Below are 1,153,433 nucleotides of genomic sequence, written 5' to 3'. Positions count from 1 at the left end.
TTTGTCAGTAATCCAGGCAAGTTCCAATTATTGTATTTCTTTAGAATATCTCCTGGGGAGGTGTTCACCTTCTCTTCCTATTGCTACCTCTTTTGGCCAGACCCTGGACCATTGGTGCCTTGGTTTCTACTGGAGGCGCTATCCTTTCCTACTGTGACCTATTCCCTTACTGTTGCCAGGATAAATTCTACAACACAACTGCCATTTGTTGTCTGCCTATCAGTCCATGGTCACAGCCCTCTTGTCTAACTGAGCCTTTGAACTTCACACATGCAGGGCCCATCCCAGTCTGTGTCATGGTAAAGAATGAGGCTTCTTTCTTAATTTATATCCAGAGTCCAGAACCCAGACAATTTACCCCAAACATGCTTGTTAATAAATTGATATGAACTGGAGTCCTTTTGTGACGAGTAAGCATTTACCTGTTTTCTGACAGTGAGGAAAGCACTCATTTATGTTCTTCTCGGGAAGTCAACAGGACCAGTCTGGCTGAGCCACTCTGATTCTGAACATAATTCTCTTGCTCATTAAAAATTCTGAGATGTTTGAGTCTTTAAGAAAACCAAATCCCCCAAATTAACTCCAGTTCCAAAAAAATTAATCTAATTTTACCAACTCAGAGGAAGATATTAAAGATCCTAACATCTCTCAGGAGCCAATTCCAGATGGTGAGAATGTAAGATTATTAAAAGTAAAAAAAAAGCCCAAAAATTAAATGGACAAGTGAATGACATGATGGCTTTGGGTTTTTGTGTGAGTTTTATGTAACAGTATAAGGATCAACTCCAGCTGTGCAGTAATGTAAGGCAGTCCCAGGAATGACATTAAAGTTCCCACTTAACCATAAGTCAGTTCCAGGATGCTGGATTCACTTTTCTTTGCAACAGAAGATGTATTTTTACAATGACTTTGGGACCAATTTCTTATTTCCTCAGTGAAGATCTGTTCCTACAATGGCATCCCAGGATTCCCAGAGCTTCAGAGACCAGGACACCCAAAAGTAAAGTCCCTGCATTACTTCTTGCCAGTGCAAGCCTTCCCCAAGACACAAGCTCTGGGCTCCTTTCTCTGGGCCCAGCTCAGAGGAGAGTGAGAGCTTATAGCTGGGAACCATGGACAACTCAGTCCACAAAGTCATGGATTTGAGGGAAGTGAGAGAATTGGTTTGTTTTTCTTAGCATATCAGTCAGCACAGTCTCTATTTTCCTTCTATCTGTGATACACATTTCCATGTCGTGAAAACTTTGGCAAGCTTTTGGGCTAAGGGGTGAAGATTAGCATGGATGGATGACATGTGGAAGCAGCTACAAGAAGCACATGTTATCTAATCTGAATGGTATTTGGGGCTTGAATAAAGTATAATTGTTAAGACTTTTAATTGCCAAAACAGATTCTTAAATATAGATGCTAAGTGGGAACATAACATCATACATGGGCTATGTGATTTCAGTGGAATATTTATAATTCATTGATTCATTTGATTAACATTTATTGACTTGTATGTGCTAGGCATGTAGCTTAGTGCTGGAAATATATCTAGTAAATTCAATAATTTTTGCGTTGTATACACACACACACACACACACACACACACATACACACACACACACATAATCTCCTTTTAACACTTGGGGACTGTTGGCCTGAAGCACCAGCGGCAGTTGCTGGTTTTTGCTTCAGTTACCTGATTTCCTTATTTACTTTTCCCCCCGATTTAATTTGATGTTGCCACTATGTAAGAAAGGATTAGATGCTGGGAGAGAGGTGGAAAGAGAAATGTGTATTTGGTATAAGACATTTATGTGCACATGTGAGCTTAATGAGATGACATCCAGGCCTGCAAACTGAATGAAAAAGAAGAGAAAGGGATTTACAAACTGTTTGGATAATTAAAGATTTGTTTAACTATCACTAGGATTCCATTTCATATTTTTGTTTTTATAACTAAAATTGTTTCACCACTGGGTTAAAACCTTATGTCTTAAGTGTCACCCAGAAGCAAATTTTTGTCATTGAGTTGTTCTGGAAAGCCTTTGAAACACAAGGTTTACCAAGGAAATAATAAAATACAGGCATAATAAATACAGAGGGGCAAACTCAAGGTGGCTGATTGATGTGTAAGATTATTGAAATGTGCAGTGAAATATGGGGTAATCCACTCATGGTTTACTGGTGAAAATTTTAAAACACAAGGTGTTTTAAAATAAACAATACCCAGCTTCGATTAGTGTGTGTACTGTTGGTAACAGAACACATAACCTTGAAAAAATATTGGAGCTCCCTTTGAGATACAATGGTTTTGCATAGATTTTTCATTTGAAATTAGTGTTTACTCTCAGCCAGAGAAAACTCCCAGATGTTTTTTCCATTAGACCATGTATTTAACTAGAAGCCATAATTAGAGAGCGTTTTGCAATGTGTGATGTGTTATTGCCCATATATGACGTTTAGACTAATATTAATAACTATCATTCATTAAGGGTTTGTCTTGTGCCCAGCCCTGTGTTAAGCACTTCACAAACTCATTTAATTCTGAGAAAAATCCTGTGGGTATTTTCATGTTCATTTTACAAATTAAGAGCTTGCTACCAAGTGAAGTTAATAAGTACCCTGCCTGAGGTTATGGAAAGGCAGAGCTGGGATCCTGGTCCCATCTGTGTGACCCCTGAGCCTATGCCCTCAATCACTGTGCCTACCCTGAGTCCTGAGGGTAATCATTTGCACAGGGATCCATCTGCTCAGACTTGCCTTCCATGTTAACCAGGTGTGGTGGGTGTGGTGGGTCACTCCTCCTCGCTAGCACCCAGCACGTCAGTTTCATAGGGATCATAATTATTACTCACAGGGTTGTTGTGAGTCTTAAGTGAGAGGACACAAAAAAAAACTTTTGCAAACTGTAAGGAGTCATATAAATTTAAATATTAATTATGCTAATTTTATTCTGAAAATAATATTAATCAGTCAATCTTCACATGGACAGTTGATACAGTTATTCCTGTTTCCCAAGGAAGCAGAGGGTTTGGCTGGCTTTCCCCTCCTTTTTTTTAAAGAAAATTATTTTCTTTTTTTTTAAATTAAAGTTAATTGGTGTGACAATTGTTAGTAAAATTAAATAGATTTCAGGTGTACAATTCTGTATTACATCATCTATAAATCCCATTGTGTATTCACCACCCAGAGTCAGTCCTCTTTCCATCACTATATATTTGATCCCCTTTACTCTCATCTACCACCCCCCACCCCTTTACCCTCTGGTAACCACTAAACTATTGTCTGTGTCTATGAGTTTTTGTTTCTCATTTGTTTGTCTTGTTCCTTTGTTGTTTTTGGTTCATGTACCACATATCAGTGAAATCATATGGTTCTGTGCTTTTTCTGTCTGACTTATTTCACTTAGCATTATAATCTCAAGATCCATCCATGTTGTCACAAATGGTCCTATTTCATCTTTTCTTACCGCCGTATAGTATTCCAATGTGTATATATACCACAACTTCTTTATCCATTCATCTATCGAAGGACATTTTGGTTGTTTCCATGTCTTGGCCACCATAAATAAAGCTGCAATGAACATTGGAGAACACTTGTCTTTATGTATAAATGTTTTCAGATTTTTTTGCTAGATACCCAGGAGAGGGATTGCTGGGTCATATGATAATTCTATTCGTAATTTTTTGAGGAACCTCCACACTATCTTCCATAGCGGCTGCACCAATCTGCATTCCCACCCACAGTGTATGAGAGTTCCTTTTACCTCACAGCCTCTCTAACACTTGTTACTATTTGTCTTGTTGATGATAGCCATTCTGACTGGGGTGAGGTGATAGCTCATTGTGGTTTTTATTTGCATTTCTCTGATGATTAGTGATGTTGAGCATTTTTTCATATGTCTATTTGCCATTTGTATGTCCTCTTTGGAGAAATGTCTCTTCAGGTCCTCTGCCCATTTTTCAATTGGGTTGTTTGTGTTTTTGTTGTTGAGTTGCATGAGTTCCTTGTATATTTTGGATATTAGCCCCTTATCGGAGGCACTGTTTGCAAAAATCTTCTCCCATTCAGTTCATTGCCTCTTTATTTTGTCAATGGTTTCTTTTCCTGTGCAGAAGCTTTTAAGTTTCATATAGTCCCATTCATTTATTTTAGCTGTTACTTCCCTTGCGTTTGGAGTCAAATTCATGAAATGCTCTATGAACCCAAAATCCATATGTTTAGCACCTATGTTTTCTTCTATGCAGTTTATTGTGTCAGGTCTTATGCTTAAGTCTTTGATCCATTTTGAATTAATTTTGGTACATGGTGACAGATAGCAGTCCAGTTTCATTCTTTTGCACGTGGCTATCCAATTCTCCCAGCACCATTTATTGAAGAGGCTGTCTTTCCTCCATTGTATGTTTTTTGCTTCTTTGTCAAAAATTATCTGTTCATATTTATGTGGTTTTATTTCTGGGTTCTCATTGGTCTATGTGTCTGTTTTTCTGCCAATACTATGCTGTTTTGATTATTATCGCCCTGTAGTACAAGCTAAAGTCAGGGAGTGTGATACCTCCAGTATTGTTCTTTTTTCTTAAGATTGCTTTGGCAATTCGGAGTCTTTTGTGGTTCCAAACAAATCGGATGAGTTTTTGTTCTATTTCTTTAAAAAATGCCATTGGGATTTTGATGGGGATTGCATTAAATCTGTATATTGTTTTGGGTAATATGGCAATTTTAACTATGTTGGTTCTTCCAATCCATGAGCACGGAATGACTTTCCATTTCTTTAGGTCTTCTTCAATTTCCTGTAAAAATGTTTTATAGTTTTCAGCATACAGGTCTTTCACATCCTTGGTTAAGTTTATTCCTAGGTATTTTATTCTTTTTGCTGCAATGGCAAAAGGAATTGTTTTTTTTATTTCTTTTTCTGAGATTTCATTGTTAGTATATAGGAATGCAATGGACTTTTGTAGATTGATATTGTAGCTGGCAACTGTACTGTATTCGTTGATTGTTTCTAATAGCTTTTTGGTGGAGTCGTTAGGATTTTCTATATATAGCATTATGTCATCTGCAAAGAATGACAGTTTAACTTCTTCATTCCCAATTTGGATGCCTTTTATTTCTTTCTCTTGCCTGATTGCTCTGGCGAGGACTCCCAATACTATGTTGAAAAACAGAGGTGATAGGGGACTGCCCTGTCATGTTCCTGAACGTAGAGCAAAGGGCTTCAGTTTTTCACCGTTAATTATGAGATTAGCTGAGGGTTTGTCATATATGGCCTTTATTATATTAAGGTATTTTCCTTCTATACCTATTTTACTGTGTTTTAATTATAAATGGACGTTGTATCTTTTTGAACACTTTTTCTGCATCAATTGATATAATCATATGATTTTTGTCCTTTATTTTGTTTATGTGATGTATCACATTGATGGATTTGCGTATGTGGAACCATCCTTGTGCCCCTGGGATGAACCCCACTTGGTCGTGATGAATAACCTTTTTAATGCATTGTTGCATTCGATTTGCTAGAATTTTGTTTAGGATTTTTGCATCTGTATTCATCAGAGATATTGGTCTGTAGTTTTCTTTTTTTGTTGTTGTCCTTACCAGGTTTTGGTATCAGGGTAATGTTGGCCTCATAGAACGAGTTAGGGTGTACTGTCTCTTCTTCAATTTTTTAGAAGAGTTTGAGCAGGATTGGTATTAGATCCTCTTTGAAGGATTGGTAGAATTCACTAGTGAAGCCATCTGGTCCCGGACTTTTGCTTTTGGATGACTGATTCAATTCTGTTACTGGTGATGGGTCTGTTTAGATCTTCCAGTTCTTAATGATTCAGCCTGGGAAGGCTATATGTTTCTAAAAACTTGTCCATTTCTCTAGGTTATTGAATTTGGTGTCATATAGTCCTTCATAGTATTCTTGGATGATCCTTTGTATTTCTGTGGCATCCGTAATAACTTCCCCTTTTTCATTTCTGATTTTGTTTATTAGTGTCTTCTTTCTTTTTATCTTAGTGAATCTAGCCAAGGGTCGTCAATTTTGTTAATCTTTTCAAAGAACCAGCTCTTTGTCACATTAATTTTTTCTATTGTCTTTTTGTTCTCTATTTCATTTAGTGCTGCTCTGATTTTTATTATTTCTTTTCTTCTGCTGACCTTGGGTTTCATTTGTTCTTCTTTTTCTAGTTCTTTCAGGTGTAACGTGAGGTTATTTATTTGGGATTTTTCTTGTTTCTTGAGATAGGCCTGTAATGATATAAATTTCCCTCTTAACACTGCTTCCGTTGCATCCCCAAAATTTTGTTAGGATGTATTTTCATTCTCATTTGTTTCTATGTATCATTTGATCTCTCCTCTAATTTCCTCTTTGACCTAGTCATTCTTTAAAAGTATTTTGTTGAATCTCCACGTATTTCTGGTTTTTCCTGCTGTCTTTTTGCAGTTGGTATCCAATTTCAAAAGTTTGTGATCAGAGAATATGCTTGGTGTGATTTCAATCTCTTAAATTTGCTGAGGCTAGTTTTATGTCTCAGTATATAGTTAATACTTGAGAATGTTCCATGTACACTAGAAAAAAATGTATAGTCTGATGTTTTAGGATGAAGTGCTCTATAAGTGTCAATTATGTCCATTTCATCTAATGTGTTATTTAGGGCTGCTATTTCATTATTTATTTTCTGTTTGGATGATCTATCCATAGCTGTCAATGGTGCATTTAGGTGCCCTAGTATAATTGTGTTTTGGTCAATTTCTCCCTTCAGTTCTGTTAGTAGTTGCTTGGTATGTTTCGGTGCTCCCTGATTGGGGGCATAAATATTGATGACTGTTATGTCTTCTTGTTGTATAGTCCCCTTTACCATTATGAAATGTCCATCTTTGTCTCTTGTTACCTTTTTCACCCTGAAGTCTGTTTCATCTGATATCAGTATGGCCACACCTGATTTTCTCTGGATACCATTTGCTAGGAGTGTCAATTTTCACCCTTTCACTTTGAGTCTGTGTTTGTCCTTGTGGCTGAGATGCGTCTATTGGAGACAGCATATGGTTGGGTTTAGTTTTTTGATCCAATCTGCTACTTTGTGCCTTTTTATTGGTGAGTTCAGTCCATTTACATTTAGGGTGAGTATTGATATGTGAGGATTTCCTATCATTCTGTCTTTAGTTTTCTGGTAAGATTGTGTCTCCATTGTTTCTTTGCCTTTTTGTTGTTGTCTATTATTTCTGTGTGGTGGTATTATGTTTTAGGATGTTTTCCTCTGTTTCTTCTTTTATTACAGTATGTTTTTCAGTTCTGGATTCTTGTTCAGTGGTTACCCTTAAGTTTATGTAAAAGAAAGTTTGATATTTAGAGTATTCCATTTTCTTCAGCATGCTTACTTTCTCCATTCCCATATTATGGTTTAGGCCTTTACTCTCTCCCTTTTTATGTTTTGGTTGCCACAAATTGTCCCTGTTGATGGCGGTTGAATAGCCTCCTTTAGTATTTCTTATAGTACAGGTTGTGTATCAGAAAATTCCTTTGGCTTCTGTATGCCTGGAAAGGTCTTTATTCCTCCTTCATATCTAAAGGATATCTTTGCTGGATATATTACTCTTGGCTCATAATTTCTCTCTTTCAATAGTTTGAATATTTTGTTCTACTCCCTCCTGTCTTCTAGAGTTTCCGCTGAGAAATCTGATGATAATCTAATGGGCTTTCCTTTGTAGGTTACCGTCTTCTTTTCCCTGGCTGCCTTGAGGACTCTTTCTTTGTCGTTATTTTTTGACAGCTTCAATACTATGTGCCTTGGAGAAGGCCTGTTGGGGTCGAGGTAATTACGTATTCTATTTGCTTCTTGGATTTGAGGATCCAGTTCTTTCTACAAGTTTGGGAAATTCTCATCGACTATTTGTTTGAATATACTCTCTGTTCCCTTCTCTCTTTCTTCTCCTTCTGGTATGCCCATTATTCTTATATTGCTTTTTATGATGGAGTCAGGAAGTTCTTGTAGGATTCTTTCATTTCTTTGAAGTCCCAAGTGTCTTTCTTCTTCCATCCATGTCATTTCCTGGTTTCTATCTTCTATGTCACTGATTCTTTCTCCATCTGGTCAACTCTACTACTTAAGCTGGCTATTTCATTTTTCATTTCTTCTATTTAGTTCTTAATTTCCAGAAATTCTATTTGGTTCTTTTTTAAAATTTCAATCTCTTTGGTAAAATATTCATGTTGTTCTTTGATTGTGTTTCTGAGTTCATTAAACTGCCTTCTGTGTTTTCTTGCATCTCGAGTTTTTTTCAGAACTGCAATCTTGAATTCTCTGTCATTTAAGTCACATATTTCCATATCTTTAAGTTCCTTTTCTGGAGACTTTTCACTTTCTTTCTGAGCTGCCTTGTTGCCTTGGTTATTCATGGCATGTAATGATTTATTATTTCTCTTCCTAGACATCTACAGGAGTGGGTTCTGCAACAGGTTGATAGGAAAAGGTCTTTCTTTTGTTTTCTAGTGCGTGTTTGTAGAATGTTTTATTTTCTTTCCGACTGCAGCCTTTTTTCCTCTCTCACACTGTAGTATTATGTTTTCTCTGCACTATTCCAGCTTCTCACACAATGGAGGGATTCCCTGGAAGGCGGGCTTCTCCTCTGTGAACAGTTTGTCTGGGTCCAGGGTGTCATGTCCCTGTGGGGATGCAGAGAACTTTTGAAGTTCCAAAGCTCTTCCTGTGCCAGATTCTGAGCCCCTGTGTTTCAGCAGTTCTGTTTACTCCTGCAGGGATCCGCCCAGATAGGTAGGGACAGGGGCGGGGTGAGATGTGAGAATTGGCCCAGAGGAATGGCAGCGACCACCACTACAGCCAGTCCTGCTTCCACAGCTCCCTCCCCTTTGCCAGAACTAGTTGGGCTGCAATTCTGTGTTTGCAGACCACAGTTCTCAGAACTGCAAATATTCTGTTCTTTTGATCTGACACTGCTACTGTTCCGCTTGTAGCACTGGGCAGGTGGGGGCGGGGCGAGCTCTGGGAGGGTAAGGAGGGGTGGCTAGTCTCAATGCCTAAGGCTTCCGTTTTCTGTGGCAGTGAGGGCTTAAACCACCATTTTCAGCCTTCTTCCCTCATTCTTTGCTCCGAGGTCTCTGCCGTGAACGTTGGGTTCAGCCATGTTATATGCTGTCCCCTCAGCCCTGTGGGCCATAAACGGAGCCCTAGCAGTCCGAGTTCTTCCCTCTCCCGCAGCTGCGGTAGCTCCGGGATGCAGTGAGCTCGGAGCACTGATCTAGGTCTGCATCCTGCGCCCGGCTCGCCCCGTCTCCACACTTCTCCCTTCCCCCATCCCCGGCTCGCGCAATTTGCAATTTTAGGTGAATTCAGTAGTGAGACTCTTCATCTTGCCTGTCTGCTGTGCAGGGAGTCCTTTGTGGAGTTATAGTTGTTTAATTTGTTGTAAATGCCAGGGGAGATTTCCAGAGGATCACCTCACCTCGCCATTTTGATGACGTCCAGGACTGCAATTTGGCTGGCTTTTCTTTTCTTTCTTTCTTTCTTTCTTTCTTTCTTTCTTTCTTTCTTTCTTTCTTTCTTTCTTTCTTTCTTTCTTCTTTCTTTCTTTCTTCCTTCCTTCCTTCCTTCCTTCCTTCCTTCCTTCCTTCCTTCCTTCCTTCCTTCTTCTTTCTTTCTTTCTTTCTTTCTTTTTTTTTTTTTAAGATTTTTAGGAAAACATAATTAACATATAGTTCAGGTACACACAATAGTTATTCAACATTTATAAATCTAAAGAAGTGATCACCATGATAAGTCCAGCAACCATCTGACACTGTACCGCGCTATCACAATATTATTGACTATATTCCCCAAGGTGTACATTACATCCCCATGACTTGTATGTTTTATACTTGGGAATTTGGACCTCTTATTCCCCTTCACCTTTCCCCCTTCTTAAAAATTTCAGTTACAGTTGACACTCAGTATTATTTTATATTAATTGCTGGTGTACAGCATAGTAGTTAGACATTTATATAATTTAAGAAGTGATCCTCCTGACTAATCTAGTACCCACCTGGCACTCTACATAGTTCTTACCGTATTATTCCCTATGCTTTACTTTACATCCCTGTGACTATTTTGTGACTACCAATTTGTATTTTTTAATCCCCTTTTCACCATGCTTCCCATCCCTTTCTCATCTATCACCCCGATAAATTTAGTACCCTTCTGTCACCGTACATAGTTATTATAATATTATTGACTATATTCCTTATGTAATACTTTACATCCCTGTGACTGTTTTTTAACTACAAATTTGTGCTTCTTAATGCCTTCACCTTTTTCACTCTGATTGGGTGGCTTTTTAAAATTTTAAAAAAAGAATGTGTTAGGAGTAAAATACTTTGCCTATGCTCCGTCTTCCCTGCTGCTCAAATCAGAGGCCCGGGCCTCCCTGGGGTTTGGGAGTTTTGTTTTACTGTAAAACTTCTTGCCATCTGGAAAACATTCTTCCTTTGCCAGAACCATTTAAAAACTCTATTGTCATTGGAACAGTTTTCTTTCAGTGTTCAGCACTGAACCTCGCCCACCTCCATTCTTTTTCTTTAATTTCTTTTTCCTCCCGATAATCCCAGAGCTTTTAAAGAGGGACTTTGGGATTTTTTTTCTTTGCTAAAAGGGATATTTATTTTATTCTGAAATATCAAGTGACTCACTGTAGCTGGAAAAGAGCCATTTAGAATTCTACACTGCTGTACTACTAAATAAATAATAGGTGGCATGGCTAGAGTGATTTCTCTTATTATGGGCAGGCCAAGAAGAACCTTTATTCAAAGAACCTAAGTGAGTTACTAAGGCTCTCACAGCTCAGAATCAGGAAACAGGAATGAAGTACCTTTTCCTGGGACCAACACACTAAATGAAAGGACCATCTGGAGAAGCTTCTATTCAGTAAATATTTGCTGAAGGCCAATCACTTGGAAAGCACCATATTATGAACTATAGGGATGCAAGATGAGGAAGACACAGGGTTTGTTTGCAAGATGCTTTTATACTATTGGGAAGAAAACATTACAATACAAGTCTAGCGATCCTTGAACAACACAGGGGTTGGGGGCACTGACCCCTGAGCAGTAAAAAATCCATGTGTAACATTTTTGCAACTCTTGAGCTCACTGAAATAGCAACAGGAGGTGGCTATGAAGTTATTACAGGAGTATAGTTTGTACTACAATTAATTTTATGTAGTTAAGATTTAATCGTACATCTTTACATTTGTTTATATTTCTCTTGACTGTCAATGGCACCATATATGGTCCTTGTATATGTGTGTGTTTTGATAAATTTTAACTTTTTATAATAGATTTGCATATATTTTATGGTAATAGATGATAAAATAGACATCTATATACATATATTTTATGCATTCATGGCATACCTAACTTTTTCTTGATTTTTTTTATATTTCTAGGTTATGTAGTTTGCGAGTTTTATCAAATTGTTGCAAATCTCCAAAAAAGTTTCCAGTATACTTATTGAAAAAAATCCATGTATATATGGAGCCATGCAGTTCAAACCCATGTTGTTTGAGGGTCAACTGTAAAATAAGATAGACCATAACTACTATACCTTGAGTGATAATAAAGATATAGTATTGGATTAAGAGGAGGCCTAGATCAGATCCTATTGGGGGAAATGAAAACGACTCCATGGAGAAGTTGGGACACTGGGGATAGAATGGTCAAGCTTGACTAGAGTGTGGGGTTACTGTAGGGAAGGAGTGAGAAACAAGATGGAAAGGTAAGTAGTTCAGGCAACATTGTAGGCAGTCTTCAATATTAGGCCCTGAGGGAAACTGACAGAGTTGGTTCATAGAATCATCTCATTTTACACATCTATTTCAGGTCTTTAAGTAGGGTTATATTAAACCCACCTCTTTTGTGGTGCTTTAGATTCCTTGTTCAAAAAAACAAACAAACAAACAAACAAAACCCACCAAAAACAAAACAAAACAAAAAACAGGAAAAAAAATGCTTGACCAAAGGTAATCTTCTCCTTTTGTTATTTTTTCCTTTATTTATTATATCTACACTTTCCCAGGGCTCTACATCAGAGCTGAGGGTGTGTGATAACCAGCTACACTATTGAAGGCAAAGGTGCTTCTTTCTCAGTCCATTTGAAATCTCTTAATCTCAATTGCACAATCCTGTAATGACTGGACTGGATCAGGGCTCACTTAAAAAACAGAGTGGGGGTTCCTAAGATTATTGATTCTTAGCCCTGGCTGCACATTAGAATCACTCAAGGAAGTTTTAGAAATGGTGATCTTTTGGCCCCACCTCAGGACAACTGAATTATTAGTTTGGTAAAAAAGTAATTGCAGTTTAACAGGTTACAACTAATGGCAAAAGCCGCAATTACTTTTGCACCAACCTAATAAAATCCCTGGGACTGGGGCTGGACATGAGTATTTCAAATTTTCTTCTGATGAATCCAACGTACAGGGAGAGCTAGGAACCATTGCATTAATAATTTCTGCCAAGAAACAGAAAAAATCAGCTGTCAAGGTGCCCAACATTTTCCTCTTTTATATCTTTTTCTGAATTGGGGGTGAAATTCAAAAGTCTAAGTCCCTGTCTAAGAGTTCAGAACACTGATGATAAGAATGTTTAAGGAGCTTAGAGATGACAAAAAGAAGGACAGAGAAATCATAATGAACAACCAGTTAGAACAAAAGAACACAATTACTGAAATAAAGAACTCACTTGAAGGAAATAACAGCAGGTTAGATGAAGCAGAGGATCGAATCAGCGACTTAGAAGACAAGTTAGCAGAGATCACCCAAACGGAACAACAAAAAGAAAAAATAAAAAACAATGAAGATGGTTTAAGAGACCTCTGGGATAACATCAAGCGTGACAACATCCACATCATAGGAATGCCAGAAGGTGAAGAGAGGAAGCAAGGGATTGAGAACATATTTGAAGTAATAACGTCCAAAAACATTCCTAAACTGGTGAAGGAAACTGACATATAAGCCCAGGAAGTGCAGAGAGTTCCAACCAGGATAAACCCAAACAGGTCCACCCCAAGACACATTATAGTTAAAATGGCAAAGATTAAAGACAAACAGAATCCTAAAAGCAGCAAGAGAAAGACCGAGGTTTACATAAAAGGGAACTCCCTTAAGACTATCAAATGACTTTTCTACAAAAATATCGCAGCCAGGAGGGAGTGGCAGGAGATACTCAAAGTGATGGAAAACAAAGGCTTACACCTAGATTGCTTTATCCATCAAGGCTATCATTTAAAGTTGATAGAGAGATAAAGAGCTTCCCAGAAAAGAATAAGCTAAAGGAATTTATTACCACCAAGCCAGCATTGCAAGAAATACTAAAAGGACTTCTGTAAATAGAAGAAAGATCAAAACAACCTAACTACAAATTTAAAAATGGCAATAACTATGTACCTATCAATAATCACTTTAAATGTAAATGGATTAAATGCTCCAATCAAGAGACATGGGGTGGCTGAGTGGATAAGAAAGCAAGACCCTTGTATATGCTGTATACAGGAGACTCACCTCAGATTAAAAGACACACAGGTTGAAAGTGAAGGGTTGGAGTAAGACATTTCATGCAAATGGAAATGAGAAAAAAGCTGGAATTGCAATACTTATATCTGACAAAATAGACTTTAAAATGAAGAACATATTAAAAGACAAAGATGGGCACTATATAATAATAAAGGGATCAATCCGACAAGAGGACATAACCTAGTAAACATCTATGCACCCAACATAGGAGCACCTAAATATATAAAACAGATATTGACTGACATAAAGACACAGATCAACAGTAACACTCTCATAGTAGGGGACTTTAACACACCTCTAACAACAAGAGACAGGTCTTCCAGACAGAAAATCAATCTGGAAACAATGGCCTTAAATGACACATTGGACCACTTGGATTTAATCGATATTTTCAGAGCATTTCACCCCAAAGCTGCAGAATACACGTTCTTCTCAAGCCCATATGGAACATTTTCCAAGATAGACCACATGTTAGGCTACAAAACAAGTCTTGATAAATTTAAGAAAATTTAAATCATACCAATTGTCTTCTCTGACCACAGTGCTATGAATTAGAAATGAACTATAGGAAAAAAACTGGAAGACACACCAATTCATGGAGGCTGAATAACATATTACTAAATAATGAATGGGTCAACCAGGAGATCAAGGAAGAAATCAAAAGATATCTCGAGACAAACGAAACTGAAAACACGACGACCCAAAATCTATGGGATGCAGCAAAAGCAGTTCTAAGAGGGAAATTCATAGCATTGCAGGCCTACCTAAAGAAACAAGGAAAATCACTTATCAATAGTTTATCTTCACACTTAAGGGATCTGAAAAAAGGACAGCAAAATAAGCCCAAAGGGAGTACAAGGAAGGAGATAATAAAGGTTAGAGTGGAAAAATGAAATCGAAACCAGGAAAACAATACAAAAGATCAATGAATCCAAGAGTTGGTTCTTAGAGAAGATAAACAAAATTGATAAACCTTTAGCCAGACTCATTAAAATAAGTGTGAGGGGACCCAAATTAATAAAATAAGAAATGAAAGAGGAGAAGTGACAACAGACACCACAGATACAAACAAATTTAAGAAATTACTAAGAGCAACTATATGCCAACAAATTTGACAATCTGGAAGAAATGGACAGTTTTCTAGAAGCATACAATCTTCTAAGGCTAACTCAAGAAGAAACAGAAAACCTGAATAGATTGATTACCACCAGGGAAATTGAATCAGTAATCAACAATCTCCCAACAAACAAAAGCCCTGGACCAGATGGCTTTACAAGTGAATTTTACAAAACATTCAAAAAAGAATTATCACTTATTCTCCTCAAGCTCTTACAAAAAATCCGGAAGGAGGAAAGTCTCCCAAACACTTTTTATGAGGCCATTATCACCCTGATCCCAAAATCAGACAAAGACACCACAAAAAAGAAAACTACAGGCCAATATCTCTAATGAACATAGATGCAAAAATCCTCAATAAAATATCAGTGAACAGAATTCAGCAATACATTAAAAAGATCATACACCATGATCAAGTGGGATTCATCCCTGGTATGCAAGGATGGTTCAACATCCACAAATCAATTAATGTGATACACCACATTAACAAAATGAAAAATAAAAATCACATGATCATATCAATAGATGCAGAAAAAGCATTTGACAAAATCCAGAGGCCATTTATGATAAAAACCCTTAAGAAAGTGGGAATAGAGGGATCATATCTCAACATAATAAAGGCCATATATGACAAACCCACAGCTAACATCATACTCAATGGGGAAAAGCTAAAACCATTCCCCTTAAGATCAGGAACAAGGCACAGTTGCCCACTTTCTCCACTTTTATTCAACATAGTGCTGGAAGTTCTAGCCACAGCAATCAGACAAGAAAAAGAAATAAAAGGCATCCAAATCAATAAGGAGGAAGTAAAATTGTCATTATATGCAGATGACAGCATACTACATATAGAGAACCCTAAAGACTCCACCAAGAAACTATTAGTGCTGATAGATGAATTTAGTAAAGTAGCAGGATACAAAATTAATTATCAGAAATCAGTTGCATTTGCATATACCAATCATAAAACATCAGAAGGAGATATTAAAAAAAATCCCATTTACAATTACTTCAAAGACTATAAAATACCTGGGAATAAATTTAACCAAAGAAGTAAAGGATCTGTACTCAGAAAATTATAAGACACTGAAGAAAGAATCGAAAGATGATACAAATAGATGGAAACGCATACCATGTTCATGGATAGGAAGAATTAATATAGTTAAAATGTCCATACTGCGTAAGGCAATGTACATATTCAACGCAGTTCCTACCAATTACCAACGACGTTTTTCACAGAAGTGGAACATATAATCCTAGAATTTATATGGAACCATGAAAGATCCTGGATAGCCTCAGCAATCTTGAGAGATAAGAACAAAGTAGGAGGTATAACGATACCTGAGTTCAAATTATACTACAAGGCTACAGTAATCAAAACAGCATCGTACTGGCATAAAAACAGACACATAGATCAATGGAACAGAATAGAGAGTCCAGAAATAAATCCATGCCTATATGGCCATTTAATCTACGACAATGGAAGCAAGAATGTACGATGGGGTAAAGACAGTCTATTCAGTAAATGGTGCTGGGAAACCTGGACAGACACACGCAAAAAAATGAAGCTGGACCACCTCCTTACACCATATACAAAAATAAATTCAAAATGGCTTAAAGACTTAAATGTAAGATCTGAAACCATAAAATTCCTTGAAGAAAATATAGGAAAAAACTTAACAGACATTACTTGGAGTAAGATTTTTACTGATATATCCCCTCGCACAAGGGAAGTAAGAGAAAAAATAGACATGTGGGATTACATCAAACTAAAATGTTTTTTCACAGCAAAGGAAACCATCAATAAAACAAAAAGGGATCCTACTGAATGGGAAAAGATATTTGCCAATGATACATCTGATAAAGAGTTAATATCACAAATTTATAAAAAAGTCACTCAACTCGACTCCAAAAATACAAAAAAGCCAATTAAAAAATGGGCAGAGGACATGAAGAGATATTTTTCTAAAAAGGACATACAGATGACAAACGGACATATGACAAAATGCTCAACCTCACTAACCATCAGAGAAATGCAAATAAAAACCACAAGGAGATACCACCTCACCCCAGTCAAAATTGGTATCATCAATAAATCAACAAACAACAAGTGCTGGTGCGGATGTGGAGAAAAGGGAACGCTTGTGCACTGTTGGTGGGATTGCAGATTGGTGCAGCCACTATGGAAAACAGTATGGAGGTATCTCAAAAATCTGAAAATGGAACTACCTTATGATCCAGCAATTCCACTCCTAGGTATCTATCCGGAGAAATCCAAAACTCCAATTCAAAAATCTTTATGCACTCCTATGTTTATTGCAGCACTATACACAATAGCCCAGACATGGAAACAACAACCAAAATGCCCATCAGTAGATGACTTGATTAAGAAAATGTGGTACATGTATACAATGGAGTATTACGCAGCCATAAAGAAGAAAGAAATCTTACCATTTGCAACAACATGGATGGACCTAGAGAACATTATGTTAAGTGAAATAAGTCAGACAGAGAAAGACCAATACCATGTGATCTCACTTATATGCAGAATCTAAAGAAAAGAATAAGTGAATGAACTAATCAGAAACAGTTTTGGAGACAAAGAGGAAGAACTGAGGGTTGCTAGATGGGGGGTTGGGGATAAGGGGGAAGTTGAGGGGATTAGAAAACAGTCGGTAATGACAAGATTACCTCGGGGTTACGAAAGTTAATTTGGGGAATGTAATCAATAATGTTGCAAAGATTTTGTAGGGTATCCGATGGACAATTGTCTCATTAAGGAGACCACCTCAGGGATGATGTAGATGCCTGATCACTGCACTGTACACCTGAAGCTGAAGCTGAATAATAATGAAAGTCAACTACGTTTATATATACATATATGTGTATGTATATATATATTTAATGTATATATTATATATAGTATGTATAATTATTATTTATATATATATATGTAATATTATATATATATGTATATACTTACAAGAAGCACAGTACAGCATTAGGAATAGAGAGAGTAGAAATGTAATGGCTGTGTGCGATGTCAGAGGGATAGTGGATGGGGGGAGTGGGGTTGACACAGTGTGAGGGATATAGACGATAAACATCTAAGTATTACTTTGTTTTGTGCATCTAAAACTAATAAAAAAAATGAAATAAGTCCCTAAGTGTTTACAAGTAACAGCAGCAGCCTTGCTACAGTGAATGACAGACAGCACGTTTGCCCAACGTAGGGACCCAGGAAGGCTAATGTCAAGATTGTGACTTTTGACAAATTGCTGCCTTTTCTTTCTAAACATACCAAACAACAACTTCAGAATCCACAACGTAACCAGCACTTCCTTCTCCTAACATATAACATTGATTAGGCAACTGCTGAAACTGTGCCCAGCTCCTTGAAATAGATGTCTCTGCGCAAAGAAAGACTTGCATTTAACACTTCTCAACACGTCAGATTCCTCACACAGAGGGTCCTTCTGATTCAAGTCCTAACCCCCACCCAAATAAGAAGTCTCATTTCCAAGAATTTGATGTTTTTTGCCTTGAATTATCTGAATAATTCCTTTATGCACTCCATTCTGTATACAGACTTTTCCTTGGATCAAGAAATCCAGATAAAAAAATATGGAGCATCAAATATGGTGTTCACAGGAATTGTAAAATAAAGGGAGTACTCTTCTCAAACCCCAGTTCAATGGGAGAATCTGGTCCAAAGTAAAAAATTGTTTTGACTTCATCACTGTCATGTGAGAAATTATCTTGATGTAATGGTAGCCTGCAGATACCTTATAAGGCAAGCTATCCCAAACTAAAGACTATACTTCCCCAGACTCTCTTGCAGCCATGTGTAGCCATGTTGCTAAATCCTGGCCTATGAGATATAAGCAAAGTGTTTTGTGACATTTCTAGGTCAGAAACGTTGGACAGAAGGACAGTCCTCTCTTTTTCCCTTTCCTGCTTGCTGGAATGAGGACTTCATGAAATCACCAGGGACATGTAGTTGAGGGCAAATTTCATATGAGAGTGAAATATATTTCCTTCTTGTTTAAACCAGTGTTATTCTGTGTTTCTGTCACATGCAACCAAACTCATATCCTAATTAATTCATAGTCCCTCAGAGTCTTAAATATTATTTTAAAATTCTTCCAGAGGTACTTGGCTCCAGGAAGCAGGATTGGGAAGAAACCTTGACCGCAACATAATAACTTCATTGCCATCTTTTTGTTAAAAGTAATCTAATTTGAGTATATCACATAGTTAAGTAGAAATGGAACACAAGAAAATCAAACAGTACAGGGGGTCACTGTAACACAGGTACCCACCCTTGGTTATGCTAGACACCTCAATTAAGTGAGAGAGATAAACACATCAGAAACAAACTATTCCACTGAGAAAAACAAAATGATAGCCAAACTCTGTAATTCAAGATTCTAAAAAGGGGACATCCGCATGCTTCAAGCATAATTCACTGGAATAATTTATTTAAAATAAGACATTAGTTATGTTGATATATTCAAAGTGTCTCCTAGAAAAAAAGAAGTAGGGTTCTAAATTGTGTGTGTCAGTTGCTTTGCTTAAGTCAAAAATTGAAAGGGAAGAGAGAAATGTGAAAGGCATTAAAACCCAGGGAGAATTTCTAGTCAGGGCTCTGAGTCCTATACCATTCCTTGCTGGGTTTGCCCACCTCTTGTCCCTGTAGGAACTCCCTAAGCAATGATCCTTCTGGATCTATTGAGAGGAGTGGCTCAGCTCTATATTTTATTTATTTATTTATTTATTTATTTATTTATTTAAATTAATTAATTTTATTTATTTATTTTTTTATTAAACCTTTTATTTTGAGATAATTATAGACCCGCATGCAGCTGTAAGACATAAGACTTGTTAATGTTTTGTTAGATTTATAGCTAAGTATTTTATTGGGTTTTGAAAAATTCTAAATGGTATTATATTTTAAATTTCATTGTCCGTGTATTTATTACTAGTACATGGAAATACTATTGATTTTTTTAGAATATATTTTTTTATTAGTTTCAGGTGTACAAAGCAATGTAATATTTAGACATTTAAACCCTTCATAAAGTGATAACCCACCCTCCAATCTACTACCCCCTTGACATCTTATATAGCTGTTACAATACCATCGACTACCTTCCCTATGTTGTACTCCACATCCCATGACTATATATACCTATATATTTAGGTATAGTTGACATTCAATATTATTCTACTTCAGGTCTTCAGGTGTATAGCACATTGGTCAGGCATCTACACAGTCTATGACGTGATCCTCCTGATAAGTCCAGTGCCCATCTGGCAGCTTACATGGTTTTTACAACATTGTTGATTATATTCCCTATACTGTATTAACTATCAATTTACATTTCTCAATGCCTTCATGCCTTCACCTTTTTCATCCTGACCTCAGCCCTATTCCCATTTATCATCCTGATAAATCTAGTACATATCTGGCACTATACCTAGTTATTAAAATATTGTTGACTATATTCCTTATGTTATAACTTACATCCTCATGACTACTGCATAACACCCAATTTGTTTTTCTTAATCCCTTCCCCTTTCACCCGTCCTTAACCCCCCTCCCACCTTAAAGAAGTCCCTCTACGAGTCCTTGTAATACTCATTTGGTGGTGATGAACTCCTTTAGCTTTTTCTTGTCTGGGAAGCTCCTTATCTGTCCTTCAATTCTAAATGACAGCCTTGCTGAGTAGAACAATCTTGGTTGTATGTTGCTTTTCATCACTTGGAATATTTCCCACCACTCCCTTCTTGCCTGCAAAGTTTCTATTGAGAAATCAGCTGGCAGTCTATGGGGCTCCGTTGTAGGTAACTAACTGCTTTTCTCTTGCTGCTCTTAAGATTCTCTTTGTCTTTGAGCTTTGGCATTTTAATTATGATGTGTCTTGGTGTGGGCCTCTTTGGGTTTATCTTGTTTGGGACTCTCTGTGCTTCCTGGGCTTGTATGTCCATTTCCTTCACCAGGTTAGGGAAGTTTTCTGTCATTATTTCTTCAAATAGGTTTTCAATTCCTTGCTCTCTCTTTCCTCCTTCTGGTACCCCTATAATGTGAATGTTGGTATGCTTGATATTGTCCGGGAGGCTCCTTAAGCTCCCCTCAATTTTTTTGGATTCTTTTTTCTTTTTCCTGTTCTGGTTGGGTGTTTTCTACTACCTTATCTTCTACATTGCTGGTTGGATCCTCTGCTTCATCTAATCTACCGTTGATTCCCTGTAATATATTTCATTTCCATTATTGTAGCCTTTATTTCTGACTGGTTCTTTTTCATCTCCATTTTTATGTCAGCTCTATATTTTATAACATTCACTTTAATTTTCCTCAGCCCCAGAGAAGGCAGTCTAGCACATTGTATGTTTAGGAAAGAAAGTAATGAGTTGTCAGGAAGGGTAGATTAGAAGCAGTTGACTGACTAGTCAAGATCCTCAGACATATTGTTGTCAAGGAGATGAGATTTTCTGTGTTTCAGTCCTTCTTAGGAACTGTGTGTTATCCTCAGGGCAGTGTGTCCAGTCAAAGCATTTGGGTCATCTAATCCACTCACACTGGCTTTGGTTTCTCATACACATAATGACTGACGACATATTTGATATATGTATATATTTCCCTCTTCTGAGTCTCCTTTCCTGCCTCAATTCCAGTGCAAACTCAGACATTTCAAGAATGCAAGGTTTAACAAAACATATGATACTGAATTAAACATGAAATGTGGTGTTTAATTTCACCCTGAACTATATTTGCGATATAGTGTGAAGTTTTAAAATAATATTTTAGCACAAAAATGTAAATGTTCCTGTAAATGTCACATCTTTCTCAAGTGCTTTGGTTGATTCATTGTTAATTATATTTCTGCTACTCATTAAGGCTGTAGTGCAGGGATATTCAGTCTCAGAGCTTTCCGAGTACTGTTTGATGAGATGGCTCACAGATATTGGGGGAAAAACATGTCCCACAAGGAGATAGGTGAGGGACTTGCTGGTTTATTTGGCACTGTAACCAATCTTCAGGGAAGAATGTGAAACTTTTTAGGAAAAAAATTGCCAACCTCAAAGTGTCCTGTTCTCACAGGTCGCTGAAATTTTCTCAGATGTTCCAGGACTCTTGTGGCACCCACACAGGCTCCTCTCCCCCAAATTGCTAACCTTTTCCCTGGATGTATTGTTATGGCCCTTCCCTATGCACCCTTTAAGGGAAGAGTAGAGTGCAGTTTCTGAGAGAGAAAATGGGACTAGTTGTCTGTTAAGACAAGGAGGGCAAGATCCAGGAGGCCAAAGAAAGAATGAATCAAGAGAAAAGGCAGTTAGTCCAATATATAGGTACACAATAGTCTTGGGATGATAGAGATTTGTAGCTCAAGAGCCAGGTAAAGCACTTTGAGGCAATTGTAGATACTAGGATCTCCCAGAAAAGGACTATACTGGGCAGAGGCAAAAAGCTGAGCTTTGTCCATTTCACTAATTGAGTCCCTCTGGGATAGCTTAGAGTGGATAGGGAGAAGTGGCCCAAAAAATGGATGTTGATTGATTTGATACTAATTGACCTAACGGCTATACAGTTGGCTTTCCATATCAGTGGGTTCTGCCTCTGTGGATTCAAGAATGAAAATATTTGAAAAGAAAAATATGATGTTGCAAACAAGTGCTATGTAATTAGACCTATGACGGTTGTGTCTGTACGGAACACAATATAACAACTATTTACATACCATTTACATTGCATTAGGTGTTATAAGTAATCTCGAGATGATTTAAAACATAGAGGAGGGTGTGTGTAGGTTATGTGCAAACACTATGCCATTTTACATAAAGGACTGAGTATCCTTGGAGTTTGGTATCTGTGGGGTGCTGGAACCAATTCCCCACAAATACTAAGGGATAACTGTATATACCTTTCCTCATTTCATCCTCACAAAATAGTGTTTCAAGGGACCCCTGGATCTGAGAAGGCTCAACGCACCTGGGAGTAGCTAAGCACCGTCCTGCTGCTTCACGGTCTGCTCACAACACAACCAGCATTGGACTTAGGCTTTCTTTTTTCTTTTTTCTTCTTTTTTTATCTTTGTACTCTTTTTTTCTTTTTTTACATTTTTTTTATTAGTTTCAGGTGCACAAGACAAAGTAATACTTAGACGTTTATCATTTATATCCCTCACACTGTGTGAACTCCCCTCCGCCATTGACTATCCCTCTGACATCGCTCAGAGCCATTACATTTCCACTGTCTCTATTCCTAATGCTGTACTCTGCTTCTTGAAAGTATATACATACACATACACACACACAGACACACACACACACACACACACACACACCCATATATAAACATGTAGTTGATATTCATTATTGTTCAGCTTCAGCTTCAGGTGTACAATGCAGTGATCAGCATCTACATCATCCCTGAGGTGGTCTCCCTAATGAGACAAATGTCCATCGGATACCCTACAAAATCATTGCAACATTATTGATTACATTCCCCAAATTAATTTTCAAAACCCCGTGGCCATCTTGTGATTACTGACTGTTTTCTAATCCCCTCACCTTCCCTCTCCCATCTAGCAACCCTCAGTTTTTCCTCTATGTCACCAAAACTGTTTGTGATTAGTTCATTCACTTATTCTTTTCTTTAGATTCCGCATGTAAGTGAGATCATATGGTATTTGTCTTTCTCTGTCTGACTTATTTCACTTAACATAGTGTTCTCTAGGTCCATCCATGTTGTTGCAAATGGTAAGATTTCTTTCTTCCTTATGGCTGCATAATACTCCATTGTATAAATGTACCACAGTTTTTTAATCCAGTCGTCTACCGATGGGCATTTTGGTTGTTTCCATGTCTTGGCTATTGTGTATAATGCTGCAATAAACATAGGAGTGAATAATTTTTTTTTGAATTTTGGATTTCTCCGGATAGATACCTAGGAGTGGAATTGCTGGATCATAAGGTAGTTCCATTTTTAGATTTTTGAGATACCTCCATACTGTTTTCCATAGTAGCTGCACCAATCTTCAATCCCACCAACAGTGCACAAGCGTTCCCTTTTCTCCACATCTGCACCAGCACTTGTTGTTTGTTGATTTATTGATGATAGCCATTTTGACTGGGGTGAGGTGGTATCTCATTGTGGTTTTTATTTGCATTTCTCTGATGGTTAGTGAGGTTGAGCATTTTGTCATGTCTGTTTGCCATCTGTATGTCCGTTTTAGAAAAATGTCTCTTCATGTCCTCTGCTCATTTTTTAATTGGGTTGTTTTTTTTTTTTGGAGTTGAGTTGAGTTTTTTATAAATTTATGATATTAACCCCTTATCAGATATATCATTGGCAAATATCTTTTCCCATTCAGTAGGATCCCTTTTTGTTTTATTGATGGTTTCCTTTGCTGTGAAAAAACATTTTAGTTTGATGTAATCCCACATGTTTATTTTTTCTCTTACTTCCCTTGCACGAGGGGATATGTCAGTAAAAATCTTACTCCAGGTAATGCCTGTGAAGTGTCTTCCTATATTTTCTTCTAGGAATTTTATGGTTTCAGATCTTACATTTAAGTCTTTAAGCCATTTTGAATTTATTTTTGTATATGGTGTAAGGAGGTGGTCCAGCTTCATTTTTTTGCGTGTGTCTGTCCAGGTTTCCCAGCACTATTTATTGAATAGACTGTCTTTACCCCATCGTACATTCTTGCTTCCATTGTCGTAGATTAAATGGCCATATAGGTATGGATTTATTTCTGGACTCTATTCTGTTCCATTGATCTAAGTGTCTGTTTTTATGCCAGTACCATGCTGTTTTGATTACTGTAGACTTGTAGTATAATTTGATGTAAGGTATCAATACCTCCCACTTTGTTCTTATTTCTCAAGATTGCTGAGGCTATCCAGGGTCTTTTATGGTCCCATATAAATTTTAGGATTATATGTTCTATTTCTGTGAAAAACGTCATTGGTAGTTTGTTAGGAATTGCGTTGAATATGTATATTGCCTTAGGCAGTATGGACATTTTAACTATATTAATTCTTCCTATCCATGAACATGATATGTGTTTCCATCTATTTATATCTTCTTTCATTTCTTTCTTCAGTGTCTTATAATTTTCTGAGTACAGATCTTTTACTTCTTTGGTTAAATTTATTCCCAGGTATTTTATAATCTTTGAAGCAATTGTAATTGGGATTTTTTTTTAAATTTCTCCTTCTGACGTTTTATTATTGGTATATACAAATGCAACTGATTTCTGAATATTAATTTTGTATCCTGCTACTTTACTAAATTCATCTATCAGCACTAATAGTTTCTTGGTGGAGTCTTTAGGGTTTTCAATATGTAGTATCATGTCATCTGCATATAATGATAGTTGTACTTCCTCCTTACTGATTTGGATACCTTTTATTTCTTTTTCTTGTCTGATTGCTGTGGCTAGAACTTCCGGCACTATGTTGAATAGAAGTGGAGAAAATGGGCAACCTTGCCTTGTTCCTGATCTTAAGGGGAATGGTTTTAGCTTTTCCCCATTGAGTATGATATTAGCTGTGGGTTTATCATATATGGCCTTTATTATGTTGAGATATGATCCCTCTATTCCCACTTTCTTAAGGGTTTTTATCATAAATGGCTGCTGGATTTTACCAATGCTTTTTCTGCATCCATTGATATGATCATGTGATTTTCATTTTTCATTTTGTTAATATGGTGTATCACATTAATTGATTTGCGGATGTTGAACCACCTTTGCATACCAGGAATGAATCCCACTTGATCATGGTGTATGATCTTTTTAATGTAAGCTGAATTCTGTTCGCTAATATTTTGTTTAGGATTTTTGCATCTATGTTCATTAGAGATATTGGCCTGTAGTTTTCTTTTTTGTGGTGTCTTTGTCTGATTTTTGGATCAGGGTGATAGTGGCTTCGTAGAAAGTGTTTGGGAGTCTTCCCTCCTTCTGGATTTTTTGGAAGAGCTTGAAGAGAATAGGTGATAATTCTTTTTTGAATGTTTTGTAAAATTCACTTGTAAAGCCATCTGGTCCAGGGCTTTTGTTTGTTGGGAGATTGTTGATTACTGATTCAATTTCCCTGGTGGTAATCAATCTGTTCAGGTTTTTTGTTTCTTCTTGAGTTAGGCTTGGAAGGTTATATACCTCTAGAAAAGTTGCCATTTCTTTCAGATTGTCAAATTTGTTGGCATATATTTGCTCATAGTAATTTTTAAAATTTTTTTGTATTTCTGCGGTGTCTGTTGTCACTTCTCCTCTTTCATTTCTGATTTAATTAATTTGGGTCCTCTCTGTCTTTTTTTAAATGAGTCTGGCTAAAGGTTTGTCGATTTTGTTTATCTTCTCTAAGAACCAACTCTTGGATTCATTGATATTTTGTATTGTTTTTCTGGTTTCTATTTCATTTATTTCCGCTCTGATCTTTATTATCTCCTTTCTTGTACTCTCTTTGGGCCTATTTTGCTGTTCTTTTTCCAGATCCCTTAAGTGTGAAGATAAACTATTGATAAGTGATGTTTCTTGTTTGTTTAGGTAGGCCTGCAATGCTATGAATTTACCTCTTAGGACTGCTTTCGCGGCATCCCATAGATTTTGTTTGGGTCGTCGTGTTTTCAGTTTCATTTGTCTCGCGATATCTTTTGATTTCTTCCTTGATCTCCTGGTTGACCCATTCATTATTTAGTAATGTTATTCAGCCTCCATGAATTGGTGTGTCTTCCAGTTTTTTTCCTATAGTTCATTTCTAATTCATAGCACTGTGGTCAGAGAAGACAATTGGTATGATTTAAATTTTCTTAAATTTATCAAGACTTGTTTTGTAGCCTAACATGTGGTCTATCTTGGAAAATGTTCCATATGGGCTTGAGAAGAACGTGTGTTCTGCAGCTTTGGGGTGAAATGCTCTGAAAATATCGATTAAATCCAAGTGGTCCAATGTGTCATTTAAGGCCATTGTTTCCAAATTGATTTTCTGACTGGAAGACCTGTCCCTTGTTGTTAGAGGTGTGTTAAAGTCCCCTACTATGATAGTATTACTGTTGATCTGTGTCTTTATGTCAGTCAATATCTGTTTTATATATTTAGGTGTTCCTATGTTGAGTGCATAGTTGTTTACTAGGGTTATGTCCTCTTGTCGGATCAATTTCCTTTATTATTATATAGTGCCCGTCTTTGTCTTTTAATATGTTCTTCATTTTAAAGTCTATTTTGTCAGATATAAGTATTGCAACTCCAGCTTTTTTCTCATTTCCATTTGCATGAAATATCTTACTCCAACCCTTCACTTTCAGCCTGCGTGTGTCTTTTGATCTGAGGTAGGTCTCTTGTATACAGCATATACAAGGGTCTTGCTTTTTGATCCACTGAGCCACCCTATGTCTCTTAATTGGAGCATTTAATCCATTTACATTTAAAGTGATTATTGATAGGTACATAGTGATTGCCATTTTTAAATTTGTAGTTAGATTGTTTTCATTTTTCTTCTATTTACAGATGTCCTTTTAGTATTTCTTGCAATGCTGGCTTTATGGTAATACATTCCTTTAGTTTATTTTTTTCTGGGAAGGTCTTTACCTCTCCATCAACTTTAAATGATAGTCCTGCTGGATAAAACAATCTTGGTTGTAGGCCTTTGTTTTCCATCAGTTTGAGTATCTCCTGCCACTCCCTCCTGTCCTACGATGTTTCTGTAGAAAAGTCATTTGATAGTCTTATGGGAGTTCCCTTGTATGTAACCCTCTGTCTTTCTCTTGCTGCTTTTAGGATTCTCTCTTTGTCTTTAAGCCTTTGCCATTTTAACTATAATGTGTCTTGGTGTGGACCTGTTTGGGTTTATCCTGGTTGGAACTCTCTGCACTTTCTGGGCTTGTATGTTGGTTTCCTTCATCAGGTTGGGGAAGTTTTCCGATTCACCTTCTGGTATTCCTATGATGCGCATGTTGTTGTGCTTGATGTTATCCCAGAGGTCTTTTAAACCATCTTCATTGTTTTTTATTCTTTTTTCTTTCTGTTGTGCTGTTTGGGTGATCTCTGCTAACTTGTCTTCTAAGTTGCTGATTCAATCCTCTGCTTCATCTAACCTGCTGTTAATTCCTTCAAGTGAGTTCTTTATTTCAGTAATTGTGTTCTTTAGTTCTAACTGGTTGTTCATTATGATTTCTATATCTTTCTTTATGTCGTCTCTAAGCTCCTTAAACATTCTTACCATCAGTCTTCTGAACTCTGTCTCTGATAGTTTGGTTACCTGTGTTTCATTTGGTTCCATATCTGGAGGTTTCTTCTGTTCTTTTATTTGGGACCTATTTCTTTGTTTCCCCATTCTGGCTGACTCTCTGTGTTTGCTTCGATGTATTAGGTAGATCCCCTAGAGTTCTTAGTTCTTGCTGGGCTATCTTATGTAGGATGTGTCCTTTATATTTGACTTGTACTACTTCCTTCTTCTCCTCTGCATGTGTTCTAAAGGTGACTCTTGTGCTGTGTATATTGTCCTGTTAAAGAAGATCTTTAATTGCTTTTCTCTTTTGAGTAGGTGGGGTTAACTCCTAGGCTGACTAGTTGTGAGACTTGGCTCTGCCCACCGCAGGGTGTTCTGCTGCGTGAGGGTTGACCCCTTAAATGTGGTTTGGCCACTATTGGCTCTTGTGCCTGCAGAGAATTCCCTCTGGGTGTGTCACTTGTAGGTCAAACCCTGTAGTAATATGGTTTGGTCTGGAGTTGGCCTCTGGATATGTTGAATCTTGTGCCTTTTAAGCTGGGCCATGTAGGGCAATTTCAGAACAAAGCAAATCACTAAGCCCAACAACAATAACAATAACAACAACAAAGAAAAAATCAAATACATTCACATGTAAAATCAACCGACAACCCAAACTCAACACAGGCAAAGATATCAAAGATATAAAGACAAAACAAAACAAAACAACAAAAAAAGCATCCCCAGTCTTGGCTTAAGCCCACCAAGTAATCTCCACGTTGTCCTCTACTCTACCAAAGAGTCCTCTGTGTATTGTGCAGGCAGAGCCAGTCACCTGGTGCCCAGAGTGATGTTGGGACTGCAGATTTAGATGTGTGGGGCTGAAGGGTCTGGATGGTAGTTTCTACAAAGTCAGTGCAGTTTCTGCCCTTGCTTGCACATATGCGCACTGAAAGTAGCACCACCAGCCCTGTGTCCAGTTCTCCTGAGTCTTAGGGCACTTTTTTCGTGTGTGTGTGTGTGTGTGTGTGTGTGTGTGTGTGTGTGTGGTGGGCGGGAGATTTCTGAGCTGCTGAAAGCCCAGAGCTGCATCTGCCGCCTACTGCTGATCCCTGGGAGTGCCACCGCAGTTGTAATTGCCCTGCCCTAGGCAGGCCAGAAAGGGTGGGGGCTGGGGATGGAGGGGTGTTCTCTCTCCTAGCCCAGCCGTGTCACTCTCTTCCCACAGGCCAGAAAAGGTGGTGGCTGGGGGTGGAGGAGTCTCTTCTCTCCTAACCCAGCAAAAATCACACTCTTCCCAGCTTCTTCCCTGAGTCAGAGCTGCATGCTAGTCTTCCCAGAGCCTGAGCACTAAGGCTCCTCTGTAATCTGACACTACTCCTCAGTTCACGGGCCAGTTTAAGTCTCTGCAAGGGCGGAGATAGGGTTGGAAGAGTGGCGGGAGGGGCCCAGGTAAGGAGTTTGTGTCCTTTGTCTGGCCTAGGGCCCAGCTGGAGGTCTCAGCTGAGGTTATTGCCTCAAATGCTGGATATGCTGCCCCCTCGGCGGGAGAGATCAGCTGTAGGACGCAGGGAAAGAGCCTACCTCCTGGCTTGTGTTATCTTTTCCTTGCTGGGATCCCCTGCGTCTCTGCAGCTGTGGATGCCGGCTGCGTCTCCACAGCTGCAGATGCGGGCCGCGTCTCCACTCCTCTCCTTTCCCTCTTCTCCTGTTCACCCAATTTGCCCACCTTCAAGTTATCCTTGCACAAGTCTCTAAGCTGTTCTGCGTGATGAGCAGAGAGTCCTTTGATGGGTTATGGATGTCCTGTTTGTGATAAGATCCGGAGGGGAACTCAAAAAGTGCGCCTTGCAGCTGCCATTCTTATGACGTCTGGACTTAGGCGTTCCTAAAGTTCAGTGAACCATGTGCTCCCATTTTCCAAGGGATTCTGATGATCAATGACTCTTAAGCTTGCAGTTCTAGCCTAGATCATTCCCCTGAGCACCAGACTGAAGGTTGGTTAATCCCTACCTAGCATACATGACCTTGTGCAGACCATGTCCTCCAGGAAATATTTCTTAGTCTGTGGATAATTTCAGTGCACTTATCTGTGCTCCCACAGCATTCTGTGGGACTGTCACACTGTAGAAATAGCCCAAACACAGTGGAACTGTCTGCATTCCCATGCTGTTCTGTGCCTGCCCATACCATAGTAGAGTGGTGTTTCTGGCTGTGGTTCCCAGAGCGGCAGCATTATCTGGAAGCTGCTTAGAAATATAAATTTTCAGGCCCTTGGCCTGCTGAATCTTCATGGATGAGGTTGGGGCCCTGACATCAGTGTTTTAACAAGCCCTCCAGGAAATTCTGATTCTTGCTAAAATTAGAGAAACACTCTACAGAGAAATTATCAACCTGCTAGATAATTAGCTTCTTAAAGGCAGGGACGAGCCTGGTTCATCTTTGTGCCCTCAGTATCTAGAAAAGTTCCCAAGAGCCTGGCCCATGGCGGACAAAGCTGTGGACTTGCTGCCTTTTTGATGATTTTATGACTAGAACTGAGAAATGGCCAATTTTTTGCTTCCAATAATGGCTGCTGACCCTGGCACACAAAGAATTTCTGAGAGAAAAATAGATGAATGAGAATAAAGAACCTCTTCATTAATGGTTGCCCCCTGAAGCCCAAGAAGCTTGGGAAAATCTGGGTGGGATCATGACATTTTGGGTTGGGGCCAAAATGGTGCTATTCTCTGTTTACCCCCAAATTCAGACCCTGGCTGCTGCATGGAGGAGGGAAGTTTAGGGGAGAGAGGGATTGACTGTGAGTTGGCCTGAGAGCAGACCCTGGTTTACCTGTCACCCAGCTGTATGCAGGGGTGAGATAGAAAAGAGAGGGATGCTGCTCTTAGGGGACGTGAGACATCTTGCCTACCCAACCACATGGACGTAAAGAGAATCATAAGAGTATTACGAAGGATAATGGGAGCTAACATTTATGGAATACTTATTATGTGTTAGATAGGACACTGCGTTCTAGATGAGGTGGCGACAATGACAGTTTTTCAGATGAGGAAATTGAGGGAAAGCAAATATATTGTCAAGGCCACAAAACTGGTAAGTGGCAGAGCCTAATCTCCTAACTACTCTGCTAAACCTCTTCTCCCCAGAGAGACAGAAAAATGCAGGATGGCTCTGACTGCTGTTTTGGGGCAAGTAACAGCGAGTTTGATAGGGATGGAATAGAATAGGAATGTGGGGACACACACACACACACACACACACACTCACAATGAGGGAATGATTCTGAGGCCTCTATTGGATGCTGGGGGTCTTGTAATCTACCCAGACTCTCAGTCTAGAAGAGAGTGGGGATGGTTGGTGTGCCCTGAGGGCCCAGCCCTTGCCTAGGCCCTATGAGCACATGGTAGCCAGAAGCAGGGCCTATGAGAGAGAGGGAACAAGGTCTAAGGTTGCTTGCTTTTAAGGCACAATGATCATTCCCTTCCTCCCGGGTCCCCAGTAAAAAACATGGCCCAATGACTGTCTTCTGGTCAGAAAAAGCAGGCTAGACAATCTTCCTTCTAGTGTTGGGCACAGGGAGAGCAGTGGGCAGGAGGTAGGCAGAGGCAGGTTTGGCCTGATGGAGCCATGCTCTAAGGCTGTCTATCCTTCCCTAAACCACAGAAAAGTAGGGATGGAGAGAAGAGGGGGGCTCTCTAGAGAAAGGGTGTCTCAGCAGAGGGCGTGCAAAGGTCAGTGAGACCAATGTCTGATTAAATTGGGAAGGAGGAGAAACAGGCAGAGAAATGGTTCTTTACCCAATTTACATTTGAGCAGTTTCAGAAACTCCCTTAACAAAGGTGATGACAGTGAATTGGGTAGAGATTTTAAGTCAATAAATAAGAAAGTTGATACCTTTGTCACTGTTTTCCTGCAAAGGTGTTTTGGCATTATAAAAACATTTTTTCCCCCTTTTTAGTAGAATTGCTAGCTTTGGTGTTTCTCTTTGCATTAAACGTGCATTATTTTTTCTTAGAGTGATTAGATTGAACAAGAATCAATTTAGTTCACTTAGTGATGTACCAATTAAATGTTGTGGGCTATGGGAAACAGAGTTGGTTTATGGTATACATATACATATAAATATAAAATGATATAATGATATCTATATATCTATATATTTTTTTACCTGATATCTCAAAGTACATGTTTGAGAGATGACCAAAAGTTGTCCTCCTATGTTACAGATGAGGAGGCTGACTCAAGGAGGCCAATCATGCTGCCCATGGGTGACCAGTCAGTTATCAGAGGCAGGATTAGGTCTCAGTTTTCTTTGTGCTGTTCTGACCAGTATGCATGCTCTTGAGGATTTGTGCAGCGCAATCTTTGCCTGTGTTTCTGAGGCAAGTGACCTATTTTTAAGTAGGCTCATCCCAGAGAGGCCCTTAATAGATTTACCTCACTTTTAAAAGGAAGAGTTCATTTCTTCTCCTCCCAAGATGCACATATGATGGATGAAATTATTATCTCATCAGTTTAATTCTCCCTCTTTTTATTTTGGAGGGTAGGGCTCTAGCAGCACTCGTTTCTACTGAAACAGATTCCTTGCGCTGACAAAGACCTCACACTAAGCCCTGGAGGGGCACGATGGAACCAGTGTGTAGCTTCCAGTGGTTGCTAGCTCCCATTTTTTGTAGCACTGGGATCTCAGGCTGCACATTCTCAGAAATGCCACATAGGTACGGGCAGCTGCATTGGTCCAGGGAGCCGGGTTTTCTTCATCAGCCCTTTCCTCTCAAACTGTATGAAGCAAAAGGAAGCCCATTTTGGATTTCAGACTGAATGACAGTCAGGAGAAGGTAATTCCAAATTAATTGGAATTTATTTGAAGGGAGAGAAAATGGAGGCAGGAACTTCTATTCAGTAATGGAAGGGAATAACAAGAAATCAGTAACAGTCCTCACGGTAGATGAATAGAACTTGGACTCAGGCACCACTAGATTTAAGGAGTTGTTGACTGGGAAGCTGCCCTGGTGCCAATCTAAAATGATAACAACCTGGAAATATGGGGCAGAGTAACTCAGGTTTCCATATGATGCCTTCCATAACTAGCCAAATGTAAACTGATTCTGCTCCCACTAAAACAGGCAAACTAGAGTAGAAATTAAAGACACACTCTGCATTGCCATCTTTGAGTATCTTTGCAACACATATGTGTGAATTACATGTTCTAGCTGAGGCCAGCTCTTGTGGACAGTTGTGGAAAGCTGGCATTTGTAGCGATTGGCTATTTTGAAACTCAATAATACATGATGTGGTACTGTTTATTGGGAATAAGTAATTTATTTTAGAGTGATTTATTTTGTTGTCTACATCTTTACATGGTTCAATTTGCTTCTGAGATGTTTTCTGGTTTTGAAGACCGTAGTAAATAATCTCTCATTTTTGATATTAGAAAAGTATACAGTTTTTATTAATAGAAAATGTGTTTCTCTTTATTTCCATAAAATAAATGAATGAATGTTTAAAGGATATTGGTTTGAAGGATCATCAAATTATTGACTACTTAGGCCTCTCACATGTCTTGGTAGGTAGATATGGGTCCACTTACCTTCTCAACTGGAAGTAAAGAATTGAATGTGGAAAAAAGGGAAGATTTTTGCCAATGTCACAGAGAAATGACAAAAGTCAGTGATAAATCAAATGAGGGAAGACAATAAAAAGCTGTACTGCACTGATTTACATTTAGCCAAACTAGATTGCTTCAGAGATGTGGCCTTGTAGGGTGAATGGGGGAACTGGTACTTTGGAGACCTCATCACTCTCAGGGCACTAAAGAGGTCAGGATCAGATCCGACAATGGAATCTTTTGGTTGTTTGCAGTTTCAATGTGAATATATGAACTCAATCAAAGATTATTCTGAGATTTTCTCTTACAGTAATAAGAGCCAGTGCCTGTTACATGCAAGAATCAATTTAGAAATAATGTTGTTTTGCCATATCTAGTTGGGATCTAAAGAGATGTCAGAAAAATAGGAAAATGGAAGAATGAGCCAAGAGTCAGGAGGAGAGATGTGTAAACACAGAAATCTCCCCTTCCCCCGCTGTTTGTTCAACAGCTAACTTAGGGAGAGACTATTCAAAGGCGATTGATTCTCTACATTGCTGTAGAATTATGCAACCTCACTGGAGAAAGAGTCCAGATAAACATAAAGCCTAATGATTACCGATATGTTATTATTTCCCCATGTTGAACAAGGGAATTATTATTTGTAGTGGATTTTGGCATTTTCCTTTTGCCCTTTACAGATCATTAAGTGCATTTTCAAATCAAGAAAATTCTCGAAGGTCTTCACAAGCTAGGATTGTTTATAGGGCAAAACTCGCTCCCAACAAATACTTGCAACTTAATGATACATTTGTATAAAGCCCAGAATTTTTGTATAAAATAGGTGTTATCTCAGTATATGTTTTACTGCTCTGTTAAGAATCTACCTTTCCCTTGAAATTAGTCCCCATCTTATATGGAACAAATACACTGAAGTGGTCATTTATTTTAAATTAATTCAGTGCTGGCCTAGAAAATATGGCTCCCAAATGATGGCAAAATTATTCCAACAAGGTAGCCTTTGGGAATATTAACCATAACACTGTATAGGTCAGTGTTTTTCATTCCAAGCTGCTGTAACTATATGAAAGAAAAATGTCTGGCAGCAGGCAAAGGGGGCATTTGACCTACAGGGCTTTATGGCCTGTACTTCTTTAAAATTCCATTTTCTTTTTCCTTTTCCTCACTGGTGGGATATGTGGAAAACAGACATTTTGAGCAGAGGAGACATTTGAAGATCTCCCTGTTTCAGGGGCAAAATATAAACAAACACACTGGTTCATCAGTTTCCAGAATTTCCTGCTTATTGTTTTCTTTACAGCCTCCTGCTCTCATTAAGGGAAATAGTTCTGTCTCCTATTTTGGACTCCTTTTAGTAGAATGAGTGAATAGATGCACAGAGTTCTCTCCCCTTAAAGATTTCTGACCCTTCTGGATACAAATATTACTTCTCCTGGGGCTTAGTTCTGAAGTCTTATAACCTAGCACCTTGGCTTCCTGACAGAATATCCCCACAAAGGGTGAGCCACAATGTTGGCTTTTGTGGTTTAGTTCATCGTTGCTGGGTTTGTTTATCATTCTTTCTCTCAGAGGTCCCTACTTCCTGGTTCTTAACTTTTAGTTCACACAAATAGCAGTGGGAATTGATAACTAAAGACAAGGATATAAAGAGCATGTCCTTGTTCATGCTGCACTCCCTCCTCTTAAGGTGGATGATATTTTCCTGAGGCTCTGGTGCTTGACCTTCAGTTCACTTAGAGTCATCAGTGGAGACTTTAAAACTCTTGGTCAAGGTGGCAGAGTAAGAAATGCTGTGCTTGCCTCCTTCCAATGACTACATCAAAATTACAGCTAAATTATAGAACAACCATCTTTGAGAACCTCTGAAGACTAGTTGATTGGAACTCCTATAACTAAGGATATAAAGAAGTCACATCAAAACTGGTAGGAGGGGCAGAGATGCAAAACTGGCTGGTCCTACACCCACATGTGGCAGTTAAGAATTGTTCGGGATATCTCAGCTATAGAGGTCCCCCCTGAGGATCAAGGGGTCCCAGCCCCACACCAGGCTCCCCAGCCCAGAGCACTAGCACCAGGAAGAGGGATCTCTACAACAACTGGCCATGAAAATGAGCAGGGACTCAGTCCAGTTGGGGTGGAGGGTGGCTGGAGACTCAAGTGTCCCTTAAAGGGCCTGAGCACACTTGTTCAGAAATACTTGCCCTAATCTCCAGAGAAGGGACATTAGATAGAAATGTGACAGAGACATACAGGGAGGAAGTGAATTGTCTGGTTTCAGGGAGAGGATTGGAGGGGCAGCTTTCTCAGGTGCTGGTGGATGCCATTGTTCCTTTGTTGAGCCCTCCCATCACACAGCCTGCAGGTTCAGGCTAGTGCAAAGTCTGAGTCTCCATTAACCAAACTAACACTGATGTCATCCCACCCTGGTGAATCTCTGAGACCCTGCTCCACTCAATTCACATGCCTGGTCAGAACCTCTTGGAGGCTAACCCACACAAGGAGCCAGGCTGGGTCTGTGCTCCAGACTTTCCTAAAACCTCTTAAAGGACCATAAATCCCAAACAAGCAGTGGCTGCTCTCAGCATGCAAAGAGCCATAAACCCCAAACAAGTGTGACCCATGCCTTTTGCTAAGCAGCTCCAAGCCTGGCACTAGTGGCAGCTGACCTTGGTTCACAAGATAAACATTCCTGGGTTCTTCCAAGCCCAGAACAGGAGCTACCAACAAAAGATCACTTTGCAGCTCCTACCAATTGATCCCAGGCTGGATAAAGGTAGTAGCTGACCTTGGCCTGCCCCAGAGCCCTCGTGTAAGAGGCCACAGAACCAACACAATAGGTGGCCAGCTTTACACAACACCAGAGCACCACCCAATTAGTGCCAAAAAGACACAACCAAAGGGTGGACTCAGAAAGCACCTGAGCCCCACTAAAGCAAATTACACTCTGTGGGGGCAGCCCATGCACAGCAGGTTGTTCACTGAAGTCATGACGAGTCCTCACAGCCAGTCAGCCTGAGGGTAAATTCCACCCACTGATGTACCAGCAGCGATCAAGGTTCTGTTATAACAGGAGAGCATACACAACCCACACAAGGGACACCCCTGGAGCACCCGGCTCAGGTGGGCAACTGCACCACTGGGCCCCACATGACACCTACTGCATAAGGCTACTCTGCCAAGAAGGAGAGACATAGCAGATCTACCTAATATGTAGAAACAAACACAGGAGGCAGCCAAAATGAAGAAACAAAGAAACATGTCCCAAATGAAAGAACAAGACAAAACTCCAGAAAAGAAATTAACAAAATTGAGGCAAGAAGTCTACCAGATACAGAGTTCAAAACACTGGTTATAAGGATGCTTAATGAACTTAAAGGAAGAATAGATGATCTCAGTGATAACTTCAATAAAGAGCAAGGAAACATAAAAAAGGAGATGGAAAACATAAAAAAGAACCAGTCAGAAATGAGGCCTACAACTGAAATGAAGAAAACATTAGATAGAATCAACAACAGATTAGATGAAACAGAGGATCAAATCAGTGATTTGGAAGACAAGGTATTGGAAACTACCCAATTGAAACAGCAAAAAGAAAAAAAAAAAAAGGACAGTTTAAGGGGCCTCTGGGACAACATCAAGCATAATGACATTTGCATTATAGGAGTACCAGAAGGAGAAGAGATATAGCAAGGGATTGAAAACCCATTTGAAGAAATAATGACTGAAAAGTTTTCTAACCTGATGAAGGATAGACATACAAATCCAGAAGGCACAGAGAGTCCCCAAAAAATGAACCCAAAGAGGCCCACACCAAGACACATCATAATTAAAATGCCAAAGGTTAAAGACAAAGACAGAATCTTAAAAGCAGCAAGAAAAAGGCAATTGGTTACTTACAACTGAGCTCATATAAGATTTTAAGCTTATTTCTCTACAGAAACTTTGCAGGCCAGAAGGCATATATGTGAAATATTTAAAGTGATGAAAAGCAAAGACCTACAACCAAGATTAATCTACCCAACAAAGCTATCATTTTAAAATCAAAGGACATACAAAGGACTTCCCAGACAAGAAAAAACTAAAGGAGTTCATCACCACCAAACCAGCTTACAAGAAATGTTAAAGGGGCTTCTTTAAGAAGTAGAAGAAAATAAAACAAAAAATATGAATAAGAAAATATCACAAAGAAAAAAATTATCAATGACAAATGCAAATACATAATAAAAGCAGTGGATTGACCAACATTAAAGCTAGTACACTAAACCTTTGTTAAAAGACAGAAGTAGGACAATCGTGTGTAATCACAATAGTAAATTAAGGGATACACACAAATGCACACACACAAAAGAAAAAATTGACAAAAACATAAATGTGTAGGTGGTGAGTGAAAATGGTAGTGATTAAAGAATGTATTCGAGATACATAGGTCCAAAATGGTGGATTTGGTAAATGCTATGCTTACTGTATTCCAGGATCACACCAAAATTACAAATAAAGTATAGAACAATCAACCTCAAGAATCATCTGAAGACTAGCTGAATAGAGCCCCTGTAACTAAGGCTATAAAAAAGAGTCCACATTGAGACTGGCAGGAGGGGTGGGGACAAAAAATGGGTTGACCCCAAACCCACAGAGAGAGATTGAATGCCAGGAGGGACATCTTGGTGGCAGAGCTACTCCCGAAGAGGGAGGGTCCCCACAGCCCCATGCCGAACTCCCCAGCCCAGGGGTCCTGTGCCGGGAAAAGGAGTTCCCACAGCATCTGGCAATGAAAATCAGCAAGGATTCCTGGTGGGGTGGAAGGCAACTGGAAACCCAGATATCCTCTTAGAGAGTTGGCAGATGAACTTGCTCACTCGTAGGCACTCACCTGGTCTCTGGTGGAGGGGTGGCAGCTTGGGAGGACCAAGGAAATATGGGGAAGGGCTGAATTGTGTAGCTTCAACACGGGGTTGGAGGGACAGGAGCCATTGGTGTCCTTGTCTGGAACCTAATGCACACATGGTTTACAGGAGAACGCCATCTTTTAAGGATTAAGCCCTCCCCCAAAGGGCCAAGTCTCGTGGAATCCACACCTGCACACTGCCTTGGTGACACCCTGAGGCCCCACCCTCCGCACAGCTGGTGCTACATTGCCTGGGAAACTATTGACTGCTGGGCTGCTGGCTCCACCCCACAGGCTACAGAAGCCTGTTTAAAGCAGGTGGAGGGCCTGTGGTGGATCGGGAAATGTTTGCTGGTGGGCTGTAACTCAAGACCTGTGCTGCAGTGTAGACATGTGGTGGCTGGCTGTAGTGTTCTCAGGGCATTTTTGATGGGTGGTCGTGGGCCCAGAAGTGGTGTGGGAGCCAAGATTGCATTGACTTTAGAAACCATGGACAACACCCCTTAGCTCCCTGGAACCCTGCCCTGCCCACCTAGAGCTGCATTGCCAGGGACACTCTGGGCACCTGGGTGGCTGACCCTGCCCACAAGCTGCAGAGGTCTTTCACAGCAGCAGACAATACACAATGGCCTGGGGAATTTTGGTGGTAAACAGTGACCAAGAAACTGCACTGCAGCCACTCGGGGGTAGCTCTCAGGAGTTTGTGAGCCTGAGGTGGTGGCTGGCTGCAATGTTCTTGGGGTGATGTGCAAGGCGGTTATAGGCCAGGCACTGACCTAAGAACTGAATTTGCATTAACTTTGTAAAAACCACTGATCACGTCTCGTGACTCCCTGGAACTCCAACATGCCCAGCTAGTGCTGTGTTGCTGAGGGCACTCTAAACACTGGGTCAACAAACCTGGCATATGCACCCAAGGAGGCTGTTTCAATAGTTGGGCCTTATGGGCAGCTGGCAGGTGGCAATAGGCCTAGGGGCCCTAGGCCTTTTCCTAAGCTGCCTCAGGCACACTATTGGTGGCAGCCAGCCTTAGTTCACAGTGAGACCACCCACACATGCCTCCAGATCCAGCCCAGGCAACAGCCAATCACATATAGCTTTGAGGCTCCTACCAGGTAGCTGCAAGCTGGTAACAGGCAAGGCTGACATTGCCCCACATGAGAGCCCCACCCAAGAATAACCAGAAACAACACACCCAGAGGCCAGCTTCAGACCACACTAGAGCACTACCTGGTTAGCCCCACAAGTAGTACACCCAAGGGGAAGTCTCAAAAGTCACAACAGCCCACAGGGGTAAAGCTGTGAGGTCAGCCCCCACCTCTTCTGAGAGGTCAGCCCCCACACAGCAGCTCATAAACTGTGTGCATAATAAAGTCCCACAGATAGTCAGCCTGGGAGTCAATCCCACCCACTGACATACCAAGAGCAATCAAAACTCAACTACAACAGAACACACAGTGCACACAAGGAACACTCCTGGAACATGCACACAGGAGATTAGGGAGACTGTGTAATTAGACTACAAAGGATACATATTACATAAGTCCACCCAGCAAAGACTGAGAGACATAGGAGATCTACCTAATACATAGAAGCAAACACAGAACAGCACCCAGAATGAGGAAACAAAAAATATGTCTCAAACAAAAGAACAGGAGAAACCTCCATAAATGGAACTAAATGAAATGGGGGCAATCGACTTACCAGAGACAGAGTTTCAAACACTGATTGTAAGAATACTTAAAGAACTTAGTGAGAATTTCAACAAAGATATAGCAAGCATAAAGAAGGACGTAGAAAAAATAAAAACGAATATAATAACTGAAATAAAGAATACACTAGAAAGAACCAAAAGAAGATTAGATAAAACAGAGGATTGAATCAATGATTTAGAAGACAAGGTAGCAGAATACAGCCAATTGGAACAACAAAAAGAAAAAAGACTAAAAAACAATGAAGATAGTTTAAGGGACCTATGGGACAACATCAAACATAACAACATTAGCTTCGTAATAGTACCAGAAGGCGACGAGAGGAAACAAGGGATCAAGAACCTACTTGAAGAAATAATGACTGAAAACTTCCCTAACCTAGTGAAGGAAACAGACATACAAACCTAGGAGGCACAGAGAGTCCCAAACAAAATGAACCCAGACAGGCCCACACCAGGACACATCATAATTAACATGGCAAAGGTTAAAAACAAGAGAGAATGCTAAAAGCAGCAAGAGAGGGTCAGCTAGTTACTTACAAGGGAGCTCCCATAAGACTATCAGTGGATTTCTCAACAGAAATTTTGCAGGCCAGAAGAGAGTGGCAGGAAATATTCAAAGTGATAAAAAACAAGGGCCTACAATCAAGACTACTCAACCCAGCAATGCTATCATTTAAAATTGAAGGAGAGATAAAGAACTTCCCAGATAAGAAAATCTAAAGGAATTCATTACCGCAAAGCCAGTATTACAGGAAATGTTAAAAGGACTTCTTTAAGCAAAAGGAGAAAAACTAACAAATGAAGATAAAAAATATGAATAATAAAATGGCAATAACTATATACCTATCAATAATCACTTCACATGTAAAGGGATTAAATGCTCCAATAAAAAGACATAGGGTAGCTGAGTGGATAAGAAAACAAGACCCATGCATATACTGTCTTCAACAGACCCATTTCAGATCTAAATAAACATAAAGACTGAAATAAAGGGGTGGAAAAAGATATTTCATGAAAATGGAAACGAGGAAAAAGCTGGGGTAGCAATACTTATATCAGACAAAATAGACTTTAAGATGAAGACTATAATAAGAGACAAAGAAGGACATTACATAATAATGAGAACAATCCAACAAGAGGACATAATCCTAGTAAACATCTATGCACCCAACATAGGAGCACCTAAATATACAGAGGGTGCCAAAAAATTGTATACACATTTTAAGTAAGGAAAAAAAACTATTAAAATTGTAATACTCAATATATACTGATAACAAAAGATGAATACAAGTCATGTGTATATGTTTTTTGGCATCCCTTGTATAAGACAAACATTGACAGATGTAAAGGCAGAGATCAACAGTAACATAATCATAGTAGGGGACTTTAACACACCACTGACAGCAAGGGACAGAGCCTCCAGACAGAAAATCAACACAGAAACAGTGACCTTAAGTGACACACTATCAGATGGATTTAATTTTTATTTTTTTAGAGTATTCCCCCCCAAAGTAGCAGAATATACATTCTTTTCAAGTGTACATGGAATATTTTCCAAGATACAACACATTTTAGGCCATAAAACAAGTCTCAATAGATTTAAGATTGAAATCGTATCAAGTGTCTTTGACTACAGTGGTATAAAATTAGAAACCAATTAAAAAAAAAACCTGAACATCTCACAAACATACAGAGACTAAATAATATGCTACTAAATAATGAATGGGTCAACAATGAGATCAGGAAGAAATCAAAAGATACTTTGAGACAAATGAAAATGATAACACAATGACCCCAAATCTATGGGATATAGTGAAAGCAGTCCTAAGAGGGACTACTGAGACCAATTACTAGTAATGAAATTGAATCAGTAATCAAGTAGCTCCCAACAAACAAAATTCTAGCAAATCGAATGCAACAATGCATTAAAAGGATTATTCAACACGACCAAGTGGGGTTCATCCCAGGGGCACAAGGCTGGTTCAACATATGCAATATTCATCAATGTGATACATCACATAAACAAAATAAAGGACAAAAATCATAGGATTATATCAATCAATGCAGAAAAAGACTTTTGACAAGATACAACATCCATTTATGATTAAAACACTTAATAAAATAGGTATAAAAAGAAAATACCTTAACTTAATAAAGTCCATATATGACAAACCCTCAGATAATCTTGTAATGAATGGTGAAAAACTGAAGCCCTTTGCTCTATGTTCAGGAACACGACAGGGTTGTCCCCTATCACCTCTGCTTTTCATCATAGTGGTGGAAGTCCTCGCCCGAGCAATCAGGCAAGAGAAAGAAATAAAAGGCATCCAAATTGGGCATGAAGAAGTTAAATTGTCACTCTTTGCAGATGACATGATGCTATATATAGAAAACCCTAAAGACTCCACCAAAAAGCTATTAGATACAATCAAGGAATACAGTAAAGTTGCCGGCTACAAAATCAACGTACACAAGGCCATTGCATTCCTACATACTAACAATAAAATCTCAGAAAAAGAAATAAAAAAAAACATACAGTGGAGGAAAGACAGCCTCTTCAATAAATGGTGCTGGGAGAATTGGATAGCCACGTGCAAAAGAATGAAACTGGACTGCTATCTGTCACCATGTACCAAAATTAATTCAAAATGGATCAAAGACTTAAGCCTAAGACCTGACGCAATAAACTGCATAGAAGAAAACATAGGTACTAAACTTATGGACCTTGGGTTCAAACAGCGTTTTATGAATTTGACTCCAAAGGCAAGGGAAGTAAAAGCTAAAATAAGTGAATGGGAGTATATCAAACTTAAAAGCTTTTGCACAGAAAAAGAAACCATCGACAAAAGAAAGAGGCAACCAACTGAATGGGAGAAGATTTTTGCAAACAGTGCCTTCAATAAGGGGCTAATATCCAAAATATACAAGGAATTCATGCAACTCAACAACAAAAAAAAACAAACAACCCAATTGAAGAATTGGCAGAGGGCCTGAAGAGACATTTCTCCAAAGAGGACATACAAATGGCAAATAGACATATGAAAAAATGCTCAACATCACTAATCATCAGCGAAATGCAAATAAAAACCACAATGAGATATCACCTCACCCCAGTTAGAATGGCTGTCATCAACAAGACAAATAGTAACAAGTATTGGACAGGTTGTGGAGAAAAAGACACACTCATACATTGTTGGTGGGAATGCAGATTGGTGCAGCCGCTATGGAAGGCAGTGTGGAGGTTCCTCAAAATATTACGAATAGAATTACCATATGACCCAGCAATCCCTCTCCTGGGTATCTACTCAAAAAATCTGAAAACATCTACACATAAAGACACGTGTGCTCCAATATTCATTGCAGCTTTGTTTACGGTGGCCAAGACATGGAAACAACCAAAATGTCCTTCGATAGATGAATGAAGAAGTTGTGGTATATATACACAATGGAATATTATTCGGCCGTAAGAAAAGATGATATAGGACCATTTGTGACAACATGGATGGATCTTGAGAGTATAATGCTAAGCGAAATAAGTCAGACAGAAAAAGCAGAGAACCATATGATTTCACTGATATGTGGTATATAAACCAAAAACAACAAAAGAACAAGACAAACAAATGAGAAACAAGAACTCATAGACACAGAGAATAGTTTAGTGGTTACCAGAGGGTAACGGGGTGGGGGGTGGGAGATGAGGGTAAGGGGGATCAAATATATGGTGATGGAAGGAGAACTGACTCTGGGTGGTGAACACACAATGGGATTTATAGATGATGTAATTCAGAATTGTACACCTGAAATCTATGTAATTTTACTAACAATTGTCACCCCAACAAAAAAAAATAAATAAAATATTACGAATAGAATTAACATATGACCCAGCAATCGCTCTCCTGGGTATCTACCCCAAAAAATCTGAAAACATTTATCCATAAAGACACATGTGCTCCAATGTTCATTGCAGCTTTATTTATGGTGGCCAAGACATGGAAACAACCAAAATGTCCTTCGATAGATGATTGGATAAAGAGGTTGTGGTATATATACACAATGGAATACTATTCGGCAGTAAGAAAAGATGAAATAGGACCATTTGTGACAACATGGATGGATCTTGAGATTATAATACTAAGTGAAATAAGTCAGACAGAAAAAGCAGAGAATCATATGATTTCACTGATATGTGGTATATAAACCAAAAACAACAAAGGAACAAGACAAACAAATTAGAAACAAAAACTCATAGACACAGACAATAGTTTAGTGGTAACCAGAGGGTAAATGGGTGGGGGGTGGTAGATGAGGGTAAAGGGGATCAAATATATGGTGATGGAAGGAGAACTGACTGGGTGGTGAACACTCAATATGATTTATAGATGATGTAATACAGAATTGTATACCTGAAATCTATGTAACTTTATAAGAATTGTCACCCCAATAAACTTAAATTAAAAATAAATAAAAAAATAAAAAATGAAGAATCATACAACTCAACACCAAAAAAACCAAACAATCCAATTGAAAAATGGGCTGAGGACCTGAATAGACATTTCTTCAAAGAGGACATACAGATGGCCAATAGACATATGAAAAGATGCTCAATGTCACAAATCATGAGAGAAAATGCAAATAAAAAAACTACAATGAGATACCACCTCACTCCCGTTAAAATGGCTATCATCAAAAAATCAACAAACAAGTGTTGGTGAGGATGTTGAGAAAAGGGGACCCTTGTGCACTGTTGGTGGAATTGTAAATTGGCGTAGCCACTATGGAAAACAGTATGGAGTTTCCTCAAAAAATAAAAATAAAACTACCTTATGACCCAGCAATTCCACTCCTGGGTATTTATCCAAAGAAACCCAAAACAGTAATTAAAAAAAAATATATGTACCTCTTTATTTACTGCAGTGCTATTCACAATAGCCAAGATATGGAAACAACCAAAATACCCATCAATACAAAACTGGATAAAGAAATTGTGGTACATTTATATAATGGAGAATTACCCTGCCATAAAAAATAATATGCTAAGTGAAATAAGTCAGACAGAGAAAGACAAATACCGTACAATTTTGCTTATATGTGGAATCTAAAAAACAAAATAAACATATAAGTAAGATGGAAGCAAACTCATAGATGCAGGGAACAAGCTGATGGTTGTCAGATGGGAGGGGAGATGGAGCCTGGGTGAAAAGGGTGAAGGGATTAAGCAGTACAAATTGGGAGTTGCAAATATTTGTGGGGATGTGAAGTACAGCTTAGGTGATATAGTAAAAAATATTGTATTAATTAATTATACATGGTATCAGGTGGGTGCAAGACTTATTGAGGGCATCACTTTGTAAGTTACATAAATGTCTAACCACTATGCTGTACACTTTAAACTAACACAATATTGAATGTAACTAATTGAAAGAAAAAAAAAAAAGAACTCTTGATGGCTAAGCCTAATTACATCAGAATCTCTAGAGTGGTACATAAACATCAATTTTTAAAAAAAGTTTCGCAGGTATTTCTTAAGTGTAGCCATAGTTGAGAACCACTGTCTGAAATGTATTTGACCTTCATTGGTGTACCCTAAAGGGAAGGCATTGAGTTTTTTTTCCCTTGAAATAAATCAAACCCGAAAAAGACTTGGTCTGAAGTTGTCACCTGTGGTGTCTCTGAAACTTGGACATTGAGAACCTCTGCTCCTTGAACTTCTACCTTTAAAAAAGCTGCAGACTTTTGAAATGAGAGAGTCAACAGTTTTTCATCACTCTAGATTAACAGCTTAAAGCTATGGTCATACATTATGGGGAATTATCAGGTATTGCTTAGAAATTACTTCAGGAAGTACCATTTATTAATTAATTTGAATATACACAATTATATTGTTTATTACAATTTGTTGCTATGGCATATTTTCTCCATATTTATACCCTGGGAACACAGAGAGACAAAGTGTGGTGCTGCAAGTGAAGGTGAAAACTTTTCTTTATTCATGTGTTCACTGTAAATTTATTTACAGTTCATACAGTCCATAAACAAAGCAAAACAATTTCAAGAAATGATATTTCAAGCTTATAAAGTTGTTTTAAATTTGGTAACTTCAAATATACTTAGATAGAGCCATGTTTTTAATTATCTTTTTTCCCTGTTGTGATTAGTTTTTTTGCCACTCAAGTAACCAATTTTTGTATTACTACCTATAGGAGGCTTATAATAGATTTGGTTTATTAAGATCATCTTAGTGAATATTTGAGCTCTCAATTCCAGAAGATAGAACACAATTTATTGGCCAAGTGCCTGAATAAGCACAGACTGGTTACCTTAATATAGGTTAACTCATCAGTATTATCACTAGAGCATGTGTGAGCATCAATGAGGAAACAAGAAGAAATAGCTCTGAGTCACATCAAATAAGTCCGTGAGTTAATTTGTGAACTCCACTGTCATTTTTCACTTCTTAGTACTAGAGGAAATCTCAGAATCAAAGAATTTTAGGGAACCTAAAGACTTATCTAATGCCAAAGGGCAAAAAGATCTCATCCCTGTGCCAACATTGAACTCTTGGTAGTGGTTTCATAGGATTTTGTGTTGAAAAAGAGAGTGAGACAACATCTGGGCTTAGCAGAAGCAGCACCTCTGTCAATAGTGATGTCTGCATTGGGTGTGTGAGAGGAGGGCAATGGCAGAAAATGGGTCAGTATTTGCTGTACCTTATGAAGTCCAACTCCCTCCCCTGTAACAGTGGTTCTCAACATAGCTGCATACTGTGATCATTTAGGGAGCATTAAAAAAAAATCCCAATGTCCAGGCCACACCCAGACCAATTAAATCACAACATCAGGGTGGGACCATGGTGGTTGCCACATGCATTCAATGTTAAGAATCACGTTTTTATGGAAAAGGAAATATATACAGAGTTAATGCAACTCACCCAATCTCAATGCCATATAGTTGTAGGTAGAGAATGTTTACCAGGTCATCTCATGATTCTCATCCACTCTTCTTCACCATACCTTATTTTTTCCATCATGAGCTTTTATGGAAACACATGAATAATGGCACATAGACTACTTTGTTGACTTTTAGAACAGTGGTTCCCAACCTATGAGAAGCAAGCATTGACTCTCTAGACTAAATGAATTATAAGTACTCATACTTTGAAATTACTGTTTTGGAAATATATGTAGAACTCATTTTGATGAGTAAAATCTAAATTGATTTAGAAGCATTGCTGAATTTAGAGTCGCTTTTGACCTTTTGTGTTTTCTCAATATGTGGTATCTTCTCAATTACTATCATGTTGGGGTTGGGCAACACTGATTTAGATTTAAGAAGTGCATGAGGCAGTGAAGCTGTGAAGACCTCAGACTTTCACCAGGACTAACCAAAATACTCAGTGATTGCTGGCAGACAAGCTTGGACGCCAGTGTTGCTGGCTTGTCTGCTGTTGTGGACATACACAGGAATGAGAAGGTTCTTTCAGGGCACATGTGGCTCAGTGTGATCTGACTCCTTGGGTATCGGAAAATGACATCCTAGAGTCTAATTCAGTGAGGATGCCAATGATACCTCAGCCTGGAGATATTCTGAGACTCTTTCAGGTCAGCAGCAATCCACCTAATAGGAGAATGTGGCAGAGTTTATGATTATGTTGTTTGCCATCATGGTTCTTACATTTGTATAAATGTTCATTTAGACAACTCCACTTCATTCTAGCTTGAAGTTCTTGTGTAAATCACTTTTCCTCTTATCCAATTTCTTAATCTCTTAAAAGGAGGGGTTAATAATGTTTCTTCCTCCCCTGAGGACCCATAGTTAGATGGTTATTCTACAGATGAGGACCTTGGGCCCAGGAGGTGTGTGAAGCAGCTCCTAAGACTATACTTAGTTATTAGAAAACCCTGGACTAGAATCAGGTTTCTTGACTCAGCGATCTATGTTCTCTCTACTAACAAGGCTAAATAAAGACCCTTGGTCTACGCTGAAATTTGTAAGGTTCCCCTGTAATTCTCCATGTCCTTCCTTAGACCTCTGTTCCAGGACTTCTGGAGGATGTTCTGATGACTGCTATGAGTCCAGAGGCCTACACACATTTGGCAATCCCAGATATGCCTTCTTCCCATTACCCTTGGAGCTGTGCACTGGGTAAGGGGTCCAATGTCTCCTCTCCAGGGTCAGCCTTGGAGTAGGTGCTAGGGAATGGGACATGAATTCTGTAAAACATAAATTTATTGAACTTACTATGTGCCAAGAACTCTGGAGACACAACGAGAAGGGGTTTCTGACTTTGCCTGATTTGTGGGGAGATAGACACATGAGCAAAGACTGTAAGGCAGATTTATGATTAAGGTAGTTGTGGCAGACATGACTGGTTAGCCTTCAGCTTCCATCGCCAGACTCCTTGCCTATCATCCCAATAGAGGCTCAATAAGCTGTAAGCTAAATATTTGCTTTTCTAGTCTCCTATGCAGGAAGGTGGTCATTTAAAGTCTTACGAATGTAAGTGGAAGACAGTGTGAGAGTGGTTCTGGGGAAATTTTATCTTTCTTTCTTGTAAAACAGGTCATCACTAATGTTAATTCTTTCCATTCTTCATGACTTGAATATGGATGCTGTATCTACAGGTTCAACCACCATTTTACAACCATGAAACAAAAAATAGGTGGGAAAGACCAAGACATTTGCAGAGATGGCCTAACATAATCCATCCACTGAACCAACTACCCACAGATATTTTGTAATACAAAAAACTTAAGTCTTGATTTGTTTGAACAAGTGTAAATTGGAATTCCTGTTACTTGCAGCTGTATGCATTCCCATGGACATATAACTATATGCAAAGTATTCTGTGAATAAGTTTTTATGTTCAGATGGGGGCAGTGTAAGATAGTGTGAAGGGTATGGACTTGACAGTCAGAGAAAGCCCTGTTGCTTATAAGCTCTGTGACCTTGGACAAGTCATATAACCTCTCTAAGCTTTGTTTTGCACATTTGTAAAATGGGAATAATAATATCTAACTCACAGAATTGATGCAAGGATTAAAAAAACCTGAAAAGTACTTGCTATAGTACCTGGCACATGAAAAGTACCCAACTGGCAGCTCTAGTATATTTCTTGAACCTTTCAAGTGAAACTTCTGTGGAGGAACTAGAGATTTGTTGTAGATATAACATAGCTCAGGGCCTGCTGTATAAAAGGTACTCAAGGAACTTTTGTTGGATAAATGATCTACTATCCAATCAACAAGTCTCTAAACAGAAAGCAAGCCCAAGTGACCCGGAAAACAGGTCACTAATGATCTTTGTCCACCCAGACCTCCTTCTTCTTGCAGGACTGAGGCTCCCATTTCTCCAGCTGCTGGAAGTGTTGGCAGCTGGTATGTCTCAGCTGAGTCCTTCTCTGAGTCTTGTCCTTCAACTGAAGAGGGACATACTCATCCTTTTCCAAGGGCAGCTTACATGCAATGACACAGGCTACAAAGGTCAGATCCCTGCCTTGGTTTCGAGATATCTCTGAAGGGATAGTTCAGCTCCAGCCCTCCCTGTAGTTTCCACATAGGCCTTTGTTATGACTGTATTGCAGTTCAACTCCTCTCTCTGCCAGTCCTGCTTCTTTCACTCCCTCAGGGGTGCTGATCCCAAGAGTGCCCCTCAGTCATTTTCCTACAGGAAAAGCTCCATCTCAGAGGCTGTTTCCCCAGGAAGACTGCAATTATTTGTGTGGTCCCACTTGTGTGCACAGAAACATGGTGAAGGACAAACTGTATTCCAGCAGTTCTCTCTGTGGAATCCGTGGTGTGTGTGTGTGGGGTGGGGGACAGGGGGAGCGGTGGGGAGTGTGTGCAGTGACTTCTCTCCAAGATATACTTGTTAATTTATTCATTCATTCCATTCCATGAATATTTATCAAATGCCTACTATGTGTCAATCACTGTGCTGGGTTGTGCTTGCGTGAAACTTATGGTCTATGACGTCTGACAAGAAAGTTCATGAACTCATCCTAGAAAAAGTGCTACATACCTCATTACTGAATATCACTATGGTCATCTTTGAAGTACTCCCCTTGGGAAGCTATGCACTGATGCGAGCTCCTAGTCCGCCAGTTCAAAGCAGCTCTTTTTTTGGGAATGGCCATCAGAGCTGTTGTCATATTACCCTTGATGTCCTGAATGTCCTTTCAATGTTTCCTTTATCTTTGGGTAAAGAAAGAAGTCATTGGGGGCCAGATCAGGTGAGTAGGGAGGGTGTTCCAATACAGTTATTTGTTTACTGGCTAAAAACTCCCTCACAGACAGTGCCATGTGAGCTGGTGCATTGTCGTGATGCAAGAGCCATGTATTGTTGACAAAAAGTTCAGATCGTCTAACTTTTTTATGCAGAGTTTTCAGCACTTGCAAATAGTAAACTTAGTTAACTGTTTGTCCAGTTAGTACAAATTCATAATGAATAATCCCTCTGATATCAAAAAAGGTTAGCAACATCATTGCAACAAGTTCATGAGCTTAATTGTCAGACCTCATACTTTACAAGATTACAACTATGACAAGCCCTATGCCGGAGAGTGGCATGATAGACTGACCTTGGGGTGGGAGTGGGGAGGCAGGAAAGCCTTTCCTGAGGACATGATGCTCTAGCTGAGAGCTGAGAAAGCAGCAGGAGTTAACTGGGCCACAAGGGGCAAGAAGAATATACCAGCAGAGGAGATGGGGTGGGAAGGAGATGAGTATGAAGAATTGAAAGGAAGCAATGTGGCCAGAGTAAAATAGCGATTGAGACTGGGTGACGCAGGCCCCTATTCCTTTCTCCTGATGTTTTCTCCCATGTGGAGAGAACTTCATTATTTGTAGCATTCTTGGCCTCTTTCTACCCCTCACTCACTTACCTTCCTTGGGGGTGGAGTAGGAATGACCTCTGTAGTGGGCAGGTGCAGCTCAGGGTCATCCTTTTCTCTTAGGGAGGGAGCTGCCTGCAGGTCCCTGCCTGCAGCTTGAACTTCCTCTAGTTCTCCAAGGAGAGGCTCTGCCTGTGAGGCGAGTGGCCTGCCCTGATCAGCACTGCCTCGCCCAGGCAAAGAGTCTGAAGCTCAGAGCATGGAAGCACACCAGTATACAAATTCATGCTACATCCCCTGAGCTGCCTTTATCATGAGCAAAGATGCAGTGATGGTTTCCATTTATTTTCTCCTTTGTCCTATGTCTCTATTGTCCAGAACTTGGGTGAGAAAAAGGGATGCTATTTATGGGGCCCACAAAGACTCCAAGTGGTATAGGTTGTGACCATAGAAATGATCAGAGTTCAAACATTCAGAGCCTCACAGTCTTCATTAAGGGGTTTGGATTTCATCTTTAGAGCAATGGAAGTCTCTGAAGGCGTTTATAAGCAGGAAAGAGACCTGATCAGATCTGCATTTTGAGCAATTCCTTCTGGTTGCTCCAAAGAGAACACAATGGGGGATTCTTAATCCTGGGTGCACCTCTTTCTCCGTTCTCGGACTCTAAACAAATTGTCTTAGGTTTTGGCTTCAGGAGATCTCAGAGACAGAGGCGCTGTGGGTGGCCCTGGGCCCCAGGAGCGAGGGAGAGTCAGAAGCAGCTCTTTCTCCTCCAGCTTGGGCTCTGGCTGAAGGGGGCAACTGAGGCTCCCTCTGACCCATGCTTTCGACCTCCACAGAAGGTTAGAAATATACTCCGAAACACAGCTGACTTTGAACAGTGAGTGATGATCTGATTCTTTTAGTTGTTGATGTTGAAAAAAGAGAAGTTAAAACGCAGTTTCAGAATGAAAAAATGCAGTTTGGGTGACATGATAGATTGACAATGATTATTTTTATTTCTAGATGGTATCTATATCTGAATTTATTAGTGAGATAGGAGAAATATTTGCAGAAGATAGGGCAGGGAGGAGAAGGCAGATGCTTGGCTGCATGTTTGTGTGGAAGAAGGAGCATGCAGGAATGGTGAGGTGTGGTCAGGGCTTGTAGGAAACAAACAGGGGACTGAGAAAGAATAACAGGGAGGAACTATTCTAAGGGGCCAGAGAAACCTCTCTGAAGGACTGATTTATAAGCCGAAACCTGACAGATAAGAAGACCAGCCAGTGAAGTGTGGTGAGGAGGCGGGAGGAGGAGGTGAAGGGTTAGGTGAGAATGAGCCAGAGGAAGGGGCTGGACTGGTGCAGGATGAGTTGGAGACACAAAGGGCCAGATTCTAACAAACAGCCAAGTAATGTGGGAATGTGTTGAAGAAACAACTGACTTAGCCAGAGGAGTAGAGCTGACCTAGGACGGCTTCAAAATGGAGATGGCATTTGAACTGGGCTTGAAAGCTTGACTAGGAATTCTTCAGACAAGGGAGGCAAAGAAGTACATTTCAGGGGCAAAATAGGTTCCTTCAAGGCAGAGAGAGAGGCATGAAAAGGCAGGATCTGGAATGTTCAGATATTTTCTGGGATTTTTTTTTCCAGGAAAAAAATAATTAATACCATGATTTCTGATCCCGGTTCTATTTCTCCATTTTGTGTTTCTTTCCCTTGTGTTTGTCTACCGTAGACAGGCGTCTGAGTGTTTTTACTGAAAATAGACCTCAGGTAGTTTTATTTTCTCCGCATGCTATGAAAAGCCCTTAGTGTTGGGCCAGGTCAGGCAGAATGCAACCAGAACTGTTCCCAAAATATTTATTTCCATAGCCTGTTTTTTTCTAGGTGGATTGGAAGAGGTGTATTTTGCTGGTGCTGAGATGAGCTCAAATTTGAAAGTTGATCCAAGTAGCAGAATGCCCAGAGGCTCACATTGGCTCAATTAGGCAAAGAGAAATTGAGAATAGGGAAACCTCTTGAATAATTCAGATTACAAATGAAACACTTTGAGTGAAATTTGTGTTTCTGGAGGGATCCTTATTTCCTTCCCCTCAACACTCCCCAACTCAGCACTCATAGCCCAGTCCCTCCAGAGGCAGCAATTACAAACAACCAGCCATTAGGACTCATTTCCCATCATGTCCTTTCCTGATTACCTCGGAAGCCATGAGAAACCCAGCATCCTAGACCATCTCACATCACCCCCTCTCTTGTCAATTTTATAGACCCTTCTCAGACTCCAGCTTGGACCCTCTCCAGCCCTCCCGTCCCTTTCTCTATGCCCTCTGGACTCATGACAGGTCATCAGCAAAATCCCCTCGAGCCTCAAATAATTTTCTGAACATTTTTTCATCTTCTTGCCATAACTAAAATCCCCTAGAGCCCTCTCAGGTGATGTTTCTTTCTTTCTGTTTCTCCCCTTCTTTAAACGCTGGCCTTGGAGGTGGGGGAGTTCTCCTCCTTGCTTCCCACTGCTGCTTCCAGTTCTTTGTTCTTCCCACTCTCTAAAGTATTCCAGTGCATTTGAAACACACGCCATGGGGCTCTGTCATGTCCTGCTACCTCTTGTGTCATCCACTTTCCTCCTCCTCATGCTCCTTCATTTATTGATAATTTTAGTGCCTGGATTTCAGTCTTTCCACCACTGCTTTTGTCATTGCTCTCAGTATTCTTAATATCCATACAGATGATTCATCCAACAGTTGGCCTCTCAGTTGCAAGGACCTCACACCATGTCCCACGGCAGCATTTTATTCCCATGGCCGTACCCTAGACTTTGTGTTGCCCATTCATCACCACCTCAAAGTCTCAACTTCACTTCAAGTGTTTTCTGGCCATTATTTCCTTCTATTCTAGCTTGTTCCCTCCATTAACCCAACTCTGATAATTCTTTGGCCTCTTAGACCTCCGACCCATCTTATTCATTTTCTATGCCATCTCTTACCTCCTTATTCAGCTGAAATTTCATGGAGTGTCTTGCATACATTTTCTTGCAGGCCACTCAATTTCTTTGTTTGTTTTTCATTTCTTTGTACTTGTCGGCAAAACTCCAACCTTGGTTTACTCCAACTCTTCAACTATTTCACATTTGCACCATCCAGCTGACCGTGGCTTACAAAGAGCACACAATTTGTGATGTACTGACTTTAAATTCCTGACAAAAGACTTTCGGTAGGCTCTCAGCCCTGCCTGGCAGAGCTGCTTTGTTTACCTCATCAGTTCATTCCCCATCCTCTGAGAAAACTACATAACTCCTTTCCTTTCTTTCCTCAGACACTACCAGTGCTCTCACCCACTACTCATAGCCTTGCTTCTTACTTCACTGAGCAAATGAAGCCAATTGAAAGAGAACTCCAGTGGGCTTCAACCACCAGATCTATGATCCCACCTGCATCTATACCATGTGCTCTTCGTCCTTCTGTAACTTGAGTGAGAAGTCCTTGCTCCTACCTAAGGCTGACTCACACCAGTGCACTGGATCTCATCCCCTCTTGCCTGCTTCGTGACCTTGTCCCTGCCACTGTCTGGTCCTTTAGGCATCACCCAACTCTTCTCTCTCACCTCATTCCATTGAGCATTTAAACATACTGCAGTACCACCTACCTAAGCCTCCACGTCCTGCTCGGCTACAGCCCCATTTTTTCCTCCTTTTTATAGCAAAACTCTTCCATTGAGATGTCTTTATTTGTTATCTCCATTTCCTTACTTTTTGTTCTCTTTTTAATATACTCCCATCAGTTTTGGTCCTTATTACTCCACCAAAACTCTGTGGTCTACACTGACCAATCCAGTGGAAAATTCTCACTCCTTTTCTTAACTTCTAAGCATCATTCAACATGTCACTTTTTCCTTCTTGAGGTGCCTTCACTTTGCTTGTAGAATACTTCACTCTCCTGGTTTCTTTTCTACTTCATTTCCCATTCCTTACTAGTTTTACTTGCTGGATCCTTCTATTCCAAATCTCTAGGTATTGGACTGTGCCTGGGCCCTGTCTTGAACTTCTTTTCCTCTTTAGCTTACACTCATCTTCTAGGTCCATGACTTTCAAGACCATCTGTAGGTTGACGACTCCCAAACTAATATCTACACGGACCTCTCCCCAGTCTTATTTCATGCCCAGGGCCACACTTAAAGCTGTGCAAGTTATGCTTTGCACAACCCCAAGTGGTATCATTGGTAGTAATCTTAGATTTGTATATTTATTAATACATTTTTCTGGCAATTGACAATAAAGTGATAATAAAGTGTTTTCTGGTTTGCACCAAGTCATTTTGTGGACTAGTGATCAGGGCTACACTCCAGCCATCTTCCTTGTGGCTATTCTTTAAGCAAGCCAAGTACACACCTGCCTGTGCCTGTATATTGTTCTCTCCCTGCCTCGACTCTGTCATCAAAGTATGGGCTGGGCTTTCCTGACTTCTCACATCATTCCAGTGTTACCACCCTCCATAAAGTAATAATCCTCACCTCTCTTACTCTATTATTTTTAATAGTACTCATGTCTCCTTTGCATTCTATTATAAATATATTTTACCTGTTTTTCTGCCTTCTCCACTAGTCTTTAAACTCCATGAGGACAGGGACTTTGTCTTATTCACTGTTGAATTCCCAGCATCTAAAACAGTGTCTGGCATAGAGCAGGTGCTCAATAAATAAGTACTTGTTGAATGGATGAATGAATGATTGGGTAAGCATAGCTATACTTCTTCATGTCACTAGCTTATGAGTATGTGTATGTTCTAGTATTCCACACATAGTACATGTTATTGATTGAATGCTTATATTCTCCCAAAACTAGTATGTTGAAACCCCAAACTCCAATATTTGGAGTATTTGGAGGTGGCATTTGATGGTATTTGGGGTAGTAATTAGGTTTAGATGAGGTCATGCAGTAGGCCCCCATGATGGGAATAGTGCCCTTAACTGGAAAAGGTATCAGAGAGATTGCTTCCCCTCCATCTCTGCCACAGAAAGAAGGAGACAGTCTGCAAGCCAGAAGAAGGCCCTTAACAGAAACTGAATCTACCAGCACATTGATCTTGGACTTTCTAGTCTCCAGAACTGGGAAAAATAAATGTCTGTTAAGCCACCCAGTCTATGGTATTTAGTTATAACAGCTGAAGCTGGCTGATATACTAGGTGCTCATTAAATGAGGATGATAATAACTCTGAACTAAGGCTGCTGTGAGTCTTGAATCAGGTAATGGATGTGCATATGAGCTGTATACAAAGACCCTTACTGTTGCTCTTATTGTTGAGAAAGTAACTCAGAGATAGGAATTTGAATTTCACTCATCCATTTACTCCACAATCAATTTTGTGTTGTGTTCAGGGTTCATGGTTCTGGGGATACAGCAATGAATAAGCTAAACCTGTCTTCCTGGAGCTGGATAGTTCTCAGAAGATCAGATTTCTTTCCTTCTTTTTTTTCTGCTTTGCTCCAATTTCACTAGGGAGTGGTTTGAGTGGAAGGTGCAATCTTATACACAGCAGAGGGGTGGTACAGAGTGTTAGGACAGAGTAGTGAGTATGGCTCTCAGTGAGGGCAATTGCATTTTCAAATCCAGTTGCCTAACTTAAAGGTCCATGAATGGAAAAACTACTTTGTCTCTATAAACTTCATTTGTCTCTCCAGTAAAATTCAGGAACTAAGCAAATCTACCTTGCTGGGCTGTTGTGAGGATAATCTATGTAAAGCACTTAGCATCAGTGAGAGTCAAGTGATCAGTAAATATTACTTCTAGAGCTATTTTTGGGAGAGGTTGAGGAGGACACAGCTCCGAGGGAGAGTTCCAGATCTCAGTGGAAGAGGGAAATTTCTTAGATTGGTTCTGGCTGTAGGCATATAGATTCACAAGACATTGATAATTACAAAGGGACATCATTGCAGGGTGCCTGGTAAAAAAAGGGGCAGAGAAGTGGGGCTGGAGGGAGAAGGATAAATCAAATAGGAGGTCAAGTAGGAGGTGGTGGCCTCAAGATGATTTGTGTTTGAGGAGATAACTTTTGTGGGCTTGGATATGCTAAGGTGGATATGGGGTTGTTGAGGAGTGTTGAAAGACCGAGCTTGATAGTGTGAAATGAAATTAGAGTTTCTGGGGGTTCTTAGAGAAGTGGGTTTGGGAAGATGATGAGGACAAGGGATAGGAAAGAGAAGAAAGGAGCCAGCACATGGCAGGAGCCTGGGGTCCATAAGGAATCCAGTATGGCCGAAACTTAAAAGCAAGGACAATTGAATTGCTATTTCAAGTTGATTGTTCTGTCATGGCCATGCAGCCCCTCCCTGTGCTATGTGGACCCCTGCCTGTTTTGATGTTGATGACATCCTTGTTTTCATGGATGGTTTAGGGTAGGGCTGAGAAGATTGACTAAAGTAATCTTTATGGAATACACTTTCAAACCAATAACACACGCACAAACACCCACCCACACACATACACTCTATTCCACGAAACAATACTTATCTTTACTTTGTGTGCTAAAGTAAAAACATAAAGCTAAATATCAAGTTTGGTATAGTAATTCTTAAATGCAACAGAGAAAAAAATTTAGAATAAATAAAAATTTTTTAATTTCAAATGAATAAAGATATGATGAAATGGTTGTGCTTATCTGTTTATAAATTCATCCTAAGACACATATGGACAAGACTTTGAGCATATCTGCTCAACTGTTGATCAGAAATTTTCTGTTTTTACAATGTGGGCAATTAAAAATTTAGTTTGAAAATTTAGTTCACCCAAATGTATTACTGTGAATGATAATATCAGCAATGTACCTTTTCTATTTAATTTAAGGAATTCTTATTCAATCTTAATCCAAAATAATGAACATAAACATAAGTCTTGTAACAATTTTTTTCAGTGCAAATGACTATGCTGCAATAATTTGTTCTTTTCTTTAAACAACACCTATTTAAGTCCAATTATTGAATCAGGGTTTGGAAAAGAAAATGGATTTGTAATCCAAGTGTTTTTCTTTAATGCTTGAGTTTCTCTTTTGGAAAGTTAAAAATTAAAAGTTTGGAGCTGAAGGGAGTTGTAACAATATCTCTAATTCTATTTCATTTGGGCTGTGCTCATTAGTAATATTCTCTTTGATACATTGTAACAATATTGGGAACACTTAGTAGAGTAGGTGATTACTTAAGCTTTACTTACTAGGCAAATAATATCTTTTGAAACCACTGAGTATTTTGAGTACCTTGTTGATTTTCCTCTATGGTTTTAAATTTAGTTTATTAAGAATACTGAAAATATCAATGAAAGATACCAAATTTATTAACAAACATCATCTTTGAAAAAATTGCCAAATGATACTACTTCTCAATTAAAAAACCATGCATCTCATTCTGGAGTTCACATGCTCTGCTAACACTTTCCCTTGTAACAACCAATAAACTTTCAGATGATTCAGTAAGTGAATATGATTATCTATAATCTCTGAATATTTTAAAAGTTAGCTATTCAGTGTGGTTTCTTTAATAAAATTAACAACTTAGCCAGCATTTTTCAACTTGTCCATGAGATTTGGTAGAATATCTTTAGATGCCCAAACCCCAAGACACGTAAATCAGATTTCAAATGACTGATTTTTGTACATTATTCATGAATACAAAAATGAGCAGTTGACTTCATGTCATTCTTTTCCTCAGTACCCACACCCTCCAAGGTCCTTCCTTTGTGATCTTTCCCAGAGATGAAGCCCAAATGGTCTCCAATTCCAGTCACTGGAACCTGTTGAATTGTGTGTACTGGTGTTCAGGGTGGGGTTCCCCACTGGCTGTACCACCCAGCCCAGGTGCTAGGGCATTTGCTTACACGCATGCCTCCTCTAGGGCTAGTGCCCCATTTTCTGTTTTAGGGAAATTAGAGCATTCAGGATAGTTGATAAGAGAGGGGCTGTATAGGGCAGCTGTGATGCGGGCTTACAAAGTCTTGTAGCACAGGCTGCCAGATGAGCCAGGGGATGTGCTGGCTGCTGTTGATGCAAGACCTTGGATACCCAGTGATTGGTGGACACAGCCTCTGCACCGACCGAGCTGCTCCCGGGAAGGGCTGGGATGATCTACAGGACTCCATTGGCTCACTAGGGCCTCATACATGTCTCAACACATACTTCCCTTTCTGGAAGAAATTCCTGGACCTCTGCACCAGCTCTTGTCTCTGGCCACAGAACCCCCCCTAGGTCATGGGCTCACCATGCTAGTCTCTTCTCCCTGTCCCAGTGACCTTCGCCTTATCTCTCAGGGAGTGGGGAAGGCTGTTTGGTTGCCCTTTCCCTTTCATTACTTTTTAGTCTCTATTATAGCATGAACTCTGTGTATGTTCTCTTCCACTCAGGGTTTTGTCTTTTGATTTCGTTCTAAGAGTCTAGCTTGGAAGTGAAAATGTGTGAATATTACCTGTTTCCTTTTCTCTGTGTCCCTGCGGCTTAAGGACCTGTAGATGCTCATGCCCGATTAGGGAAACAGGCTCTCTCTAATCTTTGTGATGGCACAGACTTGGAGTTCTGCTCCATTCAGGGTCTTTTGCTCCCTTTAAGGTCAGCAAGCGAGGGAAGAAAGAAAAAGCCCCAAGATTAATATTTCAGGATCTTATCTCAGTAGGTTTACCATTGTTCAGGAACCAACTTCAAAGGGCTGCATTGAAACAAGTGCTCTAGTCACAGACCCTGTGAAGGGACCTGACTGGCCAGCTGTTATCTTAATCAGGATTATTTTAGTTACAAGTGCCAAGGCTCCCTGGGGAATATTTTGTAAAATGCTACAGGGGCAGGGGAGCACTGTGTCTCAGACAGTGCCTGGCACACAGAACTGGAAGATTCTTCTTATTGTTTGTCCCTGTTTGTTGCTGCAGACAGATTTCTTTGCTCCTCTGACCACTTGGCAGAACATGGCTACCCTAAACCTCCCAAGCTTACATAAGACAGGATCAGCAACTTGATGATGTCCACTACTGTCCATTTCCAAGCCCAGATTCCCAAGATTGGCCATCTGGTGGTTTTGTTTGGATCGGGCACCTTCCCCTACTCTTATCATCTGTGGTTGGGGTGGGAGCGAGGGCTGAGGGAGGGCTCAGACAATATAGAATGGTTATAGATGCACTGTCTCTGAGAGTGAAGAGGTAGGGGCAGATCATTCTCAAAGGTGCGGGAATCTTTACTGTACCTTATCCAACTGCTCTTGTGCTGCTTGGGGCCCCCGTGACTACCATATAAGGGGCCAGCCTGTGAAAGCTCCTCCAGTGAAGAGAAATTCCTGTCCCTCCCACTTTCACCAGAGCTGACAGACTGCTGAGCTGAAGGCTATTTCCCTATATCTTTTACCTTGGTGTTAGATTCAACCCCTGAGGCCATCAAAAATACATACTGTCCCTTTCCACTAACAAGCCCTTATGGTATTTGAAGAATATGCAGAAGTATTTTCTTCAGGGAAACATGGCCAAGTCCTTTAACTTTTCCTCATGGGATGTGGTTCAAGTTCCTTGGCCATCCACATTATTTTCCTCTGACTGAGCGCCTGACTTGCTGGTCTTTACTTTAAAGCATGGCCTCCTGGCCTGGATGCAGCAACATTCTGTGTGGCCTGGTGTGGCACACAACAGTGTGGGGCACACTTTCCTCATTCTAGAAACTACAGCACATGCAGTCTATGATTGCACCAGCTTATCTCATGAACCTCTGTAAAGCTCAGAGGGTGCCAGAGCAGAATTTGAATCGGGTTGCATGGTCCTAGTTCTGGCTCTGCCACTTACTAGTGAGGATATCGTGGGAAATTATTTTAAGAACTTTCAGATCTTCAGTTTTTCTCTTGTATAAACTGGAAATACTAATGACCTTAACTTCATAGGTTATATGTTTATTTTAAATGGGGATCGGATTAGTTAGTGCAAGGAAATCACTTAGCACATGGATGATGTCTAGTACATGTGCAATAGAAGTTACTGATTAGCACCATAATTATCAGTCTTGTTTCAAGCACCAGTATTGCCTTGGGTGCTTCTCACATGAAGTTCTTGTCAGCATCTGGATTTACCCATATGGTATTTTGAAGTCCCGTGTAGGGCTTTGCCCTTGTGAAACTCCATCTTGTTAGATTCTGTCCATTATTCTAACCCTCTCCTGATAATTTTGGTCTCTGGCTCAGTGAGGCAGTCTATTCCCTATTTCCCCCAAATTTGTACCAGAGCCAAAGTTTAAGGAATCTCAATACCAATAGGAAGGTAGCCTTTATTTTTCCTTTGCCTCTCCTGAGACCTGGTGAATAGAGTAGAAAATGTGAGTCGAGGACTGTGAAGCTCAGTGAATTCTGGAGTATAGACTGGCAGTTACGAGGTCAAGGACTGGAGTCAGCAGGCCTGGGCTCGAGCCTCTATTAAGGTTGGACCTTGTCTGACTCATTTGAGTATCAACCAAAAGTAGTGCTTTGCTTGCATGTAGTAGGTGCTTAATATCTGGGTGTGGAACTGAATTGCGCATTAATGGAGGGCTCTAAGCCTCAGTTTTCTCATGTAACATTTGAATAGTATGAGATCTACTTCCTAGGGTTGTGGTGAGAATTGCATGAGCAAACGCATGTTTGGCACACACATAGTAGGTGCTCAGTTAATATGAGCTGCTCTATTTACATTGCTGTAGTGATGGTTCTTTGTGGTCCTAGGTATGATCATGCAGCCCTGACACTAAGAACAGGAATCTGAAAGAGGCACTGGTATCTTGGTAACACTAAAGCAGTCCTTAGGAGAAAAAAGAAGGGGATGGAGTGAGAGCTGGAGGACCTGATGGCCAGGGGGGGCTGCTAATAAAAGCAGCAGCAAACACCAGCTCACACAAGCAACACTTTCTTCAGCCCTCTGCTGGCATGTTCTCCTCCGACACTAAGGCTGTTATAACACAGGCCTCCTGAACAGTACACACCATCTCCAGCTGCCAAGGTCAGGCGCATATAGCCAACCTTCCTAGCTATGGTCTGGCCACTTCCCAGCTCATCTGTGGGTGGGGTGCTCAGTAAAGGGAGGGCCCAAGGACCAGGGAGTGGGGGAATTTTCGAGGCTGGATCTTGGTGTGGCAGCCACAGAAATGTGAGAACGATGCTTATCTTTTTAAAGCTCCTACCTTAAAACTTGGAGTTGGGGGCCCTAAAGATAATGGTAATAAAATGATGGCGGTAAATTGCAAAGGTAGTGGCTATTTGGGCTTCTGAAAAGTATTTTTGCTTGAAGGAAATAAACAGCTTTTAATGCATATTAAAAATTAATCAAGTGATTCAGATCTTTGTGTAATTAAAATCCTTTGGAGAGATCAAAGAAGCCTCTTCTGGGGATGCTTTAAAGACATGGAAGGGAGGCCCTCGGCATGGACATTTTGGAGATCTTGCAGATACATAAACAGGCTTTGTTTTGTCCAGACTTAATAACAATTAAACTGAAGAAAAATCAGGAGGATCAGACCATGTTGTTTTGGTTTGTCTGGTCCCAGATTATCCGTGTGGCCAGATGCTGCCAAAGATTGCAGACCTCCCCAGGAGGAGGTCCCTCGGTCCTCTCACTTTGTCTGATGTGGTTCAGGAGGGAGGAGTGCTGTGTCCCAGCTGTGCCCCAGGACCTTTCCTCAACTTCAGGACCTGCCAGTAAGCAGGAGCCTGTTCAACCCACTGAGGCCCCGGGGATAGATGGGAAACCCTGTACCAGTGCCATAGCACCAGAGGTCTTCTGTTTAATAAAGAAAAAAATTAAAAAGTAGGCCACTTGGGTTTACTCCTGGACTCCAGGGCCACTTTGCAACTTTCCTGAGGTTTCACTTGGTCTGTGGTGACATTTTCTTTGCAGCCTACTCCAGAAACCAGGTTTCCTGATGGCTGCTGAGTTCCTGGCACTGCTTCTTGTTCCTGGGTGGCCATGCTGCACCTGGAGAGGACTTTCTTTCTCTCCTTCAAGCTGCTTCTAGAGCCTGAACCAGTTCTCTGTCCACACATCTAACATTTTGCCCTTAGTTCTGCCTTCATCCTTAATTTCCTTTACATTTAACTGTGAGAATGCCACACTCAGACCTTGCACATCTCTTATGTGGATCATTATTAAATTCCTAAATAGATGCTTTCTCTTCTTTTTTTTATTCCATCCTTCACACCAGAGTTGTTTTTTCTAGAGCACAGATCTGATCATATCACACCACGTGCAAAAATCAACAATAGCTCTCCACTGCCTACCACATGACACATTCTTGAGTCCTGCCTTCATCCCCTCTGTTAACCTGACTACAATCCCCTTTTTCTACTTCCATCTCTTTCCCATTCTATTTTGTTCCAATTGTGTTATGCAACTCACAGTTCTACATACCTGCAATGCATTTTCCTGCCTTATGTTTTTGCATCTACTATTTTCTCTGACCTTCTACTCCATCAATTTTACTCATCTTTCCAATGATCTCAGATGTCTTCTCTTTTGTGAAGTCTGCTCTGATTCCCTTAAAGTGGGATGAATTGACCAGTCTCTTAGCTCCCAAAGAGCTTGGATTCTGCCTCCGTTTGAGCTTTCGATTTCTTTCTGCTTTGCATTAGTTTGTTTGCTGCATGCCCTCCTTTCCCCACTCCTTTAAGGTCAGACCATGTCTTACTCATTCGAGTATCTACACAAAGTAGTGCCTTGCTTGCCTATAGTAGGTGCTTAATATCTGGGTGTGGAACTGAACTGGATTGAAGGTGATTTGCTTTTTTTTTTTTTTTCAATGTAAGTAACTTTGGCATTCCATGTTTTGAAATTATGCTATGGGTATGGATTCTCTGAATTAATACATAAATGTGTTCTCACTCTTGGAGTTTTGAAGTGGCCAGATATTCTTATCCACCCCTGTTCAATTGCTGAACCTTTTGAGAAAAAGACACAGAAGTTAGATTGGGATCAAAATATGAAATTTATCTCTGACAAAACAGGACTGGAAAGTGCTATTTGAAACATTGCAAGCTAGAAGAGAGTGGTGGGAAATATTCCAAGTGATGAAAGGCAACGACATACAACCAAGATTGTTCTACTCAGCAAGGCTGTCATTTAGAATTGAAGGACAGATAAGGAGCTTCCCAGACAAGAAAAAGCTAAAGGAGTTCATCACCACCAAACGAGTATTACAAGGACTCATAGAGGGACTTCTTTAAGATGGGAGGGGGGTTAAGGACGGGTGAAAGGGGAAGGGATTAAGAAGAACAAACTGGGTGTCATACAGTAGTCATGAGGATGTAGGGTATAGCATAAGGAATATAGTCAACAATATTGTAATAACTAGGTATGGTGCCAGATGGGTATTAGATCTATCAGGATGATAGATGGGAATGGGGTTGGGGGCAGAATGAAAAAGGTGAAGGCATTAAGAAATACAAATTGATAGTTAATACAGTATAGAGAATATAATCAATAATGTTGTAAACATCATGTTAGGTGTCAGATGGGCACTGGACTTATCAGGAGCATCACGACATAGACTGTGTAGATACCTGACCAATGCGCTATACACCCAAAGAGCTGAAATAGAATAATATTGAGCGTGAACTGTAACTAAATATATAAGTATATATAGTCATGGGATGAGGAGTACAACATAGAGAAGATAGTCGATGGTATTGTAAGAGCTATATAAGATGTCAGAAGGGTAGTAGCTTGGGGAGTGGGTTATCACTTTGTGAGGAGTGTGAATGTCCAACTGTTATGTTGTTTTGTACACCTGAAACTAATAAAAAAAAAAAAGAAGAAGAAGGTGCTTTTTGGAGCCCAGGTCAACATAGGTGGTAATGTGTTTCTTCCCACCTTGAGCAAAACTTGTCCATCCAGGTAGAGATGGAGTTGCTGGCCATTGGCAGGCCCATGACTCTGTCACTAGTATGAGGCAGAGTCTGGCCTAGTGCTTGTTGCCTGGAGGAGGGAAGAAGCAATGTGTCCTGCAGCTGCTTGGTGTAAACATTAGAGCAAAAAAAAAAAAGAGCCCAGGCATATCCACATATGTTACTTTGTGATTTTCCTGTTTCAATAATCAGATAAATCACCCCCCAAGGGTAATCTTTATTCACCACTTAATGGATCCTTCCAAACATTTCCCTTTACTTTAATATATTTATGCCATAGGTACACATACATAGTTTATATTTTGAATACTTTGAAATACACTGTGAGTGTTCTCCGTAACAAGTTTTTCCCCATGCTTCAGAAAAAATTTTCTTTTCAGCACATATAGATCTACCATATTCTTTTAAAATACACATATAATTCATAGTGTGAATGTATTATAAAATATTTTTTTCTGTGTATTAAATTCTGGTTTGGCAGTGACTTTCTCTCATTTTGTTGAAGATTGACTTTCTGGCTTTCATTGTGGTTGTTGGCATTTCAGCTCTCAGTCCAACTAAGTAGGAGGTAATCTATCTTTTTAACATAGAGACCCTCTTTGTGTTCCACAGTTTGCCCATACACATATATGTGTGTTTGTGTGTGTGTGTATATTTTTTTAATTTATTTTTATTCTGTTTCAGAATCTTTGTGCATCTTGAGTCTATAGATTGGTGTCTTCTTAATACTATAGAAAAATTCTTGGCCATTATCTTCTGAAATATTTCCTCTGCTAACCTTTCCCTCCTCTCCTTCTGAAACTCCAATTAGATATATATTGAATCTAGCTTCCATGTCTCTTACTAACTTGTTTATCTTTTCCATATATTTTCTCTCTTTACTTTTTGATTCTGAACATTTTTTAAGTCTATCTTCCAGTTTATTGTCTTTTTTGTTGAATTCATTCTGCTGTTTAATCTACCTATTGAGTTAATTATGATATTTTTCATGCCTAGATATATTGTTTAATTTTGAAAAAATCTTCTTAGTCTTTTTTTTTTTTTTCTTAAATAGTTTCTTATTTACTGCGCAGATTTTTCAATCTTCTATTTTCTTTCTTTGGTCATACTTAGCATAGCTATTTTTCATTTTCTGACTGATAATTCCTGTATCTAAATTCCTTTGGGGTCTGCTTTTGTTTTCTAATGTTTAAGCTGCCTCTCAATCTTGGTGAAAGAATTTTTTGTCTGATTAGTGAATTTTTATTGAAAAAAGACCATATATTTTCATTTGTGTGTGTGTTATTGGGTGTGTGTGTAAATTCCTGAGGCAGGAATAGAGGTGAATTCTTCTGAGTATTTGTCTTTGGAATGCATCTGAAAGCATAACAAGTTCAGAACCACCTTAAACTAAATACTTTTTTTGAGAACATTTTAGACCACATCAGATACTGAATTTGGTCAATAAATTGGTGTGAGGAATGGCATGTGGATTTAACTTACAGATTTTTTCCCCCTCTTTTTGAGAGTATAGACTTTTGGGGCCCTAGCTTTATGAGATGAGAATTTTCTATTAGTGTTCCTACTTTTGGTGGGTCTTGGCTTTCCTCAGACTATAAAAATGAAATACAAGTACACTAAGTTTGACAAATGCCCCCAGGGTGAAAGCCAACTTCTGAGCTCTGCTTACTTTTCCAGGTTCCCATCGTCACTCATGATCTGTCTTTAATATTCCTTAATTGTTTTTCAGCTTTCTTTGCCTTTAAGTTATTTTTAGCATTTCCCCCCAGCATTATAGTTGTTTTTAGTGCATAAGTTGGTCTAGAAACCTTGCTATTTATATTACCCTTCCACAAATTATTCGCTCATATCCCTTTTACTGGAAATTTGTTTCTTCCCCCCCCCCAATTTTTCTAATATACATCATGCTGCAGTGAACATATATCTTTGTGCACACATGTGGGCGTGTCTCTCAGGTAGATGCCTATAATTGGAAATGCTGGTGGAAGAGTAGGTGTATTTTAATTTTGGTATGAAAAGGTGCTACTAATTTATCATTCCATAAAAGTATATGAGAGTGCTCTTTTTCATAACCTCTTACTAAGACTGAGTTTTCATACTTAAAATTTGTGCCAATATGATGGATAAAAATATATTATGGTTGTTTTAATTACTGAGTTTTATCATCTTTCAATCTTTAATTGGGCATTTGTATTTTTTCTTTTGTGAAATGCCTGTTTATATCCCTTGTCCTATTTTTAAGAAAACTAGATTGTTATCTTACTGATTTGTAGAATCTCTTTGTACAGTCTAGATATTAATCCTTTGTCTCCATATTTATGGCAAATACATTTTTTTTCAAAAATTTCTATTAGATTTTAACTTTTTCTATGACATCTCTTATCCCATCACAATTCTAAAATTTTATGAACTCACTATTTCAATTTCTTCCTTTATGGCTTTTGAGTTTTCCACTATTTTTTCCTAATAATTTTATAGTTTTGTTTGTTATGTTTAATTCTTGAATACGTCTAGATTTAATTTTATAAATGGTATAATATAGGGACACAAGTATTTTGTATGAGTAGTTACATACCATTTTTATTTCACCAAAGATTTAGAAAAACAACAGCCCTTTATTATATACTACATTTCCATGTGTACATTAGACTGTATCTATACTGTCTGTTTTCTTTCTTTGATCTATTTATCTACTCTTGCTCCAATACCTTATTTTAGATTATTTTATTTTTATATATAGCATGCTTTGAAGCTGGTAGAGCATGTCCCCTTTATTGTTCTTTTTCAAAATTTACTTGCATATTCTAATGTGTTTTTTATTCCAGATGAAATTTTAGAACCAGTTTGTTAAATAGCATAAAAATCCTTTTGGAATTTTGATTGCAATTATATGTAACTTGGAGGGAGTTGGAATCTTTATAATAATAACTATTTCAGTTCAGGAACATGGGTATCTATTTAGTCTGGTCTTTTAAAAATATTCTTCATCGAATTGTTTATCAGTGGGCATTTCGGTTGTTTCCATACCTTGACTATTGTGAATAGTGCTGCAATAAACGTAGCAATGCATATATTTTTTCCAATTAGTGTTTTGGATTTTTTTGGATTGATACCCAGGAGTGGACTTGTTGGGTCATAAGGTAGTTCCATTTTCAATTTTTTGAGGTACTTCCGTACTGTAGTGGCTGCACCAATCTGCAATTCCACCAATAGTGCACGACGGTTCCCTTTTCTCTACATCTTCACCAGCACTTGTTGATTTATTGATGATTGCCATTCTGACAGGAGTGAGGTGGTATCATTGTGTTTTTTATTTGCATTTCTCTAATGATTAGCGAAGATGATTGGATAAACAAACTGTGGTGAACTTATACAACGGAGTATTACTCGGCCATAAAAAAGAATGAAATCTTACCTTTTGCAACAACATGGACGGACCTTGAGAACATTATGCTAAGTGAAACAAATCAGACTGAGAAAGACAAATATCACATGATCTCACTTATATGTGGAATCTAAAGAACAGAATAAATAAGCAAACAAAACAGAAGTAGACTCAGAGATATAGAAAAAAACCTGTTGGTTGCTAGATGGGAGGGGGTAGAAGATGGGGAGAAGGTGAAGGGATTAGACAGTGCAAATTAGTAGACACAGTATAGTCATGGGGATGTGAAATACAGTATGGAAAATATAATCAACAATGTTGTAAAGATTATGTAAGTTGCCAGATGGGGGAATCACTTACCAGGGGGATCACGTCATAGACTGTGTAGTTGTATGACCAATGTGCTGTACACCTGAAGCTGAAGTAGAATAATATTGTATGTCAACTATGATTAAATATATATATGTATATATACATGTGTATATATAATGTGTATATATGTACACATATATATATTTAATCATAGTATATATAGCCATGGGATGTGGGGTATAGTATAAGGAAGATAGTCAATGGTATTGTAACAGCTATATAAGACATCAGAGGGGTAGAAGATTGGGGGAAGGGGATTATCACTTTGTGAGGGGTGTGAATGTCTAACTGTTATGTTTTTCTTTTTAATTAAAGTTTATTGGGGTGACAATTGTTAGTAAAGTTACATAGATTTCAGGTGTACAATTCTGTATCACATCATCTATATATCACATTGTGAGTTTACCACCCAGAGTCAGTTCTCTTTCCACCACCGTATGTATTGGATCCCCTTTACCCTCATCTACCACCCCCCTGCCCCCTTACTCTCTGGTAACACTAATTTATTGTCTGTGTCTATGAGTTTTTGTTTCTTCATTTGTTTGTCATATTCTTTTGTTGTTTTCAGTTTTATATACCACATATCAGTGAAATCATATGGTTCTTGACAGTGTCTGTCTTACTTATTTTGCTCAGCACAATAATCTCAAGATCCATCCATGTTGTTGTAAATGGTACTATTTCATCTTTTCTTATGGCCAAATAGTATTCCATTGTGTATATGTACCACAACTTCTTTATCCAATCATCTATCGAAGGACACTTTGGTTGTTTCCATGTTTTGGCCACCATAAATCCACATATCTTTATGGATAAATGTTTTCAGAGTTTTGGGGTAGATACCCAGGAGAGGGATTGCTGGGTCATATAGGAATTCTATTCTTAATTTTCTGAGGAACCTCCACACTGCCTTCCATAGCGGCTGCACCAATCTGCATTCCCACAAACAGTGTATGAGGGTTCCTTTTTCTCCACAGATTCTCCAACACTTGTTATTATTTGTCTTGTTGATGATAGCTATTCTAACTGGGGTGAGGTGGTGTCTCATTGTGGTTTTTATTTGCATTTCTCTGATGATTAGTGATGTTGAACATTTTTTCATATGTCTATTGGCCATTTGTATGTCTTCTTTGGAGAAATGTCTATTCAGGTTCTCTGCCCATTTTTTAATTGGATTGTTTGTCGTTTTGTTGTTGTTGAGTTCTATGAGTTCCTTATATATTTTGGATATTAGCCCCTGATCAGAGGAGTTGTTTTGCAAAAATCTTCTCTCATTCGGTTGGTTGCCTCTTTATTTTATGGGTGGTTTCTTTTGCTGTGCAGAAGCTTTTTAGTTTGATAGAGTCCCATTCATTTATTTTAGCTTTTACTTCCCTTGCCTTTGGGGTGAAATTCATAAAATACTCTTTGAACCCAAGGTCCATAATTTTAGTACCTATGTTTTCTTCTACGCATTTTATTGTTTCAGGTCTTATGTTTAGGTCTTTGATGCATTTTGAGTTAATTTTGGTACACGGTGACAGATAGCAATCTAGTTTCATTCTTTTGCACGTGACTTTCCAATTCTCCCAGCACAATTTATTGAAGAGGCTGTCTTTTCTCCAATATATGTTTTTGTTTTCTTTGTCAAAAATTATCTGTCCATATTTATGTGAGTTTATTTCTGGGTTCTCAATTCTATTCCATTGGTCTGTGTGTCTGTTTTTCTGCCAATACCATACTGTTTTGATTATTGTTGTAGTACAAGCTGAAGTCAGGGAGTGTGATACCTCCAGCATTGTTCTTTTTTCTTAAGATTGCTTTGGCTATTCAGGGTCTTTTGTGGTTTCATACAAATCTGATGATTTTTTTTTGTTCTATTTCTTTAAAAAATGCCATTGGGATTTTGATGGGGATTGCATTAAATGTGTATATTGCTTTGGGTAATATGGCCATTTTAACTATGTTGATTCTTCTAACCCATGAACACGGAATGCCTTTCCATTTCTTTGTGTCTTCTTCAATTTCTTTTAAAAAATGTCTTATAGCTTTCAGTATATAAGTTTTTCACATCCTTAGTTAAGTTTATTCCTAGGTATTTTATTCTTTTTGTTGCAATATTGCAAAAGGAATTTGTTTTTATTTGTTTTTCTGAGATTTCATTGTTGGTATATAGGAATGCAATAGACTATTGTACATTGATTTTGTAGCCAGCAACTTTACTGTATTTGTTTATTGTTTCTAATAGCCTTGTGGTGAACTTTTAAGGTTTTTTATATATAGCATCATTTCATCTGCAAAAGTGACAATTTAAACTTCTTCATTCCTGATTTGGATGCCTTTTATTTCTTTCGCTTGCCTGATTGCTCTGGTGAGGACTTCCAACACTATGTTGAAAAGCAGAGATGATAGGGGACAGTCCTGTCGTGTTCCTGAACATAGAGCAAAGCGCTTCAGTTTTTCACCATTAACGATGAGATTAGCTGAGGGTTTGTCATATATGGCCTTTATTATGTTAAGGTATTTTCCCTCTATACCCATTTTATTAAGTGTTTTAATCATAAATGGGTGTTGCATCTTGTCAAACACTTTTTCTGCATCTATTGATATAATCATATGATTTTTGTCCTTTATTCACTTAGTTGTGTATCACACTGATTGATTTATGTATGTTGAACCATCCTTATGCCCCTGGGATGAACCCCACTTGGTTGTGATGAATAATCTTTTTAATGCATTGTTGCATTTGATTAGCTAGAATTTTGTTTCGGTTTTTGCATCTGTATTCGTCAGAGGTATTGGTCTGTAATTTTCTTTTTTTTGTGTTACTGTGGGGACAGAGTCTCAGAGTGCAGTTTCCAGGCTTTTGGCCTCACAAGGAAAGGTGCTGGCTCAGGTAGTAAATGGCATTCTACTGTGATTGGATGGCCATCAGCTGTGGCTAGTTGGCTGTCAGCTGTAACCAGTGAGCCATTGGCCACTAATATAACAGCTGTGGCTACGCTAGCAGAAAATGGGGGCTAGGAAGAAGATAGTGGCTGAGCTGGCAAGAGCGGATTGCAGTTAGCACAGTGGATTGCAGCTAGCAAGTGGGGTTGGTTGGTTGGCAGAAAAGCAGACGGCGGTGTGGGGCAGAGCCAGGAGTGCAGTTTCCAGGCTCTCGGCCTCAAGTGGAAAGGTGCTCACTCGGGTAGTAAATGGCCATCAACTGTGATTGGATGGCCATCAGCTGTGGCTAGTTGGCCATCAGCTGTAACCAGTGAGCCATTGGCCACTAATATAACTGCCATGGCTACGCTAGCAGAAAATGGGGGGCTAGCAAGAAGATGGTGGCTGAGCTAGCAAATGGCAGAGTGTGGCATAGTGTGGATTGTGGATTCTGTAGTTCCTACTTCCTGTGTCTCCAACCCAGCCGCCAGCGAGAGTATAATGGTATGGCTCCCGTACCTATGGCTCCGTGGGTGTTCTTGTTTGGCCTCACCATGTCCTGGGTTCTTATGTGGGGAGTGGGACCCGAGACCCTGTATGACACCCTGCATGACAGGCGGGTTGCAGATCGTGTGGCTCCTGCTTCCTGTGTCTCCAAGCCAGCTGCCAGCGAGACTGTAGTGGTATGAATCCCCTACCTATGCCTCTGTGGGTGTTCCTTTTTGGCCTAGCCACATCCTGCATTCTTATGTGGGGAGCGGGACCAGAGACCCCGCAGGCCGCCCCGCCTGACACCCCGCACGACACATGTAGCAGCGAGCAGGGTCTCCCGCATGACAGTTACTCTTACCAGGTTTTGGCATCAGGGTAATGTTGGCCTCATAAAATGAGTTAGGGAGTATTGTCTCTTCTCAAGTTTCTGGAAGAGTTTGAGTAGAACAGGTCCTATTTTGATCCTCTTTGAATGTTTGGTGCAATTCACTAGTGAAGCCAGCAGGTCCTGGACTTTTGCTTTTGGGAAGGTTTCGGATGACTGATTCAATTTTCTTACTGTTGATCAGTCTATTTAGATTTTCCAGTTCTTCATTGTTCAGCCTAGAAAGACTATATGTTTCTAAGAACATGTCCATTTATTCTAGGTTATTGAATTTGGTGCCATATAACCCTTCATAGTGTTCTTGGATGATCCTTGTGTTTCTGTGGCATCTGTGGTAACTACCCCTTTTTCATTTCTGATTTTGTTCATTTGTGTCTTTTCTGTTTTTATCTTAGTGAGTCTAGCCAAGGGTTTGTCAATTTTATTAATCTTTTTGAAGAACCAGCGCTTCGTTGCATTAATTTTTTCTAATATCTTTTTGTTCTCTATTTCATTTAATTCTGCTCTGATTTTTATTATTTCCTTCCTTCTGCTGACTTTGGGTTTCATTTGTTCTTCTTTTTCTAGTTCTTTAAGGTGTAATGTGAGATTATTTATCTGGGATTTTTCTTGTTTCTTGAGATAAGCCTGTAATGATATAAATTTCCCTCTTAAAACTGATTTCGCTGCATCCCGAAAATTTTGGTAGGATGTATTTTCATTCTCGTTTGTTTCTATGTATCTTTTGATCTCTCCTTTAATTTCTTCTTTGACCCAGTCATTCTTTAAAAGTATGTTGTTTGATCTCCACATATTGTGGTTTTTCCTGTTTTCTTTTTGCAGTTAATATCCAATTTCAAAGACTTGTGATCAGAAAATATGATTGGGATGATTTCAATCTTCTTAAATTTGCTGAGGCTAGTTTTATGTCCCAATATATGGTCTATCCTTGAGAATGTTCTATATACACACTAGAAAAGAATGTATAGTCTGATGTTCTAGGATGAAGTGCTCTATAAATGTCAATTATGTCCATTTCATCTAATGTGTCATTTAGGGCTGATATTTCATTATTTACTTTCTGTTTGGATGATCTACCCATATCTGTCAATGATGTATTTAGGTCCCCTACTGTAATTGTGTTTTGGTCAATTTCTCCCTTTAGTTCTCTTAGTAGTTGCTTTGTATATTTTGGTGCTCCCTGATTGGGGGCATACATATTGATGACTGTTATGTCTTCTTGTAGTGTAGTCCCCTTTATCATTATGAAATGTCCACCTTTCTCTCTTGTTACCTTTTATATCCTGAAGTCTGTTTCATCTGATATTAGTATGACTACACCTGATTTTCTCTGGGTACCATTTGCTTGCACTGTTAATTTCCACCCTTTCACTTTAAGTCTATGTTTGTCCTTGTAGCTGAGATGTGTCTCTTGGAGGCAGCATATGGTTGGGTTTAGTTTTTTGATTTACTGTGCTACTCTGTGCCTTTTTATTGGTGAGTTCAGTCCATTTACATTTAAGGTGATTATTGATATATGAGGATTTCCTTTCATTCTATCTCTCATTATCTGGTAGGATGGTGTCTTCATTGTTTCTTTGCCTTTTTGTTGATGTCTTTTTCAGTGTGATGGTATTCTATGATTTTCCCCTCTATTTCTTCTTTTCTTATGTTATATATTTCAGTTCTGGATTTTTTTTTGAGTGGTCACTATTAAGTTTATGTAAAAGAAAGTTTCATATTTAGAGAATTCCATTTTCTTTAGTATGCTTACTTTCTCCATTCCCTTGTGTCGGTTCATACCTTTACTCTCTCCCCTTTTATGTTTTTGTTGTCATAAATTATTCCTATTTATGCTGTGAGTTGATTTCTGAGCTGCAGTAGCAAGTTGTCTTCTTCCTCTTCTTTTGTTTTTGTTTTTGTTTCCTTCTTTACCCTGTATGTTATGTTTAATTGTTTAGTGTCCTTGGTGTAGGGGTTGCCATTTCCTGCATCTGTCTGTTTGTAACACTACTCATAGTTTTGTATTCTTTTGCTTTTTTGTTTCAGGTTGATGGCCTCCTTCAGTATTTCTTGTAGTGCAGGTTTTGTGCTAGAAAATTCCCTCAACTTCTGTATGTCTGGAAAGGTCTTATTCCTCCTTCATATCCAAAGGATATCTTTGCTGGATATATTATCCTTGGCTCATAAATTCTTTCTTTCAATCGTTTGAATATTTGATTCCACTCCCTCCTGGCTTGTAGAATTTCTGCTGAATAATCTGATGAGATTCTAATAGACTTTCCTTTGTAGGTTACCATCATTTCCCTGGCTGCCTTGAGGATTCTTTCTTTGGTTTAATTTTTGACAGCTTCAGCACAGTGTGCCTTGGAGAAGGCCTGTTGGGATTGAGGTAATTAGGTGTTCTATTTGCTTCTTGGGTCCAAGGATCCAGTTCTTTCCACAAGTCGGGAAGTTTAAATATACTCTCTGTTCCCTTCTCCCTTTCTTCTCCTTCTGGTATGCCCATTATTCTTATCTTGCTCTTTCTGATGGAGCCAGGAAGTTCTTGTAGAGCTCTTTCATTTCTTTTAAGTCTCAAGTTTCTTTCTTCTTCCATCCATGTCATTTCCAGGTTTCTATCTTTGATGTCACTGATTCTTTCCTTCATCTGGTCAACTCTACTCCCTAAGCTGGCTATTTCATTCTACATTTCTTCTCTTTAGTTCTTAATCTCCAGAAATTCTATTTGGTTCTTTTTTAAAATTTCAATCTCTTTGGTAAAATGTTCATGTTGTTCTTTGATTGTGTTTCTGAGTTCGTTAAACTGCCTTTCTGTGTTTTCTTGTCTCTCGTTGAGTTTTTTCAGAACCGCAATCTTGAATTCTCTGTCATTTAAGTCACGTATTTCCATATCTTTAAGTTCATTTTCTGGAGACTTTTCACGTTCTTTCTGAGCTGTCTTGTTGCCTTGGTTATTCATGGCAATTACTGATTTATTATGTCTCTTCCTAGACATCTACAGGAGTGGCTTCTGCAACAGGTTGATAGGAAAAGGTCTTTCTTTTGTTTTCTAGTGCGTATTTGTAGAATGTTTTATTTTCTCTCCGACTGTAGCCTTTTTTTCTCTCTCACACTGTAGTGTTATGTTTTCTCTGCACTATTCCAGCTTTTCACACAATGGGGGGATTCCCTGGAAGGTGGGCTTCTCCTCTGTGAACAGTTCACCTGGGTCATAGGGCACTGCTTCTCTGCGGGGATGCAGGGAGCTTTTGAAGTTCCAAAGCTCTTCCTGCACCAGATTCAGAGCCCATGTGTTTCAGCAGTTGTGTTTACTCCTGCAGGGATCCACCGAGATAGGTTGGGAGAGGGGCAGGGTGTGTTCGAGAGGTGGCCCAGAGCAATGATGGGCAACCACCACCACAGCCAGTCCTGCTTCCCCAGCTCCCTCCCCTTTACCAGAACTAGTTGGGCTGCGAATCTGTGTCTGCGGACCACAGTTCTCAGAACTGCAAATATTCTGTTGTTTTTATCTGACATTGCTACTGTTCTGTTTCTAGCACTGGTCAAGTGGGAGCGGGGCGAGCTCTGGGAGGGTAGGGAGGGGGCAGCTCATTTCAGTGCCTACGGCTTCTGTTCTCTGTGGCAGTAAGGGCTTAAACCACCATTTTCAGCCTTCTTCCCTCAGTCTTTGCTCCGAGGTCTCTGCCGTGAGTGTTGGGTTCAGCTGTGTTATATGCTGTCCCCTCAGCCCTGTGGGCCATAAACGGAGCCCTAGCAGTCCGAGTTCTTCCCTCTTCCGCAGCTGCATTAGTTCTGGATGCAGCGAGCTCGGAGCACTGAGCTAGGTCTTCATCCTGCGCCTGCGCGGCCCCATCTCTGCACTTCTCCCTTCCCTCATCCCCTGCTCGCACAATTTGCCCACCTTTAGGTGAATTCAGTAGTGAGCCTCTTCGTCTTGCCTGTCTGCTATATAGGGAGTCCTTTGTGGAGTTATAGTTTTTCAATTTGTTGTAAATTCCAGGGAAGATTTCCAGTGGCTCACCTCACGCCGCCATTTTGATCGTAAATCTGACCTGAACTCAGAAATATTCATCCTCCACTTGGACTGATTGGGGCTTCGAAGAAGTATGAGTTTTTATGGTGGGAGAGACCCTGGTTTTCGCGGAAACTGGCAGCCAAGGTCTTGGGCATGCTGAAGATTGGAGAGGTACTGGGTACTGGGCCCAAGTTCTCAAACTTTATTTCTGTAATTAGCCCCTATCTCCTTCCCCTAAAGCTCTTACTAGGTATATTAGTTTCCTGTGACTGCTTAATAAATTACCACAAAGTTGGTGGATTAAAACAACAGAAATTTATTCTTTCATATTTCTGAAGTCTAGGAGTATGAAATCAGTATCATTGTGCTGAGTGAAGGTGTCTGCAAGGTCATGGTCCCTCCAGAGGCTCTAGGGCAGAATCTGTTCCTTGTCTCTTCCAGCTTCTGGTGGCTGCTGGTATTCCTTGGCTTGTGACTGTATCACTTCAATCTCTGCCTCCGTGGTCACATCATCTTTTCCTTTTTGTCAAGTCTCCCTCTGCCTCTCCCTTATAAGGGTATTGTGATACATTTAGGGTCCCTCTTGATAATCCACGGTACTCTTCCCATTTTAAGATCTTTAATGTAGTCACATCTGCAAAGAGTAAACCATCGGCAGTAACATTCACAGGCTCCAGGGATTATGTACTGACATCTTTGGGGAGCCACTATTCAGCCTCCTATACTAAAGCTACTAGATGCTTGCAAAATAGACTGATTTACCATATCTCTCCTTAGCCATATATATTGTCCCCTAAAAGCCCACCAAACGTAGGAGGGTTAGAGAGAGGAGAAGCGTGGGATTTTAAGGACCCTCCTCATAATATTAGTAACTTCCCTCCATTTCCCCAGGGATGTTGTGGAATCTGGATGGCACCAGAATTGTTTTGTGTGGAAATGTAAGCCCTGCTCTGAAGCTTTTTCTGTGTCTGCATAGAAGTGGGATGGAGCACATGTACCAGGTGCCTGACCTTGAAACACTCTTGTTCTTCAGAGAAGGTTGTCAATAAGTAGATACCCTATGGAAGGACACAGGCCAATCTCTAGCTTGTGCCATAGGATGCCTGCACACTTGGTGTTAGAAAATGTGTTTCTGGAGCTCTGCTTCCTGGGATTCAGCCGGGCCATTGGAAAGCTATAAAATCTGGGTTCAGCTCTTTTCACCTGGGCTTTGATGTTAAATCGTTCACTATGCTGAGATGTGTTATAAATGGATCTGTGAAACAGCCTCACAGAACCATTGCCGAATTTCCTGCAGGGTTGCTGTTGAGGGTGACAGTCTATCTATCATTACATCACACAATCGTTTTTAAGAGGCTCAAGAGAAATTTTCTGAAGTCTCAGTATCAGGATAGAGATTATTTTCCCCCAAGCACCTAGTTTGTTTTTGATTTTATGAATACTGTAAAGGACATAAATGAAAACATTTCCCTCTTTGACTAAGAAATGTAGAATCAGATTTGCTGTTTTCTTTTCCAAAGTACACAGGACTCTATGGGTATATATTTTGTAAGCTAGTTCCAACTTCATCTTATTTGCTTCTACCTTAAGTGTCCTCTTTATTTCTTTACTTCATCGATTTGTTATTGGTACATATTCAGTACACAACTGAATATGTTTTTCTAAGTCACCTCAGATATTTCTGGAATTAAGGAAATTGAGAAAGGTACATGTGCTTTTGTCAGAATGATCTGCGGTTGAATTTCTCCCCTGCCACTTAAGACTTGGGTGACGTTGGGTAAACTTATCTGACCTTCCTCAATCTCAACATCCTCATCTGTAAAACAGGATAATGAAAGTAATAATTTTCTAAGGCTCTTCCAGGTAGCAAATGGAAAGCTCTTTAGCATAGTGCCTGGCATATAGTAGATAATGAATCAATGCCATACTATCATTATTATTAGAATTAGTGAGAGACTAAATTCATGAATAAATTAATGTATCTCTTGGAGGAGAGAAAGTCAGTCTCATCCTGCTGGGCCATGTCCTCTGCTCCCATTGGCTAAGGCAGCCTGGAGAATTAACTGCACAAACTCTAATAATGATGGCTTAAATCCCTGTGGAAGCTCAGAAACCCCAAGCCTCAGAGAAGAATGCTTTTTATTTTTTATGTTTTAACTAGAAGGGAACTGAGAAAGGGTCATAAAATGTTAAAGTATATTACTGACTATATTATTGACCTATATTACTTTTTAACAGTAACTCCTAAAATTATTACCATCTCAAAAACAATTCTAATATTGTAGCTGGTATGGAGTTTTCGTCAAATGAGAGGGGGTATTGCTAGCTACTGGCCACATACTCCAAAACTTAAACAATAAAACAAAATGGAACCATAGATGATTACAATATATTCTAGATTTGGCTGGTAATGTTACAGTGACTAAAAATCAAATGTATTTGAGAAAGGACAGTAATACTAAGGTAGTGTCTTTATTAAGGTACTTTATAAACATGAGTATATTATTCCCCCAAGGAACTCTCTGAAACAGTATAAGCTCCAGATACCCGACTGAGAATTCATTTTGGTCAGGATTTTATACGCTTAACTCACTTTTTACTCTGTTCCAGCACCCAGAATATGCGTGGCACAAATGTTTGTTGACAGAGCAAATGAATGAATATGTTGCCTTAAGTTATGCAAGGTCTCCACCATGACTGGCCAATTTCCCTGGAGGCATCAAGACCAAAAGAAGCTCAGTGACTTGCGGGTTAATGATAAGCAACTAGAAGCCTTAAGCCCAGGGACATGAGAGCAGCGGTTGCATTCATTCACTCATTCATTCAACAAATTTTTACTAAGTCACTAGTATGGTCCTGAGGCTATGCTGGCCACAGTGGATATAAGACAGAGCAAATCCAGCATCTGTCCTCCTGGCACTGACCTCATGGTAACAACACATGTGACAGAAAGTCCATGGGATGACAAAGGAAGGATACCAAATCAAGACTAGGAAGCAGTCAGGGAAAGTTTTCATGAAGAATGGGCATATGAGGGATGGCTGGAAGTCTTTCACCAGGTAAAGGGTGTAGGAATAGTCAGAAAATGAGAGAGTGCATATTACATGACAGACACTGGCCATGCCAGGTCACTGTTGCTGGAGCAAAAATGATGTCAGGAAGATAGTGAGAGCCAAGGCTGACAAGGAAAGAAGAGGGGCCAGATCAGCAGGGCTTTGTCTTTTTTGATAAGGAATATTGCTTTATTTGAAGAGCAATGGAAATGCATTGAAAGTTTTAAGTTGGAAATTTTTTTAAGATCAGATCTGAGTTTAGAAATCTCATCTGGAGACCATGGAGAATGGATTTAGGGGGTAGAGACTAGAAATAGGGAAACCACTCAGTAAAGAAGCTGTTATGTTGACCAGGAAATGGGGTATATCTAAAGCTACTTGGGCTTTCTTAGTGATTGTTTGCGATTGGGGACTCAAGAGGAATAAGGGCCAAAGCTATCTACAAAAGAATGAAAGTCAGATTGGTGCTCACTTTTAGTATTGGGTGGACAGTTTTTACTTCTAACTCTTTGCAAAAGCCACCTGTGACCCATGGGCTGGACAGTGAGATATGTATCCAATGTACAGGGCTCATCCCAAAATTTTTGGAGCTCCTCCTTTCACCTCATCCCCAATCTTATCATGATGGTGGCCTTGGAACTGCAATCACACTGGGAAGCTGTGGGAGCCTGAGGTCCCCTCTGATGGGATTTAAGAAGCTTTAAAATCATTTGACACTGCCTCCCACAGATGAATGGGGATTACAAACTACATATGAAGGCTTCATAGAAATAGAAAACAGGTGGAAATCAGTGACTTGGATACTCTAGGCATCGGGCTTCTTGGAGGCAGAAAACCTGCATCCAGGCTCCACTGGGGTGAACTTGAAAAATTATTTAGGCTCCAACACTAAAGTGTCATTAAACATCAGCACTAAAAATTATAATGACTTACACAAATCCATGAGTCATTTATGCTCTATGAATTTCAGTTTTCTCTTGTATAAAATGAGAATTAAAATATCTGCTTGTATGTATTAATATCTTGAATGAAACAAATCACATGTGTACTAATGCTTTGGAAACTGCAATATGATTAACTGTGTACATGTTGGAAATCTGTCTGGTTATGCCAGGTGGTGTATTGAGCATGGATGCTACAAGTCAGACAGACATGGATTTGAGTTCGGGATATACTGTAAATTAGCTATTGGCAAGTGTGGTAGGCTGCTTCTAAAATGGCTTCCAGTGATCCCACTTCCTGATATTTATTCCTTTTTGTAAAACCCTCCTTTTGTGTGTGTGTAGGCTGAACCTAGGGACTCTAATGAATAGAATCTGGCAAAAGTGACAGGATGCCACTTTGGAGGTTAGGTTGTAAAAGTCTGTGAGTTCTGTCTTGCTTACACACTACATTCTCTCTGTCTCTCTGACTCTAATGAAGCAAGTTGGCATGTTGTAAGCTGCCCTACAAAGAGGCTCATGTAAAAAGGGACTGAGGGCAGACTTCAGCCAACTGGTGTGGAACTGGGGCCCTCAGCCCAATGGCCCACGAGGAACTAGATTCTCCAACAGCCATGTAAGTGAACTCAAAAGCAGATCCTTCCTTGTGGAGCCTTGACATGATGGTGGTTCCAGCTGACACCTTAGTTGCAGCCTGTGCGAGACCCTCAGCCAAAGGATCCCTGCTAAGCCGTGCTGAGGTCCCTGACTCACAACAACTGTAAGATAATAAAGGCTGTTTTCTCTTCTCTCTATAGGAGCTGATGGGTGTTAACTAACCTTATTGTGGCCATCATTTCACAATATATGTAAATCAAATAATTGTGCTGTACACCTTAAATATATACAGTGCTTTGTGTCAATTACATCTCAATTTAAGTGAAAAGATTTAGAGTCTTTTTTTTTTAAGCCTTCTTAAAAGTGCCAGATAATCCCATTGTTGAACTGCCCCTAAACTCATTTTATTTGGGAAAAAGCTATTGAAAATGTAACTCACTCTCATTCTTTTGTTCCTAATCACCAAACTTGTCGCAGGATGTTCACATTTCATTTTGTAATTACAATGGCAGGAGTCATTTTACATGCCTGCAATTGCCCTCCCATGGAAGCCGGAGATGGCTTGTACCAGCTCAGAAGAGCCAATTGTTAAATGTTCAGGAATTTTGTGAGACAATTGTTAAATACAGCCATTTTATATTACAAAAACTTAAAATTTAATAAATCATATTAAAAAAACAAAGCTTTAATAAGTATTCCAACCTCAAAAAAAAAAAAAAAAAATGGGGCCGGCCCAGTGGCTCAGGCAGTTGGAGCTCAGTGCTCCCAACGCCAAAGGCTGCCGGTTCGATTCCCACATCAGCCAGTGGGCTCTCAACCAAAAGGGTGCTGGTTTGATTCCTCGACTCCCGCAAGGGATGGTGGGCTCCGCCCCCTGCAACTAAGATTGAACACAGCACGTTGAGCTGAGCTCCCGATGGCTCAGTTGGTTGCTGGTTCGACTCCTGCAAAGGATGGTGGGCTGTGCCTCCTGCAACCAACAATGGCAACTGGACCTGGAGCTGAGCTGCACCCTCCACAACTAAGATTGAAAGGACAACGACTTGGAAAAAAGTCCTGGAAGTACACACTGTTCCCCAATAAAGTCCTGTTCCCCTTCCCCAATGAAATCTTAAAAAAAAAACTGTTGTTTTAAGCCAGTAAGTTTTGGAGGAACTTTTTATGTGGCAATACAAAACAAATACAGCAAGTTACTCAATTGCTCTGAGTTCCAGTGTCCTCCTCTATAAAATGGAATCCTAATACCTCCTTGTAGGAATTACAGCAAGGATGCAATGAGAGAATGTATCTAAGCCAAATGCAGTGCCTGGCACATAGTAGTGCCTGGCACATAATAGGCGCTTAGTGAATGGTTGTTGTTATTATCATATAGAGGCAGCAAAGCCCAGGGAGAGTTGAATGGCACACACAACAGGGACGTTGAGTTTAGGGACGGCAGTGACTCCATGGCTGCCCTGTCATAGCATAACCACACTCTACTACTCATGTTTGTTTAGTGTGTCTTCTCCAATTGGGTTTGAATTGGATGAGAGTGGGGACAAGTATCTTGTGTCACCAGTTTATCTCCCATGCCTAGCAACATTCAGTGAGGGTTTGCTAAATGAGTAAATTGAATTAATGAGAGGGTTGAGAGATTCCTTGCCCCACCAGGATGTCCGGTACTTTAAGCAGCTGGCACTTGTCCCAGGAGATAGCATGGGAGAGTGGAAAGCATGCTGGAGCCCAGTGTCAGGGTCAAGTCTGATGTTTAAGAGCAGACACTCCCAGCTGTGCTTGCTGCACTCAGGCAGCAAGTCACAACTTCTCCAGCCTCAGTTTTCTCAGGTATCATCAAGTGGGAATAATAGTCCTAACTTCCTAACTGGATCATTGTGAGGGTTAAGCAAGGTCATAAATACAAAAGTACTTTGTAAACCGCAAAACACCATAGAGATATTTGCTATTAGGAATGTTGGTGGAAACCAGCCCTACGACCGGCATTCTTTCAAGTGGACTATTACTCAGTCAGGCATATTTTGACACGACATGCCTGATTTACAAAATGTGTTTGGATTGTAAACGAAATTCATGAACTAATTTCATATAAAAAGCAATATTCTGACAAATTTTACTTTATTATTATATGGAACAGGTATTCTTTTTCAAAGGGCTAGAAAGCTTTGTTTTTCCTTTGAACTGTTTTTATTTACCTTTGTGATCGGCACATTTGGACTTGCAAATGGGAAATGTGTCCCTTACAGATGAATTCTTTAGCAGTAGGGACCTGGTAGTTTTGCTTTTACCAATGCATTGTTGATTGGCTCCAAACATTTGTTTTGTGCCTGTTGGCATGTGGGTAAGCTAAAGAAAACAAAGGTTCTCAAGAGGGCCCTCCATCTGTATTCAGGCTGGGTTAAACCCCAAGGAACCATGTGTTCTGCCTCATGTGAAATATGCCAGCAGGCCCTAATCAAGCAAGCGTTTCTTTCTCAGAAACTCACAGAAAAGAAGGCTCAGACAACTGGAGCAGGTAATTTCCAGGTCTCTTCCCATCTCACCCCAACCTCCCTTTCCAAACACATCTTCCTCTGCACAATAGATGTCGTTTCCTAGCATTTTAGAAATTGAGTTTAGGGAGATGGTCACCAGTTTGCTATAAATGAAGGCACCGTGCGACATGAACACAAGGTGGGGAAATAGCAAATGATAACTCCCTCTTGGAAAAGCACAATGCCCCTGTTAGGCAACTAACTTGAACATGACTTAGGTCAAAATAAACACTATCAAGTCAAGGTTAATTCCTTCCTATGTTCTTTCTCCTATCTCTTTAATAACAATGATAACCTTTTTTTCTTACCTTTTAGTTATTTGTGCACTTGTGTATCTCCCTGGTTACTCTAATATCTGGAGAGTACATACTAGCTTTTACACTTCTGCATTTCTGCCGGACCCAACATAGTGCTATGAATGGAATAGGTTCTCAGTAAATGTTTTTGGAACAAACTGGTAGAGCAATGAATGTTGAATTATCTAGAGTGGGCCAAGTAAGCAGAACTTAGAAGAAGAGGGTACAGAGAGGCAAAATGAGTCATGTTTTTAATGAGCCAAAGTCAAACATTGGTAGGGTGAAAATTCCACTTCATTCAGCTGCTTCAGGCAAAGTCTGACATCAGTGGATTCTATTTAGTCATTGCTCCAAATAGATTTGGCCCTTTCTAACCACTTATTCAGTGCCATATGAGCATGGTTTATTCTTTCCTACCCAGGGACATTTCTTCATCCACACAAATCACCTTTAATTTTTTTCGAGACATGAGTTTGTTTACTGTGGGACAGTAATTTAGAAACTGCTCATCTTGATTTGCATTTCATGAAACCAAATACACCACCAATCTTAAATTACCAATAAGATAATTATCTCATAATAACATTGATAGTCTTTGGCCAGATACCAACTTAGGACATGCTTTTTAACATCTGTGTCACCAATCACTTTTTCTTATGCTGGGGGTACAAGGCAATCCTTGGAGGCTTTGAATATACTCTCAGGTTCCCCTTTACTCATCAGGTTTCCCTTTGCTGTATGGATAAACACAAACAAGTAGAAAGAAAGACTTTGACTCAGACTGGCCCAAGAGTCAGGATAAAGTATTGGTATCAGGTGCTAACTCTCCTCTGTGAATTAACCAGTGCAGATATTGTCTTTCAGTACCTGGGGGTCTGTGTGAGAGAAAGAGATGACTCTTCAGACAGTAATGCTGGCTCCCAAAACATGGTTACTGCCAAAGGAAGGGGAGGCAGAACTGTACTGGGTTGTTTCATGGTTAAGTGAGACAAAATGTGGGAGTGAACTCAAGCTAAAGTTCTGCATTCTGAGTGCTAGCATCAAAGATACATGGAAACTGTGGGGAATCCTTCAGTTCAGCCAAAACATAAGAAGCCTCAGGATACACCTTGGTCTGTTTTCTGAGACCCAAGTGTCATTCAGTGCTAAGTGAGGTAAACAAGCCCAGAGATATGACAGGAAGAATGACACCAATAGCCATTCAGAGAGCCCAGCTGGAAGAAGTAGAATTGGTAAAGATGATCTTCACTAAAAGTGACACCTGTTAAATTGCTAGTTATTGACAGGGATTCATAAAGCATGCCAAATGCATGCTTTATTATTACCAGTTTGTTTTGACTCCAGCAGGTGGGGGTTGCAGGTGGGACATGGCAGGGACATGGGCAGTGCTGGAGGCCAGACAAGAAGGCTCAGAAACACTAAATGTCAGAAAAGAAGAGAGGGAAACAAGGTAAGAATAAAGGGAGGTATCAGTAAGCCACAGAGATAAACTAGGCAGAGAATTCCTTAGGCAAATGAATGAAGCACTGAATCATTTAATGTGAAATTGTGGTTGGAGTTACTGAAAGGTATCTAGGGGGCAAGGCAGAAAATCACTAGCAGAAATTAATCATCCACTTCTTTCAACACTAAAAATTATACTGACCTACACAAATCAAAAAGGCCACAGAAGAAGCCAGAAAGACTGCTCTGGGGCCTGAGGCTTCCTGAAGGGGGGCTGCTGTCCTGGCAGGCAGAGGAGAGCTGCAACTGGAGTGAGGGTTGGTCTTTGATGCTCTGGAGGAAATAATGATATGACAGATCTGGGTGTAGTTGAGAGAGGGGAGGGTCCTGTACACAAATGGGAAGAGAAGGTCAGTACTAATAGGGGCCCAGTACCCCTTTGTGAGTAACGTCACTACGATGAGCTCAGCTCCTGGCAAGGACAGCTGTTTGCTTTGGCCCCAGGAGAACCCCTGCAGAACATCATGGGTGGAGAAAGGGCATGCAACTGTGTAGTCTGGGAGACAGCCTGACCATGCCAGAGGGCACCATGACCCCAGGAGCTGGACAAGATAGGACAGCACTGTCTCCACGTGGGTCGGAGCCCAAGGCTGACCTGTGCCTTCCAGCACATACAACCTCAGGTTTTTGGCCTGTAGCTTTTCCACTAGGTGTCTAGGCAGCAGCTCTACCACAAGGACCTGTCTGTTAAACACTTTTTCTCCTTCAAGTCTTGGGGAGGAGTCGGGTGGGAACTGATTGGGGTCTTGGCTGTCTTCCTGGACATCATGATGTTGGGATCACAACTGGCAAGAGGGTGGGGTGAATGAAGTGCAAAATTTAAGGAGCACTTTCTCTCAGAGTCATGAAGAAAGTGCACGGTTGGCACCTCCTTGCGTTTTGTGCCCAAAGCACCTCACCCACCCCACCCTAGTGCTGGCTCTGGTTAGAGCCAAGTGTTCTTGCTCTACATTTGGTGGTAACCAAGGCAGTCTGCAGCCCATGTTTCTGACTGGTGTCTAGAGAAGCTGTGGCCAAATGTTGAATGCATCAGGGTGGGAAGGGGTGTTTCATTCTCTGCAGCTTCCAGACTCCTAGGAAGCTGTGTATGCCACTCAAGAAGGGGCTGTTGGGACCCACTGGTATGGGTGCTTATATCCTGTACAGCTGTACCTTCTCTGGGCAAAAAGATGTGAGAAATAAGAAGAGTTTTAACCAGCGTAAGCTAAAGGGAATCCCAAAAGGACATCGATTAACTTTAAAAAATAATTTTATTCTTTCCTGATTAGAAAAATTAATGCATTCATAGAATTAGAAAATATAAAGCTCCTATAATTCCAACACCCAAAGTGATCTGCTATTGCCATTGTCACGCGGGGCGGCCTGCGGGGTCTCAGCTCCCGCTCCCCACACAAGAACACAGGATATTGTGAGGCCAAAAAGGAACATCCAGGGAGCCATAGATAGGGGAGTCATACCACTATATTCTTGCTGGTGGCTGGGTTAGAGACACAGGAAGCAGGAGCCACACTATCTGCAACCTGCCGTCCACTTCTCTCTGCCAACCAACCTCACTTGTTAGCTGCAATCTGCTTCTTTGCAATCCGTAATCCACACTCTGCCACTTACTAGCTCAGCCACCATTTTTTTGCTAGCCCCCATTTGCTGCTAGCGTAGCCACGGCAGTTATATTAGTGGCCAATGGCAAACTGGTTACAGCTGACGGCCAACTAGCCACAGCTGATGGCCATCCAATCACAGTTGATGGCCGTTTACTACCTGAGCCAGCACCTTTCCTCATGAAGCCGAGAGCCTGGAAACTGCACTCCTGGCTCTGTCCCCACACTCCACCCCTATAAGGTCTCGCTTCACAATCTACGCGACAAGCGTCTTCCTTGAGGGGCTCTGTGCGAGGAGCCTGGAGGTGAATGCAATATCCTGGACACAGCCAGGCTGTCTGGGCACAGCCAGGGTTTCTCAGGGCACCATCAGTCCTTCTGGGCACGGCCAGACTTCCTGGGCTTCTTAGGGTACCACCAGTCTCCTTGGATACAGCCAGGGTTTCTCAGGGCACTGTCACACTCTCTGGGCAGGGCCAGACTTCCTGGGCTCAGCCAGGACTCTCAGGGCACTGCCACTCTCTCTGGGCACAGCCAGACTTCCTGGACACAGCCAGTCTTTCTCACATATTCTCCACGGAGGCTGGTCGAGACACAAAAGCAAACATCCGCCAGTTCCACTACGTGATGGTATGTTCCCAAGCAAACAGTCAAGCGGTCCATTAAATTAGGGATGGAAGGCAATTCCCCATAGTCCATAGTCATTCACCAGGGCTGTCCTAGGGGTGAGGGATATCCTTGACCTCACCCTCATCTCCCACGAAGGACTCAGCAAGCGTTTCCTCCTGGGACAAGTCCCACATCCCGGCTGCAAGAACTTCCCAGGCCACAGGGCCACAATGACCTTAGCTTTCTCTGGCCTATGCTGGTTGGGGAACCGTCCATGTCTTTCCATCCCTCCACAGGGGTCCAGTTCTGCAGCAGCTGCTCCTCCTGGTCTTCCTCAGACTCACGCACAGACTGCTCCACCGCATTCGGAGAGCTTTGGCCAGCACCGTACCCTGCTGGCTGCTCAATGTGTCATCTCGGAGACTCTGCTCGCTGTGCCATTTGTCATGTGGGGCGGTCTGCGGGGTCTCTGGTCCTGCTCCCCACATAAGAAAGCAGGATATGGTGAGGCCAAAAAGGAACACCCACGGAGCCATAGATAGGGGAGTCATACCACTATATTTTTGCTGGCGGCTGGGTTAGAGACACAGGAAGCAGGAGACACACTATCTGCAACCTGCCGTCCACTTTTCTCTGCCAACCAACCTCACTTGCTAACTGCAATCCGCCTCTCTGCAATCCGCAATCCACACTCCGCTGCTTGCTAGCTCAGCCACCATCTTCTTGCTAGCCCCCATTTTGCTGCTAGCGTAGCCACAGCAGTTATATTAGTGGCCAATGGCTCACTGGTTACACCTGACGGCCAACAAGCCACAGCTGATGGCCATCCAATCACAGTTGATGGCCATTTACTACCTGAGCCAGCACCTTTCCACGTGAGGCCGAAAGCCTGGAAACTGTACTCCTGGCTCTGTCCCCACAGCCATGTTGGTCAGTTCCTTTAGCTTTTCATCTTTTATCACATGGTCCTAGTAATGACAATGACAAAGATAAGAATGATGACCATAACAACAAACGTGTTGAGCGCTTATTTCTCTATGTCAAACCCTGTGTTAATTGCTTTACATGCATTTTTAACATGACCTAATTTATTGCTCATAACAGTCCTGTGAGGCTAGCAGTATTATCCCTATTTTGCAGGTGAAGACACAGAGGCTTAGAGATGTGAAGTAACATGCCATGGTGACTGTCATGCAAGGTCTCTGATCCCACTCCCTGCACAAGAACGCAGGATATGGTGAGGCCAAAAAGGAATACCAGCAGAGCCATAGATAGGGGAGTCATACCACTATATTCTTGATGGTGGCTGGTTGAGACACAAAAGCAAACGTCCACCAGTACCCCAACAAGGGGTCTTCCTGAACCCCAGTCCTGCTGGTGGCCGTGCGAGACACAGTGTCATGCAGGGTATCAGGCGGGGTCTCTGGTCTCGCTCCTCACATAAGAACGCAGGACATGGTGAGGCCAAAAAGGAACACCCACAGAGCCATCGGTAGGGGAGTCATACCACTGTATTCTCGCTGGCGGCTGGGTTGGAGACACAGGAAGCAGGAGCCACACTGTCCACAACACGCCGTTCTAACTGCAATCCGCACTTGCCAGCCACCATCTTCTTGCTAGCCCCCATTTTCTGCTAGCGTAGCCACGGCAGTTATATTAGTGGCCAATGGCTCACTGGATACAGCTGACGGCCAACTAGCCACAGCTGATGGCCATCCAATCACAGTTGATGGCCATTTACTACCCGAGTGAGCACCTTTCCACTTGAGGCCGAGAGCCTGGAAACTGCACTCCTGGCTCTGTCCTCACACAGAGGAAATAGGATCCACACGATCTGCAATCCACCATCCATGCTTGTTAACCCCACTTGCTAGCTGCAATCTGCCGTTTGCTTCTCTGCCAAACAACCAACCAACCAACCCCTTAGTGTAGCCACCGCAGTTATATTAGTGCTTAATTGCTAACAGGTAACAGCTCATGGCCACCCAGCCACAGTTGATGGCCATCTGATTACAGCTGATGGCCGTCTAATAACCCACCCAGCACCTTTCCATGTGAGGTCGAGAACCTGGAAACTGCTCTCTAGGACTTTGTCCCCACAGTGACACAACAGGGAAGGGGCAGAGTTTGGATTCAAATCCATGCATACCTGACTTCATAGTTTGAGTGCAAGAAGATGGATTAGAGTCTCCCACCTCTTCCTGTCCCTGCTCCCCCTCTCTTTCCTTCCCTGTCCACTTACAAAGGAAGCACAGGGTGAAGATAAAACAACATATCCTGTTTGGGAAGGTTTTTCACTTATCAGGAGTGAAATGATACTCCTCCAAATAAGAGGTGAATGCTGGTCTCTGCTGTCCATCCCACTCCAGGTTCTGCAGTGTTTCTTGAGCTCACACCACATAATTTACAAGTTTGAAATAAGAACTTAATTTCTTTTTGTGTTTGCATTTTGATTTTCTAGATTGTTTTGACTCTTTCTGGTGCTGCATGAAGTTCAGAGCCGTGGAAAAGACAGGGGGTTCATCGGAGGAGATTGTGTCCCCCTTACATTCAACACCTGCTCATATCAGACTTTCCCCATAGGTGTTTGAGTCAGACATAGCGGTCATAAGAAGAAAGTTCCCTTTATCCATACGTGTTCTAGAATTATATAAAACACAGAATGCATGCAGATTAAAGATGGCTACAAATTCTTTGACATTCCTCATTTTGAGGGAGGGGGAGACTTTTTCTTCTCTTAAATCTGGGGGTGGCCTGTGACTGCTTTGACCAGTAGAATATGGCAGTTCTGGTACTATGCCAGTTCTGAGCTTTTATGAGCATCTTCCAACTTGGTCTCTTAGAATACACTCTGTTGGAGTCTTGAGCTACCTAAGGGTGTTTTGACTATCCTGAAACTACCATGCTATGAGGAAGTCCAAGCAAGCAACATGGAGAAACTGTGTGAGAAAGGAGGAAGAGGAGGAGTAGCAAGAGGAGGAGGAAGAAGAGAGAGAGAGAGAGAGAGAGAGAGAGAGAGAGAGAGAGAGAGAGAGAGAGAGAGAGAGAGAGGCTAGTTAACCTCTCAGACATTCCTGCCCACAGCCATTCAGGTTATCCCAGATGAGACTTCAGACATCGTGGAGCAGAAATGAGCTGTCTGTCTGTGTCCTTTATGAAGTCTGATCAGTAGAATCTTAAGATGCTCAGGAAAGCAAAGGGGGTACTGTCTTAGTTTCCTATGGCTGCCATAACAAAAGAGCATAAACTGTACGGCTTAAAACAGAAGAATTTATTGTCTCAAAGTTCTGGAGGCCAGAAGTCCAAAATCAAGGTGTCAGTAGCAATTCATGCTCCTTCTGAGACTGAGTAGAATCCTTCCTTGCCTCTTCATAGTTTCTGGGGTGGCCATCAATATTTGGCATTTCTTGGCTGGTAGTTATATCACTTCAGTATCATCTTCTGTTATTACATGGCATTCATCTTGTGTGTTTTTGTCTCTTCTCTTTATACAAGTTCTGATGATTACATTTGCAAACTCATTGCAACGATGTTGCTAACCTTTTTTGATATAAGAGGGATTATTCATTATGAATCTGTACCCACTGGACAAACAGTTAACCAAGTTTACTATTTGGAAGTGCTGAAAAGGCTGCGTGAAAAAGTTAGACAACCCGAACTTTTCACCAATAATTCATGGCTCTTGCATCATGACAATGCACCAGCTCACGCGGCATTGTCTGTGAGGGAGTTTTTAGCCAGTAAACAAATAACTGTATTGGAACACTCCGTACTCACGTGATCTGGCCCCCAATGACTTCTTTCTTCACCTGAAGATAAAGGAAATACTGAAAGGAAGACATTTTGATGACATTCAGGACATCAAGGGTAATATGACGAAAGCGCTGTTGGCCATTCCATAAAAGGAGTCCCAAAATTGCTTTGAAGGGTGGACTAGGAACTAGCGTCAGTACATAGCTGTCTAAGGGGAGTACTTCGAAGGTAACCATAGTGATACTCAGCAATGAGGTATGTAGCACTTTCTCTGGGATGAGTTAACAAACTTAATTGTCCGATCTTGTATAAAGACACTGGTCGTATTGAATTAAGGGCTCACCCTACTCCAGGATGACCTCATCTCAACTTAATTAAGTACATCTTAATGACTCTATTTCCAAATAAGGTCAAATTCTGAGGTACCAGACGTCAGGACTTTAACATATTTTGGAAGGGACACAATGAAACCCATAATAGCCAAAAGGCTGTTCTCCTGGCAGTTAGCAACAAAAAGGCTGTTCTCCTGGAGAATACCTTTCCCTCTAGCAGAGCTAAACAATTTGCTACTTTCTATTCCAGTTTTAGCTTTTTACTCTGGTTTGTAATTCAAGAAGTGAAAGCATCCAACATTCTATTGAGATGTTTATTTACAACTTTAATTGGAAACGTGTCATCGATGTACTTCAGGCATATTTGTATTGGTAAGCCTAGGGAAGACCACTCCATGTTGTTGCTTCCAATCTTATAAAAAGAAAACTGAGCAACCCTATGAGAAATGCTGTGACACAAAGTCACAAAGCTCAGAGTGTTCTCTAAGAAATAAGGCCCAGTCATAGACCTTTCACCCCGATGGGGCTGGTAGGAACCGCATGGCAGTGTAGGCATGAGGATAGGCAGATACTGGAGAAGTCTGGGAGCAGGAGCCCAGTGGGCACCATTGACTCAGTCATTCCCATTCTCATTCAACACTACAGCAGATGCGCAGTGACTGTTAACTGAGTACTACTCTGTGAACTGGGAACCATCAGACAATAACTCCAGTCATTATCAGCAAGTGGTTTTCAGCAGCCAGGAATGTTCAGGGAGGTGGAAGGTGAGGTAGTGGATGATCTAGAGATTAGAGAATCAACCAGGAAGGTGGGTGTGAGCGTTGGAAGAGATAGTGGTGGGAAGAGAGTGGGGATGGTGGAATCAAGACAGATTTATTGTTACAATTGACGGTTCACTCTAGATGTTAAGATGAATCATGTTGACTTTACATTTTAGGTGGTCTTGTCTAGTGGTTAATTACTGCTTAAACTTTGGTGCCCAACCACTTAGAGTTTGAACCCCAGCTGGGTCCATTACCTGCTCTATTAGTTAGCTAAGGCTGTCATAACAAAATACCACAGAATAAGGTGGCTTAAACCACAGAAATCTATTTTTCTTTTTCTTTTTCTTTTTTATATTAAAGTCTATTGGGGTGACAATTGTTAGTAAAGTTACATAGATTTCAGGGGTACAATTCTGTATTACATCATCTATAAATCCCCTTGTGTGTTCACTTGTGAGTTATACTTTGACAGAAGGATAATTGAGGGAAGACAGCACTCACCTCTTCTTCAGATTCCTGCCAATCTCCATTAAAATATCAATGGCATTTTTAAAAGAAATAGAACAAAAAATCATCAGATTTGTGTGGAACCACAAAAGACCCTGTATAGTGAAAGCAATCCTAAAAAAAAGGAACAATGCTGGAAAAAAGAACTCCCTGACGTAAGCTTGTAATACAGGGCAACAATAATCAAAATAGTAAGGTATTGGCAGAAAACAGAAACACAGACCAATAGAATAGAATTGAGAACACAGAAATAAACACACATAAATGTGGACAGATAATTTTCAATAAAGAAGCCCAAAACATATAGTGGAGAAAAGACAGCCTCTTCAATAAATGGTGCTGGGAGAATTGGAAAGCCTTGTGCAAAAGAATGAAACTAGACTTCTGTCTATCACCGTGTACCAAAATTAATTCAAAACGGATCAAAGACCTAAACATAAGACCTGAAACAATAAACTGCATAGAAGAAAACATAGGTACTAATCTTACGGTTCTTGGGTTCAAAGACCATTTTATGATTTGATTCCAAAGGCGAGGGAAGTAAAAGCTAAAATAAATGAATGGGACTGTGTCAAACTAAAAAAGCAAAAGAAACCATCGACAAAATAGAGTCAAATAGAATGGGAGAAGATTTTTGCAAACAATGCCTCCTACAAGGCGCTAATATCCAAAATACATAAGGAACTTATACTACTCAACAACAAAAAATAAACAATCCAATTAAAAAATGGGCAGAGGTGATATCTCATTGTGGTTTTTATTTGTATTTCTCTGATGATTACCGATGTTGAGTCTTTTTCATATGTCTATTGACCATTTGTATGTCTTCTTTTGAGAAATGTCTCTTCAGGTCCTCTGCCCATTTTTCAATTGGGTTGTTTGTTTTTTATTGTTGGTTTGTATGAGTTCCTTGTATATTTTGGTTATTAACCCCTTATTGTAGGCACTGTTGGCAAAAATCTTCTCCCATTCAGTTGGTTGCCTCTTTCTTTTGTCGATGGTTTCTTTTGCTGTGCAAAAACTTTTTAGTTTGATATAGTCCCATTGATTTATTTCAGCTTTTACTTCCCTTGCCTTTTAGGTCAAATTCATAAAATGCTCTTTGAACCCAAGGTCCATCAGTTTAGTACCTATGTTTTCTTCTATGCAGTTTATTGTGTCAGGTCTCATTCTTAGGTCTTTGATCCATTTTGAGATAATTTTGGTACACGGTGACAGATAGCAGTCTAGTTTCATTCTTTTGCACATGGCTTTCCAATTCTCCCAGCACCATTTATTGAAGAGGCTGTCTTTCCTCCACTGTATGTTTTTGGCTTCTTTGTTGAAAATCATCTGTCCATATTTATGTGGGCTTATTTCCGGGTTTTCAGTTCTATTCCATTGGTCTGTATGTCTGTTTTTCTACTACTACCATACTGTTTTGATTACTGTTGCCCTGTAATACAAGCTGAAGTCAGGGAGTGTGATATCTCCAGTATTGTTCGTTTTTCTTAGCATTGCTTTCACTATTCGGGGTCTGTTGTGGTTCCAAACAAATCTGATAATTTTTTTTTCTATTCCTTTAAAAATGCCACTGGGATTTTGATAGGGATTTGCTTTGGGTAATATGACCATTTTAACTATATTGATTCTTCCAATCCATGAACACGGAATGTCTTTCCATTTCTTTGTGTCTTCTTCAATTTCTTTCAAAAATGTCTTATAGTTTTCAGCATATGGGTCCTTCACATCCTTGGTTAAGTTTATTCCTAGGTATTTTATTCTTTTTCCTGCAATTGCAAAAGGAATTGTTTTTTGTGTTTCTTTTTCTGAGATTTCATTGTTAGTATATAGGAATGCAATGGACTTTTGTACATTGATTTTGTAGCCAGCAACTTTACTGTATTCGTTGATTGTTTCTAATAGCTTTCTGGTGGAGTCTTTAGGGTTTTCTATATATAGCATCATGTCATCTGCAAAGAGCGATAATTTAACTTCTTCATTCCCAATTTGGATGCCTTTTATTTCTTTCTCTTGCCTGATTGCTCTGGCAAGGACTTCCAACATTATGTTGAAAAGCAGAGGTGATAGGGGACAGCCCTGCCGTGTTCCTGAATGTAGAGCAAAGGGTTTCAGTTTTTCGCCATTAATTATGAGATTAGCTGAGGGCTTGTCATATATGGCCTTTATTATGTTAAGGTATTTTCCTTCTATACCTATTTTATTAAGTGTTTTAATCATAAATGGATGTTGTATATTGTCAAATGCTTTTTCTGCATCAATTGATATAATCATATGATTTTTGTCCTTTATTTTGTTTATGTGATGTATCACATTGATGGATTTGTGGATGTTGAACCATCCTTGTGCCCCGGGGATGAACCCCACTTGGTCATGGTGAATGATCTTTTTAATGCATTGTTGTATTCGATTTGCTAGAATTTTGTTTAGGATTTTTGCATCTGTATTCATCAGAGATATTGGTCTGTGGTTTTCTTTTTTTGTGTTGTCCTTACCAGGTTTTGGTATCAGGGTAATGTTGGCCTCATAAAATGAGTTAGGGAGTACTGTCTCTTCAAATTTTTCGAAGAGTTTGAGCAGAATTGGTATTAGATCTTCTTTGAAGTTTTGGTAGAATTCAGTAGTGAAGCCATCTGGTCCCGGACTTTTGCTTTTGGGAAGGTTTTGGATGACTGATTCAATTTCGTTACTGGTGATCGGTCTGTTTAGATTTTTCATTTCTTCAGGGTTCAGCCTTGGAAGGCTATTTGTTTCTAAGAACTTGTCCATTTCTTCTAGGTTATTGAATTTGGTGGCATATAGTCTTTCATAGTATTCTTTGATGATCCTTTGTATTTCTGTGGTGTCTGTGATAACTTCCCCTTTTTCATTTCTGATTTTGTTAATTAGTGTCTTCTCTCTTTTTATCTTAGTGAGTCTAGCCAAGGGTTTGTCAATTTTGTTAATCTTTTCAAAGAACCAGCTTTGTCACATTAATTTTTTCTATTGTCTTTTTGTTCTCTATTTCATTTAGTTCTGCTGTGAATTTTGTTATTTCCTTTCTTCTGCTTACCTTGGGTTTCACTTGTTCTTCTTTTTCTAGTTCCTTAAGGTGTAACATGAGGTTATTTATTTGGGATTTCTCTTGTTTGTTGAGATAGGGCTGTAATGATATAAATTTCCCTCTTAAATTTCTTTTGCTGCATCCCCAAAATTTTGGTAGGATGTATTTTCATTGTCATTTGTTTTTATGTATCTTTTGATCTCTCCTCTAATTTCATCTTTGACACAGTCGTTCTTTAAAACTATGTTGTTTAATCTCCATGTATTTGTGTTTTTTCCTGCTTTCTTTTTGCAGTTGATATCCAAATTCAAAGCCTTGTGATCAGAGAATATGCTTGGTATGATTTCAATCTTCTTAAATTTGCTGAGGCTGATTTTATGTCCCAATGTATGGTCTGTCCTTGAGACTGTTCCATGTACACTAGAAAAGAATGTATATATAGTCTGATGTTTTAGGATAAAGTGCTCTATATATGTTAATTATGTCCATTTCATCTAATGTGTCATTTATGGCTGCTATTTCATTATTTATTTTCTCTTTGGATGATCTATCCATAGCTCTCAATGACGTCTTTAGGTCCCCTAGTATAATTGTGTTTTGGTCAATTTCTCCCTTTAGTTCTGTTAGTAGTTGCTTGGTATATTTCGGTGCTCCCTGATTGGGGGCATAAATATTGATGACTGTTATGTCTTCTTGTTGTATAGTCCCCTTTACCGCTATGAAATGTGCATCTTTGTCTCTTGTTACCTTTTTCACCCTGAAGTCTGTTTCATGTGATAGCAGTATAGCTATAACTGATATTCTCTGGATACCATTTGCTTGGAGTGTCAATTTCCACCCTTTCACTTTGAGTCTATGTTTGTCTTTATAGCTGAGCTATGTCTCTTGGAGACAGCATATGGTTGGGTTTAGTTTTTTGATTCAATCTGCTACTCTGTGCCTTTTTATTGGTGAGTTCAGTCCATTTACATTTAGAGTGATTATTGATATATGAGGATTTCCTATCATTCTGTCTTTAGTTTCCTGGTAAGACTGTGTCTCCATCGTTTCTTTACCTTTTTGTTGTTGTCTATTATTTCTTTGTGGTGGTATTCTATGATGTTTCCCTCTGTTTCTTCTTTTATTACAATATATATTTCAGTTCTGGATTTTTTTTCAGTGGTTACCCTTAAGTTTATGTAAAAGAAAGTTTGATATTTAGAGTATTCCATTTTCTTCAGCATTCCTACTTTCTCCATTCCCATATTCCGGTTCAGGCCTTTACTCTCTCCCTTTTTATGTTTTGGTTGTCACAAATTGTCCCTGTTGATGGTGGTCGAATAGCCTCCTTTAGTATTTCTTGTAGTGCAGGTCGTGTATTAGAAAATTTCCTCAGCTTCTGTATGTCTGGAAAGGTCTTTATTCCTCCTTCATATCTAAAGGATATTTTTGCTGGGTATATGATTCTTGGCTCATAATTTCTCTCCTTCAATAGTTTAAATATTTGGTTCCACTCTCTCCTGGCTTGTAGGGTTTCTGCTGAGAAATCTGATGATATACTAATGGGCTTTCCTTTGTAGGTCATCGTCTTCTTTTCCTTGGCTGCCTTGAGGATTCTTTCTTTGTTGTTGATGTTTGACAGCTTCAATACAATGTGCCTTGGAGAAGTCCCGTTGGGGTTGAGGTAATTAGGTGTTCTATTTACTTCTTGGATTCGAGCATCCAGTTCTTTCCACAAATTTGGGAAGTTCCCATCAACTATATGTTTGAATATACTCTCTGTTCCCTTGTCTCTTTGTTCTCCTTCTGGTATGCCCATTATTCTTATATTGCTCTTTCTGTTGGAGTCAGAACGTTCTTGTAGAGTTCTTTCATTTCTTTTAAATCTCAAGTTTCTTTCTTCTTCCATCCATGTCATTTCCCGCTTTCTATCTTCGATGTCACTGATTCTTTCCTCCATCTGGTTAACTCTACTACCTAAGCTGGCTATTTCATTCTTCATTTCTTCTATTTAGTTCTTAATCTCCAGAAATTCTATTTAGTTCTTTTTTAAAATTTCATTCTCTTTGGTAAAATGTTCATGTTCTTTGATTGTGTTTCTGAGTTCATTAAAGTTCCTTTCTGTATTTTTTTGCATCTCGTTGAGTTTTTTCAGAACTGTAATCTTGAATTCTCTGTCAGTTCAGTCACATATTTCCATATCTTTAAGTTCCTTTTCTGGAGACTTTTCACTTTCTTTCTGAGCTGTCTTGTTGCCTTGGTTATTCATGGCAATTAATGATTTATTATTTTTTTTCCTTGACATCTACAGGAGTGGGTTCTGCAACAGGTTGTTAGGAAGAGGTATTCTTTTGTTTTCCAGTACATGTTTGTAGAATGTTTTATTTTCTCTCTGACTGCAGCCTTTTTCTCTCTCACACTGTAGTGTTATGTTTTCTCTGTACTATTCCAGCTTCTCACACAATGGAGGGATTCCCTGGAAGGCGGGCTTCTCCGCTGTGAAAAGTTTGCCTGGGTCATAGGGCGCCGCATCCGTGTGGGGATGCGGAGAGCTTTTGAAGTTCCAGAGCTCTTCCTGCACCAGATTGTTAGCCCATGTGTTTCAGCAGCTCTGTTTACTTCTGCAGGCATCTGCCCAGATAGGTGGGGACAGGGGTTGGGTGATTTGTGAGAACTGGCCCAGAGAATTGGCAGTGACCATCACCACAGCCAGTCCTGCTTCCACAGCTCCCTCCCCTTTGCCAGAACTAGTTGGGCTGCGATTCTGTGTTTGCAGACCACAGTTCTCAGAACAGCAAATATTCTGTTCTTTTGATCTGACACTGTTACTGTTCTGCTTCTAGCACTGGTCAAGTGGGAGTGGGGCAAGCTCTGGTAGGGTAGGAAGGGGGCGGCTAGTCTCAGTGCCTAAGGCTTCCATTCTCTGTGGCAGTGATGGCTTAAACCACCATTTTCAGCCTTCTTCCCTCATTCTTTGCTCTGAGGTTTCTGCTGTGAGCGTTGGGTTCAGCCGTTGTATATGTTGTCCCCTCAGCCCTGTGGGCCATAAACAGAGCCCTAGCATTCCGAGTTCTTCCCTCTCCCGCAGCTGCAGTAGTTCTGGGATGCAGTGAGCTCGGGGCACTGAGCTAAGTCTGCGTCCTGTGCCTGGGCAGCTCTGTCTCTGCACTTCTTCCTTCCCTCCTCCCCTGCTCACGCGATTCGCTCACCTTTAGGTGAATTCAGTAGTGAGACTCTTCATCTTGCCTGTCTGCTGTGCAGTGAGTCCTTTGTGGAGATATAGTTTCTCAGATTATTTACATTGCAGGGGAGATTTCCAGAGGCTCATCTTATGCCGCCATTTTGATGACGTCTGTCCACAAATCTATTTTTCTCACAGTTCTGGAGGCTAGAAGTCCAAGACCAAGGTTTCAGCAGTATTGATTTCTCCTGAAACCTTCTTCCTCGGCTTACAGATAGCTGCCTACTCTCTGTGTCCTCACATGTTCTTTCTTCTGTATGCACAAATCCTTAGTTTCTCTTTGCGTCCAAATTTCTTCTTTTTATAAATATCCCAGCCAGATTGGATAAGGACCCACCCTAACAGACCCATTTTATCCTAATCTTTAAAGGCCCTATCTCCAAATATAGTCATATTCTGAGGTACTGGGAGTTAGGGCTTCAATATATGAATTTGAGGGGTCACACAATTCTACTCATATCACCCATTGTCCAGTATTGGTAGATTACTTTCTCTCTCCAAGACTTAGCTTCTGTACAACTGGAAAGAGGTTAATAACTAACATGTATTAAATGTTTTCTATGTTTTAAATACTTTATATTCATTATCTCACTTATGAGATAATATTCATTATCTCATAATTCTCACAATAGCCATATAAAATTGGTATTATTATAATACTAAATTAAAATACAGGATGCCTAGTTAAATTTGAATATCAGATAAGCAATGCTTTTTTTTTTAGTGTAAGTATGTCACATGCAATATTTGAGACATTCTAAAAATTATTCATTGTTTATCTGAAATTCAGATTTAGTCAAGTGTCCTGTAATTTATCTGACAACCTTATCCCTTGAAATAAGAATAGTAAAAAGTGTCAGGACTGCTCCCTTGGGAGAAGGCCTGATTATCTTGTCTTTTCCCCCCTCCTATGTGGAAGTTCTCTTCTCTTCTCGGGCACAAAGCTGAGGTCTCCTGGAAGGCAGACTAGACCAGCACGGTTCCCAATTTTGGAAGGAATTTGCTTTCTCTCTCTCTTTAGTTTCTCTTTTGTCACTGGCTGCTGTTGGCATGAATAAGCTATTCCTTGCATTTCAATGATAAGACCAGAGACACGTGTTACTGAGACCTACTGTGCATAGGAATAAAAGACTCCTCCATATTTTCTAGCTTTGTTCATCTAAGTCCTTCACTCAGTTTTGAACTCAATCTTAGCCAAGAGTAAATTGTTATTTGCCTTACTTTGCTTTTCTTTATCTGGAGGCTTAGTTCTCCCTTGGGGACTTTGAGTAAAGGTTTAAGGAAAATTATTCAAAACTTGGAAATATGCAAAAGGATTACTCTATGACTTTTCAATGTTGTCTAAGGCCATGCTACTCAAAGTAACACTGCTGACACCTGTAAACATGTTAAAGTGCAAATTCTCAGGCCTAGCTTGAGACCTACTGAATCAGAATTTCTGGGCGCAGGGTGCAGAAATCTGTATTTTTGTACAGCATGAGAAGCATTGATCTAGAGAAGCTTTTCTAAGGATCCTGTCACTCTAAGGGAGTGCAACATAGTTTCTACCATTGGTTTGGGCTCAGATCTTTTACAAAACTAGTAAGATAGTGATGATTTTATTTTCTGTCCATTAGAGAAGACATCCCTCAATATTATGGTTTTACTTCTCTCCTGGATATTAACCAGTTTTGTATCTGAATTTGCAATCTTACCTCAGTACTCTTTTTTTCCTGCACTGACTACTGAACTCCTATTTTCTCATATTCTCTTTTGATCCAGCATTGTCATTCTCCTGGTTCCCTCATTAATGAACTGAATAAAACTCTGACATGTGTTACTTCCCTATCTATATGAAAATTAGGTTTTTAATATTTTGTGAGTTATACTTTTTTAAAAATTTATTGGGGTGACAATTGTTAGTAAAATCACATAAATTTCAGGTGTACAATTCTGTATTACATCATCTATAAATCCCCTTGTGTATTCACTTGTGAGTTATACTTTGACAGAAGGATAATTGAGGGAAGACAGCACTCACCTCTTCTTCAGATTCCTGGCCATATATTGTCATAGCACTCTCTGTCTCGATCAGGGTCTATTTGTTACAAACAACAGAAGCTAATTCAAATTAGTGTAAATAAGAAGGAATTTATTTACCTTACTCCAGTCAGAATGGCTTTCACCGATAAATCAACAAACAACAAGTGCTGGCGAAGATGTGAAGAAAAGGGAACCCTCATGCACTGTTGGTGGGATTGCAGATTGGTGCAGCCACTGTGGAAATCAATATGGAGTTAGCTCAAAAAATTGGAAATGGAACTCTCTTATGACCCAGCAATTCCATTCTTAGGTGTCTATCTAGAGAAATCCAAACGCTAATTCAAAAAAAAATATATGCACCCCTATGTTTATTGCAGCGCTATTCACAATAGCCAAACATGGAAACAACTGAAATGTCCATTGGTAGACAACTGGATTAAGAAACTGTGGTCTGTTTATACAATGGAGTATTATGTGGCCATAAAGAATGAAATCTTACCATTTGCAACGATATGGAAGGATCTAGAGAACATTATGCTAAGTGAAAAAAGTCAGATGGAGAAAGACTAATACCATATGACCTCACTTATATGTGGACTCTAAAGAACAGAATAAATGAGCAAACTAAACAGACACAGTCTCAGAGATATAGAGAAAAAAACTGAAGGTTGCTAGATTGGAGGAGTGGTGGGGATGAGGGAAAAGGTGAGGGGATTAGAAAGCACAATCGGTAACCACAAGATTGCCACAGGGATAGGAAAGCCAGTTTGGGAAATTTAATCAAAGTGTTGTAAAGATTTTGTAGGGTGTCAGATGGGCACTTGTATTATTAGGGAGACCAGTTCATGGATGGTGTAGATACCTGACCACTGCAGTGTACACCTGAAGCTGAAGTTGAATACTGAATGACAACTATAATTTAATATATGTATATATAGTCACAGGATGTGAAGTACTGCATAGAGAATAGAGTCAGTGGAATTGTAACAGCTATATATGATGTCAGAGGAGTAGTAGACTTGGGGTGGTGGGTTACCACTTTGTAAGGGGTGTAAATGTTTATTACATTGTTTTGTACACCTGAAACTAATAAAAAAAAAAAAAGGAATTTATTGGAAGCCTGTAGGCATCTCATGGTACTCATTTGTAGGAAGAATGCCTAGGCTTCCAAGGTAGTGGAAAACCGTCAGGGAGTCTCATATATTCTCTCTCTCCAAATGCTCCCTGGTCCCTGATTTTCTCCAGATATAAGGACTGCTCTCTGGCTTCTTAATAGACCAGTTTTCTCGTTTACTTATCAGCATGATTGTGCTTTAAAATGGATGCAAATGATCTTCCAGTCCTAAAATCTGATTTGTCCCTGACAAACCAATAAATCAGCTAGATTTGTGTCTTCTACCCACATAGCTTAAGAAAGGGTAAGGATCACACCAATCAGCTTGCATATTCACCAGAAGCTGAGGTTAGAGCAGATTTTCTAAGTAGTACCAGTGGGCAGGGGTGGCAAATTTATCTCTGGTACTCTACCTTTTAATAGGACTGTATTAGAGATTAAAGACAGAAAGATGATGACAGAGGTGTTCTTCCCAGTGTTTCCTGCCTTGGCATGGAATAGTCTTGGGACCACTTTGGCTTAACAAACAGGAAAGCTTCTTGGCTTCTGAAATGGGCAGGGTGAAAGCTGAAAAAAGAAAGGCTAATTTTCAAGTAAAACTCTGAAATGGAACCTAATAAAAACCTCATTTTTAGGGGTTATACACTTAATTAATTGATCTTTGAGGAAAATTATGTCATATTGGCATGCATTTTCAGCCAAACATTTAAATTAGAATAACACTGGCTACTGTAACAAATATATTCATAAATTCCATTCGCATACTACAATAGAAGTTTATTTTCAACCCACAGCAGTATGAGTATAAAGTGAGCATTCCTGGTCAGTGGGTAGGAATCCCTCAGTTTGTTTAGGTCTTCAAAGTTTTTTTGTCAGTAATACTTTGTACATTCTTTGTTAAATTTATAGATACTGGATGACTTGGATACTATTTTAAGAGTTATCTTTTTAAAAATTCCATTTTCTAATTATTTGTTGCCTGTATTTGGAAATACAATTTAAAAAATATTGACCTTGATATATTCATCTAGCAATGTGGCTAAATCCATTTATTCATTTTGATAATTTATATGTACATCCTTTTGCATTTTCTATGTATGCAATCATATTGTCAAAATACTTTTATTCCTCCTTTTCTAGTTCTTACGCCTTTTACTTCTTTTTCTTCTCTTACTGCACCGGTTAGGTCCTCCAGTATAATGTTTTGTAGATGGGATGTCAGCAGGTATCCCGGTTAATTCCCAGTCTTGGGGAGAAGATTTTAGTATTTTACCATTAAGTATTATATCAGTCAGGGTCAGTTAGAATACAGAAACCATACCAGTTATTTTAAGAGATAGAATTTAATTTAAAGAATTGGTACTCATATTTTGGAGAAAAAGCAGAGGAGACACTAGGTATCACAGAGATTGTAACCACAAAAGCAGCTACTACCCTGGTGCTGGAAAAAGAAATGGAAGAGGTTCATATTAGCAAAACTTGAAAGCTTAGGTGAGGGTCTCCATGGATTTGGATTGTAGATCCCTGGAGACAGGACATTGCTTGAGAATCTTGAATAGGGCCCCTTGGATCTGGTATTTAGACCTGTGAAGAGGGGACAACTTCAGGGCTGGTATTGTTATCTCTGTGGAGGCTTGGCAAGACAGATTCTGGAAGCAGGAAAATACTGCAAACTGGAAACAAGTGTTGCTATTAGAAACAAATGTCACCATCAGGATGAAGAACTTCAGATGCATTAATACAAACAGAAACAGGAAGAAATGAAGTAGAAAGACCCTTTCTCCTCCAGCCTTGCAGCCTCTCTCTCATGCCATCTGTTGGAAGAGCCTAAGAGGGATCTTGCTGGCAAAGCAAAAACCGTGATTTGCAAAGTCCAGCCCCCAGAAACACAAAGTGAGGTAAAGAAGGATGTATTTGAAGCTTCTTAATCATCAAATAGCTTAATAATCTAAAAACAATGATGACACTAGCTGTAGGCTTTTTGTATATACCTTTATCAGATAAATTCACTTTATAGGAAATTCACATCTATGCCTAGTTATTGAGTTTTTGTAATGAATGAGTGCTGATTTTTAGTCAATAATTTCTCTGAATCGATTGAAATGAACATATAATTTTTCTCCTTTATTCTGTCAGTGTAGTGAATTACAAGGATTCATTTGGAATGTGAAATCAACCTTCCAATCCTGAAGTAAATCTGACGATTACATTGTATTGTACATTTTACCTATTGCTGGATTGGATTTGCTAACATTATGTTTATGTTATGAGAGTGATTTTGTCTCTAATTGTTCTCTGTCAGTTTGGGTATAAAGGTTATCCTGGCCTCATGACACAGGTTGTGCTATGTATACTACTTTTCCTTTTTTATTATCTGAAACAGTATCTATCACATTAATTTTATTTGTTAAATGATTAGAAATATTTATTGGTGAAGCCACTGGGCCTGTGTGTGTGTGTGTGTGTGTGTGTGTGTGTGTGTGTATGTGTGTGTGTGTGTGTGTTTTAGTTGAAAGTTTTTATTGTGGACTCAATTTCTTTAATAAATATAGGGCCATTTATTTCTATTCTTTTATTTCTTTTTGGGTAAGTTAGTAAGTTAAAATTTTCAAGGACTTTGTCCATTTCATTCAGATTTCCACTTGTACTGGCATAAAATTTTTCATAATATACTCTCATTACCTTTTAAATATCTCTATAAGATCTGTAATGATGTCTCTCTTTTCATTCTTGATATTGGTGATTTCTGTTTTCTTTTTTTTTCCCCTTCAACGTTGCTATAGGTTTATAGAGTTTATAAAGTTATATTCAAAGAATCAACTTTTGTCTCTGTAAGTTTTCTCTATCGTATGTTTGTTTTCTATTTCATTAACTTCTGCTCCTTATGACTTCAAAAAAATTCTTGAGATGGATATTTAGATCATTAAATTTCAGCCTTTCTTCTTTTCCAATACATGCATTTAAGACTATATGATTCTCTGTAAACACAGCTTTAGCTGCATCTCACAAGTTTTGATATATTGTAATTTTATTATTAATCAGTTAAAAGTTATTTTCCAATCTCCATGTTTATTTCTCTTGGACCTGATGGGCTATTTAGAAATACTTTTTAAATTTCTAAATATCTAGAGATATTCTAATTATATTTTTTATTGATTTATTACTTGCTTGTGCTTCAGTCAGAAAATATATTCTGTATAATTTCAATTCTTCAAAATTTATTGAGACTTGCCTTTCAGCCTAGCTTACATCAATTTGGGTAAATGTTCCATATGCCCTTGAAAAATAAGTATAGCATGAACTGTTGGGGTGTTCTATATGTAACATTTAAGTCAGATTAGTTAATTGTGTTGTTCAAATCTTTCATGTCTTTACTGATTCATTGTATGTTTGTTCTATGAATTACTAGAAGGGGTGTATTAAAATATCACTGTGATTGTAAATTTTTCTATTTGTCTTTTAGGTTTTTAAATTTTGCTTTCTTTATTTTGAGGCTATATTATTAGATGCATATACATTTAGAATTGTTATATCTTTTTAGTGGATTGACAATTTTTTTAAATTAAAGTTTATTGGGGTGACAATTGTTAGTAAAGTTACATAGGTTTCAAGTGTACAATTCTATAATACATCATCTGTCTGTCACATTGTGTGTTCACCACCCAGAGAGATTGACAATTTTATTATTATAAAATGTCACTGTTTACCTCTGATAATCTTTTTGCCTTAAAGTTTAACATTGTTTGACATTAATAAAGCTACACGTGCTTCATTCATTTGTTTATTTATAGTTGAGTGTTTGCATGGTATACCTTCTGTACTTTTATTCTCAAAATTATTCCTCCACTTAATGTGTATCTCTTGTCATCAGCATGTAATTTTTTTTTACAATACAGTCTGACAAGTTTTTAAATAAAATATTTCATATATGCACAATTAATGTAATTATTGATATATTTGTATTATTTGTCCTGTATTTCTTACTATTTTTTTCTATTTGTCTCATATGTTATATGTTCCCTTTTTATTTTTTCTTGTTTACCTATGGCCTGACCAGGTATATTTTTAAATTATTTTATTTCTTATTAGCTTATTAGTGATGCACTTTCATTATTCTATTAACAATTACCTTATAGACTGCAACAAATTATCTTGATTTATTAGAGCATATTCTAAACTACTTTTTATCACTTTTCAGAGAATACAGGAAATTTAGTACTAATTATTTTTAACCCTTCCTACTTTTCCTATTTTAATGCATTTTAATTATACATATATTTAACACTGAACAAAGCATTATTATTATTGCTTTTTTCCAGTCAATGTTTATTTATATTTATCCATATAAGTACTCTTTCCATTGATCTTCAGTCTTTCCTGTATTTGCATGTTCAATCTAGTATAATTTTCCTCTGCTCAAGAATTCTCTTTAGTATTTCTTTTGGAGTGGTCTCATGACAACAGTTTCTCTCTTGCTCTCTCTCTGACAAAAATGTTCATATTTTGCTTTCATTTTTGAAGGATATTTTCACTGGATTTTGGCAGTTATTTTCATTTGGCTTTTTTTTTTCATTAAAGTTTATTGGGGGTAATAATTGTTAGTAAAGTTACATAGGTTTCATTTGGCATTTTAAAGATGTCTTTGCATTGCCTTCTGGCTTCCATTTGATTCTATTGGGTAGTCAGTTATAATTTATTTTCTTGAAGTTATTGAACATAGTTATTTTAAAGTCTACATCTGATAACACTAACACCTATAGCATTTGTTCCCCAGAAGTGTGAGCATCCTAAAGATTCTGCTTAGCTGTTGCTTTGTGTATTGTATAAATTGAAAACCACAAATTCCTCAATGAGGAATATTGGGCCCACTTATCTGTAGTTTTCTTTTCTCCAGAATCTTAAGACTTCAGCTACTGATTTACTGGTCACCTAAAACTCCAACTTTTATTTCTGTAGCCCCATGAAACTACCAAAAGCTCTGAGAAACTACTTTCTGCTTGGCCTCTTGACACTACTTTATTTACAAATTGGCAGTGGAGAAGGTCAGGCTCACTGAAGTGCCCTCCTCTCTTTGGGGTCTTAGCCCATCAACTTTTGGCTTTCTTGATTGATTGACAATATCTTTAAGCAGCTGTTTTGAAAATATTTTATTAAGCATTTATAATTGTTTAAAGCAGGAGGGGTGGTGTGATAAAGGATACTCCATCATAGTTGGAAGTGGAAGTCCTCTCTAATCCATTTTTCAGTGATTAAGATTTTTTAAATTTATATAATTTCAGGTTCAAATCAATGATGAGAGATGAATTTTTGATGTATGTTTCCAGGCATGACAACTTAAAATGTAATAAAGCAGTATGTGCAACAGGATTTGCTTTGGGGATGTAATGGCTACACAAAGTTTTGTGCTACTACCGTGTTTCCCCAAAAATAAGACCTAGCTGGACAATCAACTCTAATGAGTCTTTTGGAGCAAAAATTAATATACGACCCAGTCTTATATTATATTATATTATACCTGGTATGATATGATATGATATGATATGATATGATATGATATGATAGTATATTACATCAGACCTGGTCTGACATTATAGTAAAATACGACTGGGTCTTATATTAATTTTTTGCTCCAAAAGATGCAATAGAGCTGATCGTCTGGCTAGGTCTTATTTTCGGGGACACACGGTAAGAAAATGGCAGGGATAACTTTTCATCTGAAACCATTTCCTAAATCTGTGTTCCTTTGGGGAACACAAATACTCTGTGCAGTTTTAACAAGTGTTCTGTAGAAAAAGAATTTTTCAGTTAAATTACTTTGGAAGTGATAGTTAAAAAGAATTCTTTCCTTTACAATGTCTCAGAGCCTTGGGTGTGTTATATACTTTTTAAATCTTCAAGAGAGAATAACAGTATGTTGAATTCCCTAAATATTAGGTTGGTGTGAAAGCAATTGTTGTTTAAAAGGTTATAACTAATTGCAAAAACTGCAATTACTTTTGCACCAATCTAATATATTTGATCAAAGAACACTTTGGGGAGGAACTCATGGTGAAACTATTATTCCACATAGTATAGTTTGGGAGACACTGGTTTAAGAGGGAAAAATGCTAAGGTGGAAGTTAGATTATCTCTGGCTCTATGACATTTATTAGCTATGTGATCTATTATATGACATTGCATCTCTGATGATTAATTTTTTGATTTATAAAATAAAGAGCCTTTACTTCAGATAGCTAAAGTCTAAGCTTTTTTCTTTATTACCAAGCGCATTGCCTGTATCACGCAATATTCTCCCACACCCAACATTGGTACCTATTGTTTTGTACTTAACAATGAAGCCCTGAAGTGGTGGTTTTATTATTGAAATGGGTATACTATCTTCGAATCTGAGTCAAATCACTAAACTAAAGAGATAAGAGCAGATATTCCCTCACCTCTTAAGGTATACAATACAGTAACTTGTAAAAGCACAGAGTGACATTGTTGTACTTACTGGGAAAAACAAGAGGTTTACGATGTTTTATGTAGAGTTGCTGATCCTGGTGAACTTAATTAGTTTCTTCATAGACTCATAAGAAAAAGAGACAGGCGAAAACTCAGGGTAAAGATATGGTGGGGAGTTAATGCTCTGTTCTCTTCCTTCCTCTTATCTGAGACTGCAGAGGAAATTACTTGTCTCAAGACTTGGTGCTAATTAGAGGAAAAAGAAGTCCTTTCAGAATTTTTAGTCATAAGCTGGACCTCATGTTAATTTGAAGCCTGAATTCACATAGAATTGGCAACTCAAAAAACACTGAATGAAAAATTTAATTTAAAGTTAGACTTAAAATGGCAGTGCCTCCAGGAGCATTGGTAAAAGCCAATGTAAATCATCTCTGGAGGAACACATTTTCCCAGGCCTTGAACAATGCCAAGAGATAAATTGCCAAGAGAAAAAAGATCAGCTTATAGTAAAAAATCACAAGGAGACAAAGCACCAGCAGATGAAACAGATTTCAGAAACAGACCTATAAATACTCTAGATACTCTTAATTATAATTAATGTAAGTGAAGCTTGAAAATAAGAGCATTGTAAAGAATCTATAAAGAACAGGCAAGCAAATATGAAATAATAAAGTAGAACTCAAAATGGTAAATATAATAATTGAAATGAACATACAAATTATATGTGTTTAATAATATGTTAGGTATGGCTGAACATTAGATATTCACAATAGGAGGAAACATTAGATATTATCAATAAGAGACTACACTGACTTCAAAAGAATCTACCAAAAGCCCTCCAACAGCAAACATCATAAGTAATGAAGAAGTATTGAAAATAGTCCCTTTAATATTAGGAATAAGACTAGAGGACTGTGGGGACAGAGCCCCAGAGAGCAGTTTCCAGGCTCTCGGCCTCATGTGGAAAGGTGCTGGCTCGGGTAGTAGATGGCCGTCAGCTGTAACCCTTGAGCCATTGGCCACTAATATAACTGCCGCGGCTGCGTTGGGGAGTGAAGTCGAGGAGAGTAGGTCAGTTGGCAGAAAAGTGGACACCAGGTCGCACGTCGTGTGAATCCAGCCTCCAGCAAGACTATAGTGGTATGACTCCCCTACCTATGGCTCCGTGGGTGTTCCTTTTTGGCCTCACCACATCCTGCGTTCTTATGTGGGGAGCGGGAGCTGAGACCCCGCAGGCCACCCCGTGTGACAAATGGCGCAGCTGGTTGTGGTGTCGGCTGAAACTCTCCGGAATGTACTGGAGCAGTTTATACATATAAAAGCTCAGTTTCGTAAGCAGGGTACGGTGCCGGCCAAAACCTACCAGAGCATGGTGGAGCGGTTTGTGCGTGTGAGAGCTCAGCTTCGGGAGGCCCATGAGGAGCGACACCGGGAGCAGGAGGCTCGGTCTGCCTGGGAGACCCAAGCCTCCACTTGGCACACCACCCTCTTGGCTATGGAAGACATTGCCTTCATTTTGGTAATCTGCTGCGGCCTTAGGCTCCGAGGGTTGTGGACATCTTACAAGGAGGCCTCCACCCACTCAGACACCTGTCACGGTGAGCAAGATTCCGACCAGGTAGGAATGGAGTCTGACTCTGGGCAGGAGGACGTGTGGCCCCTGCACAGTGTGTGGTGTCCGGTGGCCACTGTTCTCAGGAGTTGGACCCCCAAGGAGAGGTGGGAGGACATGGATGGCTCTCCGGCCAGCGTGGAGAGGGCCCTGCAGGCTCTGGCTGAGCGGTTGCCGGAGGAGGCGAAGGCTACAGCCAGCCATATGGGCTAGATGTTCCTCACCACCTTCAGTCTCAACACGGAAAATGCGCTTAATGAAATGGCCCAGGTGCCAGACCAGGTGTCCCGGTTGGAAGTGCTGGAAGCTTGGATCCGCCTGTTAGAAAAGGGGCCCCAAGGAGGAGACTCTGCGGCTGAGGCGGAGGAAGCGAGTGGAGACAATGTAGCTCCCAACCCCCAAGTCCAGCCAATCTTGAAGCAAAGGGTAAAACGTGAGCAACCTTTGGGCCCCGGGGGCGTTGCTGCCAGCAACCCAGCTGTGACTGAGTTCACAACCTACACCCCTTACACTCCCACTGAGTTTCAGGAGCTGGGGAGGCGGTACCGACAGCGCCCTGGAGAGCCAGTCTCAGCTTGGCTATTACGTTTATGGGATGAGGGAGCAGACAACATTCACTGCTCCCCAGGCGAGATGGAAAAGCTACCCTTCGTGACAGTGCAACCATCCCTGTGACAAAGGTGACAGAACTGCCATAGGTTGGCCCACGACCAGGGCAACCATTCTCTAATGGAGTGGCTCACTGCTGCGGTACGCACAGTATGGGGACAGGCTGGCGAGCTGCCAGACACTGTGAGTCAATGGCAGTCATATACGGAACTTACGCAAATGATCCGTGAAATGGGTATGAGACATGCTATTTTCAACCTTAATATGCAGGGGCCGGATGACGAGGTTTTTACAGCCAGCATGAGAGATCTGGGTTTGGATACTGCACCTGCCAGTGCTTTTGGATCCTTGGTTGCCATTCTTACACCCTATGTGGGGCGATGGATCCATGAAGTTACAACTGCCATGGCCACCCTAGGGGATGTTGAAATCCGCAGGCGAAGGAAGTTAAGACAGGAGGTCCGCGCAGTTAAGACCTGGAAGCCCAAATCAAAAGTAAAGGGGCGAGGTCACGGGCCTCAGAGAGTACCATGCGCATAGATGTGGTGTGATCTCGTGGCAGCAGGGGTCGATCGAAAGAAAATAGACCGACAACCCAATGCACTCCTGCTGGAACTTTGGAAACAGTTGCGTCCAGAACAGCAATTCCGGAGAAGCCTAAAGGAGATGTCTGGGAAAGTGCGACCCGTGTCCCTCCAGGACTTCATGCAGCTGCTTGAGGCCGACTCCTTCCAGCTTGATTAGGGGTGGGGCAAAGGTACCCGGTCAGAGGGAACGAGCAGGGACCGGAGGCCCCACGTGGAACTGTCCATACATTGGTCGCCTTTTAATGTGCAGAGGGTTTTGGCTCTAGTGGACACTGGCGCAGACTGCAGTCTTGTTTATGGGAACCCAGAACTGTTCCCCGGACCAGCAATCTGCTTTGATGGCTACGGGGGAAAGACTGTGACTGTGAAAGCTGTTTCCTTACCACTGGGTATAGGAAGGCTTCCCCCTCGAACCTACAAGGTTTATGTCTCCCCCGTTCTGGAGTATATTCTAGGGGTGGACCTGCTACATGGCCTCAGCTTACAGACATCGGTAGGAGAGTTCCGTCTCCGGATCCGGGTGGTGAAAGCGGTGACATGCGGGCATGCTCACCACCCTCCTCAAGTGTTGCCACAGCCCCGGCGCGTGGTTACAGTGCAACAGTACCACCTTCCAGGAGGGCAGGAGGAGATTGGTCGTACACTATTGGAATTGGAGAAGGCACATATTGTGAGGCCAATGCACAGTCCCTTTAACTCCCCAGTATGGCCTGTCAAGAAGCCAGATGGGACCTGGCGAATGACTGTGGACTATAGGGAGTTAAATAAGGTGACACCACCCTTGCACGCTTCAGTGCCTTCAATTCATGATTTAATGGATTGTCTGACTGTCCACCTGGGGACATATCACTATGTAGTGGACTTGGCCAATGCTTTTTTCTCCATTGACATTGCACCCGAGTGTCAAGAGCAGTTTGCTTTTACTTGGGATGGGCGGCAGTGGACTTTTCAAGTCCTTCCGCAAGGATACTTGCACAGCCCCACTATCTGCCACGGGCTTGTGGCCCAGGATTTGGCACAGTGGGATCACCTGTCCTCTGTGGCCTTGTTTCATTATGTCGATGATATTTTATTAACATCTGATTCTCTTTCAGATTTAGAGCAAGCAGCTCCCTCTCTTCTCCACCACCTGAAGTCAGGCGGCTGGGTGGTGAATGAGGAAAAGGTCCAATGCCCTGGCTTATCCATCAAGTTTTTGGGTGTTGTGTGGTCGAGTAAGACTAAGGTCATACCTGAGGCGATTATTGACAAGATACAAGCCTTTCTCCGGCCGACCAAGGTCTTCCAACTGCAGACGTATTTGGGTCTGCTAGGATATTGGCAGGCGTTTGTACCCCATTTAGCAGAAATGGCAAGGCCCTTGTACAATATGATAAAAAAAGGGGTCTTATGGGATTGGACAGAGGCTATAGAGTAAGCCTTCGTTGCCACAAAACAGGCAGTGCAACAGGCACAGGCTCTGCAAGTAGTGAACCCCGGCCGCCCATTTGAACTTGATGTTCACGTAACCCAAGAGGGGTACGGATGGGGCCTCTGGCAACGGCAGGAGTGTCTCCAGTTGCCAGTGGTGTTTTGGTCCCAATTATGGAAGGGAGCGGAGGTCCGCTACTCTCTAATAGAGAAACAGCTGGCTGCTGTGTACGCAGCCCTAGTGGCCACAGAAGCCATCACAGGAACGGCACGGGTGTTGGTTCGAACAGCCTATCCCGTCTAGGGGTGGGTCTGTACGTGGACCCAGGGACCCAAAACGGGGTTGGCACAGACCACCACCCTCACCAAGTTGGGTGCCTACTTGGAGCAACGTAGCACCCTTAGTTCAAGCCCTTTGAGCACAGAGCTACAACAGGTCCTGGGGCTTGTGGAGCTTGTAGCCCAGGCTGAGCCAAGTACTCTGCATAGAGGGGAGGACTTGGAGCCCTCGCCCTACAAAGAAGGACAATCCCCAGTACCTGAGGATGCCTGGTTTACCGATGGTTAGAACGGGCTCCTGCCACTGATGTGGCCCATTGGCTGCATAGGAAATTGCAGCATGCTGGAAGCCGAACCATGTGGCAGGTGAGTAGATGCTGGGGTCTGCCTTTGAAATGGCAGGAGATAGCAGATGCCTGCTATGACTGTGCCATCTGTGCCCAGGACAGCCCCCAAAGGCGGAGGCTCCCCTGGGAGACACAGCAGATTACGCGAGGGAAGGTGCCCCTCACTTGCTGGCAAGTGGATTACATTGGACCCCTGCCTAAGGCCCACAATGCGATATACGCATTTACAGCAGTGGACACTGCTACGGGGTTGATGTTTGCTTGGCAGTGTCCGGCTGCGGATCAGAGGCATACAGTGGTCGCTCTTACACGGCTGTGAGCCCTCTATGGTCACCCCCAAGTCATTGAAAGTGATAGGGGTACCCGTTTTACGGGGCAAGAAGTGCAACACTGGGCTGCCAGAATGGACGTACAATAGTTGTTTCATATGCTGTATAACCCACAAGCAGCTGGCATGATTGAACGCTACAATGGCCTTTTGAAGCAAGACCTCCGGGTGTCAAAACACCCTCCCACGATGCGTGACTGGGCCTCACGTCTATGGGACATCTTGAGAATCCTGAATGAGAGACCATGGAAGGGAGGGCCCCACCAGTAGAAGCTCTGCTACATCGAACGGCCGCTCCCATTCAATTACAAGTTACCACCAGTGAGACTCTGTTAAAGCCAGGCTACGGCAGAAATGGAAACATTTTGCTGCCAGCACCCACATGCTTGAAAGCAGGGGAACGACAGCAATGGACTTGGCCCTGGCAGGTCAAAAGCCCCCACTGTCGATAGTTGGGGCTGATAGCCCCATGGGGGGCCAGTTTGACTCATGATTTGCAAGTGATGCCAGGGGTGGTGGCTGAGTGGCCACCGCAAGTGACTGTAGTATACGAAGGTCACAATACCAGGATGATTTTGCGGGGAACCTATGTGCTCTCACTATGGCCTATTATGGGGTCCCCTGTTCTGTTACATGTTGAAACTATGCAAGGGACCCCAAGTACTGCCATAAAGGTCTGGTACCACAAACCGGGAAAGGTGCCAGTGGCAGCGACTCTCCTTTCCCAGGACAAAAAGCTAGCGTGTATCCTCCCAGATGAAAGGGATTTGCCATTGTTGGTTCCTAAGACTACTGTTTCTTTACGTCTGTAGGTGCCGATAGGCTAATATGGCACAGGGACCCTCGCGGAAGACGCTTGTCCCGTAGATTGTGAGGCGAAACCCTGTAGGGGTGGAGTGTGGGGACAGAGCCCCAGAAAGCAGTTTCCAGGCTCTCGGCCTCATGTGGAAAGGTGCTGGCTCAGGTAGTAGATGGCTGTCAGCTGTGGCTAGTTGGCCGTCAGCTGTAACCTTTGAGCCATTGGCCACTAATATAACTGCCGTGGTTGCGTTGGGGAGTGGAGTCGAGGAGAGTAGGTCAGTTGGCAGAAAAGCGGACAGCAGGTCGCACGTCATGTGAATCCAGCCTCCAATGAGACCATAGTGGTATGACTCCCCTACCTATGGCTCCGTGAGTGTTCCTTTTTGGCCTAGCCACATCCTGTGTTCTTGTGTGGGGAGCGGGAGCAGAGACCCTGCAGGCCACCCCGCATGATAAGGGCTTACCATCTCCACTTCTATGTCATGTGGTAGTAGTGGTCCTAACTAGTTCAGTAAAGGGAAGAAATAAGATCGAAATGGATGGATCCTAAGAGTTATACTAATAGAATATATTATTGTCTACATAGAAAACTCAGAGAAATCTACAGATTAATTATTAGAGTTAATAAGAAAGTTTAGCAAAGTGGTTGGATAAACAACAAACAAAAGCAAGAATAAGAACAACAAAGCAATTGAATTTATATCAATCAGCAATACATTTTAAAAAATGAGATAAGAAAATCATAACAGCAATCCGAAATAAGAGGTACCTAGTAATAAATCCAAAAAATTCAGAGGGTGTCAAAAAAATGTGTACACATTTTAAGAAAGGAATAAACTATTGAAATTGTAATACAATGAATGACGCTATCATTCATTTGATTAATGCCATCTTTTGAGTGAACATCATACCACACATTGCTACCATAATTCAATTCAACTTTGAAAAGTAATAGATAGATAACATCTATTAAAATGTGTACTTTTTTTTGGCATCCCTGGTATATACAAATATTTAGTGGAAAATAAAAATGTGTTGAAAGGTAGTTAAAAAACCTAAAAATGGATAAGGATTTGGATACACATACACACACACACACACACACACACACACACACACCAGCTTGGGTCTAGGTGTCATATTGGCAATACCAAGTGTGACAGAATCCTCAAGGCTAGCCATTGCATACATTAAAAGGTTGCAAATAACGCTGAAATCTGGCTGGAAAGGCTGCCAGGATTTGGAGGACAGCCTTGAAAAGTTAAATACCTCATTTATATTGTGTTATTTCAGCCTCTGAGCTATTCAAATCCCAAGACTTTACAGAATATTAGACAGCATCCAGACGTTAAATCTGGCTGGAGGAAAGTGGCTCTTTCCTTTCTAATAGAGAAAGAGATGCTCAGTCTTGGACAAATAGAAAATGATTTTGGAAGAGACACTTTATGTTAATAGCAGACCCCTTAGCCTTATGGCTTGCTATAACAAGGCTGAATAATTTGCAACAAGCTTCAAAACTTGAAGGCTTAGTCTTTACCTTCAATTACTGTCAGATCAGGCTTTATCAGGCTCCAGGTGCTTTGCTTCAAGCCATCCGTTGAAAAGAAATCATACTTCAGGAATGAAAAGGGGGCTAGCACAAGTACTAATTTAGTGAAATGTGGCCATTGTCACGGGGGAACACAAACCTGGTTAAGGGCATGAAAGTCCTCCAGCACCTTTGAATCCTTTTCCTATGTAGAAGTTACAAGCGTGTTATTATTAACCATTGAAAATCAACGGGGAAAAAAGCCAGAAGCCCAAAGCCCATTCAGACTAATCATCTCAGTGCATTCAATCACACAACTGTCAGCCTTAGTGTAATCACAGCCAGCACAGGCAGAAAATGGCATTTCAAAAATGTTACTGTCAGGTCCTGCCTTCCTCCAGCCTCTGTGGCTTATTTCCTTCCACAGCTGCCATGACTTAACCCACTAGCAGTGTCAGCCCCACAACATTTTCTAGGAAAAGGACTGCAAATATGCCTGCCACTACTTCCCACTTTCCTCCCCAAGATAGACATCGCTAATGGATTGCCACCCTCATTTCTGCTAAGCCCAGATAGCTGCAGCCTTAGAATCCTCAGTGTTCCGGGCAGCTAAGTGCAATGGCCTCGGATTGGTATTCGGGAGAAAACCTGTTTGGTGTCCCTGCTCTTGGACCAATCTCGATGTAAAAGGCCATGAAGAGAACCAGTTTAGGACTCCAGCCCTCACATGAAGTCAGCCATGCTAATCAGTCCCCGACACTGTTTCTGTTCTTATAACTGGGTTCTGCTTCATTCATTCATCCACCCATCCAACAAACGTCCACTTGCCCGAAGTCCTCCCTGCTGTGTGCAGTCGTGTAGCCTGATCCTTCACACTCAGACTAGTGTATGGGAAGATACTTCCTTCACTCAAGGTCTTTGAGAGAATGCCCCAGAAAGGAAAAGAAAAGAAAGGAAAAGAGAAAAGAATAAAAGGAAAAGAAAGGTAAGGAAAGGAAAGGAAAAGAAAAACCAAGAGAACAGCCTAGACTTTCTTAACTCTGGTTCACGTGTATACACACACACACACACACACACACACACACACACACACACACCTCTGCTTCCAAGACACTTGACTACTTCCTGCCCTCCTCTTTCTTTCCCTGGCTGATCCCTGGGATGATCTGGTTTGGTTTTATTTGGCTGTGAGGATTCTGGAGGAAGAGGCTAAGGAGAATAAAAATTAACAGGTCCTTTTTCGTGGTGATGCTCAGGTGGTCCTGTGCATTTTCATTTCTTCAAAGTGATTTGGTCCATCACTCGACTTGAAGCTGCAGGGACTATTATCCTGTCATGACAGATAAGCAAATAAGAAGCAACGGACTTCTCCCTGTTCTCTCACCTCCACACCTATATGGGAAGCATCCTCTGAATCTGTCCTGCCCTCATCATGCTTTGTCCTGCCTTAGCTCGGGCTCTGCTTGCCTCTTCCTGGTCTACAGCCACGATTGGAGCCCATGGACCACGCATGTATCAGCCTGCTGCTGATGAGCTGTGGGAGTTCCTTCCCTTCTTTGTGCCCAGTCCCACAGCTTTCAAGGATCATTGAGATTACAGAAGATGTGAACCTACATATTCCCAAAAGGGTCTCAGAGAGTGTGCCCATTTCACTCTCCTTTTCTGCCTAGTCTACTCTCCTCACTGATGCCACAGCAATCTTTCTGAAATGTGAACCCAATCTAGTTATTTTCTTTTCAGTACCCCTCCCATTCTCTCTCTATGCAATAGTTTATCATAGTTTATAAGCCTTTCCTTACCTGGCTCCTCCAACATTTCTGGCCTAATCTTTCATTCTGTCAAATACCGCTTTGTTTCTAACCATATAAAATTACACAAAATTCTCCCTGAATGCATAATTTCCCATTAACCCAAGCCTTTTCATGCACTATTACTCCTGCCTAGAATTTCTTCCTCTCTATTGTCCATTTGGTGAATTCTGGCCATTCTTAAATAATCAGTACAAATGCCACATTCTGCAGAACCTCTCAAGCGCTCATGCTTGCAGGCTCTCTCCTTAGTGGGCCGTTCTCACCATGCACACCTGCCTCCAGTACAGTAAATGCCATCCTGCATTGTATTGTTAGTTCACTTGTCTCTCTCCCAGACTGGGAGGTCTCCAAGGGTGGCTGCCTGATCATGCTCTTCTTCCCCAGCACACACTTGGTACTAACTGATGTTTGTTGAATAATAAGATTGAGTTGCTTAGGCTCATATAGCTAGTTAATGCATAGTGAGAAGAGTACAGACTTACGATAGTTTGACTTACTATTTTTTGAATTTACCACGGTGCAAAAGCGATATGCATTCAGTAAAAAGCCCATTTCAAATTTTAAATTTTGATCTTTTCCTGGGCTAGCAATATGCAGTACGATACTCTGTCATGATTCTGGGCAGCAGCAGTGAGCCACAGCTCCCAGCCAGGCGTACAATCAGGGCCGTAAACGACAGATACTCTACACTGTAGTGCTGCACACGCTTTTTGGATATTGTGTTCTGAGCACATTTAAGGTAGGCTAGGCTAAGCTCTGATATTCATAGGTGTATTCAGTGCATTTATTACTGATTATATTTTCAATTTACACCAGGTTTATCAGGACTTTGTAAGTTGAGGAGCATCTGTATTGTTTCCTTTCTGTTTTGGGTTGATTGTGTCATGCAAAAAAAGTATGTTGAAGTCCTAACTCCCAGTACCTCAGAAGGTAACTTTATTTACAATTAAGATTGTTGCAAGTATAATTTGTTAAAATAATGTCATGCTGGATTACGCTAGGCCCCTAAGCCAATATGACTGGTGTCCTTATACGAAGAGGACAAAGGACACACACACACACACACACACACACAGGCCATGCAATATCAGAGACAGAGACTAGAGTGAGGCATCTATAAGTCAAGCATGCCAAGGATTTCTGGGAACTCCTAGAAGCTGGAAGAGGCTAGGAAGGATTCTTCCCTAGAGCCATTGGAGAGAACGTGGTACTGCTGACAACTTGATTTCAGACTGCCAGCCTCCAGAACCGTGAGACAATAAATTTCTGTTGTTTTATAGCATTTAGTTTGTGGTACTTTGTTAAAGCAGCCCTACAAAACTAATACACTTTCCATCAGACCATATGGTCAATCCTTATCCTTCACATGGAGTAATGACCTTGCTGATTATCTCCCAGTCTTTGCACAGGGATGACAGAAAGGCCAGTATGCAGGTGACACAAGGACCATGAAACTCATAAAGGTTAAGCTTCAAGGGCCCATCATAAAGGAGGCCCATTCCAAGGGCATGGGAGGGTCTCCAGCTTTGTGTTCACATGATTATAGGTTTTTGTAAAATTTTCAAAATGATATTTTAACCACAATCAATTAAGGGCACTGTCTTTTTCCTCTCTAACTTTCCCTTGGGTCATGAGACTTTATATAGCCATGAACTTTTTGACGTTCTGCTAAGAGGATATAAATTTGGAGATAAATTTAGTTTGGTTTAGTGAGATATATGTACGTGGTTTTCAGTCACTTATGTGTATAGTGAAGTTATTGCTAGCTCTCACATTTCTCCTCCCACTCACCATGTCAACTCAGCAAAGTGCCACGAAGGTGCAGGGCCAGAGGTCACATTGTATTATGCATGTGTCCTTTGGTGCCTAATCCTGAAACTAGGGGGGAAGTTATATCCACATACTAGTCTGTGAAGGATTCTTTGAATCACCAGATGTGTAATTGGAAAATCTGGTGCTCATACCAACTCTTTGTCAAAATGGAAGTTCTCTTCTGTCAGAAATATACTTCAGTAATGTAGTGTATACAGTGATAAACACTCCGTACATTTTTATATTGTGATGGGAGTCTCATAAAAGAATTTAATCTGAATTTTTGTGTTTGAAAACACAAACCTGTAGCAATTGGACTCACAAACTGGTGAGTCCATTCTGAATGTAAAGCTGCATGTTTTCTTCATGCATATTAGATCATGTTTTACTGAATCTAATATCTCTTGTACTGATGAAGTCTGGTGGTTCTGGATGAAACAGCATGCAAGAAACAGCCTGGAGAAATAAGTGTTGCCCTGGACAAAACTCCTACACATATGCATCTTTGAATCGTTATGTAGCGTAAGAGTAATTTGTTGTACAATTATGTAGCTCATTACAATATAACAGCCATTTCAAAGTGCATTTTTTTCTGGTGAATGTGTGTCACGAATTCTACAAGTATTTAAGATTAGCCAAGAAATGCCCTAAAATCCTACAGCTAACTATGAAAGCAACTAGATAGAAATTTTCTGAGATTTGACAACTTTAAAAACGCAATAAAACCACTAATAAATTGTGAAGCCAATAACTTTTCAAACTATATTAATACAAAACAACTTCTTTCTTTTGCTAGAAGACTAAATTTTCTGTTTTCTCTCCAGAACAGATCACACAATTTTTATTTTATAAAGAATTAATCCGAGAGTATGGAGCCAAAAACTGTGGGGGAAGAAAGTATTATAGAGATCTGCCAGGCAATTGTTTAATAAGAATGTTACATTATATTTATGGATTTTGAGATACTTTTGCTTTTAGTCAACTTTGTTATATTTGTAATTTGTTATACTTTCTTCTCTTAGTATAAAGAACTACTTTTGTACCAAATTTTATATTTCTCATTTTTCTTAAAGAAGGCCCTCTTTCCAAATTATGTGTTAAGCCCCACGTAACTGGGGTCTGCCCATGCTAATACATAATCGTGATTGACATGATTTGTTTATAAAGTTTTATTGAAAGCCAACTGCAGGCAGGGCAATGTGTTAGAGGCTTTATGGTATAGAGTTAAAATGGGAAGAGACTTACATTGGAGAAAAGGGTCCATGGGTCCAGTTCTAATTCTCCCAGAGATAGCCGTATGAGATTAGGCAAGTCCCTTCCTGTCTTTAAATTTGATTTCTTCTTCAGTTAAATAAAGTTTGTATAATATTAAATGAGTTCTAAAGCTAATCTTCACTTGAAGATTTTATGAACATGCATTTCAGAGTCAGCCCAAACCTCAATATCATTTCTGAATAACATTATCACTATCTAGCTGTTTCTGCTGTCTAGGAGTTTAGGGCTTACTGAGCCAGGGCTTGTCTTTGGTTTGTTGTGATAGGCAATGTTTGCTGGTAGTTCTGTTTCTTTATTTCATAGGTTGGTTTACATCTTGGACCAAATGAGTCCCATTTCTGATTGCTGAATTGTTGAAGTTGTGCCTGTTCCAGCAGGAGTTACCACACCTAATAGCTAGATTGCGTGTTGGTCTTATTGATCCTCTGACAAGTTCTGCCCAAGATAGACTCCTGCCTGCCAGTCTGGGGCATGATTCTATGACTTTGTTTTCATGGACTCTAACTTTTAATAAAACGTTTATTTGATGTTTCAACTGTGCTGACTGTGTTCCAGGATGCTGGCTATGGTTTCTGTCACAGGGATAATGCTTAATTTCACATAGGAAATCAACATTGCTCTGTCGTTGTTTGGTTTGCTAAGGAACCATCTTCCATATAAATGACAAAAACAAAATTTCCATCAACCAGTTAGTTAATGCTTATCCCATGTTAGAAAATGAGCAGCTTGTGCTTCAGTCAACGCTTGTATTTTTATTTTCACACCTAAGTTAATCAATAACCATTTTATCATTATTCACTTGATTTGACTCACTTCCTCTTTTTTTCAATGAAGATCAGAGTTGGATTTCTTAATTCAACAGGGAATTCTGGCCACATCAAAATGTTACTTTTTAAACCTGGCAAGATCATAAATTGTACTTGGGTTTGATTTCGGTTTCCAAAGATAAGAAGGCATCAACAGGCCTTAATAAGGTCAGTTACATAAGCAGGTAATTAGTTTGAGAACAGAATGTCAATGTTGATAGAAGCTGCTAATCTGGTTATTTTTAAAGATGTTTCAGCTGTGGCACATATCTTTTAAACAAGAACTCCTGTCTGCTGACTGTTTTTGAAGATTACACAGAGTCACCTAAATGATTCATTTACTAACTCCCTCAATAAATATTTGCTAAGGCACTGGATGAGAAACTGTTGGCCACTTTGCAGAGATGATGCAGTTCCACAAAGGGAGAGTTAGTATGAAGAAGATGAAAGTTATAGGTCAACTTGACTCAGAAAAAGAAACCCTGCCTTTGAAGTTCCACCTCAAAGATCGGAAATTGATAGATGGTGTTGATCTATGCTGGCTTGGCAGAGCACTGAGGGAGCAATAGAAAAAGAAGAGCTCAACCCCAGCATGGTCCTTTTGGGAGCCAGGAGACATGTGGTCATTTGGTTGCTGCTGCAGAAGGTAACTAACCATAAGGCTGAGTCACAAAAGCAATCAGACAATAGAAATTGCAGGGAGCAAATAGCACAAACTGTCTGGTCATATATCAGTCAATTTTTTTTTTTTATCACTATGTAGATGGGTCAAATTATTAGAACCAATGCAACTATAGTTCTAGACTACGTGAAAAGTGTCCTGGACATTTTACTAATGAATTAATTAATCAATCATTCAAACAATTTTTATTGAGCACCTGCTATACTAGGCTGTTGCTAGGTGTTGAGGAATCAAAGATAAATAAAACAAGGCCTGACTGTATGGAGGTCAGTGTAAGGAAACAGATAAGGAAATCAACATTACACTGTAGTTTGGAAAGTATGATGACAGAGTACTTGAAAAGCACCTAATTCATTCTGGGAGGGAGTGGTGACAATAGGTGAGGCAGTATGGCCTGAATGGTAGGTAGCCTACCCGACCACCATTCCCGAATTCCTTCTGGCCAACAGAATCATATTTTTGTTCTGTATGAAGCAGAATGCACTCAAAGACGACAAGCTTCTCCTCCAGTCACAGGTAAACCACAGTAATCCTTTTCTCTTTGCCAGTGATTGGTCTAGGGTGAGCTAGTGACCCAGACCTACCTAATGGGAACATAGGGGAAGTCTGCTGGGAAAGATTTTCTTCTCTGATGAAAAAGAGAGCTATCCAAGGGGAAGCCCTCATTTCTTTCCACTTTTGGATGTGGTTTTGTGCAGATCTGCGGTTTAGAGTCAAGGCATGTGTGGGAACAGAGTCCCAGAGAGCATTTCCAGGCTCTCGGCCTCACGTGGAAAGGTGCTAGCTTGGGTAGTAGATGGCTGTCAGCTGTGGCTAGTTGGGCATCAACTGTAACCAGTTAGCCAATTAGCCACTAATATAACTGCCGTGGTTGCACTGGTTGGTCAGTCGAGTCGGTCGGTTGACAGGCAGAGAAGCGGACAGCAGGTTGCAGGTCGTGTGACTCCAGCCTCCAGTGAAACTATAGTGCCTCCAGTGAGACCATAGTGGTATGACTCACCTATCTATGGCTCCATGGGTGTTCCTTTTTGGCCTACCCATACCCTGTGTTCTTAAGCGGGGAGCGGGACTAGAGGCCCTGCAGGCTGCCCTGCACGACAAATTGCACAGCGAGCAGGGTCTCCCGCATGACAGCATGCATTTTAGGACCATATGGGGAAAGCAAGACAAAAAAAAAGGCAGCTTAGAGCTCAGACATCATCTAGGTGCTAACTTAACTAGTTCCAGAATTGGCTGCTGTGCACTTCTTACTAGATAATAAATATCTATATTATACTATATTAAATATCTAGTTTAATATTTTGTTAGTTGAAGCTGAAAACATACAAACCCTTGCAAAATTCTTCTTGAACGAAGTTCTAAGCTGAGTGTGGAAGAGTGTGTAAGACTTAACAAGACAGAGAAGTGAGTGAAGGATGTTCCTGCCGCATACATGTACAAAGGCACTAAGCCAGACTGACAGTAGTACATTTGGGGAACAACTACAAGTACTTCAGCGTAGTTAACCAAGAGATGGGGCTAGAGAGAAATGCAGGGCCTTGTATGCCATGAGAAGCAGCTTAATTGCATTCTAAAATAATCTCTTAGATTTGCCTATTGTAATGGCCACAGAGAGGACAGATCAGGGAGTTTGGGATGAAACAGAGCATGTAGGATAATCCTGACAATAAATGGAAAGGGTCAAGGAGAAGGGGATGCAGAGGAGGGGTAGGCTTGGAAGATGTTAGGGAGGCAGACTCCACAGGTCTTGAAGGCTGACTGAATGTGGCGGGGAAGATATAGGGAGATGAAGACCAACTATTGGGTTTCTGGTGGGTATCTAGGGAGCTAGGAAATAAACAAGGTGGTTCTGAGGCTGGGGGAAATAGCTGGTAAGCATGAGATGGGATTGAATTGCACGGTGATAATAAATTTAACTTGAATGCATTACATTTGAGAATTCTGAAGGACCTTCAAAAAGGGATTTTTAGTGGGAAGTTACACATGTAGGACTGGAGACAAGTGCTCTAAGGAGAGGCCTCACCTGGAGAAATCTGAGGGTCCTCAGCAGAGAGATGCTATCGAGGTACAATGAATAGACTGAAATAAGAAGGCTAGCTCTGGAAATACCCAAACTTTAGAAGCAAAAAAGTGGAAAAAGTAAGAAAAAGTGGGAAAAAGGAGGCAAAGAGGCATCAGCCAGTGAAATAGGAGAAAAGCCAAGGGAAAATAGTGCAATGAAAGCAAAGGGAAAATTGTTTCAAGAAGAGGAGAGTCAGTAGTGTCACATTCCAGAGAAATGCCAACTAAGATGGACACTGAGAAAAATCCAGCGGATTTTTCAAGAGGGAACTCATAATCACCTTTAACAAAATAGTTTCAGGGGAGTGATGAATATAGAAACAGGTTTGAGCTGTGGTGAGGAGGGAATGGGAGGTAAGGAAATGGAGATAGACATATAAAATCATGGGTTCCCAAAGTTGGCTGCACTTTGGAATTCCCATGTCTCAGCCCTGGCAAGTTTAATTTAATTGGTCTAGGGACTGTCCTGGCCATGGGGAGTATCAAAGTTCCCCCCACGTGATTCTATTATTTATCAAAATTAGAGAACCACGGCTACAGACTACTTTTTGGCAAACTCAGCTTTGAGTGGGAGGAAGGCTTATCTATTGGGAGAAGGAGGCTAGAGTAAGGCATCCCATCTTCAGGGAGAAAGAAGAGATTGAGACTGAGACACAGATAAAGGATTCAGCTCTTGATGGGAAGAAATGCAGCTGGTCTGCTATGAGGGGAGTGGAAGCTACAAGATGTGTAAAGGGGTTTGTAAAGAGTAAGTTGAGGGAGACCTCTCTTCTGGCTCTATTATTCTAGTGTTCCTTGTTGAGGCTCCTCAGGGGCCAGGGAGCTATCATTTGTGTGATGAGTTGACTGATGTTTGTTTTCTTGTTTACATCTGACCCACCTACTATACTGCAAGGTCCATGGGGGCAGGGACCTCATCTGTTTTGCTCACCATTGGATCTCCAATGACAAACTTACTGTCTGGACTCCAGTAGGTGCTCATTAAATTATCTGTTGAATGAATGAGAGGTTTATTTATCTTGGTGTACTCAGCAGTGATCACTAGGATGCTAAAAAATAAGTTGAAAGAAGTGAGAAGCCAGAGGTCTGCCACAGCATCACACCACATCCAACTTCTTACTTTATCATCAAAACCACAGAGCCTAGAAACTGTAAATGAAGACCAGTGACCAAAGTGCAGCCCAGACCCCATTGGGCAGACGGGTCACCTGGGCAACTCACTGGAGAAGGAAAGGAGAGTTGGAGTGGGAAGTAGCTGTTTGGGAATGTGAATGAATCAAGAATAATTCCAAATGGTGGGGGCACAACAGGTATTTACACACAGGTTTTCCATTTTCTTTTGTTGTTGTTGTTGGCTGAACAGGCCAGCTGGCTCATATGATTGCACAAGTAGTAGATGAAGCAGATTGATAAAACCCAGTGTCTCTCTTCCCCTTATTGGACTGGCATGTGCTTTCTTGGAGGCAGATGGTCTGTCTCTCCCTAATAGAAAGGAAGCTCCATGAGGGCAGGGAATTTTCTGTTTCATTCTCTGATGTATCCTCAGCCCCTAAATCAGCATCTGGACCATGATAAATATTTATTGAACGAATGAAAGAACCTTCACATTGTGCTTTGGCTGTTATTCCAGGCCACTGTAGGATCCCTGCTCTCAACTCCTGTAGCACTTTCCCTCCCACTCTAGAAGTTAACATCACCTGTTCTGTTATGATGCTGGCTGTGTACACATTCTCAAGATTCTGGATTCCATAGGGAAGACATTTTGCCTAATTGCATTCTTGAATGCCCTTAGTACTTAGCATAGTTCTGAGCACATAAGGAAGTATTAGTTAAATGTTGAATTCATTCCTTTAAAAAATATTGGTTGAGTATTTCTAGTTCCTGATGCGGTGGTAGGTCATTGATAAACAAGAACCAATTCCTCACCTCAAGGTTTACCATCCAGGGAGGAGGCAGACCTACAGGCAAGAAATCAAACCAGTGAGAAGTGCTGCAGTGAGGTCTGTACATAGGGCAATAGGAGGGCACATTTCTGTCTGCCTGTGGGTTAGGGTATGAGTGGTTGGAAGGTGGGTCAGGGAAGGCTCCTCAGAGAGGTTCTGTTTGAGTAGGGAGATAAAAGGAAATGTACGTTGGCAGGCATGGATGAGGAAGGCAAGGGCAAAAAGGTGGTGGCAATGTGAGAAGCATATTCAGCAGAGACAAGAATATGGACCATAAATACAAGGAGACATGAGAAAGCGGGACTGTGTTCAGGGCTGGGAATGTCTGTCATGACATGGAAAATAAATCAATGATTGATTATAATCAGAATCTGGGACTCAACTTACTACTATAGCAACTGAAGGTAGACAAAATTCTTTCTGCTCCTGGATGGAGGGAATCCAGACCCAGTGTGTAGATCCCAATAAATAAGAGATCCACACCAAAGCGTGGCCTCTGATTTCTTTGTTTGTTTGTTTTTGCAATTAATACTGTGATTGTTAAGATCTCATCTTTCTGTACTTTAAATCCTTCATTTTGAGTCTGATACTGATCTGTGTGATTACACGCTTCTCTTAATATTGACCTGCGTTTATGGCATGAGATATACTTTCAAATAATAAAACTTGTTTTTCTTTGAGATAAAAAGGGCTGGAAAAGAAAATGACTATAGTGTCTGTAGAAAGAGAAAGGAAATAAACATTTTGGGATAAACATAAACATTTGAAGCCCCAAACTGTGATCTATTAGGGATATTTATATCCAAAAGAGAAATCTGTAGACAGTAGTGAACAGAAAATGTTTAGTCTTCAAATACTGAATGCTTCAGGGAGGACATAACTCTTAAAACAATCAAATTCAAAGGAAAGAGAATTGAAACTAAGTCCCATTCCTAATTTGTACTAAAAACTGTGTAGTCAAAGTGTATGATTTATAAACGAAATTATCCTTGGACTATTGAAGTGATGTGATAGACTTCCTCAATGAAAGGAGGAAAGAGAAAGAAGAACCGTTTTCTCAGAATGTATTTCCTGTCTGAGTGGTGCTCCTGTTTAATTGGTTTTGCCCTGATTTTTCTGTGAGCAGAAATGGAGAGAAAATTACAGGGTGGACCACTCAAGGCACAGCCCCCAGACTCCTGTCTCTTCAGAGGGAAGAGACAAAGTAGAAGGTATTTTGACATTTTGTTTTTATTTTTCTAATGTGGCTCAAGTAACCTACCTTTTTTTCATGACGCTATCCACACAAGAGAAATACAATTTCTCTACATAGGCATACCTCGTTTTATTGCTCTTTGCTTTATTGCACTATCACAGATATTGTGTTTTGACAAATTGAGGACAAGACCTCCACCAGCAAAAAGATTACGACTCATTTTATTGTGATACTCGCTTTATTGTGGTGGTCTGGAACCAAACCCACGATATCGCCAAGGTTTGCCTGTAATTCTTGTCAGAGACAAAATTAAATAAATAAATAAAATTCCTCCAACTGCTTAAGAATGCAGTGGGCTGTAAGTACATAGACATATGTGGTATGAATTGAAAGGCTCCATGAAACTTTCTTTATAACCATACTACAAATAGTTTCCATTATTCTGCCATTGTGCCTAGAGTTCCTATTTGATTCATTCCTTTAGGGGAAGGTATGTCAGTATTTCAGATTACTCTGATTAAATGATGATACCCAACTAGATAGTTGGCTACTGGATGGCAAGGCTTTTTTTATGCTTCCTTAGTGTGCCCCCTTGGCCCAAGTCTAGTCCATACCTATGGTAGGTGTTCAGTAAGTACATGTGAAGAGCCAAAACTAGGCATAGTCAACCATTAACACCATAATAGGATGGTTCATCTATAAAATAATTCTACAACTAGGAACACTGGAATCTATGCTTATTCAGATGAAGGAAAGTTAGGTTAGTTTGGGTGCTTTTGCAGACCAGATGTAGGAGAGGGTGCAGTGAGATGCCTGAGGCCCAGGGCTCTAGACTTGTATCCGAAATATAATGTGAACAACATATGTAATTTTAAAACCCTAGGAGCCACACTGAGAAAGGTAAAAGAAAAAGGTGAAATTAATTTTAAAATATTATATTTAACCCAATATATCAAAAATATTACCATTTCAACATGTAACCAAAATAAAATTATTAGTGAATTATTTTAAATTTTTTTCATGCTAAGTCTTCAAAATCCAGTGTGTATTTTAATCTAATAGCAAACCTCAATTCAGACGAGCTGAATTTCAAGTGTCCAACAGCCGCACGTGGCTACCATATTGGACAGCACAGATCGAGAAGGGAGAGAAAGAGGGAGGGGCACTGCTGTGGGGGAGGCTTGGTGGAATAGGGGCAGTAGAAAGTGGTGGGAACAGGGGTTCGGGGAGGAGAGTTGTAAAGCAAGAAGGGATCAAGACAAAATGTGCTTTGTATGTTTGCTGGGGCATCTTTGGTACCATGACTGGAGCTATGCTGGTCAGGTATGTTTGATTCAGACTGGGCCAGAAGGATTCTGAGGGCCTGGGTGTAGGTGGGTTCCTTCAAGTGGAAGTTGTATGATTCCGTTGGTGCCTTTGAAGTGAATTAATCCAACCCAAAGTCTCTTAGTTTAGTAAGTTCAACGAATTAATAAGATACCCAAGATTATCAGTTATTTTCTTCTAGAGAAAATTATCATCTTCTAGAGAAACATAATCAAATGATCATCTTTAGCACAGGCATCCTTGGCCAAATTATATCTCCACAACTCTATATTTAATGCCATAGAGACAGTAGAGACTATGAGGAAGAGGGCAACAGAGGAACTTTTGATTTCACCTTTATCAGAATGCCATACAGTTTACCCCGGGGCACTTTTCCATGATCTAAAACTCCAATCTTTCTCCTCAGGAAATCTTTTTCTTCCTCCTGCTTAGTCAAACCATCTTCTTTTATTTGTCTTTCATTCTTTCTCTGCCCACATTGTGATAATAAAACAGTAGTGTATTTTGACAGCAATCCGGTTCCAAATTGAATTTCTGAGAAAACCTGCTTCCAGATGCACTGTTTTAGGCGCAGGGCTCAGGTCTTCTAAATTGCCTTCTTAGCTTTTGGGTTAATAATACTTTCACTGAGCTTTCTTGAGGGTGGGAGGTGTTTTATTTGTTTTCTTTATGTAAATCTAATAAGATGGAATATTCTTTATAAAACAATGGCTCCTATTTCTTTTTTGATGTATTCATAAGTGAAATCTACCACCTTTGGGAATGTCATCAATGTTAGTGACCCTAAAATGTAAATCCAGGGAAGAATTTATATAATTAACAAATTCAGGACAAACTCGAGGCCTGCTGGTTGGGGGGTCCTTGCATCTGTGGGTCAGCCTCCTATTTCCACATTTCCCTTCCCTGGGCCTGAATGCGGTTCCTAACAGCACAGAAAGGAACAGAATGTTGAGTAGCTGATTTAACATTGCCTGCGTAGGTTTGGCAAGAAACTCACACTGTTGCTGTGTAGCCAGGAAGAATTTATCTGCCTTTGTACTTTAAAGGCCTGGACTATAGAAATGTCTAAGAAACGTAATCCAAGCAGGAAAAAAATTTTCCTATCCAATGTCTAAAAAGCCAATTTTAGGATTAGCTTTAACAAGGTCTAAACTGTTCGATTTTTCCTAAAATCAAATGCATGCTGCAGTCATGCCTACTCAGACATAAAGGGCTCCAGAAGGGTCAGACCAAGGTCAGCCTCAGAGGCCATGATAGTCATTATTTATTTTGGTAGGCAGAATTCTAAGATTCTGCACTGAAAATTCTTGCCCTCTGATATATACACCCAGTATAATCTTCTCCCCTTGGGTATGGGCAGGACCCTTGACTATGAGGTGATGTCACTGCTATGATTGGGTTCCTAATTAGTTGAGTTTAACCAAAAGGGAGATTATCCTGGGTGGGCTTGATTTAAGTGATAACCTCAAGAGCAAGAGATTGCCCTGCTAACCTAGGAGAAGCAAACAGCCACGTTGTGAACTGTCTATGGAGAGGCCTCTGCATAGATGGGAGCCATGGCCTCAGTCCTACAACCACAAGGATCTGAGTACTGTCAACAGGCACGTGAACTTGAAAGATGACCTCAGGCCTCCCATGACAGCACAGCTCTAGCCAACACCTTGGTTATGGCTCTAGGACGTCCTCTAGGACGTTAAGAGGTGCTGAGCCCGAGTCCTGGAAACAGTGAGATGATAAACATTTGTTGTTTCAAATTGCTAAGTTGGTGTTAATATTTTACGTAGCAGTAGAAAGCTACTGAGGCAGTAGCTCACTTCTGAGGCAGTCCCCCAGCCATAATAAAGTGTGCTGTTCATTTCCAAGTTAAAAACATGCATCTTGCATATTCTGTACTTACTCAAGCACTTGCAAAGCCCAAAGCTTCTAGCATCCAACTGAGCTTTCTTAGCTTCAATCATTTCATGGATTATGTTCTCCCCAAGTAGCAATCCTTATGAATATAACAGCGAGGATCCTGGAACCAGACTGCCTGGGTTTGAGTTGCAGTTCCCACACTTCCAGGCTGTGAAACTTGGACAAGTTATTTAACCACTATTCCCTGCTACAGTTTCCTCATCTGTAAGAGGGTGTGGTAACAATTGTGTCTTTCTTAGAAAATTGTGAGGATTCAAAGGAATTAATACATGGAAAAGGCATAGAATTTTGCCAGGCACACAGTAAGTCATGTTAACTGTTATTATTTCTCATGGTTTCTTATTCATGCAATAATATATTGAAGTTTAAGAGGTTCACTAAAGAACATGTCTTCTCCCCCCTCCAAATTTAGGGTTCTTTGAAAAATAAGACACAGGAAACCAAGAAATGGAGATCAAATAACAGCTTTATCATTGACAATGCTGACTGGAGAGGTGGCTCAGATGTTTTGTCACCGTGGACCTCCTCGTACTTTTCTGAGAATTAAACTCCCCCACCCTTGGGCAGAGCTGGGAAGACATAGTCCTCTCCCACAGGGGCAGACTCCTCCCTGCATGTGGAAGCAAGCAGACTGCACCCTCTCTGTGGGAAGGAAGAACAAAATCAGAGATTCCAGGAGAGACTGAGCCCAAAATGCTCAATTCCTTTCCCCAGACCCACCAATTAGACATACATACTTTGGGCAGGGCAAATCATTAGGAGGGTCACTCCACCTAGAGGGCTGGATCACAGCCAGAATCTGAATCAGTAAGTCTGGGGTACAGTCTGCGAATCTGCATTTCTACCAAGGTGGTGTTGATGCTGCTGGTTCACGGACCTCACTTTGAAAACCTCTGATCTCAAAGAAAGAAGGTCTCCTTCAAGAGGAAGTTCAGTCATTCCTTGTCTAAACAAGCAAACTGCCTTCTTTCGCCGAAAATAAGACCTAGCCGGACAATCAGCTCAAAAGCATCTTTTGGAGCAAAAATTAATATAAGACCCGGTGTTATGTTATGTTATGTTATGTTATATTATATGAAAGACTTAGTTTTATGTTATAGTAAAATAAGACCGGGTCTTATATTAATTTTTGCTTCAAAAGACACACTTGAGCTGATTATCTGGCTAGGTCTTATTTTCAGGGAAACACGATATTTGTCTTTGAGTGTCTTAGAGATGTATGAGTGACAGAGAACAGGGGATGCAGCCCCAATGGCTTTGCTTTACAGCAGACCAGGGAAAGAAGAGGTGACTAAACAAAATGACATTTACCATTCTGACACAGTCCTTCTGTACAAGGGGCATTGGATTGATCTTTCAACACTAGTATAGAACCATGGTGACATGTATTTTTTTCATGGAATTGACCCATTATTTCATTAAACTAAAAAAATTCACTTAAAAAAAAAAAAAAACAACCTGAAATTGTTGGATAGCAAAACCTAAAGTAAGATTGGTAAACCTAGGGTTGTTTTTCTTCACTCTCAAACAAAAACCAAGCATTTGAAAATCTTAGGGGCATATTTTCAATTTAATTTCTCTTTACATTTTCATTGTCAACAATCAACATCAGCGTTGTCAGAAAGCAATTATTAAACCTGCTAATCATACTGGACACAGCGCTAGGAGTTGTACCAAGTAAGACAGCATATGGACAGGTTCCGTCATCATAACGCGGACTCTCAGAGCTTGGACTAAGTGGCTTCTTGGTGCTTATAGTAAGGCCCCTGGACCAGCAGCACTGATGAGCACTGCAGAATCTCAGGCCCTAGCCCAGGCTTCCTATAAATAACAATGTGCGTTTTCACAACACCACCAGGTGAGCAAATTCACTTTAATATTCAAGAAGCACTGGGCTAGTTATACCTCCCTCCCTATCCTTTATGTGGCTCCTAGAATGCTCTTATGAAGATCCAAATCTAAACAACCTTTGCTTAAAATTCTTCAGTCATGAAAGATTTAAATTTCATAGCTTTTGGAGAGACAAGGGGTAAATAATAAAAATGATTCTAATAGAACAGTAGTAGGTAGATAGGAAAATAGGCAGGGTTAGGTGTTACCTAGCTTAATGGTCTGAATGGTGTTTCTCTGGCTTTTCATCATTTGGGGAGGCATCAGAGAAGCCCAGCTCATCTTAAACCTTCACCCTGAAAAAAATATTGCTGTGAAAAGGGAAAAACTTTGTGCGCTTATGATACTGCTCTTTTTTATGATGGTGGTTTTATACATATGAGATCTGTGTGGGACAAGAAGATGTAACCACTGTGATTACCAAATCTAGACGTACCGACTAGGGGGGATATTCTATCTGTTTCTACATGTTGGCAGTCATGCAATGGAAGGTGGAATGTGTCCTGAATCTGAAGAGTTCAAAGAACAATAGAAAAAGCACCAAGGAGCTCACTGATACTAGCTACCATTTACTGAGAGCTCCCCATGCCACACACTGTGCTAAGAGCTTTACTGCTATTATTTCATTTAATTTCCATAATAGCCATTGAGGTAGGTATTGATAAAATCCACAGTTGACAGGGAAGTAAGTATTAGAAAGGTTAAGCAACTAGTTCGTGTTTTTTAGCTAACAGGAGGTGGAACCAGGATTTAAAACGTCAGTGCTCTCAGCCTGGGCACTACGTTGTCTGCTCCTTAGAAGTCGGATCACATCCCTGCCTTTTCATTTAAATTAATATTCCTCGAACATGAATCTCAGGAAATTGTTTGCTGCCCTTTCCCACTATGCTTCCAGAATGTGTTTCTTGCAAGTGATGAAGTGGAAATGACACCAATGAGTATGAATGAGTAGATGGAGAGGAAGGTGGGAATGGTGAAGCAATGAGTCCTGTCCATAAGTCAGCAGATGTGCCATGGCTCTTGGTGACAGACACCCACTTGCCCCACAGCCAAACTGTCTGCTTTGGCTTCCGTGAGCTGTAGTGGAAGCCAAACTGTCTACTACTACAAGAGGGGCTGGAATTAAAAAATCAAGTAAAACAAAAATCAAACCCTTGTGCTGCTGTGGAAGTCAAGGAGCTATCACGTGCCTGTTTCTGAATATTTCAGAGATTACTGCTGCCTGGGAATGGAACTCCAATGACTAGGAAGGCAGCAGTATGATTGCCTTAATGCACTGACCATAAAGTCTGTTCATCTTTTTGCCAAGGAGGTAATGAAGCTAGGGCAGAAGCAATTGTTATTGCACCACCTAACGTCTACTATTAAAGCTAAAAGTAAAGCAAGAAGGAACATTGCCAAAGTCATAAAGGAAAATATTTTAAGCCAGAGAGGGAAATCTAAGGCAGGTTATTGTAAACCTTGATTTTCTATTCCATTATGGATGCAGATGGGCCTATAGAGCTCTTGAAATTTATTGCTTTTTCATGCAAATTTGAACCAAGCAAATTTCAAATTGTGGAATATGAAAATAGTAATAAAGCCCCCCTTTAGGTATAACATTTGAGATAATTCAAATTCCCCTATTTGTCATAGTCCCAGCAGGAAATAGATGGCACACTTAAATTGGATGAAAGGACTATTTACAAAGCTGTGGGTAGAGTATAGGGAAACTGCAAGGAACAGTACAAATCTCCCCTCTAGACCCAAAGGGACAAGGGAGTGAGCAGTTACTGAACCCCTTGGGAGGGCAGCTGTGTAGAGCTGGGGGTCTTTGGTGGAGGAACACTGCTGACCCAGGGGCAGCCTGGCAGAGGTAACCCTGGGAGTGGATGACCCAACCTCTTTCCTCTTTGCTCCTGATTTCTTGTGGGTGCTGCCCATTGGTGGAACCTACCTAGAAGCCAAAGGGCAAGGAGAGTTGTTGATGTGGTCCATACAGATACACTTTCTGCAGGGATCAGGGTGGGGAAAGATCTAGGGGGCCCCTAAACTAAACCAAAAAAGAATGAGACAAGAATCATCTAATTTCAAAGCAGCAGCAGGACAAATTGTAAATGGTATTTCTGCTATTGCCCCCTTCTCCCCCAAATTATCTATCCATGGTCAGGACAGCTCTTGAATTGTGTGGATTTTGATTTATGAGATGCTTCTAGGGAACATGTCTTCCACTAAATTGAACCTCCCCAATTTGTCTTCTTCCCTAAAATACCACTTTGGTTTGGAATCTTCTGTAAGAAATTTTAAGCCACAAATTAATTACCGGGCTACAGGAAGAATTCTGGCTTACCTCCCTCTATGCAGTTTCTGTGTTCTTAAAATGCCACGAAATTAAGGTTTTCCTAAATACAATTCTGTTTTTATTTTGAGGCATGGGATATTTTCAGAACTATGTAGCCTTTTCTCTTACCATGGAATTGATTGGTGCTCCAAGAAATTAATTTTGAACAGAATTAACAGTGTGTTTTCACTGTCACAATGGTTGCAGGAACTCTGGTTGCTGGACTACAAACTCCCTGAGGGTAGGGGCGGTGTTTCACTCAACAATTTATCCCCAACTTCTGGCACAATACCGGGTTCTTAGAAAGTACTCAATAAATATTACTTGAATGAATTAACAAAGGGTTTAAAATTATGCATAGATCCGTAACTGCATCATATCAATTTCCAGGCATACTCCTTAAGTATGTGTTATTTAAATATTTCAGAATCACTATAAATGATATTGTGAAACTCACCTGTTTTCTCCCTTCCACTGGGATGCTGGGAACCTACAAACTAAGAATTTAGTATCCAAGATTAGTCCTTGTGTTACGGTTCAATCACTTTAGCCCTGCAATACTGTGATCTGCTTAGAAAGTTTATATTCTGGCATCTCTTAATGATGGTTTAATCTGAGGTATTTTTAACCCAGATTAAATCAAGCCACCCATTAAGAAGGTAATCCATGCATTTGATTTCCATTAAGAGGGAGAAGGATGGATTTCTCCTCTTTCTATCTTCCTTTTGCCCTAATTTCCCTTTCACTTAAACTTCTCCTCTGCTTGCTGATGTCATTGTAGCTTTTACTGTCTGGCAGGGGTGTGGGTGTGAGCAGCCCCCTTTGCAGCCACTGCTGATTCATCTGGGTGAATCATCTGCCTGGGGCCTTGAGGTTGGGAGAGAGTGACATCTCTGTACACCCGCCTCCTCCTCCCCATCCTCCTCTTTAATTCTCTGCATGTTCACTACAGGCTTGCTCAGATGAGGCTGCCCAGGAGCCTGGGAACTCACTAAGCTTTCCAAACATCGGGTGATCCTGGGCAGGGAGCCCGCGGTTCTCACCAGTGCAGGGCTGAACTCCTTCACCCTGCTCACCATGAGGCCATTTATAGATTCGAATAGCTAGGAGGTGACCAAACTGACACGTCCAAGGCAGCCAGATGTCCAGGAGTCGAGCTTCCCAGCCCTGCTCAGCCTTTCTGCTGTGGGGTCAATTATTATAAACTATCATTTTTGGAGCAATGCTCTTAATTCAACTGTTCTGTAAACCATGGGTCTGTTTCTCAGCTATTAAAATTCAGAGCCTTCCAGACAACAGTAATCTCTGGTTTGATCTTTTTTTCTCCCTTTCCATTTCTTTCTTCTTCTCTTCTTGAACTGCTTCCCCACCTCACTTCTAACTTAAGTTTCCAGCTGTGTATCATTTGGCTCTGTTTCCACTCCAGCTTTTTCTGTAATATGCAGCTGGACCCCTTCCAGGTCCCAGATGTGCTATTTATTTCTGCTGAAGCATGTGGGCCACGACACAATCCTGTTGCTGCAACGTGGCAAACCCACATAAAATCCAACTGGCAGCTAGCTAGCAGGCTGCATCATCCTGACAAGCCAGGGAGGCATTTCAAAGGAAAACAAAGCAAGGCGCCAAAGGAAGAGCTCTGAGGGTGATGGGAATCCAGGTGGAGCCAGAAGCTCACTCTCCCGAGCTGTGGCTTTTAGATGGGCCTAGTAACACTGGAAGACGAGGGTTTGGTTCCTGTCAAAGCAGGGTGGTGCTGCTGCAAACTCAGCCTCCTCCATAAGTGAATAGCAAGCGAGGTCACCCAGTTAACAGATGGGGCTGTGAGCGCAGCGATGGGAGCCCAGAGTCTGAGGAATATAGTGGTATAGGGGAGGGACACTGGACTGGGACACTGGACTGGGGGGGGCCAAAGTCCTGGTTCTGGTTCCAACTTCCTACTGGTTCTCTTCATGACCTTAGGCAAGCCTTTTCATCTGAGCTCCCATTTCCTTTTCCATAAAATTGGAAGATTGGGTTAAATTGTGGGATTTCAAGCTTTTGTTTTAAAAATTCAAACTAAATCTTAAGTGGAAACCTTTTACATATGTGCATTCACTACTGCTGTGAAAGGAAGTGATATAATAACAGTGTTTTGTTAAACAGCCTTACTGGCAGCCATTCCAGAGCACACTGGATCCCATAGAGCTCAGATAGAGGTGGGGGTATGGAGGTGTGCCTTTCCAACATTCAACCATTCTCACCTCAAGTCATGGGGCTCGGCCACATGGCTACCCTTCTCGGTGGCACAGAGAACAAACCTCCCCCTTAACACCTTCTCTTATTTGTTCCTCTCCTAGACTGTCTCTTTAACTTCCTCCACCCCTCCTTCCTTTTATATTCTCCTTAGCTTCCTTCAGGAATGGCCAGTCATTCAGTTCCATCTTTTCTGAATAGGTCTGGCACAGTACGAACAGGTGAAACAAATACTTAGCACACAAATCTTGCAGACTACAAAAAAAGGAGCCTGCCTTAGCAGATTTTCTGTGTATTATTATATCAAAAGGAACTCTTCTCTCTCTTCTTTCACCTTGAATCTCATTACTGAAAGCCCCATTTCATATCCTAGCCTTATAAGGCTTGTGTGCCAACCCCCAGGAATGAGGGTATGAGAATATATGGGTGTGTGTCCCTCTGTCTGGCCATTTCTGAGACAACTTTATGGAACCTCAAGAGCTCCGTGGAACACACTTTGAGGACCATTGCACAAGATTCAATCATCACTCCCAATCCTTGTGTCCTCAGAACTGTCCTCAGAGAAGAGTATACTTCTTCACCTGGACTAGAATCCTAGGAAGTCTTTGGACTAGACAGGACTTTTGGAGACAACCCCACTCTTTCTTACCTGCTGCTTTGGGGAAGGTCTGCATCAATCTAGCGTCCTATGAGTTGGAAGAAATTTCCCTTGAAGAAAAATTCATAACTCCTAGTACCACATAGCTATCTTCAGGTGGTATAACTTTCTCCCTAAGGTGGAGTGGTAGACACTTTGGGTATGTGGATGAAGGCAAAGTTCAATATCTCAGAATTTCCTTCCATACACATGACTTATATGTAGACCAGGAGTCTAGGTGGTCCAGAGATGAGTGCTATGCTACCAGGGGAGGTCCCACATCATCCTGACTCTTTGGATAAAGTATTGTTTTTCCTTTTATCTTAAATGAGAGGTACAGCACCATACTTAAATCTGTTATAGATTGTCTTATTCTTTCCAAATATTTGCTATTTGGTGATAGATTAGTATCTCCTGGCTACATGGCTGTCAGGCTTAGTTGCTGATTTGCTTTGGCCAATGAAATGTGAGCAAGAGTGATACATATCACTTCCTAGATAACACTCTGAAAGCCTATGTGAGGTTCCATCATATCGCTCCTTCCTCTCTCCTAACAAAGGGCAGTATCTGAGAAGGACATTACCCCACCCAGGGGATGCTTCTTCAGCTTGGCTCTCAGATTCATGAGAATGTATGTAAGGAAGATAGGTATGTACTGGATGTGGCCATGAGCAAGAAACACACCTTTGTTGTTGTAAGCCTCAGACGATTTGAGTTGTTTCTTATGGGTTAGGAGCAAGACATACCTAGCTTTGAATTTCACCTGTATAACCTTAAGTTACTTAATTTCTCTAAGCCTCATTTTGCTCATTTATGAAATGGGGATGATGATGGCACTCATCTCATTGGATCGTTGAAATGATTAAATATGAAAATGCAAGTAAATTGCTTAGCACTTATAAAATAATAAATGTTACTGATTATTATTATAAAATAGATTTAGGGCATAGAATTAAAAGATGGGCGTGTATGAAAGACATGAACAATTATGAAGCATAACAATTGATTATAAATCTTTTAGAACATCTTTTAGAAATAACACTCAGTTGTTTCTGGTCCTATGTTAAGCAGAATAATGGCCCCTAAAGATGTCCAAATCCTAATCCTCAGAACCTGTCAATATATTACCTTAGGTGGCAAGAGGGTTTTGCAAATGTGATTAAGAATTTTGAGATGGGAATTTATCCCAGGTCACCTGGACAGGGCTGATGTAATAATATAAATGAAAGAGGGAGGCTGGAGAGTCAGTGAGCGATGCGAGTATGGAAGCAGAGTTAAGAATGATACAATTGCTGGGTCGGAGACAGCCTCCGGATGGTAGAGAAACCACTGGAATAGATTCTCCTTTAGAACCTCCATCAGAACACAGATCTGCCAACACCTGGATTTTAGTCCATTGTGACCATTTGGGACTTTTGACATCCAGAACTATAAAATAATACATTTATGTTGTGTTAAGCCATTAAATTTGTGGTAATTTGTTATAGCAGCAATAGGAATCTAATTAAGGTCCCAATTTCGTTTTCTCTTACTTCAGCACTGCTGCTTCTTGTCAACAGGTAGGCTTGTTCTTTGAGTTCAAAATCATAAAAGTCTGGGTAGGATTTCTTTAGATTCCAATGCATGCTGATCATAAATTAGGCCCCTGCCTGTGGCCACTCGTTCTTGCCAACTCCCTACCCCACCCTCCAGTATCCCACCCTATCCCATCCCACATACATATCTCAAAATCATAAAAGAAATGTTCTATTTTAATTTAAAAGTGACATGTTACTTTGTTGACTGTGTGTAGTTTAGGAGTAGTTTGTAATTATTTTCCAGTCACTACTGAATGATAAAATTAAGGTCAGAACATTGGGCCCTTAGATAAACATAAATTATGCCAGCATAATTCTTTTTATTTAAATAATTTTATTTTTGGCATTTTGTATTGAAGTATAATTGACATGTTGACAAAAATTGACACACACTTAAAGTGTACCATCTGAAAGGCTTTGACACAAATATATGTATCCATAAAACTATCACTGTAGTCAAGATCGTGAACGTATCCTTCACCCCCTCAAAGTTTCCTCATATTCCTCTGTAATCCCTCCCCAATCCCTGACCCCCCCTTCCCAGGCAAACGTTGATTAGCTTTTCACCACAATAATTTTCATTTTTAAGAATTTGATATAAATGGAATTATGCAGTGCGTACTTTTTTTGGGTGGATATTTGAATTGTTTCCAGTGTTTGGCTATTACAAATAAAGCTGCCATGAGTATTTGTGTACAAGTATCTGCATGAATGTGTAGTTTCTGTTCTTTTGGGCAAAAGCTAGAGTAGAATGATTGGATCATATATTTTTTTATTTTAAAAAATTTTATTAAAATATAGCTAACATGAAATATTATATTAGTTTCAGGTATACATTATAGTTATTCAACATTTATATATCTAAAGAAGTAACCATAATTGTAAGTTTAGTAACCATCTGACACTATATAATGTTATTACAATATTATTGACTATATTCCTATGCTGTACATTACATCACCACAACTTATTTATTTTATAACTGGAAATTAGAACATTTTATTCCCCATCACCTTTCCCCCTTTATTTAACTTTTCAATTATAATTGACATTCAATAATATTTTATATTAATTTCAGGTGTACAGTATAGTGGTTAGAAACATATATTTTACAAAGTGATACCTCCGATTAGTCTAGTATTCACCTGGCACTTTACATAGTTATTACAATATTATTGACTATATTCCCTATGCTGTACTTTACATCCCCATGACTGTTTTGTAACTACCAATTTGTACTTTTTAATCACTTCACCTTTCACCAAGACCCCCAACCCCCCTCCCATCTGGCAACCATCAGTTGTTTCCTATATCTATGAATCTGTTTCTGTTTTGTTTATTTTGTTATTTAGATTCCATACATGTGAGATCATATGGTATTTTTCTTTCTGTTTAACTTATTTCACTTAGCGTAATACCCTATTGGTCTATCCATGTTGTTGCAAATGGTAAGATTTCCTTCTTTTTTGTGGCAGAGTTCTACTCCATTGTATATATGTACCACCGCTTCTTCTCCCAATTGTCTACTGATGGGCACTTAGGTTGTTTGCATATCTTGGCTATTGTAAATAATGCTGCAATGAACATAGGGGTGTATATATCTTTTCAAATTAGAATTTTGGATTTCTTTGGATAAACACCCAGAAGTGAAATTGCTGGGTCATATGGTAGTTCTATTTTTAATTTTTTTGAGGAATGTCAATACTGTTTTTTAATAGTGGCTGCACCAATTTGCCGTCCTACCAACAGTGGTTTTGCACGAGGGTTCCCTTCTCTCCACATCCTAGACAACACTTTTTTTTGTGTGTGGAGTTATTGATGAAAGGCATTCTGACAGGTGTGAAGTGATATCTCATTGTGGTTTTAATTTACATTTCTCTGATTAGTGATGTTGAGCATCTTTTCACATGTCTATTAGCCATCTGCATGTCCTCTTTGGAGAAATGTCTATGCAGGTCCTCTGTCCATTTAATTGGATTATTAGTTTTGTTGTTGTTGTTGTTGTTGTTATTGTTGTTGTTTTTGGTGTTAAATTGCATGAGTTCCTTATAAATTTTGGAATATTACCCCCTTATTGGATCTATCATTGGCGAATATCTTCTCCCATTCAGGAGATTGTCTTTTCATTTTGTTGATGGTTTCCTTTGTTGTGCAAAAATTTTTTAGTTTGATGCAGTCCCATTTGTTTATTTTTTCTTGTTTCCCTTGCCCAAGGAGATATATCATTAAAAATATTACTGATTCATTTCCAGTCAAGATGGTGCAGTAGGTAAATATTGTGCTTAACTTCTCTCACGACCACATCAAAATTACAACTTAGCTACAACCATCATTGAGAATCACCTAAAATCTGGCTGAACAAAAGCCCTACAACTAAAGATACACAGAAGACACCTTGAGACTGGTAGGAGGGGCAAAGACGTGGAACAGGCTGGTCCCACACCCATGTGTGACCATTAAAAAAGGAGGGATATCTCGGCTGTGGAGGTCCCTCCAGAGAAGCAAGGGGTCCCAGCCCCTCCCCAACCCAGGATTCCACTGCTGGGGAGAGAAGACCCCATAATTTCAGGCTGTGAAAACCAGTGGAGATTATGACTAAGTGAGATGGAGGGCAGCTGCACTCACAGGCATGCCTTTTAAAAGGACCACGTACAGATTTACTCACTGATGGAATCACTGGCTCTGAGCTCCAGCACTGGGGCACAGCTGGAGAGGCGACAGGGACAAATAGGGGGAACTGAGTTGTTTGACTTCAGGACAGGGGCTGGAGGGGCTCTTTCTCCTGGATGGACGGGCTGGCGGAGGCCGTTGTGTGTTTATTGAGCCCTCCCCCTTCCTGGCTTGCAGATGCAGGTGGTTGCCCTATCTGAGTCTACATCAAGCTGGCTAACACCATTTGTTTACCACACCTTAGTGATTCGAGATCCCGCCCTCCCAACTTTTGGTCACATCCAAACCACATTTTTTGTACAAGTGGCTTTTTTTTGTACAAACTGCTCATGCTGCAGACTTTCCTAGGGTGTCTCAAAGATTTGCCAAACCCAGACATGCAGCATCTGGCTTGAGCATGTCTTGTACCTCTGGCTGAGCAGCCCTAAGCCAGACACTAGTGACAGCTGGCCTTGGCTCACGGCTTGGCCTCTCAAGGTACTTCCAAACACAGCATGAGTGGTGGCCATCTGAGAGTTTCTTTTGACTACTGCTGGGTGGATGGGGTGGGGCACGGGCTGTGGCTGAACTTGACCTATAGTGGGTCCCCTCCCAGGTGACCTTGGGGATGGTGCCCCCAGTGGCTAGCTCTGAAACAAGTTGGAGCGTCACCCAGCTGCCTCCAAGGACAACACACTCAAGGGGCAGATTGGGCAGGCACCAGAGTCCTGCTGTGGCAAATTCTGCTTTGTAGGGTCAGCCCCTGCACCACAGCTCCTCCACTAGTCAAGACCAGGCCTCACAATCAGTGAGGCTGAGGGTCAATCCCTCCCACTGATGTGCAAATAGCAACCGAAGCTCAACTATAAGAGGACGACATACAAAACCTACACCATAGACACACCTGGAGTGCACGGCTCAAGTGACAGAAAGATATGCCACTGTGCTCCACAGCACAACTACTGTATAAGGCCACTATATTAAGACAGGAAGACACAACAGCACTACATAATACATATAAACAAACACAGGGGGGCAGCTAAAATGGGGAGACAGAGAAACATGTCCCAAATAAAAGAACAGAACAAAGCTCCAGAAAAAGAACTAAACAAAAATGGAGACAATCTACCAGACACAGAATTCCAAACATTGGTTGTAATGATACCCAATGATCTCAGGGAGAACTTCAATGAAGAGATAGGAAACATAAAAAAGAAGGTAGAAAATAATTAATATCAGTTCAGAAATAAAGAATACAATAATGGAAATGAAGAATACATTACAGGGACTCAACAGATTAGAAGAAGCAGAGGATCAATCAGTGATTTAAAAGATAAGGTAGGAGAAAGCACCCAATCAGAACAGGAAAAAGAAAAAGGAATCCAAAAATTTGAGGAGAGTTTAAGGGGCTTCTGAGACACTCTCAAGCATAACAACATTCACATTTTAGGGGCACCAAAGGGAGAAGAGAGAGACCAAGGAATTGAAAACCTATTTGAAGACGTAATGACAGAAAACTTCCCTAACCTGGCAAAGAAAATAGATAAACAAGCCCAAAAGCACAGAGAGTCCCAAACAAGATGAACCTAAACAGGCCAACAACACCAAGGCACATCATAATTAAAATGCCAAAGGTTAAAGTGAAAGAGAGAATCTTAAAAGAAGCAAGAGAAAGGCTCCCATAAGACTATCAGCTGATTTCTCAACAGAAACTTTGCAGGCCAGAAGGGATTGGCACAAAATATTCAATGTGATGAAAAGCAAGGATCTACAACCAAGATTACCCAGGAAAGCTATAATTTAAAATTGAACAACAGATAAAGAACTCCCCCCCCAGACAAGAAGAAGCTAAAGGAGTTCATCACCACCAAGCCAGTATTACAAGGAATCTTAGAGGGACTTCTTTAAGGTGAAAAAATAAAATAAAATAAAAAATATGAATAAAATGGCAATAACTACATACCTATCAACAATTACTTTCAATGGAAATGGATTAAATGCTCCAATCAAAAGATAGGGGAGCTGAATGGATAAGAAAACAAGACCCTTACAAATGCTGCCTACAACAGACTCACTTCAGATCAAAAGACACACACAGACTGAAAATAAAGGGATGGAAAAAGATATTTCATGAAAATGGAAACAAACAAAAACCTGAAGTAGCAATACTTATACCAGACAAAATAGACTTTAAAATAAAGACTATAACAAGAGACAAAGAAGGACCTAGTAATCCCACTTCTGGGTATTTATCTGAATAAACCCAAAGTGCTACATCAAGGAGAGGTGCTCATCCATATGTTCATTGCAGCATTATTTACATAAGCCAAGATATGAAGGCAACCTGGGTGTCCCTGAATGATTGAATGGATAAAGAAGAGTGGTACATATATACAGTGAACTATTACTCAGCTTTAAAAGATAATGAAATCTTGCCATCTGTGACAACATGGATGGATCTAGAGGGTATTGTGCTGAGTGTAGTAAGTCAGACAACAAAAGACAAATATCATATGATTTCACTTATAAATGGAATCTAAAGAACAAAATAAACTAATGAAACAGAAACAAACTCTTAGATACAGAGAACATTTTGATGGTTGCCAGATGGGAGGGGGATTGGGAGTAGGTGGAAAGGGGAAGGGACTAAGAAGTAGAAATTGGTTGTTACACAGTAGTCATGAGGATGTAGGGCATATCATAAGGAATATAGTCAATAATATTGTAATAACTATGTATGGTGTCAGACGGGTACTAGATCTATTGGGGTAATATATGGGAGGTTGGGGGCAGGGTAAAAAAGGTGAATGGATTAAGAAATACAAATTGGTAGTTACAAAATAGTCCTGGGGATATAAAGTATGGAAATATAATCAATAATATGGTAATACTATGTATAGTGCCAGGTGGGTACTAGTTGGGAGATCACTTCCTAAATTATATAAATGTCTAACCACTGTGCTGTACACATGAAACTATAAAATAATATTGAATGTCAACTCTAATTGAAAAATTCAAAGGCGGAAGAAGATAAAAAAGAATCAGAGGTTCAAATTTCCAGATATAAAACAAACAAGTCTTAGGGATGTAATATACAACATAGAAATATAGTCAATAATATGGTGATAATGTGGTACAGTGTCAATGGTTGCTGGACTTATCATGGTGATCACTTCTTTTGCATAGGAAATATAATCAATAATGTGGTAATAACTCTGCAAAGTGCCAGGTGGATACTGCTGAATAACTATGATGTACACCTGAAACTAATATAATATAATATGTTAGCTATAATAAAAATCTTTAAAAAATAGTACTAAGAGAAATGTCAGAGAGTTTACTGCCTATGTTTTCTTCTGGGAGTTTTATGGTTTTGGGTCTTACACTTAAGTCTTTAATCTATTTTGAGGTTATTCTTGTATAGTGTAAGAAGGTGGTCTAGTTTTTTGTTTGTTTGTTTGCATTATCTGTCCATTTTTCCCAACACAATTTATTTTATAGAGTGCCTTTACCCCATTGTATATTCTTGCCTCCTTTGTCATAGGTTAATTGATCATATAGGTGTGAGTTTATTTCTGGGCTGTTTATTATGTTCTATTGATCTTTGTGTCTGTTTTTATGCAAGTACCATGCTGTTTTTATTACTATAGCCTTGTAGTATAGTTTGATATCACATAGCATGATACATTCAACTTTGTTCTTTCTGAAGACTGCTGTGGCTATTCAAGGTCTTTTGTGGTGCCATATAAATTTTAGAATTATTTGTTTTAGTTCTGTGAAAAATGCCATTGGTAATTTGATAGGAATTGCACTGAATCAATAGATAGCTTTGGGTAGTATAAACATTTTAACGATGTTAAGTCTTCCTATCCATGAGCATAGTACATGCTTCCATTTATTTTTATCTTCCTCAATTTCTTTCTTCAATGTCTTCTAACTTTGAGTACAAGTATTTTACCTCTAAAAACACCAATTAATTCCATTTCACCCAATGTGTCATTTAAGTCTGCTGTTTCCTTGTTGATTTTCTGTTTAGACCTAAATACTGACCTTTAATTCGGTCAATATATATGTATTTAGGTGCTGCTATGTTGGGTGCATAAATGTGTATAAGGTTTATATCCTCTTGTTGAATTGATCCCTTTATCATTATGAAATGTCCTTGTCTCTTATTATAGCTGTTTTAAAGTCTATTTTGTCTGATATACTCATAAGTATTGCTACCCCAGGTTTTTTTCCCCTCATTTCCATTTGCATGAAATACCTTTTCCATCCCTTTACTTTCCGTTTCTGTGTGTCTTTTGATCGGAAGTGGTTTCTTGTGGACAGCATATGTATGGGTCTTGTTTTCTTATCCACTAGCTACCCTATGTCTTTTGATTGGAGCATTTAATCCATTTACATTTAAAGTAATTATTGATAGGTATGTAGTTGTTACCACTTTGTTATTCACATTTATGTTCTTTTCCTTTCCTCTCTTCTCCTTAGAGAAGTCTCTTTAACATTTCTTGTAATACTGATTTGGTGGTGATGATCTCCATTAGCTTTTTCTTGCCTGGGAAGCTCTTTATCTCTCCTTGAATTTTAAGTGACAGCCTTGCTAGGTAGTCCTGGTTGTAGGTCCTTGCTTTTCATCACTTTGAAAATTTCATGCCAATTCTTTCTGGCCTGCAAAGTTTCTGTTGAGAAATCAGCTGATAGTTTTATGGGAGTTCCCTCATAGGTAACTACTGTGATTCCCCGAAAATAAGACCAAATCTTATACCATATTTCCCTAAAAATAAGACTAGGTGTTATATATTAATTTTTGCTCCAAAAAATGCATTAGGGCATATTTTCAGGGGATGTCCTGTACAACAATCTACATTTATTCAAAAACAGTCATGTCATCTTCTTCTGGAACATTGTCATAATGTACTAAATGTGTCTGTCTTGCTGACAGTCTTAACTGGGGCTTATTTTCGGGGTAGGTCTTATTTTTGGGGAAACACGGCAATTGCCTTTCTCTTGCTGCTTTTAAGAGTCTCTTTGTCTTTAACCTTTGGCATTTTAATTATGATGTGTCTTAGAATGGGCCTGTTTAAGTTCATCTTGTTTGGAACTCTCTGCACTTCCTGGGGCTTGTATGTCTATTTCTTTCAAAAGGTTAGGGAAATTTTCAGTCATTATCTCTTCAAATAGGTGCTCAATTCCTTGTTCTCTCTCTTCTCCTTGTACCCCAATGATGTGAATGTTGTTACATTTGATGTTGTCCCAGAGGTCCCTTCAACAACCTTTTAAAAAAATTCCTTTTCTTTTTGCTGTTCCGATTGGGTGTTTTCTGCTACTTTGTCTTCCGATTCAATCCTCTGCTTTATCTAATCTTGCTTTTGTTTCCTTCTAGTGTATTCTTCATTTTATTTATTGTACTTTTCATTTCTGACTGGTTCTTTTTTTATGGTTTCTATGTGCTTACTTTTATGGTTTCTTTTTATGCTTACTATCTCTGTGTTGAAGTTCTAAGTTCCTCAAGCATCCTTAAAACCAGTGTTTTGAATTCTGTATCTGATAGATTGCTTGTCTCCATTGTTTATTTTTCTGGAGTTTTGTCCTATTTTTTCATTTGGGACATGTTTCTTTATCTCCTCATTTTGGCTGCCTACTTGTGTTTGTTTCTATGTATTAGGTAGAGCTGGTATGTCTGCCAGTCTTGGCAAGGTGGCCTTATTTGGTAGGTGTCCTGTGGGACCCAGTGGCACAGTCTCCCTGGTCACCTGGTCTAGAAGCTCCAGCAGTGTCCCTTGTGTGGACATTTCCAATACCATTCTTGCTGCAGTGGTTCTTGGCTCCTCCACTGCTCTGGCAGGGGGTGGGAGTGGGCTTGGAGTTAAGAGAACATATCATATAGGGAAGCAGAAATCTCCTGGCCCCTCCAACTATAGGTCATCTATTTAGCCACAAAATAGTAAATATTCTCTTTCTGTTCTAAACAATATAATAAATCCATGTTCAAACTGCTACTTGCTTTGCTTCCCATTGGCTCCTAACTCACAGATCTCATACTGTGAGCATCATCCAGAAATTTCCTCAAGCATGATATGGTCTTTAGCTTTAGTTATTTTCTCCTATTAAAAGAGGGATGTAGCATGGGAGGGGCACCCTCTTTAAGTCCTGGTGCCAGAAAAGAAATCTTTCATTTTTCCTTTGGTCTTGTATTTCTAAGTCTTTTCTCCCCCCCACATTTTAGAGCTCATAGCTGTGAGGCGCTCCAAGTCTCCAAAGTCTTCCTCTCCTTGATATCTGGTCCTTGAGAAGGGATGTCTAATTACTCTCCAGTAACCAGTATCTCCCTCTCAGAGTATGTGTAAAATCTGAGTATACACGATATACTCACTGTTCTCGTGTTAGATTTTTACTATCACATTTCAGTCCAGATTCTTCAGTGGAAAACTTACTGTCATATAATTAACTTTTACTGAATATTTTGTCTAAATATGGTTCACCCATTTTTATCAGGATATTGTATCAATTAGTATTCAGTCATACCCAAGACCAGATGGAGTTGGCTGTTTCTTAGGGGAACAAAAAAAAAAAGCCAACTTGAGTAATTACCTGGCTGGTGTCCTAACTGTCTTAATGTGTGAATCAGAGGGGCCATATGGCCCACCTGATCAATTATGTGGATATTAAGAAGGGGAGGAAAAAATAATCTAGAAAGGCATAGTTAGTCACTCAAGTTTACTATTTATGTCAGAAGTGTGTTAGTCACTCAGTCAAGATTTGCAGATTTGGCGCCTGGGAGCAGCCAGCAGTATGGATGTGTCTCTGAGTTGGTCTTGAAAAGCCTTAATATTATAGGGAGATGAAAATGTTTTTGGAGTCTACATTACACATGTTAAGAAATCAGAGGTAGCACAGAGTCCTATGTATGAAAAAAATAAAACCAGTTAAAAACCATCATCATTTTGACGTTCAAAATGAAAAAGGATAAAAATCTTGCTTAACAAAACCATCATTCCTTACTTGTGCCCATTTTGAGTGACAGATGTCTCCTCATTGCCATAAATTCCTCACCTGCCTTAACGCCCAGTAGAGTCCTACCTTGAGTCATATTACCTCTCTTTATTTTCAAATCGCTTTTCTTGAGTGACAGGCACAAAAATCTCTCTTCCTTGGAGTAATTCATATGACTTTCAGACAGTAATTCATAATTTCATTTAAAAACTCAGTTTTTAAAAAAACAATGATGCAGAACAGGGGTTGCAAAGTGCAGCCCATAAGCAGAATTGTTTTGTTTGGTTCTCACAAAGTTTTTAAAGTGAGAAATTTCACATAAAAATACAGATTTTTCCATGGCTATAGTCAACTGGAGTTGAGTGGCAAGTGCCAGCCTGAGATGAGCCCTCTTCAATTCTCTAAGGATGTGCACTGGGTCTGCTTCATTTACTTACACCACCTGCGTGATTCTGTACCTGAACTCTGACCTGAACAACCACCTCTGACACTATGGATAAACTGAGGTACAGAGTCACTCTTAGAGGAAAACACAGCTTAACTCCATGGGGACTCAGCTTAGTCTGTGTGAATGGGGGAGGACTTAAAGTGGGAAAAGTTGTTTTAAAGGTACTGGAATGGTTTCTCTAAACACATAAATCTTTGGGGGAAGCAAAGAAATGATATTGAAAGACAAAAAAAAGAGATGAAGGAAAGGAAGAAGAGGGCATGGCTCTCAGGAAAGACCTGTACACATTTGGTAGCAGGAACAGAATGAAAATAACCAGTCTGTTGCTCACATGTCATTATCTACCACAGACAATATCCAGGCTCCTGGCACAATGTCAATCAAGAGAGGCCATATTTACAGAGGCTGACTTCGGGATATATGTCCACCTTCTCCTCTAAATTCTACAAACTCTTCGGATTAAGCCATTCTAGCTTTGGAACTGAACCGTCATGCAAGTGCTTTTACAAAGTGGCTTTCTGTCTCGCTCACCAGCCTATAAAGTGTGTGTGATAGGAGATGCCCATGATGTTGGATTCAGGGTCAGGATACAACTGGCACTTTCAATCCTGATATTCCTTTTTGGATTCAGTAATGAAAATAAATGTTTTCTCTGAAAAACCTTATTTTTAAAAATATTACAAACATTATAAACATTACACCACGTGATTTCTCTCTTTGCACTGGTGCATAAAGCTCAGAAGCAAATCTGTGGCTAGCCTCTAGCAAGTATAGCAGACACAATGGAATGAGATGCATTTAGGCACCTCACTGTTTTGCTTTTAAAAATTTTCCAGCCCTTAACTTTCCTTTGTTCTTTTTCTTGACTATTAATATTTAAGTGCTTTTAAAAATGTCTCATTGCGATCAGATATTACACAAGTACAGAAAGAATAACCGAACAGGACATTCCAGACGGCAAGCAGTATCTTCAGTCAAATTATCTCAGGTAATAGGAAATGGAACGATAAAACTTATGGGTAGTAATTGATTGTAATATATAATTGAACATTTTAACTGCAAGATGTTTGCCCATTAATTAAAAATTCAATTTAATTTTTGTTCATTTCCCCCATATCTTTGATGAAAATACCTACTTCATGAAAACTGGTGACTTATTTGACAAGAGAGAGTCTTCTCATTGGTTTCTTTCACCACTATAGTCACCTGGCGGGTGTCTGAGATGTGCTGGGTGATATGAGAGGATTCACTTCCCCACCGCCATGCCAGAACCCTAACTCCATGTAGACTGTGGTCATCCTCCATGAAGATCTTGGCCTTCTTCAATCCAGGACCTGGTGTAATCCATGCAGGTTCTTAGATTACACGAAATGAAGGTGATTCCAGTTTCTTTTTCCATGTTACCCTTTTTCAATGACTTTTTAATGGGATATCCCAAGATTCATATCCCTGTTGGGATCTTTCCTCCCAATTAATCTTCCAAGTGAAAATTTACCAACCTCACTTCTTTCTTTAGAAAATTTCTGTACTATTAATGTGTTGTTGGGAAAGAAGAGAAGGAGTAAAGATATTAAAAGCGTGTCTGTGTGTACATATAGGAAAGGAAATAATAATGATAATAAAAATGATAGGTATGATATGACTAAAACATTCGTGAGTGGCATAAAAAGAGATGGGAGGGAAGAGAGAGACCTTGCATCCTAAGGGTCTCTGCACTAGGCAACACGTGGGACAGCTTGTTTTTGGTTTGGAAACTGATAATGGTTGTTTGGTACAGAAATGGCTGTGGGTAATTCAGGGAGTAAGCATTGTGCAGCTTATATATAAGGCAAGTTCAGCCTTTATAAGTCCCAGAGTTTCTAATCTGGTTGGAGACAAAGGCTTGCATATACAACTCAACCAGAGAAGAAGTCAAGTATATGATAAATTATCAAGTATATGATATCAAGTATGTGATATATTAAAAGTAATAACTGCATTCATTGGGATGCACCCAAATTTCTAAATTCAACCCATAATCAATCAATGGAAAACTCTTCTTAGATAACACCTAGTTTTGCTTTAGAAGTCCCTCTCTGAAGTGTAGTGAAAATGTTCATATTTTATGACTAGAATTTCATGGATTTCTTGATTTTTGCACTCAAAACCATGTTTTATGAGGCTTTCTCTTAATACCTCATTTTTCCCCTAAAACTATCAATGTCGCTTATTTTCTAAGGAGTTTTAAGATAACCTGTCTCGTTTCTTCAGTTTTGGTATTGCATGGCTAAACCCATTAAATGTTGGGTCTGGTCTAGGTAATACTACTGTAGTGACTACTTTCATAGTTGCAGCAATTTACAAAATTTAGATGAATTTAAACATGGCATTCCAAGTAACTTGGTAACTGAACACTGAAAATTTCAGTTTCTTTTAGGTAAATACTTAATAATTTAGCATGTTCTCTGTTCCTTTTCTCATCTCTCCAGGGCTAAGGGTTCTCTATCTTCTCACTGATGGAGGAGGGTCTGGTGTGAATCTTGTTTTCTGTCTATGCTGGCCTCTGCTGAGACTTAGCTGAACCTGCCTGGCATTTGGAATCTCCCTCTAGTTCCATTGTGTCCACTCATATACCAAGTCCTCCACAGTTTCTGGTTATCAAGTCCTTTATTCTGTACCTTTTTTTGCTGACAATGCAAGGCCCATTTGGATCCCCCGTATGCTCTTAGCCAACCTCCTTGCTTCTCTCTACTAGACACGGGGAATGAATGGTTGCTCTTGCACTCCACTTTAGGGCCATAAGAGATTGCGAGTAGGGAAGATGGAAGATGGGAAAGGCTATTTCAGAATTTTCTTTGGCAACACTTACCCTGCACATACTTTTTTAATCTCCTGGCTGTCCTGTGATAGATGGAATGAGACCCTCTGAGAGGATTTCTTTTCTGAGTTCCAGTTTTCAAGTTGGAAACTAGTCCTTCCTACTCTCAGATCTCTACCTTTCCAGGGAGGATGGTCTCTACCAATTCCCCAAGGATTCTGACCCCTGGAGGGATGACTGTGAAAATCCCTTTCTAGAGATACTGCACCAACTACCGTGTTTCCCCGAAAATAAAACCTAGTGTACCATCAGCTCTAATGCGTCTTCTGGAGCAAAAATTAATACAAGACTGGGTATTATATTATATTATAGACCAGGTCTTATATTAAAATAAGAGGGGGTCTTAAATTAATTTTTGCTCCAAAAGATGCATTAGAGGTAATGGTCTGGCTAGGTCTTATTTTTGGGGAAACACGGTATACACTTTCTAAATTTTCTCCAAGCTCTTTAACCCCAGCCCAGAAAAGGTTCTTATCTCCCCTCTGTGTTGTGGAGATATGGCTTGTATACCATCACATGTTTTTCGTCCTCTATGGTTTATATTATAAACTCTATGCTCTTAGTGCTCCAGGATTTGCCTTTGAAGAGTTAATTTTTTTTTTCCTCTTTCAATGCCATTGTATCTTCCCCTCTCAAAAGCCTATTTTGAAATTCAAAGTGAAGACTTTGATTTGCTGAATTCTGCTGGGTTCTTGGGTATTTTCCCTTCTCTAGGACAAAAGCCTCAGGCTAAAGATCTAATTTTAATGGTGAAAATATTGTAGGATAAAAAGTAAATGCCAAGAAGGAAGAATACAGCTGTCAATATTTTAAAATATTTTACAGCTACTTATATGGTATGAACTGAATGACTTAGGTGGTCTACCATAAAATTTTGCCCTTTTGGCGGGGAGCTGGGAAGAAGCAAGGCACATTTCTCAAGACGCTAAGTTCAAATAGTTTTTGAAATTTACCATAGGAGGTTTATTTTTCTCTCCCTCCTTGGTTTTGAAAATATTCCCTATGAAATCCCTTTATTTCCCATGATCCTCCAGAACCTGGGAAGGTAAGTTGGCAAAATTCCATGTAGTAAGCAATACTCACTGCCATCTAACAGACTGAACTATTTCCTTGGGGAAAGACAAAGCCTGTGGCTAAAAATGCCAAGTCTAGGATCTTAAAGCTGTACCAGAAAAACTGTGGGAAATATTGTTTTCTTGGCTGGGGAATAAGTTAGATGACTGGAATGTCTTTTTCCCAGCTTGTTAATTTCTATGATTCAAGGAGACAGACCCTAAAAGGAATGGAGGAAATACAATTTTCAGAGAACAAAAGTGAGGACTAGTTATTCTAATATTTTGAAAAGTGTTGTATGAGTATTTGATAAATATTTGCTAATGATGAAATATCACATCTAAAATAATTAATTAAATGCTTATGTTATCATGGGGTTAAGCTCCTAATTATCTGGGAAATTATCCCAGATTTCTGAGTTCAAGATTGTAAACTTGTGTTTTTTTTCATAATATTCACAGAGTGCTTATGTCAAATGCAGTGCAAATGAAGATGCTTTATTCCCTATACGGACTGTTGAAACTAAACTCACTTATGTTGAGTGTTGCCATGGTAGGTGTATAACCCATAGAAAAATGATTCATGACTAAGTGATGTATGTATGTATACATGTATGTATAAATGTGTATGTGTATGCATGTCTATGTATAATTATATATATAGTTTTTGAAAGTGAAAGGTATTTTTACCTCCTAGAAAGAATTTGATATTTCAATCTCTCAGAAAATAATTTCATTTATAGGGTGTATCACTTTGTGAGGGGTGTAAATGTCTAACTATTACATTGCTTTGTACACCTGAAAGATATATATATATATATATATATATATATATATATATATATATATATACTCAAATTAAAAAAATTTATATCATGGAGTAGTGGTTAAGAATATGGGTGCTGGAGTCGGATTGCCTGGGCTAAAATCATTCATTAGCTGTGTGACCTGGGCAAGGTACTGAACCTTTCTGTATAGCAGTAACCTCATCTTAACTGTACCTGCCCCACGGAGTGGTTGTGGGGATTAAGTGAATTAGAACATGGCACTGTATAAAGTACAAAACAAATGTGAACTTTGATTATAATTACTAAAACGTGCAAGGCCCATGCTAGATGCTCCAGGGGATAAAAAAGAGAGTCTCTACCTTTATATAGTTTACTATCTAATTGGGAACCCAAGCTACAGTCCAATATAAAGTTAAATAATGCCTGAGAAGAAAACCAACCATTCACTTCAGCAGCACAGCTCAGTCTCTGAAATATAGAAGCCATGGGGGCTGGGTGACCTACATCGAGAGGAGTAGCTTTATATAAGGTGTTAGTCTCATATTTATTTCCTTTCACTTGATGCTTATCTTTTTGACATGATTAAAAAAAGGCTTACGGCAGATTATATAATAAACATCATTTGCAGTGACCCAGCCTACATTAATCCTGTAGTGGCTTAGTCCTGGGTGTTAAATGATGCCGATGCTGGATTAAGGCTCTTGACAACAGAGGTTGGTCAAGCTGTGAGTACTCTGAGAAGTGGGCCAACCCATCATTGCTGCATTTTATAGAGAGATGGTGATCGCTTCAGCTGATTTGTAAATTTTTCTGAGGTTTACAGAGAATTCCAGATTGTGGTTATCCACCTTCAGAAGCAATTCTATAAAAGGACTGGCATAAAACTGCATGTCTAATTGCCAAAATGAATATTACAGTTAAGAAATTCTCCACAAGATCAAGGACAGGGCTGCTTATTATGGTCTGGGATGATCATGGAAGGCCTTGGGGAAGAAGTGAATATGAAAGGGCCTTCAACAGGAATTTAAGGTAATCCTTGGATTAATCCCTTTTCAGTCAAATATTAATTCCCCTAACTTAATTTTTTAACTTATCACTCCAGAGTTTCACATAAAGACTGTCTTTGAATGGTACCCATAACAAAAGATAACTTTTTGGTTAAATTATGTGTTTAATAGGTTTCCAGTGTTGATCTGATTATACAACCTTCATCTATAACATTGTTCCTGTGGGGAAAAGGGCATTCTGAATTTCAGACAATTAACTTATAAACCCATTTTCGAAAACTCTGGTTTGATTGGTTCTTTCACCAATTTATTGAGTGCTTTTCATGTATCAGACATTGTTGTGGGTACATATGAATAAAACAAAGATCCCTGCCTTCATGGAACTGACATTCTAGAGAGGAGAGACAATTAAACAATAAACATAATAAATAATTGGTATAGTATGCTGAAAGGTGCTAAGTTCTATGGAAAAAAGAAAAATTAGAGCAGGGTAAGAGGGCTGAGGATGGGTGGTAATTTTGAATAAGATGGTCATTGAGAAGTTAACATTTAAGCAAAGTGTGAAGGGAGCCAGCCAAGATGACTGACTACATCTGCGTGAAGAGCGCTTAAGGTAGAAGGAAGAGCCAGTGCAAAGGCCCTGAGGTAGGAGCTTACCTAGTAAGTTTGAGGAACAGCAACGACGTTGTTGGAGGGGTGGGAGAGAGAAGATGAGGTCAGAGAAGTAAGTTGGGTAGAGGTGGGGGTGGAACTTGCTACATCAGGTAGAGCCTTGCAAGCCTCACCAGGCTATATTATACAGCCTTTGAGAAAGTTAGAGGTCACTTGCATGGGCCTGTCTTAATGTAAGGCCTGCATCTATCAAAATAACCACTCCTTTTCCTTGTCTCCTATACATCAACTTTAATGTGCATACAAATCACCTGAAACCTTGTTAAAATTGAAATTCTGATTAGCAGGTTTGGGATGGGGCCTGAAATTCTGCATTTTAAACAAACATGCAGATGATGCCAGGCTACTGGTCCACAATCACACATGAGTAATGAGAGTAAGATGTGCTGAGCTCCCAGGGACTTTGGGACTTACCTCTGCATTACCTGGTTGCAAGGAACTTCTCGTTCCCTTTGAGACTGAAAGGATAACATCAAAAGGCTTTTGTTCACACTTTTATATAGGTCATGGTCTCACCACTGCCCTACTTCATGGTCCTATCACCTGGCTAGTAAGAGCATGGTCTAGGGCTCCCTCCAGGAATATGAGATGGGTTGTCTGGCTGTTTCCACGCAGGTTCTAAGCAGTTTCTAGTGCCTCTTCACTGCCACTATGGAGGCTCTGCTTCTGAACTTCAAGCGGGGAAACCCTACTCTGCTCCTTCAATGATAATTAAACTCTGACCACATTCCTGTCTCACTACAATAACAGGAGTTCTGATTTGTGGCTTTCACTCCTAGCCCTATACTTTGAGTGATAGCTCAGCTCTGTAAACTGGGCCTGAGGCAGCTAGAGGGCTTGGGTGATGCTCCCAGACAGAAGTGCTCTGCTGATGCCTGTTTAACAGGCAAGGCTGTGTTCTCAAGAGCTAGCAAGGTAACTGACAGCTGAGTGGGCCTGAAAGGACTTGTGAATATATGAAGCATAGGTTATGAGTCAGATAAGGTAGGCTTGGGTTTGAACTGTGCTTCCATCCCTTACTGTGTAATCTCAGAAATGTTCCTTGAAGTCCCTGGGCCACAGTTTTCTCATGTGGAAACTGAGAATGATAACAGTATCTCCTTAATATACTGAGATAATGCATATAAAGCACTTACGTAGTAAAGTGCCTAATACATAATGAGACTCACAAAATACTAGCTGCTATTATTTTTATAATTACTATTAACATCCCACCACGTACCACATCGCTTTGTGGCCTGGCATTATAGTACTCATCTTTTTATGCCCTGGGAGTTAAGGTACCAGGGCAAATTCCTCCGCAAAGGCTTTCAAAGATGAGGCACTGAGGCCAATAGCAGTTTCACCATGATAGATGTCACAGGAAATAATTGAAGGAACTGAAGATATTTAGTTTAGAAAGTAGATAACGGGGAGATAGACGTGATAATGGGGGGCTGCCTTCAGGTTGTCTTGTATGAGGAATTACACATGTTCTGGAGACCCCCGAGGGCACAACAGAGACCAAAGAAAAGAAATTAAAGGGAAGCACATCCCTTTCTAAAGCAAAGTGAGTTAGGAAGAGAGAGGAAGAAGGGCGTATGTGAGGGTCATCTCCTGCGCAGCTGCGGTGGCAGAGCCAATCACCGGGCGCAGCCCGTCCTCGCAGGACGGTACAGTCGTACAGTCGTGACGACGTGGTTGCCATGGAGAGTACCGCTCACTTGGGACCGCGAGCTGGCGCCACAGGCAACCGGGTTGGAGTGTGCCTTTGAAGTCACGTCGGCTACCACCATGAGCGGCCGAAGTCGGGGTAGAAAGTCCTCCCGCGCCAAAAGCCGGGGAAAAGGCCGTGCCAAAGCCCGAGTCCGCACAGCTCCTGATGACGCCCCGCGTGAGCCGAATCCTCCCCAGTTCCAGAGTCTGGAGGAGGAAACCACGGCAGCACAGGTGCAGGCTGGCGAGGGTTGGGGTAGCCTGGAAACCGCTGCGCCGGTGCCGCTCTTCCGCGCGGGGGAAGAGGCTGCCTGCGGGCTCCCTCTGGATTGTGGCCTCGCGCTCCGGGCCCGAGCGGCGGGGGATCGGGGGCGGGCTGAGACCAGGCTCGGCCCGGGAAAGGCCACGTCCCTCTCGGAGCGACTGGCGACAGACACTGTCTTCGTAGGAACCGTGGGAACTGTGGGAACGCCGAAAAATGCCCCCCGCGTTGGAAATCGGCGTGGGCCTGCTGGGAAGAAGGCCCCAGAAACCTGTAGCACCATGGGGAAGGTGTCTCAGGCCAAAGCTGGTGGGAAGCCGAAGAAAGGGACCTCTGGGGAGTGTATATCCGTCCCAGCGGAAGAGGAAAATGAGGTGGAAAAGGATGCAGGCTCAGGGCCCCTGGCGTCGGATGGCAGCATGGATACGCTGGAGACCGTCCAGCTGAAGCTGGAGACAATGAATGCCCAAGCAGACAGGGCCTACCTTCGGCTCTCCCGCAAGTTTGGGCAGTTGCGACTGCACCACCTAGAGCGTAGAAACCTCCTTATCCAGAATATCCCGGGCTTCTGGGGGCAAGCTTTTCAGAACCACCCCCAGCTGTCATCCTTTCTGAACAACCAAGATAAAGAAGTACTCAGCTACTTGAACAGCTTAGAGGTGGAAGAGCTTGGCCTCGCCAGATTGGGCTACAAAATCAAGTTCTACTTCGGGCGCAATCCCTATTTTCAAAATAAGGTGCTCATCAAGGAATATGGGTGTGGTCCTTCAGGTCAGGTGGTGTCTCGGTCTACGCCAATCCAGTGGCTCCCAGGGCACGATCTCCAGTCTCTAAGCCAGGGGAACTCAGACAACAGCCGTAGCTTCTTTGGGTGGTTTTCAAACCACAGCTCCATTGAGTCTGACAAGATTGTCGAGATAATTAATGAGGAACTGTGGCCCAATCCCTTGCAGTACTACCTTATGAGTGAAGGGGCCCGTGTAGAAAAAGGAAAGGAGGGCAGGCAGGGCCCAGCAAGACAGCCAGTGGAGACCCCTGAGCCTGGGGTAAACAAATCCAGCTGATCTTGCACAAGTCTTGCTACTACCTCCTTGTGGACCAGTGCCTGGCTGACCACATGTGTTTGGCTGTCTGCCTCCTCTCTTCATGTTGACTACTGTGCATTCTTTCCCATCTGAATTTCAGTTACAAGAATATGACATTTATGATCATGTTTTTTTGCTTTCCCATGGCCTTGTTTTTTTACTAGTGTCACATATTGTGTGATCTCACACCTAATGTTTATGTGTTAAGAACACATGCTTCAGATGTGTGCTGCCTTTATCTACATGCCTGGACCTTGTTGTTGGCTCTGGGCTTTCCCACCTGTCTTTAACATGGACACTCATGAGTCATTCTCCAAGAGGACCAATGCATCCTTAAGCTCTGCTCCTTTAGGGCCATTGACTTGGTGGGCTTCATATTCATGCTGGTCATGCATGCCATGTATGACAAGATTTTCTGTTGCCACTGCAAAATGAAGCTAGTACACATGGTAACGGCCATCAACCAGAACTGATTGTTCAGTAACTTGGGGTCACTGGCCAAGGTTCCTCCTACTGGATCTCTGACCAGGGGTCCATGCTACCCTGTAGGACATACAGCAGAATGGCGCTTGACTGCTGTGCATGGATGAGGTTAAGGGTGAGAGCAGTATGCCATGTGTTCTATACCATCATGCATCTCTTCCTGCCTCTGGGCCCTTCTACTGGTGAACCTTCACCAAGCTCTGCACTGTGCCCCATCACCATCAGGCCATTGAGTTTTGTCTAGGTTGCTGTTGGCCCCAATTGGCTTCCTGTTCAACAAGGACCTCATGAACTGCCTGTGGACCCAGGCCTCCTGCCAGTGTATGAGACACACACCTACTCTCCAAATAGCCTTCCAGGAAGGCTATTGGCTGCCAGACTGATGGGTGGACTGGTATGCATGGACATGTGATCACTGTCATCATGCTGTGGCTCCAGATGATGGTGGGGACTAGAAACACATAGAATGTAGGTACTTTTGTCAACTCCCCTTATCCCTTCCTCACACATGACCACAGTGGAATAGTGGGGTTGCTGGGGAAGAGGTATTCTGATAATGTGAGCCTGTGTCTACATCTCACACCTCCATACATCCTTACTCACTTTTCCTTCTTTGCTTCTACCTTTGAACACCCATAGGAATAGCCTTTAAAGTCTCCAGTGTGGGGCATCACAAGGCTTTCTCCTGGGGTTTGGGGACGAGGGTGGGCAGAATCTCTTCTGGATCTCCAAGACTGATTTCCTTGGGGTGTAAAAGCTGAGCTGGGCCCTCCCTACCCAAGCTTGCTTTGTGTTTTATTTCCCCCTCTCATCCCTGAAGATGGGGAAGTAGGGCTGTATCTATATTTGTCCTCCCCCTAACTTTCCTTTTCTTATGGAAGACCTCATTCTGAGATCCCAAAGGACTGGGGAGGCCTTGACTCACAGTTGTAGAGAGGGTGTGCTAGGCAAGGGAGTTAGAGCAAAAGTGTAGTACAGAAATAAGTTTGGTGTGGAATGGGTCTGGAAAAGTAGGTGGAAATGGCTTGAGAAGCCTCAGGGAGAATATGCCTATCTCAGTGATGGAGGTGATGTGGAAGGACTCCTGTGGGTGGGGATGTGAGAATTAAAGGGGTTGCAGGCAAATACAGAGTAACAGAATGCATCCACAAAAGGAGAGGGTATGCCCAAAATTTTGTCTAGATCAGGATATGCCCAGAGTTTTGTCCAATCTCTATTTCATCATTAGTGTGTTTTATAAATAAGAGAAACAAACCAAAAATGGAATGATGTTATTTTGGATTCTTTTTCTTTTGTTCTAGGGATGGCCTTATGTATGTGGAAGATTAATGCTATACGCTGCTTATTTTGCCTCTAAGTACCACATTCCTCATTTTTGCCTAATGGGAAAATAGAACTTTAAGGTCTGCCTTTTTTTTTTTTTTTTAACTTGTTGCTCTTCACTATGGACATTTTCAGACATGCACAGAAGTGAAGAGGATGGTTGCTGGACCCTTTGTGCCTATAACCTAGCTACGTCATTTATTAATTGTCATCAACTTGGTTTCATCTGTATCTCTCTCTTGCCACCTGTATTGTTTATTGAAAGTCCAAGACACTGTGCCAATTCAACTGTGACTAGGAGATTGGGACTCCCTTTTGGTGGTGATAGTGGTGGGGTACACTATCATTATTGCATCAGGTCTGTTTTTCACTCCTAATGTTAACTAATGAAGTTCCACAGATAGCCCTTAGAAATGGAAGTCTTCAGAATTAACAGGGAGTCTCAGAAAGAGATTCCTGCATCCACAAAAGGAGAGAGTGACTGTTCTGTTGTAAACTCTTTTGAAGACCAATAGAATACGGTGCTTACTTGAGACCCTTTACCAGAGTATCAGTCTTTTGCTCCTGTGTAAGATGGAGACTCATGTGACTGTTAGAATTGTTTTCAGCTTGTCCTGGTTTCATAATATAGCTCTGGTCTTGGAATAATTTAGAAATTGTTGCTGTGTTCTGTGAAAATAACCTCCCAATAATAATCGGTAACTGGTTGTTTTACTTGCTAAGTTGACACCCTGGTAATAATGCAATTATTTCTTTGCTCCTAAAGAGTATAAATAGTTGTAAGCTTTCATGCATGAAGAAAAAATAAAAGCCTGTATCTCTGTTATATTTTATTTTTGAAAAAGACTTAGAGGCTGGGTAGTTGAGGGGATGTGTGTGCATTGGCCTCAATGAGGGATTCCTAAGCCTTGGGCCCTTGTACGACTAGCTGTATGACAATATATAAAATTGTGATTTCCAAACCCTTACCAGAGATTGAGATTCTGTGATTCTGGCAGGAAGCCAGGTAGTCTTTTTTTTCATAAGCTTTCCGGGTGATTCTAGTGGAAATCCAGTGCTTCTCAAATTTTTTAGTACATCTTATTTGTGGGGGGAATCCTGTTAAAATCCTGTTGAAGTACTGAATTTTGATTTCAGTACGTTGGAGTGGAACCTGAGATTCTGCGTTTCTAACAAACTTTTCAGGTGATACCAGAGCTGGTGCTTTGTGAAATGTAGGAAGGAAGGTGATCTTCAAGTCCGGCTCAGACTAGAGGAATGGTACTCAGCCCTGGCTTCACATTACAATTCTCTGGGAAGCTTAAAGAAATATACTGCTGGAGTTCCACACAAATACCAACTAAATCAGAATTGAGGGGGTAGGAAGGAAGGGGTTGGTTTAGGTATATTATTTTTAAAACATCCCAGGTGATTCTGATGTCTAGGCAGAGTCGAGAACTAACCCTAATGTTGTTCATAACACGTCCATAACAAGGAGCATGACCATTTTCCTTTGATCAGAAGAAGCAGCAGCCACATCAGGACAACCAAATGCCACATAAAGCTGCCCAGCAGAAAATGGGTGGAAAAAGTTAGAAGTGGGTTGTTAAATGACAAGAGAATAAAATCGGTTTATATGATGAAGGACTTGAATCAATAAATGTGCAGTGTTCAGGACACGTAGGTGCTCAAATTTTGAATGAACTTAAACATAATTTATTTTCAGATGCCTCAGGGCTATGTTGATAATTAAATTTATAAAGGCCAAATTTGTTTCATAAGGACATGAATTAACTTGTTAGGGTTTCCATAACAAAGTACCACAGACTGGGTGGCTTAAACAATAGAAATGTATTATATTTATTTCCTCAGTTTGGGAGACTATAAGTCTGAGATGGAGGTGTCAGCAGGGTTAGTTTCTTGGTTTCCTCCCTGTGTGTATGGGAGCAGTGGAAAGAGGTGGAGGTTACATGTAAATTTGGGTGTTCTGCAATGCTAGATGGTGTACCTGGGGGTAATGTAAGCCGAGCGTTGCTATGTCTTCAAAGAGGAATGGGGGGAATCAGGATCTTCATATAGAATCTCCCAATTTTGATGTTTTCGAGTAAAAAAAAAACAACGAAAAAAACATTTAAACACCCAGAGCCCTGCTGTTAGCAATATGTGGAGTACAAAAGGTATGGAGAACAGCCTCTTCTTCAGGCTTGAGAAGCTCTCAGGATTCATGCAGAGTCCACTGGGGTAACAAATCTGGAAGTGCTCTCTGCCCAACTCAGCTCACCCACTTGCTTGCCTGGAGCAGAGCCTCTATTTCCCAGCCCCCCCTTTCTTACCCTTCTCTTCAGTTCCTTGGAGAACCCATCTGATCTGGGATTCACCAGCTTCCCATGGGCTCATTCATTCATTGCCTGCTGAATGTGCCACTCTAGGCATTAAAGATACAGTTATGGACACTTTTGAATTCTGCCCTCCTCCTAAGTTTCAACCTCTTCTCATCTTTTCCCTGGGATTGTCAGTTTCTTTTTCCTACACGGGGTTGGTGAGTGCTTTAGTGGGGGTTAATGAAAGCCTCTTTTCATCCTTTGGCCTCTAGATCATACTCCACAAGGCAATTAGGCTTTTAATAACCTGGAGAATGAGGGCTTCTTGGAGTAATTCTTGTTATGCTGAGTCCTCGACCCTTTTCTCAAATTTGAGTTTTATTACAAAAGGCCTTCTGGTTTCTTGTTACTTACTGGGCTATTTTGGAAGTGTGGTGGGCTTGTGCTATGCCACAGGTGAGGGTGGAGAAAAAAAAAATGAGCTTGCTTCTCTTAGCTTACTGGAAGTCTGTCAACTTGTGACTGCCCCTCCTTACACTTTGAGCTTCCTCTCTCTGGTCTATTGCCCTGATTTGCAACAACAGAAAGAGGCACACTGCCCTGAGGTGGCCTCACCTCAGGAGGGAACTTTGCCCTTATTTGCCCCTCTGAAGATTTTGGAAACTCCTTCTGCTCTCTTACCCCTTGAGATCCTTAGTCTTGGAGAGCCGCTGTTACACATGGGTGGGGCCACCTGCTTCAGGTGTTGGGACAGCACACACACAAAAAAAAGTGGGGGGCGGGGAGAGAGAGCCCAGTCTATCCAGTCTATGGTTTCTATTTCTCTTTGTCCTCAGCATCTTCACTTCTTTTGGAATCTTCTCCAACTGGATTTCACCATTCAGGCTCACAGCTCGCTTCTCCTGATTTGCTTTCACCTGAAACTCTGACCTTGGGTTAGTTCTGCTTCTGTACCCCAGATCAGGTGTTCAGTTACTGACTCTCCTAGCCTGGGACCTTGAATTCCTTCCTCTCTCTGTCTCCTATCAATGTGACCCTCAGTTGAGGTTTGGCAAATATAAGACAAAATAGCTCCCAGCTGCGTGACACTTCATGGTTTACAGAGCACATTATTTTACATTGTCTCAGTTATAACAACTGTCCCATAAGGCTCAAAGAGGTTAAATGATGACCAAAAGCACAAAACCAGTAAGCAGTAGAGCCAGGACTCAAACTCAGGTCTTTTCTTATTCCAAACTCCATCCACACATGTGAGGGTGAACATGAGGCCCAAGCAGGTATGTGGCACTTCTTTCCACAGAGCCTGTATTTAACCCTCTCACAGTGCACCAGGAGCCTCAGCACAACACACCAGTCAGTCACTGCCAATCAGAATTGACCATCCCAAACAGCAGCCTGCTGTCAGAGCTCAATTAGCAGCAGGACTGATTCAATGGAGGACTCAGACGGGCAGCTAAGGCTTCCTTTCAACTGCCTCATGCTAAGGTCAGGGTTGGTTTTAGACACATATGACTGCAGATGGAGGCTGAATGAGGAGGTTTTTGCCGATAAGTATTAACATCTAAATATGAATGATTTGGAAAAAAGGTAATTTTTCTTCCACAACAAGAAGTCTCGTGATAGGAAGTTATAGGCTTGCTTCAGTGGCTCATTGGTATTAGGGCTCTGACTCCACCTCTCTGCTTCTCTTCTCTTGGCTTTCTCCTCATGGTTCCCAGCTGTAAACATCACATCCTCACTCAGCTGCAGGCAGGCAGGAGTGGGGGAGGGGATCTTTTCACATGTCTCTGTCCTTATCAGAGAAGAAAATCTTTGTCAGTAGTCACTGGTGGGTTTCAGGAGACCTGAGTCAGGTCCCTTGGTCCAAAAATGGGTCACACTCCCACCTTCCAAGGAAATCTAGCACTTTTCAGCATCTCTTGTGGGAGTGGGTTTCTGCCATCGAGGAATAAGGAGAGATCAAGAGTCTAGAGTTGATGGGGACTTTAGTCACTGTAGCTTCGTCTTTTCTGGGGTGATGTGCGGCTGTGTTGGTTATGGAACACTACATAATACGTGGAGGCACTTCCCGCGTCCTGGCTCCCAGTCACCTCTGACCAAACTCTACCTGTGCTCCGTGTTTTGTGCTTCATCTCCTCTATTACATGGTAAATGCTTTTCTGGCGAGGCAATGCCTTTCTGATTTTCCTGTCTCTCATAGCACCTAGCTCAGTGTTCACTTAACATTTGATGTAGGTGGTCAATAAATGCTAGTTGCCTGAATGCAATACATCAATAATCTTTCTAAAATGTAAATTTGATCATGTCAATCGTCAGTTCAAAACCTTCCGGAGTAAGGTCCTGTCGTGCGGGGCGGCCTGCAGGGTCTTAGCTCCCACTCCCCACACAAGAACGCAGGATATAGCTAGGCCAAAAAGGAACACCCACGGAGCCATAGGTAGGGGAGTCACACCACTATACTCTCGCTGGCGGCTGGGTTGGAGACACAGGAACCAGGAGCAACACAATTCTCGACCCTCACTGTGCTGCTTGCAGGCTCAGCCACCATCTTCTTGCTAGCTCCCCCTTTCTCCTGCTAGCCTCGCCACGGCAGTTATATTCATGGCCAATGGCTCACTGGTTACAGCTGACGGCCAACTAGCCACAGCTGATGGCCATTTGATCAGTCGATGGCCATTTACTACCTGAGCCAGCACCTTTCTATGTGAGGCCGAGAGCCTGGAAACTGCTTTTTGGGGCTCTGTCCCCACACTCCACCCCTACAGGCTCTCGCCTCACAATCTACGCGACAAGCGTCTTCCGTGAGGGGCCCTGTGCGAGCAGCCTGGAGGTGAATGCTATTTCCTGGACACAGCCAAGCTCTCTGGTCACAGCCAGGGTTTCTCAGGGCACCACCAGTACTTCTGGGCACAGCCAGACTTTCTGGACTTCTTAGGGTACCACCAGTCTCCCCAGGCACAGCCAGGGTTTCTCAGGACACCACCAGTACTTCTGGGCACAGCCAGACTTCCTGGACTTCTTAGGGTACCACCAGTCTCCCCGGGCACAGCCAGGGTTTCTCAGGGCACCACCAGTACTCCTGGGCACAGCCAGACTTCCTGGGCTTCTTAGGGTACCACCATTCTCTCTGGGCACAGCCCGGCTTCCTGGACACAGCCAGGGCCTCTCAGGGCACCGTCACTCTCTCTGGCCACTCTCTCTGGGCACAGCCCGGCTTCCTGGACACAGCCAGGGCCTCTCAGGGCACCGCCACTCTCTCTGGGCACAGCCCGGCTTCCTGGACACAGCCAGGGCCTCTCAGGGCACCGCCACTCTCTCTGGCCACTCTCTCTGGGCACAGCCCGGCTTCCTGGACACAGCCAGGGCCTCTCAGGGCACCGCCACTCTCTCTGGGCTCAGCCCGGCTTCCTGGACACAGCCAGGGCTCTCAGGGCACTGCCACTCTCTCTGGGCCTCTCAGGGTACCGTGCTGGAACAACAGCGGCTCACAGTCAAGGTGCTTACATATTCTCGATGGCGGCCGGTCAAGACACAAAAGCAAACATCCACCAGTTCCACTACATTGTGGTATGTTCCCAAACAAATAGTCAAGCTGTCCATTAAATTAGGGATGGAAGGCAATTCCCCATAGTCCATAGTCATTCGCCAGGGCTGTCCTGAGGGTGAGGGATGACCTTGACCTCACCCTCAGCTCCCACGGAGGACTCAGCAAGCCTTTCCTCCTGGGACTACAAGTCCTGCATCCGGGCTGCCTCAGCAAGCACTTTCCAGTCCACCGGGCTGCAAGGACCCTCGCTTTCTCCGTCCTCTGCTGGTTGGGGAACCATCCACGTCTTCCCACCCCTCCACGGGGTCCAGCTCTCAGGCAGCTGCTCCTCCTGGTCTTCCTGCAACTGAGTGTTCATATGCACAAACTGCTCCACTGCCCTTCGGAGAGCTTTGGCCGACACCATACCCTGCTCGCTGCGCCATGTGTAGTGCCGGGGATCCTGCCGACTTCACCAAGTGTCGTGCGGGGCGTCTGGCGGGGTCTCATGAGGGGTCTCTGGTCCCGCTCCCCACATAAGAACGCAGGACATGGTGAGGCCAAAAAGGAACACCCACGGAGCCATAGGTAGGGGAGTCACACCACTATACTCTCGCTGGCGGCTGGGTTGGAGACACAGGAACCAGGAGCAACACAATTCTCGACCCTCACTGTGCTGCTTGCAGGCTCAGCCACCATCTTCTTGCTAGCTCCCCCTTTCTCCTGCTAGCCTCGCCACGGCAGTTATATTCATGGCCAATGGCTCACTGGTTACAGCTGACGGCCAACTAGCCACAGCTGATGGCCATTTGATCAGTCGATGGCCATTTACTACCTGAGCCAGCACCTTTCTATGTGAGGCCGAGAGCCTGGAAACTGCTTTTTGGGGCTCTGTCCCCACAGGTCCAAAATCCTAAGAAGCTCATAACAGCCCCTTCATTATCTGACCCTACAATTTTTTTCTTTCAAACATTATTCCGAAAAATTTCAAATATGCAATAAAAGTTGACAGAAAAGTATAGTGATCACCTGTATACCTATCATTTAAGTTCAATGATTAACTTTTTTATATGTGTGTGTGTGTGTGTGTATTGCTAAACCATTTGAAAATAAGTTGCTTGATGCTTCACCCCGAAATACTCAGCATGCATCTCATAAAAAAGGATACTTACCTACATAATCACAAGACAGTTATCAGACTGGAGAAAATTACAATTCCCAAATATCATCAGTATCCAGTCCATATTTAGATCTCTCCATTGTACCCGAGATTATCTTATCATATTAGTTTTAAAATCAAGATCTAATAATGTTCAGGCATTGCATTTAATTGTGATCCCTTTAGTCTTTTTAAAACAAAAATAATCCCCTTCCTTTTTTCTCCCATTGACTTTCTGAAGAAGTTACGCCAATTATAGGATATCCCATGTTCTGGATTTGTCTGATTGCTTCTTCTTGGTGTAATTTAACTTTTTCCTCTGTCTCCTGTAGTTCTTGTAAACTGAGGACTAGGGTGAAACACCTTTGGCAAGAATACTACACAAATGAGGCTGTATACTTCACCACGCATCACTTCAGGAGGCACAATGATAAGTTGTCCCACTATTGTACTAGTATTAGTTTGAGTCTTGAATAAGATGGTGAACAGTAGATCGCTCCTTTGTAAAGATTTGTTTTTCCCTTCCAATTAGCTGATAAACTCTGAGATGGTACTTTGTCACTGTGAGAATATCCTGTTGCTTTAAACTTTTGATCCCAAGCTTCCAGTAGCCATTGATGATATTTGCCCAACTCAGTTATTTCATTGTGGGTTACAAAATAGTGACTTTCTAATCTTGGCATTCCTTTTACATATTTTAGCTGGTATTCATTCTCCTTCTTGCTCTCATCATCTGACCATGAACTATACTTTCTTCTGGAAAGTATAGTTTCCTTTAATTACCAATTGTCAACATCAGAAGTTGGTGTAATAATCATCTCTAATGTCTTAAATAAGGACGTTTTTCTTCTTGTCTCCTTACTATCACTGTGGGCTTGTGGGTTTTTATTTAATATTTCACAATCAATTACAGTTGTCTTTCTTTTGTCTGCTCAATTGACCTGCATTTTGCTGCTAAGTAACTTTTACCAGACTCCTCTAAACTTTGTCCTCGATTTTCTCCCAATGCCCCCATGTCCTGTGCTCAAGCCACTGTGAGCCACTGCTGGATCTCTGGTTACCCACTGAGCTTCTCACATTTGCACAAGCTGTTTGCTCAGCGAGAAAGCCCTTTCAGCCCCTCTTAGGTGCTCAGATATAGCTCAGATATCCTTGTTCTGTGCTGTAGTTATTACTCTTTCAAGGCTGAATTAGTCCCTTCCTTCTTTTTATTTCCATAATATTTCATCCATACTTCACAGTACCTAACAGAGCGACCTGTTCTTGTCTGTTTACTCTCTGTTCCCACCAGAGACTGAGATCCTTGAGGCTGCAGAATAATAAGCACATGTCTTAATCATTTTCACATTCCCATAACTCAGGGCTTACACATTGTAGGTACTCTTTAAGCACTGAACAAGTGAGCAAATGAATGATCTCTAAAGATTCATGAAAGCATTGCTGACAAACTACAAAGAGATTACAAGTGCCAAGGAGTAGAGAATGGGAATGATTTCAAGGAGAAATCATTGAAATCATTGAGAAGCATGACCCTAGTACAAATGGATTAAAGGATGGTGGGGAGGGAAGCTATTACCTGCACAAAGCCTCAGGCAAAAAACTTAATGGCACCAAATTGCTCTGCAATGTATTGGAAGTCAAGTAGGAAAATGGAAGTGAGCAGGGAAGCAAATGAAGGATGTTGGAAATGTACCATGTATGCTGTGCTTTAGTAATCTTCCCTGGCACACGAGTCTATAATCGGAAACAAGAAAAAGCTGATGGGATTCTGGCAATGACTTTCCAGGGGATCTTTCTCTCTCTTTATATATGGTTATGTATATATAGGCTGAGATCTCTTAAGAGGCCCCTTTAATTTAAACGACTTCAAAAAATCGGGTTAGAACAAAGACAATCTCTAAAAGAGATTTTTTTTTTTTCTCATTGCCAGAGCTCTTTATCTTCCATTCTGAGAACCGTTACTTCACTGAAAAGTAAGCTGGACAAGATTAAACCTGCAGAATGGAACATAGTGAGTGGATCTAAGGAAAACTTAACCTTGAGCTTCAATAGTAAATAGCCCAAATTCCAGGATTAATTGGAAAATATGGCCATCAAAGCCCATCATTGCCTAGTGCTATGTCACCAGATACTTTATGAGAAAATTCTGAACACTTAGGGGGGTAAAGCGGCAAGACCAGGCCTTTGAAACTCAGTAACATTGTGGAGAAGATTATGATCACAGAACAGATTGTCCCTAAGGAAGTGAGGTTGTAGGGTCTGGTGTGTCATTGTGAGAGCACTTTATCTTCCACCCTGAAAACCCATCTTGCCACCAGTGCTCCCTCTGGCTTGGGAAGGATTTATTCATCCAACTAGCATTTATGTGAGGGACACTGAGCTCTTACAAATTACATGTCATTCTCAGCAAGTGGGTTTATCTGACTCACTGATAAAATGATACTCCCACCCTCACTGCTCACTCTATTCCTCTCACAGCTTCCTCTTCTTCATGTCTATGGTTTTGCCTCTGAGTTTGTTTCTTCCTCTGGACTATAAGCTCTCAAGGATCTTTGTGCACTGTTGAATCCCAAGTGCATAGACATAAGAAGTATTTGACCAATATTTTGGACTGGTGGAAGTGTTAGTCTTATGAGCTATGGCCTGTCAAGATGGCAGGTAGCATGGGCCATACCTTGGAGCTGTCCTGTGGCAGGACGAGCTGTCTCTGCCTAAGTATGCATTGGGACTTGGAGAGACCATTTTGTTGAGCACATACCACAAGCCAAACAAAATGCTAAGCACATTTAACCACATCATCACAACAATTGTATTGTTATCTTTATTTTCCATATGAGATAAAAGAACATGAGAGTGTAGGTAACTTGTTCAGTTATATAAGTTGTAATTCCCAGATCTGGGGTAGAGGCCCTTAACCACTACTCTGCCGTTTCTCAGGCTGGGATTTGCAGTATGAGTTGGTGAGTTAGAGTAACATTATCTCCTAACTTCAGAAGGGAGGTAAAAGGGTGTGTGGCTACAGATGCTTCCAGAGGGTGGCTGCCAGTGCACCCTCTTATTAGGGAGGAGGTGCGTATGCAAGGTTTTATTTATTTATTTATTTTTGTCAGTGTGTATGTGTGTGTGGTAGCACACCTGGGTGTGTGTCCAGGGAGGGTGTGACAGTGGCCAACAAATCAGCTTTGGGACAGCCTGTGGACTGCCTGCTGCTTGTCACCAGGCCCACAGCACCTTGAGGCTGGCAGGGCAAGTGCGCTCACTGAGCAGTTGAGTCCACATTTTAAAGGCTCTCAGCTGTGTGTAGCTGGTGGGGAACAGAGACTCTTCTGGCCTGAAGCAGCTCAGAAGAAGGGGGCCTCTCTCGAGGCCCTGAGCAGATGGTTTGACGGTTTGATAGAGAGGCTGAGTCACAGATGGCAGAAGGCTCAACAAAAGGCCATCGCAGCTACTAAATGAGGGGATTTGTTTGTGTACAGACAACATGGCTAGGCCTGCCGGTCGTAAGCTGTTCTTTGAGCTGCAGCCTCCCACACAGATAGACATCCTATCACTGCTATTTGTCTCCGAATAAAAGACACGGTGAAAATCATTTTCTTGACATTTCCATAGGGGTATGCTTCCTTATTTATAAAAATTCATTGAAACTTCTACTCCACACAGGAATGATGTGGAGAGAAAGGAAGCAAGGCAGTTAACATTTATTGGGCACCTACTGCATACCAGACTAAGTGACTTATATGGAAAAAATTTTTTAATTTCATTTTTTTATAATAATAAGCTTATGAAGTCTTGTTATCTACATTTTACAGTTAATGATACCAAAACTCTGCAAGTTAAGAAACTTGCCCAGGGTTACTCAGCCAGAATTCTGATTGAGGGGAGTGTCTGGCTACAAAACCTATTTTCATTATACCATACTGCCCCTCCTAGAAGAAAGGAAACATAATTACTCCTAATTTTAATGAGAATGATATGAATCAATTAGAATGCTTTTAGCTGCAAGTAACAGAAACTCTGACTAAATAAGGCCTAAGAGTAAGGACTGCTGTTGTTCCAATAATAAGGAGTTTGGAGGCAAGTGAATCCACAATTAGTTTAGCTGCTCAGTTATTTTATCAAGTCTCCAGATTCTTTCCATCATTCTAGTTCTTCTAATATCCTTGGCATAGACTCAGCAAGGACTTTTTGTTTTCAAACTTGTCTCATGGTCTCAAGATGACTGCTTCAGTTCCAGGCATCATAGTCTCAAAGACAGTGTCCAAAATAGAAAGTAGGAAAGGGGGTGTGGGGACAGAGCCCCAAAAAGCAGTTTCCAGGCTCTCGGCCTCACATAGAAAGGTGCTGGCTCAGGTAGTAAATGGCCATCGACTGTGATCAAATGGCCATCAGCTGTGGCTAATTGGCCGTCAGCTGTAACCAGTGAGCCATTAGCCATGAATATAACTGCCGTGGATGGGCTAGCAGAAAAAGGGGGAGCTAGCAAGAAGATGGTGGCTGAGTCTGCAAGCGGCACAGTGAGGGTTGAGAATTGTGTTGCTTCTCGTTCCTGTTTCTCCAACCCAGCTGCCAGTGAGAGTATAGAGATATGACTCCCCTACCTATGGCTCCGTGGGTGTTCCTTTTTGGCCTCACCATGTCCTGCGTTCTTGTGTGGGGAGTGGGACCAGAGACCCCGCCGGGCGCCCCTCACGACAGGGGGCAAACAGGGGCTTCTGTACAGCCCTCTCTCTCTTACCAGGGAAGAAAACACTTTCTGAGGTTTAGTGTACTTCCTTCACATCTCATTCATCTCATTGGCCAAGTGAGTGTGTGTGTATGTGTGTGTGTGTGTGTGTGTGTGTGTGTGTGTGTGTCCTCTTAGACCAGGGGTGTCCAAACATTTTTCAACGTTTTTCACTAAGGGCCATATTCGGTAAAATACACAAATAGCCGGGCCACTCACTCGAGGTGAAGTATGTATTGCCTCACCTGGTTTATTTAAGTAAACTAAATATATTTTCGGAATTTGCTGCGGGGCAATAAAAATGGATTGCGGGCCACAGTTGGCCCGTGGGCCACAGTTTGGACACCCCTGTCTTAGACCAATTCTTGGCAAAGGCAAATGTTACTGCCATGACTGGCTTAGACCAACCAGGACTACTGTGTTTACCCGAAAGAAAGACCTAGCTGGACAATCAGCTGTAATGTGTCTTTTGGAGCAAAAATTAATATAAGACCCAGTATTATATTACATTATATTATATTACATTACATTATATTTTATTTATTATATTATAAGACCCAGTCTTATATTACTGTAAAATAAGGCCAGGTCTTATATTAATTTTTGCACCAAAAGACGCATTAGAGCTGATTGTCCGGCTAAGTCTTATTTTCGGGGAAACACGGTAGTTCCCCGGGGCTGGGTACATTGCCTGCAAGGAAGAAGGGAGCATGGCTGTTGGGTAGGACTTGCCACATGACACGAAAGTCAAGGGCTCATCAGGCTCTGTGACCACTAGAGCTGGGATGGAATACTTGGGATAACTGAGGACATTCACTATTTGTAGATTTAGGTAACATGCTTGATTAGTAACCTCTCTGATCCCAGGTGTGAATTAGGCACTATGGTGGGTTTAAAGAACCATAGGATACAGGCTTATCTGTATTTTATAATCTAGAGGAGTTAAATAACAGTGAACAGCTAAACAAAAACATGAATCAAAAATTTAACAACAGCCAGCATATCTCTGGGTCAGTGGGCAATTCAGCAGATTCTTCTTGAAAGTATTTTGTGTTTCTTTGTCATATACATAATTGGATGGAAGTACTTTAAACTCTTTTCAACCAGCAGGATTTATTTTAGTATTCTCTGCTGGTTTTTATTATTTCCTTCCAAAGAAAATACATAAATTTTTCAATGATTTGAGGATATTTTTGGCTAAGAAAATTATTTTTAGGTGTTAAATACAATGTTGCCAGTCTTCTAGAAAAAATATTTGCTTTTTTGACAAGAGATCTAAACCAGTCATAAACTTAAGTATCAGTTCTGGTAGCTTTACTATGTAAGGTCCACATTTTATGTTGTTGTTTTCTTTTCCTTTTGTGGGGGTTCCCTGTGGATCTAAGCAATATTCAAATTAAGCATGAACATTCATTTCAATAGTTACGTTAGAGGCATTTGAATACTGCTCAGCAAAAGGCCACAGCAGCAGCGAAAACTTTAATTTGGCCTCTGATTCAAGGTAATCTTATCAATCTGGACTTGGGTTCCTAGAGTAATCCTTTGAACAGATTAAACACAAACACATACTTTGCTGATAATTATGTGTTGATTTTGTAATAAATTGGTTAGGAGTAGTTGTCATTTGATTATAAATGGTGATAAAAAATACAACTCTCATTTCTTTAGGCTTCCAGCTGGAGAACTTTCCCTGTCACTCAATGACTTTGCTAAGATCACCATTTGGGAGACCACCCTCCCACCTTTTTTTTTGGAGTTTTGTTATATGATCCTCCTAGAAAAGGTTACCTTATTTGTTTCAGCCTCTTCTCAGTTGGGGGTTGGGAAGATCAGGGAGGGTCATGCCCAGAGTCATGCCCAGCAGGCTCTTTTCAGGGACAGTTCTAATTACAGTGGGGTGTAAGGCTTTTGCCACCTTATCCCACCCTGTTGGGCATTTTAAATGCTCCTCAGCCCTAGTTGAGCTGAAGCCATGGTGACTCACAACAATCTAAAAAGAGATTGTTTTGCCGAACAGTCATCCATGGATAGTTCTCAGCCCTCAGTGCTCCAGTAGCTTCTGGCCAACAAGGAATTGAGGAAAATGTGGGTCTCTTGACTAAAGGAAAAGGCTAAGATGCACACTGCAGAACAAACATGTTCACCTTATAGCTGACTTGAGCTCTGCATTTGAAAGCAGTGGCCTTCAAAACCAAAACTGGAGCTCTAGTTAGTGCTAAGAGAGCAATGGGTGTGGAATGTAGTTTAAGAAAGGCTGGCTAGAGTCACTGGTTTGGGGTACGTGGTCGTGATGTCGAATGTTCCAGAAGGGTTGACTGCTAAATGTTTACCAAAGTTAGGTCTGGGACCTAGAGAGTTGAGGAAAGGGATATAATGGGAGGTTATAGAGTATGGCAGCTAAGACTTGGAATAAAGCATATCTGGTTCGTGTGCAAACTCTGAGTGTGTGCCACCTTAGTAGGTTGTTTGCCTTCGCTAAGCTCCAGTTTTATTATTTGTAAAATACAGACAAAAGTTCTGAGTTAGGTGGAAGTCATAAAAAACAAGACTCAAATGAACTGAATAAAAATATAATAAAAATTACTGAAAAATCCAAGGGTGATCTGGACCTCAAATAGGGCTTGATGCAGGGGCTCAGATGGTGAGCCCCTCAGCTGCCTCTCAGCTTTTCTTTCCTCTGTATTAAATTTATTTTCAGGCAGGTTCTTCCCTCCTGGTGGTAAGTCGGCTACTTGATGCTCTAGACCCACAAATCTTACCCTTTCAGCAACCCCAATGAAGAAAAACTGTTCCTTTCCAGTTCCAAAAACAGTCCTGGGGTTGACTCTTGGTGCATTAGGTCATTATGCACACTATAGCCAACTGCTGAGAACGGGGTGAATGCCCAGTCCTGGAGCCTGGAATAGGGTCAGCCCCATCCAAGCTGCAAGGACTGACACCAAGGAAGGGATGATTCTTCCAAACGAAAAGAAATCATGGTGCTAGTCCCAGAGGAAGCAGGGATGAATGTTGGGCAGGCAAAAACAATAGGTGCCTACTGAACAGCAGTCCATTTCCGGCTCATCCTTGTTAACGAGGAAGTGGGAAGGGCAAGAACAAAAACATACTGCTATTTACTGTGATTCCCCGAAAATAAGACCCAGCTGGACAATCAGCTGTAATGTGTCTTTTGGAGCAAAAATTAATATAAGACCCAGTATTATATTATAATGATATTATATTATATTATATTATATTATACTCGGTCTTATAGTAAAATAAGACCAGGTCTTATATTAATTTTTGCTCCAAAAGACACATTACAGCTGATTGTCAGGCTAGGTCTTATTTTTGGGGAAACACGGTACAAGGATCAAGTACCGACTCCCTACCTTGCCTTCACAGTATGACTGTCTTTATACTATAGAAGTTTGGTTGCAACTTGAATGTGACATAGAACCCACATTGCTTTAGGCTCTCAAGGCATCAAGACTTGTTTTTATTGTTGTTATCTCTAGAGGTCTTGATAGGTTCTCTGCATTTTCTGGTGTGCCTCTTGGCTGTGGATAATCCAGACAGTGATAGCTGACTGTGATCATGTGAGGCTGGTGGCTGCTTCTGACAGATGAAGCAGGCTCCTTCAGAAGCAGAGGCTCAGTGCCTTTCATCTGAAGCCGTTCAGAGCCAGGTGATAAAGGTTTGTGCCTCAGAGTCTGGGGAAGGGATATGGGATTTCCTGGGAGCCATGGGACTTTCTGTCTACCTTAGAGAGGTTAAGGAGGTTTTCAGTCCACCTCCCCAGGCCAGTGGCCTGCTCTTCATCCTCCTCATGGCTCCCACTCTGGGGCTTACCTTTCTGTAGCTCCCTCTTGTCTTCTGTTCACAATGGGTCTGTTCTTTAGCAGATAAACCATTACTGGTCGCCCCTCGCGATGGCAGGTGGTAGAGGAACACACAAGCAGGTGGGTGTCTTCCAACTCTGGACAGTGCCAGTTAAGGAATGGATGTAAGACTGCCACACAGGTGAAGTCCCTGAGGCTCAGAGATAGCAGGATTTACCTTAGGATACAGAGCAGAACAGAGTTAGAATGAATTCATAACAACGTGGAAAAGACTGTTCAGGAGAAGTGTTCCACACAAACTTACTACAGCAACATCAGTCAGAGAAAGAGGTGGACTCCACCTGAGGTGGTGGGCTCTTCCCTCTGGGCTGGGCTGTGGTGAGGGAGGAGGCAAGCGAGGGAAGAGAATTTTAGATGAGTTGCTCCAAACATGGGACTAAGATAAAAGGAGGCAGGATGTAGAAGGGGCACGGGGCTGACCGCTTGGGGTAGGTGAAGTCCAGATAATTTCAGCCACTAGTACAAGGGGAACCTTGGGAGCCAGGGAGGAGGATGTTTGCCCCTTCAGCAATCAAAAGGAGTCCGGAGGACATACCTACACAGCCTAGGGCCATAGGGAGGAGGGAAGCTTTGCTCTAAGGATGAGGATTTAGAGTAGAGGCAGCAGCGACCACTCAGAAAGTGGAGCCTCTCCTGTCCCAGGCGGGGGACCCAGGGGATTGCACAGTTATCTTGGATGTCTGAATGCCTCTATTTCCTTCATCTGTGGTCACGCTTTGCTCTGTACTTGAGCCAGCTATGTGAGGACAGGTATGGGGTGATGTGATGATGATGTGATACTGAGGGAGAATGCAGGCCCAGTGGGGGACGCCTGGGTGTCAGGACTGAGGCCTTTGACAGAGAAAGCTCCTTTTCCTCCTCATGCTGAGGTGGTGGTCGGTAGGTGTGAACTGGAGAACCATAAATTGTATCACAGGACAGCCTTTGTAGGCCCTTTAGCCTTCTGGGGGGAACTCAGCTGCCTATGGCTAGGGCAGACTTTGTGTCCTGTTTCCTGCCCTGTGTGAAGGCCATTGTGAGGTCATTCCCTCACCCTCATCCCTACCCACACACACATTTCTAAATCATAAAGCCCACCAGGCTCCAGTCCAACCTAGAGGAACTATTTGTTCTCTTAAGTTTTATTCCAATTTCCATTGCACAGAAGAAAATAAAAAAAGTCCAAAACAAAAATTAAAACTACTTTTAACCACTAGGGGTTTTGTTTTGGGTATTTTGGGAAGGGTGTGTATGGGGGACATGGGTGGGTCAGGGAGGTCTTCATCCCTGGAGAATCTAAATCAATGAAAAGTAAATTAAATTGGCTCCCAAAATTACACTGAAAAGTCTCAACTCAGAATAAACTCTGAAAGCTACATTTCAGCATGAAAAATGAAGGCTTTCTAATGGAAAGTTTGGCAGCTCCTGGCTCTGTGGCCCTAGTCTTGGGCAGTGCTGCAACGCTGTTTATTTGAATATGAGAGCCCAGCCCGGGAGTGACCCCTCTTGGGGAGTGCGGTCTTGGCAGTGCCCGGCTGCCCTGTGAGCCCCACCCTCCGACAGAGCCCTTGCTCTGAACTCCATTGCTAAAGGGCTCTTGCTGCAGCTCAGTCCAGGGCATCTGCCATGAGCTCCCTTTTGCTTTCCACTTGCCTCTTCAGGGGCAGTTTTCTTTCTGCCTTCATGGGAGGGTGTGCAGTTGTGGGTGGGAAGGAAGCTGAGACCCATTCCATTCTGAGATCTCTGAATATATTTAAAGCTTACATTTCCCTGTTCTAAAGCCATGCAGCATAAAGGGTCCCAGCTTTCTATTCTGTCAGTCAGGATCTAAAAGGCATTTCAGACGCAAGTCTGAGTTGCAGTAGATAATTAGAATGAGGCCTGTGGAAGGTTGTCCCAAGGATGGCCTTAATAAATCATGCCTCCTGGTGGTCACATCCTTTTGTAGTCCATCTCTCACACTGGCTCTGGTCTTGGCCAGGTGACTTGTTTTGACCAATGGGACATTAGCTAATGTAACACAAGCAGAATATGTGCTGGAGCCCTGGGATTTGCTGAGGTTTGGATTCCTTGAGAATGAAAGACCAGATGAAAAGAGGGGCCCCACCCTCCCAGCCAACCCTCCTGCTGAATGGAAACTAGGGGAAGCCAGCAAAGCCAGCTGTCCCACAGAATCAAGAGAAATATTCAATTACTGTTATTTTTAATTGAGGTGAAATTCACATAACAATAAATTAGACTAAAATAAGTGTACAGTTCAGTGGCATTTACTACATTCACGATGTGCAACCATCACCTCTTTCTAGTTCCAAATATTTTCATTACCCCAGAAGCAAATGCTGTATCCATTAAACAGTCACTCCCCACCTCATCTCCCTCTAGCTCCTGGCAACCAACAAGCTGCTTTCTGTCTCTACAGAGACTGACCTTTTGTAACTTCTTTTTTTATGGTTTCTTTCATTTAGGATAATGTTTTCCATACTCATCCACGTTGTAGCTGGTATCAGTACTTCACTCCTTTTTGTACTAAAGCAAGTAGTTGTACAGGGATATTCTTTGCAGCATTATTCATAATAGCAAAAAGGTGAAAACAACCCAAATGGATTGGGCACCAATGGATGAATGGAAAAATAAATTGTGGTATATACATATAATGGAATATTACTCATCCATAAATTGCTATTATTTTAAGCGATTAGGTTTTGGGATGGTGTGTTATTGTAGTAATAGATAGCTGATGGAGTTTTTAAGGCAATTGGAGTAATGACAAGAACTGTCAATTCTTATGTGGTGTCTCCATGCCACGTACTGTGTGAAGCACTTCGAATGTACTATGCTTTCATCTCCACAAGTACCTAGTTGTTTAGGTACTAACATTCACCCCATTTTATAAATGGGAAAACTGAGAGATTAAATAATTTGCCCAGTTTAAGCCAGACAATCTGATTCCAGAGCTCATGCCTTACCTACTCACTGTACAGCGCTAAACCCTACGCCTGCTCTGGAAGATGGAAGGGCATGAGCCCACCACAGTCTGTGGCTTTGCTAAGAAAGAGATATGACTCTGTGTTCTAGACAGCTCATAATGAATATCACTGATGGAAATAATCAACAGAAATTAAAGCCAGTAGTGTTTAAAATCTGTATAATGTGAAGCCTGACTCAGGAACATTGAACTTTGTAGAGGTAATATCTATAAAGTAAGTGTTCAAAGGCAAAAGTTATAATAAAAATATTTAATGTAAACAAAGCACACTGAGAGATGGGTCAAAGCTTTAAAATTTGCATGTGAAAGATTCCAATGTAAATAACTTATGTGAAATACAATATGAATGAAAATGGAAAGAATTAGGATTTAACTGGGCAATTTTAAAAAATTGATCAAGGTATTAAATTGACTTAGTGGAGTTTTCATTCCAGAAAATACTTTCCATGATGATATAATTGTGGTTTAAATAGTAGTATTCTTAGGAGTAGAAATATCTTCAGATCAGAACATCTTTCTGAATCAAACCATTTTTTATCTTTCATAAGAATTCTTTGAAGAATATAAAATGGCATCAAAATGTACTGTGGGTCACTCTGGGATGCCGAGACAGATTTCTAAGATTCTTAGGAGCATAAGTGCATTGGGATTTAGTCAGACCCTAAGACAGTGGGAGTACTTATGATGCAAAGTGAAGAGGTGAAGGTAGGGTTTCCAGGCGGGAATTCCCGCCAGTTCTCAGGAATTTTTTTCACTTTCCCGTTCCCAAATCCTGAGAAAAGTTGGTCAGGAAATTGGGAAAATCTGCTCCTTGAACCCAGGTGGTTAGTAGTATTGGCCGTCACTTTGTGGAAACGATTTATCATGGAGAACAGGAAAAAGTTTATATCTCAGGATTCGGGAACAGGAAAGCGAAAATAATTCCTGAGAATGGGCGGGAATTCCCGCCTGGAATCCCTAAGTGAAGACTGCCCTAGGGAGTTTGGAATTCACCCCAAAGCAGGGGAGAGTTAAGTGTTGGTATCCCTCTTGAGACACAGGTTCTCAGCAGGGAGAAGAGTGGCACAGGGAGAAGTCACATGAGTAACCTTTTGGCCCAATGTTTAGGGAACTCGATATAAACTCTCCATAAGAGGAAGCCTTTATTCTTAAAAGAAAATGAAGAGCAGCAACTCTTTGGGGTGTGGTCATATCAGGTAATCACAGAACCCAGCACAACAGAAATATGGATCCAGCAGCAATATCTACCTAATAGCCAGGATATGGGAGCAGAATTTACTTGGATCCATTAGAAAGGCATTTGGGGCTGGTTGGGGTAGTGTGGGGATAGGCAGGAAGTACAAGGCTGTTTATACATTAGTCCCCATATCTAGGCCTACGAGTTTTTCAGGTCTTGTAGAAATATTTATTAGCTATAAATACATAGAGAAAGTTCAAAGTTAAAATGAATAATTGTATATAAAATGTAATATTAGTACATTTAATAATGGATTATCTATAGGTCTCTTTAGTTACATATAAATATAAAAAAGAGTTTGGATCATAAAAATGAAACAATTTATTAACAAACTCAAATTTATGAAAATTAAACATCTTTTCAAAATATTTATAGCAAAACAATATAAAATATATAAATATATATAAACTGTATCTATCTATCTGTATGTCCGTCCATCCATCCATCCATCCATCCATCCATACATCCATCCATCCATGAAAGCTGTGGGTGTTTTAATATATTTCACATGATATAGGGGTGGTCTAGGGCCTACAAAGGTCTTCACGTGACATGAGTGGGGATCGGGATATGACTTGAGGGTGAAGTAAGGTAGTTATCCTGTTAACAAAATTGGGAGGAGTCTGGAGCTAGTGACCTTGTTCATTAGCCCAAGGGTTCGATTTTTCTTGAGGCTGGTGTGGCCTGGGAAATGAGAACTGTATATAATATTATTAGAATTTGAACAGAAAAAAAATACTGAGTACACAGGTAACAAACAGAGCTAGATTTTAAGATTAAAAATGTAGATTGTGGTTCAATGATGTACTAGTTGCCAAGGGGGCTTAAAAATAAAACCCCTAAACTATTAGGTTGGTGTAGAAGTAATTGTAATTTTTGCAATTATTTTTAACCTTTTAAACCTCAATTACTTTTGCACCAACTTAATAATAGGGGCATTTGTGTGAATGGAGCCCTCTGGAGTTGTGCAACATGGTGGCGCTACCACATCCCTTGGATTCAAAGACACGTGAAAAGCAGATGGAACCATGGGGATTATTCTTCCTGCATTCCATTCAATGGGATCCTCCTCAAGATGTAATGGATGTGTAGTCATCAAAGGGAGAAGGAAAGAGAGCTCCTTTGGAGAAAGGAAACCCCCAGGCTGAGCCCCACACAAACTATCCTTCCTTGGAGGATTGGGGCGTGGAGCCTTGGTGAAGAAACAGCTCTCTCTTCCTAGAGAAGCTGAACAGTTCTGGGCAAATGGCCCTAGGCTGAGCAGACAGATTGAAATGCAGGGAGCACTAATTTTTAGGAATCCCCAAAACCCCTTTTCTGTCACCAGCCATTACTTATTTCCTACAAGCTTTCTTTACAGGGCCTTCTCACACATGAACACATCCAGAAACTTACTGCCTTTGTTTTTGAAGGAGAGAGTGTAAGTCAAGGTCTATCTCGGTCAGTCCGTGCTCTCCAAGCACTGCACACTGTCATTGTGCGTCCTGTTGAATGCTGGCAGGTTGGCCTCTAGAGAAAACAATTAATTAGTACAACTCCACTTTTGGAGAGAATTTGAAAGTTCTCTGGATTCCCGGCCTTAGTGCTGGTTCCCCTAAAACAGGAACCTCTCACCTTAATGCTTTAGAAGCCAAACTATTAAGGGAATAACTTCCCTGGTGGATACTGAGAAATGGATACTTCACAAACACCACTCTCCTCAAATTCAAGGAGAGTTCAGATGGAATGCATTTGGCCAGGGTGTTCTTAGGATAATCTTGCAGTTACTTGTTGGGTGGGAATGGGTGGGAATTTGAATAAAAGGTCTTCCTCCTCTTCGTTCTTGTACCAGGTGACTGTTCCAGCCCATTGTAACCTCACCCACCCCTCCATCTCTGCTTCTCCTGATTTAGAATCCTAGAATATTGGGATAAGAACATGGAATTGTCTTATCTAACCTCTCATGTTTTTCCCCTTTGGAGAAAGAAGGCCTAGAAGGATGAATAAAATAGCCAATAGTTATTCAACTTAGCATCACCACTGCGGCTAAGTTCAGTTCATTGAAGGCAGGGCCATTTCCACTAGGGCTCGTGTCCCTTGTTTTTCACCTAAAGCAGAGGTGTCCAAACTGCGGCCCACGGGCCAACTGAGGCTCGCAATCCATTTTTTATTGGCCCACAGCAAATTCCAAAAGTATATTTAGTTTACTTAAATAAACCAGGTGAGGCAATACGTACTTCACCTCGAGTGAGTGGCCCGGCTGTTTGTGTATTTTACTGCATATGGCCCTTGGTAAAAAAGGTTGAAAAAAGTTTGGACACCCCTGACCTAAAGGAACCAGGCTAAAGACGCTTTGATGACACACTAGTGAACCCCAGTCTCCTATCTGGAAATGTTTGAGAATGGATTATATTCCAACCTCAGGGATACAGATTGACTAGGGCCAGGTTCCATTGGACACACAAGCCTTGCTTCGTGGACCAAATATGATGCTGAAAGTTGTATATAATTTTTTGTTAACAGTTGCATTTTATGAGCACCAAGACAGCTGACAATTTTAAGGAAATGTAAAGGAATCCCTTTGTGAAGCAAGTTAGCATTTCTTAACGTTGCCTTTATGATAAATGTGGATTTTCACAATCCATGAGAATCTGTATATTTGGATAGCATATGAAACCTTGGATCAAGAAACCTCTCTGTGCCTTTCTTACCAATAACATGGTATTGATATTCCTCGTTATCCCCTGACAGGACTATTATGAGGTTATAACTCACCAGGCCATAAAGGAGGTCTTTGTCCTGTTGCCTAGTACCAATATCATTAATGGTTTCCATTCTGTCCTTCACCTTTTGGTAATGTTAGCTGGAAAGCTCCTGTCCTGATACAGTGAGGATAGATTAGAATGTGTGTTTGAGGGCCTGCCAGATGGTTCTCATGTCAGTAACTATGCACAGTTAAAAGAAGCCCAAACTGAAGGTACGACATTCCATTTTAATTTAATTTGTGTATTGAGTACCTACTGTGTACCGAATGCAGTATTGTGCCTGGGGAATGGAGAGCTCAGTGACCAGTCCCTGACCTCAAGTGGTGGGGCAGGGCCAGGGTCCCTAAGGGAGGTCCCCAGGCAGAGACCTGCTTGGAGACAATCAAGAGGAACTCTACCTTTGACTCAGTTTGGCCCATTGAAGGCAGAGCCATTTTCCACCAATGTATTTTTGTTGTATTGAGATGGTCCCAGCAGAGTTAGTCAAATGTGTCCTAAAGAGTAAGGGAGGTAAGACATAGAGAAGAAAGGTACAGAAATACACAGGGATTTGAGCTGGAATTGTGTCCTGCTGAAGTCAAGACCCTTCTTTGGAAGAATTCTGATTCATCTTTCATTCTTTAAAGAAACTTCTTCCTTGCTTTCCTCCAGCACTTGAAGCTGCAAGTTCTGAACGTGAGCTCAGGCCTTCATATCCCTCCTTTGGCTCCCACAGCACTAGTAACCAGGAGAAGTTGGACATGGCCATGGCAACAACTAATTTTTTAGAAAAGCCAATCTAGAATGCTTACCGTTCTTAAAAGGAGCGTTGACAGATAAGTAGCCTTCAGGGTGCCGTTTCCAAACATCCTTCTCTAACAAGGCGTAGCTAACAAAATGTGTACGGTGATTATTTATTCCACCAGTGTGTCCCAAGGTGATGGAATCAGTTGCATGTGAAATTTGCTTTGACAAACTATCCCTGATTATGTAAGCCTTCAGCTGTGCTTGAGACCAAGGAGGTGCCACTATTGACTGAAGCTTCTGATCAACTCTTCCTGCAAGTGGCAGAATATAGATTGAAATCATTGTCATGTCTTCAGTCATGCACTGTTTCCTGGGACTGCAATCAGAGAAACAAGCTGATGAATGGTGGGAAGTATAGGGGGCTGCAAGATATAGGGGAAAACACTATTGCTTTCCTGGGGAGAAGCCAGTTGCAACTTCTGTGAGAGATCAAAAAGGAGTAATATGTGAAGAGACTATCACAGAAACCTAGGTGATAGTGGTAGTGATTTCAGGGTCTCCGAGAACCTGTCAGGTCAGGGCTTTTTGTCTCTCAACATGTGTCCAGTTTCCAAAGGTAAGAAATCATACCTACCCTGGAAATTCTGGAACTTCAGGCTGCTTGCAGTTTATCTGACATTGTCTGTTGATGTTTAGAAAGCAAAGTGTTGGAACTTTATGGGTTCAACTGTTTAGCATAGAGATGCGTACCATTTTCCTAGAATAGAGGGTCTGGGGCAAGTGGCTAGTTTACTTTGATTCAAGATAGTAAAATCTTGCTTGAAAATGCTCATAAATATCATATGATCTGTATCTGTTAGAATTAGATCCAACTGCTAGAAACAGAAATAAAAGTGGCTTCAATAATATAGAGGTTTATTTTCTCTCATATAAAATAAGTCCATATACCCAGAAGAAATTCAGAGCTTGTCTATAGGCCTCGAGCTTCCATGTCCCAACATGGCTTCTAGAGCACCAGCCGTCACACCTGTGTTCTAGAGAAGAAAAGAATGGGGAAGGATGAAAAGAACGCCTCTTGATGCAATCCATTTCATTTAAAGGAGCCTCACACAATGACTTCATTTATTTTATTGGTCATCCTTAGTTGCAAGAGAAGCTGAGATATGTATTATTCTAGCTGGGCACATTTGCCACTCAGAATATATTGGGCAGGCAACAGGCAGGCTCTGCCGTGTCACCTACTAGGAGCAGCCTCTGATGCTTAGGTGGAAAGAGTATTGCTTTAGAACCTAGACATGACTGCATTTGAATCCCAGCTTCATTGCTTTTTAGCTGTGTGACAATGGACAATTTATTTTGATTTTCTGAATCTTATTTCCATAGCCATGAAAATGAAGATACTATCCTACCAGATTGGACTGTTACAAGGAGTAGAGCAAATAGTTCATGTAAAGCGCTCAGCACAGTGCCTGACATTTGAACAGTAAGTGCTCAATAAATGTTAGTGTCCTTTCCTGTGCATTAGAATGGATTATTTACCTGCATGGAGGCCTTGACCTCCAGGTCCTCAGCTGCAGCCCATCGTGCAGATTCCCTGGCAGAGTGCCTAAGAGAATGACAATCATATTATTATAACTACAACCACAGCGGCAACAGCAACAATAAGACTGGGCACAAATCCCCTGCCCCCTCTGCACCAGACGCTGTGCTAGGTGTTCTACACAAATCATCTCATTTAACCCTCTCTATTCCAGACACCATTTGTTCCCTACCCAGATCCTTGGGTCTCTTACTATAGCAATGCTTCCAATAGCTGGCACCTGTGACTCTTGTCAGAGGTCTGCCTGAGGGCTCCTGGGGCCACTTTGCCCGCTATGCAGAGACTGAGTATCTGGAGTTTACTGCACCCCAAGGCCATCAGTCAGTGAGTGGCCAGTACAGAAGCATGAAAGCCCAGCTCACTTGTGAGAGTTGGGACCCAAATGCCCTGGAGGATCAGCCTGTGAAACTATCTTGCTTGGACTTTTTGCATCCCTGCTTGCTTCCCCATCTCCCTTGGTGGGAGCATGTCCTAAATAAATAACCTGCACATAAATCTTCCTCTCAGGGCATAGACCTATTAGCAATACTCTTCCCATTTTACGGAAGAAAAATTGAAGTTTAAACAGATTAAGTAATTTGCCTGAGGTTATACAACTAGCAAGACAATAGATTGTGATTTGAACCTGGGTTCACCTAGCAGCACCCTGAAATTATACCTTCAGCCTGCATATCTTCTCTGATTGGTGGCCTAGGACCTGCAGGGATAAAGTACCAAGGACCAATCTGTTGAATTCCTCAACCTGCTGGTCAGGTAGGGCCTTATTGTTTCCAAGGAGCATTGCTGAGTGCATCCAAGGTTAAGTCCTCAATGAAGGGTCACCAAGAGTGTCCTGAAACCCCAACTCTTTTGTTGATGTTTGGTCCTCTTCAGTTTGGGGAGGGGCCAATGGAGCCACTGGAGAGGACATGGCATGCATTTGCCAGACCAGCTGGAGTAGCCAAGTCTAGCCTGGTGGTCTGAGCGTACAGAGGCTGTGGCATTCACGCCTCACAGCCAGTCCCTGCCATGTCCTCTCCAAGTGCGTTCTGCACCTGCCTGGCATTCAGCATCAATGCTGCCCAGAAAATTGGCCTCACTACTCAGTGGCTTGTTCCCAAGCCATTTTGCCTTTATCTCTGAAAGAGCCCTGGGCCTTGTCATTTCCAAAGAGCTTAAAAACTCATCGCTTTCCCTCCCCTGGTTCCCTCCCTTGGGCTTGAGACTGTCAACATCATTTCCATTGAGGGAGGCTGGGAAAAATAAAATTAGCAATAATTCAAAAATTATAAAAATCCTCCTTATCTGAGAACCTTGATATGAGAAGAAAAAAAATACAACTTGAAAGTGATCCACTTAAGACATTGCCCAAAAGATCATGGTAAATAGTAAAAAACAAAACAAAACAAAACAAAAGCCCCAAACACAACAAAACCATTGTTTGTGATTTTGTCTAGAAAATTAAATATTTTACAAAAACTTTTATAAAAATAAATTTATTTTCTGTTGAACAAACTTTAGGTCACAATACCAACTCTCAGCTAATTCTTAAAGAATTAATAACATTTTTAAAATTAGTTTCAGGTGTACAAAACAACATAGTGATTAAATATTTATATACCTCACAAAGTGATAACCCCAATAAGTCTATTACCCATAACATTTTTTTATATGTGAAAAATTTCCAAAAAATTACATGCGTACCTGACACTAAATTCTTCATATTTAACGTTTGTAGCACAATCCAAAAAAAAGGTAATTTTTGCAGAATACTTGAGGGTTTTTTTTCGTTTTTTTAAAAACTCATTTTCGCTAAGAGCCCCTTGCTTTTCAAATGATTTTCTTTGAAACATCACTAGCCTTGCTCTTTTTTTCTCTATTAGGTAACTGGCTACCTCTGTCCATACTCCTTGGTCAGTGGCTTAACTGACTGAATTGAGGAGTCTCCAATATCACTTTCATTAATGTCATGAAATCTCTCATTTATTGCAAGGTTTGCAATTTTATTTTGCCTTCCATTTGCATTGCTTTTGCAAATATGGTCAGATATAGTGGGCATCAGACCATCAGGAAGGGGCAGACCTCCCTCTTCTGGTAGGAAGAGATGCTTATATTAATTGTAAGGAGGTTTGGATTAGGAACCAGTTTTTTAAGTACTGTACTTTAGCAGTGAATGTTTTTGTGATATGAAGCCTTTTGTTTTTTGGAGCCACTCTGTATTTCAGGCACTTGCATAATGAGTATTCAGATAACAGGGCCCTCTCTATGTATCTGTACAATGTTTCAAAGTTTATGAAGTGCCATTGATGTTTCCTTTGATCCTCACAGCTGCCTGGTGAGGAACCATCATCTTTTAGATGACCTTTGTGAGACCTATAAAGGTTAAGTGACTTGCCCAAGGTCCCACAGATGCTTGAGAAGCAGAGTTATGCTAGAACCCAGGTCTGTTGGTTGTCAGTCCTAGCTCCTTCTCTCGGTCAGTCACAGTGCTGGTTTAACCAGGACGGGAACTAAAATATCATTTTTTAGAAGGAATTAGATATTTCTAAAAGATGCATCGAAGTTAGCATAGTAGAAAAAAAATCAGAACATCTTTAGAATTCCTTGAATTAATTTTAAGGTTTACTACTATATTTATTTTAAATTACATATTGTGGTGGCACCAATTGTTTGGTGCTTACATTCTCTGGAAATCTTCCTCTGGCCTGGGCAGCCATTAGAGCGACAGTAGATCCTGAATGGAGGCCTGGAATGCACAGGCCCCCTGATTCTGTCTTGGTCCCTTCCACTTATTAAGAATCTAACATATAGCACTCTTTAGATCTAGCTCCATATCCAAGTGATAGCCCCATTAGCAAAGCTCATCTCTAACTTTGCCAAACCAAAGTTAGCTCCTCTGCTTACAGAAAGAAGAGCCTGCTGTTGGCAAGAAACTCTCTCTGGTCCAGAACTGCAATTTGGTTCACCTTGGCAACATCATTTCAATTAGGGTCAACAACCCTCTTAATTATGCACTATTCCTTAAGCAACAAGGTAAATGCTTCATTCATCAGAATTTTATCTCCTAGTTATACTGCTAAGAGTCCCTTTGGTCTACTCCACTCAAATTATCGACAAGAATAAATCTGCGAGTTCAATAGTACTGCAGAGCCATCCATTCATCAGAGCTCAGTTTATTAGTCTCCTGCAGCGTGGAGCTGCCAGGAAGTGGGCAGTCTGCTGCCATCGAAGGCTGAAATGTTACAACTGGCCATGAAGCCCATGGCCAGGCAGGCTCTGAGGCAGGCCAGGGGGAAAAGGGGTGGCCCTTGGGAGGGTCCTGGGGCGAGGCCGAGGGGGAAGGAGCCAGTCTCTCTTCCTCTAATCACTTCTAGCAAGCAAAGCATTCTCTCCGCCATTTCTTTCCAAGGATATGACCAGAGAGGTCAAGTACTCCCAAGAATCATCCTGTTTATTCCTCATCTTCTAAAGCTCTGGCTCCCACATGCTGGCCTTGGACCCAGGAGGACTGAGGGGTTATTGCAGGAGGTCCAGGCAGTCATGAGTGCATCACACTATTTTTCAAATGTTTCCAGATGCCTCTAGGAGGAAGAAAAATTGAAATTCATTTAAGAGCTACAGAGCTCATAGCAGTTGTACGAACAGCCTTTTGCAGGGCATCTTCTCAGCCTCCAAGGACTTTTTTCTGAGGATTAAGTTTCTCCTCCCAGTAGAAATTGGCCCCTGGCCCTTGTTTGTAACACCTGTACCCCCTTCTTCCCAGCTAATTGGACCTGGGTGGATGCCTGGCCTATGCTTAGGTGATCAGAGTCTCCCTTTTAGAACTTGAAATTAGGATTCAAAGATAGCCTTTGGGTGCAGGTGACTGATCCAGAGGTGCTATGAACTGGGGACTATCGGGCAGCGTCATCTTCCTGTTTGAAGCGTGGAAAGTGGGTATTTTGGGGGGGAAGTGTTGCAAACAAACACACAGAGAGAAGCAAAAACTGAGGCAGCCACAGCTGGATCCCAGCCACTCCAGATCCAGCTTTCTCCTCCCAGAGACTTGGATGCTTCTGGGACTGGGATCCCAGGAATCCTTCCAGTACATTAAAAATTGATCAATGTAACTTAAACCAAAGAAATGTTGACAAAATAGTGAGTTCTTGATATTATCTATTTTCTCACACAACAGATACTAAATAAAACTGTTATTATGTAGGGATCCCAATTTTTCTATATTCTAAAGGTGCCTTAATTCTTAATAAGAATGTTTTAGAAGGATGGTGGTCTCTGCTTTACCTGAAAATTCTCTACAGAAGGAGATGCATCATTTACAGGAGAAAATTCATGCAAAGTGCTTAGCTCAGCATCCTTCACAGACTTCGTGCTCAACAACAGTTAGTAATTCTTTTCTTTACCACCCATAGACTCATGACCAATACTCACAACGACCAGGTCCAGAAATACCTTTCCGAAGTCTAGTCTATGTTATTGAACTGTCATAATTAGAGAATGTCCCCTCATCTTAAAGATCTTTGCAACAGCAGTGCATGGCCCTGCGTTTAGGAGCAGAATGAGCATGTACAGGATTGGTTGTGGGTGTGGGCTGGTCTCAAAGCATCATCTGGAGAATGTGTTCAATTAAAATCCTCGGTCCCCACCCAAGACCCATGGGATAGAAGCTCCAGGGGAGGAACCTAAGGGCCTGCTTCTTTAATAGCCCCAGATGATTCTCTGTCACCATGCAGCAGCCTAATCTTCTGTCTCCTTGTACCTGCCCCCAAAGAAAGGAGAGTCTGTGAGATGGATCCTTTCAGGGACTTTGCTTAACTTTGTGTTTGCACCTCCTGTCTCCCTGTTTGGCCCCAAAAAGATGGCTGGTCAGACAATGACGAGTAAGATTCCCCACGGGGGGGGGGGGGGGACAACTCAAGCCAGGCGCAGTCAAGTGGGGACCAACAGGAGAACCCACAGGGTTCGTATAGGTGGGCACATCCTCCCATCTTCCCCAACCTAGGGAGAGCCTCTGCCTCTGTGGCTGCATTCCTTCCCAAAACCTGCAGGGAAAGAGATTCAATGATGTGCTCTCTATCTATTTATATGCATATAGGTTTTGTCCCTTGGGGAAGTACATACATCCTGAGACTTACGGTTCAGCTGCCTGCAGGCAAGGGTGATTGGCTGGAATCAGTTTTCTATTATAGTGTATGGAATTCACAGATCTTGAGGTTGACAAGCTTTATCTCCTTTGCTTCCCTACCTAACTAATAAAAGCTAATGCGTTGGCCTGATTAGGTACCCCAACCCAGTCTCTGAGGCTGCCGGTCCCTTGGCCCTCACACTTTAACTATTCATAGCTACTGTCTTTTCTTAACCCTGCACCGCCCTCCTCGCTCCCCACAACCCTCGTTGTGCTGGATGTGACAATTCTCATCATCAGGGAAGTGTGGAAGACACTGATCTGTGGGGATTATAAAGCTCTGTCTCTAAGTGGACAAGCCACAGGTATGAGGAGATTTCTTAGGTGCAAAAAATCATATCACCTTTTTTAACCTTGGGGAATTTTTGTTTTCACAATTACCCAACATTCAATTGCCCACCTTTTCTCTCCCTAACAGTACTGAGATTTACATTCCATTTTATTCTTCCTCCCCACAAAGCCTGAATATTTCTGGGAAGTTGACCACCCAGGTCCAGGGGTAGACCCTGATTAAATCAAGCCAATTTATACATTTAACTTCCTGTTTCAAGCATGGACATGTGACCCAAGCTGGTCTCATCAAGGGGGATTTTAGGACTGTTGCTTGGGAGGGATGGTGTGGTGTAAGGATTGAGGCCTGAAACTGTTGCAGCTATTTTGCTACCATGAGAAAAATAACTTTCAGATGACTCTGACCCTGTGGAAAGTAGAATAGAAAAGAAAAAAGAATCCAAGCCTCACTGACATCATTTATGTGCCAACGTTCAACTTATGTCTGTACTTTCCATTTGTGGGGATCAAAGGTCCTTAGCTCCACTCCCTTCACTCTCCCAGTGCTTTGCTCACAATTCTCATGTCCTAGTTAGCTGTTTATGGGACTCCATTCCTAGACCGTGCATCCTCAGCTTAAATGATCTTCATTGTTTTAGTCACTGAGTTGGGTATTTGGAACTTGCAACAAAGAGTGCTAATAAATATACTTCAGAAAAACTTTTTAAAAACCAGTAAGTTTGTTTTATGTATTGATGAGAATTGATCAAGGCATTAAATCCTTGGCCTGATCCCTAAACAAGGAGAAATGAATTTGAATTTCGGCAAGGGTGATTTGGGTTAGAAAGAAGGAAAACTTTTCTTCCTATGAAGGTTGTGAAGTATTTAAAGGGATCATCCAGGGAGGTTTTAAGAGTTACCTATTCTGGAGATTAAAAAAAAAAATAGCAAAATTTCTAGGATAATTTCAGTGTTGTGCTGCAGAGCAGTGGAGGGGTAGATTAATTATCCTCACGTAGGATCTCTTCCGCTCCATGATTTCATAAAAACATCCAAACTTTATTCTGGACAAGGTTCCTGATTTCAGTTATGAAATTCATCATCCCAGCTCTGCTAGAGTTACTCGAATGACACTTCACAAACATTCTCAGGGGCAGACCCACCCAGCGGCCTTCTCCTATGCTGCTGAAGAATGAAAGAGTTCATTCTCTCCCTCATCGTGACTGGCCCAATGTATCACTTGGCTAGCCAGGAATATTTTTATTGCAAACTATGCTGTTTCCACTGACCACAGTTCCAAAGCTGTTAAGACAAAAAAAGAAAAAAAAACTAATATTCTGGTTTGTTTGATTTTTCCGATGTGGACTTGATGAGGCAGACATTATTCCACGGCCTTAAATCTTTCCCACTAAAATATCCCACAGCGTCCAAAGCCTGCTCATTTATACAATGAATATAGCAGTAGAGATAACATTGCCAAGAAAAAGATTTTGTTGCTTTTCCTATTCAGGGTGCAACAAGGACCAAAGTGCTCTTAGCATGTTGGTGAGACAGCACTGAGGGCCTAGCCCCAAGTTCATTCATTAATTTATTATTCATTATTCACTTATCATATGAGGCATGAGGTACTCAGTGTTGAACGAGACAGTTCCCACTACTGACAAACTCACAGTCTAGTCAGTGAGTACCACAAACTGCAAACCAGGACATGACAAGATTGAGCAAAGCACCGGGGGGAGGGGGAAAGGAAGGGGACTAAGTAAGGATCTGCCAGGGCGAGGTTTATGAGAGGAGGCCAATCTGCTTGGCTCCCAGCAAACACGGTTAGCTGAAGAAAACTGAAAATAACTCTTGTCTGGGATAAAAGCTATGGTCGTTTAGTCCCAACTTTGCTGTTTTTTACCTTAGGCCACTTAGTAATATTATCTGAACTTGTTTCCTCAACAGTCAAGCAGAGCTTACACACCTTCCTCACAGAGTTTGTGAACACGCTTTGTAAACCATCACGTGTTGCTGCAGGTGGGCTCCCCTTGTGAGGCTAGGAGGGGATAGCGCCAAGTTCCATCTTCCATGAAGAGAATGTGGGCCAAGGGGAAGCGCCAAATGAGGGCAGTGAACTTATGGAGAGGTCAAGCAGAGGCCCTACGAGGCCTGATACCAGGAGTAAGCTTCAAGAATATAGACTGTTCCTGGTCTCTCCTTTCAGCTTAAAATAGCAGAAAATGCAGGCTCACTAGGGGCGAGAGTCAAAAATAAAATTTCCAATACTATCTCCCTGGCCTAGCAAAAGACTCAATTTGTCTGCTTGATTGTTTTTCTACTCTCTGAAAGCTCAGTAATATTTGACCAACCAGGCTACATCACCATGGACACATGAACCTGCCAGGCACATCCGTGGGCAGGACAACACAGGCATCCAGGATGCCCGACTCCATGGCCTCATTTCAGACACCAGGAAGGCCTCCCTCGATCTCTTACTTTCTCCAAGGCCCTCAGGGCTTGCTTTGCACATTTTTTGGACCTGTTCACTAGTGTACACATTTCCTTTAATGAGGATAAAGCTTTTTGTTCCTTAATTTGTTATAAGGGCAAAGATTCCATTGTCCCCAGGGAGAGAAAAAGGTGATGTTCAAAAAGAGATAAAAATAATGTGTGCAGTGTCCTTTGAGAAGGATGTTGGTAGCTGGAAGCAGGTGAGAAGAGGGCCCGTAAGTACTCAGTGTTTGGGAACCCAGAGAAGGGCCACATGGCAAAAAGAGAAAGAAGCAGAAAGGCTGCTACCAAAATGTTGCTTTCTTCACAATTTTCTCTAGGATTTGTCCTATTAATGGGACCTGAAATTTCTGGCTGCCGCATTTCTTCTAGAATAATGGAGCAAATATCTCAATTTTCAAAACAGGAAAAAAATATATGAATTTTAGGAAATACTGGGATGAATTTTGATCTTCACCTAAATTCTGGAGCAGATTATTTGGTAGAGGTTTGTGAAACCCTTTCAAAAGAAAGTAATGATCTTGAGTTACAAGCAAAGACTGAGGAATTTATAGCCTATATATAGCCTATTTCCTTCCAGGCAAGTGCTGTATGCAAGGGAGGCAATGAATAAATATTTGTTAAATAAATGAAGGCAGATTTTACATGGTCAATAATGATAAAAATATAACCTAAAATGGATAATTTAGAAATAAGAAAGAAAAAATCTTAGAGAAACAGAAAAAAAATAGATAAAGAAAGAAAAAACAAAAATAAACATTTTAGTATTTGGGCTTGTTGAACAATTTGCAAATGAACATGAGATTTAGCTCCAAAGCAAAAGAATAATTGTTAGATTCTTATTTTCATAATGTTCGGCAAAAAAATCAAAGCAGCACAAACAAACACACAAAAACACAGAATTGTGCCTGAATAGACGTTCTTAATTTTTCTTCTGGCACTAAATTCTAGGTGAAATTTATTGCATGAAAATTGTATTTTACAAGGAACAGCAAGTAACACAATATGTTCCAATAGACACAGAACCATTCTTCAAATAGACCTTTTAATACTGATTCTGTATAAAAGCTGAAGACTTCCTATCGAATCATAACTCAGTTAAGGCATTTTTGCAGGGAACTATTAAAATACAGACCAGATAAATTTCTTTAGAGACCCTAAAGGAAATAAATAAATACTGTGTCCTTTGGTGCAGCTCTCTCAAATATTAGATATAAAGATGAAGGTCTAGATCATATAACACTAACAGATGCCAGAAATGTCTATATTCTGTATTTGTGATGAGGAAGAGAGCTAAATACTTTAGATACCAGACATGCAAAGCAAAACTTTAGGAATTTGATTTAAAAAATTCCCACCTAGAGAAGTATTGTGGTACAGAAAAATAAGAGCTCAAGGTAACATTCAGATAGACTAGGTTTTAAAACTTAGTTCAGCAATTACTACATGACCACCTTGGCTGAGCTGCTTAATTTCTCCCAACCTCAGGATTCTATTTACCAAAATGTGGAATATACACACACACACACACACATACACACACACATATTTTTTTTGTCAGCCACACACACACACACACACACACACATATATATATATATATATATATACATTTTTTTTTTTTTTTTTTTTTTTTTTGTCAGCATCTAAAAGCTTTTTAGTAACAAGGCAGGATCTGGGGTTAGTTTTTGTAGTCAGGGCTGGCCCTTTGGCCTCTAGCATGCTTGAACTTCCGGCCCTTGGAGCACATGTAGGGTTTGGTGTGGCTGTGCAGGATTACAGGGGCCATGCCAAAATGCCTGTACACCTTTCGGCCCTTGTGAGGACCAGAGAGCAGGACAGTGCCACAGCCCTTGGGGGAGTCCAGAACCAGCTGGTTGAAGGCCCCCGGCCTTGAGGATGCAGCTCCAGGCACGGCGGCCACACAAAGTGCACACACTTTCAGTTTGGGGACCTCCTGGTTATAGTCCCTACAACCACAACAGTTTTGCCCTCTCGGCCAGGGAGCCTCATCTTCCGGATCATCCGGAAAAGGGACAAAAGTGGCCGGCTGGTGCGACTCATGAACAATGTCTTCAGCACCACCTGGTTGAAGGTGGAGTTGGTTCGTCTGGCCAGAAACCTGTATAGCTTGACCAACAGCCTTATGTAGATGTCCTGGCTCTTGGGCTCCTGGCGCAGAAACTTTCAGTCTTTGTTGTGACAGATGTTGACTCCCATGACCGCCCTTCCTGCTCCACCAGTCTGGCAAGAACTAATATATCTTATTTTAAGGTTGAGTGAAAATTAGATGACATAGTGTGTTAGTTACTATTAGTTTCAGCTACAAGTAGCAAAACAACAAACAAAAACCCCAAATAAAACAAAATAGCAGTGACTCAAATAAGAAGATTATTTCTTGCTTATATTCTAGGTACCAGGCTCCTTCTAGCTTGTAGCTGAGTGGCTTCCATGTTTCAGATCACTTCACAGTCCAAAATGGCTGCTGGAGCTTGAGCATTGCCTTCACATTTCAGCAGGCAGGCAGGAAGCAGAAAGAGAGAGGGACACGTTACTTCCTTTTAAAAATATTTTTATTTATATCCCTTTGGCCAGAATTTTGTCACATGGTCTCACCTAACTTGAAGGGAAACTAAGAAATACCATCTTTATTCAGGGAAGTCCAGTGCTAGATTTAACAACAACAAAAAATACAGGATAACCAGTTAAATTAGAACTTTGGATAAATAATAATTTTTTAGTATGTCTCATTCAGAATTTGAGGTAATACTCTTAATAAGAAAAATTTTATTGTTTATCTGGAATTCAAATTTATCTGAGAGTCCTATATTTTACCTGGCAATGCTAGCCCAGTTAAAAACCAAGGGTCCCATTACTGGGAGGTAGGGGAAAAGAACAAATATTGGGGACAGACAGCAGTCTCTGCCCTAGGGGCATGTATGAAAGTATGTTTCACAGAGTAGTTCTCCAATAAATATTGGTCTTCTCTCCCTTTTCCTTAGGAGGCAACACAAAGCCAGAGGGCAGTCACAGGGATAACTGCTAGTAGAACCAAAATTTGTTTTTGAAATAGAACTTTAAGGCTAGTTTAAGCACATGAAATCACATGGACTTGATTAAGACATCAGAGATCTGTGCTCTGTGCATAAAAGGGACAGTTTTGGCCTAAAAATTGTCCTTTTTAATCACAAAAATGCTGTCTCATCTCTGCAGAATGTTCATTTCTAAGCAGATCTGTAAGCTAGTGGACCCACCAACTGAGTTGGCTGCGAGGACTGAAGGGAAGCCTGCAGGGTGTGTGTGTGATGGGGTACTCAGTCTGTTGCTTACCTACTCCATTGCAAATATTTTCACTGTAGCATAGCTCATGTGAGATTGTTCTTTCTGACTTTAGTTAAGCAAATGTTCTAGCTTCTTCTTAAGGCGACTCCAAGTTCCTGACCCTAAAACCACATCATCAGTATAAGGGAAGAAGTCCCCAAATGCTGTGGCAGAGAGAGCATGAGTTCATTTCAGTTAATAGTAGAAGTAAATTATTTGGGTTTAAGGTAAAATAAAGTGGAACTAGGACACAGTCCTGTTTTACAACATTTAGAATTAGATTTGCTTTGTCAAAAGATTGTTCTTAGCAGTAATATAGTGTTACAGGTTTTGACAAAGAATTATTTTCCTGTAGTCCACTTTGAGAATGGCAAATTCATCCCCTAATTAAGTTTTCAGATTGACTATAGCTCCTAAACTGGTTTTTCTGCTGCCACTCTGTTTGCTCTCCCCCCAAACCCATTCTTCACAGAGCAGCAAGAGTGATCATTATAACACATATCTTAGTACAAGTACCCTGCCTGAGACTGCCCATGGCTTCTTGTTCCTAAGCTATACCCCTTACCAGACTGAAAGGTCCTACCCAGTCTTTCTGTTTATTCTTTAACCACACTGTAGTGGGTTGAATGGTGGCTCCCAAAAGATATATCTGCATACTAATCCTTGGGACCTGTAAATATTACCTTAATTGAAAAAAAAATGTAAGTATTACTTTACAAGGCAAAAATATGTGATTAAATTAAGGATCTAGACAGAAAGAAATTATCCTGGATTATCCAGGTGGGACTGAAATGCAATCACATGCAATCTTATAGGATAGACACACAGAAAAGAAGATACATAAAGAAAAGCAGAAGGTAACGTGATCGTGGAGGTAGAGACTGGAGTGATGTGGCCACAAGCCAAAGAATGCTGGAGCCACCAGAAGCTGGAAGAGTCAAGGGACAGATTCGCCCCTAGAGCTTTCAAAGGGAGTATGGCCCTGCCACCTTGATTATGGACTTCTGGCTTCCAGAAGTGTGAGAGAATACATTTCTGTTGTTTCAAGCCACTCAGTTTGTGGTCATTTGTTATAGCAGCCACAGGAAATGAAGACACTTGCCATAATTATTCCAACCAAGCCTGCTGGCTCTTTTTGTCATTGAAGGCTCAACTTAAATGCCACCTCCTCAGATGTGTCCCCCAATCAATCAAGTCTTAAGTCAACTCCCTTTAATTCCTCATTCATTCTTTGGGTGTTTCCAGAAGGAGGGAGTGATGAAGCAATCACATGGTATTACCAGAAAAAGTAAAATAAGTATTGAGAACTGAGGAAATGAGGCTCACAGAAAATAACTTGTCCATGTGGCATACTAAGGGGAGGGACCAGGGACTGAATCCATGCCATCTGACTCTAGAGCTTGTGGCCCTTTTCACCAAGCTGTACTGCTTCTCAGCTGATACTGCCAAAGGTTGTTTAAGCAACATCGGGTATATTCTCTTATCCTTCAACATACTTAGAAAATTGCAGAGGCCCTTGCTGCATTCTATCCCTCTTAGCTTCCTTTCCAACAATCTCATCCCTCCTGTCATGCCTTTATACAGAAGCAGAGGAAACATAAGTGGGAAATGATCACTCACTTAAACCCACACAAGATAGCCACTCTGAAGGATGAAGACAGCAAAACAAGGCCGAAAGCTATTAAACCATCAAAATGGATGCTGCATAAGGTGCATAATTGGACATAGACCTATACCGTGGTCTGCCACTTAGCAATGGTGATTAAATAAAGGTTGTAAATGTGTTTGATCTGGGCATTTTCCTCTTTGCTTCAGGTGACTCACCCTAATTATTCCTGGAGAAACTGTCTAAAGAAAAGCAATATTCCTGATTCGGATTCCCCATGGGTGACTGTTTGACAGAGCCATTGTCCATTTTGGCATTCCTGTGTCAAAGTTAACAGATGTTTTGCAGATATCAAGCTCAGATGAATGGCAAACTGAGTCCATATATTTCTAGGATGTATATATATTTTTGTAACATGAGGGACAACAAGATGGCCTTGGGAGCAATGTCAGCGTTTAGAGGAATGAATTACCAGGTATGCAGAGCTGACCCATAATTTTCATAGGCTATTACTTATAATGAGGGGACACATACTTTTCTTTTTAATATATTGGGGTGACAATTGTTAGTATAATTACATAGATTTCAGGAGTACAACTCTGCACCATATCATCTATAAATCTCATTGTGTGTTCACCATCTGGAGTCAGTTCTCCTCTATCACCATATATTTGATCCCCCTTACCCTCATCTCATACCCCCCACCCCCCTTAATCTCTGGTAACCACTAAACTATTGTCTGTATCTATGAGTTGTTGTTTCTCATTTGTTTGTCTTGTTCTTTTGTTGTTTTTGGTTTATATACCACATATCAGTGAAATCATATGGTTCTCTGCTTTTCCTGTCTGACTTATTTCGCTTAGCAGTATACTCTCAAGATCCATCCATGTTGTCACAAATGTTCCTATATCATCTTTTCTTACCACCGAATAGTATCCATTGTGTATATGGACCACAACTTCTTTATCCGTTCATCTATCGAAGGACATTTTGGTTGTTTCCATATCTCGGCCACCATAAACGAAGCTGCAATGAACATCAAAACACACGTCTTTATGAATAAATGTTTTCAGATTTTTTGGGTAGATACCCAGGAGAGGGATTGCTGGGTCATATGGTAATTCTATTCGTAATTTTTTTGAGGAACCTCCACACTGCCTTCCATAGTGGCTGCACCAGTCTGCATTCCCACCAACAATGTATGAGGGCTCCTTTTTCTCCACAGCCTCTCCAACAATTGTTACTATTTGTCTTGTTGATGATAGCCATTAGGGTGAGGTGATATCTCATTGTGGTTTTTATTTGCATTTCTCTGATGATTAGTGAGGTTGAGCATTTTTTCATATGTCTATTTGCCATTTGTATGTCCTCTTTGGAGAAATGTCTCTTCAGGTCCTCTGCCCATTTTTCAATTGGATTGTTTGTTTTTTTGTTGTTGAGTTTCATGAGTTCCTTGTATATTTTGGATATTAGCCCCTTATCGGAGGCACTGTTTGCAAAAATCTTCTCCCATTCAGTTGGTTGCCTCTTTCTTTGTCAATGGTTTCTTTTGCTGTGCAGAAGCTGTTAAATTTCATATAGTCCCATTCGTTTATTTTAGCTTTTACTTCCATTGCCTTTGGAGTCAAATTCATAAAATGCTCTTTGAACCCAAGGTCCATAAGTTTAGTACCTATGTTTTCTTCTATGCAGTTTATTGTGTCAGGTCTTATACTTAAGTCTTTGATCCATTTTGAATTAATTTTGGTACATGGTGACAGATAGCAGTACAGTTTCATTCCTTGGCACATGGCTATCCAATTCTCCCAGCACCATTTATTGAAGAGGCTGTCTTTTCTCCATTGTATGTTTTTTGCTTCATTGTCAAAAATTATCTGTCCATATTTTTGTGGTTTTATTTCTGGGTTCTCAATTCTATTCCATTGTTCTATGTGTCTGTTTTTCTGCCAGTACCATGCTGTTTTGATTATTTTAGCCTTGTAGTACAAGCTAAAGTCAGGGAGTGTGATACCTGCAGTATTGTTCGTTTTTCTTAAGATTGCTTCAGCTATTCGGGGTCTTTTGTGGTTCCAAACAAATCTGATGATTATTTGTTCTATTTCTTTAAAAAATGCCATTGGGACTTTGATGGGGATTGCATTAAATCTGTATATTGCTTTGGGTAATATGGCCATTTTAACTATGTTGATTCTTCCAATCATTAGCCCGGAATGTCTTTCCATTTCTTTGTGTCTTCTTCAATTTCTTTTAAAAATGTCTTATAGTTTTTATCATACAGGTCTTTCACATCCTTGGTTAAGTTTATTCCTAGGTATTTTATTACATTCGCTGCAATTGCAAAAGGGATTGCTTTTTGTATTTCTTTTTCTGAGATTTCATTGTTAGTATATAGGAATGCAATAGGCTTTTTTACGTTGATTTTGTAGCCAGCAACTTTACTGCATTCGTTCATTGTTTCTAATAGCTTTTTGGTGGAGTCTTTAGGGTTTTCTATATATAGCATCATGTCTTCTGCAAAGAGTGACAATTTAATTTCTTCATTCCCAATTTGATGCCTTTTATTTCTTTCTCTTGCCTGACTGCTCTGGCCAGGACTTCCAACACTATGTTGAAAAGCAGAGGTGATAGGGGACAACCCTGTCGTGTTCCTAAACGTAGAGCAAAGGGCTTCAGTTTTTCACCATTAATTATGAGATTAGCTGAGGGTTTGTCATATATGGCCTTTATTATGTTAAGGTATTTTCCTTCTATACCTATTTTATTAAGTGTTTTAATCATAAATGTATGTTGCATCTTGTCAAATGCTTTTTCTGCATCAATTGATATAATCATATGATTTTTGTCCTTTATTTTGTTTATGTGATGTATCACATTGATGGATTTGCGGATGTTGAACCATCCTTGTGCTTCGGGGATGACCCCACTTGGTCGTGATGAATAAGCTTTTTAATGCATTGTTGTATTCGATTTGCTAGAATTTTGTTTAGGATTTTTGCATCTGTATTCATCAGAGATATTGGTCTGTAGTTTTCTTTTTTTGTTGTTGTCCTTACCAGGTTTTGGTATCAGGGTAATGTTGGCCTCATAGAACGAGTTAGGGTGTACTGTCTCTTCTTCAATTTTTTAGAAGAGTTTGAGCAGGATTGGTATTAGATCCTCTTTGAAGGATTGGTAGAATTCACTAGTGAAGCCATCTGGTCCAGGACTTTTTCATTTGGGAAGGTTTTGGATGACTGATTCAATTTTGTTACTGGTGATGGGTCTGTTTAGATTTTCCAGTTCTTCATTGTTCAGCCTAGGACGGCTATACGTTTCTAAGAATTTGTCCATTTCTTCTAGGTTATTGAATTTAGTGGCATATAGTCCTTCATAGTATTCTTGGATGATCCTTTGTATTTCTGGGGTGTCCGTGATAACTTCCCGTTTTTCATTTCTGATTGTGTTAATTAGTGTCTTCTCTCTTTTTATCTTAGTGAGTCTAACCAAGGGTTTGTCAATTTTGTTAATTTTTTCAAAGAACCAGCTCTTTGTCACATTAATTTTTTCTATTGTCTTTTTGTTCTCTATTTCATTTAGTTCTGCTCTGATTTTTGTTATTTCCTTTCTTCTGCTGACCTTGGGTTTCATTTGTTCTTCTTTTTCTAGTTCTTTAAGGTGTAACATGAGGTGATTTATTTGGGATTTTTCTTGTTTCTTGAGATAGGCTTGTAATGACATAAATTTCCCTTTTAAAACTGCTGTGGGGACAGAGCCCCAGAGAGTAGTTTCCAGGCTCTCGGCCTCATGTGGAAAGGTGCTGGCTCGGGTAGTAGATAGTCATCAGCTGTGACTAGTTGGCCATCAGCTGTAACCATTGAGCCATTGGCCACTAATATAACTGTCGTGGCTATGTTGGGGAGTCGAAGAGAGTCGGTCAGTTGGCAGCAAAGCGGACAGCAGGTCGCACGTCTTGTGAACCCAGCCTCCAGTGGTATGACTCCAGTCATAGTGGTATGACTCCCCTACCTATGGCTCTGTGGGTGTTCCTTTTTGGCCTCACCACATCCTGCGTTCTTATGTGGGGCATGGGAGTAGAGACCCTGCAGGCCGCCCCGCAGGACAACTGCTTTTGCTGCATCCAAAAAATTTTGATAGGATGTATTTTCATTGTCATTTGTTTCTATGTATCTTTTGATCTCTCCTCTAATTTCTTCCTTGATCCGGTCATTCTTTAAAAGTATGTTGTTTAATCTCCATGTATTTGTGTTTTTTCCTGCTTTCTTTTTGCAGTTGATATCCAATTGCAAAGCCTTGTGATCAGAGAATATGCTTGGTGTGATTTCAATCTTCTTAAATTTGCTGAGGCTGATTTTATGTCCCAATATATGGTCTATCCTTGAGAATGTTCCATGTACACGAGAAAAGAATGCATATAGTCTGATGTTTTAGGATGAAGTGCTCGATATATGTCAATTATGTCCATTTCATCTAATGTGTCATTTAGGGCTGCTATTTCATTATTTATTTTCTGTTTGGATGATCTATCCATAGCTGTCAATGATGTATAGAAAGTCCCCTAGCATAATTGTGTTTTGGTGAATTTCTCCCTTTAGTTCTGTTAGTAGTTGCTTGGTATATTTCGGTGCTCCCTGATTGGGGGCATAAATATTGTTGAGTGTTATGTCTTCTTGTTGTATAGTCCCCTTTCCCATTATGAAATGTCCATCTTTGTCTCTTGTTACCTTTTTCACCCAGAGGTCTGTTTCATCTGATATCAGTATGACTACTCCTGATTTTCTCTGGATACCATTTGCTTGGAGTGTCAATTTCCACCCTTTCACTATGAGTCTATGCTTGTCCTTGTAGCTGAGATGTGTCTCTTGGAGACAGCATAAGGTTGGGTGTAGTTTTTTGATCCAATCTGCTACTTTGTGCCTTTTTATTGGTGAGTTCAGTCCATTTACATTTAGAGGGATTATTGATATGTTAGGATTTCCTGTCATTCTATCTTTAGTTTTCTGGGAAGGCGGTGTCTCCATTGTTTCGTTGCCTTTTTGTTGTTGTCTATTATTTCTGTGTGGTGGTATTCTATGATGTTTCCCTCTGTTTCTTCTTTTATTACAGTATATATTTCAGTTCTGGATTTTTTTGAGTGGCTACCCTTAAGTTTATGTAAAAGAAAGTTTGATATTTAGAGTATTCCATTTTCTTCAGCACGCTTACTTTCTCCATTCCCATATTCTGGTTTAGGCCTTTACTCTCCCCCTTTTTATGTTTTGGTTGCCACAAATTGTCCCCATTGATGGTGGTTGAATAACTTCCTTTAGTATTTCTTACAGTGCAGGTCGTATATTAGAAAATTCCCTCAGCTTCTGTATATCTGGGAAGGTCTTTATTCCTCCTTCATATCTAAAGGATATCTTTGCTGGATATATTATTCTTGGCTCATAATTTCCCTCTTTCAATAGTTTGAATATTTGATTCCACTCCCTCCTGGCTTGTAGAGTTTCTGCTGAAAAATCTGAGGATAATGTAATGGGCTTTCCTTTGTAGGTTACCATCTTCTTTTCCCTGGCTGCCTTGATGATTCTTTCTTTGTCGTTGATTTTAGACAGCTTCAATACAATGTGACTTGTTGAAGGCCTGTTGGGATTAAGGTAATTAGGTGTTCTATTTGCTTCTTGGATTCGAGGATCCAGGTCTGTCCACAAGTTTGGGAAGTTCTCATCGACAATTTGTTTGAATATATTCTCTGTTTCCTTCTCTCTTTCTTCTCCTTCTGGTATGCCCATTATTCTTAGATTGCTCTTCCTGATGGAATCAGAAAGTTCTTGTAGAGTTCTTTCACTTCTTTTAAGTCTCAAGTCTCTTTCTTCTTCCATCAGTGTAATTTCCAGTTTTCTATCTTCGATGTCAATGATTCTTTCCTCCATCTGGTCAACTCCAGTACCTAAATTGGCTATTTCATTCTTAATTTCTTCTATTGAGTTCTTAATCTCCAGAAATTCTATTTGGTTCTTTTTTAAATTTTCAATCTCTTTGGTAAAATGCTCATGTTGTTCTTTGATTGTGTTTCTGAGTTCATTAAACTGCCTTTCTGGTGTTTCTTGTACCTCGTTGAGTTTTTTCAGAACTGCAATCTTGAATTCTCTGTCATTTAAGTCACATATTTCCATATCTTTAAGTTCCTTTTCTGGAGACTTTTCACTTCCTTTCTGAGCTGTCTTGTTGCCTTGGTTATTCATGGCAATTACTGATTTATTATTTCTCTTCCTAGAGATCTTGAGGTGTGGCTTCTGCAACAGGTTGATAGGAAGAGGTCTTTCTTTTGTTTTCAGTACTTGTTGGTAGAATGTTTTATTTTCTTTCCGACTGCAGCATATTTTTTCTCTCTCACAAGATAGTGCTATGTTTTCTCTGCACTATTTAAGCTTCTCCCACAATGGGGGGATTCCCTGGGAGACGGGCTTCTCCTCTGTTAATAGTTCGCCTGGCTTACAGGGCACAGTGTCCTCTGGGTATGTGGAGAGCTTTTGAAGTTCCACAGCTCTTCTTGCACCAAATTCAGAGCCTGTATGTTTCAGCAGTTCTGATTACTCCTGCAGGGATCTGCCTAGATAGGTGGGGACAGGGGCGGGGTGAGTTGTGAGAGGTGGCCCAGAGCAATGGCTGCGACCACCACCACAGCCGGTCCTGCTTCCACAGCTCCCTCCCCTTTGCTAGAACAAGTTGGGCTGCGAATCTGTGTCTGTGGTCCACAGTTCTCAGAACAGGAAATATTCTGTTCTTTTGATCTGACACTGCTACTGTTCCGCTTCTAGCACCAGGCAGGTGGGGGCAGGGTGAGCTCTGGGAGGGTAAGGAGGGGGCGGCTACTCTCAGTGCCTAAGGCTTCTGTTCTCTGCTTGGCAGTGAGGGCTTAAACCACCTTTTCAGCCTTCTTCCCTCAGTCTTTTCTCAGAGGTCTCTGCCGTGAGTGTTGGGTTCAGCCGTGTTATATGCTGCCCCCTCAGCCCTGTGGGCCATCAACAGAGCCCTAGCAGTCCGAGTTCTTCCCTTTCCCACAGCTGCAGTAGTTCTGGGATGCAGCGAGCTCGGAGCACTGAGCTAGGTCTGCGTCCTGCACCCACGCGGCTCCGTCTCCGCACTTCTCCCTTCACTCCTCCCCGCCACGCGGGATTTGCCCACCTTTAGGTGAATTCAGTAGTGGGCCTCTTTGTCTTGCCTGTCTGCTGTGCAGGGAGTCCTTTGTGGAGTTATAGTTGTTCGATTAGTTTTAAATTCCAGGGGAGATTTACAGAGGCTCACCTCACACCACCATTTTGATGACGTCTCTAGGGGGGACACAAATTTTAGTGATGAGTAGCTTTGTGGCAAATTAAATATGGTTACAAATTCTTTGACTCTCCTCCTATTGAGAGATCAGATCCAGTTCCTCTCTCGGAATCTGAGCTAGCCATAGTGTCTTGCTAGGCTCATAAAATATAGTGAACATGATGTTCCGGGACTTCTGATATCAGATCATAAGAAGCATTGCAGTTTCTGTCTGTGGCTCCTGGAATACTCGCTCTCAGAATGCTCCTTCTCAGAACTAGGTGCTATATTGTCAGAAGCCTGGCCATATGTGGACATTCCAATTGATCTCCCATCCCAGAGCTAGCATCAGTTGCCAGCTATTTGAGTGAGCCATCTTGAATATCCCCACAGCCAAGCCTTTTGATTACTGCAACCCTAAATGACATCTGACTACAGTTGTATGAGAAACCACAAGTGAGAACCATTCAGCTGAGTTCAGTTAACCCATAAAGCCATGAGAAATAATAAATTGTCATTTTAAGCCACTAAGTTTTGGTGGCTTAAAATGACAATTTACTATTTGGCTTGCTATACAGCCATAGATAATCAGAATAGAAACCTGGAAGTGGAATGCTGCCATACTAAAAATTAAATCATGGGACATTACTTTTGGAGTCAAACAGTGGAAAAAAGCCAGGAGGTCCTTGAGAAAATTATGAATGAAATTATGAATTATGAATGAAAATTATGAAGGGAAAGGAGGAAATTGTTATTGGAGGCTGCAAAAGGGCATTCCTTGTTTTGTTATGATGGATAATTTAGTATACTGTTGTTTGTGGTAATGTGAAAAACATAAAATGTACCTATGAAATAGTAGATTTGGCTAAGAAGAATTCTAGTCAGAATGTTGAAAGTGCCTACTGGTTTCTTTGAAGCAGGTCTAATAAGAGAGATGAGCCAAAAACTGACCTATTCAATTTCAAGCAAACTTAGATGAAATATAAAGAAACAGACTTTCTGGGTTTAGAAATAAAGCTGTTTCTCATTCCCAGGCTTCCTAGTTAGAAAAAGGTTCTCAAAGTAACACATGATCTGATGGATATTGATCTTCTTGAAGCTATGGTTATAAGATACTTGTTACGTTTTTAGAAAGTTTTAAGAGTATGCCTAATACACCCTCTTAACTAGACAGAAAAGTTTTGAAGGAATTTGAAGGGCATTGTTCCACAGCAGCTGACTCAGTCCAAGGCAGAAAGTGTCCCACCTCAAAGAGATTTGTGGCTGTGTATTTTGACTAGCAGAGTGAACCCAAAACTGTCCTTAGGAAGCTCACAAACATTTAAGAGTACTGTGCCTGTGGAAGCATCATCAACTGGGATTAAAAAGGATAGAGACAGTTCAAAATACAAAGAGCCTTCTATGTGTAAGAAGGCTGTTAAGCCGTAAACATGGCCATTTCTTATGGAAAAGGAAGAATGATTCAGAGAGCAGAATCAAAACCTCAGTGGGTGGAGCCAAGAGCCACAGAAAATCGTATCTGGGAAGCAGGACTGGGCACTCACTAATCAAGTATCTGGCAACATGCTCCTGGCTGGATTTCAGAATTGCTATGGGTCAGTGACTGCTATATGCCTCTCATTTCTCCCCTTTTTGAAAGAGAATTTTAGTGAAGTTATCCTATCGCTGTGTCACATTATATGTTGTACATGTGTCGGGATGGGACAGACAATGGGTCCATTCATTTCCCAGGTCTTCAGATTAAGAGGAATTATACTTAGGGAACTACTCAGGGAACTTCATCTGCATTAGAACCTGATTTAGGTAATAAAATCCTGGTCCTCAATCCTGAGCTGATGCCATAATGGAATGAGAATTTTGGGTCTTAGGAGAAGATGCATGCAATTTCCTTGTGGGAAGAATGTAAATAATAATGTGACCAGAGAGAAGACTGTGACAGCTTAAAGATGACTGCAAATTCTTTGAAACTTTTCCTATCAAGAGGTAGTGTCTAATCTCCCTCCTCTCAGATCTGAGTTGTCCTTGATGAATTGTTTGACCAATAGAATATATAGGAATTTAAGTTCTGGGATTTCTGAGGTTAGGGCATAAGAAGCCTTGATGTTCCGGCCTGGGTATCTTGGAACACTTACTCTTTCAGCACTGATTTTCAGAATCTACTGCCATTCTGTGAGAAGCTGAAACCACATAGAGACCACATATACGTGCTTAATCAGTAGCTCCAGAAGAGCTCCCAGCCCACAGCCAATATTGACTAGTAGCCTTATGAGCTGTCATCTTGGACATCCAGCCCACTTGAGCCTTCAGATGACTGCAGATCCCGCCACGATCTCACTGCAACCACATGAGAGACCATAAGTGAAAACTTCCCACTGAAGCCCTGTCAACCCACAAAACTATTAGAGATAATAGTAAATTGTTATTTTAAGCCATTAAATTTTGGAGGTGGTTTGTTATGTAGCAATAGATAATCAGACAAGGCTAAACACTCATGTTTTCAAATCTCGAGTCCCTCATTTATTAGCTATGTGACTGTGGACAAATCACCTAAAATCTCTAAGCTTCATTTCCCTCATCTATAAAGTGAGAATCATAACAGGACCTACTTAATGTGTTTAGAGATAATGTATAAAAGCAACAAGCAGAGTGACAGGTTCTTAATGAATAGGTCAATACATAACTACTATAGTTAATAAATCAGTGTGAGTCCTCTGCTTTTTTCCAAAAGGTAGATAAGGAGCTTGGGGCGCGTGGGATGAATCAATTTAAGAGTCTGGTCTTTTGGTCTTTTCTAATAACCAGACAGAAAGATAAGGTCATTAACATCTTTGCATTTGCTTTCCATTTATTCTGCAAGCCAAGAGAGGATTTTGAGTCACTGGAGAAAAGTTCCAAAGAAATTTGAGGGTCAGAAGAAATATAACCACTTAGCTTTTGAAAATGTGGCTGTTATAATTCCGTAGGTGACTCTTATCACCACCACATGAGCTGAGCAGGCCTGGTTCATAAATGAACAGTTGAGCAGACCTGGTCTTTGTCACAGCAGATCTGTGGGCTTCCTAGTGTAGAGAAGAGGAGGAGGGCTTTAAAGTCCCCCGGAGGACTAGGATGGTGCTGTTGCCCAGTGTGTATGTCGGGGTGGGGGTGGGGTGGGGTGGTGGTGCTAGAATTTCAGAGTGGATTAAGGCAAGCTTAAAAAGGCTGGACTCCAGGAGACAGATCTAAAGGAACATCATACTGATGTTCAATCCATCATCATACTGATGTGTTTAAGCATGTGTGATCATTCATTCATTCATATAGACATTCACTCATTCAACAACTATTTATTACATAAATAAATATGTACTCAGACTCTGTGCAATGCTCTGGAGACCCATGGTGTATAAGAGACAGTTTCTCCCCAAGGGGCTCGTAATCCAGTGGGGGAGTCATACAAGTAAACAGGGAGTATAACCAGAGGGTAAATACCACAGTATAGGTGATGTGAGAGCACAGAAGAGGCCCCAGTCATGGCATCAAATCTGCACCACCTTGTGACAAAGTTCTAAAAGGAGCAGTGAGTGGGGCATGAGTTATCTAGAAAAAAGGACAGGCTAAGGATTGAAAGAGTGAGTTGTAGGCCACAAAGAAACCAGAGGCACCAAAGAAGAATAAGGCTCACTGGCCTCCTGGGGGCCATAGACTGGCCCCTTCTGGGGCTCAGCCCCTGGAATCTTGTGGGTCTGTTCCAAGCCTCCCACGGGGCCTGCAGAGAGCGAGCATCTCTCACAGGCACAGATGTAAAGCAAAGCATCTCAACTATGTCTTAGTTTTGGCTCCAAAAATGACTTCTGTGTGGGCAAATCTTTTTCTTTATGTATTCTGTTACTATTTATTGTCCATGTTCTAAAATATTTTTTTTTAAAAAAAGCTAAAATAAACTTCCACAGAGTTCGAAATGGCAGACAGTGATTAGAGCCAATGTCCTTTTCCTTCCAATGCTGCCAAGTGATCTCAAACATACTTGGTGAAACTATGTCTCCCCACTCTCACTTTCTCCTTCCTGTCACCTCCCCCAATGTCCACTCACATGAGGTTCTCATCAAATAAGCTGTGGTTGAAGGACAAGACCCAGGGTGAAGTAAGCCCTGCTCTCTGAGGGGCTTGGCTGAGGAACTTCCTTATATTCCTACTTGGAAGCTGAGTTGCCTATGTGGGATAAGGACGCAAGATGACATTTCTGTCAGTGACAGTACAGAGCTCTCTTCTTCATTCTCAACTAATTGTTTAGCCTGAGTTAGGAATTGACTTCTTGTTGGAGTAATAACACAATGTGGGGCAGTAGCCTTGGCCAAGCACTATCTCAGTGTCATGTTCATCAGCATCAGTTGGTGAGGGAACCAGTTCTGGTGTGAGAATCCCTGGAGGGCAGGAACCAGATCTTCTTTCCTCATTTTCCAGCACCTAGCAAACTCTCTGACGTCTGGAAGGGACTCAGTCGTGACTGTTGAATTTTACCTGGATACTAATCAGGCAGACAACAGTCCTCAGATTCATATTATTATGAGGAGGACTCTCCTATAGTCAAAAAATAATAATGATAATGGTAATAAAAAAATAGCTGATACCATTTATTGAGCCCTAATGCTTTGTCACATACTAGGACAAACATCTTACATGCATGACCTCATTTGAACCTCCAGTGTGTAAGTATCATTATTTTATAGATGAAGAAATGAAATGTCAGAGTTGAGGCAACTTGCAACAGCCTGGTTGATGGGGCTTGGACCTGAACCTAGGATGGTCATGTTTGAAGACTGACTCTTATCCATGACATTTTTTAGTGGATGCTGGGCTGAGACTACTGGAAGGGCCTAACCCTGCAGGTACTAGCGGACAACTTGATATTCAGGAATGCTGTCAAGTGTCACCTTTGTCTGGGTATACCCTCAACTTTCTTTCCCTATGGAGGCTCTGGGAAGCAAGAGCCAGGTTTATGCGGTGGGAGGGTGAGTTTTAGTGCTCAAGTAGCAAGAGATAAATACCATCCGAATTCCCACTTAAAATAAGCATACCGGCTCCAGGGCTCACATGGCCAGAGCAGCGGCTGAGGGATTCAGTAGGTCTGTTTATTTCAGTCTGTATTTGACCTTGCACTACATTTGCCAAGTAACTCCCACTGAATGCAGAAACCTGTCTTCTGCCTTGGAAACATTTACATACAACAGAAATATTGCACAGATGACAAAAATTAAGATGTACTCTCCAGGTTGCCTTGCTGTATTATTTAAAACAATTACTGTGTGATTTTGCTTTCACATAGCCATGGAAACCCTGCTGAAAGGATTTAATACAATTTATTGTGTGAAGCTTAAGAAGAAATCAGTTTCCCCAGTGCTAGAAAACAAAGCAAGCCAATTTCTCCCCATTTCCTTACAAGGTGTGATGGATGCAAATTGTGGACGAGTGACCTCACATGGCAGGCTACTGAGCTTTCTGGGAAAGCATTCTGGAGATAAGTGGACCTGGTCTTTTAGATGAATTGGAAAACAGAGTGGTGATAAAAAAAAAAGGAATGATAATCTCTTTTGATGTGCCTAGAGCTGATTTACTATTTCAGAAAGGGAAGCACAGCTCTGAGTGGCAGGACCACAAAGCTCTGCAGTAAACACAACAGAGAAATCATTCCTGCCAGGTTACCCCCACCTCTCCATTTACAGGCTCCTCTTACAGGTATCTCAGGCCTCTCAGTGATGGGGTCCATGAAGGAGGGTAGCTTGACATTGGGATCTGATGAAGGGGGCCTCACTTCAGAGTGTATCGATACCTATGGTGTAGCGTTACAGCAGCCATTCTCAGCCCTGCCTGCATATTAGAACCCTCCTAAGGGGCTTGGAGAAATACAGATACTTAAGCCCCAGACCTTATTGATTAGATTAGAATCTGTAAGGCTTGGGGGGTAGGCACTGGTATTTAAAAGCCCACCAGGTGATTCGAATAGGCAGCCAGAGCTGTGAACCACTGTCCCAGGACTTGAACTTCTTCAGGCTGAACTCTTTATGATTCTTTCTCGTTCCCAGCAAGAAAGCCTGCTGCTCTGTAAAACTTAAAGTCCTGCTCTAGCACAAAACTCCGGTCTCTACCATTCAGTTCTTTATCCCTAGTTTCATGGTGGTGGGGAGAACATGAATTGCAGCAGAAGTTGGGGAAGCTGGGCTTCTGTGCACTAGTTTTGCAACTTCCAGGGCATTTATAATAATTTCAAGGGGAAATGTTAAGCAAAAGTGTAGCTGAAGACTTGGGTTCAAATTCTGGATTTGTTACTTATTAGGTATGGGACTTAGGGAAATCACTTATCCTCTCTTGGCCTTTTCTTTTGGAAGATGAGGATAATGATATCTATATTTTACATGATCAAAGGAGATAATAAAAATGTAAAATATAGACGTTAGCTGGAGCATCTTTGCCCCATGAGGGCTATATGAGACTGTTCAAATCCTAATCTACAGATGGTAGAATTTCTCATGGGAATTTCTGAGCAACTCACAGCCTTGAGGTCACCTTAGATTGTGAGCACCTGCCTCCACTAAATTAGTCAGTTCAGCCATTGTCTTGCCACCCCTTGTTCAACCCAAATGTGCAACTCAGTCATTTTCCTTATCTTTCCCCAAACAAGCCTCTCACACGAGCACTTTTGAGTGTAGGTGACTTCACTGAAGGTTTGGCAAGATGAGAGGAATAACACTGTAGAATCAAAAATGACTTACGACACAGTATCATGCAATCGTGTTTCTAAAGTTTCTTGGCCACCTCCATATTGTTTAGTCCTCACCTTTCCTGCTCTGGTCTTCCTTCTTGTCTTTTTCCTTCATCCCCAAGGTTCTGCATATTTCTAATGTGAAATATTAACCTATCGTGTTTGTTTCCTTGACTCTCATCTTCTCTCCAGAGATCTTATTAAAATATTTCCTGACACATCCAGCCCCTCCAAAGTGCCACAGAACTACAGTAGGTCAACAAAAAGCCAGCCCCTGACTCTGGCCAGGTGTGATGGTAATGGCAGGACCATGCTCTTAGCTCAGGCTCATGGTCCACAGGAGCCTCCCATTCACTGCCAGCCCCAGGAATGCCCCAGGTGGCAGAAGTCGGAATGGTCTAACTCAAACTTTCTCTGCTTTTCCAGGTTTAGATCTGAACACCACAGTCTTCAGGGATTCAACAATCCACTCTTTGAGGATTCAAAAATTCAGTCTTTTGGGGGAATATAAAAAGGGCTTATAGGGGCTTCTTCTATCTTGAATAAAGAATGACACTTTGAGGAAAGCAAACAATTCAGAAACCCAAGAATGAATGATATTTCGTCTGAAATACACAAGTTTAAAAAAATTGAAGGAAAATGCACTGGGCAAAGTGCCCCTTCCCAAACCCCACACATGCAATGGGAATTTGGAGTCACATTGTTGTCCACAGGCATCCGACCAGCATGCCCCCCGGGAGAGCCTCAGCCCCGGAGACCAGGAGGTGCTGGTGCCCTGCCCACATGTGGGGACAGAGTCAGGAGTGCAGTTTCCAGGCTCTCGGCCTCACATGGAAAGGTGCTGGCTCAGGTAGTAAATGGCCATCAACTGTGATTGGATGGCCATCAGCTGTGGCTAGTTGGCCGTCAGCTGTAATCAGTGAGCCATTAGCCACTAATATAACTGCCGTGGCTACGCTAGCAGCAAATGGGGGCTAGCAAGAAGATGGTGGCTGAGCTAGCAAGCAGCGGAGTGTGGATTGCGGATTGCAGAGAGGCAGATTGCAGCTAGCAAGTGAGGTTGGTTGGCAGAGAGAAGTGGATGGCAGGTTGTGGATCATGTGGCTCCTGCTTCCTGTGTCTCCAACCCAGCCGCCAGCGAGACTATAGTGGTATGACTCCCCTATCTTTGGCTCCGTGGGTGTTCCTTTTTGGCCTCACCATGTCCTGCATTTTTTTGTGGGGAGTGGGAGCTGAGACCCCGCAGGCCGCCCCGCACGACACCACAGTTCCCCCATTTGTTCTCCTTCCTGGCTGATGATGGAAAACTAAGAGTCTTAAAGCAGATAACTGTAAATAAAAGGGATCCAATTGGTTTCCACAGTGGAGGAACAGCTCCAGGAAGCCATCTCCCCTTCCCTTCCCTTGCAGATATTTCTCTGCATCCTGCCTGACCCAAGGTAGCCTTGCAAGGTGTCCCTGAGAATCACCTCTTCTAGGCAAAGTTGATCGGCTTCCCACCATGCTGTCATGGACACTGTTCTTCCCTCCATCAGAATAGACTTCCCATCTGCTTTCATGTTGGGTCCTTCTCTTCCCCCACCACCTGCACTAGCTGGTGAGGATCTGAAAGGCAGGAAACACTTGCTTTCCAACACATAACACAGTCTCTGGGGAGGAGAAGGCATTTGATAAACACTTGCTCTAAGAATCAATGAATGAACAAGGGCTCACCGAACAGCAGTGCTGAGTTTGCTAGTGTTATTTATTTTAATATCGTGCAAAATAGAATGGGCATTATCTCCTGTTCCTCTTTTGTGATTAGTTAATCAACAAGTCATGACTAAACACAGCTGGAGCCTAAGACCCAGGTGAGAGGGAAGCAATGGTACATACATTCTTCGAGAGGTGAATAACCAACTGTAAATAATAATGCTACATCACATTGTTAGAGCCGTTCTTTAGCACTCAGCCTTCCTTTAGCACTCATATCGTGCTTTGCTCAATTTAAAAATATCCTAGCAAGGATGAAGGATAGCACATTTTACAACGACTTGCCAGTAATTATCAGCTAGCCTGTGATAGGGCAGGATTAAAGTTCAGATAGAATTTCAGACTCTGCTCTCATATACTTTTCCTTGGAATAATTCATTTCTTGAGAGAGAAGGTAAATACTTCTAGCAGGCAGGGATGTGTCTCTTCACAGCAGAAGGCAGGGCTCCGTTCCCAGTGGCCCCACGTCCTTCTTCCACTGGGATCCTCTGAACCTGGCCTGTGGCATGTATGGAATTCTTTGCTTCCACGTCCGTGCTGGCACTGGGGATGGGGATGGACAATTGCCAGGTGCTGAGACATTTTCAAACCTCAATGCTCAAGTTTATTCGGTGACATTAGATTGAGACAGCATAGACAGCATGACAGGTACTCGTTTATACTTTGTGGAATGTCGGTCCATACATATTTACCTTCTGTGTGCAGGTACAAGTCTAGAAGCTAAGGATTCCAAGGTGAACAGGAAAGTCATGGTCCCAACCCTGATGGTCTAGTAGAAAAAAATGACATTTAACAAAGAGTTGATTATAAATGTACAAATTGCTGTGAAGGAAAAGTGCAGCGCAAGTCAAGTATACTATAATGGGAGTAGTGGAGGCTAAGATCAGGGTCTCCGTTTGCTATTGTGCAAACTGTAGTCTATGTGAATGGTGTCCCCTGTAGTTGTGTATTGTATAATCTAGCCGGTCAATATGGCAGTCCTGGCTGAGAGGGAGGAAATGACATGTAAACTGAAAAGGATTGGTCAGGTGAAGAGAGGAGGAAGAATCAACATGTGCAAAGGCCCTGAGACAGAAAGAAGCTGAGTATGGCCAAAGAACTGAAGGAAGGCTAGTATGACTGAAGCAGAGGGCTAGGGACAGAGTAGTGGGCACTGTGCCTGGAGAAGGAGGAGGAGCCAGATCAGGCAAGGCCTCCTAGGCCATTGCAAGGAGTTTGGATACTGCAGTAGTGCCCCCTGATCCACGGCTTTGATTTTTTTGTGGCTTCAGTTAACCACAGTCATTCACAGTCTTAAAATATTAAGTGGAAAATTCCAGAAATAAACAACTCACAAGTTTTAAATTATACACTATTCTGAGTAACGTGATGAAATCTCTCGCTGTTCTGCTCCATCCTGCCCTGGATGTGAATGACTCCTTTGTCCATTGTATCCATGCTGCTTATGCTCCTTGCCCATTAGTCACTTAGGAGCCATCTTGGCTATCAGATCAGTCATGAGAGAGAGAGAGAGAGAGAGAGAGAACATCGACATAACTTTTATTACAGTATATAGTTATAATTATTCATTTTATTATTACTTATTGTTGTTAATCTCTTACTGTGCCTAATTTATAAATTGAATTTTATTGTAGGTATGTGTGTATAGGAAAAAAAAAACAGTATATATAGAGTTTGGTTCTATCTGCAGTTTCAGACGTCCACTGGGGATCTTGGAACGTACTCCCTATGGATAAGCGGGACTACTGTATTTTAAGTGCCATGGGGAAACATTTTAAAGCTGGGAATAACATACTCTGATTTATGTCATTTTGGCTACCACTGGGGAATGGACTGGGGTTGGGGTGGCAAGATTGGAGGTGTAGAGAGCGCTACTGCCAGAGTCAATTTACACAGTGCCTGGTACACACTGGGTGCACACTAACCTTGCCTTCCTTATCCTACTCTCTCTTACAATTCTGACAAGATTTGCAATTCCCAAAACACTTTTAATTCATTATTTTTTTTGATCTGCTTAGTAGCCCTAGGAGGTGAGGTTGGTTTTATCAGCTCCCTTCACACGTGCAGTAACTGAGATTTAGAAATGGCTTTCCCAAGATCCAAAAGCCAGTAACTCCTGGAGCTTGTTCTCATATCAGGTCAAGGAACTTGACTGATCCCTAATTCTACCATATCATGCAATGTCCATACTAAACATAATTACTTTTTTAAACACTAAGGAGTAATTTAAAATTTCCAGGAGTTATGATTTAAAAGTAGAAAAAGAAAGAAAAATACCAATGAAATCGCTGGTATTTTCCCTGGGAACAGCCTGGGTCCTCCCAACTTCAGATTGAGTTAAGAACACTGTATTTGATCTGCGTCACTGTGGTTCTCTCTTCTTTTCATCTTTATTTACCCCAGTGTGGCCCACAAAAAAAGGATCCAGTGTGCTCCAAGTCTCAGAAGATATATTTTTGCTCATTAATCACCAAACAGAGGTTAAGACATAAACAAATCAACATTATTTATACTGAATGAGGCAAACATTCCTTTCAAAGACTTTCGTTTCCTCTGGGAACAGGGGCTACCTGAGCCCTAGCCACCAAAATATGTACTTAATTTCCCTTTTAAGGAAATGCCACCTCATTGCCAAACCTCAAACACAACATCCCAAGTGGAAGAAGATGTTTCCAGTATAACAAGGAGAAAACTCAGATTGAAAAGAATCTCAGTTTTCTTCCTCTAGGGATTCCATCTACAGCTGTCTGTGGATAGTGTTTAATGTTTTGCAAATCTTCGATTGAAAAGAGATATTCATCACAATTGTATTATAAGGTTTTTCCCCAAAATCACTCTTTGTCTAGGAGCCAGCAGCTCAAATCTTGAACAAATCCTTCCCAGACCTTATTTCCAATGGCCTCATTAAGGAGGCACGCGTGAGGGAGGATCAGGCTTGTCTCACCTTTGTCCCCGACACTGGGGAATGCTACAGAAGTTGTGAGCTTCGGGTTTGAGGACTGTAATATGTGATTGGCCCTCTTCCCTTTTTTTTTTTTTTTTTTTACCAGAGTTTTGTCAGAGTTAATTCACTTGGATTTGTTGTTTTGCCCAAATCTCTATGGAAATTACTAATCCTGAGCATTACAAGCATAGTCCCCATGAAAGCATAAAACTTAGATGTGGAACAATATGGCCCTGTGTGAAATAGAGAATGGTAAACATGAAGAAGGGAATTTTTCAGCAAGCTGGGTCGGGGGAGGGGTGGAAGATACTAGAACCCAAAGTTGCCATGGCCTGAAGGCGTGTTCAGTGGAAGGTTTGGACAGAGAACTCAGGAGAGATGCCTATGAGAATCCAAGGCTGCAGAACATTCCTACGCCCTCCTGGGCTTCATTGTCACCACTGAGAATCCCACCCCTTTTCCCAGGATACCTGCCCAAAGGTGGAAGAAAGGGGTGGGTGCAGATTTTGTGCAGCTGCTTTGCGGGGGTTGGATCTCACTTCTGGGGAAGAACCTCGGGAGGCGGGGGGGTGGGGGGAAAGAGCTGATTGTGGCTATCATACAGAAGCAGCAGCAGAGATGGCTCCTAGGACACTTGCAGAACCTACTGCAAGCTTCCTGGACCTTGGCCCCTACCACTCCCCACCACCCCCCAGCACACATTTTTCTCTCTCAGAGGCTCTTGGCAATACCTTTAGCGTTTACCACATCTGATTATTTGTACAAATTTGTATCCTTTAGGGTTCCTCTATCCCAAGTGACAGAAAGTGACTTGATTAGCCAGGAGAAAAGGGGTTTATTGGGAAGTAGGTCAGGCACTCAGAATCCACAGCACTGCTGAAACACCAGGTGGGAAACAGACAGGAGGCAAGATGGCCCTGGGGGCCTAGAAAAGGGAAGCCCCTGGAGTCAAATTTTAGCAGGTCTGTGCTCTCAGGGTACCACCCTTGGGATGAGGGACTCTGATATCACAGCTGCTGGGACACCCACTCAAGACTCACAAGTGGAGGGAAGCATCTATTTTCTGAGCTTGGTCCTGCCTGGTCTCAGTGATATTGGGGCACTGAGGGAGGCTCTGGGAAAGGAAGTTTTGATTTCTCTTTTCAGAGGGAAGGTGCCTGGATTCACTATCCCACTAAGACCCAAGGAAATCACGGTGCCATTAGGGAAGGTGCATGGGTGCTGTGAGGAGGATGAAGAACAGGTTCATTACACTGTCTCACTCTCCTCCAGGGGACTATGAGCCTTTCCAGGTAGAGTATCAGGTGGTGATTCTATCCCCAGGGCAGAGTCTCAAGTTTAATGCAAATATCCCCAAACCGGAAGGGCCTCAGCTGGGCTCCCAGGAAGGAAGAACCTCAGAGCACGGTGAGAGGTGTCCACCAGCTCCTTCTCCTTAGTAACTGCTGGTGTGAACAATGCTCTCTGCAGGAGTTTAGGAAATGGATGACAGGCTCCAGGGACCTGGGAAGAGTCTCTCCCAAATCCTTGGCGGTTGCCAATCCCAGCTTTTCAAGCAAATCTCCGGATCAAGAGAAAGGCGGGAGTGAGTGCAGCTGAGAACTTTAGGAGAAAGCACACCAACTTCGCGTTTGCCTATGGATCGTGTACCATCCTAATGGCAAATGACGACTGCCTTTGTCACCCTCCTTTTCATCCTTTCTCACCAACTAGGACTCCAGACTGCATATATTTATTTCTGAAGCAATTAGAAAAAAATGCAGCACCTCATAATGATGAGTATTTGAGTTATAATTTGAACCCAAACTGAAACTTCTGTTTTAATGAGAAGAGCATTGGCTCTGTGATCTTGGGAAAGCCACATCATCTCCTTGGGCCCCTGTCTTCTCCAAAGTGGTAGGGGCAGAAGGGTGAGCACAAAGTGTCTGCATTCTCAACAGTCCACCATGCTAAATGAGCGACTCCACTGCTTAGCTAGGAGGCATATGAGCCTCATTTATTTGGGGCTGCACTCAGAATCGAGAGCAACAGCTGGTCTCCTACGTGACTGCCATGCAACACCACTGTAATCTATTTCCTGTGCCTGTTTTCCCCTGTAAAGGGCTCTGATAAAAGATCCCAGAGGTCCTGTGGAGAAGCTGGGTATTTTAATATACATGCAGTGACATTTAGGGCCATGTCAGCATCTCAAAGCCAAGCTGGCACAGACTTATAGTTCACAAGATGATGCCTTTGGCTCATGTTTCGCCTAAAAACAAAATACAAATCCTTTAGGAATTCGAAATATCCTTCAGCAGAAAAGGAGGAACAGGTGGTATAAGTCAGGTGTTGGGTGGGTAGGAAGAGAGATTACTACTGAAACTCGTGTTGGAGAGTCACATATTAGCTTATTAAGGACTCCTCAAGGTCCTGATTGAAGAAAGAGGTTTAACTTTCTATAACCTAGCACTTCCCAAACATATTTGAACATGAAATCTTTTCCTGGAATACTCATTAATTACTGGCAATTTTGCTTTATCTATTTGTGTATATACTTCTGTGTAGGATGGGAACTTCCCATGTGCACTAACCCCAGGGGCTCTCCAGCCTCTCTGTAATAGGGTTGGGGCATGCTTGTAAAGAAATAACCCAGTTAATAAAATCATTGAATAGTCTTTGAGTGCACTTAAATAAGAAGGTGTGTCCACCTTCCTCCTCCCTGCCAAACACCATAAGATGAGTACTTGAAAGCCACAGCAGAGGAAGAATCATGAGAAAGCTGATCCTGACTCACCCCTGCTCATGGCCCAGATCATGGGAGCTAGAAATCCAGTCAGCACTGGAGGGCCAGCAGGAGAACTATGAAACAAATATGAGATGGCATCAAGTCCTACTTCAGGAAATAAACAACATAATGGCTAAAAGTGGCAGAGTTTAGTTGCCTGCAGTTACTGAAGAAACAAAATTGTTTTATGTTTATGCCTAGCAAGTTAAGACTCTTCAATAATCTTTTAGATTAGGAAACTGAGGCTATCACATTCAGTTCTAAGGAAAATTAAATTGTGCATGGTTCTTGGCATATTACTAAGTGCTCTGCAGATCTTAGCTTTTATTATTTCAAACAGAGAGAAAAACATGGCAGGAAACAGCAGAAGCTCTGTGCACCCTGCATTGCCTCCATTTCAGCAATTGTCATGAGCATTGAAAGTGGTGCTTTGCATGCCTACCTGTTAGACCTGGCACATAAATGATTAATGAATAATTAATGCATGGAGTTAATGAATTGAATAATATTCCTTTTTCAATTGCAGGAGTTTGGAGGAGACTTGGGGAGGCTTATCTAAGGCTGTTGGGACACTGAATAAAGACAGTGATAAACTTGAAATATTTTCTTTGAGATGTAGTTGGTAATAAACTTCAACATCCAGAGAAGTGATCCTTGGCCTCTCAGGATGCTGACTGCCTCATTGTAGTGATGCTTTCCTCCACCCCACCTCAGTGCCTTGCTCCCATGGCCATGCGGTTGTGTGTGGCACCATAGAAATGAAAGGTACAATAGTTGAGATCTTGTTCTCAAGTATCTTATTCAGACCACTATCTCATTTACTCCCCCCAAAATCCTTGACTCCCTGGGGACTGCCAATCCATGGACCCAGCTAGATTTTCAGTTACCACCAATCTCTTTGTGTTCTCAGTTCCTTTCTCTAGCTTAGAGTCTGTGGGAACATCCTATCCTCTCTCGGGCTTGATGAAATTTAAGTCTCCCCCTCCTCTGTGCCTGCCTAATAGCCCAACTTCTCTGGGTGGGATTCAAGGTCAATCCAAGGTCTGAGTGCTGGAAAAGTGGAGTTGCCATTTCTGGAAATGAGAGAAAGACATTGGAAGGAATAGGTTTTGGGAGGTGTCAGTAGGAGTTCAGTTCTGGATGAAGTGTGAGAAGGCTATCAGACAGTTGGACTTACGAATCTGTAGTTAAGGGAAGAGCAGTCCAAGTAGGGGATATAAATTTGGAAGTCAGCAGTACACATTTAGTGTTTAAAACATTGGGACTGACTGAAGTCATCCAGGGAGTGACTGTCATTGAGAGAAAAGAAAAGGTCTGATGCCTGAACCCTGGGACACTAACGTCATTCAGGGACATGAAGAGGAACCAGCAAAAGAGACCAAGAATGAAAGAAGGAGAACCCAGAAAGTGTGGCGTTCTGGAAGTCAGGGAAAAACATGTTGAAAGAGGAGAGCATGATCAACTGGGGGGAAAACTAAGGAGGGGTCAGACAAGATGAGGACCAAACATAGACTGATTGGGAGACTTAGATGTCATTAGGAAACAGTTTCAGTGGGATGGTGGGAGACACATGACTGAAGTGGGTTCAAGAATGAATAAGAAGAACCACCTCCTTACGCCATATACAAGAATAAATTCAAAATAGATTAAAGACTTAAATGTAAGATCTGAAACCATGAAACTCCTAGAAGAAATACAGGAAGTAAATTTGCATACATTACCCTTAGTAATATTTTTACTGATATATCCCCTTGGGCAAAGGAAGTAAGAGAAAAAATAAACATATGGGATAACATCAAATTAAAACGTTTTTCACAGCAAAGGAAACCATCAATAAAACAAAAAGACATTTGTCAACAATACATCTGACAAGGGGTTAATATTCAAAATTTACAAAAAGAACTCATTTAATTCAACACCAAACAACCCAATTAAAAAATTGGCAGAGGACATGATGAGGCATTTTTCTAAAGAGGACATACGGATGGCCAACAGACATGAAAAAATTCTTAACCTCACTGATCATTAGAGAAATACAAATAAAAACCACAATGAGATACCACCTCACCCCAGTCAAAATGGCTATCATCAATAAATCAACAAACAACAAGTGCTGGCAAGGATGTGGAGAAAAGGGATCCCTTGTGCACTGTTGATGGGATTGCAGATTGGTGCAGCCGCTATGGAAATCAGTATGGAGGTATCTCAAAAAACTGGAAATGGAATTAATTACCTTATAACCCAGCAATTCTACTCTTATGTATCTATCCAGAGAAATCCAAAATGCTAATTTGAAAAAATGTATGCACCCCTATGTTTACTGCAGTGCTATTCACAATAACCAAGACATGGAAACAACTAAAGTGCCCATCAGTAGACGACTGGATTAAGAAATTGGTACATTTATACAATGGAGTGTTACTCAGCCATAAAGAAGAATGAAATCTTACCATTTGCAACGATATGGGTGGACCTAGAGAACATTATGCTAAGTGAAATAAGTCAAATGGGGAAAGACAAATACCAAATGATCTCACTTATATGTGGAATCTAAAGAATAGAATAAATGAGCAAACTAATCAGAAACAGTCTCAGAGATATAGAGGGAAAACTGAGTGTTGCTAGATGAAAGTGGGTGGGGATGAGGGAGAAGGTGCAGGGGCTAGAAAGCATAGATTGGTAATCACAAGATTGCCATCGGGATACAAAAGACAGTTTGGGAAGAATGAATGAGAAGGGAGGAATTGGAGACAGCCAGTAGAGATACTTCTAAAGAATTTTGCTGTAAAACAGAGAGCAGAGAAGTGGGGCAATAGAGAGGTATGTGGATAAAGGGTTTTGTTTTTTTTTTAATGGGAGAAATTATATTTGGGTGCTAATGGGAAAGTTCCAGTGAAGAGTGAAAAATGAGTGATGCAGGAGAGTGATGAGACAACTCCTGGAGCAAGTGGCCTTGAGCAGACCAGAGGGGTGCCCAGGAGGGCACGGGTCTCAGGAGCAGGAGGATCATTCACAGTGATCTCGGTGGGGTAGGGGAGGGATGCCAAGCATCTGAGAAACCATGCTGTGGGCGTATGTGGGGTGAGGGGAGAATGCGCAATTTCTTTTTGGATTGTTTCAATTTTCTCAGTGGATCAGGAATCCATAAGTGAGGGTAGGGAAGAGGTATCTGAGGAGGGAAGAGTGTGAAAGATTCATCCACGAGATGAATGGTATGAGTGTCCAGGGAAGTGATTCTTAGTTTGCTCTGGGAAGATTTTAAGCAAAATATCAATGCCCAAGCAGGAGGGAGGGAGAAGCACTGGAGGAGGCAATCCTAAGCACGAAGGACCCCTTTCCCAGCTCCATCCAGGTCTGGTTGTGCCACAACGGGTGTGGGAGGGACAAGTGGCATCATGTGAGAGGCCCTTGGAGGACATGGTGTCCTTGGGGACAGTGGCATTCAGTGAGAACAAGGGAAGACAGTGAGGACCAGGGGTTTGCTGCCCATGCACAAATGTGGCAGTGCCACCGCACCACCCACCACTCTCCATCCATTACCTTGCTCTATGCTCTTCTGAGTCCTGTCACCACCTGCTGAAATGACTGTCTCTGTTAATACATTTATCTCACCTGACTAGAAAGATGGCCTCCTGAGGGCAGGGACGAAGGGCTGTCTATTGTTTTATTCTAGTGTCTTGGACACCACCTGCTGCTAGGCCAGTGGTTCTCCAACTATTTACTCTCAGGACCCTTCTACACTCTTGCAAATGGGTTACATTTGTTAATATTTACCATATTGAGAACTAAAGCAGAAAATTTAAAAATACTTAGTTTAAAAATATTTTCATTAATTAAAAAAATAAACCCATTACAAGTTAACATAATCTATTTTTATGAAAAATTACTATATTTTCCCAGACCAAAACCATTTCATGAAGAGAATGGCCTGGTCTTACCATTTTGCAAAGATCTTTATGTCTGACTTAATAAAAGTCCAAGGATTTCACATCTGGTCGTGCCTTCAGTCTGTTGTGCTAGCCTTGGTCATGCAGCTTCTGGAAACCTCCACAGGACATGTGTGAGAGAATGAGGGTGGAACAGACAAATAATGTCTTAGTAGTATTATGAACATAGTTTTGACCCCTTGGATACCTCTGAAAGGGTCTTGGGACCTCCCTGGGCTCCCCCCAGATCATACTTTGAGGAAAGCTATATAGATAATCTTTAAATATTTGCTGATTGACTGGCTGACTGACTGAATGAATAAACAAATGAATGAATGACTCTGTCATTACAATGTGTCAGTTTTCTAACTGGGCTTTTTGCTGCCACTCAGGTCTCTCCTCTAATTCACTTTCCGTATTGTTGTAGTGACATTTCCATAGCACATTCTGCTACCTTCAGAGTCAAGTGCAATTTGGTAACATGGCATCAGTGGTCTCCAGGTCTGGCCTTACCCACCTCTTGGGTCTCTTCTTTTTATTCCCTGCACCCCAGGCCCTTGCTAGCCTCCAGACGTACAAAACTGCTTCTACCTTTATTCATGTTGCTTCCACTGTCCAGAATATCTGTGTTCTCCTCTCCACCTACCTCTGCAACACATTGTCTGGTAAACATGTACAGATCGTTCAGAATCTTATTAAAGTTCATCTGTCGAAAGCCTTGCCTGATGTCCTATCAACCTGACCCACAGATAGACAAAGAGGTACTTAGTCCAGACCTGCTCGCACAGAACACAGAGACCTTCATATTCATGGCTGATATTCTACAGCTGCAGTGTAGCCATGTTGGGATGGAGCCCAGGCCCCTTTAGGTCAAGGCTCTGGGATCAGGTATCCCTGAATCAAATACTAAGAAGTTCAGCCTGAAATGCCCCAGGTGCATGATGTTAGGCACATGGCTTAATATTGCTAAGCCTCAGTACCCTCATCTATAAAATGGGATGCTTAGTGGACCTACCCAAAGGGTTTTGTACATTTTAAACACATTACTGCATGACAGTTGTTTAATACAGACACCCCTGGCACATAGCAAGTGCTCAGTAACTGCTAGCTCTTATTATTTATTGCCATGTGATTATTAGTTCTTATCTTTGACACTCTTAAGTGCAGACAGATATTTATGTCCCTTTTCTCTATTTGACTTTGAAGTCATAAAAGCAGGGGTTATGTCCTGTGTATCTGTGTCTACACAGCACCCATTACAGTGCATGGCACCTAGTAGGTGCTCAATAAATAGCCCAAGAATGAAAGAAAGAATGAATAGCAAAGCTGCAGCCTAAACAAGGGACATATATTTCATTTTACTAGACTCTATCTTGGTTAACTTTCTTCTCTGTCATGCAGGGACTCAGCTTCTGCTCCCCGCACAAGAATGCAGGATATGATGAGGCCAAAAAGGAACAACGATGGAGCCAGAGATAGGGGAGTCATACCACTATATTCTCCATGGTGGCTGATCAAGACACAAAAGCAAACGTCCGCCAGTACCCAAAGAGGGTTCTTCCTGCACCCCAGTCTCGCTGGCGGCTGGGCGAGACACAGGAAGTAGGATCCACATGATCCTCAATCTGCCATCCGCGCTTGCTAACCCCACTTGCTAACTGTGTCATCTGCAATCCGTGCTTGCTAGCTCAGCCACGGCAGATATATTAGTGGTTAATGGCTCACTGGTTACAGCTGATGGCCAACTAGTCACAGCTGATGGCCATCCAATCACAGTTGATGGCCATTTACTACCTGAGCCAGCACCTTTCCACGTGAGGCCGAGAGCCTGGAAACTGCACTCCTGGCTCTGTCCCCACACTCTCTCATGTTGTGTTCTGAATTACACGATCAAGTCAGTGTCTTGGGAAGGGCCTGTATGGTGCCTCCTTTCTTCAGGGGGACCAGATGAACTTCAGTAAAATCAGTTTTACTCAGACATTATTTCCTCAGAAGTAACCTGCAAAGAGGTTGTGGGGACAGAACCAGGAGAGCAGTTTCTAGGCTCTCGGCCTCAGGTGGAAAGGTGCTGGCTCGGGTAGTAGATGGCTATCTATCAGCTGTGACTAGTTGGCCATCACCGGTTAGCCATTACCCACTGATATAACTGCCGTGGCTAAACTAGCAAGCACAGATTGCAGTTAGCATAGGGGATTGCAACTAGCAAGTGAGGTGGGTTGGCAGAAAAACGAACGGCAGGTTGCAGATCGTGTGGCTCCTGCTTCCTGTGTCTCCAACCCAGCCACCAGAGAGAATATAGTGGTATGACTCCCCTATCTATGGCTCCGTGAGTGTTCCTTTTTGGCCTCACCATATCCTGCATTCTTATGCAGGGAACCGGACCTGAGACCCCGCATAACACCATGCATGACAGAAGTATAATTTGAGAAAAAGTATTTGGTGCAGACAGGCACTGAAACTTCCTTTGAGGCGTGCCATTTGAAAGTATACACATTTTCAGATGCAGAAGCAGACCGAGGGTGCAAGGTGGCTTCCAGGTACAGACCTTCAGGCCTGCAGCTGTGCTCTCAGCTGATATAGTTCTGGTGGGCCCCTCCCATAGTGGACTTCCTGACAGGCCCTCTGACAGGCTCTGGGAAGGAAGGCTGGGGTTTGGTGGCCTTGGCTCTCATGTGCACTTGTCACACTGAGCTTCTCCTATCTTCTTTTTCGGGTATGGTTGGGATGGGGCCTGACTGGGAAGAAGGAGAGCTGGGTGCCAGGCCCTCCACACACTCAGTGCGTGGCCTTGCACACACCATTGTTTGTTATTGCTGTTATTGTCATTTTTCAGGGATTGTCATTGGAAGTCCATCCCCAGTCAGGAAGAAAACAGCCTATAGCCTGGGCTGTGCTTCTTATGCTGGAAGGCAGTAAATCTTAATGATCAAGGGTGACAGTTGTGGAGTCAGACAAAACTAAACACAATCTTCAACTCTGCTTCTTTCTCACTGTCTGAGATTTCATGTAACCTCCCGAAGCCTCAGCTTCCTCATCTACAAAACACAGATAATGATATGCCCTCGTGGGGCAATTGTGAGAGTTAAGTGAATTGGGATAGGTAAAGCTCTTAGGACGTTCCTCAGAAATTCTAGTTATTATTAGGACATAAGACCACAGTATAAACTGGGTACATTTTTTCTGGAAAATCAGTTTTACTCAAGAGTTGGGAGATTTTGAATTGTGGTTATTTTAAGAGAGCAAGCACATGATGTGAATATTTGACAAATTTAAAGATAAAATGGAGGCTTTGGAGAAAATAAAATTGTGCTTTTAATGTCCGATTTGCTCTTTCTGAACTTGACTCCAGGGCTCTCAGCCCAAGACCGGAAGTTCACCCACCACTTGTGTGGGGGGACTTTAAGTCTACACATTAGGGCCCTGTGGGGACAGAGCCAGGAGTGCAGTTTCCAGGCTCTCGCCCTCACGTGGAAAGGTTCTCACTCAGGTAGTAAATGGCCATCAACTGTGGCTAGTTGGCCATCAGCTGTAACCAGTGAGCAATTGGCCACTAATATAACTGTCGTGGTTATGCCAGCAGAGAATGGGGGCTAGCAAAAAGATAGTGGCTGAGCTAGCAAGCGTGATGGTGGAGTGTGGATTGCAGATTGCAGAGAGGCGAATTGAAGTTAGTAAGTGAGGTTGGTTGCCAGAGACAAGTGGACAGCGGGTTGTGGATCGTGTGGCTCCTGCTTCCTATGTCCCCAACCCAGCCGCCAGCAAGAATACAGAGGTATGACTCCCCTATCTATGGCTCCGTTGGTGTGGGGACAGAGTCCCAGAGAGCAGTTTCCAGTCTCTCGGCCTCACGTGGAGAGGTGCTGACTCGGGTAGTAGATGGCTGTCAGCTGTGGCTAATTGACCATCAGCTGTAACCAGTTAGCCAATTAGCCACTGATATAACTGCCGCAGCTGTGTTGGTTGGTCAGTTGGTTGGTTGGCAGGCAGAGAAGCGGACAGCAGGTTGCAGGTCGTGTGGATCCAGCCTCCAGTGAGACTATAGTGGTGTGACTCCCCTATCTATGGCTCCGTGGGTGTTCCTTTTTGGCTTCACCATATCCTGCATTCTTATGTGGGGAGTGGGAGCAGAGACCCCACATGACAACCCCCTGCATGACAGGCCCACTCTGGGCAGCTTTAAGAAATGCAAATTCCTGGGCTCCTGGGCTCACTCAGAGGGACTGTCCCCCAGGACAGCAGTCCTTTTAGGCTATGGGGGGGTTAGGGGTGGTTTGTCTTCTCTTTTAGGGACTCCTAAACTGTCACAGGTGAAACAACAATTAATCTTCTGCCTTGGGCTAGACCTGAGCTGATCTGACAGGGAAGTGGAGGGGCAGTTTAATTCATTTCTCTATTCTGAAGTCCTTTAATACCCCGACATTTTGTTATCCACAGAGTCCATATTCTTATCATTTCCTACTTGTTCCTATCATGTTCCTATTTCAGGGCTTTGCATTGGCTGTCTGAAAAGGTGGGCAGGACTATTAAGAATGTGGCAATTCTGGATCTTAAGAATATCATGCTAAGCAAAATAAGTCAGAAGGAAAAAGCCAAGAAGCATATGATTTCACTCATATGTGGGATATAAAACTGAAAGCAACAAATGAACAAGACAAACAAATAAAAACTCATAGACATAGACAACAATTTGGTGGTTACAAGAGGGAAAGGGGGGTGGGAGGCAGTAGAAGAGGTAAAGGGGATCAAATATATGCTGACAGAAGGAGATTTGATGTTGGGTGGTGAGCACACAATGCAATATACAGATGATGTATTATAGAATTGTATACTTGAAACATATATAATTTTATTAACAATGTTACCCTAGTAAATTTAATTAATAATAAATAAAAAAAGAACGTGGCAATTACCTCACTCTCCTCAGTGGCTCCTGCAGGATAATTAGATGCTAAAAGACAAGTCAAATATATGGAGGCAGGTTGCATAGCTGCCCCATCACACATTTCTACAGCTCATGGCTTTACTATGCGGGGCACGTGACAAATTGAGGTTTCTACGTCCCTGGGTCATCATAGGTCTGTTTAAGGTCAATTAGGACAAGCTTTGAACAAAGGATTAATATAAGTCTGACAAATCGCATTAGGAAATGTATTTGTTTTGTCAGATTTCTTGAGTAGTAGCATTTCTTGGTTTAGGCTGAATGATGGCATTCAACATGCATACTTACTCATCTTGACAGCTAACAAGATAAACATGTCAGCATGTGATTTGCCAGATAGGTTCCTACGAATTTCAGATAGAAGTTGCCAACAGTGCACATTTTGGAAAAGGTATGAGTGTCACATTCAAGGTAGTGGCTGTAAAACAAATTTGTTTCTGCCTACTCTGCCCACGTATTTGGCTCTGACGGCACCAGCCATGCTTGTGCCAAGACGGTGAGCTCACGATGAAGCATTGTGTTAGAGGGCCAGTGGCAGGGACCTGAGAACCTGATCAGGGTGCTCTGTGGGTATAGGCAAAAGACACAGCTGATTTGCACCTTAGGGCACTTGGCTTTTTCTGCGGCATTCACACAGCCACAGGTGTGCCAGGAGCTGTCGCACAAAGCACCTGGCACTGTCAAACTGCCTGAAGAGCACTGGAATCTGGCCCTGGGGAGGACCTTATGGTCTCAGAAGGAAACTAAAGGATGGCTGGTGCCTGACAGCATAACAGACAGGGGTCCCAATGCAGGGTGTGGGGGCGCTCCCTATGATCCCTTGCTTTGCCCACCAGGCATTGGCTTGGTAGAGATTGCATCAACTCCTCATTTCCCTGGGGACCGTGCTGGCAAGACAGGGCACTTCTGGGTTAATTTGCTCCTTTAGCCCTGCCTGTGGTTCCTGTTGACAGGTGTCCCTGGACACAGGATCCTTCTAAGTTCAAGACACAGTGGAGCTGAATTTAGAGAACATCCTTTCACAAGAGGGTCATGCCAGTACCACAGAAGACTCGCCCTCTCCATCCCACTATCTCCTGTAGTCTGATAGTTTTCCACCCATGTGTGTGGCCTCCCGAGTTACAATGCAAACTCCTGGACAGGAGGGGTCTTGCTTTCCTTCTAGTAGCCCCCACAATATCCAGATAGGCACTCAATGCATTCTTGTTGTTGACCAAGTTACTGAAGAGACTTCTTGTTTTGCCCAAATAGAAGTCAACCTAGATGATAAAGCAATGTTCCATTTCTTCAATGAGAAGATTTCCCCAAAAGTGTTTTGTTTTTTGCCAACTTGATTATACAAACTCTAAGGTATATGTCTGTTTAAGTATTTAATCTATTAACTTGGAATATACATGTATTTCAAATCACACAGCCCATGAAGTATTTTATTTTCACTAAAATATTTTATTGCACTACAGATGTCTTTGGCACCAGTGGACCACATGGAGATGTTGGAATCGTGTGGGGTGATTTGGGTTGTCACAATGACAGCAGGATACTACATGCACTTTGGATGCAGGTCAGAATGCTAATGCATGGGTAATACAAATTGTCCTACCAGAATCCCAGTAGAGTCTCCACTGAGAAATGCTTGTCCATGCTTTAAAGGGACAGCAGCAGGTGTAGTGGGAAGAGCACTGTCTGCCTTAGTGACTGACAACTTGGGTGGGAATCTCCACTCTGATACTTACTTGCTGGGTTGCCTTTTGCTAGCTACTTAACCTTTCTGAGCCTCAATTCTCATTTGCAAAATGAGGATGAACATACCTCACAGGATCCCAGTGTGGCTTAATGAAAGTGTTTGGCTCTGGTTAGGTCCTAGTGAATAGCAGTTCTTATTCCAGATGGAGGGAGAAGATACTTCATGTGCTGCATCCTCTCCAAGTGTTTGACTGTTGTATTTGAAGGAAACTGATGGTTACAGTCAAGTGGTGACCCTTCAACTGTGCCTGGACACTATCTTATGCTAAGAAGCAAGGCTGGCCTGCCAGGACTTTGAAATAGGTGTGTCTGTGAACTACAGCTGCACAGGTGGGAAGGGAGTTGGCAGGCAGAAAGGCTACATCAGCAAACATGGGCAGTGCCCACCCACTTGTGCTGGCTTTGGGACCAGTTCCCTTAGCGGTGAGCGGTGGCTTCCTTCTGCCCTAGCACAACCCTGCCTAGGTCAGATTGACTGATAATCATTGTGTTCTCCTGTGGGGCCAAGGCCCCGTGGATTTCACCTGTGCCTTCCAGACTCAGAGAGCTTCTGATGCTTTTGTTTGATGAGCTGCTGGCAGCACCCCTGGTGGTACTCAATTACAATCTGACTCAACTGAGAGCTTTTGGTCTCAGGTTATGAAACAAATACCCACTGAGGCCTGGATAACCGAGCTCTCAGGCCATACAGATTTCACAACATCACTCTTGAAAAATGAAGTGACAAAGTTCCCGTCTTATTTGAATTCTTGTCACTCTCTTGTGTTATTACATTCTTGCCTCCAGTTACTGCTTTTTGTGGTGAATGCTTCCTCATGCCTTCCCCCACCTCCCATCCACTTGCATGTTCTCCCTGCATGAGACAGCATGCAGACCTGGGCTGCTAGAGACCAGGAGGGGCTGCATCTCGGGGTGATGTATATCATGGGGTGGTTGGATATATCCAGAACTTTACTGACAGGACATTTCTGTATTCCATCCTCTACAAAAGCCCATTTATCAAGAATGTTTCTGGCACTTGCTAATAAAGTTCTGTGACCTTGGTCTTCCTAAGGAGGCTCAGCTGAGTTAGGGTCAGCTAGCCAGGGGGATTGGGATTGACCTCTCTCCATTGAGACATGGAACAGGAAACCTGTGTGTGGGGACAGGGTCCCAGAGAGCAGTTTCCAGGCTCTTGGCCTCACGTGGAAAGGTGCTGGCTCAGGTAGTAGATGGCCATCGGCTGTGATTGGTTGGCCATCAGCTGTAACCAGTTAGCCAATTTGCCACTGATATAACTGCTGTGACTGCGTTGGTTGGTTTGTTGGTTGGTTGGCAGGCAGAAAAGCAGATGGCAGATTGCAAATCGTGTGGATCCTACTTCATGTGTCTCACCCGGCCGCCAGTGAGACTGGGGTACAGGAGGACCCCGTGTTGGGGTACTGGCGGATGTTTGCTCGGTGTGTCTCCAATTCAGTCACCAGCAAGAATATAGTGGTATGATTCCCCTTTCTATGGCTCCACTGCTGTTCCTTTTTGGCCTCACCATATCCTGCGTTCTTATGTGGGGAGCAGGAGCTGAGACCCAACCTATCACCCTGCGTGACATATGGTGCAACGAGCAGGGTATGGTGCCGGCCAGAATGCCCAGAGGGGTAATAGAGCAGGTTTTATACATGTGAAAGCTCAGCTTCAGGAGGCCCGTGAGGAGCTGTGCTGGGAACAGGAGGCGCGGTCTGCCTGGGAGATTCGAGCCTCCAGATGGCACACCACCCTCTTGGCCATAGAAGGCATCACCTTCCTTTTGGTGATCTGCTGCTGCTGTGAGTTCCGAAGGTTGTGGACGTCTTGCACTGAGTCCTCCACTGAATCGGATGCCTGGCTGTCGTACGGGAGACCCTGCTCGCTGTGCCATTTGTCGTATGGGGCGGCCTGCGGGGTCTCAAGTCCCGCTCTCCACATAAGAACGCAGGATATGGCTAGGCCAAAAAGGAACACCCACGAAGCCATAGGTAGGGGAGTCATACCACTATAGTCTCACTGGAGGCTAGAGTCACACGACCTGTAACCTGACGTCCGCTTTTCTGCCTGCCAACAAACCGACTCGACTCGACTCTCGACTTGACTCTCCAGTGCAGCCGCGGCAGTTATATCAGGGGCTAATTGGCTAATTGGTTACAGCTGACGGTCAATTAGCCACAGTTGACGGCCATCTACTACCCGAGTCAGCACCTTTCCACGTGAGGCGGAGAGCCTGGAAACTGCTCCTGGGACTCTGTCCCCACATTGGCACAGCGAGCAGGATTCCGACCAGATAGGAATGGTGTCTGCCTCTGGGCAGGAAGACAGGTGGCCCCCACACAGTGTATGGTATCTGGGAGCCACTGTTCTCAGGAGCTGGACCCCCAAGGAGGGTTGGGAGGGCATGGATCGCTCTCCGGCCAGCGTGGAGAGGGCCCTGCAGGTTCTAGCTGAGCAGCTGCCAGAGGAGATGAAGGGTACAGCCGGCTGTGTGGGCTGGATGTTCCTCACTGCGTTGTGTCATAACATGGAGGACGCGCTTAATGAAACAGTTCAGGTGCAGGACCAGCAGCCCTGGGAGAGGCACTTGAAGCTTGGGTCCACCTGTTAGAAGAATAGCCCCACAGTGGAGACTCTGAGGCAGAGGCGGACGATGCGAGTGGAAGCAATGTAGCTCCCAACACCCACGACCGGCCCATTTGAAGCAAAAGGTAAAGCATGAACAACATTTGGGCCCCAGGGTCACTGCTCTCGGCAACCCAGCTGTGACTGAGTTTACAACCTACACCCTTTACACTCCCACTGAGTTGCAGGAGCTGGGGAGGTGGTGCCGACAGCGCCCTGCAGAGCCAATCTCAGCATGGCTACTACATTTATGGGATGAGGGGGCAGACAGCATTCTCTGTTCCCCAGGCGAAATGGAAAAGCTAGCCTCCGTGATGATGCATCTGTCCCTGTGACAAAGGTTACAGAACTGCCATAGGTTGGCCCAAGACCAGAGCAACCACACTCTAATGGAGTGGCTCACCACTGCAGTACACACAGTATGGGGAGAGACTGGCAAGCTGCCAGACACTGTGAGTAAATGGCAATCGTATACTGAACTTACTCAATTCATCCGTGAAATGGGTATGAGACATGCTATGTTCAACCCTAATATGCAGGGGCCGGATGACGAGTGTTTTACAACCAACATGAGAGATCTGGTTTTGGATACTGCCCCTGCAAGTGCTTTTGGATCCTTGCTTGCCATTCTTACGCCCTACGTGGGGTGGCGGATCCATTAAGTTACAATTGCCATGGCCACCCTGGCGTGTGTAGAAAGCCGGTGGCAAAGGAAGTTAAGGCAGGAGGTCCGAGAAGTTAAGACCTGAAAGCCCAAGCCAAAAGTAAGGGGGTGAGTTCCCAGGCCTCAGAGAGTAACACGTATGCAGATGTGGCGTGATCTCGTGGAAGCAGGGGTTGATCACGGAAAAATAGACCAACAACCCAATGCATTGTTGTTGGAACTTTGGAAACAGTTGCATCCGGAACAGCAATTCCGGAGAAGCCTAAAGTAGAAGTCTGGGAAAGCGCAACCTGTGTCCCTCCAGGACTTCATGCGGCAGCTTGAGGCCGACTCTTTTCAGCTTGATTAGGGGTGGGGCCAAGGTACCCGGTCAGAGGGGACAAGCAGGGACGGGAGGCCCCACGTGGAACTGTCCATGCATTGGTCCCCTTCTAATGTGCAGAGGGTTTTGGCCCTAGTTGACACCGATGCAGACTGCAGTCTTGTTTATGGGAACCCTGGCTGTGCCCAGGAAGTCTGGCTGTGCCCAGAGAGACTGGTGGTACCCTGAGAACCCTGGCTGTGCCCAGGAAGTCTGGCTGTGCCCAGAAAGTAGGTGGACATCAAGAGACACTCCCTGGGACATTACTTGAACTGGACTAAAACTTTTTCTCGTGAGCTGGGTTCCTGACCAGGGCCCCTCGTGGAAGATGCTTGTTGCCTAGATTGTGAGGTGAGACCCTGTAGGGGTGGAATGTGGGGACAGAGTCCCAGAGAGCAGTTTAGAGGCTCTCGGCCTCACATGGAAAGGTGCTGGCTTGGGTAGTAGATGGCCATCAACTGTAATCAGATGGCCATCAGCTGTGACTGGTTGGCCATCAGCTGTAATCAGTTAGCCAATCTGCCACTGATATAACTGCCGTGACTGTGTTGGTTGGTTGGATGGTTGGCAGGCAGAAAAGTGGACAGTGGATTGCGGATTGTGTGGATCCTACTTCGTGTGTCTCGCCGGCCGCCAACAAGATTGGGGTATAGGAAGACCCCATGTTGGGGTACTAGCGGATGTTTTCTCCATGCGTCTCCAATTCAGCCGCCAGAGAGAATATAGTGGTATGATTCCCCTATCTATGGCTCCGTTAGTGTTCCTTTTAGGCCTCACCATAACCTGCGTTCTTATGGGGGGAGCAGGACCAGAGACCCCGCATATCACCCTGCGTGACACTGTGCCTTACCAGGACGTTGTCACTTGGTGGCTGTAATGCAGGGACTCAGCTCCCGTTCCCCGCACAAGAACACAGGATATGGTGAGGCCAAAAAGGTACAACAATGGAGCCATAGATAGGGGAGTCATACCACTATATTCTCCATGGTAGCTGGTCGAGACACAAGAAGCAAACATCCACCAACAAGGGGCCTTCCTGCACCAGTCTCGCTGGTGGCGGGGGAGACATGGGAAGTAGGATCCACACTATCCACACTATCGGCAATCTGTGCTTGCTAGTGTAGCCACGGCAGTCGTATTAGTGGCTAATGGCTAACTGGTAACAGCCGATGGCCAACCAGCCACAGCAGACGGCCATCTGATTACAGCTGATGGCCATCTGATAACCTAGCCAGCACCTTTCCACATGAGGCCGAGAGCCTGGAAACTGTTCTCAGGAACTCTGTCTCCACAGTGGCTGTGCTCTCTGTTAATTGTAAATACATTGAAAAGAGAAATCTGAAATCCTGGAAAACATGCATTGTTTTGTGAAGCTGATACACAGAGAATTGCTAGAATCACACACAAAGCCATCACCAAATGTTTGGCAGTGTCAGGACAGTTAATGAAAGAAGAGAAACTCAGCAAGGGGAGGTTATGGAAAGTGGTTTAAAAGTAGAATATTAAAGAATAAGAAAGACCTTCGGGGAAAATGATGGATACTTCAAATATATGTGCAGTGCTTTTGTAGAGGTCTTCATTATGATCGTGCTGCAATTCAAAGGAGGACACTATTGTGTTTATGCTATTGTATCAGTCACCTCCAAGGGCCAAGTCCCCGTGCTCTTGGCCTCACCTTGACCACAGTCAAGGCTTCAGGATGGAAGAAGTTTCCCTGGGGCTTTTACCTGGATGGCTCATATTCTTCACTTTCTTCCCGGGCTTATTTGATGCTGTCAACACCATCAGTGCTGTGTTTCTAACAGACACAAATGGTCCAGAGTGCTGGGAGCATTAATGGCCTCAGGAACAGCCCACAAGCAATGTGGAGCCTGGAGCTGATGCAGAAGTAGTCCTCCTGGTCTGTGCCCAGATGGACAACTCTGAGAAGCAATCTCTACCCTCCTCAGAAGGCTGTTGGTGAGATTACACCTCAGTTGCCCCCCAGAAATGACCTTGACAATGCACCCTACATTGCATTCCTTTCTTCCCTTCCTCTTTATGGTTCTCCAGTCACACAGGATCTCTCTCTGAGTCAAGTGGCAGCACACAGGTATTTGACTCAGGCTCCACTTTGCGGGGACCCAAGTCACTACCATATAGACTGTCAGAAAGAGTACATGCAACCCTCCTTTCAGTTTGGGTTCCAAGAAATAGGTCTAAGTTTTAAATATAGCCTTTATAGTATTAAATAGAAGAGAAAATAAAATCTTATAATCTTTACTTAGTTTCTCAAGATACAACTCTAATCAATCCTTTATTTGCTGTCTTTTATAACACTTGTTTATGTTTTAAGTGGATTTACTTTAAGTGGCCTTTTCCCATCAGATAATGGGAAATATATATATATATATATATTCCCCTACACACACCCCCAGAATTCTATAACTGACTTTTTTTCACTTACATTGTATATCTTTTTCCATACATCAAAGATTCTTCTAAAACGTACATTCTACCATATGGCTGAACAACTATTTATATAGTAAACCCACTATTACTGTATTTTGAAGTTATTTCCATTTTTTAAATATTAGGTTGGTGCAAAAATAATTGTGGTTTTTGCATTGTTGAAATTTGCCGTTTGACATTGGAACACATTCTTAAATAAATGTTATGATATACATAACATTTGATATGATAGACATCATTTTAATGCACATTTCTCACTTTTTTTTGCTAATGACTTATTATTTGCTATTCATTTTAGATTATGGAAATTATGTTAGACAAAAAGCAAATTCCAGTGCTTTTCTTATTTGAATTCAAAATGGGTGGCAGCGGAGACAACTCACAACATCAGCAACATATTTGGCCCAGGAACTGCTAACGAACGTACAGTGCAGTGGTGGTTCAAGAAGTTTTGCAAAGGAGATGAGAGACTTGAAGATGAGGAATATAGTGGCTAGTCATCAGAAGTTGACAATGACAAATCGAGAGCAATCATTGAAGCTGATTCAGGAGAACAACTACAGGAGAAGTTGCTGAAGAACTCAACGTCGACCATTCTATGGTCGTTTGGCATTTGAAGCAAATTGGAAAGGTGAAAAAGCTTGGTAAGTGGGTGCCTCATGAGCTGACCCAAAATCAAAAAAATCATCATTTTGAATTGTTGTCTTCTCTTATTCTATGCAACAACAACGAACCATTTCTTGATTGGATTGTGACGTGTGATGAAAAGTGGATTTTATACGACAACCGGCAATGACCAGCTCAGTGGCTGAACTGAGAAGAAGCTCCAAAGCTCTTCCCAAAGCCAAATTTGCACCAAAAAAGGTCATGGTCACTGTTTGGTGGTCTGCTGCCGGTCTGATCCACTACAGCTTTCTGAATCCCGGCGAAACCATTACATCTGAGAAATATGCTCAGCAAATCGATGAGATGCACCAAAAGCTGCAATGTCTACAGCCAGCATTGGTCAACAGAAAGGGCCCAATTCTTCTCCACGACAACACCCGACCACAACCATTGCACAACCAACACTTCAAAAGTTGAACGAATTGGGCTACAAAGTTTTGCCTCATCCATCATATTCACTTGATCTCTCACCAACCGACTGCTACTTCTTCAAGCATCTTGACACCTTTTTGCAGGGAAAACGCTTCTACAACCAGCAGGATGCAGAAAATGCTTTCCAAGAGTTCGTCGAATCCCAAAGCATGGATTTTTAGGTTACAGGAATAAACAAACTTATTTATCATTGGCAAAAATGTGTTGATTGTAATGGTTCCTATTTTGATTAATAAAGATGTGTTTGAGCCTAGTTATAATGATTTAAAATTCATGGTCTGAAACCGCCAATTACTTCACCATAAATAAAGGTGAAGAGAATTATCTCAATATATGTCCCTTGGGCAGGTTTTCAGCTCTTGTGTATCAGCTTCCTTATCTGCCACAGAGGGCAAGACTACCTCATAGAGCTGTTTTGAGAATTAAATATATTTTGTAAAGTGCCAAGACCAATGCCTTCTGCATACTCAGTGGTCTATAAAGGTTAGTGATGATGGTAATGGTGAGAATGATTATGACTCTTATTTTAGTAAATAGTGTTGTCTACCTAGTTACTCAGTCCAATCAATTCCCAAGACTTGTGAATTCTGACTATTTTGTTTTCTTTCTCCCTCCTGCTGCCACTACACTATTCAGGCCATCTTCCCTCTGTCTGTAGTCCTTCCCCCAAGTGGTCTCCTTGCCTTGAGTTCTGCCCCTTTCAATCCATTTTGCCTTTTGTGATCAAAGTGATCTTCCCAAGACAAAAAACTTTGAATAGGTGAACCCATTTCTATTCTTACTGGCATTGTTGGGAGTACCTACTTTTCAAACCTTCACTAATATTCTCTATAATTATTTTTTAAATGTTCTTTAAAATGGTATCATTTTATGTATTTCATTTTCTTGCAAAGGTTGAACTTTAAAAAACACATGCTTGCCATTTTTATTACTCCCATTGCATAATGCCTGCTCATGTCCTTTGCCCTAAAAAGCATGTATATTATGACACAGTAAATGCTATTTGCTCAATTTTGGAACCAGGCAACACTTGCCCTGACTGGCCTTGGCTCTGGGCTTGAGGCGATACAGAAAAGTCCCTTTTATTGTTGCCTCTCATGGTAGGATGTCATGTGCCCATCTGTTTTAATTTGGCACAGCCCATGAGGACTTGAGAACAGGACCTTTTGAAGCACATAATAATCATTTACTCTAAGTGGTCTGTTCCTCATCCTCGGATCACTTTCTACATTTAGCTCCTTCCGGATGGCCATTTTTAGCCCAGACGACCATTTTGAAGCCTACTGCTTCTGGGGGCTAAATATAATTTATCTGGGAAAAGGGCCAACTGCAACAGCTTATTTCCTTTTGGCCTGTGTCTTGAGGCAAGACTGAATGTGAGAGGAAATCTGGAGCCAGCATGAAGAAAGAGGGTGGCACCTCTGAGTGCCAACCACCACTGCACACAGACATTCTGGTGACACAGGGGGAACCAGAGGACAGCTGGGGTTTTCCCATTTTTGAGCTCCCAGAGGGTATAGGCAACTTAGTCATGACATGTGACCAGGTTCTTTTGGTCTGAAATGAGAGAGGTGTTTGGGTGTGTGTACCTACTCAAATCTTATTGGATGGTTATACCTGAATTCCACTTCTCATTCTGATAATTCATGCTGCTTGGGATAACACAGAAGGCCTTCCATGATCTAATCCCTGATCTTATCAGTCTTGACACTCCCCACTAGACCACAAGGATCCCAATTACCATACTCACCTCTCTAGCCATGTTGAACAACTACAGTTCCCCAAGTGCATCATCCTATTTTACATCTCTATGCTTTTGCAGATAGTATTTTCTCTACTTGGGTTAGAACTGGAGAGCTACTACTCATTTTCAAAATCCAGACCCAATACACTTGACTCACCTAAATAGAAGTAATTACTCACTCTTTTGTTTCTGTATGGCTCTCATTTTCTGTAATGGCTCTCATTTGCTCTTCTAGCACTAAATTTTCCATGCTTGTGTCTCTATTAGAGTGTGAAAATGCTGAGGGCAGAGATTATCTTCATCCATGCATCCATCCATCCATCCATCCATCCATCCATCCAATAAACATTTGTTGAGCACCTATGCCATGCTACATGATACTCTTACTTATATCTGCATACCTTCTGCTGAGCATGGCGCCAGAAAATAGAAAGTGCTCAAGAATGGGTGTTAGAATTGAGTTACTGAGAATGGCTACATAACCCATTCCCAGCATTGGAGAATTGCCCTCAGGTGCAGCATATTTAATTATCCAGGGCATTCATTCACGACTCACAGGTGGGGTTCTTAATGTGGTCTTATGTATTTTCATTTCTGGTTTTCCAGACTCTAGACCCCCTGGCTCCTTCCTCCATCAAGTCCCTCTGCCCTCCGTCAGCCTGATCTGTTTTCCTGACAGCTCCAAAAAGCCTCACTGAAGGAAACTGCCCTCTCTACCTGGTCTGTGATTAGAGTCCACAATGGCCATTAGGCATAGACCAGCATCCTATAGCCATTACTTTTAGCTAATTATTTGTCTTGTAGGGTTTTTGTTTGTTTGTTTGTTTGTTTTTTGTCTTTTTGGGTGTTTTTTGGGTAATTGTGTTTGTCATATATTTCATGCTACTTCTTTAAAAAAAAATAGATTAAGCCCTTCCCTAAAACAGTATGTGGTTCTATACTTCATTTTTCCCAAAAGGAACATTTATTATGAAAATTCCATAGTAACTGATTCATTTTCTTTACTCTTATTTTAATGACTGATTTTGGAGTTAGTATAGTTTGAAATAAGATTTGAGAAACAGATTACATTTTTCCTATTTTTATTGAAATAACATTTTATAACATTAAATATGCTGTTTAGTTTTTACACTTCAAAATTTTAATATAATGTTTTGGAGCATTTGTACTAAAAGATGACTTTTAGTGTTTTTAAACAGAATTCTTATAGGGATGTTCTAAGGATCCAGAATCTTGCTTTAAATTGCTGTTTAAGAACAATAATTTTCTTTATAAAACTCAGTGTCTCATTTCAGATTCTTTGTAGGAATATTGGGAGTATCTCTCTGCCCTCGCCTCCGGGCCCATCCATCTCCCACTCTAGGCTAGCTTCCCACGTTCTCAGGCAGGCAGAGCAGGGCCTGCTCCAACAGGACACCCAGACCAGCACTGCTTCCCACACAGTGCAATTGGTCTCTTAATACGTCCTCTCATTTAATCAGAAATTCCCACATGGCAATCACGTCTTCGTGATGCTTTTCACTGTGTGGTGGTATCTCTAGGGAAAAGTCTCATCACAGTCCAATGTATTGGAGCGTCACTGAGCCACTCACTTTCAGGTTTGTTTCCAAATCCCAAGTGTGTGAGGAGTTAGACACTGGACATCTCAGGAGATAGAGCACACACTGGTAGATGTGAAATAAAAGTCCATTTAAGTCATCTACCCTTTTAGGTATGATTATCCAACCGTAGTGAAGTTCCCACAGCAGTGGAATTTCTTCCCACTCCATACCTGTGGTAAAGTGAAGAACAGATGAGAGCTCAGACTTTACCTAAAAATGTATGTTTTCCCCTCATTTCTTAGAATGAAATTCATATGTGAGGTAGTAGAATGTAATGGGTTGGATCAAGGACTCTTGAAATCAGAAAAACTCAATTTAAAATCTTAACTCCACACTTCTTAGCTGGGTGACCTTGGACATATTTTTTAACCTTTCTCAACCTCAGATTATTCATCCCTAAGATGGAAATAATGATACTGACCTCATAGGTCTGTTGAGAAGATTCAAGGAGACAAGTGTATTTAAGTGATACTTACTACATAGGACTCAACAAACAGTAGGGAGGTAAAGAAATGAAGTAGAATAGGCTTTTGAAAGATCTGGAATATCCAAGACAGATTTTCTAGTCTAATTTAGGCCTTGAGATTTCTTCTCTTGTTTGGTGCTTTCTCATGCCGTTCTCCTTATGTCCACAGCATGTGGAACTACATCCTACATCCATGTGCAGGGGGACATCAGTTCAAGGGTAGTAGGCTGCTTTATGCCAGCATCTGACTTTATTATTGACCTGTTTTTTTCTGTAGAAGGTTTTAGCTTTCTAAAAACTCCATTACCTAAGGTAACCTGAGGACATTCTTTAGAGTTATAATAGCTTACATAAAATATTGATCTAGATCAGGGGTTAGAAAACGTTTTCTTTAAAGTGCTAGATAGAAAATATTTTAGGCTTTGTTTCCCATATTGTCTCTGCTGCAGTGACTTTACCTTTGTAGCATGAAAGCAGTCATAAACAATACACACATGAATGGGCTTGGCTGAATTCCAATAAAATTTTACTATGGACACTGACATTTGAATTTTATACAATTTTCACGTGTCACAAAATATCCTTCTTTTAATTTTTTTAAAATGTGAGGAAAAACCCATAAAAAATAGGTAGTGGACTACATTTATCCCATAGGCCATTTTGCTGACCCCTGATCTAGAATAATATTTTGTTAAAGATAAAATCTGGATGTGTGCTGGTTTGCTTTAGCGTTTCTCCTGTTAAATGTGTGTTTATTGAATGTCGACTCTATGCCTGCATGTGTTAGGTTCTCTATATACATTATCAGAACTTCAAGAAGTCGTAATGAAAGGTTTCAACACTACACTCTTCCCCATAAGTGACCCATAAAGAAGATAACAATTTATCTCTTTTAATCTTCACTCAACACTGCAAGGTAGATTTTATTATCCCTATTTCACAGTTGAAGAAAGAGATTCAGAGTAGCTACTTAACTTGTCTAGGGTCACATGCTGTGGTAGAACCAAGATGTAACCTAGGATTATGTGATTTCAAAGCCTAGACGTTTTGCATTGGCATTCATGGTTTCCCATCACCGTCAATCTTGTAATCATTTAAAAACTCATGAGGTAGCAGAAAAAAAGACCTGGAAAAGGGGGGACTGTGTTGTACAGCGACCTTACTTTTTAAAACCCAGGTCAAAGGTATTCCAGAAATTTGGGTTCTGTTGGGGTGACACTGAGAAAGTTTGATGAAATGACCAGCAACTGAAATAACTATTTATATTTGGTTTTGGTTTTTTAATCACATGAGCAAACATTACTATTATCCAGGTCAATGGCTACACATGGTGAGAGACACCCAATAGTGGAGCAATAATTACTGAGGTCATAGATCACTTTGGGGCAAAGCTGACGCAGGGGTCTTGTCACTGCTGGAAATGACATGCAAGTCAATGAGGCCGAGCCAGCCTGGACATACTTCAAGGCTGTCTGCATTAAAATGATGTCAATTAAATAGAAGAAACTCAATGACAAAGATAAATAATAAGAGCTTTGGAAAGGGTGGATTCGGGAAGCCCAGTTTCCAGTTTGACAGAGTTGCAGTGGTGGCAAGTGATGATGGAAGGTTCCCTAGGAGAGCCATCTGCCTGTATTTGGCTTGACAGTAGAATAAGGAGGTCAAGTGATCAACTTGAATTGTTCTAGAGGTCAAAAACAGAGAGAGGGAGAGAATGGGGAGGGAGGAATGGGTAAAAAATGAGAAACAAGCAAACTAGCAAGAAAAACTTGAGATTTACCATAAGGTGGCCTAGGAATAGACTCTGAAAGGAAGTATGTGTGTGTTTGTTGTGGGAGAAACTAACCTATGGTATAAAAATGAGATAATAAGCAAGCAGGAGGATCAGTATTTTCTGACAGAGAATAGTAAGGAAATGTGGGCCTACATCCATTGTCAAAGGGACCAGATTTCAAGATGTGAATCTTGTAACAGCGTAAAGGAAAGTTTGCTTCTCCAAGACATCATGCCCATGGGCATGTGGAGAGCACAGGCAGTCCTAAATTGATGACAGTGGGATGTCCTAGCTTGGGCTTCTCCCAGAAGCAGAATCTGACACAAGAATTTGAGTGCAAGTAGCTTTTTTGAGAGGTGACCACAAGGAGCAATTAAGGGAGTGGGGAAATGACACTAAGATGGGAAGGCAGCCAAATAAAGGGACATCATCAAGCAAGTTACCACTGTGAACAAGCTCACCAGGAATGCTAGGTGCCAGTGTAGAATGTGGGCCTTGGTGTTATCCTGCCCAAGGAGAGAGGGAGATGGAGTGTTTGCCCACCACCTCTCACGGTTGGTCAAGGGCCTTTTCCCATTGACTTCTGGGGGCTTCCATGGGCACAGTAGGTACAGGGGCTTTAGCAGTCAGAGACAGCTCCTGGGCCAAGTGTCACAGGTGCCCACTGGAAGTTGGAGTTGAGCTGGCACTTATGGCAATGGTGAGTGTCTAGAGGATATGGCCAGGGCACTGACAGCATCTATGGCAGTACACCCTCTGAAGCATCATCTTGGAAGTGAAGATCTAAGGGTTATGGTTATACATGAACATGCCCTTGGCTAAACAAGAAGGGGCGGGGGGTGGGTGGGAGAGAAAGAAAGAAAGATTAAAGCTGTAGAGAAGGAGAAGCACAACTATAGAGAAGTTCACGGGAGATGTAAGGTATCAGTGTGAGGACCAGAGCAAGAAAGCTGAAGTCTGGAATTTTCTTACCTGTTTGCCCATTTCCTTGAAAAGGATATTCTCTGTTGGGCTCAATAATTCAAGTACTCCATGTTTTCATGCCAAATATCATGCTGGTAGATATGAAGATAGATGCTTTTCTCCTTGTTGAGAGTGGACCTGGACATGGGAGAAGTTTGCTGTGTCGAAAAAGTTAAGCTGCTTTTGTTGGCATGGAAAACTCCACAGATTAGGGGATAAAAAAAAAAAAAAAACCTGAATCTTCCTCTTAAGTGGTCTAGTAGTGAGACTGTGTTTCCCAAATGAATTCCTGGGCCAGTATAAACTTCTGCTGGGGTCGACTGCATTCCTCTCTCCACCCATTCCCCTAGAAGAATGAGTCCAGACAAGAGTTGGTATTGTGCAGGTCTGGGTGTGTCTCCATTCAGCAAACATGCCCCTTCACCCACTGGGTCTTGGAGTGGGCTCTCTCAGGTACAACTTCTCTTCCGATCAGTGGGGCTCTGATTTTCACTGTTATCCAGGAAATGACGTAAAGTGAAGGCATCAGCCCAGCCCAGAAGAATTGAGCTGTACGACGCCAAACAGTGATCCCTCAAAGATATCAATCAGGTCCTGATTCCCGGAACTCGTAAATGTTACTTTATTTGGAAAAAGGTTCTTTGTAGATGTAAGTTGCTCACATCCCCTGTACCTAGCTTTCAATGGCTACTCAGTGCACATGTTTTGACTGACTATTGATGGGACTCTGAGAGATAGCCTTTCTTTTTCTCATTGAGCACAAAAACAGAGAATCAAAGTGCCGGATGGGTGTGCTTGGTTTTTGAGAAGAAAGCTGTGTTTTTGTTCAGCTGTGGCTGTATCATTCAACTTTTCACAGAAAAAAAGGCAGCAAGAATAGGAAGGTCCAGTGTGGTAGAAATAGAATCTGGGAGGACACATATCCCCATCTGGAGGTATCTGTGAGTAGAGAATTGGAGTTTACTGAACAAGGCAGAACTGGAAAGCCCAGCAGCCAGGAGCCTGCCCATACACTCTCTCATCGTCCATTTCTCCTTTCAACCATTGTTTACAGCTTGCTGCCCTGATCCCACAGGGTCATTTTCACTGCCAAAGAAAAAAGAAGTAAAAGAGATTGACGGGATACTTTCATGTGCATGAGAATTGCTATGCTTTTTCTGTGAGCTCTGTGGGAGTTGGCATTCTGAGAGCAGCTGCCGTTATCCCAGAGAGAATCCCCATGGTCTGGTGTGTCCTCTTACTGAGAAGCTGCTCTTCCTCTCTCCTGACAGAAAGTGAACAGAGTGATTCTTATCCTCAGAGATGTTAAGCTCTGAGAGTATGAATGTGACTGCCAGGTCTAACTGATGACAGGAGCTTGGGCTATCTCAGATTCATATTAATGTTGTCCCTGGTAAATGCATTTAGCAGGCCTTGCACTTGTCCAAGAGGCTGCAATTCACCTACCACTGATCACTACAATATGACTCTGAGACGTCTGTAAAGCATATACTTAAAAAGAATTATTCAATGCGAGAGATATACAATGCATTTTATCTTGTGTGTCTACTTTGATCATTTATTGGTAGCTGCCTGGGGCATTATGTTGAGAAGGATTCTAAAGTGCTGTGTTCACTTAATTATGGGCACCAGAAGACTTACAAAACTGTTTTATAAGAAATAAGCTAAAGACCAAAGTCTCAATAATGTGCATTTCTAAGCTTTCCCAGGAAGAATTCTGCTGCTTCTCTAGAACGCTAAAGTGGGTATGGTCATTCCTCTCTTCTTTGTGTTAATAGCAAAATTTCCTTCCCCGTCATACTTGCTTATCACCAGACATGATATAGTTCATAGTATCATTGAATGTTAGAGTTGCATGATTCTTTAAATAGTATTTAGTCTAAGCGTCTTGTTTTACAGAAGGGGAAAATAAGGCTATGAGAATTTGATTTTCACAAGATCAAACAGCTAGTTAATATAGGTCTTCTGTCTCCCATTTGTCTTCTTTTGGACCCTGTGCCTTCAAGGCAGAAAATCTGTCATTGCTTTGGTTCTCTGCTAGTAAAAACTGTGGGGTTGTGTAAGATTGAACCAGCTGGGTATCTTGAGCTATAATAGTACCAATCTCTGTACCACATAGCCTGGCTCTCTCACTTGCTAGTTGAGTAACCATGAGTAAGTGGCGTAATCTTGCTAAGATTCAGTTTCTTCATCAGTAAATTGGGGATGAGCATTAAATGAGATAATGACTATAGAGTACGTAGCACTGGACCTGGATCAATGAACTTTGGCTATTGTTATCATCCGTAGAACAATCTAGTTGGACTCAATGATTCCTTCCCTTTCTGAGAGCCTATGATTTGGAACATCAGCGGGATAATACATGGGATTATCCTTGAACTACCTGTGATGAGTCCCATGTTTTTATCAGGACTGTTCTGTCACAGGAGGTAATATGTGTAGAGTGAGTTCTTTGCTAACTACAGAGCATTATTTATTGTTTATCTCAGATAACAGGTATCATTATCATTAATACTACTACTATTAATAACTTTCAAGGTATATTTTATAAATATGACTCCGATTCCAATGACAAGTTTCAAATCCATGAAGGACTTTGAATTCTTAACCCTTTAAAGTACCAACTCTTTTTGCCAACCTTTATATTGTGACTTGTGTCTTTGAACTGTTTCTTCATATTAAGGTGGTGTTTTTCGGCTGATTTTTTTTATCTTGCTACAGTTTTAATTAGTATCATATTTATATTTGCTTTTTATTGATATCTTATTCCTGGGCTTGCATCTGTCATTTCATAAAGGGCACAATTAAAAAAACTAATAAATAGATTATAAGTGTGTGTGTATATATGGCTAGGCTTAAGTCAACACCAGCTTCTGAAGAGTGAGTGTCAGGTATTTGTGAAGGGGACTGGTGTCTTAAGGCAGAATCATCTCTTGTGCCTCAGGATGTTGTTTGGGCCCAAGTCCCAAAAAGTGTCATTTCTCTGCTAAACACATTAAGAGTTTGGTCTCCATCCCAAACTTGTAATCCTGACCCACACCATGTGTACCAGGAAATTGGCTGGGAAGTTGCCATTGACATGAACATACCTGGTTTCCCATCATAAGTTATCTGGAAGCTCCAGTGAGTGCCCTGGGCCTGCACATCATCCTGTTAGAGATATTATCCATGTTCAGAATCCAATGGTGGGGCCTGGCAAGACCTAGTTTGAATCTTAAGTGTCCTTCATGGCTGAAGTTTATGGATATTTTAGGAAAAACTCACTGAACTTTAGGTCTATTATTTTTCCATAAAAAGAAGACATAAAGATGACGTGAAAAAGTGAAGGCTTTGTGATCAGAGCACTTGGGTTAGAATCCTGGTGGGCCCTGCCATGGCATTAACCATTTGACCCTAGGACTAGCTCCTGAATCTCCCCAGCATCAGTTTTCCCATCTCTAAACTGGAGGAGGACTATACCACCACTGCTGACTTATAGGTTATTGAGGAGATCAAATGAAATAATAGATACAAAAGGGCTTGTACATTCTTAAGTCATTTTCAAAAATAAACTTCTCACAATAATTATAATAATTACAAAGAAGCAAAGAATGACCAGTCTTGCATTAAAGTCCCAAGAGCAGAGCGTATGAGCAGGAGAGATATAGCCACAATGAAAGACACACCTGTGCTTTTATGAAGCTGAGCATGTGGGTCCTGATGGGAAACCAGCAGTGAAGTGTGGAAGTCAGGGCTTGGTCAGCCATTAGTGACGGAGAACACAGCAGCATGGCTTCAGCAGACAGGGATTTATTGTCTCTCATCACAGACGAGATCACAGCTGGACCCAGAGGGTGAGTGTCATTGGGACCCAGTTTCTTTCATTAAATGCCTTGGCTCCACATTCCCCTTTGTTAGCTTTATTCTCAGGAAAAATAATCCATAGTTCTTTTATTGATCCCAGCAATAAAAGAAATTCTTATTCTCAACAAAAGTCTTAGAACTTGAATGGCTTGGATCATGTTGGTCATGTTTCCTAAAACAACCACCATGGCCAAGGGCACACAATACGCTGATTCATTCATTTGTTCAACACATATTTATTGAGTACCTACTGTCTTACTAGGACTTTTCTGAGAGCCGATGATATAGCAGTGAACAAAATAAAGAATGAAATATATAAATAAAAAGGTAATTTCAGACACAGATTCAAAGTCAGAGTTTCTGGGTGGGGACCGGGACTCTGCATTTTATGAAAATCCCCAGTGAGCTGGACACCAGTGGTCCACATATCATCAGACAGTGTTGCCACGCTGCAGCCTACCCATCTGTCTCCTTGTACCTGCTCCTAAAGAAAGGAGAGTCTGTGAGACAGATCCTTTCAGAGACTTTGCTTCACCTTTGTGCTTATACCTTATGTCTCCCTGTTTGGCCCCAAAATATGGCTGGCTAGTCAAAGACAGGTACAACTCCCCATGGTGGGGGGCAATCCAAGCCAGACACAGCCATGTGGGGACCATCTGGGGAACTCATGAGGTCGATAGACGTGGGCACAGCCCCCCACCTTTCCCCTGACTAAGGAGAGCCTCTGCCTCTGTGGCTGCATTCCTTCCCACAAACCTACAGGGGAAGTGACTCAATGATGTGCTTTCCATCTATTCATATGCATAAAGGTTTTGTCCCTTGGGGAAGTACTTATCCTGAGACTTATGGTTCTGCTGCCTGCAGGCAAGGGTGATTGGCTTAAATCAGTTACCTATTGTAATGTATGGGATTCACAAATCTTGAGATTGACAAGGTTTACTTCTTTGACTTCCACATCTAGCTAATAAAAGCCATGCGTTGGCCGATTAGGGGCTCAGTTCTTGAGGCTGCAATCTCTTGACCCCGCTTGCACTCTATTCTTGTCTACTGTCTTAACCTTGTGCCGTCCTCCTCGCTTCCCACAACTCTTGTCGCCCGGGCGGGACGCGACAGGACAGTATAAACACAGTGTGCAAGCAGGGAGCAGTGTTCAGTAGTGTTCAGGGAAGTTTGCAGACATGAACAGAATGGACAGCAACACAGCAGTCATTGCTTCAGGCTGGACAGGAAAACAGTATGCTTGTATGAAGGGCACGAGTGGGAACTATAATTGTCCGAGGCATCACTTCTCACCCTAGAAGTCTCCATTGCCAGCCCAAATTCAGATATTTCTTGCAAATATCAAAATGAAATTTGTTTGCTTCTTCCCTTTGCAGTTTAACTATTTGTGAAGATTCAGTCTGTGTGGGAACTAATCATTTTGTGTTCTAGATGCAGGTCTACATGTGGAGGGTCCGATCTTCATTTATTGTGGTTGATTATTATCCTGCTAGCTATCCCTCCTCCTTCTCTCCACTCTTCCTTTCAGAAAAGCCTATTGTATCTCATTTCCTTCCCTTTTACCCAGAAGGCAAATCTTTGTGGAAAATGTTTCTATGTGTGGTAGTCTAGAGGCTTGTTTCTTGGAGGCAAAAAGTGACAGTTGCTTTGAAATCTGGTTTTACAAGCCTCTCGGTTTTACCAGAGGTAAGAAACCAAAGCTGAGACAGAACAAAGCAAGATAGCGCTTCTGGAAACTTTTTATATAAAGCTGTCCTGAGGCTATTTCAGTGAGCTTCTCTGACCCCTTTCCTAGCACGTCCTGTTTGCTTCCCAGGGAAAATTCTTAGGTTGTGTGAGTTCATCTTCTTCTGAACTTTGTAGCTTGCATTCCAGCCTTTGGTCACTATCTTTCCCTTCTGTGAAGGTCGGAGACCAGGGCCTTGCCATGCCATGTTTGTGGAAGTGCTCAATGGAGGTTTATCAAGCAAATGAGCTATAGTTGCATGTGGAGAGGAAAAGATAATTATAATGAGTGGCCCTAAAGGAAGGCAAGGCACAGTACCCAACTAGGGAAATAGGCAAGAGGCGAATCCTTAATGGATGAAACAGGTATTATATGTAGAGGAAGCAGCTGATGTGATGCCACTTCTGGAGAGGAGGGCAGGAGAGGGTCCAGAGTATTCCCTCCTCTGGATCAATCACAGATCAGTCACTTAAACGGAAACATATTAAAAGTGGGGGCTTAGAACTCTAAGAAGGCAGAGTGGAGGGGCCTCAGAGCTGTCTGGCTCCTTGTACAGAAGAGGGAAGTGAGGCTAGCAAAGTGGGATGACTTGCCTAAGGTCAGCCAGAATCTTTCATTGGCAAAGCTTTGCAAGTCATAGGCAGAAGCCAGGAGGCCAAGGGCAGCTGAGATTCAGCAGGAGCATAATTCTTAAAGTCTATCCAGTTGTATAATGAAGAAAAAGTTGATATCATTTAGTCATTTATGGATAAAGGAATGGTATTAGTCAAATTTTGACTTTTCTCACAAATTCTTCTCTTTGTGGTAAGATGTTTGGTAAAGTGTGGACAGCTCCATTTGTAGAGGAGAATATTTGGAAGTAAAATGGCAGCTCCTGGTTTCTCTCTATACCTAAACAGCTCCCTGCCTGAAGACACCTGTTTTTTTGGGATCTGACAATTTCCTCTTTTTAAAGAGCATCATGAATAGAATTTAAATCCTAACTTATAAAATAATAAGATGGAGTATTAATTTAAATCACATGTCATTTCCTGCTTTCAGCCCTCCAATCCTCTTCCTTGGCAAAGCTTTTGTCCTTAACCAGTCTGCCCAGCCACCCTCTCACTTCGTCACCATTCTGAGCTACTGGCTTCATTTTTTCTAAGACTAAGTTATGCACTGAAATTTATCAAATCTGGGAAAGTAGGTTATCTGTTTCTGTATGTGAGAAATTATCTCCTTTTTAATAATTTATTTTAAAAAGTCAGATGAATTGTTAGTAATAACACTTGGACTATGAGGGTTGAGTCCAAATGAAATGGTTATGGAGGCGGGTGGGAGAGGAAAGAAGAAATATAGTTACGCAGTCACTTAAAAAATATTAGCTTGACCTTATGTATTAAGGTGATTAGGGTAGAAGTAAGTTCAGATGTGATGCACGGGTCTGACAATTAAGTTCTCAAACTCATCCTAGAAAAAGTGCTACATCCCTCATTGCTGAATATCACTACGGTCACCTTTGAAGTACTCCCCTTGGGAAGCTATGCACTGATGCCAGCACCTAGTCCACCCTTCAAAGCAATCTTGGGACTCTTCTTTTGGAATGGCCATCAGAGCTGTCATTGTATTACCCTTGATGTCCTGAATGTCATCAAAATGTCTTCCTTTCAATATTTCCTTTATCTTCAGGTAAAGACAGAAGTCACTGGGGGCCAGATCAGGTGAGTAGGGAGGGTGTTCCAATACAGTTATTTGTTTACTGGCTGAAAACTCCCTCACAGACAGTGCCGTGTGAGCTGGTGCATTGTCATGATCCAAGAGCCATGAATTGTTGGTTCAGGTCATCTAACTTTTTCATGCAGCCTTTTCAGCACTTCCAAATAGTAAACTTGGCTAACTGTTTGTCCAGTTGGTACAAATTCATAATGAATAATCCCTCTGATATCACAAAAAGTTTAGCAACATCGTTTCAACAAGTTTGCAAACTCGTACTTTCCTAAAAGTTCCAATTAAGATCTTGTATCACATCACCTCCCTGATTTGCATGTGATAAGGCACAGTTATGAACATAGCAGACTGTTTGCGTGGCAAATTTTAAGGAGTAGCTTCTTTCTTCTGTCATCAAGACAGTATTTCAACCGTTTCTATATTAAATTTGTAGGCTGGAAAGCCTTTGTTGCCATTAATTATTATCTGTTCAAAACTAAAACTAGTGGCGATAGATTGGTAATAAAATGGGATGAGGCAGAAAATCTTGCAGAATACCTTAACAGCCGGAAGTGCTGGCAAAGGGCAGACTTGGAATTATCTGTGCTGAGAATCTAGCCCACCAGAGGGCAGGAGGAAGAAGCTGTTTTTCAAGGGTGGAAGATACCTTTTAGATACCCTTGTCCTGTGTCCTCTCCGTGTCCTCTCCTCTCGCTCCCAGAGGGTCAAGCTCCTTCCATAGCTTTGGGGGCCATGTTTTCCTTCCACCTGTATCTGACATTAGTAGATACCCCCATCCCCACCCTGCCACTATCATCATATTTTCTTGGTTCAGTTTAGCTGACAACACATTCAGGTAGATCCATCCCAGCCAAGATAAATACTTTGGTTCTCAAACTATCTGTACATGAAAATCATCTAGGGAGATATTAAAAATACCTATATCCATAGCTTTGTACCACTATATATTATGACTAGTTGGATAAAATTAAGTACCAATTTTAATTGTTCTGTGTATTGGCATTGTAGGAAATATTTCTTTCTGTGATGTGAGTTTTGTAATTCATTCAGCTCTTTCTTGGTTTTTCATGTTACCAAGCTGGTCATATTGTGAGATATCTCTCATTTGTGATCTAAATTCTGGGAGCCTGATTTAAGTGGCCTGGGTGAAACCAGACCTTCAAGTTTTTGTTCTGTTCTGGGTTTCTTTGTTGTTTGTTTGTTTGTTTGTTTAGCTTTCTACACTGATTCTAATGTGTGGCTAGGGTAGACACTTCATGCATTGGAGAAAAGCAGAAACACTTCAGGGGAATGTGCTTGGTTCGCCTGGGAGCCCTCAAACCTGCCGTTCCCCAGAAGCCAAAAGTGTGTTGGACGGAGGAGGCCTAACTTCTGGGCTCCTAACCCCCACTGGCCAAGGGCCTCAACCTCACTGCACTCAGGGTCCTCACAGATGAAATCAGGAGGGTGGGCTGAGTCTTCATTTCCTCCAGGTATCTGGGAGGTGACACCACGACTCCTGCAGGATTTCCGTTCCTCTGTCTGAGGTACAGTTAGAAAACCAGCCCTCTTCCTTCGTGGCTCCTTTAGCCCAGTTTGTAAAAGTGACCCCACTTTGCCCTTTCTTCCCTCAGATTTCAGTTTTAGCATAACTTTAGGTTGGTGAATCACATTCTATAATCACATTTTCTTACATTCAACCCCCATGGCTTGAGATGGCCATCACAGTCAGAATGTTAGGTCCCAGATGGCAAGCGAGCTCCCCCACTACCAGAGGTAAAACGATGAAGCGTAATACCTCAAAAGGTGCCTTGGACTTGAGGTCTCTAGCCTGGCAGCCCCAGTGCCCATGACACTTAGAAACTACTATGTTGAAAAAGGAACTTTGGTCTCTTGGAGGCAAAAAAAAAATCCCCACAAATCCTTGGTTTAAACACAAAAGACATAAACTCTACTTAGCCATAGAAGACTGAAGCAGCCATATGAGTTAATGAAGAAAAGATGGGTTAATAAATCTTAAGGGCAAAATTGAAGTGCAGGCAAATTAGAAAAATGCAGATTACATTTTCCCTGAAATGGAGCCCACAGTGAAAAATAAAATAAGACAGTAGTTTTGGGCTGAAATATGCTGAGGGCTCGCTGAACTCAAGCTGTGCATGAAAGCAGTTCAAGGTGCTTACGTGAGTGTGTGCATGGTTCTTTTTTTCCTCTCTCTGAAACTGCTGCTGAAATCCATCATCCTGTCCTTTTTCATAACCTTCTCTGCAGGGTAGATGTACTCTCCCAACTGGGGTTCCATTTGCCCTGCCAAATCCCATTCTGAAAATCAACTTATGAAAGGGCAGTTTTAAGAGGACATGAATAAGGCTGAAAACTAGGGTGCAACCTAAAGGAAAGGCTTGAGTTTGGAAGTTAAAGAGCATCTGAGAAGCCCTGTGGAGTGAGCTCATATTTCCTGAGGATCCTGCTGGCTTGTTCCAGTTGAGATGACCTGTCTCTCCAGATGGGACATGCGACTCTGTGCACTGGACTGTAATTGACCATGACAATTGCAGTCTTCTTACTGCCTCAAGAAAAGGAGATATTCCAATAAAAGCAGCAACCAGACAACCACATGATTTGAGGCAAATGTCTTATTAAAACTGTAATTGTCTTTGTTAGAGAAATTCCTCCCTATGTTCCCATTCTCTTTCATGTACCTATTTTTCAATAGTTTTCCTCCACCTACTTCCCTCAAATTTCTTGGTGTCTCTTTTGTGGAAAAGAACCAAAGGTATTTCTAAGTTCTCTTACTGCTCGGATATGTAAGAAAGTATTTTCTTTTACGTTTCTCATCATAGAGCCCCTTGCCTTGGGTATTGCATTTTTACATCCATTCACCCACCCAGCCATCCACTCATCCAACTATCTATCCAATATTCATGCATTTGCTAAAACCTGTGAGAATATTGGTTGTTCTCAGAGTTGTTCCCTCCTGTTTTGGCAATAATCCCTTTTTTCTTTTGGGGGAAAAGCCCTTCATTCATTTTTAATCCATTTAGTTCAAGTGAGACTTGACCCCAGCAGCAGGGATGGGTACGTGATCTAGGTCTGGTCACTGCCTCAGTGACTGGATTAATTGGGCAAATCAGAGTTAGTCTAACTACTTGGTCTGTGGTTAGAACTCTTGGGACAGGGAATCTCTCACGTAGCTGATATTGCCAAGCTATAGGAATGTCACCTTGGAGTTGTCCACAGCCATGATGGAAGCGTGAGGTCAGTAGAGAAGACATGGAACTGAGAGGTGATGAGGGGGCAGCCAAATACTGGCAGCTTGGTTGAGCCCCTGAGTCCAGCTGTTTCAAATTCTATCCTCTGAAATTTCCAGGTGTGTGAGTATATAAATTTCCCTCTTAACATAAGACATTTTGAGCTGGATTTCTTTCACTTGCAAATGAAATAATTCTGTCTACTCTGTGCCAGGCCCTGAGACCAAAACAAACCAATTTCAGAGCCCAAGCAGCCTAGTAGAGTGGTTAAGACTGTGAGCTCTGCCACCTGCTCTTGAATTCTGGCTCCACCACTGGCAAAGTGCCTGACCCCACACAAGTTCCTTTGTGCCTCCATTTACTCCTCTGAAAAATGGTGAAGATATACATAGTACCTCCTTCCTCGTTTGCTGGGACTTAGGAATCCGCTTTCTTATGTTTCCTCTCCTCTCTATCCTACTGTATTCTTTCTCCGCCTCCCTATGACACTCATATACAATGTATTATTGTTCCTAATTCAGAACAAACCAGGGTGGTTGTAAGCATTGGTATTGTTTGCTCCTGTGGCATATCTCTGTGGAAGCTGACAAATGTGTCACCTCTCTCTACCCAGCACTACAAATGATGAAGGCAGGACATGTCGGGTGGAACATTGTCTCCATGTACATGAAATGGTAGCCTCTAAATACACTATTAGGCAAGCTATTCCAGAAAGACTCATGCAGTGTCTTGGAAATAAGTGCTTCTTACGTGAGTGTGTTTTAAGGCACAACTAAATGCAGAATCATCAGAAATGGATGAGAGTAGGGAATAAGATCTGATAAAATGCTGTCTACACCTACTTTCTAATCCCAATGGACCAGGAAACTGGCCCTGGGCAAAGTCTATTTGAGGTTTCACCAAGATCCTAGTTTTATAGAATGAGAAATTTTGCTGACTCTCACCAGCTCATCTTGCTCCTGCTTCTTTCCCCTGTCACTAGTTAATGGTCCCCATGGGCAATGAACTCAAACAAAAATAGGCCTCCCCACACCAGCCCAAACACTGCACATGGTATCAGACTCCGCAGTAAGAGGAGGGGCTGCCCGGGAGGGGGCTGTGGCCACCAAACGTGGCCTTCTGATTAGCCCCCTCATGGTGAGTCACTACAACTTCCTCAGCTTAGGCCGTGGATTTCTCCTCATAATTAACCTCTCTTTTTATAGCTAATGGTTCTTACAGCTAGGTCTCTAATGTAGGGCAGCCAGTAATTCATCCTGAGGGCTTCTTTCCACGTATGAAACCAAAGCAGTTTTTAAAGAGTCTTTCTGTGGCACAGCAGCAGTCTGAAAGTTGCTTAGAAAGCTAATGGGAAAGGCCTTATTACTCTGAGGGTAGTCCCACTGGACTTGTGTTCGATTTCCTCATTTTCTTCCCCTTTATTTATTTTAAACCAAAAGAATCAAGTTTATTCCCATTTAAGTGTATTCTGTAATTGTGCTCTCTTGTATTCCTGGGAATATCTGACTACAGGTTGCTGGAAGCTGGGATTTCAGAGAACTTCCAACCTGAGAGTGGTATTGTCCTTCGGAAGCTTTCAAAGATAGAGAAGCTATACTGCCCACCTGTGAATTCAGGGGCACATATATTGAGGCTAAGGTAAAAGGATTAGAACCTTCTAACAGAAAACCTGCTGAGAAATAATTTCCATAACAATGCCAAATAAATAAATAAAAACAAAAACAAACTTACAAATGAACAAATAAAAATTCAAAGGTCCTGAAACAAGAAAGAAAATAGAAAGAAAATGAGTGTGACGTCTTCCAACTCTATTTGTAAGAGTAATCAGTTTGGTGATCATCATAATAAGAAGAGTTGTCAGTTCATAATAAGAAGGTTGTCAGTTCATGTCAGTTGAGGCCATGCCAGCCACCATCCTAAGTAGTTGATAATTATCCCCTCACATAATCCTCAGGACAACCCTGTGACGTAGATGCTATTAATCCTGTTTAACTGAGGAGGACATGGAGGCGAACACACATGAAGCCAGAAACTGTTGGCATATAGCCATGAGCTGGCTCCTGGCCATGGTCCAGGCAAGATCATACAGCTGCCTGTGTAAGGATGTCCTCTGGAGGTGAGCTGTTGACCTTCCTGGCTATATGTGGTAGCTGATGTTGCATTTTCTATTGCACAGCATTATAGCTCCAGGAAAGTTCTCCCTTCTAAGGCTACATCTCTAGGCTATTCTATCAGAGCCTCTCCTCAACCCAGTTTCTAGATACAAATCCTGCAGCCATGTGAAACCAGAGTGAGTAAGAGAGCACCACTCAACAAGCATACACTGGATTCTTATAATGTGTGGGGCTCTGAAACACACAGATGGAAAAGTCAAAGTCCTTGGATTCAAAGATGTCATGATCTGGTGGTGGAGATAGGTAAACAGACCCTTCCAATGCATGTAACAAATGCGATTATAATAGGTACAAATAACACTTAATTTTTACCAGACAATGTTTTTAGCACTTTTCATAGATTTTTCTCATTTAATCTTCATTACAATCCCTTGAGTAGTTGCGGTTAACATTTTGCAGACAAGGAAGTGGAGGCACCCAGAGGCTATATGGTTTAGCTGCAAGTAGAACAGATAGGATTCTGAGTCTAGGCAGCCTGGCCGTGCCCTGCACTTTTAACCAAGCTGCGCTGTGGCCTCTGTCCTGATGGAGGCAAACCCAGAAGACTGTGGGAGCACACTCCACCAGGCACGGAAGGGCCTTTCCTGATGAGGAGGCTCCCAAGTTGTGTGAGGTGATTCGTAGAACCCACTAGTCCATGATTGGACAAGACATGGGTTGGGGGAAAAGTAAAATGTGGTGCAGGCACATCATGGATTATATGCTGTGGTCAGAAGTAATGGGCTAGCAACATGACAACATGGAGAGATCTTATGAATATAAGACTGAGTGGCAAAAGGAAGACAGAGGGGACCTGTAGTCCAATGTCATACATGTAAATTAAAAATGCATGAACACAAAACAATATACATTATATAAAGACACATATAAAGAAAATAAAATGATTCCTATCAAACAAAGTAGAATGGTTGGCTTTGGGGATGGGGAGGAGAATGGGAATGGAAAAGAGGAATAAGATAACATAAAGCAAGAGATGCATAATGGTGATAGCGTGCTGTGAAATGCAGAGAATAATGAAGTCAACCTTGGACCCTGGGAAAGGAGGAGTGGGAAGAGGAAGATGACTTTTATGAGTGTCTGCCAAGTGCTTCTTTGCTAAGATTTGCCCCTTCCTCCCTCCTTCCACAGGGGGTTGCCGGAGGATCAAGTTGTTTTCCACAGTGTGATCCCACACCCTTCTTATTGTTAATTGGTTCAGGATTGGGCACCTAACTCAAGCCTGGCCAAGCAGTTCACTTCCTTTCACAGAGAGCTTTAGTGTCCAATAGAGGCACTATAGCTGAGGGGTAAGGGAAAACTGGAAGCAAAATAGATTCAAACCTTGTCTCCACCACCATCTACATCATCTTAGTCACATGGTTTAGCTTCTAAGTATTAACACCTAGGTTTTCTTGTCTGTAAAATGGGAAAATATAATACCTGCCTTATAGTGTAGATTTAATGTGAAGATTTAATGAGTGAATGAAATGCGTGTATAGTGTTCAGAACAGTGCCTGCCACACAACAGGGGTTCAATAAATATTGACCATGATTGTTTCCTAAGAACTTGGGAATTGGGAAACCAAAAGGCTGTATATGGGTGGCTGATCAGTATGCCAAGGAGTAAGTCACTTTCAATTTCATGGAGCAGCTTCATTATTTTATCCCCATGGGCCATAGAAATATTATAACTTTTGTGAGGTTAAAAGGTTGGGAAGCACTGCTGAGCAAAAATCAGTCTCTGGTTCAATTCCAGAAGACTTGCTATACCAGAGACCTTGAGTTCACATGATACCTCAGTATTTTTCCATTCCATCCCCCTTTTTTTTTTTTAACTGAAATCAGTTTAAATGTATTTCTTTCACTTACCTATAGAATCTTGATTAAGACGGTCATAATGACAGGGAAGTCCCCAAAGTTCATCCTTTTAGCTCATCTCCACACGTGGTAACTCCCACAGTATCTTCCACACCATGAAGAGTGACATTCAACCTCAGTCCTGATTACTGAGTTAGAAATTGTTGAAAAACAAGTACAAAGTCATGTATCTCCTACAGTTATGATCAACCTCCGTTTCACACAAATGATAATGTATCAACCTCAGCACCCTGGATTTTACACAGAATTTTCTGGTGTAATAGCACATTTGGGATTTCATGAGCCTTACATATGTTGTTAAGAGAATCAGTTCCTGCCCTTACTCATAGTTACCTCCATACTCGTAAGTTCTATTTACCATTTCTTAATAGAATGTTTATATAACTATTTCAAAAATAATCATTTTCAGTCTTTAAAAAAGTTGTCCAAATCTCTATTGGGATTCAAACTTGCATATCAAACCAATAAATGATGGATTTAAATTTCTTAGAGCAAAGAACCTAGAAGAGAATGTGAAAGCATCTCTGGAAGGATGAACAAACAGAAAACCTTCCCTGACCTTTGGAAGTCAGAGAATAGTCAACAAACCACTTTGAAGGGTTTCAAAGAAGACTGATAATTTCTGTTTGCTCAGCCACCATTTGGAAGTGCAAAGATCAGGAACATCAAAAGCTTTATCTGAGCTTTTGAATGTGTTTGTGAAATTGCTAATATGTTATAGAGAAATTTCTCAGAGATCTGCATTTTAGTGGTTTTTATCTGTCAGTTTGGCATTTGCCATCTGATCAAGTGAGTGTCCTTTCCTGCATGCCAACACCTTCCAAACGCCTTTTAAAGGCATCGAGAGAGAAAGGGAAAACAGCCATTTCCTGTGATTAGGTGGAATCAGAGGCAGCCAAAGGGGTCTATAATGACTTCCTGAGGATGTTTAGTCAATCACTACTGTGGCTGAAATTTTGTGCATGAAGCTTGTGGTCTGCACACTACAAGTAGTAGTATTAAATCTTCAGAATCATAAAGAAGTCCAGTTGCTCTTCAGTAGAAAGAATGACTTCAATACAGTTTATCCAAGGGAGTCAGTTCAGACTGATATGGTACTCCACAGTAACAGGAACCCATACTCCTTCCTGTTTGCTTCTCTACTGTGTGTGAGTTCCATTCCCAAGTTGACTTCATGGTCCAAGTCAGCTGTGGCTGCTTCAACTTTCCAATGGGAAAGAAGATAGGAGGAGTAGAGCGCGCCCATTCCCCTAGTTCCCCTTAAGGAGATATCCTGGGAGTTTCTCATCCTACTTCCAATTATAACCTGCTAGCCAGAACTTAGTCACATGGCTATACCTAATTACAAGATGGATGGGAGAACATAATCCAGCTAAAATTTAGGGGCTCTGTTACCTTTAAAAAGGTAGAATGGATTTTGAAGGACAATCTATCTCTGCACCATCATCCCTCAGGACTCAGCTCAAATGTTCCCTCTTTAGAGAGACCATCTGAGCCCATCCTGTCAATAGGAAGCCTCCACTACCACTCTGTATCACAGAACCTGTTCAGTTCTACCATAGGAATTATCTTGTTAGTTTGTTTTTTTGTTACTTTTTATGGTCTTGTTCCTCCACTAGAACAAATTTCCTAGAGTATAAGGACGTTATCTGTCTCACTGCTTACCATTATACCCCTAGTGCCTTGCAGTGCCTAGCACATGGTAGAAATTTAATAAACATGTGGAATGAATGAACAAATTATGAATGAGGGCCCTTAACAGAGAAAACCAATGTGTCATTGAGGCTAAATACATAGCTTCTGGAGTTAGGTAGACTTAATTAAAATCTTGGCTCCACCTCTTACTAATAACGTGTTTATGGGCAAGTGAATTAACTTATCTAAATCTTGACTTCTTTATTTGTAAAAATGGAAGGAGGGCTTTTGAGAGAATGAAAAGAGTTAATACATGTACTTACCTCTCTACCTGTTGGAGAGCAAACAATAGATGCTAGTATTTATTCATGACCATCAAAATAATGATTATGTTTGTTATTATTGGGATCTATCTAGTCCAAAGATTCAAAGGAGGCTTCCTGGAGGAATGGATTTAGGGGATGGTACAAACGGATAGGCAGAAGTTAACGAGACAAAGAAAAGGGTAAGGAAAGAACATTGTAAGGAGGAGGAACCACATGTGCATAGGTCTTAGGACAGGGTGGTGGGGGTGGAGGGAGGAATATGTTGGAAGAACTAGAACAATAGCCAATGTGGCTAGAATGAAGAGAGGAGGAATGTATATAAACAAAGACTAGAAAAGAAGACAGGCCTAGAACATGCAGAGCTTTCTATATTATGAACTTCATCCCAAGTGCAAAGAGAGGCTACCGAAGGGCTCCAGGTAGGGGAATACATGATCAGATTTATAATGTGTAAATATCATCCTGGCCGCAGAGTAGGAAGGGGATTATCTCATTAGAGTAACATCTGTAGATGAGAAGTCTACTGGATTTGCACTTTAAAACCAATCTCTCCCTAATGTTTGTATAATTCTGGGCAGGGAGCGCATAGAGCTGCAGGCCAGCCTGAGTTGGCTATTGTGGGCTTCTTGATTGTCAGAGAGAACCTTGAAATATACCTAAATATTTAATTTATAAGGAAAAACTAACAGAATGTTAAACTAAATGTGTACTAGCATCCTGCTTTGACAAATATACACATGCATAATGACGAAAAGTCAGAAAAAATATCAAAGATAGTTGAATTTAATTATTATTGACCATGCCTAGGTGTTCTGCATTGGGGCAGTAATGTTTGGAAGCATTATAAAGACATATGTAATTCATAATTTACTATATATGTACTCTATAAACTTTATTTTTTTTGTCTTCAATTCAGCAAAATCATAAATGGTGTTCTTATAGTCCAGATTTCCACATAATTTGTCTTCTGCTGATACTAATCTTCTAAAGGACTAAAAAATGCATTTGTATTCAAAGTATTGAAAATTTGAATATATTTAGTACAAGTGTAAATTAAACTAAATGTAAACAATTGAAAATATTTTGTGTTTTAAAAAGAAGTTATTTTTCTTCTAAAATATTCAGAATTAACTGTTGAAGCCAGAGCAACGAGCCAAGAAAAAAAAAATCCATCCAAATTGGAAAAGAAGAAGTAAAATTATCTGTTTACAGATGACATGATCTTATATGTAGAAAACTCTAAAGATTTCACAAATAAACTGTTAGAACTAATAAAGGAATTCAACAAATTTGCAGGATACAAAATCAACACATAAAAGTCAGCTGCATTTCTGTACACTAAGAATGAACAATTTGAAAAGGACATTAAGAAAACAATTCCATTTACAATAGCATCAAAAATAATACAATACTAAGGAATACATTTAATCAAGGAGGCGAAAGACTTGTATACTGAAAACTACAAACTGTTGCTGAAAGAAATTGAAGACATAAATAAATATAAACCTATCTGTTATGGACTGAATGTTTGTGTTCCCCCAATTTATATATTGAAGCCCTAATCTCCAACGTGATGGTATTTGGAGGTGGGGCCTTTGGGAAATAAATATGGTTAGGCTAGGTCATGAGGGTGAGGGCCTCAAAATGAAATTAGTAGTCCTATAAAAAGAGGAAGAGACATAATATCTCTTCATGGACACACATTAAGGAAAGACCATGCGAGCACACATCACAAAGGCATCTGTATACAAGACAATAAGAGGATCCTCACCAAGAACCGAATCTGCATCTGCCATCACCTTGATCTTAGACTTCCCAGGACCCAAAACTGTGAGAAATAAATGCCTGTTTAAACTAGCTAGTCTATGTTATTTTGTTATAGCAGGCTGACCTAAGATAACATCCCTTATTTGTGGACTGGAAGACTTAATATTGCGAAAATGTCAACACTATGGAAAGTGACCTACAGAGTCAATATAATCTCTCTCAAAATTCCAGTAGTGTTTTTCACATAAATAGAAAAATTCACCCTAAAATTCATATGTAATCTCAAGGAACCCAAAATAGTCAAAACAATCTTGAAAAAGAAAAAAGTTAAAGATCTTATACTTACTGATTTCAAAAATTATTATAATATTATCATAAACAAAACATCTTTATGGTACTATCATAAAGATAGATATATAGCTTAATGGAATAAAGAAGCTAGAATAAACCTCCATTATATATGTTCAAATGATTTTTGACAAGGATGTTTGTCGCGTCCAGCACAACATGGGCAGAGAGAGAGCGAGAAGGGATGGCGAAGGGTTAAGAAAGAAACAGAAGTCAAGAGATTTATGCACTAGGGGCTAAGGATCTCACAGCCTCAAAGGACTGAGAGCCCTGAATCGGGCCACCTTGTGGTTTTTATTGATGTACCCACAAGGAAGTAACATTGTTTTCTCCAAACGGTCTTTGAATTTCATACATTATACTAGGAAACTGATTCGAACCAACCACCCTTGCCTGCAAGCAGCCGGAACTGAAAGTCCCAGGATGTCTTAGTAATTGTTGTATGTACCTCCCCAAGGGACAAAACCTTTATGCTGAAACTTACTGGTATGAATAGATGGAGAACTGATGTTATCACATCATTGAATCTCTTCACAAGCAGGTTGTGGGAAGGAATATAGCCACAGAGGCAGAATGGCCCCTATGCGACTGTGCCTGTCTTAGGTTTTTCCTCCCTTGAAGAATCTTACCTGTCATTGACTAACCAGCCATCCTTTGGGGCCAAACAGGGAGTCATAGGGTGTAAGCACAAAGGTGAAGCAAAGTCCCTGAAAGGTTCAGTCTCACAGATTCTCTTTTCTTTAGGAGTAGGTACGAGGGGACAAATGGGCAGGCTGCTGCGGGACAACAGATGCCAACACTATGCAATGGAAGGAAAATCGTCGATTCAACAAATGTAATTAGAAAAATTGTATATCCACACTTAAAAGAATGAAGTTGGATCCTTACCTCATACTATTATATAAAAATTAATGATATAAAAGACCTACGTGTAAGAGCTAAACTCTTTAAAGAAAACATAGGGGGAAAGCTTAATGATTGGATTTGGCAATGATTTCTTGAATAAGAAATGAGAGGAACAGGTAACAAAAGAAAACATAAACTGGACTACATCAAAATATAAAAAGTATCTGCATCAAAGGACATAATCAATAGAGCAAAAAGGTAAGTCATGGAATGGGAGAAAGTATTTACAAATCATGCCTCTGATATGGGGCTGATATCCAGAATATATCAAAAAGAATTCTTACAACTAAACAACAAAATCAAACAGCCCAATTCAAAAATGGGCAAAAAGCTTGAATAGATATTTCTCCAAAGAAGATATACAAATGACAAATAAACATGTGAAAAGATGCTCAGCATCACTAATAATTAAGGAAATGCCAATTAAAATCACAATAAGATAGCTACTGGAAAAAAAAAAACAGCAAATAACAAGTGTTGGTGAGGATGTGGAGAATCAAAACCCTTGTGCCCTGTTGGTGGAAACGTAAAATGTTGCAGCCACTGTGGAATACAGTATAGCAGTTTCTCAAGAAAATTAAAAATAGAATTACCATATCATCCAGCAATCCCACTTCTGGGTATAAGCAGTGTTTGGAAGAGATATTTGTATTTCCATGTTCACAGCAGCATTATTCACAATAGTGAAGAGGTGGAAACAACCCAAGTGTCCATCAACATCGATGGATGAACGGATAAACAAAATGTAAAAATATACAATGAAGTATTATTGAGTTTTAAAAAGGAAGGAAATTCTGATATCCTACAGCACAGACAAACCTTGAGACCATTATACTAAGTGAAATGCCAGTCACGGGACAAATACTGTATGATTTCACTCATATAAAGTGCTTAGAGTAGTCAGATTCACAGAGACAGAAAGTAGAAGGATGGTTGCAAAGGCTGGGGGCAGAACGTAACGCGGTGTTGTTGCTTAATTAGGGTTTACTAATTAATTAGAGTTTTGGTTTTGCAAGATGAAAAGAGTTCTGGAGATGGATGGTGGTGATGGTTGCACAAAAATGTGGATGTACTTAATGTCACTGAACTGTTCTACACTTAAAAATGATTAAGATGGTAAATTTTATGTTATGTGCATTTTACAATTAAAAATAATTAACAATTAACTGTTGACTTAAAGAGAAATATAACAGAATTAATGAATATACAATTTTTAAATAAAATATTTAACCAAAGTGAACATTTTGTATTTAAATTTTAAAATGTTTGTTAAATATTATTAATTTTATAAAGATAAAACTATTTGCAATTCTAGCATGAAATGCCCATCTAGTTGCCAATTTAAGCTATGGATATTAAATTTCAAAGCTGCTATGCCTAGACCAACAGATACTTAAATCCATGAGGAATACAAATTGTTTAATATCACAAATATTAAATAATGCAATATGCCACCATGTATGCATACAGCTGTTGTGAATACCATGCCTATTCATAAGTATCTTCAGAACCACAAAGTGGAACTTGATGAGAATTACGAAAATAGATGCTCAACAATTCTGGGAAACAATACCTCTTTATGCAAGAATCTATTGCATTCATGTTCTCTGAAAGGAAAGACTTGACAAGTTAATGAATTTTTCATTTCTTTGAGTAGTTTTACTCCTCAGATCTTCTTTGTGCTCCAAGGCAGTCTTCTCTCAAAGGCAGGACCTGAGGAGTGTTTCTTTGGAGCCTAAATAGCATTAGCCTGATCGTGCATGCTTTGAGTCTTGAGGCATCTGTGCAAGTCCTGAACACCAGATTCCTGGTGACAGAAGCATCCATATATCCCTTAATAAATGTATTTTTGGAGTGTGTGATATGTGGGAACCTCCAAGAGCACAAGGCCCCTCTTCCTTGGGCCAAAGCATGGCACTGTTCAAACTCCACTTTCTATTCCTTGAAATAAAAATGCACCAGTTAGACTGGATCTATCCACATGGTGAAGGCTAGTCAGAGACTTTATGTTTGTCTCAGCGGGACGTTTGGGTTTGAATTTTCTAGATTCCAGTCACATTTTATCAGCTCTTTGACCTTGGAAAAGTTGTTTATGAGCTGTATATCAGGTTTTTTCATCTCTAAAATGGGGATTAAAATAGGACTTATTGCATCAGGTGAGGATTAAATGAAAAAATGCATAGGATAAAATTCGTAGCAGCATAATTGGTCCAGGATGGGTGTTAGTGATAATGGTGATGATGCTTTAGATGGCCACTCAGAGCTCGGGATAATTCACGGTCCATTACTATGTGACAAAGAGCTGTTTCTCTGGATTGACTGGTTGGTACTTATAATTAAGATAACTATTAATAATTGGACTAGGAAGTGACTTTAAAATCAAGATCTAAGGCACAGGTAAATGTTCTTTAAACCTGGAAAACAGAACAAGTCTTTCTGAATAGTGTTTCCAGGTGGGAATTCCCGCCCGTTCTCAGGAAATGTTTTTGTTTTCCGTCCCCAAATCCTGAGATATAAACTGTTTTCTGTTCTCCACAATGAATCATTTCCACAAAGTGACGGCTGATACTACCAACTACCTGGGTTCAAGGAGCCGATTTTCCCGAGTTCCCGACCATCTTTTCTCAGGATTCGGGAATGGGAAAGCTAAAAACATTCCTGAGAACAGGCGGGAATTCTCGCCCGTTGGTTGGTAGTATCGGAAACCCTATTTCTGAGGTACCATCAAGCTCATATGTAGTTGTATATTTGCTTGAGGAACCTATAATGGCCACCAATGATATTAAGGACTTGAGCACTCTTAGGATATGCTGCAATATACAAGAATGTTTATTTGTCAAGTTTCAGGGCCACAAGGAAGCCCTAATGACCAGGGAAAAGGTCCTTGTCTGAAGTTGAATAATTGATTTATTGGAAGACTTGATCAGAGGAGAGCTGAGTTCACCTATGTCATTTTGTGTACGAAGCTCCATTACACCATTCCTTTGTTGAATTGTGAATCATTTAAGGTAGAGAAAAGAAAAGAAAACTTCAAAGGTAATTTCTCTGTTCCAAAAACAGTCTTGGGTTTTCTGGTTTAACAGAGAATTGAGAAGTAAGTATGTATCATTAATTTCTATGCAAAAAACATTCTTCACTTCAAATGGCAATTAGTGATAACATTTCTGTCTCATGTTGTGATGAGATTTTTATGCTAATCATCAAATAGCAGTAAATTAATCATTTGGGCACAGTTAGAGAGGATGTATATTTCATGAGACAGATATAGATATCAAGATCTGTTTGATATTTACTCAAGATAAATGGGAAGCATCTCAAATTATTATGAAGGGAGCATACTGAGCAAACAGGACTGCTTGGCCACAAATGCATGCAGTATAGAGGTGTGAGGATTGTCAAAACACTCTTGGTGTCATTTGTGTAATTATTGTGAAGAAGGTAGAACACTCAGGAAACTTAAAACTCCAGATCATTCACACACACACCAGAACCTTCAAAACCACATCTTAACAACGTGAAGGGCAAAATCAATAATCAACCTCTTTTCCCACGAATCCCCTCCTTGTTACAAAATTTACCCTTTACACATTATACAATATTTAATGGGTTTCTCTTCTCAATTTGCACGTAATCTACTCAGGCAAATTAATCAGAAAAGGAACTTGACCTTACAGTCAAATTGGAAAGCTACTGCATGCACAGGAAATAGGCCACCACTCAAGTGATACATCATTTCTTAGCAGACAAACAGTTCCTTTTACAACGATTTGTGGAAAATAAGAGAATTGTGCTTAAAAATGCCTATAGCTATAGCATGTGTGAGGCTCCAGAGGTGGCTGGTAGACTTAAGCAATTATGATGTGCACATAGAGTTGTCATGAGAAAAACTCTATAGATCCCTCTTTCTTCATATTCCTCCTTCTACCCTTCTATTTTCCCAACTCCCATGCACTTCTCCATATGTCCCCTACTCTTAGTGCTACTGATACGCATGCTCACCAACACACTCCCTGACTTGTACATATTCACATTGTCTCCTGACTCAGCTCCTCCATACTCCTCCAGTAAGGCAGCATTAAAAGGCCCAGTTAAGAAAAGGGCGCTTTCTACTCTGATTTGACAACCCCACTCTGTATTTTTTTTTTTCAGGGAAATAGACAATCTTATGGGGAAAGTCAAATAGATGAAATAAGATCCATTTCCTTAGAACCCCTTCTAGGATATAGGCAAAGGGGGTACAATCCCAAACCCTGTGCAGAAGGTGGGGATGGAGGTAAGATTTAGTTTCCTGGGAGGAATAGGCAGGTGCAGTGACTTAGAAGGCAGTTGATGGGAGAAAAAAATGACTGCCAGGTGGTGGGAATTAGAATCTAGAACACAACCTTGTGACAGATTTTCTCTTTCAAAATTGCTTTGAAGTTTAAAACTGGAGTAAGTGGGGAGGGTACTGGTGGCAATGAGTGGAGAATACAAAATGGAACTTACTTTGGGCTCCACGATCTGTAGGGATGATCTAAAGATGTTGCTGAGGGCTGACAAGCAGAAAGCATCATAGCTCCAAGACGAAGGCAGGCAGAGGTCCTGAGTGTGGCTGTGGTCCTATTGAGGAAGCCCTCTGCACGGATCTTAAAGGAAATGGAAGAAACTGGTCCAATAGGACATAAATGTCCCATTTTAGGAAAAAACAAAGATGTAACCAGCCCACCCATGAGTTTTTAGAGCTAAATATAAAACATATATCCTTTGTTGAAAATAAGAATGATTACCTGATAAACAATGGATTATCCTTGGACTCTGATGATTCATAGATACTATCGTGCAGGGGATCCTGCCGACTACGCCTAGTGTCATGTGGGGTGTCAGGCGGGGTCTCTGGTCCCGCTCCCCACACAAGAACGCAGGATATGGCTAGGCCAAAAAGGAACACCCACGGAGCCATAGGTAGGGAAGTCATACCACTATGGTCTCACTGGAGGCTGGGTTTACACGACATGCGACCTGCTGTCCGCTTTGCTACCAACCGACCTACTCTCCTCCACTCTCCATCAGTCTCTTCCTCTCTCCTCCTCTCTCCTCCTCTCTCCTCCTCTCTCCTCCTCTCTCCTTGACTTCCCTCCGTAGCCGCGGCAGTTATATTAGTGGCCAATGGCTCAATGGTTACAGCTGACAGCCAACCAGCCACAGCTGATGGCTATCTACTACCTGAGCCAGCACCTTTCCACATGAGGCCGAGAGCCTGGAAACTGCTTTCTGGGGTTCTGTCCCCACACTCCACCCCTACAGGTTCTCGCCTCATTAATCTACGCGACAAGAGTCTTCCGCGAGGGTCCCTGTGCCATATTAGCCTATTGACACCTACGGACGAAAAGAAACGGTAGTCTTAGGAACCAACAGTGGCAAATCCCTTCCATCTGGGAGGATACACGCCAGCTTTTTGTCCTAGGAAAGGAGGGTTGCTGCCACTGGCACCTTTCCCGGTTTATGGTACCAAACCTTATGGCAGTGCTTGGGGTCCCTTGCATAGTTTCAACATGTAACAGAACAGGGGACCCCATAATAGGCCATAGTGAGAGCACATAGTCTCCCCGCAAAATCATCCCAGTATCGGGACCTTCGTATACTACAGTCACTTGTGGTGGCCACTCAGCCACCACCCCTGGCGTCACTTGCAAATCATGAGTCAAACCGGCCCCCCATGGGGCTATCAGGCCCAACCATCGACAGTGGGGGCTTTTGACCTGCCAGGGCCAAGTCCATTGCTGCTGTTCCCCTGCTTTCAAGCATGTGGGTGCTGGCAGCAAAATGTTTCCATTCCTGCCGTAGCCTGGCTTTAACAAAGTCTCACTGGTGGTAACTTGTAATTGAGTGGGAGCGGCCGTTCGATGTAGCAGAGCTTCTACTGGTGGGGCCCTCCCTTCCATGGTCTCTCATTCAGGATTCTCAAGATGTCCCATAGACGTGAGGCCCAGTCACGCATCGTGGGAGGGTGTTTTGACACCCGGAGACCTTCCTTCAAAAGGCCGTTATAGCGTTCAATCATGCCAGCTGCTTGTGGGTTATATGGAGCATGAAACAACCATTGCACGTCCATCCTGGCAGCCCAGCGCTGCACTTCTTGCCCCGTAAAATGGGTACCCCTGTCACTTTCAATGACTTGGGGGCGCCCATAGAGGGTGCACAGCCGTGTAAGAGCGACCACTGTATGCCGCTGATCCGCAGCTGGACACGGCCAAGCAAACATCAATCCCGTAGCAGTGTCCACTGCTGTAAATGCGTATATCGCATTGCGGGCCTTAAGCAGGGGTCCAATGTAATCCACTTGCCAGCGAGTGAGGGGCACCCTCCCTCGCGTAATCTGCTGTGTCTCCCAGGGGAGCCTCCGCCTTTGGGAGTTGTCCTGGGCACAGACGGCACAGTCATAACAGGCATCTGCTATCTCCTGCCATTTCAAAGGCAGACCCCAGCGTCTGCTCACCTGCCACATGGTTCGGCTTCTGGCATGCTGCAATTTCCTATGCAGCCAATGGGCCACATCAGTGGCAGAAGCCCGTTCTAACCATCGGACCCGTGCTAGGGCATCTGCTTCATCATTACCTGGGGACACTAAGGGGGAGTGACCTGTGACATGCATTAGGGTCACCTCCTTTCTCTGCCCTAGGTCCCAAAGGTCCTGCCACATGGCTTGACCCCACAGTGGACGGTGTCCTACCAACCAGTTTTGGTGTTTCCACGTAGGGAGCCATAGCGTTAGGCCCCGGAACACCGCCCAGCTGTCAGTACAAATAACTAGGGGCCTGGGCTCGTGGCTGATTACCATCCACACAGCCCATAGCTCAGCCCACTGGCTACTCTGGCCCACCCCAGTATCAAACCAAATGGTGTCTGTTTTGGGCGGCACACCAATAGCCGTCCAAACAGCTGCAGCCCCTCGGCTAGAACCATCAGTAAACCAGGCATCCTCAGGTACTGGGGACTGTCCTTCTTTATAGGGCGAGGGCTCCAAGTCCTCCCTTCTAGGCAGAGCGCTTGGCTCAGACTGGGCTACAAGCTCCACAGGCCCCAGGACCTGTTGTAGCTCTGTCCTCAAAGGGCTTGAACTAAGGGTGCTACGTTGCTCCAAGTAGGCACCCCACTTGGCGAGGGTGGTGGTCTGTGCCACCCCCGTTTTGGGTCCCTGGGTCCACGTATGGACCCACCCCTGGACAGGATAGGTTGTTCGAACCAACACCCATGCCGTTCCTGTGATGGCTTCTGTGGCCACTAGGGCTGTGTACACAGCAGCCAGCTGTTTCTCTATTAGTGAGTAGCGGACCTCTGCTCCTTTCCATAATTGGGACCAAAATCCCACTGGCAACCGGAGACGCTCCTGCCATTGCCAGAGGCCCCATCCGTACCCCTCTTGGGTTACGTGAACATCAAGTTCAAATGGGCGGCCGGGGTCCACTACTTGCAGAGCCTGTGCCTGCTGCACTGCCCGTTTTGTGGCAACGAAGGCTTGCTCTACAGCCTCTGTCCAATCCCATGAGGCCCCCTTTTTTATCATATTGTACAAGGGCCTTTTGTGCTAGATGGGGTACAAACGCCCGCCAATATCCTAGCAGACCCAAATATGTCTGCAATTGGGAGACCTTGGTCGGCCGGGGAAAGGCTTGTATCTTATCAATGATTGCCTCAGGTATAACCTTTGTCTTACCCGACCACACAACACCCAAAAACTTGACGGATAAGCCAGGGCCTTGGACTTTTCCTCATTAACCGCCCAGCCGCGTGACTTCAGGTGGCGGAGAAGAGAGGGAGCTGCTTGCTCTAAATCAGAAAGAGAATCTGATGTTAACAGAATATCATCGACATAATGAAACAAGGCCACAGAGGACGGGTGATCCCACTGTGCCAAATCCTGGGCCACGAGCCCGTGGCAGATAGTGGGGCTGTGCAAGTATCCTTGCGGAAGGACTTGAAAAGTCCACTGCCGCCCATCCCAAGTAAAAGCAAACTGCTCTTGACACTCGGGTGCAATGTCAATGGAGAAAAAAGCATTGGCCAACTCCATTACATAGTGATATGTCCCCAGGCGGACAGTCAGACGATCCATTAAATCATGTACTGAAGGCACTGCAGCGTGCAAGGGTGGTGTCACCTTATTTAACTCCCTACAGTCCACAGTCATTCGCCAGGTCCCATCTGGCTTCTTGACAGGCCATACTGGGGAGTTAAAGGGACTGTGCGTTGGCCTCACAATATGTGCCTTCTCCAATTCCAATATTGTACGACCAATCTCCTCCTATCCTCCTGGCAGGTGGTATTGTTGCACTGTAACCACGCGCCAGGGCTGTGGCAACACTTGAGGAGGGTGGTGAGCATGCCTGCATGTCATCGCTTTCACCACCCGAATCTGGAGACGGAACTCTCCTACCGATGTCTGTAAGCTGAGGCCATGTAGCACGTCCACCCTTAGAATATACTCCGGAACAGGGGAGACATAAACCTTGTAGGTTCGAGGGGGAAGCCTTCCTATACCCAGTGGTAAGGAAACAGCTTTCACAGTCACAGTCTTTCCCCCGTAGCCATCAATGCAGATTGCTGGTTCAGGGAACAGTTCTGGGTTCCCATAAACAAGACTGCAGTCTGCGCCAGTGTCCACTAGGGCCAAAACCCTCTGCACATTAGAAGGGGACCAATGTATGGATAGTTCCACATGGGGCCTCCGGTCCCTGCTCATCCCCTCTGACCGGGTACCTTGGCCCCACCTCTAATCAAGCTGAAAGGAGTTGTCCTCAAGCGGCTGCATGAAGTCCTGGAGGGACACGGGTCGCGCTTGCCCAGACATCTCCTTTATGCTTCTCCGGAATTGTTGTTCCGGACGCAACTGTTTCCAAAGTTCCAGCAGGAGTGCATTGGGTTTTCCGTCTATTTTCTCCTGATCGACCCCTGCTGCCACAAGATCACGCCACATCTGTGCGCGTGTTACTCTCTGAGGTCCGCGACCTCGCCCCTTTACCTTTGGTTTGGGCTTCCAGGTCTCAACTGTGCGAACCTCCTGTCTTAATTTCCTTTGCCTCCGGCTTTCAACATCCCCTAGGGTGGCCATGGCAGTTGTAACTTCATGGATCCGTCGCCCTACATAAGGTGTAAGAATAGCAACCAAGGATCCAAAAGCACTTGCAGGTGCAGTATCCAAAACCAGATCTCTCATGCTGGCTGTAAAAAGCTCGTCATCCGGCCCCTACATGTTAAGGTTAAAAATAGCATGTCTCATACCCATTTCACGGATGATCTGTGTAAGTTCCGTATATGACTGCCATTGACTCACAGTGTCTGGCAGCTCGCCAGCCTGTCCCCATACTGTGCGTACTGCAGCAGTGAGCCACTCCATTAGAGAATGGTTACCCTGCTCGCTGCGCCATTTGTCATGCAGGGGATCCTGCCGACTACGCCAAGTGTCATGCGGGGTGTCAGGCGGGGTCTCTGGTCCCACTCCCCACACAAGAACGCAGGATATGGCTAGGCCAAAAAGGAACACCCACGGAGCCATAGGTAGGGAAGTCATACCACTATGGTCTCACTGGAGGCTGGGTTTACACGACGTGCGACCTGCTGTCCGCTTTGCGACCAACCGACCTACTCTCCTCCACTCTCCTTCAGTCTCCTCCTCTCTCCTCCTCTCTCCTTGACTTCCCTCCGTAGCCGCGGCAGTTATATTAGTGGCCAATGGCTCAATGGTTACAGCTGACAGCCAACCAGCCACAGCTGATGGCTATCTACTACCTGAGCCAGCACCTTTCCACATGAGGCTGAGAGCCTGGAAACTGCTTTCTGGGGTTCTGTCCCCACAGATACCATCAATTTTAGCTTAGTCTTTGGACAGTTCATAAAATCCCTTAGAATCTACAGTCCCAGTTGGAATCAGGTAGTGTGAAAAGAATGATTCAAAGTGTACAAAATGTTAAAAGAATATGGGTGTATACTTTGGACAAAAATTAGTGATGACATACATTTCTGACCAAGTAGGAGTAACAGGGGTCAGACTTGTCTTTATATATGAAACACTTAAAAATCCAAATAAAATGTATGAAACAAGTTTCAAGAAATAAAGGACAATGGTGCCCAAGAGACAGAAAACAAAGGAAGTAAGCCCTTTGATGGCCTTAGCTTGCTTCCTTGAGAGAGTTTCCAGTTGCAGTTCAGGGAAGGGAAACCTAGACAGAACGCAGTAACCACCATGAGTTGAAGAGAAGAATCTTAATGCCCAGGGAAGCCAAGGCAGCTAGAATTCACGGGACACAGTCTTAGAGAGGAGAGAGCTTCACAGGGCAAAAATGCCGGAGATCTGTAGAGGCTCCCTTCACCCCTAAGTCTTCAGCTGAATCCTGATCAATGTATGTGTTGGAAGAAACTGTCAGAGGGCGGGAAAAGAACCAGCTGAAAAGACTAGGAGAAACAGTACTAAGAGCTCAAACAAGAAAAGAAATAGTTTGCCCCCAGTCAGAGAGGAAGACTTTATCATTCATGGATTATCAAGTACTCAGAGGGTTTAGCTTCAGGAGGTGGGCAAAATGAACCCTAGAGTAAATGCTGCTGTAGTTCTACCTCACAGAGCTTGTTTAAAGAATCTGAATGGGCTATGTTTCTCAATCCAGCATGAACTTGGTAGTGACTGGATTTTGGATAGAGTTGGAAGACATCAGTAATGTTGGCAGCATGGCCAACATTACTCAGTCTCTCCAGGGCCACTGTAGTAGGAATTGTTGCCTATGTGGGTTGCTGTGTGGTGCCTTCCAATTCAAGCCTCCATTTAGGCTACTTGTCTCCTTTTGTGACGATAGGATACAAATGGTACCACCTAAAGCACAACTTTGATGAAGACCTCCATTTTTGGCAGTGTCCATTTTTCCTGCTTAAGCCTGTTATCCTCTCTTGAGAGAATTCCAGGACTTTCCTGCTGGCACTCAGGTTAACGCTCTCCTGACAGGGCTCCATGCTGGGAATTTTCATCGTGTTTCTATCATTACGTCAAGGAAGAGAAGAAGGGATAAATGGAAACTGAGCAACGGATTTGCTGAAAGAGAAATAGCTTACATTCTCCAATCAGGGGACATTTATGATGAACCTACTAAGTATTGGGCATTGTTCTTGGTGCTTTCAGATAGGTTTCAGGGAACTGTGCTGTGGGGACAGAGCCCCAGAAAGCAGTTTCCAGGCTCTCGGCCTCATGTGGAAAGGTGCTGGCTCAGGTAGTAGATGGCCATGAGCTGTGGCTGGTTGGCCGTCAGCTGTAACCATTGAGCCATTGGCCACTAATATAACTGCCACGGCTACGGAGGGAAGTCGAGGAGAGAGAGGAGAGAGGAGGAGACTGAAGGAGAGTGGAGGAGTGGAGGAGAGTCGGTCGGTTGGCAGCAAAGCGGACAGCAGGTCTCACGTCGTGTAAACCCAGCCTCCAGTGAGACTGTAGTGGTATGACTTCCCTACCTATGGCTCCGTGGGTGTTCCTTTTTGGCCTAGCCATATCCTGCGTTCTTGTGTGGGGAGCGGGACCAGAGACCCCGCCGGACGCCCTGCGTGACATGTGCCCTTAAATTAGGGAAGTAATTCAATTACTTGTTTTCAAACTGTTTCCAACAAAAGACTTTACTATAGAGGACCTATGAGTCCGATATCATTGTTTACTTACAGATAATTGTTCTAGTGTTTATTGAAATGTCTGCTTTTTTTTCGCTGATCTTCTATACCAACCTGGTCATAAATTAAGTCTTCGTGTGTGTGCAGGTCTGGATCTGGATTCTACTGTGTTCCACTGGTCTATTTATCTATCCTTGTACTAAAGCCGTGCTATTTTAAATACTACAGGTTGATAATAATTCAGTATTTGGCAAGGTAAGATAAAATCAGTCAGAATCGGCTGTGCCAACAAATCTCCCACAGAATTATCAATGGCTTAATACTAATTTATTTCTTGTTCATGCCTTGTGTGTACTATGGGTGGACTGGAAGTTTTGCCATGCCTGGTTATCACTCTGGATGTAGACTCCTGGAACAAGCAGTATCTGGAACACTGTCATTTGCCATGATAGGGAAAAAGAGAGAATGTGGCATATCATACACTGGGCCTTAAAGTTTCTACCCAGAAGTAACCACTTATGCTCATATTTCTTTGGCAAAAACACATAGTATTACCAAATACAAAGTATCAAGTGCAATCTTGCCCGGAAAGAAAATAGAAAATATTTGGCAATCATATTACTGGTTAGTATGATCCCCACCTTAATTTCTCTTTTTAGAAATAGTTGGCTAGTGTTGTTAGTTCTTTCATTCAACTACATTTTAGAATCAGTTTGACATATGAAACAAACTAAAATTGAGCATGCAAACACCAAAAATCCCATTGTGAAATTTTAATTGAGATTGTATTGACGCTACAGATAAATTTGGGGAGAATGGACATCTTTATTATTGAGTCTTCCAAGCCATGAACATGACATATTTCTCCAATTATTTAGTTCTACCTTAATATAGTTCAATAAAGTTTTATAATTTTCTCCCTAAAAGAATCTTGCACATCTTATTGTAAAATTTATTTTTAGACATTTTATATTATTTGATGTTAATGTAAATGTTATCTTTTTGGTTGTATTTTCTAAGTATTTGTATAGAAATGCTTCTCACTATATTTATTGATTTCTTAAGCAACCGTGCTAAACTGTTTTTAATTCTGATTATTTTTGTAGATTCTTTTGAATTTTCTACATAGGCAATCATATTTATCTACAAATAAAAAGTTTTCTTTTTTCCTTTTCACTTCTTATGCTTCTCCCACTCCCACCTTTCTTAGTGGCTAAGACATCAAGGCACTATTGAATAAAAGTAGTTCCAGTGACTACTCTTATCTTATTCCTTATTTTAAAGGAAACATTTTTAGTATTTCATGTATGACATTACTTTTTTTGTACATTTTAAAAATCAGGTTAAAGATGTCCTCTTCAGTTTTTAACTTAAATGGATTTTGGATTTTATATGACACTTTTTCTGCATTAGAGATGATGATAATTTTCCCCCTTTCATTTGTTAATGTGGTGAATTTTATTAGTTGACATGTAATGACAAGCCAATCTTGCATATCTGGCATAAATTCAAATTTGTCATCATGTATTCTTCTTTTATTCAGTAATACAGTCGTTAATATTTTATTTAAGTTATTTTCATCTACGATCCTGAGTGAAAGTGGCCTATGGTTTTTTTTTCCCATACTGTCTTTAATCAGATTTTTAGAGTCAAGATTATACTAGTCTCATAAAATGAGTTGAGAATTAAGCCTTCTTCTATACTCTGGAATAATTTTGTAAAATTGAAATTGTTTGTTTATGCAAAGTTTGGTAGAACTTGCTTATAAAACTGTCTGGGCCAAAGAATTGGGGAGAAAAGGACATTTTAAACTAGTGATTCAATTTACTTAATGTTTCTAGGGTTATTAAAACATGCAGTTTATTCATCAGCTAACTTAGGTAATTTACATTTTTCTAGAAATTGGTCCATTTGTTCAAGGTTCCAAATTATTGGTGTAAAGTTTTTCATACGTACTTTTATTAGCATTTTCAAAGAACCAACTCTTGGCTTTGTTATCCTAATAAAACTTATTGTCTATTTCACTGATTTGTACTCACATTTATTATTTATTTCCTAATTTTTTCTTTGGGTTTATTCTGCTATTCTTTATTAGTTAATTAATTATTTTGCCTCTTTATTTTTAGCATTTTGAACTTTAAACTTCCCTCCTGAAGAATTGCTTATCTTCATTCTGCAAGTCTTGATATAGATGTGGTCTTTGTTCATTGTGGGTTTTTTTTTAAAGTATTATTATTCAGTTGTAGAAATGTTTTAATTTCAATTATAATTTCTTCTGCAATTCATGGGTTATGTAGTGGTCATTACTTCATTTTATCAAGTCATTTCTTATTTTCCAAACTTATGAGAGTTTTTAAAAAGTTATTTTTGCCATTGTGGTCACTGAATATAGTATAGAATTTGTTGAGCATTTTTTCTCATTCTATTATTTTTTTTTTGGGGGGGGTGTTTTATTGTCATACTCAGCTTCTATTTTTTAAGGCTACCTTAGAAAATTTAACATTCATATTTAACTTAGCAAAGCCTAAAGTTAGCAATAAAACTGAAAACAACAAAGGAACAAGACAAACAAATGCAGACACAAAAACTCTTAGACACAGACAATAGTTTTGTGGTTACCAGAGGGTGAGGGGGGAGAGGGAGTGGTAGATGAGGGTAAATGGGATCAAGTATACAGTGATGGAATGCAGATAGGTGTATGACTAGTTGACCCAGAGGGCCTGAGTCTTTGACTGCAACTGCCTCTGGAAAACTATATTGTACTGGCTGCTCAGCAAGCCTGGTGTGGGGAGGAGCGCTTTCCCTCATGAGGCCTGCCAGGCAAAACCTTTGTAATTGCCTGTAGCTGGGCCTGAAAGGTCAAACACAGATTTCTCCTAAAGCCAGACTCTTCATTTCTTCTTGTCTATCAGTCTTCACTCTAGGATCATTTAATTCTTTTTTTTTTTTAATTTATTGGGGTGACAATTGTTAGTAAGACTACATAGATTTCAGGTGTACAACTCTGTATTATATCATCTATAAATCCCATTGTGTGTTCACCACTCAGAGTCAGTTCTCCTTCCATCACCATATATTTGATCCCCCTTACCCTCATCTCCCACCCCTCACCCCCCCTTAACCTCTGGTAACCACTAAACTATTGTCTGTGTCTATGAGTTTTTGTTTCTCATTTGTTTGTCTTGTTCTTTTGTTGTTTTTGGTTTATATACAATGTATCAGTGAAATCATATGGTTCTCTGCTTTTTCTGTCTGACTTATATTGCTTAGCATCATACTCTCAAGATCCATCCATGTTGTCACAAATGTTCCTATTTCATCTTTTCTTACTGCCAAATAGTATTCCATTGTGTATATATACCACAACTTCTTTATCCATTCATCTATCAAAGGACATTTTGGTTGTTTCCATGTCTTGGCCACCGTAAACATAACTACAATGAACATTGGAGCACCCGTGTCTTTATGCATAAATGTTTTCAGATTTTTTGGATAGATACCCAGGAGAGGGATTGCTGGGTCATATGGTAATTCTATTCGTAATTTTTTGAGGAACCTCCACAATGCCTTCCATAGCGGCTGCACCAGACTGCATTCCCACCAACAGTGTATGAGGGTTCCTTTTTCTCCACAGCCTCTCCAACACTTGTTACTATTTGTCTTGTTGATGATAGCCACTCTGACTTGGGTGAAGTGATATCTCATTGTGGTTTTTATTTGCATTTCTCTGATGATTAGTGAGGCTGAGCATTTTTTCATATGTCTATTTGCCATTTGTATGTCCTCTTTGGAGAAATGTCTCTTCAGGTCCTCTGCCCATTTTTCAATTGGATTGTTTGTTTTTTGTTGTTGAGTTTCATGAGTTCCTGTGTATATTTGGATATTAGCCCCTTATCGAAGGCACTGTTTGCAAAAATCTTCTCCCATTCAGTTGGTTGCCTCTTTCTTTGTCGATGGTTTCTTTTGCTGTGCAGAAGCTTTTAAGTTTCATATAGTCCCATTCGTTTATTTTAGCTTTTACTTCCATTGCCTTTGGAGTCAAATTCATAAAATGCTCTTTGAACCCAAGGTCCATAAGTTTAGTACCTATGTTTTCTTCTATGCAGTTTATTGCGTCAGGTCTTATACTTAAGTCTTTGATCCATTTTGAATTAATTTTGGTACATGGTGACAGATAGCAGTACAGTTTCATTCCTTGGCATGTGGCTATCCAATTCTCCCAGCACCATTTATTGAAGAGGCTGTTTTTTCTCCATTGTATGTTTTTAGCTTCTTTGTCAAAAATTATCCATCCATGTTTATGTAGTTTTATTTCTGGGTTCTCAATTCTATTCCATTGGTCTTTGTGTCTGTTTTTCTGCCAATACCATGTTGTTTTGATTATTTTAGCCCTGTAGTGCAAGCTAAAGTCAAGGAGTGTGTTACCTCCAGTATTGTTCTTTTTTCTTAAGATTGCTTTGGCTATTCGGGGTCTTTTGTGGTTCCAAACAAATCTGATGATTTTTTTGTTCTATTTCTTTAAAAAATGCCATTGGGATTTTGATGGGGATTGCATTAAATCTGTATATTGCTTTGGGTGATATGGCCATTTTAACTATGTTGATTCTTCCAATCCATGAGCATGGAATGTCTGTCCATTTCTTTGTGTCTTCTTCAATATATTTCAAAAATGTCTTATAGTTTTCAGCATATAGGTCCTTCACATCCTTGATTAAATTTATTCCTAGGTATTTTATTCATTTTGCTGCAATTGCAAAAGGAATTGATTTTTGCATTTCTTTTTCTGAGATTTCATTGTTAATATATAGGAATGCAATGGACTTTTGTACGTTGATTTTGTAGTCAGCAAATTTACTGGATTCGTTGATTGTTTCTAATAGCTTTTTGGTGGAGTCTTTAGGGTTTCCTATATATAGCATCATGTCATCTGCAAAGAATGATAATTTAACTTCTTCATTCCCACTGTGGATGCCTTTTATTTCTTTCTCTTGCCTGATTGCTCTGACAAGGATTTCCAACACTATGTTGAAAAGCAGAGGTGATAGGGGACAGCCCTGCCGTGTTCCTGAATGTAGAGAAAAGGGCTTCAGTTTTTCGCCATTATGAGATTAGCTGAGGGCTTGTCATATATGGCCTTTATTATGTTAAGGTATTTTCCTTCTATACCTATTTTATTAAGTGTTTTAATCATAAATGGATGTTGTATCTTGTCAAATGCTTTTTCTGCATCAATTGATATAATCATATGATTTTTGTCCTTTATTTTGTTTATGTGATGTGTCACATTGATGGATTTGAGGATGTTGAACCACCCTTGGGCCCCGGGGATGAACCCCACTTGGTTGTGATGAATAATCTTTTTAATGCGTTGTTGTATTCGATTTGCTAGAATTTTGTTTAGGATTTTTGCATCTGTATTCATCAGAGATATTGGCCTATAGTTTTCTTTTTTTGTGTTGTCTGTCCTTACCAGGTTTTGGTATCAGGGTAATGTTGGCCTCATAAAGTGAATTAGGGAGTACTGTCTCTTCTTCAATTTTTTGGAAGAGTTTGAGCAAGATTGGTATTAGATCCTCTTTGAAGGTTTGGTAGAATTCACTAATGAAGCCATCTGGTCCCAGACTTTTTCTTTTGGGAAGGTTTTGGATGACTGATTCAATTTCGTTACTGGTGTTCGGTCTGTTTAGATTTTTCAGTTCTTCATGGTTCAGCGTTGGAAGGCTATACGTTTCTAAGAACTTGTCCATTTCTTCTAGGTTATTGAATTTGGTGGCATATAGTCCTTCATAGTATTCTTGGATGATCCTTTGTATTTCTGGGGTGTCCGTGATAACTTCCCCTTTTTCATTTCTGATTTGGTTAATTAGTGTCTTCTCTCTCTTTATCTTAGTGAGTCTAGCCAAGGATTTGTCAATTTTGTTAATCTTTTCAAAGAAACAGCTCTTTGTCACATTAATGTTTTCTATTGTCTTTTTGTTCTGTAGTTCATTTAGTTCTGCTCTGATTTTTGTTATTTCCTTTCTTCTTCTGACCTTGGGTTTCATTTGTTCTTCTTTTTCTAGTTCTTTAAGGTGTAACATGAGGTTATTTATTTGGGATTTTTCTTGTTTCTTGAGATAGGCCTGTAATGATATAAATTTCCCTCTTAAAACTGCTTTCGCTGCATCCCAAATAATTTTGGTAGGATGTATATTCATTGTCATTTGCTTCTATGTATCTTTTGATCTCTCCTCTAATTTCTTCTTTGACCCAGGCATTCTTTAAAAGTATGTTGTTTAATCTTCATGTATTTGCGTTTTTTCCTGCTTTCTTTTTGAAGTTGATATCCAATTTCAAAGCCTTGTGATCAGAGAATATGCTTGGTATGATTTCAATCTTCTTAAATTTGCTGAGAATGATTTGATATCCCAATACATGGTCTATCCTTGAGAATGTTCCATGTACACTAGAAAAGAATGTATAGTCTGATGTTTTAGGATGAAGTGTTCTGTATATGTCAATTATGTCCATTTCATCTAATATGTCATTTAGGGCTGCTATTTTATTATTTATTTTGTTTGGATGATCTATCCATAGCTGTTAATGATGTGTTTAAGTCCCCTAGTATAATTGTGTTTTGGTCAATTTCTCCCTTTAGTTCTGTTAGTAGATGCTTGGTATATTTCGGTGCTCCCTGATTGGGGGCATAAATATTGATGACTGTTATGTCTTCTTGTTGTATAGTCCCCTTTACCATTATGAAATGGCCATCTTTGTCTCTTGTTATCTTTTTCATCCTGAAGTCTGTTTCATCTGATATCATTATGGCTACACCTGATTTTCTCTGGGTACCTTTTGCTTAGAGTGTCAATTTCTACCCTTTCACTTTGAGTCTATGCTTGTCCTTGTAGCTGAGATGCGTCTCTTGGAGACAGCATATGGTTCGGTTTAGTCTTTTGATCCAATCTGCTACTCTGTGCCTTTTTATTGGTGAGTTCAGTCCATTTATATTTAGGGGGATTACTGATATGTGAAGATTTCCTGTCATTCCATCTTTAGTTTTCTGGGAAGGTTGTGTCTCCATTGTTTCTTTGCCTTTTTGTTGTTGTCTATTATTTCTGTGTGGTGGTAATTCTATGATGTTTCCCTCTGTTTCTTCTTTTATTACAGTATATATTTCAGTTCTGGATTTTTTTTGAATGGTTACCCTTAAGTTTATGTAAAAGAAAGTTTGATATTTGGAGTATTCCATTTTCTTCAGCACGCTTACTTTCTCCATTCCCATATTCCGGTTCAGGCCTTTACTCTCCCCCTTTTTATGTTTTGGTTGCCACAAATTGTCCCTGTTGATGGTGGTCGAATAGCCTCCTTTAGTATTTCTTGTAGTGCAGGTTGTATATTAGAAAATTCCCTCAACTTCTGTATGTCTGGAAAGGTTTTATTCCTCCTTCATATCTAAAGGATATCTTTGCTGGATATATTATTCTTGGCTCATAATTTTTCTCTTTCCATAGTTTGAATATTTGGTTGCACTCCCTCCTGCTTGTAGAGTTTCTGCTGAAAAATCTGATGACAATCTAATGGGCTTTCCTTTGTAGGTTACCATCTTCTTTTCCCTGGCTGCCTTGATGATTCTTTCTTTGTCGTTGATTTTTGACAGCTTCAATAAAATGTGCCTTGGAGAAGGCCTGTTGGGATTCAGGTAATTAGGTGTTCTGTTTGCTTCTTGGATTCGAGGATCCAGTTCTTTCCACAAGTTTGGGAAATTCTCATCAACAATTTCTTTGAATATATTCTCTGTTCCCTTCTCTCTTTCTTCTCCTTCTGGTATGCCCATTATTCTTATGTTGTTCTTTCTGATGGAGTCAGAAAGTTCTTGTAGAGTTCTTTCATTTCTTTTAAGTCTCAAGTCTCTTTCTTCTTCCATCCGTGTCATTTCCAGGTTTCTATCTTCAATGTCACCGATTCTTTCGTCCATCTGGTCAACTCTACTACCTAAGCTGGTTATTTCATTCTTAATTTCTTCTATTGAAGTCTTAATCTCCAGAAATTCTATTTGGTTCTTTTTTAAAATTTCAATCTCTTTGGTAAAATGCTCATGTTTTTCTTTGATTGTTTTTTTGAGTTCATTAAACTTCCTTTCTGTGTTTTCTTGTATCTCGTTGCACTTTTTCAGAACTGCAATCTTGAATTCTCTGTCATTTAAGTCACATACTTCCATATCTTTAAGTTCCTTTTCTGGAGACTTTTCACTTTCTTTCTGAGCTGTCTTGTTGCCTTGGTTATTCATGGCAATTACTGATTTATTATTTCTCTTCCTAGACATCTACAGGAGTGGCTTCTGCAACAGGTTGATAGGAAGAGATCTTTCTTTTGTTTTCCAGTACTTGTTGGTAGAATGTTTTATTTTCTCTCCGACTGCAGCCTTTTTTTTCTCTCATACGGTAGTGCTATGTTTTCTCTGCACTATTCTAGCTTCTCACACAATGTGGGGATTCCCTGGGAGTCGGGCTTCTCCTCTGTCAATAGTTTGCCTGGGTCGCAGGGCGCAGTGTCCGTGTGGGCATGCGGAGAGCTTTTGAAGTTCCAAAGCTCTTCCTGCACCAGATTCAGAGCCCGTATGTTTCAGCAGTTCTGTTTACTCCTGCAGGGATCCGCCCAGATAGGTGGGGCCAGGGGCGGGGTGAGTTGTGAGAGGTGGCCCAGAGCAATGGCGGGGACCACCACCACAGCCAGTCCTGCTTCCACAGCTCCCTCCCCTTTGCCTGAACTAGTTGTGCGGCGAATCTGTGTCTGCGGTTCACAGTTCTCAGAACAGCAAACATTCTGTTCCTTTGATCTGACACTGCTACTGTTCCACTTTTAGCACCGGGCAGGTGGGGTTGGGGCAAGCTCTGGGAGGGTAGGGAGGGTGTGGTCAGTCTCAGTGTCTAAGGCTTCCGTTCTCTGCTCGGCAGTGAGGGCTTAAACCACCATTTTGAGCCTTCTTCCCTCAGTCTTTTCTCTGAGGTCTCTGCCCTGAGCGTTGGGTTCAGCCATGTCACATGCTGTCCCCTCAGCCCTGTGGGCCACAAGTGGAGCCGTAGCAGTCCGAGTTCTTTCCTCTCCCTCAGCTGTGGTAGTTCCGGGATGCAGCGAACTCAGAGCACTGAGCTAGGTCTGCATCCTGTGCCCTCGCAGTTCTGTCTCCGCACTTCTCCCTTCCCTCCTCTCCCGCTGGCGATTTGCCCACCTTTAGGTGAATTCAGTAGTGGGCCTCTTCGTCTTGCTTGTCTGATGTGCAGGGAGTCCTTGGTGGAGTTATTGTTGTTCGATTAGTTGTAAATTCCAGGGGAGCTTTACAGAGGCTCACTTCTCACCCCCATTTTGATGACGTCCCATTTAATTTTTTAATTAACATTTACAGATTTCCCTTAGTAAAGGTCTGCTAGTAGTAAACTCTCAGTTTTTGTTTTTCTGAAAATATCATTTTTTTCTTGTTCTTGAAAGGCATTTTTGCTGAGTATGGAATTTTTAGGTTGATAATTGTCTTATCGTGTTGAAGCTATCATTCCACTGTCTTCTGGCTTGCACTGTTGCTATTATTTAGAGTTAGCTGTTATTGTTGCTCCTTTTAAGATAACTCATCTCTTCTCTCTTGCTTCCAAGATCTTCTCTTTGTCTTTTGTGGTCTGTAGTTTCTCTATAATAAGTTGATGTAGATTATTATTTATTCTGTTTGGAATTCACTGGGTTTCTTGATTCTGTGGATTGATATATTTTATTATTTCTGGAAAGTTTTCACTGATTATTTCTTTAGATAATTTTTTGTTCCAATTTCTCTTTTTGGAATCCTGACTAAACCTATATTAGATGACATAACTTTCATATTTCTTAACCGCTCATTCAGATTTTCCTTTCTGTGCTAAATGCTCAATAATTTCTTCACTATTATCTTTCAGTTCATGGATTCTCTCATCTGCAGTTAAACTGGTACTCTAGTTTTTTTTATTATTATTTATTTATTTTTATTTCTTTTTCTTTTTTTATTGGGGAAGGGAAACAGGACTTTATTGGGGAACTGTGTGTACTTCTAGGACTTTTTTCCAAGTCAAGTTGTTGTCCCCTCAATCTTAGTTGTGGAGGGTGCCGTTCAGTTTCAAGTTGTTGTCCTTTCAGTCTTAGTTGTGGAGGTCGCAGCTAGCTCCAGGTCCAGTCGCTGTTGCCAGTTGCAGGGGGCGCAGCCCACCATCCCTTGCAGGACTCAAGGAATCAAATCGGCAACCTTATTGTTGAGAGCCCACTGGCCCATGTGGGAATCGAATCTGCAGCCTTCGGAGTTAGGAGCACGGAGCTCAAACTGCCTGAGCCACCGGGTCGGCCCCTCTATTTTATTTTAAATTCCTTCTTTTAGTTTCTTAAACATCATGGACATTGTTTTAAAAAACTCTCGATCTAAAAATTCCAATATCAGAGGGCAATTATGGGTTTTTTCTGCTATTTTCTTTTTTGGTTTGCTCTAGCTCAGAATGCTACGGGTCCTGTTTTTATTTTTTATGTTTTCACTTTTAACTGTGAATATATATTTCTTGTAATGTTACCTGTGGGAATTTCTTTGAACCCTCCACTCAGCACTTATTCAATAATGGTAACTTCCCTTATGGTCCTCCAAGTTATTTTTCATTCACCATTTATTGAGGTATAATTTTGGGGGTCCCAATTTTATTGGGGTTCTGTAGTATCCCTAATGTGGCAGGCTGTGAGATTTGTCTATTGTCCTCTGGGCCATAAAATGCTGTGAAAATTTGATTTAAATTTACATTCTGCAAATTTTTTCAAAGAGAAAGATGGTTTGATGTTGTGCACTCTCTTCATGCCTCCACTTAGTTTTTTCCTGTCTAATATTCTTTACCTTTTAACCCATTAGTTCTTATGTTTAAGAAAGTGTTTCTCAGATGTTATTTAATATTTTTAGTTTGCAGTGTAAGGATCAGTCAGTATTAGTCTGTGGCCTTGCCTGGAATGAAAAACTTTACTGTGTCCTTCAACCCTTTTTATTATTACCATTAATAAAACTGATACTTATCTTTTTCTTCTGGGAACTCAATTACATGTATATTAGACCACTTGATATCTAGTTACATGTATATTAGACCACATATATGTTAGCTCACAACTCTTAGATGAGCCACTTTTGTGTTTGTTTTCCTTTGCTCTTTCTTTTCTTAGTGTTTTAGTTTGGATAATTTTTATGGACCTGTTTCTAAGTTCACTGATTCTTTCCTCAACTTTGTTCTGTTCTGCTGATAAGCCAACAAGGATGTTCCTCATCTCTGATGTTTTTTATTTTAGTATTTGCATTTGACTCTAAAGTTTTCATCTCTCTATTAAAAATCTCCTTCTCTTCATGTATGTTGTCTACTTCTCCCACTAGGTCTTTTAACATATTAATCATAATTATGTTAAAGTCCCAGTCTGATAGTTCCAACATCTAGGTTATCTTTCAGTCTAGCTCTCTTACTTGCTTTAATTCTTGACAATGAGTTTATTATTTATTTATTTATTGCATTTTTGGGTGTATCTTATAATTTCTTATTGAATACTGTACATTGAGTGTAGAAGAATAGTAGAGATTATCACCAGAGTGGATGGAGATCAATATTTTTGCTCTAAAGGAACTTGTGAAAATTATTTAGTTTTAGTTTTTCTGAGTCTCAATACTTTTATCAGCAAAATGTGAATAAGCCCCAACTTTATAAAATATTATATGAAATATACAAAACATAAATGTAAAATAGTATTATCATTTATCTGCTGATAGACTCTAGTACTCTTGTTTAATATGGCAATGGGATTATACATACTTGATTTTTTAAAAAACTTTTATTTACTTAAGTGTGTTTTTCCAGGACCCATCAGCTCCAAGTCAAGTAGTTGTTTCAATCTAGTTGTGGAGGGTGCGGCTCACAGTGGCCCATGTGGGGATCCAACCGGCAACATTGTTGTTAAGAGCACCCTGCTCTAATCAACTGAGCTAACCAGCTGACCCTTGATTTTTTCCCCCTAAATGGTGACATCCTTTTTTTTCTTTTAATTGAAAATTCCAACTTAGTTTAAAAATCCTAATAAAAGTACAAATTATAAAGCCAAATGCCTCCGTACATTCAACTAAGACTGTTTTACAATTGTGCATTCCTCTACTCTTTCAATAAATAACATAAAACCAAAATTAGTGTCACTGTATTTGATTTAATGCTCATAAATACACAGATAAAAATTGGAGATCTTCCAAAGATTTACCCAGTATTTACTTTCAAAATAGTAACAATATTTTTTATATAGGTGGTACAAAGAAACTCCCCCACTATGATTCCTACTGTATATTGATTCTATGTGGGTATTGGAATCATTCCTTAATCTACAAAGAATTTGGAAACTATCAAAAAGATGATAATAACAGATAGTGTGAAAAAGTATGTGCTTTGAAAATGCATCAGATGAAATTGTTAGGTGAAGAAGGGTTTCCTGAAGCTGAAGACCCAGGATTTCTGGCCAGAAATGGCAAAAGTGCTTTCTTTCTTTTTCCTGCTAGGATCTGGGCAACATTTCTTCCAAGTCTGCAACGACATAAGAGACAACAGCCCAAAGAGCGGCAGCAACATTCATCTGCTTTGGATCCATGACAGTAATGGTGTCTCCACGGGAGTGATGGAAGGAGAAATACTTATATAAGTCATCAAGTAGACTGGCTCCTGGGAAGAAAAGAGGAAGAATTCTTAATGAGGTATTTTGACAAACACTGCTGAATAGTTGCTCAGACACCATTGCCACTCATTTCTACTTCATTCTTGCCTGCTCCTACTATATAGACCACAAAGGCAGAATAGTTACTGTCCTAGCCTCTTTTGCAACAAGGAATGGCCATGGGACACCATTCTGACTACTAGAATGTGAGTGGCAGGCCATGAGAGAGTTCTATGTAAGTCTTTACTGACAAAAAACTCAGGAGAATACCCTAATGACACATTAAAGATAGATGAGAAGTTTGAAGCTACATGGGACAAAAAGCCCACACACTAAAAATAGCAGAGTGGAAAGACAGAAGGAGCTTGGATTTTGAAAATATTGCTAACCCAATGAACAAACTCTGCACCTCCTACTTCTGGACTTCCTGCTAAGAGAGCGAAAATAAACCTTTATTTGTTTAAGTAGCTGATACAAATGTCTTCATATTTATAAAACAAGACTATCTTTTTTTTGTATCTGCAAGAGTGCCAATTATGTACCTTCCTGTGTACAAAGGGAGGTCAACACTCCTTTACTCATTTTCCCTCTCAAATTGTTCATTTACTTCCCATGAAATTCCCTGGCAACCTCCAAGGGCACCAGCAGGAGTCTCTGGTCCACTTAAAAGCTTTCTTCAAACTCTAGTGAAGCTTTTCTCTATAATAGTTTCAGTAATGGATCAGAGCCTCAGGGACTCTTCATTGTGTCACATCCATCCTTCAGAACCTACTGGGCCCATTTTATGGATTCCACTGTAGTTGTTTAGTCTATTGCCTTATTTATTTGTTTGAATACTTTCTGTTATATTGTGAAATATACCATACATACATAAGATTGTAGAGAATATAAATGTATATTATCAAGGGTGACAACATAAAAACTATACATATGTCCAGAATTCATTGCAAGAAAGAGATTATCAGTCCCTCTGAAACCTATTTTATGAACTATGCCCACCAGCCCCCTTTCCACCACTTGTAGATACATTCCTCCCTTTAGGGGTCACCATCCTGTTGTGATTCTGTGTGACTTGCTTTTTGTACGTAAATAACAGTTTTCTGTTACATGCTGCTATCAGCATTCTCTAGGGTCTAAATATAGGACTGAAATTGCTGGGTTATAGAGTATGAGTGTGTTTAATTTTACTAGGCAATTCCAAAATGTTTTCCTTTTCAATTTATATTTCTACTGTCACTATAAGAGACATTCTCTTGCTTCACATTCTCTCTGGCACTGGGTATTGTCAAGCAAATTTTTGCTAATCTGGTGGGTGTGAAATAACATCTCACTATGGCTTTAATCTTAATTTTTTAAATTATTGGTGGGATTGGACATGTTTTCATATATGTATTTTTCTCTCATTTGTGTTTTCTCTTTTGTGAAATGCCTACTTGTGCCTTTCGCCCATTTTTCAATTGATTTGTTTGTCTTTTCTTACTGTTTTGTAGTTCTTGATATATTTTAGATACTAATCTTTTGTTGGTAGTGTGTATACATCATATCCAAATTTGTGGCTCTCTTTTCTGTTTATTATGTGTTTTGATGAATAGCCATTCTTACTTTGATACAGTTGAATTTATGAACTTTTTATGAGTTTTACTTTTTACATCTTGTTTAAGATATCCTTCCCTACTCTAATATCATAAAAATACTCTCTGATGTACTAAAACTTTTAAAGTTGTGACTTTCATTTTTACATTCTTCATCCACTTAGAATTGAAATTGATTTTTGTGTACAGTAGGCTTTATTTTTATTTGTCATTTGTCTCAGCAAAATTTATTGACTTAGTACATCCTCCTTTTCAACTGATCTGCAGTGTCAATTTTGCCATATATCAAATTTCCTTATATGTGTGGATGTGTTTTGGAGCTTTCTAATTCCGTTCCACTGGTCTATTTGTCTATTCCTGTGGCAATACCACAGTATTTTAATTACTGTTGCTTTCTAATCCTTGTTTTCTGGTAGGGCAAGTTCCCTTACTTTCTCCTCTTCCTTCTTCAGAAGAAGTACCTTACTATTCTTGACCACTTGCTCTTCTAGAAAGTTTACAATAATTTTAAAATATCATAAAAAATATTTTTGGATTTTGATGGGAATTATGTTAATCTCAATTTGGGGAAAACTCACATTTAATTAGGATATTGTGTTCTTATTCATGAAAATGGTGTGTTGATAAGTGTTTCTATTTATTTAAATCTTCTATAATGTCTTTAAAGTTTTATAATATAGTTTTGCATACCTTTTGTTAGTTTTCTTGCCTCCATGGCTTATACTTTTTATTGCTAACTGTAAATTATAAATTTTTTTTAAAAGAGCATTTTCTGTTTGTAGCCATCCATTTTATCCATTTTTAGCACTAAAGATATCTGATTCATAAAATGCCAAGTGTTCATTTATTTTCCTTCACTCTGGAATAGTTTGTATAAAATTAGAATGATTCATTTACTGGTTATTTTGTAGAACTTACAAAACCATCTAAATCTCATGCTTTCTTTATGGTAAAAATTTTAACTAATGATTCAATATCTTTCCTGGTTATTGGGCTATTCAAGTTTTGTATCTCTTCTTGAATTAAGGTTGGGAGTATATATTTCTAGGAATTTGTGTTCTGCTCAAATATTCAAAATAGTCATCAAAAAGTGGTAAATAATAACTTGCTTTTATCATTTTTTAATGTCTGCGGCATCTATAGGGATGCTCTTTTCATTCCCAATATTGGCTACTAGTGTCTTTTTGTTCATCAATCTTCCCGTAGTTTGTCAGGTGTATTAGTCTTTTGCACAAAAAAAGAAGTCAATTTTTGTTTTTGATACTTTCTACTGTATAGTAGTTTTTCTCTCATTGATTTTTACTTGTATTTCTATTATTTCCCTCTTTCTTTCTTTGGGTTTATTCACTTTTCTAACTTTCTGAGGTGAATGCTCAGTCTATTACTTTGCAGACTTTCTTTATCTTTAGCATAAGAAATAAAGCTACAATCTTCCCCTTGATACAGCTTTACTATCGATATCCTGCCAGTTCTGATGAGTATTTTCACGATCATTCAGTTTTAAATATTTACTAATTCCTACTTTGATTGTTATCTTTGGTTCATGTGTTAGAATGTGTGTGTTTTTTTAAAATGAGTTTAACGACTAAGTCACTTTTCCAAATTATTAACATTTAGGTAAATTCTTTTTTTCTTTTCTTTCTTTTCTTTCTTTTTTTTTAAAGATTTTATTGGGGAAGGGGAACAGTTCTTTATTGGGGAACAGTGTGTACTTCCAGGACTTTTTTCCAAGTCAAGTTGTTGGCCTTTCAATCTTAGTTGTGGAGGGTGCCATTCAGTTTCAAGTTGTTGTCTTTTCTGTCTTAGTTGTGGACGCCGCAGCTCAGCTCCAGGTCCAGTTGCTGTTGCTAGTTGCAGGGGGCGCAGCCCACCATCCCTTGCGGGAGTCGAATTGGCAAACTTGTGGTTGAGAGGATGCACTCCAACCAATTGAGCCATCCGACAGCTCAGTGGCAGCTCAGCTCAAGGTGCCATATTCAATCTTAGTTGCAGGGGGCGCTGCCCACCATCCCTTGCGGGAGTCGAGGAATCGAACTGGCATCCTTGTGGTTGAGAGCCCACTGGCCCATGTGGGAATGGAACCTGCAGCCTTCGGAGTCAGGAGCACGGAGCTCTAACCGCCTGAGCCACTGGGCCGGCCCAGAATGTGTTTTTTAATTTTCAAAGGTATGGGGCTTCCCTAGTTATTTTTTCATTGTTGATTTCTAATTTAACTGTTAGAGAATGTGGGTTGTCTGATATAGATTCTTGGGATTTTGTTTGGCCTTTTGTATGATTTATTATTATAAATGTTCCACGTGTTGAAAAGAATGTGCTTTCAGTGTATTGCATATGTACATTAGATCAAGCTTGTTAATTGTGTTCTTTAAATCTTTTAACTCATAGATTTATTGTCTGTTTGATCTATTAATTTTGAAAGAGTGTATGAAAATGTCCCTCCGTGATTTTGGATGTGTTTATTTTTCTTACAGTTCTGACAATTTCTTTTTTACATATTTCAAATTTATGCTATTAGGGACACATAAATTTAGAATTATATCTTCCTGGTAAATTGAACATCTTTATTAATATGTAGTCTTCCTCTTCATTTGTAGTAATGCTTTTTGTCTTGAAGCCCAGTTTTTCCTAATATTCAAAACAGCGACTCTTGTTTAACCTAATATGTCTTTATCCATCATTTTAGTTGCAGTCTTCCTCTGTCCTTATGTTTTTAGGGGTTTCTCTTATAAATAGTTTAAAATTGAAGTTTAAAAATCTAGTCTAAAAATCTTTGATTTTTGACTGGAGAATATACATAATTTATGTAGCTAGTGATTATTATTAAATTTGATTCATTTATACAATTTTAGTTTTTGCTTTTGATTTGTTCATTTTGTTTTCTAGGTTGTTTTTTTTTCCTGTCTTTATTGCCTTTTTTTATTTGATTCTTTTTTCCTCCTCTCATTTCTTCTTTTTCTCCCCCCACTCTATGAGTTTGAAAGTTACACACTTTGTTCTAATTCTACCAGTGGAGACTTTAGAAATCATAGCTCATATATTTATCTTAATAAATCTAAAGTTAATCAATATCTTATATAAGGACACTAGGGCCCCATGTTTTGTCTCCTGTCCCACATGAACTCACTGCTCATTAAAACCCGCTCTCTAGAAAAACAGGTACTGGCTGAGAACCTCAGACAAATTTTAGGCTCCAAAATTTTATTTTCCCTATAGATTCTCATGTTATCATATTTCACCTCTAAGGAATTATCTTACTTTGCCTCCTGCTAAGCCATGGGATTAGTATATCTATGAATTTCTGGTCTACCAAATTGCCAGAGCCCTCTTCTCCCAATCCTCTACTTCCTGTTCTGTGCATTAGATACTTCACTGTTCCTGAGCCCTTTTTTGCCTCAGGATGCCATCTAAATTTCCTCTACCCCAACCCAAGTTTTAAAAACTTTGTGCCAAGGTTTTCCCCTACCTATCCCCCAAACTCCTTGCTCTGGAGCAGAATTTGGATTTACCTCCATTCATTCATATTTAACACTAAGTTCAGCCATAGTGCTATTAAACATAACACAGCCATTGGGGCAAAAAGGAAGTGTAAAGTTCAACTGTCAACCGTGACAATTAATGGCTCCAATGGCTGTCAGCAAATATCCAAAACAGGGTGTATTAAGCTACCAATACTGTCAAACCCTTCACACATGTTGAGGAGGGTTCTTGTTCTTCACTGATTTTTCTTTCTAAATAAGTAAAATATGTTTTCTGTTAGCCCGGTAGTTCAGAAAGGATGGGATCTCACCATCACTCAGCCTGATAACATAAAACCTTCAGTGTGTGGGCCAGAGCCAAGGTCCACAAATGTTCAGAAGGTTCAATCCAATTCAGTTGGATAAATACTTGAGTTCCTACAATATTCTAGGCAGTAGGCTAAGGACTGAGGTGGATATAAAGGTGAAAAAGACATAGTCTCTACTCTCAGAAGCTTATTCTGCAGTAGAGGCAGAGAAAATGTGTCCACAGTCAGAATATACTGAGTGCTATCAGGGAAGGCCGAAAAAAAAATGGTGCATAGCTCATGTAGTTAGACCCCTGGACTAGGTTTCCTTACTGTGTGCTCTCCATACTTCTCTTATCATAATCTTCACCATCCTTTGGTATAATTGATTGTTTCAATTCTGTTTTTTCTACTATGTTGTAAATTCCCTGAAGGCAAGGTCGGTGTTTTGTTCCCCGTTTTGTCACCAATGCCTATAACATAGCACCAAATAGAAGATGAATGTATATTTGTTGAGTGAATGAATGAAATCAGCAAATTTTATGAATAAATTGGTCCTTGAGGGTACTATATCAGTCAGAGTACTTGTAATAAACAGATGGAACACTACAGGAAAGTAACTTCGAGAATTTAATGAGAGAATTATTTACAAAGAGTAGTCAGGGTTAAATAAAAGCAGTAAGCGATGCTAAACTGCTCCTGGGCAAGCAACAAGTACAGCCATTATCACTGGTAGATCTAAAAGGCAATGAAGAAAGCAGCTATAGTTGCAGTTATAGCTGTGGGAGAGGGCAACCAGAGGACCTGTGTGTTTAAAGAAGCTAGGGAATCATCAGTCCCCTGCTGTGCCTCCCATCTCCTATGGGGCCTCCCCTTGGCCAAACCCAATCATAAACCAGAGGTCAAGGCTGATTTGTTAACGCAGTCTATAACAGTTAGCCTCCAGGGGCACTGTATAGGGTAGCGAATGAGAAGGAATGATATGGAGTGGTAAAAGAAAATATCCAGCTCAAGTACTTAGGATAGCAACAGACCGAGATGGGGCATAGACATTCCAGGTGAACTGTGTATGTGAGTATTCCAGTTTGGGTGATATAGGGGATTACTTGGGTTAATTACTGGCAGATAAAGTTGGCAAACAACTGTGGAAGGTCCTAAATATAAGACTGAAAACAGACTAAATGTAAATGGGGAGCTCTTGGGAGCCAGTAGTCAGGAAGGTGGGGAGACTGGAACTGCTCCTTAGGGAAATGCTCCAGAAAAATGTGGAAGTGGATTTGTGTGAATGACCATGGATATGAGGAGACAGCTGGGGAAGACAGTCTGGGGTACAGGTAATAAAGACCAAGACCAGATGATGACATTCCAGCCTCTATAATTCTCTGGAAAGCATATGGATGACTATAACCAAACTTCCCAATGGAAAGGCCAAAAATCCTTTTTAAAACCGGAAGACTATACCATGAGCTCACAGCACTCAACCAGGGTAGAAAAATCTATGTATTTACTTTTGGTAGTGGCTGGAAGCATTCAAACAGAAACCATGACATTTTAGAATTAGTTGAAGTTGGTGGGGAGCATATGCTTTCTGGATCCCAGAGAGTATCAGGTGGATGTCAAATTCATGTACAAATTAAGGATAAAATCAAGGAGTTCAAAGAATGGAAGTCACCGAGAGAGAATGGAAGATGAATCAGAATTGTGGACGTCAGAAACAGAAAAGGACATTTCATTCCAGCAGACAGAATGCAGCTCGCTGTTTTCCTCCCATTCCAAGCTTCCTAAAGACACTGTCTGGTGACTGACAGAAAAGTCTCCAAATTTCATATTGAAAAAATGAAGGCAAGAAATATTTGTGCATGCTCTCTCCAGGCTTCTGAAATTTCCTTTCTGTCTTAGACTAAAAGAATTTGACTGCCAGATTGGTGGGAATTTGGCTGCTTCCCCTTAGAATTAGTGACTTAAGAAAGACATTTCCTCAGAGATCATCTAAATTCCTGTTAACATATTACAAAACTAAAACAACTCCAGAAAATTTGACATCGCCAATGAGAATGCTGATAACTGCAGGAGATACAAGGGTGGGCCTACCGGCTGCTTTGCAGCTTTTTCTTTGTGATTCCTAGGAGACATTTTAGCAGTGACAGCTACTGATCTAAAAGACCAGCACTGAGGGAAAGCCTGCATTTCAATTTCTGAGAGTACCTGACATCCAGAGTGGGGTAAATGTTAACTATCCCTAGGGATAAACTGAACAGGGTCTTTTGACAGGTTTATGAGCTCTGAACAGGGAATCATCAAATGCGTTTTAGAAATAGAAAGCTGGCAAGAAGAAGCTTGCTCTGAAGGCCCAAATTTACCCCCTGGAAACAAAGCTACAGCTTTATTAGAGCAGTTCACTGTTAGAAAATTATTTCTCAGGGAGGTTTAGAATTTAAGAATGTGAAGACATATCCTTAGCATGTCAACCAAGGAGAAGTTGGACCTAGGCAGGGAAATACAACTAAGAGAAGATAGAACTGGGTTCAAATTCAAACTCTCTTTCTAAATAACTAGGTGACTTTGGGCAAATTATAGAAGGCCATTTAGAGTTATTTTCCTCACTCATGAAATAGAGATAATGTTACTCAACATTCAAGATGCTGGTGAGGATACACAGGTGCTCAATTAATACTTTATTATAGAGGATATATAACTACAAGGATGACCCAACATATCCATAAAAGCATGATCAATTAATTTTGACTTGAAAGACTTAAAATTCTAATTTAACAAATCAAAGTTCTGATGATTGTTCTTAAAGATGGGACAGTTGGATCAGGAAGTCTATTCTGTATGACGTCGTTTTGACCCTGGTTTGGATTATTTTTCCTTCTCCTCCTTTCCTTCCCCCTTCTTCCCTCTCCTCTCTAAATCTTTTTTGTAAATATTCATTTCAGAAAATATCTTCCAGCTGTGTGACTGGGTGACAATGGTCCAATGAACATTGTAAGAGATATCCAGCCTGCCCCATGCTGTTCTCAGCAGATTCTAGTCTTCACAGACAGATCCCAGTACTGGCAATGGTCGGTGTGGCACCTGGGAAAAAGACTGAATACCTGCTAATTCCTGGAGAGATGGATGGGTGCATACATAGGTATTCTCATAGCCCCATTATTGTAGGTTGACTCTCATTCATTTGTAATTAGTGGGTTTTCCTGTACACAAATTAAGCAATTTGTATTATGTGACGTTTTTAGCAGACATTTGAAAGATTTGAAAGTTTGAAGTCTGTTATTTCAGTGCATACATTGGCTGCTGCAGTGTTGCATGAAGAATGCACTCACAGGCAAGCAGCTGTGGAAAAGCCATTTCTCCTTTGTAAACAGATCTCGAACAGTCTGAGCTATGCAATTTAATTGCAATGGAATGTATTACAGACATTCCCCTCATCATAATAATTATGGAGTTACAAAAGAACATTATGGTCTTAACTTATACCCTGTAAGATAATTTAGTCTCCCTAGAATCTATAAAATCTAAAAAATACATTTAAAATTTAATTAAAATTATTTCTTTTAGCAAAATTATAAAATGAAAAAACATCATTATCAAAACAACTAGAAAATAAATTCATGACATTTGTAGATATTTAATCTCTCTTTTCAAAAGGGGCAGTTTTATCCCTACTGTATTAAATCTCATTGAAAATTAGAGTGAGAAGCAGCTAATTAATAGCTTCATAACTCATAGTTCTCCAGAAGAGAAATCAACTTTTAAGAGGGAGAGAAAAGAAATAGTAAAACAAAGGATAGGACAGGAAATGAAAAAAAAAATCCCTGATGAAAATTCCATGAAAAGTATTATAATTTTCGTTTCAAAACTCTCAACCTACCCAAGAATCTTCAAGCCTGTGTTAAAAAGTTTCAGGTGTGTCCCTAAGCCTCTGCACCTACTATCTCTTTGGAAAACTTGGAGTAGGATAATTTGCTGGGATAACTTTTACTACATAGCTTAGGTCAACACCAACATACCTGGAGGACCTCCAGTTCTCATGTACCTAAGCTCTGTGGTAATGATTCATCTTTCCATAAAGTTGAAGAACTGTATGGCAGTAGTAAGACTAATTCATCACTGCTACTTGAAGATGGTACTACAGACTATCCAAATGTGACAATAACAAGAAGAATACTATTTTGTTGAGTGCTTCCTGTGTGCCTATGACTTTCTGAAGATTATTTTATTCAATTTTCCCCATGACCCCATGGGAAAGTGATCACATGTTATTAACAAATGGAAAATAGATTTAACTTGTCTAAAGTTGTAGAGACAGGAGTCCAACCCATGTGTCTCTGATCTAAAAACCATACTCCTAACCAGTTTTCTGTATCTTCTCTCACTGCCCTATCCCAGGAAATCTGTAAGCACTTTATCCTCAGTGGAAAACCATTTGTTGCTCTGGTCCTCTCTCCCCTTTTCTACCTCATGACAAGGAGATGAAAATTTGAGTTGGAGGCATCTTCGGCCATGAAACAGAGCAAAAGTTTGGATTATGTTCATAGAGTGGGCTCAGGAAGCCTGGGGCTATCTCTCAAAAGATGAACAGCAGAGCCCCACCCTTGCTCTGGCTAGGCAACACATGCAGGGCCTGCCAAACCTCATGGGAGTTCATGGCCATTCTATCTGAAACCGCCTCCTTTTCTCTGATCACTTGTTATCCCTCTTATACTGCTTTTTTTTTCTTCGCAGTATCTACTACCTAAAATTATATTATTCTTGTAATGCTTTTATTGTTTGCTGCCTGTCTTTCCCATTAGAATGTAAGCTCCATAAAGGCAAGGACTTTGTCTTTGTCACCCCAGTCCCCAATGCCTGCCACATAGTAGATGCTTAATAAATATCTGTGGAATCACTGAAGGAATAAATGAAAGAATTATTAAATATCTAATGGGACAAAAGCAAAGATGAACACTGGCTTCATTCTCCTTCTCTACAGCAACTTTTGGTAAATGAATCCTACTGTTTGGGGATTCTACTCTATGCTCCTGCCTTGGAGAATGACAAGTAGCTTCTCTTTACCAAAAACACGGGATGTTTCATATATAAGCTGAGATCGAAATGCTCTATTATGTACTATGCAATAACTTCCTACACCTTTCACCACTGGTATGGAAATTATCCATAGCTTGAAATAAGGCAAAAAGGTCGGCAGCACATCTTTTCAATGTCATTCAGTTGCAAAGTCCACTCAATGATTTCTAGGAGAATGTACTTAGATTGACTCACAGCTTACTATTGATTAAAGGTCCCAGACTTAGTGATGTAACATGTCAGTCCATAGATTTTTGTTTAGTAGAGATGAAAGTGATTTCTGTCCTATAGAATAGATAATCCCAAAGGTTAGTTGGCCTCTAAGACATTAACTAGTTTCTATCTAACCTAGCAATCTTATCCTAATATTTCTTTATTAAACTTAGTTTCTCAAATGCTCTGTAAATTGGTGTTAATGTCTTACTGATTCTGTCATTAAGTAATTAATTGAATAAATTATGCAATGTGTTCATTTTATATTTGCATGAAAATCATGATTTTACCTTCTAGAAAATTATAATTTAATACCTCTCACCTACAAACTTTAAAGAACAATCACATTTATGTTTCCTCTCAAAAGTTAAGTGATTCACAAAGCCACACTCTATGATTTTATCCAGGATTACACAAATAAACAAGAACACTGAAAAAACTGGCCACCAACAGAGGGCTGGCCTTCTGCCTTCTGCCTTCTCCCTATATGGGAGTGCATATTCTCCAAGTATGAGAAGGATTGGGAGGAGGATAAGTATAAATTTTATACTTATATAAAATTTACATAGAGACACATATGTAAATATATAAATATGTATGTATAATATTGGGCTTGTTGTCAACACCTACCTGCCCCTGAATGTCTTATTTCTCTCCTGACCTGACTCACACCTTTCACATGAGAGTCATGATTTTACATTTTAGAAAATTGTAATTTACTACCATCCAGCTACAAACCTTAAAAGAACAATCACATTCATATGCAGTATGCCCCTTATCCTTGAATTCATAATTTCATGTGTGTACATGTGTATTCATAGCTTCATATAGAGTTATAGAGAACCACCCACACCACTGTCTCCTTCCACCTGGTTTTGCAACACAAACTGATATTGACACTTTTTCCGAGAGGGGAATTTTGAATCTTACTCACGTTTATATATCAGCCTCAATTTATTACTCTCCCTTTGTCCATACAGAACTAATTGCCTATTCTTCTTTTATGGCCTGATGTCAATAAAGTTCCCACCTATCTGAGCCAGTGTGACTCCTTGTAAATGCCTTTTTGCAGTTCTCACCACACCTGGGAGATGATGCTCACTAAGAAAACATCAGTAAAAATTGTTTCTGACACAGCACGCTGTGAGAATATTCAATGCATATGGGTCTTTGACTTGAAAAGAGTGGGAAGGTTGTTTTCAGTGTGGAAAGCCTTAAAGTCACCATGGTTTTTCTATAATTGTGTTCAAATTGACAGATTTTGATTTCTGCCTACAGATACAAAAAAAGTTATAAAACTGTTGTGCAGTAGAAGGCACGTGTTAGCAGATATAAACCTTCGTATCTGTTTGCCATCTCCCATTCTTTTGGCAAGCAAATACAAAGGATTGGACCAATTGGATGTATTACATGGACATGTTATTCTAGACCTACTTCCCATACTAAGTAGTGATAATTCTGCAAGGCTGTTTAGCAGAAGTATTGCAGGAATGCCAGGGTGACATGGTAGAACTGGAGTCCCAATTTTGTCACCCACTGTTAAATGATTCTGGTAGTGGAAGCCAACTGGTGATAGGAATATGTTCATTCATGAGAAAGGTCACAAGGCAGACTCTATGAACCTCTGACTTCCTTCCATTCTTGCTTCCACATGGCCAGGCATTAATGGGTTATAAAATCTAAGGTCGGTTATTAAGCACTTAAACACATGGTTAATAAGGGAAAAGAGATCATGGCTTTTGTAAGAGGAAGCCTTGGCTTGTTTTCACAATCTTTAAAAAGATTAAAGAATGTTGTAAACAAAAAGAAGGGAGGGGTTTTACCTATTCAAAGAAACTTTGATTAAACTATACTGACAGTCAAAAAGGTTGAGTTGCTGTAGGACTGAAGAGGAGGGAACTAACTGGATATGAGACAAAGAACAGAAACAATAACTATTTCTCTATCAGGAGGTCCACCTGACGTCTGGTATCATTTGGATAATCTTAAGAACCTGCAAAGGCTCTCCCAGTTTCACGAGGGAACTCCATTATCCCCCCACTCCCTCCATAAGTTGGACAGGTTAAAAATTGTCCATCTGAAGGGATCTAGTATAATTCACAGCTGATTCAGCCACACTGGGTTACAAAGAGAAATGAGACTATTTTGAGAGGGTGCACCCAATTGAAGATGGAGCAAAGTTAGACGTTGACAATGGTGAAAAATTTAGTGAATGTTGGCTCAATTATTCTAATATGCTTTCATTTTATTTATGCAAATAGCCTTTTTCTTTCTTAGTCACCTGGCACGTTCCCACTTGGCAGCTAAATGCAGCCCCTTTAATTGACTATCTGCTAAAGGGATGTGTTTTTTTGTTTTGTTTTGTTTTGTTTTTACACAAATTTCCTAAAATATGACCTTCTAAAAATCATTATGCAGCAAGAGAAAAATAAGCTAAACACGAAAGGCTTTGTGAATTCCCAAACAAAGGAAACTAATGTATAAGAAAGAGCCTGGGAAATAAATATGCTTTTAATGCAAACACATTTCACTTAAACTAAAACATCAGTTCAAGAAATATCCACTAAATGCCAACCCTCGTGAAAAGATCCTGGCCCACGGCAATCCATTTATAGGGAATGGACAAGGCTGAGATGCAAATTTAACGTTTAAATATAGCTAAATTCCCAATGCTATTATGGTTGACCCTCATTAATGTAATTTTTTGGACAATCCTTGTAATGAAGAAACAGTGATTATTCTCAGTCGTCACCCAAAATATAATTACAGTACATTTGATTAAATGCTTTTGTGGTGAGATACACTGCAATTTACACATTGCTGTGTGTTCTTTAAAAAAAAAAAATGCCTGATGATGATAAAAGAGCTAATGCTACTTTGTGGGGTAACATGTCATTAGCTGTTCCATCATTTATACTCAAACTACAGAATTATGGGGTAAAGTAAATGGTGCTTGAGATTTGCTGCTACATACCCTGAAATAGTTTCCAGCACAGAGTTTATAAATAACATCAGGAGCTCTGCTGTTTCACTTCCTGAGTCATTTTTCTTAAAGCCTTTAGAATTTTTGCAAAAGGTGGAAAGGAAAGTAAACTGCCCTTTACTAACTAATTAAACCAGTAAGAAGACCTCGATATGAAGGACATGGAACATGAAGCATGAATTATTTCTTATTTATTTTCATACAGCTGAGAAATAATCTTCCAGTTGCTGTAAATAGGTTAAATGATTACTTAGGATGATCACAGCTATGTTTGCAATGTATTAACCTTGCACTCATTGCTGCATAGCAACGCAGCCACTAGAGATTCTGTCAAACATGATCTGTATATAAGACTTTTGGAAAAGAGATCATATTCATTCACGTAAAATCTATTGAGCTCCTACTAAATGCTAAGTACCTAGCTAGGCCTTGGGCCTAACTTACAGGTGTCTGCTCTCATGGAATTTCATGGAACTTTCAATCTAGAGTACATTTCTGTGGAAATGAGGTTGACTGGAAAATAAAAAAATCACATACAAAACTTCTTGGACTGCACAGATGAAGCTTAAAAAGGAAAAGCCCCATTCTCCTCAAGTTTCTGATTTTAATGCAGTAAAGATCGTTTATATGAACATGTTAGAGAACGGCACAGGTTGTTGGACACGGCATGGTACTGAGACTGCGAAATTTCACTCCTACTTACTGCCTCTGGAGTATTGGTTATGTACAAGGACATATCGTTTAATGATGAAAAAGGTAAAAAAATTATAATCATGATCATAGTTGGGATTTACTAAGCACTTTCTATGTACCATGGCCTTAACTAAACATTTGACATGCAATGTCTTATCAAATCCTTACAGTGACTCTATAATTATCACCACCCTCATTTTACAGATGAGTGAATTTAGGCTTAAAGGTCATGATGATGATTATATGCAAAAGAGTCTGGTGGGAGGACCTGTAGACCTTTTGACCTTGTACTAAATTCCTCTCTTCATCTTAACGATGAAGGCCACAGGAGTGGGGAGTCTTGGCCTCACAGAATGGAGTGAAAGGGCAATTCTATGAATCTGCCATCCTCAGGTGACCCATGCCCACATCACCACCCATCTTTTCTTTCGAGGGGACTTCTTACATGAACCTTTGCTTTTTGAAATTCCTTCTATTAGATTTTATAATAGAATGTCTGACTTGTATATTTTTAAAATTATATTCTTCCCTTGCTTCTAATTCAACCTCACATGCTTGGTAATAGACATCTAATCCCACTCTGCTGGTGAACCCCACTCTGTCTGTAGTCAGTGGATTATCAGAATGGCTACTGTCCCTCCTAACTTTTTGGGTCATTTCTCTTTGGGGAAAAATGTCTTATTCCCTTGGAAGCTTTCCTTTCACAGAAATCAGAGTTGGGAAAGAACTTCTCTAGTCCAACCATTATCTAATGTTTGAATCACTTTATAACATTCCTAATATAGGGCTGTTCAGTCTTCTCTTGAACATCTCTATTGACAGGAAACTCAGGACTTCCCATCCCAATTGCTCTCCAGTAATGCATCATTTAACATGAGCTGACAGGTAAGTTTTAAGTAAAGAACTGTGACAATTGTACCAAGCTCCTGCCCTTGAGGAGGCCCAACTAGGGGCACTAGGATGTGCACAACAAGAGATAGAACATGAGGTCCAAAATTCTATAAGAGCTCAGGGGACAGAAAGGTCAATTGCAATTGTGATGCTCAATTAGACCACCCATGTTAGTCTCTAATTCTTAGATTAACTAAAGGAATTCATAGTATTGTATAGCCATGGGAAAGAGCCAGATAACAGTAAGTGCAAATATTGCTTATGTAAAAAACCATTACCTTTTATACATAATTCACATATTATAAAACATGCCCATTTTAAGTGTACATCAATCAAGTTTTGACAAATGTACACATGTGTAACTACAGCAATCAAGATGTAGAACATTTTCATCATTCCTAAAAAAGTTCCCTTGTGCCCCATTTCAGTCCATTCCTTCCCACCCTCAGCCTTAGGCAACCACTGATTTGCTTCTTGTCGCTGTAGATTAGATTTGCCTTTCCTAGACTTTCACATGAATGGAATTATACAGTATGTAATGTTTTGTGTTTAGCTTCTTTCACTTAGCATAATGATTCTGGAACTCATTCATACTGCTGTATAGGTTGTTCTTTTTTTGTTGTTGCCATTTTAGTGAGTGTGTGACAATGTCTCATCTTGGTTTTAATTTGCATTTCCATTATGACTAATAATGTCAAGCATCTTTTCATGTAATTATTGGACATTCATGTATCTTTGTGAATGCAGTGTTAGAATATTTTGAATTACATTTTTATTGAATTACAATTCCTTTGTCAGATATGTGTATTAAGAGCATTTTCTCATCTATGGCTTACCTTCTTCCTTTTCTTAATGATGTCTTCCAAAGACAGACATTTTTAATTTTGATGAAGTCCAATTTATCAATATTTTGTTTAGGGTTAATTTTTCTGTAATCTAAGAAATCTTTGCCTAACCTGAGGTCAAAGATTTTTCTCCTGTATTTTCTTCTAGAATTACTGTAGTTTTAGATTTTACATTTAGGTGTATGATCCATTTTTAGTTAATTTTTATGTATGGTGGGAGGTAAGGGTTAAGATTTATTTTTTCCCCTTAAGGATACTTTTTCGTTTCATTACTATTTGTCTTAAACACTATCCTTTCTTCATTAAATAACCTCGCACTTTTGTAAAAATTATGTGACCATATCCATATATGTATAGATCTATTTTTGATTCCCTACTCTGTTCTATTGATCTATTTGTCTATTGTTATGCCAATATACCGCACTGCTTTGACTGTAGATGTTTTAAAATCACATGGTTAAGTATTTTCAAAATTGTTCTGAATATTCTAGGCCCATCACGTTTCCAAATAGATTTTAGAATTAGTTTATCATTTTGTAAAGTTTCATGGACTTTTTTATTGCAATTGCATAGATACTCTGTATCCACTTGGGGGAGAATTTTAGCATTATGTGCTGTTAACGTGAGCAATTTGGGGAAGAATTAACATCTTAAGAATATTGAGTCTTTTATTCATAACCAGTATATCTCTCCATTTATCTAGGCTTCTTTTAAAGTCTCTGATAAATGTTTTGTAACTTTCAGCACATATATCTTACATGTATTTTGTTAAATCTATTCCTGAGTATTTCATGCTCTTTGTTGCTATTCTTTTACATTTTATTTTCTAGTTGTTGTTAGTATATAGAAATACAATTGATTTTTGTATATCGTAACCTTGCTAAATTTACTGATATTTTTGTAACATTCTTAGGATTTTCTTTGTACATAAATCATGTTATTTATTCATAACAATAATTTTGCTTCTTCCTTTCTAATCTGTAGCTTTTTATTTCTTTTTCTTGCCTAGCTGTAGTAGGTGGAACTTGTAGTATGATGTTGAACAGAAGTAGTGAGAATGGGAATCCTTGCCTTACTCCTTATCTTAGGAGGAAAGCATTCACTTTCATTATTAAATATTATGTTGGCTGTAGGTTTTTCATATCTGCCTTTGATCAAATTGAGGAAATTCCCTACTATTCTTAATTTGCCAAGAGATTTTTATTTATTTTTTAAAATCATGAATGGGTATTGAATTTTGTTCAATGCTCTTCGTGCATCTCCTGAAATTATTATATTTTTCTTTTCTATTCTGTTAATGTAGTAAATTGTATTGATTGACTTTTAAATATCAAACCAACCTTAAATTCCTACAATAAATACCACTTAGACATAGTGTATTATGCTGTTTACATATTGCTGAATTAAATTTGCTAATGTTTTGTTAAACATTTTGTATCTATGCTCATTAAGGATTTCGATTTGTAGTTTTCTTACAATATCTTTATCTCGTTTTTGTTTTAGTGTTATATTGGCCACATAAAATAAACTGGGAGTAGTCCCCCCTCCTCTGTTTTGTTAAAGTTGGTATAATATTTATATTATTTATCCCTTAAAAGAAGCCTAGGAAACCACCTGGGCTTGGAGTTTACATTGAGTAAAGGTTTTAATTTACGAATTCAATTCATTTGATTTATAGAGCTATTTAGGTCTTTTAATTTCTTCTTGAATAAATTTTGGTAATTTGTGTCTTTCAAGGAATGTCTCTGTCATCTAAGTTGTCAAATGTATTGGCATATGTTTGTTCATAATAGTCCCTTATTATCTTTTCAATGACATAATCTGTAGTGATGTGCCCTATTTACTCCTGATATTGACAATTTGCATCATCTCTTTTTTCTTGATCAATATGGTAGAAGTTTATCAATTTTATAATTGTTTTCATAATGCCAGTTTTAAAATTCATTGGTTTTCTCTATGGTTTGTTGTTTCTACTCTTTCTTATTTCCTTCCTTCTACTTACTTGGTTAATTTATTCCTTTTCTTTTATTTTTTAGCTTCTTAATGTGAAAGCTACCAGTAGATCATTGATTTTAGAACTTCCTTTTTTTCTCATATAAGCATTTGAAACTCTAAATTTTCATCTAAGCATGACTTTAGCTTCATCCCATACATTCTGACATGTTGCGTTTTTATTATCAAGAAGATTCAAAATAATTTCTAATTTTCTTTGCAATTTCTTCTTTGACCTATATGTGCTGTTTAATTTTCACATATTTGGCAATTTTCTAGATATCTTACTACTTTTGGCTTAGTTAACTCCATGGTGGTCAGCAAACATACTTCATATGATTTGAATCCTTTTAAATTCATTGAGAGTGTTTTTATGACCAAGCATATGCTATAACATGCACTTAAAAAAATAATGTACATTCTGCTATTGTTGAACACAGTATTCTATAATATCAACTTGACAAATGGGTTGATTGTGTAGTCTGAGTCTTCCATATCCATACTGACTTCCTATTTACTTGTTTTACCAATTACTGGAAATGAATGTTAAAATCTCCAACCACAACTATGTATTTGTCTATTCTTTCGATTATGTCAGTTTTTCTTCAAGTATTTTTGAAGCTCTGTAATTGAGTGCATTCATATTTAAGATTTCTATGTCTTACTTATGAATAGACTATTTTATCATTATAAAATGTCCCTTCTCCTCTATAATAATATTCTTCATTTTGATGCCTACTTTTATAGATAGTACAATTATTGTAGTTTTCACAAGTTCATAACTTGCTGTATATCTTTTATCCATGTATTCTAACCTACTTTTGTCTTTATAGTTAAAGTGTGTTTTGGTAAATAACATGTAAGTGAGTCTCACTTTTTTATTCAGTTTGATAATCTCTGTCTTTTAATGGAGGGTTTAGTCCATTTATGCTTAAGGTAACTATTAAGATGCTTGAGTTTCAGTCTACTGTTTTGCTATTTGTTTCATTTATTGTTTTGTTCTGTTCCTCCTTTCTGTCCTTCCTCTTATATAATTGAATTTTTTTAAAAGTCCATTTTATCCCAATGGCATTTTCTGAAGAAATAAACATCAAAGATTTGTATGGAATCACAAAAGACCCTGAATAGCCAATGCAATCTTAAGAAAAAAGAACAAGGCTGGAGGTGTCACACTCCCTGACTTCAATTTATACTACAAAGTGACAATAATCAAAATAGCATGGTATCAACAATAAAAAAGACATACAGACCAATGGAATAGAATTGAGAACCCAGAAATAAACCCACATATATATGGGCAAATAACTTCGACAAAGGAGCTAAAACCATACAGTGGCGAAAAGAAAGCCTCTTCAATAAATGGTGCTGGGAAAATTGGAAAGCCATGTGCAAAAAAATATGAAGCTATACTGCTGTCACTGTATATCAAAATAAACTTAAAATGGATCAAAGTCCAAAACATTAGATTTGAAACAATGAAGTGCTTAGACATAAGCATAGGTACTAAACTCAGTGACCATAGGTTCAGAGAAGATTTTATGAATTTGATTTCAAAGGCAAGAAAAGTAAAAGCATAAATAAATGAATGGGACTATAGCAAACTAAAAAGCTTCTGCACAGCAAAAGAAACCATCAACAAAACAAAGAGTCAACCAACTGAGTAAGAGAAGGTATTTGCAAACAACACTTCTGATAAGGAGCTAATATCCAAAATATATAAAGAACTGATACAACTCAACAACAAAAAAAACAAACAATCCAATTAAAAAATGGGCAGAACACCTAAATAGACACTTCTCCCAAGAAGACATACAAACAGCCAACAGATATATGAAAAAGTGCTCAACGTCACTAGCTGTTAGGGAAATTCAAATCAAAACCACAATAAGATACCACCTCACACCTGTTAGAATGATGATACATCAACAAGACAAATAGTAACAAGTGTTAGAGAGGCTGTGGGGAAAAAGAAACCCTCATACACTGCTGGTGGGAATGTAAATTGGTACAAACACTATGGAAAACAGCGTATAAGTTCCACAAAAAATTAAGAACAGAAGTACCATCCAACCCAACAATCCCTCTTCTAGGTATCTATCCCAAAAATCTGAAAACATTTATCCATAAAGATATATGTACCCCTATGTTCACTGCAGTATTATTCATGGTGGCCAAGACATGGAAACACCCAAAGTGTCCTTTGATAAATGATTGGATAAAGAAGATGTGGTACATATACACAATGGAATATTACTTGACCATAAGAAAAGATGAAATACTGACATTTGTGACAACATGGATGGATCTTGAGATTATCATACTAAGTGAAATAAACCAGACAGAAAAAGTCAAGAACTGTATGTCTTCACTCATATGTGGGATATAAAATTGAAAGCAACAAATGAAGAAGACAAAGAAAGAAACAAAAACTCATAGACACAGACAACAGTTTAATGGTTACCAAAGGGGAAGCGGGGAGTAGTAGAAGAGGGTAAAGTGTGTCAAATATATGGTGATGGAAGGAGAACTGAGTATGGTGGTGAACATACAATGCAATATATAGAGAATATATTATAGAATTGTACATTTGAAACCTATATATATATTTTTTTTTTAGATATTTGAAATACAACTTTATTCTGACTCTAAACAAAAAGGAATGGGAATGACAGTAACAAATAAGATCTCCCCACTGAATATTGTGATGTGACTGTAGCAGTCTTATATTTGAAACTCAATAGGAACCAACTGTGTTCCAAAACAGCTAAATATGCAGGTCCAAAAAAGGAAGGTATTTTTAACTGCCACACTCATTCTGAAGCCCAAAATCTCCTTCAGCATCCCAAAGATTAAGCACATGTTCTGCTTCGCTATGTAATAAAGTGGCAAACACGCTGCACCATTGACATTACAGGATAGTTGCCTATACAACTAGACTTCTGATGCTGGGCCCCAGCTTCACTTTCACAGGTCGTCATCCTCATCCGGGAGAGCAGTTGTCTGAGCAACCTCTAGATCATGCTCCTACTGTGCTGCCAATGCGGGATCCATGACCTTTGGTGGAGCAAGGGCAGGCATGGCAACAAACTCCAAGTTAGGATCTCCGATGAGTTTTCAAGCAGAAAAACATATAATTTTACTAACCAATGTCAGCCCAATACATTTTTTAAAAAGTCAACTTTATCTCCTCTATGGCTTATTAGTTATACCTCCTTTTTATTTTTTAATGTTTGCTGTAGAATTTACAACATGCATTTTAACTTATTACAGTATTCATTCAGAGAGTACTTCATATATTCAAGAATCTTATAACAGGATACCTATATTTCTTCTTTCCTGTCCTTTGTGCTATTGCTTTCATACATTTTACTTCCTCATATTGATAAACCCCACAATATAGCATTATTAGTTTTGCTTTAAACAGTCAATTATCTTGTAAAGATAATTTTAAAACAGAAAAGACTTTTCTATTCACTCATATATTTACTATTTACACACTCTTCTCTTTTGTGCAAATCTGAATTTCCATCTGGCATCATTTTATTTCAGTTTGATAAACTTCCTTTAACATTTCTTGTAGCACAGGTCTCCTGGGAAAGAATTTGCTCACCAATTTTTTTCTGAAAATTTATTAATTCCATCCTCATTTTTGAAGGATTTTTTTCTTATTATAGAGTTCTAGGTTGGCAGGCTTTTGTTTGAGCACTTTAAAGATGTTATCCATTGTCTTCTCTGAGAAAATAAATTTACCCCCAAAATCAGTGATTATTCCTAATATTTTCCCTTTCATGTAATGTGTTTCTTCTCTCAGAAACTTTTAAGATTTTTTTTTTTTTATTGCTGGTTTTCAGCAAGTTGATTATAATGATTTTGTTGTTATTTATCCTGCTTGGGTTTTATTGAACTTTTGGACATATGAGTTTGTAGTTATTGCATTTTGAAAAACTTTAGCCATTAATTCTTCGATTGTTTTCTTCAGCCATTACTCTGCCATTTTCTGGGACTTCATTTATACATGTTAGTCTACTTGATATTATCCCATAGGTCACTGTCACTGAGACGCTGTTCATTTTTATCAATCTTTTTTTTTTTTCCTGTCTTCAGTTTGGATGGGCTCTATCACTATGTTTTCAAATTCACTGTTTTTTTTATTTGGCAGTATCCAATTTGCTGTGGAGCTGTTTTGTGAATTTTTTATTTCATATATTGTACTTTTCAGGTTTAGAATTCAATTTTTTTCGTAGTTTCTATTTCACCTCTCATTATGTTTTTGATTTCCTTTAAATTCTTGAATATATTTATAATAGCTGTTTATATTTCTTGTCTGCCAATTTCATCATCATTCTCATTCCTGGGCCTGTTTCTCTTGACTGAATATTCTCCTTGTTATGGGTCACATTTTCTTGCTTCTTTATACGTCTAATAAATCTTTGATTGGTTGGTAGGCCTTGTAAATTTTACACTGTTGTCTAGATTTTCTTGTCTTCCTTTAAAGAATGTTGAATATTGTTTTCACAGTTAGAAATGTGCTTGATCCTTTCAAGGCTTGTTTTTAAGTTTGCTCAGATGAGTCTAGTTTTTTTGATTCTAGGGCTAGTTTAGCCCCATGTTTAAAATGAGACCCTTCTGTGGTTTCCATGAATGTACCACATACTCAACAAGTTTGTTCCATTTTGGCTCATCAGAATTCAAAATTTTCCTAAACGTGTGGACTCTGGGAATTGTTCAGCCTCCAGCTCCCTGATAGCTGTTCTTTGCTGAGTCTTGTGGAATTTTACCCTATACATGCTCAGCTTAGTATGCAGCAAAAGACTTGAGGGTACCCTTATGCAGAGGTCTGGAGCTATTTTTCTGTGTGGCTCCCTCCTCTCTGTTACTTTGTCTTTCAAAACATAGCTGCACCAAAATCCCTGAACTCTAATCTCTGTCTCTGCAATTGGGTGAGACTACTATGCTATGCCATGGCCTGAAATATGCCTCTAGGCAGAAAACTGGGGCAATCATTGGGGTCATCTTTTGTTTTTTTTACCTCAGGGATCACAGTCCTCACCTTCCTGTTGCCCAATAGATGAATTAGTTGCTTGATATATCTTGTCTAGGTTTCTTTTATCTTCTCTTCTCTTCTCTTTTCTTTTTTCGTAGGAAAAGACAAGTCTCACACCAGTTTCTTTCTTATGGCCTGAAGCAGATATTATTAGCTTCTACAAGGTAGAAAATAAGTCATATGGTAGTCTTGGTACTACATTTCATCAATTGACAGTTGCTTTACCTTTCAATATAGCCCAGTGGTTAATAGTACAACTTATAGAACCAGCCTCACTAAGTTTGAATCCTGACCGAGCATGTGCCAGCTTGTGATGTGGGGAAGGAATTTTACTACTTTGTGCCTTAATTTTCCCATTTATAATATAATATAGGAACGATCATAATTGTACCTAGCTTTTAGGTTTGTTTGAGCTTCAATGAGCTGAGTTAGAATACTCTTGGTATCTGATAATGCTCAGTATGGTAGTTATTGTTAATATTATTATGACTCATCATCAAAAGGCCAGTTAGCTTATTCCTGTATAACTGATCTTTCATTTTTTTGAAGTCTCATGCAGATAATCAGACTGAGTTAGTCAACGAAATCACATAATAGTGTTTCATTGTTGTTATATTAAAGATATATCCCATCTCTCCCAGTCAATCATAAGTAACAAGTAACATTAGGCACCAAGCCTGAGAACAAAAAAGCTTGACAAAAGCCACATCTTAAGATCTAAGGGGAGCATAAGTGCATCCTGCTCTTCATTTTTCTGTCCAGGTTAGCAATGAAAAAGCACATGTGTACTGCATTTCTAACAATGAGATTTTATTGGAACTGCACTAGTGGCAATAGATCAGTAAAGGAACATGGCAATGAATCTGCTTATAAAGTAAAGATTCCTTTTATAGAACAAATGATTGCTCACCAATTTATCTATGCCGTAAATCTGGAGTTTCATATGTAGGGTCTGTAAATGGGCTGCACCTAGGCCAATGTTACTTTCAAAGCCCTGTCTTTGTCGCCTTAGATGGCTGCTTTCAAACATTAAAGAGATGTTCCTTTAGGAAGGATGTTCCTTTGAGGGAGTTCTGGGGAACCAGGAGGTTCCAACATTTACATATGTTAGGCAAAGGTTTGTTAATCACTTGTATATGTGTGTAACCAGCCTGGATATCAGTGACTTGTCTAAGAAACAAATAACAATGAAAGTTTTAACATAAACAAATATCTTTGGCATTTGCTCTGCAAACGACCCCATGTGCTTCCACCACCACTGTTCTTCTGTATTGGGAGTAGTCCTCCCTTGTGGTCCTTAGGGTCCCTCTCTCTTGGTCCTGAATTAAAATGGTCAGCTGTCAGGTGACCCCAGCAGAGTTGTTGGCATGATCTGAAGTTCATGTCTTAGAAATGTTTAATGATAATTTTTAGAGGATAAAGGGATAAAGAAACAACTAAAACTCACTCTCCTGACTGGATACTGTAGTTAAATTCGATTCTGGTGTATTACTTTAACTTTTGATGTAGTACCATGGTGCAGGGGTCTATATGCTATTACTGATTGATGTAAGTAACCCTCCACTGACGTACATGAGAGAGCTAACATCACAGTAATAACACACCAGCTATCATTTCTTAATCATCTAATGGAGTCCACCTATGAGTAATTCTTTGAATTTAAGTCATCTTTCCTTCAGAAAAGGTCAATACTTTTGTTTTCTTAAGTATTTTAACACAATTTCTGTGAGGAAAGAAGCTGTCATGCAGGGTGTTGTGGGACAGAGTCCCAGAGAGCAGTTTCCAGGCTCTTGGCCTCACGTGGAAAGGTGGCCGTCAGCTGTGGCTAATTGACCATCAGCTGTTACTAGTTAGCCAATTAGCCCCTGATATAACTGCTGCGGCTGCGTTGGTTGGTCAGTCTGCGGGGCCTCTAGTACCGCTCCCCACATAAGAACGCAGGACATGGTGAGGCCAAAAAGGAACACCCATGGAACCATAGATAGGGGAGTCATACCACTATATTCTTGCTGGCAGCATCCGCCTCTCTGCAATCTGCAATCCACAATCCACCCTTGCTAGCCCCCATTTTGCTGCTAGCGTAGCCATGGCAGTTATATTAGTGGCCAATGGCTCACTGGTTACAGCTGACGGCCAACGAGCCACAGCTGATGGCCATCCAGTCACAGTTGCTGGCCATTTACTATCTGAGCCAGCACCTTTCCACGTGAGGCCGAGAGCCTGGAAACTGCACTCCTGACTCTGTGCCCACAGAAGCTGTATTTGTATTCCCCTCTTATTAGAGTATAAGAACCAGAGAACCAGACAGAGTAAATCATTTATTTGAGACCATACAGTGACACAGAACCTAAGAGAATCGTGCACCTTAGAACACCAATCTTACAACTTTCTGTAGATCAGGGTCAGCGGAGTATTTTGTAAGGGGCTCTAGAGACTAAATATCTTAGATTTGGTGGGCAATACAATCTCTGTTGCAACACAATTCTTCAACTTCGCTGTTGTAGCATGAAAGCAATCATAGTGTGTAAATGTAAATGAGTGAGCACAGCTGGTTATGATGATTTTCTCTCTCTCTCTCTGACTTTACAGTCTACATGAGGAAACTGAGAGGCTAACTCACTTATCCAAGGCCACATGGTTGTAAATGAAGTGTGAAGACTGCAGCATGAGGCTCTTGACTTCTAATATTTCTCCTCTGCTAATTGTCGTGTCAGAAATTCTTACCCACACTTTCATTTTCAGATGAGGAAATGTTAGGACCTGGAGAAGTTGAATTACTTGTCTGGGGTCAATGGTATGTTAGTGACTGAGCCGGGACTAGAACCACCATCTGTTGACTTGCAGGCTGGCCGTCTATCTCTTCACATTATTGTGAACACTTTCCAGAAAAAAAGGTGTAACTAGATAGAATAATATAACTAGATAGTATGTCCACTGTATTTAATTCCTTAAACCTCCTGAAATGATACCATTTTATAAATGATCTCTTTATTGTACCAAATAGTATTCAGATGCAGAATGATTTTTTTTATTCACTTTATGTTTTGACTACATAATTTTCAAATCCAAGTCTGGATTATGCAACTCTTATTGGTACATTGCAGTGCCTTTTGTTTAATTTTGTTCTTTAATGCAGTCTGATGATTATATCTTTCATCATAGTACTTAATTGGAGGAGGAGATATCCTCCAACCAGGGAATATGTGCATCAGAAGGAAAATAAATTGATAAAGAGGATTCCTTGGTGTTAATTAGCACTTTAAAATGAACTGGTAGGAATCATCCTGATTTTAAGGGTCTGTTCTAGTTCTATGAGAACATGATAGATGTCAGGGTCACCAATTGTCCTGGTTTGCCTGAGACTCAGGGAATTTCTGGCATATAGGCCTTTCAGTGCTGAGACCAGAAAAGGCCCAGGAAAACCAGGATGAGTCGATCACCTGAGTGCTGCAAAATATGTGTTGAATGAATTGGCCAATAACCATAACTCTGCATGCCTGGAGGTGGTGATCCTTATCTGCAGCAGGTACTGGGGCCTGTGGACAAGAACAGGAGGGCTGGCCAGCTTCTTAGCAACACTTGAGGATGGTAGGGCCTTATGGTTTTGTAGAAAATCAAACCTAACTATGTCAAAATATCATAGTGTACATATGAAAGAACAGCTCATTGACAAACATAAATCTGTCTGGATTATTATTGCTGTACTTCCCACTCATTGGTAAAAATAGTGTAATCTGTCACTTCCCCTAAGAAACATGTAAACAAAGAGGGCTTTTAGCTCCAACTATAACAAAAGCCATCTGCTCAACATGGAAAACTCTCCACAAGCTACTGGTGATTATCAATTCCTAGACTCAACAGAGCATCCAGTTGCCAGCACAGGATCCACACCAAGCCCAGGAGGTGGTGCCAAGTTTCCAGACTCTGGATCTGAGGATATAGGCCAAATGACACCTTCCTGAGATTTCTTTTAGGCCTCCTGCCATTTCTACCTTCCTCTGACAACTCTGGTTTTCCAAGTTTGGTTGGCTAAGACCTGCTTTGGGTTTCCCAGCTTTGGGGAAAGGAGCTTCTGGTGGTCCCATTAGCACCCAAGCACCTTAAAGTTTCTTTTGTTACTAATAGAGTTAACGTTCCTCCAAGGGGCTTTGTCTCCACCACAGGTGTCAGCCATTCTCCCTGCCCTGCAGAATGTCAAAAGTAAATACCAGAAGGATTCACACTGTCCAGCTATGGAACACTGTGAACACACGAACCAGGGTTAAAAACCACAAATGACTAAAACCTTTGGAAAAAGCAACGTGAACGGTTTTCAGACTTTTCCTATAGAAACACCACTGAAAGCCTTATTCTAATTTTCAGTTCCATCTGGTGACTGTTTATTTAAGACCTCGGTTAGAAAATTCACTTTACATATGCATCAGTGAATCTGTTGCCATTGCAGGCTAGCCAGACCCAGTAATATGTCTGGCTGGCTCTTATTTCAGTCTTAATTAGGATATGCAGGGACAGTAGCTCTCCCTGACTGTCAGACTGTCCTAAGGAATTCAGATTGTAACTTCATTAGGGACGGAGCTAGCCCCTCTCTATGTCCTCCCAGGCCACAAGTAACCTGCAATTCTTGAGCCCTGTTGTCATGCAGGGTCTCTGTTCCTGCTTCCCGCATAAGAATGCAGGATATGGGGCCGGCCCAGTGGATCAGGCGGTTAGAGCTGCATGCTCCTAACTCCGAAGGCTGCTGGTTCGATTCCCACATGGGCCAGTGGGCTCTCAACCACAAGGCTGCCAGTTCAATAACTTGAGTCCCACAAGGGATGGTGGGCAGCGCCCCCTGCAACTAAGATTGAACATGGCGCCTTCTGCTGAGCTGTCGCTGAGCTCCCGGATGGCTCAGTTGGTTGGAGCGTGTCCTCTCAACCACAAGGTTGCCGATTTGACTCCTGCAAGGGATGGTGGGCTGTGCCCCCTGCAACTAGCAATGACAACTGGACCTGCAGCTGAGCTGTGCCCTCCACAACTAAAGCTGAAAGGACAACCTGAAGCTGAACGGCACCCTCCACAACTAAGATTGAAAGGACAACAACTTGGAAAAAAAAAGTTCTGGAAGTACACACTGTTCCCCAATAAAGTCCTGTTCCCCTTCCTCAATAATAAAAAAAAAAGGATAGCATTAGCTTGTTTAAAAAAAAAGAATGCAGGACATGGTGAGGCCAAAAAGGAACACCAACGGAGCCATAGATAGGGGAGTCGTACCACTATATTCTCACTGGCGGCTGGTCGAGACACAAAAGCAAACATCCACCAGTACCCCAATGAGGAGTCTTCCTGCACCACCATCTCGCTGGTGGCCCGGTGAGACACAGGAAGTAGGATCAACATGATCCGCAGTCTACCATCCACACTTGCTAACCACACTTGCTAGCCGCAATCCGCAGTCCACTTCTCTGTCAACCAACTAACCAACACGCTAGCATAGCCACGGCAGTTACACTAGTGGCCAGTGGCTAACCAGTAACAGCTGATGGCCATCTACTACCCGAGCCAGCACCTTTACACATGAGGCTGAGAGCCTGGAAACTGCTCTCTGGGACTCTGTCCCCACACCTGGATGTCTCTGATTTTTTTCCTCCATGATTCTTACTTTGGCTTTCACTTTTTCTATTTCCTTCATTGAGTCCATTACTCAAATCTGTATCATTTCTTTTCCTGTCTCCTTTTTCCCCTTCTGCTTCTTCCTTGACCCTTTCTCCCTTTCCAATTTATTTCCTGTCAACCTCATTTACTTTTCTTTACTATTTTACTCTCTTCTTTTAGTTGTCTATGTCTTTATTACCTAACTTCTCTTCCTGTTTTGCAACGTGTTCCTTGTTTTCCACTTGGAATTTCTTTAAACATTTTAAAAAGCCAATTATCACCATGTTGCTTAAATTTTAATAAACCTGAATTTTAAAATGGAAATTCCATTTTCTTATGTGCTATGGCAGAGAGGTAAAGACATAAATTAACCAGAGCTGACTGTAATGGGGACAAGAAAGCTAGTCTGTAGCTCTATGCCAGAATGAATATGAAGTAGGTGGCGCGGGGTATGGATATGTACCTATATCCAGTTTAGAACACACTGTACTCACCAAATGTATACAGCCTATGCATGCCAAAGAAAAATCAATTTCTCCTCATTGAGTGCCAAATGACGGCTGTGGAAGTCAGGTACTGATCAACTATTTAAAGAGAACAAATTCAAAAACGGCACAGAGCTTTTTGAAAGAGCTATGAAGTCCAGTTTCAAAACATGAATACCTGAGTTAGGTAAGGATATTCCTATAGGGTGACTGATGTCTGCGCATTGGTCAGAGTGTTCTGGTATACTCTCCAGATCCCCAAACATTCTAACATAAAATCAGAGCAACACAGGCCCACTAGCTAGAGTAAATTTGCTTCAGGTTGAAAGCCTTCAGTTGCTTCTCTGAGTTATCAGCAGGCACAGACTCACACCTGCCAATATAGCTTTTGATTACAAAACACAACAGTTGGGCAGTGTAGGTAACAATAATTATCTTGGTAATTAGATTCTGTCATGCATTGTATCCTCAGGGCCTTGGGCTTTAGTGGAAACAGAAGATCACCGGAATATCTTTAGAACACTTGGTCTCTTCTAGTGAACAGGTCGCTAATAAGCTCTTCCTAAAACAATGAGAAAGCAGATTGCTTCTCCTTTCATACTTTCTTTCTCTACTTTCTGGTTCAGCAAACTTCAGTTGTGTTGCAGGATGGGAAAGAGGGAGAAAGCTGTCAACGAGGAGGGGGGATGGAAACTGCCCAGGAAGAAATCCCGTTTGTGTCTTGTGCTCTGTGCATTTCAAAATGGAAATGCTACACTCATTAAAGTGTCCATTAAGCAAACAATACAGGGAAGCAAGATGGTGTTTGGGAGGCTGGGAAGGAGGAGAAGAGGCAGGTCAGAGAGAGGAAACAAGATGAGGGCATTGCTTTTAAAGGAGACTGCAAAATGTTCAACCAGGGAAAGAAAATACCTGCAGACATTTCATTGAAGAATAAAGGAGTACATCATTTCAGTACTGACGACTGTTAATAACATTTCTATTGCAGCCACACAAACATCTGCTGGTGTCTATCAAGACAGTGGAGAGAAAGTAAATAACGGTGTGACTTCCATGAGTGAGTTTAATGCATCAAGAGGAGGTGTGACTAAATACTTGGTATGTTGACTTGATGTGAAAAAAGAATATCAGATCTGTGAGAGTAAACATGGTTACCTAGTAGTAAAAATCAGGGACACAGAGAAAGGAGAAGAAAAAACACTGAATGCCTACTGTGTGCTAAGCACTACCACATATGTTGTCATTTAATCCCTAAAACAGGGTCATTTAATCCCTGGGTATTATCAGGCTTCATTTACAGATGAGAAAAAAAGGCTCAAGAAGATATGTATTGGATTGCAAATTGGTGCAGCCACTATGAAAAACAGTATGGAGGTTCCTCAAGAAATTAAAAATAGAACTACTTTATGACCCAGCAATTCCATTTCTGGGTATTTATCCAAAGAAATCCAAAACACTAATTCAAAAAAATTTGTGCACCCTTTTTTTTTATTGCAGAGCTACTCACAATAGCCAAGGTATGGACAAAACCGAGATGCCCATACATAGACGATTGGATAAAGAAATTATGGTACATTTATATACTGGAGTATTACTCTGCCATAAAAATGAATGAAATCTTACCATTTGCAACAACAGGGATGGAGTAGAGGATGTTATGCTAAGTTAAATAAGTCAGACTGAGAAAGACAAATACCGTATGATCTCACTTATATGTGGAATCTAAAGAACAGAATAAACAAACAAAACAGAACTAGACTCATACATACAGAGAACAAATTGATGGTTGCTAGATGGGAGGGAGGTTGGAGGAATGGGTGAGAAAGGTGAAGGGATTAGGAAGTACAAATTTGTAGTCACAAAATAGTCATGGGGATGTGAAATAAAGTATGGGGAATATAGTCAATAATGTGAAAAAACTATGTTGGTATCAGATGGGTACCAGACTTATCAGGGGGATCAGTTTATAAATTATATATATGCCTAACCATTGTGCTGTACACATGAAACTAATATAAAATAATACTGAATGTCAACTATTATATATATATATATATATAGTCACAGGATATAAAGTACAGCATAGGAAATATAGTCAATGATACGTAATAGCTATGTATGGTGTGAGATGGGAAGTAGATTTAGGGTTGTCACTTTGTTAGGTATGTAAATGTGTAACCATTATGTTGTTTTGTACACCTGAAACTAGTAATAAAAAAAAAATCAAATTGTAAAAAAAAAAAATTAGATATGTAAATTAGCCCAAGTTCCTACAGCTGCTAAACAAGAGAGCCAAAATTTGAGGGCAAATCCTGTAGGGCTTCCACCCTGTCATGCTGCCTTAGGAGAACACAATCTAGTCTCCGTATCTTCCAGAAAGCTACCTTCCAACACTTATGGATCAACGACCAGGTACTTTGAAACATACTCTCTCATTCTTCATTTCCTACAATATCAGTTCCACAAACATGCAGATGATTTGACAGACAAACAGTATGGGGCCTCTTCAAAAGACAATTCAAACCCCCACCACTGCAATTACACAAATCTGGTGCCTGGGGTTGGGAGTATTATGAAATCCCCATCATGTGGCACCCTTCCTGAAAATGGAGAAATTTAACTAGAAAACCAGAGGAAAGGCTTTGGAAACAAACAGAGTAGGAACCCAAAAGAGACTTCTCTCAGCTATGTGCTCACTGATTTTGTGATAGACACTTCTGTTACCTCCGCAGCAGCCAACCAATACAAACTTTAAGCGTTTCTGCAGACAGAATGGGTCTAGCTCTAGACAACGGGTCTGATTTTCAACAATTTAGAAAACAAGGGTAAAATGACATGTTTTTCAGTATATTTAGCAGCCTGGGTGGGAAGCGACAAGATAAGTTATTTTCTTGGAACTTTCAACTTCAGCAGATAATTATAGCTAACATCTATTAAGCACTTGCTACTGTGTGCCAGGCACTGGTCTGACAATTAAGTTCGTGAACTTTGATGCAACGTTTGCTAACCTTTTTTGATATCAGAGGGATGATTAATTATGAATTTGTACCAACTGGACAAACAGTTAACCAAGTTTGCTATTTGGAAGTGCTGAAAAGATGCATGAAAAAGTTAGATGACCTGAACTTTTCGCCAACAATTCATGACTCTTGCATCACGACAATGCACCAGCTCACACGGCACTGTCTGTGAGGGAGTTTTTAGCCAGTAAACAAATAACTGTATTGGAACACCCTCCTTACTCACCTGATCTGGTCCCCAGTGACTTCTTTCTTTCCCCAAAGATAAAGGAAATATTGAAAGGAAGACATTTTGATGACATTCAGGACATCAAGAGTAATACGAGGACAGCTCTGATGGCCATTCCAGAAAAAGAGTTCCAAAATTGCTTTGAAGGGTGGACTAGGTGCTGGCGTTGGTGCATAGTTTCCCAAGGGCAGTACTTCAAAGGTGACTGTAGTGATATTCAGCAATAAGGTATGTAGCACTTTTTCTACGATGAGTTTGTGAATTTAATTGTTTGACCTTCGTAAGGCTTATTAAATTGCAGAATAATCTAGAGGTAGGTGTGATTATGTTCACTTCGGGTAGAGAAATGAGGTTACTTGTCCAAGGCCACCCTCAGCTGGGAACGGACCTGCTTCTACCACAAGGAACTCAATTTGCTAACCCTTTTGCAAATTGGGGATTCAGCCCACCATCAGAGAACTTTTTTGTTATCAAGAAAATATAGTACTTATGTTCTCCCACCTGTTATTTGTTTTATTTCCTGCAACTGCTTCTCACCACAGATTTCATTTATTCACCTCTCTACCTCATTCTAAAATATATTAAAACATTCTTTACCCTATACTCTTCTCTAGCTACTGTTCTGTCTCTTTCCTTTAAAGCCAAATCTCTTGAGTGAGTTCCTTTTCTTGCCATCTTTATTTCCTCATTTCCCACTCACCTTTCAATCTATGTCACCTCCATTCTTCCCCTGAAATTGCACTTGCCCAGCTAACATTTCTGGTTGTAATATCCAATGAATATATAGTGACTTTCTGGGACATTGGACCTGGTTGATCATCTGTTCATGAAAGACTAACCTTGGCACCTGTCACGGTGATTCCCTTCTCCTGGTGTGCCCCATTCCCTGGCGGCCCCCTTTCAGTCTTCTCTATATGTTTCTCTTAGTATCCTCAGTCCTCCACTTCTTCTAGGCTGTCTAACCGACTCTTGTGTGAGCATGACCATTGAGTTCTGATGATTTATAGCCCCTCTAGCCCAGGCCACTTCTGAGGCCCAGATGCATACCAAACTACCTAAAGGATGTCTTGTCTCTGAACCCTAACCTGAAACTCTTGTGTTCTCTGCTTCTGTGAATGCACCACTATAATCCAAGCCTGAAACTTGGCCTCATCCTTTACCTTTCCCTCTTCCTCAACTCTCACCTCTTTTCACCAGGCCATGCCATCATTAGTCTTCTCCATCTTCTCCATCCATCCTGCCACGCCCCTTCTTGAGGCTGTCATCATCTCTTGTCTGGTCTTCCTCCCTGTTCCATCTTTGCCCTTCCAATCCGTGCTATCAAAGCTACTCCCAGAGTGACCTTTCCAAACACAAAAGATGTCCTCTCACTTTCTTACCTAAGTTTTGGAATGGCTCCCCTTTGCTACAAGAAGTCCCTTCTGCTTATTAGAATTTACATGAAAGGCACATTATAATACTGCCCTTGCTTATCTTTCAGCTTAATTTTTCATCACTCTCTCTTGCATTCTGCTTTCCAAACACACCATACTTCTTTCTGTACCTTATTGTGCCACACTTCCAGTTTCCAGGTGTTCTCACACATGTCCTTTATGTGAAGCGCCCACCCTCAAATATTTGCACTGACTTCTGGATAACTCTTACTAGCTTAAATGCCACCTCTTCTTTGAAGCCTTCCCAGACTTCCTGAGACCAGACTCAGCGCTCCTCCCATGTGTCCCTACAGACCCCTGTACTTGTAATAATATGTACGGCAGTCAGGACACAGTTCTGTGGTTGTCTACTAGTGTATCTATATCTCCTAGTAAACGTAAGCTCCAGAAGTAAGCACAGTTTCCATCTTGACTATTGCTGGACTTCTAACTTCTACCATAGTGTCTAGTGAAAAAATTCAAAAATTCAAAAAAGGAATTAAATATTTTTGAATGAATAAACATATTTTATAGGGACTAAGAGGTGAGGAGAAAAATGGAGTACTATAACCTGGTGAAGACATGACCAAAAGGGCAAATAAGGAAGCATGGGAAGGTAACATCACTACATACTCCAGCTCCCATTTCCCAGTAATAAGTATGAAGGATTTCTTTGGAGTCCAGTGTAGCCAATGTGAATTGAAGGAGAAGACTCTGCTTTCCAGGCTGCCTTTCAGGAGGACATCTGGAATAACTAAATGCCTGGAGTGTGTGAGGGAACAGACAAGGTGGTTGTTTGTTTTGAGAGAGAGCAACAGAGAACAGAGCAAAGAAAACTTACAGGGTTGTTAGGCCCTCTCTCTTGCCTTGTTCAAGATATTTGCCAAATTTAAACTGACTATTTTTATGTCTCCCTTGGAAAATAGGCAGCCTGTATTGGCAACCTGAGGCAGAGCCATATTAGTCAGTGCTTTCCCACATACCCAGAGGACCGAATACTTTATTATGTGATCTTGAATGCAACTCAAGCTCTCCACTGACTGGTGAGTGATGAAACATAGTCTGAAGCAATTTATTAGTTCAAGATGATGGCAGGAGGCAGACAGTGCTGGCTAGAAGTAGAGTGGCTTTTTGAGCAAGGGATGTCAAAGGAGAGGTTCTGCATAGCAGCTGGCCCTTTGGAATATGACCACAGACATCTGGGGTACACTTACCATTTAGGGAGCTTGCTTTTGCCCTGGGATGCCTTTATTAACCCAGAAGCCCTGGAAACTAGGATGGGGGCCATCATGCTATCCTGGGAAGGTTAAAATTATTCATAGGAGAGAATAATTACTGAAGGATGAAGCAGCTGGGAAAGTTTCATAGAGATATTGGCATTTGTGCCAGACCTTGAAGATCTAGTTTCTAAGATGAAAAAAGGGAGGGCAAGCCAAGTAAGAGTTTTCCCCATACTGTGGGCAAAGGCACAGAAGAGGATATAAACAGGGTATGCCCAGGGAATAATGATTAGACCAGCTGGGCTGGAGAGGTGCACTTCCGTAAGAGAATATTGAAAGTTAAGACAGAACAAAAATACCCTGTAGTGTTCTACAGGTAAGATCAATGGCTCATTTACCCAGCTTCAAAAGGCTACAAATAGCTATTTTTTTTTTATGTTGGGAAAGAAATCCAATAATTGGTATCACTTGCTGCTATGAATCTGGTAAAAAGCCTTTCCTAAAGACTGTAACAAATGGCCATATGAGCCCTGCATCCAGGCTGCAATATTGTAATACACTGCTGGGAGAGTTAGATCATATTGATTTTGTTGGGCCACTGGGCTGTCTGTACAAAATTCTCAGAGTCCCTAGCTCCTTCACTGGGCTCCATTTTGTTCTGTTTTGTATAGATTTAGAGAGAGCCAGCTCTGAAGAAGGCTAGACTGTGGCTGTGCAAAGATGACTGAGGCACAATTGAAATCTTGCTCTAGTAGAGATAAGATGCTCTAACAATGCAGGGCAACACGTCAAAGGAAAGCATGAATAAGGACACAAAAGTAAGGACACAAACTGACGCGGAGCAACTGGAGCTCTCGTACACTGCTGGTGGGAATGTAAAGCCAGTTTGGAAAACAGTTTGGCAGCTTCTTACAAAGTTAAACATACATCTACCTCCGACCCAGTGATTCCACTCCTAGATGTTTTCCCAAGAAAAGAAATAAAACATATATCCACATAAAATTGGAATAAGAATGTACATAGTAACTTTATGCATCAATGCCCAAAGAACTGAACAAAAGCTAAATGTAAATTTAAAAAGAAAATGAATAAAGAAATTGTGGCATATTCATATAATGGAATGTACTCAGCAATCAAAAAGAATAAACTATTGACAAATGCAACAACATGGATGAATCTCAATAACAGGATGTAGTGCTAAAGAAATATGACACAGTACTCTGTGTGTTATTCCATTTATATGAAGTTCAAGCATGGGCAACACTAAACTCTGGTGATAGAAATCATCCCCTTTGGAGATGAGGGAAGGTTGGGGGTTGACTCGAAAGGAGGATGAGGACACTTGTCTGAGATGGAAATGTTATATCTTAATTTGGGTGGTGGTGACACAGGTGTAGATGATTATCAAAGCTTATCAAGCTGGGTGCATTTTACTCTATGTCAATTACATCTCAGTAAAGAACTGGAAAAAAAAGAAATTGGGTAAAGGACAGCATGGCTTCATGGAAATGCTGTCTTGAGCAGACTTCAAAGTGACCTTTAATGAATGGTGGGGGAAAGGCAATTCAGGGGAATGAAACAGGAAGATAAAAGGTAGGGGGTTGGGAAAGTGACTGTGGGTCTCAGGAAGGGCTATTTCGGGCGTGGGAGTTGAGGCCAGAAAGGTAGTCCAGGTCATCACAGTGGATGGGGTGGCAGGAGCAAAACCACTGATTATATATCCCATAAAATTCACCAAGAAAGAGAATGGAAATAGAAAATTCATTAATAGGAATTAAAAAGCCTATGGAAGTTTTGTTTGTTTGTAGCATGTTTGTAGGTCAAAAGGCAGAATCATTGAAGAGAGGCGATCATTCACAGAAGAAGGTTCTGGTAGACATGGATGGTTCACCCTTAGAAATGAGGAGGAACATGTGTCCTCTCTGTGAGAAGAGAAGATGGATAACTGAGTGAAACTGTGAATGGTGGGGGGAAAGAAAATCATGAGAGCTCATGATGGATGTCCTCTAACATCTGAATACAGAGAGAGGACAGGTCTTCAATGAAAATGACAAAGAAGTCAGGCTGAGACTAGAGGAATTGCAAAAGGTTCGGAACAGGGTGCTATAGAGAATCTGAAAGAGGGTTTTCCTGAGATGGATGGAAAAATTCTGAGAGTGAAATAGCATGAATTTATAATGGAATTAATTGCCTAGGCTGGGGACTGGCAAGGTATGGAGAATAAAAACGTACAGTAGCTACTGAGAATGCACTTGAAATGGGTCATGGCTAGATGTGGGGATGTAAAAGGGCAGAACCAATGGAGATTGTGAAAGGGTGAAGAATTTGGGAGTCAGGAGGAAAAGGGGCAGGTTCAGGAGGCATAAGAAATGTGATACGTATAAGGCAGTGTTGATCAGTGAAAGTGGTTTTATGGATCAAGATGTTTGAAGGAGAGCAGTTCTTGAATGATGAGTTCCAAGGCATGCTGATGGATGGGTTGGTTGAATGGTGATGACATTCAGCATTGGAAGTTGGAGTCACTAAGGATGAAGGCAGAAGATGTGTAGGGAGAGAGGATGAGGCAAGGGCTGAAGTCCTTGAGAAAATGTGGTGGAGTGTCACCACTTAAAAGTTTTACTCTTTCCCTAGGTGAACTAGAAGTTGACCTGAACTTTGGTTACAAAATACTATTTTAAATACTTTGTTATTAGCTATATGTAACTTCTTTTAGTCTATTAAGCTGAAAATGCTTCAGGGTATGTTTTAAAGTTGATCTTAATCAATTATCTATGAGTAACACAAAAGTGGATTTTATTCTCATTTTACAAATGAGGAGCCTTACTTCAGTTCTTCATTCTACTACCCCTCCCCAAATCCTTCCTTCCAATTGGGGTAAAACTGGGGTGGCATAGAAGATATTGCTAAAATCACTTGACTATTCAGAAAGTTATTGCATTAGACAAAGGGCATAAAAGGTCATAGGTTTCAGTATCTAAAAAGAAGTCACGTTTTGACACTCAAAAAATAAAATTTATGAAAAGAAAGTAGCTTGTTTTTACTTTTTAGTTTTTTTTATTGATTTCTTTGTTTAAATAATTGCTTTAAGCTTTTAAAATCAGAATGCTTATTAGAGAACTCCCAGACTCCTATATCAAGAAATATGAAGTTGGGCATCTACACCGCCCAGGAAGTAGACTCCCTAACAAGAGGGGGAGTGGGGTTATTACTTTGTGAGGGTGTAAATGTCTAACTATTACATTGTTTTGTACACCTGAAACTAATAGAAAAGAAAATGTGGAAAAAAAAGAAATACAAGGTCGAACAATTAAATTTCCAAACTCATCCTAGAAAAAGTGCTACATACCTCATTGCTGAATATCACTACGGTCACCTTTGAAGTACTCCCCTTGGGAAGCTATGCACTGATGCCATCACCTAGTCCACCCTTCAAAGCAATTTTGGAACTCTTTTTCTGGAATGGCCATCAGAGCTGTCGTCGTATTACCCTTGATGTCCTGAATGTTATCAAAATGTCTTCCTTTCAATATTTCCTTTATCTTCAGGTAAAGAAAGAAGTCACTGGGGGCCAGATCAGATAAGTAGGGAGGGTGTTCCAATACAGTTATTTGTTTACTGGCTAAAAACTCCCTCATAGACAGTGCTGTGTGAGCTGGTGCATTGTCGCGATGCAAGAGCCCTGAATTGTTGGTGAAAAGTTCAGGTCGTCAAACTTTTTCATGAAGCCTTTTCAGCACTTCCAAATAGCAAGCTTGGCTAACTGTTTATTTGTCCAGTTGGTACAAATTCATAATGAATAATCACTCTGACATCAAAAATGGTTAGCAACATGTTGCAACAAGTTCATGAACTTAATTGTCAGTCCGTGTATATTCAAACATCCAGTGGGAGTTTCTTGGTATCATGAGTCAGAAGGAAATGGCAACAGAATTGTTTCTATCACTTACTGATTGTGCATCTCTTGACAATATATTGCCTCTCTGTGCCTTGATTTCTTCATGGAGAAATTGTGAAAGTGAAAGAGCTATACAATGTGGAATATGAGTGTTCAATAGACTTTAAAAACTGAATCATCAATGTATCCTTAAATAGAAATTACATTAATCAAAAAAGTCAAACTTGACCTGAAAGAGCACTTTGGCAAGGCATTTGTATTCAGGGATCCTCTGGAAATGAGTCTGATAAATGAGATGAGAACTTCCACACCATCCGATCACCATGTCTTCCTCACCAACATCAGCACCCACATACTCTGCCTTCCCACCTGTTACCATAGAATGTATCTGCTTAGCTAACATCCTCATTTCCTTCAAGTTTATTTAAATCTCACCTCTCAGAAACAGTTACCCTGACCACCATGTTAATACTACAAGGCCCTCTCCAACCACTTCCAGCTCTCCTAATTCCCCTTACACACCTCTACTTTTCTCTTTTCCATAGCACTTACTACCTTCTATCACTCTATAGTTTACTTATTTATTATGTATTTCCTATATCATCATCCAATAGAACTTTCTGTGATGATGGAATTGCTCTATATCTTCGTTGTCCAGTATAGTAGTCACGAGCCACAGGTGGCTATTAAGTACTTCAAATGTGGCTAGTGCAACTGAAGAATTGAATTTTTAATTTTAATTTTAATTAATTTAAATTTACATTTTAATTTGAATAGCCACAGGCGGCTAGGAGCTACCGTATCAGGAACAGCTCTAGAATCTGAGCTCCACGAGAGCAAGGAACTTTGATTCACTCACCAAGTCTCCTAAGTCTCTGGCAGAGTGCCTGACAGAGTAGGTGCTCAAAAAAAATGTGTTAATAAATGTACCATCAAAGTCCAAACCTGACTTTTCCAGGGCCTTGCAGTCTATCACTGGAAGCAACAGGGACAGGACGCAGGAACTCAACACTTAGGAAACCCACCTCTTTCCCAGCATATCAGGGATAAACAGATTAATGGATAACAGGTCCAGAAGTCTAGTCAGATGTTTTCTGGCAGGCATCTCGTATAAGTAAGTACAGTACCTGGTCCTTGAATTTTCCTGATTTTCAAATCTATATGCTCACACAAACAATCCCTCCTGCACAGAATCCAAACCCTCGCATCTCTGCCAATATGTGAGCACTATGTTCATTTGTGGCCATCATCAGAATTCAGGGCAGACACTCTGTATAATCGTGGTCTTGCAGAGGGAGGTTAATATAAATCTATGAAGTATTATTGCACCAACCCAATGGTGTGGAAGGTGAGGGCACATTTCAGAATTCACTGATCAAAAGGTGGAGGTCACAGAATATAATATTTTATACTACTGCCTCTGGAAACCACACAGAATTACCAAAGAGCTATGTAAATTTATGTCATTTTAGAATGAAAGTACTATGTAGGAAATTAAAAAACTACAGGTTGAGTGATTTTTGAAAAGCTATTTTGGAGATAAAATATAAAATCAATCTTATGATAACAAATCAAGAGTTTTAAACTGTCTCCTTCCAAAATCTTATTTTGACGATCTGTAAAAGCAGTGTTTTCAATTGTATTGAGGTATCAAAGAAGTTACAAGTGCTTTTCTACACTGTAGTTACACTAAGGATTAGGCAATATTCTGCTTGTATTATCTGCTGAGTTCCTTAGATTCCTACTAAAACTACAAGATGGCTATGTCTGTAATTTACTTAAAAATACTTCAGCATATATTCATGCACCAATGTTCATAGCAGCATTATTAACAGTAGCCAAAACATGGAACCAACTCAAATGCCCACTGATGGATAAACAAAATATGTTTTATACACACAATGGAATATAATTCAGCCTTAAAAAGAAATGAAATTCTGACACATGCTACAACATGAATGAACTTTGAAGACATTACACTAAGTAAAATAAGTCAGTCACAAAAGGAAAAATATTGTATGATTCCACTCACATGAGGGACCTAGAGAAGTCAAATTCATAGAGACAGAAAGAATGGCTGGGGAGAGGGGAGAAGGGAAATTATTATTATTGTTTTATTGGTACAGAGTTCAGAGTTTCAGTTTGGGGAGCTAAACAAGTTCTGGAGATGGATGGTGGTAACAGACAACAATGTGAATGTACTTAATGCCACAGAACAGTAAAAATTGGTTAAAAGGATAAGTTTTATGTAATGTATAATTTACGACAATTTAAAAAAATTCATCCGCGTGTGCAGCATGATACGATGAGGCCGTTACTTAGGTTAAGCTATAAACCTGGGTGCTGTCTGCATGCTAATCAAGAAAGCACAATGCAGGGGTGGTCTTTACAACTAGCTACCACAGGTTTCTGTTTTCTGTATCTTAATTCACAAGCTATGCTTTGCCAATTAACATACTGAAAGTCAGAAATGTTTTCTTTTTTTATTGATGTAAGTAGTAGTCTGTTTTGCAGCATGGTGAATGTTAGAAATGGGCTCTCATTAGTGAAATTGGAGGTATTCATTACATTTATATGTGGATTAGCAGAAATAGTTCAGAGACACTCCTCATGCTTGTTCCACAAGGGCATAGAAATCCAATTAGGCCTATGGCCCTTAGCCTCATTCATGATGCTAAAGCTAGGCTAAATCCCTAAGTAGTCCCATGCCCAGACAGGATCACTGGATGATCCTGGATCCCTGATGCTAGCCACAAGGGTCATGAAATCCTGCCTCTGGGATCTGTATGATGACATTCAGTGAATGTTTTGTGCAAGATGGGGGTTACAGCACCTAAAAATAAGAGAGCTGGAACGTGATTAAGTTGATAGAACAGGTAACATGAATGGCATGTGTGTGTCTACTTGCTAATAACATGTCTACTGAAAGAATGCTTTATATGTGACAGTACTGGCTTGAGATTTTTGTTCATTATAACTTAATAATGAAGTTGTCAGGTAAGTAGGAAACCCTTACCTCCAAACTTCTTCAGGAACTACCATGATTTATCAAAAATAACCTAGGAGACACACATGATCGTATCAGCCCAAGTAAGTTCACAGTCACCTGCATAGAGACCAGAGGGATTTCTAGTGCCAAAGGACATGGGAAAACAAACTATGAAGAATCAGATTATTAGTCCTGGGAATATGCAATACACAATGAGATGGTTTGGTTTGCCCTCATCACTGATTTTACAGTTAAAAAAATGGGGGCTCAGAAATGTCAAGTGACCTTCCCAAGTGTAAACAAACTTCATAAGCAGAAACTAAAGGGAAATCTTTGATATCATTATTTAAGAGCTACCAGTTATCAAGCCAGTTATTATTTGCTTTTTACTAGGTGCTTTAATATGTGATCACGACTTTTCACAAAGTCCCTGCAAAATGAATACTATTGTCCTTGGTTTTCAGAAGGACTGAAGTTCAGAGAGGTCATGCCAGCAGATGCTGTCAGTGCCCCACTTACAGCCAGCACCATGGCTCTCAACTTCCTCACTAGACATGGGCATCCTACTGCACTCTCCCAGAGAGCAGAGCAGGCTGAAAATGCTGGAAATAATGTCCATGGGATCAGCCCTTGGCCAATGATGAAAGCTTCCTCTCCTCAGGTTAGGTACCTGAGGTGTGTTCTACACTGTCTTCCAGATTCCAGAGGTCACTCAGTGGCCCACAGGAGTAACCTGCTCAATTATATAGTGCTTCTTAGCCTCCTTCCATTCTCTGACTCATTTCCTCACTCCCCATCTGTGCTTCCTGGGATCACTTTTCAAATAAACTCCCTGCCTTAAATCCTTGTTTCAGGGAATGCTTTGGGGGGAATATAACCTAAGGCAAGCGTGTAATTTTCCCAACGTAACCCAGCCAGCCACCGGATTACAGAGTAGAACTGTGAATTCATCCGTGCTGAACCCAAATCACTCTGGTACTAACTTGATTTTCCTGTCACAGAACCTCTTCTCCAGTTCCCCTCTATGTTTCTGGAAAAGGGAGGCTTAATCCAAACAGTACTGCGGGTTGGATGGGAGTAATTTAGTAATTAGGTGTTTGGGAAGGGGGATTGAGACGTTACTTTCATATAAGTCCTGTATCTATGTATTGAATTATATGCACTTACACATTGCAGGCCATAAACAGTGACAAAGGGTTTTCTTGTTTGAACTTTGTAGAGACATCCTTTAGGATAGTAGGCAGATTTTATTTTGCCTATGCCAACTCTGACCTACTGGTACTGGCTTCTAGAACTCTATATGGCAAAGAGAATGACTAGCTAAATGAACGTGTGATTGATTCGTAATGTCTGTTTTGGGCTCAGAATAGGGGAGTTGGTAGGAGTTCTGTTCATTTGCTGAAACCATCTATACAGTTTGATCAACTATGAGTAGAACATACTGTCTAAATTTGTTTTAAGACAATGCCATCATCACTGAAACTATCTCTACTCCATGAATATGCAGTTTTCACTTCTGCTTCTTCAATAGTTTCTTTAACTGATACCCAGCAAATCTTACCTTTTGTTTCTAGGCATACTTAGAAATAATGACTTTAATTTGAGAATATATTTGAAAAGAAGTTTAAATCAATGTTTGTCAAGTTCTCTGAAGATAAGAAATATTATACTGGCCGAGAATCATTAAAAACAATAAAGCTTTGTCCAACATTCTTAAACAATACAAATGTGGCTCGGTATTATTTTAATCAAGTTCTTTAACTTACTCACTGAATGAACGAATCTTTACACATAATAACTTTGTGAAATGAATGTGTATTCAATTCATAATAAATTAAATTAATTACACAAATTTAACTTCAATATCACTTATAACACTTAGGAATCTTAAAAGAATTTTCTCGCTTATCCTGTTTTGAAATTATTCAATAAGCAATCATTAGATTTCATTTTTTAACTATTTTTTCCCAGACATACATCCTAGGGTCATTCTATGAACCATTTTCCCACTCTGAGAAAACCAGTAGAAGCAAAAGGCCACCCAGAACACTGTTTTCATCAATAATAGCAATACTAATACCATCTTCTAAGCAGCTAAAGATTACAACTTTTTCATCACTCATATCTTCTTGATTTCTATTTAATAAATGTCCTATAGTGTTATTCCCATATAGATACTAAATGAGGCTAAAATAGGTCATGAATATGTGGCAGAGCTAGGACACAAACCCAGATGTTATGCCTAAGTCCATACTCCCATGCTGATCTACCTGGTTTCTATTACATCCCCATGTGACTCCTCTGACTCGAGTGAAGCCCATTTCCTCACTGCGCCGTGGCAATTCCCTCCTTTATTTTGTCTCTCTTTTCCCTGTTTGGTCTGCCCACTTCTCTCTCCTCTACTTCTCTGAAGTCTGTAACTCTTCATGGCTCTGCTCTACTCTACTCTACCATCTTCATCCATCTTCACTATTATTGCTGAACGCCTTCCACTCTTACATTTTTAGTACCTGATGATATATTCCTTTATGCTGTTTGATCTCCATTCATTCAACAAATAATTCTTGAGGGTCTGTCATATGCCAAGAGCTATTCAGGCACTGGGGATACAGCAGTGAATACAGCTGTCTCTCATGGAGTTTACATTACAGCTGGGGCTCCTGCTTCAAGTGTCCACATCTGGATTTTAAGCTCCTTTATAATAGTAACCATGCTTGTATATTCTCTGTTTATGAAGGAGCAATGTAATTTCACTGCTGTATACCTTAACACTAAATTAATAAAGTGGTTGTCCTGCTGGTTCAGTATAGCTAGCTAATGTCAGGGGACAAGGCAAGTAAAGTTACTTGATATACCAGCTTACTCCATTCACCCATAATTTTCTAACTCTAGGAATCTACATTACTGTTGAGTAAGATACTTTAGGAGTTCTCTGTAAAGGAATTATAAGGAGGAACTACCTGGAGACTGGTTTCCTGTGCATGCTGAAACAAAATGCAAAATATTGATTTCTCAGAGATAGGACCAGAAAGTCTCATCACACTTGGGAACAATTTAAGAGGTTTTGAATTATTGTGCTCATTAATATGTTTTTCCCTCCTTTGATGTTTTCCTTGAGGACAACTAAAGTTGCTCTTATAATACTTCAGGAATGGTGAGAATTTAGCACTAAGGGGAGAAACCACTTGCTCAGAAAAACACATTTTAAGACTTTTTACTATAACCAAAATGAACAACAGTGGAGTTGAACCCACCCAAACCAAACACTCTTCCTCCCAAGTTTGATAGGAAGTGATCAGAGAGGGAGTTTAGGACTTCTTCCAGAGAATTCATCTTGGGAAATTTGGCATCTTAAATGTTAAAAAATACTTGGTTGCTATGTTAAATTAAACTTAAATTAAACAGGCCTAAGCCAGTTTTCCCCACAAAATTTCTCCCTGAATTTCGTACACACACACACACACACACACACACACACACACACACACACACACACACACACTTTATATAATTTAATTAACATGTATGTCTCCCTTGAGAAATCATGGCATAACAGTAGCTGTTTCTGAGACCTGCTTTGCATAAATACCCCCTTTTCCTTATGGGAAGACATGTGAAGGGGAACTTGGAACTATCTCCAATTCTTCTAGCCACCTAAGATCCAATGTCCTTGAGAGGCACGTGATGCAACACCTAGGACAGCTCGGTCACTCACATAGTATGAGAGCTCACCTTGGATCAGGGAACATAGTCAATATGTGTCATGTCTTAGGACATAATCTAGAGAATCTTAGTAATCAGCAGGGGTATGACACTGAATTATGCTATATAGACTTATCTCTCAAAATTAATTCTAGGGATGTTTGTAGAAGGTTTTGTAGACACAGAGTGTCCCTGGAGGAACAAGTCAGGCTTCTGTAGAGAGCTGTTGTCTAGAGCTGGTGTGGAGAGAGCAATATGCCTTCTTTCTGAAGGACCTACAAGCAGTTTGAGAAGGAGAAAGACATTGGAGAAAGCCTTCTAGAATTGACGTTAGGACATACTACATACAGTAGGGCTGGCCCCCACTAGACTGAACATTTTGAGAGCAGAGACTGTCTTGTTTGTTCTTAATTCCCCAGGATGTAGGATAGTGATTGGCTCATGGTAGGTCCTCAATTATGCTTTTTAACTGAACTAATTAGGAAGCAGCTGCAGAAAGCCATGATCAAGGAAAAAGTGGGTAGTGCACTGTTGGGAAGACTGTATCATTTGTGTATTCCCAGCTCTCTCCACCAACCTATTACGAAACTCCATTGATATCTGAGAGATAGGAGTGGGGTTGGGGGAGCTTTGAAACTTTCAAATACTCAGAATAATTGGCATAATGAAGAAGATAAAGGCTATGATATAGACAATGCTATGTGTTTACCAAATCATTTCTTTTTTACCATCCATTTCTTTTCCCCCTAGATACACAGGAAGGCTATATTTCATAACTTCTTTGTACCTAGATGGGGCTATGGAACTTGTTATGGCCAATGGGATTTGGGCAGAGGTCAGGTTTGTTATGTCCAGGTCTGGCTCCAAAAAACTCTCTTGTAATCTCTCATGTTCCCATTTCTCTCTCTCAATCTGCCCTCCCCCCGCTTCCCTTCTTCCCTCCTTCTATCTCCTTTCCTCTCTCCCTCTCTCTTTGTCTGTTTGACAAGATGCAGAGATTTCAGCAGAAGACTTCAAGGATCTGAGGCCTTAGAACACAGCAAGGCCAATAGAAGGAAGGAGTCTGGGTACCTGAATAACTGTGGTGCACAACATCCCTTCCCAAACAGTGATCCCCACTAGATGATGATATAACTAAATGTTTATTTGTTAATCCACCGAGAGGGGGTTGTTTATTGCAGCTGCCAACATTACTTATTCTGACTAATACAGAGGCCATTGAATTATGTGTCAGTCATTGGAACCTTGAGTCCTCTCATTCCTGACAGAGAGTAGGACTAGAAAATGGGTGTTACAATCATGTATATGAGAATATATTTCTACATTTGAACACTGAATCATAAAACGATTTATGAAGCATTTTCCATAGGCAAGTCATCAAATAAATAGTAAGCCACGCATTTCAAAATGATTCTTTGTGTACTCATAAATTAAAAGAATAGAGTCTAAGGTTGACATATTCATCAAGTAGTCACGTCAGAATTGGCCCTCACCAACTTCATTTTGCCTATGATCATTAGCTATTTTCCCTAAGAAAATGCATCCAAAAAATAGTTCTCTACTAAAAAAAGATAACAAACTCATTGAATAAAAGTATTTGCAGTTTCCTTACAAATATACAGAGTAGAAGAGTCCAGCTTACTGAGCTGCTTTCTGGGCAGGAGCAACATAAGTCAATAGAACTTTCTCCAGGCTAGAACAAAGCTGTTCAAATATGAGCTTCAGGATAACTCAATTCTCTCCTGGGATATTAAGCTACCATTAAAAAAAACCCTCAACTCTGCCCAGTGAAGTAGGTACAGATAAAAGGCACTAACTAATAGGGGAATTGACTGAGTTTTAGGAGGGAAGCCTATGGTGAACTCCCATCATGCCGGCATGGCAGCAGTCAAGGGATTCTGAGGTATGAGTGAGTACAATCCTCTATTCTGCCTCTTTTATATTTTTGCCATACAGCAAGGTAATAAAAGGTTGTTGTTGTATTCCCTACAACTGCCCTTTAAATCCCATCCACTCTTCATCCCGTGGCCATCTTCACCCATTAGGCTCAACTACTCAGGTACATATCAAATGACACCTCCTCCAAAAAGACTTTTTGAGTTTTTCTAAAACATATTTTTTCTTTACTGTGTGTCTGCTTCCAGACTAGAAGTAAGCAGCCAAAGCGAACGCTTAGCACACTCTCAAGGAAGCACAGTTCTGCCGTCACCAGTGCCAGACACCACCAGAACAGTGATGGAGGCAACTGGAGGAAGAAGACAGGACATTACTCTCCCAGCAGTGTAACACCATCGCAGGAATGGTTCTGTCCAGACAGCTGGCTAATGCTGGAGTCTCAACCAGATTTAACTTTCTTTCTTTTCTTTTTCCGCCCCTCTTCTGCCTCTCCCCACCCCCGACCCCTCTGGTTGAAGCCGTTGTTTCTCAGTCTAGTTGTGTAGGACACAGCTCCCTGGCCTACGCTGGTATTAGGAGCCTTGCGCTCCCCCCAGCTGAGGCAGTCGGTTGCCGGTCAGCTGGCTGGCTGCCGGCCGCTCACGCTGGCCATCGACCACCTGAGCCACTGGGCCGGCCCTTAACTTTCTTTCTTTTCAAATTCAATAGCTCTTGTAAGATCTACAGGTGCTATTTATAATATTTTGCCTAGTTATTGAGGTATGTTCCTATCTTATTTCCCTTTTTAGGTGGTAAACTTTAGGGAAGAACTGTATTTTTTTCAAAAGCCCAATTCAATCACAAAGTAGGTATATGATAAATATTTTGAATTGACTTTCTGGGCTCTCTCTCTCTGTTAGAGTTATAGGATGCACTAAGATTAGTATCAGGGTATGGAAAACATTTTCCCTGTCCTTTCTGTGCTCTGGACAACTACTGCATGTGGTCAGATCCGGACTCCACTACTTATAAGCTGCATGACGTGGCTAAGATATTTACCACTCTTACCTTTGGTTTTCTCACCCATTACATGAAATTTATAAGAAGATTATATATGTAAAACATTTAGAAATTGCCTAGCATATAGTAAGAACTCAATAAATGTAATTACCATCATTACCAAGACCACCGCAATACAATTTCATTAGAAAATTGTTGATGATCTTTGTTACAGTGGTACCTTGGTTTTCGAACGTAATTCGTTCCAGAAAACCGTTTGAATTCTGAAATGTTCGAAAACTGAGGCTTGGCTTCCCCATAGAAAGTAATGCAAAATGGATTAATCTGTTCCAGACCTTTAAAATCACCCCCAAAACTGCAAATTTAGCATGAATTTTACCATCTAATGATACCACAGATCCATAAAATTTACAGCGTTCATAAACTGAAATGTTCATCAACGGAGACCTTCGAAAACCGAGATACCACTGTATTTTAAACAGGGATAACAAACCCAAACAGCTTTGGGGTCCAAGCAAGTAATGCAAGTGATTAAAGTAAAATAATTGAAGTTCAGAACTAGGTGATGATAAAAACAAGGAGTCAATTACGATATGTATGTAATAGTATGATCAAAGCTATGCTGGAGGTTTACTATGAGACAGCAGAGGAGAGATACCAAACAGCCTTACACACTAAAAGAGGCATAATAACAAAAACAGAAATAATAATGATTACTAACACTTCTTTAGTAAGTGTTTGAAGATGTTATTATAACAGATGAGCCTTAAAAGATAAGTAGGAGGATTAGAATAGAAGAAGCATAAGGAAAACATAGAAAAAGAGGAATTTGGTGTTTTAAAGGAACTTCTAGTGGGATGTTATGAGCAGAGTGAAGATTCATGTAGAAAACTGGTTAAGAGACCAGGCTGGAGAGTTTGGCAGGTGTTAGGTCATGAAGTACCTTATATGCTGCTCAAGAGTTTGCCTAGAAAGAAATGGGAAGCTACATTTTAGAAAGGTAACTAGAAACAATGTAGTAATGAGAAATTTTGAGTGCCTTAACTAAAGCAACAACATAATGAATAGAGAGACTTCATTTAGCAGGTAGAATTGGCATATCTTTGGACTTGATTGAATGGAGAAGGCTGAATGAGGAAGAGAGGTCTAAGTCAATGCAAAGCTTTCAGGTTTGAATGACCAGAATGATAATTTGCTGTTCCCACAGATGGGTTGAAGAGAGAATGAAATAAAAATTCAGGCATGTCGAGTTTAAGTACCTATAGGGCATCCAAGTACAGTAGTAATGTTGGCTACATGGATTTCAACACGTGGGGATTAGATTTAGGAATCTGTAGTTATCTTCTAGAAACAGTGAAATGAATAAGAAGAGTCCAAGGATGAGACTGTAGCACATACTAACTCTTAAGAGAGCAGTATAAGCAGAGGAACCTGAAAAAGAATGGGGAAGGGGGAGGTGCAAAACCAGGGAAGAGAAGTGCACAGAAGCTAAGGAAGTAAAGAGTTTGAAGATGGGGGTGGTGGTCAACTGTGCCAATGTTTCAGACAAATCAAGTAAGGAAAGGACTAGAATAGGCCCATTCAATTTGGCTAAAAGGAGGACGACTGAGTCCTTGGAAGTGTAGTCTTAGTGGATTGCTTCAGGTGAAATTCAGACTGCAGTGTGAAAAATGGGAAGAGACAAGAATGGATGCAGGAGGGGGATGAAGAGGAGGAGGAGGAGGGAGAGAAGGAGGAAGAAGAAGAGGAGTAGGAGGAGGAAGAGAAGAAGAAGAAGAGGAGGAGGAGAACGAAGGAGAAGAAAAAGAAAGAGCTGGAGGGCCATGGAGTTGTGTGAAGTTGTTTATGTTAAAAAAAAAATGGAAAAGACTTGAGAATATTTTATATTCTGAAGGGAAAACATTGGAAAAGAGAGAAAATTGAAGCTATAGGACAGAAATAATCATCAGTTCGAAGTGCCTGAGGGGTAGAAGTGTAAAAGATCCAAAACACAGCCTTGGATAAGAAAAGGGATGCAAATCCTATTGTATACAAAAGAACAAGTGGGAATGGATGGATAATGGACTGCCCTTTGCTGGGTGAGGGAGGAAATGGAGAATAGGAGAAGGAGGTCAGTGGTGACAGTTTGGCAGAATAACAGACTGAAGACATATAGCAGGAGTATGAGGCATCACCGAGGTTCTAGCTATGGTTGGAAGCCATGAGTTTGCAGTGTCACCAAGTTAGTGTAGATGTGATTTTCTCAAGTAGCTCTTGATTGTCCAGTATAGATGAGGCAAAGAAGGCAGATGAATGAATTGATCCAAGATGTATAGACATCTGGGAAAAAAGCTCATGTTCATGAACTGTTTAGCGATTTCCTCAGCCTGAGATTTCATTATGAGTCTGAACAATTTGCAAACCTGCAAATCATCTGAGATTTTCCCAAAGCTGTGTTGAATATTAATTCACCTAGATAGACAGTGTAACCTGCAAGGGAATTAGAGCCTTTAAACTCAATTCTCTCTTGACACTTGAGAAATGAATGGAAAACTACGTGTCCAATTCTTAATCCTTTAGAGAGCCAAGCGAAAGAGTATTTTGTGAAAGTTATCACAGAAGAGTTTTGTTCTTCTCAGAATTCTCATTCTGGGGGAAAAAAAAAAAAGAAAAGAAAACAGAAAAAGGAGCAAGGAAGCTTTCACATACCCCTAACAGGAAAAGGAGGGGCTTACCAAGGGCATTCCCTACCTTTGTGTGTGAAGCCTCATACCTTATGGTGGCAGACACTCTGGTACTGGCTATGACAAGACTTTAAGGCAAAGAGATAGCAGGTAAATGGTTTCCTTTAAAGACTTCATATTCTAATTGGTGGTTTAACCTCTCAGTAGGCTTAGTCCTTGCAAAGAATACAGAAAGAAAGAGGGGCCGCCATCCTCTCTGCCCAGGTTAAGAAACCTCAAGTATGAATCCAATCTCTACAGTTATCTGTGCCACTCATGTGGCACAGCTGGGTTCTTTCCCACACCTCTTAAGGAAGGATCTCTCACTACTGTTTCTGCAGAAGTACCTGTTGAAAAAGGAAGGCATGTCCCCAACCCTTCTGATTCTATTCTATGTTTACATGAAAATGAATATTTCATAGGCTTTAAACCTTATGATTCTAAGAATAACCACAGTTGACAAGAGATTTCTGACAGATTTCAAGGGTAATGGGTTTAAAACTAAATGTTGCATATAGTTTTCTACCGAGTTTTCATCCTACCTATTTTCCCCTTAGTTATGAAGAAAACTTCCTGGAATATTTGCTGTTTCCCCCCATAATTTTAGCAGCCAATAATTGCAGTATTATGCGTCAATATCAGGTGCAATACATACATATGTATGAGTATGTACATACATGAATATATACATACATATATAATAAAATAGTAGAAATCATGTGCTTTGTTGCTTATTGGTACTAGAGTTATTCAGGATCATTGCAGCTTATCTGGGGTGGTAAGAAGTTCAGATGGGCCTGATATTTTATATCCATCCATCCATTCATCCATCCCTCACTTGAGTAGACTTTGGTAACCATTTCATTCACCTTGCTCTGCCTGGTAATTTCCCTGCTGGCCCACTGCTTCATGTGGAGGAGCCTCTCTTCACTTTTCTTACAATTCCTACGTGTCCCTAATGCATAAGTTTCTAAATGCTAGGAAAATGCAACTTGAGATCAAATAAACTGATCATAGACAAACAATGGCAAAGCTGAAGATTAAAATAACAGCATCTACAAACAGAATCTGAAATGTTCATGACACACACACAAATCATACTGCTCCAAAACAGATACTATAGTACAAGGACATCGATCTGAAAAAGAAGGCAGCCCCTGACACTTATAGATAGGTGTCAGGTATGTTAAAGAAGTCAGGCCATCTTTTTCTCCTGCTGACACATAATGAATCTCAGAGAACACTAGCATCAGACAAGGGCATTCTGTGACTGTGATGAAGTGAGCCAAAACAAGCCATTTCATAATTTTGTGGAAGCCCAGACTAAAACAAAGTCACTGTGCAAACCATAAAATGCTAAACCTCCCCCTTTTCTGAGTAACAGGAGTGGCTGCTGCTTCTTTACCCATCACAGCTTTAGCCTTCATCTGGTCTGCCCTCCCTGCAGATAAGATGTATTAGGACACCCAGTCATAGAATTGTCCCCCTTCCAGAAAGCACTAAATCTAGAGTAAACTTCTGCTTCCTTAGGCCTTCCCCAAACCCTCTCCTAACCAAAACCCAAATCTTCCAGGTCCTTTCTAACATCCTTTGACTGAGATGCCTCATGATTCCTCCTGGTGTGTGTCCTCCCTCACTGCAGTGCGTAGTCAACCTGCCTTGTTCAACCACAGGCATCTTCCTGGTCTTCGATAAAGCAGAGGTTACAGGGACTCTTGCCATACTGCTCTGATGGGAAGTCCACCTAGTGTTTGGAAAGGATGAGGTGGGTAACACAACGAGAGAGCTTTCTCTAATGAGGGTGGGCAAGGATGCATCCTTTCAACAATTCCAATTCCAAAGAACCACTTGAGAGCTTTCCCCCACTCAGCAACTTCTCTCTTGCAAGTAGTCTTATATAGAGGCACCCACACACTGACTCATGATTGGAAGGCTTTTGTGGTTGAACCTGACTTTTATCCCATACAATATCCCAGGCTAGTTCAGCAGCTGTTTGTTATTTTCGGTGAGTCAAATATGGTTGACCTCCTAGGTTCTGAGTGTGGGAACTGTAAGATTTCCAAGGGCAGCACTTAGAAGCGAGTTTAGAAATGTGACATGTAACGTGGGATCTCAATATCTTTATGGAAATGAATTGAGACAGGATGAAGGTAAAGTAGAACATTATGGAGAAAGTCTCTGAGAAAGTGGTTTTACAAACCATCATCTAAAACTGAGGAAAATTATTATAAAACGTAAGGAAAATGCTGGGTTTTCTCTGGGTGTTTGGTTTCTGGAAATCTGTTACTTATGTAACTACACTACAATGTAGAAATTAGTTTATTTTTACAAGTTGTGCCTCACCATTTGTCAGAGCATTGGTATTATGTGGGTAGAAGGCAAACATGATTATCTCCACTCATACACTAGGAAACTGAGCTGTGGTAATTCACTCAGCATTGCCAAAGCTTCATCAGCAGGGGCCTGGAACTCACCCAGGTCTTCCCACGCCAGAGCACTTTCAGTACCCACCAAACTGCTGTTCATGCCAAGTAGCCTAGTTGTGATCCCTTTGGTTCTGAAGCTGATACCAGGGATAAACCTGGGAAAACACTGCCTAGAGATCATGCAGTTCTTCGGTGGTTACAATTGCTGTGTGAGCACAAGAGCAAGGACTCAGAACTCATCCTGTCCCTCAAAGATCGTTCCCAGACAACCCATATCTTAACCACCAGGGAAACTTAAGAAAAATGAAGATTCTGGGTCCCACCCCAGACTTACTTCATTAGTGTTTCTGGGTATGGGCCTCAGGAATCTGCACGTTTAACAAGTTTTACAAGAGATTCTTAATTACATTGTTTGAATACTACTGGTCCAGAGTAAGTTAAGTGTTTCCAAAAGGCCACTCAAAGTTAAAGAAGGGATCAACCCCCTAACCCCCACCCTAAGTTGAGTTCAATACACATAAGGGATAGCGTTGAGAAGGAAAAAGTGGCAAATGTTCTATTTAGGATCACCAAGCAAACATTTCAGAAGGGGCCCTTTTAGTTTGTATTGACCACAAAATAAACAGATCTCCATAAGAAAAGGGTTCAGAGTTTTTTTTAGATCATCTTATAACAAAGCTGCTGTTCTGATGCTCATAAAAAGGCGAGAATCCTGTACTAGTAGCAGATGAAAAGGAACTAGCAGACTATTCTTATGCTGGCAGAATCTGTGGCCTTGGGTCTGGTCTTGATTGAAGTGGAGACTGTGGACTATATTCTAGAGCATTAGAATAGTTTCTAGACCTCTGCTTTTAGGGAAAAAGGAAACACACAGCGGGGGAGATAGAAGCAATTTTCTTAATAAAAATGGCTGCCGAGGTATTTGGGTAGTGGTATTATAAATTATTATTAATTTTTAAATAGAAGTGTCACCTATAAAAGTTATTTCAAGCATAGCTTGGACTTTATATTTTATATTATAGCTGAACTATAGGCAATTTATTTCTTTTCTTCCTATTTGTAGTAGTTTAAATCAAGCTGTTCTTTTAAGCTATTCATAGCTAAAATTAATCAAGTTTGATAAAAACATAATGTTACAAATCAGTTTGTTACCCTAAAGTAGCATTTTTTTTTTGTTTAACTAGGCCCTATGTTCTGAATGCAAAAATCTCTGACTGATAAAGACAACACAAGGGAGTAACGGGGTTCTCTGGTAACCGGACTAAGAGAAGTACTCAGCCTCTAGCATTTAACTTCAATTATTCACATTTAACTTGAAACTGATAAGTTTTAGTTCTTCAGCAATTGTATAACATCTGAAAACTCACAGTAAAATCACATTTTGGTCTTTAGGAAGCCATTCTAGGTTATACAGTTTATAATAAGGTAAGCAAATTGTGTAAAATTTCTCTTTATAAAAGTCTCATTTGGGACTTGAATGCAGTGTATAGAATTAAACAATGGGTATTAAAAGAAGCCATGAACCTTTTAGCTTCTTTGTTTCCAAATGATCATCTTGAACACAGATGTTTAAAATGTGCTACAGACGTATAAATCAAGGTACATAGCTGTTTATAAAATTAAAAGTCTAGTGATCAAAGATACAATATTTACATTTTTACCCCAGCTTGGCAACTAGTTTGGTGAAAATTAACTATACTTCCATGAAATTTATTACCACTGATGAAATTTATTACCACTGCTTTCATCATTACCATTTTTTCTTAACCATTTTTCCTTAATCACCAATTATTTTTAGGGCAAACACAACTTGTGAAATATTGCCAGCGAAGTAAGTACTTCCTGTGTGTTTTTTTTTTTAATTCCCAACCCCCAACTCCCATTCAAGCCATTTTTTCTCAGTCTAGTAGTGTAGGACACAGGTCTCTGGCCCGTGTTATTATGAGCCTTGTGCTCCACCTGGCTGAGGCAGTCAGTCGTGGGCGGCCGCCCAGCTCTAGATCCAGCCATTGTTCACAATCTTAGCTGTAGAGGGCACAGCTCACTGGCCCATATGGGAATTGAACCGGCGACCCTTGGCATTAGGAGCACAGCACTCCAACCACCTGAGCCACCGGACCCCTGGGCCGGCCCAGTACATCCTGTTTTGAAATCATATTATGAGGAAATGGGTACAAAAATAACTCATTTTCTCTCTTCTTCCTCTTTGCTTTTAAATTCTTCTTGGATGTAAAATGCTTAATAACTAGAAGTCAAATATTCTTTGATGACAAAAGAAGTTTTCAATGTTTTATAAACTGTGCTTGTATATCACCAGAACAAAATAATAACTGTTTAAAATACTAACAGTTTAAAATTTGATCAAGTTCTCTAATTGTATAACTTCTTCTTAAACCAGGTACTGCAAAAAGGCATTTTTAAAACCCGGTACAGACTATGAATATAAACTATCCCATGTTAGCAATAACCTTTTGTGTTTTTAGTGAGATCTTTTCAAATTAATCTTTCAACACTCATATTGAGAAATCCCAGTTCTTGTCATTTCTCAAATTAATGACAGCCTTTTGCATTTGTGATGGTGGGGATTAGAATGAGGTAATAATGAATACACAAATGTGGCTAATTTAGCTTACCTTCAGTCCACAAAATTAACGCAGCTGGATTCCTAGTGGAAAAAGCTTTTTAAATTTAAAATTCTGTTTTGGATTTCTTAATTTACTATTCAAGATGTAATGCTAATACCATTATAACAAAAGATTAAAATAAAGAGAAGATCCCAGTACTCTTTGGGGTGGTGGGGACTTTCTGAGGAAGGACTGCTCCTTGGGAAGGGGTGAAAGAACATGACCTCAGTGGCCAGGACCTGGGAGAGGAGTACTCAGCGAGGCAGCTGCCTGCCCAGCCAGGAGCCACAGGCTGTCTTGTTTCTCCTTCATTTTTTTTTTCACAGTGCAAGGCCATTTCTTCTGTCCTGTGTAATTTGCAGCCATTATCATAGATATTAGATGTGGAGAGACTTGGCAGGTCACCTAATTCCCCAGCCCTTCGCACAGAATGCCCCTGTTGAATATTTATGAGTCCATTGTTAGCAGGAGCCTGTGGAAGCCAGCCTATTAGCAGTTATGGTCGTTTACAACCACCTGGGGGGTGAACAACATCAAAAGAGCTTTAAAACATAACCATAAGTGGAAAAATAAATAATAAAGGAATGCTGGATTCTAGACATTTGACTAATTGTCAAATAATGAGGTTTATTAAAAATTTCCATAGAAGCTAGATTCCTCTTATGTTTGGGGATTAGTTGAAAGGGCTCTGAACAATACCTGCTGATAACTTTCTTTCCATTTGTGTAGGAGAATTTCCAAATGGGCTCTTCCCAGGGCAGAGGCAGAGCACACTTCAAAAGCCCATCTAAAGTATTCTTGATTTAAGTAGCATAAATTTAATTAATACGAGATAGCACAGCATATATTTGACTAACATAAGACAACATTCTTAGTATTCCTCTGGGACAACTTGAATTTTGAGACATTTTAAGCTGGCTACAAAGCAGAAACTAAAGAGAGGATCAAGCATTATTTGATATATGGGATAATTTAGACACAAATCCAGATAAATCAAGCCTCAAGTGGATTTGTGTGTGTCAGGCTGAGTGTGTGTCTTTGGTGGATCAGACTGCACTGATTGCAGAGCCTATATGAACTAAGAAGCTGCCACTCTTCACTGTTTTCAACATAATCTTGGGGCTGTAAAGACAGCAGAGAAGGAGAACAGGCTTTGCAATCAGAGCTGCCTTTCAATGGCACTGCACCTCATACCAGTTTGGTAAGTGCTCCTAGCAGGTGTTAGCCTCAGTTTCCTCATGTGTATAGCAGAAACAGCAATATCTACTCACAATGGATATTAAGAGGAATAGATGAAAGAATGAATGTAGTACATTTGGCACAATGTAGGTCTTCAATAAACATTAGCTTCCCTTTCCCCTCTGAGCATTCTATAGTTGCATTTAAATGACAAATTATTTGGATGTACAGCAAAAAGATATTACAGGTAAATTTGCATCGCTCAAAATGTAATTAGATTTTCAAAATATTTCCAACCCATTGAACAGTGAAGCAGGCTTTTTTTTTTTTAAAGTGCCAAGCAATTAAAATTGCTTCCTTCACATATCCTTGAGTTTAACATCAAATTGGTGCAAAATTCAATGCAGAGAAGAGGCACGCTCATGAATCCTGTTTTCCCTGTTTGAAGGGCGTGGTAGCCTAGCACCTAACAGCTTCCTCTCTTCTGTAGAATTAATTCTCAAAACTCCTCAAGCTTCTCCTCTTCAATAAACACTAAAGAATTTGTTGGTCACTTCCCCTTTTCTCTTATATGGTGGTAATTCATTCAGATATTTTAACAATTGAAACACCATTAACCACCACGTATGAAAGTACCATTGAATTTAACCTCGGTCTCAACTTCTTTCCCTCCTAGTTCTTCTTTTGGCCATTAAATAACTCCTTCAGGTTGCTCTTCTACTAGAATTCATTGATTGTTTGTAACATTAGTAAGAGATACTCACAATGTCCAAAAGCACTACCTCTCTTTTAAATGAAAAACAAATTGTTACTAGGGTTATGGATACCCAACCTCTCATTCTAAATGTTAGAATGAGAGCACGAAAAAAGGTCAATATTTTGGATATTGCCAAAAATTCCAGGTGTTAAGATTAGAGAGACAAAATATCTGCATAGATGACTTTTAGATTCAGCTGTGCTTTTCTAGGTTCTGGGTACTTTCTGAATAATATGGTTTATAGAATGAAAAACACTATATGCTTACAGGTTAGGAAGAGATCCAAAATAAAGAGGACGTAACTCCAGAGAAGGTCCCAGTGACTTATAATTACATACATCATATTAAAAAAAAATCTGACCCAAATCGTGACTAAGAACATGAGGAAATGAAATTAGAATTAAGTAGTATTGAAAAAACACAAAATCCATGAGAAGCCAAGAAATATGCTATTAACAAAAGAATGAATAAAAATAAAAGCCGTAATTTACAAGAAGAGTGAATAAAAACTAAAAGCAGCAATTTACAAAGTTGATGGATATTTAAAAGAAAGTCTTTATGCTCTTTACCTGGCATGGTTCTTCTTTGGTGGAAACACACGCGCGCGCACCACATAATAAGGGAAAGCAAAGGGAATGACTAGGTCCTTTATAAGGTACATAAACACATTCTCAGGAAAAATTAGACTCTTTAGTTCCAGGACAGTTAAAAAGCATACATTTTGTAAATGTCTCTGGGGGCTTGTGAGCCAAGGCACAGGGAAGCACATGCCATGATATGAATGGCATCTGATGTGCCTCTGTAATTGTCAACAGATGTGGCATGCTGTCAGATTAGAAACACAGCTTCCACTTAACACATGCTTTTGGTGACTGACAGGATGGGAGTCTTAGAAAACTAAAGGTTTGATGAATGAGGCACCCTGCTTAATTGTGCTAAATTGTTTAGTTCAAATTTTAATAAATAGATTCAACAGTTGAGAAATAGAAAACCTTTTCCTGATTCTCTCAAGAAAAAAAATAGGAGAGGGGTAGAAAAGAAATGAAAGAGAGAAGCATAAGATCATGTTGTCATGGGATACTTAAACTGTATAAATCAGGCAGCTATATGGTAGTATTATCAGAAATTGAAATAAAATTGGTACCAAGATCAGATATTAAAGAGAAATAAGAAAATATACTATTTCAATGCCAAGATAGTCTCATCAATTTGCTTCCTATATTTTAGTGATGTTTAAGTACCAATCTTTTAAACAATTTAAAATCCATAGTTGACCTTTATTCATGTTCATTTGATATAGACAATTCTATGCTATTTCATCTCTTGCTCCTAAAAGGTTCATGAGTAGACTGCTTCTTCATTCAAAACACCCATTTTATATAAAAAGAAATTTTCACTTCTGGAAAAAGATGGGCTTTTGGTTGTAGAGTCTTAACACCAGAAGAGGCTTACAAAGGTAATTCCTCATTTTCAGGTCAGAGGAGATGCATACTATCTATATTTTTAAAGCATACTATCTTAATATCACTGTCTGGGATGAGGCTCCATGCCAAGAAAGAATACCTGGTCAGTCCATAATATATAATCTAGAACTTGATGTTGCCCATGGGAGTCAACTAGAGTGCCACCTGTGTTCTTGGCCATAAGCCAGTTAACTTTTACACATTCACTCATACAATCCTCCCACCAACTCTTACCAAGCCATAATCAATTTACTGTGGGTGAATAAAAAATGCAAAGAGGCCTCAAAATCTCCAAAATCATCATTTGACATAGAAGTGCTAGTAAGGCTATTCATATTTGACTTTTTTCTTCTTTGCTTCCTTCTCTGAAGTGTTGCACTCTGGTATGGTGAAGTGAATCAGGTGCTTTCCTAAATAATGCCACTAAACTATTAAAGTAGCAGGGTGACGTGAAGTGAATGGCAGCAGCTTCATCACGCATTTATGTAACCATAAAGTGCGTGTGTTAAGACCCAAAGGTCAGTGAATACCAATAATACTTTTGCAGCATTTCCTAGTATATTCAAGTACATGCCCAGTCATCCTCTCTACTGGATCTAAATACATGAGTGCATATTATAGCAAAGTCCTCTTCAGTAATTTTTTAAATACAGAACTATTCTTAAAACCTTGCAAGCACTTATTGAAGGTCAATGCTGACAGATTAGAAACACAGCTTCCACTTAACACATGTGTAGAGTGTAATTGACTTTTGAATACATTATCACTTATCAAATATATTCAATTTCCACAATACTCCTGTGAAATATTATTGCCCTCATTTTACAGATCAGGACACTGAAGCTCCAAAAGTTAAATGGCTTGTCTAAAGCACATTTCTATAAAGCAATAAATCCTGTTCCTCTTTCACGACACTGCTGCCTCTCCACCACAAGTGTTAGGTAAGTGGCTGTTAAAGGGTGTCTGGGCCTTTTGTGATTGTTTTTCCTCATTGCCTTATTCTATTATGTACTATGGACTGACCAGGTATTCTCTGTTGGCATGAAGCCTCATTCCAGACAGTGATATTAAAATAGTATGCATAAAAAATGTAGATAGTATGCATCTCCTCTGCATACGTAGTAGAGATGCTGTAGAGTGTGTTCCCATAAATAACTCTGCTAAGCTTTCCCACTGGTATAGATACAGAGAGACTGTGGGGTGGCAGTGGGTGATATTACATTAAGCAGATTAGATAATGCCAGTTGCTGGAAGTGTGACCTCATCCAACTCCTCATCTGCCTGTCCACCTGAGTGTCTCAGGTAAACTGGACCAGAGTGGGCAAGGAATGTTTTTGTTGTCCTAAACTCCTCTTAGGGGTGATTATTATATGAGGTCTGCCAATTAAGTTTGTGAACTTGCCACCGTGAGCTTACATTGGCAGCACTGTACAAACAGCTCAGTAAGGTTTCATAATGTTGGTATATCTGTGTCTCACAGCTGTGTTCGTGTTAACGTGTGGTGGAGTCTTGCTGAGTGGTGTTCATTATTGTTGTTGTATGTTTTTGTGTGCCATCGTGAGACTGTCTGAGCCTGAATTAGAACAAACATTAAATTTCTTGTTAAACTGGCAAGAGTGGAAGTGAAATCAGGTACATGTTAGTCCAAGTTTATGGGGATAATGCCATGAAGAAAATGGCAGTGTACAAATGGATTAAACATTTTTCTGAGGGGAGAGAACACGTTACTGATGAAGAGAGGTCAGGGTGTCCAATAACAAGCAAAACTGATGAAAATATTGCAAACATTCGTCAAATTGTGCGTCAAAATCATCAGCTGACTGTGAGAAGCATAGCAAACCAAGTAAACATCGAGAGACAGTTAGGAAAATCTTAACTGAAAATCTTGGCATGAGAAAGGTGTGTGTAAAATTGGTCCCAAAGGAGCTCACCGATGAACAAAAGCAAAGAAGAGCCGAAGTTTGTCAAGACCTTTTGGAGAGGCAAGATGATGTTTTGGGCGTGTTATCACTGTTGATGAAACATGGGTTTACCAATACGACTCTGAAACAAAGCGTTGCAGTGCACAATGGAAGTCAGCCAATTCTCCATGACCAAAAAAGTTACATCAGTCCAAGTCAAAAGTCAAAACAATATTGCTAACCTTTCTTGATATCAGAGGAATTATTCATTATGAATTTCTACCAACTAGACAGTTAACCAAGTTTGCTATTTGGAAGTGCTGAAAAGGCTGTGTGAAAAAATTAGACAAAAACAACCTGAAATTTTCGCTAATAATCCGTGGCTCTTGCATCATGACAATGCATCAGCTCACATGGCGCTGTCTGTAAGGGAGTTTTTAGCCAGTAAACAAATAACTGTATTGGAACACCCTTCCTACTCACCTAATCTGGCCCCCAATAACTTCTTTCTTTATCCAAAAATAAAGGAAACATTGAAAGGAAGACATTTTTATGACATTCAGGACATCAAGGGTAATACGACGACAGCTCTAATGGCCATTCCAGAAAAAGAGTTCCAAAATTGCTTTGAAGGGTGGACTAGGCACTGGCATCAGTGCATAGCTTCCCAAGGGGAATACTTCGAAGGTGACTATAGTGATATTCAGCCATGAAGTATGTAGCACTTCTTTTAGGATGTGTTCATGAACTTAATTGTCAGACCACATATACAGGTCATGAAGAACAGAGAAACTAGGTGTTCTAAATTCAGGGTATTCCTTTATTGCTTCCAGGACATTACCATTATTCTTCTATATCTGCTAATAGATCCTATTATAGAAGGGGTTTTATGTATTTTATATGAATCAGGTCTCAAAAGTGAAAATAAAGGTGGTTACTATGTTCATCTGCACATTATTCTTTCTTCCCTATTTAAGGACTACACATCTTGACCACAGGGATGGACATGGAGGCTGTGATTTTCCCAACTGAGTTGGATATGATGAATACTTGGCTCTTCTGTGTTTAGGAGGCTGTAAAGATGTAAGTCTTGAGCTGCCTATGGTCATAGTTTAGCATCTAAGGAGACAGCTGGCTTGAGAGAATGAAGGCACCATGAAGGAAGTTGGAATAAGCACCAGAGAGATAGAATATGTGTCATAATAGCATTCAAATGCCAGAATCTGTGAGACTAAATCCAACCCTACCTTCTTATGGCTTGCTTAAATTCCCCATTTTTTCTTCAGGTCATCTAAGTTGGATTTCTGTCAGTACTGAAGGAGTCTGGACTAATACAGAAATCTTGCTTTAATATCTGAAATAATATAATGGCTTCTTGAGCATTAACTTTGTGCCAAGCATTTCACATATTATTATTTTGTCTTCAATATAATCACATGAGGTAGGTGTTATCCTTTTATTTATCCAAGTTATTATTTTATGAATAACTTGAGGATCCAAGAAGTTAAATGACTTTCCTAAGGTCACACAGCTAGAGAGTAGTAGAGTGAGACTTTGAATCCATTTCTCCATGGTTCCTAAATCTATACTCTTAATGTCTAAGTTATTTTATACAGGCATACTTTGTTTCATTGCACTTTGCTTTATTGTGCTTCACAGATGTTGGGTGTTTCACACCCTAGGAGAGGTAAGACCCTCCCCCAGCAAAAAGATTACAACTCACTTTATTGTGATCACTGCTGTATTGTGGTGGTCTGGAACTGAACCCGCAGTATCTCCAAAGTGTGACTTTGCCTTAAAATGGCTGCATACTGGAATCACTTGGGGAGCTTCTGAAAACAGGTGTGCTTAGGTCCTCTCTCTAGGCCTCTAAATTTGCACAAGTACAGCAGGCATCATTCACATAGGATACAATGGACTTGCGTTCCAGGAGGTTGGGGTACTCTGTAAATAACGCTCGCTGGACGGTGCAACTGTTGTGGCCCTATAGCCAGACCAATTAAATCTGAATATTTGAGAATGGGGCCCCAGTGTGGATACATTTTCAAAACCTCCCCAGGTGATTTTAAAGTGCAATCAAGGGTGTGAACCACAACTGTAATCTAAACACATATCTTGGGTTTATATGGGCTTTGACTGGGTCTACACTAGCATAAAATGAAAAATTAAAACTTAAAGTGGGACAATTGAAGCTAACTAACATGCCAAGTGACTACAATTATCATGGTATTTCAGATAAAATCTGCTGTCAGGAATAGTGAGTGTGGAATCACTGGCCCCTCTAGACAATGGCTCTATTTCTGTACTTCACTTTGCACTATAGCACTGATTAAAGATATTAAAATGATATCCATGAGTGCCTTAATTCTTTAAATAGGACATCAACAATAATTAATGAACTATTTCTGCAAACAATGAGACTTTTGTGATGATGATGTGTCCAGCAAACATTTTCATCTAGGTTTAAACCTTCCATAACTGGATAGTTGGGGGTGTTGATGAAGGCCACGCCTTATCTCTATGTAAGATTCTGTTTTCTCACCTGGGAGGATACTATTTCAGCCATTACCATGAAAAATAAAGAAATAAAGGAAAGAAAGAATACTGAGAAAGCACTCAATAACTATTCCTATTATAGGCAACAGCTCCCTCAGATTTTGAAAGAGCCATAACTACCGTAACTAATAGGTTTCATAGAGCTCTACCATATTTGATTCATGCATTATAAATTGGAAGGACAATTAAGACAGCAAATGTCATATTATAAAGGAAACTTTAGTTACCATGAGTTATGTAATCTCACACTTTCTTATGAAAATGGGATAATAGGGAGACTTAATTTACTGTGTTAGAAATCCCCATGAGGGGAATGTCCAAGATGATCAGGTTAAGTGGTCATTTTTGAATTTTAATCCTGAGCAAAGGGAGGCTCTTAAGCCAATGAAATTACCCAAACTAAGCAGTCTATTGTATACAGTTGAGTTATAACTCATTTCTATTGTTAAAAAGTCCTTACCCCATCCGAACTCAATTTTACCAAAATCTCCTGAATTGTGATTTTTTTCCTGCAGTTTCCATAATCCCATACTTATTAATTAAATTCTTCTTTACAGGAAAAAAATTACCATTTCCTACTTCTATCCACTGAAAAGACCTAGAAACAAGACCAACCCAGTAGCAATGAGCATACTTAATATTCAGACTGTGGCCTCGTTATACCATGACCTAGTAGACGAAACTTGGCTCTTTAGAGAAATAGCTGATTCCATATCTGGGACAGTAAATGTATAAGATGACTTGGACATTTTGTCACATCAGAAAGCAAGGACACTATCAATGATTATGAGAGTCATATCAAAAGGACTTAGGAACCAGCTTAAAGGGGCTCTCACTAGCTAATCATGGGACAATTTGAGCATTAATAAGAATAATTACTGCAACAGAATGAAGCACATCAAATATTTTTAAGTCCATCAGTAAATAATGATAGTAAAAAATAAGCAAGCCAATTAGTCAGTTTGGAGGGTACTGGGAACCAACTAATAAGTCTCAAAATAGGTAAACAAAGGGAAAGAATGAAACATTCCTTCTGCTTTTCTTCCACAAAAGTACCCCATGATAACCAAATAGTCAATGAAGAGAAAGTTCTGTTTTATAGAATTATTTCAACTAATAAGCAAGGATACCATTTTGCAATCTCTAATGAAATGATGGATCCAGGCAATAATTTTCAATGATTGCTAACATAAATAGAGAGACAATTAGATATTACTCCTAACGGTAATAAACAGTGACACTTAAGAAGTACTTTTACAAAAAACAAAAAAGAGAAAGAAAAGAAAAATCAAACTGGAATCACACGAAGCCTCTAGATTTAACTATTAATTCACAGAAAATATAAGTGAGAGCAGGAACATGTTAAAATGATGCCATGGGAATGGAATTACCTAAATCTAGAATGTAGGAAATTCCACGGGACAATTTACTTGGTCTGTAACAAATAAGTGGCAAGAGAGAAGAAAGATGAGAGGAGAACCTAAGGATTAAAAGAGACTTAGGCATCAACCAATTGCATTGTTTGAACTTAATTGGAATGCTGGTTTAAACAACAACAAAAAGGGGTGGGGAAAATTTGGAGACAATTGGAAACATTTGAGAACTGGCCATATATTGGATATGATAGTAAGACATTATTGTAATATATTTTAGCAGGAATTACAGTATTATAGTTATTTATATTAAAAAAGAGTCTTTACCTTTTAGAGACACAAATTAAAATATTTACTAGGAAATTATATAAAGCTGGGCATTTGCTTCAAAATAACCTTAGTGTAGGAGAGTGATTGGCTATGGATGGAAAAAGACTGCCCACAAATGAAAAATTCCTGAGGCTCAGTGATGAGTACAAGAGAGTTCATTAAACTATTCTCTCTACTTTTGTATAGGTTTGAAATTTTCTGTAATAATTTCTTAAACTGTACTCTAAAATCATATAATATAACACACTATATTGAATTTACATTCTCTAATCTCTTAAAGTAAGTATGGACAAAGTTCACATAGCTGACATGAAGAAACATAGTTTGAAATCCTGCTTCCATGCACTCTACTGGCTTTCAAGTAATTTTTAGATTTCTTTCTTAAAAATTTTCAATATAGCTCTATTTAGTTTTCCATGATGAAGATTTTCTTCTTTTTTTCCTTATTAGTAAGTAAACCAAATTACTGTCTTAGACTGTGAGCTCCTAGGGGAAAGAGGCCATATCTTATTTCTGTATCCTCCATAATGTATATATATTTGTAAAATATTAAGTGAAACTGATGGAAAGTCAAATGCGGAGAAAGGGGAACTAACCTTGAGATCCTGAAAGGGGCAGTTAGAGAAGTGAAACTTTTCTAGGCTACATTGTTAGAGGGCATGGGAAATAGTAGAGATATTAAGTCATAGATTTTTGGGGGTCCTTATAAGTGCAGAAAACAGAGCAATAATTTAGTGTTACCCTCTGATTTTCTGAAATAATTGTTTCTAACGCTGTGCCACTTCCTCAAGCTCCCTTTTCACTCTAGGTCCTCTTACTGTGAACCTCGTCCTTAAGTGTAATGGGATATCCCTTGGCAGGAGTTTCATGGACTCCCTCCCTAAAACACTGCTCTGATCAAGTTCTTCTGCTGAAGACTTCGGGTGACTTTGCATTAACTACAAGAGTTTTCTACCTGAAATTTATGGCTCTTCTTCATCTGGCTGAAAGAAACTCAACTATTCGTCCCACCCGCTATTCTCCAAGATGAGCCCTCAACCCAGTGAAGTTACTCTCCTAACCATCCCCAATGGGGACACCTGCCTTTGTTTATATTATTTCTGTCACCAAGAATGCCCTTCTCTACCCCTTTTCTCCATTCTGATACAATATCACTAAATCCCAGCTCAGGTTCATGTCTTCCATCTCTTCTGTCTTCCATCCTATGAGCTCCAGCAGTTATTCTGCATGTGTTGTTTATCCTGGTATTATACCGGAAACTTCCTTTATATTGTTACTTAACTTTTTTTGTGTTCATCTTCAAATCAATACTTGTTGTAATCAGCAAATATTTACTGGATACCTATTGTGTGCCAGGTAATAATGAGTGTTGTGGGTATATAAACATGAATAAAATAACTCTCTTTGTCCTCGATCCAATTAAGAAGATAAAATACAAAGTACATTAACTTTAAAAGTGTGTGCTTTAAATCACAGTTCAAGGAAACAATTAAAGAGACTTCATAAGACAGTGCAAGACTTAACTGCTCAATGGCATAAGCAATGCCCTTTCCTTCTGGGCTATAGTTATACTATAGGACCTGAGCCAGGGATGCTTTGCTAAAGATACTTAATGGCTTCCATCCAGCTGAAGCAGGTCTACTGCAAGGGGAAAGAGCAGAAGCAGCTTATTGGCTGTTCTGATGAGCAATTTTCAGTAGTGTGATATTGATGTGGGTGTTATACATGTTTATCTAGCACAAAGCAGTCAAGGAATATTAAAGCAAGATTGCTGACTTACTCGAGTTAAAGAGGTAAGAGGCAGCCATCCGCTATAACTTCCGGGATAGACTTTATTACTCTCCAATGTTTTTCTCCATTCTTGATTTCTTTGTTACAGTCTGTCTCCTCCTACTGCCCTCTTTCCCTCCACCACTACACTGTAAACTCCACCTGAGCCGAGACATGGCAAGTCTTTCTCATATTCTATTTTCCCGGTCTAGAGTGCCTGGTTTATAGTAGGCACTCAAGATATGCTTGTTAGCTGAATGAAACTGTCTGCCTATTTAAATGAGGGCTATGGTCACAAACCAGAGAGTGCCTTTTCCATGTTTCCAGTGGAGTGAGGTCTGCTCACTATGCAGCATCGATCTCTCCAAACATCACTGGCACAGAGTGCTTTCACCATAAAGGAGTCACCTTTTTATTAGGGACAACAGAGAACATAGAACTGCTGGGCTGCACTATTCCATCTCGTGATTGGAAAACGTATGAGTCCTGGGTCCAGAGGCTGAACATTCAATTTACTTTATATTTCCATTCCTACTTGTGTCCTGATGTTTTCTTTTTGGAATATTTTAGAAGGTCTTTGGAAATATACAAATGGAAAGTTTTGATTTAGTTCTGCTTAATGCCATGAGGTATTGGACAGAAATAAGCAAGAAAGAAAGTATGTGAAATTCTGAGTAATTTGTATATTTGGTACTTTTAATATAGAGTCTGAACTATTATAGAAAAGATGAAAGGAATTAACATGTGATTTTAAAAACAATTCAATATGTAAGGAAAGAGGAGAGTTCAATGAAGCAGTTACTACTAAAGTAATCATAACTATAGTTATGGCATTACTGCTTACAAACCTCTCTTACATTATTTTTTTTTTAAATTAAACTTATTGGGGTGACAATGGTTAGTAAAATTCCATAGGTTTCAAGTGTACATTTGTATAAATACATCATCTATACGTCACATTGTGTGCTCACCACTCTCACATTATCTTACTCTTCTTACAAACCTAGATCTTTCTTATTTATTCAATTTGGTTCATGGGCATTTTGTCAAGGGCCAGGCACTTCTCAGGCACTGGGAATACTAAGGAATTCACAATGAATCACAATTATAAGAAAAGGGTAAGTGGTGAGCAGAAGAGGAGAGCACTGGGCGTTGTGGGCATAGGCACCGGATACTTCTCTTACCCACACTGTCAGAGATCAAAGAAGATTTGTGAGAGGAGAAAAACAAAAAGCTGAATCATGGATAAGTAGGAATTACCTGGTGAAGAGCACAGAATAAGGCAGGTCTGATGGCAAGGAAGTGTGAGAACACAGGGTGTACCAGGGACTTCAACTAGACCTGTATGAATGAGAAATGGATAGAAAGGAGTGGAGGAGCCATGAGAGAAGGGGCTGCATACTAGCCAGAGGGTAGAACAAGAAAAGACTTGAATCCATGCTAAGTAAAGGCATGACACTCGGAAGACAATGGGGAGAAAATGAAGGATTTCAAATGAGGAAGATGATCAGTAATTGCAGCTACTCTTAGTTGCTTTCCCAGTGAAAATCCTCCTCCTTTTCCTAAAGAATCCCAATTTTTGCTCATACATCAGGAGGCTACATTTTTCAATGGAGACAGCCCTACACTAGGGCAAGGAAGTACAATTTGACCAGTATAACCCAATCTTGGTAATTCCACTGCATTGTCACTGCCTGATTTAGCCACGGGCATGTGTCACAATTCTGGCCAGTGAGACTGATGGGCTTCTGGAAGAGATTCTCTCACTCTTAAAAGGGATGCCTATTATGGACATTCTTTCTTCTGCTATTGAGCAATGTGTGAAAATCTGTTGCTTAGAACAACTGCAGCCATCTTGGGATCATGAAGAAAAAAGCCTGAAGACGAAAGTCAACATGCTGAGGATAGAAAAGTGGAAAGATGTAAAGAACCAAGGGCCTTGATGTGGTGGATGACTAAATTAAGCATTCTGTAACCACCCACTCCGGAGTTCTTTTTTTAAAAAAAATCCCCTTACTTCCATTCTGAGTTGGTTCTACTGTTTTATTTTGCAGCCCAAAGCATCCCAATTGATAGACTGATTTTCATTTTGGAAAGTTCAGTGTGGTAGCAGTGAGCCAGTTAGGTGAAAGGGGACTAAGAATGTAGGTCGGGATTGTTAGGCACGGCCAAAGGAATGAGTTGTGGGAGACCAAGATTGGTCTATTAGAATTTATTTGGCGTATTTGAGCTGCGGGAGGTCAGGCTAGAAAAGACCATAACCTGCCTGAGCAAAGAAGGGTATGGAGTTTTATAGGAAGGGGTAAAGGAGGCTGCTCCCCCTTCAATGCTTCAGGGGTTTTTCATTGACAAAGGGTTTTAGAGCATGACCAAGCCCTCCAGCTCCACACCCTGGCCCCAGGTCGCCTTCTGGACCATCCAGGCCCCTAGGAGATAAAACAAGACAGGATCAAGACAACATGGCTTTTAAGATAAGGTTTCTGCTCCTGGCCTAAACATACTAACAGGGATGTTAGTAGGAGGCTGCTGTAGGAATCAGTGAGTCTAAGAAGACAAAGTCAGGGGTACCAGGGGTGAGGTGTGGGAGGTCGGGATAGGTTTAAGAAATAGAAGCGATTTTGAATAAACCAGATTTGGAGACAATCTTGTTGTATGTTTTTGTAGATGGTTATGCTGTTTCTGGATGGTGGTGGCAGTCAATGAGAAAAGGGACAGAACAGGAGGAACACAAGTGGGGACTTTATGGAAATGATGCCATATAGGCTACCATATCCATTTTGCAGATGAAATAACCAAGTGTCGCTCACTAAACTGTATAGTCTATGAAGATATGGATACTGTCTATTCTCTGTACTACTGATTCCCTTTTGCCCTACAGTAGATGATTAATAAGGATGCTTAATACCCTGTTTCCCCGAAAATAAGACCTAGCCGGACAATCAGCTCTAATGCATATTTTGGAGCAAAAATTAATATAAGACCCGGTCTTATTTTACTGTAATATAAGACCGGGTCTTATATAACATAACATAACATAACATAACATAACATAACATAACATAACATAACATACTGGGTCTTTTATTAATTTTTGCTTCAAAAGACACATTAGAGCTGATTGTCTGGCTAGGTCTTATTTTCGGGGAAACACAGTAATAAATGATTGAGGCCTAAAAAAAGATAGTTAGAAGTTAGAAGTTAGAAGTTGTGAAGCTAGAACACACACTCAAGACCTCTTAATTCTTTCCAGCACACTGTCTACCATATGCCAACAATATCAGGAAAAGGTGGGCTCTCAGATTCTGAAGCAGAAGAGGTAACTCTTATTGGTAGATATGAATAGGGATGGACCCCATCCCTATAGGGATTAGGTCACATTAAGAGAGGATCTAATTTTTTTCCATTAATGTATATTTTATAGAAGAGTTTCTTAAAGATGTTCAAGAAAGTTGTATTTAAGGACCTCTGAGAACCATGGATTTTATCTCATTACTGACATACTCAGAATGAAATAGACTCCTCTCATTCTAACCTGGAGCTCATAATTGGAAAATTAGGCAAAAATTTAAGACTTAAAGCCTCTCCACTATCTGAGTGAATAGAAACTAACCCAAATCACTCTGAGACTACTTTAAGCATGCTCTTGTATTGTCTTTGAAAGAGGCAAGGAACAACTGTTTACCATTTTATCTATAAGACTCATTAAAGTACTAGAAGATATTATTTAATATCTCTTGGTCTTTACTCCGTTAAGAGAAATAATGCTAATTGCTCTAGCCTCCCTAATTTGTATCATTCTTTCAATATTTTTTCTATCTTTATGTCTCTTTTCTCAGCATCCTTTATTTTCTCTATATTCTTAAGCTGAGGGACCCAAAGCTTTTTGAGAAAATAATTGTTTCTATATTTTTGTTTCTTCTCTTATGTCAGATTTAAAAGAATGTAAATGTTTTCCAAAATCAAACTAAGAGATACAGATGAGGGAAAGAAGTAGAAACCATTGACCTTAATCTTAAAGAATTGATCACTGCTGGTGGAAATGTAAATTAGTACAACCACTATGGAAAACAGTATGGAAGTTCCTCAAATATTAAGAATAGAATTACCATATGACACAGCAATTCCTCTTTTGTGTATCTACCAAAAAAATCTGAAAAAATATTATCCATAAAGATATATGCATCCCTATATTCATCACAACATTATTCACAGTGTCCAAGACCTGGAAACAACTCAAATGTCCTTCCACAGATGACTGGAAAAAGAAGACGTGGTACATATATACAACGGAATGTTTGTCGGCCAGAAGAAAAGATGAAATAGTGCCATTTGCGACAACATGGATAAATCTTGAGATTATCATGCTAGGTGAGTTAAACAGAAAAAGTCAAGAACCATATGACTTCACTGATATGTGGGATATAAAACTGAAAGCAACCAATGAACAACACAAACAAATATACAAACAAACAAAAAATCATATTCACAGGCAACAGGTTAGTGGTTACCAGAGGGTAAAGAGGGAGGGAGGTGGTAGAAGAGGGTAAAGGGGTCAAATATATGGTGATGGAAGGAGAACTGACTAGGGGTGGTGACCACACAATGCAATGTATAGATGATGTATAATAGAATTGTACACTTGAAGCCTATATGATTTTACTTACCAATGTCATCCCAATAAATTTAATAAAAATGTAAAAAGGAAAAAGAAAAAAAAAATTGATCACTGGGTATTGGAAGCAGGATGCACATAAACTCCTAGTAATCCAAGAAAAATGTTAGTGTATAATTACAAGGGCCAGATTGCACACTATAGAAGTGTTTTAGACATTTAGAAAAGCAATAGAATATCAGGGGCTGTTAAGAAAGAATTCATGGACACTAATAAACATAGAGTGAGACTTAAAGAGCATCTAGCATTTAGATGTGAAGAACAGGAAGGAATATGAAAGGAGGTAAAAAGGAGAGGAAGCTGGAGTATAAAGACATCTGGAACAGAGGGTTTATGTGGAAAATACATCTAAGATACCTATTTTTAAAAAATATTCCTCCCATAAAGCCTTATATTTATGTTGATAGTCATCCTGTCCATTATGGACATCATCTATTAATATATATATAAAGGGCATTGTATTTTCTCCTCAAAGATGATCCTTTCATAAATTAATGTATTTAGCTTCGATAATGAATAAAAATTATGTTGACTTTTAATTCTATCTGTACTCTTAATTAGCATTTCAATATTGAGTATACATGGAACATTAAAATAATTGGGGCCTAGTCATCAGACTGCAGAAATTTGATAGGCCAAGTACATGGTAGGGGTTTAATATTTATTTAATCAATGGAAAAAAAGGAAAGGAAAAGAGAAACAAGAAAGGAAAGATGGAGTTTGGAAATATTTCTCTTGAATTTTTCAAAAGTTAAGTGAGCAATTATTTAAATCATAACTTAATTAGTATTTTGAATCCTATCTTTAGGTTTAATTCATTATAATTTGCCATATCTTCAAGAATACAGGGTACATATTGGTATATGTGTATTTTCTTTTTTCAGATTAACTACGGTTCTTCATATTTTTCTAATGTTCCTGAAATTTTCAATAAGTAACAAGAATTATAACATAAGCAGTTCCATTATTTCTTCAGGAATAGCCCAAACTTGAAATATCAAAAGACAGCTCAAGAGTAATAGGGAAAACAGGAATAATTTGGTTCAATCTTACAATACTTTAAAGAAAATTAAAAAAGAATTCCAGGAAACTAGTTGCAGTATAAATGAACTACCGACTTTATTTATATAAACCTTCCTGAGCGACAGAGGTAGAGGGGGGAGTAGACCAAAGAATGTGAGAAGAAATAAGTAGTTATTTACAGTAACAAACTCCTTTCCCCAGGGGTAAGTTATTCTGGAGAAGGAATGAACCGAAATCCTTTGCATAAGCAAGAACTGAGTAAGATAAACATTTCAGACACTGTCATAGATTTGGAGACTATCTCAGCATTCCAGACTTTCCTTTGTTGTATATTGTGGGAAAAGGGCCACCAGCCTTGAAACTAAAGGGGTCTGTTCTCAGGGTGACATCTGCATTTAAGAGTAGGATAGCCCAGGGCAAGTCATTTAGTCCTTCTGAGTCTGTTTCTTCATCTGCAAAATAGGGATAATCCTACCTACCTCTTAGGATGGTTGTACTGATAAAAAAAGACAGTGTCTGCAAAAAGCCTGCGAGTCTAGTAAATAGGAGCTCAATAAATGGTAATTTGTATTAATTCTTAAAAGACCATAATGGGGTTCAAATTCCCCCTCTTCATTGTGGCAAGAGGAAAAGGCCTTACCTTAGTGAAGACAATCAAACCAACTTGTTCATTCCAAACAGAACCATTCTTATGGAGTAGCTACATGGAAAGAATAAAGCTAGAGCCAATGCTCAATTATCCAATGCAACAAAAGCAAGACATACAGTAGTCCCCTTTTATCCACAGTTTTACTTTCTATGGTTTGAGTTACCCGAGGTCAACTGTGGTCAGAAAACATTAAATGAAAAAATGTAAGGATCAGGAAAAATCTAAAATTCAAATAAATCATTCGATAAAACATAAGGGGTAAAATCTCTCCCCCTATACCTTGACCATGACATATGTAGAAAGTCTCAGATCTGTCCACATGCTGCACAGCACTGTAAATGGAAATGTTGTTTTAAGATATTTCAAAATATGGTTAAAATATACACAAACCACTGGAGAGTTTGGTTCTTTGTATTAGAATAAAGGAAAGCTCCTTCTAGTTTTTAGTTAAATAAAATTATTATAAATCTTAAAATCTAAAATGTTTAAAAAATGTACGCTATATCAAGAGTAAGATTTTAAAAAAATCTCAAATCCATGTAGAATGCTATTGGTGAAATCTACTTTGCAGGCTGAAGATAGAAAAGCTAGAATTGGGGGTGGCCGGTTAGCTTACTTGGTTAGAGCACGATGCTGGTAACAACACAGTTGCCGGTTCGATCCCCGCCTGGGCGACGGTGCCCTCCACAACTACATTGAAACAACTAGAGACTTCTTTTTATACCTGTGAAATGTTTTGTAGCCACAGAAATGGTTCTGTAAACAGTAATATTAAAACTTTTTGAAAGCTGAATATCCTATTTGCATAACACAAATACAGAACAATTTGCAAATGGATCCTTTAACAATGTTTTTGATTATGGATATAATGGTGTTGAGGGAACAACCTCAGGTCATAGATGCTGAATACCACCAACAACCCTTTCACATGGTCAGTCTAGGAGAAGTTTGTGAAGAAGTATAGTTTGTCTTTAAGATTGTTCCACTTTCTAACCTGTAACCTCCCCAGGCCTACTCCTATTACATGTTTTCATCCATTGTCTTAAAAATACCAACCTTATAAATCACTGATCAGGGTAAATTAGTTTATGTCCAAACTCTTACATGAGTCTTTGCATTAAAAAAAATGATTATCTGGAAGTATCCTACCCTCAAAGAACAAATCTCTAATGGTAAAATTTCAGACATCGTCGTATTTAGATAGGGGATTCTTTGAGTCAGAAAAGATTTCCTAGCACAGGACTAGAACTGGAATTATATCAGTAGTAATAATTGCCTTCTAATTTATTTCTCAAATTTTGATCGTGAATTCACTTGTACTACAATCATCAAAGATACCCAGTAACAAAGAGAGAGAAAGAGAGAGAGAGAGAGAGAGAGAGAGAGAGACAGAGACAGAGACAGAGAGACAGAGGTTTCTAGGCCCAGTCCCAGAATCATTAAATCAGAATCTCTGGGAATGAGACCTTAGAATTTAGAAAGAGAAGACAAATGGGTAATCAAATACAAATGAGTGTTATTATCCCAAGTTTGGAAATCATCAGAGTATACCTTATAGACAAAAGCTTAGGGTTTCCATGCATTGATTGGCCTATCAGTATTCACTGTGGCATGCAAGAATAGAAATTTTGTTTTAAATTAGTAGCGACATATAAGGAACCCAAATTTTATCTTTTGGTCTTACCAGGCACTCCAGCTTGGATCCAGAAGTTGATGTCTGTCCCTTCTCCATCACTAAAGACCTGTGTGATGTTGATGGGCTGCAGCAGGTTCATGACCTCCTTCATGATGGCTCTGGCCTTTTCACTGCCAGTGAATTGCAGCCCAGAGGGTAAGAAGGTTCCCGAGTCAGATTCCATCACCAGGCTATATTTGGAAGTATTTGCCTAAACAAAAGAGAAAAGTGTTTGTTTTATTTCTGTTGCTTCTTTGCTTTCTCCTTGGAAACTATCAACAACAATAATCAAATACTTCATCTCTTCACCAGTTCTTGCCAAAACACATGTTGCTCTGACTGACTTAGGGTCTGGTCTGCCTATTACCTAATTGTTCTGAGATGCACAATTTTTCATCCTGGGATTTGCCAAATTCGAGTTGACTTGGGAGGATTAAAAAATGTAATGGAAAGAAATACAAAGACCCATATTGAAAGTATTCAATTATTGCTACTAGCCATTAATAGTCTTTGAACAAATTTTCTTAAGTGCCTACTGCGTACCAGGATGCAAATCCTTCTGTACAGTGGGGGATATCCAGATAGTATATCCAGATGTTAAAAAAAAAAAAAGAAGGTATGCTTTGTGGACTGATTTCTCTGTACATCTTTCCTCTGAACAGATATTCTATCTTACTTTAATTGTGAGTTCTGCTCAATCTTAAAGGTGTCAAACTGACAGGTTTGTCCTGGGTTTCTGATGTTGTTATTGTTCCATCTCCAGGGAGGGAGGTAACAGAATAACACATGAAACAGTGCTCTTTCTGGTGTGCAACACTAGCACTCCAAACCCTGGCAACTCTGCCAGACTGCTAGTTTGCAAATTCTTTCCAACTAAAGTCTGGTAAAAAAGCACACAGTGATTTCATGTAGCCAATATCATCACTGTAAGAGCTTAGAATATAAGAAACTCTCACCAGGTTGTACAGCTAAATTGCCACACTGACCTAAGACTTGAAAGTCTAAGGTCCTTTGAACTGGCTTGGCCATCTGCTTCTAAGGAGCCATTCACTTCTTCAAGACTGACCAACTACTATCAACAACTACTCGGTTAAGTTATTCCCAAGCTTCTTGGATGGTACTGTATTTGTTCCTCATTATTTACTTAGCAAAAATCAATAATAACATTTGTACAGTGTTTCCAGAGAGCTTCCACATTCGTAATCTCCTTTGATCTTCTTCCATAGCCCATAAAATACACAAAGCAGCTTTATGGTTGATGCTATTTTATAGAAAAGGAACTGAGGATCAGAGAGGTCAAGTGATTTGCTCAAAGTCACACAGTTGGCAAATGGCAGAACTGGGTTTGAAATCCCATGCTTTCCAAAACTCCACACTGCCATTACTAGAATGAGGTAGAGTGATAAGTAACACTTGTTCTAAATTAGAATGACTTTTTCAGTTACATAACAATTTGAGGGTTGCATAATTTTTTTTCTAAAACAGATTCTAATACAATGATTTCCTAACTATTCCCATGGAGTGTACTGTTGTCACAAGGGCAAAAGCAGTGCTGAGTTTCAGAGCAGGATGTTGTCAGCATTAACAGCACTGAACAGGATGGCCCTGGAATACCAATATTTTGCTACTGTTAATGATGAGGAAGTTAACAAAGCAGAAGTTTGCTTACATTTCCACTTTCACATTTAAGGACTTTCTGTCTTCATGGTGATTTTCAGAGAAAGACCCAAGGCATTTATAATAAAAAGTGCCACTTCAGTTTGCCACTGTGGCCACTCCACAATGGAAGCATCATTAATAATATGCAAAATTGCACAGCTGGATGGCACAGTTGGTTAGAGCGTGAGCTCTTAACAAGGTTGCTGGTTCTATTTCCCCATGGGATGGTGGGCTGTGCCCCCTGCAACTAGACTGAAAATGGTGACAGGACTTGGAGCTGAGCTGTGCCCACCACAACTAGACTGAAGGACAACGACTTGACTTGGAACTAATGGGTCCTTGAAAAAACACACTGTTACCCAATAAAATTAAAAAAAAAAAAAGTTGCATTAATGCCTTATATCCAGGGCTCATTTAACTAGCACCTTGATGCCAGGTCAGCAGGTTGACATGTCCTAACCCTTTCCTGACCCCAAGCTCTCTCTGTCCCCTGTAAAGAGGAGAATAGAAACATCACAACTGTGGGGACAGAGCCAAGAGTGCAGTTTCCAGGCTCTCGGCCTCACATGGAAAAGTGCTGGCTCAGGTAGTAAATGGCCATTGACTGTGATTGGATGGCCATCAGCTGTGGCTAGTTGGCCATCAGCTGTAATCAGTGAGCCATTAGCCACTAATATAACTGCCGTGGCTACACTAGCAGAAAAATGGGGGCTAGCAAGAAGATGGTGGCTGAGCTAGCAAGCGGCGGAGTGTGGATTGCGGATTGCAGAGGCGGATTGCAGCTAGCAAGTGAGGTTGGTTGGCAGAGAGAAGTGGACGGCAGGTTGCGGATCATGTGGCTCCTGCTTCTTGTGTCTCCAATCCAGCAGCCAGCAAGAATATAGTGGTATGACTCCCCTATCTACGGCTCCCTGGATGTTCCTTTTTGGCCTCACCATATCCTGCATTCTTATGTGAAGAGCGGGACTAGAGACCCTGCATGACACCTTGCATGACACATGGCGCAGCGAGCAGGGTCCCCTGCATGACAAATGGCGCAGCAAGCAGGGTGTGGTGCTGGCCAAGGCCTACCGAAGGATGGTGGAACAGTTTGTGCGTGTAAAAGCTCAGCTTCAGGAGGCCTGTGAGGGGCGACACCAGGAACGGGAGGCGTGGTCTGCCTGGGAGACTCAAACCTCCGGATGGCACGTCGCCCTGTTGGCCAGAGCAAGTGTCGTCTTCCTTTTGGTGGTCTGCTGCTGCCATGGGCTCTTACACAGAGGCCTCCACCCACTCAGACAACTGGCACGGCGAGCAAGATTCTGATCAGGTAGGAATGGAGTCTGACTCTGGGCAGGAATATGTGTGGCCCCCACACAGTGTGTGGTGTTCGTTGGCCACTGTTCTCAGGAGTTGGACACCCAAGGAGGGGTGGGAGCACATGGATGGCTTTCAGGCCAGCGTGGAGAGGACCCTGCAGACTCTGGCTGAGAGGTTGCCGGAGGAGGTGAAGGCTACAGCTGGCCGCGTGGGCTGGATGTTCCTCATGGCCTTGAGTCTCAACACGGAAAGTGTGCTTAATGAAATGGCGCAGGTGCCGGACCAGGTGTCCTGGTTGGACGCGCTGGAAGCTTGGATCCGCCTGTTAGAAGAGGGGCCCCAAGGTGGAGACTCTGAGGCAGAGGCGGAGGAAGCAAGTGGAGACAATGTAGCTCCCAACCCCCAAGTCCGGCCAATCTTGAAGCAAAGGGTAAAATGTGAGCAACCTTTGGGCCCGGGGGGCATTGCTGCCGGCAACCCAGCTGTGACTGAGTTCACAACCTACCCCCTTACACTCCCACTGAGTTGCAGGAGCTGGGGAGGCGGTACCCACAGCGCCCTGGAGAGTCAGTCTCAGCTTGGCTATTACGTTTATGGGATGAGGAAGCAGACAACATTCTCTGTTCCTCAGGTGAGATCGAAAAGCTAGCCTTTGTGACAGTGCATCCGTCCCTGCGACAAAGGTTACAGAACGGCCATAGGTTGGCCCAAAACTAAGGCAACCACACTCTAATGGAGTGGCTCACTGCTGCAGTACGCACAGTATGGGGACAGGCTGGCAAGCTGCCAGACACTGTGAATAAATGGCAGTCATATACAGAACTTACTCAAATCATCCGTGAAATGGGTATGAGACATGCTATTTTCAACCCTAATATGCAGGAGCCGGATGACGAGCTTTTTACAGCCAGCATGAGAGATCTGGTTTTGGATACTGCACCTGTGAGAGCTTTTGGATCCTTGGTTGCCATTCTTACACTCTATGTGGGGCGACGGATCCATGAAGTTACAACTGCCATGGCCACCCTAGGGGATGTTGAAAGCTGGAGGCTAAGGAAGTTAAGACAGGAGGTCCGAGCAGTTGAAACCCGGAAGCCAAAATCAAAAGTAAAGGGGTGAGGTCGCGGGCCCCAGAGAGTAACATGCGCACATATGTGGCGTGATCTTGTGGCAGCAGGGGTCGATCGAAAGAAAATAGACCGACAACCCAATGCACTCCTGCTGGAACTTTGGAAACAGTTGCGTCCGGAACAGCAATTCCGGACAAGCCTAAAGGAGAAGTCTGGGAAAGCGCGACCGTGTCCCTCCAGGACTTCGTGCAGCCACTTGAGGCCGACTCCTTTCAGCTTGATTAGGGGTGGGGCAAAGGTACCCGGTCAGAGGGAACGAGCAGGGACCGGAGGCCCCACGTGGAACTGTCCATATATTGGTCCCCTTCTAATGTGCAGAGGGTTTTGGCCCTAGTTGACACTGACACAGACTGCAGTCTTGTTTATGGGAACCCAGAACTGTTCCCCAGACCAGCAATCTGCTTTGATGGCTATGGGGGAAAGACTGTGACTGTGAAAGCTGTTTCCTTACCACTGGGTATAGGAAGGCTTCCCCGTCGTACCTACAAGGTTTATGTCTCCCCCGTTCCGGAGTATATTCTAGGAGTGGACGTGCTACATGGCCTCAGCTTATAGACGTGGGCAGGAGATTTCCATCTCCGGATCCGGGTGGTGAAAGCGGTGACACGCGGGCATGCTCACCACCCTCCTCAAGTGTTGCCACAGCCCTGGCGCGTGGTTACAGTGCGACAGTACTGCCTGCCAGGAGGGCAGGAGGAGATTGGTTGTACAATATTGGAATTGGAGAAGGCACATATTGTGAGGCCAACGCACAGTCCCTTTAACTCCCCAGTATGGGATGTCAAGAAGCCAGATGGGACCTGGGGAATGACTGTGGACTATAGGGAGTTAAATAAGGTGACGCCACCTTTGCACGCTTCAGTGCCTTCAATTCACGATTTGATGGATCGTCTGACTGTCTGCCTGGGAACGTATGATTATGTAGTGGACTCAGCCACATCCTGCCTTCTTATGAGGGGAGCGGGAGCTGAGGCACTGCAGGCCACCCCGCAAGACACATGGCGCAGCAAGCAGGGTCTCCTGCATGACACAACCTATAGACAAATGAAAACAGAATTAGGTAATCTTATATGTGAGAGTGCCTATACTGCAGGCAGAGCCCATCCTTCCAACAAGAAAATTAAGCAAAGTGCTCCTTGTTATGTACTATTGAAAGTGGAGCAAGGTAGCAGTTTGGCTGTTCAGTGACCCAACACTAATGAGCAGCCTAGTGAGGTGGCTAGCTCTATTCTATTGCGGACACAGCAACTGACATGCTGGCTCCTGAGGAGGATGACTGGCTTTGTCCCTGTGTCCCCATGTCATGTCACCTTGGCCATTAGCTTCTTCATCTGTAAGTTGGGACAAATGCTCTTTTCCAAAGCTTGAATAATGAGCCTGCGCATATGGAACTTTGAGCGCCTTCAAAGAAAAGACTTTTGTAGGCCAAAATGAAAGTGATTGTGTGAGTTGAACTTGCCAGTGTGCCTAATAAAATGTGCATTAAGGGCTTCTTGGCCCTCTTCAACTGCAAATGAATGGATGTCCTAGGGACAGGGGACTCCACAGTTTGTGAATGCCCCGTGCAATGTCACAGGATGGTGATAGGAACATAGAATAACATAGATAAAGGAGCTTTGAAAAGTGCTGTACGCTATATACTCGTATGCGGCAGCCAGTTTAGCAGAGAGATGAAAAGTTTGAGGTTTGGAATTATTCAGACTGCATTTGACCCTCAGATTTACCAGTCATTGGCTTTGTGACTTTGGCCAGTCTGTGTAAGCTCTCAGTTCTTCCTCCATGAAGTGGTCATGATAATGGTAGCCAGTTCATGGAGTGGTAAGAAAGAATGCATTGTAAAGCCTGGCACATAATTAGCACTTGATAAACAGTTGTTGTTTGGGGTCTTACCACCAAGTATCTGTACCTCTCAAATTTTCAAGGCTGGTCTCCATTTAAACCATTCTGTTAGTTGCTTGTAATGATGATAGGCAGCATTTTTGTGGTGCTTCCTGCACACCAGATGCTGTGTGAAATGCTTTATAGCTTACCCCAAATATGCTCACATTCTGTAAGTGCTATTATATTTATCATTTTATGGGTGAAGCAACTGAGGTTTAGTCAGATTAACTAGCTTTCCCAGGGTTACCTAGTTAGTAAATGGGGCAGCCAGAACTCAAATGCAGAGGTCTGGCCCCACCTGCCTGTGCTCTGCACCCCTCCCCACCACTGCCCTGTCTCTGGAAGCTTACTTTCATGTGTCAGACCACATGTCCTCACTTTTAATGTAAAACACAGAGACTGCAGTTACACAAATATATAGAGTTGAAGCTTTTTTATGATCATAACACAAGGTCTACTTGGACAGAATTTATTACCTTTGCTAATTGTCATGCGGGGTCTCTGGTCCCACTCCCCACAAAAGAATACAGGATATGGTGAGGCCAAAAAGGAACACCTACAAAAAAAAAAGGAACATCTACAGAGCCATGGATAGGGGGTTCATACCACTATAGTCTCGCTGGTGGCTGCGTTGGAGATACAGGAAGCAGGAGCCACACGATGCGCAATCCGCTGTTCCCTTCTCTGCCAACCAACAACCAACCCCTAGCGTAGTCATGGCAGTTATAGTAGTGGCTAATGGTTAACAGGTAACAGCTGATGGCCAACCAGCCACAGTGGATGGCCATCTGATTACAATTGATAGCCATCTAATAACTGAGCCAGCAGCTTTCCACATGAGGCTGAGAGCCTGAAAACTGCTCTCCTGGCTCTGTCCCCACACGAATAAAGTAATTTAATTAAGCAAAGAGAAAACTTAAAAACAAAAACAAAAAACTATTGCTCTATAATTTCCTTCCAACTAGGAATAAGAAGCCTGAAATAATAAAACATCTTTTCAAGCCGAATTAGACAGGATGTGCAGATGTCAGTAAACCAGAATTCTGGTGTAGGTAGAGACATGTTTGATTTCTATTCATGTAGAATTTTATTAGCTACTGCTAATGTGATGGCAGCATTCTATTATTTTCTGTTTGTATATAAACATCTCCGTATGTTTTCAATAAAGAACTAAGAAAACAAACCACCCACCATCCATGACACTGCTTTTTCCTCCTCTTTTATGGGTAGTCATTGTTTAATTATTACCACATGGCAAAGGAGTTGGGAAAATAAAATGTCCCTGAACAAAGAAACTGGAATAAATAAGCTGGGTCACTGGGCTCCTGGACCTGCTGTGTCATACAGGGTGGCATGTGGGGTCTCTAGTCCAGTTCCCTGCATAAGAACGCAGGATAGGGTGAGGCCAAAAAGGAACACCCACGGAGCCACAGATAGGGGAGTCATACCACTATATTCTCGTTAGCAGCTTGGTTGGAAATACAGGAAGCAGGAGTCACATGTTCCGCAACCCGCCATCCAGTTGTCTCTGCCAACCAACTTCACTTACTAACTGCAATCCGCCTCTGCAATCCGCAATCCACACTCCGCCCCTTGCTAGCTTAGCCATGGCAGTTATATCAGTGGCTAATGGCTAACCGGTAACAGCTGATGGCCAACTAGTCACAGCTGATGACCATCTACTACCCGAGCCAGCACCTTTCCATGTGAGGCCGAGAGCCTGGAAACTGCTCTCTGGGGCTCTGTCCCCACAGCTGCTTCTCAGAAACGTGTTGTCATAAACATCCATGTTCCTTACTATGCCATGAGTTGTTGAGGGCACACTCAGTGTAGACTTGAAAAGTTGATTATAGCTAGTGACTGTGGAGCAGATCTATAGTTGTTTCACTCAACCCATTTTAGCATATAACAAGACATTCGTCCTCCTGTTTACAGGGTGTAGGAAGAAACCTCCTTCTAGAGAGTGAATGCTTTATTGCCGAAATAAGCAGCACCGGTTGAGACAAGCTGAGGCATATAGATGAGGAGGCTGAGCAGCTCAAAGAACCCCCACTTTGCTCTCTCAATAAAGAGACACATGGCTTTATTAGGAGCCATGGGAACTATCTTTCATTGCCAAGTCATGTACATAATGCATTGTAGAGAAATGCTCCCAGGTAACCTCCTCCGTTGGGATCACTGGATTAGTTAATATCTGCTCAGAGTTGAGCATTCATACTGTTTTGTGCTAGAATCACATCCTATTATACTTCTTTTCTTTTTTTAAAGGTCAGTTCACTTTGCCAAAGACAAATTTGTTAACCATTAGCATTCTTTGGGCAAGATTAAAAAGAAGCAAAGTGTTTAAAATACATACTGCATGTTTTAAAATGCTTATTCCCTAGTATAAACACAAAGATGATGTTTGTGTTGTTTGCTTTTATAAAATTCCAGGCAATTCTTCTTCAGAAATATAGACCCAAATTGAACATTTCCTCTTCCTCCAAATTTGGCTTCCTCTTTGTTTTAAAGTTTTATTTTCTCATAACCTAGGTGACAGGTCTTTGGTTTTGATCTAAATGACATTGCAGTCCCAAAATCAAAGGAAGAGAAAAAGAGACTCCAAAGTATTTGAATTAATCATGTAGCCTCCTCAATTCAACCTTCAAAGAAGTAAACTCCGCCTGACACTGGGCAATCAGTCTCGGGAACACTGTCCCACCCCAGTAAATGTTAATATTTTACAGATGATGGTGGTGATGCTGTTTGGTCAGGTGGTGGACTCAAAACAAGTTCTCAGAAGCAAATCATCTAAGGGTACCATGGGCTGAGTAGTTGCAGTTATTTCCTCCAGCTGTGCCAATGACCCTGGATTTCGTAGTTCAAGGAGTAAAGTTGGGCAGAGCTTCACAGAGCTTCAGTGCAAACAGCTATCACGATTAGGTGATAGGTGAAGAGGTATCTCCATGCTGTGCAAAGCTAAGAATATGATTTAGTTTCTGGTCATGTCTACCCTGTAGCTCAGACTTTTATTTCTAAAAGTCTCCCTCCTTCAGTTTTGAACAGCATTGGGTCCCCAAGGGAAAGCCAGGAAAGGGATGATGACAAAGTAGAGAGCCATAAGTTATTTTTATTTGACAGCTAAACTGGCTGCAGCTTGAAGAAATGGGCAGTCTTGGATAAGTTACTTTAGTACTAAAATTGCAGACACTTATTGTGGTGTAGCCACCATTCTGCCTGGAGATGGGAACAGAATAAATGACTTCTGGAGATCTCCTACCAGGCCTATCATTCTCTGTGTGTGTACAGAAGGATTCTGTTGTTAGATGAACCTGTGTTTTCAGGCAATCCAATTTTTACAATGTTATCCAAAGAACTCTGAATCTCAGTGAATTCTCCCATTGAGCCCATTAAAGTACATAGATAGCTCTTAAACTTACTGAAAACACATGATCCCGCTATAAATGTCACTATGGAAACGCTAGTGAGCCAGAGGCTGACAATGTGGCATAAACATAGGCTAAAAGAAGTAAGAATTGGGGAGATGTCATCAAAATGGCGGCGTGAGGTGAGCCTCTGTAAATCTCCCCTAGAATTTACAACTAATCGAACAACTATAACGCCACAAAGGACTCCATGCACAGCAGACAGGCAAGACGAAGAGGCCCACTAATGAATTCACCTAAAGGTGGGCGAATTGCACGGGTGGGGGAGGAGTGAAGAGAGAAGGGCGGAGACGGAGCCGAGCAGGCACAGGACACATACCTAGCTCAGTGCTCCGAGCTCGCTGCATCCCGAACTACCGCAGCTGTGGGAGAGGGAAGCACTCGGAATGCTAGGTCTCCGTTTATGGCCCACAGGGCTGAGGGGGCGGCATATAACACGGCTGAACCCTACACTCACAGCAGAGACCTTGGAGAAAAGACTGAGGGAAGAAGACTGAAAACAGTGGTTTAAGCCCTCACTGCCACAGAGAACGGAAGCCTTAGACACTGAGACTAGCCACTCCCTCCCTACCCTCCCAGAGCTCACACTGCTCCCACCTGTCTGGTGCCAGAAGCGGACAGTAGCAGTGTCAGATCAAAAGAACAGAATATTTGCTGTTCTGAGAACTGTGGACCGCAGACACAGATTCGCAGCCCAACTAGTTCCGGCAAAGGGGAGGGAGCTGTGGAAACGGGACCGGGTGTGATGGTGGTCGCCGCCACTGCTCTGGGCCACCTCTCACAACTCACCCCGCCCCTGTCCCCACCTATCTGGGCAGATCCCTGCAGGAGTAAACAGAACTGCTGAAACACACGGGCTCTGAATCTGGTGCAGGAAGAGCTTTGGAACTTCAAACGCTCTCCGCATACCCACACGGACACAGCGCCCTGTGACCCAGGCGAACTATTAACAGAGGAGAAGCCCATCTCCCAGGGAATCCCCTCATTGTGTGAGAAGGTGGAATAGTGTAGAGAAAACATAGCACTACTGTGTGAGACAGAAAAAAAATGCTGCAGTCGGAGAGAAAATAAAATATTTTACAAACAAGTACTGGAAAACAAAAGAAAGACCTCTTCCTATCAACCTGTTGCAGAAGCCACTCCTGTAGATGTCTAGGAAAAGAAATAATAAATCATTAATTGCCATGAATCACCAAGGCAACAAGACCACTCAGAGAGAAAGTGAATTCTCCAGAAAAGGAACTTAAAGATGTGGAAGTATGTGACTTAAATGACAGAGAATTCAAGATTGCAGTTCTGAAAAAACTCAACGAGATATAAGAAAACACAGAAAGGAAGTTTAATGAACTCAGAAACACAATCAAAGAACAACCTGAGCATTTTACGAAAGAGATTGAAATTTTAAAAAAGAACCAAATAGAATTTCTGGAGATTAAGAACTCAGTAGAAGAAATTAAGAATGAAGTAACCAGAGTTGATAAGATGGAGGAAAGAATCAGTGACATCGAAGATAGAAACCTGGAAATTACACAGATGGAAGAAGAAAGAGACTTGAGACTTAAAAGAAATGAAAGAACTCTACAAGAACTTTCTGACTCCATCAGAAAGAGCAATATAAGAATAATGGGTATACCAGAAGAAGAAGAAAGAGAGAAGGGAACAGAGAATATATTCAAACAAATTGTCGATGAGAAATTCCCAAACTTGTGGACAGAACTGGATTCTTGAATCCAAGAAGCAAATAGAACACCTAATTACCTTAATCCCAACAGGCCTTCTCCAAGGCACATAGTATTGAAGCTGTCTAAAATCAATGACAAAGAAAGAACCCTCAAGGCAGCCAGGGAAAAGACGGTAATTTACAAAGGAAAGCCCATCAGATTATCATCAGATTTTTCAGCAGAAACTCTACAAGCCAGGAGGGAGTGGAACCAAATATTCAAACTATTGAAAGAGAGAAATTGTGAACCAAGAATAATATATCCAGCAAAGATATCCTTTAGATATGAAGGAGGAATAAAGACCTTTCCAGACATACAGAAGCTGAGGGAATTTTCTAATACACGACCTGCACTACAAAAAATACTAAAGGAGGCTATTCGACCACCATCAACAGAGAAAATTTGTGGCAACCAAAACATAAAAAAGGGGAGAGTAAAGGCCTGAACCAGAATATGGGAATGGAGAAAATAAGCATGCTGAAGAAAATGGAATACTCTAAATATCAAACTTTCTTTTACATAAACTTAAGGGTAACCACTCAAAAAAAAAAAAAAAAAAAAACAGAACTGAAATACATGCTGTAATAAAAGAAGAAACAGAGGAAAACATCATAGAATTACCACCACACAGAAATAATAGACAACAACAAAAAGGCAAAGAAACAATGGAGACACAGCCTTCCCAGAAAACTAAAGATAGAATGACAGGAAATCCTCACATATCAATAATCACCCTAAATGTAAATGGATTGAACTCACCCATAAAAAGACACAGAGTAGCAGATTGGATCAAAAAACTAAACCAAACCATATGCTGTCTCCAAGAGACACATCTCAGCTACAAGGACAAGCATAGACTCAAAGTGAAAGGGTGGAAATTGACACTCCAAGCAAATGGTATCCAGAGAAAATCAGGTGTACCATACTGATATCACATGAAACAGACTTCAGGGTGAAAAAGGTAACAAGAGACAAAGATGGACATTTCATAATGGTAAAGGGGACTATACAACAAGAAGACATAACAGTCATCAATATTTATGGCCCCAATCAGGGAGCACCGAAATATACCAAGGAACTAACAGAACTAAAGGGAGAAATTGACCAAAACACAATTATACTAGGGGACTTAAATACATCATTGACAGCTATGGATAGATCATCCAAACAGAAAATAAATAATGAAATAGCAGCCCTAAATGACACATTAGATGAAATGGACATAATTGACATATATCGAGCACTTCATCCTAAAACATCAGACTATATATACATTCTTTTCTAGTGTACATGGAACATTCTCAAGGATAGACCATATATTGGGACATAAAATCAGCCTCAGCAAATTTAAGAAGATTGAAATCACACCAAGCATATTCTCTGATCACAAGGCTTTGCAATTGGATATCAACTGCAAAAAGAAAGCGGGAAAAAACACAAATACATGGAGATTAAACAACATACTTTTAAAGAATGACCGGATCAAGGAAGAAATTAGAGGAGAGATCAAAAGATACATAGAAACAAATGACAATGAAAATACATCCTATCAAACTTTTTTGGATGCAGCGAAAGCAGTTGTCCTGCGGGGAGGCCTGCAGGGTCTCTACTCCCATGCCCCACATAAGAACGCAGGATGTGGTGAGGCCAAAAAGGAACACCCACAGAGCCATAGGTAGGGGAGTCATACCACTATGACTGGGGTCATACCACTGGAGGCTGGGTTCACAAGACGTGCGACCTGCTGTCCGCTTTGCTGCCAACTGACCGACTCTCCTCGACTCCCCAACATAGCCACGACACTTATATTAGTGGCCAATGGCTCAATGGTTACAGCTGATGGCCAACTAGTCACAGCTGATGACTATCTACTACCCGAGCCAGCACCTTTCCACATGAGGCCGAGAGCCTGGAAACTACTCTCTGGGGCTCTGTCCCCACAGCAGTTTTAAGAGGGAAATTTATGTCACTACAAGCCTATCTCAAGAAACAAGAAAAATTCCAAATAAATCACCTCATGTTACACCTTAAAGAACTACAAAAAGAAGAACAAATGAAACCCAAGGTCAGCAGAAGAAAGGAAATAACAAAAATCGGAGCAGAACTAAATGAAATAGAGAACAAAAAGACAATAGAAAAAATTAATGTGACAAAGAGCTGGTTCTTTGAAAAGATTAACAAAATTGACAAACCCTTGGCTAGACTCACTAAGATAAAAAGAGAGAAGACACTAATTAACAGAATCAGAAATGAAAAAGGAGAAGTTATCACGGACACCACAGAAATACAAAGGATCATCCAAGAGTACTATGAAGGACTATATGCCACCAATTTCAATAACCTAGAAGAAATGGACAAGTTCTTAGAAACATATGGTCCTTCTAGGCTGAACAATGAACTGTAAAATCTAAATAGACCCATCACCAGTAATGAAATTGAATCAGTCATCCAAAACTTTCCCGAAAGCAAAAGTCCGGGACCAGTTGGCTTCACTAGTGAATTCTACCAAACCTTCAAAGAGGATCTAATACCAATCCTGCTCAAACTCTTCCAAAAAATTGAAGAAGAGACAATACTCCCCAACTCATTTTATGAGGCCAACATTACCCTGATACCGAAACCTGGTAAGGACAACACACACAAAAAAAAACTACAGACCAATATCTCTGATGAATACAGATGCAAAAATCCTAAACAAAATTCTAGAAAATCGAATACAACAATGCTTTAAAAAGATTGTTCATCACGACCAAGTGGGGTTCATCCTCGGGGCACAAGGATGATTCAACATCCACAAATCCATCAATGTGATACATCACATAAACAAAATAAAGGACAAAAATCACATGATTATATCAATTGATGCAGAAAAAGCATTTGACAGGATACAACATCGATTTATGATTAAAACACTTAATAAAATAGTTATAGAAGGAAAACACCTTAATATAATAAAGGCCATGTATGAGAAACCCTCAGCTAATCTCATAATTAATGGTGAAAAACTGAAGCCCTTTGCTCTACGTTTAGGAACACGACAGCGCTGTCGCCTATCACCTCTGCTTTTCAACATAGTGTTGGAAGTCTTTGCCAGAGCAATCAGGCAAGAGAAAGACATAAAAGGCATCCAAATTGGGAATGAAGAAGTTAAATTGTCGCTCTTTGCAGATGACATGATGCTACATATAGAAAACCTAAGACTCCACCAAAAAGCTATTAGAAACAATCAACGAATCCAGTAAATTTGCTGACTACAAAATCAACGTACAAAAGTCCATTGCATTCCTATATATTAACAATGAACTCTCAGAAAAAGAAATACAAAAAACAATTCCTTTTGCAATTGCAGCAAAATGAATAAAATACCTAGGAATAAATTTAACCAAGGATGTGAAGGACCTATATGCTGAAAACTATAAGACATTTTTGAAATACATTGAAGAAGACACAAAGAAATGGACAGACATTCCATGCTCATGGTTTGGAAGAATCAGCATAGTTAAAATGGCCATATTACTCAAAGCAATATACAGATTTAATGCAATCCCCATCAAAATCCCAATGGCATTTTTTAAAGAAAGAGAACAAAAAATCATCAGATTTGTTTGGAACCACAAAAGACCCCGAATAGTCAAAGCAATCTTAAGAAAAAAGAACAATACTGGAGGTATCACACTCCCTGACTTTAGCTTGTACTACAAGGCTACAGTAATCAAAACAGCATGGTATTGGCAGAAAAACAGACATATAGACCAATGGAATAGAATTGAGAACCCAGAAATAAAACCACATAAATATGGACAGATAATTTTTGACAAAGAAGCTAAAAACATACAAGGGAGAAAAGACGGCCTCTTCAATAAATGGTGCTGGGAGAATTGGATAGCCACGTGCAAAAGAATGAAACTGGACTGCTATCTGTCACCAGGTACCAAAATGAATTCAAAATGGATCAAAGACTTAAGCATAAGACCTGACACAATAAACTGCATAGAAGAAAACATAGGTACTAAACTTATGGACCTTGGGTTCAAAGAACATTTTATGAATTTGACTCCAAAGGCAATGGAAGTAAAAGCTAAAATAAACGAATGGGACTATATGAAACTTAAAAGCTTCTTCACAGCAAAAGAAACCATCGACAAAATAAAGAGGCAACCTAGTGAATGGGAGAAGATTTTTGCAAACATTGCCTCTGATAAGGGGCCAATATCCAAAATATACACAGGAACTCATGAAACTCAACAACAAAAAACAAACAATCCAATTGAAAAATGGGCAGAGGACCTGAAGAGACATTTCTCCAAAGAGGACATACAAATGGCAAAAAGACATATGAAAAAATGCTCAACATTACTAATCATCAGAGAAATGCAAATAAAAACCACAATGAGATATCACCTCACCCTAGTCAGAATGGCTATCATCAACAAGACAAATAGTAACAAGTGTTGGAGAGGCTGTGGAGAAAAAGGAACCCTCATACACTGTTGGTGGGAATGCAGACTGGTGCAGCCGTTATGGAAGGCAGTGTGGAGGTTCCTCAAAAAATTACGAATAGAATTACCATATGACCCAGCAATCCCTCTCCTGGGTATCTACGCATAAAATCTGAAAACATTTATACATAAAGACACGTGTGCTCCAATGTTCATTGTAGCTTTGTTTATGGTGGCCAAGACATGGAAACAACCAAAATGTCCTTCGATAGAGGAATGGATAAAGAAGTTGTGGTATAAATACACAATGGAATACTATTCGGCAGTAAGAAAAGATGAAATAGGACCATTTGTGACAACATGGATGGATCTTGAGAGTATAATGCTAAGCGAAATAAGTCAGACAGGAAAAGGAGAGAACCATATGATTTCACTGATATGTGGTATATAAACCAAAAACAACAAAAGAACAAGACAAACAAATGAAAAACAGAAACTCATAGACACAGACAGTAGTTTAGTGGTTACCAGAGGGTAAGGCGGGTGGGGGTTGGGAGATGAATGTAAGGGGGATCAACTATATGGTGAGGGAAGGAGAACTGACTCTGGGTGGTGAACACACAATAGGATTTATAGATGATGTAATACAGAATTGTACACCTGAAATCTATGTAATTTTGCTAAGAATTGTCACCGCAATAAATTTAAAAAAAAGAAATAAGAATTTTATTTATATTATCTAAGAAATATGACTGCAATCACATTTCTTTTAGGAAAAAAAGGAACACTCTATCAAAGGTATTTGGCAGATAAACTTTAAAAAGGTTTACGTGACAAGTTAATGTCTGTTTTCATTTTATGCTCGCATATTGAAGTAACATAATCAATAGTTAGAATCAGTGAGACTCAAGGGTTCCACAGTTAAATGTTGCTTCCTTCAATATAATTCATTGGTCAAATTTTCATGTTACTAGTTTCATATGCATTTCAATATTGCAGTTGTAGAAATCTGCAGCACAGCTAGCTTTGTGAAAGCAGCCTTCTCTGCCATTTTCATTCTTTATCATCTGAACCCTCTCCCCCTCATGCCAGTCTATCTTCTTTGCCACTGTTACATGCTAAATAAGCATAAAGACATGTTTCTTGTTTTTGGTGGGGCTGTTTTACCAGCCAAGACAGTAGCTTACTTCTAATCCCATTCTCCTGTCTAGGAAGACTACAGCAACTTCTTTAAGTCCCTTTCTAATGTTATAACAGATGGCTGAGTTCATCTTATAATTACAGTGGTCACGTTATTTCTTTTAAAATTACAGTACTTATTTTCTTGTCCTGCAAAAATAGGCTACTCTATAGTTGAAAACTGAAATATTCACTCAATCCTAGGGCATATCCTATTAAAATACAATAATTAATACCTTTTCTTTATAGCTTGCTTACAGACAAGTACTTACAACATTTTTAGATTATGGCAATATACTCATTTGCTTTACTTGATCAAGCACTCTTTACTGATATTAGTAAAGATTCTAAGCACAGTTTTAGAAGTGATTTTATTTTCTTCAGCATGCCTTTCCTTCTTCTCTCTCCAAAACAATAGTGAGTCTGAAACATCATGAAAAACAATAATACACATGTATAAGTTTCAAGGGTCTTGGTCTACTCAAGTGATTTCATGCTCTATCTCTCCCCTAGCATCCCGACTAACATGCCACACCCTTATTTAATATGCTAGATTGTTGCACTTTACTCAATCTGTTTTTTTATCCCTAGCTTGCTCTTGAAAGATTCAAGCCTTCCTGTAAGAAAAGATCTTTCATATCATATTTTAAAAGTGTATAAACTCTCAAGAACCAAGAAAATGCTGTGAAGGCAGTCGTCAAATCTGTGTGGCTCTCTGTCATATCGCCAGCTTAAATAACAGAGCTTAGCACATAGCAGGTGATCAATAAATGTTTGAAGAAAAAGAAAGGCACAACAGGAAATTTGACATGATACCCCAACAGCAACTTGAGGATATAAGTTAGCTCCAGCACAAGCTGTCAGGTAAGAGGAAAGATTGATGTATCACAAAGCTCTCAATACCAAGGAATAGAAAGCATACCATATGACCAGCTTCTTGAAAAAAAGCAACAAGTCTCCCAGCATTCAATTTGAAGAGGAATTACTATGTGGTTCTTTATATGAGGAACATTGAACAAAATAATGGACAGAGTCTCCAATAACAAAAGAAGCAGAAACACCTACTTTTCCTAATACTATTTTCTACATATTGATCCTCAATTAAAGCAAAAAGCGAAATATTAGGTCATATTTCAGTAAATGTATTTGTTTCTTCAGGGAGTAAACTATATTTATTCAACAGTTATTGAGATAGAAACAGAGGAATAGGGTGACGATTTATCCCTGTTTATCCTGGGCAGTGCTGGTTTATATCCTTTGTCTTGGTATGGCCATTAAGAATGCCTCCTTCTCTCATAAATGTTTCTTGGTTTTAATAATAAACCATACTGTTGGCCATCTATATGTCCTCTTTGGAGATGTCTATTCAGGTCCACATATGGCACCAGGTGGGTACTAGACTAATCAGGGGGAATCACTTCATAAATTATATAAATGTGTAACCAGTATGATGTATACCTGAACTAATATAAAATAATATTAAATGTCAACTGTGGTTGAAAACTAAAAAAATAAACTACATAGTCTTCAAAAAAAAAAGAATAAACCATACTGCCAACCTACCTGTGATGGAATTTGTACATAAAGAGGATGAACATAGGACTGGTTCCTTGTGAAAGGGCAGAGTTTAACAGCAGAGGTAGTAACTGGCTGTTATATTAAATGTGATGCATTTTATGAAAAGAAGGGGCGGGGGCAACTACTGGAAAAGTGGGGAGAGATTGATAGAGAGGTAATGTTTTGCCTGAGTGAATGTCCTCCATCGGAAGTTCTCCAATGAGAACAGAGATCTTGTTAGTTCATTAGTGTATCCCCAGGGCCTAGCCAAGAAGCATTTGCTCATACTTGTCAAATGAATAAATGATACTATTCTAAGCATCCAAATAATGTTGTCCAGATATGTAGCTTTCTAAGATAGGACCAGAGCTTAGGCAATCTCTAAAAGAATAAAAATAAACACGATCTATAGAGTATTCCACTCTTAAATATCAATTGTCCCTCTCAGATTTTTGTAAGAGTTGGCAAAATTTCAAGACTGAGATCACTAATGAGCATTAAATGGCAAATATTTGATGGAGCTGCATTCTACACTTTCTTCCCTTGGCTTATGGGACCTCACACTGTTGGTTCTCCTCATGCCTCACTGGATACTCCTTCTCATTTTCCTTGGTTAGTGTTCTTATATACCTGATGTTGGGGTGGTCAAAACAATCTAAGGCCTCCTCTTTTCTCTATCCTCACTCTTTATTGGTGCTCTCATCTAGCTTATGGTTTTGAATAAATCTATGAGTTCCCATCCATATTTCCATGCCCCTCTCTTGATCTACAGACTCATATCCAACAGCTACTCAGCATTTCCACTTAAATATCTTATAATGTATTAGTTTCCTATTGCTGTGACAAATTACCACAAATTTAGTGGCTTAAAACAACACAAATGTATTCTTATAGTTCTGGAGGTCGGACGACTGAAATGAGTCTTACAGGACTAAAATCAAGGTGTTGGCAGAGCAAGTTCCCTCTGGAGGTTCTGAGAGAGAATCGGTTTCCTTGCCTTTCCTGGTTTCTAGAAGCTTCCCCCATTCTTTGGCTCATGGCTCTTCATCACAGTCCCTTTTCTCCTCCTGCTTCTGTCATCACATTGTCTTCTTCTACCTGAGGGTCTTATTCAGAAAATAGCAAATCCATCCTTATAGTTGCTGAGTCTAAACATTTTGGGAACCCAAAATTCTTGACTCCTTTCTTGTTTTTACAACCACAATGCAATCTTTCAGCAAATCCTGTTGGCTTGATTTTCAAATAGACTTACTCTCCAACAACTTCTCAGGAGCTCATGTTCTCACCTGGTCCAAGCCACTGGCATCCCTTGCCTGCAGTACTGCAATAGCTTCCTAATTGTCTCCATTTCAACCCTTGCCATACTTCAGCCTATTCTCTACACAGAGGCCATAGGAATCCTGTTCAAAAATCTAAGTCAAATAATGCTGCTCCTCTTTTTTAACCCTCTACATTGCTTTCATCTCATTCAGGCTAAAAAGCAAAGTCCTTATATTCACCTGTGAGGCTGTAGATATAGGGCCTGACCTTCCATAGCTTCTCTGACCTCATTTCTTACTAATATCAACTTCACTTTCACTGTTCCGACTACCTTCAATTCCTCAGTAATGCTTGGGTCCTGGAGGTTTTGCACTTGCTACTTCCTCTGTTACAGTCTTTCTCTGGATATCTCTCACTTCCTCAGGGCTCTGCTGAAATGTCCTCTTCTTAGGGTATTCTTCCTGATCATCTTAAATAAAAGAAGACTTCTCCCAAAACTCCGAATAGTACTCCCTAAGCCCCGTATTCTGTTTTATTTTTCTCCTGAGTATCAAAAACAAGTGTTTATTTTTATTGTGTGTCTCCCCTGGGAGAATATATTGTTCCTGACTGTAGGGACTTTTCTGTTGTGTTTATTACTTGTCATAGATAATTTAATAGCTATAAGCCCTCCCTTCCCTGTATGTATGCCCCTTTGCAATGTGAATTTGCCAATCCTTTCACCACAAGGTGCAATCTCTTTTCCCACCTCGGAATTTGGCCCTGTGACTTTCTTTAACCAAGAGACCCCGGAAAAAGTGAACACATGTGATATCAGAGCATGGGCCACAAGAAGCCCTAGAAATGTCCACCTTGATCTTTTACTGCTCTAAGACTGATATGTAAAGAAGCCTGCGCTAGCCTCCTTGAAGTTGGAGTACCACATGGGCAGAGCGGCCCAGCTGACTGCCAGCCCCAAATTCCATACATATAAGTGCAACCATCTTTGACCATCCAGCCCAGCCAAACTGCTAGATGACCACAGACTCAGTGATTAGATAACATGCAGGATGCCTAGTTCAATTTGAAGTTTAGATCAATACTTTTTTTTTAGCATAAGAATATCCTATGTGATATTTAAAAGCATGTAGACTCCCTAATAACAGGGACCTCCCTAATGACAGGGTGCCTGGAACACCACTGAGAATATGTAACAAGCACTCACTAAATATTTGTTGAATGAGTAAACATTCTATAAGATTGATTCAGAGGAAATTTATGTGTTTATATATAACCTGGGTATGTGGGAAAGTTGGAATTTTATCATTAAAAAAGTTATAGAGTCTGATTTGTCATCTCTCCTCTGCTGAAGTGGGTTCAGAAGCACATGCATGAGTAAAGCCAAAACTGTTTTCAACAAGCACCTTAGTATCTGCTAAAATGACATATTTGCTCAGTTGAATTCTTTACCAAAAGAATGGAAAAGGATATTGTTGGCCAGGAAGAATCTGGGGTCAGGAGTTACTAATTATTTGGTTTTATGATTAAAGAAACCTCAAGTTGTCTGTAGAATATTGAATTGAATCTAAAAGAAGGCTGAACAAGTTAGCTACAAAACCATCCCATCAAATAAAATCAATTGATTTGTTGAATGGATTAGTGATGCATTCAATGACATTTAGCGCCTGATGGCTACAATAGCCATAGGGGAGAGAAAGGTCAGAGAGAGACACCAGGAGCAGGGAGAAAACAGCTCAGAGATAAGGACTTTCAGTGAGGCACACGAGGTTGGGATGGAGGAGGCCTGTGGCCTCATCTTTCACTTGAGTTATTGCCAGTTCTAGTCCCCTATGCTCAAACCAACTTCCAATTTTAGATGGTTAATTCAGATCATGTTAGTTGTCTGCTCAAATGCTTCCAATAGTTCCAATAGTTCCAGTCTCACTCAGAGAAAATGGTCCATGAGGCCTGACTTGATCTGGGCTCTTTTATATTGATGACCTCTTGTCCTACTACTTTTCCTTCACTACCGCACTTCAAGCACATTGGCTCCCTTGCTATTTCCTGAATGCCAAGCACACTCACCTTCAGCACCTTCGCAACAGCTCGACTTTGTCTAGAATGCTCTCTCCAGACATCCATGTAATTATCTTCTTCAGGTCTTTACTCAAACCTTATCACCCCAGTGAAGTCTTATTTGCCCCACACCCAACAAAAATTCAAACCACTCCCTCCCCGCATACCCCATCTCTGTTCCCTGTCTTATTTTTCTCCTCAGATAATCTCTTCATTCAATATACCATTTTACTTATTTATCTAATTTGTTACCAGTCTTGATGCACTAGAATGAAAGATGAGGGCAGAGTTTAGAAGAGTGCCTAGAATTTAGAAGACTCTCAAAGAACATATGTGGAGTGAATATATATATATATATATATATATATATATATATATATATATCCATCTGCAAGGATGTAACTAGGTGCTATTTGAGATGACAGTGATAGTGGTGAAGATAACGATGCTGATGATGTGGTAGCTGGTGTTGGTGATAAGACAACATCAATTTTTCACAATCTTTTTTTAATCTTCTCAAGAAAGCATAGGGTTCAACAACTACATAAACTGAAATTTTAGTGCATATTTTATAAAGCTCTTAAAAATATACACATTTTTACAACACCCATTATAAATGCTAAAAACAAATACTTCCAAGAAGGCTATATAGAATGATAGCAATAAAAATGGCCTTTGATTATCTAAATATAAGTAAAACTTACAAGGTTCCTTCAATAATGGGATAATAAGATACTCTTATTCTGGAAGCTACAGCAAAGTTGTCTCCTTAGGTCAAAACAGAGCTGAATGCATCCTTGGCAGAGCCCATTGTCATTATTTTGCCATCAAATATGAGAACCCTCAACATGTGAGACTTGCCAAAATAAAATGGCCATCATTCATAGGGGAAGGGGTGAACAATAACAACTGAACTGCCAAGTGGGCATTTTAAAAGAAGTATAAAATTTATTATTTTTTAAATTTATTTTTATTTTTAATTTTTTAAATTAAAGTTTATTGGGGTGACAATTGTTAGCAAAGTTAGATAGGTTTCAGGTTTTTTTCAAAATAAACCTTAAGGTTTGTTATGCAATAATTAGTATACAAGGCTAATAATACATGGTGTAATCAGTAAGACTCAATTACAGAAACTAATAAATTCATCCTGGGACTATTGAGAGTTTTAATAACTGCTTCCCACACTTTGTAAATTTTAAAGTAATAAGACAAAATGAAGGACAATAATAAACAGAGGAGGCAATTTAGCTTTGAGACAAGTTAAGATAACTTAATAGGTATAGTTTAGATAAAAGAAGGCTAAGGAATTTGGCGATTACAGAAAAAAAATACAAACAGGTACCTGTATTGAGCTAAGGGATGTGTAGAAAAACAATTTCCCTCATCTGAGAATAATAATAAGCAGCAGTAATCACTGAAAGGTAGAAGAAGAAAATAGCTACTGTAGAAAACAGCAAAAATGTTGGAAATGATGGTCATTCTGGGAAGCCACCTGAGGCCCACTTAGGAGAGAATGAACACTAGAAAGGCTCAACACAGTCAGGCACACAGACCTTTCCCCACATTTCTCTCTGGATATCTGCATTCTTCATCAAGGGTTTCATTGGTGTGTGAAGGACATACAGGTGATTCAGGTTAACAATTCTAAGGGGGTTGTCAGTCTCAGAATGCAGTGGATACTGCAATTCCCACTTTAATAGTGACTGCCACTGGAGAGTTAGAGGAGGTGATGTACAGAAGTGTGTCATTTGACACACTTCTTGGCTATTACGTAAAAAATCTTAGGAAAGTTACTTAATTACTCTGGGCTTCAGTTACTCATTTGTAATATAGGGATGATAATAGTTATTTTTCAGATTTACTCTAAGGCAGGAGTTCTTAATCTGGCATCCCTTAGAGGTTCATAGATTTGGAGGTGGTCTGTGAACTTGAATTGGAAAAAAATATGTCTTTATTTTCATTAACCTCTAAATGAAATTTAGAATTGCCTTCAGTTATGAATGGAAGTAACGAACCACTGTAACATTAGCAGAACCTGTCGCTTCGTTGCCAATAGAAATCACAGATATTTTCATGTCACATTAGATTTGTTGTAGAAATCTCAAAATAACCTTTATGTTAATTACTATTTTGAAATTACAGTAGTAATTAGATAATACTACAGGGTCTTATTATTTTATGAATTTTTTAAAAGCATACGATTATATCACATATTTAGTTTTAAAATTTTGAAACTATATTTTAATAAAATTCATATTCTCATAATACTATGCATTTTATTTTATGCATTCAGAAATATTATTTGAGAAGATGTCCATAGGCTTCACCAGACTGCAAAAGTGGTCCATGGCACAGATAATGGTTACAAACCCCTCCTGGGTAAGTGGTAGCTTCATTATTATGGTGATAATGGCGATGATCATGATAATCATCCTATTGTTATTATTACTAAACCCACTAGAATAAGTATCCTCTGGAAATTTGGATTGGAGTCCTGATTCTGTCACATAATAGCTACATGACCTTAGCAGAACATTTAATCTTATTGAGTTTCAGGCCCAAAGGAAAGACTTATTAGTAGGGGTTTTCTGAGGATTATATGAAATTATTATACGTATTCAAAGTTACATTATATATCAAACTATTCAGTTCTCCTGTGACTTAATGTTATTATCACCAACAAGAGTGCCTAACAAGTAGAATGGCCATATAAATTATCACCCAAGCCAGGACACTTTTGAGAGTGAAAGATCAATAATTATGGCAGAACAATGTACAGAAACTGAGCTACTGCAGGATAAATCAGGAACCAATAAGCTACTTAAATACTACTCTTCTGATTTTTTTTATTAATATCTCCTATTTCTGCCACTATAAAATTCAAAACACCAAATTTCCCTGATTATAAGAATCATATTTTTCTCCTACTTTAGCATTTTGGAAATCAGAATGCATCTTGCTATTGATATATTCCATAAGATACTTGTCAAATAGCAGGCAAAGAAACAAATTGTGCCATATATGAGGTGAGATAAAAAATTATGGTGAATGTTTAAATTAAAAAAAAATTATTACAGTGAAAGACACATTGTCATTAATCCCCCTCAAAATACTCCCTTGCTTCAAACACACTTATCCCATCATTCTTGCCACTTCCTGAAGCAGTTCTGGAAGTCCTCTTTCATGAGTGAGTGTCTTTAGTTGCACTGTTGTGGCTGCCTTGATGTCCTGAATTGATTCAAAACGTTTTCCTTTCATGGTCATTTGTACTTTGGGGAAGAGCCAGAAGTCATATGGTGCCAGATCCGGTGAATAAGGTGTGTGAGGACACACTGTAATGTTATAATTTGACAGAAATTGCTGTGTACCAGAAGCGATGTGTGACATGGAGTGTTGTCATGAACGAGGATGAAGTAAAGACACTCATGAAAGAGGACTTCCAGAACTGCTTCAGAAAGTGGCAAGAATGATGGGGTAAGTGTGTTCGAAGCGAGGAGGAGTATTTTGAGGGTGATTAATGACAATGTATCTTTTACTGTAATAACTTTTTTTAATTTAAACATTTGCCGTATCTTTTGATCACACCTTGTATCAGTTGTCACTGCTTGTCCATGTGCAAACTTCATCACACAGAAAGCGCCTCTGGTAAAACATTTTAGATCTCAGTTATTTGCATTAATATCAACACAGACCACTAACTTTTAAATTGGAGTCCCTAATTATTGATTAAAATTCTTCATAAAGTTTTGTTGCACACAGAAGGTGGATTTCCACATGTGAGGCAAAACAATTAAAGGCAGCAAAATTAGCCAGATCTTCATAATAGATCCCAGAGTGTTCAAGTTTAGCAAAGACTACTGTAACCAAACATGCATCACGGAGGTCTCCATTGGGTACTGAACATTTGTCAAAAGCCTCCTTAGACTTGTAGGAGGAGAAGCTATATGGCTTTTAGAAAAAGTAAATTAAAAATAAAATGACAAAAAGAAACTTAGCCAAGTCGCAATGGAGAGGAGAACCTGTATTCAATATGCCTCATATTCAGGCTGTCAACACTAATGATGCATCTTTAGCCCCTTGTCAAAACAAAGAGCACGGGTTACACAATGTGCCTTTCACCCTTTCGCTGAGGCCTCACTACTAATGACCAGAAGGCATTCAGAGTGATCTTTAGACTCGGATGGACTTTCATTCAAACGACCAAACCGTGAGGTGTTGTATGCTTAGTGTCAGTTAAAAAAGCTGTACATTTAATGTAGTTTTATTTTTCCTGAAAAGCTTTATTAATTCTAATCATACTCCTTATATTTAATAATCCTTAAACCAAAAAAATAGAGATTGAATCTCTTCCAACCAATCTCACGAAGTCATTCTTTAGTTTCCTCTCCCCTCCCTCGGGCTTCACCATTATTTTCTAGTTTAAATTTGAGATTACAGTATTTGACATTCTGTTGTTCCAGCTGAAAAAGTGTGAATGGTTGTGTTTTTTAGAAGTAAAAGGAAGTTTCTTTCACCACTACTAACCCATCAACTGCTTGAACCATGTTTCAGAAAAGAGGTATAGTTTAGACTGCTGGGGCTGCTGGCAGCCATGCCCCTTGCCATCCTTGGGTTTCCCTGTCAGTAATAACTTAGTCACACGAAGCTCACCACCCTACTTTAATGGTAAATATCTGCTAAAAGCAGGTGGTATTTTACACATAAATATAGAAGGCATTCTTCACTTAATCATAGTAGTCAAAAGAAAAGTGTACTTCCTTCCACTTGAAAATTTCAATGTGAAAGTCCAGAATTGCTGGCTCTTATGAAGACGATGCTAATTTATTACTTCACATGTGTCACTTCCATATAATGAAAATAAGTGGCTGGGAAATTATATTTGCATTCTCAATATTTTTGTACAATGGGAGTGTCAGCATAATTAGGCATTAACTACAGTACAAGTCAATATTTTTTCCCCTCTTCGTTGGCTCCATCTTTTTCTTGACGATTCAGAAAAAGATGTTTAAATCGAACCTTCCAATGGAAACATCAATATAGTGTGCCATTTAAGGTAATTGCTTAAAGGATGAGAAGATAAAAATCACATGTGTGGCCAAAGCCTTCCTGCCAAGCTCTTATGGAAGCCAATGGGCTTAGTGCTTTATGTTCCAACTATTTGTTACACTCTTGAATATGCCTTTCGTGTTCATTTTCCTTTCCATTTCTGTTGTATTAGACTTTGGCAGGCTGAACTACCCAAGAGGGGCAGCTCTTGATCACAGTCACTGTTCACTGTAACAAGCAAACACCAATCCATTTTGGTAGGCACAATTTTCCAACATTCAGAAAACAGTTTACCAATTAAAGTACTTACAAACTTACAAACTGAGCTCTCAATTATGAAGAAAAGAACATGTTAAAGGTTATAAATTGTTTTATCATCCCACCAAGGAATGACTAAATTAGAGTCCACTTTCTTAAAAACAAACAAAAAAGGAAAAGAACAAGTGTTGAATCATTTTTTCTTTGAGTTTAGATTGCAAATAATGTTTAAATATCTCTTTTGCAATTCACAGTTCACCTACCTGCTCACACAGAAAATACTAAGGCAGGTAGGATTAAGGTACACTAATGTTTGGAAACCTCACCTTTTATAATTGTTCCTTCAGTATTCAAAGTTGCATGCTTAAAGTAAGACATTGCTAAGTGGACATGGCCTGGGATATGCCATTGTCTGATATTGTTAAAAAAAAATTGACACAGGTGAAATCTCTGTCCTTGGAAATCTTTAAAAATAGCAAAAGCAGGCTCCATGCTGGCGTATCCCTCTCCTTGGTATATCAGGCAGAGTTACCCTAGAAGAGGGAAGCTGGACTCGATTTGTGGCTGATTTTGATATATTTTCCTAGGTGTCTAAGCTCCACATATGTAGAAAAAATGTAAACAGATAAATACATATACTATTCCCATATCTCAGAGACTCGAGTTTTGTTCTCATTTTTCTTTTAAGATTAGAGGCAGGGGGGTATGCCCTAAAGTGCTATCTGGGAAGCCTCTGGTCTGAAGACAATCTTTTAAATACATTTATTCGTGTGAGAAGGAGTTTCATATCACTAAAAGTTCTCTTTGAATGTTTTCTGATTTTATCTACTGTCCAGCTAAAACTTTACTTAGAAAATGCCTCAAACTAAGAGAAAATTACAGTGAAGATTTAAAATTTTTTTATTAAAAATTTTTAAAGATTTAAAATTTAAAAAGATTTTAAATTTTTTTATTACTGTAGCAGAATTTAGAGAGTTAACTTCATGAATAAAAATATATATATGTGTGTATACACACACACACACACACACACACATATTTATACTCGCTAGAGAAAAATGCATATATAAAACACCAAGAATTATTGGTGACAGCTGATGTCTACATGATTATACATTATCCCTTGTCCCTATCCTCCAAAATGTTGTAGAATATGATTCTGTGCTATATGTGTTTTAAACTAAGCACTTGAAGTGACTTCTCCATTCATCCTTTCATGTGTTACTGCATATATTGGTGTGCATGTACTTCAGACTATGACCAGTGGATAGATGTGTACCCAGTCAACCCTTAACATGCTTTGAGCTGTGTAGGTCCACGTATATATAATTTTTTTTCAATAAATACTTTAAATGTATTTTCTATTCCGTATAATTTTCTTAATAACATTTTCTATTCTCTAGCTCACTTTATTGTAGGAATAGAATATATAATACATGTAACATATAAAATATGTGTTAATTGACTGTTTATGTTATTGGTAAGGCTTCCAGCCAACAGCAGACTATTAGTAGATAAGTTTTGGCAGAGTCAAAGGTATATGTAGATTTTTGACTGCGTTGGGGTCAGTGCCTTTAACCCCTATATGGTTCAAGGGTCAACTGTACAAATACAGGTAAATTCTGTATTTAAGATGAGTGGCAGAGAAGTACATGATCATAGACTTCATTATGGCTGAAGTCGGAGACAGAAAAGCTAGGTTCAAGTTCAGCCTCTGTACCTCTTAGCTATGCTGTGCAACCTTGGGTGCATTCTTTACTTCTCTGAGCCTCTTTTTTATATATATATATGAAATAAGGAAAACAATATGTGGCCTGACAATGACCAGGGCCATTACTATTATCAATGTCTATGAAAGAGTACTCTTATTTGTAAATGATCACATAGATGCAAGAGATTACAATGACATCCTATAAATAGTAAGAACTTGTTACGTATTTGTTTTTAGAAATGGGAACTTTCAAATTTTTTTTCCTCTTTTTATTAAAATTTATTGGGGTTACAATAGTCAACAAAACTACATAGGTAATTTTATAATACATCATCTATGTATCTCATTCTGTGCTCACCACCCAGAGTCAGTTCTTCCATTACCATATATTTGGCTTCCTTTACCCTCTTCTACCACCCCCTCTTCCCTTTCCATCTGGTAACCAGTAAATTGTTGTCTGTGTCTATGAGTTTTTGTTTCTTTATTTGTTTGTCTTGTTCCTTTGTTGCTTTCAGTTTTATATCCCACATATGAGTGAAGTCATATTGTTCTCGACTTTTTCTGTTTGACTTACTTTACTTAGCATTATAATCTCAAGATCCATTCATGTTGTCACAAATGGCAATATTTCATCTAATTCTTGATGGTTTCTTTTCCCTTTATAATTGTATACAAAATATTTCTAGTACTGGATTTTCACATCTATTAAAAAGAACAAGTTATTTTCCCTTACATGGAAAAATGGACAATTTTTACAAAGCACTTTTCCCTCTATTTCCTATTATATTTTCTTCCGTTTGACCTTTCTTAATTCAAATGACGAAATAGTTTGATTGCCTCCCATTTGGCTCTGTGGGGCATAACAAACTATTTTCCAGAGTTTTGGTGGGGAAAATATCATCTAGTTATGTCAGTGAGTGGGGAAGGATGCATGCCATACATTCTCCCAGCCCTTTGTTAATACCTGGAGAGCTTCCTGAAACACATACGTATTTACATAGTATTGCCTCTGTTTTCATGGAATGGTGCCTCTCATTGGATGAGTTTTATTAAATGAAGCTATAGAAATCTGTAAAAGCAAATTATACTCCTATTTTAACTAATAATGGAAATTCTGTATAATCTCAAAATAACTCACATTATAAAACCAGTTTAAACCTTTGTTGAAAGCCTTCTTAAGCTTTTAAACTTTGAATTGTTGTTTATATGTTTTACTCTGTGGGGTATAAAACCTCTTTGGAAATTGATTCTGAGAACTCTCCATTAAGAGAATTCTGAAAGTTTAGAGGAACTGCTGGTTACTACGGGTTACCTCAGCTTCTAGAATGAATAATTGTAAATGTAGGACAAGCATTTGATAAGAGCATATAAGAGTGAGATTTTCTGATAGAAAATAAAGAGTAAAAGTTCTAATTTTTTGGTTAAGAAAAAAATATGCCTTTATGTTTTTCACACAAGTAGATGAGTCAAAAGGAATGTGTCCTAATTGATAAGGAAGTTAGAAAGCCAGACCAAGATCAACTTTATCCGGAAACAAGTGGCACATTTAAGACACTACAGGATTTGAGTTAATACTTTCAGGAATTGCCTGTTAGGACGAGTTCCAGAGAGAAAGACTGAAATGTACTCAAGTTGTACTCACAAATGAGTCCCACAATTGTGCTTTTCAGTTCCTTGTTTGATCTTCTGCCCTAAAAGTAATATAGTTTTAGTACTACCTATTCTGGCTTCTGGACACTGCTTCTCAGAGCACAAAGCAAGCTCACCACCCAGTAGCTGCTTTCTAGCATTGACCTTGTTAGAAGCCTGGCTAGTTTTATTCTGCCCCCTCATTTCTCAAGCCATCTTCAACAGACCATTCTTTCTTTGATGGTTATGTATTAGTCTAGCAGAAATACTCAAAAACCACAGCAGTCAGAAGTAGGAAACGATCTTCCAGCAGGGCTACCGATTATCAAAGGACATGATGTTCTTGGGGTCTCCTGAGAAAAGCCTCTCTCCCAGAAAATAATTCAGGTCTAAAAAATAAATACTGTAGGCAAATCTATGAATAAAACTAGAATATGGTTAAACGGTGAATGACAATTATTAAGAATTAGTATGAAAGTTGCCAAGTTGTATTGGAGTGTACATTTCTTTAAAAGACCCTTCTATATGTATAGACTTTAAAAATATATATGCTCTTTAAAATATATTTTTGAATATTATTACTGCTTTAAGAAATATTGGGAAAGGATGTTAACTCCTTCCTCCAAGCAGGGAGGAACCCCTTCCTCCAAGCATACAAAACTATGCCTGTTTTTGTAGCTCACTGTGAGGCAGGATAAGTGGCCTAGGAAATTGAACACCCCCTCCAGGATACAACCTGAGGTGCCTCACTGGTTATACAAGTACAAGTGACTGTATCCAATACCTGCAGCTGGAGAAAAACAAACCAGCATCATACAGGTCAGCTAATCCTTATGATCAGGACCTGACTTTTAATTATAATGTCATTTACATTGCAGTTACTACAACTTCCATCATGCATCAGGAGCCATGAGAGTTCTGGAGGAACTACATAAGGAACAAAAAGAGGGAAGCTGAGGATCATACCTACTGGGACGAAACTGATGAGGCACATCAATAGGATGTCACCAATTCCAGCCCCTAAGGGGATAAATACCTATGTTAGGACTTTCTCAGCATGACTTACTCTCTGAGTTCACCCACATTCCCCTTTAAGTGTGTACTATGTTTGTTTCAGTAAACTTCTTGTGCTTTCTTGCATCTGTCTTGCTCTTGAATTCTTTCTCATAGGGAGACAAGAACTTGGTCACCACTGCTCTGGGTTGAGTCTTCTGTTGGACATCCCTGTGAGCCTCTGGCTATGACTGGGCTAAAATTAAGGCAACAGACCTACCTGGAGATAGTGTGTTCTGTTGGCCAACAGATAAGACGAAACAACTATAATCTCTCGAGTGCTGAGTTTATTAACAACAGTCGTATTAAAACCTACCGAGACACAGCTAAATGTTTGATACAAGACACTCTAAATGATAGAATTCCACTATGTGCTACCAACCTCTCCTACCAAAAGGTGTGACTGTGAGATTGGAGAAGACTTCAGAAGACAGTTCTCTAAACTTCTTCCCAATAAGGATTTGAAACAGGAGTCAGCAAACTATGGCCAGAGTGAAAAATCTGTCTAGTATTGTCTCTACTTTTGCACTACAATGACAGAGTTGAGAAGGAAGACCATATGGCCTGAAGGCCTAAAATATTTATTATTTTGAACTTAAAAAAAAAAGTTTTCCAATCCCTCATTTAGAAGATGGAGGAAAAAATCCAGTCTTAGGCAAATAAAAATAGTGCTGGTGATTCAAAAATGGTTTGCTGATTCTGTAATTTAGTAAGGCCCAAATGCACGTGATGGGACAATTTTGCCCCAATGGCTCTTACCCACGTAGGTCACTTGTAAGCCTAAGCTGTGACACCTCAATTCAGATTTGTGTATCTTGGTGTGCCAACCTGATTTCCTTAAAAAGTTCATGCACTAAATATGCTATGGGTCCTTCCATGCCAGATCACGACCTGGTTAATAACAGGGAGGCGCTGAGACAGAAGTTATGTGTGCCTCATAGGTACCCTGTAGTAAGGTGGTAAAACAGGCTGTATATAAACTGAAGTCCTTCTTCATGGGTTCAGGAATAGAGAATAAATGAGACAAGATGCTAACTACAATAATCCCCAATAAACCTCAGTGCTTTGGCACAATGTTCTCAGATCCAACCTTGAAAGGCAGTTGGCTTATTTGGATTAGTAATAGTAGAATAGCAGTTGGGACATTGTACTGTACATGTATTGGACTACAACCAACACTCAAGCCAAACATCACTGTGATCTGAAACCATAAGTCATTATATGATAAAGATTGCCCCACAACTGTAGGCAAGGTCTCGCCATCTTAGGAACATGGAATATTCCATTCTACTTGTTACAGCCAGTCTTTTTCTTTTAAACGATTTACTTTCTCTTATGTGGAAAAATAATAATAAAACAAGTTAAGAAGGACCCCTTCTAAAGAGAGATAAAGGAAAGAGGTGAGTCAGAGCCTACTCATGTTCATTCACAAGGTGGCATGATGTGATTATCCTAATATCCAAGGGCTATCTCTGCCTAGGCTCATATATATAATGTATTCCCTACATACAGATGATTCTGAAGTCTGATATTCATAATGGAATTCTACACAGGAGAAAGCAAACAAATGTAAAAGACAGCCCTTTCTTAAAAAAAAACCAAAAAAAAACACCACAAAACAAAAACCCCAATAAACCCACAAATTCTAATAAAACCCCAAAGAGCTCCCAGATGTGCTGTAGAAATTATGTGAATGGTGGAACTACAAGGGGCTCCAGACCAAGAATACACTGAGATAAATAAAATTTAAACAAATTTTGTGATGTGCTTGACAGACTAATGCAAATATGAAGGCACTGACAGAAAAACACAGGATGCATAAAAGCCCAGCAGTGATGACTGAGACAATAACCTCTGATTAGTACATCTATACTGCAAGGAACATTAACGAAATAAGGCCGCTCTGGAGACATAGTCCAGACACGATTATGCTGAATGAATATTTCAGGGCTATTATTTTTATAACTAGAGCTGCAGATGAGTACAAAACTGTTCTCACTCTAGCAGTGTCACCATAGCTAGATTAACATTATGAAGAGGCAATGGGTTGGTGAAATAAAAATGCCTAAGAAAACCATTTACCCCGATAACATAAAGAAGTCTCTCTCACAACATTTCTAAAATACTCCTTTTTTTTTCTTTTTTTTTTTTTTTCCAGAGTGAAACATGAACCTAATGCGGGTTGGGGAGTTGGCAAGAACTTCACTACTAAAAGAAGCTAGAATTTTTTTATATTTACGTAAGTAAAGAGAAATTTTGTTCCTCGGCATGACAACACAAGAAATTCTGACAAAATATAGTACATATTCATTTAACATTTTTCTGTTTTAGAGTTGGCTAGAGTTAGGATAAACGGATGTATTTAGAGTGATCATACATTCCATCCTTCATTTAATAAAGCCTATTTAAAATATTGCCTTTATTAATGGCTACCAGAACACAGCAGTGTTCATAATCCCTGTAATTCAATTGCCAGTAGTTTGTTCAATAAATCAGGAAAAGGTTAAAATATTTTTCATGCCAGATAGAACATATCAATCTATTTTATTTGATTACCTTGTGTAATGAGGCTTTCTCCAGGCCAGATTACCTTACTTATTATAATTATGCCAGATCATATTTTTGCTTAAAATGGAAAAGATGGAAAAATGCTAGCAATCCAGTTGAAAATATTCTAGGTTGTTTTTCCTCCATTGTACATTTCAGGACATTTGAAATGACATCCTGCTCTCTTTCCAAGAGTAGAGAAGAAAGTAGCATCGTTCCCATGAAAAGCAGATTAGACAAATGGCATCTGGACAACACTCATTTTATTCACTGATTTGAAAATTCAATAAAATCATTTATAGTATTTTTTTAATTCCAAAGTTAAATTCCACTCAGATAAGTAAAATCTTAAAAATCACTAGAGCACAATAATATCCTCCTATATGTGGTGACATTTCCTTGTTAGTGAATGTAAATTGAATTCAAGAACTCATATTTTTATAAGATAATTTCATCAATAAAGAATAACACAAAGGCATTTTCTGTCACCTTCCCACCACCCCCCTTTCTAGAATAATCTCTTCTCTGGTCATAAGAGAAATCTCCTCCAAATGCTTTTGGGGATCACTCTCTACTTAGGCTAAGTTCCAATAGACCCCGGCCTCCATGTAAAGTCTGCTCCAGGAAGTCAGCTGTGGTTATGAGCAGGATGGCATTTCTATATCCTGCTCTTCCAAGATGTTCCTCCAAATTGAAATAAGGTCAATCTAACCATTAACAGCCCCACCCTCATGCAGGGTAAAATAGCCTTCAGTCTTCCTTAAATTATAAAGCAGAACACAGAATGAAGGTGGTAGTTTTAAGGCAATAAAGCAAGAAAGAGAAAAGAATGATGACCATTAGAAGTGGAGGCATAATTTTTGTGAGACTTCAAGACAGTACCTTGAAAAATATGAAATATTGCTCCCACAAGAATGGCCAGAAATAAAAAGTCTAACAATACAATGTATTGGGAAGGATGGGGAGCGATGAGGACTCTGATATGTTGCTAGTGGGAATGTAAATTGGTACAATCTTATCACTGGGTTGTGCCACCATATTACTAGCTAATCCTTAAACTTCTATAAACTTTTTTGTCTTCTCTCAGTCTCCACTGCATCCCCTGACGAAAGAGGATGAACTTGTCAGGAAATGGCAGAAATTCCATAGTGAGCTAATCCTGCCAGCAAGGATCAGATAAGACACTCAAGGACCACAGCTAAGAAACCACTTTGCACTGGAAGATCCAAGATGGTGCCCTAATCCCCTTCCCAAGTGACCTTTTGATGAACTTTCCTCCATTAGCATACTAAAAATCACGTCCAGGGGTGGAAACTTAACACTAAAATGAGTCATGCAATGTATAGCCAGGCATATTCCAAGTAGAACATGTTCCAAGTTTAGAAACTGTCCATGTTCTATCACAACTCGCAGAACTCTCTACCTTTTTCTTGGAAATCCCCACTCCTGAACCTACCTACCTTCCACCAATCCTTTAAGACTCTCTTAATTTCCTCAAATCAGAGATAAAGTATCTTTAGAGTGGAAGTTAGTCCTTCTCCATTCTTTGATCAAAGAATTAAGTTTCTGCTTTGCTTTACCAAATATAGTCTTATTCTATTGGTGTGAACAACACTGGGCAAAAAGGACCTTATTTTGGGGTCCCTGACCCCATAAGCATTGGTGATAGTCTCCTACTTCTTTGGTAGTTTCTAACAAACAATAAGCACAAACAATATACATATAAATAATTCTCAAGTTCATGTGCCAATGTGAAGAAAAAGAATCAGTGGAAAGAATTTTATAACTAGGAAAGTTTTACAACTTGTCAAAATATGTGAAGTAGTATATTTTTAAATATGAGAAAAATGAATACACTTCCTTTATGGGACTTCCTGTATGAATTGTTAAGGACATGATCGAACAACCCCAGGAATGACTTCTATTCTAGTTGATTCCAAAATATAGTGAAAAACTCAGTATTCCCTGTTTGAATTATTTTACTTTGTAACTGCAACCAAAATACTTATAGACCTTTTTAAGAAAAAGTTTGTTTTCTTGGAAAGAGTGTTTTAGACATAATAAAGATGCACACAAGTTGCAAAACTTATACAAAAACCACAAATAGCCTCATATTTCACAACAATTAAGGAAGGCGAACAATTATTGTAATAACATTTCATAATTACAAAGTCAGGGTTGATAGTAATCTAAATAAAATTTTGAAAATTAGTTGGGAATAAGTTTTACTGTATAATTTTTAATCACTTTACTTCTATGAATATATTAATAAAAGGAAACTGTAAGTAAAGATATATTTACTAAGAAAAGGATAATAAATGCTAATGTTAATTTTATTTCCACAAAAGTTTAGCTATCTGAGTCCATCAAAATAGCCTTTATAGAACATTCACTGTTGAATAGATTCTTAAAGGGAAGAAAGAATACACTCAGCACAACAAAAAGAAGGAATAATAATTTTCTACATAATGTTTTTCTCCATAACTTAAGCTATATAAGTATAACCAACTTTGCTATTAAACTCTACTAAATAAGAATGTACTGGAGTTAAGGAAGGTCCAAGATGGCAGATTAGATAAATGCTTTGTCTGCTGCCTCCCAGGATCACATCAAAATTTCAACTAAATTGTAGAACAATCAACCTACAATTTCCTCTAAATTGTAGAAGAATCATCTGAAAATTAGGTGAACAGAACTCCTATAACTAAGGATATACGGAAGAGGCCATATCAAGGCTGGTAGGGCGGGCAGAGACACAGAAAGGGCTAGTCCCACACCTACATGTGATGGTTAAAAAATCAGAAGGATATCCCTTTGAGGAGCAAGGAGTCCCAATCCAACACCAGACTCCCCATGGCAGGATTCCAGTGCCTGGAAGAGAAGTCCCCACAACTTATGTCTGTGAAAATCAGCGGAGATTGTGGTGGCTGAGTGAGATGGAGGCCCGCTGGCGTCCCAGGCATCCTTCTTAAAAAAGCCATGTATGGAGTTACAGGATGATGGACTCACTCACTCTGAGCTCCAGTGCTAGGGCAGCAGTTGGAAAGGTGCCAGGGATATACAGGGATGAACTGAACTGAATTGTCTGGCTTCAGTTAGAGGGCTGGAGGGACACCTTTCTTCCAGACAGAAATGCTGACAGAAGCCACTGTCCTTGCATTGAGCCCTCCCCCAACCCAGTGAGCATTCACAGGCAGCTACCATATCTAAGTCTGCATCAACCTGGCTAATACTGTTCGCATCTCCCTGATGATTCCCTGAGACCCTGCCTCAACCAACTTGTGGGCCCTCCCAAGCTGCTTCCAATGGCTTTTTGATACAAATGGCCTGTCTTGGCTCATGCTACAGACTTTCTTAAAACCTCTCAAAGATTCAGTAATCCCAAACCAGCAGCCTCTACCTCAGTGTGCCTGCATCTCTTGCTAAGGAACCCCAAGGAACCCCAAGCCTGGCACTGGGGGCATCCAGCTTCAGTTCACAACTCAGCCTCTCCCAGCACTTCCAAGCCTAGTACAGGTGGCAACCATCTGCAGGTCATGTTGTACCTCACAGAAAGTGGCCCCTGGCAGGGCATAGGCAATGGCTGACCTTTGTCTGCACCAGAGACACTTCCAAACCCAGAAGCAACATAACCAGTAGCCAACTGCAGACCACATCAGAGCACCACCAAACCACCTCCACAAACAACATATCCAGAGGGCAGACTGGGCAGGCACCAGAGACACTCAAGTGCATCCTGCTCTGTAGGGTCTGCCCCTGCACAACAGCTCCTCCACTGTAGTCACAGCCAGTCCTTACAACCAATTGGTCAATCCCTCCCATTGACATGCAAACAGCAACCAAGGGTCAACTACAACAGGAAGGCACACAACGCACACAGGGACACACCTGGAGCCCCCATCTCAGGTGACCAGGGAGACTGTGCCATGGCCTCGCAGGATACCTGCCACATAAGTCCACTCTGTCAAAACCAGGAGACATAGTCTATCTAATATATAGAAATAAACATAGAGAAGCAGCCAAAATGAGGAGACAAAAAAAAAAAAAGTCCCAAATGAGAGATAAGAACAAAGCTACAGAAAAGGAACTAAACAAAATGGAGATAAGCAATCTACCAGATGCAGAGTTCAAAACACTGATGTTCAGTGATCTCAGTGAGAATTTCAACAAAGAGATAGGAAACATAACAATGGAACAGAAAACATAAAAAAGAACCAGTCAGAAATGAAGAATACAATAACTGAAATGAAGAATATGCTAGAAGAAATCAATAGATCAAGCAGAGGATTCACTCAGTAATTTGGAAGACAGGTAGCAGAAAATACCCAACCAGAACATCAAAAAAAAAACAAAAAAAAACAAACAACAAAAAAAGAAGATTTAAAAAAAAATGAGGATAGTTTAAGGGGCTTCTGGAACATCAAATGTAACAACACTTGCATCATAGGAGTAGAGAAGGAGAAGAGAGAGCAAGGAATTGCAAACCTATTTGAAGAAAATATGACAGAAAACTTCCCCCACCTGGCAAAGAAAATAGACATAGAAGTCCAGGAAGTGCAGAGAGTCCCAAACAAGACTAACCCAAAGAAGCCCACATCAGGACACATCATAATTAATATGCCATAATTAAAGACAAAGAGAGAATCTTAAAAATAGCAAGAGAAAAGCAGTTAGTTAGTTTCCTACAATGGAGCTCCCATAATACAGTCAGCTGATTTCTCAACAGAAACATTGCAGACCAGAAGGGATTGGCATGGAATATACACAGTAATAAAAAGCAAGACCTACAACCAAGATTACTCCACCCAGCAAAGCTGTCATTTAGAATCAAAGGACATATAAAGAGCCTCTCAAACAGGGAAAAGCTAAAGAAGTTCATCACCACCAAACCAGTATTACAAGAACTGTTAAAGGGACTTCTTTAAGAAGAAAAAAAAAGATAAGAAATATGAATGATAAAATGGCAATAACTTCATATCTATCAACAATTACTTCAAATGTAAATGGACTGAACGCTCCAATCACAGGACATAAGGTAAGAGATAAAGAATACCCTTACATATGCTGTCGACAACAAACTCACTTCAGATCAAAAGACACACAGACTGAAAGTAAAGAGATAGAAAAAGATATTTCATGAAAAAAGGAAATTTTAAAAAAATCTGGAGTAGCAATACTTATACCGGACAAAATAGACTTTAAAACAAAGGCTATATAGCAAGAGACAAAGAAAGACCCAGTAATCCCACTTCTGGGTATTTACCCGAAGAAACCTTAAACACTAATTCAAACATATGTATCTATATGTTCATTATAGCATTATTTACTGTAGCCAAGATATGGAAGCAACATAAATGTCCATCAATAGATGAACAGATTAAAAGAAGTTGGTACATACATACAATGAAACATTACTCGGACATAAAAAAAGAATGAAATCTTGCCATCTGCAACAAAATGGATGGACCTAGAAGGTATTATGCTGAGTAAAGTAAGTCAGACTGAGAAAAACAAATACCATATGATCTCATCAACAAAGAAATTATTGTATTAAAATAACAATAAAAATATTTTATGATTTTTACCATATACATTAAGGATCAGCAAATTTTTTCTGTAAAGGGTCTGATATCTAATATTTTAGGTTTTGCAGGTGACATACAATCTTTGTCTCAAAGTCAGTTAAAAATGTAAAAATCATTCTTAGCTTGAGGTTTATACATAAACAGGTAGCCAGCTGGATTTGGTACACAGGCTATAACTTAATTATCCCTGGTATAGATAACTAATAACCACAACAGTACCATAAAAATACTAGCAGAGTTTTCTTATTTATATATTTCTTATTATATTAATTTCAGGTGTACAACATAATTTGACATCTGTATACACTACAAAGTGATCATCCCCAGTCTAGTTACCATCCGTCACCATACAATGACTCCCATCCACGCCTTTCACTTTTATTTTAAAAGTTCAAATATTTTATTTTTAAAATCACAAAAATAAGTCCACCCCAAGTAGAAGTTCTTTTCCTGTTTGGTATCACCCATGTTGATGCAAAAGGCATACCTTGGGACTCAGTTCTCATCAATATGAAGGGGAGTATCTTTCCCTTTTCTCCCTTCCTGATTACTCTCTGAAGTCCACTTATCCCTCAAGGATTAGATCCTGAGCTTTCCTTGTGACTAACATGTCATAGGCATTTATCCCTTTTCTAACTCCTTTACATTTACTGTATTAAGCATTTGCCCTACTCTTATCCTGTCAATGATAGAGTCTTTCACAAAAGCAAGATACTTTTAGGAAATAATTTAGAACCTCATTATATATTGCTTGCTATACTAAATTTCTTATGTGTGTGTTTAAAGTTAAATTTTAAGTAGAATGCAAGGTCCTTATGGCCAAATACTGTAATTTTTTTTTTCATCTTTCCTTCCTTCTTTCCTCTGCCTGTCTTCCCTTCCCTTCACTCCCTCCCTTCTTCCCCTCCATACCTCCTTTACTTCCATCCCTTCCTCACTTCCTTCCTTCTTTCCTTCCTTTCTTCCTTTCTTCCTTCCTTCTTTCCTTCCTTCCTAAAAATCAGAAAGTATTCCACATCCTTAGAAATGCCTAGATAAGTTATTACATTAGTTTCAAGGATAGGGAGATTATGTTTAATCAGGGTTTGGAGAGTTAGTCAGAGAATGCTCTATGGGAAAGAAGGCATTTGATTTCATCCTTGAAGAACATGAAGAGATGGGAAGAAAGGTAATTCAAGGAAAAGAAACTGTATGATTAATGACACACAAAAATGGCTAGTGTGTGATGTATAAAGAGCTCTTCATTTTTGTCAGACTCGAGGACATGGAGGAGAATAGTGAGAAATCATGGTATGGGGGACCACAAGGGCCAAGAAGCTAAGGAGTTTGAACTAGATTGTATTAGTGCTGGAAAACAACTGAATGCGCTTGGGGGCAAAGAGTGTATTGGATTTGAGCTGGGCTTCAAGAAGATTAACTTGATATGATGGGTATCATGCAAAGCCTGAACTAGAGAAACAACAGCGAGCCTTGAAATGAAGGATGCATCTAAAGTGATAGAATATAGAATCAATAGCACTTTACTGTTTATTAGATGTGGGGCACAAAGAAGAGAATGAAGGGAAAATGTCAGCAACATTTTGATATATGGCGGTGGGGAGGATGATGATGTTATTAATAGAAATAATGACTAGAGAAGGAGGAACAAATGTGACAGAGATCATGGATTGAACTTTTTTCAGGCTGGAGTGGCTATTATAGAGTAAGTTTTCGATAATAGTAGTTTACTGATCTATAGCTGTACTGCTGAAGATAATACTGCCTTTGTTTTCTCACAGACAATCATACTAGAACTTAGAATAGTATGTTTAACTGCACATTTTAATTGTAAATAACATTACAACTTATGTTTTCAATAGAGTAAAGCATAATGATTACCTGGGATTCTCTCTGCATTGTGAGGGTTGAGAGGGGGACACAAACTTTAGTAAGTTGAGATGAGAAATATGAGTCTTTGAGAGGCTGAGGTACCTCACTGTTGATGCCTAATATCAAGTTGGTGGCAGAATGAAGACTAGAACCAGTTCTCCTGATGGCCAGTTGTGTGTTTAGTTTCTTTTCTTTTTCTTTTTACCCCCTTTTTTCTGCCTCCCGGCCCTCACTCTGATTCAAGCCGTTGTTTCTCAGTCTAGTGTAGGACACAGCTCCCTGGCCCATGCTGGTATTGTGAGTCTTGTGCTCCCCTGCCTCGGTAGGTCGCCAGTCAACCATCCGCTGCTCACAGCAGCTGACAGCAGCTCTTGGCTGCCGGCCGCTCACGATGGCTGCCGGCCACTCACACTGGCTGCTGCCCACTCATGTTGGCCACTGGCTGCTCATGACAGCACACAGCAGCCCACAGCGGCACACAACAGCACACAACAGCCCGTGGCAGCCCACGGCAGCACACACCAACTTCTGGCTGCTCACGGCAGCCCAGCTCCAGGGAGAACTGTTTTTCACAATCTTAGCTGTAGAGGGCGCAGCTCACTGGCTCATGTGGGAATCGAATCGGTGACATCCGCGTTAGGAGCACGGCGCTCCAATCACCCAAACTAGGGCCAGTCCTAGTTTCTTATTTGAAGAGAGAAGGCAAAATGAAGGCCTGAAAAACTCAGATGTGGTAACAATTCTATGCTTGTTCTTTAAGTGTTTTGGTGAATATTTGTTGAAGAGGGAAGGATATATTCCTTTGCCTGCCATTTGTGATTTATAAGATAGAACATTCTCTTTAAAACGAAACAAAAACTTTTGTCAAGTAAATGTTTACTGATGTCCCTGTTCTTTCAATTTTTCTTTTCATTATAAAAATATTTTTATTTCATGAAAATTAATACAATACAGTTATATAACTCACTGTATCCACCTAATCCTAGTTTTCTCTTAGAGATAACCATGGTTAATGGTAGATGAAGTTCCTTTCAGACTTCAGTTCAGCAAACATAAACTCTCTCTTTGTCTCTCCATGTCCACCTCCAGAAGTGTCCCATGAAAACCTCCCAATCTCTCCCTGACTGCCAGCTGCGTATTGATGCTCAAGGCCATATTAAAAGCCATGATGCTGAAGAGTCTATCAACCTGGATCTCTGAATGACTATGTGGAGCAAAGCCCTCCTACAGACTAGATGTTAAGTGGGCAAAAAAAAATTTCTATTATGTTAAACCACTGAAATTTTAAGGCTTATTTGTTTCAGCCGTTATCATACCTTATTTAGAACAGAGGCTCTCTGTGTTGTGACTGTAGTAAATTGGACATTGACTATTTTCTAACTTTAAATAAATCTATAGAGAAGTCTAAGACAATCTGATTTGTCCTCCCTGGTTTGTGACTTGCTTGTTATATTCACTTAAAGTTAAACTCAGCCAGTGCAGAAATAATTATGCTCATGACAATGCTTTCTATCAATATGCTAATCATAAAAATACAGAATAAGTCCTTTAAAACTGTCCAATCTCTGGGAATTTTAAAATCAAGTCATCTCAGATTTCACTCATATATTTTGGTAGGCTGCTGTGAATTTCAAAAACTTATAGAGAAATAAACATTCTTTCTTCAGATCTATAAAAATTCAGTTGTTGACTAAATTTCAAGCCTGATCCATTGCAGTTTAATTGCAATGTATTTTTTCTTGGAGTACAGTAGATTATTGAGAATAAACATGCTGCAAAACAGTTATTTGGGTATTTTGTTTTTTATAGGGTCCAAGATGTATAGAATCTAAAAGTTCCTCCTTAAAAATAATTCAGTTATTCTTCTTGCATCAGGATGAAGTACAAACTTGTAAACATGATTTATATGTTCTTGTTCACCTCTCTACTCTATGCTCCTACCATGATGTGTCTTATAGTTTATGCACCAGTCACTCCAGTGTCTTCAGTGTTCTGTGCTCTCTTCACCTCCAGCCTTTGCAAATACAGTTCTTGCTATGAAGTACTTACCACCTCCCTGCCAAATCCTCTTCCTTAGCTTACTTGTATTCAGTCTTTAGGTCTCCACTTAGATGTCATTTCTTCCATGTAGCCTATGATGATGGCTCCCCAAAGTCAGGTTAGGGGAGGTTCCTGTCTCTGCCATCATACTTTAGTCTTTATCAGAACACTTTATAATCGAAGTTCAGTCATTGGTGTCCTTCTTTAGGTTGCAGTTTCCAAGAAGTCAGTGTTAATCATGTTAATGACACTAAACCTAATGCCTAATACTGTGCATGAGATATAGTAGGTGGGCAGAAATATTAATTGAATGTTGCTGAATCTAGAATAACTCTTATCTGATGTTCTAGCCCACCACAACATATAGAAGCTGATGTTAGTGACCCACCAATCAAAGGACATTTATCTGGAATTATCTTATTTCCCAGGATCTGGTGAGACCAAAAGAACTGAAATGGTGAAAGAATTGGACATAAAGTGTGGTTTTCCTTTGTACAGTAAACAACTATATTTAGTGACCAAATTCCTGACCCTGAACTCATTACTCTTAAGCTCTAACTGAAACTGGGTAGTAGAGACTCACTGAAAAATGATCCAAAAAGATATAAATACAATTCAGAAAACAAATAAACCTGTTTGATTTTAATAACTTTTTTAAATTTTACTTATTATTTATTTATTTATTTTATTAGTTTCAGGTGCACAAGACAAAGTAACACTTAGACGTTTATCATTTATATCCCTCACACTGTGTGAACCCTCCTCCCTCCATCCACTATCCCTCTGACATCGCACAGAGCCATTACATTTCCACTGTCTCTATTCCTAATGCTGTACTCCGCTTCTTGTGTAAGTATGTACATACATATATATACATATATATGTATATATAAAATTATAGTTGACATTCATTATTGCTCAGCTTCAGCTTCAGGTATAGAGTGCAGTGATCAGGCAGATTTTAATAATTTAAGCTTGCAAGATCTTTTCCTTCTAATCTGGAGATGCAGCAGTCGCAGCAGCTGATGAGACCCCACTCCTCGGCCCAACTACTGCTGCTCCGCAGCACACCCACTGACTTGGGAATCCTCCTTGAACTAACATTGGATTTGATCCAGAGTGATTTTGAGCTTGTATACTTTCTCCTCTCTGAAAGGTTGTTGTTGACATTAATATCCCTGTCCCCATCTTAAATGTGGTCTCATATTTCTAATCATGATCTTCTACTATCACCTTCTTGCTTCAAGCTTCACTTTTGTCTTATTATAGTCATTGTCAAACCAAGCAATCCTCCACATACCCAGAGGCTCTGAGACCTCTGGCTGCTGTCATTCCGGCCACTATTATCAATCAATGCTCCTGGCTGACTCAAGGTCTCAGGCCTTGGCTCTTAAACACTAGTGCTCCCAGGAGGGCTCAAGGCATCGAAGTATGTAAGTAGACTCCGCGGGGAGAGGGAATGTGTACCTATTACTACTTTTCTAGCATACATGAGTGTACCAGAATGAGAGAGCCTTTAAGAAAGTGGCAGTGTGGCAGTGGGGCTTTTTCTAAGGCCACAGATGAATGTAGAAAGAGAGAAGCCCGTGGCTCCACACCACAGCACTGTCAGCTCACCAGTGCATTCTCCTCTATGGGGCTGGATGAAGAAGACTTTTCCAAGGGGCGTTTGCTGGGGTCAGCCTACCACAAACCATTATTGAGTGTCTTCAGGACAAAAGACAGAATTTACACTGACAGCACATGTGCAAATGCCCAGCAATCCATGGCTGTTTTCTCACCTTGTGTAACTGATAATACTGGAAAGCACCGATTCCACCTTGTTCCTCTGCAGTCCAGAGCACCAAACGTAGAGTCCTCTTTGGACGCAGCCCTGAGAAAAATAATAAAATAAAATAAGTAATTCTTCAGTTGATTTTAATTTTTTTAAAAATGGCAAGGCCCCTCATCTGCATTTTGGAGGCAGGAGGGAACCAGAGAAATACATATTCATCTCTTGCTGGTGTGGCTGCCTGATTCAGAGTGTGGCTGACACAGCAAAGGAACACCCTCAGACCTGATCTCCAGGGCAGGTTAATGTGGTTGTACAAATGCTGCCTGCAGGCCAGGAAGTGAGAGCCTCTAATCATAGCTCTAACTAGACCACCTGCCCCACAAGACCCAATGGATGGCCAAGTTCAGTGGGATGTTAGATCATGTACAGAAGATGCAGTTAGGTGGAACCTAGGCGGTTCACGGGGCCTTCCAGTGATTAACTGAAACCAAATCATTTGGCTTTACTTTAAGATAAGATGCATAGGACATTGCTTCTTACTCTAAATCCACAAGTATAGCCAGCTGCCTATGCTATTCTCAGTAGAATAAAGACTGAGAAGCAGATGCAACATTTATGTTTACTCATGGTCAATGTCTTCTCCTACATAGAAATACAAGGTCAGACGCTTAAGGTCAATGAAAATTAATGGAAAGAAGATGACATTTTATTCACCTTATTGCTGTATAAACAGCTTGGTGGCAATTTTATTGACTTGGGAAGTACAGATTTCTATCATGGAGTTATTAAAGTTACTGGTAGAGATGACATATGTAGAACCATTTTTGAGTGACAATGTCTGCTTGGTAAAAGTAACTACAAGGAAGCTGTGTTTCCCAAACTTTAAAAAATGGGACCACAATACACGAAAAGTCCCACTTCGTGACCAAGAATTAAAACCTGTTCTGATTTGGATCTCATAATGTTGTTTCAAAGAAATAACACAGGCAGAAAAACATAAAGTTGGGCTTAAATCTTATTAAGAGGATCCATCCTCCTACCTCACCCCGGGGGAGCTATAGGGAAAGGCTTTGAGTAGCTCTGAGATGGACACACTGCAAATCGCAAGTATAATCACACAGGTGCTGCCACGCAAGCAAGTGGCCTTCGAGGGAGCAGGCTGATCGACTAAATGCTCCTGGAAAATGGAGTTCTATCTTGCCTCCTTTGGCACCAACAAGTATTTTCATTTCATTAGCCTAGTGCTAAGGAGCTGAAAAGGATCTGTTATCCACTAAATTGGATATTGTTGTGAAGCCACTTTATATTTGAGCATTTTAACATAATTAAAAAGGCACAGGTTTAGGATGCAGGCTGACCTGAATTCCAATTAAAGCTGGATGAGCCATTTCCACATCCAGTTGCTCAGTAAATTCCGTTGGTGTTTTCTTCTAAGTCTATCTAGAATCCGGCTTCTCCTGGCTGTGACTCTGGTCCAAGCCCCGACACTCTTTGGTCTGGATTGTTGCAGTCCTCCTAATTGCTCTCCCTGCCACAGTCCTCACCCCTCTGCAGGTGATGCTCCACACTGTAGCCAGTAGGACCCTAGTTGAATTTAAACCATGTCATTTCTCTGCTCAAAACCTTCAATAGCCAGAATGTAAGCTTCTGGAAGGCAGGGGGTCTGTGCTTTTTGATTTGCTGTGGTGCTCCCAGTGCCTAGACTGTTCAGCATACATTAGGTGCCCAATCAATAGGTAATGAATGAATAAATAAATCCAAAGCTTGGTCTCTCACTTAGAATAAAATTGAAAGCTCCCCACGACTTTCCTAGTCTCACCTCCTAAAACTCTTCAGATAGTTCACTCCCAGGCAAGCTGTTCTAAGTTGAAAAAGGCAGACAGATCTGGCGAGCCCTGCTTTCTTCAGGCACCTGCTGTGTAACCACTGGTAAACTGATCTACCTGAACTTCAGTCTCCAATTCTGAAAAGTGGAAAGAATATGCTATGCCTATTCCATAACTATTTCACAGGGTGGCTGTGAGGATTAAATGAGATGTGATAATGTATGCAAGACAATCCTGTGCCTGGCATGTAATAGACATTTGATGAATGAACTATACAACGACATAATAAACATCGAGGCATAGAGCACACACTTTTACTCCTAGAGAGAAGGGGCATCTGAGTACTCAGAGAGGAAGTTTTTCCAAAGGTTTTCAAGTAAATATATTCATTTTCCATATAAATGCAATAGTTCATAAATCCACTTATTGCCCAGCTCTCTTTTATCAACAGTTCAGAAGAGAGTGCCTATACTTAGAGATTTCTATTCCTGCAATAAATTTGATGAATATAAGTGTAGTAGTTGAGTTATAGAATAAATAATAACATATTAGCATATAAACTGAATGAGACGAGGCAGTAAGCATAGTGGTTAACACATGGATTTGGGCGTTGAGAACTATTTCCACCTTGGTCAAGTTACATAATTTCTCACTTAATATATAAGCACATTTCCATACTTTTTAAAAATAGGGGGCATGGTTACACAAATGTTAATTATTTTACAGAAGTAATTGCTACTTCTTTTTATAGGCAGAAACAGAAAATTACTTTGAAGAAAATTGTCCTTAGAAGAATCACCTAGTAGCTTTCTTTTTTATTTTTTATATATATGTTATTGAATGTATTCTCTATGCTGTACTTTAAATCCCATGAGTATTTTTAACTACCAATTTGTGTTTTTTTATAGATTTTTATTAAAATATAGCTAACATACAATATTATATTAGTCTCCAGTGTACACCATAGTCAATCAACACTTATAATTTATATACCTAAACATGTGATCACCATGATAAGTCCAGCAACCATCTGACATGATACCAGGCTATCACAATATTATTGACTGTATTCCTTATGTTCTGTATTACATCCCCCAGACTTAATTGTTTTATACCTGGAAAATTGAACCTCTTATTGCTCATCACTTCTCCTCCCCACTTTTAACTTTTCAATTACAGTTGACGTTTGATACTGTTTTATATTAATTTCAGGTGTACAGCATAGTGGTTAGACAAGAATATTATTTAAGAAGTGATCCGCCTGAGTAGTCTAGTACCCACCTTGTACTGTATGTATAGTTATTACCATATCACTGACTATATTCCCTATGCTTTACTTTACATCCCCATCACTATTTTGTAACTACCAATTTGTATTTCTCAATCTGTTCACCTTTTTCACCGTTTCCAACTCCCCTTCCATCTATCACCCTGATAAATCCAGTACCATCTGCCACCATACGTAGTTATTACAATATTATTGACTATATTCCTTATAGTGTACCCCACATCCCCATCACTACTGTATAACAACCAATTTGTACTTCTTAATCCCTTCCCCTTTTTCACCCACTTCCCAAGCCCCATCCCTTCTGGCAACAATCAAGATATTCTTTGCATCCACGAGTTTCTTTCTGTTTCATTACTTCATTTTGTTCTTTAGATCCCACTTATAACTGAACTTATGTGACATTTGTCTTTCTATGTCTGACTTACTACACTTAGCAATATCCATTAAACTTCTTCACTCAGCCAATCAACCCCTCCCCGCAGGCAACCATTAGTTTCTTCTCTGTGTCTATGAGACTGTTTCTGTTTTGTTTGTTCATTTATTTTATTCTTTAGATTTCGCATGTAAGTGAGATCACAGGGTATTTGTCTTTCTCAGTCTGACTTATTTCACTTAGCGTAATACCCTCTAGGCCGATCCATGCTGTTGCAAATGCTAAGATTTCATTATTTTTTACGGCCAAGTAATATTCCATTGTGTATATGTACCGCCTCTTCTTTATCCAGTTGTCTACTGATAGATAGTTGGGTTGCTTCCATATCTTGGCTATTGTAAATAGTGTTACAATAATCGTAGGGGGTCATACAAGGTCGAACAGTTATGTTAGTGAACTTGTTGCAGTGATGTTGCTAAACTTTTTTTGATATCAGAGGGATTATTTATGATGAATTTGTGCCAACTGGACAAACGGTTAACCAAGTTTACTATTTGGAAGTGCTGAAAACGCTACATGAAAAAGTTAGATGACCTGAACTTTTTGCCAACAATTCATGACTCTTGCATCACGACAATGCACCAGCTCACATGGCACTGTCTGTGAGGGAGTTTTTAAGCCAGTAAACAAATATCTGTATTGGGACACCCTCCATACTCACCTGATGTGGCCCCCAATGACTTCTTTCTTTACCCAAAGATAAAGGAAATATTGAAAGGAAAACATTTTGATGACATTCAGGACATCAAGGATAATATGAAGACAGCTCTGATGGCCATTCCAGAAAAAAGAGTTCCAAAATTGCTTTGAAGTGTGGATTAGGTGCTGGTGTTGGTGCATAGCTACCCAAGCGGAGTACTTGGAAGTTGACCGTAGTGATATTCAGCAATGAGGTATGTAGCACTTTTTCTAGGACGAGTTTGTGAACTTAATTGTCCTACGTCATATATATTTTTGAATGAGGGTTTTGGATTTCTTCAGATAAATACCCAGAAGTGGAATTGCTGGGTTATAAGGTAATCCTTAATTTTTTGAGGAAACTCCAAGCCATTTTCCATAGTAGCTGCACTAATTTGAAATCCCACAACCATTCCCCTTTCTCCATATGCTCGCCAACACTTGTTGTTTGCTGATTTATTGATGATAGACATCCTGACAGGTGTGAAGTGATTTTAATTTGCATTTCTCTGATGATTAGTGAAATTGAGCATCATTTCATATGTCTATTGTGTATGTCCTTTTTGAGGAAATGTCTATTCAGGTCCTCTGCCTTTTTTTTAAATTGGGTTTTTCGTTTTTTTGGTGTTGAGTTGTGTGAGTTCTTTATAAATTTTGGATATTAACTCCTTATCAGATGTATCATTGGCGAATGTCTTCTCCCATTCAGTACGCTGTCTTTTTGTTTTGTTAGTGGTTTCCTTTGCTGTGCAAAACCTTTTCAGTTTGATGTAGTTTCATTTGTTTATTTTTTCTTTTATTTCCAAAAGAGATATATCAGAAAAATTATTACCAAGAACAGTGTCAGGGAGTTTAGTGCCAATGTTTTCTTCTAGGAGTTTTATGGTTTGGGGTCATATATTTAAGTCTTTAATCCATTTTGAGTTTATTCTTATATATGGTGTAAGAAGGTGGTTCAGTTTCATTTTATTCTATGCATTTGTCCAGTTTTTCCAACATCATGTTTTGAATAAACTGTCTTTACCCTACTATATATTCTTGTCTCCTTGGTCAAGATTAAATGACCATATAGGCCTGGGTTTATTTCTGGGTTCTCTATCCTGTTCATTAGCCTATATGTCAGTTTTTATGCCAATACCATGGTGTTCTGATTACTATGGCCTCATAGTATAGTTTGATATCAAGCAGCATGATACGTCCAATTTTGTTCTTTCTCAAGATGGATGTTTCTATTTGGGTCTTTTGTGATTTCATATAAATTTAAAGATTATTTATTCTAGTTCTGTGATAAATTCCATTGGTATTTTTATAGGGCAGCACTGAATCTATAGATTGCTTTGGGCAGTATTGAGATTTTAATGATGTTAATTCTTCCTATTTATGAGTGTGGTATATACTTCCATTTATTTGTATCTTCTTCAATTTCTTTCTTCAGTGTCTTACAGTTTTCTGAGTACAGGTCTTTTACCGCCTTGGTTAAATTTATTCCTAGGGTGTTTTTTCCCCCATACAATTGTAAATGGGATTGTTCTCTTAATTTCTCTTTCTGACAATTCATTATTGGTGTATAAAAATTCAATCAATTTCTGAATATTAACTTTGTATCCTGCTACTTTACTTAATTCATTTATCAGTTCTAATAGATTTTTGTGGAATCTTTTGGGTTCTCTATATATAGTATCATGTCATCTGCAAATAATGAGAGTTTTACTTCTTTTCCAATTTGAATGTTTTTTTATTTTTTATTTTTCTTGTCTGATTGCTGTGGCTAGGGCTTCCAATACTATGTTGAATAAAAGTGGTGAAAGTGGACATTCTTGTCTTCTTCCTGATCTTAAGGAGAACGCTTTTAGCTTTTCCAGGTTGAGTGTGATGTTAGTTGTAGGTTTGTTATACATGGCCTTTATTATGTTGCGATATGTTCCCTCTATAATGACTTTGCTGAGAGTTTCTATCATAAATCTATGCTGGATTTTGTCAAACGCTTTTTCTGCATCTATTGATATGATCATATGATTTTTATCTTTCATTTTCTTTAACGTGGTGTATCATGTTAATTGATTTTCAGATATTGAACCAACCCTCTCTTTCATCCCAGGAATAAATCTCACTTGATCATGGTGTATGTTCTTTTTAATGTATTGCTGAATATGGTTTGTTAACATTTTGTTGAGGATTTTTGTATCTATGTTCATCAGGCCTATAATTGGCCTATAATTTTCATTTTTTGTAATGTCTTTGTATGGTTTGGGAATCAGGGTAAGTGTGGCATCGTAAAATGAGTTTGGGAGCTTTCCCTTCTCTTGAATATTTTGAATAGTTTGAGAAGAATAGGTGTTAATTCTTCTTTGACTGTTTGGTAAAATTCACCTATGAAACCATCCAGTACAGAACATTTGTTTGTTGGGAGTTTTTTGATTATTGATTCAATTTCATTAGTAGTAATCAGTTTGTCCAGATTTTCTGTTTCTTCTTGATTCTGTCTTGGAAGTTTTTATGTTTCTAGGAATTCATCAATTTCTTCCAGATTGTCCAACTTTTTCACATACAATTATTCATAATATTTTCTCATACTCATTTGTATTCCTGTGGTGTCAGTTGCCACTTTTCCTCTTAAATTTCTGATTTTATTTATTTGGGTCCTCTCTCTTTTTTTCTTGATGAGTCCGGTTAAAAGAATATCAATGTTTTGAAAAATATCTTTTCAAATAATAAGCTCTTAGTTTCATTGATCTTTTGTGTTGTTTTCTTAGACTCTATTTCACTTATTTCTGCTCTGATCTTTATTATTATTTTCTTTCTTCTACTCACTTTGGGCTTTGTTTGCTGTTCTTTTTCTAGTTCCTTTAGGTGTAAAGTTAGGGAGTTCCTTTAGGTGTAAAGTTATTAATTTGGGATTCATCTTGTTTCTTGAAGTAGGCCTGTATTGCTATAATTTCCTTCTTAGACTACTTTTACTGTACCCCAAGATTTTTACTCATAATGTTTTCATTTTTATTTGTCTCAAGGTACCTTTCGATTTTTCCTTGATCTCATTATTAGCCCATTAATTATATAGTAGTGTGTTATTTAGCTTAATTTGTATGTTTTTCAATTTTTTTTCTTGTAATTGATATTTAGCTTCATACTACTGTGGTCTGAAAAGACACCTGATATTATTTTAATCTTCTTAATTTTATTGAGACTTGCTTTGTTGCCTACCATGTAGAGTATCTTGGAAAATGTCCCATGTACACTTGGAAAGAGTGTATGTTCTGATGCTTTGGTGTGAAATACTCTAAAAATATCAATTAAGTCCATCTTGTCTAGTGTGTCATTTAAGGGCACTGTTTCCTTGTTGATTTCTGTCTGGAAGATCGCTCTATTGCTGCCAATGAGATGTTAAAGTCCCCTACTATGATTGTATTACTGTCAATCTATCCCTTTTTGTTGGTAAACATTTGCTTTATATATTTAGGTGCTCCTATGTTTGGTGCATAAATGTTTACAAGGTTTATATCCTCATGCTGTATCGATCACTTTATCAGTGTGTAATATCCCTCTTTGTCTCTTATTATAGCTATTGTTTTAAAGTCTATTTTGTCTGTTATAAGTATTACTACCCTACTGTTTTTTTTTTTTTTTCATTTTCATTCACGTGAAATATCTTTTTCCACCTCTTTACTTTCAGTCAATGTTTATCTTTCTATCTGAATTGGGTCTCTCGTAGACAGCATATGCATGAGTTTTGTTTTCTTATTCATTCAGCTACACTATGTCTTTTGATTGCAGCATTTAACCCATTTACATTTAAAGTAATTGTTGATAGATACATAGTTATTGCCATTTTCTTATTCATCTTTATGTTCTCTGCCCCTGCCCCCTTCTTCTTAAAGAAGTCCCTTTAACATTTCTTTATTTGGTGGTATGAACTCATTTTGTTTTTTCTTTGTTTGGTGGTATGAAGAAGTCCCTTTAACATTTCTTTGTTTGGTGGTATGAAATCATTTTGCTTTTTCTTATCTGGGAAGCTATTTATCTCTCTCTCAATTTTAAATGATAGCCTTGCTGGGTAGAGTAGTATTGGTTGTAGGTGCTTGCTTTTCATCACTTTGAATAATTCATGCCAATCCCTTTATGCCTGCAAAGTTTCTGCTGAGAAATCAGATGACAATCTTATGAAAGCTCCCTTGTAAGTAACTAGTTGCCTTTCTCTTGTTGCTTTCAGGATTCTCTCTTTGTTCTTAACCTTTGCCATTTTAATTATAAGGTGTCTTGATGTGGGACCTTTTGGTTTCGTCTTTTTTGTGACTCTCTGCACTTCCTGGATTTGTATGTCTATTTCCTTCTCCAGATTAGGAAAGTTTTCAGTCATTTCTTCAAGTAGGTTCTCAATCCTTTGCTTTCTTTTTTCTCCTTCTGGTACGCTATGATGCGAATATTGTTACACTAGATGTTGTCCAAGAGATCTGTTAAACTGTCCTCATTTTTTTGGATTCTTTTTTTATTTTTGCTGTTCTCATTGGGTGTTTCCTGCTACCTTGTCTTCCAAGTCACTGATTCGATCCTCTGTTTCATCTGTTCTGCTGATTTTTCCTAATAGTGCATTCTTCATTTCAGTTATTGTAATAATTCTTTGTTTCCTAATTTTGGCTGCCTCTCAGTGTTTGTTTCTATGTAATAGGTGATCTGCTACACCTCCCAGTCTTGACCAGGTGGACTTATATAGTATGTCCCCTGTAGGGCTCAGTGGGGTACTCTCCCTGGTTTCCTGTGCTGGGTGCTCCAGGAGTGGCCCTAGTGTGGGCTGTGTATGCCCTCCTGTTATAGTTGAGCCTTGATTGTTACTAACACATCAGTGGGTGGGAGTGGCCCTCGTGCTGACTGGCTGTTGGGTTTGGCCACATGCAGAGCTTATAGGATATTTTGCTGTGGGCTTACTCTGTGGGCTCTGATGTCTGCTGAGACTGTCCCTTGTGTGTGCCACTTGTGGGGTTAATTGGGTAGTGCTCTGCTGTGGTCTGAAGCTGACTTCCAGGTACGTTGGTTGTGGGGCCTCTACGGAGCAGCTCTGGGCAGGCTGAGATCAGCCACTGTTGTAATCAGCCGGGGACTATCTGGTAGGAGCTACAAGGCGATCCATGGTTGGTCATTACCTGTGCTGGATCTGGACATGTGGTAGAGGCCATGCTGGGAACCAAGGACAGCAGCCACAAGTACCAAGCCTGGGATAACTGCAAAAATCTCAGGACACCTTGAGGCTTGCTGCCACCTGTGGACTCCCATAAGACTCAGTTGCTGATAGAGCCTTGTGCAGTATGTGAAGTCAGTCATGCAGGGGTCTCTGGGAGTCAGCAGGGTGGGACAAATGGTGGTCACCAGGTTAATGTAGATTATGGTTTGGTGTCAGTGCTCAGCCTGAAGCTACTTAGCAAAAGTCTCAGAACACACCGAGGCCAGTGACCACCCACCTTAGACCCTAGAGTCAGAGAGTTATCCAAGAAAGAGTGCAATGTGGTCAGGGCAGGCTGATGGCTGGGATATTTCCTTAGGCATTTCATGATTTGGGTGGGGCAGGGTCCCAGCAAGTCACCAGGGTAGAGTGAGGGGAGTTCACCAGGACAATTCAGATTCAGATTTGGCAGTGAGAGGGAGGTTTTACCACAGGAAAGATGGCATCTGCCTACTGGCTGCAAGGGAGAATGACCCCACACAGGGAAAATGGCAACTGTCCCTCCAAGTCCTTGCTCTGAGCAACACAACTCAGTCTCTCCCTGTATGTTTCAATGCTCCCTGAGTCACTGTGCCTCCGTTGGAGCCCAGAGTGAGTTCCTAAGGGTGAGTCTGTGTGCAGGTCCTTTAAGAGGATGTCTGGGTTTCCTACAGCCTTCCATCTCACTGCGATGGTCGGAATCCCCACTGTTTTCCACAGCTAGATGTTGTGGAGGATCCTCTTGCTGGCACTGGTACTCTGGACTGGGAAGTTCAGTGTGTAGCTAGGGTCCCTTGATCCTTTGGGGGAACCTCAGTGACTGAGACATCCCTCCTGATTCTCAACTGCCACACCCAGGTGTGGGGACATCCTATTTTGTGTCTCTGCCCCTCCTACCAGTCTTGAGGTGGCTTCTTCTGTATGTCTTTACTTATAGGACTTATGTTCATCTAGACTTCAGATGGTTCTCCAGGTTGATTGTCTATAATTTAGTTGTAATTTTAAGGTGGTCATGGAAGGAGGCAAGCACAGCATTTATCTACTCCACTATCTTGGATCCTTTGGCATCTTTCTTAGTTATATACATATAAAGTTATTAGACAGTTGTGGGTCACTGTGGCAGGGCAACAAACATTTTTTAAACTCAATCTCGTAAGCTGCTACCTCTTAAGCCATCTGGAGACAGAATCTGGACAAAAGATGAATCAGTGGGCAGGAGGCAAATCAGTGTGTAAAAGGAGTCCAGTGCCTTCTGGAAGTAAGGCATTCCCCTTGCTTCCTTGGATTGGGGGCTGGAAATGAGAGAAATGTTGGGTCAGGGTGACAATGACTAAGATACCAGAAAGGGAGGATACTGGAAACCACAAAAATAATGTGACCTTGATGAAGGGGAGTCTGGGCTATTGACCTGAGCTCAACAGAGTGGCCTAAGGTTCTAGGAGAAGGGCTAATTTCAGCATATCATGTGGCCAACTCCAGAAACTCCTCTAGATCCAGACACCCTGGTACAGAGTTTATGATTTAGAGAACAATAGCTGAAGAAGGGAAAGTAAACAAAGGGAGTTGTGACCTTGTTGCCCCAAATGGGCACCACTGTGACTTAGGGATCCAGCTACAGGTTTCTGGATGAGGACTGACCTATTCAGCCTGAGTGAAGTTCCAGGATTCCTGGACAATTCAGAGGCAGTGGGAGGGACCTCAAGAGGAGATAATAGACATCCTGTTCATAAGGCTAAGGCCAGTGGAGGCTTGGATGATTAACTATAAAGTAATTAAACAGATGTGATCGTATGTATAGCCTGCATTTGTGGAATAGGTCATAACAGTTATAATTTCCATAATTCAAAGGGAACAGTCTTACCTCATTATAATGATTAGGATTCTATTAGCCAGACAGATCACAATTAATCTTTGCTGAAGTAGAAACCCTGTGACTACCAGTGTGTGAAGGCCATTTCTGGTCTTAACCTAGTTTTCTATTCTTATGTCCTGCTTCTGCCTCCCATCCTAAGCTCCCGCCATATTACATTTCCTACCAGTCCCTGAACATGCTATGCTACCTCAGTGTTTTGGTCCTTTGTATATGCTCTTCTTCCTATTTAGAATGTCCCTTCACCTTTTCCACCTAGCAAACTTTTATTCATTCAACAAAGCCCATCTCTAACATCACTTTCTCTGGGAAGGTTTTCCCAACTTTATGGTGAAGTTGGCTACCCTTTTCTCAGTGTTACTCTAGAACTTCATACATACCTCTATTTTCATTTTCAACCACACTTAAATGTTGATCTCCCCACTAGACCATTAATTTTCTGAGACTTACTCATTTCTCTTTTTCATAATCCTGGCCTAGTACTTGACATTTTATAAGTGCTGAGTAAATGTTTATTGATGTCTGACTGACTGACTGAATATATTCACATAAGTATAAATAAAAGTTATGGCCTTTTCATTTAATCTAAAACATATTAGTGCCTTATCAGTTCAGAAAGTTGGCAAGATATGCTCTTTTTGTGAAACTAAAGCCCAAATAAAACATCCCAATAGCCTAGATAATTAGATGTGCTTTAACTTCAGCATTTTGCTTCAGTTGCTATTATATGTACCTACTTTTGTAGCATAGACAGAACTAGTCAAAGTTGAGTACATAAGCAACTCTTGTTGATCAAGTCATTAAATAAATATATTATGCTCACAGAAATCTTTCCATCAGCTAATTGTATTAAGTATAGGTATTTGCATTTTAAACTCGGACTGCTCTCTATAATTTTTTACTTTGATATTTTTTCTGACTATGTAAATAATATATATCATTATAAAATTGAAAACTGAGGAAAACTATACAAAATTAGGAAACAAAAACAACCTATAAGCATATTATTATATTTCCTTATAATTTTTGCATGCATATATTTGTGTGTGTGTATATATGTGTATATATACATATATATATATATGTATATATATATAGACAGTGACATTTTATGTATAGTTTTATACTGTTTTGTTTTTTTTCACTTAAAATCCTGGTATAGATAGCCTTTATCTATTATAATCAATAATCTTCAAGAAAATGATTTTTTGTTTTTGCCATTCCCTTATTATTGGACATTTAAGATTTTTAAATAGTATAAACATGGTCATCTGGTTGGCTCCGTTGGTTAGAGTGTAGTGCTCATAACACCAAGATCGCAGGTTCGATCCCCATGTGGGCCAGTGAGCTGCACCCTCCACAACTAGATTGAAAACAACGAGTTGACTTGGATCTGATTGGTCCTGAAAAAACACACTGTTCCCCAATATTCTCCAATATAAATTAAAAAGAATTCCTAATATAATAAAAATAAAAACAAACTTGTCCTTTAAAAAAATAGTATAAACATTTTTCAGGCTCTTGAAACATGTTATTTATGCCCTAAAGAAAGGTTACCAACTTATATTCCCAACAGCAATTTTTGAGAATATTCACTTCTACTTAATGTGGAATTTTTAATCTTATTTCCTTTTTTTGATGTGTGCCAATATCCTATATCTATTTTTCTACACTACATTCTACTCATTTTCAGTCAAAATAAATACACACATACACATGCACTCTCAATCTGTAATCTTTTTTTAGCTTGCTTGAGACAAATGTTAAATTTATATTTGATGCCTGACGAGAGTTAAAATATGTTAATTTGTTTTTCTTATTTAAATTGCCCGATAGTAGGGCTCTTTCATCAATACATTTTGAAGATAATGTTAGTTTCATGTAGGGATCAGAAGCTTGATCTAGTTGGCATTTTAAAACATACTATTTCTTCTTCCCTATCATTATTTAGAGTGTTTTTTATCTGCAAGGGGAAATTGAGAAGCCTGGTTAATGATAGATTTGAACTCTGAATCACACTTTCATTATGAGTTCTAAGTTGCAAAAACATTAAATGGGGAGAGTTAAACAGTACAATTTTTAACAAAATGATGGTAAATCAAGTACAAGTACCAAGGCTTCTCATACAAATTCACATTCACCAATATGTTTCCTTAAATTTTATTTCTTGTGACGATCACATTGTGTGAGGAAGAATGAATGTATTTGTACTTGAATCAATGGTTATCAGAAAGTAATACATCTCCAACAAGCAACTGAGAGGAGAAAATTTCTGGGATCCCTTTTCAATGCCAAAAAGCAGATACGAAGCATAAATTGTGTTATAATTCAGGGGGCATCATTACACTGCTCCATTAACTCTTTCAAAGGCTCCCTTTTAGGGTTATGATGGAGAAGCTGTTACCGACATTTTAAAAATATTTTTCTTGTGTATAAAATTAGTTATGAAGTTATGTAAACTTGTTTTTGACCAATAATTAATCATAATTTTTATTCTTTTTTCCATTTAAGTTTAGGATTTCAGACCATGACTCATTTGGCAGCACCAATAAAGTTTTGCCATCAGTTTTGAATAAAAAACTCCTCTTCTTGAACACTGCTCCATTCTCAGCTCCACAGCAATTGTTGAATGATCTTACTAAGGGAAAATCTCATCACGAAAAGGATAAAATCATCAAAATGTCTCTGGTAATTTCCCCCTCCTTTCCATTCCCACTGTGGCTACCATAATTTAAGCCCTTTGAACTGCTACAGTTGACAAGTAACTGCTTCTTCCAATCCTTTCTGTATAACTGTTGTCAGATTCATCTCTTAAAATACTGCTTTGAAAATGTCACTGGCTGTGTGAAAATCTTTAATCACTCCTTTTTGTCTATAGCACTAATCTGCCTCCAAACTTTATTGAACATGCATTTCTATCAGTAAAGCTATTTTGTGCATGCATCACCATATATGTATATTTATGTATAAATAACATACATATAATATTGCCAATACACGTAATATTAGTTGCATATATATTATACATATATATTTATATATTATATATCTATATAATATATATATTAAAGAATCTTGAAAAGGATACATATTTTCTTGTATCCAAATGATGTTCCTAAGTGCCTGGCTTTGGAGGCCACTGGTCTATAGCATAAAGTCCATCCTCCTTAGTATGTCATTCGAGGCCCTTTGCAGACTGGTTCCAATCTGCTCCTCCAGACTTGCCTCCAACTACACCCCTTCTCAAAGCCTCATTTCCAAGTAAATTGGTCTCTTCATTTTCTTTCTATCTCTGTGCTTTTCCTCACACCATTCATGCCATACCACTTGCCCTTCATTTTTCTCTTGACTTACCCATATCCCAACCATTTTATAAAACCAAATTCCAATTCCTCCTGCTCCACTCTCTCCTTCCTCTGAACTTCAAAGATGTTATTTTGTGTTCTACCCATTTGGTAATTACTCATGAATAATGTACTTTCTGCTTTTGGTTTCTACATGCGGCTCCTGGTAAATCAAAGAGCCCTATACATATTTGTTGATGAATGGATTAGCACACTGACTAGGAATTATTTTAAGCTGCAACAAAACAGATATAGATTTCTAAAAAGAACTTTTGGGCAGAAGATATTTTTAAATATGAAATCAATTATCAGTTATATTTGTCTAAGGGAGAATAAAGCCTGGAAATAAGGCTGGGCTTGGGTAGGTGGGGAACATGGAAATAGACTGGCATCTTCAAATCTCTGTTAGATCTACAGTATTATAGTTGATGACTCTGCAAATACTGAACCCTACCCATATGAATATGGAAGAGGCATTTTCTCAAAAGAAGATTTTGGCCTTCCAGGAAAAGTACTGTTTATCTCAAACATTTTCATTCTTCAATTATAGAAAGTGTGTGACACATTTGTATTCTCCAGATAATTTCAATGCTTCAAAATACATAAACCTTACATTGCCAAGGTAATGGATTATCTGACCTTATGGAGCTTTTGCTTTTTCAGGTTATTATGTCACATTTTGCTTTTTCAGATTATTATGTCACGTCTTATTTATAAAAGCTGTTAGGGTAAGGGAGAAATTTTATATAGTTTGTTAAAAGTGTTAATAGGAGCTTGTAAAAATTTACCTCAGACCTCAGGGGATTGTCATCTTAGAAAGACTCCCCAAGTTCATCTGCTGCCCTCCTAGGGTCTAACTTAGAGGGGTGTGTTCAGAGTCTGTGAACACTTCGCTTTTGAAATGAAACCAAACCCATGCAGAGTTATGTGCTTAGTGTGGGAAGGAATGTGATGCCTCCATTCTCAGAACTTTTCCCAGGACCCCTGTCCTCAAATCTTAAAATCAACCTACTAGATTTTTTTCCTTCTATGTAAATGCTAACATTTCAAAAACATTATTTCCTGTCCTGTTGTAACTTATTTATGTTCAATTGCCACATTTAATGCTGATTAAAATACAACATCATTGTCCATCTTTGGATACACAAGCATAGGTTTAAGAATTCTATTCCATAAAAAGAAACTAAAATTCTGTAATAAGAGGAGTGAACATATAAATCACAAATACTGATTTGTGCTAACTGTGCAGAAATCCTAAAGATAATGTCCCAATCGGAGGTACTTGAAATAGCAGACTCATTCATTCAACAACTATTCCTAGTCTAGGGACTGCAGGATTTATGGTTGAAGAAGACAGTCATGCTTTTTGGACTTATGGAAATTATATCTAAAAGACAAAAAGAGTAAGAAATTTGTTGATTAAAGCTACTGTATATGTCCCTATTACTCAGAGGTCCACATTAGCACCTTCAAATTCCATCTAAAACTATCCAATTTCAAAGAGACAAAGTGACAAGAACATGGCCTATGGACAGTTGGTTGAGTAAATGTGTCGGGCAGTAGCAGTGAGATCTGGAACCAATGCAAAGAAGGACCTTTTCTAAGCTGATGGAGATAAGCAATCAGACCATAAGGCATCTAGAAGCTGAACAACACTGGAATGTCCAGATTTATAGCAACAGGAATGACAAAAGTCTTGAACTACTGGGCCTGAAAATCATCACTAACTTGAAATAAGTGGGAGACAGAAGGGTTGCTAAAGACTCACTGTGTTCTGAGAACCCGAGCTCCAGAAATTTTCAAATAATTGAAAAAATTATAAGCCTCACATCCACTTAGACAAATCAACAAAATACATTCTCTGTACACAAAAATCAGGAAAATATTACTGTCAAGATTATTGAGAAAAATAAGCTCCAAACATAAATACATTCATTTTTGTGTTAACAATAAATCCTGTTGTAAAATAAAAATTCACGAAAACATTGTAGGGGTTTTAAGTTTTTTATGGAAAAACGATTTTTTTAAACATCAAGTTTTCACTGTTTTCTACAGAGAGGGAGATTATACCAGAGGGAGAGTCGTAATTGAGTTTAGGAATAACTCGGGAGGGAGGGCAGAAAGGTGATCAAGCAGCAGATTGGTGGAGGGCAATTATATAATAATGAAAGTATTTACAGTCCCACTGATGCTGTGTTAGAGATAGCTGGCCAATTGGTTGGGAGGTGAGGCTGGGGGAGAGAAGGAAGCAGTATTTACTGGGTACTTATCACTATGCCAGACACTATGCTAAGTTCTTGCTAGACATTAGATCACTTAATTTTTACAATAATCCCATAATACTGGGAGTATTGTAATACCCGTGGGTATTATCCCCAAGGTACAGATAAGGAAAGAATGGGTTAAAAAATGTAAGTGATTATTCACACAATGTTACAAAGCTAGTAAGTGCTAGAGGCTAGATATAAATCCAGATTTTTTTTATCCCTGTGTCCATGCCTTTTCAACTGGACTACACTGACTTAGGCCCCTTTATGTTGAGAACATTCTCTGACACATAAAAGACAAAAATTAATTTAGGACATGCACTAAAATGCATAGGTAGACCATAGAGGCTGGGCTTCAATAACAGTAAAGAAGTAACTGAGCTACTTTCTAATGTATGCTTAAGTTGGCCATGTATGGAGTCATCCATGTTAAGTCACCAGGCATCATCACAGTGAAGGACAGGGCCTGTTTTCAAGTCTTTCTATTCATTTCCACTAGGACCTCACCTTCTAACTCTTCCTCAGATTTCCAGTGCAACCTTTCCCAGGAAAATGAGGACTGAGACAGACACAAAGTGCGGGGAAGAAGAGTAGTACAAAGGCAGACACAAAGCATGACACAGTAAATCAAACACCACCAGCCCGCTACTTGCAGAAATCACAGAAATTATACAAATCACATTGTGAGCTGCAGACCTGGAGGAACCACCATCCCCATACTCCCATTACATGCCGTGCACAGCACTCTGATAAAAGTCTCACCCTTCTGTTATAATTCAGCAGGGCTTATACCCTCATCTAGCTTAATGAATCGATGAGTGATGGAAGGAAGGAAGGAACAAAAGAAGGGAAGAAGGAAGGAAGGAAGAAAGGAAATTAATTGAGAATTAAGAAAATCCTGAGAGCAAAATGACTAGAATATAGATGATACAGATATTTTAAATACAGATATTTCCCATTTTAAATGGTGAAAGCCAGATGGTAACCCGTGCTTCCTTTTAAAGAATATACAGAATAAACACTTTTTTTCCCAGTAGACAAATTATTCATTAAATAAAAATGGGTGACCATAAACGGCACTGTCATATATTCAAGAAAAGATGTGGACTCCTTACTCTATTTCTTTCTGCACCTCCTCCCAACACCACTCTGGTGGGGGCAGCTGTCAGCTAACCACACTCATGACTTAGGGCCTGCACCCACCCTCTGCGATATGGAAAAATCAGATGTGACATGGAGGAAATGAGGTGGAAAGTGTCTAGAACAAAGTAGAAGGAATGCTGGAACCTGTCAAAGATAGAATCCAAGAATCCGGAGATGAAGGTGTCCGTCTGGCCTGGCTCTCTAAGGCATCAGAATGTGCACTATAGTTGCTAGAGACTAGCACAGGGCTGGCACAAATGCAGAGCAAGTGGCCAGGGGCTGATCTGCCAGGACCTATGCGCTCGGCTGTGCAGAGACGGCCAGTGCAGAGTAAGTGGGAGAGTTCCACTTTGGACGGTTAACACGTGTTGTGCACAGAACCAGATGATCTCCAAAGCCAGGGGACATGAAAAGGACAGTATGCAGCCCAGACCTCAGAGCCAAACAGATCAGCATGTGAAGAAGGAGTCATGTGAGAAATACAAAACAGACTTCCGTGGAGTCATGCTGACTTGACAACTGATGTGAACAGAACACTAATTAGGGAATAGAGGTGTTTGCTCACGAGGTAAAGTAAAAAGGAAGCTAGTATTTACTGAGTACCTATTACGGGCTAAAGAAATACATTAAACACTTTATGTACATTAGTTCCTTTAATTTTTCGCAACTGCTCCTCACTGAAACACCAGGATGTAGGTATTATTATTTTTCCTATTTTACAGATCAGAGAACTGAGGCTTAGGAAGGTGAAGCAACTCATTCACAGTCACTTATATAATATGAGCAGAAGCAAAACTTGAACCCAGATCCATTTGATCCAGAAACCCATGGTTTAAGCCTATACTCCTGCATACGGGTCCCCTGGGCTGGGGCTGACTCACTTGGGGATTACTCCCGTGGGAGGCAGGCATAGGCATCTCATGAAGATGATAACATGATACCAACAGATACAAACTCATAAGACTCCAATAAGAAAAGTACATTCTCGGCCAGTCATAAAACTGAAAAGTGAGGAACCCAGTATGATGGAAGAGCTATTCTCTTGGTACTGGATTCGTCTTGGCCACAGGTTGAGGCACATTTGTACATACAGCCTAAAGTGTCCAAGCGTAAATCAACACATTATTATAGAGTTTACTGGGCTACCAACCCCAGCTTCTCGACAATCCTTGGCTTGACTCACCACAATGTTGCTTAAATATATTTCTGTGTACAGGGGGGTCAGTAATACAAAATATCAAATTGTTCTGAGCAAATAATTTTGTCTTAAATTCTTCAAATCACAACTGGTATTAAAGAGGTTTTGTTTTGTTTTGTTTTGTTTTTTTAAATAAGAGATGTTAGGCCATTTCCTCAAGGCTTGAACATCATAAGGACTTAAAGAGAGAGGATGGTTCACTACCCCACCTCCTCAGCCATACATATGAGTATGTTCAAATGTTCTGTATGGTAACAATGTTGATTTATTCATTTTTGAGCCTTAAACCTGAGGTATTTTGAGTCAACTGCCTAATCTAATCTTAGCTGGACTATTTTACTGTTCCAGCATTAAATAACAGCACCAGAGTGAATCTCTTCATGCCTAACAGACCATGGGCATTAAATGTTGAATAAATAAGACTTAACCCAGAGTTTCACAGCCCACTCCTTTATAGTATTAAAACTATTGTTTTGTCCCCTGGAGGTTCTCATATAAGAAAAATAGCCTGTTCTTTATTATAAGCAATAACAATTTCCCCTCCTATTTAGAAAATGAATGCCACTGCTCAGAATAAAGTTTATTTCAAGAATTAGATTACCTTAGACTGTAAAGCATAACTGTCTTCTGGCTGCCTGTGTTTTTCAGAGAAATCACAATCCACTTTGAAAATTTACACACACTTGTCATTTTAGAAATAGTTCTTTGTCTTTTGAGTAAGCAAAGGATTTTTCTAAGGGCAATGTCAAAAAGCCCCCATAATTACTCCCATTTGGTATATTAATCATTATTGCCCATTACCAGGCTATAGACACGGTCAGTTTTGAAAACAGTCTATTATGGAAAATAAAATATGATTCAGGAGGCAAACAAGTTCTCAGTGGCATTTGCATGTGTGTGTCATTTTATTGTAGGCAGTACCTTGTGGTATTTCTGCAGGGTGGGCCTGCTTTCATCAGCTGCCAAGGGCATCATGGGAAGACACCAGCACTCAAAGATCTGGCTGAAGAAACACCACACAGCTTCTGTTAAAACAGTCTGATGCCAAAAATTAAGCCACACAGAAAACTGTTGTGTAAAACTCCAAATGAAATGGAAGATTGTCTCTCTCTAATAGGAGCCCCTCTCATTCTAGAACCAGCTGTTAAGACATTGGTATACTTGGGGCCTGTGTGGAGTTCTACAGAAGAAACTCTTCAAATAAGTAAATTTTGGCAGGGGAGAGGCAGGATTGGGAGCAGGAGTGTGCTTTTTAATGACTGAGGCTGAATATGCTTTCCTCTGTTTTTTTTTTTTTATGTTTCTTCATAAAGAATTTTTTATTCTTTCCTGATATTTTGTAGTGGCTTTTTTTTTCTAATAAACTTAGGTTGCTAAACCAAAATAAATAAGTAAGTAAGTAAGTAAGTAAGTAAGTAAGTAAGTAAATAAATAAATAAATAAAAATCTGTGCCCCCCATGTCCTCTATTTAGTAGAACAAGTTTCAACTATTGCACACAGGAGAATGAACCAGCAACCTGTTATAGAAGCCAGGTAACAAAAGCCTCCCTCAGAACCTGTCAATTTTTCAGGCCCTGCCGCTCTGTGACCAGATAAGTCTGTTCCCTGTGCACCTGGGTCCTCCTGGGCTGCCAGCAAGGTTGTTGACATAAGACGTCAGTGATCCAACTGCTGTATTTATATTTTTATTATGTTTTTATTACTTTTTCTTGTTCGTTCCTAAGGATTCTAAGAAAGGGAGACACATAGTAATAACCAACTTATATAGTAGGATAGAATTAGCTGAACTGAAATTTGGACTAAGAAATCAGAGCTGGAATTTTTCAAATAGAACAAATATTTAGAAGGTGACAAATGTGCTTTGCATCAGTTTTATTTCTCTTGCACTTTTTGTATACAGAGCAATTCCCTGCCATCCTATTTACTCACCATAACAGGTGTAGTGGCGTAACAGGCCCCTATGAAAGTGTCTGCTGGATTCAAGCTCCAGACATCTTTTTGGGGGGTCAGGTTTGGGTAATCCAAGAAATAGCAAAACGGGTACACGGGAAGGAATTCAGAAAAGGCAATTCAGTTTTTATATTCTTTCATCCATATTCAATCCCACTTCTATCCCTTATGCAAAGTGCAATAGTCTTCTTTGCTTCAAAACTGCTTCCTTGCTTTTATTGAAATTCTGAGTCGTTTTATGACAACCACAAATAACCTCTCAAAAAACCACAAATAACAAGATTTCAGACCAGTTGACAGACTCAGCTGCCTAAAACTAAAAGTCCTCTGTTAGGGTACTGTCAGACTTATTCATAGTTAGACTTTGCTTCCCTCACCGTACATTTTTCGGGAAAGTATTCAAGACTCTACACTGCGGAGGGTACCTGGGATACTGGTGGTTATTGTCAACACGTTTTATGGACTGTGTGAAATAGGCAAAGATCTTTTTTATTTTAACTTCCCCATTACTCAGTGCAGCAATGTGTGCACACATGGGGTATATATACCTCTGGAATGGGGAGATTAGTCCTGAAGGACTACAAGCTAACATTTAATATTTCGAACAAAAGAAGTGAAAGCACAACTCTGTATGTTCACACTCACACATTTAGATTTCACTCCATTAAACTGATAATCTCTTCAATGAAGAGGTAAGGTTCCTTTGTAATTAGTATAATTTATATACAGTTAACATGTCAAAGACCATGAAAAAGCTACTTAGCATAGTTCAGGATCTAAGCTATGATAAAACTTTTCTTGCCATCTACTTCACATTCTTGAATGTTAGTTTAGGAGAAGTTGCCTTTGCTGGCTATTCAAAAAGATTTTAAATCAATCCATACAAAATGATTAAAAATACAATACAGAGGTCCAAGATGGCAGATTAGGTAAACGCTGTCTACTGCACCCCAGGATCACACCAAAATTACGAATAAATTATAGAACAATTAACCTCAAGAATCATCTGAAGACTAGCTGAACAGAACTCTTAAAACTAAGTCTATAAAGAAGAGGCCATTTCAAGACTGGTAGGAGAGGCAGAAATGTGAAATGGGCTGACCTCAAACCCACAGATGGTGGTTTAATGCCAGGAGGGACACCTCGGTGGCAGAGGTCCCCCCCTGAAGAGGAAGGGGTCCCAGCCCCACACTGGGATCCCCAGCCCAGGTGTCCTGTGCCCAGAAGAGAAGTTCCCATGACATCTGGTGGTGAAAATCAGTGAGGACTCTGTCTGCCATTCCCAATAGGGCAGAAAGTGACTGGAAACCCAGACGCTGTCTTGTAGAATTGGCACATGGACCCACTTGCTTGTGGGCATTCACCTGGTCTCTGGTGGAGAGGCAGCAGTTCACAAGGCCCAGGGATGTATAGGGAAGAACTGAGTTGTGTGGCTTCGGTGTGGGAGTTGGATGGACAGGAGCCATTTTGTCCTTATGAGGAGCCTGACACATGTGTGACCTACATGAGGGCACCATCTTTTAGTGTAAATCCCTCCCACAAAGGGCCACGTTTGGCACCACATTGGTCTGGTGGAATCCATGTGTGTGCACTGCTTTGGTGATGCCCTGGGTCTTTGCCCTCCTCCCCGCCCCCACACACACAACTGGTGCTACATACCAGGAAACTCTTGACTTCTAGGCTGCTGGCCCTACTCCACAGGCTGCAGAAATCTGTTTGAAGTGGGCAGAGGGCCTGCAGAGGCCCAAGAAATATTTGCTGGTGGGCGGTAACCCAAGACCTGTGCTGTAGCATCTCTTGGGCAGCTCTCAGGAACCTGAGGGCCTGAGATGGGCGGTGGCTGACCATAGTGTTCTTGGGGCACTTTTGTAGGACAGTCAGGGGCCTAGCATTGGTGTGGGAACCGAGACTGCATTGACTTTGTAGAAACCACTGACGACACCCCTTAGCTCCTTGGAACCCTGTCCCACCCACCAGATGCATTGCCAGGGGCATCTGGGCTCCTGGGAGGCTGGCCCCACACCAAAGCTGCAGAGGCATTTTACAGCAGTTGGCAATCCACAATGGCCCTGGGAGATTTTGGTGGTGTACAGTGACCTAAAACCTGCATGGCAGCCACTCTGGGGCAGCTCTCAGGAATTTGCAAGCCTAAGGCAGTGGCTGGCTGCAGTGCTCTTGGGGGCACTGTGCAAAGTGGTCACAGGGTGGGCACTGGCGTAAGAACTGAATATGCAGTAACTTCATAAAAACCACCAGCCACTCCTCAGTGACTCCCTTGAACTCTACCCCACCAAACTAATGCTGCATCGTGGACAGCACTCTCAACACTGGGTCAACCAGCCTGGCACCCACTCTTAAGGAGCCTCTTTCAATGGCTGGACCTTACGGGCAGCTGGTGGGTGGCAATAGGCCTAGGGGGCCCTCGGCCATTTGTTAAGCTGCCTCTGGCCCATTATTGGTGGCAGTCAACCTCAGTTCACAGTGAAGCCACCCACACATGCCTCCAGGTCTAGCACAGCCAACCATGTATAGCTTTGTAGCTCTTATCAGGTAGCTGTGGGCTGATAACAGGCAAGGCTGAAATTGCCCTGCACAGGAGTCCCTCCCAAGAGACACGAGAAACAACACACCCAGAGGCCAACTTCAGACCATACCAGAGCATTAGCTGATTAGCCCCACAAGTGGCACACCCAAAGGTGGGGGGGGTCTCAAAATGCACAAGAGCCTGCAGAAGTGAACCCTCTTCTGAGGAGTCAGCCCTCACGCAGAAGCGCATACACTGTGGGCATAGCCACCTCTCACATTTAGTCAGCCTGGGAGTCAATCCCACCCACTGACACTCCAAAAGAAATCAAGGCTCAACTATAAAATGACAACACTACACAATACAACTACAAAATACAACATACAAGGGGCATTCCTGGAACACACACGCAAGAGATTAGGGAGACTGTGTCATTGGACTACATAGTACACATACTATATAAGACCACCAAGCAAAGACTGAGAGACATAGGAGATCTATTTAATAATACATAGAAGCAAACACAGAGCAGCAGCCAGAAAGAAGAAACACAAAAACATGTCCCACGTAAAAGAACAGGACAAACCTCCAGAAGTGGAAGTAAATAAAATAGAGGCAGCCAACCTATGAGAGACAGAGTTTAAAACACTGATTATAAGATTCTTAAGGAGCTTAATGAGAATTTCAACAACGAGATAGCAAGCATAAAGAAGGACATAAGAACCATAAAAAAGAACAAGTCGGAAAAGATTCATTTATATTACATTTATAATAACTGAAATGAAGACTACACTAGAAGGAATCACCAGCAGATTAGATAAAGGAGAGGGTTGAATCAGCGATTTAGAAGAAAATGTGGCAGAATACACCCAATTGGAACAACAAAAAGAAAAAAGAATAAAAAACAATGAAGTTAGTTTAAGGGACCTATGGGACAACATCAAGCATAATAACATTCGCATCATAAAAGTACCAGAAGGAAAAGAGAGGACACAAGGGATCAAGAACCTATTTGAAGAAATAATGACCAAAAACTTCCCTAACCTGGTGAAGGAAATAAACATACAAGCCCAGGAAGTGCAGAGAATCGCAAACAAGATGAACCCAAACAGACCCACAAGACACATCATAATTAAAATGGCAAAGGTTAAAAACAAAGAGAGAATCCTAATAGCAGCAAGAGAAAGACAACTAGTACTTACAAAAGAGCTCCCATAAGACTATCAGTGGATTTCTCAACAGAAAATTTGCAGGCCAGAAGGGTGCGGCAGGAAATATTCAAAGTGATCAAAAACAAGGGCCTACAACCAAAGACTACTCTACCCAGCAATGCTGTCATTTAAAATTGAAGGAGAGCTAAAGCTTCCCAGATAAGAAAAAGCTAAATTACCACAAAGCCAGTATTACAGGAAATGTTAAAAGGACTTCTTGAAGCAGAGGAAAGGAGAACACAAACAAACTAACTAACAAAGATAAAAAATATGAATAATAAAATGGCAATACCTTATGTACCTATCAATAATCACTTTAAATGTAAATGGATTAAATGCTCCAATCAAAAGACATAGGACAGCTGAGTAGATAAGAAAACAAGACCCATACATATGCTGTCTTCAATAGACTCACCTCAGATAGAAAGAAACACAAAGACTGAAAGTAAAGGGGTAGAAAAAGATATTTCTTGAAAATGGAAATGAGAAAAATTCTGGGGTAGCAATACTTATATCACACAAAATAGACTTTAAAATGAAGACTATAATAAGAGACAATGAAGGACATTCCATAATAACAAAGGGATCAATCCAACAAGAGGACATAACCCTAGTAAACATCTATATACCCAATGTAGGTGAACCAAAATATATAAAACAAATATTGACAGACATAAAGACAGAGATGAACAGTAATACAATCATAGTGGGGGACTTTAACACTCTACATACACCAATGGAGAGATCTTCTAGACAGAAAAGCAATGGAAGCATTAGAACGGATGGATTTAATTGATATTTTTAGAGTATTTCACCCCAAAGCTGCAGAATATACACTGTTTTCAAGTGCACATGGAACATTTTCCAAGATAGACAACATGTTAGGCCACAAAACAAGTCTCAGTAAATTTCAGAAGACTGGAATCATATCAAGCATCTTCTCTGACCACAGTGATATGAAACTAGAAATCAGTTACAAGAAAAAAAACACAAAAACATGGAGACTAAATAATGAATGGGTCAAAAATGAGATCAAGGAAGAAATCAAAAGATACATTGAGACACATGAATATGAAAACACAATGACCCAAAATCTATAGAGTCCTAATATTTTGACTCAGTTCTAAGAGAGAAATTCATAGCAATGCAGGCCGACCTGAACAAATAAGAAAAAACTAAAATCAACAGCGTATCTTTATACCTAAGGGAACTGGAAAAAGAATGCAAAATAAGCCCAGAATAAAAGGAAGGAAATAGTAAAGATCAGAGCAGAAATAAGCAAAATAGAAACAAAAGCAAACAAACAAACAAAATACATCAATACAAAAAAATCAATGAAACCAAGAACTGGTTTTTTAAAAGATAAAAAAAAATTTTCAAAACTTTAACAAGACTCATCAAGAAAAAAAGAGAGGATCCCAATAAATAAAATCAGAAATGAAAGAGAAGTGACAACTGACACCACAGAAATACAACAAAACTTAAGAAATTACTACAAGCAACTATACACTAACAGATTAGATAATCTGGAAGAAATGGATACATTCCTAGAAGCATACAATCTTCCAAGGCTGAATAAAGAAGAAACAGATAATCTGAACAGACTGATTACTACCAACAAAATTGAATCAGAAATCAACAAGCTCCTCCACCAGATGGCTTCAAAGGTGAATTTTACGAAACATTCAAAAAGGAATTAACACCTATTCTCCTCAAACTATTCCAAAAAATCCAGGAGGAGGGAAGTCTCTCAAGCTCATTTTACAAGGCCGCCATTACTCTGATTCCAAAACCAGACAAAGACATTAGGAAACAAACAAACAGCATAGGCTTAAACACTATAGGCTGATATCCCTAATGAACATAGATGCAAAACTCCTGAACAAAATATTAGGAAACCGAATTTAGCTATACATTAAAAAGATCATACACCACGATCAAGTGTGATTCATTCCTGGTATGCAACATTGGTTCAATATCCGCAAATCAGTTAACATGATCACCACATAAACAAAACGAAATATAAAAACCATATGGTCATATCAAAAGCTCCTGACAAAGTCCAACATCCACTCATAATAAAAATTCTCAAGAAAGTGGGAATAGAGGAACAGATCACAACATAATAAAGACCATATGAGGTCTGACAATTAAGTTAGCGAACTTGTTGCAATGATGCTGCTAACCTTTTTGATATCAGAGGGACTATTCATTATGAATTTGTACCAACTGGACAAACAGTTAACCAAGTTTACTATTTGGAAGTGCTCAAAAGGCTACGTGAAAAAGTTAGACAAAAACGACTTGAACTTTAAACCAACAATTCATGGGTCTTGCATCACGACAATGCATCAGCTCACACGGCACTGCCTGTGAGGGAGTTTTTAGACAGTAAACAAATAACTGTATTGGAACACCCTCCCTACTGACCTGATCTGTCCCCCAATAACTTCTTTCTTTACCAGAAGATAAAGGAAATATTAGAAGGAAAACATTTTGATGACATTCAAGACATCAAGGGTAATATGACAACAGCTCTGATAGCCATTCCAGATAAAGTGTACCGAAATTGCTTTGAAGGGTGGCCTAGGCGCTGGCATCAGTGCATAGCTTCCCAAGGGGAGTACTTTGAAGGTGACTGTAGTGGTACTCAGCAATGAGGTATGTAGCACTTTTTCTAGGATGAGTTCGTCAACATAATTGTCTGAACTTATGTATGACAATGTCACAACTAACATCATACTCAATGGGGAAAAGCCAAAAGCATTCCCCGTAAGATCAGGAACAAGACAAGGATGCCCATTTTCACACTTTTATTCAACATAGTACTGGAAGTCCTACCCACAGAAATTGGACAAGAAAAAATTATATAGAATGCATTCAAGTTGGAAAGGAAGAAGTAAAACTGTCATTATTTGCCGAGGACATGATACCACATATAGAGAAGCCCCAAATATTCCACCAAAATCTATTAGAACTGATGAATAAATTCAATAAAGTAGCAGGATACAAAATTAATATTCAGAAATTGGTTGCATTATTATACAGCAATAACAAACTATTAGAAAGATAAATTAAGAAAATAATCCCTTTTACAATTGCATTAAAAAAAATACCTAGGAATAAATTTAACCAAAGAAGTGAAAGACCTGTACTCAGAAAATTATAAGACATTGAAGAGAGAAATTAAAGAAGATACAAATAAATAGAAGCATATACCATGCTCATGGATAGGAAGAATTAATGTAATTAACATGTCCATACTCCCAAAGCAATCTATAATTCAGTACAGTCCCTATCAAAATACCAATGGCATTTTTCAACAGAACTAGAAAAAACAATCTTAAAATTTATATGGAACCATAAAAGACCTTGAATAGCCACAGCAATCTTAAGAAAGAACAAAGCTGGAGCTATCACACTACTTGTCAAACTATACTACGAGGCCTTAGTAATCAAAACAGCATGGTATTGGCATAAAAACAGACACATAGCTCAATGGAACAGAATAGAGAGCTCAGAAATAAACCCATTCCCATATAGTCACTTAATCTATGACAAAGGAAGCAAGAATATACATTGGGGTAAAGATAGTCTATTTAATAAATGGTGCTGGAAAAACTGGACAGATAGATGCAAAAAATGAAACTGGAACACCTTCTTACACAATATACAAGAAAAAAAACTCAAAATGGATTAAAGACTTAAATTTTGGACCAGAAACCATAAAACTCTTAGAAGAACAGATAAGAAGTAAACTCTTAGACATTACCCTTTGTAATATTTTTACTAATATATCTCCTCGGGCAAGGGAAACAAAAGAAAAAATAAACAAATGCAACTACATCAAACTGTAAAGATTTTTCACAGCAAAGGAAACCATCAACAAACAAAAAGACATCCTACTGATGGGAGAAGATATTTGTCAATGATACATGTGATAAGGGGTTAATATCCAAAATTTGTAAAAAACTCATACAACTCAACATCAAAAAAACAAACAGTCCAATTAAAAATTGTCAAAAGGCATGAATAAACATTTCTCCAAAGAGGACATACAGATGGCCAACAGATATACAAAAAGATGCTCAATGTCACTAATCATCAGAGAAATGCAAATAAAAACCACAATAAGATTCCACTTCACTCCTGTCAGAAAAGCTATCATAAATAAATCAACAACCAACATGTATTGCTGAGATTATGGAGAAAAGGGAACCCCCATGCACTGTTGGTGGGACTGCAAATTGGTACGGTTGCTATAGAAAACATTATGGAGGTTTCTCAAAAAAATTAAAAATAGAACTGTCTTATGACCCAGCAATTCCACTCCTGGGTATTTATTCAAAGAAATCCAAAACACTAATTCGAAAAAAATACATGCACCCTATGATTACGGCAGCACTACTCACAATAGCCAAGATATGGAAACAACTGAAATGTCCATCAATAGACGACTGGATAAAAAAATTGTGATACATTTATAATTGCAACAACATGGATGGACCTAGAGGATATTACGCTAAGTGAAATAAATCAGACTGAAAAAGACAAATACCATATGATCTCATATGTGGAATCTAAAGAAAAGAATAAACGAGCAAACAAAACAGAAATAGACTCATAGTTACAGAGAATAAACTGATGGTTGCTAGATGGGAGAGGGGTTGGAGGATGGGGGAGAAGGTGAAGGGATTAGAAAGTACAAATTGGTAGTCACAAAATAGTCATGGAAATGTGAAATACACTGTGGGGAATATAATCAATAATGTTGTAAAGACTATGTAGGGTGTCAGATGGGCACTGGACTTATTGGGAGAATCACTTCATAGATTACATAAATGCATAACCACTGCACTGTACACCTGAAACTAATATAAAATAATATTGAATGTCAACTATAATTTAAAAACATATATCATATATATAAATCATCCCCCCAAGAGATGTAAAGTACAGCATAGGGAATATAGTCAATGATATTGTAATAGCTATGTACAAGTATCTCAGAGGGGTAGTAGATCTGGGGGGGTTATTACTTTGCGAAGGACATGAATGTCTATTCATTATGTTGTTTTGTACACCTGAAAGTAATTTTAAAATGATCATTAATACCCAGTTGCTAGAGAAAAATTTCACAAGCTTTCCCGTTCAAGCCATGTTTGTGGAGGCCCTTTCTCAGAACCATGAGAAATTGTTTTGAAAACAATAGTCACAATTCTATTAACAAAAGATAGTATTTGTTAGCATATTGGTATTTTCTTTCAATTTTTTTTTTACCGTGCTTTTAAATTTCTTTAACTTGATCCATTACATACTTGTATGTACATTTTTAATTACAATCTAAACATTTATCTGTGTTATTTTACACTCTTCCTAAATTTCTGCAGAATATCCCATTATAAAAATGAAGTATAATTGAACTGTTCTTTATTTGTTATACTTTTCATTTATTTCCAACTTTTAATATTACAAATAACATTGTAATGGCTAGCTTTGAACATAAAGCTTTTTCATATATCTGAATTTTTGGAGGATAGATAATGAGAAGTAGAATTAGTCAAAGGGAATTTTAAGGTTCTTGATATATATACTGTCAAATTGCTTTCCAAATAGTTGATATCAAATTATATTCCCACATACAGGGTATGAAAATGCCTTTTTGTTGTAATTTTGCCAGTATTCTAAGAATGTTTGAATCACCAGTTAAAAGAAAAAATAATGTCATTTCATTGTTTTGAATTACATGAATTTGATTGCTACTGGGATTCAACATTTCAAAATTTTTTGAAAATTTTGGGTCTTTGCTCATTTATTTATTGCAGTCCTGGGGCTTTTTTATTATTGATTTGTTTGAATGTTTTATGTTTTTAAGGATGCTATTGGTCATAATTTCATGGGAATTCCTTCACGTATTTTGAATTAAATTCTGTGACTTCACTATTTGTCCTTTTTAATCCTCAGTCTTTCTGCTAACATTTCAAAGGATGGCCTTGAATTTCACAAAATGAATTAGGAGAATTAAAGAAGAAGATGTCAGGAGAGTTAAATCCAAAATGTAATTCCTTCCTTAATATTTTAAATTCAATATTGCTGTTTCTCAATACATACCAAAATTCCTTGAGTAATAAAGACAGGTGCATATCCCAGATAATAGTGATAAATATCATCAGCAAAATAATTTCCAATTGTATCTAGCAGAGTGATGAGGTTCAAAGTTGATGTCCCGTAAATGTGCCCCCTAACAATGAGAATTATTTTTCCCAACTTGGTTTAGCATAAAGACCAACAGTGCACTTTTAAAGGCCCCTTCTGAACAGAGGTTGTCAAGATGCACTCAGGCTTTTCTCAGGTCATTACAGAATCCTTCATTCATCAAATTCACTTGGCAAAGCATGCAGATAACTGTACATTGAGTTAGGTAGCACTAGGCCAACAGGGGAATGGAACAAAGGTAACCCTACAGTGGGAATGAATCCAGTAATAGTGACTGAAAGTGCAGCAAAGCTGGTTAAAGCTAAAGAAGGGGCCAAGACTCTCAAGTTTCAAGAGATATACATCAGTGTACATAAGTATACATAGTATGTGCAGTCCTAGGAAGTATATTCAAAGAATTGCAGACCAATAGTATTCATCTAAAACAAAAACTTCAGGTGGATAACAACTAAACTGTATCCAGTGCTTTGAGGTAGCTTAAAAGGTTTTGACATTTTCTCAGTTGATCCTCCAAAAAATTGTGTGTATGGTTATATTAATTTTATTGATACATTAGCTAAGGTAAAAAAGTTTCATAAAGGTCTCCACAGTCATAGAGCTTTTAATTTGTGGATCAAGGAATCTAAGTCATACCTATAGACTGCAAGACCAGTCAGCCCTGCGACCTCATCAATGATTGCTAGGCTGGCTGCTGCTCTACTTCTCTGGTTGAATTACTGATTTTCAATTTCTCTAGAAATTCTGCCATATCTAAAATCTTGATCTAGATATCTATCTAAAACAGAGTTAAGAGAAGATTATCTTTCCCTCCAAGTGCTCAGTTGGAAATTTGGGAACACATAGTTTCTATTTTGTGGATAGGATTCCTCATTCTGTCCTTCACTATGACCTCAACCAGCATCTCCTGCCATAGGGAAACCTCCATGGAGGATTTCACGGGTTAACTATAATCAAGGAAGATCATCTATAGTCTGAAGGACTTGCCTGAAGACACAGGAAGTCTGACCTTCTTTGGATGACTCTTCTGCAACCTCAATAGAGAACACAATCTGTCTGTCTTCTTGCTCCAACCTTACAAAATTCTAAAGTAGAACCAGCATCTGCTTTCAAGTGAAAGACATGAAAATAGAGAGGACATGCCCTTCTCTTAGAATCTACTGGGAAGCTTGGAAAGGCCTTCAAGTTCTGGCAACAGAAAATTCTTAGTATTTTATTAAAGGCAGGTAAGTTCTATGCCTCAGGAGCCTAAAGGGTACTGGTTCCCCAGAAATATATCATAGGGGTAATTAGACTAGCTGAGAGAGTACTTATGATTATGCAGCTGGGTGATCTTGCCCACACCTGGACTTGAAAAATGAAGCATCTATAAAACAACCCGTCTAAAGATTAGAATTCCATCAATATCAGTGTTCTAGACTACAACCCCACAAAAGAAAGGCTGCTGAAAGTCCTAGTAACTTTCCTAAAGGCTTCTCTTTTTTAGAAAAGAAGGTATCATAGAATAGTCATTAAGAATCTGGGTTAAAATTAGATTGACTTTGTTAAAATCTAAGAAACACCATTGACCATACTAGCTAAAGCTGTGCAATTTTGGGCACGTGACTCAGCTTCTCTAGGCCTCATGGTCCTCTTCTGGAAGATGGGGATGATACAGTAATACTAGCCTCATGGGGAATATTGTAAAGATTAAATGAGAAGAACCTTATGAAAGTGTATAGTAGATAGTAAACATCTTACAAGTAATACATACGAATAGTCTATGGAATAAAGGATTGGCTTTAAAGCAGTACATAATAATACTAACATAACAATACCTTATATTTATAAGATGTTTACTATCTACTATACACTTTCATAAGGTTTTTTCTCATGTAATCTTCACAATAAAAATTTTCCCGATAAATAGTTTTTGGATTTTCCAGTAAACAACAAAGAATAGCAGCAAGCTAAAATGAGCTAGAGAAGAGTACAATGACTACATGACAAGTGTCAGCAGGAAAACAACTAAATCAATATAGAAGAAAGCTTTATCACAACAAAATGCAAGAATAAATCTCTAGTAATTAGGAAAGTGTCAGTTTTATTTCATGTCTCCCCACTCAAAAAAAGCAAACATTTGACATTGATGTTCTTTAGCTTCACTATAATGCAAACAGAAGTTTCCAAAATGTAATCTTGCTTGGAATTCTTTGAACGTTTCTGAATGTGAATACTCATATTTTGCCTTAGTCCCAGAAAATATTTAGCATTTTTCCTCTAAGTTCTCTCTCACTGGAACAATTTACTGATGTATAATAGAACTTCTTACATTTAAAAATCTTTCATATTTTAAATTATTTTTCTCTTTTACACAATTTGTGAATTTTCTAATTTACATGTTCCAAGTCATAAAATCTCTCATTGACAGCATTCAGTCTGCTGAGAATTTTTTAAAAATCTAAATGACATAAACTTAACCAAGGGTGTGAAGGACCTATATGCTGAAAACTATAAGACATTTTTGAAATACATTGAAGAAGACACAAAGAAATGGAAAGACATTCCGGGCTCATGATTGGAAGAATCAACATAGTTAAAATGGCCATATTACCCAAAGCAATATACAGATTTAATGCAATCCCCATCAAAATCCCAATGGCATTTTTTAAAGAAATAGAACAAAAAATCATCAGATTTGTTTGGAACCACAAAAGACCCCAAATAGCCAAAGCAATCTTAAGGAAAAAGAACAATACTGGAGGTATCACACTCCTTGACTTTAGCTTATCCTACAGGGCTACAATAATCAAAACAGCATGGTATTGGCAGAAAAACAGACACATAGACCAATGGAATAGAATTGAGAACCCAGAAATAAAACCACATAAATATGGACAGATAATTTTTGACAAAGAACCTAAAAACATACAATGGAGGAAAGATAGCCTCTTCAATAAATGGTGCTTTATGGGAGAATTGGATAGCCACGTGCAAAAGGATGAAACTGGACAGCTATCTGTCACCAGGTATCAAAATTAATTCAAAATGGATCAAAGACTTAAGCATAAGACCTGACACAATAAACTGCATAGAAGAAAACATAGGTATTAAACTTATGGACCTTGGGTTCAAAGAGCATTTTATAAATTTGACTCCGAAGGCAAGGGAAGTAAAAGCTAAAATAAACGAATGGGACTATATGAAACTTAAAAGCTTCTGCACAGCAAAAGAAACCATCGACAAAATAAAGAGGCAACCAACTGAATGGTTTTCCACAATGAGATATCACCTCACCCCAGTCAGAATGGCTATCATCAACAAGACATAGTAACAAGTGTTGGAGAGGCTGTGGAGAAAAAGGAACCTTCATACACTGTTGGTGGGAATGCAGACTGGTGCAGCTGTTATGGAAGGCAGTATGGAGGTTCCTCAAAAAATTACGAATAGAATTACCATATGACCCAGCAATCCCTCTCCTCGGTATCTACCCAAAAAATCTGAAAACATTTATACATCAAGACACGTGTGCTCCAATGCTCATTGCAGCTTTGTTTACAGTGGCCAAGACATGGAAACAACCAAAATGTCCTTCGATAGATGAATGGATAAAGAAGTTGTGGTATATATACACAATGGAATACCATTCGGCAGTAAGAAAAGATGAAATAGGACCATTTGTGACAACATGGATGGATCTTGAGAGTATAATGCTAAACGAAAAAAGTCAGACAGGAAAAGCAGAGAACCATATGATTTCACTGATATGTGGTATATAAACCAAAAACAACAAAAGAACAAAACAAACAAATGAGAAACAAAAACTCATAGACACAGGCAATAGTTTAGTGGTTACCAGAGGGTAAGGGGGGTGGGGGGTGTGAGATGAGGGTAAGGGGGATCAAATATATGGTGATGGAAGGAGAACTGACTGTGGGTGGTGAACACACAATGGGATTTATAGATGATGTAATACAGAATTGTACACCTGAAATCTATGTAATTTCACTAACAATTGTCACCCCAATAAATTAAAAAAAATATCTAAATGACTATATATTTTCATTTCCAATAATTTTAATTGGTTTTCCTTGTATCTGTACATTCTGATTTCATTACCACTTATTTATTTCATAAACTCCTGTTCTTTTTTTGTAATAGATGCTATTCATTTTTTTATTTTTTGGGGGAAATATTTTAAACATACTTTTTTCTTATTTTTAAGTGTCTCCCACCATAATCATCCCACCCTATGATGACTGGGGTAGCATAGCATGCTATAATAGATATAAACTCAGCTTGCTATATAGTGTAAAGGAATATAAGATTGAGGGGACAGTATAAGCAGAAGAATGGAGGAGATGAAGATTATGTGCAAAATCCACCATATAATTTCCATTTTTCTCAAGTTGGGTTTTAAAATATTGAGAGAAAAATGTTAAATCCTTTTAAGAAATATGGTATATCAAAACATATGATAAATGGCATATTCAAAATGCTGACTATTCAAAGACTGGCCAGGTAGTCTTCACTGGCCATTGCTTGGCAAGAGCTTGAGACTGAATACTGTTCTTAATAACTGTGGGTTGAATGGATGAATGAAGAATAGATAGAAAAATATTAAGTAATGATGAATTCCACAAATGGAAAGACTCATTTAAATGAAATGATCATTATTATCATATCTCTTTAATTCCAAAAACATATTTTTTATATTTAATGTTTTTAAAATTAGAATAGTCTTATGATCAATCTATATATTCGAGATTTTTATTTCTCTTGAAAATCTCTTATATCAAAAGTGCATCTTTCAACTCAGTTATTTGCAATTAGAGCAACAGAATATTTTAATATCATAATTATGAAAAGGCTTTACACACATGAATGGAAACAAATAAAATGATAGCAATAATTTGGAAATTTCAAATTAAATGGGAACAACAAAGACAAATCCCTATGTGAAATAAATAGGATGTTATACTATAAAGTCAGCACAAATATGAGCTTGGTCAAAACCAGAGGAAAATTAAATTATCGATCTTGAACTCTTTGGAGGAAAATAACTTTTTCTTAGCTCCCTTGGGTGTGTCCTTAGGAGCAACTTTGACCCTTCTAGCTTAAGTGAGTTTTCTAATAAGCCAGTGTAACCATATTTATGAGTTCATTCTACCCAGCTAAGAGGACCTTAACTGATAGAGAAGAAACTGAAAGGGAATTTGTGAATGCTTTTGATCAAAATTGAGGTATTTCTTGTCTTGGAGAAACTTTTCCCTCGAGGCTAAGAAAACATTTGAAAAGGCTTTCCAAACAGAAGATCTCAGATAAAAGGCTGCAGTCCAGAGTTGTAAAGCAGTCATAAATTCTGATTCTCTTATGCCCTACCAAGATTGGAGGTGACTGTTAAGAGACCTGGCATCTTTAAAAACAAGGCCATTGGTTCCTCCTGGTAGAACATTTCCGGATGCTTAGCTTACCTTATTCTATTAGTAGCAAACTACCTGCTTTGCTCTAGTCAATAAACCAACCAAGGCTCTGGGGGGAAATGTTAGTCTTTGAAAAGGATTATCTTCAGTAAACCTCATCTAATATTATGATATAATGATTTTATAATTATTGTTTGAGAAAAGCTGGAAACACAGGCATGAAAAAAGTGGTCAAAAAGATACATCGGGTATGAGATAACAACTGGTTGAAAAGAGGAACCATTAAAGAATAAACTGTAAAGGAACTGAATATATGTGACACTAAAATATTAAAACTCTATTTATAAATATACTATGTATGGATGTATGTTTTAAATCCTAAGATATATTTCCCTAAAAACTTGTAAGATCAACTTAAATTCTGACTTAAATTTGTTAGGATAAGACAGATTTCATGCCTTTTCTACAGGTATCACCCCGTGAAAACAAAAGCTGAAGTTGGGAACTTATCAAGTAGAGAATCATTGAATAATAAATACTTCAAGAGGGAAAGGGCCTTGAAGGTCATGTAATCTGAAACCTTTCCTGGTCGGCAAGGCCCTTGTGCAACTCTGAGGCCAAATGATCCTTGTGGGCTCTGCTTTGTAAAGAGACTTCAGTCACTAGCTGTCCCTTTCCTTTCCTTCACAGTCAAGTGCCCTGAAGAAAAGATTAATGCTTCATTATCTCTCTGTCTTTTCTTCTCATTCTCACCTCAACTCTCTGTGACCAGACTTCCACTTTCTCCATTCTATTGAATCTATTCTTATTAAAATCACCTATAGCCCCTACTTGCTGAAACCATGGAACTCATTTCTGTTCTAACATATCTTCTTGATTTGGGTTTGGTACTTAACTCTGTGTCCACCCTGTTCTTCCTTCACATTCCCTGACTGGTTCTCTTCTACCGGTATTTCCCTGACTATTACTTCTTGTCTTTTCCAAGGATTTCTTTTCCTCTGCCCTTTAAATACTGTCCTAGCTCAGATACCTGGTAATGGCCCTTTCTTTTCTCACTCTCAACTCTCCAATTGACCTCCTACATTTCCTTGGTTCCAACACTATCTGGATTCTAAAGATTCACAAATCGAGATTTCAGCTCAGAACTCTATCTGAGCCCCATATTTAGATATTCAGCTGCCTATTGTCATTTGGATACCCCACAGGTCCCTCAAACTCACCATAATCAAACCAAATGCATTATTTTCCCCACCTAAATGGGGTTTTCCTGTATTTACTCTTTTAGTAATGTATCTAAACCGTATGCATTATTCCCCCCACATAAATTAGCTTCTTCTGTATTTACTATTTTACACAACTATGAAGACACTCGAGTCAGAAACCTGGGTGTTTTCTTCAATACTTTTCTCCTGATCAGCCCTTACAAAAGAGAATCTCCTCCTCCTCCTCCTCGCCTCCTCTTTTTCATTATTGTGATCACAACAAATACTTATTTAGTGTTTACTATATTTTAGGCACTCTTTATGCTTTATAAGTTTATTTAAATCTCATTTAATTTTTACAACAATTATTATTATCCCTATTTTAAAGATTAGTAAATTGAGGCAGAGATTAGTTGGTAACCGCCCAAGTTAAGATAGCTAATAAGTGGTGAAGTTGGTATACAATCCTAGACAATCTGACTCAAGAGTCTAAGAGTCTTAACCACTGTGCTGATTAGTTATCAAGACCTGTATAGTTTAATTCCTCGACATTTTTCAAATATGTCTCCTCTGCTCCATCCTTACAGCTATCGCTGTGTTTACATCCTTATCATTCACTAAACCAGACTCTAAGTTCCATGAAGGCTCAGATCATGTGTGCCTTTGTTTATCAATGTCCCCAGTGCTTGCACAATGATTAGCACTTTGTATATTCTTATTAAGTGTCTGCTGAGGAAATAAATAAAGTATTTTCACCATGTTAATTATAGGTAGATGGCCATATACTTTACTCTCCAAGCAGGAAAAGTTTTGAGATTGAAGCAGGGGATTACAAACAATTACTCTGGGTCAACAGGAATACACTGGGACTGTTCCAGACAAATTGAGACATAGCATCACCTTAATAATTGGGAAATCTATATATGCGTGATTGGTGTTTTTGTTTTTGTTTTAGTTTTTTTTTTGGTGTGTTTGCTTTGGCAGCCCAGCACCATTTTCTCCTTCCATACTCTCCCTGTATTATAGGGATTGGAAGCCTGGGAATCATATTTCCTGGAACCTATGCCAGCCTGGTTATGGGGTTAGATAAGAACAATGAGCCTCATTCATGTGAGATTTCAAAGACAAAAGGTAAATAGAAACCAACATTACTCCTTGAAGTGAATAGATGAATAGTCACATGGGCCTTGATAGACAGCATGTATGTGAGTTTTTGCCAGCACCTTCCAAGTATCTTCCTACAAATCACTCACTTTGGTGCTTTGGGCTGAAATCATTGGGGACAGTTTTCTATAGTTCCTATGCTTCATGATTTTCTGAATACTAATATCTGCTTCCCTGGTTTTCCCTATCCCAGCCTTCTGACATTTTTATAGGTCCATTTACTTGCAAGGTAATTAATTCTGGCTGCCTCAACAGACAAAACTCTCAAATCTCAGTTTTTTTGTTCAGTAAAAGCTGACTTTTTGCTCATGCAAATTCCAATGCAGATTGGTGATAGCTCTCCTGCACCTGGTGATTCAAACAACCAGGATTCTTCTATCCTTTTATTTCCATCTTTTCATAGCTTCCAGGATTGCTTCTAGGGGAAGTGAGGGGTTGGAAAAGGCATACAAACTCTTAACCATGTTAACCCTGGGAAATTAATACTTTACTCCCTTTCACAGTCCTTTCGCCATGACCAACCATCATAAGTTCCAAACCCAACAGCAAGAGAGGATGCAAGAACAATACAATGTTTGGTAAACATTAACTCTTTCTGCCATAGGCTCTGATTCCCTAAATTAAATCCCTTCCTTCTTGAAGTATTTAGTTTCTGTTCTCCTTATTGACATACTATGAAACAATACATAATTATGCAATCTAAATATGTTAATTTTATGAAAAGGCACTAATCATTTGTTTCCATACCTGAATGTGCAAATATTGATTTTACTGTGTATGTATACAAGAATAGTATCTTATATAAAAATTTACATACATGCTTACTGTTTAGCCTATATACCTGATAGATATTATTTGTATTAATAGATTTAATAGCAAAGAATAAATTAAGATTAATGTCTAAATGAGGAGAACAAAACAAAAATTTGTTGGTAGGTAATCTATTTATACATATATCTATCACTGCTTTGAATTAAAATTATATATATTTTTTAGTAAGTGATAATATTTTTGACATTTATAAAGATATAGGACTGTCATCTACTAGACCTATAATGGCCAGGGCTCTCCTCATTATTTTCTTACACCAACGTTCCTGATGATCCATAGGTTGTACTAAAGTGAGCAAGGGTGGATATGAAACAGGATGTTGACTCCTGAATTTGGTAATCATTATATTTTCAGATCAAATTATTAGCTTCTGTTTAGCTCTTATCCAAGACACAAATAATATGTACAAAAACTCAGTCCTTTAACACAACATCTTAGAACATTTACATTAACACGATTATAGATGTGGATGCACTATATATACTTTGCTAGACCATCATCCTTTCTATTTGAAGACAATGTTAAATGGACAGGCACTTGTTTCCATCTCAATGACTATGATGAAGTGGGCTAATTTCCAGAGATGATGTATTGTCAATGTAGGTGGCAGAGCCAGCTTACCCCATAGGCAACACTTAATTCCTGCCTGAATTCAAATATTCATTACTGTGTTCTGCCTATTCATGTCTTTGTCAACGAATGAAGGTCAAGTTACTCCAATTTGTGTTAACAGGAAATGTGAGTACAAGAAGCAATCTGAAAGATAAATGTGAATTGAGAGGAAGTACTTCAGGTGAGCCATTATAGGACTGAAGTCTAATTCTGCCACTTTTCTTTCATTCAGGTTAACTTATGGAAAAAAGAATGAAGACAAAGTAAGTGAGTGAACACTCACTCATTATTGAATACGTACTTACTCTGGACCAGATTCTGTGAGCAATAATTTCACATATATTTCCTTACTGATTCATCACAACATCTCTTTAACAAGGCACTACTGTTTTCCTTATTATATAACGAGGCCTGACTGTGCCACTTATTGTCTCAAAAACTTTGAGCAAAGCTTCTTGCCTTTCTCAGCCTCATTTTTCTCATCTGCTAAATGAGAATAATAATACCTACCCTACAAGCTAGGCATTCTACACACATATAATTATTTCTTTAAAGTTTTCCTTCCCTAATAGACTATCAGCTACATGAAGCTTTGAAAAGCTGACTTGTCTGGTGCTAATGGTCCTCTTCCCTCCATGACTCAGAGCCTACTTGTAGGAGGAACTTTAAAATAAGAGTTCACCTGGACAACTTCAATCATCCTCAGACATGTGCACATCCTCAGGCAGAAGCCACATTTAGTACAGTACCATTAGAAGCTTATCTTTGCCACTAAAAATACTCATACATCAAAGACCAAAGAAGAAAACTGTAGAAGAAAAGTGGCCAGTGATGATAAGCAGAGAAGGTCACCTTACTCTTGATGATTGCTGGCACACATGCATCAAGTGACACAGAACAGACCAGAATAAAAGTACTGAGACTGCCAGGTACGAAGACTAGGGAAGAATCCACAAAGAAATACTGACTTTTTTTGAAGTTACTGACTTGTGGCCAGGAGTCAGTTGTTGGTTTCTGTCCATTCACTGTGGGTCTTTTGATTCAGTTCCTTCTCAATCATGAAGAATAAAAAATAGAAAACTAAAAACTACCACCCTCTACAGAGAACAATGTCATCAAAGATAATGAGAATCATCCTTGACCATTTTGTAACTACCAATTTGTACTTCTTAATCCCTTCACCTGTTTCACCCAGCACCCCCTCCTTCAATCCCCCTCCCATCTGGTAATTAAATACTATAATAACTATACAAAGTGCCAGATGTATACTAGACTTATCTGGGGGATCACTTCATAAATTATGTAAATATTTAACCACTATGCTGTACACCTGAAATTGATATAATATTGAATGTCAACTTGTGGGGACAGAGCCCCAAAAAGCAGTTTCCAGGCTCGCGGCCTCACATAGAAAGGTGCTGGCTCAGGTAGTAAATGGCCATCGACTGTGATCAAATGGCCATCAGCTGTGGCTGGTTGGCCGTCAGCTGTAACCAGTGAGCCATTGGGCACTAATATAACTGTCGTGGCTAGGCTAGCAGCAAATGGGGGCTAGCAAGAAGAAGGTGGCTGAGCTAGCAAGAGCGGACTGCAGAGAAGTGGATGCCGCCAGTGAGAATATAGTGGTATGACTCCCCTATCTATGGCTCCGTGGGTGTTCCTTTTTGGCCTCACCATATCCTGCGTTCTTGTGTGGGGAGCGGGAGCAGAGACCCGCAGACCCCACATGATACCCTGCATGACACAACTATAATTGTAAAAAATTGAAAAAAGATAATGAGAATCATAATGTCTACTTATAATTACTTTAAACTTTTCCCCGTCACTAAGTCAACTGATCAATGAACACAGTACATACCCTACTATGGGCCAAGTTCTAGAGATATTGTAGTAAACAAGACACATACACACCTGTCGTGCAGGAGACCCTGCTCGCTGCGCCATTTGTCATGCAGGGCGGCCTGCAGGGTCTCTGCTCCCGCTCCCCACATAAGAACGCAGGACATGGCAAGGCCAAAAAGGAACACCCACGGAGCCATAGGTAGGGGAGTCACACCACTATACTCTCACTGGCGGCTGGGTTGGAGAAACAGGAAATAGGAGCCACACTATTCTCAACCCTCACTGTGCCGCTTGCTAGCTCAGCCACCATCTTCTTGCTAGCCCCCATTTTTTGCTAGCATAGCCACAGCAGTTATATTAGTGGCCAATGGCTCACTGGTTACAGCTGACGGCCAACCAGCCACAGCTGATGGCCATTTGATCACAGTCGATGGCCATTTACTACCTGAGCCAGCACCTTTCTATGTGAGGCCGAGAGCCTGGAAACTGCTTTCTGGGTCTCTGTCCCCACAACACCCTATATTCTTGTAGATGACAATCCAGCAGTGGAGGAAATGTTAAAGAAATACTTATATGTATGAAGAATACCTAGATATAGAGTAGGGATTATTCACATTTAAGATGAGAAGACTGAAGCTGGGATTAGTAAGAGGCTTTGAACGCTGTTTTCGAAATTGTAAGTGGCACAGTAAGCATCAAACCTGGATTTTTATACTTCTAGGTGAGGACTCTTTCTATATTGCTATACAGCCTGGCTGCCTTTCTACCAGTTGAGGGGTGAATATGGTGAATATAAATGAGAATGGGAAAAGATGAAATAGATTACAATTGATTCTGGAAGCGACTTTGAGTCCTTCCCTTCCTTAACTTAAACCAATGGAGCTATTGTTTTAGGGGGGTTTTAAAAAGGAGATACAAAGCATGTCTATACATCAAACTATGTTTTACAGAAGCTTCTTTGCTTAGGATAACTACCGTCTTTATTAGTTTCTATTAAATATCTATCAGGACACCTGTGACTTTCCTACGGGGTCATCTGTTGTTATCCAGTCAATAGATGTCTATATTAAGTATTTACTATGATACCCATCCTATGGTTTCTATCCCTCCTAAAATGGAAGCTTTAGATGAAACTGTGAATCTCAAAATTACAACATTTGCAAGGCCTTTGGGAGATCTATCCCCACAATGCTAGGAATGCTGTCTTGTGCTTGAACCGTCTTTGAAGATAAGGAAAAAATCGAAATGGCTGCTGATGCAGGTGCTGGAAATGTCTGACCATGGAGATTGATTCTGAGGAGGACCCAGACATCTGTGCATTTGAGTTCTGTGCGCCTGGGCCCTCTCTCTTCCATCTTCTACCTGCCTGACAGAAAACTGTTCAACATGCTCACCAACAGGTTGGGAGCCCACTATGTGCTCAGCCTGGAAGTAGGTGTTGGGAGGACTACAGTGAAGAAGACAGAAACGTAGACATTGGGGACCACAGTCTGGCCAGGAAATTGAGATCAAGCATGAAACAGACAATAAAAGTGGGCCTGAAGGAGTCCAGAGAGAGGAGAGGTTAATCTGGGCTGGAAGACTGCAGAGCCTTCACTTTGGAAATGGGATTGGACTGAGCATTGTGCGATGTGATGGGTTTGAGTAGAGGAGTTGGAGGAGAGCGGCATGCTGAGCAGGGCATGCAGCATCAGCAAAGGTGCATAGGTGGCAGTGAGGAGGGTTCGTACCGGTCACAGTGCGGACACCCATCTGGTAAAGCAGAAGACGTTTCTTGGAGAGAACAGCATTCAGCTGGTGTGGCATACTACCATGTTTCCACGAAAATAAGACTTAGCCGGACAATCAGCTCTAATGCGTCTTTTGGAGCAAAAATTAATGTAAGACCCGGCCTTATTTTACTATGATTTATATTAATTTTTGCTCCAAAAGATGCATTAGAACTGATTGTCTGGCTAGGTCTTATTTTGGGGGAAACAGGGTATAGAGTGTCCTGGGCCACAAGTCAGAAAACTGGGGTTCTGACACAAACTGTGGTCCATGTTCTTTCACAAGCCACATTCTCCTTGGGCTTTACTTTTTTCACATGAACAATCGTATCGTTCCACTAGATGATCTCTGCGAGTCCCTTCCAGCTCTAGCAACTTAAATCCTTCGATCCTCAAATTTATTGGGAAAGAAAGGGTACATTTCCACTTCGAGCTAAAAATCCCAGGGTAAACAGAGAACCTATACGATGAAAAACAAATAGAAAAGTGTCCTATTATTTTTAGCATAGTTGGGACCTCTGTAATTCCTTAAATCAGAAGGAAGAAGTCTGGGTGGTTTAATGTTAGATGCTGAGATTCACTATTATTTTTCTCCCAGAACTCACTATCCAGGGGTTGGTGGGGTTCGAGGAAATCCAGCCCACATGCCCATTTCTTTTCTCTTCCACTGCTTTTGATAGGAAGACATGCTTCACCAGTCACAGCCTGTAAAACTGGTCATGCACATTTTCTTTCTTCAGAATCATTTCCTTTTGAAGATGCTTCCTCACAATCAAAGTACTTGCTGGTCACTGTGGTGGCCTTCATTTAGTGCCTCAGAGCCGGGCCCTGCAGAGGGCCTGACTTCTACAGCCAGTTCTCAGAATGATGGGACTCGTCTCTGTCTCCTGGCAAGTGAATAGGGCCAGTGTGCAGGAGGAATGGCGACAGCCTATCCTCACAGATGTAATTCACACAGCAGATAATCTTGTCTGAGTCTCAACACAGCCAGGGCAAACATGACATCTTATACAGGGCTTTATATAGAACAAGTATTTTGCAAAAAATACTATTTTGATCTAGATGTATTTCCCTCAAAGAGAATAAATACATAAGAAACTTGATTTTTGAAGACCAAATAAATATAAGCACATACACATGCACTCATCAAGGGAAAGCTTCTAAGACTTTGATTTTATTTATTACTATATGCAGCATCCTCAGTTCATGTGTAGACTGAAGGAGGAGGCATTTCTGTTTGATCATTTTTATCTCCTCCCCCTTAGCAAGTGTCTGCTTTTTAAATTGCCAGCTGTTCTTAACAAGAAGCAGAATGACCAAGGTTTCCTTTTCCTGATAGTGTCTTATTAGGTTTTAATTGCTAATATTATTGCTTCCACCATTGAGTCACATGAGATAAATCTTCCAGTTTGTGAGGTCAACAACCAAGGTGTTGTCAAAGCTGGAAAACAGCATCTTGTATTTGGATGTTTCTCACGGTTTCAAGCAATAAATCATAGGGAGAGAAATAAAAAGGCATTTATTGAAATTAAATCATCTGTTTACAAGTAGTACATTTTTCCCCCCATCTGGAAGATTTGAAAAGAAAACAAAAACCCTAGATGTATATGTAATAGGGGAAAATGCTGGTCAGTCTTAAGTAATACATATCAAAATTTTTAGAAATAAGACTTGTGTAGCTAGTAAGAATATGACTTATTTAAAAAATTGAATGTAATGAGAAAAGATAAAAGATTAATTTTCTTCTCTAGCCTTCCCTCAGTAAGTGAAAGGGAAAAAACAATATGTAAAAACTGTATCTGAATATAAAATTTCAGGACAGCTAAACATAACAAAATTATTCCACAACTGAACTAGTAAACCGTAATCAGATCCAAAAAAGAAAAGCACAAAATTTTGAATCACTTGGATATAGATCAACTCACATCACACATTTTTGAATCTAAAACAAACTCTACATAGTTGCTGACAGACAGTGTGGAAAGAAATATCACTTCAAAAAGTTCACAGCAATTCACAATGACAGGACGACTTCCATCATGGGAATTCACTTCATGCCATTAAGTTACTTTTTACGGCACTTGGAGAATTATGATAAATTTTCTATTGTGACCACAACTAACCTCCCCACTTGAAAAATTATTAAATAAAATCTGTCTTCTTCCATAAGTGAAAATGACTGGCATTTTAAATGTGTGTCTATCAAAAGGGACTGAGAGTAGCACATCTGAGAGACTGCTGAGGTTAAAAGAAGTTTTCTAATAACAATATGACGTTTAAGATGGAGCTAGGAAAGGCAAAAGAAAAAGATTAAATGATTAAACTAAGGGTAATTGATTAACAAAAGTGCTACACTCCAAAGGCAGTGTAATGATGGTGACCAGATAAATAGACATAGACGTGGCCTTCCCATCTGACTTTATGGTCTGTGCCCCGAGCGTCACTCCTCCACTTGACTGCGCTTCCGCTTCCACCTGGCCACATCTCTTTACTTTCTTCCTCTCTCTTTTTTCCTGTCCTTTGTAGTCATAGTTAAGCTTCCTTACCAGTTTCTGTAAGAGACCTATGGCCTCTGTGGATTGACTCCTCCACTCCCCAAGGCGAAGCTTCCCTCTGGCCTGACGCACCTGAGTGGGGTCACTTCTGCTAAATCTGACAGACACTATTATTGGTATTATTTTGCGTTGGGGGCTGGAATTGCAAAGAGTAAAAGTCATGCTTATGGTGCTCAACTCTGACAATGGAAACAATGAGTACACATATGGAGAAAGAATGAATGAGGAGAGGTGCCACAGCATGGCGTGTTTAAGGATCTGCAAGTAGATGCAACACACAATACACGAATATACAGCAGGCAGCCTCTGCGGAAGAACCCGGAGGATGCACAGCTGCCACATGCCTCCTACCTGTGCCCACTCAGAAACCCACCCCTACCTCCGGGTCACTGGCTAGCACCAACCAACATCACTCCCCATTCCATTCTCTCTACCCATGTGCTCCAGATTTAAATGTAGTGACCCTAAGTATGTTCAGCAATATACCCATCCTGCACTCAACGACCTTTCTTTATTATGAAAATTGAAATAGTAGATAAGGGTGAATCAAGTAAGTTACAAGGCTAGACACGTTATTCCAAAGTCTGGATAATAGAACTGTATTGTTTATCTCTCTAGCAAAGTCCGTTCTGAAAATATGCTCTCTCTACCTCCGTAAAGCAACAAATGACTGCTTCTCCTGATGCCTTCCTGATTCACCCTCGCTGTCTCCCCAGGCTCCCCAGTGACTAGTGCTTTGCCCGCTATCTTTCAATGACAGGCTGACTTCACTGGAAGCCTGGCGTTGAGAGTTGAGAGCAGCTAAGATTTGGAATTAGGGATTTCTTTCTTCTTCAATAGTTGGTGTTGGGGGCTGGGAAATGGGGGATGAGAGGGACCAGTTAATAATTGCCAAGAATAATCAGTAAAATTTTTGAAAAGCCCTATTCTGAAAGAATAATAAACAAAGACCCACAGTGAAAATCCTTTTTTTTTCTTTTCAGGTAATCATATTTTTTTTAAATTAAAGTTAATTGGGGTGACAATTGTTAGTAAAGTTACATAGATTTCAGGTGTACAATTCTGTAATACATTATCTATATTTCACATTGTGTGTTCACCACCCAGAGTCAGTTCTCATTCCATTACCATATATTAGACCCCGTTTATCCTCTCTAGAGCCCACCTCCCCTCTTACCTTCTGGTAACCACTAAACTATTGTCTATGTCTATGAGTTTTGTTTCTTCATTTGTTTGTCTTGTTCTTTTGTTATTTTCAGTTTTATACACCACATATCACTGAAATCATACGGTTCTCGACTTTTTCTGTTTCACTTATTTCGCTTAGCAGTATAGTCTCAAGATCCTTCCATGTTGTCACAAATGGTCCTATTTCATCTTTTCTTACCACCGAATAGTATTCCATTGTGTATATATACTACAATTCCTTTATCCATTCATCTATTGAAGGACATTTTGGTTGTTTTCATGTCTTGGCCACCATAAATAAAGCTGCCATGAACATTGGAACACACACATCTTTATGGATAAATGTTTTCAGATATTTGGGGTAGACCCACAAGAGGGATTACTGAGTCATATGGTAACTCTATTCTTAAATTTTTGAGGAACCTCCACACTGCCTTCCATAGCAGCTGCACCAGTCTGCATTCCCACCAACTGTGTATGAGGGTTCCTTTTTCTCCACAGCTTCTCCAACACTTGTTACTATTTGTCTTGTTGATGATAGCCATACTGACTGGGGTGAGGTGATATCTCATTGTGGTTTTTATTTGCATTTCTCTGATGATTAGTGATGTTGAGCATTTTTTCATATGTCTATTTGCCATTTGTATGTCCTCTTTGGAGAAATGTCTGTTCAGGTCCTCTGCCCATTTTTCAGTTGGGTTGTTTGTTTTTCAGTTGTTGAGTTGTATGAGTTCCTTGTATATTTTGGATACGAACCCCATATCGGAGGCGTTGTTTGCAAAAATCTTCTCTCATTCAGTTGGTTGCCTCTTTATTTTGTTGATGGTTTCTTTTGCCCTGTAGAAGCTTTTAAGTTTGAATAGTCCCATTCATTTATTTTAGCTTTTACTTCACTTGCCTTTGGACTCAAATTCATAAAATGCTCTTTGAACCCAAGGTCCATATGTTTAGTACCTAAGTTTTCTTCTTTGCAGTTTATCGTTTCAGGTCTTATGCTTAGGTCTCTGATCCTTTTTGAATTTATTTTGGTGCATGGTGACAGATAGCAGTCCAGTTTCATTCTTTTGCACGTGGCTTTCCAATTCTGCCAACACCATTTATTGAAGAGGCTGTCTTTTCTCCATTGTATGAGTTTTGCTTCTTTGTCAAAAATTATCTGTCCATATTTATGTGGTTTTATTTCTGGGTTCTCAATTCTATTCCATTGGTCTGCATGTCTATTTTTCTGCCAATAACATGCTGTTTTGATTATTGTTGCCCTGTAATACAAGCTAAAGTCAGGGAGTATGATACTTACAGCGTTGTTCTTTTTTCTTAGGATTGCGTTGGCTATTCGGTGTCCTTTGTGGTTCCATACAAATCTGATTTTTTTTGTTCTATTTCTTTAAAAAATGCCATTGGGGTTTTAATGGGGATTGCATTAAATCTGTATATTGCCTGGGTAATACGGCCATTTTAACTATGTTGATTCTTCCAATCCATGAGCACGGAATGTCTGTCCATTTCTTTGTGTCTTCTTCAATTACTTTTAAAAATGTCTTGTAGTTTACAGCGTATAGGTCTTTCACATCCTTGGTTAAGTTTATTCCTAGGTGTTTTATTTTTTTTTGCTGCAATTGCAGAAGGAATTGTTTTTTTTTTAATTTCTTTTTCTGAGATTTCATTGCTAGTATATAGGAATGCAATGGACTTTTGTACGTTGATTTTGTAGTTGGCAACTTTACTGTATTTATTTATTGTTTCTAATAGCTTTTTGGTGGAGTCTTTATGATTTTTATATATAGCATCATGTCATCTGTAAAGAGTGACAATTTAACTTCTTCATTCCCAATTTGGATGCCTTTTATTTCTTTCTCTTGCCTGTTTGCTCTGGCGAGGACTTCCAACACTATATTGAAAAGCAGCAGTAATAGGAGACAGCCCTGTCATGTTCCTAAACATATAGCAAAGGGCTTCAGTTTTTCACCATTAATTATGAGATTAGCTGAGGGTTTGTCATATATGGCCTTTATTATATTAAGGTATTTTCCTTCTATACCTATCTTATTAAGTATTTTAATCATAAATGGATGTTGTATCTTGTCAAACGCTTATTCTGCATCAATTGGTATAATCATATGATTTTTGTCCTTTATTTTGTTTATGTGATGTATCACATTGATGGATTTGCGTATGTTGAACCATCCTTGTGGCCCTGGGATGAACCCCACTTGGTCATGATGAATAAGCTTTTTAATGCATTGTTGCATTTGATTTGCTAGAATTTTGTTTTGGATTTTTGCATCTGTATTCATCAGAGATATTGGTCTGTAATTTTCTTTTTTTGTGTTATCCTTACCAGGTTTTGGTATCAGGGTAATGTTGGCCTCATAAAATGAGTCAGGGAGTATTGTCTCTTCTTCAATTGTTTGGAAGATTTTGAGTAGGACAGGTATTAGATCTTCTTTGAAGGACTGGTAGAATTCACTAGTGAAACCATGTGGTCCCTGACTTTTGCTTTTGGGAAGGTTTCGGATGACTGATTCAATTTCCTTACTGGTGATTGGTCTATGTAGATTTCCAATTCTTCGTGATTCAACCTAGGAAGGCTATATGTTTCTAAGAACTTGTCCATTTTTTCTAAGTTATTGAATTTGGTGGCATATAATCCTTCATAGTATTCTTGGATGATCCTTTGTAAAAATCTTTAAATGAGGGCTAATAAGTTGCATTTACTAAACCTGGGCAGAATCACTGGTAAGAACATGTTTGCTTGGATGGCCTAGGATCTTATAATCTGATAGGAAAATTGGGATCATTTGTCAAGGATGGAAATGAGATGATTTGGGGTGATAATCTTCGTGCTCATCCACCTAATATCCTGTAACAGCTATTAAACACCTGTAACTAAACCATTTAGAAACTGTAGATGCTGTGATGGGTCGAGAAGGGGATTAGAAGTTACTGCAGGTACAGTTCCTGCACCAGCCAGCAGTAGCTAAACCTTGACAGAGAAGGAGGTAGGTAAGAATGACTTTTTCTAATTCTCTAATCAGTACCTTTATGTCAGTGTTTCCAAACTATGGTCATGAAAGGGATTCCATTAAGTCAATTTCTAAAAATTATAGGAGAGCTTATACCTTTATTGGTAAAATGGTTCCTTGAGTAAATTAAATTGGCAATTTAATTTCTTTGCTTTTGGTTAGAAGAATATCAACTTCATACAGTAACATTGATCATCTGTTATGTGTGATTGTTATAAAATTTTGTGATTAACAAAATTTGAAAATAAATCATGGCTAATTAACAGATCTACCTGTTTATACATTTTTCTCAAAATCTTACAAAGCACACAAATAAAGATGCAAATACAAAGGAAACTTGATGGTATAATGATTGGGGACCATTGGCTTTGAACATTCACAGTTTTCCTCATCCTTTCCTCATTATTCCATGACAATGGAGGTCACAGGTAGATCACTGTTGTGACTGTCTAGTTCTTATCTTCTCCACATGCGAAGCATAAGGCTGAATGAAAGATGTTTTGTTTTTTAGAAAAGAACTAGAAGGACTTCCAGCTGCTCATGCTGATGCAGAAGGGATCCCCTTCTCATAAAACCAGTAGAAATGCTTAGAGAGTATGAATTTTAAAAACTATGGTTTAATGTATAGCATAACTCACCAAACAGATAAAGGAAGGCAAGAAGAGAGAAAGAAAGGAAGGAAAGTAGAAAGTAAGAGAGGGAGGGAGGGAGGAAAAAGGGAAAGAGGAAGAAAAAGAAAGAGAAAGAGACAGAAATCCCCAGATACCAGAAACAATTAGGGAATTTAAACTAGAGCAGAAAGTAAAAGCTAATGCTTCAGTAATCCATGTCCTCTGAAAACCCTAAGCTGAGAAAGCAACTGGGAGACCATCTAAGACCTTGGAAACCCAGAGAGATCAAGCCAAAGTAAATACGGATTTGCTGTGTAGGCACCTCCATACTTCACTCTCTCAGGAAAGAAAGGACCCGGTGAAGATAGGCCATAATGGAAAACTACATGCCAAAACTTTATGTAATGATATATGACTTAAACTATACGTGGTTTAAGTCAAAAAGTCATTGGAAAGGCAGAAGATAGAGTGGTGGTTGACAGGAGCAGAGAGGAGAAGAGAATATGGAGTTACTGTTTAATGGGTACATAGCTTCAGTTTCGCAAGCTGAAAAAAGTTCTGGAGATGGATGGTGGTGATGGTAGCACAACAATGTGAATGCACTTAATATTGGTTAATTGAAAACCTAAAAATGATTTAGATAGTAAATTTTATGTTACGTTTATCACAACAAAAATATTATATAAATATGTGAATAAATCCAAGTAAATACTGGCTTATAAAATAATAAAATTTATTTACATATTTTATGTAAAACATATAAATAGACAGATATCAATGTTCTGGCTGCCTTCTCAAGAGTACAGAATGTAGGGGGAAGTTACAATGGAGAAACCTGATAATCATACCTCAGTTAAGTGATCAAGGTCAGCACCAACAATGATAAGTTATGTTGATAGCATGTACATGATAGCATTATATCATGATATGATGTAATGAAAATGGCATTTTACCTTTGTGATCTTCCTCCCTAAAACCCATAACCTCAGTCTAACCCTGAAAAAAAAATCAGACAAATCACAATGAAGGGGCATCTACAAAATAACTGACCAGAGCTCCTCAAAACTGTCAAGGTCAGAAAAAAACAAGGAAAACCTTAGAAACTGTCATAGTCAGGAAGAGCCTAGGGAGCCGTGACAACTAAATGTAATGTGGTATCCTGGATGAAATCTTAGGACAAAAAAAAAAAGTATATTAGGTAAAAACTAGGGAAATCTGAATAAACTACGAGCTTTTAGTTAATAACCATGTATCAATATTGGTTAATTAATAATAACAAATGTCCCATATTAAAATGTAAAGTGTTAAGAGGAAACTGGGTGTGTGGTATAAGGGAACTCTCTGAATTATCTTTGTAATTTTTTGTAAATTTAAAACTTTTCTAAAATAAAACATTTATTAACAAAAAACTCAATGGAAAGGGATAAATTGAGTTATAAACACAACTGAAGAGAAATACTATGAACTGAATGATTGGATTGGAATAAATCACTCAGAAAGCTGCAAAGAGAGATGAAGAGTATCAAAATGAGATTGAGAGATACTGGATACAGAATGAGATATTTGTCTTATGAAGATTGCAGAAGGAAAGAATAGAATGAGAGAGAGAGAAGTATTTCAGGAGACAATAGTTTATGAGATTACAGAATTCAAAAAGGAAATAAAATAGTAAGAGTTCTCAGACTGAAGAAGCAAAATGACTCAGAGCAGGGAAAAATAAAAGCAAAGATGCCCCGAAACAAATCACAGTAAAAATGCAGGTCATGCATAGATACAATTAGATTTCCCAAGAGCAACTATAGGAGCTAAAAGAAAATAGAGTAATATCTTCCAAATTCTGGAAGAAAATAACTGCCACTTATGAGTATAATTCCACACACAACTAAACATCATTCAAAGGTAACTAAATAAAGGCATTTTCAAATAAAATAGAGTTTATTACACACAGAACTGCATTAAAAGTACTACTGTGGTTTCTACTTCAGGAAGAAAGTAACTAAATAAGAAGAAAGAAATAATAGTTAATAAAAATGTCGATAAACATGTTGGCAATCGAATGAGTACTGATTATAAATAATAATAACAGCTAAAATTAACTGAGCAGTTATGTGACAGGAACTAAACTAGATCATTTAATTACCATAATAAGCCTATAGTAGATACTACTAAAATCCCCGTTATGTATATGTGGAAACTGAGGCATAACACTTAAACAGTTTGAAAGGCAACACAGCCAGTAAGTGGCAAAACCAAAAAATAATAAAAACCAAATAATAACAAATTCAGGGGTTTAGAAATAAGGCATAATTAAACCCTAGTTCACAATAATATTATGATAATATATATGATGGGAGGGGATATTTTGGAGAAATTTATGCTTGCTATATTATTTAATTAAGACAAATACACCTGAGACGTTTTCATAGTAACCACTAAAAGAACAGCAAAGAAATATATAAGTTGCCAAATAGCGGAGGGAAAAATAGAGTGAAGGAAAAGCCAGTGAATACAACAGAAAGGAAAAAAAGGAGGAAAAACAGAAAACAAAAATAGCAACTTTAATAGAAAAAAATGTTAGAAAATTACTGAAATATAAGTATTTACAATAAAGATAAACAGAACAAAGATCCATGTTAACTATGGTAATACTGTGAGACTGATTATTTAAAAATCTAACTATATGCTGTTTATAATAGAATAAAGTAAACAGCATATAGTTAGAGTTTTAGTTTCTTTACTCTTAGATAAGTCAGGAGTAAAGAAATAGAAAAAAGAAAAAGTAACCGAAAGAGAGTTGGCTTCATGATATTAATAAAAGGTAAAATAGACTTGCAAGGAAAAATCATTACTAAGGATAAAGGACTTTAGGTGTAACTATAAAGCAACAAAGCCTCAAAGTATATAAGGCTAAGCTGATAGAAATTCAAGGAGAAACTTACAAAATCACAATCCTAGTGGGAGATTTTAATATACTTCTCTCAAAAACAGATGGATCAGATAAAAAACTAGTGATGATACAGTAGTTTTGGACAGCACAGTTAAGATTGCTCTAATGAACATATGTAAAACCTTATCCCTGAGACAGTGAGGCTAAGCATTCTTTTCAAGCCAACACAACACATTTTAAAAAACTGACCACGTAATAAGCCAAAATTAAGTCTCAATGAATACCAAAGATGTGGTATTGTATAAACCATGTTTAACAATCACTATATAACAAAATTGGAGCTCAATAACTTAAAAATAACTATGCATTTTTCAACACTTAAAGAAAACTATGATAAAGAAGAAACCATAATGAACACTCTAACGTATTTAACTGGATGGCACCATTTCAAAACTTGTGGAAAGCAGCTAAACAAGTGCTTAGAGAGAGATGTATGGCCTTAAATGTAATGTTAGAAAATAAGAAAGGCTGAAAGTTAATGGATTAAAAACTTCAAGAAGATAAAAGAAGTAAAACAAAATAACCCAAATACAGAAGAAAATAATACTATTTGTGTAATTCAAAATCACAAAAATTATATGATACTGTTTTTGGATATACACACTTACCGAATAATGTTAAAACAATGAGAACACTCATAACATTTATGAAGCATCTATTATGTTTACAACTGCAGAAGGAGATGGGGATGGACTGTGAAAAGGTACAAAATAGGTTTCAACTATATTAGTAATTTTCATTTCTTGGAAACTAAGGATCTGAAACAGATATTTGAAATTATTAACATTTATGAAATCTGGGTGGAGGCTATGTCAGTGTTTATTATTCTATGTCTCTTTCCAAAAATTTAAAGTATTTCCCAGTTTAAAAAAGGGGGAAAAGAAAAACTTAAAGAGAAAAGAGTAAAGATAAAGAAATGAGATGTTCTACTTTTGTCAGTTGTAAGTAGCATCAGGAAAAGGAATAATAGTAATGTGGAACTTCTAGACTCAGTGAAAATGGCATATCCAGCACTTAGCTCAGACCTTGGTACAGTGCTCTAGAATGCTAACTGCCATTGTTATTTCATCCTAAAGTCCAAAAGGATCTACTCTTATCTGTACATCAATCTAATAAGACTTGGATGAGAAATCTTATTTGATCCTATTTTATTTAAGTCCTAAGGCAAGAGTATTTACTGCTACTGTCAATTGTTTTTTTAAAAATAAAACTTTATACATTTGTAATTAGTAAAATGAGGTTACTGTTATTGGACATTACTAAAGTTTCTTCTTACTATAACCACTTTAAGTTTGCCCCATCTCCCTATATTCCAAATCACTTCTCCAACAAAGATCTCCATTTGAATTTCAAGTCAGTGAGATGATCAACATAATCATGGCACATTATGTTGAAGGAAACTGTAGCAGCATTGCCTCTACAGTTTCCTTCAACATAATGTGCCATGGATTTTTTATCTTTGCAACTCTAACCAATACAAGCCTACGTTATATTTGATTCATATAACAGCCCTGCAAGCATATTGTCATGTATTTTACTGATAAGGAACTCAGATAGATCTGGTGACCTGCCAGAGATAAGACATACCTCAGAAGGTCGTCCTGAGAATTAAAACAGGTCATGTACCTGTAAAGTAACTGGCTCATAGGAGATATCCCATAAATATTGGTTCTCTACTCCTTTCTCTCAGGTGTCAATTAATGTTTGTTGATGTATGGTTGAATTAATATCTGTTTATTATATTAAATGAAAATATAGGATACAGGGTTCTTTTGGTATATATTTTGCATTTTTATAAAAAAAATCTCTGCTTTGTAAGTTCAACCACTGTTTTTTGCAGCAACATATAGTAAAGTTCCAGAAAGGCAATCAGTTCAAAAATTCCTCTCACTCCTCATTTGTGCCCAATAATGACATTCGAATGATTTCATATTAAAGTATTCAACTATAAAAGAAATTCACACTTCCCTCCTTCAGTAAAGGAGTAATTCCAGTATGAAGCACTTCATAAAATATTTCTTTGTTCTAACATGCTGCTTGCAACGAGTGAATATGGGATGGCTAAATGGATATATAGTCTAGGGTGATGAGAACAGAAATATAGCCTTTGAAACACTTCCTGACTTATATTTGCCTACACACATTAATCAAAGCAATAACTTACAATAGTTTCAATTACATATTAAATATATTCCTTTGAAAAGATGCCATTATTACAGAGAAAGAACAATAATATGAGCATCAGTGGTCATCATCCTCAGTTTTACATGCATGAGGATCTTCTGAGAATGCCTGGAAATTGTGGTGTTTTGACTATATTAAGAAATACAAAGATTACTTGAGAATTCACTCAGCAGGGTAAATTGTAACCAGAAAGCACTAAATTTGATTATTGGTTTTCTATCCCTTGTTGTTTTTCAATATTACAAATAATTTACTTTATAGTAAATTACGTTGCCGTCAACAACTATTTCCTGTTTTCACTATTTTTTTCTTTAGGCGTATTATAAATCTTTATATATTCAGTGCCACTAGGTTAATGACACTGGCAGAGAAAGCAAAATGGACAGAAAAACAACCGAACTCTTTCCATCCCCATGTCCTGTGAATGTTATTTTAATTCTGCATAACTTTTATGAAGCACCTATTAAGTGCCCTTCTGTACAACTGTGAGGAGAGAATCATAAATATACTCATGGATGGTGTCTAAACTGAGGTGACGGTTTGTGAGTTTGGTTCATCAGAACCGGCCACAGATCTTTTATTATGAGGGCTTCTCTGCTGTGGGAATGACCCTGACCAAGCTGAATTGTGCAATGGGATAGAGATAAAATCAGTCCTGAGAGTATATCCTCTGGTGGAATATCCCTACCCTTTTTTTGGCAGTTAGCTATAATAATAATGGTTACTATTATTGATGGTTTAGTGGGGCCCAGATACTGTCTAAATTATTTCAAGTTATCCTATCAATTATTCAAGATAAATTGTTCACATTGTAAAGAAAAGGACACTGAGGCTTAAATGGTTAATTTGTCCAACATAGCACAGCTACTAAGTAGCATAGAAGGATTTGAATCCAAAGTACTCTAATACAGAGTATGTGCTTACTCTGTTATCTGTATTGCTTCTCATTCACCTGCAGATTTTGAGTTATTTAAAGGTTAAGGAAGAAGGATTTAAAGGGTGAAAAATCCATGAGATCTGGGTCACATCGTATAGTCTGAAGATGCTGGTGTCCAGAGAGAACATGGGCTGAGAATCAGCTCATCAATGATGGTTATTCAGTATAAGGAGGGTGTTAGCAGGATCATGAATAAGTAATTTTATAATAGTCAACTTCTCTCATTACTTTATTTGCCCTGTTGTTTCCATCACATGCCTAGAAGAAACTCTGTTCCTAGTGCTTGATTTTGGATGTTCACAGGGTTGAAGGGGCCTAAAAATGAACTAAACTTTTATCTTCCAACATAACTTTTAAAATCCAGTTCACCACAAAGGTCCAATCAGCTGTTCATAGTACATTTTCTTATTTGTTTGCAGAACTCTGTTTTAAGCAAGTTTACTGGAAAAGAATCTATTCTAAGCTGGTAAACCACAGCTTTTGCAAAATGCAGCATTAGCATAATACAGAGAAAAGTGTATAGTGAGAAACTTAGCATCCCTGGAAACACCATGTCTTTCTCTTTGTTATTTTAACATAGAGAGATGGAAGCTGGCTTGTCAGCCACATACCAAATAAAATTTGCCTAGTAACTCCAAAGTTGTGGTTCTCCAGGCTCAGTATAACTGGCATTGCCCCACTAAATTTTCCTGTGTCTCCATTTTACTCATCACACTTCTTTGCAGGTTAAAAGGATAACCTACCCAGTTATCTTTATTTTAAAAAGAAGTCCTATCATGCAATCCCATGCTTTAAATCTTCAATGGCTCCCACTGCCTATAGCACCAACTCCGAACTTTCAGCTTTGCATTCAATGCCCTTTACAAACTGACCTTCACCTTTCATTTGACTCAGGTCCCACCTCTCCTCACTCACCTATTGCTCTAGAACCACAAAAAACATCCTCCACTCTCCAAACTTTGTACTTTCATGAACTCTAATTTTATTCTTCTCTTCTCCAACCTCCCACTCTTTCAAGGCTTAGCTCAAATGTCTCTGTCTATAGGAAGCTGCTTGACTTTCAGCTCCTTGATTGTAGGACTTGTGTCCTATTCCTGTTTTTTGCCTGAAAATAAGTGTGTGTTCAAGATTTATTACTGAAATAAGAAATCTCCTTGTGAGTCAAGTTGTGAAATACCATGATGATACTGTTTTAGTGAGTTAGCCTACATTTTCCAGACATTCTTCGGTCTTACATGAATCCCATTCTTCGGTGGGAGGAAATCCACTGGGGCTGTAAGGCTATCATTATTAAGTTTTCCCATATCCCTTCTTCTCCAGGATAAATAGTACCTTTTTTTTAAAGCTTCTGTTTCCTTTACCAACACTGCATTTCTTAACTTTCTAAGGCATATAGGCCAAATCAAAGCAGATGTGGGGGAGGAAGCTGAGCATGCCATGGATGAAGGGGCCCCATGAGACTCTTCCTCTGACAGCATTCATTTGCCACCCCTCCAGACTCTGTCAGCCAGGAAGGAATTGGTCACGATGCTGTTTGCCACTAGGCCTGAGTCTTGTCTACTTTTACACAGAAATAGTATATTCTAACTAACTGGTAAAATAACAACAATATTCATGCAGTATAAGGCTCTAAAGTGACTATGCCACATCCAAACTAAAAGGTACAAGTGATTCATTTTGAACAAATCTTATTTTATCTCATGGACCTATTTGGAAGATCAATTTATCTACAGTTAGTTGTTTTACACATGCCATTGGAAATGCCTATGTTAGCTGACTGAGATACAAAGAGACTAAGTGTTTTTGTAAAACTTACAAATGTGTTCAAACCTCAGGAAAGGTTCTCAGCAATTTCCAGCTGAAAAAATATGTATCTGCCACAGGTCTTATGGTAAAGTAGACACTACATAACTTGCCACTAGAGGAAATAACACATCTGAAAAAAAATGAGAAGATCATCCTCAAAAGACCATGAGAAGGAGCCATAAATGCCTCATGACCAGAAACTTACTTTTGGAAGTAACAGGAAAAAAGAAAGAAAGAAAGAAAGAAAAGTGTAAGTAAATTCTTGAAGTTTCTAATTCCTCTATTGTTCTAGGTATTTGCCTCACTAAATACAATTAGAAAAAGTCAAGACCAAAATTTGTTCAGAAAAACTAAAAGCATACAGCCACCTACACATTAAAATTCAAATTAATAAAAATGAAATTTAATGTTGGGCAAATTTTTTTTCTAAGCTTTAAAACAAGTTAATTTCTTGGACAGTTCCACAAGCAGATATATTATTCCCTAAAGGTATTGAGGACCAGTGATTTTAGTAGGATACCTTTCCCAGGAATATCAATTGCCCTTCCCATGTTCACAAAATACCTGTGGAAGAAGAGCATCCAAAATGGGAGTAGGGAGAATTTGTGGAATGTTTTAAGATAAAAATTCCTTCTAGAAGAGAAATTCTACCAAATTCTGATTATTTGGGGCCATAGAAAAACATGGCAGAGAGAGCCCATATGTCAAACATTTCCAATAATGCTACATTCATTCTAATAAAATAGGCTCATATAATGTGGATAACAAGCTAATTGTTGGGTAGAGTTTACCCTTGGATAGGTACTAATGCTCTTCAAGAAGAAATACAAGAATAATCTCTACCATGACAATTAAGGAAGAATTGCATGGTTCTATCTTGTCAATATTCTCGCAACTGCAAGATCCCAAAGACAGAGTACAAAACCTGGAATGAAAACAAATCTAAGGCCATTTGTGTTCAGTTCCATGAAGTATATCTGAGCGAGTATTCTTGGATTCTTCTCCAGTTCTGCCAATACCAATGAATGCCCTGGGGAAGTGTTTTCCAAAGTACACGTCTATCTGTGGAAGACTCTCCCCCCAGAACGTTTCCTGATGAATAAAGAAATTACCAACAGGGAGTTTCCAAAACTTACTTGATGATAGGACACTTTTTTTTTTCTTCTGAGGATGAGTGTTACTAGAAACAGATTGGGAGTGCTGTTCCAGTAAAAAGCATTATAAAGTACGTTAGAATATCGGGCCAAGAGTCAGGCTGCCTGGATTTAAATTTTTACATAATAGCTGTGTGACCTTGAGCAGGGTACTTAGCTTTTCTTTCTTCAGTTTCCTCTTCTGTAAAATGGATATAACAAGTGTATCTACTGTTTGTGTTATTGTCTGGAAGAAAAGAGCACCTGTACATAATGGAGTGCTTAGCACAATGTCTAGAGCATAGTAATATTCAGTAAATGTTAGCTTTTGGAACTGTTTTTATACCCAGAGGTATGGCTAAGCCGGGGACGGGAAGGGGGGGTTCCTTTCTAAGTGGGATCTCCTTTTTAGGTCTGGGCTAGTCCCAAGTTGGCTTCAGGGCTATGCTGTCTCTAGCTCTACCCTTTAGGTTTCCATTTACTGGAAGCTGCTCATTTCTCTTGCTCAGTTATTCTGGAGTGGACTTCCTGGGACTTTTACAAGGGAGGCTTGGCCAGGGCCTTGGAGGAAACCCTTTTTCTGGATGGATCCCCACCTCTAGGAGAGAACCCACTACAGTAGAAATGACTGCATAAAGCTCTCGCTTCACCAAAGCCTTGGGCCATGTTCCCTAGTGTACTCTGGCCTGGAAGGCTTGGTCACTTCTGCATGACTCTTTCTACTTTCTATCTCTACCCTGCTATTCCTGTTGACAGAATGTTTATAGTAATAGCAATGCTAAGAATCTTTCTTTTCTTTCTTTTCTTTTTTGGTTTTGGCTTAAAGATTTAATTGACATTTTTTAAGTGTAGTATTAACACTGGGAAAAAGTCATTGGAGCAAGAAAATAGGTTCTGCCCACAATTATAATCTTAAATTTAATTTTTTTTGTAATGTACAACCTAGATAAATACAATTCCAAAATACTGTCCCTAAAAATGATGGATTCAAAGGACACAGAAATTTTTGCAGGCTGAGAGGTCAATGGAATTATTTGATAAGGATTAAATAAAGAGCCACAGAAGTTGCTTTAGGAGATTTTACTGACTATAATAGCAAGATTTCTTTTGTGCAAATGCCAAGTTTTAAATCTCATTCAGGTACATTTTAACAGAATTCCACTTGTATTTTCTAGTAGGTTTCTTTCTTTTAGACCCTCTGTTGGAAAGCAGTCAATTTTAGTATTGCTCAATCTAATGATATGCCCAGAAAAAGTTTAAGCATGAGGCAAGACTGCAAATGTCTCAATCTTCACCCCAAATTGGCATTGTTTTCTCATGTTGTGCATCTGCACATAACTATCCTTACTTAAAAATCAATTTTAATGTTCTGGTTTCTCTCCAGAATACCATAACTGTAAGTTAGTATAAACCTAGTTATATAGTGACTAGCTTTGCCATTCCAAGTAGTTAACAGTCTTTGTAAAATGGTTTTTAGTTATGAAATATGGAATGATTATACGCAAATATATCTGGTAGCTATACCTAAAAACTAAAGATTTAAGGTATAGCATTAAAACTATTTTCCCATTTTATAATATTGTTCCACAACGTAATTACCATGATATTCGTCAAGTTAGACTTCCATTTTTGGGTAGTCACTGCACCTGTTTTTAAGTGGGATAATTATGATTCAGTTATTGCAACTCACTATCCCCAAAGCAGCATTGGCATTACCTAGAGAGCTGAAAGAGGGTAAACGGGTCCTTCAGGAGACATTTCTTTTCTTTTTTTGAGGACTGTTTTCTTGATTACTTAAGTGATACATGATTATTATATCAAAATCTAATGTTACATAAATATATGAGGTAAAAAATGAGCATCTCCTGCAATTTTGTAAACCTTCTCTCCCCCTACAATCCCAAGATTGTTACTGTCAACAGCCTTCTCCTCATTTTTAATGATGTGCAGGACTGTAAGCTCTAACCTCTGCTGGGAATTCTTCATTGCTCCCCTACTGCTTCTATTTCTCTTTATAAAAGAAAGCTCAAATGTCACCTTTGTGAAGGTGCACTGACCTGCCAAGCCAGGCTGGTCCCTCCTTCACCAGGTGCCCAAAGTAATTTGTACATATTTCAATGAAAGGACTTATAACAATTTCATTGTAATTTTTGAATTAAATGTCTCTCCCACTTTAAGGACTTCGAGGACAATTTCTCATTCCTCTTTGGTACAAGGCATCTGGCACACTGACATGCAGTCAATGCACAATAAGTATTTGTTGAGTGAATGAGTGAAGGGGTACATAAATAAAACATTTTTCTAACATATAGACTTTCAAGCTCTGTAATAATCACAATCGGGATGCTCACCGTTAAATTTTTCTAGAAAGATGTTTCAAATATATTCCATATTTCAACAGGTAGTACAGTTAATTCTAATTTTTTTGTTTTGTTGAAGGTCTGAAAACTCAAATTCTAACTTCACAGAAAATGGTAAAGTTGGAAGAATTTTGGGATGGATGGTGGTTTATTTTTTAATGCCAAATGAACATTTTGAAGCATAACATCTTTAGCTATAGGCTTTGTCCACTGATACCAGAACATTCCAGGAAATGACAGTTCAAATAAACAGTTTCAAGTCCAGTAAACCACAAATACAAAAACAGTATTGAATAGCATTTCACAGCAAATAGCCTTCCGTTGACTGTCATTCAGTAATGACTGATTATATTTGCAAAGTATAAACATCTCTTCTGTTAGATTAATTGAATATGGTTTTAGCTGATGGCTTGGGCAAAAGAGTGAATCTATAAGAACAGTGAAAGAAAAGAACAAAGGAGAAGAAACAAGAGGATGAATTTTAGAACAATATTCCAAAATATCAGAAAGCCCCACTGGACCAACACTTCAAATTAACAAGCCCCACTGAGGGACTTTGACATGCATGCTATATGACATGTCATCCAAGAAAGAGCAGCCAAAAGGAGTCTCATTTTGTTGGAAAAAGAGGTTGCCACAGAGCTTTCATATTTCACCAATTAAACAGTTTAGGATCCATATAATTAAGTAATATAATTATGAACCCATTTCTTGGCCTATAGCCCTAGGTCCTATTTCTTATGTAAGTATGTCAGTAATTGTCATATAGAACTAATATGTCACTTGTTGGACCCAGTTCTTCATAACACATATGCAATCTAGAAATAGAAATCCACAATGTAATTTAAAATTTAAAATTAAAGAGCAAGACTCAATAGGTGCAATCACAGGAAATGAGGTGAACAGTGGAGACTGGGCATTCAAACCTAAGCAAGAAGTGGAAGCAAGAAGTGACCAGGAGCAATTCAGACTCTTGAAAATGGAAAACAGTGAAGGACTCACTAGATTTCCTTCATACCAGGGATGGTGAATTAAATAGTAAAAGGAAAGGATATTTGGGGATACCATATCAGCTAGCCCTAGAGTCACGTCAGTACAACTAACATATTAAGTTCAGAGGCAAAGTAAACACTAATGGGGGTGGGGTTAAAAAATTATCATCCTCCTTACATAAAAAATGTGGTACTGTCAGAGTCATGCTTATTAAATAATAAAAGTTAACATTTATTGAGTACTTGGGTTGGGTCAGGCACTGTTCTAATTACATTATGTGAATATATTAGTTAATTTTCAAAGCAACCCTATCAGATAGGAGCTATTATTATCCCATGTCACAGATGAAAAAACTGAGGCACAGACAGGCAAAATAACTTGCTTAAGGTCACAACTAGCTAGCAAGCTGTCTAGCTGCGATTTGAACCCAGACAGTCTGGCTCCAGATTCTGTGCTTTTTAAACAGTATGCCATGCATGCTGCCTCTTAACAGCTAACTCAAAGAAATATTACTCTTTATTTTAGAGTTTTATTCATATGTTTACACAGGTTTTCAGAAATCTCTAAGAGAATTAAGCCCTGAATTGAAGGAAACTGATTACTGGCTATGAAAAGCAAGTAAGTCAGTGTACTTTCAGAGCTGGAAAAAATACATGGTGTTTGACATTTATCCATGCAATTGAATTCAACTCAATTAATAGTGATTTAGAGTTCCATGCTGAGTACTAAAGAAGTAAGATGCAAAGCCTAGAGAAGACACAATTTTTATTCCCACTTAAAGCAGATAAAATACTCTAGAAGCTTACAGTTGAATACTGATGAAGAAAATGAAGCCCAAAGAATTCAAATGACCTGTCTAAGGCCAAAAAAAAAAAAAAAAAAAAGAAAGAAAAATCGTTTGTGGCACACAGTGACCTAAAATCAATTCAGACAGGTTCAGTTTTCTTTGCACTCTACCACTAGGCTTCCAGTCAAGCTTATTGAACAAACTGAAATAAAATGAACTTCCAAAATAATTATTGTGTATCTTATAGTGAGGGAAATGTTTTAGTATCTGCCTGCCTCATCTCTATAACCCAATTCATTCCAGAATGAATACTTAAATACAGAACAGATAGCCAAGGGAATATTTTTTAAGGTTAGGAGGAGGAGAGAATTCACGTGTAGAGTCTCCCAAATCTTCTCTGAAGGAATGTATGTTTTTCAGTTTTATGTTCTGGACAATTTATCTCTCTCAAACCTTACCCAATTCTAAAAGAAGACTTTGAAATTGTCTATACTGATAACTATGTGTATAGGTACATGTCTACGTCTCCCACTCTATTCTAAGCAACTTAAGAACAGAGGACCAGCTTTAAATCTCTCTGTATGCCCAGCTTTTACAAAATGCTTTCGCATAGTAGGTGCTCAGTGTGATAATGATGTTAAAGATTTAAGATATACAATGTAAGGCTTCCAGTTAGATATCTTTCAAAAATAAGACCCTGTATCTAGGTCTCACAGAGATTTTTTTTTATTAGTTTATTTTACTGGGGCAATATTATGCCCCCCTTCACCCCTGATCTGCCAGGGGACATTTGGCAATGTCTAGAGACATTTTTGGTTGTCACAACTTGGGGGCAGATGGTACTATAGGTATCTAGTAGGTAGGGGCCAGAGATACTACTAAACATCATATGATGCACAGACCCTATGACAAAAAATTATCTGGCTCAAATATTAATATTGACAAGGTTGGAAGACACTGGCCTATTTTAGAAGGAAGGAAGGAAGGAAGGAAGGAAGGAAGGAAGGAAGGAAGGAAGGAAGGAAGGAAAGAAGGAAGGAAAGAAGGAAGGAAGGAAGGAAAAAGAAAGAAAGAAAAAGCACAACTACCTTTCCATTTCTCCATTTTTAAAACACAAGTAAGACATAAATCAAAATTGCAGACCAAAAATTTTTCCCAAGCAAGACAATTTCAGCAACCTACTTTAAGATAAACAATTATTTAATGGGCTGATTTGCAAGATTAGAAGGGTTCATTAAAAGCTGAAGGAAAAGCATAAATTTAAACACATATGTACTTAAATAAGCAATGGAAAGCCTTCACAAAAGGGATTATTCTAATCTTTATTACATCTGGAACTCAGATTATTCAACAGTTATCATATGAAACATTCTGCTGATGAGACATTTTAAAACCACCACTTGTCTTCTGATTCAGACATAGAGCTCTCACTTCAGATTGTTTCATTATTTCTAACCTCACTCAAAATCCACCTCTTGGACAAGTACATAACGAGGAAATGTATGTTATTTTGTTTGCTAATAAGGTCATCACTGCTTTCACTATTAGCTCTGCCTTTTTATGCCTTCCTGTCTTCCCCTTGTCTAGATTTACCTGGAAAGTACAGTATTTAAACCTGGATTCCTTATTGTGGCTAAAGGAATCATTCCATTAGTCCTATGTTGCTCTTCTGTCATGAAAAGACAACTGTAGAAAAGCTATCCTAACAGCCTAATAATGTCTTTAAGATGAACAAGGAACTCAAAAAATTGAACAGGCAGTAACACTTCCAAACTTATTCTATGAAACCATCATTACCCTGATACCAAAACTGGAAAAAGGTATTACCGAAAAAGAAAATTACAGGTTAATATCCTTGATGGATGTAGATGCAAAAATTCTCAACAAAATATGAGGAAACTGGATTTAATAATACCTTAAAAGGATTATACACCATGACCAAGTTGGATTCATCCCAGGGTGGCAAAGATGGTTCAACATCCATAAATCAATCAATGTGATACGTCACATTAACAGAATAAAGGATGAAAACCATATGATCATCTCAATAGGTAAAGAAAGAACATGTGATAAAATTCAATATCTATATATAATAAAAACTCTCAATAAAGAGGGTATAGAAGGAACATATCTCAACATAATAAAAGCCATATATGACAAACCCAGATAATATCCTACTTAATTGTGAAAAACTGAAAGCATTTCCTCTAAGATCAGGAATGAGGATACCCACTGTTGCCACTTCTATTCAACATATTATTGGAAGTCTTAGCCACAGCAATCAGACAAGAAAAATAAATAGAAGGCATCCAAATTGGAAGAAGTAAAACTGTCATTATTTGCAGACGATATTATACTATATATATATATATATATATATACACATACATACACACATATATACATATATGCGTGTATATATATATAGTATAATATCGTCTACAAATAATGACAGTGTATATATATATATATATATATATATATATATATATATATACAATCCTAAAGACTCCACCAAAAAGCTATTAAAACTGATAAATGAATTCAGTAAAGTAGCAAGACACAAAGTTAATATTCAAAAATTGGTTGCATTTTTATATACCAAAAACAAACTATCAGAAAGAGAAATTAGGAAAACAATTCCATTTACAACTGCATCAAACAAAACAAAACAGAAATAAAATCGCTAGCTGCCATGGTTGCAGTTGCTATGGTTTTATTTGCTTGTTTGTTTTCCCCACTGGCTGATCATGTTGGATACTCTGGCCTTCTGGCAGACATTTGAATAAAAATTTCTTTCTATAAGGGGACAAATTAGCTCTTTTCTGGGAATGAATTGACAAAAAGCATAAACCTCAGGAGAATCTTTGAACATACAACAGTAACTAATCAGTTGAGTATTTTGTGTTGAGTTAAACATGTCAGTACTGAGACCCTCATACATTGGTTAACAACTTTCTAAATATTTACCAAGATCTTTGATAAGTGAGAGTGCTTCCCATGATATAAAGGCTCCACCACCATCATCCATGGCACCCTGCCCAACATCCCAGCTGTCCAGATGTCCACTGACCAGTACAACCTAGAACAAATAAAAAAAGAGAAAACAAATAAAACTAAGCAGAAACGACATCAAAGAGAAGATTCATAGGCGTTCGAAATACAGAAACGAAACTTTAGTATTTTCTTTTCTATTTTTATGCCTTAAAAGATCTGTGTCATTATTAGTGGAAAACTTAGTATAGAGGCTTTACACATAAGGGTGTAAGGTCATCCTAATAGTAATAAAAGTTCTCACTGTATACTTTTCTTTATTAATATAATTTTGAATAATAAAAAATTGGTTTATTACTGACAGATGTTTCACAACTTTATTATGACATAAAAACGAAGCTCAAAACGTCAACCATATTGTAAACTGTCCCAAATTCTAGCAAACACATAATAAACATTATGTTGAACTGAATTCAAGTGAAAAAGTAAAAATAATTTATTTTTTAAAAATATGATGTGCTTTGTGCATTATAAATCACTCTGGTGTTGAATAAGTAAATTGCTGGAGTTACAAACTAGATTGTAATTAACAGAACTTATAAGAAATCTTTCAATTTACGTCAGTCTGAAATAAATCTATAGATTATATAAGTTTTAAATCATAATAGATTTAAATATTTTTCAAAAATCATTAGAAGTCTCTCCAGGAAAATACAAAAAATATTTCAACAGAACTAAATTTTATGGACATATTTTAAGCAAGCTTAAACTACGTAAAATGATGTTGAGTTAATAGGATATCCACATGGAAGAATGTATCCTCATCTCTATATCATACAATATATTAATATCAAGTCAGATGAATTATAAATCTAAAGATGTTAGAGGAACGCATAGAACAGCTTTGTCAACTTAGAGTAGACAAATATTTCTTAAACTGAACACAAAAATTACAAACCATGAAAGAAAATAATAAATTAGACTTTTAAAATTTTAAGAATACTTGTTCATCAAAAGACCGCATTGCAAGAGTGAAAAGGTAACCTACAGAGGAGGAGAAAATATTTCCAATACATATATGCAACAAAGGATCCATATCTAGATTATATAGAATTACTATGAAACAATAACCAAAAGAGAGAAAACTGATAGAAAATGGACAAAATACTTGAACAGACAATTCACAAAAGTAAACATACAAATTACTAATAATCATATGAAAAGGTGTTCAGATTCAGTATCATCAAGGGAATATAAATTAAACCACATTCAATACATATCCACTGGAATAGCCAAAAAGAAAAAGGCAGAAAATGTCAAATATTGGAGAGGAAGTAGCACAACTGGAACCCTCATACATTGCTGGTGTAAGTACTTACAACCACACTGCAAAAGTAACTTATCTACTAAATCTGAACATACGCACCATGTGATCTAGAAATTCCACTCCTAGTTATATATCCAACAGAAATGTATGTGTGTATGTATATTTCACCAAAAGAGATGGACTAGGATATTCTTAGAATATTCATAATAGCCCCCATCCCTCTCCCAAAAAGGAAACTTTAAATGCCTGTTAATAGCAGAATGAATAAATTGTGTTGTATCGATCAATGCAACATTGCACAGCAGTAAGAATGAACAAACACATGATAAATGGGGATGAATCTCATAAATGTAATGAAGAATGAAAGAAGCCAGACCTAAAACAATACATAGTGTATAATTTCATTTGTATAAAATATGAAAACAAGCAAAACAGGAGAGTGGTTATCCATGGTGAGGAGGCTTAGTGACAGGAAGAGGACACAAGGAGAACTTCTGGGGTGCTGGTCATGTTCTGGTTCCTGATCTGGGTACTGGTTGCACAGGAGTGCTCAGTTTGTAAAAGTTAAACTTGTTGTACACTTAAGATTTGTATACTTTCTCTTAGAATATTACACTTTAATAAAAAGTTTTTTAAAAAGTTCAACAGATTAATGTTGATGTACAACATGTAGTAAGCAAATGAAAGTTAAACAAATCTTCTCGATGACTAAAATGAAAATACCCATGACTTTGGGAAAGCAGGATTTTGGTTTGAAATATCAAAGTGACTCCTTGCACTGCCTGCTTCCCTGAGCAGCTGCAGCATCTCCCATTGACTCTGCATCACAGAGAGACCCAGCCTTCTGTGACTTCATTGTATTCACAAACAAGTACAATGCCCCAGACTAACAAATGGCCCTGTAATGAACCCAAATGGATTGTTTCTAAGGAAAATCAGAAAAAAAGAAAGAAAACATATTGCAATAGCAGGAAACTGATTCAGAAAGTGGTGTAATGCCATGTGGAATGTACAAGCCAATTAGTGAACATTCTCACCACCCTCAGAACAATTTTCCCAATGAAGTTAACGTTCCAGTGGATAAAATATGTTAAAATATGTTTTAATGAACTTTTTCTCAGGTAACAAATAAGAGTAACTAAATCAAGGCAGCTATTATTTAATCTTTCAGACTTCCTTCAGAATACTGAGGTTGTTTTACAATCATATTTCTTTATGTTGTAGGAAATGTCTCTATTCTCCAATCCAGAATTATTACTTAAACTAATATTTAAAAGCTGGGGAAAATGGTTTTGAATAATAGGAAATTAAAGGATATCCCACAGGACAAGGTTTTTAGCACAGTGCTATGGAAGAATGATTACAAACCATTTGGATTATAAGAGCTTGTTTTAATGTATTTTTTTTTAATTAGAAAAAAATTGGGTGCTGCCATGAGATAGTAGTTTAAATTTCAGTATTAATTGATTTAAAAACTAAGTAATGACAAAAAGCTGCTTCTAATTCAGTAGAATTTTTAATGAAGTTGAATTTTCCTAACCATAAGGGCTTTTACATATACTTAGAAAATATTAGCGCACGAGATTTCATTCAACATGATGTCTGGCTGCCATGCCTTAATGCAGCTTCACAAAGGAAAACATAACATACAAACTCACTATGTCTTATGTTAGGGTCAGGCAGAAAAGAAAATTAATTATAATACATTTGGATCTGATTTAAGCAATCAAAACAACAAAAGACTACCCAAAGATATAGTAAACTCAAGTTCATGAAAAAGAATCACCTGATAAAACACAGGAAAATGTACAGTCCCTTCACTGCCTCTCTTGCCAGATGTGGAGCTCCTAAAGCAATAAGATGGCCTAGAACCAATAGAGAAGTGGTGCACCCACTCATCTACCTGCCTCATCTACCTACCTACCTACCTCATTTCTCCTGCTCCCTGAGGCAGGAGAGCACTGACCAGTCTCACAGGAAGAGCGTTCTTATGAAAACAAGCTAACGCAAGATCCTGGAGAAAACTTCATGATCTTTGGCATTCGTGCATGCATTTATTCAACAATTTTTACCGAGTTCCTACTATGTGCTAGAGATACAGAAACGAACGAAACAAGCAAATATTTTGCCTAAATGAAATTTACATTCTGATGAGAGAGATGGACAATAAATAAATACAAGGTAATGATAGTTTTAAGTGACGTTAAAAAAAAAGGCAGAGAAAGAGGATAGAGAGCGGTGGTAGCAGATAGAGAAAAAAATCAGTCTGTTTTCTTTCTCTTAAAATATAGATAGCCATATCTATATGGCTATCCCCACTCTATCAATGAGAGAAACCTGGATAATCTGTATAATCATAACTTCCATTCGACCCATCAGAGATCTGAGATTGTAATTCAGCCAGAGGAACTGAATTCCAGAAGATAACAAGCTCATCTAACAAGAGGTGGAAGACATGAACTAGTTTGCCTTTAGCAGTGACAATGAAGTAATAGTCATAAAAGCAGGAATGAAGAAGACAACTAAAATGTTAACAAATTCTTAAACAGTGAATGAGGTTTTACATGAGAGTTTAGAATCCCTGGGAAGTTCCCACATAGGTACCCATTTTCCAGATCTTTTCCACAGGCCTCCATTAAGTGCACACAAGAAATATCAGGAGCAGGGCATAAGCCCTGCAAGACCCTGCCTCAGTGGTGCAGGAGTGTAGATGGTGACCAGTGCTGTTGAGAGGCAGGCAGCACACATACCTGCTTCTGGGACCCTTCTCTCACAGGAAGCAGAAGCCATTTGCCCCTGGAGGAGAAGCAGAAAACTGTACTACAGGCAGTCCCAGGCAAAGATCAGTGAATGCAAGGAAAGGGGTAAAAAAATTGTACTCCAACCTTGCACTGACAATAAGAAAAACACATGTGCTTCTGGGGAGAGCTCTGCTCACACCCCAAATCCTGCATGAATGTAAAACAGAGTTCTGCTGCCACTGGGTGAAGGGTGGAATACTCATCCCCATGATACATGACAGAATTTGGCTTCCACAGGAGGAGGCGCAGAAATGTCAAGAAAGCCCCACCCTTGAGCTCAGCACACAGAGTCTGACTAAGACTAAGGGGCAGGAGAATCAAGAAACAACCTGTGCCCACCAGGAGCTTCCAGTGATAACAAGCAGAACAGTAACAGTTCATAGCCAAGGGAAGGACAAGAGCACAGAGACATTGGCTGTCATGTGGACATAGAGAATCTGCTGAAAGCAAGACACTGAGAAAACTCCTCCCACAACCCAACCCCTATACTAAAAATGGAGTAACAGCAGCCTACTGCTGAAGAAATTTGAGGTATGTGGACACCAAAGATAAGAATAGAAACAATAAAATTAAAACCTAGCTCAACTCTGAATACATAAACTCAGTGAATGGCTTGACAGTAAAAGGGGCATTCTCATTTTTGAACATATATACTATTCACTTTAGACTCAACTGTTCTCTTACAAATGAAATCCATCATCCAATCAAAAATTATCAGTAATAAAATAAGCAAGAAACAACAACAACAAAAAATTCATTTTTAGAAAATAGAGTATGCAACAGCTCCAAACAAAATATGGCCCATATATTTAAACTATCAAACAAGGACTTAAAAAAACTATGATTAATATGTAAAAGGATCCAATAAAAAAGATGGGAACTTCACTGGAGAGGTGGAGACTATATTTAAAAAGTCAAATGTAAATACCAAAAATGAAAAATACACTTATTTATAGATGCACTGAATGTTTAAAAGAAGTCAAAAAGTAAAACTTTTCAAAGAAAATAAAGACAGATACTTTTATGTCTTTGGAGGAGGGAAAGATTTTTTAAACAAACTATTAAAAATGCAAAGAATGAAGAAAAGCATAAATTCAACTATAAGAAAATGGAGAGTTTATGTTCATCAAAAGAAATCTTAGAATGAGAGTTGTTATAATTGGAAGAAATATATATATTTGATATATATATCAAAAAATGGTTTATATTCAAAATATATAAAGAATTCCTACTAATCAAAAAGGAAAAACAAGGAACTCAAAGGTAAAGGGAAAAAAAGACATAAATAGGATTTCTGGTCAGCATGGCAGAATAGGAAAATGCTGTGCTCACCTCCTCTCAGGACCACATCAATTACAACTAAATCACAGAACAACCATCACTGAGAATCTCCTAAAGTCTAGCTGAACCAAAGCCCTACAACTATGGACATACAGAAGAAGCTACCTTGAGGCTGGTAGGAGGCGTGAAGACCCGGAACAGGCTGGTCCCACACCCGCATGTGACCATCAAAAACTGGGAGTGATATCTCGGCTGCAGAGGTCACCCCTGGAGAAATGAGGGGTGTCCCTGTCTCACGCCAAAATCCCTAGCCCGGGATTTCAGTGTTGGGGAGAGAAGTCCCCAAAACTTCTGGCTGTGAAAAACAGCAGAGATTGTAGCTGAGTGAGATGGAAGGAGGCTACAGTCCTAAGTGCTGCTCTTAAAATGCCCATGCATGGACTTGCTTACTGACAGAGTCACTCTCTCTGATCTCCAGTGCTGGGGCAGAAGCTCAAAAGGTGTCAGGAACATTCGGGGAGAATGTGAATTGTCTAGCTTCAGGGTGAGGGCTGGAAGGGCAGCTTAATTCCAGAAGGAAAAGATGGAGGAAACTATTGTTTCTTTGTTGAGCCCGCCCACTTTGGGGGCTTGCAGATGCAGACAGGTGCCATATCTGAGTCTCCATCAAACTGGCTATAACCTTTTGTCGTCTGCCTTGCCCTAGTGATTCTCTGAGACCCTGTCCCACCCAATTTTCAGGCACACCCAAGCAGCTTACAGTGACTTTTCCATATGAACAACCTGTCTTAACTCATGCCAGAAGTTTTCATAAATTCTCTCAAATGTTCACAAAACCCAAACAAGTAGCATCTGGCTTCGGTGTCTCCCATACCTCTAGCTGAGCAGCCCTAAGCCCGGCACTAGGGACAGCCAACCTTGGTTCACAGATTGGCCTCGTGAGGCACCTTCAAGCCCAATGCAGGTGGCAGCCATCTGCAGATTTCTTTATGACTCATACAAGGTGGCCCCAAGCAGAGTACAGAATGCAGTGAAACTTGGCCTGAGGCAGGTCACCTCTAAGGAGGCACCAGGGTTGGCACGCCTGGTGGCCAGCTTCTAACAAAGCCAGCCCATCATGCAGCCACCTCTAAGGATGACACACCTAAAGGGCACACTGGGCAGGCACCAGAGGCCCGCTAAAGAGAACACTGCTCTTTAGGGTCAGCCCGTGCACAACAGCTCCTCCACTGTAGTCACAGACAGTCCTCAGAACCAATAAGCATGAAGGTCAATCCCTCATTGATGTGCAAAGAGTAATCAATATATAACAGAAACGCACACATAACCCACACAAGGGTCATACCGGGTGCACCTAGCTCTGATGACAAGAGAGACTGCACCACTGGGCCCCACATGACACCTACTACATAGCAATCCTACTAATACATAGAAACAAACACAGGTTGTCAGACAAAATAGGGAGACAAAGAAACATTTCCCAAATAAAAGAACAGAATAAAGCTCCAGGAAAAAAAAGTAAACAAAATAGAGACAAGCAATCTATCAGATGCTGAGTTCAGAACATTGGTTATAAGGATGCTCAGTGATCTCAGGAAGAATTTCAACAAAGGAATGGAAAACATAAAAATGGAGATGGAAAACATAAAAATGGATATAGAAAACACAAGAAAGAACCAGACAGAAATATAGAATACAATAACTGAAATGAAGATTACATTAGATGGAATCAACACTAGATTAGATGAAGGAGAGGACTAAATCTGGAAAATAAGGTAGCAGAAAACACCCAATGAGAACAGCATAAAAAAAAAAAAGAATTAAAAAAAATGAAGATATTTTAAGGGGACTCCAGGACAACATCAAGCATACCAACATCCACATCATAGGGATACCAGAAAGAAAAGAGAGCAAGGAATTGAAAATTTATTTGAAGAAACAATGACAGAAAACTTCCCTAACCTGGCAAAGAAAATAGATATACAAGCCCAGGAAATGCAGAAAGTCCCAAACAAGATGAACACAAAGAGGCCAACACCAAGACACATCATAATTAAAATGTGAAAGGTTAAATACAAAGAGAGAATCTTAAAAGCAGCAAGAGAAAAGCAGTTACCTACACGGGAGCCCCCATAAGACTGTCAGCTGACTTCTTAACAGAAACTTTTCAGGCCAGAAGGGATTGGCAGGAAATATTCAAAATGAGGAAAACCAAGGAACTACAACCAAGATTACTCTACCTAGCAAAGCTATTGTTTAGAATTGAAGGAAAGATAAAGAGCTTCACAGAGGCTAAAGGAGTTCATCACCACCAAACCGGTATTACAAAGAATCTTAAAGCATCTTCTTTAAGACAAAAAGAAAAAGATAAAAAATATGAATAATAAAATGGCAATAACTACATATCTATCAACAATTACTTTGTTTTTTAAATATTTTTATTAAAAAATATAGCTAACATACAACATTTCATCAGTTTCAGGTATATACCATAGTTGTTCAACACCTATATATCTAAAGACATGATCACTATTAGTCCAGCCACCATCTCACACCATACTATGCTATCACAATATTATAGACCCTATTCCCCATGCTGTACATTACATCCCCATGACTTATTTGTTTCATACCTGGAAAGTTGAACCTCTTATTCCCCTGCACCTTTTCCTCCCTTTAAAAAATTTTCAATTACAGTTAACATCCAATATTATTTTATATTAATTTCAGGTGTAAAGCATAGTGGTTAGACATTTGTAAAATTTAAGAAGTGTTTTCCGACTAGTCTAGTACCCACCTGGCACTATACATAGTTATTACCATATTATTGACTATATTCCCTATGTTTTACTTTCATCCACATGACTATTTTGTAACTACCAATTTGTACTTTTAATCCCTTTACCTCTTTTATCCTGTCCTCAACTCCCCCCTCATCAATCATCCTGATAAATGTAGTATCCATTTGACATCATAGTTATTACAATATTACTGACTATATTCCTTATGCTATACCTTACATCCCCATTATTACTTTGTAACACCCAATTTGTACTTCTTTGTCCCTTCCCCATTTTCACCCATCTTGCAACCCCACTTCCATCTGGCAGCCGTCAAAATGTTCTCTGTATCTGTGAGAGTGTTTCTGTTTTGTTTGTTTGTTTGTTTTGTTCTTTAGTTTCCACATGTAAGCAAAATCACATTGCATCTGTCTTTTTCTGTCTGACATACTCCACTCAGCACAATACCCTCCAGATCCATTCATGCCACCACAGATGGCAAAAGCCCATTCCCTTCCATAATTGAGAAATATTCCATTGTTTATATGTACCAGATCCTCTTTATTAATTCATCCATCAATGGACACCTAGGCTGCCTCCACATCTTGGCTATTGTAAACAATGCTGCAAAGAACATATGGATGCACACGTCTCCTCGAATTAGCATTTTGGGTTTGTTCAGATAAATACCCAAAAATTGGATTATCAGGTCCTTCCTTGTCTTTTGTTATAGCCTTTGTTTTAAAGTCTATTTTCTCAGGGCTAATTATTCCGACCCCAGTTTTTCTTTTTTCTTTTTATCCCATTTTCATGCAGTAACTTTTTCCATCCCTTTACTTTCAGTCTTGTGTGTCTTTCAATCTAAAGCGAGTCTCTTGTAAGCAGCATATGTAAGGGTCTTGTTTTCTTATTCATTCAGCCACCCTATGTTTTTGATTGGGGCATTTAATCCATTTACACTTAAAGGAATTGATATCTATATAGTTATTGCCACTTTATTATTCATATTTTTTTATGTTAAAAAAGTCCCTCTAAGATTCCTTGTAGTACTGGTTAGGTGGTGATGAATGCCTTTAGGTTTTTTGTTTGTTTGTTTGTCTGGGAAGCTCTTTATCTGTCCTTCAATTTTAAATGATAGCTTTGCTGCGTAGAGTAATCTTGGTTGTAGATCCTGACTTTTCATCACTTTGAATATTTCCTGCAATCCCTCTGTCCTGAAAAGATTCTGTTGAGAAATTAGCTGACAATCTTATGGGAGCTCCCTTATAAGTTACTAGTTACCTTCTTCTTGCTGCTTTTAGGATTCTCTTTTTGTCTTTAATCTTTGCCATTTTAATTATAATGTGTCTTGGTATGGGACTGTTTGTGTTCATCTTGTTTGGGACTCTCTGTGCTACCTGGGCTTGTGTGTCTCTTTCCTTCACCAGGTTAGGAAAGTTTTCTGTCATTTCTTCAAATAGGTTCTCAATCTCTTGCTTTCTGTCTTATCTTGGTACCCCTATGATATGAATATTGTAACGCTTGATATTGTCACAAAGGTCTCTTAAACTATCCCCATTTTTTTCTTTTTTTCCTTTTGTTGTTCCAACTGGGTGATTCCTTCTACTTTGTCTTCCAAATTACTGGTTTAATCCTCTACTTCATCTAGTCTGCTGGTGATTCCTTCTAGTGTATTCTTCATTTCTGTTATTGTATTCTTCACTTCAGACTAGTTCTTTTTTTATGATTTCCACGTCTTTGTTTTTTTTTTAAATCTGCTTGCTATATCTTTGTTCAAGTTCTCACTAAGTTCCTTGAGCATCCTTATAACCAGTACTTGGAACTCTGTCTCTGGTAGGTTGCTTGCCTTCCTCTCATTTAGTTCTCTTTCTGGAGTGTTCTCCTGTTCCTTCATTTAGGATGTATTTCTGTGTTTCCTCATTTTGGCTGCCACTCTGTGTTTGTTTTTATGTATTAGGTAGGGCTGTTATGCCTCCCAGTTTTAGTAGAATGGCTTTATGTAGTAGGTGTCCTGTGGGGCCCAGTGGTACAGCCGCTTGTGTCACCTGCACTCGGTGCTCCAGGAGCATCCCTTGTTTGTGTGTGCCCTCCTGTTACACTTGAGCCTTCAAATTGTTATTGGCACATCAGAGGGTGAGATTGACGCTCAGGATGACTGGCTGTGGTGTTTGGCCACATCCCCAGCTTATGGCTGTTGTATAGGGGACTACCACATGAAGTGGGATTTGCCCCAGGGGGCTCCAGGGCTTGTTGAGACTTGTGGGAGCTAATTGGATGGTGCTCTACTGTGGTCTGAAGCCAACCATCAATTATGGTGGCTCTGCGGACTCTTGGGAGGGGCTCTGGTACAGACCCAGGGGAGACACTGCCTGTAACTGGCCAGGGACTACCTGGTAGGAGCTACAAACTGATCCATGGTTGGTTGTTGCCATTGCTGGACCTGGAGGTGCATGGGAGAGGCCATGCTGTGAATGAAGGATGGCTGCCACCAGTGCCAATTCTGGGGTACTTCTGCAAAAATCCAGGACACTCCAAAGCCTGCTGCCAGCTGCTGGCTCCCATATGGTTGCTGCTGATAAAGCCTCTTGTGGTAGCGAGTTGGTTTGCTGGGGTCTCAGTGAGTCTCCAGGGTGGAGCAAGTGGAGCTCACCAGACCAATTCAAATTCAGATTTGGCCATGGGTGTGTGGGAGGGGCTCAACACAAGAAAGATGACCTGCGCCTGCTGGCTGCACAGAAGAAGAGCCCCACACAGGTAAAATGGCAACCATCTCTCCAGTCCTCATTCTGAAGCCACAAACTCAGTCTTTCCCCATAAGCCTCTGATGCCTCTCGAGTCACTGTCCTTCTGCTGGAGACCCAGGTAAGTGCCTCTGTGTGCCCTTTAAGAGGACTTCTGGGTTTCCCACAGCCTTCCATCCCACCCAGAGGGTCAGATTTCCCACTGTTTTTCACAGTTAGATGTTGTAGGGGCTCCTCTTCCTGATACAAGTACTTACTCCTGGCTGGTAAGCCTGGTGTGAGGCTGGAGTCCCTTGCTCCTCTGTGGGCAACCTCTGTAGCTGATATATCCTTCTCAATTTTCATCTGCCATGCGTGGAGGTTTGAGGCCAGTCCATTTTGAGTCTCCACCCCTTCTACCAGTCATGATGTGGCTTCTTCTTTATGTCCTTGGTTATAAAACTTCTGTTCAGCTAGACTTAAGATGGTTTTCTAGGTTGATTGTTCTATAATTTAGCTGTAATTTTGATGTATTCACAAGATGAGGGAAGCACGATGTTTATCTATTCCACCATCTTGGATCCCCCTATCACCAATTAGTTTCAGCGTAAATGGATTAAATACTCCAGTTGAAAGACATAAGAGGGCTGAATAGATAAGAAAAACAAGACCCTTACATATGCTGAAGTGAGCCTACAAGAGACTCACTTCAGATCTAAAAGCCCACACAGACTGAAAGTAAAGAGATGGGAAAAAGACATTTCATGAAAATGGAAACAAACAAACAAAAAAGTAGAGGTAGCAATACTTATACCAGACAAAACAGACTTTTCAAACAAAGGTTATAACAAGAGATAAAGGAGGACCCAGTAATCCCACTTCTGGGAATTTATCTGAAGAAATCCAAAAAGCTACATCAAGGGGACAAATGCATCCATATATTCATTTCAGCATTGTTTACAATAGCCAAGATGTGGAGACAGCCTGGGTATCTGTCAATGGATGAATGGATAAAGAAGAAGTAACAGGAATTCTTATCCACTGCTGGTAGGAGCAAAACATTTTGAAATTATTTAGGAAAACAATTAGGCATATCCTTTTAATTTGAACTCCTGTGCATCTCACAATCCAACAATTCCTCTTTAGATATATATATAGAGAGAGGAATTATAGCACTTGAGTCCTTGGAGACATGTATCCAAAAGGGCATATGGAAGCAATAATAAGATCTCAAACTAGGCCTGACCCATCAGCAGTACAATGCATCAATAAATTGTAGTGTAGTCATACAATGGAATGTTATAAAACAGTGAAAATGACCTACAGCTACATATATCAATATAAATGAATGTCAAAACAAAAATATGGAAGAAAAAGCAAAAACAAAAAAAGAAAATCAAAAGAAACAGAGGACTATGGTAATATAATATAAATTTCAAAATTCAGTTGAACGAATACAATCTTTAGCAATGCATACAAATATGGTAAAATAATGAAGAAAAGCAAAGTAATGGTAAACCCAAATTAGGACAGTGTTTATATCAGATGGAGGATAGTGTTTATATCAGATGGGGCAGAAAGGAGGAGATAATGAGAGAGAGGCACACAGTGCCTCCAAGGCACTGGTAGTATTCTACCTGTGTAACTGAATGGTGAGAATATGTGTAATCCTTTCATTGTTGCTCTTTAGATTTTATATACATGTAAAATAAAGTCTTTTGCATGAGTGCTATATTAAACAAAACCAAGAGCTATCAAAGACATTTTTGAAAGGCATGGGGCTCAGATAGTTTTATAAGTGAGTTCAAACAAACATTAAAGGTCAGATTTATCTCACCCTATTTCAACTGTTGCAAAGCAAAGAAAAAATATGCAGAATGTCTACATTTACTTCCGATCATAATCTTGTTACCTGAAAACCTGAAAAAGATTTTACCCCCCTTAAAAACCAACTAGAGATGAATCTAATTGTAAAATCTGAAATAGTTGTATCTAGCAGCATTTTGAAAGCTATTGCTATAATGGTTCAATGGTTTCTAAAGGCCCATGGTAACTAGAAGTCAAACACACACACAGGCGCGCACACACACACACACACACACACACACACATACACACACTTTTAGGTCATACTTAGGCTCTTTGCATGCCTAATTTTAACATTCTGCATTTTAAATTGTGAGTTGTACAACTAATTATCTCAATGTGAACAAGTACTTGCTGATCCATCCTTAATAAATGAGTTGCCCACTCAACTTTGAAGCATGTTTCATTTTATAAATGCCTTGCTTGATTAAAAATAAAAACCAGAAAGACAAGTCCCAGTGGTTTTATTTATCTATCTATCTATCTATCTATCTATCTATCTATCTATCTATCTATCTATTTTTGCTTTTGAGATGTTTTGTTTTGTCTGCAGCTGCTTCGTTCTCTTAGTCTCATTTTATCTGGGGTACTTTAAGAGGTAGTAGGAGGAGCATTAGGACTATAAAGTTCAAGACCTAATGTGTTTCCAGACACAGGAAATCCCCAATCAAATTTTCAACAACAAAAATCATTAAATAGTTGAAAAATATGACCTACAAAAAGAGGAGGGGAAAGCCTTTCATTATTTAACCTCAGAGAAGAAGCCAAGAAGTGATGTAATAATGGGCTTCAGCTATGATGAGCCCCTCTGTAACAGGTTTGGAAAACAGATGATGAAGCAAAGGAACCAGGAATGGGCTGCAGCAGTGAGCAGTGGGGTCATATAAATAACTGAGAATTTTCTGATGGAAGGCTTTTGTAGAAGTTAAAATAAAGGGCTAACAAGAGAAAGGTTATGGAAAATTCTGTTCCGGAGGGTTTCTAAAATAGGATACATTCTTAGATCTTAGATGGAAAGCTAACATAGATGGGATAAATAAAATCTTTCAAGGTTCCATCTAGTCCAATATTCCATGATCGTTTTCAAGAATTTTTCTTCTATTCTAACCACTTTAAAGAGAGAAACTGTCCTTTGAAAAGTCTCTACACCTTAAAAGACTTTTTTCTGAGCATCTCCCAGACACTTTGGCTGCCAAGATGTTCCCACAATAGATTCTAAACACAGGTGGGAAGGAACTTCTCAAGAAATTCATGCTTTTGTAATAATGCCTGTCGAAGACAAAGCCTTGGCTTTCAGAGGACACTTACTGAATGTATTGTGCTGTTGCCCAGCACAGACAAAAAGGACTAGGTTTGAACAAATATTGTCCTCCCCAATGAATACACTAGGTGTTCTACAGAATAAAGCTAGGCTCCTGACACACAGGATATGTTCAGAGACAACACAGAAAAAATCTGAGCTCCTCTTGACTTCTTATTATCAAGCTTTGTTTAGTGAAACTGTTGGGTGTGGATAGCTTGTGGGATACAGACGTCTTTCACAAGAAAATGGGCCACCTGTCCAAATGCTCACATATCACCACAGCTACTCCTGAAAGGAGCTGTTTCCATTTCCAGACTGTCCCCTCTTACTTGTGCAGGGGACTCAGACTGGCTTCACAAAAGGAAGGTCATCGTGTTTCTGACTGAATTTTATGAGTATATTATTGGACAGATATCTAAGGATAAAACAAGAAGGGTCTATTTTGTGACTCACAAAAACCAATTGTTAGGTAGATTTATAAAACATGATTACACTGTATTTGGCAGAAATGGTTGAAATTTATTAAACATTGATTTGTGGATAGGGGCATAGAAGAGAATTTCTATGGAAGGAAATCATTCTGAATAACTAGAGGCATTGGGGTTTAATCCAAAAGTCATGAGTGGTTGCAACTAGAGATGATATTATTATAAGGGAAAGAAACATGCTCCTGAATTCCTTCTCCTTTGGCCTAAACAACCACGGAGTAAGTTGTCTCACTTGAGAGGATGGAAGAAACAGAAGAGTTGAATTACAACATTGTATTTTAACTTCCTCAGGGGAGGAAAGAGAGACAGAGAGCTTAGGGAACTTCTGTCTCAATAATGATCATCTTTCCTATGGTTAAGTCCAACGATGGTACAGTACACAGCTGCAACTTCTCTTTTCTTACAACCATTCACTCACCGATATGTTCCAGGCTTTTGTTATGTATAATGTGTAAGATTAAAACAAAAAAAAGAATAGAAGCATGTGGTACTCTACAGACTTTTTCATGGTTCAATTTAGACAAGACAATAGAGGTACATCAATCTTTCATTATAGAAAATGGGGGTCAAGGTGCTTTCTACCTAAAGAAACTTTTAAAAATTTATTTTTATGACATTTAGGTTTATAAGCTAAAGAATTCTTCTTGGCCCCTAATGGTTTCTAAAATCCCAGGAGCCTACGCAGCTTAGAGTACTCCTTTTGATACTTGTTTGTCAATCCATTGTGTAAACATTCTCAATTATTTAACCTTCTCTGATCTTCTGAATATTCTCTGTAGCAGTCACTCAGCAAGATCAGCTGAAAGCTCCTGTCTACATTATTCTGCAGCCTCCAAAGGCTGTCATGAGAAAAAAACTAAACAACAGACCAGGGTTTACCTATTCAAATGAGTGCTGTCACTTTGAAAAGCACAGTCCCTGGGAAACTGTATGATAATTCCTCCTCTACCACCCATTCCCACAAAGAGAAAGTCAAATTAGCAGGGATTAGTATATAGATTTACTTCTCTATAGCTTTTCCTTAATAAAAACAAATTTGTTTTGATGATGGGGAAGTTTTAGTTACTTAGATTGTGAATGATTAAGAAAGGAAGAGAGGGAGGGAGAGATGGAAGGAAGCAGAGAGAGATGGAAGCAAAATGATGACTAGCACAAAAAGAGAAGGTGAAGTAGAAGGCTGAGTAGAAGAGAGGATTGCAAGGCACCTTTGGAAAAGGCAGAGGAAGGAAAGAGAAAGTAAACCCAGGTCAAGATGTGAATCCAGGCTTATGTCCATGTTCTGATGTGCACTAGTTTGATATCATCATGGACATTGCTAAGACTAAGTAAACGGAGAAGTGGGAAGGAGTCTTTGAGAATTACTACCCAGCCATGATGGCCTGTGTAGTTTAAATGCAAGTTACCTAAAGTACTTATAACTCAAACATCCAGGTTATTCTGTTGTATACTGCCTGCCATCTCCCTGGACAACAGTGGTAACGGGAGTCAGAATTCAAGCATCCCAGTTCCCAAGACTTGGCAATGAGCTTTGGGGTAACTGCATGGCTTCCTACGATGGCAACACTTGAAGACAACTTTAATTTTGATGCATAAATTATAGCTTAAACAAAAGACAGTCAAATAATATTTAGACAACCCTCATAGGGAATTTTCACTGATCTAATTTTCAGCTTCAGGACAATGTCAAGAAGTCAAGCTTACTTTGAAAGACTCCATGTCTGCACAAGAGGCAGGCTTGCTATGCAAGCATAGTACTTCCTGGTCTTTAATCTTCTCCTCATACTTGACAACACATACTATTAGCCAGTTCGTTTCAGTTATTAATTTCTGTGTTCAGACTCTAGGAACATGTCAAATTTCCACTGGTATATTTTGATTTAGAAAGGGGGTGTAGCAAATATTGAACATTTCATTTTCCTGAATCCATTACGAAAGAATACTATTTTGCCCCTAAACCCTGATTCTGTCTTATTTTTTAATGAGAATTTACGTGTTTTAGAAAATAAAAAGCCAGAATAGGCATCTTAACTAGTATCGTACCTAACATAAATGCTACAAGAGCCAGGGAAAAAGGGGATATTATGTATATACACCCCAAATGAAAAACTCTTCCTTAACATTGAAAGCATATTAAATTGAATCTTAACTTCAATATTCACAGTCAAATAATACATCTGCATGAAGAACAGAAGTAACAATTTTAGTCTCATGAGAATCAATAGCTAAAAGGCTGATTAACCTTATAATATTTGTGCAGCACAACTCAAAAAGAATAGTTTGAAAGTGATTTCTTCTAAGTCCAAAGCAAACCTCAAGCATGCTCATGTTTTGCACAGAACAGAAAACTTATCTTCTTCCTCTTAAGAGTGAACTTTAAGTATAATGTCATAATGTTTGATAAAGGCAGACCTTCTGGACAGAAAGGAATAAAAATTGGCCCAAGAGACTGAGAGCCCATGAGGAATGACTGTTAAAGACAAACATAATGAAAATACAAGGTAATTTTCAAAACTTAACAGAGACCACAAAGGAGAATGAATAGTTTAGCTTTCCTCTCTCCAAAATGCAATTAATTAAAATAAAAGAACATCATGAAGAAAGAGTGCTCACTTTCTCCATCAATGGATATTGTGACATTATTGTTACATTGTGTGCTTCTAGTTTTTAATGTCAACACTCATGAAGTTCCCATAAGTATTTTGACTTCTTATGAGATTATAGTCTCATCAGTTAAATGTTGGTTGTAGCCACGTGCTTGGAATAGTTAATCACACACCTTGAGGAACGAGAGAGAGAGAGAGAGAGAGAGAGAGAGAGAGAGAGAGAGAGAGAGAGAGAGAGAGAGAGAGAGAGAGAGAGAGAGAGAGAGAGAAGGAGGGAGGGAGAGAGGAAAAGAGAGAGAGGGAGTGTGTGAGAGAGAAGGAAGGAAGAAAGGAGGGAGGAAAGGAGGGAAAGAAGAAGGAAGACTATTTTCTCCCTAATAGTGCATTTTCTGAAGAACCAAAAATGCTAAGAAAAACAAATGTTTATTAATTTAACTTGCATCATTAACATAAACAGTATATTTAACAGGCTGTAGAATTAGAGCAAGATTAAAGAAGTACAAGCATCAAAGTACGATTCTCACTAAATTATATTTCTCACTAAATTCTCAATGTAAGTACTTGCTTAACTTATCACTGATTCAATCTTGTTCAACATTTCCATTACCTTGGAGACACGCTTATGAATTTTAAGATGATAAAAATATAAGATGAATCATTAATATGTTGGACCAAATAATCAAGTTTCCAAAATATCCCGAAGCAGAAATAATAGCCAACAAGATAATTCAGCAGGGACAATTCAGAAGGTGCACACTACACCATGAGATGGTGGGTTGATAGCAGTTCATCGGGGGCAACAGAAAACTCAGGTGGGCCTAAGCATACTGAACTAACAGCACGTTTCAGTTATGGGAAAAGTTAATAAAATTTTAGGGTTTTTTGATAGAAATATGGGATTCTGATTATGTGAAGTAATACTTCCACTTTAATTAATCAAACACTTTTTTCCTTCTTTTTTTTTTCCATCCAGATACCTAAGGAGACCTTCTGGAAAGTAGGCTATGATCAAAGAAGAGCTGTCAGGATTTTAGAGTCTGGAAATAGCATTGTTTGAAGAGCAACTGCATATGTAACCCTGGAGAAGAGAGGGCTGCAAAGGGCTAGATGTTTTGTATACAAGAGGCGTCAACTTGCCCTTGGGTATCACCAGGCCAGTGAGTGGAGGTTATATGCAGGTAGATTTCAGCTCAGCACAAAAATAAATCTGAGAGTTCCAGCAAGGGAACAGTATTCCTCAGAGAAGTAAGCTGCCAAATACTGGCAGTATTCGAGTAGAAATGGAAGGAACATCTGTTAGGTAAAGAATGGGTATCTGACCTGATCTGGGGAGTACCAGCTGGGCACTGAGCTCGATAATCTCCAAGGGCATGGTTGACTCTAAGATTCTGTGATTCTAAAAGGGAAGGTAGGCTTATTTTGGCCATTATTCAGTGAGAAGGAACTGTTAATGTTTTCCTGGGATGCTAGTATTATTTTTCTACTATAAATTTCTATTATCATGTATTTTTCTTTAACTGGACACCCCCCCAAAATTAATTATTTTACTAGTAATTTATTCTTAGGGAAATCTGTCACACTCAGCAGAACTTCTCATGACTTAAAATTGGCCTTGAATTGAAGCCATGCTACATCAACTTCCATTGGGACCCAGGGGCATACTGTGGGAGAGCATGACAATTATGATCACTGTTAATATTCCCTTCAGATGTGAACTCCACACCTATTGTTTCCTTTGATAATTCATGATGGACCGTCATTTCTGTATTTGCTTAAGTGTTCTCAAAGTTATTTTTATTTTTTGCATCTAAAGGTTAAAAATTCCATAGTTATTATCCACCACATGGTACCTCCCTCTATCTGCCCCAAGATAATCTTGAGTACATAATACATAAAAACAATGACTTTGTAGACATTTCTAAATGAGGCTTTTTATCCCTTTAACCCTCTAGGGTGAAGATTGCTACACTCATTATAATAGTCTCATCATACTATTTTGATGATTTCTTTTGAACTTTCTCCAATTCCACTAGATTTTGGAGAAGTAGCAATAAAACTTGTAATGTATAGATGCTATAATGTTTTTATGTATTATATAGAAACTATAACAACTTTCAAGACAGTTCCCAGAATTTGCTTGATCTCTTTAATTGTACAGGATTACATAAATTAAGAAATCTCCAATGCCTCCGGAATCCTTTTCAGGCACCTACATTCACACCCAACTAAAACCATAATTAGAGATTATGGCCAACACTCTTCTTGTACACAGAGAAGTGATTTGCCCAAATGGCAGGGCTTGAAAATAGACCCTAGAGCTTCTGACCCAGAGCCAAGGATTCTTTCTGTCATATCCCTCTACCTGCTTCATAAAACACGGTGCATAGCGTCCTTTTGATAACTTTTCTCTAAAGCATTACCTTTTACTTGACTATGCTAACAATTAAACTGCTACTTTTTGCCTACATACATAGTCTAATGAGTTTTTTCAACAATTTATCCCTATCTGTTTGACATGGACAAGTTATTTGGCTTCTCTAAACCTTGTTTCCTTATCTTTAAAGTAGGAATAATAATACAAACCTGCTTTTAAAGTGTGTTGTGAGAAAGAAATCTTACCATTTGCAACAACATGGATGGAACTAGAGAACATTATGTTAAGCGAAATAAGTCAGACAGAGAAAGATAAGTACCATATGATCTCACTTATTTGCGGATTCTAAAGAAAAGAATAAGTGAATGAACTAATCAGAAACAGTTTTGGAGACAAAGAGGAAAAACTGAGGGTTGCTAGATGGGCGGGAGGGGTGGGGGGTGGGGGGGAGGGTGAGGGGATTGGAGGGCAGTTGGTGACCACAGGATGGCCACGGGTTTGAAAATTAATCTGGGGAACGTAATTTGATGGTTACCAGAGGGTAAGGGGGTTGGGGGATGGGGGATGAGGGTGAGGGGGATCAAATGTATGGTGATGGAAGGGGAGCTGACTGGGTGGTGAACACACAGTGTGATTTATGGATGATGTGATACAGAATTGCACACCTGAAATCTATGTAATTTTACTAACAATTGTCACCCCAATAAATTAAAAAAAAAAAAAAGTGTGTTGTGAGAATTAAATGAGATGACATAACATATTCATCACTGTCATAAACCCTGGCACAGAGCATGAACCCCTTAAGTGTTTGTTGTTATTGATTACATCATAATTAGTTTAATATGACCTCAAACATTACAAACAGTTCTTTTTAGGAAAGACTCACTTAGGAAGTTGGAGAGTATAAGTAGATTCCACAGACTACTTCAACAGGCATAGGCTTCAGGGTACCATGCACTCACTGCCAGTTTGAATTAGAGGGAGAATTAATCACAAGCACTTGCTATTTAGAAATATGACAAATATTTTTAAAATGTTGTTTGGTGAGCCAAAATTTAAACAGCATGAACTTATTCCATTTGAAAACATCCATATGCCATGAAATAATAGCTAAGTTACGTTTTCAATAATGGGTTGCAAAGGGGAAAAAAAAAAAGTTAAGCAATCACAAACATGCAGCCCTCTCTAAATAACTCTGCAGTTACTAAGTAACTAGGTAGCGCTGGGTGAAAATGAATTCAGGTGTTTGAACTGAAGCTTCCCATGCACCTGAGGTGAGTTTAGTCCTGATAAATGCTAACCTAATGAAGGATTCCACTGCCAACTGCATTTACAGGGTTGGCAAGACTGGCCACAGAATGACTCACTCCTTAGGCCACAAATATAGGGAGATAGTCCAGAATAGAGCCTTGGAGAAAGCATCAAAAGTCCAGCATATTTCAAAGAAATGAGAAGCTTAAATCAGGCACAAAATGCACATCATGAAATCACATTTGAGCAAAATCGCTGTAGAGAAGGTATATAAAGATTTCCAAGAATGGAGAGTTGGATGATAAAGGGCAGATATCAATTTTTTTCATGCTATTGTAAGCACATTTAAGTGTATCATTATTTAATGATCAAAGAAAAAACAAAATGGCCTATCAGTGGGGCATTATTTCATCTCTTTCAACTCTAACAACTTAGGAATTTTGATCTCCATATGTTCCTAAAATAAACTGCAATAGGGTAGGGTATGTTTCAAGCTTGTCTTTGTCCTTCATCTTGCAACAGAGTGGTTAACACCATGGACTTTAGAGGCAGACAGGCCAGGATTTGAACTCTATTCCTTCCATTCACCAGGAATCTTCAGCAAGCTGCTTGGGCTCTTTGAGCTCCCATTTCCATGTATCAAAAATGGACATTAACACTGTCCACAATGGTGATGTACAGCAATTGCAAGAAAAGGGCCTAACACAATTGCCTGGCATCCAGAGTAGGCTCAGTCAGTCCATCTAGTCTCCTAATCCATTTTGGCATTTAATTACATGTCTGATTGTTATCAGAATGCCCAGTGGATATAGTATATGTTCTTAGTAGAAGTGGCTTTCTCTGTGGGTAATTCTCAAACAGTTGGGAGGCAAAGAATATACTCCCCTGGTGGTACGGGGCTGAGGAGAGATCATTTGCAGAGTTTGAAAATACAAAGCCTCCCATCCCTGTTTTGATGCACTTCTATTAGGGAGAGAGGAGTATGCTTTCCATCCCCGACCCTCATCTAGAAACACTAGACTGGAAGATTCCTAATGGCGGAGACATTTTTATTACCTTCAGATGTATTTCTCACAAGACTTGAAATACAGTGTGGGGACAGAGTCAGGAGTACAGTTTCCAGGCTCTCGGCCTCATGTGGAAAGGTGCTGGCTCTGGTAGTAAATGGCCATCAACTGTGATTGAATAGCCATCAGCTGTGGCTAGTTGGCCGTCAGCTGTAACCAGTGAGCCATTGGCCACTAATATAACTGCCGTGGCTATGCTAGCAGAAAATGGGGGCTAGCAAGAAGATGGTGGCTGAGCTAGCAAGAACAGATTGCAGTTAGCATGGCAGACTGCAGCTAGCAAGTGAGGTTGGTTGGCAGAGAGAAGTGGCTTCTGCTTCCTGTGTCTCCAACCCAGCCGCCAGCAAGACTATTGGGGTATGAGTCCCCTATCTATGGCTCCGTGGGTGTTCCTTTTTGGCCTCACCATATCCTGCATTCTTCTGTGGGGAGTGGGACCAGAGACCCCGCATGACACCCTGCATGACATACAGTCACGAGTCAACAAATTAAGTTGATTTCTTTCTGTTTAGCTCTTTCACTCTGTTAATTGATTTCAAGTTTTTTTTTCAAAATGTGTCAAAAATCCACAAAAAATAAAAAGTTGATATTTTGACTGTTTTATGCATTTAATAACATTTTGAGCTGCTTTGTACATAAATGAATTTTTATTTTAAACCTTTGTTATATGGTAATAAATTTACCATTATATTGAATTTTAGCAAGAAAGACTCAAAACATACTAAGTGGCAATAATTAGATTTAAGTATAGATAAATTAGAATCTAATGGCATTGATGACATAAAAAATTTATTACAAAATATTACAAAATATGGCATACAAAACATCTTTGTTGTTGATAATGCAAGCCACAGGAAAACATATCCGAACGTCGCAGCAAAACAATTAGTAATAAGATGTGACTTAGAATCAAGCTAGTTTAGTCCCTTAAAGAAAACGACATTACTTTTTGTGATGAATGCACAATTAAAACAAATTCCCATTAATTTCTTTGACCTTTAAAATTGTAGTCAATAAACCCATTAAAGAAGTTTATTCTCGACTACTGTATAACGTAACTCTCTCTGTCAGTAATGAGCATAAACAAGGAGTACCTTTAAAAAAGATTAACCTTTTAATGTGTTCTTCAAAGGTTAGAACCATATAGAGCTATGGACAAGAAATTGGGACCAGAAATAAAATAATGCTTAGAAGTTAATAATGAGATTTCTGATCAACATGGTACAGCAAATTCACACCTTTATAAGCCTCCCCTGTTCCAAACATGTGGCAACTGTAGATGAAATATAAAAAGTGAAAGTGAAATGGTTTGGCTCCAAAATCCAGATAAACATCTCTGTGGCCTAGAAATGTATTTGAATAACAAAGCAGTGAGGGGATCTGAAGCCATGGGACCTGCAGGACTCCAGATCTACAAGCCAGCACTGACTTCTGGGCATTCTGTTCTACAGGTAAAAGAATCTAAAACTGCTTCACTGGAGATATGGAGACTCAAGCCAGGTTAACTGTGTGAAAGCAAGCAAGGGAGTTGGGCTCATGAGAGGAGGCTGAAAACAAAAACACATGCCAAGAGGTAGAACTTGATAAAAATTTTGAGCCTGTAGAGGAGAAATGGACAGACGTGAATCAACACCAGGCACTAAAGCAAGCCACCCCACTGGCTTTGTAGGGGAATATGTGAATCTCGTTTTCACCATTGGCAAGGGTGTCTGATACAACAAAAGAAACCTGGTTCTGGACTGGCAGTGTTCAGGCCAGGTGGAAGCAATCACAAAATCTCTAGAGAGAGAAGAGTGAGCCCAGATGGAGAGAAAAAAATACAAACAATAACACCAACTTAATTTTAAAACATCCTACTCAAAATGAGTCAGCAAACCAAAATTCCAAAACATTAAAATGTAACGTGCTAAAAATGTCAACAAAATCAACAACTTCAATAAAGACTCCACTCCAGATTAAATTAATATTATGGAGAAACTATACCGTTTTTAAAAATTATGCTTAAGGTGATCAAAGGAATAATTTTCTAGAAAAAGGAAAAATTACCAAAATTGACTTAAAAGGAAATAGAAAACTTGGAAAATCAATAAAGATTATGAAATTCGATTAAAAAATCAGAAAGTACTCTCTCTCCTTCTGACAGACACAAAAACTAATCTACTAGACTCAAAAGGTTTTACAAGTCAGTTTTATCCTGTTTAAAGGAATCCTCAAACTTAGCCAACTTGTTTATCGAGGTATTACTTCGAGATCAAAACAAGACAAGGACAGTAAACTTTAGACCAATTTTATTTATGCATACAAAGCAGAATTATTAAACAAATAATTTAAAATGTGGCAAAAACTTCTCTAATTTTAATAGATAAAATTAGGAACTATAAGTTACTGATTCTCTATGAAAAAATAAAATCCACAACAATTCTGATTATACACAAGAGGGTTCTGTAGATTGTTTATGTAGACATGGCATTTTGAATAATTAACACCATCTTACTGCCTAAATATTAAAGAATTATGCTCAGCATAAAACAAACACATTTATTTACTCCTACTTCACTACCCATATCTATAAAGCCTAATGGCATTGCACCCTAGCACCACAATTTACTTATTTTTAATATATATATCTATATATCTATATGTACATATATAGATACATATATATTCTACTGCACTATCAGCGAAACATTCAACAATCTTAAAAACAACAATAAAACAGAATAGAGGTCTGTGTTCCACTATGCCTTCTGTACCACACAGGTGCCTGAAGCAGTAAGTGCCTGTCCTGCTCACAAGCTTCTCCTGAGGAAAGCAGCCTCAGGAATTCTTCCTGTATAGAGCGGTTGGGGCTCATGCCACATATGTCAAGAGAAAGCCACTCTGCTACCAATGTTACACATAACTATACCAAAATCATCTCCTAAATCAAACTAACATGGATAATCAGACATGAGAGAAGCTTACCTTTGACCTGGCTTGGCTCCAAAACCTACTCAAGGGAGGTGAGTTGCATTGGATAGTGATAAGTATGGGATACACAGAACAGGGGACAGGGAAGGGAGGGGTCTCCTACACCCTCTGGAGTTCATCTTGGTTCTTCCTTAAGCCTGCTCTATAATGCAGTCTTAAAAGTATAAGGACCATTAATTAATATAAGTCTGAAAATATTATGTATCTGTCACCTGTTATCACCCAGGCCCTTGTATGCTTGCAGTAACTCACTATATCCTAGGTAATATGGGCATATCCCAGCTCTTCTATACTCCTCCAATACATTCTCTCTCTCTCTCTCTCTCTCTCTCTCTCTCTTTCTCCATAGACACACACACACACACACACACACACACACACACACGGTCAATTAAGTTCGCGAACTTGTTGCAACAATGTTGCTAATCTTTTTTGATATCAGAGGAATTATTCATTACCAATTTCTACCAACTGGACAAACAGTTAACCAAGTTTACTATTTGGAAGTGCTGAAAAGGCTGCACGAAAAAGTGAGACAACTTGAACTTTTGCCAACAATTCATGGCTCTTGCATCACGACAATGCACCAGCTCACACGGCACTGTCTGTGAGGGAGTTTTTAGCTAGTAAACAAATAACTGTATTGGAACACCCTCCCTACTCACCTGATCTGGTCCCCAATGACTTCTTTCTTTATCCAAAGATAAAAGAAATATTGAAAGAAAGACATTTTGATGACATTCAGGACATCAAGGGTAATACGACAACAGCTCTGGTGGCCATTCCAGAAAAAGAGTTCCAAAATTGCTTTGAAGGGTGGACTAGGTGCTGGAGTCGGTGCATAGGTTTCCAAAGGGAGTACTTTGAAGATGACTGTAGTGATATTCAGCAATGAAGTATGTAGCACTTTTTCTAGGATGAGTTCGTGAACTTAATTGTCCTACTATATATAGAGTGAGTAAATTTTATATATATAAATATTTTATATATAAATATTATATATATGTATTTAGAGAAATATATTTGGAAACTGTTATACTAATATAGCCTACTTTAGAGAAAGCTGTCTAACCTTACTTTACCCAGAATTTACAAAATGTTTTATCCAAGTATTCAGCAAGCATTTCAAGCCTTTATCAAATCACTGTGTGCCAGACACCATACTGTGTATGTGTTGGGGACAGAACAATGATCTTGATGCACAAGGCCTCTTTTCTTCTGAACTTACATTCTGGTTGGAGGACAGTTAATGAGCAAGTGAACAAAGAGAACTCCAGACACATGCTATGAAAAAATCAAATCAAATGACGTGACAGAATGGTGAGAGGCTTAGTAGCCAGATAAAGGGCCTCTTCAAGAAAGTAAAGTTTGAGTTGAGACCTGAATGACAAGAGCTGGCACATGAAGATGTGGGATAGAGAAATCCAGCCAAAGGGAACAACAGCTGGTGCAAAGGCCCAGGGGTCAGAATGAATTTGAGACCTTAAGCTTTTCTTCACAACAATCTGTTAGTATTAAGCAGAACAGTGAATCAGGTAACCTCATTTAGGAAACATTTGAAGTACCAGAAATACTGGTTTCATTTGAATTCAAAAATTATGGATGGCATGCTAATTTAGGAAACTAAAAAAATTACTAAATGCTCACAAATAGATCTATTTGGAAATGCTGATAATAATTCCCTTTCAAGAGGTGAAATGCACTAAGTTAGAATTAGGAGTCCCAAGAAAGAGTCAATATAGCAAACTAAGATGTGATTTTCTAGAATTATTTTTCTAATAATAGACAATCATCAAATAATTTTGTTTTGGAAATGAAAGTAATACAAATATCTAATTGTCAGAGAAGTCCTGTAGAAAAGAACCAAAGGGGAAAGATCATTTTTTGGAAAAACTCTATTAGGGAAAATCGGGGAAGGGATGAGCACTGAAGATAGGATCAAACAGAGGAGAAGGTGGATAACCAAGGGATAGATGTTTTCACAAAGTAAATCCGAAAGCCAACATCATGGAAAGCAGCCCTGATGGCAGCAGTCTGTGGCACTAGTAGCATCAGCTGGCCAGCATGCCCCCAGGACTGCAGGGCATGAAATGAGCAGCCACTGCTCAAGGCAAGTCACCGGGAAGTCACCTGACTGACTACAATTCACAGGTCATGAGGGATGGGCAGAGAGCAAACTCAGGGGAAAATCCATGTGGAAACCTTCAAGAAGAGTCACAGTTTAGGAGCATGTGGAAACAAGTTAAAGGAAGAAGTAACATAGGACTAATAGGATGAAATGGGAACAAGTAAACAAGATAATGAGGAGGGGTGTGTTTTATGTTTTAGTAAAAAAATGGAATATCGTACCATTATAACAGAGAGTGTCTTACAGAAATGTAAGACACTTTCAAATCTAACTTGAAAGAGGTGCTAAATTGGATATAAGTGCAAAAAATAACCATGCTGCTGGGTACTCTTTCATCTTGAGTAAAAAAAAAATGTGCTCAAGCAAACAGATTGTTCTGATTAAATCAATTTCCTGATTAGGTAGATTAGATTTTTAAACTATAGTTGTCAATCTTTCTTACAGATACCAGCTAAGATCACTGGAACAGAGCAGAGTGTCCCGAAGCAGAATCTGTGTATGTGTACAAAATAATAAAGTCTATTACCAAAAAGTGCTTCAGAACACCAACATGAAACATTCACAAAAATAGAAATTTAAAATGAGGCAAACCTCAGTTTTATATCGTTCACAACATCCTCATGGATCTCCCCATATCCACTTTGGAGACATTTATAACTCTCTGCCCAAACTGACCCTTGGTAGACTGCAACCATGACCTCTAGGAGGGCATGGGCTATGGTAGCCTTGCTCATTTATCCAGTTTCCAGTGTTTTAGAGTACTTAACAAACATCCATTCTCCCTTGAGCCCTGTCCTGGGGCTGACACTGGACATAGGAGATGTAGGCTTCTCCATCAGCTTTAAGCAATTTAATTCTATGCTAACCTCTGGGGGGCATTGAAGAGAACTTCTCCACCCTGTGACAGAATGACAAGCATTGGGGTATCCAGTGCATCTCTTAGCCTAAAACTACTTCTGAAAGTGAAGGAGAATATTTTTATACCTTTAAAAAATTGCAAACCATTAAAAAGAGTAATTCGCGGTATTTCTTCACTACCATGCCACTAGATGAATTTTTAAAGTTGAAGAGGAAATATGCAAACACTGTAGCCTTTTAGAAGTACAACTGTTTAAAAAAAGTATACTGGCAAGCTGGCAAAATATTCTCAAACAACGAGCAGCGTGACATTTTTCAAACAAATATTTTAAAACTCAGGTCCACATGTGCACTGGAAATTAATGCCATTTGTTCAACAATAATAGACTTGATTCATATCCACTCTTGTACATTGGACTGTATTTGCCGATTTCATTAAACCTTCAAAAGGTTACAGCTGGGTGACATATAAAAAATTCCACACCTTTAAAAGAGGAAACTTTGTACCCGTTCTTTTTTTTCATAAAACCACTTCTCAGAAAAAAAATTGTAAAGCATGGTCTGTGTTCCTTAATATCACTGATTATATATTCAAGCTTTTATTATCTAAGGATATATTAATAAGGAGGCAGAACAAACTTAGGACTGAGAACAGGACAGACTACACTGGGAAATCTGAGAACTGCCTAGGGGAACATTGTAGGGATGCCTGAGCTCTTCAAGCAAGGGCCATAGGATACAAAAGTGGGCATAAACGTTAATCAGACTACCTTTGCACTCTTGGCTGGTGGGGCCAGAGGTCATTTATAACATAGACAGGATTTTGGAATTCAGCAATAAGCAAAGTCAGTTGTCTTCTTATCTTTTCTTTCTAGAACACTGAAAAAAATCCTCAAAAAGGATTCTGTTAGCACTAACATAACAGAAGGGCTCTATAACTCCAGAGAAATCAAAGCCAGTCTTTCAGTATTCTTTATAAAGTTACTTGAATCGGGCAAAACTTCTTGACCATGCCAGAAACATATTATGATCAATGTCAGTTAAATCAGAACTTCCATAATTGTGACAGTAATTTCTGCAATAAGATCATTAACAGCTACTAATGTATAAAACCTTCTAGCCTAAAACGTTTAGTGACACAAATAACTATTACACTGTCATATCCTGAGTGACAATAAAAGTCCTGGAATTAACCCCAATATGCATTAAAGGTTGTAGCTACTGTGCCTAGCTACATTTCTGAAAAAATGTTAACAAAAACCTAAACACTTCTCACAAGTGGTTGTGCTACACCCCTAAAATGACCTTCATGTCTTTATTTCCTTCCTCGTTTAAAGTCTTCTGCAGATTTCTAGTTCCTTCAATGGTTTCTCTTAATTTATACAAACCAAGATGTCCAGACTACTATTTTCTAGTTGTACAAGTTACTTAACTTTCCTATATCTTGGTTTCTTACCTATAGAAGTAGAATACTAATAATTATGTAAATCAGATAGGACAAGGCCTGGTCCAATGATAAATTATTTGTATTATTTCAATTTATGTAGATTTATGAAAATAGATCCCACCATGATATAGAGGAATCTTTCAAATTCTTGATAATTTATTTCCAAGTTGTTCAGCTCTCCTACCTAAAATTCCAGCTTAAGACTATATCTATTGTACTTTGGAGTGCTAGAAAGCGTATCAAAGGAAGAGGATTTGAGTAGGTCTGGAAGGCTAGTGGCTAACTCCAGCTTTCTATCATTCAAGCCACTGGACATTAAATGTGTCCAGTGGGAGCCTTCCAGAAAGCCAGATCTCTGATAAGTAATATATCTCTCGGGTAGAGTTCAACCAGGTTAGATTAAAGTACAACACAGGAATCTGTGGTTCCAGCTCCAAGTGGTAACATTAAAAGTTATATTCAAAGTCACTTTCTGGAGCAGAGGCAAAGCGCCAAAGGAAAAATATGACCAGCTGGTGTTTCCTCAAGTGTGATCCACAGACCACTAGCATTAGAATCATCTGCAACATCTGTACAAATGCACATTTCTGGATCCCACCCCAGATCTATTGAATCTGAATCTCAGCATGGGTCCCAGGAATCTACATTTTTATTAACCACCCAGATGATTTCTACGCATGCTGAATTTTGAGAACCTGTCTGGGAAATTCACCCCAAGGTATGGGTCTGTGTTTTTGGTCATGGATCTTTTGTGTCAGATACAAGAGCCATGGGTTGGTTGATCTCTGGCTTACCTCTCCTACACCCCACGGGTCCCTTTCATTTGCTTCAGCCCTGCACCCTACCCCAGCCTCAAATGCAGAATCCAACTCTATAATCATGCTGGGGCCAAAGGAAGCAACTGGGCAGAGCTGGCCATCCTGAGAACTCAGCTCCAAGAATACTGCCTTTATAGGATTCCTTCTTTAACATGGCTCTGGAAAGATTATCAAATTTCCATTTGAAAATTTGATAATTTAAAATTTTTTAAATTAAAAATTTAAATTTTAAAATGGAATTTAAATTCTTTTAAGTGAAAATTCAAAATTTTTTAAATGGAAATTTAAAAATTTCCATTTTTAACTATAGAGGTTTAGGCTAAAACAGTAGGTTTGCAAAACACCAACTTAATCCCTGACTTATGAGGATGAAAAAAGAGAACAGCATATAGAAAATGTACCAGATAATTGCTTTTCATGGTTTACTTGTGAAATCAAGTTAGGCCGTCTTTGAATGACAATGTTATTTCAGGCTCTGCTAACAAGATTAGCCAAATTGTTTCTCTAAATTATAAATCAGTATATACCCCTCTCAGTTACTTAGACATTGTAGAATATGTTAATCTTCTCCATAGAAAGGAAAAAGGAGAAAGGATAAGGACAATGATAATAAAGCATTCTAACACATACATCACCATTAAAGAAATTCAATATTTCAATTGTAGCTTGAATGACTAAACATCTTCCTCTTTCAATGTTACCTGCCTTATTTTCTCCTTTATCAGTTTGGTTTTCTTGCATTTCTGTATTTAAAAAAATAAAAATTATTGCATTTGATGTATAGGCCTGCGAAGAGGACATACTGATGCACAATATATGTAAAGATGTGAAAGTGTGCTTACCCCATTACTGTCAGGGGTACAGAATAGTATTACAAACTTTCACTCCAGTAGTTTCAGAATCATAGTTCTCAGTTATGCTTGTAACGTCCCTAGTAGGGAAAGGAAAACATCCCCTCTGGCAAGAGTAGAACCTGGAGTCACTTGGAAAATTCACCAGTGTCCCATAGCATGCTAGCGGGAAATCCTCAGATCTGAGTCATCTCAATTGCTCCATCTACTCAGCCTCATCCTGATGCTCAATAACAATTCACTACTAATAGCAACTATATCATCCATGCTTTGGACAGAGCCTACAAAGAAAAAGCTCTTTACAGAGTATGAACTGGAGCAATATATGAGCAGCTGAAAGGCTGAAACTGATTTATATGCAAGATAGTCAGACAAAAGATTAAAAAATGAGGGACCCAGGCAAATTCAGCTGAGCTCTGGAATGCAAATAAAGTGTACAAATGAGAAAGATATCAAGGTTATAATGGTAAAAGTGCAAGGCCAGCACAAGTTCAGGCAATCCCAGCAGCTCGTTAAAAGCAGTTCTTCCCTACCCACTGCGTGTGCTTCCTGATTTCAGTTACATAACCCTATCTGCAGCAGCACCACACTCCATCCGTTACTCACATTTCATCCCGCTAATTACCAAGTGCCAGCCATACTTCTATGAGAGAAGGCTGAGAGCAATTTTGTAAGTCCCTGTGTTTTCATTAATGTGAATTTCTCAGCTTTTCTAGGTCAGAGAAACACTGGGTGATAACAAGCTCTTACTTGTATGGAATGGGGAAAAGCATGCTGGCTCATTATAAGCAGCTAATGCCAGTTCCCGTGATTTGGGAAAGAAGATGAAGTACTTGAAAGAATGCAAAAAGTATTTTTAAGTAAAATAAATTGATAGAATGTTTTACATCTACTGAAGGAATCAATCAAGAGATCATATAGGGGGCTCTGAGTATTACTTTATCAAAGAAAACCAATAATAAAGAAAGTCCAAATATAGTCCAAACATAAAAGAAGTCCAAAGAAGCTCAATAATAAAATGTGAACTAGTTAAGGGGAATTCAACTCTGTATACACTTCCTACTAAATGAGTGAAGGACTGAAAACTTTATATAATATTCATTCATTCATTCATTCATCAAATATTAGGTTGGTGCAAAGTAATTGTGGTTTTTGCAATTATTTTTAACCTGTTAAACCGCAATTACTTTTGGACCAACCTATACTCAGTAGAGCCTGCCCGATCCCAGGAACTGAGGTGAACTCAAGAAATACAGAGGTCAAGTTTTCTCCTCTGCTTTCCAGAAGCCATTTGTCCATTCTGCATCATCCCATTTTCAAGCTATACAGTAATAATTCATTTGTCTTCTCCACTAGCTTTTTAGCTAGTCAGTGAATGAATACATTTAAAAAGAAAGAAAAGAAAGATGGATGGGAGGAAAGATGGAGGGCAACACAATTCCCTCCAAAAAGCATGTAATCCAGTGATCTGGAGTTTGGTAAAAATGGGCCATGGAGACCTGTTGGTTTTCTCTTCCTTCTTTGTAAGCTAGCTCCTCCATAAGGGACCAGCCCTAACCTCCTCCTTGATGAACTGCAATTCAAAAGTGCAGCCCTATCAGAATCACATTCATTTCAGAATTGGAAAAAATTTAAAGACCCATTTGGGAGATTTGTTTCCCATGTACTAACTGCCTTTAAGTTTATTTAAAATAGGTCACAGTCAAGGAACAATGAGGCAAATCAAATAGGGCAGGAAAGGAAAAACAATTTTTACAGAGGAAAGTCAAATTCATTTTCTAGGATAGCATGGTTAAAAATATTTATTATGATAATAGAGTCAGACTCTCATTAAGCTTTCACTTGACATCCCTGAAGAGAATATTAGTGGTAAAAAATTAAGACATCCGAAAATACCAAGCATTGAGGAAGACAGGGAACAACCAGAGCCCTTACATACTTCTGGTGGGAATGTAAATTGGCACAACCCCGTTGAAAACAATTTGATATTACCTAGCAAAGCCAAATATGTGTAAACTCTATGACCCAGAAATTCTACTCCTAGGTATATGCCTAGAGCAACTCTTGCATGCGTGTGCCAGGAAACATGGACAAAAAATGTTCACAAGCAGCACTGTTTGAAGCAAAAATTGGAAAGAACCCAAAAGTCCATCAACAGTCATATACATAGGTAAGTTGTGGCAGAGTAATACAATGGTGTATTATAAAATGTGAAAATAAGTGAAACACAGCTGCACACAGCAAAATGGATGCTATGTTTTTTAAAAAAGCAAATTATAGAAGACTATATACAGTTAAAATAGCAGTTTTATAAAACTTTCAAAAAAGCAACACTATGTAATATATTGTTTAGTGACACATACATATGTTGAAAAACTTTTTTAAAAAATAAAGGGATTAACACAAAAAATTCAGAGTAGCAATGCAGGATGAGGGGACACAGGGAGACTGCATAGGAGAGGACCCCAAGTTAGAGGCATGAGTTCAATGATCTTAGGTTGAGAGGTAAATTTACAGGTGATTGTTTCATTATTAGACTTCATCATTTACATAGATGGTATATGTTTTGTTGTACATATCAATGGATAAATATACAAAAAAAATTTAAATTCTGATACACCGTATGATGAAATACTACAAATTCATTAAAATAATTAGATCCATATGTACTGATAGGAAAAGCTCTCAGGACAAATTGTTTAGGTTAACAAAAACTCAAGACACAGAACAATACCATAGTATACGAGTAATCCCATTCTTGCAACAAGTAATCAAAGAAACTAAAAGCTCATCAAACTGTATGATAAATATATATTTGTACTGGATACCTTCTGTTTGCCGGTCCAATCCACCCTCCATCCTGCTCTCTGGCCAAGGAGGCTGATCTATAAGGATTGCATCAATAAGTTGTTCTGCCCCCTGGCTTCCCATAGGGTTCAATCAATAAGGAGTTTCAGCAGGAGAGTTGAGGGAGGGAAAAGAGGGAGGTCAGTGTGCTTATTCCCAGCTACCTTTCTGTGGTCCCTGAGGACTAGCTGCACCCCTCCAGCAAAGGTCTCAGTGCCGTTAACTTTTTTCAAGTACTCTTAAATTTGTTTGTTCCAATAATACATGAATACTTGCCTCTTAGAAAGAAGTTATACAATACAGAAATGTAAAGGCCCAAACATTAGTGTTTCCTTTCCCCCATAATCCTAGCACCTTCACTGTGTCCAGATTCCCGTGATCACTCCCTCTCCATGCCCTCTCAGGTCGAGGGTTAGTAAACATTATCTCCTGTGCTTTTCTTCCATCCACCCCACACCTTGTAACTAGGCCTTTTATTAAACTCAACGTAAATTATCCTAATTTGAATGTACCACCTGTTTCCTGCGGGGACCCCAACTCATACAATTATAGATAGACATAGAAGCACAGCAAAAGGACCAGAAATATGCACAAGAAAGGTTACCAGTGATTGACATTAATGAAAGAAGCTAGCATTAGGGGAAAAAGGAAACACTAATGTTTTGGCTTTTATGTGTCTGTATTGTATAACTTCTTTATAAAGAGCAAGTGTTCATGTATTATTTGGGCAAAACAACTTTAAAAGTACTTAAAAAATAATTTAAAATGTAAAGTTGGGGCAGTTTAGTTAAAGGTACAAACCAGATCATTTTATTGGTTGATGCAAAAGTAATTGTGGGTTTTGCAATTAGTTTTAACCTTTTATACCGTAATTTTTTTTTTTTTTTTTACCAACCTAATACTTCTCTTTCCTCATGTCTAGCACAATGCCAGCTACACAGTGGGTGCTGAGAAGGAATGCTGACACCGTAATCCAGTGAACCTTAGACTTACAGCATTTCTCAGAAGCAAGGTTAGCTTCCATGGAGTTACATAATAAGAGGGAAAGAATGAAGACCTTCTAGAAGAGCTCAATAGAGGCTTCCTCGAGGTGTGGGTAAAGATAGCCCCCCGCCCCACACTACAGATGCAGGTAACAACTGGGCTGTCAGCCTCCTTCCTGGCCTGCACCGTTTCTGGGCATGGCTCTGCCCATGCTCATACAGGTATCTCTCCTAAGGTGTGACAGACTTCCAGTACTACTATCTCCCCTCTTGATACCCAGGGTCTAGATGCTTCTCTGGACTAAGAACTCCATGATCAAACCCTTTGGTACCAGGCTATGACTGCTGAACTCGTCTCTGCCTGAGCTTGTGAAGCTGAAGATGGACATCTCTCACCCCAGTAGGGAGATTAAACCAGGTCTGGCTAATTCAAATTGTCATTCAAAACTCAGAGTAGATGTCACTTTCTCTGAGAAGCCTTTCCTGATTCCCTGAGTTTTTTATTAAGTGCTCTTCTTCTTAAATGACCCACAGACACTGTGTACCTCCTCTATCATAATGCTTTTCATACTACATTGACATCTCCCATTTAATTGTGTGATACTAAACTGTAAGCTCACTTAACTGTAAGCTCTTTGAGGGCAGGGGTTAAGGCTAAATCTGTATCATAAGAAACATTGACATAAAGTAGGGGTTCATTAAATATTGGAAAAAAACAAAGAAAGGAAGAAGGAAGAGAAGAAGTGAAGAAGGAAGGAAGGAAGGAAGGAAGGAAGGAAGGAAGGAAGGAAGGAAGGAAGGAAGGAAGGAAGGAAACCATGAGCTCCTGGGTCTATAGATATGACAATACAAAATAAATCACACTGTTTTGCCTGCTCTAATGACCTTTAAAGCCATGGGTATTCAAGAACCCGTGGAAAGGTGAAGTCACTGTGCATCAGATACTTACTGGGAAACTCTTCTCCACCAGTCACTGTGTTAGCAGCCAGTGATATAATGGTGAGAACACAAAAGCAAACAAGTAAACAAAAAAACAGACCATAGCCGATTCCTGCTCCCTGTGCTTATATGTAGGAATATTTTGTTTCTCAAACTTCTGATGTTTCTAAATGTTTTAAAATACTTTCCCAAGGTTTCTCTGAAATCTTTGGAGTATGTACATATTTCTGTATATTTCTACTAATTGTTGTCAGGCAAGGGATTTTGTGAGTGAGTTAGCTATCAGAGACTAGCACTGATTGCTCTGTGCCGAAATATTTCAAGAATTCTTGGCCAAAATAACGAAAATGAATGTCTAATGTTGGCCCCCTCTTTCTGATGGCTTTACAGAATTCGGTTGTATTTGGAAAGCATCAGGGAAAGTAAATAATGAAAGTTTGGTGGTGTTCCTTTTTTAAAACACAATGAAACCATTAAGCAAATGAGTCAGTAATCATATAAGAGAACACTGTGAATTAAAAGAGACTTGAATGATTTCTAAAAAAACTTAGGCAAAGATTCCATTCAATTCAGTCCAGAAATAACTGCATTAGTCTCACCACATTGAATAATGCTACCTTCAAATTGGCCCTCAACACCCTTGCCTCCTTCTAATACATACATACCCACTGCACCCCATCGCTACACTGCATCAGGGTGAGAGAATGCAAGCACTTCAGTCTTAAACAAGCCCAGAGTTTTCTCCAACCTCATGAGAACTACACATAGAAGCCATGAAAAGGAGAGAAAGAATACAACCAACACACAAAATTATAATTTCTTATCTGATGTTCACTACTTGACTTGGGCTCATAAGACATTGATTATGCTCATGAGTGAGGTAAGCAATAAGTGATTTTTAAAAAAAAAGAGGTGGAAAAATTGGGATGCACGGTTGCGAAGACAGTTAATTAGCATTAACTTTCAATTATCTATATGTGGTTGACCATTGGCAACCTTTACATCAGAGGTACATTGATTTTCTATGCTACCATAAAGATAAGATTTATAAATGGACAGAGTAGACAATTACTTTGTGCTATGAATTGGGAGAGCGTGAAAAATCCTAAAATCCAAAATTTGTACTTTCTCTAAGCGCCTTACTGGCCTTAACATGGTATACATAATTCCCATATTATACACTTTAAAACATACCTTCACAAGAGGCAGACAATCCTTCACAAGAGGCAGACACTATGAGAGATAAAATACCTTAAACTGTTATCAGCTTGTGGTTGGTTGTGTGAAGGTGATTTGTGGGTAGGTGCATACATACTAGCTCAGCATCCATTTCCCCTTCTTTTGAAAACAGAAACCTGGTTTCCTCTTGGGAACAACTTCTTCTCCACTCTCAGTTATGCTCTGAGTGAGAATGACCATGATCCCTGGTTCTGGTAGTGGGCACCCTACCTAGTCCTGGATAATCACAGAACTACCCTTGGACCCCCATACATACACGCACACCACAATCAAAGTAGGTAAATGACTCAAGTCAAATTAATGAAAGTCCTATCTAGGACTTTGGCCAGAAAAATTTCTTCATTTCTCTTGGGATGCTAAGACGGTAGGATAAAAGCCTGGGGCTATTAAGGCCTTTTGGACATCATTTGCAGGCAGTTTGTCTGAGAATAGAGTCATAGTGAGAAAAGTAAAGCCTTGTGAAGAAGTAAACACCTGACATCTTCTAGAAACCTGGTCAGTCCTACTGAAACTCTTCAGTTACATTGCCAAGACATTTCATCCCTTATTAAACCAGTTTTACTAAGTTTCTGAAAATTAAAACCCCAAGAGTTTGATTAATACACAGGTATTGGTGCCCTAATCAGAATGCACAGTAGAGAAAATGCAAGATGCATAGTGGAAGAAAAAAATATAACTATAAATCACAAGGGTCTGACTCTGTCCCAAATGCTTAACCATGGGCATGACCCTTCCTAATAAAATAAGGGGGCGGGTTCTAATAATGAACTCCGGGCCCCCTCTAAGCTTTGACATACTATGCATAGAGATATGCTTTTGAGAGTGGGGAGAACTAGAAAAAGTATGCTATAAAAGGCATATTTTGCAGGCTTGCAAAGGGGTGGGAGTGGGGGCCTTGTTTAGATGGGCTGACAGAAATGCACAGGCAAAGGAAGGTGGATTGGTGACAGGAAAATAAATAATTATGTAGTTGAATGTCACTGACTGGATAATTTTTCCATAACCAGCCCTATCAAAGAAACAAACTTCTGGGCCAAAGTCAAGACCTTTGTATTATCCATTCTCCTCCAGGAACAAGTCTGCCCCAGAGGTGAGGAGATGAAGGAAGTGGCTGACACACTTGATGTGTCACTTGACCCTGCTTGGAATGTCGTCTTCAGTTAGCACTTTCTGTGTAAGCCTATCTGACCTTCAGCACCCAGTCAGTAGCCCTTCTCCTCCACGAGACCTTCCCATGTCACTGCATTACACAGTGATCTCTGTTGTCCTTAATCCTGGGTCATTTGTTATGTGTTCCTCTCATTTAAAAATTACCTAATTCATGGACGGGCCTCTCTACATTAATGGGAGATCCCAGTGGATGCTAGAAAGAACATGGCCCAAGCTCCTCACTGACAGTTGAGTGAGAACTTAGGTCCCCAGACTTCAAATCCAGAATTCTTCCCTCCATAACCACTAGTGACACTTGCTGCTACCTTCTCTTTATGCTCCTGTTGCCTTTTTACTTAATGTTCATTTCAATACCCCTCCCCGACTTTGTACTGAGTGCCTCCTATGTGTAGGCACTCTGTTAGGTTCCTTATGAACATGTTCTATAATCATTACAACCCTTGTGAAGGTACACATAACCAATCCCATTTTATAATGAGTCACAGAGAGGCTGAGTCAGCTTCACAGAGCTAAGGACAGGAAGAGCTAGGATTTGAAACTAGGGCTATCTAGTTGTGAAGTCATTTTTTCCTTCACCATCATCATCGGTGCCACCAATACCACATCATTATCACTGTTACTAAGGATAGTAATTTTAGCAAGGAGCAGGCAATTTGAAGACATTACCTTAAATTCTCTCAACCTTGCAATGGGGTATCAATCTCACTTTACAGATGAGGCCACTGGAAGCCTTTGCTGACCACTCTTCCCCAGAATAGGTTAGTGCTCTCCTAAGTGCTTCTCGACCACCACTCCCTACTTTAGCATTTAGCTACCTTTTGAAAATCCCAGCTTTCTGTCTCCTCCACTGAATTAGAAGCAAGTAGGGGGCAGGGACAATTCCTTGTCAATTGCTTATTCAGGAAAGAATTGTTGAATGCATGAGGTTGACAAAAGCCCACAAGAAGCCTTTGCTGATGTTACAGAAGCACTTTCCATTTTAACCTGGCCCCTCCAACCATTCATTACAGGGGGGCGCATCCACTTCCAGGCAGAGCCAGAACAAACTGACCCTGGGTTGCCAAGAACAGCAGGGGAAAATTGTCTCCCTTTGATTGCAGCTACACACTTGGCTTTTTCTCACCAAATCTGGTATTTATGACCTTGCTAGGAACTAGTCAAAGCCAAATCAAAGCTACTCCAAGAGACAGATGGCAAGAGTGTAACATCTGCTAGGCCTTTTTCTTTTTTATATTCAATTTATTGGGGTGACAACGGTTAGTATAATACATCATCTATATATCGCATTGCACTGGACCTTTCAAGTCACCAATTCCCAATGGTAAGAGCTTTTGGTAGCTCTTTGGAAATATCCAGTGATCCTCCCTGAGCCATGCAAAGTGGTCTACGATCTGAAAGAGTTGGCAAAAATGATCTCTAAACTCATAGTAATTCTTGAAGAATAAACTAACTAGCAATAGTTGCTGAAGGGTGAAGTGAACATTTTAGGAAAGGTCTTAATTTCTTTTTACATGCATTCTGAATAACAGCATTAAACCCTTATTCCACAGACATCAATTTCACACACATAGACATTCAAGTATTTATTACATATCTACTAAGAATCAAGCTCTCTCCTACATGCTAGAAAGATAATGGTGAACAAACAAATGAACTCCCTGACCTGGAAGAGGTTGCTCATAAGGCCATTTGTATCATGAAGGTCAAAGCACAACCAGTTTATCACATAAACCAATGGTTCTTTTGAAAATCAGGACCAATGGGGAACTGGACCAAGATAGAAATTCATGATGACTGGAAAGGCAGTTTGGGACCAGGTTGTGAAGAGTAGGGAAAGAACATAATCATCTTTGCATAACAAGGTGGTATTTAGTGTAACAATGACATTTAGCAAACTCTTGTTGATTCATATGGTTAAAATTGATGAACTAGAGTTAGATACATCAACATGAATAAGTCTTTAAAAATGAACTAAAAATCTTGAGTAAAATCAATAAAGTTGCAAAAGGACGCACTTTTATGATACTACAGGTTTAAAGCTTTAATACTAAAAATCAATAATGAAATTTGCAGATGAGAACATGCATATGTAATAAAATAATCAAAATACACATCAGAATAATATACACAAAATTTAAGAAGTGAATTCTATGGGGAAGAAAAAGAAGATACAAAGGAGATACGAGTAGAACTTTAACTACATCTATATGTTTAAAATTTATTTTCAATTACAGTTGACAATATTATTTTACATAAGTTCCAGGTGTACAGTATAGTGATTACAGATTTATATAATTTGCAAAGTGATCACCCCCATTAGTCTAGTACCCATATCCCACTATACAGTTATTACAATATTATTGACTATATTCTCCATGCTGTACCTTATTACATTCCCCTGAATATTTCTTAATTACCAATTTGTACTACTTAATCCCTTCGCTTTTTTCACCGATCCCCCCAACTACCTTTCTATCTGGCAATCATCAAAATGTTCTCTGTATCTTTGAGTTTGTTTCTGTTTTGTTTGCTTATTTATTTTGTTCTTTAGAGTCCACATATAAGTGAGATCATATGGTATTTGTCTTTCTCTGTTTGACTTATTTCACTGAGCATAATACGGCCCAGGTCCATTCATGTTATTGCAAATGGTAAGATTTCATTTTTTTTTTTTTTATGGCCAAGTGATATTGCATTGTATATATTACCACTTCTTTATCCAATCATCTATTGATGGGTACTAGGTGGCTTACATATCTTGGGTATTGTAAATAATGCTGCAACAAACACTGCGGTGTATGTATCTTTTCAAATTAGTGTTTTGATTTCTTCGGACAAATACTCAGAAGTGGAATTGCTGGTTCATAAGGTAGTTCTATTTTTAATTTTTTGAGGAACCTCCATACTATTTTCCATTGTGGCTGCACCAATTTGCAATACCACCAACAGTGCAGGAAGGTTCGCTCTTCTCCACATCCTCACCAACACTTACTGTTTATTGACATGTTGATGACAGCCATTCTGACAGGTGTGAGGTGACATCTCATTGTGGTTTTAATTTGCATTTCTCTGATGATTAGTGACATTGAGCATCTTTTCGTATATCTACTGACCATCTGTATGTCCCTTTTGGAGAAATGTCTATTCAGGTCCTCTGCCCATTTTTTAATTGAATTGTTTGGGGTTTTTTTTGTTGTTGAGTTGCATGAGTTATGTATAAATTTTGGAGATTAACCCCTTGTCATATGTATCATTAGTAAAAATCTTCTCCCATTTAATAGGTTATCTTTTCTTTTTCTTGATGGTTTCCTTTGCTGTAAAAAGGTTTTTAGTTTGATGTAGTCCCATTTTTAAATTTTTTCTTTGGTTTCCCTTGCCCGAGGAGATATATCAGAAAAAAACATTGCTAAGATCAATGTCAGAGAGTTTACTGCCTATGTTTTCTTCTAGGAATTTTACGGTTATGTTGAGGTATGTTCCCTCTATTCCTACTTTGTTGAGAATTTTTATCATATATGGGTGCTGGATTTTGTCAAATGCTTTTTCTGCATCTATTGATATGATCATATGCTATTTGTTGTTCATTTTCTTTATATGGTGTCTCACATTAATTGATTTGCGAATATTGAACCAACCCCAAATCCCAGGAATAAATCTCACTTGATCATGGTGTATGATCAATGTATTGCTGAATTCAGTTTGCCAATATCTCTTTCAGCATTTTTCTATCTGTGTTTATCAGGGATATCAACCTATAATATTCTTTTTTTGTAATATCTTTGGCTTTGGAATCAGGGAAATTGTAAAATGAGGTTGGGAGTCTTCCATCCTCTTCAATTTTTTGGAATATTTTGAGAAAGATAGGTGTTCATTCTTCTTTGATTTTTTGGAATAATTCACCTGTGAAGCCATCTGGTCCAGGACTTTTGTTTGTTGAGAGTTTTTTTCATTATTGATTGAATTTCGTTAGTAGTATTTGGTCTGTCCAGATTTTCTTTTTCTTCTTAATTCAGTCTTGGAAAATTGTGTTTCTAGGAATTTATCCATTTCTTTCAGACTGTCCAATTTGTTGGCATATAATTGTTCATATTATTTTCTTATAATCCATTGTATTTCTGTGGTGTCAGTTGTCACTTCTCCTCTTTCATTTCTGATTTTATTTATTGGCGTTCTCTCTCTCTTTTTCTTGATGAATCTGGTTAAAGGTTTATCAATGTTTTTTATCTTCTCAAAGAACCAGCTCTTGATTTCACTGATCTTTTGTATTTTTTAAACTCTATTTCATTTATTTCTGCTCTGATTTTTATTATTTCCTTTGCTCTACTCATTTTGGAATTCGTTTGCTGTTCTTTTTCTAGTTCCTTTAGGTGTACAGTTAGATTGTTGATTTGGGATAGTTCTTGCTTTTTGAGGTAGGCCTGCATTGCTATGAATTTCTTTCTCAGTAGTGCTTTCGCTATGTCCCACAGATCTGGGGTCATGATGTTTTCATTCAAAAGGTATCTTTTGACTTCTCCTTTGATCTTATTGTTAACCCATTCACCATTTAGTAGCATGCTATTTAGCTTCCATGTATTTATATGTTTTTCAGGTTTTTTTCTTATAATTGTTTTCTAGTTTCTTACCACTATGGTCAGAGATGTTTGATATGATTTCAGTCTTCTTAAATTTACTGAGACTTGTTTTGTGGCCTCACATGTGGTCTATCACGGAAAATGTTCCATGTGGGCTTGACAGGAATGTATATTCTGCTGCTTTGGAGTGAAATGCTCTAAAAATATCAATTACATCCATTTGGTTTAATGTGTCATTTTAAAGCCTCTGTTTCTTCGTTAATTTTCTGTCTAGAAGATTTATCCATTGATGTCAAAGAGGTGTTAAAGTTCCCTACTATGGTTGTATTACTGTCAATCTCTCCCTTTATGCTTGTTAATATTTGCTTTATGTATGTAGGTGCTGCTATGTTGGGTACATAAATAGGTTACAATGATTATACCCTCTTGTTGCATTGGTCCCTTTGGCATTATGATGTCCTTTTTCTCTTATTATAGCCTTTGTCTAAAAGTCTATTTTGTCTGATACATGTATTGCTACCCCAGCTTTTTTTTTCATTTCCATTCACATGAAATATCTTTTTACATCCCTTTACTTTCAGTCTATGTATGTCTTTCAATCTGAATTGGATCTCTTGTAGACAGCATATGTATGGGTCTTGTTTTCTTTTCCATTCTGTTACCCTGTGTCTTTGATTGGAGCATTTAATACATTTACACTTAAAGTGATTATTGATAGGTACATAATTATTGCCATTTCATTATTCACATTTTCCCCTCAGCTTCTTAAGGCAGGTGCTTTAACATTTCTTATAATACTGGTTTGGTGGTGATGAACTCCTTTAGCTTTTTCTTGTCTGAGAAGCTCTTTATCTCCCTTTCAATTTTAAATGATAGCCTTGCTGGGTAGAGTAGTATTGGTGGTGGGTCCTTGCTTTTCATCACATTGAATATTTTGTGCCAATCCCTGCTGGCCTACAAAGTTTCTGTTGAGAAATCAGCTGACAGTATTATGGGAGCTCTCTTGTAGGTAACTAACTGCCTTTCTCTTGCTGTTTTTAAGATTCTCTCTTTGTCTTTAAGATTTGGCATTTTAATTTTGATGTGTCTTGGTGTGGTCCTGTTTGGGTTTATCTTTTTTGGGACTCTCTGAGCTTTCTGTGCTTGTATGTCTATTTTCTTCAACGCATTAGGGAAGTTGTCAGTCAGTATTTCTTCAAATAGGTTTTCATCCCTTGTTCTCTCTCTTCTACTTCTGGAACACTTACGATGTAAATGTTGTTATATTTGATGTTGTCCCAGAGGTTCCTTAACTATCCTCATTTTTAAAAATTATTTTTCCTTTTTGCTATTTCAATTGGGTATTTTCTGCTACGTTGCCTTCCAAATCAATGATTGGTTCCTCTGCTTCATCTAATCTGCTTTTGATTCCTTCTAGTATATTCTTCATTTCAGTTATTGTATTCTTCATTTCTGACTTTTTTTATGTTTCCATGTCTTTTTTATGCTTATTGTCTCTTTGTTGAAGTTCTCACTAAGTTACTTAAGCATCCTTATAACCATTGTTTTGAACTCTGTATCTGATAGATTTCTTGCCTCCATTTCATTTAGTTCTTTTTCTGGAGTTTTTTCCTGTTCCTTCATTTGGAACATGCGTCTTTGTTTCCTCATTTTGGCTGCCTCTGTGTTTGTTTCTATGTATTAGGTGGATGTGCTACATCTCCCAGTTTTTGCAGCATAGCCTTATGTAGTAGGTGTCCTATGGAGCCTAGTGGCATAGTCTCCCTGGTTACCTTACCTGGATGCTCCAGGGATGTCCCTTGTGTGGGCTATATATGCCCTACTGTTGTAGATGAGCCTTGATTGCTGTTGGCACATCAGTGGGTGAGATTAACCCTTAGGCTTACTGGTTGTGAGGATTGCCTATGACCACAGCATATGAGCTGCTGTGCGGGGACGAATACATGGAGCAGTGGTTTTCCCCAGCAGGCTCTGGTGCCAGCTGAGACCACCCTTTGCATGCTCTGCTTGTGGGGTAATCAGGTGGTGCTTTGTTATGGCCTGAAGCCAGCCACTGGGTGTGTTGGTTTTGGAACATCTTGGAAGGAGCTACTGTATAGGCTGAGGTCAACCACTGCCTGTGACCAGCCCAGGGCTACCTGGTAGGAGCTACAGAGCGATGTGAGTTTAGTCACTGCCTGTGGTGGACCTGGAGCCATGTGGGAGGAACCACACTGCAATCCAAAGCCAGTTGCCACGTATACCGTGTCTGGGGCAGCTCAGCAAAACTCCCAGGGCACCCAGAGGCTTGCTGCTGCCTGCTGGCTGCCCATAAGACTCAGCCACTGAAAGAGCTTCGGACGGCACCTGAGTTGGATGAGGTGGGTTCTCAGGGCATCACCAAGCTGGGGTGAGTGATGCTCACCAGGTTAATGCAGATTCAGATTTACTCAGTAGAAGGCTCCTGGCACTGAGGCTAGCTTCCCTTGTCTGGGGCCCAAGAAAGTCTGAAGCATGGGCTAACACCAGCTGCCCACCAAACTCTGGAAAAGCCTCCACTGATGCATGAGTTGGGATGACCAGAGTCTCAGGGAGTCATCAGGGTAGGACGATTGGTGTTCGCCAGGTTAGTGCAGATTCAGATTTGGCACCACTGCTGAGCCCAGTGACATTCAAAATGCTCAGAGCACACTGAAGCCAGTCACCAACGGCGTGGGGCCTATAGACCCCTGAGAGCTGTCCAAGTAAATCTGCAGTAAGGGCTAACTCCAGTTGCCTGCCTGCCACTGAAAAACTCCAGCAATGAATGATTTTGGTTTGGTGGAGTCCCAGGGAGTCAGCAGGGTGGAGCCAGGGTGGATTTCACCAGGCCAATAAAGATTCAGATTTGTCTGTGTTGGGGAGGGCTCAACAAAGGAAAGATGGTGTCTTCTCATAGGTTACACAGGAGGAGAGCTCAACCCAGGCACAATGGTTAATGTCCTTGTAGGCCTTGCCCTGAAGCCACTCAACTCAGTCTCTCCCTATATGTCTCTGTCTCCTCCCAAGCCACTGTCCTTCTGCCAGAGCCCAGGGAGGGTGCCTGGGAGTGAGAGTCAGTGTACGGGCCCTTTAAGAGGAATGCCTGAGTTTCCCACAGCCTTCTATCTCACCCAGACTGACAGAATCCCCCCGATTTTTCACAGCCAGATGTCATGGGGGCTCCTCTTTCTGGCATTGGTATTTCAGGCTGGAAGCCTGTTGTGGGGCTTCGACCCCTTGCTCTTCAGGAGGGACCTCTGCAGCTGAAATATACCTCCTGATTCTTGACCACCAAACAAGGGTGTGGGACTAGCCCATTGCACCTCCACACCTCCTCCCAGTCTCCACGTGGCTTCTTCTTTATATTCTTAGTTATGGGACTTCTGTTCAGCTAGTCTTCAGATGTTTCTCCAGGTTGACTTTTCTATAATTTAGTTGTAATTTTAATGTGGTCATGGGAGGAGGTGAGCACAGCATTTACCTACTCTAACATCTTGACTTATATGTCTGTATTATTTTGTTTGCCTTCCTTCCTTCTTTTCTTTTTTCCTTCCTTCTTTTACTAAGTATGTATCTGAAGCAAATATAGCTAAGAGTAAATATCTGTTCAATTTAGGTAGTGAATATATACATGCTTTCTCTGTGTTTTTCTGTGTTTTTTTTTTTTTTGGTGTGTGTGTATGTGGTTTTCTAGTACGTTTAAAACAGTTTTAATTAAAATATAACAAGGCAAGAAAAATTGAGATAAGTTAGGGATTGCTTGAAAATCTAGAATAAAAGATGTCAAGTTTTCCCTAGGACAGTTACTGATTGGCTAGAGGGAAACAGTCCACAGAGATGCATAACTCTCATTCAAGACAATAGGACTAAACTAGCACCAGGGAAGACCTTGGTCCGCTCAAACCTGTCACCCTACCAAATGCAATCTGGTACCTCTTCTCAGTGCTACCTAATGAGCTCCTACTATTTGGAGCAATTTTGCTCACAGAACTCTTTTTGGAGTTAGGAGAAATGGGGTGTGTGGGGTCAGGGTGGAGAGGAAAGAAGTTGGCCCAAAGTTTAAGATACCCAGACCACTGTCTTGTGACTCAACTATGCCAAGCTATGGGATAGTTGTAGATGCCTAAGGTAGAGACTCCAGGAGAAGAAAGGGAGAACATAAAGAAGTAATCTAAGCTTGTGACAGCCTCATATGCACCCTTCCTGCTATGTCTACTGCTTCTCTGAAGGCCAATCTTCACCCAGCTTAGGATAATCACAGGAGCTGTATAGAGCACAGAAGAGTTCGCTTTCCAGGTTGGTAAATAAATCAGAAGGAAAAGAAAGAGTGGGGACATAATAAAAACAAACATGGGTGTGTGGAAACAGTATGGAAATTTCTCCAGGGCTAACATAAAACTAAAGGACTAAAATTTCATTTTCACCAAAGCTTCTTTAGATAAGCAGAAGACATACTTGTCCTTTCAGGCACAACAGAAAAGTTAAAGAGAAGTAAAAAGAATGGAAGCTGGAAATGAAACCATTTTATTTATTTTGTGTTTGAATCTAGCATGGCTTTAATGCAAAAAGGTCAGAACATCTCTGCTGAACTTCATCTATTTATTTATTTATTCTTTTATTTCTGCTGAACTTTAGTGAGTAGCCTTGATCCATGGAATACTCCATAATTGAAACCAGTTACCTCCTATCCAATAATATGATCTTTACTTCAATAAATCGTTTATGGATAAGAAGGAAAGAGTAGCCAGAGGCCTGTGTGTGTGTCTGATGAAAGGTCAGTGTGGCCTTTGGTGTGTATACAGCCACTGACAGAAGAGTGAGAGAAGAACACTCTTGGGTTTCATCTTGTCCCTCTGCCTGCATGTTTAGCACCTGCTTGGGAACCACCTGCCAAGGGGCTGATACAAAAGAAAGTTGTAAGACTTAGCACATTGATGCCCATCTTTGCTCTTGAATATGTAGGACAAACAACTCTCTCCTCCTGGCAGTGTTGACAGACCCAAGTCCAAGGAGATATAAATCTGTCTGACATTTCAATTTCCCAGCAGAATTATTTTCGTATCTTGGAGTTCAGCCGGTTATAACTATCTCCATTCCTACCCTTTTGCCAGGCAGGCAAATGCCACTTCTATTGGTGCTCTTCTGAAGAGAACTGGCATTGTCCTCTGCATTTTACAGACCAGAAAAATTATTACTGGGAGAATCAGGAGGGCAGTGAAGGTTTTCCATCTAGCCACTAGGAAATAAGTGAGTGCAATTTATGTCTCCAGTAAAACAGGTGGTTTAAAACAAAAAATCTCCAAACAATCTCTCTGGCATTCTCAATGCCAGAGATAGAACTTTTTGGTAATAGTATTTGTGAGGGGTTGACTTATACTTTAGAAACAGATAGCAAAAGAATCCAACTTCTAAACAATTCTATGGACTTCATTCTCGAGGGGAGCTGGCAAGTGAGATAAATTCTCTATTTCAAACAATCTCTGCACACATGAATAAGATTAACATTTCAATATCTCCAAAAAATTGCTCTAGAAAAAAAGAAATGTAACAGTTCTCAATTCCTCATCCAGTGAAGATCTAAAGAGTTCCAGTTGCTAGCCATCTGCTAGGCTAAAAGAAACACGTGTCCCTCTTTGCTCTGTGACTTTCTCTTTAGTATTTGATTCCTTGATGTTGGGCTCATGTGAAACTGAGGAATCTTAAGGCGAGAAGATGGCACCATACTTTCCATGTTCACTTCTGTTGTCATAGAAACCCTCATAGTTTCTGAATATGTCTCAGGAAACCTATATCTCCCTCTTGATCTCCTAACAGTGAAGTTCAGAAAGGAGAAGCTTCTTCCCTGTTGGTTTTTGACTGCTACAGCTGGGGGTATTTCTTGATATGCCTCCTGACCTGAACGCAGTTCCCCTTGAGTTCTCAGCACACAAAAAAGGTTACTTTCAAAGCATAACAGTTTGTAAAGAAACTGTGTCTCTGAAACACATATCTACTGAATTTTCTACCTACATTTTTCAGTGGATGCTTCTAGTTGGAAGCAAGCACAAGTAACTATATCTGAGTATAACTTATTTGTGTGGTTACATACACACTCCTGAAAATAAGAAAGTATAGTGAAAGGACATTGTCAACCCAAACTCTACGGTGTAAGGAGAGATATAGGAAAAATTAAGCATGCTTCAGAAGGGCAGTCAGAATTAGTCAGAAGCCATGATTTGAACTATGCTAAAGGAAACTGTAGAAATATCCAATTGGATATCTGAAATTAAGTCAAAGAGGAGTTACAAGAGAGGGGACAGCATTCCAACTCTCCAGGATTGGAACTGAGAAACTTGTATTTGGGGAAGCATACAAGAAAGCATAGAAAGATGAGCGTTTTTTGTTTAATTTCATAAAGTAAGTCAAATTCATGAGCATAACTTCTTTACAATATAGCATGGCTAAATACACAGTCAAGCTGAGCAAAATATCTGGGATTGTAAACTATTATTCATTTAAATCAGAATGATCTTCCATCATTCAAAAGCCTGTACAAACTCTTAATATAAATGCTTGCTAACAGTTCATTAGGAAGTCATGTGCAAAAATGAGGTTTTAGGACAGAGCATCTTCTCAGTGGAAATAAATAATGATAAAAGTACAAGTTTTAAATACTTTACAATTTCTTAAAAGTGACCTGGGTAGAGGCGTTCGGGTTTTGCTGTTTTCAGACTCAGCAGAAATCCTTCAGGCCCTGGCCTTCTCATATTAAAATCAGACCCGAATTCAAGCAAATTGTTTCTTCTGATTTGCCTCCCTCAGATTTGGAGTATAATTTCCCTTTGTCGGGCTCTGAGCTTCGGAAGCTCATCTTGCACACAGCTTTTAGTCCATGAACAAAGTGAAAAGACCTCTGCTGTTCATCGGGAGAGTCGGTGATGTGGAGAATCTGGCGGCTCTTCAGAGCGCAGCCTGGGTGGGTACAGTCTAAACATTAGGCTGTTTGCTTTCTGTTCTGGAACTGTTGAGCACAAAGGTAAACTGCTTAATCGTGTTTTCCTGTTCAGAATACCATGGGAAGCAGAATTTGATTAAAAGGCCTGTAGCCGGCAAGAAGACAAACATCTGATAAACGTGCATCCCAACAAATCACAAGGCTGCCTATCTGCTGCTCAACACAAGGTCGGTATCTCTCTACCTCAAATCTCTCGCAATCTTCTCTTGTACTAATTTTTGGCTTATTCTTAATTCAAAGTAGACAGACACCAGATAGCTCATAAGAAAGGAACAGTAACCCCTTAATATTGACTTTCCTTACATTTGATTTATGCTATCATGTCAATGTTAACTCCATTTAATTTAATTGCTTTGGTTTACATACTCCTGAAAAACACAAAGGAGGAAGGTTGTTAGTGCATAAATGCCCCAGGGTTTGAAATGGAAGGAGCACTTTCCCCTCTCTCTCTGTCCTATGATATTAGAAAATGTTTCCTGTGGGTAAGAGATGGGCATAGTCAGCCCATAAAATGAAGTGAGTAATTGGTTAGTTGTAAAACACCATGATGAACTTGAGCTGTGCAGGACTTGCTGGCCTGGCCCTACATATTTTCAGTGATCATGCCAGCTTTAAGGCTGATGCAACTGGGAGAAAGCACAATCGCTTCTCAGCATAATGTATACCACGGGCTAACACATGGAAGGGTGGAAGAATAAACCAGAATTAATCACCAAAGTGCAAATTTCGCTGCACTGATAAACAGATTAAAACTAGGAATTCTGATCTTCTCAGGGCTGGGTTTATTGAAAGGAAAGTAGGATGTGGGGTATAAGCAGGCAAGAGAGGACGGGGGAAACATCTTAGCTAGCTTGGTTTCTGGAGTATAAAATGACTGATGAGTTTCACAGTTGGAGTACATTCTAGTTCGCAGGAAAGAGTCCCTAGAACCCCTTACTTTCCCTCTGACATGACAGTATAGAGTATTCGGCACTTGGCAGTACCAGTTCCTTTATAAGATGCTCATCTCCTTGTGTCCTGGGGCCAGGGCCACCTCATCACGCTACTCAGGGGTCACCATTCTTAGTGAATTTGTGAAGTCTATGAATGCAAACCCTCGGGAGCCAACAACCGAATGGAGCTCCTGACGCTCTGCAGTTGGTTCTGCAGCCCTGCTTTCCCTCTCCTTGAAGAAGCCTTGGAAAGCTAAATAAGGCCCAGGTGACCCAGATCTGCCCTTACTTTGCTTTGTTTCCCAGCAAAACCTTCAATTTTAAGGAACTGACATGATCAAGCATGGCTGGACCAAGATCCTCCTGGAAGCTGCTTGTGGAGTGGGGAACAACAGGAGGGGAAGCAACTTTTTTACCTTCCCCTCCCCAAAATTATCAGGAAGTCAAACAAGTTACCTTCATCATTCACTCTGACTTCCCCAGGGCCTTACAGATTCAGAAGTCTGAGAAGTAACTCAGGACATTGTGCTTTTCCCTCAAGGCAGTATATACATGGAGTCACATGAAAAATGTCATATTTAAAGTTTCAAGGAAAGATTCCACAACTTTATTCAGAAAATTGTTCCCCAAATTTTATAGTCATGACTCTGCTACATAAATTTCTCATGTTGTAGCTTAAGCCCATTTGTTTGGTCTTTTACTGTTCCAGCCTAGGTAACCTTTTATGTAAAAAATGTGGCAGATTTAAAAAAATACAAAAAAAACAAGATAATTTATTTTTATAGAGATGAGGACTGACTTTCAAACCCTCTTAGGAACCTGTACTTTTATTCCCAATGAGGTGGTCCAGTGCTCAATACATAGTAGGCATTCCTTAATTTTTTTTTTTGAATGAACAAATGGATCATTAAAACATTAAAAAAAACTCTTGGGAGGTCTTTCCCCCCCTAAAGTGGTAGAAGTAGGAAGAATTGGTTGAAGTTACAAAGAGACATCTTGGATCTAAACTATTCAGAAGTTCCCAAAGCTGGACTAGCCTGCACTGGGGAATGAGTTCCACGTCACTGGGGACATTCAAGGAGGACAACCAGAATATTTGAAGAGGTATCTGGGAACTGGAAGGGTGATTGGGCTACTCAATCTTCAGAGTACCTGACTAGAGTACAAGGCCAATTACAACTATCTTTAAGAGGTGAAATCAAGTTTTTCTGGGTCTTTGGAGAAGGGAGCAATCCCAACCAGGTAGGGTTGTGGTTCTCAACCTTGGCCGCATGTTGTAACATCTGAGCTTTTACAAATGCAGAAGCCTGAATTCCATCCCCAGAGGCTCCAATTTAAATGATCTGGGGTGCAGCCTGGGCAAAAATATTTTTAACAGCTCCTCAACTGTAGCCAAATATCAGAAGCACTGAATTGGAAGAAATTGGGGAAACTTCATTAAAGAAGGAGAAATTATGCCTGAGCCTGAAAGACTGGACAAGATTTGAACAGAGAGAAAGAGAGAAATTCTTGTCATAGCCTGGTATGTTTGATAAATACATATTATAGAACATCCATAAATGAACCGCAAAATAAAATTAATTTACTGATTTTTGTTACAGTTTAGGGACATTTGTTCTTAGATATACATCCCAATTTATTCCATGCATTCAATAAATATTTCTCATATATTTGTGACTCATAGACACTTTTGTCCTTGGTCTAGCGATGTGTAGAGTAGAAGGGGTTACACAAAAGGGTGGGTGGCTGATTTTTAAAAAAGAAAAAGTTCAATTCAATTATAAGGGTTAGTAAAAATCTTTTCAAAGGACCCAAAGTAGATGACATTCAAATTTTGACACTTGAAAGTATTAATAGCTACAGAAGTTTCTTTATTTTTAATCAATTTAATAGTGTAAATTAAGTCCACCAAATCAAGCACTCAATAATCAGTCACTGTATCCACTCTGGTTGTATACCCATTTGCTCTTGTCTGAAAGATGGGCTAAATCAAATATTTTTCTCCCAACTTTCCATGTATATAATGTCTGCTTACTAACACATTATAATTAGGGAGTGAATGGGTGATAAAGCAAACTGCATTAGCCATTAGAAGAGTTATGCTACATGGAAGTAATCATTCTTTGTAAAAAAATGCACAAGAGTTGCAAAATATTCTTTTCAAATGATAGATAATAAATCAAATGAGCATGATTAATGTTAGTACAGGGAAATTTGCAGTGGTGCTTTTGGTTGCAATATTTTTCTTGTCTGCATAAATCTGCCGAAAAGGGATTGTAGAGAAAATGGAAGCTATATATATTCAGGAACTAAGTCTAATTCTAAACATAGTGCTGTTTCCACACATGAAATAGAGTAAATGCCCACTCGGGTAAACTTTACTGGAAAATGGAAAACTCATGCATTTCCATTTAAGGCAGTTGGGATGGCCACAGAAGTTGAAGCACAAGCTGTGGGTACCCCACCCTCACAGCCTCTGGGCCCACCCCTGAGTTTACCTGCAGCCTTGGTGAAAGAATCCTATTTGTGCCCCTGTCCTCCGCTTTCTTGCCTGAGGGCTTTCTTTAGCACTAAAAGCCTGCTAGGAGGGAATCTGGAAAATTCCAGGAATTTAATGCTCCCAGGGTAACTTTCAAACAATGAGGACAAGAATCAATGGATAAACATCTCAGCTTTACTGTCCTTCAGTGGGACAGTTCTGAAGCATATTCTACAAAGTTTCTCAAAAAGTCCTCAACAGGACTGAGCCCAATTGCCCGTAGCAATTACCCACATCTTAATGCATCCTTTATTGTGTTTTTTTCCCCTTCCTTCTCCCTCTTTACTTCACTTTGGCTTCCTGAAATCACCTATCAAATAAGCTGCCTGCAACTAGCTCTTTATTATAAGGTCTACTTTATTTTGAAGAATCAAACTAAGAACAGAGCATCTAATCTTTCATTATCTTTCTAGTTTGGCCAGGGAAATAACGATGCTTTGAGAATATGCCTTGCATACACATAGCAGTTGCTCAATAAATGATGGATGGATCAATGGATAGATGGATGAGTGGATGGACAGATAAACAAGAGTGTGTTACTGGGGACAATAGATAAAATAATAAGATTAATACTGGAGACATGGGAAATAATAATACTTGAGGAAAAGCAAGAAACAGGAGTTGAAGGAGACTGAATTGTTCCCATTGGTCAGATTCTAGGATCTAATTGAGTGATTATGATGGAAGAGCCATGCCCATATAGGAATGAAAAGGAGGTATTTTATGGGGAACAAGCAGTTCAAAAGGTACTCTCTTTGAATGCTCATACTATGTGTTTAACTGTATAGCCACTGATGATTCAAGTTCATATATTATACTGTTTACTGTAATACTTCTTTGCATCAAAATCTTAACAATTTCAGTTCAATGTATTACTTTTTAATCTCCAGGTTAGAATTCTGATTTCCAGAGAGATGATATAAAAAATATCAAGCAAGGATAGTATAGAAGCCAAGGGAAGAAAGAATATCAGAATGTCAACCTGGTTAAGTGTGCCCCATGCCACTAATACGCCTCATGTGATCTTGACTGAGAAGTCCTTAACCCAGCCACTGAGTCCAGGCTAAGATGGCCTCAGCATCCAGTGGCAAAGGCTCGTGGAGATAACGCTCAAACAGTTGGCAGCCTACTACCTTCTACTTACTTCAGGCACAAGGAAAGAGGAACTCTTCTGTTAGAGGCTCATTCTCAGACATATAGAAATGGACTGAGGAGAGTGGTATATGTCAAGGAATGGTCTTAACTGCATAATCCTGTCACTAACTCAGTTTTGAAGGTCAGCTAATCTTAGAGGATACACCACCCAATCAAGCACCAGAGAACTGTTCTGACCCTGCCTTGAACATGGCCCTCTGCACACCGTCGTGGTCTAATCAAACCCAACCATGAATGCCCTCATCAGAAAAAAACTCGACTTTCAAGCATATTATGATCTGTGTTAAGTATTCACTTAAGAAGAGTTTCTGTATTGGAGATAGAGATAACTATAAGGAATTTGATTAAAATTGTTACAAATAAGTAGCATCGTTCAACTCCAACAGAAAAGGATCAAATATTTAAAACCTTTAGGGTTCAGAGAGACATTGATTTGAAAGTTATATTTTTGTTTCTTTTTAAAAAAAACAAAACTCTGTTACATACGTCATGAAGAACAGGAAGACAATGAATTAGCCCAGCCTCATGTTTTGACCACCAGTTACTCAAAGAGTTTCCAATCCCATTTGGCAGCTCAGGCTGAGTAAATGGAATTCACAGCAGTCTATCCTCTTCCAAAAGGAAAAAGAGGAACAAATTAGTGGGTTAATCCTTGCTGTCTGATGAACTCCCACCGTCCGAATCACATGCTGTTGAACAAACAGGTTTAAAGACTCTGTTTGCAAAAAGTATTTTGGTTATCATACAAACTTTCCCCGCCCAAACCCTCTATTTATGTCATCTTGTAGAACAGACAGTTGGGAAACTATTAGGGTTTGAGCCTGGTTAGGAAGAACAAGTTGTCATAGTTACTGTTTATAAATACTGGCACTAGACCAATTCCAATGTTGATCATACTTAGGAAACATCTTTCTGGTTAGATGGCCAGAGAATCAGAGTTACATACTCTGAGCTGTCACACAAGAATAACAAAGGTTTAAAGGTTTCTGAAATTCAAAAATCTAATTTTATTTAAAAAGATGATTTAAATAATTTTTGGTAAAAAAAAAAAGATATATATGTATATAATACACATAAACACCTTTAAAGTGTAGTCCAAAATTTTAGGGAAGAAATCCCAAATCAAATTTGTTACTTAAATGTCCCCTCCCTGCCTATATACTTTCTTCCCCCAAACACTTCCTTGTATTAACAGATATAACTTTAATTATGACTATAACAATAAACTAAGGTTATATAGGACTAGTAATATTAGACTGCTTAACATTATTTTGAGGTAAGATTTTTCAAATTTATATAGAAATATTTCTGGGAATGGAAGAGAACATTAGAAGTTTAATTTGGGGGTCAGGGAAGGTACATTTTCAATATAGCAAAGAAGCTACAGTATAATCTCATGGAAAGGAGAGGCCTCTCTCTCACAAGAGCCAACAGTTTCTGTTCAGCCTCATCTCTCCATGCTGAACACGTTAATTCTAAACTCAAAAACTGATATCCAAACTCAGGAGTCATAACAGGTGCTCAGTACATATTTGTGGAATGAATGAACAACTAAATGTTGATCTAACCACATGGACTGGCTTAAAAGCAGAAAAAAAACAATAGGTATATCAATATTCCATTCTTCACTTTCAGTGGAACAAAGACAGAAATTGGGAGGCATTAGATTCTGGAAGCTGAATAATAAATAAAAATACTCTCATTTCAGATTTGGCAAGTTTGCTGTTTTCTTCATCCCAGTATTAGGCAGAAATCCAGTCACCAGTGGTAACCTGTCAAAATTATCTTACAATAAATCAAGTGCAGAAACTACACTAGGAAAAAATAGTTTCATATTCCACATTCATGGTAATGAGGAGAGATAAGTAGAAGACACATTGGTAAAGTGAACAGAAAAAGAGGTTTAAATCCAATAGCCTGGCGTCAAATTCCACCTGCCTCCTGAGCAGCTATGTGTTTGTATAGACTCTGAGAGCTTAGTTGCTTCATCTGTAAAATGGAGTTAATACTTACTTTCCAGGGCTGGGTGAGATGCAAATTATGTGTGTGATAAGTGCTTCATAGGCTACAATAAAACAATACCAGAAATTCCAGAGTGAATTTTGCTCCTCAATGCCAACTCTATTAGTTTGCTCAGACTGCCGTCAAAAACAAAAATAGCACAGACTAGGTAGCTTAAATAATAGAAATGCATTATCTCATAATTCTGGAGGCTGCAAGATTAAGATCAAGATACCAACAGGTTTGGTTTCTCCTGAGGCCAATCTTCTTGGCTTGAAGATGGTCCATCACCTCCTGTCTGTCTCCTCACATGGTTGTTCCCATGTGCACGTTCACCCCTGGTATTTCTCTATGTGCCCAAATTTCTTCTTCTTACAAGGACATTAGTCATATTAGATTAGGGCTCACCCTAAGGGTCTCATTTTAACTTAATCACATCTTTAATGGCCTTATCTCCAAATCCAGTCACCTTCTGAGGTACTGGGAGTTAGGGCTTCACTGTATCCTTTTGAGAGGAACAGAATTCAGCCAATAACACCAACTAAATGTAAATTTTAATATAAAAATGTGGTGAGAGAATGAGATATTGAAACAATGCTGAAGGCTGATCTGCTGACTAATTAGCAGAATGCCAGAGCTAAATTATAGCATTTGGAGAGAACGATACATTATAATTGTTAAGAAAACAAGTCCATTACCAAATACATTTATTTACACCAATGGCCTCACAACATTAACAGCTAAATGGAGTAGCTAATGGACTTTAGATCATAAGAAATGATTCCTATAGCTGCTCTTTTCCTTGGCAGCCAGAACACAATTCTTCAATTTAATAGGATTCAGTGAAGAAAGTATCACTGCTTCCTTAGATTGCTAAATTTTCTATGCCCAATTCCCAACCCCCACCCTGAATTGTTTTTCATTAAACTTTTTCAAGTTATTTTAGATAACTGTCAAATACTTGCTTGGCATTATGTTAACTGTCATGATAGATAATAATAAATGCAGGTAATATTAATTGAAAGCTTACCACATGCCAGGTATTATGCTAAGTGTTACATATACATTACCTTGTTTTATCCTCATACAACCCAATAATGTATATATTGTTCTTATCCCAACTTTAATGTAGAGATGCTGAGGCTCAGGTGACTTACCCATTTGGTCAATAACCCTGAATCACATTAAGTGAAGGTGCAAAACAGATATAGGTATTCTTACTGCCTTGGCAGAGTAAAGCAAGAGGAACCTATGTGCATGAAGTCAGTATACCTAAGACAAACAAGCTAGCTGCATTGCTGCAGAGAACCTAAGGAAAGTACAGGGATTAGAGTTACCAGGCTCCTCTGAAGCAAGGGTGAGACATAGGGTTGAAAGCAGAAAGTTTGCTTGAAACTCTGTTTGCTTGAAACTACAGAGTGTGCCAAAGAAATGTATAAACATTTTAAGAAACAAAAACTGTATTAAAATTGTAATACTCAATATAAGCCGAGAACAAAAGATGAATACAAGTCACGTTTGACTTCTCCAATTACAAGAGGTGGTCAAAGTGGTTCCCGTCAGCGTCCAGACATTTCTGATTACGGCAAACTACTGCTTGAGCAATGTTGACCAAAGTGTCCACTTGTATACATTTGTTTGGCACCCCCTGTATTTATGAAAAGCAAACACACCCCAGGGCCCTCCTTCCTTTATGCCCACTCAAGGACTGCAGCCCACATTTTCCCAGGAAATAAGAAGATAGTTTCATAGAAGGTGACTCAGAAAGACTTGGGACTCAGTGACCTGGGCACCGTGGAAGGTGAGTTAAGCACCAGTCTGAGAACAGGGAGATTAGGTGAAAGCCTGCATATAAAACAATGACACCCTGTCTCCTTTTCCATCCAGTTCCCAGAGATCAACAGCCTTATTCCTGGCTCTGTATACTTATCCTCAATGAAGTACCCCAGAAAAGAGAGGATCCTAGGTGAGAAGGAGAGGTAAGAGAATTGAAAATTATCTAATAAGTGTGATCATGTGGGAAAAAATGTTGTAGGATGAGAGACAGCAACAGGTACAAAGAATAAAGTAGTTATTCATTCCAGGATTTTAAAAAATTAACAAGAAAATAAATAATGTAAACACTGAATACTGATTTAATTTAAAAACGGTGAAATAACTATGTTGGAAAGAAATGAGTCAAGAGAAAGAGGTGAAATAAAGCTAAATCCTTATCTACAATAATAGGAAATCAATGGATAATGTTTAGAATTGATGTCTCAAGAGATAGTTATAAAGTACATTATTCAGATACCTAGATATAAATAGCTCACAGTTAAAAGTGTTGTTCTTGGGAAACAGGGCAGGATGGAATGAGAGTAAGAGGAGGGCACTTCTATTTTTTAATATAAGTCTTTCAGCACTATTTGACACCTTTAGCTCTGTTTTTATCCCATGGATATATATTAAACGTAATTTTTAAAAGATAATGGGATGAAGCAATCCCACTGCAGAAGGTAGGGGAATAAAGTGCTCATCTAAGTACCTGTGGAAATGAGAGGAACCGTGAAGCTAAAGGTAAAATTAACTGTACTGTAAGCACCGTGCTCTAGTGGATAAAAAGTTTTTGTCCCACAGGAATATGAGTTAGCAATGCTGCAACAGCAATACATGTATACTGGAACTGAACACTTAAGTAAATGGATGGTGGGTTGCAGAAGGCAGGTTTCTCATTGTCACGGTGAGAAGTTACAGACTAGCAAGAGGACAAGGCTAGAATGTGATGAAGGATCAGAGCTGGAGACATCTGTATGAATTCATGTTTACCTTAATATAGATACATATGGTTACATATAGCAAAATTTACAGATATGTGCATACAAATGGGTTAGTATACAAACATATATCTCATTGCTGTCAGCGGGGAGGACCTAGAAGCAATGACACCCAGTAGTAACAAGCATACTTAGTGCCAGATCTTGGTTTTTAATGCCATTCTCCAGTAAAAAGAACTAGGTCTCCGTGGAAAAATGCTGATACTAGAATTGGAACAGGAAATATGCAAGATAAGCCTAGAACACCTTGCAATGCTGGAAAGGAAGTTAGTGCTCACACACACACACACACACACACATACACACACAGGGCAGTATATTAAAGGGACACAGGAACCAACTGAAAGAGCTCCCAATGGCCAAAGCTAGAACAATTTGAAGAACAAAATAAAGCAGTATTAGATTACAACCCAAAGTATAGAGTAAATATCCATGTATCCATATTAATATAAATAAATTATTTAATAGATAGATGGATAGATAATAGGGGAAATAGTCAAATGTCCTGTGCAGAAGAATTGCAAATAATTTATATAGGTACTTCACCCCAAAGGAGATGGAGCATAACTCCTTATTCTTTAAGCGCGGGCTGCACATAGTGACTTCCTTCCAAAGAATACAGTATGTAAAGGGAGGGAAAAAAATAACTTTAAAGTGAAGAAAACTAACAAACACTACCTGAAACAGTTTTTCATGGTCAACATCAATAATGATAAGTTGTTGGTAGGTACCCTTGAAATGATGTGATGAGAGGGGCAACTTTGCCTCTGAGTCTAAACACACAGCATCACAGTCTAAACATTATAAAAATATCAGACAAATTCCAATTGAAGGACAGTCTATAAAATACCTGATCATTACTCATTAAAACTGTAAAGGATATCAAAAACAAGGAAAGTCTAAGAAGCCATCACATCAAGAGGAGTCTAAGAGATGAGACTTCCAAATGTAGTGTGGAGAGGGCTCTGGTCAGCCATGGGGAGTGGCGGGCTGGGGATTTGCCACTGTCCTCATTGGAGTCGGCTGCTTGTGCCCAGGAAGTTCCCAGCAAATCTGTTTCAATTAAAGCATGGAATACAGAAATCAACAAAGAACTTCAGCTAGTGCTTTAGTCTCATCTGAAATCCTACAATTTTCCTAATTTCTCTGGACCTGGCCATCCTGTTGCCTCTTCCCACAGGCTGCTCTGTCATGGTGCTCTCTCAGGCGTGCCTCCCCTGCACCCCCCGCAGTGCAGAGAGATTTTAAGCATAATTTTGGACTGCTCCTTACTACTGAATGTTCAACTGGTAAAATTGAACATCTTTCATTCACTCAGAAGAAATAAATCAAGAAGGAGGACTTGAGGCTCACACGCTTCTGAGCTGCTATGGATGGCCCTGGCTCTCCGGACCACCCTCTCAAGTAGGATGTCACTGAGGTCCCTCAAATGGAGCCTCCTGATGCTGTCCATCTTGAGTCTCCTCCTGATGTGGCACCTCAGCCTGTGGCACGACGATGTGATAGAACATGTAAACTGGATGTACTTCTATGAGTATGAGCCAATTCACAGACGATTTCGCTTCACACTTTGAGAGAATTCAAACTGTTCTCATCAAAACCTATTTCTTGTCATCCTGGTGATCTCACACCCCAGATATGGAAGGCAGACAGGCCCTTAGAGTTATTTGGGGTGGAAAAAAGTCTTGGTGGAGATATGAGGTTCTTACACATTTATTATTAGGCCAACAAGTTGAAAGGGAAGACAAAGTGTTGGCATTGTCTTTAGAAGATGAATACCTCCTATATAGTGACATAATATAATATGACAAGATTTTTTAGACATATAATAACCTGACCTTGAAAACAATTATGGCATTCAGGTGGGTAACTCCCCACACCAAGTACATCATGAAGACAGACACTGATGTTTTCATCAATACTGGCACTTTAATGAAGTATCTTTTTTTTTTTTTATAATTGCGGTTTTTACAATTATTTTTAACCTTGTATTTATTAATTAATTAATTTAATTAATTATTTAAAAAATATTTTATTGGGGAAGGGGAACAGGACTTTATTGGGAAACAGTGATTTCCATGACTTTTTCCAAGTCAAGTTGTTGTCCTTTCAATCTTAGTTGTGGAGGGCACAGCTCAGCTCCAGGTCCAGTTGCCGTTGTTAGTTGCAAGGGGCGCAGCCCACCATCCCTTAGGGGAGTCGAACTGGCAACCTTGTGGTTGAGAGGACGCGCTCCAACCAACTGAGCCATCCAGGAGCTCAGCAGCAGCTCAGCTCTAGGTGCCATGTTCAATCTTAGCTGCAGGGGGCGCAAGCCATCATCCCTTGTGGGAGTCGAGGAATCCAACCGGCAACCTTGTGGTTGAGAGCCCACTGGCCCATGTGGGACTCGAATGGGCAGTCTTTGGCGTTAGGAGCACGGAGCTCCAACCACCTGAGCCACAGGGCCGGCCCTTAATGAAGTATCTTTTAAATTTAAACCACTCAGAGAAGTTTTTCACAGGTTATCCTCTAATTGATAATTATTTTTATAGAGGATTTTACCAAAAACCCCATATTTCATACTAAGAGTATCTGTTCAAGGTGTTTCCTCTCTACTGCAGTGGATTGGATTATATATGATGTGTGATCAAACAACATGGTGATTACTTAAATAAAAAAAATATTATTACAGTAAAAGACACATTGCCATGAATCCCTCTCAAAATACTCCCCCTCGCTTTGAACACACTTATCCTGGTGTTTCCCCCACCTTCTCAAGCAGTTCTGAAAGTCTTCCTTTGTGAGTATCTTTTTTTTTTTTTTTTTTCTTTGTGAGTACCTTTAGTTGGGCTGTCATGGCTGCCTCCATGTCCTCAAACATTTTGACTTTGGGGAAGAGCCAGAAGTCACAGGGTGCCAGATCTGGTGACTAAGGTGGATGAGGATACATCATAATATTTTTATTTGACAGAAATTGCTGTATAACAGAATGGGCACTAGAAGCCATGTGTGACATGGAGCGTTGTCATGATGGAGGATGATTTCCAGCACACTTTAAAACACACTTTCTCTCAACAATAGTTCACACTTGACTGACTCCACCGAACAAGTTGAAATGTGTCACACACTGTTACTAAGGTTCAACGTGCAGCTTCCCGTATTGAAGATCCCTGCCTTTTCTGTTGGATGGCACTGGACAGCAGCATTCATCATATTTTCTGATCATGTTGGAAAGGCTCTGTGTCATACATGGCTTCTGGTACAGCAATTTCTGTCAAATAAAAACATTATGGTGTGTCCCACCTTCTTCACAGGATCTGGCACCGTGCGACTTCTGGCTTTTCCCCAAAGTCAAAATGATTCAGGACATGGAGGCAGCCACCATAGCACAACTAAAGACACTCACATAAGAGGACTTCCAGAACTGCTTCAGAAAGTGGCAATAACGGTGGGATAAGCGTGTTCGAAATGAGGGGGAGTATTGTGAAGGGAATTAATAGCAATGCGTCTTTTATTGTAATAAATTTCTTTTATTTAAATAGTCACCATATTTTTTTATCACACCTCATAATGTCCAGAGACTTGGTGCCAAAATCTTATGAAATGATGAGCCACGTAAAACCCATCAGATTTGAAGATATTTATGTTGGGGTGTGTTTGAATTTATTAAAAGTAGGCATTCATATTCCAGAAGACACAATACTTTTCTTTTTATAAAGGATCCATTTGGATGTCTGTCAACTCAGACATGTGATTGCAGCCATGGCTTTTCTTCCAAGGAAATTAGCACATTTTGGCAGTTTATGCTAAGAAACACCACATACCATTATTGACATTCTACTAAAAACCTAGAGGACAGGATACTTTGTAGAAAGTACTGGAGTTGGTACTGTAAAATCTCATGAAGAACTCGTGGGAAGGTCACGGTACTGGCTTACCCTGAACTGAAACTCACAAAGAACCTATAGACTGGCGACTGCAGGGTTGTAATTTACTTGTGAAATATTCTGACAGAAATCAAATCAGGCCCTTTAAAGATGATATTCAGAGGAATTAAACATTTTATAAAGTAATCTGAGGGTTTTGTTAATAATAGGAAAAAACAATTTGAACATGTCATTCTTTAGACTAGAACTTCTTAAAAGGGTTTATTGAATTATAAGCTCATTAGTCCATAACAACAAAGCAGTGTGGCGCTATCTCTATTTATTGAACAGTCTAGTCAGGTAAGGGTTTTGTGTATCTCTTACATGGATTAACAATTTAAAAAAATATATGGTTCTGTGCAAACAAACAAACAAAAAACCTAAACTAGAGTTATACTAAAAAAAATTTCACCTGATTTCATCTGTTTTTGGTCATTCAGAGGGTACTTCAAGATGTTGCAGTATTTCAGAGTTATCAATTATTATTTAATATTGCTTAGAACTCTCCGGGTGTTTGAATGTGATGGTTGTTTCAATATTGTATAAACAGAATAGTGAATCACCCTTTATATTGAACTTTTTTCCGGTTACTTCACTGATGAGTTTATTATTGATAGCTCCATTAATGCAAAGTCAATGGTCATTACTGCATATCAGTAATCTCTGACTTTGATAAATATTTTGTCATGGTAATATAGAGAAGAATTAAAGAAAGGTCTGAATTATTGTCTTGATTTTAAAAATATACTCTCCTATGTTCATAGATGTCACTTCATCATCTCATTTTCCACCTGGGAATTAGAAATAATATAGAATGCCAGGAGTATATTTCCTTTTAGAAAGGACTCTAAAGGCAAAGAAGAAAAGAGAGAGAGAGAGTCTGATGGCCAGAATATAATGAAAAAAGTGTAATATTCCAGTTACCTGAGTTGGAAAGAGAAGAAGAACGATTGGAGTTACATTATTAATCTGCTCCATGTATTTTCTCATTAACAATCAGTTTGAGAATAAAGAGAAAAAAAAAAACAAAAAATAATAAAATAAATGTAGTGTGGATTCCTGGATCAGATCTTAGAACAGAAAAGGGGTATTAGGGAAAAACTGAAGAAATCTAAATAATGCATAGATCAATACTGACTGATAAACTGTGACAAATGTACCACACTAATGTAAAATGCTAATAATAGGGAAACTGGGTGTAGGCTATATGGGAAGTGCACACTATTTTCATAATAATTCTGAAAATTTTAAACTGTTCTGAAATTTTAAACAGCTTACTTTAAAAAAAGATAATGGTCATAAATTTCCATAATTTCTGCTCCAATTCTCCATTTTAAACTCACAAGTTTCTAAAACTCTTGGGAGAAATGAAATGGTGTACGGGAGAATATTCTTTGGTTTATTTCACATCCATGATCCCTTTGAATTCTAGGACTTTCTGAGCTGTAGGCAACAACCTTCACTATGCTTTCAACATGCTGTGTACCATCATGACATATAAATGGACACTAGAAGATTGAGTCTGTATTAGGATATTTTATCAGCAAACAACAACCAATTTTCGCCAGCTGGGACAAAATAAAGGGCTTTATTGGAAATATATGGGGCAGCTCATGGAATCTAGTGAGCTGCTGCATGTCTTTCCAAGAAAGAGCTACCCAATGAGGCTTCATAAAGGATGGGAAGCATGCAGCTTAAAGGCAGGCAAGAGGATTTCCTGCCTTCTCTTTAAAGAACTCCCTTGAGAGCAATCAGCTCTATCACTTTTCCATTCTTGAGGGACTCTGTTCAAAGCTCAAACTCTCAGCACAGAGATAGAAAGCCTGGGCGTCCTCATTTGAATCATGTGACCACCTCCAGGCAGAATAGAGCAGAATATCTTAATTGTACACTACTTAGCCTGCAACAAAATGGGAGAGTAAGTTCACCCTAGTAACCAAGGTGTTATTTGCAGAAGAGGAAGCAGATGCTGGACAAGCTAAAACATCAGCTGTCAACATAGCTGTCCCCTTAAGGAACTTACAGTCAATCCAAAGGGAAGGTTGAGACAAGCAAGATATTTGGACCCAAGCATCCAGAAATAGAGGACTGAGGTGGCAAGTTATAAACCAGAGAAGTGTAAACCTCAAGAACGAATCTTCAAGACCTGTCCTCAATAGTATGAGCTCCGCAATGGAGGACAATTGAGTTCCTCTGGAAGAGGAGCAGTCAATGAGAAATAAGTATGGAGAAACTCAAATGACATAATGCATCAATGAAGAGAGTAGTCCATTTGGTCTTCGTGGATGGTGTGTTTTTTTCTTATTTCTTCTTTTGCAAATCTTATTTTTAGAGTACAATTTTTGTTTAGAATATGCACAAATCCATGAACAGAAAACAAAACAAATGCGTTCAGTTGTAGGCACGCTTCCAGTGATTCGCTATAGTTCCTCTGGTGCCCGGCATTGCTGCTGCAGACTTCTAGGTATACATCAGGCGTGCTCCTAGAAGAGGGGGGTATAGACACTTCAGGGAGACTGTCTCCACAGGACAGACACTGAGAAAGAGCCTTCTTAAGGCCCCAACTCTTTAGAAACAAGTAGGCCCTTGCAGTGGCAGGATGGAAAGAGCTTTTGCAGGCATCAGTTGTCACTGAGAACGTGAGTGCTAAGGACCACTCAGTAGTTCCCTGGCTCTCTAGTGCCTCTCCTCCTCTTTCATGTCAAGTGAGGCAGGTAAAGCAGGTAACACCAGAAACCACCATCCTGTGTCACAATCCATCTTTTCTTATAACTTAGAAGATTTCCTTCTGATTATTCCATCAGTGATTTCAATGCCAAAGAACCAACTGCAGTAAGTATTTTTTCTCATTTTTGATGGCACAATGGGCCATAACTGGCAGAAATGCATGCCACAAGTCAGTCTCTAACCTACGATTTAGGTTTATATCAACAAATTCCTTCAAACTGCCAAGTGTTAGTCTATCCGAGCAATCGCCTTATTCCTGGCATATTAGCATGCCACTTCCTGTTCTATATACTGGGGACCATGTGTGGCTAGTTGGAGTCAGCAACCCCAGTTTGAAATTAGCCGGTGGAACGGTGGAATTTTGACAAAAAATTCCTCACTATAACTTTAAGATAAATCATCCCAAAATGACAAATCAGGACCAGGGCTATATTCTCCTCATCGAAAACTAAGAAGTTTAATAGAAAGGAAAATACCAAAGCTTCAGGGAAAATTACTATTAAGAATACTGTATTTCAGATTTCTGAGCACAAATCAATTGTATTTCCTAAATCTGTTCAAAGGATAGCTATGAAAACCTCACAGTGTTAATATCTATTAAGTTCCTACCACCAATACTTGCTAAAAGTGCCACGGAGGATTCCCAGAGCTCTGCACAGGGCCTGGTTCTTGTCCTTTCACAATCTTGCTAACATTGCTATAAATGCCTCTGTGACGGAGGCATTCAAGGAATGAATCAAAACTATTTTTTTCTCATATCTAGGTTGTTGTAACTATCGCTGCCTTTGTATATCTGTAAAGTCCTTGGGATGATGTCTCCTTTCAAAAAACGAATCAAAACAAAAAACAAAAACTTCAAGCCCAAAGAGAGGTGAAGTTTCCTTATGACATAAAGGTACTCAATAAATGTTCACAAAATTAATTTATAAATGAAAGTATAAGTAGTGCTAATATAATTTGTCTATTGAAAAACAACTAAATTTGTTTTGGCTATGTATCCCAACTTACTACCACAATCCTCCTACACACACGTGGCACAATAATGTAGAAAAGCTTGAACACGATGAAGTGGACAGGAATTATTCTCTGTAAAAGTCATTTATCACCACTTGTAAACCTAACATGTGATTAGGAAACATAATTTTGCAATTTCTTTTCAGTTGTGTTTCAGGGAATCATGTGGGTATATAAACAGCAAAGTAATAGTTGAGAAGTAAATGACCATAATATTGTTTCTTTTTTTTATAAAACTTTCATCAATCAGCAAGACTTTGGACTGATAACAATAATTTATAAATAGCTAGACGACCGAAACAACTTCCCTAAATCGCCTCTTTGAAATTTCAGCTGGTGAGGAATTCTCCTGTGAGATGAGAAATAGAACATTTACAAAATACAAACAATTTACTCCCCATCCCGAAATCACAACTTGGAGTCTTGCCTAGAAAGGGAATTGGAAAGTATCATCCCATAAAGCTTGAAAGCTTCTAATGGATGGGGTTCCAAAACACTGAACTGAGTGAGGAGAGTCTAATCTATTAACTTTATCTTCAAACACCTCACACACGCCCCTTCGCCCCTTCGCCTTGCAAGAGCAGGGTTGCCCCTTATTTTAATTTGGAATCGACTATCCAGCACCTTATGCTGGGGAAGCACGTGGAGTTCACAACGTGAGAGCAGACAGATATATGCTTTCCTGGAAACATCATAAGGATGCTGTGATTGGATCAGCAAGACTTTGGGAGCAAAAAGCAAGGGACCATATGTGTTATAAGCATTTGTTAACATGCCACCAGCCCCACAGGCACTGTGGACAGCCGCCCACATGTAAGGTCATCTGGAGCTTCACGTGGTGCCTGACTGCCTCGTTCAATGTTTCCGCATATTTAGTCGAATCAAAGGGTTTAATACAGAACCCTCTTCATATCAAAGAGAAACGGTTCTTTTTCCCTAAGCTTATCATTTCTGAAGCCTCTCATTTCTAAGAGAAGTAGGGTATATGCTTATCAGTGCACAGGGGCTTGTGGTGTGGTGGGAGGACAGGAGCAATAGAAAGCACAGGAGCAACACTCGGTTCCCGGCATCCAGGACGTGACCATCAGCTAAAGTGTCTGTGTGGCCCCTCCGGCACGTGGCCTTCATCAAAGTGCTCCTGTTCCTCTGCTTTTCCTCACACTGGGTTCACAACAGCCCCATTTACAGATAAAAAGAGAAGATTTCAAAGGAGAGCATGTGGAAGCATTCTATGCAGCTAGCGCAGATTTGATCTTTGAGACTATTTAAAGATTCTAAGCCTGCAGCAATACAACTGGGTTGTTTCTCTTAATACTCCTTAGATGTAGGTCAGATTCTACTGTTTTCTTCAAAGAACTGGCAAGAGAGATTCACATTCCTTTATTTTAGCATTATGCCTATAAAACTCTAAAAAAAAAAACCATGTAAAGTCATGCATTTAGTCTAGCGCAGGCCTGATTTAATACAATTATGAAAAAATAACCTGTTTATATGCCCCCGAGTCCTCAAAAATTGCTGTATCTTTTAATGTACTTTTTAATAAACATTTTTAGTCATTATTATTATGCTGAAACTTTGGGAGTTTTCTGACATTAAAAGGCCAGATTAAAACAAACAACATGCTTACAGAGATGCACTTGGCACACAGAGGGTATTTTCACATTCATAAGAAGGATAACCAAAAGAATGCCTTTCTGGCTGCCTTGTTCTCAGTGAAAGGATAGGAAATGAAAGTAACCTGAAGTGAAAACCCACTGATGTTACACGACTTGACTTCTAAAGTACAAAGCTTTAAAAATACTATTTTTCTCTCTTTCCATAAAATGAATGCATTTCATATGTTAAAAAAATCCTGAAAGACCTTTGTCTAGCAAAAGCTTCCTAATGAGGAAAAAATATCAAAAATGAATCGCTCATGTGGTTCTGGGGAGCGAGATCAGGCAAAATGATGTTCTTGAATTATATAGCACTTTGCATACAGCAGCTCACTTGATCCTCACAGCACCAGCAGGTGGGTGGGTACCATTATTGTCATTTTACAGATGGGGAAAGTGAGGCTCAGAGTACTGATACGAGGTCACACCATTCAGCTGCAGAGTCAGGACTCAACCCCAGAGTCCTGACTATACAGCCAATGCTGTTACCTTCTGAATAACGCTGCCCTGTGCTGCTTTCAAAACCTGCATTCAGTAGAATTCCCACAGAAACAGCAGAAATCATGGGAAAATCAGACTAAATCAGGTTACGTAGGAAAACCTCAGAATGCCAATATTTACATTTTTTAAATGTACATGGTTCTACACATGGTGAATAGTAGGATTTCTGAGATTAAAAGATTTCATTTTATTGCCGGAAAGGACTGCTTTTCAGTAAGCCTGCTTATTACATTGTGGGCCTGGATGTCTCAGTGATAGCATGACAGGAAGAGCATGGGCATTACACAGGAGAGACCGGATGTAAGTGAAGTGCATCGTGACGCTATTATCACCAAGATTTGTTAACCCTATTATAAGGCACTGACAAAATACGTGGGCTAGAGTCTGGGCAAGTGCAAAGAGGGCTCGTCATTTGGATAGGGCACTGGGACAAAAAGGCAAGCACAAGGCCCATAGAATTTTCTCTCACTTAGCCCTCAGATGCCTATTGAGAACATGTACCGGCTTAATCCCTACTGGCCTGAACTTGAACTTGGCAGGAAGAAATGACTTAGATGATCTCATCTATGAACTGCATTTCTGAAGTAGCAAACTAGTCATTCACAGCTGGAGCAAGAGCTTTTTCTGGTGTTGTCTTGTACGTTTTGTTTTAGTTTGGTTTGGTTTTGTAACTATTTCCAGTGGAAACCTTTGTCTCTTGCTCTACCTCTTTACTTGCCCACGGGGTCCTTCCAGTGGCTAGAAGGCACATGGCTCACTAAAATATGACTATAATTCAAGGAAACTGTTTTGTTCTTCTTGGAGCATCCTCATTCTAAAAAGCCCTAACTATACCTACTAATTTATAGATAATAATACTAATTCCTATTTGTTTCATCTCTCAGTCCTCTCCTACATGTGCTAGTGTAACAGTGAGAGTCTACTTAGAACAAAAGGAAGCCCACACATTGAGTCTCTCAGACCCAGGTTCAAGTGCTCACTCAATCTTCAGTGTAACCTCAACAAGATACTTGGCCTTTCCAAGTTTCAGTTCCCCCAACTGTAAAATAGGAGTAATGATATGATTATAACACGATTTCACCAACTCCATATTAAATGAGAATATACATTTAAAAAAATACTTTACAGATAAAAAGTATTATACAAATGTACAATGGGTGAAAAGGACAGAAAAAGGGAGCAATCGGTCTAGATATACCTTAGTAAGAAAAAGTCTTGGGATATACTGGTCTTAAAAAATACTATGACTTTCAGTTCCAAGTCTGTCATTAACTAGATGTACAACATTGGGCAACGTATTTAATCTCTTTGGACCAATAAATTTTCATCTATCATAAACGTGAATGGAAAGAAGGCAAGAAAACCATTGGCCACCTAATGGGCTAGGATTTGCATGTCCTCTCTCATTTAATCCGAACAGTAGGCTTCACAAGAAGCATTATGATATCCACTGTGACAGATGGGGAGAGCTAAGACACTAAGAACCCAAACACACAGCACACAGTGGTGGCTCAAAATTCAAACCCTATTCTGCTGACTCCAAAGCTTATGCTTAACCTGGTTAAGTACCACACAAAGGAAGAAGAGTGACCATGCCTTTGAGCTAGATGATTTCTGAGGATTTCTTTTAATTCTAAAATACAAGTCTAAAATTTGATATATATTTTTTTCAACTTAATGAAAAATAAAAGCCTAAGTAATGCAGAGTTTAATATCTTTATTTTCTACATACCTCCCTCCACAAATGTTCCCTTGTTTTTCAGAGACAGGCAGACTAGCGTCTAGTGGGCTGATCAAAGTTCCTTAGATTTTCACTCCCAACTCTTCTCTGGGAGATGGACCTGACTCATGTCACTGGGCTTTTGTAATTCATCTCTCTTCTCACAAAAACACAGGCCAAAACAACAAGACAATCACAACTGGCTTCCAATACTTTGAGAAAGATCTGCCCACATATCCTGCTCATTGACAGAATAACCCAGCTCGCTCGCTCTCTCTCTTTTTTTCTCTGTCTCTGTCAAAACTGCTGAATCTATATATAGCATGACACTCGCATGGTAAGTACATGGAGAAGAGAGGGAGAAAACCACTGAGGAATTCTCCTTTCTGACCAGTGCTTGTGACAGAAGGAAAGCATTAAAGGAAGGCTGCCTTGTATTAAGTACAAGGTCTCTAACTCCATTTTATTTCCATTGTTACTGATGTAATTGTGAATTCCTGCTGCATTTATAATTAAGAAACAGATGGTAATGCTTAGTATTAAGCAATGAGGAGTGGCCATTAAAACTATCTAGAATGCCAGCAGTTGCACATGATATCAGAGGTTTAGTTTACCATAACAAAGTTTTATATCCATGAGAAAAGAGGAAGAGAAATAAAGGCCATTTTTTCTCACAAATCCATTCACATCACAGCTGTCCCCTCACTGAGGGCACATTGCATATTACAGGCAGGCTCCAGACACATTCCTAGCTGGACACAAAATGGGGCACATCTTGGTTTTATTATAAATTGTCATCACAAGTGGCAAAACATGAAATCCAAGATAGAACATTCACCACACTATGGAAATGCAGTGAGGCACTAGAGAATCACTAAAACTGCTTGGGTGATAGGGCAGGCTAAGGGTAAAGGGAAGAATTCCAGAATACTGTGGGAACATGGCCGGCAGCCTAGATCTCCTGGAGAGTGTAAGAGGCTATTAAATTGTGACATAAAAACAAAACAAAACACCCCTCCCCAAAAATACATGTATACATGTGGTATGTGTATGTATAAAACTGAAAAGAAATGGCTGTATAATTTTTCTAATAAGACAAACTTTAATGACAATTTCAACTAGCTGTTAAGAAAGTAATCTGTCTCCTATTCCCCCACTTATACACATGAATGTTTCTGCCTTTAGTAATCTGAGCTTCCTGAACAATGTCTCAGCCCTCAATCTGCCTTCAGATTCTTTTCTGAATTAATTTCATCTCACTGGAGTCACACTGGTCTCATAGGGATCCAGTTCCCACAGTGGGGAGGTCACTCTCTAAACCAATGTACCCATCCAGACACTAGCTCTCACTCATATCAGTTTGCTTCCATCCTCCTTAACAGTGCCTGTCACCTGCCAACATTCATTCTAAGTCACTAGTCTTTCGGAAGCATGGAAGCAGAGTGGCTCCACCTTTAAAGCATGCTAAGGCAGATAATTATAAGACCTTTCCATTATAAACAGTGTCATACATCCCAAAATAATGAGGAAAAAGCTTTAAGAATTCAGAAATACATTGTCGTGGTGGAACACTCTCTCCCCAACTTGAGAGAGAGAGAGAGAGAGAGAGAGAGAGAGAGAGAGAGAGAGAGAGAGAGAGAGAGAGATATTAAATAAGGAGGTAGTATAAAATAGAGTGCAGGGACAAGTAGAACCCTTAGAACCATTAGTAAAAATGTTGAAAGTCTATGAAGTCATTTTCTGCCTGGATGATCCTTAAGAAAATGTACTTAATTTTCAAAGCCTCCCATTATGTGACAATAGTCACACTTTAGAGTCATTATGTCACACCTGTCAGAAAAGCAAATGAAAGGCAATTCATACAAACACTTTGCAAACATTTTCCAACCAACAGCACATTTATTAACTGTAGGACAGGATTCAACAAGTCTTTTCTCATGACCTGCACAGGATACAGGAGAAGAACCCTATAACTGAGAAAGGAGAATGCCCATCCACATTGCCCAGAATAACGCACAGACTTAGCTGGATACTAGGAATGAGGCTTTAGACAGACTGGAAACAGCACATCAAAGGAAACAGGATACTCCACAGCACAGTAGTATGGCTATGCTCTGGCTAATTAGTGAAGCCATGAAAACAAGTGATTGGCTCTGCTTTCAAAATTCTGTATACCTTTCCTGTGGTGGAGACTGCTAGTTAGTCACCAATTCTCTTTTCCTCTTCTTTCATGACATTATTAATAGAGGCATAGCTGGGTTTCTTGATACTCAGCTAGGCTACTTTCCCAGCCTCCCTTTCACTTAGGCATGGTGGTGGTTTTAAGCTCATCAGTGGCTTATGAATGAAAGAGATATGTGCCACTTCCAGGTCTGAGACTCAAGATGTTTCATGTTCTCTTTCTTTCTCTTTACCAAGACAGCTTCTGTAATGCAGATGATGACAGTACCGTGGGTAATAACAAAGCAACAAGATAGAAGGAAACTGTACCCTGAATGTCCATGGGGAGCTGAGCCACTCGGCAAATCTGGAGCATTCATAGCAGGCCTGCTACATAAGCAATGAATAAGCTTCTTTGTTATTTGAGCTACTATATTGTTGAGTCTCTTTGTTATAGCAGCTAGATTTTAACTAATACATTCCCCAAATAGAAAGAAAATATACTATGGATATAATTCATTGGCCAGTATTTGTTTTCCTCATCTACTAAGCTCCCTCTATCAATCTGCCTTGGCAAATTCTCCTTCTCCATTACTTTGGCAGATCCTATTTTCTAGTAGGCACAGAAACATAACTAATAGAAGTTCTGTCATTTTGATATACTAGAAATCTTTCAAAGGTTTCTGAGCAAACTCAGTCAGATATATATCATACCTTTTATATGCATATTCCTATGCTAAATGCTGAGGGTAGGGTTGGGTCTCCACAAGCACATGACATAGACTATTAGTCACATAGATTTCTATTCTAAGTAATTAGCATCATCTCTCTTATCCACAGTTTATTTTGAAATGTTTTGCTAAGACTTATGATTTTGGTAAGGGAAAGTATCACTATTCATATTACATGAAGGGAAACAAAGGCTCAGAAGAGTTAATATAACTCCCAAGGAATGCAAGGCTCTGTTCTGGGACAGAGCTCACCACCCTTCCTCGTATTGTCTAGGACAGCATTCTCACAGTCTGATCCCTGGATGCCCATGTAAAATACTGAGCCCGGTGTCCCCTCCACACCCAGGGAATCAGAACTGGCTAGGGGCCTGGAAAGGAATCTGTATTTTTGACAAGTGCCTCAGCTGATTCTCATGAAAAGTAAGCAAAGTACTGTCCTAGACAATGGACATACCTCAAGCCAGCTCAGCAACAAATCATTAGCTTACGAGAAAAAGCATTTATAAATTTTAATCTAATCACAACTGCATCCCAACTCTCCTACCCCAGAATTTTAACCTTTTATCTGCCCTGGTGCCCCCAATTCTTTTCCTAGCCTTTTACCAACACAATTTAGCTTCTGGAAGCTACTGTGATATTTCTATACAGGCTTTAGCATGAAAGAAAATTTTTTTTCTTTCCTTTGATTTGGTTTCAAAAAGGCTAGATTATTTTTTTCAAAAGAAGATTCACAATGTATAAAGAGAAAACAAAACCAAAGAATTCCCAAAGCAGAACAATTGGTTGGCAACTACAAGCTTGTCTTAGTTGGAAGAAAGTCCTGCTTTTCTTCAACCAACACTGTCTGGGGAACCCTTACCCAAGGCCCACCTTTTAGGCCAAGCCACCTTTGATGTTCTGCTTTCTTCACAGACCGATTGCTCTTCTCAGATGGGCACCAGCTGTAATCTGGGAGACAATCCAATAGCCAGCTTCTGTGAGTCAAAGCTCGTTAGCTGTTCTTAAGCTGCCTTCCAGTTTCCTGTCCTATTGTTACAGCTCTTGTGCCTGCACCCTTAACCGCATGCCTCTGGGCCACTGTCCACTCAGCACCTCACCTCACAGAACTGTCCTAAAGTCAAAGAATATGCACACTTGGAAATGACTCTGCAGAAATCAGCTCACACAGGGTTGCTATGTTGCACAACTCTAAGAGGCCTAATTCATATTCCATTCCAAATGAACAGTACCCGTGGAGTTCACACAATGCAAATGGTCCCACGGAGTTTATACTGGCAGGACTGCAGACAATGGTACCTAAACTGTGCATCAGAATGACCTGGGGAGTTTATCGCAATTATGGATTCTGGGCCTGTCTGCTCCTTCACCACCTTCCTTTCTCTTTCCTTTACCTGAATTGTGGTTAATAGGTCTAAGATGGGGCCCTTCTAAAAAAGCATCTGTGGTAATTTAATAGTCAGCATGGTTTGGGGAGAGATAATATCACCAACTCTCCCATTTTGCAGGTGAATGAACTGACTCCCCAAAGGACTACGTGACAGGTTAAAGTCACACCCAGCTGGTAAGCCAAAGCTGCAGTCAGGTCCCAGATCTCATGACTTTCAACAAGGGTCTTTTGTCTCCAACATTTAAACAACAACAATAACAGAAACAAAGGAAAACTGAACAACAACAACAGAAACATTACTAGGAGGACAAAAAGCGCTAGGTGACATCTCAAAGTCAAATATGAAATGCTAATTATATTCTCCTTTGCATGGGTCACCTGGACCACAGCTTCCTTCCATGGCAAATGTGGTCCCATTTATGCATGAACACAAAACTCTGGATGATGAACCGAAAAGGGAAAGTTAGGAGATTAGTGTTAGATAGAAATAAATAATTTTAAAGAAAAATTGGGTCCTCTAAGGATATCTATCAAGGACAGTATTGAGTAGGAAGTCTGCTGGCTGCTGTGGATTACGTGACCTCCACAAGATCACCAAGTGCAGCGTTTGGTTATGTCGGGCAGACTCAGAGGACTGATTCATGCCAATCCAACACATAAAAGCATAATCAAGGAACCAGAGGGCCCATTTACCATTTTATAGTGGGAAGTATTTCTGCCTTGAGAAGTAGCCAAAGTCTGCTACCCAGAAATGAGCACTTCTTGCAATGAGGCAAGGACACTTTATTTTTTTTAATTTTTAAAATTTTTTTATGATTAGTTTCAGGTGTACAAAACAATGTAATCATTAGACATTTACACCCCTCACAAAGTGATAACCCTCCTTCCCCAATCTACTGTCCCTCTGATATCGTATACAGCTGTTACAGTTCCATTGACTCTATTCCCTATGCTGTACTCCACATCCTGTGACTACATATATTTTAAATTATAGTTGACATTCATTATTATTCAGCTTCAGCTTCAGCTTCAGGTGTACACTGTAGTGGTCAGGTACCTACACTATCCATGAAATGGTCTCCCTAATAAAACAAGTGTCCATCGAATACCCTACAAAATCTTTACAACATTGATTATATTCCCCAAACGGTCTTTCCTATCCCTGTGGCAATCTTGTGGTTACTGATTGTGCTTTCTAATCCCTTCACCTTCTCCCTCAACCCCTCCCATCTAGCAACCCTCAGTTGTTACTCTATATCTCTGAGACTGTTTCTGATTAGTTTCTTCATTTATTCTATTCTTTAGATTCCACATATAAGTGACATCATATGATATTTGTCTTTCTCTGTCTGACTTATTTCACTTAGCATAATGTTCTCTAGGTCCACCCATATCGTTGCAAATGGTAAGATTTCATTCTTCTTTATGGCCGAGTAATACTCCATTGTATAAATGTACCACAGTGTCTTAATCCAGTCATCTACCGATGGGCATTTCGGTTGTTTCCATGTCCTGGTTATTGTGAATAGCGCTGCAATAAACATAGGGGTGCATGCATTTTTTCAAATTAGCATTTTGGATTTCTCTGGATAGACACCTAAGAGTGGAATTGCTGGGTCATAAGGTAGTTCCATTTCCAGTCTTTTGAGATATCTCCATACTGATATCCATACTGGCTGCACCAATCTGCAATCCCACCAGCAGTGCACGAGGGATCCATTTTCTCCACATTCTCACCTGCACTTGTTTGTTGATTTATTGATGCTAGCCATTCTGACTGGAGTGAGGTGGTATCTCATTGTGATTTTTATTTGCATTTCTCTAATGATTAGTGAGGTTGAACATTTTTTCATATGTCTGTTTGCCATCTCTATGTCCTCTTTAGAAAAATGTCTCTTCATGTTCTCTGCCCATTTTTTAATTGGGCTGTTTATTTTTTTGGTGTTGAGCTGAATGACTTTTTTATAAATTTTGTATATTAACACCTTATCAGATGTATCACTGACAAATATCTTCTCCCATTCAGTAGGATGTGTTTTTGTTTTATGGATGGTTTCCTTTGCTGTGAAAAAACGTTTTAGTTTGATGTAATCCCATGTTTATTTTTTCTCTTACACCCCTTGCCCTAGGGGAAATATCAGTAAAAATATTACTAAGGATAATGTCTGCAAATTTACTTCCTATATTTTCTTCTAGGAGTTTTATGGTTTCACGTCTTACATATAAGTCTTTAATCCATTTTGAATTTATTCTTGTATATGGTGTAAGGAGGTGATCCAGCTTCATTTTTTTGCATGTGTCTCTCCAGGTTTCCCAGCACCATTTATTGAACAGACTGTCTTTACACCAAAGCAAATTCTTGCTTCCATTGTCATAGATTAAATGGTCATATAGGCATGGATTTATTTCTGGGTTCTTTATTTGTTCCATTGATCTATGTATCTGTTTTTATGCCAGTACCATGCTCATTGATTACTATAGCCTTGTAGTATGATTTGATGTCAGGTATATGATACCTCCCACTTTGTTCTTATTTCTCAAGACTGCCGAGGCTGTCAGGGGTCTTTTATGGTCCCATATACATTTTAGGATTATATGTTCTATTTCTGTGAAAAATGTCCTTGGTAGTTTGATAGGAATTGTGTTGAATCTCTATATTGCCTTAGGCAGTATGGACATTTTAACTATATTATTTCTTCTTATCCATAAGCATGGTATGTATTTGCATTTATTTGTATCTTCTTTAATTTCTCTTTTCAGTGTCTTATAATTTTCTGAGTACAGATCTTTTACTTCTTTGGTAAGTTTATTCCTAAATATTTTATAGTTTTTGAAGCAATTGTAAATGGGACTGTTTTCTTAATTTCTCCTTCTGATAGTTTATTATTGGTATATACAAAGGCAACTGATTTCTGAATAGCAATTTTGTATCCTGCTACTTTACTAAATTCATCTATCAGCTCTAATAGTTTCTTGGTGGAGTCTTTAGGGTTCTCTATATATAGTATGACATCAGCATATAATGACAATTTTACTTCCTCCTTACCAATTTGGATGCCTTTTATTTCTTTTTCTTGTCTGATTTCTTTGGCTAGAACTTCCAGAACTATGTTGAATAAGTGGAGAAAGTGGGCAACCTTGTCTTGTTCCTGATCTTAAGGGGAACGGTGTTAGCTTTTCCCCATTTAGTATGATGTTAGCTGTGGGTTTATCATATGTGGCCTTTATTATGTTAAGATATGATCCCTCTATTCCCGCTTTCTTAAGAGTTTTTATCATAAATTGCTGCTGGATTTTGTCAAATGCTTTATCTTCATCTATTGATATGACTATATGATTTTCATTTTTTCATTTTGTTAATGTGGTGTATAACATTAATTGATTGAGGCAAGGACACTTTAAACACCAGTAGCTTACTCCATCAGAAGTTACTTTTGGAGCAAATCAGATCCAAGGGAATAAGATGTTTTTGTGCCATATTTTCTCTCTATGTGACTTTTCCCTGCTCCAAATAAGTTCTGTGACAAGAAACTTTGCAGAAGACGGCAGAAGCTATCAGTCATGAGTACAGAATTCACAGTTTGGCAGACCTGGGTTTAAATTCTGGCTCTAGCACTCATTAGCTGTTCAACAGTCATTTCTGAGTCTCAGTTTTCTACCTCAAAGGAGCTGATGAGAAATTACATACCATTTAGTGTGGCGTGAGGCAAACACTTAGGTATTTAGAAAATGGTGGCTATTTTTGCTATTGCTAACATGATGATGAGGAGGAGACAGGCATAACAGCCAGTGAAGCAAACATGATCCCAACAAACCTAATCAGGGAGAAAGTACCCTGGTAATGTTCTTCACTCCTAAAATTCCCTCATCCTCTGTAAGTGCTCACACTGTGGTAAAAGTAAGTTCTTATTAAGTACTGAAACTTACCTGTTAGTCATAATATCAGCTTCCACTATATTCTAAATGTGTTTTTTGAAAAAAAACAGTGTCCTTTTTATCACTGAACAATGAAGTATTGCTAAGACTTTGCCCACTCCTCTCTGTTTCCACTTTTAGCCCAGGCCCACTTTCTTAGCTTGGCTTTAATGATTTGGGATGGGTGGGGGTTGGAGGGACCTAGAGGAGCAAGGGTTAGAAAGAAGAAAAGGGGGATTAGGAAGGACATCAAGGAAGTGAAGTCATACCAAGTGAAGTATGACTATGCTGCCTTCAAGATAAGCCACAGAAAGATACAACATGTCATTGAGCACGTAAATTCACTTGACACAAGAGACTTTTCTGGATGTGCTAGAAGTAAAATTTATGCCTTAGAGTTGTTGATGGGACAGAAGAAGATGAGGGAATTTATCCAGCTACTTCCCTCCTGTCCCCTGCTTTCCTCTGGCTGAATTTTACCCCACAGGGAGTTCATCTCCTGCATTTCCATATTGTATCATCCAGCTTTTTCCAATGGTCATGGGGGCCTCATCCTAGGCCCCAGGTTTGGTATCTCATCCAAGTCCTAAAGTAGCAGCATGAGAAACTGCAAGCAGGGGACTGACTGTCCAACAGCACAGTGACCAGCAAGGGCAATTGCCTAGCTCTCTGAGGGCAGGTGACCAAGTGGGTTCCTGGGCAGTGTGCAAGATGCAGTTGCTCAAATGGATCTGAAGAGGCATATAAAATGTATGCCTGATACACCCATCTCCCTCTCGCCCCCCACATATGCTGAACCAGTCTTGGCCTCTCATCAAGGAAATTTATAACACATAAGAAACTTCTGCTCAGAGGCAGCAGGTATGTAAGTGATAACCAATATTTAGAAGACCATGAACTTTGGAAAAAGACTACCTGGGGTGAAGCCAAGCTCAACCCCTTAAGAACTATGTGACATTGGACAAGTTATCTGACCTCTTATGCCTTAGTTACCTCGTTTGCTAAATAAGTTTGATAACTGCACCTACCTCACAGACTATTGTGAAAGTGAAATTACTTGTACACACAAAATGATTAGAACAGCACCTGACATGTAGTAAGTGACGTAATACATATTTGCTATTACTACACATCTGTTCTACACTCTGACATCTGATTTCCTAGGCTCTCTGGCTTGGGCCCCACCTCTTCCTTTCTACTAAGTCTCCTAATTAGCTTCCTGATTCTGAGATGAGCTTCATGAACTTAACCCAGTCTATCCCTCTTTGCCTTAACTGATCTTCCTCTTTCCATATCCTGAATATCTCGTCTTGTCGATATATAGCTCTCACTAGCCCACTCCTTTGTCACCAGCTTCTCAAACCTGGTCTGCTGATTCCTGTTACTGCCAAATTCCTGGGATGACAAGTATGGAATTATTAATATGTTTTGTAAGACAGTGCAAGTGCTACCAGGACAATCTGAGGCTGGTCTTGGGACTCCAAAGCTCTCCCAAAGTAAATAAAAATGCTAATTGTCTGTCTGACTATGTATCTCAAATCTTTTCAAGAAAGATCATAGCTCTGTCACTTGCCACCCCAAAGATGAGTTCATTAGGAAGCTGCCAATGAAAAATTATGGCTGTGAAGTGATGGAGATTACTATGCTTAACAATTTCAGAGCGGAGTCACTAGGAGCTAATTCACACATGGGAACAGTAATACCTATACAGGATATGGTGCTAAAACAGTGCCTTAATCTGTACAATGAAAGCTCATCTTTCATTTGCGTTCCAAGCTACCTCCCAATTCCTCCTTACTCCTTACCCTAATTTCAAAATAAATGGTTAAATTTATTGCTACACGGTTTAAAACCATCAGAGTCAAATCTCTGTGACATTCAAAATGCAGTGGACACAGAGCAGCTAAATCAAAGACATTAAAGGAACTCTTAAACAAATCATTATCAAAATACTTGGCAGTAAGTTTCCACTATTGGTAGAAAAGCACGAGTATGTGCCTTTATCTAGTGGTTTCTTCAATTTCTTTTTGTGACATTTTACTGTCGATAAGTCTAACTACCCAAGATAAGTATTTTATTCATGAGTGGGCATACTTCCAACTCATCACAAAGTTTCTCTACCTCTTATGATCAGAAAAGAGAAGGCTGATAATAGTTCTATGGATTTGTTAGGAGAAAATCCAGTCCGATGAACTCTGTCCTTCAAAAAATCCATACACAAATGAAGTCTCAAAAACACAATGCGATAGTTTGTGGCTATCACCCTGTATTGGTTCCCTCATGTGCCCTGTCCCACATCGTCTTGGTCCAACTTTTTAGTTTCACAATTGCTGCAGCAATCAGTTGTGCACAGGTGTAACTTGACAGCATCTTGCCTCAGATGCATCTGGCATCTCTCTCTTTCTGCCCGGAGCTTTCTGTGCCTGCTCATGGGTAGGTGGCAGGTACTCACTCAACTGTTCTGAGGCACACACATACCTGGAAGTGCATGGGAGTTAACACCTCCTGGGGCAAGTCTTCACGAATGGAATCAGGAGCTGGTAGATAAATACTCTCCTCTTTCATTTTCTGGCAGACAACTCTACCTGGCTCCTTAGTGGGTTGCAGTGGGAGTTCACTCTAGATGCCCATAGTGGTGAGTAGCTCAATAATGAGCCCTTGGATTGGCTTTCCATCCTTTGTTGTTTTCAGTCTTCCACTTCTGTTCCTTGGGATAATTTCTCAAAATAAACTACTTACAGGTAATCTCTGCTTCAGGTTCTGCTTTTCAGAGGGAACCTGAATCTAATCTAATCTAAGATGAATCTAATCTAAGATGCCTCCACTGAAAAATTTCTCTATTACATCAACTTTACACATTAAATTAATAACAATGAATCTTAATTTAAAATATTCTTCAAAGCCAAATGTATTCTGATCATATAGGAGATTATCCTAGGCATCCATCTACTCCAGAAGCCCTACCAAAGTGTATAAGTCCATATACAAATTGGAATGGTTCATGTGAAGACTTGAAGCCATGCATTAGAGATTGGGCTGCACAGAAAAGCATACTGCACCAGAGTTTCACATGTAGAAGGTTTAAGCCCTTGGGATGAACACCTGAGAAAGGGAAAGGAAGGACACAAAAAGGAACAGAAGGAGAAGTCAAGTTGTAATGCAGTCCAACAATGACCTCAGCTGACCTACTGGCAGCTCTATAACTAAAATGGCTTGTCAGAGATGTCACATTTTGGACTGAAATAACTAGGCTTTTATACCCCCATATCAATCAGTCATTGGATGTGGACCACACTGATACGGGGTGTGACTTTGGATTAGTGGCCCTCTGCCAGTGAAACAATCCCCGAAGGAAATGACACTGGAGGCCATCTGCTGAGCACATTCCCAGAACCTGGGCCAACAAGTCCTTCACTGAAGGAATATGTCCCTTAAAAAAAAACACTGAAGAGACGGAGGAGAAATTCAGTTTCGTAAAGAAAACATCAAGTGAAACATGGAGGCTGTTTACAAAAGTGAGATGAGCTCTCATGTGGAAGAGATAATTGGATTTGTCTTCTATGGGTAGAACTAGGAACAATTGGTAAGTATCCACTTCACATAGGAATATTTTATCACAAAATATTTCATATAGGGAGGCTATCTAAAGGACAGAGATGTGTCAGTAAGTACCTCATGAAGGTGTAAAACAAATTCTAAATATAGAGCAAATCCAAGAGAGAATATTAAGTTCTCATCCAACCTTGAGATTCTACGATTTCAAGAGACAGAGTAATGCACATAATACAATCGTCACTTTTGCATCATTCATAGGCAGCACGATCAGCCCTTAGGCACAAAAATAAATACGAAAGTTCTATTTGTCAGAGTTACATGAGGAAATAAAGTTGCTAAGCAATAGGAATACTGACTAGTATCTGCAGACATTTCCCAACTTCTGAACACACAACGTACCATCAAACATCTATCTTCTTACCTTCTTACCTACCTACCTAGCTTATTAGCTGCCTTTATCTGTCTATGTATCCACCTATTTATCTTCCACTATTCTTTGCTGCAAATGAAAGATTCCAAGTGTACCATCTCCACCACTGGGCAAAAAACCAAGATTCCTCTTGTGACCAGAAAGCAGGACATGGCTCTCTCCCAAGGCAGCTCAAAATCAACATATCAAAACCAAGCTCACCTTTCCTTTGTCCACATCCCACTCCAACACCTATTCTATATTCCTTTATTTTGTTAGTGGTGGTACTATTAACTCAGATGTTGTAAACCAAAAATGTTGGAGTTCATAAGTATTAGAGACAGACATACTTGATCATGAAACTGACTTTTCCCATTTACTTATTATATGGACATGAGCAAGTTACACAAACCTCTCTGAGCCTCATTTTTCTCAGTTATATCATTGGGATAATACCCATCTCATCAGGTTGTTTTGCAATAAGAGGATTCTCTTAGGGAGCAAGGGTATCAGGAACTGAAAGAAGAGGACAAAAAAGAGGGCCATCAGAGACAACATCATCTTTTTTATTCCTTTTTTTTTTTTTTTTTTTTTTTTTTTTGCCAAGAGTTGGCTCAAAGTCTCAAGATGATAGAGGACAGTCTCTTCCTCCATCACCATGTGCCCCCCATCCTGACTTTTCCTTACCCTCATACCTTATTTTGGGACAGCTAATGCTAGAAGATAACTTAAACAGTTGTTTTCAGCCTCATATCTATGTGAAAATACATTCCAAATTCCATATGACTTACTTTTTGTATAATTGCAGGTAAATTAGCAATTGTTCAAACTTGAAATAATAGAACAAAAAGTCACATTTTAATAGGTATCTAGCTCTACCTATGGCTTCTAATACTCTCTCCAAGCCCCTATATTAAACATCAACGATACATGCTTGATCAAACGCCCCCCATCACTTCACATCAGTGTCCTACCAGTCAGCAGGATCCTTTCATTTTCCACCACAGCATCTCAATTTTGCCCACAATCTTTCATTGGCTGATATATAGAAAGTCTTGATCCTAGGTTCCCTTAACACAGATGCCTCCTGGACATCTCATTTATAATTCTCTGTATTCTTATTATCAAATCCAATATGCGCTGTTTCGCTTTTGAAGTTCTCACCACCCACAGTAGAACATTTATTAAAATGCTGGAGCTGCACCATAACTCTACTCATTAAAAGAGGCATTAGCCACTGGATGGCTGAATGGCTACTCATTCATAGACTACTATCCTTCTTACTCCCTCTATGCCCACCTGCAAAACTCTACCCCCAAGTAGCCTGAGTTTCTTTCATATCATTGAATTTTTAAAGAATGAAGTATTGTGAATTTTAATAGAAGTATTATAACAAAACAACAGTGCATCATCCCACAGTTCACAATCACCCTGATTAACTTTTGCTACTTCATCCTTTGAATGGTTGGATGTTCTTCTCAAGTACCATAAATAATTCTGTATTTGTTGCCTCCTCAGTAGAAAGAGTCATTTTTTGCCTTCCCTTCTTTCTGGGAAAAAAAAGAATTGTTCCCCAGTACTACTAATCTCAAAGCATGATTTAACTTTCATTCATTGAATAACAACTCTGTGCCAAAGCGTTCATGGACAATATCTCACTGAATCCTCAAACAACTCAGTGAGGTAGATGAACCCCATTTTGCTGAAGGGAAAAGTGAGGCTCAGAGATCCTGAACTGTGCAGGGCAACATCATGGATGACGCAGCCCCAACATCCTCGTCCATGTGTGTCTCTGCTCAACATTCCAGTTCTTAGTAGTGGGAGTTGGCAGTCCACCAGAAGCACAAATATTGGGAAAGGGACCATTCCCAAAGGATGGGATCCTGGGCAGACAAAAACATAAAATAAATATATATATATATATATATATGTTTTTTTTCCCCTTTGTTGCCCTAAATATAAGAAACAGAACTCAAAGTAACTCCAGATTTTGAAGGAATGATGATCTTCCTTCAAAGTATGAAGGAGAGTCATACTTACTCTGCTTCAGAATGGTATACAGATTAAAATGGAACCTCTAACAACTCGAAACAGCACAATTTTTGAGATTTACCCTTTCTGTGCTTTCAACAGTTTCCTGAAAAAAAAAAAATCGACCCCAAAGTCTTATTCATCATATACAGAGCTAGTCAGAAACAACTATGTAAACCAAAATTATTTGAGGTGACAGAGAGGATCTGCAATGTACAGTGTCACTGTCAAAGCCCACATACTTTCTAACCTCACAAGTAGATAAAGAAGAGCACAAAGATTGAACAAGAGCACAGAGCTTAAATTCATGGGCTTTGGAGACTGAATTACAAGGTTTAACCTGCCCACCCCTCACATTTACCAGTCCAGTAGGCATGGACAAATCACCTAATTTCTTTAAACTTCTAATTGACCATCTGTAAAATTAGGAAAATAAAAGTACCTGATTCATAGAGTTGTTTGGGAGATTAAACAAGAAATTGGAAAATAAAATTCCTGATACATGGTAAACACAAGCTGATGGTTATGATTATTGTACTGATGGCTCACTTCTATTGGGAATCAAGATCCCTAGCTCTTATGTATTGTTAAAAATAAGTGGTTTTTCAAAATTACTCAATCTGCTGTGTTTTATCACCCCTCATGTTAATATATTTGCCTTTTTGAATGCTAAAATAGGTTACTGGCACACTCTGAAAGTAGAATTTTTCTATTTAGTGATGTCCTTAAAACACTATGTCTTATAATGAAAAGCAATGACAAAGTGTAATACTCTCTTTGATTTCAATATCTAGAGAGTGTACAATGTGGTAGCATGCTAAAAAAAAAAAAAGAAAGCAAGCATTGACTGGAAATCAGAATATGGGGATTCCATACATTCCCTTCTCTGTTGGAATGATCCGATATGGAAATCACGTTGAGGGTGTTTCATAGACTCAAAACCCATAATAATCTTAAATTTCTATTTTAGTTTAACCATTTTATTTTATTCATTAGCGTCTCCTGGTAGAGAAAGAAAAAATTTCCTTTTATTCATTAGTTCGTTCATCTATTCATTCATTCATTTTAAAATTTTAATTCAAAAACTGTTTTTGAGTACCTACTAATATACATCAGTGGTGTACAGATTTGTGACAAAAGAGAAGCATAAAAAAGACCAATGGAAGCTCTAAAGAGAGAAAAAATACATACGGCTGAGGTGGTTAGGAAAGGCTCCTTGGAAGAGGTAGCATTTGATCAGCATCTGGCATGCAACTGATGCTGAGTAAATATTTAGTAAACAAATCATGTTATTTAATCATTCAATTACACAGTGAATAAATGAACAAAGAATGAGTAGGTAAGATTTCAGCAGATGGATACAGAAAGGGATTGGTAGGGGGAAAACAGAGACAGGGAAGTAGAACAGAGAATATTCTGGGTTTCTAGAATACAGATGACCTGTGGGAAAAGGTATGATTTGTATAATATCTTGTAGATGCAGGGCTTTAAGGGCCAGATTTAAGGAGTATTGATTATTATCTTATAGGAAGTGGGGAGCCATTGACTGTATTTAAACAGAGGCTTGATAGAGGCATAATTCTACATAGAAGTTTACTTAAGGAATATTGGTTAGGTAGTGGTATATCAGACAAACAGAGGTGTTAAGGGCATCTCTATTGTCCATACAATATCCCCTGAAGAATAAAGAAAGGACTGGATCCAGTACCCTGATTTGTACTGAATCTTGTGCTCTCACATCCAGGCCCAATTTTTAGATGCCTATTATGAAAATAGGCAAATGGTGGTTTATAGTATAAACTCAAAAGCTTTCTGATATAAACATTGAGAGAAAAGAGCAGAAAGTGCTACTTACAAATCTGATCAGAATAAATTTGGAATGAAATATTGTAATTTTGCAAAGAGATGAGGCATAACTAAGAAAGAACATGCATTAACTGGCCATAATTGCTGCTAAAAATTCACATGACATTAATTTAAGTTAGTTTAACCTTAAATTAAGAGTCAAGAATCTGCACAGAATAATAATGTTCTTCATCCAATCATTCACTTTTAATTTAACTAAGAGCATAACAATGACGGCACATTCGGCATGTGGCGACACAGTCATTTTAGAACTTTCCAAAGTCAGTTCTGTTGCCAGGGAGAGAAACCATGTTAACCTCTTCCTGAGCTTCCCTTTGATTATTATTTGAAATTACCCCATCTTAGCAATGCCCATAAACAGTTCAAAAGACAACTTGAAAATTCCCTAGCTGAATGTTTATTTATATATAACAACATTTTAGTGAAAGATTCATGTATAATCAAAAGATCTAATAATGGTTAAGTAAATTATAGAATATCCACTTGTTAGAATAACTTAAAGATTTCAAATTTATATTCCAAAGGCTATTTTTCCTGATGTTAAACAAAAATTAGATCTGACACTATCTTCAAAATATAACTATATTAAAATGTTCATAGAAGAAAATGCAGGGAAGGAAATGCAGCAAGATATTAACGGCAATTGTCTTGAGTTAAAGTATTTCTGAGTAAAAATTCTTTTCATTTATTTTCTATTTTCCACATGAGTAAGTATTAATTTTATATTAAAACCCAAGTTAAACAATAAATGTAGTCTTTCTACCAGGAGCTGCTATTAACTCTAGAGACCAGTGGAGCTGGACCTGGGATGCAGAGAGATTTTTGCAACGCAAATAGGAAGGTTTGTTTTATGGACCTGTCACAGTGGGTAACACATGGATAGCACTCAATAAATAGTCAGTGAATGAGATATGGCATAGACTAACAAGTCAATTTGGGCAATTCTCTTTTTAAAAAATTCAGTCTGTTAGCATGATGCCAAGCAAAACACATAAATGGTTATAAAATGTTAATTTCTACCTGATTGTTGTAGCAGAACTGGGAGAGTGAAATCCTGGAGAAAATCCAGGTGTTCTTCATTAGCTATTTCTTGGCCCTACATTTAAGCTTAAAGTTTTCAAAACACAGACCCAGACAGTTTAGTGAAGTAACAACATAAGGAGGTGGCTATTTTGTATAGCCTGGACTTCCCTTTCAGTAGGATTTATACAGTACATTTCTGTTTTAATTTTTAAACTATATATTTCAATATTTTAATTGCTTTCCTATCTTCTTAAATAATCCATATGGAACTTAATGTCTTGCAGCCCCAAGTCACTCTTAGGATCATTAGTTGTTACATTGTCATATAATATAGTAAGTTCTTAGTGAGATTCTCATACCCTAAATGCTATGGTTTTTGACTTGTGAGTTGTCTTGTCCTTTATTTACAGTTTCTAAAATGTACCTTGCTGGTGCACAATTTTGTACTTTTTCACACACTTTTCTCTTTGCCCAAAATACCTTCTAATAAATTCTTTGTCCATCTACTAAAGCCCTACTCATTTCTGGCTATCTTTCAGTAGCCAGCTTTCCTGAGAGTTTAGATATAGTTAGTTATTCCTCATTGTGTATCTTCTACTCCTTGATTGCTGTATTAGTTTACTCCAAAACTTAGTGGCTCAAAACAATACATATTTATTACCTCACATAGTTTTTGTGGGTAGAGAATTTGGAAGCAGTTTAGTTGAGTGGCTCTGGCTCAAGATCTCTTATATGGTTGTGGTCACGATGTTGGCTAGGGTTGCAGTCATCTGAAAATTCGACTGGAGTTATTGGTCCACTTACGGGCTGATAACAGAAGGCCTCAGTCCCTCACCATGTGGACCTCTCCATAGGGCTGCTTGAGGATCCTCACAATATGGCAGCCTGCTTTTCCCAGAGTGAGTAATCCAAGAGAAAGAGCAAGGAGGAAGCCACATTGCTTTTTATGTTCTAATCTCAGGTATCACATACCATCATTTTTGCCACATTCTAATCATTAGAAGTAAATCACAAAGTATAGGTTACATGTAGGAAAGGAGATTCAGCCCCATCTTTTAAAAGGAGATCAAAGAATTTGTGGACACAATTGCTCTTATTGCATTATATTGTGATTATTTAATTAATCAATTTTAGATTGTTTTTTATGGCATTCATAAAGCATTTACTTTATGCCATATTAAACTGCAGGTTCTGGGCAGTGACTATAGCAAGTTACAGAGGAATCAAACTTTGAATTTTGTCTCCCATTTATTAAATGTGTGGAGGGTTTAGTCATTTACTCTAAATCTCAGCTTCCTCAACTTTAAGTAGATATTGTAATAATCAGTCTTGCTGTCAGGATTAAATGGGATACTATAGGTGAGAGTACTCTGCAAACTGAAAGTACTACGCGATACGTCAGCACTGGGTCAGCCAGCATGCAGTGCTATGGGCCTTGCTACAAGGCTGTAGTGCCTGAGTTCCAGAATTCACTGCCTACTTTATTTAGCCACCATGCCAGGGCCACTTTGTCATCTCTCCTCTTTGCCTCAGAATATTTCCCAAGCTTGTAACAGTACTACACATAGTAGATATTCAATAAGTATTTGTTGCTGTTGATTATGACACTGACAGTTGTCCTGGTTTTCTTTCCATTTAGGGTAAAACAGGAAACTCTTCAGGAAGTAGTATTTCAATAACTAGAATAGAAAGGGACTCAGAAGTACAGGATAATGAATTGGTATAGAGTACATGTCCTGGGATAGGACAAAATTGAGTTTAACTCCTAGATCTTCCACCTAGAAGCTTTGAGAAATTTGTGATACAAGCCTTAGTTTCTTCATCTGTAACATGGGGATGACAGCACTACTTATTTGACAAGGTCAAAGTAAAAATTAAAGGAGAAAATGTATGATAAGCATCTAGAATACTTCCCATTCCATAGTAAGCACTCCATAAATGTGGATTATTATTCATCTTATGATTGTGATTAGTATAAAATCACTCCATTATTAATAAGGGGAAGGTGTTCAAATCTATGAAAGATGGCAGCCCCCTGCTTGCAAGTCCAGTTTTGGCACACTATCATGACTTATTGAGCATAGTAGAGAGTGCTCTCCAAGGTTTGCCTTGCCTACCTGGGTGGCTATCTATCTAAAACAGCCCATCTGGCTTCAGCTATTTCCATTTTTTGTCTTTATGAGCCCAGAACTATGAGCACATTTCAGAAATTTGAAAAATAAACAATGAAATGTCTCATACTTGCCACACATGTATTTTTCCTTCCATGATTTAGACTGGCTGGTTCTAAGCCATAAAAAGTTTATAATAAGAAAAAAGAATAAAATTTGCCAGCTTAAAACTCTTTAATCCAGCCCTCCCAAATTTTCCAACTCAAGGTTAAGATGTGAACAAATGTTCCAACAAATATGTTCATGAAAGATTTAATAATTACTTTGCTTATGAAAGTTTAAACAGCTGCTTAAGTTAGTAAAAAGTCTCCCACCCAGGCAGAATAATTTGCTGTACCCATTAAGAAGGTTTTACATATCATATTCAAATGAAAGGCAAAGCTGCATTTGCTGCACAGCCTCTGACTATTCAATGATGTGCGGAATGAGTTTGTCCACCAGGTCAATCAGGTTTTGTTCATTCCTTCAACAAGGGTCTCAACAGCATCAACATTAAAGTCATTTCCAAAGGGATTGCTGAGCTTTCCAACAATTTATTTTTAAAAACACATATACATGAACTAGATGTCCTTTTTTAAGGTTATTTTACAGCATAACTCCATGAAAACAGGGTGCATTGGATTCAGTAATTATAGGAGGTTACATCACATTCCTTAAAAAAAACATGTAACACTACTCTTAGGGCTTTCATATATACTACTCCATCTGCTTGGATAATTTCCCATACCAACCCCATCTCCATAACCTTTAGCCATGGTTAACTCTTCATGGTTAACTACTCACGCTGGAGGAGTAAATTGGATTGGTCCCTAAAGCGTTCCCTGGGGTCCTTGATCAGGATGGTGCCTCTGAAACGAGACCCCTTCACACCATGTGGCTGCCATGTTATGGCACTTACCATCTTCTACTGCAGTTACATATCTATAATACTTTTCCATCTCTACCGTGAAACCCCAAATGCTGTGAGGGCAATTTGATATATCCCAAATATAGCAGAAGCTCAAAAAATTCCTGTGTAATTAATGAATGAGTTTTCCTACTCACCCAAACTGCACTTTTCCTTCTCTTTCTCCTATACCCCCAACTTTAACAACTCCTGCCAATTTTATATCCTAAATATTTCCTGAACCCTTGTCCTCTTTTCCACTTAACTATTTCAATTATCTCAGTTCAAGTCCTTTCATCTCCTGACTGGATTTCTGTCTTTAGCAAATCTACTGCTAAAATCCTTCAGTGACTCCTTGCTGCCAGCCGAACAGAGCAGCAAACCTTCACATGGCCTGCCAGGCCCTCCATACTCTGTCCTTCCTGATGTACTCCATCTCATTCTCACTTCCTTGCTTTTTTCCCATAAACTCTCCCTTTCCAGAGAAGGCTGATATTTAATGAGGGTCAGAGAGGAAAAATAACCTACCAACAAAATGTAAGAGGTGGAATTTGAATTATATAGGCTATGTTTCTAACTCAGTACAATGCTATACTGACCACCCAAGGCTATTGCTACAACCCTCATGCCTGACACATACCAGATACTCAATAAATGTTTGTTGAATAAATGAATAGTTGAAAAATAAATAAATATAAAAACCATCCAAACATAGGCTACCCAATGGATCTTATGCCTCTATCCTACTGTTTCTCAAAAAGCTTGGGGAATATTGCAAAACTACCTCTTAAAAATTCCCAGTGCACATTAGCACATTAAAAACTAAGAAGTACCACCAAAAAAAAAAAAAAAGGAATTTATTTAACTTTTTCAATAGAAGAGCTCCTAATTGTATTTGCACAAAGAATATGAAAACAAACAAAAACAAACACAAACATCTACCAAAACTACCTACTCTCTGAAATAATGAAAGCGTTCCCACGAAGTCTTGATATGATCGAACAGCATATACACAGTGTGTGTACCACCAGTCTGATGATAATCTTCAAGCATTTTTTTTTAAATAATGGAATTTTGGGGCTGGAAATCACCTTCCAGCTTTTTCAGACAAAGTCCCCCATTCTATAATTGAAAGATTAAGTGGCCCAAGGTCACTCAGCTTATTTGTGACAGAAATAAAACCAGAACCAAGGCCTGGCAAAACCCATCCAGTGTTCTTACCACTATTCCACACCAGTGACTCTCAATATGGGGTGACTTTTGTCACAGACATTTGGCAATGTCTAGAGATATTTTTGTAGGGGATGAGGGAGTATGCTGCTAAATATTCTACAATACAAAGGACTGATCCCCACTACAATTATTTGACCCAAATGTCAATAGTGATGATGTTGAGAAACCCTGCCCCACACTAAGAAAAAGAAAGAAGTAGAAAATGAAAAAATGAACTGTTCAGTTAACAAACTAGAGCTTTCATTTCAGTGTTTCCCACTAGCCTGTATAAGAGCTGCATTATATTTGAAATAATACTGGCATATAAAAATGAAATTGTTTTTAAAATCCATGAAAATAACTGCAGTAGAAAAAAAAGCATGTATAAGAAAACAATTCCACTCATCAGGGCTTTATCAAAATGGGTTTGGATAGTACCAACCCAAAGACAAAATCCAAAACAATTTTCTTTTCCACACAAATCTCTCATAAGAATTCTTGAATATGTTAAGATTTTTTAAATATTCCATTTACTAAGGAAGTCTCAGAATAAGGTATAGGAAATCACTGAGGAGCAAATGAAATGAGCCAGCCCCAAGAGTCAACAGTGGGGAATCTGCTATCACGAGAGATCTCATTAGTAAGTACATCTCTCCCACAGGTGTACTAAACCTCCAATTTCAGATAATTTGCCTTCTTGTCAGGTCAATTTTAGCACAACCCTCCTGTGTTTATTTGTTTGTTTGAGTGGAATATGCTGAAAGCATCATAAACTAAGCCTTGGAAAGGACTATGAGGGGTAATGTCAGGACAAGGTCCTCCCTACAATGGTGCTACATAGAGGATGTCTCCAAGGCAGCTCCTGCTTCACAAGAAAGCAATGCACTCTCAGGAGTATCTTCTCACCTGTTTCCTCTTCAGGAAATAATAACACCATGGTTACATAAGATGTTGTTATTGCGGAATCTGGTCAAAGGGTACACCTAAACTCTCGGCACTGTTTTTGCAACTTCTTGTGAGTCTACAATTATTTCAAAATAAAAAGATTTTGATTTATTTTAATGATGTGATTGGTAGTAGATCTGTTTTGGCTTTGTCAGTGGTTCTCTGCTAAAAAAAAGTAGCTGATTACCTGATTTGTGAGACTGAGAGTATGAACAGGGCCACAGGGGAATAAGGCATCATAAAGAGTCATTTGTACCACAAAAGTGTTTCATCCATCAGATCCTCTTCCAAAGTGACAAAAAGCTGAAAAGGAATGAGACTTGAGAAAGACTTGATTGAGGATGCGTAGAAGAAACAGACCAAGGCACAGGTGGGTTTCCCAGGTGACAATCCTCATGAGAGCTCTAAGGGAAATCTGACACAATGAGAGCTCTTTGTGCCTAAGAAAGAGATGTCAGGAGAAAAAGCATGAAAGTAAGACACAGTTTCTCCTATGTAATGACTTGGTAGGGATGGCACTGCCTTTATCCTGAATTAACTGACATCCCTCAGATTTAGACAGTATCCAGCTAAGGTGTGCCCAGGCATAATGCAATAACTTTGCGGTAGAAAAAAAAATGGGAGTCAGGAAGTCTGGAGTCACATTTTAGATATGTTACTCTCATGCATTTATTGTGCTCCCTGGGACAAGTCAGTCATGGATTCAGTTTCCTCATCTGAAGGTCAGGGAATTGGTACTGGACTGCTAAGACCTTTACCTCTCTGTCTCTGCCTCTGTTTAATACTATTTTAAGTGTTAAGCTAACTTCTATTGATTTAATACAAAATAAAACCTATTCATGGATGGCAACATGTTTCCTATGAATTTTCCAATGCAAATTAATTCCTTCATAAATGGGGGTAGAAATAATATTGCTATTTTAGCACCAGGGACCATCAGCTCAGAAGTCAAAGAGCTCTCCTTCTCACGCTCTCAGACTCATCCTCAACCATGGATGGGCCTCAAAGATGTGATGATTTCCTAGGGATAAAGCTGAGAGAAAGGAGTTTAGAGGTCTAATGTCAGAGCAACCAGAGGACTGCTTTCTCACAATGAAATGCATCCCCTCAAAGTGTTCAAGGTCTGGTGAACCCTCTAGAACATGCCCAAATCACAAAGGAGCAGTTTCCGAAGAGGTCAAAGTGGAGAATTGAGGCTTAGAGGAGACAAAACATGTCACTGTGGGTTCTTTAGGAATAGGGTAGGATAAATGTGCATAGTACCCCTTACTCTACCATTTTCACATATTGAAACCCAATAAAGTTTTTGTATTATTGGCATTTCTAAAGTGGTTAATTCAGTCCAGGCTTATGGCTTATGGTGCAGTAGGGTTTTGAAATGTGTTAATGCTTCATCAATCACGCATACACTTTTCCAGAGCTGAAATTCACCACACCCTGTCCACGGTTCTTAGACTAAATCAAAAGGATTCTTTCTGTGCTAATTGCTTTCCTTTCATTAAGGTGTTTGCATGAATAATGAATGAGCTGTAATGGGTGGTGCTGGGTGTTACTGTGGAATAGTGTTGATCAGACACTGTATTAGCCCACCTTCAAGTCACCTAGGATGTTCAACTTGCAGGCAGAATAATGATAATTTCAATATAACTTCTTCCTTTTTAGAGATAGTTTCCACTGCAACTAATTTGCTCAGCATTATTTAGCACTATTCTTTAGCATGGTATGGAGCAAGGTAGCAAGGATGTGTCAGGAGTAAGTTAGTCAATCTAAACTATCAAAACCAATGTTACGTCACTGTCAGCATTACTGATGATTAAAAATAAAGTTAAATGATTATTAAAAAGTTTGTCAGAATTTAGGAGAGTTGAACTCCCTTATCAGCCAATGAAATATTGGTTCTTAGTTGGTATCTGAATCTCCATCAGACATTTCCTTTCCCTCTTTCTTCACTCTCGTTTTCTGCTTATTTATTAATTTATGAATCCCATTTAACCATCCCAAACACCCCTCTCTCTTCCTCTGTCTTTTGCTTACTTCTTATAACTTACCCCAACATTTACCTTTATCATAACCTTTTTTTTAATTAAAATTTATTCGGGTGACAATTGTTAGTAAAATTACATAGATTTCAGGTGTGCAATTCTGTATCACATCATCTATAAATTACATTATGTGTTCACCATCCAGAGTCAGTTCTCCTTCCATCACCACATATTTGATCCCCCTTACCCTCATCTCCCACCCCTCAACCCCTTTACCCTTTGGTAACCACTAAATTATGTTCCCCAGATTAATTTTCAAACCCCGTGGCCATCTTGTGGTTACTGATTGTTTTCTAATCCCCTCACTTTCCCCTTTACCCCCACCCTCCCCGCCCATCTAGCAACCCTCAGTTTTTCCTCTTTGTCTCCAAAACTGTTTCTGATTAGTTCATTCACTTATTCTTTTCTTTAGATTCCGCATATAAGTGAGATCATACGGTACTTATCTTTCTCTGTCTGACTTATTTCACTTAACATAATGTTCTCTAGGTCTATCCATGTTGTTGCAAATGGTAAGATTTCTTTCTTCTTTATGGCTGCGTAATACTCCATTGTATAAATGTACCACAGTTTCTTAATCCAGTCATCTACCGAAGGGCATTTTGGTTGTTTCCATGTCTTAGCTATTGTGTATAGTGCTGCAATAAACATAGGAGTGCATAAAGATTTTTGAATTGGAGTTTTGGATTTCTCTGGATAGATACCTAGGAGTGGAATTACTGGATCATAGGGTAGCTCCATTTTCAGATTTTTGAGATACCTCCATACTGTTTTCCATAGTGGCTGCACCAACCTGCAATCCCACCAACAGTCACAAGCGTTCCCTTTTCTCCACATCCGCACCAGCACTTGTTGTTTGTTGATTTATTGATGATAGCCATTTTGACTGGGGTAAGGTGGTATCTCATTGTGGTTTTTATTTGCATTTCTCTGATGGTTAGTGAGGTTGAGCATTTCTTCATATGTCTATTTGCCATCTGTATGTCCTTTTTAGAAAAATGTCTCTTCAAGTCCTCTGCCCATTTCTTAATTGGGTCGTTTGTTTTTTTGGAATTGAGTTGAGTGAGTTTTTCATAGATTTGTGATATTAATCCCTTATCAGATATATCATTGGCAAATATCTTTTCCCATTCAGTATGATCCCTTTTTGTTTTATTGATGGTTTCCTTTGCTGTGAAAAAACTTTTTAGTTTGATATAATCCCACATGTTTATTTTTTCTCTTACTTCCCTTGCGCGAGGGGATATATCAGTAAAAAACTTACTCCGGGTAATGTGTGTGAAGTTTCTTCCTATATTTTCTTCCAGGTATTTTATGGTTTCAGATCTTACATTTAAGTCTTTAAGCCATTTGGAATTTATTTTTGTATATGGTGTAAGGAGGTGGTCCAGCTTCATTTTTTTGCATGTGTCTGTCCAGGTTTCCCAGCACCATTTATTGAATAGACTGTCTTTACCCCATCGTACATTCTTGCTTCCATTGTCGTAGATTAAATGGCCATATAGGCATGGATTTATTTCTGGACTCTCTATTCTGTTCCATTGATCTATGTGTCTGTTTTTATGCCAGTACCATGCTGTTTGATTACTGTAGCCTTGTAGTATAATTTGAAGTCAGGTATTGTTATACCTCCCACTTTGTTCTTATTTCTCAAGATTGCTGAGGCTATACGGGGTCTTTTATGGTCCCATATAAATTTTAGGATTATATGTTCTATTTCTGTGAAAAACGTCGTTGGTAGTTTGATAGGAATTGTGTTGAATATGTATATTGCCTTAGGCAGTATGGACATTTTAACTATGTTAATTCTTCCTATCCATGAACATGATATGTGTTTCCATCTATTTATATCTTCCTTCATTCCTTTCTTCAGTGTCTTATAATTTTCTGAATACAGATCTTTTACTTCTTTGGTTAAATTTATTCCCAGGTATTTTATAGTCTTTGGAGCGATTGTAAATGGGATTGTTTTTTTAATTTCTCCTTCTGATGTTTTACTATTGGTATATACAAATGAAACTGATTTCTGAATATTAATTTTGTATCCTGCTACTTTACTAAATTCATCTATCAGCTCTAATAGCTTCTTGGTGGAGTCTTTAGGGTTCTCTATATATAGTATCATATCATCTGCATATAATGATAATTTTACTTCCTCCTTACCAATTTGGATGCCTTTTATTTCTTTTTCTTGTCTCATTGCTGTGGCTAGAACTTCCAGCACTATGTTGAATAGAAGCGGAGATAGTGGGCAACCTTGCCTTGTTCCTGATCTTAGGGGGAATGGTTTTAGCTTTTCCCCATTGAGTATGATGTTAGCTCTGGGTTTGTCATATATGGCCTTTATTATGTTGAGATATGATCCCTTTATTCCCACTTTCTTAAGGGTTTTTATCATAAATGGCTGTTGGATTTTATCAAATGCTTTTTCTGCATCTATTGATATGATCATGTGATTTTTATTTTTCATTTTGTTAATGTGGTGTATCACATTAATTGATTTGCGGATGTTGAACCACCCTTGCATACCAGGGATGAATCCCACTTGATCATGGTGTATGATCTTTTAAATGTATTGTTGAATTCTGTTCGCTAATATTTTGTTGAGGATTTTTGCATCTATATTCATTAGAGATATCGGCCTGTAGTTTTCTTTTTTTGTGGTGTCTTTGTCTGATTTTGGGATCAGGGTGATAGTGGCTTCGTAAAAAGTGTTTGGGAGTCTTCCCTCCTTCTGGATTTTTTGGAAGAGCTTGAGGAGAATAGGTGATAATTCTTTTTTGAATGTTTTGTAAAATTCACCTGTAAAGCCATCTGGTCCAGGGCTCTTGTTTGTTGGTAGATTGTTGATTACTGATTCAATTTCCCTGGTGGTAATCAGTCTATTCAGGTTTTCTGTTTCTTTTTCAGTTAGCCTTGGAAGGTTGTACGCCTCTAGAAAATTGTCCATTTCTTCCAGATTGTCAAATTTGTTGGCATATAGTTGCTCATAGTAACTTCTTAAAACTTTTTGTATTTCTGCGGTGTCCGTTGTCACTTCTCCTCTTTCATTTCTGATGTTATTAATTTGGGTCCTCTCTCTTTTTTTTTTAATGATTCTGGCTAAAGGTTTGTCAATTTTGTTTATCTTCTCTAAGAACCAACTCTTGGATTCATTGATCTTTTGTATTGTTCTTCTGGTTTCTATTTCATTTATTTCTGCTCTGATCTTTATTATCTCCTTCCTTGTGCTCCCTTTGGGCTTATTTTGCTGTTCTTTTTCCAGATCCCTTAAGTGTGAAGATAAACTGTTGATTAGTGCTGTTTCTTGTTTCTTTAGGTAGGCTTGCAAAGCTATGAATTTCCCTCTTAGGACTGCTTTCGCGGCATCCCATAAATTTTGGGTCGTCGTGTTTTCATTTTCGTTTGTCTCGAGATATCTTTTGATTTTTTTCCTTGATCTCCTGCTTGACCCATTCATTATTTAGTAATAAGTTATTCAGCCTCCATGAATTGGTGTGTCTTCCAGTTTTTTTCCTGTAGTTCATTTCTAATTTCATAGCATTGTGATCAGAGAAGACAATTGGTATGATTTCAATTTTCCTAAATTTATCAAGACTTGTTTTGTGGCCTAACATATGGTCTATCTTGGAAAATGTTCCATGTGCTCTTGAGAAAAACGTGTATTTTGCAGCATTGGGGTGAAATGTTCTGAAAATATCGATTAAATCCAAGTGGTCCAATGTATCATTTAAGGCTGTTGTTTCCATATTGATTGTCTGTCTGGAAGACCTGTCCCTTGTTGTCAGAGGTGTGTTGAAGTCCCCTACTATGATAGTGTTACTGTTGATCTCTGTCTTTATGTCAGTCAGTACCTGTTTTATATATTTAGGTGCTCCTATGTTGGGTGCATAGATGTTTACTAGGGTTATGTCCTCTTGTCGGATCGATCCCTTTATTATTATATAGTGCCCATCTTTATCTTTTAATATGTTCTTCATTTTAAAGTCTATTTTGTCAGATATAAGGATTGCAACTCCAGCTTTTTTCTCGTTCCCATTTGCATGAAATATCTTACTCCAACCCTTCACTTTCAGCCTGTGTGAGTCTTTTGTTCTGAGGTGAGTCTCTTGTATACAACATATACAAGCGTCTTGCTTTCTTATCCAGTCAGCCACCCTATGTCTCTTGATTGGAGCATTTAATCCATTTACATTTAAAGTGATTATTGATAGGTACATAGTTATTGCCATTTTTAAATTTGTAGTTAGGTTGTTTTGATCTTTCTTCTATTAACAGAAGTCCTTTTAGTATTTCTTGCAATGCTGGCTTGGTGGTAATAAATTCCTTTAGCTTATTTTTTTTCTGGAAAGCTCTTTATCTCTCCATCAACTTTAAATGATAGCCTTGCTGGATAAAGCACTCTAGGTTGTAGGCCTTTGTTTTCCATCACTTTGAGTATCTCCTGCCATTCCTTCCTGGCCTTCAATGTTTCTGTAGAAAAATCACTTGATAGTCTTATGAGAGTTCCCTTGTATGTAACCCTCTGTCTTTCTCTTGCTGCTTTTAGGATTCTCTCTTTGTCTTTAAGCTTTGCCATTTTAACTATAATGTGTCTTGGTGTGGACCTGTTTGGGTTAATCCTGGTTGGAACTCTCTGCACTTCCTGGGCTTGTATGTTGGTTTCCTTCATCAGGTTGGGGAAGTTTTCGGACATTATTACTTCAAATATGTTCTCAATCCCTGGCATCCTCTATTCCCCTTCTGGTATTCCTATGATGCGCATGTTGTTGCGCTTGATGTTATACCAGAGGTCTCTTAAGCCATCCTCATTGTTTTTTATTCTTTTTTCTTTCTGTTGTTCCGTTTGGGTGATCTCTGCTACCTTGCCTTCTAAGTCGCTGATTCGATCCTCTGCTTCATCTAACCTGCTGGTAATTCCTTCAAGTGAGTTCTTAATTTCGGTAATTGTGTTCTTTAGTTCTAACTGGTTGTTCGTTATGATTTCTACATCCTTCTTTATGTCTTCTCTAAGCTCCTTAAACATTCTTGTCACCAGTGTTCTGAACTCTGTCTCTGAAAGATTGGTTACCTCTGCTTCATTTGGTTCCAGTTATGGAGGTTTCTTCTTTGTCCCAAAGACGTGTATCTTTGTTTCCCCATTCTGGCTGACTCTCTGTGTTTGCTTTGATGTATTAGGTAGATCCCCTAGAGTTCTTAGTTCTTGCTAGGTTATCTTATGTAGTATGTGTCCTTTATATTTGACTTGCACTACTTCGTTCTTCTCCTCTGCGTGTGCTCCAAAGGTGACTCTTGAGTTGTGTATATTGTCCTGTTCAAGAAGATCTTTAATTGCTTTTTGCTTGTGAGTAGGTTGGGTTAACTCCTAGGCTGACTCGTTGTGACACTTGGCTCTGCCCACCGCAGGGCATTCTGATGCGTGGAGGTTGACCACTTAAATGTGGTTTGGCCTCTATGGGCTCTAGTTCCTGCAGAGAATTCCCTCTGGGTGTATGACCTGTAGGTCAAACCTGGTAGTACTCTGGTTTGGTCTGGAGTTGGCCTCTGGATATGTTGAATCTTGTGCCTGTTAAGCTGGGCCCTGGTAGGGCAGTTTCAGAACAAAGCAAATCACCAAGCACAACAGCAACAACAACAACAAAGAAAAAAATCAAATACATTCACATGTAAAAACACCCGATAATCCCCACTCGACACAGGCAAAGATATCAAAGATATAAAGACAAAGCAAAACAAAACAAAACAAAGCAAAACAAAAAGCAGTGCCAGTCTTGGCTTAAGCCCACCAAGTAATGTCCAGGTTGTCCTCTGTTGTACCAAAGAGCCCCCTGCTTATTGTGCAGGCAGAGCCGGTCACCTGGTGCCCAGAGTGACTTTGGGGCTGTAGATTTAAATGCGTGGGCCTGAGGGGTCTGGATGATAGTTTTTACAAAGTCAGTACAGTTTCTGCCCTTGCCTGCACATATGCACACTGAGACTAGCACCACCAGCCCCGTGTCCCGTACTCCTGAGTCTTAGGGCACTTCTTCAGTGTGTATGTGTATGGGGGTTGTGGGCGGGAGATTTCTGAGCTGCTGAAAGCCCAGAGCTGTGTCTGCCTTACTGCTGATCCCTGGGAGAGTCTCGGCAGTTGTACTTGCCCTGCCCTAGGCAGGCCAGAAAGGGAGGGGGCTGGGGATAGAGGGGTCTTCTCTCTACCAGCCCAGCCGCGCGTCACCCTCTTCCCGTAGGCCAGAAAAGGTGCTGGCTGGGGGTGGAGGAGTCTCTTCTCTCCTAGCCCAGCCAAAATCACACTCTTCCCGGCCTCTTCCCTGGGTCAGGGCTGCCTGTCAGGCTTCCCAGAGCCTGAGCATTAAGGCTCCTCTGTAATCTGACACTACTCCTCAGTTCAAGGACCAGTTTAAGTCTCTGGAAGGGCGGGGGTAGGATTGGAAGAGCTGGGGGCGGGGGTGGGCCCAGGTATGGAGTCTGTGTTCTTTGTCCGCCCTAGGGCCCACTGGCTGCCCTCCCGGCGGGAGAAATCAGCCGTGGGACGCAGGGAAAGAGCCCACCTCGTGGTCTCTGTGCTCTCTGTTCCGCCCTGGGATCCCTTGCGTGCATGGAACTGCGGGTGCCACCGCGGTTTTCGCTGCTGCCCCGGCTGGGACTCCGCCGGGGGCCAGGATGCTGCCGCGGGCCGGGAGTTTTCACTCTGCTCCCTTCCTTCCTTCCCCTGCTCGCCCAATTAGCGCATCTTCAAGTAATCCTTAGCTTCAAGTAATCCACGAGTCTCTTAACTGTTCTGTGTGATGAGCAAAGAGTTCTTTGATGGGTTATAGGTCCCGTTTGTAATAAGATCCGGAGGAGAACTCAGAAAGTGCGCCTCGCTGCCGCCATTCCTATGACGTCTGAGTTCTTGTTTCTTAATTTGTCTTGTTCCTTTGTTGCTTTCAATTTTATATACCACATAGCAGTGAAGTCATATGGTTCTTGACTTTTTCTTACTCTATCATAAATTTTATCCTATAGGAAACAGGAGAAGGGGCTTGACAGCAGGGGAACACTATGTGGAGATCAGTGTTTTAAAAGATAACTCTGAGATGCCCTGCAAAAATACAGAAGCAGGGGAGATCAGAAGAAAAATAATCAGGAGGGAAATAGCAAGGGCCCGAATTAGGACAATAATAGCAGTAAAGGCAAGGATGTAACAGGTTTTTTTTTTTTTTTAATATATATATTTTTTTAGTTCCGCTGAAAGTGGACTAAATAGGATGTAGTACCTGGCTGTAGGACAGTGATTAAAGAGGACAGAATGAAATACAATTAGAAGTTTCCTAACTGTGCTGATAGGTAGTTGTGGTTCCCTTAACAGAGACTAGTAATTAAGGTGAGGAGTCAGGTATGAAGGAGTTGAGGTGTTCAGTGTTGGACATACAGAGCTGCATTTAGGGGCCATGTCCAACATGCCAATGGACAATCAGTGTTCTAAATGGGCAGGAAAACTTCTAGACTTAAAGAGAATCAAGATAAAGAAAATCCTACAACCATCCTCTCCTTTACTTCCTCTCTTCATTTTCCTTAACAAAATGTGTTCAGAAGCTTCTGCATGCGAAGCCCTGGGACAGGAATTACTGAAAAACGAAAAAAGGAACAGAAATAAACAGAACATCTGCTCAGGGTATTTGCAAGGTCTGGTGGGAGATGACACCATAATAATGGCATAAAGTGTTGGGATGAGGGGAGGGTTACTACAGGGGGCTGCACAGGAGACATGGCATTTATGAGGGATGGAGCGTGCTCACTCAGTTCATTAAGTCACCTAACACCTAGAGTGGGAACACATGCTTGCCTCATCCCTTCACCGTATGGAACTCCCTTGTGGTTCCAGGTAGGCTGTAAGACAGATTCCCCCCAAAACACAGCCACACAGACTTCATTTCACTGTACTCATCTATATTCCTCTCCGGACGTAATGCTGTCACTTCATTGTGAGAGAACTTTCGTTAATCTTCTACTGTTTACATCTTGGTAACAAGGTATTTATGCCCAACTTTTGTAATGCTATGTAACACTATGGTAGAGGTAAAAGTTTAATCCTCAGTCCTAGGACCCCTCTGGACTCTCCCAACCTCAAGAAGGTGCTACTGCCACAGAATAGAGATTGAAGCATCTTGACAGAGATCAGTGTTTAAAATTCACGCTAGCCCAGCAATTTCATTCCTAGTCATTTATCCAAAGAGAAATGAACACATATGTCCACAGAGAGGCTTGCACTAGAATATTCACTGAGCTTTATTCATAATAGTCAAAAACTAGAAACCACCCAAATGTCCAACAACTGTTGAATAAATAAATTGTGGTGTATACGTATAGTGAAATATTACTTAGCACTGTAAGGAATGAACAACTGACACAACATGGATAAACCTCAAAAAAGCATTACAGTGAGTCAAAAAGCCAAACACAAAAGTCTACACATTCTATGATTCCAGTTATATTAAATTCTAGAGAAGAAAAAACTATAGCTCCAGAAAGCAGATCAGCAGTTACCAGGGGGTTGGAGAATGAAGGAAGAGATAGACTGCAAAGGGGCACAAGGGAAAGTCTGGGGTGATGGAAACAGTCTAGATTACGATTGCGGTAAGCGGTGAAATAACTATACATTTTCCAAAACTCATCAAATTGTACACTTAAATTTGGTAAGTTTACATTATGTACATTATACCTCAGTAAAGCTAATTATTTTTTAATAATCAGGCTGGGCTAAGGAGCAGACCCACGGGTTCCCAGCAGGAAGACACCAGCAGCCCTCAGAAGCTGTCTGGGCCCTCTGGCTGCTGCAGTCCTGAGGATGCCTCTGCCTCAGTGCTTTAGCCTCAGACCAGATACCACCCACTGCCTCTGACAAGGCTCCCAGTGACTCACACTCACCCTGCCACACACCCTTGGGGCGAGAAACTGCCTGCTCACCCAGACAACGGATAATATATAATCCTAACCCCTCCCATCCTGGACTAGCAACCCAAAAACGGTAACACTTTATCCTGGAACTACTGCCTGAAGAAGACTACACTTCAAGGTGTCTGACTATTCAGTACCTGGAATATAGACTCTTAGCTCTTTTGTTCTTATCAGTTTCCTAAAGGGGCAGGGGCCTGGGCTTGTTTGTTTGTTTTCTCAATATCTGAAGCTATCTGATTCCCTATGGGCCTACTGACATCTTGCTTTTCCATTATCCCTGTAACTACCACTCCAAGGTTGATGCATGCATGCCCAGGTCCTGGAAGCAGGTAATTTGGAAAAGGAGAAAAGGGCCGTAAACATAAAACAAGTATTGGAAAGGTCCTGAGTCAAGACATGTGCAGAAGGTTTGTTTCTCCATCACCAAACTCCAGCACTATTTGCTTTTATCTCCCTCTCATTGATCTCCTTAAACAAAATATAAGTCTGAAATTCCTGAATAACTTTATTTTAACTTATTGAAATAAGCTATTTTATGTAATAAGTTTAAAATAATATTAAGCTATTTTCAGAATTTCAATAACTACTTAGAATGTAAATTTTCACCAGAAACCTTATAAAAACTGTTTTTTGTACACTTAATGTCATATGAAGTAAACTCACATTCAGTGAGCGCCTGTGATGTGTCATCACTATACTAGGCTATTTGATTTGCATTATCTAATGTAGTCCCCATAATAATCCTGTTAGTTATAAATACCATCTCTTTTCTTGCAGATATGTTCTCTCTGAGACTCAGAAAATAAGTAACTTGCCAAAATTATTTAACCTTCAGCTAGACCTGCCTCTAGGACTATTTGATTTTCAAACTTGTCTAAAAAAAAAGTCTCTGGAAATTGCACATAAACTGTGGTTTAAAGCTCAGTTTACTATTCATAAGGTCCTGGGTTTGGGTACCTTCTCAGCCACTTACTGGTTGTGTGGACCTTAGGCAAGTGAGTTTCCCTCTACGCTAGTTTCCTCACCTATAAAAGAAAATAGATGCTACTTCACTGAGCTTTGAAAGGATCAAATAAGATAATTCACATAATAAGCACAATAACGATTAGTACAATCTTAGCTATTGGTATAATCTTAAATGCGGAGCTGGCTCCAAATGGAATAAATACAGCACATATATACAAATATTGTCCTCAGCTCTTCAAAGGTTGAATTTCTACACCATGGAACCCCATTCCACACTTGAATTAGTCCCACTTTTCTTCAATCAATATACTCAAACTTTTGATGGGAAAAAATATATTTGGAGTGTCTGCCATTGTTGAGTCCACAAGGACCATCTCTGCAGACTCATGTTCTCTCTTGACCACACTCCCTATTCCTAGACAACCTATCGCCTCATTCACTCACCTGCTCCGGATACTTGCTACCAATGATCTCTGCTACAGTGTTGAAGGAGTCAACATCTGGGTAGTTCTTTGCCCCCATCTTCAGCTGAATGACAATTCGGCTCCCACGAGAAACCATTCTTGATATCATTTCTGCATCTTCCACTGTAACACAGGCTGTTGGGATCTTTGGCACACCATCCTGGTATTCCTGAACACCTGTGTGAGGACTTGAGAAAATAAGCCACCAGGTTACCTTAAAAGTAGAAATAAACCACAAGTGCTTATTGAAGTGTCTGTATTTGACATTTGACTTCCACTGAACTTGTTCACATATGAGGACAAGCAGGCAATTTTGTTTTATTCGCTTTTGATATGAATGTAACTTTTCTTTTTGGTAAAAACAACTTGGAAAGTTCAATTAATAATCATCATATGACAACATGGATGGATCTTGAGATTATAATGCTAAGCAAAATAAGTCAGAGAGAAAGCAGAGAACCATATGATTTCACTGATATGTGGTATATAAACCAAAAACAACAAAAGAACAAGACAAACAAATGAGAAACAAAAACTCATAGACACAGACAATAGTTTAGTGGTTACCAGTAGGTAAGGGGGGAGGCGGGTGGTAGATGGGAATCAAATATATGGTGATGGAAGGAGAACTGACTCTGGGGCGTGAACATACAATGGGATTTATAGATGATGTAATACAGAATTGTACACCTGAAATCTATGTAACTTTACTAACAATTGTCACCCCAATAAACTTTAATTAAAAAAATAATCATCATATTGAAACTATTGCATGAAATCTATTTTGATAATTTGGATGATCCTTTAAAGTTTGCCTCAAACTTGGGGGAACATTAAGAGTGCATTTATGACCAAGAGGTGAACACGTTGGTTCAAGAAGACAAAGGGAGCTCTGAAGTCCATCAAGTCTGCAGATCATAAGCATACACATCTGGAAGAAAGCTGGCCCAGATGGACCCAGCTCTCTGGTCACTAACTGGCTCTGGGTATACTCTCTTCCCACTCAAACACAGAGGTCCAAATATGTAGCCTTGAAATGGTGGTAGAACACTCTGCAGAAAAACTGTAGGACAATGGAAAATGTTTGTGTTCCCATAAAGAAAAGTGCTGAATAAATCCAGGTCCCTCATTGTACTATACTATAAGAAAAAGAAAGTTATAAAAATTTTGGCACTAAAGGAGAAATATTACCCCAACTTGTCAACTCTTTTCCTACTACTTTCCAGATGCTTCTTACATTACTAGAAACATTTATAATTGAAGTTTATATTAATCTACTGTTGATTCAACCTCCATGTGCTAATTGAGTTTATCAAACTCAATTTCTAAAATTGCTCTTTGAAACTGTCCCTTTTAACCCTTTTGGTGCAACTCCGAACCCTCAGCTTCCTAAGAAACATGCAGGCACAGTTTCTGATTGTGCACACAGCCTATCGGTCTAGCCCCATCTTCTGCCAAGACACAAGCTAATAGCTTCCCTTTTAAAATTAATTTTCCTTATCATATTTCTATATTTGTTTCAAATTGTCTCATATTTACAGGAAAGTTTTTCTCCTTTCAGCCACAACACATTTCTCTTCTATAGAAGTGACTCCAACCTCCACATGCATAAACACAATGACCATTATTATTGTTGCTTGCTTGATGTGATTGTATTGTTGTGACCATATGTTAGGTGAGTCCTTAGTAGAAAACTGCAGAGCAAAATGATTATGAACAGACTCAGGATCAAAATTGTCTGGGTTCAAATCTGGGCTTTGCCACTTATTGCTAATTGACGTTGGACAAGTTATACCTATAAATTGAGGTGATAATAACAGTAATAACTATTCCATAGAGTCATTTTACAGATTCAATTAATTTATACAAGTAAATCACTTACCCTGGAACACAGTAAGCACTCAATAAGTGCTAAAACTTTATTTTGTTAATTTGCTTATTACATAAATCCTGCAGAGACTGTCTAATCTCAAGTCCTTAGTACCATCTGAGTACACCTTTTATGAATATTTATTAAATGTTTACTGAACATGTTATTCTTCATTAAGAGAGAGACAAATGACTTATAAACTCAAAAATTTTAATACAGAAACCCTGAATCTAAACCCCTGCTCTGGAATGTGCCTAATCTAACTTCTGGTTCAGGGCAGGCTATGGAGTCACTTAACCTAGGTCAAATCCTGGCTCTACCATTCTCTATCTGTATGACACCAAGCTTAGATTACTTCTCTGTTTCTGACTTTCCACATCTGTAAAGTAGAGAATAACATTAGCATTGACTACTATGAGGAATAAAAGAGATAGTATATGTAAAGGATTTAAAACAGTGATTGGCACATAGTAATTATTTAGTAAACATTAGTTGTTATTATTTCTTCAGTGCTAATTTTTCCCAGAGTTGGTTGAGTGATTAATGACCAAAAGTACTTTAAAACATGTAGAAAGACAATCTAAATATTTATTATTCATATTACCTTACGTGATGTCTAAGATTCAACAAACTCTCCTTGTTCTCAGACTCTCTTACTCAAGAGGAGGTCAGTATAACACTTCTTAATAGTCTCTTTAAATAATTTTTCTAAACAAATATGTACTAATAAGTTACAGGCAAGAGTTCTTAAAGTGAGGACAGTGAGCCAGGCATGTACCCATGGCTCCAATAAGGAAAATGTTATTGAAAGGCATCTTCCAACTGTGATTCTGAATTTAAGATATAAAAGCCTTATAATTTGTTTCTGCAATTAAGCATGTTACCCAGTGGTGGAGTATCCAGCACTGTTTAGTAGAAGTGGGCAGAATGAAGATTTGACAGTTTTATTTGGAGTCTTGCACTTTCACTGTCAATTGTCCTACAGGGAATGATTAGCATAAATACTACCTTCCTGCCACCACTGACAAGCCCCACCTGCATTTTAACAATAGCAAAAGGTAAACTATAAAGGAAGCCACAAATAATCAAAATAAGCACACTTAAAGATTAATACCAATTCTTCAGAAAGTTTTCCACAAAATACAAGAGGAGGGAACACTTACCAACTCATTCTACAAGGCCACTACTGCTGATATCAAAACCAGACAAAAGACATCACAAGAAAACAATAGACCAACATCTCTTATGAATATAAACACAAAAAGTCCTTAACAAAATACAAGCAAACTGAAACCTGCAACATATGAACATATGAAAAGGGTTATTCACCATGACAAAGTGAGATTTATCCCAGAAATGCAACGTTTGACATGCAAAAATCAATCAAAAACAAAGTTGGCTGACTCACACTTCCAAATATCAAAACTTATTACAATTCTATAGTAATCAACAGAGTGTGATACTGGTATAAGAATAGCCATGTTGATCAATAGAATAAAACTGAGAGTGTAGAAATAAACCTTTATACGAATGATCAATTATTTTCAACAAGAGTGTCAATAAAGTTCAATGGGGTAGAAAAATATTTTCAACACATGTTGCTGGGGCCAACCAGATATCCACATGCAAAAGAATAAAGGTTTACTCCTACATTACAGCATATACAAAAATTAATTCAAACTGAACCTAAATAATTCACAGACCTAAATATAAGAGTTAAACTATAAAACTTCATGACCTTGGATAAAGAAATTCCTTCCTAGATATATCGCCAAAATCATATGCAACAAAAGAAAAAAATAGATAAATTGAAACATCAAAACTGTAAACTTTTGTATTTCAAAAGACATCACCAAAGTGAAAAAAACAATCCATAGAAGAGGAGAAAATATTTGCAAATCATTTATCGGGAGGTGGGAATTGTTGTAAGAATTATGAGTTTTTGAAGTTATAGTCTTATTTCTATGAGGGTTTTTTCTTAACTTCTTTATTAGTAAGGTTAAAAGACCACTTATTCTGTTTATTAGAAAGGTTTGTTTGCTTTAAAAATCAGTTTGAAAATAACTCCCAGAAAAATTAAAATTGACTTTAATTCTTTTAGATCTACCTCTTTAAGAGTAAATTTATCGCACACATTTATACTGTCATTAACAAAACAAAAGCAAAAGGATTCATTTACATCATAATTTCACAAAAGGAAAACACTCAGATATTTCCAATTCCCACAGGTGGGAAAAAAAAAACCTGATCAAGAGAGAAAAAGTAGGACTAAATTTCATTCCCAGTTTCTATGATTCAGTTGAAATAGCAGAAGAGACAGGAAAAAGTCAAATTCTTGAATTCTATTCCATAATGAAAGACTCTACCTGAACAAAACTCAACCAACATATTTAATACCTTACCTTCACCTATAGATCTCAGTAAGTAGACTATTACAAGCATAGTATCAGATATACCTTCTTCCAAAATAGAGGGACCGAGCCATCTCGACAGGAGTGTGAGAAAGGAAGACGGTCAAAATGCTTAGAGGAATAAAACTCTGTGATTTTTAACATCCACAGCATGCAGGAAGGACTTTTGGCTTTTTTTCTCTAAAACACAATAGTGTGAAGAAGGTTGAAAGATATAAAGAGGCAACTGTCTGTGAAATAAATATAAAAAAGAATTAAAATAGCTAAAAAAAATTTATACTTAGTATTTTCTCATCTAAAAAAATACTACATAAATATCAGTGTTTGTTATTATTATATATTTTGTAACCTAAAGTAAACATCACAAAATATATTTGGTATCTTTATCCCTTTTTGATTTCGCTCTTCTGTATAAGTTACAATTTCTGCTAGCTTACACTTATTTCATTTTAATTTGTTTTTATTCCTTATTTTCTCCTCTAATCTTTACAATTTTTAAAAGAAAGATGTGTTTATGTATTAAGCAAGATGAAAACTTAATTTGGGATATAAATTTGTTAAAATGGATAATTTATCTAATAAAGATGATAACAGAGATATGGAAGAACATTAAAATCATTTTTTAAATGAAGACGGTAACATTAACCACTGAATATTGTTCTCAGTTTAAGCCCCAATGCAAAACAATTCTCATTAACTGGACTGAAAGGTATTTAAATATCATGTAACCCCATCACTGTCTTTCCACTGAAAAATATACTAAATTTCTATTATGAACTCTGTTCAATTATGCCATTTCTCATTAACTTCAGAGCCCAAACATCCTTCTGTTAGAACAGAACTGAACATACGAAACATGGCACTAGGTATAAATTGAATGTGTATGTTCACCACACCGCTATCACCCGCTGCCCCCCAACCCAATTCATACGTTGGAGTCCTAACCCCTAAGGTGAGGGTAGGAGGTGGGGCCTTCAGAAAGTGATTCGGTCATGAAAGCAGAGCCCTCTTGAGTAGGATTTGTGCCCTTATAAAAAAAACCCTAGAGAGATCCCTCACACTTCCACCATGTGGGGCTACCATGAAAAGACAGCAGTTTACAAAACAAGTTCTCAACAGACATAAAATCTGCCAGCACCTTGATCTTGGACTTCCCAGTATCCAGAACTGTGAGAAATAAGTGTTTGTTGTTTATAAGTCACCCAGGCTATGGTATTTTTATTATAACAGCCTAAATGAACCAGACAGGATACTTTATCTGAGGGGTAACAAAATAAAGACACATGAATGATTAAAATTCTGTAAAAACTATGGTTTTCTTCCTTGACACGAAGAAAATATTTTTAAAAAGAAGCAATAGCTAAGTACTGAAAGAGAAACAATAGAACCATGCTTTCAATGTGTGTTCCACAGAATATTAGGCCTCAGACGCCTTGTAAAGAGGGGAGAAGATATCATGCTTAAATGAAGTTGTGAAACATTGGGCACTATTGTGCCATTTTGAGAAGTCATGAGCACATCAGCCTATGGTAAGCTCTGATAAGTCAAATAGTTAAGAAATATGCTTGACTAAGCATTTCCCAAACTTAATTCACCATAGAACTCTTTTTCATGTAACATTTTTATCTTCTCATAGATTTATCTGAAAAATACATTTTGTAAAATGTTGATTCACTGTCCTTTAAGGACCAAGATAAAAATACAGTTTGTAACTGTCCCAATATAGCTTATTAAAACAATGCTAGCAATAGCATTTCCAGCCCATCCAATACAGAGATCTTTCTACAGCAAGAAAGTGAGTTTCAAATCTAAATACAGTACATAAAAATATTTGTAAATTTATTTTTTTATTGTTTTTCATCTCCTACCACTCTCCCCGCATAAACCCAAATATACTCCACCCACGCTGACTTCTTACCATTCTTAGAAGATGCCTTTCCCTTAACTAACATAGAACCTTTAAACATGCTGCTGTCTCTGTCTAAACTAAAAAGAATAGTTAGTCTCTGTCTAAAAGCTAAAAAGAATAAAGAAAACAAACAGCAAAATGACAGAAGTACATCCTTACTTATCAATAATTACTTTAAATGTAAATGGATTAAACCCTCTAATCAAAAGACAGAGTGGATTTTTTAAATGATCCAAGTATGTACTATCTGCAAGAGATTCATTTTAAAGCCAAAGACACAAACATATTGAAAGTGAAAGAATGGAAAAAGATATTCCATGCAAATAGTAACCATAAGAGAACCAGTGGTGACTATACTAGTGTCAGGTAAAATAGACTTTAAATAAAAAAAGGTTACAAGATACAGAAAAGAACATTATTTTTAAAAAGTATTGATACAGCAAGATACAACAATAATAAACATTTATATACCTAATGACAGACGTTCAATATATAAAGCAAAAAATGACAGAATTGAATGTAGAAACCGTTCTACAGTAATAAGTTGAGACTTCAATAGTCAACTATCAATAATGAATAGAAGAATCAGACAGAAGAAGATAAGCAAGGAAACAGAGGACTTCACACAATAACCCAACTAGATCTGACAGACATATATAGAACACTCTATTCAATAACAATATACACATACTTCTCAAGTGCACATGGAATGTTTTCCAGAATAGACAATATGTTAGGACATGAAGTAACTCTCAATAGGTTTTTAAAAATATGTGTTACACAAAATATCTTCCCTTACCACAACAAAACAAAGTTAGAAATAAATAGCAGAAAGCAAACTTGAAAATTCACAAATTTATGGAAAATAAACAGCATACTCTCAAACAACCATTGGATCAAAAAAGAAATCACAGGGGAAATTATAACATATGTAGAGAGGAATAAAGACAAAAACACAACATACCGAAACTTATGAAACACAGCAAACGTAGTGTTAAGGGGGAAATTTATAGCTATAAATGCTTACATTAAAAAACAGGGAAAATCTCAAATCAACTATCTAACTTTACAACTTAATGGACTAGAAACAGAAAAACAAACTAAACTGGAAGGAAGGAAATAATTATTACAGCAAAGTTAACTGAAACAGAGAATAGAAAAGCAACAGAGAAAGTTAATGAAACCAAAAGTTTGTTCCTTGAAAAGATCAACAGAACTGACAAACTTTTAACTAGATGGACTAAGATATAAACAGAGAAGATTTAAATTACTGAAGTCAGACTGTGGGGATTTTACCGATGCCACAGAAATAAAAGGAATCATAAGAGAGTATTATGAACAATAATATGCTAACAAATTGGATAATCTAGAAAAAATGAAAAATTTTCTAGAAGCGTAAAACCTAATAAGACTAAACAATGAAGAAATAGAAAATCTGAATACATCTATAACTAGCTGGGAAATTGAATTAGTAATCAAAAATCTCCCAATGAATAAAATCTCTGGAGCTAATGGCTTCAATGGTGACTCTACCAAACATTTAAAGAATACCACAAACCATTCTCAAACTTTTTACAACTGAAGAGGAGGGAATACTTTCTAACTCATTCTATGAAGTCAGCATTACCCTGATACCAAAGCCAGGGAAAGACACTACAAGAAAAGAAAACTACAGATCACTATACTTTATGAACATTGATGAAAGAAATCAATACATGCAAAAAACAACAAAAAAAAAAACAAACAAAAAACTCAGTAGTGCATTAAAAGGATTATATAGCATGGCCAAGTTAGATTTATTCCTCGGATTCAAGAATGGTTCAGCATACAAAAATGAATCAATGTAATATACCACATGAACAGAATGAAGGGAAAAAAGCCATGTGATCAATTTAACTACTGAAGAAAAATATGTGAAAAATTTCAAGACCCTTTCATGACAAAAACAAAGTAGGAATACAAGTAAACTACCTCAACATAAATAAAGCCATATATGAAAAAAAAAAGCCACATATGAAAAACCCAAACATCATATAGCAAACATTATTCTCACTGGTGAAAAAGTAAAAACTAATAAATGAATTCAGAGAAGTAGCAGGACATAAAGTCAATAAAAAAAAAATCAGTTGCATTTCTATACACAGTGAACAATCTAAAAGGAAATTACAAAAACAATTCCACTTGCAATAACATCAAAAAGAATAAAACACTTAGGACTTAACAAAGGAGGTGAAAGAATTTTACAATGAAAACTACAAAACATTGTTAAAAGCAATTAAAGAAAACATAAATAAGTGGAAACACATTCCATGTTCACAGATTAGAAGACTTACTATTGTTAAGATGTCAATACTATTACCCAAAGAGATCTGCAGATTGAATGCAATACCTATCAAAATTCCAAGGATATTCTTTGCAAAAATAGAAAAACCCATCCTAAAATTTATGTGGCATCTCAAGAGACTCTGAAAAGCCAAAACTATCTTAAAGAAGAAAAACAAAGTTGGAAGACTCACAATTCCTGATTTGAAAATTTACTGCAAAACAACCACAATCAAAGCAGTGTTACACTTGCATAAAGACAGGCATATAGACCAATGGAATAGAATAGAGAGCCTAGAAATGAACACTCACATATTTTTTGATAAGATTTTTGATAAGAGTGCAAAGACCATTAAATGGGTAAAGGGCAGGCTTTTTAACAAATGGTGCTAGGAAAACTAGATTTCCACATGCAAAGAATGAAGTTAACTAATATCACACATAAAAATTAACTGAAATTGATCCAAGACTTAAATTGAAGACCTAAAACTATAAAACTTTTAGAAGAAAACAGAGAAAAACTTCATGACATTGAATTTGGAAATGATTTCTTAGACATAATACCAAAGATACAGACAACAAAAGAAAAAAAGACAAATTAGACTTCATGAATATTAGAAAATTGTGTGCATAAAAAGACAACACCAACAATCAAAAAGGCAATAGGCAGAATAGAAGAAAATGTTTGCAAATTATATCTGACAAGAGATTAATATCCAGAATAGAGAACTACAAAAATGCAACAAACCAAACAACCCAATTCAAAGATGGGCAAAGGACTTCAATAGACATTTCAACAAAGATATACAAATGGTTAATAATCACATGAAAAGATGCTCAGTATCACTAATTATTAGGAAAATGCCAACCAATTACAATGAGGTACCACCTCACACCAATTAGAATGTCTACTATCAAAAACCAGAAAATAACAAGTATTGGCAAAGACATGGAAAAACTGCAACACTAGTGCACTGTTGCTGGGAACATAGAATGGTACAGCCTCTTTGGAAAACAGTATGGTGATTCCTCAGAAACTTAAAAATAGAATTACCATATATCTGGCAATTTTATTTCAGGGCACATAGCCCAAATCATTAAAACAGGGTCTCAAAGAGGTATTTGTACATCCATGTTCATTGCAACATTATTCACAATAGCTAAAATGTGTTCATCATTCATCTTAGTGTTTGTTAATAGGTGAATGGATAAGCAAAATGTGATATACAAATACAATGTAATATTATTTAGCCTAAAAAGAAAGGAAATTCTGACACATGCTACAACATAGATGAACATTAAGAGTGTTAAGCTAAGTGAAATAAGGCAATCACAAAAACAAATACCGTGTGATTCCACTTATATGAGTAGTCAAAATCATAGATATAAAAGGTAGAATGGTGGTTTTCAGGGGTTGGTGGAGGGGGAAATAAGGAGATATTGTTTAATGGATATAGAGTTTCAGTTTTATAAGATGAAGAGTTATGGAGATGGATGGTTCTGATGGTTGCGTAACATTATGAATGAATTAAATACCACCGAACTGTACACTTCAAATGGTTAAGATGGTAAATTTGATGCTAAATTTATTTTGGAAAGCCATTACATACATAAATTAAAGAAAATCCAATATTGTGTAAACTGTGGGGGAAAGTATGCATATATCCCCCGCTGATGGTACTATAAATTAGTTTGATATTTCTAGAGTGTGATCTCTCAATACGTAGCAAGAACTATAAGAAATCTTACTTTGGTTATTCTGCTTTGGAGAACAAACTCCTTAGCAATATTATAAAATAAGAAACAAACAATTTAAGATGTTCCCTGCATTTCTGGGTATAAATATGAAATTCTAGAAACAATCCAGCAGAGGACTTTGGGAGAGTTAGCAAGAAAATTAAAGAATTGCATGACAAGTAAATAGCCAATAGCAATATATGGAAACATGGAGATGAAATAATGTTAAGTTAAAACAAAATAATGTAAAGTTAAAATAACAGTGTGCACAAGGTAAAGACTGAACATGAATTTGGAGTGATGTAAATTGAGCTAATATTCATTTGATTCTTTGAGAAACTATAGTCATCCTGTAAGACTATAATCATGTGACCTGCAGCATTACCAATAAACAGAGTTAAATTCTTAAAAGTCAGTGCCACAGCACGTAAAATAACCTGGAAGCAAAGCCTGAAGCTCTAACAGCAGCAATTTGAACCCATGAAATTCTAGGTCACGTGCATTTGAGCACCCGTGGCAAATTAATTGAAAAATATCTGTTGAAACTTTTTTTCCACCATCAATTACATGAAATACTTACAATTGAATCTTTCTGTAGTGCCAGTCCATCCATATGCCATCTAGGCAGAATTACAAAGCTAATATTTTCTTGATGTCAATTTCATTTGTGTTCAAGGACTCTTCCTGTACATCTGGCAGTGTTTTAACTATTCATTCACATTTGTGTACACCTTCTCAGCCTCTGACGCAACGTGTCCATGTTTTAGTCTTCTAATCTTCAGAAAAGTCATATATGAGATCTCTGTCCCACAATGATATAGAGGGGCACAGAATTAATTCTGAAAAGACTGCTGGCATAGCTAGGAAATCAGCACTCAGTTGCTTCAGAGGAGGACAATAATGTCTACAAACAGCATCTGTGCATTATTATCAGTAAGTTTGCTTAAATAATACATTTCCATGAAATAAAAGTGGATGCCCTACACTTTGATTTAAAATTTTCCTCTTTGGCTTTTTCAAGCTTTACCTTGATATCAGCTTTTCCCCCTTATTTTTAGGCGCCACGGAAAGGCCTTTACTCAAATAAGTGGTGGAGCTTTGAACCCTACAGATTTGAGGAAAGGTGATATTCTTGTTCCATGGACTTCGAAAGCATAAACCCTTCCATCAGAATCACAACGCACCAGAAAGAGAGGTTAAACCCTGAAAGAGTAGTCCATGTAACATTCCAAAGAAATTAATAATAATAATAGCTTGACTTACTGAGCATTTTTCACAGGGCTGGCAGTGTTCTGAGTGTTTTACATGCATTAATTTCTTTGCCAGATTCTTACTGTCCCTGCTTTACAGATGAGGAAATTGAAACACAGAGAGGCCAAACCCATGGTCTAACAGCTAGAAGCTGACAAAGCCAGAATTAACCGCTGGAAGTCTCACTTCAGTCCATTCTCTTAACCTGTATAGAATCTATATTATATTGCCACTCACCCTGCTAGTAACAATGAAGATGATCTTGATAATGGAGGTGATGATGATTACTGTTAATAGCAACAAATATTAATACATATTGTATTAATATTGTTAATATTGTTTAATATTAAGACATATACTGAGCTAGGCAATTTTATACATTACTTTATTTAATCTGTGTATCACTTCGGAGATAGATGCCCGTATACCCATTTCTGTAGTGGACTAACAAACACAGAGTTCGTAAATAGCTCCAGGGCTCTGGGAAAGAAATAGTGAGCTCTGAGACCAAGCTTTCATTCTTGCCAAGCTCAAGGGAACAAATTCAAGCCATACAGCATCTTTTACTCTTTTATTAATATATTCCTTCTGATGCGAAGACTGAACGAAATGATATACTGTAATGGAAAGCACTTGTACTATGCCTGACAGATAACATGTGGCTTACAAGGTCTGACAATTAGGTTCACGAACTGTTGCAATGATGTTGCTAACCTTTTTTGATATCACAGGGATTATTCATGAATTTGTACCAACTGGATAAACAGTTAACCAAAATTACTATTTGGGAGTGCTCAAAAGGCTGCATGAAAAAGTTAGATGACCTGAACTTTTCGCCACCAATTCATGGCTCTTGCATCATGACAATGCACCAGCTCACATGGCACTGTCTGTGAGGGAGTTTTTAGCCAATAAACAAATAACTGTATTGGAACACCCTCCCTACACACCTGATCTGGCCCCCCAATGACTTCTATCTTTACCCAATGATAAAATAAATATTGAAAGGAAGACATTTTGATGACATTCAGGACATCAAGAGTAATACGATGACAGCTCTGATGGCCATTCAGAAAAAGAGTTCCAAAATTGCTTTGAAGGGTGGACTAGGCGCTGGGGTCAGGGTATAGCTTCCCAAGGGGAGTACTTCGAAGGTGACTGTAGTGATATTCAGCAATGAGGTATGTAGCACTTTTTCTAGGATGAGTTTGCAAACTTAATTTTCAGACCTCATATAAATGATAATTACCATCATCACCACCCATATTTGGCATGTACTTCTACATTGAAGTTTCACAGAGCATTGCATTTATTTACACATTTTATGCCCAGTGCACATCTTTATCTCTTCTAGACCGTCAGCTCCATGAGAACAAAGACATCACCTTTTTTGCTTTTCTGTACCCAGTGTTAAAATTTCTGATCCATAATACGTGGTCAGAAAATATTTATTGAGTTTTACTAATCTGTGTCTTTGAGACCAACTTTCTCTCATCATAGTATTTCCTTGAACTTTATTTTTAGTTTCTCCCCAGGCAAACTTTACTATTTATTGATTATGTATTATGTGTCAAAATCACACGAGGCCTTGCTGAAATACAGATCTCTGAACCCAATATCCAGAATTTTTGATTCAGTAGGTTCAGGATGGGACCAGGGAATACATGTTTTTAGCAAATTCTCAGGTGATGTGGATATTGTTGGTCTCGAGTTTTGGAGAGTTCAAGCCTTCACCAGAAGAAAGGGTTTACTCAAAGATAGGTCAATAGAAGAAATGCATTCTTAACACAGTATTCATTTCTAGAGACTCAAGCACAAATAAAGACAGTTACGTGTTATGTGCAGATACAAGTAGAGGTGCTGTGAAAGAATCGGTCCCTGCTCTCAAGGAACCAACATTTACTTGGAACACTATTAGTCTTATGCAAAGCATGATTATAGACGTATAGCTTTAATGAATATAGTGACAAACCTATTCAAACTCATACAACAAAAGGAGTGTTATCCCTCCAAAGTTGTCACTGTGGGAGGCTGCAGAGTTATAGCAATAATTGCCCATTGCTCTAAACATTTTTGGAACTTTTTTCTCTACAATTGCCTTCTGAGCATTTGGCAGTCTTCCAAATGGTCTAAATGGAGGCAAAATTTGGTAATTTAAAATTAGAACTGATTTTGGGAAATAGCCAAAATATTATGAACAAAATAAATTAATGGTTTGGGGTCCAAAACAAGGTATGTTATAAAATAATAATTCTGCTTTTTAATGTGTGCCTAATCAATTGGATTTAAAGACAATTTCAAAAGAGAAGTATCAGACATGTTTGCATCAATGGCTAATGTGCTAGAATATGTGTTTACACTTGGAATGTATTAACACAATAATGTGTATGTTCATCGTATTTGTTTAAAATTATTTATTCCAACAGAATTTCTTTTTAAAAATAGCATCAACCCAAAAGCTCAGTAATAAGGAAATTGCAATATAAATTATGGTGTTCAATTTCAATGGAATATTTTGAAGTTATTAAAATGTTAATTATGAAGTCTATAAAACAACATGAAAATTTTTGATATAGAGAAAACGCCAAGTTCTATGTAAACTGTGATAAGTAATATAAAGTTTCATGAACAAAGAATAGAAGGAAATATACAATAATAGAAATACATTTAGATGGCAGGGGAAATGACAGAATTTTATTTTTGACCTTTCTCATTCAACTACAAAATTTAGACTTAAGAAAATATTTATCTTAAAGTTGTTAGTGATATTTTCCTGAGCAACATAAAAATATGGACAAGGCTAATCAAATATTGTGAGAATGAAGGTATGAATGCTAATATTTATATGTGATCTGAATTATTGAACACACATGCCTGAAGTCAGCTAAAGTAACACTTTGAAAACACATGTGTAGGGGAAAATGTTCCCCAATTGTTTGATAATCTGAAGGTGTGTACACTGACCTGCACATAATTCATAAAAATGAAGTAAACATGAACCCTCTTGATGATCACCAGGTCTAAACCAGATTCCCAATCTAAACACATGATCAGTGTATTAGTCAAGATAGGCTAAGTTATATTGTGATAACAAATAGCCCCTAAGATTCCATTCATTAAAAAATAAAGGTTTCTTTAATTTCAGCTTTATTGAGATATAATTGACATAAAATTTTAAGATGTTTAAGGTACATTGAGATGATGATTTGATATACTCGTACATTGTGAAAGGATTCCCCCATCTATTTAATCCACACCTTATATTTATCTTTTTCTTTCTTTCTTTATTTTGGTGAGAACATTTAAGTTCTACTCTCAGCAAATTTCAATTATAAAATACAGTGCTATCAATTATAGTCACCATGCTATACATTAATTAGATCCTCAGACCTTATTTATCTTACAGCTGAACATTTATTTGAAAACTGTTACCAATCTCTCCTTATTCCCAAACACCCTCACCCATCCAGACCCTGACAATCACTTTCTCTTATCAATTAAGCTTTTTCTTTTCTTTAAGATTGTATATGTAAGTGATACCATGTAGTATTTGTCTTTCTCTCTCTGGCTTATTTCGCTTAGCAGAATGCCCTCAAGGTCCATTAATGTTGTTGTAAATGACATGATTTCCTTCTTTCTCATGGCTGAATAAAAGTCGTGTGTGTGTGTGTGTGTGTGTGTGTGTGTGTGTACCTAAATATTTTTATTCATTCATCTTCATCTGTTGACAGACACACAGTTTGTTTCCATGTTTTGGTTTTTGTGAATAATTCTGCAATGAGCAAGGGAGTGCAGATATTTCTTCAATACACTGTTTTCATTTCCTTTGGATATATAACTAGAAGTGGGATTGCTGGATCATATGAAAGGCATTTTAATTTTTTGAGGAAACTCCATACTGTTATCCATAGTGACTGCACCAATTTATGTTCCCACCAACAGTGAATAAGGATTCCCTTTCTCCACATCCTCACCAATACTTATCTCTTCTCTGTTTGATGATAGCCATTCGAACAGGTGTGAAAGTGGCATCTCATTGAGATTTTGATGTGTATTTCCCCGATGATTAGTGCTTTTCATGTACCTGTTGGCACCTTTTCATGTACTTATTTCTCCTTTCAGGATTGTTAATAGTTGCTCTATCTATGTATGTGCTTCTATGTTGTGTGCATAAATATTTACAAATGTTATATCTTCTTGCTGGATTGGTCCCTTTATGATTATATAATGACTCTCTTTGTCTCTTATTATAGTCTTTGGCTTAAAGTCTATTTTGTCTGATATTAGTAGTGCTACTTCTCGTTTCTTTTGGTTTCCATTTATGTGGAATATGTTTTTCTACCCCTTAACTTTCAGTCCGTGCTTGTCCTTAAAGCTAAAGTGAGTCTGTTGTAGGCAGTATATAGTTTGGTCTTATTTTTCATTTTTCTTTTTTTAATCCATTCAGCTACTTTATGTCTTTTGATTGGAGACTTTAGTCCATTTACATTTAAAGTAATTATTGATAGGTACAGACTTATTATGGCCATTTTGTGGATTATTTTCTAGCTGTTTTGTAATTCCTTTGTTCCTTTCTTCCTTTATAATTTGATGATTTTCAGTAGTTGTATGCTTAGAATCCTTGCTATATTTTGTGTGTCCACTGTAAGTTTTTGTTTTCTGGCTACCATGAGGCTTACATAAAACATATTATATTGGTAACACTCTATTTTAATCTAATAATAGCTTAACTTCAAGCACATACTAAAGCTCTACATTTCCTGGTCCCAATTTTGTTTTTGATGTCACAATTCACATCTTTTTACCTGTGTATCCATTAACCAATTATTTTATTGATAGTTATTTTTACTACTTTTTGCCTTGTAAACTTTATTTAACTAGACTTGTAAGTGATTTGCCCACCACTATTACAACACTGAAGTCTTCTAAATTTAATATATTTACCTTTACCAGTGAGATTTATACTTTCATATGTTTTCTTGTAACTAATTAGCATCTTTTCATTTTGGCTTGAAGAAGATCCTGGAAGCCCAGAGAGTTGCTCTGTAGAAGATAAATTCAAAGAGACCCACACTAGAACACATTATAATTAAACTGTAAAAAATTAAAGACAAAGAGAGAATCTTAAAAGCAGCAAGAGAAAAACAACTTGTTATGTACAAGGGAACCCCCATAAGACTAATGGCAAATTTTTCAGCAGAAACTTTGCAGGCCAGAAGGGAGTAGCATGATGTATTCAAAGTGTAGAAAGAAAGAAAAACTATCAGCCAAGAATAAAATTTATTTTCTGCTCATGTCACCTATCCATTCAAGATTTTCTGAGTGTTCACCTTAGCCTCACCCTCTCTCTGGGATCCAGGCTAATGGAGCAGCCACTCTGGAAACTGCCAGTTACTGTGGAAGAGGAAAAAGTATTCTGGCAGATCTCTTTAATCAATAATTAAATGCTCAGTTCACATTTCATTGGCTAGAGAAAGTAACATGGTCTCACCAAAACCCAATGGGGCCAGGAAGTACAGTGCTATTTCATTTGAAGAAGGTAAAAAGAGAGAAATATCTAGTGAGCAGCACTAATGAATACCATAGAGAGCCAAGAGGGACTCAGGAAAGACAAAGGGTGGATGCAAATCACCATGGGACTGAGACTTGGCATCATAAACAGAGGAAAAACCAAATAAAGGATGGTAAAGTCATCACAAATGATTCAGCAGCCATTGAACACCATATTTTGAAGGATATTTAAAGACACAAGTATATGGTTAAAACATGCTTCAAATTGTACATACAAGGTGTGATTAAAAAAATAACACGAATGTTGAAATTTAAAAAATGTATTACAGTAAAAGACACATTGCCATTAACCCCCCTCAAAACAATCTCCCTTGCTTCAATCACACTTATCCCATCATTCTTGCCACTTTCTGAAGCATTCTGGAAGTCCTTTTTTGTGAGTGTTCTTAGTTGCACTGTCATGGCTGCCTTGGTGTCTTGAATAAATTCAAAACATTTTTCTTTCATGGTCATTTTGACTTTGGGGAAGAGTCAGAAGTTGCACAGTGCCAGATCCAGTGAATAAGGTAGATGAGGACACACCATAATGTTTTTATTTGACAGAAATTGCCATACCAGAAGCGATGTGTGACACAGAACATTGTTATGATGGAGGATGAAGTAAGAACACTCACAAAAGAGGACTTCCAGAACTGCTTCAGAAAGTGACAAGAACAATGGAATAAGTGTGTTTGAAGCAAGGGGAAATATTTCAAGGGGGGTTAATGGCAATGTGTCTTTAACTGTAATAATTTTTCTAATTTAAACATTCACTGTATTAGTTGATCATACCTCATATTCTCCAATCCAATAGTATATGTGTAAATTTATTCAATAAAAAATGACTCAAAAATAGATGAAAAGGTAAAAGTGATTTTTTTAACTCTCCCAACCTGAATATAAAATGTCAGCTTTAATATTGCCTTATTCAACTCTTTTTTTTTTATTTCTTTCTCCCAATATACCTTTCCAAGTCATCTTAAATTGATTAATAGTGAGGAATTAAGCAGACAGATTTCTCCAAGGATTAGATTCTGCTTTGAGTTTTGGGGAATTAGTGAGTGTTCCTTCATTCATTTTTCATAGTTTCAATTAATAATCTGGCTTAAGAAATTTTAAAAATTAAATTTTTCTTTCAAAGACAGAATACATTTTAGGGAAAATAGTACAGCTAGTTGAGGTATAAGAAGCATTACCAAGGACTTAATGTTCACACAAAATTCCACAAAACAGGCGATTTCTTGTTGTATGCCATGGGGAAAATAAGTGATGATAGGAATAGGTCCCTTTAAGGCAGAAGGGGTAGGAATGAAGGGCTGTTGAGCAGCTCAAGTATAATATTTAGTTACTGTAAAACACTTTCATCTGGTACTTTGAAGTAGGCAAATGTATTTTTTTTTAATCACAAAGTCAAAGTATAAACAGCACATTAGTAAAATGGCATTTTATAAACATCTGGATAATGTGTTCATAAGGCCTATGCTTAAAGATTCAGGAATCAGCTGGCAATAATTCCAAATTCATCACTGATTAAAATACTTTTCAAACATAAAACCTCTGGTACTTGCTGTGGTTTCAGATTGCACTGGAACATTCCATAGGATTTAATTCATTTCATAAACACTATGTTGAAGTATAGCCTTAAATATAGAGTTTGAATATTCAAAGGGAGGGGTAACTAAAATTGTCAAAAAATAGATGCAAGTCAACTATAAAAAAATTAGTAAACAAATAGAAACTATTATTTCTGCTTTAAGAAAGAACTATGTGAGAAATTAACATCTACTACTCTTTTGAATCATAAAAGAAATGCCATCAAATATCTAATCAATTCCTCATGATCTGATCCCTTTTCAGGTAATTTATGTTTTTAAATAAGAAAATAGATATATGTTTTAAAGTTATTTTCCTACTCACTTTGCAAGAATATGATATAATCTAATAGGTCTCATTTGCTGGGAAATATTCCTAAGCAACCTGCCATAATGTCTTAAAACTGTCGACAAATTTACTGAGTTTCTCATGAGCCTTCTGCTTTTATTACAAACGAATCATTCATCAAACCTGTGATTAAGTGCAATCATTAATTACCAGAATTTAAACATTTGGTTAGCAGGTTGACTTTGGCAACCAAAAATTTCTAGCTCACTAAAGGGAGTAAAAAGTACTCATGAGTTAAATTAACTTATTCTGGCCACTAGATCATATAATTAGAAATATTCGTAACATAATGTCACATTATAATAATAGAATATTAGAAATATTAAGTCAATTCACAAAATGTCTCGAGCACTTAGCTAAGCCAGATTCTGTGCTAAGTCAATGGAGGTAGTTTACATCTGTGAACAAAACAAATGCAATTCTTGTCCTCTAAGAAAAAAGAAATTTACATTTTTGCAAAAGCTTGTTGAGCATTTATGTCCCAGATTAACCTGAATGCCACCCTCAGGGTCTCCACTCCACTCTCTAGGACAGGCATTGTTTATACATGTATCTCTATACGGTTAGCACAAAATATGCAACCTAATACACAGTAGTGCTTTTAATAAATGTTTGATAGATGAATGAATGAATGAATGAATGAATGAATGAGATTTAGATTATTTTTTCCATGATTATGTTCATTATTAGGGTTAATGAGTTTAATAATGACAGTTTGAGTTTAGGAAAAAATTTAACCTCTCCTTCTCATCTGTGCTCTCTAACTATTCTCAAACCCCATAGGTCTATTTAAAATCAATATCATCTGAATTTCTAACAAAGTCTGACAAAGGATAAGTCACACAGCAACTCTAGAGAAAGCTCAGTTTAAGAGGCAAGGGCATGTTGCAACCCCTCCAAAGTCAAATGAACTGAAGTTGGGTGGAATAGGAATTCAACAAATGGTCACCTTCCACAAGGTAACATATCGACCACAAACACCAGGAAGGGTCCTGCTGACCTCCTCTTGCATGCACTTGTCAAGACAAGAGACACCTAGGTATCTCAGCACATCATTTCTGTGCTACTCAAAGCTAAGTCAGACCTAGCAAAGCCTCCATCTCTGTTCTTCTGCTCCAAGACAGAGCCAGCTCACCATGGTAGCTTACTTTCAACATGAGCCTCTCTAGTGTAAACTCACAGGGTCTTGTTGAGTAAGAGAGCCAGCCATTTGAAGTATTCAAACTGGATGGAGAGCAGCTGTCATTCAGGGAACTGTTGATTCTACGTTGAATCCTGGAAAGGCAGTGTCATCATATGAGCCAGAGAGAAGGGATCAGATCCAGCTTTGACATTAACAAAGAATAACCTAGAGCAGCATTTATAATCAGGCTTAGCCTCAAATTTCTCATCTGTAAAATGGAGATCACATCCAGCTAAGAGTGTTTGTGAGTCTTCAGAATACCTTTTAGAAAATGTGTGACACACTGTAATTTTAAAATATAGCCATCATTATCATTCTACTTTTTGGAGCCTTCCTACATATCCAGAGGCCCAAAGCCCATACATTGTACACAAACATTCCACTCATGACTTCCTCCACAGACGCCACTTCTTAACAGTACTGCAATTGTTATTATTTTATTACTATCACTATTAGTATCAATACTAGCATCATACATTTGAATTGTCACTTAGAATTTATTAAGCAGGTTCTCATAAATTTTATTTACTTTTCACAACAATTATATGAGGTAGATATTATTACCCAGATTTTAAAAATTAAGACATGCTGACTCAAATTTAAGTAATTTGCCCAATGTCATACAACTGGTGATTAAATAAACTGAAATTTGAACCAAGATTTTGCCAATACCTATAATGAATAGTTTACAGGAGAGACATGATTTCTCTCACTCTTCTCACCGTCCTATCTCTCCATTAGCTATTGGTGCTCATTTCTTTATGTTTGAAAATACAGAGGACAAGCAGATTTAGGATGCAGGTTTAAATATTCCTGAAATAAAAATATTTACTCAAAATTCATTTAACAAAAATTTATTGAGGCATTCTTCTGGGTTTGGAAGATATGGCAGCAAATGTGATATTTTGTTATCATGGCTTGTGACACTTTGGGTTTCTTATAGTCCTGCATTCTGCATTGTTTCATCTTTGAAAACATGAAGCACGTAGCTTTCTTGTATACTGCTGCTTAACATCTTGTGCAAGATTCCTGTATCTTTATGAACACAGACCTGCCCATTTATGCTCCTGATTAGTGCAGACAATCATAATTTCTGAAGTTTCTATAGTCTGCAGTCTCCTTCTCTCCTGATTGGGAGGCAGAAAAGCTTTGGGTGGGGCCATGCATAAAGTCTTGAAGAACTTTCAGGAAATCAGGGAACCTCTGATGACAATATCTTTCACTCTCTCCAACTGAGAGAATATAATTGGCAGATTTGCTGGCCCTGGAGAGTAGGGACTAATGCAGGTAGACACACTAGGTCCTTAGGTTGGCTTGAGTAGGGGCAAGGCACTCTTGGCCTCTAGCACCAGAACAAGCTAGTTAGGAAGTGGAAGAGGAAGAGTGTCCACCTCCTGCCAACCTTCCCTTTGGCACAAATCATCCTTTCCCTTATATTTCTCAATATCTTCCTTCTTAAAGCTATGCCACAAATGTCTACTATGTGCCCAGGTAAAAGTAATACTGGCTATTACCAGTTATAGCCAGTTACTACATGAACTGTTATTATGAAGATCAATAATAAGTATGTATACTTTTATAAAATTACTATTACAAATCCAGTTTGTTATTAGTTTTATTTGATGCCAACAGCAAAACTCTTCATGAGTTCTCAGTCTTCACAGTTTGTTGCTTAAGCAGCATGATCATCTGCTCACAGTTTTATAAGCCATTGAATGACTTTCCAACTACACTTTTCATTCTCTGTGGAATACCTTGGCAATTCTGTCACTGAGACACTATGGTATGCAATAGCTCACCGAGAAGAGTCTAACAATGCTGTAACTAAGTATTAAAAGCAGGAACAATTCTATAAGCTGGAATCAAAGTCCTCCCTGAAACATTCAACAAAATAGCATTTTAGTCATTAACAAACACATATAATCACCCAGAAACCTGGGAATTCCCTTTCCTCTCCCACATTTTCTGCCATGCACAAAAGAAATAAGCTTTACCATTTCAGTTTCAACTCTTTGTCCCTTTAGCCCTTACCATCGTCATGCATCTCTTCCTACCCAACTTCGCTGTCTCTGTTGCCTCCTCCCCCTCTATGAACAGAGAGTTTCCCCAAGGTCGGGCTTTAGTTTTTTTGCAGTTATTTTACCGTCATTTTACACTCTTCTCCCATGGAAATTTCATCCCTTCCCATATAGTTAATTATCATAACTCTTGAGAGGTCTGCTTCCCATTCCAAGTCTATTTCTCCAACTCTGACCTCTATTCCAGGCTCCTAACATTGGTTTCAATTATGTGACATCACCTGGACTGGATCCCAAACCGAAGGCATCATCCTTCCCCTGTTCCAAACATGTTTCCTTTACATTCCTATGACTGTTATTGGCTTGAAACACTAAAAACTAAACTATTCATTTTATTCTCTCCATCTGAGTTGGCTAGGATTACATTCTACTGCAAATAACAGAATCTTAAAATCTCAGTGGCTTCAACAAGGTCATTTAATCCTCCCTCATGTGTAAGTCTCGTGGAATTTAGTCTCGGTCTGATAAAACAGTTCTTATCGGTCTGTTTTATCAGACCGAGACTAAAGAACTGTCTGCTCCATGAAGTCTTCTGGTACTGAGGCTTCTTCTAGTTCACCCTTCCACTATTCCCAGGAGCAGTTAGTACTAGACAAGATGACCAATTATCTACGTAGCAAGATAGAAGAAGGCATGGAAGAAAAGGATGTGTGCCAGCCATCTTTTAGACATACTACTGCATGATACTTCTGGTCACAGCATAGTCACATAGCCATACCTCACTACAAAGAAAGTTGAGAAATATAGTCTTTATTTTAGATGGCCATGTTAACAGCTAAAAATCAGGGTTTTTATTACTGTGAAAGGGGAAAGAACAGATACTCAGGTGAGACTAGCAATGATTATTCTCAATGTCTAATTGTTCTAATCTTTTATATTTTATCTCTACAATAAATCTAGTATCAGCACTAGATTTCCAGTTCTAAATAAAATTTCCAATTCTAAATTTTAATCACATCACTCCCTAGTCAAAAACTTTCAGTAGTTTTCTAATGCCTATATATAAAGTAGTTCCTTAAGACCAACCAAAATTTGACCAAAATTTGACTGTTTTTCTGGTTTTAACTAATACCGTTGCCCAACACTGAGACAGACTAACTACTTACCATAATATGTGTAAGTAGCCCTGAGTGCCAGGCATTCTGAGTAATCTTCAAAGTTTTCTTAGTGAAAAAATATGAATTTAAACATATCGAGTTTGCCTAAGAACAGGCAAACCTCTTTAAGATGTATCTCCGTACACTATTGACCATGTTCTTTTTAACAACTCTGATGCCAGAATTAGCAAAGGGAAGTGAGAATATGAAGAATTTATCACACCCAGTGATATCTTCGTCATATCCTTATGTCTTCAGTGTCACAACGTACTGATTGGGAAATAGAAAATCTTATAAGCTTAGTGACCTAAATAACCTTCCTCAACCCTTGTTGCTTTTCCTCCTCCTGTTCAAATTCTGTCCTCTCAGCTCTGTCACCATTCCATTAACTTCTTGTCCCTTTCATTGTTCTTCCCAATTTTCTGCTTAGTCTTAGTCATAAGGTTCTAAATTACTGGTAAAAAGCCTAGCACTTTCTTACATAACTGGCCATACAGTTTTGCTCCTAACTGGAGTATTTTTATTTGGTTCCCACTTTCTATATCCAAAAGTGCTCATGCTGGCTTAGAGTTAAAGCTAGACGATTATTATGACATGCTACCAACAAAAGTATCACAGTCTTATTCATTTTTCTATCACCAATGCAAAGTCCAATGTCTGATGCTCAGTAGTGACTTAACAACTGCCTAATGAACAGTGAATAAATGAATGAGTCCAGAACAGAGACCCTTTTTATTTCTGACCCTCCCACACTATATTTCAAAGAATTAAACTGATATCACTAAATTACAATTCAGAATAAATCAACATTTATTACCAGGAAACTTACATTGAAAATCCATTTACTAGTTTTGAAAATAAGCAGTACAGCTTCTTGTTTCAGTACAAGAGAGGATATGAATGCTGCTTAAAGCTAAGATATGGCAAAGGAAAAAAAACAAACGAAGTTTCCTTTAGAATTTTAGCTTAAGTATCCAGAGGCCAGAGACTACCCTACCTCCTACGTATTTAGCCAAAAGCTGAATTCTACCCTGGAGTGAAAGGAGACCCAAGATAACTATACCAGCAGATCTACCCCATGAACTGGAGGAGTTTCCTATAAGTGGAACACATTTGCACATCCCCATGTTCACCAGTTCCAACTCTTCCCACTGCTTGATACAAACAAATGCCTAGAAAAAGCTACCTTCTCACTCCCCATGCCCTGGCAAGGAAAGGGACTGCTACTGAGCCAAGGTACTTGAGGTAATCTGAAAAACTATTCAAATACACTGAGGAACTACTTAAAAGATTGATTTTATGGCAAGCACATGGGACAATCACTGTTATGAATAAAGAGCAGTCCCCACAGCTTTGAAGCAGTGGCCAGCATTCTCTCAGTATAATAATAGCTAAGCTTTCAACTGGAAATTGTCTGTATTGAAAATATGCTATGCTAGGTGATTTGCCTTTTTCTACTGAATATCTCATCAGTGCTTATGTCACTCCCCTGGTGTCTTAGAGAATGTGTTGAACTTTTGTAATCCACTGCATGATCCCCTAATACATTGTAAAAATACTGAATTCCCCTCAGGAGAATTCAGGTCAGAGTGGCATGGGCAACTCAAACCTCAGTGTGTTCAGTGTCTCTGAAACAGTCAATAGGCCTCTCCATGTTCCTAATAGAACTATTTGGTACTAGGTCCAAGCTACTAGATCAGACGCGGACCTAAAAAGTATTTTCCAAGTAAAAGGAAGCCTCAACCCCAAGATTCAAATTTTAATCATTTTGGAGAACAATTTAGCAATCTCTACTAAAATTAAAAGTCCATATTTTTCAAACCAGAAATTCCATACATTAGTAAATGTCATAAATAAATAAGTACACAAAGATGCATACACTTGAATTTTAATTGTAAGCTTGTAACAATGAAAAATTGGAAATACCAACATGTCCATAAATAGGGAGATGGCTAAATCAACTATAGAAGATAGCATGTCATGCAATGAAATAATCTGCAGGAGATAAAAAAGGGGAGAATTTCTACTTCTGAGAATAATGAGTTGTTCTTGTCAGGCCAACATTCCCACTATAAACAACAACAAAAATCAAATAAATTATAAAATTCATATATTTAAAAATATTACAGAGCTACTGAAGCAAGGAGGACTAAACAAAGAAAAATCCAAAAAGAAAAGATTTCAGAGGTGACCTAAGTATATGCAGGGAGACATTTGCCACCTCTAAGCTGGTTCGCTCTAGAGGATCTAGAGTATAGAATGAGAATTGGCTCAGTAGAGGACAGCTGCTGGGGCCGAAAAATAAGCAGATTCTCTGGCAGCCATTTAGACTTCAGGGACAAAAGTGGAGATGTGAGGCACCTTGACCTCAGTTGGTCTCTCTGTCAAGTTATTTGTCAAGTTCTGAAGCTGCACAGAGCAGAAAACTAAAGAGCTAAGCCAAAATCTATCAAAAGCAAACCAGATGTTCTCTATGCACTCAGTGCTAAGGATTCAAAGATCTACCAGTCTTTTAACTGAAAGCCCTGCAGGGCCATGTTCCAGAAATAGGGAGAAACAGACGTAGTCTAAGTCTTACCAAAATTGCAACCTGTCCTGATGCTACTTAGTGTGTGGTTGAACTAAGGTGATCAGTCCATCAACTTGATTTGTCTAGCAGAGGAAAGGTAAACCTTTTAATCCTCTATAGCTTTTTAAGCAACGTCTGACCGGCAAACAAAAATTATTAAGCATACAAAGAGTTAGGAAAACATAAATGACAAAAACAAAAAATAAAACAAGTGAATTAGTGCTATACGTACTGATATAAAAATATTTCTGAACTGAGTTTTTAGGGGAAAAAAGTACACACTTATATAGCATACAGACATACATCAATGGATGGAGAGAAAATCTGGAAGAATATATATACATTAAACTCACATTGGTGAATATATCTAAGAATACTGAATGGAATACACTGGTATGGGTAATCAAGGGAAATATTTATCTGTATTGTTCAACTCATCTTAATTTTTAAAGTAATTAATTCTCAAAACTAGCTAATAAATTCAGTCACCTTGGAAGTTGAGGGATACACATAGCTTTCTGCATCACAGGAAAGAAGGCACTGGGAAATTCGTGAGCTAGTGACCTGTTACCTTGACAAGATAGCAGAAAAGAACTGGTAGGAGTAAAGGGAATGGGAGTTCTCATCTTATTAACCCAGCAGTGGTGATTTCAGTCATATCCATTTTGTTAATATAATTTTGCATTAGTGATTTTCATTTGGGTAGAAAAAGGAGTAACATTCAGGATATCTGACACTGCTATGCAAAGAACTCAGAAGTTAAGCAAGGAATTGGAAACGAAGGTTAAACTCAAAAGTAGATAGATGATCATCTGATAAAAGCAAACACAGAAACAGACCCATAGATACAGAGAACAAACTGATGGTTACTAGATGGGAGGAGGTTTGGGGTGCTAAGTGAAAAGGTGAAGAGATTAAGAAGTACAAATTGGTAGGTACAAAATAGTCATGGGAATGTGAAGTATAGTATGAGGAATATAGTCAATAATATTGTAAAAATTATATATAGTGTCAGATGGGTAATAGACTTATCAGGGGGATCACTTCATAAATCATAAAATGTATAATCACTACACTGTACACCTGAAGCTAATATAAAATTATACTGAAGGTCAACTATAATTTAAAAAATAGTCATGGAGACATAAAGTACAGCATAGGGAATATAGTCAATAATACTATAATAACCATGTACAGTGTCAGATGGGTAATAGACTTTTTGGGGTTATCAGTTTGTCAGGTAAATACATGTCTAATGACTATGTTGTTTTGTACATCTGAAAACTAAAAAAAAATAAAAATATAAAAAGCAAACACAGAGGTACATATGATGAGGCCTGATACAAGCTAGAGAAAACTAATAGTCCAAGGGTATACTTAAAATTCAAAACTGAAGAAAAGTGTGTAGAAGGAACCCCAGTAAGGCCTGGATTCCCCGGAGAAGTATTCACATCTCCCTCCCCTGTGTTCTCACAAGTCTACCTATTTTTTTTTTATTAACCTTAGCATATTCGTCCTTGAAATACAGTCTTCATGTCCACATTTCATCTGCACTCACCACCAAGGCCTCAGAGGACAAACAGTGTCAAGTGGATTTCAGCATCCTGCCTCACTCCTAACAGAGTGTCCACACATGGTTCGTGCTCTACACTTGTTTATGATGTAAGACAAAATCAAGCGATTTCTGACTGTAGTGCTTATCAGCAAGAAAACAGACATTCACATTGCATGGCACCATTCATTGAAAAAAATCGGTTTTGAATTATGAATTGAGTATCTACTGTCTGCTTAGCATTATGCGAAACTCAGTTTTCCGCAGCATGACTCATCTCTTCCCTGTCTGCCTTTCTGATTAGCCTTGCTTTCCCTTTCCATCAAAAGGTGCTAAATGGGTCCGCAATCTTGAGTTATGGGGAACACAAGGACAAGAAAAGTAACTAGCGGGCAAGAAAAGTAACTAGCAGGCAAGTCTTGAGGAACAGTTCCCGATGGAGGACCAGCATACAGGAAGCATATAATAAATATTTATTCACTACCGGACAACCCAAATGTCTGCTCTGGCTGAAAGGTGTACAATAGTTTACAAAAGGACACCTGAAAAATGCTGTGCTACCAGAGCATTCCACACTTACTCCAGTTAGGGAAGATTTTTCATTTTTCATTTTTCATTTTGATAGCTGACCAACAATCCAGTGAAAAATTTCCCCTGATTGTGCATTCTTATCTGAGGAAAAAACTGCTTAAGGGCAAACAAAGGTCTTTTGAAAATCTTCTGTTTGGAGCAGATGCCACAGAAGAAATGACATTGTAAGACGAGGTCTAAATATCTTCCTTAAGCAGAGGAGGAGGGGGTGTTTTTTGGTTTTTGTTTTTTAATAAACACGCAGATGCTCCTCAGATCCCTCTGGGCGCTGCTTTCTGGAACTCCATGTTTATCGGCCTAAGTTTATCTTATTTATTTATTTTTTACAGTTTTGTAACCCATTTCTTTTTTTCTTTTTTTTTAAATTTTTCAATTACAGTTGACAGCCAATATTACACTACTTTTACAGACTTATTTCTTCCCTAGTGATCTTCAAGCACTATTTGCTGTTAAATTTTCAGCAAGGCTGTGTGCAGCTGGGCAAATCCATAGGTGGATTGCCCATGCCTATTAACAAAGCCAGGGGAGCAGCTAAATTACAGGCCTATCCAGCAGAAGTCGAGGGGTCTAGGCAATTCTAACCTACGTGAGAAAGGAGGGGCTTAGCCAATTTCCCTAGCCAGTCACCTTGCACAAATTACAAACCAGGTGCCTAAGACTCACCAAAAACCAAACATGGCTTCTGGCTAAGACGAATCCTTTTGTATTTCCTGGGTACATACCATCATCTGCTTAGCACTACACAAAAAATATAGGACATAGTCCTTGCTTTCATGGAAGTTACGATCTAGTGAACACATGTAGAACAACAGAACAACTAGAGAAAAGATGTTTCCTTAACCACTCTATTTTTTCTTCAACACAACAATTATCAAAATCTGAAACAATTCGGTTTATGTATGAGGTCTGATAATTAAGTTCGTAAACGTGCAACCGTGCGCTTATAGGCAGCACTGTACAAACAGCTTGGTAAGGTTTCATAACCTTGGTATATCAGTGTCTCGCAGCCATGTTCATGTCAACGTGTGGTGGTGTCTTGCTGAGTGGCATTCATTACTGTTGCATTTTTTTGTGTGCCATCGTGAGAATGTCTGAGCTTGAATTAGAGCAACAAACAAACATTAAATTTCTTGTTAAACTTGGCAAGAGTGGAAGTAAAATCAGGGACATATTAGTTCAAGTTTATGGGGATAATGCCATGAAGAAAATGGCAGTGTACAAATGGATTAAACGTTTTTCTGAGGGGAGAAAACGGGTCACTGATGAAGAGAGGTCAGGGCGGCCAGTAACAAGCAGAACTGATGAAAACATTGCAAAAAGTCATCGAATCGTGCATCAAAATCATCGGTCAACTGTGACAAGCATGGCAGACCAAGTAAACATCGATAAAGAAACAGGAAAATCTTAACTGAAAATTTTGACATGAGAAACGTGTGTCCAAAAATGGTCCCGAAGGAGCTCACAGACGAACAAAAACAAAGGAGAGTCAAAGTTTGCCAATACCTTTTGGAGAGGCAAGATGATATTTTGGGCCATGTTATCACTGGTGATGAAATGTGCGTGTACCAATATGACCCTGAAACAAAGCATCAAAGTGCACAATGGAAGTCACCCAATTCTCCACGACCAAAAAAGTTCCGTCAATCCAAATCAAGAGTCAAATTGATGTTGCTAAACTTTTTTGACATCAGAGGGATTATTCACTATGAATTTGTACCAACTGGACAAACAGTTAACCAAGGTTACTATTTGGAAGTACTGAAGAGGCTGCATGAAAAAGTTAGATGAAAATGACCTGAACTTTTCGCCAACAATTCATGGCTCTTGCATCACAGCAATGCACCAACTTACATGGCACTGTCTGTGAGGGAGTTTTTAGCAAGTAAACAAATAACTGTACTGGAAAACCCTCCCTACTCACCTGATCTGGCCCCCAATGTCTTCTTTCTTTACTTGAAGATAAAAAGAAATATTGAAATGAAGACATTTTGATGACATTCAGGATATCAAGGGTAATACAATGACAGCTCTGAAGGCCATTCCAGAAAAAGAGTTCCAAAATTTCTTTGAAGGGTGGATTAGGTACTGACATCCATGCATAGCTTCCCAAGGGGAATACTTCGAAGGTGACGGTTGTGATATTCAGCAGTGAGGTATGTAGCACTTTTTCTAGAATGAGTTTGCAAACTTAATTGTCAGACCTCGTATTTATTATCCATATCCTCCACCAGAATGGAGGTTGCATGTCGGTACTGGTTGTTTCTGTCTTGTTCTCCTCTGTATCTCAGCCTTAGAACAGACCTGGTCCATACCAAGTATCCAATAAATATTTATATATGCATGCATTCAAGTTACCAACCTCTGTTTTAGGTACTGAGAAATGGCCTTATCCACAGTGTCTGATAAGATAAACACGGTTCCTTCTCTTGCTGTGCCTATAAAATGATGAGAGAAAATGGACAGCAAAGAACTATACAAATAAATAAGCAAGATAATATCAAATAAAAATAAGTGCAATTAAAATAAATCCTAAGGCGGCTCCGCAGGAATGGCGGCAGGAGGGCGCACTTTTTGAGTTCTCCTCCGGAGCTTATCACAAATGGGACATCTATAACACATCAAAGGACTCTCTGCTCATTATGCAGAACAGTTAAGAGACTCGTGCAAGGATTACTTGAAGGTGAGCAAATTGGGCGAGCAAGGAAAGAGGGAAGGGAGCAAAGTAGAGACATGGCCCGCATCCGTGGCTGTGGAAACGCAGTTGGCATCTGCAGCTGTGGAAACACGGCCTGCATTGTAGTGGTGGAAACACGGCAGGCATCCACAGCTGCAGAGATGCAGGGGATCACAGGACAGAAAAGAGAACACAAAAGCCAGGCGGTGGGCTCTTTCCCTGCATCCCACAACTGATCTTTTCCACCGAGGGGGCAGCATATCCAGCATTTGAGGCAATAACCTCCGCTGGGACCTCCAGTTGGGCCCTAGGTCAGACAAAGGACACAAACTCCATAGCTGGGCCCCTCCCCCCCTTCCAATCCTACCCGCACCATTCCCGAGACTTAAACTGGCCCCTGAACTGAGGAGTAGTGTCAGATTACAGAGGAACCTTAGTGCTCAGGCTCTGGGAAGACCGGCGTGCAGCTCTGAGCCAGGGAAGAGGCAGGGAAGAGTGTGATTTTTTTACATATCTCAACATAATAAAGGCCATATATGATAAACCCAAAGCTAACATCATACTTAATGGGGAAAAGCTAAAACCATTCCCCTTAAGATCAGAAACAAGGCAAGGTTGCCCACTTTCTCCACTTCTATTCAATATAGTGCTGGAAGTTCTAGCCACAGCAATCAGACAAGAAAAAGAAATAAAAGGCATCCAAATCGGTAAGGAGGAAGTAAAATTGTCATTATATGCAGATGACATGACATTATATAGAGAGAACCCTAAAGACTCCACCAAGAAACTATTAGAGCTGATAGATGAATTTAGTAAAGTAGCAGGATACAACATTAATACTCAGAAATCAGTTGCATTTGTGTACACCGATAATAAAACATCAGAAGGAGAAATTAAAAAAAAAACAATCCCATTTACAATTGCTTCAAAGACTATAAAATACCTGGGAATAAATTTAAGCAAAGAAGTAAAAGATCTGTACTCAGAAAATTATAAGACACTGAAGAAAGAAATGAAAGAAGATACAAATAGATGAAAACACATACCATGTTCATGGATAGGAAGAATTAATATAGTTAAAATGTCCATACTGCCTAAGGCAATAAACATATTCAACGCAATTCTTATCAAACTACCAACGATGTTTTTCACAGAAATAGCACATATAATCCTAAAATTTATATGGGACCATAAAAGACCCCGAATAGCCTCAGCAATCTTAAGAAATAAGAACAAAGGGGGAGGTATAACGATACCTCACATCAAATTATACTACAAGACTACAGTAATCAAAACAACATGGTACTGGCATAAAAATACACACATAGATCAATGGAACAGAATAGAGAGTCCAGAAATAAATCCATGCCTATATGGCCATTTAATCTACAACAATGGAAGCAAGAATGTACGGTGGGGTAAAGACAGTCTATTCAATAAATGGTGCTGGGAAACCTGGACAGACGCATGCAAAAAAATGAAGCTGGACCACCTCCTTACACCATATACAAAAATAAATTCAAAATGGCTTAAAGACTTAAATGTAAGATCTGAAACCATAAAATTCCTAGAAGAAAATATAGGAAGAAACTTCACAGACATTACCCGGAGTAAGATTTTTACTGATATATCCCCTCGCGTGAGGGAAGTAAGAGAAAAAATAAACATGTGGGATTACATCAAACTAAAAAGTTTTTTCACAGCAAAGGAAACCATCAATAAAACAAAAAGGGATCCTACTGAATGGGAAAAGATATTTGTCAATGACATATCTAATAAGGGATTAATATCACAAATTTATAAAAAACTCACTCAACTCAACTCCAAAAAAACAAACGACCCAATTAAAAAATGGGCAGAGGACTTGAAGAGACATTTTTCTAAAAAGGACATACAGATGGCAAACAGACACATGAAAAAATTCTCAACCTCACTAACCATCATAGAAATGCAAATGAAAACCACAAGGAGATACCACCTCACCCCAGTCAAAATGGCTATCATCAATAAATCAACAAACAACAAGTGCTGGCGCGGATGTGGAGAAAAGGGAACGCTTGTGCACTGTTGGTGGGATTGCAGATTGGTGCAGCCACTATGGAAAACAGTATGGAGGTATCTCAAAATTCTGAAAATGGAACTACCTTATGATCCAGCAATTCCACTCCTAGGTATCTATCCAGAGAAATCCAAAACTCTAATTCAAAAAACTTTATGCACTCCTATGTTTATTGCAGCACTATAAACAATAGCCAAGACATGGAAACAACTGAAATGCCCATAGGTAGATGACTGGATTAAGAAACTGTTGTACATTTATACAACGGAGTATTACGCAGCCGTAAAGAAGAAAGAAATCTTACCATTTGCAACAACATGGATAGACCTAGAGAACATTATGTTAAGTGAAATAAGTCAGACAGAGAAAGATAAGTACCGTATGATCTCACTTATATGCGGAATCTAAAGAAAAGAATAAGTGAATGAACTAATCAGAAACAGTTTTGGAGACAAAGAGGAAAAACTGAGGGTTACTAGATGGGCGGGGGATGGGGATAAGGGGGAAGGTGAGGGGATTAGAAAACAGTCAGTAACCACAAGATGACCACGGGGTTTTGAAAATTAATTTGGGGAATGTAATCAATAATGTTGTAAAGATTTTGTAGGGTATCCGATGGTACTTGTCCCATTTGGGAAGCCACCTCAGGGATGATGTAGATGCCTGATCAGTGCACTGTACACCTGAAGCTGAAGCTGAACAATAATGAATGCGAACTATAATTTTATATATATATATATACACACACACACACACACACACATACACACACACACACACACACACACATATGTATGTATATACTTACATGAAGCAGAGTACAGCATTAGGAATAGAGACAGTGGAAATGTAATGGCTGTGTGCGATGTCAGAGGGATAGTGGATGGCGGGAGGGGCGTTCACCCAATGTGAGGGATATAAATGATAAACGTCTAAGTATTACTTTGTCTTGTGCACCTGAAACTAATAAAAAAAAGAAAAGAAAAGAAATCCTAGCAGTCACCCTTGAATCCTTTTTATCCCCTCACCTCCCATATCCACTCCATTAGCAAGTCCTAAAGGCTTTGTCTACAAAACAGCCAAATTTTACCATTGCATACAATCTCCACTGCTATGCCCATACTCCAGGTATCATAAATTTTCACTTGGATTCTTCCAACAGCCTTCTAAATGTCTGGTCTTAATTCCATTCCTGTACCCCACAATCTATGCCTCACACAGTGGTCAGTGATTTCTTAAAGCACAAATCAGATGTTATCACCCTTCTGCTTAAAACCCATTTCTTCCAGGGTAAAATGCAAACTCCAAACCAGAGCTTATATGACCTTTCATGAAGATGTGGCCCTATTGACCTCTTTGCTAGACATTTCCTATCTCTCTCTCCTTTGTTCCCTCTGTTCTAGCCACATTGGCTTCTGTTCAGTGTCTAAAAGAGGCAAAATGGCTTTTCCTGTTAGTTTTTGCACTAGTTGTTACCTCTGCTCAAAAGGCTCTTTCCCCAGAACTCTCATACATTGCCATCAATTTATTTTGTGATTCCTAATACCTTTATTTTGAGATTCCTAATACCAAGCACATGTATTACTTAGTATAAAATTAAATAATAAAGAAAAATGTGTATTGTCACTCTTTGGTACATTATTTATTCATGCATAATAAGCTTTTTTTCATGAATAAGTTTCATCAATGAATTACCAATATCAAGTGTTCCAAAACATGTAAATTCAGAGGCAAAGCTTACAGTCTGGAAAACTAAAGGTTCTCATGTGAACCAAATATTGACCAAAAACAACAATAATCGATGCCAAGCATTAAAGCCATTTGCTCTGTTTGTGTGCCTAAAAGGTCAACTTGTATTGCTCTTTCAGAGGTCTGTTAAGCGACCAGTAACAGCAGAGTGAAAGGCTGAAGGAAAGAATTTCACTGCAAACATAAGTAAACGCAAATGTCACATGAATTACCAGTGTTCAGAGGAGAAATTCTGCCTGTGTCTCTAAAGGTTGACCTCTCTCTTCCTGTTCTCAGGGAATTTTAAGAATATAATGATTCATAGATTAGAGCCTGCCACAGTGCCTTGGCCTTGAATTTTAGAACGTTTTACATGGACCAAAAAGAATCTCACCTTCCATTAAATACCTTCCCATGACATTTACGGCAATAGATTCTCTTTCCAGTAAGTGAGAGCCAACAAAATTAATGGTAGTGTGTGGCAAATGGGGAAGACTGTTTAAGGACACTTCAGTCACATCTTGGCAAAAACAGCTAAAGTTTAGCCAGTACTGGGGATTGTCCAAAATGTAAAATTTTTTGCAGCTTAGGTAACAGAATTGTTTATTAAACAATTAGCAGGGCTCAACATGGAGGCTTCCTCAAATACGAGCCCAAAAGGGTCTGGGAAGCATCAGTGATAAGCATAAATAATGGTAAGTAAGTACTGGCAATATTTTTGGGAGGATGTAGGCATATTATGCTGAGTCACTATCAACTATTTTTCTTGACAACTTCCAAGAAGAATTTCATTTGTATTTCAAGGTTTCGATTTGAGTCAACCATGAACAAATAAGAATAGGGGAGAAAGACAGACAAGCCACCTGGAACGTGAGCTGGGTGTCTGATAAGAGTTTCTCTAGTTGTGCCATCTGGTGTGTCCTGGCACTTGTCATCCAAATTGCTGTTCTCCTGAACAAATTTAGTTTTCCCCAGACAATTCAGCTTAAATGAGCTCATATTGTCTATCTGACACCTGTCAAAAGAAGAGTGAAAAATTTCTCTAAGCCCTAAATTTAAAGAGGGAGGCAGGCAGAGAGAGAGACAAAGAGTGAGAGGTAAGCAGGAACAAGGAAAAGGCAAGAAGATGGGGTATGTACAAAGCAGAAGGAACTCTTTCCTGGGGGTCAGTGTATTTTTATCTACATCTACAAATGTAATGCCAGAAGGTGAGAAAAGCAGAAACACTACTTCCAATCATATTTGTTGAGACAAATATGATTGAACACATGAAATATGAAAATAGTACAAACTACCTTCACTTTAACCTAGTGTCATTTTTGTCTGTTTGTTGTGTGTGGTCTGTTGTTAGTTAAGAAATAAAGAAATAGCAGTTGAGAAATCTGATCCACTTTTGACAGCATGACCAATGCTTTTTCCATCCCCACTGGAACAGGATGCAGTATCAGGCAAGGGCAAGTGGAGGAGTGATTTCATTAACTAAGTCTTGATTTTGCTGTTAGCATATCTGCAGATCTGTATTTTCTACTCAAAGTCTTGGGAAGCTGCCAACATGGGCACAAAACATGATGATAATGGATTGAAGCTGCCATAGGGCAAATCTCTGGAAGGAGAGATATCATAAAGAGTTGCCAGGAGGGTACTACCTGGGCCTTTGCCTTTCAAGTTGGAAGGTATCAAGAAACCTAATTTGTTAACTGTTATTTGCCACAGGAAGGTACTGAATAAAGCGAAGGGAGGGAACAAGAGGGAAGGATAGGAAACAAGTGGGCCTCACAGAAAAATAATTAAAGATGTCCTTCAAAATCCATCTTCCTAAGCCAAGGGCACAAGATTGCAGAGGTCTCCTCAAATCTGTGCAGTATTGATAATACTGGTGTTAGTGCATTTGTTCGCAGTTTTCATCCTTTTGTTCTCTAAACCTAGTCTGCTCAATTGGAACACAGTGCTTTGGTCTTACAACATTTATTAAAATGACTTTATGAAAACCCTTTCCTGGGAATAGTTTATTCTTTATTTCAAGTTCAGTTATCAAAAAACCTTTTCCAAAATGTCCTAGGATACAATCTTGATCAGGTTATAAATTGTAAAATGTGTTTAAAGATCCCTGCCTCCCAAGGCTCTTGTAAAGATTCAATTGAGATGATATTTATAAAACACCCAATACTTAAAAGCTGCTGAATATATGTTAGCTCTTTTCTCTTTCCCTCTTTGAGTTAAGAGATTCCTAGAACTTACAGCAGAAAAATCTAGATCAGTAATGGGCAGTATTTAGGCATACATCCATAAACAAGTTTTCTCAGGGAAATAAATCCAATTAAAGATAAATTGATATAACATCACAATGCCTATTTGGGGTATTCATGAGCATCCCTTTAAAAAATTATTCCAACAGAACAGTATTTTAAATACACCATGGTGTTATGGATACAGCTGGTGCTAAGCAACTTGAGTCGAGTAAGCAATGAAGATCTAGTTTGCAGCTTCTTTCCTTAGCAGGAGAAGAGATGGCATTTCATTGGCCTTGCCTCCCTGGAAATTAAAAACTAAGCCTCAGAAGAAGGCCAGGCAGCTGACATATAGACTCGTTCCCTGATAGGGAAAGAAAAACACAAAGCCTGTGAAAAGCCTACCTCTTCCCAAGACGAGTTTCCATTTCCTGTGAGAGTGTTCATGACATGGCTCACTTTGCTAAAAGTCCTACCAAAATGAGCAAAGCAACACTATTATGTGGCATTGTGGAAGTGCACTGAGGATTCTAACTCTTAAAAATAGCAATTTTTAGAGGGGAGGCGTCCACAGAGATTAAATCGATGCATACCTATTTTATTTAACAATTAATTTTGGGAGGCTGAGTATAGTCTGATAGAGATCTACCCATGAGACCTGAGAGAAAAGAATCATGGTATCAGGAGGCGAAAGATATGTATCCTTGTTCAGCTATTAGCTAGCTAAGTGACCTTCAGCCCCAAGTTCTACATTTGTAAAATGAAGGGGTGAAACAGATATTCTCTCAGGGTTCATCCAGCTCTAATGCTTTTGAAATCTAGGTTCTAAAAGGGAAAGGAAGTAGAAATAGGAAGACATTGCTTACAAAAAATTTCAAGTGCCAAACCACCAAAAACTGAAAAGTCCACTAAAATATATATAGTGATGATGGGGAGGATGAGGATGCTGTTGTCAGTTAAAATCTGCAAATGCCTTATGAGCCCAGCACTCATCCATGCACTTTACAGGTGTTAAGTCTTAATCCACTCTGACTTCCTTTCTATCATACTTCCCACCATACTGGACAACATCAGGAATGAATACAAGCATTCTAAGGATCCAGCTAAGAGGAAGTTGATTTGTAGATACATTACTTTGAATTTACCCAGATGTTTTTAGATGATTCACAGTCCTCTTTTCATCCTGGTATAAGAATGGCTTACAGGACTACTAGTGTCATAACACAAGGAGACACGGCAAGAGGTCATATTGGCTAAGAATGAATCCTACCACACCTGGCAATGAAAATATGTGATAGTGGTAAATATTCAGAAGCAATTCATTAGAAAAATATCTTCCAATTATCACATGTGTAAAATTAAAGAATTCAGCAGACATTATAAAAATGGCGGTATGAGGTGAGCCTCTGGAAATCTCCCCTGGAATTTACAACAAATTGAACAACTATAACTCTAAAAAGGACTCCCTGTGCAGCAGACAGGCAAGATGAAGAGGCTCACTACTTAAATCATCTAAAGGTGGGCAAATTGTACAAGCAGGGTAGGAGGAAGGGAGAACTGCAGAGATGGGACAGAGTGGACACAGGATGCAGACTAGCTCAGTGCTCCGAGCTCGCTGCATCCTGGAACTACCGCAGCTGTGGGAGAGGGAAGAACTCGGACTGCTAGGGCTCCGTTCATAGCCCAAGGGCTGAGGGGACAGCATATAACACAGCTGAACCCAACGCTCATGGCAGAGACCTTGGAGCAAAGACTGAGGGAAGATGGCTGAAAATGGTGGTTTCAGCCCTCATTGCCGAGCAGAGAACGGAAGCCTTAGGCACTGAGACTAGCTGCCCCCTCCCAACCCTCCCAGTGCTCGCCCGACCCCCACCTGCCCAGTGCTAGAAACTGAACATAGCAGTGTCAGAACAAAACAACAGAATATTTGCAGTTCTGAGAACTGTGGTCCGCAGACCCGGACTTCCAGCCCAACTAGTACCAGCAAAGAGGAGGGGGCCGTGGAAGCAGGACTGCCTATGGTGGTGGTCACTGCCATTGCTCTGGCCACCTCTCACAACCCACCCTGCCCCTGTCCCCACCTATCTAGGCGGATCCCTGCAGGAATAAACAGAGCTTCTGAAGCACACAGGCTCTGATCTGGGGCAGGAAGATCTGAGCTTTGGACCTCAGAAGCTCTCCACTTCCACCTACAGAGGTGGTGCCATATGACCAAGACCAGCTGTTCACAGAGGAGAAGCCCGCTTTCCAGGGAATCCTTCCATTGTGTGAGAATCTGGAGTAGTGCAAAGAAAACATAACACTACAATATGAGAGAAAATAAAAGCCTGCATTAGGAGAGAAAATAAAACATTCTACCAACACCGACTGGAAAACAAAACAAAGACCTCTTCCTATCAACCTGTTGCAGAACCCACTCCTACAGGTGTCTAGCAAGAGAAATAATAAATCATTAATTGCCAGGAATAACCAAGGAAACAGGACAGCTCAGAAACAAAAATGAAAAGTCTCCAGAAAATGAACTTAAAATTATGAAAATATATGACTTAAATAACAGAGACCCCCAGATTGCAGTTCTTAAAAAACTCAATGAGATGCAACAAAACACGGAAAGGCAGCTTAATGAACTCAGAAACACAATCAAAGAACAAAATGAATATTTTACCAAAGAGAGTGAAATTTTAAAAAATGACCAAATAGAATTTCTGGAGATTAAGAACTCAATAAAAGAAATGAAGAAAGAAATAGCCAGCTTAGGTAGTAGAGTTGACCAGATGGAGGAAAGAGTCAGTGATATCGAAGATAGAAATCGGGAAAAGATACAGGGGGAAGAAGATAGAGACTTAAAAGAAATGAGAAAACTCTACAAGAACTTTCTGATTCCATCAGAAAAAGCAATATAACAATAATGGGCATACCAGAAGGAGAAGAAAGAGAGAAGGGAACAGAGAATATATTCAAACATATAGTCGATGAGAACTTCCCACACTTGTGGAAAGAACTGGATCCTCGAATCCAAGAAGCAAAAAGAACACCTAATTACCTCAACCCCAAGGGGCCTTCTCCAAGGCACATTGTATTGTCAAAAATCTACTACAAAGAAAGAATCCTCAAGGCAGCCAGGAAAAAGAAGATGATAACCTACAATGGAAAGCCCATTAGAATATCATCAGATTTTTCAGCAGAAACTCTACAGGCCAGGATGGAGGGGAACAAAATATTCAAACTACTGAAAGAGAGAAATTATGAGACAAGAATAACAAATCCAGCAAAGATATCCTTCAAATGTGAAGGAGGAATACAGACCTTTCCAGATATAAAGAACCTGAGGGAATTTTCTAAAACATGATCTGCACTACAAGAAATACTAAAGGAGGCTATTTGACCACCATCAACAGGAATAATTTGTGGCAACCAAAACATAAAAGGGGGAGAGTAAAGGCCTGAACTGGAATATGGGAATGGAGAAAGTAAGCATGCAGAAGAAAATAGAATACTCTAAATATCAAACTTTCTTTTACAAAAGCGTAATGGTAACTACTCAAAAAAAATCGAGAACTGAAATATGTACTGTAATAAAAGAAGAAATAGAGGGAAATATCATAGAATACCACCACACAGAAATAACAGACAACAACAAAAAGGCAAAGAAACAATGAAGAAACAGTCTTATCAGAAAACTAAAAATAGAATGATAGGAAATCCTCACATATCAATCATCACCCTAAATGTAAATGTACTGAACTCACCAATAAAAAGGCACAGAGTACCAGACTGGATAAAAAAACTAAATCCAATCATATGCTGCCTCTAAAAGACACATCTCATCTACAAGGACAAACATAGACTCAAAATGAAAGGGTGGAAATTGACACTCCAAGCAAAAGGTATCCAGAAAAAAATCAGGTGTAGCCCTACAGACATCAGATGAAACAGACTTCAGGGTGTAAAAGGTAACAAGAGACAAAGATGGACATTTCATAATGGTAAAGGGAACTATACAACAAGAAGACATAACAGTCATCAATATTTATGCCCCCAATCAGGAAGCACAGAAATATACCAAGCAACTACTAACCGAACTAGAGGGAGAATTTGACCAAAACATAATTATACTAGTGGACCTAAATACATCATTGACAGCTATGGATAGATCATCCAAACAGAAAGTAAAGAAATAGCAGACCTAAATGACACATTAGATGAAATGGATCTAATTGACATTTACAGAGCAATTTATCCTAAAACATCAGACTATACAGTTTTTTCTACTGTACATGGAACATTCTCAAGGATAGACCATATATTGGGACATAAAACTAGCCTCAGCAAATTTAAGGAGATTGAAATCATACCAAGCATATTCTCTGATCACAAGGCTTTGGAATTGGATATCAACTGCAAAAAGAAAGCAGGAAAACCCACAAATACATGGAGATTAAACAACATACTTTTAAAGAACGACCAGGTCAAAGAAGAAATAAGAGGAGAGATCAAAAAATACACAGAAACAAATGAGAATGAAAATACATCCTACCAAAATTTTTGGGATGCAGCGAAAGTAGTTTTAAGAGGAAAAATTATATCATTAAAGGCCTATCTCAAAAAACAAGAAAAATCCCAAATAAATAACCTCACGTTACAGTTTAAAGAACTAGAAAAAGAACAAATTAAACCCAAGATCAGCAGAAGAAAGGAAATAATAAAAATCAGAGCAGAACTAAATGAGATAGAGAACAAAAAGACAATAGAAAAAATTAATGTGACAAAGAGCTGGTTCTTTGAAAAGATTAACAAAATTGACAAACCCTTGGCTAGATTCACTAAGATAAAAAGAGAGAAGACACTAATAAACAAAATCAGAAATTAAAAAGGGGAAGTTATACGGATGCTACAGAAATGCAAAGGATCTTCCAAGAATACTATGAAGAACTATATGCCACCAAATTCAATAACCTAGAAGAAATGCACAAGTTCTTAGAAACATGCAGCCTTCCTAGGCTGAATCATGAAGAATTGAAAATCTAAATAGACCAATCACCAGTAAGAAAACTGAAGCAGTCATCCAAAACCTTCCCAAAAGCAAAAGTCCGGGACCAGATGGCTTCACCAGAGAATTGTACCAAACATTCAAAGAGGATCTAATACCAATCCTGCTCAAACTCTTCCAAAAAATTGAAGAAGAGACAGTACTCCCTAACTCATTGTATGAGGCCAACATTACCCTGATACCAAAACCTGGTAAGGACAACACAAAAAAAGAAAACTACAGACCAATATCTCTGATGAACACAGATGCAAAAATTCTAAACAAAATTATAGCAAATCCAATGCAACAAAGCATTAAATAGATTTTTCATTACGACCAAGTGGGGTTTATCCCAGGGGCACAAGGATGGTTCAACATACACAATACCATCAATGTGTTACATCACATAAACAAAATAAAAGGCAAAAATCATATGATTATATCAATTGATGCAGAAAAAGCATTTGACAAGATACAACATCCATTTATGATCAAAACACTTAATAAAATAAGTATAGAAGGAAAAAAATTAACATACTAAAAAGGCCATATATGACAAACGCTTAGCTAATCTCATAATTAATTGTGAAAAACTGAAGCCCTTTGCTCTATGTTCAGGAACACGACAGGGCTATCCCCTATCACCTCTGTTTTTCCACAGTGTTGGAAGTATTCGCCAGAGCCATCAGGCAATAGAAAGAAATAAAAGGCATCCAAATTGGGAATGAAGAAGTTAAATTGTCACTCTTTGCAGATGACATGATGCTACATATAGAAAACCCTAAAGACTCCACCAAAAAGCTATTAGAAACAATCAACGAATACAGTAAAGTTGCTGGCTACAAAGTCAACATACAAAAGTCCTATATACCAACAAGTACTCCTATATACTAACAATGAAATCTCAGAAAAAGAAATTTAAAAAAAAAAACAATTCCTTTTGCAATTGCAACAAAAAGAATAAAATACTTAGGAATAAACTTAACCAAGGATGTGAAAGACCTATATGCTTAAAACTATAAGACATTTTTAAAAGAAATTGAAGAAGACACAAAGAAGTGGAAACATATTCCATCCTCATGAATTGGAAGAATCAACATAGTTACAATGGCTGTATTACCCGAAGCAATATATAGATTCAATGCAATCCCCATCAAAATCCCAATGGCATTTTTTGAAGAAATAGAATAAATATCATCAGATTTGTTTGGAAACACAAAAGTCTCCAAATAGCCAAACAATCCTAAGAAAAAAGAACAATGCTGGAGGTATCACACTCCCTGACTTTAGCTTGTACTATAGGGCAACAATAATCAAAAGAGCACAGCATTGGCAGAAAAACAGACATATAGATGAATGGAATAGAATTGAGAATCCAGAAATAAAACCACATAAATACGGACAGAGAATTTTTGATAAAGAAGCAAAAAACATAAAATGAAGAAAAGACAGCCTCTTGAATAAATGGTGCTTGCAGAATTGGAAAGCCACGTGCAAAAGAATGAAACTGGACTGCTATGTGTCACCATCTGCTATCTGTACCAAAATTAATTCAAAATGGATCACAGACTTAAGCATAAGACCAGAAACAATAAACTGCATAGAAGAAAACATAGTTACTAAACATATGGACCTTGGGTTCAAAGAGCATTTTATGAATTTGACTCCAAAGGCAAGGGAAGTCAAAGCTAAAATGAATGGGACTTTATCAAGCTTAAAAGCTTCTGCACAGCAAAAGAAACCATCGACAAAATAAAGAGGCAACCAATTGAATAGGAAAAGATTTTTGCAAACAGCACCCCCAGTAAGGGGCTAATATTCAAAATATTCCTGGAACTCATGCAACTCAACAACAACAACAACAATAAAAAATAACAACCCAATTGAAAAATGGGCAGAGGACGATAAGAGACATATCTTCAAAGAGGACATAGAAATGGCAAATAGATATATGAAAAAATGGTCCACATCACTAATCATCAGAGGAACGCAAATAAAAAACACAATGAGATATCATCTCACCCCAGTTAGAATGGCTACCATCAACAAGACAAATACTTAGAAGTGTTGGAGAGGCTGTGGAGAAAAAGGAACCCTCCATACACTGTTGGTGGGAATGCAGATTGGTGCAGCCGCTATGGAAGGCAGTGTGGGGGTTCCTCAAAAAATTACGAATAGAATTACTATATGACCCAGCAATCCCTCTCCTGGGTATCTACCCAAAAAATCTGAAAACATTTATCCTTAAAGACACGTGTTCTCCAATGTTCATTGCAGCTCTGTTTACGGTGGCCAAGACATGGAAACAACCAAAATGTCCTTTGATAGATGAATGGATAAAGAAGTTGTGGTATATTTACACAATGGAATACAATTCGGCGGTAAGAAAAGATGATATAGGAACATTTGTGACAACATGGATGGATCTTGAGAGTATAATGCTAAGCAAAATAAGTCAGACAGAAAAAGCAGAGAACCAGATGATTTCACTGATATGTGGTATATAAACCAAAAACAACAAAAGAACAAGACAAACAAATGAGAAAAATTCATAGACACAGACAATAGTTTAGGGGTGGTAGATGAAGGTAAAGGGGATTAAATATATGGTGATGTAAGGAGAACTGATTCTGGGTGGTGAACACACAGTGTGATTTATAGAGGATGTAATACAGAATTGTACACCTGAAATTTTTGTAACTTTACTAACAATTGTCACCCCAATAAACTTTAATAAAAATAAAAAAAAAGAATTCAACTCTCATAATTGCCCACTTAAAATGAAAGTTCTCTTCTCTCAAGGATAGACTCAAATATTCAGAGTATTCCATTATGAACACACCTTCTAATTTTGCATTTTATTTGTCTTTCTTGAGGAAGTCATACAAAATGAATTTTATCAGAAACCCTGTTTTTTAGGGCACAAAACTGTAGTTGTACTCCAAATAGCAAGTGCACATAGTATGAAATCACATGTTTTATTTGTGTCAACATATTGGATCACATGTTGACATATATAACCAATCTGGCAATAGCAGAAAAAAAAATACATGACCACAGTTTATGGAGAGAAAAAGATGTGCTTGGAATATTCATAATGAATAGCATTTAGATTATTTAATAATACAAATCATAAAAAGTAAATTACCTCGGAAAAAGATTGAAATTTCTTATTGATCTAACACAAAATACTAACAAATATGAAGGTAACAGAGTCATGATATGCCACTAAAGAGAATATAGGCAACATGTTCAAACGTTATCAATTCATTGTCATTGTACAAGAAAATTCATAATATCCTAAAATCATATAATTCCTATGTGAAAGAAACTTGATAGCATCTTTCCAAAATTTAGCAGTCCTAAAAATATATATTGATATTACCAATAAAATGCTGTAAAGGTGAAATAAACTTTCCCAAACCATCAATAATAAAAACTAAATTTCCATCAACATATGCAAGGAAAAAAATGTAGAAAAGAATATAGGATTTTCCGGTCAAGATGGCAGAGTAGGTAAAAACTGTGCTTGCTTCCTCTCATTACCACATCAAAATTACAAATAAACTACAGAACAACTATCATTGAGAATCACGTGAAGTCCAGATGAACCAAAGCTCTAAAACTAAGGACGTACAGAAGAAGCTACCTAAAGACTGGTAGGAGGAACAGAAACACACAATGGACTGATCCCACACCTGTATGTAACTGTTAAAATTTGGGAGCTATATCTCAGCTGCAGAGGTCCCCTCCAGAGGAGTGAGGTGTCCCGGTCCCACATCAGGCTCCCCAGCCTAGAGTTCTAATGATGGGAAAATAAAAAAATCCCCATAACTTCTGGCTGTGAAAACCAGTGGAGATTGTGGCTGAGTGAGACCAAGAGCAGACAAAATCCCATGCATTTCTTTTAAAGGGCCCAGACACAAATTTACTCAATGACAGACTTACTCGTTCGAGCCCCAGGACTAGGACAGCAGCTCAAAAGACTCCAGGGACATATGGAGAGGAACTGAGTTCTCTGGCTTCAAAGCGAGGGCTGGAGGGACAGCTTTCTCTCAGATAGAAGTGCTGGCAAAGTTCACTGTTGCTCTGTGGAGCCCACCGACTGATTATGTGCAGACGCAAGTGGCTGCCATATCTGAGTCTCCATCCACCTGTCTAACATTGATTGCCTGGCCCTAGTGATTCCCTGAGACCCCGCCCAACCGAACATTTGGGCACAGAAAAAAACACTTCCAGTGACTTCTCCATACATATGGCCTGTCTTGCCTAATGCTACAGAGTTTTCCTAAAATCTCTCAAAGGTTCATAAAATTCAAACAAGCAGCACCTGGCTTCAACGTGTCCGAAACCTCTAGCTGAGCAACCCCAAGCCTAGCACTAGTGGTGGTAGGCCTTGGTTCAGAGCTTGGCCCCTTGCGGCACCTCCAAGCTCTATGAGGGTGGTGGCCATCTGTGGATTGCTTTACAGCTCATGCCAAGTGATCTATAGCAGGTCACAGGCTGCTGCTGAACTTGGCATGTGGCAGGGTCCCTCGCAGGAGGCAACAGGGGCTGGCTCTCTTGATGGCCAGCTTCAGACCAAGCCAGAGCAATACCTGGCCACCTCCAAGGAAGACACACCCAAAGAGTAGACTGGGCAGAGCCCTGCTAAAGCAAATCCTACTCCATAGAGTCATTCCTACACAATAGCTCCTCCACTGTAGTCATCGCCAGTCTTCACAACCAGTTTGCCAGAGTGTCAATCCGTTCTACTGACATGCAAACAGAAACGAAGGCTCATCTACAAACAAGAGGGCACACGCAACACACATAAGGGACACACCTGGAGCACCTGGATCAAGTGACCAGGGAAACTGCGCCATTCAGCCCCATAGGACATCAGCTACATAAGGCCACTCCACCAAGACTGGGAAACATTGCAACTCTACCTAATACATAGAAACAAACACAGAGAGTCAGTCAAAATGAGGAAACAAAGAAACATTCCTCAAATGAAAGATCAGAACAAAGCTCCAGAAAACGAACTAAACAAAATGGAGACAAGCAATCTACTGGATACAGAGTTCAGAACACTGGTTATAAGGATGCTCAATGATCACAGGGATAACTACAACAAAGAGATAGGAAACATAACAATGGAAATAGAAAACAGAAAATAGAACCAGTCAGAATGAAAAGAATACAATAAATGAAATGAAAAATATATTAGAGGGAATTAATAGATCAGATGAAGCAGAGGATCAAATCAGCCATTTGGAAGTAAAGGTAGCAGAAAACACCCAATCAGAAGAGCAACAAGAAAAAAATAATCCAAAAACCTGAGGATAGTTTAAGGGGCCTCTGGGACAACATCAAGCATACCAACGTTTGAATCAGAGGGGTACCAGGAAGAGAAAGGAGAGAGAAAGAATTGAAAATGTAGATGAAATAATGACAGAAAACTTCCCTAACCTGGTGAAGGAAACAGACATACAAGCCCAGGAAGCAAAGACAGTTACAAACAAGATGAACCCAAAGAGGTCCACACCAAGACACATCATAATTAAAATGCCAAAGATTAAAGACAAAGGGAGAATCTTAAAAGCAGCAAGAGAAAAGAAGTTCATCACCCACAAGGGAGCTCTCACAACTGTCAGCTGATTTCTCAACAGAAACTTTGCAGGCCGGAAAGAACTAGCATGAAATATTCAAAGTGATGAAAGGGAGGACCTACAACCAAGATTACTCTACCCAGCAAAGAAAGGGAGCATCAAGGGACAGATCATTTAGCATCAAGGGACAGATAAAGAGCTTCCCAGACAAGAAAAAGCTAAAGGAGTTCATCAACATCAGACCATATTGCAAGGAATGTTAGAAGGACTTCTTTAACAACAACAACAAAGACAAAATAGATAAATAATAAATGGCAATACTACATATCTATCAGCAATCACTTTCAATATAAACAGATTAAATGCTCCAAACAAAAAACAGAGTGGCTCAATGGATACCAAAACAAGACACTGACATATGCTGCCTAAAAGAGATTCACTTCAGATCGAAGACACACACAGACTGAAAAAAAGGGATGGAAAAAGATATTTTATGAAAATGGAAACAATAAAAAGTTGGGGTAGCAATACTTACACCAGATAAAACAAACTTTAAAACAAAGGTTATAACAAGAGACAAAGAGAATCCCAGTAATCCCACTTCTAGGTATTTATCTGAAGATACCCAAAACACTACTTCAGGGAGATTTGTGCATTCAGATCGTTCATTGCAGCACTGTTTACAATGACCAAGATGTACAGACAGCCTGAGAGTCTGTTGCTGGATGAATGAATAAAGAAAAAGTGGTACATATATACAATGGAATATTGCGCAGCCATGGAAGGAAATGGGTTCTTGCCATCTGTGGTGGCATGGATGGAACTGGAGGGTATTGTGCTGAGTGGAGTACGACACACAGAGAAAGACAGAGGCAATGTGATTTCACTTAAATGTAGAATCTAAATAACAAAATAAACGAACAGAACAGAAACAAACACATAGATACAGAAAACTTTTTGATGGTTGTCAGATGGAAGCAGGGTTGGGAAGTGGGTGAAAAAGGGAAAGGGATTAGAAAGTACAAATTGGTTGTTACACAGTAGTCATGGGAATGTGGGGTATAGCATAAAAAATATAGTCAATAGTGTTTTGGGTGGCCAGGTGGCTCAGTTGGTTGGAGCGTGGGCTCTCTACCACAAGGTTGCCGGTTCAACTCCCACAAGGGATAGTGGGCTGCGCCCTCCACATCTAAGACTGAAAGGACAACAACTTGACTTGGAAAAAGTCCTGGAAGTACACACTGTTCCCCCAATAAATTCCTGTTCCCCTTCCCCAATAAAAAAATAAATAAATAAATTTAAAAAACTTGGGGTGGCTGGTTGGCTCCGTTGTTTGGGAGAACAGTGCTCATAACACCAAGGTCGCCAGTTTGATCCCCCACATGGGCCTGTGAGCTGCGCCCTCCACAACTAGATTGAAAACGACTTGACAACTTGACTTGGAGCTGATGGGCCCTGGAAAAACATACGGTTCCCCAATATTCCCCAATAAAAATGTAAAAAAAATAATGTTTTAATAATTATGCATGGTACCCAACCATGCATAATTGCTTAGTAGTAGATTTATCAAGGTGATAGATGGGAGGGTGGTAGGGAGCAGGGTGAAAAAAGTTGAAAGGATTAAGAATTATAAACTGGTAGTTACAAAATAGTCATGGGGATACAAGGTATAGGGAATATAGTCAGTAATATGGTAATAACTATGCATAGTGCCAGTTGTGTACTAGACTAGTCAGGGAGATCACTTCTTAAAATTATATAAATGTCTAACCACTATGCTGTACACCTACAAGTAATATAAAATAATATTGAATGTCAACTTGTAATTTAAAATGTTTTAAAGGAGGGGAAAAGAGGTGAAGAGAAATAAGAGGTTCAATTTTCCAGGTATAAAACAAGTCATGGAGATGTAATGTACAGCATGGGGAATACAGTCAATAATATTGTGATAGCATAGTATGTGTCAGATGATTGCTGAACTTATGGTGATCACTTCTTTAGGTATATATATCTTGAATAACTATGGTATACCCCTGAAACTAATATAATACTATATGTTAGCTATATTGTAATAAAAATCTTTAAATAAGAAAATAGAAGTTTGCCAGGTAATTATTTAATGAAAATATTATATTTTTGTGTATTTTATACTGTTTATAATACTTGGCAACTTAAAATTTTAATTTGTTATAATTTCTTTTCTAAGTAAATGTTGATTTTATATCTATATTTGTGATTGCAACTTTGTAGTCATTTTGTTAAAGCGGCCCAAAATTATATACGTGCCTAGTCCTACAGAACTTGAGTCCTCCCCTGGTCTGGAATATAAGACAGTTAATAAATGTTTACTGAATGAATAAAGTTTGAATATGTTCAAAAAATTAGGTTCGGTCAAAAATATGGTGATGGAAGGAGAACTGACTCTATTTGGTGAAGACATAATACAATATATAGATGATGTATTATATTATAGAATTGTACACTTGAAACCTATATAGTTTTATTTACCATTGTCACCCCAATAAATTTTAATTAAAAGACTTTAGATTCTTCTCCTAAATGTCAAATATTTAATTTATAGAGCAGCAACCAGGATAGCAACTGATATTCACTGAACTATTAAACTATTACCACTGACTCACTAACCAAGGCTGGTTACTCCTTCACAATCACTGATGATGTGGGGAAGTTGGAGTAGGTGGATAATTTATAGTTTCCTATACTATACCATAGGTACTAGGTAAACTTTCCGCCTCTCCCCCACAACAGAAACATGCGTGTAGGCCTCTGCAAACCCACAGAGAGACACTTATTTCTCCTGGAAAGAGCTCTTTGAAACTACACTCCTCAACATAGCAATGGATAGCAAAAAAAAAAAAAAAAAAAAAAAAAAAGAACAGAAAATGAATAAAAAACAAGAAATTCAGAAGCAATTGCTGGATTTGAGATTTTTCCTCATTTATATTAAAAATTAATAGCAATTATGTATGGGTGAAGGATTTCATTTGCATATGTAATGCATTACTTTGGTAATGGTAAACTCTAAAAATAACTTCAGGAATTATTACTCCAAAGCTCATGCTGTTAATGAAAAAGTTTAGAGGAAATGGAATTGATTACATCCCTCTAATTAGTTGACTTACCTGGGGTAGTTTGGATTCCTTTGGATAAAAAAAAGTCAATTTCTTTCAATGCTTCAAATGTTCAAGCTTATCATAAAATGCTAGCATCACACTTATTAAGCACTTTGAAATTTTTGATGCTTTATCAAAAACAATGACAGTAATGAATTTTAATACATACACTTTTAAAAATTCATGAAACAATAATAAAGGAAGAAGGATGGAAGCTTTTTTTTTAATAAAAGTGTGCCTGTTAATAAATGTAATAAGAGTGATTAAATTAGAAAAACATTTGCAACCAGCAATGGAACGATTAATTCAGGCAAGGATCATCAACACATGCTAAATTTTAATTTGGTAAAATTTTATTGGGGAAAATAAGATTCACAAAGTCTCAAAGCATCTCACCATAATTACAATCTATTTCACCTACACAAAGGTACCTTTCCAATGAAGAAATCCAGAGAGACTGCCTTAAGAAGCATGATCAAATTTAGCCTCACTAATAAGGATAACTGATATTATTTGCCTTATATAATGCAATAGGTGGGACACAACATTATCCATACAGAATTCTTGCCTAAGTATTTAATCTGAATTTAATAATAAGGAAATACCAACTCCAAACTGAAGGACATTGTGCAATACAGCTGCCCTGTAGCCTTCAAAAATATCAGTGTAATAAAATATTTAAAAGGCTAGGGAACAATTCCAGATTAAAGGAGACTAAAGATATATGATACATATGTCCTTGATTGGATTCTGAAATTAAAAAAAAAAAGCAGGGATAATGAGGAAATCTGACTATGGATAGACTTTATATTATGCACATTTACATAACAATGCTAAATTTCATAGGTATGAGAATGGTATTGTACTATGTTAGAAAAGGTCTTTGTTTTCATGAAATACATGCTAATATATTTATGGGTAAAGTGTCTTCATGGCTGTACCTACCTTACTTTCACATGATTCAAAAAATGAGAGAGAGAGAGAGGGAGAGAGAGAGAACACACAAAATGTTAACACTGAATGTAGATGAAGGGCATATGAGTGGTGACAGAAAGCAAATAGAAATTGATAAATTGGAATTCATCAATTGGAAATTTACAACTTCTTCTCATCAAAGATAGTTAAGCCAAAAAAACAAACAAAAGAGAATAGGCAAGACACGAACTCGGAGAAAATATTTGCAAAACATGTATCTGACAATGAACTTGTATCTAGAATATATGAAGAATTCCTACTACCCAATAATTTTAAAATAACCCAATTATAAAATGGGCAAAGACTTAAGAAGACTCTTAACAAAGAAAGATTCAGAAATGACCCATCAGCACATGAAAGGGTACTCAACATTAGTCATTAGGGAAGTGCAAATCAGCACTTTGATGAGATACCAATACAAACCCACCAGAATGGCTAAAATTAAACAAACTGACAACATCAAATTTTAGTGAAAATGTGGAGCAGCCTGAGCCCTCTCACATGGCTGGTGGCAAAGTAAAATGGTATCACCTCTCTGGAAAAAGTTATGCAATTTCTTCTAAAGAATATATGAATCATTTAATATTCTTTCAACTTTACCATAGATTGATATTTTTCAAAAACAAAGAGCTGGCAAAAAAAAAATCTATGATGTTTTAGAATGCGGCTTCAACAATAGATCTGATTCAGTATACATCTGTTTATAGTTGGTTCTCTATCCTTTTGACCTTAGATGATTTTTTTTAAATAGTTATTCATTCAACAAATATCTCTTGCGTACCTGCCGTGTGCCCTGCAATTTCCTGTATACTGAGAATATAATGTTGTACAGGAAAGACAGGGTCCAGTCCTTATGGAGGTTATCTTCTCATAGAGAGATACATACTAAACAAGTAGGTAGAGAGATGGCAGATAGAAAGGCATTACCAAATGTTATTAGGACTCTGAGCATACAGAGGAGGTGCTATGTAAGAGAATTTGAGGGAGAGTTCTACTCAGGATAGTCAGAAAGGACATTTCAAAAAAAAAAAAAAAAGACTTTCAATTGAGATCTGAAGATTGAAAGGGAGTCAGCCATACAAAAAGCTGGGGAAACAGCATTCTGGACAGAGAGGTTGGTGAGGTGGAAAACAGCTTGGATGGTCTTTAAAATAGAACATTTGCTGCATCTTGATCAGCAGGCTACTCTGATCACTGGTCTGAGTCACCACATCCTTGGCATGACATGCAAGAACATTATCAAGCATCCAACTTAAGTCAAGAGAGGCTGGAAAAGACAGGGAAGAGTTTTAAGCCAAAGACTGAGGGAGACTACAAGAGTGGACTCCTGAAACCAGGAGGTAAACAAAACTAAGGTCTCTGGAGCCCACACTGAGGAGAGTTCTGCAGCTGCTGCTTTTTAAGATAGGTCACTTCATATCAACCTATCTGCTTAGTCTTACCATTATCTAATGAGGCTAATGACAATTAATGACCATGATCAAAATAAGAGGTCAGTTATAATTTATTGATTGCTTTCTCATTTAATTCTCTTAACAACTCTATGAGGTAAAAAGTTTTATCCCCCTGTTACAGATGAGGAAACAGGCACAGAGTGGTTAAGTGATGTACATAGGGTCACTCAACCTCTAAGTAGCAGAGCCTGCATTTGATCCAAGTCTGTACGATTACAAATCCTACTCTATATAGTATCACCTTTGTAAGTCTCCAAATCTTCCTGGTAGTACCTTCTGTTTGGTACTTTCTCCAGGGGGCTAAAGAAGCCGAAGTGTCATTTGGATGCAAGAGGACTTTAGCAAGAGTCATCTTTAGCTTTGATGAGAGACAGAGAGAGAGAGAGAGAGAGAGAGAGAGAGAGAGAGAGAGAGAGAGAGAGAGAGAGAGAGAAGAGAGAACACATGTAATAGTAAAAGACTGATTTGAAGCTACTGAAAATTATTTTGGTTCATAAGCTACACTAGACATTTTTCAAAGGGCACTGCATAAGAAAACAACATAATCCTGAAACCTGAATTCCAAATGCATTAATTACTTTTTACCAGTAGAGAAAGATTCAGAAAAACATGTCACACTGATATGATTCTTAAGCTTTTGCTTTTGATAATCAGAGAGCTGGAAAACTGAAGGTGAACATTCATATACATTTTTAAATTATGAATGCAAAATAGCAGCCAAGAACAAATTTTTATATCAAGGTTATAAGTAGATGAAAAATGACAGTCCGTACTAAGAAAGCAAATAGACCATTAATTACAGCAGCCTCACAAAGCACCATAGTAATAATAGGCAGTTTGCAATACTTTACCAAAATTTACATAACTATATAGTCTTCTCTCAGATTCCACAGATTCCATTTTTGATAAGTAGCAATTGAAAAGGTTAGTCACCTCATCAACTATATTATTATTAAACTTCTATGAATTTGAAATGGTTAACACCTTGAGTTTACATGTTATGAAAACCAGATTGGCTGCCTCTAAACTCTTTTTACTCATTCATTCCAGTATGACTATGTGTCAGGCATTGTGCACAATCCTGGGGACAACAAGATAAATAAGACACACAGTATTTGTCTGGGAGAACTTCCAATCCAGAGAGAAAAACAGACTAGTAAACATATAACCCCAACAGAGTGGCAAACTGAAGAGATGAAGATCAAAATGGCAATATGACATTAGGGGTTCTCTCCCAACCAGATAGCTGCAGTTACAATACTGGTATTAAGTAAGTTAAGCTTGACTTTCTCTGTCTTCCTTCCTTCCTTTCTGCCTTCTTCTTTTCTTTCTCCTTCCCCCCCACCTTCACTCCATGCTTCCTTCCCTTCCTTCCTCTTTTATTCAATAAGTATATCCAGTCATATTAGCAAAACTATATAATAATAGCACTTTACATGTATGTAACACTATATGTCAGGCAATAATATCTCATTTCATCCTCACAAAACACCAAGAAGAAGGTACAATTATTTCCCCCATTATACAGATCAAGCTGAGGCCCAGAAAGTTTACGCAGTTTGCCAAGGTCACACATCTGGTAGGTGGCTGAACTAAGCCCAGGCACCGACTCCCGCCGTGGGGCTCTGGAGTACACTGCCTGACCCTATCCACTGTGAAGTGCTATGGCTATCACACTACCTGCAGCAATAATAACAATTTAGTGATTAAAGGACATTTTGGAACTGCTTACAAAGGCTTTCTATAAACAATCTGCCTTTCCAAAACCAGAGAGGAGAGAAAGAAGAGGATGATGAGAATGAAAATTGCAGTGTTCAGTGTTAGCCTTCTCTGGTTTCCCCCCTGGGAGCACAGTGGCCCTCCACCTGCCGAAATGATGAGAATTGGCATTCTGCTTGATTACTGTGCATCTGTTAGGAGCCTCAGAGTGAATTCAGCAAAAACAAAACAAGAAGGAAAAGAACCTACTAATCCAGCCTGACCCAGTTGCACCGTTTTGAGTCACTGTGGTATTTTCCTTATTTTGTAATCATGTGCTGACACATGTGCTCCCCACCTCGCCCAATGCAACAATATTTCAAAACAATTTAAATCAAGCTTGATTGCTAATTATGCTAAGGTCCCACCGAAGAAGCAAACCACCAGTCCATCAAAATCCTAGACAGACTAAGTGTGAAGTAGCAGCATTAATTTTCTCTCATTAACAAACAATGGGAGTGGGACAACTTTTTCACTCTCTGACAACAACTGGCTTTCAAAAATCATCCAAAATAGACCCCTTAAGACATTTCATCTCTGCTCCGAATGTTTTAAGCTGGCCCTCTGATTACAAAAATCTTCAGGTTAAATTACATCAAGATGCTTTCTTAAGATGAAGAATGTTTTTATAAATTGTAATGTCTTTAATCAGAGCCCTCTTTGAAGCTATTTAACTCTATGGTGTAGCCCAACCAGTGCTTCAGTTATATCATTTATCAACTGTATTAATTATCATTGTAGGGATTGATTTGTATACTTTTACACAGTACTCTCTTCAGATGGTATAACATTCTCCCTCTCTGACACTCCTAAACATCACCTGTATTCACTCATCTTTCTTTGCAGCTGAATGTTTAATCAGATTTTAGTCATCTCCACACTGGACTGCTTCTCTTCCTCCTCCTCTCTGCAATACTCTCTCAATACAGTACCAAAGGCCAAGTGACGGAAAACATAAACCAGTAGTATTTACAAAGCCAAGTTGTATCAACAACTCATTCCCACCTCAGTGAATTCTTCTCAGTGTAGTGATGTAATTTTCACAGTAAAGTGAAGGGACAGCCTTTTGCTTCCTTCGCTGATTAAAAGTTAGTCTGTGTTCAATTATCTGGGGCAATGGAGAAAATAACTAGAAAAAAAATGTATATTTGGCAATGGGAGTACAATAGACAATTTGGTCTCAGTAGAATCACTTTCTGAATTATATTTTTCTTGGGCTAATATAAAAATTACTTTGCATTCTTGAGCTTGCATATTGAGAAAGCAGGAGGTAGAACTCCCAAGGTGGACTGCATTGCAAGGAAGCCAGACTAGAATTTTAAATTGCCTTGGGTGATCCAAAAAGTGGATACTAGAGAACTGGATATGCTTAACTGTTTTTCTTACAAAATATAAAAACCAGACTAATGGGGCTGTTTCTTAGTCACCTCAAACTCAAAATGTCTAAAAACCAGACTGATCATGTTGCCTCCAAATCAGCTCCCTCCCCTGAGCCCTCTATTTCTCATCATTGTCCAGTCCCCATGCTGGGTGGAAGGAAATTGGGAAACTGAGGCAGCCTAGAGAAGATGCATCCTGTCAACAAAAAAACTTGGTGACTAATCCACTCCACTGAATCCACTCTTACTTTTATGTAAAATTCATCATTTTTAATGCAGATTCATCCCATCATTTTTGATCCCTGCCTTCCTGTAAACTGTGACTCCTGCTCCTTCCCCCTTCACATAAGTTCTGTTACCCTCCTGCTGTCCCTTTGCATCCCACGGCAATCGTCTATCGCCGCATTGTTTCACATCTGTATTATTAGGCCAGCGTCCTGTCTTTCCTCCTCAAAGCATGCTATGTACAGTCACTAGATTAATTTTTCTAAAACAGTGGTTCCCAAATTTTAACTTGTCACAAAATCAGCTGGAGGGCTGGTTAAACCACAGCCCCACAGCCAAGCATTTTTTAATTTAATGGGTCTCAGATGGGGCCTGATAAATTACATATCAACAAGCTCCCAGATGAGGCTGATGATGGTGTTCCAGAGACCACACTTGGAGAAACACTGCTCTAAAATATCATCCCCCCCACCTCTAACACATTCAGTGATTCCCCATTTCCTCCACATTAAACTTAAAATCTCCTCCCCAGTCTAGTACTTTAAGTTCCTCATATTCCCAAAACGATCTCCTGTGAGACCTTCTGGCTCCAGCCAAACTGGTCTACATGTGTATTACCCAAGTGCATCATGCACTCCTACCTTCTTGCCTTGATCCAGTATAGAATGTCTTTCCACATTCCTTCTCTAGTTCAAGTTCAACTCTTTGATTGAGTACATCCAAAACCCACATCTCAATGAATCCAGCCCTAATCAGACTCCTACTATCTTTTCTAGACTTCCAGAGCATCAGCTCTCCAGGTTGCTTGGTATAATCTAAAGTGCACAGTACTTAGAACCAGAGACTCAGAGTATGAATTCCAGTTCTTTCATTAGCCATGTTACTTAACTAGCTATTTAACCATTCTGAACCTGTTTCTCGTTCAGTAAAAGAGAGATGCCAATATCCACTTCTATTTGGTTGCACAAAGAATTAATTGAAACAAACTACTTAAGCCTTCAGAGCACAGTACAAAGTAGGTACTTAATAAGTGTTTAATTCCTTTTTGCATCTGTTTCCCCCATCACGCATTTAGCACTAAATAGAAAATATATTACACGTCATTTATATTTCAATTTATATTTCAAGCTTACTCTCCTCTCTTTTAGCCAGACAGAATATTCCTGAGAGACAAAAAAAAAAAAAAAAAAAAAAAGGTCTAATTCATCTTAGTAACCCTAGTAACTGGCAAACTCTGAGCAACTGGTAAGCTCTCAATAAATATTTACTAAAAAAAAAAAAAAAAAAAAAAAAAAAAAAAAAAAAAAAAAAAAAAAAAAAAGATTACCTGTTTTATTCAATCAGTAAACTCATGTTGTGGCAGAAAAAGATACAATCTGGCATATTGGACACATGGATATTTTCCTCCAAAAACAGAGCAAAGTTCCCCAAAAGTTCAAGTTGTTTTGAGCTTACTATGCAGAGACCATAAAGTTTGGTCGTAAAGCATTTGAAATCAGTTTGTTCTAAGAGCCCTGCTATGATTGACTATACAACCTCAGACAAGTTCATTCCCTCAATAGGTAATTCCTGAGTGAATATTATGCAACTCACTATACTAGATGATGGGGATGCAGAGGTAAAAATATAATCCATGTCTTTCTGAAACTTACAGTCTAGTGTGGAGTAAGGCAATTGGGGCAGACTAGAACGGTAAACTCATTTACCTTTCACCATAGGCATAAATATAGAACAAATTTCTCAGCCTCCACAAAACTACATTCTGTCCAGTGAAACGTGAGTAGAAGTGAGGTATGTCATATCCAGATGTGGCCACTGAAAACCTCCCTTTTAATCATGAACTTTCTCTATCTCCTTATTTGCCAGCTGGATCTAGAGGATTCTGAGATCTTAGAGGTGATTGAACCGCAAGATGGAAAGCAGCAGAAGACCATCTGCTGACCAATCTCTTGAACCTATTATGTGAACAAGAAATTAACTCATATTATGATAAGTGACCAAGATATGAAGTGTTTGTTATGACAATTTGGCTACCCTACCAATACATGAGCCCAAACTACCTCTAAGACATTATAATACAGAGTAAGCACAAGATGACATGGGAATTCCAGAAAGAGGTAGCTCATCTGGGCTGGAGATAGATATCAGGGAGGGCTCCACAGAGGAAGAGACACTTAAGGTGAATCTTGAAGGAAAATGTGAGACAGTAAGAAAGGAAATAGAAGTTTGCAGAGGAAAAAGCACATGCAAAGTCATGAAATTTTAAGGAAATGTGGTACACTGGGAAAGTGTTAGTGATTCCTGACTACTGGACTATAGAGTGATGTTGGGAAATGTAGCTGCTAAATATGTATGTATTTATTGAAATGACTGATAAATAGCAGAACCTATAAAACATAGTAACTACTAGAAATAATGGATAAGGGAAGAAAAAAAGTAATCAAGGACCATCTAACTTAGAAGGCAGAAAGATGGCATTCTCTTCAGAGATATAAAGGTGTGAAAGGATGAATGTGATTTTGAAAAAACTGAAACTGAGATAGCTATGGAACATCCAAAAGAAAAATCAGCAGGTAGTTGGACATTGGGCCTGGAGCTCCACACAGTGGTATGGATAAGAGAGGTGGGTTTGGAAAGTGTCACAGTGTACATGGTGGTTGAAGCCACAAGCATGATGAGATTGCTCAGGTAGAATATGCCGGAGTGAGTAGCCAGAGAAATGGGGAAGGAAGAGGGAAAGTGAGAAAGTGGGAATAAAGGGAAAGAGAGAGAGAATATGAGTATGAGAAAGAAGTCACAGAAGCCAAAGAGAAGAAATATTGCAAAAGCAGTCAGTACTTATGAATGCTTCAGAGAGGAAAAGAAAGATGATGGTCTGAAAAATGTCCATTATATTTGACAACTAGGCAACTATTTGTGGCTTTAGCAATTTCTATTTCAGTACTGGCAAAAGCCAGGTTAATATGGTCAGCAGAGTGAAAGAGAGGTGAAAAATTAGAGATAGGAATATAAAATATTCTTTAAGGAAAATTGGCTCTAAGAAATAATTAGTTACAAGCAAAAAAAGAGACAGAATTTGTTTCATTTTGGTTTTTATTTTTCAAGATACAAGACAGACATAAATACACTGAATTCTCTGAACTTTTATTTCCCTACCTATAAAATGGGGATTAATAATGCCCCTTCTGCTTGGTCCATTAGGTTATTGTCAGAACAAATAAGATGACATATGTGAAAGATTCTAAGTACTATGGTTATTATGTATTTATAAACGTTGAAATTATGGAGTTATAAAAGTTATAAAAGTTAAGACTCCAATGAAATATGGTTGGCTATAAAAATCAAGAAAAAAATATAATCAGTCTAGATCTAGAAATATTAAGAAAAATGTCTTTTTAATACACACTGTAAGTTGCTAACCCCAATCTTAGAGGCTAACAACAGATTTCTCAGTCCTATGCTGGATAAAACTCTTCTCAGGCTCCTAGGTTATAGCCTGGGTTTCCAGATGTCTTCATTACACCAGAAAGAAAAAACAAATGCCAATTAACCCTGGCAGACTGCAGTGCATTAAGTCATCTGGGAATTTATTAGTCTTATGAGTAGTAGTTCTTAAATAAATATTTCTGGCAGTCACCCAGTTTCACAAAGCAACAGACTAGTTTCATAATTTAGGTCTCATGACCAGTGAAATCATGGTGAATAGCCACAGCTTGCTGCATATGTTATTCTAAGGGGTGACTGAGGTATTCTGGGAAGTAAGCTAGTCATTTTAGCACTTCCCTCCTGGGAAGATTAACTATCCAAAAGAATATGGCCCAATCATTATTTCACTGGTCACCACACCTTTAAAGACTCTACAAAGGACATTATTTTTAGCACTCTTACATCAGTGGAACTAGTTTTTCTCTCATAACGTTTTTCTCTAACAAGTGGTCTTAACGTGTCCCATCTTCCTTCTCTGGCAAGATATCTTATACCCCTGTAAAAGAAAAAAGTCCCTTTCCTTTTTTCTCTGCTCCCTTCGGACTTGGTTTCCTAGTTACCTTCTCCTCCTCAGTTATCTTATTTTCAAGGTGTAGGGTACTAATTAAGGTCAAGTAGCTGTGTCTCCAGCTCCAAATAGCAATTGTGCAGAATAAATAAACTTTCCTTTACAATAGGTACTATAATAAAGATCTAGTCTTGAGACCCAAGTAACCCCTATTTGCAATTATTTTTACTTTTTTTTTAATCTGAGAGAGACCAGGCTACAACACTAAAATGTTGCTTCTTTTATCCACGTTTCTCAAACATATTATCCTTAATGTGTGACACTACCATATGTAGCTATTAAACTAGGCCAAAAGTCTGCAGATCAATTTTTAGACCTTTTATCCACTGCAATGCTGAATTTCATACTAAGACTAAGGATCAAGGAAGCACTTTGCATTTAATTACCTTAATCAGAACTACAAAAGACAAAAGTAATGTTGTGCTCAAATAATACCACCAAACGTTTATATAGACCTTTATAGATAACCAAGTAACTTTCATAAGTTTACCTCATGTATTCTTAAATAATTTTGTAAATTTATTACTCTTCATCATCACCAATCAATAAAGAGAATATTAAAGCCCAGAGAGTTTAAGAACATTCCCAAGGCCACACTGTCGTTGGGGCGCAGAACCAGCTCTGTATCCAAGATCCTCTGCTTCCTCAACTCTTTCCACTACACCACAGATGGTCCTCACCATGTTACCCACTTTATTTTTATTTCACTTCTTTAGCAACAATGGAAAAAGCCTGGCTTTTTCTGAAGTCATTAAGAATCTCTGATGACACACAGACATGTATTCAGTTCTCCTGCCAGTGAAAATACATAACATATTGGTTATATAAGGAATGTTATGGGATCACCACATATGTGGAAAGCTTTTTAAAGGAATGCACAAATGATGCTTGGGATCCTGAAAAGGCCAAAGAAGATACTACAAAGAAAAGACCAAATGTGGAGTAGGGGAAAATTTCATGAGCAATAAGATTTTCATTTGGATGGTTTGTTTTTATTTCATAAGGGTTTCTCTTTCATGGAAAACACTGTGTTTTGAAAAAGATTTCAAATGAACATCATGACTACCTGTAGATGGAGAAGGAAGCCACTGATCGAATGAGGGATGCCAAAGCCCCCACTTTGGCAGCTTCTACTGCTCCCTGGACTCGGTATTGCACCGTCTGGGAATAGTTGGTATAAGGTTGATTATAAATAACAATCTTCCCTCTTGCTTCTGGGGCCCTTCTCTGCAGTTCATCAAAAGAGGTCACCACCAGAACTTCTGCTGTAATGCCTAGAAATAAAAGTCATACAAAATTAACTTACGGTTTCCAATCAGCCAGGTTGAGTTGGCACACAAAAGGTCACATATGATCTATCCACTACATCTGGCAAACTGGTTTGAACAGATCAAAGTTTTAGAGCCATTTGCCATGGGAGAAAGATTGTGGGGGTTAGCTAGTTTCCCAAGAGAGAGAAAAGACATTCAAAATAATCTAATATACGACTCATAGCCTTTTTCAACTAATTTGACCAGCTGGTATTAAATCACAAATGGCTTGAAAAGAGAGGTTTTTTCCCCTTCTTTCCCACTCTAAGAAGTCATGAATTTCACAGAATAACACTATTTATAAAGAAAATGCATTTTGGGAAGTTCCCCTTGTGATTAATTAAACACATATTTATTTTTTTCATAAAACTATTTTGACATGTTGCTAAACAACCTTCACTGACATCATACAAAGAATGGCCGTTTATGAAGAACGTTCTTAGAAACCAACGATCTCCATTAACTTTTAACAAATAGTTAGTGGAACCTCTCTCAGGAACCACAAAAAGTCAGCCTGTTTTCTTTCCCTTTTTGTACAAAACATTCTTAAATGATGTGGCAACTTACCATGCTTCTTGATTTACAGTACTTTTTCATCACCAAACACATTACTATTTTTCAGATAAAATTTTAAAGATGTTGTATAATTGTCCTATAACCCTATTGTCTCACTTAGAAGAGACACGTTATCTGTGCTCACATTGCAAACTTGCCCAGATCTTCCTGATTAGGGAACAGGGTTTCACACGTCCTGCCAGACCACTGAAGATCCAATCTTATGGAGCAGTTAGAGTAACAAAAAATAATAATATTTAGCAACAAAGGCCAGATGCAGTGGCTAAATATAACTATCTAAAGAAAGTGGCAGGCGCCTGCTGTTCTGTGGCTTTAGACATGCAGTAGTGAAATGTGTCAATAAAAACCAAAGTATCAACATATATTTGGCATCCTTCCTTAATCTTGCAAACCTAGAGAACTGGGTTTTCCTGGAAGCTTAACAGATGTCATTAAAATATTAACCGTTACTTAGAAAATCCTTTTAAAATATGCTGCAGTTATAAAAAAAGTCTTGCTTTCAAAATGGATCCCATCATAATGGACCCTTTTGGCTGGCTCCTTTCCTACTTTTGGTTCCACCACCCAGACTGAATTTATACTGTTACTTTAAAGTGATTTGACTACAGCTCTATAAGTATGTCTCTACAACATTCAGAACTCAGAATTTAATGTGTAATCTAAAAAAAGCAATGTACAATTATGGAAAGTAAGGAAGCCACTAGCTTTTTCATGTGATAAACATGCGTAAAAATACAAATAAGGGTACAGCTAGATGGGTTTTGAGAATCATTCACTTTCTGAAACCTAGAGTTACCTTGAAATTTGACTGGCATTATTGTTGGCATACTACAGGAATTTTGTTGATAGTTTTCAGCTGTTCCTAATAAAAAACAGATTCTGTGGTTCACCTAAGGGATGTCCCAGCAGTGGGGTAATTTGGCATCTGGATGGAGCCACTAGAAATGAAGCCAAATTTCTATAAATTTTCATAGGCCACTGCAAAATTAGTTATGCAAGGACAGTACTTCTCTATAGTAAATGCTTCAAGTTCTTTTAACAAATGAGAGAGTGATGAAGTCCTAAAGAGCCAAAACCTAACCTAGACACCACAGCTGCCAATGAAAATCACTAGTAGCAGCTGTAAGTCAAAACCTATCACCATGAACTTGGAAGAAGAGTTCAAATTAACCTGTTTTCCTGAAAGCTTAGAGTCACCTCTGATTCCTCTGTCTCCTTCATCCCCTGTGTCTAGTCGATCCTCAAATACTAATAATTTTATCTCTTAAATACTGATTGAACCCAGGTCACCTGCTCCACCCCATATACCCTCTCACATAAGGCCTTATTATCTCTCTTGTGGACTGCTATGAATCCCTCATCCTCCAGCAACCCACCACCACTGGTGGCCCTGTGTCTAGCCTAGGTCTCTCAAATTAAACAAAACTGCCACAGTGAACTACTTGAACTGCTAAAAAATCAGATCAGCCCCTGTCACCATCCCCCTGCCCCTCATCTACGTCTGCTGAGAACCTTCTACATGCCAGTCAAAGATTGTCTATCTCTACAGACATAGTCTCCCTTTGCTTTTAAATGCTCATCAATAGTAAAGTTAAAAGTTCCCACTCTCACCATGCAAGTTCACTCCTCAGTGTTCTTGTTCATTCTATGGTACAGCATGTCTTGTCGACTCCGTTTTCCCAATTTCATCATGTGACAAACATCTATTTATTCCTCAGGATGCCTTTAGGGATTCCCTGGCCTCTGGCTTCTTGTCTCATCCCCTCCTCACCACACACAGGAAGGCTGGCTCAGGTACCACCTACTCTGGACTACGGGAGTGTCCTGAGCATACCGGGGCACTGGACAGTGAAACTCTACCTATTTATGACTCTCTCAACTTCCTAAACTGTAATCTCCTCAGGGTTTGGGGCCAAGTTCACTTTTGTTTCTATCTCCCGGGCCTAATACAGTGCTTAGCATATATGCAGCAGTCAGTTAATAAATACTCCTTCAATGGCACTGCTCCAAATAAGGGACCACTGACTGGAACTAAAGCATTTCCATAAAAGTGCAATTTTACCTTTAAAGTTTGATAGCGATTTTCCACAGTAACTTAGAAGTCTGATTCTCTTACCACCCAGAACACAGCTACACAGCAATAACCAAGCAAGAAAGGTCTTGGGGCAGTCAGAATACAAAGTCCAAGTATGAAAGCTCAGATACGTGAACATAAGAAAGCTCTTTTGCTCTCTCTTAGAGCCTAGTTACTCTTACCTTACACAAAATTCTAAATCAAGTATTTAAACCTATAAACTATGAGAAACAACAAATCTAAAGGAAGAGAGAGGTTTGGAACTGATAGCAATACGACCAAAAACAATATGTAAAACAACATATACTATTAATAATAGGATTTTCTGCAATGCTGGAAATGTCCCAGGTGTGCTAACACAGTAGCCATTAGATACACGTGGCTATTGAGAACTTCAGATGTGACTGATGCAACTCAGAAACTGAATTTTTAATGTCATTTATTTTAGTTGCTTTACATTTAAATTTGAATAACTATATGTGTGTAGTGGCTACTACCGTGTTTCCCCAAAAATAAGGCCTAGCCGGACAATCAGCGCTAATGCGTCTTTTGGAGCAAAAATTAATATACGACCGGACCGGGTATATAACATAACATAACATAACATAACATAACATAACATAACATAACATAACACATAACATAACAACATAACACCAGGTCTTATATTAATTTTTGCTCTAAAAGACAGATTAAAGCTGATTGTCCGGCTAGGTCTTATTTTCAGGGAAACACGGTATGTAGATCTCACAATTAACTGCAAGCTCAGCTGTTAGTTACACAAATAGCTAAAAGCATCTCTGCCTGCCCTCAGGGCTTTGCTTCAGGACAGTCCCATAACAGAAAGGAGAGTCATGGTGATGACCTCCCACAGTGGTCACAGACCAGGTGAACTTCTTCAGTATCCTGTTTGAAAAGGCAGGGTATATACAAACACTTACGGAAGACTTTTTGCTCCAATTGAATAAAATAAAACTAGGCCATCTGGAAAACATCCCTCTTTATATTAGTTTGTGTTTTGACACATATTACACAAAGGAAATACTCATGCTATCCTTCAAATCAGCAGGCTCCTATTTTTTTCTCTACTCTCACCTCCCTTCTTCACATTCTCCCATTTTAAAAGATAGTACATGAGAACCTCTAAGAACTCAAAACCAGTGTCATATTCACTGTAAGGCCTGCCCTGATCTCACTATTTATAATTGCAACCCACTCCCAACCCTCATCCCTCTTATCTTGCTTAATTTTTTCACAGAATTTATCAGCTTCCAGCTGTACCCACTACAATAATATAAGTTCTGTGGGCAGTGGAAATGTTTGTCTGTTTTATTCCTTAATGTACCAAAGTATCAATTTCAGGTACCAAAGTGCCTGAAATGATGCCTGACACATAATGTATGAAATTCTCACACACACACACACACACACACACACACACACTCATAGGCACACATGCATATACTGAATGAATGAATGAAAGAAAGAAAGAAAGAGAGAAAGAGGGAAAGAAAGAAATCAGAAGAATAAAAGTATAATAATAAACTGATTCCTGGTCATCCTCCAAAAATGTGAACTTCTAAGGAAATTGTGTATTTCTGTGTATTATGTCAGAATAACTGATGATAATAGTAACAATAACTGTATCTGAGTACCTAATTTTTACACTAATGTTCACAGCAACTCTGCAAATTAGTTATTAGGAGGATACTGAGATGCAGGGAAATAAATTTATACAACTAGTAGGTGCTGAAGCCCAGATTTGAATTATTGGTTGTCTGAATCTAAGGGTCATGCTCCTACTAAATGCATTACTATCTTCCTCACAAATATAAAATATATCAAAAGACAAGATGAGTATTTTCATTTAAGAGGATTAAAAGGAAAAGTAAATAGGTATATAAAAGTCCACCTAAGTTATCAGTTGTTCTTCTGAGTCTACCCAGGATCCTGCTCATAAATCAGGATGCTATTATCACACTAGGTCCCAATGTATTAATAGGGAAGCTAGGAAGGGTGCTTCACTCCAGGACAAGAGTCTTCAGATTCTCTTAGAGTAATGCAAAGGATTATGGTAGTTAATTCTGAAGAAAATATGGGACTGAAGGTAAAAATTATTCCTATTATAAAGTTACTCTCTTGTCTACAGCTGATTATATCATAAAAATAGCATAAAAATCATAGGTTCCTTTTTATTCTCCACACCTAATTTTCAAAATTGATCAATTTACTTTTAAGCAACCCTGTGCATAATTACTATTGCAGTCTCCTTGCAGAGGCAACAGATGCTGACGGCTGTGGTGCTGGCTCAGGTCATTTATCCTATGGAGAATTTGATAGAGACTCCAAGCTCAGTGTCTTCTGACTTGATTCCTCCCAAAAACAGTAAAGAATAGGAAGTTCGAGAAGTGAGAATTTTGTATTTTCTGCTATTGAAAGGAAGACTACAGACAGAAAAACATGTATCTGGGGCTCAATTCAATGTGGTATGCTTTAGGAAATTGATTATAATTTCAGAAGACTTAACACCCAAACAGGAAATACTCCAGCCCCACCCAAAAGGAAGCCTAGCTTCTAACCCTTAACATGTAATCTTATACCTAGTGCACTATACAATATGACTAGTAAAATGACTGGTTTTTCCTAAATTCAGTTATGGAGAAAGGAAAAGAGTTGTTCTTGAAAACTCAGGGTTTTGGCCTGAAGTGGTAAGGAGATTGAAAATTCATGGAAAGGCAGATAAAAGAACATCACAGCAGTCCTTTCAGAGCATCCATTTGTTTATGGAGAATATTTTGATTGTGCAACATACTTTTCATGACAGAACAAGTCTTAAAGATTGAAATTCATTCAACAAATTTACAGCCTTTCTACTGGACAAGACTGTGCTGGGCATTGGGGACAATATATATTTGAGTAAATTCTAGTCCTATCCCCAAATTGGTATAATCTGGGGGAGAAAAAATAGATAAGCAATAACTTTAAAAAGAGCACAGAATGTCACAAGTGCTAAACTAAAAAGTAAAATTTCACAAAAAAATGACTTAAATCCATACTAACTCCAACTGGGGGAAGTCTAGGAAATTTCCTACAAGATAAAACTTTAAGTGAGCCTTACAAAATTTCAATAGCCTAGAAAATGAAGAAAAGAGCATTCTCAGGTAAAGAACAAAAAAGGGAAGACAAAAATAGATGAAACATCTGTTTATTTACAGTGAATAAGAGGCTTCCTGCCAGGCCCCAGAACAGTCAAGGGGACACTCTAAAATCTTCTAATTTTTATGGACCTCTATCCTCATTCTATTAATTCCAAGAAAGCAAGGAGAACAGTCTCCTTGAAATAGTTTTCAGGAAAAAAATGTTCAAGTCAGCTAATAATTGAGAGCAAGTTAGAAGAGCAAAAGGCAAAGCCAATTCCAAATGATAGCTGGGGGTACGAGACCATTATCTCCAACTGTCTCCTGAGTTCTGGCTCAAATTAAACCTGGTCTGCCAGCCTTGCGAGCAAACCCAGGCCCAACTTCATCAGCCTCCATGGGCTCAGTAAATGATCATCATCTCTAGAGGGGCAGCTCTGACAGAACAGCATGCCACAAGCCAACTTGCCGTACTGTTACCTGAGGATGTGCCACAAGCAAAGGAACTTGTCTACTATGACTTCTAAAATACAGAATTTATACACTTGGTTGTATAATGGAGAGGTGCCTAGCATAGGACCAGTATGTTTAACTCGCCGTGTGATGTCAGACACTCAGGGTATACAAGACCCGACTGAGCAACACACAGCAGCAACACGCACAAGCACAGACCACCTGCAGCAATCTGATCACTTAGAATCTAGCTTCTTCCACTAATAAGGCCACAGCATGAGAGGTGGTCACACTTTAGGGTACCCTGATTAATTCTGCAATGATCACAGAGAGTATTGATACTCTAAAACATGAGGTGCATTGTGTTTGAAACATAGTTACTTTGAAACATGATTGTTTTTGAACATGGTTGCTTTCTCCCCAAATGCTGGGTGGTTCCTTGTAATGGTGACTAGTGTGGGTGGGTAAGTAAAGGCTTTCTGCTAAAGTAAGCAGCCGGAAGGTATTATGTACCTCAGTCAGCTTCCAGTGGTATTTAAGGAGTAAAATCCACAGGTCTTAGTGATGGCAGGGATACAGAAGTGAGTTTCTGGTTGCAGCTGACTAAAACAGCACTAGTTATCATGGTCTGGGGGTCATGGTTGGCTTTGCTGAAAAGGTAGAATCTGTACAATGAAGGCTAATAGATTTGGGGACATTGGCAGGAAGGCTGGGAAGAGAAGAGAGGACTGAGATTCAAGTAAGCAACGACTAGGGGACAGAATGGCATGACAGGCTGGCAGTTTGTAGGGCAAGATCATTTGGGGGCCTTGTAGCTGCATTAAGGAATCTGGGTGGGGACAGAGAAGTCAGACAAATTCAGATTTACATGTTGGAAGTATCACTAGGCTTAGCATGATGATAGGTGTGGAGGAGGTAAGAAAAGGTATGGAAGGCTATTCAGGAGACTACTTGCCACATTCTGGATGAGAGGTGAGAGTGGCTTGTACTAGGGCAGGGCAGTGGACCCCTTAAGCAACAGTATGGAGGGGAAACCATCTGCTGCAACGCTGTTATGAGGAAACTGGCCTCATGGAGTTTTGCACTCCACTAAGCATACTGCCCAAACCATGTAATGATTGTTTTCCTGGGGAAAGTTGTGTGTAAACTGAAATTTAGTAATCAGATCATTCAAAATTTTTTTAAATTTTGAGGTGAATCCTATGAGTGAAATAAGGATCTTACTCTAAAACATTTAACAAAGTATTGACTATATTACATTCTGCAGTCTTTAAAATATGCTTTTAAAACAGGGTATTTCTTTATCAGTAACAAGAATTGTCCATCAGTATGTACCCTGGCTTGAATACAGGCTATAAAGCTCACTAGCCTTTGATCCTGAATAAGTTGCTCAACTTTTCCTAGCCTGTAAAATGAGAATCAAGATAATATTGACACCACCAGGATTCTTGTGAGCCTCAGATGAGATGATAGAGGTAAAAATTGTTCTGTGTGGTATAAAGCATTATAAGATAATAAGAAGAAGGTATAAGAAAATAAGAGTGAGGTTTTGGACATATATTGACTGATTTATTTAAAACTTCACTTCAAACTAATTACCAGGAGTAAAACAAAAGAATAGAGGGTATGATTTGAGCATATATGGAGCCTACTTGACTCAGAGCACAACTATTCTTGATCACATCAGACAGCTCCATAGGCTGTATGAGTTCTTGTCAGTTTTGACTAAAGCAATAATTCAGGCACTATATCATAAATATTCCCACCTCAGACTGGCAGAGAAGCTGAGTAGGTTTCATGGGTCTACTTGGCAGCAAAGGGTACAGAAGGAGTGATGGAGGAATGGGTGAGAGAAGCAAGGAAGTGACTTTTTGGAGAAGCATGAGACTAGAAAAAGATTCCAGTGGCCCTATCTAAAATTACACTCATGTTCATTCTATTCTTCCCCTGCCCCTTCTCTAAAAGAGAATGACACATGCCCATCAATTGCCTTATAAACTGCAGTGTTTCTCCCAAAAGACACTGACACAGGGCTTAGCCAAGATATTTGCTCTGGCCAATGAAATGTGAATGGGCAGGGTGGATGGTCACAGCTGAGCAGAAACTTTAAGAGCCCTTTTCCTTCAGCCACAAGAATAACATGTTCCAGATGGGGACTTCTCCTTCAGACTGGATCCTGGAGTGAAAAAGATACCTGAGGCAGAAGCAAAGACACTACCAACTTTATGTACAGGAAATGTGAATGGGCAGGTGTATGGTCACATACATATATATAAAGCGAACAAGAAATAAATTTTAGTTGTTGCATACCACAGAGATTCTGGGGGTCGTTTGTTACCAGTGAGAACTTACTAACGTAGAAACCCTGAATGTAAAGTTTCTATCAGAGCATTTCACAATCTGTAGCTGATGACAGATAAGATATAGAATAAATTTATTTAATACCTTGGGAAATATTGCTCAGGGAAAATTAGGTAACTACTTTCTTCTCCCATCACACATCAAAGTGATCAAAGGACCAACACCAAACGGTAGAAAACAAACAAATCTGAAGAATAATTTAGCAAGTGCCAGTGATGTAATACATAAAGACTAAATTACAAGTAATTTTAAATAGAAGGTATACTCTAGAGATCATTAAAATACAGTCCTGGCAGGTTCAGTTAGCTAACCCACCTGATGTCACTTCTAAAAGAAACAAGAATCCCTGTTGTACTGTTAAGTAATTTTATACATTTCAATAGATTTCAGTTTTTCATATCAAAATTCATTTTCACTCTAAATTCCATCTTCAAAAACCAAGGGCAAAAATGACAGAAACTGGTATGCATGTTTTTGTATAGAAGTACAAAATAATGTTATTATAGTGTTATATCACATAATTCTATGACAGCTTGGCATTCCAAAATGGGCTTTTTTATTTAGCTATGTTTTGAAATGTTAACTGTCCTATACTCTTCTTAGAGAAGTAAAACTTGGGGGAAAAAATACTGTAACAAAACATATTTCTGCTCTCAAAAATAAAAGAAACCTGGCTCAGTTTCATGATTCAGTCTGACATAGCAATTTGCCACTAGAAGAAGATTCTAGAGATATGATAGAAATATCAGAACTATATGACTTACTCGTATATGAAAATTTCCTGCATGACATTTATTAAAGTCCATTGGCTGGGAGGCCATAAATCCAACTATCAATGTCAGTCCCATTACAGTTACAATTGAAGGCCATCACCACACAGCTTAAGCAGGAGAGATTTAAGCACAACGGCATTAACCACATAATAGAATGAGAAAATGAGAAGTTTCAGGAAGGTAGAGGAAGGTTCAAATGTATTACCAAACCAGAACATAGCAATGCTCAGATTTGAATCTAGGTCAGACTGACTCCAAATCTATATTCTTTTTATCCCATCCCACATAGACTTATTCCCAATTAACTTAAGTCACCATGCACTTGTATGTTTTTTTTCTCAAATTCAACACAATCACTATCAAAATCCCAATAGCATATTTTTTTTTGCAGAAATTTAAAAGTTCATCCTAAAATTCACTTGGAACCTCAAGATATACGCGCGCGCGCGCATACACACACACACACACACACACACACACACACACACACACATCCCGGGGGTGCCAAAAAAAATGTATACACACTTTAAGAGATGTTATCTATGCTCAAGCTGTAGTTTCCCATAATTAGAAGTGTCTGGACACTGATGGTAACCACTTTGAGCACCACTTGTAATTGCAGAAGTCAAACGTGACTTGTATTCATCTTTTCTTATTGGTATATATTGAGTATTACAATTATATATGTGGTGCCCAAAAAGTGTATACACATTTTAGGAAATGAAAAAACTGTTATTAAAATTGTAATACAATGAATGACGCTAGCATTCATTTGATTAAAGCCATCTTTTGAGGCAATGTCATACTACACATTGCTACCATAATTCAATTCAACTTTGAAAAGAAATACATAGACAACATCTCTTAAATAAAATGTGTACATTTTTTTGGCACCCCCAGTGCCAAAAAGGAAAACAAAAGAAAAAGAAAAACAAAGGTGGGGAATTCAAACTTTCTGATTTCAAAACATATTACAAAACAACTGTAATAAAAACAGTGTGGTACTGGCATAAAGACAGACAAATAGACCAATGGAAAAGAATAGACAGCCCAAGGGGGAAAAAAAAAAACAACCCTTGTGTGTATGGTTAAATGATCACTGAAAAGGATGCAAAGACCACTTCAATAAATGATGTTAGGATAACAAGATATCCACATGTAAAAGAGAAATTTGACCTTTATATTACATCATATGCAAAAATTAACTCAGAATGGATTAAAGACCTAAAATTATAAAACTTCTAGAAGATAACATAGAGGGAAAGCTTCACGGCACTGGACGCAGCAATGGTTTCTAAGATATGACACAAAAAGTACAGGCAAAAAAAGCAAAAACAGACTACCGGGACCACGTCAAACTTCAAAGCTTCTGTGCATCAAGGACACAATCGAGAGAGTGAAAAGGCAACCTACAGAATGGGAGAAAATATTTGCAAATCATATATCTCATAAAGGGTTAATATCCAGAATATATAAAGAACTTCTACTACACTCAACAACAAGAAGAAAATCAAATACCCTGATTTTAAAATGGTCAAAAAATTTGAATAGACAAAACCACAATGAGATATTACCTCATACCCATTAGTATGGCTACTACCGTGTTTCTCCAAAAATAAGACTGATTCTTATATTAATTTTTGCTCCAAAAGATGCATTAGGGCTTACATTCAGGGGATGTCATCCTGAAAAATGCTAGGGTTTATTTTCTAGTTAGGTCTTATTTTGGGGGAAACACGGTATCGAAAAGAAGAAGAAGAAGAAGATAACAAGTGTTAGTAAGTACGTGGAGAAACTGGAACACTTGTACACTATTGGTGGGAATGTAAAATGTTACAACCAAAATAGAAAACAGCATGGCGATTCCTCAAAAAATTAAAAGTAGAACTAGCATATAATCTAAAAATCCATGTCTAGGTATATATTCAGAAGAATTAAAACCAAAGTCTTGGAGAGATATTTGCACATCCATGTTCATAACAGCAGTAAATCACAATAGCCAAGAGGTGAAAGCAACCCAAATATCCATCAATCGATGAGTGAATAAACAAAACATGATATATACATACAATGGAATATTATTCAGACTTAAAAAGGAAGGAAATCCTATCACAGGCTACATGGATGAACCTTATACTAAATGAAATAAAATCATAACAAAAAGACAAATACAGTATGATTCCACTTATATCAGGCATCTTAGGTAGTTAAATTCATCGAAACGGAAAATAGAATAATGGCTATCAGGGGTTCGTAGGGGAAGGAAAAAATGGAGAGTTGTTTAATGAGTACAGTTTTTCAGATTTGCAAGATAAAATGTTCTGGAGAGCCATTTCATAATAATGTGAATACACTTACCACTACTGAACTGTACACTTAAAAATGGTTAAGGTGGTAAATTTTATGATAGCTGTGTTTTACAACAATATAAAAAAGTTTTAGAAGAAACTATAGTAAGAGATATTTATAACATCAGAGTAGGAAATATAATTCCTTTAAAAAAACGCAAACCACAATGAAAAGTCTGTTCAATTTGACTACAGTGAAATATAATAATATAAAAACTTCTGTTTGAAAAACACCTAATAGGAGAGAAGGTCAAGGTGGAGGAATAGGTAGACGCAATGCCATCTGCCTCCCAGGATCACATTAAAATTACAGCTAAATTATGGAACAATCAACATCAAGAATCATCTAAAGACTAGGTGACCAGAATCCAAATCACTAAGGATATAAAGAAGAGGTCCCATAGAGACTGGTAGGAGGGGCGGAGATGTGAAATGAGCTGACCCCAAACTCATAAGTAGTGGTTGAGCACCAGGAGGGACACCTTGACAGCGGAGGTCCACCCTGAAGAGTGAGGGATCCCAGCCCCACACTGGATGCCCCAGCCCAGGAGGTCCTGTACCAGAAAAAGGAGTCCCCACAACATCTGGCAGTGAAAATCAGCGAGGATTCTGTCTGTCCTTCCTGGTGAGACAGAAGGCAGCTGGAAACCCAGATGTCCTTTTAAAGGGCACACACACAGACTCACTAGCTCACAGGCACTCACGCTGGGCTCCGGCGGAGAGACAGTGATTTGAGAGGCATCAGAGACATACATACAGGGAAAGACTGAGTTGTTTGGCTGACGGGCAAGGACTAGAGGGACAGCCACCATTATCACTGTGTGTAGTCTGCCTCACCTGTAACCTACATACAGGAGGGTGCCATCTTTCCTGTGTGGAACCTACTCACACAGGACTAAATCAGAGAGCACATTGGTCTGGTAAAATCCACATGTGAGTGCACAACCTCGGTGACTCCCTTGGACTCCACCCCACCCAGGTAGTGTGGCATTGCCCTAGACACCCTCAGCTCCTGGGTGGCCAGCCTTGCTCTGCAAGTTGTGGAAGGCTTATACACCAGCAAGCAACCCATGGCAGCCTGGGAACCTTTCAGTGGTGGATAGTCAGCACTAACTTGCGCTGTAGTCCTCCTTGGGTAGCTCTGTGGGACCTAGGTGAGCAGTGGTTGAACGGGGTATTCTCAGGGCATTTTGTGGAGTGGCCACAGGCTTGGCATTGATGCAACAGCTGAATCTGCATTAACTTTGTAAAAATCACCAGTCATATCCCGTGACTCCCTGGGACCATGCCCCGCCAAGCTAGTGTGGCACTGATGGGGGCCCTCTCAGCTCCTAGGTGGCCAGGCCCACACCCCAGCTGCTGGAGGCTTGTACAGCAGCAGACAACCCGTGGCGGCCTGGGAAACTTTTGGTGGTAGGCGATCAGACCTTGCTCACACTGCAACCTTTCTCAGGCAGCTCTCGGAGATCTGTGAGCCCAAGGTGAGCAGTGGCTAGCCGAGGCATTCTCAGGGTGTTTTCCAGGGTAGCCATAGGCTCAATACTGGCCCAAGAAATTAATCTGCATTAACTTTGGGAAAACCATCAACCACACCCATGATTTCTTGGGACACCGCCACCTCCAACACATATGGCATCGTCGGAGGCGGGGAGGCACATTCAACACCAGGTCAATCAGCCTGGATGGCACACCTAAGGAGGTTCTTTCAGCGGCTGAGCCCTACGGGTGGCTGGCAGGCGACAACAGGCCTCGGGGGACCCTGGGCCTTTGGCGAAGCTACCACAGACCCAATACTGGTGGCAGCCAGCCTCGGTTTACAGTGAGGCCACCGCCAAACACCTCCAGGTCCAACACCGCCAGCAACAATTGCATATAGCTTTATAGCGCCTATCAGGTAGCTCTGGGCCAGTCAGAGGCAAGGGTAAATTGATTTGCAATAGAAACCCTCACAAGAGGCACAAGCAAAAGCACACCCAGAAGCTTGCCTCAGGCCACATCAGAGCACTATGCCATTAGCCCCACAAGTGACACTCCCAAAGGGTGGTACCAATAGGAACAAGAGCCCACTTGGGCAAACCTCCCTCTGAAGGGTCAGCCTCCACACAGCAGTTCATACACTGTCGGCAGAGGCAACCCTCATAGCCAGTAAGCCTGAGAGACAATCCCACCAACTGACATGCCAAAAGCAACTAAGGCTCAACTACAACAGAATACACACAACACACAAGATATACTCCTGGAACACACACACATACACGAGATCAGAGACTGTGCCACTGTACTGCACAGGACACCTGCTAAATAAGGCCACACAGCAAAGGCTGAGAAACACAGGAAATCTACCTAATACACAGAAGCAAACATAGAGAGGCAGCCAGAATGAGAAAACAAAAAAACATGTTGCAAATAAAAATTTAAAAAATTAAAAAAGAGAGAAAGCTCCAGGAAAGAAAAAAAAGAAAGAAACAGAGGCAACCAACCTACCAGAGACAGAATTTAAAACACTGGTTATAAGAATGCTTAAGGAACTTAGTGAGAACTTCAACAAAGAAATAGTAAGCATAAAGAAGGACATAGAAACCATAAATAAAGAATACAATAACTGAAATAAAGAATACATTAGAAGGAATCAACAACAGATTAGATCAAGCAGAGTACTGAACCAGCGATTTAGAAGACAAAGTAGCAGAATACAACCAATCAGAACAACAAAAAGAAAAAAGAATTTTACAAAAAGATTGTTTAAGGAACCTCTGGGACAACATCAAGCACACGAACATTCACATCACAGGAGTACCAGAAGGAGAAGATAGGAAGCAAGGGATCAGGAATCTATTTGAAGAAATAATGACTGAAAACTTCCCTTAGCTGGTGAAGAAAATAGATATGTAAGCCCAGGAAACATAGAGGAGGCCAAACAAGATGAACCAAAATAGGCCCACACCAAGACACATCATAATTAAAATTCCAAAGCTTAAAGACAAAGAGAATCCTAAAAGACAAAGATAAAGACAAATAGTAACCTAAAAGGGAGCTCCTATAAGACTATCAGCTGATTTCTCAACAGAAACGGTACAGGACAGAAGGGAGTGGCAGGAAATATTCAGTGATGGAAAGCAAGCGCCTACATCTACGACTACTCTACTCAGCAAGGCTATCACTTAAATTTCAAGGGGAGATAAAGAGCTTCCCAGAAAAAAAAGCTAAGGGAATTCATTACCACCAAGCCAGTATTACAAGAAAAGTGAAAGGCATTTCTTGAAGAAGGGCAAAAGCAAACAAACAAACAAATGAAGATCAATAATATGAATGACAAAATTGCAATAACTATGTACCTATCAATAATCACTTTAAATGTAAATGGATTAAATGAGCCAATCAAAAGACATAGGGTAGCTGAATGAATAAGAAAACAAGGCCCATGCACACGCTGTCTACAAGAGACCCACCTCAAATGAAAAGACACACATAGACTGAAAGTAAAGGGATGGAAAAATATATTTCACACCAAAGGGAACAAACAAACAAAAAACTGGGGTAGCAATACTTACATAGGACAAAATAGACTTCAAAACAAAGACTATAATAAGAGATAAAGAATGATATAAAATAATGATAAAGGGATCAATCCAACAAGAGAACATAACATTAGTAAACATCCAAACAGGAACACCGACATATATATAACAAATATTGACTGACATAAAGACAGAGATTAACAGTAACACAATCATAGCAACAAATTTTAACACCCTATTGACACCAATGGACACATCTTCCAGACAGAAAACCAACAAGGAAACAGCAGCCTTAAATAACACACTAGATCATATGGATTTAATTAATGCTTTTAGAGCATTTCACCCCAAAGCAGCAGTATATACATTCTTTTCTGGCGCACATGGAACACTGTCAAAGACAGACCATACATTAAACCACAAAACAAGTGTCAATAAATTTAAGAAGATGAAATCATATCAAGCATCTTCTCTGACCACAATGGTATGAAAACAGAAATCAATTAAAAAAAAAAAAAAAAACTTGAAAAACACACAAACAAATGGAGGCTAAATAACATGCTACTAAACAATGAATGGGTTAACAAGGACATCAAGGAAGAAATCAAAAGATACCTTGAGACAAATGAAAATGAAAACACAATGACCCCAAATCTATGGAACACAGCAAAAACAGTCCTAATAGGAAAATTCATAGCAATGCTGGCCTACCTCAAATAATAAGAAATATCTAAAATAAACAATCTACCTTCACACCTAAGGAAATTTGAAAAAGGATAGCAAACAAACTCCAAAGTAAGTAGAAAGAAGGAAATAAGAAGAAGCAAAGCAAAACTAAGTGAAATAGAGGCTAAAAAAAAGTACAAAAAAACAATGAAACCAAGAACTGGTTCTTTGAAACGATAAACATAATTGATAAATCATTAACAAGACTCCACAAAGAAAACAGAGAGAGGACACAAATAAAATAAAAAAATGAAAGAGGGTAAGTGACAATGGACACGACAAAAATACAAAAACAAAAAAAAATTAAGAAAATACTATAAGCAATTATACACCAACAAATTAGACAATCTGGAAGAAATACATAAATTCCTAGAAGCATATAATTCTTCCAAAAAAGAAAAGAAAATCTGAGCCAGCCAATTACTACTAATGAAATCAAATCAGCAATCAACAAGCTCCCAAAAAACAAAAGTCCTGAATCAGACAGTCTTACAGGTGAATGTTTCCAAACATTAAAAAAAAAAAAAAATTAACACCTATTCTTCTCAAACTATTCCAAAAAATTAAACACAAGGGGAGTTTGCCAAGCTCATTGTTTGAGGTCATCATTACCCTGATTCCAAAACTAGACAAAGATATTTCAAAAAAAAAAAAAAAAACTATAAGCCGACAACCCTGACGAACATAGATGCAAAAATCCTCAACAAAATTTAGCAATACATTAAAAAGATCACACAACACGATCAAGTGCAATTTATTCCTGGGATGCAGGGTTGGCTCAATATCCGCAAATCAATTAACATGATACATCACATAAACATGAAAAATAAAAATAATATGATTTTTATACTCATATCAGTAGATGCAGAAAAAACGTTTAACAAAATCCAGTATCCATTTAGGATTAAAATTCTCATCAAAGTGGTAATAGAGGGAACATACCTCAACATAATAAAGGTCATATATGACAAACTCACAGCTAACATCATACTCAACGGGGAAAAGCTAAAAGCATTCCCCGTAAGTTCAAGAACAAGATAAAGATGTCTACTTTCATCACTTTTATTCAACATAGTAGTGGAAGTCCTAGCCACAGCAATTAAACAAAGAAGAAAGGAAGGAAAGAAGGAAGGAAGGAAAGAAGGAAGGACGGAAGGAAAGAAAGAAGGAAGGAACGAAGGAAACAAAGGGCATCCAAATTGGAAAGGAAGAAGTAAAACTGTCATTATTTGCAGGTGACATGATACTATTTATGTAGAGAAGCCCAAAGATTCCACCAAACAACTATTAGAATTGATAAATGAATTTATTAAAGTAGCAGGATACAAAATTAATATTCAGAAATTGGTTGCATTTTTATACACTTATCATAAAGTGAAACTAAGAAAACAATTAGAAACTATTAGAAAGAGACATTAAGAAAACAATTCCATTTACAATTTCATAAAAAGAAAATACCTAGGAATAAATTTAACCAAGAAAGTGAAAAACCTGTACTCAGAAAATTATAAGACATTGAAGACAGAAATTAAAGAAGATACAAATATATGGAAACATACACCAGCTCATCGATAGGAAGAATTAATATAGTTAATATAATTGAAATGTCCACATTACCCAAAGCAATCTATAGATTAAATGCAATCCCTATCAAAATACCAATGGCATTTTTTCACAGAACTGAAAAAAAATAATAATCCTAAAATTTATATGAACCATAAAAGACCCTAAATAGCCACAGCAATCTTGAGAAGGAGGAACAAAGCTGTAGGTATCACACTGTTTGATGTCAAACTATACTACAAGGCCATAGTAATCAAAACAGCATGGTATTGGCATAAAAACAGACACAGAGACGAATGGAACAAATAGAGAACCAGAAATAAATCCATGCCTATATGGTCACTTAATCTATGACAAAAAAAAAAAATCAAGGATATAAATAGGGGTAAAAATAGTCTACTCAATAAACTGTGCTGGAAAAACTGGACAGATACATACAGAAAATGAAACTGGACCTCCTTCTTTCTCCAAATAAAAGAATAAACTCAAAAGGGATTAAAGACTTACATGTAAGACCAGAAACCATAAAACTCTTACAAGAAAACATAGGAAGTAAACTCTCAGATATTACCCTTAGTAATATTATTACTGATACATCAGTAATAATAGCAAGGGAAACCAAAGGAAAAAATAAACAAAAGTGAATACATCAAACTAAAAAGTTTTTGCACAGCAAAAGACACCATCAAGAAAACAAAAAGACATCTTACTAGATAGGAGAAAATATTCGCCAATAATACATCTGATAAGGGGTTAATATCCAAAATCTATTACAAAACTCACAGAGTTCAACAAAAACAAACAAATAAAAATTCAATTTAAAAATGGACAGAGGACCTGAACAAACATTTTTCCAAAGATGACATACAGATTTCCAAAATACATACGAAAAGATGCTCAACATCTCTAATCATCACAGAAATGCAAATTAAAAGCACAATGAGATATCACCTCACACCTGTCAGAATGGTCATTATCAAGAAATCAACAAACAACAAGTGTGGGCGAAGATGTGGAGAAAAGGGAACCCTTATACACTTGGCGGGATTGTAAATTGGTGCAGCCATTATGGAAAACAGTATGGAGGTTCTTCAAAAAATAGAACTACTTTATGACCCAGCAATTCCACTCCTGGGTATTTACCAAAGAAACCCAAAACAATAATTTGAAAACATATGTGCACCCCTTTGTTGACTGTAGCAGTATTTACAATAGCCAAGATATGGAAACAACCAAAACGCCCATCAAAAAACAACTGGATAAAGGAAAGGTGGTCCACATATACAATGGAATATTACTCTGCCATAAAAAAGAATGAAATCTTTCCATTTGTGCAACATGGACGAACCTAGAGGGTATTATGGTTATGAAATAAGTCAGACAGAGAAAGAAAATATCCTTTGATCTCACTTATATGTAGAATCTAAAGAACAAAATAAATAAATAAAAAAAACAGAAACAGAAAAAGAGCCATAGATACAAAAAACAAACTGATGGTTACTAGATGGGGTGGGGGAGGATGGTTAGGGAGGCTGGGTCAGAAAGATGAAGGGATTAAGAAGTAACCAATTGGTAGTTACAAAACAGTCACTGGGATGTAAAGTACAGTATGAGTCAATAATATTGTAAAAACTACATATATTGTCAGATGGGTACTAGACTTATAGGGAAATCACTTCAAAAATTATATAAATGTCTAACCACTATGCTCTACACCAGAAACTAATATAAAATAATACTGAATGCCAACTATAATTAACAAACTAATCATGGGATATATAGTACAGCATAGGGAATGTAGTTAATAATAGTCTAATAACTATGTACAATGTCAGATGGGTAATAGACATTGGGGTTATCATTTTGTGAGGTATATAAATGTCTAATCACTGTGTTGTTCTGTACTCCTGAAAATAATTTTTAAAAATATTTTAAAGAAAAACACCTAATAAACAAAGTTAAGGTACCATACATAGGCTGAGAGAGTATATGTTCTCTTTAAACAACTAATAAAGAATTCGTTTCCAAACTATGTAAGGAAATCTGTAAGAAAAAGACAAACAATCCAATAGAAAAATGGTCAAATATAAAGAGGCAATGTATAGAATTAGAACCTAAAAGACCAGTAAATAAAAAGGTGTTCAGCCTCTAATTATTCCACAAACAGATAATATTTCACACCCCTTAAATTGATGAAAAGTTTAAAAGTCTGACAATATTAACGGATGGCAAGGATTTGGAACAACAAAATCCTAATATATTGCTAATTGTAGTGTAAATTGGTACAAACATGCCATAGAAAAATTTAGCAATTACAAGTAAAGCTCAAGATATCCTAATGCCCAACAATTGAACAATTCCACAGTAAAGTATTACTTCAGAGAAATCAGAGAAACTCTCAAACATATATACTGTAGAAACATACAAAAATATTTTAGCATGGTTTTTAATCAACTAAAAGTGTAAAAAACTCAATAAAACCATAAACAATGGACAAAAATGCCCATCAAAAGGACAAGGACATGTAAATTATTATTTCTTCATTCAAAAGAATACAGCTGTTGAAGTGAACTAGATCTACATGTATCAACAGATAAATCACAAAAAGAGTTTTCAAAAAGTAGTGTTTTTCAGAATTATTTTTTCCATTAATGTGGCATTTAAAAACACATAATACTACCTTATATATAGGTTGTGATACATACATACAAAGTAAAAGTGTAAATACATGCGGGGGAGAAATAAACACCAACTTCAGCGTAGTTGTTACCTTGGGGCAGAAAGGAAACAAAAAGGAATTGGTGAGTACAAAGGGAGCTTCAACTATATAATAACAGATTATTTATTTATCTTTAAAATTATGTGAATGTGTCTGTGTGTATGAAGCTGATGTGTCCCAACTTTCAGAAGTATCAAATCTGAGCATAAAATACTTTTCTCCAAGTTTGAAATATTTTAAAAATTCACTCCATTTGAGTCAATTGAGAAGTGAGGGTGCTATACTTCTCATATATCCTATGTCTTGTCTTCCTGTGTACAAGGCACAGAGGAATGCTACAACAAACACACACAACTTTTTTTGCAACTTAAAAAATATATAGGTTGTTCAACAACACAATTAAAAAAATGTGCCAAAGACCTGAACAGACATCTCACTAAAGAAAATATACAGATGGCAAGCAAGATATTTAACATCATATATCATTAGAGAATTACAAATTAAAAGGATATACCATTACACACCTATTATAATGGTCCACATTCAAAACAATTACACCACCAAATACTGGCAAGGCTGTAGAACAAAAGGAACTTTCACTCATTGCTGGAGGGGACAGCCACTTTGGAAGGTAGTTTGGCAGTTTCCTACAGAACTAAACATACTCTTAACCATATGATCCAACAATTTGACCTGTTGGTACTGACACAAAGGATTTAAAAACATATGTCCACACAAAAACCTGCACACAGAGACGTCATCAAAATGGCGGCATGAGGTGAGCCTCTGTAAAGCTCCTCTGGAATTTACAACTAATTAAACAACAATAACTCAACAAAGGACTCCCTGCACAACAGACAGGCAAGATGAAGAGGCCCACTATAAAATTCACCTAAAGGTGGGTGAATCGCGCGAGTGGGGGAGGAGGGAAGGGACAAGTGTGGAGACGGATCCCGCTGGCGCATGGCGCAGACCTAGCTCAGTGCTCCGAGCTTGCTGCATCCCGGAACTACCGCAGCTGCGGGAGAGGGAAGAACTCAGACTGCTAGGGCTCCGCTTATGGCCCACAGGGTTGAGTGGGCAGCATATAACACTGCTGAACCCAACGCTCACAGCAGAGACCTCGGAGAAAGGACTGAGGGAAGAAGGCTGAAAACGGTGGTTTAAGCCCTCACTGCCAAGCAGAGAACAGAAGCCTTAGGCACTGAGACTAGCCACCCCCTCCCTACCCTCCTGGAGCTCACCCCGACCGCACTTGCCCGGTGCTAGAAGCGGAACAGTAGCAATGTCAGATAAAAAGAACAGAATATTTGATGTTCTGAGAACTGTGGAACGCAGACGCAGATTCGCAGCCCAACTAGTTCCGGCAAAGGGGAGGGAGCTGCTAGAGCAGAACCGGCTCTGGTAGTGCTAGCCGGCATTGCTCTAGGCCACCTCTCACAATTCACCCCGCCCCTGGTCCCACCTATCTGGGCAAATCCCTGCAGCAGTAAACAGAACTGCTGAAAGATACGGGCTCTGAATCTGGTGCAGGAAGAGCTTTGGAACTTCAAATGCTCTCCGCACACCCACACAGACGCTACACCCTGTGACCCAGGCGAACTATTAACAGAGGAGAAGCCCCTCTCCCAGGGAATCCCCCCATTGTGTGAGAAGCTTGAATGGTGCAGAGAAAACATAGCACTACCATGTGAGATAGAAAAAAAAGGCTGCAGTCGGAGAGAAAATAAAACATTCTACCAACAAATACTTGAAAAAAAAAGACCTCGTCCTATCTACCTGTTGCAGAAGCCACTCCTGTAGATGTCTAGGAAGAGAAATAATAAATCAGTAATTGCCATGAACAACCAAGGCAACAAGACAGCTCAGAAAGAAAGTGAAAAGTCTCCAGAAAAGGAACTTAAAGATATGGAAATATGTGACTTAAATGACAGAGAATTCAAGATTGCAGTTCTGAAAAAACTCAATGAGATGCAAGAAAACACAGAAAGGCAGTTTAATGAACTCAAAAACCCAATCAAAGAACAACATGATCATTTCACGAAAGAGACTGAAATTTTAAAAAGAACCAAATAGAATGTCTGGACATTAAGAACTCAATAGAAGAAATGAAGAATGAAATAGCCAGCTTAGTTAAGTAGTAGAGTTGACCAGATGGAGGAAAGACTCAGTGATATCAAAGATAGAAACCTGGAAATTACACAGATGGAAGAAGAAAGAACTTGAGACTTAAAAGAAATGAAAGAACTCTACAAGAACGTTCTGACTCCATCTGAAAGAGCAATATAAGAATAATGGGCATACCAGAAGAAAAAGAAAGAGAAAAGAGAACAGAGAATATATTCAAACAAATTGTTGATGAGAACTTCCCAAACTTGTGGACAGAGCTGGATCCTCGAATCCAAGAGGCAAATAGAACACCTAATTACCTCAATCGCAACAGCCCTTCTCCAAGACACATTTTATTGAAGCTGTCAAAAATCAACGACAAAGAAAGAATCCTCAAGGCAGCCAGGGAAAAGAAGACGGTAACCTACAAAGGAAAGCCCATTAGATTATCATCAGATTTTTCAGCAGAAACTCTACAAGCCAGGAAGGAGTGGAACCAAATATGCAAACTATTGAAAGACAGAAATTATGAGCTAAGAATAATTTATCCAGCAAAGATATCCTTTAGACATGAAGGGGGAATAAAGACCTTTCCAGACATACAGAAGCTGAGGGAATTTTCTAATACACGACCTGCACTACAAGAAATACTAAAGGAGGCTATTCGACCACCATCAACAGGGACAATTTGTGGCAACCGAAACATAAAAAGGGGGAGAGTAAAGGCCTGAACTGGAATATGGGAATGGAGAAAGTAAGCGTGCTGAAGAAAATGGAATACTCTAAATATCAAACTTTCTTTTACATAAACTTAAGGGTAACCACTCAAAAAAAATCCAGAACTGAAATATATACTGTAATAAAAGAAGAAACAGTGGGAAACATCATAGAATACCACCACACAGAAATAATAGACAACAACAAAAAGGCAAACAAACAATGGCGACACAGCCTTCCCAGAAAACTACAGATAGAATGACAGGAAATCCTCACATATCAATAATCACCCTAAATGTAAATGGACTGAACTCACCAATAAAAAGGCACAGAGTAGCAGATTGGATCAAAAAACTAAACCGAACCATATGCTGCCTCCAAGAGACACATCTCAGCTACAAGAACAAGCATAGACTCAAAGTGAAAGGGTGGAAATTGACACTCCAAGCAAATGGTACCCAGAGAAACAGACTGATATCAGATGAAACAGACTTCAGGGTGAAAAAGATAACAAGAGACAAAGATGGACATTTCATAATGGTAAAGGGGACTATACAACAAGAAGACATAACACTCATCAATATTTATGTCCCCAATCAGGGAGCACCGAAATATACCAAGCAACTACTAACAGAACTAAAGGGAGAAATTGACCAAAACACAATTATACTAGGGGACTTAAATACATCATTGACAGCTATGGATAGATCATCCAAACAGAAAATAAATAATGAAATAGCAGCCCTAAATGACACATTAGATGAAATGGACATAATTGACATATATCGAGCACTTCATCCTAAAACATCAGACTATATACATTCTTTTCTAGTGTACATGGAACATTCTCAAGGATAGACCATATATTGGGACATAAAATCATTCTCAGCAAATTTAAGAAGATTGAAATCATACCAAGCATATTCTTTGATCACAAGGCTTTGAAATTGGATATCAACTGCAAAAAGAAAGCAGGAAAAAGCACAAATACATGGAGATTAAACAACATACTTTTAAAGAATGACTGGGTCAAAGAAGAAATTAGAGGAGAGATCAGAAGATACATAGAAACAAATGACAATGAAAATGCATCCTACCAAAATTTTTGGGATGCAGAGAAAGCAGTTTTAAGTGGGAAATTTATATCATTACAGGCCTATCTCAAGAAACAAGAAAAATCTCAAATAAATAACCTCATGTTACAGCTTAAAGAACTAGAAAAAGAAGAACTCGTGAAACCCAAGTTCAGCAGAAGAAAGGAAATGACAATAATCACAGCAGAACTAAATGAAATACGGAACAAAAAGACAATAGAAAAAATTAATGTGACAAAGAGCTGGTTCTTTGAAAAGATTAACAACATTGACAAAGCCTTGGCTAGTCTCACTAAGATAAACAGAGAGAAAAGACTAATTAACAAAATCAGAAATGAAAAAAGGGAAGTTATCACGGACACCACAGAAATATAAAGGATCATCCAAGAATAATATGAAGGACTTTATGCCACAAAATTCAATAACCTAGAAGAAATAGACAAGTTCTTAGCAACATATAGGCTTCCAAGGCTGAACCATGAAGAATTGGAAAATCTAAACAGACCAGTCACCAGTAACAAAATTGAATCAGTGATCCAAAACCTTCCCAAAAGCAAAAGTCCGGGACCAGGTGGCTTCATTAGTGAATTCTACCAAACCTTCAAAGAGGATCTAATACCAATCCTGCTCAAACTCTTCCAAAAAATTGAAGAAGAGACAGTACTCCCTAACTCATTTTATGAGGCCAACATTACCCTGATACCAAAACCTGGTAAGGACAACACGAAAAAAGAAAACTACAGACCAATATCTCTGATGAATACAGATGCAAAAATCCTAAACAAAATTCTAGCAAATCGAATACAACAATGCATTTAAAAGATTATTCATCATGACCAAGTGGGGTTCATCCCAGGGGCACAAGGATGGTTCAACATCCACAAATCCATCAATGTGATACATCACATAAACAAAATAAAGGACAAAAATCATATGATTATATCAATTGATGCAGAAAAAGCATTTGACAAGATACAACATCGATTTATGATTAAAACACTTAATAAAATAGGTATAGAAGGAAAATACCTTAACATAATAAAGGCCATATATGACAAGCTGAGAACAACCATTTCCTCAGTTAATCGCATAATTAATGGTGAAAAACTGAAGCCCTTTGCTCTACGTTCAGGAACACGACAGGGCTGTCCCCTATCAACTCTGCTTTTCAACATAGTGTTGGAAGTCCTTGCCAGAGCAATCAGGCAAGAGAAAGAAATTAAAGGCATCCAAATTGGGAATGAAGAAGTTAAATTATCACTCTTTGCAGATGACATGATGCTATATATAGAAAACCCTAAAGACTCCACCAAAAAGCTATTAGAATCAATCAACAAATCCAGTGAAGTTGCTGGCCACAAATCAATGTACAAAAGTCCATTGCATTCCTGTATACTAACAATGAAATCTCAGAAAAAGAAAAGAAAGCAGTTTCCAGGCTCTCAGCCTCACATAGAAAGGTGCTGGCTCAGGTAGTAAATGGCCATCAACTGTGATCAAATGGCTAGCAGCTGTGGCTAGTTGGCCGTCAGCTGTAAACAGTGAGCCATTGGCCACGAATATAACTGCTGTGGTTACGCTAGCAAAAAAGAAAAAGGGGAGCTAGCAAGAAGATGGTGGCTGAGCCTGCAAGCGGCGCGAGGGTTGAGAATTGTGTTGCTCCTGTTTCCTGTTTCTCCAACCCAGCCGCCAGTGAGAGTATAGTGGTGTGACTCCCCTACCTATGGCTCCGTGGGTGTTCCTTTTTGGCCTCGCCATGTCCTGCGTTCTTATGTGGGGAGTGGGACCAGAGACCCCGCCTGACACCCTGCATGACACATGGCGAAGTCGGCAGGATCTCCTGTACGACAGACACGTGTGCTCCAATGTTCATTGCAGCTTTATTTACAGTGGCCAAGACATGGAAACAACCAAAATGTCCTTCGATAGATGAATGTATTAAAGAAGTTATATATATACACAATGGAATACTATTCGGTGGTAAGATAAAATGATATAGGAACATTTGTGACAACACAGATGGATCTTGAGAGTATAATGCTAAGCGAAATAAGTCAGATGGAAAAAGCAGAGAACCATATGATTTTACTGATATGTGGTATATAAACCAAAAACAACAAAAGAACAAGACAAATAAGAAACAAAAACTCAGACACAGACAATAGTTACTGGTTACCAGAGGGTGAGGGGGTAGAGGGGTGGGAGATGAGGGTAAGGGGGATCAAATATATGGTGATGGACGGAGAACTGACTCTGGGTGGTGAACACACAATGGGATTTATAGATGATGTAATACAGAATTATACACCTGAAATCTATGTAATTTTACTAACAGTTTCCACCCCAATAAATTAAAATTTAAAAAAATCTGCACACAGATGTTTATAGCAGCTTTATTCATAACTGCTAAAACTTGGAAAGAGCCAAGATTTCCTTCAGTAGTTAAGTGGATAAATAAATTGTGGTACTTACAGACAATACAATATAATTCGGCATTAGAAAGAAATGAGCTATCAAGCCATGAAAAGACATGGAGGAAACTTAAATGAATACGTATTACTAAGTGAAAGAAGCCAATCTAAAAAGACTGTATAGTGTACAACATTCAGGAAAGGCAAAACTATGGAGACAGTAAAAAGATAAGTGGCTGCCAAGAGCTGAGGAAAGAGAGGGATGAATAGGCAAAATACAGAGGATGTTTAGGGCAGTGAAACTATTCTGTAAGATACTACAATGGTAGATACATGTCATTATACATTTGTCAAAACCCATAGAATGTACAACACAATAGTAAACCCCAACGTGAACTTTGAGGTTGAATGATAATGATGTGTCAATGTAGGTCCGTCAAGTGTAACAAATGTAACACTGTGGTGAGGGATGTTGACAGTGGGGGAGGTTATCCTTGTGTAGGGGGAGTGATATCTGTGAATTCTCTGTACTTTCTCAATTTTGTTGTGAACTTAAAACTGCTCTAAAAAATAAATTTTATTAATTAATATATATACAAAAGAAAAAGGTTGTGGCCAGTAAAATCAGGAAAGCCCTAATAGGGAAGGTCTCCTATAGGTGGGAAACAGAACCTAGCATAGGGTTGTGCTCACATACTCAATCAACATATATTGAGACTTTAAGTATGTGTTAGGAATGGTCCCAGAAAACCCAACAGTAAATAACACAGATATGGTCCCTCCCTCCTCTCAAGGCATTTCAATAAATACTTTTCATTGGTCAATTTGTTTCCATAATAATTTCAATCCCTGGACCAAATTTTATTAGACCTATGAATCAGTATTCTAGAACAACAGTTAACACTTGAATTGCAGTTATCATGAATCTTTTTCTTCTAATTGCTGAGGTCAAAGAACATGTGAATTCCCATACTTGTAAGTGGCAGAAAACCTCTACTGGCTTCAGAAAATTTCCAGTTGGCTTAAGGAAATGTATTGGCTCGTAGTAGGGCTGACCTCATATAGGTCCTGGCTCCTGGTACTGCCCTCCTTCATCTTCAGCATCTGGGTTGTGCACTGCCCCTTCACAGCTCCATGTTCTCCCAGACCTCACATCCTTATTATACTCTCCAGGAAAAGAGAGAGTGTCTCTTCTACCAGTTCCCCTGGGAAAGACCGAGTAAACTTCATTTTCCCAGAAACCGCAGGTAACAAGTCTGTTTAAGATTCATGGGTTATATGCTCACTCTGAATCCAACTCGATGGTTTTTGCGATGGGATATGCTGACTACCTTACGCCAAGAAAGACCCACATCTAGACTTGGGTAGGGAGCCACTCCCACACAAACTATATGGCTGGCAGTGGGTAAAGGCCACGTACTCCCAGATAAAGGGGAAATGGATGCTGTTTAGCAAACAACAGACGACCATCATAGGCTAGGTCTCTTGATATTGCCACAATATGTAGCACGATGCTTTTCCCATATACTGAATTCAATATATTTTTGCTGAGTTGAATTAAATTGACCATATTTTTCATTATCCACTTTGGCAGAGTAAAGAGCCTATCTGGTCATTCATCCCCAACCACTTGAACTCAACAAAATGAATGGGAAGTTTTTGATGAGCTTCTGAAGAGCTGCCAGTTAATGAAAACCAGGCATCCATCTAACACCATTAATAGTTTATTAATCCATATCAGAAACTTACGCAGAAATGCTATGGCAATACAAACATTAATGCAACAGGAGCGCATAGCTTGCATGGTTCCCAAGAATCCATGTAGACCATTTATAATCCTTGAACCATATCTGAGAAGTCACTATTCTATACAACCTCATCATGGAAAAGTAAAAATTTAAGCATTTGCAGGCTTTCCATCAGATTGTAGGGTAGGGTTTTCAAATATTTAAAGAAGAACAATATATGATCTGTTTACATTTAATAGAAATCCAAAAAAATGGATTCAGTTCAAAAGATACACATAAAATTAATGATAACAGAAATAACTTTATATACTCATACATACCCTGGCAAGGCATCGTGCAAAGCTCTTTACATGCATTATTTCATGTAACGCTTATGTCCCTATGTGGTAGGTACTGCTGTCCCTGTTTACTGAGGTGAAAACTGAGATTTGACCTAGTCACAGAGTTTGGTTAATTGGAAATCTGAGATGCAAAGCCTGACCTATCTGAACCCTAACATGGAAAAAGGTAGAAAGAGAGCAACAGTCCATTTGGTGCTTGAGTCCTCATCTAGTTAGTCATCCGTAAGTTTGTATCTACATGATGCATAGACATAAGGAATGACTTAGAGGTCATCTCTACTAAGATTTTTAGCATATTATCTTTCACATCACAATGTATTTGCTAGCTGCTACACAGATTATAATCTGCACCACAGACGAGTAGCTCTTAATTATATAATTTTATTTTTCCCTCTTCATTTAACCTACTTTGAGAGTGTGCATAAGATTGTCTCTTCAAGCAGGCTTACTTGATGGTCATATCACTGAAAATTTAAATATAAGAATACTGAGCTAATATTTATATGGTTCTTACAATGTGCCAGACATGGTTCTACAATGCTTTTATTAATTCTTGATTCTCTCCACAGTTCTATGATGTAGGGACTTTTATTATCCTCATTAAATACAGGGTATTTATTTATTTATTCATAATTGTACTTTACTTATTTGTTTCCTGCTTTATTACCAAAAGAATTTAAGGAGTCCTGCAAAAATACATTTGAAAAAATAGAAATAAATGGAGAAAGTAGAGAAAATGGTATAGTAAAATAAAATAATGCCAGGGTTACTACTAGAGAAAAAAATACATATCATAAAGTTTGTGGGTTTGTGCAATAGTCAGGAAGGACCATAAGTGTAGCTATAAACTGCCTGCGTTTGTAGTGAAAACATAATGAAGCAAAGAGTGAAACATAATTAGGCACAAAATTCAGTGTCCGCAAAAGGAAAACAACCATTTGCTCAGGAGAAGAACAAATTTCCTACAAGTAAGTTATTTTGTGGTCATCATAAAGAAAATTCATGTGCTATAATAACAGACAAGAGTCTACTTCTACCACAAGTATAATATGTAGGGACATTGTTCCTTTCCCCCATGTCCATTTCTCCCTTTCCTCCAGTAATAGAACCTTTTAATATTGCTGGGAACATGACTACCTAGGGGAAAAACAAACAGACCTCATTTTCTCTGTTGCTAGGTGTGAGCATGTTAGTTAATCCTCCCCTTGACTCCTTCCTAGTAACTCAAATGGAGATAGAACATGCCATCTTGCCATGAAGTAGAGTTGGAAAGTAACATGTGGACAGGAATCTGGGTTCCTAACATATGTTGAACTTTACAAGACAGAGAATGAAACTTTTATCTTTCTTCAGCCACTACTGTTTGGGGTTTTCTGTCATTCTTAGTTAACAGAAGAATGAGAGGGTCAGAAGCCTCCTTTGGATTTGGTGATCAGAAAAGATCTCTCTGAAGAGACATTCAAACTGAGAACTAAAGGATTATGCTAAGGAGCTTAACCTCCTTAAACTCCTTAAACTCACAAGAAAAGTAGAGACAAGGGTCCTCCTTCCAGAGGCTCTAAGGCCCTTTCTAGAAACTGAAGGAAGATCATAGTGGCTGAAATGTAGTGAGAAAGGGTAAAGAGGAGCGTGAGATAAAATCTGAGGAAAAGGCAAAGACCACATCACACAGGGCCTTGTGGGTCATGGTAAAGAGTTAGAATTTCTTCTGTGGTCAATGGAAGAACAATGTGTGGCAAATAGTTGGCCCTCAAACATTTGCTGAATGAGTTATTTCCGTGTATTTTAAAAATAACTCTATGTGATGATAATTTTTCTAGGCAGGAGGACCTGGAGGGATGTATATGATAGAATTTTCATATGCAGAATATAGCTCTTGTAGTGAGAGACAGACTCGAAGGGGTGAGACCGGTTGAAAGGAAAGGCTTGGACAAAGATGATGGTAGCCTGGCCTGATTTCATAGAGAAAAAAAAGAAGTGGATAAATTTAAAACACATTTTAGAAATAGAATGAGTAAGAGCAATGACGTCATAGGAATGGCGGCAGCAGGGCACACTTTCTGAGTTCTCCTCCGGATCTTATTACAAACGGGACCTATAAGCCATCAAAGAACTCTTTGCTCATCACACAGAACAGCTAAGAGACTCGTGGAAGTATTACTTGAAGGTGCGCTAATTGGGCGAGCAGGTGAAGGAAAGGAGCGGAGTGAAAATGCGCAGGCCTGCGGCGGGGTCCGGGCCTTTAGCGTTGGGAAAATTCCGGCCTGCGGCAGCGGCGGCGGCGAAAACCACGGTGGCACCCGCAGTTCCAGGCATGCACGGGATCCCAGGGCGGAACAGAGAGCACAGAGACCAGGAGGTGGGCTCTTGCAAGCGTCCCACGGCTGCGTTCTCCCGCTGGGGGGGCAGCCAGTGGGCCCTAGGGCGGACAAAGAACACAGACTCCATACCTGGGCCCACCCCCACCCCCAGCTCTTTCAATCCTACCCCCGCCCTTCCAGAAACTTAAACTGGCCCCTGAACTGAGGAGTAGTGTCAGATTACAGAGGAGCTGTAGAACTGCTCAGGCTCTGGGAAGCCTGACAGGCAGCCCTGACCCAGGGAGACTGGGAAGTGTGTGATTTTGGCTGGGCTAGGAGAGAAGAGACTCCTCCACCCCCAGCCACCACTTTTTCTGGCCTGCAGGAAGAGGGTGACGCGCGGCTGGGCTGGGAGAGAGAGGACCCCTCCATCCCCAGCCCCCACACTTTCTGGCCTGCCTAGGGAGAGGCAAGTGCAACTGCAAAGACACACCCAGAGATCAGCAGTAAGGCAGACGCAGCTCTGGGCTTTCAGCAGCTCAGAAATCTCCCGCCCGCACCACCCCCCCCATACACACACACACTGAAGAAGTGCCCTAAGACTCAGGAGGACTGGACACGGGGCTGGTGCTGCCACTCTCAGTGTGCATATGTGCAGGCAAGGGCAGAAACTGCACTGACTTTGTAAAACTATCATCCAGACCCCTCAGGCCCACACATTTAAATCTACAGTCCCAAAGTCACTCTGGGCACCAGGTGACAGGCTCTGCCTGCGCAATAAGCAGGGGGTTCTTTGGTACAACACAGGACAACCTGGACATTACTTCGTGGGCTTAAGCCAAGAGTGGCACTGCTTTTTGTTTCGCTTTGTTTTGTTTTGTTTTGCTTTGTCTTTATATTTTCGATATCTTTGCCTGTGTTGAGTGGGGGTTATCGGGTGTTTTTACATGTGAATGTATTTGATTTTTTTCTTTGTTGTTGTTGTTGTTGTTGTTGTTGTTGTTGTGCTTGGTGATTTGCTTTGTTCTGAAATTGCCCTACCAGGGCCCAGCTTAAGAGGCACAAGATTCAACATATCCAGAGGCCAACTCCAGACCAAACCAGAGTACTACTGGGTTTGACCTAAAACTCACACACCAAGAGGGAATTCTCTGCAGGCACTAGAGCCCATAGAGGCCAAACCACATTTAACTGGTCAACCCCCACGCAACAGAATGCCCTGTGGTGGGCAGCGCCAAGTCTCACAACGAGTCAGCCTAGGAGTTAACCCCACCTACTCACAAGCAAAAAGCAATTAAAGATCTTCTTGAACAGGACAATATACACAACTCAAGAGTCACCTTGGGAGCACACGCAGAGGAGAAGAACGACGTAGTGCAAGTCAAATATAAAGGACACATACTACATAAGATAACCTAGCAAGAACTAACAACTCTAGGGGATCTACCTAATACATCAAAACAAACACAGAGAGTCAGCCAGAATGGGAAAACAAAGATACACGTCCCAAATAAAAGAACAGAAGAAACCTCCATAACTGGAACCAAATGAAGCAGAGGTAACCAGCCTTTCAGAGACAGAGTTCAGAACACTGGTGATAAGAATGTTTAAGGAGCTTAGAGAAGACATAAAGAAGGATGTAGAAATCATAACAAACAACCAGTTAGAACTAAAGAACACAATTACCAAAATTAAGAACTTACTTGAAGGAATTACCAGCAGGTTAGATGAAGCAGAGGATTGAATCAGCGACTTAGAAGACAAGGTAGCAGAGATCACCCAAACGGAACAACAGAAAGAAAAAAGAATAAAAAACAATGAGGATGGCTTAAGAGACCTCTGGGATAACATCAAGCGCAACAACATGCAGATCATAGGAATACCAGGAGGGGAAGAGAGGAAGCCAGGGATTGAGAACATATTTGAAGTAATAATGTCCGAAAAATTCCCCAACCTGATGAACGAAACCACCCTACAAGCCCAGGAAGTGCAGAGAGTTCCAACCAGGATAAACCCAAACAGGTCCACACCAAGACACATTATAGTTAAAATGTCAAAGCTTAAAGACAAAGAGAGAATCCTAAAAGCAGCAAGAGAAAGACAGAGGGTTACATACAAGGGAACTCCCATAAGACTATCAAATGACTTTTCTACAGAAACATTGAAGGCCAGGAGGGAGTGGCAGGAGATACTCAAAGTGATGGAAAACAAAGGCCTACAACCTAGATGGCTTTCTCCAGCAGGGCTATCATTTAAAGTTGATGGAGAGATAAAGAGCTTTCCAGAAAAAATAAGCTAAAGGAATTTATTACCACCAAGCCAGCATTGCAAGAAATACTAAAAGGACTTCTGTAAATAGAAGAAAGATCAAAACAACCTAACTACAAATTTAAAAATGGCAATAACTATGTACCTATCAATAATCACTTTAAATGTAAATGGATTAAATGCTCCAATCAAGAGACATAGGGTGGCTGACTGGATAAGAAAGCAAGACCCTTGTATATGTTGTATACAAGAGACTCACCTCAGAACAAAAGACACACACAGGTTGAAAGTGAAGGGTTGGAGTAAGATATTTCATGCAAATGGGAACGAGAAAAAAGCTGGAGTTGCAATCCTTATATCTGACAAAATAGACTTTAAAATGAAGAACATATTAAAAGATAAAGATGGGCACTATATAATAATAAAGGGATCGATCCGACAAGAGGACATAACCCTAGTAAACATCTATGCACCCAACATAGGAGCACCTAAATATATAAAACAGGTACTGACTGACATAAAGACAGAGATCAACAGTAACACTAGCATAGTAGGGGACTTCAACACACCTCTGACAACAAGGGACAGGTCTTCCAGACAGAAAATCAATATGGAAACAACAGCCTTAAATGATACATTGGACCACTTGGATTTAATCGATATTTTCAGAACATTTCACCCCAACGCTGCAAAATACACGTTTTTCTCAAGCGCACATGGAACATTTTCCAAGATAGACCATATGTTAGGCCACAAAACAAGTCTTGATAAATTTAGGAAAACTGAAATCATACCAATTGTCTTCTCTGACCACAATGCTATGAAATTAGAAATGAACTACAAAAAAAAAACAACCAAAAAAAAAATTAATTAAAAAAAAAAATGAACTACAGGAAAAAAACTGGAAGACACACCAATTCATGGAGGCTGAATAACTTATTACTAAATAATGAATGGGTCAAGCAGAAGATCAAGGAAGAAATCAAAAGATATCTCGAGACAAACGAAAATGAAAACACGATGACACAAAATCTATGGGATGCCGCGAAAGCAGTCCTAAGAGGGAAATTCATAGCATTGCAGGCCTACCTAAAGAAACAAGAAATATCACTAATCAACAGTTTATCATCACACTTAAGGGATCTGAAAAAAGAACAGCAAAATAAGCCCAAAGGAAGCACAAGGAAGGAGGTAATAAAGATCAGAGCAGAAATAAATGAAATAGAAACCAGAAAAACAATACAAAAGATCAATGAATCCAAGAGTTGTGTCTTAGAGAAGATAAACAAAATTGACAAACCTTTAGCCAGACTCATGAAAAAAAAGAGAGCACCCAAATTAATAACATCAGAAATGAAAGAGGAGAAGTGACAACAGACACCGCAGAAATATAAAAAATTGTAAGAAATTACTATGAGCAATTATATGCCAACAAATTTGACAATCTGGAAGAAATGGACAATGTTTTAGAGGCGTACAACCTTCCAAGGCTAACTCAAGAAGAAACAGAAAACCTGAATACACTGATTACCACCAGGGAAATTGAATCCGTAATCAACAATCTCCCAACAAATAAAAGCCCTGGACTAGATGTATATACAGCTGAATTTTACAAAACGTTCAAAAAAGAATTATCACGTAGTCTCCTCAAGCTCTTACAAAAAATCCAGAAGGAGGGAAGACACCCAAATACGTTTTACTAAGCCACTATCACCCTGATCCCAAAATCAGACAAAGACACCACAAAAAAAGAAAACTACAGGCCAATATCTCTAATGAACATAGATGTAAAAATCCTCAACAAAATATTAGCGAACAAATTCAGCAATACATTAAAAAGATCATACACCATGATCAAGTGGGATTCATCTCTGGTATGCAAGGGTGGTTCAACATCCGCAAATCAATTAATGTGATACACCACATTAACAAAATGAAAAATAAAAATCACATGATCATATCAATAGATGCAGAAAAAGCATTTGATAAAATCCAACAGCCATTTATGATAAAAACCCTTAAGAAAGTGGGAATAGAGGGATCTTATCTCAACATAATAAAGGCCATATATGACAAACGCACAGCTAACATCATACTCAATGGGGAAAAGCTAAAACCATTCCCCCTAAGATCAGGAACAAGGCAAGGTTGTCCACTATCTCCTCTTCTATTCAACATAGTGCTGGAAGTTCTAGCCACAGCAATCAGACAAGAAAAAGAAATAAAAGGCATCCAAATTGGTAAGGAGGAAGTAAAATTATGATTGTATGCAGATGATATGATACTATATAGAGAGAACTCTAAAGACTCCACCAAGAAGCTATTAGAGCTGATAGATGAATTTAGTAAAGTAGCAGGATACAAAATTAATATTCAGATATCAGTGGCATTTGTATATACCAATAATAAAACATCAGAAGGAGAAATTAAAAAAGTAATCCCATTTACAATTGCTTCAAAGACTATAAAATACCTGGGAATAAATTTAACCAAAGAAGTAAAAGATTTGTACTCAGAAAATTATAAGGCACTGAAGAAAGAAATGAAAGAAGATATAAATAGATGGAAACACATATCATGTTCATGGATAGGAAGAATTAATATAGTTAAAATGTCCATACTGCCTAAGGCAATATACATATTCAACGCAATTCCTATCAAACTACCAACGACGTTTTTTACAGAAATAGAACATATAATCCTAAAATTTATATGGGACCATAAAAGACCCCGTATAGCCTCAGCAATCTTGAGAAATAAGAACAAAGTGGGAGGTATAACAATACCTGACTTCAAATTATACTACAAGGCTACAGTAATCAAAACAGCATGGTACTGGCATAAAAACAGACACATAGATCAATGGAACAGAATAGAGAGTCCAGAAATATATCCATGCCTATATGGCCATTTAATCTACGACAATGGAAGCAAGAATGTACGGTGGGGTAAAGACAGTCTATTCAATAAATGGTGCTGGGAAACCTGGACAGACACATGCAAAAAAATGAAGCTGGACCACCTCCTTACACCATATACAAAAATAAATTCAAAATGGCTTAAAGACTTAAATGTAAGATCTGAAACCATAAAATTCCTAGAAGAAAATATAGGAAGAAACTTCACAGACATTACCCGGAGTAAGATTTTTACTGATATATCCCCTCGCGCAAGGGTAGTAAGAGAAAAAATAAACATGTGGGATTATATCAAACTAAAAAGTTTTTTCACAGCAAAGGAAACCATCAATAAAACAAAAAGGGATCCTAGTAAATGGGAAAAGATATTTGCCAATGATATGTCTGATAAGGGATTAATATCACAAATCTATAAAAAACTCACTCAACTCCAAAAAAACAAAAAACCCAGTTGAAAACTGGGCAGAGGACTTGAAGAGACATTTTTCTGAAAAGCACATAAAGATGGCAAACAGACATATGAAGAAATGCTCAACCTCACTAACCATCAGAGAAATGCAAATAAAAACCACAATGAGATACCACCTCACCCCAATCAAAATGGCTATCATCAATAAATCAACAAACAACAAGCGCTGGCGCGGATGTGGAGAAAAGGGAACGCTTGTGCACTGTTGGTGGGATTGCAGGTTGGTGCAGCCACTATGGAAAACAGTATGAAGCTATCTCAAAAATCTGAAAATGGAACTACCCTATGATCCAGTAATTCCACTCCTAGGTATCTATCCAGAGAAATCCAAAACTCCAATTCAAAAATCTTTATGCACTCCTGTTTATTGCAGCACTATACACAATAGCTAAGACATAGAAACAACCGAAATGCCCATCTGTAGATGACTGGATTAAGAAACTGTGGTACATTTATACAATGGAGTACCACACAGCCATAAAGAAGAAAGAAATCTTACCATTTGCAGCAACATGGATGGACCTAGAGAACATTATGTTAAGTGAAATAAGTCAGACAGAGAAAGACAAATACCATATGATCTCACGTATATGTGGAATCTAAAGAATAGAATAAGTGAATGAACTAATCAGAAACGGTTTTGGAGACAAAGAGGAAAAACTAAGGGTTGCTAGATCGGCGGGGGGGGGTGGGGGTAAGGGGGAAGGTGAGGGGATTAGAAAACTATCAGTACCACAAGATGGCCATGGGGTTTTGAAAATTAATCTGGGGAACGTAATCAATAATGTTGTAAAGATTTTGTAGGGTATCTGATAGAAATGTGTCCCATTTCTGAGACCATCTCAGGGAAGAGGTAGATGCCTGATCACTGCACTGTACACCTGAAGCTGAACAATAATGAATGCCAACTATAATATTATATATATATATATATATATATATATATATATATATATATATATATATATGTTTGTATGTGTGTGTGTATATATAGGTATGTATACATTTACAAGAGGCAGAGTACAGCATTGGGAGTGGAGATAGTGGAAATGGGATGGCTCGGTGTGATGTCAGAGAGATAGTGGATGGGAGGAGGGGGGTCCACAGTATGAGGGATATAAATGATAAACTCTAAGGAAAAAAAAAAAACATCTCATAGACAAGACAGACAATAGTTTAGTGATTACCAGAGGGTAAGGGGGGTGGGGTGTGGGAGATGAGAGTAAGGGGGATCAAGTATGTGGTGATGGAAGGAGAACTGACTCTGGGTGGTGAACACACAATGTAATTTATAGATGATGTGATTCAGAATTGTACACCTGAAATCTATGTAATTTTACTAACAACTGTCACCCCAATAAATTAAAAAAAAAAAAAAGAAATAGAATGAGTAGGTTTTGCTGAGTGATTTCATGTGAGGACGGAAAGAGAGTACAATGAGAGAAAGGAAAGAAAGTTTTGATGAAAATTAAAAATCCAAGAATTAAAGAATGGATTCTCAATCAAAAATCTGGAGTGAATGTGTGTTCTATGCTGTCAGTTCAAGGGAGGGCAATACATATTGACAAGACAGTTAATACCCTCTTACAAAATTAAGACTAACAAGGACACATGTCCGAATCCATGAGCATTATATTTCTACTGGTTGGTGGCCAATGAGCTCAGATTTTCCTCAATATAGTTGCCCCATAAAGGCAAAGGGGCAATCAAGACCCCAAATGTACTGGGAAGGATCTGAGTGATGCAGACATTGCCCTGTCCTCAAGGAATTTAAAATGTAAGTACTTAAGTAGTCTACAAATACATTAGTCTACAAATGAATACATTAATACATTAGCCTGCAAAAAAAGTAAACGGTACTGAAAATGTGGTTTAGACTATAAAAGTTTCTGGATTCAGACAATTCAAAGTATCTGTATCTTCATCTTTTTTCTGCCTTCCCTTCAATCTCAGGAGGCATACATGCTCTTTTCTGAGTCAACCCTTCAACTTGTGCTCTTCTTCCTGAAACTAAGTTTAATTACCCATTCCGCTTCACGTTAGGCTGTATGTTCATTGGCAAGTCACTTAAGCTCCCCAATTTTCATATGTCCTCTAATAAATTCACAGCAATGTTGTGAAGATGAAATGAAAATGTGTACTTATTGTGTAAATTAGATAATCGATATAGAAATAATTCCTTTACCACCTTTCCATTTTTCTACTTTACCCCACTGTCAAATTTTTGGAAAGATCTATCTACTCATCTACCCCTTCCATTTCTCTCGTTTTCTCTCTCTCTCTCTCTCTCTCAATAACAGCTTTGAGATTAAATTCACTTAACATAAAATTTATCCATTTAAAGTGTACTGTTTAAAGTAAACTGACATCTTAAGACACTTAACCATAGAGTTGGGAGGACTATGGGTGTAGCTGGGCCCCTTGTTAACTCTCTAGTCTTGATTTCCTGTTGAACTCTATGGTAATCTCCAGGGGAGGAATGCGGAAAAAAGGAGGGGAGCCATGTTGGGCTGCTTCTTCTTCCCACATGGGTGACGGGAGGGCAAGACCGGCCAGTTGAGTGTGCACGGCACTCCTTGGTTCTGTTTCTTTTTCTTTTTCCCCCCGAATAAACCATTTTCTTTTGGTGGATTATCTGGAGAATTATTTGGCCAGTCGACAGTACCATTCAATGGTTTTTAATATGTTCACAGAGCTATGTAACCATTACCACAACAAATTTTGGAACATTTCATCACCCCTAAGAGAGATACTAGACCATTAGCAGTCAGTCATTCCCAACCCACATGCACCCCGTCTCTAGCAACTACTAATTTACTTTCTATCTGTATAGACCTGCCTATTCTGAACATTTTATATAAATGGAATAATACAACATGCAGCCTTTTGTGACAGGTTTTTTTCCATTTGTCCTAATGCTTTTGAAGCTCATCAAAATGCATGAAGCTCATGCATTTTAGAATGCATCAATATTTCATTTTTTTATTGCCAAATAATATTCTACTGTATGAATATACCACTATTTTTTAATATATGCATCAGGTGCTAAAGGATTCATCTTTGTATTCCCTACAGTGCATCACATGATGCCAGTGAGAACGGTAAGCCTCTGATGTCAGAAACTGTGTATTACTCATTTCAATATCAACAACACCTGCACCTAACTGGCATGTTCAATAAGTCTATTCAATGAATGAAAGAATGCTAGAAGAAATTCAAAAGTTATTTATTGAAATAATTCATATGCTGAGGGCAGCATTTAGAGAAATGCAAATATCTAGATCCAGATTAACATATTTCATTCATTAACCCTTAGATAGCCCTAGTAACTAATTTTACCAAAATGAATAGATTGTTTCCTTCAATATAGCCTGAATTTCCTAGTTTGGAATGAAAGCTCCCCTGGAGCATGTATCTATTCAGAATCCCTTCCCAGTTTTATGCCAAAAGCCTTTGGCTTTCAGGTTTCTAGTTTTTCTAGTGAAAATATGTTGTTTCCAAAATAATCAGAAAAAAAAAAAAAACACTTAGTTGCCTTCACAGCACTCATAATCCCCAATCTAAGTGATAAAGAGCCCCTGCAGTTTTGTATTCAATTAGGCATGGTGGGGATAGAGCTTAAGGAAGCCAACAGATTAATTTTCTGTCCATTAAAAACTAACTTAAATGACATTGGGTTTATTGTTTGGTCTCACCCTTGATTTAGGTTAAGTATAAAGAATAATGCCCAAAAATGTGTTATTCATTCAAGAAGTACTTAATACCTGGGTGAGACCTAAAGAGAATAAATATGAGACATTTCTTAGTCTGAAGTACATAAATTAACTGGAAATGAAGAAATAATTAATCATATGTAGTATATGCCTACTCATATATCATAAAGAGGCCTGCTATAATACTAAAAGAATCCAGAGCAGGTGGATGTCAGTCCCTAAAGAACTTGCCCTGTCCTTCTGTCAAAATTCAAAGCCAGTCACCTATGGCCTCTGCCCTACCCAGGGCCCTTGCAGCATGCCAAAGAAATCTCTGGGATAGTATGATGCATTTTATTTGCTGTCTGATATGCCAGGGGTAATAAGAGTTCTAGGCACCAGAGTGTGCTGCCATCTTCCTACCTACTCTCACTCCATCCCTTACCTACTAAGGCCAGTCTCACTGCATATCACTCAGGCCCCGGTTTTCATGGTGATTTCCTTAAGGACTCAAGTACAGCCCTGAACACCAGACTAAAAGTCTGGTGTCCTGAGTTCCTCACCTAATTCCTACCTGTCTTTGGGATTGGCTCCTCCTTCTGGAATCTAATACATCATCAGGACACAGAATATGAGGTGTGATTAAATAATACAGTGAATGTTTAGATTAAAAAAAAATTATTATAATAAAAGACACATTGCCATTAATCCCCCTCAAAATACTCCCCCTCGCTTCAAACACTTATCCCATCATTCTTGCCACTTTCTGAAGTAATTCTGGAAGTCCTCTTTCATGAGTGTCCTTAGTTGGACTGTCGTAGATGCCTCCATGTCCTGAATTATTCTGACTTTGGGGAAGAGCCAGAAGTCACACAGTGTCAGATCTGGTGAATAAAGTGGATAAGGACACACTGTAATGTTTTCATTTGACAGAAATTTATGTATACTAGAAGTGAGGTGTGACATGGAGTGTTGTCATGATGGAGGATGATTTATGTCACACTTGAAAACACACCTTCCCTCAACCGTAGCTCACACCCAACTAACTGCACCAAACAAGTTGAAACTTGTCATACACTGTTTCTAAGGTTCGATGCACCATTTCCTGTATTGAAGACCCCTGCCTTTCCATTGGATGGCACTCAGCAGCAGCATTCACCGTATTTTGTGATTATAACGGAAAGGTTCTGTGTCACATATCACTTCTGGTATGGCAATTCCTGTCAAATAAAAACATTACAGTGTGTTCTCATCCACCTTATTCACCAGATCTGGCACTGTGCAACTTCTGGCTTTTCCCCAAAGTCAAAAGGACCATGAAAGAAAAACATTTTGAATCTATTCAGGATATTGAGGCAGCCACAACAGCGCAACTAAAGACACTCGGGAAAAAGGACTTCAGAACTGCTTCAGAAAGTGGCAAGAATAATGGGATTAAGTGTGTTTGAAGTGAGAGGGAGTGTTTTGAGGTGGATTAAAGGCAACGTATCTTACTGCAATAATTTTTTTTTTAATTTAAACATTCACCGTATTTTTTTAATCATACTTCATATGTCCTGATCTATAAGTAAAATGACAGCTTGGCATCAAGAAATATCATACTCCCTGAACACAGTCACTTAGACGAGCATTGTTCCCTCACCTTGGAAAGTTTATCATTGTGGGCAGCATCACAGTTCTCCATGCCCCCTTGAACTTAATGATCTGAGTGCTTATTTCTGTTAGCTTTACCAGGCCTCACTCCCATCCCGGCTTAGCTTATTTTCTCCTGCCTAGAATATCTCTTGACTAGATAGAAGAATGCTTGAGCTACACTGATGTTTAAGTTAGAAGGTGGTAAAAGTTGTGCTAAGATTGGAAGCAAATTCTAGAAGGCCTCCACCTGCCACCTACACCGAAGTGTTTGGACATTTTCCTATCATCACTGTGGACAAGGGGAAAACACTAAAGATTTATAAGTAGGAAATGAACAAAATAAAATCACAGTTTATTTTATAACCACATCCTTTGGAGCTAACACCACAGGATGAAAATCACAGGAAGAAGTCACTCACTGATTTGAGTGAGGGCCCAAACATTTTAGCTTTGTTTCAAATGAGTATGTTGTTCCTTTTTTATAAAGAGAAGAAATAACATATGGTCAGAAAACCAGGTACCAACTAGCTCAGCTTGAGAGGAAAACCTTAAGAGAGACTTAGCATTTTCTACGATCAACCTCTGATTTGTTTGTCTCTTGGCTATCCTCGTAGCAACACCATCTTTTCCTCCAGTGTGAACAATGCTGTACAGGCACTTAAGGATTTTACAACAGATCAAAAACACCCCATTTCTGTTCTCAAGGACTTCATTATCTAAGGATCTCTTCTAACCACTTTACCATTCTCTGACCTCAACTATCCTTACCCAGTTTTATGTTTACACCTGAGACATTCAGAACAGTCTACCTAAGTGCAAAAATAGCACCTTCCAATCACACTAACATTTTGATTCCCCAAGCAATATTTTACAGTGATTACTTTCAAAAGAGTTCTTTATTATGCATGAGACAAGAGATATGGACTAACCACATTTTTTTCAGTAAACAGCTATAAATTAATACATGAAGTTTAGCAAATAGGGACATCAATTTTGAAGAGGCTTTTAATACTTTTAAAAATTAATGTAAATTTAAATGTAATTAAAGATGAATTGCTGGGAAACATCTTTGCTATGGCATATAACCCAGTAAGGATGACAAACCATCTGGAAAGCATACAAATTTCTGAGAACTAATGATGTTGGTTTCTTTTTTATTTTTCTTTTCTTTTCTTTCTTTTTCTTTTTTGGAAAAGGGAAGGATATAAACAGGAAAATGCCTGTGCAAGAAAAAAAAGGTATACTGAAATAGTGTTCCTAAATGCAAACATTGCTACATTTCAATATTGAAAAGAACCCCTTTGGAGAAAATGCAGTATTTCTCTTCGGATACTCCAAAGAGAATTGCCTCATAAGACTATATAACGTTACATGAAAATAATAATCTACAAAAATAAGGAATTATTGGGTTAATATCCCAACTATCAGAGTCACTAATATAGATTTCTAAATAAAGCCCATAAATAAACATTTGGTTTATATTCCGGTTCCTCTTTCTTTCCACTTCCTCCAATTTATACAGTCACTCAAGGGAACTAGGACTTATGAAAAGTAAATAAGCACAAGTACTGGTTTTATTCCCCAAATATTTTCAAATCCTAACCAAACACACATTTGGATAATTATCTATAAATGCTGCAAGAAATTAGTGGCCCTTGACATATTTGAAAGGTTAAATCAACAAGACAGCAAGTTAATTTTTTTCCTCTTTGATAAATGTTTTTGTTTTTGTTTTAAAGCATATTTGTTTATTTTTTAATTAAATTTACTGGGGTGACACTGGTTAATAAAATTATATAGGTTTCAAGTGTATAACTCTATAATACATCATCTATTTATTGCATTGTGTGTTCACCACCCCAGAGTCAGTTCTCCTTACATCAGCATATATTTGACCCCCTTTACCGTCTTCTACATCTGCCCCACCTCCCCCCTTACCCTCTGGCAACCACTAAACTGTTGTCTGTGTCTATGAGTTTCTGTTTGTTTGTCTTGTTCATTTGTTACTTTCAGTTTTATATACCATATATGAATGAAGCCATATGGCTCTCAACTTTTTGTCTAACTTATTTCATAATAATCTCAAGATCCATCAATGTTGTCGCAAATGGCAGTATATCATCTTTTCTTACAGCTGGGTAATATTCCATTGTGCATATGTACCACATCATCTTTTTTTTAAAATTCCTAACAATTTTTTTTTCTTTTATCTTTTTTTAATTTTATTTTTTTATATTAGTTTCAGGTGTACAAAACAACATAATGATTAGACATTTACCCTCCTCACAAAGTGATCACCCCCCCAGACTACTACCTCTCTGACAACTTATATAGCTATGACAATACCATTGACTATATTCCCTACGCTGTACTTTATACATCATACACACACATACACACACACACACACACACACACACACACACACACAAACACACACACACCCATTCCATTACAGTTGACATTCAATGTTATTCTACTTCAGCTTCAGGTGTACAGCTGTACTGTATCTTATTTATCCAATCATCTATTGAAGGACACTTTGGTTGTTTCCATGTCTTGGCCGCCATGAATAATGCTGCAATGAACATAGGGGTACATATATCTTCATGGATAAATGTTTTCAGATTTTTGGGATAGATACCCAGAAAAGGAATTGCTGGGTTGTACGGTAATTCTATTCTTAATTTTTTGAGGAACTTCCATAGTGTTTTCCTCATAGAGGCTGCACCAGTTTACATTTCCACCACCTTTGTATGAGGGTTCCTTTTTCTCCACAGCCTCTCCAACACTTGTTATTACTTGTCTTGTTGATAATAGTCATTCTAACAGGTGTGAGGTGGTATCTCCCTGTCATTTTGATTTGTATTTCCCTAACAGCTAGTGACATTGAACATCTTTTCATATATCTGTTGGCTGTTTATATGTCTTCTTGGGAGAAGTGTCTGTTCAGGTCCTCTGCCCATTTTTCAATTGGATTATTTGTTTTCTTGTTGTTAAATTGTATGAGTTCTTTATATGTTTTGGATATTAGTGCCTTATCAGAGGTGTGGTTTGTAAATATCTTCTCCCATTCAGTTGGTTGCCTCTTTGTTTTGTTGATGGTTTCTTTTGCTGTGCAGAAGCTTTGTAGTTTGATATAGTCTCATTCATTTATTTTTGCTTTTACTTCCCTTGACTTTGAGGTCAAATTCATAAAATTCTCTCTAAGACCAAGGTCCATAAGTTTAGTACCTAGGTTTTCTTTTCTGTATTTTATTATGTCAGGTATTATATTTAGGTCTTTGACGCATTTTGAGTTAATTTTACTGTAGGGTAACACAAAACAGTCTAGTTTCATTCTTTTGCATGCGGCTTTCTCATTTTCCCAGCACCATTTATTAAAGAGGCTTTCTTTTCTCCATTGTATGTTTTTGGCTCCTTTGTCAAAAATTATGTGCTCATATATGTGTGGGTTTCTTTCTATATTCTCAATTCTGTTCCATTGGTCTGTGTGTCTGTTTTTCTGTCAGCACTATGCTGTTTTGAAGATATCCTATGTTCATGAACTGGATGAATCAACATAGTTAAAATGGCCATATTACCCAAAGCAATATGCAGTCTTTATGCAATCCCCATCAAAATCCCAATGGCATTAATTAAAGAAATAGAACAAATGATCATCAGATTTGTATGGAATCACAGAAGATCCTGATTAGCCAAAGCAACCCAAAGAAAAAAGAACAAGGCCGGAGGTTTCACACTTTCTGTTTTCAAATTATACTACAAAGTAAATTATTTTAAACTGCTTACCGAGATTAGATCATAGGTGCTCGCTTCGGCAGCACATATACTAAGATTAAATCATAGGTTTAAATCACCCTGAAACAGTTCATTCATTAAAAATAAGTATAATATAGAGACCCTTTTGCTTTCTATTGTAATTCTATCTCGTAAATTAAATATTTGTATAACATACTATGGCAGTGAATTATTTCAGTATCTTTCATATATTCTTGTCAATTTCATTTATTTTTATCCTATGTCTAAAATGTCATATTACCTACAATATTATTTTGATGAATTCTAAATATATCTCAAAATTTACATACCTAATTAGATTTTTCTCCCATTTTATTCCAAACAATACCAATAAGGTTAGTAAAAACTAAAAATAATGATGAATCTAGCCAATTAGAGTGGATCAAAGGCCTAGTGTTTGATTTCTTAACTAAAAAGGTGTAGACCCCATTCTTTCTATAATCAAGGTAAAATACTATTTTTTAAAATGAAAATGTCTATGAAATGTTAGAATGATGCCACACAGATAATATGCTGTAGTTCAGACTTTAAGACTTTTGGAAATGGATCTTAGATACAGTGGAATTCTTCCATCTTACAAAATTCCAAATGAAGACATCAGCAGACTTCCAAAGATCCAGGACATTTTTATTAGCTTAAACTTGGAAGGATTCTGTGGTGACCCAAAATTAGTTGAACGGACTCTAAAAATGAAATGCAATTACAATTTTATTTTGAAATAAAGAAAAGAAACTGGGTAAAATTTCTCTAGACCTCTATGTTAAGCTCCTTGGTTTGTCATTTTAACATTTCTGGGTACACTGCTGTCTATTAAGTTCTGTAGAGGACCCAAAGATAATTAAGATAAGATCAAGTTTTCAAAAATTTCACAGAATGGTTTGGCAATTGCTTCAGTGAGAAATAACAGAGTGAATGAATTTGACAAAACTGAAGATGTCTCTCACAAGCAGAGGAAGTTCTAATAAATGCCACAAAAAGGCAAGTGAATGTATTGATGTAATACTGAGGCTATGCTTAAACAGTTGAAGATAAACAAACCTTACCTATTTGGTTTGGTTTTGCATCACTATATCACAGAGCTGAGAAAGTACACTCTTCCAATGATATAATAATGTCTCATATGTTCAAACTGTGTTACTATGTACTTTTACATTCATCCTCTTACTCATGTCTCACAGTGATCCTATCCAGTAGATAAGACTATGTCCCTCATTTTCTATGGGAGAAAGCTGAGGCCTACACATTAAACAACTTATTAAACAAAAAGTAACTTATTAAACAAAGTTACTCTAACCACTGAAAGATTGAGATTCGGTGAGAGCTTCCTTCTTTTCCATTCTTCTCACAGTCTCACATTTCCTTACCACAATACCCTGAGATACTCCCATTCATTCATTCTCAAACATTTATTGACCATCAGCAACATGCTGGGCAATGGGGTTAAAATGTGTGTAAGACCTGGTACCTAAACTCTAAAAGATTACTGTCTTTCAGGGAAGACAAACCCATAAAGAGTGAATTATGGTGTAATCTGGCAAATGGAATGATTAAGATAGCAGACGGGGATACCCAATGGTGTCCTAATGTGCAGGGGTGAGGAGAAATCAAGGAATGCCTCCTGGAGAAGGTGAATTCCAAACTGAATCTTCAAGGGTAAGTAGGAGTTAGCCAGGAAAGGGAGAGAAGTGGGAGTCCCAGTGGAAGAAAGGGGAGAGAGCTATTCCAGGCAAGTGTTCAGCATAAGCAAATGATAGCAAAGAGAAAATACAGTAGGCATGGGGAACTTCTTAGCAAATTACTAGAGACTAATGGTCAATGCAAGAGATGAGGCTGGAAAATTTATTACTTAAAAGCTGAAACTGAAATATATAAACTATAAAGCGGTTCAATTTTGATTTGTAATAGAATGTTTCTCCTTTCTCTTTCAATATCACATTTCCTATTTTTTCAAAAACAAACTATTTTTACCTACTTCAATTTTTAATCAGCTTTTTATTTAAGCATAGTTTACATACAATAAAATCGATCAATTTTCAGTAGATGATTCAATAAGTTTTGATAAATACATATAGTCATGTAACGACAACCACAATCAAGATATAGAGTATTTCCATCAATTCAAAAAGTTCCCTCATGCCTCAATCCCTTGCAACCAACCCCTTCTCTCCTCTCTGGCCCCTGTCCATCACAGATCTTCCTTCTGTCGTTAATAGAATTTTGCCTTTAACAGAATTTTATTTAAATGGAATAATATGGTATGCAATGTCTTCTTTCACTCAGCATAATGCTTTTGAGATTCATCTGTGTTGTGGTATCCATCATTCATTCATTCCTTTGTATTGCTGAGTAGTATTCCACTGTATGGATGCATCACAGTATATATTTCCATTCATCAGGTAATGGATATGTGAACCAATGCCAGTTTTTAGCTATTATGAATAAAACTACAATGAATATTCACATATAAGCCTTTGAGTGGGCATATGTTTTCATTTCTCTTGGGTAAATACCTAGGAGTGGAATTGCTGGGTTGTATAATAACCATATGTTTAACTTTGTAGGAAACGGATTTTTAAATAAGTTGAAACTGTGGGGTAATAATTGTTCATTTTTATTAAAGAATCTTTTGCTCAAACAGCCCAAAGCACTTATCAAATGTCCTGCCCAATGCATGTATTTTGCATTAATAGCACAGATTTATGTAACCTCTTGCAGTTTTCAAAGCCCATTCCATGCATGGTCCTATTTTACCTTTACAGCAATTCCATAAAATAGTCCTGACTGACATTCAGCTGGTAAGTATCAAGGGCAACCTTACACGTATGGCATGTATCTGGCCAAAAACCAGGCCACACTGGCTCTCAGATATTTAGAACATCACTTTTGAAGTAGGTAGTACTGACCCCATTTGAAGACAAGAAACCTGAGGCTCAAAGAAGTTAAGAATCTTGACCACCATGAGACTCTGGAAAAGCATAAGGACAAAGAAATCCTACCTAGAACTTCTAAGCTCCTGTCCCTTCCACGTCTTAAAGGCACCAGGAAGGAGTAAACAGGTGAATGTAGGAAATATTTGAACTACAATTAGATTGATAAAGAGGGTACCTTTCCTCCCACAGACCTTGCATGAGGAGTTTGTCCTCTGATGCTCCCAAATTTAGCTCTAGAGAGTTTTAGCAAAATTACATTGCATTGGATTTCTCTCTCTAAGGAGGGGCAAGAATAGAAAACAACATCAGAAATGCCAGCAGCCTCCATCTTTGAAAGGGGAGACTGTAAACCAAACTCTGTGATGATGACGATCAGGGACTTTCCATGCTCTGTGTATCCAGGCTCATTGTGATCCCACAACAAACTCTCCCAGAGCCAGGCCAGATACCTGCAGCAGCCACAGTTCAATTACCAAGTCCCACTTCACTACTTCATGAAATTTATTTTTCTTTCTTCAGCTCAAAAAAACAAAAAAAAACAAAAAATGAAAAACATTTAGGTAATTTACAAGGAGCTTTGCTTCCATTTTCATAAAATACAGTGATACTGTCACAATCTTACCCACCTTCCTAAAAATCATTAACTAATAAACCTTTAGTTTGGTAAAACTGAGACTACAAATGAAGACAAAACTAACATTATCTGGATTCAACAGCAACCCCAAGATGCAGTCATGGTCGCAGCAGAGTGACTTGTGAAAGTAGTAAGGGCCCCGAATCCCAGCTTTGCCAGAGTCCATAAAAAGTGCACTTTCCTTTGAGGGGTGTTCACTCTGACATTATCTCTGGTCCCAAGCTTAATATACTCAACTGTTTGACAAATTGCAATGGGAAAAGAGCCTTTCAAACCTGAATACTCTGTTTTCAAGGTTGGTCTGGGTCTGAGAACAATCTGTCTTTACAATTTAGCATCTAAAACTGATCCTGTGTATTCTAGATCAGTGATTCCAAAATCGAGCTTTAAAGAAACTATGGTTGTATTCACCCTCATGAAGCAGAAGTTTCTTGAAAAGACATTATAAAAAATTGTAAAATGAATGATCTCCAAGATATATATAGCTCAGTGAAAAGAGCAAAGAGCATTAACTGTGCAGGTAGAAAAGGAATGAATATACGAGATGCTTCCATATCATGGACCGTCGCGGGAAGGATTCATGGGGAGTTGCTAAAAGTGGTTTCCTCTGGCACATGGAACAGGGACCAGGGATCAGGGGTGCAATAAAGACTTACTTTCCCTTCTGTTGCTAGAATTTCTTTATTGTGATCATATATTAATTTTCTCTGCCCTCTTTCCCCATTTTAATAAATAATGAAATATATCAATAGTTTGCCATCTTTCAGTTCTTTTTTCCTTAAATAAATATGCATAGAATGTAAATCTGTGATGTTTTATCTCTCCCATCTCATTCATTTTTCTCCAGGGATAATACTTATTATCTAAATGTTGTATTCAAACTATGCATTGTTTAGAACTTCATTAGATATGAATGTATAAGTATAGCATTATTTGCATGTTCTTTAACTTCACATAAATTGTATGATACGTACCTATAATTCCTTAACTCATTTTCTCAAAATTCAACATTGTTGTTAAATTAATTCAGGCTGATAGATGTAATTCCAGTTCATCCATTTTAACTGCTTTCTAGTATTCCATTGTATAAACCTGCTCCAATTTATCCACTCTCCTGTAATAATAATTTCTTATATTACAAACAACACTGCAATAAACATTCTTGTACAGATCTCCTTAAGTACCGTGTGAGAGTTTCTTTAGAGAGTGTGCCTAGAATCAGGATATACTCAGTTGTATAGCAGCTCTCTAAAAAGTGGTTGTAGTAGTAACCTATACTCCTGGTAGCACTTCGAGTTTCTGCTGCTCCAGAGCATTTTGCCAAATTCAAACTTTTCAAGTTTTGTTAAATTTAAATATTATATCATTTTATTATATTTTCAACAAATACATAAGTTGGGGTGGGGGGAGGAGTAGCATGAGGGCTCTAAGACATCACCAAGACACAAGAAGAAAAACATGCTGCTGAGTCAGCTAAAACAGCAGCAAAATTCGTTAAAGCTGTGTGAGTTTCATCTCCTCATCCTTCCCCCATCACGCTGGTGATACTCTGACTCCTCACTCTAAATCCCTACTGGGTTCCATCCCCAGACTTCAGTACCCTACTTAAAAGGTCTATGGTGGCCACTCATATAAAATCCTATGGCTGACCCCATTGCCAAAGGTGACTCAGATCCAGTCTCTAGACCCATCCAGAAGGTCATGTGCATCTCTGTTACCAGCCCTACCCAGCCTGGTTTCATTCCTACAGAGTCCTATTGTGGAGGGGAAATGAGAGAGTTTTATCACTACAGATGACCTCACAGCAGCCAAGTGAAGTCTTTTGATGCAACCAAAGCTATATGAAGGAAACAACTGAGAGAAGTCCTAAGTTTTAGAAATTAATGGAAAACTTTCCACATGGGACAAAGGGGGAAGAATCTCGCTCAGCAATTCTTTTTTATAACTGACTTGAACACACAGATCAATAACTGAGTGGTAACAAATCTAATGGCGCCAACTGTGCGTGGCAAGCATTACATAACAGGGAAAAAAAATAGAAATGAAATGTCCAATAATGAAGGACTCATATAATAAATTGCTATGTGCCAGGCCCTGAATGCTTTAAGTGCATTGTCTCATTTTGCCGTGACTCTAACTCTAACTCTAACTCTATGAAACAAACACTATTAGTATCCCCATTTTGCTGAAAACAAAAACAGAACCTTCAAAAGATTAAATAATTTGAGAATGGTCACAATGCCAATTAGAGATTGGCTCAGGATCCAACCTCCAACAGGTCCTCAACAGTCATACTGTACTCTCACTAAAAAGAGGAAAATGTTCACAATACACTGTAAACGCATACAAACATTCAAATGCATAGCAACAAATAGAGTATACAGATAGACCGAAATGTTCACAGCTCTTACTTTTGAAAAGTAAGATTTTATTTTCCTACTTGTGCTTTTCTTTATTTTTCAAATTTATACATTTCAAAAGCAATGTATTACTTTTATAATCAGGAAAATCTTGTTTTAAAAGATTGCATGTAACTTACACTTCCTACTTGCACATCATTAGTTATAGTGTTTGTTCTGACCAGGTATGTCACCCATAGTACCCACAAATAAGTGCTTAATAAATGCTTGTCAAGATGAAAATAATGCATAAGTGCAGTCTGAGAATAAATGTCCTGTTCTCTGAACAGAGAGAGCCAAGAGCCTCCTCAGAAAACAAAGTATTTAATGTTTTGTGCTAAGTTCCCCCAATTTAAGTAGAGAAAATATACTTGAAAAGTAAGGTTCTGAGCAGCACAATTAAAAAAACAAACAAACAAAAAACTACATTTCATAAACGGTAAGTTCTGTTACTAAAAGCCGCATTACCTTTAAAGTCATTTGAGTCACAGTAAGACTGACAAACTGACAAAATGGAAGCATAGAGGAGGGGCCATTGGTAGGCAGTGAGGTTAACAGTTGCCTGTGAAGACTGGAAATTATTTCATTAATCCTGATGGATCAAGAAAGTATAAGCTATTATTTGGTTTATCATATTTTTAAAAACCAGAAAACTAGATCTCTTACAAAAACAAAAAACAAACAAACAAAAAAACTACTCAGGAATTCTCATCTCAAAAATAAATTATGCTACCACTAACAATATTTATAAATACCAAAGAAAACTGATCCCAGATAATTCAAAGTATTTTTATAACTTTGTCCTAGTTACGTTTGTTAGTAGCAAAGATTAACATTCAAAACTCTTTACTCCTAGTCGTCTATGCTTCTACTGAAAGAAACCAAATTAGCTTGCCATCTAATCTCCCTAACCTTCTACCCTCAGTCTAGAAATAATTTGTCCTAAGCAATGTAAGAATACATAAGTTGGCCTTAGCCAGGTGTTTTACAGTCTACCTTTACAGTCTACCTTTCCAGTCTTATCACCATCCACTTACTTCCTTCTCACTGTGAACCTGCTCCTCCAGTCATTGGGCAAGTACACCTAACACTTTCACAGCCTCATGTCTTTGCTCTTCTTTCCTGTGCTAAGAATACATTTTCTCCCTCCTTAGCCCCAGTGCATTCTTCATCCTTCAATGTCATGTCACTCTGAAGGCTTGTTCAATCACTAGGGAGAACTAATCCCCCTCTTCTCCATGTTCCTATCTTACTTACACCAGTGCTTCCTCCTTGTTTGATTCATCTGTGTGTCATCACCACCTAATCCTGTGCTGGGCATAAAGTCGATGTCAATGCAATGGCCAGTAAGAGCTACCTTAGGAGCTGAAGAGACAGATTATAAGCAGCCCTTGTCTAAATCACAGTACACAGATAAGTAAACGAGAATCACTGTTGTAGCAGTATCAACAGAGGATTCAGTAGTTTGCAGAATTTAATGGAAGAAAATATTATAAGAAATGCCACATGGGTGGGCTCAGTGACCACCCTGGTCCACTGTTGTCACTTTGTGGCATTTGGGGATATTGTACAAAAGGACATGACTGCTTTCTATGGAATCAACCTCAAAAGGTCAGTATATTAAAAACTAACCCAATTATCTACTATCTTCGGCCAGCTTCCCTTCCCAGCCCTCCTCTTTCTCTCTATGATATCATTATGGTTTTTCTACTAACCCAGACTGGAAAGCTTTGTAATCTTTGATTCCTCCTATTCTTCATCCAAATGTGTTAATTGATCTTTAATAATATTCAGTTCCCCATCTCTAAGGCCATTTGTCCAAACTATTAGTCCCTCAAATCTGAACTCTCTCTGATCTTTCTCCTTTCCATCCATTTGTCACAGAGCCAAGAGAATGTTTTCTGAAAAATGTTTATCTGAAAATTCCCCTATTTATAAGTGTGCAATAGTTCCCACTGGCTATAAATCTGATCTGGCCCTATCTTAGGTTTCTGCCACTATTCATACATCATCTTCCCTCCAACATATCATCTGTATGTACCTTTCGAGAATGCCCTACACATTACCTTGTCATACATATGGTATGAAATAAAGAAGTAATGATCACCAATAAAATGTACTTCTTAAGGTCTTCTTGGACGAATCCCTATGGAAAGTGGTCCCAAGAAAAATCTGATAATTCTTGGGCTCGATAGCAAATAACAAGTGTTTAATACAGTTTAACCAAGATTTGACAATTTTACCTTCAAGTTCCTTCAAAAATACTGGGTAGATATCATCTGGTTCCAGTAGTTTATTTATGACCCACTGTTAATCAGGCCTTGAGTCTCCAATGTATTGTTATCAGTAATTGATCTAAAACCTCTAAGCCATCACTTCTAAAGAAGGCAAATTTTCTCTATTTTTCCCCTCAGAAAAATGTTTCAATTTGATGATATAAAGTTCTGATACTTCCTGGAAAATTTACATGCGGTTTTTCATGACAAAATATATCAAGAATGTAAGGAGTCCCGTAAGGCGTTGGCCTATTGAGTCGCCTCAGCCCCTGAAGAAATCAAAGTGCCTTCAGCTGATTGATACTATTGATGCATTTCCCCAAGAACCATCAAAATGGCACTCACTCTTAGGAACCACTCTCAATGTGAAATGCATCATAAAATTTTTCTTTACTGCTGTAAGAGTACAAAATATGTACTTACCAGCTACTTCAAGTGACTGTAATCCTAAGAATACAATGAGACTGTCAAAGAGGACTTTTACAGACTAAGAAAAAGAAGTTTCAATTAAATCTGGAGCAATAAGCTGGCTGCAAATACATCAGCCTTAGACTACCCTATTGGTGAGGCTATAAACCAGAAACTAGGAGGTGGGAAAGAAAAACAAGAACAAAGAGTCCAAAACAAAGAAAGAGAGAAAAAGAAAGAGTAAAATAAAGACATGACTACAGAGAAAAGCAGAGACACAGAGAGATGAAACAGAGTAAATAACAAAGACAGATACAAAGAGAAAAAATACAGATATATAGAGAATTACAACTATTGAGAAGAAATACCTGCATTTCCTAGTTCTGCGTAATTAAGTTCAACTAATTATAAACTTTTGATTACTGAACATATTTCTTAGATTCACCCTCAACATCAGTTATTAAAAACCTATAGTTATTAACTAATGATATTTTCTGCTAGGAAAAAGGAGTCAGAAACATTTACTAAAGGGAAAGAAGAAATGAAATGTGAGTTAGATAAGGGTGTTTAAAAAGGATACCTGGGTACTACTAACCTACATTATGTCATCATCAAGTCTCCAGGGACATTATTCATATTGCTAGAATTTCAAACGAACAAAAACAAAAACCTCTTTCTGAAAGATTTTGCCATAAAAATAAACTTGGGTTATCATTAATGTGATCTAAAGGTCTGCCTATACTAAAGGCTATGCAAAGCAAATGAAAACAGAGATCATCCTTGCCTCCAGGAGCTTTGAAACTAAGACAACAATGACAAAGATATGTATTACATGAAAACTAAACACATGAAAGTAAAAAGTAAAGATCTTACACTGTATAAGCATAAATTTAAGTGAATGACATAAGATTATGGGTGAGGAGGGAAATGGATAATGTTTAAAAAGTAAGACAGAAGTGGTTTCCTTCCCTCTTGGAGAAAATGGCAAATGACCGAAATACCTACCTTAACCTCATGACTCATGTACAGGCAAGTATATTTTTTGCTTTTAATATCAGATGCAGAGTGCTGGGTTAATTATACTCTTTAATTCACAGTATATCATCATCATTGGCATATTCAAGGCAAATCTCTTTTATTTCCTTGTTTCTAAACTTTACTTTTTTATCCCCATTCCTCATTCCCACCTCCACCTCGTGTCCTAAGTAGGCAACCATTCTAAGATGCTTTTTGTTTATCTGTTATCTTGTAAAATATTATTCTGTGTATATGTAAAATTGTATTTAGATGTATGCAATTGTATCATGCACACCATTCAATTTTTTACTTTTTTTACACAGTTTTATGTATGTAAGATCCATCCATGTTGCTATACATATATTAGTCACTTCCCATTTCTCTATAACATTCCCAGGGGGCATCTAACACATTTTACATGTCTATTCTCCCAGTGATGAACCGCCAGGTGGACCTTATAAATAAGGCTACAATACGTAATCATCCTTGTATATGCACCTTTAGGGACTTGTGTGAAAATTTCTTTGGGAAATATATCAAGGAAGTGAATTACTGGGTCATTGAGTATGAAAAAAACATTTTTTATATATATATATATGTTGGCTAAATACTACCAGCTTGCTCTCCAGAATGGTACACCATGCTTCAGGCCCATCAATCAATACATAAAGAGTTCCTATGTCCTTATAGCCCCACCAACACATTTTACACTCCTGCTGTGAAATGACCTCATTATTTTTAAAATTTGCACTGTTCTGATAGCTAATGAGTTGAGATCTCTATAAAATTGTTAGCTTTTAGGCTCCCTCTTCTTTCAATTGCTTATTCAGAGCCTTTGTCCATTTTTCTATTAGGGTTACTGCCTTTTTCTTGTTAATTGCCAGTATTTCACAACCTACATATTAATCTCATAACAATTTTGGACAGTGTTAATATCTTCTCCCAGTTGCGATCTGTCTAACAGCTTTTTTCAGGGTATCCTTCATGGAATACAAATTCTCAATTCTGATGCAATCAGATTCAGTAATGTTTTTTCTTATGCTTTTTTCTTTTTAAGGTGGGCTTATGTGAGAGTGTGAAGGCACACAGGAGATAGATGTGGTTGCACCATTCTCGAGGAACAGCCAAGAGGAAAATGGAAATACCTGAAAGATGTGGGCAGAAAGATCCACAACGAGGCAATGTGAAAAGGGAAGGTAATTGGAAAGGCATGACTTGGGACAGGACTCCGCCACTCCAGCTGTGTGACCCTGGATGAAGTGCTAAATCTCCCAGAGCCTGATACCTGTAAAGCATGAACAATCCGTATCCCAAACGACAATGTAAGTAAAAGAATCTGCACAATGATTAGAGTATAATAGCAGGTACTCAATACTAAATGTGAGCTCCTTTGTCCCCGTCCTCCTCATTCCCACTCCTGACTTGGTGCAGAGAGAGGGAATTTGCAACCTCTGACACTTTGGAATCAGATCCCTCTGCTGATCCCATACCTCCAAATTCCAAGTGTCATCATCTGTAGATACAGGCCCTCTAGCGCACTTCCACTTGTGAATGAAAAAGGGGCCACATACTAAACCTGACAAGCTCAGGGGAGGCCAGCATGGCAGGCCCTACAAACTCAAAGAGACTGACATTAACCACATAGGATGTTCTGAACATAAAAATTCTTTGGCCTATAGCTTCTTTGACAAAGGTCTGTCTTTACCTTAAGTGATCCTGTCTATTGTCGTTTTGTATCTAAGATAACATACGTTTGTAATGTCAGAGTAATCTCCTTCTCCAGACCCCTCAGGGCACAACCTACTACACCAGAGCAGGAGACCACAGGTCCCCTCATTATTATCCTATTCCCCCTAATACCATCTCTAGGTGCTCTAAAATGTTAATTAACTATCCTGTACCCACCAATTGAAAAGAAGTATGTGCCTCTCCATTTTATTTTTTATTCAATCCCAGAGATATCCCTGCTTTGCTTTCTCCCGCCCCCTTAAACTACCACCAACGGATTTCATGTAACCCTCCTTATGATTCCTCCTTTGACTCTAATATATAAAATAAGCTGCAAAACTGCCATTCTCTGGAGCATTTTCTTAATCTGTTGAGATTTTGCTTCCTGGCAATTGTTGTCAGTTTAGCTCAAATAAATTCATTAAAGTTCTCTACAGGTTTGGAGGTCTCCTATTTCAACATGCTTATACTGTGATTAGATATCAGACAAAGATTAAGCCCTAAAAAATAAATAAAAAGGTAAAACTGCTATTTCCCTGATTAGAGCAAAGGAGTAAAAGAGGACAGATGCAAATAATTAATTATCTGATGATAGGAGCTTGTGTGTAAATTAGTTCACATTAAGAAATGAATTGCAAGTATCCACTGTAGAATGTCTTTCTTTGGTGGATGTGCTGGGAGTATGTAAGAAGGCTATTTTAGGTTCCTATGAGATAAATACAGTGAGAGTTTGGAATGAGCTTAAAGTGAAGCTTCCCAGACTTTCCGATCCATGCTGCTTAAGTTTTCAGAAAGAACAGACTGTGGTGAACAACCTAATCATTATTTGACTGATATTCATTTATCCTTTCCTATATGCCTTCACTTCAGATGTAAACCAAAACATTGTTATTTGGATACAACAGGGACAAAAAAGGCCTATGGAAATCACATAGGGCTAAAGGAAGCTTGCTAGTTTGAGTATGAATTAGTTTGTACATATCCTTTTTAAATTTGTGATGTTTTTCACCATCTACCCATCAGATCAATGGATATTTAATATGCATCTATTACATACCAGGCATTGAGTCTAGTGCTAAAGGAGATACAAAGCTAAGATGTGCCTTTTACCCTGGAGGAAGTCACAGTTTCTCAGAAAAGATAACCATGTGAACAATCAACTATAATAAATTGTGATCACTGTATAATATAAGCAAACAAATTGCTATGAAAATAAAGATGAAAGAACAATTAAGTTTATTTAGGTTTCGGTTCATGAAAGATTTTAGAAAAAAAGATCCATTTTAAATGAGTCTTTAAAACTGAGTAGGAATTCTACAAGCAGAGAAGGGTTGGGTTGGGGTGGGTTAAGAGTAGGATTAGAGTTACAATTAGGTTAGCTGAGGTGTAGAAAGCATCTTTTAAGGCAAGGAGGTATAAACATGTCAAGGCAAGAGAAGTTAGGCCCCCGTGGCTAAAACATAAGGTGTGTGGCTAGGGAGGAATTAGATATAAGCCTAGAAATACAGCCTGGGGTTACTTTTTAAAAGGTTATAAGAATTAAAACTATACCCTGAACAAGAAAAGATGTTAAGCAAGGGAGTGATATAATAAAATCCATATTTTACAAAGACAACTGAAGCAGCAGTACGGGAATTAATTAAAAGAAGATTGGAGTCAGGAAGATCAATAAGAAGGCGATTATAACAATATACGGAGGTGATATTAGATCCTGAACTCGGATGTGACATGGGGATGGAAAAAAGGAGTCACATGTGACATTTAAGATGAGGCCTATGAAAGAGAAGCATGCAGAATAGACAGGGGAAATAGTAGATGAAGTAGAACCTACTTTAATTTACATGGTAAACTTGACTATCACCTAGAATACTTCTCTTCAGTCCATTAGGATGCCCAGAGAGACATGCCCTGCTTCATTTCATGATTATTCTCCTTATATTCTTTTCAGTCCTATTAAATCCACTATAATCCATTAGTTATAGAGGACCAAATTACTATTGGTGGTGTTACCTATACTATATAACCAATGGCTATCTTTTTTTTTCACTTCTTTATTTATGCAAAAAAGTTATCATATTGTTATTAATAATGAAATGAACATGACGAAAATGAGCACTATATGAGCAATTGGGATTCAATATCCATTCCAGCCTCCTTTAAATGTGTCCTTCTGTTTATAAAGACTAAAAAATATGTATATATCTGAGGCTTCCTATTCTAGGCTTTTAGAAGTAATTTAAGTGTCACCAATTTTATCCAAAGTCTGGAAGGTAGAAATTAGATGGAGGCTGTTTTCTAACTGCTTCCATTATTTCAGAGACAAGCACATTTATGGAAATGTCTGGATTTTCTACAGCAGCTTTCCGATAAAGGCCAATGCTTAACCTAGGAAAGGCGAATAGCAATCTTGGTAGCCTGGTTCTACAAAATAGTTTTCAAATTCATTCCTGAAAATCTCAAATTAAAGTCTGCATCACTAGCTTGCCTTTGTTTCTGTAACCCATTTAAAATCCTGTCATATACCTATATCTGCTTTAACTTTACACCAGTTAGAGTGGTTCCACAACTGGACATTAACTACCAGTTAACTCTACACAGTAAGCTCATTCTAGTGCAAACTCTACCTCTTCTTCCTCCCACTCCTAAATTGTTTCCATAAGGAATAGCCATGAAGTATACAAACTTTCATGTGAACCACAGCAGTACCAATCAGTGCCCAGAGCTCAAGATCCAAGTCTAGCTAGACTGGGATGTTCAGTTTGTAAGTGCAGTTTCAAAAGCAAGTCACCAACAAATCTGCAAACCATGGAACATGAGACTGATGTTCCAAAGTCTGTGTAAGCTGAGCTAAAGAGGTCAGTTTCTTAGAGCACTCTGATAGAGCAGAGGGAGCATAGATTAATCAAATTTGTTGTTTTACCATCTTTCAACTGTACTCCACAGCCAGCCAGTCCTCCTCAAAAATGAGAAATAAATGGGCTCTTAAAAAGAAATAAAAAAGGAAGAGATGGATCAGTACAAACCATCTCAATCTGAATCAAATTACAATCAAATAATTTAAATCTTTACTATGTAATGAACTCCTACAAATCAATTAGAAAATCATTACAGCATCTATAGAAAAATGACTAAGAAATATTCACAGATAATTTAAAGAAATAAAATATAAGTAACCAATAAACACATGAAAACACTAACCTCACCAATAAACAAATGAATAGAAAGTAAAATAATAGTGAAATATTACTTTTAGCCAATCGCATTGGCAAAGATTAGGAAAAGCACCCAATGCAGATGAAGAGGCAGGGATTAGAACATTAAGATACACTGCTGATAGGAGAGTAGATGTGTACAATTTTTCTGGAAAGCAATTTAATGAAGTGTATCAAGTGCCTAAATTATCAATATTTACATTAAATTTTTAATTAAATATATTATATTACACTTTTACATTGTATTATAAATAATTATAATTTATATTATAAATTTATATTAGTATAATAATTTATATTATAAATAATTTATATTATATATAATGCTATATATTCTACTGCATTAATATCTTAAGCAATTAAAAATATTAAGACAGAAAAGAGGGTTTCTAAAAATTTTATTGGCATATTTTTTATCTATATGAGCAATTTCAAAATTCTCTTTTGCAATTCTTTTAAGACTTCTTAGAATATCCCAATCATTCCTCCTTTTCTAATATTTATAAAAAATATGAAAAACTCTCCTTTAAAAATCCACTCTTACTTCTGTATTATAGAATTTTTATAGCCATATTATTTTAAACAGAAGGGAAAAAAGGAAGAAGGAAATAATCTAGAGTCCAATAACAGGGCTTTGGGCTTTATATTAATTATTGTATATTTGAATTTTGTAATCATCAAATTTTATTTCAAAGGATATTTATTAGTATGTGGTAAATGTTCATGATATATGGCATAAAAGGACACAAATATATGCAGTGTGATCTCAAATTTGTAAAATAAAAATATACATTCATATGGAAATATTAGAAGGAAGAATTAAAATATTAGCAATGACTCTAGAGGAAAAGATGACAGATGGTTTTTATTGTTTTTATATTCACGTACTTATTTTCTGTGATGAGTAGGTATTACTTTTATAATCAGAAAAAAAACCTAAGCAAAAGACGATGGGTCAACAACGGGTCAACATCATCATCTGTATGTAGAAGGAAGAACTGTTTTTTCATTAATTCAAGTAACTAATACGTTAAGGAAAGGACTACCTTTAAAAATATGCTGTTCCTTTCTTCAAATATTGAATGAGTAACTACTCCATACTGAGTATAGTGCTAGGTGCTGAGGATAGACAGATGAGTAAGATTCAGTCCAGTCTTTAAGGAGCTCCCACACTAATAGAAAACACAGAGTTGGTAACATAATATTTTGAGAAAGCTCAATATCTGCATAGAAATGTCAGTCTCCATAGAGAATTAACAAGTACTCGATGATTTGCTATGTTTGGTTCGGAGAAGACCCACAGAGTGATGTATACTGAGAAGAGCAAGAACATCCTGCCCAAGTTGTTCTTTTTTGCCCATATCAGCCTCTCTTGGATTTGGCTGCTGATTCTCATTCTTTCACTTGGTCCATTTAAATCTGATGTCTGCTGTGTTATCTCAGGATTGACTAGAGTTTATACTTTGTCTTGTCTTACTTCTAAGATTAAGTTTTGCTCAGCATTCATCTTATTTGGCCATTTGTATATCTGTCTTCTTTCAACTCTTCAGACAGCTCACAGAACCCTAACCCTGACACACAAATAAACTAACACATACTATAATACTCAAGTCTAGAATTGGAAAGTTAAAAAAAATCACCTCTGATTATACAATCTGCTCCATAGCATATGCCTGGGAGAATCTTGCTCTTGCGAACTCTAGCTTCACTCATCCCATATGGATTCTCATAAAGATCACAGCCTTTCCAATAAAGAAGAGACCTTACAGATTCATATTCCAGCCATCTCTCATTTTTCAGGCAACAAAATTAAGGTCCATAGAGATTAAATGACTAGACCAAGGTCACACAACTAACATTTATAGGTAGCTAAATCAAGGATACAACATGAATTTCCTGGGAGATGAACTCGGCTGCATACTACCTACATCTAGAAGTCCCATTATGCTGACTTCACATTATCTCCCATGAGAATTTTTCCACACCTGGTCCAACCTAACTCTCCAGTCACCTCATAGCTTAAAATAGTCCAGTTGCCAGACAACTGTTTATCTCCTTTGAGCCCCAGGGAATGAAGAATGGGGTGAAAGTGAGCCTTGAAATACCACAATAGATTCCAGTGAGTAAAATTCTCTTGCCCTGAGTTTTGAGGCCCCAGGAGCAATCGGTAACTTGGCTTAGTTTTCAATACCAGGCAGATAGCCAGGGAAGAGCCGGCCCAGGTACAGAATAGGAAATCTTCATTATATATAAGGAAGAAATGGGAAAACATCCAAAAAGAAGGTACAAACACCAATATATTCTGCCATCACAGTACAGGTATTAGCAGATTTTGAGACAGATCTGCTTCAGTCAAATGTCTAAAAAGGAAAATCTTATAAATAAAAATAATGTTAAAATATTTATACGTAAGGCAATATAGTCTAATGACTAAAATACAAACTCTGGAATTTGACAATTGTCCATGCCTGAACTTAGCAACTTGGCCTCTTACTAGTTGTGCAACTACCTAATCTCTTGGAGTTTGGTTTTCACATCTGGAAAAAAGAAAAAAGAAAAAAAAAAGCTAGACCTTTTAAAATAGTTGGGAAGTCTTCGAAAGAAAAATAATAATAATATAAGCTAATGCCTAACACAGTTTAGTGCATAACAGAAGGCAATTGAACAAAACTCTTGGTTGATACTAAAGAACCCAGACTAAGGGATTCCCTAATACCTGAGAGGACTCTACCACCTATTCATGCAGCCTCAGAGAGATCAAAAGTGGCCATCGCAGTAGTACTTCCAGAATGGTGGAGTGAGAAACTTGGCAGATCTTCTCCCCTACAAAATACTTAACTAGGAAAAAATATTTTTAAAAAAGTCACTTAAAAGTCTCTCAAAATTGTCCTAGGGGCAGCATAGTATTCCATTGTGTGTATATATATAGAACACATCTTCTTTATCCATTCATCTATCGAAGGACACTGGTTGTTTCCACGTCTTGGCCACCATAAATAAAGCTGCAATGAACATTGGAGCACATATATCTTTATGGATAAATGTTTTCAGATTTTTTGGGGTAGATACCCAGGAGAGGGATTGCTGGGTCATATGAAATAGTGCCATTTGCAACAACATGGATAGATCTTGAGATTATTATGCTAAGTGAAATAAGTCAGATAGATAAAGTCGAGAACCATATGATTTCACTGACATGTGGTATATAAACCTGAAAACAACAAAGGAACAAGACATACAAATGAAAAAACAAAAACTCATAGACACAGACAATACTTTAGTGGTTACCAGAGGATAAGCAGGGAGGAGGGTAGTAGATGAGGGTAAAAGGGATCAAACATATGGTGATGGAAGGAGATCTGACTCTGGGTGGTGAACACACAACATGATATATAGATGATGTAATACAGAATTGTACACTTGAAACCTATGTAACTTTACTAACAATTGTCACCCCAATAAACTTTAATTAAAAAAAAACTAAATAAATAATTGTCCTAAGGGCATACAAATGGAGAAACATTTATTCAAGAAAATCTACTAAATCTGAATTAGAATAATGAGAATCTGTAACATTTGGGCCATGGCCTGCTTCCTTCTCCCATTCCCACCCCCATGCTATGTTATAAAAACTGTTTATGGGCACTCTACTGTAGCAAGCGGAATAAGGCCCCATTCCTCTACCCAGCCCTATTGTATGATGAAAATACTACCCCAAGCCACCAAGAATACTAGGATTTTGATCACTCCTGTCTCAGCTTACTCACAGATAGAGGTTCCATACGGGGAGAGGCAAGCTGAGGAGACCAGGAGCTACCTCCCTCCCTGTCTAGCACCCGCTGGAGATATCACTCTTGCAGAAGCAGGCCACTATCACTGTGTCTATCTCCTGGACAGTAGCACAGAGGTTCTCCCAGGGAAGAAGCAAATGAGGAGGATGAAGAGCTTTTCAGTTCTTACCCAGGGTAACTTTATTTGGAGCTAAACATAGAGAATTCCACACATAATGGTACTGTTGAAAACAATGGAGAACTTGATAGAAAGCAATTAAGTGGGCACTGGTAGCTTCATGATACTGCTAGTAATAAGCAAAATAGCAGAGCATTCAGAAGTTTAACAGAAAGAACCAAGGAAAGAAACAAGCAAGAAAATCCGCCCTGGTATCACAGTAAAATCTGGTGGTTCAAAAGGCTATGTACATGTTCCTACTTGGGAACAATAAAAACAGAACTTGGGTCAAACTTGCAAACACTCCCTAAGCTGTACACAGATCCATCAACAAAAGGCAGAAGGTTTACTGGCAAAAGAGGCTTAAGCACAACCTCTGACCAAACACTGGCTGAAAAATAAGCTATTCTGATCTGGGGAAATTATTATTAAGTCAGGCTTAATAACAAAATCACATGCATCCTAGCAGGCCAGAGGCCATGTGCATGCCCAAGGCTATGCCCTCTCAAGACTGATTGGAGAGGAAACTTCCAAGCTACTAAGCTCTGGCTGATCTTGGGGCAAAAACATAAACTCCCCAAGTTTTAATAACAGCCCCAAGCACATAAACACCAAACAGTAAAGAGTAAAACCTTTGGCTAAAGGAACCTAAACACAACTGTTCACCAATACGTAGCTTATGCAGACCTGGGGGTGACTCCTAAGGAGCCAGACTAAAAGTAAAAATCAGGGAAAATAAAAACACTCTGAACAGGGACATCAGAATTTGTACATGGTTGGAGAAATAGACTTCACAAAGTTAATACAACCAAGTCATTAAACAAATAAAGGATAAAATAAAGAACAAAAATAGTATCACCCTCCAGTGGGTCTGGGAGGGGAATGGAGAAGAATCAGTATCTAGAGTTGCTAGGACATATTATTTAAAATCTTCAGTTTTCAGAAAAAAAAAATATTATGAAACAAGAAAGTGTAACTCATACATAGGAAAAAAGCAGGCAACAGAAACTGGCTTTGGTGGGCCCAGCTATAGGGCATACCAGACAAAGACTTGGAAGCAGCTGTTACATTATGTTCAAGGGACTAAAGGAACCCATACTTAAAGGAAGGTATGATGACAATGCCTCATCAAATAGAGAATATCAATAAAGAGATAGAAATTACAAAAATGAACCAAATGGATATTCTGGAATTGAAAAGAATAATAACTGAAAAGAAAAAATTCAGCAGAGGGGCTCAGTAGTATATCTGAGCTAGCAGAAGAAATAATCTATGAACTTGATGATAGATTGATACAGGTCATATACAATCTGAAGAACAGAGGAGGGGGGAAAGGAAGACAAGTGAGCAGAGGCTGAGAGAAATGTGGGACACCATTCAGTGCACCAAAATACTCTTAACAGAAGTACCAGAAAGAGGAAAAAAACCAAGGGGGGGAAGCAGAAAAAATATTCATAGAAATAATAGCTGAAAACTTCACAAATCAATGAAAAACATTAATCTACACATCTATGAAGCTCAAAAACCTTCAAGCAGGATAAAGCAAAGAGATCCACACCTAGATACATCAGAGTCAAAATGCTGAAAACCAAAAATAGAGAAAATTTTGAAATCAGTAAGAGCAAAATGACCCATTAAATACAAAGAAATCCCAATAACATTTATAGCTGATTTATCATCAGAAACAATGAAGGTCAGAGGACAGTGGAATGACAAATTCAGTGTTAAAAGTAAAAAACTGTCAACCAAGAATCTCATATCCAGTAAGACTGTTTCAAAAATGAAAATTAAATAAAGAAATAAAGATAGAAGAAGCTTAGAGAATTCTCTGCTAGCAGACCTGCTTTAATTAAAAAACAAAAAAGTGAAAGGGAGATATTCAGATTGAAAGCAAGTGACATCAAACAGTAACTGGGATCTTGGGATCCCTATCCTCATAAAAATAAAAGCAATTATAAGGGAATACTATAAATAACTGTATGCCAACAAATTACATAACTTAGATAAAATGAATAAATTCCTAGAAAGATACAAACTACTATAATTGACTCAAGAAGAAATAGAAAATCGTAATAGATCTATAACAAGGAAAGATATTGAATTAATAGTGAACAATCTTCCCACAAAGAAAAGCCAAGGACCAGATGGCTTCACTGGTTCTGTCTACCAAAAACATAAAGAATTAACACCAATCTTTCACAAACCTTTCCAAAGGAAAAAAAGACAGGTTAAGTTTCTGACTGATTCTTTGAGGCCAGAATTATCATGATGCCAAATGAAAGACATCACAAAAAAATAAAACTATACAGACCAATATCCCTTATGAATACAGGTATAAAACTACTCAACAAAATACTAGCAAACTGAATTCAGTAACATATAAAAAAAGGTTATACACCATAACTAAGTGGAATGTACACCAGGAATGCAAGGTTGATTTAACACCTGAAAATCAATATAATACACCAAATTCAACGGGGGAAGAATAGTCTTTTCAACAGATGATGTTGAGACAACTGAATAACCACATGCAAAAAAAAAAAAAAAAAAAAAAGAAGTTGGATTCCTATCTCACACACAATATACAAAATTTATTCAGAGACCTAAACATAAGAGCTAAAGCTATAAAACTCGTAGAGTAAAATATAGGAATAAATCTTTGTGACCTTAGTTTAGGCAATGGTTTCTTAGCTATAATACCAAAAGCACAAGCAACAAAAGAAAAATTTAGATACATTGTATTAAATTGAATAAAGACTCTTCTACAGTAAATATTACCATCAAGAAAATGAAATGTCAAACCATAGAATGGGAGACAACATTAGTAAATTATACATCTGATAAGGGATGTGCATCCAGAACACATGAAGAGCTTTTACAACTCTATAATAAAAACTCAAGTAGCCCATAATAATAAAAATTGGGCAAAGGATTTGCATACACACTTTTCCAAAGAAGATATACAAATAAGAATATGAAAGGCTGCTCAACATCCTTTAGTCATTAGTGAAATGAAAATCAAAACCACAATGGGATATTACTTCACACCCAGTAGGACAGCTATAACTTAAAAGACTGATCATAATTAGTGTTGGCAAGCACTAAACTGCAAAAAATTAGAATACATTAGTGAAAATGTGAAATGGTACAGACACTTTGGAAAACAGTTTGGCAGTACCTCGAGAAGTTAAACATGGAGTTCTCATATAACTCAGCAATTCTACACCTTGGTATATACACCAGAGAAATGAAAACACATGTCCATACAAAAACATGCATGAATGTTTATAGCAGCATTAGTCATAAAATGCCAAAAGGCAGGAAAAACCAAATGTCTATCAACTGATGAATGCATAAATAAAATGTGGTATATCCATAAAATGGAGTATTATTCAGCAATAAAAATGAGTTAACTACTGATACATGCTAGAACATGGATAAACCTGGAAAACGTTATGCTACATGAAAGAAGCCAACCACAAAAAAAGCACATAGTACATTATTCCATTCATGTGAAATATCCAGAATAGGGAAATCCATAAAGACAGAAAGCAAATTAGTATTTGCCAGGTCTTAAGAGGGAGGTAGAGGAGGTAACTGTTAATGAGTACAGGTTTCTTTTGGGGCTGATGAAAATGGTCTACAATTACATTGTGGCAGTGGTTGCACAATTCTGAATTGTATATTTTAAATGAGTGGGTATTGTACTATGTGAATTATATCTCAATAAAGATATTTTTGTTTAAAAAAACTGATCATTTACTTCTCTACAGGGTCTTTCTTTTGGCATTAGAGAAATATTTCTAAAAATGTTTTAGAGAAGTCAACTAGTCCTATAAACTAGTTCCTCTGCCATAGGAAAATAGTACATGAATACATTAAAGACTGACTGGTAGCTCACTGTTGACTGGTTATATATCTCTGATCTATGCATTTTTATCATCTAATGAAGCTAAGCCAGAATGCTGATATGTAAAAGTAGAACGCCACCCTGGATAATTCCTGGCATTAGAGTCTCAATTTCTGTAAAAAAAAAAAAATTAACTCAATCTAATTCAAGGCTCTAATCCCTATTTCATTAATTCTAAGAAATTCTGCACAGTGAGGCCACTTGGAAGAAGTCAGTTTTTCTATCCTATTAACATATATCTCAATTTTCTACAGAATAATACTAATGTTATAATAAATAGAAATTATCAAGTGATAGGGCTGATAAGTTTCATGGACTAATAACTGTATATTCTTCATTTCAAAAGTGACTCTACACAATCAACTTTCTTTAAGAAAATACACAGAAGAAAGTGAGGCAGGAAAAAGGAAGAAAAAGAGTATAACAGTACAGAAATCATTAAGCCAATGCAATGGGAAATGATTACATTTTCCTTGTTATCATCCAAATTATAACATGAATCATGCATGCCATAATACATTATGTCATATGACATTAGTTTTATAAAGTACACAGCAAATTGACTTAAAAAGACAAACGATACCTTCTGGGGGAGTGCCAATGCTGCTGCCAAGACCCAAAATAGCCATCTTGTGCATTCTCGGCTCCAGCATCACAGCAGATTCTTCTCCCCTTTCCCAATGGGGTATTTTGACTGGCTCCAGGTGAACATTTTCCAGCCCATCATGCTTCAGGTTTTGGTACATGATTTGGATGGCTTTTTTTAGGCTCTTGGAGCCACTTAATCTGGGCCCAACAGTATCAACCAGAAGTGCCAGTCGCTCATAGGATCTGTTCTGGGCTTCACCATAAACAGCAAGGTTTATGATTGCTTTAGCAACATCTCCATAGTGTGCTATTTCTTCTTTTATTTCTTGAAAAGTCCTCTGAGACATGTCATTCCTGTATATAGCTTTGCCAGAGTTTAGAGATAAAAGGTGAACACCAACAAATGCATAGAGAAGGAACTTCATTTTTTTTCCAGCTTGTTTTCTTCCTGCAATAATCTATGTAAATAAGAAACACATTTTAGGGGGAAAGAATCTCACAGGTATCTGCCCATAACCCAGGGATTCTTTTTTAAACAGGATTCCCATTCCCTTCTTACTGCCTAACTCCTACCATCAAATTCAGGAAGCATAAATCCCAAAAATGAAGAAGTAAAGATGCAATGATTGGCCTTATTAATAAGGTAGCGTTTATTAAAACCATAAAATCATATGTTACTCTGTAATTTTGTTTAAAATATGCTAAAAGGTTAAAATAAGAAGATAGCTGGGAAAGAGAGAGAAATAGTGGTAGTAGTAGTGGAAGCAATGATAGGGCTAGGACAGTTATCTGCTGCCCCTCCCCTACACATAGTATAATCCACATGGGTTTCAATGATATGCTAACCTCTTTGCCTATGGAACTCATACTTTCAGGCCCTTTTGATGTCACTTTTTTTTGGTGGTTTCCCTAACCATCCCCTCCACATTTATTCTTCACAACAACTCTATTATTACTTTCATTTTACAAATGAGGATCCTGGAGTACCAAGAGATTAAGTAACTTGCCAAACACACAAAGGTTTTTTTAACTCTAGAGTCCATGCTCTAAACAGTGCTACTCAAAGTATGGTTTGTGGACAAAAGTCAGTCCACAACTATTTTTCACTAGTCTTCAATAGATAAATACAGACATTAAGAGTGAATATATCCAGTTTTGTACAACAGAGTAGTCAATAGTCCCATATGGCTATTTCTGTTTTAATTAACTTAAATTAAATATTTGATTTCTCAGTCATATTAGTTTTATTTCAAATGCATATAACAACCTGTGGTTAGTGGCTATTATACTGGGCAGCACAGACACAACAGTTCTCTCATCATAAAAAGTTCTACTGGATAGCACTTGTTTAGACACCTCTATGGACAATTAACAGAATAACTATACATTGGTTAAACCTAACAAAAAATTGTGTTAATCTTATGTCTTTTGTGTTTCATTTTCCTAATTCACTGCTATTGTAATTTGCAAAAGTATCAGTCTCAACAAATTCAAAATTTTAAAAACTGGTCCTTCACCATAAATAATTAGAGAAACACAGTCACAAACTACTATAATATGTAGATAAATTCCAACTTCAGGCAGTACATAAAGACTTTCAAAATATGGGCCAAATGAGGGTTTCTGGTCAAAATGGCAGAGTAGGTAAATGCTTTGCTTATCTCCTTTCATAACCACATCAAAAAAAAAACAAACAAAAAAAAAAACAACTAAGCTACAGAACAACCATCCTTGAGAACCACCTGAAGTCCAGCTGAACCAAAGCCCTACAATTAAAGACATACAGAAGCAGCCACATCAAGACTGACAGGAGGGGCAGACACAGAACAGATTTGTCCCACATCACTGCATTATCATTAAAAATGGGGAGGGATAACTAAGCTGTGGAGGTACACCCATAGAGGAGTGTAGGGTCCCACAACACACGAACCTCCCTAGCCCAGGGTTCCAGTGTCAGGAAGAGAAGTCCCCATAACTTCTTGCTGTGAAAACCAGCGGAGATTGTGGCTGAGGGAGACAGAGGATGGCTGCACTCCCAAGTGCATCTCTTAAATGGCCCATGCACAAACTTACTCACTGATGGACTTACTTGACCTGAGCTCCAGTGTTGGTGCAGGAGCACAAAAGGCACTAGGCACTTATGGGGAGAAATTGAATTGTCTACTGCAGGGCAAAGGCTCAAGGGGCACCTTTCTCCTGAATGGAGAAGCTGGCAAATGCCATTGTTTCTTTGTTGAGACCTCCCCTCTCCTGGCGTGCAGAGGCAGGCGGGTGCCATATTTGAGTCTCCATCAACCTAGCTAACACTGCTGGCCCCATCCTGGTGATTCCCTGAGATGCTACCCCACCCAACATTGTGGACCCACCGAACCTGCTTCCAGAGGCTTTTCAAAACAAACAGCCTGCCTTGGCTCATGCTGAAGACTTTCCTAAAATCTCTTAGATATTCACAAAACCCAAACAAGCAGCATCTGGCTTCAGCATGTCCCATACCATTAGCTGAGCAACCCTAATCCTGGCAGTAGTGACAGCTGGCCGAGGTTCGTGGCTTGGATTCTCCAGGCACCTCCAAGCCCAACACAGGTGGTGGCCGTCTGTGGATTGCTTTATGGTTCATACCAGGTGGCCCAGGACAGGGCACAGACTGCAGCTAAAATTGGCCTATGGCCAGGCTCCTCCCAGCAGGCCCAAGGGCTGACACACCATGTGGCCAGCTTCAGCCCAAGACATAGAATCACCTAGCTGCCACTAAGGACAGCACATCCAAAGGGCAGGATGGACAGAAACCAGAACCATGTTACAGCAAATCCTACTCCCTAGGCTCAGCCCCTGAACAACAGCTCCTCCATTGTAGTCACAGCCAGTCCTCACAACCAATCATCCTCAGGGTCAATCTTTCTCACTGACATGCAAACAGCAAACAAGGTTTAACTACAACAGGAGGGCACACACAACCCACGCAAGCAATACACCTGGAGCACCCAGCTAGGGTGACCAGAGAGACTGTGCTACTTGGACCCACAAGACACCTATGACGTAAGGCCAGTCTACTAAGACCCGGAGGCATAGCAGCCCTACCTAATACATAGAAACAAACATACAGAAGCAGTCAAAATGGGGAAACAAAGAAACCTGTCCACCCTCCCTCCCCCCGCCTAAAAACAAAACAGAAAAAATCTCCAGAAAAAGAACTAAACAAAATGGAGACAAGCAATCTACCAGACGCAGAGTTCAAAACACTGGTTATGAAGATGCTCAGTGATCTCAGGGAAAACTTCAACAAAGAGATAGGAAACATAAAAATGGATACAGAAAACATAAAAAAGAACCAGTCAGAAATAAAGAATACAGTAACTGAAATGAAGAATACTTCCAAGGGAATCAATAGTAGATTAGATGAAGCAGAGGACTGAATCAGTGATTTAGAAGATAAGGTAGCAGAAAATACCCAAATAAAACAGGGGGAAATAAAGAATCCAAAAATATGGGGATAGTTTAAGCGGCCTCTGGGACAATATCAAGCATACCAACATCCACATCATGCAGGTACTAGAAGGAGAACAGAGAGAGAGAGCAAGGAATTGAAAACCTGTTTGAAGCACAAATGACAACAAACTTTCCTAACCTGGTGAAGGAAATAGACATACAAGCCCAGGGAGCACAGAGAGTTCCAAACAAGATGAGGAGGCCCACACAAAGACACATTATAATTAAAATGCCAACGCTTAAAGACAGAATCCTAAAAGCAGCAGGAGAAAAGCGGTTAGTTACCTACAAGGGAGCTCCCATTAAGACTATTTCTCAACAGATATTTTGCAGGCTACAAGGAATTGGCAGGAAACGTTTGAAGTGATGAAAAGCATGGATCTACAACCACCTGGTTTCTCAACAAAAATTTTGCAGGCCACAGGAATTGTCAGAAAATATTTAAAGTGATGAAAAGCTTGGAACTACAACCAAGATTACTTGACCCAGAAAAGCTATCATTTAGAATCAAAGGATAAAGAGCTTTCCAGACAAGAAAAGCTAAAAGAGTTCATCACTACCAAAACAGTATTACAAGGCATCTTAAAGGAATTTCTTTAAGATGAAAAAAAAAAAAAAAATCAAATAATTACATAGTATCAACAACTACTTTCAATGTAAATGTGCTAAATATTCCAATCAAAAGATAGGGTGGCTAAATGCATAAGAAAACAAGACCCACATATGCTGCCTACAAGAGACTCACTTCAGATTGAAAGACACACACAGACTCAAAATAAAGGGATGGAAAAAGATATTTCATGAAAATGAAACAAACAAATAAACAAAAAGCTATAAGAGCAATATTTATACCAGACAAAATAGATTTTAAAACAAAGGCTATCACAAGAGACAAAAAGGACTCAGTAATCCCCCTTTGAAGTATTTGTCCAGAAAAACCCAAAATGCTGTTTTGAGGGGACGTGTGTTTCCTTATGTTCCTTGTAGCACTGTTTCTAATGGCCAAGATGGACAGGCAGCCTGGGTGTCCATCGATAGATGAATGGATAAAGAGGAGCTGGTACATATATACAATGGAATATTGCTCAGCCTTGGAAAGGAATGGGTTTTTGCCATCACTACAGCATGGATGGACCTGGAAGGCATTAAGATGAGTGGAGTATGTCAGACAGAAAAGGACATATGCAATGTGATTTCACTTACATGTGGAATCTAAAGAACAAATAAACAAACAAAACAGAAACATTAACTCATAGATACAGAGAACACTTGATGGTCGCCAGATGGGAGGGGGTTGGGAGTGTTTGTGTAAAAGGAGAAGGGAATAAAAAGTATAAATCGGTTGTTACACAGTAGTTATGAGGATGTGGTATAATGTAAGGACTATGGCCAATAATATTGTAGTAACTATTATGTATGGTGTCAGATGGGTACTAGATTTATTGGGGTGATAGATGGGAGGGGCGTTGGGGACAGGGTGAAAAAGGTGAAGGGATTAAGAAACAGAAATTAGTAGTTACAAAATAGTCATGGGGATGTAAAGTAAAACATAGGGAATATAGTCAATCATATGGTAATAAGTATGTATAGTGCCAGGTGGGTACTAGATTAGCCAGGGGGTTCACTTCTTCAATGATATAAATGTCTAACCACTATGTTGTACACCTGAAATGAATATAAAATACAGAACGTCAACGTGTAAGTGAGAAGTTAAAAATGGGGGAGAGGTGAAGGGGTATTACAGGTTCAAAAAATATGGTTCCAACAACTATTTCAACATCATCTCTCCATCTACCCCTCTAGGGTGCATACATTCATATTCTCTCTCTCTCTCTCTCTCTCTCTCTCTCTCTCTCTCCTCTCTCTCTCTCTCTCTCTCTCTCTCTCTCTCTCACACACACACACACACACACACACACACACACACACACACTAGATACCAATCACTTGAAATGTGGCTAGTCCAAATTGAGATGTTCTGTAACTGTAAAATATATATCTGATTTGATCTTTAATATCAATTACTACATATTTAAGTATGAAAAGCAACATAAATATTTCAAGTATATTGAATTAAATAAAACATATTATGAATTTCACCTGTTTCTTTTTACTTTTTAATATGGCTAGTAGAAAGTTTTAACTTACATATTTATACTTGTATTGGACAGTAATGCTTTAGGTATATTGAATTTGACACCATTATTCAGATAACCATGCTCTTTCATAACTGAGTCTCTACATATGTTCATTTTCTTTTACTGCAAAGCCCTTCTGTTTATCCTATTCCTCTTCTTCTGCCAAATCTCTCCATTCTTTAATTAATGAGAATACTTAAAAATCAATTTTTCTGATGGAGCCTCTTCAAACAAAACCCCAAAGTTCTGTGCATCATTGTCTTTGTTTCTACCGCAATTAATATATTACCAACTAATACATTTTCTCAAAGTAAAATAGAGTAAATTATCACATACCTTTAATCACTGTACCCACATACAGGCACTCAATGTATTTTTAAGGAGTGAATGAGCCTTTAAACTCTCTAGGAATTAGCTTCCTTATTGTATGAGAGTACTTGTCTTGCCTCCTTCACAAAAAGCTTTAGGAATAAACACCTGCTACCATATTTAAAATATTTTTTAATTATGAAAATTCCACGTTACTGCTGCTTTCCTTTTTATTATAACTATATACATGCATCAGTTCTTGGTTTCCATAGTCACCATAATAATGCTTGTTTTTTTAAGCTAAATTTTATTACTCAATAAATATTTCACAAGATTGCAATTTATTCTTGAAAGTACATTTTTCCAATGTACTGTTGAGACAAAAAAAAAAAGTGAATAAGCCATCTATTAATTAAAACTAACCACAAGTATCTACTTCTCATTAAAAATTGTCTAAGCATTCTGCAAACATTCATTATTTCACAATACATTTGTAGTGATGGATTAGAATCATACAATGACAGCATTGTGGAGATACAAGATTGCTTAGGGATCCAAGTCCATACCCTTGTTTTTCAGACAGTTAATCAAGGCCTTTGTTGTGATTCCAAGGCAGCAGATAAATCAGCAACTACAATCAATCAGGTAACTTGAGCAACTAGCACAGACTTCCTGGAGGATTAACAGTAGATAAATATTGTTTCTGCTGCTTTTCATGAACATATGAAAATTACAACTAAATTATGGAACAATCAACCTGGAGAACCATCTGAAGTCTAGATGAACGTAAATTTTATAACTCAGGATATAAAGGAAAAGCCACACTGAGACTGGTAAGAGGGGCAGAGATGCAGAACGAGCCAACTCCAAACCTCCCTGTGGCAATTGAGAACTGGGAGGGACATCTCAGCTATAACGATTCCTGCTGGAAAAACAAGGGAGCCCAGCCCCACATCAGGTTTCCCAGCCCAGAGTACTGGTGCCAGGAAGAGGAGCCACCACAATATCTGGCTGTGAAAAACAGTGGGGATTCCGACCATCTGGGTGGGAAGGAGGGCTATGGGGAGCCCAGACATCCTCTTAAACAGCCTGCACATTAATTTACTCACTTGCAGGCACTCACCTTGGGCTCTGGCAAAGGGATGGTGACTTGAGGGACATCAGAGACATATGGGGGAGATTGAAAAGTGTGGCCTCAGGTAAGGACTGGAGGACAGTCGCCATTTTCTCTGTGTGGGGACCTTCGCCTGTGCAGCCCACAGGTGGGAGCCATTTTTACTGTGTTAAGCCCTCCTCAATGCCCGTGGCCAAATACGAATCTGAATTGGTCTGGTGAGCTCCACTACTCTACCCTACTGCCTTCGTGAGACCCCACACTACCCAACTCCCCCAACACCAGAGGTACTTTCTCGAAGAGCAGCCAGTTCCACCTGCATTGCACTCTCTCTTCAAAAACTATCAGAATCCAGTGGCCCTAAGCAGATGATGACTGGCCTCAGCAAGTTCTGAGGCTTTATTTGAGTACCTCCAGGCTCAGCCCTGGCATCAAACCAAAATCTACATTAACCTGGTGAACACAACTTGTCCCACTCTGATGACTCACTGAGACCCCACCTCATAAAACTTGCATACCACAAAAGGCTTTATCAGAGGCTGAACCTAAAGGGAGACAGAAAGTGGCAGCAGGCCTCAAGGTGTCCTGGCTTTTTGCAGAGCTATGTCAGGCCTGGTACTGGTGGCAGCCATCCTCAGTTCACACCATGGACTCTTCAAAGTGCCTCCAGGTCCAGCACAGGCAGTGACCAACCACAGATCACATTTCTCCTACCAGGTAGTCCCCAGCCAGTCACACACAGTGGGTAACCTGGTCCTAGACCAGAGTCCCTCCCAAGAGGCCCCAGTACCAACATACTTAGAGGTTGGCTTCAGACCACAGCAGAGTAAGACCCAATTAGCTCCACAAGTGGCACACACAAATGGCAGTCTCAACAGGCACCAAAGCCCACCTGGGTGGTAATACACATTTAGTGGGGTAAACCTCCCCCACAGCAGTCCATAAGCTGTGGATGTGGCCAAACCCCACAGCCAGTCAGCCTGAAGGTCAATCCCGCCTACTGACATCCAGTAGCAATCAAGGCTAAACTAAAACAGAAGGGCACACACAACCCATGCAAGGGTCACTGGTGGAGAACCTAGAGCAGGTGACCAAGGAAATTGTGCCAGGGCACCACAAGGCACCTACCACATAAGGTTGCATGGCTGAGACTGGGAGATGTAGCAGATCTACCTAATACATAGAAACAAACACAGAGTGGCAGCCAAAATGAGGAAACAAAAAAATACATCCCAGGGCAGCCGGATGGCTCAGGTGGTTAGAGCATGAGCTCTGAGCAACGGGGTTGCCGGTTCAATTCCCACATAAGCCAATGAGCTGCACCCTCCACAACTAGATTGAAGACAATGAGCTGCTGCTGAGCTACCGGAGGGACAGCTGGATGGCTCAGTTGGTTAGAGCACAAGTTCTCAACAACAAGGTTGCCGGTTCAACTCCCACCTGGGATGGTGGGCTGCACTCCCTGCAATTAAAGACTGAAAACAGCAACTGGACTTGGAGCTGAGCTGCGCCCTCCACAACTAGATTGAAGGACAATGACTTGGAGTTGCTGGGCCCTGGAGAAACACACTGTTCCCCAATATTCCCTAATAAAATTTATTGTTTTAAAAAATGTCTCAAATAAAGAACAGGAAAAATCTCCAGAAAAAGAACTAAACAAAATGGAGGCAGGCAACCTACCAGACACAGAGTTCAAAAAAATGGTTACAAACATGCTCAAGGAACCTACTGAGAACTTCAACAAAGAGACAGCAAGCATAAAATAAAGACATAGAAACCATAAAAAAGAACCAGTGAGAAGTGAGGAATTCAATAACTGAAATGAAGAATGTACAAAAAGGAATCACCAGCAGACTAGATGAAGCAGAGGACTGAATCGGTGACTTGGAAGACACGGTAGCAGAAAACAACCAATTGAAACAGCAAAAAGAAAAAAGAATTTTAAAAAATGAGGATAGTTTAAGAGACTTCTGGGACAACATTAACAATAACAGCATTCCCATTATAGAGGTACCAGAAGAAGAAGTGAGAAAGCAACAGATTGAGAACCTAATTGATAAAATAATGATGGAAAACTTTCCGAACCTGGAGAACGAAATAGACATACAAGTCCAGAAAGTGCAGAGAGTCCCAAATAGGATGAACCCAAATAGGCCCACATCTAGACACATAATAATTAAAATGGCAAAAGTTAACGACAGAGAGAATCCTAAAAACAGCAAGAGAAAGGCAACTAATAACTTATAAGAGAGCTCCCATAAGACTGTCAGCTGATCTCTCAACAGAAACTTTGTGGGCCAAAAGGGACTAGCAGGAAGTATTCAACGTGATGAAAAGCAAGGATATACAATCAAGATTACTCTACCCAGCAAAGCTATCATTTTAAGTTGAAGAACAGATAAAGAGCATTCCAGGCAAGAACAAGCTAAAGAGGTTCATCACCACCAAACCAGTAATACAAGGAATGTTAGAGGGACTTCGTTAAGATGGAAAAAAAAAATCAAAATTATGAATAATAAAATGGCAACAATTACATAGCTATCAAAATTAATTTCAATGTAAATGGATTAAATGGTCCAATTAAAGGACACAGGAGGGTTGAATGGATAAGAAAACAAAATCCTTACATATGCTGCCTACAGGATATTCGCTTCAGACTGCAAGACACACAGAAAGAAAGTAAAGGGATGAAAAAAGATATTTCATGAAAATAGAAATGAAAAAAACAAAACAAAAGATGAGGTAGCAATACTTATACCAGAGAAAATAGACTTTAAAATAAACCCTGCAAGAGAAACAAAGGACCCAGCATCCCACTTCTGGGTATTTATCGAAAGAAATCCAAAACACTATTTCATGGGGACGGGTATACCCATATGTTCATTGCAGCACTGTTTCAAATAGCCAAGATATGGAGGCAGCCTGGGTTGATGGATGAATGGATAAAGAGGAGGTGGTACATATATACAAAGGAATATTGTTATGCAATGGAAGGGAATGGGTTTTTCCCACCTATAGTGCCATCAATGGATCTGGAGGGTGTTTGTGCTGAGTGCAGTATATCAGCTAAAGAAAGACAAATGCAATGTAATTTTGCTTAAATATGGAATCTAAGAACAGAGTTAACAAACAAAACAGAAACAAACACTAGATACAGAAAACATTTTTATGTTTGCCAGAAGGGAGGGGGTAGTGCAGCTGTGAGTGAAGAAGAAGGCATTAAGAAGTACAAATTGATTGTTCCAAAATAGTTATGGGAATGTAGGATATACCATAAGGAATACAGTCAACATTATTATAATAACTATGAATGGGGTCAGACTAGATTTCTTGGGGTGATAGACGGGAGGGGTATGGGGGCAGAGTAAAAAAGGTAAATGGATTAAAAAGTTCAAATTTGTAGATACAAAATAGTCATAGGAATATAAAGTAAAGCACAGGGAATATAGTCAATAATATGGTAATAACTATGTACAGTGGCAGGTGGGTACTAGACTAGTCAGGAGGATCACTTCTTAAATTATATAAATGTCAATCCACTGTGCTGTACAAACCTATAATTAATATAAAATAACACTGAATATGATTAATACATTTAAAGAGAGGGAAGGGGAAGGGGAATAAGAGATACAAATTTCGAGTGTAAAACAAACAAGTCATGGGGACGTAATGTACAGCATGGGGAATATAGTCAATAATATTGTGACAGCATAGTATTGTGTTAGATGGTTGTTGGACTTATCATGGTGATCACTTCTTTTTTTTTAAATTTATTGGGGTGACAATTGTTAGTAAAATTACATAGATTTCAGGTGTACAATTCTGTATACATCATATATAAATCCCATTGTGTGTTCACCACCCAGACTCAGTTCTCCTTCCATCACCATATATTTGATCCCCCGTACCCTGATCTCCCACCCCCACCCCCCTTACCTTCTGGTAACCACTAAACTATTGTCTGTGTCTATGAGTCTTTGTTTCTCATTTGTTTGTCTCATTCTCTTGTTTTTGGTTTATTTACCACATATCGGTGAAATCATATGGTTCTCTGCTTTTTCTGTCTGACTTATTTTGCTTAGCATCATACTCTCCAGATCCATCCATGTTGTCACAAATGTTCCTATATCATGTTTTCTTATCGCCGAAGACTACTCCATTGTGTATACATACCACAACTTCTTTATCCATTCATCTGTCGAAGGACATTTTGGTTGTTTCCATGTCTTGGCCACCGGAAAAAAAGCTGCAATGAACATTGCAGCACACGTATCTTTAAGGATAAATGTTTTCAGATTTTTTGGGTAAATACCCAGGAGATGGATTGCTAGATCATATAGTAATTCTATTCGCAATTTTTTGAGGAACCTCCACACTGCCTTCCATAACGGCTGCACCACTCTGCATTCCCACCAACAGTGTATGAGGGTTCCTTTTTCTCCACAGCCTCTCCAACACTTGTTACTATTTGTCTTGTTGATGATAGGCATTCTGACTGGGGTGAGATGATATCTCATTGTGCTTTTTATTTGCATTTCTCTGATTATTAGTGATGTTGAGCATTTTTTCATATGTCTATTTGCCATTTGTATGTCCTCTTTGGAGAAATGTCTCTTCAGGTCCTCTGCCCATTTTTCAATTGGGTTGTTTGTTTCTTCGTTATTGAGTTTCATGAGTTCCTTGTATATTTTGGATATTAGCCCCTTATCGGAGGCACTGTTTGCAAAAATCTTCTCCCATTCAGTTGGTTGCCTCTTTATTTTGTCGATGGTTTCTTTTGCTGTGCAGAAGCTTTTAAGTTTCATACAGTCCCATTCGTTTACTTTAGCTTTTACTTCCATTGCCTTTGGAGTCAATTCATGAAATGCTCTTTGAACCCAACGTCCATAATTTAGTACCTATGTTTTCTTCTTTGCAGTTTATTGTGTCAGGACTTATGCTTAAGTTTTGATCCATTTTGAATTAATTTTGGTACATGGTGACAGATAGCAGTCCAGTTTCATTCTTTTGCACGTGGCTATCCAATTCTCCCAGCACCATTTATTGAAGAGGCTGTCTTTCCTCCATTGTATGTTTTTAGGTTCTTTGCCAAAAATTATCTGACCATATTTATGTGGTTTTATTTCTGGGTTCTCAATTATATTCCATTGGTCTATGTCCCTGTTTTTCTGCCAATACCATGCTGTTTTGATTATGTAGCCCTGTAGTACAAGCTAAAGTCTGGGAGTGTGATACCTCCAGTATGGTTCTTTTTTCTTAAGATTACTTTAGCTATTGGAGGTCTTTTGTACTTCCAAACAAATCTGATGATTTTTTGTTCTATTTCTTTAAAAAATGCCATTGGGATTTTCATGGGGATCACATTAAATATGTATATTGCTTTGGGTAATACGGCCATTTTAACTATGTTGATTCTTCCAATCCATGAGCACGGAATGTCTTTCCATTTCTTTGTGTCTTCCTCAATTTCTTTCAAAAATGTCTTACAGTTTTCAACGTTAGGTCCTTCACATCCTTGGTTAAGTTTATTCCTAGGTATTTTATTCTTTTTGCTGAAATTGCAAAAGGAATTGTTTTTTGTATTTCTTTTTCTGAGATTTCATTGTTAGTATATATAGCAATGGACTTTTGTACGTTGATTTTGTAGCCAGCAAGTTTACTGGATTCGTTGATTGTTTCTAATAGCTTTTTGGTAGAGTCTTTAGGGTTTTTTATATATAGCATCATGTCATCTGCAAAGAGTGATAATTTAACTTCTTCATTCCCGGTTTGGATGCCTTTTATTTCTTTCTCTTGCCTGATTGCTCTGGCAAGGACTTCCAACACTATGTTGAAAAGCAGAGGTGATAGGGGACAGACCTGTCATGTTCCTGAACGTAGAGCAAAGGACTTCAGTTTTTCACCATTAATAATGAGATTAGCTGAGGGCTTGTCCTATATAGGATTTATTAATTTAAGGTATTTTCCTTATATACCTCTTTTATGAAGTGTTTTAATCATAAATGGATGTTGTATCTTGTCAAATGCTTTTTCTGCATCAATTGATATAATCATATGATTTTTATCCTTCATTTTGTTTATGTGATGTATCATATTGATGGATTTGTGGATGTTGAACCAGCCTTGTGCCCCGGGGATGAACCCCACTTGGTCGTGATGAATAATCTTTTTAATGCATCATTGTATTCGATTTGCTAGAATTTTGTTTAGGATTTTTGCATCTGTATTTTTGCTCTGTTGTTTTCTTTTTTTGTGTTGTCCTTACCAGGTTTTGGTATCAGGGTAATGTTGGCCTCATAAAATGAGTTAGGGAGTACTGTCTCTTCTTCAATTTTTTGGAAGAGTTTGAGCAGGATTGGTATTAGATCCTCTTTGAAGGTTTGGTAGAATTCACTAGTGAAGCCATCTGGTCCCGGACTTTTGCTTTTGGGAAGGTTTTGGATCACTGATTCAATTTTGTTATTGGTGATGGGTTTGTTTAGATTTTCCCATTCTTCATGGTTCAGCCTTGGAAGCCTATACATTGCTAAGAACTTGTCCATTTCTTCTAGGTTATTGAATTTTGTGGCATATAGTCCTTTATAGTATTCTTGGATGATCCTTTGTATTTTTCTGGTGTCCGTGATAACTTCCCCGTTTTCATTTCTGATTTTGTTAATTAGTGTCTTCTCCCTTTTTATCTTAGTGAGTCTTAACAAGGGTTTGTCAATGTTGTTAATCTTTTCAAAGAACCAACACTTTGTGACCTTAATTTTTTCTATTGTCTTTTTGTTCTCTATTTCATTTAGTTCTGCTGTGATTTTTGTTATTTCCTTTCTTCTACTGACCTTGGGTTTCACAAGTTCTTCTTTTTCTAGTTCTTTAGGCTGTAACATGAGGTTATTTATTTGAGATTTTTCTTGTTTCTTGAGATAGGCCTGTAATGATATAAATTTCCCACTTAAAACTGCTTTCGCTGCATCCCAAAAATTTTGGTAGGATGCATTTTCATTGTCATTTGTTTCTATGTATCTTCTGATCTCTCCTTTAATTTCCTCTTTGACCCAGTCATTCTCTAAAAGCATGTTGTTTAATCTCCATGTATTTGTGTTTTTTCCTGCTTTCTTTTTGCAGTTGATATCCAATTTCAAAGCCTTGTGATCAAAGAATATTCTTGGTATGATTTCAATCTTCTTAAATTTGCTGAGGCTGATTTTATGTCCCAATATATGGTCTATCCTTGAGAATGTTCCATGTACACTAGAAAAGAATGTATAGTCTGATGTTTTAGGATGAAGTGCTCTATATATGTCAATTATGTCCATTTCATCTAATGTGTCATTTAGGGCTGCTATTTCATTATTTATTTTCTGTTTGGATGATCTATCCATAGCTGTCAATGATGTATTAAAGTCCCCTAGTATAATTGTGTTTTGGTCAATTTCTCCCTTTAGTTCTGTTAGTAGTTGCTTGGTATATTTCGGTGCTCCCTGATTGGGGGAATAAATATTGATGAGTGTTATGTCTTCTTGTTGTATAGTCCCCTTTACCATTATGAAATGTCCATCTTTGTCTCTTGTTATCTTTTTCACCCTGAAGTCTGTTTCATCTGATATCAGTCTGTTTCTCTGGGTACCATTTGCTTGGAGTGTCAATTTCCACCCTTTCACTTTGAGTCTATGCTTGTTCTTGTAGCTGAGATGTGTCTCTTGGAGACAGCATATGGTTCGGTTTAGTTTTTTGATCCAATCTGCTACTCTGTGCCTTTTTATGGGTGAGTTCAGTCCATTTACGTTTAGGGTGATTATTGATATGTGAGGATTTCCTGTCATTCTATCTGTAGTTTTCTGGGAAGGCTGTGTCGCCATTGTTTGTTTGCCTTTTTGTTGTTGTCTATTATTTCTGTGTGGTGGTATTCTATGATGTTTCCCTCTGTTTCTTCTTTTATTACAGTATATATTTCAGTTCTGGATTTTTTTGAGTGGTTACCCTTAAGTTTATGTAAAAGAAAGTTTGATATTTAGAGTATTCCATTTTCTTCAGCACGCTTACTTTCTCCATTCCCATATTCCAGTTCAGGCCTTTACTCTCCCTCTTTTTATGTTTCGGTTGCCACAAATTGTCCCTGTTGATGGTGGTCGAATAGCCTCCTTTAGTATTTCTTGTAGTGCAGGTCGTGTATTAGAAAATTCCCTCAGCTTCTGTATGTCTGGAAAGGTCTTTATTCCCCCTTCATGTCTAAAGGATATCTTTGCTGGATAAATTATTCTTGGCTCATAATTTCTGTCTTTCAATAGTTTGAATATTTGGTTCCACTCCCTCCTGGCTTGTAGAGTTTCTGCTGAAAAATCTGATGATAATCTAATGGGCTTTCCTTTGTAGGTTACCGTCTTCTTTTCCTGGCTGCCTTGAGGATTCTTTCTTTGTCATCGATTTGTGACAGCTTCAATACAATGTGCCTTGGAGAAGGGCTGTTGCGATTGAGGTAATTAGGTGTTCTATTTGCTTCTTGGATTCGAGGATCCAGTTCTGTCCACATGTTTGGGAAGTTCTCATCAATAATTTGTTTGAATATATTCTCTGTTCCCTTCTCTCTTTCTTCTCCTTCTGGTATGCCCATTATTCTTATGTTGCTCTTTCAGATGGAGTCAGAACGTTCTTGTAGAGTTCTTTCATTTCTTTTAAGTCTCAAGTCTCTTTCTTCTTCCAGCTGTGTCATTTCCAGGTTTCCATCTTCGGTATCACTGATTCTTTCCTCCATCTGGTCAACTCTACTACCTAAGCTGGCTATTTCATTCTTCATTTCTTCTATTGAGTTCTTAATGTCCAGACATTCTATTTGGTTCTTCTTTAAAATTTCAATCTCTTTCGTAAAATGCTCATGTTGTTCTTTGATTGTGTTTCTGACTTCATTAAACTGCCTTTCTTGTTTTCTTGCATCTCGTTGCGTTTTTTCAGAACTGCAATCTTGAATTCTCTGTCATTTAAGTCACATATTTCCATATCTTTAAGTTCCTTTTCTGGAGACTTTTCAGTTTCTTTCTGAGCTGTCTTGTTGCCTTGGTTATTCATGGCAATTCCTGATTTATTATTTCTCTTCCTAAACATCTACAGGAGTGGCTTCTGCAACAGGTAGATAGGAAGAGGTTTTCCAGTACTTGTTGGTAGAATGTTTTATTTTCTCTATGACTACAGCCTTTTTTTTCTCTCTCACACGGTAGTGCTATGTTTTCTCTGCACTATTTCAGCTTCTCACACAATGGGGGGATTCCCTGGAAAATGCGCTTCTCCACTGTTAATAGTTTGCCTGGGTCACAGGGTGCAGTGTCCCTGTGGGTATGCGGAGAGCTTCTGAAGTTCCAAACCTCTTCCTGCACCAGATTCAGAGCCAGTATGTTTCAGCAGTTCTGTTTACTCCTGCAGGGATCTGCCCAGATAGGTGGACCCAGGGGCAGGGTGAGTTGTGAGAGGTGGCCCAGAGCAATGGCGCCTACCACTACCACAGCCGGCTCTGCTTCCACAGCTCCTTCCGCTTTGCTGGAACTAGTTGGGCTGTGAATCTGTCTGCGGACCACAGTTCTCAGAACAGCAAATATTCTGTTCTTTTGATCTGACATTGCTACTGTTCTGCTTTCAGCACTGGGCAGGCGGGGGCGGGGCGAGCTCTGGGAGGGTCGGGAGGGGGCGGCTAGTCTCAGTGCCTAAGGCTTCCGTTCTCTGCTCGGCAGTGAGGGCTTAAACCACTGTTTTCAGCCGTCTTCCCTCAGTCTTTTCTCCGAGGTCTCTGCCATGAGCGTTGGGTTCAGCCGTGTTATATGCTGCCCCCTCAGCCCTGTGGGACATAAGCGGAGCCCTAGCAGTCTGAGTTCTTCCCTCTCCCACAGCTGCGGTAGTTACGGGATGCAGCGAGCTCGGAGCACTGAACCAGGTCTGCGTCCTGCGCCCACGCAGCTCCGTCTCCGCACTTCTCCCTTCCCTCCTCCCCCGTTCGCGCGATTCGCCCACTTTTCGGTGAATTCAGTAGTGGGCCTCTTCTTCTTGCCTGTCTGCTGTGAAGGGAGTCCTCTGTGGAGTTATTGTTGTTCGATTAGTTGTAAATTCCAGGCGAGCATTACAGAGGCTCACCTCACGCTGCCATTTTGATGACCAAACTCATGATCACTTCTTAAGGTATATAAATGTTGAATAACTACGGTGTACCCCTGAAACTAATACAATATTTTACGTTAGCTACATTTTTAACAAAAAAATCTTTAAAAACCTTGAAAATTACTGATGTAATTCTTTGTTAGAATGCATAATTATGTATCCCTTCAACAAAGTACTACAAGAATCTTTTATTATTATTGTTTTTAGAAAGGTACATTAGCCCAACTAGGATGTTTTCATTAATAGTAGAAAATAATAATTATTACAATGAGTCTATATTTGGAGAGGCAACAACATGGAACAAAATATTGCTATATCACATTTCACTTGAAAACACTGTACAATATAATATGTAATTTAGAAACAGGGATATAATCTGATATATAATTTGTACATTCCTAACAAGAAAGAGAGATCTTTTATAAAAATTAAAATAGTGAAGTATACAGACAGAATAAAGCCAAACAGAGGCCAATAATCGAGGACAACGTGAAGAAATTATCTCCTAATTCACAAATTTAGGGTGACCATACATTAAGAAATTCCTTCTAGACCTGGAGTCTATCCAAATAAGATGGATAACCAAAGGCACCAGCTTATTTGTATAAAAGGACTAAAAACACTAGCCCTCCTCAGTGTGAAAAGACATAGGCCAAAAGTAGAACTATTTTGGTATATAAAATCAAGAAGGGTTTGGATAAGATGAATACAGATTTACTACCAAATCCTGTCATGCTGGTACCTACGTAGTAGATCAGAGCTAATATTGGAGAAATCAAAATGTATAATTTTAACAGTGAGTGATAAACCTGCAAAAAATTTAACTAAAAATAGAGAGGATTGAATAAAATCATGAATGACACAGTCATTAGAAGCTGAACCCTTTTAAATCAAGCATAAAACATTGCCACCACATTGACCCAAGTATAGTTCCCTATGGGATCACCAGGAGGGTTGCTAATCTGAAAGACTGTTAATCTGCTGTAGCTCAGAAATACAAATGCCCCTTTACAGTCATTTCAGTCAAATAAACGGAAGCAAGCTACAGTACTATTTTTCTATAGTCTGCATAGGGAACAAATAATTCTATGGTTATCAACAAAGACAAATGGTATTATGCATCTCAAACATTTCCTCTTTATTAATTGTAAAAGATGTTTTGTTTTAGGTCATAACTTCATCTCTCCGTTCATTTAACAAAACGTTAAAAGCATATACTAAGCACTGAAGACACAAATGTATAGGATAAGAACTACACCCTCAAAGAGCTGCCAAGTGTAATAGAGACACAGACAAAGTACCAGCCTCTATAACTGAGGTAGTTACAATGCTCTGTGAGAGCAGAGGGGAGGAGGCGATTAGGAGGACATATGCTGGAGCTGAGATGTGAAGCATAAGCAGTAATTTACTGGTGGGCATGTGAAGAAAGTGGGAGGGGCACTGGAGAAAAGATAACCTAACAGAGGAAAACAACTCATGCAAACGCTTTACAAAACATGGCCTCTGGAGAAAACAGAAAGTAGTTGGATGGGAAATGGGGGGAAATGGTAGAAGATACACAGTAATAGGAAGAAATTATTGTCCAAGTTTGGACTGAAAAGATCTAGTGTGTGAAACTATGAATACACCATATGTAGTAGCACAAAATGCACTAAGGTGCTGTAACAAGGGATACGATGAACGTTTACCACCCCTCATGCAGCCAGGAAAGGAATAAAGAAAAGTTTCTTTCTGATCTTTACTACACCATCTCCCTAGCACAGAGAATTCACCCAGATGCCACATCAGGACAAGGACAGCATATGAAGCACCTCAAAATCTCCAAACAAGCCACTACTTATTACATATCCGGTTATTCCTTGGAATTTGCATAGAGGGAAAAATAACCCATGCTTACAAAAGATACTTAGTCAAGCAATTAATTTACAAAGATACTCAAGATCTTGTGTTTAAAATTCCTAAAATACTAATAAACCAATTGACAAAAAAATAAAAATCTACACTCTTGAGCAATTAAAGGACATTTGAAATGTTTAAACTTAAATGGTGCAACATTTTTAAAAAATACTCTTTATTCTTACACACAAAAGGTTGAAGTCATTGTTCCTTTACTTGAATTCAAACTGCAAATATGGAAATATTAAATGTTATACTCTTCAAAATGTTAACTATTTTTAAAATCCAGGCTGTATCATGCCTTTGAATTCAGAAACATATATATTCAAAGGCAAGTTTGGAACACTATTTGAAAAAGATTTGCTTTTCATATATTGTCATCACAGTCCAGATTATCTTCTTCACAAAAAGAGATAAAATTTTTCATACAATGTTATTTTCATTTTTTTCTACTTAAATCTGGAAGCAAACTAAAGCAAAACCAACTTTTCTCCTACTGTGAATTATATTCTCTCTAATAATAGCTTTATATTTTGAGGAAACAAAGCAAAACAGTTCGCTTCTATTTCTAAATATTTTTCCTAAATATTATTGTTTGAAAATGTCTCAGGCTATGATAGAAAGGCCAAAATGAATAGGGTAAGTGAAGTGGAAAAGGCCAAAATGAAAAGAGAATGTGCTGAAAAACAGAAAGAATAAGATTTAGGAACTGAAATTCTTACTGACTTTTTATTGTGCCACTTTTTCTTCTTAAAATTAAATATACCACTTACATGAAAACTTAAATATTTCTCCTAAACCTTCTTCCATTGCTCAACAAGATTTACTGACATAAATTTAACTCTTAATCTTCTGTCTAGAGCGTGTAACAAATAAAAAGACCAGAAATGCTAAATCCTAACACAGACCCAGGCACACTGAAGTTCACTTCCCAACTCCTGCTAATGCTCCCAGATTTATAATAATTAGCCCTTAACGACCTTAATGAAGATTTGCTTCCGTATTCAATTCAAAGTTCAAATAATACTGGGCTTTTATTTTCCATAGCTTATATTCCACTTATTCATTCAGTTGTTCAAGAACGCTCATTGAGAACTTACTATATACCAGAAACTGCAAGAATTTGGAGAAGATACAAAAATAAGCAATACTCAGTTCCTACTACTCAATATCCATTTTCTCTGTTTCTTGCTAAGCAAACCCCAATTTTGTTTGGAGAGCAAAGTGTCCAGCCCCACTAACGTAAGTCAATTGTTGTCAACATGGACGGTACTACCCCGGGAGGCATTTTGAATGGAGGTGGGGGATATTTTTGGTTGTCGTAAGAGTATGTGGTCCTACTAATAATTAGTTGGCAGGCGCCAGGGACCCTAGCCATACTGCTATGTGGGGGACAATCCTGTATACAAAGAACTCTCCTACATTCCACACTGATTTTTTAAATATTAAAAACCTATTATCTGAGCTTTGAACCTAACTCTATTGTACATGAAAATATATACAAAAATGGGTTTTATACAGCATTAATGTATGTTGACTTTTTAAAGAAACAACTACCGTGTCCACCAAGGAAGGACTATGCTATAATTTTGTTCCGAACTTTACCAAAAGCTGGTCATCATTGCAGTAAAACACCAATGACTATGCTGCTTCTGGTATTGGAAACACCAGCACCACACCCTCGGGCCGGTCTGCATTTGTTGCTGTCACGTTCACCATGCAAGCATCTGAGTACTTCCTTATGTCATCTAGTCCAGTCATGCCTTGGAATTTACATTTTGAAATACGTACTTTGTTAAAAATTACTTTCCTTTAATTTCTCCTTTATATTACAATTAGGATAGCAGGCTGATTTATTTGAAAATATACAAGCAGATTATTTATGATGCTTAATTCAGGATAATAAACCCAGCATTATAATTTTTTTTAAGAGTCATTGCATCTAATAGGGTGGGGAACCAGTGATTTAAGGTAATTTAACAATTCTCTTCCTTATTCGTCCATCCAACTTTCCAGACAGGGAAGGCCCTGTAACACAGTTCTACCCAAAGAGATCCAGAAGTAGCTAAGGAGAAAGTGGTCACAATTCTAGATCTGCATCAGCTACTTTGAAACCACAAGGGCAAGTCCAAGAGAACTAGTACTGACATCACTGAGCAGCTGAACCAATACCAGCACCACCAACTTGTCTGATATGTGAGAAAAATAAACTCCATTTGTTTCTGTCACTGTTAGTTGGATTTTCTGTTCTTTGCAGCAGTGAATACATTTCAAACTGCTTTACTATAATACTTCAGGGGCTTCTCGGGGATCCATAATTAAATATATTGTTTATTCTAATTAACACCATAAGCAAGGCCTAGGATTTGGCGTAAGGTCTACCTAGACTTCCCATATGCACTTAAATTCTAAATATCCAACATCAAACTCAAAATCTTCCTTTCAAACCTTCTTTTCCTTTGTCCCCCATCTCCCCCCCTCCCCCCCCCCATAGTGAGTCAGAAATTGCAGTGTGTTATTGAATTCTTTCATCTCCTTCAGGGAGAACAGTTAGTTGGCAAATTGTGCCTGTAATTCCACCTCCAAATTCTTTCTTGACTCACTTCCCTCCTCTCCACCCTTATCATTACTTCCCTAGCTCAGAACCTCATATCCTTCATTTGAAACACTCCCTCACACATCTCCCTGCCCTAATTTCAGGTCCACATCCAATCTATCTTCCAAATTGCCCCCAGATTATCTTAAACCCAAATAGAATGACTTTTTTGTCTAAAACATGTTTGCTCACTGTTTACTATCAGTGTTATGGGTTTGGCGTTCTTTTCTTTTTTTTTTTTTTTAAAGTTTATTGGGGTGATAATTGTTAGTAACATTACATAGATTTCAGGTCTACAATTCTGTATTACATCATCTATAAATCCCATTACGTGTTTACCACCCAGAGTCAGTTCTCCTTCCATCACCATATATTTGATCCCCCTTACCCTCATCTCCCACCCCCCACCCCCTTACCCTCTGGTAACCACTAAACTATTGTATGTGTCTATGAGTTTTTGTTTCTCATTTGTTTTTCTTGTTCTTTTGTTGTTTTTGGTTTATATACCACATATCAGTGAAATCATATGGTTCTCTGCTTTTTCTGTCTGACTTATTTCGATTAGCATTATTTTCTCAAGATCCATCCATGTAGTCACAAATGGTCCTATTTCATCTTTTCTTACCACCAAATAGTATTCCATTGTGTATATATACAACTTCTTTAATCCATTCATCTATCGAAGGACATTTTGGTTGTTTCCATGTCTTGGCCACTGTAAATAAAGCTGCAATGAACATTGGAGCACACGTCTTTATGTATAAATGTTTTCAGATTTTTTTGGTAGATACCCAGGAGATGGATTGCTAGATCATATAGTAATTCTATTCGTAATTTTTTGAGGAACCTCCACACTGCCTTCCATAGCGGCTGCACCAATCTGCATTCCCACCAACAGTGTACGAGGGTTCCTTTTTCTCCACAGCCTCTCCAACACTTGTTACTATTTGTCTTGTTGATGATAGCCATTCTGACTGGGGTGAGGTGATATCTCATTGTGGTTTTTATTTGCATTTCTCTGATGATTAGTGATGTTGAGCATTTTTTCATATGTCTATTTGCCATTTGTATGTCCTCTTTGGAGAAATGTCTCTTCAGGTCATCTGCCCATTTTTCAATTGGGTTGTTTGTTTTTTTGTTGTTGAGTTGCATGAGTTCCTTGTATATTTTGGATATTAGCCCCTTATCGCAGGCACTGTTTGCAAAAATCTTCTCCCATTCAGTTGGTTGCCTCTTTATTTTGTCGATGGTTTCTTCTGCTGTGCAGAAGCTTTTAAGTTTCATATAGTCCCATTCATTTATTTTAGCTTTTACTTCCCTTGCCTTTGGAGTCAAATTCATGAAATGCTCTTTGAACCCAAGGTCTGTAAATTTAGTACCTATGTTTTCTTCTATGCAGTTGATTGTTTCAAGTCTTATGCTTAAGTCTTTGATTCATTTTGAATTAATTTTGGTACATGGTGACAGATAGCAGTCCAGTTTCATTCTTTTGCACGTGGCTATCCAATTCTGCCAGCACCATTTACTGAAGAGGCTGTCTTTTCTCCATTTTTGTTTCTTTGTCAAAAATTATCTGACCATATTTATGTGTTTTATTTCTGGGTTCTCAAGTCTGTTCCATTGGTCTATGTGTCTGTTTTTCTGCCAATACCATGCTGTTTTGATTATTGTAGCCCTGTAGTACAAGCTAAAGTCAGGGAGGGTGGTATCTCCAGTACTGTTCTTTTTCCTTAAGATTGCTTTGGCTATTCAGGGTCTTTTGTGGTTCCAAACAAATCTGATGATTTTTTTGTTCTAGTTCTTTAAAAAATGCCATTGGGATTTTGATGGGGATTGCATTAAATCTGTATATTGCTTTGGGTAATATGGCCATTTTAACTATGTTGATTCTTCCAATCCACGAGGTTTGGCTGTCTTGTCTTCAAAATCATTCAGTGTTGTTCCCCCAACTTTACATTGCAACCCCAACAATCTATTTATCAGTCCTTAAAGTTATAGAACACTTCTACCTCTCTAATTTTACTCATGGTGTTCCCTCTGCCAAAGAAAGAAAAATGCCCTCTCATTCTTTCTCCATTCGGAGAAGTCAAAATCATGATGCAAGGTCCAGTTCATTGGTTTCCAACTCCTACGCAGAACTATTTGCTGCCTTTTCAATAGTGTACCATATGCTACATGCTTTTGGGTCTGTCACCCTGCTATTAATCACTTAATAGCGATAATATTTTACTTTTATAAAATTCAACAAACATGTTCTCTACAAGGAATGTGTTTTGTTTTGTATGCTAAGCAAATAGCACAATACCTATCAATAAATATTTATAGAATAAATGAATTAATTCATCAAACAAGTAGTTACATTTCACAACAGAGGTATACAGTGCTGATTCATCACTTGAATGATTACTTCTGCTGCATTAGACATTAGTTTGCTCCTTTTAACTATAGCATATTCACAAGATCCTTTCATAAAGGAGTCAAGAAACCTAGGACTTGGTCCTGGCTCTCCCTCTCCAGATGCATGACCTTGAACAATTTATTTCAAGTCTCTCTTTGTGTGTAAAATACGGGGTTGCATTTCAGCTCTAACATTCTACTATGGATTTTCTTAAATATTTAATATCAGTCACACTTTTCTTTACACCCCAGGTTAACACCTGATTTATCACCTTATACTAAACTCTTAATTGGTTCATATATAAAAACTAATACACAATCTATCATTTTATCTTCTCCTACCAGCTAACTGAAATTGAACTCACAAAGGTCATAAAGGATGCCTTGTTTCTAAATCCAATAAAAACATTTCATTTCCTATCATACTTGACATCTCAAACATTTAACATTATAGACAGTCTGTCCAAACTCTTTTACCTACATCACTGCTCTCCTTCCCAATCTTTTTTGTAGGGTCCATTTCCTCCATCTACCCTTTAAAGTTTACTATTTCCTAGGGCTGTCTCCTTGACCCTATTCTACTACTCGTACACATGCTAACTGGCAATTTCATTCACCCCAAGGCTTCACTTACCATCTACAGCATGAGCTCATCAAGCGGTTTAAACAAGCTCTCTTAGTTTGGATGCCTATAGACACCTCAAACTCAACATATCCAAACTCTGTCATGACTTTTCCTCCAGAGTCTGCTCTTCTCCCTGAACTCCTCACTCTTGGTGGATAGTGTTTACACCACCCCATCATCCTGACCATTTGGGACATCTCACTCTCTTTTAACCCTTCTGCCACTTAATCACTAAGTACTATCAAATTTAACTCCTAAAAAGCTCTCAAACCCATCTTTCCCCTCGAAATCTTCTTTACCACCTTGGTTTCTGGCCATATTACCTTAACCTGAACTACCACAGCAATCTCCTAATTGATCTCCCTGACTCCAGGCTTGTCTTCTGCTATATAATCACTTTGCTGCAGTGGTTATCTTTCTTCAAAATATTTATATTAAAAATGTCAGTCTCTCCCACTAAACTATAGACTCAACATGGGCAAGGACTGTGTAGAATCCATCTTTGAAATCCTAGGATCTAGTCTGAACCTCTAGGACCTAGCATTTATCTGGCATTTGGTAGGTACTGAATGAACATAGGCAGGAAATATAGGAGGTGATTCCTGAATTAGTTTTGGAAGACTCCAAGAGCTAGCAGGCACGTGGTTGGCTAGACTAAAGAGTAGCTCTTCTCTCTATATAATTCAAAGAGAAGTGCTGAATATATTATATGTGCTCAGTAAATATATACTATCTTGAGCTGAACTTTTCTATTTAAGTAGATTAATTCCCAGATATAGGACCATTTCTCCTTAATGGCATTCATGTCCTCCTTGCAACCTGTATTCTGTTTTACAGACTAAGCGTTCAGACTGTATTTGTTGATACAACTTTTCTAGTATCTATTTTTCACACAATGGGGGACAGGAGGGCAAGACAGAAAAAAAGGAAAAGACCAGGCAAGAACCTCTTCTCCCACTGCAACTTCAATTCTACTTGCTATTTTAGCAAAGTGCCATAGTGTTTAAAATCCTTAGAAAATAAAAACAGGTGAATTCTGAACAAAGTCTGTAGATTATACCAATGGCAATTTCCTGGTTTTGGTATACTATAGTTATATAGATGCTACCATTGGGGGAAGCTGAGTAAAGGACACAACAGATTCTCTGTATTATTTTTGCAACATCCTGTGAATCTGTAATTGTTTTAAAATAAGACACTAAAAAGAAAAATAAGTCCTACCTACCTGACTTTATTTAAATTTCAAACATTTTTTAAAATATCGTTAATATTTATACTTCTGGAAAAAAATCACACAGGAGTAAACCAGAACTGGTTCTGTTTGTTAGAATCAGACTCCAAGATAGGGAAATGAAGGTCCCAGGCCCATCTCTCCTACTGTCTTGACTAAGATTCACCTGTATCCAACAACTTCACCATTATTTTTCCTAAGAGCCATAAAAAGGAGGCTTTATTTCAAATGTCGTTGCCACTTAACATGTCACCCTGAATAAGGTATAGGCATTGTAAGGACAAGGGAGGATGACTGAAGGAAGAGAGAGAAATCCTAACAGCTGGGAAAGAAGCCAGTGCATGCTTTTCCCCATTCTTCTCCCACTGGCTCTGGGAATTCATACAGGGACATCAGATTCATGAGGTGATGAGAGCAGGGCAAATGGTACACTGATTGGCACTCCCTTTCCCAGAGGGAATCCCAGGAGCTCTGGGTTGGGAGGTGTAGGGGTGACAACCTTCTGGGAGTGGCCCGCCAGGAAACCCGTTTCCTCACACTGAATCATGGCTCCACTCTACAAATGTCAAGTGACCTTCTCTCTCTTATCCCTCCTTATCCCATCAGCAGAGGCTGGCTCATTTTGTGTCCCTGACATTTTACTGTTTACTAGTGAGCAGTTTTGAGTTTGCCTCCTAAGAAAATTAATTGGGCTCACTTTACTAATTCTTTTTCTGGATTTCTTTATCCCTTTGAAGTTTCTTGAGTGTCTATAACAATGAAACTTAAATTCCTACTGTTCAAAAGTAGACATCTTTGTCATACAGCTAATTGTAACTAACTTTTGACCTACATCGTGATGGGACAGAGAGAAATAAATATGAAACTCCCTTACACACTGCTTAAGTGAAATAATATGATTAAAATTCTCATAAATGAAATCAACCATGAACCCTAGGACAAACTTTGTATTTTTGCCTTGCAAAATCTGCACTGAAATTCAAACAGGATATGACACAGCTCTCTGTCCTTTGGTTCGCTGAGGATGCCAGGCTGACCATGAGGATGGATGCTCTTGGGAACAGGGGTCTATGATCTGTGACTTTGTCACATGGCCACACACCTGCAATTAGCAGCCACACCAAGCTCATACAGTCAATAAAAATACAGATAAATCACGAAGAATGCAGTTTACACTCTTTGGAGCTAAATACAAAGTGGGTAACCCTGGATATTAGCAACTTTGAAGTCCTACAGTCTAAGAGAAACTAAGAAAGGGGATGAAAAGAGATGGGACTGTAGCCTCGTAAAGTCCTAATTTTCTAAGACTTGGATGCCCAACATAAGAGTAATAGGAAGTGTTTTATTTCTGCCAGTAAAACCAGTGAAGCATTTGTCTTCAATCTGGTGATATTAAAAAGCTATTACAAGGCACAGCAGCCTCTTCCAAAGGCAAGAGAGAGAATATGGCCTTCCTCAAATCAGACAAAGCGCAGAAGTCTTTCAGAGATTCAGCTGCAGAAAACTATAAAGCTAGAGATATATAGATTTAATTACTATTCACCAATATATGGTTACAGTAAGCTGACTGTACTAATGTGTTTTTATTGCTAAACAGCATACTTCCCCCATGTATCTTCCCCTGAACTGGTTAATAACAAGTTCCAAAGAACACTCTGGTAGAGATATTAGTAATTTGCTTTGGAACATGCCTTTCAGTTTTCCTCACCTAAGCCAGGCTTCCCCATCCCATAAACACAAAAGCAGAAAGACCCTCAATGAATCTTGCTGCAAACACAGTTCTCCTTACAGCCCAAGCCAGGCAAGTCCGTTTAGCAAGCTACTTACTGCAAAATTTGCTCTTAAACTTGTCAAAGACATATATGAAAATGCTGTTAAGGTTCATGAACTTAAAAAGAAAATACCATCTAGCTACATACTGTTAACTCAACCAAGATTCACCATTCAGTTTTAAAATCTGATATGCAGGTACATTTTTCTCCAAATCCTAACATTTGCTATTTGCCACACAGCACATTAGCAAACACTGGCTGAGAGCACACACTTACTTGCTTTGCAACAGTGTGGTCTCCCTCCTTCTGCAATGGGAGCACACAACATCTGTTGCTTCAGGCTCCTGCACAGGAAAAAGAGCTCTCCTCAAGGGTGTCAAGGGGAAATTAATGCGCCGATTCCTCTCTGTCCCAGCGGTCAGACATTAATCAAATGTAGCAAAAGAAAAGAGTCCAGCCAAATAGATTCACAGTAATGGAGCTAAAACAATTATTCAAAGTGCTTAATCAGTGAATGTAAAATAAAATCACTGTAGCACCAAATCAGTGTACAGCCAGCAAAACAATCCTGGGGAGAAAGAACAATCATAAAACAAGTTTTCTAGGAAGTGGAGAAAGCAAGGTAATACAGCAGATGTTTGAAAGCAGGAAATTAAAAGGCAACTTAAAAAAAATTTTAAAGGAATTAGAGAGACACTGGAGAGAGATGTGTTTGGAGTATGGAAGAAAGACCATGGTGGAAAATACATCCCAGTCCAGAGGTGTGAAGGGAGGAGAAAAGAACTACAAAAGAGGCATTGGAAAACAGCTGAGAGTGATTTTTCTTAATGAGCAATGTCTAAATCCAAAAAAATAATTTTAAAAGAGAATAATTTTAAAAGTTAATCAGAAGACTAGGCATATAATTTAAAGGATTCTGAAGATAGACTTTAAGAAAAAGATTCTTGGATCCCAGATAGAGACTGTAGAAGCAAAAAAGGAACTGAGATCTGTTTACATCAGGGAAAATACTAAAGAAAAAGGTTGGGTGGAGGACAGAATAAGAGGAATCCTCCACTTATCTCAATTTTTGTTGATTTAGTTCCTGATATCTCACTCAAAAGATGAAAAGCCAATTGTCAGGTCACTCAAGTCATGGTTATGGGAAATAAGGTGAAGAAACACTGAATTGGGAATAACCACCTCATAATTGCCTAGAGGTCTACTAAATCTGTGAAGCATCAGGCCTATTTCCTAAACGCAGTGCGTTTGATTTCCCTCCAGAGAATGCAGGAAATTGTACCCTTTGAAAACAGATGAGAAGTTTTGGATAACATCAGTTTCTACTGGAAAGCCCCCGGGCATGAGTCGGCAACTCGCAGCCTGCACACCAGTGTCTGATACATTTAGTAGCAGATGAGAGGAAGTTTGTTGTGACAGCTGTGCAGGAAAAAAAAAAAAAAGTCTGAAGATTAGGTGGATTTGCAACATGAGAAGGTGATTTGGGTTTAGAAAACACAAAGTCGTCTCAAGAAGGGAAGAGTGCACAAAAAAATTAACAAAAGGAAATACAGAGGGGCCAAAAGCAAAAGCCTAGCTTGTTGCACTTCTCTGCATTGCCTTCCTGTGTTGGAAATGCCTGCTGACCAGTCAGAATATCCCCCAAGACCAGTCAGACGGTCCCCCAAAAGAAGTCGCACCATGCACTTTTATAGCAGTGATGACCTGGCCCAGCATAGGAAAATTATATTACTTGCAAGATAAATAGATACAGAGTAAACTTGAGTTATACTTGAAGGTGATTTTCCTCTATTTGTCCTCTCTTCTCTCCTCTGGATTACTAAAGCACTCTCTCACCGCTACACATACACACACAAACACACACGCACGTGCGTGCACATGCACACACATGGATGTGACAACAGATGATGGTGGCTGACTGCCCCCCCCCCACACACACACACAGGGCCACTAGTGTTCTGCTCAACACAGCCCTGCGGGGCTGCCTTTGTTTCCCATCTTCCTCTGCCTCCATAACTTGCTCAGAGGCTGGCCACTTTCCCTAGTTACAGGCAGGACATGAAAGACCTCCTCTGTACATGAGCACAGCCCAGAGAGGCTTCAGAAGGAGAAGACCAGAATAAACTGAAAGCAGGAAAATAAACACCAAGTGAGAGAGATGACACTTGAAAACTCTCTGGACATTACCTCTGTGTAGTCTACTACAGAAGTCACATTCCTCACTTGATGGAATCAAGAAGGAAAGAAAAAGGAAGAAAACTAGTATTGACCATTGCCCTAGCAAGTGACTGGGCTGTGTGCTCTCATATATGTCATCTGATTTAATCCTCATATGCACCCATTGAAGGATATGATTACTGCCCAAATGGAGGCTCAGAGAACGTAAATAGTTTGCTCATTGTCACAAGGGTCGTAAGAGCCTTCCCTTCCACATAGCTTGGGTTAAGTGATCCTATAGGTCCCAGTACCACTCTGTTCTAAGTACTTTCTTCATAGCACCATGTTTCCCCGAAAATAAGACCTAGCTGGACAAGCAGCTCTAATGCGTCTTTTGGAGCAAAAATTAATATAAGACCTGGTATTGTATTATATTATATTATACCCGGTCTTATATTATATAAGACCCAGTCTTATATTACATATTATATTATATTATACTATAGTATATTAGACCCAGTCTTATATTACAGTGAAATAAGACCGGGTTTTATATTAATTTTTGCTCCAAAAGTCGCGTTAGAGCTAATTGTCCAGCTAGGTCTTATTTTTGGGGAAACACGGTACATATCTCTCTGCATTATAATTGCCTGCTGTCTCTCCGTCTCCAGCTCTAGACTGAAGGCAAAGGCTGTCTCTTCAGTATCCCTGAGTGTTAAATACAACGTCTGGTGTATATGTGCTTGAGGAATGCTGGGCCAGAAATGAGAGCCCACCATTCTGTGCTGTCTCTGAATAATACTGTTTGGAATTTTAACTTAACCAAGTGCTTAGCAAAATGAAAAAGAGTAGCTATGAAGACATGTCCTACTTTCAAGCTCTTACTGTGTCGTCTCTATGGTACTGATGCTACTATGTGGAACGTGGTTACGAATTGTAAAATAGGGTGTTTAAATGCAAGTGACTATACAGCACTGTAGTACTTGCTATTCCCAGGTTGAAAATGAATATTAGATGGAAATGCTTATGTCTGACTATAGGATTTTTTCCAGGTTCTTTTCTATGTAGTAATGAGAAACAGTAAGCCCTGCTTTCACTCTCAGAGTCCCACAGACACCAATTATTCACACTTAATGTCACAACTTCAAAATGTTTAAGATGTTCTGAACTTTGGTGGGTTCTTTCTTTTAGAGACTGGAACAAAAAGAGAGCTAAATTACCTTAGCCCATGTTTTTGGAAGTCATTATGGCTTCTGCACCACAGAACCCATGCAACTGTTCCAGCAATCCTATTTCAATGCCTGTTTCCAAAGAAGAAAATACAAGACTTGACCACCAGGAATGTTTGTACTGAGTCCAAGTCCAAAGCAGGGTGGCTCTGCTGGGCTATCACCCCTGAAGCCCCATCAATTAGTAAAGTCTAATCAACCCAGAAAACCAGCAAAAAGAGGTCAGCCAAACAACTAAGTCCAGACTGCAGTAAATCTGCTTCTAGTTACTTTTTGTTCGTGTTCCAAACACATCTACGTACAGACAGACTTTAATAAAGGCATGTGCAAAAGTTGGTTTTACTGAATTCCACACCCAATGGGAGTAGCAAATTGTGGACTTGAAAAAAGTAGCCTCTAGCCACCAGAGCCAAAGCACAGCTTTGCATTTAATTCAAAGGTACTGAACTCTATGAAAAAATCTCAACCTTTCTCAATTTGTCTTGGCATTGGTGTGATTCCATGCTGTATTTTAGGGTTAACAACACTGTAAGGTCTCCTCTCAGTCTCCTGACTACCTGGATTGGATATTTTACAAAGTATACAGGAAAAATAGTCACTTGAATACTACTGGGAATAATAAAAATTCTAATAGACCTGAAAGCTGATGGCTAATACTCATTTTTTTTCACCGTATTCTTTGATTCTTCATGCCATTAGTCTAAATGATTTTAATCACATTTTAGCAGCTTTATTGAGGCATAATTAACATATAATATACATATTACACATACTTAAAATGTACAATTTGATGTTTTGACATATGTTTACATCCATGAGACCATGATTACAATGAAGATAATGAACATATTAATCACTCCCAAAAGTTCCTGCATGCCCCTTCATAATCCCTTACTCCTACCCATGGCCCAAGGAAACCACTGACCGCTTTCTATTATTATATATTAGTTTGCATGTCCTAGAATTTTATATAAATGGAATCATACAGTATGTATTCTTCTATGGCCCAGCATAATTATTTTGAGATTCAGCCATGTTGTAACATGTATCAACAGTTCATTCCTTTTTATTGCTGAGTAGCATTTCATTATATGGATATGCAACAATTAATCTATCCGTACACCTGCTGATGGATATTTGGGTTGTCTCCAGTTTGGGGCTATGACAAATAAAACTACTATAAACATCTGTGTACAGTTCCTTGTATGGACTTATACTCTAGTAATAGAATGGCTGGGCCATTTGATAAGTGTATGTTTAACTTTTTAAAACACTGCCAAATTATTTTCCAAAGTAGTTGTACCACTTTATTTTTCCACCAACAGTATATCAGAGTCCTGTTTCCTCCATATCCTCACCAACACTTGATACAGTCAGTCTTTTTATGTTCCTAATAGGTGTAACACAATAGGTGTAATGGTGTCACAATACGGTCTTATTTTACATTTCACAATGACTGATTGTGTTAAGTATATTTTCATGTGCTTATTTGCCATCCACATGTCTTTTTTGGTGACATATCTATTCAAATTGTTTACCTGTTTCTTTACTGGGTTATTTTCTTACTGCTTAGATCCTAGAGTTCTTCACATATTCTGGATGTTAAGTCCTGTATCAGATCTATGATTTGCAAATATATGTATCGCCCCATCTGCAGCTTGTCTTTTCATTCTCTTATGAATTGTTTGAAGAGCAGAAGTTTTTAATTTTGAAGAAATCCAACTTATCAATTTTTTCCAAAACTTATTATAAAACTAAAGTAATTAAGACAGTATGGTAATGGAGTAAAGACAGAAAACAATAGATCAGTGGAAGAGAGTAGAGTTCAGAAATTCAGTCACATTTATATAGGCAGTAGCTTTTCAACAAAGGTACAAAGGCAATTCAGTGGAGAAAGGAGGTTTTTTTCACTACATGGTATTAAAATAATAGGATATCCATATGGGAAAAAAGAAAACAAAACAAAAACACTTTAACCCATATGTTATGGGCTCAAATATATGCCCAAAAAATCCATTTGAAATCCTAACTCCCAGTATTTCAGAAAGTGACTGTTGTTTAGAGATGGGGTCATTAAAGATGTGGTTAAGTTAAAAAATAGGTCATTAGCGTGGGCCTTAATCCAACATGACTGGTGTCCTTATAAGAAAAGGAGATTAGAACACAGACATGCACCGAAGGAAGATCACATGAAGACACAGGTAAAAGACAGCCACTGACAAGCCAATGAGAAAAGCCTCAGAAAAAGCCAACCCTGTCACTACCCCCACCTTGGACCTCTAGCCTCCATAATTGTGAACAAATATTTCTGTTGTTTAAGTCACACAGTCTGTGGTGCTTTGTTATGACAGCCCTAACAAACTAAAACACCATAAATCTCACCATACACAAAAATTGACTCAAAATGGATCATAGACTTACATTTAAAACTTAAAATTATAAAAAACGTCTACAAGAAAACCTTTATGACCTTGGGTTATGCATAGATTTCTTAGATACAACACTAAAAGTATGATTCATAAAGGAAAAATTGATAACTTGGACTTCAATTACATTTTAAGCATTGTTTCCTTTTTTAAAAAAAATCTTATGCAGAGCACCTATGTAGAGAACAGATACAAGCAGAACCTCTTTGAAAGGGGCAGAGACCCTGGGTACTGTTACCTTAGTTCCCCCCTCACCTTCCTTTCTGACCTCTAAGATGTCTCTGCAGAACACAGGGTACCAACTAGAAAGTGGAAGCTACTAGATTTTATTAACAGAATGTTTGGAGCTGTCCAAAATAATAACCACTAACTTTTATTGAGAGGCTGTTATGTGTTACACAGTGTGATAGATACTTTCTTATATTTTTTTTCTCCTTTAATCCCATGAGGCAGGCATTATTTACATTCACACATGAGGAAACTAAAGGTCTCACAGCTGGTACATATCACAGCTGGCATCTGAGCCCAGTTCTGACCCCCAAGTTCATGCTCTAATTTAGAGTTCCAATGTTAAGGAACACCTCACACACAGTGTCTGAAAACAAAACATAAATGAATGATAAGAACCTGGACTTCCTGTGGACATAAACCACTTGCATGAAAGAACTGTCAATTCAAAAAAATGGAATTCCTATTTCTCTAGAAAAGTAAACTATAGCTAAAAACAATGTATAATAAACATCTAGAATATATTTCCTATAAAGCCACACCAGCATGTGACAGTATGATAACACAGCTATGAGCAAATATTTTTGCCAAGCCCCCCCTCTCCTGGACACATACATGCCTTTGCTGCTATCAAGCACGTGGCACCTGGGATGTGCAGCTGATAACTTCCATTTGTTTAATGGTTAAATAAGCTAATTAACTTGGCCTCATTTAGACAAGGGACAGAATAGCATAGTGGTTATGAACATATTAATGTCACATAAACAATGAAGAGACTGCACCCTGATTAGGCTCAAGGTTTGATGCTATTAGTAGAGGTAACAGTTTTATTTATCTTTATTAGGTCATAAGGATTTAATATCACATTATCACATTTAATTCTCACAACAACTCTGTGACCTAGGTATCTTTAGTGCAGTGTTATCTTAATAGATGGAAAAGAGGCTTAGTGAGGCTAAACAACATGGTCAATGTCGTACAGTAAATGAGGGACAGAGCCATGATTTGCACCCAGGTCTGTGACTACAGAGCCAGTTCTTTGAACTAAGGCTGTAGTCAACCTCTCTTAGGGAGAGGAAGGGAAAAGAAAACAGGAAAATTCTCCAAACTCTCCTTTATACCTTTCCACTTCAATTCTCTGAGGTAGGGCAATCACTCCTCTGGTCACCCCATAGACCCTACAGGGGGGTCCCCATTGTAGAAATCAATCAAAGCTTGCCAGGGGAGGAAAATGAAGGGTTCTGAATTGCAGGTACAAAAAGCCCTGGCCCCCGGAGGTGGTGAAGTTGCATCCGTGAGGCAGCTTGTCTGTATGGCAGTTTATCTGCATCTGATCAGCATCACAGACTTCAGGCTGGCTTGTGCATATCAGGGACAGACATGTAGCTTCCTTCCCATGAGCCAAAACCCCAGCCAGGCCAGTGTTCCTTGCTGAGAAAACTGCCTCAGACCAGGAAGGTCTTAGGAGGAATGGAAAAATGCTTGCCATTCATGATTTCTGCACTTTGGCAATACATCACTGAAGATTCAGAAGGGAGGTTTTTACCTGAGTCATTAACAGCTGCCTATTCCCTATGAAGTTTAAGGCAAAATGCTCAGCCACACAACGGTTTAATTGACACATATCCTGAGATTTTTATAGCTTTAGTTTTTCTTCTTAGAAGATTTTGCCTCTCTCTGACATAATTACAAGTTCCATATTTTTGCCTTAAGGCTAAAATGCAAATTATTTCCTGGTACACCACAACTTCCCAGCACTGACTATATAAGGCAAGGTTGCATAGCATTCAAAATTAAAAACATCATTTTCCTAAATGTGTATGTCATTATGATGTTTACCAATGTGTTTTTGCGGGTTAAGTCCCAATTCCTATGTATTTCAGTCAAAGACCTGCTGGCATCATGATATAAGCTAAGCAATGTAGCCTAAAATTCACCACAGCTTTTCTCTTTAGATGTTCTTATGAGTTCCTTCATAACACACTTTATGTGGCTCCAGAATATCAATTATAATGCCTTATAATCATCAGGGGCTAAATTCATCTCTTTTGGGTAGAGTCCTCTTTATGCCTCTGAGAAACAGTTCTTCTCATTCGTCCTTAAAACATATCCATTGACAGACCTGAGTAAAGGTCCCAATTTGTCCACTTATGAGCTTGTGTAAATTTCTTCACCTCTCTGAACTTGTGTTTCCTTCTCCATAAAGTGGGAACAATAATACCAGACTTATGGAGTTCTTGTGATACAGATTTTAAACAGCCACGGGGCATATAATAGGTGCTCAGTAAAAGTTAATTCCCTTCACTTTCTGCGCCCTTCTTATCCGTGCAGCTCCCAATTCTACCCCTGACAACAGACCCCAGATCTGTAGGGGTCATAGGGAGGAGAATAGAGTTTATAATCACAGCTCAGGAAAGGATAAGAAACAGAATAGCCTTTTAAAAGGCTGTGTTCAGCTGTGTTGAACATCTTCCTAGCCTAGGTGCAGAAAAGCTTAGTGGCCGAGTTCAGATTATGAAATCAGGGAAACTTGATTTCAAACCGCAACTCTACCAGTACTACCATGTTTCCCCGAAAATAAGACCTAACCGGAAGAGAAGCCCTAGCATGATTTTTAGGATGACATCCCCTGAACATAAGCCCTAATGTATCTTTTGAAGCAAAAATTAATATAAGACCCGGTTTTATTTTCGGGGAAACACAGTAGCTGTGTGACCGTGACTAAGTTACCTAAACTCTCTAAACTGCAGTTTCCTTGTGTGATTGTGGGGATAATAGTGGTGGTCCGCACGGCAGGATTATGAAGAGTTTCAAATGACAAAATGTATATAAAGAAGTCAACACAGTAGGTGGTATGTTATAAAGACTCAGTGTTAGTGATCATTTCCTGTTACTAACAGTGATAGACACCATGACCTTGCTAAACTAGCAAATACATGGCTCCTGGTCACCACACTGCCAACTTACTCACTGAATGATTTTGGACAAGTCACTTAAATGTTTTGCATCTCAGTCTCCTCATCTATAAAATAGGAAAGATAATAGACTCAACGTTCTTCACAGCATTATTGAGAGTATTAAATAACAATGGGTGCAAAGCACCCTGTGAAAAATATGGTGTACAAATTTTAGAAGATGTTATTATTATAATACAAATGTTATAGAAATGCTAATGGATGGTAATCATAAGGTTATTAAGTTCATCCAAAAAGCAAGTCAGTCTGCATAGGACTTAACTTAGCACAAAAGAAAAAATGAACCCAGAAGCATCCATCAGTCAAGAAATCACACTTCAAAGAAGAGTTTCAATGCTTCATACATATTTATGTGTTCTATTTCTGACTTTGGAATTCAACAGCCCATTTTCCTAATACTAAAATCTCATCTTTCACTGGAGGATTCAGAGAAAAGGAAGAAAGGAGACAAGAGAACAATTTGCACCCCCAGAAGGCAGATTAAAGGTAGGACAGGGATGGAGCAAGGTGAGTAAGCCCATCCTGCAGAGAGCCCTGGAGCAGCACACTTACTGTCTTGGTCCCAGGAGACAAGACTAGGCAGCACATTATTTCCCCAACCAAGAGAGCTGGAAGCAAGGAGATGAGGCCTTCATAATATGTGTCTGGTTTCCAAATTCTCCTTAGAAAATACAGAGGGTACCAAAAAACATGTATACACATTTTAAGAAAGGAAAAACCTGTATTAAAAGTGTAACACTCAATACATACCAATAACATAAGATGAACACAAGTCATGTCTATACATTTTTTGGCACCCTCAGTATTACTCAGACGTTTTCTTTTTCAGGGTTTAGCACTGGTGGAAGAAAGAGGACTAGGAACTCAATCCTATCCCCCTCATGAAGCTGACCAGCTTATCAATACATATGTATTGAATATCTACTGTATGGGGAATAAAAAGAGTTAAGATTTAGATCTCACCTTCAAGGAAGTACCTCATGGTCTAATTGGTGAGACAGTACCTGAGATAATTATCAATGCAAGTAGTAAACTGGGATGTGGAAGCATTAAGGAGACAGATAAAGGAGTTGCAGGGTAAAAAGATTACGAGAAAACCCAAGATGAATTAAATGGGAAAGAATTCAATCCCTGAGGATGAACTAAAAACACAAAAATAAACACAAAACATGAAAAGCAAAATAATAATTTTTTAAAAATAACCTACCTGAGATACCTAGCTCATCAAAATTCAGTAACAGGCTAATGGTTGGACTTTTTAACATGGTGCCAGGCTAACTGTACATGACTGTACACACATTATAAAACAGATACACACACACACACAATAAACTACAGGATCTGGTCAAGATGGTACAGTAAGTAAATGCTGTGCTTACCTTCTCTCATGACCACATCAAAATTACAACTAAACTACACAACAACCATCATTGAGAATCGCCTGAAATATTGCTGAACTGAAGCCCTACAACTAAGGACATGCAGAAGAAGCCACATCGAGACTGACAGGAGGGGCAGAGAGGCGGAACAGGCTGATCCCATATCCACGTGGGAGAGTATCTCGGTTGTGGAAGTCCCACGCAGAGGAACGATGGCTCCAAACCCCTTCCTGGCACAGGATTCCAGTGAAATCTCTATAATTTCTGGTTGTGAAAACCAGAGGAGACTGTGGCTGAGTGAGACGGAGGGTGGCTACAGTCCCAGGTGCTCCTCTTAAAGGGACCACACCAGACTTACCAATGGAATCACTGGCTCTGAGCTCTAGCGCTGGGGCAGCAGCTGGAGAGGTGATAGGGACATATGGGGGCAGAACCAAATTGTCTGGCTTCAGGACAAGGGATGGAGTGGCAGCTTTCTCCTGGATGGAGGAGCTGACAGAAGCCATTGTTTCTTTGTTGAGCCCTCCCCCTTCCCACTGTGCAGACAGAGGCAGTTGCCTTATGTGAATCTCCATCAAGCTGGCTAACGCTGAATGTTCGCCACACCCTGGTGATTCAAGACCCTGCCCCACCCAACTTTCAGGCACCCCAAACCTCTTCCAGTGGCTTTTCATACAAACCACCTGCCTTGGCTCATGTTGCAGACTTTCCTAGGGTCTCCCAAAAGTATGCTGAACACAGACAAGCAGAATCTGGTTTGGGACTGTCCCATACCTCTGGCTGAGCAGCCCTAAGCCCAGCACTAGCAGCAGCTGGCCTTGATTCACAGCTTGGCCTCTCGAGTCACTTCCAAGCATGGCACAGGCAGCGGCCATCTGTGACTTGCTTTGTGGCTCCTGCAGGGTGGTCCCAGGTGGGGCACAAGCTGTGGCTGAATTTGACCTGCAATGGGTCTCCTCTCAGGTGACCCTGAGGCTGCACACCTAGTGGCCAACTTTGAAATGAGCTGGAGCATCATCCAGTCGCCTCCAAGAATGACACACCCAAGGGGCAGACTGGACAGGTATCAGAGCCATACTGTGATAGATTCAGCTCTGTACGGTCAATCCTGCACCATAACTCCTCCACTGTAGTCAAGGCCAGTCCTCAAAACCAGTGAGTCTGAGGATCTATCATCCCATTGATGTGCAAGTAGCAACCAAGGATCAGAAGGAGGGCACACACAACCCACACAAGGGACACACCAGGAATTATGCACGGCTCAAGTGACCAGGTGATTGCGCCACTGAGCCCCACAGCACACTTACTATATAAGGCCACTCTACTAAGACTGGGAGACATAGCAGCCCTACCTAATAATACACAGAAACAAACACAGGGAGGCAGCAAAAATGTGGAGACTAAGAAACATGTCCCAAATAAAAGAACAGAACAAAACTCCAGAAAAAGAACTAAACAAAATGGAGACAAGTAATCTACCAGACCAGAGTTCCGAACACTGGTTATAAGGATGTTTGACGACCTCGGGGAGAACTTCAACAAAGAAATAGAAAACACACAAATGGAGATAGAAAACATAAAAAAGAGAAGTCAGAAATAAAGACTATAATAACAGAAATGAAGAATACATTACAGAGAATCAACAGTAGATTAGATGAAACATGGATCGAATCAGTGATTTAGAAGATAGAGTAGCCTCACGCCAAGCAACCTTGTAAGAGAGACATCAACTTTAAACCCTGCATGGCAATCCGTGATACACCACCATGATACCCAGGGAAGAAAGGGTGACCTGAAGTCCAACTACTTCCTTAAGATCATCCAACTTCTGGATGATTATCCACAATGCTTCATTGGGGGACAGACAATGTGGGCTCCAAGCAGATGCAGCAGATCCACATGTCCCTCTTTGGGAAGGCGGTGGTGCTGATGAGCAAGAACACCATGATGTGCAAAGCCATGCAAGGGTATCTGGAATATAACCCAGCTCTTGAGAAACCACTGCCTCATATCCAGGGAAGTGTGGGCTTTGTGTTCACAAAGGAGGACCTCACTGAGATCAGAGACATGCTGCTGGACAATAAGGTGCCAGCTGTTGCCCATGCTGGTGCCACTGCCCCTTGCGAAGTCACTGTGCCGGGCCAGAACACTGGTCTGGGGCCCAAGAAGACCTCCTTCTTCCAGGCTTTAGGCACTAAAAGCCCCAGGGGCACCACTGAAATCCTGAGTGATGAGCAGCTGATTAAGACTGATGACAAAGTGGGAGCCAGCGAAGCCACACTGCTGAACATGCTGAACATCTTCCCCTTCTCCTTTGGGTTGATCATCCAGCAGGTGTTTAACAATGGCAGCATCTACAACCTGGAAATGCTTGACATCACAGAGGAAAATCTGCATTACTGCTTCGTGGGGGGTGTGCGCAACGTTGCCAGCATATGTCTGCAGATTGACTACCAAACTGTTGAATCAGTACCTCATTCTATCATCAGTGGATACAAGCAGATACTGCTTTTATCTATGGAGACTGATTGCACCAATGGAACAGAATTGAGAACCCAGAAATAAATCCCTATGTATATGGGCAGATAATTTTTGACAAAGGAGCCAAAAGCATACAATGGAGAGAAGAAATCCTCTTCAATAAATGGTGCTGGGAAAATTGGAAAGCCACATGCAAAAGAATGAAACTAGACTGCTATCTGTCACTATACACAAAAAAAATCCTCTCAAAATGGATCAAAGACCTAAATATAAGACCTGAAACAATAAAATACATAGAAGAAAACAGGTACAAAACTTATGGACCTTTGTCTTAGAAAGGATTTTATGAATTTGACCTCAAAGCCAAGAGAAGTAAAAGCAAAAATAAATGAACGGTACTACAGCAAACTAAAAAGCTTCTGCACAGCAAAAGAAACAATCAAAAAAACAAAGAGGCAGTGACGTCACAGGAATGGCAGCAGCAGGGCGCACTTTCTGAGTTCTCCTCCGGATCTTATTACAAACAAGACCTATAACCCATCAAAGAACTATTTGCTCATCACACAGAACAGCTAAGAGATTCGTGGATTACTTGAAGCTAAGGATTACTTGAAGGTGCGCTAATTGGGCGAGCAGGGGAAGGAAGGAAGGGAACGGAGTGAAAACGCCCGGCCAGGGTGGCGAGAAATCCCAGCCCGCAGTGGAGTCTCAGCCTGCCGCGGCAAAAACCGGGCTGGCACCCGCAGTTCCGGGCACGCACAGGATCCCTGGGCGGAACGGACAGCACAGAGACCAGGAGGTGGGCTCTTTCCCTGCGTCCCACGGCTGATTTCTCCCGCCGGGAAGGCGGCTAGTGGGCCCTAGGGCGGACAAAGAACACAGACTCCATACCTGGGCCCCTCCCCCGCCCCTCTCTTCCAATCCTACCCCGCCCTTCCAGAGACTTAAACTGGCCCTTGAACTGAGGAGTAGTGTCAGATTACAGAGGAGCTGTAGTAGTACTCAGGCTCTGGGAAGCCTGACAGGCAGCCCTGACCCAGAGAGACTGGGAAGTGTGTGATTTTGGCTGGGCTAGGAGAGAAGAGACTCCTCCACCCCCAGCCACCACCCTTTCTGGCCTGACTAGGGCGGGGCAAGTGCAACTGCAGACACACACCCAGAGATCAGCAGTAAGGCAGGCACAGCTCTGGGCTTTCAGCAGATCAGAAATCTCCCGACCGCACCTCCCCATACACACACACATTGAAGAAGTGCCCTAAGACTCAGGAGGACTGGACACGGGGCTGGTGGTGCTACTCTCAATGTGCATATGTGCAGACAAGGGCAGAAACCGCACTGACTTTGTAAAAACTATCATCCAGACCCCTCAGGCCCACGAATTTAAGTGTGTAGTCCCAAAGTCACTCTGGGCACCAGGTGACCGGCTCTGCCTGCGCAATAAGCAGGGGGCTCTTTGGTACAGCAGAGGACAACCTAGACATTGCTTGGTGGGCTTAGGCCGAGACTGTCGCTGCTTTTTGTTTTGCTTTGTTTTGTTTTGTTTTGCTTTGTCTTTATATCTTTGATATCTTTGCCTGTGTCGAGTGGGGGTTATCGGGTGTTTTTGCATGTGAATGTATTTGACTTTTTTCTTTGCTGTTGTTGTTGCTGTTGTGCTTGGTGATTTGCTTTGTTCTGAAACTGCCCGGCCGGGACCCAGCTTGAGAGGCACGGATTTCAGCATATCCAGGGACCACTCCAGATCAAACAGGAGTGCTGCCGGGTTTGACCTGCAGGTCACACACCCACAGGGGGTTCTCTGCAGGCACCGGAGCCCATAGAGGCCCCTCACGCAGCAGAGCGCCCTGCGGGGGGCAGAGCCAAGTCTCACAAGGAGTCAGCCCAGGAGTTAACCCCACCTACTCACAAGCAAAAAGCAATTAAAGATCTTCTTGAACAGGACAATATACACAACACAAGAGTCACCTTTGGAGCACACGCAGAGGAGAAGAACGAAGTAGTGCAAGTCAAATATAAAGGACACATACTACATAAGATAACCTAGCAAGAACTAAGAATTCTAGGGGATCTACCTAATACATCAAAGCAAACACGGAAAGTCAGCCAGAATGGGGAAACAAAGATACACGTCCCAAATAAATGAACAGAAGAAACCTGCACAACTGGAACCAAATGAAGCAGAGGTAACCAACCTTTCAGAGACAGAGTTCAGAACACTGGTGATAAGAATGTTTAAGGAGCTTAGAGAAGACATAAAGAAGGATGTAGAAATCATAACGAACAACCAGTTAGAACTAAAGAACACAATTACTGAAATTAAGAACTCACTTGAAGGAATCACCAGCAGGTTAGATGAAGCAGAGGATCGAATCAGCGACTTAGAAGACAAGGTAGCAGAGATCACCCAAACGGAACAACAGAAAGAAAAAAGAATAAAAAAAAATGAGGATGGCTTAAGAGACCTCTGGGATAACATCAAGCGCAACAACATGCAGATCATAGGAACACCAGGAGGGGAAGAGAGGAAGCCAGGGATTGAGAACATATTTGAAGTAATAATGTCCGAAAAATTCCCCAACCTGATGAACGAAACCACCATACAAGCCCAGGAAGTGCAGAGAGTTCCAACCAGGATAAACCCAAACAGGTCCACACCAAGACACATTATAGTTAAAATGGCAAAGCTTAAAGAGAAAGAGAGAATCCTAAAAGCAGCAAGAGAAAGACAGAGGGTTACATACAAGGGAACTCCCATAAGACTATCAAATGACTTTTCTACAGAAATATTGAAGGCCAGGAGGGAGTGGCAGGAGATACTCAAAGTGATGGAAAACAAAGGCCTACAACCTAGATGGCTTTCTCCAGCAGGGCTATCATTTAAAGTTGATGGAGAGATAAAGAGCTTTCCAGAAAAAATAAGCTAAAGGAATTTATTACCACCAAGCCAGCATTGCAAGAAATACTAAAACGACTTCTATAAATAGAAGAAAGAGTAAATTAACCTAACTACAAATTTAAAAATGGCAATAACTATGTACCTATCAATAATCACTTTAAATGTAAATGGATTAAATGCTCCAATCAAGAGACATAGGGTGGCTGACTGGATAAGAAAGCAAGACCCTTGTATATGCTGTATACAAGAGACTCACCTCAGAACAAAAGACACACACAGGCTGAAAGTGAAGGGTTAGAGTAAGATATTTCATGCAAATGGAAACGAGAAAAAAGCTGGAGTTGCAATCCTTATATCTGACAAAATAGACTTTAAAATGAAGAACATATTAAAAGATAAAGATGGGCACTATATAATAATAAAGGGATCAATCTGTCAAGAGGACATAACCCTAGTAAACATCTATGCACCCAACACAGGAGCACCTAAATATATAAAACAGGTACTGATTGACATAAAGACAGAGATCAACAGTAACACTATTATAGTAGGGGACTTCAACACACCTCTGACAACAAGGGACAGGTCTTCCAGACAGAAAATCAATATGGAAACAACAGCCTTAAATGATACATTGGACCACTTGGATTTAATCGATATTTTCAGAACATTTCACCCCAATGCTGCAAAATACACGTTTTTCTCAAGCACACATGGAACATTTTCCAAGATAGACCATATGTTAGCAACAAAACAAGTCTTGATAAATTTAAGAAAATTGAAATCATACCAATTGTCTTCTCTGATCACAATGCTATGAAATTAGAAATGAACTACAGGAGAAAAACTGGAAGACACACCAATTCATGGAGGCTGAATAACTTATTACTAAATAATGAATGGGTCAAGCAGGAGATCAAGGAAGAAATCAAAAGATATCTCGAGACAAACGAAAATGAAAACACGACGACCCAAAATATATGGGATGCTGCGAAAGCAGTCCTAAGAGGGAAATTCATAGCTTTACAGGCCTACCTAAAGAAAAAGAAACATCACTAATCAACAGTTTATCTTCACACTTAAGGGATCTGGAAAAAGAACAGCAAAATAAGCCCAAAGGGAGCACAAGGAAGGAGATAATAAAGATCAGAGCAGAAATAAATGAAATAGAAACCAGAAAAACAATACAAAAGATGAATGAATCCAAGAGTTGGTTCTTAGAGAAGATAAACAAAATTGACAAACCTTTAGCCAGACTCATTAAAAAAAAGAGAGAGAGGACCCAAATTAATAAAATCAGAAATGAAAGAGGAGAAGTGACAATGGACACCGCAGAAATACAAAAAGTTTTAAGAAGTTACTATGAGCAACTATATGCCAACAAATTTGACAATTTGGAAGAAATGGACAATTTTCTAGAGGCGTACAACCTTCCAAGGCTAACTCAAGAAGAAACAGAAAACCTGAATAGACTGATTACCACCATGGAAATTGAATCAGTAATCAACAGTCTCCCAACAAACAAAAGCTCTGGACCAGATGGCTTTAAAGGTGAATTTTACAAAACGTTCAAAAAAGAATTATCACCTATTCTCCTCAAGCTCTTCCAAAAAATCCAGAAGGAAGGAAGACTCCCAAACACTTTTTACGAAGCCACTATCACCCTGATCCCAAAATCAGACAAAGACACCACAAAAAAAGAAAACTACAGTCCGATATCTCTAATGAACATAGATGCAAAAATCCTCAACAAAATATTAGCGAACAGAATTCAGCAATACATTAAAAAGATCATACACCATGATCAAGTGTTATTCATCTCTTGTATGCAAGGGTGGTTCAACATCCACAAATCAATTAATGTGATACACCACATTAACAAAATGAAAAATATAAATCACATGATCATATCAATAGATGCAGAAAAAGCATTTGATAAAATCCAACAGCCATTTATGATAAAAACCCTTAAGAAAGTGGGAATAGAGGGATCATATCTCAACATAATAAAGGCCATATATGACAAACCCACAACTAACATCATACTCAATGGGGAAAAGCTAAAACCATTCCCCCTATGATCAGGAATAAGGCAAGTTTGCCCACTATCTCCGCTTCTATTCAACATAGTGCTGGAAGTTCTAGCCACAGCAATCAGACAAGAAAAAGAAATAAAAGGCATCCAAATTGGTAAGGAGGAAGTAAAATTATCATTGTATGCAGATGATATGATACTATATAGAGAGAACCCTAAAGACTCCCCCAAGAAGCTATTAGAGCACATAGATGAATTTAGTAAAGTAGCAGGATACAAAATTAATATTCAGAAATCAGTTGCATTTGTATATACCAATAATAAAACATCAGAAGGAGAAATTAAAAAAACAATCCCATTTAGAATCGCTCCAAAGACTATAAAATACCTGGGAATAAATTTAACCAAAGAAGTAAAAGATCTGTACTCAGAAAATTATAAGACACTGAAGAAAGGAATGAAGGAAGATATAAATAGATGGAAACACATATCATGTTCATGGATAGGAAGAATTAATATAGTTAAAATGTCCATACTGCCTAAGGCAATATACATATTCAACGCAATTCCTATCAAACTACCAACGACGTTTTTCACAGAAATAGAACATATAATCCTAAAATTTATATGGGACCATAAAAGACCCCGAATAGCAAAGGCAATCTTGAGAAATAAGAACAAAGTGGGAGGTATAACAATACCTGACTTCAAATTATACTACAAGGCTACAGTAATCAAAACAGCATGGTACTGGCATAAAAACAGACACATAGATCAATGGAACAGAATAGAGAGTCCAGAAATAAATCCACGCCTATATGGCCATTTAATCTACGACAATGGAAGCAAGAATGTACGATGGAGTAAAGACAGTCTATTCAATAAATGGTGCTGGGATACCTGGACAGACACATGCAAAAAAATGAAGCTGGACCACCTCCTTACACCATATACAAAAATAAATTCAAAATGGCTTAAAGACTTAAATGTAAGATCTGAAACCATAAAATACCTAGAAGAAAATATAGGAAGAAACTTCTCAGACATTACCCGGAGTAAGATTTTTATTGATATATACCCTCGCTCGAGGGAAGTAAGAGAAAAAATAAACACGTGGGATTATATCAAACTAAAAAGTTTTTTCACAGCAAAGGAAACCATCAATAAAACAAAAAGGGATCCTACTGAATGGGAAAAGATATTTGCCAATGATATATCTGATAACGGATTAATATCACAAATCTATGAAAAACTCACTCAACTCAACTCCAAAAAAACAAACGACCCAATTAAAAAATGGGCAGAGGACTTGAAGAGACATTTTTCTAAAAAGGACATACAGATGGCAAACAGACATATGAAGAAATGCTCAACCTCACTAACCATCAGAGAAATGCAAATAAAAACCACAATGAGATACCACCTCACCCCAGTCAAAATGGCTATCATCAGTAAATCAACAAACAACAAGTGCTGGCGCGGATGTGGAGAAAAGGGAACGCTTGTGCAATGTTGGTGGGATTGCAGATTGGTGCAGCCACTATGGAAAACAGTATGGAGCTATCTCAAAAATCTGAAAATGGAACTACCCTATGATCCAATAATTCCACTCCTAGGTATCTATCCGGAGAAATCCAAAACTCCAATTCAAAAATCTTTATGCACTCCTATGTTTATTGCAGCATATACACAATAGCCAAGACATGGAAACAACCGAAATGCCCATCGGTAGATGAGTGGATTAAGAAAATGTGGTACATTTATACAATGGAGTATTACGGAGCCACAAAGAAGAAAGAAATCTTACCATTTGCAACAACATGGATGGACCTAGAGAACGTTAAGTGAAATAAGTCAGACAGAGAAAGATAAGTACCATATGATCTCACTTATTTGCGGAATCTAAAGAAAAGAATAAGTGAATGAACTAATCAGAAACAGTTTTGGAGACAAAGAGGAAAAACTGAGGGTTGCTAGATGGGCGGGGGGGGTGGGGGTGGGGGGGAGGGTGAGGGGATTGGAGGGCAGTCGGTGACCACAGGATGGCCACGGGGTTTGAAAATTAATCTGGGGAACGTAATTTAGTGGTTACCAGAGGGTAATGGAGTTGGGGGGTGGGAGATGAGGGTAAAGGGGATCAAATATATGGTGATGGAAGGAGAACTGACTCTGGGTGGTGAACACACAATGTAATTTATAGATGATGTGATACAGAATTGCACACCTGAAATCTATGTAATTTTACTAACAATTGTCACCCCAATAAATTTAAAAAATAATAAAAAAATAAAAAAAAACCAAAACAAAGAGGCAAACAAGCGAATGCAAGAAGATTTTTGCAAACACCTGGGATAAGGGGCTACCCAAAATATAAAGAACCCATACAACTTAACAACAAAAAACAATTCAATTTAAAAAATGGGCAGAGGACGTAAACAGACATTTGTATGTCTCCCAGGAGGACATACTAACGGCCAACAGATAATATGAAAATATGCTTAACTTCACTAACTATTAGGGAAATGGAAATCAAAACCACAATGAGACACCACCTCACACCTGTTAGAATGGCTATTGTCAACAAGACAAGTAATAACAAGTGTTGGAGAGGCTGTGGAGAAAAAGGAACCCTCATACACTGCTGGTGGAAATGTGTTAGGTAGGTGCAAAGTAACTGTGATTTTTGCAACTGTTTTTAATCTTTAAACATCAATTACTTTTGTGCCAACCTCATCAATTGGTATAGCCACTGTGGAAAACAATACGGAGGTTCCTCAAAAAATTAAGAATAGAATTACCATGTTTCCCCGAAAGTAAGACCTAACCAGAAAATAAGCCTAGCATGATTTTTCAGGATGACATCCCATGAACACAAACCCTAATGCATCTTTTGGAGCAAAACTTAATATATTAAGACCCAGGTTATTTTGGGGGAAACCAGCAATCCCTCTTCTGGGTATCCACCCAAAAAATTTGAAAACATTAATCTGTAAAGATGTATGTACCCCTATGTTCACTGCAGCATTATTCACAGTGGCCAAGACATGGAAACATCCACAATGTCCTTCAATAGATGACTGGATAAAGAAGATGTGACATATCCAGTGGTATACTACTCAGCCATAAGAAAAGATGAAATACTGACATTTGTGACGTCATGGATGGATCTTGAGAATATCATGCTAAGCAACATTAAGTTAGATGGAAAAAGTTGAGAATCACATGATTTCACTCATGTGGGATATAAAACTGAAAGTAACAAATGAATAAGACAAACAAAAACTCACAGACACAGACAACAGTATGGTAGTTACTATAAGGAGAGAGGGAAGGAGAGGTAAAAAAGGGTAAAGGGGGTTAAATGTATTGTGACAAAAGGAGATCTGACTTTGGGTGGTGAACTCACAATGCAATATATACAAGATATATTATAGAATTGTACACTGGAAACCTATATAATTTTATTAACCAATGTCATCCCAATAAACTTAATAAAACTAAAAAAATGAAATCACACGATGGCAACTATAGACAGACCTAGAAATAGGTCAATACATAATAAAGTATTTAACAAATACTATGACTAACAGTTACAAGATATTGGTAATATGGTAGAAAGGCATGTGTTTCTTTTGTCAAGAAAAAAGACAATTCGAAACTTGAGAAAGAAAAACATTTTCCAAGAATGGTCCCAATATGAAACAAGTCAAATCACAGCATGTGTCTGAGTAATAGATGGAATATTAAAAGAGAAAGAATTCATTTAGCCTTGACCTTTGGAACATTCCCCTTAAAGGAGCATAGATGTTGAATTGCATTGCCTTTTCTATGTATTCAATATTCCTACCAAATACACAATGAATATTTACATAATTATTATATTCAAATGCTATCAGCTTTTAACTTTCAAAGTCAACCTACAAAGTATGAAAGATTTATTATAATTAAAGACAGAATGCTCTAAACCTTCCCCAAATAAAAGTGATAACATAGTCATCACTTTGGTAAATGTGTAAAGAAAAAGAGGCAAGAAGAATGTTAAACTGGGAAATTCATTTCCGCATCTTAAACAACAAAGATTCAAGAATGTTTAAAGCTAATAAATCAAGAAGCTGAAGTTTAACTATTTTTTTTAACTATAACGATTACCAAAAAAAAAATTGGGAGGGATTTGAGGAGGAGAGGTAAGAGTAGTATAAATAATCTTTCATATTGAAGAATCAATACAGTGCATATCTACACTGAAAAAAATAAAAATGAAATATATAAATATATTATTTACAGTTATGGAAATAACCACTAGAAGAAATGCAAATAATAAAAAATATTCAAAAGTAATTACCACTGAACTGTGAGTCTGCAGGTAGGGAATCTGAAAAAATATTTTATTTTTTATTTGATGTCCTCTACTATTTGAATTCTTATTTGCAGATATAGGTATTACTTTTAGTATATTTTTTAAAGAAGTAAAAGCTATAATCAAGAATAACAAAATAAATATATGATAATCATTAAGCTTTATGTGCCAAATACTATGGCATAAAATATAAAACACAAAAATTATCAGGAATGTAAATAAAAATTGACAAAAATTCAATTTGATAAAAAAAGTAATTTACCACTCTGTATAATAATAGATCAAGTAAGCCAAAATAAATAAAAATTATTTATATACTTCGTGCCTTTAGAAACAATACATTTTTAGTATCTATGAAATATTTATAAAAATTTACCACGTAATTGATCACATGATGAGTCTCAGGACTTTCCAAACACTATAAATTACAGACTACATTCTCTAACCACAATGCAATAAAAATAGAAATTAATAACAAAATAATTTAATATCCATGAAAAAGACTTTTAAAGCACTCTTGTATTATTTTGTCAAATGAGAAATTTAAATTAAAAGTAGAGCTATTTAACCCTAATGAAAATAATAACTAAGTATTAATATATGCATTCCTCATAAAGCTATACTCAAAAGTCAAATCCACTTAGAGTAGCTCTGGAAGAACCTGGGAATTGCAGTTGCCTCTGGCGGAGAAGACTGGGGTAGGAGAAGGAAGGGACTTGCTTTTCTCTGTAAACCCTTTTGTAAACTTTGAATGTTGCACCATGTGCATAACAGACCACAAAGTACAGAACTATTTTTAATTCAAATGAGTAGACTTAAATATTTTTATTATTAAATGAAGAATTTTGTTTAAATGAACTACTAAATCAACTCAAGAAGCTAGAAAGAAAAAAAACATGAGAAGCAGAAAGAATAAAATAACGTAAGCAGAAAACCAATGAATTTTAAAACAATAAAATAACTAGATGGATAGATAGGTAGATAAATAGATAAGTAGAAACGGTGGGTATTTGGGAAAAGAGTTTTAAACTGACAAAGTTCTGAGAAACTCAAATAAAAAGGAAAGAAACAAAATTAGAAAGGAGATAGGAAATAAAAGAGTTCACCATTTACTAAGTGCTATGCACTGTGTTACAAGCATTTGGCATAGATCATTTCTTTTTGTTTTATTTATAAAATAGGTAAGTAAACATGTCTTAAGAATTAAAGAGAATTCTACCCAAAATTGTATTTTAACAAATTTAGAAATCTCAGTAAATGAATAATTTTCTAGAAATATTAATTAATAAAATTAATTCAATGGAATAGGAGTGCTGAAGATCCGTGGAAGACACTGCAAATGGAATAGGAGTGCTTAATTCAATGGAATAGGAGTGCTCAATATCCATGGAAGACACTGCAAATGTTATCAAGGGATGATTTGCAAAACTGGCCCAGACAATGCTATAGGCTTTTTGAGAAAGAAACTGATTAACATCCATATTGTAAAATCTATTCCAGAGCATATGAAATAATGGAAAGCTATCCCAGTTCATTTTCTGTCATTAACATAACTCATACCAAAATATGACAATGACTAGTATTCTCCAAAGAGGTTTCTGTGGAAATTAGTGTCATTTTCTGGGTGAGGGATGGGGGTAGACTGAATCAGTTTGGAAAACACTCTTTCAGAGATTTATAGCCTATGTTAGCATATTAATGTCTCAGAGATACCTGAACCAAAGAATTTGGTTTAAACGTTTTAATATGCCTTTCTCAAATGTATCTGACCATGGAACCATTTTTTTCCTCATAATATTTCTTCTTAGAAAACACTTCAAGAAATGGTACTCCAGACAAGATTCATTCATGGATACAATCCTAAATGAGGAACCTGTGAAATTAAGTCAAAAGTATATTAAAATAATAAACCAGCATAATCAAGTAGGGATAAAAGGATTATTTAATATTAGAAAAACATATTAATAAAACACACTGCATCACTATGTCAAATAAAAAAGAGCACATAATTACCAAAAAAGGACAAAAGATCATTTGATGAAATTCAACACTTTTTTTTTATTTTGAAACCTACTAGTGAACTAAAAAGTAAAGTATATTTCCTAATCTCTCTTAGACCAATTGCCAATACCTCTTAGGAGCAAATTATTAAAGTTGCTCTCATTTAAATCAAGAAAAAGTTAAGCCTGTCCTACATCATTACTAACATTCTAAAAAAGAAACAAGATATATAAATATTTGAACAACAGGATGGAAATTATAATTATTTGTACAAGATGATATGATTGTTTTTCCATAAAATATGAGAACCAAAAATCTATTAAAAACAGTAACACTCAACAAGTTGGCTAATTATGAAATATTCAAGATTCAGTTATCTATATATTAGCAATAACTAGTAAAATGTAATGAGGGGAACGTCCATTTTACAATAGCTACAAACTATAAATTATGGAAGCAAAACCTCGAAAGAAGAAACAGAGAAGAAAACAAACAAATGAAAAGATAAAATATGCTCCTGAAGAAGTAAACTAAATTCTATTGGAAAATGTAAATTACTCCCAAATAAATTTAAATTTTTGGTATAATGTTAAGCATTGTATGTGGCAAACACTGTGTGTGAAGACAGCTATATTTAAAAAAATAGACCCTTGCATATACTATAACAATTTATGACAAAGTATACATCATAAGCCAATATGAAAAAAAATGGATTACTACATAAATGGTTTATGTAAAACTGGCTAAGCATTTTGGAAGAAAAAAAATCAACTTATGGTGTCACTTCACACCACACAAAAATATATACTTCGAAGCATATACGTAAATATTTGCCAAATTTTAGAGAGAAGAGTTTTCTAAACCTAGTAACACTGAAAAGACAGGATAAAATAATGGAATGACATGGCATCATGAAACCTGACTTTCAAAACCGTTAATGAAATGAACAGAAGTAATTAATAAGCAGCCAGAAATATACCAGCAATAAGACAAAAGAAGGGACACAAACACAGAAGGGATGTAACCTCATATGCTAGTATATGAAGAGTGAAAACCAGGGAATGAGGGGCCATCTCAGGAATCAAAAATTAGCTACCCCACAGAAGCAGTTCCAATGGAAGAAGATGAATGAGTAAAATTCAGACAAGTCTCCCAGTATTACTTAATAATGCCAAGTTGGGAATAAAATTGTTTGTCTATTCACACAGTCATTTAATTTGCTAAAACATATGATATATTTACTCTATTCCAAGCACTATTCATTCACTCTGGAGAATACCAATCTGAAGGAATAATCTTTTCTATGGGTAATAATTTTGAAAAATAAAATATTACCTCTTTATAATTCAAGTATCATATGTTCTCTAGAGACATCTTGTAACAGCAAAATCAGCCAAAAAAAAAAAAAGTCTCCATGGATAATTTGGTACCAATATACATAAATATATATGTGTTATAAAAATTCACCATAATATACCTATGGTCTCATAGACAGTTTTTTCCCATTTTTAAATTTTTTATTATAGTTGAAATTCAATTTTATATTAGTTTTAGGTATACAGCATAGTGCTTAGGCATTTATATAATGTATGCAGTGATCCCCTGACTAGTCTAGTACCCACCTGGCACTATACATAGTTAATACCATATTATTGACTATATGAGTATTCCCTTTGCTGTACTTTACATCCGCATGACTGTTTTGTAACTAACAATTTGGACTTCTTACTCCCTTCACCTTTCTCACTCAGCCCCCAACTCCCCTCCCATCAGGAGAATAACCATCAGTTTGTTCTCTGTATCTATGAGTCTGTTTCTGTTTTGGTTTTTGTTTGTTTATTCTGATTTTTATATTCCACGTATAAGTGAAATCATATGGTATTTGTCTTTGTATGGCTTAATTTCACTTAGCATAATACACTCTAGGTCCATTCATGTTGTCACAAATGATAAGATTTTTAAGGCAGAGTAATATTCCATTGTATGTATGTACTACTACTTCTTTATCCATTCGTCCATTGATGGGCATTTTGGTTAATTCCTTATCTTGGCTATTGTAAATAGTGCTGCAGTGAACATAGGGGTGCATATAACTTCAAATTAGTGTTTTGGATTTCTTTGGATAAATACCCAGAAGTGGAATTGCTGGGTCATAAGAGAGTTCCATCTTTAATTTTTGAGGAACCTCCAAACTATTTTCCATAGTGGCTGTGCAAATGTGCAATACCACCAACAGTGTATGAGGGAAGACAGCAGTTTTTAAATGTGATGATATTTCACTTACCTCTTTCCTTTTTCATAAATATATTTCTACATCATTTGAACACCTGTATAAATTACTTTGTATAGATGAATCAATTTGTTTGATCAGCTCCCTATAGGGGTCCTTCAGGTTGGTTCCAAATAAATATCTTTATACAAAATTCTTGGAACACTTGTTAGATTATTTCATTTTAAAAAAATAGAAGTGGAATTGGTAAGAAAAGAAAATATAAACACCTTTAATAAGCATTGCAAAACTGTCCTCTAGAAAGGCATTACCAATTTACACTTCTATTCTCACCAACAGTGTAAAGGCTGCTTGTTCACACCCCAGGCACCCCTAATATATATATTTTTTAATTTTATTGGGGAATATTAGAGAACAGTGTGTTTCTCCAGGGCCCATCAGCTCTAAGTCGTTGTCCTTCAATCTAGTTGTGGAGGGCTCAGCTCAGCTCCAAGTCCAGTTGCCATTTTCAATCTTTAGTTGCAGAGGGCGCAGCCTGCCATCCCGCACGGGAATTGAACTGGCAACCTTGTTGTTGAGAGCTCGCACTCTAACCAGCTGAGCCATCCGGCCACCCCGCAACCCCTACTATTGAAATACCTTCTTGACTACAGTGTCCTTGCATTTCCCTCATTCTCAAGTTCTTTACTAGACCTGAACTAAGCCTCTTTCACAGTCCAGAGTTCACGCTGACAAAAGAGGCCCCTTCCAAGCTGTAGGTTTCTTCCTCCCTTTAACAACCAGTCCTAAGTCTTTGTTGTTTACTGACAAATCATTTCAGCAATCTTCAGATCAGAATGAAAGATCATGAATGCCTGAGTTCTGATCCTTGCTGACTGAGATATCTAATCACTGGCCCTAATCCATATTTAAGACAGTCACAAGTCTAGTAAACTAAAAAGATAGTTCCAAGCTTTTCAAATAGCCATTATCACATCGCTCTCAATATATGAAATTTTCTTGACTGCTCTTGGCAGAGTTGAGCTGTTTCCCAGAGCAAGGAGAGAAGCCAAATCACCTGGCAATTCTCTTATCACTAAATGGGTGCACATAAGATCCTGTGTTCTAGGATAATCATAATAATAAGGCTAAGTTTCTTGAGGAACAAATATCTTAGTCAAAACAAGACTCTCATTTAACATCAGTTATTAAACATCAAATTTGTGCCAGACCCCATAGTGGTACTTAGATATAAAGCTGAATGAGACATAACCTGGCAAAAAACACAGAAATAAAATAATAATAGTAATGATAATAATAATTCAATACGAACTACAAAAAAGTATAGACAAATATCCCAAGTAACATGGAAAATATAGAGAAAGTAATTAGTTAATATCTGTAGGGGTCAGAGAAGGCTTTGCAGATAAAATGACAAATCCACTGGATCTTCAACAATGAGTAGGGCTTCTTTAAGAAGAGAAGCTTTTCAAAAGGCAGTGCAGAAAGAGAGAACCGTAAGGACACAGGCCCTGCTGCTCACCACTGTTCACAGACAACACTGATGTTCCACAAACCGAGTCAAGGTATTTTACTCTTTAAATCACAGAATGGCAATCTGTTGCAACAGTCTTTTTATCTAAAGTAATATGTGTAGAGAACATTCTTAATTTTAAGTTATTCTTGCACAAATATTTCTTCAGTATTTTTTCTAATTTTTTAATAGCAAAAAGTAGCAAACAGTAAAAATACCCCAAAAAATATTAAAGAATTCGGAGAGCCAAATTCAATCCAGTAGTTTTCTTTATGAATAAATGCTTATAATTTTATATTTTAGCATATTTCTATGAATAAGATTGTCCTGGATCCAACAATAATGTAAAATATATAGCTATTCCACACTAACAAAACAAAAAAAAGATGACTCTAAGTAATCAGCTACCTACACTAGTTAGAGAAACAAAGGATTCCTGCATGGATGAGGGTGAAAATTTCGGATATAAAACTACAAAGATAAGGTCTGATGCAATACTAGAAAAGGCCTAGGAAGCTATGCTGAGAAATTAAATGTTTTCTAATGCAAAGAAATAATTGTGTGTGGGACTTCTTTGTGGTGGTTGTTTTACAGACACACACCAAAAAAACCTCTAATGATAGCATTAATAAATGGACTTGAATGAGAGGAGACTGGAGGCTACTGTAGTTATGCAAGAAAGAAACAGAATCAAAGCAGACAAAAATAATGAAAACAGTATATTGTCATCACATGCTAATTAGCTGATTTCTGGCAAATTTAAAACAAGTAGGATCTTTGATATCAAAGAAGAATAATCAGTATAGTTAACAGGTATATGAAAATGTGCTCAGGAACACTAATCATTAGGGAAATCTATGTCAAAACCAAAATGAAATATCACTTCATACCTGTTAGGATGGCTATTATCAAAAAGAGAAAGATAACCAATGTTGGCAAGCATGTGGAGAAAAAAACTTTTCTTGTGCATTCTAGGTGGGAATGTAAATTGGGGAAGCCATTATAAAAAACAGTATGGAGGTTCCTACAAAATAAACATAGAAGTATCATATGATCCAGCAATCACACTTCTGGGTATTTATCCAATAGAATTGAAATGAGGATTAGGAAAAGATAGCTGCATTTCCATGTTCATTGCAACATTACTGACAATAGCCAAGACATGAATGATAGAATGGTAAAGAAAATGTAGAATTTATATACAGTGTAGTATTATTCTGCCTTAAAAAAAGGAAATCCTGCCATTTGCCACAACATGGATGAAACTGGAAGACATTATGCTAAATGAAATAAGCCACACACAGTAGAACGAATACTGTACTACATGATCCCACTTAAGAACTCTAAAATAGGGAAACTCACAGAAGCAGAGAGTAGAGTGGTGGAGACCCATTCAGGGACTCATGCAGGGTCTCAGCTCCCGCTCCCCACATGAGAACGCAGGACATGGTGAGGCCAAAAAGGAACACCCATGGAGCCATAGATAGGGGAGTCATACCACTATATTCTTGCTAGTTGCCGGGAGAGACACACGAAGTAGGATCCACATGATCCGCAATCCGCCGCCACTTTGCTGCCTCCCAACCAGCCAACCAAGCAACGTAGTCACGGCAGTTATATCAGCAGCCAATTGGCCAACCAGCTACAGCCAACAGCCAAGCACCATCCGAGCCAGCAATCCCCCATGTGAGGCTGAGAGCCTGGAAACTGCTCTCTGGGACTCTGTCCCCACACTCCACCCCTCCAGGGTCTCGCCTCACATTCTACGCTACAAGTGTCTTCCACGAGGGGCCCTGTGTCAGGAACCCAGCTAACGAAAAAAAAAGATCCCAGTCCAGTTCAAGTAATGCCCCAGGGGGTATCCCTCGATGTATACCTACTTTCTGGGCACAGCCAGAGCTTCCAGGGTACAACCAGGGCTCTCAGGGTACCACCAGTCTTTCTGGGCACAGCCAGACTTCCTGGGCACAGCCAGGGTTTCTCATAAACAAGACTACAGCCTGTGCCAGTGTCAACTAGGGCCAAACCCTCTGCACATTAGAAGATGACCAATGTATGGACAGTTCCACGTGGGGCCTCCGGTCCCCACTTGTCCCCTCTGACCAGGTACCTTGGCCCCACCCCTAATCAGGTACCTTGGCCCCACACCTAATCGAGCTGAAAGAAGTCGGCCTCAAGTGGCAGCATGAAGTCCTGCAGGGACACGGGTCGGGCTTTCCCAGACTTCTCCTTTAGGCTTTGCCGATATTGCTGTTCCGGACGCAACTGTTTCCAAAGTTCCAACATCAGTGCATTGGGTTGTCAGTCTATTTTTTCCCAATCAACCCCCCTGCTGCCACGAGATCACGCCACATCTGCCTGATTGTTACTCTCTGAGACCCGTGACCTCGCCCCTTTACTTTTGACTTGGGCTTCCAGGTCTTAACTTCTTGGACCTCTTGTCTTAACTTCCTTTGCAGCCGGCTTTCAACATCCCCTAGAGTGGCCATGGCAATTGTAATTTCATGGATCTGCCGCCCCATATAGTGCATAAGAATGGCAACCAAGGAACCAAAAGCACTCACAGGTGCAGTATCCAAAACCAGATCTCTCATGCTGGTTGTAAAACATTCGTCATCCAGCTCTCGCATATTAGGGTTGAACATAACATGCCTCATACCCATTTCACAGATGATTTGAGTAAGTTCAGTATGCGATTGCCATTTACTCACAGTGTCTGGCAACTCATGCAACTCAGTGGGAGTGTAAGGGGTGTAGGCTGTGAACTCAGTCACAGCTGGGTTACCTACCGGCAGCAATGCCCCGGGGGCCAAAAGGTTGCACATGCTTTACCTTTTGCTTCAAGATGGGCCAGGCTTGGGGGTTGGGAGCTACATTGTCTCCACTCGCATCATCCACCTCTGCCTCAGAATCTCCACGGTGGGGCTCCTCCTCTAAGAGGCAGACCCGAGCATCCAACACCTCCCACCGGAATACCTGGACCCGCACCTGGGCTATGCCAAGAAGCACTTCCTCTGAGTTATGATGCATCCGGGTGAGAACCTCCTCCAACCAAGGGTCCCAAGTTTCCAATGCCTCCCCCTCAGGCTGCTGGTCTGGCACATGAGCTACTTCATTAAGCCCGTCCTACATGTTATGACACAACTTGGTGAGAAACATCCATCCCACACAGCCGGCTGTACCCTTCATCTCCTCTGGCAACCCCTCAGCTAGAACCTGCAGGGCCTTCTCCACGATGGCCAGAGAGCCATCCATGTCCTCCCACCCCTCCTCAGGGATCAAACTTCTAAGAACAGTGGCTACCAGATACCACACACTGTGTGGGGACCACCTGTCCCCCTGCCCAGAGTCAGACTCCATTCCTACCTGCCAGGAATCCTGCTCGCCATGCCAGGCATCCGATTGGGTGCAGGCCTCAGTGCAAGATGTCCGCAACCCTAGGAGTCTACAGCAGTAGAAGATTACCAACAGGAAGATGACACTTTCTATGGCCAAGATGGTTGTGTGCGATCTGGAGGCTTGAGTCTCCCAGGCAGATTGCACCTCCCGTTCCCAGCGCAGCTCCTCATGGGCCTTCTGAAAGTGAGCTTTCATACGTATAAACTGCTCCATTACCTTACGGAGAATTTTGACCGACACCAAATCCTGCTCGCTGCACCATGTGTCATGCAGGGTGTCACACGGGATCTCAGCTCCCGCTCACCACATAAGAATGCAGGATATGGTGAGGCCAAAAAGGAACACCAACGGAGCCATAGATAGGGGAGTCACACCACTATATTATCGCTAGCAGCCGGGCAAGACACACGAAGTAGGATCTACACGATCCACAATCCGCCGTCCACTTTTCTGCCTGCCAACCAGCCAACCAACCAACACAGTCATGGCAGTTATATCATTAGCCAATTGGCCAACTGGCTACAGCCAACAACCAACCACCACTCGAGCCAGCAACCCCCAACGCGAGGCCAAGAGACTGGAAACTGCTCTCTGGGACTCTGTCCCCACAGGTGTCCCTCTGTCCCCAGGGACTAGGGAGAGAGGGATATGAGACAGTGTTGGTCAAAGGGTACAAAGTTTCAGTTACGGAAGATGAGTAAGTTCTAGAGATCTATTGTACAGGATACTGCCTATAGTTAACAATACTGTATTATATACTTAAAATTCTGGGATGTCATGAAAATGGCAGCAAGGTGAGCCTCTTGAAATCTCCCTTGGAATTTACAACAAATTGAACAACTATAACTTCACAAAAGACTCCCTGCACAGCAGACAGGCAAGACTAAGAGGCGCACTACTGAAAACATCTAAAGGTAGGCAAATTGCTTGAGCGGGCAAAGAGGGAAGGGAGAAGTGCTGAGGTGGGATGGGATGTGTGGGCACAGGACGCAGACCGAGATCGGTGCTCCGAGCTCGCTACATTCCGGAACTACCACAGCTGCGGGAGAGGGAAGAACTCGGACTGCTAGCGCTCTGCTTATGGCCCACAGGGCTGAGGGGGCAGCATATGACATGGCTGAACACAATGCTCATTGCAGAGACCTCGGAGCAAAGACTGAGGGAAAAAGGCTGAAAATGGTGGTTTCAGCCCTCACTGCTGAGCAGAACACGGAAGCCTTAGGCACTGAGACTAGCTGCCCCCTCCCAACCCTCTCAGAGTTCACCCCGCCCCCACCTGCCCAGTGCTAGAAGCTGAACATAGCAGTGTCAGAACAAAACAACAGAATATTTGCAGTTCTGAGAACTGTGGTCCACAGATTCCGACTTCCAGCCCAACTAGTTCCGGGAAAGAAGAGGGGGCCGTGGAAGCAGGCCTGGCTGTGGTGGTGGTCGCAGAACTGGCTGTGGTGGTTGTCACCACCATTGCTCTGGGCCTCTTCTCACAACCCACACTGCCCCTGTCACCACCTATCTGGGAGGATGCCTGCAGGAGTAAACAGAGCTGCTAAAACACACAGTTCTGAATCTGGTGCAAGAACAGCTTTGGAAATTCAGAAGCTCTCCACATCCCCCCATGGAGGAGGCGCCCTATTACCCGGATGAACTGTTCACAGAGGAGAAGCCCACCTTCAAGGGAATACCCCCATTGTGTGAGAAACCGGAATAGTGCAGATAAAAATAACACTACAGTGAGCGAGAGAATAAAAGGCTGCAGTGGAGAGAAAACAAAACATGTGGCCAATACCTACTAGAAAACAAAAGAAAAACATTTTTCTGTCAACCTGTTGCAGAACCCAGTCCTGTAGATGTTTAGGAAGAGAAATAATAAATCAGTAATTGCCATGAATAACCAAGGCAACAAGACAGCTCAGAAAGAAAGTGAAAAGTCTCCAGAAATGGAACTTAAAGACATGGAAATATGTGACTTAAATGACAGAGAATTCAAGATTGCAGTTCTTTAAAAGCCCAACAAGATGCAAGAAAACACAGAAAGGCAGTTTAATGAACTCAGAAACATAATCAAAGAACAAAATGAACTTTTTACCAAAAAGATTGAAATTTTAAAAAGGAACCAAATAGAATTTCTGGAGATTAAGAACTAAATAGAAGAAATGAAGAATGAAATAGCCAGCTTACGGAATATAGTTGAACAGATGGAGGAAAGAATCAGTGACATTGAAGATAGAAAACTGGAAATGACACGGATGGAAGAAGAAAGAGAGTAGAGACTTAAAACAAATGAAAGAACTCTACAAGAACTCCCTGACTCCATCAGAAAGAGCAATATTAGAATAATGGAAAGACAGAAAAAGACAAATACCATATGATCTCACTTATATCTGGAATCTAAAGAAAAGAATGAATGAACGATCTAATCAGAAACAGTCTCAGTGACATAGAGGAAAAACTGGGGGTTGCTAGATGGCAGGGAGTGGTAAGGGGGAAGGTGGGGAGATTAGAAAGCACAATCGGTAATCACAAGATTGCCACGGGGATAGGAAAGTCAATTTAGTAATGTAATCAATATGTTGTAAAGATTTTGTAGGGTATCTGATGGACACTTGTCTCATTAGGGAGACCACCTCAGGGATGGTGTAGATGCCTGATCACTGCACTGTACAACTGAAGCTAAACAATAATGAATGTCAACTATAATTTTACATATATATTTATAAGAAGTGGAATACAACATTAGGAATAGAGACAGTAGAAACGTAATGGTTCTATGCGATGTCAGAGGGGTAGTAGATTGGGGGAAGGGAGTTATCACTGTGTGAGAGACATAAATGATGAATGTCTAACTATACATTGTTTTGTACACCTGAAACTAATTAACAAAAAAGGTGAAAGAAAAAAAGAATAATGGGCATACAAGAAGGAGAAGAAAGAGAGAAGGGAACAAACAGTACATTTAAACAAATAGTCAACGAGAATTTCCCAAACTTGTGGAAAGAACTGGATCCTCGAACCCAAGAAATAAATAGAACACCAGTTACCTCAACCCCAAAAGGCCTTCTCCAAGGTACATTGTACTGAAGCAGTCAAAAATTAACGACAAAGAAAGAATCCTCAAGGCAGCCAATGAAAAGAAGACGGTAAACTACAAAGGAAAACCCATTAGATTATCATCAGATTTTTCAGCAGAAACTCTACAAGCCAGGAGGGAATGGGACCAAATATTCAAAAAATTGAAAGAGAGAAATTATGAGCCAAGAATAACATATCCAGCAAAGATATCATTTAGATATGAAGGAGGAATAAAGACCTTTCCAGACATACAGAAGCTAAGGGAATTTTGTAACACACTCCCTCCATTACAAGAAATACTGAAGGAGACTATTCAGCCAGCATAAATAGGGATGCTTTGTGACAAGCAAAACTTAAAGGGGGGCGGGAGGGAGTAAAGACCTGGACCGGAATAAGGGAATGGAGAAAGTAAGCATGCTGAAGAAAATGGAATACTCTAAATATCAAACTTTCTTTTACATAAACTTAATGGTAACCACTCAAAAAAATCCAGAACTGAAATACGTAACACAATAAAAGAAGAAACAGCAGGAAAAATCATAGAATACCACCACACAGAAATAACAGACAACACAAAATGGAAAAGAAACAATGGAGACACAGTCTTAACAGAAAACGAAAGATAGCATGACAGGAAATCATCACATATCCTTAATCACCCTAAATGTAAATGGACTGAACTCATCAATAAAAAGGCACAGAGTAGCAGACTGGATCAAAAAACAAAACACAGCTGACTCCAAGAGACACATCTCAGCTACAAGGACAAATATAGACTCAAAGTGAAAGGATGGAAATTGATACTCCAAGCAAATGGTATCCAGAGAAAATCAGGTGTATCCATACTGATAACATATGAAACAGACTTCAGGATAAAAAAGGTAACAAGAGACAAAGATGAACATTTCATAATGATAAAGGGGACTATACAACAAGAAGACATAACAGTCATCAATATCTATGCCCCCAATCAGGGAGAATCGAAATATACCAACCAACTACTAACAGAACTAAAGGGAGAAATTGACCAAAACACAATTATAGCAGAGGACCTAAATACATCATTGACAGCTATGGATAGATCATCCAAACAGAAAATAAATAAAGAAATAGCCTTAAATGCCACATTAGATGAAATGGATACAACTGACATTTATAGAGCACTTTATCCTAGAACATCAGACTATACATTTTTTTCCAGTGTCCATGGAACATTCTCAAGGATAGACCATATATTCGGACATAAAACTACTCTTAGCAAATTTAAGAAGATTGAAATCATACTAAGCATATTCTCTGGGCACAAGGCTGAAACTGGATATCAACTGCAAAAAGAAAGAAGGAAAAACCACAAATATGCAGAAAATAAACAACATACTTTATTTTTCTTTTTTTTTTAATTTATTGGGGTGACAATTGTTAGTAAAATTACATAGATTTCAGGCGTACAATTCTGTATCACATCATCTATAAATTACATTGTGTGTTCACCACCCAGAGTCAGTTCTCCTTCCATCACCATACATTTGATCCCCCTTACCCTCATCTCCCACCCCCCACCCCCTTACCCTCTGGTAACCACTAAAGTATTGTCTGTGTCTATGAGTTTTTTTTTTTTTTTACTTAGACGTTTATCATTTATATCCCTCACACTGTGGACCCCCTTCCCCCCATCCACTATCTCTCTGACATCGCACCGAGCCATCCCATTTCCACTATCTCCACTCCCAATGCTGTACTCTGCCTCTTGCAAATGTATACATACCTATATATACATATATATATGTGTGTGTATATATATATATATATAGTTGGCATTCATTATTGTTCAGCTTCAGGTGTACAATGCAGTGATCAGGCATCTACATCTTTCCTGAGATGGTCTCCAAAATGGGACACGTGTCTATCGGATACCCTACAAAATCCTTACAGCATTCTTGATTACGTTCCCCAGATTAATTTTCAAAACCCCGTGGCCATCTTGTGGTTACTGATTGTTTTCTAATCCCCTCACCTACCCCCTTACCCCACCTCCCCCCCCCACTCTCAGTTTTTCCTCTTTGTCTCCAAAACTGTTTCTGATTAGTTCATTCACTTATTCTTTTCTTTAGATTCCGCATATAAGTGAGATCATATGGTACTTATCTTTCTCTGTCTGACTTATTTCACTTAACATAATGCTCTCTATGTCCATCCATGTTGTTGCAAATGGTAAGATTTCTTTCTTATTTATGGCTGGGTAGTACTCCATTGTATAAATGTACCACATTTTCTTAATCCAGTCATCTACCGATGGGCATTTCGGTTGTTTCCATGTCTTGGCTATTGTGTATAGTGCTGCAATAAACATAGGAGTGCATAAAGATTTTTGAATTGGAGTTTTGGATTTCTCCGGATAGATACCTAGGAGTGGAAATACTGGATCATAGGGTAGTTCCATTTTCAGATTTTTGAGATAGCTCCATACTGTTTTCCATAGTGGCTGCACCAATCTGCAATCCCACCAACAGTGCACAAGCGTTCCCTTTTCTCCACATCCGCGCCAGCACTTCTTGTTTGTTGATATACTGATGATAGCCATTTTGACTGGGGTGAGGTGGTATCTCATTGTGTTTTTTATTTGCATTTCTCTGATGGTTAGTGAGGTTGAGCATTTCTTCATATGTCTGTTTGCCATCTGTATGTCCTTTTCAGAAAAATGTCTCTTCAAGTCCTCTGCCCATTTTTCAACTGGGTCGTTTGTTTTTTTGGAGTTCAGTGAGTGTTTTATAGATTTGTGATATTAATCCTTTATCATATATATCATTGGCAAATATCTTTTCCCATTCAGTAGGATCCCTTTTTGTTTTATTGATGGTTTCCTTTGCTGTGAAAAAACTTTTTAGTTTGATATAATCCCACGTTTATTTTTTCTCTTACTTCCCTCAAGCGAGGGGATATATCAATAAAAATCTTACTCCGGGTAATGTCTGTGAAGTTTCTTCCTATATTTTCTTCTAGATATTTTATAGTTTCAGATCTTACATTTAAGTCTTTAAGCCATTTTGAATTTATTTTTGTATATGGTGTAAGGAGGTGGTCCAGCTTCATTTTTTTGCATGTGTCTGTCCAGGTTTCCCAGCACCATTTATTGAATAGACTGTCTTTACCCCATCGTACATTCTTGCTTCCATTGTCGTAGATTAAATGGCCATATAGGCATGGATTTATTTCTGGACTCTCTATTCTGTTCCATTGTCTATATGTCTGTTTTTATGCCAGTACCATGCTGTTTTGATTACTGTAGCCTTGTAGTATAATTTGAAGTCAGGTATTGTTATACCTCCCACTTTGTTCTTATTTCTCAAGATTGCTGAGGCTATACAAGGTCTTTTATGGTCCCATATAAATTTTAGGATTATATGTTCTATTTCTGTGAAAAACGTCGTTGGTAGTTTGATAGGAATTGCGTTGAATATGTATATTGCCTTAGGCAGTATGGACATTTTAACTATATTAATTCTTCCTATCCATGAACATGATATGTGTTTCCATCTATTTGTATCTTCTTTCATTTCTTTCTTTAGTGTCTTATAATTTTCTGAGTACAGATCTTTTACTTCTTTGGTTAAATTTATTCCCAGGTATTTTATAGTCTTTGGAGCAATTGTAAATGGGATTATTTTTTTAATTTCTCCTTCTGATGATTTATTATTGGTATATACAAATGCGACTAATTTCTGAATATTAATTTTGTATCCTGCTACTTTACTATATTCATCTATGTGCTCTAATAGCTTCTTGGGGGAGTCTTTAGGGTTCTCTATATATACTATCATGTCACCTGCATATATGATAATTTTACTTCCTCCTTACCAATTTGGATGCCTTTTATTTCTTTTTCTTGTCTGATTGCTGTGGCTAGAACTTCCAGCACTATGTTGAATAGAAGCGGAGATAGTGGGCAACCTTACCTTGTTCCTGATCTTAGGGGAAATGGTTTTAGCTTTTCCCCATTGAGTATGATGTTAGTTGTGGGTTTGTCATATATGGCGTTTATTATGGTGAGATATGATCCCTCTATTCCCACTTTCTTAAGGGTTTTTATCATAAATGGCTGTTGGATTTTATCAAATGCTTTTTCTGCATCTATTGATATGATCATGTGATTTTTATTTTTCATTTTGTTAATGTGGTGTATCACATTAATTGATTTGCGGATGTTGAACCAACCTTGCATACCAGAGATGAATAACACTTGATCATGGTGTATGATCTTTTTAATGTATTGCTGAATTCTGTTCGCTAATATTTTGTTGAGGATTTTTGCATCGATGTTCATTAGAGATATCGGCCTGTAGTTTTCTTTTTTTGTGGTGTCTTTGTCTGGTTTTGGGATCAGGGTGATAGTGGCTTCGTAAAAAGTGTTTGGGAGTCTTCCTTCCTTCTGGATTTTTTGGAAGAGCTTGAGGAGAATAGGTGATAATTCTTTTTTGAACGTTTTGTAAAATTCACCTGTAAAGCCATCTGGTCCAGAGCTTTTGTTTGTTGGGAGACTGTTGATTACTGATTCAATTTCCGTGGTGGTAATCAGTCTATTCAGGTTTTCTGTTTCTTCTTTAGTTAGCCTTGGAAGGTTGTACGCCTCTAGAAAATTGTCCATTTCTTCCAAATTGTCAAATTTGTTGGCATATAGTTGCTCATAGTAACTTCTTAAAACTTTTTGTATTTCTGCGGTGTCCATTGTCACTTCTCCTCTTTCATTTCTGATTTTATTAATTTGGGTCCTCTCTCTCTTTTTTTTAATGAGTCTGGCTAAAGGTGTGTCAATTTTGTTTATCTTCTCTAAGAACCAACTCTTGGATTCATTCATCTTTTGTATTGTTTTTCTGGTTTCTATTTCATTTATTTCTGCTCTGATCTTTATTATCTCCTTCCTTGTGCTCCCTTTGGGCTTATTTTGCTGTTCTTTTTCCAGATCCCTTAAGTGTGAAGATAAACTGTTGATTAGTGATGTTTCTTTTTCTTTAGGTAGGCCTGTAAAGCTATGAATTTCCCTCTTAGGACTGCTTTCGCAGCATCCCATATATTTTGGGTCGTCGTGTTTTCATTTTCGTTTGTCTCGAGATATCTTTTGATTTCTTCCTTGATCTCCTGCTTGACCCATTCATTATTTAGTAATAAGTTATTCAGCCTCCATGAATTGGTGTGTCTTCCAGTTTTTCTCCTGTAGTTCATTTCTAATTTCATAGCATTGTGATCAGAGAAGACAATTGGTATGATTTCAATTTTCTTAAATTTATCAAGACTTGTTTTGTTGCTAACATATGGTCTATCTTGGAAAATGTTCCATGTGTGCTTGAGAAAAACGTGTATTTTGCAGCATTGGGGTGAAATGTTCTGAAAATATCGATTAAATCCAAGTGGTCCAATGTATCATTTAAGGCTGTTGTTTCCATATTGATTTTCTGTCTGGAAGACCTGTCCCTTGTTGTCAGAGGTGTGTTGAAGTCCCCTACTATAATAGTGTTACTGTTGATCTCTGTCTTTATGTCAATCAGTACCTGTTTTATATATTTAGGTGCTCCTGTGTTGGGTGCATAGATGTTTACTAGGGTTATGTCCTCTTGACAGATCGATCCCTTTATTATTATATAGTGCCCATCTTTATCTTTTAATATGTTCTTCATTTTAAAGTCTATTTTGTCAGATATAAGGATTGCAACTCCAGCTTTTTTCTCGTTTCCATTTGCATGAAATATCTTACTCTAACCCTTCACTTTCAGCCTGTGTGTGTCTTTTGTTCTGAGGTGAGTCTCTTGTATACAGCATATACAAGGGTCTTGCTTTCTTATCCAGTCAGCCACCCTATGTCTCTTGATTGGAGCATTTAATCCATTTACATTTAAAGTGATTATTGATAGGTACATAGTTATTGCCATTTTTAAATTTGTAGTTAGGTTAATTTACTCTTTCTTCTATTTATAGAAGTCGTTTTAGTATTTCTTGCAATGCTGGCTTGGTGGTAATAAATTCCTTTAGCTTATTTTTTCTGGAAAGCTCTTTATCTCTCCATCAACTTTAAATGATAGCCCTGCTGGAGAAAGCCATCTAGGTTGTAGGCCTTTGTTTTCCATCACTTTGAGTATCTCCTGCCACTCCCTCCTGGCCTTCAATATTTCTGTAGAAAAGTCATTTGATAGTCTTATGGGAGTTCCCTTGTATGTAACCCTCTGTCTTTCTCTTGCTGCTTTTAGGATTCTCTCTTTCTCTTTAAGCTTTGCCATTTTAACTATAATGTGTCTTGGTGTGGACCTGTTTGGGTTTATCCTGGTTGGAACTCTCTGCACTTCCTGGGCTTGTATGGTGGTTTCGTTCATCAGGTTGGGGAATTTTTCGGACATTATTACTTCAAATATGTTCTCAATCCCTGGCTTCCTCTCTTCCCCTCCTGGTGTTCCTATGATCTGCATGTTGTTGCGCTTGATGTTATCCCAGAGGTCTCTTAAGCCATCCTCATTTTTTTTATTCTTTTTTCTTTCTGTTGTTCCGTTTGGGTGATCTCTGCTACCTTGTCTTCTAAGTCGCTGATTCGATCCTCTGCTTCATCTAACCTGCTGGTGATTCCTTCAAGTGAGTTCTTAATTTCAGTAATTGTGTTCTTTAGTTCTAACTGGTTGTTCGTTATGATTTCTACATCCTTCTTTATGTCTTCTCTAAGCTCCTTAAACATTCTTATCACCAGTGTTCTGAACTCTGTCTCTGAAAGGTTGGTTACCTCTGCTTCATTTGGTTCCAGTTGTGCAGGTTTCTTCTGTTCATTTATTTGGGACGTGTATCTTTGTTTCCCCATTCTGGCTGACTTTCCGTGTTTGCTTTGATGTATTAGGTAGATCCCCTAGAATTCTTAGTTCTTGCTAGGTTATCTTATGTAGTATGTGTCCTTTATATTTGACTTGCACTACTTCGTTCTTCTCCTCTGCGTGTGCTCCAAAGGTGACTCTTGTGTTGTGTATATTGTCCTGTTCAAGAAGATCTTTAATTGCTTTTTGCTTGTGAGTAGGTGGGGTTAACTCCTGGGCTGACTCGTTGTGAGACTTGGCTCTGCCTCCCGCAGGGCGTCTGATACATGAGGGTTGACCACTTAAATGTGGTTTGGCCTCTATAAGCTCTTGTGCCTGCAGAGAATTCCCTCTGGTTGTGTGACTTGTAGGTCAAACCCAGTGGTACTCTGGTTTGGTCTGGAGCTGGCCTCTGGATATGTTGTATCTTGTGCCTCTTAAGCTGGGCCCTGGTAGAGCAATTTCAGAACAAAGCAAATCACCAAGCACAACAACAACAATAACAAAGAAAAAATCAAATACATTCACATCTAAAAACACCCAATAACCCCCACTCGACACAGGTAAAGTTATCAAAGATACAAAAACAAAACACAACAAAACAAAACAAAGCAAAACAAAAAGCAGCGCCAGTCTTGGCTTAAGCCCACCAAGTAATGTCCAGGTTGTCCTCTGCTGTACCAAAGAGCCCCCTGCTTATTGCGCAGGCAGAGCCAGTCACCTGGTGCCCAGAGTGACTTTGGGACTGTAGATTTAAATGCGTGGGCCGAGGGGTCTGGATCATAGCTTTTACAAAGTCAGTGCAGTTTCTGCCCTTGCCTGCACATATGCACACTGAGAGTAGCCCCACCAGCTCCATGTCCAGTACTCCTAAGTCTTAGGGCACTTCTTCAGTGTGTGGGTGTATGGGAGGGGTGCGGGCGGAAGATTTCTGAGCTGCTGAAAGCCCAGAGCTGCGTCTGCCGCTTACTGCTGATCCCTGGGTGTGCCTACGCAGGTGCACTTGCCCCGCCCTAGTCAGGCCAGAAAGGGTGGGGGCTGGTGATGGAGGGGTCTTCTCTCTCCCAGCCCAGCCGCATGTCACCCTCTTCCCGCAGGCCAGAAAAGGTGGTGGCTGGGGGTGGAGGAGTCTCTTCTGTCCTGGCCCAGCCAAAATCACACTCTTTCCAGCCTCTTCCCTGGGTCAGGGCTGCCTGTCAGTCTTCCCAGAGCCTGAGCACTACTACGGCTCCTCTGTAATCTGACACTACTCCTCAGTTCAGGGGCCAATTTGAATCTCTGGAAGGGTGGGGGTAAGACTGGAAGAGTGGAGGGGAGGGGCCCAGGTATGGAATCTGAGTTCTTTGTCCGCCCTAGCGCCCACTAGCCGCCCTCCTGGCGGGAGAGATCAGCTGTGGGACGCAGGGAAAGAGCCCACCTCCTGGTCTCTGTGCTCTCCGTTCTGCCCTGGGATCCCGTGCGTGCCCGGAACTATGGGTGCTACAGCGGTTTTCACCGGTCCCCGCCGCGGGCCTGCGCGTTTTCACTCCGCTCCCTTCCTTCCTTCCCCAGCTCGCCCAATTAGCGCACCTTCAAGTAATCCTTCCACAAGTCTCTTAGCTATTCTGTGTGATCAACAACATACTTTTGAAGAACCACCAGGTCAAGGAATAAATGAGAGGAGAGATCAAAAGATACATAGAAACAAATAACAATGAAAATACATCCTAGCAAAATTTTTGGGATGGAACGAAAGCAGTTTTAAGAGGGAAATTTATATCATTACAGGCCTGTCTCAAGAAAAATCCCAAATAAATACCTCACATTACACCTTAAAGAACTAGAAAAAGAACAAATGAAACCCAAGGTCAGCAGAAGAAAGGAAATAATAAAAATCAGAGTAGAATTAAATGAAATAAAGAACAAAAAGACAACTGGAAAAATTAATGTGACAAAGATGGTGTTTTAAAAGATTAATAAAATTCACAAACCTTTGGCTAGACTCACTAAGATAAAAAGAGAAAAGACGCAAGTAAACAAAATGAGAAATGAAAAAGGGGAAGTTATCACGGCTGCCACAGAATTACAAAGTTTAATCCACGAATTCTACGAAGGACTATATGCCACCAAATTCAATAACATAGAAAAAATGGACAAGTTCTCAGAAACATATAGCCTTCCAAGGCTGAATCACGAAGAACTGGAAAATCTAAATAGACCAATCACCAGTAAGGAAATTGAATCAGTCATCCAAAACCTTCCCGAAAGAAAAAGTCCGGAACCAGCTGGCTTCACTAGTGAATTCTACCAAACCTTCAAAGAGGATCTAGTACCTGTCCTACTCAAACTCTTCCAAAAAATTGAAGAGACAATACTCGCTAACTCATTTTATGAGGCCAACATTACCCTGATACTAAAACCTGATAAGGATAACACAGAAAAAAGAAAAGTACAGACCAATATCTCTGATGAATACAGATGCAAAAATCCTAAACAAAATTCTAGCAAATCGAATGCAACAATGCATTAAAAAGATTATACATCATGACCAAGTGGGGTTCATCCCCGGGGCAAAACAATGCTTCAACATAAGCAAATCCATCAATGTGATACCTCAAATAAACAAAATAAATTACAAAAATCATATGAATATATCAATTGATGCAAAAAAAGCATTTGACAAGATACAATATTCATTTATGATTAAAACACTTAATAAAAGAGGTATAAAAGGAAAATACCTTAACATAATAAAGGTCACATACGACAAACACTCAGCTAGTATCATAAGGAACAGTGGAAAACTGAAGCCCTTTGCTCTATGTTCAGGAACACGACAGGGCTGTGCCCTATCACCTCTGCTTTTCAACATAGTGTTGGAAGTCCTTGCCAGAGCAATCAGGCAAGACAAAGAAATAAAAGGCATCCAAACCGGGAATGAAGAAGTTAAATTATCACTCTTTGCAGATGACATGATGCTATATATATAGAAAACCCTAAAGACTCCACCAAAAAGCTATTAGAAACAATCAATGAATACAGTCAAGTTGCCGGCTACAAAATCAACATATAAAAGTCCATTGCATTCCTATATACTAACAATGAAATCTCAGAAAAAGAAATTAGAAAATCCATTCCGTTTGCAATTGCAACAAAAAGAATAAAATACCTAGGAATAAAGTTAACCAAGGATGTGAAAGACCTATATGCTGAAAACTGTAAGACATTTTTAAAAGAAATTGAAGAAGACACAAAGAAATGGAAAGACATTCTTTGCTCATGGATTGGAAGATTCAACATAGTTAAAATGAAAATGGCCGTATTACCCAAAGCAATATACAGATTTAATGCAAGCCCCATCAAAATCCCAATGGCATTTTTTAAAGAAATAGAACAAAAAATCATCAGATTTATTTGGAATCACAAAAGACCCCAAATAGCCAAAGCAATGTTAAGAAAAAAGAACAATACTGGAGGTATCACACTCCCTGACTTTAGCTTGTACTACAGGGCTACAATAATGAAAACAGCATGGTATTGGCAGAAAAACAGACACAAAGACCAATGGAATAAAATTGAGAACCCAGAAATGAAACCACAGAAATATGGACAGATAAATTTTGAGAAAGAAGCAAAAAAGATACATTGGAGAAAAGACAGCCTCTTCAATAAATGGTGCTGGTAGAATTCGAAAGCCACATTCAAAAGAATGAAAGTGGACTGCTATCTGTCACCGTGTACCATAATTAATTCAAAATAGATCAAAGACCTAAGCATAAGACCTGAAACAATAAACTGCATAGAGGAAAACATAGTACTAAACTTACGAACATTGGGTTCAAAGAGCATTTCATGAATTTGTCTCCAAAGACAAGGGAAGTAAAAGCTAAAATAAACGAATGGGACTGTATGAAACTTAAAAGCTTCTGCACAGCAAAAGAAACCATCGACAAAATAAAGAGGCAACCAACTGAATGGGAGATTTTTGCAAACAGTGCCTCCGATAAGGGGCTAATATCCAAAATATACAAGGAACTCATGCAACTCAACAACAAAAAAACAAACAACCCAATTGAAAAATGGGCAGAGAACCTGAAGAGACATTTCTCCAAAGAGGACATACAAATGGCAAATAGACATATGAAAAAAATGTTCAACATCACTATTCATCAAAGAAATGCAAATAAAAATCACAATGAGATATCACCTCACACCAGTTAGAATGGCTATCACCAACAAGACAAATAATAACAAGTGTTAGAGAGGGTGTGGAGAAAAAGGAACCCTCATACACTGTTGGTGGGAATGAAGACTGGTGCAGCTGCTATGGAAGGCAGTGTGGAGGTTCCTCAAAAAATTACCAGTAGAATTACCATATTACCCAGCAATACCCAGAGGGCTCCTGGGTATCTACCCAAAAAGTCTGAAAACATTTATCCATAAAGACGTGTGTGCTCCAATGTTCATTGCAGCTTTATTTATGGTGGCCAAGACATGGAAACCAAAACATGCTTCGATAGATGATCGGATAAACAAGTTGTGGTATATATACACAATGGAATACTATTTGGTGGAAAGAAAAGATCAAATAGTACCATTTGTGACAACGTGGATGGATCTTGAGATTATAATGCTAGGCGAAATAAATCAGACAGAAAACGTAGAGAACCATATAATTTCACTGATATGTGGTATATAAAACTGAAAACAACAAAAGAACAAGACAAATGAAGGAACAAAAACTCATAGACATAGACAATAGTTTAGGGGTTACCAAAAGGTAAGGGGAGAGGGGGCTCTAGAAGAGGGTAAACAAGGTCTAATATATGATGATTGAAAGAGAACTGACTCTGGATGGTGAACACACCGTGTGAGATATAGATAATGTATTACAGAATTTTCCACCTGAAATCTATGTAACTTTACTAACAATTGTCACCCCAATAAACTTTAATTTAAAAAAAATTTGTTAAGAGGATAGATTTAATGTTAAGTGTTATTATCACAAACAAAGAAAGAAGAAAGAAAAAGAGAGAGGCAGGGAGGAGGTTGGAGGTTTTTGGAGGAGATAAATATGTTTACGGCATTGATTGTGGTGATGCTCTCACAAGTATATATTTATCTCCAAACTCATCAAGTTGTATACATTAAATATGGACAGCTTTTTGTAGGTCAAAAAAAAGTTTTACATACACAGATAGAATAAAGAAATCTCTTCCAAAATTAAATGCATAATTGCTGTCTTCCTTTGTTTTCTCAATAAGAGACTCATAGGACGTCAGAGGTGGAAGGAACTTGAAAGATTACCTCATCCAGAGGTTCTTAACTTTAGTGCACATACTTGGTCAGCTTGTTAACAGTAAATAACTGATTCGCATCCCCAGAGATTCCAATTCTGTATGCCTGGATAGTCCAGGAATCTGGATTTTTAACAAGGCCCCTGGTGATTATGATACATGTGATCCAAAGACCATATTTTGAGAATCACTGACATGTTGCATGCCCCCCAACTGTCAGGTGAGAAAGCTTAGGCAGGAAAATAAAAGTGATGAACTGCCCAAAATAACCCACAGTCAACATGGGCCAACTAGATAAAACCAAAATAACCAATCTATATAGGACACAAGGTGGAATACTGAAAGCAAAGACTTCTGTTGGGGGTATTTAGTCCTACGCAAGTGACAGCACATTCACTTTAGTAGTAGGACCTTCTCAAGTTTGTTCACATTCTAGTAGGCTTTGGCTAGCACCGGTTGGCCCATAAATATGACAAACTCAGCCAATTACAAATACACCAAACTGCAGATACCGCCACATCACAAATTAAACTCTAAGAGTCAGAAACTTGTGGGAATTATTTTGGAACACACCATTTGTCTGCTAGAGCTGTGGAGCTAAAAGATGCCAAAATTCTGCCACTAACTACTTGGCAATTCACAACCTCCTTATGCATCTGTTTCTTTGTGCATCAAAAGACTATAATGAGATCTTTCCTACCTACGTCAGAAATGTGTTATTGAAAGCAGTTAGTTGAGAAGTTGCTTGTATAAGTTTTAAAATGATTACTCAAAAGTAAAGAATGTGCAAAATCCTTTTTTGTATACTTCAGCTGCCACTACTGGATACTTGGAAATGTACAGGTACAGGGAGAGACAAAGGTCAATAGATGCATCTAGAAGGGCTTTTGGCTGGACTTTAAAAGAAGGGGAAGTGGTTACTGATAAATTGGCAGTAAGGATAAAGAAAATAAGGTGGATAGAAGCAGAGTCTATGGGGGCCAGCCTAATGAAACTACTGACAGAAATTATTATTTTTTTATTGTTATGGGCTCTTGGCCTCCATAAGGCCAAATATACCAACAAATCAAGACACAGAGGACAGACCTTTATTTTTCCTCCAATGAATTCTCATTAGTTACTAAAATCTATCTACAAAATAATATTTCATTTTAAAGACATTATTTGTATTTAAAATTAGGTATGGCTTTATTGTTACAGCTTGTCACGTAAGGAAGCATGTTGACATTAAATGGAGTCACTCAGCCTTTGCATTTCTTGGCTCCAGCATTCCAGATTAACAAATCTTTTACTGTACTTATGTTTTCACTCTATAAAATACTCATGACTTGTTTTTCTCCTATCTAAAACAGGCCAAGTCAACTTTCATCAAGTCATCATCAAATAACATTTTATTAAGTCCCCACCTGCATACATCATAGAGCACTGCAGTGAGCTAAAGAGGCTGAGTGAAGAAGGATAAGTTCACATTGCGGCTACTTCAAAAAGTAGGGAGTTTTGAAAGGCATATATTTGTTAAGCTTTGGCACAGTTTCAGTAGGGTGATAGAAACTGAAACAGAACTAATGGTCATCCATTCCAAGCATCCGATCTAAAGTACAACTTCCCACTCAAAGTAAAACTCCCGCTATAATAGTCTTGATATATGACCAACTCACATCTGCTTGGAAATGTCCAAAGATGGGATGCTCACTACCCCAAATGATAGTTCATTACATTTTTTATCAATTAACTAAAAGAGAGTTCTTTATTTGGTATCCACTTCCCTGTGACATAATTCAGTGATTTTAGTCATACAGAATTGAGTTTGATTTCCAATTCTGCCACTTACTAGTTATTTGACCTTGCGTATCTTCCTAAAGCTCTCTGAGCCTCAGTTTCCTTACCTGTAAAATGAGGATAAGCCCCTCCTTAGTGGTTTGTTGTGTGAATTAAGTTAAATGTGAAAAGTACTAAGTAATTTACCTAAGTAACAAAGAATTTACCTAACAAAGAATACTTTGTTAACTGAGCAACTTAGGTAAATTATCCCACTCACTTGTTCTAGCTCTGTCATTTGCTACTAATGTTTTAATTCCTTTTTATATGCATGTGATAGTCCTTTACACATATGATGATGATAAATGCTATTCCTTCCTGACACTCGTCTTTACCCAGCTAACCATCTCCAGTTCCTGAATCATTTTATGGTACCATATAATCCTAAACCACTATGCTGTTGAGGCCATAAAAATAGTCCAATCTAATAGGCTCTGAATAGGTGACTGGGTGATTCAGTGATTGGGACATCTATCAACCAAGGATGTGATACAATCCAGATCAACACTTTAGTCTAAACCATTACAAGATGGAAAAAATAAATCCAAATATAACATTAATCACAATCAATGTGAATGGACTTCATTTTCTGGTTACAATACAAATATTGTCAGACTGGATTAAAAAATAAAATACAACTCTGCTATTTGCAAGGGAAACATCTGAAGGGGGGGACACACAAAATTTAAAGGGACACACAAAAATTTAATATAAAATTTATGAAAAAGATATATTAAGAAAACACTAGACAAAAAAACTGGTAAAGTGGTATCACTATCAGACAAAATAGATTTAATGACAAAAGGATTACTAAACATAAAGAGAATCACTACATAAATGGCTCAATTCACCAGGAACATATAACAAATTTTATATGTATACACATTTAATAACATGTATTCAAAAGTATATAGAGAAAAAAAATGTCTGAACCACAAAAAAATTAACAAATCCAAATAATAATGTAAGATTTACACTTCAGAAACTGACATATCAAGCAACAACAAAATTCAGTAATGATATAAAAATCTAAACAATACAACAAACTTGATCTGATGTGTATCCATAAAACAATTAATCCAACAACTTGAGAATATACATTCTTTCCAAGCGTGCATGGTTTATGAAAATTAACCACATTCCAGGTGATAAAATAGATCTCAATAAATATCAGGTTCTCTTACCTCATGCACTATATTATCTGACAACAAATAGTAAAATTTAACATCAGCAGCAAGAAGAACTACAAAAAGAAATTACGTATTTGAAATTCAAAAACACTTCTAAATTACCCAGATTTTAGAAGAATGAAAATTAGAAAACACACATAACAGAAAGATAGCAAAAATACTGCTGATCAAAATTTGTGAAATGCAGCATGAGATAGATGTATAACTTTAGAATAGGGAAGAATTTACTTAAATGAGATTTTAAAAAGCAGGAACCATAAAAGGAAATGTTGACTAATTTACTACATTAAAATTAGCAATCTTTTTTCATAAAATGACCACTGAATGACAGATAAAAAGCCAAAAACTGGGAGAAATATTAGCAATACAAATACTAAAAAAGGATTAGAATCTAGAATACATAAAAATGTCAAAGAACTGATGAGGAAAAGATGAACAATCCAATAGAAAAATGGTGAAAGTCATTCCACACAAAGAGAAACAAGAATAGTGAATAAAAAAATTAAAAGATCCTGAACTTCATTAGTAATCAGGGAATTATAAAGTAATCAGGGAATTATAAATGGAATCACAAGATACCATTCATACCATAATACTGACAAAAACAGAAAAAGTCTGATAATAAGTGTGGGAAAGAACATGGAACAAAAGAATTCCTACATTATTTGGCAACAGTGTGAACCGTTATATCTACTTTGGAAAACAATTTGGATTACATAGTAATTTGAGCATGCACCTACCTATGACCTAGCAATTCTACAAACACATGTGCTGGTATGAGGACCAATGGACGTTGGTGGTAAGGGTATGCTTAGTTTACAAAGCTAAGTTGATGATACTGTGATCATCACCTCAATGCCCAGTGGAACTTTCCCAGACTCATTTATCAGTCGTCTGTCAAAGAAACAGCCTCGTAAAGAATACACTCTAAAATCTCCACACTGAAACAGAAGCCAGAACACTGACTCATACCAACAAGAAGTTCTGCAACCATGAGGAGCCTCCTAAAGCTACCAAACTGCTAGAAACAACAGGCTGAGCACATGTATTTATAGATTCAGCTGGAATTTCCTGAGAGCTTACTACTACTACATGCCAGGCTCTGAGTTAGTACTTCAGATAAAAGTGATGAACAAAGGAGATGCAGTACTCTTTTCTCATAAAGGTTACATTGGTCAAGACAAAGACCTATATTAAAACTACACAAATAACCATATTGATAGTATCATGATAAGTGTTATGAAGGAGACACAGTGGTACTATGAGAACATACAGAATGGGAGCTCATGAGTCAAGGAAGATAGAGAAGGCATTCCTGAGGAAGTCACATTGAACCAGATGGCAAAAACAAGTTAGCTAGGCAAAGAGAGAGGGCAACAAGCACTGGATGGAAAAGAGAGTTTGAAAATTCTCATACAGGAAGAGATAGAAGCAAGGCAAAATAAAGACAGAAAGTGTAGTAGATAGGTAGGAGCCAGATCACAAAGGGCCTTGTGGGCCATCAAAGCATTTCGGGCTTTATTCTAAAAGCATGGCAAGTTATTAGAGGATTTTAACTGGGAGATAGACATACTTGAACTTGCCTTTTACAATGCAGGTTGCAGCATGGAGAATGGACTGAAGAACACTCACAGCAGATACAGGGAGCTGGTTAGAGCCTACTGCAGCAATCCAGGTGGTAGCAGGCTCTCTATTGATGGTAGTAGAGATTGAGAGATATGGTCTGATTCTAGATATATTCTGGTGGTAGAAAAAGAACTTAGCGAAAGACAGGACTGGAAAAAATGGGGAGTGGGGATAAAGGAGATAAAGTATCATGAATAACTGCCTTTCTGACGTGGACATCTGGGAGTATTATTGAAACAGTACTGCTGCACACAGTCACGTGCATTAAAATTAGTACCTCTTAAAGGTGTACAGTGTGCTACCTGTAAGACCACAGATGGCAGACCTGTCAGTGACAAGTTACTAAATTGAACAACACTACAGAAGGAGATTTGGAGAGAAAAGTCATTACTTTAGATTTAAAAATTTTTCACAAAGAAGACAGTCTAATTAAAACTAAGCATAAATTCACAATTCTATACTCTTCTTACTCAGAAATTTTCTAAGTCTATGAATATGGTAGTCACTAACCACTCTTAGCTACTGACAACTTGAAATGTGGCTACTCCAAATAGAGATGTGCTGTAATTGTAAAATACAGTCTAGATTTCAAAGACTAAGTGTAGAAATACCGAATATAAGATATCTTATTATTTATATTGATTACATATTGAGAATATTTTTTACATTATATTAAATAAAATATATTACTAAAAATTTATTTCACCTGTTTCTTTTTACTTTTTTTTTAATGTGGTTACTAGAAAATTTAAAATTAGGTACAGAGTTCACATTATGTTTCTATTGGACAGGACTGTGCTAAGAAATAACTGAACCATGTATTCATTATCATCTATGTCTTCATTAAGTAATGATGGATTGAAATTTTACATTGTTAAGATTGGTGGAAGGGAAATTGGTGGAAGATGTACCTCAAGCTGAAAATTCAGGACAATAATAAATGAAGTCATTTGTTAACTGAACGAAAAGTGAGCAATTGAAATCCCTTTACTCCAGAAATATCACCTCTCTACCAATACAGACAATAGTCACAAATAGTCAGGAATTGGGATGTCACCAATATCTTAGCTTTGGGAGAAAGGGGAGGGACTTTTAAATGTTCTGGAAATGCTGAGGTATAACAAAAAGGAAATTTAACAATGTTAAGGTAAAACATAAATAGGTCCTGTCTTTAAAGTAGGTTTGAAACAGAAGTCATCCATTGAGATTTGAGAAGGCTCCAGAAAGCAGGAGAATAATATGAGAAAGAAGCTGCCGTAGAAAGAGTATCACGATTTTGTCAAGAAACTGCCTTGGTCTTAATTTCAAATTACAAAGAGATATAACTGTTACAAATAAACATTTTTCACTCTTTACTTCTTGGAAGTTTTTGTGGGGTTTTTTTCCTCTTCTATTAAGAATGGAAATTTTTAAAACAGCAACTACATTAAGGTAGAGTAGCAACTAACCCACATATTTTGGATAATAATATGTGAATATTCAAATTTCAAAAAAGATTTTAAAAACCTAAATATAATCCACATTGAGCCCACCAAACAAACATCCTAACCTGGTTCAAACATTTATCCTTAGATGCTATCCCTCCATTTATACTGACTCCAGGGGAAAAAAATTCTCTGGAAGTTTCTTCACTATTAATGCTGAAGAAACTAAAAGGCATTTTTCATTCTGTAGAGGTTGGGGGTGTGCAGAAAACACGATGTGGAAATTGATGCCAGCTTTGTGAAAGATAAACAGAAATACCACCTATGACCATGTTTAGACTTGAATCACTAGTTCAGTGGCATGGAGATAGGGCCAAACCCAAATGAGTTCCTTCTTTTAACAGATTTTAAACACTATTGATTTGCGTATTCTACTCAACATTATTCAATTATAGATCATCTATCTTTGTAATTGCCCACGCCTCTGACTTCTCTTTTGTCATTTCCCTGAACACCTCTAGCCATTTCACTACTTACTAATGTCTGCATGGGAAGACGAAGGAGGTAGTTAAATGCATTATCAGTCAATTTCACTTCTTAGCAACAGTCTAAAATATTCATAAGGGGAAAAGTGAGGTTTCTACATTATCTGAGAGTTTATTTAACCATATTGGAATATCAAAATAGGAAAGAATATGTTCATGTTTTTTCACGCCTAGTTAAAATTTCATTGCTCTTTTTTAATAAATTTAAAAATCAAGAATTCCTCCATCAGTCATGAACCTGCACCTCTGGTCCACAGAGAACTCCTTCCCTTCTCAACCCCCAGCCTATCCGCCATCACGGTTATGGACCCTCATATCTCTTTTACATAGTTATTCTCATGAAAATGGACTTATGCCTGATTCCTTCTCCATTGATTATCACAATGCATCTGAGGTACGGAGAATTTCCTGTGGCATTTCATGGAAGCTACTGGCTTCTCCTTTATCACTAGCAGTGCATAGTGCCTCCCCCTTCCCCATCTGTTCCTATGCTGCTGTAAGTCAATCAAGAATTTTAGATCCACCATGGGTAGAGAGAATCTGTGTTTATCCTACAATACAAGGGTAACTAAAGATTCCCAGATTAAACCAAACAATTGATTCCATCCCAGACCTGAAAGCTCATGGTGGCCTCAAGGAAAGCCTGAACTATTGAAGGAACTAACCTCTACTTACAGTACACATATATCCAACTTTATAGTCTTCCCTACAACTTGTGAAATAGGCTTACCTCTAATTAAGAGATACAGTAACTAAGGGTCAGGTAATAAGTCACACAGTTACTAAATTAAATGATAGAGCCAAGGTTCAAATCCAGGTCTAGATGGTTAAAACCCAGTAAACTCTAGACTGGTGATTTTCTTCTAGTACTTCTCCTCTTCAGAGCCTAGTTCAATGAAGATGCTGCTATAGGGAAGAAACGAGATAGTTTGGAAGAAATGGGTAATGGAGGAGGCAAATGGTACTCAATGAACAAGGTTTCAGGACTACATTAACTAAAGAACTTCCACTTTTATCTTTTTTATGCATTGAGCTTCCATAAGGTTTCATGGTAGGAGTGGCGAGTGGGAGGATGAATGCACCTATTTTTTTTAATTAAAGTTTATTTGGGTGACTATTATTAGCAAAGTTACATAGACTTAAGGAGTACAATTCTGTAATACATCATCTATATATATCACATCATATGTTCACTACCCAGAGTCAGTTCTCTTTCCATCACCATATATTTGATCCCCTTTACCCTGACCTACCACCCTTCCCCCCTTACCCTCTGGTAACCACTAAACTATTGTCTGTCTATGAGTTTTGTTTTTTCATTTGTTTTTCTTGTTCTTCTGTTGTTTTCAGTTTTACATACAAAATATCAGTGAAATCACGTGGTGCTCTACTTTTTCTGTCTGACTTATTTTGCTTAGCATTATAATCTCAAGATCCATCTATGTTGTCGCAAATGGCATTATTTCATCTTTGTTTATGGCAGAATAATATGGCATAATAATAATATGGCAGAATAATATGGCATTATTTCATCTTTGTTTATAGCAGTATATATTGTGTATATATACCACTTCTTTATCAAATCATCTATCAAAGGACACTTTGGTTGTTTGCATGTCTTGGCCACCATAAATAATGCTACAACGAACATCGGAGCACATGTGTTTATGGATAAAAAACATTTACGGATAAATGTTTTCAGATTTTTTGGGTAGATACCCAGGAGAGGGATTGCTGGGTCATATGGTACTATTCGTAATTTTTTGAGGAACCTCCACACTGCCTTCCATAGCAGCTGCACCAACCTGCATTCCCACCAACAGTGTATGAGGGTTCCTTTTTCGCCACAGCCTCTCCAACACTTGTTACTATTTGTCTTGTTGATGATAGCCATTCTATCTGGGTGAGGTGGTATCTCAGTGCGGTTTTTATTTGCATTTCTTTCATGATTAGTGACATTGAGCATTTTTTCATAGGTCTATTTGCCATTTGTATGTCCTCTTTGGAGAAATGTCTATTCAGATCCTCTGCCCATTTTTTAATTGGATTGTTTGTTTTTTTGTTGTTGAGGTGTATGAGTTCCTTGTATATTTTGGATATTAGCCCCTTATTGGAGGCATTGTTTGCAAAAGTCTTCTCCCATTCAGTTGCATCTTTTTAAAAGAAAGGGTAATGCATAAACGGTTAATTGCCCTAGGTCAGTGGGCCTCAAACTTTCATGCACATTAGAATCACCTGGAAAATGAGTCTTTAAATCACTTTAGAATAGTCTTTAAAAACCCTGTTGCCATGCCTCAATTGAGAGAAATTACATCAGAATTTCTAAGGGTGGGACCCAGAAATCAGTAGCTTTTAAAGCTTCCCGGTGAGACCTATGTACATTCAAGTTTTCAGAACCCCTGCTCCAGATTAAGAATGCTAAGGATTGAGTTAGTCTTCCAAAGAAAAGATTTTATGGGCCCACTGACAACCAGTCTTTTGGGGGAAGGAGAAAAGAGATGAGCTGGACACTCTCATTGTTTGCCTCCCTGTACTAAGCTTCCTTCTTTGGCTGTCTTCTTCTTCCCAAATTCAATCTCCTAATGTCTGTCATCAGCTTCTCTCAAGACACGTGGCACTCTACAGATGTTTATTTCAAATTTGGGTCCTCTTTACTCCCAAGAGAGAGGGGTAGACTTCAAGAAAGGAGAACAAAACTCAAACTGTTAGGCCACTGATATTTTTCTATGACCTTCTTATGGCTTTAGTTTCCTTTCATTTTCCAGCTTCTTGGCTCTAACTTGTTTTATTCAGGTTAACTATTCAAAATACGTATTGGATAGGATTATTATATCCTCAAGCTCTGTGCTATGGCCCAGCAAAAAGAAAAAAATTACCTGGTTCTTTCCAAAAGGACTATGATCCCACGTGTTCACATGAGTCTGTGTCTGTCAGCTCCGGTAGGGAGCAGGACACGGAAACATGGAATATTCCTACTGCTTTTGTTTATTCCTTTCATTATCAGAGGCCCTCTGTGTACAGGTCTCCCTACCGCTGACAATCTCATTTTAGTAGGAGTCATAATAGTATGTGCAGATGCAGGAAATAGTCATATTTTCAGAGAAATACGTAGGGGTGACATAACATTAGACAAAAAACACAAATGATGAAGCAAATATGGCAAAAGGTTTAAAATTATTAAATCAAATGATATGTATATGGATATCCATTATTATATTCTCATTATAGTATATTCTCATTTGTTTGAAGTTTTTCATAATAAAAAGTCATTTTAAAAATTCTCACTTTTTTTTTTTTAATTTATTGGGGTGACAATTGTTAGTAAAATTACATAGATTTCAGGTGTGCAATTCTGTATCACATCATCTATAAATTATATTGTGTGTTCACCACCCAGAGTCAGTTCTCCTTCCATCACCATATATTTGATCCCCCTTACCCTCAAAAATTCTCATTCTTACACGACTCAGAAGTCGAACATGTCATGCGGTTTCTGCTGAGTGCGAGATCCTGAGGCCTAGCTGTCCACTGTTTTCGAACATTTCAGAACTTGTGCATGCATTACGTTCGAAAACCAAGGTACCACTGTAATATGTATTAAATATATATTTATATATAAATATATAAATATATATACATACACACACACATATATATGTATGTATATATATGTATAATATGATGGTGACAGTGTAATATATATATATTACACATGTATATTACATATATATATATATATGTGACGGTGACAGTGTAATTCATGCAGTGTACAAGCTCCCCTTACTATTCATTCAGTTAATCCTAAGGAAGCCCTCAGCTAATCAAGTGGTCTGGGGCATAGGGAACCTCCTCTAGCACCATGGCATCTGGCAAGGGACTGAGGATAGGGAAGGCTATCTCCTCTTTTATGTGAAATATACCCGAGGGCCCAGGTTTGGCTGTATCCATTAAGAAGGCCTCAGTAATCTGCCCAGCTCGTTGAGTGCTATTTACATGGCCCCAAACATAATGAGTAGCTAGGTATGGAAGGTCATGGGCTCAGCGTTCTGAGAGGCTCTATTTCCAGGAGAGCTTAGTATGTAGCCAGCAATTTTGTTTTAATGGTGTATAGCATGAGACCAAGAGGGGCAATTTCTTGCATCAGAAGTCCTTGGGAAGCTTATGTCCATTATAGATGTCTAGAGTCTCCAGGAGGCAGGAAATGCATTGCCAAAGCTTCTACAGTGAAGGAGTTTCTAAGAGCACTAACAGGAATGACTGTTGATTTTAATATGGACATATTTTAGAGCCTTTTGTCAGAAATGATTCTGTTTAGGGTGGGCTGATTTGTACATAGCAGGAAGCATCAGTGAGATTAAGTACAATTTGGAAATGAAGAATGTGTTGCCACCAGAACCCCAAAAAGAAATAAAAGATGTTGAACTTGAAAAAACAAACAAAAAAAAATTCTCATTCTTGAAAAACTGGTACAGCTAGAAAATACCATCCTTCCTATAATGAAGATTTACATAGGAAAACACTCTGGAACTGTGAAACAGGGTGTGCAAATATACAGAGTGTGTAAGACAGCTATAGGACAACTGTCTACAATCCTAGGCCCACACCCAACTCTCTCTGCCTTAATTTACGCATCCTGAATGAGAAGAGAGCATCGCCTTGGGGTGCATGTGCAAGGCTTCACACCTAACAAGGAATTGCACAAGACCTCTTCAGCATAGCCATAGAGTTCCCTCTTGCCCGTAGAGGTCCCCCCTAGCTCCAGGAGCTTCCCATCAATTTCTTCCCATCAATTTCTGTTATTTAAAACTTGTGTGCCTGGTACTACATATGTTGGAAGATTACATGTGATACAAATGTTCTCCCTACATGTAGGTAATATAGGTGCTCATTCCATCCACAGATGACATCGCTTATCAAATCTAGCAGCACATGTGCTGTGAGTTCCTTTTTCTCTTAGTGTTGATAGATTTGCTTACTCTCTAATCCAATCCTCCTAGGGCCCGAGACCAGACATTTGCCATACTGGCTAAGCCAGGAGTCCCTGTAAGTTAAAGACATATATGGGGATCAAACACATGGCCCTGTGCTCTAATGAAGTCCACCAGCTCAGTCTCAGAGACCACATCCATAATCCCACACCTGGCAGACCAACAGGGCTGGCTCAGAAAGTATCTGTGTGTGATACTGACTCAAGAACAGAGAAAACTCTGTTGTATATGAAGTACCTTCTTGGTTTCCCAACTTGATACTGACCACATCCACCCTTAGAGTGTGCCAAATAATCCTAAGGAAAGCAAAGATTTTCAGTTTCAGGAAGGCTGTACCCAAAATGCTCAAAAGCCTAAAATCCACAAATCAAGAGATAATGAAAATTTCTAAGATGATGGAAGGTTAAAGACCTTTTTCTAAACAAACAAACATCAACAACAACAAAAAAAGCTGTTCTTTAGCCCACCAGTCTATTAGGATAAGAGTGGGTAAATAGGAATCCAGCTTCTAATTAAATTGAGACCACTGATTAATATTAGAGCAAGATCAGCAGAGAAACCCTAAAGTGCAAACAGGTTTAAGAGTCACTGAATAATAAAATATGGACTCATCATAATTACTTCTTCAGCACTTAAAAAAATATACTTCCATATACTATTTCTCCTCTACTAAAATTGTCAAAACAAACCAGGACTCCCAAGCACCAGCATTTGGCAGAAACACTTAAGGCAAGCAGTGATGCAAAAGCTAAGCAATCAGACATTGTCCTGCCTGTGCTCAGTATCAGATCACTTGCGAGTTAAGGTTAACCTGACAACTGTTTCAATGAACAGTCACCCGAGGGAGTGGGTGACACTGGCAGGAACAGCCAGATGGGGGCTGAGACCAGGAAATAGCCTAAGCAAAAGTCAGACAAGCCAAAAATAGAGGCAAAGGTCAGATATGAGTAATCTGTGGGCTACACCCAGGTGAGATATATGTTGTTTGGCCTGCATAGTGTTTTAATAAATATCAAATCAATTGTTGACATTAAAGGATCAAGAGATTTCACATAGAAATCTAGAATTTCTCTTTTTTTCTGGAAAAATCAGAAGATCTGGGAGCAACCCTATGAGAAGAGGCTACCCCATCTTCAGGTCATTCGAATCCCACTGCTGCCCATAGTGTCACACTAATCCTAGGATGCTGGGTCACTCATTAGTGTTCCCATCCTGGACTACATAAGCATTTGAATGTATCATCCAGGTTTAAGGATCCCTCCACTGCCAAAGGTTAAAAAAGACCAGGGGTCTGAAACTCAGTGAGCCCTAGGAGTTAGCTTTTCACAACATTTAGCCACAAGCTAGGGATCTTGAAGCTAGAAAGCTAAGTGAGATGTAAGAGAAATGTTAGAATTCAAGCAGCTAGAAAACTCCAGGTGGCAGCCCACAGTACGCAGCAGTGAGACTAAACCTTTAATGGCACTGACAGTGTTTTTATACTTTATGTCAGGAGCAGGAACTGCTAACGAGACCAATTCAAAATTCTGTCCTGTAGATACCTTAAGCAGTGGTTTTTCACTCCTCATACTACAAATGTGCTCATTTTGGAAGGGAGAGATGGGGTCATAAAAGAGGGACTAGGTAGATAAGGATCCAAAAACAGCACTCTTCAACCACAGAAGCTCCGTTTACGTGTTTTATAAATTTTGTTTCTTCCTAAGATTTCACTTGTTGCAAGGATTCCATTGCTTAAACAAACAATATTTTTTTATTTGGGGGAAATTAAAAACCACTACTCTAAATAATAATACCCATTAAGAGGATAAGTTTTCAGTCTACATGTTAGGGTTCATAAAAGGATCCCCTTGTGTCAGAGAAATCATTCAGGCTATTTAAAACATTGCTGTATTTCATAATTGACACATTCATAAGAAATTGTGTCAACTGAATATTTAAAAATGAAACCAATTTATAAAAATTAGTAGACCCTAATTTTAAAAGAATTACTTTATTTTAAAATATTTTAAAAATAGCCATAGACAACATGTAAAGAATGGGCATGCCTGTGTTTCAATAAAACTTTACTTACAATGACAGACAGCAAGCTAGGTCTGGCTGTAATCTGTCCACCCCTGACATTTAAACCTTTCCTTTATGATCTCTGGATATGTAACCTGAAGAAGTGAAGACTGAGGAACCATAATGGCTACCCTATATATCTGAAGACCACTCATATGAAAAAGGGAATAAACATAATATATTTATTCATTAATTCAATAAATAAATATTAATAGAATATCCATATTTTATTATTTATAGAGCTCATTTCCAGTGGGTGTAAGAAGAAACAGGAGAAATGTTAAACACTTACACTAATGTAGTGTATGGAGCATAAAGCAGGGGACTCTATCCTGGTATAGAAAAAGTTAAGTCTGGGCTGCAAACTAAAGTAATAGCAAGAATTAGACAAGTAAGATGGGGAATCAGGGATACAGAGATTCCCAGTATAGGCAAATAAATGTGCAACAGAAACTAACATCACTCAAAATTTGACAAACTGAAAAATATCAGTGTGATACATGCAAGGGTTCAAGATAGAGCATCAAAAGCCAAGGCCAGCAAGGGAGACAGGACGCAAATCATGGAGGGAGGCCTTGATTCGAGTCACTTGAAAGAGTTTGAACTTTTCCTAAGAGTAACTAAACGCCTATGAAGGGTTTCAAACAACAGAATGACAAGAAGAGATTGGTGTTATAGGAAATTACTCTAGTGATTGTGTGGAGGCTAAAAGTTAGGAAACCAGTTAAAAGACTGTTGTTGTAATCCTAATAGGAGGATTATTACATGTATTAGCTATGGATGTGGACTGAAAGAAATAGAGGGAGGAATTCTGCTTCCAACAGAAGTAAGAGGGATTGGAGTTATTGGTACAGGACTGAGCTTCCCACAATAAATGGCCATAGAACCATAAAACAAGACAAAAACAGGCAACTACCTTCAGGCATTAGGAAAAAGGTAGTGCAGTACTGAAATCTCTGAGAGAAGAAAAACTCATAACGTGAATCCAATTGCCCAGCTCTTTGCCTTAGGGACAACTTCTCAGCTATAGTAACATAAGCTAGATTCCAAGCAGAGCACAGCAGGCTCACTAAGCTGAGAAGGCAGAGTTATGAGTTTGAAGAGTTGCAATCTGCAAGGCAGGGCACCAGAAAGGACGTTGTACAATGAGGGGTGCCAAAGTCTATGTAGGTGTCCCCTGCAAGTCTTTGGCTAAGAATTGAGCTGTACTCACATAGGGTGACACTACCTAGAGTTTCCCAGAGTGTGGCTGCTAGAGGATTGAAAAAGGAGCAGAAATACTAGGATTTGAGCACTGGAAAAGGATACTGACACTCTGGCATAGCCAGAGTGGAAAAATTTCATTAACACCTCATTATCCCACAGGCATCCAGCAGAGGCACCAGAAAGGCTTCACCTTAGGAATAGGGACCACACCCTAGAACATGCATTCTCAATAGGGGTGATATCATCAAAGGATGAAAATTAGTGCTGAGGAGAGAGGGAGCAAAAAGGAAAAAAAAGAAATCTTAGATATTTCACAGCACATTAGCAGATATATAATTATATCTTTGTTATTAAAACTTCACAGGAGTAGTAGAGGTGGTCAGTGATTGGGGAAGGGTCTAAAAAATTCTCCCGGGAGGGCAATAATGAAAAAAAGATTGAAAAACACTGCCCTAGAGTACAGTAGTCTGTAGAGTATAGCAGTGTACAAGAAAAGCCTAAAACTAAGCCTTGACAAGATCCTCAGAGGAAACAGAGTTTGCAAGTTAGTCCCAGTTAGTTAAGAGGAGCTTGGGTAACTCCTACAAATTTGCACAGAATCAGTCTAATGAAGCATAACCCAAGCTTATCCAAGTTCAAAGTGATCAACTGCTTCTTTAAAAAATAAAAAATAAAAAAATACTCTTCAGAGGAGATATTTTCAGAGGAAAACAACAAATCAGAGTGTCTGATATGTATCGTATACGATGTCTACCATACAATCAAAAATTGCTAAATACACACACACACACACACACACACACATACACACAAAAGGAAAATGTGATCCATAGTTAAGAAAAAAGTAATCGATAGAAAATGATCCCAAGATGGCCCACGTGTTGGATTTACCAAATACGTTGAAAGGTTATTATAAATATGTTCAAAAATTAAAGAGAAAATATGATCTTCATTAAGCAAATCAAAGAAGAAGAGAAAAGGAAACTATAAAAAAAGAAACAAATTTAAATTCTAGGACTAAAAAGTGCAATAATTAAAATGAAAGATGTGGACAGATCTAAGAGATACTTTAAGAGCTATATATTTAGGATATTCAACAGTGGTGAATGGATAGGAAATAAAGTATAGGGAACTTGAAAATATTTTGCTCAGACAAGTATGTGGGTGATAGTACCGTATATTTAGATAGGTAATGCCACAGGAAAAGCAGGTTTGCACTGTTCCAAAAGTCAAAACCAAAGGGCTAATGTGAAGAGATTATAAAGGGCTAGATGACAGGATGACTAAATAATTAGAGCTATACAACAATGTAACTGATTTGGTTGCTAAGTAGGGAATACTCTTCATAGGAAACTATTGATAAGATAAACGAACTAAAGATTCTATAGAAGAAAATAACACAGTACGAGATAGAAGATTAGACTAGGTATCACATAAGCCCCCTTTTAAGTTAAAATTCTATTGTTCTTGAATCATTATGAGATCTCTGTACTGTGATAAATGATATACAGGTATAGATTCAACAAATAATGAGAAAAAGTTGTATAGGGCTTAGCCTGCCTTTTCACGAAATGGCTCCATATTTAGAAGATGATGTGGTCAGCAGAATAATGACCTCCCACACACACTTTAAAATGTTCAAATCTGAATCCCTGAACCTATGAATATGTTAGCTTAAATGGTACAGGGGAATTAAGTTTGCTAACCTGCTTACTTTAAGACAGGGAGGTAATCCTGGACTGTTGAGATAGGCCCAATATAACCATAAAGGTCCTTAGAAATGGAGGAGAGAGACTGAAAAAGAGGCTCAGAGGGAGCTGTGACAACGAGGTCTGACAATTAAGTTCATGAACTTGTTGCAACGATGTTGCTAACCTTTTTTGATAGCAGAGGGATTATTCATTATAAATTTGTACCAACTGAACAAACAGTTAACCAAGTTTACTATTTGGAAGTGCTAAAAAGGCTGCATGAAAAAGTTAGACAAAAATGACCGGAACTTTTCGCCAATAATTCATCACTCTTGCATCACGACAAAGCACCAGTTCACACGGCACTGCCTGCGAGAGAGTGTTTAGCCAGTAAAAAATAACTGTATTGGAACACCCTCCCTACTCATCTAATCCGGCACCCAATGACTTCTTTCTTTACCCAAAGATAAAGAAAATATTGAAAGGAAGACATTTGGATAATATTCACGACATCAAGGATAATATGACAACAGCTCTGATGGCCATTCCAAAAAAGAGTTCCAAAATTGCTTTGAGGGGTAGACTAGATGCTGGCATCAGTGCATAGCTTCCCAAGGGGAGTACTTTGAAGGTGACTATAGTGATATTCAGCAATGAGGTATGTAGTTTTTCTATGATGAATTCTCAAACTTAATTATCCAACACCGTATGGAAGAAAATGACAGAGAGATGTAACATTGCATGAAAATCGAGTAAAGGGGCCATGAACCAAGGAATGTGGGCAGCTGCTAAAACCTAGAAAGGGCAAGGAAGTAAGTACATTCTCCTCTAGAGCCTCCAAACATGAAAGCAGCCCTGCCAGCATTTTGATTTTAGCCCAGTGAAACTTGTGCCAGACTTCTAACCTACAAAACAATAGGTAACAGAATCATTAAATAAAATGGTTGTTTAAGCCACTAAGTTTATGGCAATTTTTAATAGCAGCAATGGAAAGCTAATACAATTAACTAGAACTGTGCTCTTTAATATAGCAGCCACTATCCACGTTAAAATAAAATCAAAATTCAATTCTTCGATTCTTCACAATAGCCACATTTCCAGTGATCAATAGCCACCTGTGGCTAGTGGTCATTATATTGGACAATGTAGACAAACACTTCTATTATCACAGAAATTTCTATCTGACAGCAGTGAACTCTTCAATTATGCTTTAAGGCCAATAACTCTGTGCAGGGCTATCTTTAAAGACATAAGCCTCTTTTTCTTTCCTAAATTAAAAGTAAAAACTATATGTCTCCAGGAAAAAATAAATAAAATGTCATAGATAGAGTTAAAACAAATGGGTTCTGGGCTTATAGGATATGAACAATTGGACACAAATATTTTTGGTTTCAGAAAAGAGGTCTAAGATGAATATACATATTTGGATGACAATATTGTAGATGGTATTTGAAGTCAAGAGCATTGATGAAATTGTCTAGGGAGAGAGTATAGAGTTAAGGGAAAAAAAGAGGGTTTCATTCAGTCTGAGGCTTGAGGAACTTCAATCTTTAAAAACTTGAAAAAGAACGATGAACAGCAAAGAATCTTAAAAGTAGAAGGGGATAAAGTATTTATGCTTATTTCTACGGTCTCTCGAAACAGTTCTGTTTTCAGTTGCCCAAAGATATTTTCATCCATCTTGAGCCTATCTCTAAAATGGGATTCAACTTAATTTACCATATTTTAATCATTAACTTTCTTGTCTGTTTCTTGTATGTCCTTGAGAGCAGAGACTTTGTCTCTTAAAATTATGCTTGAAACCGTAGTGTGGGCCTATTATAAAAAAGAAAATTTTCTGGTTTTACTGAGTCAAGCTGTGGGATTGGTGGAAGGTATTTTCATTGAGTTCAAAGGTTTTTTATTTCAGTTTTCTCCTACATTTGCGACTATTCCAGAATGTTATACTTGTAAGAAATAGGAAAATTGAATAGCAAAACCATTACTGCAATTGAAAATTTACAAAAAATGTAAAAATATGTAATAACTATTATATAAAAAAAGCAAAATCACTTCCTCCTCTATAACTTTTCTGGGTTTTCTTCACAGTACTAATATAATTAAACCTGAAGATGTAATGCAGTTAGTGTCAATGAATGAGGTCATGTTATTCAAAATTACACTACTGCTTATAAATCGTAACTTCTCATTTTAACATTAAGCTGTCATTTTAAATGTATGCCTTCAAATGTTTTAAAAACTGGTCTTCACTCATGCAGACCCAACTTCATATTCTTTTGAAATCAGTGAAATGTATTTTGTTGAAAGTCTTTCTCCAACTTAGTCCATATTTCACCTATATTCTCTACCTCTGATACACTCTAGGCACTGACCTTAACTTCTCAGGAGCTAAGCCCCACTCTTCTCCAGCCCCATGCAAGTCATGTTGATGCTTTTCCCCAAAGCTAACAAAATGCCCAGTCAGCCAAGTCACCTGGAGATGAGAAGTATAACAAGCAGCACAAAAAGATAACAGATATAGGTTGAAGAACACATACTTGACTTAAAATAACAGTCACTGGTTCAAAACCGGGTACCAAGGAAAAATTCCACAGATCAAGTAAACATAAAATTCCTTCCACAGGTGAAGAACAAACAGTAAGTCTTAAAAAAAAAAAAATCAGGCAGCAAAGATTATGAATTAAAGCAGAGTCCAAACAACGAGACTGGATCACCAGATGACAGCAAGTCTTCAATATTACAGCTGTTTGCTTCAGCCCAGAAAAAAGAAGCAATTTCCAAACATGGGAATGACAGGCATAACTAGCACAGGCATCCAGCAGGAATGAGGAATGGCAGGGAGGAGAGAAAGGCTCACCGATTCACACACTGCTCACATTAGGTCCATTATGAAAGAGAATATAGAAATTTCATTGCCAAAGGCAAAAATTATATGACATAGAATAATGTATTTCAGAATGAGAAATGGAGAAGAGTTGCTAATCATACAAAACATTATTAAACCCTAAGTCAAATAATGAAGATAACTGGGAAACATGCTCCTGAGATTCATTCAGCAAGGGAAAAAGAAAGTTTCAGATAAAGTTAGGGGGAAGTGGCAGTAGGTAGTCAACAAGGAGAGGGAAACGAGGGAAAGGCTTACTGGTCGACCTCAGTAGGTCAGGCTCCCAACTGGTGAGGTGGACACAAAATTTTCTACTGCAGCAGCTTCTAAGAGTAACTTCTAGCAGCTGCAGGTCTTAAAGTAGAAACAAATCCATGCAAAGACAGCAACGTGAAGAATTTGGACTCCTTCCTCTCTGCCTTTCAGAAAGTTTCCCATCTGCTCGCTGATACCTGAAGGTCACCATTTCACAATTACAGACAAATTGCTTAAAATAAAAGTGTCTATGGTCTATCACACAGAGAAGCTACCGTGCTTGCCCCGAAAATAAGGCTAAACCGTAAAGTAAGCCCTAGCATGATTTTTCAGGATGACATCCCCTGAACACAAACCCTAATGTATCTTTTGGAGCAAAAATTAACATAAGACCTTAAGGGGTCAATAAGACCATAAAGGTCTTATTTTCAGGGAAACACAGTATGTGAGGAAAACTCTGCTTTCTGTTCTTACTCTTTATGCCCAAACACAGACGTATCCCATGCCTACTAAGCAGTCAGTGTGCTAGGTGCTAGGGTTTTACGCACGATGGTAAGAGATAAAGTCTCTGCTCTCAAAGATAATACAAGGAACAGACAAGAAAACTAATGATTAAAGTATGATAAATGCAGTTGAAAATTAATGATTAAAATGATGAATTATGGAGGTAGACTCAAGGTGAATGAAACTATCTTTGGACAACTGACAACAGAACTGTTTAGAGAGGCCATGGAAATACACATATATAATTTAGCCCCTTCTGCTTCTAAGAGTCTTCCGTGTTCATCCTTCTTTATTAAGTCCTTAAAAGTTAAAGTTCTTCAAGGCTCAGACTGAATGAAACCCTCTTTTTTTCATAACTCTATACTCTCTCCATAGACAAATTCATCAATGCCCTTGACTTCAAATACTATCTAAAACGCTGTTACTCAAATGTGTATATTCATCCAAGACCTCTTTGCTGAACCTGAAAATATGTATATTCCATTATTTATTTGACATCTCCAACTGGATGTTTTACAGGTACTTCAAATTCAAGATTTCCAAAATTGAACACCTGCTCTTCAAGACCATGAATAGTCAAACTCAGTTGTCTCCCTCCAATCTGTAGAGCAACAAGATTGATTTCCTGTTTACAGTTCTTCAATTGCTTCCTACTGCTATTAGGATAAAACTCCTAATCTCTCCACACAGCCTCTTCATTTCTGAATAGATTGCCCTCTCCCTTCATAGGCTCATCTGAGACACTCTCCTACCCGAACCCCAGATACCAAAGTCTGGCAATTAAGTTCGCGAACTCATCCTAGAAAAAGTGCTACATACCTCACTGTTGAATATCACTACAGTCACCATCGAAGTACTCCCCTTGGGAAGCTATGCACTGATGCCAGCACCTACACTGTTCTACCCTTCAACGCAATCTTGGAACTCTTTTTCTGGAATGGCCATCAGAGCTATCATGGTACTACACTTAATGTCTTGAACGTCATCAAAATGTCTTCCTTTCAATATTTCCTTTATCTTCGGGTAAAGAAAGAAGTCATTGGGGGCCAGATCAGATAAGTAGGGAGGGTGTTCCAATATAGTTATTTGTTTACTGGCTAAAAACTCCCTCATAGACAGTGCGGTAAGCTGGTGCAGTGTCGTGATACAAGAGCTCCTTTGGTACCATTTTTGCACACATCTTTCTCATGACAAGATTTTCAGTTAAGATTTTCCTAACTGTTTCTCTATTCATGTTTACTTGGTCTGCTATACTTCTTACAGGCAGCTGACAATTTTGACGCACAATTCAATGAATTTTTGCAATATTTTCATCAGTTCTGCTCATTACTGGTCGCCCTGACATCTCTTCATCAGTGACACATTCTCTCTCCTCAGAAAAATGTTTAATCCATTTGTACACTGCCATTTTCTTCGTGGCACTATCCCCATAAACCTGGAGTAACATGACCCTGATTTCACTTCCACTCTTGCCAAGTTTAACAAGAAATTTAATGTTTGTTCGTTGCTCTAATTCAAACTCAGACATTCTCGTGATGGCACACAAATACCCACAACAGTAATGAATGCCACTCAGCAAGATACCACCTCACATCCACACGAACACAGCTGTGAGACACTGATACACCAAGGTTATGAAACCTACTGAGCTGTTTGTACAGTGCTGCCAATGTAAGCACATGGTAGCAAATTCGCAAACTTAATTGTCATACTTTGTCTGTATGGCTTCATTTCACACACTCCAACATGCCATGCTTTGTCCTAATCCTTCTGCCTGGAATATATCCTTAAATTTCCCCCTTAAATTAATTTTTCCTTCTTCAGAGTTCAACTCAACCTGTATTTCCTTAAAGATGTGTTCCTGATTCGCTGCACTAAGTAAAAATTTCTAGGAATATGCTTCATAGCATAACCACAATAAGATTAAATAAGAACAAACATTTATTAAGCATTTACTATTGAACCAAACACTATCCTAGGTGATGGAGATTCAGCAACAGGAAAGACAAACAAGACCTCTGCTCTCTTGTAACTTCATACTTGGATAAGAAGAGACAGACAGTAAGTAAATAGACCAAAAAAATAAAAATGATTTCAGATAATAATATGAGAATAATAAAACAAATAATGTGATATAGAGCGACTGGGTCAGGAACAGGGCAAAAGGAGAAAGTACTGCATTAGATGGATTGTTCAGGGTCTGCTTTTCCTGAAGGAATATAAGCTCCAAAGGGTGGAGACTTTGTCTAATGCTATATCCCAAATGCCTGGATATAACAGGTTCTCAATGAATACCTGAGAAATAAATGTATGAAAGATGTTGGTTTCTAAATAGGACGATTTTCCAATATGCAAAAGAACTATCTCAGGGAAGTCACATTTTTATATTACAAATTACATCAACAGTACATCTTTAAAATACTTGAATAGATTAATAAATTTTTTATAAATATATCCTTTTCCATAGGTCCCTGGACATATATGTGGTCCTTCATGGATCAAAATCCCCTCACATAATCTATCTAAGTACTTGATTCTTGACCTATTAACCCCGCTATAGCCATACAGACTACGGGATACCCACACAAGTGGCCAATAACCTCTTTGTTTATTAAAGTGCTATTGGTAAGTCAACAGTACACTCTTATCCAAGGCAGATGGACCCCAATCTTATGAGAGATGACTAAGGGAAATAAACAATTTATACAGCAAACTATGTAAAATTCCATTCAGAAAATCCTAATAGCCAATGCTCAACAAACAGTATATAATCACCTAGAAGGCAACTTAGAAAAACTTGCTTGCTATAAAGGCTTTATGGCTTACTTAAAAAGGAAGAAAATATTGATTCCCAGGTTCATTCATGTATTTCTTAAGATCCAGAAACTAGATTAGGTTATCTTGTAGGTTTGAAGCATTCACTTATTCATTTATTCATTCATTCATTCATTCAATAAGATTTGCTGAGCACTAACTACATGCCAGGCACTATGTAAGATATTGTGTATGGGATTTTCTGAACCGAGGAAATAAAACCTGTATAGTGGCAGTGCTTAGCAAAATGACCACATTGCTTAGGAAGATGGCTGTATATCTAGCCAAACTTAGATGGCAGGAGATATTTATTATCATCTTTGCCAGAGAAAGATATATAGTGAAGTCTCATTATTCATGGTAGTTACGCTCTATAAAGTCACCACAAACACTGAATTAGAGAATACTGAACCATGGCTCCTAGGGAAATACAGTGTTAGGTTCCTGTGAACCTCTAATTACAACATTTTTCTCAACTTACCAATATACAACTTGTTTTATGTGTGTTTCTTTTAAAGCATGATATTTAATATTTATTGTTTAGTGACATTGAACTCATAGCCAACAGCATTATAACTCATGGCTGAACAAAGCTTATCTAACACATATACTTTCTATGTGTGGGACATCACAGCTTTTCACGCACTTAGGAACACTAGACAACACTCGAGGGCCATTTTAAACAGTGTAATCACTCCCCAAAAAAGCACAAAAATGTGAAAAATGTGGCACTAAGTAGACCACAAAAATGATATTTGTGTACAATATGAGTGAAGAGAAAATAAAGAGGCGGGGAGGGGAAAGGAGAGGAGAAGAGAAAAAGGAAAAAGAAAATATAATTCTTGGGTTTGCACCTGGCTCTACCATTTATTAGCTGTGTGGTCTTAGAAAAGTTACTTTATGGCTCCATGCCTCAGTTTCCCTTTCTCTGAAATGAAGATAATAATATTGCGTACCTAATTTATAGTAAACATTAAAGGAGTTAATACAAATTAAGCGTTTGCTTAATAGTAGTGCCTGGCATATAGTAAGCACTATGTAACTGTTAGCTATTCAAAATAAACAAATAAATACAAAGTAATGGGAAATTATCTTACACTTTCAGTAAAAATATGTGATGGCTACAAACTTGGTATCAATAGCTATAGCTTTCATTCACCTTTCTTCCTATTCTCCCTTCCTCTCCTACCTCTTTCCTTCTCCTCACTGCTTCCTTCTACCTATGCCTCAGACTCCCTGGAGGCCCACACAGGATGCTGGGAGATTCCCCTCCCTCAAAGAGTTTGCTGACCTACAGACAAAGTTTGCTATACAGGCAAGTAGCTCTCAATCCAGAATTAAGATGGCACTTCCTTCAAGTGCAGACTACACGGCTTCTAGAATGAACACTCCTCCCTGCTGCATACCCAACAGCTCCGCCAAGGACAAACGAACCATCTGCAGGCAGAAGAAGGCTTCTTGTTAACTCTGGAGCTCTGCATCTGCCCCTTTCCATGCCAGCAGGAGACTAGACAGTTGCCATCTTGCCAGCATGACTTCAGTTTTCAGTGGGACACCAAAGAAGCGAGGCTCCACACAAAATAGACAGATGAGGAGCCATATGAGAAACTAATAATGCCAAAGCTGGGCCTTCTCAAAGCAAACCTCCCATGTGCTTGTCTGAGCTGGAGGATGTGGACAGGAAGTTTGGACCAGAGCCCATGAGTAGAAGGGAAGAAATACAATGACCATTGAACAAACAAGTTCCTTGGGTTGGGGATAGGGAAGGAGTCAGGAGCAGAGACACTCAAGCCAGCCTCAAGTGGCAGGGCTTTAGCTGGTAGCTTGAAAATGCCCTCCTGCCAAGGTTGCCAAGGAACGCACTCACAGGCCGAGAGTATGTCATTCAGAGTGTCTTCCCAGTGACTGTGTGCGGCACATTTTGAAGTTGGCAGAAACCATGACTCACATTTCCTCTTTGGAGCTTCCTCATCCTTCAGATCAGGACAAGGGGTCCTTTTCCACAGTTTCCATAGTATTAGCTTCCAGTTAGATACATTTAAACTTCCAAATTAAGTAGAAAAATGCTTTGAAAATGTACTGCCTTCATTGAAAAAGATAGTTTGGGATTTAGAAAACATCAACTACTTATCTGATTCAACACATCTAGCTACTGCTAACTACTTTTGATAGCTATATTGGCCATTAGTCCTTGATATAACAGATCTGTCTCCAGTTAAAATAAGCATCACTCTCCCTTTCAAGGATCTATGCTGCAGGCATCACACTACACACTTCCTATAATTTATTTCATTTAATCTTCCCCAAAATCCCTGGGAGGCTGATGTTATAACCCATCCCCATTTTACAGTTCAGGGAACTATGTGGAAAGTAATTTGCCAAAACTCATGTGGAAAGTAAGTGGCTGAACAAAGAACCAAATCTAAGTCATTCTGACTTTAATAGCTATATTCTTTCTACTACTATATTGTATATAACCAGGTAATTGTATGGTCTGCACTCAATGGATAACTTGAAATGGTTTTATTTTCTCCAATCCTACCTACTAGTTGTGCTATAGTGAATCATACTTTACTGTCCCTTAATAATATCTGGAGAGGGTCCATGACTTTCCAATTGATTTCAGTTATTAGAAGAGACTCTCCAGTATTTAAGACTCAAATCTATTTATTTTCTAAATTCCAGTTTCATGTCTAGTTTAAAGCTCTTCCCCTTCTGTGTCCTGAGGGCCAGCAAAGCTCCAGATTTGGGTTTAGATGGAGCAGGGACCCTTGTCTCCTGGTCTGCTCTTCTGCCCTCCCCACCCCCTCTTCAATTAAAAAGGAGAGGTACTCAGTGTCCTGTGTCCCTCCTCCTTCCTTCATCTTCTAGGCCTAATTCCACAGTGTGTTGGAGGCAGGGAGGGTGAAATTTGAGAGGTGGCAGAGGTTGACTTATCAGACCAGCTGCCTATGAGACGCAGGAAGCTGAGTTTCCTCTATAGCTGGATCTGGCTCTCTTGGCGGCTGGCAGTCTTCAATAATTTGGCAGTTTCTACCAGAAGGTGCATGTGCTTTACTTGGAGAAATGCTCTACTTCACTCCCTCTCCATCAATGACTGAGAATGCCCTCAGAGAGGGGGGCAAATGTATTTCCATGTTGTCTCTGTCAGTGGTCCATGCCCCCAACCATCTTGCCAAATGGGTCACCACCTAACTCGATGTCACTTCATTAGTCCCAAAACTCATGCCTCCCATTCAGCATTCTATGCTTCTTCTGTGGAGCTTTAGGAACCATGAAAATTCTCTCTCTTCCAGGCCTTCTGAGTGGACTGGGGATTTCCTCTGTTTTCTTAGACACCTTAGTCTGTGGTCCCTTCTCTGTTAGCTTTGGCAGACCATCACAGCCAGGCAAGAGGCAGGCACCAATTGCCAAGTTCACATAAGCCCAATACTTCAGAGACTCGTGTCAGGCTCTCTCCTTCCTTCACCACACTTAGCTCCACTCCATGTTAATGACAGCACCAAGCAGGGCCTCTGCTACCTCATCTCACCCAACATCTAGCCAGGAGTGAGAAGCCAGTCTCCTGTGACAACCACAAGCTCTTGACCAATAGTCCACATTTCATGGGTACTTTGAGGTAGGCAGAAAGACACAGATGGAAGCGAAGGACACACTATAATATTTGGCCATTTGGTCAGGAACTCACAACTGTAACAACGTCTTCTTTCTCCTCTCTACCAATATCTTCTTTTATCAGTTGGGAAGGGATGGGGGAGGCATGGAGTGATAGTTGAGAATAGTAAGAACAGTTTGGCCACCTCTCACTGAGCTCTGGGTGTCTGGGCTCCGTTATTTGCAGCTCACTTTAAAGAAGGGAATGCTTTATGCCTCTTTGTCCTCATCTTGGGCCCTACTTACCAGTTCCAAGGTAATAGGAAAAGTCCCACTCACTAATTACAACATAAATTCTGTCCAATTGCTCCATAAGTATCATGTCTTTCAAATTTTAGTTGGACTTACTGGCGTATAAACATGAAGCTGTGGTTACAGATTATTTCAAAAGATGTTGAAAGTCTAGTACCTCAGAGAAAACTATATTTTAATGTCGTCAATTTGTCAATGCAGTCAGAAGAATATCTCTCAAATTGAAACTGATGAAGAGGAATGTTCCTACTGTCCATCATAAGTGGCAATCCCAAATAAAAGCCAGCCATCAAAAAGTCAAAGTGGCCACACGAAAAGCTTCCTCGGCCCTAATTTAACAGGAGTGGCAAACTAGTGGCCCAGGGACCAAAGATTGCCAACAGGCATTTCTGTTTGAGCTGTACAGCATTTTAAAAAATTTGAAATAATTGCCAGTTCAGCAGGTTTCATGTAAAACAGATTTCCCACTTTGCTTGGCTTTCCCCTTTAGCCTGGGCATACGCTCTCCAGTTCACTACCAGTCCTCTTCATTCATTTGTGTTATCCTGGCCTTCATAGGTGTTTGTTTGCTATCCCTTTTATGGCACTTCTTTTTTGCCTGCTCCTTCTGCAAATGTTTTTGTTGTGTGTTTTTCTTTTTGTTTTTGTTTTGTTTTTTCTTTGTTCAATTATTCTTGCATCAAAACTTCAGCAATCAAATAAATTCAACTCACAGTTTCCCTTAATATCTTCCTCCGTCTCTATTTTCTGCCAGAATTCACATCTCCCAAAAGATTAAACCTCTCCTGTACATCAGATCACAGAATACCCTGAGCCCATATTTTGCTGGTTTTCAGAGGTCAAGGTTCTGTTCTCTCCTTCTCTGGCATTCTCGTTCACAGAACCACCTACTAAAGGAGATATCCAGGGGAAGAATGTCTCTTCTGCCCAGTTAAATCATCCCCACTTGCACCCTTGGTTCAGACCCTGTCCACCTTCTCCAATATCATAGCCCTGCTCTCTCTTGCATCTCTAGTCCCCGACTCTAAACTGCTGCCTTCCACTCTCTCACCCAGTGGTTACAAATCTTCCCCAATGGCATTACTTGACTGGATTGCCTGCTCAACATACCATTCATTACCTTCCTTCCATTCACTACCACACTTCTCAATAGCTCCATTTCCTCACCACCCTCTTCTTCCTTCAATGCTCTGTGACTTTTAAACCTCTACATCAAATCACACACCCACAGTGCTGAAATGTGTTATTAAAAATCAGGAACTCCAAGTTACCATGGGCCCTTCTCCTTGACATCTCTGAGCTATGTAGTTTTATGGGTCAAGCCATGTTTCTCAAAAACTCTCCTACTTTAGCCACAATGACACCAATCTATCCTAGTTCTTCCACCTGGGGTGGCCTCTTCTCTATATTATTAACCAGTTCTTCTCTGTCTCCTTTCTACCTTCAATCCACTTGTTTTAACCTTTTAAGGCCAAGTCTCACAACAAAATGAATGGTGGTCCTAACTGTGGAGTATGGTAAAAACTCACAGGCTCACACTTTATTAGGAACTACAGCTTTATTCAGGATAGTCCTATTATTCCCTTTTAAGCAAGTCTGCAATACTGCATCTCTACTGGAAACTGCAGCAGTCTAGCCAGAGAATAGACCATTCACTTGATGTATTAAGCTTTTCCTAGGTATATTCCTGCCTTTACCAATGTCATTCTCACTGCCGGAATACCCTTTTTCTCAATCAGATTAAATCCAGCCTTTAGGATTCAGCTTGAGATCCATTTCCCAGAGACAACTCCAGCCATAGAGAACCTGCCCTTCTCCAAAATTGTAGGACTTATTATTAATAGTTTCACTGTCTTGCATTTAATTATATGTAATTGTTGTGTTTTAATAAAGTCCAGCTCTTTCACTAGTTTACAAAGGAAATACACTCAATAAATTTTCATTGTGATTTTTATGGTTTCACTGATATTTGTAGAATAATGAAAAAGGGTCTCATTACACAGAGCACAGCATTTCACATGAAAACTCCCCATTTGACTTGCCTCTCCCTAAAAGCCACATCTCATACCACAGTACATGACCATTTTTGACCCTCCAGCCTTTTAAGTTCCTTCTTTCAGAAACCTGATGACCAGTCAGGCCTTGGAAGTTTAACTCCTATCCAAGCTATCAAAGCATCTTCTCAAGAAAGACATTCTTCCAAGCAAAGGAATCCTCACACCAGTTACCAGGATGATTCCACTTTATCTTTGGTTCTATCTTTATTATTGCTCAAATGTAGCTCTTGAGTCCTCAATTGAATCACAAACATCTTGAGGAATACTAGTAATACTAGAAGTAATACTAATAATACTAGTAGTAACAGTCAATACCCTGAAACCCTTAGAACTGTGTTATTCACAAAGGCAGTGCTATGTAAACAACTGTTGAATGCATGAAGGGAAGTGACAAAACAAGACACACTAGTGTATTCGGTTGAATAGTGGCCCCCAAAAAGTTATGTACATACCCTAACCCTGGAACCTACAAGTGGGACCATACTGGGAAAAAGGACCTTTGTACATAATTAAGGATTTTGAGATGAGATCATCTTGGATTACCCAATGGTCACAAAATTTAATGATAAGCATCCTTATATGAGACAGAAGAGAAGACACAGAACACAGGAGAAGCCAGTGCGAAGACTAATGTACAGATTGCAGTCACAAGACAAACAATGCCTATAGCCACTAGAAACTGGCAGAGGCAGGAGGAGTCTCCCCAGAGCCTCCAGAGGGAGCACAGCCCTGCCACTACCGTGATTTCAAATTTCTGTCCTCCAGAACTGTGAAGGAATAAATTTGGATTTTTAAGTTAGCAACTTTGTGGTAATTTGTTACAGCAACCCTAGGAAATTGATACAACTAGCTTCTGTATATTTATTCTTACATTAGGAAAATATTCCACTAGAGGCTGTGATATACAAAATAGACACTGTGCTAAGCATTTTAGACATACAAAGATGTCTCAAGCATGGATCTTGCCTTGGAGAAACTATTTCTAACTACTCCTAAAGTAATTCTGGTTACCTCCTAGATTTTGGGTGTCAGTTGCTAAAAGAATATTTTATTTTGTGTTTCACAAAAGACCACACATGTATTCATATCTTTATGTCATGAAAACAGGAAGTCATAATGTGTCTCCAGAAACATAGATGGGGAAAGGATTCTAGCTCGACCTTTCCTAATTTCTATTATTACCAGGAGATACTGTAGAAGACTAAACAAGTCAACAACTATAGCATCCAAAAGAGCAGAGCATGCATCATTCACCGTGCATCAGACATGTAAGCCCTATGTCACAGCTCAAATGGAGTTGCATGAAGATGTCCAAAGAGAACACCGGTGGCTACAGATCTGAGAGAAAACCAGCAGAGGACAGTTCTCCAAAGTGTCACAGCCTGACAGGAAAAACTAACCACCCCCTGCTTGGAATAATGAGAGTAGGTGCATGAGCTGGCTGCAGGAGATTTCCTGGACCAAAGTTGGCACAAAAGAAAGCAGGCAGTGACGTCATAGGAATGGCAGCAGCGGGGTGCACTTTTTGAGTTCTCCTCTGGATCTTATCACAAATGGGACATATAACCCATCAAAGGACTCTCTGTTCATCACGCAGAACAGCTAAGTGACTCGTGCAAGGATTACTTGCAGGCGGGCAAATTGAGCAAGCAGGGGAAGAGGGAAGGGAGTGGAGTGGAGAGGAGGTCCACATCTGCGGCTGTGGAGACGCGGCCCACATCTGACGCTGTGGAAACGTGGCATGAATCTGCGGTGGTGGAAACTCGACGCAGGGGATCCCAGAACGGAACAGAGAACACAAAAGCCAGGAGGTGGGCTCTTTCCCTGCATCCCACAGCTGATCTCTCCCGCCGAGGGGGCAGCATATCCAGCATTTGAGGCAATAACCTCAGCTGAAACCTCCAGTTGGGCCCTAGGCCGGACAAAGGACACAAACTCCATACCTGGGCACCTCCCCCCACTCTGCCAATCCTACCCCCGCCCTTCCAGAGACTTAAACTGGACCCTGAACCAAGAAGCAGTGTCAGATTACAGAGGAGCCATAGTGCTCAGGCTCTGGGAAGACTGGCAGGCAGCTCTGACCCAGGGAAGAGGCTGGGAGAGTGTGATTTTTGCTGGCTAGGAGAGAAGAGACTCCTCCACCCCCAGCCACCACCTTTTCTGGCCTGCGGGAAGAGTGTGACACGCGGCTGGGCTGGGAGAGAGAAGACCCCTCCATCCCCAGCCCCCACCCTTTCTGGCCTGCGTAAAGCGGAGCAAGTGCAACTGCAGAGACACTCCCAGGGATCAGCAGTAAGGCAGACGCAGCTCTGGGCTTTCAGCAGCTCAGAAATCTCCCGCCCGCCACACACACACACGGCACAAGTGCCCTAAGACTCAGGAGAACTGGATACAGGGCTGGTGGTGCTACTCTCAGCGCGCACATGTGCAGGCAATGGCAGAAACTGCACTGACTTTGTAAAAACTACCATCCAGACCCCTCAGCCCCACGCATCTAAATCTGCAGGCCCAACGTCACTCTGGGCACCAGGTGACCGGGTCTGCCTGCGCAATACGCAGCGGACTCCTTGGTACAGCAGAGGACAACCTGGACATTACTTGGTGGGCTTAAGCCAAGACTGGCGCTGCTTTTTGTTTTTGTTTTGTTGTGTTTTGTCTTTATAAGTAGGCAAGGTTGCCCACTATCTCCACTTCTATTCAACATAGTGCTGGAAGTTCTAGCCACAGCAATCAGACAAGAAAAAGAAACAAAAGGCATCCAAATAGGTAAGGAGGAAGTAAAATAGTCATTATATGCAGATGACATGATACTATATAGAGAGAACCCTAAAGACTCGACCAAGAAACTATTAGAGCTGATAGATGAATTTAGTAAAGTAGCAGGATACAAAACTAATATTCAGAAATCAGTTGCATTTGTATATACCAATAATAAAACATCAGAAAGAGAAATTTAGAAAGCAATCCCATTTACAATCGCTCCAAAGACTATAAAATAACTGGGAATAAATTTAACCAAAAAAGTAAAAGATCTGTATTCAGAAAATTATAAGACAATGAAGAAAGAAATGAAAGAAGATACAAATAGATGAAAACACATACCATGTTCATGGATAGGAAGAATTAATATAGTTAAAATGTCCATACTGCCTCAGGCAATAAACATATTCAATGCAATTCCTATCAAACTACCAACGACGTTTTTCACAGAAATAGAACACATAATCCTAAAATTTATATGGGACCATAAAAGACCCCGGATAGCCTCAGCAATCTTGAGAAATAAGAACAAAGTGGGAGGTTTAACGATACCTGACATCAAATTACACTACAAGTCTACAGTAGTCAAAACAGCATGATACTGGCATAAAAACAGACACATAGATCAATGGAACAGAATAGAGAGTCCAGAAATAAATCCATGCCTATATGGCCATTTAATCTACGACAATGGAAGCAAGAATGTACGGTGGGGTAAAGACAGTCTATTCAATAAATGGTGCTGGGAAACCTGGACAGACACATGCAAAAAAATGAAGCTGGACCATCTCCTTACACCATATACAAAAATAAATTCAAAAAGGCTTAAAGACTTAAATGTAAGATCTGAAACCATAAAATTCCTAGAAGAAAATATAGGAAGATACTTCACAGACATTACCCGGAGTAAGATTTTTACTGATATATCCCCTCACGCGAGGGAAGTAAGAGAAAAAATAAACACGTGGGATTATATCAAACTAAAAAGTTTTTTCACAGCAAAGGAAACCATCAATAAAACAAAAAGGGATCCTATTGAATGGTAAAAGATATTTGCCAATGATATATCCGATAAGGGATTAATATCACAAATCTATAAAAAACTCACTCAACTCAACTCCAAAAAATCAAACGACCCAATTAAAAAATGGGCCGAAGACTTGAAGACACATTTTTCTAAAAAGGACATACATATGGCAAACAGACATATGAAGAAATGCTCAACCTCACTAACCATCAGAGAAATGCAAATAAAAACCACAAGGAGATACCACCTCACCCCAGTCAAAATGGCTATCATAAATAAATCAACAAACAACAAGTGCTGGCGTGGATGTGGAGAAAAGGGAACGCTTGTGCACTGTTGGTGAGATTGCAGATTGGTGCAGCTACTATGGAAAACAGTATGGAGCTATCTCAAAAATCTGAAAATGGAACTACCCTATGATCCAGTAATTCCACTCCTAGGTATCTATCCGGAGAAATCCAAAACTCCAATTCAAAAATCTTTATGCACTCCTATGTTTATTGCAGCACTATACACAATAGCCAAGACATGGAAACAACCGAAATGCCCATCGGTAGATGACTGTATTTAGAAACTGTGGTACATTTATACAATGGAGTACTATGCAGCCATAAAGAAGAAAGAAATCTTACCATTTGCAACAACATGGATGGACCTAGAGAACATTATGTTAAGTGAAATAAGTCAGACAGAGAAAGATAAGTATCATATGATCTCACTTATATGCAGAATCTAAAGAAAAGAATAAGTGAATGAACTAATCAGAAACAGTTTTGGAGACAAAGAGGAAAAACTGAGGGTTGCTAGATGGGCGGGAGGGTGGGGGTAAAGGGGAAGGTGAGGGGATTAGAAAATAATCAGTAACCACAAGATGGCCACCGGGTTTTGAAAATTAATCTGGTGAATGTAATCAATAATGTTGTAAAGATTTTGTAGGGTATCCGACAGACACGTGTCCCACTTGGGAGACCATCTCAGGGAAGATGTAGATGCCTGATCACTGCACTGTACACCTGAAGCTGAAGAATAATGAATGCCAACTATAATATTATATATATATATATATATATGTATATATAGGTATGTATACATTTACAAGAGGCAGAGTACAGCATTGGGAGTGGAGATAGTGGAAATGGGATGGCTCGGTGCGATGTCAGAGAGATAGTGAATGGGGGGAAGGGGGCCCACAGTGTGAGGGATATAAATGATAAATGTCTAAGTAAAGAAAAAAAAAACTCATAGACACAGACAATACTTTAGTGGTTACCAGAGGGTAAGGGGAGTGGAGGGTGGGAGATGAGGGTAAGGGGAATCAAATGTATGGTGATGGAAGGAGAACTGACTCTGGGTGGTGAACACACAATGTAATTTACAGATGATGTGATACAGAATTGTACACCTGAAATCTATGTAATTTTACTAACAATTGTCACCCCAATAAATTAAAAAAAAATGATAATATGAAAGGCAAAAAATGGAAATCAAACATATGCATAACTAGTGTTCCCAAACAATCAAATCAATGGAAGAGGATTCAATCCATATTTTCCTCCTTGAGAAAAATTCTCAAGGAAATACATTAAGACCAAGTATTTTATATCCAATAAAACTGTTAGAGTATAATCCCAGCTCACAACCCATCCCTGCATGAAACTGCTAGTACATTAACTTAACCCAATCAAGAAAAGAATGAAAAACCCTGGCAAAATAACTAATAGTATTACTGAATTCTCTATATTAAGACCAAAACAAATATAGTTATTATAGTTACGGGATAAAACTAATATGTTTTAAGCCCTAACATGTAGCAATGTATAATTAACAGAAGTTGAGAGAGCAAGGGGACAAGAAAGTTGGTGGTAATATAATTCTGCTGATTTCCTCAACTTACAGAGATAGGTGTAGTAGACACCAGTGGGGACCTACTCATACCTTCTTTGTTGGTAGAGCTAGGAGGGCTTGATCAGTCTAAGCCAATCTTGGTAAATCTATTTCCTTTAACGATAACTGGTTTAGCATGAACAATTGATTAAACTCTGGCCAGTGAGACATGAGAGGATATTTATTTCTTTGCCCTTATTAAGAAATATAAGAATACAAAACAGCACTTTCTTCTGTCTCTTGCCACAGCTATATAGCAACTTCTATAAATGCAACCAAGAAGAACCATGAAGATAAAATCCTACATTCTGAGGATGGCAAAGTGGAAGGATGGAAGAACCTGGGTCCAGATGGTGTCATTGAGATCCTAGAACTACCTACTTCTGAACTTATTATTGAGAGAGCAAATGTCTTTATTGATTAAGCAACCGTTAGATGGGTTTTGAGTTACTTCTTACTGAAAACATTCAGATCCACTAGAAACCAAAAGATAACATTTAAAACTGATAAATCAAGGATTAGATTTATATGTGTGTTTAAATGTAAAGAGATACACACAAAGACATATAATACCATCAATTTTGGGGTAGGGGTAGTGAAATTGCTGAGTTCATCAGTACTCGTAGTAAGGAATACGAGGTCTAAAAATAAGGTTTGCAAACTTGTTGCAACAATGTTGCTAACATTTTTTTTTAGTATCAGAGGGATTATTCATTATGAATTTGTACCAACTGGACAAATAGTTAACCAAGTTTATTATTTGGAAGTGCTGAAAAGGCTGCGTGAAAAAGTTAGACGACCTGAACTTTTCACCAATTCAGGGCTCTTGTATCACCACAATGCACCAGCTCCCACTGTCTGTGAGGGAGTTTTTAGCCAGTAAACAAGTAACTGTACTAGAACACCCTTTCTACTTACCTGATCTGGCCCCAATGACTTTTTTGTTTACCCAAAGATAAAGGAAATACATTTAAAGGACAACATTTTGATGACATTCAGGACACCAAGGGTAATATGATGACAGCTCTGATGGTCATTCCAGAAAAAGAGTTCCAAGATTGCTTTGAAGAGTGGACTAGGTGCTGGCGTCGGTGCATATTTTCCCAAGGGAAGTACTTCGAAAGTGACAGTAGTGATATTCAGCAATGAGGTATGTAGCACTTTTTCTAGGATGAGTTGTTCACAAACGTAATTGTTCAACCTCGCAGACATAACTATATAAAGATATAGTTATAAAGGTACTTGACAGAAAAAATACATAGCTTCTAAATTATCAGAAAATATACATACAGCTAACAAAGGAGAAATATACAGTTCATATTGTCAATTTAACAACAAAAATGAAGTACGATATGATGACTGAACTAAAACCAACTATTTGTTTCCATAAATACCCATTTCCTAAACATACCTATTAAAATAGGATGCTAAGACTGAATCTCAAAACAAAATCCAACTATCTGCTGCATACAAGAGGAATACCTTAGGTTCTATAAGTAACTGAGGAAGGCTGAAAACAAAAGGAAGTGCAAAGGTTGTAACAGGCAGTAGAAAACAAACCGAAAAAAAAGGTTCATGACTAAATAAACAAACAAATCAGAAACAAACTCATGGACACAAAGAACATTTTGATGGTTCCCAGATAGGAGGGGGAGAGGGGATGGGTAAAGAGGGGAAAGGAATTGGGAAGACAAATTGGTAATTACAGAATAGTCGTGGAAATGTGAAGTGTAGCACAGGGAATGTAGTCAAAGATATTGTGGCGACTGTGTGTGGCGTCAGGTGGGTGCTGGATTTGTAGGGTGATCACTTCATGGATTATGCATGTGTCTGATCACTATGTTGTGCACCTGAAGCTAGTATGGTATTATGTGTCAACTGTAATGTAAATTAAAAAGTTATTTAAAACAAATAAAAACAAATATCTATTTAATGGGGAAAAAACAAGATTCATATTAATATCATATTAGTTGAACACAAAACGCATTAAATGAAAAAAGACAGCTAGTTTATAATGTTAAAGGGTAGAAGCCAAAATGATTATTCTGATGCCCAATAATATAGCATCACTATTCATAAAGAAAAACCTACAAAAAAATCAATTTTAAAGTAGAAAATAAAATCTGAGCAATAGGAAATTTTAATTCTTTTCAGTATGTGATGGACCAGGCAGACAAAATATATTTCAGAATATAGAAAATGAAAATAAATTCGACTACTCGAATCCCGCAAGAGAGGGTGTGCTCCACCCCCTGCAACTAAGATGGAACATGGCACCTTGAACTAAGCTGCCACTGAGCTCCTGGATGGCTCACTTGGTTGGAGCGCGTCCTCTAAACCACAAGGTTGCCAGTTCGACTCCCACAAGGCATGGTGGGCTGCGCACCCTGTAACTAACAATGCAACTGGACCTGGAGCTGAGCTGCACCGTAGACTAAGATTGAAAGGACAACTTGACTTGGAAAAAGTCCTGGAAGTACACACTGTTCCCCAATAAAGTCCTGTTTCCCTTCCCCAATAAAATCTTAAAAAAAAAAAAAAAAGAACAAAATTAACATTTTACCAAAAAGATTGAAATTTTAAAAAAGAACCAAATAGGGCAGGCCTGGTGGATCAGGTGGTTGGAGCGCCGTGCTCCTAATGCCAAGGTCACCAGTTCGATTCCCACATGGGCCAGGGAGCTGTGTCCTCTACAACTAACAACGGATCTCCCTGGAGCTGTGCTGCAATGGGTTACCATGTGCTGCCATGAGCAGCCGGTGGCCAGCGTGAGTGGCCGACAGCCACAGTAAGGAGCACACAGCCAGCAAGGGATGCCATGAGCTGCTGTGAGTGGCCGACCAACTGCCTCAGCCAGGGGGTGGGGGGGAGCGCAAGGCTCATAATACCAGCATGGGCCAGGGAGCTGTGTCCTACACAACTAGACTGAGAAACAACGGCTTGAAACAGATTGGGGGTGGGGGGAGGAGGTTGAAGAAGGGGAAAAAAACAAAGCCAAACAGAATTTCTGGAGATGAATAACTCAATAAAAGAAATGAAGAATACAATAGTCAGCTTAGGTAGTAGAGTTGACCAGAAGGAGAAAAGAATCAGTGACATCGAAGACAGAAATCGGGAAATGACACGGATGGAAGAACAGAGACACTTGAAACTAAAAAGAAATGAAAGAACTCTATAAGAACTTTCTGACTCCATCAGAAACAGCAATACAAGAACAATGAATATACAAGAAGGAGAAGAAAGAAGGAAGGGAACAGAGTGTATTCAACCTAATAGTTGACGAGAACTTCCCAAACTTGTGGAAAGAACTGGGGCCTCGAATCCAAGAAGCAAATAGAACATCTAATTACCTCAATCCCAACAGGCCTTCTCCAAGGCACATTGTATTGAAGCTGTCTAAAATCAACGACAAAGAAAGGATCCTCAAGGCAGCCAGGGAAAAGAAGACGGTAACCTACAAAGGAAAGCCCATTAGATTATCATCAGATTTTTCAGCAGAAACTCTACAAGCCAGGTGGGAGTGGAATCAAATATTCAAACTATTGAAAAAGAGAAATTCTGAGCCAAGAATAATATACCCAGCAAAAGATATCCTTTAGATATAAAGGAGGAATAAAGACCTTTCTAGACATACAGAAGCTCAGGGAATTTTGTAACATACGACCTGCACTACGAGAAATACTGAAGGAGGCTTTTCGACCGGCATAAATAGGGGTAATCTGTGACAACAAAAACATAAAAGGGGAGAGAGTAAAGGCCTGAACAGGAATAGGGGAATGGAGAAAGTAAAGATGCTGAAGAAAATGGAATACTTTAAATATGAAACTTTCTTTTACATAAGCATAATGGTAACCATTCAAAAAGATCCAGAACTGAAATATATAACATAAAGAAACACAGGGAAAAATCATAGAACATCACCACACAGAAATAATAGACAACAACAAAAAGGCTAAGAAACAATGGAGACACAGTCTTACCAGAAAACCAAAGACAGAATGATAGAAAATCCTCATATATCAACAATCACCTTAAATGTAAATGGACTGAACTCAGCAATAAAAAGGAATAGAGTTGCAGAATGGATCAAAAAACTAAACCCAACAATATGATGCCTCCAAGAGACACATCTCAGCTACAAGGACAGACTCAAAGTGAAGGGTGGAAATTGACATTCCAAACAAATGGTATCCAGAGAAAAGCAGGTGTATCCCTACTGATATCAGATAAAACAGACGTCAGGGTAAACAGATAACAAGAGACAAAGATGGACATTTCATAATGATAAAGGGGACTATACAATGAAAGGACATAACAGTCATCAATATTTATGCCCCGAATCAAGAAGCACCAAAATATACTAAGCAAATACTAACAGAACTAAAGGGGGAAATGACCAAAACATAATTATAGTAGGGGACTGAAATATATTATTGACAGCTATGGATAGATCATCCAAACAGAAAACAAATAAAGAAATACCAGCCATAATTGACATATTAGATAAAATGGATATAACTGACATTTACAGAGCACTTCATCCTAGAAGATCAGACTATACATTCTTTTATAGTGCACATGGAACATTCTCAAGGATAGACCATATATTGGGACTTAATAAAACTAGCCTCAGCAAATTTAACAAGATGGAAACCATGCCAGGCATTTTCTCTCATCTCAAGGCTTTGAAATTGGGTATCAACTGCAAAAAGAAAGCAGGAAAAAACACAATATGTGGAGATTAAACAACATACCTCTAAAGAATGACTGGGTAACAAAATAAGAGGAGAGATCAAAAGATACATAGAAACAAATGAGAATGAAAATACATCCTACCAAAATTTTGGGGATGCAGTATTAAGAGGGAAATTTATATCCTTACAGGCTTATCTCAAGAAACAAGATAATCCCAGATAAATAACCTCACGTTACACCTTAAACAACTAGAAAAAGAAGAACAAATGAAACCCAAAGTCACCAGAAGGAAGGAAATAATAAAAATCAGAACAGACTTAAATGAGATAGAGAACAAAAAGACAATATAAAAAATTAATGCAACAAAAGGCTGGTTCTTTGAAAAGATTACTAAAATTGACAAACCCTTGGCTAGACTCACAAAGATAAAAAGATAAAAGACAGAAATAAACAAAATCAGAAATGATGAGGGGAAGTTACCACAGATGCCACAGAAATACAAAGGATCATCCAGGAATACTATGAAGGACTATATGCCACCAAATTCAATAACCTGGAAGAAATGGCCAATTTCTTAGAAACATGTACCCTTCCTAGGCTTAATTATTGCAGCTTCTACTACAGAGCAACAATAATCACGAAGAACTGGAAAATCTAAATAGACCGATCACCAGTAAGGAAATTAAATCAGTCATCTGAAACCTTCCTAAAAGCAAAAGTCCTGGACCAGACGGCTTCACTAGTGAATTCTACCGAACATTCAAAGAGGATCTAATACTTGTCCTACTCAAACTCTAGCAAGAAACGAAGAGGAGACAATACTCCCTAATTCATTTTATAAGGCCAACGTTACCCTAATACCAAAACCTGATAATGAGAACACAAAAAAGAAAATTTCAGACCAATATCTCTGATGAATACAGATGCAAAAATCCTAAACAAAATTCTAGCAAATCGAATACAACAATGTATTAAAAAGATTGTACATCACAACCAAGTGGGGTTCATCTCAGGAGCAAAAGGATGTTTCAACATCCTCAAATCTATTGATGTGATACACCACATAAACAAAATAAGGACAAAATCATATGATTATATCAATTGATGCAGAAAAAAGAATTTGGCAAGATACAACATCCATTTATAACTGAAACACTTAATAAAATAGGTATAGAAGAAAAATACCTTAACATAATAAAGGCCATATATGACAAACCCTCAGCTAGTATCATAATTAACTGAAAAACTGAAGCTCTATGTTCAGGAGCAAGACAGGGCTGTCACCTATCACCTCTGCTTTCAACATAGTATTGGAAGCCCTCGCTAGAGCAATTAGGCAACAAAAAGAAATAAAAGGCATCCAAATAGGGATGAAAAAGTTAAATTTTCACTCTTTGCAGATGACAGGATGCTATATATAGCAAACCCTAAAGTCTCCACCAAAAAGCTATTAGAAACAATAAACAAATACAGTCAAGTTGCTGCCTACAAAATCAATGTATAAAAGTTCATTGCACTCCTATGTAGTAACAATGAAATCTCAGAAAAAGAAATTTAAATAAAAATAATTCCTTTTGCAATTGCAACAAAAAGAATAAAATACCTAGGAATAATCTTAACCAAGGATATGAAAGACCTATACGCTGAAAACCATAAGACATTTTTTAAAGAAATTGAAGAAGACAAAAAGAAATGGAAAGACATTCCATGCTCATGGATTGGAAGAATCAACATAGTTACAATGGCCATATTACCCAAAACAAGATACAGATTTAATCCAATTCCCATCAAAACCCCAGGGCATTTTTTAAAGAAATAGAACAACAACAACAACAAAAAATCATCAGATTTGTATGGAACCACAAAAGACCCCAAACAGCCAAAACATTCCTAAGAAAAGAGAACAATACTGGAGGTATCAAATTCCCTGACTTCATCTTCTACTACAGAGCAACAATAATCAAAACAGTATGGTGTTGGCAGTAAAACAGAGACACAGAAAAATGGAATAGATTTGAGAACACAGAAATAAGCCCACATAAATATGGGCAGATAGTATTTGACAAAGAAGCAAAAAATATAAAATAGAAAAAATACATCCTCTTCAATAAATGGTGCTGGGACAATTGGAAAGCCACGTGCAAAAGAATGAAACTAGACTACTATCTGTCACCATGTACCAAAATTAATTCAAAATGGATCAAAGACCTAAACATAAGACCTGAAACAATAAACTGCATAGAACATAGTACATAGGTACTAAACTTATGGACCTTGGGTTCAAAGAGCATTTTATGAATTTGACACCAAAGGCAAGGGAAGTAAAAGCTAAAATAAATGAATGAGACTATATTAACCTAAAAATCTTCTGCACAGCAAAAAGAAACCATTAACAAAATAATGAGGCAACCAACTAAATGGGAGAACATTTTTGCAAACTACGCCTCCAATAAGAGGCTAATATCCAAAGCATATAAGAAACTCATACTAGTCAACAACAAAATAACAAACAATCCAATTAAAAAATGGGAAGAGGACCTGAGGAGTCATTTCTCCAAAGAGGACATGCAAATGGCAAATAGATATATGAGAAAACGCTCAACAAAACTAATCATCATAGAAATGCAAATAAAAATCACAATGAGATATCACCTAACACCAGTTAGAATGGCTATCATAAACAAGACAAATAATAACAAGTTTTGGAGAGGCTGTGGAGACAAAAGAAACCTTATACACTATGGGTTGGAACGCAGATTGGTGCAGCCGCTATGGAAGGCAATGTGGAGGTTCCTCAAAAATTACGAATAGAATTACCATATGACCCAGCAATCCCTCTCCTGGGTATCTACCAAAAAAATCTGAAAACATTTATCCTTAAAACATATGTGCTCCAATGTTCATTGCAGCTTTATTTACAGTGGCCAAGACATGGAAACAACCAAAGTTGTCCTTCAATAGATGAATGGATAAAGAAGTTGTGGTATATATACACAATGGATTACTATTCTGCCATAAGAAAATATGAACTAGTACCATTTGCAACAACATGGATGGATCTTGAGAATATAATGCTAAGGGGAAGAAGTCAGACAGAAAAAGTAGAGAACCATATGATTTTACTGATATGTGGTATATAAAACCGAAAACAACAAAAGAACAAGACAAATAAATGAAGAAACAAAAACTCATAGACAGACAATAGTTTAGTGGTTACCAGAGGGTTAGTTGGGAGGAGGGTCCTTGAAGAGGGTAAATGGGGTCAAATATATGGTGATGGAAGGAGAACTGACTCTGGGTAGTGAACACATAATGTGAGATATAGATGATGTATTACAGAATTGCACACCTGAAATCTATGTCACTTTACTAACAATTGTCAGCCCAATAAACTTTAACAAAAAAAAGTTTGGAGGTCCTGGATAACATTAGACATTAAAAAATACTTAGTATAAAATTTGAAAGGATAAGGTAAATTATCATTATTTTCAGAAAATATTATTTACCTAGACAATGCAAGAAAAACATCTGAAAAGTTGTTATCAATAAGAAAATTCACTAAAATGGATATAAACATAATATAGAGACTACACACACACACACACACATACACACACACACACAGACACAACACTATGAGCTACAAAGGAAAAATAGATTGAATTTAATCAAAAGTTATAAAATAGCCAGAAAAAAGTAAAAAAACAAGAAATACAAACAATCTATATGAAGGAAACTTTTAAGTGTTACTGAAGGACACATTAGAATTGAACAAATAAAAAGGTGAATTATGTTCATAAATAAGAAACCTCAGCATATTTGAGATCTCAGTCATCCCTAAGGTATTCTATAAACTTAACATGATCACACACACTCTCTCACAAATACACATACAATTTCCACTGTTTGAAACTAGAAAAATTGATTCTGAAGTTCAGAGGATAAATAAGAATAACCAGGAACCTTATGAAAAAGAAGAAAAATGATCAGGGATTAGCACTGCAAAATATTAAAACCTAATATAAAAATATAAATATTTTAAATGATAAGTTAATGGTTTGTAAATAGAGAAAAAAATCAATGAAACAGAATAGAAAGTCAGAAATAAATTCAAATATGAGGTTAGACAATTAAGTTCGCGAACTTGTTGCAACGATGTTGGTAACTTTTTTATATATCAGAGGGATTATTCATTATAAATTTGTACCAAATGGACAAACAGTTAACCTAGTTTACTATTTGCAAGTGCTGAAAAGGCTGTGTGAAAATGTTAAACGACCTGAACTTTTGCCAACAATTCATGGCTCTTGCATCATGACAATGCACCAGGTCACACAACACTGTTGTGAGGGAGTTTTTAGCCAGTAAACAAATAACTGAATACCCTCCCTACTCACCTGATCTCGCCCCCAATAACTTCTATCTTTACCCGAAGATAAAGGAAATATTGAAAGGAAGACGTTTTGATGACATTCAGGACATTAACAGCTCTGATGGCCATTCCAGAGAAAGAGTTCCAAGATTGCTTTGAAGGGTGGACTAGGTGCTGGCATTGGGGCATAGCTTCCCAAAGGGAGTACTTCAAAGTGAGAGTAGTGATATTTAGCAAGGAGGTATGTAGCACTTTTTTTAGGATGAGTTTGTGAACTTAATTGTCTGACCTCGTACATTTAGAAATTTTAAATGTGACAACAGAATATGAATCCCATGGAACAACAGTGAAATATTCAATAAGTGATATGAAAACAACAAAACGAGAGTTAGATCATCTAAATTAGGTCAAGAGGGCGTCAAGATGACAGAATAGGTAAACTATGAACTCATTTCCTCCCATGAACACTTCAAAATTACAACTAAAGTACAAAACAATCATCACTAAAAATCACCTGAAGTCTAGCTGAACACAAATCCTATAACTTAAGATATAAAGAAGAAGCCACCTCAGACAGGTAGGAAGGGCTGAGACATGGATCAGGTAGGTCCAATGCCTGTGATGTGGTGATTAATAGACAGGAGAGATGGGTTGGCTATGGAGGTGCCCACAGAGAAGTGAGGGGTCCCCAGTCCTACACTGGGCTTCCAAGCCTGGGACACCTGTGCCTGGAAGAAGAGTTCCCTAACATCTGGCTTTGAAAACCAGTGGGGATTATGTCCCAAGAAGACAAAGGCTGTGGGAGACCAAGACACTGCTCTTAAAGAGTCCATGCATAAACTCACTCTCTTTAAGCTGCAGCACAGGGGCAACAGCTCAAGAAGTGCTTGGGACTTACAGATACAAACTAAATTGATTAACCCTAATGCAAGAGCTAAAGGAGCAAGGATCAGGGGAATTCTTTCAGTCAACTACCAGGCACCATTGTTCCTTTGTAGAGCTCTCCTTCCACCCAGCCAGCCCAGCACAGGTGGGCACAAAATCTGTCAATCTCCATTAACCTGTCTAACATAGTTAACCCCACCCTGGAGTATTCCTGAAAGACCACCCCACTCAAACCACTCACCCTGCCCGAGCCTCATCCAGGGGCTCCTCCACATGAGTGGACTTACCTCAGCTCACACTGCAAATCCCCTCAAGGTCCACAAATCCCACTCCATCAGGGCCCAGCATCAGTGTACATTGTAGGTCCCATCAAGCAGCCCCAAGCCCAGCACAAGTGATGGCTGACCTTGACTTGCATTGTAACTCCCACCAAATGGTCACAAGCCTAGCACAAGCAGTACCAGTCTTGGCTTAAAATGTAGCTCCAACTTAGTGGCCTCAAGCCCTACACAAGTGGTGGCTGGCCTCAACTCGCATCAAGGTGCACACCAAAGGGTCCCAAGCCCAGGACTAGAGGCAGCTAACCTCTGTTCACAACATAGCCCCTCTCAAGCACCTCGAAGCCCAGCACAAGTGGCAACTAAACTCAGATCACTTTGTAGCTTCCACCAGTTGGCCCCAAGCTGAGCACAAAGAGCAGCTGAATTTGGCCTGCACTGGAGCCCCTCCCAAGAGGCTCCAGAACCAACACACCCAGTGGCAGTCTTCAGACCACATGAGAACACCACCCAATCACCCTCACAAACAACATACTTGAAGACTGGACTCAGCTGGCACCAGAGCTCTGCTAAAGTAACTTCCACTCAATGGGGTCAGCCAGCCCCTGCACAACAGCTTGTTCACTGTAGTCAAGGCCAGCCTTCACAGCTAGCTGGCCTGAGGGTAAATACCATGCACTGATGAGCCAACAACAACCAAGGCTCAACTACAACAGAATACAGACAATACAGAGAAGGTACATGACTAGAGCACCTAGAGCATGTGACCAGGGAAACTATGTGACTGAGCCTCACAGCACACATACTACATAAGGCCACTCTGCCAAGACTGAGAGACATAGCAGATATACCTAATACATAAAAATGAACACAGGGAATTAGCCAAAAGAGAAGACAAAGAAACATGTCCCAAATGAAAGACGATGACAAAAATCCAGAAAAAAAAAAAAGAACTAAATGAAATGGAGACAAGCAATCTACCCAATACAGAGTTTAAAACACTGGTTATAAGGCTTAATGAACTTAGAAGAAAAATAGATGAACTCAGTAAGAACTTCAACAAAGAGATAGAAACCATAGAAAAGAAACAGTAAGAAATGAAGAATACAATAACTGAAATGAATAACATGTGAAATGAAATCAAGAGCAGATTAGACAAGCAGAGGATCAAGTCAGCAATCTGGGAGACAAGATAGAAGAAAACACCCAATCAGAACAGCAAAAACAATCAAAAAAAAAATGAGGATAGTTTAAGGGGCCTCTGGTACAATATCAAACATACCAACATTCACATCATAGGGATATCAGAAGGAGAAGAGAGAGAGCAAGAGATTAAAAACCTATTTGAAGAAAAGATGACTGATAACTTCTCCAACCTGGTGAAAGAAATAAATGTACAAGTCCTGGAAGCACAGAGAGTCCCAAACAAGATGAACTCAAAGAGACCCACACCAAGACATACCATAATTAAAGTACTGAAAGTTAACACAGGACATCATAGAAATGGCCTCAGTGAGATAGGCTTCTTGAGTTCTTCCCTGGAAGTTACCGTAAACTGAACATCTATAACTCATCAAAGTAGTCTCTGTTCATCGCACAGAACAGCTAAGAGACTTGCATGAGGATTACCTGAAGGTGGGCAAACCGGGCAAGTGGGGAAAGAGGGAAGTGAGAAGTGCTTAAACATGGCCTGCAGCCAGAGACACAGGGCCCCAGTCGCAGACCAGAGATTGCAACAGCCAGGCTGTGGGCTCTCTCCCTGTGCCCTACATTCCTGCCAAGGGATCAGCATATAGGACGACGATACCCAGCACTAGAGGCAGAGACCTCAGCTGAGAACTGCAGCTGAGCTCTCTGGGTCAGACAGAAAGCAGAGAAACTGCCATACCCAGGGCCCTACCCCCACTCTCCCACAGCTCTCTGACCCCCGCCCTTCCAGAGTCTAAAGCTGGTCCCTGAATGGAAATGAGTAGTGTCAGATTACAGAGGAGCTGCAGCCCTCAAGAACTAGATAAAGCCAGTTTGCAGTGGCGATATAGATAAGAGGCTGGGAATAGTGTGACACTGCTGTGCTACCCAGGGAGTCAAAGGCACTTGCCTACCCAGTCCCTACCTTTTCTGGGCTGCTCCTGGCAGGGCAATTACATCTGCTGAGACACACGCAGAGGTCAGTTGCAGGTGACATACGCAGCCCTGGCTTTCAAAAACTCAGAAATCTTATGCCCTCCACCACTCCCCTCCCCTCTCCCCTGCCCCCCACGGAAGAAGTGCCCTAACAGCTAGGAGACCTGTGCACAGGGAAGAAGCCCACCTCCCAGTGGCTGGCTATGGTACTGTCAGTGCACATTTGTGCAGACAAGAGCAAAAACAGCACTGCTGGGGAGGACGAATGGCTCAGTTGGTTAGAACGCGAGCTCTGAACAACAGGGTTGTCGGTTCGATTCCCACATGGACCAGTCAGGTTTGCCCTCCATAAATAGATTGAAGACAACAACCTGCTGCTGAGCTTCTGGAGGGGAGGCCAGATGGCTCAGCTGGTTAGAGCAAGGTTGCTGGTTCAATTCCCGCATGGGATGGTGGGCTGCGCCCCCTGCAACTAAAGAGTAAAAACGGCGACTGGACTTGGGTTGGGCTGTGCCCTCTACAACTAGGTTGAAGGACAACGATTTGGAGCTGATGGGTCCTGGAGAAACACACTGTTCCCTAATATTCCTCAATAACATTTAAAAAAAAAAAAGCACTGACTTTGTAAAAATGACCAACCACACCCATATATAGACTGCATTGCCACGGTCACTCTCAGCACCAGGTGGCTGGTTCTCCCTCCACAAGATGCAGAAACGTTTTTGTACAGCAGAGGACATAGGTTGATGGGCTTAAGCGAACATTGGCATTTTTTTTGTTGTTTTTTTATTTTACTATTGTTATAATTTTTAGATATATATTTTTTCTCCCTTTCTTTTTCCCTTCTTTTCTTTTTTCTTTTCCTCACTCTACTTTTCCTCCTTTCCATTTTTCTGTACTGATTTTTTTGGGGGGGGCTCTTGCTAACTTTTGTTTCTTTTGCTTTTTCTATTTTTGATATTTTTGTTTGTATTGAGTATTGGTTGTCAGTTGTTTTCACATGTGAGTGTATTTGTGTGTGTTTCATTGTTGTTGTTGTTGTGCTTATTGGCTTGTTTTGTTCTGAAATCACCCCGTACAAGGACTCAGCCCAAGAGGCACAAGAATCAACTCACACAGAGGCTAACTCCAGATGAAACCAGAGTATTGCCAGGTTTGACCTACAAGTGACACACCCAGAGGGAATTCTCTACACGTACGAGAGCCCACAGGGGCGAAACCTCATCTAAGGGGCCAATCTTCACACACAAGCTCAGACACTGTGGCCATAACCAATTCTCACAGCTAGTCAGCCTTGGAGTCAATCCCACCTACTGACAAGCCAAAGGCAATTAAAGTTCAACTTCAACAGGAAAATACACACAACACAAGGGACACCTCTGGAACACATGCACAGGAGAATATGGAGACTGTGCAATTCAAAAAAAAGGACACATAATACATAAGTACACCCTGCAAAGATTGAGAGACCTAGGAGTTCTACCTAACACATCAAAGCAAACACAGAGAGTCAGCCAACATGATAAACAAAGAAACATGTCCCAAATAAAGGAACAAAAGAAACCTCGAGAATTGGAACTAAATGAAAAAGAGGTAACCAACCTATCAGAGACAGAGTTCAGAACACTGATGATAAGAATGTCTAAAGAATTTAGCGAGAACAAAAAGAAAGATAGAGAAATCATAAAAAACAACCAGTTAGAACTATAGAATACAATAACTGAGATAAAGAACACACTCGAAGGAATTACCAGCAGATTGGATGAATAAGAGGGAGGAATCAGCAATTTAGAAGACAAGATAGCAGAGATCACCCAAGTATAAGAAGAAAAAGAAAAAAGAATAAAAAATAATGAAAATAGTATAAGAGACCTGTGGGATAACATCAAGTGCAACAACATGTACATTATAGGAATACCAGAAGGAGAAGAGAGGGAACAAGGGATCAGAAACATATTTGAATAATGACTGAAAACTTCCGTAATCTGGTGAAGGAAATGGACATACAAGCCCAGGAGGTACAGAGAGTTCCAACCAAAATGAACCCAAAATGTCCCACACCAAAACACATTATAGTTAAAATGGCAAAGGTTAAAGACAAAGAGAATCCTAAAAGTAGCAAGAGACAGTGAGTTACTATCAGCTGACTTTTCTACAGAAATTTTGCAGGCCAGAAGGGAGACGTGGGAGGTATTCAAGTGATGAAAAACAAAGGCCTACAACCTAGATTGCTTTATCCAGCAAGGCTATCATTTACAATTCAAGGAGATATAAAGAGCTTCCCAGAAAAGAATAAGCTAAAGGAATTCATTACCAGCAAGCCAGCATTGCAGGAAATGTTAAAATGGCTTCTTTAAGCAGAAGAAAAATGAAAACAATATAACTAATGAAGACCAAAAATACAAATAACAAAATGGCAATAACTATATACCTATCAATAATCACTTTGAATGTAAATGGATTAAGTGCTCCAATCAAAAGACATAGAGTGGCTGAGTGGATTAGAAAACAAGACCCATGCATATGCTGTATACAACAGACTCACCTCAGATCAAAAGACACACACAGGCTGAAAGCAAAGGAATGGAGTAAGATATTTCATGCAAATGGAAATGAGAAAATTGCTACAGTAGCAATACTTATATCTGACAAAATAGACTTTAAAAGAATATAATAAAAGACAAAGAAGAAGCACAACATAATAATAAATCGATCCAACAAGAGGATATAACCCTAGTAAACATCTATGTACCAACACAGGAACACCTAAATATATAAAACAGATACTGACTGACATATACAGAGATCAACAGTAACACTGTCATAGTAGGGGACTTCAACACACCACTGACAACAAGGGACAGATCCTCCAGACAGAAAATGAAAGGATGCAGCCTTAAATGACACATTAGACCAGTTGGATTTAGTTGGTATTTTTAAAGCATTTCACCCAAAGCTGCAGAATATACATTCTTCCCGAATGCACATGGAACATTTTCCAAGATAGACCACATGTCAGGCCACAAAACAAGTCTCAATAAACTTAAGAAAATTTAAATCATATCAAGCGTCTTCTCTGACCACAGTGCTATGAAATTAGAAACCAATTACAAAAAACAAACAAACAAACAAACAAAAAAACGAAGACACACAAATGCATGGAGACCGAAAAACATGTTACTAAATAATAAATGGGTAAACAATGAGATTGAGAAAGAAATAAAAATGTACCTTGAGACAAAAGAAAATGAAAACAAAATGACCCAAAATCTATGGGATGCAGTGAAAGCAGTCCTAAGAGGGAAATTCATAGCAATGCAGGCCTACCTAAAGATATAAGAAAAATCTCAAATCAACAGTTTATCCTTACACTTAAGGGATCTGAAAATAGAACAGAAAATAAGCCCAAAGGGAGTACAAGGAAGGAGATAATAAAGATCAGAAAAGAAATCAATGAAATAGAGACCAAAGGGAAAAAAAAAATCAATGAAACTAAGAGCTACTTTTTGAAGAAGATAAACACAATAGACAAACCTTTAGCAAGACCCATGAAAAAAGAGAGGACACAAATTAATAAAATCAGAAATGAAAGAGGAGAAGTGACAACAGACACCACAGAAATACAAAAACTTTTAAGAAAATACCATGAGCAACTATACACCAACAAATTAGACAACCTGGAAGAAACAGTTAATTTTCTAGAAACATACAACCTTCTAAAGCGAACTCAAGAAGAAACAAAAAAATCTGAATAGACTGATTACTACCAGTGAAATTGAATCAGCAATCAACAAGCCCTCAACGAATTTTATCACACATTCAAAACAGAATTATCACCTATTCTCCTCAAGCAATTACAAAAAATCCAGAAAGAGGGAAGGCTCCCACTCATTTTACAAGGTCACTGTCACCCTGATCCTAAAATCAAACAAAGACATTACAAAAGAAACCCCAAAAAACTGCAGGCCAATAACCCTAATGAACATAGATGCAAAAATCTGCAACAAAACAATAGCAAACAGAATTCAGCAATACATTAAGAAGACCATACACTACAAAGTGGGATTCATTCTTGGTATGCAAGGTTGGCTAAAGATCTGCAAATCAATTAATGTGATACATCACATTAACAAAACGAAAAATAAAAATCATTTGGTCATATCAATGGATGCAGAAAAAGCATTTGACAAATCCAGCAACCAATTTAAATCCAGCAAAAAATTTATGATAAAAACTCCTGCTAAGTGGGAATAGAGGGATCATATCTCAACATAATAAAGGCCATATATGATAAACCCACAGCTAACATCATACCCAATGGGGAAAAGCTAAAACCATTCCCCTTAAGATCAGGAACAAGACAAGGTTTCCCACTTTCTCCACTTTTATTCAACATAGTTCTAGAAGTTCTAACCACAGCAATCACACAAGAGAAAGAAATGAAAGCCATAGAATCTAGTAGGAAGTAAATAAAATTGGCATTATATGCAGATAGCATGATACTATATAGAGAGAGAACCCCAAAGACTCCACCAAAAAACTATTAGAACTGATAAATGAATTTAGCAAAGTAGCAGGATAGAAAATTAATATTCAGAAATCAGCTGCACTTATATACACCGATAATAAACTATCAGAAGGAGAAATTAAGAAAATAGTCCCATTTACAACTGCTTCAAAAACTCTAAAACACTTAGGAATAAATTTAACCAAAGAAATAAAAGACCTGTACTCAGAAAATTATAAAACGCTGAAGACAGAAATTAAAGCAGATACAAAAAATGGAAACACATACCATGCTCATGGATTGGAAGAATTATATAGTTAAAATGTCCATACTACCTACGGCAATATATAGATTCAACACAATCCCTATCAAACTACCAAGGACATTTTTCACAGAAATAGAACACATAATCCTAAAATTTGTATGGAACCATAAAAGATGCCAAATAGCCATGGCAATCTTGAGAAATAAGAAGAAAGTGGGAGGTGTCATCACCTGACATCAAATCATAATACAAAGTTGTAGTAATCAAAACAGCATGGTATTAGCATAAAAACAGACACATAGATCAATGGACTAGAAGAGAAAGCCCAGAAATAAATCCATGCCTATATGGTCATTTAATCTGTGACAATGGAAGCAAGAATTTACACTGGGTAAAGACAGTCTATTCAATAAATGGTACTGGGAAAACTGGACAGACACATGCAAAAAAACAAAGCTGGACCACCTCCTTATACCAAATATGAGACTAAACCCAAAATGGATTAAAGACTTAAATGTAAGATCTGAAACCATAAAACTCCTGGAAGAAAATATAGAGAGTAAATTTGCAGACATTACCCTTAGTAATGTTTTAACTGATATATCCCCTCGGGCAACGAAAACAAAAGAAAAACAAAACATATGGGATTACATCAAACTAAAAAGTTTTTTCACAGCAAAAGAAACCATCCATAAAACAAAAAGACATCCTACTGAATGGGAGAAGATATTTGTCAATGATACATCTGATAATGGGTTAATATCCAAAATTTATTAAAAAAAACTCATTCAATTCAACACCAAAAAGCAAACAACCCAATTAAAAAATGGGCAGAGAACATGAAGACACATTTTTCTAAAAAGGACATAGCAAACAGACATATGAAAAAATGCTCAACATCACTAATCATTAGAGAAATGCAAATAAAAACCACAATGTGATATCACCTCACTAAGGTCAGAATGGCTAGCATCACTAAATCAACAAACAACAAGTGCTGGTAAGGATGTGGAAAAAAGGGATCCCTCAGTGCACTGCTGGTGGGATTGCAGATTGGTGCAGCCACTATGGATATCAGTATGGAGGTATCTCAAAAAACTGGAAATGGAACTACTTTATGACCCAGCAATTACACTCTTAGGTATCTATCTAGAGAAATCCGAAATGCTACTTCGAAAAAATATATGCACCCCTATGTTTATTGTAGCACTATTCACAATAGCCAAGACATGGAAACAACCAAAATGCCCATCGTTAGATGACTGGATTAAGACACTGTGGTATATTTACGCAAGGGAGTATTGCTCAGCCCCAAAGAAAAATGAAATCTTACCATTTGCATCGATATGGAGGGACCTAGAGAACATTATGCTAAGTGAAATAAGTCAGACAGAGAAAGACAAATACCATATGCTCTCACTTATATGTGGAATGAACAAACTAATCAGAAACAGTCTGAGACATAGAGGAAAAACTGAGGGTTGCTAGATGGGAAGGGGGTGGGTATGAGGGAGAAGGTGAGGGGATTAGAAAGTACAATTGGTAACCACAAGATTGCCACAGGGATATGAAAGACCGTTTGGGGAATATAATCAATAATGTAAAGATTTTGTAGACTGTCAGATGGGCACCTGTCTTATTAGGGAGACCACTGCATGGACTGTGTAGATGCCTGACCACTGCTTTATACACCTGAAGCTGAAGCTGAATAATACTGAATGTCAATTATAACCAGATATACATATATATGTGTAATATATATATATATATATATATATATATATACACACACCATATATATATATGTGTATATATATATATATATATGTACATACATATAGTCATGGGAAGTGGAGTACAGCATAGGGAATAGAGTCATTGGAATTGTAACAGCTATGGACGATATTAGAGAGGTAGCAAATTTGGGGAGGGGGGTTATCATTTTGTGAGGGGTGTAAATGTCTAACTATTACATTGTTTTGTACACCTGAAACTAATAATAATAAAAAAATCAAAAACACCAATTCAAAAAGATGTATGCACCGTTATGTTCATTGCAGCATTATTTACAAAAGCCACGAAATGGAAGCAGCCTAGGTATCCACTGATAGATGAATGATTGAAGAAGATAGGTACATATATACAATGGAATATTTCTCAGCCATAAAAAAAGGGAATGAAATCTTGCCATTTTCGATAACATGGATAAACCAAGAGGGTATTATGCTAAGTGAAATAAGTCAGACAGAGAAAGACAAATACCATATGATTTTATTTACATGTGGAATCTAAAAAATCAAAGTAAACAAACAAAAACTCATAGAAACAGAGAACAAACTGATGGTTACCTGATGGGAAGTGGGTTGAGAATATGGGTGAAAAGGTGAAAGGGATTAAGAAGTACAAATTGCTCGTTATAAAAATAGTTGTGGGGGATGTAAAGTACAACATAGAGAATATAGTCAATAATATTGTAATAACAATGTATGGTGCCTGATGTATACTAGATATATTGTGGTAATCACATCATGAGGTACATAAATGTCTAATTGCTATGTTGTACACCTGAAGTTAATATTGTATGTCCACTATAACTGAAAAATAATTGTTTTTTAAAAGGGCCTGACAGCTAAATGGGAGAAAAATTGTATTAGATCCCTACATCACACCAATGCCAAAATAAATCCCAGATAGATTAAAGATTTAAATATAAAAGCCATTAACATATTATAAGAAAACAAGATTTTTTAAACATAGTCTTAGAGTGGTTATAGACTTTTTAATTATGTCCCACAACTCAAAATCCACAGAAGACTGATAAATTTAACCAATAAAAATAGAAATAAATTCTTCATAGCAAAAAACAAAAACAAGAAATGACTAAGAAAAAAACATTTACATATCATAAAACACTGGGCTAACTTTATAAATTCATGAAGAACTCTCACAAATTAATAAGAAAAGACCAATGCTTTCAAAAACAAACAAAAGATAGGAACAGACAGGTCACAAAAAATACAAATGGCTCTTAAACACAGGAAAAGATGCTCAACATCATTCCTGATAGAAATGCACACTAAAAACAGGATGCCACTTCTTTCTATCAGATTGCTAGATTGTAAGGTTTGGTACACACTGTGGTGACAAAATAGGGAAATAGGCACAATAGCATTTTGTCGCTAGGAGCATATAATTTCTATGGAGATCAGACTACATGCATATACTTTCTAACACAAAAATTCCTGTTCTAGAAATTTCCCTAAAGATAAACAAAATGATCTACATACGGGGATATTCATTGTTAGTTTGTAATAACAAAAAGTGTGAAAAGCCTAACTGCCTGGGTACAGCAGACTGATTAAGTAAATTATGATATATCCATAAGATAGAACATGAAACTATTAAAAAGAATGAAGCGTTCTCTGTGAACAAATATGAACAACCCCCAAGAAGAAATGTTAGAAGAACAAAAGAAGGTCAGTACCAAATGTACATATATAGTAACCTACCATTTAATTACAAAGAAGAAAGGATATGCTCTCTCAAAGGGTATACCAGACACTGATAACAGGGGGTGCCTCCATGGAGAGTAACCCAGAGGCTTAGGGCAAGGAGGAAGAGGAAAACTTACTTTCTTTACACACCCTTTTTGAGAGGTGTTCCATTTGCATATATTACTTCAAAACCCATAAAAATTTTTATATGCTTTCTTTTATCTGACTCATGTATCTTATCAAATTCTCAACAAATATGTACTTAGTATCCATTCTTCCAAAAAGGGTGTCACCTTTATGGGCATTCATGTTTTGTTGCAGGGACAAGCAAGATAAATATTCTGCCTTTAAAGGTATCAGTGTTTCAATTTTCAGTGTGATTATGATCTCCAGGGTAAAAAAAAAAGATAACACTAGCTTTTTAAAAAAAAAAAAAACCCTTTAAATAATTTCTGTTCTTAAGAAAATCTGTTGCCAAACATCAAAGATTTTTTTCCAACCTTTACATGCAAAGAAAAACTGTTTTTCAGAAGCACTTCTTATTTTACTAAAAAGAAAACACAAAGATTCCCAAAGTTTTGTGGGATATAGCTGTATCTGGGTACAAAGAGAATGTCTTCTTCTTCAAACAAACAAACAAAAAAAAGATTTTGTTCATGTTTTATATGACTTTCTTCTTTGTAACTGCTATACCAAGATTCAACCTGAAAATATGTGTTTGTAATGGGCATGCTGATAGACCTATATCCAGAGAAATGTGAACCTAATGCAATAATTCTCAGTCAGGTGTGTTAGATATTTTTTCATTACTTTAAGGTCTCCACAAGCATTTCTTAAGGAGACTTATACCCTTAGTAATACTGCTTCAGGGTAATATAAAAGTTTACTTAGGTCATGAAGTCTTACACATTAGAGACTACAAAAACTATACTATTCAGCCACGTAGATTTCACTTTAATGAGATGTAAATGAGTATATTTATTAGACAGTCTCAATAAACCCACAAAAGTGTTTTAAGCACAACATCAATAGGGAAAGGACACAAACATCAGAAAACACATGCATTTGAGTCCTTTAGACTTCTCAGACTCGCTTTGTCTTCCAAATCTTTTCTCTTTCCAAGTGGTTTTCCCAGTGGAAGGAATCCAAGCTAAAATGCCAGCTTTGGGTGTATTGCAATGATTAAAATTTTAAGACACCATAATAATGGTTGCTGTATTACTTTACCTACTCAAACGGATCTCCTATGATCACTTGCATTGTTTCTGGTCCAACAATGATTTTAAAAATAAGACTTTTTTTTTTTTAAAGTTTATTGGAGTGACAATTGTTAGTAAAATTACATATAGATTTCAGGTGTACAATTCTGTATTACATCATCTATAAATCCCATTGTGTGTTCACCACCCAGAGTCAGTTCTCCTTCCATCACCACATATATGATCCCCTTTACCCTCGTATCCCACCCCACTCCCCCTTTACCCTATGGGAACCACTAAACTATTGTCTGTGTCTATGAGTTTTTCTCATTTGTTTGCCTTGTTCTTTTGTTGTTTTTGGTTTATATACCAAATATCAGTGAAATCATATGGTTCTCCGCTTTTTCTGTCTGACTTATTTCACTTAGCATTATAATCTCAAGATCCATCCACGTTGTCACAAATGGTACTATTTCATCTTTTCTTACCACCAAATAGTATTCCATTGTGTATATATACCACAACTTCTTTATCCATTCATCTATCGAAGGACATTGTGGTTGTTTCCAAGTCTTGGCCACCATAAATAAAGATGCAATGAACACTGGAGCACACGTGTCTTTATGGATCAATGTTTTCAGATTTTTGGGTAGATACCCAGGAGAGGGATTGCTGGGTCATATGGTAATTCTATTCGTAATTTTTTGAGGAACCTCCACAATGCCTTCCATAGCGGCTACACCAGACTGCATTCCCACCAACAGTGTATGAGGGTTCCTTTTTCTCCACAGCCTCTACAACACTTGTTACTATTTGTCTTGTTGATGATAGCCATTCTGACTGGGGTGAGATGATATCTCATTGTGGTTTTTATTTGCATTTCTCTGATGACTAGTGATGTTGAGCATTTTTTCATATGTCTATTTGCCATCTGTACGTCCTCTTTGGGGAAATGTCTCTTCAGGTCATCTGCCTATTTTTCAATTGGATTCTTTGTTTTTTTGTACTTGAGTTGCATGTGTTCCTTGTATGTTTTAGATATTAGCCCATTATCGGAGGCACTGTTTGCAAAAATCTTCTCCCATTCAGTTGGTTGCCTCTTTATTCTGTCGATGGTTTCTTTTGCTGTGCAGAAGCTCTTAAGTTTCATATAGTCCCATTCATTTGTTTTAGCTTTTTCTTCCCTTACCTTTGGAGTCAAATTCATAAAATGCTCTTTGAACCCAAGGTCCATAAGTTTAGTACCTATGTTTTCTTCTGTACAGTTGATTGGTTCAGGTCTTATGCTTAAGTCTTTGATTCATTTTGAATTAATTTTGGTACATGGTGACAGATAGCAGTTCAGTTACATTCTTTTGCACGTGGCTATCCCATTCTCCCAGCACCATTTATTAAAGAGGCTGTCTTTTCTCCCTTGTATGTTTTTAGCTTCTTTGTCAAAATTTATCTGTCCATATTTATGTGGTTTTATTTGTGGGTTCTCAATTCTATTCCTGGGTATGATTTCTGGGTTCTCAATTCTATTGGTCTATGTGTCTGTTTCTCTGCCAATACCATGCTGTTTTGATTATTGTAGCCCTGTAGTACAAGCTAAAGTCAGGGAGTGTGATACCTCCAGTATTGTTCTTTTTTCTTAAGATTGCTTTGGCTATACGAAGTCTTTTGTGGTTCCAAATAAATCTGATGATTTTTTGTTCTATTTCTTTAAAAAATGCCATTGGAATATTTATGGGGATTGCATTAAATCTGTATATTGCTTTGGGTAATATGGCCATCTTAACTATGTTGATTCTTCCAATCCATGAGCACGGAATGTCTTTCCATTTCTTTGTGTCTTCTTCAATTTCTTTTAAAAATGTCCTACAGTTTTCAGCATATAGGTCTTTCACATCCTTCGTTAAGTTTATTCCTAGGTATTTTATTCTTTTTGCTGCAATTGCAAAAGGAATTGTTTTTTGTATTTCTTTTTCTGAGATTTCACTGTTAGTATATAGGAATGCAATGGACTTTTGTATGTTGATTTTGTAGCCAGCAACTTTACTGTATTCGTTGATTGTTTCTAATAGCTTTTTGGTGGACTCTTTAGGGTTTTCTATATATAGCATCATGTCATCTGCAAAGAGCGACAATTTAACTTCTTCATTCCCAATTTGGATGCTTTTCTTTCTCTTCCCTGATTTCTCTGGCAAGGACATCCAATACTATGTTGAAAAGCAGAGGTGATAGGGGACTGCTCTGTCATGTTCCTGAACATAGAGCAAAGGGCTTCAGTTTTTCACCATTAATTATGAGATTAGCTGAGGGTTTGTCATATATGGCCTTTATTATGTTATTTTCTTTCTATACTTATTTTATTAAGTGTTTTAATCATAAATAGATGTTGTATCTTGTCAAATGCTTTTTCTGCATCAATTGATATAATCATATGATTTCTGTCCTTTATTTTGTTTATGTGATGTATCACATTGATGGATTTGCGGATTTTGAACCATCCTTGTGCCCCACGGATAAACCTCACTTGGTCATGATGAATAATCTTCTTAATGCATTGTTGTATTCGATTTGCTAGAATTTTGTTTAGGATTTTTGCATCTGTATTCATCAGAGATACTGGTCTGCAGTTTTCTTTTTTTCTGTTGTCCTTACCAGGTTTTGGTATCAGGGTAATGTTGGCCTCATAAAATGAGTTGGGGAGTACTATCTCTTCTTCAATTTTTTGGAAGAGTTTGAGCAGGATTGGTATTAGATCCTCTTTAAAGGTTTGATAGAATTCACTAGTGAAGCCATCTGGTCCCGGACTTTTGCTTTTGGCAAGGTTTTGGATGACTGATTCAATTTCGTTACTGGTGATCGGTCTGTAAAGATTTTCCAGTTCTTCATGGTTCAGCCTTCATGGTTTCCAATTTCTTCTAGGTTATTGAATTGGGTGGCCAAAGTCCTTCATAGTATTCTTGGATGATCCTTTGTATTTCTGTGGCATTCGTGGTAACTTCCCCTTTTTCATTTCTGATTTTGTTAATTAGTGTCGTCTTCCTTTTTATCTTAGTGAGACTAGCCAAGGGTTTGTCAATTTTGTTAATCTTTTCAAAGAACAAGCTCTTTGTCACATTAATTTTTTCTAGTGTCTTTTTGTTCTGTATTTCATTTAGTTCTGCTCCGATTTTCGTCCTTTCCTTTCTTCTGCTGACCTTGAGTTTCATTTGTTCTTCTTTTTCTAGTTCTTTAAGGTGTAACGTGAGGTTATTTATTTGGGATTTTTCTTGTTTCTTGAGATAGGCCTGTAATGATATAAATTTCCCTCTTAAAACTGCTTTTGCTGAATCCCAAAAATTTTGGTAGGATGCATTTTCATTGTCATTTGTTTCTATGTATCTTTTGATCTCTCCTCTAATTACTTATTTGACCTGGTCATTCTTTAACAGTACGTTTTTTAATTTCCATGTATTTGTGGTTTTTCCTGCTTTCTTTTTGCAGTTGATATCCAATTGCAAAGCCTTGTGATCAGAGAATATGCTTGGTCTGATTTCAATCTTCTTAAATTTGTTTAGGCTGATTTTATGTCCCAATATATACTCTATTCTTGAGAATGTTCCATGTACACTAGAAAAAAATGTATAGTCTGATGTTTTAGGATGAAGTGCTCTATAAGTGTCAATTATGTCCATTTCATCTAATGTGTCATTTAGGGCTGTTATTTCGTTATTTATTTTCTGTTTGGATGATCTATCCATAGCTGTCAATGATATATTTAAGTCCCCTAGTATAATTGTGTTTTGGTCAATTTTTCCCTTTAGTTCTTTTACTAGCTGCTTGGTATATTTTGGTGCTCCCTCATTGGGGGCATAAATATTGATGACTGTTATGTCTTCTTGTTGTATAGTCCCCTTTACCATTATGAAATGTCCATCTTTGTCTCTTGTTACCTTTTTCATCCTGAAGTCTGTTTCATCTGGTATCATTATGGCTTTTCTCTGGGTACCATTTGCTTGGAGTGTCAATTTCCACCCTTTCACTTTGAGTCTATGCTTGTCCTTGTAGCTGAGATGTGTCTCTTGGAGACAGCATATGGTTCGGTTTAGTTTTTTGATCCAATCTGCTACTCTGTGCCTTTTTATTGGTGAGTTCAGTCCATTTACATTTAGGGTGATTATTGATATGTGAGGATTTCCTGTCCTTCTATCTTTAGTTTTCTGGTAAGGCTGTGTCTCCATTGTTTCTTTGCCTTTTTGTTGTTGTCTATTATTTCTTTGTGGTGGTATTCTATGATGTTTCCCTCTGTTTCTTCTTTTATCATAGTATATATTTGAGTTATGGATTTTTCTTGAGTGGTTACCCTTAAGTTTATGTAAAAGAAAGTGTGATATTTAGAATATTCCATTTTCTTCAGCATGATTACTTTCTCCATTCCTATATTCCGGTTCAGGCCTTTACTCTCCCCCTTTTTATGTTGTGTTTGCCATGCATTGTCCCTGTTGATGGTGGTCGAATAGCCTCCTTTAGTATTTCTTGTAGTGCAGGACGTGTATTAGAAAATTCCCTCAGCTTCTGTATGTCTGGAAAGGTCTTTATTCCTCCTTCATATCTAAAGGATATCTTTGCTGGATATATTATTCTTGACTCATAATTTCTCTCTTTCAATAGTTTGAATATTTGGTTCCTCTCCCTCCTGGCTTGTAGAGTTTCTGCTGAAAAATCTGATGATAATCTAATTGGCTTTCTTTTGTAGGTTTCCGTCTTCTTTTCCCTGGCTGCTTTGAGGATTCTGTCTTCGTGGTTGATTTTAGACAGCTTCAATACAATGTGTCTTGGAGAATGAATGCCTGTTGGAATTGAGGTAATTAGGTGTTCTATTTGCTTCTTTGATGCGAGGACCCAGTTCTGTCCACAAGTTTGGGAAGTTCTCACTGACTATTTGTTTGAATATATTCTCTGTTCCCTTCTCTCTTTCTTCTCCTTCTAGTATGCCCATTATTCTTATATTGCTCTTTCTGATGGAGTCAGAAAGTTCTTGTAGAGTTCTTTCATTTCTTTTAAGTCTCAAGTCTCTTCCTTCTTCCATCTGTGTCATTTTCAGGTTTCTATCTTCGATGTCACTGATTCTTTCCTCCATCTGGTCAACTCTACTATCTAAGCTGGTTATTTCATTCTTAATTTCTTCTACTGAGTTCTTAATCTCCAGAAATTCTATTAGGTTCTTTTTTTATTTCAATCTCTTTCGTAAAATGCTCATGTTGTTCTTTGATTGTGTTTCTGAGTTCATTAAACTGCCTTTCTGTGTTTTCTTGCATCTCGTTGAGTTTTTTCAGAACTGCAATCTTGAATTCTCTGTCATTTAAGTCACATATTTCCATATCTTTAAGTTCCTTTGCTGGAGACTTTTGACTTTCTTTCTGAGTTGCCTTGGTTATTCATGGCAATTACTGATTTATTATTTCTCTTCCTAGACATCTACAGGAGTGGCTTCTGCAATAGGTTGATAGGAAGAGGTCTTTCTTTTGTTTTCCAGTACATGTTCGTAGAATGTTTTATTTTCTCCCCGACTGCAGCCTTTTTTTCTCTCTGACACTGTAGTGCTATGTTTTCTCTGCACTATTCCAGCTTCTCACACAATGGAGGGATTCCCTGGGAGACGGGCTTCTCCTCTGTTAATAGTTCGCCTGGGTTACAGGGCGCAGTGTCTCTGTGGGTATGTGGAGAGCTTTTGAAGTTCCAAAGCTTTTCCTGCACCAGATTCAGAGCCCGTATGTTTCAGAGATTCTGTTTACTCCTGCAGGGATCCGCCCAGATAGGTGGGGCCAGGGGTGGGGTGAGTTGTGAGAGGTGGCCCAGATCAATGGCGGCGACCACCACCACATCCAGTCCTGCTTCCACAGCTCCCTCTCCTTTGCCAGAACTAGTTGGGCTGCAAATCTGTGTCTGCGGACCACAGTTCTCAGAACAGCAAATATTCTCTTCTTTTGATCTTACATTGCTACTGTTCCACTTCCAGCACTGGGCAGGTGGGGGCAAGGCGAGCTCTGGGAGGGTAGGGAAGGGGCGGCTAGTCTCAGTGCCTAAGGCTTCCTTTCTCTTCTCGGCAGTGAGGGCTTAAACCACCGTTTTCAGCCTTCTTCCCTCAGTCTTTTCTCCGAGGTCTCTGCTGTGAGTGTGGGGTTCAGCAGTGTCATATGCTGTCCCCTCAGCCCTGTCGGCCATAAATGGAGCCCTAGCAATCCAAGTTCTTCCCTCTCCCACAGCTGCAGTAGTTCCAGGATGCAGCGAGCTCGGAGCACTGAGCTAGGTCAGCATCCTTCTGCCGCACGGCTCCGTGTCTGCACTTCTCCCTTCCCTCCTCCCCCGCTCGCTCGATTCGCCTTCCTTTGGGTGAATTTAGTAGTGGCCTCTTTGTCTTGCCTGTTTGCTGTACAGGGAGTCCTTTGTGGAGTTATAGTTGTTCCATTTGTTGTAAATTACAGGGAAGATTTACAGAGGCTCACCTCACGCTGCCATTTTGATGACGTCTCACTAAAAATAAGACTTTTTATTTTTGTAAGACTATTTCTCCCATTCCTCCACCTCCACATTCTTAAAAGTAACAGAAAAGTCTCATCAAGGTGTTTTGTTTTCTTTTTCATTCTAACTACCCTTTTCCCCCATTGCAGCCCCAACTTAGCATTTTCTGGAATTGCTTCAATATGGTATTTGTGCCCCTTCCTAACTAGCGAGACAATGTAGTACTCATACCAGAGTTACCCAGTCAAATCGTGTGCTCCTCCACTTAGAGCCCTCAACTTGCTCACCACCTGTGTCAGAGTAATAGCCAAAACCCTTAGGGTGGCCCACAAGCCCCATTACATTCAGACCTCATCTCAACTACTCTCTCCCTCTACTCCAGTCGTTCTGGCCTCCTTGCTGAAGTGCATTGTGCCCACCTCTGAACCTCTGTACTGTTCCCTCTGCTTGCCACACTCTTACTCAGAGGCAATATAGTGCCTTCAGGGCTTTGCTCAAAATTGACTTCATAGTCAATTTTTCCTTGACCACCATATTTAAGTTGTTATAATTCCACCCACACTAGCAGTCCTTTTTCTCCTCCCTTGCGTTATTTTTCTGCATACAATATGTCACTTCCAAACATACTATAAAATTAACTTTCCCATTTAGCTTGTTGCCCATATTTCCAGTCTAGAATGGAAATTGCATGAGGGCAGGGATTTTCATCTGGTTTGTTCACTGCTGTACCCACAATACCTGGAACAGTGTTAGGCACATGGTAGGTGCCAGCGCTGCTGTATCAAACTGGTCTGACTGTACCACACGACTCCAGAGGACACCATTCAGATGGTATGTGAGTGGTACAATGGTGCAGCCCTGTCAAGGTACCCAGTATTTGTTAACAACCTGCTTTGTGATCTGTAATGTATATAGCAACTTTCACAAGTGGTCGGAGATGACCATGAAGCTTTATTTTTGTCTTTTTGCGTTTACAGTTTCATTTTGCTTTTATGGTTTTATTACATAGTAAGCTTCTATTGGATGCTGTATAGAAAGAATTACCTGATTCTATAAAAAAAAGAAGTCTTTATCTATTTCACCTAAATCTGATAGACTCTATTCTTTTGCCAGATCCCCAAAAACCATATTAGAGAACTATATTTCTCTAGTTAAAACTTGGGCATGAAAATAGTTCTTCAAAGAGATTCTACAGGCAAATTAACTGATAATTAGAAAAGAATCTAAAATGCTCAACTTTCATATATTCTATAAACACAAACCAAGAAAAAGTTGGCAAAAATTTTATTTTTTCCCAATTTTTGTAAATGAGTTAAAGATTCTTCAGATGATTCTTCATTCATTCCAAGCAGTAGAATTACTTGAAAGAATATTCTTTTAAATGTACTCCATTAAACAAACCTCAAATTGATAGGTTTCTTGTTGCAGCTGCCAAACCTTAGCTATGCCATTTGTTTTTCTTTTGTTTTGCATAATTTACATAAATTTGACAATACAATGGTTAATAGTGTAGTGAAGCTACATACCCTGACAGTATATTCTTCTTGGCAAGTAAAGAGCTGAATAGCATTACAAATGCCACTTTACACTATAGTCTTATAATTCACAATGAAACATTAGAAATATTAAAAGAAGAAAGTTATGTCCACCCCCTTACGCATACTTGCACATGCTTTTCACACATACACACACACACACACACACACACACACACACACTTCAATTTGCATGTACTCTAAACCTTATGCCTCTATAATTGTATTCCTAAGTTCCAACCACAATAATGCTGAGTGCAATGCAAGAATTCAGAATGAATATTTGTAGACCAGTGCATCAATGGTTGACAAAAAATATTTAAGATTATCAGATGCCAGGTAGGAAGCTACACTAAAGAATACTAAGCTTTTTAAATTACACTATTTTGAGATAATTGTAGATTCACATGCAGTTATAAGAAAGAATGTAGAGAGATACCCTGTACACTTTACCCAGTTTTCCCCAATGTAACATCTTACAAAACTATAGTACAATGTCAGATCCAGGATACTGACATTGGTACAATTAAGATACAGAACATTTACATCAAACACAAGCATCCCTCATGCTGCTCTTTTATAGCTATACTCCCACCTTCTGCAACCACCACCACCTCTTTAAATCCTAGCAGCCACTAATCTCATCTCCACTTCTATAATTTTGCCATTTTAAGAATGTTATATAAATAAAATCATACAGTATATAACATTTAGAATTTGCTTTTCTCATCCAGGTCATTTCCCACATCAACAGTCTGTTCCTTTTTATTGCTGTGTAGTATGCCACAGTACGGACATACCAAAATTTTTTTAACCATCCACCCATTAAAGGCATCTGGTTGTTTCCCGTTTTCGTCTATTACAAATAAAGTTGCACAGCATTTTGTATGAACCTAAGTCTTCACTTCTCTGGGATCAGTGATTCAGGAATGCAATTGCTGGATTGCATGGTAGTACATGTTTAAATTTTAAAGAAATTGCCAGACTGTTTTCCAGAGTGGCTGTGACATTTTACACTCTCACCAACAATGTATGAGTGATCCAGGTTCTCCCCACCCTTGCCAGCAGTTATTGTCATCACTATTTTTTTTTTTAATTTTAGCCACTGTGATAGCTATATAGTTGTATCTTATAGCTTTAATTTAAAGTTCCCAAATGGAAAATGATACACATTTTTCTAGGTACTTATTTGCCATCTGTATATCTTATTCAGTAAAATGTTTCTTATTATCTTTTCTCCAAGTTCTAATTAAATTGTTTGTTTCCTAACTGTTGAGTTTTGAAAGTTTATATATTCTAGATACTAGTCCTTTGTCAGCTATGTAATTTGCATATATTTTCTCTCAATTTTTATCATGTATTTTTATCCTTTTAACAGGATCTTCCACAAAGCAAAAGATTTTTATTTTGATTTAATCCAATTTATCACTTTTCCTTTTTAAGGATCATGTTCTTTGTGTCAAATATAAGAACTTTGCTTAAGTCAGTTACCTACAAGGGAGGTCCCATACACTGTTAACTCATTTCTCAACAGAAATTTTACAGGCCAAAAGGGATTGGCACAAAATATTCAAAGTGATGAAAAGCAAGGACCTACAATCAAGATTACTCTACCCAGCCAAGCTATCATTTAGAATCGAGGACAGAAAGAGCTTCCCAGCCAGACACACACACACACACACACACACAAAGCTAAAAGACTTCATCAACACCAAACCATAATTACAAAGAATCTTAATAGGACTTCCTTAAGGCGAGAAAAAAAAAATAAGATAAAAAACATGAATAATAAAATGGCAATAACAACATATCTATCAACAATTACTTTCAATGTAAATGGATTAAATGCTCCAATCAAACACATAGGATAGGGATTTCTGGACAAGACAGTGAAATATGTAAATGCTGTGCTCACCTCATCTCGGGACCACATCAATTACAACTAAACTACAGAACAGCCATCATTGAGAATTGCCTGAAGTCTAGCTGAACTGAAGCCCTACAACTACGGACACACAGAAGAAGCCACCTCAAGACTAGTAGGTATGGCAGAGACACGGAATGGGCGGGTCCCACACCCGCGTGTGACCATTAAAAATAGGGAAGGATATCTCAGCTATGGAAGTCCCCCCAGAGGAACGAGGGGTCCCAGTCCCACACCAGGGTCCCCAGCCTAGGGTTCCAGCACCGGGGAGAAAAGTCCCCACAACTTCTGGCTGTGAAAACCAGCAAAGACTGTGGTTGAGTGAAATGAAGGTGGCTACAGTCCTGGAGCTCCTCTTAAATAACCCTTGCACACACTAACGGACTCACGGTCTCTGAGCTCCATTGCTGGGGCAGCAGCTCAAAAGGCACCAGGGACATACCAAAAGGAACTGAATTATCCAGCATCAGGGTGATAGCTGAAGGGGCAGCTTTCTCTTGGACAGAGGAACTGGCAGAAGCCATTGTTTCTTTCTGAGCCTTCCTGCTCTCGGCATAAAGGCACTGGCAGGTGCCATATCTGAGTTTCCATCAAACTATCACTTTTCATCTACCTGAACCTAGTGATTCCCTGAGACCCTCCCTGCCCCATCCCACTTTTGGGCCAACCCAAGCCGCTTCCAGGGGCTTTCCATACAAACAGCTGCCTTAGCTCATGCTGTGGACTTTCCTAAATTCTCTCAAAGGTTCACCAAACCCAAACAAGCAGCATCTGGCTTTGGTGTGTCTCGTACCTCTGACTGAGCAGCCCCTAGCCAAACACTACCAATGGCCAGCCTTGGTTAAAGGCTTGGTTTCTTGAGGCACCTCCAAGCCCAGTGCAGGCAGTGGCCATCTGCCAGTTGCTTTATGGTTCGTACCAGATGGCCCAGAGCAGGACAAAGAATTTGGCTAAACTTGGCTAGCAGCAGGTCTCCTGCCTAGGGGTCCCAGAGCTGGCACACCTAGTGGCCTGTTTCAGACCAAGCCAGAGCATCAACCTGCCACCTCCAAGGACAACACACCTAAAGGGCAGACTGGGTATGCATCAGAGAACTGCTAAACAGAACCCTGCACTGTAGGGTCTGTCCTTGCACAACAGCTTGTCCACTGTAGTCATAGCCAGTCCTAACAACCAATCAGCCTGAAGGTCAATCCCTCCTTGACATGCAAACAGCAACCAAGGCTCAACTACAAAGGAGGGACACAACCCACACAAGGGAGACACCTCGAGCATCCAGCTCAAGTGACCAGGGAAACTGCACCGCAGGGTCCCACAGGACAACTACTATATAAGGCCACTGTACTAAGACAGGGAGCCACAGCAGCCCTATCTAATACATAGAAATAAACACAGGGAGGCAGCCAAAATGGGGAGAAAAAGAAGTATGTCCCTAATAAAAAAACAGCACAAACCTCCAGAAAAAGAACTAAACAAAATGGTGACAAGCCATCTACCAGATGCAGGGTTCTAAACACTGGTTATAAAGATACTCAGTGATCTCAGGGAAAATTTCAAGAAAGAGATAAGAAGCATAAAAATGGTGATAGAAAACATAAAAAAGAACAAGACAGAAATAAAGAACACAATAACTAAAACAAAAACTACATTAGAGGGAATCAACAATAGATTAGATAAAGCAGAGGATCAAATCAGTGATTTAGAAAATAAGGTAGTAGAAAACACCTAACTAAAACAGAAAAAAAAAAAGAAAAAGAATCCAATAAAATGAGGAGCATTTAAGGCGCTTCTGGGACAACATCAATTGTACCAACATTCACATCACAGGGATACCAGAAGGGAAAAAGAGAGAATTAAAAACCTATTTAAACAAATAATGACAGAAAACTTCCCAATCCTGGGGAAGGAAATAGATATACAAGCCTAGGAAGTGCTCAGAGAGTCTCAAACAAGATGAACCTAAAAAGGTCCATACCAAGACACATCATAATTAAAATGCCAAAGCTTAAAGACAAAGGCAAAAATCTTAAAAGCAGCAAGAGAAAAGGAATTAGTTACCTACAAAAGAACTCCCACAAGACTGTCAGCTGATTTCTCAACAGAAACTTTGCCGGCCAGAAGGGAATGGCACAAAATATGTGACGAAAAGCAAGGACCTACAACCAAGATTACTCTATCCAGCAAAGCTATCATTTAGAATCGAAGGACAGATAAAGAAATTCCCAGACAAGAAAAAAGCTAAAGGAGCTCATCAATACCAAACCAGTATTACAAGGAATCTTAGAGGGATTTCTTTAAGACAGGAAAAAAAAAACTGTCAAAAATATAAATAAAATGGCAATACCTGCGTATCTATCAACAATTACTTTCAATGTAAATAGATTAAATGCTCCAATCAAAAGATAAGGTGGCTGAATGGATAAGAGAACAAGACCCTTATATATGCTTCCTACAAAAACTCACTTCAGATCGAAAGGCACAAACAAGCTAAATGTAAAGGATGGGGAAAAGATATTTCATGAAAATGGAAACCGACAAAGCTGGGTAGTAATACTTATACCAAACTAAATAGACATTAAAACAAAAGCTAAAACAAAAGACAAAGAAGGACCCAGTAATCCCTCTTTGCATATTTATCTTAAGAAACCCAAAATGCTACTTCGAGTGAACAAGTGCATCCACATGTTCACTGCAGCATTGTTTATAATGGCTAAGATGTGGAGGTAGCAATGGGTATCTATTGATGGATGAATAAAGAATAGGTACAAATATACAATGGAATATTGCTCAGCCATGAAAGGAAATGGCTTCTTGCCATCTGCAGTGGCATGGATGGACCTGGAGGGTATTGCGCTGAGTGGAGTATGTCAGACTGAGAAAGACAGGTGCAATGTGATTTCATTTATATATGGAATTTAAAGAATGAAATAAACAAACAAAATAGAAACATTCATAGATACAGGGAACATTTTCATGGTTGCCAGATGGGAGACAGTTTGTGGGGGAGTGAAAAGTTGGAAGGGATTAAGAAGTACAAATCAGTTGTTACACAGTAGTCATGCGGATATAGGGTATAGCATAAGGAACACAGTCAATAATATTGTAATAACTATGTATGGCGTCAGATGGGCACCAGATTTACCAGGGTGATAGGTGAGAGGGGACTTGCAAGGCAGGGTGAAAAAGGTGAAATGATTAAGAAGTACAAGTTGGTAGTTATACAATACTCATGGGGATGTAAAGTAAAACAGAGAGAATATAATCAATAATATAGCAATAACTATGCATAATGCCAGGTGAGAACAAGACTAGTAAGGGGGATCACTTCTTAAATTATATAAATGTATAACCACTATGCTGTACACCTGAAATTAATATAAAATACTACTGAATGTCAAAAGAAATGAAAAGTATAAAAAATAAATCAAATCAATTTAAGGTGAAAAAAATACATAGGGTGGCTGGAAGAATAAGAAAACAAAACCCTTATATATGCTACCTACAAGAGACTCACTTCAGATCGACAGACACAGAGTCTAAAAGTAAAGGGGTTGAAAAATATATTTCACAAAAATGGAAACAAACAAACAGCAGACCTGGGGTAGTAATACTTATACCAGAAAAAATAGACTTTAAAACAAAGGCTGTAAGAAGAGACCAAGAAGGACCAGTAATCCTGCTTCCGGGTATTTATGCAAAGAAATCCAAAACACTACTTCAGAGGGACATGTACATCCATACTCGTATGTTCATTTCAGTATTATTTACAATAGCCAAGATATGGAGGCAACGTGGGCGTCCATCAATCGATGAATGGATAAAGAAGAAGTGGTACATATTTACAATGGAACATTATTCAGCCAGAAATGAGAATAAAATCTTGCCATCTGTAACAACATAGATGGACCTAGAGGGCAATGTGCTGAGTGAAGTAAGTCAGACAGAAAAAGACAAATGTCATATGATTTCATTTATATGTGGACTCCAGAGAACAGGATAAATGAACAAACAACACAGAAACAAGCTCAGCTACAAAGAGCATTTTGATGACTGACAGATTGAGGGGGGCATGGGGTTATGGGCATGGGTAAGGGGGAGGAGGGTATTAAGAGCTACAAATTGGTAGTTACAAAATATGGATTATAGCATGGGGAATATAGTCAGTAGTGTTATAATAACTATGTATGGTGGGAGACGAGTACTGGATTTATCAGGGTGATTACTTCAGAAGTTATATAAATGTCTAATTACTGTGTGATACAACTGAAACTAATACATATTGTATGTCAACTGTAATCGAAAAATAAAAATATATTTTTAAAAAACTGCCTAGCCCTAGTTACTGAAGATTTTCTCCTGTTTTTATCTAAAAGTTTTGTAGTTTGACATGTTACATTTAAGTCCATGATCTATTTTGAGTTAATTTTCATATAAGGTGTGAGATTTGGGTTAATGTTCATATATCATTGATGGTGCTCAAATGCTCCAGCACTGTTTATTGAAAAGGCTATCCCTTCATTGCATTACTTTGATACCTCTGTGGAAAATCAGTCGACATACAGATGGGGCCAAAAAAATGTATACACATTTTAAAAAAGGAAAACTGTATTAAAATTGCATTGTTCAATATATACTGATAACAAAAGATGAATACAAGTCACGTTTGACTTCTGCAATTACAAGAGGTGTTCAAAGTGGTTACCATCAGCATCCAGACTCTTCTGATTATGGCAAACTGCTGCTTGAGCAACGTTGACCGAAGTGTCCATTTGTGTATTTACATATATCTATTTCCGTGTTCTCTGATCCGCTCTGTTTATCTATGTGTCTATCACTCCACCAATACGACACAGACTAAATTACTGTACCTCTATAATAAGGCTTGAAATCAAGTAAACTGATTATTCCCACTTTATTCTGATCTCAGGGGAAAAACATTCAGTTTTTCACCATTAAGTAGTATACAATAGTCACGGGGATATAAAGTAAAACAGAATATAATCAATAATATAACAATAACTACGCATAATGCCTACACATAGCCATAGGTTTCTTGCAGATGCTCTTTATCAAATTGAGGAAGCTCCCCTCTGCTTCTATCTTTCTGAGATTTCAACCATGGAAAGATGTTGAATTTTGTCAAATGCTTTGACCACATCAGTTGATATGATTATGTGATTTTTCTCCTTTAGTCTGTTAATATGGTGGATTATACTGAGTGATTTTCAAATATTAAACCAGCCTTGCACTCCTGGAATAAACTCCCTGAATCATGTAGTTCTTTACTATATTGAGTATACAGTTCTTTTTTTCTATATGGCTGAATTATATTTGCTAATATTTTGTTAAGAATTTTTATGTCTATATTCATGAGGAACATTGCTCTGTAGTTCTTTTTTTTTTTTTGTATTGTTTTTGCCATTTGGTATCAGTAATATCAGCTTCATAAACTGAACTGGGAAATGCTCCCCCTCTGTGTTTTCTGAATTAGATTATACAGAATTGGAGTTAATTCTTCTTCAAACATTTGGTAGAATTCTCTAGTGAAACTATCTGGGCTGGAGATTTCTTTTTTGGATGTTTTTAAATTATAAATTCAATTTCCTTAATAGTTATATGACTTTTCAAATTATTTCATATTGGGTGAGTTGTGGTAGTTTGTGTTTTTCAAGGAATTTGTCTATTTCATCTACACTGTCAAATTTACGTATGTAGAGTTGTTTGTAGTAGTCATTTATTACCTCTTGGTGGCTGCAGTTGGTGATTTTCTGTTTCACTCACGATATTGGTATTTGTGCCTTCTCATTTTCTTTGTCAATCTTGCTAGAGAATTGTCAATTTTATTAATTGTTTCAAAAAATCAACTCTTTGTTTCATTGATTTTCTCTGTTGTTTTTCTGTTTTCCATTCCATTTCTTTCTAATCTTTGTTATTTCCTTCCTTCTGCTTGCTTTGGGTTTGTTTTGATTTTATTTTCATAGGTTCTTCAAGTGCAAATTTAGATTGATATTAGATTTCACCTCTTTTCTAATGTATACATTTAGTGCTATAAATCTTCCTCTTAACACTATTTTAGCTGTGTCCCATGAATTTTGACATTTGTGTTCATTTTTATTTCCTTCAATATATTTTTTGTTTCCTTTGAGACTTGTTCTTTATGTATTACTTAGAAATGTGTTGTTTAGTTTTCAAGTGTTTGTAGATTTTTCCTGTTATCTTTCTTTGATTCATTTCTAGTTTGATACTACTGGGGTCAAACATACTTTGTATGAGAGCAATTCTTTTTAAAATGTTGAGGTTTATTTTATGGCCTAAGATGTTATCTATCTTGATATAATGTTCAACGGGCACTTGAAAAGAATGTGTATTCTGTTGTTGGGTGAAGTGTTCTATAAATCTCTATTAGATCTTTTTGTTTGGTGGTATTGTTGAGTTCTGCTATGTCCCTGCTAATTACCTGCCTCGTTGTTCTATCAATTGTTGAGAGAGAGATATTAAAGTCTCCAACTATACCTTTGAATTTGTCTTTTTCTTTTTTCATTTTTATCAGTTTTTGCTTCACAGGTTTTGAAGCTGTTTTTGGTGCCTAAATATTTAGCATTTCTATATCTTCATAGATTAACCCTTTCATCATTATGTAATGTCTTTAACTCTAGTAATTTTCTTTGCCCTGAAGTAGACTGACTCTGATGTTAATATACCCACTCCTGCTTTCTTTCCTTTGATTAATATTTACATGATCTCATCAATTCTCATTATTTGTGGATTTTATATTTGCTAATTCACCTACTTGCTAAAATTTATTTGTAACCCCAAAGTCAATACTTGTGGTACTTTTACAGTCATTTATGGTCATTTGTGGATGCTCAGAGAAAAAAAAAATAGAGAGTTGACCAACGTACACATTCCTAGCTAAAGTCGAACAAGGCAATATTCTGCCTTCTTATTTCAGCTCTCAAGCTGTAAACAAATATCCTTTTCACATTCTATTTAGTGCTACATTTTTCTCATTTTGGTGTCTTTTGGGAGGTGATTTCATTGCTTAAAATGGCCTTAAGCATAGTGCTGAAGTGCTGTCTAGTGTTCCTAAGTGCAAGAAGGCTATGATGTGCCTTATGGAGAAAACATGTGTTAGACAAGCTTTGATTAGACATGAGTTATAGTGTTGCTGCAGTCAGTTCAAAGTTAATGAATCGATAATATATACTCAATAAGGTGTCTTTAAACAGAAACACACATAAAACAATATGTATTGAACAACTGATAAAATATGAACAGAGGCTCACAGGAACCTAACCCTACATTTCCCCTAGGAGCAGCAATTCAGTATTTGCTAATACAGTGTTCACAGTGACTATAGAACATAGCTATCATAAATAATGAGAATCAACTTCTTATTTTTCCGTCCTTTTATTTTCAACCTGCCTGTACTGCTATTTTTTTGTCCCTGACTGTCTGTGGGTTACTTGAACATTTTTTATAATTCATTTTGATTCACCTATAATATTTTTTAGTATATCTCTCTGCATAGCATTTTTAGTGGTTGCTCTAGGGGTTAAGTTTTATATACTCATTTATGTATAAAACATCAGTCTACTGGTGTCATCATTTTAACCAATTTGAGTGACATATAGAAACCTTAACTCCTATTACATCCCTTAACACTTCCATATGTACAATATAATTTCCTTAAATATTTTGTCTACATACATTTAGAATTTGTGAGAGTATACATTTAGAGAGTATTATAATTTTCCCCTCAACCAACAAACCCAATTAAAAAAAAAACTCCAGAGGAAAAGGAAAGTTAATTGTATTTACCAATATATTTGCTTACCATGCTCTTTCTTTACTTCCTAATGTTTCAAGATTCCTTCTTTTATCATTTCCTTTATATTCAGAGAAATTCTGGCCATCCTGTTAGGGTAAGACTGTTTAAGGTTTTCTTTTCTCTGAGAATGTCTTGATTTCCCCTTTATCCCTGAGGACATGTTTGCTGGGTATATGATTGTGGTTGACAGTTATTTTCTTTCAGCACTTGAAAAATGTGTCACCATCTTCTGGCCTCCATGGTTTCTGAATGAGAAATCCACTTTCATTCTAATTGTACTTTCTCTTGTAGGTAACATGTCATTTTTTCTCTCGCTACTTTCAAGACTTTTTTCCTTTGTCTTTAGTTTTCAGAAGTTTAATAATGATGTGTGTTGGCAGAGATCTCTTTGCATTTATCTTGTTGGTATTTTGCTCAGCTTCTTCAATATGTAGATTTATATATCATATCAAATTTGGGTAGTTTTCGGCCATTATTTCTTTGAGTGTTTTTTCCAACCTTGATCTCTTAGGACTCTCCCTCTGAGACTCTGATGACATGAATGTTAAATATTTTCGTATAGTCTCTCTGAGGGTCTGTTCATTGTTTTTCCAGTCTTCTCTGTTGGTCAGGCTGGGCAATTCTGTTGCTATATCATCAAGTTCACTGATTCTTTCATCCCCTCCATTCTACTGTTGAACCCATTCACTGAGATTTTTATTTTGCTTATAGCATTTTTCAATTATAAAATTTCCATTTTCTTCTTTATATCTTCTAATTCTTTGCTGAGATTTTCTATTTTTTTCCTGAGGCTATTTTTTTTTCCATTTGCTTCAAGTATACTTGTAATTGCTCATTAAAGCATTTTTATCTGACTGCTTTAAAGTTTTATTCCATCAGATAATTCTAAAATCTCTGCCATCTTGACATTGATATATATTGTCTTTTTTTTTCATTCAGTTTGAGGTTTCCCTGGTTTCTGTTACGATAAGTCATTTTCAATTGAAAAAGAGACTTTTTGTATTATGTTAAGAGACTCCTGATCTTATTTAAATCTTCTATTTTAACTGGCTTTCCCTGATACCACTGTAATAGAAGTGGGGAAGGATGCTGCCTCATCACTGCCAGTGGAGATAGTAGTCCTAGTTCCCCACTTGGCCTCCATTGATACTCAAGGAGGAGGGTCTCCTTATAAATTCCAAGTGAGGATGAGAATTCCAGATCCCCCATGTAATCTCCACTGACACTGTAGCAGGATGGTCTCCTGCTGGCAACAGTGAAGTCCTGAATCTCCACTAGATCTCCTATGACACTAGGGTTGCAGGGAAGGGAAAGGGTGCATTATTACTGATTGGACCACAAGTCCAAGCTCCCCACATAGTCTCTACTGACTTCACATGTGGGGTTGGGGTGAGGAGGATCATTAATAGCTGGTGGGTGTGAAAGTTCTGGCTCCCTTCTCTGACACCACCCTGGCAGGATGTTGAGATACCTTGTTACAGACTTGTGAGGGTGGAAATCTAAACTACCACACTCAGTTTTTTGTTGGCATTGGTCACAGTGGGGCCACAGTTTTTTCTATAATGTTTGAGTGGAGTAGAGTGGTTACTTTCTAAAAGTTTTCTGTCTTGTTAGACTATCCCTTTCCTGGTCCTCTAGCTAGAGGGAGCGGGCTTCAGGGGGATTTTTTTTTTTTTTTGCCTGTACTCATTAGCATTTCTAAGTTGCCACCTTCTTCACCTCCAAATCTGAGATATATGAGGCAAAAAACAAAAAACATGGGACTCAGGTCCAAAGATCCCTAGGTGGTCTGCCTTCTTCTTTCCACCTCTCAGAGTCTTCTTATGTGACATACATTTGTGTCAAGAGTTTTTAATAGTACTTAGTGGGATAAATAGGAAAAAGCATATCTACTCCATCATGCCAAAAAATAAAACTCTCCAGATGTTAATTTTGAAAACACTGTGTAAAGTACAAAAAATTTCACAAAGCAAGTATGAGTGGCAATGCTACCTTCCCATGCTTTATTTTTTCGTAAATCTTATCTCCTCGGAATCCTTTCCTGAATTATCCAAGTCAGATGAATTACTCTTTCTTGTGTATCCCACAGCACATCATTTACTTTTCTAAAATGGCTTATAATCATCCAATGGTGTCATTCATTGGTCATGTAAGTAAGGCAAACTGAGGATGAGGACTATGTCATGTTCATGTTTTGGATTCTCAATGTCTGAATGTCTAATAGGATGAGTTTATTACAATAACTCACAATGTAAGGCAAATAGTGTATACTCAATAAATATTTGTTAACTGAATAAGTGAAAAAATGAATAGCACTTGTGCGTATGTTCCAGAACTCAGTAAAGGTTTGTTAAATTGCACTAAATTGTTTCATCACCTGTCAATCTAATCAAATCACAATTATTTCTTTCCATGGGGAAAAGGAAAGCTCACAAAGTATATCCAAAGTGAAATTATTTCATATTAGTGCTTTTTCCCAATAAATAATCAATTGATTAGCAACTATTCATTTAAAACTATATGCCTAGGACTGTGCATAGTACAAAAGTAGTAAAAGTCAGGATTACTGACTCCAAAAGTATAAAATATATTGTGGAGACTAATACATATGCAAAAATTAAAGAGTAAATGATCAGTAATAAAAAGGAAGTGTAAAAAATATGGGTGATATGAATAAATAAAAGGGACTTCATAAAAGATGCAGTACTTCAGTCAGACTTTGAAGGATGGTTAAGATTTAGTTGACAGCGGAGAACAAAAAGAAGGGTATTTCACGTTTGGGAACAGTACAGAAAGACATAACAATAGAAGCAAACAGGACAAAGAGGAATTCACTTACAAAGAGAAGATAAGGCCGAAAATTAGAGTTTGAAAAAAGACTTAGAATTCATACAGTATAGAATGAGAAATAAAGAAATCACCATCATCAGAATTATATTACAACTTACAAAGGAATTTTTTCAAACATGCATTTTCTCATTTAAGCCACCAAATATCCTTGATGAAATGCAGAGGAGGAACGTGAAATGAGTTGAATCTAGATCTTCAGACACTAACTCTTGTGCTTTATACACATCTTTCTCTTTGTAATGTTCAAATAACGGGGGTGTTCAGAGGGTGTGGGGTGATTTTTCCCCAATGAGGTAAATCTGACTGCTTACCTTGCCTCACCCATTGTTTCTCACCAAAATCACAATAAAGTCTTTGCCTATGCTTTTCCCTCACTCTTTCTGCCTCCTAACTGACCCTGATGCTTCCTCATATGGCTCTGCATGGCATGGCTCTTGGGAACTGTGAGTAAAACACTATCTTTTTGGTGGCAATCATTTCCTGATCTATTGGCCTCACCACACCTGAATAATAATAAAATAAATTCTAAAACATGGATGTTGTGAATAAAACCTTTTCCACTAGGATTGCTAGGATGTGAACTTGGAGCTTTAGGTACCCATTTTGCATACCCTATGCTAAGAGTCTGTCTGCAGAATAAAACCAAGCAGACAGGCTGAATCAAGAGATACAAACAATAAGGAATGAGATGGGCTCATACCACATCATATCGTATCATATATCATATAATTTGAGCCCTGGATCCAGCCTTGCCAAAAGCCAGCTGTATCTCTGAACTTTCCAGTTGTGAAATTTACATATTCTGTCTTTTGGTTTAATCTCATTTTAGTTGGATTACTTTCACTTACAACCAAATGTTCTGATTCAACATCTCTAAACTCATCTCTTCCTCCAAATCTTCTCCAATTCAAAAAGAGAATTTCCCTCTTTCTGTTAATAAAACCATAATTGTCACCATTATTCAGGCTTAAAAGTATAAAATCATCTATTCACTCTCAATTGTTGTCACTAAATCTCATCATTCTATACTCTTACATCTCTTTCTGGTGTCCCTACCAATAAAATGTTTATGACTTCATTTCAGGTCTTCTTTATTGCTCTCAGTTAGCAACAGCATCATTTTGTGATACAGTGATTTATAATTAGAAATATAGATCCGGTCAACATGATGGAGTAGGTAAACACTGTGCTCTCCTCTGACAACCACATCAAAATTACAACTAAACTATAAAACAACCATCATTGAAACTTGTGTGAAGTCCAGTTGAACCAAAGCCTTACAACTAAGGACATACAGAAGAAGCCACCTCAACACTGGTAGGAGAGGTGGAAACGCAAAACGAACGAATCCCTAACTCATGTGTGACAATTAAAAATTGGGAGGGTATCTCAGCTGCGAAGGTTCCCCCAGAGAAGTAAATGGTCCCAGTCATACCTGGATCGCCAGCCCTGGGTTCCATTGCCAGGGAGAGAAGTCCCTGTAACTTCTGGCTGGGAAGCCAGCAGAGATTGTGGCTGAGTGAGACGGAAGGCAGCTGTAGTCCCAGGTGATCTTTATAGGGACTGTGCATGAAATTAACTCACTGAAAGACTTACTCACTATGAGCTCCAGCACAGGGGCAGCAGCTTGAAAAGTGCCAGGGACATACGGGAGGAACTAAATTGTCTGGCTGCAGGGTTAGGTCTGGAGGTCTAGCTTTCACCCGGATGGAGTTGCTGGTAGAAGCCATTGTTTCTTTGCTGCCCGGCATGCAGATTCAAACCTGAGTCTCCACCAAGGTGACTAATATAGTTTATTCACCGATTCCGATACTCCACCCCACCCAACATTCAGACACACACAAGCCACTTCCAGTGGCTTTTCTATACAAACACCAGTCTTTGCTCATGCTTCGGGCACAAAGATGCCCAAACAAAATGAACCCAAAGAGGACCACACCAAGACACATAATTAATATGACAAAGCTTGAAGACAAAAAGAGAATCTTAAAAGTAGCAAAAGTAAAGCAGGGAGGTCCAATAAGACTATCAGTTGATTTCTCAACAGAAATTTTGCAGGCCAGAAGGGACTGGCACAAAATATTCAACGTGATGAAAAGAAAGGACCTGTAACCAGGATTACTCTACCCAGGAAAGCTATCATTTAGAATCAAAAGACAGATAAAGAGCTTCCCACACAAGAAAAAGTTAAAGGGGTTCATCAACACCAAACCAGAATTACAAGGAATCGTAGAGGGACTTCTTTAAAAAAAAAAAAAAAAAAAAAAGATAAAAAATATGAATAACAAAATCGCAATAACTACATATCTACCAACAATTATTTTCAATGTAAATGGATTAAATGCTCCAATCAAAAGGTAGGGTAGCTAAATGGGTAAGAAAACAAGACCCTTACATATGCTGCCTATAAGGGACTCACTTCAGATTGAAAGACACACACAGGCTGAAAGTAAAGGGATGGGATAAAGACATTTCATGAAAATGGTAACAAAACACACACACACACACACACACACAAAGCTGGAATAGTAACAGACAAAATAGACATTAAAACAAAGGCTGAAACATGAGACAAAGAAGAACTCAGTAAAATCCCTCTTCTGTGTATTTATCTGAAGAAACCCAAAACGCTACTTCAACGGAGACATGTGCATCCATATGTTCATTGCAGCATTGTTTACAATGGCCAAGATGTGGAGGCAGCCTGGGAGTCCACCAACAAACAAATGGATAAAGAGGAGGTGGTACATATTTATAATGGAATATTACTTGGCAGGGAAGGGAATGGGTTCTTGCCATCTGCGGCATCATGGATGGACCTGAAGGGTGTTGTGTCAAGTACAGTATGTCAGACAGAGAAAGACAGATGCAATGTGATCTCACTTACATGTGGAATCTAAAGAACAAAATAAACAATACAGAAAGAAACAAAAAAGAAATATATATACAGAGGGTGCCAAAAAAATGATGCATACACATTTTAAGAAAGGGAAAAAAACATATTAAAATTGTAATACTCATTATACACCAGTAACTCAAATCGTTATATTCTACAAAATAACCAGTCAGTATTCATCAAAAGTGTCAAGGTCAATTCAACTTCGAAAATACATAGATGCCATCTCTTAAAATGTGTATACATTTTTTGGCACCTCTGGCATAATATAAAATGGGTCTATATATCCCCATTAGTGGCACAGAGCTCCTTAAACCCTTGAAATTTTCCTAAGTGATGAGAGCAACAAATGTGTCTTTTGTTACATTAACGAAGTGATTTTGGGACCATGGCTAAGGATGGGGCTGGTTGCCAGAGGAACCAACCCTGTGATTAGAGCTTTGGAAACTTTCAGTCCTACCCCCTCAATCTCCAGGGAGGGGAGTGGGGCTGGACATTGAGTTCAATCACCAATAGCCAATGATTTAATCAATCATGCCTATGTAATGAAACCCACATAAAAATCCAAAAGGACATCATTCCGAGAGTTACAAGGTTGGCGAACACATGGAGATGCAGGGAGAGTGATGCTCTCTGAGAGGGCATGGCAGCTCCACTCCCTTTCCCCATACCTCACCCTATGCATCTCTTCCAACTGGCTGTACCTACATTATATTCTTTCATAATAAACCAGTAATCTAATAAGCAAAATTTTTCTCTCAGTTCTGTGAGCAAATTATCAAATCCAAGGAGGGGGTTGTTGGAACCTCTGGTCTATAGCCAGTCAGTCAGAAGTACAGGTAATAACCTGGATGTGTAATTGACATCAGGTTGAGCCTTCAACTTGTGGGAACTGATGCTATCTCTGGGTAAACAGTGTTAAAAAAGAGAGACTACAAGCCCCAAATGGGGTCACTTATGCTAAGCCTACATCACCAAACTGAGACTTAATACCTAACCTAACTGCAGCATCTCCCAGAAATGTAATCTTAGTCAGTCTGGAACTTCCTGGTCAGCACTAGTGAGGTAATTTGCTTGATAGATTCCTGTTGTCCCCCAGAAAAAAGTGACCTTGACTGAAACAATCTACTCTTTGCTAAACAGCCTCCTTGTGCCACCCCTTTTCTGCCTTTAAAAGCTTTTCCTTTTCTAAAGCTCTTCAGAGCTCCTTTGTATTTGCTAAATGGGATGCTGCCCAATTCATGAATGGCTGAATAACGCCAATTTGATTTTTAAATTTCCTTGGTTGAATTTTGTTTTTTAACAATAGTGTCAGAATTGAGTTGAATTGTAAGACACCCAGCTGGTGTCAGAATTGCTTGGATGTGCGGAGGAAAACCCATATATGATGGAATTGGTAGTCAAAATCTTACATACCTTCTCTCTAAAACCTTTTTTTATCTTCCCTGGCCAAATCAATCCCCTCTGTCATGCTGGGTCTCAGCTCCCACTTCCCGCACAAGAACACAGCCTTGTTCTTGTGCCTACATCACCAAACTGAGACTTAATACCTAACCTAACTGCAGCATCTCCCAGAAATGTAATCTTAGTCAGTCTGGCCAAAAAGGAACAACGGAGCCATAGGTAGGGGAGTCACACGACTATATTCTCGATGGCGGCTGGTCGAGACACAAAAGCAAACATCCACCAGTACCCCAATGAGGGGTCTTCCTGCACCCCGGTCTCGCTGGCACCCAGGTGTGACACAGGAAGTAGGATCCACACATCCACAATCCTCTTGCTAACCACACTTGCTGGCTGCAATATGCGCTTTGCTTCTCTGCCAAACAACCAACCCCACTAGCGTAGCCACAGCAGTTATATCAGTGGCTAATGGCTAACCGGTAACAACTGATGGCCATCTAATAACCAAGCCAGCACCTTTCCACGTGAGGCCGAGAGCCTGGAAACAACTCTCTGGGACTCTGTCCCCACACCCTCACTCTGCTTTTTCCTCTCCCTTTCTGCCATTCATTAACCCCCACTCTTCTACAATCATCTTGAGTCAAGTCAGGCACAGTCTTTTCCAGGATACTTTTTCTGACCTGGCTCCTCTTCTCACAGGTTGTGTTGAATGTCCTTTTCCATCTCCTAGCACCCTCTGCTTACCTCCTTCAAAGTTTACCACAGTCAGAATCTAAGTTATCCATATTAAGTCACTGGGCTTAAAGCTTTTCAAGGGAAAGATTGATATCATATGAATGATCTGCCCAGTATATATAGCAGGAGCTCAAGAAATGCTTTTGAGCTTTTAAAATAAATCATGTTTCCTTCATCCTTGTATCCCTATCGCTCAACCCATGTGGCACAGAGTAGCAGCTAGACTGATGTTGGCTGTCTAAGTGAAGAGCCTCCTGCAATAGACAGAATGTATCCCCCCCCCCCAAATTCGTATGTTGAAATGCTAACCCTAATGTGATGGTATTAGGAAGTGGGGCTTTTGGGAGGTAATTAGGTCACGAAGGTGGAGCCCTCATGAACGGGATTAGTGCCCTTATAAAAGGGACAGTAGAGAACTCTTGTACCCTCATTTTTGGCCATGTGAAGATATGAGAAGATGGCAGTCTACAAACCCAGAAGAGGATCCTCACCAGAATCCGACCATGCTGGCACCATGATCTCAGACTTCCAGCCTCCAGAACTATGAGAAATAAATTTGTTGTTTGTAAGTCACCCAGTCTGTGGCACTTTGTTATAGCAGCCCAAACTGACTGACACAACTCGTCATCTCCAGTCTGTCTGTACGTCTATCCACCCAGTTCACCATTTCAAATTAATCTTGGCTCACTGACCTTACTTAGTAGTTAATGATCCAATAATGCTTTCATTAGCACATTAAAAAACTTTTGCCTTTCCTCATCACCTACTTGCCTATTCCTCAAAACTAATTTTGAATTTTCTGTCCTTGCTCCAGGGTACATAATACCACCAGCAACATTTATATAATCATCCCAAATGTCTTCACCATAAACCGAGGCTATCTGATCTCAGCTGTGTCCTCTGCATTGCTTGGCAACCCTTACATTTATCTTCAGCTGACCCCTATCAAATTTCCCAGAGCAGCTGCTACAGTTTTTCCACTCTCCTTAAGCACCAAATCCCACCCCTACGCCCCTCATGCTCAGCAAAAGCTCTTCTCATCTACATAAGTGAGGAGAAAATATTGTGACCAATATTGTGGCTGTGGAGACAGAGCCCCAAAAAGCAGTTTCCAGGCTCTCGGCCTCACATAGAAAGGTGCTGGCTCAGGTAGTAAATGGCCATCGACTGTGATCAAATGGCCATCAGCTGTGGCTAGTTGGCCGTCAGCTGTAACCAGTGAGCCATTGGGCACTAATATAACTGCCGTGGCGAGGCTAGCAAAAAGTGGGGGGCTAGCAAGAAGATGGTGGCTGAGCATGCAAGCGGCGCAGTGAGGGTTGAGAATTGTGTGGCTCCTGTTTCCTGTGTCTCCAACCCAGCCACCAGCGAGAGTATAGTGGTGTGACTCCCCTACCTATGGCTCCGTGGGTGTTCCTTTTTGGCCTCACCATGTCCTGCGTTCTTGTGTGGGGAGCGGGACCAGAGACCCCACATGACGCTCTACACGACAGTGGCCTTAGCTTTCTTCATTCTAACCTCAAAACTTTTCTATACCTTAATCTATACAGTCCTTCTCAGCTCATGTCCCAGTGAAAGAATTGCTCACCCTCCTTTCCAAAGCCAAATTTTCTACCCATACTGTACCGATTATCTAATTTTTCTCCCTCTCCTTGGCTCCTTTTCTTCACCAGAGGAATGCTTAAACCTCCTGCTAACATTTGCTGAGCATTTACAACGTGGCAAGTGCTATTGTAAGCAGTTTACATAGATCATTTTATTTAATCTTGACAATAACCTTTGATGTTCCTATTATTATATGCCCTATTTAATGGATTGGGAAACTCAGGCTAGCAGAATTGCAAAATTTACTCAAGGTCACACAGCTTTCTACTTCCTCATACACTAGAACTTTTCCAAAGAATAATCTAAACTGGTTTCTTCTCCCTTATTTCCTTCCTCTCTTCCTCTATATTTCTATGAGTATATCATGTTTAAAGCCTTCATTGTTGTACCAATCACAGTGACTTATAATTGAGTATTTCTGTGTCAGTCAACAAAGATAGGGACACACATACACTATACACAAACACCACTACTAACACTGGTTCAATATATGTTTGTTCAAATGTTGAAAAATGAATTCAGTCCTTACAAGAATTATATTTTCAAAAATGTATCAGCGCAGCCTTTTTCACTTTTTCTCGGCTGCTATCATTTTTATAATTTTTAAGCACTAAGAGTTTAAAACTGTACAAAATAAACTAAAGCCTGGAATAGGCTTTCTTGGGTTTGAAAAGTGTTCACAACCTGGATATTTTTCTTTAGTTACCTAACCTAATCCCATGGTCCACAGCTTGGCACAGTCTCTGTGGCTTCCAAGAAGAATTCTCTCTGCACAAGAAGGACAAGATCGGGTCCACAAACGAAGAGCATACAACAGTATCAGCTGAAACTGCTTCCCCATCACAAAGGCCAGGCTGATACCAGGTCAGCTGAGGAAACAAACATTTCTTCCATTGACAAGTGTTTAATTGGACATTTTGAGAATCTAATGTCATGTATGCAGATGCAAATGTTTGAAGAGCTGTTTACAGTGTAGTTCGTGCCAGACAGGCTCCAATGCCAAGCCACCACACAGCCTCCCATTATTCTGCTGGGCTCTAAATATTGTTCCAGGGCTCTCTGAGCCTTGTAAATTTCCACATCTAAAGGCTCATATGTGTTTCCAAACAGAGTCCTTCTTCCCCCATGAGTAGATGTCAGTCCTTCCCCACCCAATCTTTGTTACTGCCTGCCATGGTTCAGAAAAGGCTTTGGAGAAATGATTTCAGAGGTAATTACTCCATCTCTAGACAGTGTAGGGTTGAAATTTTAGTAGTTTTTGGAAAACACAAAAAACAAATGCCGTACTCTAGATCCCTGCCCAGGAACTGAGCCTTAGCTGATGTAATTGAGAATTGGGTTATTCTTGGGTTATTCATTGACCCAGGAAAATACAGCTTACTACCTCAGCTATCAGACAAGCCCACCTTAACATTCCAGATATAAGGAAGTACTTTTAATGGGAGGATATCTAGGATATACCACAAATGGACAATGGGGAATCCATTCGGCTTTAAGAACTGGACCATACTCTGCTTTGAAAAATGCGATGCAAAAAAAAAAAAAAAAATAGATGCCATTACCAAAAATTGGTATGATGCCTTCACTGTATCCTCTTCCTCGTATCAAATACCCTCTTCAGGAGAAATTTTTAAATATTTAAAGTCCTAAATTGGAAATACACATTAGGAACATTGCTCATGTATCATGTTAACTATATTTAATACAAGAATAAAAATCCTGCCACTTGTTTTATATTTGATAAGCTTTTTTATCCAATGGGCTCCTCTGTATAAAAAGTCATAAGATGATTACTAACATCAATTAGTAAATTCATTAATTTATTCATATTATAAACAGATTGATTACCTCCTATGCTCAGAGCAATTGTAACTGTTTCAGATATACAGAGATAAAGAATATGTCATCTTTGGACTCAAGAAACTAGTGAAAGAGGAAGGCAAATGACTGTCATACAAAACAGAAGGAAATAAATTCTCAGGTACTTATAACACAACAATGATAAAGCACTGCAGGATTATCACAGGAGAGAATAAGGAAGAAATAACAGAGAAGATGGTACTTCAGCTCTGCCTTGCAGGATAGACAAACTTTCATAGCTGTATTGTGGTAAGGGTATTTCTAGTTAAAGAACAATCATGAGCAAAGGTATAAACATTTATAAAATGTTTCCCAGAAATGGTAAGAAGTCTAGGTAAGCTGAGGTTTCATAAAGCACTAGGGAGAAATTTACACACACACACACACACACACCCAAATATAAATATATGCCCAGTACCATTTCAGACTTACTGACTCAGAACCTACAGAGCTGGGTAGGACCCAGGAATCAGTATTTTTAAAACCTTCCCAGAGTAAGATGTGCACTCATGATGTGATCTGATACACACATAAGGAATACATGAGGGATATAGTCAGTGTCATGGGCTGAATTGAGTCCCACACTCCAAAAATTCATGTGTTGAAGTCCTAACCCTCAGGACCCTGAAATGTGACTATATGCAAAGATAGGGCCTTTTGAAAGACATAATTAAGTTAAATGAGGGTGTTAAGGTAAATCCTAATATAATGTGACCAGTGTCTTTATAAGAAGAGGAAATCTGAACACAGAGACACCAGGAATGTGTGTGAACAGAAAAATGACCATGTGAGAAAGCAACAAGATGACCATCTGCAAGACAAAAAAGGAGGCCTCAGAAGAAACAAAGGCTGCTGACACCTTGATTTTGGACTTCCAGCCTTCAGAACTCTGAGAAAATAAATTTCTGTTATTTAAGATGCACAGTCGGTGGTACTTTGTTATGGCAGCCCTAGCAAACGAATACAGTAAGTGAATGTACAAGGAATGCTCCTGGATATATATTTTAATGCCAGATCATTAAGAACCTTAAATGACATATTAGGACTTTATAGACTTTACTCCAGAATTCTTAAAATGCGATCTTTTGAGAAGAGAAATAATATGATCCAGTCTATGACCCAACTCTTGAGGAAGTGTGGAGGATGAAGTAGTTTAAAAGATTCTGCCTACCAAGGCAGAAGACAATAAGGGGTATGACTAGGGCAATGAGAGAATGGATTAAGAGGGGAAAAAAACAGAAAAATTCAGGAGCTGTCACAGGTAGACACAACAGCATTTGGTAACATTAATTTTGGAGGATGAGGAAAAGGGTAGAGTTAAGGATAACCTCCCAATTTTGAGCCTGTCTTGAACCACATAATTCAGACACATCACATTATCTATTACACTATCCCACAGATTGAGTGCTATTAATCAAAAACAGAAAACACAGAAAAAGCATGTCTGTGAATCAAACTGATGAATTGAAAACCAGAGAATAAACGTCAGAAAGAAGTCAAGTGTAGAGATGAAGAGCTTTTGAGTATAGAGGTAGTCCTTAAAGCCATAGGGTAGTAACAGCATTGCCCTCACTTCCAATTTCAGCCCAAACATGTAAGGAGCTTGGAAGTCATCACTCCTGTCCTTACCACAACAAATACAACTGAACAAACTGAAAACAAACAACTTTCCTTGGACTCAACAGAGAACTGCGCGTATAGAGCAAACCACCACCCTAAAATCTGGAGAGACAGGCAAATCCAGAGTCACAGCACAGGTCTGCTTACCTTGTGCAGAAGCCTCTGGAGCCATAACTGGAAGAAATAGTTATGTGGCTATTTGACAAATTGCTGGAGACTGAGTATGGACTACCATGAGAGTGAGAAACTCCTAGGGCCATAGTGTTGGGGCACAATTTCGGGTAATCACAAAACAACTATGAAAAAGGGGCAAAGACAAGAGGGAAATTAAAATACCAATGAATAATAATAGTGGTTGCTATTGACTGAGCACTGAGCATGCAGCAGGCCTATACTAAATGCCCACATTTCTTTACCCCAACAACAAACCCACAGGAAGACGTATTAGTTTTCTATGGCAGCGAGAACAAATCACCACAAATTGGGTGGCTTAAACAAAACAAATTTATTATCTTACAGTTCTGTAGGTTAGAAGTCCAAAACTAGACCTACCAGGTAAAATCAAATTGTTGGCAGGGCTGCATTCCTTTCTGGAGGATCCAAAGGGAGAATTTTTGCCTTTTCCAGCTTCTAGCGACCACCCACATTCCTTGTCTCACAGCCTCCTTCCTCCATCTTCAAAGCTGGCAACACTGCATTCTCTTGCCATTCTTCCATGGTCAGATCTCCCTAACTCTCTGACTCCTCTTCTGTTGCCCCTCTTCCACTGTTAATTGGACCCATCCAGAAAAACCAGGATAATCTCCTTACTTTAAGGTCAGATAATTAGCAAACTTAATTCCACCTGCAACCTTAATTCTCCTTTGCCAGCCACATAACCTATCATATTCACAGGTTCCAGGTATTAGGGCATGGATATCTTTGGGAGAGGACATTATTCTGCCTATCACAGCCAGTTATAATTATCCTCATTTTACAGATGACGAGACTGAAGCATAGAAAGGACATGTAATAGATCCAAGGTTACTCAGGTGTTGGTGGCAGAGTTGAGATTTGTACCCAGGAAACTGGCTTCAAAGCCCATATTCTTAACCATTAAACTATAAAGAACAGAGGGTGCTAGTGGGTGATTAGTTTAAGTGGTAAACCCTAAAATTTGAACTTAGTAGGTAGTGAAATGGAGTCAGCATAGTGATGAATTCCATGACTTGCCCTGTGCTTCTCAAATAACTTAATTAGGGTTTGTGATCCTCAATTCATTCTCTAGTCTTCCTATGGCCACCGGTTTTCTTTAAGCTTTAGCTCAGAAAAGCTAATAAAAAGAAAAACCTTATAAAAGAACAGCCAGATGTTTGGGACAGTAAATTTTGCAATAAAATACATATGGCATTAATGATTTACAACACTTAATCAAATGTAACAAATGCACCTTCAAATTAGTCACAGATAACACAGATCCAGAGTATTTTGATAATAGTAAAAGAATCTCAAAATGATATTCTAGGCACAAAAAGGACACATGTATCTGAATGTGGGAGATGAATTATATGAGTGGCTTGAAAGCATCATGAAAAAGAGAGGATGTTTTCTTTTTATTATTTCAACCTATTACAAAGCTAACTAAAAATGTGAGCTAAACCAGAGGACTGAGGCACAAGACCAGAAGGACTCTGGAATTCACTGAAGTCTTCATTCGACTTGTTTTTTACAATCTTTCATAAATGTTCCAAGGAAGAAATAAATTTTCTACCAATAATTGATTTTGTGTGGATGTGTGTGTACATACACACACATATACTATATATATACATATAGACACATTGTAAACATATATATTCATATGTAATATTTGATTAGTATTAAATATGTTTTTGAAATATTCTGTATCCCTGTTCACCCTTATGAATTTTATTATTCAACCTCATTAGTTATTCAAATCTTACCATTTGTCTTTTGTATATTACCATTTGGCTTTTGTCGACTTGATTTGTCATGTAAACAATAGATCTTAAGGTCTCCTACCAATTGTTTTGGTCATTTTCTCACATTTCTGACCATTTCCTTTATATATTTTGAGGATGAGAATTTTTAAATGCTTGGTCCATAAAAAGCCACAACTATCCTGTCTTCCTTATAGGTTTTATCTTTTACCAATATAAAATAACTCTGGGTCTAGCATAATACACTTCGTTTTTCACTATACTTGGTTTCATTTTAATATCAATGTGGAACTCAAGGCCTATAAGTTTCTGGGTTCTATACCCCCTACCCAGTCTGTTGATGAGTTTACATTCATCACTATCTCTTGTGGGTCCCACGATCAGACCCACTCTCAGGCAAGGGCCGTAGTAGTGGGGGGTTTGTCTCTCCATTTCCCAGCTGAGCTTTGCACCACCCAATGTCCAACTTATAGATGCTTTGTAAGCAGTAAATAGAGCTAGACAGATTTAACTACAAATCATTATGTTCAATATGTTTTAATGGTCTCTAATGATTTGGGGATCCAGCTCCAGATCCCCATATTCAGATTTGATACTCAAGTTCGAAAAGTCTTCATATAACATAATCAATATAGATGTAGCTTACTGCAGATACATTTTGCTTTAAGCAAACCCCATATTTAAAAATCTAAATTTATCCAGACAATATATAAAGGAGTGATTAAGTTTGTTTTATAAATAGGGTATAAATGCCTCATAGAAGATTTGATCATAAGATTGTTTTACATTGTACACTCTTCTATTGCATTGAAAGTGTCATTTGATTTCCACAGATATTATCTATATGCAACCCTTCATAACCATCCCCACTGCACGCAGCAGAGTTGGTGCTAAGCATTCTTTCCATCACTGCCTCTTTCCCTGGAGATCTTGGCTTTGTTGCCTTCAAATATCATCCAATTTACTTTCACATAATGTGACACGGTTGGCGGCGGGAGGAGTACACTATAAAAGGCCAAGATTCCAAGGCAAAACAAGGCTCTGATACAATAAACAGAGTAGTGGACTCAAAGAATTGCCAGCCATGGGATCTGAGGCAAACTCAGGCTCCTAAATACCCAGATTTTTAGTTTATAAAAGAACGATAATAGTGCCTGGATGCACCTACTGCTGAGGGGTATGTAATAATCAAATGTAAAAATTCTTTTTGGGGCCGGCCCGGTGGCTCAGGTGGTTGGAGCTCTGTGCTCCTAACTCCGAAGGCTGCCAGTTCAATATCCACATGGGCCAGTGGGCTCTCAACCACAAGGTTGCCGGTTCAACTCCTCGAGTCCCGCAAGGGATGGTGGGCAGCGCCCCCTGCAACTAAGATTGAACACAGCACCTTGAGCTGAGCTCCTGGATGGCTCACTTGGTTGGAGCACGGGCTCTCAACCACAAGGTTTCCAGTTCGATTCCTCGACTCCCGCAAGGAATAGTGGGCAGTGCCCCCTGCAACTAAAGATTGAACATGGCACCTTGAGCTGAGCTGCCACTGAGCTCCCCGGATGGTTCAGTTGGTTGGAGCGCGTCCTCTCAACCACAAGGTTGCCGGTTTGACTCTCGCAAGGGATGGTGAGCTGCGCCCCTGCAACTAGCAATGGCAACTGGACCTAGAGCTGAACTGCGCCCTCCACAACTAAGACTGAAAGGACAACAACTTGAAGCTGAACGGCACCCTCTACAACTAAGATTGAAAGGACAAGAACTTGACTTGGGGAAAAAAAAAAAAGTCCTGGAAGTACACACTGTTCCCCAATAAAGTCCTGTTCCCCTTCCCCAATTAAAAAAAAAAATTGTGCAATATAACTTATCAAGAAAATATTTAAAAAAAAATTCTTTTTAAATATAAGGTGCTATGCTAATAAATTCTTTTTTCCAAGCAAGTCTAGTGACACAACACTAACAGAATACCTTCTTTGTTAACAACTATTTGTCATAGAATCCCTTAAGTGTTTTCAAAATTTTTGCTGATCATTATCCTTTTCATTGAACCTTACTCTACCTGTTTTTTTCCCCATGGTTCAAAGTCTCCCAACACTTTCTCTGCAAAATAACATCAAACCCTCTGTCCAGTACTTCTGAACAATCTCCTACTGTCTCTTCCTGACAAGTTGAATAAGATGAGAAATCAAAGCTTGCGATATTCTTACTATAGTTATTTGGAAGAGCCAGCTCAAATTTCTTCTCTGTATTCCACATCTGCTTGTACTTGTGTCTTCAGCCATCAGTCCTCTCTGCTACACTGCTGCCATTGCCTCTTCTTTGTTTCTTTCAACTACTCCCATCTATATTGCTCTATTTTGGTTTCTCTTGGTGGCTTATGATAGCCCCTTATTGTTTGAGTGTCTATCCTTTTTTCTTTCACTGGAATTTACATAACAATTAGAGTTCTAAGAAACATACCTGAAATATGATGTGATGTCATTAATCAAGTCTAAAGTGGCATTTTTCCTTCTTTTTAAGTGATTTGTGGAATTGATTTATCTTTTTAGACTGAGGACATGTTATAACCTTTGGCAGGTGTTGACTGTATGACGTCACAGTATAGCTACAGTCAAGCTGTATCCTGGAAATCTCCCCTAGATGTTCCACAGTTACTGTACTATCTTTCTCTCTAAACTTCTGCATCTTATATGTGTTATTCTCATTTAGTGGCATCTCTATCCACCTAGTCAAGCAATTCCAAAATCTCAAAACTATTTTCAACCTTATTTCCTACATTCAGCTAGTCATTAAATCCTATCCTCTCTATTTTCTGAGTATCTCTCAAACCTGTGTTAGTTTAGACCCTTATCCTACTTCATTTGGGCTACAGCAACAGCAGTCTCATTTTCTTCTGGCATCCTGGCTTTTCCCTCTCCAGTTCCTCCAAAACATTATTTGTGGAGCTATTTCCTAAATAAAATCCAACATAGCATCTTGTTTTAAAACTGCAGCTTAAAGAAACTCATTTAAAAAAAAGATTATGTACGCTGTCATAAAGTCTAAATAACATGGCATTCAAGGACCTTCATTCTCTGGCCCCAGCCTCACAAGATCTCTCCACTGCAGCCACACTAAAGCCCTGTCTCTTCCTGGGAGTGCCACACTCACACTCACCTCCTTTTCCTTGCCCATGTAGTTCTCCTTACTTGAAACACCATTCTCTCTCCTCTTGGTTTTCAGGCTTCCAAATCCAGTTCAAAATTCACCTTATCTGTGAAATCTTCCTCAGCTCTAACCATACTTCTTTCCTGAGAGAATGATTAGCCACTATTTCCACATCATCCTGTGGTACCATTATTTATCGATGGGTCACCTTCCTTTCCTACTTACACTCACTATCTCATTCATCTTTATCTAGCACATAGTACACAATCAATAAATGGTTACTGAAATTACTATGTGCTGAATAAAGTAACTAAAGAAAAAGTCCAGAGACCTAAAAGCACACAAGTCCAATTTCTTTGCTGCATTAAAGAAACAGGGTCCAGAAATAAAGAAAAAGGACTAATAATCTGACTATAGCAAACACATGAATGTGTTCTTTGTTTTTAAAAGCTAAGTGGTTTAGGGGGGAAAGAAAGTACATTTAAAGCTCTGGCTCCAGGCCAAGTAATAAAAAATGCTGCTTTAATGTTTTTTTCATAGTATTGTGAGCAATGAGAAGGTCTATTCCATCACACCAGCCTTCAGGGCACAAAGTTTCAGCCTCCTGAACTAAGTCAAATTGGCATCGGCTCTCAGTTTTTCAGGCGGCCACAACTGGTCTCTGCCTTCCACGAGGCTAAACTTGACTGACAAAGAAGAAACAAAATAATTTTCCACTTATTTTATGGGCCTCTCTTTTGGCTCTCGTCAATTAACTATAAAGGTCCTGGGAATGCATCTTGCATTCTTGTCCCTGCATTACAGGGACGCCAGCAATGTACCTTGTCTGCATTAGGAGCTGTTGTTCTTATAAAAAAAAAAAAGAGGTGGGGGGGTGGGGGCAGGGCAGTGCCACACCATGGGCACAAAGCTAGCTAGCCCAAGAAACAACACTGCTTGGTACTCATAGTTCAGAGCCCTTAAGTGCCACTTATTAATGACACCTATTAATGACACCTTGATGTCACCTATTTTATACTACCTAAATTGGTAAATCTGAACACATTTCAAATTAGGATGCATGTGCATCTAGGTCAAAGTATCAGAGTCTACCCGAGTCCCGGTGGAATTCAATAATTTTCAAAATGATATAAGAACCAATTCTCTGTAATTCGATCTTAATCATTCCACCCCTGGGCTCCCATCCTAAATTCACTTACCCACAATGCCCCAGAGTTTATATACCTAGGGTGTCAAAAAAATGTATACACATTTTAAGAGATATTAACACTTTGGTCAACGTTGCTCAAACAGTAGTTTGCCATGATCAGAAGTGTCTGGAGACTGGTAACCACTTTGAGCACCTCTTGTAACTGCAGAAATCAAACATGACTTGTATTCATCTTTTATTATCGGTATATATTAATAGTTTTTTCCTTTCTTAAAATGTGTATACTTTTTTTGCACACTCTGTATACACTCTGGAGTACAAAGAGAGATCATATTCCCCAACATCACACAGACTATACCTGGGTTGTCTATTTCTGGGAAAAACCCTGCCTCCATCTTCCTGTGTTCTTAATACCTGACTTACCCATTTTTCAAGCACTGTTTCTATTTAGGTAGGTTAAATAGGGATTACAATAGCATCTACCTCTTAGGTTTACATTAAGGATTAAATGGGGCAATATAAGTAAAAAAATTAAATATGACAGTGCTTGGTGCACAGTGCCCCATAAATATCAACTCTGTTACATTCCATGCATGAACAACACAAGACCCCATAAGAGGGTCTTAAGGAAAAGAGTCCAAGACAGTTGTTTTGTTTCACCCAGTACCACGTTTGGCTCCATGTCTCCCAATAGACTTGAAGTAGGTAACATTAATTTTATTTTACTTAAATGTTTGGGACTTTGTGTTTGTTAAATGTAGCATGCAAAATATATTTTAATATGTAGATAAAATGACTTTTTAAGTGCTTTTAAAAAATCTCTAAGGTCCTGTCAGCTCAAAAATGTTATGATCTATAATAACTAATCTCAAATGCAAATTAATAGTGATATAATTCCCTGGATATAATGGAAATATATGGTATTGTCAGGCTAGGTTGTATCATTAACAAGTTAGACCCAGGAGCCTGTGGTAATGCACAATAAAATCTTGCCCTCTTTTCTCCTCCCAGCCCAGAGTCTATTATTCTTATCTTGAGCTCCCAGATCTGTTGAAGCAGATGTAGAAAGGAATAGGAATGAACTGCAATTTGCAGAGAAGAAAAGAGGGCCAAGATTTTACAGAATCCCAAGCAGAACAACGGAAGTAAGTAGAATTCCATTAAATCACCTACAATTTCACCTTTTACTCCTAATAAAAGAGAATCCTAATTTCCGGTCAATATGGTAGAGTAGGTAAACACTGTGCTCACCTCCTCTCAGGACCACATCAATTACAACTAAACCACAGAAGAACCATTATTGAGAATTGCCTGGAGTCCAGCTGAACCGAAGCCCTACAACTACGGATATACAGAAGAAGCTACCTCAAGACTGGCAGGAGGGGCACAGATGTGGAACGGGCTGGTTCTACACCCTCATGTGTCCAGTAAAAATTGGGAGGGATATCTCAGATGTGGAGGTCCCCCATCAAAGAAACAAGGGGTTCCAGCCCCTCCACAGCCCAGGGTTTCAGTGCCAGGGAGAGAAGTCCCCATAACTTCTGGATGTGAAAACCAGCAGAGATTATGGCTGAGTGAGCCATAGGTGGGTGCAACCTTAGACACTCCTCTTAAAGGTACCAGGCACAGACTTACTCACTGATGGAATCACTTGCTCTGAGCTTCAGTGCTGGGGCAGCAGTTTGAAAAGCACCAAGTACATACAAGGAGGAACTGACTTGTCTAGGTTCAGTGTGAGGCCTGGAGGGGCAGCTTTCTCCCAGATGGAGGAGCTGGCAAAAGCCATTGTTTCTTTATTGAGCCCTCCCCCTCTTTGCATACAGAGGCAGGCAGACACCATATCTAGATCTCCATCAAACTATGACCTTTCTCTGCGCCGCCATAGTAATTCCCAGAGACCCCACCCTACCAAAACTTTGGGCACATCCAAGCTGTTTTCAGTTGCTTTTCTGTATAAGTGGCCTGCCGTGGCTCATACTGCAAACTTTCCTAAAATCTCTCAAAGGTTCACAAAACCCAAAAATGCAACAACTGGCTTTCAGCATGTCCCATACCTTTGGCTGAGTAGCCCTAAGCCCGACACTAACAACAGCCAGACTTTGTTCCTGGCTTGGCCTTTCAAACACAGCATGGGAAGCACAGCATGGGAAGCAGCCATCTCTGAATTGCTTTCTGGCTCAAGCCAGAGGGCCCCAGGCAGGGCACAGACTGCAGCTGATTTGGCCTGCAGCAGGTGCCTTACCAGGAGACCCTGGGGCTGGCAGGCCTACTAGACAACTTCAGATGGGGCAGGAGCATCACCCTGCCACTTCCAAGGACAACACACCCAAAGAGAACCCTGCTCTGTAGGGTCAGCCCCTGAACACCAGCTCCTCTACTATACTCACAGCCAGTCCTCACAACTAATCAACCTGAGGATCAATCCCTCTCATTGACATGCAAACGGCATCAAGTCTCAACTACAACAGGGACAGACAACCCACACAAGGGACACCCAGCTCTGGTGACCAGGGAGACTGCACCACCGGGTACCACAGGACACCTACTACATAACACCACTCTATTAAGACCGGAAGACATAGCAGCCCAGCATAGAAAAAAACACAAGGAGGCAGCCAAAATGGGTAAACAAGAAAACATATTCCAATAAAAGAACAGAAAAAAGCTCCAGAAAAAGAACTAAACAAAATGGAGATGAGCAATCTTCCAGATATAAGGATGTTCAGTTATAAGGATGCTCAGTGATCTCAGGGAGAACGTCAACAAAGAGAGAGGAAACATAAAAATGGAGATAAAAAACATAAAAAAGAACTAGTCAGAAATAAAGACTACAATAACTGAAATTAAGAATACATTAGAAGGAATCAACAGTACATTAGATTAAGCAGAGGATCGAATCAGTGATTTAGAAGACAAGGTAGCAGAAAACACTAAATCAGAACAGAAAAAAGAAAGAAGAATCAAAAAAAAAACAAAAAAGAGGAGAGTTTAAGAGGCCTCTGGGACACCCTCAAGTGTACTGATATTTGCATCATATGGGATACCAGAAGGAGAAGAGAGCAAGGAATTGAAAACATATTTGAAGAAATAATGACAGCAAACTTCTCTAATCTGGTGAAGGAAATAGACATACAAGCCCAGGAAGCATAGAGAGTCCCAAACAAAATGAACCAAAAGAGGGCCATACCAAGGTACATCATAATTAAAATGCCATAGTTTAAAAACAAAGAAGGAATCTTAAAAGCAGCAAGAGGAAAGCCATTAGTTACATACAAGGGAGCTCCTATAAGATTATCAGCTGATTTCCCAACAGAAACTTTGAAAGCCAGAAGGGACTGGCACAAAATATTCAATGTGATGAAAATCAAGGACCTACAATCAAGATTACTCTACCTGCAAAGCTATCATTTAAAATCAAAGGACAGATAAAGAGCTCCCCAGACAAGAAAAGGCTAAAAGAGTTCATCATCCCCAAACCAGTATTATAAGGAATGTAAGAGGGACTTTTTTAAGACCAAAAAAAAAAAACAAAGAAAAAGAAAAGTCAAAAATATGAATTAAAAAATGGCAATAACTGCGTATCTGTCAACAATTACTTTCATTACTTTCAATGTAAATGGATTAAATGCTCCAGTCAAAAGACAGGACGGCTTAATGGATAAGAAAACAAGACCCTTGCATATGCTGCCTACAGGAGACTCGCTTTAGATCAAGACACACACAGACTTAAAGTAAAGGGATGAGAAAAACATATTTCATGAAAATGGAAATTAAAAGACAAAAAAGCTGTGGTAGCAATACTTGCAGCTAACAAAACAGAATTTAAAACAAAGTCTATAAAAAGTGACAAAGGACCCAGTAATACCCCTTTCTGAGTAACCATCTGAAAAAACCCAAAACACTACTTCAAAGGAACAAGTGCACCCATATGTTCACTGCAGCACTGTTTACAATGGCAAAGTTGTAGAGACAGCCTGGGTATCCGTTGATGGATGAATGGATAAAGAAGAGGTGGTACATATATACAGTGGCATATTGTTTGGCCAGGGAAGGGAATGGGTTCTCATCATCTGTAGCAGTATGGATGGACCTGAAGGGTACTGTGCTGATTGAAGTACGTCAGACAGTGAAAGACAGATGCAACGTGATTTCACTTATATGTTGAAGCTAAAGAAAAAAATAAACAACAACCACCAAAAAAAAAAAAAAAAAAAAGAAACAAACTCATGGAAACAGAGAACATTTGAACATTTTGATGGTTGCCAGAGAGGAGAAGGGTTGGGAATGGGTGAAAAAGGGGAAGCGATTAAGAAATACAAATTGGTGTTACAAAGTAGTCATGAGGATATAGGGTATAGCATAAGGAATACAGTCAATAATACTGTAATAACTATGTATGGTGTCAGATGGGTACTAGATTTGTTGGGCTGATAGCTGGGAGGGGGGTTTGGATGACAGGGTAAAAAGATGAAGGTATTAAGAAGTACAAATTGGTAGTTATAGAACAGTCACAGGAAAATAAAGTAAAGCATAGGGGATATAGTCAATAATATGGTAATAACTACGTATAGTGCCAGGTCGGTACTAGACTAGTCAGGGGAATCACTTCTTGAATTATATAAATGTCTAACCACTATGTTCTACACCTGAAATTAATATAAAATAATACTGAATGTCAACCATAATTAAAATTTAAAGTGGGGGGGGGCAAGGTGAAGGGGAATAAGCGGTTCAAATTTCCAGGTATAAAACAAGTAAGTCATGGGGATGTAATGTACAGCATAGGGAATATAGTCAGTAATATTGTGATAACATAGTAAGGTGTCAGATTGTGCTCAACTTATGGTGATCACTTCTTTAGGAATATAAATGTTTAATAACAACTGTGTACACCTGAAACTAATATAATATTGTATATTAGCTATATTGATATAAAAATCATTTAGGGGGGTGGGAATCCTAGAATCTGTCTCAGGAAGAAGTCCCACATAACCTCTCTCATTTTGGAGATTAAGAAACTGAGAACTAAAGAGATCGTGACAAGTCCAAAGTCATCCAGCCTTTCTGAAACCTGGGTCTGGAAACCCAGAACTGCTGCAATGACCAATTGTATCAAAGCAGTCTCAACCTATGTAACTTCAAAGCATCCACACACAAATGTCTCTATTTTCCTGTCCAGTCTACAATCAGCTTTCTTCAGTCACCCACAAATCAGCCAGTACCTGTCTCAGGAACACAAACAAGATACTCCACAATCATGAGTTCAAGAGAAATGTCTGGTTTTACAAACAAGTTACTTAAAAAACATCCGTGTGGTTCTACCTTTAGATTCACCCTTATTTTTCAGAAATATGTTAAATACTATGGCATCAATGATTCTCCAAAAGTCTGAAATAACAAAACACAAGCAAGAAAATGCCTAGGCATATTTTGTTTTAAAGAATACATACGAAAATCTACCCAAAGTGGAAACATGATGGGGTGCTTCTGTAATTATTATAAGAACAGCATAGCCTAGAACTCCTTTTAAGTAGCCACAATAGAATGCCTTCGTTTACAAAAGTACATTTACAACTTTTTGGAAAACTATCTACCAGAAGATAAAAATTGTAAACCTATGTCTCCACTGCCTCCATTTCGTATGTATTTACATCCATACAGGTATTTCTTCATTCAGCTCTACTTCATATGTACACATTCACTGCCTCATTCCTTAATTCACCAGCTCTACTTCACAAGTACTCATTCTTCAGTTACTTATTGAGTACTTGCGAGTACTTGAGACTGAGTGGAGCCTAGACGTTCACAGTAAAAGTGAAAGTACAAACTAAAAAGCGGGGGAAAACCTCAAAGGAGCCCCGATAAAGCCTTGGGGGGGGGGGGTCGGGGTAACTAGGAATTTGTTCCAGGTGCGGGGATAGGGACTCTCCTTGGCGGCTTGGAGCTGGACCTGGGAGACGAGGAGGAAGAGGCGGCGGCCAGGCCGAAGGAACAACCCAGGTCCCTCTCGCTGCGGTTCTGCAGCCTCCTCCTCCGTCCCAATGCCCGCACGCAGCTTCCCCAGTACTGGGCCCCGTGCCTCCCTGCTCACGGAAGCCGCAGGCCCCCATCTTCCAGTGGCCTCCCAGCCCCGCCCGTAAGTGATTCCCAAGAATGAGCAACTTAGAAGTCCATCCCTGGGGCCGGCACCCGCCTCAGCCCGCCCGCCAGGAGGAGCCAGGGTTTCGGCCCAGCCGTCCGCGGGCACAACCCGGCCGGCGGCAAACGCACCTGGTCCGGCTCCTCGGGCTGCGGCGGAGGCAGCGGCGGTGCCCTGGTGCAGGCAGCCCAGCCTTCAGGAGGCGGCGGCCACACCCCCAACGTGGGTTCTTCACGCAGGCTGGCGACCGCCGCCCTGCCCCCTGCGCAGCGGGCCGGAAGGCGGGACGCGGGACGCCGGGCGGGGCATGCCTGGCCGCCTGGGGCGGGGCGGGGGTGTTGAGAGGATGCCAGCCCTACCAGGCGGGAGGGGTCAGGGAGCCACCTCCACATGCCCGTGGGTCCTCGCCGGGACTCAGAGGACCGGATGGCTCCTCACCTTCCGGGTTCTGGCCCCCAGTGGAAAATTGAGTGTCACCCCCGGGATTCTGAGCCCCTTGACCTTTCTCTTTATATAGTGTCTAAAGGGACTCCTCATACCGTTGCGGGTCCGCACGGCCTGGGCTTCTGGGCCGCGGTGCGTTCCAGAAGCTGTAGCCTCAAGGCGGGCAAAAGCCTTGGCAGAGATATTGTGTGCTTTAATGAGTGTCCCTGCAGGTAGAGAAGCAAGGGGTTATGAAGCTGAAAGGAAAACGGTAAAGGTTTTGGTCCTCCATGAGTCTGGCTAACGGTGTCTGGAAACTCCAAGCTTTGTGAGCTGTCAAATGCCGCCCACGGGTAAGCAATTATTAAACCGCTATTTTCCCATCCTGTGGGTGCAGGATTGTTAGGCCACGATGATGAAAGGCGGAGATGACCCAAACTGGGAGACCAGGAAGAGTCATTTCTCTTTAGTTTATACATTAATTACATGAGGGTGCCCAAGAAGAAAGGAGACTCATCTGATTACCCGCTGTAGCTTATCTCAAGTCACACGCATTGCTGGTCACAAAGAGTGTGCTCACATATTTTCAATGTTTTATGTTTTGATAAGTTTGAATTCCTTTGTTTAACCACACTCTTATCAAATGCAAACAGTTATCTTTGTGAAACACAGAACAATTCAGGTCTCTCTTCTGAACCAGAAAAACAACAACAACAACAAAAAAAAACCTTTTAATTTAAAAAACAGCAACCACACATGCTCACTGGGGGAAAAAATACAAAACGTGCAATGTTCATTTATTTACATACACATAACCTACAGTTAACAATCTCATTAAACTTGTATTAACCTTGTTGCCCACGAATAAAGTATGAACTGTGAGATATCAAGATTCCTAAGCTCCTCACAATGTGATCCTGTCCCACCTTTCCAGGATCATCTCTGTGGTGCTATCCAGCTCCACTGAATTACTTTTTTCTCAGACTATCTGGGGTAAAGGACAAGTTTTTCTTATTTCCATTGTGTCATGGACTATTATTTTTGTAAGCGACAATCAAAAACTTGCTAGAAAAAGTGAAAAAAAAACCATAAAAATCTACAAACCCCAGTTTTTATTTCGAGTATACAAAAAAAACTTTGTCAATTTATTTTTGTTTTCTTTTCCTTTCAAAATTTCAAATTTTATCTCAGTCATGGACCAGTGAAAACAGTTCATAGATTGGCACTCATACCCATACTTTAAGTGTCACTGACTTGATGTTCTTTAAGTGTATCTAATGCTTTTCAACTTCTGTGGCTTTTCTCATGGTATTCCTTTAGTGCTGATCAAAGTTCTTCTCACTGAAGGTTCAACCATTAATGTACTAAAAATAATAGCTTAACATTTATTGAATGCTTTATGCTAGGACTACATGCTTTAACTGTGAATTCTTGTCAACACTATGAGCTAGGTGTTATTGTCATTGTTGTTATTATTATTCCCACTTTACAGAAGAGGACATAGAGGATCAGAGAACTCAAATCACATAACTAGTGAGGTACAAAGTTAGCATTCTTAATTGAGCCGGCCCGCTTCCAGAACCCATGCAGTCAACCATGATGCTGGGCCCTCCTCCATAAAGCTTCCCCATTTGCTTTCTAGTAGACTCTAATCAACTCTTACTTGTACCTCCACCACAAGATTTTTTTCCCCATTGGTTTTCATTCATGTCTGTTTTCTACACTAGACTTTAGGCTTCTGACTATAGTGGCATTTGTGTATCTCCACAGCTCTTAGTGCTACTCTGTCCAACTGGAACAGCCTTTATGCCCTGAACTCTGCTCATAATCACTAGAAACCAACCTCACCCTCATCTTGTGTTCACTATCTTTTATTCTTACTTCATGTTACATTATGATTATTTATGTCTGCATTTCCTATTAGACCACAGGCCACCTGCTATATCCAGTTATCTTACCAAAGATGTTTTTATTTATTTAATTGAACAAGCACTTCCATAGCATTTATGATGTGCCAAGTGCTGTTCTAAGACCTTTACAACCTCCTAAACAGCCCTTTAGAGTAGGTATTATTTTATCACCATTTAATCCATGAGGAAACTGAGGAACAGAGAAGTTACTAGTAAGATGCTAGTAAGTGGCAGAGTTAGCATTCCAAGCCAGGCAACCTGGCTCTAGAGTTGATTTCTGAACTACCATTCTGTGCTGATTACACTATGTGCTCTTCCTGCTGAGAACACTTCAGTGACTTTCCACTGCTCTTAGGATAAAGGTGAAACTCCTTTGCAGGGACTATAAAACTCTGTGTTGCCTTAATTCTGCAGCTGCATCTCCCACCACACTTCCTGGCTCCCTTCTAGCCACTCTTTTTTCCCTTGCTCGTGAGAGTCATGCTCCCTCTGACCACAGTACATGTCAGTCCCTTGACCTACAATGCTCTTCCCTCACCTTGTTCTTCTTCAACCCAAAACTAGCCTTTAGATTTTAGCTCAGGAAAACCTCCTAGATGAGAACAAATATCCCATTAAAAGGATTTTCAGTTCTTAACATAATTATAATTTTATATTTTATGTATGTGAATATTTGACTAAAGTAAGTTCCCCCTTTCAACACTATAAGCTCATGATGGCAGGGACTATCTTATTTGCCCACCTTTATATCCCCAGCAACTAGAACAGGATCTGACATTTAGTAGGTGGTGAGTAAACATTCACTGAATGAATGTAGAAATAAATGGTGTTCAGAGGTTGTGAAAATATAAGAAGGGCAGGCACAGTGTTGTGCTGGTAAATGTTTACCAGCCAGTTTCTTTTGTTTGTTTGTTTTGTTTTTAAGCCCTCATTTGTACCATTTGCCAATTTCTGTGATGTAAATACTCCCACCATGGCCAGATTTGAAATGCCAACACGAAGTCATGCAATGTTGGAGTTGGGATGTGATGTGAGCAATCGGCTTTGAAAGCCTATACCAGCTGGCTCCAGCACACTACTGGAAGGGCACCAAAGTTAGTGGGGCAGAGACTGGCACACAAAGCCCAGGCAAGCAGCCCAAAGATCTAAGCTCAGATCTGCAGTTTGAATAGAAGACAGATTTGGGAAGTACAGATGTGTGGGACAAACAATTGCTGAGGCCGGTGGGGGTTGGAGAAGGAAGAGGAGAAAGTCAATAGGACTAATAATGTGTACATTTGAAAAGAAGAGCCCTGTTAATCTTGATAAGAGGTTCAGACTTTATCCTAGGGGAAGCACTGGACTGGCTTAAGTAGGTGAGGGGCATGGTGAAATTAGCATTTTGGAGAGTTTGGTCTGGCTGCCTTTGCCCAGTGGATTGGGCACTGTGCTGCTACTTAGAAAGGAAATGCTGGTGAACAGAACCAAGACAGAGATGAAGAGAAAGTACAGACAACTGTGAAAGGGAGCCTGACAGGAGGTGTTTCACAGGGAGATTTGAGCAAAACGGCAGTCTGGCAGTGAGCAGGCCTTAAACGAAGACCCTAGTTTCAGGAGGTGGGACCTCACACCTCAGGGAATGAAATCAACACAAGGCAGTGCCCCGCCCTGGAGACCCAATGGGGACTTGATTGTAAGCACAGGCTTTAGAAACAGGGAGACCAGGGCTTGGGTTCTGGTTTAGCCACATTCTAGCGGTTTTCAGTTTTCTTATCTGTTAAAAAAAGGGGCGGGGGTTTCGATAAAAACACCTCACATGATAATTCTGATGATAAAATGAGATAATACATGTCAAATTTATACTGTGTGGCATATAACAGGTAAATAATAAATATTTTTAAAATTTAGTAGGCAAAAAAATAGGAAATAAATCAGGCACCCCTTTGAAAACTGGTCTTCAAACCTGAATATGTGCTCCCTTGGGGAATCAGAAGGGATACTTGATGGAGTGACCGATAATATCATCCAAATCCAAACTGACATACTTAGAGAGTGACAGGGGTGCTGTTAATAATTACATCAGGACAACAGGCATAAACTGCAGTGCGATTATCTTCATGCTCACGGACTTTCCAAGAGGCAGACAGGCACAGACAATTTTAAGGCACCAGTTTCAAGATCCAGAACCTCAAAGGTCATATTGCCTCCTTCAAAAATTGATTTACTTGAAAGGTGTCTTTTTATAATTAATTGCCTTTATTCTACTTTCCAAATGAAAGAATTCTTCTCACACGTCCCTCACCTCTCTAAAACGCAATGCCCTGAAGGGAAAGATGACACAGAAGCCAAACCAAAGGACATTATGATAATTTGTTTAATCAGCATTCCATAAATGTGACCCCCATTTATCTCATGAAAATTCATTTCTAATATTTATGTTCAATAATTATTTATTAAATTTGTAATATATTTATGTTTTAATAAATTATGTCTACTAGTAAATAATAATTGGAGAAAAAATTTTAACAGGAAATTTTTAAAAATTAAATTTACACATGTATATTTTATTGTGGAGAAGTATGGTAGGGCAATCAACAAAATATTATGAAGCCTAAAACCCAGAATGATAAAATCCTGGATGAGAGGCTTTGGGATGGAAAAACAACTTCACAGAAGGAAAGGAACAGTGCAGTATTTTTCACCACTATGAGTTTTTTCAAGTATTTTTTTAATCACATCATGTTGAGTGTCCATTTTGGAATAAAAAACCCCATTGGATACCTTTGGAAGAGTGATACAATAGTTTTATTTTGACATGCCAATATTTACAACATGTTGGAACTTTTATTCTTTGCAACTATTAAATTTACATCGAAAATTATAGAAGTATTTTTTTTAATGTTCCCGAGAATATATTAGCAAAAACATTTGAAGACTATGGGTTTACATGATCTATAATAGTAGTTAAAGTCTGGCTCTGCCATTTATTAGCTGTGCAGACATGGGCTAGTCATTTGACCGAAGCGTAATTTTCTTATCTATAAAATGGGAAATAATAAAACCTAAGGATTAAACTGAATAAACTTTATAAAAATTCCTAGCAAGCTTTGCACTCAAGCTTTGTACTGAATAAATGTTATTTAGTGGTATTTGATGTTACTAATAGCTAACATTTCTTGATACTAACTATATAGTAAGCACTGAGTTAATGCAATTTAATTCTCACATGACTCTATGAGGTAGTTTCTATGAATTATAGATGAGGAAACACACAGGTCATAGTAATTAAAGGCAATATAGGATCAGTGAATTTTGACCATATTTCTCTATTTCTATGCAACAGTTTTTCATTAAGATTATATTAAATACTATAAAGATTCTGATAGCATGAATGCTAAATATCTGTATAACTCAAAGTGAACCCACCTGTATAATAAGCACACAGACCAAGAAACAGTATTACCAGTACCACCAAAAGCCCCTGTCCTATCCCCTTTCAGCCACCTACACCCACAAGGATATCCCCTAGCCTAACTTCTAACAAAACAGATTAGTTTTAATTATTTTCTAAATGTTATATAAATGAAATCATACATTTTATATTATTTTCTGTCTGGCTTCTTTCATTAAAAATATGTTTGATCACATAGACAGACATATAGACCAATGGAATAAAGATCCCAGAAATAAACTCTGATGCATATGGTGAAGTGATCTTTGACAAGGGTGCCAAGACCACTCAGTAATAAAAGGAAATTCTCTTCAACAAATTAGGTTGGGAAAACTGGACATCCATATGCAAAAGAATAAAATTGGACCTTATACCACGTACAAAAATTAACTGAAAATGGATTAAAGACCTAAATATAAGACCTAAAATTATAAAACGCCTAGAAGAAAACAGAAAAAAGGCTTCATGATATTGGGTTTGGCAATGATTTCTTGGGTATGACACCAAAAGCACAGGCAACAAAAGCAAAAATAGGTGAACTGGACTTCATCAAAATGAAAAACTGTGCATAAAAAGACACAATCAACAAAGTGAAAATTTCTTAAGAATGGGAGAAAATATTTGCAAATCATATATCTGATATGGGGCTAATATCTAGAATATATAAAGAACTCCTACAACTCAACAACAACAATAGCAAAAAACACAAATAACTGGTAAAAACAAAATGGAGAAAGGACTTGCAGAACTATTTCTCCAAAGGTAATATGCAAATGACTGATGAGCATATGAAAAGATGCTCAGCATTACTAATCATTTTAGAAATGCAACTCAAAACCACAAGATACCACCTCACACCCATTAGGATAGGTACTATTGGGAAAAAAACCAAACAGAAAATAAGTGTTGGTAAGGATATAAAGAAATTGCAACTTTTGTGCACTATTGGTGGGAATGTAAAATGGTGCAGTCACTGTAGAAAACAGTATGGTGATTTCTCAAAAAAGTGAAAATAGAGTTACCATAAGATCCAGATATCTCACTTCTGGGTATAAATCAAAAAGAATTGAAAGCAGAGTCTTGAAGAGGTATTCACACAGTCATGTTCATAACAGCATTATTCACAAGAGCCAAGAGGTGGAAGCAACCCAAATGGCCATCAATGAATGAATTGATAAACAAAATATGGATATTATTTAGCCTCAAAAAGGAAAGAAATCCTGTCATATACTACAAGGTAGATGAACCTGGAGGACGTTATGCTAAGTAAAATAAGCCAATCACAAGAAACCAAAAACAGTATGATTCCACTTATATGAGGTATCTAAAATTGTCAAATTCATAGAAACAGAAAGTAGAATGATGGTTGCCTAGGGTCAATAGAAGGGGGAAATGGGGAGTTGTTGTTTAATGGGTATAGTTTTTCAGTTTTGCAGGTTGAAAAAGGTCTGAAGATCTGTTGTATAACAATGTGAATATACTTAAGAGTATGGTCCATACTCTTAAAAATATACACTTAATAAATTTTGTTACGTGCTTTTCCCCAAATTAAAAATTTAAATATGATTGAGAGATTCATTCATATTATTGTGCATAGCTATGATTCATTCATTCTCATTGCTATATAGTATTCTATTATGTGCATATACGTACCACAATATATTTATCCATTCTGTTGATAGACATTTGGGAATTATCAAGTTTGTGGCTATTGTAATTAGTGCTATACATAGCATTTTAAAATGACGAAAATAAAAACTTACCAGATTTTGGGGGCTTAGACAGCATTCATAGAGTACTGATAATGTATTTTAAACCGGTTAAAATATCCTCCATCCTCATGTTCAGTTTGTATATCCAACTGCTAACTTAATTTCTCCATTTGGATATCTAACAGATATCGCAAACTTATTATGTCCAAATCTGCTTTTACCTGCTGCTTGGCTTCTCTTCCCTACATATCAACTTGATCGACTCTTCTTTTTCACTTCTTTTAAGTTTTTACTCAAATCTCATTTTCTCCATGAGACTAAACCTGGCAAGCTGTTTAATATGCAACCAGCTCCTCCCCACCCTAAAACTCTTAATCACCTTCACCCTACTCTAATTCTTTTTCCATACCACTTAACATTTTCCAACACACTATGTAATAGTAATTACGAAGTTTGACAATTAAGTTCGCGAACTCATCCTAGAAAAAGTGCTACATACCTCATTGCTGAATATCACTATGGTCATCTTCGAAGTACTCCCCTTGGGAAGTTATGCACTGATTCCAGTGCCTAGTCTACCATTCAAAGTAATCTTGGAACTCTTTTTCTGGAAGGTCATCAGAGCTGTCATCGGATTACCCTTGATGTCCTGAATGTCATCAAAATGTCTTACTTTCAATATTTCCTTATCTTTGGGTAAAGAAAGAAGTCACTGGGGGCCAGGTCAGGTGAGTAGGGAGAGTGTTCCAATAGTTATTTGTTTACTGGCTAAAAACTCCTTCACAGGCACTTTTTGTGAGCTGCTGCATTGTCGTGATACAAGAGCCATGAATTGTTGGCTAAAAGTTCAGGTCGTCTAATATTTTCACACAGCCTTTTGAGCACTTCCAAATAGTAAACTTGGTTAACTGTTTGTCTGGTTGGTACACATTCATAATGAATAACCCTCTGATATCAAAAAAGGTTAACAGCATCTTTGCAACAAGTCCACGAACTTAATTGTCAGAGCTACGTATTTATTATATTTATACTGTCTGAAAGTTCCTGAAGGGCAGGGATTTTTTTCTTTCCTCCTTTTTTATCTGCTGTATTCCCAACACCTAGAGCAGTGTCTGACACATAGTAGGCACTCAATAAATATTTGTATTGTAAGTTCTAATAATAGTTGAGACTGAGCTGGCCAAGATAACCAGGAGGGTAAAGTAAAGGTGACTTGCAGAGCCACGTAAGAACAGAGAGGTCCCCTCTTTTTTTTTTCAATGTGGGTCGCTGGTGGGCAAGACTGGCTGGTGAGTGTGTACATACTTCTTGGTTCTGTTTCTTTTTTCTTTTTCTGAATAAACTGTTTTCTTTTGGTGGATTATCTGGAGAATTATTTGGCCAGTGGACATATCGTACTGGGAGGAAAATGTTACTGGACTATTGACTGAAAATGAATTAGATAAAATTAAAATATTGGGGTTTTTTTCCTAATGGGCATTTGTTTTGTTTCAAGTCTTAAATTTAGATATTGCATTGCTACCAGTGTATACAGATGCTTAGCTCTTTAAAAAAACATTTAAAATTTTTATGTAAACTATTGAGTATTGGAAATAGCCCACTTCACCTTAACAGATCTAGTCTACCTTCATTAATCTTCAAAGAACAACCATTTGCTACCAAAGTAAATCAGAATTTTGAATGTGATTCTCGTGGTTTTTGTTATTAGCTAGTTCCTGTAAGCATTTCCACCAGATCTTGAAGGAAGTCATAGGAAACCGCTTCTTTTAAAATACAAACCACCACCAAATATTTTAAATGTATGTAATACTTAAATATTTTGGCTGTTTCAGTTTTTTTTAAAATGTAACAAACACCAAAAAGCAACATTGTCCAAAGATGGAAAGTGATAAAGTTGCACTTTCTATAACTTTGTCAAAATATTTAAATTACTTGTGAAATCCAATTTGATTTGAACTTACTATAAGAATTCTTATTTAGTCCAATAATATGGTTTAACTGTATCCATATTAACCAATGGCATGCAAAAGCACCTGTTAGATACTGAAAATAGAAGGAAATAAAATACATCTTTAAACATTAAAGAAAAAAAAAAAGAACAGAGAGGTCAAAGTAAGTATAAGGAATGGGTTATACTTCCAGAATCCTGGTCACCATCCATTCCCTCCCATCAGAGAATAGCACTAGGGTGGAGACCATATTTGAAATAAAATGTTCAGCTCATGAAAGAAACCCAATATGGTAACATGTCATATTAAGTCAAAGCCAATGTATGAGTTGAGCTAAACTCCATTATAATACTGTTCCTAATTATAGTGAATTGCAGCCAAATTACACTCCCCAAAACCAAATAAATATAGAATATACCAGGTGGTGGCCTTGTTTTCCAACACCAGTATTTCAAAGGAATTGCTTGATATTTGTTTTGATTGTTCTATTCTGTAATTATTTGATTAACAATTTAGTTTTCCCAGAATTGCAGGACCAAATCCAGTTTATTTTCTTGGTTTCATTGGTCAGGCAGTTCTACTATAACTTTAAAATATGGTGATAGCTTGGGATCCTCTAAAATATTAGCCAAAAAATTAAACCTGCTTCTTCAGGTCAATAGAGTATTAATTTCAAATTGTTTATAAACATGTAGATTAAAACAATGAAATGTACCACAGAGGAAAGATATATTTGAGTGTTTTTTTTAAAAATTATACAACTTCCATATTTGGAAAGCATCATGAAATTCAAATGACTAGAAGTAGAAAAATACTCAACTTCACTAGTAATCAAAACATGCAAAATTAATGATGATAAATCTTTTCATTCAAGATAGCAAATGTATTTTTAATGCTTACAGTGATGTGGGCTTTCACATACATTGCAAGTGAGAATATACATTAGCAGTACCATTCAAGACAGCAGTTTAAAAATAAGTACAAAAATAACAAAATTTACAAAGGTATTTTAAAATGTGTATCTTTCATTAGTTGTAATAACAGTAGCTGCTGAAACATTGACCCTAAAATGTATTATAATGGTTCAAACAAAATAGAAGTTTATTTCTTGTTCATATGACATTCCTGTACTGTTTCAGGTCTCAGGTGTGTGTGTGTGTGTGTGTGTGTGTGAGAGAGAGAGAGAGAGAGAGAGAGAGAGAGAGAGAGAGAGAGAGAGAGAGAAGAAAGATGTTCTATACAATCATTCAGGAACCTAGAAATTAATGGATCCTTAGCCAGATTCAATAGAGAAGTCCAGGGTCATTCCATAGAAGTAGAAAGAGTATAGACAGACCTGGAAGTAGGACAGACCTGGAAGTAGCTCACATTCCCCTGACTAGAACTCAGCTATGTTGACAAACTTCATTGCAGGGGGAGGTAGAGGGGGTGAGAAATGTAGTCTAGTTGTGTGCTGAGGAAGAAGGAACAATATGTTTGCTGAACAGCTAGCAGTCTGTCATACTCTTTTACCCAGTAATGCAGTTACTGAAATCTATTCTAAGGAAATCTAAGAACATATACAGGAGATTCATTTAGTATAGCAAAATGCTAACAATACATCAGATGACAATATTATAGTCGTTCATAAGTTTTGGTATATCCACTTAGTAAAATATCATGAAGCAATTAAAAACTAGGCTTACGAATAATTTTTCATGACATGAAAAATATCAGCATATAATTTTAAATTAAAAAGCTTAATGCAGGGTCATATTTACAGTGTTTTAATTATATAAATACAGCAAGTCCTTGAACAACATCATTTCATTCAAAGTCATTTCATTTTAATGTTCATGAGGGCGGGAAAAATCGATTCCCTGGTGAAGCCTCTACTGGTGGAGTTTGTATATTCTCTCCATGTTTGCATGGGTTTTCTTTGGGAACTCTGGTTTCCTCTCACATCCCAAAGATGTGCATGTAAGGTGAATTAGTGTATCTGCGTTGTCCCATTCTCGGTGTGGGTGTGGATGTGGATGTGTGTATGTAAGTGTGCCCTGCGATGGAAGGGCATCTAGTCCAGGGTTTTCCCTGGTGCCCTGAGCTGCTGGAATTGGCTCCAGACACCCACAACCCTGAACTGGAATAAGCAGGTTAGAAAACAATTATCTTACCTGTTTTTATTAATCTTTCTTAAATATAAATATAACTCACATTTATTTCAATGTTTAATATTAGAAGTGTTTGGAGTCTTTGTTTAGAAGTTTGATGATGTTTTTGTGACCAGAAATATGCTGTAGAAACTTAACTCTTGTTTATACAAATTAACCTATGGTAAAAATTGGTTTTGTTTTATATGTCATTTCACTTAAAGTCATAGTTTCCAAGAACCTATCAATAGCATACTGTATATGTATTTGTCATACTTATCTACCCCAAAATAAGAATTGATTAACTATGCAATATATTCATTGCTGTGTAATAGTCCACTTAATATTATGTTCACAAGGATTAAAGCAGTGAAAAAATGTTTCTTTTATAAAATTAAAGTCTAAAGAAGGAAAAATGTTCTACATGATTATATATGTGTTAAAAAAAGAAAAAGAAAAAGAAAAGCATGGGAATTAAATGTACCAAAATGTAATAGTGGCTGTCTCTCTGTGTGATGGGATGAATGCATTTATTTATTCTTTTCCCCTGTTTGGAATTTACAGTTTTTCTAGAAATAATTTTTATTACTTTTAAATTGAAAATATTTACCTCCTCAAATAGACTAGTAAGTTGGATTAAATCCCTTAATAAAGTTGAATATTTGCTGGAAGGTGGGTGGTGACAATCCTTGAAATGGAAGATAAAGGGTTGGCTGGTACAGGAACCTTTGAGCATGAGAGTGTGAGGGAGGAGAGGACACCAATGAAGCATCAATAACTGGTGCTGAAAGATCATCCAATTGTTGTAATAAAGCCTAGGCTGTGAGTATCCTGTCAGGGCCTCTATTCAGTACCTCTCTCTCCTGTTCCTGTGATAAGGGATGGTGGTATTAGGAATCAGAAGAGGACAGCACATGGCTTTCCCCCAATGTAAGCAAGGAATCTAGCTGCCTTATTTGACTTTCACAGAGATTGCTTGTTATACTAGGACAATAACTAGACTAACTCTTAGAAGACATGGGCTCTGACTCTAACAGTAAGTATTAACTTCGCGGTTCCAGCTCTAACTTCAATTCTAAACGGCTTGTAGTCCTCCACCATACTCCAGTGCTTCATGCCTCTGTACCTTCATTTCACTAAGTTCTGGGAGTACTTCTGGCAGACAATTAGCCCACAGCTGTTAGCTCTCTTCCAGAATCTCATTTGTAGCAGGTTGTGTTATTCATTGAGTTCTTCCTTAATTTTTAGCACAAAAAAATGTATGTGATGCATTAGAGAAATAGGAAAGAAATTGTAAGCACACTGGAATCAAGAGGCTGTGCTAAGACAATAGACAGTGGTTGAGAATGATTAATGTATAATCAAAAGGTAAATATGAAAGCCAGAGAGCTCTTTTATTGGCATATAAGGAGACATTCATCTACTGTACCAAAGAGCAGAGAAAGCAGATGACCCCCCTTAATCATTTCATAGATCATCTTCAAAAAACGTAAAATTCTCAATCTGGGACGGTCTGCTATGCAAAGGTCAGGACTCTGTTTGGGGCTGTTCTTGGCCTTATAAGGGAATAAGAAATTGTAACCTAACATTGTACAAGATCTGGCTAATATGAGTTCAGTATGAGTTCAGAAAATATTATGGGACTGTCCCTAAAGGTGCAGGATCAAGGAGGGTGAAATATAGAGATGAATAAAGGAGTGTTTGTCAACATGGTAACTCTTGCCACAGTACAGAAATTCACACCTGGCAAGAATCTTAAGAGATAATATGAATATGTTGCTAAGTTAGCTCTTTGGATATCTTGGAAAAAGTGGTGCCCCTCACTAAAAGAAGTAAAAATGCTAGAGCTGTCAAGGCAGAAAGTTGAGGAAGGGATCAAAAGCTCAGAGAGGTAGACATACAAGATAGACTACCTAAAGCTAGAAAGCCCACCAACCAATCATTAACCAAAGCAATCAGGATGCACTGATTAGAGAGGCACTCTCACAAGAAGCTCAGAAGTAACTACCCTCTGTGGGCCAGAGCTGATGGTAGGAAGTGTTGTTAGAGAACTGAGCTCCCTAAGAGGAATGATAGAATCCCAAAATAATAATAGAGACCAATGGTGATTAAATGTGGGTACAATTATCATAATGTAAAAATTGTGGCAATAAGGTCAGAGTGAAATTTAAAGATCTATAGGAGGCAGAGGTGGTGGTCCCCATCTCCACTTAATTTACCAGACTGGTCCCCTCAATAATTAAATATAGGCAGAATATGGGTGTGTATTATTACAATTTCAACCAAACAGTAGCCCCAGTTGAGGTTGCTGTTCCATGTGGTACCCTTGCCAGAGCAAAGTAAAATGACCTCAGGCACATTGTACACTGCCGTTAATTTGATAAATATATTCTCTTCCATCCCCATTAGAAAGGAGGATCATAAATAAGTCACATTCAGGACATCCAGTCAAGATGGTAGAAGAGGTAAACACTGTATTCACCACCTCACAGACCACAACAAAATTACAACTAAGCTTCAGAACAACAATCATTGAAAATGACCTGAAATCTAGCTGCACAGAAGTCCTACAACTAAGGACATACAGAAGAAGCTATCTTGATAATGGTAAGAGGGGCAGAGACATGGATAAGGCTAATCCCACACCCACAAGTGGCAGTTAAAAATCAGAAGAAATATCTTGACTGCAGAGGTCCGTCGTGAGGAGCGAGGAGTCCCAGTCCCACATCAGGCTCCCCACCCCAGGGTTCCAGTGCCAGGAAGAGAAGTCCCCAAACTTCTGGCTGTGAAAACCAGTGGAAATTGTGGATGAGTGAGACAGAGGACTGCTAGGCTCCCAGGCATTCCTTTTAAGGTGCCTGCACATGGACTTACTCACTGATGGTCTCATTCACTCTGAGCTCCAGCACTGGGACAGCAGCTCAAAAAGTGCCAGGGACATACAGGGAAGAACTGAACTGTCTGGCCTTAGGGTGAGAGCTGGTGGGGAAGCTTTCTCCCAGATAGAAGTGCTGGCAGAAGCCACTGTTCCTTTGTTGAGTCCTCCCCTCACTCAGCTTGCAGGTGAAGGCTGATACCATATGAGTCTCCATCAACCTGGCTAACAACATTCATCCCACCCTGATGATTCTCTGAGACCCCACCCCACCTAAATTCCTTGCCCACCCAAGCCATTTGCAGTAGCTTTTCCAAATAAAAGTCCTCTCTTAGCTTATGCTGCAGACTTTCATAAAATCTCTCAAAGGTTCACAAATTCCAAACAAGTAGCATCTGGCCTCAGTGTGCCCTGTACATATTGCTAAGCAGGCCCAAGTCTAGCACTTAGTTCACAGCTTAGCCTATCCAAGGCACCTCCAAGCCCAGCACAAGTGGCAACCATCTGCAGATCACTGTGTAGCTCATACCAAGGTCCTGGGCAGAGCACAAGCAGTAACTGCATTTGGTCTGCAACAAAGCCCCTCCCTAAAGGCCCCAGAAATGGCACACCCAATGGCACACTTCAGACCACATCAGAGCACCACTCAACTACCTCCACAAACAACACACCCAAAGGGCAGACTGGGCAGGTACCAGAACCCTGCTGAAGCAAGTCCTGCTCCATAGGGTCAGCCCCTGAACAATAGCTCCACCCCTGTAGTCATGACAATTACTCACAATCAATCAACTTCCCATTGATGAGCCAACAGAAATCAAGGCTCAACCACAACAGAAGGGAACACACAACCCACACAAGGGACACACCTGGACTCCTGGCTCAGGTGACCAGATAGACTGCACCATTGGGCCCCAAAGGACACATACTAGCCACTCTACCAAGACCAGGAGAGATAACAGCCCTACCAAATATATAGAAACAAACACACGGAGGGAGCCAAAATGAGGAAACAAAGAAACATGTCCCAAATGAAAGATCAGAACAAAGCTCCAGAAAAAGAACTAAAAAAAGTGGAGACAAGCAACCTACCAGACACAAAGTTCAAAACACTGGTTATAAGGATGCACAGTGATCTCAGTGAGAATGTCAACAAAAATATGGGAAACATAAAAATGAAGACAAAATATAAAAAAGAAGTAATCAAAAATAAAGAATACAATAACTGCAGTGAAAACTACATTAGAAGGAATCAGCAGTTGAATAGATGAAGCAGAGGATCAAATCAGCGATTTGGAAGATAAGGTAGCAGAAAATACCCAATCAGAACAGCAAAAAGAAAAAAAGAATAAAAATAAATAAATGAGGACAGTTTAAGGGGCCTCTGGAACAACATCAAGTATACTATAAGGATACCAAAAGAAGAGAGAGCAAGGAATTGAAAACCTATTCAAAGAAATAATGATGGAAAACTTTCCTAACCTGGTGAATACAAACCCAGGAAGCTCAGAAAGTCCCAAACAAGATGAACCCAAAGAAGCCCACACCAAGACACATCATAATTAAAATGCCAAAGATTAAAGACAAAGGGAGACTCTTAAAAGCAGCAAGAGAAAAGCAGTTAATTGCCTACAAGGAAGTCCAATAAGACCATCAGTAGATTTTGCAATAAAAACTTTGCAGGCCAGAAGGATTGGCACGAAATACTCAATGTGAAGAAAAACAAGGACCTACAACCAAGATTATCCTACCCAGCAAATTATCATTTGGAATCAAAGGACAGATAAAGAGATCCCTAGACAAGAAAAAAGTAAAGGAATTCATCACAACCAAACCAGTTTTACAAGGAACGTTAAAGGGACTTGAAGAAGAAGAAGAAGGAGAAGAGATTTTAAAAATATGAATAATAAAATGGCAATAACTACATATCCATCGACAATTACTTTCAATGTAAATGGATTTAATGCTCCGATCAAAAGACAATGGGTGGGGCAGTGAGGTGGGCTTCTTGAGTTCTCCCCTGGAAGTTACCAAAATTGAACATCTACAACTCATCAAAGGATTCTCTTCTCATCACACAGAACAGCTAAGAGACTCACAGGAGGATTACGTGAAGGTGGGCAAACCAGGCGAGCGTGGGAAGAGGGAAGGGACAGGTGTGGAGATTGGCCCGCATCAGGGGCTACAGAAACGCAGGGTCTTAGGATGCAGACCAGAGATTGCAACAGCCAGGCAGTGGGCTCCCTCCCTGTACCCAACAGTCCTGCCAAGAGATAAGCATAGAGGACTGCAGTGCCCAGCATTCGAGGCAGAAACCTCAGCTGAAACTGCAGCTGGACACTCTTGGTCAGACAGAAAGCAAACTCCATACCCAGGCCCCTCCCCCACTCTCCCACAGCAATCCTACCCCAGCCCTTCCTGAATCTTAGGCTGGTACTTGAACAAAAGAGTAGTGTCAGATTACAGAGGAGCTGTAGCTCTCAAGAACTAGAAAAAGCCTGTTTGCACCTACAACCTAAGGATGCGGCAGAGCAGAGAGATGAAGACACCTGCCTAACCAGCCCCCACCTTTTCTGGGCAGCTGAAACACACGCAGGGGTCAGCAGCGGGGGGCAGAGGCAGCTCTGGGCTTTCAGCAGCTCAGAAATCTCACACCATCCACACCTCCTGACGGAAGAAGTGCCCTAAGACCCAGGAGACCTGTGCACAGAAAAGAAGCCCACCTCCCGATGACTGGCTGCGGTGCTCTCAGCGTGCGTTTGTGCAGGCTACAGCAGAAACTGCACTGACTTTGTAAAAACTACCAAGCACACCCCGTAGCCCCCCTCATCTAGAAAAGCATTGCCAGTGTCACTCTGAGTGCGAGGTGGCTGGCTCTGCCTCCACAAGACTCAGAGGAGTTTCTGTACAGCAGAGGATAACCTGGAGATAGCTTGGTGGACTTAAGCCAAGACTGGTACTGAGTTTTTTGTTTGTTTTTTTGTTTTGTTTTATTTTAGTGTTATTATCATTTTTAGTATACACACACACACACACACATACACATACACATGACCAAGAGTGTCCACACACATTTTCCCCTTTCTCTTTCTCTCCTTTTTATTTTCCTTGCTCTATTTTTCCTGTTTTCATTTTTCTGCATTGATTTTTTTTTGGGGGGGGGGCTTTGCTATTTTTTGTTTTCTTTATTTTCTTTTGTTTATGTTTTTGATATTTTTGTTTGTGTTGAGTGTTGGTTGTTGGTTGTTTTTACATGTGAGTGTATTTTGTTTTTGCTGTTGTTGCTGTGCTTGTTGATTTGTTTTATTCTGAAATCACCCTGCACCAGGACCGAGCCTAAGGGACACAAGAAACAACACACCCAGAACCAACTCCAGAACAAACCACAGCATTACCGGGTTTTACTTATAAGTGACACATCCAAAGGGAATTTTCTAAAGGGACAAGAGCCCATAGGGGCTAAACCTCATCCGAGGGGTCAATCATCAAACAGCAGCTCATATACTGTGGGCATAGCCAATTCTCACAGCTAGTCAGCCTAGGAGTCAATCCCACCAACTGATGAGCCAAAAGCAATTAAAGCTCAACTTCAACAGGAAAATACACACAATACAAGGGACATCTCTGGAACACACGCACAGGAGAATAGGGAGACTGTGCAATTCAAATATAAAGGGCACATACTACATAAGTCCACCCTGCAAAGATTGAGAAATCTAGGGGTCCTACCTAGTACATCGAAGCAAACACAGAGAGTCAGCCAAAATGTGGAAACAAAAAAGTATGTCCCAAATAAAGGAACAGAAGAAACCTCCATAATTGGAACTAAATGAAATAGAGGTAACCAACCCAGTAGAGACAGAGTTTAGACCAACTGAGGATAAGAATGTTTAAGGAACTTTGTGAAAACAAAAAGAAGGAGAGAGAAGTCATAAAAAGCAACCAGTTAAAACTAAAGAATACAATAACTGAAATAAAGAACACACTCGAAGGAATTACCAGCAGGTTAGATGAAGCAAAGGATTGAATCAGTGATTTAGAAGACAAGATAGCAGAGATCACCCAAGTGCAACAACAAAAAGAAAAAAGTATGAAAAACATGAAAACAGTTTAAGAGACCTGTAGGATAACATCAAGCACAACAATATGTGCATCATAGGAATACAATGGAGAAGAAAGGAACAGGAATCGAGAACATATTTGAAGAAATAATGACTGAAAACTTCCCTAACCTAGTGGAGGAAATCGACATACAAGGCCAGGAAATGCAGAATTCCAACCAAGATGAACCCAAACAGCCCCATACCCAGACACATTATAGTAAAAATGGCAAAGGTTAAAGACAAAGAGAGAATTCTAAAAGCAGCAAGAGACAGACAGAGAGTTACTTACAAGGGTGCTCCCATAAGACTATCAGCTGACTTTTCTATAGAAACTTTGCAGGCCAGAAGGGAGTGGCAGGAAGTATTCAAAGTGATGAAAAACAAAAGCCTACAACCTAGATTGCTTTACCCAGCAAGGCTATCATTTAAAATTGAGGAGTTATAAAGAGCTTCCCAGAAAAGAATAAGCTAAAGGAATTCATTACCACCAAGCCAGCATTGCAGGAAATGTTAAAATGGCTTCTTTAAGCAGAAGAAAAATGAAAACAATCTAACTAATGAAGACTAGAAATATGAATAACAAGATGGCAATGACTATGTACCTATTAATGTTCACTTTAAATGTAAATAGATTAAATGTTCCAATCAAAAGACACAGGATGGCTGAGAGGATAAGAAAACAAGACCCTTGCATATGCTATATACAACAGACTCACCTCAGACCAGAAGACACACACAGGCTGAAAGTAAAGGGATGAAGTAAGATATTTTATACAAATGGAAATGAGGAAAAAGCTAGCGTAGCAATACTTATATCTAGCAAAATAGACTTTAAAATGAAGAATATAGTAAAAGACAAAAATGGGCACTACGTAATAATAAAGGGATTGATCCAACAGGAAGACATAACCCTCGTAAACATCTATACACCCAACACAGGAGCACCTAAATATATAAAACCGTATTGACTGACATAACCACAGAGATCAATAGTAACACTATCATAGTAGGGGACTTCACCACACCACTGACAACAAGGGACAAATCCTCCAGATAGAAAATCAATATGGAAACAGCAGCCTTAAATGACACATTGGAGCTGTTGGATTTACCCAATATTTTTAGAGCATTTCACCCCAAAACTGTAGAATATACGTTCTTCTCGAGTGCACATAGAATATTTTCCAAGGTAGACCACATGTCAGGCCACAAAACAAGTCTCAATAAATTTGAGAAAATTTAAATCATATCAAGCGTCTTCTCTGACTACCGTGCTATGAAATTAGAAATCAATTACAGAAAAAAAAATTAAAGACACACAAATGCATGGAGGCTGAATAACATGTTACTATATAATGGGCCAACAATGAGATCAAGGAAGAAATCAAAAGATACCTTGAGACAAACGAAAATAAAAACACAATGACCCAAAATCTATGGGATGAAGCAAAAGCACTCTTAAGAGGGAAATTCATAGCAATGTAGGCCTACCTAAAAAAACAAGAAAAATCTCAAATGAACAGTTTATCCTTACACCTAAATGAACTGAAAAAGAACAGCAAAATAAGCCCAAAGGAGTAAAAGGAAGGAGATAATAAAAATCAAAGTGGAAGTCAATGAAACAGAGACAAAAAAAAAGTAAGAAAGAAACCCAATACAAAAGATCAATGAAACCAAGAGCTGATTTTTGAGACGATAAACAAACTCGAAAAACCTTTAGTCAGACTCATCAAAAAAAAGAGGACCCAAATTAATAAAATCAGAAATGAAAGAGGAGAAGTGACAACAGACATCACAGAAATACAAAAAAAATTAAGAAAATGCTATGAGCAACTATATGCCAACATAGGACAATTGGAAGAAATGGATACTTTTCTAGAAGCATACAACCTTCCAAGGCTAACTCAAGAAGAAACAGAAAGTCTGAAAACTGATTACTACCAGTGAAATTGAATCAGTAATCAACAGTCTGCCCCCCCACCCAATAAAAGCCCTGAACCAGATGGCTTTACAGGTGAATTTTAAAAGCATTCAAAAAGAATTATCAGCTATTGTCCTCAAACTATTCCAAAAAATCCAGAAGGAGGGAAGCATCGCAAACTCTTTACGAGGCCACAATCACTCTGATCACAAAATGAGACAAGGATATTACAAAAAGGAAATCTACAGGCCAATATCACTAATGAACATAGATGCAAAAATCCTCAACAAAATATAAGCAAACAGAATTCAGCAATACATTAAAAAGATGATACACCACGATCAAGTGGGATTCATTCCTGGTATGCAAAGTTGTTTGAATATACACAAATCAATTAATGTGATACACCACATTAACAAAATGAAAAATAAAAATCATATGGTCATATCAAAAGATGCAGAAAAAGCATTTGACAAAATCCAACAGCTATTTATGATAAAAACTCTTAGCAAAGCGGGCATAGAAGGATCATATCTTAACATAATAAAGGCCATATATGATAAACCCACAGCTAACATCATACTCAATGGGGAAAAGCGAAAAATATTCCCCTTAAGATCAGGAACAAGACAAGGTTGCTCATAGTTCTGGAAGTTCTATCCACAGCAATCAGACAAGAAAAGAAATAAAAGGCATCCAAATCAGGAAGGAGGAAGTAAAATTGTCATTATGTGCAGATGACATGATACTATATTTAGAGAACCCAAAGACTCCACCAAAAAACTATTAGAACTGATAAATGAATTTTGTAAAGTAGCAGGATACAAAATTAATATTCAGAAATCAGCTGCATTTGTGTACACAAATGCACTATCAGAAGGAGAAATTAAGAAAACAAACACATTTACAATTGCTTCAAAAATTATAAAATACTTATGAATAAATTTCACCAACGAAGTAAAAGGCCTGTACTCAGAAAATTATAAGACACTGAAAAGATAAATTAAAAAAGATACAAATAAATGGAAACACATACATGCTCATGAATGGGAAGAATTAATATAGTTAAAATGTCCAAGTGCCTAAGGCAATATAGAGATTCAACGCACTCCCTATCAAACTACCAAGGACACTTTTCACAGAAATAGAACATATAATCCTAAAATTTATATGGAAGCATAAAAGACCCCTAAAAGCCACGGCAATCTTGAGAAATAAGAACAAAGTGGAAGGTATCACGATACCCGGCATCAAATCATACTACAAGCCTATACTAATTAAAACAGAATGATCCTGGCATAAAAACAGACACATAGATCAATAGAACAGAATAGAGAGCCCAGAAATAAATCCATGCCTATATGATCATTTAATCTACAACAATGGAAGCAAGAATTTACGTTAGGGTAAAGACAGTCTATTCAATAAATGGTGCTGGGAAACCTGGACAGACACATGCGAAAAAATGAAGCTGGACCACCTCCTTATACCATATATCAGAATAAATTCAAAATGGATTAAAGACTTAAAGTAAGATTTGAAACCATAAAAGTCCCAGAAGAAATATAGGAAGTAAATTTGCAGACATTATCCTTAGTAATATTTTCACTGATATATCCACTAGGGCAAGGAAAGTGAGAGAAAAAATAAATATATGAGATTACATGAAACTAAAAAGTTTTTTCATAGCAAAGGAAACCATTCATAAAACAAAAAGGCATCCTACTGAATGGGAGAAGATGTTTGTCAATAATACATCTGATAAGGGGTTAATATCCAAAATTTATTTTTAAAAGAACTTATTTAACTCAACACCAAAAAAACAAACAACCCAATTAAAAAATAGGCAGAGGACATGAAGAGACATTTTTTTAAAGAGGACATAGAGATAGCAAAGAAACCTATGAAAAGATGCTCAACATCACTAATCATTAGAGAAATGCAAATAAAAGCCACAATGACTTTCAATAAATCAACAAACAACAAGTGCTGGTGAGGATATGGAGAAAAGGGATCCCTCGTGCACTGCTGGTGGGATTGCAGATTAGTGCAGCCACTAAGGGTTATCAGTAAGGAGGTAGTATCTCAAAAAACTAGAAATGGAACTACCTTATGACACAGCAATTCCACTCTTAGGTATTTATCCAGAGTAATCCAAAATGCTAATTTGAAAAAATTTGTACACCCCTATGTTTATTGCAGTGCTATTCACAATAGCCAAGACATGAAAACAACTGAAATGCCCATTGGTAGATGACTGGATTAAGAAATTGTGCTGCATTTATATAATGGAGTATTACTTGTCCATAAAGAAGAATGAAATCTTACCATTTGCAACAATATGGAGGGACCTAGATAACATTATGCTAAGTGAAATAAGTCAGATGGAGAAAGACAAATATCATATGATGTCACATATATGTGGGATCTAAAGAATAGAATAAATGAACAAACTAGTCAGAGATATAGAGAAAAAAAACTGAGGGTTGTTAGATGGGAGGGGATGGGGATGTGGGAGAGAGTGAGGGGATTAGAAGACACAATCGGTAATCACAAAATTGCCACGGGGATACAAAAGACAGTTTGGGGAGTATAATCAGTAATGTTGGAAAGATTTTGTAGTGTATCTGATAGACACTTGTCTTATTGGGGAGACCACTTCATGGACGGTGAAGGTGCCGGACTGCTGCGGTGTGCATCTGAAGCTGAAGCTGAATAGTGATGGATGTCCACTGTGGTTTTATGTGTGTTGTGTGTGTGGTGTGTGTGTGTGTGTTGTAACGTGTTTCCCCGAAATAAGACCTAGCTGGACAATCAGCTCTAAGGCGTCTTTTGGAGCAAAACTTAATATAAGACCGGTATATATTGTATTGTATTATATTATATTATATTATATTATATTATATTATATTATATTATATTATATTATATTATACCCGATCTTATATATATTATGTATATTGTATTATATAAGACCCGGTCTTATAGTAAAATAAGACCGGGTCTTATGTTAATTTTTGCTCCAAAAGACACATTAGAGCTGATTGTCGGCTAGGTCTTATTTTCAGGGAAACATGGTTTTATATTGTTTTGTACACCTGAAACTAATAAAAAAAAAAATAGGGTGGCTGACTGGATAAGAAAATAAGACCCTTACACCTGCTGCCTGCAAGTGACTCACTCGAGATCGACAGACACATACAGACTGAAATAAAGGGGTGGAAAAAGGTATTTCATGAAAAGGGAAATGTAAAAATAAATAAATAAATGCTGGAGTAGCAGAAGATATACCAGACAAAACAGACTTTAAAACAAAGGCTATAACAAGAGGCAAAGAACAAGAACTCTTAGACACAGACAATAGTTTAGTGGTTACCAGAGGTTAAGGGGAGTGGGGGGTGGGAGATGAGGGTAAGGGGGATCAAATATAGGGTGATGGAAGGAAAACTGACTTCAGGTGGTGAACACACAATGGGATTTATAGATGATGTAATACAGAATTGTACACCTGAAATCTATGTAATTTTACTAACAATTGTCACCCCAATAAATTAAAAAAAAAAAAAGAGACAAAGAACCCAGTAATCCCACTTCTGGGTATTTATTTGAAGAAACCCAAAACACTACTTCAAAGGGACCTGTGCATCCATATGTTCATTGCAGCATTATTTACAATAGCCAAGATAAGGTGGCAACCTTGGTGTCCATCAATGGATGAATGAATGGGGAAGAGATGGTACAGTGGAATATTATTTAGCCATAAAAAAGAATGAAGTCTTGCCATCTGCAACAACATGGACGGACCTAGAAGGTATTACACTAAGTGAAATAAATCAGACAAAGAAAGAGAAATACCATATGAGTTCATTTATATGTGGAATCTAAAAAACAAAATAAACAAAACAAAAACTGATAGATGCAGAGAACTTTTTCATGGTTGCCAGCTGGGAGGGGGTTGGGAAGTTGAGTGAAAAAGGTATTAAGCAGTACAAATTGGTAGTTACAAAATAGTCATGGGGATATAAAGTATAGCATAAGGAATGTAATCAATAATAAATAACTATGTATAGTGTCAGATGGGTATTAGATTTATTGGGGTGTTCACTTTGTAAGTTAATAAATGTCTAATCACTATGTTGTACACCTGAAACTAATATAATATTGTATGTCAACTGTGACTAAAAAAAAATTAAAAATTATTAAAAAAAAAAAACAAAAAAACAAGTGACATTCACTTGGAATGAACAGTCTAACCTCAGGACCATGTTAATTATACCACCCTCTCTCATAATGTAGTCCAAAAAGATCGGGGTCAGCTGGACATCTCACAGAATATTACACTGGTCCACTATATCAATTATATCAATTACATGATGCTAATTAGAGTGAGTGAGGGAAAAAAACGACTTACAGAGGTAGCAATACTGTAAGGCGCATGAGCTGCAGATAGTGGGAAATAAACCCAACCAAGATGAAGGGATCCACTACATCAGTAAGATGTTTAGTGATCAGTGGTTTAGGGCATGAAATTTTTCTTTAAAGTAAAAGGCAAATTTTTGTATCTTGCATCCCCCACAACAAAGAAGAAAGCACAATGCTTGATAAGCTTCTTTTGTTTCTTGAGTCAGTATTTCACACCTGGAGATTCTCTAACTTATATACTGAGGGTCAGGAAACCCTGACAGGTTTGAGTGTGTTCACAGAAGGAAAAGACTCTTCAGAAGAACCAGAGTGCTGGGAACGTTACTCTGAAGTTGGGCCACAAAGCCAGGCAGACCCTCTGATATTAGATTATCAGTGGTGGGAAAATACACCATAGAGAATTCATGGGAGGTCCCAATGAAAGAATCACAACATAGTCCCTTGGGTTCTGGAACAAGTAGATGTCACCTTCAACAAAATTAAATACACATTTTGAAAACAGTTGCCCCTCTCGAGACTGCATCTCGAGATGGAGGACTACTGGAAGAGCCATCCTAGCTTCCGAGCTTCCCACAGGGTTAGCTTCTATCTAATTCCTGCTTTCTCCCTGCCCTTCCTTGCCGTAGTTGTTGACTCCTCTAGCACTCCCTAAAGTCTTTCTGCATGGTAACTTCTGTCTGAGAAACCCAAACTGTGAAGGTCTTTTGTTGGTTTATTTTAAGCATATTGTATGATTTCCTTATACCCTCTGCAAATGATTCCAATTAGGCCCTGGTTGGACAAACAAATGTGTGTTTTCAATACTCTTCTCCTTCCTTTCAAAATTCTTTATGGACAATATGTCATAATCCAAATAAGATCTCACTTAAAACAGTAGCAACCACCTCACACCCATTAGGATGACTACTATTAAAAAAAAAAAGAAAGAAAGAAAAAGAAAAAAGCTAATTTTAGCAAGAATGTAGAGAAATGGAAATTTCTGTGCACTGTTTGAGGGAATATAATGATATGGCCATTATGGAAAACAGTATGGAAGTTCCTCAAAAAATTAAAAAAAGAATTACCACATGATCCAGTAATTCCACTTCTGGGTACTGCAGGGGATCAGAATATGCCACTTCAAAATATGCCACTTCGGCATAAGGATTATTTTGAGCTGAATGCAATTAGAACAACAAATACAGGAAAAAGCTCTCTACCTTCACCTTTTTTGCATCAAGGTAAGGTATAGATTTCCCTTTGCGAAGGCTTCCCCCGGCCCTCTTCTGTACCAGGAGAAGGAAAATAACCTTCATCACCAGAAATGGAGATGGTGCTGAGATGAACCTGCACAGACTATCCTTACTAAAATAACCCTTGTCTTCCATTAGTTTCCCCCATATATTTAACTTCCTACAATTTACTGCCCCTAAAATCCTAAACCTCTCTTCCTCTGTCTTGTCAATTTTTCATGAATATTGTTCTTTGTTAAAATGGTATACAAACCCCAAGTCTAACCACTCCTTTGGGTCTTCATTTCTTTTCTATGAAGTCTTCTGTATGCATACATAATAAACTATTTCTCCTGTTAACCTGTCTCTTGTTTAATTTTCAGGGTCCCAGTCACCTAGGAGGGTAGAGAAAAAATATTTTCTTCCTCTCCTGCAGTTTCTATCCAAAACAATTGAAAGCAGACATTTGTGCACACATGTTCATAGTTGCATTATTCACAACAGCCAAAAGATGGAAGCAACCAAATTGTGGTGCATTAACAAATGAATAAATAAATATGGTATATGCAGAAAATAAAATATTATTCAGGCTTCCTTAGAAAGGAAGAAAATTTTGATATATGCTACATGGATGAAACTTGAGGACATACGCTAAGTAAAGAAAAGCCAGTGTGTGATGTCAGAGGGGTAGTGGATGAGGGGAGGGGGGTTGTCCCTGTGTGAGGTACATACATGATAAATGTCTAGCTATTACATTGTTTTGTGCACCTGAAACTAATTTTAAAAAGCAAAAAAATAAAGTAAAGAAAAGCCAGTCATAAAAGGAAAAATACTGCATGATTCAACTCATGTGAAGTACCTAGAATAATCAAACTCATAGAGACAGAAAGTAGAGTGGTGGTTTCCAGGGGTGGGGTGGAGGGTAAGGGAGAATGGGAAGTTTTGATTTAATGGGTACAAACAGTTTTATAAGATGAAAAGAATTTTGTGGATGGATAGTGATGATAGTAGTAAAACAACATGAATGTACTTAATGCCACTGAACCGTGTACACTTCAAATGGTTAAGATGATACATTCCATGGTATGTCTATTTTACCACAATTAACATTAAAATTTATATATATATATACTGACTGTAAGTAGTTAGTTGGTAGGCAAGAAGATGGAACTGGGGGACCATGCACAGTTAAAACCCTTCTCTTATTGAGGGAAAAGAACTTCTTAGAGTAAAAAAAAAATACAATGGATTTCTTAGTTTGGGAAGGTTTAAAGTAATTGCTTGATATCTCATGCTTTTGTCTAGTAGCCGTTTCCTATGGGGTTTGTCTTGTGCTGGAATCCAAGAATCAAAAATACATGAAACACTATCTCTGCTGTTGAGGAGATTAGAGGCATGTGAGAGAGACAAACATATAAACAGATGGTTTAAATGTAGTGAAATAAGGGCAAGATGAAAGGTAAGCGTATTTAGGGGTCATCTAAATCCCACTGGAAGGCAGAGAAAGCTTCCTAGAAGAGGCGATGTTTTAGCTTCATCTTGAACAATGATTAGAATTATTCAGAAGAGGAGGCAAGGCATTTTAAGAAAAGATAACTGAGTTCACAAAGACTTGGAGGAGTGAAACAGCATGACCTATATGGTGATCCAAAGTAATGAGTGTGTAGAGGAGGAGATGAAGTGGACAGTTAGGCAAGGGTCGGTTCAAAGACCGTTTAGAGATCAGTTAGAATGTGGGCTTTATAATAAAAGCTACACGGAACCATTAAAGAATTATGAGCAGAATAACGATATCTCTCATCCCAATTTCAGGATAAGGCTATGATATTTCCATAGTGGCTAAAAGTGTTCCAAGAGATTGTTTCAGTCAGCTGTTGATGTATAACAATCATCTTAGTGTCTTAAATAGTGATTTATTCTTTCTCACATGTCTGCAGCTTAGCCAGATCAGTTCTAGGCTGGGCTTGGATGGCTGCTCTGTTTTAATCTGCAAGTCAACCTGGGCTTAATTCCTTGCTTTAGGTTGGGTTCAGATCTGCTCCATGTATGTTCATTCTGGGGACCAGGATAAAGGGGGAGCACTACCTAAGGAAGCTTCTTACTAACCTCCTTGGTGCAGTTGACTATCCAGGACATCTTCTTCCCATGGCAATGGCAGTAGCCCCAGAGAGCAGGCAGAAATTGTGATGTCTCTTAAAGCCCAGTCTCAAAACAGGCACAAAGTGATCTTCCCCCACATTCAACTGGCCAAACCAAGTCTGGGACAAAGTAAAAGGCTGGGAAGTACATTATGCCTCTAGTGAGAGAAACTAGAACTCGTTTGTAAAGAGTGTAGATACAGGGAGAGGTGAAAAATTGGGGTCAACAATTCAATCTACCACAGAGGTCATTTTTATTCAGTATTATTGACCCTTGAATAACACAGGTTTGAACTGCATCAGTCCAATTCAACAGACCCACATGGTTCAAATCCACGTTGTTCAAAGATGGGAACAAACCATGTTCTTCATGGTTGGGAATCTTGTATGTGGAGAGCCAACTGTAGTTATGTGCAGATTTTTGACTGTGCAGGAGGTTAGCACCCCTAACCCCGAGTGGTTCAAAAGTCAACTGTACTTAAAGGCTGCACAGTATAATAGAATGTCAATTGTGGAGCCAGACACACTATCACTTAATAGCTCCGTGGCCTTCCACAAGTTATATAAAATTCTCCACACATCAGTTTTCTCATTTATAAAATCTAGACTGATACCTCCCCCACCTTGTAAGTGACTATATGAATTGCATGTGATACTGTCCATGGGTTTTGTATTTTGGGCACCCATGTGAAGAGTACTAGGTATAGCTACTGTACCATGATTCTGTTAATAAGAACTATTAGGAGGATGCTCAGTGGTTGGACTTTGGTGCTGCAAAGTCACCATGTTGGAGAGATATGAAAATCTAGTAGAACCCAGAATACAGCATTCCCCTAAAATGCCTATTAACACCCCCTCTGCTGCCAACTACAATATAGCTATTTGTCTTTGGGAAGAGGTGTATCTCCCAGAAAAAAAAAAAAACTCAGCCATTTGCTAATATGTATTTGGTCTGACAGTTCTTTTACACATCCACTTCATTTCCTGGCAGCTTGAATTTTTGGTTCATGAATAAGAGGGTTATTTACCCTAGAAAGGTCTAGTAGAAAGCTGAGTGGGAGGCAAATGGAAAAAAGTACCTCTTGGCATTTCTTTAGAGTTGTTCTCCCTGAGTCTGCAGCAGCTGCTCTGTCCACATGGCCTCCCTTGGCTGAAGGAATGTGCCAAAGACAATACCAAAAGTGCTTGTATTTATCTTCTCAGATTGATACCAACTGGCCCAACATCACACAGCTCTTTGAACCCAAGCCTCTTGAGTCCTATGGCAATGCTCTTTCCCCTATTGGTATAAATCAGATAGGCTAAAGACTAAGCTGCTATATAAAAGACATCACAAAATATAATGGTTCCAATAATACTGACATCAACTTCTCTTTCATATAGTCCAGAGATAGGCAGGCAGTCTAGAATGGGTTGGAGGCTGTGGTCCATGTAGATATCCAAGAATCCAGGGTCCTTCTATCTTCTTCCCCAACGTTCCCAAACAGCCCTTCTCAGTGGAGGTTTCTTGAGAGAGAAATAAGCTTTAATGCTTTAAAATATCTATCCTGGTAATAAATTAACTTTTCTCCTGTGTTTCTAGAATAGTATAGCTTTGTACCTTCTTTGCAATAATGGAGATAAGAGTTACTTAAACCATTTTTTGTAAGACTTAACTCTTACAGGAACCCCAGGTGAGATAGGCTTCTAGAATGTGGTTCTTGTCTCATGGTAGAAGCTGGACCCAGCACCATATCTGAACATTCAAATCTATAGGAAGGAAGACAAAAGAAGTGAAAAAATGGAGATTCTTTAAACAATATAACCTGTGAATTACATGTATTACTCCTTCTCACACTTAATTGACCAAAACATAATTTCATAACTAAATCTTATCAAAAAGTTTCTGGGGAAAGTAATTGCTAGCTTAGCAGCAATATGTATAGCTAAAGATTTTGGGTGTTCTATTACTAATAGGAAGAAGAATGGCATAAACAGGGAAGTAATTATCAGTCTGCCATATTTGATCATTGAATAAGTTTTTTGATAGCAAGAACTGTGTCTCATTCACTGAGGGCAAATAAGTAAATATATCTTTAGCATAGTGTCTAGTACATAGAATACCCTTAATAACTTTGATTGAATTCCATTTATTTATCTCACATTAAAGTAATCCAGAAGAGTATCTTAAATTATAATTTTCAAAAAACTCAGGGACTAAATACAGCAGATCCTCAAATGATTTTCTTTCATTCAACATCGTTTCATTATAACATTGATGAGATACCACATGAACTTAATTCTTGTTTATATTAATTAGCCTATGCTAAAGTTGGTTTCATATTAATACATTGTTTTGCCACAGTTCCAAGAACCTATAGACAATGTTAAGGGAGGGCTAACTGACTTCAGTGAATACTTATTTAACATTTTCTTCCCTTTTTGGGATGGGGCTGGTAACCTTGATCTGTTCTGAGCTAACTTTCTTTTCGTTAGTTTTAATTATTGATTGCTTTGACTTTCCAAATCTTCAGGATCAGTTTGTATACTTTCATAAACCTGCAGAAGAAAACTTCTCTTCTCAACTGGGACACAAATGAAACAGGATATGAAGGTTATGTGGAATAAAGGAGTTGATATTTGTAAGAAGCACTTAAAATGGTACCTGACACATAGTGAATGCTATATAAGTGTCAAAGATGACAGAAGATAGATAGATGATAGAATAGATAGATAGATGATAGATATGGATAAATGATAGATAGATAGATAGTTAGATAGATAGATAGATAGATAGATAGATAGATAGATAGATAGATAGATAGATAGATAGGTAGATAGATGATGGAAGGAAGGAAGGAAGGAAGGAAGGAAGGAAGGAAGGAAAGAAGGAAAGGAGGGAGGATGGTAGGGAGGGAATGCAATCAGAAACAAACTGGTATTTCCCCCTTATTTGTGAGTAGATTATAAATTTTCTACTAAAGACAGAAACAGTCACTAGGTCTCTATGGCAGGAGACTTCTCACCAGAGAACTAAAGATTCATTTCTTTACTTGGCTGAGCCTGGATGCATCTTGCCTACTACATATGTTACAGTCAAGCTAACTACTTACTGATCTCTTAGGGGACACTAAAATGACATGCAAAAGTGGATCATAGAGTAGACATTGCTTTAGCAAGCAGAGACAGGTCCTGACTCAGAAGGATGCCAGTGCCATACATATTAAGAAACTAGGATGTCTGATGGAGTCCTCAGACCTAGCCTTTCAGGTTATTCTCCTTTATGTTAGGGATAATCTAGCACACAGAGTATTTCAGGATAGTAGATGTCCTGAGAAGGTAAAGTGTTTCCACTCCCTGGTTTTTGTATAGGTGTCTGTGATAGATGCACAGTTTTGCCCACCATGTATCCATTCTCCCTTTTTCTGGTAACATCACTTTGCTGGCCTTCTAGGGGTCCTATGCTCTCCCTTTCCACATGAATCTGGTACAGTTGTGCTTACCTGCTACCAGATGCAGAATGACCACTCAGAGTATGCCATCTTCCTGACCATCTGATTGGTTGTTGAATGGATATAGCTCAAAATGATAAAGAGTCTATCTTAAAATTTAATAGGGACACTGGAAGAGAAAGAGTGAATTCTTCTGGACAGATGAAGAAAAGTGGAAGTTGTCCTATCTGAAAACATCTTTGCTAACCCTAGAAAGGTCATATGTGGTGAAAAATATAGCCAAACCAAAGAGAGAGGCAGAGTTGAGCAGATATAAGATGGAAAGTACTGATAACATTTGAACCCAAAAACCCAGCTGTGCCTGAAGCTAGATTTGCCCCTTTCAGCTACATGCACCAATAAATTCCCTTTTTATTTAAGCTTATTTGAGTTAGAGTTTCCATTATTTGCTTTCAAGAGAGTCCTGATTGACAGAGCACCTGACTTGGTTTGACTACCCTAAGAACTCCTTCATCACTATGGCTAAGATTGCTGAGGACCTATAAACAGCTCTTACTTTTATGTTCCAGTGGTTCAGAAAATTGCTCCAGGTTCCAGTTTCTACTTTCCACTCTAAACCCTCTTGTTCTGGTTTCTTATCTCTACTTCTGTCCTGTGATCTGGTGCCTGGATCTCTTTGGATTGACACTTCATGGTACATCAAGCCTGGCCTTCTATTTCAGATATCACACTGAATGTGGTTCCTCCAAAAACTCTGGACTGCACACTTTTTATCCCGTGGGCCAGTGTCTCCATCCTCTGCACCCAGCCCAGGACCTTTAAGCCAGACATCTCTCCATAAAAAAGAACCACTGAGTAATTTTGTCTCCTTCAATAGGTCTTATACAAAATCTTCCAGGTACCTTTAATACATGTTCACTTTCTTTTGATGTTGTTGCCATAGGTTTTAATTTATGTTATTCAGGAAACTCAAAGGACAAAACCTTCTATATAGCCCACCAAATATTTGACTATTTCCCCCAGATTTGGTAATAGAAATTTTTGATGGGAAAAATAAGAAAAAAATGCTTTTATTAAAAGGTTAGTCATTCAAATAAGGATGTGTTTAAAAAAATCTATATTGTATAAGGCACTCTGGCCACACAAAGAAGAATGTAAGACTTTCAGCCTTATAGGAGTATGTTCCTATTATGGACTCAATTGTGCCTCCTCAAAATTCACATGTTGAAGTCCTAACCCCCAGTACCTTAGAATGTGACCATATTTGGAGACAGAATCTTTAAAGAGGTAATTAAGTTAAAATGAGGTCATTAGGGTGGGCCGTAATCCAATATGACTGGTGTCCTTATTGGAAGAAGAGTTTAGAACACAAATACACAGAGGGAGGATAATGTTAACACAAAGGGAGATGACAGCCATCTACAGATAAGGAGAGAGGCCTCAGAAGAAACCAGCCCTGAAGACACCTTGATTTTGAACGCTTAGCCTATAGGCACTGTGAGAAAATAAATATCTGTTCTTTAAGCCACCTAGTCTCTGGTACTTTGTTATAGCAGCCCTTGGAAACTAATGCAGTCCCCCATTACTTATTAGCAAACTGGCTTCTCTCCTTATCAAATCCTTTGGGAAAGAACAATAGAAATGTCTTCCTGGCTCTCTCTCAAAAAGAGATACCCATAGAAAAGAAACCCACGGTATTTGTGGAATTACCACTAAGCACTTTGTTATTCAGCTAGTAACTAAAGAATGAATCTGGGGTCTCAGTCATTGGTGGGAGAGGTTATTGGTAAAGCACCAGTATTCTTTTTCTCCAGAGTCAGTTATGACCCCTCCTCTTCCTCTTCTGCTTTTCTCCTTTCTTCTCTCCTTCCTGAACAATTTGTGCAAAAGTCATTAGATGGAGCTGATCAAGTAAAGTGTGTGTGTGTGTGTGTGTGTGTGTGTGTGTGTGTATGAGAGGTGGGTGGTAAGTCGCAGTGGCCAACAATAGGATGCTGAAGCCTAAGTGAGTATCCACACAAGGGCTGAACCTAGCACAGGGTAGTCTGGCTCTAGAAGGGTGAGGAAGGCATTTGTGTAGACGGGCAGCCTGGTGTGAGGAGACGAAAGCTAAGTAGGGTGAGGTGAGTCTCCATGTAGCAGGGCAATGTTTTGTGTGGTGTCGTAGCAGGAGCAGGGTGAAGAGGATATCCCTTCCCTACAGGGGTGCAGCTCAGTATAAGACATTGAAGTCTGAACAGAATGAGGAAGTCCATATGGCTTGTGGCTTAGCATGGTGTCAGAAGGTAGAGGGGTGTGGTGGCACTGGCATGATATGTTAGCTCCCCAGTGTGGTAAAGAGGATACCCACATAGAAGGGTGGGGTTGTATAAAGTGGCAGAGCTTGAACTGGGTGAATAAGGGCATCCACATGGTAGGTTCGTCTAGTGTGGGGTGTTGAAGCCCAAGTGGTGTGAAGAGAGAAGATGGGAGATTGACTACATAGAGGTGGATTGATTAGATACGTATATATATTCAGGACAATGAGACCTAGGTGTCTCCTTGTCGGAGAAGGAAATTACAAATATGGAAAGGGGAAAACTAGAATGAACCCTGTGGTGCTAGATTAGAATTGGAGATGATGGTGTGAACACATAGTTATTAAGATAGAAGGTGGATGGATGGCTAGATAGATAGATACATAGATAGATGGACGATAGATAATAGAAAAATAAATATAAAAGTGTACGAGGTCAATTAAGTTTGTGAACTCATCCTAGAAAAAGTGCTACATACCTCATTGCCAAATATCACTATGGTCACCTTTGAAGTACTCCCCTTGGGAAGCTATGCACTGATGCCAGTACCTAGCCCTCCCTTCAAAGCAAGTTTGGAATTCTTTTTCTGGAATGGCCATCAGAGCTGTCCTCGTATTACCCTTGATGTCCTGAATGTCATCAAAATATCTTCCTTTCAATATTTATTTTATCTTCGGGTAAAGAAAGGAGTCATTGGGGGCCAGATCAGGTGAGTATGGAGGGTGTTCCAATACAGTTATTTGTTTACTGGCTAAAAACTCCCTCACAGACAGTCCTATGTGTGCTGTGTTGCATTGTCGTGACGCAAGAGCCATGAATTGTTGGTGAAAAGTTTAGGTGGTCTAACTTTTTCATGCAGCCTTTTCAACACTTTCAAATAGTTAACTTGGTTAACTATTTGTTCAGTTGGTACAAATTCTTAATGAATAATCACTCTGATATCAAAAAAAAAGGTTAGCAACACTGTTGCAACAAGTTCGTGAACTTAATTATCTGACCTGGTACACATACATATATGCACATTCCCTACTCTGTGCACAGAGAGGATCTGGGAACAGTGATATTCCAATAGCAATGAGCATACTGAATGCCTAGATTTTGGTTTCTAAATACTATTCTCCAGTCAAAGACACCAGGGATCCTCTGATAAATGGCTGATTCCAGAGCAGTGGCTAGGGAAAGTACAAGATAAGCCTGAGACCTCTTTTTGTACCAGAAAGTAAAAAATTGATTAAAGAATTTAGAAACATGTCACATGAAAAGGACACAGACACCAATTTGAAGGGACTCTCACTAGCCAAGTATGGAACAATATAAGCATGAAAATAAATATGACAACAGATTATAACCCATTAAAAATTAGAAATCTATGGTTCTGTACTGATGTAAATAAATAAATAAATAAATAAATAAATAAATAAATAACAAATTGAAATTATAAAATATTTATAGTTTTAAAGTACCTCCCCATAAGATACTTACTAATTACAAAAGGGAAACATGCCTGGGCAGACACTACCTTAGTTAATGGTCAATGTTAACATTATCAGTAATAGGACAAATCTAAATCTTATGCCACCTAATGGAATGCAAGGGGAAGAATAAGCGTCAGTTCTGTGACATTTCTGACAAAAATGCATAGACTGAATCTAATTATGAAAACGCATCAGACAAATCTAAATGGGGGGACATTCTACAAAATAACTGTCCTCTAATATGCACAAATGTCAAGGTCATGAAAGTCAAGAAAAGATTGAAAAATATTCCATACCAAAGAGACCAAAGAAATCCTGAGGTAAAAGGAACAAAATGGCAGAATAGATAAACACTGTGTCTGCATCCTTCCACAAATACATTAAAATTACAACAAAATTATAGAATAATCAAACTGGAGAACCATCTGAAGTCTAGCTGAGCAGAAGTCCTACAACTGAAAATATAAAGAAGCTACCTTGATACTGGTAGGAAAGGCAGAGACTTGGAATAGAATAAGACCCAAACCTCCCTGTGGCAATTGAGAATCAAGAGGGATATCTCGGCCACGGAGGGGCCTCCTGGAGGAGTGAGGGACCACAGCTTCCCACACTGGGCTCCCCAGCCCAGAGTACTGGTGCTGGGAAGAAGAGCTCCCACAATAACTGGCTGTGAAAAACAGTGGGGATTCTGACTGTTCAGGTGGGATGGAAGGCTGTTAGAAACCCAGATGTCCTCCTAAATGGCCAGCCCATAGACTCACTTGTTCACAGGCACCCAACTTGGGCTCCAGTGGAGGGACGGTGACTTGGCAGCCCCGGACCCGTGTGGTAGAGAGGGAGAAGACTGAGGTGTGAGGCTGTGGGAGGACAAGTGGAGGACAGTTGGCGTTTTACCAGTGGGGGATCCTGTTTCTGGGCAGCCAGCAGATGGGTGCCATCTTGCCTGTTTTAAGCCCTCCTCCCACAGGCCAAATCTGAATCTGATTGGCCTGATGAGCAATGCTTCTCTGTCCTGCTGACTTAGCTGGGACCCCGCCTCACACAACTCACGCACTACTGGAGGCACTTTCTCATGAGAAGCCAGACCCACCCACATCTCACTCTTTCTTGGAAAACTACTAGAGTCCAGCAGGCCCCAAGCAGGCAGCAACTGGCCTCGATGTGCTCTCAGACTTTTGCTGATGCGTTCCAGGCCCAGCACTGGCACCAAACCAGAATCTACATTAACTTGGTATCCACAACTCTTCCCACTGTAGTGGCTCCCTGAGACCCTGCCTCACCCAACTTGCATACCACACAATGTTTTATCTGTGGTTGAACCTTAAGGTAGCCAGCAGATGGCAGCACGCCTCTGGGTGTCCTGGCTTTTTGTGGAGTTACCCTAGGCCTGATACTGGTGGCAGCTGACCTTGGTTCACAATGAGGCCTCTCCCACACATCTATGGTTTAGCACAGGCAGTGAATAATGGTGGATCGCTTTATAGCTCCTACCAGTTAGTCTGTGGCTGGTCACAGGCAGTAGGTGACCTTGGCTTGCACCGGAGCCCCTTGCAAGAGGCCCCAGAACCAACATGCTTGGAGGTGGGCTTCAAACCACAGCAGAGCACAGCCTAATTACCCCCACAAGTGGCACACACAAAAGATGGTCTCAGTAGGCACCAGAGCCTGCTGAGGCAAATCCTGTTCCATGTGGTAAGCACCCCATAACCTGAGGACGTTGCCAAATCCCACAGCCAATTACCCTGAGGGTCAATCCCAGCCACTGACATACCAATCGCACTCAGGGCTCAACTATGACAGGATGGCACACAGAACCCACAAAAGGAACACTCCTGGAGCACCCAGCTCAGGTGAACAGAGAGACTGTTCCACTGGGCTCCACAGGACACCTACTACATAAGGCCACCTGGCCAAGACTGGAAGACATAGCAGATCTATCTAATACATAGAAACAAACACAGAAAGGAAGCCAAAAATGAGGAAACAAAGAAATGTGTCCCAAATGAAAGAACAGGAGCAAAATCCAGAAAAAGAACTAAACAAAATGGAGGCAAGCAACCTATCAGAAACAGAGCTCAAAACAATGGTTATAAGAATGCTCACGGAATTTAGGAGAATTTCAACAAGGAAATAACAAGCAAAACAAAACAAAAAAAGAGAAACAATAAAAAAGAGCCAGTCAGAAGTGAAGAATACAACAATTGAAATGAAGAATGCACTGGAAGGAATTAAGAGGAGATTAAAAGAAGAAGAATATTGAATCAGCAATTTGGAAGACAAGGTAGCAGAACCCACCCAGTCAGAACAGCAAAATGAGAAAAGAATCCCCCCAAAATTAGGATAGTTTAAGAGACCTCTGGGACAACATCAAATGTAACAACATTCACATCATAGGATTACTAGAACCAAAAGATTGAGAAACTATTTGAAGGAATAATGATGGAAAACTTTCATAACCTGGTGAAGGAAATAGACATACAAGTCAGACAGCACAAGAAGGTCCCAAACAAATTGAAACCAAAACAGCCCACAACTAGGCACATTATAATAAAAACGGCAAAGGTTAAAACAAAGAAAAAACCCTAAAAGCAGCAAGAAAAAGGCAATTAGTAACTGTATAAGGGAGCTCCCATTAGACTGTCAGCTGATTTCTCAATAGAAACTTTGGAGGCCAGAATTGGCACAAAATTTTCAATATTGTGAAAAGCTAGGACTTACAACCAAGAGTACTCTACCCAGCAGGCTATCATTTAAAATCAAAGGCTGGATTAAGAGCTTCCCAGACAAGACAAGGCGAAAGGAGTTCATCACCACTAAACAAGTATTACAAGGAATCTTAGAGGGACTTCTTTAAGACAGGAAAAAATAAAAAAATAAAAATTATTAATAATAAAACAGCAATAGCTACTTACCTATCAACAATTACTTTCAATATAAATCGATTAAATGCTCCAATCAAAAGACATAGGAGGGCTGAATGGATAAGAAAACAAAAACCTTACATATGCTGCCTATAAGAGACTCACTTCAGATTGACAGAGACACACAGACAGAAAGTAAAAGGATGGAAAGAGATATTTATGAAATGGAAATGAAAAGAACACAAAAAGAGCTGGGGTTGCAATACTTATACCAGACAAAATAGACTTTAAATCAAAGTCTATAAGAAGAGATAATGAAGGACCCAGTGATCCCACTTCAGAATATTTATCTGAAGAAATCCAAAAAGCTACTTTAATTGGACGTGTGCATCCACGTGTTCATTGCAGCATTGTAGATAATGGCCAGATTGTGGCGGTATCCTGGGTGTCTCTCAGTGGAAAAATGAATAAAGAGGAGGTGGTACATATATACAATGGAATATTGCTTGGCCATGAAAGGGAGGGGTATCTTGCCATCTGTGGCGACATGAAAGGACCTGGAGGATGTTGTGCTGAGTGAAGTATGTCAGAGAGAGAATGACAGATGCAATGGGATTTTGCTTATGTGTGGAATCTAAGAACAAAATTAACAAAGAAAAGAGAAACAAACTCATAGATGCAGAGAACAATTTGCTTGCTGCCAGATGGGAGGGAGATTGGGGGTGGGGGTGGAAAAAGGGAAAGGGATTAAGAAGTACAAATTGGTACATTGTGGTACATACGTACAAAGTAGTTATGGAATGTAGGGTATAGCATAAGAACTATAGTCAATAATATTTTAATAACTATGTACCGTGTCAGATGGGTACTAGATTTTTGGGGTGATAGATGGGAGGGGGGTTGGGCAGGGTGAAAAAGGTGAAGGGATTTAAAAATACAAATTGGTAGTTACAAAATAATCATGTGATGTAAAGTAAAACATACGAAATACAGTCAATGATATAGTAATAACCATGCATAGTGCCAGGTGGGTATTAGACTAGTCAGGGATCACTTCTTAAATTATATAAATGTCTAACCATTATATTGCACATCTAAAATTAATATAAAAATAATATTGAATGTCAACTGTAATTGATAAATTTAAAAAGGGGGAAGAGGAATAAGAGGTCTAAATTCCAGGTTTAAAGCAAATAAGTCATGGGGATGTAATGTACAGCATGGGGAATATAGTCAATATTATGATAGCACAGTATGGTGTCAGATGGTTGCTAGGCTTACCATGGTGATCACTCTTAAGGTATATAAATGTTGAATAACTATAGTATACCACTGAAACTAATATAATATTAAATGTTAGCTATATTTTTTATAAAAATCTTTTATAAAAGAGAGACTAAGCAGACATGACAACAAAACTCAACACATTGTTCCAGACTGGATTCTTCATCCAAAGATATTGCTGGAGCCATTGGAGAAGCTTGAGGGGGTCTGAGGGTTGGTGGTAGTGATGTATCAATGTTAATTTCCTGACTGTGGTAAAGTAAGAGAATGTCTTTGTGTAAGAAATACACGCTGAAATGTCTGGATGTGATGGGCATCTTTCAGCACCTTACTCTCCCTTACTTCAGAAAAGAAAAACAAATACTTTTACGGCAAATTTACTGTAAATTTGGAGTTCTATGCAAATTAAAAAAAAAAGATCAGGATGCAGGACAACTAGCCCAGTCTCATCATCTGCATTATGAAAAAAGAGTAGATAAAGAGGCCTATGAGACATAGCAAGCTGATGCAAACATTGTCTCAAGATGAGATTCAAGTTTAGATAAACAGCGATAAAACATGTTTAGAGACAATTGGGTAATGTAAATATGTTTATTATTAGATGAGATAAACGTATTGAAATGGAAAAGTGGAGGATTATTGACCAGAAAAACAAAACAAGACAACAAAAAATACTGGTAATAGAACAGTAGTATGTGTCATGTGATCTCATTCTGTGGGGAAAAAAAAGAGAAATACAAATGAAGTTCTAACCTTAGCACTGGTACTCACTGAGTGGGGAATACTATTTTATTCTCTTATTTTGCTTGTCTTTATTTTCTAATATACAACAATGTACATGCCCTGTTTTTGTAGTAGTAAGGGATAATTTTTAGGTAAAATTTAAATATAAAATTAGCAGGGAAGTCAGTGGGGTCAGTATTCAGAACCTTGAATAACACATTTTTATCAGCTGGGGCATGTTGATGTTACAGAAGGCATTGGGCAAAGTCCCTGAAGTCTCCTTGTCTTTGGCATAAGGTCACCAACTAGCTACATGTGTTTGAGAGATGCCTAAGGGGTGTATATGGCTATATCAGTTCATTTTAACAACATATAGAAATGCCTGTTATCTCACCTATAAAATGGGGACTAATACCCTGCCTCAGAAGGTGATTGGGACTATCAAATGAGTTAACATATTTGTAGAATGTTGAATAAATTATTAATAGATACAATAATGCCTCACTTATACAAATATAAAATTATGATCAACTCTGTTTGTTTGTTTCATGAAGGGAATGAAGGAAACATAGCCTCCCAGTTCAGATTGGAACTTGATATTTAATTCATGAACTCTTATATTGTACCTTCTGTATGCTAGGCACTATTCTAAGTGCTTTACAAAAAATAAATTTTTAATCATCATAATAAGCCTATGAGGGGTAATCCTATTACCTTTTCCATTGTATAGATGAAAGAAGCAAGTCACAGAGAGGTTAATTAACTTGTGTAAAGTCACACAGCCAGTACAAGGCAGGGTCAGGAGTAGAACTAGGGAGTCCAAACTCTTAAGCTCAACGCATGTTGCCACTCTTACTGCCAAGTACCAAGTACAGGAGAGAACTCCAATTTACGTACCAGTTGCTTTCCAAAGTTCACTTGTAAGTTCATGTTTCAAGTTCTAATACATTTCTCAACAAAATAATATTACAAATTAGATTTGGTTCCTAGGCCAACATATTTAAACAGTTTATTTAACTCACAACACCGCTGATTCAGAACAACTATGGTCTCAAGACTAATGTCCCTCTGGGCAGAGCATTGTGAATAGTTTTCATCTTTCTACCAAAATCCAGTCCATTTCTTATGGCTGCACTGAGTGCTATCTGGAGAAGAATTCTGAGGTTGGCCTTAGTAGGAGAGCATATTAGGATCAATTAATAATGTCTGCCATATGGAGAAGTAGGAAGAGAGGCCCCAAAGCCAGGCATTTGCCATCTCTGCTTCAGACCCTTTTAAACTCTTAGCTGTAACCTAAGGTTTGTGACCTTGTCTCTGAAAACTTCTCAATCTTGAGCCCTCAGGAGCCCAGGGAGTAGGGGAAGGGGACAGGGCAAGGATTCTGAGAACAAAGAGGGGAGGCAGAAACTGCTGTGCTCAAGGTTTCTGTAAGAGTGTGGGAGGGCCTGTGGAAATCAGTGGCTAGCACTCCTCTGATGGGGTGACAACAACCGTTCAGAATTATAGGCAATTCGTAAATTGAGTATTCCTGTCAGGAGTGCTGGCCAAGCCCTTCCTCAAACTCGCAAACATTAGTACCCCAATGATCCACATGCCAGCAAACATAAGGGAGGCAAGGTTTTGACATCGTCTACTCTCAGGGCATTTCAAGAACTTGCCACAATGTCAGAATGGCATGTCAGAATGGTTAAATGACTCATTACAGGTCAACTGTGAGATCAGAACAGCAGTTACGAATTTTATATAAAAGCAATGTCAGAGTAGAATGAAAATGAGTACATATAACCCAGTATGATGATCCCACAAACCACCAGCTTACAAGAAGAACTATCAAGTAAGGTTTGGGATGCGTGGATCCTCACTCATTCTGCTGAGATTCTCTGAGAGGCACATTGGACGGCAAAATAGACTCTGCATGGAGTTTGCTGAGGACTTACTTCTCAAGATAAGCTAGAAAAAAAATAATTATATGAAGCTAAAAGTGACTTCCAAGCTTGGTTACATTTGAGAGAGTACTGCAGCCCAGCAGGCCCCCAAAATGTCACGTCAGCTTTCGAAGGCATTTCACAGTTGCTGCAATAGCACCTTTGGAATAAAGCCAAGTGGCTTTAGAAGCAGCCCAGTCCCTTAGACATAGATGACACTGCCAAGAGCAAAATAAAAGCCGTTGCCTAGCTTGGCATCTGGGTCCTGCAGCTGCCAAATCATATCCATTAACCATGCCAAAGTAATCTGCACAGAAATTCCCAATGAGAGGCCCAGTGGTTCAGCAAGCTAGAAAATTGTCTGTAATCTAGGCAAGCAGTGGGTTCCCGTTCTCCAGTGCCTGCTGAGATGGCCAGGCAACTAGAGGCAAGTCAGTAGAAAGATTTCAGTTCCTGTCTTCTTGTTCATAAAATAGGTACTCCACTCGCGCATGTGCATGTGTGTGTGTGTGTGTGTGTGTGTGTGTGTGTGTGTGTATGTGTGTGTAAAAGAGAGAGAGAGAGAGAAGGCACTGAAAGGCAATGATAAAATGAATAATAAAGTTTTTTTCCACATTGTCCAGAAGACATGGTTAACACGAGTAAATTAACTAAAAAGATGGGTGGGAAGAAAAAAAAATACTCCGGCCATTTCTTAATCTCTTCTCTCAGTATGACAGGAAACTGCGACACAAGGACTGAAATACGACCTTGAAAGAAGAAAAAGCATGCCTACTCTGCTAGGGAAGAAAAAGGAAGCAAGCAAAACCTCAGAAAAGTTGGACAAGCCAGGCAGAAGCTCTTTTCCAACCTGTACATCTGCCTTAGGCTTTTCTTCTTTTCAGATTGTTGCAAGGAAACAGATGGCTGCAGAAGTCTGAATTTTGAATTTATGAATGGAAATTTGAACAGATGTTAGCAATCAACATGACATATAAGAATTTTTTCATACCATGTTTACAGCCCAGCCTCCTTCACATAAATGGGAGAGAGGGTCATAAAAAGGGTAGTGTTTGATCTCAGGACAGCATAAATCCAGCATGGTGATTATGTGGCACAATAACGGAAATATTGAAAGTACAAAGGAAGAAAACACTAATAAGTTCCCTGCATAAATGCTAAATATTTATCTACAAAATGATAAAATGTATCCGTAAGAAAACCATTAACCTATCAGAGCACTTTCTATGTTTTAAGAAGATGAAGTTCAAGCCCAGGGTTTTAACAAATATCTGTGAACACCTACTTATTTGAATTCTGTTTAGGCTTTTGACATGATATAGATTGTTTGTTTCGTTTTGTTTGGCTGAAGGTCCCAGACATACGGGGTCTTACTAAATTTCTGAGAGGAATTGAGTAAGAGGCTACTAAAAGGAATCTGGTTATGCATGCATGCATCCATCATCCAATGCTGGGAACTGAGCTAGGCACTAAGGGCAGGTGAGGAGTGGCAAATGAATTCAACCTGATCTAAGTCCTTAGCATACTTAGAACTGAAGGAATGAGGTGTGATCAAACAATACAGTGAATGTTTAAATAATAATAAAAAAATTTATTACAGTGAAAGACTCATTGACATTAATCCTCCCCCTCACTTGGAACACGCCCTTCTTGTCCTTCTTACCACTTTCTGAAGCAGTTCTGGAAGTCCTCTTTCGTGAGTGTCTTTAGTTGCACTGTCCTGGCTGCCTCGATGTCCTGAATCATTTTGACTTTGAGGAAGAGCCAGAAGTGGCAAGATGCCAGATACGGTGAATAAGGTGGATGAGGACACACCATAATATTTTTATTTGACAGAAACTGCCATATACCAGAAGTGATGTGTGACATGGAGCGTTGTCATGATGGAGGATGATTTATGGCACACTTTAATTAAAACACACCTTCTCTCAACCATAGCTCACACCCAACTGACTGCACTGAACAAGTTGAAACTTGTTACACACTGTTACTAAGGTTCGATGCACCACTTCCTCTATTGAAGATCCCTGCCTTTCTGTTGGATGGCACTGGGCAGCATCATTCACCATATGTTTTGATCACAATGAAAGCAAAGCCTCTGTGCCACACTTTGCTTCTGGTATGGCAATTTTTGTCAAATAAAAACACTATGGTGTGTCCTTATCCACCTTATTCACTAGATCTGGCACCATGAGACTTCTGGCTCTTCCCCAAAGTCAAAATGATTCAGGACATCGAGGCAGCCACTACAGTGCAACTAAAGACACTTATGAATGAGGACTTCCAGAACTGCTTCAGTAAGTGGCAAGAATGATGGGATGAGTGTGTTCGAAGCAAGGGGGAGTATTTTGAGGAGGATTAATGGCAATGTGTCCTTTACTGTAATAAGAATTTTTTAATTTAAACATTCACTGTAGATTTTGATCACACCTGATACATATAACACAAGGCTGGAATAAGGTATATGTTGTAGGTTATGAGATGAAGAGAAGGGAGTGAGGTTGATAGGGACTGGATACTGACAGTAGTTCCTGATGTCCTAGGAAGAGAAAGGTCTAGAGCTTTTGCCCATCAGGGAGAAGACTGACCAAGAATTTGTTAGCAAATTTGAAGGTATTCACTACACCTTCAAAATACGGGGTGGCCATAAGGTCTGGAAACATGGATCATGTTATGTTATCAGATATTATAATATAATATCAATAAACCATTTATTATGATTTCACTAGTGTTTCCAGACTTTAGCTCTCCAGAATCTGATCACTTCTTACCACTTCCGTCCACCATGATATCTCTCTTCTTGAGTATTACAATAGCCTCACCAGTCTTCTTGCTTTTGTTTTGTTCGCTTCTACCACCCACAACCAATCACACAATAATCAAAGCAATCCCTTAGAAGCAATGGTTTTCCAAATGGGGTCTCTAGATTAGCATCAGCAGCTGCACCTGGAAAAGTTGTTGGAAATGCCAATTCTCAGGTTTTACGCACCTATAGATTCAGAAACTCTGGAGGTGGGGTCCAGAAATCTGTGTTTTTAACAAGTGCTCCCAGCGGTTCTGATACCTGTTAAGGTCTGAGAATGAATTTTAAGCATAGGTCAGATAATGTCACTCCTTGGCTCAAAATCCTGCAGCACCTCTCTGAGGTCATTACAATGCCTACAAAGATGTATTATACCATCTGGCCCATGGATCCTTCACTTACTACCTGCCACTCTAGTCTCTAGCTCACTTGTAACTCAGCCACACTCAAGGCCTTGGCACTTGGTGTTCCTTCTGCCTTGAATGCTCCCCAGCTCCCCAGACCTCTTCCGCACCCACTATGGTTTAATCTCTCATCACCTTCAAGGCTTTGCTCAAATGTTACCTTCTCATTGATATATTACATATTGTCTGTCTCTTCCCAGTAGAATGTAAATTCCTCAAGACGGGGACTTTGTTTTATTGGCTACTGTATTCCCAGGGACTGGAGCTATGCCTGCCACACATTGAGTCCCCAGGAAACAATTGGAGGAGGAATGAATAAATGATCCTGTATTTAGGTTCTATTAGATGCCAGATATCATGCTTGGGGCATCACCTCATTAAATGTCTTATTGAATTCCCACAAGCCAATTCAGTAGATGTTATTATTTGTATTTTACACATGAAAAACATGGGCTAAGTAAAAAGAAAGTAACCAAAAAAAAAAAAAAAAGGAAAGGACTGAGATGTGGGGTTATCAGAAAAGGATCCCAAGTTCTGGGTTTGACCTGGAGCCAAATCCATCTACATTTTTTACCATCTTTACTGGTTTTCCTTCCAGTTGGTCTGGATAGAGGAAATGCAAGCTTACTCTGGTATTTACCTAAGCAGAATATAGTTAAGGAGGCAAAAATCCTGCTTTCAATGACCCCCAGGATGCAGCTACCAATGGGAGAATTCCTGTTTTGTTTGCTGTTATTTTCCCATTATAAACACGGATAGATAATAGAGATATTTTCTGAATATTCAAATAGTTCTTAATCCTCTGATTACTTAAGAACAAACAAAAACAAACAAACAAACTACAGTTCATACTGTATGTTATTAATGACCTGGTAGAAGTGCATACTTTAACATGTTTATTAATTTGCTCAAAAATGAACTCTCTGATACATCATGAGGATTTTTCTCTCCTTGTAATTAAAGATTGTTTTCTGGCTAAGCACCTGCCAAAACGAAAATACAGTCCTGTGACCAGTGCTAAAGAGTGAATCTGATAGCACTGGTCAATCATCTAAAAAGACCGACTGTTCTAGAAGGCAGGCCCAGGGCCATCTTCCTTCTATATGTCCTTACCTCTCCAGATAATCTCCTCTGGTCCCATGGCTTTTAATACCATTTACATGTTGTTCACTCCTAAGTCATCAGTTGGAGTCCAGGAAGGAAAATAGAACCCATGCTGGTAATACAATAGAGGGAATTTAACCTAGGAAATCGGTTCTAAAGATATTGGAAAAACTATAAGGGCAAACTGTGGAGGGTGAGATCACCCAGAGAATATCAACAGCAGGAAGCTGCTACTCTCTCTAAGGCTGGGGAGACAAAAGGGGAAAGAGGGGTTTATGAGAGTTTATAAACAGTGGGAGCTGGGAACTTGAAGGAGAGTTGGCGCGGTGGAAATTCAAACCATAGAGGAGATTCATCAATGCTAGAGATGCTACCCAAAGCAGGGAGAGGGGAAAGTAGTCTGGCTTTTCCCTTCCTCTTGAGCTTTAGTCTTCAGCCATTAGCTGCTATTGGCCATTTTCCCTGTAGCCATTGGCAAAGAAGCTTGGGAAATGTAGTTTGCATGGGTCATCCCTCTCTCCACTCCAATTTCTATATGGAGCAGAGCAGGGAAGAGAAGGAAATAAGTCAGCGTACCAACAGGCACAGGATGGACACTGCTCCTATATTTATATCTCCAGCTCAGACTTCTCCCCTGAGCTTCAGATTCTTACTTTCAATTGTTCACTTGACACCTCCACTTGGGTGTCTAATAGTCTTAACTTAAGGTGGCCCAAATGGAACTCTTTTTTAACCAACTTCCTGATATTCCTCCTCAATACGTGACTCATCCAGCTCAGTCAAAAATATGGGTGTCATGTTACCTTCCTTTCTTTCTTTACTCCCTACTCCTTTCAACCTTTTATTAAGACCTGTTGATTCTACCTCCTCTCCAGTCTTTTCCATCTTTATCATTACCATCTTAGGCCAAGCCACCACCATTTCTCCCCTAGGTCACAATAATGACCTCCTAACTAGCCATGTTACCCCCACTGTTTGTCCTTATCATTTTCGAGTGGTCAGTTCTTGAAGATCTTGAGGACAAGTGTAAGGAGTCAGGACTTCATCTTAAGTGCTATAGGAGCCATTGAAGGGAGTGACATAATTTATGTCATAGAGATCAGCCTAGCTTCCTTGAAGGGAATAAAATATAAGGGAAGAAAAATAGAAGACCAGCTAGGAGGCGATTACACTTCTGAGCCCTCTTATTCCACATCCTGTACCACTGTTCCCTTGCTCAGCAGCCACTGGACTTCTCATTGTTCCTCCAACATGCCAAGTTCTTTCCCTCTTTAGAGCTCCCCACATTCTGGAATACTCATCCTGACTTTAGCATAACTGGCTCCACACCATTCAGGCCTCACCCTCTGAGATCTCTCCTGACCAGGCTGTAGTAATTATAGCTATTCATAAATATCCCACTTCCCTCCTATGGGCACAAAGTAGGAGGCACGTCCCTGCATCCTAGAAGTTAGGTGTGCCCACATGACTTGCTTTGGCCAATGAAATGTGGGTGCAAGCAACAAATGTCACTGCTGTGTGGAAGCTTTAAGAGCCAATGTGCACTTCATGATTTTCTTTCTACCACAGTGAATGGCAGAGTTCCAGGTAATGGCTACTCCATTGGCCTGACACCTGGACTGAGGACGACAATTATTCAGAACAGAACTCTCTGCCAACCCATGGACATCTGGCATGAGCAAGAAATACATCTTTGCTGTTTTAAGTTAGAGACTTTGAGAACGTTACGGCAGCACATGCAGACTATTAGGGTTGATAAAGTTGTTCAGTCTCTTACATCAGCCTGCATTACGTTCATCATGGAAATTACCACCGACTGGTAATTTCCACTTGTTTTATTTATTGATTTTGTTTTCACTGTGCATTCTTCTCCAAACCGCATGAGAGCAGGATGTCTGTCTACCTAGTTTACTACTATATCCCAGCTTCTAGAATAGTGCCCAGTGCAGTCAGTAGGCAAATATCTGTTGATTAAGACTTTGATGCCTTGCACATACAAGGATTTGTTGCTTGAGTGCTATTTTGCCAAGACAAATGGAATGAATGAGTCTGTGCTCAGCACATCTGAAGAACCAAAGCCTAAAGCTTCACTGCTCTATTTGTATGTTAGAATTATTGCTTGGGTTACACCTTTCCAGATAATTCCCAGGAAAACCAAGTTGCTTCCAAAGTGACCACGATTCCTTGGTCAGAAAAGGCCCTGCTAAAGACCATTTGCAGTAGACAAACAAAAAGGAATGAACTCTTAGAACCATGAACTGTAAGTATGAAGTTGCCCAGAGTTAGGCGAGGGGCACAAAATTCATTTTAACACAGTTTTTTATCACTAAATGGCAGACAGTTGTTTTATCCTTTATGAGGTTTTCTATGCCAGCTAAATCTAATTCCCCAGAAATGGCCAAATCTCAAATTTTACTATTGTCATAAAATATTAGCACTGAAAAAACCCTTAGTGATTACTCAATTCAGACTACTTCATTTATCATCTGGCTTGATGAATTTTAAATGGGAACCTCTTAGGGTCTCACTGTTGTCTGCCAGAAGCTTAGAGCTCAAGTTATACAGATTGTGTTACTTAATGTCACTGCCTTTTTAGACCAAATGTATTAAAAAATAAGTTTTCTACTGCCCCATTATATAATTATAATAAAGTTGTAAATACCCTGCTTATAAAAACAACCCTGCAATATTTTTAGTTTTTATATTTTTGCTCCTAAAAGCAAACATATTTTGTTCTTAAAAATTTTCCTTAAGGTTTCAAAATGTCTAAGATAGTGATGAAATAAGTTAGTAAAAACTGTAAGTTATTATTGCACCTGATCTTGCAGGAACCAGCAATCACCATTTGTAGGACATTTTAGTTCTTTAGGACAACCAGAGCAAGGTAATTATGTTCTAGTTATTTAGCTTAGTCTCCTAAACCCTATTCAAAGAGACTATATCCTCAAAAAGCAAGTGTATCTTGTCTAATTTGCAAAAAAGAAGTCCATTACCAAAATACTAATTTACTAAACATGTGATCTGAAACTATCAACTTTTAACATTAACAGATGGCAATTTCTGCAAATTTGTCCAACCTAAATTCAATTTTATTAACTAGGTCCCAATCTTGAAGTTCAGATACTGTGCACCTGTAGCTGAAACTTTTTAAAAAACACGAGCTCATCCCATTTCCCCCATATGCTAAAAATGGGACAGTTTGAATATTGCAGGTCTCTCAAACACAAAGCCATATTCACACAAAGGAAATCATTTACATGTAGTTAAGGAAACAGGAAATTTTCACATTGGCTTTAATATTTATAGCTGACCAAAATTTTCCTGAACTTGGTAATCGTAACACTTTTTATAGCACTACTTACCGCATCTTAAAAGTAAAATAAAATAAAACTAGGCAGAAAACAGAGTTGAAAACTGGATGTCAGTCTATGCAATGATTTTTTTACTTTCAGCATTACAGACTTTATTTTGGCACTTTAACAAATATTTTGCTTTACAGCAGTGACAAAATATTTGCCAGAAATTTTCTTTTCCTGGAATGGATATCCCAAGCCGTTGTTATTCAACAAACTGAATTTCACTCTGCATTGCACTGTTAAGAGGTCTGCCCACTATTCTCTTAACCTCTGTGACTGAGGGACATCATGCAACTTCAGAAGGTGCTATCACTTCCTTTTAATCAGTCCAAACTAGATTGATTCTATATATGATGGGGCAGGAATTTGAGAATTAAGGCCATTAAGAATTTAAGTAAACACTGTTTCAAGGGTTACTTTAAATTTCTTCGTTTAAATGAGTTATGTGGCAATTCCAGGGATTATTTTCTATCTAAATGAAGTAGTTATGCTTTATTAAAAGTAAATTATATGTTAAAAAGGTTGCTGTCTTCTTCCTATTTTGGTGGCTCATAATTTAAAACAATATTAGTGGTAAAATAGAAAAAGAAAATGTTCAGTTAGAAGCAGTACCCAGGCAGGGTACCCTCAGACTTTCGTCTCCTCCACCAGGCATCACTGCTTGCCAACAATTTCTTTTCTTTTTGTTTTTTTTAAGGAGGGTGCAGCTCACGGTGGCCCTCACGGGGATCCAACCGGCAACCTTGGTGTTATCAGCACCACACCCAACCAACTGAGCTAACCGGCCATCTGCCCCTCCCCCCTTTTTTCTTTTAGAAATTTCAGTGGTAAGCAGTGAGGCCGTCCTTTTAATGCACAGAGCCTCCTTGCCCCTCCCATCTATTAGTACTTAAGTGAAGCTTCAGGAGAGATTTGGAGCACAGTTCAAAGGTAAATCAATCTATAAAACTAAACTTTAGATACCGACGTTAAGAAAGCCCCTTCAGTTCTTTGGAATTTATAGCCCTAAAAGTTGTTTGGAAAAGCAGACATCTGTCTCAATAATGCCATCAGCTCTCCTACAAAGGTTGCAAACTTCACAATTTCCGCGCTGGCAGTCTTCCAATACCTACACCCCAATACACACAGGACAATACATTCAGATTTCCTCTAGTTGACTCGTAGGGAATCTGCAATAGCCTCAATGATGAGTCTTTGGTTTTGATTTATAGACGTTGTAGAACACTCAGAAATCAAACCCATGTCATCCTTGAGAGCAGACAGTTATTAGCAAAGGGGAGATGTACATTTGATCAAAATGTACAAAATTTATAACAGTGACATTTTCAATATTAGGCCACATGATTTATTCAGTAGTTTTTATGTCCCCAAATTACAATTTATGTCTATTCATAATACTACAAAAGTTACCATTAGAATTGTCTGTGCTTATAAAATACCAACTTTTTAAACTGTTATATATACTCATTAACACCAGTCTGTGACGAGTTACATAGAATCATAGGCACTTCAAAGGCTTAAAAAGACGTTTACAACTTAACTGCATTTTAAGAACAAAAACTGATTTTTTTTCCTTAAACCCCTACTCGTACCTTCAAATTGTAAGAAATTAACAAATACAGTGGCCAAAAGAATCTGCAGCAACTTCTCAAAATACTGTTAGCATCTTTGGGTTTGCTGAGGCTTGTCAGTAACTCACATCAAATCCTCCTATAGGAAGATCTGATTAGATAGATATGACTAAACAGTTTTCTGGTAATAATCCAATTTTACATATTAATTTGCTGTTGCAAATTGGTAGGTAATGAAAAACAAAGGAAGTGTAAAATGGATAGTCTGACACTTAAAAATTTATACAAAGTGGAGGTTAAAGTTTACGTATTTGAAAATCACATGTACACTAAATTACCATTATCTGAAGTATCCAAAGACAAATTGCACCATAACAGCTACAAAAGGCATAGAGTTTTGTTTTGTTTTCCAGGGGACGAGAGGAGAGAGCAGAGAAGAAGAGGGGAACAACAGATAAATTAACAAAGTAAGACCAACTTTGTAAGATCAATTGAAGACATGCTAACACAAATTAAACAGTTTTCATCTTCGAACCATTGAATAAAAACAATCACTTCGCATTTGCACATAAAAGTCTAAACTGATTCCGTGAACATTGAGAATTTCCATAACATAATATTTTGCCACTGCTATTCACAGAACACTGCAGATGTTAAGTTTTAATTTTATGTTGTTCTAAAGAAATACATGAAAAGTTTTAAATACAATGGAATTTTATCATTAAAATGCCAGAATGGCTCTTTAATGAAAAAACAAAAACAAAGATTTTCATTATTCTATGCAAAAGCTTTATTTTTAAAAGTTCAGTGATCTCATAAATAGAGACACTAAGTGGGAGTTTCACGCATAAAACTCCTTAGTAGGTGCCTTCTGATAAGCAGCACTGGATGGTTTGCGCTCTCCAAGGTCATAACTTCCTTCATCCTTCTTTCTCATGCGATACACCAACAGCAGGATAAGAAAAATTGCAAAAAGAAAGCCGATAACTCCACCAGCAATGACAGCTGAAACATACCAAAACGCAGATTACTTTTAGAAGAGATTCAAGGGTTGCAGAAATAGCTTTGTCAAGCCCAATCTATTTATAACCCTTTTAAAAGGCTTCATTTGAAAACCCCCAAAATTGTAAAAACTGGATTCAATGAAGCAACCAGACAATTGTGCAAATCTGACACTCCTGAGGAAGGTACAATACTTTCTTTGATTAGTGTTAATAATATCACCAAAAGCCTCAATAAGAAAAATCTGGCTGTGAACTCAACTAATTCCATACTTTAAGATTCTTTAGTCTTTTCATTACTCATATTTCATAGTTTAATCTTCTAATTGTCTTTTCAATGAAAACACAAAACATGATATAATTGACAAATTTTGTAAGAGGTAATAGGAAAAAAAGCATGCAAATTTTTTTTACAGACTTGGATTTGGGACTATTCTTTCAATGATTAAGTGTTCTTAACTCTTGCAAATCTTCCCCTTTAAAATCAGATGTTAGTATTTCCACCAGGTAAGTTACAATTAGAGAAACATCCTTAATGCTTTGGATGTTATGTGTGTCAATTGACTTTCCTCTGAAGAATTTTTCCTTCTTTTAAATTTATTCTGAAATCAGAATGACTTGGAGCAAGACTGATTGATCTTCACATCCTGCCAAACCCCTGCACCCAGTTGTTCTGGACCAATTCAGATCTTAACTTTCCTCTTCCTCTAACCCAGTGGCTGGCCAAGGGATAGGGTGAGGAAGCTGACAGGAAAGGAAGACAATATTTGCATAACTCTTGCCTCTCATTATGGAAAGAGACCCCACCCCAACCCCCCAAATTGCTCTCAGTGAACAAGTGACATTTCGCAAGATTTGCTTACACCTACATCCAAATCTCACTTACACAGACTGGTCCATTTAAGGACCTTCTCATCTGACCCCTACCAAGCAACTCACCCGCCAAGACTTCTGTTCTTTTAAACAGGTTGTCTGGGTGCTTCTCAGTATACACATTTGTATCCTCCTCAGCTGGGTCCATTTTTCTTTCTGTGTCAGACAGGTGAACTTTTTCCTTATCAATTTCTTCAGGTGACTGGTATGGAAAAAGGGAAAGATTGTAAAGATTATTTTTTTTAATATGCTAAAAAAATAATAGATAAGTATATTTCAAAGTTTGGAATTTTTTCAAACAAGGAATTTAAGAAATAATTGGAATAATCAGTTTGTGTGATGTTTATACCAAGGGGTGAGTTCTATGATAAATCCATCTAGTTTAGGGTTTTATATAACACCCATCACATGTATAGGCAAGACGGATAGTTAGTGAATTCATAATAATCCTAATGACATGGTTAGGTTGTTTTAGCTGACATTTCATAAGATCTTACTTTCTCACCACTCTTCTGACGTCAGACTACCATCTGTCTCTCTGACAGACTATCATCTCTGTCTCTGGGACAGTAACACTGTCCCAATTCTCCTTATTCCTTCATCTCTTCGCTACACTGGGCACTGTGAAGACAGCTTCCTTTCAGGTGTTCTTTTTAGATACTTCCAACGGTTCTTCCTGATCCTACTGTGTGAGGAGTAGCCCCCGCCCCAGGCTGACTCTGTAATCCCCCCCTCTACTTATACACTCTTACACCTTCAGCAAACCCTAAACTAGAGCTTCAGGGGACCTGGGTTCTACAGGTAGGTCCTGTGTGACTCTGGGGACAGAGTCCCAGAGAGCAGTTTCCAGGCTCTCAGCCTCACATGGAAAGGTGCTGGCTTGGGTAGTAGATGGCTGTCAGCTGTGACTGGTTGGCCATCAGCTGTAACCCGTTAGCCATTAGCCACTAATATAACTGCTGTGGCCTACGGTAGGGGGTTGTTTGGTTGACACAGAAGTGGACTGCAGTTAGCAAATGGGGTTAGCAAGCGAGGATGGCGGACTGTGGATTATGTGGATCCTACTTCCTGTGTCCCGCCCAGCCTCCAGCAAGACTGGGGTGCAGAAGACCCTTCGCTGGGGTACTGGCGAATGTTTGCTTTTGTGTCTCGACCAGCTGGCAGGGAGAATATAGTGGTATGACTCCCCTATCTATGGCTCCTTTGGTGTTCCTTTTTGGCCTCACCATATCTTGCGTTCTTGTGTGGGGAGTGGGAGCTGAGTCCCCGCATGACAGTGACCCTGACCAAATCATACCACTTTTCTGGACCTCAGTTTCTTCATCTGATGACAGATACTCTCAGGCTCTTGGGTATTCCACAATTCTAAAGTATAAATCTAAGATAGTAACTCTCACAACCTCACCTCCAGTCAGCATTATTACCATCTACCCAGCAGCCTATAAGACACTACCCTTGGTTGCAGCACCGAATCAGATCAACCCTCTTTTCGATTTCCATTAATAATATCAACTATTCTTTTGGGCCCCCAAAGTTATTTTTGCACATTCCAAACATTATCACAGTCAATTTGTCTTTCACTATCCTCTCAAACTGAGTTCCTTCCTTGAATTCTCATTTCCACAGAATTGTTCAGGTCTTTATCACATCATATCTAAGTTCTTTTCTTGCAGCAACCTCATAACTGCATGTATTGAGCGGCTTCCAGTCCTGCTCCTAGCTTAATCCCCAGTATGAAACCCTGCACAGCCATCTCTATTGCCACCTACCACAATTGTTCTTAACATCTGTGCTTTGGTACATGTATTTCTCCTAACTCTAATCCAAATTTTGCATTTCTTTCATTTGTCCTTAAGGAAGCCCTCCCTCATCTTTCCTCTCTAAAACCTCAGAACATTTTGTAGTCTACCACACCAACACAGAAATCACATGTTGGCTTTCTAACATTCAGCTCCAACATTAGCCATTTGTGTGAATGACCTACAGCTACAATGAAATTTGAAAAGTTAAAAAAAATAAAAAAAGCAAGCCCTACCACTAGAGATTCTGTTTCAATTAGTCTGGGGTGGGGAAGCTACCACTGATTTTTGTTGTTTTCTAAAGGCTCTCCAGACAATTCTATAGTTTGAGACCCACTAGGTTAAAGAAGCTCAGTTCAAATGAGTTGTCTATTCTCTACAAGCCTGAAGTTCTTGTTTGTTAACACTACTGATGAAAAACATTGTCAACTGCATTGGGCTATTACTGTAGACAATAATCCTTTTTAGCTCTATTACTTTTCCTAATAATAGCCAACCACCTTCATTAGGACTCTAAGCGGTGGCCCAGGTAAGTGACTGATTGCTTTCTGAAGGCCTGGGTTCATCCAAAATGGCAGCCTGCTACATAAGTCTAAGCAGTTAAATAAAGTAAGAAGAAAAGATCTCACCTTCTTGGGGTGCCTTAAGATCATTGGCATTTCTAGGAAGGACCACAAGCTAGACCAGGTAGATCCATTTGAACTCTAGAGTATGTGAGGTCAGTGGGTCTCTGCATCAGTGAACAGAGCACAAGGCTTCCACTGAAGATGGTATGTAATAAAGTGTGATGACGTGTATTACTTTACCAAGCTACAGGACACCCTGTACTGACTGAAACCACAATAGGCTATGACTTACAAAAAGCAGAGGCCATGGACAATTTATCAAATTATCACAGCTGCACAAAATACACCCAAACTTTCACTGTTTTCTCCCTCATTGTGAGAGAAGAAAATATGAAAGGTCTTCCCAGACTTTCATGTACCAAAGTAAAGCAGAAGAGGGAAGCTTACTGACAGTACTCTGCTTGAGTTTTCTCCTTTCTTCTCATGGAAATCCCATCGCTAATTGCCTGCCTGACCAAAGAACAAACAACTCAACAGATAAGAGAATGGATTATCTGGGTTCTAATGTAGGAACCTTTCCACTGCTCATTAGCACTGCTACTAGAGATTAGGAAAGAGAAGAGTAAATTCAAATAGGTGGGTACTCAGGTTTGTGATTAGGGAAGAAAGTAAGCAAGTTCTGGTGGCAGATGAGATGGACATAAGTAGATACTATAATATTAGAGACTGAGTTTAACTTATCTGCATCGTCTTTGTCCCACTGTTATGACAAATTAACATGATTTCCCCTCAGGTTTCTTGAGTTCCTAAAACATTGAGAGAGTTGACACTTCGATTCCCCCTGATTCAGCTTCCAATCCAGCAGCCAGTAAGCAGCTTGCATTCCCCGAGTCTGCAAGTGTGGTGACAGGAGGTCTCCAAGAACTGGGGTCATTGTGCACTTAGAGGAATGGTCCATTGGTGCACCCACTCTGGATAGAACATTCATTTTTTTAAGTTGAAAAGTTTTATTGTATGGAAGCAGGGGCTTGACTAAGAAGAATTCTTTCTACAGTATGGAACTAATCTGAAACATCTAAATTCTTGTATGAATGTGCAAAATGAAAGTACAAAAAAGCAGCATAGATGAGTAAATGAAGCCAATTAAAGATCTGTTATATCCAAATCTGGTTGTTTAAATGCCATGGAAATGTAATGGAAGTTAAGAGATTAAGAGCAATGCTCTTCTTGAACAAATAACTGTTCTTTTTATTTTTTGTCACATAAATTTACAACAAACTAAATAGAATATCTATAATGATGACATTAATGCCACTGTGAGACCCATTCAAAAGCAAAGTCTGCATTAATGGTATCTTAGAGGTAATGTTTAATTTAGCTGTACCATGAAACTGCAAAATAGGAAAGTTAATCACTATTATTAATATTTATTATCAATATTCTCAATTATCAGTACCTAGAACAGTATTTGACACATAATGAGTAGCACTCAATAAATCTCCCATGAATGAATGAAATTTCATTATTACTACATTGAACACAAATGATACTAGGAATATAAACATATTAAAATGTTTGGAGATCCTTAATTTCTTAAGCTCATCTGCCAAACATCTATCTTTTTTATCTTGATCTGACACAATTACATCCTTAAAGCCAATTCTTAAAAACTTAAATCAATTTTCAATCCATTCTTGTCAACTGACCAGAACTCTATGTCAAATTAGGTTTGGCTTAGGATACTACTTATTACTGAAAGCCAAAACTGAGTTTCTTGCCTCAAGGTAGTGAGTCCCACTGGTCACTGACTTCAAGAGATTCAGTCATGACAAGCAGTCAAATAAAAATGTGGTAAAGCCAAATTCATCTTTAACAATTACACTACATAACTGTGCCATGTGCTCTGAGGTGTTCAGCTGTGCTACCATCAACTGGACCTGTTACTTTTCATTTCTCCCCTTCGCGCTTCTTTCTTTCATTCACTCAACTTAATACTTTTATGGAGCAGCTACCATGTGTGGACCAGCATATGCCAGGTATGTCTGCCTCAGTGCTCATAGAACTTTTCTTTCCTATCGCCTAGCCTGTGAAGTCAGTCAGCTAACAGTAACTGACTCTTCTTAATCCTACAGAGAGCGCTCCAGTCTGGAGAGGGTTGAACTGGCTGCTCCACATCTGCAGACACCCATCCAGCCGTGTCATTCACCAGCTACTTCACAGGCACTGGAAGGACAGAAGAGAGGCCGGGGCGGGGTGGGGGTAGGAAGAGGATGGCACTCTGGAAAAGGCAGAAAACTGAAAGAGCAGGAAGCCCACTTGTGTTCCTGCCTGCAGAGGGGAGCGTCTTAGTCCAGAGAATGCCTATTACTACCTTCATGACACATTTTCCCACATCTTCTGCTGCTAAAGCTTGGCAGCATCTCATTTCTAACCAACAGATGGGTGAGTTCCAAAAGGGGACACTTGCGTTTCTTAGTTTCAATAAGCAGCATGCTACTCCTGACTGTCTACAAAGTCCACCACTGCAATTATTATGCACATTCATTTGGTGAATTGGTTTGGTCTCGACTGCTCTAACCAAATTCAGTTAAGGCTTACAGAATGGTTACCAGTTCTCAGGGGCCATGTTACCTGCCCTCACATTTAATCTTCTCTATGACCCATGGGAAATGGGCTCAGAGAAGCTCAGAAACTTGACCAGATCCAGGATTCGAAACTGAGGCCTTATTCAGGCTTTAATATGCATTTACCAACTTAAATAGCTTACCAGTAGTGGGTGGTCAGCTAATTGCTATATAACGTTAATAAGGCCAAAATCATAAGTCTCGTAGTTTTCATTAGCTAGTATCTTTGCTCTATTCTAAGGCCAAAAACCTTATTTTTTAGTAAGTCAGCTCTCTAAATAAATATATAGAGATGTACTACGATTCATCATTATCATTGAAAAAGGGCAAAGTTTACGTACCACTGATGGTGAGCAGTGGAGACTTGGAGAAAAAAGTTATTGTGACCAGTATCTGGAGTCTCCTTATTCCATAACCTGTTTCAGCATATGTAAAGTTTACAATGGTTTTAACTCAGAACAAATTCTTTATGAAATAAAAACAAATTTTCTTGGCTTGAGCCAAATAAATGGAAAAGGTTTTGCTTCTTGTGAGTTCTTTAAGAAGAGGCACCCTGTAAAAACCATTCATGTATAAGCTAGGCCTGGGTGATAAAAGTAGTAGGTAGAATGAGCTGCCCAGCAATGAAAAGGCAGGGTGGAACCTTACATGCATATCACTAAGTTAAAGAAGCCAATGTGAAAGGCTACATACTGAATGATTCCAATTATATGACGTTTTGGAAAAGGCAAGACTTGGAGACACTAAGAAGATCAGCAGTTGCCAGGGTCTCAGGGGAAAGGAGGGATAAATAGGTGGAGCACACAGGTGACTTTTAGGACAGTAAAACTGTTCTTTATGATCCTATAATGGTGGGTACATGTCATTCTACATTTGTCAGAACTCACAGAATGACAAACACCATGAGTGAGTCATAAGGTGAACTGTGGACTAGGGGTGATAATGACGTGTCAATGTAGGTTCTTTGATTATAAAAATGTACCACTCTGGTGCAGGGTGTTTATTGTGGGCTATGCATATGTGCATATGTGGCTGTACTTGCCACTCAATTTTGCTTGTGAACCTAAAACTGCTCTAAAAATCAAAGTCTATTTAACACACCAAAAAGTAGTCGGTGGTAAATGTCAAAACAATCATAAAGAGTAAGAGCCATTTACAGTAATATAAAGACCATTTGTCCTTACAGGTTTTTAAATGGTGCCTCCTAAAAGAACCATTCTGAATAATTAAATGAAAACGAATTTACAGCAACCTGATAATGCAATGCAAAACAAAACAAAACACACCTTCGTCTGAGCAGGTATCTTGTTCTGTACCTTCAGCGTGGTGGTTTCCACTTTTGGAGCAGCACTAGTGAACGGTATCTTTGGAAGTGGTCGAGATGTTGTCAGCTCAGGACTCTCTATGTCCTCATCAGCTCCTGGAAAAAGAAGTAAAGAGGAGCTAAGTACATGAATCATGATGCAGATTTCCGTATTATTAGATAATATTGTCTAAGATTGACACTGACAGAGCCATGTTCTTTTAAAATAACTGTTCATCAAGAATTCAGCAGTCTTCATTGCAGTGAAGAAGTTATTTCAAAGTGGATCGTGGGTAGCCTGGCAATTTTTAAAATAATATTATCCTGAACATCTCAAGTAGCCCTTCTTTAACTTGCAATGTTCAATGTCTCCTGCTCAATGTGATTTCCCTTCTACATTTTAAAACACAACAAAACAATAAGCAAAAAATGAAGACTCTCCCACAGCTGACCCCTTATCTGAGGGAGCTCCCCTTTTTTCAGTGATATTGTGGATTCTTACTAGGTCATTTCCTCACCATCTACTCTACTCTCTTTCTGCTCTACCCTCCCTAGTCAGATTTTCCCTGTCATCACACTTAGTACTGTTTGGTTAAGGTCACTAATGTCCTCCATGTTGCTAGATCCAATGACATTTTCTAGAGTGGTCCTCATCTAATCGAACCTCCTAGCACCACTGGACACCTGTCAACCATCATCTCCTTCTTGATACATTATCTTTGGGCTTCTATGACTCTGACTTCCTGGCTTTCCCTTCACATCTCGGGGTACTTCTGTCTCCTTTGCAGGTTCATTCTCTTCTATCTGAACACAATATATCAAGAATTCCTTAAGATTGAGCCCTAGGCTTCTTCTTACTCAACATTTTTTATCTTACGTAACTTCATGGCTCAATTACCATCTAAATATAAATAAAACTTAAGTTTACATATTAGCTTATACCACTCCTCTGAAATGCAGACCTATATTTCCACTGGCTTACTTGACATTTTTCACTCAAATGATTCAAAGGTACTATACATCTCTAACATGGCCAAAACAGAAATCATCATCAACTTCCCTCTTCCCCCACAAACCTGGTGCTACCCTGCAGTGAATGGAACCCTCCATTTCCTATAAAGCACAACTCTGACCTCCTCTTCCTTACCACCACATTGAATCCATCACCCAGTTCTATTCATTTTACCTTTTTACTATCTCTCCACTCTAACACCTTTCTACAGTTCCAGGGCCACCAGCCTCATCCAAGCCACTGTAATCTGTCCATGAACCACCATACCTGCCTTCTTTTAAATAGCCCCCTTTCAGTCCACTGTCCACAAACTGGCTATGATTCTATCATCCATCCTCTGGTGTAAAACTATTACAATGGCTCTCCACTGCTCTTGAGATGAATATAAAATGCATCAAGCTCAGTTCTGCCTACCTTTCCAGCTTCCTTGTGCAACGTTTTCTCTGTTGTTCCCTGTGGTCCAGCCATTGTCACCTCATCTTCTGCCAGAAGGTGAAGCCTAGTTAATTCCTAACTCATGTCCAGACCACAACACAAAGGTCATTTCTCGGGATGGCCTCCCTTCCCTATTAGGTCATAGTGTTCTGTTAAATGGATTTTTGCACCACCTATCTTACCCTAATTATCAGAAGTTTATAATTACGCATTTATCTGTGTGACTACTGACTGAAGTCTCCTCTACTGGACTGGAATCTCCATAGGCTAAGGGATTGCATCTGTTTTGTTCCCTGAGTGCCTGAGTCCCTAGCACATACAGGTTCTTATCCAGTATTTGTTCAACAAGTGACTGACCACCGACTGCCATGTGTGCACTATTTTTTTTCTTTTACCTCTTTATCGTAATAACATTTGAAAATTTCTGACATTCAAATACAACATTCTTTTCAAGTTGATCATTTGTCAAAATTGTAACAATCAAATAAACTCAAATTCTGTAATTCAAACTAACCTGTTTCCTAAGACAGGAACGAATGATGAAGACCTCCAAACCCCTTACAGAATTATGTTAATGTGGTAAGCAGTTTGAAAAGTAATAGGTAACATGCTGGAAATAAGTTCTATGGCTATGACTATGGTTCATTTTTTACACTAATCATACAGGAAAGAAATGACAGGAACAAATTGGAACAAATAAAGATTTGGCATTAAACAAACTATCAAACCTAGTACTGTTTCTGGCATTTATTAACTCTGTGACCTTGGGCAAGTAATGCTTGACTCTTAGTTTCTTCATCTGTAAAATGGGGAAAATAATAACTAATTCTTAGAGGTGCAAATGTGGTATATGAGGTGTGATAAAAAAAATATGGTGAATGTTTAAATAAAAAAAATTTATTACAGTACAAGACACATTTCCATTAATTCCCCTCAAAATACTCCCCCTTCCTTTGAGCACACTTATCCCATCACTCTTGCTACTTTCTGAAGCAGTTCTAAAAGTCCTCTTTCATGAGTGTCTTTACTTCACCTCCATCATGACAATGCTCTATGTCACACATCGTTTCTTCTATACGGCAATTTCTGTCAGATAAAAACATTACAGTGTGTCCTCATCCACCTTATTCAGTGGATCTGGCACTGTGCCACTTCTGGCTCTTCCCCAAAGTCAAAATAACAATGAAAGGAAAACATTTTGAATCAATTCAGGACATCGAAGCAGCCATGACAGTGAAACTAAAGACACTCACGAAAGAGGACTTTCAGAACTGCTTCAGAAAGTGGCAAGAAGGATGGGATAAGTGTGCTCAAAGGAAGGGGGAGTTTTTTAAGGGGGATTAATGGCAACGTGTCTTTTACTGTAATAAAGTTTATTTAAACATTCACCATATTATTTGATCACATTTTGTATATTTGAAAGAACTTTGTACACATAAAATGTTATGTAAATATAAGTCATTAATAATGATGACTCCAAAACATTGCTCTTTTGTATCAGCTTACTTGTTTTCCATCAAAGTTTATATCCTTTATTTGCTCCTATAATAAATCATTTTCTTATAAAAAAATTTAATTGAGAAATAAAAACTTTTCATTTAAGGGCTTTCAAGATTCCCTTGGTTAACAATTGTTACAAATATGAATCACTAAACTAGGAGTGTGGAGAATCTGTGAGAGAGAAGAGATCTGTGAAGTAGAAAATTTCCTCAAGCTAGCACTTCTGAAGTTAGAGACAGATGAGTGATCTGCGTCAGGCGGCACTTCTATTGTATTTATTATCTTCATCAAAAAGATTGAACCTCTTGCCCAAACCAGAAATCTGGGAGCTCCTGACTTTCAGGAGCACATCTCCTTCATCCCTGACTTTCAGCTATTACTGTTCTCTCTGCCTGAGACGTTCCTACACCAGAGCCCAGAGCCTGCTTTCATCCGGGAAACTCCTACTTACAATAACCCCCCCAGAATCAACGTCATCCTCTCCCTCCATCACGGAACTATTTCTTTCTCTATGTTCCCACTGTTCACTGAATCTCTTCTTTTTATAAAAAATAGCATTTTATTCTACTTAAAAAGGAATACATGTTAAAAAAAAAAAGAACACATTTTCACAGATGAAATTTTGAAAGACGAAAATATAGAAAGGGATAAATAAATTATTCCACCACCAGAGAAAGCATTATTAGACTTTTATTTGCTGATGTGTTCCTAGCATTTAGAATAGTATTTGTTCCCCCATGTGGCAGGTGGTTAATAAATATTTGTTGAATACATGAATAAATATCCTCTGTATCCCTCATTATCTTCTAATGAGTTTTTCATTTCTGACACAATACTTCCACTCTCCAAGGACTTCGTTGAGCACTCAGAATGTTCCTTTTTTTATAGAAGCCTCTTCTAGTTCCACCATTAAAGCATCCTCCTATCTCTCCAAATGTAATACATTTTTCTGTAAGTTCTCTTCCCCCTGTGAGTTTCTGTTCTCTCCCCATTTGTGGGGATGGTGTGGGGAGGTCTCTATTTTTCATTTTACAGATTTTTCCATAAACATCTGGGGAGATTGGTTGTCTTTTCACATCTAAGACGGAAATAATGAAAAGCTGATTAGAAGGTCTGAGCATGCAGGAGAAGGCTGTCAAAGGTGGACATCATCAGGTAAGACAAGAGCTGTGTGTTTGGCTGGGGTGCTCCCAATACCAGCATCACGGAGTGGTTTCCTTTGAGTTGATCCAATTCCCCTGAGAGGGCCAGACTGTCAATGTTCCAGAACTGATTGGGAGAAGACAACTAGGAATGGCTCAGCATTAAATAACTCTTAGCCTAAGAATTTGTTCCCCCTGTTTTCAATATGGTACCCCCTGCCCCATCACTGGTACACTCCCAGTCCCAAGACTCTGTACTTTATCCTCTCTAGATAATAAACCTCCTGTTTTCTTCTGAGGTTGGGAGCATGAATCCTTTCGCTGCATTTGGTGGGACGGGATCAGGGAATGTACTTCCTTCTTAAAGAGACTTTCAACCAATCACCCTGAGTTTAGTACCACTTTCACCCTGCATCTAGTGCCACCAATTCCTGTGTCCCAAGGGGACTCTGCTGTTCTAAGTGGGTTGTTTCTTGGCTCGCTGCCCCCTCCCCCAATGCTGGCTAACTCAGCTTTCTCGTATCTGCCAGGTCTGTTACTATTCCATCTGTTTCCCAGCTTTAAAAACACAGAGGCTTTTGTTTCCTCTACCGTTTTGTTTGTCCTTGTGAGTTTAGGCCCAATTCCTTTACTGTCAGTTTAGTTGGGTACTGAAATGTATGTGTGTTTAATCTACCATCTTTAACCAGAGCTCTACTTTTAACTGTTAAATGTTTGATGAACAGTATTTTCCTGTTATGTCATCCATGACATAGTATTAGAATTATTTTTTCTCATTTCTATATTTCTGTCATCAGACTCTTGATTCCTTGGGACAGGGGCCAAGCTTTTCTCATCCCTGTGTCCCAAGAAGATGGCATAGTGTCCAGTACACAGCAAATGCCTATGAAATGTTTAGGTGAATAGCTGAAGTTTTCATATTTACTAATGCCAATCCTTGAGTTTACACATATAGCATGCCCCCATCTCCTCACCTGGGAAGTATCCACTGGGTCTTTGGCCATTTCCCTCCAATCCATTTGCTTTCCCACTGGATAGCTTGATAGGAGTGAAGACAGAGATAACATTGGCCAAAACCTTGAGTGGGGGAGCATTTGCAGCTGGGACTGGCCATCATCTAGGCAGGGTTTCCTAATTCTAGAGTGGGGCTTTATGGGGCTTTATGACAAAAGGAGGCAGTCCAGCAAAGGAGTGAAAGAACACACTCTCAAACCAAACTCCCTATCCAAGCTCCATTACTTTCTAACAGTGTGATCTGAGGAAAGTTATTTAATCTCTCTGTGCCTCAGGTTTTCTCATGTGAAAAACGGAGACAGTAATAGAATTTGTACTTGCAGAGATGTTATAAGGATAGAAACAGTGTCTGGCACACAGTAAGTGCTTTACAAACTGTAGTTATAACTTCTACTACCTTTAAGCTGAAAATTAACATCCTCAGTGCAGTGCAAGGGGCTTTCCAAGGTTCAGAATGATGCACTTCTTTGCAGGGATATCTTCCCAAGGCTGGAGTCAAGGCAGAAGCAATGCTAGCCCACATTTAAGCCTCAGCTTGATCTATCTGGTTAATGGGCTCAGGATTTCAACTGACCCACTCCAAATGCCTTTTATCTGGATTGGGGAGGGGGGATCAGCAGAGGAGCAGGACTGTGTACCTTCTTTTTTAATACTAAACTTAAGGACGATCTTGGCAGAAATCAGCAAAATGACTTGGACGACAGCTACAAATCCCTAACAACTCTTGGATTCTAAGATCTGTGAAATGGGGATAAAAAAGTGTCCATATTTATTATTTCCTGGGACATTTTGAAGATGACAGTTACAAAGCACTTTTGAGGTGTTAAGGGAAAAATAAGAGGTGCCATGAATGAAAGATATTAATAGAGTTGTGGGCTATGGAGAACTGGTCTTTTCACACTCAATCTGCATGTGCGATATGTATCAGTCTCCCAAGAATAACTAGGGCTATTTTTACATTAGGATTGCATTTGTAAGCTCATTGTTACTAGGTCAGCCACCGCCTCTCTTGTGTTTTTCAGACTTGCTATTTTCCAACTTAAGGCACTTACTCTTACGTTGCTAGATCTCTACCAAAGATGTAGTTGATTTTAGTTTGTTCTGGGTCACTCTGAAGCTCAGGCTACCCTGGTTGTTAGACATCTATGGTGAGCATAACTTTTACCATCTGTTGAATCTACAATGAAAATTCAAAGCAAGAAATGTCCTGGATAAGACTTTGCTTAGCATGCTGCTGACCAAATTCCTGACTTGGTCATTAATTAAATATCTGCACAAACTTTTCCTGTTTCGCAGCTCCTTGGGGGCAATTTTTGGCACAGATTAAATATTTACCAGGTATGGCAGATTGCAAAAATGGCCAGATTCGTTTATCCACATCCTTGCATCCACATCCTCTGCAATGTGACTTTGTAGCTCCTTTCATTGAAAGGTGGAGCCTGGGCTACCCTTATGATTTGCTTTGACCAATAAAATGATGCTGCACCAGTTCTAAGGCTAGGCTTTAAGACACTTTGTATACTTCTGCTCTCTTGGGATCTCTGCCTCCTCCCTGTGAACAAATGGCTTGCATACTAGAGGATGAGAGACTGTGTCGACCAGAGCCAAGTCTGCCTAGCTATCCCAGAGATATGACAGTCCAGCCAAGATCAGCAAAGCTGCATACCAAGCCTGCAGCTGACCACTGACATGTGCAGGCAAGTTAGTCCAGCCTAAATTACTAACCTGCAGAATAATGAGCTAAATGAATGTTGTTTTACCCACTACATTTTGGAGTGGTTTGTTATACAGCATTATTGAGGCAATAGGATAACTGATACACCAAGGGAGTTGAAGATATCCTTATATAATCATTTAACTTGGCTGCTACATTGTCCCTCCTACTTTTGAGCAATACACTAGGAGTAAAAAAGTATACCTCTTCTTGGGTTCATCCATAATCTTTAATATAGGGTTGGCAGCTTTACAGAACTAGTGTTTAAGGGATTTATTTAGGGTGATTTCCATGACATCACTCTGAAAGCCTTAATAATAAAATTAAAAGCTAATGTTGACAGAACACTGACTACATGACAAGAAAGAAACTCTAAGAGCTATAGATGTGTCAACCCCTTTAATCCTCACAAGCTTATGTAATAGGGACCTTCCATTCTATAAATGAGGAAACTGAGGTTCAGCTAAGTTAAATACACTCCCAAGATCTCATAGCTTACGTGATGAAGAACCAGAATTCACACCCAAACACTTTGACTCCAAAGAGCATACTCTTAACCACTATACACCTTGCCTGTCTCCCTGAGGTAAGTTCTAGGGTGGGGGGTAGGGTGGGGGGAGCATGAAGAATGAAGGCAAGTGTGAAGCAGTTGTCAGACTTACCTGAGCCTGATGCAGAAGCATAGTCATCGTCATCAATAGGATACACTCCTGAAGCATCTTCAATGGAGCTGTTGTCAAGGTACATGTCTTTATCAGATGTCAGCTCTGCCCTCTGAGAAAGGAAAGAGAAGGCATTCAGGATGGTAAGAGATTAAGAAATGTGCTTATTTATCGTGGTGAACACTATGAACCCCCATCTCTGGCCCTATTCTTCCTCAGGACACCGTGGCAACACACATGAAGGGCTGACCACACAGACGAATGCCCCAAGGGAAGCCTATGTAGCCTAATCCAAAAGAATGCAGATGGCTCAGAGACCTAAGCACCTATCATGCTTATTTTGTTATATTCCACTAAACCTGTCTGAAGCACTCACTTTGTCACAAAATCACTGTGAAGCTCCCTTCCTGAGAAAGGTACAAAACACTGAAATCATTTAAGACTTTCTTGGGTGATGCATACAAAGGTATGAGAGCACTTAGGCTAAATCATCACTCAGGGATCCATCAAGGCCCACCATGGTTGCCATGCTCAGAGCTTTGGCCATGCTTATCACTACAGCCAAGAGCTCCCCAGTCACTTGGGCAGTCCGTATCTTTTGGCCACAGCCCAGACTCATACACAGGCTAGGCATGGCACCCTACGAGGACCAGTGCCTATGAGGCTCAACTAACAAGGGTAAAGGCCTACCACAAGCCCCCTTCTTGAGCTCATTGGCTTAGCGGAGCCTTAATGACAGATGCAGATAAACCCACACAAGAACATTCTTTTTATATTACTGGTAACGGCAAATCACATGCTGAATATGGACAGAGATCATTCACTAAGTATACCAGATCCACAGCTTCTTAGGTTTTCAATAAGAGTTTTAGTATGAAATTCAACCTAATCCTGCCAAAAGAGTAACACGCATGAATTGAAGGCAGAGTAGACATATAATTTTCTCAAATGGTTTTAGTAAATTGATATTTTACCACCAATATCTCTTAAAAGCCCAGAAACAAATAAAGCAGACTCTCAGCTTCTAAGCAATATTTGTGTTTGGAAACAAGCAAACTCATTATTGTCCTATTTTTAAAATTCAAATGGAATGTTTGTTCCTAACAAGAATTATAAAAAAAGTTTCCTTTACTATATTGGCTTTCACTAGATTTCCTCTTAAAATAAAACTTTCTGTTTCAGTAGTCACGGTGACTTGAACCTTCGTAGGAGGACAGACGGGTCCAGCCCTCTATAACAGTACCACTTTATTCTCTCAAGTTTCAGCTGCTGGCCTGTGAGGCTGAAGTATTTTAAATCTGAGCCCATATTCTGCACCAGGCTTCAGTGCCAACTGACAGAAAAGCATGGGAACCCATTCTGTTTGCACTACCACACCAGCACATTCTGAGAACTGAAACCTTAGAGATTGATTTTCCAGTACGCTGGCTTGCAGGCATTGAATGACCACCCTGAGCCAAGAGTATGCTGGAATTTTTCTGCTAGAATGGTCAGAGCTTAACTCTACGATCTGAGGCCATCCTGCATTACATTGGTTTCCAAGGCTATCACCATTCCAGGCCGTAATTCCCAAAGCTTGTGAACTGTATCAGGAGACCTGCATTCCATAGCTCTACAATCAACTTAACTGACCCCTATTAGACTCATAGCTCCTTTGATGGCCAGGGTTGTACCTCAGTTCAGCATTAATCCCCTCTGTTGTCACAATGCTGAGCAGACAGTAGATGCTCAGTTAATGCTGCTTGGGCTGCATATGCTCCCACCTAGAGCAATTTTCAGTCCTGCTTGTATTAATTAACATTTGTCCTATGAACTTCATCTGCAGGACTCTCGTTCTCTTTCTAAAATCCTATCTATTCCAAAACAGGCTCTGATTTCTCCATTCCTTATGTATTCCCCAGTGATAAACTTCTATTTTGTAGCATATAAATAATTTAAGACATAAACTATTGCTGTTACTTCTAACAGTTTCATGTGTAGTATTTCTCTTGCTCCTTGGCCGAGTATAACTCACTGCAGGTCTTCAATGATCTGTGTGTGCTCCCTGCCCTTCTCAAAGTGCATGGATACTCAATAAATATTTGTTGATTGAGATTGCCTAAAACAAATTGGCCTTTGACTCAGCTTTCAGAGTTAACAAACGTCACCTCCAGGATTCCTAGTTAAAATCTCTCAGTTCTAAGCCTGGAAGATCATCATACATGTTGCATTGCATCCACTTAAGTAACCTATACTCTCTAAAGTAAACTCCATTTACATATTAGAAACTCGTTTCTCTTTTCTTAACGTTAAATGACTTTCCTTTTCCTCTTGGCTGTCAGAGAAGTCTGCTGTGGCATGGGTAACACTAAGATACTTAATCCCTGTGTGTAAATTAATTTCTATTCATCATGCGACCCGGTTGTCCAGACTGACACGTCTGTCAAACTAACAGGCAGATGGGCCAAAAACATCTCCCAGATATTCTGGCCAACTCACAGTTCAACCACACTGGGTAGCTGGACAAGCAACTGGCATCCCCAGGACAACTGGCTCCTAATAAGGAGCTGTTAGGCCTGAATTACTAAAAGACTTGAAGTGGAGGAAAGGGCATGTCTAGGGAAGCTGGCTTGCCATTGGCCACTTGGGGTCTGCAGGATTCCCAGATAGTCTGGGGGCTGATGGGATGTTTAATGTGCTCAAGGGCAGCTAAAAGTATTTGTTCCTCCATCATTCAATGTAGTGCAAATAATTGCACATCAAACTAACCATCATCTCCTGCTCTCATGTCAAACACATAGGAGAAATTAACAAAATCCTTCCAGAGAGTCCAATTTAATAAATAGGCCCTTTTCATTCTGTAGAAGATAATACTCAAAGAATACCTCCATTGTCTTTTCTTTAAACAAAAATTACCTTCCAAACATGACAAATTCCTTTTGTGAGGTCTCCACACTGTACTGAAAGGATTTTTACAGTTAACATGTCTGGAGAGGGAAATGAACTATGCACCAACATTCCGTTGGGATAAGAAGATGTGCATCTCTCAAAAGCCATGAAAAGGAATGACTCAAGACAATTGCTTTCACACCTAACCAAATGTGGTCTGCCTCACGAAGCAGACTACCCCAAGAAACACTCTGCACACTCTCTTGGTCAATGAGATAGAGCCATTGGACAAAAGCAACGAGGAAAAAATGCTCAAAGGCACAGCCCAGAAGTGCAGAGCTGCAACTTGACTGTAGGATTTCGTAAGGAGTTTGTTTAATTTGGGACTGACCATTCTGTGAGGCAGCATCAATACTGTTGGCTAATAGGGCTCAGAGTACAAGCTGGAAGAAAAACAAAGCTGGTCTTTCAGACCTTTTCCCCCTTGGCTGATGCAAATGTGCATACAGGAGAGCAAAGGAACATTGTAGAAAACAAGTATTAGGTACTACGAGAAAGAAAATCGATTGCAGACCAAGACAGAGGTTCCCTGCTCTATGCCACGTTCAGCCGTGGAAACTGAAGCACTAAACTGCCTCCATAGATGAGACAGTTCTTCCCAGAGGAGAATGCACATCTGACTCAGTTGTGTACCCCCAATGTCTAGAAGGCAGGCAAACTACATATTTGTATCCTAACTCCATGCCTCCTTCTCTAGCCCCCAAACTGCAGCAACTTCATCATGTTGGGTCTGGACCATTACTAAGGCCTCCTTGTTTAGCTACTGGTCAAGTCTTTGTCTTTGAATCCATTCTCTGCAGAGGGACCATTCCTAAACATGACCACATCAGTCCCCTGCTGAAAACCTTAAACTGGCACGCTATCACCCATAGGGTTCAATGAAAGCACCTTAGCCTCAGAAGAAGTTCTTTTACTATATGGCCTCAAAGCAATTCCAAAGTCAGCTGCTGCTATTTCTACCCAAACCCCAGGCTCCATGACCAAAAACTCCACTGAGACCTGGTGACAGAAATTTCCTTTATGTTAAGACCCGTAAGAGGAAATACACCCCTTTAAGGATGGAAAGTTGAGGAAAACAGTTGTGATATAGGTCTTACATACTTGAGGATGATGAAAACTAGTATTTCGATAAAATGACTCAGCCCAAATGCACATGGTGTTTGTAATGAATAGGAAGAGAAAGTGTTAATTCAATGCACAAAAGACCATCAAGCTCACCAACCTTGGTTTTAGTAAAAAATATCACAAACATGTCCATTTTCTCAGAAAAGTTGTGAGACAGCAACTGAACAAATCTAATCATTGGATTTTTCTCACATAGGTAAAGCCTACATGGAACAACTATCGTGTTTTAACCCGCCATTGCAGAATTCTATTATTTAGAAATCCGAGGGCCTCCTTGAAAGATACACAGCTTTATCTACTAGATGAATGTCCTCCAAATGCCTTAAACCAGTGCATCCTATAAGATAATTAAAGCTCAAAGCAGTGGTGTTAAATTCACTTTATGTTTAAACTTAGGTTAATAACAAAGTCAGAGAGTAGAAAACCTAACTATTCATTAACATCACCCACTCTCGGACCAAACCTTCAGAAAATTAGCCTTTGGACATAAAAGTAAAATATTCATGTGACCTGATATTACATTCTGTATCACATCATAGAAAACAACACCCAGATGATGCCTCTTAGTTTTAGGATAAAGGCACATCCAGTCCTGATTTACTCTAATGTACACTAACTTTAATGGTGATTAAAAAGTGCCAAACTGGCTGTAACTTTAGCTTATTTTTCCAGAAGCGACTTAATAAACTAATTCATTACTAGCTAACACACATATTAAATAAAAATTTTTCCCACACAGTCACTCAGAGATGATATACTTGCCCTTAAGGTGAACTTGCCAATTCTGGCCTAGTAAAGCCTAAAGAAACATATAACCTTATAGCTTGCCTAAACATTATAGGCATCGAGAGAACCTTTTTTTTTCTTCCAAAGGTGAACACACAGAACACCATAGTGGCAAATCAACTTAAAATCATCCGGTCTAGTTGGTGACCAAAATGGAGCTCAAAATTTCTGACACCTAATTCTGGGCTCTTTCTGTTGTACTGTAATGCCCCACAACATAAAGATATCAGAGCCATTCAGACTGGGGTTCAAAGGATTACGAGGTCAATTAAGTTTGTGAACTTGCCACCATGGGCTTCCATTGCCAGCACTGTACAAACAGCTTGGTAAGGTTTCATAACCTTGATATATCAGTGTCTCACAGCTGTGTTCATGTCATTCTTGTCGGTGAGTGGCATTCGTTTTTGTTGTGTGTTTCTGTGTGTCGTGGCAAGAATGTCTGAGCTTGTAATTAGAGCAATGAACAAACGTTAAATTTCTTGTTAAACGTGGCAAGAGTGGAAGTGAAATCAGGGACGTGTTAGTCCAAGTTTTGATAATGCCATGAAGAAAATGGCAGTGTACAAATGGATTAAATGTTTTTCTGAGGGGAGAGAACACGTCACTGATGAAGAGAGGTCAGGGCAGCCAGTAACAAGCAGAACTGACGAAAACATTGCAAAAATCTGTCAAATTGTCTGTCAAAATCGTTGGCTGACCGTGAGAAGCATAGCACACCAAGTAAACATCGATAGAGAAACAGTTAGGAAAATCTTAACTGAAAATCTTGTCATGAGAAAGGTGTGTGCAAAAATGGTCCTGAAGGAGCTCACTGACGAACAAAAGCAAAGGGAGTTTTTAGCCAGTAAACAAATAACTGTATTGAAACACCCTCCTACTCATCTGATCTGGCCCCCAGTGACTTCTTTCTTTACCCAAACATAAAGGAAATATTAAAAGGAAGACATTTTGATGACATTCAGGACATGAAGGGTAATATGACAACAGTTCTGATGGCCATTCCAGAAAAAGAGTTGCAAGATTGCTTTGAAGGATGGACTAGGTGCTGGCTGGCATTGGTGCATAGCTTCCCAAGGGGAGTGATTCGAAGGTGACTGTAGTGATATTCAGCAATGAGGTGTATAGCACTTTTTTTAGGATGAGTTTGCGAGCTTAAATGTCAGTCCACGTAGCTGTAGCCAACTTAAGTGTTTCTTCTGTGCCGGGTACTTTGTGCTAAGTGTTCTGTAAACACTGACACATTAAATCATCTCTAGAATCTCCAGTGCAGACCAAGGAATTGAGGCTTCCCCAAAGACATACAGATCAGAAGTGGGAGCAGAGATTTGCACCCAAATCTGGACTTCAATGCGTGTGCTGAGAGTGTTGGCCATGCTGTGCCTACTTCCCCCTTCTTCTGCTTGTGATTTGCACATAATCATAATAAACACCCTGAAAAGAACTGCAATCGTCGTTGAACTTTGCTTGATCCAGCACTTTCAAACTTTGGCCATGGATATTCTCCCCTCAGAATATCTACTTAATGTCTTTTAGAACTAGCATTGTATGCATTATTGATAGAAAAAATATGCATTAAGAGTTCTAGCTTTACAGTTTCTTCACTGCCTGATGTCCTATAAGTTCCCCATACAGAGGAGACCTAGAGCCACGTACAGCAAATGCCATTTGCTTTTAGTAACTCTTTCTTTTCCATCAGGTGTCCCATCTGTACCAAAGATGTAATAAAAGGAAATAGTCCTGTTTATTATTGGAAAAACATACTGTTGTCTTTGAATATGTGAGATGACTGATTTATGTAAGTTTATAAGCAAATATTGTTCTATTTACCAATACTTATTTTAAGGGTTTGTTTATAGGCAACTACCTGGTACTTAATCATGTCTTTTATTCTACCATCCTGTATATAATACATACAAAAGCCACATTCAAAAAGAGGTCACCCATGAAAGAAAATTCTTAAATCCGTACTTAAGATAGGTCTTTGGCTCAAAACTCTTTCAAACATCTAAACTAGTCCTTCATTAATTACATAGAAAGCTACGGTCTTTTACTTCAAGAAACATTTCAGCACACCTTCCATTGCGTGGGGAAGGGAATTAAACTATTTACTGGTACATATTAGAAAAATAAACCCAATTCTGAAAAAAATATCAGGTTATATGAAGGTAGAATCACATTTGGTTTGTAAAGTGTGAGACCAAAGGTTGACTGGGCTACTCATAAAAAAGGTAAAATAAAATTTTTTTTAAAAAAATCAAAATAAGTCAAATCATGGGCAACTGCAGAGAAATTCTACTGGTTCCACAGATCTTTTTAAACAAACCAAGACAATGCAGATGACAGAACTATGGTGTCTATTTACAGTCCTTCAAGTCTGAACCAGTCAGTTGGAACTCGGTTCTCAGGTTGGATTTTCCTGGTGGATGCCTCAAACAGAGTGAGAATCCTTCTCACCACTTAGAATGTACATTCCGGGAAGAGGTCCCAGAACCAGGACCAGGTCTGATGTTTTCTGCATCCCTACCTGGCCGACCACTGTACTCTAAGAGCCAGTGTACGGTAAAGGCTCAACAAAGAGCCGAGAAGTCACATTTTTCTGAAAGGCTGAACCCAAGTATTAAGCCATTTGGTGAAAGGAAATAAGATACTTTTAAAAGAAGTTACCTCACATCTGGGAAAACTAAGTCAATGTTCTCTTACTTGGCCTCTTAAAAAAGGGCAACCTGGAATTCAGTCTCCTAACTGCGAGGAGGACTGCCAGGAAGATAAGGATGACATTAGATGAAAGGGGCAACTCATTAAGAACTCATCCAACAAGCTAGGCACAGTGCTAGTCTTTGGAGAACATTTAAATGTCTGAAAAGCATTTTAAAAAGTAACACTGTGTTAGCGTACTTAACTGTAGACATTTTCCTCTTTGTTTAAAAAACACTGAATGTGGTTCAAAGCAGTTAGACTGCCTACTCAACAAAGCTCAAATAAAATCTTTAATAAAATGCTCAGTAAAATAATCAGCATATTAACAAAAACAACAAATCTTGCCAAAGGATTACTTTGCTCCTCTAAACTTGTATTTATGATTAAATAGGATCAATATTTTCAGAAAAGGTGCTTCACTATATATATGTTGGTGTAGCTGGTGCTTCAAAATTATTTTTCTTCCTATAGTGTTTGTCTACTGAGTCTACAGAACTCAATAGTGGTTTGCTGGATTGATTTAAAAGAACATCTCAGATATAATGATCCAGAAGATCCTGTATGCTTGTTAAGCTGAATGATGTTCCCTTCATCCACCCCAAGCATCACGACACACAAAACAGGCAAGATTCAAGTTCCCCATTGCATTTCTCTTTAATCTAGAACTTGGTAACAATGAACAGCCCTAATCACAGACACTCATTGAAAATATGCTCATCTACCAATAATCCTATCCTATCACTGGCAAATCACCTTCAACCTGTGATCCAAATCTCTCAGTTTCTATAAGCCATCATTTCATGAAGAAGAATGCTTAATTAAATAAAATGAGCAGAAAGAAATCTAAACTCTGCATCCAAATTCTTGACATACCTTATACTTTGTAACCTAGAGAAGTGACAGAGACAACTAATTGAAAGAAAAATATCTCACTTGGAGGGAATTTTAACTTTATGTCCTGTAAGTTTTGAATTTTGAAACATTTGAATTATGAAATTCAATCAATAGTTTTTTAAAAAATACTTTTCCAGAGAGTGGTTTATTGTTAATATTAACAAAAAACCAGTCTTCTTCAGTAATAAGAAGTCAACCAGGGGGTAAAAAACAAAACAAAAAACAAAACAAAAGCAGAACACATCAACAATTCTTACTCCTGTTTGTGGTGAAAGGTTCTCATTCCTGATCCAGAGAGAGAAAGGAAGCACCTTTTGTCTTGAATTAAATTTGTTGGCAACAAAAATGGTGTTCTCCAAAGCAATGTATACAAAAGCAACGCCTGGGATTTCGAGTGGATTATGTTGAACACGCATGACACACAAAAGGAAAATGTTCATTACTTACAGATGTGCCAAGTTGTGCTTTCTTCCTTTTTTGGAATATCAAACAGAGGGAAAAAGTATGTAGACATGTTATTATAAGCAATGCTGCCTCTCCCCCTCTCAAACTAGAATATTCCAGTATTTATTTTGCTATCTATATGACCACAGTTTAGACTAGAGTAAAAATAGAAGCCGTGTGAGCCTAACCTGAAAAGTCCCAAGTGCTGGAGAGGGTCAGTATTAATATATTCTAACTGAAGTAATGAGATTCTGTTTCCTGGTGGAGTTTGGCAGGAAAGGGGGAGAAAGAGATTTGGAATTTATTTCTTATTCAGAAGTGTTTTGTAAAAACTAGCATAATGGAACAGACTCCAAGTTAAGCACAGGAAGCCAACAAGCTCTGGTTTAGATTTAATAATTCACTCTAAGGGATTTTTCAACTGCTATAATTTTAGGTTCCAAGGCATAGCCACTTACATTTTCCACCATATATGGGGGCTGACACAATGCCACAGGAAGCCTATGGGACAGGAAAATGGGAAAGACCTTAGGTCCAAAGGGCACACCTTTCCCTTCCAGGCTCTGGCTGATGTGGGAGAAAGAACGTGTGCCCCACAATTGATGGATAGAATTTCCAACTGAGCCTGTAATGCAGAGGTCTAAGCTAGCACTGAGTTTGAATGCTAATAGGAATATGGGACACTTTACTAGTGGCCAGTAAAGAGAAGCTTTGACTATTGAATAGATGCCAACTAACAGAAATTGGCACAGGCCCTTGGGGAAGCATGATGGCAATGTGTTTTAAGAAGATCTGAAATCTTTTATACCATCTGACCAGATATTTCTACTCTCAGGAATTATCCTAAATATTCTAAAAACAAAAAAAGTTGGGATGTGCACTACTGCATTAAAAAAAAAAATCACTGAGAATGTCAACTATACCTCAATTAAAAAAAGAAAAGAGAGATCACTGAGACAACCTGAGTACCAACTACTGAGGAGTACTTATGTAAATTATGTATGATACATGAATTTTCTCATGATAGTCATTAAAAATCACATACCATAGAGCAACAAGGAAAAATGTTTAGACTACACCTTAAATTTAAAAGGCATATGTTGTTTTAATATTTTCTAATATTACAATTCTATTAAAATTTCATATTGACCAAGCTTTGAAATGGGGATGGAAAATGATGAGAGTGAGTGTGAGGTGGGCTTGTGAATGACTTCTTTCCTGTTACATTAAAAAAAAAAAAAAAACATGGTGTAAGTGCACACAATGCATATGACCAATGAGTCATGGTCACAAATGACCAAGGACCAGCTTCCAAAGAAACTTATTTATTAATTATTTACCAGTGAATACATTCAAACACAGCCAGATGTGTTACACAAAGAATGTAAAGAAAGTACCATGGAAGTATATGGGTGTATAAGAGACATGCATGAAAAAAAACTTCACTCTTCAGAAAAGTGCCACAGACTGACACAGTAGTGCTTCAGCCACTCCTGATCCATTTTATCTGAAGTCACAAAAACAAAGGTCTAGTAAAATAGATATACAATCACAAAATTCTTGGTTCCAAAATTTCCTTAGTCTAATCACCCATCTCATTAGCTACTCTTTTCTCCTCGGTTATTTAAAGCAAGGAAGGCACTCAGCGCCTAGGTGTGGCTGTCTGGTTTCTCAGTGAACAAGTTGCCTTCCAGCTTAGTCCCCACCTGCAGAGGCTACTACCTGAACTCGCTGACAAGTCAGCTAGCCTCACAGATGTCCCACACTGCTTCTGGTTTTCAGGGTCCTTCTACTACTTACATCATTTGTCTGTAAGGGGAGCCTTGTCATTCTGCCTCTCTTTTTGCTGATTCTAGAAAACCTTTGGGTTGACACAATGACTACCTGACCTAGGAGGACTTTTTCAAAGAAGATATTTGCAGCTGGTTCTTTATACTGGAACAAATTCCCCAAGAAATAGAACCTCCTGCACCATGACACCTGAGGCAGGAACGTGAGCTCCCAGCCCAAAGGACGTGCTTCGCGTGGATTATGTATATAGTCATAGGACCTGTGCCATCTCTAAGCAAACACATTTTAGAAAGCGCTCCTGTTGGTGTGCTCAAGTGCTGTCTTGACTAATTCATCCGAAGACAACATTTATGGTCTTGCCAAATGAAAAGAGACTTGTGAACAGTAATATTTTTTTCACCAACGATAAATACTTTATTGGCTGTGCAAACCAACACGTGGCCAAAGCCTTCAAAAATCCAAAATGTGATGTAATCCATCCAGTGCTGTCTTCTGTTTTTCTGCTATACCTCTATCAAAATCTGCATATGAAGACATTCTGACATTCTGCTGATGACACTATATACTCTCATTTTTATGATATAAGGATATGGAGGATGAGGGGAAAGAGGAAACTTTGCAAGATGGTAAAATTACATGCTCAATTAAAAAATATTTAAAAAGCACTTTTGAGACTATATTTAAAAAGAGCATTATTATTATTTTTTGCCTGCAAATGAGGGTGAGTCATAGTAATTCAATAGTGATAATTAAGTCTCAGTTGGAACACACATTCAAAAGCACCATTTCTTATGTTTTCCAAAAATATAGGAGATAAAGAAAAGGAAAGTTACAAGTCAAAAACATATCTGACCATCTCAAGGAATTTTTTTTCCTCCAAGTGAATCCAGTAATAAAAGCAGCTTTCTACCAGTTCTGAAGGAAGCCATACCAAAGGCCTCTGTGGTAAATTAGCACCCAAGGGTATTAAATAAAATTTGATGCTGATAAACCTAGTACTATTTTCTAAAAATTCCCCAGGATCTTCAATTCTTTGCAAATTAATTGATCAACCTATTCCTGCAAATGTCTTCTGTGAAACAACCAATGGCAAGGTCTATATAAAAAGCACCCCCCTTTTAGGATGAAAACCACCTGGGCTACCTGTTACATCTTCATTTCCCAGAGAGCAGAGTCTTAACTGTAAATTAAAAACCATGGGAGCCCAGTCCGCATTAATGATCTCTCACTAGGGTTCTGTCTCTTGCTTTTCAAATGGGACCCATTTCTAATAGAGTTAACTGCTCCAGGCACCCCACCTCCAATGGTGTCTCTGCCTACAGAGTAGAGTTTATTATTTAATTGGTACAGGGTCAACGTACAGCCTGAGAATAACTGGGTCATGGCGCTCATGTGTAAGACGCCCAGTGAAAACACATCCTCTCCACACTGGTCTCAGAATATGGAGGCTGAGGAGATATCTGTCACTTCTAACTTCAAATGAACACACCTGCCTTAGCCAAGGCTCTGGAACAAAGACATACTTCCGACTCTCTCTCTTCCTGCTGCTTAACCTTACACACTGCTCAGAGAAAAATAACTAGCTTTTTGCCCCTCCTGCTTTGGAGGCTGAAGAATGTGGCTCAATGACTGCAGCTGCCCGGGTAACCTCTTTGTCACGCAAGCCAGCAGCTCCTCACCTAATAGCCTTTCCTCTTCCTTGCTGCCCTGGCCCACCCTGGCCTACCAGTGAGGGCCACAATCCCTTCAAATGGTCACATTGCAGTGCAGCCCCCATGGAAACCCATATGGAACTGTTCAAGCTCATACCAAAGAATAATGTTTTTAATACAGATTGTTCTTTTTAAATCCTTTACAAAAGCAGCTGTAATCAATCGTGCTGGGGGGCTCTGTAAAAAGCTGCCACTCGGAAAGCGCTAATATTGATTCTGTTCCCTTCCACGGCTTTTAAGAAAACAATCCCACGCTAAGAAACCATAATCAATTTCTCTACACTTTGCTAACATAAAACAATATCTAAATTAAAATACATTACTTAAATTAAATTAAAAAACCATAGTATATATAAGAAATCCATCCATTATCCTGCCTTTCATTCAAGGGACATGTTCGCTTTTAAGTCAGTTGAACAAATGCAATCATTATTAATACACTGATTAAACCTCAGCAACCTTTGTAAGAGTTGTTTAGTAGGTGACACTAACTGAAAGATTAAAGGGAAATCTGTCTTCAATTGAGATCTGGCATTTCCCATTCTTCATTTGCAAGATAACATACTATTTTAAACTCTGTGCCTATTCTTAGAGAAAACTATCATTTTTTCCTGTGTTTATAGACAGTCATGATTCCAAGTGGTCACATCCTGATAGACCTTCCAAATATCAGAATATTTTAAATCTTTTCACAGGAATTATGGTAGATATATTATTCTGTCACATTAACCTTTCTACACTAAGCATCTTAGAAACTCAAACATTTCAAAAGACAAAAAGCCAATATTTAAAGTTACAATGTATAGGCAGTGCAATTTAGCATTTTCACTTAAAAATTATATTAAAAACGCTCACCAACATCAAGAGCCAATTTACAGATTAGACATTAAGGTAAAGTACAATTTAGTGTAACATCTGTTATCTGTACTTGTGCTTAGGAGAAAAAAGACCCGAAGATTTTGTGAAAATGCCATACATAAAACAAATACAGAGCTGGAATCTAAGCAGACTGACAGCCCATAATATTTTGTGTCAACGTGGCACTTACCACGTGAGTGAAATTAAATCTGATCAAATTCAAAGAGCTGTCAAAAAAAGCAGTAAACCAAGCAAACTTAACTGCCATTTGCTTTGCTTCCAAATAAGAGTAATTTCAATTTCAAGGCAGTGAGCTACTATTTCTGCAGCAAGTATCTGATACTCATTCAAGGTTTCACATTCCTGGCATCCAACAATCACAGGAGTTTACTGAACGGATGGGTATACAATTTGCAAATTTCTTAGTTGAGAAGTTTAACTCCCTCTCCACACCTATCGCAACCCCTCAAATTAGAGAAGGCCCCTGCTTTTTCACCACACTAAAGAAGCAAGAGCTGAGAGTTCTGTAAAACTCCTTAACACTGGCTGATCAAGGGCCTAAACCTTTGTCAAGCGCTACCTCCTGCGGCTGACACACAAGGAGGATTTCACAGCTTCACTGGCCCTGGCAGCCTTTTTATCCCCAGTAAGTTATTTTAAGCAACTTCTCTCTAGCAAACAAATCTCTGGCCTTCCTGTCTTCCATTGTAAAATTGCTGCAGCACAAAACAGTTAAGCACTGAAACCAGAATCAGGCTGGTCAACTAATTTCAATCCCATCCTTCTATTTGAATTTTCTAGAGCAAGGTTGTCCAACAAGACTTACTATGACAGAATGTTCCATATGTACCTTGTCCAAAATGGTAGCCACTAGCCACAAATAGATGACTATCGAGCAGTTGAAATATGGCTAGTGCAATACTGAATTTTTTATTTTACTCATTTTTAATCAACTTAAATTCAAATACTGTATTAGTATACTAGTTCTAGAGGGAATTTTAAAGCAGCTGTTGGAAGCCTAGATCAAAGTCCTCTAACTGATGCTGGGCTAAGCTGCTACAGGGTTAAATGCTCTCTCCTTAAACAATAACCTCACATTAGTAGAAATTAATGCCTAACAACACAATTGCCTTTTCCATCATAACTCTCCCTTGGCACTATATGCCTATCAGAAAAATTAAGGCTTCAATCTAACTAAGCCATTTAATAACTATTTAACAAACACCTACTATGTGCCGAAATGTCCTATCATTTGTTTAAAAATAAAACAGCAAGACTTGTGAATGGATAAACAAAATGTGATATAGCCAACAATGAAATATTATTCAGGGATAAAATGAAATTGGCTATCAAGCCACCAAAAGACATGGAGGAAACTTAAATGCATATTAGTAAGTAAAAGAAGTCAGTCTGAAAAGGCTACATAATGTATGATTTCAACTATATGACGTTCTAGAAAAGGCAAAACTATAGAGACAGTGAAAAGGTCAGTGGTTGCCACAAGCTGAGGGGGAAAGAGAGCGGGATGAACAGGTGAAGATTTAGGGCAATGAAACTATTCTGTATGAACTGTAATGATAGATACATGACATTATGCATTTGTCAAAGCCCATAGAACTGTACAACATAAAATGTGAACTTTAATGCAAATTATGAACTATAGCTAATAACAATGTACCAATATTGATTTGTTAATTGCAATATATACAAATGTACACAATAATAACAAATGTACACAATAAGGAAAATGGGGAGGCTGGAGGAGTACATAGAACTCTATGTACTATCTGTTCAATTATTCTATAAATCTTAAAGTGTACCTAGTAATGATGACGATGATGATGATGATGATGATGATGATGATGATGATGATGTCTATTAACTATCATGAAGCCCAAATGCCTGGAGAACGCCTAAGGCCTGCCCAAATATTCTACCCTGAGCTATGTTCCCTGCTTGAGACACAACGGGTTTTTGGCAAACCAGCACACAAGACATGGTTCCTAGTTGCTAACAATGTGTGTACTTGGCTGTCTCAGCCCAAATGGCATCCCACTCAATTAGCTTCACCAAATAAGTAAGACATTTGCGGATTCCTAGAAGTAGTAAGTGGTCCATTCACAGTGGTGATAGAGTTATGAATTCTCATTCATTCATTCTTGCCTATACTGTTGCATCAAGCAAGGAAGGAGACAGCAAACAGGCAAATGCCGTATTCTCTTGGGAAAATGGCTCATCTGTCTTTATGCATTAAATAAAGAGTTGCACCATTGTTCCTTCACTTATCTGTCAGAATCATCTGGGTATTCTCTGATGCATTAATAAATTGTAGGGGATAAAATCTCTAGCACATTGTGATTTAAAAGAGAAAACTGAAAAAAGATATTCTTGGAACTGGGAAATCTGAACATGGACTGGATATGAGAAAATATTATAGAATCGTCATTAACTTTCTTATATAAGATAATGTCCTTACTCATAGGGGATGAATGTCAATGTATCCAGGGAGGAAGTGTCCTGATGACCAAAATTTACTATCAATAGTACAACTCCCAAAGACACATATAAGAGAGAATAATGCAAACATGGTAGGCTACTACCAATTATTGAATTTAGGGGGAAGAGATCGTCCTACCTGACACACAAAGACAGGAGTAGACCATTTTTATGTGTGTGGCTTTAATGGAATTTATGTATGTATTCAAAAGACTAAAAAAAAAAAATTGGAGGTAAAAATTACAGGCTATCAGTGGCTCAAATATTACCACCAGGAAAATAAAACTTGAGTTATGGGAAGGTTATTAAACAGCTGTGTCAAGAGAATGACATTCAGAACTTCATCCCTATCTCCATCCTCACCAACTGCTTAATTTAATTAACAAGAAATTGGTGGTAGGACCAAACCCTAAATTATTCATGTGTTATCTATTAATACATTAAAAGGGCAACCTGAAAATGCAAGCTGTACACTTATGATTTGTGTACTTTTCTCATTGTATTATACTTCAATAAAAGGTAGACTAAAACAAACACACATAAAGAGAGCAAACTAATCTTAAAGAACAAACTCTTGTCCCTGGTCACAGCATTCTCTTTAACACAGGTTTGCATTTACAAGATTCACAGCAGGTGGATCATGTGTTTCTTTTTCAGGCACACCTGTATGTCTGGGCACTAAAGTCAAAGAGATGTCAACACTCAAACATATTTGGCAGGCTTTACCTCTTATAGGAGCAAGGCAAATCCCCACACTTTTTGTGAAGGAGAAAGGCTTAGATTTCTAGTTGTTTAGAACATGCATGGAATGGAATAACTTTTTCATGCTTCTTGTGCTTTCCAAAAGAAGTAAAGCATAACATAAAGATGGGAGGTGTTAAATGTCTTTCTCACAGAACAACAGCCTAGGACTAGATGAGTGTCTCAAAACCTTCCATAGAAAGCTCTCAGATGACTATGGACAGGTGGGATTCTGATCACAACAGTGCAGGATCCTACAGAATGTGATGAAGGCCTGGATTTGTTGCTTTTCAGCTAATGGAGATTTTGTACCTGGTAACCAGACAACCACTCTTAGCTGGTTGTTGCTTGGAAGGGAAGGGCTGTTGCTTTTGCAGGGGCAATTATGATTCAAATTCTGAATAGCCAAATGGCAGTTCTAGATTAAAGTCTTGATGGGACAGCTGCTGTATACACTTGAATTCAGATAAACTGCAGGTAGGCTGTCTTGCTATTGATAAAGCTGACAAATTGTAGCAACAATGATTTCATTTCTCTTTACCCCAAATTCTCAGATGCAGACTTCAGGACTCCTGGTGGCTCAACTACCACTCAGGGTCTTCCTCTGAAGACCCAAACTGTTCCCAGCCTTGCCAACACCCCAGGGAGGCTACAGACTTGAGAGGCTCCCTAGTCTTAAGATGCTAGTCACCATGTATCCATTTAAGGCAAGAGTTGTGCAGGGTGCTAAGACCACAAAGCTGAAGCTGAGCTAGGCAGAGGGGAAAAGAAGTGGAGGACAGGGAGAGAATAAGGAAAATTGAGGCAAAGGGCAATGCCAGAATTTCAGGAAGCAGGGAAGCATGGGGATCTCAGAGTCCTAGTTCTGAGTGGAGGGGAGGGAGTGTGTCCAGGAACAGGAATGACAGCAGAGATGAGGCTGGGAAAGGTCAGGTCCTACAGGGCTTTTGGGGAAAAATTAGGGAATTTATGTTTATTCCGAAACCAAATGAGGGATTTTAAGGAGAAGTTCAAATTTGTGTTTTTGGAAATATCCGGTGGTGTGTAGTATAGATGATGGATTAGAGGTGCTGGACTGGATCAGGGCAATGAGTCAAATTATGGCAGTAATTTTGTAAGAAGTATAAGGTAAAGGGGTTGGAAAGGAGAAGATGGAGTCAATGGCATTGATGTGGGTAAAATCTCCAGGACTTGCCAAATGATTGAATAAAACGTGAGTCACAGGATATAATGATTATTTTTAAATGATACCAGTAGCTGCTGTCCTTACAGAGCATTTACTCCCCAAATACTCCCAACACCCAACAAGGCAGGTTTTATTCCCATTCACAACTAGAACTTGAGCCTTAATGATCACATGGTTTGCCCACCATCACTCAAATATTAAGTCTAACACCCAAGTTTCCAATTTGGCCCTTCACTGACTCACGAATATAGAAGAAGCAGGTGTAGGCTCAGACAGCAAGTCATGCTGAGGCTGTATTTGAAGAATGAGCAAGCAGGACATGCTAGCAAGAGTTACTAAAGTTAGATCAGAAATGATATGTATGGATAGATGATCGTTTCCTCCACTTATGTTGAATGACTGGATTCTCCTAGTTCTTTTGGCCACTTGTGGGAACGTCAGGCCACATGGTAGTGGGAGGTGTGGTGAAGAGAAACCAACCTGAAGTCAATGCTCCTGGACTGAAACTCTGAGGTTCAGTTTCCTTAACTATAAGATGAGAAAACAGGAATGCCAATTTCCCAGTTTCAAGTGAAGAATAAAGAGATGCAGTGTGTGAAACTGCTAGTGAAACTGTAAAATAAAAACCCAATACAAACGAATCTTTATATTTATGTAAATGTGTTTGCTCTTTTAGGCAGGCCGGGTACCATGTTTAAAAAGTGACTGACTATTCCTTAAGCTCAAGCCACCTCCAGGGAGGTCACACAGCTTTGTTAGTCTAGTCACAACCAAGCCAGGTGGTCACAATCATCTGGTGAACCCTGGCATGAACCAAACAAAATGAACAAATAAAAGAAGCTAATTAGGACTGAAAAATAAATGAAAAAAGGATCTGTAACTAAGTCTAAACCTAACTCCACCTCCATATAAACCTATTGAAATAAGGAATTCCTCACTAGGTTAGAAAGTGTTGAATTAATGTACATAATGACATATTAGTTGACCATTTGACAGTAAAAACAGATAACACAATGGCAACCACACTGCATGGGCAGAACTGAGAAATCGTTTAGAAATTGTGGGATATATTTCCCACAATTTGTTTGTGGCTCAGATATCAATAATTACAGAATAGGGGACAGAACACATCTCTATTGTTTTTATATAATTAGCTTAAACAGCGCATAGGCTACCAGGAAATAATGTCTAATCTTCCCAGGGGAGCATAAATATCCAGTCAACTTTTAAACTCCAAGGAACCTAGGGAAGCCGTAGTCACCTTTCCCACACACACCACCCAAGATGCCCAGAGCCACTAGACCCGTTTCACTGGGGAGTTCAAACATGACACAGAACGCCTCCACAGAAGACTGGAGCACAAGGCAGTAGTCATTATCACTGGCTGGATTCACCGGTCCCCAGCAGGTGGCCAGAGATGTTTCAAAGCCCAGTCAATGTTTTCATGAAATGAAAGATTTTAGGTATTAACTATCTTTCCCTTTAATATGAACAAACATTTCATCAGAGGCTCAGGAGTCAAGACTATTAAGATAACGATTTGTTCCGCAACACCTCCTGTGGGGTCACCTCTCAATTGTTCCAGGCCCCCTGCTCCAGGAAAGGCAATAATAACACACAATGAGATCGCCAAGATGAACTCAGGTAACAGAATTTGGTCACAAAACTACTTGAGCAAGCACTGATGGCCTTTAATATAAGGGTAAACAAACCCCAACTTACCTTCCTAACAATGCTCCCCTACTGAGAAAGCCAACGCTTCAATTTACTTGTCCTGAGCCAAGACCTTTCCAGAAGGAAAAGTCTACCTGTGCAATTATAATAAATGCCCCTGGTGACTTGATAGAGCCAAGATCCAAAGTTGCTAATGAGACTATTATCTGTCCCTCTGGGTTCCAAAAGCCACCAAGCTGACAAACATGAAGGTTTATAAAATAGGAAATGTTCAAGGTACTGACTTTTTAATTATTTGTGACAGTTCTAGTCTGTAGCCAGCTAGGTTTTCTTTCAGTTAACACAGATTTGTTCGGGACTGCACTCCACAAGACAACAGAACAGGGTGCTGTCCTCCAAGGTGCTCAGCAATGAACAAAAAATTAGAAAATGAAGTGTGTTCTTTGCTAGCAGACGAAGCCCATTACTGGTGAAACCATCAAATCTCAAACTACAGACAATATTAGGTTTAATGAGATAAAATTGCCATTTTGAAGGTCAAAAATATCAGCAATTTCATATTAGTTTCGTATATTAATTTCGTATTCGTTTAGTGTATACAGAATTTGCTTTTTTTTTTTTATGGCTTTGTTTCTATTCTCAAGTCAAGCAGAGTATATCAGTCACCACGGCCCATACGGCTGCATGATCTGCCCTCCCTTCCATCTTCATCTCATCCAACCTATGCAAACATACAAAATTAGTCGCACCCCGGGGCCTTTGCAACAGCTCTTCATCTGCCTGAAACTCTTCCTTCAAGCTTTTGTGTAGTCAATTCCTTCTCATTTCAACAAAAGAGTCACATTTTTCTTTTTGAAGACCTTCTCACAAAGGTCTTTCCTAAACATTTTACCCATCACTCCCTATCCCAGCACAGTCCAACAGAAATATAACGTGAACCACATATGTAATTTTAAATTTCGTAGTAGTTAAAGAAATACTAAGTTAAATTCATTTTTTTGGCTTTTTAAAAGTTCTGGGGAAACACACATAAATTTTACCATTTTAACCGTTTTCAGTCGTACAATTCAGTGAAATTAAGTACGTTCATACTGTTGTGTAACCATCACCACCATCCACCTCCAGACATTTTTCATCTCCCTAAACTGAAACTCTGTACCTACTAGAACCCTACCCTCAGCCCCAGGAACCATCATTCTACTTTCTGTTTCTACGAATTTGACTATTCCTCATATAAGTGGAATCATACGATATTTGTCCTTTTGTGCCTGGCTTATTTCACCTCGCATTCCTTTAATTTATTTAATCAAATATATATATAAAAAAATTTAAGACGTAACCAACGTAAAAATTATTCATGAGATATTTATAATTTTCTTTTCATATTAAGTCTTTGAATTCCAGTATGTATTTTACACTTACAGCACTTCTCAATTTGAACTGCCCACATTTCAAATGGTCAGACTAAAAAGGGGGACAGCACAGGTATATTACATTACCTGGTTTTATTTTTTTCATTTACCTGTCTCTAGCTAAAAGTATTTTGTTCTTTATATATCTATATGCTTTTCTGATTCCCCTCAGTAGTATATAAGTTCCGTAAGGACAAGGGCCTATGTCTGCTTTTTTTCTGCACTAAGTTAGCATATATTAAATAGAATATAATCATATAAATATGTCTAGACAAATGTCTTTAGAGCTACGCTTTTACAAATGGAAGAATCTGTCTGCCAAATATCACTGAGATCCTGTACTATCTGGAGTGGAAACACCACTGCAGACTACTAGTAATTGTTGCCTTTACAGGAAGACTCAATGGCAGCATGGGATAGTGGTTAAGAGCCTAGAACCAGACTTGCTTGGCTCTGCTACTTACCAGATGTGGGGCCTCTCTGAATCTCAGGTTCCTCATCTATGAAATGGGGATGGCAGTAATAGGGCCTTCCTCATAGATTGCCATGAGCATTAAATAACTTAATATTTGTAAAGCACTTTTTTAAAAAAAAAACTTTTTCACCACTGAGCCCTGGCTATTTTGCATCCAGGTAGCACATCAGGACCAGAGCAGAAATGAAAGGATGGAAGTAGTGTCAATTATACTGGGGTCCAGATCACTGGTGATCACATAGTTTTTTGTTAATTTATAAAATTTTTATCCCCACCCCCCACCCCCTCCTCCTCTGGCAACCATCAACTTTTTCTCTACATCTCGTGGGTTGGTTTCTGTTTTGTTTTGCTTATTCGTTTGTTTATTTTTAGAGTCTACATATAAGTAAAATCATATAGCATTTGTCTTTCTCTGTCTGACTTATTTCACTTAGCATAAGACCGTCTAGATCCATCCATATTGTCACAAATGGCAAGATTTCCTTCTTTTTTGTTGCTGAATATATCCCACTGTGTGTGTGTGTGTGTGTGTGTGTGTGTGTGTGTGTGTATCACATCTTTCTCCATCCACTAATGGACACTTAGGTTGCTTCCATATGTAAAGCACTTTGAACAGTGCCTGGCACACAGTAAGCATTTGGTGTGTTTGTTAGGTCAATAAATCATGCTAATATGTCTAGCTACTGCCATTTCAGGACCGACTTTGCATTGTTTTAGATGTCTTTCTTCTTTGTATAGTCCATCTGTACAACAGTGCCAGGATTACTTTGGCACAGGGCACACATGCTCACACACTCCCCTGTTGATAGCACTAACACACCCCAATGTCCCCAGAAGCCAATCTACATTCTCCAGAAGGGTGAGCTAGAGGCAGGGAGCACAGTGGGTGAGGGCAGGACTCCAGATTCAAACTGAGTGACCTTTTCAAACTGAGTGACCCTGATTCAATTTTCCGTGCCTCAGGTTTTCCATCTGTAAAATGGAATAATAATAATACCTACTTTATGGGTTTTTGAAAAATAAAATGAGTTAATATGTGCCAAATTTTACAGTGCCTGGCACATAGTAAACAATCAATAAATATCACCTATTATTATTACAGGGTCCTCCACAACTGGATTTGAACCTTTGTAACCTCATTTCATTTAGCAAGTATTTAAGTATCTGCTAAGCACAGGGTGCTGTGTCTATGTAGCTCTTCCTCTCACGGGACCTTACAAGGGAGGTGAAAGGTAACAGCCAGTTATAATCCAGGGAGAGATGGTCTGCTAACGGTAGTACATGGAACTCTAGGACCCCACAACAAGGGAATTTAATCCAGTCCTGGAGTGGGGGCCAAGTAAAGGGATTCATGGAAGTAAGGATATCTAGGCTGAGACCATTAGGAAGAAGGCGGAGACAGCATGAAAGAACATTCTACCATTCTTATCCAAGCACCAGCCACATGAACTTCTCACTCTTCCTGATCACATAATGATTTTTCATTACTCTTTATACCTCTTATTTATATTACACTCTGACTTATGTCTGCCTACCCCAAACAGATGAAGAGTTACCCTAGTCACCTGTTTTTCTATCAAGCACATAAAATGTTCAATAAAGGTTTGTTTTTTTAGTTAGTTTTCTCTCTTTATTTTTTTAAAAAATAAGTGTTTATTTTCAATTACAGCTGACATAGAATATTACATTAATTTCAGATGTACAATACAGTGATTAGACATTTATATAACTTACAAAGTTATGACCCTGATAAATCTAGTACCCATCTGACACCATACATAGTTATTACAATATTATTGACTATATTCCTTATGCTATAGCCCACATCTCCATGACTATTTTGTAATTACCAATTTGTACTTTCTAATCTCTTCTCCTTTTTCACTTTCCCAACCCCCGCCCCCAGCTGGCAACCATCAAAATGTTCTCTGTATCTATGAGCTTATTTCTGTTTTGTTTGTTTCTTTTGTTCTTTAGATTCCACATATAAGTGAAACCATATGGCATTTGTCTTTCTCTGTCTGACTTACTCCGCTCAGCACAATACATTCTAGGTCCATCCATGTTGTTGCAGATGGCAAGACTTCATTATTTTTCATGGCTGAGTAATTTTCCACTGCATATATGTATCATCTCCTCTTTATCCATTCATTCAATGATGGAGACCCAGGTTGCCTCTATATCTTGGTTATTGTAAATAATGCTGCAATGAACAATTGGATGCACCTCTCCCCTGAAAGTAGTATTTTGAGTTTCTTCGGATAAATACCCAGGAGTATGATTACTGGGTCCTTCTTTGTCTCTTGTTATATAGACTTTGTTTTAAGGCCTATTTTGTCTGTATAAGTATTGCTGCCCCAGCTTTTTTTAAATTTCCATTTTCATGAAATATCTTTTTCCCATCTCTTTTACTTTCAGTCTGTGTGTGTCTTTTGATCTAAAGTCTCTTGTAGGCAGCATATGTAAGAGTTCTGTTTTCTTATACATTGAGCCACCCTATCTTTTGATTGGAGCATTTAATCATTTACATTTAAAGTAATTGTTGATAGATATGAAGTTATTGCCTTTTTTCCCCCCACATTTTTAATCTTTTTTTTCCTTCTTCTTAAAGAAATCCCTCTAACATTTCTTGTACTACTGGTTTGGTGGTGATGAACTCCTTTAGCTTTTTCTTGTCTGGGAAGCTCTTTATCTGTCGTTTGATTCCAATGATAGTTTTGCTGGGTAGAGTAATCTTGGTTGTAGGTCCTTCGTTTCCATCATTTTGAGTATTTCACGCCAATCTGTCTAGCCTGCAAAGTTTCTATTGAGAAATTAGCTGACAGTCTTATAGGAACTCTCTTGTAGATAACTAAGTGCATTTCTCTTGCTGCTTTTAAGACTCTCTCTCTTTATCCTTTGACATTTTGGGGTTCATCTTGTTTGGGACTCTCCTCACTTCCTGGGCTTGTATGTCTATTTCCTTAACCAGGTTAGGTAAGTTTTCTGTCATTAGTACTTCAAATAGGTTTTCAATTCCTTGCTCTGTCTCTTCTCCTCTCCTCAATGATGCAAATGTTGGTACGCTTGATGTTGTCTCAGGGGCTCCCTTAAACTATCTTCATTTTATTCATTCTTTTTTTTTCTTTTTCCTGTTCTGATTGGGTGTTTTCTACTACCTTAACTTCTAAATCACTTATTAAATCCTCTGCTTCACCCAATCTATTGCTGATTTCCCTCTAATATATTCTTTATTTCAGTTATTGTATTTTTCATTTCTTCCTGGTTCTATTTTATGTTTTCTATTTCCATTTTTATGCTGCCTATCTCTTTTTTAAAGTTCTCACTGAGTTCATCAATTCTTTCCCTAAGTTCACTGAGCATCCTTAAAACGACTGTTTTGAACTCTGCATCTGGTAGATTGTTTGTCTCCATATTGTTTAGTTCTTTTTCTGGAGCTTTGTTCTGCCCTGTCATTTGGGACATGTTTCTTTGTTTCTTCATTTTGGCTGCCTCCCTGTGTTTCTTCCTCTGTGTTAGGTAGGGCTGCTATATCTCCTAGTCTTAGTATACTGGCTTTATGTAGCAGGTGTCCTATGGAGCCCAGTGGTGCAGTCTCTCTGGTCTCCTAAGCCAGATGCTCCAGGTGTGTCCCTTGGTGGGTTGTGTGTGCCGTCCTGTTGTAGTTGAGCCTTGTTGCTGCTTGCACATCAGTGGGAGGGATTGACCTTGGACTGATTGGTTGTGAGGACTGGCTGTGACTATGATGGAGGAGCTTTTGTGTAGGGGCTGAACCTACGGAGCAGGATTTGCTTTAGTGGGGGTCTAGTGCCTGCCCAGTCTGTCCTTTGAATGTGTCACCCTCGGAAGCAGCTGGGTGGTGCTCCAGCTTGGTCCAAAGCTGGACACCAGGTATGCCAGGCCTAAGGCCTCCTGAGAGGTTCCCTGCCACAGGTCAAGTTCAGCCATAGTCTGTGCTCTGTTTGGGGCCAACTGGCATGAGCTATAAAGCAATCCGCGGATGGCTGCCACTTTTGTTGGGCTTAGAGGTGAGTAGGAGGTGCCTGGGAGAGGCTGAGGCACCTCAGCTAGCTGCCACTAGTGCCAGACTTGAGGCTGCTCAGCAAGAGGTATAGGGCATGTTGAGGCCAGATGCTGTTTGTTTGGGTTCTGTGACCTTTGAGAGATTTTAGGAAAGTCGAAAGCATGAACCAAGACAGGCTATTTGTATGGAAAAGCCACTTGAAACGGCTTGGATGGGCCCAAAAGTTGGGTGAAGATGGGTCTCAGGGAATCATCAGGGCAGGGCAAATAGTGTTAGCTAGGTTGATGGAGACTCATATATGGCAGCTGCCTGGGTCTGCACTCTGGGAGAAGATGGGCTGAACAAAGAAACAATGGTTTCTACCAGCACTTCTGTGTGGGAAAAAGCTGCCCTTCCAGTCCTCTTCCTAAAGCCAGACAATTCAGTTTCATCCCACAAGTCTCTGGTGCTTTTTGAGCTGCTGCACCAGCTCTGGAACCCAGAGCACGTAAGTCCATCTGTGAATAAGTCCATGCGGGCCCTTTAAGAGGAACACCTGGGACTCCAACTGTCCTCTGTCTCACTCAACCACAATCTCCGCTGGTTTTCACAGCCAGAAGTTATGGGGACTTTTATTCCCGGCTCTGGAGACTGAGCTGGGATTCCTGGTGTGGGGCTGGGTCCCCTTGCTCCTCAGAGGGGCCCTCCACAGCCGAGATATCCCTCCCAATTTTTAAAAGTAACATGTAGGTTTGGGACCAGCCCATTCTGTGTCTTCACTCTTCCTGCCAGCCTCAAGATAGCTTCTTCTGTATGTTCTTAATTTTAGGTCTTCAGTTCACCTAGACTTCAGGCAATTCTCAATGATGGTTGCTCTGTAGTTTAGTTGTAATTATGATGTGGTTGTAAGTAGAGGCAAACACAGTGTTTTCCTACTCTTGCCATCTTGATTGGAAATCAGAGGTTTTCCAATATGTATTTTTTGAATGAATTAACTTTTCCCCTAGTTTCTCTTATTACTAAAGACCCACATTTCCAAAATGGCAGCCTGAGCAATAGTCCTAGATCAGGACTGTACTATCTAACTCCTGGCTTCAGCAGACCCATGCTCAATTTATAGAATCTGACGAATTCATATTCCACAAACTTGCAGATCCAAGAAAAGATGGTATTAACTCAATCTCTGTGGTATATATTTCCACCTATGAATCAAGAGCTCCAACCAAGAGTTTCACGTCCAGGTTTTCCGTTAGGCAAGTCATTGAACCTTTCTGACCCACATACATCACTCCTCCAGCCACCTTGCCTGTCTAGCTAATACCGACAGGTGTCAGCATTCCATCACCAAGGACTAATAAGACCATGCTAGCAACTGGACAGTTCAGTGTCTATGACAGGTTTTGGTTATGGTTTAAAGATAGATTGTGAAAAATTCATTCAAGCTGCTTCCCCCTTTTGTTTAAACCAACTCTTTGAGTTGGCTAACAATTTAATTCGTTATAGTAAACATTTCATTTTCCACCCCCACAAGATGTGCTCTTTCACCACAAGATGTGCCAAGAGTAATTAAAATCTTCTGAGGAGGACAGGAAAAACCCAAGGCTTCACTGCAGACAGAGGGTTTACCTGGCTCCTACCTTGTATAACTTTGTAAGACAAAGCAAATAAAATGGAGACAATTCTCCTTTATCGATTCTAAAACATAAAATAAGGTTTCCTGGCATATTAGAAAAAGACATAATTATGCCTTATAAACAAGCAGTGGGAAAAACTATAGACTTTAAAGTGTGTGGTAGACCTGGGCTCAAATGACAGCAATATTTTAGAGGAATTTCCTCTTCTAAAAAATGAATATTACAGGGCTACCTTTCACCGTGGTTATAATGACTACCTGCACATAAATGTCTAACAGTACCTGACACATAGTAGGTACTCAAAAAATGTTATTCCCATTCCACTTCTCAGAATACAGGTGGGTAATGAGGCTTTTATGGTAAAAATAAGTTTAGGAAAAAATATGTATGACAACTAAATTATTCATGGCAGAACATTCCGAAACTTAGGACTTTTACAAGACACCATTTTCTCTTCAAGCTGCAATTGAGAAATGAAAATTCTTCCCTACCCTTTTGCTGCCAGATTTCTTGAAGTGAGACTCTGATGACATTTGATAGAAGTTGTTACAGCCATGAAATTTTACTAATAAATTTTCATTTGTGTAAACTTTAGAAAATAAACATATAGTTGAACAACCACACAAAAACACATACTGACACACACATACACCCTTTTGATATATAAATGTTTACAGTGGGATTAAAGTGTGAAAATAATGCCCATCCTAGGCCAGAATGATTTAAAAAAAAATACTGCCAATCTCAGGGAAACTAAGAACAATCAGCAAAAATATTTTTTGGCATGGTATATATATGCATATTAGTTGTGTTTCATATAAAACTAGTAAGTACAATAGTGACTATAAGAGTTTCTTTGGGCATGTAAAATATGAGCAATTAAAATCTTTTATGATTCACATTTCTTTTTTCCCCCAGAAATGTTGTGAGTAGAACAATTGAAAACCCTTCTACAATATTCCTTATCATTCTAATGAATTAGCTGTCGCCTTTGCTTCCAGAACTGTAATACCATTAATGGTTTTATAACTCCATAGTATTAGGATGAATGAAATGCTCTTAAATAATCAAGAAATATTTAAAGTCTATGAGAGAATTTAAGTGTTTAAGTTCATTAATTTACCAAAGTCAACTCCAATGTTCCTGCATGAAATATGATTTTAAATTAAAATTCTATATTTAATTTTCTTTATTAGTTTCAGGTGTACAAACAATGTAATAGTTACATATTTACACCCCTCACATTTCTGTATTTCTTTAAAAGAAGCCCACAATAAAGTCAGCCAACATAAAAATATAATATGACAATGATATGCCTGATAAAACACCTGGTAAAACACCAGATATTTCATTTTGAGGTTTTACGTCTTTGACACACTTTCATATTATCCACTAAAAGTGAAGACTCACTGCACCCATGTGCAGTAGACCAGGGAGTGGGCACCATCGACATCAAAAACGATGTGAGTCCTACACAAGACCATACAGCTAATAAGTGGCATAGTGGCATAAGGGGCAGGGAAGAAGGAAGACTCAAGCCCAGGTCTTACAGGCAGCATGCCCACTAACAGTATCTTATATGGGGTGACAAAAACTCAGGTATTTCAACTTCAACTCTATGATCCCAAGGTCATTGATTCCTCAATGATCCATCCCTGGGCCCTTCACCTCCCATCCCCAGGGGAAACACCATTACATTCCAAATGTCTCCAAATTCTTCATGGCAATTTCTACACAGCCTTTCCAATCAGACCTTTCAAGGCTTGCGGAGAGAAATGCACTCTTTCCCAGTCTATGTGTGATGTAGGTGAGACTGGTATCAAGGAAAATTGAGACACAGCCACAAGGCAACACTCTTAAGTATATAGTTACAGAAGAAATTGCTGCTGGTGTCCCCAGTGTTCAATTCTCTGCACCTTGTCCCTACCGTAATACACAAGACCACATGTGTATACAGTATTAGTATTTATATATGTTAAACACTATTTATCCAAAACCCTGTTAAACTGCAACACCACCTAAATTCACTTCTTCAGCACAGAGAAACAAGAAAGATTCTTTTCAGTACAATGATCCTATAAGACCCTGAGATATCTTCTGAATCAAAGATTAAGTCAGATTCAGGGTGGTTTCAGTGACCAGTGTGATTTATCAGGACCTCATTGTACTCACCTATAAAATGAGAGATTGGACTTGAACATCCTTTATAAAGCTTTCACCTCTAGAAAAAAATTGAGAATTTTTAAAAAATTGATAATTAACAAACAGCAAACATACTCATTTAACCAGGCTAATTCTAAACAGAAATCTCATTTCTAAAACAAACTTCAGACATAAGATCTTAGTGTATTAATGCGTAATATCCATTCATATACTAATTCATTCATATAATATTCATTTATAATACCCTGTAACTGAGATACTTGATACACTACATGCCTTTAATGTACTTTGTTTAATGTATTGTGATTTTCCTAAAAATTCCTTTCCTCAATGCATTAATTTTTAAAGAAAAAATAAATATACCTGGACAGAAAAGAATATCCCATTGCTAACTTATCAAAGTTTATGAAGCAGAGTGAAGAGTGTGCTGAAGGATGACTAAAATGCAACAGCAGACAATTAAGTAAGTTTTCTAAAGGATCACAAAGTTCAACTGCCAAAACAATGAGCAAGGCGCTTTCCCAAAGTACTGTCAGGGCTGACTTCATCACTTACCTACCTACAGGAGATAATAAAACTTGTAAGACGAACCATAGGCAAAAAATTGAGAATCTTGAGGCATTTCCTTGCAAAGTTTTATTTCAGGTTAGATAATCAAAAGTCCAGAAGTGTATAGGAAACATCTTAGGTACTTTCACCAATCAGAGAGAATTCTTCAGGTTTTCACTTTAAGATCCTTACAAAAGAAGCCCCATTAAATTAGAGGTCCCTTACCTCTCTGTGTGAGGCTAGGCCACATGCAACCAACACATACAGCTCTGTGTTCAAGGTCTGCAGTCTAGGCCAGCCGAATATAACCATAATGAGAAGTGAAGTGAAAAACCTTCTATTAGGTACTGATTACTTTCTAAGGAATTCCAAATGCTCTATTCAAATTGCTTCTACCCTTAGACATGCCCTTGCAACGTTAAAAGCACTAAGGTACCTCTAATAGGCTATAGGCCACAGAACCTTCCCACCCCTCTTCTCCCTACCTCTAGGTGGCTTAACTTTGATTTGGAATGGGACAAAGACAGGATCCCTACATTTAAGAATAAGACTGAAATGCACAACCTTCTCACCAGGACAACTGGGGACACCTGAGTCTTTCTGAAAGGGTATAATTACCAAGCCACCAAGCTATAAGACTATGCCTAGGCCTGGTAACAGAAGACAACCAAGATGCTGGCATAGCTTGACTAAACTGCTTTTGGACTACAGGCCTGTAGTTTAGTAATTGGCAGTTGACTGGCTGTAGGGCCTGTTGGTCTGTAATGACAGAGTGTGGACATCGGTGGCTCATGGGTAAATATGGCAAGTGTCTTCATCCAATATGTAGAGAGGAAACAGAAGGATAACCTTCAATTCAACAGTGCTTTTACAGGCAAAGAGCCTGTCAGCTGGCACAGTAAGAACTTAAAGATTTGTTTTAAAGTTCAAAACACAATTTTAGCACTGTTGTACATAAGCTCCAATACACAGATCTGAATAACTGACAGTCTCTTTATGAATTAAATTTATCTTTTAACCCAAATGTATAAAATATGGACTATAACACTTTCATCTCAGCTTTGAAAACTGCTTAGAAGAGCAGTACTCAAGTGCAAAGTGGGGTTCCTGCACCACCAGCATCAGCATCACCAGACACTTAGGAGTACAGATTCTTAGAACCCACCCTAAACCTAGTGAAGTAGAAACTCTGGGTGTGGGGACCCAGTGATTTGTGCTGTAACCAGTCTTCCAGGTGGGTCGGACACACTCTACAGTTTGAGGACCACTACCTTAGAAATCTCAGAACAGTGACATAAAAGTGGAAAAGCGTAAGATGTTTATAGGAAACGGGGGTATAGGGAGAATACTCAGCTTAGTTAGGTAGCAAGGAACAGGAGAGAAAATGTAAAATAATGATGAAAGTTGGGTATAAAGGCCAGGAAATTTGAGGCATTGAGTACTAGCTTAGGAAGCCCAAACTCTATCTAACTGGAAATTGTGAGCTCTTGAAAATTTGGGGAGTAGGAAGTGAGATCATTAAGAAGGGTGGGTTAGGAAGCATTAGCAAGAGTTGATGAAAGCCTGTCAAGAAGGCTAATCTAGAGCAAAGGTAGTGGAACATGGACAAGGAGGAGATTTATAATGTCTCAGAACTGGAAACTTCAACAAGACTTGGCAACAGAGACATCTCACTAACACCATTTACAGAAATAGCAATAGAAAAGATGTTTGGGAGAAGATGGGCAGATGTTGTTTTTGGTGTTTGAGGTACCAACAGGGTGTCCATGGGAAAATGTCTATCAGGTGATTGGAATCATGAAGCAGAAAAAAAGCACAGAGCCAGAGAAACAAATTAGGAGTGATGTGTGTGGAAAATTATGGTCGAAGCCACAGAGTTAAGTGATACTACCAGGGGGAAACATAAAGGAGGAAAAAAAAAAAGGATGGAATTCTGTGAATAAGTCCCCTCTCCCAGTCATTAACCTATCACTAAATTAACCTTGGCCTTCATGGGAAAACCATCCAAGTTCTCAAATGGAAAATCTGGAATTTAGGTTAGCCTGCAGATATGGAGAGAGAAATGGGGGTAATTTAAGCACAAAAGCTTTGCTTGAAAACAACCTAAATTAATTTTAGGTTTCATGAGAATAAAGAATTGAAGGTGAGGGTTACCAGTTATATTTATTTCAAAGGAATCCCTGGTTCTAGCAGTTACACAAAATAAGATAATTTTTCTCTAATTATCTTATCAGTTACAATTACTGGGTTAGGAATGAGGAGCCTGCAGAAGAGGAGGAAATGAGGACTAGATTCATACTTATTCAAAAATGCAGAGCCTCTCACTTTTACTCTTGACAATGAATGAGTCCTCTCCTCAGAAACTTCCATAAATACCACGTTCCACAGGGAATGCCCTCAATACCAGCTCCCTGCCATCCTGACTCCCCAGCCTTCAGAAATCCTGTCAAGGGTAAGCAAGGGAGGCTACTCCAGTGAAAGATGCCACCTCTTGTCCACTTATCTTTAAGTCACTAAAAGATTGTGGAGGAGAAATAGACCCACATAGTCAAGTGATCTTCGACAAAGGGGCAAAGGCAGTACAATGGAGAAAAAGGAGGAGTCTTTTCAAATGATGCTGGGACAGCTGGACATCCACAGACAAAAAAAAAAAAAAAGAAAAAAAAAAGAAAATTCTAGGCACAGACTTTACACCCTTCACAAAAATTAACTCCAAATGGATCATAGACCTAAATATAAAATGCAAAACTATAAAACTCCTAAAAGATAACATGGGAGAAAATCTAAGTGACCTTGGATATGACAATGACTTTTTAGATACAACACCAAAAGCACAATCCATGGAAGAAATAATTGATAAGGTAGACTTTATTAAAATTAAAAACTTCTACTCTGTAAAAGACCATGCCAAGCATGTGAGAAGAAAAGCCAGAGTGGGAGAAGCCAGTCTTGCAAAAGACATATGTGGTAAAGGACTATTATTTAAAGGTTGTATAGCAAGTGATCTTCCTTCTTATTTGACAGGGACTACCTGGCCACTCTTGCATTCATTTGTCTTTCCCCTCATCTTTTCTCTCAGTCCCAACCTCTGAGCTTTGTTTATAGATTCTTTAACCCCTGCTACCCAAATATCTTCCCATAATAATGTGTTTCGAAATAAGGGAGGGAACTGGGAAAACAGAGTTGGTAAAGAAATTTGCTTTTTAGATCCGGGCAAGAATTTCTTTGTTAAATCAATTGAGCATGCCACACTGTTGGGACATTTAACCACTGTGAAATCCAGTAGTATCAAGTGGCCTGTGAGTAACAGCTTTCTGGAGAATAACCTTCATTAAGGCCACCCCCCACACCTTGTGCTGTAAGGTTTGTGAATTCCCAATTCCCCTAGTCCTTCGAGAATGCAATGCTTGTTTATACAAGGTTCTAAATGTGCAGGTGTAGGCCTCAGGGGCATTGCTTACAATGAAATACTCCCTTGCTTATTCTTCCCCTCACCAGCGCTGTCTTTCAGGGATACTACTCTTCATTTCTTCTCTACTCTTTATCTCTGTACCTAAAAGAAAATCCACCTAGCTTGGCCAAGCACATACTAGGCACACTTTTATGTGGATATTAAAAATTAGAGGGTAAACACTTCAGGCTGATGGCTGTGCTTTCCTGCCAATGTGTGGGACTGCTCATTCCAGTTTTGAAGAGCTATTTTGTCAGTTTCTAAAAGACCATGCATGGGCTCTTACCCTAGTATCTGTAGGGAGTGTATGGATAGTTTTAAGAGATCTGTTAACCTTCTGATTTTCTTTAATAAAATCAAATATATTTGCATAGCTTTCATAAAATTCTCAAAGAGGTTTGTGATCCAAAAATAGCATAAGCACTATATACTAGGTTCTACAGGGAAATCCAGAAAAACTTCTACCTTAAACGTCAAACCCTAAAGTCACATAAATAATAAAATCATAGCCTTAAAAACATAAAATCTGTTCTTTCATAGCCAAACATTTGTTATACATTCCATTGTGTTCCAACTATTTTAAAGATTAATATTTGAGACCCTTTAATAATTCAGTTACACACCCCGTAGAATAATGAATGCATATGGCACTTAACAAAAAGCACTTTTATATAAATATCCCTTAATCATCACAACAAGCTGTGAAGTAGATATTAACCATGTTTTAAAAATATAGAAAGACTTCATAAAGTTAAGAAATTTTAAAAACAATTTTTAATTTTTCAATTATAGTTACATATATAATGTTATATATAACATTATATTAGTTTCAGGTGTACAACATAGTGATTAGACATTTATATAACTTACAAATAATGGATACAGGTTTTTTTCGGGGTGGGGGTGATGAAAAAGTTCTAAAATTAGATTGTGGTGATGGTTGCACAACACTAAAAACCACTGAGTTGTATACTTTTTAAATAGATGAATTGTATGGTGTGTGAATTACATCTCAATAAAGCTGTGAAAAAATCAACTGAAAATTGAGGGGGGTGAATTTTTTATATTTTGTCATCTTTTAGATTAAAATTAACACTAACTTTAAAACTAACATTTGGTTTTATATGAAGCCTTTGGTATTTTGTTTCTCCAAGTATCTAAGATTCATTTCACATTAGGAAGTCCAGTAGTAACTGGAAGAGAAAAGTTGGCTTACTATTCCTGGGTTAATTCCAACTTGGTTAGAATGTATTGAGAACTCTTGAGTTTCATCTAATTCCCTTCTTGTAGAACAGAATTGCACTCTAACTTGAGAAGTATAAAAATTGAGACAAAAACCTAATCCTTAGAAAGGTTTAGTCACTGAATCATTATTGATCATATATTAGGCTAAAAATGTAGGGCCAAAACCTATAGGAGACAATATCTGGTATATGTTTACAGAAACTGCAAATTATACTAATGTCATGAGAAGTGCTCATGAACATAGCAAATCAAGCTTATCTTTAAACCGCAGTTTTATTCTACTTCTCTCTTCAGAAATCTTCAATGTCCTCTTATGAGTTATTAAGCCCAAAATCCTCTGCATGGCTCCATACTCCACCCTCATTTCCCCTTTTATTATAATCTCAAAGTTATCACTTACCTCACTGTCCCACCCTCAACTCCATCTCTGAAATAGTGGCGATGTCCCAGCAATCCCTTCCTTTCTCCTCTCTAGCTGTCAAACTCCTAAATCTTTTAAGCCCCACATCAAATTTCACCTCCTTCTTGGCCATTCAGCTTTGACTCGCCTCTCTCATGTCATCATATCTCACCTAGTCGGTATTAGCCCATGCGCTGAATATGGGAACCTTGTTTCCACCATTATTCCTTGTGAAGGTCCCATATAGCAACCTCCTCACCCAGAACTGAGTATAAAGTAGATAACTTAGTCATTAAGTTACCATGAGAAGATTTACTCCCCATTTTCAATAAGTCAAGCAAAAATAGGTCTAAAAATAAACTAGTTCCTCTACTAGCAATCTGTGAACTAATTTAGAAATTACATGTGACTTTTAAGATAATGTATGATTTAAGCATTTTCCACTGAGGTTTTACAAATATATATATTGCTTAGTTTCATTTGATTTATAGAAATGACAAAAATGGATATTTGATTTATATGGATTTAGCCTTTTAGAAATCACATTCATTCATTCAATAAATCTATAGTTCAGAGAACCAATTAAGTGTCAGGAACTTAGTCAAAGAACCCTAAGCCAATCTCAGGAGATAAAATTCAGAAATTCTTCATCATTATGTTTACTTTGAAACGATCTCCTCCCTGCGTGTCAAGGATATAATTGAAGACAAAGACAAACCACTAACACAAGTGCCTAAACAGGCAACACACCTACCAATGAAGGCCCATCAGTTGCTGACCACAAAACCACCATCAGCCAGCTCTTTTGCGTGAGCATTGCTCCTGTCTACCCAAATCTTGAGCCAGAATCACAAATCCCTTTCTCCTTTCCCAAGAACTAGAGCAAGTCCAGTTATTTTCCTTTCACCCTGTCTCCACCCACCAAAGCAGCATGTCTGGGCCCTAACAAACCATTTCTAAAATGACACACAGCTCTACCCTACACTTATAATCTCTTCAACTGCCAAGAACAGAATGGATCTTTCTCTCAGACAGGTTTCATGCAATTAGAACTGCTCTAACTACTCATACGTACCAATTATGGGCTTTATTTACAAAGTACACTAAATGTGGACATGGTTTAGACACGCCCTGACATCTATCCTCAGGATCAGTTTAATGCACTTGCATTCCTCCTGTACTTATGTATCTTCCTTTAAAAAACCCCAGCCTGGCATTCTAGGACCTTCGTACTACACAACACAGGTACTGTGTTCTTGGGTTTAAGGCAAGTATCAAAGAGAGAAAAATATTGTTCAGCAAGAAATGGCACCATTCTCATATACACACCAACTGACCAGGCACATGGCAAAATATTTAATTGGCACAATCCTAAAAGTAGTTAAAAGTGTGTGTCCATGGGTTGGGGGCAGTGGTGTAGCCAGAGAAGGAGTAATTTCCATGTTTAGTTTCTTTTTCTTTTAAATATAAAATTTCTTACTAACGCTGGTTTATACGTAGTTAACTTCTCAAATTATCAGCCCCAAAGAGAGGAATATAATGGTAGGAAATCTGAAATAACATTACAAAAATAATCCAAACCATAAACTTTATAGTTCAAGTTTGACTTCCAAGTATGTCACTTAATCACACTTGAATATCTGTGTATGTGGGATATTCTGAGAACTCAATCCAAACAAACTATAATTTAACAATCAAGCTCAAGAAGAAGTTAATAAGTCTAGCTAATTTTCACTAAGATTAACAATTTATTATAGCCCAAGCTAGAAATATACTATTCTTAGACAAAGAGAAAATTTACACTATCTCAAACCTTCTGTGCAGCAGACAAAGCAGTATGTAAATTTGTATGAATGCCTCAACTTGCAGGGTCAATAAAGGGAGTTTGAGAAATGAACAAAGGAAGGACATTGGTGCAGAAAATGCTATAAAATTTGAAGAGTAAATTTTGTCAGGAGTAACTGAGAAGTGGCCTCATTCTCTGAAAACTTCTAAGATCATGAAGTATTATAAACCAAAGGGAAAATTTTTCAAATGTAGCCTACATTATTAAATTCTAACAGTGACATACATTTGTGTTTAAATGTTTCTGCAGCTCCTCTAAATAAGTACTACTATTTATTATCTGCCTACTTTTACCGGGTGGTTTCGAGCAGCTACTTGAATCATTCTCATTGTTCTATAAACATGAGAAAATGCTAACATGGAGGAAAAAAGACAACAGAGCTACAGCACTTCGTGCTCAATAAGTATTGGTTAATTGACTGGAGTCAGAACTAAACAAAACAAAGGATTCCTCATTTGTTCAAATCTAGCTGAGTGCTATACCAGCTACTCTTAATGGACACTAACTGAATCCCATGAACTCCCCACGATTCTAATGGTCTAAGAAAGGAGACAAAACAATGTCTGTATCATTCATTCATCCAGATACATGAGACCTTCTGTGCTAGATACCACTCTATGGGCTGAGAACATAATGGGTATGTACTGCAAATTTTTAAAACTTCCTAGTTTCCTCATACCTCAACATCCCCACAAACAGGCTGTCAACACCATGCCCAGCCAATTAGCTGCACCAGTATGATAAAGCCGGTTCTTGTCACAAGATCCCCTTCTTGCCCTCTATGGTCTCTGACCTACTGACATTCAATGAAATCCCCTCAATCCTTTTGCTTGTGTACTCCCCCAACCCCAATAAAAGAACTTGCCAAGGGACCACACTCTGACTCAGTTTCCCATTTGCTTGGCTGAGCAGGTTCTCTGGGTGCTCCTCCCTGCATGGTTCACCTTGCCTCCCTCTTCTAGAACCTGTGAGTAAAATAACTCCATTAAATTTATATGCTTCTCCGAATGTAATCCCTGCAGCCATGTTGTAATGATCCTTAAAGACCCCACAAAGGGGACTTACTTCCCCATTTATAACACAGGATGCAAAAGTAGACAAAGTCCCCATCCTCTGGAGCTTGGTCTAATGAGGGAGACAACCAAGGGCCACAAAAATAAACTGTAGAAGTAAGTGCTTCCAAGGAGGAGCGAAATTACGAGTGTAAGGTGGGGGAGGTAGATCAAAAAAGATTTGCGTTGAGGCCTGAAGAACGAATAGGCCTTAACTAGGCGAAGAAGGAAAGGAGGAAGAAAAAGAAGCATGGGGTAGGAAGAGAGTTCCATAAAAAGAGAGCAGCGAATGCAGAAGCCCCTGGAGGGAGGAAGCTGGGACCATAGGAGAGGCTGAAAAGCAACCCACAGCCTGAACAGCAGAAGAGCAGGCAAACCGGGGTGAGAAGACAGAGGAAAAGGAGGCAGAGGCCAGACCTGTGGCGCCTTGCTAAGCATATGTTTTTATCTTAACATAAAAAAGAAGAGGAAAAAAAAAGCTTTGTGTGGTATATTGCAAAATGGACTGGATCCCAAGTGAACCCAAGTCCCAAGTTCCAGTTCAAGAACGAGGTGGGTACCACACAATGTTAGGCGTGACCTCTGTCCTACTCAGTGTACGTCAACAGAAGGTACCAACACCTATCTCAGAGCACTCTTGTGAGGAATGAACTAAGTCAAAGTGTGTGAAATTGCTTTGTGAAGTGTTTGGCAAAATAGCATTATAAGATTATAATTTTTTTTAAATTAAATACTGGAACATAAACCATGACCTGCATAAAATCTTTTTTTCTTTTAAAAGCTGAGACAAATTAAGAAACATGTGCCCAAAGATATAATCATTTTAAAAGAGTAATACTCTCAGACTTGAGCTTCACTGAAGGGAATGATATTCAGAAAACTCAGGAATATTAAAATTTGGAAGCTAACCTCTCCTATGACCCTTTACAGATAGATGGCAGGCTGCTTGGATACTTATAGATTATAGTTCAGTACACCAGGATCTTATATTTTAAATAATCAACATGTACACCTCCTTAGAAAAAATATCCCTGGTAGAAATCCAGAATTGTGTGTCAGCAACCAGTCAATCACATTGTTATATGGAGCACTTGTAGCCAAACCAGACAGACAGATTATGAATCTTTGTGTAAAACTGAACATAAATAAGTCGAAGTATAAATGGCTCCTGTGGTCTGAAGGCAATATTCTAAAGTAGAGCAATAAAGCACATAGAGAAGCATTTGTAGTTCTGCACAATGGATAAATGGCTATATTATCTACTCTGTTATTGGTGTGTGCACTTATTGCTGCCAAAAAACAGCAAGAAAGGAAAAAGTGCCAGTTGCTCTAAGACTGCTGTTGGTGTGAGCTTAGCTTATCTGTACAACTTCCTGTTACTCTGATTGCTTCCTAAAAGGAAGCTTTATAGCAATCAAACTTAGCAAGAGTAGTAAGTAACTCAGTAGACATATCCCTCACAAAAAAACCTGTTTGGACTATTTATATGTTAAAAAATTACTTCTAGGTTATTTATAGTTATAATACCATATCCTATTGGTATCTTCAAAACATTATTTAAAAAATCAAAATAATCAAACAGTATAAAATTTTATAAAAACACATTCTCATATACAACCTGGATAGAATACGTATTTGTAGATTAGCTAACAAAACTGAACGCCTGTAATTCAAATTTTCTGAAATTAGTACCAAATTAATAGTGGTTTATTGGGGTTGGGTTTATTTAAAATGTATGCCTGACAAAACACATTTTTCTTTCAAATATTTATCAAGTGAAACTTATTTTATGCCTTTCAGCAATTTCTCCCTCAGGGTAAAAGAGCATTTTGTTAAAAAAGGATGTCCAATTTTGGCATCAGTTTTAAAATTTGAAACTTGTGTTACACGGAACGCCACGCTTAAAACTGTTTTCTTTTCATCAGTCTGATTATATAATAGCTATTCAGAAATTCCTGAAATACCTAAAATTCTTTTTCATTCAATATCAGAAAACTCTTATAAGCTTAATGAATTGGAGAAACATTACTCCCGAAGAAAGGCAAGATGCTTCAAGACTCCACAGGAATTTCATCATTTAGTCCTCTAAATGTGGGGGGGAGGGAATGACACTCTGAAAAGTTAACTAAATACACTGAAGGGAATGTAAAGTGTCCCTTCTAAACAACAGCATAACCGCAAAACAAAACTAATAGACTTCAAAATAGTGTAAAACTACTTTTAATTATGTTATGTTAGTGACAATAACTTAAAGTCCTTTGTCTCTTCCAATCTTGAGGAAGAGGAAGACAGCCTGTAAGTAGGAACTATTAGAAAATTTTGTTTAAGTAAAATTTAGGACTTTATGATGAACTTGAATCAGAATAAACTCTCTTAGATATGGCAAACACAAACTGTATTAAATCAACCCTTTTAAAAAAGGCAAAATGTAAATTGATTTTATGTCAAACGATTATGGCTTAATATAATTCCTTTCTTTTAGACATTGGATAGAATTCAGACAAATGCACAGCCACAACACAGCATACTGTAAACTTACACCCTTTACTTTTCTCTCAATTTTGAAACCACCATTTGCCAAAATCAATAACATGGAATATAATTTGAGAACTTTAATATATAAAAACAAAAGGGAAAAAAGTTCCTCAGGGCCTCTGGATAGAATGTAGTCTCAAGATGGAGCTCAGAGTCAAAACAAGTTAGAGCTTTATATCAGATACTATTAGAATCTGTATCTCATTCCTCATTTCACCTGGTGGCTGAGACATTAACTGGAATAAGTTCTGGGTAAAGCAGTGGTTTGTGCCAAGCCTAGCTGGAGAAGAGCAACATCAAGAGAGGCAAGATAAATACCGTATTTCTCTGAAAATAAGACCGAATCTTATATTAATTTTTGCTCCAAAAGACGCATTAGGGCTTATTTTCAGGGGATGTCTTATTTTCTCACGTACAACAATCTACATTTATTCAAATACAGTCATGTCATCTTGTTCTGGAACATCATCATAAGTCTCCAAACCCCGAATTCCGGGTTGAATTTCTTGCAACTCCATTTCCTGTAGAATCATTGGCCCCAATCTCTCACGTCCAGCAATAGAGCTCTCCTTAAATGAGCACTTCTTGTCCATGTAGCCTGCTCATAGTGCATTGGCAACACAGCTGTCAGTGATTTTATTCCATGAATTCTTCACCCAAGTCATGACCGCTTACAGGCTAGGATTCACAAAGTTTCCAAGCTGATTTCTCTCCGTTCTATTTTCAACGTAGTCATTGATTTCCATGCACAAATAGTCCTTGAATGGCTTGTTTATTGCAATATCAAGAATCTGGAGATAGGCAGTCATTCCTGCGGGAATCATTATTTGATTTATTCTTCTCTCTGCAAGGAAGTTCTTCATGTCTTTAGCAAGGTAAGTGCTGGCTGAATCCCAGACTAGCAGACCTGTTTGGCTACCTCGCAAAACAAGTAGCAGCGTTAAATCGACCCACGTCCTTATAACTGCTTGTGTGCACCAGGCTTTTTCGGTTTCAAGAACATAAAGGCCTGAAACACATTCAACTTTATCTTTCTTGCCCTTAATGATGGGCAAGAGGTGGGGCTTTCTTTCTATCCAGATGAACTGACAAAATGCAGGTAACTTGTGCACTTTCGTAACCAGTGGAGGGAATGTAGATTGACGAGGCAGCCCTCTGATCAATTGTTGTTTGAGATCCTTGGCCCATAAACACTGTGGTTTCATCCATAGCAATCATGTTGGAAAGTTGGTATTTAGAAAAGTCGATGCCATCAACAAAGGACTTGAATGCAAGTGCATGTTTAATAACTTCAGTATCTTCCAGCTTGAACAGTGTTGTTGATCTTAGAGACAGTTCATATTGCGGAAGGAAGCCATCCAGCCAGTGTTGGGATGCTTTGAATTCTTCTGGGGATATTTCTAACTTTGGTGCCATTGCAAGGGCAAATGCTTGAATATCAGCACTGTGCACAACCAAAGCCTTTGCTCTCCTGTCAACAATCCATTCACAGATGATATCTTCCAGCTCAGGAGATAATGGTTGCCGACCTGATCCACATCTGTGCTTCTTGGCATTTCCCTCATCCACCTGTTGACTGAGGTTATCATACTCTGCTTGCCATTTTCAGACCATTTGGAGATCCAACTTCTTCTCTTTGCAGAAAGCCGTAAGATTCTTGCCCCAGAAGTCCTCCATGATCCCTTTCTTGCAGTCCACAGAACAGCTCTTTCTTTTTGCACTCATCTTGTCTGGGGGTCAAAATATTATTCCCTTTAAATCTATCATTAAATCAAGTGTTAACTGAAGACTTACGAGAAAGAAGTGGCAACAAAAATGATGACAGTTAAGAATGACGTTCCACACAAAAGTGACAAAAAATTGCTGTCACCAAAATTCAGAAAACATTTACTTATTTCACATGAGTGCATTAAGTACGTCCATTACAACACACGACGTATTGAATTAGGAAGATTCATATTAGACACAGCCACGTCCGTTCATTATCAAGTGCGCATGTTATTCGTGGTGCCATTGTGTGTTGTGTTTGTACTCCAATTGGTCATTCAGCAAATAAGTCGCGAGTTCATCTGTTTACATAAGCGTTTATCTCTCGTCCAAAGGCACCCGCTTGAGTATTTACAAATACTTAATTTTAATTTATATTATCATTTATTTTAAGTATTAATGTCAATAATATTATTTATTTATATTTAATTATATATTATTATTATTTTATAATTCAGTACGTCCGTTGTGAGTTGCAACGGACATACTAAATGCATCTGTCCGGCTGATGATCTTAACTGGGGCTTATTTTTGGGATAGGGCTTACATTACGAACTTCCTGAAAAATCATGCTAGGGCTTATTTTCCGGTTAGGTCTTATTTTGGGGAAAATATGGTACACATCAATGTGCCACTGCTTCTGTTGAAGAATGCTGTAATTTGTTACTTTTCCCAAACTGGGAGGAATTCAAGCGGTTGAGAGAGTAGCAAAAACTGGCACATCCCCCCGCCAATCAAATCAAGTCCCTGACTCATGGGGAACATACTCCAAGAGTGAACACAGGCTGACCTTGTTTAAGAAAAAGGAAGGAGGAAGAGAAGAAAAGATGTGCAGGAAGATGTATATATCAGAGAAAATCTATTCCAAGAAAAAAGAAATGGGCACAAGAGGACTTGGCACCAAGTCCCTGGGGGTTAGAGCCAGAGGGGAAAGAGAAACTCCCACAGCACTAGGTCCTACCGATGGATGAGCTCTTCAGAAAACGACCTGCCTGCTCTCATAAATGATCAAACTCAAATCACCTGAAAAGCCCATCAGACTCCAAATAAACCACCCTGAAACTAGCTTGCAGTTGGCTATGAGAGCTATGAGCGGTTAAGGGAAGGGTTTTCCAGCTACATGGGTGGGGTTTATTCCTGGTTCCACCAGCGCGCCGACCTTGGGAAAATTACTTAAGTGCTCTGGTTTCCTCACCTGTAAAGTGGGGCTAATAATAGTGTAACCTGCCTCATAAGATGTTGTGAGGATTCCATGATTACATATGCTGACTGCTTAGAATTGGTGCTTGGCTCACAGTAAGTAAGCACTACATTAAGTGTTAGTTACTAGTAATTCTTTACTAAAGAAGTAGTCTGTTTTATACGTCCTAGGAAGAGGAGATGGGTTTGATTAGGAAAATTATAACTCCAAGCAGATTCTCTCAATCCCATTCAGTGGGTGACACGTGAATTTCTTGGAACTTATAGGAGGAATGTTATGCAACCCACAGCAAGGCTGTCACAGTTATCTCTCTGTACCTACCCTACCGGCCTAGGTGTGGGCCAAAGAAACCCTCCCCAAGGTAACAGGGCTTGGCTTGAACCAAACAGAGCTCCCCAGGGAGAGTCACCTACTATTCCAACATCCCTACTGTCGTGCGGGAGACCCTGCTAGCTGCGTCATTTGTCGTGTGGGGCGGCCTGCAGGGCCTCTAGTCCCGCTCCCCACCTAAGAATGCAGGGTATGGCTAGGCCAAAAAGGAACACCCACGGAGCCATAGGTAGGGGAGTCATACCACTATAGTCTCACTGGTGGCACTATAGGCTCACTGGAGGCTGGAGTCACATGACCTGCAACCTGCAGTCCGCTTCTCTGCCTGCCAACCAACCGACTCAACTCGACTCGACTCCTGACTCCCCAGCGCAGCCGCAGCAGTTATATCAGGGGCTAACTGGCTAACTGGTAACAGCTGACGGTCAATTAGCCACAGCAGACGGCCATCTACTACCCGAGTCAGCACCTTTCCACGTGAGGCCGAGAGCCTGGAAACCACTCTCTGGGACTCTGTCCCCACACTCCACCCCTACAGGGTCTCGCCTCACAATTCATGTGACAAGCATCTTCTGCGAGCATCCCTGTGTCATATTAGCATACAGGCACCTACGAACAGAAAGAAACAGTAGTCTTGGTAACCAACAATGGCAAATCCCTTCCATCTGGGAGGATATATGCTAGCTGCTTTTTGTCCTGGGAAAGAAGGGTCGCTGCCACTGGCACCTTTCCCGGTTTGTGGTACCAGGCCTTTATGGCAGTGTTTGGGGTCCCTTGCATAGTTTCAACATGTAACAGAAAAGGAGACTCCATAGTAGACCATAGTGAGAGCACATAGGTTCCCCAGAAAATCATCCCGGTGTCAGGACCTCCGTATACTACAGTCACTTGCGGTGGCCACTCAGCCACCACTCCTGGCGTCACTTGCAAATCATGAGTCAAACCGGCCCCCCATGGGGCTATCAGGCCCAACCACCAACAGTGGGGGCTTTTGACCTGCCAGGGCCAAGTCCATTGCTGCCGTTCCCCTGCTTTCAAGCATGTGGGTGCTGGCAGCAAAATGTTTCCATTTCTGCCATAGCGTGGCTTTAACAGAGTCTCACTTGTGGTAACTTGTAATTGAACGGGAGCGGCCATTCGATGTAGCAGAGCTTTTACTGGTGCGGGTCCTCCCTTCCGTGGTCTCTCATTCAGGATTCTCTGCACATCCCCTAGACGTGAGGCCCAGGCATGCATCGTGGGAGGGTGTTTTGACTCCCGGAGTCCTTGCTTCAAAAGGCCGTTGTAGCGTTGAATCATGCCAGCTGCTTGTCGGTTATACGGTGTATGAAACAACCATTGCACATCCATCTGGCAGCTCAGCGCTGCACTTCTTGCCCCGTAAAATAGTTACCCCTGTCACTTTCAATGACTTGGGGGTGCCCATAGAGGGCGAACAGCCGTGTAAGAGCGACCACTGTATGCCGCTGATCCGCAGCCGGACACAGCCAAGCAAACATCAACCCCGTAGCAGTGTCCACTGCTGTGAACGCATACATAACATTGCGGGCCTTAGGCAAAGGTCCAATGTATTCCACTTGCCAGTGAGTGAGGGGCAGCTTCCCTCGTGTAATCTGCTGTGTCTCCTCGGAGAGCCTCCGCCTTTGGGGGCTGTCCTGGGCACAGATGGCAGTCATAGCAGGCATCTGCTATCTCTTGCCATTTCAAAAGCAGACCCCAGCGTCTGCTCACTTGCCACATGGTTCGGCTTCCAGTGTACTACAATTTCCTATGCAGCCAATGGGCTACATCAGTGACAGGAGCCCGTTCTAACCATCGGACCCGTGTTAGGGCATCTGCTTCATCATTACCTGGGGACATTAAGGGGGAGTGACCTGTGACATGCATTAGGGTCAACTCCTTTCTCTGCCCTAGATCCCAGAGGTCCTGCCACATGGCTTGACCCCACAGTGGATGGTGTCCTACCAACAAGTTTTGGTGTTTCCACGTACGGAGTCACAACGTTAGGCCCCGGAACACCGCGCAGCTGTCAGTACAAATAACTAGGGGCCCGGGCTCGTGGCTGATTACCATCCACACAGCCCGTAGCTCAGCCCACTGGCTACTCTGGCCCATCCCAGTATCAAACCAAATGGTGTCTGTTTTGGACTGCACACCAATAGCCGTCCAAATGGCTGCAGCCCCTTGGCTAGAACCACCGGTAAACCAGGCATCCTCAGGTACTGGGGACTGTCTTTCTTTGTAGGGTGAGGGCTCCAAGTCCTGCCCTCTAGGCAGAGCGCTTGGCTCAGCCTGGGCTACAAGCTCCACAGTTCCCAGGACCTGTTGTAGCTCTGTGCTCAAAGGGCTTGAACTAAGAGTGCTACGCTGCTCCAAGTAGGCATCCCACTTGGCGAGGGTGGTGGTCTATGTCACCCCCGTTTTGGGCCCCTGGATCCACGTACGGACCCACCCCTGGACGGGACAGGTTGTTCAAACCAACACCTATGCCATTCCTGTGATGGCTTCTCCACCCACTCAGACACCTGGCACAGTGAGCAAGATTCCGACCAGGTAGGAATGGAGACTGACTCTGGGCAGGAGAACGTGTGGCCCCCACACAGTGTATGGTGTCCGGCGGCCACTGTTCTCAGGAGTTGGACCCCCAAGGAGAGGTGGGAGGACATGGATGGCTCTCTGGCCAGCGTGGAGAGCGCCCTGAAGGCTCTGGCTGAGCGGTTGCCGGAGGAGGCAAAGGCTACAGCCAGCCGCGTGGGCTGGACGTTCCTCACGGCCTTGAGTCTCAACACAGAAAGAGCGCTTAATGAAATGGCCCAGGTGCCAGACCAGGTGTCCCGGTTGGAAGCGCTGGAAGCTCGGGTCCGCCTGTTAGAAGAGGGGCCCCAAGGTGGAGACTCTGAGGCAGAGGCGGAGGAAGCGAGTGGAGACAATGTAGCTCCCAATCCCTAAGCCCGGCCAATCTTGAAGCAAAGGGTAAAACGTGAGCAACCTTTGGACCCTGGGGCATTGCTGCAAGCAACCCAGCTGTGACTGAGTTCACAACCTACACCCCTTACACTCCCACAGAGTTTCAGGAGGTGGGGAGGCGGTACCAACAGCGCCCTGGAGAGCCAGTCTCAGCTTGACTATTATGTTTAAGGGATGAGGGAGCAGACAACATTCTCTGCTCCCCAGGCAAGATGGAAAAGCTACCCTTCGTGACAGTGCATCCGTCCCTGCGACAAAGGTTACAGAACTGCCATAGGTTGGCCCAAAACCAGGGCAACCATTCTCTAATGGAGAGGCTCACTGCTGTGGTACGCACAGTATGGGGACAGGCTGGCGAGCTGCCAGACACTGTGAGTCAATGGCAGTCATATACGGAACTTACTCAAATCATCCGTGAAATGGGTATGAGACATGCTATTTTCAACCCTAATATGCAGGGTCCAGATGATGAGCTTTTTACAGCCAGCATGAGAGATCTGGTTTTGGATATTGCACCTGCGAGTGATTTTGGATCCTTGGTTGCCATTCTCACGCCCTATGTGGGGCAACGGATCCATGAAGTTACAACTGCCATGGCCACCCTAGGGGATGTTGACAGCCGGAGGCGAAGGAAGTTAAGACAGGAGGTCCATGCAATTGAGACCCGGAAGCCAAAATCAAAAGTAAAGAGGTGAGGTTGCAGGCCTCAGAGAGTAACAGGCACACAGATGTGGAGTGATCTCATGGCAGCAGGGGTCGATCGGGAGAAAACAGACCGACAACCCAATGCACTGTTGTTGGAACTTTGGAAACAGTTGCGTCCGGAACAGCAATTCCAGAGAAGCCTAAAGGAGAAGTCTGGGAAAGCGCGACCCGTGTCCCTCCAGGACTTCATGCGGCCACTTGAGGCCGACTCCTTTCAGCTTGATTAGGGGTGGGGCCAAGGTACCCGGTCAGAGGGGTCGAGTAGGGACCTGAGGCCCCACGTGGTACTGTCCATACATTGGTCCCCTTCTAATGTGCAGAGGGTTTTGGCCCTAGTTGACATTGGTGCAGACTGCAGTCTTGTTTATGGGAACCCAGAACTGTTCCCCGGACCAGTAATCTGCATTGATGGCTACAGGGGAAAGACTGTGACTGTAAAATCTGTTTCCTTATCACTGGGTATAGGAAGGCTTCCCCCTCGTACCTACAAGGTTTATGTCTCCCCCGATCCGGAGTATATTCTAGGGGTGGACGTGCTACATGGCCTCAGCTTACAGACGTCGGTAGGAGAGTTCCGTCTCTGGATCCAGGTGGTGAAAGCGGTGACACGCGGGCATGCTCATCACACTCCTCAAGTGTTGCTGCAGCCTTGATGCGTGGTTACACTGCAACAGCTCCGCCTGCCAAGAGGGCGGGAGGAGACTGGTGGTACCCTAAGAATCCCATGAAGTCTGGCTGTGCCCAGAAGGACTGGTGGTGCCCTGAGAAACCTGGGCTGTGTCCAGAGAGCCTGGCTGTGTCCAGGATATTGCATTCACCTCCAGGCTTCTCACACAGGGTCCCTCTCAGAAGACGCTTGTCGCGTAGACTGTGAGGCGAGACCCTGTAGGGGAGTAGTGTGGGGACAGAGTCCCAGAGAGCAGTTTCCAGGCTCTCGGCCTCACGTGGAAAGGTGCTGGCTCGCGTAGTAAATGGCTGTCAGCTGTGGCTAGTTGGCCGTCAGCTGTGGCTAGTTGGCCGTCAGCTGTAATCGGTTAGCCAATTAGCCACTGATATAACTGCCGCGGCTGCATTGGTTAGTGAGGGTGTCGAGTCAGTTGGTCGGTTGGCAGGCAGAAAAGCGGACTGCAGGTTGCAGGTTGTATGACTCTAGCCTCCAGTGACACTATAGTGCCACCAGTGAGACTATAGTGGTATGAGTCCCCTACCTATGGCTCTGTGGGTGTTCCTTTTTGGCCTAGCCACATCCTGCGTTCTTATGTGAGGAGCGTGAGCAGAGACCCTGCAGGTCGCCTCGCATGACAAATGGCGGAACAAGTAGGGTCTCCCGCACGACAAGGCTCCTGGGGGTTCCAGATGCCAGTGAGAAACAATCACAGAAGAGCACTGGACTGTCATGATTGGCTTATTTAAATAAGAATCGCTGTAGTATACTTCCATAGAACATTTTTAATTTAACGAAACGTTCCTGGAGAACAGAGGTCAGGGGACTTGTCTTACTACGTTATTCCCTAGGGCTCTGCGGGTCTGTGCATTGGGTGAGAACCAGCCCTAGTCAGTGGACACGTGGTACATACATGTTGGAGAGCATCAAAACTCCTTGTTTTAGGAGCACCTTTGATACAAGTCCTTGTGTCAATAGTGATGATAATAAATAATATTACTCTTGGTGTCACGTGGTGTGTCAAGCGGGGTCTCAGCTCCCGCTCCCCACATAAGAATGCAGGATATGGTGAGGCCAAAAAGGAACACCCATGGAGCCATAGATAGGGGAGTCATACCACCACGCTCCTGCTGGCGGCTGGGTTGGAGACACACACAAAGCAGGATCCACATGATCCACAACCCGCCGTCCACTTCTCCGCCTGCCAACCAACCAACCAACCAATGCAGTCACGGTAGTTATATCAGTAGCCAGTGGCTAACTGGTTACAACTGATGGCCAACTGGTTACAGCTGATGGCCAACCAGTCACAGCTGATGACCCTGATGACCATCTACTACCCAAGCTGGCACCTTTCCATGTGAGGCCGAGAGCCTGGAAACTGCTCTCTGGGACTCTGTCCCCACAGTGGGCCATTAAACTTTCCTTTTCAGTGGATTTGTCTATCTCTGGGAATGACTGTCAGCATTCTCTATCAAGTGCTTGATTATAACTATAACCAAAATTCTAGCGTGAGATTGGGACAACCCTCCCATGTCCCTTTTGATTTTAATTTTTACATTTTACATTCTATTTACTCACTTGTAAAGATGAGATCTTTGACAAACTTTTTAGGTTTCCATTTTCATGTAAGTAGAGAGGTCCCCAGCCTATCTATGGTGCCTGTATCTGGAAGTACTACACATTACTAGGGAGACCCAAAGACCCAAGTGTAAAATTTCAAACCTAAAAGAGAGTGCAGTCTTAAACGTGAGCTGGATTTCAAAACTGATGAATCAGAAAGGTTACTCTAACTCTTTTCTTTCAGCTAAAGGAAGAGTACATATGTCACCACATTACAAGTTTCTAAGCTCTGGTCTAATATAAGGTAATAGATTTTATTTGTTTTAAACAATGCTCACTAAATTTAAAAAATTAAATTGAATAATACTTATTAAGTTCCTACACAAAGCCATTTCAAAGAATGCAAGCATATATGAATTATTACTCTAGCCCTCAGAAGAGAAACTGATATGAGGACTTTTCAAACCACATTTTCCTTGATGGGAGGCACCAAGATAACAACCTGATTAAGACACTTGAAACAGGAAGAAACAGGGACAATTATTAAACATCCCCTAAATTACTGGTTCGATTCGCCTATTAGGTGAAGGACAACTGGTTCTATCTATCAGCTGTGTTAACCTGTCCTAGTGTCACTGTTGTTTGGGATGAACTTTCCCCTGGCATCAGCTCACAGGCCTAAAAAAGCTGCTCAGTTCACAGCAGTTGCTGGACAGTTTTCAAAGATAAAGATTTCTGTCCCATTTTCAGGGCTATCTACAACTAAGATTTTTGTTATTCACATCAACCTATTCCACACCCTGCAGGAGAGCCCCAAAGCCACAAAAGCTGCTCACAAGAGTTAGGAAATACAGGTAAATGTTGGGGGAAAAAGGGTTTTGTTTGTTTTTCCATGTCAAGGGCTCAGGTTGGGAGGAAAACGCAAAGGAGGAAAATATAGCGTAAGTTTGGCAATACCCCAAATTGTTTTTAAATAATACGCTTTCCTAAGTTTACCTGAGAAACTAAGTTATCTCGGTTTCAGTATAAGAGTGTTCTGCTAAACAATCAGTTTTTAGATTCCTATACTCTGACTACCCAAGAAATGTTTCTGACAGATATAATTTGCTCTCCAAGAGATAAAAGGTACACAGGCACATCTGAGTTCAATTTAGTTTTACACAACATACAATATGCTGCTAAAATCCATTAAATATGATGTCTACTCCATGTGAACACTGTCTCCCAAGTTCTGTCTCCCAAAGAGAGTTGGGGTCAGAGCTTTTTTATTGCTGTGGTCCTATTTACCATCAAAATTGACATCAAGACAGTAAAGTGCCCGTCCCTCAAAGTTGCAAATTCCTTGTTTCATATTAATTGCAAAGCAAATTCTCAATGTTAAAAATGATTTAAACAGAAGACTCTGGCCAGGAATTTCATTGGTCTGTTTCTGGTCATAGTTATTTCCAGTAGCTCCTCACTTTTCAGGAATATTCCTGCCACTTCAAGAAGAAACAAAGTAAAATGGAAGTGTCTGGGTAAAATACAGGTTAAAAAGTAGCAGTTTGCTCACCCCAGGGGCTGCAGACGGCCTGAAGATGATAAGAAGCCCTTTATCAAGGTGAACCATGCCACACACCTGCAGCAAAGAGCATTTGTGGTTCTTGGAACATCCTTCCTCCTTGACCCTTCATGGATGGGGAAACACAAGTAGCGATAGCTTACCTACCTTTACTATTGTTGTTGTTGGAAGTAATGAACATCTACAAAAGCTGCATAAAAAGTTTGCATAGAAGTCAAACCAGGACTCAGGCCAAGTCAGCCCAGATATTAAGACAAAGAAAGCATCCTTTAAAGCCAGACCCCACTGTTCTGCATGAAAGCCACCCTGATATCCTTTATCAAGGATAAACGATATCATGTTTAAAAACATCCTCTACCTAGGTACATCCTGACATGGTCTATTACCATCTGTAACTCTTATGAAGGACCCAGACTAGCCTCAAGATTGAATACTGGGCAGACGAGAATCAATATAGACCCTGTCGGCCAGACTAATACCTAACAATTGCTGGTGGCTTCTATTAATAGCCCAGTGGAGAGCGTTGGTTGGAGGTGGTCCCCAAGTTTATGGATAAGCCTGCGTCATAGTTAGGCCTTCTAGATCCGTATTTACTGACTATGACTCACTATAAATGGGGCTGTAGAAGTCTTTTATCGTATATGCTAATGAACCAGATTTTCACTTGTATAACCAAGAGATAAGATGCAAGTAGATCTTTCAACAGGAGGCCAACTTCACTGCTGAAACCTTCAAGTCCACTCAAACCTTCAGGAAACAATAATAAATTGAAAATAGCCTGCATTTTTCCTCTCAACTCAGATATGAGACCATTCAATGTGACACAAAAAGGTTTTGCAAATCAATAGGACACTTAGAAATGGCCCATCTTCATTCTAGCACTGTGGCTTTTAAAAAATGGTCACACCCAATATAGCAGCCTATAGGCTGCAAGGAAAGTGCCAGCTCAGAAAAGCTTTGCTCATTGTGATGGTTACCATCAGCAAAAGAATTCACAGCAGGATGCTCTGCTGGGCCCATTAATCAATACATGGGAATTCAAACAAAAGGCTTGTTTAGCCCCTCTTCCCAAAAGCATTTTTTAATTTCACAAGAGAATCAGAAGCCAGAGACTCTAGGGTGGTTAGAAGGGTAAACATTCTGATGAATCTTTAATGAAACACTTGAGAAATCCATTCACACATAGTACTATTTCACACACCAGCTTTTTTCCTCAGCGCCAAACTTGATAGTAATAACTAGTAATTCACCACCTTGCCATTACAATAGCACTTTGTAATTCCGCTGAGACCACTGAAATTGCTCCATGAGGAACAGAAAAATTCATAACACATTTCTACAAGAAAGTCCCCATTTCCTTTTCCTCCAGTTTATTATTAATGACGACACACCAACCTACACAAAAACAAATGGAGGGTCTTCTGTAGGAAAGTCCAGGGCTCCTCTATCACTGCATCCTACGGTCATGAGCTTTCTTTGGTTTTTTTGGCTAATTTTTTCACTAACAAGAATTTGTTCTGGATTTTAAAAAAGAAGAGAGAGAAATCCAGCCAGCCAATCAGGAATGTGATCAAGACTGTGGATCCTCTCCCCAGAAAACATGTGTCCACACAGAATTCTGCGGGTTCAGGGAGTTGATTCAAGAAGTCCGTAAATGTGTCCAGGGCTCATGGATTCCAAGTCAAACCCCAAGACTAGATCAACTAATCTCTGATCTTACGCCATTTTGGATGTCTATAAGGGGCTGCTGTCAGGCCTTTACAGGGGTTTACAGGATTACAAAGGTTACCTTTCTAAAAAATTTCAATAGATTACGTAAATTTTCTCTTCAATTTCTTAGGAGTTTACAAAAGAGTAAACTCCCTTTTCAGCTGTCTATACCTTCTTCCAAGGAAAAGGCCGACCCTTTAATTCCCGATTCTCACTCTCCCTGTCCCATCACTGCATGTATCACCGCCCCAAGATTACTCAGCAGCCCTGAAACTATTTCCTAGCTAGAGTTCTAGTCTCCTCTTAAATCCCAAAAACCTCATCCAAAAATAGAAAGACTGCACAAATGTAGTTCCTCCTACCCACATCAGCTTATCCTCTTTTACTCCATAAAGCAGGGAGTTCCATCACTCCAGGTGATCAAGGTTAGTCAGATGTTTGTTAGAAGTGTAAATGCCCAGGACACACCCTAAACCTCAGAACACCCCAAACTGACAGAATTGCTGGGTGGGGGTGGAACGCAGGAATATGAATGTTTAAGAAGCTCAATGGACCACTTCTGGTGCACCCACAGTTTGCGAACCACTGCTCTAAAGTAATCTTCCATTGAAGCTTGGTTAGGATCCTCCTTGTCTAGTCTAGAGTCCTAAAATTTTGCATGCTTTGTTCGCATTGTACTTTGTTCTATTTCTTTCCTCAACATGAAAACAGTCTCCTCTACACCAACCTAAATCTTACACATTTTGAAAGTTTTATCTCTAAGTCCCACATTCCCCAAAGTATTTATTCTGGTGTCTCTTGGGATGAATTTTTCTTTGACCCCACACATCAAAATTAATCAGTTGGGGGAAAAGTGGGGAGGTTCTCAAAAATGCCAGTTCCTAGGCCACTCTAAGTTCTACAAAAATGGGAGAACATGGAGTGAAATGTAAATATGTAAACACTAAAAAAATGAAGTATATATAAACAGAGAGAACTCTCAAAACCACTGTGGGGACAGAGCCAGGAGTGCAGTTTCCAGGCTTTCGGCTTCACGTGGAAAGGTGCTGGCTCAGGTAGTAAATGGCCATCAACCGTGATTGGATGGCCATCAGCTGTGACTAGTTGGCCGTCAGCTGTAACCAGTGAGCCTTTGGCCACTAATATAACTGCCGTGGCTATGCTAGCAGAAAATGGGGGCTAGCAAGAAGATGGTGGCTGAGCATGCAAGCGGCGCAGTGAGGGTTGCGAACAGTGTGGCTCCTGCTTCCTGTATCTCCAACCCAGCCCCCAGCGAGAGTATAGTGGTATGACTCCCCTATCTATGGTTCCCTGGGTGTTCCTTTTTGGCCTCACCATGTCCTGCGTTCTTATGTGGGGAGCAGGACCAGAGACGCCGCATGACACCCTGCATGACAACCACCAAAATCTTGTCTATCGAATTTCTATTTTCCAAAAATCCTCTAAAATATTTCTGAAACCCAGGCCTGGCAGAGAAGAGTTAAAATCCTTTAAACCTAATGCAATGAATGCAAGCTACAAGAGAAAATCTAGTCAGGTGGAGAAAGCTGTGCCATGGCTTAGCCTAACAGAATACACCGACAACTGCAAGGAGCCAGGTCTATGAGCTTCTGAAAAAGACCGCATCTCTGCATCTCCTTCCCCCTTCTCCATGGTAGCATTCTCAAAAACACTTATGCAATTTAAATGGTAGAGCCATAAAAAGTAGTGCGGACTTAACACCGTACATGATAACCTACTGCATAAAAATATACAATTACTTTTTTAATTATGCATAAACCAGGTGATAATTATACCAATAATAAGGCGCTCTATAATATCCATGTGTTTTAAGAATCTGCAATCTTCAAATCTCCTGAGTAGGCATAACCATCTCTAAATCCGTCCATTTATTCTAAAAAAAATTAACTGCAAAGTTTCCTAGGGATATGGCAGTATGCTAAGTGCTGAGGGGGCACCAAGATGAATGAGAAATGGTCGCTGCCCTTGAGGAACTCAGCACAGGCTTGTAGGGAGGAATATAATAAAGACAAATAGCTATGGTGCAAAGCAGCATGTGATAAGTACCATACAAGAAATTCAAGGTACTCCAGGAGCTCAGGAAAGATAGAGTAATTACCGGAATAAACAGAGGAAGCAGCATTGAGGCAGCTGCATTTCACCTGGTTCTTGAGGGATGAGCACACGTTCAAGTGGAAGTTAGCACTAATAGGACAGTTAGTAAGCAGGAAGGGCAACAGCTGAGGAACACTGATGGAAAAAACCCTATGCTCAGAATGGAATGAGATGGTAACTGAGGCAGAATTAATTGTCAAAAGGATATTTGAACGAAGCCCGCTTGGCCTCTCCAGAGTACACCCTCAGGATGCGAATAATTCTGCATCAGTAAAGTCACTTTGCTGATGGGTAAGCCATGTCCAATTAGCCCAAAGGCACCCAGGTTATTTCTTTGCTAATAAGGAATAATGTGGCACAACCTTAAATTAAACCTAAATGGAAAGGAAATTGGAAACAAAACTTTCTGAAATAAACTGGGCAAAAAGAATATCCTGGCTGGAGCAATGGACGTAAAGTCAGAAGACCTGGATTTGAGTCCAAGTTCATCCTGCCAGCTGTAATACCTTGAGCAAGTCACTCATACTTCTATTTCTTCACATGTAAAATACAAATGATAATTCCTCCACCCAGTAAGACTGCTGATCCAACAAGATGGATGTGATGGTCCTTTGTAAAATTGTAAAGCTTTTTCACAATATAAGACGATATTACTGGGTAACTTTTGAAAATATTTTTGCTTTATTTTTATATACAAGTAACAGAGATTGTCATGATAAAAACTCCAACAACATGATGACTGTCCACAGCAAGGGGAGCATTAGGCTCAAGCTGAAGCAGATGCCAGAGCAGAGAAGTGGAAATAAACATGTTGGTGCTGAGATTGTTGGGCTGCTCGGCCAACCCTGGAAGCACTGACAGTGAGACCTTGCGTTTACTTAAACATACACATCTCCTTAACAGAAAATCAGCTCAAACTAGTTTAAATTAAAACTTGCAACATAAAAAATTCCTAAATGATACTTGTTTAAAAAACACTTATTTTGTTCAGATTGCATAATGTTCCCTTAACAAATATGAAGATATTTAATATGGTCCTACCTAATTTGCTTCATTACCAGGTTGGCTTTTCTTAACAGCTAAGGTCAGTCAATATTGAATATAAACTCTACAATGATCTAAGTTAAACACACACACACACACACACACACACACACACACACATAAAACAGAATTTAAGCAGACTGGAATTCTTTTTCATAGTTAAAGAAACAAATGCAGGATATATACACACATTTTGTACACTACAGCAAACTCTTTTGCCATTAGCCATAAAAATGTTTGAAGCTCTAAGTAAACATATTAACCTATGCTAAAGGATTCTATAGTATGACTAATTAAAATAAATCTTCCTTTGATCCGATGCAGCCCTCGAGACTTTCAAACTCTAACATATTAGACTAGCATGCTTATAATTTAAAAGCCAAATAATTTTTCCCATTCAAAGAATACCTAATACGCCAGACTACTATTTCCCAAATTCCTCACCTTCTGAATCTCTAGCAGCCTAAGTTTCCCTTCCTCTTTCTACCCACCTCCCCGTAATAACTGATTCTCTCTACATGTCTCACCTTCTAACAAGGGCAGCAATAAAATTTATCCAAGCCAGGGCATTTTTGAGAGTGAAAGGGGGAGCTGTTAATAATTAAGCCAGAAAAAACAGGTATAAAAAATTAGGACGTATGGTAACCCAACTTACAACTATTATTTTGGGTAGAAGAAAAAGTCTCTTCACTGAGGAAAAGGGAAATTGCATATTTAATAAGCTGAACTGGTTCGTACACATTCAGACCCACCCCAGCCCTGAGCGCCCATCTCTGAACCATGCACAAGAAAGAGAAGCTACCCTACTGCCCCAGTTGTTTCTCTCCTCCTCTCTGAGATACAAAGTCCAGGTCAGTATGTACTTGGGTAATACCTGAATGCACATTCCTTGGGGCCATTGGTGAAAGCTTAAGGCCTTGTTTGTTCTCTGCTGTAAACAGAATACTATCCTTCACTGCTCAAGAGGCACTAAGAACCTTCAATTAAACAGGCATTAGCAATGTCAGAGTCCAACTTCAGAGGCCCATTCTCATCCAAAACATTCATTAAGTATGTTTTACTGTGCTGGGTGCTGCAAAGGTCAAAGTACGTAGCCCACGTCCCCTCTGAATTTATAGTCCAAGAAGGAAAACGGCATGGCATGGCTGTAAAACCGGAGATTCTCACACATCAATAGAGGATTTAAAAGTGCAAGCCAAGGAGGAAGAGAGGAGCTCGATTTGGGAACAGCAGAAAGCAAACCAGTTAAAGGAGAAGCTAGTAAAAGTGATCCCAAGGCACTGGCTTGGGGATGCAGCAAGGAGGCAGCACTCATGTGAGGGGAAGCAGTCAGAAGTGGGAATTACAAAGAGAACCATTTTAAGGGCCTTTTCATGGCTTGGTTCAGGTTCACCTGAGTTTAGGACCAAAGAATCCTTAACCCTGATGTGACCATGGGTTCCGCATCCCAGCAGCATCAAATCCTCATCTCTCACTGACCCTCAATCCTGGAACTTATTCCAGTCAGTCACTGGAGTACAACTGGAACCCAAAATACAGATGCTCAATAAATACTTTTTAACTGTAATAAAATACAATTTGTAATTGTAATAAAGTACATATTACTATTTTAACCATTTTTAGATGTATTGTTTAGCACATTCACAATGTTCTACAACTGAGACAGGTTATTTAGTATGTTGCTAGGTAGACAGGGACGTCCCTGGTGGAATAAACAAAAAAGCAGCCGTATCCTGAAACTCTAGGTCCTGGAATGTCTCCTTCACTCCAGGACAGAGACATGAAAATACGCCTTGAGGTTAATAATCTCAAATCCCTTCTGGCCAGACGAAGGAGCAGATCTGATAGATAGGAATGGGTTATTTTGTTAATGCCTTCAGCCTGGGCAAACCGGATAAAATCTAATAGATGAATTCCGTTAGAAGGTTCCAGCCCCCTATCCCAAGCAAGCAGGGGAAAGTATAAAAGTAAAAGCCTTTTGCCTTGGCTAACGGGCTTCCCAGTTTCGGGTACCCCTTCCCGCTTGGGAACTGCAACCTCCTCTCCTGCCTCTAATACACTATCTTCTTTTACAACTCTTTGCCTCTTCCTGGTCAGTGTTTCCATTCTTCGGCTTCACGAGACATGATCCCGGCCCACACCCAGAAAATGCCAGCAGATCCAACATCATTACATCACAACTATCTCCACCTTCTATCTTCAGAACTCTTTTCATCTTGTAAAACTGACACTTTGTATTTATTAAATAACTCCTCAGTCCTCTTTCCCCAGCCCCTGGCAACCACCCTTCCACTTTCTGTTTCTATGAATTTGAGTACTATGGGTACCTCATATAAGAGGAATCATACAATACTTGTCTTTTTATGACTGGCTTATTTCACTTAGCATAATGTCCTCAAGATTCATCCATGTTGTAGCATGTGCCAGAATTTCCTTCCTTTTTGAGGCTGAATAATATTCCATTATATGTATATATCACGTATTGTTTTTCCATAATACATACATTTGAATCAATGAAGTAACTATACCTCAAAGCCTAGAGCCCAGTCTCCTCAAATATGAGAAAATTTCAAGTCTCTTTCTTGGATTGTAATATAGGAAATGTCTTACAGAAACATAGACAAACTGTCAATTAAAAAAAGTAACACAGCTTTATCTTTCAAATCCTGACTTTGTAAACCATAGAAGTTTTAAAAATTGTGTGGGGGAAGGGCTTCTGGGTAACCACTGTCTCTACAAGAGTGACCTCCCAAGATGGGCAGGTGAGCACAGGGAGGTCCTGATGAGAGCTACTATGTACATCCTGATAGTCTTCAAGGCACCGCTGCTGTACCTGTAGAGGCTTCCCCTTTCCTTCCTGCCTCCATCTTAAGACTCTGAACAGGCATTAGAAATGCATAATCACAGGTGATTTTCATAAATGAACACTACACTTTTTTTTCCTACTCCTTGGAACTTCTGGGCGGCTTGATCTAATTATCATAATAAAACTAAATATAATGACTGGTTTTAAAAACATTTCTTCTGTTAACTCTTTCTGTCAATATGGTCCCATTTCCCCAACCAAGTTAATGGATCAGAACTGCTTTGGTAATTTCTATCATATGTCCTAAGTGTAGGAAAGGGTTAAATTATACCTTGATCCAGAAATGACACCTTAGAAAACTGGAAAAACCTGAAAAACCGGAAAACCTGAAAAATGGCATGACCTACGACACTAAGAATACCAGAAATGTTATCTAATCCAAGAAAACATAATGAAAAAAATGTGAGTAGAACACATTGCTGTGAAAATCTAATTAAACTCATGTCATATCGGTTTTTAAAAACAAGTAAGTGGTCAGGAAATCAGACCAGGCAACTTAAAAGGAGCAGGGATCATTCCTCACATTTCTTTGATCCCTGTGGTTAGTACTTGGCAAATATATACTATACTTCATACATGTTGATTTACAGATTGATGTTTACTCGACTATGAACAATAATGCACATCACTGTTTCTCTTTCCTTCCTACATAATTCAGTAATTTTTTAAAAACTACAAATTCAACCGCAAAGTGAGAGTCAACATATAATGAATCTACAAATACTTAAGTATTTTACCATGTATCCAACCCTACTAAGCACAAAATCTAGTCAAAAATGTCAGTAAGAAAAAATAAGTACCCAAAAGTGTTTGAAGAAAATACTTTTGTATCATCTCATTCACGCTTAGATGGGTTGCATTTTTGAAAACATGGGAGATAGAAGATATTCCTTTAATGTCACTTTTGTAGGGACATCTATGGCTCATGTAGGCACAGACACATAAAATTCTACAGCTAGTACTAGTTATTACGAGATACTGCCAGGCTATGGGGACAGAGCCAGGAGTGCAGTTTCCAGGCTCTCGCCCTGGAAAGGTGCTCACTCGGGTAGTAAATGGCCATCAACTGTGATTGGATGGCCATCAGCTGTGGCTAGTTGGCCGTCAGCTGTGGCTAGTTGGCCATCAGCTATAACCAGTGAGCCATTGGCCACTAATATAACTGCCGTGGCTATGCTAGCAAAAAATGGGGGCTAGCAAAAAGATGATGAATGAGCTTGCAAGAGTGGATTGTAGCTAGAAGTGAGGTTGGTTGGAAGAAAAATGGACGGCGGGTTGCGGATCGTGTGACTCCCCTATCTATGGCTCCGTGGGTGTTCCTTTTTGGCTTAGCCATATCCTGCATTCTTATGTGGGGAGCGGGGCTAGAGGCCCCGCAGGCCGTCCCGCACGACACAGATGTTTGCTTTTTGTGGCTGCCATCGAGAATATGTGAGAACCCTGGCTGTGCCCAGATAGTCTGGCTGTGCCCGGGAAGACTGGTGGTACCCTAAGAAGCCCAAGAAGTCTGGCTGTGCCCAGAAGGACTGGTGGTGCCCTGAAGAACCCTGGCTGTGCCCAGAGAGCCTGGCTGTGTCCAGGATATTGCATTCACCTCCAGGCTCCTCGCACAGGGCCCCTCGGCGGAAGACGCTTGTTGCATAGATTGTGAGGCGAGACCCTGTAGGGGTGGAGTGTGGGGACAGAGCCAGGAGTGCCAGGAGTGTGGGGACAGAGCCATCAACTGTGATTGGATGGCCATCAGCTGTGGCTAGTTGGCCGTCAGCTGTAACCAGTTAGCCATTGGCCACTAATATAACTGCTGTGGCTTCGCTAGCAGAAAATGGGGGCTGGCAAGAAGATGGTGGCTAAGCTAGCAAGAGTGGATGGCAGCTAGCAAGTGAGGTTGGTTGGCAGAGAAGCGGATGGCGGGTTGCGGATTGTGTGGCTTCTGCTTCCTGTGTCTCCAACCCAGCTGCCAGCGAGACTATAGTGGTGTGTATGACTCCCCTATCTATGGCTCCGTGGGTGTTCCTGTTTGGCCTCACCATGTCCTGCGTTCTTATGTGGGGAGCAGGACCAGAGACCCCGCATGCCACCCTGCATGACACAGGCCGTACTTTATTTAAAAGGAAAAATCTGAAAATGATTACAGCTTAAATTTGGTCTTTTAGCCAAAATTTATATTTTGCTTACTTTCTTGAGACACAAACACATACAGATGAAAGAACATCCTAATGATGTTTGGGCACCAAACACCAAAGACAGATCAACTTCCAACTGCCTCTCATCTTTTAAGAGCCTCACAGGGATAACCAACACTTATTGCAATCAGCCCCATGAATGACTATGTCCAAAGTCAATGCCTTGGTCAGTGGACTGACAAGGCTGACTCAGGGGGACGGTACAGACCCAGCTAGCTGTCTGCTCTAATTGCACTTAAGTGCAAGTAGAGGGCAAGTGAATTTCTTTAGCAATTGCTCTTCACATTCTGAAGACTTGCTTGAATTCTTAATATTTCATTCACAGTTCAGCTAAGAAGATCCTTCTGAAATATCAGATCATGTGTGGCTGAAGAAGTTGCCCTGGCAACTGGCCCTCCTTCAACTTTTAGCAATTAAGAAACTTAGCAGCATTTCTATACTTTTCACACACAACAGAATTCAAGGTAGACAACCCAGTATATAACACAATTTAAATGTCCTTGAAGCAATGGAAAAAAATATCTATATTTACTTTAGGTAGATTTAACATTGGAGTCTAACAAGCTTATGTCAATTCAGTCTAAGCAGAAAAAATTCCCCAAAAGTAACATTTACAGCAAAGCTGTTTTACTATCTTTAGTATCTTTGGTTTGAAATATTTAATAAATACTTATTTTAAAAAGTGCATTTGTATTTTTGATATATTTTTATATCCACTGTGTTATTTTTAATAGTATAAAATCGGCTTCCAGGAATGGAAGCCCAATATATAACACAAGCTTTACATTTAACACAGTCTACAGGAAATAAGAGTTTTTGTTACAGCCAAGCCTCAAGACTAACCATTCAGGAACCAATTAGGCCTGAAGTCCGGAGTTACTTGTAAATAGAAAGATTTTAAAGACAAAGCTGACAGATTCTTTTAAGTGCATTTAGCCCTTAAGGAATGGGAAAATGAATTTTTTTTTATTTCCTTTGTTATCCTTAGAAATTCATGGTTGCAGATTATAGTCCCACTGCAAAATACTGGGCTCACTAAAATAGCGTTTGAAACTAGTACAAAATAACCAAAATATCCCAAAGCAAAAATCTTTCAGAAGAAAAGTTATTCATTTCTTTCAACTTCCTTGGATACCTAAAGTCACTGATTTCTATGGCAATCTTTTTGACATGATAAAACCTCACTGCAGCCCTAAAGAGTACTCCACTGTATCCATCTATATATTAAGTATATTGTTTTCAGAATTTTCTGAGAAAGTTGTGACAGCTCTGAGATACCTGGACACTATAAGGTCCTGTAAACTTTAGGCTGGTGATCTCAAGCAGACCAAGAAATTTCTGGAACATAAGCAAGAGTTCAAATTCCAAAGGGTTTAAAATCAGGCTTACTTTTTCTCTTACCTTAAAAAGAAAAATTAGAACTGCCAGCGGCACTAGCCTTCTTTCTTAATTCTTTCTTAATTCTTAATTCTTTCTTAATTCTTCATTTATAAATTCTTCTGAGAAGGAGGAAAAAGTTTACCTGTTACAGCACAATCTTTTAGCCCCCTAAAATTTATCAAAATGTCATTATAATTAATCAAGTTCCACCATTCTTCATAACAGCAGCCCCCACCAAAGTACTGATAATGCACCAATTTTATGAGGCATTGTACCTGACACGACATAGAGGGTGCCTTCATTATTTTATAAAGGTAGATAGGCTGACTGGTTGACTAGCTACTTTATTAGCCTGCCACTGTCTGCTTAGACTAGCTACTGAAGATTCTAATTATAAAATTCCTCAATGAGGGACCTGAGGTGGGATGAACTTATAGTAGACTCTTTGTCTAAATGCCACAAAGAGAAAGCACATAGCTCCTAGAGGCCAGGCTTCCCTCCCGACCTGGAACATCTTTCTATTTCTCAAAGCACCCACAATGATAGAGCACAAGCTCCATGAGGCTGGGCAGTAACTGTCACTCGCTGCTGCAGCCCCAGTACCTAAAGCCCTGTCAGGCACACACAGGCACTCAATAAATGTGATGATGACCCACATCCAGCAGGTGCGCAAGAAAGATCATGAACCATCAGTGGAACCTCTACCTGGAACATCCAGGCCATGACCCACCTTCACTTGAGTTGCTATCCATAGCTGTGGCAGACATAGTTCTGTCTCACTGGAGGGAAATTAAAAGAAAAAACAAAAGGAAGAAAGAGAAAAGTTGGCTTAAGCCACTCTATTTTCAGATTTCTCACCCATAAACTAAATTCTTTGAGGAGCAAGTCCTTGTCATCTGATTACTTCAGTGTTCCCTGTGGACATTTACACCATGTTCATGGTTGACAAACACAAATCATTCTTGTTTGGGTTTCCCCTTCAGCATCTTGCTTTTGAACTGCACGAGCAAGCCATTTCTACATTTCATAAAACTGCCTAAAATAACACTTAACTGGTGAATGACCATCTTTTTACATCATGTCAATCTCCCAAATCAAAGTAGATATATATCTCATGTCCTGACATCACAGAATTCCCTACCAACTGTCAGAATCTCCTAGTATTAACCTACAGGCATTTTCTTTTTAAAGTAGTCAAAACAGGCCTCAGGAAGCACCTGGGAAGCCTCTCTTATTCCTCTTAGCATTCGGAAGGACAAAATATGCTACTGTGTGAGTAAGAATTATAACAGCATAACTGCTACAGATATTCACAGGGTTGCCAGACTTAAAAATAAGGGATACTCAGTTAAATTTGAATTTCAAATAATGAATACTTTTTAGTACAGTTGAACCTTGAACACCGGTTTGTACTGTGCAAGTCCACTTAGACATGGATTTTTTTTTTCAATAAATATGAGTGCTGTAAATGTATTTTCTCGGTAACATTTTCGTTTCTCTAGCTAACTTTATTGTAAAATACCATATATAGTACACATAATATACAAAATATGTGGTAATCAATTGTTTATATTATTGGTAAGGCTTCCAGTCAACAGTTGGCTATTAGTAATCAAGTCTTTCGGGAGTCAAACAACACTCAGATTTTCAACTGCGCAGGGGGTCTGCACCCCTAATCCAGGCATTGCTCAAGGCTCAACTATGTAAGTAAATAGGGCATGGGATATACCTATGCTAAAAAAGAAAAGGTGTTTACCTCAAATTCTATTTTAACTAGGTATCCTGTATTTTATCTGGCAACCCTATGGAGGAGGGGGCTAATTTATCAGTGAGAGGGCAAGGAGCACAGTGAAGCTATAGATTCTGACAGGGGGGAGGGGGATCTGGATGACAAAACTCAATGAGCTTAAATAACTTAAAATGATGCTAAAAAGTTTGTGGAGGAGGAAGACAGAGGAGGACGAGCTTGAGAACCATTAATCAAAAGTTACCCTGAAAGGGCCACTAGCATGAAACAGCCTCACCTGGGTCACCACACAAGGCTGGGCAACAATGCACTTAAAAAATTACTTTAGCAATGATGAACTCAGAAAAGAGAGGGCACAATTAAGGTGACCAGTCTACATTCCAGGCACCTTATTAGTCTCATCCCTGATGGCTTACAACACCTCTAGAAGGTAGCTCCAAACTGGAGGACTATTGGAGAAGGTAAAGACACAGCCCAGGATGTACTCAGTGGTAAGTGTGGGCTAGGAGCCAAAGCCAGCTTGTCTGAGTTCAACTCTCCAGCTCTTTCCCTCACACTCTTTGGGGGAGCACATGACTGAAAAAGCACCGTGTGCTGTCTAGATACTTGTTTTGTTCAATCTTAGGAAAGCCAAAAATTGGGATCTTCATCTCCTTTTGTTCCACAACATTTCTGCAAAAGAATAACCATAATTAAATGTTAATCTAATCTAATCTAATCTAATCTAATACCGGATCTTATATTAAGTTTTGATCCAAAAGACACATTAGAGCTGATTGTGTGGCTAGGTCTTATTTTTAGGGAAACACGGTAATTTTACTCATGTTCCAGAAGATAGGCTTTCTTTTTGTTCCCAAAGAAGGCCCAAAGAAAAAGTGCCTTCAATAGGCAGAGACTTGGAGGTATCTAGCAATAATCATATTCCCTAGCACCTAAGAACTCTGATAGCTGACTACTGTTTTTATAGAATGAGGTAACTCTGAGACTAGGAAAGTAGGTAACCCTTGTCTGTACCTGAAGGCCCCTACTGGCCCCTACTCAATGACAATCCATGGTAGCAAAGAACAGCTAACATTTACTGTGGGTTTACTATGTGCCAGGTATTATTCTTAAGACTTTGCATTTATTAATTTAATTAATCTGTAACAAGCCTAGAAAGCAGGTACTGCTATCCCCCACTGTATAGATGAGGAAATGGACGCAAAGAAAGAGATTAAGGAACTTCCAAATCACATAGCTGTTAATGGTAGATGATGCTAGTCTAGAACTAAAGACCTTGAGGTAATGATGGAACAACTCAATCTGATGTCACAATCCTAGCACGCTGTAAATTGTCCTGCATTGGCACATTGAGTTTGTAGTTCAAAGCAGTGAACATGAGATGCAATTTTCCAGTATGCATTTTGGCTGGCATGCACATGAACGTAAGGCTGAACCAAGCCATAATTACACTACAGTCAGTGAATCATATCATGGGGTTTAAGGAGAACTTATGAGAACTGAATCATAAAACTATGTCAGATAACCTCAGTTTACTAGTATTTGTAAGAGGCTTACATAGTTGATAGATGGTAAATAAGGATGGAGGTGGTGGTGATTCACGATGATATTTAAATTTTCAATCTCCTTTTCATCTTACTTTTATCTCTTGAATTTTAAAAGCAAGGCAACTACTAAGCTTACAGGTTTTATACACGTATATTCTTTTTTTTAATTAGACATTTATCATTTATATCCCTCACACTGTGTGATACACGTATATTCTTCATTTGTGTAAATAATATACTTTAAAGTGGTTTGGTTGTTTTTAGTTTCATAGCCTTATTTATTTATTTTTGAAAGGACCATTTTTTCTTTGGGCTGTACAAAAAATATATTTATAATTTACTACTATTAATCATATACTTCTCCATATAAACTATGGCAAAGAGATAAACCTTTTGAGAAAGCATGCCCTACGAAAGGTTTTTATGGTCCTTAATGTCCTTGAAAAAAACCAAAATGAGGCATTCTTTGTAAAAGCGAAGTCATAGGAGACTCCAGTTTCTGAAATGCTCAAATTCTATCTGCCATAACATCCATAATTCATTGTGTGACTTTAAACAAGCTACTTTACCTCTCTGGGTCTCGATGGTAAACATAGATGTGTCTCATTTGTAATATAGGAGGGTTAGATTAGATCAATTTTCCAAGTGGTATGATTTTGATGCTCCTGGGCCTTCAGGGCAACTAGATAGAGCCTACTCACAATGGAGGTCCCAAATCCATCACCTCCAGTCATTTGTTCCCCTGTATTGAGATATGCAAACCTTTTCAATGTGTGCCATGATGTGAAAATGGCTGGGAAACACTGGATTAGAAGATCTCAAGGTCCATACTAGCTCTGACATTTTGTAATGCTATCATTTTAGGTCAGAACTCATGGCCAACTACAGTGTGATTCTATTAGGTTGGTGCAAAAGTAATTGTGGTTTTCACAATTATTTTTAACCTTTTAAACGGCAATTACTTTTGCACCAACCTAACATCACATGCAATGCAGAGCAGGATGGCTTATAACTACTAGGAGGCACTCAACCAATTTGTTACAATGGCACAAACTGCAATAGCATCACTGTCAGAAATCAACATTACTGTAAAAAATAAATATATAATTACAATGTTGTTTACTGGCATTCTACCAATTGGAAATTTCTATTAGTTTATCATCTATACTCAGAATGTCATGGCAAACTGTAAGATCCTAAAGTGTTATATAAAAGAAAAAGTAATCTATATTTAGCATAGTTTTTAATAAAAACAATGTTGTAACATATAATAATTTTTATAAGTGATTACTACATGCTATGGTACCTCGTTATTAATCATTCTAAAATCCTGCTTTAGAATTATAATGGCACTTCTCCTAATTCCCCATGTGCTCGCCACCTCCATCATTTAGATAAAACAATCACACTTCCAGACAACTAAAATATGTGGAGTCAATGAAGTATCTTTTTAAGAAGCCAGAAAAAATAGGGTTTAAACACATTTACTATGGCCTTTACTATTTACTACTTTTTATCTTTAAAGTAAAGCAAAACCAACAAATGGCAGGAAAAAAGCCCACATTTCTACCCTCCTTACCCCAATCTTGTTTAAACTAATAGATTCAAAAATTTTAGGCAACTCATTACTAGAAAAATGTAAATAAGCAGGAGGGAGCTGGGAGAGGAAAAACAGTAATGACTAAGGAACTAGAAGGGCTGTCATACAATGGACAAATTAAAATCAGAATCTCCATTGCTTAGCTAAGAGGGCACAAGGGACATACATCTATCTATATACACGCTGGGGATCAAGAAGATCAAAGAAAAAATAATTCTTCAGTATTGTCAATGATCATAGGGAAAGGAAAGAGAGGGAAGAAAGAATTTTGGGAGGAATGTGGAGAGGAGAAGGGTTAAGCTAACCTAAATAAGGAGGCTTTGAACTCACTCTACAGACAGGCCTTCTACTCAAAGGTTATTTCTCACACCTTAAACTAGCCTTGAAAATAAGCATTGAGCAAGAAACCCTAGGATGAAAATGACCCAGGATATTTACGTAATGGGAAATGGGCCCAGGATTGGTGTTCTCTTTTTGATAGAATTTTAAGGAGACATCATCAAAATGGCAGCATAAGGTGAGCCCCTGTAAAGCTCCCCTGGAATTTACAACTAATCGAACAACAATAACTCCACAAAGGACTCCCTGCACAGCAGACAGGCAAGATGAAGAGGCCCACTACTGAATTCACCTAAAGGTGGGTGAATAGCTAGCGGGAGAGGAGGGAAGGGAGAAGTGCAGAGACAGAGCCGCGCAGGCGCAGGATGCAGACCTAGCTCAGTGCTCTGAGCTCGCTGCATCCCGGAACTACCACAGCTGCGGGAGAGGGAAGAACTCGGACTGCTAGGGCTCCAATTGTGGCCCGCAGGGCTGAGGGGACAGCATGTGACACGGCTAAACCCAAGGCTCAGGGCAGAGACCTCGGAGAAAAGACTGAGGGAAGAAGGCTGAAAACGGTGGTTTAAGCCCTCACTGCCGAGCAGAGAACAGAACGGAAGCCTTAGGCACTGAGACAAGCCGCCCCCTCCCCACCCTCCTAGAGCTCGCCCTGCCCCCAGCTGCTCAGTGCTAGAAGCGGAACAGTAGCAATGTCAGATCAAAAGAACAGAATATTTGCTGTTCTGAGAACTGTGGACTCAGAACAGAATATTTGCTGTTCTGAGAACGTTGCAGACACAGATTTGCAACGCAACTAGTTCAGGCAAAGGGGAGAAAGGGGAGGGAGCTGTGGAAGCAGGACTGGCTGTGGTGGTGGTTGCCCCCATTGCTCTAGGCCACCGCTCACAACTCACCCCGCCCCTGTCCCCACCTATCTGGGCGGATCACTGCAGGAGTAAACACAACTGCTGAAACATATGGGCTCCGAATCTGGTGTAGGAAGAGCTTTGGAACTTCAAAAGCTCTCCGCATACCCACACGGAAAATGTGCCCTGTGTCCCAGATGAACTATTAACAGAGGAGAAGCCCGTCTCCCAGGGAATCCCCCCACTGTGTGAGAAGCTGGAATAGTGCAGACAAAACATGGCACTACCGTGTGAGAGAGAAAAAAAATGTTGCAGTAGGAGAGAAAATAAAACATTCTACCAACAAGTACTGGAAAAAAAAGAAAGACCTCTTCCCATCAACCTGTTGCAAAAGCCACTCCTGTAGATGTCTAGGAAGAGAAATAATAAATCAGTAATTGCAATGAATAACCAAGGCAACAAGACAGCTCAGAAAGAAACTGAAAAGTCTCCAGAAAAGGAACTTAAAGATATGGAAATATATGACTTAAATGACAGAGAATTCAAGATTGCAGTTCTGGAAAAACTCAACGAGATGCAAGAAAACACAGAAAGGCAGTTTAATGAACTCAGAAACACAATCAAAGAACAACATGAGCAATTTACGAAAGAGATTGAAATCTTAAAAAAGAACCAAATAGAATTTCTGGAGATTAAGAACTCAATAGAAGAAATTAAGAATGAAATAACCAGCTTAGGTAGTAGAGCTGACTGGATGGAGAAAATAATCAGTGACATCGAAGACAGAAACCTGGAAATTACACAGATGGAAGGAGAAAGAGACTCGAGACTTAAAAGAAATGAAAGAACTCTACAAGAACTTTCTGACTCCATCAGAAAGAGCAATATAGAGTAATGGGCATACCAGAAGGTGAAGAAAGAGAGAAGGGAACAGAATACATTCAGACAAATTGGCCAAGAGAACTTCCCAAAATTGTGGATAGAACTGGATCCTCGAATCCAAGAAGCAAATAGAACACCTAATTACCTCAATCCCAACAGGCCTTCTCCAAGGCACACTGTATTGAAGCTGTCTAAAATCAACGACAAAGAAAAATCCTCAAGGCAGCCAGGGAAAAGAAGACAGTAACCTACAAAGGAAAGCCCATTAGATTATCATCAGATTTTTCAGCAGAAACTCTACAAGCCAGGAGTGGGACCAAATATTCAAACTATTGAAACACAGAAATTATGAGCCCAAAATAACATATCCAGCAGAGATATTCTTTAGATATGAGGAAGAATAAAGACCTTTCCAGACATACAGAAGCTGAGGGAATTTTCTAATACATGACCTGCACTACAAGAAATACTAGGCTATTTGACCACCATCAACAGGGACAATCTGTGGCAACTGAAACATAAAAAGGGGGAGAGTAAAGGCCGGAACCAGAATATGGGAATGGAGAAAGTAAACGTGCTGAAGAAAATGGAATACTCTAAATATCAAACTTTCTTTTACATAAACTTAAGGGTAACCACTCAAAAAAAATCCAGAACTGAAATATATACTGTAATAAAAGAAGAAACAGAGGGAAAAATCATAGAATACCACCACACAGAAATAATAGACAACAACAAAAAGGCAAAGAAACAATGGAGACACAGCCTTCCCAGAAAACTAAAGATAGAATGACAAGAAATCCTCACATATCAATAATCACCCTAAACGTAAATGGACTGAACTCACCAATAAAAAGTCACAGAGTAGCAGATTTGATCAAAAAACTAAACCCAACCATATGCTGTCTCCAAGAAACACATCTCAGCTACAAGGACAAGCATAGACTCAAATTGAAAGAGTGGAAATTAACACTCCAAGAAAATGGTACCCAGAGAAAATCAGGTGTATTCATAATGATATCAGATGAAACAGACTTCAGGGTGAAAAGGATAACAAGAGACAAAGATGGACATTTCATAATGGTAAAGGGGATTAGACAACACGAAGACATACAGTCTTCAATATTTATGCCCCCAATCAGGGAGCACTGAAATATACCAAGCAACTAGCACCAGAACTAAAGGGAGAAATTGACCAAAACACAATTATACTAGGGGACTTAAATACATCATTGACAGCTATGGATAGATCATCCAAACAGAAAATAAATAACGAAATAGCAGCCCTAATGACGCATTAGATGAAATGGACATAATTGACATATATAGAGCACTTCATCCCAAAACATCAGACTATACATTCTTTTCTAGTGTACATGGAACATTCTCAAGGATACACTATATATTGGGACATAAAATCAGCCTCAGCAAATTTAAGAAGATTGAAATCATACCAAACATATTCTCTGATCACAAGGCTTTGAAATTGGATATCAACTGCAAAAAGAAAGGAGGAAAAAACACAAATACATGGAGATTAAACAACATATTTTTAAAGAACGACTGGCTCAAAGAAGAAATCAGAGGAGAGATCAAAAGATACATAGAAACAAATGACAATGAAAATACATCCTATCAAAATTTTTGGAATGCAGCGAAAGCAGTTTTAAGAGGGAAATTTATATCATTACAGGCCTATCTCAAGAAATAAGAAAAATCCCAAATAAGTAACCTCATGTTACACCTTAAAGAACTAGAAAAAGAAGAACAAATGAAACCCAAGGTCAGCAGAAGAAAGGAAATAACAAAAATCAGAGCAGAACTAAATGAGATAGAGAACAAAAAGACAATAGAAAAAATTAATGTGACAAAGAGCTGGTTCTTTGAAAAGATTAACAAAATTGACAAACCCTTGGCTAGCCTCACTAAGATAAAAAGAGAGAAGACACTAATTAACAAAATCAGAAATTAAAAAGGGGAAGTTATCACGGATACCACACAAATACAAAGGATCATCCAAGAATACTATGAAGGACTATGGGCCACCAAATTCAATAACCTAGAAGAAATTGACAAGTTCTTAGAAACATATAGCCTTCCAAGGCCGAACCATGAAGAACTGGAAAAATCTAAACAGACCGATCGATCACCAGTAACGAAATTAAATCAGTCATCCAAAACCTTCCCAAAAGCAAAAGTCCGGGACCAGATGGCTTCACTAGTGAACTCTACCAAACCTTCAAAGAGGATTTAATACCAATCCTGCTCAAACTCTTCCAAAAAATTGAAGAAGAGACAGTACTCCCTAACTCATTTTATGAGGCCAACATTACCCTGACACCAAAGCCTGGTAAGGACAACACAAAAAAATTAAACTACAGACCAATATCTCTGATGAACACAGATGCAAAAATCCTAAACAAAATTCTAGCAAATCAAATACAACAATTCATTAAAAAGATTATTCATCACGACCAAATGGGGTTCACCCCAGGGGCACAAAGATGGTTCAACATCCGCAAATCCATCAATGTGATACATCACATAAACAAAATAAAGGACAAAAATCATATGATTATATCAATTGATGCAGAAAAAGCATTTGACAAGATACAACATCCATTTATGATTAAAACACTTAATAAAATAGGTATAGAAGGAAAATACCTTAACATAACAAAGGCCATATATGACAAGCCCTCAGCTAATCTCATAATTAATGGTGAAAAACTGAAGCCCTTTGCTCTACGTTCAGGAACACGACAGGGCTGCCCCTATCACCTCTGCTTTTCAACATAGTTTTGGAAGTCCTTGCCAGAACTATCAGGCAAGAGAAAGAATAAAAGGCATCCAAATTGGGAATGAAGAAGTTAAATTATCACTCTTTGCAGATGACATGATGCAATATATAGAAAACCCTAGAGACTCCACCAAAAAGCTATTAGAAACAATCAATGAATACAGTAAAGTTGCTGGGTACAAAATCAACGTACAAAAGTCCATTGCATTTCTATATACTAACAATGAAATCTCAGAAAAAGAAATACAAAAAACAATTCCTTTTGCAATTGCAGCATAAAGAATAAAATACCTAGGAATAAACTTAACCAAGGATGTGAAGGACCTATATGCTGAAAACTATAAGACATTTTTGAAAGAAATTGAGGAAGACAGAAAGAAATGCAAAGACATTCCGTGCTCATGGATTGGAAGAATCAACATAGTTAAAATGGCCAAATTACCCAAAGCAATATACAGATTTAATGCAATCCCCATCAAAATCCCAATGGCATTTTTTAAAGAAATAGAACAAAAAATCATCAGATTTATTTGGAATCACAAAAGACCCCAAATAGCAAAAGCAATGTTAAGAAAAAAGAACAATACTTTTTTGTTCTACAAAAATGTATTCGACTTTAGCTTGTACTACAGGGCTACAATAATGAAAACAGCATGGTATTGGCAGAAAAACAGACACAAAGACCAATGGAATAAAATCGAGAACCCAGAAATAAAACCACATAAATATGGACAGATAATTTTTGACAAAGAAGCTAAAAACTTACAATGGAGGAAAGATAGCCTCTTCAATAAATGATGCTGGGAGAACTGGATAACCACGTGCAAAAGAATGAAACTGGACTGCTATCTGTCACCATGTACCAAAATTAATTCAAAATGGATAAAAGACTTAAGCATAAGACTTGACACAATAAACTGCATAGAAGAAAACATAGGTACTAAACTTATGGACCTTGGGTTCAAAGAGCATTTTATGAATTTGACTCCAAAGGCAATGGAAGTAAAAGCTAAAATAAACGAATTGGACTATATGAAACTTAAAAGCTTCTGCACAGCAAAAGAAACCATCGACAAAATAAAGAGGCAACCAACTGAATGGGAGAAGATTTTTGCAAACAATGCCTCTGATAAGGGGCTAGTATGCAAAATATACAAGGAACTCATGACAGTCAACAAAAAACAAAAAACAAACAACCCAATTGAAAAATGGGCAGAGGACCTGAAGAGACATTTCCCCAAAGAGGACATACAAATGGCAAATTGACATATGAAAAAATGTTCAACATCACTAATCATCAGAGAAATGCAAATAAAAACCACAATGAGATATCACCTCACCCCAGTCAGTATGGCTATCATCAACAAGACAAATAGTAACAAGTGTTGGAGAGGCTGTGGAGAAAAAGGAACCCTCGTACACTGTTGGTGGGAATGCAGACTGGTGCAGCCGTTATGGAAGGCAGTGTGGAGGTTCCTCAAAAAATTACCAATAGAATTACCATATGACCCAGCAATCTCTCTCCTGGGTATCTGCCCAAAAAATCTGAAAACATTTATCCATAAATACACGTGTGCTCCAATATTCATTGCAGCTTCGTTTACGGTGGCCAAGACATGGAAACAACCAAAATGTCCTTCGATAGATGAATGGATAAAGAAGTTGTGGTACATATACACAATGGAATACTATTCGGCGGTAAGAAAAGATGATATAGGAACATTTGTGACAACATGGATGGATCTTGAGAGTATGATGCTAAGCGAAATAAGTCAGAGAGAAAAAGCAGAGAACCATATGATGATTTCACTGATATGTGTTATATAAACCAAAAACAACAAAAGAACAAGACAAACAAATGAGAAACAAAAAGTCATAGACACAGACAATAGTTTAGTGGTTACCAGAGGGTAAGGAGGGCAGGGGGTGTGAGATGAGGGTAAGAGGGATTAACTATATGGTGATGGAAGGAGGACTGACTCTGGGTGGTGAACACACAATGGGATTTATAGATGATGTAATACAGAATTTACACCTGAAATCTATGTAATTTTACCAACAATTGTCACCCCAATAAATTTAAAGAAAAAGAAAAAGAATCTTAATACTCACAGCCACTGTGGCCAATTGTATTCATGGAGTTTTGGAATATAAGGATGGCTACAAGTGAGAATTTGTTTGTTTTTAATAACTAATCTTATTCTAAATTTAATCCACTCTTAACACAGTAAATTCGAAAGATATAAAATATTATAAAGAAGACAATAAAAATTACCCATCAGCGTACCTCCAGAGATAATTACTGATAACATTTTGATTTATTTTCTTCCTTTCATTTTTTTTAACATGGGTATTGAATACTGAATGGAAATGATGAGTGGTTCATTATGTCATTTGAAATTATCTCCTTTTCCATTTAGCTTTCACTTCTTGATTTTAAAACAACTCGCTGCATATGGGTTTCATACATTAAGTGTAATTTGTGGTAATATCTGCACAGCTTAGTGGGAGAAACAAATGGCTGCTTTTGGCTGGAAGTGATGTGGCCTCCTCCCTGGGCTCTGTCCAGCTACGCTGGGCTCCAGCCAGCTGCCCTAAGAGCCAGCGGGGGTAACAGAATCTTGGCATAGCTGTGAAAGTGTATCCCAGTGGGTAAACTGTGATCTAACCAAAGTCTTTCACTTTACAGATGAGTACATTAAGACCCAGAGAGGTAAAGTAGCTTGTTCAACATCCAACACACAGTGAATTACAATTTGAGCATTTTAGAAACTGGAGTCTAATATGACTTGTCTTTTACATAGAATGCCTCATTATAGTCTTCTAGCATATTAGGCTCATAAATCCCCTTTATAAAAGGCATGCTTTCCTCAATGAGTTAGGTTATCTTTTTTGTCATATTTTATATGGAGAAGTATATGATTAAGAGTTGTAAATTACAGGTATCTCTCTTTGGACAACCCAAAGGCCAAAGGCTGTTTAAAAAAGAATAACAAAACTAAGATTAAAACCAAGCTTACGAAACTAAAATTAGAGATTATTTTCATTTTTATATAATTAATACCAGTTTTTAAATAGTAATATCCCCTAGTATATGTAAAATACAAATCATTTTTAAATATTTTATTTGAAATTTATTTTAAATTACATTTCTTCCAAAAAAGGGTATCTAAGCATAGCCTAATGAACACTGAGTATTTGCATTTTCTAAATCTTTCTTAATGTGATGATCGAACAATGAATACTTGTTTTGGTGTGCACTTTTTGATCCTAGTGATCATTATTAGTCATTTATAATTTTTCAGTAAAAGGATAATTTTATGTGCTCAGGTCGAGCAATCAGATCGTTCCATCAGATCGTTCCTTGCTCTCAGACTTAAAAAGGTATACTCTTTCAGAGATTTTTTTTTTTTTTAGTTTAAGGCCAGATACATATATATCTCCAGTACACATGGATATTTTGGTGTATGACTTGAGGCAATGATCTAAATAGGTCTTTTGTGTTTTTTTTAAGTATCCAATTTCCCAACCTTCTTTACCAGATAATCTATACCTTCTCCCGATGACTTATCATATAATCGTTATTCTATACACTGAAAGGTTTTGTGAGGTGCTATTTTGTTTGTTTGTATATTTTTACACCGACATCATCCCCTTTTATTGTCATAGCTTTATGTTTTAATCTCCAGTAGTACAAGTCTCTGCCTCACTCCTTTTCCAAATTAAAAAAGACATATATATACTACATGTACACGGTTGACCCTTGAACAATGCGTGGGTTAGAGATGCCAACTCCTGCGCAGTCAAAAAACTGGGTATAACCTTTGACTCCCCCAAAATTTAACTACAGTTATCCCTCAGTATCTACTGGGACCCCTGAAGATACCAAAATCCACAGATACTCAAGTCCCTTATGTAAAATGGCATAGAACAATGCATACAGTCATTTTTTTGTATTTATGGATTCCCAACCATGGATCAAAAATACTGTTTTTCATCTATGGTTGGCTGAATCCGCAGATTCGAAACCCTGAGATAGGGAGGACCAATGGTGTATTTATTGAAAAAAATCCACATATAAGTGGACCCATGCAATTCAAACGTGTTATTCAAGGTTATATTATGTGTGTGTACATATACACTTATACAGTCTTCCAGATGAACTATCCAATCAGTTGAAAAACAGACTTTTTATTAAATTGATTTTTGAAGACTATATGCAAAGATCCCTTAACATCTCAGTTTTCCCTGGTTACTTAACATGGATAATTGCATTCCTGTTCCAAACATTCAATGCCCTTTTCTTTTCATGTACCTTATTGATGTGTCCCAAATATGTTGATTCCCAGGTCATCTGGAGACCCACCTCAAACCAGGGGCTTTTAAAACCCAGTAACTCTAACTCTACCTAGTAGAGTACAGACCCCACTTGAACAGCCTCCATACAGGGCTGCACATGGAGGCCCTGGGATTTGACGCAGCAGAGGCACACAGGGCCACTGTGTGACTGAACAGCAAGGAGTACGGACTTTACTGGAGGCAAAAGGGAGTCAGTCAGGGAAGGGCATTTAGGTAGGAGAGTGCCACAGTCAGATTTCTGTTTTAGGAGGATAAAAATAACCTGGAGAGTGGATGGTTTGATTAGTGTTAAAGCACCCGACAGATGCAGGGAGAACAGTTAGGAGTCTCCTATAGTATGTGTTCTGGACAAGCAGTGACAAGGACACTTGACAATGAAAAACAAAGAATGATTCCAATGGTATTTATGATATTGCAGTATTGCCTCTATTGCTACCAAGGGTGCATTCAGACACTCCAGAGGCAGAATAATGAAGCTCTAAGCATAATCTCTCATCCCACACGTCAATAGACACACTTTCCCTTTTCCCTCTGCGGTTACATTTTGTTCAACAATATTTACTGAGCACCTACTATGAGTCAGGCACCATGCTTGCTGCTGAAAGTAATCCTGGATGGGTCAGTGGCAAAAATTAGCAGGAGTCACAGAGAATGAAGAATATGAGTCTGACATCCAAAAACCGAGCCTAGTATTAGGAACTGGAGTCACCCAAACATTAGGAAAAGACTGTTGTATGAAGCCACCACCTTCCCTGAGGACACCTGCCTTTCTCCTTCAGGCCAGTCGCCAGGCCTCCCAGGTCCCCCTGCAGATCCAGCTTCCATGAGAGCACCTTTCCAGCCTTCCTCTAGGCACGAGACAGCAGAACCACTGTCCTTGTTTTACATATGGATCAACAGAGACAGAGTAAAATCAGGCACCCTAACCACAGCTACATGGAGGGTCAATACAGAACCCAATCTTTGGTTCCTGGCTTGAACTTTCATCTTTGTGATGTGTCTCAAGCATTTATGAAGGCCCTTAAAAATTCTCAGACAGAAAAGGGAAAGGCCTTTTCCCACTTTTTGTTCACTGTTTAATACTTTCCCCTTGATGGAGGTGGGATTTCCACAGTTCTCAGCACGCTCTCCACACTGTTAGCAGAAGACCAACCCCTTGCGGCACTCCTGAAATCTAGAAAGACCTTCTTCTACCTCCCCCATCACATTGAAAATAGACTAAAGACACCTGTTCCACCTTTTTAAACTTTAAGGAAGGGAGGGAAGAAATTTCTACAACTGTAAAATATTTGGTCATGCCACTTATTGGTCATAGGTTACATAAAACAAACACTGTATGATAACGGAGTGATTTTAGCAAGTGTTGTAAGAAGATCAGATCCGCATATCAAGCATGTAAACTTGTAATTTTTTTCTTTTGCCTATACACAATGATTTTTGATACTTCATTTTCAACAAAACTTAAAGTTTGCATTCCTACTTTAAATCCAGAGTCACAAATAGTAAGTACATATTCACTGAATTCTAACCTCCTTAGACCCATAACAAAAATAGGTACACAACTACTCTGGAGAGGCCTACAGGACCAAAACAGCAGGAAATAACTATGTACATGGCAGAGAAGTGCCTATCACTGCCAGGTAGTCACGTCCCAAAGCCATGACTGTCTCTATCGTTTGATACTTAACAAACTTCAGGCCAAATGCTCAGTTTTGACAAGCCTTGCTTTCAAGCTCTCTGGGACTTACTTTCCTCATCTGTGAAACAAGGTCAGTGATGCCCACCCCACAGGGCTACTGGGAGGACTAAGCCTGATACTGTGTGGAAAAAGCTCTATAAATTATAAAGAGCTATGCAAACATCCTAGACCCTTTCCTATGGGGGCCTCTGACCTCTGACTGCCCCCTTCAGTTACATAAGTAGTTGTTATATGATTTTACATATGGAGAAACTGAGGCCCAAGCAGTGCTCTTTCCAGAGGGAAAAAATCCAACAAATAAAGGGAGAGTTCCCGGAAATCAATAAAGACCTGGAAATTCAGTTTACCAGTAAGGTGTGGTCTTAGACAAGTCCTCTAACCCTTCCAAGTACCAGTTTTTTCAACTGTTCAAATTCAAGGAACCTGCCTGGAGGGTAGACCAGTAGAGGAAGTTTTTGTTCCCAGAGTTTCCTAGAAGACAGAGACAAGAGGAATTGGGCCAGATTTCTAGCCTGCAGGGCAAGAATCTTCTCCCTGCACCTTAACAGCTCACAGAAAATAGCAACCGAAGCCTCAACCCAATGGGAAAGGAGCTCTGATGAAGAACTTATCCAGTGACTTAAGTGGACCAGTCCAACGCTATAAGAATGGAGGCCTACTGGTAGAACCAAATACAGGTGGGTGGCTGACTTTGGAGGCCTAGAAAGAAGGCTGCAGCAACACCAAGAAGGGTGGCTTTCCTGGGAGAGGGGCAGATGCTTCACTAGGATGATTAAGACAGGGCCATTGTATGTTCTAAGTGACAGCACACACTGACAGGAAGCCTCCTCACCACTTCTTGCCTCCAGATTGGCCAAAGGTAAGGTAGAGAGTGCCCTGGGCGCCGGGAGGACAGGCAGCAGAGCACTTGGGTAGAGGCTGAAATCATAACTGGGATTTGCATGAAGGGAGGGAGAGCAGGGGTTTCAATCATTTCTCTGGAACAAGCTCAAGCACAGAGTACAGTTTTACATAATTGTGACTTAATTCCTCCAGTATCCCCAAAGCTCATATGGAAAACCAGGTGACCTGTTAAATAATGGCCAAAGCCTTGTCTCACTCAAATTCTGGTTCCATAAAAAAACAGTAATTGTTGGAAAATCTTCAAACCTCACTTCTTTTCAAGGTTGAGCAGTAAACCACACAAAAATAAGAACCAATCACTGAAGTGCACAAATGACACTACATTAGGTCCCATTAAAAAGCCCAGTGAAATCTGCAGTATTTATTGGGTGTAACCACAGCAGTGCTCTGACTTCTATGGGAAAAAGAGGAAGAGACAGAGGAATGATTTTTTCAATATTTCTCGAGCTGGCTGATAACAAGCTTTGCAGCACTGTTTCATTATTCCCAGCCACCCTGCAATCATTAGCCAGGGACAGTGTGGGGGGTTAAGACAAAGAAACCCAGTTCCCAACTCAGGGAGACTTCCTGATGCTGCCCTCCAAACAGCGGCTTTTGGGAAGCCATAACTTCTACATCTGAAACCAGAAGAGTTAGAAAATCTTACTGAAATTAGTTCTGACTGGTTTTCATTAAATCTTTTTAGCCAGTTGTCAGTGTGCTTCAGAGGAAAAAAAAATTGATCACATGCTCAACAGATGTGGGCTGGAATCAAAGCAAAGCTGAATAGACCTGCACAGACAGTGAGCAGCAGCTCCCCCAAAACAAAAGGTCAGCCATTTATAATAACATCTCCAGAGTGATGTATGTGCACATTAGAAAGTTAAATTTCATGAAAAGAATGTCCGATAAAGCCATCAATTTTATTTTTGGTTCATCTGGCTGCAATTTCTGCCTACAATCATTTCTCTCTAGGAAAACAGCAGTGGGGCAGGCACCTGGATTCACTTTGGGATCCCTGGTCCGTGAACTATTGACATTCCACACATAGTTTCCCAATGCAAGTACTGAAATGCTCGCTCCCTACTTCTTAGCTCAGTGTCTGTAGAATATTCCCTGTCCTTTGATGTAAAAGAAAAATACTCCACTTTACAACATGACCCTGCACTGGGCTTCTTTTCTGAAAGAAGCTAAAACACCACCACCATTATGGCCACCTTGAGTGTCTGCTGCAACAACCTCAGAGTGTCACTCTTAAAGTAACAAACATGAGTTTACATCCACTAACTCCTGTTACCCTGTATACTATTTTAAAGGAAGAGACACATCATTAGCAGAATTCCCTACAATGAGCCTTGAAAAAAAGCTCACCTCTTTTTTTCTTTTTTTTTCTTTTTTGATGGATTCTTGTCCCAAATAGTTAAGAATGCCTCCATCCTTCTTAAAGTGCCAGGAAAACTTATTATTAAATATACACTTAAACCAACAATTTATAATGTTGCTGAGGTTTTCAATGAGTCCCCTCCACTTCACACCAGGCATTTTAGGCTATAATAGCCGTCCCACAGTCACCTCCTACGAAATAATTATAATAGTGGGCCAATTAAACTAATCATCTTTCCACATATTTTTATCCGGCTCACAGAGGTAAATCTCCCCAAAATGCTGAGAATGAAAGGCACCTCTCCAATAGCACCAAGGACATCAAGTGTTATTCCTGGAAGAGGTCCAATCCACCAAGGGGAAGCTTAACTCACAACCAAAATTAGTAAGTAACATGTTCAAACATGTGATATTCATGTATATTCACATACAGTCATCTTTCTTCTTCAAGGAAATCTAAAGGATCTCCCGTTATTATTGCTGAACTACTTCTACACTTCAAAAGCCTAAACCTCGTGTTAGTATAGTTTAGCTTGAGCAGCAAAACACCAAGTCTTCTAAACAGAGATTACAGAGACTAACAATGCTATCCAGTGTGGGATTTTAGCTGCTCAGAAATCCACTGTATACATTTTTTGAAGAAGAAAAAATGATTTTTAAATGAAATTTCAAATTCAGAGGTTCATAACTGTATTTTGAGCCATTTACTATGGAGCAACTGAATTAATAACTACTTGGAGAAATTTTTCCTGATGAATTACACAGAATCTTTTGGCTCTGAAAGAGAGGACACATTTCCATTCAAATGCCACATGACAAGCAGCGAAAAGGAAAAGTTCCAACCCCAGGCAAAAAGCAGTAGGTGGGAAATACACTTCACTTGTTTAAAACTAATCCAGAAATAGACACATATATCCCCTTTCTAGAGAAAGCTACCGTAACCTGAGAAATGTTACTTCTGGTGGAGATGATGATTGGAAGCAATACATATACAGGATTTATCTTATACTGTACATCCTGAAACTCTCTAAATATCCAGTTAGACAGCTTAATAACTTCTTCAAATATAGATCATAGATCCTTAAGCTATTTCCCCTACCTTGGTATTCAGACAGTTCTCCAAAAATGTTTATATCATATAAACTAGAATAATTGCTTACCGAAAAAAATCACTGATATCACTTTGGCCTCCTTTGATATCATTACAGCATAATAATAGCATTCAGCGAGTTTCTCAGTGGGGCCACTACCAATGAAGAGAAACAAAGGAGGAAAGGATTAATGACCTTTTGACACCTTTCTCTTTCCAAAGTATCCCAAACTGTGTTTTTGGTGAAGAAAAACAAAAATAATAAATAGCTTTCCCTTCTGCCCTAGCTTTTCTCCAGTCAGAGGGGAAAAAAGGCAAGTAACTACTTGAGAATTTCACTTTCAGGCAACAGGTACTTCAAAAGATCATCAATCAATAAATAGACATTGGCATGTCCTAATTAGGCCATTAACAAAAGATGTTTCCCAAGGCATAGCTCTAAAAGAAGAGTCTCACAATTACCTATTTGGGTAATAGTATAATATCATCCTACTATGTGCTCCAGACCCCACCCCCTTACCCATTTTCAGCTATAGATGTAACCAAAATCTTAGAGAGAGAATAAATGTAACAAAAAACATTCCAGTGTATCTCAATAGAGTATCCTAAACATAGCATTTTCTTTTAAGTTTTGCAGAAAGGATGGTGGGACACAGAAAAGGATACTTAGCTGGCACTCAACATAACCTTTACAAATGAATGAAGCAATTAGAAACTCCACTATTAAAAAGGATAAAAACAGATTCCATAACCACTTGGCATTTTAGTGAATAAGATCTTCCTCATTTTTCTCTCTCGCTTAGTCAAAACCCTTCAGGACAACAATGTTAAATAGTTCCATTATACCTAACAAGACTCTACCAGCTCAATCCTTTAATTGGGCAAGAAGAGAAACCATCCACATTCTAGTGATATCCTTGGATTTCATGGATTCTTTCCTACAAGAAATTAGCTTCCCAACCTTTGAAAGAAAGAAAACTGGGGATCTTGTTACAATCACAAAACAGAGAAAATTCTCAATTCCAAGCCCAGATGTGAAATAAACAGCAACATATTACTCTCAAAGAACTCTGGATAGCCATTTTCTTTGACAAAGCCTTTTGTAACCTGGACAGCCTTACGCTCAAAGGCCCCACACGTGTTCCTCAGCACAGATAATATGAGCCCACCTACCTTCTCCAGACTAGAGGCCATAAATCCTCAGAGGCTGTGGCCATACTCCAGACACTGCCAGAGCTGAACAAAAGAGTTCGTTACATAAACATCCTTCTTAGCTTCCCTCCCAACACCTCTCCAACATGCCTGTTCTGCCTTTAAGAATCATAGATAAATTTTACTGGACTAATCTATTTACTGGTCGGTTACTTATTAAGATTTACACACTGATAAAAATAAAAGAAACCCTACCGCTTGACAGAAAAATCTGAATATAACTGGACAGTCTATAAAAGGTGGTTAACACATAACTCCAAAATGCTTTTTTAAAGTTTCTTCTCTTTCAGCTCAATTTTCCAAAATACACAACATATTATTTAAACTGATGTAAGAATCACGTCTTCAAGAATGTGGTATTATATAAGACAGCTATAACCTGGGAATAAGGAGACCTGGATTGCAGTTCCGACTAGTTCTCTTTGGACAAGTCACTTAACTTCTCCGAGCCGCTGCTTCCTCATCTATGAAATTATAGGGTCTTAAAAGGCACTTGCGGTTCAAATCAGCAATCAGTTTCCTACCTAGATTGTCCTCTCAAATCAAATCTTCAAAAGCTCCACCTTCTTTTAACCTCCACATTGTTTGGGCTTCTGCCCATGGGTGTCCAGGGGAAGAGTCTTTTGTTTAAAAGACAGCCCTGAAGTTCCCCAGGGGCCCAAGGGTTACTGCAGGTCTCCCAGAGCAGGATGTGCATAATCAAACTCAGACAGCAGCTGCTGAGTTGGAGATAATCCTAAAAGGACTGCTTCAGACCTCCTCTTTCTCTTACAGTGAAATTGCCTGGCATCAGGCCTGTTCCGGCTGTTTGGACCTTATGTTTTCGGCACATTGCAAACAACATCTTCTGTGGATTCAACTCTCAAAATGCCAATGGATTTTTCTGTTTTATTTTTCAAGCTGGCTCTCCAAAAGCAAATACTTAAAACATAAGCATGCACAGTGTCCACATGCTGATGGTACATAAACAGGTTGGGATGGGAAAAGAGGCTCTTTGAGAGGCAGGGATGTAGGACTCATTAATGGAATTCTTACTGCTCCTCTGTTCACTCTGATAAACACTGTTTCAAGAAAAAGTAAAAGTGCGTAATGCAGCAAAAATCACCCATTTGGAAACTGCTAAATTTATAGATCACACACTAATTTCTATTCTGATCTAGTGTTTCCATGAAGTCACAACCTCTCTTTACTTTAGTACCATGGCCCTTTAAAGTGAATACAATTCTACCTTGTTTTCCTGGAAATATAATGTGACTAATAGCTTAACTTCATAAAATGGGTCTGTTTGTAGATTCAAGAGAGCTTTTTTTTTTACAATGTGTACTTTTAAAAGTAAAAAAAAAATTGTCCCTACGAAGGTTTTTTGGCAGGATACTTATATCAACTATACCTGGCAAAAGCTATCTTGTTCCAGGAACTCCTACGAAAAAAATAAAGATCATGTGTTATGAGAATCATTTAGTTCCAGATAACAGCTACTTACTAACACAGCCAAATTAGTGGCCAGCATAAATTATGAAAAGCTATCAATTTGTTCATATACTTAATGTTACACTACTACTTCTAAAAAAAACATAGTTAATTAGAATTTAAGTTTTTTTACATATGACATATAACTAAGATTTTTCTCTCCCCAAATTATCCAGGGCAAAAGAGGTTATTTTTAAAAATAATTTAATTACATGTTCTCATAAGAGATCTATTTTGTTGTCTTTTAAAAGTTTCCCAGAACACAACATCCATCTAAATCATTCTTCAAGAATATACATTCTGTTTTTATACTTATTCTCTAATAAATATTTATCATCTTGAAACATCTTGAAAATTTCCTCTATGATGGATGGACCATTAAGAAACCATGGGAAGTAAACCACCAAAATATTGTCATAATACTTTAGAATTTGAGGATTTTACAAAAAGCAAGGGGAGGGGAGTAACTTATAAAATTATCTTTATGGTTTTAAAATCTACTCTCTAGGGAATTAGAAGTTCTTTTTATCACAAGACAGTAGTGAGTGCCACACTTGTGTTCAGCCTCCATTTGTAAAAGCGTCAAAGCAAACTTACTCTCCTAACAAGGCTCCTCTCTCCATCAGGTCTGGTCCCACTGCAGAGGGCCACACCAGAGGGTGCCAGCTCCCCACACACACTTGATATGGGCTTTGTATTCGTGCTTGTACTTGGTGCTTGTGCTCAAGGGCTCTGCAGTGGGAATGTCTGCATGGATATTGTGGGGACAGAGCCCCAGAAAGCAGTTTCCAGGCTCTCGGCCTCACATAGAAAGGTGCTGGCTCAGGTAGTAAATGGCCATCGACTGTAATCAAATGGCCATCAGCTGTGGCTAGTTGGCCGTCAGCTGTAACCAGTGAGCCATTAGCCATGAATATAACTGCCGTGGCTAGGCTAGCAGAAAAATAGGGGGCTAGCAAGAAGATGGTGGCTGAGTCTGCAAGCGGCACAGTGAGGGTTGAGAATTGTGTTGCTCCTGGTTCCTGGGTCTCCAACCAAGCCGCCAGCGAGAATATAGTGGTATGACTGCCCTACCTATGGCTCTGTGGGTATTCCTTTTTGGCCTCACCATGTCCTGCGTTCTCGTGTGGGGAGTGGGACCAGACCCCGCCTGACACCCCGCACGACAATATTGTTGAGTGTGGGCTGGTGTTGTACTGTCATGCAGGGTGTCATGCGGGGTCTCTGTTCCCGCTCCCCACATAAGAACGCAAGATATGGTGAGGCCAAAAAGGAACACCCCGGAGCCATACATAGGGGAGTCACACCACTATAGTCTTGCTGGCAGCTGGGTTGGAGACACAGGAAGCAGGAGCCACACTGTCTGCAACCTGCTGTCCACCTCTCTGCAATCTACAACCCGCACTCCGCCGTGCTAACTGCAATCCACGCTTGCCAGCCACCGTCTTCTTGCTAGCCCCCATTTTTCTGCTAGCATAGCCACGGCAGTTATATTAGTGGCCAATGGCTCACTGGTTACAGCTGACGGCCAACTAGCCACAGTTGATGGCCATCCAATCACAGTTGACGGCCATTTACTACCTGAGCCAGCACCTCTTCACGTGAGGCCGAGAGCCTGGAAACTGCACTCCTTGGCTCTGTCTCCACATGTATGTGCTTTTAGATAGAAGACATGAAAACTCAAGCCATAGAAATCATAACAAATTAGCAAGACAAGGTGGTCTTGCACACTGCCTGACTGAAAACTAAGATGGATTTCTTCCAAATGTTCCTCTTAAAGACTCTGCCAGATTTCATATCAAAAAAATTTTAGTGGATTAAAATTAACAGCTTAGGAGGTGAACCATATTATTCCTAATTATTATTACACTATATTCATGTACCAGCTGTGAACAATTAAAAGCCTGTATTTCTAAATTCCCACGAACCCAAGAATAAAATTAAAGCATTCTGAAAGAAGCTTCAGCTATTTATCTATACTTAACTGCTCTCAAGTTAAGAAAGTCTGTCTTAACTACTAGATCCATAAGGCAGACGAAGCACACAGCATTACAGCAAAATCTGTCTTTTCCTTTTTCTATGTCATGCGTTTCATTAAAAAAATAAAATAAGAAAGAAACATTACAAAGAGCACACGACTAGGTTTTTTATACCATAAAACTAAATAATTTAAGAGAACTGGTCGCTTCAGTCCTACCATTTACCTGCTTACCAGTTTCTTCTCACCAGAATCAGCAGTAAAATGAGAGAATTAATAGGATATGTCTTTATTCTTTCAATTTTGTGGTGTATATGACATGGATAAAAAACGCCATTTTTAAAGGGTGGCCATGCACACAAATCACAGAATTTCAAGTTGATTGGGAGGAAGCATTAGATTCTAGTCAAGCTCCTTCATTTCACAGCTGAAGAAACTCAAGCCCAAGAATCCGTATGCAAGGTGGAGGGCATTCAGAGCTCACAAAAGTCACTTAACCAAGCTCTGACTGGCAGGGCTAGGCCAAGAACAGAGAGATCTAAAATGCACTCCACTCCAAAACGTTCAGTAATGCAGTCCATTTTACAAGGAAGAAAAAAAAAAGAATAAAAACTAAGCATTCCAACCACTCTGCAACCTACTGTTTGTATCCCTAACAAGTGAATTCAACTGAGGCTGGAGGCATGGCCAACTGAGGCATGGCCAAATCTCCTGACGTAGTTAATGTCTTAAATTCCTACTTTTTAATTTGTCCCATTTTTAACCACTTTAAATTAAAGCCAAAGGAATACAGCAATCAATACCAAGTTTGCTTTAAGACCTCCTTCTATGTGCATATGCAGATATATATGTACATATATATACACATACACAGAAGGTGCCAAAAAATGTATACACACTTTAAGAAAGGAAAACTGTATTAAAATTGTAATACTCAATATATACTGATAACAAAAGGTGAATACAAGTCACATTTGACTTCGGCAATTATAAGAGGTGCTCAAAGTGGTTACCATCAGCGTCCAGACACTTCTGATTATGGCGAACTACTGCTTGAGCAACACTGACCAAAGTGTCCACTTGTATACATTTTTTGGCACCCCATTTATTTGACACCCATATATACACATATATATGTATATATATACACACACACACAACACACATATATTTATATACATAAATATGTATATATAGTACTGCATATAGATCATATAGATAAGTGGAATAAAATTGAGAGTCCAGAAATAATTCCTTACACTTATGGTCAATTGATTTTCAACAAGGTTACCAAGACAATTCAGTGAGGGGAAGAATAGTCTTTAACATAATGTGTTGAGACAACTGTGTACCACATTAAACAAATAACTGTACCCCTACTCCACAACATATGCAAAAATTAATTAAAAATGGATTATAAACCTAAATGTAAGAGCTAAAACCATGAAACTCTTAAAACATATAGGAATAAACCTGTGCAAATAAATCATTTTGAAAATGAATGGTTTCTTATATATGATACGAAAATCAACAACAACAAAAATAGATAAATAGGGGGAAAATTAAAAACTTTTGTGCTTTAAAGAACCCTATCACAAGAATGAAGAGATAAACCACAGAATGGTTTTACAAATTCTGTGAAACCATTTACAAATTCTGAGAAAATATTTACAAATTGTCTATCTGATAGGAAATTGTATCAAGAACATATAGCGAACTCTCAAATTCAATAATAAGACAAATAACCCAATTTTAAAATAGGCAAAAAATTTAAATAAACATTTCTCCAGAAGAAATACAAATGGCTAATAGGACCAGAAAAAAGATGCTCAACATACTCAGTCATTAGGTAAATGCACAACCACAATGAGATACCACTTCACACCAAGTAGAATGACTATAATCAAAAGGACAGACAAAAACAAGTGTTAGCAAGAATGTGGAGAAATTGAAACCCTGTGCATTGCTGATGGGAATGTAAATTATTACAGCCACTTTGGAAAAAGTTTGGTAGTTTCTAAACACGTTAAACACAGAGTTACCGTATGACCCAGCAATTCCACTCCTAGGCACATAGCCAAGAAAAACGAAAACATGTGTCCACACAAAAACTTGTATACAATGTTGTAATAGCCAAAAAGTTAAAACAACCCAAATGTCCATCAACTGATGAGTGGGTAAACAAAATCTGGTATGTCCACACAATGGAATATTACTTGGCAATAAAGGGCAATGCGGGACTAATATATGTAGCAACACAGATGAACCTTGAAAAAGTCAGGTTAAGTGAACGAAGCCGGTCACAAAAGACCACATATTATATGATTCCATTTATACAAAATGTCCAGAGTAGGCAAAACTATAGACACAATAAAGATATAATGTAGATTAGTAACCACTAGGACCTGGTGATGGATGGAATGACAAGTGACTATTAATGGATAGAGGGTTTCTTTTGGGAGTGATGATAATGTTCTAAAATTGGATTGTGGTGACTGTGCACAACAGTGAAAATACTAAAAACCACTAAACTGAACACTTTAAATGGGTGACTTTTTGTGGTATGCGAGTTATATCTCAAGAAAGCTATTAAATATTATGTACATATATATGTACATCAACTGCAAGTAGCATAAAAGAAATAATATTGTTTGACAGTTATCCTATTACATGGGCAAATAAACTCCTTTTTAACGAGTAAATAATTTCCAGATAATGCTAGGTATGTTTTGATCCTGAGCTCAGTGTCAAATTTTGCATTTTGTAGAGGAACTCAGACCCGTAACTAAAAACACCAGAAAGCTTAGCATCGAAGTGGGGTTTACAGAAAGTCATTCCACGCTGTGTAGTCTTTCAGCCTAAAGCAATTATGCTGTTACTTCAGTGTTTAGACATTAAAATGCAATAGGTGGGAATCAAGAATGTGCATTTTTAACAAAACACCCTCCTCCCCACAGGATTTTTCTAAAACAGGCAGGGTGAGGAAAGCACTTTGGGCAAGGAGACCCATCATCCCTGAAAAAACTCTTTCAGGCATTCCTGGGGCTAATGAGCTGTAAACTGGTGGGCATGGCATGATCACAGGTGGGAGGTACTTTTCACCTGCCTCATAGTAATTTTCGCCAGCAATTCCATAAGCATTTGGGAGATTTTCACGTTTGAAAATTTGTGGCTAGATCATGCTGAGTGAAATGTAACCTTTGGAAGAGGAGGTTCATCAACTCCTTGGGACCCCCAGAATACCATACCTGAGCTACTCACACCCTCATGATCTTTTCAGAATGTATTCACTTGCCCAGTTTTTAATAGAACTATTAGATTCTTAGACAACAAAACCATATGAGGTGTCATCAAGCAATACAGTGAATGTTTAAATTAAAAAAAAATTTATTACAGTAAAAGACACTTTGTCATTAATGCCCCTCAAAATACTCCCCTTTGTTTCAAACACAATTTTCCCATCGTTGTTGCCATTTTCTGAAGCAGTTGTAGAAGTCCTCTATCATGAGTGTCTTTAGTTGGGCTGTCGTGGCTGCCTCGATGTCCTGAATCATTTTGACTTTGGGGAAGAGCCAGAAGTTGCAAGGTACCAGATCCGGTGAATAAGGTGGGTGAGGACACACCGTAATGTTTTTATTTGACAGAAATTGCTGTATTTGAGAAGCGATGTGTGACACGGAGCATTGTCATGATGGAGGATGATTTATGGCACACTTTAAAACAAAACTTCTCTCAACCGTAGCTCACACCCGACTGACTGCACCAAACAAGTTGAAACTTGTCACACTGTTGCTAAGGTTCGATGCACCACTTCCCATATTGAGGATCTCTGCCTTTCTGTTGGATGGCTCGGCAGCAGCATTCACTGTATATTTTGCTCACAATGGAAATGCTCCCACATCGCTTCTGGTACTGCAATTTCTGTCAAACAAAAATGTTACAGTGTATCCTCACCCATCTTATTCACTGGATCTGGCACCGTGTGACTTCTGGCTCTTCCCCAAAGTCAAAATGACCATGAAAGGAAAACATTTTGAATCGATTCAAGACATCAAGGTAGCCACAATAGCGCAACTAAAGACACTTTCAAATGAGGAATTCCAGAACTGCTTCAGAAAGTGGCAAGAATGATGGGATAAGTGTATTAGAGGCAAGGGGGAATATTTTGAGGGGGGTTAATGGCAATAGGTCTTTTACTGTAATAATTTTTTTTTAATTTTAACATTCACCATATTTTTTGATCACACCTCATATATTCACTGTGTAATATTCAGAACCTAAAATGCAGGGGGAAAAATCTGCTGAGAATTGTCATCCACAGAACAAGGAGAGCTGGCCTTCACACCCCAGTTACTTCCTGTCTCTAACAGGTGGACAACATTTTCCCCTACTGTGAGAACTTTACCTCCTACTCCAACTTCTATTTCCCATACTCAAAAGCAACATCCATCCTCCTATCTGGGAGGAAGAAACCTGAGCTATAGCAGCTAGATGGAGTAGCACCTCTAGAGGAAAAGGTTAGTCATGAAAAATTACTGCATTCTAAGTGGCAACTGTAACCAATTTACTTGGCTGACAAAGGAAAAGAGGAGAACAGCACACAATGTTAAAATGTGGACAGGAATTTAAAACATTTTATTCCAAGGCAGTAGGTAAAGGGAGGGGAAAAAAGATTGCCTTAAAAAAAAGAATGAGCATAGCCATTAAATAACTACAGCATGTTTGGCTGCAGGGATCAATAGGAAACAGGTTTTACAAATGGGAACCTGAAGCAAAAGAGGTGGAGTGATTTGCCAGAGGTCACAGCTGGTTACTGGCAGAGAAAGGCCAGCCTATAAGAACCCGTCTCTGGCTACCCATCCAGCATTCTCTTGCTTCACCCACATTAAAGAACGAAACATGAAATAAGTGCTATTTGGGCAAAAGCAAAGAGGTAGGGAAATTGTTAGGAGTCTTTCTGCCCTCATCTGTTTCTGTGGTGTTTTTCACAATGGTTGCTTAAGCCTCATAAAGGAAGCTTTGTGCTATGACCCCATGGGTCATGGGTGATGACATGGCCTTCCTGTCCTTGCCCTATCTAAGAAAAGCTACTTGGTGCATGTTAGCCAAGTGGTGTAGAAGTGAAAGCTTGGGAGGAGGCTAAGAGTGCCTCACCTCATGCCCCTGACAGTTTCGTACAGTGGCCCCTTTCTCTTGATATTGGCTTGGAGACCCTCTGCTTCTTCACCTCTAAAGACTATCTTCCTTCTCCCATAAGTCCTTCCCCTTCAAGGCCACTCACTGTGACTTGAGTTTGCCTTATCTCCCAGGTACGCACCTCTCTGGCTCACATCAGACCATCAAGTTGGCTATTCTACATGATTAAGTACCTGTTAGGGTCACTTGAAGTATGAGGCAATGTCAAATTTCAATAGTTACAGCGTCTCCTAAATTTGGCAAATAGAAGTCTTGCCATCAGTTTAACAGAAAGTTGGCTCTAGAATGCCATACTCCTTCAACCAAGGGCAACAAAGGATGTCTAGTTTCAGACCAAGCTATTAGCAAAGGAAATAAAAAAACAGAGGGTGCCAAAAAGATGTATGCATATTTTAAGAAAGGAAAACTGTATTAAAATTGTAATACTCAATATATATTATTAACAAAAGATGAATACAAGTCACGTTTCACTTCTGCAATTACAAGAGATGCTCGACCATCAGCGTTACCATCAGCATCCAGACACTTCTGATTGCGGCGAACTATTGCTTAAAGCAACGTTGACCAAAGTATCCACTTGTACACATTTTTTTTGGCACTCCCGGTATATGATAAGTTGATCAGCATTCCACTTCAAAATAACATAAGAATAACAGAATCTAAGGTTAGAAGGAAGCTGTAAAGATCAGCTAATCTCCCAGCCAGCTGATGCTCTGAATCTCCTCTAAAGATCCCAAATATATGGCCAACCAAATACATGTTTGCTTGCTTCCAGGCACAGCCCTCACTAGTGTCTACTACTAGTGTCAGCCCTCAGAAGTGTCTACTCCATCTCTGACTGCCTTTTAGAAAGCTCTTCTTTTTATTCAATCAAAATCTGTCTCCTTGGAAGCTTCCACCCCTTTCTTTCCTGGTTGTCCAAAAGAATATAAGATGCAGGAAGAAAAGGGGTCAGATGTAAGTCATCACACTGTATCTTCCTGGAGCTTGTTAAATAATGATATTTTTCCAGAAAATGTTTTCATGATTGTTGTTTAAAAATCCAGTAAAATAAAAACTCATCCTCTTGTATATGTAGAATGCTATAAGAAACTAAACTAAAATCCTCTCCTGAATGAATACTAAGCACATCTACGAAAGTTTATGGTATGGAATTTGTTTGAATCTTCCAGGTTTTCTGTCTCTATTTATACCTCAAGGCACAAAACAAAAGCAGTGTGGTAAAGATTCACTAAGAGCAGTTAATGCCCAAGGAGAGAAACAGTAAATACCAGGAGGCATCTCACAAATGCTCTCTTAATATTTATTATACTAATAGTAGTATTTTGGGTAAATGTTATTAACATAATACACAAAGATCTGGGTAAATGAAATTTTAATTCATTTACATCAGATGTGCCTGCAATCCACATTTTTATTGAAAGGACAATAAGCATTTAGTTGAGAGGTTTGGAAACAGCATGTTATTCTGAACTATGTATTATTTTTCTACCATTTAAGCCTAGAACTTCCTTAAAAAGCATTACATAGCATGCTTTTAGAATGCTCTGGTTGCATATGAATAAAAATCAACCATTTACATCATTTCTCCTAAAGTTTGTGGGAAAGATACGCAGTCTTGGAAATCACCTCAATTCCTTTGTGCAATGAGTAAGGTATAAAAAATTATTTGTTAGAAAAAACAAACTCTTGAGTATGAGAGGATGAACACGAGCACAATTCATTGTTTTTGTAACATTCATTGTTTGATGTACTAAAGGCCTCTATTTATGCAATCTTTAGCAGTTAAAGATGCAAACCATTTCACTGAGAACATTTTTAAAAAGCATTTACCAATCAAAGATAAATAAATTTATCTTTTCCTGTATTCATATTTACCAACCATTAAAATAAGACATCGAAGGCACTTTGCTACAGTCTCCTACGTTTATTAAACTCCTCAAATAAATTTGTTCTTAAATGTCTTTTTTCTAATATGGTAATAATCTTCAAATACTCCATACTAAGTTGACTACTGTCCACCACCATTCCTGGCTTCAGCACCGCCCCTTTCCTGTCTAGGTCCAAATATCAATTAACAAGAGTGAGGTTAAGCTCACGCTATACTATACATGCTGTTTATATTTATGTCACCAAATAGATATATACAATTTTCACATGGATAGAGTGTGACGCCTGAGTACATATCCAAGATGGGTCCTCAAGAGTGTGTAACCTGAGGCAAACTGTGTGTGTGCCAAACATCTTACCCTGGCAAAATCACGAGGCAATGATCAGACTTGAAAGGGAAAAGAGAAGTCACTATACAATGTTTCCCCGAAAATAAGACATAGCCTGACAATCAGCTCTAAAGTGTCTTTTGGAGCAAAAATTAATATAAGACCCGGTCTTATCTTACTATAATACAAGACCAGGTCTTATATAATATAATATAATATAATACCGGGTTTTATATTAATTTTTGCTCCAAAAGACGCATTAGAGCTGATTGTCCGGCTAGGTCTTATTTCTGGGGAAACACAGTAGTAATAATAGCCAGAGCACAGGTGAAGGGAGGAAAAAGTGTCTGGTTCCAACAGCATCCATTCGCTTCCTTCCAGTAACAGACCTGCATTTCTCTTTGAGGAACCAGTGCTTTCCTATCTCGATCCATGGGATTCTGGTGATACTTCCTCCACTTGTAGTTCCAGAGATGATCATATGATCCAGGCCAGAGAGAGTCAAGCTGGGCCAATCCAGAGTCACAGAGAAGCTATCCTCCAATTCTCACTAGAAGTGTTGGGGATAAGAAGCTCTTCCTACTACAACTGCTGAGAGATAGATTATTTGTTAATCTGTACTTGTCAGGCCCCATCTTGACACCATAAAGCGAGAGGTCTCTCCTGGTTGTCATTAGGTCTAAAATCTTTCCTTCTTTAGTAATATAACCTTACCAGATTTTTACTGGTCATATGGCTGCCCATGTAGATACTACATTTCCCAACTTGCATTGCACCTTGCGTGGCCATGACTAAGTTCTGACCAATGGGATGTAAGTGGAAGTGATATGTGTATACTTCCAAGCTGTGTATTCCTCTTGACTCTAAAGGTGGAGCACCCACTTTAGAACCACTGGTAAGAGCTACATGTGAGCATGACACAGCCATCTCACCAGCCCTGTCTGTTATATCACAGGGCAATAAAACATTCATCTATTTCGAACCACTATATTATAGGAGATTTCTTTTTAACAACAGCTTAGCTTAAGTTTGATTAGTATAAGGCCTGGGAGTGAATCTAACAAGGGAAAGTAACTTTGAAAGATATGTGAAACACAAGGCCTAATAACATTATTTAAGCCTCTTAATGCAGCCAGGACTGAAGACAGAATTACTCCTGGACTTCACTATTTGAGCTAAAAATTTCCTTTTTATTGCTTACACCAGTCTGAGTTGGGATTTTTGTTACTTGCACCTGACAGTGTCGTTACTGCTATTACTTACGTACTGATGGCTTATGGGCTATTGTTATACCTAACGGTCCTGGGTCCTTTTAAGTAGAAGCTATTGGAGCCATCCATTTTCTCCCAATGGCTGCTACCTTGAGTCACCACCAGGCAGAAGCCAAAGCAGCTCTTCTGCCTCCTCACAAACTTTAAAATTTAGGGCATTCTAGGAACTGACTTCTATGAGAAAATTCTCTATTTCTATAAAGTAGTATTTCACAAACTTTAATGTGCTAATGAGTGACTAGGAGTCTTGTTAAAATACAAACTACAATTTAGTAGTCTCAGGGGGGGCTGAGATTCTGTATTTCTAATGAGCTGCCAGGTGATGCTCCTGCTGCTGAGCTGGCACCCAAATTTTGAGTAGCAAGGTCCTAAAGCAGTGACCTGAAAGCCTGGCTGCACATTGGAATCACCAAGGCAGCTTAAAAATAAATACTGATATCTGGGACCCATAACCAGGGGCTTTCATTTAATAGTGTCCTTTGCAGTCATGGATGTGGGCCACTGCTCAGTAGTTTTCAAACTCCAGCATGTAATAGAATCTCCCAGTGGGCTTTCTAATATTCAAATTGCTGGGCCCCATCCCCAGAGTTTCTGATTTTATTGGTCTGGAGGCCCAGAAATCTGCATTTATAGAAAGTTCCCAGCTGATGCACATGCTGCTGATCTGTCCACACTTTGAGAACCATGGACTAATACTAGAGTTAATGACTCTGGTAACAGACCTCAATTTCTACTGAGAACAAACACTTCTATCTGCAAATTGTATTATATCGATGCTCTGGAACATCTAGCAGTCAGAGTATACTGAGAGCAAAGAGTAGAATTCACATTTCCACTAAGATTAGTGTACGTGCACGCTCAATACTTTGTAAACACACATTTATCCTTATCATTGCCAAAATTATAAACAATAATGTTGAATTTTATTCTAGATATTATAGAATTATTGGGATTAAAAGCCTATGAGTCATAGCAAATGGCTCATTTTAACAGCTTGCTCAGAATAATCCTTCTTCCAACTCTATTGTAGGACAGATACATATTGAGTGGCAGTTTCTAAAGGGTCAACATTTTAATGTTATCCGGCAGAGCAATTTGTAAAGGCTTTAAGAACTCTAGAATTCTTAAATGAGGTTTTTTTTCCCAAGTCAATTAAAGATACCCACTTTTATTCAAGCGATGGAAAACTGTGTTTCCGAGTTGAGTGAGGGCAAACATGCTCCCAAATGAAATATCTGAATAAAGTAAACCATGAATAGATTAGATAATGGGCTGCTGCTTTTTTACTGAAGCAAGAACTAAAGACAACTCAGATGCCTTGTTCACAGGACAACCTAAAGCACTCTCTTCACTACTTCAACCAAAAACAGTATAGTTCATGGAATTAATTTGACTTGAACCAGGTCCAAATAGCTGAAGTACAGTTACAATAAGAGGGCCATCATTAAGGGACGTGTGTAGGGCCTATACATTATCCGAAAAGTCCTAGAATACATTTCCACTCAGTAAAATACACAGTCTCTGTTCAAAACATGAGCTCAGGCAAATCTAATAAGCTGACCAAACATGCTTTTCTGTAACTAGGCCAAGAAGACAAGTATCTTTTGTTCCAGTAAGGAAAGTTTTCCTTTGGAAAAGGAACTATTTCAATTTTTTTTAAAAGACATCCTCAGATAAACTTAACTTATACATATACATACATTCTTTTGTCTAAGAGTTCTCAAATGTATCATAATCTACCAACATAACTATCAGAAAAGTATGAGCCAGCACAAAAAGATGTTGAAGAGAAGGGGAGAAAAGAATCTGGAAAGGAGCAAGCATTTCCCAATTCTGCTCAGTGCAGAGGGTGAAGAGCAGATCAGTCCAGTGAGCCACTGCACTGCATGTGGTATCGTAAGCAGTAGAGAAAATGGTTTAAGATGACAAAATATGACCTGCTAGATTTCCCTCCTAAGCTGGAGGAGACCAAGAAATGCATCTAGAGCAGTGGTTCTCAAACCTTCTCGAAGTTAGAATCACCTAGGGTGCTTTTACAAACAGATAGCTGGGCTGCAGCCAGGTAGAGTCTGACTTAATTGGTCCCAGGTGGGGTCAGGCATAGATAGCTTTTAGAAGCTCCCTTGGTGAATTTAAAGTGCAGAAAGGGTTGACAACCACCAATTTAGAACATGCCCTTCACTATCCAGATGAGATCTAAGAGCGAGAGAGGCTAAAATGGCTCCTCTTTCCACCAAAACACAACAGACACAAAAAGAAAAGAAAGAGGAAAAAATGCAGCTTCTCCTTCTGTCTTTCCTATCTGGTCAGTGGCACCGTCATTCTTCTCAGTCTCAGGTTCAAAACCTCAAAAAACGGTCCTTCTTTAATCAGCACATCTAATGAGCCATCCATTGTAATCGGTGTTAACACTGATGCTGGGGCTGACTCCACACAGGGCACTCTTCTAAATCCTTGTCATGCAGTAACTCATTAATCCACAGCATCTCTATTGTGGCTACTGTGACAGCTCCTTTTTACAGATGAGAAAACTGAGGCACAGACTGAGTAACCTGCCCAAAGATACCAACAGAGCTGGGATTTAAAGAGATTCCCATTAATTCTACTTGTGGAGAGGAGCCATCAAGTAATATGCTAAATGTTTTAAAGAAATCAGAATATAGTGACCTATTAGGCCAACCAATGCAAATAAGGGTCTGACACTTCACTACTCAGGGCTGCACCCATTAGACTGCATTAAAAAGTGGTTATACGTTTAAACACTTTCACTGCTCTCTTGAAAGATTATAGTATCATGCCAGGACTATTTAAAGCTACAAAAGCTGAGGATCTAACAACATCTGCTGGGTCACAAGCAACCTTGTCAAGTAGTACTGCCTAGCAGTTATAGGACAGTTAGGAGACCATGAATGGAAAGTGCCTGTCATAATTCAAAGTAAAGCAGATCAGAGTGGTAGTAATTTTTAATGTTATTGGCTTTTAATAAATTCATTTCTTAAAAATATCATCTCAAAGACTCATTTTCTGAAAAACTATGACTCAAATATATTAATACAAAAGCAGCATTCAATAAAAAAAAATGTTGGGAGAAAAGATGAACCTACCTCCAACACTGGCAGAAAGAACTAAGTGAAAAAGGGCTTTTACTTGAGCCATTAGTACCTCAGACTCTCTCTTCCTGGAAGGCATTCACGTATCTTTAGTATAAAAATCCAAGGAATGCTCTTCTTCCCTTAACCTACAATAGCAGCCATTTTCCCCCAATTAAATGCGATATTAATTCATGAGGATTTTGCTTCTAGTTTTGACTCTTATCTCCAGGGAGCTTTTATCTCCTTTTCTGCCTACACATCCACAGAATCTTCCCAAGATTTACAAATCAACTTTACTTCAGTCCTTGACCTCTTGGGGTCTTCCAAATCTCAGTGCTCTCAGCTCTCCTCCCCTAATCACCCAAAAAGGTTCACAAATAAAAGAGTTAACTGGAGCAAAACTGAGGAATTTTCTAAACATCACTTTAAGTTATTCATTTTGCACAAAACACATTAACCACATTGATGCAGAGTACATAACATATAGTGTATGCTCCATTTGGTATTTCATTTATTGATCAAACATGTGCCCAAAGTAAGTTTATTCTGTGCTAATCATTAATGTGGGGAATAAGGGAGAAGAAGGAACCAGAAGGGAATGTTGTACAGTAAGAAAAAAGTACTTACAAGTCAGATAGTCAAGGCCCAACCTATACCTCTACCACTAACTATGCGCTCTTGAACAAATCACTTAAACCTCTCCAGATATGTTTCCTTGTAAAAGTCAATTCCAGCTCTCAAAACCATTATTACATATTGAAAAAGCAGAATTCAAAAGATATAATGAGAACCATCCCTTTTATACCTCTTTTATTTATACACTTTTGTACCTCTTTCATTCATTAGCTAAGAGTATTTGACCTTAACACATAATATAAGGTCCAGCTCTCATCTTTAAGAGCCCAAAGCTTATAGAGTATGGAGAATCAAACTGATGACATATAAGGTTTCTTTCTCCCCTGATATAAAATCAATATATTATTCAGGTTCTAAACAATTTCTTGCTCATTGTATCTTTTGTACATTTGAACACTCAGAAGTCTTTCTTTGGAGAGCAGGTAGAGTAAAATATGAAAATCAAGTGTCTTGGAGTCATCAAATAGAATTCTGATTTTTCTCCAAAACTTTGCCACTTCAGGGAAGGTTTTGTTTTTGTTTTTCTGGGAAAGCAATGACTTCTTTTCTACAAGAGGTTCTTCTTATCCTTCTCAATTATAGTTCTTTGGCAGTTTTGATTGCTAGATATGTCTAACTAGATGCAGACGAAAACAAACTGATGCATATTTTACATATAATGCATGTTAAATATGGGCCCAACCCATCTTCAATTATCCTAAATAATCAAAAGATAGATAATGGTTGCTTGAAAGTAGGCATCATGTCATAGTTTCTTCTTAACTTGCAAGACCAACAAAGAGCTATACCCTTGGTAAGTGTGTAGTAACATGAGTTAACTATTAACTTACTGACTTAGCAAACATAAAGCTTCATTTACTAACTAATCAGGGCAATCACAAAATCTAATCAAATCTAATGTAATCAAATAAAATACCCCTCTTAATCTAAATGAGTTCAGAAGTGGAACATAAATAAAGTTAAGATTTCAAATCATTAGTAAACTTAAGAGATAAACTAGTGTTTACAATGTAAGATTCCAACTTGACCTTATTTAAGCATTTTACAATTACAATCCCAAGTAATACGTTAGATTCTCAAGACTTAACTAAATTTCCAACTTGTATACAAGTCTATTCTGAGCTTTAGCTGAATGTAATTTAGCTCCCTTAAACTGTGAATAACTGCATTGCTTTTCTGATGTTGAAACTTGGATGATGGAGGAAAGAAAAAGTTTAATTAAACATCACACTTTGCCTGGTAAAAATAAATTGGTCATAAATTTGTGAAAATATATGTCCTTTGATGTGAAGGGTCAGAATGCAAGTAAGAAACTAGAAACATATGCATACATATTTATGCATATATAATATATTCCAGAATCACAAAACCTAAAGCTAGAAAAGAAACACGTGTTTACAACACCTACTATGGGTAAGGTTTTGTGTTAGAAGTTTTGAGTTATTATTGAGGCTAATCTTCAAAATAACCAAAAAGCATAGTATTATAACCCCCAGTTTAACACTGAAAAAACAAACTCAGAGATGATAAACTTCCCCAAAATCACATGGCTTTTCGGTGATAATACCAGAAATTAAACCTCAATACACCTGATTCCAAAGCCTGCAAGATCATCTCCTGTGTTATCTTAATTTGGGAGCGCACACAACTGAAACCTTGGCAATGCTGGAACACAACTTCATATGAATTAAAATCTGTATACGTTGTGACCCATACTTTACTGCACGTCACACACCTGTCACCCATGTAACTAGAGACTGTTGCCTAACAACTCAATAAACAGTGGCCTTCTGGTTCCTAAACAAGTCAAGTGAGTTGAGCCATCAGCACAGATGTACTAACCCTAATATAGTAAACTTTCAGTTAACCAGAAATTAGAGACCGTTATACGTATTAACAGCTATATAAACTTTTACCAGATGCTTTTCTGCATCTGTTCAAATGATCATATTGTTGTCTCCCTTAAACTTAGTAGCTGCATTACTTTTCTGATGCTGTTGACGCATTCCTTAGAAAAACCCTAATTGGGCTCATCATTATTCTCTTAATAAGCTGCTGCATTTAGTTTGATAATATTCTATTCAAAATTTTGGCATCTGTGATCCTAAGTGAAACTGACCTGCAGATTAGTTTCTTTGTGCTCTCCTTGTCTGGTTTGAACATAGAGTAATGCTAACTCCATAAAACGAAAAAGAACAGCCTTCTGTCCTTCTCTAAGCTCTGGAACAAAAATTCATTTAGTATCTCTTCCTTGAAGGACCAGGAGAACTTACATGTAAAACCGTCTAGGTCTGGTGCTACTTTTTAATTGAAATTTTCGCTGAGATAATTGTAGATTCACATGAAGTTGTAAGAAATAATACAGAGAATCTCTTGTACCCTTTACCCAATTTCCCCCAGTGGTAACGATTTATAAAACTATAGTAAATATCACAAGGATATTGACATTAATACAATCCACCAATCTTATTCAGATTTCCCTGGTTTTATACTTATTTGTTTGTGTGTATGTATGTGTGTATTTAGTGCTATCCACTTTTATCACATGTACAGATTTTTGCACATATATAGTATATATATATACAAAGGGTGCCAAAAAAAAGTATACACATTTTAAGGAAAAAACTTTATTAAAATTGTAATACTCAATATATACCGATAACAAAAGATCAATGCAAGTCACATTTGACTTCTGCAATTAAAGGTGCTCAAAGTGGTTACCATCAGCATAGTTTTAATATAGTTTTTTCCTTTCTTGAAATGTGTATACATTTTTTGGCACTCTGTGTGTGTGTGTGTGTGTGTGTGTGTGTGTGTGTGTAATTTATTTACTATAACCAAAGATTTACTATAGTTTTATATCCAATTTTTTTGTCTGTTGCAAACAGTTTCCAAGTTATAAACATTCTTCAAATACATTTTAATGGCTGTATAATATTTAATGTATAAATTAGAATCTTTTATTTAACCATCCCTCTATTAGTATACACTCAGGCTGCTTCCACTTTTTAACTAATGTAAGTAATGCTTCAACAAATATATTTACCCGGCTATAATTATTTCCTGTGGATAGATTTGTAGAGGTAAAATTACTGGAAAAGGTGGGCTATTCACTTCTTAACACTTACAGATTCACCCAGCCCCTGCAAGGAACCATTCATGGGCAGAATTAATCAATGGCATATTCTCTACATCATCCACATTTAGAGGAAAGCTGAGAACAAGCATATCCCCAATATCTCAACACAGAGCTAGGCTACCCCAAGTCAGAGAAGAGAGCCCCAGTATGAAAAATCAGGCTGGATCATACATATCTTAGGCCAACCTCTGGACTGGAGCTAATTAGAGGAGTCCATTTAGTGTGCCAATCCCCCACTCTTCAGGGAGGCAGAAAACCAGGAATTAGAATAACAACGTACATGTAACACAGAGCTTCTGTGTCAGAAGTCCCTACCTATTTTGTCTCACATAATCCTAAGAATCTATTTTAGGATATTCCATTTTACAGATGAGAAAACTGAGAAAATTTATTACAGTAAAAGACACATTGCCATTAATCCCCCTCAAAATACTCCCCCTCGATTCGAACACATTCATCCCATTTGTTCTTGCCACTTTCTAGAAGTAGTTCTGGAAGTCCTCTTCCATGAGTGTCTTTAGTTGCACTGTCGTGGCTGTCTCAATGTCCTGAACCATTTTGACTTTGGAGAAGAGCCAGAAGTCATACAATGCCAGATCCGGTGAATAAGGTGGATGAGGACACACCGTAATGTTTTTATTTGACAGAAATTGCCATATACCAGAAATGATGTGTGAAACGGAGCGTTGTCATGATGGAGGATGATTTACGGCACATTTTAAAACCCACCTTCTCTCGACTGTAGCTCATACCCAACTGACTGCACCAAACAAGTTGAAACTTGTCACACACTGTTACTAAGGTTCGACGCTCCACATCCCATGTTGAAGATGTTTGTCATTCCTTCCGATGGATGGCATTCGGGAGCAGCATTCACCAGATTTTGTGATCACAACAGAAAGGCTCTGTGTCACACACTGCTTCTTCTAGTATGGCAATTTAGGTCAAATAAAAATGTTACGATGTGTCCTCATCCACTTTATTCACTAGATCTGGCATCGTGTGACTTCTGGCTCTTCCCCAAAGTCAAAATGACCATGAAAGGAAAACATTTTGAATCCATTCAGGACATCAAGGCAGCCACAACAGTGCAACTAAAGACACTCACTCATGAAAGAGGACTTCCAGAACTGCTTCAGAAAGTGGAAAGAACAATGGGAGAAGTGTGTTCAAAGCGAGGGGGAGTGTTTTGAGGGGGATTAATGGCAATGTGTCTTTTACTGTAACACATTTTTTTATTTAAACATTCACCATATTTCTCAATCATACCTCATATATGGGAAAATGCTAGACATCAGATCATGAACGTTCAGAGTGATGTATAGAATCCTAGTACACATGGATACTCAGTTCAAGTTAACTGATTACCATCAGCTATTAGTAATCACTTACTTTTCTGTAATGTGAATAAATTCCTTGCTTCAATAATAAAATAGTAAGCACTTGACAGGAGCTTAATAGTTACTTATTGATTAGGTTAACCAGAACATTTCTCTAATCACACCCTGCAGCATTACAGAAAAAAATAAATGTTAAAGACAGAAAATTCCTCTAGTATATTGTACATTTATTTTTATGGTCTTTACTTTTAATAATAAATCACACAGAAATACATATTTAACTTTTACTCATTTTTTGGTAAGAATGTGAAAAAAAATCACATTCCTTGGATATCTTGTTCCATGTGTCATTCTTATCATGAGACTAAATTCTATTATTTGTTCTATTCTTTAAATGTCAGCACTATTTGTATTTTACATACCTATATCACCATAAGAAAAGAAACATCCAAATGCTTTGGAAAGGGCACATTTATTGCATCTTTGTGATATTTTTCACAGAACAGGTTCAACAGCAGAGGAAAGAAATATGAAAACATCTTTGTCTTCAATAAATTTTTCTATAGCTTTGAGTCCAAGACCACGAAGTGGCTCTTACATCACCAACTGCATACCGTTGGGTCTCACTCTGCTAATACGAAATTCAAATAGGAAATCTCCAAAGATTTTCAGGCTTCTCCCCTTTTTCTAGTCCTACCAATTCTTTGAGATACTCAAGAAAAACAGACATTCACAATTCTATTTCAACAGTGTTCTTTCCTATTCACAGGCAGTCACCCTCTAGCCTTGTTGCTAAAGCTAATGCTTCCCTAGAAACAGATTTGTCAAAACCTAGTGGAGATTTTTAATAGTAAAATCCGAAGCTCAAATTGCTACAAGGAGAAATTTCATGCACGCCTACCCTTAAAAATATACTCCCTTTCTTGGCCCCCAGCTCCCCAGCACTCCCTCACCACCCCTGCCACCTCATTCTAGATGACCAGTGGTGCTCCGCCATGCAATGCACATGTAACTCTCTCCTTCCTACATGTTGGAATCTGAACCCAGTCAAAGGAAGCATGAATGTACACTGACAATATGCGGGACTTGACATCAATGGCTTGTTTATTCTTCACACCAACACTGCAGTGTTTATGAAACTGAGGTCCAGAGAATCAAAACTGGCAAACTAGTCCAGGTCCACTCCCCCAGCTGCTGGAATCAGTTGACCCCAGACCACATTGCCTTCAGGGACCAGAGGGAAGCCGAGCTGCAGCAGGAGCAACCAACCCTGACTGCCCTCGCCACCATGGGCACCTGCACTGAAACACATAGCATCAACAGGTGTTTACCTCAGGAGTCAAAGGTGTGGAAACAAGGGCCTTCCCCTCAGAGGGCACCAACATCTCTAGAATGTCAGAGTGCTGAGAGGACTTAAGAACACCTTAAATGGCTCCCTAGTTTCATAGCCAAGAAAACAGAGGCTGACAAAGGAAGAAAAAAACAACACTTAGTAGTACCTCTGTGCCTCAAGCACCATTTCTATGCCCCCTCATTTTATGTTCACAACAGTTATGTTATAAAGGCATTCTTAGGTCCAATTTATAAACAAATTCGTGTGTAGCTTTTTTTTTTTTAATTAAGTTTATTGGGGTGACAATTGTTAGTAAAGTTACATAGATTTCAGGTGTACAATTCTGTATTACATCATCTATAAATCCCCTTGTGTGTTCACCACCCAGAGTCAATTCTCCTTCCATCACCATATATTTGATCGTATGTAGCTTTTTAAGTGACTCGGAGTTTAGCATGTTCAAGTCCTACTGTACTAAGTAAGTGACAAAGTATCAGCACCTGAATCTAGGTTTGTCCACCTCCCAAGCCCTTTGCGCTCAATCCTAGCCCCCAGGGTCACAGAGCTTCTTACTGCTGGAAGCCTTGGGCCTTAAACAAAATTGCATGGAATCAGGGGTAAAGTATGTGTGTGATTCCCACATGTGAATGATTCATTAGAATCATCTGAGATGCTTCATAAAAATACAGACAGCTCTGCCCCCTTTCAGGTTTCTGATTATGTAGATCTAAAAGGAGGCCCTGAAATTTTTATTTTTATATACTTACAGTAATTCTGATAATCAGTCTACCTATTTACAGAAAGATAAAAACAAGGGCTGCATCAGTCACATAAGGTGATTTGGAGCTTGGATTTGAGTCAACAAATTTGACTCAAATTTGAAAGGAGAAACACTGAGGAGGTGGTGTCCTAGGAGTGTTCTTGACAGTGAGACTGGTGGCCAAGGCCCAGAAACATGACAGAGTGATCAAGGGGGGAGAAGCAGGAAGGAGCAATACTATGGGGCATCTTATAAATATATCTTATAAATATCTAGCAGAGATATTGAGACTCCACACCATGATAACAAAGTACAGAATTAGTGGAGCATGGGCAACACAATCAAAGCACTACAGGATAAATCAAACAGCAGGTGAGCATCTGGGCCAGGAAGGGCAACTACAAGGGTGTTGGCATGGAGGCATGACCTGGCCAGGCCCCAAGAAAGAAAAAATGGAATGGGAAAGCTATCTGGATCACTAGAATGTGAGCTCCCAAAAGACAGAGGGGCTTGGCTGGCTTGCTCACTGCTTCATCCTGAGCACTCAGTAGATGCTAAATAAATATTTGTGGAATGAACAACACATAGGTGGATTTGGAAGTCAACAAAGACAAATGAGTCAAGGACATCTTCCACATTCAAATCCAAAGGACTAGAATTAAGAGATGGTACTGGCACAGTTGACTGAAAAAGTTAAATTAGAGTAGCTTCTTTTCAGCAAAGGCTTTTTCTTTCTTCATTACTTCTTGCTTTTCTTTGAAACTTTATTTTGGCTTCTGATCCATTGAAGACGTAGGTGATTTTTGAGATACTGGAATGTACTGTTGACAGTGGCATGAATGGTAACTCTTCTGTTTTGGGAAGAAGAAAATGATGAGCGAGATCTTTTAGTTTATTTTTTGGAAATGGAGGAAGGACAGTCTCATGAGAATCTAAACTCAGATGAAATTCCTCACATGAACTACTGGATCACTGTCAGCTGACATGCCAATAGCATAGTGGCTTACAATAGCACAGACTCCCTATAAAGTTAAATGACAGAGATGGCAGGGCTCTGTGTGGCTGGGTCAGCCTCAGGGGCCTTGACAACCTGAGGAGACCTCAGGACACCTGCAGCTGGCCAGTCAGGTCTCTGGGGGATTCGGGAAAAGTGAAAACTAGTCCCACCCAGGAAAAAAGCTAGATAATCCTTTGAAATCTTTTCCAAACGAATGATTATTTAAGGCACCATTTGAGTAATCATGTACAATCTTTCGAAAGGCGAGTCCATCAAAACTATACCAGGTCCTAAAAGTAATAGTTGGAGGGCATACTCAAATTCCTCCTGGGACACCCATCTTCTGCAAATCTGATCTTATAAGATCTTTCCTTCTTAAATAACATCTACCTACTGCTAATATCCAACTAACAGAGAAAGAGCCCTTGTTTCTATAAAATTCCCTTGCAAAAGTAATTAGTTTCATTACTTGAACAGCCAAAATATATTTTTTTTAGAGAACTGCAAAAGGTTATATGGTTTCAATTTTATTTTTCCTTCCAATGCAAACTTTCCAAACCCTTCCTTTCATAATACACTGAGAGGTAATGCATGGGTCCAAATGACTTGACAGTTTCTTTTAATTTACACACATCTAAACATGTGTATAAATTCCACTAGTTCAAACGCTTCCTGTTCTTAAACATATTTCCAGTTCAAATTATGCACTTATAGCAGCCTACAAAATATTATTCCTAAAGCTAAACAGTCATGTAAAAACAGAGAAACAGCAGCATATCACTACCGCCACACTCAGTCTTTCCCCTCGCATGGCGTTCCCACAGTGAAAGTCCTAACCTGCCGGTGGAGAGTATGAATGCATCACCCTGAACAGGCTATCCCTGCAGTCTCTAGCGTCCATACAGGAAGGGCCACCAGTTCCTCTTCAGACAGCCTTGAGCCTTGGCTCCTGAGAATCTTTTTTTTTTTTTCCCCTTGAGCTTAGTTTAAACTAAAGAATTCACTAACTGCAAATGTTTTTCCTTTCTTCCTTTTAAAGAGAGACTTTAAGCTCATTCCATCACTACTTCTTACTCCCAGGAAACAGTAAGCAGTTTTCAAATTAAAATGCAAAGTACTGGAAATAATGTGCTATAATGGCTTAACGTTTAAAAATTATGTCTTTCAACTTTGCATACATTTATGCTGCTACACATGAAACATAAAAACTGAAAAGTAATTTATACGGACTATTAGCCATCCTGGGCTTTAAAACAGCTTGTATTGAGAACCACTGACTCATTGCCTAACAAAGACTCTGCTAGAGTCTCTAAATTGACATTTTAAAAATATCTAATCACGCTTTTGGATGATATTCCAATTATTGCAAACAGTATCTACTAAGCAAAGCTGCTCACTTGGAAAGCATCCAATTCTGGTTGGAAATGAGAAATATAAGAACCCCAAGGAGACAGAGTTGGGAGAAAGAGTTGCCACTGGGGAGGACACATATAGTTCAACCAAAAAACTTCCTTAAGGAGCACTACTGTCCCATTTATGCAACAATCCAGAGAAGCAGAAGATACAGTCTTTTTCTAGATTCCCCAAAGACTAACATTTCCCAGCAAATCCTGAACAAGTCTCAGCAAAAAAAGACTTCCTTAACTCTGTACAGCTTTTCAGGCAGGCTTCTCTTGAAAACCTTTAGATGGAATTCTCCCTTTGCCCTGTTTTGCAACAAGATGATGAGCATTTAGGATTTTCTGAAATAAACAGAATATCTCCCTTTTTGTGTACAAAAGCCAAAGTTCATAACTGGCTGGGAGATTACCTATCCCAACGGATTAAAGATCATTTGCCAAAGAGAAATAATACTGATAAGGCTCAGAGTTCTGTTTTACTGCCAGAGCACCCAAACACTCATGCAAATCTACGTGCTCTCCAATCTCCTGTAACGTTTGGAGACCTGCTAGCCCACACAGAGGCTCCCACGCTGATGAAAAATGTCCATCTGCTGCTCAGTGCCAAAGAGGTTGCCCAATGCTAAATTGCCTCAACTCAAAAAAAGGGAGAAGGGGGAAGTAACACTCCATAGGGAAGGGGGAAAACTCACAAAACCACCCCTAAAGATGAAATTATTTCTCTTCGAAGAAATATTTCAGTTTATCAGAAACGGATAAGGTATTAGGTGGCAAAGGGAAGAAATATGGGTAACTACAAGGAACAGAAACAGCTGCACTCCCTAACCCAGGCGCCAGACGGCACTGAGGCTGCAGACGGAATCGGGGGTGCTCGGGCTTCCACCTAGCTAGACAAAGCTCTGGACTCCCAAGTAGGAGCCTTCACAGACCAGGGGAAGTCCGGGAGGCAGTTCCCATTAGAGGGCGCTCTTTGGGCGACATAGGGAAAGAAGCTCCAGCCCCCGAAACCCACCCAAAGAAGGAGAAACCAAATTCCCACTGCTGGAAACCAAGTACCCGCAGCCTGCCCCGGCGGGAAAAGAGTCCTCTCAGCCTGGGGTGCACCCAGCCAGGGCCCGCGACAGCGAGCATGGCGGACTGGAAGCCTCGGTCCCCGAGCTGCCAGGCGACCCGGTGTCACACGCACCCCGCCTCGCCCTGTGTGCTGCACTCCAGTGTAATCCGTATTAAAATGTCCTCCTGCCCCTAAGAGTCCGCGCCGGCCGTTCTCCACCCCTCAAGGAGCAGGGGATCGCCGCAAGACCGGGATTCTAGCGGCCGGCACCCCAGCATTTTCCGGCCATTCCGCTCCGCCCCCGCGGGACCGTGGACTGCACCTCCGCGGGCAACGATTCCACGTAGTGTCTGCTCCCTCGCCCCAGCCACAGGAAACATCAAACAAAAGAACTTTTGCAAACTTTCCTCTCCCGACACACGCGGGTTTCTTAAATCAGGGCCCCATCTTCCCCAGAACTTACATTCAATCGAGTAGGAAAGCTGTCGTGGGGACATGGTGTGAGGAGGAAGGGACCTCAAAGTTTACAGGTCACCCTGGGTCTCGGGGAGTGCGTGGAGAGGACCTCTTGCCCCGCGAGCCCTATGCGGGCTCCCATCTCGGCCACCCTTTCCTCTCAGACCTTCCCGGGCAAGGCAGCAAGACCCTCCCAAGGCGAAGAAGCTGGGAGTGACTTCGGGGCCTCTGCGGTTTGACAAAACTGCGATTCTTGCGCCCTCATCCCCAGGGATCTCGGGGCAACTCCAGCGAGCGGCGCTTTTCTGCGGGAAGGGAAAGTGGAAACGGATGGAGGAGCAAGCGCGTTTGTCCCAGTAGCTCCCCGGGGGACGAGCGCCGCGTGTGGGGGTGTTCGGGCGATGGGAACCCCCAGGTGGCGCTCCCCGATTCCCGCGGGCGCTGCGGACTCCACTCGGCCTCGAGCACCCTAAACGGTGCGCGCGACCCTCGCCTGGCCTACTCACCGACTCCGCCGATACACAGGCCACCAAGCCCAAGGTAAGCAAGATCCAAGCGCGCCACATATTCCTCCGAGGACCGGCTGCTCCCAGCCGCCACTTGAAGAAATGAAGCTTCTTGCCCAGTACCCGGCGCAGCCCGCGCAGAGACTTGGAGCAGAGCAGCCGCGGCGACCTCGGCTCGGGCTCGAGGGCTCCCGCTCCGGCCTCGGAGGCACTCGCTGCCTCCTCCTGTGATTGCTCCCGAGTCCTCCGCTGCGCCCCGAGAACGCAGCGCCTTCTCACTTGTTGGTTTCTGCACTCTTGACGCCGAGTTGTTGCTCCGGGGAGGCTGCTCTCTGGATCTCTTCTTGCTCTGCTGTTGTTTTACTCCTCCGCGGACTCCTTCTCCGTGTCGCGGTTCAGCTTCTGATTTTGAGGAATATTTTTAATGGCTTGGACTGTAGCTGCAACTCAAGTTTGGGGGCAGAGCGTGGAGGCGCGCTGCGCGCGGCAGGAGCTCCCCGATTATCTGGAGAGAAGCGCGGCAGAGTGCAGCTAGTGGCTCAGCCTCTGCGCTCCTCCTTCCGTGCCGCCGCCTCCCTCCCTTGGTCCTCCTCCTTACCTCCACTCCTCCTCTCCTCGCGTTCCCTCCCTCTTTGCCACCCTCCCTCCCTCCGGAGCTGGCTTCTCCTGGCTCCTCCGGGCGTCTGGGGAAGAGGCGGCAGGGTGACTCCCAGCTAAACCCGGGAGAAATTCCTACGGGATTACACCACGATTGGCAGCTCCGGGGACCAGTGGGCGCCGGCGGCTCGGCGCCTCGGCTGCTCTGGGTCTGCTCGTCCGCATTCAGTAGTCTGGTGCTCCTTCTTTTTCTCTCTCCTTTACCCCCTTCTCTCCCCGCTTTTCCTCTCTCGTCCTCCGTGCTCTTTTCTTCTCTATTTTCTTTTCAAAAATTTTTTTTTTTCGGAGAAAGATCGGCGAAACAACGAGAGACGTATTTAGCTTTTCTGCCTGTGAGAATTAGACTGCTGGAAAGAAACTGCTTTGAGAGTTGGAAAAACACAAAGTTTACAGATGCCTTCAAGCAGTGTTCACAAATCTCCAATTCATGAAAGCTGTATTTTAAAAGAGGAGACAAAAAAGGCAAAACACATGTATTAAGAGTATTTCCCACCCTCCCTAACCCGGCCATAGAGAGAGAAAGAGAGAGAGAGAAAGATTTGGAGGAAGACCCCTATAAACTCAAAATGCAGCACTTTCAAAGCTCATAATTTAATTAAAGGCTTAAATACCATTTCTGCCTCACACACAGTTTAAGCCCTTAAGGCATTTTATAGGCTTCATTTCAGCATAGAGGTGTTAACGTTTGGAAGCTACAAATAGGGCAATTTGATGAGAAATTGGATGGAGACCCTGAATAATAACAGATTTAAGAGAACGTCAAAGAAAAGAGGATAAAGTAATTTCTAGTTTGAAGATAATAATGAGCATGTATATCCTGAATGAAAGTAATTGATCTGAAATATTTTGGTATGATTTTTTTTTCAATTCTTTGTCTATGGTATACTACAGAGCATGGCAAATGCATAATTCCTTCCAGTTTCTAATACTATGTTTCTCTCTGACTTATGAAATCAATGAATTATGGAGCTATTCTGCTTCTAGAATGACTCCTCCAGGAAACCAGGGACCTTTCTGTCTTGTCCTCCACTGTTTTCTCATTCCCGGTACATAAAACAATAAATATTTCTTGAATAAATTTGATCTAAAACTGAATCTATACTGCATGAGAATTGTGAGCCTTTAAGATACATAGATATAGATATATAGAAATTAGGCCATGGTAATTTTTGAACTTAGTATGTAGTAGAAAAAAATAGTCCTACTCTAAGTGAGAATTGCAATGTCTTAGAAGCCTTCCACTGTAATAAATCTCAAAGAAATTTAGAGAACTATAGAGTTACAACTCAAAGCTGGAGAGATCCAGCTCTTTGCTTTTGAGTGCCAACTACCAAGCTTCCATGGGCAAATCTAAGGCATTGGCAGCCAAAAGGGTAATATGGAGAAATAGAAGAGTGACCAAATGAGAAAGAGGAAAAGAAACAGATCAGGAAGTTGTAAGTTGTAACACAAAATACTTCTGATTCCACAGAAACTGAGCTGGCACCTGTGGGTCAATGTGGGCCCAGCTTGGTTTTTGGAAGAAGGAACCATGGCCATACTTTTAAGAAGTGGGTTTTCTTTGTGGGTTGAAGAATTTCATTAGGAGAGACTTCGGAAAGGAGGTTCCAAAAAAATGAGCAACATGAGACAACTGCAAAGAGTCATAAAATGTCACTTCTCCCCCCTAAAGAGAGTTAGTCTGTTCTCCAGCCTCAGGCAAGGCCACACCCCCTATTCTCTCCAACAGTTAAGAATACATCAAATAAATTAGAGTTCCAATAAAAGGGGAAAATGCACTTATTCACTGGTTCTCATAGTTATCTCTGTTTATTGGGGCAACCACCTAACATTCAGCTTGGGCAGAAATTGATAAAATTGAATAATCAGGTGTATCTGTTGAAGGAATGTATCTGTGCACAAATTCCAAGGCTCTTGGTGTTTATGAGACTCTGAGTGACTTGTTCTTTATAAATGATTATGCAGCATTAAGAGTATATGTAATAAGGGGATGGTATAATTTTGACAGTTACACATAAGAGGTGTATGATAACAAATAAATATTCAAGATCTTGTGTTCAAATGTGTTAACAGTTATGGCCAAAAGAATAATCTGACCATATGAAAATCACTAATAGTGAAAGCAATTGCACAGGAACAGGATACAAAAAAAGTTGCTTATGCTAAGTAGGGTAGGGGGCGGGGACGGGATATCTTCTGGTGTTAAGCATATGTCTAAATGTTGGAAATGACAAAGGCCTTTGTCTTAGTATGTTTGAGCTGCTATAAGAAAAACATCATAGACTGTGTGGCTTATAAACAAGAATTTTTTTTCCTCACATTTCTGAAATCTGGGAATTTCAAGATCAAGGCAACAGCAGATTCAGTGTCTGGTGAGACCCAGTTTCCTGGTTCATAGATGGCTTTCTTCTCACTGTGTTCTCACATGGCAGAGGAGGGCAGGAAGCTCTCTGGGGCCTCTTTTATAAGGGCACTCATCCCATTCATGAGATTAAGCCCTGGTAAAAAAGAGACAACAGGCCCAAAATGGAGTCACTTGTGCTAAGCCCCATGTCACCAAACCAAGACTTAATACCTAACCTAATTGCAGTTTCAGGAGCTCCCAGGGATGCTGTCTTAACCAGTCAGTCTGGAATTTCCTGATCAGCATTAGTGAGGTCATCCACCTGACAGACCCCTTTCTTCCCCTAAAGGAAGGTGGCCTTGCCTGAAACAATCCACTCTTCCCGCCTTCTGCCTATAAAAGCCTTTCACTTTATACAGCGCCTGGGATCTCCTTTCTAGCTGCTAGATGGGATGCTACCCAATTCATGAATCATTGAATAAAGCCAATAAGGTCTTTTAAATTTACTCAGTTGAATTTTGTTTTCTGTGTGTTTTTTTAAAAAACAAATGTTCTTGGGGAATATTGGGGGACAGTGTGTTTCTCCAGGGCCCATCAGCTGCAAGTTGTTGACCTTCAATCTAGTTGTGGAGGGCACAGCCCACCATCCCATGTAGGAACTGAACCGGCAACCTTGTTGTTGAGAGCTCGTGCTCTAATCAACTGAGCCATCTGGCCACCCCTCCGGGCTACCCCTCCCGGAGCTCAGCCACAGCTCAAGCTCAGCAGCAGCTCATTGTCTTCAATTTAGTTGTGGAGAGAGCAGCTCACTGGTCCATGTGGGAATCAAACCGGCAACCCTATTGTTCAGAGCTCACCCTGAATTTTGTTTTTTAACAGCCCTCATGACCTAAGTTCTTCCCAAAGGCCCTACTGCCAAATACTATCACTTTGGAGATTATGATTTCAGCATATGAATTTTGGGGGGGACACAAACATCTATAGTGGCCTGTTTGTGTGTTTTGCTAATTGCATTTTTTCAACTGATAGGACTAAAGTTCAGTAGAATTTTGTGGATTATATCTAATACACTAAGTGTAGCTTTTGACTAGAGCCAAAAGTTCCTCACAAATATGTGTTTTCAGGTCTTCTGTTTAAGGGCTGTGCTTTGAGGGGCACAGTAAGTAAAATATCAAAACCAATCACTCCCCAAATAGCTTCATTGGCTGCTGAAAGAATAAACACCTACCTCAAGAATCTCAGAAGAAAATATAACAAATAAACAGAAACTGAGATGCAAAAATGTAAAAACAAAAAAACAACAACAACGAATTAAAAGGAACCAGACAAAATGAAATATTAGGACTGAAAGCTTCTAAGGACATATTTTTTAACCATGCTGGACTCTGACACATTGGACTCTGTCATTATGGTATTTAATAATAACTCATTGTAACAGTGGACAGGTAGGTGCTGTATCCCAAAGTGAGCTGTCAGAGTAGGAAACTGCAAAGGGAGAAAGATGTCACTTTATTGTTCTTGGTTGTGCTTCCACTTGCCATTTCCACTTGCCATTTCCTGGAATGTTATCAAAGTCTACGCTAGAAATCCATTTGGTAGGATCAACCCTGACTAAATTTACTTGGAAGATAATAGAACCTGAGAGTAGGAGGAAACCCAGCCACCAACTATTAATTACCCGTGCTAATAAAGGCAAGTGAGCTGAGGCCATGACAAAAATCTACAAGGCAATCCAAAAAAATCTATTCTTAAGCCTCAATCTTTCTAGTGTTCTCGCCATTCACTTCTATCAGCCCTTTGCCAGGGAAGTTGGGTGATTTGAGTTTTGTAATTGATTTCAAAATTGATTTGGTGCTAATGTGCAACAAAATGATCACATTTTGGCCAGCAGGACATAGGCAGGAAAGTCAAGGAATTGTGCAATACATAAATTATCCCTTGAATAAAGCAGGAGGCAAAACATTAACGTCAGTTTCCCTAATAGAATGATATGGTTCTTGAAAGACTGGCAAAACTTGGCATTCATTCATTCAACAAACATATATGCATATGTATTACTTGCCACATGCTAGGAGCTCTTTGGGTAGATACATGAATTTTCTTGAAATATGTTATAGATAATGCATTTTTAACTAAGAGTTAAATCACAAGTCAGTGACTAAGGTACATGTCAAATTTCATCCTGAAATCAGATGTGAAATTTAAAAAAAACAAACATGGTTTATAGAACATTTTATTATTGGGCATCAAACAACATTTTCCTAAGAGCCATCTCGGATGTATCATAAAGGTATCCTCAAGTTATTTGCATTGAAATTTGTACATATCCAATTGGACAGGAAAGTTTAATCTTGGCTGATTTTAAGTAAAAGGGTACTACATTTGTTACTACTATCTGTAGACTATTATTTTAATGGCAGCTAGCGGTAACCCTATTCTCTGTTCTTAGAAATCCAACCTCTCCAAGGCCCCGGAGGAGAGCCCTACGTACTATATACTAAATGGTCCCACACCTCCTTTATCACAATTTTGTAGACCAGGACTGGATATGGGCGGAGGCCATTTATTAGTGGGATGGTAACCAAATAGATTTCAAATCATTTCAGATCATTTCAGCCAAGAAACTCAGAATCTAACTCAATTGTATGCTGACCTGGGAGTTATCCAAAACTGGTAAGGGGTCCTTGTGTGAAGTAGAAAAGACTGATCTACAGTAGAAAGAATAAAGCAGGTAAACAGAGAAGCAGAAATAGAGGACATGTGGCGCCAGAATAATATAGGTTTCTGACTTTTTTTTCATTTTCTTTTCTAGCTTCTTTTGAGAGCCAAATCAAATTTATTCCTTTAGGATCTATTAGATATTTTAGTGTCCTTAAGGCCAATTCCTTCTTTTTCTTTAGTTTAAGAGGGCTTTTTTTCCCGGTAAACCAATGATCCCAGAAATGAGTCAGAGTTTTGACTCATTTCTTCACTCCAAATAAAATGAAATACTTTCCATTTAGTGATTTATAATGCATATATAGATAAAGAACACTTTTAATAAAGACAAACTACGATAAAAATTATTTAGACTTTCAGTAAAAAAAAAACTTGAAAGAAAAAGATGTGTAAATTATTGAATTACCTTGGGGAAAATGTTTTCCATGTTAAATAGAGCTAGGTATCTTAAAAACTCTCAAAGCAGAATAAAACACACAGATATTTCTCTGAATAATGTAGTATTAATACTGGGATCACCTACCAGTTAATGCAGGAAATTGCTTCATTGGACCTTTTTCTCAAACATCTAGAAGGTAAAGTGGACAAATGTCCAGGTGTGAAAATGTTACTAAATTCTTTCAGGTCGTGAAATTCTTTCAACTAGGATAGTCATGCCTGTCATGCCTGGATGAGTTGTTAACCCGGTACATTAAGGAGACATACTGCAGCCTCTTACATCTGCTGTTAGGGGAGGCTGTACATTACAATGTATGATAGCTCAGGCTTTGTCAACAAACAGACTGGGGTTTGAATCCCAGTTACACCTCTACTGTGTTCTAAGAGGCCTTGATATCTGAGCAGTCCACTGAATCTAAGCCTCAGTTTCCTCATCTGTAGATTGGAGATAATAGGGTTAATGTGTGGAGTCAATGAGCTAATGCATGTAAAATATTTAGCAAGTTACTTTAGTGAACTTGCAACAAATGCCAATTGTTTCAACAAATGTCAGTTGTCATAAATGCTAGTTGTCCTTTTTAATATTTCCTCTGCCTGGTATAACCTATCTGTTCTCCCAATTGCTTGCCCGGCTAATTCCTACTTGCACCTTCAGTGTCAGTTTAGAAGTGTTCTCCTTAGCAAATATTTGAGTGCCTACTATGTGTCACACATACCTCCTCCAGGTAGCCTTTTCTGATCCACCTAGACTGAATAAGAGATCTTTAAGACAATTAATTCTCACCTACTAATTATTACCTAGGATAGAATATTTGAGTATTGGTAAAATTTGCTTGTAGAAACGTTCTGTTATGGCTATAAGTACAAACAAAAAACAGAATAGCATTAGGAAGGGCATAAGAAACAAGAGTACCCATCACTAAACAAACCGATAGATACAGAGAACAAATTGGTAGTAGCCAAATGGGAGGGGTTTAGGGTGGGTGAAAGAAGTGAAAGGGATTAAGAAGTATAAATTGCAAGCTATAAAAGTAGTCACAGGGATATAAAGTACAACATAGAGAATATAATCAATAACATTGTAATAACTATGTATGGTGCTAGATGGGTACTAGACTAGTTACTGGAGTGATCACTTCATAAGGTATATAAATGTCTAGTCATTATGTTCTAAACCCAAAACTAATATAATATTGCATGTCAAATATAATTGAAAAATAAATTAAAAAAAATAAAAGTCTGGACACAGTAAAAAAAAAAAAAAAGAGGGAGACCCATCATTCCATCTTAAAAATAAAAAAGTACCATAACAAATTTAAACCAAATAAGAACCTAGAGAAAGACAATAACATTCAAAAATTGCAAGTTTTGAAATAGAAGAGAATTGAACTGTGAAAACAAAAAATCACCCCCTTTGAATTCAGATAGAAATAAGGAAGAAGCTTCTATTATAGAAAGGAAAAAAAATACAATCTATCATGGAGTCAGGATTCAAAATGTCTACTTTTGTTTTTTCTTGTAGCTATTAGTGATATGAATGACAGAGGAAGTTGTCTGCAGATTTCAGTCCAGTGTAAAAGCAGCTCTTCCTGCCCAGCCACTTACCACAGGCACACCCCCACATGCCCAGTATAAATTGACTTTTCCCTTTCTGCTCATATAATCCTGTGTAGACACACACACACACACACACACACACACACACACACACACACAAACTGAATTCTTTTGTTTGTTTGTTTCGTTCTTATTTGTTTTACAAAATGAGATTCCATTCAAACCTTTTTAATCTTGTAGAAATTCCTCTAAGTCTCTTAACAAACTTTCATTCATTTTTTTTTAAGTTAAAGTTTATTGGGGTGACAATTGTTAGTAGAGTTACATAGATTTCAGGTGTACAATTTTGTATTACATCATCTACAAATCCCATTGTGTGTTCACCACCCAGAGTCAGTTCTCCTTCCATCACCATAGATTTGATCCCCTTTACGCTCATCTACCACCTCTCTCCCCCTTTACCGTCTGATAACCATTAAACTATTGTCTGTGTCTATGAGTTTTTGTTTCTCATTTGTTTGTCTTTTTCTTTTGTTGCTTTTGGCTTATATACCACATATCAGTGAAATCATATGGTTCTCTGCTTTTTCTGTCTGACTTACTTCGCTTAGCATCATACTCTCAAGATCCATCCGTGTTGTCACAAATGGTCCTATTTCATCTTTTCTTACCGCCGAATAGTATTCCATTGTGTATATATACTACAACTTCTTTATCCATTCATCTATCGAAGGACATTTTGGTTGTTTCCATGTCTTGGCCACCCTAAATAAAGCTGCAAAGAACATTGGAGCACACTTGTCTTTATGTATAAATGTTCTCAGATTTTTGAGGTAGATACCCAGGAGAGGGATTGCTGGGTCATATGGTAATTCTACTGGTAATTTTTTGAGGAACCTCCACACTGCCTTCCATAACGGCTGCACCAGTCTTCATTCCCACCAACAGTGTATGAAGGTTCATTTTTCTCCACAGCCTCTCCAACACTTGTTACTATTTGTCTTGATGATGATAGCCATTCTAACTGCGGTGAGGTGATATCTCATTGTGGTTTTTATTTGAGTTTCTCTGATGATTAGTGATGTTCAGCATTTTTTCATAGGTCTATTTGCCATTTGTATGTCCTCTTTGGAGAAATGTCTCTTCTGGTTCTCTGCCCATTTTTCAATTGGGTTGTTTGTTTTTTTGTTATTGAGTTGTATGAGTTCCTTGTATGTTTTGGACATTAGACCCTTATCGGAGGCACTGTTTACAAAAATCTTCCCCCCTTCAGTTGGTTGCCTCTTTATTTTGTCGATGGTTTCTTTTACTGTGCAGAAGCTTTTAAGTTTGATATGATCCCATTCATTTATTTTAGCTTTTACTTCCCTTGTGTTTGGAGTCAAATTCATAAAATGCTCTTTGAACCCAATATCCATAAATTTACTACCTGTGTTTTCTTCTATGCAATTTATTGCTTCTGGTCTTATGCTTAAGTCTTTGATCCATTTTGAATTAATTTTAGTACTGGTGACAGATAGCTGTCCAGTTTCATTCTTTTGCACGTGGCTTTCCAATTCTGCCAGCACCATTTATTGAAGAGGCTGTCTTTTCTCCATTGTATGTTTTTTGCTTCTTTGTCAAAAATTGTCCATATTTATGTGGTTTTATTTCTGGGTTCTCAATTCTATTCCATTGGTCTGTGTGTCTGTTTTTCTGCCAATACCATGCTGTTTTGATTATTGTAACCCTGTAGTACAAGCTAAAGTCAGAAAGTGTGATACCTCCAGTATTGTTCTTTTTTGTTAAGATTGCTTTGGCTAGTCGGGGTCTTTTGTGGTTCCAACAAAATCTGATGATTTTTTGTTCTATTTCTTTAAAAAATGCCGTTGGGATTTTGATGGGGATTGCATTAAATCTGTATGTTGCTTTGGGTAATACGGCCATTTTAACTATGTTGATTCTTCCAATCCATGAGCACAGAATGTCTTTCCATTTCTTTGTGTGTACTTCAATTTCTTTTAAAAATGTCTTATAGTTTACAGGGTATAGTTCTTTCACATCCTTGGTTAAGTTTATTCCTAGGTATTTTATTCTTTTTTGCTGCAATGGCAAAAGGAATTGTTATTTTTTATTTCTTTTTCTGAGATTTCGTTGTTAGTATATAAGAATGCAATGGACTTTTGTACATTGATTTTGTAGCTGGCAACTTCACTGTATTCGTTCATTGTTTCTAATAGCTTTTTGGTAGAGTCTTTAGGATTTTCTGTGTATAGCATCATGTAATCTGCAAAGAATGATAATTTAACTTCTTCATTCCCAATTTGGATGCCTTTTATTTCTTTCTCTTGCCTGATTGCTCTGGCAAGGACTTCCAACACTATGTTGAAAAGCAGAAGTGATAGGGGACAGCCCTGTCGTGTTCCTGAACGTAGAGCTAAGGGCTTCAGGTTTTCACCGTTAATTATGAGATGAGCTGAGGGTTTGTCATACATGCCTTCATTATGTTCAGGTATTTTCCTTCTATACCTATTTTATTAAGTGTTTTAATCATAAATGGATGTTTTATCTTGTCAAATGCTTTTTCTGCAAAAATTGATATAATCATATGATTTTTGTCCTTCATTTTGTTTATGTGATATATAACATTGATGGATTTGTGTATGTTGAAGCATCCTTGTGCACCTGGGCTAAACCCCACTTGGTCGTGATGAATAATCTTTTTAATGCATTGTTGTATTCAATTTGCTAGAATTTTGTTTAGGATTTTTGCATCTGTATTCATCAGAGATATTGGTCTGTAGTTTTCTTTTTTTGTGTTATCCTTACCATGTTTTGGCTTCAGAGTAATGTTGGCTTCATAAAATGAGTTAGGGAGTACTGTCCCTTCTTCAATTTTTTGGAAGACTTTGAACAGGACTGGTAGTAGATCCTCTTTGAAGGTTTTGTAGAATTCACTAGTGAAGCCATCTGGTCCCAAACTTTTGCTTTATGGGAAGGTTTTGGATGACTGATTCAATTTCGTTACTGGTGATCAGTCTATTTAGATTTTCCAATTCTTCCTGGTTCAGCCCAGGAAGGCTACATGTTTCTAAGAACTTGTCCATTTCTTCTAGATTATTGAATTTGGTGGCATGTAATCCTTCATAGTATTCTTGGATGATCCTTTGTATTTCTGTGGCATCCGTGATAACTTCCCCTTTTTCATTTCTGATTTTGTTTATTAGTGTCTTCTTTCTTTTTATCTTAGTGAGTCCAGCCAAGTCTTCATCAATTTTGTTAATCTTTTCAAAGAACCAGCTCTTTGTCACATTAATTTTTTCTATTGTCTTTTTGTTCTCTATTTCATTTAGTTCTGCTCTGATTTTTATTATTTCCTTTCTTCTGCTGATCTTGGGTTTCATTTGTTCTTCTATTTCTAGTTCTTTAAGGTGTAACATGAGGTTATTTATTTGGGATTTTTCTTGTTTCTTGAGATAGGCCTGTAATGATATAAATTTCCCACTTAAAATTGCTTTCACTGCGTTCCAAAAATTTTAGTAGGATGTAGTTTCATTCTCATTTGTTTCTATGTATCTTTTGATCTCTCCTCTAATTTCATCTTTGACCTGGTCGTTCTTTAAAAGTATGTTGTTCAATCTCCATGTATTTGTGGGTTTTCCTGCTTACTTTTTGCAGTTGATATCCAATTTCAAAGCCTTGTGATAAGAGAATATGCTTGGTATGATTTCAATCTTCTTAAATTTCCGAAGGCTAGTTTTATGTCCCAATATTTGGTCTATCCTTGAGAATGTTCCATGTACACTAGAAAAAAAATGTATAGCCTGATGTTCTAGGATGAAGTGCTCTATAAACCTCAATTATGTCCATTTCATCTAATGTATCATTTAGGGCTGGTATTTCATTATTTATTTTCTGTTTGGATGATCTATCCATAGCTGTCAATGATGTATTTAAGTCCCCTAGTATAATTGTGTTTTGGTCAATTTCTCCCTTTAGTTCTGTTAGTAGTTGCTTAGTATATTTTGGTGCTCCCTGATTGGGGGCATAAATATTGATGACTGTTATGTCTTGTTGTATAGTCCCCTTTACCATTATGAAATGACCATCTTTGTCTCTTGTTACCTTTTTTATCCTGAAGTCTATTTCATCTGATATCATTATGAGTACACCTGATTTTCTATGGAAACCATTTGCTTGGAGTGTCAATTTCCACCCTTTCACTTTGAGTCTATATTTGTCCTTGTAGCTGAGATGTGTCTCTTGGAGACAGGAGATGGTTGGATTTAGTTTTTTATCCAATCTGCTACTCTGTGCCTGTTTATTGGTGAGTTCAGTCCATTTACATTTAGGATGATTATTGATTTGTGAGGATTTCCTGTCATTCTATCTTTAGTTTTCTGGTAAGACTGTGTCTCCATTGTTTGTTTCCCTTTTTGTTGTTGTCTATTATTTCTGTGTGGTGGTATTCTATGATGTTTGTGGGGACAGAGCCCCAGAAAGCGGTTTCCAGGCTCTCGGCCTCATGTGGAAAGGTGCTGGCTCAGGTAGTAGATGGCCATCAGCTGTGGCTGGTTGGCCGTCAGCTGTCACCATTGAGTCATTGGCCACTAATATAACTGCCGCGGATACGGAGGGAAGTCGAGGAGAGAGGAGGAGAGAGGAGGAGAGAGGAGAAGAGAGGAGGAGACTGAAGGAGAGTGGAGGAGAGTGGAGGAGAGTCGGTCGGTTGGCAGCAAAGCGGACAGCAGGTCGCACGTCGTGTAAACCCAGCCTCCAGTGAGACCATAGTGGTATGACTTCCCTACCTATGGCTCCGTGGGTGTTCCTTTTTGGCCTAGCCATATCCTGCGTTCTTGTGTGGGGAGCGGGACCAGAGACCCTGCCTGACACCCCGCACGACAATGTTTCCCTCTGTTTCTTCTTTTATTGCAGTATATATTTCAGTTATGGATTTTTTTTTTTTTTAGTGATTACCATTAAGTTTATGTAAAAGAAAGTTTGATATTTAGAGTATTCCATTTTCTTCAGCATACTTACTTTCTCCATTTCCATACTCCGGTCAGGCCTTTACTCTCCCCCTTTTTATGTTTCGGTTGTCACAAATTGTCCCTGTTGATGGTGGTCGAATAGCCTCCTTTAGTATTTCTTGTAGTGCAGGTCGTGTATTAGAAAATTTCCTCAGCTTCTGTATGTCTGGAAAGGTCTTTATTCCTCCTTCATATCTGAAGGATATCTTTCCTGGGTGTATTATTCTTGGCTCATAATTTCTGTCTTTCAATACCTTGAAATTTGGTTCCACTCCCTCCTAGCTTGTAGAGTTTCTGCTGAAAAATCTAATGATATACTAATGAGCTTTCTTTTGTAGGTTATTGTCTTCTTTTCCCTGGCTGCCTTGAAGATCCTTTCTTTGTCATTGATTTTTGACAGCTTCAATACAATGTGCCTTGGAGAAGTCCTATTGGGGTTGAGGTAATTAGGTGTTCTATTTGCTTCTTGGATTTGAGGAAGTTCTCACAAGTTTGGGAAGTTCTCATTGACTATTTGTTTGAATATACTCTCTGTACCCCTCTCTCTTTCTTCTCTTTTTGGTATGCCCATTATTCTTATATTGCTGTTTGTGATGGTGTCAGACAGTTTTTGTAGAGTTCTTTCATTTCTTTTAAGTCTCAAGTCTCTTTCTTCTTCCATCCGTGTCATTTCCATGTTTCTATCTTCGATGTCATGATTCTTTCCTCCATCTGGTCAACTCTACTACCTAAGCTGGCTATTTCATTCTTCATTTCTTCTATTGAATTCTTAATCACCAGAAATTCCATTTGGTTCTTTTTTAAAATTTCAGTCTCTTTGGTAAAATGATCATGTCGTTCTTTGATTGAATTTCTGAGTTCATGAAACTGCCTATCTGTTTTCTTGCATCTCATTGAGTTTTTCAAAACTGTAATCTTGAATTCTCTGTAATTTAAGTCACGTATTTCCATATCTTTAAGTTCATTTTCTGGAGACTTTTCATTTTCTTTCTGAGCCATCTTGTTGCCTTGGTTATTCTTGGCAGATAATGATTTATTATTTCTCTTCCTAGACATCTACAGGAGTGGCTTCTGCAACAGGTTGATAGGAAGAGGTCTTTCTTTTGTTTTCCAGTACGTGGTGGTAGATTTTCTCTCCGACTGCAGCCTTTTTTTCTCTCTCACACTGTACTGTTACGTTTTCTCTGCACTATCCCAGCTTCTCACACAATGGGGGGATTCCCTGGAAGGCGGGCTTCTCATCTGTTAACAGTTTGCCTGGGTCATAGGGGGCCACATCCGTTTGCCTGGTTATGCCGAGAGCTTCTGAAATTCCAAAGCTCTTCCTGCACCAGATTCAGAGCCTCGGTGTTTCAGTTCTGTTTACTCTTGCAGGGATCCGCCCACATAGGTGGGGTCAGGGGTGGGGTGAGTTGTGAGAGGTGGCCCAGAGCAATGGCAGCGACCACAACCACAGCCATTCCTGCTTCCACAGCTCCCTCCCCTTTGCCAGAACTAGTTGGGCTGTGAATCTGTGTCTGCAGACCACAGTTCTCAGAACTGCAAATATTCTGTTGTTTTGATCTGATACTGCTACTGTTCTGCTTTTAGCACTGGGCAGGTGGGGGCAGGGTGAGCTCTGAGAGGGTCGGGAGGGGGCGGCTAGTCTCAGTGCCTAAGGCTTCCGTTCTCTGCTCGGCAGTGAGGGCTTAAACCACCGTTTTCAGCCTTCTTCCCTCAGTCTTTACTCCAAGGTCTCTGCCTTGAGTGTTGGGTTCAGCCATTTTATATGCTGTCCCCTCAGCCCATTGAGCAATAAGCGGAGCCCTAGCAGTCCGAGTTCTTCCCTCTCCCGTAGCTGCGGTAGTTTTAGGATGCTGGGAGCTTGGAGCACTGAGCTAGGTCTGCATCATGAGCCCGCACGACTCCATCTCCGCACTTCTCCGTTCCCTCCTTCCCTGCTCCCACAGTTTGCCCACTTTTAGGTTATTTCTGTTGTGTGCCTCTTAGTCTTTCCTGTATGCTGTGCAGGAAGTCCTTTGTGGAGTTATAGTTGTTCAATTTGTTGTAAATTCCAGGGCAGATTTCAAGAGGCTCACCTGATGCCGCCATTTTTATGACCCTTTTTTTTTCAATGGCTGCATATTTCCCTTTAGTGTGGGTATGTCGTACTCAATCCAGTGTGGGTATGTTGTACTCATTTCCCTGATATAGGAATTCATTCTGTTTCCAGTTGTTTCCTACAAACAATCTTATAGAAAATACCTTTTATATATTCCTCTAATTTATGGTTTGTTTTTTTTTTCCCTATGGGCTAGATTCCCAAGAGTGAGATTGTTGGGTTGGAGAGCATAAAGATTTTTAATTTTATGAGATGTTGTTTGTCGGTTTTACAACACAAAAAGTTCTCACACTTCTACCAGTGGTATTTGAGGGTGTGTTTTTCCTTTCTCTGCATCCCAGTCAGCAACAGGTGTTAGCTTTCTTTTTGGCCAATTTGATAAGCATGAAGTGACAGCTCATCACTAGTGTAATTTCCTGACTACTAGAGCTTTAGAGCATCTTTTGACGTGTTTGTTGTATTTGAACTTGATCTTCTCTGAATTGTCTGTTCATATCCTTTTCCCGTTTTTCTACATAGTAATATGCTCTTTTTGTAAGAGTTTTTATAATATATTCATCTACAACTATGCTATTAATCCATTTTACATATGTTATACACAGTGCAGTCTATTTCCAAGTCTCTATTCTATCTATCTATTTCAATGTTGTATCATATCCACTTGATTACCTTGGCTGTATAATACCTTCTGATATTTCTAAAGTTAACCTCCCTGGTCTCCTTAATCACACATTTTTTTTCATGTTTTTCTTTGATATTTTGGGGTATTTTTTTAATCCATATAAATTCTAAGGATATTTTAGACAATCAGAACAAACCATTCTAGAATTCCATTTGGAATTGAACCAAACTTATGCACTGGTTTTATGACAATTAGCATTTTTTATATCAAATGTTTTTAAGCCAGAAAATATTATATTCAACTTTGTTCAGATCTTTAAATGTCCTTTCATACAATTTTATAGTTTTCTCATAGATCCTATGAATTTCCCATATGTAGTACCATTATTTATATACATTTTGTCACTATTATAAATAGAATTGCCCCCATTTTCATTTAGGGACATATTGCTAGATAAAAGCTGTCTTCTTTTAATATTTATTTTGTGTACTACTGTTTTACAAAATTCTTTAGTTAATCTACTACATTTTTTACTAGAGTCTGTTGGATTTCTAGGTATACAATTATATGTATCAGCAAGAAGTACAGTTTTAACATCTTTTCTAATGTCTATGCAGTTATTTAACCACAGAAGTGTTATAAACCACAAATAAAAGGCATTCCAATCTAGCTACTGATTTTAATGGAAATGTTTTAATGTGTTGTGTTTGATTATTTACAATGACAATTGTGGCTGTTTTGAGGGTAGTCCTTAGGAGACAAAAGTTTCATTACTTATTCTGAGTTTTTATTAGAAATGTTTTAATTTTATCAAAGTCCTTCCGAGATTTATTGATATGATTTTGCAGGTTTTATCTTTTAGTTTGTTGATATAATTGATTGTGTTGATGTTCTCTGAGAGTGGTTCTCTGATAGTTAGCCACTTCGACATTCCTCTAATGAAGCTTGCTTGATCTTCGTACATAGGTTTTTGAGAACTTAACATTTGCTAATATTTTGTTTAGAATTTTTTGCACTTTATTTTAAGGTGATATCCATCTATAGTTTTTTCATTCTGTTTTCTACAAATCAGTTCATGGAATTGAAGTTGTTCTGGCTACATAAAAAGAATTGGAGAGCTTTCTATATTTCCTCTCTGACCTGGACTAATTTGATAATCATTGAAACCATCTGTTCTTTAGAGATTAGATAGCACCTGTGCTAGGAACCCATTTGGTCTTGGTGCCTATTAAATGGTAGCTCTTACCACTAATTCTTCTGTCATAATTGGTCTCTTCAAGTTTACTATTTCTTGTTGGGTCAATTTCAGTAATTTCTACTTTGCCAGGAAGTCATTATTATCCCCTAGGTTTTAAAATTTGTTGCCATATATTTGCTTTTAGAAAGATAAACATTCACGTATGATTTTAAAATTTTGTTCTGCATTCTTTTCTCATTCCTTACCTTGTCTTGACTCTTCTTTCCCGTGAGGCTATAAAGGTTTATCTCATCTATTATTAATCTTCTTTAAAGTAACATTTATATTTATATATCCTTACCCTTTTCATGTTTGCTTTCTTTTGTCTTTGTTAATTCTCTTATTTCTCTCCTTCTTTTTCTTTTTTTAGTAAACATCCATGTTGTTTCCATCCAGATTGTTAACATAGTGCTATATTTCCTTCAAGTCACTCCCTCTCTTTTTTACAAAAAGGAATTAAATTTTTAATAATTTGTATTTCCTTTGATCATCAATCTTAGCCATCTTTATTCCCCTCTTCCAATTTTTAAAAGATTTTTATTAAAATATAGCTAACATACATTATTATATTAGTTTCAGGTTTACACCATAGTTGTTCAACAGTACCCACCTAACATTATACATAGCTATTACCATATTATTGATTATATTCCCTATGCTAAAGAAGTGATCACCATTATAAATGCAACAATCATCTGACACTGTACCAGGCTATCACAATATTATTGACTGTATTTCCTATGCTGTAAGCTATATTCCTAAGACTTATTTGTTTTATACCTGGGAATTTGAACCTCCTAGTCCCCTTTATCTTCTCCCCCTTTTAAATTTTTTTCAATTACAGTTGACATTCAATATTATATTATATTAATTTCAGATATGCAGCAAAGTGGTTAGACATTTATATAATTTATAAAATGATCCCCCGACTATTACCCACCTGGCACTATACATAGTTATTACCAAATTCTTGATTGTGTTCCCTATGCTTTACTTTACATCCCCAACACTATTTTATTACTACAAATTTGTATTTCTTAATCCCTTCACTTTTTTCAGCCTATGCCCAACCCCCTCCTATCTGACACTATGCATAGTTATCACAGCATTATTGACTATATTCCTTATACTATACATGACATCCCTATGACAACTTTGTAACAATCAGTTTGTACTTCTTAATCCTTTCCTCTTTTTCACCTACTCCCAATCCCCCTCCTATTGGGCAACCATCAAAATGTTCTATCTATGAGTTTGTTTCTGTTTTATTTGTTTGTTTATCTTGTTTTTTATATTCCACTTACAAGTGAAATCATATGACATTTGTCTTTCGCTGTCTGACTTACTACACTCAGCACAATGCCCTCTATGTCCATCCATGTTGTTGCAGATGGCTAAATTTCATTCCTTCGTTTTATAGCTGAGTAGTATGCAATTGTATATACATGTGACAATTAAACTCGAGAACTTGTTGCAAGGATATTGCTAACCTTTTTTGATATCAGAGGGATTATTCATTATGAATTTGTACCAACTGGACAAACAGTTAACCAAGTTTACTATTTGGAAGTGCTGAAAAGGTTGCCTGAAAAAGTTAGATGACCTCAACTTTTCACCAACAATTCATGGCTCTTGAATCACAACAATGCACCAGCTCACACAGCATGCACTCTCTGTGGGGGAGTTTTTAGCCAGTATACAAACAATTATATTGGACACCCTTCCTGCTCACCTGATCTGGCCCCCAATGACTTCTTTCTTTACCCGAAGATAAAGGAAATATTGAAAGGAAGATATTTTAATGACATTTGTGACATCAAGGGTAATACGACGACAGCTCTGATGGCCATTCCAGAAAGGTTTATCTCTTAATGGCCAAAATTGCTTTAAAGGGTGTACTAGGTGCTGGTGTCGGTGCATAGCTTCCCAAGGGGAGTACTTCAAAAGTGACTGTAATGATATTCAGTAATGAGTTATGTAGCATTTTTTATAGGATGAGTTCGCAAATTTAATTGTCAAACCTGGGATGTACCACCTCTTCTTTCTTTATACATTCATACATTCATCCATTCAGGGACACCCAGGTTGCCTTCATATCTTGGCAATTGTAAATAATGCTGCGATGAACATATGGATGAGCATGTTCCTTCAAGTAGCATTTTGGGTTTCTTCAGATAAATACTCAGAAGTGGAATTACTAGGGTTTTTTTTTTTTATTTTATTGGAAAATATTGGGGAACAGTGTCTTTCTCCAGGGCCCATCAGCTCCAAGTTGTTGTCCTTCAATCTAGTTGTGGAGGGCGCAGCTCAGCTCCAAGTCCAGTCGCCATTTTCAACCTTTAGTTGTAGGGGGCGCAGCCTACCATCCCATGTGGGAATTGAACCGGTAACCTTGCTGTTGAGATCTCCTGCTCTAACCCACTGAGCCTTCTGGCCAACCCTCCAGAAGCTCAGCAGCAGCTCATTGTCTTCAGTCTAGTTGTGGAGGGTGCAGCTCACTGGCCCATGTGGGAATCGAACCAGCAACCTTATTGTTTGTTCAGAGCTCGTGCTCTAACCAACTGAGCCATGCAGTCGCCCCTACTAAGTCCTTCTTTGTCTCTTGTTATACTCATAGTCTTTGTTTTAAAGTTTATTTTGTCTGGTATAAATATTGTTACCCCATCTTTTTTGTTTGTTTCCATTTTCATGAAGTATCTTTCTCCGTCCCTTTATTTTCAGTTCTTTGTGTCTTTTGATCTGAAGTAAGTCTCTTGTAAGCAACATATGTTAGGGTCTTGTTTTCTTATCCATTTAACTCCCCTATCTTTTGATTGGAGCATTTAATCCATTTACATTGAAAGTAATTGTTGACAGGGGTATAGTTATTGCCATGTTATTATTTATATTTTTGATTTTTTTTTCTTTCTTTTTTTTTTATCTTAAAGTTGTCCCTCTAAGATTCCTTGTAATACTGGATTGGTGATGATGAACTCTTAGCTTTTTCTTGTGTGGGAAGCTCTTTATCTCTTCTTCGATTTTAAGTGATAGCTTTGCTGGGTAAAGTAATCTTAGTTGTAGGTCCTGGGTTTCATCACTGAATATTTCCTGCCAATCCCTTTTGGCCTGCAAAGTTTCTGTTGAGAAATCAGCTGAGAATCTTGTGGGAGCTCCCTTGTGGGTAACTAACTGCTTTTCTCTTGCTGCTTTTAAGATTTTCTCTTTGCTTTAGGCTTTGGCATTTTAATTATGATGTTGCTTGATGTGTGCCTCATTGGGTTCATCTTGTTTAGGACTCTCTGCGCTTCCTGGGCTTGTATATCTATTTCTTTCATCAGGTTAGGAAAGTTTTTTGTCATTTCTTCAAATAGGTTTTCAATTCCTTGCTCTCTGTTCTTTTGATACCCCTATGATGTGAATGTTGGTACTCTTGATGTTGTCCCAGAGGTCCCTTAAACTCTCCTTATTTTTTTTTTTTTTTGGATTCTTTTTTTCTTTTTGCTATTCTGATTGAATGTTTTCAGATACTTTATTTTCTAAATCGCTGATTTGATCCTCTGCTTCATCTAATCTACTGTTGATTCTCTGTAATGTGTTCTTCATTTCTATTATTTATTTCTGACTTTTTAAAAAATGTTTTCTTTCTCCATTTTTGTGTTTTCTATCTCTTTGTTGCAATTCTTCCTGAGATCATTGAGCATCCTCATAACCAGTGTTTGGAACTCTGCATCTGGTAGGTTGCTTTTCTCCATTTTGTTTAGTTCTTTTTTTGGAACTTTGTTCTTTTTTTTATTTGGGACACGTTTCTTTGTCTCCCCATTTTGGCCACCTCCCTGTGTTTATTTCTTTTAGTTCTCCCCCCCGTGTTTATTTATATGTATTAGGTAGGGCTGCTGTGTCTCCCAGTCTTAATGGAGTGGCCTTATGTAGTAGTAGGGGTGCTGTGGAGTTCAGTGGTGCATTCTTCTTGGTTACCTGAGCCATGCACTCCAGGTATGTCCCTTGTGGGGGTTGTATGTGCCCTCCTTTTGTACCTGAGCCTTGGTTGCTGTTTGCATGTCAATAGGAGGAATTGACCTTCGGCCTCATTTGTTGTGAGGGCTGGCCATGACTACAGTGAAGGAGTTGGGACACAGAGGCTGACCCTACTGAGCATTATGGCTCTAGTACCTGCCCAATCTGTCCCTTAAGTGTGTTGTCCTTGGAGGCTGCTGAGTAATATTCCAGCTTGTTTTGAAGCTGGCCACTGGGCATGCCAGCCCCAGGGCCACCTGGGAGGAGACTCACTGTAGGTCAAGTTCAGCCATAGCCTGTGACCCACCTGGGGCCACACTGCAGGAGCCACAAAGCAATCCACAGATGGCCACCACCTGTGCTCTGCTTGAAAGTGCCTCAAGAGGCCAAGCTTGAACCAAAGCCAGCTGCCACTAGGCTCAGCTAAGGGCTGCTCAGCCAGAAGTATGGGACATGCTTAAGCCAGATGCTGCCTGTCTGGGTTCTGTGAACCTCTGAGAGACCCTAAGAAAGTCTGCAGCATAAGCCACGGCAGGTGGTTCATATGAAAAAGCCACTGGAAGTGGCTTGGGTGTGCCTGAAGGTTGAGTGGGATGGGATCTTAGAATCACCAGGGCTTGTCAAACAAATGGTGTCAGCCAGCTTGATGTAGACTCAGATATAATAGCTTCCTTTGTCTGCACATTAGGAAGAGTGAGGGCTCAACAAAGAAACAATGCCAGTTTCTCCATCCTTAAGAAAGCTGCCCCTCCAGACCTCGTCCTGTAGCCAGACAACTATTGCGTTTCCCCAAAAACAAGACTTAGCCAGACCATCAGCTCTAATGTGTCTGTTGGAGCAAAAATTAATATAAGACCTGGTATAAATTATATTATATTATATTATATTATATTATATTATATTATATTATATTATATTATATCATATCATATCATATTATACCCGGTCTTATATTAATTTTTGCTACAAAAGATTGATGGTCTGGCTGGGTCTTATTTTTGGGGAAACACGATAAGTCTCTCCCCTGCCCCCATATGTCCCTGTCACCTCTCCAGCTGCTGCCCCAGCACTGGATCTCAGAGCCAGTGATTCCGTTGGTAATTTCGTGTGTGTGGGGTCTCTTTAAGAGGAGCACCTGGAACTCCAGCCACCCGCTGTCTTACTCAGCCACAATCTGCTGGTTTTCACAACTAGAAATTATGGGGACTTCTCTCCCTGGCACTGGAACCCTGGGCTGGGGAGCCTGGGTTCTGGGACCCCTTGCTCCTTTGGCAGGGGGAACCTCCGAAGCCAAGATATCCCTCCTGATTTTTAATGGTCACATGTGTGGCATCAGCCCATTCTGCCTCTCTGCCCCTCCTATCAGTCTGGAGGTGCCTTCTTCTGTATGTCCATAGTTGTAGGGCTTCCGTTCAACAAGACTTCAGGTGATTCTCAATGATGGTTGTTTTGTAGTTTGGTCAAGGTAAGCACAGCATTTACCTGCTCCACCATCTTGACTGGAATTCTCCTTTTTCTTTGGTTTTTAAAATTGGTCTCTATACTTTCTTAAACGAAATTCTAAGTTATTTTATTTGTGTCTTTTTTTAAAAATAATAAAAGCATGTGAGACTATGTAGTTCCTGAATGGAAGTAATTGATTTGAAATATTTTGGTATGAAAGTTTTTTTCAATTACGTGTCTATGGTATACGCATAACATGGCAAATGCTTATTCTCTTCCAGTTTCTAATGCTATTTTTTTTCTGTGACTTATGGAGTAAATAAATTATGAAGCCATTTTGCTTCTAGAGTCCTTGCACCAGGAGACCATGGACCTTTCTGTCTTGTCCACCACTTTTCTCATTCCTGGTACATAATATGCACAATAAATATTTCTTGAATAAATTTCATCTAAAACTGAATCTATACTGCATGAGAATTGTGAGCCTTTAAGATACCTGGATGTAGCTATATGGATACTAAGCCATGGTGATTTTTGAGCTTAGTATTAGAATAAAATACAGTCATACTCTAATTGAGAATTACAATGTCTCAGTAATCTTTCACTGCAATAAATCTCAAGGTAAACATTTTAAGGAAAACTTTATGTAAACCCAAGAATGTTTTCATTTAACAGACTAGAAACTGTAGCTTGGGGAATTTCCACCATTTGCCCAAACTGATCTAAATAGTGAGTTTTAGAACCAGGATTCCAGTCCAAGGTGTCTGAAGTTTTTAAGTCTTCTGAGATCTCTTTCATAAATTCTTCTTGGTTGGGACTTGGAGGCATTAGTTACTGTTAGTTTTTTAAAGGCTTAAGCAAAATTCATAACTATTTCATTGAAGACATTTCCAGTTTTGTTTTTGATGTGTTTTTTAGTTTCCATATTTATAGATTTTTAAATCTATCTTTTTATTACCATGTGCCAAATAACTTGTATTGTCATCAGAGTACATAATCTGGATATTTTTTATCTGTCATTGCTATGTGTTTCAAGCAAAAGAGGACCTCAAGGTGTGAATTCAGAACCTCCTTGCTGGGTAACATTTATTTTCATCATATATATATATATATATATATATATATATATATATATATATGGATTGTTTAAATTAAAAAATTTATCACAGTAAAAGACACATTGCCTTTAATCCCCCTCAAATATTACCCCTCACTTAGAACACACTTTTCACATCATTCTTGCCACTTTCTGAAGAAGTTCTGGAAGTCCTCTTGGTGAGTGTCTTTAGATACACTGTTGTGGCTGCCTCAATGTCCTGAATCGGTTCAAAACATTTTATCTTTCACGGTCATTTTGACTTTGGGGAAAAGCCAGAAGTTGCATGGTGCCAGATTCAGTGAATAAGATGGATGAGTACACACCATGATGTTTTTATTTGGTAGAAATTGCCGTACCAGAAGCAATGTGTAACACGAAGTGTTGTCACGACAGAGGACGAAACTGTTTGCCCATTTCTGATTCATTGTCCATGGTCAATGATTTATGACACACTTTAAAACACACCTTCTCTCAACCGTAGCTCACACCTGACTGACTGCACTGAACAATTTGAAATTTGTCATACACTGTTACCACTGTATTTTTTTTTTTTATCACACCTTGTATATTTCTCATGGATGCTCACTGGAGTACCAGACGTAGCTGGAGTTACTGTGCTTCAGAAAGAGGCATAAAAGACATTTGAAGGTCCTACAGAAAAGCAACAAAAATGCCCACATATTTAGGAACTGACCAAAGAGGACAGAGTAAACGACATAATAGAGTACAGACAAGATACAGGATATCAGGAAAATAACTGATATTAACAGAGTAATGAAATTTATCTTGGAGAGTAGTCATACTTGTTTATTAAATCCTGGATTTAAAACTAAAGGACTTCATATAGTTTTTGGAGGAAATAGTTTTAGGACAAATGAGAGAGAACTAATTTTTAGTTCTCTTTTATTTTAAAAAATTAAACATACATAAAAGTAAAAAAATTACATATTGGTGATCTTTTCTCCAAATATGGCTTAAATGAAAATATAAATACACTTAAGAAGCATTTTTTGTAATGCACAAGTGATGACTGGGCATTGGATATTTAAAGGCTTTAAGAATTTTTATAAAATCAAGTTTTGAGGTAAATAGTCCAGACATACAGATGATAAGAAACTTTGCTGTAGGGTGCATAAATTTGAAACGAGAAGGAAGCACTGGGTGGTGGGGGTATAAAGATAGGACTCAAATGTCCCAGAGAAATGTTCTAACATGTGAGAGGAAAATATCTTATAACAGTTGGGGATGTGACAAGTTTGCAAAACATGAGAAATTAGATCTTTAAACTGTGAGTGTAAGTCATAATTCAATTTGCTTTGGATACTGTAAAAATTTAAAGTTTTTATAAAAGCAAAATGAAAGCTTATAAAAATCAAGTAACGTCACTTTGTTTTGGCCAGAATGGAGTAACTGCTATTGAATTTGCCCACCTATCATAAACAGCTATAGAACTAGACAAAATATGAGGTAACTTGCTGTTTTAAAGCACTAGTTAACAGGAAGTGATTTTTGGGAGAATGAAAACACACAAAGGGACATCCATGGCTACCCTAACTTTCTGCCTGGAGGAAATTTCTGGACCATACATAACTCAGGGAGGGATAGCCCAAAGAGTAGTCTTGGTGAGTTGAGAAGATGAGATTAGAGATGGGGCTGCAGAAGGCTGAAATTTGTGAGCAGGATACTGGAAAGGAGATAGCTACACAAAGGGGGACCCCAGAAATCTGTGTGGAGATTTATCATTGATCCTCAGAGAGAGATAGCAGCTTAGTAGAAAGGAGCTAGTGTGAAGCTAAAAGCAGAATAGAAACAGGAGATTGTACAGTGCTGGTAAATACTAGAGTCCTGGTCCAGCCAGAGTACAGAGACATCATTGCATTCAGTTAAAATTAGACAAAGGCCACATCTTAGGAATAAATTCTAGTCATCCCATAGGACAAAGGATAAAATTAAATATGCCCACTTCAACAGCGCATAAAATCAAACATGACAGGAAAATGAAGCTCTACCGGTATTGTAACTGCCTGCCAGAACAAAACTCAACATTCTTTGAAGGAAGGTGAAACAATCCAGTCTCCCTACAAAATACGAAGTCTGAAAATTAAGTTCACAAACTCATCCTAGAAAAAGTGCTACATACTTCACTGCTAAATATCACTATGATCACCTTTGAAGTACCCCCCTTGGGAAGCTATGCACCAACGCCAATACCTAGCCCACTCTTTAAGGCAATTTTGGAACTCTTTGGAATGGCCATCAGAGCTGTCATCATATTATCCTTGATGTCCTGAACGTCATCAAAATGTCCTTCTTTCAATATTTTCTTTATCTTTGGGCAAAGAAAGAAGTCATTGCGGTCCAGATCAGGTGAATAGGGAGGATGTTCCAATACAGATATTTGTTTACTGGCTAAAAATTCACTCACAGACAGTGCTGTGTGAGCTGTGTGTGTCATCTAACTTTTCCATGCAGCCTTTCCAGCACTTCCAAATAGTAAACTTCGTTAACTGTTTGTTTAGTTGGTACAGATTCATAATGAATAATCCCTCTGATATCAAAAAAAGGTTAGCAACATCATTTTGACTCTTGATTTCGACTGATGGAATTTTATAGTTGTGGAGAATTGGCTGACTTTCATTGTTCACTTTGATGCTTTGTTTCATGGTTGTATTGGCACACCTATGTTTTATGAGCAGTGATAACACAGCCCAAAACATCATCTTGCCTCTCCAAAAGGTCTTGGCAAACTTCAACTCTCCTTTGCTTTTGTTCATTGGTGAGCTTCTTCAGGACCATTTTTGCACACACTTTTCTCATGCCAAGATTTTCAGTTAATATTTTCCTAACTGTTTTTCTATCGATGTTTACTTGGTCTGCTATGCTTCTCACAGTCAGCTGACAATTTTGATGCACAATTCAATTAATTTTTGCAATGTTTTTGTCAGTTCTGCTCATGACTGCCCACCCTGACCTCTCTTCATCAATGTCATGTTCTCTCCCCTTAGAAAAACATTTAATCCATTTGTACACTGCTGTTTTCTTCATGACATTATCCCCATAAACTTAGACTAACATGTCTCTGATTTCACTTCCACTTTTGCCAAGTTTAACAAGAAATTTAATGTTTGTTCATTGCTCTAATTCAAGCTCAGACATTTTCGCAATAGCACACAAAAACACGTAACAACAATAATGTACGCCACTTAGCAAGATACCACCTAACGTCAACATGAACACAGCCATGAGACACTGATATACCAAGGTTAAAAAACTTTACCAAGCTGTTTGTAATGTGCTGCCAATGTAGTGCACGGTGGCAAGTTTGTGAACATAATTGTCAGACCTCGTATCACTAAAAATATCCAAAATGCATTGATAATTATTAGACATGCAAACAAATAGAAAAATGTGATGAGTAATTTAGAAAAAATGCAGTCAATAAAAATAGACTCTGAGGTTACCAAATGTTAGATTTAGCAACAGGGACTTTAAAATAACATAACACAGCAGCAAAATAAAAATAAAGTAAAACGAACAGAGCCTCAGTAACTCACTGGAAAATGTCAAGTGGTCTAACATACACATCTTAGTGCCCAAAAAAGAGGAAAAGAGAGGAGAGGAGAAGAGAGGAAAGGAGAGGAGAGAGAAGAAAAGAAAGGAGATGGGAGGGTAAGGGAAGAGAAAGGAGGAGAGAATGAGGTAAAGAGAGATAGAAAGATGAGAGAGAGAGAGAGAGAGAAAGAGAAGAGAAGAGAGAGAGAGAGAGAGAGAGAGAGAGAAGATGGAGCAGAAAAATATTTCAAGAAACGGGCTAAAATTTTTCCAAAATTGGATCTAATAAGCTCAACAAATAATTTGTGGGATAAATATAAATAAAACCACACGTAGGCACATTCTAGTCAAGTTGATGGAAAACAAAGATAAAGAGAAAAATCTTTAAAAAGTCAAAAACAAAAGACACACAGGGGAATAACAATAGGAATGTCAGCTGACTCTTTTTGCAAACACAGTGGCCAGAAGAAAGAGGGAAATTATCTTTAATATGCCTACAGGAGGAAGAAAAACAACTATCAACCCAGAATTCTACATCTAGTAGAAATCTTTGAAAAATGATAAATAGACATTTTCAAACAAGCAAAAGCTGAGAGAATTCATTGCCAGCAGATATGCACTATAAGAAATATTAAATGAAGTTAAAAGAAAATGATACCAAATGGAATCCTAATCTACAGGCAGGAATGAAGAACACCAGGAATGGTAAATATATGTATACTATTAATGTATTTTTCTCTTAATTTTTATAAAACACATATGACTGTTTGAAGCAGCTGACATTCCTATTGTTATTCCCCTGTGTGTCTTTTGTTTTTGACTTTTTAAAGATTTTCTCTTTATTTTTGTTTTCCATCAACTTGACTAGAATGTGCCTACGTGTGGTTTAATTTGGAGTTTATAATGTATCTGTAAATAAAATCCATGAGAGCAATACCAAAAAGAATGGAGGGAGGTAGTAAATGATATTATAGCAAGGTTCTTACATTTTATATGAAGAATTACAATATTAATTTGAATTAGAATTTGATAAGGTAAGGATGCGTATTGTGATCTGAGAGTGACCAACTCTTTTGGTGTACCTGAAACTGATATGTTTCCCAAGATGATTGGCAATCAAAGTAAAATTGGCAAGATGATAGACTTAAACCCAATTATAACAATGCTTATATTAAATTCAAATGAATTACATACACAAATTAAAGCTAGAAATCAGTCTGGATGAAAAAAGTAAGCCCGAACTATAGGCAGTTTATAAAAAATGCACTTTTATATATATATAAAAACTCAAATAGATTGTAAGTAAAAAATAGAAAAAAATACCTGACAAATAGTAAGCTTAAGCAATCTGGTGTATCTATATCATACAAAATGATTTTTGAGAGAAAAAATATTATAAAAGATTTTAAAAAAGCATTTCATAATGTTAAACTGTCAATTGATCAGTAATACATAATAATCCTAAATACGTACAGGTAACCCCTGTATAACACGGCACTTCTATAACACAGTTTTGCTCTAACACGGTTCGAGAATTGGGGAAACCCTCATACAACACAGCATCCCAGCACATGGTTTCATTCTAACATGGTTTGAGAATGAGAGAAATCCCCTAACAACACGGAACATAAAAAGAGCTTTTCTTTCCTTTTTTTTTTTTTTTTTTAAAGATTTTTATTGGGGAAGGGAAACAGGACTCTATTGTGGAACAGTGTGCACTTCCAGGACTTTTTTCCAAGTCAAGTTGTTGTCCTTTCAATCTTAGCTGTGGAGGGTGCCCTTCAGCTTCGAGTTGTTGTCCTTTCAGTCTTACTTGTGAAAGGCGCAACTCAGTTCCAGGTCCAGTTGCCACTGCTAGTTGCAGGGGGCGCAGCCCACCATCCCTTGTGGGAGTCTAACCGGCAATCTTGCAGCTGAGAGGATGCGCTCAATCAACTGAGCCATCCGGGAGGCAGCTCAGCTCAAGGTGCTGTGTTCAATCCTAGTTGCAGGGGGCAGAGCCCACCATCCCTTGCGGCACTTGAGGAATTGAACTGGCAACCTTGTGTTTGAGAGCCCACTGGCCCATGTGGGAATCGAACCGGCAGCCTTCAGAGTTAGGAGCATGGAGCTCTAACCGCCAGAGCCACTGGGCTGGCCCAATAAGAGCTTTGTTTCCTCTTTTTTCTTTTTTTAAATTAATTTCATGTGCACAAAACACTGTAAGAGTTAAACATTTATCATTTATACCCCTCACAAGGTGATAAACCCCCTCACCCTATCTACTACCCCTGTGACATCTCATATAGCCGTTACATTTCCACTGTCTCTATTCCATATGCTGTACTCCACTTCTAGTTGACGTTCATTATTACTCAGCTTCAGCTTCAGGTGTACAGTGCAGGGATCTACATCATCCCTGAAATGGTCTCCCTAATAAGACAAGTGTCCATCAGATACCGTACAAAATCTTTACAACATTATTGATTATATTCCACAAATTGACTTTCATATCCCCATGGCCATGTTGTGGTTACCGATTGTGCTTTCTAATCCCCTCACCTTCTCCCTCACCCTTTCCCCCCATCTAGCAACCTCAGTTTTTCCTCTGTCTCTGAGACTATTTCTGATTAGTTCATTCATTTATTCTATTCTTTAGCTTCCACATATAAGTGAGATCACGTGGTATTTGTCTTTCTCTGTCTGACTTATTCCATTTAATATAATGTTTTCTAGGTCCACCCATATCGTTGCAAATGGTAAGACTTCGTTCTTCTTTATGGACAAATAATATTCCATTGTATAAATGTACCACAGTTTCTTAATCCAGTTATCTACTGATGGGCATTTTGGTTGTTTCTATATCTTGGCTTTTGTGAATAGTACTGCAAATGACATAGGGGTGCATAGATTTTTTTCAAATTAGCCTTTTGAAATTCTCTGGATAGATACCCAAGAGTAGACTTGCTGGGTCATAAGATAGTTCAATTTTCAATTTTCAACTGTTTTCCATAGTGGCTGCACCACTCTGCAATCCCACCAACAGTGCACAAGCGTTCCCTTTTCTCCACATCCTCGCCAGCACTTGTTTGTTGATTTATTTATGATAACCATTCTGACCGGAGTGAGGTGGCATCTCGTGGTTTTTATTTACATTTATCTAATAATTAGTGAGGTTGAACAGTTTTTTCATAGTCTGTTTGCCATTGTATGTCCTCTTTAGAAAAATGTCTCTTCATGTCCTCTGCCCATATTTTAATTGGATTGTTTGTTTTTTGGTTTGAGTAGAATAAGTTTTTTTATATGTAAATTTTGGATATTAACCTCTTATCAGATATATCATTGACAATATCATCTTCCATTTAGTAGACTCTCTTTTTGTTTTATTGATGGTTTCCTTAGCTGTGAAAAATCTTTTTAGTTGATGTAATCCCATATATTTTTTTGTCTCTTACTTCCCTTGCCCGAGGGGATATATCAGTAAAAATATTACTCCAGGTAATGTCTGTAAACTTTCTTCCTATATTTTCTTCTAGGAGTTTTATGCTTTCAGATCTTACATTTAAATATTTATATTAACCCATTTTGAATTTATCCTTGTATATGGTGTAAGGAGGTGATCCAGCTTCATTTCTTTGCATGTGTCTGTCCAGGATTCCAGCACCATTTATTGAACAGACTGTCTTTACCCCAATGTAAATTCTTGCTTCCATTGTCATAGATTAAATGACCATATAGGCATGGCTTTATTTCTGGGCTCTCTCTTCTGTTCCATTGATCTATGGGTCTGTTTTATGCCAGTACCATGCTGTTTTGATTACTATAGGCTTGTAGTAAAATTTGATGTCAGGTATCATGATACACTTTGTTCCTATTTCTCAAGACTGCCAAGGCCATCTGGGGTCTTTTATGGTTCCATATAAATTTTAGGATTATATGTTCTATTTCTGTGAAAAATGTCCTTGGTAGTTTGATAGGAAGTGCGTTGACTCTGTATATTGCCTTAGGCAATATGGACATTTTAACGATATTGATTCTTCCTATCCATGAGCATGGCATGTGTTTCCATCTATTTGTATCTTCTTTAATTTCTCACTTTAGTGTCTTATAATTTTCTGAGTACAGGTCTTTAACTCTTTGGTTAAATTTATTACTCGCTATTTTATAGTCTTTGAAGCAATTGTAAATGGGCTGTTTTCTTAATTTCCCTTCTGATAGTTTATTATTGGTATATACAAATGTAACTGATTTCTGAATATTAATTTTGTATCCTGCTACTATGCTAAATTCATTTACCAGTTCTAATAGTTTTTTGGTGGAGTCTTTGGGGTTGTCTATATATAGTATCATGTCATCTGCATATAATGACAATTTTATTTCCTCCTTACCAATTTGGATGCCTATTATTTCTTTTCCTTGTCTGATTGCTGTGGCTTCAGATTTCCAGCACTATGTTGAATAGAAGTGGAGAAAGTGGGCAACCTTGCGTTGTTCTTGATCTTAAGGGGAATGGTTTTAGCTTTTCCCCATTGAGTATGATGTTAGCTGTGGGTTTATCATATATGTCCTTTATTATGTTGAGATATGGTCCCTCTATTCCCACTTTCGTAAGGTTTTTTGTATCATAAATGGCTGCTGGATTTTGTCGAATGCTTTTGCTGCATCTATTGATATGATCATATGATTTTCATTTTTCATTTTGTTAATGTGGTGTATCACATTAATTAATTTGCGGACGTCAAACCAACCTTGCTTACCAGGAATGAATCCCACTTGATCATGGTGCATGGTCTTTTTAATGTATTGCTGAATTCTGTTTTCTATTATTTTGTTGAGGATTTTTGCATGTATGTTCATTAGGGATATTGGTCTGTAGTTTTCTTTTTTGTAATGTCTTTGTCTGAGTTTGAGATCAGTGTGATAGTGGCCTCGTAAAAAGTGTTTGGGAGCCTTCCCTCCTCCTATATTGTTTGAAATAGTTAGAGGAGAATAGGTGATAATTCTTTTTTTAATGTTTTTTAAAATTCTGTTGTAAAGCCATCTGGTCCAGGGCTTCAGTTTGTCGGGAGCTTGTTGATTACTGATTCAATTTTCCTGGTAGTAATCAGTCTATTCAGGTTTCTGTTTCTTCTTGAGTTAGCCTTGGAAGGTTGTATGCTTCTAGAAAATTGTCCATTTCTTCCAGATTGTCTAATTTGTTGGCATATAGTGCTCATAATAATTTCTTAAATTTTTTTGTATTTCTGTGGTGTCTGTCACTTCTCCCCTTTTATTTCTGGTTTTATTAACTTGGGTCCTCTCTCTCTTATTTTTGATGAGTATGGCTACAGGTTTATCGATTTTGTTTATCTTCTCGAAAACCAGCTTTTGGACTCATTGAACTTTTGTTTTTTTGTTTTTTGTTTTTTTTTTGGTCTCCATTTCATTTATTACTGCTCTGATCTTTATTATCTCCTTTCTTGTACTCCCTTTGGGCTTATTTTGCTGTTATTTTCCAGATCCCTTAAGTGTAAAGATAACCTGTTGATTTGTGATTTTTCTTGTTTCTTTAGGTAGGCCTGCATTGCTATGAATTTCCTGCTTAGGACTACTTTCACTGCATCCCATAGATTTTGAGTTGTGATATTTTCATTTTTGTTTGTCTCGAGATATCTTTTGATTTCTTCTTTAATCTCATTGTTGACCCATTCATTATTTAGTAACATGTCATTCAGCCTCCATGTATTTGTGTGTCTCCAATTTTTTTCCTGTAGTTGATTTCTAATTTCATAGCACTGTGGTCAAAGAGACACTTGGTATGATTTCAATTTTCTTAAATTTATTGAGACATTTTTGTGGCCTAACATGTGGTCTATCTTGGAAAACGTTCCATGTGCACTTGAGAAGAATGTGTATTCAGCAGCTTTGGGGTGAAATGCTCTGAAAATATCAATTAAATCCAACTGGCCCAATGTATCATTTAAGGCCTCTGTTTCCATATTTATTTTCCATCTGGAAGACCGGTCCCTTGTTGTCAGAAGTGTGTTGAAGTCCCCTACTATGATAGTGTTACTGTTTACTGTTGATCTCTGTCTTTATGTCAGTCAATATCTCTTTTATGTATTTAGGTGCTCCTATATTGGGTGCATAGATGTTTACTAGGGTTATATCCTCTTGTTGAACCTATACCTTATTATTATGTAGTACCCTTCTTTGTCTTTTATTATATTCTTCATTTTAAAGTCTATTTTGTCAAGTATAAGTATTGCTACTCTAGCTTTTTTCTCATTTCCATCTGCATGAAATGTCTTACTCCATCCCTTTATTTTCAGCCTGTGTGTGTCTTCAGATCTGAGGTGAGTCTGTTGTATACAGCATATGCAAGGGTCTTGTTTTCTTATCCACTCAGCTACCCTATGTCTTTTGATTGGAACATTTAATCTATTTACATTTAAAGTGATTATTTATAGGTACATAGTTATTGCCATTATGTTATTTGTATTTCTGGCCTTCATTAGTTAGATTGTTTTCATCTTTCTTCTGTTTACAGAAGCCCTTTTAACATTTCCTGCATTACAGGCTTAGTGGTAATGAATTCTTTAGTTTATTCTTTTCTGTGAAGCTCTTTATCTCTCCTTCAATTGTAAATGATAGCCTTGCTGGATAAAGCAATCTAGGTTGTAAGCCTTTTCTTTTTCATCACTTTGAGTACCGCCTGCCATTCTCTTCTGTCCTGCAAAGTTTTTGTAGAAAAGTCATTTGATAGTCTTATAGGAGTTCCTTTGTATGTAAACTGCTGTCTTTCTCTTGCTGCTTTTAGGATTCTCTCTTTGTCTTTAATCTTTGCCGTTTTAACTATAATGTGTCTTGGTGTTGGGCTGTTTGGGTTCATCTTGATTGGAACTCTCTGCTCTTCCTGGACTTGTATGCCGATTTCCTTCACCAGGTTAGGGGAGTTTTCGGTCATTATTACTTCAAATATGTTCTCGATCCCTTGCTTCCTCTCTTCACCTTCTGGTATTTCTATGATGCGCGTGTGGTTGTGCTTGATGTAATTCCAGAGGTCTCTTAAACCATTTTCATTGTTTTTTATTCTTTTCTCTTTTTATCGTTCCTCTTGGGTGATCTCTGCTGACTTGTCTTCTAAATCGCTGATTTGATCCTCTGCCTCATTTAACCTGCTGGTAATTCCTTCAAGTGTGTTCTTTATTTCAGTTTTTGTATTCTTTATTTCTAACTGGTTGTTCTTTATGATTTCTCTATCCTTCTTTATGTCATCACTAAGCTCCTTAAACATTCTTATCATCAGTGTACTGAACTCTGTCTCTGATAGGTTGGTTACCTCTATTTCATTTGGTTCTAATTTTGGAAGTTTCTTCTGTTCTTTTATTTGGGACGTGTTTCTTTGTTTCCCCATCCTGGCTGACTCTCTGTGTTTGCTGCGATGTATTAGGCAGATCACCTAAGGTTCTTGGTCTTTGCTGTGTGATCTTATGTAGTATGTGTCCTTTATATTTGACTTGCACCACTTCCCTACTCTCCTGTGCGTTGTGCTCCAAAGGTGATCCTTGTGTTGTGTGTCAAGAGCTTTTAAGAGCAAAAAGCATCTCATTTGAAATTTTTCATTCGAACGTGGATATTGTATGAGATTTGACTGCAGAATTTAAAATTAATTAGAATTTTAAATCCATTTTGTTCAGAGGATGAAGATATCTTGTCAAAAAGAAAACGCCCTCAGTTAATGGTGCTTAGTAGTGATGACTAAGAAAACATTATTTAATACATATTAATATGTTATACTTTTGGTGAAAATTGTTTTAATAAAGATATTTCTCTTAATCATAAAATATAATAGTATGTTTCTTTAATTTTTGGAAACTAACCCCTTTTTTTGTACTAGTTCTTTGTTTCGTATAACACAGATTTGCATAACACAGCATTTTTTAAGGAACCTAGCAACCAACCCCCATACATGTACCCAGTAACAGAGCTTCAATAGACATGACCCAAAAACTGACAGAACTAAAGGGAGACTATTACAGCTGCATATCTTAATATTCCTTTTGAAATAGTTGATATTTCAAACTATCAACTTACTGATTTAAAAATCAGTAAGGACATAGATGATATGAACAAAACTACCAATCAATTTCATTGCTATTTATAGAACACTATACCTAACAATTGTAGAATACACATTCTTTTCAAGTTCACATGGGACATTCATCATGGCACACTATAAACTGGGTTATAAAATAAATCTCCATAAATTTCAGAAGATTTAAATCTTACAGAATGTGTTCTCTGGCTATAGCAGAAGGGAATTAGAAATGAATAACCAGTTTGAAAGTAATAACAATAATATACTTTTAAAAGACCTAAACATTTGGAAATTAAATAACATACTTATAAATGACCAATGGATCAAAGAAGAATCAGAAGATATGTTGTAAAGATTTCTAATTGAATTAAAATAAAAATAGTGTATTAAAGTATGTGAAATATAACTAAAGCAATGTTCAGAAATAAATGTATAGCTTTAAATATTTATCCATTAGGAACAAAGAAAGATTTCAAATCAACTCCCTAAATTTCCATATTAAAAAGCTGTAAAAGGTAAGCAAAATATACTCAAACAGATAGAAAGAAATGCTAAAGTCAAGATTAGTAATATGGAAAATAGACAAACAGTAGGGAAAACTAACAAAACAAAAAGTCAGTTATTAACAGAAGTTTTAACAAAAGTATTAGCTCTCTAGTAAAATTGATTAAGAAAAAAAGTAGCCCATAAGCAAAAATGAAAAACTGAAAGAACTATGCTTGTCATTGCTGCTAATTAAGGTGAAGTATGCACTGGTGTATTGTTGGGTACAGAAATAAAAGCCTAGGAAGTCATTTTTCTAGGATCAGCACTGATTTTTCAGAAAAACATTAAGTATGTTCTTTTTGGCCCATTTCTCCAAATATAAATTCAAAAGGAAATGCTAAGAAGAGACAAAGAGGGGGAAGCTAAAAATATTGTGAAGTAATATAGTATGTGTGGATTGGTATTCGTAATATACTTTATAATCCTTGAAATATCATAAAGCACAAATAAACCAGTTATGAAATCACATTTTGTTTTTATTTATTTTTCTTTTGGGGGCTTAGGGAGACCTCATATATACAAAATGTGATTATTCAGAATCTTTCGTTCACAAACACTATCATCTTTGATCTGGGCACAGCTATCGTCTTTTCATTTATTATTTTTTTCATTTGTTTTTGTTTAGTTATTTAATGAGAAATCTGTGAACCTATCTAAGAACTACAACTATCCCCAACTTACCTACATACTACATTTCTCAACTCCAGAAACAATCACTATCCTGAATTTTGTGTTTATCATTTTTTATATACATAAACAATGTTGTTTTGTTTTATTTTTTTTATATCTCAGGCATGATTTCTCACTCAATATTATGTCACTGAAACTCATCCGTATTGTTATGGGTAATTATAGTTCACTCATTTTACTGGGTAAATATACCACAGAATAATTTATCTATTTTGCCAGTGTGAGCATCTGATTTTTTGCTATTCTCCCAAATACTTGTATGAGTGTTTGGGATGTGCACAGGTAAATGCCTAGGAGTAGAACTGCTGAGTCATGAGATATGACCTTACAAGTTAATGCCAAATTCTCTTCAAAATAGATGTAGCAATTAATACTTATACCTGAAATGTATAAGTGATTCTGTTGATTTACATCCTTTCCAATATTTGATATTGTTATCTTAATTTTTGCTGACTAAATGGGTATAAAATGCATCTTGTAACATTTCCCTTCTTATTAATAAACTTGAGCATCTCTTCAAATATTTTTTAGCCATGTATGTTACCTCTTTTATAAAATGCCTCTTTATTTCTTTTGCTTATTATATTGGATTATTTGTCTTTTTATTATTAACTCTTTCAAGTTCTTTATATAGCCTAATAATAATATTTTCTGTTTATATGTGTTACAAACTCTTTCAGCCCATGGCTTATCTTTTCACTTTTGAAAGGTCTCTTTTAATGAGCAGAAGTTCTTTGTTTTAATGTCGTTGAATTTCTCAAGCTTTTATTTTCTGGCCAGCATATTTTGAGATATTGTTTAAAAAATCCATGGTCAAAAACATATTCATCTATAGAACTCTAAAAGTTTTAAAGATTTGTATTCAACATATAAACTTTTATCCATACAGAATTGATTTTTGTGTTTGGTATAAGGTAGGTACCCAATTTCATTTTTCTCTCCTTTATAGATAATTGTATCTGTTTTCATTGTCTTCAGGTAGGAAGAATGACAGAGAACCAATAAAGAAAATTGCTCAAAATATTTATTTCTCATTGGAGTCAAAAGGGAGAAGGCCATGTCACCCATTTGTGAGGACACAAACCTAATGTACAGCCCAGAGATTTATCATTGGATTACAGGAATGAGAAGAGCCTTCAGAGTTATATAATCCATCACTCAACCTCCAATGATGTTTCAACTAAATCAATCTGGAAAAATAAGTATCTGACACAGTTTAAGGTATCTTTGGGAAAAGATTTCTCATTCCAACCCTTGATGGTTTTGTTTATAAAGTCTTACCTCTGCCTAGTCATAGAATCATGCTAATTTCCTTTATGTGGAACCCTACTGGAAAATAATTTATTGTAATAATAATTTGCATGTGGAAATCTTCCCAAAGATCATAAACTCAAATTAGTTTAAATTAATGTTGTAGATAAAGATTTTTAAACCTGAGTCCATAAAAACTTTTACTGGCTGTAAAACATCTGTCTCTCTTTTTGACCATGTCATAGCATTGATGTGGTGATGGCAGAGATCAGTAATAACATGGAGAATACTGGTGATCCTTTATATCAATCAAAAAATATTGCATTCATTTCATTTTATTTAAGTCTAACCCAATTTATTTTAGCCCCAAAGAGCCTAGGGAGAGAATAAATATATGGGTGAAGTTAGAAAAGATAATTTTAAACAACAACAACAACCAAAAATGAATTACAAACAATGAATTTAAATCTAATTCTCAGGTTTTTAAAAATTCTTTAGATAATAGGTAATCAAGGGGCAAAAATAGTTAAATAGGCTATGGTTCCATTTTAGCCAATTACATGCTAAAAACAACAACAACAAAGTTCTTACAATTTAAATACAAGATCACATTGTTGGATGGATATTTTATCTAGTAATAAAAGTGGTAAATATCTTCACATTGGTAAAGAATTAAGATAAAATTAAGTCAGACAACTTACCCAAACCTGACAATTCTGAGAGAGGCCATAAATTAATTTATCTCTTTCTACTATATTTCGATGATCTTTCCTGATGAAATTTTCTTCTTGGTAGCTCTCAGTTAACTTGCCTTTAACATTCTCATAGCAGATCCTCTGTCACAGGCTAAAAGGATACTATTTTTAAGGGCAGGGTTTGAGTTATGGTTGTCCTATACAGCTTTAGTGTTTTCAAGGTCTCAAGGTAGATATCCAAGGAGTGCATAAAGGCACACATCAGTTTGAGGTGGAAGTTGTTGATGATAACTTTATTGCTTTTATAGACAGTAAGAAGCAGCAATGCATATTTAGGAGTGGGGACAGGGAGAAGACATAGAAGCATTTAATTTCTTTTCAGTTAGAAAAATCTCTTACAGAGTAATGTTTCTAATAGCAATCTAAATGAAGGCTTAATTGAGGCTGGTGCCAAAACCATTCAAATGCTGAAATAGACTTTAAAAGTCTAAAACTAGAGGCTGCATTCTCTGACAATTAGTAAATGGACTAGAAGTTATATTTCTGTTTTTATTTTATGTTCAAAGATGTGTACTCACAACTTTCTCCCCCCATTAGATTTGAAGCAATACAAATTTTTGGATTCAGATCAAAGAATTTTTGGTTTCTTGCTGTTCCTCTTCCATGAATATGATGAGTTTTGAACAAATCATTCTATTTTTCATCTGTTTGTGTTAACTATATTAAATGGAGACAACCAACACATTTTACAAGGTTTTTGTTAGAAATAAAAACAGTTCAATATGATTAACTACTACATGCTATGTTTACGCACAATTCCTGATTTCCCCTTGAAGTAATTTGTAAGGCATCTGGAATCTGGTCTATCTCCATTCTTGGTTTAGAACTAAAAAGGATAGAAAGAATTATAGAAAAGACTGTAGATGAAAGTCCCAAAGCATGTGTTACTGTATATTTTGAAGAGAAAAAGGAGAGGAAGGTGAAAAAGTATCTTTCCTGTCCTTTTTTTTTTCCAGGTTTCAACTTTATGTCCTAAAAAAGCAAAAAAATCACAGAATTACATTGGAGACTCTCAATGTGAAAGTGCCAGTGTGGTTCTAAGTGAGAAGTAGACAGAGAGGGCAGGAAAGGAGTACCTTGTTTTTCATCCTTTTCAAGTGCCCCTTTGATGAGCAAGGGGAAGGACCTGCAGCTTTTCAGCTGGCAGGCAGCCATGGTGGGGCCAGTCTCTCCAGACCAGTCACCCAACAGGGCTGAAGGGGCCTCATTTCCTCACAAATAGAACAAAGCTCAAGGGCAGTTCCCACAGGTCAGTTTGGTTGTGTTTGGTTCCTGCAACTGTCTAGATAAAATAAGAAGGAAGGGAATAAGGAAGCAAATGAGTGGTAAAGAGTCATTCATTACCATTTTTCTTGTCCTGTTCAGTGGTGAATGATTGGTCATCGTTGACGGCTCCTTCCATTGAATACTTTTATGTCCTGGGGAATACGTTGTCATTTAGATTTATTATCAGCACTTCCAGGGGTACACATGTAGTCAGTTTGTTTTTCAGTGAATCCTTATGATAGTCTTACAACTTACAACTCCCAGAATAGCTTGCCAATGGTCATAGTTCTTTAGTTTGAAAAAAAAAAAAGGTGTGTGGGAAGCATTTGTATGGATGATATGAGAGAGGAGTTTAAGTTGGGTTAAAAGTTGTCTTGGATAGTGGGGAAGTCAGGAAGGTACATAAACATGTAAACTACAAAAAATATAATGAAGTAAAATCATAAAGTACTCAGACACTATGGCAATAAATGCTTACATATTAAGCACTATGTCACCAAAGGGAAAAGAAAACAAAAAGATAATAATACAAATTGCTGAGATATCTCAAAATTTAACGGTTTATTTGGTCTTTTTATATTTTAAATTCATTTAGGAAAAACTACAAACATAATTTTACTTGTCTAAGGAACTTTTTATTTGGTTTCTAAGTGCAACAAAAATTTGAGCTTTTAAATTTTACTTTTAAGATTGAGGACATAAGGAAGCCTTAAGGGGTAGAAGTGTTACTACTTTTGAGGAAAAAAATTGACTTTGTGACAACTAAGGTTAGGTTGAAAACAGCATTACACATTCTGTGTGTATAGGACACAATGATATCTGAAGGCAGCTGATAGAACAAAGTCTAGTCTAAAAGTATGCTTCTTTGATTAGGTGCGTACAGGCTGTGTGTTCACTCAGGCCAATCCACAAGGCCTTCCTGCTCCTCCAGCTGAACCTCTCCTTCCTGCGCAAACCCACAGCTTTTAATTATTATCTCCCAGGCCACCTACCATGCGCCCTACAAAGACACTGCTAAGTGTCTTGAGGCCTTAGACCATGTTTTAGGTTAAGCTCCCTAGAAATAGAGCCTATGTCAGAACTTCATGTGCCTGTGATGTATTGAGAGAGCTCTTTCAGGAGGCATTTGTAGGGTAGTGAGGGCCACAGGATAACGTAGGGGAAGGAAATGGCTTCTCCCAGACCCTCTCAAGCTCTGGAGAATAACTTGTACTGCAGAGTTGTCTTGCCTTGAGACAAAGGAGCAAGACTTTTATACCCTTCCCCAGGGTTCCTGATCTCAGATGAGGGCATCTCAACTCTGGGCATTGCCCAAGTTCAATCCTCTGGGCAAGCTTGCAGGAGTGAGCATTCAGCCAAAACACCAGCAGAACTTGTGGAAACAAGCACACCAAACAACAGGAAAAGGGATTCTAAGCAATCTGGTTGAGTCACTAACATTTTCTGCTTCAGGTTAGCCTGGGAATCAGCATCATGCATCCAGAATAGGGGCAGGGAGAGCATTCTGGAGCAGAATTAACTGAGATACAAGCAGACCTAGGACAGCCTATGAGCTAGGGTGAGGGTTCACTTGGCAGGAACCGGCATGGACTAATCAAGGCCGAGGACCAGATGATAATAATGAGTAACCACAATAATAGCTAATACTCGTATCGTGTTTATTGCATCCACACACTTTTCTAAGTTCTTTTCTTAAATGAACATATCTATTCTTCACCATAACCCAATGAGATAGGTACAGATCTTATTACCAATTTATAGATGAGGGCATTAATTTATAGATGAGGAAGTAGACATTCACGAAGAGGTTATACAACTTTACTAAAGTTACAAAGCAAGCAGGTGACTGAGCTGAGTATTAAATCCAAGCAGTTTCTACTTTGAGTTCCTGCACTCTATGTGGCCTCTCTGTATCACAATTGCCTTCCCAATGCAGATGTGGGGACAGAGCCCCAAAAAGCAGTTTCCAGGCTCTCGGCCTCACATAGAAAGGTGCTGGCTCAGGTAGTAAATGGCCGTCGACTGTGATCAAATGGCCATCAGCTGTGGCTAGTTGGCCGTCAGCTGTAACCAGTGAGCAATTGGCCACTGATATAACTGCTGTGGCTACGCTAGCAAAAAAAGGGGGAGCTAGCAAGAAGATGGTGGCTGAGTCTGCAAGCGGCACAGTGAGGGTTGAGAATTGTGTTGCTCCTGGTTCCTGTGTCTCCAACCCAGCCACCAGCGAGAATATAGTGGTATGACTCCCCTACCTATGGCTCCGTGGGTGTTCCTTTTTGGCCTCACCATGTCCTGCGTTTTTATGGGGAGTGGGATCTGAGACCCCGCAGGACCCTGCGTGACACTTGGTGTAGTCGGCAGGATCCCCTGCACAACAGCAGAATTTAGCTACCACTGCCAGAAAAATGAGGATAGGATATGTATTAGTTTCCTATTGCTGCGTAACAATTACCACAAACTTCAAACTTCGTGGCTGAAAACAACACAAATTTATGATTTTACTGTTCTGGAAGTCAGAAGTCTGCAATAGGTTTCTTTGGGCTAAAATCAGGGCATCAGCTCAGCAGGGCTCCTTCTGGGGGCTCTAGGTGAGAATCAATTTCCTTGCCTTTTTCAGCTTCTAGAAGCCTATTAATTCCCTGGTTTGTGGCCTCTCCCTTTTTCTTCAAAGCCATCACTCTGACTTTCCAGCCTCCCTCTTTCACTTACAAGGACCTTCGTGATTACATTGGGCCACCCACATAATCCAGGATACTCTCCCATTTCAAAATTCTTAATTTAATCACACCTGCAAAGTCCATTTTGCCATATAAGGTGGCATATCCTATGTTCTGGGGATTAGGATGTGGAAATCTTTGGGGAGGTCATTATTCTGCCTACTAAAGGGTGGCAGGGTTCTGTCTCAGATTTAGTTTTGGCCACCTAAACTAGCAGAAGGAAGGTTCAAAGTATATTTTAATTTAATTATGGGAAAAAAAGTAATGTTCCTTTCACATCTGAGTTTGTAAACTGAGATTCATATCTGGTTATATGGCTTATATACACATGTTATAACCCATATTTATTCACTCATTCATTTAATAAACATTTATTTACATACCTGCCATGGACCGTTACATGAGAGAGAAATGATCTTCTAGCCATTTTACATTTTGAGCTCAACTCCAGGCTACCCCAATTGAAACAACTAAGTTCGAGAATGTGAGTTTAAATGTGAGCACTTAGAAGGTAGATTATTCAAAGTCAAGCTACTCAAAGTCTAGCAGTTTCCTTGTAATTTGGGTTAGATCATCTGTATTACTTTTTAAATTTTGGTAAAATACATATAACATAAAATTTATCACATTAATTATTTCTAAGTATACAGTTCAGTAGTAGTAGTATATTCACATAATTGTGAAATAGATCTCCAGAATTTTTTTTATCAGAAAAACTGAAATTCTATACCCATTAAATAATAACTTTTCATTTCCTCATGCCCCAAGACCCTGGCAACCACCATCCCACATTCTGATTTTATGAATTTGACTACTCTAGGTACCTCATATTAGTGGAATCACACAGAATTTGTCTTTTTTGTGACTGGCTTATTTCACTTAACATAATGTCTTCATGCATGTAGCATGTGTCAGAATTTTTCCTTTTTTAGGACTGAATAATATTCCATTGTATGTATGTATCACATTTTGTTTACCCATTCATCTGCTGATGGGCATTTGGGTTGCTTATGTATAGTTCTCTCAGAGTCTGGGAGTCTTCGCTACAGGAGGAGGCCCGTGCAGGGTGCATTTTAGTTCAGCTCTTATTTCTCTGTGTTCTAACTGACCATCCCCCACCAACTGCATTCTAAGTCTGAAATGACCACATTCAGGTATTTAGAGAATAGTTGAATCAAAGTATGTGCAGATCGTTCCATGTATAAAAAAAACAAATATACAAAAAATCAGTTGAAAATATAAGTAATGAAGGAGGCATTACTATAAGATGTAAAGCCTGAATTTGACATCAAAACACACAGAATTGATTACTTTGAAATTTTTATTTGCCTCATGCTGAAGAACAGAATAGAATTTTATAGCTCTGTTATGATTACACATAGCTTTTTTGGTCTATTATCTAAATAGAAGACCTATAATTTATACGTCCTATCTTTAAAAAAAGATGTTTTTCAGCTTTACATTAAAACAAAAAAAGAATGTTTAAAAGCCAGTTTAGGTCAGAAGTTAGAGTTGTATAATCAACTCAGCAATTAATACAGCCTGGATTTTTTATATTTTTTTTAAGAAAAACAACTGTAACCCTCCACATCTGGTATCCATCCTACAGAAACATTGGCAAATATACACAAGGTTGTATGAACAAAGGTGTTTCATTGGATTATTGTTTGCATAAAAATAACAGAAATGTCTTAAATATCCAACAATAGGAGGAATGGTTATATAAATCATGGTACCCCTCAATACTACAGAATAATGTGTGTTCATTTACATGAAGGTAGAAGATCACTATATCCCAACCTGGAAATAATCTCCAAACACATTGTTAAGTAAAGAAGAGCAAGCCACAGATTAATACATATAATACTCATTTTTTTCAATCCACATTTGTTGATAGTCAACTTACCGAATAGCTAATTGTGAGGATTTAATAAGGTATAACTTAAACAAAACTTACTTAGAACACAGCCTGGCACATATATTAGGTGTTCCAAAATGTTACTTATTTTATTAGATGATATTCTGCTTATATAATCAGAATAATAAATAAGGAAGAATTACCTCCGAGAATAAGTCTCCAAGACATATTTCTTCCACTTCTTTAAGCAAAGCCAGTCCCTGGTGAAACTTGACTTCATCATTCCCCTACCCACTTGGCAGACCTACTATTTCTCTTCAGACTTCCAGAGTCCTTGGGCTACAGTACTTCTATTCCGTCATGTCCCATCCTCCCCATCTACTCAGGATGCCTCATGTGGCCCTCATACAGATTTACCCATCTTTGGGCAGAAGATAAAATATTTATCTATTCTGTGTCCCATGCCTATAAAATCCTGATTGAGTTATTAGCTAATTTGAAAGAGCTAGTTTATACCAGATCTCCAAGTCTTTGTGAAGGATCCTCATTTTTCATAAAGATGTCTCCATTTAAGCAGTACGATTGGAAACCGATTGGAAACATTCTCCTCTTATGGCATAATGGCCAGCTGTCTACCCCTCCTAGTTCAGAGAGCATGGAGGCTAGGGTTTGCAGTCTGGGTTCTGCAGGTCCTGTGACCTGGCTTGGAAGTCCAAATCTACCACTTGCTTTTAGTTCTATCTAGCACAAATTATTTACTTTTCCAAATTAGAATTTCTTCATTTGTAAATTGAGGATAATATGTACTTTTAAAATGTCAATGGAGGGATTATTAAGAAAGTAAATGTAAAGCACTAAGCATGTGTGGGGCATGTAGGGTCTCCACCAATTGGGAGAGGTATGGCTGTCTGAATAAATGAGTGGATCTCTAGACAGTTTCACGTGTCTTTGTCGCTCACTCATTAATATATATGTTGTCCTCATTTCTTATTAAAGTTGTGAGCTTCTTGAAGATGGGGACACTGCCTTCTACTTAAAATTTTAACTCAAAGCTAAGGTGGCTTGGTTCTCACATTTTCCAAGGACTCTTTCCTGTCTTCTTTGAAAGACCATGATCTGGACCATGCATCTGCTTTCTTGGATTGGACAGTATGGCCAACAGAATAACATAGAAGTTAAAAACTATGTTCCCTAGAGTCCAATAGGCATAATCCTGCCACAAACTCATTGTGTGGTCTTAGGCAGATTGTTTAAACCTCAATAAGCTTCAGTTTTCTAGTATGTGTATGAGACTAGTAGAAATTCCTAGCTCATAATGGTTGGTATGAAAATTAAACAAGAACTGAGTGTGTAAAAGATATAGCAGAGTGCCTAGCATGTAATAAATGCTGATAAATGTTAACTGATATCCCTCCTCCTCTTTCCTCCTCTTTTTCCTCCTCCTCCTCCTCCTCCTCCTCTTCTTCTTCTTCTTCTTCTTCTTTCTTCTTCTTCTTCTTCTTCTTCTTCTTCTTCTTCTTCCTTCTTCTTCATCTTCTTCATCTTCTTCTTCATCGTCCTCCTCATCTGAATGCTAGAAAAACTTTAGTCCTAATGCTGAGCATATAGTTCTCATTCCTTCATTTGGACAATTGCTTCATGAATATCAACTATACCAGGGACAGTGATAGGCACTTTAGAATATAAAGATGAATGAGTGTACTGCTGATATCATGTTGTTCACTCAATGATGAAGGAGACCAAACATATAGACAATGTGATGAGTTTAAATGATAGGGGTAGTGATGGCAGGGAGATGGATAGAAGGAAATCAATACATTTTCTGAATGAATCAAATGGGCCATCTATGTACTCACTGGAAAGGTTGACCCATCATTTCCATTTCCTCCCAGATCAGGAAAGTGCATTTTGTCCAGGGCTGGGGAAAACACCTTTGCTGCCTGACTGTTAGCAGAGGCTGCCTGAGAAGGCTTTCAGGGCAAGTGGGAGGAAAATGTGACATAATGACACAGGAAGAGATGTTCTGTAACAGGCAGAACTTTGTGGGTTACCCTCTGAACTCCTATGCTGGCAATGGCTGCTTTGCCTGGATCTGGGGCAGGTTCTCATTCATTCATTTAAACTGTCTCTGAACTTCTCTGGGCCAATCTCTCTTTAGTGTGGTCGGTTGGGCTCCTACACGAACATGTGTATCCCCAGCATGTTTCATGTTCACAGACACTCAAACCTTTTGTTAACTATTTGCTTTTTGAAGGTTGTGTATCTGCTATGTTTACATACTGTGATGCTATAGACAGAACTTTCATGTATAGAGAAGAGAGCACATGATTTGAGTCATAAAACTTACATTTTTATCATAATTCTGGCCTTAGATGTCACTTTAACTTTTTGGGCTACACTTCTCTGTTCTGTAAAATGGAGATGATATCACTGGCCTTGTCTGCCTCACAGGTTCATTACCTCAGGGTTGAAAGAAGGAAGCGCATTCCCAAACAAAAAGAATTATATATATGTAAGTAGATGTTTTCATTGCTATTACTATAAGGAATATCTTTTACATATGTAGTTGTTTCTTTCCTTGAAGAATAAGAAGATGAGTGAAAAATTAGTGGTGAAAAGGTCCTGATTTGCCAGCTGCTCATCAGTACACGGTCTGACCAATTACATTCACGAACCTGGCTAAAAACTCCTCACAGACAGTGCCACGTGAGGCTGTTACATTGTCGTGATGGCAAGAGGCCATGAAATTGTTGGCAAAAGTTCAGGTTGTCTAACTTTTTCGTGCAGCCTTTCAGCACTTCCAAATAGTAAACTTGGTTAAACTGTCCCGTTGGTACAAATCCATAATGAATAATCCCTCTGATATCAAAAAAGCTTAGCAACATCGTTGCAAACAATTTTGTGAACGTAATTGTCAGACCAAGCATATATGTTGAAAACACAGTTAAAAATGTCTTGTACAAACTGAGATGCTTTAAAATGTTCAGGGGAATGAACCTAGAGTATCAAAGTACAGTGGCAGTTTTTACCAGTCCAGTGGTAGGTATTGCATAGAAGACTCATCATTTTTAGCACTTTATCATAAATGTTAAATGGAAAACATTGATTAAAGTAATTCTGAATGTGCTGTTTTAATAAGCAGAAGATAGCTGATCTCTTAACCAGACAGGGGGACATGAGTGAATGGGACTTTGATCTTTGAAGAAATTTATACAGAGGGATTAGAAAGGAAGAAGAGGAAGAAGCAACAATCTTAAGGAAAGAAACATCAATTATTAGGAATCAGGGCAAGAAATAGATTCCAAGTCCAGTCCCCTGTGTCTAGGGAAGTGTATCTCAATGCCATCAAAAAGCACTATATTGAGTTCTATGAATGTTTCTTTGTTGCCAGAACAGAAAAATACTGTAAAATGTTTAAGCCTATTAACATTGAGATCTTCATTTAGAGTAGGGAGGGTACAGATTATTTTACATGTTTTGTAATATTAAATTTGACCATGAGATAAAATTTGCATTTGGGGAAATAATAAGAGTTAGATGGTTCTGAATTTTAATTCCTCTGTAGCATTCATACAGAAGCCAAACTTTCCCCAGGTTTCTCCTGGCCAATGGCTGAGCACAGTGTGGTACAAGAGCCCTGGCAATTCCTGCCCAAAATGGGACTTCCTCTAATCAGAAAATTTTGCTCTGGATTTCCCCTATAACCCTGGTTGAGGTTTTCTCAGAGCTGTGCTACAGTCTGAGTCTCATCCTACTCAAGCCTCCTTCCTTCTCCTCTCCTTTCACAGGTGTCAGACAAGCATCGTGATCTGAAGGCTGTTCCTATTACTCCTGCTCCCTCTCCCCTTTATCCTCTATACTCTATAGAAATTTCCCCCAATAAATCTATTGCATTTGTAAGTCTACATTGATGTCTGCTTCTTGGCAGATTTGAACTGACACACATTCTCACAGATTTGTTTTGAAGATTAAATGAGATAATTCATGTAAGGTGCTTGGTATGGTGTTGGATTCATAGCAAAAGCCCACTGAAAACTGGTTGTTGAAATTTTGAGAAAGAAGAATATAGTTGGAGGAATCACACTACTTGATTTTAAGACTTGCTATAAAGCTACAATTAAGACAGTAGGGGAACTGGTGAAGAAATACAGACATGGAAATCAATGGAACAGAATCGAGTCCAGAAATAGACTCACACTAATATGCCAATTGATTTTGACAAGTGTGCAAAAGCAATTCAATGGAGAGAAAAAAGTTCTTTTAAATGGTGTTGGAATGATTGCCCATCCATAGGCAAAAAAGAAGGAAAGAAAGAAAGAAAGGAAGGAAGGAAGGAAGGAAGGAAAGAAGAAAGGAAAGAGGGAAGGAAACTTCACCTAACTTAACACCTTATACAAAAGTTAACTCAATATAGATCAAAGATCTATATGTAAACCCTAAAACTATGTAACTTTTAGAAGAAAACACAGGAGAAAATATTTGTAACTTAGGGTTAGGTCTTAAACATTACACAAAAGCATGATCCATAAAAGAATACAATAGTAAGTTAGACTTTATCAAAATTAAAACATTTGTCTACACCTGAAATCTATGTAATTTTACTAACAATTGTCACCCCAACAAATTTAAAAAAAAAAAAGAAAGAAAGCCATTCCTTCTACACTTTCAAATGTGGGATGTGGGAGAGGCTAATCACACCCCCAATTCCAGAGGAGAGAATGGAATTAGCCAAGGTGTCACAATCCCTACCTGCAGCCATACATCCGAGAAAAGCAAGTTATCCAAAGCGGTTGCAAACACTACAATGCCAATCTGGAGCTTTTCTTAGGACTGTGGGGAAAGAAAACTTTTAATCTGCTAGGACTGTTCGCTGAGAATGTAATTCTGACACTCTCAGAGGGACTGCCTGAGAACAGACAGAAAAGAGAGCTGAGAAATAGAGCAAGATTCCTGGTGACAGTGTTTTGAGTGCCTGGATCGAGCTATGCCTGAAGCACAGATTCACCTGTGGATGTTTGGTTTCATGAGCCAATAATTCTCTCTTCCTCTCTCTTAAAAATAAAGAAAAGAAAAGAAACACTAATTACTGAACATAATTTATGAACTTTTTGCTATTGTAGAGGAACTAAATATATTTGGGTGTATTAGTAAACATGTCTTCTGCCACATTTCAATTTTTTGTGTGCTTTGGGGAAATATATTTCTAGAAATTATTAAATATATTCTTAATTATATCAATGTAAAAAAAAAACATTTGCCTATGAAATACACTGTTAAAAGAATGCGAAGACAAACTAAAGACTAGGAGAAAGTATTGGCAAATTAAATATTCCACAAATGACCTATCCAGAATATATAAGAACCCTCAAAGCTCCACAGTAAGAAAACAAACAAACCAATTAAAACACAGGCAAAAGAGGAACAGATACTTCGCCAAATAGCATATAAGGATGGCAAATAAGCTCAAGAAAAGATGTTCAAATCATTAACTGTCAGAGAAATACAAATTGTGGTCACATGAGATATCACTACATGTCTCATGCAATGGTTAAAATAGAAGATACTGAGAATACCAAATGCTGAAAAAGATGCAATGCAACTGAAGCTCTCATACATAGCTGATGGAAATGCAAAAGAGTACAGCCACTTTGGAACTTTCTTATACAGTTAAATATAGACTTACAATATGACCCAGCAATCCCTACTCCAATCTATTTATCCTAGAGAAATGAAAACCTGGAAATAACCCAAATGCCCTTCACCAAATGATACATAAACTGTGGTAAATGCATATAATGGAATAGTACTCAGCAATGAAAAGGAGTAAACTATTAATACAGGCAACAACATGGATGAATCTTAAAGGCATTATGTGGAGTGAAAGAAGTCAGTCTTAAAAGATTATGTACAGTATGATTCCATTCATATGAGATTCTCTAAAAGACAAAACTATAGTGATAGAGAATTGATCTGTGGTCAGAGGATGGGGCGGGAGAGGGTGTCGCCACAAGGGAATTTTGGGGGTGATGGAATCGTTCTATATCCTGATTGTGGTGTTGGTTGCATGAATCCCTACATCTGTTAAAATTTGTAACATCGTACAACAACAAAGTTAATTTTACTATATGATAATTTAAAAAATAAAATTATTAAACATTAGTCATTGATGTTATAAATATTAATATCATTGAATGTTTGTTATGTAAATAGTAGTTGCCATTAATGGTTACCTAACTCTTTTTAAGTATTCCTAGTTTTCACTTCCCATACCCTGCTAAACCTCCCATCAAGTTTCTCCTTGCTGTGTTCTAAATCCTCATATAGTCCAGTGTTAGACTAAGAAGGTTTTGTTCAGAAAATTGGTTCAGTAAAGATAGCTATAAAATACTATGAAGAGTGCACAATTAACTTGAAGTTAATAATGATGACAATGGTGATGATGATGATGATGATGATTATAACAGCATTCTGAAACTCTGGAGCATTTTCTGAATGGCTCATATGTGTGGGAAGAGCCTAACAGATATTAAAAATAACTCTTCCCATTGGTATGAAAGTCATGGCCCAAAATGTGGTGAGGACTCCCCGGAGTGACATCAGTGTGACTTTAAAAGACTGAAGAATTCTTTTGGCCTCCTGAAAAAACTCTCATTGGGTCTGTATGGGAGAGTAAAAGCTGTAGAAATAACTGAGGCTTGATTCATTTCTTTTTCCCTTGGTACTTTATAATCAAGCCCTGACTCTTCATCAGTGGCTGATAATTGGGCACTGTTTTTTACCAGGTGCCCCAGGTGGCAGTTGGTTGGCCTTAGGCAAGCAGTGGAAAATAAAGGCTACCTAGATACCAGTTGTATGTGGCAAGTGTAACTAGTCAACCATCTTCCCCTATTTTTCTCCAAAGCCCACTCATCTCACCCACAAGTCACAGGCCCACTCTGAGTTCAGAGTTCCTATATAAGGCTAATGATTCTCTGGTGGGATGCAGAATCCCACTAACTTTATTTCTGCATTCATTGGAAGTTCATCCAGTTTTTACGGAAAGTTCACCAAGGGTAGAAGGGTGACTTTTGTGTGTACAGAGAACACTGTGGGTACTCCCTATGATGATATAATATCATACATACAGCAGATGCCTAACGTGATTTCTCTGTGTTTTCTCCAAAAAAGAAGTATTCAACTGGCATCAAAGTAATAAAAATTAACAACACTGAGTTATTATTTTTTTATTTGTCAAATTGGCAAAGAATAAGAAATGACCCTATCCATGCCTTCGCTCTGCAAGTTCATGGCTTGACTGGTCAAGTACCTAGGTCTACTCAGTGCTTTCTCTCAGCACACACAGCCTCATATTTTAATTTACTATTATTTAATATAGTTTACTGCTTTTTTTATGATAAAAGCAATATAACTCAGTATAGAAAATACCAAAAAATGCAACCAAGCAAAAACTGTTACCTATAGTTTCAATACCAATTTTTTTGTATGCAGCATTTATTCCTATTTTTAAATAACATTAGGATGACATTAAATACCGTACTCTATAGCTTACTTTTATCTTCACTTAACATCTTACCAAGCACAGCCTTCTATTTATACCTGCATGTTCACTTCATTTAAGCAGGACAGTACTCAGTTTAACAATTCTTGTTCCAAATGATAGTTTTAAAAGCCTTGTTATAAAAACCGCACACCATCTATGACTCTCCCACTGCCAGGTTTAATTCCTTACTCTTAAAACTTTTGTGCTCCCTCTCTCTGTCCCCTGCCATAGGAAATTCCAGGGAGAGTGAGAATCAATGTTTATGTGTCTTTTTCACTTCTGGTTGAAAGCTTTCTGGTTAAAAAACCTCACCCTTTTTTAAAGGGCCTTTTGGGATCCAAGTCTATGTTTCTTAGAGAGCCTAGGATGTGTCCATGCAACACCCTGGCATCCTTCCAGCAACTTCCCAACACGGAAAGGAGATATGCATCTGGGTCTAGTGTTACCATCCTTATTAATGCCTAATTTCTTTGGAACAACACCACCTGTCACAGCTTAGAGTTTTGTTTTCTAAAACCTCTTCAGTGTTTTCTGGAATAACCAAGAAAAACAAACATTCATTTGCTACAATCTTTCAAATCTGCTTCCTGTGAAATAATGACAATAGAGGATTCCATCCTCTTCATAGAGTTTCAGAAATGACACAAACATTTTGAATCTCTTTCAGACTTGTGCTCCAGAATTAAGAAAAAATAAAATTATAAAACTTTACTGCACATCCAAAGACAATGCAGAGAAATATGAAGCATCTATCTTGAATTTACAAACAAGGATCTTAAAGGATCTTCAAGGCCCAACCTAAGCACTCTCCTTCAGGGAAGGATTCCTGGAAGAGGTGATATCTGACCCAAGGTGTAAACGATGAGTAGAAGTTAAACAGGGTGGGGTGGGGGCAAAGAGTGGGACCATCTTGGCAAAAAGTATGATATGAGCAAAAGCACAAAAGCAAGAAGTGGGGAGGTGAATCTGTTCCATGTTCTGCTATTAAAGAATAAATGGTCACCGAGCTATCATCCAAAAGACCCTAACAGTTCTCAATACCTAAACTGTCACCAGCTGTGCTAGCTTATAGGAACTGAAAAGAATTCCAGAGCAAAATGAAGAGGGCCAAGTGCAAAGACCAAGATGGTGAAGGGGCATCATGGGCAAAAAAGACCATGTGTAAAAGGGCTGAGTGCAAAAGAAGAATTACTATGCAAGCCTAAAAGAGTTTAATCACTCTCCACCACAGCCTATAAATACAGAAGGCTCTTTTCCTGTAGGGGAGGAGGTACCATTAGAGCATTAGTTCACCCTTCTCCATTCCTTGATCAAAGAATAAAGTTTCTGCTCTGCTTTATCTGAACTCATTCTCGTTCCATGGCGTGAATGGCACTGGGCAGAAAAAACTTGGTTTGGGTCCTTGATCCAGAAGGTTCAGTAACAGAAGTACAAGGTGGTGTGGTGGACAGAGGGAGAGTGGTAAGAAATGAAACTGGAAGGCTAGGGAGATAACAAACATCTGAGAAAAACAAACCAGTCCCGGCTGAATGCAAAATGTTACATTCTGGTGGGTTTCATTGATCTAGTGAATGTTTCTGCTTGCCACAATTGTTCGCAATATTAAAATTCCTATATATAAACTGAGATATAAACACATGTTTTTGATGTGTGCTTTTTTAGCAATTCGTGCTCCTGAAATTTCTTGTCCCCAATAAGAATATATCTCCAAATATTTTATATCATTTTTTGATGTAGACTTTTATGTAAGTTTAGATCATTTGCTAGTTTCACCTTAACAGTAGGAAACAAGCTTATATTTGAATTATGGTATATATGTACATATACAAGCATGTGTGTATGTGTGTCTGTGTAAGGTGGCACAATAGATCCGCTTTAACCATTGACCATCATTTCCTAAAGACCTTTCATATCTTAGTGCCTTGGCACATGCTGTTCCCATTCCTGAATGCCTTTTCCACCTGATAAATTCTAATATATTTCAAACCCAGCGCCCCCTCCTTAAAGCCATTCACAATGGTGCTTGGCAGTGTTAATTGTTCCGTCTGTGCTCCCAGAGCATTTTCTATCACTTTGCAGCACTTAAGATAATTCTAAACTGTGGCTGTACATTAAAATCAATGGGGTCACTTTGCAAAAATACCTTTGCTTGGGCTTTATCCCTAGAGTTTTTGATGTCATTGGTCTGGGGTGGGTACCAGGAATCAGTATTTTTAAAAAGCTCTCCAGGTGGTTCAAATGTGAATGAAGATTAAAAACACCACTTATCTAACACTAGTTTAGCTTTATCTCATGAATTTTGAAATGTTGTAGCTTCATTTTCATTCAGTTCAAAATATTTTCTCTAGATTTGCTCTTTGATCCATGGATTATTTAAAAGTGTGTTCTTTAATTTCCAAATATTTGGATATTTTCAATTATATTTGTGTTATTGATCTTTAGTTTAATTCCATTATGGTCAGAGAACTACATTGTGTGATTTAAATTCTTTTAAATTTGTTAAAGTTTGCATTAGAATCCAGAGTATGGTCTGTTTTGGTGAATGTTCAATATTTACTTGAAAACCATTTGCGTGCTTCTGTGGTTGGATGGAATGTTGTATAAATGTCAGTTTGATGTAGTTGGTTAATATCCTTGTGGATTTTCTGTCTACTTGTTCTATCGTTTACCAAGAGAAGAGTACTGAAGTCCCCAGCTGTAAATGTGCAGTTTTCCAATTTACTTTCAGCACTATCAGTTTTTGCTTTCTGTATTTTGAAACTGTTGTTAGTTGCATATACATTTAGACTTGCTATGTCTATTTGGTGAATTTATCCTTTTTATCGTGGTGTAATGTCCATCTTTATCCCTGGTAACTTTCATTCCTCTGAGATTTATTTTGTCTCTATAAAGTAGTGATTCTAGCTATCTTTGCATTAATTTCACATGCTATACCTTTCTCATCCATTTACTTTTAACCTCCCTATACCATTATATTTAAAGTGGGTTTCCTGTAGACAACATGTAGTTGAGTCTTGCTTTGTTATTTATTATAACATTCTCTTTCTTCTAATTTACATATTTAGACTACTTAAATTTTATGTAATTATTGATATATTTGGATTAGGTATACCACTTTATTATGTGTTCTCTATGTTGTTTGTTCATGATCTCTTCCCTGTCCTGCTCTCTTTTGGATTATTTAAATATGTTTTAGTATTCCATCTTAATTTATCTATTGAGTTTTTGACTATTTATTTTGTGCAGTTTTGTTAGTGGTCACTCTTGAGATCACAATGTAAGATTTAACGGTCACAATTTAATTAAAATAAAATTTTCAGTACTTCAAGTGGAATACTAAAACTTACCATCAATATAAATCTCTTGTCTCTCCCTCTTTATGTTATAGTTATCATATGTGTACATCTATATGCATTGAAAACCCTATTAGATAGTGTTATTTTTTGTGCAGTTTTTGTTAGTTTGTTTGCTTCCAACTGTTACATATATATTTTAAACTTCACACTCTATTCTATTTACCCAGATATTTACCATTTCTGTTGCTCTTCCTGCATGGAGTTTAAAGTTTCCCTCTGATATCATTTCCTTTCCATATAAAGAACTGCTTTTAGCATTTCTTTTAGATCAGGTCTGCTGGCAACAAATTCTCTTAGTTTTTTTCTCATGAGAATGTCTTTATCTTACATTCATTCCTGAAGGATATTTGCACTATATGTAGAATTCTAGGTTGACTATTTTCTTTCAGCATTTTAAAAGTATTGTGTGACTTCCTTCTGGCCTCCATGTTTTCTGATGTGAAACTTATAGCCATTAAATTGCTGTTCCTCTATGCTTAAAGTGTCATTTTTCTATGGCTTCTTTAAAGGTTTTTTAAATTTTTTTTATTTTCAGTGTTCTGCAGATTGACTATGATATGTGTGAGCATTCATTTATTTGAGTTTATCCTGTTTGGACCTTCTTAAATCTGTACGTTTATGTCTTTAATCAAATTTGGAGAGTTTTCAGCCATCATTTCTTCAAATATATACATATATGCTCTTTCCTCTGTCTTTCGGGGACTCTGACGACATGTCAGATTTTTGGTATTTTCCCACAGATCCCTGAGGTTCTGTTCATTTTATTTTCAATCTTTTCTCTCTTTATTTCTTGATTGGCTAATTTTCTATTATAAAGCAACATCGTACTATACTTCCAATATATAAATGAAAGGATGCTCTTTGAATGGCATGATTGGCCTCTAGGACGTTATGGCTCTGAGTGATGGAGGGTAAAAATTGCTCCCCTGTTTCACTATTAGGTTTTGCAGGACTGAGAAATGAGCACTGAAAATACAGTTTCTTCTCACCAGAAGTGAAGCCCATCTGTCATGTGTTCATTATTTCAACAAATTTTGTCACAGTTCAATCACAATTTCTTCTTCTGCACACTGAAGTTGAACCCATTTTTCCTGTTATTTTTACTCTAAACGAGGAAAGATAGCAGGGCATCCTGCATCTTGATAGACCACCATCCTTAGTAGTGTTTAGCAATTTATGAGATTCTCAGCTAGATTTGCTAAAGAACGGGGACAAAATTAATCTTGGGCAATGTTCACTGTAATCCTAAAGTTTCTTTTTTCAGCCATTCTTTGTATTCCTGAAAAGAAATGCTTAGAAGGAGGCAAAGTTAAGGAGCAGAAAGGCTATGGGCAAGGATCTCAAGCCAGTCAATGATATAGTGATCTTATGCCTTGTCCCCAATAACTCATTAACAAACCAAGTTTCAATTTTTTAGTTTGTGCTTGGTGACTTTCTGCCATGTTGCCATTTGAGTAGCATCTCAACACATTAATGTTATAGATTAAATTTAAAAACTATATTTATATTGCTATTATTTTTACATTTCAGGTTTATAATTTAATCTCTATAATTACTGGAGAAGAAAGACTAAGTGGTACAGCCCCAGCTCCTGTTGTCACTATCCCCTACTCCACACCTTGAGGTATAACAAGGTCACCTTGTGTAAGAGTGAACATCCTGCAGCTCAGGATATATACCAATGCCAGTCTGTGTTATTTCTGTGACTCTGGTCGCAAACAGAAGGGCTAGGGTAGTAGTTATTCTAACATCAGATAGGAAAACAATAGCCTTATATAGTGTTTATACTTCCCACAATTGTGCAAGGTCAAATCCTTCACTGATAGAACCTATTTGATTTTTGACAGAATTAAAAATTTTTACCTTTTGTGTTCTTATCTTTCACATTTTCTATTTTTTTTGCGGTATTGTATTCTAGGTAATTTGATCATATCAAACTTCCAATTCTCTAATTCCTCTTTCAGGGACAATTGTATCTAGTCTAGCCTAGTCTAGTCTTTTAAAGCATTTACCGTTAGATTCACCCCCAAACAATAATGATTAGCTACTATGTACTCTACCACAGACAGAGTATAGAGAAGTCTCTACTAAACAGTTGTTTATTATTTCAAAACAGAAAAAAAGTTGTAATGTGACAACCTTACTAACAAATTAAATAGGATTAAAACAACTATTTAATAGTCTCTTTTTTCTCTTTTAGGAGATTAGTCAATGTTAGCAAGGACATATGAGAACTAGATATTTGCATATATTGCAGGTGTCAAGATAAGTTAGTACAACATTAAGAAGCAATTAAAAATACATATCAAGAAACTTTATCCAATAGTGCAAGCTTGTGCAACAAATGGAACATAGAAAACACTCTGAAAATAACATTAAGTTTAAATACAAACTATAAATTATATGAATTATATAAATTATATGAATAAACAGTATGAATTATTATTGTGGAAAATAAACTAGATCAAAATGTGAACAGTATTTGGTTTTGGGTGGTAGAACTATAGGTAATATATTTTTTTCAGCTTTTCTTTTTCATAAATTTTCCTTTACTATTGTTTTTTAATTGAAATAAAATTCATGTAACATAGAATTAACCATTTTTAAAGTGAACAATTGTGTGGCATTAAGTATATTCACAGTGTTTGCAACCATCACCTCTATGTAGTTTCAAAACATTTCATCACCCCAAAAAGGAACCCCATACCATTAAGCAGCCTCCTTCTCAATTCCTGGCAACCACTAATCAACTTTCTGTCTCTATGTATTTTCTTTCTGGATCTTTTATGTAAATGGAATGATACCATATGTGACCTCTTTTGCCTGGCTTTTCAGTTAATATACCGTTTTCAAGGTTCATCTATGTCATGGTATACATCAATTACTTCACTCCTTTATATGGCTGAATAACATTCCATTACATGGATACCACATATTATTTATCCATTCATCCACTGATGGACATCTGGTTTGTTTCCACCTTTTGGCTATGGTAAATATAAATAGTGCTGCTATAAACATCTGTGTACAAGTTGTTGTTTGAATATCTATTCTCAATTCTTTTGGGAATATACTAGGAACGTTTTTAGAGAACTAGAACTAGTTACTCAGCAAGGGCATACTTATTAATTTTTCTCTCTAAATGTGTATGCAGTATCTTTGGTGTAATGGAATACATGAAAAAAGAACCATAGAGGAGGTTTACCCAACACCAAAGTCCCAAGTAAAAGTGATGGGAAGAGTGTGCACTTTGGTGGGCTATCACAGTGGTCCTAAGGAGTAGGTGCTCTAATCCGGTGCTACTCAAAGTGCAAGCTGGGTGCCAGATGCTGATGTGTGAACAACGTAGTACCAGTCAGCAGACTGGTATTTTGAGTAGTGCTGCTTGGATCTGGTAATATTCTAAACACTGATAAGAATCTGGGAAGGTTTTGTGATAAAACTAATGGAGGTCCAAGAATCTCTGAAGGAGGGTTAGGACAAGAGGGGTCTTTTAGGCCTTTAGGGATCTGACAATAGGCTTCCATTAACCTTGATGGCACTGCCCTCTATCCTGGCAGACCTTCTACCTATGCCATTTATGACTCAGGGCTGGCTTAGTGGATTGATGGTAACCCAAGCAACAGATGTTATATGGCTCTTATTGATAGTTCTGCTCTGTGTGTGACAACTTGGTCAGGAACACTGGCATTGCAATGTTCTTCTGAAACAGTTGGGGCTCTCATCTGGGATTTGCTTCATCAGAGAGAGCTAGCTGATCCCAAAGTTATGCATATGGCCTGAATGCACCTCTACTTCTGTTTCCTGCAAGAAAAATAAAATCATTAAAAAAGATTACAAATGGCAAAAACAATTCCCTTGATGAAATAGATAGAAAGTCATTTACATATTAGTCTTTGAATGTCATATATTTAAGCTCACATGAGCCCCTGGAAGGATATTACAAACATATTGCAGCCAGGAAAAAAAAGAAAAGAAAGAAAGGGAAGGAAGGAATGAAGGAAGGAAGGAAGGAAGGAAGGAGGGAGGGAGGGAGGGAGGGAGGGAGGAAGGGAGGGAGGGAGGGAGAGATGCTCGTTCTAGAGGGACTATGCAGCAAGAGCGAGACTCGCGCTCGAAATCTGAGATACAGAAAGCCTGAAAGAAGAAAAAAGATAAGAAAAGAAAGAAAGAAAGAAAGAAAGAAAGAAAGAGAAAACCTGAGAAATAGTTGTTCCTCTTAATGGGATGTGGAGATTAATCCCAATTGGACATTAGCTAAATGCTCAAGCTGTTGAGGTAGAAAATGTTGCAGGTTTTAAATCAAAGTTCTGGTTGAGTTAGAGTGATGTTCCAAGTTAGTTCAGCCTAACATAAATGTTTCAACCAAAGTTGGATAGCTTTTAACACTTCTTACCTACAGAGGGCTTTAATTAGAGGAAAGCAAAGCAAGTCAGCTAGTATGAATCTGTTTGGCCATGAAATTATCAATACAAAGGCCCAATACTAAACACTTCTTTCTAAGCTTTTAGTACCATTCCAGAGTGTGAATTTGGGATAGTCAACCAGAGTTTACCAGTTGCTAATGCTGAGATTTTCGCCCCAGACAAAGAAAAGGCATCCTGACCTTGTGGTCACATCTTCAGGTCCTTAACCAAAGAGGGTAAGCATTAGTCTCAACTTTTTAGCAGTAGAATTTTAAAGTTAACAACTACTCCCTCCCCAAGGCAACTGAGAACTTGAAAAATTCAAATCATCCTTCCAGAACCTCTGGCTCTGTGAGGTTCTTTCAGAAGCCCTATGACTCTTCCAGATCTGTTATTTTATGTGGCAAATAAATCCAATCTGATCTATGGTGATGCTGGAGTGCTGAATCGGGAAGGATTCTAAGGTTCCTTTAGGGCTTGACAACAAACAGTGCCATGTGCCTGCCTCAGACCTAGAAGGGATTGCTACTCCTGCCCTTTCTGTCTGACTTCAAGTCCACAGTTGGTTTCCCACCATTGGGAAGGCACTTCCTTTGGCCTGAGATCCCATCCCCCATCCACCAGCCCAGGGCCTTCCTAGTTCCTTGGCAGTGAGATGGAGTGGAACGGGTTTGGGTTCAAACTGTCCAAGATTCAAACCCCAGCTCTGATATTTACTAGCTGTGTGATTCTGGTGAGAGAGAGAATTAATTGAAAAAACTAAGTTAAATGTCCAGGACAGGACCTGGGCTTATCAGGTGCTCTTTAATGATATTCTTTTTATGACTCAACTTGAGCCTGTTTTTGGAAGCCATTTCTGGCTCTCTTAGCTCCCAGGGCCTCCCACACATTTTGGTCTTTTCCCAATTTACTGTAACTGCCATTTTCCTCATCTTTCTCACCTACTAAACCAAGCCTTTGTAGTGTTTATATTAGTTGTTCAAGAAATGTTGCTTGCTGATTGTTAATTGCTCCTAAACCTCTGGCCTTTACCCATTTGCCTTACAAGTTAAGATATTCCGTCTTGAATGATGAAAAGGATCAGTTCATAAGGCTCCTTTATCAGTGTCAAAGACATGGTAAACCCTAGCAGCATCTGCTCTTCCCAAACAGAAGCCAGCCAGCAGCACAGAATGTGAAGACAGCCTTTGTCACTTCCAAACCATCGAACTACAAAAGAGCTCTTCCTCGCACATCCATATGGCCAGTGAAGCCAAATGCATTCAATGATGAGTGCTGTGGTGACACTCTGAGCCAGGCTACTCACTGAGTCCCTGAGCTGACGGGACTTTGGATGCTGCTGGAATCAGAATCCGAGAGGGGCAGAGGGTGAGGCTTCCATCCAGCTGCTCTCCAGCAGTGCAAATCAACATCTGTTAAACCTTTAGCCCTCCTAAATTCAACCTTGGAGGCTTCTGCTTGCTGTTGGAAAAGCCAAAAACTGTTCTTAGACTTGAGTGCAGGGAATTCAGTGGGAAATTCGTTAATATATTTTCTGTAGGTTCAACACTGTGTCCACTGCACCGTCCCTCCCTGTTCTACCTTAATGGAGAGAGGGTCTTTAGTATAAAATACAAATTATTCTATGTGAGGTGACTGGTTTTAGCTTGAAAGAGACTGGCTTATGTGGTGATGCCTACCTGAAGAATTTAAAAACACAGGCAAACAGGACCTCACTAAAGGAACTGTAGGGAGCCCTGACAGATGACATTCACTAGCTCCAGTCCAGAGGCAGTGGATCTTGGACCCTGGGGGTCCACGTATGAATCTTGGACCCTGGGGAGATCAAAGTAGAGATGGAGGGAGGGTAGGTGACCAAGGAGAAAGGGCTTCCGTATAATAATGAACCAGAACTTGCTAAAAGTGGTCCAAAGGGAAGGCAAATCAATGTTTATGCCAGCCTTTGAGAGACACGTGTTTCTGACAAGCCATGAGAAAGATTATGTTCTTCTTGTGCATAAACTAAGAGGATCTATCTTCCAAGTCTTCAAGCGACACTGTGACAGCATTACATGGGCAATATCTAGTTTAAAAATGAAACCAAACGAAAAGCAAAGCTCCTGATATCTTATCTGCCTGAAAAATTTTCCCTTTCTCTTACTCTCGCAATAGCAATAACTTTTACTAAAAGTCAGGTGCTACTCAGTGCTTCACAGGTTTTCAACTCATTTAATTCTGTAAGTGTTATCTAAGTATTATCATTTTACCATTTTACAGCTGAGGAAACTGAGACAAGAAGGGATGAAATGACTTAACCAAGGTCACATGAACTCACGGCAGCATATCTGGGAACGTGAATACAGGTGTCTGAGCCTAGGGCTGTGCCTCTCACCACTACATTGCTCTGCCTCTCTCAGCCATCAAGACCATCTCTAAGAAGTCTCCCTTCGTCCTGACCAACCTCACTGCCCTGCTGCTGCCCTCTCTATAAGCTCACACCTGTGCATGATGTGCTCTGAGGCAGCTCTCCTGTGATGTATCTGTGATTCATTTCCATACTAGACTATGAGATATTTAGGAAAATGAACCTCATCTCATAATTATTTTTGAATTCCTGGTGTCCAGTTTGGTAACAGACACAAACCCAGTTCTGGTAAATGTTTGATTGATGAAATGAATAAGTGAGTAGGGATATGGGAGAAAACTGGGGCCAAATGGGGCCTGATTGGACCTAGTAATAATAGTCATTAATATTTATTGGCAACTTGCTATGTTCCAGGCAGTGTGCTGAGCACTTTTCATGCATTATACAATCCTCTGAGGTCAGTTCTGCTACCTCATTTTACATTTGAGGAGAGTAAGGTTCAGACAGATTGAGTTACTGGAGTTCACACAGCTAGTAATCTGCAGAGCTAGGGTCCCAGCTAAAATCTGTCTGATGCCAAAGGCATCGATGGTAACCTTCACAATGTTTTGCAGCTGTTCAAATCCCTGCTCTGCTCATCTAACCTTGCACACTTATGATGAGAACAACAGAGGCTTTTTCAGCTATGTTTTCCCACCATCTTTGCTGTGGATCTCCCTGAAACAATGCTGCATATGGTCTTCTCGAAAAAGCTCCATTTTTCTTTTTGCTGTTACATAATCATCACATTGAACCCTTGCTGTAGCATATAGCTCTAGGTACTTTTAATACTTTAGTGCATTCAATCCTGTCAACAACTGAACAAGGAAGGTATTAGGTTGGTGCAAAAGTAATTGCAGTTTTTGCAACTATTTTTAACCTTTTAAACCGCAATTAATTTTGCACAAACCTAATATTTTTAGTAAACTTATTTTAGAAATGAGGAAATTGAGGCCCAGAGAGGCAAATTACAACTTGCCCAAGGTTCTACCATTAGCAAGAAACAGGTTGGTATTTAGTTCCAGACAGTCTGGTTCCAGAACCTACATTCTCAACCAGATGTGCTAGGTATTCCACATCCCTTTCTGTGGCTGCCAGCCAATTCTCCAATTAGCATGGGGTCTTCAAAGGCCAAGGGTATGGGCTTGATCTCTGATAGCATTAGTCTGTACCTTAATCCTGGCCAGATGTCCTGCAAACATCTCACAAATCTAGGCCCTTGGTTACCAAGGAGACCAGGTGGAGATGGATCAGTTTGCCAGCACTACGGGGAAAAACTGCTGCTGATAAAAAGTCAGAACTAGCTTCTCCATATCATTAAAATACCCATTCAAAACTGTTAGTCAATGAATGTGGCTTACTTGTTTCTCCAAGTGCTAAACCACTCTCCACTGGCTTTATATGCATAGAATGTTGGCTTTCACATCCATGACTTGTTGAAAGCGTCAAATTTAACACTGGACATTTCATCATAAAGGTAAATAGTGCATGTTTAGATATTTGATGTGCTTAGACAGAGAGCATTTTCCAGTGAAAGCTTTGGAGGTTTGCGGGCAAAGCCTAGAGTCACGGGATATTAGAGCTGCCAGGGACTTTAGGGATCAAAGTCCTGCACCATCCTTTTACAGATTAAGGAAGCCAAACTGGTGGCCTGCATCCAAGCAGCTAGTCAACAGCAGAACCACTACTAGACTCCCACCTACCATTCACAGGCCAACTAAAACTGTGACATCTGCCAAAAATTCTTTGGGAATTTATTATGCCTTCATTGGCACAGCTTCACTGTTCTATAGATAGAATCATATTTAAGATTTTTTTATCCTTGACTATTAGGAAAATTGTCACACCATTTAATAGATCTTTATATGAATTGCCTTTCACAAATCTTTGAACACAAAACTGTTCTATCACTTTAAAAGTAAATTTGTGGATGACGTCATAGGCATGGCAGCAGCGGGGCGCACTTTCTGAGTTCTCCTCCGGATCTTATTACAAACGGGACCTATAACCCATCAAAGAACTCTTTGCTCATCACACAGAACGGCTAAGAGACTCGTGGAAGGATTACTTGAAGGTGTGCTAATTGGGCGAGCTGGGGAAGGAAGGAAGTGGAGTGAAAACGCGCGGGCCCGCAGGGGGTCCCGGCAGGCGGCGTGGGGGAAATCCCAGCCCGAAGCAGCGGCGGCAAAAACCACGGTGGCACCCGCAGTTCCAGGCACGCACGGGATCCCAGGGCAGAACGGAGAGCACAGAGACCAGGAGGTAGGCTCTTTCCCTGCGTCCCACGGCTGATTTCTCCCGCCGGGAGGGCGGCTAGTGGGCTCTAGGGCGGACAAAGAACACAGACTCCATACCTGGGCCCCTCCCCCCCCTTTCAATCCTCTCCCCGCCCTTCCAGAGACTTAAACTGGCCCCTGAACTGAGGAGTAGTGTCAGATTACAGAGGAGCCATAGTAGTGCTCAGGCTCTGGGAGGACTGACAGGCAGCCCTGACCCAGGGAAGATGCTGGAAAGAGTGTGATTTTGGCTGGACTAGGAGAGAACAGACCCCTCCACCCTAAGCCACCACCTTTTCTGGCCTGCGGGAAGAGGGTGACGCGGCTGGGCTGGGAGAGAGAAGACCCCTCCATCCCCAGGCCCCACCCTTTCTGGCCTGCCTAGGGCGAGGCAAGTGCAACTGCAGAGACACACCCAGAGATCAGCAGTAAGGCAGGCGCAGCTCTGGGCTTTCAGCAGATCAGAAATCTCCCGCCCGCAACCCCCCATACACACACACACTGAAGAAGTGCCCAAAGACTCAGGAGTACTGGACACGGGGCTGGTGGTGCTACTCTCAGTGTGCATATGTGCAGGCTAGGGCAGAAACTGCACTGACTTTGTAAAAACTATCATCCAGACCCCTCAGGCCCATGCATTTAAATCTACAGTCCCAAAGTCACTCTGGGCACCAGGTGACCGGCTCTGCCTGCGCAATAAGCAGGGGGCTCTTTGGTACAGCAGAGGACAACCTGGACATTACTTGGTGGGCTTAAGCCAAGACTGGCGCTGCTTTTTGTTTTGCTTTGTTTTGTTTTGTTTTGCTTTGTCTTTATATCTTTGATATCTTTGCCTGTGTCGAGTGGGGGTTATCGGGTGTTTTTACATGTTAATGTATTTGATTTTTTTCTTTGTTGTTGTTGTTGTTGTGCTTGGTGATTTGAATTGTTCTGAAACTGCCCTACCAGGGCCCAGCTTAAGAGGCACAAGATTCAACATATCCAGAGGCCAACTCCAGACCAAACCAGAGTACTACCGGGTTTGACCTACAAGTCATACACCCAGAGGGAATTCTCTGCAGGAACTAGAGCCCATAGAGGCCAAACCACATTTAAGTGGTCAACCCTCACGCAGCAGAACGCACTGCGGTGGGCAGAGCCAAGTGTCACAACGAGTCAGCCTAAGAGTTAACCCCACCTACTCACAAGCAAAAAGCAATTAAAGATCTTCTTGAACAGGACAATATACACAACTCAAGAGTCAACTTTGGAGCACACGCAGAGGAGAAGAACGAAGTAGTGCAAGTCAAATATAAAGGACACATACTACATAAGATAACCTAGCAAGAACTAAGAATTCTAGGTGATCTACCTAATACATCAAAGAAAACACAGAGAGTCAGCCAGAATGGGGAAACAAAGATACACGTCCCAAATAAAAGAACAGAAGAAACCTCCACAACTGGAACCAAATGAAGCAGAGGTAACCAACCTTTCAGAGACAGAGTTCAGAACACTGGTGATAAGAATGTATAACGAGCTTAGAGAAGACATAAAGAAGGATGTAGAAATCATAACGAACAACCAGTTGGAACTAAAGAACACAATTACCGAAATTAAGAACTCACCTGAAGGAATTACCAGCAGGTTAGATGAAGCAGAGGATCGAACCAGCGACTTAGAAGACAAGGTAGCAGAGATCACCCAAACGGAACAACAGAAAGAAAAAAGAATAAAAACCAATGAGGATGGCTTAAGAGACCTCTGGGATAACATCAAGCGCAACAACATGCGCATCATAGGAATACCAGAAGGTGAAGAGAGGAAGCAAAGGATTGAGAACATATTTGAAGTAATAATGTCTGAAAACTTCCCCAACCTGATGAAGGAAACCAACATACAAGCCCAGGAAGTGCAGAGAGTTCCAACCAGGATTAACCCAAACAGGTCCACACCAAGACACATTCTAGTTGAAATGGCAAAGCTTAAAGACAAAGAGAGAATTTATTACCACCAAGCCAGCATTGCAAGAAATACTTAAAGGACTTCTGTAAATAGAAGAAAGATCAAAACAACCTAACTACAAATTTAAAAATGGCAATAACTATGTACCTATCAATAATCACTTTAAATGTAAACGGATTAAATGCTCCAATCAAGAGACATAGGGTGGCTGACTGGATAAGAAAGCAAGACCCTTGTATGTGCTGTATACAAGAGACTCACCTCAGAATAAAAGACACACACAGGCTGAAAGTGAAGGGTTGGAGTAAGATATTTCATGCAAATGGAAATGAGAAAAAAGCTGGAGTTGCAATACTTATATCTGACAAAATAGACTTTAAATTGAAGAACATACTAAAAGATAAAGATGGGCACTATATAATAATAAAGGGTTCGATCCGACAAGAGGACATAACCCTAGTAAACATCTATGCACCCAACATAGGAGCACCTAAATATATAATACAGGTACTGATGGACATAAAGACAGAGATTAACAGTAACACTATCATAGTAGGGGACTTCAACACACCTCTGACAACAAGGGACAGGTCTTCCAGACAGAAAATCAATATGGAAACAACAGCCTTAAATGATACATTGGACCACTTGGATTTAATCGATATTTTCAGAACATTTCACCCCAATGCTGCAAAATACACGTTTTTCTCAAGCGCACATGGAACATTTTCCAAGTAGACCATATGTTAGGCCACAAAACAAGTCTTGATAAATTTAGGAAAATCGAAATCATACCAATTGTCTTCTCTGATCAAAATGCTATGAAATTAGAAATGAACTACAGGAAAAAAACTGGAAGACACACCAATTCATGGAGGCTGAATAACTTATTACTAAATAATGAATGGGTCAAGCAGGAGATCAAGGACGAAATCAAAAGATATCTCGAGACAAACGAAAATGAAAACACGACGACCCAAAATCTATGGGAAGCTGCGAAAGCAGTCCTTAGAGTGAAATTCATAGCTTTGCGGGCCTACCTAAAGAAACAAGAAACATCACTAATCAACAGTTTATCTTCACACTTAAGGGATCTGGAAAAAGAACAGCAAAATAAGCCCAAAGGGAGCACAAGGAAGGAGATAATAAAGATCAGAGCAGAAATAAATGAAATAGAAACCAGAAAAACAATACAAAAGATCAATGAATCCAAGAGTTGGTTCTTAGAGAAGATAAACAAAATTGACAAACCTTTAGCCAGACTCATGAAAAAAAAGAGAGAGAGGACCCAAATTAATAAAATCAGAAATGAAAGAGAAGAAGTGAAAACAGACACCGCAGAAATACAAAAAGTTTTAAGAAATTACTATGAGCAACTATATGCCACCAAATTTGACAATATGGAAGAAATGGACAATTTTCTAGAGGCGTACAACCTTCCAAGGCTAACTCAAGAAGAAACAGAAAACCTGAATAGACTGATTACCACCAGGGAAAGTGAATCCGTAATCAACAATCTCCCAACAAACAAAAGCCCTGGACCAGATGGCTTTAGAGGTGAATTTTACAAAACGTTCAAAAAAGAATTATCACCTATTCTCCTCAAGCTCTTCCAAAAAATCCAGAAGGACGGAAGACTCCCAAACACTTTTTATGAAGCCACTATCACCCTGATCCCAAAATCAGACAAAGACACCACAAAAAAAGAAAACTACAGGCCGATATCTGTAATGAACATAGATGCAAAAATCCTCAACAAAATATTAGCGAATAGAATTCAGCAATACATTAAAAAGATCATACACCATGATCAAGTGGGATTCATCCCTGGTATGCAAGGGTGGTTCAACATCCGCAAATCAATTAATGTGATACACCACATTAACAAAATGAAAAAGAAAAATCACATGATCATATCAATAGATGCAGAAAAAGCATTTGATAAAATCCAACAGCCATTTATGATAAAAACCCTTAAGAAAGTGGGAATAGAGGGATCATATCTCAACATAATAAAGGCCATATATGACTAACCCACAACTAACATAATACTCAATGGGGAAAAGCTAAAACCATTCCCCCTAAGATCAGGAACAAGGCAAGGTTGCCCACTATCTCCGCTTCTATTTAACATAGTGCTGGAAGTTCTAGCCACTGCAATTAGACAAGAAAAAAAAATAAAAGGCATCCAAAGTGGTAAGGAGGAAGTAAAATTATCATTATATGCAGATGATATGATACTATATATAGATAACCCTAAAGACTCCACCAAGAAGCTATTAGAGCTGATAGATGAATCTGGTAAAGTAGCAGGATACAAAATTAATATTCAGAAATCAGTTGCATTTGTATATACCAATAATAAAACATCAGAAGGAGAAATTTTTAAAAAATCCCATTTACAATTGCTCCAAAGACTATAAAATACCTGGGAATAAATTTAACCAAAGAAGTAAAAGATCTGTACTCAGAAAATTATAAGACACTGAAGAAAGGAATGAAAGAAGATACAAATAGATGGAAACACATACCATGTTCATGGATAGGAAGAACTAATATAGTTAAAATGTCCATACTGCCTAAGGCAATATACATATTCAACGCAATTCCTATCAAACTACCAACAATGTTTTTCACAGAAATAGAACATATAATCCTAAAATTTATATGGGACCATAAAAGACCCCGTATAGCCTCAGCAATCTTGAGAAATAAGAACAAAGTGGGAGGTATAACAATACCTGACTTCAAATTATACTACAAGGGTACAGTAATCAAAACAGCATGGTATTGGCATAAAAACAGACACATAGTTCAATGGAACAGAATAGAGAGTCCAGAAATAAATCCACGCCTATATGGCCATTTAATCTACTACAATGGAAGCAAGAATGTACGATGGGGTAAAGACAGTCTATTCAATAAATGGTGCTGGGAAACCTGAACAGACACATGCAAAAAAATGAAGCTGGACCACCTCCTTACACCATATACAAAAATAAATTCAAAATGGCTTAAAGACTTAAATGTAAAATCTGAAACCATAAAATACCTAGAAGAAAATATAGGAAGAAACTTCACAGACATTACCCGGAGTAAGATTTTTACTGATATATCCCCTCGCACGAGGGAAGTAAGAGAAAAAATAAACATGTGGGATTATATCAAACTAAAAAGTTTTTTCACAGCAAAGGAAACCATCAATAAAACAAAACGGGATCCTACAGAATGGGAAAAGATATTTGCCAATGATATATCTGATAAGGGATTAATATCACAAATCTATAAAAAACTCACTCAACTCAATTCCAAAAAATCAAACGACCCAATTAAAAAATAGGCAGAGGACTTGAAGAGACATTTTTCTGAAAAGGACATACAGATGGCAAACAGACATATGAAGAAATGCTCAACCTCACTAACCATCAGAGAAATGCAAATAAAAACCACAATGAGATACCACCTCACCCCAGTCAAAATGGCTATCATCAATAAATCAACAAACAACAAGTGCTGGCGCGGATGTGGAAAAAAGGGAACGCTTGTGCACTGTTGGTGGGATTGCAGATTGGTGCAGCCACTATGGAAAACAGTATGGAGGTATCTCAAAAATCTGAAAATGGAACTACTCTATGACCCAGTAATTCCACTCCAAGGTATGTATCCAGAGAAATCCAAAACTCCAATTCAAAAATCTTTATGCACTCCTATGTTTATTGCAGCACTATACACAATAGCTAAGACATGGAAACAACCGAAATGCCCATGTGTAGATGACTGGATTAAGAAACTGTGGTACATTTATACAATGGAGTATTACGCAGCCATAAAGAAGAAAGAAATCTTACCATTTGCAACAACATGGATGGACCTAGAGAACATTATGTTAAGTGAAATAAGTCAGACAGAGAAAGATAAGTACCATATGATCTCACTTATATGCGGAATCTAAAGAAAAGAATAAGTGAATGAACTAATCAGAAACAGTTTTGGAGACAAAGAGGAAAAACTGAGGGTTGCTAGATGGGCAGGGGGGGTGGGGGTAAGGGGGAAGGTGAGGGGATTAGACAACAATCAGTAACCACAAGATGGCCACAGGGTTTGAAAATTAATCTGGGGAACGTAATTTAGTGGTTACCAGAGGGTAAGGGGGTTGGGGGGGTGGGAGATGAGGGTGAGGGGGATCAAATGTATGGTGATGGAAGGAGAACTGACTCTGGGTGGTGAACACACAATGTGATTTATGGATGATGTGATACAGAATTGTACACCTGAAATCTATGTAATTTTACTAACAATTGTCACCCCAATAAATTAAAAAAAAAAATACTTCTCCAGGAAATGGCTGGCTTTCGACCATTTGCTAGGAAAAAAAATGTATACATCTTGATGAATGAACAGAATGAACACCCCACAGGTAACCACAACCTAAAACAGAACCATAAGCTTCTATTTTAATTTCATAGATATATTACCATTAACTAATTCATTCATTTAACTAATATTCATTGAGCATCTACATTATGCTAAAAAGCGATACACTCAAGACAATTAGAAGGCACACCACAGACTAGGAGCATATATTGACAAAAGATATAAAGGACTGGCATCCAAAATAATAAAGAACACTTAAAATTCAACAATTAGAAAGCAAACAACTTGATTAAAAAATGGGCCAAAGACCTTAAGAGACACCTTACCAAAAGAGATGTACAGAGTATAAGTGAGCATATGAAAAGATGCTCCACACCGTATGTCATCATGGAAATGCAAATTCAAACAATGAGATACCACAACATACCTACTAGAATGGCCAAAACCCAAAATACTGACAATACCAAAAGCTGGTGAGAATGTGGAGCAATAAGAACTCTCATTCACTGCCACTGAGGCTGCAAAATGGTACAGTCACTATGGAAGACAGTTTGGCGATTTCTTATAAAACTAAGCATACTCTTAACCATACAATACAGCAGTTGTGCTCCTTGGCATTGAAAACTATATCCACACAAAAATCTGCACACAGATGTTTATAGCAGCTTTATTCATAATTGGCAAAAGTTGGAAGCAACCAAGATGTCCTTCAGTAGGTGAATGGATAAATAAACCGTGATATATTCAGACAATGGAATATTATTCAGCACTAAAAAGAAATGAGCTATAAAGCCATGAACAGATATGGAGGAAACTTAAATGTATATTACTAAGTGACAAAAACCATACTGAAAGTGCTACATACTGTATGATTCCAACTATATGACATTCCAGAAAAGGCAAAACTATGGAGACGGTAAAAAGATCAGTGGTTGTCCAGGGTTGGTACGAGGGAGGGATGAATAGGCAGAGCACAGAGGATTTTTAGGGTAGTGAAACTACTCTATATGATGCTATAATGAAGGATGCATGTCATAAATTGGTCCAAACCCATAAAATATACATTACCAACACTGTACTCTAATATAAAGTATGGACTTTGGATAATAATGATGTGTCAATGTAGGTTCAATAGAAACAAATGTACCCCTCTGCAGGAGGATATTGGTAATAAGGAAGGTTTGGGGCAGGGGGTATATGGAACTCTCTGTACTTTCGGCTCAGTTTTGCTGTGAACCTAAGACTATTCTAAAAATTAGTCTATTTTTAAAAAATGATATAGAGTGGAAATTGACATTAGGAGACTCTAGTCTTGTCACTCTTAGATCCAAGAAAAATTATTCAATCCTTTCTGGAAAATGAAGAAATAAGACTTGATAAAATCACATGCTCATTTTAGCTCTTGATCTGTGTAATAAAAATTATATTCAGGAAATTTAATAATTCCACAAAGCATTTTGTCCTTACCAAACTGAATCCTCTTTATATTTTATTTTCCCATGTGACTAGGTCAAAAAAATTAATCAAACTATAATAATGTCTAAAGTCTTTCTACAGTTTTTGATAGTACACAAAGCACAGACTCGAAACAAAATTGTGAAGGAAGCAAACAGCCCTTTGTTGCTCGGCAGCTTCCCTTTTTTCTCTGCCTTTGCTTACATCACTTCTATCTTGGGGGAGCCTAGGACCCTTGGACTCTTCTCTTCTCCTTTCTAGAAACCTACAGTCAGGAAGGATCTCTGTGGTTCACCCTGACCCACCTGTTTTTTTCAGTCTAGGGAATCAATATGGCTCCTTCAGGTATGCCCTGAGGTGCTCAGACCCAGCTCTGTAATGGCACCTGTGGGGACAGAGCCCCAAAAAGCAGTTTCCAGGCTCTCGGCCTCACATAGAAAGGTGCTGGCTCAGGTAGTAAATGGCCATTGACTGCGATCAAATGGCCATCAGCTGTGGCTAGTTGGCCGTCAGCTGTAACCAGTGAGCCATTGGGCACTAATATAACTGCCGTGGCTAGGCTAGCAGAAATAAGGGGGAGCTAGCAAGAAGATGGTGGCTGAGTCTGCAAGGGGCACAGTGAGGGTTGAGAATTGTGTTACTCCTGTTTCCTGTTTCTCCAACCCAGCCGCCAGCGAGAGTATAGAGATATGACTCCCCTACCTATGGCTCCGTGTGTGTTCCTTTTTGGCCTCGCCATGTCCTGCGTTCTTGTGTGGGGAGTGAGACCAGAGACCCCGCCTGCCGCCCTGCATGACACATGGCGAAGTCGGCAGGATCCCCTGCACTACAGCACCACATGTTCAGTCATTCGTTTCCATGCCCGGCTCCCTAACTGGACTTCTTGACAACAAGAATCACATCTTACTCTGAGAACAGGCTCAGTTTACAGTTCTAAATAGGGTTATTTCACATCAAAGCGTCCATAAAACCTGCTTTGTTAGCTTGTACTTGTTTGGAGTGCATTTGGCCCTCATTATTCATGATTCTGTATGTTTTATTTTTTTTATTGGAAGGAAGACTGTTTTTTAAAGGTTTATTGAATTTTTTTTTTTAATTGGGGAATATTGGGGAACTGTGTTTTTTCAGGACCCATCAGTCGTTGTCCTTCAATCTAGTTGTGGAGGGCATAGCCCACCATCCCATGTGGGAATTGAACCAGCAACCTTGTTGAGAGCTCGCGCTCTAACCAACTGAGCCATCTGGCCACCCCACGATTCTGTAATTTTTATTTTACTACTCACTAAACATTATTTGCAACCTCACCAATGCTTTTGTGGGCATTCAGGAAGAGGTGCAGAGCAGCAAAAAAATTGTAACTAAAGTACACCTTCCCTGCTGAGGTCAAGGCAAGTCAACCTCTGCCTTTTTGTTTCAGATCTCATATTGCAAACATGTGTCCTTTTTGTGGTATATTTTGTGCTACGTTTTTTTGACGTTTTTGTTGGCTTTTTGTTGGTGATTTTTCTGTTTAAAAGGATGCTCAAATACAGTGTTGAAGTTCTTGCTATCTAGTATTCCTCAGCGCAAGAAGCCTGTGATGAGCCTTATGGAGAAAAGATGTGCATTTAGATGAGCTTCATTCAGGCATGAGTTCTTGTGCTCTTGGCCGTTACTTCAGTGTTAATGAATCAACAGTGTGTACTCAATAAGGCATCCTTAAACTCAAACACACATGAAATAAGGTTAGGTGTTGAGCAGCTGATGAAAGTGTTGTGAACAGAGACTGGCAGGAACCTAACCCTGCATTTCTCCTAGGAGTCACAGTTCATGATTTCTGTGGTGACCATACATAAAGAACATAAGTACTACGAAAAATGAGAATTGACTGTATTTGCAGTTTTATAAGGAGAAAAGTCCTGAATCTCTTTTCAGGAATCCTCTGACCATCACAAACAAGTGGGTTTATTCAGTCAACAAACAAGGTGGAGAGAGTGGCTAGTCCCAGGGTCCCTAAACTCATGCTCCTCTTCTGAGCACACACAGTTTAAAACATTCTGCTCAATAGTCCTGGAACATTTTCCAGGAAAGTAAAAAGAGCAACCAGTTGCCTTACTGCTTTCCACCCTATAATTTTAATGTGGGAAATCTAAACTTCACAAAAAGTAAAAGCCAATTGTTTTGAACACTTACCTTATTAGAAACATCATTAATAATTGTTTTTTTATTTATTGGGGTGACAGTTGTTAATAAAATTACATAGATTTCAGATGTACAATTCTGTATTACATCATCTATAAATCCCATTGTGTGTTCACCACCCAGAGTCAGTTCTCCTTTCATCAACATATATTTGATCCCCCTTATCCTGATCTCTCAACCCCCACCCCCCTTGCCCTCTGGTAACCACTAAACTATTGTCTGTGTCTATGAGTTTTGGTTTCTCATTTGTTTCTCTTGTTCTTTTGTTGTTTTTGGTTTATATACCACATAACAGTGAAATCATATGGTTCTCTGCTTTTTCTGTCTGACTTACTTCACTTAGCATTATACTTTCAAGATCCATCCATGTTGTCACAAATGTTCCTATATCATCTTTTTTTACCGCCGAATAGTATTCCATTGAGTATATATACCACAACTTCCTTATCCATTCATTTATCGAAGGACATTTTGGTTGTTTCCATGTCTTGGCCACCGTAAACAAAGCTGCAACAAACATTGGAGCACACATGCCTTTATGTATAAATGTTTTCAGATTTTTTGGGTAGATACACAGGAGAGGGATTGCTGGGTCATATGGTAATTCTATTCGTAATTTTTTGAGGAAACTCCACACTGCCTTCCATAACGGCTGCACCAGTCTACATTCCCACCAAAAGTGTATGAGGGTTCCTTTTCTCCACAGCCTCTCCAACACTTGTTACTATTTGTCTTGTTGATGATAGCCATTCTGACTGGGGTGACGTGATATTTCATTGTGATTTTTATTTGCATTTCTCTGATGATTAGTGATGTTGAGCATTTTTTCATATGTCTATTTGCCATTTGTATGTCCTCTTTGGAGAATTGTCTCTTCAGGTCATCTCCCCATTTTTTAATTGGGTTGTTTGCTTTTTTGTTGTTAAGTTTCATGAGTTCCTTGTATATTTTAGATATTAACCCCTTATCAGAGGCAATGTTTGCAAAAACTTTCTCCCATTCAGTTGGTTGCCTCTTTATTTTGTCGACGGTTTCTTTTGCTGTGCAGAATCTTTTAAGTTTCATATAATCCCATTCATTTATTTTAGCTTTTACTTCCATTGCCTTTGGAGTCAAATTCATAAAATGCTCTTTGAACCCAGGGTCCATAAGTGTAGTACCTAAGTTTACTTCTATGCAGTTTATTGTGTCAGGTATTATGCTTAAGTCTTTGATCCATTTTGAATTACTTTTGGTACATGGTGACAGATAGCTGTCCTGTTTCATTCTTTTGCACGTAGCTTTCCAGTTCTCCCAGCACAGTTTATTGAAGAGGCTGTCTTTTCTCCATTGTATACTGTTTGCTTCTTTGTCAAAAATTATCTGTCCATATTTATGTGGTTTTATTTCTGAGTTCTCAATTCTGTTCCATTGATCTATGTGTCTGTTTTTCTGCCAATACCATGCTGTTTTGATTATTGTAGCCCTGTAGTACAAGCTAAAGTAAGGGAGTGTGATACCTCTAGCATAGTTTTTTTTCTTAAGATTGCTTTGGCTATTTGGGGTCTTTTGTGATTCCAAACAAATCTGATGATGTTTTGCTCTATTTCTTTAAAAAATGCCATTGGGATTTTGATAGGGATTGCATTAAATCTGTATATTGTTTTGTGTAATATGGCCATTTTAACGATGTTGATTCTTCCAATCCATGAGCATGGAATGTCTTTCCATTTCTTTGTGTCTTCTTCAATTTCTTTAAAAAATGTCTTATAGTTTTCAGCATATAGGTCTGTCACATACTTGGTTAAGTTTATTCCTTGGTATTTTATTCTTTTTGCTGCAATTAGAAAAGGAATTGTTTTTTTGTATTTCTTTTTCTGAGATTTCATTGTTAGTATCTAGGAATGCAATGAAATTGTGTACATTGATTTTGTAGCCAGCAACTACACTGTATTCGTTGATTGTTTCTAATAGCATTTGGGTGGAGTCTTTAGGGTTTTCTATATATAGCATCATGTCATCTACAAAGAGTGATAATTTAACTTCTTTCCCAATTTGGATACCTTTTATTTCTTTCTCTTGCCTGATTGCTCTGGCGAGGACTTCCAACACTATGTTGAAAAGCAGAGGTGATAGGGGACAGCCCTGTCGTGTTCCTGAATGTAGAGCAAAGGGCTTCAGTTTTTCACCATTAATTATGAGATTAGCTGAGGGCTTGTCATATATGACCTTTATTATGTTAAGGTATTTTCCTTCTATACCTATTTTATTAAGTGTTTTAATCATAAATGGATGTTGTATCTTGTCAAATGCTTTTTTGCATCAATTGATATAATCATAGGACTTTTCTCTTTTATTTTGTTTATGTGATGTATCAGATTGATGGATTTGCGGATGTTGAACCATCCTTGTGCCCCTGGGATGAACCCCACTTGGTCATGATGAATAATCTTTTTAATGCATTGTTGTATTCGATTTGCTAGAATTTTGTTTAGGATTTTTGCATCTGTATTCATCAGAGATATTGGTCTGTAGTTTTCATTTTTTGTGTTGTCCTTACCAGGTTTTGGTTTCAGGGTAATGTTGGCCTCATAAAATGAGTTAGGGAGTACTGTCTCTTCTTTGATTTTTTGGAAGAGTTTGAGCAGGATTGGTATTAGATCCTCTTTGAAGTTTTGGTAGAATTTACTAGTGAAACCATCTGGTCCCGGACTTTTGCTTTGGGGAAGGTTTTGGATGACTGAATCAATTTCGTTACTGGTGATCGGTCTGTTAGATTTCCAGTTTTTCATGGTTCAGCCTAGGAAGGCTATATGTTTCTAAGAACTTGTCCATTTCTTCTAGGTTATTGAATTTGGTGGCATATAGTCCTTCACAGTATTCTTGGATGATCCTTTGTATTTCTGTGGTTTCTGTGATAACTTCCCGTTTTTCAATTCTGTTTTTGTTAATTAGTGTCTTCTCTCTTTTTATCTTAGTGAGTCTAGCCAAGGGTTTGTCAATTTTGTTAATCTTTTCAAAGAACCAGCTCTTTGTCACATTAATTTTTTCTATTGCCTTTTTGTTCTCTATTTCATTTAGTTCTTCTCTGATTTTTGTTATTTCCTTTCTTCTGCTGACCTTGGGTTTCATTTGTTCTTCTATTTCTAGTTCTTTAAGGTGTACCATGTCCATGAACGGAGCCCTAGCAGTCCGAGTTCTTCCCTCTCCCACAGCTGCGGTAGTTCCGGGATGCAACGAGCTCTGAGCACTGAGCTAGGTCTGCATCCTGCGCCCACGCGGCTCCGTCTCCACACTTCTCCCTTCCCTCCTCCCCAACTCCCGCGATTCGCCCACCTTTAGGTGAAATCAGTAGTGGGCCTCTTCGTTTTGCCTGTCTGCTGTGCAGGGAGTCCTTTGTAGAGTTCGATTATTTGTGAATTCCAGGGGAGATTTACAGAGGCTCACTTCACGCCACCATTTTGATGACATCTCTCCAATAATTGTTTTTTTAAACAAATTATTATGAGAAAAACAAAGTACCTCTTACCCACCCCTCAGATCTACATTACTCTAAATTCAGATTCTTTATTAAAAATTTAAATACAAATTAAGTATTAAAGTGTAAATTGTACTGAAGCTCCGTAGACCTGATTATAAGATGAATATTGAGCAGAAAAATTCTTACTGCTCAATAAATGCAAATAGAAAGGCATCTCCTACTTTCCCAGTGCTAAAAGCGGAACAGTAGCAGTGTCAGAGCAAAAGAACAGAATATTTGCAGTTCTGAGAACTGTGGTCCACAGACACAGACTCACAGCCTAACTAGTTCCAGCAAACGGGAGGGAGCCATGGAAGTTGGACTGGCTGTGGCAGTGGCATCCCCATTGCTATGGGTCACCTCTCAGAAACGACCCCACCCTGTCCCCACCTATCTGGGTGGATCACTGCAGGAGTAAACAGACCTGCTGAAGCACATGGGCTCTGAATCTAGTGCAGGAAGAGCTTTGGAACTTCAGAAGCTGTCCATATACCCCCCATGGAGGTGGCATCCTATGACTCAGGTGAACTGTTCACAGAGAAGAAGCCCGCCTTTCAGGGAAACCCCATTGTGTGAGAAACCAGAACAATGCAGAGAAAATATAACACTACAGTGTGAGAGAGAATAAAAGGCTGCAGTCAGAGAGAAAATATAATATTCTACCAACACCTACTGGAGAACAAAAGAAAGACCTCTTCCTATCAACCTGTTGCAGAACACACTCCTGTAGATGTCTAGGAAGAGAAATCATAAATCACTAATTCCCATGAATAACCAAGGCAACAAGACAGCTCAGAAAGAAAGTGAAAAGTCTCCAGAAAACGACCTTAAAGACATGGAAATATATGACTTACATGAGAGATGATTCAAGATTGCAGTTCTAAAAAACCTCAATGACATGCAAGAAAACACAGACAGGCAGGTCAATGAACTCAGAAACACAATCAAAGAACAAATTAACATTTTATCAAAGAGATTAAAATTTTGAAAAAGAACAAAATAGAATTTCTGGAGATTAAGAACTCAATAAAAGAAATGAAGAATGAAATAGGCAGCTTACGTAGTAGAGTTGACCAGATGGAGGAAAGAATCAGTAACATCAAAGATAGAAATCTGGAAATGACATGGAGGAGGAAGAAAGAGACTTGAGACTTAAAAGAAATGAAAGAACTCTACAAGAACATTCTGACTCCATCAGAAAGAGCGATATACGAATAGTGGGCATACCAGAGGAGAAGAAAGGGAGAAAGGAACAGAGAGTATATTCAAACAAATAGTGGATGAGAACTTCCCAAACTTGTGGAAAGAACTGGATCCTGGATTCCAAGAAGCAAATAGAATGCCTATTTACCTCAATCCCAACAGGCCTTCTCCAAGACACATTGTATTGAAGCTGCTAAAAATCAATGACAAAGAAAGAATCCTCAAGGCAGCCAGGGAAAAGAAGATGGAAACCTACAATGGAAAGCCCATTAGAATATCATCAGATAGTTTAGCAGAAACTCTAGAGGCCAGGAGGGAATGGAACCAAATATTCAAACCATATGAGCCAAGAATAATATATCCAGGAAAGATATACTTTAGATATGAAGGAGGAATAAAGACCTTTCCAGACATACAGAAGGTGAGGGAATTTTATAACACACAACCTGCAGTATAAGAAATACTATATGACCACCATCAATGGGGATAATTTGTGGCAACCAAAACATAAAAGGGGGGAGAGTAAAGGTCTGAACCGGAATATGGGAATGGAGAAAGTAAACATGCTGAAGAAAATGGAGTACTCTAAATATCAAACTTTCTTTTACATAAACTTAGTGCAAACCACTCAAAGAAAATCCAGAACTGAAATATATAACGTAATAAAAGAATAAACAGAGGGAAAAATCATAGAATAACAGACATAGTAGACAGAAAAAATAGACAGAAGGTCAACAAAACACAACAGAAAGTCAAAGAAATAATGGAGACATAGTCTTACCAGAAAAATACAGATAAAATGATAGGAAATCCTTACATATCAATAATCACCCTAAGTGTAAATGGACTGAACTCACCAAGAAAAAGGCACAGAGTAGAAGATTGGATCAAAAAACTAAACCCAACCATATGCTGCCTCCAGGAGACTCATCTCAGTTACAAGGACAAACACAGACTTAAATTGAAAGGGTGGAAATTGACATTCCAAGCAATTGGTATCCAGAGAAAATCAGATGTAGCCATAATGATATCAGATGAAATAGACTTCAGGGTGAAAAAGGTTACAAGAGACAAAGATGGACATTTTATAATGATTAAGGGGACTATACAACAAGAAGACATAACAGTCATCAATGTTTATGCCCCCAATCAGGGAGCACCAAAATATACCAAGCAGCTACTAACAGAACTAAAGGGAGAAATTCATCAAAACACAATTATGCTAGGGGACCTAAATACATCATTGACAGCTATGGATAGATTATCCAAACAGAAAATAAATGAAGATAAAGCAGCCCTAAATGACACATTAGATGAAATGGACATAATTGACATTTATAGAGCACTTCATCCTAGAACATCAGACTATATATATTTTTCTAGTGTACATGGAACATTCTCAAGGATAGACCATATATTGGGACATAAAACTAACCTCAGCAAATTTAAGAAGATTGAAATCATACCAAGCATATTCTCTGATCACAAGGTTTTGAAATTGGATATCAACTGCAAAAAGAAAGCAGAACAAAACACAAATACATGGTGATTAAACAAAATACTTTTGCAGACGACTGGGTCAAAGACAAAATAAGAGGAGAGATCAAAAGATACATAGAAACAAATGAGAATGAAATTACATCCTACCAAAATTTTTGGGATGCAGCGAAAGCAGTTTTAAGAGGGAAATTTATATCATTACAGGCCTATCTCAAGAAACAAGAAAAATCCCAAATAAATAACCTCATGTTACACCTTAAAGAACTAGAAAAAGAAGAACAAATGAAACCCAAGATCAGCAGAAGAAAGGAAATAATAAAAATCAGAGCAGAACTAAATGAAATAGGGAACAAAAAGGCAATAGAAAAAATTAAGGTGACAAAGAGCTGGTTATTTGAAAAGATTAACATAATTGACAAACCCTTGGCTAGACTCACTAAGCTAAAAAGAGAGAAGACACTAATTAACAAAAACAGAAATGAAAAAGGGGAAGTTATCACAGAAACCACAGAAATACAAAGGATCATCCAAGAATACTATAATGGACTATATGCCACCAAATTCAATAACCTGGAAGAAATGGACAAGTTCTTAGAAACAAATAGCCTTCCTAGGCTGAATCATGAAGAATTGGAAAATCTAAATAGACCGATCATCAGTAAGGAAATTGACTCAGTCATCCGAAACCTTCCCAAAAGCAAAAGTCCAGGACCAGACGGCTTCACTAGTGACTTCTACCGAACCTTCAAAGAGGATCTAATACCTGTCCAGCTCAAACTCTTCCAAAAAATTGAAGAAGAGACAATACTCCCTAACTCTCTTTATGAGACCAACGTTATCTTGATACCAATACCTGGTAAGGATAACACCAAAAAAGAAAACTACAGACCAATATCTCTGATGAATTCAGATGCAAAAATCCTAAACAAAATTCTATGAAATCGAATGAAACAATAGAGTAAAATATTATTCATCGTGACCAAGTTCGGTTCATCCCAGGGGCACAAGGATGTTTCAACAACCGCAAATCCATCAATGTGATGCATTACAAAAACAAAATAAAGGACAAAAATCATATGATTATATCAACTGATGTAGAAAAGCGTTTGATAAGATGCAACATCCATTTATGATTAAAATACAATAAAATAGGTATAGAAGGAAAAATACCTTAACGTAATGAAAGCCATATTCGACAAACTCTCAGCTAACCTCATAATTAACAGTGAAAACATGAAGCCCTTTGCTTTATCTTCAGGAACTCGACAGGGCTGTCCCCTATCACCTCTGCTTTTTAATATAGTGTTGGAAGTCCTTACCAGAGCAATCAGGGAAGAGAAAGAAATGATAGTCATTCAAATTGGGATTGAAGAAGTTAATTGTCACTCTTTGAAGATGACATGATGCTATACATAGAAAACACTAAAGACTCCACCAGAAAGCTATTAGAAACAATAAACAAATACAGGAAAGTTTCCAGCTACAAAATCAACATACAAAAGTCCATTTCATTCCTATATACTAACAATGAAATCCCAGAAAAAGAAATTAAAAAAACAATTCCTTTTGCAATTGTAACAAAAAGAATAAAATACCTAGAAATAAAATTAACCAAGAATGTGAAAGACCTATATGCTGAAAACTGTAAGACATTTTTTGAAGAAATTGAAGAAGACACAAAGAAATGGAAAGACATTCATGCTCATGGATTTGAAGAATCAACATTGTTAAAATGGCTGTATTGCCCACAGCAATATACAGATTTACTGAAATCCCCATCAAAATCCCAATGGCATTTTTTAAAGAAATAGAACAAAACATCATCAGATTTATATGGAACCACAAAAGACCTAGAATAGCCAAAGCAATCCTAAGAAAAAAGAATAATGCTGGAGGTATCACACTCCCTGCTTTAGCTTGTACTACAGGGCAATAATAATCAAAACAGCATGGTACTGGCAGAAAAACAGACACATAGACCCATGGAATAGAATTGAGAACCCAGAAATAAACTCAGATAAATATGGACAGATAATTTTCGACAAAAGAAGCAAAAAACACACTATGGAGAAAAGACAGCCTCTTCGATAAACGGTCTGGCAGAATTAAAAAGCCACGTGCAAAAGAATGAAACTGGACTGCTATCTGTCACCATGTACTAAAAGTCATTCAAAATGGATCAAATACTTAAGCATAAGACCTGACACAATAAACTGCATAGAAGAAAACATATGTGCTAAACTTATGGACCTTGGGTTCAAAGGGCATTTTATGAATTTGACTCCAAAGGAATGGGAAGTAAAGCTAAAATAAATGAATGGGACTATATCAAACTTAAAAGATTCTGCACAGCAAAAGAAAACATCAACAAAATAAAGAGGCAACCAACTGAATGGGAGAAGATTTTTGCAAACGGTGCCTCTGATAAGAGGCTCATATCCAAAGTATACAAGGAACTAATAAAACTCAACAACAACAAAACTGACAACCCAACTGAAAATGGGCAGAGGACCTGAAGAGACATTTCTCCAAAGAGAACATACAAATGGCAAATAGACATACAAAAAATGCTCAACATCACTAATCATCAGAGAAATGCAAATAAAAACCACAATGAGATATCACCTCACCCCAGTTAGAATGGCTATCATCAACAAGACAAATAGTAACAAGTGTTGGAGAGGCTGTGGAGAAAAAGGAACCCTCGTACACTGTTGGTGGGAATGTAGACTGATGCAGCCATTATGGAAGGCAGTGTGGAGTTTCCTGAAACTAATTATGAATAGAATTACCATATGACCCAACAATTCCACTCCTGGGTATCTACCCAAAAAATCTGAAAACATTTATCTTTAATGACAAGTGTGCTCCAATGTTCATTACAGCTTTATGTACAGTGGCCAAGACATGGACACAACTAAAATGTCCTTCGAGAGATGGATGAATAAAGAAGTTGTAGTATATATACACAATGAAATACTATTCGGCATTAATAAAAGATGAAATAAGACCATTTGTGACAACATGGATGGATCTTGAGATTATAATGCTAAGTGAAATAAGTCAGACAGAAAAAGTAGAGAACCATATTATTTCACTGATATCTGGTGTATAAATGGAAAACAACAAAAGAACAAGACAAACAACTGATAGAACAAAAACTCATAGATATAGACTATATTTTAGGGGTTACCAGAGGGTTGGGGGAGGGGAGAGGGGTGCTCTAGAAGAGGGTAAATGGGGTCTAATATATGGTGATGGAGGGAGAACTGATTCTGCGGTGTGAACACACGATGTGAGATATAGATAATGTATTACAAAATTGTACATCTGAAATCTTTGTAACTTTACTAACAATTGTCACCCCAATAAACTTTAATTAAAAAAAAAAAAGAAAGAAAAGAAAAGAGAAGAGAAGTTCCTTTGTATCTCACCAAAGCCTAGAAGTGGGAGAGGGCTGGAACAAAACAGCAAAAGCATTATGTCTCCACTGGACAGTAAAAGAAGAGTGAGGAAGAAAAAGTATTCTAAAGGAGAATTAATAAATGTGACTGCTGAGTGAAATAAATATAGAAAACAAAAACATAGTGGACACTGTAAACAAATCCAAAGGCTAGTTTTTAAAAAAGTCAACAAAACTGATAAACCCCTCAAATCTGATTAAAGATAAAACAGGAAATAGATAAAACTGCAGATGAAAAAATAGCCATCATCACAGATATAGGAGAGATTAAAATAATTATAATAATGTATTACATGCTAACTCTATGAGAATAAATTTGAATATCCAGAGGAAATTACCAAAATTAATCCAAGAAGTGAAATCCTGAATAACTAATTATAGGGTAAGAGAAGAGAAAGATTAAAATCTACCATTAAAAAGGGAAACAGGAGGCAGCCAGTTAGCTCACTTGGTTAGAGACAATGTTGTTGGTTCGATCCCCGCATAGGCCGCTGTGAGCTGCACCCTCCACAGCTAGATTGAAACAACTACTTGAGTTGGAGCTGATGGGTCCTGGAAAAACATACTTTAAAAAAAAAAAAAAGGGGGGGGAACAGGACTGATGATTCCACAGCTCAGTTTTCTAATCTTAAAAGAATAGATCTATCAATGTTAATTAATTTATTCTAGGCCATGGAAAAAAATGAAAGCTTCTCAATTTATTTAATGAAGCAAACATAATTTAAGTATTAAACTCTGATAAAGATAGTACAAAAAAAGAAAACTATAGGCCAATCTTACAACTATAGATGCAAAAATTCTAAATAGAATATTAACAAATACAAGCTAGCAATGTGACAAAAGAACAATACACTGTGGCTAAACAGAGTTTATTCTAGGATCACAAAGCACAACATCAAGAAATTCATCAACACAAATATTTTCATTAATAAATTAAAGATGGAAAATCATATCATCCTGTCAATATTTCCCGAAAAGGCATTTGATAAAGTTCAGCAGTCATTCCTATTCAAGCTTTAAGGAAAATAAGAATAAAATGATAATTGTTGGATATAATAAAGTCTTTTTATCAAAAAAACAATAGCTGTCACCTTCCCCACCATGGATAAAACACCTGAAGGTGGGGCATTCATCCACAGAACCTCCTCTGACCCTGTCTTGCCACCCTTCTCCACTCACCCCTGAGTGCCCCAAACTCGGGGTTCACAACATGTGCGCACCAAGCAGCTGCTACAGTGCAGCTGTGGCTTCCTAAAGCCAGCACCACCTCTAGCTTGCTGAGTGGCAGCCGAAGGAGAAGGCGGGTAAAATAAGAAGGTCTCCATACCATGGCTCCTACTGCTTGCAAATCAACCACTGGTAAAGCACCAAGGAAGCAACTAGCTCCAAAAGTGGCTCGCAACAGTGCGCCTTCTACTGGAAGGGTGACGAAACCTCGTCGTTTCAGGCCTGGTACCGCTTCATTCCGTGAAATTAGATGTTATCAGAAGTCCACTGAAGTTCTGATTCTCAAATTTCTCTTCCAACGTCTGGTGCGATAAATTGCTCAGGACTTCAAAATAGATCTGCGCTTCTAGAGTGCAGCTATTGGTGCTTTACAGGAGACAAGTAGCGCCTATTTGGTTGACCTGTTTGAAGACACCAAGCTGTGTTCTATCCATGCCAAACATGTTACAATTATGCCAAAACACATCCAGCTAGCATGCCACATATGTGGAGAATGTGCTTAAGAATCTACTATGATGGGAAACATTTCATTCTTTAAAAAGAAAAATCTCTTCTTTCTGTTATTGGTAGTTTTGAACATTAGATATTATTTATTTCAATGGGGTTAAAAGGTTCCTAAGTATATGATTGCAAGTGGAAAAAATAGGGGACAGAAATCAGGTATTGGCAGTTTTTCCATTTTCATTTGTGTTTGAATTTTAATGTAAATGTGGGGACGTAAAGCCTTAGTGCAAGTCAAAAGTTTCAGTGAACAAGTTTCAGCAGTTCAACTTTATAACAATTATAAATAAACCTGATCATTTTTTCTGGACAATGCTAGCATTTGGACTTTTTAAAAACAAGTAAATTTCTTATTGATGTCAATTAAATTTTGTTTGTAGCATTTTTGTCATACAATAAACTCCCTCCATTCACTATACTTTTCTAACTGAGTTGTCTTAAATGCAAGTACATATTTTCAATGTTGTCTGTCTTCTGTGCTGTTCCTGTAAGTTTGCTATTAAAATACATTAAACTATAAAAAAATAATAGCCATTATCATTTTAATCACCAAAACACCAAAAGCATTTCAATTAAAATGAAGAACCTAGCCATGCCCACCATTGCCATTTTAATTCAGAATTTTCTTCGAGATTTAAACAAACGTAATCAGGTAAGAAAAATGAAGTGACTAGTACAAACATTTGAAAAAAGAAATAAAGTATTGGAATACTCTTTTTGCTCTTGGTTCTATCTCTTCCCCCCTACCCCCCAGATTTATGCCTGCTATTAGCATTATTATGTAACAGTGTCATGGAGGTACTTAGGAAATACAATTAGAAGATAACATTAAATAACTGACATAAATATTTGACAATATTTCTTCCACTAACAGAATGATTGCACTCTAAAATCTGGGAAACTCTAGTTTCAAAAAATACACTCAAATTAATGAAGTTTGTAAGATGGCAAGATTTAAAAAAAAATCATATAAAAATAATCACTTCTCCATACTATAGCATATTCATCTAAAAACAGAAATAAAAAGGCTTGGATACAGATCCAGTCAAGATGGCAGAGTAGGAAAATGCTGTGCTTACTTCCTCTCACGACCATATCAAAATTACAACTAAACTACAGAACAACCATCATTGAAAATCACCTGAAGTCTAGCTGAACCAAAGCCCTACAACTAAGGACATACAGAAGAAACCACCTTGAGACGGGTCAGAGAGGCAAAGACACAGAACAAGCTGGTCCCACACCCGCATGTGACCATTAAAAATCGGGAGGGATATCTCAGCTGTGGAGGTCCTCCACAGGGGAGCGAGGGGTCGCAGCCCCACACCAGGATCTCCAGCCCAGGGTTTCAGTGCTGAGGAGAGAGGTCCCCATAACTTATGGCTGTGAAAACCAGAAAAGATTGTGGCTGAGTGAGACAGAGGGCAGTTGCAGTCCCAGGTGATCATCTTAAAGGGCTTGTGCATGGACTTACTTGCTGACAGACTCACTTACTTTGAGCTCCAGCCCTGGAGTAGCAGCTCCAAAGGTGCAAGGGATATATGGAGAGGAAATGAATTATCTGGCTCCAGGGCGAGAGATGGAGGGGCAGCTTTTCCCTGGTTGGAGAAGCTGGCAGAAGCCATTATTTCTTTGTTGAGCCCTCGCCCCTCACAGTGGGCAGACACAGGCAGTCACCATATCTGAGTCTCCATCCACCTGGCTAAAAACTTTCATCTGCCCTGATTCCCTGGGACCCCGCCCCACCCAACTTTCAGGCCCACCCAGCTGCTTCCACTGGCTTTTCCGTATAAATGGCTTGTTTGGGCTCATACTGCAGACTTTCCTAAAATTTCTCAAAGGTTCATAGAACACAAACAATCTGGCTTCAGCATGTCCCATAACTCTGGCTGAGTAGCCCTAAGCCCGGCACTAGTGACAGCTGGCCTTAGTTCATGGCTTGGCCTCTTGAGGCACCTCCAAGCACAGTGCAGGCAGCACCATCTGTGGATTGCTTTGTGGCTTATGCCAGGTGGCCCCTGGAAAGGCACAAGCTGCAGCTGAACATGATCTGTGGTGAGGCCCCTCCCAGGTGGCCCCAAGGCCATCATGCTTTGTAGCCAACTTTGGATGCGTTGGAGCATCATCTGGCTGCCTCTGGGGATGAAACATCCAAAGGGCACATCTGGCACGCTCCAGAGCCCTGCTAAAGTGAATCCTGCTCCATAGGGTCAGCCCCTGCACAACAATTCCTCCACTGTAGTCATAACTATCCTTACAACCAATCAGCCTGAGGATCAGTCCCTCCCACTGATGTGGAAAAAACACCTAAGACTCAACTACAACAACAGAACACACACAACCCACACAAGGAATACACCTGGAGTACATGACTCAGGTGACAAGAAAGACTGCTCCACTGAACTCCACAAGTCATCTATTTATACGTTAGACCACTCTACTAAGACTGAGAGACATAGCAGTCCTACCTAATACATAGAAACAAACACAGGGAAGCAGCCAAAATGGGGACATGAAGAAATATGTCCCAAATAAAAGAACAGAACAAAACTTCAAAAAAAGATCAAAACAAAATGGAGATAAACAATCTACTGAACCTAGAGTTCAAAACACTGGTTATAAGGATGCTCAGTGATCTCAGGGAGAACTTCAGCAAAGAGATAGAAAGCATTAAATAGAGATAGAAAGTATGAAAAAGAACCAGTCAGAAGTGAAGACTACTATAACTAAGATGAAGAATACTGTAGAATGAATCAATGGTAGATAAGATAAAGCAGAGGATGAAACCAACAATTTAGAAGATAAAGTAGCAGAAAACATTCAATCAGAACAGCAAAAAGAAAAACAAACAAAAATATGAGAATAGTTTAAGGGGCCTCTGGGACAACATCAAGGGTACCAACATTCACATGAGAGGGGTACCAGAAGGAGAAGAGAGAGAGAGAAATGAATTGAAAACCTATTTGAAGTAATAATGACAGAAAACTTCCCTAACCTGGTGATGGAAATAAATATACAAGCCCAGGAAGAAGAGAGAGTCCCAAGCAAGAAATAATAATTAAAATGCCAAAGGTTAAAGACAAAGAATCTTAAAAGCAGCAAGAGAAAAGCAGTTAGTTATACACAGGGGAGTAACCATAAGACTCTCAGTTGAAATTTCAACAGAAATTTTGCAGGCCAGAAGGGATTGGCACAAAATATTCAAAGTGATGAAAGGCATGGACCTACAACCAAGAGTACGCTAACCGGCAAAGCTATTATTTAGAATTGACGAACAGATAAAGAGCTTCCCAGACAAAAATCACACACACACACACACACACACACACACACACAATAAACTAAAAGGAGTTCACCAACATTAAATGAGAATTACAAGATATTTTGGACGGACTTCTTTAACACAAAAAATAAAAAATGTGAATAATAAAATGGCAATAACTACATATCTATCAACAATTACTTTCAATGGAAATGGATTAAATGCTCCAATCAAAAGATAAGGTGGCTTAATGGATAAGAAAACAGAACCCTTACATATGCTGCCTACAAGAGACTCACTTCAGATCTAAAGACAAACAGACTGAAAGAAAAGGGATGGGGAAAAGATAGTCCATGAAAATAGAAGAAAAAAAAAAGCAGGTGGAGCAATACTTATACCAGATAAAATAAACTTTAAAACAAAGGTTAGGGGCCGGCCAGGTGGCTCAGGCAATTGGTGCTCCGTGCTCCTAACACTAAAGGCTGCCGGATCAGTTCCCACATGGGCCAGTGGGCTCTCAACCACAGGGTTGCCAGTTCAATTCCTCGAATCCTGCAAGGGGTGGTGGGCTCCGCCCCCTGCAACTAAGATTGAACACGGCACCTTAAGCTGAGCTGCTGCTGAGCTCCCGGATGGCTGTTGGTTGCAGTGCGGGCTCTCAACCACAAGTTTGCTGGTTCGACTCCCACAAGGGATAGTGAGCTGTGCACCCTGCAACTAACAATGGCAACTGGACCTGGACCTGAACTGTGCCCTCCACAACTATGATTGAAAGGACAACAACTTGACTTGGAAAAGTCACGGAAGTACACAGTAAACCCACTTCAGGATATTTATTCAAAGATACCCAAAATGCTACTTTGAGGGGACATGTACATCCATATGTTCAATGCAGCAGCATTATTTACAGTAGCCAAGATGTGGAGGCAGCCATCTATGGATGAATGGATAAAGAGGAGGTGGTACATATATACAACGGAATATTGCTTGGCCATGAAAGGGAATGTGTTCTTGCCATCTGCAGCGGTATGGTGGACCTGAAGGTATTGTGTTGAGTGGAGTACAAGGTCTGACAATTAAGTTCGCGAACTCATCTTAGAAAAAGTGCTACATTCCTCATTGCCCTCATTGCTGAATATCACTATGGTCATCTTTGACGTATTCCCCTTGGGAAGCTATGCACAGATACCAGCGCCTAGTCCACACTTCAAAGCAATTTTGGAACGCTTTTTCTGGAATGGCCATCAGAGTTGTATTACCCTTGATGTCATGAATGTCATCAAAATGTCTTCCTTTCAATATTCCCTTTACCTTCACCTAAGGAGAAAAGTTGTTGGGGGCCAAATCAGGTGAGTAGGGAGGGTGTTCCAATACAGTTATTTGTTTACTGGCTAAAAACTCACTCACAAACAGTGCCATGTGAGCTGATGCATTGTTGTGATGCAAGAGCTCATTCGGAACCACTTTGTACACACCTTTCTCGTGCCAACATTTTCAGTTAAGATTTTCCTGTTTCTCTATTGATGTTTTACGTGGTCTGCTTTGCTTCTGACAGTCAGCTGACAATTTTGACACACAACTCAATGAATTTTTGCAATGTTTTTTTCAGTTTGGCTCGTTACTGGCCGCCCTGACCTCTCTTCATCAGTGACGCATTCTTTCCCCTCAGAAAAATGTTTAATCCATTTGTATACTGCCATTTTCTTCATGGCATTATCTCCATTAACTTGAACTAACATGTCCTTGATTTCACTTTCACTCTTGCCAAGTTTAACAAGAAATTTAATGTTTGTTTGTTGCTCTAATTCAAGCTCAGACATTCTCTTAACGGCACACAAATATACGCAATAACAATAATGAGCACCACTCAGCAAGACACCACCACACGCCCACACAAACACAGCTGTGAGACACTGATATACCATAGTTATGAAACCTTACCAAGCTGTTTGTACAGTGCTGCCAATGTAAGCGCATGGTGGCAAGTTTGCGAACTTAATTGTCAGAGCCCATATGTCACACAGTGAAAGACAGATGCAGTGTGAGTTTGCTTATATGTAGAATCTAAGGGAAAACATAAAGAAACCAACAAAACAGAAACAACCTCATAGACATAGAGAACATTTTGATGGTTGCCAGATGGGAAAGTGTTTGGGGTCAGTGAAAAAGGGGACGGGATTAAGTACAAATTGGTAGTTACAACATAGTCATGGGGATGTAAAGTAAAGCATAGGGAATATAGTCAATAATATGATAATAATTATGTATAGTTCCAGGTGGGTACTAGACTAGTCAGGGGGATCATATCATAAATATATAAATTTAAGACCATTTCTAACCACTGTGC

General features: G+C 39.0%; 3 protein-coding genes, 1 non-coding gene and 4 pseudogenes across 5 annotated transcripts; 4 read left to right on the top strand and 4 right to left on the bottom strand.

The window, feature by feature from the left end:
• The first annotated feature begins 157,712 nt into the window (after nucleotides 1-157,712).
• Nucleotides 157,713-161,724, top strand: TSPYL5 (TSPY like 5). 2 transcript variants are annotated; one of them, XM_033125701.1, is made up of 2 exons: nucleotides 157,713-158,760; nucleotides 160,893-161,724. In XM_033125701.1, the coding sequence occupies exons 1-2, from the start codon at nucleotides 157,840-157,842 to the stop codon at nucleotides 160,983-160,985; spliced, it is 1,014 nt and encodes a 337-aa protein (XP_032981592.1). In that variant the 5' UTR covers nucleotides 157,713-157,839; the 3' UTR covers nucleotides 160,986-161,724. The 2 variants fall into 2 exon arrangements, with proteins under 2 accessions (XP_032981592.1, XP_032981591.1); XM_033125700.1 differs by having other exon boundaries at nucleotides 157,713-160,059.
• Nucleotides 161,725-195,380: 33,656 nt separating this feature from the next.
• Nucleotides 195,381-195,919, bottom strand: LOC117034096 (60S ribosomal protein L18-like; annotated as a pseudogene).
• Nucleotides 195,920-233,130: 37,211 nt separating this feature from the next.
• On the top strand, nucleotides 233,131-238,158 carry LOC117033719 (histone-lysine N-methyltransferase SETMAR-like; annotated as a pseudogene).
• A 49,692-nt stretch (nucleotides 238,159-287,850) lies between these two features.
• On the bottom strand, nucleotides 287,851-886,394 carry CPQ (carboxypeptidase Q). The gene is made up of 8 exons (XM_033126896.1): nucleotides 886,252-886,394; nucleotides 712,380-712,842; nucleotides 643,340-643,547; nucleotides 581,902-582,109; nucleotides 476,551-476,662; nucleotides 409,102-409,193; nucleotides 363,987-364,188; nucleotides 287,851-288,318 (listed from the first exon to the last, which is right to left on the bottom strand). The coding sequence occupies exons 2-8, from the start codon at nucleotides 712,807-712,809 to the stop codon at nucleotides 288,155-288,157; spliced, it is 1,416 nt and encodes a 471-aa protein (XP_032982787.1). The 5' UTR covers nucleotides 712,810-712,842; nucleotides 886,252-886,394; the 3' UTR covers nucleotides 287,851-288,154.
• LOC117034234 (small nucleolar RNA SNORA74) lies at nucleotides 336,112-336,314 on the bottom strand. The gene has a single exon (XR_004425046.1). It is a non-coding gene; the product is annotated as a small nucleolar RNA SNORA74 (small nucleolar RNA).
• On the top strand, nucleotides 537,037-539,508 carry LOC117034142 (UDP-GalNAc:beta-1,3-N-acetylgalactosaminyltransferase 1-like; annotated as a pseudogene).
• Nucleotides 752,237-768,303, top strand: LOC117033718 (60S acidic ribosomal protein P0-like; annotated as a pseudogene).
• A 50,931-nt stretch (nucleotides 886,395-937,325) lies between the features above and the next one.
• SDC2 (syndecan 2) lies at nucleotides 937,326-1,063,206 on the bottom strand. Its single transcript, XM_033126459.1, has 5 exons — nucleotides 1,062,605-1,063,206; nucleotides 953,220-953,331; nucleotides 945,724-945,857; nucleotides 939,515-939,650; nucleotides 937,326-938,579 (listed from the first exon to the last, which is right to left on the bottom strand). Exons 1-5 carry the CDS (start codon nucleotides 1,062,662-1,062,664, stop codon nucleotides 938,416-938,418), a joined length of 606 nt encoding a protein of 201 aa, XP_032982350.1. The 5' UTR covers nucleotides 1,062,665-1,063,206; the 3' UTR covers nucleotides 937,326-938,415.
• Nucleotides 1,063,207-1,153,433: the final 90,227 nt, after the last annotated feature.

The sequence above is a fragment of the Rhinolophus ferrumequinum genome, chromosome 14 (assembly GCF_004115265.2).
Source record: "Rhinolophus ferrumequinum isolate MPI-CBG mRhiFer1 chromosome 14, mRhiFer1_v1.p, whole genome shotgun sequence".
NCBI classification, from domain to species: domain Eukaryota; kingdom Metazoa; phylum Chordata; class Mammalia; order Chiroptera; family Rhinolophidae; genus Rhinolophus; species Rhinolophus ferrumequinum.
This window is presented reverse-complemented; position numbering and strand designations above follow the sequence as displayed.

Excerpts from the sequence above, each read along its gene's own strand:
- TSPYL5 (XM_033125700.1), top strand. The coding sequence starts at position 157,840 with ATGAGCGGCCGAAGTCGGGGTAGAAAGTCCTCCCGCGCCAAAAGCCGG.
- CPQ (XM_033126896.1), bottom strand. The coding sequence starts at position 712,809 with ATGAAGTTCCTTCTCTATGCATTTGTTGGTGTTCACCTTTTATCTCTA. Across the intron at positions 582,110-643,339 it reads GCTTCCTTCTCCATCTACAG|TCCTCACACAGGTGTTCAGG; the intron begins GTAGTCATGATG and ends TATTTTCTCAAG. Across the intron at positions 288,319-363,986 it reads GATCCAAGCTGGAGTGCCTG|GAGCCAGTCTACTTGATGAC; the intron begins GTAAGACCAAAA and ends TTTTCTTCCCAG.
- SDC2 (XM_033126459.1), bottom strand. The coding sequence starts at position 1,062,664 with ATGTGGCGCGCTTGGATCTTGCTTACCTTGGGCTTGGTGGCCTGTGTA. Across the intron at positions 945,858-953,219 it reads TGCTTCTGCATCAGGCTCAG|GAGCTGATGAGGACATAGAG; the intron begins GTAAGTCTGACA and ends TTCTTTTTCCAG. Across the intron at positions 939,651-945,723 it reads AGATACCTGCTCAGACGAAG|TCACCTGAAGAAATTGATAA; the intron begins GTGTGTTTTGTT and ends TTTCCATACCAG.